Raw genomic sequence first — 1,065,868 nt, 5'->3', positions numbered from 1 at the left:
CCAGGCCAAAACCAGCTGGGAATGTCTGAATACATATACAAATGTGCTAGAGTGTATGTGTGTGTGTGTGTATGGGTGTGTAGCTTGAAGTATGGCATATTATATGCCATGGCAGAGAGCGGGCAGAGAGTTGAAATCCATCATTGGCGCATGGCCAGCGGCAACATTTGGGTTGAAATATTATAATTACAAGCGAACGCCTCAGGGACAAGGAGAGGTGAGCTGAGGCTGCTGCCGAGACTGAGGCAGTGGCAGAGAGACTGAAGCTGAGGTTGAGGCTGAGCGAGCGTTGCCATCGCGTGTCTGTCTCCCCTCACTGTCCGTACATCCGTCCGTCTCTTGCCGCTGTCTATCTGTGTATCTCTATCTAACTGAGCTCGAACATACCAAAGCTGCGGATATGGATACTTAGTTGCTTTAGCTGTAGCTGTGGATGATGCTTCGCCTCTGCCTCTGTCCCATGGTTTTGCTGTCTCTTGTTGTTGCTTGTTGTTCGTCTGTTGAATTGTTCGAATGCTGCTTGGTTGTGTTTACGTTGTGGCCAACAATATGAACGACAGCAGCTTGTTGCCGCCGGCGAATGGCAGATGTTGCAGCAGGTTCGATCGCAACATGTTGCATACGACACAAATAACCAAAACAATTCAGTTTTAGCCGCATACCTTAAACCGCCATTGTCCTTGCGCATTGCCTTTTGTCAGTGTGTGCGTGCGTGTGAGTGTTTCTCTGTGTGTGTGTGTGTGTGTGTGTGTGTGTGTGTGTGTGTGTGTGTGTGTGTGAACTTAGCTGTTCTTTGTTGTGTTTTGTTTGCTTGACTGTCAACGACAAACGAGAAGCAGGTGAATAACATGAAATGCATTTTTATTTTGCGCTTGTTTGTTATCTTCTATTATAAAGGAACATCAGTTTTAGTTGGTTATATCAATTTATAAAAAATATTCTTTTAGCAATATTTAAACTATTTTAATGTAAATACTTTTACAAGAATGAAAGCTTCATTTGAGTATTCTTGACTATGCGATACCGGCTACGCATTTTCAATAAAACCATATTCTTAAAATAAACCAAAATTATACCGAAAAATTATTGAAATGTACTAAATGCTATATTTGGTATATTAATATAAACTAAGTACAAAATATACTACATTGTCAACCAAAGCAACTAAGACCCGACTGAAATTATTATTGTATGTACGCTTGCTATTTGATTTTTGTCAAGTTTTTCCAACAGAATTGGACGAGGCTACTGGATTTCAGTGCAAGTGCGATCGGAATAAAACGTTTGCTCTATCTGTTCGACCCTCTGGGATCAAGGGCTTCATACGAGCGGACGGACAGACAGACGGACATGGCTATATCGTCTCGGGGTTTTATAGGTTCGGAGATGACTCCTTCTCCCAGTTACATTCATTTTCTGCAGGCACGAGGTTATGATATATTTCCATCCTATGGGTATACCGGGTATAAAAATAATCTCTCTAAATTAGAAAATAAATTTATTTAGCCTTAATTTGTATTATACGTGTATGTTATTTTTCACATTTTTCTTTCAATCAATGTTTTTCCCTCAATTAAATTATATTTCATATTTGTTGAATTTTAATTTTATGTTTTCTTTTTTTTTTTTATTTTACGTTGAATTTTAATTGTTTTTTTTTCAATTTATCGATTTTTATTTAAAAATATTTGGTTTTGTATTAATTTTACATGTAATTTGAATTTATGGTTAAGCAATACTTTGGGGTTTTTTTTACAAATTTTAGTATATTTAATTTATTTGCAATTTGTTGAGTTTCAAATGTTTATGTTTTAATGTTTCACAAATTAAGGATCACTGATTTGATCACAACTAATATTTATAAATTGTGTCACATTTTTAAATATCAATCGTAAGCTCTATATTCGAGTAGCGTTTAATTTTACTGAATTTGGAGGTGTCCTTTGGTCATGCTTAGTCAGCTGTTTGTTTTGCTAACTTGTTGCACAGGTGGTGCGTGTGTGGGCGTGGCAATAAAAAAAACAAAAACAATGGTTGCTATCAGCGACATTGTTGTTTGAACAAGTGTTGGAGTAAAAAAAAGTGTTGCTAGCCATGCGAAATTAGACAAGAGCAATGGCAACGGTAACAGCAACAGCAACGACAATGCTAACAAAAACTTGCAGCACACATGTTGCACGTCGGCGACAGCATCAGCAGCTGCTGCAGCTCTCAAAGCATTCTCCGAAATTACAGTGCACACACACATAAAACATAATTTAAAAATAACACAAAGCAAAAAAAAAGAAAAGAAAACTTGCCATCCTTCAACATGCGGGAACTGAGCCTATAATTATGTCGCAGTCTGTGCCACACAATCACAGTTCATAATTGTCCCCAAAATGTTGGTCGCAGCCACAGCAGCAGCAGCAGCAACAACAGCAGCAACATCGGCAGCAGCTGCTATAGGTGACAAGTCCTCACTCGGACTTGAAGTCGTCGGCGCTGTTGTCGTCGTACCCTCATTATATGCAAAAATGCCAAATGCGGCCTGCAGCTACTTAAGTTTAACTTATTTTTAACTTCCACATATAAATTTTTTTGACGCCTTGGGGCATTCTTAGTTGCATGTTCGACGCAATCCTTTTCCGTTCACCATTCAGCATTCAGCATGCAGCAGCGTTCTGCAAGCGGCAGCAGCAGCAGCAGCAAATAAAGAAACTGGTCTCATTCATGACTGGCGGCGATTTTTGCATTTTGCATTATATTTCCCCCAGTTCTCAGTTCTCAGTTCGCATTCTCATTCCCATTCTATGTCTCAGTATGTGTCTCAGTTTCTCTCTCTATCTCTCTCTCCCTTACTCTGTCACTCCTCCGCTACTCTAGAATATCAACTGTCAGTTTTCAAGCGTAAATTGCCAGCGGGCTAGTTTGTAAATCATTAAAAATTATGCACACACACACACACATACTGTCTTCATAAACATCTCATGTGTGTGCTGCTGCTGCTGAATCGAACAAATAATTTTACGAGAAGTTTTAGTCACCAATGACAATGAAAACTGGTTACGAATTATGCAGCTTAATGGCAAATGTCACGCATGGACTCAAAATGAGATGAGCATATTGCAAAATGGTTTCTCATTCGCTTAACATTTCCATTTTGTTGTCTTTTGAGTTGAGTTTAGCGAGTGGAATCTTCTTTTCGAAATGATAAACCTCTTCTTTTAAAGATTGAAGATGAATCTAATAGAAGCAAGAAAAATTATATTACTGCATCTTTTGGTTTCTTGTTTTTTGAATAATGAAAAAAGATTCTTCACGCCAAAAACAGGTGAGATATTTTTACCGTCAAGGGTATACATAAACTATTTATTTATTTTTACGTATATAAAATTATTTAACTTATCTTATTGATATGAATAATAAACTAAATTAAAGCCAATTAAATATTATGTATTAAAATTATATTACTGCGTCATGTTGGTTACCATCTAGCTGACAGAAGCCTCTTTTTTTTATATGTGCCAATTAAATATTACATGAGCTCTTCACCCTCTCATGAGGTATCGAATGCATCTTTGATATTTTAAAGTAGTGACAGAACGCAGAATGTATGTGATAAACTTTAATATTTTGCTAGTAAAATATTTCACGTAGTACTCGTGAGATGTATTTTGTGATCTTATATTTGAATAGATTTAATTATGTAATTAATTTATTAACTTAATTTGTGGCGTCTTCATGTTCATGCTTGAACAAATATAAATATAAGAGTATGCATTTAAAAGAATTTATATTACAGCATCATCTGGTTATTTTAAAAATGAAAATAGATTATTTATTCAAACAAGTATTATCAATTCAAATTATTGTTTTAAATTAATCATTACGGAACCATGGAATTTACCCTCCAGTTACTATTATTATTATTTTATTATTGTATTTTATTGAAATAACTAATACAATCCCTTATTGCAATAAGAAGAACCAGAGCGATTAAGGCCTCAGGCTCTCTTTCCAGACACATATCACATAAGAATTGCAAACATCAATTCTGAATAATTTGTACTTAGTATTTCAAGTGCATTATTCAAGCATTCATATGTACAATGTTCAACGAATGAATTTAAGCTTAAACATCTTAAGTAATTAATAATGAAGAGTTGATTTGACTAACCCAAAGGTAAACAAATTATAAAAGCAAATTGCTGAACAGAGCAAATAAATCTAAAAATATAAAACGGAAAAACAAAACTTAAACTATATGAATACTGTCTCTTATATATTAACAGAATTCGTTTAATAATTACGATGATTATTATTAAGCCATAGATTATAAACTTTTTAACCTAGCATAAATTAACCAGCTCTGACTGCTTTGGCCTTTGGATAAGTTTAAATATTTATTATGTTATTTCATAAGTGACATCAATGTAACTGTTAAAGTTTAAGGACATGAGAATATCAAATATACGTTCAACTCTAAATAATATTGTCTTTTTTATACAACATCAGCTATTTTTACGATTCATAAATAAAAGAAAGTATCAAGTTCAAACACTTGAAAATATCAAGTATACGCAATCGGTTATTATAAATGACAAATTCATTTATTTGCTCGTTGTGAATGTTATTATATTTAATATTTGAAAATATGACTTAAGTTTAGCTTGATGAAGTTAAATTTTTATTGGAAGTTCTGACAAATAATGATGACATAGTAAATATTACTTTTAAATTAAATATTTGGAAACGGGTAAAAAAATGTTGAAATATAATGTGATATATGAGTAGTATTGTCTTTTGCTGTTTTCGTTTATTTTACGTTTTTTTTTTTTTATTTGTTGTTGCATTCAGTCGTGCGTTAAAAATTAAACGCGAATTTTTCAGGCTGTGTTGGCAGCGCAAAAATGGCATCATTAAGTAAAAGGCCTAAAGGCAGGCATTGTAAATTTTATGAGCCTTTTTTTGTGTCGTTAATAATACAGAAAAAAATACATGCAAAAATGTACAAACACACACTGACTGCTCAGAGCATAAGTGTGTGTGTGTGTGTATTTGTGCTATATATACATAAATAATAATAATAATAATGATGCGTAAAAAAGTGCGGAAATTCGCAGTAACATATGTGTTGAGCTTTCAGGCGAATGAGGCTGTTTGTTATTATATATTGATTAACACGCAAATGCACAAACGGGGGGAAAAAACTACTTGAATAAATATGCATTTGCTGTAAATGTGTGGGTGTGTATGGGTGTGAGTGTGGCTGCAGTTGCAAGTGGAGTGTTGCACGTAGATTGCAATAAGACTTTAAAATACACACATCAACAATTAATACTACATAAGAGAGAAAAAGAGAGAGCAATTCATCTCTGGCTGTCGACGCTGATTTTGTAGACTTGTGAGTTCACACACACACTCTCGCACACACACACACACATACGCCCACCTACTGCCCAGTTTTTGGTGTTTCCTCTGATCCCCCTTCTCTGTCCCTCCCATGCTGCCCGCCTACCTGCCTGCAGCGTTCCAAACAATAAAGCATAAAGCGCGCCGCGCACATTTTGTCGAATTATTTTGTTGCCAGTTGCTGGCGGCTAACTGCAGCAAATTGGCTTGAAATATTGGTATTGCCATATGTATGAGCTCGCTACCCCCCTCCCCTTAGCCTTCCCTCACCCTCTCCACCCGATGCTCTTCATTTCTCTTGCTCTCGCTGTGTGTGCGTGAGCTTGTGATTAAAAAAATATTTAAAATGGCAAAACCCAAAGCGACGTCATCGCAGCACAAAAAATGAAAGCCCGCTCTCTACATACATACATATGAACATAACATATGTATGTACATATGTGTGTAAAGCTGCGCCCGAAACCCAAAACCATATCCGAAAGAAGTAATAAATGCGAGCGCACAGTTAGCTGATCCACTATAAGTTACCCTAGCATTTAATTTCGATTTACGCTAAATAGTACTTTTACAGAGAGAGAATATAACGATCTAAAAACATTAAGAAAAAGAATTGAAGAAGAAAAGGAAGAAGAAGAAGATGAGGAAGAAAACAAGAAGAACAATATCAATAAAAGGTTAAAGAAAAGCAAAAGAAGAAAAAATTAGAATTTGGAAACCTTTCAATCTTGAAACCAAGAATTTTGGATTGCAAATATAATACTTAAAACAAGCTTTCAATCTTCAACAAACTTTTAAAGATAAAAGAAATTTTGCTTTAAGATCAAAAAGCTATCAAAATTCAAGAATTTTGGTTTTATTTCTTAAGAGAGAGATAGAGGGAGAGAGATAGAGAGTTTTTAATCTTGACAAAGAAAATGTTGTAATTCCTTTCTTTTAAAATTATCTATTGAGCAAAAGTCGCAATTTGAATTGTGCGTGTGGTCCTTACTCATGGGCTCAGTTCAAATATAAAGGGAAAGTGAATATATGAATTTTTAAATAAATATGGAAAGTGAATATATGCATTTTTTAAAGTATACTTTCTGCATTTAAAAAGGCAAATCTGTCGTTCTGTGTTCACTCTCAACTATGATTAATTTGATTGAAATTCAATAGTGGCCAATGTACAATGATTTTAAAACTTTTAATCAGATTTTAGAAATTGTCTTGTCTCTTGACAAAAAAAAAATTATTTATTTTTGATTGTCAGTATATGTGTCCAAATATAGTGCACAACTTCGATTTAGTTATCAATATATATATATATTGAACTTATATTTTTATAGACAGTTAAGATCAAGTGTGAACATATAACGAAGTGATGGATATTGAAAACTAAATACGGTCACGTTTGCTATGCTAATTATGATACTTATAATATGGTTTTGCATTTGCAACAGTTCTGTTGTTTTATATTAAACAATCTTGATTTAAGATTCCTTAGAACAGAAACAGAAATAAAAACAGGCTGAAATCGGGATGAAAAATTTCATGAACAATTCTAATTTGCATATTCTTGTATTTGAAGAATTCCAAATTCTGGCTTGCACATTTTTGTAATTGAATTCTTCAATTACAATTCTTAGTGAAATTTTTCATGGTGACTTGAGCACGTTTTTATTTTATTGTTGCTACAGGGTATCACAATAAGTGGACCACTGTGCTGTCCGCCTATGTCCTGCTTTGACTCCAGCTCTCATTCTGTAGGGCACATTGAGTGAAATGAGCGATAAAATTGCAACAATTTCCACTGGCGTCGTCGTCGTCATCATCGTTGGCGCTAGTCGCTCGATGTTGGTTGGCGCTCGACGCTCAGCATTGCTCTGATAAAATATGAAAAATTGAAATGTCACAGGGCAGTGAACAATCATTGCAATCGTACCCACACATACACATACATATGCATGCATGTATGCATATGTGTGGCACATGCAGCTAGTAGTTGCTGTTAAATGGCAACTTGCAACTGGCAACTGGCAACTGGCAACAATGGCCACTTGTATGCAAATAGCGCAATAATATGAAGTATGTACAAAATTAATTTCGCCTGCGGCCCAATTGCAGCTCGGTAACAATTGCCAATGAAAAATGATGTGACATAAATGCGTGTCGGCTGCTGCTGCTGGAAGGGTTGCGGTGCGGGGGCGTGGCAGCGTCAACTAGTAACAAGGGGGGGGCGTATGGAGCTTGGATTGAAAAGGATTGTGTTTGAGGTGCTGCTCTCTGAGGAGGCGGAGGGGAAGGGGGAGGGGAGCAAAAAGTTGGCACTCATTTTAATTACAGCTGCCTAACTGCAGGCTTTGCTTTACTCCACGCTCTCTCTCTCTTTCTACTTGGCTCTCGCTCTCTCTCACATGCTGTTTTTGAAACAGGCCTTGCGGCGTATTTATCACAAGTTTTTCTTTGCATCGCCTGAGGGCAACTACGAAATATTTCAGCTGCCCGACGAATACGACGACGTCGTCGTCATCGTCGTCGTCGTCGTCGTCATCATCGTCTGGAACTGGAACTGGTTCGCCTGGGGCATTGTTGCCAGCGACGTTGCTGCTGCTTCTTTTGCCAACGCGTCAAAGTCTCTGCGACGATGGCGCTGCTGTTGTTGTTGCTGTTGCTGTTGCTGCCGGTTGCCGTTTGCCTATTCGCACAAAGTTTCATTTCGTTTGAGCCTCCCGGCGGCTACAGCAACGTTCTATGCTTTGTCATTAACACAAACACACACACACATACAGACAAACGCACATACATCCGCAGGGGAGTAAGGGAGAGAGAGAAAGAGAGCAAGAGAAAGAGTGAGAGAGAGAGTCGCGCATGCATAAGGCAAAAATACAAACGGAACTGATGCTCAAGTCTGCAACTGACTTTGGCACTTACAGCACAAACACACTCACACTTAGGCGCTGCGAAAAGCTCATTAGTAAAATGTATGCACATACATACATATGTGTGTGTTTGCCAATGCATTGATTACCCATCAGAACTGTCGCCATTTCACACGCAACACGACAGTCCAGTTACAAAGTTAATTGCAGCAGCTTAGTGTGGCAAACAACAACTGCAATCGTCGTCGTCGCAGCAGCAGCAACAGCAACAGCAGCGAACAGCAACCGTAACAGTGCAACAGCACTTAAACCGGAAATAGACTATTAAACGTTCACACGCAAACATACACAGAACTCTCTCACACACATGCACAGACAGTCACACCGAGGCAAGGTGGCAGTCATATGGTGGGAAAGTCAGCAGCAACTAAACAATCGTTGTTGTAGCCACTTGTGCTCGCTCTCCTGCTGCTCTCTCCAAGGTCGCCATTTGCTGAAGACATCAAACATCAAACACAGCCAAAGTCGAACCTCGTGTCTCGAACACAACACGCAACTCGTAACTCGCAACCGCAACACACAACACGAACTTGTTCGGCTGTCAAACGTTCTAATAATAAGCCTATTTGTTTACATTTGAAAGTGGTTCGATTTAACTCCTAATAATTAATAACTAATCAGCATAATTCTTCCATTCAATTTACAAATATATTCAGTATAAAATACGTATATTTTCGCCCATTTCATTTGCGTTTCTTCTTCACCATTTCCATGCCAAATGCTGTTGCCTCTGGCTGTTTGATACAGATCCTTTTGCAGTGTGCGCTGTGAAGCCTGAAGCGTTGCGTTCGTTGCGGCTGGTTGCCAACAAGTTTGAGCATGAGTAAAAACCAGTTGGTTGGCGTACAGAGTTTCAGTTCACAGCGAACAATCGGCGCGAATGCAAGTCAGGTAAAAGCACAATTGAGAGGCGCTTGTGAGATTAGTAGGCAACAAACGGCGGGCGCGACAACAACCGGAAACGGAAGTAAACATTTTTAAGTGATATGTGGTGCGTTCGTGTTTGAGGCGCCATTTGCAATTAACTAGCAATGCGTTCATCATCTTAAAAATTGACAAGATACTCTAGAATTCACATCGGAAACGGAAGTTCAATGCCAAGAATCTAAGAAGCCACCAAAAACAAAGGCCATCAAACAAAATCAACAAAACAACATTAAACGTTACAAATTTGTTATCTGCGCGCGCTGTTTGACATAAAATAGTTAAAGTGCATTTCCTAAATATACCGACTTTTTTGTGAGTTCCATTTGCATTGTATGTGTGTGATACTGTCTGTCTGTGTGTCTTTGTGTCTGTGTGATTCTTTCAGTTACAATTGCTGTTATTCTTACTCTGCTTCGCACACAGTTTTCTCTCTAAATGTTTGTGTGTGTTGCGTCCTTAAGATGCAACAGTTTATTTTGATTTCGAATATGTGTTAGCCTCAATTTTTCAACATAAATTACAATTCTTTTCGTTCACATTTTTTAGAAAGTCGTAAAAGTGCCCAGTCAAAATTTATTTCTTTAAATGTGTGCCATTTAATGCGGGCGCCTTGAAGTCATTTAGTAATAATCAGAGCAACAAAAATATAGATGAGAAGAAAGTCAACTTGAAGCTTATTTTATAAAAAAAAAGAGTTTTAATTGTATTTAACATTTTTTTCGACATATATTAATTGATTTGACGTAGCCTGTAATCGTTGTTAATATTTGATTGTGTGCTTGCCTTTCTAGAACTCCATTTGTTGCATTGGATCAACGATCACCATTGACGGTGGAGTCCTCCTGCCCCAAACGGTGAGTAAACAAACAAAATACCCAACAACAACAAAAAAAAAAAGAAAACAACCAAAATCGCTCACTCAATAAATTAGTTAGAAAAGATTTCGTAATAAACGAATTTCGAGCACATAACCGATTGAAGAAAGACCTCAGTTTGCCCGATTCAGACAGAGAGTTGCATGCCACAGAGAAACAACCTCTTTCATTTTTTTTTGTGTTTTTTTTTTTTTTGTTGCCCCATGTTGCCCATTGCTCTTATGTTGTTTCTGGTATTGGTGTTGGCTTGGGCCAAAAACGCCTAAGGGTCAACTGATTTTCGTCTCTCCCACATCTGCCACATCTGCCACATGCACATGCCAAGTCCAAGTCCAAGTCGTAGTCCATGTTGGACTCCGAAAATTGTGTGCCATAAACGCAGACTGTTTAAAATTTGATGCGCCTCAAGTGCTGCTGCTTCGGCCCAGCCCGCACCAAAGGAGAAATAAACAAAAGTACGAAGAACAAAACACACACAGAGAGAGAGCGAGTGAGAGAACGAGAGAGAGAGAGAAGGAAGAAAAAATAAAAATTGTATCATGCCTCGAGCCTTTTTGGACAAACTTGGCCCGCAGCTGAGTTATGTGTGTGTGTGTGTGTGTGTGTGTGTGTGTGCAATGGCAAAAGGAGGCGGCCAACTAAGTCGAGAGGGGTCCGCATTATTTTTTGTTTTTTTGTTCTACCTTTAAGGCTATAAAATACGTTGGCGAAGGCCAAAAGGGGGAGGCGATTGACCGGTTGCTGTTGTTGTGATTGTGATTGTGGTTCTCCTCCTCTCTCTCTTGTTTTTCTCTCTGTGGCGCTCTCTCAACTTAGCGATATCCAACGCCAAAATTGCCTGCAGGCCTAGAACCCACATACAGCGAAGCAACGCAGCTAACACACAGCTAACAACAATTACAACAAGAGCGAGCCACATTTGTTGTGCTCTTTCAACAAATCGACGAACATTTCAAAGTCGTCGAGACCAACAAAGTTCAAAGCGTATTGTCGCTGGCCAAAACCCAAAATCGCATTCAAATAAGCCAAAACAAAAGCAGTCAGCCAGCTAGCAGACGCGATGGAGGCGTTTGTGGCGACCTTCAGCAGTCGCGACACAGCGATAACTGCTACCAACAGCTTTCCCCCCGCCCCTTCATGCTCTTCCTGTCACTCTCCAGCCGTGCCTCTATCTGTGGCAAGCAACTGGTTTTACTCTGCGAAGGCGGAGTCGAACACAAAGTCAAAGTCGTTTGTTTTGCTTTTGCTTTGTTTGTTTGTGGCACAAACGCAACGTGTGGCTGCCACACGTGCTGCTTGCTGCCTGGTGATGTTGCCTGCCTCCTGTTAGCGCCTCTAATTTGTTTCCAATTGGCAATTTGTGCATTTAAAATACATTTGCATTTGGCAGTCGCAAGTGATTTCAATTACACTCCAATAGTCAAAGGCTTTTCTAGTCGCAGTCGAACGGAAAATGTGAATGGGATTGCGATTGCGATTACAATTGCGAATGTGGCAGACTCTGAGTGTGCAAGGGAGTGAGTGAGAGTGGGGGGCAAAGGGCAACTGCAAGTGCGTGTGCATTTGAAAGCCCATTCAGAGCACTTGCTGCTACAGACAAAAGCGCTTAACGCGCTGTGTGTTAATTAAGCGGCAATTCGGCATCATTACCAGCATCAACATTGGCAGCAATTGAAATTACGAAGGCGGCATGCGAAATCCTTTGATCGACTACAAGTTGCCACATTCGAGTTTACTTCTTTTAAGCAAATTTGCACCTTATTTAATTTGTGAAGTGTTATTAAAAATATAAGATAGTAGAAGTAAAGTTAATTTTTGCTTCGTAAATTTTTATCTGACATTATTTTTATTATTAAAATATTAATCCTAATTATAAGTGAAGTCAAAGGAATAAATTCTGTGAGTTTCTTCTCTATGTTTATAAAAAGTTGTTCAACATTTTGTATGGCGAATAAGGTCACATTTAGTCTAAATAAATTTACGAAACGTTTTCCAATTTAATTATTATTTATGTTGATACACAAAATTATTTAAATGCATTGACATCATGCACAAGTTTAGTGGCACAATAATGTTTTCTTTTATTAATACCTACAGTTTTCAGAATTTTCTTGAGGCAATCATCACATAATTTATATTATCTAATAAATGAAAGGCTCTCTATTGAATTATATTTGTCAGCTGGCCATTATCATACTGTATTTGATATTTATTTATTACCAACTGATAACTATAATTCAAATTACTTAAAAATTTCTCGTTTTTCGGTTAATACAAAATATATGTTAAGTGCCTTAAGACACTCTTGGGTACAAAAGTGTTAAATAAACTCTTTATTTTTTAACCCAAAAACATTTTTTTATTGCTGACAAAATTCAAACATTATAATAAATAATTAATGGTAAATTTGTAAAAAAAACTTTCATTAAAATTAAATGAAATTATGTTCAAAATGGAAAATAGAATCATTTTCCAAAATTCTTCATCTAAAAAAATGTATTTTAAAACGAGATTACATAAGATTTCAGTTAGCTTTCACTATATTAAGCAATAATGAAATAATCTAAAACGAAGCTAGAAAAATACAATCTAGTGTGCTCCACTGTGAAATACTCGCTACTCATTTTTAGTAAGACCATATACTACAAATATACCAAAAATATACCGCAAAAATAATAAAAGATACTCAAAGCTATACGTGCTATATATGTTATAGATAATGTACAACAATTCAAATAAATACCATAGGGTACAAAATATACCAACTTGTCAGCCAAAGCTACCCGATTGTTGTAGACTTTTTTAACAAACAAATTTCTTAAGTAACTTCTATAATTTTTTCTGATCGCGGCCAAATTTTAAGAAATCTTAAATACTGTAGTAATTATTATTTGAACAAACGAGGAAATTACGCTTGCTATTCCATTTTCGTCGATTCGAGGTATTAAAAGTTAAGGTATAAGAATAAGATTTTGCAATTACTGTGAACATTATTTGATCATTATTTGGTCATATGATCGACAAATGAAAAGTGCTTGATTTTATTTTCAAATTTTGAAACTACATATAAAAATATTATATTTAGATTTATTCATTATTTATATATAAAAAATTATTTACCCATTTTCAGTAAAACCATAAAATTTACTTATTATCAATTAGATAGATTGTAAATAAACAGAATAAAAAAAAAGAATAAAAAAATTTCAGTAAAACCATATTTTACAAATATTGTAAAAATAGATCGCGTAAATACTAAAAGAAATCTAAAGCTATGTATATTTGGTATATCGATTACTTGCAAAAATGATAAACTTGTATGAATGATACTTATACAATGATTTTCCTTTCGTGGCAACCAAATTAATTTAAGAAAATTGATTGATAATTGTATAGAGTGATGAGAATTGAATCAAAATTGATAAATAATTGTATAGTATGATGCGAATGGATTTCACGGAAAATAAAAGTAAATAATTGATTTCATTTGAAATAAAAACACATATACCTTCTGCTTTCATTTCAATACAGGGTGCAAGTAAAGAGAGGCATTGGCACTTGGTCTTGCTTTTGCTTTTACTACGACTGTTGCTGCCACAGCACCTGCACCTGCACCTGCAACTGCGCCTGCAATTGTTGCACTTGGCTGTCGAATCGCTTTGTGTTGCAAATGCTGTTCATTGTTGCTGCTGCTGTTGATGCTGCTGTTCATGCTGTTATTGCAATATGCACACGCAAATTGCGCCAATTAGGAAATGTGTATTGGCAGCCAGTTTGCCAGTTGCAGGAAGCGCGTTGCAAGTAGTATTTGCCACTTGAATAACTGCACATGCAACGAACAGCCAATTGCAACTGCAATTATTATGTGCACTTGGACTCTTTGATTGATCCATTGGACCGAAAAAGGAGGCTCATCCCGAACTTTGCTTTATTATTGAATTGAATTTGAGCAGATAATTGTTGTATGCATGCGGAATACATGACGTATGCGCAATTTTTGGAATGTGCAGTTCAGCTTGACTTGCAATTCAATTTTTGAGGATTTAGCAATAAAAACATTTGGCTGAAAGATATACACTCTATATAAGTGTGTGGATGTGTGTGTGTGTGTAATGTTTACTCTGCAACGTAGCAGTCAGCCTAAGGAATTCAGTTATCCGGCGAAATGAGTGCTTCACTCGTACCTAGAACAACTCACTACAAACATCCATATATAACATACGTATGTATGTATATATATTCGTATTCCATCTTGCAGAGCCATTCATGCTATCCAGCTTTTGGCATATGCAGCGCAATCGTCGTTTTTATTTAATATTTTCTAATAAATTTTTCAAAGTTTATTTTTGAAAGCCTTGCAGCGTTTTAATATCTGCTACACTCGACTCGACTCGACTCGACTCCAACTCAACTTTTGCCACACACACTCACACACATGAGTGTGTTTGTGCATACATATACATATACATATATAGCGCATATATTTGTACAATTTGGCACACACACACATACACATTCTGCAACTTTTGCTAGCCAATTTTCATAGGACTTGCGACTGATTTCCCATATGCGCCGGCGACTCCTTGCAACAGTTGCGCCGCTGCTGACGTCGCTGCCAACGTTCAGTTTTTCGTGGCCTTTTGTAACTTTGCTGCTGGCTAACAAGAAGAAGATGAAGAAGAAGAAGGAGCAGCAGTTGCGAGGCGAAGCAAAAGCAACAGCGGCAACAAAAGTTTTCTCATGTGTGCGTCCTGCTGCCTGTTGCCTGTTTTGCCACATGCTGTGCGCCTATGCTGCGTCCAAAAAAGTCGTAAAAAAACAACACACACACAAACACACACACACAACTTTTTCATTTGCCTGCTCATCAGCGTTTTGATTTTGGCCGCCATCTCCAGTTGTGCTCGAGTTGCGGAGTTTGCGGAGTCGCCGCCACCCGTTGAACTGTTTGTGGCCACTCCCTGAGTTTGCCAGTTCGCTGCTTCCACTCGTCACTTGAGGCATTAGATTCTTCTTAAAGTGTCCCGCGGCCATTTGCGTGATTTGTGTGAGTGTGTGTGTGCGAGAGTGGGTGTATGTCTGTATGTCTGTGTGTGTGTGTTTGCAGTGAAGCATATACGAGTACTTTTTGTTTGTCTTGCCAACATACACAAACCTGGCAACCCTGGCGCAACTCAGTTGGGACAGCCCTTGACTGCCTTTCCTCATCACCTCTTCACCCCTTCCTCCTTCCTCCCTCACATGCTCACTACCTTACTTTTTTGTAGCTCTGTCAAAAGTCACTTTAAATGCCACTTGGCTAATTGAAGCACATTGCAACCAGTTGCAATGCGATAAATTTGCCTGCAAAGCAGCCATAAGTCGCAGTCACAACTTGGCGGCAAGTTGCTCCTCCTCCCCCTCCTCCTGCTCTTCCTCCTCCCTCTCCTCCTTTTATCTACCTCCTTTCATAAGCTCATATGCGAACTAAAGAGCGCGACGCTGCAGCCGCCAGAATTGTAGAGAGAGGCGAAATGAAGCCAACGCTGAGCGGCCGGCGGCATTTTAAAATTGAGATAAGGTTTTGCCTCGAAAAACTTTCGTTTCTGGCTATGGAGTTTGGCTTAGGATATGCAAGGAGTTTTTTTTTCCGAGCGGTGTGGAAGGAGGTTTGATTTCTTCTTCAGCTGCTGCTGCTGCTGTTTTTTTGTGTTCATCTCTCTCTCTGTCTGTTTTATGCGTTGTTTTATGTTGCCTCGGGGAGCCGCAACTTAGGTATGATATCTTTAAATGCACACACACATACACAGAGAAGAGATACACACATATGTGTGTGCATGTATAAATAGTATGTAAGCCAAAACGGACACCCAACTTACCTCGCACCAAAACTCAAACTTTTCTTCCACATTTCGAGCATGTGTGTGTGTGTGTTTTGTTTTGGGGCAATACTCTCCGACCAGAAAGCAGAGACCAGCACCAGCTCCAGAGAAACTGAAGCTATAGCCAGGCTGTAGCCAGAGTCAGAGTCAGAGCCAGAGTCGAGAGTCGGTCGCCGTGTTTGGAGTCGCCTTGTGTCGTGGTTACTGCCAATGCTTCATGCTCTTTTGTTGTTGTTGTTGTTGTTGTTGTTGCTGTTGCCTTCAGCGCTGCAAGGATAAATGAATGAGGAGGCACACACATACACATAGAGACAGACAGTCAGATATACACACGCGTTCTCTCTCTTTCGGTCTTATGCAGCAGGTGCCCTAGGAACTGAACAATCCCCAACCCCATAAACTCAGACCTTCGCCCAATCTCTGAAGCACCTTTGCCAGCACATGATTCTCTCTCTAGAGCTGCTGCTGCTGCTTGGCTCTGGCTTGGCTTGGCTTGACGTGGTTTCGGTTTGGCTTGGTTTTGGTTTCGTTTCGTATCCATCCATGATTTCCGCACTAATTCCAAACGATCGCCGCTGGCTAAGTCGAGCGTTTTGCCCTTTTTCGCCGAATTCGCAGAGGGAGTGAGAAGGGGGGAAGGATTTTGTACTGTAGCTGTAGCTGGAGCAGCTCTCAGGACACACTGTCTGGCTGGCCTTTGTGTGCGGAAGGTTGCCTAGCCGCAGGACATTTTGTAGGGGTTACATAGTCAGCGTCAACGTCAACGTCGACGACGTCGTCGTCAACCTCCGCCTCTGCCTTCTTGCTGAGGTGTGTATCACTAACTGTGTGTTGATCTATGAGTATATGAGTGTATGCGTGTGTGTGTGTGCACTTTAGCTCATTTCTTGGCTTTTGTTATCGCTTTTGTGTGGGTTTGTTGGGTTCATGCGGGGTGCGATGTGTGTTGCAAGGACTCTCTGGCTGCTGCGGCGGCTGTGTCGCATTGAGATTGAGCTCGACTCGACTGGCAATCCTTACCCCAAACCCAAACCCAATCTCAATCCCTTCGCCTGCTTCTCCAGCTGCTGCTGCTGCTGCACTTGCCAGCGGCTACTCTTGTCTGTGCTATGGACTCAGCAAAATTATGTGACCTCGAGGCACTGCAGCAACAGCAGGAGCAACAGCAATAGCAACAGCAAGAGCAGCAGCTGCAACTCTCGATAGTTTCGTCCAAAATCTGTGAGCAATACCAACTAATAAGCTGTCTTTTTGTCTATCTCACAACTGTCATGCTCTCTCTCTCGCTCTCGTTCTAACATGTGTAAAATGCTGGGCAAATTGAAACTCAATAATGAACGGAGAATGGCCAAGCAATGTGCAATACAGTCAATGCAGCCAAAGTGGGAGAAGTCGAGTTAATGGCAATGCTATTAAAAGGCAAACCAAAGATGTCAGTCACTGAAGACTCAACTGGCATTCGAGGAGGAGAGCAGAGACCTAGGCGTATTATGGTAGCCACAACAACAATAAAACTGCCGCCCACTCGAATTGCAAATGTAGCATGCAGCCAGGTTGGAGTCCGAGACCGAGTTCGAGTCCGAGTCTGAGGTTCAGGCTCAGCTCTGACAGCAACAACAGCAACAACAACAGCAACAACAACAGCAACAGCAGCAGCATTGGCAACGGCAACTCTTCAAAATTTCATGCTAAACTGAAGTGTAACCAAAGGCGTTGCAACTCTCCCCCTCTCTGTCACTCTCTCTCTCTCTTTCTCTCTTGCTGGCTGGCTCTGTCTTTGATTCGCTGGCTCGCTCAGTGCATAGAAAAGATAACGCCTGTGGTGCTATTGGACTAGAATAGGTTGCAAAACTGCAGTGTGCTTGTACTTATATACAATACCGTTAGCACTGTTCCCCACTTTGTCTACATATATGTATAGATGTCTCTCTCTCTCTCTCTCTCTCGCTCTCTGTGTGTGTGTGTGGCTGCTGCACCTGTGCACCAAGCTAGTAGCTGCAACACAGCCTCCAACCTGCTTGCTTGCTTGCTTGCAAGCTGCCTCAAGTGGACCGCAAAGCAATTGAAATTGAATTGTTTTGTGGCACAGACCTCGAGCTCTTCTTCACATATGCGCTTGTAGTTGCTGCTCTTGCTGTTGTTGTTGCAGTTGTTGTTGCTTCTGCATTTAAGCCATATTCATTGGCCATGTTTTATTGAGCGCATTGCTTACGCTTTTATAATTGTCGTAAATTAATAAAAACGAAAAAAAAAACGTCGCAGCTGTAAACACAACAGCAATAATTACACACACACTCACACAGAAACACACAAACACATATATAACTTATACACACTCACACACACTCACGCTTATTGCCCCGCAGTCATTTTCTTTAGCAATTCTTTTTTTAACCCTATTTTGCCAAACGTATTTAGTCTCTCGTCTCTTTGGCATTTTTTCGTCTCGTGCATAAAAACAGTGAAGCATACGTGAATGTGAATGTGAATGTGTGAATACACTCGCATGTGAATACGAATACGAATATACGTATACGACTGCGAATGCTCATGTAGTTAAAGTTAATCAAATCGTAATTACCAGAGCCATATGGCCCAAGGGCTTAAAACATTTTAAAAAGTAAACTTGTTTAGCAAACATGCAGTCAGTACAGCGGGCAGAGGAAGGAGAGGGGGAAGGGGGAGGGAAGCTGGGGAGGGGGAGACAACTGCATGCATCAACTGGCAAGCAGCCAGCTGCCAATTGCTCTGTGGCCTAATGCGCATAAAAAAAAACAACAAAAACAAAGCTAGAATGCGAAATAAAATATCAACAACATTTTTGTCAAGGGCAACAGGGAGACAGAGGAAAGATAAGGGGAGGGGGGACAAAGGAGATTCCCCCCCACCAGGTTGATGATTGAGTTTTATTAATTTGTTGTCCATGACGACAGCTAATGATACTGAGATATGATGATGATGCGAAGCAAATGAAAGATGACGACGATGATGCCACAATCAAGTCAAATTTCGCATTGGCCGCTTACGTTGCGTATACGTCATGCTGGACAAGGGCTTGACATATCATAATTAGCGTGCGTGATGCTTGCTGCGTTGCTGCGTGGCTCTTTGTGTGTGTGTGTGTGTGTTTGCTGCTTTGCTCTGTTGCACGTCGCTGCGTCGCAGTTTGTTGCCATAACGATGCTCAAATCAACGTGATTTTCGTGTGAAAATCGAGGCGCATGCCCAGCGGTCAATTTGTCGGTCGACAGCGAGTTGTCGAGTGGAGGAGGAGGCAACGAGGAGAGGGCAACAGTTGAGCACCCCCGCACCGTGACCGTCACCGTTTGCCGTCACCATTGCCTGTCTGTTGCATGCTGCATGCTGCATGGGTTTTGGCGATTTTGTCTTGTCGTGGCAGCAAACTTCCGCTTCAGGCGCTCTTTCAATGTGTGTGTGTGTGTGTGTGTGTGTGTGTATGTGTGTGCAGTTGGGGTCGCCACATAAGTGAGTTAAACGCAATGAAAAACCAAATATTCCCACACAATCATATGAAATACTTTAGCGTTATACTATACAAAACTCTTAACTACGAAATGCGAGGCAAATGCCCCGCAGCGTTCTTTCGGCATTTGCTTTGTCACGTTTGCTGCTCTCCACCTATTTCCCCTCCCTACCCGACTGACTTCATGTAATGGAGCTGTAGTCAATTTGAGCTCTGGTCAAATTGGTTCTCATGCAAGCAAAGCAACTTACATAACGCTGCGGCATTAGCTCATCAACTTGTCAGACAAACGACGCTCGCATTCCACTAATCTCTCGCTTTTTGTTTTTAGGAAAAAATGCGATATGGATCGAGAGCGCGAAAGAGATGCAAAGGGTCTGGAACCGCGCGATTTATCCTCCACAGGGCGCATTTATGCTCGCAGCGATATTAAAATCAGGTATGTTCAATTCGAGAGGAAGTTTTTCTGTTTAGCCTACATAAACTCTATGGTTTCTTTTTTATACAAAACTCTTAGCGCTTCGCCCACCGTTTCACCAACGATCTCAAACTCCTCATCGCCCACACCGACACCGCCCGCCAGCTCCTCAGTGACGCCGCTGGGTCTGCCCGGAGCGGCGGCAGCTGCAGCCGTTGCCGCCGCAGCAGCGGCCGCTGCAGGCGCCGGACCTGGAGGCGCCTCGGCCGGAGCCAGTTCCTATTTGCACAACCACAAGCCCATCTCGGGGATTCCATGTGTGGCGGCCGCATCACGATATACGGCGCCGGTTCACATCGATGTGGGCGGGACGATTTATACGAGCTCGCTGGAGACGCTCACCAAATATCCCGAATCGAAGTTGGCGAAACTGTTCAATGGCCAGATACCGATTGTGCTCGATTCGCTGAAGCAGCATTATTTCATCGATCGCGATGGTGGCATGTTTCGTCACATCCTCAACTTTATGAGAAACTCAAGACTATTGATTGCCGATGATTTTCCCGACCTGGAGCTTCTGCTCGAGGAGGCGCGCTACTACGAAGTGGAGCGTAAGTTCAGTTTATCCCCCTTCCCCACTTTTCCCCCAATCAAATGCAAGCTAACCTGTTGCTAATTTTGCGAATTGTCTCTTTCTCTGTCTATGTCTGTGTCTGTGTTTCGCCCCATGGCAGCAATGATTAAACAGCTGGAGAGTATGCGCAAGGAGCGTGTACGCAATGGTAACTATTTGGTGGCGCCACCCACACCGCCAGCACGCCACATTAAGACCAGCCCAAGGACGAGCGGTGCGCCAGAGTGCAATTATGAGGTGGTCGCCCTCCACATCTCACCGGATCTGGGCGAGCGCATAATGCTATCGGCCGAACGGGCGCTCCTCGACGAGCTCTTCCCGGAGGCGAATCAGGCCACACAGTCGAGTCGCAGCGGCGTCTCATGGAATCAGGGTGACTGGCGCCAAATCATACGCTTCCCACTCAACGGCTATTGCAAACTGAATTCGGTTCAGGTGCTCACGCGTCTCTTGAACGCCGGCTTCACCATCGAGGCCAGCACTGGCGGCGGCGTTGAGGGCCAACAGTTCTCCGAGTATTTGCTCGTCCGTCGCGTTCCAATGTGATAGGCTCGTCCAGCTACAGTTTCAGATACAAGTTTAGTAGGTAGAGGTACAGATACAGATACAGATACTGATACAGGTACAGGTCAATGTCGTCATCGTCATCGTTGTCGTCGATTGTGGCAAGGGCGCTGTGTAATCGTAATCTATGTGCGAGTTGCGCACTAATTGCTGCCCTGGGGGCACGTTTTCTGGGTTTGCATGGGTTCACATTTTTGGGGGCGTGGCATTCAAAGCTCTTGTGTTGCATTGTGTGCGGTGTGTTTGGGTTGTGACATCAATTGGGGGATTTTATGTTTTGTTTTTTTGCGAATTTCTAAATCCAAAATGTTATTTAATATTTATATCAATTAGGTTTTGCTAACAAGTCACCAACACACACACACAACAATTCTATTCTTTAGTATTTTTAGAATAAGCCACGACACTCGACTGTTGACAGCTGATAGCCCCCAGCACTGATTTGTTTTATGGCCTAAGTTCGTGTGTAGTTCGAGTACGAATAGTTTGTGTAGTTTCTTCGTTGCGTTTAAGTCAATTTGTTTAGTTAAGTGCTTTCAAAAAAAAAAAAAAAAAAAAACTATTTCGGTTATTTAATTGCATACAACTCTCTAGCCAGACAGACAGTTTAGCGCAATTGTCTTAAAGCATAACTTATAAAATACGTACGTATAATATGTAGCTATCACAACAACAACAAAACAACGCGAAAATCAAAAATCGAATATAACTATGATAATTAAACTCACACCACAATAGTTTTGTAGTACCATAAATTGATGTAATTGAACTTTTATGAATGTAAACTATGAATTAACTTTTCAACATACACACATATACATACTACATATAAATACATACCGACAAGCTCTACAAATAGCATATCCACAAATATGTGCAAAGTATAAATACTCAACCGTAAATATAAAAATACAAATTAAATAAATCAAAAACAAAATAAGCGAATTAAATTCAAAACAAAACACACAGTTTGCGCCCAATTTTAGCAAAATCCATTAAATTGTCTAATTGCGTATTTCAAAATAAAAAAAAAATTTTAAACAAATAGAACTGCTGTATTTTATTTCTTGTAACAGTCGTGTAATTTTAAATTGTACTTCAGCGCCATCTAGTGAAGAGTTGCTAGAAACAAGTTTGTCTGCAGTTACTTAAATTTACTGCAGATGGCGATGTCTTCTTTCAAACTATAATTTTATGTAGCATACTTTTGTGCTGACTTTGGTTTGGAAGTCTACAAGGGACAAGGCAACTTGGATCGAATGGATTGATGGGTGGTTTCTCTCTTATGCTTGCTGCAGTGCATACGAAGTTGCCCAAGACTAGGTAATTAGATATCATGTTCTTGGACTCAAAAGCAGGAGATATTACTACTCTTAGTTCAGTTCCGTAAGCAGGTGAAGGAAAAAGCTATTTATATACTATTTGTGTCTAATTTATTTTTGCCTAGTACGTGAAGTACACACCAACCCACTCCATGTCATAAGTATATTTCCATGTAAAGAAGATGTAATCAGCAAGTCGATAAACTCTGTCTACTTTAAAATCAATCAGTTGGTTTTGCTAATGTGACAATTTGGGATTCCCATTTTCCTTATTTCTGCATACAGAGACATACTCCTTAGACAAAAACTTTAGTGCAACAATCGTGTTGGTTTTCATACAAATGTTATTAGGACCTTTTTATTTACAAAGATTTTTCTAAACATCCGAACATAATTTATCAGAAGTAAGTATTCCTAAAACAATAATAAAACACAAATATGTTATTTAAAAATCGTTTTATTTACTCGTATATGCATATCTTTGCGTAGGTACACGTAAACTAATTGCAATTAAATTAAATAAAATTAAAATATATTTATGTAAAATTGTATATGCAAGCTACGGTATTTGCACGGGGCAAATAAGAAATAATCATAAAGATTAGTCATTACATGTATACAGTATATAAGTATTACAATCGTACGTGTTTTGTATAGAATAAAGTAAGTATTATTTACACATATCTTTGATCAATATATATTAGACTAAGTCTTAAAGTTAAGTTTCAGTTTCAACCTTAATGTGCCAACAATTATTCGAAATCTTTAGGAGAATTGCATAAACCATGCATGGCACGCTCGGGATTAATTGTTTTCATTCATTCTTGTTTAACTTGTTCTATCGAATGGATTTTGAAATTGCATTAAAGATCTGTGGCAATCGATCAGAATTTACATTGGTTTCTGTATATCGTTCGAGTTATGTATTTTTTTTTTGTATTTTCTATTTTGTTGTATATTTCTTTTTTGTTTTTCATTTTTTGAGTTTTGTTCGCAAGCAAGTTAAAAGTATTTGTTAATCATGAAAATTATTTAAACTATATCACAGTTGAAAACTAGTCGCTAAAAGCCTATTAACTCTATATGTATATAGTATATGCTAAAAGAAATTGTTGGATATAAATTGTGCGAGAGTCCGCTACATGAACTAGAAATAACTTTAGCTTAGAGTGTGCGCCCCACAACAGCCCAATATCAGACACTATTCCCACATACACACACACTTAGATGTGGATGGGAATCGGAATGAGTTCCATTGGCAGCGTCGCGGACGTCTAAGAAATGCACTATCGGTGTTTTTGTTCTCGTAATTACACAAAAGAGGACCTCAAGAATATCTAGATGTAAGTCTATATGTATAAGTAAGAAGTTATAGCTGCATAGATATGGAAGAGAAGAAGTGTCTGGCTAAGTACGAGCTATAGCATAATATCGATAGTAATATAGTACAACACGAACTATTGTAGGTGCTTTTTGTTATGTATATTACAACTACAGGCAACTACGAATGGGTTTCTTTCTTTTGTTTTTTTCTTTTTTGATTATCTATGATAACAGCATTCAGAGGCACACGTCAGTTGAGCTCTGCATCTGCATTTGCTGTATGGTATCTGCTGGGTGGCTGGCAACCGACTTCAAAGGCACTTGGGTACTACGTGGCAAGATTTATCCAATAGGTTTTGTTTAGTTACATTATTTTTAGTATTGTTTCTGTTGATGGTGTTCAGTGGCAGTGTGCGTTGGCTACACTCGCGTCTCCGTGCTGCGACTGTGCAGCAACTGCAGAGGCTGCAGCTCGCGCTGTGTATCGTTGTAGTACTCGTGATCGGAGCTAGTTGACTCACTGCCCGGCACCTTGACCTCCATCGTGCTGGGCACACCGGCAACGGGTATGCCAATGGTTTGTGTGGGCATCGGCGCCTCGCCGGCACTGAGTGCATTCAGCAGATACTCGGGATTATCGACACTAACAGGCACCTGCAAAGTACACAAATGATATGCAATAAGTTTCGATTCACAATGATTTTAGTATTATGTATTCTGAAGCAGACTTACCCCGATGACATCAATATAACCCGTCGCTGTTGTGGCCATGTTGTTGTTGGGATTGTTGCTGTTGTTATTGTTGTTGTTGCTGCCAGTGCTGCCGGCACTCGCATTGCTCTGGCATGTGGGCATCAGATAGTCATCCTCATCCACTGGCAAATCCAAGCGCAGGTTGCCAACGCCCACTTCACGAGCATTCGAATCGGTTTCATCATCACCGCCAGCTCCGCTGCCATTCGAGTTCTTATTGCTGGGATCCTTGCAGTAGCGATTCAGTTTGGGTATCTCGTCGGTGCCATCTGTGCGATGACTGGGACCAGGCGTTACCTTTGGCTGCAAGTAATCATCTGCCTCGACCATCGGTTCCGAGCCATCTGATGTCGGCGCCAGCTTGCGTATGAGATCCTTTTCGTCCTGGCTGGTGTAGGCAGGCAGTCGTGTGAACTTGTCACCGGGTATGGCCAGATAGCGACCCGGATCGCGAGCAAACTCCGCAAATACGTTAGTTAGCTGCTTGAATGGCGGCCTCAGGTCCGCGTCCAGTTGCCAGCAGGAAAGCAGTGTGCAGTAAATGTCGAGCGAGCAGATTTCGGGTTGTTCCAGTTTCAGGCCCATCTCAATGAGATCGGGTATATCTTTGGCAAGTATATTTTCGTGCGGTCGCTGGCCAAATGTCAACAGCTCCCAGATGGTCACACCAAAGGCCCACACATCCGATTTGCTGGAGAACACGCGATGCCTTATGCACTCGAGGGCCAACCACTTGATGGGCATCTTACCACCCGCTGCCTTATACTCGTTCGAGTCCAGACTGAGCAGTTTGGCGAGACCAAAGTCCGTAATCTTGACCAGCGATGGCGTCTGCACGAGCACATTGCGCGCAGCCAGATCGCGATGCACCAGTCGCCGTTCCTCGAGGTAGGACATGCCCTTGGCGATTTGTGTGGACCAATTGAGCAGCGCTTTGGAGCCGATCTTGTCGCGATTGTTGCGCACATAGTCGAGCAAGCAGCCCAGGGGCATCAGCTGTGTGATCAACATCATTTGGGAGGACATACACACGGCCAGCAGCTTCAGTAGATTGCCGTGCTCCACGGTTGCCATGGCGTAGGCTTCGTTCAAGAACTCCTGACTCGACTCGGCGCCCGATGTCTTCAACAGCTCTTTGATTGCCACCGGTATTTTGACATTCTCACCCTCGGGCACCCAAACACCCTTGTACACACGTCCAAAGGCGCCCATGCCGAGAACGCCGCCCTTGCGCAGTTCCGCATCCTTGACAATGCGCAGTTTGCTGAGATTGGCGCCAATATTCGAGGGTCGCAATGGTTCAGAGTCTTCGCAGCCAAAGAATACCTTAGCCAGATCATCCGTTTCCTTCTTTTCCTGCTGCCTCTGCCGGCAGATGTAGATGATGACACAGAGCACACAGGTCACCGGTATAAATACAGCGCCCAAGATGATAATGATCATGTTCACATTGATGCCAGCCGCCTGTCGGGGTCCCTTTTGCGGAGTGGATACACAATGAGGTCCGATAATATTTGATTGGTAGTTGACGTGCGGAAATTCGGGCGGACACTTTGAGGTGCAGTTGAAGAGGGTTGAGTTATCGGGGACTTCACTTGCGTCGAACAACTTGAAGTTATGACAGGCCAGGCAATCCTCGGCGCCAGGTCCAGAGCAGCTCTTGCATTCCGGATGACACTCGAAGCACTCGCGTTTTTCCTCATCCGCATAGTGATCCGATGGGCACTCTTCCTCGCACTGTTCGCGTCGCTTGTAGCCCGCACACTTGGAGCACACCTGCACGTGGAATCCATAGTTGGTGCAGAGCTCACACCGTGGATGGCACTTGCGACAAATGGCCTTGCCAGCGAGTGGTTTGAGCGAACCCTGCTCCTGCGGATGCACATACTCCCAGTAGTATCCGTCGGGACATTTGTCATCCTTGCGCAGACAACGCTCCACCGTGGCGTCCGCATTGATGATGGCCAGATTGCACGTATTGCACGCGTAGTGTCCGATGGTATTATTGGGTCCTGTGCATCCTTCGCAGGTCTCGTGGCACTTGCGACATATGCCAAAGTCGGAGTATTTATCGTCGGGGCAGACAGTCACACAACGCTGTTCATTGCGCACATGGACGCACTCATCGCAGTGATCGTCACCGGGTCCCGAGCAGGTGCGGCACTCTGGGTGGCACTTCTGGCAGGTCTTGTCATCAAATTGGTACGTGCTGCAACAAAGAATGTTTGTTATTAGTCTTATATAGTTGAGTTAAAAAGGATAGAGGAAAGATTTGTTTTTGGGTTAAAAGATTTATTGCCAAGAGTAAAATAAGATACGATTATAAGATGAGATTATAAGAGTTGTCTCTTTATGCCTATTAAATTATTTTTTTTTTTTTTGTTTCTTTTTTTTATTGGCTTTTTAAGCAAGTGGCTGATAAATTAATTTATTTGTTTTAGTCGCCGAAAGGCGTTATAATTTGATCAATTATATAATTGTCGGATTCTTGCATTTCAAACTGTTGGGTTTTTGCAATTTCAATACTTTTTTAATCGGCTGTGGAAAAATTAAACCCCACTAATTTTCATACGGCTCTTTTATGTATTGCAAAGCACCATTAATATCACTAAGAATAGAGTCGAAGGGATAGTTAAGAGAGAGGTTTAGGGCTCAAGACAACACTTACTTGGAGATATTGCGACAGTCAGCAATGCAGGTGCCATTGTAGTTGAAGCTCTTGCAGTTCAAACACTGATCCGGTCCAGCGCCCCAGCATCCATCGCCATTGCATTGATCCGAGCACACCTCACCCAATTTACCTAAGAAAATATAAAGAGGGAATAGCGGATTAGTCATTGTATTTGCTTGTTACAAACTAGGTTTACTTACGGCAAGCGGATGCATTCATGTTCTCATTAATGAATTGCTTCTGTTCCGGGGTTCTCTGCACCAGGGACCAACGAATTCGGCTGACGTAGCAAAGATGCTCGTTGTGTTGCACTACAACGCTGCCCGAATTGATACGCTTCAGATTAGGCATCTGCAGACTAGAGAGCGATGACTTCACAATCGAGAAAGCAGCGAAATAGTTCTCCATAAGCTGTCGCCCATGGATCACCTCCAGATTGCGAAAGTACGATAGATTCTTAAATTGCGGATGCACGCCTTCAATGTTCAGGTAGCCGGTGATTTCTTTGACCGTCGAGAAGACCTCTAAACGATCCGGATGCATGGGTATGTAGCGGGGACCCATCGTATAGTTGAGATAGACATCCTGAAAGCCAGAGAACGATTGATCCAGCACACGAATGTTGCCCTCGATTACGGTGCAATTCTTGAACGAATCAATGTTGCCCGAGTGCAGGACCTTGACGCCAGGACAGGTCTTGGGGCAGGGTCCATTGCAGGGCACACATTCGCTATCCTTGGCCATCTTGTCGGAGGGACAGCTGCGCACACAGGCGCCGTTATCCTTCAGCAAATGTCCGGGACACTCGCGCACACAGGTGGCGCCATAAGCGTACTTGCCCTCGGGATTCGCTTCGTTCACATAGTTGGTGGGATTGTATTTGCGCATGGGCGGGCATTCCTCCTTGCAGACGCCGTCGTCAAAGAAATTCTTGCACGAAATGCAATCCTTTTGCGTGGGTCCCGTGCAGCCGCCAGCGCAAAACAGATGGCAACAGTCGCGTGGTCCCGGTCCAAAGCAACGGCCCTGCGCACACTGCGGCGCACAGTTGATCTTGCTAAACTTCTGGCAATTGTGTGCTCCCTCGCCCCAGCAAGCCTCCCTCGGGCACGATGGATCGCATTTGGGGCAATGACGTTCGTCGGCCGTGAAGTTGTACACATAGTTGTAGTTATCGTTGACCCCCGAAAGGATTTCGCGCCACACAATCGAACGTGTGTGGCAGAGATTGTAGTTGTTGAAGAATCCCACCCAGCCCTGCAGAATGTCTCGCAGTTCGGGCATCTCAAGTGTGTGCATCTTGGAGTAGGTGGCAAACAGAGCATACTTCTCCTCCTCGACAGTCAGGCTGAACAGCGTGCGGCCGCGTATGATTTGAAGTCTGCAAAAGGCAGAAGGGTCAGAGAAGTTTTTGTTTAGTATGATTCGAGGGTAATGAATTGACTTATTTAACTGTCACTTACTTTGGGAATACCACTTTGGTGACGTCCACATGACTGATCAGTATGTAGCCTGTCACCTCGCGTATGTTGGCCAAAAAGCTGAGATCCAGTTTGGGATCCTGCAGCCAAGTTAGCTCCAAGTTGCCATCGACATAGGTGCAATTCGTGTAGCGATCGCGCAGATTGTGATAATGATGTTCCCGATTCGAGGGCACGGACAGGCGACTCTTAGTGCCAATGCAAACTGAAAAAGACAAGAAAAAGAATTCAATAAGTATACAATTCAATAAGCAAATACAAATTATAAAAGGAGGCGAAAGTTTGGAATTGACACGCTGTGTGGGCCGCTTTTATTTTTGTCGAATCGAATCAATGACTGTCTAATTAAATGCAAGTAGGTGTTGAATTATGTGCTACAGGTGAATGCAAATGCCAAGAAATTAAAATCATTTGCATTATCAACGGAAATAGCTGGGCAAGCAGTAAGGGAGAGCGCAAGTTTGTTGCCTAAGTCTTTTGTATTTAATGCTCGGAAGCTATGAAAAAAAGCTGAAAAAAACAAAAACAACAAAATTCGAATAAAACCAAACAAAAATAATAAAAAAAAGAGACGAAACAAAACAAAGTGGGCGCCTTTGCCAGTCGCAGTTCAGTTGGCGTTTTCAATAATTAGCAGCCCACGCAGTCGCTGACTGCGACGCCAACTGCGACAGCGACAAAGACAGCGACATCGACTGCGAGTCAGGCCCAAAGCCAGTCGCGCTGTTATCATTAGTCAGCGACCTGTTTTAGCTGCCAGCGCAAGCTATGAGTACATCTTCCATTGATTTGCATGGCCTACTACCAAGTCTAAACATTCTATGAAAAGGGCTACGTGGGTCGAGGCTTGATGCAAGCTTGGGCTAAGCGTGTGGGCCGCAAAAGTGTGCCATGTGTCAGCCGAGAGGAAGCTGTAAGCTTGGGCTGGAGTTACAGAGGAGGAGACATTGACACCCACTTGCCGCAGCCCACACGGGCAGCGAGGGGCAACAACACCCACCCGCTTACTCAGCTAATTATCGAAATGAAGAAACAAAAAGGGAAAAGATGAAAAAAAATACCTAAGAAATATAATCAGACAAGAAACAAACATTGTTGGCCATAAATATTGCGCATTTTTTATTGATTCCGAGTTCGTGGAAATACGAAATACGAAATACAAATGCGTGTGTATTCTCGTAATTATGAAGAAAGATTGAAAGAAATATGGCATACAAATATTTTGTTTGTCGCCAGAAATGCGAAATTCTTTGTGAGAAAAAGAATAAAAATACAAACTTAAATGCCTGCAGTTATGCGTAGCAATGCAGCCCCAAAGACAGAAGCCTGAGAGAGAAGCGAGAGCAATTTGAAAGAGTCGCAGACTCAATACCCTTTTTGCCGATGCCATATATGGACTCGACTCAATCGATATTGCATTGCCAGACATTAAAGTTGCGCCTTGCAGCCAGCTAATTGATAAGCACAAATATGTTCTCGCTTGACAAAATTGCCATACCCCGATTGCTAGGGCATCGCAAAAGGTGAGGCTGCAGTTGACATTGGAACTTGGGCGCTGGCCAGGCCAGGCGAGGCTTGGCTTGGCCCCTGCTCCAAGACAGCGTCGGGCATTGATCAAAAGCCGCTGCTGGCAATCGAAGCGCAAAAATTTTCGTACAAATTCTTTGGCTTTGTCTTTTTTTGTGTTTATGTGTTTTGTCGTGGCCGCTGATGATGCTGGCACGAAGCGCAGCCCGCTGGCCAGTTGCCAGTTGCCAGCTCTTTCTCATTTCTCATACCGAACGAACGTCATGCAGAGCCACAACCAAAGCCACAGCCACAGCAAAAGCTAAAGCCAAACATCGCGGCACGAAACCCTTTTCAAGCCAATGGGCTGCGGCTTTATCGCGTACAATTTATCAGCAGCGTTTTTCATGTTGCTCCTTGACTGAAACTTAAGACACGATCGAGAAAAAGACCACGAAGAAGAGGAAGATGAAGAGGAGGGAAGAGGAGGAGGACAACGAGACAGCGCCGGAGGAGGCTGCGACGACGATTCTTGTGAAATGCTTTGCGATGTTGCTTATGCGATTTTTCTTGCGGGCTCTGGACACGCCCGCATTGCCTGTGAGTGAGTGTATTAGTGTCTCTCTGTGTTTGAGTGTGTGTCTGTGTCGTTGGCTGTGGCTGTGGCAAAAAGGCTAATTTGTAATCCTTAGGCTAAGTGTCTCGACGCTAATGAGTGAACGTCTCTCTCTCTATCTCTCGTTATGTTGCTCTCTTTGTCACTGTCGCTGTCTCACTACAAATCAAAGTCATAATTCCAGCAATGTGCTCATTAAAACAAAAGACTTAGGCAACGAACTTGACTCGCTGCTGGAAACTCAAGTTCAGCATCTCTTTGTATTTGTTTATCGATTGTATTTGTTCAGCCATCAACGACACGACTCATCTTCAGCTTCAACTTCGCCCTCTGCTTAGCCCTAGCATCAGTCTGCTGTGCTCTCCTCCCCTCCACTCCCCACCCCTTCTAAGTGCCCCTCAAGCCAATCTACACGACGCTGACGTGCTGATTAATAGACCCAACCGCATTCCAAGCTCTGTGCTGACTTTCTAAATATTGTTGTGTTGTTTTTCTTGCCGTTGTTCGACGGGGGCCTCAGGTTCGATCTTTTTGCGGCTGCTGCTGTGGCTGCTGGTGAAAAGGCCAAAGAGTGAGCACGATGAAAGCACGACGCATTTTTCCGTGTGGCAAGGCAAACGACAAAGTCTCTGCAGCATAATCGATTTGAATGCTGCAGCAGCATTCGATGTTGCATTGCCCAGAACTTGCCTAGCCAAAAACTTGCCACAGACTCCAGCTCAGTCTCTGGACTTGGACTTTGGCTACAACTATGACTGCGACTGCGATTACGACTCTGACGCGAGTCACAGTTCTCAGTTGAGTTCTCAGTTTCAGTGCTGAGACTCGCTTAGCCGGTTCTGACGCTGTCAACATTGTTGTTGTTGTTGCTGCTTGCTCACGTTTATGTGCCCCGTCCCTCTAGCGTTCTTCGCTCTCCGCACTTCATCTTCATCTTTTTCCCTCTGGCTGTCTGTTTTGGTTCTTTTTGTGTGTGTCTATGTGTGTGTGCGTATTTTTCATTTCGTGGAAAAGATTTTTAACTCTGGTGCCCGAACCATCTGGATTGCCGAGTTCTGCTGCCCATCGCTGTTCGTACCTTTGCCTGCGGCTGGACAACAACAACATGCGAAGCATAGATTTTGTTGTAAAATAACAAAAGATTTAAAAGGGCATTAAGCATGCTTTGTTTTTTACCTCCATACATACATAAGTGTAGATTCTATGTTTGCTCAGCATGCGCCTTTTCCCCCAACTACAATCTACCATCCACTCTAACCATTCTTCATCAATCTCTGTCTCTCGCTCTCATCATCAGACACTGTCTCTCCAAATCAAATCGAAGTGGGCAGATTCCGATCAAAATTATAAGGCGTCGGCCGTTATTGCCGCAAGCTGTTGCCACAATTTGAACCGCCACAAAACAGGCAAGTACATTGATCTCTCTCTCTTTCTCTCTCTATCTCTCTAAACACAAAAAGTGCGGTGAAAGTTCGTCAAATATATATGTCTTTATGTGTGTATAAGTTATATATCAAGATCAGCGAGCTCTAGACTCCTCTATATGCAGATGCAACTCGCAACTCGCAATTGTAACAGCGAACAGCTCTCGAGCCGAGTTACGGCGATTAGGTGTCATAGATTAGCGGCATGTTGTTGTTGTTGCCAGCAGTGTTGCAGCAAGCGGGCAGCAACTGCCACACGACGACGCCACATAAATAATTCATAACTGTTTTGCGACAATTCAGTCGCGGCACGCGTTCAATTTACAATGAAATTGTGTAAAAGCGCTTAATAAATTCATTTGCGACTGGCCATTAAATACACGCAGCTCATTACGGTTACCATTCCATGCAACCCCCCTTCTCTCTCTTTCTCTATCCAGTGTAAATCCCAACCTGGCTTGACCAACAACTGTCTTGTGCTTCGTTACGTGCGCGGATTTTGCAAAGAAAAACTGAGAAAAAACAAAACAAAAAAGAATTCTGCGGCAACTTTCTTTCATAAGCTGTGTTGTTGTAGTCGCTGCTATTGTTGTTGTTGTTGTTGTCGTTGTTCTATGTCGTGGCGTCACGAAGACAAAGGCAAATAAGCGCAACGAGCTTAGGCAACCGAGCTGCAAATCTTTCGCAGAAAACGCTGCAAGCGCATCTTCAACTTCGCATAACAAATTTGCTCTGTGTGGCAACGCGGGGGGTGGGGAAGAACGGCATTTGGCCAAGCGAAGATCAGCCAACAAAGCACCCAAACTCAAAGACCTTAAGCCACAGCAGCAATAACTCGACTCAACTTGCAGCAGCCACAAACAAAAAAAAAACAGAGCTGGCCCTGACTTGAGGTGTTTTTTTGTTGTATTTTGTGTTCAACGTTTGCCCATTTCGTGTTCGATGCGCGTTCATTTAGTTTGTGTACAACAATTGGGCGCAGGTCGTGCCTCACGACAACTACAACAAGAGAAGAAGAGGCAGCTAAACTAAACAATGTTGCCATTAGATAAGCCTGTGATTGCAACTTTTGTGCAAAGTCCAACTCAACAGAGAGACAGAGACGGAAAGAGAGAATGAGAAGCTTCAAGCCTCAGCTGGTTTAATGAGCACGCCCTGGCGCCATTTTTGGTGCCTGGCTATAAGCTATAAGCATTTTCAGCAGCTCAACATTTCAGCTATTTTTAGGCATAGAACTAAGCGAACAGCCAGCAACAACAACAACAACAACAACCATAATACGTGGGCTGCAAAAGCGAAGCTGCGGAAGCTGTTGTTGCGACTGCTGCAAGTTTCGAAATCGAATCGAGACGCCCACACGGAGAAGACACACAACAAAAGCCCTGAGATGGAGACTGTGTGTGAAGAGCGTTTTAGGCTGGACCACACTCAAAGCTTTGTTTGGACACTGTGCACAGTGTGACAAAAGCCAGCAACAGCAAATTTAGTTAAGCAAAGTTAGAAGTGAGGCGAAAAACAAAGTGCAGTCGTAAAAGTTGGTAAAGAAATATGTTTGTAGACAATAAAGAAGAGCAAGCCAGCGAAAGAGTGTAGCTCAAAGAGTGAAAGAGCGAGAGAGAACTAGAGAGAGAGAGAGAGAGAGAACTAGAGAGCTAGAGCGAGTTTGTGCTGCGCAGTTGCAGCAGCCAAAGCAGCAATTGCTTGCAACTGCGCGTTTAATATCTTTGTATGTTCTCTCATTGTATGTGTGTGTGGGTTTAGAAAACCAGTATTTTATTAAGACTGTGTACCGAACACTATCCGTATAGTTGAATACTTGCTGTGCTAAAACTTACAACAGCAGCAGAAGTAAAGTTCAACAGCTCAAAAAACTGGCAAATGGCGTTTTGCAGTTTGTTTTTTTTTCTCTTTCCTATATGATGTCTTAATCAGGAATTATAGAAATGCTATGCAAACTAAGCTGGCGACACACACGCACACATACAGGCACACACACACACACAGTTGCAGTCAGCGCGTGCCTGTCGCTGTAATTAGCCAGAGCTTACACCATTTTATGAGTGTGAGGGTAACTCTCAGTGGATGCTGCTGCTGCCTCTAGCTGATATTGCTGTTGCTCTAGCTCTTGCTGTTGTTGTTGTTGTTGTTGTTGGCTAGGCACACTATGGAATGTGGTTTTTCAAGCGCTTACAGACACACACACACACGCACACACAGACAGTCTTAGACTGTAGAAGCTGAGGAGGCCTCTTTCAGCTAGGCCAACAAATCTGTGTATTGGTCTTGGCCAGACCAACAAAGAGCGTAAATGTGCGCAACAAATGGTGGAAAAAATGAGATGTAAATATTTACAACGTGCTGTTAAATAAAATATTTCATATTTTATGACACCGACTATTGTACAGTTTCTAAAAAAAAAACGTTCAATTTGCAAAGCGTTGCAACGAAAGTAAAATTGCTTGTAAAACAATTAAAAAAGCTACAGTCGAGTGTGCTCGACCACCAACCGATTGTCTATAAATATAAATCAGCGTGGTATTATTCGAAGGATATACTGAAAAATACTTAAAAGTAATAACTATATTTAGTATATACTATTAAATTCAATATATACCATTTTATATAAATGCTAATAGAATAATTATTATTCTTAAGGTAAACCAAAAAATACTAAACCGTAGTGAATGCTATTTTTGGTAAATTGATATACTAATACATTCAACATATACCAATTTTTGATAAATACAAGTCAGCGTGGTATTATTCTTAAGATATACATACCGAAAAATACTAAAATATAGCGAAGGCTATATTTGGTATATCGATATACTAATACATTCAACATATACCAATTTTTGATAAATACAAGTCAGCGTGGTATTATTCGAAAGATGTACCGAAAAAATACTAAAATGCACCAAAGGTTATATTTGGTATATCGATATACTATTACATTTAAAATGTCAATAAATACAATAAGTGCAAGTTAGCGTGGTCTTTCATAAGATATGCCGAAAAATACTAAGATGTAACTATATTTGGTATATTAATATACTTTTACATTCGCCACATACCATTTTCGACAAGTGCCAATCAGCTTGGTATTCAACATATACCCCAGACTACAAAATGTAACGGATTGTTCTTTTTTTGCACAATCGAATAATTTCTTAGAAATCTACAATTTTTATCAAACAAAAAATTGCGACTCTAGCTTGAAATTAAGCTTTGTCGCTTTAACGTTTATGTTTGGGGATTTACTTAAACAATTTCGCTGATAACTTCTTCTTCTATGACTCCTTCAAGTATTATGTCAGTTATTTCAATCACTTGAACACAATCGTTGCAATTGTGTCCGTGTCAACTGTGTTGTTTATTTTCCAGATAGTTATTGCACGTGTGCGGCTTTACCGCCTGGCATTTATTTGCATATTTTGTTGCAGCTGTGCTTATTTACTACCACGACTTGTCATAAAATAATAAAAAAAAAAAATACTTAAACAACTTTGCAGCACAGCGGAATTCAATTAAATATAGTCAAACAATGCAGAAAGCAAAAAGGGAAAATTTCTAAGGGATCACATATAATAGTTTTCAGTTCAGTATTGAATGGTTCTTATCAGCCTATGTGTATGAATGTTGTGTGCAAATTATTGGACGATTTCTTATCTAGCCGTATCCGGCCATAAGACTACAAACATTTGCCAAAGTGCCCCCCCACAATTCGCTTCTATATTCCACATATTCCACATCCATTAGCATAGCACAATTGTGTGTTGCTATTCCAATATTTGCACAATTGCGGATGGGGGCTGGCAACATTTATTAATTTGCAGCTACAAGATCACTGAATATCGACAACGTTCGCTGGAGCTACAGAAATACAAAAAGAAAAAAAATGGTTACCTTATTTGCGCGCCGAATACAAATATTTGAACCCCAAAGAATTGTGCAAACAAATATTTTGCTTGAAGATAATGTGAACACAAATTTCGAGAGAAAAAAAAAACCGATATTATTATTAACGCGTAATACTTCTTTTTTATTATTAATTTTCTGGCTAACGGGCTGTTTGTAGAGTAAACCTTGCTCATGGCACCAATTACAGACTCGGTTTCGCGTGTTTAAAGCTAAAGTGAGAAATTAAATGATGTCATCTTAAGCAGAAATGATTATGAACATACATAAGTGACTGAAGATGGATAGAGTTGTTGCCTAAAACAAAGCTCAGATTATGTATGTTAATTAGCGATAAGATAATCTATTGTTTAAACTTTCAAGTCACATCAAATACCAGAATTATTGAGAAATATGCATTTTACCATGAGAGGTGGATCTATTGAACTGCCCTCGGCTGTTAGCTTTATGGTTTCTCATTAATTTTTTCGAGCTGAGCAAAAAGCAAATGCGATATTCGCGATACTTGCGATGTCAACAAATTAAGTCGCCATTTTAGCTGGAAATTGTGTCGCTCGCTGTCGTTGTTGTTGTTGTTGTTATAATTGCCATTGCAGTTGCTGACAAAGAGAAATGGAAAATTTGCCTGAAAGTGCAACAACAACAACAAGAATAACGATTACAACCCAACACAACAACAGCAACAACAACACTGAAGTAAACTACAATCTGTAGCTACCTTTTGGTTTGAATTGATATTACGAAATGCGCACAAACAGTGGAAATTCTTGCGCGAGTTGTTTGTCGAATGTGGTTTGATAATAATAATGCGAGTGAAAAACAATAATAAGTTAACGCTTTTTTTTAGGGGGGAGGAGGGAGGGAGGGCGAGCGCTCAAGTCAAGAGGTTGAGGCCCAAGGCACCCAACGCACCCGAGGCACCGACCAAATGGGCAGGTAAAAAGAGAGTGAGAGGGAGGGGGAGGGGCACGAGCAATAATGCCAACAATGCAGCCCAAAACGAGACCCAAAGTGGAACCAAAACCAAAATCAAACACGCAGCACTGCAGCACGTACGATAAGATAAGCGGCTGCATATCAAATACAGATACAGATACAGCTACAACAACAGCTAAAAGATACCGAGGCAACACAACTACTCAGCTGTAAATACGATTATATTTCGGGGTATATATTTTTTATACTTTTTGGACAGCAGTTGCACTTACACATTATTCGGGGCAAATGTCTTGGAATGATTATGATATATGGGCTCGCAAATCTACATAAACACAGCACAGCCAACATCATGATGGATGCTTCATGTTTGTAGTAAACATGACTGATGTGAGAGCCAAGCTAATGGAGTCGTGTACAGGTTGGCAGGTGTGGATAGTTTAAAAGGTCGTTTGTGGCATGCACAAGTTTCCATAAACAATTGACAACATTAAAAAAAATTGAGCGAAAGCATTTCAAATGAATTAATATTCAATTATTATATACTAATAAATAATGTTTGGAATTGTCAGAATGCCAATTATGAGCAGCTATAAATTACTATTGAGTGATGACTTCATTTATATTAATTGAAAGTTATTTTAGTATTCTTTGACATAAGTTGACTGCTTAATAAGAATATGTGGTATTAAATAAATAACTAAGAATGTTTTAAATATACTTTTTAATTAAAACCATTTCAAAAATCTAGAATGGACTCTTTAAATGATATAATTTCCCTTTTTTCGCAAAAATTTCCTTAAGCTTATTCATCATATATGAAATTATCAAGAGTAATTAAGTTTGATCAGAAAAAAGCATAAAAATCAGCAAAAACAGTCTTCAATATCACAGTCTAATACTTCAAGTACTATATAAACTTTTACCAATATACTTCAACACAAGTTCATATATTCCATTATTAAATTGTACGTATTAAGAACCATTTCTAAAAGTTAGAACGGGACACAGTTCTATATAAAATGTGCAAAATAAATACCTTTATGATATAACTTATCCCAGAAATTTCCTTTAACTAATCATAACATCATAACTTACATATTAGTGACAGTTATTTAGAAAAAAAAGAAATACAATTATCAAAAAAGAAATTCCAATATCGCACTCTAAATAATCTTTCAAGCACTCTTCAAATACATTTATACTAATACAATCAATTCAAAAGTTCATATATTCCTTTACTTTTAAAAAGGTAAAATAGGCAATGATTGTCATTATAATAAATTCCTTTAATTTGTATGCTCATATATTGAGGTGTTAGCGTAGTTGTTTTAAGCAGAAATAACAACTAAAATTGGCAAGAAAGGTCTCTAAAATGGCAATTAACCAAGCAAGCAATCGACTTTCAGTATTTCATTCAAAAGAGCATTTATTATATTATATATTGCTTTACTTCTTGCGCAATCTTTGCTTAATAAAGTCCCAAAGTGTATTTATTATACGTATATTGATTTAGTTATTTATCCATCTTTACTTAATAAAGTCCCAAAGTTTCTTTATTATATAAACAGTCTCTGAAATGACAATCGATAATCAAGCAAGCAAGCTATTATTTTTCAGTATGTAATTTAAAAGGGTTTTTTTTTATATAGCTTTAATTCTTGTTCCGTTCTATAGATTTATATTATAGTTAGCGAAACCAGTCTCTAAAATGCAAATCGATAATCATCTTTCAGCATTTCATTTAAAAGTGTTTTTATTATATGTTGATTTACTTATTTTGCAATCTTAAGTTAATAAAGTGTTGTATATTGTGTTATTTCTTGTTCCATCTTGAATTAATAATATCCCAGGAAACAATCTGTGAAGCTTTTGTTTCTTGTCTCGCTTTTTTTAACACTTACTTTTGCCCTTGGGAAATGAGTCCTTATCGACGCTACTGGCGATAATTGAAGCGCTGTTTGGCCGCTCGTGGTTGTTGTTGGGTCGATTGCGGTTGCGTTGCCGGCCCACATTGCGATTGCGGGAGTTGTAATCGCGGGAGTTGCGATCGCGTGCCGCCGAAGCGGGCCAAACGCAGATGCAGTGGATGAGAAGGAGCAGGAGAAGAGGCAGGCAAATGCCGCGCCTAAACAATTTGAAAATACGCATCTTCCTTGTCTCCGTGTGTGTGTGTGTGTGTGTATTTTGGCAAGTTTGCTTAGTTGCAATTGTGAGAGTGTGTGTGAGTGTGGATGGCAGCTGAAGCTCGAGTTGCGATCAAGAGCGACCAGCTAAGGCCAGTGACGTCATGTGTGTGTGTGTGTGTGTGTCTTTTGTATTTTTATAAACTTTATAAAATTGTAGCTGCAATTCGTTTTACACTTTTTTGCTGGCCGTGCGTGTTGTTTTTCGCGTTGTCAGCTCGAAATAAACGTTAAATATATATACAACACACTCCAAAATTTCTGCTTCGTTTTGCGTGCCAAAAATACAACTTTTTTGTTAAGCTCTTTCACTGCGTTTTGCTTTTGTTGCTGTTGTTGTTATTGTTGTGGTTGTCGCTGCAATTGGCGTATGTATTTGTGTATATTTGTGTGGATAGGAACCAGTTTCACATTACGAAGGCTTTTTTGTTGTTGTTGCTGCTGTTTGTTGCTTTGGCTTTTCAGTTCTCTTTTCATACACACAAATGTATACGCGTGTATGTGTGTGTGTGTGTGGGTTTTTGTTGTTTCTTTCCTCTTTACGAGTTTGACTCGCACACAGCTTTTATTTTTTGTTGTTTTCTTCTTGTTTCCTTTTTTTTTTGAGGTTAGGGCGCGCGCGCAGGCGCAGCTTTTAATATCCAACTGCAATGTTTGAGCCTCTTGTTGTTGTTGTTGTCGCCACACTAATTGTTCTTGTTGTTGTTATGTTGCACAAACACTTGGCCATGTTGTGAGACACGAAGCACACACGCACTCGGTCCCTGTCTCTCCAATTAGCAATGAAATCACAAAATATGATTATTATATTTGTATTTTCTCGTATTTCTACTTCGCACAACACGTCAGACACTTGCTAAACACCAAGGCGCAGAGACTGGACTCTTTTCTGGTTAAATCGTATTATATGGGCATTTGGGTATTACATTCGATTAGCACTAAATTAGCAGCAAACTCAAGCGAAAGAACGAACGAACGAACGATACGCGAAGACAAGCCAAGTGGGAGGCGATACGATCTCAAACTTAAGTTCGACGGCGACGACGATGACGGCGACGACGACAGCGACAACAAATTCGTTTAGCCAATTCGCGTCTGCGCAGCGTCACGTTGAATTCGAAACTGAAGCCGAAACAAACATCGCGCAATGCTCTCAGCACACCGAGCTCGGCTCGCTCTCTTTCTCTCACGCACACACACACAGAGGCACACACGTAGAGTGAGTTATGTAGGTAAAGAGCGAGCGTAGTCAAAAGAATACAGGTAAACGACGTGGTAAAAGGTGAGCGAGCGAGCCGAAGATCTCAAAGCGAAGATCAGGCCGAAAACAACGACAACAACAACAAATGAATACAACTAAAGCAAAGCAAAGAAAATGCTGCCTGTTGCTTGTTGCTTGTGCAGCTGCACAATAGATCCACAAAACAGCAGCAGCAGCAACAGCAACAGGCATTACTCACATACAACCACACACACACACACAGATTCGTGTATTCAAAAGAGAGTCAGACAGTTAGACTGGCAGGAGGCATCATATGTAGAGCTATACAGCTATAGAGGAGTATTGCTGGCACAGGTAAAACCAAAATGCTACGTAAGGCACTTTTGAAAAGTCTGCGTAATATGAAACTATGAGAATTAAGTTACTGCACTGTGCTGCAATTGCAACTGTATACCCTGTAATCTAAGCGGAGAAGGTAAGGATTAAGTTAGACTAGTTAACTAGAGTTTGCAGACAAGCCAACTGCTAAAGTTTGCTGAATTGCTTTTCAAGAAAACTTTCAGTATAACTCTAAACTGAATTGAATTCTTGGTATTTTAAATATACCAGCATGAAAAATTAAGAATTAGTATGATTGTTAGTCTTCATTTTGTATGAAGTATCTATTTAACAAAACGAATATTTCATATTCATAATTGAATACAGAAATTTTGGCTGCGTCGCTTTTAGAAAACTACCTCCAAAACTTTAAAATGTATATAACTGCAATCTTAATCGAATACTTAGTATTTTAAATATACCATCAGGAAAAAATAATATTTAGTATGATTGATCTCAGTGTACTTCAATACTATAATGCAAAGAATTTCGTTAATTGTTGGAGTATCTATTTAACAAAACTAATATTTCATATTCATAATTGAATACAGAAATTTTGGTTTAACAAAATTTTTTTCAATGTTGAAAAGTTTTCTGCATTGCTTTTCAAGAAAACTCTCTCCAAAACTCTAAAATGTATATAACAGTAAACTTAATTGAATCCTTGGTATTTTAAATATACCATCAGTAAAAATTCATAATTAGTTTTACTATCAGTCGCTGCAAATAAAGAATTTCCTTAAATTTTGGAGTATCTATTTATCTTCATTTAATTGCATATTCGTATGATATTTCTAATTGAATACAAAAACTTTGGCTTAAAAAATATCACTGTTGAAAATAGTATGTTTTCCCGATTTATAAGTTTTTTGTATTCCTAATTGAACACAGAAAGTTTAACCATTTTTATAAATTCTAAAAATTGTATTAATCCCTGATTTATAAGTCATTCCTTTCTTTAGACAAACATTGTTAAAACTATGTTGATGTCCATAAGAACTGAATTTAATTTTTATTTATAAGCTATTTAAGGGAGTAGTTTATGATAGGAATCCTAAAATAAATGATAAGCATTTTTTTATTTAGGTTATCACTTTTCCAAATTGCTGGAAATAACTGCATTTTAAAGTGTTCTTCCCACCTTATCGAATCCTTTACGTAACCAGTTCTAAGGATCGTTTCAGGTTTCGCTAGAGTTGCCCAATCACAACCACTCGGCATATCATTAACTGTTAAATTCTAATACCCGCTTGACTTCAGGCAAACAGCTGTCATTGTGCAGCGTATTCAGAGATTCGATGCGAACGCAAGCGAAAAGACGCACACAGGTAAGTTCAGGTATTGTGTATGTACCGAAATTCATAGCTGCTGTTCTGCTTCTTCTTCATCTCCTTCTTCTTCTTTTTCGTTTTGTTGTGGCAGCCATGATACGCTGCTCCGCTCAGGTAAGCGCACGCTCTCCCGCGCTCAAAAAACTCTCTCGCTCTCTCATGCTCTCACCTGTGGCATTTGTTTGCGAGTGTGTGTGTGTGTGAGAGAGAGAGTCTGAGAGAGTTGTTCACCTGGGCAAATGCTGCCTTATAAGCACTCAAGTTCGCCGCCTCTCATGTGTGTGTGTGTGAGTGTGTGTGCGTGTGTGTTTGACTGATCTGCGTGGGCAACACAAAAATCTACGGCGCTTTGGCTTTTGTCTTTTGGCCAACAGATTTGTGTTGAAGCGTTGTCAACATTGTGTTATGGCCGATTTCTAGCAGATGACCAAGTATTCTCACCTGTTGCATGCCACACTGCGCATTTGGGTATTTACGCCTGCGCAGGACTGCAGGAGAGTCTGCAGAGACAGAGGCAGGACCTGCAGCCAGGTAAAATCAGGCGCATACTTCAGACGCACAATGCAATAAAACATAAACATGGCCTAGAAGGAGGTGGTGGCATAGACAAAAGATGTGTGCCACGAAAAGCGCAACAACTGAGTCTGAGGCAGCTGCATCCCGAATATAGAATCCCGAATCTGAATCTTGAATCCCACGCTGCGATTTCGAGAGGCGTTGCATTGTCTTGCGACTTGCGTGGCGCATTGTTTTCTCCATGAAAATACGTTTTAAATTTGAAAATCGTTTTCAATTTGTGGTCAAAAGTTTTCTCTCTCTACATCTCTCTATTTTCTGGTATTTGCTTGAAATTGATGTTCGTAATCAAACATATTAATAGCTGGCCATGCCACAGTATCAGAGCAACAATCAGTGGCCATAACCCATACGAAAAGTCATCTGTCAAAAATCGAAGAACATGCAACATGACAAGAACTCCAAAGAAACCACTTGAAGGCACTCCACAGTGAGAGCAACAGCCACAGCATCCCACTCCAATGAAAATACACACAACACTCGACTCCAATACTCTACGCCAGTCGGCTCAAATCCAATCCAATGCAATCCCATCCCAATGCACTCCAAAACTCCACTCCATAACGCAACAGACAGCAGACAGCAGACAACAGGTAAACGAAGGTGTAAGAAATTGGTTACAAAACACATTTTCCATGAAGCGTACAAAATGCCAGCGTGCAGTGAAAATCTTCGTTCCGCACCCTCTTCTTTACTTCACCTCTCCTCTCTACTCTTCTCTTCTTTTTTCAAAAGAAAGCCTGTGACGACCCTTGAGACAAGAGTCACAGTGCTGGGATTTTAGACTCCTGCTGCTGCTCATCATCATCATCGAAATCGAAGATGACTTTGCGCCTGACTGCGGCGCAAAAATACAAAAAACAAATCTGCTGGGATTAATAGTAACAAAAGATCGAGCTCAGCTTGGCTTGTCCCAGCTCAGAGGCGGTCAAGTGTTTCTTCGCTTTGCTGATCCTAAGTCTCTGCTTTTGAGCGCCGTTTCTCAAGTGTCCGTAACGAAATGTAACAAACAGCACACACAACACAAAAAAAACTAAGTGGCCAACACAAAAATACGTGTGAGGTGTTTTGCACTTTTTGACAGCTGAATAGGGCTAACAGCATGGGCCTAAACACAGTTGCTCATGGTCAACTCCGACAGCGTACAGTTTGGCGCCACTCTTCTAAATTTTAGCCAAATTCATATATTACAACTTGCCAAGTTACAAGCTAAAGTTAGCACGTGCTTCGACCTCAAGCACTAAGCCGTATAATTGGATTGCCAGGCAGCCCTTTTGCTAGTTGGCAGCTATACATAGATAGATCGATCAACAAATTGCTTCATCAGCATCAGCTGTCACACGTTTCGTGCTTAACTGTAGACGAAGACAGAGACAGGCTACAAAATCGGCTTAGAATTAAAGCTAATTGCCAGGGCTTTCAATCATGATGCAGCACATTTCGAGGCATCACAACTTTGCTAGCGTATTATTCGTAGACACTCTCTGTTTGCCTGTTTGCAATCACGCCGTTGCCTTTAACCCCAAAACATGCAAATATCACGCTTCATTTGAAGACGCTGACGCGGCTCTGACTTGAGGTTGAGGTTTCAACTTCAGCAAAACGACATCGCCATCGACATCGCCATCGACATCGACATCGACTTCGAGTTCGACAGCGCGACGTCTGCGTTTGAGGCTTCCACTCAAATTCACATTTTACTGCCAGTTCGCATAAGTTTCTTTTTTATTTTTGTGAATTTTTTTCCGCTGTCACCGCCAGACAGCGCTGCATTATACCCTGTAAATCTCAAGGAACTGCTTCAGATCAAGTATACGTAGTGCAGCTGATGAATAACTCTCAAAATTATTAATTAAATCCACATTCTTAAAATAGAAACCTGTTTTAATTATACGTGTATAATCACACAAAAAACTGGAGTCAAGTATCGAAATTCTTTCTAAAAAAAAAACAGTTGTTCAATACAAATGGAATGCACATATGAACAATATTTTTGTAGTTGATAAAACAAAAGTTCTTTTTAGAATGTCTAGACTTATTTATGCAACTAAAACAAATTGGGAAACATTTGTAAGACGCATATTTGGCATAATAAAAAATAAGCCAATTAAAAAATTTCTCCAATAATCTTTCAAATAAGTGAAAAGCAATTTGCCTGATATTCATATTTAAAAATATTCTCTTTTTTGAATATTTGTGATATTTTGTTTTTATCTAACTCTGTGTAGGTCTCGGAATAACATTTTTTAAAACAGGTCCTTAAATCTTTCTTCGAATTTAGATCTAATAATTTATAATACTTCATAGTACAAATTATTTATTTATTTGCTTCGAACATCGCAAATTATCGAACAAATAAAATGAAATGCACCCTTGATATATTAAATCATCATGAGTTTGAATTTGCTTAATTTGCATTGAAAAAATACAAACATAATAACAGAATCAAATCGAGGTGAAGGTGAAGAAAGTTAGTTTAAAATCGGCATATTGAACGCTTCACAATTCGATTGCCTGTTACAGGGAATTCATTAGTCGCATCCCTTGAGGATTGTAATATTAACATTTGTACTTGTTGCTGTTGCGGCTGTTATTGTTTTTGTTGCTTATGTATATCGTCGCACGACTCACGTTTCAGTTCAAGATTCAAAAACGGCTGCGGCTGCGTCTCTGTTGAAGTTGTAGCTGTAGCAGTTGTTGTTGTTGTTATCGTTGTATTCGATTCGAGTCGAAGTTTTGAGTGTGTGCTTTTTTTCGTGTAGCGCTCGCTTGGGCTTTTTTTTAATGTCTTTGTAAACATAATTGCAACAACTCCAATAACAGATTGTTTGCGCGACTTTAATCGCTTTGTCGTGAAGTGTGAAATATGAGCAGCCGATTCGGCTCGAAGTCAGCCGAGTCGACTCACTGCGATGTCCGATGCCAGGCAATGCTGAAGCCGACGCCGACGCTGAAGCCGAAGCCGAAGTCGTTGACGATGCCGATGCCCGACGAGACGGCTCAACACGAGGCGATTCTCTGGGGAGCTTTTGGGATTTTTGGTTTTGTTTTTGTTTTTTCTTTTTTCGGCAAACCCAAAGGCGACGGGCAATGCCAATTCTGTTTGTTGTTGTCCACTAACAAAAAGAGAGAGAAAGAGGGGGTGGGAGAGCGAACGATGCGGCTTGGGAGCATGAGAGGAGAAAGAGGAGGAGCAGGAGGAGTAATGTTGTAGCGCACTCACAACAAAATGCGAGTTTCAGACATTCATTGCGCTTTAAAAATACACACATTATTGTTTTTCTTATCTTCGTTTTCTTTTCTTTTTTTTGGTTAATTTTTGTTGTGCATAAATATTTGCGATGCGACTTAATATAAAATATCGAAAGGCAACAAACTTGCGCGGCAGCCATTTTGTCAACAAATCAGTAAGTACGCAAGAAGGAGAATGAGAATAAAAATAATAAGAAGAACAACAACAACAACAGCATCGAGTTCAATTAGCGCATCGGTTGTATGCGCGCTTCGATTTGCTAAATTTAATCCAAGCATAAAGCACAAGCACAATAAAATGAAAATGAAAAATAAAACTAAATAAATGCCAGGCGAAAGATAAAGCCAGCCCAAAAAGATGCTGGAACGGACGTTTTAGCAACGCACACGTGTCCAACAAGCTAAGCACAAACGATGAACGAAGAAGGGAGGAGGGCAGAGAAGGGTGTTCGGATCTTGGTTCCATGTCCAGGGCGCCCAGCGACAAGATGTTGCAACAACACTCGACAGCAACCTGTGGAGCCTGCCATTAGTCCATGAAGCATGAAACAAAAGACGATTGGGTGTTTTTTGCCGAGCTCACTAACGAAACGAGGCAACGCAACGAAGGCCTGCCACAATGCATTTGCGATAAGTGCAGAGAGCCACAACTTCTATATAGCTGAAGGCCCTTAAAAGCCAAGTCCACGACCACGAAGAAGCAGAAGAAGAAGACAACTGAACCGAACCGAACTGAACTGAACTTAACTGAAGTGAAGTGAAAGATTTGCGCAGTGAGATAGCTCATTTTGGACTTAAGCCTGTTCTGGAGTAAAGTAAAGTCGAGAGTCGAGACTCGGCTGAAGAAGCTTCGTCGTCGTCGTCTGGACGCTTGTACGTTGCCTTGGCTAATCGGCGGCTATGTAAGTTGGTTGTTAAAGCCGCGTACGTGCGGCGACAGACACCAAGAGATCCCAAGCGAACGTGAGTTGTTGTCTTCCTCTTCTTGCTGATGTTGTTGCTGTGTATGTTGACACACCAGGCAGCAACAACAACAGCAACAACAGCATCAGCATCAGTCGAACCACAGCCGCATTCCAAGATGTAAGGATTCTTTCATTGCACAGCCACCCAATCGACAGCAGCCGCAGAGCTTAAGCTTAGCTTCTTTTTTTCCTTCTTTCTCTCTTGTCTTTCTGCTTTAGCAAGGTCAATACATTGCCAGCTAAGGTCATAGATATTGCTATTGCTATTGCTGTTACTGATGATGATGATGCTGGGCACTGCAACCAAGTTGTACGCAAACCAAACTTGGTCATCTTCTCATCGTAGAGGCTCTCTCTCTTGTATTGTGGTCAATATAACCGATTCGTTAGAACGTGTGCATACTTATTAGTTGCAAACAAAAAGACCCCATAATAGCATTATAATTAATTTAAGCATTCTGCCAATGTTATTCACATTTTTTTTTTCATCCATTTGTTTTCAAATGAAAATTATCAAAATGCCAATAGCTGTATTAATTTGGGTTTTCTGTTGTTTTTTTATTTTTTCATACGGATTTCATTTGTTTTTTCTTCTCATTTTTTTGTTGTTTCCATAAAGCCAAGACTCGAACATAAACCGGTTTGGCGTTCAAAACAGCAAAATAAACAACAACAACAAACACTTAACTATGGCCGTTACTAAAGCTCCAAGCTAAATAGAGAGTGAGAGCGAGAGCAAGAGAGCCCAAAAGAGCGCATAAAACAACGGGCACAAAAACAAATGGGTTGAAGTTTTGCTTGTGTGTGTAAATTTCCTAAGAAAACCGAACACTCAGCATCCACAGGAATGATTAATCAACAGAGGGGAACAATAATTCGAATTTCACCCTATTACATTTTACAAAATAATGTATTATTTTTGGAAAATAATATAAAAATATTTTCTAAAGTATATATGATATATATATGATTTAACAAACAATTGTGCATACCACATCTCAAAAACAAACTCTTACGCAAAACAATTATGGCCATAAGAGAACTGCGAACAAATACAACTTCCCCAAGTAAGTAAAGAGAGCGCGCAAGCAATTAAGATACACACAAGATGCTTGTGAATGTATTGAAAATTCCGAAGAAAAACGATCACGCAGCTTCCACAATGAGGATTTCGAGCTGACCGAGTGCCGGTGTAAGTCCATGCTAAGTTCCACAATTGTCGTTGAGTCAGCGAATATCTTTAATATGGTTAATGTCTTTGCTAAAGTGTAGCAAACTTTTTGAGTTCCATAACTGAAACGAATGTCTTTGGTAGCGTAGCAAAGTTTCACACCAGTTGAGATCCACAAGTAAAATAAATGTCCTTGCTAACTTAGCAAAGTTTCAGTCCCACAAGTGAAATAAATGTCTTTGCTAACTTAGCAAAGTTTCCCACACCCGCAGGGAAATAGCAAATGCCATTATTGTGGGAATTAGGCGAGACCCACACTATTTGCTTTATATTGGAAAATATGAAAAATGCTAAGGAAATTTAACAAAGAACTATGTTCAAAAATAACCACTTAAAGGGAAATTTATAGTTTTCATAATGGATAGATTTCAATTCAATAGACTGCCAACAAACTTGAAGCAAATTGAGCAGAACTCATTATAACGGTAATAGCATAAAGCGCGACCATTGTCCGACTGTGGAATGTCCATTGTCACAAAATAATGATAAGTAAGCGAGCAGTTAAAACAAGTCCAAAGCATTGTTTGACGAATGAATTGCCACTAGCGTTAACCCTTGTGTCTGGCAGTATTGTTAGGGTGCCTGTTGCACACAAACACACAGGTCATATGCCAACTAACTGTGTGTGTATTGAGTGCTGGCGTTGGCGCATGCGCACTCAATTGTATCGCGCCACGAAGGGAAGGGAGCTGCGTAGAACACCCGATGCGAGCTGCGTGCAGCGGGGCGTGAAGTTTTCCAACTTCATTTTGGACTCTGCTTTGTTTTGTTTTGTTCGGTTTGGTTTGGTTTGGTTTTGTTTAAGAGTGAAGGGGAGGGAAGGGGAGAGAAGCTTGAAGTTTTGTCAGAGACAAAAACACAACGGGGCAGTTTAACTGAAAATGAAACGCATGCGTGTCGGTGTCGCCACCAGCAGGCAAGCAGGCCGGGAGTTGGCAGCGGGGGAGTGCAACAATTGGTTGCAAGCGGCAGTTGCATGGAAAGCCAGTTGCTGCTGTTGTTGTGTTGTGTCTCTGTTGCATAGAAGTTCTTGCATTTGCTTTTTGCCATAAAACACTTGAAGCAGAACTCTAGCGCAGCAGTCGCCACGGCAACAACAACAATAACAGCAACAACAACAACAACTTACGTTACGCTTGCCAACTCTCGACTGCAGTTTAAAGTTGAGGCTGTGGAGAGTTCGGCTGACTGCATTTAATAAATTTCCCATTGTTTTGGCTTTTGTGATTCATTTCGTATCTTTTTTGGGGACATTAATTAAATTGGCGCGTGTGGAGTTTTGTATTCAATTACGGCAAGTATGGACTTGCCGCAATGTGGGGCACAGCTGCTTAATTGCGCACATACCTGCCACATAGTTACCTTTAATTATCGAATTTAGAATTACACGCCAGCTGCACAGCATAGCAGACGCTGTAGAAGTTGTAGAGACTCACCTGCAAAGACAGAGGGAAGAGAAGAGAGGAAAGACGTTAATGATAATTGGCCAAGTGCTTTTGGAGTCAGACTTAAAGTTAACACATGCAGAAATGCTATTTACACACACACACTAACAACGCTGGCGACATCAATTGCAAAATGCCGGTCAATGTGCCGCAATTTCCCAGTTATCGTTAGCTTGCAACACTTTCGCTTCATTTCATTTAATCCACAGCCAGAGCCAGAGAGCCGCAACTTGGGCGTCGTCATCTCGTTGGGAGTGCCACATACTGTGGGGACTTTTCAATTCACACGCTGCGCGACCAATCGCGAAAAATTCTCACGACACTGAGGCAACTAACAACAACAACAACAACAACGGCAAAATGATAGCGCCAACAACAACAGCAAAACATCAGTGACAACAACAACAACAACAACAACAATATGAACATCAAACCAAGACAGCCGCTTCAGAAATGATGCCAGAGACTTCTGTGTTGCTGCCACATGCTTTTTTGCTCGCTTCTCTCTCTCTCTCAAGCTTCGATCGCTTTCGTGCCCCACTCACTCACTTTTTTTTTCGTATGTGCCCCAAACTCTAAAAAGTCGCGTTGCAAACTGCAATTGTGACACATGCAAAAGAAGCTGAGCTAAGTGGCTGCCCCAAAGAACTCGCACTTGCAACATGTGTCGGCTCTGGCTAATTGTAGGTTAGCATACCATGTTGCATGCCTCGCAACAGTGCCACTTTTTTCTCTCTCTGTGTGCCACTTAGCCAAAGGTCAGTAGTAAACAAAATATAAAAAAAAACAAAAGCTGAAAGTGTCGACGCGATGTCTGCAAATGACTCAGACTCAGATGTGGCAGATGAATGATTCTGGCATCAGGAATGTGTTCCCAGAAATATAATTCTATTACTTTCATAACTGTAAAGTGTTGCGCTTTAATTTGTTGCTGTCACGCTGAATAGAGCATTATTTTTTGTAGAGAAGGATGTTCAGCTAGTTATTTATTAGCCAATTATAAAACTCATTTTGAGATTCAATTTTCACATTAACACTGCTAATTAATAATGCCACAAAAGATACAAATCTATCTATCATACTATAAAACTAAAGCTCAGTTCGATCTAATCTAACCAACTTTAACCAGCTTAAACCAAACTAGATCTCATTTGTTTTCTCATCTTTATTGATATACAAATCCATCTTTATAATTTGAAAGCTAACCGTGAACTCGACGAAATCAAAGAAAAACCGCTAATGATAATAAAATTTTCAACTGAAGATTTGTTGAAATCGTGGCTTAAGTGTTTTTGTTTTTTTGGTTTTGGTTTCTGTTTTTATGTGCTATAAACAATTGTGTGTTGTGTGCATCATTTGATCGTTTGTATACAATATTCGCATCTAGGAATTATTGAAATTACGCTCATTGTGGGCGGATGTTTTGCATGAAATTTGATTTGATGAGCCATTAAAAATATTTGCTCCTCATGCCTCATTATTATTTATTGTTGCGACTGTTGCAGCTTTGGCATATTGTTTCCATCAATGACATGGTTTCGTCTCCTCTCTCTCATTATATACACAAAAGATACATCCAACAGATACACGCCAAATTCTGCGATTGTGCAAAAAATATTAATGTACACTCAGAAAAAAACAGAGTACAATTCCTTCCAAAAATTCAAAAGAATTATTAATATACACTTAGAAAAAACATTACAATTACTTTTACAAAAGAAATTCTTAAATCAGAAAAACGAATCATTATTAAATGTTCAAACTTTTAAAAATTAAAATTCTTAGAAAAAGAAAAGACTACAATTCCTTCAAAAAGTTTTAATATTTATAAATATACACTCAGAAAAAAATACTTAAATCAAATAATATCATTTCAATCTAGAATTTGCTAAAACGAGTATTTTGTAATTTAAAAGCTTTTTAAAATAAAACTTTTCTTCAGAAAAAAAACAGTACAATTCCTTCTAAAATATTCCATTGATATACACTATGAAAAAAAATATAATTACTTTTAGTAAATATTTTCTTAAATCAGAAAATATCATTTCAAACTAGAATACACCAAAACAAATAATTCTAAAACGTTCTTAAAAATGTTCTAAAAAAGCCAAGTTCTTATAGCTAGAATTATGTATTTGCAATTAAGAATATTTTTTTCTTTTATGCTTATAATCAAGTACGATTAAGTAAGATTAATTGTTAGATTGAATTAAATTACTTCACTACCAAAAAATACAAAAATAATGAAAAAATTATATTCTACAAATTTGTCAAAATTAAAGACTTTTAGTCTCGGTGAAGTTTGGACACCGCGAATTCTTGATTCAAGAACAAAAGTACTTCAATTTTCTCTCAGTGTATTGTGTGATGGCATTTAGCAATTACAACAGACGCTGCCATCTGATCCAAGGTATTAAAACTGCATTTATATAAAGACATTTAAGTGCTTCATAAATATATTTTTATCAGTTCTCCGAAACATATCAGTTTCTTGTGTAAGATAAAACAATTACACGCGAATTTATGGATTGCACTTTAAATGAGAATGCTGAGAAACGCTTAATTAACAAATAAAAAGTTCTGGCTTCATATTTAACTTATTTGCAACTGTTTTGTGAATCACAAACTGTAATCTCCTAATTACGTTTCACGATAAGAAATAAATTTTTACTTAAATTGAAACGCTGCTTTTGCATTTTAAAATTTCCCAAACAATTGGCAAGTGTAAAAAAAAAAACAAGTTAATCAATAACATATTGATTAGAGTTAAGTTCCGGCTAAATGAGAGACAAAATGACGCTGATTCTTATGATACTATAATATATATAATATTGTTATTTCGAATGAAACGTGTCGATTTTATGATCTCCCTCCTCTCACTCTCCCTCTCTCTTCAGTCCCTCGTCGATTGCCTAACTTGCCTGGCATTAGAGACAAAGTCCGACATATTGCATTTGATAAGCACGCATCGTTTGGCTGCTGTTATCAAATGCATGGGCATGAAACCCGGCCGTGTCACAGAAGTTATCGCTGCTGAGCCGAGCTGAGCAAAGTAAAAAAACATTCAATAATAAAATGTGAAAAGTGCCGATGCTGCTGGAAACTTGGCTCTGGCTCTGAGTTTGTATGTTAGCTCGACTCGTGTTCGGTCGTCAACGAAAAGAGAAGACTGTCGACGACACTCAACTCGTAATTCAGCTAAAAAACATGGCGACAACAAGCGTGCCCGATTCCAATGAAAAAAAAAAAAAAATAACCCAGCCACAAAAATAATTGAAAAACAAATTAAACACACACAAACACACACACTGAAAGCGAGCAGCAAAAATAATAATGCTGAAATAAAATATGAAACGTTGGCAATTAATGAAACACACACTACAAAAAAAAAAAACATAACGAAAAGAAAGAAACAAAAAATGATTATTATTATTATTATTATCTGTAGTACTATATGAAAAGCGGACAAGAGATGAGTTCGCGTCCCAAACATGAGGAGAGCTCTATGCCATGGATTGAGTTCCACTGACCACTCGACGGGGCACGGCTCACTGAGCTAGCTGACAGACAGACAGACGGACGGACAGACAGCCAGAGATGGAGCCAGAGAGAAGACGACTGATGAGGCGCGCATTGACCCAACCGAAAGGCTGCCACAGAAATTAATCAAAAACTTTCAGGGCGTATCGTTAACTTGAAATGCGGCAACTGCGACTGAGACTGGGAGTGTGGTGAACGCAGCTCGTGGCACAGTTTATGCTTGCATTTAGCTGGAAGTGGTTACAATGCATAGAGTAGCATATTGTGGGGTGGCAACATCGAGTTGCGAACAACCAGCAGTTGGGTTTAATTAAAATTGAGGCAGAAGCGCGTAGAGCAAACTAATTGCATGCAAGTCATCTCTTCGCTACTCGTTACTCGCTACTCGCCGGAATCAATGTAGAAGATCGACATATAATGCTCGCTACTCTTGTTTACTTAACTAATTTGATGGCTACATTGTTTTAATGAGCTACACCCTATGAATTGACTGCTTACACTTTGAAAGAACAACGAACTTAGCTATCGAGGTTCCATATCTAATCTGACGAGTAAATGGAATAAATAGCCAGTTAACGAGTCTCGTTATTCTTGTTTCTACATTCTTTTTATAACCTTAGCTCTATTTTTGTCTACTTAAACTTCACTTACTACTAATACTACTTTCAATTACTCGTCACTTCATATTCGTACTCGCTTCTTTAGTCACTTAATGCCCTCCCTTGCTACTCTTTACTTCTCTCGTTACTTGCTGCTTTTAACCACTTGACACTTTATAATCCTAACTTTACATGTGAAGTGAGCAGCGAGTAACGAGAGAAGTAATGAGTACTACTCGTAACTACTCGCCTCTTCTTACCCCTCACTTCTCGTAGTTAACTCGCTCCCCTCTACTTTAAGTCTGTTTTCACAGCAGCTCCCACAAACCTGTCGCGAAGATGCTGCAACTAACAGGACTGTCGCAGCTGGTGGCACACATCAGCGCTGAATATGGGCATAAAGCAGCCTTTTGACGACAGGCTCCAGTTATGGTAGCTGCCAGCTAACAGCTTGGCTTAATTAAAACGCTGGCAAAAGGGTAACTCCAACAACGAAAACTCGTTACTCGTCACTCGTCAGTCGTCGTCAGTCGTTCGTCACTCGCCACTTGTCTTGCCCATAATGGAGCGCATGCCCAACTATGGCCTCGAACGGACCGCTGATAGGATGCGCAGAGCGCTGCCAATTGATCAATTATGTCGCATTGACCATTTTGGGGCCGCAACTCAAGTTGTGGATGTTGCCCGCTTTTGCGGACAATTGCCATATTTGAGCGAAGTTTATGGTTGGGCCGCCCGCATTGGAAAATGCAGCACATCATTTTCTGTGGCGTTCGCAATTCGGTCAATTGAATGGCCAAGATGGAAACTAAAGTTGAAGCTGGAGTTGCTCTGCGGTGAAAGTTGCCAGCAAAATACAACAAAATATTGCTCGACAAAGACTCAAGTTAAACTCTAAAGTCGCGTCTAATGCATAGATTCTGTCTTAGGTCTTTTCTTCTCTTCACATTTTTGGCGGAGCACACACACATAAGAAAAAAGGCATTAATTACTTCCGGAGCAAACAGAAAACGCCAAAGTTGAAGCTGTGCCTGAAGTTTTTTGGGGCTCCCAGCTGCCAGTTGCCAGTTGTGAGTTGTGAGTTGCCATTTGCCCCGATACCGGTTCTTCAAAGACCGACTTATAGAGGAAGGTTTTTCTCAGCACGGCGGGAGTTCATCAAAATTCAATGAGCCACAATCAGAGCGCGCCTTTTTGGGGCCCTTTTGGCAATCGGTTTCACATTGGATTTTAATTGTATATCTCTTAGCTTCGCAATAATGTAAAAATGAATGTGTATGCTTATGTTATTTATTGGGGCTCGGCTATATTCAAAATGGTTCGACGACTTCACAATGCGAGTATCGCTCGCACTTTGAACGCTTTTGCCGATCGCAGCATAAGCATATTTATATACCCGATACTCATAAGGTAGGAAAGGTATTATAAGCTGAAGGAAAAGATTGGAACAGGCAACTTCATGCCCATAAGGTATACATATATATTCCTTATGTCCGTCTGTCTATCTTAACTGCAGGAAAAGATTGTAACAGGCATCTCTAAGCTTAACATATATGTTCCTGATGTCCGTCTGTCTGTCTGTCCCTACGAACTTCTACATATATCTCAGAGACTATAAGAGATAGATTTTTAATTTTGTTTGACTTATAATATGAACATACTAAATATATATTTTGGTACATTTCATATTTATCAGTATATTAATTTGGTATATTTACAGGTAGCGGGTATCCCACAGTTAAGCATACTCTTCATTAACTTACTTACTTGCTTTTTTTGGTAATTTTTTTCGTATTTCGTATTCTTGTGCTCCCTACAAACGTGCTGAGCCTAACAATAATATTTTTTGTAGGTTCATCTAAAGCTGCCTTTGCTTTCCTTTTTTGTTGTTTTTGGCTGTTTTTTTCTGTACTTTGTTATTTTTTTTGGGTTATGGATGATATGTGAGTACATGTGTACACGTTGTACAATGTTTTTCGTCGTCGTTGTCGTTGAGTCCGCTTTTGAGGTGATTTTAACGCTGCAATCAGCACAAGTCAAACACAAAGGTCGCCTTAGGTGATCCCATCCGCTAAGGGGAGGCAAACACACAGTTGTTGCTCTAGCTGAGCTGAAGCTGTTGCTGTTGTCGTTGCTGCTGTTGCTGCAACGTCAGCAGGCGACACCATTGGCAATCTGCTGTTGTAAATGCTCAAAAATGCTGCGTTGCATGCAACCCAATGCCAATTGAGCGCACAGTTCTTGTTGCTGTCGTCGATATGCGTCGATGTTGCTTGTTGCTCGTTGCTGTTGTTTGTTGCTTGTTGCTGTTGCTGTTGCTGTTGTTGCCGCTACGTGATCACCATGGCAATTTCTCAATTGTATTTTTATTGAGTAAAATATTGGATGGCATTCAAGCGACTGATCGCATGTGTGCATGTATCTGTGTGCATGTGTGTGTGAGTGTCCGTGTGTGTGTAGAATTTTCATTGGAGCAGCGCCGTCTCGTCGGACACTCCCTGAAATGGTGTACATATTGTTTTTGATACCCTCGCCGAGGGCATCATAAATTTGTACAGCAATGTGTAACGTGATAAAAGAAGCTTGAAAAATCTCTGTCCGACTGTTCTTTTAGTAAATTGTTGCTTAGTTAAGAAATAAACTGAATAAAGACTAAATGATTACCAGTATAGACTTTGTAATCAGTTTATATATGAAATTTTGTCAGTAAATTGTTTCTAAATGAAGCTACATGATTACCAATATGTACTTTGTAATCAGTAAGAAATTTTTTCAGTAACCTGTATCTTAGATAAGATATAAACTGAATTAAAACTAAATGATTACAAGAATAGACTTTCAGTTGATATATCTTAGTTTAGAAATAAACTAAATGATACTACGTACATGAATACATAATGAATTGATATGTCTTCTAACAAATTCTTTCAATAAACTTTTTCTTTGTTTAGAAATAAACTTAATGAAACTAAAAGATTTCCAGTATACACTATGTAATCAGTTGATATATTTTTTAATGAATTAAATAGAATTATAAACCTAAAAGTTTCTGAAAATCATTATATCTATATAACATTTAATCTAATCTTTATCGGAAAATGAAACTTAGAAATGAACTAAATGAAATTAAATTATTACCAGTATTGACATTGTAATCAATTGATATAATTTCTAACAAATTTAATACTAATACTAAAACTAAAACTTATAAAAATGTATTATACAACATTTAATCTAATCTAAATCCTAACAAGAAAACTTTGACTTTTATTTCATTCCTTCCAATTTCAAGTCGTAAGTGTATTCAATATTCGTTGTGCCCGCCAACAACTTGTCTTTCTTGTTTCTTTTGTTATTTGGTTCATGTTGAATGTAAAATAATTGTGACATTACGGCAATTGTTGCTATATTCTCTGATTGCCTTTGATTCTGATAACTTTAGCTTCGATTTGTTTTTGGGCATTTTGATTTGAAATTTCTTAAATTTGAAATTGAGAACGGAAAGGCGAATATATGTATATTGAACGATAATGAACTGATTCATAATTATTCTAATTATACAATGTGAATGAAATTTGCTGTTGTTTTGTGTTTGTGTGGGAAAGATCTCAATGAAAGCGACGGAAACGCATAAAACGGGTTCGATTTGTAGCTGTTTGACCAATTTGTCAATGTGCCTTGATTTCTTGTGAATGAATTTCAATTGAGAATCTATAGAAATTTCATTCAAGAATTTCCCTATGTGATCAAAAGTTGAGATAGATTAATGGCTAAAGAGATAAAAGTGTTGAAACCACAAGACACAATAACAATGCGATGGCCTAAACGTTCAAGCCGCAATGAATACACATGAATATGTGAATGAATACTCGTGAATATGTATGAATATATGCTCGACTATTTATCACAGTGTGGCGATCTAAGGTTTTTTTTCTCATTTTTTTGTTCAAATTGAAAACACATTTGTATACAATTTGAATTGTGGCTGTCAACCTTTTGTTGTTGTGGCTCTTTCAGTTGTTGTTTCTCTAGCTGTTGTTGTCGATGTTGTTGTTGTTGTTGTTGCCATGGAGCTAATGCGCGTTGCCTGTTTGATGGCTTACGTATGCGCAGCTCATGCGCGTTGTTTCAACATTGTCTTTATGGGTGCAGCAGCTGATCCAAAAGTCCGACTTCGACTTCGGGTTGCATTTGGGAAAGTTGCGGCTGCGTCTAGTTAACTAATGACTTCTGGGAAGCGCTCGCCTTTTAACACTTGCGCCTCTGTTTGACCTATTAGCTATTAACCCTTGTGTAGCTGCGCCTATTAACCCTTGCATGCAGCATCGTTCATCGCACGCACATAGAACGCGGATCACAGATCATCAACAGAGAGAGAGATCACAGATCTAACCTCAAATTACTTCCGCTGCATGATTCCGATTCTGTTGCACACACACACGCACACAACAATGCCACATAACAATTACTCAGTGTGTGCGTGTGTGTGTGTGTAATCTATGTAAGCAATCGTCGTTGGACAGGTAAACAAGTGCGATCCGCGCCTGTCGCCATATTCCATCATCATTCCATCAGCTTGGTAATTAACTGGCGCGCTTGGGCCATCACTTGCAACGTGCAGCGTGCGGCGTGCAACGGAAATTCCATGGCAGGAAAAATGTAATGTCAGCCTTCCACTCCCCTTCCCTTTCCCCTTTTACCCATTCTCGGATACCCGGAGCATAACGATTTTGATTTTTAGTGCAGCTTAATTACCGCTTCGCTTGGCAATCCTGCAACACAGAACCAGTTAGTGTTGCACACCGGATGATAGACACCGGATGGGGCAGTCTCTCTCTCTCTCTGCTGGTGGGTTGGCCAATAGTTGCAGCTATTAGCCAAGCAGCAGCACAATTGTGCCGAAGCTACTTTTGTCGCCAAGGCGGCAATTCTAAAAGTTTTGTTATCACTTCGGGCAGAAGCAGAAGAATAACAGGAAATCGAACCGGCTGCCACAACTCAAAAGAGGAGGCAACAAAGGCGAACCTGTCATCCAGCAGCAACAACAACAACAACAGCAAGAACAGCAGAAGCGCGTCAACAGCAGTCATAAATCTTTTTTAGTGCAAGCTTTCACGCTGCTAATTTTAGCTTCCTCTTTGTGATGCTGCTGCTGCTGCGACTGCGCTGCTTTGCTTTGTCGTCAACTGCTTGCACTGCTTGCCAAATGCATCGTCTCCTTTTTGCCTTTGCAAACTCACAGAGAAAAGCTTGCGCTCGCTCTCTCCCCCACATCAATTCATTTTGCAGCTGAGCGCGTCGGCATTTTGGCGCAGCTGTTAATCCCAATTAACCGCAATTAATATTATACACAATTTTAAATGTAAGCCCTACTCTACACAACGACTACAGCAGCTCAGTTACTGCATTCGAGTACTTCACCAACTCTCCCATCTCAACCATTTGCCCTCTCTCTTGCTCTTCACACGACCCACATTTCGGTCGGAGACCAAAGTCAAAACCTTTTGGCTGTGCGTGTGAGAGACTCGGAACTGTTTTTTTTTTTTTTTTTTGATGCTGAAATGCCGCCCTGGCATCGCCTGCTGCTGCTGTTAATGTTTGGTGTATTGCTTTTGCTTTTCCCTCTCCTTGCTCGTTAATTGTTTTTAATTAACGCAAACGCTTTGCCATTGCCTCTCAGCTCGCCACATTCCAATTTTCGTGGCCCCCTTCAGCACAGAGATCTTACACAACTTTCGTCATCGTTTGACTTTTTTTCGTATTGAATTTGAAATGATTTTGAAAGCTGCTGCAAAGGCAAAAGTGGGGTGCGGTCCCATGTGTGTGTGTGTGTGTGTATTTATGAGAGCGGCAACTTCTTGAGCGTTGAGTGATGCACGCGGCGCTTCATAAAAACTGTCAATGATTCACATTGTTGTAGTTGCTGATGTTATTGCTCAGCCATTGCTCGATATGACCCGCACTCATCATAGGGTTAAGCAAACTCTCACACACACATACAAATACACTGTGCCATGCTTCTTCAGGGCTGCGAACTAAATGCGAACGATTGTCCATTGTTGGCTGGGGCCAAACCTTTTTCTTCTCTTCAACTCTCCAACTCTCCAAAGTCGCCAACTTTATGTTTATCTGTTTCTTTGCCAGTGTCAGCGTCGCTTTGTAATTATGCAAGATCATTGCCAGAGAGAGACGCCGTTGACCTTTAGCCGTCTGACGTCTGCCATCTGTCATCAGTCGCCTGGCTTCTTCTTTATATGATTATGTGCCTAAACGTTTTCCGGCCCAAAAGCAAAAGAGAAGCAACAAAGGCACCGAAACTGAAACCTTTCTTTCATCTTGTTCGTCCGGCTTGACAAGAACAACAATAAAAGGCCAACGATTTCAAATGCAAATTCAAAATCACAAAAACACAATTGCCTAAAGGAGCATCAATGCAGCAACGAATAACAGCGTAGCTTTAACAGGCTGTTAAATTAAGCCATTAACAGAGCGGAGCTTATAGTACAGTGATTAACAGCGTCGCTTAAGCAGTAGCTTTAACAGACTGTTAAATTAAGAGCTTAAGCGCAGTTTGATAATGTGATCACACTGTTTAAGGCTTTCATATTTAAAACTTTTATAATGACGCATAAATTATGAGCTGCCAAATTAATGCCACCGTAGTAGATTTGTTAAATGCTTTCGAAAATTGATGATGAGAGTTTTAAGTAGCCAAGCTTGCTTGGTAATCCGATGCTCTGGCCAGGCTCATCTTACAGCACACAAGCAAAAGTGACATATGGCAGACTGGTGGAGAGTCGCCCCCGCAACCTGCATGCTGCTGTTACTGTTGCTGCTACTGATGCTGGAGGGGATGGATAATATTGCCAAGGGGCCTCGGGCCTTTCACTAATTACAATGTGTTTATCTGGTGCTGCCTGATCCGTTTGTTGCTTGTTGCAATGTGGCGACAGACGGTTTAATGTTAAGACCAGAGAGTGTGTGCAAGGGCAACTCGTTGAGATTGCCAGGCGACAGCTGCACGCTGCTGTTCATGTTGCGATGTTATTATTTTTATTATTATTATTCTTATTTGGCCAACTCATAAAACAAACAAAAGTGCAGGCCTCGACAAAAGATCTCAAGAACGCAGCAGCAAGATCGTAAGAAAAGTCTCTACTGCATAAATAAGATGTGTGAAATGAGACGAAGAAGAAGAACGCATGCGTCATGGGGGCACACAGCAACAAATGGGGGCACGTTGATTGGGCCAACGTTTAACCTCTCGCTCAGCTTCGGTTTCGGTTTCGGCTGCATCACAATCAATTGAGCACGAGAGTCGGACGCTTGCTTGCTTCTGATTGGTGCGTTCCTCTCTCAGCCTGTGGCTCTCAAACTGTAAACAATAAAATGCAAATGAAGCCAAATGTGCGCAAATGTTGAGAGTGAGAAAATGGGAAACAAATGTTATAAATTTTTAAACAAAATACAACAGACGTCTGTCCCCTCTCGCCCTTCTCCCCCCACGGTAATTTGCTTTAACGCAAGGAAAGGAAAAACTTGCACTCGCATATGGCACTGGGGATAAGTGTGGAACGATGGGAAACATTTTTGTGTGAGAGAGAACAGGAAATTGATTATTATTTATGATTACAACACACAGCGCCGAAAACAAAAAGAAAAACTACATACGTGAGAAAACAGAATCTGCGAGATGTCAGATGAAACAATGCAACAACAACAAGAAGAGATGCTGCATGGAGTGTGTAACAGATTTGTTGTTCGACCCTGTGTAGCACAGATGTAAGAAGCCTCCATCCTAAAGATAAGACTCGAAAGAAGAAGAACAAGACAAGCAGATGCAATGCTCTTTAAGTGGGCGCGCGCCCTCTTCAATAATTAGAGACATGCATGCATTTTCTCAAGTGCTTCCCATCTTCGTCTTCTCTTCGTTTTTTTGTAATAATATTCAATCATATTTTTTTCTGTTGTTTTTTCCAGCTAAAACGCTTTGAGGACTTGCACATGGGAACTTCTTTGACGGGCATCCGCCAGGCACTTCAAAAATAATGCATATCCTTATGAAATTCGATACTTTTGTATTGTTTTAGGTATGCTACAAAAAGAAAGAAAGCAGACTCGAGACTCAAGAGTGTCCTTAGACTGTCTCACGTGGGTGACACCATGTCCTTGCCCTTGTCCTTGTTCTTCTTCTTACCTGCCACTCAACCAAAAGTGACTCGACGGTCAGTGATTTGATCCTTCGATGGCCACTTAGCTGCTTCCTCAAAATCCATTTCACTAGAACTTCGTTCTCTAATCTTTCTATATACTCTATCTTTTATTTTTTTTTTGTCTGAGTCAGCTATCATAATATTCTGCAAGTTGTTTTTGGTTGAGTTTACAATTTCAATTGTTGGGACATTAAACATTTCTGGGTTTCCAGCTAATCGCGATATCAAATTTGTTGTTGTACAGTGCAGTTGGTAATTATCATAAGAGTGATTCTTTTTCTGTGTCGTATTCACATCTTATCACATTTGCTGATAGTGATAAGAGACTCATTTAGAGTTTACTTGTCGCTTTTGTAGGTTGGATATTCCTTCTAGTATTCGCAACTCGTATCTCGATGGTTGATTCACTCACAACGCATTCTGTGCTGATGTCACGCCAATTCTTTAATTTTCTGTTGCACCGATCGATGAACATTGAATCGACTTCAGAGATCAAAGTGCTATATATATGAGAACGTTCATATTTCATCAGTAAGTAGCACGTTTATTAGCCTGGGATTATCGCATCGAATGAAGTAAAGTTTACGACATAAGCAAGGCAAATTATGATCACTTCTACAAAGTAATTCACAATGAAATAGCGTATGAGACTATAATTAAACCAAAGGGTAACACATTTCACAAAGTTATCTAATTATCTTTAGTGCACTTCGATAAGATTGTAAAGATTTTTTATGGCATTTGTCGTTCAGTAATTTCTTGACTACTCTAAATAGTACATATAAAGCTGGTTTCTAGAGAAATTCTCAAAATATTGAAGGTTTATCTTAAGTATAGGAAAAGGTTCTAATAAAATGTATTTATTATTTAAAAAAACGAATTTGTGAAGGTTTTGATTAAATGAAACGAAACTATTTCTAATTTATTTTAAGATTATATTTCGAATACTTTTATTTACAGTGTAGAAATCTATAACAAACAAATTTTACGTCTAAGCAAACCTTTAACTAATTAAGTTTGAAGTGTTTGTATGCAGATGTTTCTTTGCTTACATTTTTGACTCTAAATAAATCTTAACTATTCCTAAATTATTTCAAAATTATATTATAAACACTTTTATTTAAAATGTTGAAACTATAGCAAAAAAAAATACGTTTCTAAGCAACCTATAATCTTATTAAGTTTAAAAGGTTTGTATGCAGATGTTTCTCTGTTTAAATTAAGCATTAAATTTATTATTATTATTATGTCTTTAACCCATTGAGAACTGATTTCCCTGCAACAAAGCTTCACTGTACCAAATGCTAATAAAAGTGTGTAATTTAAAGTTTATGTTAATTATGTGACCAACGAGAATTTACTTCAATAATAATTGTTAAGGAAAATAATACCTAGAGTATTAATACCTTTATAAATCAGAATCAGCTATATTCGAGAGAATTACAAGTTACTATGAAGCTCTCTTTATAGTTGAACCAATTGATGAAGATGTTTGTATTCAAAATTAGAAATTTCATCTATTATATTTGGATTGCTTATTAAAGAAAAGTGATTTAATGTGATCGTAAAAGAACTTTTCGATATAAGCTGTAATTTACGAGTATGTAAGCAAATCAATGGAAGTACCTTACAACAACAGCAGCAAAGGCAACAACAATGTTGGCCAAAAGCTAAAGACCTTGTTTTTTGGCAGAGACACAAAACGAGTAAGAGCCAAAAACTAAGCGAAACTTATAATTTACAACAAGCTGGTTTCCTTCTCGCTTCTCGCTAGCAAAAGCAAAGTATGTGCAATGTGTGTGTGTGTGCAAAACACCTGCAAGAAGACGAAGACAACAACAACAGCAACAACAACGACAACGACAACAAGCAAGTACTTCTACTTTTTTGCATGAAATAAAATCTCACGGTTCAGATGCGTATAAAGTTGGCAAAGACAAAGAGCGAGGGAGATGGAGAGAGGCAGCCGTTCGGAGAGGGGGGCAGGTGGTAGGAAGTCTGAACAAAACAGAGAGCAAAAAAGAGAAATAAAACACACACACAGATACACCAACGGTTGCTCGTCTCTGAGAGTGAGCGAGAAGGCGAGACAAGTGGAGTGTGTGCGCGTGAGCGAGATGGAGCGAAACATTCATTGCATGCGGCGTTTGTTGGAGTTGTAGTTGTTGTTATTGTCTTTATTTTTTTGCAAGAAAGACATTAAAAACAAAAACAAAAAAAAAAGTTAGCAAAGAGTCAAAGCCCAAACTGGTTTTTTGGCACACCAGAGTGAGATAGCACGAGGGGGGACATCGAGCCAAGGGGAGAGAGGAGACGGGGGCACTAGTCCAGTTCGCTTGCCCTTTGCGTAGCCGCCTAGATAATTTGAATAGCTGTTGCCTTTGAGCCAAAATAACAACAACAACGAGACAACAAATCTGATGCTCCTTAAAGATCGAGACAAGTGAAGACAAAGCGAATGTGAGTGAGAAGGCAGAGAGAGAGAGTGAGGGAGAGGGCGAAGCAATCTGTATGCGTATCTGTACTTCATTCATATTTACTCGGCAAAAGATGCTTAATGGGCCCAGGTAGAAAAGACAGGTAAAGGCAGACAACAGAGAGCAGACAGCAGAGAGCGAGAGAGCAGCTCTGAAAGCAAAGCCAAACAACAACAGGTAGAAACTGCTCCTTGTTTGCGAACCATGGGAAATCTCTGTTACTGCTGCTGCTGCTGCTGTCAACTGGAAACCTGTTCACAAAAGGGCCAACAGCAGATGTACAACTGAGACTACTTCCTCCTCCAAAAAAAAAATGTGAAATGAATCCAATGAATTGAATGTCTTTTATCAAAGAAACTCAGAACTAAGCCAGTTCAGTCGTAGGTGCCATTGAGGTTGAGTCATTGTTATCTATGTTTTCTTATACAGGGTAACTGCCCGTTGAGCATTTCAGCTTCCCCTTAAATGCATTTCTTCAAATACTATAATCTATTTATTGGTTAACTATGGTATAATAACAATTATAAAAATTCATTGAAGTAAGAAATTCCTATAGCTTTAACACACAATATTGCAAATAAACAAATTCCATATTTTGGAAAAGGTTTAAGAACTGTTAAACTCTTTTATTATAACTTGAATTTTAACAAATAAAATGCTAAAAATTGTGAAATATAAATATTTCTACTCATACTATTATTTGCCCTATTGGTACTCTCCAATTAAGAGACTTAAATATTACAATTTGAATATAAATATTGCAATTTTAGTTTAAATTATTTATTCTAAGGTCTGTTGTACTCTTCCATTATCGTACAAATTCAGTAACAATCTAAATTAAAAATGAATCATTTCAGCTATTATTTTTAGACATGTTTTATTTTGCAGTCATTTTGAGTTAAACATTATAAATTAAAAATGAATCATTTTGGGGATATCAATTCACACTATTGTAAATTAAACATTATAAATATGGGTATGATTAATGTTATCTTACCTTTGGTATCACCATGATCCACATAGCCGGCATTAGCTGCCGCAGAGCCAGCGACGAATTGAAAAATACAGCTAAAGTAGATGCAGATGCAGCCGATCAGCAAGATATAGTTGGGCAACATCTTGAGACGGATCCGTAGAACGTATCCAACACGCGTTTGCTTATTATTCTTGTTGCATATGATTATGATTGATGGATTTGTTTTCGACTTCGATTTCGACTGCAATTTTTGTACATACAAGGGAATTTTTATTTTTTTATTTTTTGTTTATTTTCTTTATTAGTGACGACGCAACCCCATCGCTGGCTTTTGTAAGCTCGAGCTGCTGTGGCTCGAGAAATCCGAGAATTTCGTTTGATTGGATAGTATTGCAAATGATGTGTTTTATTTATTTTTTTGTTTTCTTATTTTTTGTTGTTAAGCAGAAAAGCTGTTTGGCAACAGCAACGCGAAATAATATCAATAAAAAATAAAGCAGTGTCGCGACCAATTCACGGAATAATATAATAAGCAATACAATATACAACCACTACAACAATGCGTCGATGATCGCGTTGAACTTCGCGTTAACGGGGCCAACAACGAGACGACTTGCGAACGAACGAAACAAACGCGAAAATAAAAACCACTTTAATCGCTGTTGTAATGATAGTTAAGCTACGCACGCGAAGCAGCAAAGCCTCTAAAACGGCCACTGTATTTCGCTTAGCTTATTGCTCCTTCTTATGTTTTGCACAAAACTTTGAAATTGCTTTATTGCCCGAAATTGCCTGCGGTGGTAACATGAGCGTTACAGCCGTAAGTATCGAAATATTCGTAATCCGCACACCGAACCGACGGAGTGTCAGCGCCAAACAATAATAAGATCAGTATCAAGCGGTGTGACCAGCATCCACTTACTCAAAACATGCCGCATTACATGCACCTGCAAAGTAAAAATACCAAAATAATACCACTTATACTTGTCGAATCATTGAAATGTTGGATAGACGCTATAAGTTATATAACTAAACATTTTTATTAATTATTAATTTATTATTTTATATTAACATAATTATTTTCTGCTCATGCAATTAAATTTGTGTTTTAAATATTTTCTTTTTTGAATCTGCATTAACGCAATTTGGAGCAGGGCTGCAGCACAGTTGAATCAGCTGTTTGCGGTTTGCACATACCAGGGCAACGCAATAACAGTTCAACGCCTATAAACAGAAAACAGCAATTTTGTGTTGAAAAATTTAAATAAAACGTTACCGTAGTGTTAATAAAAAGCAAATTAAACATTTTTAGCATTCGCTATAGACATGTTTCTAGTAAAACCCTTAGAAATCAAATAAGGATCCATAAAAACACAGAAATAGTTGTTGAACAATGAATAATTTTGAAACTGACGGTTGGGATGCAAATGAAACAGTTGCATTGATTGCAACTATTAAATCCATAAAGGATCAACGCGAAAATGGCACTCGACTCCGTATGGATTGGCAGCAAGTGGCACAGGAAATGGCTAACTGCTTAAGTGCCCACAATCAGGAGCGCAGCATTCCCCAATTGCGCCAACGATATCAGAAATTGCGAAATGATTATTTTACAGCTCGCTATCGCAATCGTTCCTGTCCGTACTTTAATCTATTACACGATTTGTTTCAAAACGAGCTTTCGCCGGAGCAGGACGAATCCGCGGAAGAAGAGGAAGAGGAACCGCAGCAACAGAAGCACATAGACGACGACGAAATGGAGCAAAAATATGCAAACACGTTGCAGCTGGAACGTAAGTAGTCTGTTATTCTGTAGTCGGTGGCTGGTGAAATTATTTCCATTTAATTCATTTACCCTTGGCAATACATTTCTTAATTTCGTTGTTGGCATCATTTATTGAAAGCAAGTGAATGGGGTGAAATGAGGTACTCATATTAGGGATACTGAACACCAGTTTTATTCATTTACTTGCCGCATAGTTGACGATGACACTCCAAATGGCACGACGGGATTGGCGGCTAAGCAGCCACTGCGTTGCAAGTGGGCGGAGGGCGAACTTGAAGCATTTCTTCATATCATAACCAAACATAAGCTCCAAACTCCTCTGCTGCGGAAGCGTAATGCGAAAGTCTTTAAGCTCATCGCCAGAGAAATGGCCAAGTGTAATTTCCTAAAGCGACCGGAGCAACTTCGTATCAAGTATCATCAGCTGAGGCGACAGTATGCCAAGGCCAAGAATGGAGGCGAAGTCTTTGAGCACTTTGCAGAGATGGAGGCGTTGCTCAATGATTCATTGCAACAGCCGCAGCAGGAGGAGAGCGATGAAATGGATAGCGATACCGTAGACAGCGGCGAAGAGGAAGATGGTGAGGCTCCATTGTTGGTCACAGGAAGCGATTCAGAGGGTAGCATTCAATTGAAATTTTTGAAATGCTTATTTGCTAATTTCTCTCTCATCTTTCCAGGCGCTGTTGTTGCATCGCTGCCATCCAGCACGCGTTGCAAGTGGACCGAACAGGAGGTGGACATTTTTCTGGACACTATTAGCAGTCTCGGACTGCAGTCGGCACTGTTGCGCAAACGCAATGCCAAAATCTTTAAACTGCTATCTAAGGAACTGACGAAACGTTCCATTGATAAACCGGCCGAGAAGCTGCGCATCAAATATCAACAGCTACGGCGACAATACAACAAAGCCAAGAATGGCGGCGAATCTTTCGAGCACTTTGAAGCCATGCATCAGCTGCTAAATCCCAAGACTGAACCCCAGGAGGCAAATGGCGAAGGCAATCTAAGCAGCGGCTCAGAGAGCGATTTCATGGACAGCGATGACAACGATGCGGACAACTCTTCGAGACGTGGACGTGAGTTAACTCAAAGCGTTAATCTATTGTAGTTGTTTAATGTCAGCACTTTACAGGTCATCCGGATAGCTATTACTGGACTGATGAGGAAGTGGATGCATTTCTGACCATCATAAAGCAACAGAATCTATTTCGTGCACTCGACGGCTCCAAGAAGCGAAATTTTAAGATTCTCACCTACATTTCCAACATAATGGCCAAGCAATCATATAAGCGAACGCCACATCAGTTGCGCAACAAGCTGCGACTATTGATGCGACGCCATCGCGAGGTGCAAAAAGATGGTCTGAAAAATGTTCGAATGCTGCCACGACACTACGAAATGCTCGACGATCTCATGCAAAAGAAGCGCACAGCCAAAGCAGTTGTTTCCCCTGAAGAAGATGCCATCAAAGCGTCACCGAAAACAGCTCCCATCATGGAGGAGAGCGATAGCGACGTCTCCAGTTCTGGATCCACTTGCGATTTGTTGCGTGCGGCAGCCGAGAGCGATGATGGCGAAGATGCTTTGGAATTGGCATCGGATCCAACGCCGCTCGAAGTTCTGACCAGCATCAATGAGGGGCAAAAGCAGTTGATGAATATGCTGACCACATCGCAGGAGAATTTCCTGCGGCAACAGCGTGAAATGCAAACGCAATTCCTGCACCAAATGTCGAGCATTATGCGGCAGGAACGTGAGGCAACATTCCAGATGCTCAGAGAATTGTTGCAACCCAAATGAAAATCCCACAAGAAATAAAATACTATAATGAACTTGTTTCAAGCTTCTAAAACTTTTATTAAATTGAATTTGAAGTTATTTGCAAAAATTTGTCATTATTTATCTGTGTGAGATTCTGTTGTAATGTATTTTTGTGTGTGTTCGAGTGTATAATTTATTTATTTTCATTTAATTTTGTTTTGTATTTTTTTTTACCTAAGTTGCCTTTATGCGTTCATGTTTTGTCAATGCAATTCATTATGAATTTCATTTGTTTATCATATTTTTTAAATTATTAACTATTTAAATATTTATATTGTATATGTAATTTTGAGAGCTTTTTTTTGTATTTGATATGCTACATTTGGGTTTTTTATATTTTCGTTTTTCATTTTCCTTTTTTTTTTTAGATTAAGTTAATGTATTTAATTTGTTGTCTTTAACATTAAGCTTGTAATTTTAAAGTTGATTTGTATTCGTATTTCTTTTTATTTTAGTTTCGATTTTGGTTTTATCTTCTCACAACAACTAAGCAAGCTCATCATAAAATATGTTGCATCCAAAAAATACATGTATTTTTATTGCATAATGTCTAGATAAAATAAATATAAATATAAAAAAATGATAAATATTGCGTACGTATTTTGTTGTATATTTTTGATAATTTCTCTCCAATAGTTTAACTAAAAACTCAATAAAATCGAAAACAATTCATGTGTAATTAAGTTATCTATGAATGTGTATTTGCATATTTTACGCTCAGGCACAAAGTGTAAATTACAAATATTTCAATATTACTCTGCAATATTTATTTTCATTTGTTTTTTTTTTATTTTTTTGGTTTTATGTAATATTTTGGTTTTTATTTAATTTTTGTTTTTGTTATCATTATTATGATAAAAACAGAAACTAGACAAAATCGAACGGCGTTTTCAAGTAATTAGTACTAAGTATTATTTAATTTATTTGTATATTGTTTAAGAAACATAAGTTCATATTTCGTATAGGTAGCGGTGTTTTCGTTTATCTCAATTCTTTGCTTATTTATTTATATCATTTAGTTTGGTTTTTTTTGTTTTTTTTTTTGGTTTTTGTGTTTTTAAATTTCGTTAATTTGTCTCTTAGAGCACGGCTCGGCTAAAGTCTACTTTCAGGCAGCGTTCGAATCTGCTCTGGTCACACTGTCGCTGCTGCTGCTGCTGCCGCTGCTGGCGGCTAAAGCTTTGCTTGAGTTGGCGGCTGAGGCTGCTGCTGCTGCGCTGCTGCTGCTTCTTGTGATGCTGTGTCTTTTTTGTTTTGTGGTATTTTATACGTAGTTTATAACAACAATAACAGTGTTTTTGTATATGTATGTGTTTCGACTCTTTCGATCTTATTTTGTTTTTGGTATTAATGTGTATGTATGTATGTGTGTCTAAGTTTAACGGTGTGTATGTGTCTAATGTGTAGAAATTTTAACAATCTAAGAGCTAATCGGCTCGGGCAGTGGATTCTCAGTGATGCGTATCTTGTTGCTTTGTGTGCCATAGTAGAGAGTGCCGGATGTATCAGTAGTGACGTAAGCCCGATTGCCATTCCCATTGCCGTTCTCTACATCCTGATCCTCTTCGCTTGTTGGGCCATTTGCATTGTTGTCGCCGCTGCCGCCATTGCTGCTGCTGCAATTGATGGCCGTCTCTCTCAGACGATTGCCGACACGCATACTCAACTGTCGCTGGCGGTCTCGCTCGCGCTCCTGGGCAGCCTGCAGTTGTTCCTCCCGAAAGTTGGCAAAGAATATCGATGAGTATGTGTGATATTTGGTACCGCATGGAGAGCTAGCAGGCGTCGACAGCGGCGTTGCTGTTGTTGTTTTGCAGTCGCAGTCGAAATTGAAGTCGAAGTTGATGTCGGAGTTGTAGTTGTAGTTGCAGTGTTGTAGTTGTAGTAGTAGTATATATTTTTGTGGAGGGGGGAAGGTAGTAGTAGTTTGGCTTTTGTTATTTACGTTACGTTACTTTTGAGCATGTTAGTTGTAGTAGTAGTAGTAGTTTGTAGTTGTTGTTGTTGTTATTGTTGTTCATTTTTTGATGAGTGTTCTTTATACACTTTCTAAGGATTTGCTGCTGTTTTCATGTTTTCGTTTTAGCGTGTATTCTATGTATGCGTGTGTGTGGGTGTCATTGTGTCTGTGTGTGTATGTGTGTGAGTGTGGGTGGGGTGGGTGCATTGATGATGTAGCTTTGGCCATTGTTTGTCACTGGATGTTGCTGTAATTTGCGGCTGTTGTTCTTGTTGTTGTTCTTATTGTCGTTCTAGCAGCTAATGGAGCTTTTGATGATGATGGCGAGACGTTTAGCGAGTATGAGAGTTTATGTTGATGATGAGAGAGGCGAGAGCGCTGCATGCACTTAATTGATTGGTGTGAAGAGGGCGCCACTTGTCGTCGGCTGCTGTGAAGAGACAGAGACTCGAAACCACAAAACAATAACAGAGAGCAGATTTGTGCATTTTCATTTTGTTTTTCTTTTTCGATTACTTCGGTTTTTTGTTTTGTTTTTGCCCAGCTCAAAATGATTCGGAATATGGAAATCGTTGACTGTTCGTTTTTATTGAGAATTCAAATACACAACAAAAGCTTACAATTTGTGAAATTTTTGCATAGCTCCATATAAGATAATATATATATATAGTTGGTATATATGTATATCTTTATATATTTTTTTGTCCTTTTTATATATAGCATTGTCATGTATGTATGTATATTTGTATATGTTAAGTATAAATATTAACTTATTGCTTTAATACAATTACGCTTTTCCTGTGTGTGGCTTTGTATTTTTTGTGTGTGTATGTGTGGGCGTGTATATCTGTGAGTCAAAGCAACGAACACACCCAAGTACAGCTTAGCTCTTGAGGCTTAAACATAAAAATAAAGGATACACAAAATAAAATGAGATTATAAGCAAATGCTTTTATTTATAATATTTATCTTATAAACTGTTCTACTAATACATACCACAAATACAAAATAACTAATAATAATATTAATATGGTAAATAATTGATAACAGAAGCAACAATCATAAAGCGAAAGAAATCATGAAAATCACAGTAAACAAAAAAGCGCCATCAAAGCTAAAGCTCCAACTTGTTGCTCTTTCTATGCGTTTTGCTCTCTGTGGTGTCTGCGTGTGTATGTGTATGCAGTGTGTTTTGTGTTTGTGTTGGTCTCAGCGTGCTGTGCTTTCATCTTTGTCTCTGTGTCTTCCAATTTGCTCTCACTCGTTTGCCCACGCCCAACTCCAATTCCAACTTCAATTGGGAGGCGCACTGCTCTCATTGCACGCAAAGCTCAATTTGCGTGGAACTGCTCCGACTGGCCGTTGAGATTTTGCGTGCCAACTTTTGCAGTGTGCCAACAGCTACGCACATTTGTAATTTATTTGGTTTGGTTTTGTTTCATTTCAAATATTTTGCGTGTAAATAAACAAATCAAATTAAACATCAAATTAAATAAATATGTTTGCAAGTATAAGTATATTGGTATATATAAAATTATAAGTGTCGTTGTAAGTGTAAGTATGTGTCTTGTAAAAATAAATCATATTCTAGCATTAAAAAGCGTCTAGTGCAGGACAGAGATAGAGAGAACAATAGAGAGCAACTGCTGTACTATGGGTAGACTATAGTATACAACTCATAAGCAAATACTACGTGTAGGTTTTTGTTTTTGTTTCTTACTTTCAGCTGAAAGCTATACTTACACCCACACGCACACTTCGGCAACACGCACTCGCCAGAGCAATTTTTATTGCAGGCTTCAAAAAGCTCCGAGTTTCACACATAAAAAAAAACAAGTGCGAGTGCATGTGCACATACACATGTACATATGTTGAGTGTGTGTGCGTGCGAGTTGGTTTAGGTGTGTCTGTATGTGAGAGAGACAGTGCTAAGCATTTACTAACGTTTGTATATGTATGTATTATTTTGAATTATTGTATTTAATTAATTAGCTAAATGCATTTCAATTATATTTCATGTTTTGCTTTTCCAGCTTCTACTGCGGTTTCTCGGAAACTATTTTGCGGGTATGTGTGTTATATGTTTGTATGTGTGTGTAGGTGTGTACAAATATACATACCATATATTTAAATAGTTTTGATTTTTGATTGTTTTTTTTTTTATTATTGTTGCGCATAGATTGCATAAGTTGTTGCATTGGATTGTTAACATTTTCAATTTGGTAAGAGAGAAAATTCAATTTGAGAAACGAAAAAAGAAAGTTTTCAGAATTCGCATGAACATTGTCACAAAAAGTAAAAATTAAATGAATTTCGAAATGCAGTCGAAGTTTAAGGTTAGTTACGGCGCCCAGTGTTTGCAAGAAATTGAGATAGTATGTGTGTGTGCATATTATGGTTAGTAAAATGGATGCAAATGACGAGAGGCAGGCGATAGGATGTTTCGGCCAGGCGTATTATAATATTTCGATTGCCATTTCGATTTTGATTGATTCGATTTTGGTATTGTGGTGGGTTATAGATGTTTTGAGGGGACAGGAGAGGGGTTTATATATTGTTTTGTTGTTTTTGTTATTGTTGTATGTTGTTTAGCAAAAAACAAGCAGTTTGGAGAAAGGAAAAAGAAATGAAAAACAAAGTAATGAACATATTGAAATATTTTTGTTTGTTTTTGTTTTTTTGTTGTTGTGGTTTTTTTGTTGTTGTCGATGCGAAAATGCATTTGGTTCATATTATTGGGGTTTTGGGTTTGAATTTCATATCGAATTTTGCAGTTCTCATTGGGTTTATTTTTTTTTTTTGTTGGGACCCTCTTTTGCATTATGCAGAGGAACGACCTGGCAAACTCTTTATAACGAAGGGAGGGGGATGGAAATTCAATTATATGCGCATATAAGAAAGTAAACACTTGATTTTTCAACAACATTGTTCGAATTTTCAATTTTTATTTTTATTTAAATAATTTATTTTATTTTTGGTTTTTGTTTTCAATGCGTACAAATATTTTGGCTAACAACATAAATAGAATTTCGTTTTTTTCGTTTTTTCTTTTTGATTTTCTTTGCCAATTCATAATACTATATATAAAATTTTGCACAATTCGCATGATTTTTAATGTTTAATTTCTTGTATTGAATTTAATGTCGATTGCTTGTCGAAAGCGGTTGAAAAGCTTTACTTCTTTGTATCTTCAATATATGAAAACATTAGGCATTAGGCTAAATAGTAATATTAACTTGGGGGAGTAGAAAGGCGACTCTGTGTAAACTCTATAAAGATCTAGGCTCTAAGGTTTTTTCTTTACGGTCAGCTGCTTTATCGATTAGTACTATATGATGAGAAATGGTTTTAGTTATTTTGCTTGGCAGTCTTGATCTAGAATACTTGCGTCTAGAATACTGAATTGATTTGATTTTGTAATTGAATTGAACTGAACTGATTTTTGGGGCTAACTTAGAATAGATAGACAGACAGAGATAGAGACAGAGAGGTAGTTTAACATTTCAACTATTTTTCCTCATTCGATTGTGTTCCAATTGATGGGTGTTACTTTAAATTCGACTAAAGTAGTAGCAGGTAGGTTGAAATAGTAGTAGGTGGTAAGTAGGTTGTTGATTTTGATTGATTTTTCATATTTAGTTTTTTTTTTTTTTTTTTTTTTTTGTAGAGTAGAGTTGTAGCAGAGAAGTTGAGGTTCAGTTGTTCAGTGTGTGCAGTGTTCTAACACTTACCATAGCCCTCGCCTTGCAAGAACAGCCGAAAGGCTTCAGCCAACTTGGCCGGTTGTTCCTCCAGCACCATGGCGCAATCGGAGATCTGCAGTAGATGAAGTATTAAATATAATTAAAGTATTTGTAGATTATTGAGAATATCATGACAGAGACCTTCATCCACGATGAGTTTGTTGGATCCAAGCGTCCATTGAATGTCACAGTGTCATCGACATGGGGCGACAACGAACCGGTTATGTTAATAACTGGCATTTTCAGTGTGGTGGCTGCCGTCTCAGCACCTGGAGTGCCAGGTGGTGTGCGTGCCAAATGCAAATCGTTGCGATGAATGTACGCATTGATCAACATGGCCAGATTAGTGGGATTGACGCCACGCTCAAAGTGCTGCTTGTACATCTGCACCAGATCATGATTGCGCTCCTCGGGATTGCGGCCAAAGTGATGCCACATCAGGTAATCGATGACACCCTGTGTCATGCCCTTGGTGCGCAAGAAGCGCGCATTGAAACTCTGATAGCCCCACTCAATCCAGCCCGATTGCGTTGACACGCAATTAATCAGACAAAGAGCGCCCACCTTATCCGGATGCCCATGGGCGAAACGTGCCAGGATATTGGCTCCAGCGCCAACGCCAAAACCAATCACCGACTTGAGTCCAAAATGCGACAGCACAAAGAGCAACTGTGCGGCCAGCTCATCCATGGTTGGGTACACATAGCTGAGGGAGACACAAAATACAATAAGTCTCGTTGAAATATTGCCACAATAAAGTTGGCCATTCAGTGTGCCTGACAAGGACAGATAGATGGGACAAATTCCGAAATTTAATGAAAATAAACAGATTTTGGTAAACTGCTACGAACGAAGAAATTCCATTTCAATATTTCAAATTTCATAAATTATACTTTGGCTTCAAATAAATAAACAAACTATGAAAAGACTACAAAGAATAAAACCTTAATTGTATTCCGAATATGGGAATTACGATACAATATATATTTTTATTGGTTTTCGTAGCAATTCGTTCACTGATTCCAAAATCATTTTCAGATGTAATTAAAGTGCTAAACGAAAGCTATAAGATGCATCCTTATTTAAAATAAAACAAGGAAGAATACTACAATCGTGTGTACTTGACTGTGAGATACCCGCTACCCATTTTCAAATATAAAACATATTCCTAAAATATAACGCAAAAATTCTGAAATAAACAGGCTACATTTGATATATCGACTTTGTACCACACTACCATACCATAGAGTACAAAATATACCACATTCTCAGGCAATTGCAGTAGGTGCTTTTTGTCAGACAAAAGTAATTTCTAAATAACTTTTACATATTTTATCTGAGCGCAATCAGAAATCATAAATACTGTAGTTACTATAATGTTACATAGCAAGAATCGGGTTTAACTTCAAAAATATGCTTGTTAATCCATTTGAGGAGCAGATGTGGGTGTGACATTAATAACTATAGACTGTGATTTCTGAAAATTTGGTTGCGATCATATAAAAATTGTGGAAGCTATTTAAGAAATACTTTTGTATGGGCAAAAACGCCTACTTACTAGGGGTCTTAGTTGCTTTGGCTGACAATCTGGTATATTGTGCCGTCTATGGTATATTTTGAATGCGGTACTATATCGATATACCATATATACCATTTGGTATATTTTTAGTATTTTTGCGGTATATTTGGTATATTTTGAGAATAATACCGCAAAATATATTGCTTTTATTTAAAATGGGTAGCGGGTATCTCACAGTCGAGCACACTCGACTGTAGCTTTCTTACTTGTTTTGATTTGCGGGGGCGGAAGTGGGCGTGGCAAAAATTTGAAACAAACTTGATCTGCGTGCAAACATAACAAATTCTGTCGAAAAAAAATTATAGCTCTATCTCTTATAGTCTCTGAGATCCAGTGTTTCATACGGACGGACGGACAGACGGACAGACACACAGACGGACAGACGGACATGGCTATATCGTCTCGGCTGTTGACGCTGATCAAGAATATATATACTTTATAGGGTCGGAGATGCCTCCTTCTACCTGTTACATACATTTCCTGCCGGCACAAAGTTATAATACCCTTCTACCCTATGGGTAGCGGGTATAAACAGAAAGCTAAAAAAACCGCAAAAATCCTAAAGTTTAGCGAAGGCTATTTTTGGTATATCGACTTTGTACTACACTTAAAATATACCATAGAGTACAAAATATACCACATTCTCAGACAATTGCAGTAGGTGCTTTTTGTCAGACAAAAGTAATTCTTAAATAACTTTTACAATTTTAATCTGAGCCCAATCAGAAATCATAAATACTGTAGTTTACTATTATTTTATATAGCAAAATTCGGGTTTAACTTTAAAAATACGCTTGTTAATCGATTTGAGAAGCAGATGTGGGTGTGACATTAATAACTATAGACAGTGATTTCTGAAAATTTGGTTGCGATCAGATAAAAATTGTCGAAGTTAATCAAGAAATACTTTTGTATTGGCAAAACTATCTATCTATCTATCTGGTCTTCTATGCTTTGGCTGGCAATCTGGTATATTTTGCATTCTATAGCATATTTTCAAATATACTATTTGGTATTTTTGCAGTTTTGTGGTATAATATTTCGGTATATTTTAAGAATAATACCGCAATATTTTGCTTTTATTCAAAATGGGTAGAGGGTAACTTTCCTACATGTTTTCTATTAATATATGTAAAATCTCTTATTTTTAAATGTATTTTATATAAAACTTTAGTCGATATTATCTATATTTCACCAGTGAGTTTAAATAAGAGAAATAAATATATGAGCATTTTTCTTCAAAATTCGTAGGAAATTTTAGAAATACACTAAGAGGGAATCTGAGAGACAGATTTAATTTTAATTAATTTGTACTTACTCCTCTGGTAATGTAGGTGCACCCTCCTCCTGACCCGGTGCTGTTACATGGTACACACAGAAGTTTTCTAGCAGTCCGCGCATAACTGGATAGTTGAAGAAGCCAGCAAAGCTGGTGGCATCTATTCCAACAACAGATAAAATGTTAAAAGTGAAAAACAGTAAGTGATAACTCTGAAGACTTACAGTTGAGTCCCAGATCGTGGTAGGTCACTATGGCCGGCTTTGAGGTGTCACCCTGTATGGCAACGTGTATGTCGCCCTTGTCTGTGGGCACACGTCGCTGGTCGCATGCCTCCAATATGGAGCCGCGTGCATTGGGGAATTGCAACTGCACCGAACGCAGTTCGATATCATCCATGGGATCAACGGGCATGGTGCTATAGAGAGATACGATTAAAATGCAAGTTTAATTTAATGATTCACGAGGTGATTGAGCTAATCTATTTGTAGATATTAGTTTTGTTGGGTGTTTCATTATTTCTTTTGATTTAAAGTGGGGTCACACACTTATAAACTTGCATCCGGCGGTCTGTTGTTCAGTGCTATGCATCCAGTTTTTTTTTGTTGTTGTTTGATTTTTTATTACAAATACTTTTTATGCAGAGTTCGAGTCTAAAGGCTACAAAAATGAGTTGTTACGCGTTACGCGGCTAAATATGTCTAAAGGCTAAAATTAAGTACTAAATTACAAGTTGCAAAAAAGAACTTAGGATTTGTAAAATAAAAAAAAAACTATATATATATATATTTAGAGATATACGAGGTAGTATGTATGTAATGTAAATATAATAAGTACTTTATATGCAATATATAATATATATTTAAGTAGTTGTTCAACATTCAAGTTATGTACGAGATGCGTTTTGAGAGACGGGCGGATGCGATTTGTTTCTCATTATTTTTGGTTGTTGTTGTTGTTGTTATTGTTAGGATTTGTTCAGTCTATGCAAAAATACTTACAAATAACAAATCAAAAAGTAATGCCAACAAGTCTAATGTGAGTTAGGTAAATTATAATCATTATAAGGGGGAACAAAAAAAAAAAACAAAACAAAAAATACTTAAGAACTTGTGTAACTTGAGTTTCGTGTGGAAAAGTGGTTTTTGGGGGCATTACGCGGCAAATGCATATCTTACATGAGAGACGGAGGAGATCAAATACGGTTCGATTCGGAACGAATAGCTGTTGCTCTTTACATTCATATAATTTTTTTTTTTTTTTGTTTGGTTTGATTCTCTGTTGAGTTGAATTTGTTGTTGTGGTTGTTTTGTTGGCTTACCCAAGCAGATGTGCCTCCTCGGCAGTGTGTGTTGGTGCTGATGGCATCTTGGTGTTCAGTGTCTTACCAGTTTTGTCACGGTCTCTGAAATAAATACTATGAGCATGCAAGCAAAAAACCGAAAACACAAAAATCGAGAGGCAATTTGCTTATAAAATATAGATACAAAAGTAACAACCCAAAACTCTTTTTATTTTTCCCGATTTTTTTTTTTTGTTTTGTACAGTTTTTCTATCTTTTCTTTTTGTGTGTGTGAAAAATCGCAAAAATATGTGAGACTAATACACACTAAACATGTATTGTTTTGGAGTACAAAGTTTTGTAGTTTTTGTGTGATTCATAGATATAATATGTATTATTTTTTTTTTTTGTAATTGCAAATTGAGAATTTCAGAATATGTAGTTGAGTTTTAGGCTGCTGATAATGTGAAATGACTATGGGAATGCCATTGATGGAAGGTAAAAATAGTTGAGAATGAAAAAGGATGAGGATGAGAGTAGAACACGAGTGCTCGGCTAGGTACAACAGTAAACAGTTTTCACGTTACGTAAACTTAAATAAATGAATCACGCAATGTCATTCGGGGTAAATGTCGATGTCGATGTCGACGACGACGACGTCGACAACAAACAACTGGCGCCAGAAATATGAGCTGCCATGAACCCTTCCTGCTTCCCTTCAACTAATTTGGCCGACTAACGTTAAATGTGGACTAGACCATGTGTCTAGGTAATTTGGCTACCAGCAACTCAGCGTTTTGGCCATTCGCTAAGTAATTATGTGACCCGTATACACACACACACATTATTCTTTCAGCTGTCTATGCTCAAAAAGCAGCTCAATTAGTTTATGCTCCTTTGGGGCTGATTAACCTCTAATATATTATCCTATGCAACAGCATACGCATAATATTTCGCACTAATGGAGGAAAACTTTTGGGGGCATAAAACTTGTAGTACTAAATACATACATCTTCTTGGAGGGTTACTCTTGAAATTTTAATGAAAAGTGGCGATGTTGTTGCGGCTGCTAACGCAGGGGAGCACTAGAGAATTTAATTGCACTTATAAATAGCAGGAACCTCAATTAACTCGACACAGTTTAAAACTATTAAAACGACACTCAATGTGCGTTCCTAGGCTTAACACCGCCCACTTAACTTCTGAACACATACCATTAACAGCATTTTGCAGTATATTTGTGTTTCTTTTCTTGTCATATACTTCTTGCTGATTTGAAAGCGCATGGCGCTAGACTTTGTGAAACGGTCAGCAACTAACCGGTTATGTCCGGTTTAACCCAAACGGAACAGAACAGAACTTGAGAAACGGGCACAGCGTAAAAGTGCAATGACTGAGAAGTGTGTAAACAGAGCTTAAACTTGTGATCAGCTTTAAAAAGGCGTACAATAACAACGCACACACACACACACAGATTTTACATGCACACATGCACATGTTTGCGTTTGCATTTAATTGAGCCGAACAACAAATCTGTGTGTGTGTGTGTGTGTCTGAGCGTGGGCTATGTTGCCGTAAAGGAAGTATTAATTAAAGAACTTGATGAACGACGAACGAACATTCGTAATCAACATAAATAATAATTGTGTAAATATGACGACTCTCACTGACAGAAATAGAACAAAAATGGATCGCAGTTAGCGATTGACTAAATTGCGGTTCTTTGCCGTCGTATTTCTTGTCTGGTTGTTTACGTTTACATTGCATTACTTATGCACTTGCTTCTTCATGTTTTCGTGGTGTATTGACAAAACTGCAGGCGGCCTCTGACCTTGAGCCAATGCCTAGGCTACAAACGAAACTCGAAAGAAAGTTGCCCCATGTGTTTTTGTAGTGTGCGGGATATGTCGAATTGGTGATGTAACTGAGATAGCGAAAAGTGAGCAATATGTACACTATATACATACATATATAACTTGAACTAATTATATATGTACACATAAAGAATATACATATGTATATTATGTTTCAATATTAAGTTGTGGGCACTTTGTTCACTTTGGGCACAAATCAGATTTAATGCAAAATGCTTTAACAAACACAAAAAGCTCTCACGCACATGCAAACGCAATTAAGTTGTGCTTTAAGTTAATGGTAAAGTTTCGTTTCGTTTTCTCAGCTTAACTTTTGCAGTGCAACAAACAAGGACAACATCAATAAAAGCAAATAAGAGAATACGGTATTGTAAGTATATTTTAAAAGTTTCGTTTGTTGTGCTCTTTTCGTCTGCCGTCTTCTAGTTTATGTTTGGTCTACTTATTCTTCATCGTGTAGTTGTAGTTGTTGTTGTTGTTTTGCACTTACCTGGCACCACCACCAACAATGACTGGCTGCCGCTGCTCCATGCGTACCAGCTCTTCGCTATCGCCGGGCGATGATTTGATCGCCTGACCAATTGCACGCTTAACGCTCTCAAACACGGAGGTGGGCGAAGCTGCCTGTGGTTCTGTGGTGGATTGATAGATGGCGCTGCCATTGCCATTGCCATTCATAGCTGGCAGCGATACATAGCCGCCCTCTGCTTGCGGCATTTTGTTTTTTTTTTTCTTGTTCTTCTTTTTCTTACTATATGTATGTGTGCTTTCTTTCGACTTTCATACGCTTTTTAAGTAAGTGTGTCTATCTGTCACTCTCACTCTCACACTCACGCAAATACTTAGCCTGCTTAGTTTTCTTTCAAATTGTATTTAATTTATTCTTCGAGTGTGCGGGTGTGTGCTGCTGTGTGTGGGTGTGTGTGTGAGAGTGAGTAAGTTCATGCAAATCGCGTGCGCTATGTATGTGTGTTTTTGTGTGTGCATTATGTTTTCAATTAAAATCATAATACGACAATGCGTTTGCATTGTTTTGTTTCGTTTTGTTTGTTTTTGCATTTATCACGTGATTCATCAGCAGCGCAGGCAGCGAGCAGCAGTTGTTGACATATTGTATAATAGATATATATGTATGTATGCGTTGTACATTTACAAATGTTATTATCCATTCGTCAGTGTAGCAGCAGCAGTCACAATAAACATAAATTAAATAAATTAAAAAAACAGAGAGAAAGAGAGAAATAAATTATAATATAACTGAAAACAAGAAACAAAAGCTCAAATAACAAATGTAACATGTAATCAGCACCGAATTAGTAGCTACCCTTCACACACCATCTCCTCATCATCATCATCATCCATTCACCATAGAAGTTTTGAGCATAGAGCTTTTCAACTGTTAAGTGTCAACATAGCATAACATAGTGACTGCTGTTAACAGCGGCTTAACATAATTTCATGGTCCAATAAGACCAACACTTTGAATATGAATACTGCCAGTGTAAGGGACGTATAATGAATACATTATGAATGACATAAAGCATACACCTCATTTGGTTAATAAGCGTGGGAGAAGCATGTGCATGAAAAACAACGAGAGCAGCAGCAGCAACAATAGCAAAAGCATCAACTACGATAGCAAAAAAAAAAATCGTATTCGGCGTCAAAGTTCGTACTCGAAACAAGATATGCAGGCCAAAAGCAAAGCACACACATACATTCACACACACACGTGGCAAGCAACCGCAGCACTCAGCAGCAGCAGTAGCAGCAAGCAACACTCTCGTCTCTGGTTTCCCCCCTTCGCCCTGGTCATGGTTACATGTGCATTACATTAACCCAGTTCCAGTTTTATGCGGTTCATCTAAGGGTCTCTCATTTTAGGGCTGCCCCGTGTTCTCTATGTGGCATGCCCCCAGCCATCAGCACCGAGTTGAGCTTGCCACATGGAATTTTGCACAGTTTGCACTTCAGCGGGAAGCTGATTAAGTGCGTCACCGAAATTCCAAACACTTGAAAAAGAACGAACAGCAAAGCGATATCAAAAGCCACAAACGATGACGCAAACTTCTAGATACGAGTTTGGTTTTAGAATGGAAATATAATAACAATAAAATACAAATAAGCAAAACTCTAGAAGTATAGTTTTTTTTTTTTTTTGCGTCGCAATATTGGTAGGCAAATTGAACGTAGGTCAAGTCAGTGAGTGCCACGGGGCGTATGTGTAATATGAGTAAAGCCATCAAACAACTGGGCTGGGCAAGTGTCCAAATGGCAAATATCTGTGGACTCGCTCTATATGGTATATACTATACTATATATATAGTAAGTATACCCCTGTCATTTTACAGTTTGTTATCTATTTATTATGCAAAACTAACGACGTCGTTTCCCCACTTTGTTCACATGCTGCTGCGCTTTGTACTGCATAAATTTATAATATTAGCAATAAAGAAAAAACTTTTTACATAAACTCAGAGCGAAACGCATATTAAACTCAAAGCAAATGTTGGAAAAAAGCAAAACGTTGATTGTATCGTTTGACGAGCACTCGAGCAAACCGCCTTGATAAATAATCATAAATAAAGAAGAAGAATACACTCTATCTTAAAGATTGTATAGTTGTTTAATTCAGTTTAAAAATAGATTTAAAATGAAATGCTAAAGTCTACCTTGTAGCCTACAGTTGCTATATTCTCTGAATATATTTTTGTCTCTTAAAAATCGAATCTCTAACAACCTTATTTTATCATCAATTTATTCGTATATTCCCTGAAACTATTGCGCACTTAGTATTTTAAAAAATTAATAAGTAACACCTTTAGGCATTAATTTATTACAAGGTATACAATATATATAGTTATTATCTCTAGTCAAGCGTGACTCACAGCCATATCACTAATCTCACTTAAGTTTTTCTTTATCAGTTCGCATCTTGAAAGTCGCGAGTAATTTCACGCACCTTTCTTAAGAGCACGAATTGAATCTGATATGAAATAAATTACTATAATTGCAGTTTATCAAATTATTTGCGCACTTAACTTTGACCTTTTCATGTGACCTGAATTATGGGCGCCCGTTGAAGTGCAAAATTCATTTACGAAACAATAAAATGATGATATAATGTCGGTCTGTTTTTTTCTCCACTTAAATATATATTCACCTGGTCATAAAGAGACGCCTTTGTATGTGTGTGTGTGTGTCAGGATGGGACTAGCATTTGCATATAATTGAAGACTACAGTTATAGTATGTAAGTAAAGTGGGCGAAACTGGGGCAAGTCTAGCTACAATTCCAATTCCAATACCAATTCCGATAATTGCCAAGCAGCAGCACCAAAATGTGCCATTTATGGCGAATTATTCATAATTACAAATTGACGAAGAGCGGCAGAAGAGTAAAAACATTGCAATAGAAGAAAGAGCAAAATCTGCTACATGAAGCAAAGAAGGTGGCACAAATACACTGAAAAAAAGATATTCCATATATACATATCACTGATGAAGAAGTATATAAAGAAATTTGAGTTCACTTTACAAAAAATCTCATTTTTTTTTTTTTTTGGTATATCACAACTGAATTAGAAGTCCTAAAAAAAGAACTATCATTTATTTTTTGTTAGGTTTTATGATTCCTTATTTTTGAACTATAATCTTTGAAAAGATTACTTTCTGGCAATTATTTGATACCTTTTAAAGTCTTGTTTGTTATGTCTGTTCTACGTTTCTAAGAAATTATTATTAGAAAAACTTATAAATATTAATATTAGTTTTCATTGCTAAAAAGTATAAATATTAATATTATTTTACATTAATAAAAAGTATAAATATTAGTATTATTTCATATTAATACTAATGATTATATTTTTTTCTATGCTTTTAGATAAAGTTAAAGCGGTTAACTTCAAAGAGGGACCTTAAATAAATACTAATTAGTAAATTCAATCATAGTTGTAAATAAAGTAAATATATTGACATCGAATAAAGTAAATCTTTGGCTGATTTCGCTTTGCCTTGAACTCGCCTTGGGTTTGATGCACCCCAAGAACTACTTGGCAATTTCTTTCAGTGCCATTGGCGCAAATATCGACAATTTGGCAGGTCGCCTTGGTAACCGTTGGCAGGTCAACAGAGTAGTAATAACAAAACTACAAGGAAAAGCAATAGAATATCAAGATCTGAGCCTGACCGAAACGGAAATTGTGTTGGCCTGTGTCAATTGCAATTGCTCGAAAAGGACAATAAAATAATTCCACATAATTTATCAATAAATTCAAGGATCCCGCTGACTTATTGTCTCGCTGGTGTTTTGCTTTTGGTGTTTGTTCGTGTGTCCTGTGTTTCAACAAATTGCAGCAGAGCGAACCCAATGAAATTATTCAAAACTAAGTGCTTTGGGGTAGCGAAACGTGGAAAGAAGGGGGGAAGAAGGAAGGAAGGCAGCCAAAGATGGCGACAACAAATCCTATAAAGGAAATGTCACGCTATATGCCAGCGAAGCCGCGAGGCTCACCGTACATTGCGAACGTCACACTCTCCCTCACTCACACACACACACACACTCAGACTAACATAGAGGACGAAGAAGAACGTCAACAACAGCAGTTGTTGTTATTGTAGTTCCTGCCATGTAGTTGTTGGCGGTACGGATGTCGGAATGTGTGTGAGAGTGCCAAAGGGGGCGGGGGTGGCGTGCAGGTTGCTTTACTGTTACGTGTTTGCAATCGATTTGAGAGTTACATAAAAACAGAGCAAAAGAGGAGCGAGATAGACCCACAGAGAGAGAGAGTGTGAGAGCGAAAGAGAGTGTGCACCTGGATAGCCTGAGAGTTGCGGGGTCGGGGGGGAAAGGAGAGCAAAGCAATTTGCTCACTTTAAATGGGGAAAAAAATAGAAAAGGAAAAGTTAGGTTAACTGACCTATGCGCATATAAAATATGCAGGCAAGTTAAACAGCAATGTCAAATAAAAGCAATGGTTATTTATCTAAAGCGACTCGTCGGCAGTCGGCAGCGGCAGCGACGCCCGAGACTGTTAACTGTTAAACTGAATCCACAATGTGGAAAATGGCCGACCAGTGGAGCCGCAGGAGCAATAAAATTCAAACAAAACAAAGCAACAAAAACTGAAACGTAGTTCGAAGGAGGTCGTTAAGAACGAAAGAGCGAGAGCGTGAGTGTTGAAGAGCGGAGGGCGAGTGTTTGAACATTTGTTGGCGTTACGTCAGAATCATTTGGGGCTTGTCAAAATTAACAGCACAAGGCAAATCAAAAAGTAAAAGACAACATAAAAAAATACTAAAAATTAGATGCATTAGTTGGATAGATAAATGGGAGCATAGCATAACATAGGAGAATAACAGCAGCAGCAAGAACAACAACAATATTAACATTAACATGCCATGCAAAATTTAACAGACAACTGTTAACTACTGCTAAAAGCTCTAAAATATTATTTCAGCTGTGAGAGAGCTGAGTGTGCTAATTAAAAATGGATGCAAATGATAAATATGATGCAGCGCGTGTGGTTTGAGTTTTGATATGAGCGGAGAGAAGAGAAACGGGGGTCATAGTAATAGTAGTAGTGGTTGTTGTTATATTAGTGGTGAAGTTTCAGACAAACCAATTGTGAATAACCCACTAAAACAACAGCAACAACATCAGACAGCAATGAAAACTGTGACAGACAGTGGCAGGGATTGGTTGGTTGGTGTGGGGTCATCACGCGCCTAATCATTAGTGTTGGAGAGTGCATGTATACATACATATGTTACATGTGTCCGTGTGGGTGTGCGTGAGATATACCTCTGCCTGTCATTCTCTTGCATTTAGTTGTTGCTGTTGTCGTTTGTGATATTATCACTTTGCCTGTCTGCTAGGTTTTTTTTTTGCATGTGTAGGTGTGCGTTTGAGTGCGAGTGTTTGTCTGCTTTGCTGGACACCAAAACTCACCTGACGCTCGTTGTGCTTCTGTTTTTCTTCTATTGGACGAACTTCCAGCAACGACAACAATAACAGCAACAGTAACTCAATTCAAATGGCTCGGCGGGGTGGATCGGGGTTTTTTGTTGCTGTTGTTGGCAGCACAATTTAATAATTACAACTTTGTGGAAATTTACTGCTGTTATTTCGAAATTTTCTTTGCAAAGTTCTCTTTTCCTATTTTCTTTTTGTACGTTCGTTCTTTACTATGTATGCATAAGTAGTTTACTAGCGCGCACAACAACAGCAGCAACAAGAATAAAAACGCTCGCGAGGCCTTCTTTCTATGAAAAAATCAATATTTGTTTTGGGTCGTTGAATTTTTCGCGTTTTACACTTGTGTAATTTCGTTAGATTCACTGTCGCGCACGCCAACAACACACACACAGTCACAATCACTATGCTGAAGCTGCATGGGGTTTACTTAAGCAGATTTCTGAACACTAATTCGATGTTGTTTGTCACAATAAGAACAAGTTGGGTTTTTGAATAACGTTCAACGCACAAAACTGCTTAGCAGCAACCAACTCTCTGTTCGATGGTACTCGCGACAGTGTGACCAATTTTGAAAACCACAAATTGTTGGCTTTCGGAGAATCGATTTTTTCACAGTCGAATGCAATTTAAATGTGGCGGTTGGTCGATAATCGAATGCTTCCACATGTTAAGAGCTAATAGTTAAATATTTTATTTATTTCTTATTAGCAGAATTTTGGAACTTGTATTGTTCTGTTGACTTGAACAATAAATTTAGAAATTAAGTACAAATTTTTATCGAATATTTAGTAGTGGACCCCTCTACTTTGAAAGAGAGCGGCACAAGACATCAAATATGTGTAATATTCTGTATTAAGTATTTAATTTAATAAAGAAAGGTATGCTATTATATAAATAGAAAATCATTTAAAATATAATATCAATATTTAAATATTGTTCTGCTTTCAAATCAGTCACGCTTAAAAATTATCGTTTCGTTTCCACAAGTGGGATCTGGTATTTTAAGATATTTGGTTGTATTCTTCAGCTGAAAATAGTATATTCTGATTGTCAACTTTCGGTCACTCTGTATTACATTTATTTACAATTATTCGGTTCTACTTGACATCTCGTTTTGCTTCAAATAAACTGAGTTGTTATACGAGACTTTAACTTGATGTTTTAATATTCAAGTTCAGAGTTATTTGAGAGCTCGTTGTGAAAAGATCCATTGTGAATTCTACAACTAAAAGTGCTGTGTTAAAACTACAAAAATTTGATCAACAATTTATAGCTTCAGCTCAACTCGATTTGTCTAAAAAAACACTTCCGATGTAAGTTACGGCAAATAACTTCAATTTAATACAATTTAAATGTATTAATTGTTAAGAGTAGTTATGCACAAGCAAACTGAATAGTTTTTCATTTAACATTTATACAATCTATACGCAGCAATTCAAATCGAAAGATATTGGCTTACGTGAACTAGTTCTTCACACAACGTGCTTCGTTGTGGATTTTGCTATAAAGTAAGTTGTTTTTATTATATATATGCATGTTCGTAACGGATTGTCTCGGTTAGGAATACAACATGTTAGTTGTAATCTTAACAACTGCATAGTTCTTTTAAATAACAATTTAAAATATAATTTTGCAGTTGATTCAAACAATTGTTTCATCAAACTAGTTCAGCACGTGAACTTCAAAAAGGAGGCGAATTACTTGAATTATTTTGCAGAAGGTCGGTATGGTATGTTAGTATGCTCGTTTATTTAAATGCTCGTTATTTGTTATAAAAAATGATCTAAATCTTTTAGGAAGCCGCAGGAGGATCCGAAGTGAAAACTCGTAGCAGGAAAGTCTTAATGCCTTAATGCGTTTGAATACTACAATATTTACACAAAACACAGAAACACAAGTAGTTTAAAATGCCTCGTAGATACACCACAAAGTTACATCTCCAGAAGCTGAATGAAACTGTTATCGCACGTAAGCGACAACAACAGAATGCACAAAACGAGAACGCCGAGAGCTCGGAGGACGCTTCATCCGATGGCGAAGAAAATAGATCACTGGAGGAGTCACGCAAAACAGATCCAACGCGTCGCATAATGGAAATGTCACGACACGACACACATCCAGCGCTCAATGAAGGATTGGGCAATAACCAAGTGTTAAACATGTTTCCGAATGCAGCGTTTACGGTGCCATTGCCACTTTATGTGTCCGATCGCACCACGCCCATTGTGGATCCGTGTTTGCAACGTCCCTACGTCCACGACGATTGGATGCGTCAATTGAGTGTGTACAAAACAAAGTATCTAAGTCAAACCCAGAAGCAAAAGCAACGTGAACGCAAACATCAGGCTAATATCTACAATACGTATTTGTTTGAGGTGGCCGAACACATTGCCACACAGGAGAATACGCATTTCCGTGATAGCTACGATTACTATTATACTGGTGGCAATCTCAATATTATGTCCTATGCCGCTGCAGGAGATGAGTCAAAGACGCTGGCACTACATGTGACGGGCGAGAAGCTGCAGCAGTTGCATGTCTCACAGCTGGGCGAGGAGGCGGAACTGTTGCAGTCGCTGCACAGCGAGACGATGCCGGTGACGTCCAGCGAGCTGTTTGAGCTGATGCCAGTGAAGAGTTTTCGTGTGAATCACGGCAACATGTTTCTGGCGCGTCAACTCAACGACATTGCGATCTACGAGCTGCGCAAGTTGCCGGACGTTGACGATGACTCTGATGATGACGAAGATTCGCCCAGTTACGAGTTCAATTGTCAGTGCAAATACAACACCGAAGATGGCCCGTTTATTGGCGTGGCGCAGGGCATCAATAGACCAAATGTGTTGGCCATCGCCTGCCAGGATCGCACCATACGATTCATGGACATGGAGTCGCAACAGGACATCTCAAGGCATACGGTGTCCATTTTTAAGGGGGCCAGCACATGGGCCCAGCTGCGTGCCTGGAGGGAGAATTGTTTCTTGTATGCTTGCCAATCGGCAGTCATCAATGTGGATATGCGATGTGCCGACAAGGAGATCAATCCGCTGTTTGCCAGCAGCGTCTATTCGAAGCGTTGCGAGACCTTCTCGTGTTTGGCGGGTAGCGTAAATCCCCATCTGTTGTATGTGGCCAGCAATCATAAGTTGCACGCCATCGATATGCGTTGTTTGGGCAAAAAGATTGCGGATCGTGCGGTGGTCACGTGGACACATCAAATGTGCTATCCGCCCACGTTTATGGACACAATTGCCCAGGATGGCAGCGAATATGTGGCCATGTCGAATGCGGTGCCAGGAGATCAACGTATCTGCGAACTGAACAACGCGCTCGCTCAGAACGTAACCGAGATGAGTTCACAAACATTTGCCTATGCGCCGCCCCAGCTGGAGGAGGCACTAATCGATGCCCAGCTCAATGGCTGTAGCGTTAGCATCTATGCGGACTTGGGCCAACGCCTACGAAGCGCAACGACGGGCGTGAAGTTCCATCGCTTGGAGAAGGCCAGCGATGGTGCGTTTGCCCAGCTGCTTACGGCCAACAGTGTGGGCGATGTCTTCTGTCAGCGGGTGACGCAACGAGACGAGTTGGAAATGCAGCAGGAACAGCGTACGGGTTCGCACACGAATGAAGCAATCTTATACTATGCGGACTTGGTGAAGGAGCATGTGAGTCGAAAGCTGCGCTGCACTGATGTGCAGTCCATGGTCGCGTTGCGTGACATCATGAAGTCGGAACGTGATGTGGAGGAGGATAAACCCATGCCCTTTGAGGACATAGAAATTGATTATGGCTTTGAGGAAGTGTCAACTGAGGCCGAGTCGGGCGATGATGATTCCAACAATGATGAGGAACAGCAGACCAAGGCCAAGAAGCCAACGGCGCCCCCGCAACCCGCACCGCCACCTCCACCGCCAGAGGAACCTAAGGTGCCCAAAAAGAAGGCCGTTAATCGCGGACCTTGGCAAAAGTCGGCGCATTATCTCAGTCAATTTGAGGATGTGATAAGTACTCGACTGCTGAGTATATGGGATATTGATGAATTCGATCTAACACGCGATGTCAACATCGATATGATTGACGAGAAGCTGAAGCGCCACAAAGATGAGACACAAGAGGTAGAAGATCCCACTGCAAGTTGGCTGCAGACGGCACCTAAGCCCGAGGAGTTGTCCGAGTTTTTCGATGAGGAAAAGACAGTTTTGGTGCCGGGCACAAGTTTGCGCACACATTACGATGCTGTCTATGCGGATTATGTGGAAGTGTCCAATGAAACAACGGACATTGAAGCATTGCTGGCGACCACAAAGCCCGAAGAAAACGCTTCGTTCAATGAGACTGTCAATTTTAACAAGCGACCGCATTCTACATTACGTCCGGGAGAATTTACGATAATCGAATCGCAACCAAATCCTAGGCCAAAGCGGCAAAAAACTAAATACACTATGGGCTTTTAGAAGTAGAAGTAGATTATTAAAATTAAGACACACGACTAATAATACTACACGCAATAAACAAATTGAAATTGTACTTAGAATATTACATTTATGTGCTTACAGGACTTCGAAAACGATTTTAACTCATCGCCAGCGTCTGCCCAATTTTACCAAAGAGGAAGAGAAAGTTCTTATTGCGTTGGCCAGCAAATATAAGAATGAGATCCATTGCCAAGGATCCAATCAGAAGACTTGGCGGCTCAAGAATCTAGCATGGCAAAAGATTGCCACTGAATTCACTAAGTGAGCTTCTGTTTCCTTCGGGGCGGGAAGAGTAGCGGGAAGTTGTCTTCAAAATCTTTGCATGCTTTTAATTCTTGAATTCCCTTTAGCATTACGAATATTGACCGCATGGCTGTCAAATTGCGGGCTAAATATGAATCATTGCGCAAGAAATCTGTGAAATCTGATAAAATGGAGTCGACAAATACAATTCCAATTAAACATGAAACTATAGAACCCGAAGTTTCTATAGAGGACTCTATCGAGGATAGTTCGGCACTTTCTGAAAGTGTTTTGCAAGTTACCCTTGAGGATCCCAGGTCTGCATTGAAATATGAACATAAGCCAGAAGTTTCAGATGTAACAACCTCCTCGAATGTTAATGAAAATGAAACTGAACTCGAACCCAAACCCAAACCCGTTCGCGATAACGATCACGATCCCGAACCATTCATTCCTATACCGATTTCTATTCCAAAGTCATCAGATAAGTGCAAGAACTGTGAGGTAAGTTATCATCAATATCGCAAAACGTTGGAGTTATCTCTAGATTTCAGGGTACTGTTCAGTTTCTAAAAACACTACGAAGCGGAAAGGAAGACAACGAAAATGGTGACATTCCCAATATGGTAAACTATAATCATAAAGGTTATGTAAAAACCGATTTCTTCATCGGCTTGTCTCTATTTCGCAGCCTTTAGAAATCAGTGCTTATAGGAATAGGGAACGTCGTGCTGAAGAGAAGCATTTGGCTGAGATAACGAATCTGCAGGTGCAGCGTCAGGTTTTGGAATGGGATCTTAAAATCAAGGAGCAGATTTACAATATGAATAATAGTATGAATAATAATAATATGAATCAAAGTACTTATTATAACATGTAAAGAGTAAAATAATTGAATATTGTTTTATTAATTCAAATCTCCATTTACAATAAAAATTAAATATATTTTCAGAACAGGGATAGTAACAATTATTAAAATATATAAAATAAAGAATAGTTATATCACAGTTTTATTAAATAACAGTTACCGGATATGTTTTACCATCTAACTAGTTGTTAGTACAAAGGAAATTATACTTCTTAAGAATAAAAGTGAGTAAAATAATTTAACAAAAATAAATAAATATTGGAAATAATAGCATACTTTAGTCGTCCAATTTTGATGAGATGAACATGGCTTAGAATAATATAACACAGAACCACAAACAACAATTAAGAAAGCTGAAGTTAGGTGATTGATTGTGATATACCCTATACCCATTGTGAATAAATGCAAAACAGTGCAGTATTAATTCTAAAATGTACCAAAAATATAAAAGATATACCAAAGGTTGTATTTGGTATATTGATATGGTGCAACATTCGAAATATACCATATAGCGCAGAATATACCAGATTGTCAGCCAAATCAACTAAGACCCGTAATAAGTATACGTTTTTGAGCATACAAGAGTATTTCTAAAATAACTTAATTAATATTCAGAAATCAGAAAAAAGATAGTTATTATTTTATGCACTAAAAATTACGCTTAGTATTCAATTTTTTCAATTTGCGAGGACAAAAATTTTAAACAAACAACAAGTGCTTTGGAAAAAAAAGTTTTTCTATCTCTTATAGTCTTTGAGATCTATGTATGTAGGTGTTTATCGAACATGTCTGTATACAAAGTCTCGGCTGTTAACCCTCATCAAGAATACTATATATGTTATGTTTGGATACTTTATAGCATCGGAAATGCCTCCTTATGCCTGTTTTATAAATTTCCTGGAGGCAGAAAGTTATAAGACGCTTCTATCCTAGATCTTGTAATATTTTTTTTGTATATTTTAGCTTTTAAGTTTTATGTTTAATTTAAATTTAGTACTCTTAGATTATTTATAATATTTGTATATCATTATCAAGTTTATAAGTGTGTGTATCTATGATTAACAAGATATCTAAAAATACTCTTTTTTTAATATATAATTTGTTGGACAATAGTTTAATATACATATGAAATCTTTTTTAACGGTATACTCACCATTTTGATTGGCCATTGCGCTGATTGGTCAATTGGGGCTTTGACTGGACATCCCCATCCAGGTCGGGCTCATAGGCAGGATTCTCGATACCCTCAATGCGTTCGACCACAAATTTGTGATCTCGACGCTTCAACGCGTATCCATGTGGACGATTTTGTATTTCTTGCAGCATTATTTTCGGGTTAGAGAGATTATAATCCGTAAAATCCGTAGACAACCGACGCGTAAAGATTTGAATTGCAACTGAAACTAACTAATTGGATCTCACATATCTAATTGATTTGCATTAGCGATCGCATTCATTGGGGCGTAAAATGACCCCAAGGGTAATACGTATTCTATTTTATTTATTTCTCTTTGTGTTTATTTTTTTTGTAAATTCGAGGGTGCGTCGCCTAAACAATTATCTCGTAAGTATAGCAAATGTAAACAAATAAGCTATGTACGAAAACATTTTAAATACGTTTATTTACGAATAACATTTATATTGAATTTCTATTATTATAAATAAATAAACAATTGATGCTACAGACTCCGCCCACAAAGAGGTCAAGCGCATGCGCGCTTATGAGGCGTGGCTTTTCCTCCTTGAGCTTAGCAACATTTCAGTGTTGCTGGCAACATGTGGCATACAGCATCCTGGTGGCTCAATCACAGCACAGTTAACAGTTAACATTGTAGCAACGCACAAGCAGGTTGTGTGCTTCCATCTCACTTCTCATTTCAAACGTTATCATTTTTGTTTCCAATTTAGAAGAACTACTAAACAATATTTCCAATTAGTTAAATAGCACAAAATGTAAGTTAGAAAGAGTAAAACTATTTATTTGCATCATATTAGCATTTGCTTTTACGACAATTAAAGTTTATTTTCTCATAGCGTCAAACATTCATTTTTAACGTGCGCCCAACATAACCTTCATTGCTGAACCGCTCCCGTGCTGCGCGAGTAACTTTGATTACGTGGACAAGTGTTTGCCTACGCGCTGCTCTCTCGCTCGCTCTCCCGTGATCTCTTAACGTTTGTGAGCTGCGTGTGTGTGTGTGACTGTGCTGCGCGTGTGCTTGTGTGCTGCTCGCTGTCTAGTAAACGCCGACGCCGCCGTTAATTCCATCAGTTGTCTTGCGCACTTCGATCGTAGCAGTTGTAATCGCACGTTCGCTCTTCGCTCGCCGTGTTTACTATATCCCCGTGTGATCGATTCAGTGGAATACAAAAAAAAAAGAAAACAAAAGGTATAAACATACAACATACGTAAAGAGTAGAGAGTAGCTAATAAACACATCAAAATGCAACTGTTTAAACATTTTGGAGGTGCTATAGCGGAAATGGATACCAAAATGAAAGCGTGTACTTTGACTATTTGACTGGCGTGTCTTATTCATTCATATTCACATCGTGTTTTACACATCAGCGAATGCGCTACAGCAGCAACGAAGAGAGCACAAATAGTTGGGGGACGACGACGTTCCACAAAGCAAAAGCAAAACTTAACTGAACGAAACGACAAACGTGAACGTGAACGAATTTTGTACTCTCTTTCTCTCTCACTCTCTCGCTTGCTTTATCTCCCGGCCGGTCTCAGCCGCAGCTGCAGCAGCAGCGACATTTGCCTTTTCTTTGACTTGCTTTAGCTTGTCGTGTGGAGCTAATCACAATATTGTTTGCCGCTTTTGTATAATTGTGTGTAGTGGGAAATCTTATGACGTGTACCTTACGACCAACCAAGCTCCTCTTCCTTCTTCTTTTGATCTCTTGCTGCTTTAGTTGGAAAGTTTTCATTTCATTAACGTTTACCTGCAAATTATCATCATCGAAATGTTGTCGTCATTGTGATGGGCCAAAGTCGTGGTCGAGTTCGTACTAAATATAACGGTACTGGGGGCAGTTCAATGAACCAGGCTTCAGAAAAAAAATCAGCTCTCGAATTCAAACAAACACAAAAAGAGACGACGACGCACAAGAGCAAAACAACAAAAACAAGGTGGCAACCACGCAACTGGTTTTGCTGTGGACGCCCCAAAAAAAGAAGCAACAACAACACATACAACAAAAACAAAAAAAAAAAACGTGAAAGAAAAGCTAAAGGCTCAATGCGCTTTTAGATCACAAACTACATGATTCCCCATGATCTCGTAAAATTGAAGATAAATGCATTAAAATCATTTATCGAACTTGAAAAATATTGCTGTATTTAATTAATGAATCTATTTAAAAGAAAATGGCACGCAATTTATTAATTTCAATGTTTCTTATTTACAATATTGCATTACCAATTTTTATAATCTTCCGCAATTTTTCGACTCTTTGAGAGATTTCTTATTTTCAATATAACAAAATTAGTTTTTTTTTTTGCTATTTGCAATTTCTTAATTTCTAATTTAATAGCAATATTTCATTACCAATTTGTATAATCTTTAGCTATTTTTCGACTCCTTGAGTGATTTCCTAATTTCTAAATTAATGGTAATATTTCGTTATAATTGAATATTGCAAAATTAATTTTGTTTTGCTATTTTGAAGCTATTTTAATTTCTAAATTAATAGCAATATTTAATTATCAATTTGTATAATCTTCTGCGATTTTCAACTCTTTAAAGATTTCTTAATTTCAAAATATTACAAAATATTTTTGTTTTTGCTATTTCGAAGCTTTTTTAATTTCTAAATTATTAGCTATATTTCGTTACCAATTTTTGTAATCTTCTGCAATTTTCGACTCTTTGAGAGTTTTCTTAATTTCAATATTACAAAATTAGTTTTTTTTTTTTTTGCTATTTTGAAGCTTTTTTAATTTAAAAATTAATAGCAATATTTCATTACCAATTTGTATAATCTTCTGCGATTATCGACTCTTGAAAGATTTCTGAATTTCAATATTACAAATTTTTTTTTTTTTACTATTTCGCGGCTATTTTAATTTCAAAATTAATAGTAACATTTCATTATCAAATTTAATATTACAAAAATTCATTCATTGCCATTTTGAATAGCAAGTTTCTCCCCCTTATAAAGAAAAATGAAATTAGCTTAAAGTTTCCCATGTAAGTTGCATAACGCGTGACAAAATCATGTAACTCGACTAATAGGGTATCCGAAGAGCAGTAGTTAAGTGCCCGCATAAAAAAAGGGTGAACGATAATGAAGAAGCTGCAGCCGCAAAAGATCCGAAATGTTAATGATGTTTTCACGTAATTGGGCCGTTACCAATTGTAAGGTGTCATCAGCCTCTCCTCGTTCCCTCTGATCGTCCCCACAGCGTCTATCATTAGTGAAAGTTTTTTTTTTTTTTTGTTTGTTATTGTTGTTGCCTTAGTCATTTGTTCATATTTGAGCTTATTTATTGCAAATCATTTTCATGGAACGCTTTCTTCCCCAGCGCATAAATCTTTCAAATGGCCCATTGAAAATGACCAAGATGTCCAATTCCCCAGCTTTCATTCGCAATTCACAAAAAAAGCAAACAAAAAAACACCTACACTAGAAAAAGTCCCCCTCGGTTTTTGTGAAACAATTAACGTGAAGAGTTTTCGAAAGAGACGCAGAGCCAATGATGGTCATCGTCACCTTTTGCGTTTTGCGGACATTACGCATACGCACCATAACACGGCAGTGCTTGCACACACTCACACACACACTCATTTACTCACACGTAGTGAGCTGCAATAATTTGCAATTTTGGCATTGCATAATCCTCTGCAGATGGATAAAACCTGAAATGAATTGTAGATTTGCATAATGACCAATTTTTCACTCTTTACTCGTCTTTTTCTTGTTTTATTTTTGTAACTCAATTTTGCCGTTTTATTAGTTAAACTCTTGCACCTCTTTTGTAATTGGCTTTCAGTTAATAACTTTGTCGGCTTGTGTAACCTTTAATTGTAAAGAGTTTTTCCAAGTTGTCAAGAGAAAGCTTAAAGTTTAAGCGTTTAAGTTCATTAGAAGCTTTCTAATTTCAATGAGCTTTGCTTAATAAAATTATTAAATTAATTAAATTAATTAAAATTAGCAATTTTAGAAACGATTATTCATATTTTTTTTTAATTACAATTAATAATAATCAAGCGATTAACTTTAAGCGTTTATTTTAATAACTTCATTTTGAATTTTCTTTTTGCAGCCATGTTGAAGTCAATTCTCGTTTTCTCCTGCCTTCTGGTGGCCTTCAACGGCGTTCACTGCGACGATCTGAAAGTGGATGTGATCAGCACTCCCGAGATTTGTGATCAGAAAACCAAGAATGGCGATTCACTCACCATGCACTACACGGGCACCCTTCAAGCCGATGGCAAGAAATTCGATTCGAGGTAAGTTTGAAACGCGTTAAATGGGAAAGTGCACATTAAAGCTGAAAATTGACTGACCCGATATACGTACATATAGAGGGTCATATTTGCATATTGCACACATTCACACACACTCTTACACACACATACACTCACACGTGTACAATGGGGATTAAACATGTGTCGCATAGGCCTCGACGGCGGCTCATTGTCGTAAATTAGACGCCAGCTGATAAGCGATCTCAATTGTTGGCCAGCATTTTCCATGGTTCTCTTTTTTGGGGACTGTTGGCAGGCAGTGCAACGCAACAATGTCCACATCAATTGTTGCAGTTGCAGCTGTTGTCACACAGCTGCTTCAGCTTCAGCTTCAGCTTCCTCATCAATATTAAATATTATGCATTTGATAGACAGTTGTGAAAATATTTGCAGATAACATCCATTCACACTCTTTCACGCTCTCCCGTGAGTCCGTGAGAGAGAATTTCTTTTTACGATTCTGCTTTGTGCGACATCCTTAAAGGTCTCTCATGTGCATTTCATTGCCACGAGACATCTTTAACCCTTTGAGGACCGACTTGATTTTTGAGATTGTATTAAAAACAATGTGAAAATAAATATGCTACCAATTCAGAAACAGTTGGCAAAGTTATTAAATTATAGTTATATAACTACACACACATCTCACACATTTCTGATTACGACATTTTTAACCCTTTAAGGACGGAATTAAATTGCGGTGACTGAAAAAAGAAAAAAAATCTATATTTGAGTGTGCTCAACTTTGAGATATTCATTTCCAATAAAAGCATAATCTACATTTATATCGAAAATACGCCGAAAAGTTAGAAAATATACCGATATTTTTGGTTTATCTACATGGCACTATAATCAAAATATACCATATAGTGCAAAATATACCAAAAATGTTAGCTAAAGCAACTAAGGCGTAAAGAGAACCAAATAAATTGTAGTTAGATAAAAGACTCTCATATTTCTCTTCTCGACATATTTAACCCTTTTGAGGACGGGAATTAAGTTGTGTCGATTTAGACAAGGAAACACATGACTTCACAAAAAAAAGAGAAAACAAAGAAAAATTAAAGCATATTAAACAATATAATTGCAGGTTGGTTTTTTTATTCAAGCGGTTTAAAGGTAGCTTCAGATAAAATAACCAGCAACCCACTTGTATTAATACGTATTGCATAGCTCTTTAGAAGCTGCTTATTTTAATGAAACCACTTCACTCCTTCAGCCATCGACCAGATTCAAACGAAAGCTAATTAAAGCAAAGCCCCTTCACAAAATATTAAATACCACGCTTGTCACACACACACACAGCATACGCACAGTTTTCCTCAACTGAGAGTTGCTATAATAAGAATATAATCAATTCGAATGGTGTGGCAATCGCTTCATTATCAATTTCGCTCTTATCGCATGGAACGACTAAAAGCCAACAATAAACAAAAGTGACATCTAAATACATATTCATACTACAATCTATGTACATAGTCGTATGCATATGTGGACATCGTTGTCCGAGATAAGCACAAAGCATAGTTCAGCAAAGGCCTCGCAACATCCAGCCACAGAGAGAAACTGAAATCAAATGGTCTCCTAATATGATTTATAAACACGTTGCAAATGGTAAATTGGTGACATCATTTCAGTCTCTCTTTCTTGCACGTTTCTTCATAAACTTTTGATGACAAATTTGTTTTTAGCAATTGATTTTAAAATTGGAAAAATAAAATCAATTTAGTTATGACCTTGCAAGGAAGTGCTGGGTAGTTATACTGAGTTGTGAGGTAGGGATTAAAACTTAACTTACTCTTAATTACTTAAGAGTAATACAAAACAATTAAGAAAGCTACAGTTTGTTCGACTATGAGATACCCGCTACCCATTTTTAATAACACCATATTCTAAAAATATACCGCAAAAATACTAACATTTACCAAAGACAAAACACTAAAATATACCAAAGGTATATTGATATAGTTCTTCACTTAAAATATACCAAATAGTACCAAATATACAAGATTGTCTGATACTGCAATTGGAGAATTTTAAATATTTCTGTATATATGTAATTAATTTCTTTTTCTCGTAAATATTGATTTAGTTCGAATTACTTTATTTTCAAAATATACCAAAGAGTACAAAATATACCATATTTTCTAGTACAATAATTGAAATAGTCCTGTCAATTTCGAATATTTTTGTATATAGAAAATTTCATTTTCTTATAAATATATAGATGTATATACTCTGCGATCCAAAAATTGATTTTTAATATAAAAGATTTCTGATTGCTATTTATTATTTGTATTTTTTAAAAGATTAAAAGCTTAAGTATGAATTCATTTAAAGTTGGAATTCCTCATTTTTTTATTTTTTAGTGTTAGTTTAATATTTTTAGGTGACAACTAAAGTATATTTCCGTATGCATTTAAAGTTGGAATACTTGATTCGTCACCTTCTGCTTTCGTTAGCTAACTTAATTCCTATTGCAAATATTTTGCTACTTACACAAAAATTTAGTTGTACCTGTTCGTGCCACGTCTTTCATATCAAGTTAGTTGTTATCGTACTAGTTTAGTGCAATATATTTTTTATTTGCTTTATGCCTAATATTATTTATGTTGATTGCTTAACCAGGGTCAACAGCAAATTGAGTCTTTTGTGCCAGGAAATCGTTTTTATAATAGGATTTTAGCACATATGCTAAATAAGGAACTCACACACACACGTCTACGTTTACCTGGCTAAAACACACACAGACACACACAAAGTACAACATGGTCACAAATTATCTGAAAGTTTGTGCTGAAAGTTTGCAATTGCTGTTTAATTTAGCGTGCTGCCAACATTGGGCCAAACTTTAACCTGCATCCTTCTGCTCTCCTCTCTCTCTCTCCCTTGCTCTTGACTCGCAATTCTAACTCAATCAGTGCGTCAGAGGACAAGCCTCAAAGATGTCCTTCTTTGCCAACCACTTGTTGATTGTGACTGCCATGAAGTTGTTGCTTAATGTCCCCATTCTCTTGATGCTCGGTGGCTTAAATGCCTGGCCGCACTTAACCCAAGCGACGGGCACTTTGCCCCCTCCGCTTGCTACAAGTGCAGCGAAGGATGCTTTGTCAGGACGACAACCAACGAAGCAAACAGTCAGACAGACAGACAGCTTCTCCACAGCTTGTGTATGCAAAAATCTTTTAGCAAAAATTCGCTGCCTTAAGCGTTGACTCGTTTGGTTTTGGCTTTGGCTTTGCTTTATTTTTGTGTACGCCGGAAATTAGCTACCTGAGTGCTAAGATACACTTGCCGATTTTTTTTTCATCTTCTTCTGTTATCCGCCTTGATAATTAAACTGTTGAAAGGCTTAAGTGCAGGGCGAAAAGGGGTTCGCTTTGTGCATTTGACAGTCTTTAAATGGCAGCTCAATTGCCTATTGAAGTGCCATTGGCAGGCGGCTGATGATTGCCTTCTTTTTCTGGTCCTTGGATAAACACAAATTTCTGCAATGAAAGTGAATGTCATGGATTCGAGCACGAGGTGCAAGGAATAGGCAACTAAAGTTTGCTCTAAAATTTTGCCAATTTTATTCAAGTTTTGTAAATTTAATACTTTTTCAATCTTCTACTTTTTATACCAATACAATCTGGTATATTTTGATCTCTATGGTATACTTTGAATGTATTACAAATATAACATTTGGTGTATTTTTAGTATTTAGTGGAACATTAATTTGGTATATTTAAAAATTAATACCGCATTATTTTGCCTTTATTCACAATGAGTAGTGAGTAGTGAGTCTCAAAGTCGAGCACACTTGACTACAGCTTTTTTACTTGCTAATATAATAAGAAGAATATGAATGTTTCTTATTTTAATATAATTTGTTGCAGGCCCTTAAAATTAGTTCAAAAAGGTATGAAAAGTTAAGAAAAAATCATTTTATTTTAAAAAACTACAAATTTTTATATATTTTGAATCCGTCACTTTTTAAAATCATTAAAAAAATTGGAAATGTTGTTGCTCTTAAATATGATTACATTCACTTTAATTTAGTTCAAAAATTGTGAATAATTTTTAAAACTGTTTTAAGTCAATAAAAGCTTTATTAGCTTATGATTTCAAATTATTTCCTGTTTAAAACAGAAAATAAGAAAAAGTTTAGTCAGCAAATGAATTGCAGACTGTCTTAGCAAAAGCAATTCTTTATTCAAAGTTGATGACACTACAACTAAAAAATTAAAGGCTGTTTTAGCTTATAATTTAAGCGAGTGCTTCATCTAAAATGTATATTAAAAAACTACCAAATTTCCTAATTAAATTAGAGAGAAAAAAGAATATAATGAAAATAGCAAATGTTTAATTAGAGCTTGTTACTATCAAAAAGAAAAGAAGACCGTCCTAAGTACACACACACCAGCCGAGTGTAATGATTGAGTTGGTATTCAATTAGTTTTGGTTATTCGATTGAAAATAATCGTAGCGTGCAGTTTGTTGCCCTATTGCATACGTGCCTCGTTGAGCATTAAAAGGATTACAAGAACTGAAGTCCTTGGCCAGTAAATTTTCGTAGCTCGCTCTTCAAGTGCAGCCACAATTAAAACGGCCCAAAGACTCTTCTGTCTGTCTTTCTATTGCTCCTGCTGCCTCTGGCTGCTCAATAAGTTATTCAATAATGAGCGCGGAGCGAGTCCTGTCACGTGCCTTGCTCCTTTTATTTTCATTGTTGTGGCTTGACATTCAGCCTGACAGAAAAGAGTCCAGGAGTTACATTCGTCGTCCACCTGTCATTGCCACTTCTGCTTCGTCCGCCTCGTCACGTGCGCCCATACTTAGTCAGTTTGTTGCTCCAACTCTGACTCCAACTCCGACTCCGACTCCATTTCCAACAACATCTAGTACTCCTATTCCTGTTTCAACCGTTGCTGCTCCTTTGACCCGTAGACCTTCATTTGGCTGTTATAAATAATGCAGACGTTCCGCTATATTCTAATCAGCCTGACGCGTAACATGAGCAGCTCCTCTTTCGCCTTATGATATATGCCTCGTTATATGTGGCAGCGTTGAGCATACTTGCCACTACCACATGCCGCACACACCTCGGGAGACTGTTGTCATTGTGCACGAAAAATTAATTTGTTAGCTTTTGCTGAAGCAAAAAATTTGATACCTCTTTTTAAAGTTTTGGCAACTTTAGAGTCTAAATTTAACTAACTTGAAACTTGGCATTCGTGTTAATGATAAAAATAATATTTAAAGTTCAAAGTAAATAGTTATATAACAAAAAAAAATACATTTAATGATGTCTAGACTATCAGCATCAACATTGCAATTGAAGGTTGTAGGTCTTAATTTTTTTTGAATAAAGCTGAGATAAGTTAACTTTTTGAACTCTTGAAGAATTAAAATAGAATTAAAATTTTCTATAAATTTTTTTTGAACTCTTGAAGAATTAAAATATAATTAAAATTTTCTATAAATTTGCATTTATGCATTTACAGTAGATTACAACTCTTAATAAAACATTGCAATTGAAGGTATTAGGTTTTAATTTGTTTAGAAAACGCAAAGAAGAGATAGGTTTTGGGGAAGCCTTTTGAAATATAATCAAAATTCTACAAATTTATTTTTATTCATTTATAATAGATTGGAAATTGGCTTTTTGACATTTTGTTCTCTATATGAATATAATTGAGAAAAAATATCAAAAATTAAAAACAATTTCATTGTAAACCAGAGGAACTAAATTAATTTAATAGTTTTTATTTCAAATATATCACTTTAACGTTTCAAATTGTTTTTTAATATATTGAACAAAATCTTACTCGATGATAGCTAAAGCCGAAGCAAAGACAAAAAATGCTGTTTAGTTCATGAGTTGTCATCTTGACTTGTCTTAGAATTTATTACGCATACGCAGAGTTGCACGAAAACAAATTAAAAGAGATACTTACATAATTTAAATGTAGGCTTTATATGTAGTATGTTAATTACATTTCAAAGTTATAACATTATTTAATTTCTGATATTTTGTTTTCCATGCATTAATTAAAAACAAAATAATACCAACTCTGAAAAACGATTTCATTTAATAATAATTGGATTCTCCAGGGCTTAAAGTAAATCTCCTGCTCAATGATAAGCAAAAAGCGGCAACTATGCAATTGCTGGCTAGTTCATGAGTTGTAGTCAAGGTTTCTTTGAATTTATTACGCATACGCCGTGTGGCAACTGAAGTGGCGCGAGAGGCGCAACTTCAAGTTTGGAGCATTGCATCGCATCTTGCAGACCATTAAAATTGCAATTTGCAGCAAAAACTGGCAAAGGGTACAACGGAAGCATGGCACAGCAACTACTTGCAGCATGTTGCATGAACAAATTTTTTGACAACCTGGCAGACAGTCCGCCAGGCATTCCAGCCAGCTTGCCAGCCAGTTAGTTAGCTTGCCTTGCCTTGCCTGCCACGCCCCTCCTCTCAATCTTTCATAGTCATATCTTGCAAGTCTTTTCGTCGTTGGCATCGCATGATTTGTGTGTGGCACCAACGCTGACTGCGTCAAGTGCAATTTAATGTCCAAAAGCGGAGCGCGTAAGCACAACAAAAAAAAAACAAAATGAAAAAAACAAAGACGAGAAAAAAGGAAAACATAACACGATATGCGGCTGCAAAGTGAAAGTTTTAGGCGCTCAGCCATTAGCCAAGTCAGACAACCTTGACTGTCACCAATTTGTTTTTTTGTCTTTTGTGTAGTTTTTGCAGTCACAATTAGTGCAAGCAAAACGTAAAAGAGGAAGATGCGATGGCCATGATAAAACACGGTTGATTCTGCAACAAAAAAAAAACAGAAAGAAAAAACTCAAAAGATGCGTTGTGCAGAGGGCGTCAAGTGGTCAGGCTTGAGTGGAGACCATCTACTCATCATCTCTGCCTTGGCACAATTTTCCAGAGAGAGGAAACATTTATGAGTGCTTAATCATCAGATCAGTCGAGAGCAGCTATTTAACGGTCGCATCTTCATCTGTGTAACTTGCAACCAACAGGCATTAAATCTTTTGCTCATTACCATATGAAGCAATCAGCAACAAGCTGCGTACAGTGGGTTAGATTAGTTTTCCAGCTGTTTGCATTGAGAAACTTTACAGCATTTTTACTAAATATTATGTAATGCAAATCTAATTGAACTGTTTAAATACGTTTAACTTCGCTTTCCGTTAAATGAAGTTTTGCATTATTTTAATTTTAAGGCAATTTGTTACAGCTACGAAAGAATAAGAGCTCTATCACAGCAAGCGTAGTTTTAAAGCGAGACTCACGATTTTTGGGATATATTTTATCATAACTTCAACAACTTCAACTTCAACAATCTTTATGATTTGCGATCTGATAAAAATTGTATAACGTTATTTAGGAAATAATTTTGTACGGCAAAAAAAGGTTACTGCAATAGGTATTTAGTTGCTTTGGCTGACAATCTGGTATATTTTGTAATATATGATATATTTTTAATGTAGTCATATGTACATCGATATAAGAAATTTAACATTCGGTTTATTTTAGTATTTTCTGGTATATTTTTGGTTTATTTGTAGAATATGATTTATTGACTGTAGCTTACTTTTATTTTAAATTATTATATATTATATAAAATATAGTAATTGCAAAACACGTTAGAATAATATTATTAATAATATGGAATAAATCCAAATTCTACAAATATACCAAAAATACTAAAGTATGACAAAAAATATTTTTGGTAGATTGATATACTATATTCAAAATATACTATAGAGTACAAAATATACCATATTGTCAGTTAATATTATTCAGTTAACTTTCGTTTTAATGTTTAATAAACTTGTAGAGTTCAATTTATGCTAAACCCGATTGGATTATCAATAAATGAATACAAATGTTTATCCACTGTACAAAGACGTTTTCAAACAAATAGCTAGAAAAGTTAGTGGTACTTGAATTTCTTTTTAAAAAATTGCAAAATTCTCGCCAGTTGCTTTGCACATTCGTAGATTCGTTTAAATAATTAATGTGCTTGCTGCAAAATGCTCTTGAAATGTTTTACCAGAAGGCTGGCTGCAACAATTCTTCTTACAAGCGGCACGTGATGCTGCCACACAGCAGTCGCATAAATTTGTGGCACAAAACTTCACCAGCTGCGAATTGTTCGCACATTGACCAGGCAGCTAGACAGAAGGGGGATAGCAGAGATTGAAGGGGGATTGCTGAAGAAGTAAAGTCAAAAGTGTTGCCAAAAAAAAAAGAAAGAACTGACAACTGCGCCTTGGTGCACGTTAATCGCCGGAGTCTTTGTAAGCAACTTGTCGCTTCGGGTCCGTTGAGGTTTTTGCGGTTTTTGAAGAGGACGCATATTTGATTTTATAACTTCGGACAACGACGCACATAAAACGAGGTCATCCCCCCCAAAACATATTCTACTTGCAAAAAGGATTCAATTTGATTGGATTGAAAGTCGTGTGTAGTGTGGTATGATTTACCAAATATAGAGAGAGGAGAGGATAAGGCATCAAGTGGGTTGGGGTTGTAAATCGGATTGGGAATCACGTAATGGGCAACGGGTATAACGGATGTTTTTCCTCCTTTTTTTTTTGTACGCCCATTGCGCTGCATTTTAAATGCGTCGAATGCATAAAAATTCCATTGGCATTGCCTGCTGCCAACTCAACTCTGCAGCAGTTGAATGAAATCGAAACTTATTAAATATTTAGCGATGGCTTGGCTCTTGCCTCTTTGCCTCTTGGCTCCACACACACACGAAAAATGAGTTTATATTTGTTGTTTGACTTTATGATAATGCGTCGAACAACGTTGTGCATAAAAGCCAAAAAAAAAAACGCAATTCACGCAAAAACCGCCCACAAAATCGCCAGCAAATCGCCAACTTTACCATCGCTCGTGTTGTCTTTCGCTGTTCGTCGTTTGTTGCACAAGCTCAACGCAATTTTGATCGCTTGTTTGTCCAGCTTAAAACACCTGTGCCACCAACAGCATGTTGTTGCCACATTCAACAGATCCCCAATTGGCCCCAATCCACCAGACCGACGAATGTTCGCGCAAAATCGTTGGACAGCTGACCTTTTGTTTGCTTGTTGCATCATCAAAGTTTAATGCTCGGGGACAATGACAACGGATACGGACATGAAAATGGACATTTATACTCGGTTGTTGAAAGTCTGAAAACAATCAACAATCAACACATTTAAACGATTTTATTAATTTATTCAACGCATTGCGCGCTCAGGTTAAATGTTCCTTAAAGCCCTTTAATTGCTGCTTAATGGCACGTGAAAGGCTTCAGCGTCAAAAGTTGCATAATAATTGAGTTATATTCCTTAAATTGAGTTTGTTGGTGTACGATATATCATAAAGTAAAAGCTAAGTCCAAAATTATCTCTATGATTAAGAATGATTTGCCAAACAACTACAAGAATTTCCAGTAAAACTCTCTATAATTGTATAAGTTATTTAAGAAATATTTTTGTGTGACAAGAAACTTCTATTGCATTCTAGTCATAGCTGATTTGGCTAATAATCTAGTATATTTTGTACTCGATATGGTATATTTTGAATAATAATTTATTGATATAGCAAATATAGTCCTTCGTATATTTTGAATTTAATTCTATATATCATTCATTATATCAAATATAGTATTCGGTATATGTTCAGTATTTTGCTGTATATTATGGTATAATTTTAGGATAAGGTTTTATTAAAAATGGGTAGCTTTCTTACTTGTTCAATTTAAAGAGGTTCAAGAAATTTATTCAAAACTCATAAGATAATACGAAATATTTGTAGTTTTAGAATAAATTCTGCAATTATTTTAATTCCTAGTTCGATTTTAGTTTTAAAAATAATTGAGTTAAAGAAATTCATACGAATTAGAAATTTATGAAATTTGAGTACAAGTACAAAATATTTTTGGAATTTTGTTTTAGAATTCGTATCCGAGAATTATCTCTTTGAGTTCGATTTCGTTTTTAGAATAAAGAAAGTTTTAAAGATTCTAAAATTGTTACACAAGTTAGATATTTTTAAAATAAAATAAGTTCAAAAGCTTCTGAAATTGTAAAGCCAGTTAACAGATATATTTACCTCTACGAGTTCGATTTCATTTGTAAAATAAAGTTCAAAGTATTTTTAAATTGTAATACAAGTTACAAAATATATTTAACTCTCGAATAAGTATTATATACTTGCTTTCTAAAGTGCCACCTTTTTATGGAAATGAAAATTTATCTATGGCTTTGTTTGGCATCATACTTTTTGCCCTAAATCGCATAAATTAGCCAAATACATTGCGGGCTTCGAGGAAATCCTCCAATCACCTGTGCGTGCTGGGAACTCGCAGTGCCTGGAGAAAAAGCAAAGATATCAAATGGACTGCCAGACAGACAGACAGACATATGTGAATAGCTATAAAATTTTCACATATTACTAGAAATTCATGGAAAATAATGCAATAAAAATTCACAGCCAAAAGTCGAGACGCGACTGGGGCTATGACTGTGTCTTAAAGGCCATAATCCCCAGAAAACACAAAAAAAAACATTTACATTCACATACTTGTATTGTGAAGTGCCCTCGTCTCCCTGCTTGACATTTGTTTTCCTTTGGATACCCTCTCTTAAAGTTTAGTAAAATGGTCACGAGGATGTGAATAGACATGATTTTATGAACTTCGATATTGTAGTGCTTAAGTCAATAAATTTTTATAAAAATTGCAGACGAATACTGTTGATTTTGCTATGAAATATTTATACTTTCTAGGTAAATATATGTAAGATTCTAGACTTCTGTGTGTTTTGTTAAGAAATATTTCTACTTTATTAAAACAAAAATTTATTTTTGTTGCAAGATGTTTGTACTTATTAGGAAGAAAAGTTACTAAATGTTAAATATATATTTTTTTTGTTTTTTTTTTTATGAAAACTGTAGACAACTTGTGTATTTTCCGCTGAGAAATATTTGTTGTTAAGGAAAGAGAACTTATTGAACATAGAAGACAATCTCTATAGTTCTTGCTGTGAAATATTTTTTACTTTCAAAATATTTGTACTTATTAGGAAAAAAGTTAGATAACTTGTGTAGTTTTCTTTTTGCTACAATATTTATATATATATTTATATTTATTTTTATTTTTTTAGTATAAATACTTTATAAGAAAGAAATCTTATTAAACATGGAAGTCAACTTCTATAGTTTTTGCTGTGAATTATTTTTAACAATAAAGGAAAACAAATTTTTGGAAAATTTCATAAGGATTTTGTAGTTTTTGTTGTACTCAAAACTAGAGTTATTACTTTAATTTGTACTTAAAACTTAAAAATATCTTAATACGTAACTATACCTTTTCTATAAAATATGAATACGTCACAAGTGAGCGGGAATTTGTATTATAAAAACTAGAAGTAAAAAAAAATTCGATCTAAAACAAAAAATAAACTAAAATCAATAAGTTTTTAGGCTAAAAAGGTTTTACTGAAAATTTAAAAGTATTAATCTGTGAGTGGAAGGTGAGAATGCTAATTAAAAAGTTAATGAAAAGTTGAAAGCACAAGAAAATGTCTTAATGAAATGTTGTTTAAAAAAAATTACTTCATATAAATTTCGAAAATAGAGTATTTCGTCAGAGCTCAGTTGTTTCGATTTTCTTTTTTTTGCAAGCAGACAAATATTGTAGGGTTTTTTATTTCATCAAGAGATTTGCAGCACTTGAGCAGCGAAAGCCACAACGACGATGGCGATGAGGACGACGACACTTTGGTTACGCTCCAACTCCTTGGTGCACTTGAGGTAGCACTTTTTCGGTTGGCTGGATTATTTGGCGGGCAAAACGGCAATCCGCATGCCATCATCATGAGCCGGCACAACTTGTGACACGCAAAAACACAGAAGCAAACGAAACATGTAAAAAATGTAAAAAACTGTTCTGCAAAATGCCCAAGAGATGTACATAAAATATTTAACAGACGCCCCCGCGGCAGAGCTAAACAAGCGTTACTTAGAGGGGTAGGCTGCTGCAAAGGGGGAAGAAGGGAGAACAACTCAATGGCGGAACTTTTGTCAGCCCCAAAAGGCGCTTCCATGTGGGTGTCCTGCTGCTGTTTGTCTTGTTAATCATTTGTTTTGCTTGTTGCAATAATCTCTGAGGCGTCGCGGCCTCTGCTTCGTCGTTGGCTCATTAAAAAATGATCGTCATCAGGGGAGGGCTGAGATGCATAGAAGTTTCAACAACATTGGAGTCTCGAAAAGTTTTCCAAACAACAGCAACAACTTGCAAGTTTCTTAGTCATGCCCAAGTGACACATTTCCAATTGCAAATTTCTTCGGAAAATTCTTTGGGGAATCCCCCAAGCAAAGGACAAAATAAATATATTTATTATTGACTTGCAGTCAGCAAAAATCAAAGCTCAACTTCTTAGACTACATACCTTGTGATTTAAAAATAGATATTTTCTTTAGCTCTCTAGTATTATTACTATTTTACCATTTAAACAAATAATCAGTTCAACGTTTTAACCTTCAAGTCTTCGTCGTACGATCTGAGCTCTCATTGCTGTAAATAATTTGAACTTTGTTTACAACCAGCAGTTAAAGAAACTAATTGCATACAAAGATTAGAACTGGTTTAAAAATAGTTTAAATACTTGTCAAGTCAACAAGCAAAATTTATAAAAATACATATTTCTATAATTTGCAGTGAAAACACATAAACTGAGACAATTGAAAACAATTAGTAAAGGTTATTTTTATAGCTTTGGATAAGCATTATATTTTTAAAGATAAGATTGATTTTAGAAACTTTCAAAAATCATTCTAAGCTCTAGTTAATGTGTTAATCAAGAACACAAGAGATTCATCATTGTTCAAAATAAAAAAATGTTTTGTTATAAGTTTTTCTCTCGACTGAGAATTATTCATATGCAATCCAAATTTAAGGAAGGCACATTTTTTAATATTTTAGAAAGTTCATTAATTTGAAATTCAATAAGTTAGAGAGTTAATAAAAGCAAAACAGTCCAGTATATACCGCACGACACTGAATATACCAATGGCTATATTTATTTAATTCATTCAAATTATACCATAGAGTGCAAAATATATACCAAATTGTCACCCAAAGCAACTAAGACCCATAGTAATTAGGCGTTTTTGCCCATACAAACGTATTCTTTAAATAACTTCTACAATTGTTATCTGATCGCAAACAAATTAAACTAATTAAAGTGCAAAAGTTGTTATATACAAAAATATACTTTTGAAATACCAAAATGTGTCATTTCTAAAAATTCTTTTAAAAGTAAGAAAGTGCTCATCGGAAAATGAGAAACAAAATCTTTCATATGAAAGTAACAAGACTCTGTCAAAATTTCATATCTTTATAAGAGCTTTTTATAATATTTGAGCTTAGCACTTAATTTTATAAACAATCTGTTTCCTAAGTGTCATTTTTATCGCAGACTTTATGTTTCCTCACAATAGAAAACTGGAGAGTTCTCCAGCAGCCAGTTCTTATGATTTTCCCTTATTTCCCTATCTATCACAAGCAAAGAAATTCTTATGATTTCTCCCTTCTTTCCCCATCTATCACTCAGTTGCGTTTTTAATGTTCCAATTTGAAGCCCATTCATGTGGGTTAACGCACTCGTAAAGCTTATAATAATCATCAAATGATGTGCCTACTTTTCATTGCAACTGTGCCACATCATACATCATATTCAAGCCGCAACAACTCGCAACTCGCAACTCGACGGGGTTTCATGCATACCTGAACAGCTGTTTATGGCCAAGTTGGGGGCAGGAGTTGGATCACATCTACTCTCCCTTCTGAACCCATTCCTCCAAGGGGGAAGCACATATGTCATCTCTATATTGGCGCGTAACAAATTAAAGTAATTCGCTTAACTTAAGCATCGCCGGGAACAAGGCCATCAAACAAATAATTTCGCGAACTTTTTTTACAGTCCGCCCCTTGTACACGTTACATTGGATAAAAAAAACTCATCCCTCAGGTCTCAGACAACTCCTCGTTTCATTTTTAAGCAGACATAAAAAATGATGTATTGTTTTAAAATGTTTTTGTTTATTTTTTTCTCTCTCCGTTGTTGTTGTGGCTTGTCTCTTGATTATGTGCAAAGTGCAGCGCCAGTTGACGTTTATTCTCTGCGTGTGTGTGTGTGTGATAAATGTGTTGCTGTGTGTAAAAATGTGTGTGTGTCCGCATTCTGCACTTGAAACTTTGCGACTAACAAGCGTCGAACAATTTGCCACCAATTCGCAACTTCTAACTCATGCAATTTTTTTGTTCTATTTTTTGCAGCTTCGACCGCGACCAGCCCTTCACATTCCAATTGGGTGCCGGACAGGTGAGTTAAATGGTCCAGATGGACATTTCCAAAAGCCTAAAGTGATAAAAAGCATTTAAAGCATGTTTGAAGAAGCTGTCATAAAGTTTATAAAAAACAATATATTTTTAAAAAAGAAAATTTTAATTTTACAAAATTATTCATAAATTAGAAATTTATTGTCCTCTTCAAAATATATCCAAATATTGGAACTTTTTAAATAATTTAGTATTACATACATGGTCTATTTTAAATTACCCATAGGGTAGAAGGGTATTTTCTGCAGAAAATGTATAATGTAAAAGTAAATGTAACTAAATTTTGTCTCAAAGTTGCGTTTATAATAGTATTTTGCAATTTTAAACGCGTAAATCGTATGCACTGCTATTTTAAAGTTCACAGCTGTATATTCTTTCTCTGTGTCAACTGTCGAGACGATATTGGCATGTCCGTCTGTCTGTCTGTCCGTCCGTATTAAAACCGAGATCTCAGTGGCTATATGAGGTAGAAATATAATTTTTAATTTTATAATTTTCGACAGCGCTTGTTATTTATGCACACAGATACATAGATGATGTTTGTTTCAAGTTTATGAAAAAACGAATAGCATGTGTAATTTTAAATAATAATAATAATACAGTATTTATGATTCCTAAAAAATTACGATTAGATAAAATTATATTTTAAAAATATGGTTTTAGGATGAAATGACTATTTAATATAAAAAAAACTTTTAAAATACCACTTTTTTTTTAGAAAAAAAGGAAAATTTCTGTAATTTTGTTTGTATTTTAACAATTTAAAATTTTTAAAAAATATTAATTTTTAATTTTTTAATTTAATAGTGCGAAGGAAAAGGAAAAAGTTGTTTGTTTAAGTGATTAATAATGAAATTATTGTAAAGAAAAATATTCCAAAGAATATCGGTTACATACTTTTAAGAGGAAAATGCTCCTAATAAAACAAAACCCAATGAAATCAAATATTACATATATTTCCAATCGAACCGTAAAAATTTAAGATAATATTTATATCAGAAAAACCATTTTAGACACTATAATGTTAACTACATTCTGTCTGGCTGAAGTTCAATATCAATTTCAATTAATAATTTAATAAATATGAACGATGCTTTAAGATTTTCATTATATGAAGTTTAAAGACTTAACTGAGTGATATATTAATATTTTATGCAATTTTTATCACAGGTCATCAAAGGCTGGGACCAAGGTCTGCTGAACATGTGCGTGGGTAAGTTGAACATAGTGTCAAGGTGCTTCAATAATAATCTAACCAATATTTATTCCCCTGAATAGGTGAGAAGCGTAAGCTGACCATTCCACCACAGTTGGGCTATGGCGATCAGGGTGCTGGCAATGTGATTCCCCCCAAAGCAACGCTCGTCTTCGAGGTGGAACTGATCAACATTGGCAATGCGCCAGCTACCACAAATGTGTTCAAGGAGATCGATGAGAACGCTGACAAGCAGCTGAGCCGCGAAGAGGTAATCGTCTATGTATGGATCGCACTTTTATCATTATATGTATTCCCTCTACACTCTCTATATGTGATATATCCGTGGGTCTCGGTTTGTAGTACTAACACCAAAAACAATTCTTCATTAATCATTTCCATTTAATTGAGCTCTACTTAAACTTTTACTACTTTTCTTCTTTAATTTGTATATCTCTATAGGTCAGTGAGTATCTGAAGAAGCAGATGACCGCTGTTGAGGGTCAGGATTCGGATGAGCTTAAGAATATGCTGCAGGAGAACGACAAACTGGTCGAGGAGATCTTCCAGCATGAGGACAAGGACAAGAACGGTTTCATCTCGCACGACGAGTTCTCCGGTCCAAAACACGACGAGCTGTAATTGCTTGGGGGCTAGGACAAGTGCTTAAGTTATATTTATCTATAACTATCTTATGTATAAATACAATAAACAATAACAACAACAACAGTAACAAGCAACATCAACAACAACAACATCGACAGACAAATAATATCAGCAACAAAAACATATTCCAAAATCGAGTGGACTGAGATTAGCTTTCAATATCATTCATATTTGTATATATGCTCTCTCGTACATCAATACATACCATATATATATATCAAGTATCTATCAACTATATGCAGACACACTCCATATATATATAGTAGTATATGTCCACAAAAAAAAAGAAATGTTAACTCTTCCATTTCCACAATTGAAATCGGTTCTGTCTCGCTCAATAATATTCCCTTCTAGGCGTAGTTAAAATTGTGTGTGACGAAGGGTAGAATATGTGTTATATCTTTTTTATATACATTTATAGGTTGTTATAATCAAGTTTGTAACTTATTTGTGTTGTGTCTGCCAACTGAAACATTTTTTGTCAAATTTGTGAACAAGTGTGCAACAGTAAAATGAATAAACAATTATCACAATAATTTAATAAATGACAAATGTGTGTTTTTTTCCTTTCCGATGAAAATTAGGGGAGAAATGTATTAGAAAGAGAAAATACTACTCTAGTAAAATAATATTTATAGTTGAGCTCATAAGAACTCGATACCTAAATAGGAAGAAATTTGTGGATAAGAATTGGGGAGAGAAATGTATTAGAAACAGAAAATACTGTTATAATCCGAAGGAGTTAAGTCGAATTTATAGTTTCGCTCTTAAGAACTCGACACCTAGACACCTAACAAGAAATTTATCCTCCACGCCTTTTAACAATATTCAAAATTGTTATTAATACCCATCGAAATAAAAGTCACAGCTTTTAACAGTTATATAGTCGTTATTTATATTGAAAATATACAGGGATATAATAAAGAACATCACATACAAGTATTTTTTTTAAATGTTGTTTTTCTTTTGCTAGAAATCATAAACAATTATCATAAAAAAGTTGTTAAATCCACAACAGAAAGTCTACGTATTTTTGAGATAAATGAAAAGTTGCCAAGAGTTGATCATTACAAATATTGAAAGTTGACAGATTGTAAGACAAAAACAAAAGAGTGGGAGAAGAGAAGAGGAAATAGAATAAACAAAACACCGATAATAGACATTATCATGTAGCAATTATTATATACAGTAAGTGCACCATCATCAAACGGATGGCTGCAACACTTGATCACTTTATAGAGGCTTACATAGCTATGCGTGGTTAGAAATTTAAGAAAGTATCTTTTCTTCGTATTATTGTTGTGTTCGATTTCGTTTCGATTCGGAACGCAGCGGGAGCCGGGGGAGCTTGGTTGGAGCGTTGGGAGAGAGTATCAGCTAATGCAGCATTAAGAGACGCCTTTGCAGCTGGCCTTTGTATTGTATTTAAGCATTTAGTATGTAGAAAACCAGTTCCAATATGATGGGATCCTGAATGCCAGAGGATTCACCGTGCAGCGTGGCTATTAGATGATTATCAAGCGCATTCATATAAAGCGGTGGCAACTTTGTCCCACGTGCACCGGCCTCATAGCAGACCTAATATAAAAATAAAAAAAAATTAATATATTGAAATTTTCTTTCGAATGGCAATAAATTGCTGCTTACGTTCTCCTGGTCGAGTGTGGCACGTAGTGCCAGTTTATTGATGCCAGCAGCAGCTAGCAGATCTAGGAATGGTAACAACGCCATCGAAGCGCTTCGGGCCAATTGCTCGGCAATGCGAGTGATGTCAGCATAGTTGGTGCCATTTGTGGCATACCAATCTTCGCACTGCAACAAAAATAAATAATGAAATTTGAATACATATTTATAAGATTCAATAAATGAACGAAAAAGGATAAATGACTAATAAGCTTACCATATGCTGTATTAGGCTACATTTAATTATACATTATAGTAGTACATTTAAAATATACCACACACATACCATATGCTGTATTTGGTATATCGTTATAGTACTACATTTAAAATATACTATATACATATCATATGCAGTATATGGTATATCGTTATAGGAATGCAATTCAAAATGAATATTCCAAAAATACTAATACTACTAAAATATACCACATGCTGTAATTGGAATATCGTAATAGTACTATATTCAAAATATACCACACAAATACCATATGCAGTATATAGTATATCGTTATAGTAATGCAATTTAAAATATACTCCATTTTCTACAAATATACTAAAATAAAAGTATTAATACTACTAAAATATACCACATGTCGTATCTAGTATATCGTTGTAGCACTATATTACATAGTATATTATAGTACTACATTTAAAATATACCACATTTAAAATATACACACATTTTTTGAGGGCTTCAAATAAAATCTTTTCTTTGAGTTGTCATACTACATAAAGCTATGTACATAAATTATGAGTCAGTTAGCAGTTGTTAACTGAATTGAGTATTACGAATTTCTAACTAAGCATTTATGATAATTTTGTAAAAACTTTTATAAATGAACATAATAAGTTGTGCAGCGTTTTTACGCACCTTGACAATGAAAATGTCCGTTAAGCGTATTGCATAGTTGGTATTGGAATAGTTGAAGCTGGCATGCACACGCATATTGGCCACACCATCCATGGGCTTGTCATCGATGGGCGACTTGACACTGCAAAAGCAAGATACGGAAGTTATTAATACGCTATTGAGAGAGTATCAGGATTAAACTTACCCCACATTGATGTCGCGATCATCGTCCACCCATTTGATGCTGACAATTTCGCTCTGTTCATCGGTGGCTGCGATGGGACCACACACAATATCGATGTCCGTTTGATTGCGCAACGCCTGACGCACTTCCTCCATTTTGGCTGGCATTATTTGGACCATCAGTCCGTCCTCCACAATGCTGCATTTGCCCGACAGCCCGCTGCTGCTCTTCAACGCCTCGTTGAGCACAAAGAAACTGGCGCCCGTAATCTTGCGAGGCTGTCCTTGTATGTTGATTGCTTGCGTGGAATACGCATACATCTCGGCGCGATCATCGTTTATGTTCTGCATGCACACCAAATGCCCGTCGGCCACCTTGGAGAAGTTGCCGGCAAATGCCAATATATGATCGGTGGCATTGTTGATCGCCTTGATCACATCGTTCTGACGATACCTCGGAATGATCACCGTCGTCTGGCGATCCTCCATGTGTATGTAGAGACCGCGTATGGCGGGCAATGAATACGTATAGTTGCGGAAATCCACCAAAAAATTAATGATCGTTTGCGCAATCTCGCCGTACACCGACTCACGATTGCGCACCGAGATCAATGGACACGGATAGTAACGATATTGGGCACCCAAACGCAATATCAGACGCAGCGGCAACACCTTGGCCCAAGGCACCTCATGCCGATGGATGAGCACACCGACCAGATACGGACTGTCCGGCACAATCACACCCTGCAGACACTGATACGTTGGCCGTATGAATATGAAGCCGCCATGCTCGCGTGATCCCAAAAAGTTCACATTCCGCGGACTGCTAAAGGCCAACTCCTGTGTGCTGGAGCGCGCATTCTCCGCCTCCACATACACATCGTACAGATGCTGGAATATGTCGCGTGGCACCGAGGGACCGCTGCTCGCTGGCGGCGGCTTAATCTCCAGCAGTATGATCAGCTCATCGTTGCCCACGTGATGCAGTCCCGATGTGGTAAAGTTCAGCACCCAGCGGTTCATGCAGCAGCTCACTGTGGAAGAGGGGAAAGTAGTTAAGAAAATGTGTGTGAGAAGTTTGCACAATTGTCCGATACTCATTGTTGCGACTTTATGAAACTATTTACAATATAGTGTTTCTTCCCACAAGTTTTTCTTGTTTAACTTGCTAATGTAAGTAATATAGAACAAGTATGTTAAGTTAAGGTCGAGTGTGTTCGACTGTGAGATACTCATACTCATAGTGTGATTAAAGCATCGAATGTCTTATCAAGATTTTTCTTCCCATACTTTTCTCCTAAAAATATTCTAAACAATATTCCGCAAAGTACTAAAAATACACCGAAGGATATATTTGGTATACGATGATGTACTACATTCAAAATATACCGTAAATACCAGATTGTCTTATTCTGTATGTTATAATATACTCGTCTGTAATATGATTATCAAGTATAAAAATGTAAAAATCTTTTAAGTGGATATTGTTAGATAAACTATAACTATATCATGCCATATTCCCTAACATGACCATCAAATTTAATTAACGGATAGTAATGAATTTTGCAGTATTCGGAATATTAATATTAAATATTTACTATGATGAAGGCAACTAAAACTATAATAATGCCGAATCCAATTATGTAAATATGCTCAAATTCTCAGGAAAAATTTAAAATATGATTACAAATTTCATTAACTCACTAATAATAATAGAACAATAAAATGAATGGGAACTTATTACAATAATTTAATACTGAATACATTACGTTTGTTATTTTAACGGAAAAAATAAACTGTAGAAAAAGTGAAAGTTCTTTAAATAAGTGCGTAAAAAAGTTCTCAAGTGTAGAGACTTTGAATTGTAAAAGATCGTAATGAAATATTACACAAATTGACTAAAGAATTTCATTGATCTCAAGTGACATTTTGAAGATTTGTATATATTATGTGAACAATTACAAAACGCATATACACTAAAAGGCAATATCTAATAGCTGGGATATCGAAAACAAACATTGTCAATTACTCTCAATTAAGCTTCTGCTGTACAATTTGATCTTCAGAGCTTACGTTATTTTTGTGCCAAGTGCTCGATCTAATTATCACTATCTGTATTGAAATGCATATTTCTGCAATTGTAGAACAATGTACCTAATTTGATTGAAATATTTCTCTTCCATTTTAAGGGGGCGTATAACAAGTCTAAAAGATACAAGAAAGCTACAGTCGAGTGTACTTGACTGTGAGATACCCGCTAGACAAAACAGTTAGGTATTACTCTTAAAATATACCCTTTTAATATACTAAAAAATATTATACCAAGTGATAGTTTTAGTATATCGATATAGTTCTGAATTTTACCAGATTTTAAGTATTTCTAAAATAACTTCAACAACTTTCACTCGCAACCAAATTTTCAGGAATTATACATAATGTAGATATTATCACAAATCTAGTTTCAAAATTACTCTTGTTGTTGCCACTAAATATAATATCGATATCTCAAGCAGATAGAATATATATAATGTATTAGCCAATAAACGGAAACGCAACTAAATATGACATCGCTATCTCTTATAGTGTTTAAATGGACGGACAGACAGACAGAATACATATAAAGTATTTAGCTACTCATTTTAAATGGATTATTTGTTGGCGCCAAGTTGTAATATTATTCCTTACAGTAGCAACTAAATATGATATCGCTAGCTATAGCTTAGCTGTTGAAGTGGACGGACAGACTGAAAGACATAATATATTTAAAAACGGAATAAAAGCGGCTTTCAACTGCATTTTGAATGCATTAGCGCCAAGTTATAATATTATGATATCCTGTTAGGACTACTAAATATGACATCGCTAGCTCTCAAAGTGTCAAAGGTATAGATTTTTAAGTGGACGTACAGACAGACAGGCTGAATATATATAATGTATTAGCTAATAAACGGTATAAAAGCTGTTATCTACTACATATTAAATGCTCTACTACATATTGCTACTTGGTAGCGCCAAGTTATAATATCATGATATCCTTAAAAAAAGCAATTAAATATAATATAAATCAGACAGAAAGATAGAATACACAGTACATATCTAAATTATGGGATAAAAACTGTTTTCTACTCCATTTTAAATGCATTACTTGTTACCGTCGAGTTATCATTATATGATTTTCTTAAAGTTTCAACTATTAACATTAAGTAGCAGCTCTGCAACTGCTGAGGATTGGGCATTCAGTCTGGCAATACTCACTGTTGAGCACCTTGACGTGCACGTAGAAATTGTTCTTCAGAATGAACTTGAGCGTTTCGCGCTGCAGTCGCTCGATGAGCTCGGCATCGTTGCGCACCACTTTGTAGTCGACATCACAGTTGCTGTTGCCGCCACTGCCGGTCACACAAATGGGGGGCAGAGCGTGCTCCTCGCTGGGTATGAAACAGCCATGGGAATCGCTGGGCGGCAATTTGCGTGACGATTCCATTTTGCGACGTGGCGAACTTTGCGCCGTATTGCGACCAGCTGCAAAGTAAAAAGAGATTAATCAAGTGAAGTAGTAAAGGTATTTACTATTAAGATTACCACTCTGACTCTGTTCGCTGCCCTGGGAGACAGCGCTTAGGGTGGCCGCCGCTGCCGATGGCGGTATGGAGCCGCGAAAGAGTTGCGCCACCAAACCCATTGTGGTGCTGGTGTCAATACTGCTGCTGCCCGAGGAGCCAGAGGCAGCTGCTCCACCTCCACTGCTGCTGCTTGCACCCGGTGTGGGCGGCTTTTGACCAGCGCCACTGTTGCTGCGCTGCACGCCACGACGCGCCTGCTTGGCCTCGCCCCATTGCTGCTCCATGGTGCTGGCCAGTTCGCTGCCCGGCGCAATGCCATCGCTGAACATGACGCTCTTGCGTTTGCGTCCCTTTTTCCCATCCGAACTCGACGAATTCGAAGAGCTGCCATCGGTTTTCTTCAGCACACCGACGGGCACAATGACGCTAGGCGGTCCACCGCCTGCTGCTGTGACTTGACGATGCGGCGGTATGGTCGAGCAATACTCCATGGGATTGTTGGGATTAGGCGAACGCATCGGTGTCGGTGGCAGCGCCGAGGGAGGCGCCACTTCATTGGCTGCCTGACCGCCCAAAGCATTTGCCTGACGTTCGCTGAGTATCATGAAGCATTGCACGCAGACCCGAGACTCCGGTTCGTTGGCGAACTGCAGATGGAAACGCTGTGAACAGCAGATGGAGCACAAGACTTTGCCACAGGCGCGACAGTGATGCCGACGCTTGATCATGGTGAACTTTTGCTGGCATTGCATGCACTGACCGGCCATGTTGTCGGGCACCCAGATGGGCGGCACCTTGCCGAGATTGGCATGCGGATCGCTGTAGCCAACGGCCTCGTAAATGGGACTGTCATCATCATCGTCGACGTCGTCGCCCGGGGAAATCTCAGCAGGTTGCTGTGGAACTTCCTCTTGCGCTGGCTGTTGCTCGCTCTCTGCCGGCGGCGTTTGTCCTGCGCTCGCTTGTTGTCCCACAGCAGCAGCCGCTGCATTTAGATCCAAGGTTTGCGGACGCTGTGGTCGCTGCTGCTCCCCGTCCTCCCCCTCCACTTCGACTGCGACTCCCTCATCTTCGTCCAGCTTACGACCAGATAGCGAATCTGTGTCGCTGGCGCTGCTGCTAAACGATGAAGCCAACTCCTCTCCCACAGTTGCTGTGGCCAGCGTCGCTTCCTGCGCCCTCAGCTCGGCAAACTCTACTGTCGATGCCTGTGAGAAGTTGTCCACATTTAGCTGATCCGCTGAGGTTGTGTCCTGCTCTGAAAGTATGCGCACAGATTCCTCTTCTGTCACAGCCGACTCTGTGGAGTCTTCATCGTCAATTTCTTTGGGTTTGTGATGATACGAAACGCTGGGGGGCACAACAAATGCCGCTGGCTGCTGCGGCTCCACTTCGATGTCCGCCTCGACTTCCTGCAGCATGCTGTCCAGCTCTGTATCAGAGATTTCATCCATGGTGGAGCAAAAGGTGAGCGCTTGACTGCGCTTGGGAGGCGCCTCCTGCTGCTGCTGTTGCTGTTCTTGCAGTTGTTCCCGCTGTACAGGAGCTGCGGGCAACGTTGGCGCCGGCTGCAATTCGATAGATTAGTCGGAGCAGTTGAAAAACTACCTCAAGTACTCACCGCTGGCTGCTGTGGTGCCTGCTGCGGCTGACTCTGTGTGTCCAGCTCGCTGCTCGTCGCCTCGGACAGCTCGTTGAGCACTTTACCCAATGCCGAGGATGCAGTCACCTCGCAGGGCAGTATGGACTGCGATTCTGTAGTGTTTGTTATCGAAATGGAGGACAGACCCACTGCCAAATCCTCCACAGCCACCGACTCCACTTGGTGTTGTTGTTGTTGTTCCTCCTGTTTTGGAGGCAATTGCAACGCACTTGGCTTGTCACTCGGCTGCTCCTCGGAGCCTGGCGACGGACCCGAAGAGAACGTCGAGCAGGAGGAGGTGGTCAGCGATTCGGACAGCGAGGCAGCAACGTCATCGTCGCCCACTTTCGAAGGCTTCGTCTCACTGAACTTTTTAATGTCCTCGTGCTCATCGTCGTCGTCCTCTAGACTGGATATTGCGTGCCGCTCTAGCTGTCGTTCCAGCTGCAGCAGCTGCTCCTGTTCACGTTCCAACTGCAGCAGCCTTTCTTGTTCCTGCTTCAGTTGTTGCTCCCGCTCCAGTTGTTGCTGCCTTTCCTGCTCCTGCTGAAGTTGTTGCTTTAACTGTTTTTCCTTCTCCTGCTTTAGTTGTTGCTCCCTTTCTAGTTGTAGCTGCAGTTCCCTTTCCTTCTCGAGCTGCTGTTCCCTTTCCTCCTTGAGCTGTTGTTCCCTCTCAAGTTGCTCCAGCTCTTCCTGCTCTCTCTCTAGCTGCTCCAGTTCTTCCTGCTCGCGCTTGAGTTCTTGCTCCCTCTCCAGCTGTTGTTTCTGCTCCCGCTTCCGCTGCTGTTCCTGCTCCCTCTTCAGCTGTTTTTCCCTCTCCAGCTGTTGTTCCCTCTCTAGCTGCCTTTCTCGCTCCTGCTTGAGTAGCTGCTCCTCCCGCTGCTTCTCCAGCTTTCTCTGCTCTTCCGCTTGTTTCTCTAGCTCTCTCGCCCGCTCCTGTTCCCGTTCCTTCTCCACTCCATTTTGCGTCCAATCGTAGCTGTCGTGCGTCTCCAGCGATTTCACATTGTTGCGATAGTCGTTGAGACTGTTAAACACCTGAGAGACGCCCACAAAGTTCTTGGCTGCGGCGCCAGCGCTGCTGCCATCGCCCAGTGGGCGTGGTGACTCAACGCCCACTACAGCAGTTGCTCCAGCTGCTGTTGTTGTTGTTGCTGCATTTCCTCTCAGCTGCTCATCGGCTACAAGGAAGGAAACAAGTTAGAACAAGACTGCAATAGATATTATTTGTATAGTTATCTCACACGAACCTTTAAGCTCTGCTTCCAGATTGTCCAGGACCTGATCGATGTCCACCAGATCCATAGTAAACAAAAAAACAAAAACTCAACTATGCTCGCATCTAAAGCCTGCAACGAAAATAGACGTAATAGATGCTGATGAAGTAGTGAATTTCATTTTTTGTTTGTTTGTGCGGTCTCTAAAATTTTCACTTTACGTTAGACGGCAGGGTGATGGTGGAAGGGGGGAAACTGTGATTGCTAAGTGGGGGGAATGAACGATCCAAAGAGACGCAAAAAGAAAAAAACGATGGAACGAAAAAACAACAAAGACAACGAAGCGAATTATGATTCATAGCGCAGCGAGAAGCTGTTTGCTTTATGTTGTCTATCGCTTGTCTTATCAGCATTTCCACTGCACATGCATTTTTGGTTTTGTCAATTAACGAAGTTACCTTATTTACCCACTGTCTTTTTTTGTTGAATTTCTTGCAAAATATGTTCGAAATACGCGAGCAGTGTGACCGTCGCGCGACACTGCAGCAATCACTCACGCTTGCTCTTACGTTGTTTGCTTCGGCTTACGTTATCCGTGGTATTTTTTGTTTAGTATACGCTGTAGGCAAACTGCTAAGATGTTTTAGTAATCACGGTCACCCTGGTCGCTGCAGATAACTGTTAGTTAACAGAACGTGCTTAACATTAGTCGAACTAAAACCGTTGAATGAGTCGGACGCGGGATTTGTGCTCGTTGGCATCGCAAGTGTAAAGAAATTTAACAATTTATTGCAACGAATTTGTTGTAATTGCATACATAAAATGCACAACGCAACGTGCAATTAATTCATTAAGGTGCAACAAGTGCAATTGAGCGGATAAATATAACGCACAAATCACAAAAAAGAATAATTCGCGTAGTGAAGCAAAACGCAAACAAGCAGCAAAAAGCAAAACGAAGAAAAACATAAAGAAGCCGCCACCGTTACGAACTATTTGTGTATGCGTGTGTGTGTGTATACACGACAAGAGAGGGCATGTGTGTGTGTGAGTTGTCTGAGCGCCTTGTAGGTGTATTTGTTGGTGGAGTAGTGTAAGAGTTGCTGTGGTGGGCGTAAAAATCAGACAAAAGCAATGCGAATGCAATACGATTAATTTGTATTGCACATTTTTAAATTGAAGAAAAAATAATGCAGTAATTCGAATGTTTACCTCTTTTGTTAGTATCTTCTGGGTCTTGTAATTTACTTATGTTCTGTGCGCTCACCAACACTGTCAACCCACACACAAACTCACGCATACAGCGCAAGTAGATACACCAACACAATCTCACACAGACAGGCAGACAGACAGAGAGACATACACGTTTTATGCTTTTACACTCCGCTGTTGAGTAGCACAGCAGCCATTCGCTGCCTCTGTTAATGTTACTGTTACTGGCACCTTTCAATTGAGTTTTCGTTTGTGCTCTGTTCGCGCTCTGTTGTCTCATTTTATCATTTTTTGTTTTGCTGCCCCTCTGGCTATTTGTTTATTCTCTTTCGCACTCCCACCGCCTCTCTCACACACACACATTCACTATCTCTCTCTCACTGATAGTTGCTTTGATTTTAGCCGCGCGCGCAACTAAAAATTGCTGTTAATTATCAAAATTAAATGAATAAATGTGTAATTTATGAATTCCTCTCTCGCTCTTTTACTCTCTCGCTGCCTATCTATGTTCTTCCGCACACACGCACGCACACACACATCGACAGCGCGCAATTGAATTGTTATTGTACGCGTTTTATTTGAAATTCAATTGAGAAATTTATGTGAAAATCGCGAATGTTTTTTGTGCCATTACCAAAATGTTTGGAGTGATTTACAAAAAAAGAAGGAAATAAAATCACGTGTTAATTTAATCAATTTCAATTCTTTAGCGCATACGATTTTTTTGTATTGCTATTTACAAAATCCAAGAATCAGCGAGATATACTTTGAGTATATTTGAATAGCATAAACAACATAAAGAGAAGATATTTTCGCTGTAAAGCCAAAAAAGCTCTTTATGCTGCCGCTGACCGTCGTACAATTATAAACAAACAAAAAAAAAAGCAGAAAAAAAACAAAAACAAACCTTTGGAATACACTTTTTTCATCAACTTCTGTATTAAATACCGTCGACTTCGCCACCCACGCAACGAAAATGAAATCAAAGCTGAAAGCTGCGCTGCTGACGTCGCCGTCATCGTTGATGTTAATATCATGGATGCTTTTGATTCTGCTGGTGGCCACCACACAAGCAGCTGATGAGGTAAGTTTTGTGGTTTCGTCGAACGAACGAAGGGGAAATGGAGGAGATAGTGGAAGGGGTTGTAATAGCTATTTGAGAGCGATAGAAGATTATGGAATAGAGTGCAAATAGTAAAGCAATTGATCTGATCAGTTGTAAGAGGCACAGTGGAAAAATAGAACACAATCGAATTTCCATTTTGAATAAATTTTAAATTTAATGTTCTATTTAATAATGACAATCGAGAGAAACTGAAGTGAATTATAAAATAATAAATAAATAATAAAAAAAAAATCTAAGTAACAATTATAGCGTTACCTTGTAATATTATAAAACAAAGTGCAAATAGAACTCAATTGATCCGACGCTATGGAAAAATGAAACACAATCGATTCATTATTTTGAATACGCTTTTATTTCTATTTGTGTGGATCATATTCATTAATAGATATTGAAGCGTATTCAAAATAAAAAATCGATTGAGTTTCATTTGGTCTTAAAGAAATTATGAGATCTATTGGGTTCTTTTTGCGTTTAAAAGGCAAATGAAAACTTTAAATATATTTCCAGTGTTTTAAGATCTATAACATTCTATACTTTTCATAATTACGAAGTTAAGTACAACTAATGCAATTGTTCGGCTTAATTATTAAACTTCTGTGATTGATATTTCCCAATTAACATTTCAAAATTAAAGAATGCATTTGATTCGATTGATTTTGAAAGCTTGCGAAGCATTTACTCTTTGGTTATCTTTATTCATTGTTGCAACCATCTCATTTCTAATTATAATTAAAGCGGAAATTAAAGTTGTAAAACTGTGCTTGAGTTCATTATTCTTGGCACTTAATTTGATAAAAGAAAATTGATTCGTTAAGGTGTGTTGTAACAAATCGAATTTAAGGCAAGGTGAATCATTTTGTTTTATTTTGTTTCTTTTATCGTCCAAGGGAACACTCTATTAAGAATTAACTTACCGTATGCATGATGGCTTTTTAATTACCTGGAACATTAATATTTAGAAGTAGTTTTATGTTGGGAATTAAATGTGCCTTCTCTTCATTAAAACTTGGTTGACTAATCCAATTCTATATACAACGAAATAAGTTTTTATCCAACTTATTTTTAAATAAATACATATATCATAAATCCTAGATTATGTTTCATTTCCCATGAAATTAGTCATAATCTAATCTAATCTACAAATTTTAACAAAAAATTGTGCTTAAATATTCTAATCGGTTTAGTTTTCAATGTCTTAATGAACTAAAATTAATGAGAGTTGTTGCATTATTACATTTTTTTTTAATTCTCCTGCTAAATAATACATATATATTTTTTTGCTTTGTTGATACTTATCTACAATATAGACTTTAAATGCAGTTATGAAAGAAAAAACTGATTCACAATTGATAATTTCACACTTAACAGTTGAATTATCACTAAAAATATATCTTATCATTCGTAGCGAAAATATAAGACAAAAATATGTGGTGTATTCACCACAGCTAATCAAAATGTCAATAATAATATGACAACTTTAACAGGGTATTTGGTCGTCGATTTCACGCTTTCTATCAATAGATTTAAAGCTGGCTTTATTGAATTCAATTTCTAGAGATTACGAACTAATTTAACCTCAAGCTATTCACTATTCTGCCCACTTTTTCGCACCTGCATAGTGTCTCTCTAGCTGTCTCGCTCTCTCGTTCTCACTTTACGTTGCTTTTATCAGTTTGTTGTTTGCGGCTTGAGGTTTTCCTCCTTTCTGGTTTTCTCGTTGTACTTTGGTGTCAGAAACTGCCAATTATTATGCAAAATAATCGAGAAACGAATGAACTCTTGACGCACACTAATCAATATATGCATATATATGTGTATGTGTGTGTGTGAGAGAGTTGCAGTTACACTTTGTAACAATGAAAACTTTGCAATGTCTGGCAACGTTGCATTCCAATTTGCTGCAATGCTATTGATATGGCTGCTGTTGTTGTTGTTGCTGCTGCTGTTGTTGTTATTGACGGACACACGATAATGAAGGAGAGTGAGAGAGATGAAGATGCTGTAAAGACATTAAAAACGTCTGCATTGCCGGAGCGCATAAATATGGCAACAAGAATAAACATGTACACACATCCATTCATACATATGTACGTATATGTATATGTATGCATGCTTTTAAGTTTGGGTGTGTGTGTGACTTGTGATGAATGTTGCACTCCCATACGCATTGCCCATAACCAAGTAGTGTCTTGTGTTCTTGTGCTCTTCTGGCTCGCTCACTTGGTCACTCTGCTGTTGATCGTTTGCCAAAGTGATGGAAAAAGGCATCCGGCTGTTGCCAATTTCAGTAGTCAGTTTGTTAGTTTGTTTGTTTGTTTGCTTGCTTGTTTTGTTTGCCAGCCTGCAAGCCAAGAGTCAGCCTCTTTGTGACTTATTGGCCCAAAACATACTCACACTCGCATACATACGCATAAATAGTACATTGGCCCGTTTTGAGCTCGCCACTAAGCGCCCATCACTAGTCGCTGTTGTTGTTGTTGTTGTTGTTGGTCTCTTGTTTATCGTTCCGGTCCAGTCCAGTGCGGTCCATTCCATTTCGTTTCGTCTCTCCTCTTTCTCTGTCTGTCTGTTTGTCACTTGTTTTTGCCAAAATTGGCTTTACTCTGCTCAGTTGTGGTTATGGCTATCGTTGTTGTTGGCGTTGTTGTTGTTGCCTCTTCGCCAAAAACATTTTAAGAACGTGCACAGCAAACTGATGAACAACAACAGCTTCAAGGAGTGACAGCGGCAGTGGGAAAGAGAAAGAGAGTGAGTGTGTAGCCACAGTTTTGAGTGTGCAGGATAATGTAATGATTGGTCATTGGTGTGAGAGAACAGACAAAACAGAGAGACAATCGCACCCACACACACACACAATGCCATTTACACATATGGTTTGGGGGAAGGTGATTTGGAGCTATCTCACTCCAACATTAGTTTTCGGCTCGTTTACGCATTTGCGCTCATTAGCATTATTGGCATGTGTCGTGTGTTCGTGACATTGAGCAAGAGTGTGAGGATAGAGCGATAGAGTGAAAGAGAGTCAGGAGCGGGGGCGGGATTGAGGTATGTTTAAAGGTGACCGAGCGCATTATAACACACACACTCTCACACACATTTATAGGATTCAGCTCATCTTTAGGCCATCTTCACGTGCTGTGCAATGGGTCTGTTTATGTTTATGGATTTCCGGGAAGGCATTTATTTGGGCTGTTGTGGGTTTTACTTATTCTCTAGTCTACCTAAGCCTTTTGTGAGAGGGAGGAATGCATATGACAAGCATATGAATCAGCTGATGTTGATGACGTCACAAATGCATTATGTGAGAGGCAACTCGATGATAAATCATCCGATCAAAGCCCCACTTAATGTTCCAGATGCATTGTTTTTCTCTTAAGTCTTTCAATTAGTCACGTATGCTTGCGTCTGTATTATGTATGTGAGTGTGTGTGTGCTTTTGTCTTCTCATTTGCGTTGCATTTAATGAGCACATACAGTTGTTATTACTGTCTGCACTTTGCTTTTGCTCTCACCTTCGTCTTCGCAGTCGTCTCGCTCATTGCCACCGAAATCGTAAACGCAGTAGACGTCGCCGCTATCCGCTGGCTGCGCTGTCGCCGTTGCCGTCGCTGTTGATGTCAAGATGTTATCAACAGTTTTTTGTATTTTGTATTTTTTTTTTTTTTTAATGTCTTTTGCAAATGTCAACGTCTCTCCACATGCACACACGCACACTCACACTCACACTTATATAATATGCAGCGTATTTACAAATGTACAGTTTGTGCCCCCTATCTGGGGTTCGATTGAAAATCCCCACAAATAATCAGCGTAAATTGCGCTGATGGAATTGTTTATAGACACGAGCTAATTACACAAAAGGCAAAGCTAAGCACTTCTCAGTTACACAGTCATAGTAACAAAAAAAGATCACGTTGCAAATGCCAGTAAACAAGTTAGTGAGAGAGAGGGAGAGCGAGAGAGCTAGTTCGCATCAATTACACATGTTTTCTGACATGTGCATAAAAAGTAAATCCAATTAGTGAATTTTTACATGTCAAGACAACATAAAAGCAAAGGCAATTGCAACAAAACCCAAAGGGTTGCCACAAATAAACCAAAAGCAAAAACATTTGCAGGCCCCGCAGCAGCAGCAGTAGCAAAACCAAAATGTGAGAGCAGAGAAGAGAGCCCAACACGCGTTGTTTAAAGAGAGTAAGCGAGAGAGCACAGCATAAAAATGTGTGTGCAGGCGGCGGCAAAATAACAACAACAACAAGACAGCATAAGCAGGCGAGCATAAAATGTTAAAGTATGGGTGCGAGTGTGTGTGTGTGTGTGTGTCAGTGTGTTGTTGGGTAGGCAGCAGACAAAGTTGAAGAAAAGAAGACAGCGACAGCTCAGCGACGAACGACGACGCGACGTTGCGATGTGGTGGAGTTCGTGAAGCTCCAAACAGTAGGCAGAGACGTCGGCAGCGAAGTTTGAGGGCTGCTGTTGCGGCAGTTTGGAGTTGTTGTTATTGGTTGGCTCGTTTGGTCGTTTGCTTTGCTTGAATTTCAGTTTCTGCTGAGGTAAACAATACACAGACAGACTGAGGAGAAACAGCAGGCCAGACCGGCAGAGTAGGCAGGCCAAGCATACAAGATTGAACCGCTGACGTTGACGACGGCGACGTCGACGACGCCGCTGGCTGCAGAAGGGTAACGCAATGTCAATAATCATGCGTTGTTGCCGCTTTTCATTGTCGTTGGTTGTTGCTGTGTAGTCGTGTTGCTGTTGTTGTTGTTGCTTGTTTCATATGTTCGCCTGCGACTTGGGCTTGTTTCATTTTGCGGTTTGCTTGCGACAAGTTGTATCTCTGCTCGAACCCGCTGCTACTCATTCTCTCTGTCTCTCTCTCTCTTTACATCTCTTGTCTCTTGCACTCGCTTCGTGTATTTGTAACATGCGTGCGTGCTTGTATTTTTGTATTTATTATTGGTTTTTACATTTTGTTGTCCCACTGTTGATTTTAGTCGTCGCCATTTCCTCTCTTTCTTTACGCGTGGTGCGGCAGCGGCGGCCTACATGTGCTTGCGTTTATGTGTGTGTGTGCTTTTTATATTAACCTTAACTGCAATTTTCTTTGTTCATAGAATGCGCATGTGGCCTGTGCCATGTTTTTTTTTCCACTTTATATTTTACACTTGATTTGTTTACTGCTCGTTGAGTTTATTTTTGTCTTTTAATTGCAAAAAGTAGCAGCACACGCATAAACGAACACGCACACACACACAAACACACATATTTACAATCACACATACATACGCACACTCTTGCAATTGCTCATCCGTTGGTGTCCGCACCACAATTGCGTTTTGTGTTGTTGGTATTCTGGTCTTTTTTCATTGACGCAAATCGCGCGCAAAATTTTTGTTGATTTCTGATGCGTTCCCTCTTTCCTTTCTCTATCTCTTTCTGTGTCGTTTTGCGTGCCCTTTTTTGCTGTTTGTTGTATATGGCGTGTATTTCCTGTGCCATCGTTTTTGTTGTTGCGTTCTCTCGCAGTTTGACTTTTCGGCTTTGTGTTTGTGTTTGCATATCATTAACATGGAAAATGTAAGCCGCAAACGAAGAATAAAAAAGAGTTAGCAGCCCACGCAGCAGCTGAGACAGCTGCATTTACACATACACACAAGCTTATCCCACACACTCGCATACTTTCTTAATTATGCAGCATATTTTTTGTCTCACTGCATTTATTTGATGTTTTCTCGATGCTTTTCCAATAAACTTTACACACTTCACATCTCATTCAGCCGCTGCTCATTTTGAAGTTTTGTGTGATTCTCGCTCTCGCTCTCACTCTTTGCTTCCATTTTACTGTTTGCTGCACATTTTATGCCGTTTTTCCACTATGTATGTATTTTTAAGGCCTACGCGGTCGCCCACGCAAATATTTCAACACATCGAAATGCGTTGCGCCCCCGTGCAATTTGTTTACACGTTTCAAATTTAAACATTATTATTCTTAAAAATTTCCATTTCTAAAAATTTCTTACTTGAGGTTTTTTTTTCGCATGAGATGCCTGTGGTTCATCATTTTGTATACCCTACAAAAATGTATAAACGAGGTCTTCGAATTCCATTGCTGATAGTTCCACATTTGCTTCGAGGGTATCTTGCAGTCGTTCTTTTGCAGTAATAATCATCTCAATGTTGTTCACATCTTTTAAAAAATATTTTTTTATGGTCTGCTATTTTAATTTACTGCTCATTGTTTGTTTAATGTTATCAAGTAATATTTCACACTTTTTGTGAAGAAATTTTCGTTCCTTGCAATGTTTTTGAAAAAATGTCCGATTTCATTAATAATCTTTAAAAATTATCATGAAGTTTCAAATCAATTAGCAAGAACATTAAATTTTGTACTGGGATTTCCCATTTTTTTGTTTGCTGATAACAGTGGATGCAAAACCTTATTAAAAATGTTATTAATGAGGATAACTGCGTTGCAAAATAAGCATTATTGTATGGTGGCAAATAATTATCAAGAGATTAATGAAAATATTGTTATTTCATATACATATGTACTCATTGTAATCACACAGAGAGGTCAGGTTCACAAGAAATTTCAAATCAGTAAAGAAAAAAAAAAAAACATTTTTGCGCATTAATAAACTCAAGAAAAAATTGTGTCTAATTAAAACGCGAATATAAAATGATTTATTACTTGTTTGCATAAGCAAATGAGATCATTTCTGTTTTAATTTCATTTCGCTGTAATATAGATTATTCAAAATATTCTGAGGATAGAGCCCTTGCCTTGGCTTATCAGTGAAAGCTTTAAATAGAAGAAATATAGTACAAAATGGGCAAATTTACTTTGAAAACTAAACGAGTTTTCATTGAAAACTGTAGTTTATAGATTATGATTATGACATAGGAAAAACCATTGGCTTATCAATTAAAAGTTAAATGTTACGTTTTTGCGAATTTTATAATAAGTTAAAGGGAAATTTTCATTACAAGTTGATTAACCAGTAATTATTATATAGAATTTATTTCTAAAAAGGGCAAGGAATAATTGTTGAATATAATAAACTTTAGCATGATTATGCAATTCATACTGACATCCAGTGTTTTTCTGGTTCTTAAAATTCCTGAAAATTCACGTGAACTGATTTGCATCTCACCATGTGAGAGAGAGATAGAGATAGAGGACGAGCGAACTGCTGAGATTTGAACCACAGTAATGGCTTGTTTACCATTTCCGATTCAGAGCCAACTTCCGATTACACACGCGCACTAACACACACTCAGTATGTAAACTCAGTCACCCACACACACACATGCACATTGAAATTTCAATTGGAATTGCAATTCTCGCTGTTTCAATAACGCGCGCAGCTCTGAATACGCCCACAAAACGCGTATAGGTCGCATCGGGTTTTGGACTCTGCGAAACTTTTGGGGCAACAGGAAAAATGCTTCCTATCGGAGTGGAATGACGAGAGAGAGAGAGAGAGAGAGAGAGAGAGAGAGAGAGAGAGAGAGAAGAGAGATGAGAGAAAAGAGAAGTAAAGGTTGCCAGTTGCTGGCCAGGCATGTTTGCATATAGAGTGGAATGTTCTTGTCATTCCTGTAGTTTGGAGGATTGTTTGTCTGTTGATGATGATGATGAGGTTGGACCCCGCCCATTTAAGCAACGTTTGCCTCATCAACTACAACATCATCGACGTCGTCGTCGCTGCCATCGCCTTCGACCTCATCCTTTGCTGCTGGCTGCTCTTTTAACAACACATCGGGTAACCAAATACTCATTACGCTCATACAAAAGGCAAGAAATTTCGACACGATCGAAGTTGAAATGCTCTTTTAATGTTCTCAAAATTGGCAATGAAATTAATTTGTTTATAGTATATAGAATATAGTATGTGGTGTATACAGTATATAGTATATAATATATTAATATATCATATCATATCATATATTAGTTTAGGGAAAACTTTTTCTAGCACACATAAATTTAGAATTACTGAATACTTAAAAATACTGTACTACAATATACTATATACTATATAATGTATTACTTTATATTATATACCTATATACTATATAATATACTACTTATATAGTATAAAGTAGTATATTATATAGTACATTGTAGTATATTATATATTTTAGTATTTTTAAGTATTCGGTAATTCTAAAATTATGTGTGCTAGAAAAAGTTTTCCTTAAACTTTTAGTATATTCTTTGTTTAGAAAAAAAGTACAAAATAAAATAATTTTTATGAACGAAATTTCGACATTAAAAGAATTGTATCGAATTAGAATTACTGAATACTTAAAAATACTGTACTACACTAGACTATATACTGTATAATATACTACAATATACTATATACTATATAATGTACTACTTTATATTATATACCTATATACTATATAATATACTACTTATATAGTATAAAGTAGTATATTATATAGTACATTGTAGTATATTATATATTTTAGTATTTTTAAGTATTCGGAAATTCTAAAAGTATGTGTGCTAGAAAAAGTTTTCCTTAAACTTTTAGTATATTCTTTGCTTAGAAAAAAAGTACAAAATAAAATAATTGTTAGTTATGTACGAAATTTCGACATTAAAAGAATTGGATCGAAAATCGTACATAGCGTATAAAATAAATAAAAAAATATAGTAGGGAAAAAAATCATCCCTTTATACGATCATTTGCTATAGTCGACTATATTTTTTTAATGTCTGTCGACTTTGCAGGGTATACAATAAAACAAAAACAATTCCCCAGCCATGTGGGGGCGTGTTGTGCTGTGCTGGGTTGGAGCACAAACAAAGTCTGCAACAGATTGCAGCATAAAAGTTTGGCTTTAGTTGCCACTGTTGCTGCTGCTGATGCTGTTCTGGTGGGCTCTGTTGCATGCGTGACAGCTGCTGATGTTGCTGCTGCTGTTGAAGCTGCAGCTGGCACTTATTTTTCAAACTCTGTGCTTCTGCTTTGGATGTCAGGTTATTGACACAAGAAGACACATTCTCCTCTCTTCACATGCAAACTGAAAAGTTGACTCGAGTCTCATGTTGCAAAATTGATTTTGTTTTATCGGGTATAGGTAATCTACTATACATATACATATATAACATACTCAGATGCTGATAACTTTGCCTTAGTCATTCACCTTGCGGGTAAAGAGAAGCCATTGAGAAAACCATTTCGAAAATCTGTGAAAAAATCTTTTAAGCACGTAAATGTTGCCAACACACACAATGAGTAATAAAAAGTAATAAGAAAGAATATGCAACATAAAGTATTTAATATAATTTCGATGGAAAATAAACAAATATTATGTTTATAAATATATTATAAGTGTGCGTGTGTGTGTTACATGTATGAGATTTGTGTTTATGTCTTTTATGTTTGCTCTCTTTTGTGATGAACGCACGTGCTAAATATTTCAAATGTCGCATATTTCAACATTTCGCTGTTGTCATTGTGACTCTGACTGCGACTGTAACTGTGTGTGTGTGTGTGTGTGTGTGTGTGTATCTGTGTGTGTTTTGTTGTGGTTGGCGTTGCGAGCCACGCCTCTGTATGCCATCATCATAAATTTTGTGCAAATCCGTTGGAAATTTATGCATAATTCGTTTTCAACTTTGTAGCGGGCTGCCGTTGCCGTTGCCGTTGTCACTGCTGTTGCCCTCGACATTGAGGCTTTAATTGTTGGCAACGTAAAAAAAAGCAAATAATAAAATGCAAAATAACGCAACATTTTTGCCATTTATGTAAATATTTGCATTAAATTATGCTTATATATCACATTAAATAATTTTGTGTAATCAAATTTTTATATATTTTTTTTGTTGCAAGACTTTCTATGTGAATCGGCTTCAGTTTTTAATATGTCACGTACTCGAAGCTCTCGGGGCTGTCTCCAACAACGGTTTCACATTTCCGTCTGCTGACGCCGGCTGACTCAGAGAATCTAGAGAGAGACACGAGAGTTAAGATTGTTATTATATAGAAGGTCTCAAAAGTACGCTCTCTACTTTATTACACATGCAGATATTTGAGTCTCATCAATAAGCAGAGGCAAAAGCGGAAATATGAGTCAAGTCAATTCATGACAGCAAAACGCTATCGAAGAGGTTTTGTTTTTTTGTTGTTTTATTTTTCCAAACTACGAAGTCGGAACGACTTGATAATGTAAATTGTTTGGCGCATAAATTTGAGTCTCGTAAAAGTATCGCCGCATCATCGTAAACAAATGCACAAAAATATCGATAATTGGCAATCTTGAAAAGTCGTTAAGTTATACAGCTTGTGTCTTAAGAGATTTGAAATTTATTTTCGTTATGGCAAAAATGTTTTCATCGTAAAATTATGGATCCATAACCGCTGTGCAGAAGTTATATTACAAATTTAAACTTTTTTTTTGGATTTTGCTCAGCTTCTATTTATTTTGAGTGAAGCATTTTTTGCTTAGCAAGTGTGATTTTGAGTGAAACATATTAAATTCAACACCTGTAGTAAAAGGATTTCAATTAAAATAAGTAAGAAAGCTACAATCGAGTGTGATCGACTGTGGTATACCTAATACACATTTTGAACAAAAGTAAAACAGTGTGGTAATAATCTTAAAATATACCAACTTAATATACCACAAAAATACTAAAATATACCAATATATGTATGGTATAAAATATTATAAAGGATATACTTAGTATAAAATATACCAAAAAAGGCTGTATATGGTATAAAATATACCAAAGACTATATTTGGTAAAAAAATATACCAAAGGTTCTATTTGGTATAAAGTATGAAAAAGATTATATCTGGTATAAAATATACAAAAAAATATACTAAGTATATTGATGTAGTATTCAAAATATGACAAATAGTACTATTTTACCCCATGGGTAGCGGGTATAAAAACTCATTTTAAAATGCTCGAACGAAGAGCAAATGTTTAATAAGAAGGAAATACGTATAAATTGAAAACACACTTGAAAAATTCAAAATAATATAATATTTTATAATATACAGCACAAAGTCAAGAATCAATTTGCCAAATTTTCCATTTACTGTGAAAATTTCACAATATTTGACACATTGCCATAAATCAATGCATTTCTTTTGTTGATGCTTTGCTAATTTAATTTGAATTTGTCGTATTCTGGTGTTTGTTCACTTGGATAATCTAAATTTAATTAGTAAAATAAAAATATGGCTTGTTTATGTTCTTTAATTTTTGCTAATAAATCAAAATGAATTTGCAGTGAATAATCTTCTTTTTAATGGCATAATAAAAACGGAATGAAATTCAAAATTGGAAACAGTTTATTTTTGTTTTTGTAGAATTTGAAATATTTCAATTGACCTTGCCACACTGTGCTAGGTTTAATGCAGAGACAAGGGTATTATTAGTGTTGTGGAACTAATGAAATATTTAAATTGAGTTTAATCGTATTATCACTGCTTGCTTTTACATTATTTCAAGTGATTTTGCGTTGACCTTGCCACACTGTGCAGCTGGAATGTTGTTTGTCCATTTGGACTGTTTTTTTTTCTTTTTTTTTATTGTTGTTGGTGTTGAATATTTTTCGCACTTGCATTTGAAATTCACTTCCGATGCTTAAATAAAAATAGATGTTTGCTGGGGAAGGGAATGAGAAAGTGAAGCAAATAAAAACAAGTGTGTGCATAAGAAATATTGAAACCAGAATAGTTTTTACTACACACCCGCGCTCTCTCTCTCTCCTCCCCCTCCTCTGTTCTATGGCTTTAGCCACACGCCTTTAAGCGAATTTACATTTTCATTTACGCCTGAAATGAGCACGAGATTCGCCTCAATGTTGTGTGTGTGTGTGTGGGTGAGTGTTTGTGTGTGTGGAGACCTCAACAGCGCTTTGGCATTTGCTGTTGTATTATTTACACACAAAACTACATGGCACCACACACACACACAAACCACCCAATGAAACGCCGTTAGCGCCAGTGCTCCATGGGGTCGCTCTCTTCCTGACCTGCCTCTGCCTCTTCTCCCATCTCCCATCTCCCTCCTCTCCCATCTCCCATGCGCATCATATGCAAATACTCGTAATATTTTTCAAATGTTGTTTGCTTTGGCCCTGCACACAATTTTTACTTCTACTCGCTGCCTGCGTGCCTGCCTTTTCACATTTTTCAATTTTCCACGTTCGCTTTGTTGTCGTCGCTGATGATACTCCCCTCCGCCCCTTGCATCGCCCACACACGCACACTATGTTACACTACAAACAAACAACACACACAAACACACACACACGCATATATATTATACATTCTGGTATTGAGGCTTTGTGTGTTGCTTACATTTTCATTATTTTTTTTTTATGTGATATTTTTTCTCCTTGTGCTATTTGTTGTTCGCTCGCTTCTTAACAATTCTCACTTGGCTCTTCAGGCTCTGCGCCTGCCAAAAGGAAGTTGTGTCTCGTCCTCCCTCCCTCCCACCTACCTCCCTCTCCTCACCCGGTTAAATCCCGACCCTCCCAAAGTGTTTGCATTCTAAATTACCCATGGGCCAATGGACTATGTTGGCCCCTCAGTGTGTGTGTGTGTGTGTGTTCTTGGCTTCTTGGTTTCTCCGTTTCCGCTGCTCGCTTTGGTTTGTTCTCTTTTTTTATTATTATTATTTTCTGTTTTTTTTCTTATTTTTTTTTGCATATGTTGTATGGCAATTGGCAACGCAGACGTTGACAGTTTTATGCCGCAGCTAATTAGATTTGATAAAGTTTTTGGAGTCGCGACAAGGGCAACACATGTTGATTCGCAATGCTTGAAGAAATGTATAAAAAACGAGAGCAGAAAATCAATTCAATTCCCCGCGCTGCTCGTTTCTCCTACACCAAAAGTAGTTATATTGAGATTTCACAGCAAGATGAACTTACTTGAGCAGAGAATTCAAATTCTATTTGCATACACTACAAAAAAAATTCTAAAATTATGAATAATTTCTTGAATCAAGATTAAATGATGTTGAAATTGAACCATGATCAAAATTCTAGATTGCCCAATTTGGAAATTCAAGATTATAATCTTGTTTCAAGAATGGAAATATCTTAAATTTGAACCAAGAAAAATTCTAAATCATAATCAAACATTCTAAACTTCAGATTGCTTAAGAAAGAAAATACAAATAGGTTTGTGTAACTTTTTTCTAATATTAGATATAATTTTTTACATACGAATCGACTAGAGTTTGATCGTAAGATCAATGACAATATAGCACAATGATTTACTTCTAAGTGTAAGAAAAGGGAATTTTAACATTTAAAAAACAAGAGCTAAATTCTTGAATTTGAGATCTTTAAGATCTTAAAAAAATATTTTTTAATCTCAACTCGATGATTGGAAAACATAATCTTGTTTAAAGATATTTTTAAGATAGAAAAGTTTTTCAAGATTTGCAATCTTCTTTTCAATCTAGAATAAAATAGTCTTGGAGTAAGATTTCAATCCTAAAATAAATTGTTTTTAATTTTAAAATGCAAATTTAGCATAAAACCTAGGTTTAAGATTTTCTCGATCTAAAAATCTTATATAAAGATTTTTTTTTGTTTAAGATCGAAAAGTTCGGAAATCAGGATTTGCAAACTTCTCCTTAATCTAGAATAAAACATTCTTCAAGCAAGATTTTAATCTTAAAATGAGATGTTTTTAATCTTTAAATGCAAATTTAGTATAAAAATCTTGAATTTCGATTTTTTCAAGACTTCTTTTATTTTAAGATCAGAAAAATCTTAAATCAATATTTGCAGTTTTTAGTTTTTTTTCTCTCTGTGTACAAACAACTTATTCCCAGATCGTTTAATTGAATTTATCATGTTTTGCGAAATCTAGTAGTTGCAACAGCAACAGCAGCAGCCAAACATCAACAGCCTGGAACAATTAAACCAATTTCGAATTGAAATCCACACTTTTGTGCCTATCATTTCAAGCTAGAGTGCTTCTCTATCCCTCCTCACCATCGACCCCCCTCTCTGAATATTCGAGAGCTGTTCACTGAAATTCGAAATCCGTATTTAGGCCAAGCTTCTCTTGTGTAGATTGGATGCTGCTTTTTGAAAATTACAAAGCAGCATCAGCTACAAAATTAATGGCAGATGCGTTGTGTTGTTGTTACAGCTGTGAAATTAAATGGCACACACCATAAACATAGAAACTCTGTCTCACTCTTATCAAAGTATCTTTATCTCCCTTTCTCTATATATATCTGTAATATGTTGCATGCACTGATTGATGACAGGGTCATGTTGCAGGCTGAGTCAATTGCAGCGATTGCAATCGGATCAAAGTTATATTCTAAGGCAAAAATAAAACCCTTAAATCCACATTTGATCCCACAACTAATTACATATTTAAATACATGCAAGCCCAGACAACTGAGTGGTTGTGTGGGTGTGTGTACGTGTTAGTGTGTGTGTTTGTGTGGAGGGTTATTCAGTCAAAGTGCATAACAAATGTGAACCCAAAACTCTCAGTATCTCTGTGTGTATGAGTGAGTGTATAAATGTCTGCATACTTTGCGGCCAGTCCGGCACTGAACTCTCTCTCTCTCTCTCTCTCCCTCTCTCTCTGTCCCCCGGCCGGAAAATCCATGGAGAGGCTGATGAAAAATTTACATAAATTACTGCAGACTGGACTGTGGACTGTGTGTGTGTAGGAACAGGGCCAAAATAACATGCAAGAGAGCCAAAAGCCGAGGCCAAAGTAAAAAATAAACTAAATGGAAAGAGAGAGAGAGAGTGAGGGTGCGGGGGGAAGGTGGTGACGACGTTGACGATGACGACAACGACAACGAAATTAGCATAAATGTGTTGGAGTTTCATTTTGGCACAGTATATATAATAAGCATTATGCATTTGCGTGTTTGTTGATGTTGTTCTCGTTGTTGTTGTTGTTGTTGCTGATATTATTATTTTTTTTGCTGCTTGTGTATGTTTTTACTTTTTTTTTTTTTGTTGGGAATAGTTTTAAGCAGTGGTCCCCAAGCGTGCGACATGAAATGTTTTCAAACAGCGCTGAAGGCCAAGTTATAAAAAAAAAATGGAAAGAAAAGAGAAAACCAGAATGCAAAAACTTGTGTGTGGAGAGGCGTAATTTTGATACGCTAGCGTTTTGATCCTTTGAGGAAACACAAACCAAATAAAAAATGTAATCCTTGGTGAGAAATATTATATAATATTATGCCTTTAATAGGATACACGCTCCACTGGATTTTTTCTTCATTTATTATAAGCAAAACAAAATTAAATGAAATGGCTCTGAAAAAGGAAATATTTGTGTTCCACAAACACTTTTATATTGATTACCGCAAAGTTATTTTAATAGGATTATTTTTGTAAAATTCTAAAGGAATAATATATTTATATTTACTATATTTTTTCTTATTACCATTTATTATTGAGATTTGAGGTAAGAAATTGTGTTGATAGGCTAATATTCTTTAATTTAAAGGATTCTTTACATAAATAAATGAATTTATATATTCAACTGTTTTAAGTAATATAATAATATTTATATTTTTATTATATCCTTTAAATTTATGCGATAAATGTGGCGTTGTTCAGCTATTATATATTATTATATCAAATGCTAGAGTTTTTCACTTAAATTAACAAATATATATATTAAAATATTTTACTTTCATTGCTTTAGAAATTCCGAATTTAAAAATAAGAAAGAATCTCGTTTTCTGGACTGTGTTTTATTTCTTTTTGAATAAAAGCAAAACAGTGAGGCAATATTCTTAAAATATACCAAATTAATATACCGCAAAATGCTAAAATATACCAAAAGTTATATTTGGATTAGTGATATAGTACTTAATTCAAAATATACCAGATTGTCAGCCATACAAAAGTTTTTCTTAATTAACTTTTACAATTTGAAATTAATTTTTACTTTTTCGCTGTACAAGATTTGCAATCAACTGAATCTCAACTTTAAAAATTTAGCAAACTTCAAAAAATGGTTTATTTTACTTGAATAAAAATTATATTGTTTATTGTTTTTAGCTGATTTACGGAAATTTCGTATAAACATTTCTGTCACGTATGTAGATACAGATGTAGATTCAAGTGTTCATTATTCAGACTTTGCTTGCAAATAAATATTATTATTGTTGAACTGATATCGCAATCCCCAGTTGGGAAACGCACCCTAGAAAAAATTGACATTTAAAATGATCTGGTAAATTGATGGCGCCCAACCTTCGATCTGTCAGCAGCATTCCTCAGCAGAAGTTTAAGAAACGATATCGAATTGAATTTGACGCGGCTTGATGAATTGCATTTGGGATTATTGAATGTATCAGCGTCAGCTGTACGGCTTTAGATTACACAAAATTCCCATAAGTGTTCTAGGTAGTTTGTAGTTGGGTAAATGAATGCGAATTTCTCCCCCACATATGGTTGAGAGCATTCCGCTGGCTTCCTTCGTTTCGTTCAGTCCGAGTTTAATGACCAGACCCAAGTTTTTGTGTTGTATTCTTGTTCGGCACATGGAACGAGAGTAAATTACAAAGCCCAATGAAGGCGGCGTCCATCGCAACTAAGTTGTGTTGTGTGCTACTCTTTATCTCTTCTCTCTCCCCTCTCTCTCTCTCTCTCTTTGTCTCCCATGTTGTGTGTGTGTTTGTGTGCATTTTTAATCATGTGCTTGCCTACTTACGTACTAGAGTCCAACGTTATTATAGGCCAGGCCCATTGGGGAATAGCGCAATGTGCCACGTACTTAGTTGCTAATTCTTTATGTGCACACGAACATTTTTATAGCCCATCCTCTCTAGCCATATCGAGTCTTAGGACTTTGTCGTGAATTAAGCAACGCCAACGAATTAAAGTGTCGTAAATGAAAAATTAAAATATACGACTGTCGAGTGCGGAAAATTATTTTTGGAAGTTAATGATAAAAGAGTAAAATTTTGAGGGATAAATGCGAAGGAAATAGAAGGGAAATAGGCGGACGATGTTTAAAGAAGAAAATGTGAAGACATTTGAGAGAATTACAAGTGAAATTTATTGTTAAAGTGCTATAAAAAATATAATTTATAATTCTCTTAATATATACGAGTATAAATATGAAAATAATAGAATATACCAAAAATATAAAAATAACATACCAAATTAATGTACCACAAATACACTAAAATATACCAAATACTATATTTGGTATATTGATTAATACTACTACCACAAAGTACAAAGTATACATAGAAAGAAAAAGTGCTAAGATCAAAAATAAAATCTTGAAACAAAATTGTATGATGTTAACATGAAACAAAGAAAGTTTTTTCTTAAATCAATATGTTTATTTTCTAATTGTATTTTCTATAGTCACTTCTCACACTTTGTTAGAGTATCCGTCAGCCAGTTACTCGCAAGACAAAAGCATTTCATGCCCGCATTTTATTTGCAGAATGCGCCTTCGTAGCAACGCTTTGAAAGTCCATTGCCATGCGAGGCACATAACCATGTCCATATACGGGTGTGTGTCTTTGTGTGTGTGAGTTTTATAAGTGTGTTGAAACGGAAGTGCAGATACAGTAAAGACCCGTAAAAATGTGCAAATTTGACACTTGGAATTCAATGTCAACGACTCTTTCTCATTCGCAAAAGGTGCATCGATTGTCTCTACTTGAGTGTGAGTGTATTTGTGAGTGTGTATGTGTGAGTGTTCAATTAAAAGTACTTGGAACTGTTGCCAGCTGCTGCTACAAAACCAACAACATCCAATCGCCAGTATCATCTCTATGTGTGTGTATGTGTGCCTGAGTAATTGAGAATTGTCATTGCATAGTTTTAGGCATTCGAATTCCATGGATGTATGAGTTATAGCGTTTGTGTGTGTGTGTGTGTGGTTGGTTGTACTCTGTTGCAATATGAGTATATTTCACTTTTGGCACGTTCTGTGCCACTTTTTCCGCTTGGTCGAGTTATTTACTTTTATTATTGCAGTTATTTTTCTTGTTGTTTTGTATGCAAATTTCTAATTTCACAAATGTCACTGCATAGTTTGAGGCGCAAAGGGAGAGAGGAAGAGCAAGAGAGAGAGAGGAGAGGGCGTTAGCTTTGGGTATTTATTTGGTCGCAACATCACGCCCATCTTTTGAGTAAACAACAACGAAGTAAATTCAAATACGAATATGTATGTCATACAAAACACACATGTGTGTATGCGTGTGTGTGTGTGTGAGTGTGTGTGAATATCAAATACGTACGTGTTTGAATATCATCGCATAACTCTGTCTGTTAGCCTTGTTTGTTGTTTTCTTATTTTTTTGTTGTGTGTTCCCTTCATATATTTTCATAAAATGCGTCTTGTGTTCTCTGGCTAACCTAAGGGCGAAATATGATATATCAGTTATTGGATGAATTTCATATTTATGATGTCACGGCTCGGCAAATTTAATTGTATATTCAAACTTCGAACTTAGTTTACGAGCGATATGAACAAAGCTTTATTTGTTGCTTAACAACTCTTAACAGTTTATAAAATAAGTATTTAATGATTGCAAATTTTATAATAGTTAAATTTAGAAATTTGGAGTGTGAAAAGTAAAATGATTGTAAATGTCTTTCTTTCATTCTATCTTCAATTTTTAAACTCTGCCCTTTAGCCAAGTAAACTTAAAACCTTTTTGCTTCACTCTTTTTTAATTTGACATTCCACTTCGTATGCGTTGCCTCTTGTGGAATGGAGCAACAATGGAGACCAGGTGTGAGTATGCGAAATATGGAAATTCCGTTTACCAACTTTTTTGTCGAATGGTGCTCAAAGCTTTGAGATAGCAACAGCCTTTGACTTTGGACTTTGTGCTTTTAAGCGGAACTTCAAAGCTTCGCTGAAAGTCGCCTTTGCTTTTGCAGATGCGAGAAAGGCACAACAAACAAAAAAAAAAAAAAAAAAAAAAAATGGAGATGTGGGAAAGAAGAGAAATGGGAACTTTGACTGCTTATAAAGCCAAGGCTCAAAATTTTACAGTCAAAATGAATATGAAGCATTTGAGTTGTTGCCACGCTGTGCTAGTGTGTGTGTGTGTGAGTGTATGTGTGTGTGTGATAGCTGCCCACATCCTGGTTAAAGGACTCGAAAAAGCGGAGAAGAGAAAGGAAGTGCGAGTGAAACAAAAGCTCGTTCAGCAGTTAATTCCCGTTGCTTATCATCAGTTGGCAAACTTTGCATTGACTGACACACTTACACACACACACACACACACCCCTACAGACACACACAGCCACAATGACAATCAGCAAAATGTGAATACAATGAATGAGAATATATATCCACAAACATCTGGACAACTTTGGACTGACTGTGGATATCTGGCGGATGCTGATGCCGCCTTGTGTCGCCTTTACACCCTGCACTCTCCACTCCTCCCCTTCTTCTCTTCTCTTCTTTGGTCTGGTTAAGTCTGGCCTGGTGCTGACATCATTGTCTTGCAATGCCGCTGCGCTCATTTGAGTCGACTGCATACAACTGTAAAACGTGGCACATCCAATGCGCTGCCCACTTTTTTTCTTCCCCCCCATTTTATTTTGCGATACGTGTGTGTTTTTCTCTCTTTCTCTCTCACGCTCTCCGTTTCCTTGCGCTTTGCCTGTCGGAATGCTCCCATTTTCTTCATTTTACACATTTTTCCACAAGGTTTTGCCATTTTTTTTTTAGTTTTTTTTTTGTTTTGTGCTCTGTGCCTTCTGCTTTTTGTTGCGACAGCTTTTGTGCTTGTGCCTTTAATTGAAGATTTTTTGACAGCAAACGTCGTCGACCAACTTGCTTCTGCTGCTGCATCTGATGTTGTTGTTGTTGGCGACGGCATTGCATTGCAGTGGCCTGGTCATAAGCCTCGGTCTCGGTCTCTCCATGGAAAGTCAAGAGAGATGTGGAACAGTCATAGAGTTCGTAGAACTTTTGCTGCTGCATCTGCCACAATAGCAACAGCAGCAACAACGATAGCGGCTGTCAAGCAACAACTTTGTGTTGGCAGCAAACGTGGCGGCGGTTTACTTTATGCCCAGAACCTTTCACTATCGACATCAGGCTTACGTGGTCTGCCCTCCATTGCAAATATATATCTAGACACATACCTAAGGCTACATATATTAAAGTTGTTTTTCTTTCTTTTCTTCTTCTTTGACTTGACTTTAAGCTGATAACTTTTTCTTCGCATACATTTGGCTTAGTACACATGTTTTTGCAACTTCCAAAACTTTTGCTAAAAACTTAATAATTGATTGTGGCTGTTGAGATAGATTGATTCAGCATAAAATGCTCTTCATTTACCATCTTAAAGTGAGCTTTGATTATGATCTGACAGAGTCAGATAGTCGATAGACGTTGCAGTAAAAGTTTTCCATTTTGTATCGTGAGATTGGCAGCAAATCCATTTGCAACTTGCCACGTGCAAGTTGCTGCACTGTTGAAGGACTCGTGACGCTGACTCGATATCGCGTGTGAACGGATTTGGAGCTCACGTGTCTTTTTCGACGAACTACTGCTGCGATATCTATTATAAATGGTTTTTTATACTCGGTATCCAGAGGCTAGAAGGGTGTTTTATGTATGTGCCTACATTAAATGTATAAAGTATAAACATACATTGTGAATCGGCATCAACAATCGAGATGATATAGTCTTGTCTGTCTGTCTACACGACTCTCAATTATATGCGATGAGACAAAAAACAGTATAATTTATTAAAAAAATAATCTTTTAGGGCAAAAAACGGGTTGCTTTGGTCAATAATCTGGTATTTTTGTATTCCATGGTGGATTTTTAAAGTAGTAGTATATATAAAGAAATATAGCTTTTGGTATATTTTAGCAATATTTCTGTATATTCTGATTCTGATGACTCAGCATAAAAAGCCTAGACAATTTATCTCCATTTGTCTAATATCTGCGATCAGATAAAAAAAGTAGAAGTTATTCAAAAAGTAATCTTAAAAGCATAAAACGTGGTATGCGTTGCTTTCGTCGTCAATCTGGTAATTTTTGTAATGTATGGTATATTTGTAAAGTAGCAGTATATATAAAGAAATATAATTTTGTTTTTCTATTGTATGGTATATTGTTAAATTATTAGTATATAAAAAGAAGTATAGCTTTTAGTATATTTTAGTAGTATTTTTGTGTATTCTGATTCTGTAATCAGTTTTTTATGACTAGTATCAAAAGTCTAGACAATATAGCCATGTCTGTCCATCCATATAAAAAAGTAAAAGTTAATCAAAATATAATCTTATAAGGTAAAAAAGTGTCTTAGTTGCTTTGGTCAATCTGGTATTTTTTATTATGTAGTATATATTTGAAGATGTAGTATGTGTTGGAAAATATAGTTTTTGGTATATACTATTATGTTTTCTGTATATTAAATTGGAATATTTCAACGATAACACTGCATAGTTAGCTTGTATTGATTGTTCTTATGGGTATATTTTATTATTTTTTCTGTATACTAATTGGCATATTAACTAAAAATCGATAGCGGGTGTTTTACAGTCACCCACACTTGAGTGATTTGTATTTAATTGCTTCTGTTAATAATACTTTTCTGTAAATACGTTGAGTGCTTAAGTTAAATATTACGAGATTACGTTCTTTGTGCACGACTTTTCATTGGCAAAAGAGAGTTACGGAAAAAGTACTCGAAATTAGCTGTTGACTTGGTCAAATGCATTTCATTCACCTGCAAATTGCATCGAATCACATTTATTACATATTCATGGACATTGCGGCAATGACAAAACGGCATTGGCAACGGCAAATGGCAACAACATCGAGAGCTGCAAAAGCAGCAGCAAATCATGAATATTGATAAAGCAAATTGTTTGCATTTTGGTTTATTATTTCGTTGGCGCTGACAGAAAATGCAGTAAAATTTGCAAGAATTGCGCGAAATCGTTGATCAATTTGGCCAACCAAATAACTGCAATTGAATTATTGCTATCTGAACTATTCAGATACCATTTTGTTTTCTGTGTATTTACATATTTAATTGCATTTAATTTTGTTGGACGTAGTTTAATGTAAAAGATAATGCGAATAATTATTGGCTTGATTTATTTACCTTACCTTGCTTCTCTATAGTCGCAAATTGCCGTCCATTGAGTGTGATTTTTCCGAGGGTATTGCGTAAAACGTTTTCTCATTTGTTTTTAATTACTGTTGCAAACGGAAATGCACTATATGTATAGTATATTTATATATGTGAAACATTTGCATAAAATGTTCATTGATTGCGCAGCGCATGCCGAAATTATTCATTTGTAACACACTGAAGAATCATTTAACAAGCTACTTGACTGATTTTCCGTATTATTGCATGGTAAATTTTCCCAATGATTCAATTTCAGTTTCACCTCAACATGGGGCAAAACCCATTGAAAAGGAAAAGAAAAACCCGCGCTCAAAAGGTGCAAAAATCGATGTTGTTGTTGTTGGCGTTGTTGTTGTTGGCGTTTTTCCGCCTCTTCTCCCATCACCCTGAAGTACAGAAAACAAAATCGAGTTGATGTCGTGCGTTGCTCACATTAAGGGCAGTTAAGGGGTAAAGTGGTGGTTGACTATACGGATATTCCCTGTTCGAGTGTTTGTGGCATTGTATATCCATCCAATTATACATTGCGCAAAATAATAAAAATTAACGATTGTGGCCAAGCGCGAGAGCGCGTCATCATCATCGATGGCTGACCCACTTTTGGGAATGTTTCTTTTTTGTCTTTGTTCCACTCGCTTCGAAACGAATCCGAATCCGAATTCGATTCTCATTCTTTTTGTTCTCTTCTTCGATTTGAATGATGGAATTTGATTTGCCAAAAACGATTCCGAATTTCTGTAAACGAAATACTCTTTGATATGGCATGTTCTTTGAAATATCGTGCAATATTTGTAATTGCTATAGTTTTTTGTTTGATGCTGCAAATGTTTCAAATGGATTGATGCAAAGATTTCCTTTAGAAAATCAAATTAAGTTAGAAAAAATTCTCTTTTTTGTGGCAGATTTTAAATGTCTGAAAGCATTCCTTCATTATGTAAATTCGATTTAAATTTGGATCTATAATTTGTATATTTTATAGTGGAAGACTTGCAATTCTATATTTTTTTAAAATTTTTGTCTATCTTACATTTAGTTTCCCATTATTTGGGGAATTTGTATAAAAAGCAATTAATCATTATGCAAATTCGATTTAATATTGAATCTATAAATAGATTTTTGTAGATTTTGTTACAGTATAACAACAGTACTTTAGATTACTGAAAATTTGGTTGCTATCGAATACAAATTGTTGAAGTTATTTAAGAAGTAATTCCTATGTTATATGTGGTATATTTTATACTATACAATATATTAAGAATGTAGTACTAAGTCGATATACCAAAAATAGATTTCGGTATATTCCAGTATTTTGATCAAATTATTTGGTATATTTGGAAATAATAATACCAAAATCAAATATGGTATTTTATAGGATAGGTTTTGTTTTAGCTACACACTATTTTTTGACTATATTTGTGCTTCATCCAATTTCTTTGGAATAAGGCAATTTGGTATTCCATATTTAATCTGAATATTTTTATATATTTGGTATAAATGTTGAACTATAATTTGTGCATTTATTCTATAAAGTAGCAATATTTTATAGGCTATATCCAATTGTTGCTACACATTATTTGTTGACTATAATTTGTGCTCATTCAACAATAATTTGAAATCATTGCGGCATGATTTTGTTTGTTGTTCATGTAATTCAATTTGCAGTTGGCGTCGCATCTGTTACACGAAAAGTTTTGCATACTTTTCAGCGTTAACAAATGGTTAAATAAATATTTGCTCAACTATGTATTTGATTTTGATTTTCTGTGCACAAATTTTATTTATTCGATTTCGATTTTACCGCCACCGAAAATCATCGCTTTATTTTCCACTTATTCATTTATTTATTTTCGAACGCGTCCATTCAATTAATTGGCGATAATTTAAAGCAGCTGCTGGAAATTCGAATTTTTCATTTTCTTTGTTTTGCTTGTTAATTTTTTGTTCGTTGTTGTATTGTGTTTTTTATTTTTATTTGCGCACACAGTTTGCGTGGCGCAAATAAGAGTCTCGTGAAGCAATTTAAATTTTGCAGGTAAACAAATTAAACACGTCGAATAATGAGCAAAACATTTTAATTGTGCGTGGGCCCCGGCTAAATTAAGCACGAAAGAGCGGAGCCAGCACAAAAATGAAACAGGCAAAAAAAGGTGGAAAATAAAAAGCACTGCTGTAAGGCTAAAGAAATGTACAAAATGTTTTCACCGTGTGCACATTGCACTCATTCGTTCTCCTGTTCCCTTCTGTCTCTCTTTCGTTCTCGCTATCGCACAGTTGACGGTCCCCAAGCGTCAGTTAGAGCGCCAGACTCTGACTTGTGGCATATGCTAATGAGCCCAGTGCGGGCGACTTTATGTCTGACTGTCAGACTCGCTCGCTCACTGAGTGACTGACTGACTGACTGGATGTCGCTCACTCTCTGCTTTTGCACTTCCAATGTTTCACTGTCCTGTGGAGCGCGAACTTGTCGGGAAGATAATTCCCAGCCTGCTCTAAAACTACAAAAAAAAAAGAAGAAGAAAAAGAAGCAAACCAACTGTTCTCGTGCATTTTAAGCTGCTTGTTAGCAGAGCTTTGCTTTAACGACACTGCACCACTATCGCGTGTGTCACAATTTTAATATTCGATACCCTGTAATGTCGGTTAAGCAGTATGGCAAGTATGGTGGTTAAAGAGATAATATGGGATAATTAGTAAAGTTTCATTAAACATAAATAATACTGCTTCCTGCTGACGACTGACTTCATTCTAACTGACTGCTGCTCCTGCTTTGATGACTGATGATATCGATAGCTTAGTGCCTATCGTCTTGCTAATGCCAATTGATATCGATGGCGTCAATTGACTAGCCACCACTTTTATTATGATTATATCAATGTGACCATGAGAACCATGAGAAAATTAATCGTGTCAGCAAAAACACTAGACAATATATCTCAATATCAAAAATAAAATACGTTTTATTGCAGCCGTAAGTTCATAATTAAAATTTTATAGTCTCGAAATGAAGCTGATTAAGACTCTTAGCGCTTAACATTTTAAATCTATTTTCATTTAACGCTTCGTTAAATTGTGACTAGGGGGTCAAAATTATTATTTTTATAACGAATTTTTGAAATACGGACAATAATAGCAATAGTATTTATGATTCATGAGAATTTAATTTCGAACGGAAAAAAATGTCGAAATTATTCAAGAAATACTTTTGTTTGGCAAATAATGCCGACTGCAATCGGATCTAAGCTGCTTTGGCTAACAATTTTGTATATTTTCTATAGTATATTTAATCGATAACCAAAAATTGCCTTTGATATGTTTTAGTATATTTTATTAAAAAAAATAAAGCAAAACTCTCTTACAAAAATATTAGTTATATTTTAATTAAATACTTAGCCTGAAGAATACAAAAAGTATTATTATTGATACTACAAGTCATTGTTTATTTTTGAATTTAATTAAATTATTATTTGTTGTTTGCTCTGGTTACATTTTAGTTACAGAGTATTACATTAGTGCACACTTCACTTTGATGTGCTATTCTTTTGTTTTTTTGCATTGCCTTGCTGCAAGTGCACTGACCATGAAAAATGCAGTCAAACTGTGAGACGTACGAAACAAGCAAAGCTGAGAAAAAGATAACAAAAGCCGAAAGACATTTTGTGTGCAGCCCGGCGTCTCTCTTGAGTGTTGCGCCCCCTTCTTCACAAGTTAATGAGGAAATAAGCTTAGATAATGCGAACGAGACATAATGTTGTGGCCCCTCAGCAACGTCGTATGAATGTATGAGGAGGAGGAACACGAGCCACACTCAGCAGCGTCATCGTGTTATTGTTGTAGGTGAAGAGAAGCGTGTGTGTGTGGGGAATGGGGAGTGAGGGATGATGGCGGGGTAACTCGTCTCATATTCTCGTGTGTTTGCGGTTGTGTCACTTAAGCATTTCGTAAATGGTTTGTTTTGTCTTGCAATTAGTTTGAAAGGGTTGCCCACATCCAACAGGGCGAAGAATGAATGGCACAACTTTTGGACAATGGACAGCTTTGTCTGGTTTTTGTTCTTGGTTTGGAGGAATGCTCTGAGTATTGCATATCTTTTGCATACCAGAAATGCGAGTCGTAATTACTCCGTTAACATGGTGCACAGTATTTTGATTGGATTTTGCTTCTTGACTTGTCCGAAGAAGAGGGACAAATATTGATTTGGTGGTCTCCAATTGTGGGAGCTAAGTAAATATTTTTGTATAATTGTCGCAGCATGTTGTGAAATGTTTATGTTTTGATACTGATAAGCAGTTGATGATGACCGAATTGATGACTTAATTCATAAAATAAAATCAATCTATTATCACCGTTTAAAACAATATTCGTTTTTGTGCAGTTGCCAGCCATCATTTGTCGCGCTTAATTGATGGCTATGTGGCATTTAAAAGCCTGTCTACGTCATGATGGCAAAACAAACTAATTAATTTTAAATACTTTATAGCAAAATCATTTGCAACAATAACATGTTGCAAGTGCAACATGGGGCAGTGTCGCCAACAGAGAATGACATTAATTATACAATAAATTACAGGTTTTATGTATGCTGCAGAATTATATAATAATAAATATTTGCAATGCCCCGAACGGCGCAGAATTTAATTAAAATGCCAAACGCATCATAAATATTTCATATACAAATATATTTTGTGGCGCCTCAGGCATATTTTACATATTTGCAATAAAATCAAATAAAATCACACTTTAAAAAGTGTTTCACATCGAAAGCTACTGGGAGCGCAATTTTTTGTATTGTATTTTTTTTTCTTTTATCATTTTGTTATTCTTTCCTTTATTGCTTGACAAACAATTTGACAATTACGTATAATCAACTTGGAAGCTCTTTTAAATGGGCAAATTCATAGGCTTCATTTAAATAATACCCAAGGACAATGACAAATGAGCAGCTTTTGTTTTACGGTTCAAAAAGGGATCAAGTTTTGGTAAATGTGATAACAATGGACACAAAGTGTGGCATGTGTGTGTGTGTGTGCGTGTGTGGAGAAAGGCGTCGCCTTTCGATGGCTGTTGGCCTTTTGCCCCCATCAATTTGTCTAAAACAATGCCGCTCTCTATTTGCCTGTTATGCCTTACCTTTATTTGCATGAAATAACTACACCCACAGCTTAGGATAGAGGATACATTATATAGATGGTTATAGAGTCGAAAATTCACTTCAATTGTTTTTGATTAGCTAGAGCATGGGTTTATTTTTATAGCCGCTACCCATAGGGTAAAAAGGTATTATTACTTGATTCCGTCCAAGCGTAATTTCGAAGTTAGAGTTGCGATTTTTGGTACATATAACAATAATTACAGTTTTTATGATTTCTGAAAATTTGGATGCGATGAGATTTTGTTTGGTATATGTTGCTTTCGCTGACAATATGGTATATTTTGGACTTTATAGTATATTTTGCACTCTACGGTATATTTAACAGGTAGTACTAAATCAGTATACCAAATATAACCTTTGGTATATTTTTGTATTTTTATGGTATGTTTATGAGGTGTTTTTACTTTATGGTATATTTCGAATCTAGTAATATATCAATATACCAAATACAACAGTCAGTATATTTTTAGTATTTTGCGGTATATTAATTCGGTATTTTTAAAATACCTCTCTATTTTACATTCATTAAAAATAGGTAGCGGGTATCTCAAAGTCGACCACACTAGACTGTAATTTTCTCACTTGTTAGATTTATTGGAAGCAACATTTTTATTTTGCTGTGTTTTCCATTTCCTTTTTCGGTATTATTGGCTTGTTGCCCAAGAATTATTAATATCAATACTCGTACATTCTCTAACAATTTTCTCTCTCATCTTTTGCCTTTATTTCTAGGTACGTACTCAATTAAATATTGCTGGAATTTGCATGGGACTTAATTGTCCAGCCAGCTGACATGCTAAGCCCAATCGCAAAAGCCCCCTGGTTCAGTAAAAATGTGTAAGTCATGTGAAAATATTTCATGCAAGTTGCTGGCTAAAATGGAATTTATGGAATGCAAAAAGTGCCAATGTCAATATTTATGGATCTTTCATGGAATTTACACTCAAGGCCAATAATTTTCATTGCTTGCTTGCTGTTCATGAAAATCTAAATGGAAAAACGTATATACTACGTATGTATATTTATTTGCGAAGAGAAATTACAAAAATTGCCAGAACAACGTCGAATGTCTCGTCAAAAAGTTTTCAACGGGCCATAATTTTATGGCATCCATATGAATGTGAAATTGCGGAATGGAAAATACGTAAAATACAGTTAACTTTATTGTGGTTGCCTAGATAAATCTACGCAGGCTTATTTCAGTAGGCGGCACAGTGGTAAAAGATGATGATGATGGTAAGGGAAATGTGGAATAAACAATTGAAATAGAATAAACAGAGGTTAGAGATGCGATTAAGAGCTCTGATGTTTATAATTGCGGTAAAGAGCATTGCATGCGAAATGAGCTTAGTCGAGCTTAGGCTTAGGTTTAGTGCCACCGCAAATGACACTCGCACCACTGTGCGCGGGCTACAATGTAAATGCAAATATAAGAGTCGGCGGTTTGATGAATGTTCGCCAGATACACTCGGTATTTACTCATGCTACACATATTTGAGTATGTATTTGTATATGTGTATCTGTATCTGTATCTGCATCAATGTTTTTGTATCTGCATCTGTGTGTTTGTGTGTGCGATGAGTATGTTTGAATGGATGTTTTTATGACCACAGAAATAATTTTGTTTTTACTGTGCAAACATTAGATAATCATTTTGTGGCTACGCCTTTCACCACTCGTTGTCACCCTCTGCCATCAGTCTGCTGTGGTTGCTTTTATATCTGTGTGTGTGTCTATATGTGTGTGTGTGCTATATGCCTGTCAGCTGAGTTAATGTCATTTGCAAAACGAGAATGAAAACGAGAACGAGTACGAGAATTCATCCATGCCTCTTTTTTACTTTTTATTATTATTTTTTTTGGTAGCATCACCGACGGCGCAGCTTGTTGGTCGAGGTAATAAATGTGTGTGTGTGTGTGTGTGTGTGTCTGCTGCGTGTGCATATGTTATAGCCATTTATTATGTAAAATTAAATTTCATTTGACTTTGCAAACTAACTAACTGACATCCAGAATCATATAAGCCGCCAGATAGTCCTTTGTTATGTGACGTTGCCATAGAAATACCTCATTTTCATGGTACTAACGCACCTTCAGTCTCTTGACTCCAACTCCGACTCCAATTTCCCTTGGCAGCAAGAGCAGCAACAACAACAACAAACATTGGCAGCACTTGACGCGCGTTTTATTATTTCCTCGTAGGATGTTCATGTGAATTGTGTGTGTGTTGTGCCCAAGGAGTGCAGTGACGTTGAACCGAGCTGCAATTGTCGTCCTTAACGTGTCTTCATTCGATTTTCATACCCGCTACCCATGGGGTAGAAGGGTATTATTGTGTAGGAATAAAATGTAACAGGCAGAATGATATACAATAATATCTACAGAGTTTATGATTTCTGAACATTTCAATGCGATGTACAAGTTATTTCAGAAATACTTTTAAATGGCAAAAAACGTCTACTGCCATCGAAACTTAGCTGGTTTGCCTCTATGCTATATTTTGAATATATTACTATATCAATATACGAAATATATCCTTCAGTACATTTTAATATTTTTGTGGTATATTAATTCGGTACATTTTTAGAAAAATACCGCTTTGTTTTGCTTCTTGTATCTAGTACTCAATGGTATATTTTGAATGTAGTATCATTGCCAAAAATAGTTGTTGGCATATTTTCAGTATTTTTGTGGTATATAATTTTGGCGAAGAAAAATACCACACTGTTTGCTCTTATTCTCCAGTACTCGATGGTATATTTTGGATGCAGTACTATATAAATATACCAATAAATATACCTTTGGTATATTTTCAGTATTTTTGTGGTAGTTTATTGTTGTAGTCTTATACAAATGTAAAGCAGCGAGTATATAAAAATCTGGTATATTTTGTACTCCGTGGTATATTTTAAATCTAGTACTATATTAGTGTACCAAACATAGCCTTCAGTATATTTTAGTGGAATATTAATTTGGTATATTGATTGATAGCGGGCATCTCACAGTCGAGCACATTCGATTCAAGTTTTCTTAGTTGTTTTTTTTTTCGTTGTCGAGCTATAAACTTCCGCTTGGTTGCCTGCCCTTATTCCAACTCCAACTCCATTTCCATCTTTGTATCTCGCCGTTTTCCTTTGATTCTGCGTTGAGCTGGTGCAACCATCTCGTCGTCGTTCATTTCATTTCAATGCTCTTTGCGCACTTTTCCATCTTTTACTTTGTTAATGAATCCTTTTGTTTGCCATTCCTTCACATACTCGCTAAAGCTTTCCCTCTCTCTCTGTCTCTGTCTCTCTCGTTCGTTTTCTTTACAATTGTTTGCTGTGTTTTTTGTTACCAGCATCGTTTTGACATCCTTTTTTATAACGTATATGTGGGGTATATTACTTTACCGAAAATTCTTAGTGTGTTTTTTTGTAAACTTGCAAACAAATAGAGTAAATCGAGATAAAAGTTCGCTTTGCGAACAACTTAAAAATAAAGTCCAGTTGAGCTTTCTTTAGATTTTTTTTCTCTGATATTCAATGTGTATTCAATTATGGCGACATTTTTCCCTTTTCTCTAAAGCATAGAATTTTAAGCTGGATATAATAAAGAATTTTGTAGCAGCAAGCAGCGTATTTCCCTTGTTGCCGCAGTAAATTTACCGCGCTTGCATTTTCTCTCGCCGCTGAAGATGAAGTGGCAAGTGGCAAGTGGCAAACCGCTCATCAAGGACACACTTTGCGTTAGTCACTTTTTTTTTTTTTTTTTTTTTTGGTATTTCCTTCCCTCTTTTTTGCGTGTCGCCTTTTTGCATTGTGTTGCCCAATTGCGAAATTTGTTGCTGATTGCGTTTTAGCTTTTCGCAATTTGGCAAATGCATTGCGCATACGCACTGTGGCCCGCTCGCGGTTTAACACAAAAATCAACACGTTGCAGCAGCTAGCTGCCAAAAACGTATTTTCTTAACAAATATTTAGATGGCTGCGGCATTCGCGGCTTAGGCGCTAAAAAAAAGAGTTGAGAGAGAAGAAAACCGCCAATTGGAAATCTAATCCTTTTAGTTTGCCATTTGCCATTTGCATTTTCAATTTGCATTTTCGCAGTGGAAATTCGTTTGAGTAGCTGTTGAGCTTTTGGTCAAATGCAAATTTGTCCTGAGCTGACTTATCGTGGATCTGTAGTATTTTATGTGCACATTTGATGAATGGCAACTGAATGAAATGATATTAAATTATCTCTCTTGCTGACACTCAGACCATGACCAAAGAGCGTGTGTAGTATAAATCCGTAAGCTGTGGCAACACCCAATTATTTGTGGAGCATTCACACATACATAAATCTCGCATTCAGCGATATTCACTTGACATTTATCGTAAATGTCTGCGGCGGGCCACTCGACTTAACGCCAGGGCACAAGAGATGGAGATGGAGACGGAGATGGAGGACAGGACACGACAGAGCAGGATGTGGGCGATAGATATAGTTATTTATATCTATTTTATGTAGCTACAAACAGTGAGCCAGGCGAACTGCTTATTGCTTACTACTTGCTGGCTTTTCTCCAAGGCAACTTGGCAAGGACCAAGCTTCGGTGGCAGCCGTAAGCAGGACATGCAATGCTTCTTTCCAAGTTTAGCTGTAACAAATTTGTTGCTGCTGCTGCTGGAGGGCAACACATGTTGCTAATGTGTCCGCCGAGACTTGTATCGAAATTACAGAGGTCGCAACTGTCGCTCGGTCAGTTTATGCAACGTCTCAGTTGTTTGTTTGTATTTAGGTCGCTCTCTCTCTCTCTCTTTCTCTTGCTCGTGCTCTTTCATAGCCAAAAGTTTATGTCGTTTTATTGATTTTGCGACAGTTGTGTGACTGTCTGTTGTTGTTGTTGCTGCTGTTACTGCCACTGCTGTCGTTTAGGCCTTGTACAATTCAATTCAATCAAGCAAAACAGTTTTCCAAGTGTCTCCAGTGGCGTGTACTTGATTCTTGCCGTTGTTTTTGCGCTTATTGCCACAAAACTTTGAGCGCCTTTCTCAAAAGGCAACTGTCAAACAGATACGCTGTCTGCACACACACACACACACACGCACCAACACACAGACAGAGAAACCTAAACACACTCGCAATTTCATTGTCTACTCTCTACTCATTTCATTCGTTTTTTGTCGCTATCTTCATCATGCGTAGAGATGAAGCTCATGTCTGTGATGTATGTGTCATATTTGCATGTTTCATGTCACGCGCTGATGTTATGAGCCAAAAACAATTCCTGACTCGGCCTCAAATTAAAGTGACAACAGCAGCTGGCGTTCATTTCGTCGCTGTGGTGATGAGGCGAAGTCACCAAATTAGAGTCACGCTTTTGGGTGAATCAAGCACAATTTTTGTGAAGTGATTGAGAATATCACTTACAATTTTCCAACTGGAAATTCTGTTTAAATATTTCTAAAATATACTTCATTATTTAGCAAACTTTTTGTTGCCTATACGGATTTACTCTTTCATTAAATAATCGCAAAAAATCTATAAATTATTTGGACAAACAGGTCGTAAGTTAAATTTTATGATAAGTGCTTTTTAAGTAGAGATTTATATGGCAATTGGTCTAACGACTAATTAGAGTTTAAATTTTTAGGAGCTATCAATTACAAAGTACTCTTTTGCTTCACAGTTTTTGTGCAAAATCTGTAAAATATCTCATTGATTAAATTTAATTTTAAAAATAATATTTTATTACCATTGATTTGTGTTTCTTGATACCATTATGAGATCTTAATCTAGATTTATATTTGGGCAAAATTACATACATATTAGACTTAGCTTGACTGTGAGATAAAACCGTATTATGCAAAAATATACGAAAAATATACATTAAAATACTAAAATATGCCGAATTCTGAAAATATACGAAAAATATACATTAAAATACTGAAATATAGCGAATTCTGAATGTAAACTTACCCTAGGAGTAGCAGGTATAGAAATGAATTAGGGAACGCTTATTAAATAAATACAAAAATCATTTCAATCTTTAATACATTTCTACAATTGAAAGTCATCTAAATGATGATTACTAAATAAACACAAAAATCATATCAATCTTTAACACATTTCTATGAAAGTCATCTCTTTATCTAAATGTTTTATTTTGTATGCATTGCTAAGTAACTCACGCTCTAATATTCCAACAACTTGTCGCCGGTGAGAGTCGTGTTATGATCACACTGCATTATTGAAATGAAATCCCTATTGACTTTTCCCCAATCAACTTTTCGTGTTGAATCTCTTGGAAGTGATTCTCTGCGCATCCCTGTGAGCTCCTCTCTCACACTATTAGTTGTGTGACTTTGCCATTGATGGCAGCCGCCTGTCATAAATTGCCTAAGCTTCTGTTGCATCTACACACACACACATACAGAGTTCACTCGGTTACCGTTTGTCTTCGCCATCTTTGCTACTTTCAGCTCATTCTATCTATCTTTCTTGCTTTCCCTCTATCTGTCTGTTCTGTCTCTTCGCTCAGCGCGCTTTGCCCTCATTTCCAATGTGGCCAAAACGTGCGCCTGTCATGTCGCCATTTTTTATTTCCCGTTTTTTGTGTGCGCTTTTGCTGATGATTTCCTATACCAACACACACACACACATATACACACCCACATCCACAGTAAAAATATAGTGAGTGTGGCGCACGTGCAGCTGACAACAAAATAAATAAGAGGGACTCTAAATGACAGTTTTGCATTAGATTTTTTGTTACGAAAACTTGCCGAACGGCTGCCAAAAAGTTGCCAAGCATTTAACTTTGGCATTCCTTTTGCATTTCTCTCTCTCCATTTCTTATAATATTCTTAGTGTGTTGGACTTATCCTTCAATTCACTTTCATGTGCAACTCTCTCTCGGTCGCATTGCATTCGAGCTTACACTTTTGTTTGCCCGTATTTTTCTTTATTGATATCAAAAAGTTTAAGTGCAGCTTTGGCAGCGCTTACATTATGCTTTGACTTTACTCAGCACGCTTATCCCCTGCTTACAAAACTTGAAGAACTCGCTCGCACACACGCCAAACCAAGAGAGAGGAAGAGAGAGTGAGAGAAGTCGAGAAAGTGGGAGATAAAACTTAAGAGTCCCAGCCATAATGCCATCGCAGTCGAAACTTTTGCGACTCACAGTGCTGAGATTCGTAAATAGCTTAAGTAGCATGCTAAACAATAAGAGATGAGATGAAATGAGAGCGAGGGCAACGTCGAATGGAATTGAGAGCGTTTATGATATGTCTCTATATTTGGTTCCTTTAAATAAAATGCCTGCCTAACAATTATAATACCCAAGACCGTTTAGTAGTGGGTATGATGTTAGCAATTGTTTTTCATTTATATTTTTTAAATCTTTATTTGAAGAGGTATAGTAAAACTTCTATATTTAATTCAGTCAAGACTCAGTGGAGAATAATTTGAAGACTATTGAAAGAAACTTTTCGAATTCATATAATATATTATATTATTTGTAATTTATTAATATTATTGAACTTCAAGAATTGAAATGTTAATAAGAAATTGGTATTTATGTTCTTATTAAAAAAGTACTTAGGGAAAGTAAAGTTGTTACCGCAAAAAATTACTTAATAATTTAAAAAAACTTAATCAATGTTTAAAATGTTCAATGAAAGAAAATATCGTAAGCGTCTGTAATTCACAGAATTATTTCTTTATTTTATGTTAACCTACACTAAAAAAAAATTAATCGAAATATCGATTGAATATTAAGCTTCGCTGTAAAAGAAAAAGGCATGGTAAGAATGCTAAGTTAGCTCTCCTGCTTTTGATCTTTTATATATTATTTTCAAAAAGACAATTAATGAACTTACTATACAACTAAAAAAGGAAATTGTGCTTAAGCAACAATAATGAAGTATTTGAATGCCCTCAAAACGGTAACTAAAATTTGACTTCAAGTTCAATTGCTTGCAATTGCAATCCCAGCATTGCTAGGGTATTAAATATTCCACATGTCTGCAGCACTTGGGCTTTGTCTTGTCTTAACTCAAAATGTAATCGGAAAGGAGGAGGGAAATACAAATAAATTTCATTTTATTCGAGTGTTTTGCATCCACGAATTCGAAGCGAAGATTTGATTGTATTGATGAAGAAGTTTTCCGCTTAGCCGCGTTGTTTATATTCCGAGCCTACATTTACATACATATACTTATGCTAGGCACGTTCATATGTGTGTGTGTGTGTGTGTGTGTGTGTGTGTGTGTGTGTCTGTTGGCAAGCTACCAGCATTTATGCCATTTCAAGTTTTTGTCTAAATTGATTTTTCTGTTACAATTTCGATACGTGTGTGTAAAAGAACGATTCAGTATTTGATTGTTTCACTTGGCCCTTTGACTTCGCTCGCCTCGGCTCGACCTTGTTTTATATTTGTAAATACTTGTGTAGACATGTGTATGGGGCTTCCTTCAACTTGTATTTCGTCGTTGTACTATTTGCTGAAACGCGTCTGGCATAAAATCTTTTTTAATTTTGCAAATGTTCCGCAACGTTCCAAGCAGCCAACACAGACACAGCAGAGGCATCAGCAATAGGCATTTTACGAGGGTCGTTTACTAAGTAATAAGTTCATTTATGCTTTAGCACTCGTACTGCTAACTTCATAAATTATGCTAAATAAATGTGCTTGTTTTCAGCAATATCCATAATAATTCTGACATAAACAACAACAACAAGACATCACAGCTGACTTAATTAGTTTTCGCCAAGCCCAAAACCATTTCTGTGAAATAAATGTAGCATACATTTTGGCGCAGATAACAAGAGCATGAATTGGATACTCTAAATTCGAATTTTAGATAAGTTCTTTATGTTGATTACTGCATATTCAGTACTTGAAATAATCCCTGTTTAAAATTCGTATTTAACCATTGTTATATAAGTTCCTTATGTTCATTACTGCATCTTTAGTACTTTAAATAATCCCTGTTTAAAATTCGAATTTAATCATTGTTTGATATGTTCTTTATGTTCATTACTGCATCTTTAGTACTTTAAATAATCCCTGTTTAAAATTCGAATTTTACCATTGTTAGATAAGTTCTGTATCGTATAGTGTCGGTTTGCTGCAGTTCGACCCTCGCATTTAGGCTCTTATTTTTTTTGGTAGCCAACTGTGAGGAAATGGCCCTTACAGAGTTTCCTGCTTGCTTTACTTGCAGCTTGTTCTGATATTTGCCCAAAAACTTTTTCAAGTTGCAATGTGGCAGCCAAAAGGCAACGGACGGCGGCGGCAACACAGGATAAGCAACTAAAAATCTTTTTTAGTTTGCTTTTTCCTTGTGCCACATTTATTTGCTGCTGCTGCCACTTCGCTATCTCTATCCTTCTCACTCTCTCTCTCTCTCGCTATAGTTTCTTGATGGTTAGTGGTTCTTGACTGCTGGTTCTTGCCCGCATATAAATATTTGATTTGATTGTTTCTTCGTTGTACGTGTCTGTGTGAGAGTGTGTGTGCTTCCAGTTGTTGTGCTGTCATTGTTTCAAGCTTGTTTCTAGCAACGCGGCAAGATTTTTAAAGGCGATCCTTATTGTGATTCCGACGATTTTCATTTAGATTAAAAATTGCATTATACATTGTTTAATTACCAGACGGTTTGTGACTACTCGATCAAAACAAGTATTAAGGCTACAGACGAGTGAGCTCGACTACCCATTTTTAATAAAGGCAAAATGGTAAAATATAGTACCATATTTACCATATACATATATCGAAAAATAGTTAAATATAATAAGTAGTAGAATTTGTACGTTGATATACTACTACTTTAAAAATATACCTTACAATATGGTATATCAAAGAGTCAACCGATATACTACTACATTCAAAATATACCATAGAGTTTATTTCGCCGCTGTTAAAGACAAACCAGAAAATTACATTTTATAATTGCATTTAGAATGATGGTTATAAGACGGTAATGCATTATTTCGAATTCTCTAATCCCATTTAAGTAAAAGGAAATAGTACATTATCGTATATTTTGTATATCGATATAATACTACATATGTAGTATATATTTTTTTCTAATTTTGAAATTTCCTTTCAAAACAAAAAAGTGCGGTATTATCGTAAAATTATACCCTATTAATAAACCGAGAAATATGCAAATATATAAAACACTACATATTGTACATCGATGGTATCGACATTCAATCAAAATATACCAAATTCTCATTCATTTATATTCATTCATTTTATTTCTAATCGTAATACACCCTCTAATTGTAATATACCGTAAATTGTAATAAACTGAAAAATATTAAAATATATTAAATACTACATGTTTGTTGTTGATGTACTACTACATTCATAATATACCAAATTGTCTACAATCGCTTCTGTTGAAGATATACTACTACATTCAAAATATACCATATTAAAGTCTTACATTTCTAATCAGATAATTGTAATACATTTATAATTTGGTAATAATCTCTAATGCATTTCTTTTAATGCGCCATTTATCTGGATTAATTTCAACGTTTATCAAGAGATGTATAAACAAGTTCATTTGTTGTGCATACTAGCTACACAAATTTGATTGTCGTTTCGTTTGTTGTTATTGTTATGATTTTGTGCTATGCACTAGAAAATCGTTAAGCGTTAACGTGGCCATTGTTGTCGTCGTCATTTCATTTTTTTTTTTGTGACCTGTCTCGTTGTTGTTTGGGTTTATAGAAAAAAAAACACACACACAAACATGCAAGCGGTGCAAGTGGCACATGGTTCAAGTATTTTCTATTGTCCATTGTCAGTGTAACTGTGCCACAAATATGTTTTGAAAGTAATATCTAAAATCACAATAGCACAATAGACTGTCACTGACTGTCCATGTAAACTGAACGCAAATCGCAAACCGCTGCGTATGCGTAATTATAATTTATATATAATCTAAGCTAATCTCTAATTTGTCGCAGTGGCAACACAAAACGACAACGGCAACGACAGCAGCTGTTAATGAAATTTATGGACAGAGTTCATGAACTCGCCACAGCGATTTTGCAGCCATATTCAACTCTAGGGGCCAAATGGCAGCCATGTTGTCTGCCTCTGTCGCTGCCTGACAACCTGGAAAATTTGCCACCTGAGCGGCGCGAACAGCAAACGACAGCAACAATAACAACAACGACAGCAAAAGCAAAAGCAAGCAGCTACAAACAGCAATGACAGCAATGCCTGCCTGGCTGCAATGACAATGCCTGGCCGAATAAATTCTCATTTATGACACTTAAAAGCCGACACCAGACAGCACAGAGAGGCAGAGAGGGGAGAGAGCGAGAGAAAGTAAGCGGAGCACTCTCGGTTGGGTTGTTTGTGTATCCTTCTTGTGGATTGCTATTGCTGATGCTGATGCTACTGCTCGTTAGCTGCTGAATGCATGCAAGGATTGCATTCAATACACAATTTGCAACAGCAACTGAAATGGCAACTGCAATAGCAAGAACAACAGCTTGTGGTAGATTGCCACGCCTGCGGCTCAGTGTCAAAGTTGAGCATCTGCACTCAACTGCAACTGCAACAACAACTCTGCAACGCAGCCAGAAATCGTATGCATTGCGACAATTGATAAGAAAATGCCTTACAAATTAGCAAAAGAGCAACAAACACAAACATCGACTCGTTCGTAACTTTATAGCGTCGCATAAGCTTCGACAGCTATTTCCGGTGCACAGAGTAACAAGTAAGAAAGCTACAGTCGAGTGTGCTCGACTGTGAGATACCCGCTACCCATTTTTAATAAAGGCAAAATATTGCGGAATCATTTTCAAAATATACCGAATATACTGCAAAAATACTAAAAATATACCAAATGGTATATTTGTTATATCGATATAGTACACCATTCAAAATATACCATAGACGCCACAGTGTATCAGATTGTCGGCCAAAGCAACTCAGACCCTAGTAAGTAGGCGCTTTTGCCGATAGAAAAGTATTTCTTTAATAACTTCCACAATTTTATCTGATCGTAACCAAATTTTCAGAAATCATAACTACTATAGTAATTATTGTATACACCAAAATTCGCAACTCTAGCTTTAAAATTACGCTTGTTATTCGATTTTTTTGATTTGCGGGGGCGGAAGTGGGCGTGGCAAAAATTTGAAACAAACTTGATCTGCGTGCAAACATAACAAATGCTGTCAAAAAAAATTATAGCTCTATCTCTTATAGTCTCTGAGATCCAGTGTTTCATACGGACAGACGGACAGACACACAGACGGACATGGCTATATCGTCTCGGCTGTTGACGCTGATCAAGAATATATATACTTTATAGGGTCGGAGATGACTCCTTCTGCCTGTTACATACATTTCCTGCCGGCACAAAGTTATAATACCCTTCTACCCTATGGGTAGCGGGTATAAAAATGGCGTCAGACATTGTGAATATTCTATATGCAGCCAAAGGGTATTATACGCTGCATAGGAAACATTTGTTATAAGAGAAGAAGTTTCAAATTAATATCTGTTATAAAAGAAATATAATTATAAAATATTTGTTCTTTAGGTAGATAATACTAACAATCACTTAAAATATCATACAAGAAAATTAAAATAATTATAACTTATTTTTTACAATTTTGGCTTGATTTAAGCTCGGGTTTTTAAGTATTTATTGAGATTAAAATGACAAAATATGTTACTTAAAATACTTGATTTGGGCAATAAAAATGACAAAATACCTAAAAAAAAATATTAAAGCAATGAAATTAAATTATTTATTAATAATAAAGTGGGATAATTATTATTTTTTAATTATATCATATGGTGTGAAATGACAAAATACCGAAAATACACGATTTAGGCAAAAAACTCTCGAAGCAATCAAATTAATTTTTTTTTAATTATTTAATAATAATAAGATGCAAAAATAATTTTTTTTGTTTTTTTAAGTTTATGGTACCATATCGAATTAAATGACAAAATTCTTAAAATTTTTGATACTCGAAGCAATAAAAGTTAGTTTTTTATTATTAATAATAATAATAATATCATATATTCAGATAAAAAAAACAAACAAGATTTTTAACTTTTGTTTTAATATATAGTATTTTAAATACCATATGGTATGAAATGAGAAAATACCTAAAATAATTGATTTAGCTAAAAAATTATCGAAGCAATGGAAATAAATTTGTAAATCATTTAATAATATTAAAATTGCTTAATTCATTAAAAATAAAATATAGCATTTTCTAACTTTTTTTTAATATAAATAAATAGCATATGGTATTTAGTTATAATCCCCAATTGAAGCACTTAAGGATTCAAAATATGTTTCGTACTTCATTTATGTAACTTCTTGACAAATAAAATTTAATTTTTCTGTTATTTCTCACTGTTTTCACTTCGTTTATTAGTTGAATATTCCTTTTTTTACGAGGTATATCGTGCTGCATTTCAACTCTTTTTCATTCCGGCAGTCATTAATGACATCATCATGTACCTGTTCCTGCACATGTTTCACTCACACTCTCGTCTCTCCCATTCCCTGTGTATATATATTTTTTTTCGTCTGGTTTTATACAACTCCCTCTATCCAATTCGTTTTATGTGCATGTTGCGATTCGTTTTGGATTACAGGTGCTTAAAAGTGCACAGTGGCAAGAGTTAAAACTGACTCTTTTTGTTGTTGTTAATTTAAATCACACAATATGCAACGATTTTTTTAATTGGATTGTTTTAATAATTATTGCATTGTACTCGTTTTTACCCAAGTGTGTCGAAATATTGCCCTTGATTATAATTTTTATTATTATTATTGTTCGTATTCATTGCGCTTCATTTGATTTGGCAAGAAGTCGGTTGACTGTTTGACATATGATAAATTTAATTGGTTTTTCACGCTGCACGCTGCTGCTGATGTCTTTCAGTTTGAGTTCAGTCTGTTGCTACAGAAAACTTTTGTGGCAATTGAATACGGCGAATCAATTAGCCATTCAGTGGTTCAATGAACGCGTCTTTTGTTTTTGACCCACTTACTCTTCTTACTTGCAGATTGAGATTGATGTGCTTTTATCAACTTTTCAATAAAATAAATTTAACTTTTATGAGCCACAGAGTTGCCAAAAACCCGTGAATCCCATCTCTTATGTAAATGTAATCATTGAGTGGAGCAATTTTTTTTTCTTGTGTTGCGTCGAATGAAACCAATTCAACGCATCAGAATATTAAGAGCAAGCAAAACCTAAATCCAAAGCCCAAACCAGCAGCAGCAGCAGCTGTGGAAGTAGAAGAAGCTGAAAGCCCAGATATGTTATCGGGCTTAAGTAATTGTAAAATGCTAAAGCGATTTGCGTATGTTTTAGTTGCGAAAGCCAAGTCAGTCGACTCTGAGTGTGGGCAAGTTCTTTGCTCCACCTTCTCATCCTTTGACTGTCTGTCTGTCTGTCTAGTTTTTCATGCCAAGCCCAAACTAAACAGAATTCATTTGCATGTGCTACAACGTTCGAGTTTTTTTTCTCTTTCTCTCTCTTCTTTTTGCTGCTTCCCTTTTCGTTTGATTTTTCATTTAATCCGTGCGTTTACATGTGAAGTCTCCCACTTCCGACCCCGCCCCCGCCCCCATTGACTGTCTGAGTCAGTGAGTGAGTGAGCGAGTGAGTAACTCAGTGAATGTTTGTGTGAGAGTGTGAGTATATAACGATTAGGTATTGTTTTTTTTTCGTTTTCTTTTTAGAGCAAGCTCTCCTTTTTTTATATCAAAAAGGCTGCGAACAGTTCGTTTAGCAGCCATGTGAGTGTGTGTGTGTGTGTTCGTGTTTGTGTGAGCAGCTCAGAACTTGAAAATGGGTGAAAGCCAATTTTCACACTCAACTAAATTGGGTTAGTTGGCAAGCGGATGAATGTAAGTGTGTGTGAGAGTGTGTGTATGTGTGAGCTGCAGGTGTAAGTTGCACATTGCACATTGCACGTTACACGCTGCACGTTGCACGTTGCAAATGCGCTAAAAATTGTTTTTTACTTCAGCTTTTTTTATTTTCGTTCCTTTTGTTGATCCCATTGCACATCTCAATATGATTTATGACGTGCAAATTGTATGCAGCAATATTTGGGATTTCTTTTGCTTTACTTTTTTTTTGTGTGTTGTTCGAAATCTGTTTTGGCCCATTGACAGCTATGCAGATAGGCATGAGTTATGACAGAATTTGGAACGTGCAAATGTCGAATATCAAATATAGTTTATGGCCAATGCCTTGGATTTGACTTAAAATTGCCAAAAAGTCTTTTATGTGATCCAAGTGCCATAAATTCTAGGCGAAGACAGTGAAAGATGTTCACTGCAGGAACTTCTTACAAATAATTGTCATATATTTTAGTTTAATATATCTTTTAGATTAGATTGTTGTATAATCTTGATTCTTAGACGCTTTAGATGCTCTTTATTTCTCATTGTACGCTGAACAGTTGAAAAACTGACTTTTACTTTGTTTATTACGACTCAGAAAGTTAATACTACGTCATTGCCACTTGATCTTAATGAAACTGAAAATGTTTTGGACTGGCTTAAAAGGTATTCGAAGGGGGAAAGCAATACAAAGTTAAGAATATATTAGCTGAAGCTATAAATTTGCTTGGAGTCAGATTATCTTGAACCATATATGTATATTCCTTGTATCATTCTATGAAGAACCAATTAAATGAAGTTATTACTGACAAAAGAAGCATAACTAATAACTGAAAGCATTATTTTGTAAATCTAATAAACTAAAAATTACCACAAACTCAAAATGTAAATAAAAAATTACTTTACTTATACAAAATTAAAAAGCTTGAGGGCGTCAATACAATACAATTTTGTTAAATTTGTATAATCATTTGAATATAATATTTAAAATATCATTAATTACTAAATGTTTTTGAATATCAACTTATTTTCAATCACCACTGAAATAATGAATTATAGACAAATTTTAAAGCACGTCAGCAGTGTATTTTAGTTTAATATATCTCTTTAACTGCCTACTATATTGGTTGTCTTTATATTTAGTTTATTTTATTTTAGCAAATTACTAATACAACATTTGTATCTTTCTTTTACTTGCAGGTAAATACTTTTGACAAATACGTTTTGGAAAATGCTTGTAAAGCTTGTGAGTTTTGAAATAGACAGCAATTTTCGTAAATCGCCCTGTGGTTCAATTAACTCTTCAAAGTCGAAACGGGTTTGTGTTCTTTTTGTTTTTTAACGTCCAAGAGAGGCAGCTGGTCCTTCTTTTGCGGGTTGGATTTACTTAAAGAGAATGGTCCATTACGGCAACACTTTTCAAATGGCACACAGCATAGCACAGCACAGCACAGCACAGCACAAGGCCTCAAAATAAAGGCTAGTAAAAGCCATAAAGGCAAAAGGGTCTTATGTTGCAATTTGCTCGGCACATCCTCAACGCCGCTATGGTCAACAAACCGAATCGTTACGGCGACGCGTAATGAAAATTAATGCTGACGATCCGTAAACGGAAAGTATGAGGAAAAACAAAAGTAAAAGTCGACAGCAGCGAACTGAACGTAGGCACAACACACAACGTTTGTGCTGTATATGTGATGTCGGTAAAACAGGCGAAAATTTAACGAACCGTAAAGTGATTCAACCTTGACGCTTGTCGCACACATTCCACTGGCCCATTAATACACACCAAACTGAGCGAGATAGATACAGATATATATATATATACCGTATATATACGATGCTGCAGGACAGGCTCTTGATGCATAAATTATATATGTTGGCAGCAAATTAAAATTTAACAAAGTTGTAACAGCAAATGTTGCACTGGCTTAAAGCTTAGGCTGCATTTTTAATGCCACCGAAAAGTATGCTATAGTATAATCGAATTTCAAGCGTCTACCGACCTTGAATGAGATACGTTTTTGTATCAATTATTAATGCGCATATTCCGACCATTTAATAACGCAACTTTTCAACAACTTTCTATAGATTATAATATTCAATTGTTACCTTTTGAGCTGCTGAAAATAGCAGATGAAGGACAGAGTGCACATAAAAAGGCTGACTTGAGAAATGCTGTAAATTCTTTTCTTGCGCAAAATTTCAGAATGTTGTAAGCAAAAGAATGAAGCTGAAGATATTTATACTTATTTTTGTGTTCTGTTTTTAAAGTATGTAAAACATTTTGCATTATTTGCACGCTGCCGTGGCAGTGAGAATTTTAATTAATTAACAAGAATAGAGAATTCTCTAAGCTGCGCGCTCGCCTCGCTTCATAAAATAAAAATCAAAACCAAATGCCTATCTCTTATCGTTGATAAAACTTTTTTGTACTACGGGCATTGCCGCTTGATTTAACTTGAAACTTGGCTCATTTGTATTAAGTTCTCCGCTCTCTGCGGTTAGGGCCGCTAAAAGCAAATGAGTGCGTTTCGGCCAAAAAAGTTTCGCGTTTCTCTGTCGCTGTTGCTGCTGCTGCTGATGTTGTTGCGGCTGTGGCTGCCACAGAGCCGGGACACCAAGGCAGCTCTGATCAAATAATCTTGTTTGATGATGAGTTTGCCCACACACAAACACATACACATACGCACAGCTGGCACTGCAGATAAAACTCCAAAGTTTTCATTCTATTTTCTACTTTGGAGGATTTGTGTTACATTTTGTTAGGAAAAAAAAAAAAAAAAAAACAAGAAATGTTGAAACTTCTGTTTGAAGTTTCACTCTCTGTCCTGTCTTGTTGTTTGTGGGTGTGTCAGCGAGTGTGTGTGTGTATTTGTTTGTGTGATTTTGATTTTTGTACTCGAAATTGGTTTGCCATAAACCATTTTCGTGGATATTATCAGCATTTGCTGTACAACTTTTTTGCGCCCTCAACTTTGTCTCAAGTTGTAAACAAATTAAAATTGTATTAAAATGTCAGTGCGTGTACATGCGAATGCAGACTGAATGTGGTTGCTGTTGTTGCCACATGTACCACACCCTCCTCAGTGCTTGCCACATGTCCAGCAAACACCCGCAAACACCACCGGCTAGACACGTTGAAACCCACAGCAGGTCGACAGCGAACAAATAAAAACGAGGCGAGTGCTTAACTTTGAAATACCCTCTATTTTATTGATGAAGTTTTAAGTTTAAAAACTCTACTCAATGTTGAGTGTTTGAAGTTAATTTTGACATTCATTGTGTTCATAGTTCTCTCAATAACTACTTTCATTTGCACACACAGACAGACAGTCCCATTGCTGTTTAAATATTACTGAAAGGAGTCCAGATAATTGCAGCGCCTGTCTGCTCCGGTAAACAGGTTACAGGTTACAGGTTCGCAGGATCAGTGAGCGAAAAACTTCATTATGAAAATTTCATTTTAATTGAGCGCACTCCTGTCACAGTTTCTGCTGTTTTTGTTGCCCGTCCGCAGCAAACTGCAAATAGCAAACATTTTATATTCATTGCCCTCATTTTGACAGTGTCAGCCTTCAGCAACGGACATTTACTTTTTTTTAATTTTTTTTTTTTTTTTTTTTTGCTTCTGCTGAGACTGTGAAATGGGCATAAGAGTTAATTGCAACTGTCTGCAGCTTTAGGATATTTTTGGAGTGCAGGGAGTGCGCTGGTTGATTACACACTTAACAAGCGTATTTATATCAAAACACAATAATTACAGCTCTTCTGATTCTGAGAAATTTGGTAGCGATTAGATAAAAAGAATCGGTGTATTTCAAATTCTAGGGTATATTTTGAATGTTGTATACATATACTACATACGAAATATTCATTTTGGTATATTTCAGTATTTTTTAGTATACCGGTAATAGTAGAATCAGTTGCAGCTAACGGTATATTTCGTTTACTAGGGTATATTTTGATTGTATTATGAATATACTATATGCGAAATATGATTTTTTGGTATATTTCAGTATTTTTTGACATATTGGTATGGTCTATTTTTATTATTCGATGTAGTGACAATACACGAAATATATTTTTTGGTATATTTCAGTATTTCTGGTATATTGTTTTGGTATATATTTTCGATAATATTGCACTATTTTGCTTTTATTCAAATATAGACTTAACCAGTCAAGTACCCTCAACTGTAGTTTTCCTTCTTTTTCACATTTATTTTTAAAGTTTTTTCAATAAGTTTGAAATTTATAACAATAGTTTAGGTTGCTCTTGGTATTTTTTTTACATTATCTATACCTCCGTAAATATTTCAATAATAATAAAATGATAGGATATTGAATTGAATTAAGAAACCTGAATTTTAAACTATTTTTGATATAAAATTATTTTTGCACAAATTATTATGTCAAAAACAAGACATTACTTGTATGTTCTTGGTTTTATTTTAACATTTAAATAAAAAGCACAAAAAACGTAACATACTTCACTGAATATTTTGATTTTAATAAAATATGATTTGAAAATGACTTGAATTAAAAAAGAAGCAATTGCGTTTTAAAACAATTGTTTAACTTCAATGCTATATTTGCATAAGATTTTATGTCAAATACTTTCTGGGTTTTATTTTCACATTTAAATAAAAACCACTTGTTACAGCTGCAATTGAGCATTATAATCGGCAAATAGAAGAAATAGAATTTGCATAGTAAAGTTTTGTGTGCATTTGTCCACACCCATTTTGCGAATTCCCAATGAAGAGTTGTCGAGCTTTACAAGTTGTCGGGTCTCTGCTGTCATATCATAAATAAACAAAATGGAAATAAGAGCATTTTCAAATGCCACTTGACACCATATGGCGACTATGCAAGCTGTCAGGCATTTTGCAATTGCCACCGCATCTCGCCTCAAAATTCCACTCCATATACTCTCTCGCTCTTTCTCTTTCTCGCTGTGTTGTCATTGTCAGTTGCACGCATTAAAATGCAATGATAACATGCAGCATCAACAGCGACAGCAGCAGTAGTACAAACAACAACAAAAAACTTTAGCTCAATAGTTTTGCCAGTAAAAGTTCTTTGTTGTTTTGATTTAACTGAACAAGAATAAGAAGTGGAAGCAGCAACAACAACAGCAGAACAACAAGGCGATGTAGAAGAAGAATATTAGGCGAAAGTGGCTTGGAAAATCTAAAAGCCGCAACAACAAGCACTCAAGTGCTGCAGCTCAGCTCAATTCAGCTTCTGCTTCAGCTTCAGAGCATCAGCAGCAGCATCAGCTTCAACACGAATTGTTGTGGCAGCTTCGGGGCACGGCTTGAAGAGCAGCAAACAGCCACTTGTGATGTCAACGCCATCAGCAGCTGCTGCTGTTGCTGCTGTGTCGAAGTTCGCTTGTCGCCAAGTAGCAATAAGTAAAACAACAACAAGAATACAACTTGCATATTTCATTAATTTTTGCATAAAATCTGCTACAGCATTTTTGTAGCTACATTTTTGGTTTACTGCGTGCTCAAGTGGCAGATTGCCCAATTGACGGCGCTGCCGAAGAAACCAACTAACCAAACCAACCAACAAGCATCGACCTATCCAAAAATATTATAATTTTCATTCACATAAAAATGAAGAAAACACAAAACAAATTGCCGAGTAAATAAATTGAATTGAAACTAGGAAAATTGCTAAAGTGCTGTAGTGCTGTAGTGCAGCTACAGCTTCTACATCTCAGCATTGTGAATTGTTTGCCAGCAGCCAACTAATCAATTGAATTAGCAATTGTCTGCTCTCTCTCGCTCTCACTCACTCTCACTCGCTTGCTGCCTCTCTTGCACCTTCACACCCAATCAATGTGCTGTAATCAATGCAAAGCAAATTGAAACACTATTGAAGAAATGTGGTCAACAAGCAAAAAGAAATTCTAGTAATTTGATGATGAGAGCTCTCTGAGCCGGTAAAGTGATTGAAAAGTACTGCCAACTCGTTTTAAAGAGATTGAAATAAAAGCAAAAATAAAACGTAAAAACAATAAATTTGTCACTTGAGTTTTTCAGTTAGTTTTGTAGCCTCTTAAGATATGCATCACATGCATAAATTAAACAGCGTAGTTGAGATTTAAAAATTATTACATTTTTTTATGAAATTGTCTTAAAAGGTGCAATCAACTCGGTGTATAAAAGATTGCAATAAATAAAAATAACGCCTATTAAAATAAAATCTAAAATCAAGTTGGTTTAAGTGTCTCTAATAAACAAAAATAAATAAAAATAAAGCCTATAAAATATGAAATTTACTTATGAAAAAGCCTTGAATAGTGTTGCAAGGATTGCAATACGAGGGCTGCTATTTAAGTTTCTTTTTCATGCGAATATTTATCAAAAAAAATGGATTTATTGTTTGTCACAGTATTCTCCAGCAAGATTTATATACTTTTGAATGCGCTCAACCCAATTGTCGAAGCACTTTTTCCACTCTGATTGAGGCACCTCCAAAACATGGTTTTTGAACACTTTAACAGCACTTTCTGACATCGAAAATCGATGACCACGCCTTTTTTCCTTGATGTACGGGAATAAAAAGAAGTCATTGGGTGCCAAGTTAGGGCTGTACGGCGGATGACCTATAAATTCCACGTTTTTGACCGGAAAAAAAAAGGCGCGGGTTTGAGCTGGTGTGTGAGAGTTCGTGTTGTCATGGTGCAGAATGATCCATCTTTTCTTGTTCGTTTTTCGAAATTCTACAAGGATTTCAGGCAAACAAATTGTGGTGTACCACTCAGAATTGACCGTCCTACATTGCTCAAGCGAAACTGTCGCCACATGACCAGTTTTACCGAAGAAACAGGCGACCATTTGCTGAATAGTGCTTCCTCCACGAACAAGATTCGTTGGATTTGGCTCGTCTTCAAAGATCCACACGGTCGATTGCTGTTTTGTTTTGGGCTCATAACCATATATCCATGAATCGTCACCTGTGACGATCTTATAAATGTCTTTTGAAGCACAGGGAATGTATTTTTTCAAATTTCTTTGAACCAATTCACACAAGCCTTTTTTTGAGCAATTGTCAAATTGTGCGGGATCCAACGAGAACAATCCTTTTTTACGACCAGGTGTTTATGCAATATCGAATGTATTCTGGTGGAAGAAATGTCAAAGCATGCCTCTATCTCACGATATGTCACATGACGATCTAGCATTATCAGTTCACGCACGGCATCAATGTTTTCTGGCACAACGTCTGTTTTTGGACGACCTTCACAACCTTCGTCTTCCAGCGAGCATCGGCCACGATAGAATCCATTAAATCAGTTTTTCACAGGGCTATAGGATGGCACATCATCGCCTTACAAAGATTTAAGTTCATCGGTGCACTCTTGTCGTAATAATCCAAGTCGAAAGTTGTGAAAAATTATTGCTCGAAAGTGTTCACGAGTTAATTCGATTTTTCTGCCGAGGTAAGTTTTTGATTAATCGTTTATCGATATCAAACGTGGTCGCACATGAAAAAGTTGTATGGAGCTTTTATCGATAAAAGTCCAAACTTTCTTTGGGAAGTAGCCAATTGGTCATAATATGGCTAGAAGTGACCTAGGCCAGAAACTTAAATAGCAGCCCTCGTATATGCAAAAATAAAATATAAAAACAATAAGATTGCCATTTGAGTTTCAAAGTTTATAGTATCGCCTCTTAAGATATGCACAAAATATATTTTAGAGCCGTTTGAAGTTTATGAAATTTAAAATCTCTTTTGAAGCTGCCTTGAAAAGTGCTGCTAACTCGGTATAACAATTGCAACAAAAGCAAAATTAAAATCTGAAAGCACTTGAGTTTAAATGTTATTTTTATCGCCTCTTGAAATATGCACAAACTGAATGAAATAAACAATATAGTTTGGAGTTTATAAAATATATAATTCGCTTATAAAGCAGTCTTGATTAGTGCTGCCAACTCGGTACTAAGAAGATTGCATAAAACGCAAAAAATAAAATCTCAAAACAATAAAGTTGCCACTTGAGCTGAATGTGATTTTTGTTGGCCTGAAATAAACAGCACAGTTTAGAGTTTATAAAATATGAAATTTTCTTATAAGGCAGTCCCAAAAAAATTGATCAATTAATGCGACTTGGAGTCGCTTTTGTGCAACGTTGGGGAATCGAACGTGTATAAGTATGTATTTAGCAGTCGGTTTTATGTGTATTTTGTTTGCTTCGTTTTTTGTTTGGACTGAACAAATGAAATGCTGTGAACTTAATGCCGAGGCGTCCCCCAAACAAAACGGAAAGAAAAGAAAATTCAGGCTGACTGTCAAGTGGCAGCTCAGGCATAAAAAAGGCGACACGGCAATTGCCTGGCGTTCGGCTCAAGCTCAGAGCTGGTTAGTGGTGCGAAGGGGTAAATGGGAGAGGGGTGGGAAGGAGGTGAACGTAGTAGCAACGGGCGTCAAATCGATAACAAGCGGAAATGGGGTCAGTGCACCCAAATGCCCAGGCAAAAGCAATCAAAACTCATTGCCAAAACGAGCAAAATACAAAAAAAAAACGAAAAAACAGAAAAAGAAAATGTGAGTGAAAAACGGGAGGAGTAAAAAAGAAAACAGAGCAGAGTTGTTGGCCAGAAGTTGTTGGACGGTTTGTGCCGTTTACATTTTCAATGCAACAAAATGCTACAAAGGGCAAGCATTTGAAGTACAACAGCAGCAGCAGCAGCAGGATGCAGCATTCGTACTTGCAACTCGGAGGCAAACAGCAGCCAAGCAAGTGCTTCAATTTTCCGCCCTGCCAACTCGCTTGAAGCATCATAGCAAGGCGGCTGGGGGACAAGCGATTCACTCTCAATTGCTGGCCAGGCACAAAATCTTGTGCATTATCAACGTTTAACTGGAATATCAGTGCCTAGTGCCTAGTGCCTAGGAATAGGAATACGACTGACTGTTGCTGCTGCTGTTGCCCCTGTGTTCACTTAATCAATATTCGATTACAACCGCTGTTCCAGGCATTCATTCGCACACACTCATAGATACGGCAGTCACACTCGCAAACACACACACACACAGTCGCTCACAATTTATACCAGCAACAAACATATGTATGTACATATAGCATTGGCAATTGAATCATGTTTTGTTGGCTAGAGCAATCTGGATGCCTTTTGTGCGTTTACCAATGCATTTTTTGCCCAGCAGAACTAACTCTCCAGCACCCTCTCTCCCCCCGCACTTCGACATTGCGGTTCGCTTGATCTACTCTGCTGCTGCTGCTGCCAATTACAGTTTCGAGAACCGGCCGAAAGTCAAATGCCAAGCAGCAGACCATTACGTAGCAGTAACAACACTTTATTGGTCGCTGGCCTCTCGTTTTTGTGTGCCACTGGTCGTATGAGTGTTATGCAACTTATTTATACCTGTGTGCAGCCTTCTGCTTATTGATATTTCCTTTTTTTTTTGTTTGCCACATGACTAACTGCATTCGATTTGCTTGCTATGTCGTATAATGATTTTAATTGCTAATCTCTTTTATTTTATTAATCCCTGCAGAGTTGAGATAACTGTTCTGTTTGCTGTTGCTTATTTGGTGAAGTGAAATGTTTCCAGTTATCAATCTAGTGAAACACTGGGGATTTGCATGCATACACCAACAGACAGTTCTATAAAACTACACAGAAAAATCAAGAATAGTATTGAAAATTCTTCTTCGAAATTAAACATAGTTCAGACCAAAAATTCTGTAATAATTCCAGATTGGCAATTCTTGAAATAAGATTCTTTTTATACCCGCAATCCATAAGGTAAAAAAGTCTTACAACTTTGTGTCTCAGCTGCTTTGGCTGGCAATCTAGTATATTTTGCACTATGGTATTTTTTAAATGTAGTACTATATCAATATATCAAATATAGCATTCGTTATATTTCATTCTTTTTGCGGGATATTAATTAGGTATATTTTAAGAATTTTACCACACTCTTTTGGTATTATTTAAATTGTGTACCGAGTAGAGCGAGCGAATTCGACTATAGCTAAGAAAGCTAACTAAAATAGGGTGAAGAATAATTCATGAATAACATATATATATTCCTATTTCAAAATCAAACGTTCTTACATTTCCAATTTTAACGTTTACTGTTTATATTTAAAGAGCCTAGACTTTCCCACTTAGGATCAATGACTACACTTCGAAACATTCGGGGCATTTCTATTTACAAAGCTAACAACAAACATCAGATATTAAGTTTTAATTTAAGGACTTAAGGGCTTTTTTTAAGACCCAAAACAAGATTCTTGAATTTGAGAGCTTTTCGATCTTACACTCATGTTTGAAGACCGCAATTATGTTTTCAAAACAAACACAGATTTTGTGTCTTGTTTCCAGTATGCCCTTTTTTTCTCTTTGTGTATGCGACATTATTTTGGCTAGCTGATTTAATAAGAAAATTCCTTGAATTTCGATTATTTAAATATGCAACATTTATTACACATTTTTGCATTGATTGGCAGTTTCACTCCGCATGCACAATTCAGATAAAATTGACTCTGTTGTGGTTAATATTCTCCATTTCCAAAATGTATAAACTATGTATAGAATGACATTTGACAATTTTGTGGCCAGCATCGAATGCTGCTCAGTGTTGACCTCAGACTCGGGCAGTAACAATCATGTGATGCTTAATTTGTTAGTTTGCGAGTGAACTTCAATGCCAATATGCCATTAATCTATACAAAATTATCAACCATATTTGTTGTTCATTAAATTGCATTTCAATTATAACTCGAATGTGTGTTGCAAGTAGGCCTAATCACTGGCCAATGTTCTATGTGGTCGTCCAAGTATTTGTCATTGTGCGTGTGGCTGTGTCTGTGTGTGTAAGCTTTGTGTGTGTGTACATTTTACATAATAAATCACGTAATGTTTCAAAATGCTGCTGTCATGTTTAGTTGGTTAGCCAGGCAAATTTCTGGTCAGGCTGCCATTAAAGGACAGCATTAGTTGGCTCGCCTCTGGCAGTTTTGGCCAAAAGCAATTGTTGTCTTAGCAGCTGACAGCTTGAGCAGATGATTTACAGGGTATACATTGTGTGCTTAATTAACCAAAAACAAGTTGTGGGCATTATGAATGTATATAGGGTATTTGAGAGTCGAGTAATGTTTGTCTTGCTGGGGGTTTCTTATGCTGCTGTCTTGCAGCAGCAATTTAAATGAAATTGTCAGATTGCAATGTGCAACATGCTGCCAGGCCACAAATTACGTTGCATACAATGGGGCACACATATAATACACACGCACACACTCCTCCCACGCACACACACACACACCGGTTAACAATATTGCATATGTGCATGACACGAATATTTTAGTCTTCTTCTGCTGCTGCTGCTGAAGCTGTGGCTGCTGCTTCTTCGACTTCTGCTCGAATTGTTTTGCAATTTAATTTTATGACTTGTTTATTTCGAATGCCTGCGTAAGGTTAAAGATAACGTTATACACATACATAAGCATGTCTGCCAATGTATTTGCGAAATTTTTTAATTAATATGCTACACAAATACAAAGTGTATATACTTGATATTCTTATATACTTGATATACATAACATATCATATATAGAACGTTGATGATACACTTGCCACAACATGCGAGCTACATATATTCGTATTCGTTTAGATTTTGCCAACGAACATTCAGCTCTTTGGGGCCTAATTAAGCAGTTGAACGCTCTGCACAGACTTTGAACCCATAATTACTCAAAAGCGCGCACAGCAGATAAAGCACGAACTCCAAGGCAATTGCTATTAGAGAGCGGCTGCTTTAACGCCCCTGACGCCCCTTTCGCCTCAATGGCCATGTAATTAAACTTTGATTACGGTACTTAGCCATCGCACTAAGCTCCCTCTGCTCTTCTTCTTTTCGCTTCGCGTTTTTTTTTCTTCCTCTGCGCTGCAACTTCGACTTCCACCTCAGACTCTGTTGTAACGAATGCTGTGTCTCCTTATAGTCGAGTCTGTCGTCAGTTGGTTTTTCGAGTGTTTCAACTTGGCGAGGCAAAAAATGCTGAAGCTGCTTGACTCGAAGATATCCTGTAGTCGCCAGGCATTTGAGTCGTGCTTTAATGTGTTAAGCTGACGAAAGTCATATAAGCAATGCGTTAAATTATGCTCGCTTTATGGCTGCTCTGAGCTCGGGTAAGTTTAAGGTTCGAAATGCTTTTATGCTCTTTGTGTAGCAAGTTGTGCTGGAAAAGCTTTTAAATGCTTACAAGCATTAAAATTTAATGCGCTTTTTAAATCCACTTGTGGATAACAACGTGGTCAGTGCTGGAAGCTTTAAATTGCTTTAAAAGCATTTTTATTTTCAAATCAAAAGAGCTTTTTCATACATGCTAAACAACGTATAGGCTTAATTGCATTAAAACTTTAGTAAATGAAATCTACTGCACATTGGAAACACTTGCGGCTCACATTGAAGCCAGAGCTTTAAGCTTTAATACGCTTACAAAGCTTAACAACGAAAATGAGCTTTGCTTTCAGCATAAATAGAGAATGCGATTTATAAATTAAATTTAAATTGAATTCACTTTTCATTTTAAGTTACTTGTGGCTTACAGTGTTGTCAGATCTGAAAGCTTTAATATGCTTTATAAGCTTTTACAACATAAATAAGCTTTTATTTTTATCATAACTAGAAAAAGCGCTTAACAGATTAAAGGTATTAACATTTAATTTACTCTGTTTTCAAGTCACTTGTGTATTCAACGTTGAAAGCTTTAATGCGCTTTCAAAGCTTTTATAATAGAAAGAAGCTCTTACTTTCAGCATAACTATATAATGCGCATAAAGTGATATGTTAATACAATTAAGCACACTCGGATATACTTTAGGGTATATCCATTGCCTCATCACTGTGGCGTAACTTGACTTTACGGTTCCGTGCCGCATCCTTCGAGGTTTCAGCTAATGACACTGCATCCAGCGGAAGACATAAAAACGCAAGCATCGCATAACATTGTCTACAAGTAGCTGCCAGGCAGACTCCACCACTCGCAATCTTTTATTCCTATGTTTTACTTTTTTTTTCCTTCAACGCCTCAACACTTTGGAGTGTTATTTTTAAACACAGCCAAGCAACACATCTTCATTTTTATGATATTTTCGCTTTCGCTGGTTGTCTGCTGACTGCTGTCTGCAATATGCAATTATATTTATGACACTTTTATTTGATTTCCTAAAGATTTCTTGTGTTTAGCATAACATAGAAAAATATTTGTCTAAGTACATTTATCAAACGTTAAGCTGCCAAATTGCCCAAGCACATATTTATGCATAACATACATGGCTAAATATATATATGTATATATCGGATATATATACATCTTATATAAATACATATTCGGAATATCATCATTTGTTGGGCAATGCTCGATGCTGCTGGATTTTGTTGGGGTCTGTAGGATGTAAGCCTACAAGCCATATAATGTGCCATAAATATTAAAACGTTTTTGACTTTACACGCTGCTGTTGTGCCTGTGCCTGAGCCTTTGCCTTGCCACACGCGCCTCGAGGTTAGCCCGGGTAACCGGCAAGCAGTAACCAGTATCCACCAGTATATGCCACTGTAGCAGGAGACGGATCAGGCTCTCTGCCACCGCCACCGCCGCCGCCGTAAAGCGCTAGCAAATTATTTGCATTTTTTATATGCCATGGCTGAGACGTCAACAACGAGAAAAAAGGAGAAGCAACGAGGAAAAACAGCAGCAGCTAAAGTCGCTTTGAGCATAAAATGTGAAAGTGCAAAGGAAATGTACCCAACTCCACCTCCTCACCTCTTTCGAGTCCCCCGACTTGACTCCTTCTCCGTCTCAACAACAGAGCAGATCGGAAATTTTTTATAAAAATATATTTTAAGCGCGCCGTTGCTTGATTGGAGGAGGTTGAGCCGAGAGAGAAAGAGTAGATGGTGGTGCAGATAGTCTGCTATCAACGCACGGCTCTTGTGGTACTTTGCGGCTGCTTAGCGTTGTCACACCGCCAGGCAAATTGTGGCAATGTTGGCAACGCGCGGGGGAATGATGCAGAAATTGTGGCCCAGGCCGGATGAGGAAGCGAACAGCCAACAGCAGCAGCATCAGCAGGCGATGTAGCTGCGTGAGCGGACATGAAATGAGCATGTTGAAAATTACTAAGCGCAATTGAATCAAATTCAATAATAAATCGCATTTATTTTGCAATAATTTGCATTTATTTACGAGCAACGCCAAGGAGACGAGACGAACACATAGCGTGTGTAAAAGGATATTGAATGCACAACTTCAAAATATCTACTTAAAGTTTTAAAGGCTTCATCTTTTGAAATATGATGCAATATTAAGTTTAATGTTTGTGCGAAACTTTTTGCTCTCGCATTTATTTTCACAAGTCTGCTCCCCAGTGAAGCATCTCTCGCTTAAGCCTCATTTATGAGTTAAGAAACTAAAATTAGCAGCAAAATGTTATGCAGTTATGTTTTTTGGAGAAATGAAATTGATGCTAAATTATATAACTTTTAATTAACAGACAGCAAGGAAATTTATAAAATTTGTTTGTCTATCTGTTTGTTGTGTTCGTTTTGCCAAAAATATGAATTACATTTGTGCTTCGTTTTTAGGCCACTAAACTTTTTAATTAAATACCAAGTTGTATTTGAAAAAGCCATATGAAAATAATGAGAAATATTTTCCAATTAGTTGCATGCCCATAACATGCATTCAGCACATCATCAAATCAAATTTAAATGTGCAAATTTTTGTGGCAACAAAGAGAATTGCAACGCAAATGTTGCCCCTCGCAAAATATGCCACTAAGAACGGTCTCTCTCTCTGGACATTTGGTCAATTGCTTGTGATTTGTGGCACTTAGCCATGCAGCCGAAGGGAGCCTTTCATAATTGAGAATCAATAGTTGATGTAATGGAAGTGAATGCCAGATGATGATGCTGATGATGAGAGTTGTTGTTGGCTGTGTGACCCCAGTGCGTATACGTATTCTGCTGACGATGCACTTGCTGTGGGCAAGTGTTAAATGCTTCCGTTCACTCCCACACTCTCCCTATCTCTCTCTCTCTCTACGTTTAGTATCTCAGACTCAGACATGTCAAAAATGCAAATCCCAACATGGCCTAATACCTTGAGCGTTGTCATGTTCCCTGCTTGTGTCTCAATTGGCAGCCCATTGGCATACTCTCTCGGCCGATACTTATGACCGCAGAGATGATCAAATGAGGCGTGGCTGTGTGGTGCTGTGTGTGGTAAAGTGGCAAGTGGCATGTGGCATGCGCCATGCAGATATATGACTGGCCTGTTGTTGGCTATATAATGAATGTTTAAATGCTTTGGCACGTGAATTATTGTGGATTTAATTGTGCGCTATTAATGACTGAGGCTTTCGCTGAGCACGATGCCAATGAGCGCTCATTAAAATTAAATTTGTTGTGCGTGTGTGTGTACACTTTGTGTTCTTGTTGTTGTTGCTTGTTGGTTCGCTGGCTGGCTGGCTGGTGTAAAAGCCGAGTGGCACTTGGCTTAAATAGCAACGCACAACACTCGAAACGCTGCATGGTCGGTTGCAGCATTGGCTGCTGTTGTTGCAGCTGTCAATGTCACATAATTTTGCACTTTGGACAGGCCACAAGCACTCCAGGCTCTCGGTTTGCATGTCAAATACACACACACACACAGACACAAAAATACGCACACCAACACACACACAGATAAAGCAGCTGCATTATTTGTTTGGCATTGTGAGATATTTTTGTTGCATATTTTTGTGCGCTTGCGAAAATACTTAAAAATAATTCAACAACAGAGAACGAGAAGAGAACGCACAAACCCAAACTGCGTTACCAAATAATTTTATGCAACATATTTATTTATTTATTTTGATTCAACTGCGCAGCCACAAACACAAGTGCAGTCAACTGTAAATAAAATGAAACTGTGATTCAATTTAAATTGAACTGGAAATGCAAGTATGTTTGCCTTGTAATACATGAAAGTCTGCAATAAAAAAAACAAACATTTTAAAACAATTAAATTCCAAAAAGAAAATGTTACAATTTGTGAAGTTTATAACGTTTCAAATATTTGAGTATTTTAATTTGTTGTCTCGGTGAAAAATTTGTAGCTTTATACGGAATGTCGTTCATCATTTTCGTGTGCTTGACTTTTGCCACCGCAGCTCAGGTATTTTATCAAAAACTTTTGTGGAAGAGAATGGCTTAAGTAAGGATGAAAAGCAATTGCTGAAAAGTGAACAGCGATTGTTGAAAAGTTGTAGCTGTTGCCGTTGCCGTATTTGTGCAGCTCAACTTCACAGATTGATAAATGTTCCGTTCACCCATTTTGGTGAATCTCACGCAACTCTCTCTCGCGTAGCAGCAGCAGCAAGAACAACGAATATATTTGACACAAAACCGCAGCACGTAAGTTTCAATATAGGGACACACATGTGTGTGTAGATGTATTGTTAGCTGTAACTGTAACTGAGTGTGTGTGGGGGTGTATGTGTGTGTTACATAAATGAGTTTCACTCTTGTCGTAAACTGAAACTTAAAGGCAAAGACTGGCTTCGCATCGCTACGTGTCAGCTGCCGTAAATGTCTTGCAAAATGGCGGCATTCGCGCCATTTTATGTGCGTGATTGCGTCTGTGTATGTGTGTGTGTGTGGGTGTGTTAAGGTTATATATCTTGTCGAGCTGCGCTTGAGAGAGAGATGAGTGTGAAACTATTCTGGGTGTTGAGCAGCTGTGTTTTGTCAAAAGTCAAAACCGAAATCCAAAAATGCCGCCCTCACACAGCTGGGCTTGGGATGGGGGATGAGATGGAAGGGGGGCGAACTTTGTGGCACACATAAAGCATGTAACATGCAACAGCCGCCATTTTTAATTTGCTGTTGTCGAAACTGATGTGTGCTGTTGTTTTTGTGCATTGGGTTTGCCTGTTTCCGTTTCCGTTGCTATTGTTGATTTTAACAATTTTTTTTTTTTTAGTATTCCGCCATTTAATGTAAATAACACAAAATGCATCACTTCCGTAGATTGCAGTGCGCTATTCCAGGCATATATGAAAGCGTCATGTTGCAGCTTTGAACGCATTTGCCACTCTTGCCACATTTTGTGTGCAGGCAATGCAAATGGCGTGCGATAACAAAAATGGCCGCTCTCGCTCGCTCAGTATCCGCTTTGTTTGGTTAGTTGCAGTTTGGAACAATTTTCAGAGTGTGCCAGAGTGTGCGTGTGTTTGAATTTGCCTTTTGTTTTCATATTTGACGATAGAACGCAAGACTGCAATTGTTAACTTTGTTAACATGTGTAGCAGTTTATCGACAGGCATTGTTGATGTGCCTCCCCTTCCGCCCTCTGTTTGTTGGCCCTCTTTATCAGCAGTCCTCCCCTCACGGGCGCTCCCTCTCTCAAACATTTCATCAGCGACCCGCACACAAATATTTTCCAATGTGCGCATTCAAATATGCAAATATTTATGCATATCCATTTTGGTTTCCTCCATGCGCCGCTTTGAGCTTTGCTAATTAAAATCTGTCTGCCAAATATTCCACAACACAAACACACACGTTGAAAACATTTTCCATTTCCATGCTTGATTTACTCAGCCATTTTTCGAGTGGCGAAAAAATAATATTACAAATAAACAAAACCTATTCAAAACAAAATTTGTATTCAATGTGCACTTCAAATCGCATTGAATAACGAGTGCATTTTTTTGAGTTGAAAAGTTGTTAAAAAAAAAAAAAAAACAAATGAGTACATTAAATAATAAATCTGCTTTACCTGACACGAATATGAATAGTGAACTGAGTGCACGCAGTGAAAGTGCTTTAAATCAAAAATAAGAGATTAGATTACCCTTGATAATTTATCAAAGTTTCCAAAGGTCTTTCGCTTGACAGCAGCAGCAAATTGTGCAATTTACAAAAGTCCTGACACGTACTTTTTGCTTCAGTTTGAGTTTCAGCTGTGTAGCTCTGCAGCTGAAGCAAGTCGAAGCAAGGCAAAGCTTTTGTGCCGCCTAATTGACCATTAGTAGTAGTAAATTGCTAATTGCATTCTCACAGCTGACAATTATAAATTGCTTTTGGCACACGTTCTAAAGAGATAGAGAACAGAGAGCGCTTCATTCAGAGAGTGTGCGTTGTCTGAATGCAAATGCGAGCAAAAGGTGCAACAATCAAGTGAAAGCGTACAAATTGAGTTACAATGGAGTTACAATTGAAGAGGTCCTCCTGGGTCAATTTTGACGGCCATTTAGGTTCGATTTGTTGTTAATTGCAAATGCTGTTTAATGCGATGACACGATTAGTTAAACTGCACACAATTGTTGTTTTGCATTTCAAAGTCAAAATCCGCAAATGTTAAAACTGATTATGCAAATTTTTCTTGTTGCGTTTGACGCTTGTTCAAAAATGCATACATATTGAGGTTAGTTTTAATTGCAGGCACAACACATTTTATGCATTCCATTTTGCTGATATTTGAATATAATGTGCAAAAAAAACTAGAGTAAAATACAAATTTTTAAATGCATTTTTAATGGCCACGCGGCGTATGAGCGATGCGAAGGTGAATGTGAATGTGTGTGCATATCAATTGCCATGTTAATTGCATCAAATGTGAATATAGCGGCCATATACATATACATACATATGTATTTATAGGTAGATTAGTCTGCCGTGTGTTTGTGTATGTGAAGCATGCAAATTAGCTGCGCCTGTGGCATTTGACGCGTTGTTCTGCCTTCTGACTGACTGCACCACAAACGGAGACCCCACTCGACATGCGCTTCGGAACGCAGCACGCAATTAACAAACTTTAACTTTATGATTCGACTTTAAATAGTTTTCGAAAACAGTGGCACAACTTTTGGCCTTTTGTTTCGCGTTCATGACTTAGTTCAAACTAATTAATATGCACATCAGTTAATAGGCTTTATATTTGCGCTTGGCCAGCTTTACTCGAATTTCATTTAGCATGACCAAAAGCCATTATAGTGCGTCGTAATTACGGAATATATTATGGTCGTTGTCGTTCCACAAGCCTTTGATTAATTTCCACCAAATGTGAATTACTATTCACGTTTGCAGCCTGCAGCGAATGCCTGTGAATAGAAGTATCAAGGAACAGCATGAAATTGCAATTATGCATTATTTGAAGATATTATTAATTCCAACTCTCATAATATGAATCCAATTTTCGATAAAGTAAGTCAGATGACAATTGCGTAAAAATACTGTGAAACAGTGGGAATGTGGTTTTATGGATTACATTTTTCAAAACGATTATACCAAATAATATTCAGATATACCAAATTTGGTATATCGAGATACTACATCATTTAAATATTCCATATAGTTCAATATATACCAGAATGCCAGCCAAAGCAGCTAAGCGCTTTTTTTTTGCCATTGAAAAGTATTTCTTAAAAAACTTCTATAATATTTATTTGATTACAATTAAATTTTTAGAAATCACAAAAAAGGTAGTTTATATTGTGTGAAGACTAGATTTAACCGGTTCAAAATAATGCAATAGCTATATTATTGTTCAAAAATACTAAAATATATATATATATTTGGTATTATGATATACTTTTACATATTGGACGCAGAATAGTTAGCAAACATATCAGAGTGACAATCAAAGAAATGAAGCTTTTTCTAGATCAGATGCGAGATAAAAGTAAAGGAATACCTTTACATTTTAGATGTAGCATAGATAGAAAATATATAAGGTTGTCAGTCAAAGTAATGAAGCTTCGACTGGCTCAATTGATTTTGTCTATAAATAGCAAATACCCAGCTCTAAGAATATGAGTACAAATTTTCGATAGCAACGGTCAGCAGAAGGCAATTGCTTCAAAAGTCTCTATACACAAATATTTGAAATGTTTGCAGATTGCTGGTTGCCTGTCGATTAGGGCTAAAAACAGTGTGTGAACAAGAGCTGCAAAATATCCTCTTCGGCATATTACAAACATTTTCCATTTGCACCACTTAGGAAAGACTCAACGGCCAATAAAAAAATGAAAATGCAAAGGGATTTCATTAGACATCTGAAAAAGTATGGGTATTGGAGCTTGGCATATAAGCGAGAACATGGCAATCCAAAGACTCTGACAGTCAATTGAATAGTTTCTCAATATTTTCCCTCTACACTCTGCATAGCACACCTGTTTGGCTTTAGCTTTTCATTTTCATTTTGTTTTTGCGTTGCGTAGTTACAAAAACATCAGTAGAGTGGCAACAGTAGAAGAGAGAGAGAGAGATCCTATTCATTTCCATTTCCGCTTGAAGTTGCAGCTGCAACACAACAAAACGGTAGCAAAAGCAGCAGCAGCAGCTTGCTTTTTCCAGCTTGCCACACAGCAACAAAACAATCATCAAATGCGAGCGAGTTGTAGTAAATACAATTTCTCTATTTTTTTCAATTCATTTCATTTCCTTTTTTTCTGTAATTTTCTTCTCGTTTTATTTTTTATTTTGCTTCTGTGTTACTGTGTGTTCATGCTTATGTTCTATGAGTTGTGTGTGTCGTGTGCCCTTTGTTTCACAAATTGAATTGTTCGCAAAGAAGTTTCTGATTTCCTTTCAAAGCTACACACAAAAATCGAGAACAATTCCCAATAAATGCTGGCAAGGAAGCAGAGGGGAGGGAGAAGTTGGTGGGTTCGTCCTTCGGTATCCATGTAAATCAGCCTAAAAGCTTTTTTTTATAATTGAAACATTTTTGATCAAATGAAACAATTTAGTTGTACAGACAAGCGATTGCCGACATAATAAAGTTAGTCGACAAACGACAACAATGTAAGATGTTGTTGTAATTGAAACTAGGAGTTAATAACATTCTACTTTTAATTGGATAGACTCACAATGGATGCTTGAACCTTGAAGGAGAGCCAGAAAATGCATGCATAAAACATGCTGAATTTGCAAAAATACAATGTTTTGTGAATTATAAACTAATTCTAAGTTGTTGCTTGATGTATGTAGTATGTATGTATGGTTGTTGTCGAATAAAGAACTCTTGTCATGCAATATTACACATACGCCATGTTGGCAGCTGTCAGTGAACATATTTGTCAAGCTATGCGCCAGGTTGACAGCACCTTCAAATCATAAATAACATAAAGTGCTGGATGTGAACGACTAAGGATTACTCTTTTTAATATAAGAAAAATGAAAGCTACAGTCGAGTGTGCTCGAAAGCAAAACAGTGCGGTATTATTCACAAAATATATCAAAATTACCCTTAAAATACTGAAAATGTAGTGAAAGCTAATATATATTATATTAATATACCGCAAAATACTGAAAATATGTCATTTTCTGGATTTGGTATAATTATTGAGTACTACATTCAAAATATATCATTGGGTGCTGAAATATACCAAATTAGCATTCCATAAAATACTAAAAATGCATCAAAGGCTATATTTAGTATATTGATATGGTAGAAGTGTATGGTAGAGTGCTAAAATATACCGAAATAATATACCATAAAATACTAAAAATATACATAGGGCTATATTCGGTATAGTGATATAGTGTATTAATTCAAAATATACCATAGAGTGCTAAAATAAACTAGATCCTTAGCCAAAGAAACTTAAACCCGTTTGATTGATTCAGAATATACCATAGAGTACTAAAATATACCAAATTAATAAACCGTAAACCACTAAAAATATACCTATGGCCATATTCAGTATATTAATATAGTACTACATTCAAAATATATCATAGAGAACAAAACAACTTAGATCCGTAGGGAGTAGGCGTTTTTTTATTTGTGCATAATTGAGGGTATAGAAAATGTCAGTGCCGCAAAGAGTTTCGTAATGGAGTTTGCGCAGTTGCGCATATCTCTTGTGTCCATGGGAGCTAATCGAAATGTAAAGACAATGAACCATTGACAATATGAGTACCTGACCCCATATAAGGGGGCACGTGCATTGAACTGGCTGGCTGGCGGCATATTTCAAGTGCTGTGCACGTAGGATCTTCTCTCTATCCGAGAAAAAGGAGAAGCTATTGGTAAATATTTGAATTATAAAACAATTGCCCATTGCCGAGGTCAGTCACTTGTTAGGCTTCTCTGCTTCACGTTGGCATTGTCAATTATGCGAAAACTTTTTCGGGCCCGGTAGGAAGCCCACACAAAATACTAATGCAACAACAAAAGGGAAATAAAATGCTTTGAGCATGGGACGAAAGGACGCAAAACACTTTGCAATGCAAAGCAAAGTTTTTAACAAAATGCGACATAAAAGCAGAAAAAGAAGGGGCAAATGGGAAAAATAAGCAACTGCTTGGTGCTTGGTGCGGCGTAAAGCAGCTTAGAAGATTTTTGCAGTTCACCTGCTGCTGTTTCGAAGAGTCTCTGGGAAAAAGGGTTTATAAAATTGTGCGCACGACGTGGCTAATAAACTGAGGCAGAATAAAAATGGCAAAAATACAAAATACAATGCCAATGCCATTCGTCGAATAACGAATGCTCTGTGCAGAGGAGTTTCTGTTCATTACAAAATTCAAATGCATGTCAATGTGGCTTAAGAGTGCAAAGCCTGACACATTGCCTTTAACATCAGGCCAGCCTCGATGCATATAAATAATATATAGTTCAAGAAATTGAAAGTGCCGTTTGTTGACAAAAGGGCAAGGCCCAAAGCAAGGGTATAAACACAAAAAAAAAGGGGCGTTACAAAGCAATTTACCTTTAAGAAAATGCTTATGCAACAGAAAAAACGACAAGCCGACAAAGCGACAGACCGAAAAGGCAGTTGACAGTGGTTAGTTGGCAGTCGGCAGGCGGCAGTTGAGAAAAACACTGCCGGGCATTTATAATTAAAAACGCAAAACCTTAAACAACATTTTACTTAAGGCAGCAAAACGAACGACAACAGCAACTTGCGAATGTCTCGAGACGGACTGAAGAGTGGCTGGTTGCTGGTAGCTGGTGAAGGGAGCAAAAGGCAGACAGAAGTCAAACAATAAAGCAGACAACAATAATTTGAACAATAACATGACAAATTGTTCCAGGGCATACAGAAGAAACAGTAAGAAAGCTCGAGTGTGCTCGACTGTGAGATGCCTAATGCCCATGTCAAATAAAAGCAAAAAGTATACCAAATGGTATATTGATATAGTAACACATTTCAAATATACCGTAGCGTGCAAAATATTCCAGATTGTCAGCCAAGGCAACCAAGACCAAGTGCGGTGCAGTGCTGTCTTTCAGTCTCTGCCTCCTTTATACATTTCCTTGATGCACAAAGTTATAATACCCTTCTATCCTATTTAGCGGGTATTAGGGGGGCTGACCAAGAAAAGGTTGGCAGCAACCCTTCACAAAATCCCTTACTTATTTATGTAGGTGTTGTAAAGTCGTCGCTAACAAAGCTATAGCTGCAAGTCGTTGGCAAGGTAACAACTTTAGTTTGCATTTTGTCTATATTGATAAGTCGGCAACGTTGCAATTGTTTCAGCTTTGGCTGCTTTGCTTTCACTAACCAATTAAAAGCTAAGAATGAGCTTTAAAAGAGGGAATTTTGTTGCATAGAGACTAAACCGTGAGGTAGCATTTCTTTTATGCTACATTTGATTGCAACATTTGCATACAACATTAGCTTTTGCCACAGTAAAATTACAATACATAAAATTTTTTAAGGTTTTTTTTTTTGCATTTGCTTTCGACGTTGCCGACGGCATAAATCAATTTCAAAGCTCACAAAGAAATGCAAGTAAATGCGCCCCAAACGAACACATGAAATGTGCAGGAGAGAAAACAAGCAGCAGGATACTAGATACTATATAGCATATACAAAAAATATGCATTTCAACAATTTATGTGCAACAATGCCAGTCGAATTTATGGCCAAAAGCGAAAGAAGCATAAAATAATTTGCAGTCCGTTTTTGCCAAGTTCATAATTTAGATGTCTCTATATAAAGACCTCGATAACACGGCATAAAATATTTAATTAAAATTCCGAAATTAATAAATGAAGTAAAATGACCAAATGTTAAAGCCAAAATTTTGTTGTTCAGCTTTTTTAGTTTAGTTGAAATGTCACTTTCATTCATTCGGAATGCTTTCGGGGCTTTGATTTGCACACAAAACAAAGCGAAAGTGCGAAAGAAAAACAATAAAAACAAGGTCCAAAGTGGGGTTGGCAGAAGAGTATTAGGAAAAGTGAAATGTGAAGTGTGTGTGTGTGTGTGTGTGTGTGTGTGTGAGTGTTGCCGGTTGGCGTGTCAGACTCGTTTTGGCCGACGACTGTCGCACAGATGTTCAGCTTGAAGGACATTCAATGGCTCTGCGCATTATGCTAAGCCTTTTCAAATGACCAGCAGTTCCAACAGCCAGTGACAGTCTCCATGACTGCCACAGGCGACACAGCTTAACCCACACACAAATGTATGTGTGATGTTTTTTCTTGTCATATCCTGTAGCTACACTATTAAGATGTGTAGTCGGCTAAGGGAATTGGTTTGTCAATTCAACAAGCTGAATTTTGCAGTCTTTGCGGCGAAATCAAATTTAAGAAGACTGACTTCAAGTTGCATGGCGAAAACATTTTTTATAGCATACTTATGTGCTGAGATTTTTATTGTGCTATTGCAAGGGTATCTGGGAGTGCAGTATTAGATTATTGAAATATCCTCTATTAAAATATGTAGTCGGCAATGTCAATTGCTTTGTCAAAGTGACACTTCAATTCCGACAAGTCGAATTCCGCACTCTTTGAAGAGAAAACAAATTTAAGAAGATGGAGACCTAAGCTTCCATTTTCTATAGCATACTTATGAGCTGCGATTTTTACATAGGGTATCTGGGAGTAAGGTATTGCATTAGTAAACACATTCAGCTTGTTCCTATTTTAACTGGCGTGTTTTTAGCAAATGCTGTAAGTGTAAGTGGCTTTCATGCAGCCATTTTGTGCTGCGCTTAAGCAAACAATAAAACATAATGAAAGTGTAAAGCTGTTGAGCCAGAACCACAACAAAACGAAACTAAACGCAACGCAAGCGAAGGAAAGCAAAGCAAAGCAAAGTCTGTTGGCTAACCTCAAAAAAGAGGGTCAATTGGCAACTCGAGTGCCACAAAAATGCACATAAATGTGATAGATGTGTGTGCGACAGCAAAAGAAATAGAAGCTTGAAGCTGCTATTGCAATTCCGCTAACTGCAGCTGCAAGAAATATTATTTGCCCATTTCATTTTTTCTCCATTTATTTTTTTTTTTTTGAGAAGAAGTCAACTTTACAATCACGGCGGGTAGTACATAAAATTTAATGTCAGCTTTTGTCCAGTTTTGTGGTTGCAATGACGACGACTTCTACTATTTACTTGTGTCACTCACACGTTGCGAGTTGTCAACCAGAGAACGACAAAGAGAGAGAGAGAGTGAGAAATGGCAAACATTTTGTTGCATGTTGCTGCACTTGACGCTTCTCAACTCATTGCATGTTGAGTGAATTTTAACATTTAATTATGAACATGCCATTTTGCGGTAAAAGGTTTTTGAAATGAGCCACAAACAACACAAAAAAAATAAAACTCAATCAAGGCAGGCAGAGACACTGGCAAAAAAAAATCTTAATGGATATTTTTAAAACTTTTTCAAGCACTTTGTCACGGTCTACTATATTGCTTTGACATGAATATTGTGATGGGTTAATGGACAAAGCTCAATACATAGTAAAAAGCTTTAATAAAGGGTATTTAAACTTCAGTAATATGCATGTTAATATATTCTTTTTAATTTACGCCAAGTTCAACGGCATTTTAAAGCCCAAACTGTGCAAATAAAATGTCAGGGTTTATGTTATAAACTCGTTAAGCAAGCGGAACGCGGCAAAGGGCTTGGGTAATTTTAATGGATCTGCATATATCACATTAAGTGCCCAGCCACAGAGGAGAATAAGAAACATTGCTCATACGCAAGGTAAACCCCACACACACAAAAAAAAACGCCAGACAGAACAGAACAAACCGCGCTGGGTCGATGCCATTTTTCATGGCCTGCCAATCGATAATTCTTTTGTTCATTAAGAAGTTGATAAATCACTGTAAAATCGCTTGGGCAACGAGCGACGCTAACGAACACAAAATAAAAGGAATTTCATAGTTTAACTTGGGCCAAATTGCAAACTCAAACTGAGAGCTGGACAGTATCTCCGTGTTGTTGGGTTAAGAATGTGAGTAGAAGCGTGACTAATGTACTTCAAATACACTTTGGACGATACTCAAATACGGAAAAACAGACGAGTGTGTTGCTTCATGCCTCACCTGTTGACACTTTGTCCATTTGAGCTGGAAGTTAACGCATCGCTAAAGCTTCAACAGCTAAGCTGATTTGATGGTTACACTTTCCAACTCCAAACTCAACTGCAATCCCGATCTCTCAACCGCATTGCAAACCGCATTAAAGAGATGCAGCCAAAGCAGGGCAATTGCATTTTTTCAATCAGTTGACTGATTAATTAGTCTGAGCTGCACTTGGTGAGAACTGGATTTCCATTTACTATATGTCTAATCAACATTCAGTTGATTTTTATACCCGCTACCGATAGGGCAGATGGGTATTATAGCTTTGTGCCTGCAGAAAATGTGTGTAAGCAGAAGGCGTAATCTACGACCAATCTGGTATATTGTGCACTCTGTGGTATATTCTAATTGGTATAATTTTTAGTATTTTTAGTATATTAATTCAGTATATTTTAAAATAAATACCGTACTGTTTTGCTTTTACTCAAAATAGGTAGCGAGTATTTCACAGTCGAGCAGGAACTCCTTTAACAATCGCGTCTTAGTTGCTTTGACTGACAATTTGGTAAATTTGGTACTGTATGGTATATTTTGAATGTACTACTACATCGACATACCATATAAATCCTTTGGTATATTTATAGAATATGATTTATTAAAAATGGGAAGCGGGTATCTCACACTTGAGCACACTCGACTATAGCACTCTTATTTGTGTAAAATCAATCTTTGCTCTAAGTTCTTTTTGAGCCATTAAATTATTGTTCCTTTAGCTTGGCGCATTTTGGTTTAAAGCATTAGCATTAACCGATTAGATACCGCAAGAGCTTTACCCGAAAAAAGTTACTGTCAAAGTTTGTTCATAAATAATCGCTGGCTCACAGTTGTTACACCTGCTGCGCGAATATTTAAACATTTTAATTGTGTTTTAATGAAATGGCTGCTGCTGTTACTGATGATGTTGCTGTTGCTGTTGCGCGTGTTGTGCTCCGCAGTGCCCTGTAGTGCAATAAAATTATGTTTAGCATATATTAAGGCGACATTTGTGGCACTTTCAGTGTGCGCAGACGTTGCACAAATTAATGAGAAATTATACGCCCACGTAGTCGCACTCAGACGGCGGTCGCAATCGTTAACAGAGTGTGGAAGAGCATGTGAGAGTGAGTGCGAACGTGATTCGTAGTCATAGTCGTTGTCGTTCTATGAACTTGAATGAAATGCGCGACGAACAAATTGTGATTACAGTTTGAGGATAGTGTGTTGCATACTTTGGATATTGCCTCGTGTCTAGTGTCTGCTGTCTGCTGCATCTTTTACTTTCTGATGGCTTTTGTTGTGGCTTGGCGTTGAAAGTGTTATTGTTATTGTTATTTTTGTTGTGGTATTGACTTAAGTTAGTTACAAACAGTTTCTACCCAGTTTTTCGGTGGCAAGCAAGTTTTGTATTAAAAAACTTTTATCTTCTCTTCTACTTTCAGGTAAATGACGTAAATTTTTAATTACCAACTGCTGCAAAAGTTGTTCCCATCTCGTGGTCGGTCTCGTCATCATCGTTGCGAAAACTTTTCGTCATTCACTCGCTGTCAAGTGTCAAGTGGCCAACGACCAGGCCAAGCACAAGCGCCAAGAACGAATCGCAGATAGTCTTAGAAAAAAGATCCACAACACAAGAAAAGTGTAGATGCTGCTTGGTAACATGTGCAAGGAATTGTAATCCATTGGGGAGCAGCAGCATTTGCAGTTGTGTTGAGCCAAAGAAATATTCCGTGGAACAAGTCAAAACTTGAATTATGGACAGCCGCAGAAGTGGCAACAATCTGTGTGCATTTGGCGTTGCTTTCTTTAGCTGTGCTGCTAAATTAGCATTCATCGCATTCCATTGCACTCATTTTTAGAGCTATGCTTTAGCTTTGCGCTTTACATTTTGATAATCTAGAAGAAGCGCAGCCGGAAACGGAAATGTGCTTGCCAGCGGAGCTGAATTAGCATGGGAGCAAACGCAGCGCTCGCGCCATGGAAGGAAGTTGGGCTATATATAGTAAAGTCGAGAGTACTGTGACTACGCTCGAGCGGAAGATGTAATTAGGGTAAAAGCAAAATGGGAAAATAATTAACACTTGAGCATAATTAATTGCACGACAAATGACAAGTGTCATGGGGGCGAAAAAACCGCCAAGTTATTTTCATTCTCTGCCTCTCTCTCTGTTTGTCTCTCACTTTGAAAGCAGAAATATTGTGGCCATCAAAGTTGTGCAGCTAAGCGCATTACGTATGGCCCATTTCGCTTTGAACAAAACTAAAAAATATACACACAGAAAATAGTTGATTTTGCACAAACATTTTACAATAAAAGCGACAACTACATTGAAAGCATCACTTAATAGTATTTCTAATCAGATTATACGCAAAATTGAGTTCAAATCAAATTGCATGATAAAATTCACACACAAATTCAATGGAAGAAAAATCAAAGTTATTCAATAGCATTGCACAAGCCAAATTGCTTCAATGCATAAATCGAATGCCAACTTTTATAATACCCTGCAAAACGTGTTATAAAAGGTGTAATAAATATCTTGTAAATGTAAATGATAAACTCATATTTTTGTGAGGTATTTCCGCTTTAAAGTCTCTTGAGACTTTTCTGTATGATTTTGACACTGAATGTATTAATTGATATTAAATTTACGACTAAATTGAAAAGCTGGCATGGCAATTGAATATATGAACGTGTATTTGTGTGTGTTGTAAAACAATCCATTGCGGATTTACATAGCCAAGCTCGTGTATTTCATTTCAGCAGATTTCTGGTAATAAATTACAATAAACTTTTGCAATTCCCATTTGTATTTTCGTTGGTGTTCGCACTTCAGCGCCTCACAATGCCAAAGTCGAACTCGAAGTCGATTGTTTTTTGCTGGCGATTGTGGAAAAGCATTTTCCGTATGGAAATGTCATGACGTCGTTCATTCAATGTCGAAGATCTCTTCCACACAATATCTCGGAACAGTGCCAAGTGATGATTGCAGTTTGCCATAACTTAGTTTAACTCTTCTTCATTCAGTGTGTTTTTGGTGTTTGATGAAGCAGAAAATGACCGAGAAGGGAAAGCCTGGCCAAAAGTCAGCCTGCCATATATATTTTGACTTCAACTGGATCAATGTGTGTGTTTTTGTGTTAATTGCATCATTTGCATGAGTTCATTGCGCTTTCGAAATGCATAAATAAAGAACATGAAAATTAAAGTTTTTAATTAAACTCCGAGCAGGCAGTCGACAGTCGGCAGTCGAGGGTGTTAAACCCTTTTGCTAAAGGATGATGCGGCGCAATGACCTTCAATGTGTTGTTTTTGTATTTGGGGCTTGTTTAACTTTTGGTGCCGGAAATACTCATAACGCTCAGCGCATGCCTATTAAGTTGAATAAATGAAACAAATATTTATGTTGACGGCTTTTCTGCCCTCCCTCCCCCCGTTCTGTCCATTCATGCTTCCTTCTTCTTTTTTTAATTAAAAATATACACACAACATTTTGATGATTTTTCGCATTGTCATCAGGGGCCGGAGTCCGAGCCCGAGTCCGTTGTGCGATTGTGTTTGCTTTTGATGCGGGGGAGATGGGGGATTTCAATCAGTGCCAAGGCAACAACTGAAGCGGCTCTCATTTAATTTTACTACAACTTCTTTTTCAGTTGCCGTCGTTTTGCCGGACAAAAGGCACGGCAACAATAACACGGGCGTCGTGGCAGCATTTAAGTGATTTTCATTTAGTATTGCGCTCCTCCCAATCCATCATACGTATATCTGACTGTATACACAATCGTTGTCGCTGTTGTCACCATCGTCATCATCATCATCATTGCCATTCGCAATCAATCGATGCTGATGATCAGGACGACGACGATGACGATGTCGATGTCGACTGCTGTCCGGTTTCGATGTCCTTTTGTTGCGACCAATGAATGAATGCATTTCTTGCGCATGGACGTGCCTGTGGTTGCACAAGGAATCTCATTGTGTGTAACCCATTTATATATATATACATATATACGATCCCACTGGCAAATCCGGATTATGGTTCTCGCATGTAAAGGATAATGTACGAATGTGTGGCTTTAAATTATATGCGATATTGAGTTCAATCAGATGAGCGTAAATTGCAATCTTGTGCTCATTAATTTAATGCGGCAAACTCATCAATAACCTCAAAAGTATAAAGTCAAAGGAGTGTAGACATTTTGGTGATATGTTCTATACATATTTATACCCGCTACTCATAGCGTAGGAGGGTATTATAACATTGTGCCTGGATAGACATATAATATATGTAATATATTTTTAATGCAGTACTGTATCAAAATACCCAAAATAGCCTTTGGTATATTTTTAGTATTTTAGTAGTATACAATAATTTGGTATATTTGAAAATGATTATCACATCATTTTCATTTTATTTAAAATGAGTACCAATATATTTAAAATATGATTCGATATATTTTTAGTATTTTTGCGGTTGTATATTAAGTTGGTATATTTTAATACTAATCCCGCACTGTATTGCTTTTATTCAAAATAAGTTTTTAGTATTTTAGCGGTAATTAATTTGGTATATTTTAAAGTCATTTTAAGTATTTTTGAAGTCGATTCACTTAATATACTGCACTATTCTGCTTTCATTCAAAATGGCTAGCGGGCATCTCGCAGTCGAGCTCACTCGACTGTAGCTTTCTTGTTTCAGAGTCGATTTGCTGACTCGTATGTTTTCCATGCTCTAATTTGCATGAGAATATCTTAAGTTACCAAGAGTAACCAAACACATACACATGCACAAAGCATAACCTAAAGCAATTATTTTCAAATGACATGGCCAAAGCCTTTAAAATTTTTGTTGAGCTTCTCACAAAATATTCCCAACTCTCTCCTGAAAAAAGAAGCAAAATAGAAGCAAAACAAAAAAGGTGCACGTTTTATTTTTGCCCAAATTGTCCAACTATTTGCAGTGCAAAGTTGAAACAAAATAGAATAAAAGAGCAACTTTGCTAACAACAAACTAAATACATGAGTAACATGATGAAACGTGAGCGATTGTTCAACATGTGAATACGACGTATGCACTTCTAAATCGCTTTAAATTGTGCTTTTTATTGACGAATATATACGTTGAAAAATACAAAATTTTAAACTTTGTGTTGCTTGCGTCAGCTATCTGGCCTTTGTTGTAATATTGTGCCTAAAGGGTATAAGAAAAACAAACAAGTTGCATAATTTCTTTTGCATTCATGCCGCAAAAAGTTAAAAAAACGTGTGGCCCATACTATATGTTATGAGTGTGTTTGGTTGCAATCTAGGGAAAGTCCCCTAGTCCGGCAGTGTGTGTTGGCATTTTATTACAAAAGTTTACATGACGCTGCAGCCCTTTCGGCCATTGTTGTCATTGTTGTTTGTGCGAAGGAGTGTATCGCTGTTCTTGTCATTTTTATAAGCTTTAAAACTGGTTTTTGGAAAACGCTTTAGCATGAAACGCCATGGGGACAAAGTCATTGCATTTGCAAATTTATAAGGTGCAGCCGACACCCTTGGCAACAGCAAAAGCAAAAGCAGCTAGAAAAAGAGCCAGCTCAACTTTATCCTTGACAGCGAAAAGTTGTGTGTGCAAGTGTGTTGTATACTTTATTTTTAATGACATTTTTGTTGCCTACTTTTGAGGGCCAAGTCAAGAAAATGCCACAGCTTTTCATACTCATAAATATTGTGTGCCACAAAACCCAATGTGGCTACCAATTGTCAACGCTAGTTTGGTCAACAAGCAGTAGAAACTGACAAGCGACACAAAACACAAGTACAAAGTTACAAAACTTACTTTTCGACTGCCGAAATTGTAATACTCTTACTACTCTGAAAAAAGTACTTGAAAGAAGCGAAGCACTTGATAGAAAAATTAAGAATTAAGCTAACTCTGTTTGAGGTTTAAGATGACAAAACTAATCTTAAGATCTATAACTCGAATAAATCGAATCTTCCTTTAGAATTTCCATCTCCTCATTAGTGTTTTTGATGATAGCTCAGTTAGTAGTAGCAAGTGTGTGGTATACTTTATTTTTAATGACATTATTGTTGCCTACTTTCGATAAGGATTAGGATAATAATAGTAGTATTTTCTAGTCTTTTATTTATATATATTTTATTTATTATTATTATTATTTTTTGAGCAGTTAACTTATCGCATTAAGTTTAATCTTCAGGCTTAATTCGAGGTATTCCCGATTGATATTACAGGAATTTATAGCCAAGGGACTACATTGAAATAAAGAGTATAAGAAAAACCCCACGCACTACAAGCAAAGTGCATTAGTGAGGGAACTGTATATCCAGAACTATCGCAACTAAAATTGAATTAAAGCAAAAAGTTTTCAGATGCTTTCATTGGTTCCGCTTTTGCTGCTTGCTCCTCTTGTTTTTTTCTTCTCATGTTACTTCTCTCTTCCCTTCATGCTGTTACTTATAAGTGTATGTGTGTTGCGGCTTTCGCTTGACCACGAGTAATGCATTACAACAACGTTCTACAAGCTTCAGAACATGACCAATGGCCAATGTAATTAAGCAACTTACAAGCAGCCGGCACATACACACACACATTTGGGCTGGCATTCATTATTAGTCATGCAGGGAAGCGATGGAATATTGTACCATATTTAATATGCGATTTCTGACACCACTTTTATGGCACATAAAATGTGGCGTTGTCCATTCGATGACCAAAAAGATAAAGGACGTTGCTCATTTATTTGGCTTACGCAAATGGACGGACGACTGCGTTTTTCTTTCTCTATGTGTGTGTGGAAGCGTGTATGTTTGTGTCTTTGTGTGTGTGCGTGTGCTGTCCAAATAAATAGCAACTCATAAAGCTCGTCTGGCAGCACACACACACGCACCCATGTCATATTTTTAATGAAAAACTGTGTGTTCTTTGGGCCAAAATTGAGGACCAACATTGGCAGCCAACAGATTCGAGCTTCGAACAAAATGCAGACAATTTCCGTGCGATCTTTAATACGACCGAAACACACGAGTCGAGCATAAACGGCTAGAGCTGCTCTTATGAATTACTTGCAAAAGTTATTACGGTTAAGCAACTGGAAGTCGTGTAATCAGATAAAACATCTGCCTGTTGATTATGAATAAATCAAGTATAAACGCACGAAATTGCGTCACTAGAAAAGGCGTTGCTTTGGTAATGGCATATTGCTGGAGTAACGAGAGAAAATGTGATGAGATTGCTGGTTAAGTAACTAAGGGAAAGATCTTAATATATATCAACAATGATATACACACATTTCAATGAATTGATTCAGAATTGAGAAATGATTGCGATAAGTTTACTGCCTAAATAATATTTCGAATTAATATATGTAAATAGAAGACTGGAATATATAACTATTAAATGTTTTAAAATAATTCGGAATCATACAAGAAATGTGATATTAGGGAAAAAAAACTAATTCGCTGAGAAGCGTAATAATAACAAATTCCTTATAAAGTTTTGAGTCTTAAGTTAAGGAGGGAAATCATGGAAAGTATTTAAGAAAAATACTGTAATTGTGTAATGATTGGTAATGTAGATTCACAGAAATAAAATCCTGGAAAATATCATTATTAATTCCATTAAAACAATTAAATATTTATGTTTTCATTTCCCATAAAATAACTTCAAAGAAATGAGAATGTAGTAAGATGATATTTTTCTTAATTTCTCCTCGTTTTATTGATTTACTATATTTCGCAATGATATTTCTAGCGTCGGTCACACACATGACACTTTTGTTCATCGATTCTCTAACTTCGTCCATCTTTTATCTTTAGCTTCTTTATTATTTTAAGTGATGATGAAAATGTTTACTTAGAGTTGAGTAACGAAAATTAAAGTGTACTTAAAATATGGTGTCTAAAGATTAAAGGATAATAAATGAAGCAACTCTTCAAGATATTGGGTAAAGTAGAATCTATGGACAAAAGTAATAACTTTGATTTTAGAAATAAAAGAAAATGGAGTAAAACTTATGGAAAAATACTATAGTTTATGTATCTCTTTAAACGATTAAGATGAACGTTGTAATAATCTGAGATCAAAATAAAGATCTGCAATTTGTGAATGGTTTTCATGCCATGTAAAAATGCAATCTTTTGCCACTCTACTCTATCTCTTTTCACTTTTGATGCACAATTAATGCGATTTAAAGCCAATTTAAGTGCATCAAAGTGTGCAGCATAAAGTAAACATAATTATAAGCCTGTCTCTGTTTGAAGCGAATGTAAAACCAGTTAACAGCAATTGCACTGCGGCTGTCGACTTTCGGTTTGGCGACTGTTGGGCTGTCGGTTATTTTTTGGTTGCTGCCTGTCGTTTGCCCATTAAATAAGAATCGACATTTCATGTTACAATTTTTGGCATTTGCGGTTGCCCGGTGGAACATTAATGAGGCCTTTTGGCCCTGTTAATTTGCAGTTTGCCTGGCAGAAACACACACTCACACACATGACATGACCGCGATAAGTCTGGGTAGGCCTAGCTATAATTACGTGCGCACACACGCAACCGCAGAAAAGGAGCTTTTGTGCATAGCTCTGCATTTAATAATTGGGTCTGCGTGTGCTTGACGCAAAGAGAAGAGCGCTGCATTCGCAGCTACCCGCTAATCAGACGCATCTGTTGCGGTTCAATATTTTGTTGCTGGTGGTGGCGATGGATGAAGGCAAAAGCTTCTGATTGCCTCCCGATGATGTGATTGATGTCAGTTAGAAGCCAAAAGTCGAAACTAAATCTACACTCGGTTACAATGGCTTCCGGCCACAAGCTCAACAGCAGCAACGCCATACAAAATGCTGGCAACGCCAACGACGACGACGACGACTTTGCTGTGAGCTGACAGGAAATGTGCAAGCAAACGACGCCATTTTGTGCGACATTTTGGGAAGCTCACGCTCACGTGCTAGACATCGGGCCATCGGGCTTGGCAGCTATTTTGCGGTGATTTTTAGCTCGTTTATTTATCGAAAAACCGGCGACGACAACACCGACTCAACGGCAACTGAATTTGAAACTACTAAACAGCCAAATGCCGCGACGTTGACAAAAACAAGGAGGAGGAGGAGAAGATGTCGCAGGGTAATGCGCCAAGGTTTGTTGGGTGCAAGCGCAAGCAACCGGCAAGCCGGAGAAACCGGAGAACATGCGATATTTACGTGATGCTGCTAAATGTCAAATATTTTGTCATTGCGATACAACAACAGCAACAGCAATAGCAACAACAACTGCCGACACATTTCGCCAGGCTTTTACTCGCGACACAAGCCGATTGCAATCTCATTTCAATGACAGTTTGACGAACGATTTTTCAACGTTGTTCAGACAAAATAACTCCGGATATTGGGTATTGTGTATCGCATGTCGAGTGAAATTGCGCTGTTGAGCAAATAAATGCGCGACTTTTGCTGCACAAGTAAATACAATATTACTGGTATGACAAATTCTATTGTAGCGCAAAATAAATATACGGTATATATGGTATATGCAATAATTGATCAAGTTAAGAGAAGCACTTTGTACCCAAGGCTGTGAATATTGTGTGGATTACAATAGCTTATATGTCCACGACGTTACGACGTTCATGAATGAACAAATATAAAATAGACTAACGAACTGAATCAATTCACCTTTATTGATCTTTTTGTTCAGTCTTTCAGTTTTGTTCATTAGTTCGTTCTCGTTCAGCTTTTGTTCTTTAGTTCGCTCTTGTTTAGTTGTTCACTTTCGATCCTTAGTTCTTTCTTGCTCAGTTGTTAATTTTTGTTTTTTAATTCGTTCTTGTTTAGTTGTTCGCTTATGATATTTAAATCTTTCACACATTCCATTTTTGATTAGTCATTCTTTTGCGCTTGTTTGTCATTCGCCATTGTCTAACTATTTCAACATAACTTATAGCTAAAATCAGATTTAAATGTATTACACAATAATTTGTATTTTTAGGAGATAATAATGTATGAAGCTCAATAGTAGAATATTTCCTATAATAGTAATAGCGGGTTTAGGAATTTCGAACTTCAAAGAACGAAGTACAATCGAGAACCAAACGATAAAGGAAACAAAATCGAACAAATTAGTTCACTGTTGATCAAACTGATTATTAAACTATGTTTACACAAAGAGTCCTAAATGGTCTCAAAAATTTTTGGACCATATATATTTACGAAGTACAATATTTCCCATAATAATAGTAATAACACCCTTAAGATTATCGAACTTCAAAGAACCAACAAAATCAGACGAACTATTTCACTGCTTAAAAAGCAACGAGCAAACTGATGATGTAAATTGAACGATGTTTACACAAACAGTAGTAGATATATTAGAATGCAACCCAAACAAATTGTTGGCTGTAAATTTTTGGTTGCTGCAGAGGTGGGAATTGAATGCAGACAAGTGCCATTTGTTTGGCAGCTGGTTTTCAGGCCGTTGTCAGGGCAAGTCGAGATAAGAGCGACAGGAGCGACAGCACGTGGAGTCAATTTCAGGTGTCGCTCGGACATAAATTACAATTTGAGTGGGCACTCAAAAGAGAAGCTGGGAGTTCGGAGTAGAGTGAGAAAGGGAAAGGGAGTGTGAGAGGAAGAGAAAGGGAAGCGGAAGTCATAAACAACAGCTGGCGCGTTATAAACTGCACTTGGCTTACATTTTATGAGCATAAAACTATTTAAATTGCAGTCGCGCATTGCGTTTGCTCATTTGCATAAAAATAGCGCTGTCAAGTGTGCCTCACACGCACACGCAAACACACACAGTTTGTGTGCAGTACATGATGATTTACTTAATTTGTGTGCGAAAGTGGAACTGAAATTGGAGCTGGAGATGGAGCTACAGTTAGAGTTGGAGTTGGAGTTGCAACTGCAGCTGGTTATTCCTACTGGCAACACGCAATTAACAAGTTTTTGATTAGTTGGTCAGCCGCGCGCAAAACTTTTGACATCGTTTTCAGTCATGTTGCAAAAGTTATTTTTAGCACTAAGCGTCGAAATTTATTTAAGCCAAAAACTATGCAACACATTTTGTGCCACTGTCCTCCACTATATCGCTCCTTTTCACTATCAATGCTCTCTCTCTCACACTCCCTTTCTACCAGGTACACATGTATGTGTGTGTGTTGTGAACAGTTATTTGTGCAGCTTAAAAGTTTGTTATCAACAAATGCGTAAATCCACCCAACCGAAAAAAGCGCAAACTTTCCAATGTAACAAACACATACGTGTATTTTTGCTGTTCCAGTTCGTATATGTGTGTGTGTGTGTGTGTAGGTGTGTTTATAGAGCTGTCTAACTTTTAGACACAATATTTATGATAGCCCAAGAAATCGTTTAACAACCTGTAAAGTGCATCACTGCATTTTGTTGCCGAGGTTGCAATGATAGTTGATTCAATTTACTTGTAGCCAAGTCACATTGCCACATCATTTGTCGACATAATAAATGCATTCCTATCAACCAATTGATATAGTGTAACAGAATGGCAATCCTGGATACATAAGAGTATTGCAAGGCTAGGGACTATATTACCACAACTATAACAGAAGTAAAATTAAGTACTATTAAGATATATGCAACATGGTGCTTAAAGAAGTATCGGACAGTTCTTTTTCAATACTCCGTTTGCTCGATAATATTATAAGACTCTCGTTTAATTTTTTGTCTCGCACAATTCCCATGTTTGCTCTCGAATTTCATTCAAATTTCGTCACTTCACCTTTTTCTTATTCCCGGGATTTCCTTTGCTGCTTGAGCCCATATTCAAGTTTAATAAATGGCAACCGAAAAAGTTTTTCGCTACAAGTCCGTTGGAGCGCGACTAAGTGGCTAGACATTACCGCAGACAGTAAGTACTCGAGGAGTACTGCCATTTAACCGTTAAGTGTCGTCTTTAGTTGAAAGTTCCGCCTACTTAAAAGCAGCTCAACTGTCCCTGAGTTCCCCCCTCTTCTTCGCCCCAAAAAAAGATGTCATCAGAAAAATGTTCATTTATTATTTGCGGAGCGCAAACTTTTCAGCCTCCGACGATCGCCTTGGGGGCATAAGTTGATGTTCCGATGCTGTTGGATGGTTGGTTGGTTTACTTTCGAGTATTTTGTTATAATGTGACTGTTGTAGGTGGGTATGAAAAGTGTGGGCCCAAAAGTGCTTGGTACTTATTATCGATTAGCCATCAGGTGAAAATTGCGACGCTTTTGAGTTGCGCTGAGTTTTCAATATGCTGCGCACATAAGCTAAGCTTTTCTTTTTGTGTGTTGCCAAAGTTTGTCAATCGCAGACGGCAAAGGATAACAGCGCGTTGATGTGACATTTAAGTAGCATACACATACACACCCTCAAGCACACACACACCCTCGAAACTGTTGCCGTTGGTGTGCCATAAAACTTTATCTAAATGGTTAAACCAAGCGCACGCTCATTCATTGGGAAGGAACAGAGAAAGGGAAAACGAGAGCGAGAGAAAGAGAGGAGGAGAGTGTGGGAAAGCAAGGGAGGAATAGAAAATAGAGGAGTGTGATACAGACTTTCATTACTTTCATTATTTAGCGCTGCACACACACACACACGCGGCAAACTAAGCGATTTAGTTTAATTGAAAGGCATTTTGATGAGATTTTAGTTGAACGCATTTGAGACGCTTAACGGCGTCTATAATACTGTGTATGTTAGTAGCACGAAACTAAATCATCTCAGCATTTAATCCGATTATACTAATATGCAACTTTCTTACAAAACTCCGCAAATGTTGATATATATATATATTTATTTTATAATGTCAACTCTATTATCAGCACAATACGCATCTAATGAAGTGTGTAACAATAATTGTTTAATTCAAAATGTTTTGTGGTCAAATGCTTTAATTAAATAGTGTGAGTTTAAACGTTAAAGTTTAATTGTTATAGTGAATCAGTTTGTGTTGAATTTCAAGCAATTGCCGGAATGCTATTATTTAGTGTAGTGTGCAAAATTGAGCATTTTAAATAATATATTATAAATTAAATATTATAAAATGTTATACATTCCTAAAATTCTATGGGCTTCTACAAATTTAAACTTCTTAAACACATTCCTCACATAATAAACTGTCTTTACTATAAAACTTCTATTGACAGTTTATTGAAAATTTGTAAATTTTATAAACTTATATAAATTATAAACTTATACCATAAAATTTCTCGATTGGCCTGTAAATCAATGTTTAAAAAAAATAATTTCATGTCGAAGGAACAAGGATTATTATAAACTCCTAAAATTGTATAAACTTCTACTCATTTAATTTTCATACTGCAATTATGAGCAGTTTAAATGTTCCTTTATTCAAATTATTATACATTCTTAAATTCTATAAGTTCTATAAGTTCCTTAAACTTATACCTTAAATAAACAAATTTTCTTCACTATGAAATTTCTCGATTGACCTGTAAATCAATGTCTAAAAAAGTAATTTCTTTTCGAAGGATCGTCCGTTGGTCAATTGAAAAGTTTACCTCAGTTTTTTTTTATTTTGCACTGCCCTCAATTTCGAACAGTTTGCCCCCGATTTTAATGGCTGTCTGACGTTGCATGGAGGAGTGGCCACAGTAACACATAGTTTATAGGTGTGGCGCCTCTATCGAGACACTTAAAATTTTGCTCATTTCATTTTGAATATCCAAACTGACAGGCTTGAAGTTACATGCTTATTTAACTAACATTTTCACTGCTCAAGCAGCGTCATAAAACGCTTTTAACGGCTAAGAGTGCTGGAAAAAAAAGAAACCGCTTTTAATTTGCATGGATGGACCCCGAAAAATTATGCAACACTTTTGCGCTTAATTAGGCAGCAGAAGAAGAAGAAGAAGTTCCCAAATGAAACTCAAGAATTCATCAGCATCAATTTGTCAAGTAACTAAGTATTTTTCGTCTTGTTGTTTCTGCTGCTTTTTTCTCTCGGCTGTCGCTTAACTAAGAGTTGGGTTGCGCTGTGTATTTTCCCCTAGAAAGTGAAGGAGTAAAGAAGAAAAAAAGGGCCGGGGGAGAGTATTTGGGGTTTGTTGCTGTCTATTTTGACACGTTTCTCCGCTCGTTTAAACGCCCCACGGGCATCGCACGCGCTGTTTGTCTTGTTAAGACAGCGAAGTCGACGTCGGTCGGCGTTTTGTGCGTTTTAATTATCAACTCCTAGTCTCTGTTCACAGGACCAAAAAATAGCAATAAAATTACGATGACGACGACGACGACGACGACAACGTTAATGTTTTCTTTTGTAACCAAATTTTAATGAAGGCCAGCCTCAGACGACAGTCGCATTTAGTTTGCAAAATTTTTAAGTTTTACCCATTTCCCAAGTAATTAAAATGCTGCTAGAAATGGATATTTTACGTCGATTACAGAGTATCATTAGGATGATATACCTCAACGTCGTCAAAGTTTATTGACAGGCTTCGCTTTTTAATGAGTTGCGCCTCTCTTTAGCACAGCTGCTTGACAGCTGTGGACTTCAACTCGTTGGCGATGGCTGGCAAAAGTTTTGTGCCAAAAATGCCATTAGCATTTTGCCTTGACCAAGTTAAAGTTTAAAATAAATACGGGCTGCACAAACATAAACATTGAAAACTAAACAACTTTTTGGCAAGAATGTTTTTTTTTTTGTTGCAAATATTCTTGGTTTAATTATGGAAATGTTGAAAAGTCGTATACACTTTGTATAAGCTTATTTTACTGTTTCTGTAAGTATATTGCAACATTTGATTGGGGGAACTGCATCCCACTGTTGGCCGCAATCACTCACAGGAATTTCGAATACGAAATAAGTTGGTAAAAATAATCGAAGTTGGCAAACGGGAACGAGAAAGAGGCAACTGGCAAATAAAATTGTTAAGCAAAGCGACAGCGGCAAATGGAATTTTAATTCAATTTGAATGTGTCGTGAAATGGCGGCGCAGTCTTTTCTCCTTTCCTCTCTCTCTCTCTCTCTTCTGCCTCTGTCTCTGTCTCTGTCTCTCTTCTGCCTCTGTCTCTGTTTGTCGCTCTATTAACGAAGACATCCTGCGGGTGGCGAAAGTCGTCGTCTGTGTATTTTTTTTTTTGTCATTTCGCAGATTTCTTTGTTTTTACCCACCCGACGCCATTTTGTGTAATGTAATTGCATTAAGCAGGGCGAAAGGACACGCGCAGGACATGTCCTGAATATATGTTTAATTGCGGCGAGTGGCTGCAACACGCAGATGCGAAATGAATGTTGTACAAAATATTCATCGAACAATCGACAATTGTAAACAGTTGTGTGCATAACCAATTTACCAACCACCTGCTACCTGCTGCCTGTTGCAACTAGCAAACTGCAACTCTTCCGACTTCAGATGCTACCCCAGGCGCTTGTTGTTGTTCTTGTGGCTCCCCTGCAGTCAGCAAGCAATCCAAGCCAAGCCGAGCTGCCAAGGTGTGAACGTGCATGGGCTGTGTGGCACTTGTCTCTGGCAGTTGTCCCCAACGGGGGGCAGCAACAGCAGCTGCAGCTGCAGCTTGCCGCCAGCCAGTTTTGAGAGCGAGAGCGAGAGTGGCAACTGTCAATTGTGTGGCAGTGAGTCGAGAACTTAAACTCATTAGCTGTCGCCATGGGGTTTAGCTGACAGGCTGCTTGCTTGCTATAGCAGCAGCAAACTCGGCAGCTTGCCAGCGCTTTTGGCTCTCAGGTTCTCGACTCGGGTTGCTTTATGAATTTTTTAGTTATTGCGTATGCCAAGTAGCATGCCACAAATTTGGGTCAACTGCAGAAGAATTTTTGCATTTCTAACCAGCACATAGTAGGAGAGAAAGATGGGAGAGGAGTTGTTTCCTCGGGTTGTGCGTTGCAGTGAAAAATTGCCTTGTTTCTTGTTGTGTGCCCGGTTCAAAAAAGCAAAGCTAAATCGCTTTAGTTGCAAGTGAAAGCGCAAAAATCTCACATATTCTCTGTGTGTTCATGTGCGTGCTTAGATTTCTCTCTCCCTCTTTCCTCACCTAGTGCTGCAAATTTACTGTTGAATACTTTGCAGGTGCCACACACTCACACAACAGCAGCAAACACAGGCGACACATTAATTCTTATTTAGTTTTTAAACAATTGCCCTCAGTTTGTTTGAGTTTTCTGTAGTGTGAACCAAAAAAGAAAAGCAGAAATTCGCAGAATTTGTGGTCGGAGTAGAGCATAGTGAACAATACTCGTATAATATGCTTACAAGCTACAATTTTGTTTTTCCTAGCTTAATTGTATTTTATTAGGCGACATATAGCATTGCATAATGTAGGAAGGAATAACAAGAAAGCTACAGTCGAGTGTGTATCACTGTAAGATACCCGCAACACATTGCGGTATTTTTCTTAAAATATACCAAATCAAAAATACCGAAGGGTGTGTATGGTATATTCATCCACTACTCATTTTCAGTAAATATAACTCATTTAAGGTATTATTTAAAAATATACTAAAAATAAAATACCGAAAAATACTAAAATATACCGAAGAATATATCTAGTATATTCATTCGCTACTCAATTTCAGTAAAAGCAAAACATTGCGGTATTTTTCTTAAAATATACCAAATTAATATACCGAAGGGTGTATGTGGTATATTCATCCACTACTCATTTTCAGTCAATTGTGGTATTATTTTAAAAAATACCAAAAATAATATACCGAAAAATACTAAAAGTACCGAAGGGTATATTTAGTATATTCATTCGCTACTCAATTTCAGTAAAAGCAAAAAATTGCGGTACTATTGTACATGAAAGACTATATTAGGTATATTCCTATACTACTACATTCAACATATACCATAGAGTACCAATGCGAATTGTCAACTAAAGTAACTAAGATCTGACCCAGCCATTTTTTGCCATATAAAATTATTTGTTAACTATCAGCCTGTTCAACCTAACCTTATACTCTTCTACTTTATGTCTAGCGGGTATAAAAGCACACATGAGAGATCTAAAATGGAGTTAAGAATACCTTAAAAACTACTCTAAATATGATGCTCTTAATGTAATTTGATGCTTTACCTTTAAAATTACACTCATTTGCATTTACAATCATATTGTAATTGAACAATGTTATGCATAGTTCAGTTGCCAACAATTCCATGATAAATTCAGTTAACTTTAGTTGTTTTATTTTTTCCGTAACTTTAATAGCGTGCGCTGTGCTTTGTAGGGCACAACTTGAGTTTGCAAAGGTTATGCATTTATTTCACTTTTTTTTTGAATGCCGCATGCAAACATTGCAACGTTGAGCTTAACGTTGCTTTTGGCGTGCGCAAAGTAGGCACATTTAAATAAATGCTAAATAAGAGAGTGTGTGTGTGTGTGTGCAAAGTAGACTGCTAAGTCGGCACAAATTAATGAGAAATTATAGTCTCCCCTTGCATGCACGGACTGGCTTGTAAAATGCACTCGAGTTTGTGCAAATTAGTGCAGCAGCAGAATTCTAAAGACCAAACAAAGCCTCTTTTGTGGCAACGACCACATTTTGTTGGCATTTAATTGGTTAAGGCTTTAGCTTTGACAACTAATTGAAAATGTGAATGAGAATCCATTGGTGCTGGAGCCAATTCAAAACTTTAACTCAAGTATGCACTCGAGTTGTAATAGAAATGGGGATCGAGACGCAGAGAGAGAGAGAGGGAGAAGGAGCATAGTTATGGTAAGCGTGTAAACTTGGCAAGGCAATATGATAACCAGTTCTGCGTGCTATTTCAATAAACAAACATAAGCAAAATCGGAGACAAATACGAGTAAGCAGCAGCAAATGGGAGATGCTGAGTTGATGCCACATTGTCGATTAGAATGCGGCACAAAGTCGACAGACCCAAGAGGTAGAAGAGTCAACAACCCATTCCATCTCCCACATCTTTCCACTCACGGAAATCGAGCAAATCAAATGTAAACATCTAACACAGCCATGTGATGACAGCAAGAGAACAAAAACTTTTGTTGCGTTGCAGTTTAGCGATTGCCAAACTATAAAATACCCTGTAGAAAGCAGAAGTGGAAAACTGTAGCTCAATGGCAATTCTTTTTTGCAATTGAAACAGCCTTTTGTGTCCTTTCTTATTTTTGTTGGGTATAATAACAACAGTCTAATGGCCCCAAAAAACAAGTCGAGTCGCGGAATTCGCGTTGCCTGTGCGTGGCAAGTATTGTGTTGCATGCAACTCGCGCAGCACTCAGTCTCCGTTAAGAGTCTGACAAATAGCAAGAAGAAATGCTTATTTTATTTGCATATATTGCAACATTTGCCAGCGCAGATACAGCTTCGTAATGTGTGTGTGTGTGTGTCGTAATGTGTGTGCTCTGGGAAACACGCATTAGTGTGAGATGAATGCAGCAGGAAATGTAAGTCGTACTTTGGAAAATATGCTCACATCTGTGAGAGCATCAGCGTCATCGTATATAGCATTTGTTTGCCGCACATTTGCACTCCACTTTCACAGCATTAGCCTGCATAAATATGTAAGTGTGTGTGTTGGTGTGTGCTGGTGTGTGTGTGTGTGTGTGGCTGATGACATTTCCATGTCAATTAGTTGAAAATGCTCCAAATGCTTCTTGACTGCTGACAGCAAATGATAAGAAACATAAAAATTGTATTGACAGTTGCCGAGGCTACAAGAAACCTACCCAAGAAACAGAAGCGACAAAAGGTGTTCAGCTTGTACACGTTGCTGGAGGTGGAGGGGGGTGGAAGAGGTGGCGAGTGGCAAGTGTTAATGTGGCTGACATTACATTGAGTGCAGCCGAAATGCAAACAACTTGCGGCAGCTGCGGCAACTCTGCTTCTTCTTGTTCATCTTGTTGTTGTGCCACTTTTGTTATTGTCTTTTGTCGTTGGAAAACATTATACGCGATGAGTATATGCGTGTGTGTGTGTGTGTGTGTGTGTGTGTGTGTGGCAACATCATGGCACAATGGGAAATTTGACCAGTTTTAGTGGCATTTATAAATAACTTGCAAACGAAAGAAATAAGATGTTAGTATTAAAAAATAGATGAACCTTAAAGGAAAAAGATGCAATTGAAATTTCAATGTATTACCTTATTTTGTTGAAAATGTCCTGCAAAATTAACAACGCAGCATGTGACTTTAATAGCCGATATGTTAAGACTGTACTTTTAAGTTAACATTTCTGTTATTTTTGATCTATTCTCAATATGTTAACATCAAAATATTATAAATTTGCATACTTGTGAACTTTATGCTACAAAAACAAGTCAAATTCCCCATACTGCATAGTCGAAACATATATTCATCATAAATTCCTATTCCTATTCCTATTCCTATTCCTATTCCTATTCCTATTCCTATTCCTATTCCTATTCCTATTCCTATTCCTATTCCTATTCCTATTCCTATTCCTATTAAGACTGGAGTGTTATATTAACATTTCTGTTATATAACTTAACACTTTGATCTATTCCCAATATGTTAACACCAAAAATATTAGAAATTTGCATAGGAAGCAGGTCAAACTCCCCATAGTGCATGGCTGAAACACATTTTCATCATGTACAACCTGGTCGCTCATGTCGTAGCATACTTTTCAGCGCGCGCGCAGGTTCAACTTTGTAGAGCGTGTCCAATTGCCTATGCTGACTGACTGGCTGGCTGACTGGCAACCAGCGTCCTTTTGTCTACTCCAACTGCAAGTGCGTCCGGCTTGTGGCACAGTTTTAGCTCGGCTTTGGCTTTGGCTTTGACTGCAATCAATTTTATTCATTGCAGCAGCAGCAGCAGCAACCAGGCAGCCATTTGCAATTATGCTTGACTGATAGGAAGTGCTAGGGGAGTGCAATTCATATTCAGCAGCAGCAGCCTGTGGCACCTTTTGTTACACATTGGCAAAATATTTGCCAGCACTTGCAGCAGCAGCACACAAAAAGCAAAAAAAAAGAACCTGAAAATTCATATGTAAATTTCACAACAAGAAACTCGAGTGTGTGTGCTTTAAGTGCTTGGGCTCTGAGAGAGTAAAATGAAATTTGCTACCTGACTAACAAGTTGGTAGCTCTGCTGGTAGCTGCGTGGGATGATCATCAGTCATGGCTCAGTGTCAGCACGCCATCATAGTAATCGATCAATATTCAATTACAATTACAATTACCATTACGACGAGCTCGAGCTGCAGTGGCAAGAGAAAAACTTCATGCCCTTTTCACAGCATGTCGAACGGTTCGCGACCCGCTTCAATCTGCCGCTTGTCAGGTGCACAACTCAATTGCAATTTTACTCTATTGAGGGGCGTGAACAGACGAACAGGTCACATGGCGTATGCGCAATGGCCGCCCAGTTCCAGTTCCATTCCCAGTCGCAGTCGCAGTTTATTTATGCTGCTGCTGCCCCATTTACCATTGCACTTTCGCTTAAAGCACTTACCCAAAAATTGCCCCAAAAATATATAGAGGAGAAAATAAAAGAAAATCAAATTGAATTTACGCAATGTGACTTTGCCAAACAACGTTGCAAGTTTATGGCCTCCCTCTGCTTTTGCCTCGGTCGTTGTCGCTGTCATGTTTGTGTGCGGCTGGTTAAATCGTCAGCATGGCCCATCCTGTGGCAAAGCCATTTTTAATGAAATTTTCAGCTTTGCTGAACTGAGAGCTCAGACAGGCGAAAAGCATTCTCGCAGGCTTACAGAAAACGACAGGCAAACTTCTTCTTCTCTGGCCATAATTACAAGTGAGAGTGGAACTTTGTGTGAACATTAAAGCTAGATACTGACAGAGGGTCAAGTTATGCCTCTCTCTCTGGCGATCAAGAAAAGTGCACCAAAAATATGTTGTAAGAATGTTTTCGACTTATGCATGCAAATATCTGAGCACACAATCTCCACTCGAAAGTTATATCGATAATGAACGTAACTCGGTATCTCGCTTTGATGTGGAACACATTTGCATCCTTAATTGCATTGCCCCTGGATCTTCGCCTGGGCAGCATAACTTAACGAACTTGGTTATTAGGAACAAAGCCAATCATAGCCATAGCTAGCTCTCATAGTTACAGCACTTCAGTGGCTGCTAATAACAATTTTTCTAAGCTCTGTTGCGCCACTACACGCATAACTTCATTATGGTCGAGTTGCCACATGCAGCACACAGCTTGCACCAAAAGGGATGTTAAGCGAGGGAGGAGGGAGGAGGAGTGGTGGCAGCAGTTGTGTAAAGTGCGCTGCTCTCGCGTTTTCCGCATCCGCGTTGCTCAATGATCCGTGTAAGCACAGAAAACTGTACGGGAAACCAGAGATAAACAGATATAGAAATGTGAAACGACGCTCGATGCTCCCCTCGCAAGCTTCTCGCTCTTGTCAGTCTGTCCAGTTGGCCAGGAGTGAGTGCCACTGGTTACTGGCTGCTCTCTGCACTCTCTACACTTTCCACTCTGTCTCTGTGGTTATGGCCATGGCCGAGAGACATGCTGCCAAAGGCAGATGCAGAAGCAGAAACAGCGACAGAGACAGAGACTGAAACTGAAACAGAGTCGAGAGCCAGAGGCCAGGCCAGAATGAAGCTGCAGTCGTGTATTGATTGTGATAAATGTCCTTCGGCACGCTTTGGTGGCTGAGCTGAGCTACCGCAAACCACCATAGGGAAGAGAGATAGAGATAGAGATAGAGGAATAGAGAGAGAAAGCGAGATTACTAAAGAAATCATGTGGCTGAGCTGTGGAAGCAGTTGTATGCATTAATTCAGTTCACTTTCTGGCAGCGAAATAATTTCTAGACACAACTCATTAAATATTAAGCACTTGTTTTGCAGTCAGCCGGAAATTTATACTACGGTTTAATTACATGTGCAATTTATTGACACACACACAAACACACAGAGAGAAACACACACAGCACGCCCTTTCGTGCTAATGAACTCCACAGAGCAGAGAGCAATTTTAATTAATGGAATCCAATAAAACCCCAAAATACACAAACACAAACACACACACTTCACTGGCTCGTGGTGCGAATTATAAGCAATAAATGTGCATATAAAATATAAAAATAGCAAATAGCTGTTTCATTTCACTTGACTACAAAATACTCTGCAACTGATTTCCATAATATCATGCAAAGACAAATTATTTGAATGCTGCTATTTCTATGACAACATATCCCAGTTACTTTCCTTCCTTCTTTCGGGCTGTAGAGTATGGAAATGAACATCGCAAACACACGAGAGAGAAAGGAAAATGTACGCCACAAACTTTTCGCATAATTAATGCAAAAATGTGCAAGCAATGTACGCAATGTTCATTTCCCTTTCTCTTTCTCTATCTTTCTCTTAATTTACCTGCTCAACATATTAATTAGTTTTTCACATTTAAGCTTAGCAAAAGTTTTTGTGCTCCTCTGGACTTCTTCTTTTTATTTTCCGCTTAATGAACAAATTTCGCATTTGACAGTTGACTTTGGACTTTCGTCCCAATTCTGATGGTGATTCGTCGTATCCGTAAACTTCGATTGGCATTCATATTCCCTGAGCCCGTCAACATGTCAAATAAAAATCAGATTTCAAATGAATAAATACCCAAAAGAAAATGCGAACGCAATGAAAATAAATTATAGAAAACTTTTGTAATATAAACTACGTGTATTGCAATGATGATGATGATGCTAAGAAACCAAGATGATGATAATGACGATGATGGCCACTCAAGCGTTTGCTTTTGATTTTGCAAGCAAATCACTTGCACAATTCCCGAATCTCCCGAAAATGCGACCAAACGAAATGAGTGACAGACAAAATGAAAAGTAAAAAAAAAAACAAGAAAGCAGCAAATAAAGAAAAGAAAGAATCTATACATATACATATATACACATCTCTTATAACCATTCCACACTTTAGCAGCTTTTCGAATTTTTCCAATTTTTATTGTAGTTGCTTTTGGCAACTCGGAGTTTGAGTCTCGCTTCTGAACAATTCACTTGTGTTTATTTGGTATTTCTGTTTGCCCTTGTTGGTGTTGGCAGCAGACACTTTTGCTAGTTGCTGCTGCTTTGCTGTTGCTTTTGTTGTTGCTGGTGGTGCCAAGAAATATATTTACCATAAATCAACATCAAAATGTTTGATGATGCGATAAATAGCAAAAGAAAGCAAATGGCGCCCAAAGGCAACGCATTCGAATTCGAATTCATCAAATACAACTTAAGTGCGCCTCGATAAGAAAACTTCAGACTAAAGTCTCTCTTTCTCTCTTTAGTTGTAACTTTTAATTAGAAAATGTGTCATAATTTACATACATTTATTACGTATGCTTTAAACTTTTAATTAAATTCCCAGCTCATTGTCGGTGTCTCCACACACGCCGCGAGCAAAACGCTCTTCCTTCACGCTACTCAACGCGAGCAAAGTTTACACGTCAACTGATAACACGATTAGTGCAAAAGACTTGACAAATTGTCGAGTCTGAGAATTACTGAAAATGAAGCTAAACAAGTAAGAAAATTACAGTCGAATGTGCTCGACTGTAGGATACTCGTTACTCATTTGGAATAAAAGCAAAATATACCAAATTAGTATACCACTAAAATGCTAACAAGTAAGAAATATACTGTCGAGTGTGCTCGACTGTGAGTTATATCTGACACCCATTTGAAATAAAACAAAACAGTGCAATCAGTATTAATTAAAATATACCAAATTAGAATACCGAAAAATACTAAAAAAATACACTAAAATGATATACCGCAAAAATACTGTAATAAAGTAATTCGCTAAAAATATACCATAGAGCGCAAAATATACCAGATTGGCAGTTTTTATCCATACAAAAGTATTTCTTCAATAACATCTGCTTAAAAACTACACTTATTATTGTATGTACCGAAAATCGCATCTTTAGCTTTAAAATTACGCTTATTATTGGATTAATATCGATTTGTGGAGACAGAAGTGGGCGTGGTAAAAAATTTGAAACAAACTTGATCTGGTTGCAAAAATAACAAGTGTTGTCTAAGAATGTTATATCTTGATCACTTATATATAGATCTAGGTGTTCCTACGCCGGACGGACAGACGCATATAGCTATAATGCCTCGTCTGTTAACATTGACAAAAATATATATACTTTTTAGGGTCGGAGATGCCTCCTTCTGCCTGTTACATACTTTTCCTGGAGGCACAAAGTTATAGCGAATACTCGTATAAAAATGCATTTAATTGTCAGCAATTGTCATCGCATAAACGTCGTTTATTTTCAACTAAAAAACTTTCGGCAGTTGCTTAAAGCGACGCCGTCGCCTTCGCCGTCGCCGCACACACGCCTTCAGCACTAATTAAAATGTTTCTCTCAACCGAACGGCAGACAAATGTGCGCTAGACGTGCGAGCATGTTGTGCCAGTTGATGTCTCAACACTCCCTCACCCTATAAGACACACTCACATGCACACCTGAGTAGTTGGGGCAGATGCCGCGCCGACTGTGACATTGGCAGGCTATTAATTAGCTAAACGCAAATTCATGACCTTTAGACAAATTGACACTCGCGATAATCAAGGGTGAATTGTGTTTGGTTTGGCATAAGGATTGCCTCAATTACGATGTGAATTATCTGAAGCTATATGTGTGTGCACAAATACGCACAGAAATACATGTATGTATGCGTTTGAGGCTGACAAATTTATTACCTTTTTAATATCTATGCGATTCTGGCATTTCAATCAACTTGCAAACATATATTTGCCAATGTCAATCAATTCACATGAATAATCGATTTGCACAATTCGAAACTTTTATTTAACAACACACATTTTGCATGTGAAATGCGTCGCGCAAAATGTATTTGAATAATATTCAACATCTATGCGAGTTTTAGTTATAATCTGAACAGTTTTGTTCCGCCAACAAATTCTAAACTTTTGCAATAAAACGTCAAAGCATACGCTTAAATTTTAAATACTGTATACTACATAAATAAATCAAAATACGAAAAAGGATATTAGTTTAATATAGTTAAATTTAAGCCAGACTTTTAACTGATTCGATTTGTGACAGGTGCTGTTTACCACTTGTAATTTTTATGCTGCTTGCTAAGCGCGTCACAAACACAGTTTTCTGAAGCATGTCGAGTGTGCGTAAGCACTTGTCTGTGTGTGTGCGTGCGTATCTGTGAGTCTGTAAACAATAATAGCTTAAGCAGAAAACGGCGGCGTAGCAACGTCGAAAGTTGCTGCAAGCAAAGGCAAAGTCACATGCACATTACAAGTGCAAAACTTTTGAGGTTAAGACGCTTCAAATGTAATAGCACACACACGCACACGCACACATGCACATGCAATCCAACACACATGCACAGACGTGCAATTACACATACACGGAAAGAACTTATCGCTTGGTTGCTGCTAACATAAACTTTTTTGTAGCATACATTTCAGCGTCGAAAAATATTTTTAAAGTTTTCCGTATTGTGTCTGTGATTTGTGTTGTTATTGCACTGACGTCGAAAACTTTGAAATATGCAACTTTAAACGTATGCCGTAAACACTCAAGCAGACCTAAAATAATAATAACAATAATGAAAATAATATAAAACAAAACTGCAACCAGCCAAGGCAACGAAATATTTGCTTGTTGGTTCTGGAGAGAGTTTGTTGATTGCCAACGAAGTGTGTGTGTGTGTTTATGTGTGGTATGTGTGTGTGTGTTAGTGTACATAAATGTATACTATGTGTGCTGTGATATGCTAATTGCCAACTCATTAAAACAGCTCCGTCTTCATGCACTGACAGCAAACGTCGCTGTTGCCACAGGACTCGCTCTTCATCCTCATCTCCAGCCTCAGCTCCATCTCCGTCTCCCTTCTCGTCTTACATAGTTTTCAAATTGCCACCCCCCCTCTCAATGGTGAGTGTGGGCGTGTGTATGCACTGCATTTACATGCAAATAATGTTGTGTGCTTGTGTGCGAATGTGTGTATGTGTGTGTGCGCATTCTAATTTAATCAGTCTGCTAAATAATGAGGCAACACAACAACAATAACGACTACGACAACGACAAGCACAAAAACAGCAGCAACAATGACAAAGGCAACTGCATGGAGAAGAAGAAGAAGCATCCACTCAATTTTCGCCCAGCTGCTGCAACACTTGAAATACCCTTTAAACAATTTGAAGAATGTTCAAGTACAAAAACTTTTCAGAGAAATTCATGACATTTTTAGCGATTAGTTGAATAAATTGTGCAAACTCTTGAAAGCATCTCTCTCTCCCATCTTGAATTACTTCTTGCAGTATAAATTACAGGGTATACGCATAGTCAGTTAACTTGATTCATCAGATTCGTCAGTCTTTGGCTGTTAGTTTCTTTTTATGGTGCCGCTCGCTGAATGCATTTCATTCTTGCTTAATTAAATGCACTTTGTTGTGGCCAAATATTATTTTAGCAGAGCAAAAGTTGTTAGAGAATTGCAGTGACAGCAACTGCTTAAAAACTTGTTGCCAAATAACAACACTGACTAATTTCGTGCTTTCTCTCTTTCTCATTTCAGGTAAGCTGACGTTGCTCATGGCATAAAGTTTGTTAACAACACAAGCGTAAATACCCAAAAGGCTTAACAGTTACATTATTTATGCCTAAGCCTTATCAAAATACACTCACACACACACACACACACATACACTCTTATATAAGTGTGTAGGGACCTTCTCTAAAGTTGGAAAATCTTCTATAATCGTTTTATAAATTTATGCGAGCGCCGCAACAAAAAGTGCTGGGCACATGTTTTGTGGCTTCTCAAGTTGAGTAAACCTTATGAGCCTTAAAGTTATCTCTTCTACTAGCTATGTATATGAATGTGTGTGTGTGTGTGTGTGTGTCTTTGTTGCGTGTCATTATCACGGAAAAAGTAAAAGGACAACGCTCAACAGTAAGCAGTTATTTACGATTAAAAGTGAAAGCTCTTAACCTTAACAAATGTGGGTAGACATATTTTTCTCTCCAGCTTTCGCATTTGCTTGCCCATTTTTTGGTGGCATGCAACTTGGCAGCAAACGAGCATTTAAACGTTAGAATAATCTCGCAAATGAGATATGCGGGCTTCATGTTTTTATGTTGATTGAATTTATAGCTATTTAAAGCTATTTAAACCATGAGCAAAAGTCGAATCTTAGTTGTGTTGAAAAAAATAATTAAGTGAAAAGTATTTAAAGAAGACAAAAAATACCAACCACAAATTAAATCGTTTGGGATTAAGGAATTAAAGTTCACATTGTAAAAATATATATTTTTGAATATGGGCAATTCTCTAGAAAGTGCAACCGGCGCCAAAAAATTCAAACTCTATAAAAGCATGTTTTCTTCACATTTGTTTATAGGGAAAATATTACATTTAACTAATATAAACGATTTTTCCATTTACTCATACCACATTTTGAAAAATTTCAATGCAAAGTCGAAGATGAGCAAAAGTTCTGTTTTGAAGATTTCTACTGCAAGTTTTGTTTTGATTCATTTCCTTAAAGGGAGTCAGTATGCATTGATACCCTTAGTTTAATATCTTGTTTAATATCCAAAGGAATATACAAAATATATAAAAGAAATGATGCAATAGCTAATAACGGTAAATTTCTTTTCAGCTAATCAACTTCTATTTTTGTCGCGTGCGACAGTGAAAAACAGCATTTGTTATGAGTGCATCTAAAGTTTTTGTCCATTGAGCATGCAAAATTGTGTCCAAACACATCTTTTGCTACCAAATATAATAAAATAAAATTTGAATGAATATAAGCACAACTTCATTTTTAAGAATTTTTGAAAGTTTGTCGCGTGCGACGTGGCAAAAAAAAAATTTTTTTTTTTTTTTCGTTAAATTATTTTTTTTTTTAGTGTAGATGATGCATACTCTTTTTATGTGCAAAAAATAATATAAATTTCATGTCATAAGCGCCAATTGAGACTTTGTCATTAAAAACAATGATAGAATGAATGTGCACAGTATACCGGTTATAAACCAATTGAATTTGTTTTGCTGAAATGGCCAACAAACGAAATCTACTAGAACAGTATATTCATAAAAAAAATTTTTTTGACATTAATGATGTAATTTAAGATAGGTAATTATGTTTCTTATGTACATGTTATGAATATATTTCGTTTTGTTTACCTTTATTAAAGTTATTTTTTAAAGTATGAAATTTTAGTTGAAAATAAAAATATATATTGAATATATTAAAAAACTATGAAAATGCTTCATATGCTCTTCAAATGAACTTAAAAAGTAAAAAAAAAACAGCATAAAAAGTATGATGGAAAAAATGTCGCGTGCGACATGTCGCGTGCGACAGTGATTAAAATTTAATTTAAAAAAAGACAACTTAATATTTTTAAGTCAAACCAAATACACTATTTAGATAAATATATGCATAATACATTAAAATTAATTGCATTAAAATCTTTCATCACGTTTCGCTGAAATAAGTGCTTGAACTGGTTTTTGAAAAAGTAACTTCTGTTTTTGTCGCGTGCGAATGCGCAACATTTTTGCAATTTTCTTGAAAACGAACAATTGCCCAAAATCCATCTTAGCACCAATTATAGTGCTAACCGAGAGCTATAAGTTTCAATTTTTACAAAATTAAAATAATGTCGTGGCACATGTTTTTTTTATACCCGCTACCCATAGGGTAGAAGGGTATTATAACTTTGTGCCGGCAGGAAATGTATGTAACAGGTAGAAGGAGGCATCTCCGACCCTATAAAGTATATATATTCTTGATCAGCTTTAACAGCCGAGACGATCTAGCCATGTCCGTCTGTCCGTCTGTCCGTCTGTGTGTCTGTGTGTCTGTGTGTCTGTCCGTCCGTCCGTATGAACACCTAGATCTCAGAGACTATAAGAGATAGAGCTATAATTTTTTTTCGACAGCATTTGTTATGTTTGCACGCAGATCAAGTTTGTTTCAAATTTTTGCCACGCCCACTTCCGCCCCCGCAAATCAAAAAAATCGAATAACAAGCGTAATTTTAAAGTTAGAGTTGCGAATTTTGGTATATATAATAATAACTATAGTAGTTATGATTCCTGAAAATTTGGTTGCGATCAGATGAAAATTGTCGAAGTTATTAAAGAAATACTTTTGTATGGGCAAACACGCCTACTTACTAGGGGTCTTAGTTGCTTTAGATGACAATCTGGTATATTGTGCCGTCTATGGTATATTTTGAATGCGGTACTATATCAATATACCAAATATACTATTTGGTATATTTTTAGTATTTTTGCAGTATATTCGGTATATTTTGAGAAAATTATCGCAAAATATATTTCTTTTATTCAAAATGGGTAGCGGGTATCTCACAGTCGAGTGCACTCGACTGTAGCTTTCTTACTTGTTTCAGTTTGAATGCGTACAAATGTCGCATTCGACATCAGAGAATTGCCCATATACATTCTTGCATTTTCTTTTATCAATTTATTAGCTTTATAAAATATTTTCCCAAAATGTTATAAAGTGTTCTAAGTCAATAAATCTTATCTCAGGCTTAAGGCATTTTCAAGAAATTCAGGACAATAATTATTCAGAATAGTGAACATGAACTAGTTGCTACATAAGATATTAGTTATCTTATTGGTTGTAAATAAAATCGTTTGCATTACAGGGATTGAAGTTCACAGTTAGAAAATATATTTTAATGGCCATAAGCAAGAAGGGTATAATAACCCGTAGAAGGAGGCATCTCCGACCCCATAAAGTATATATGTATATTCCTGAGGCGATATAGACATCTGTCTGTCCGTCCTAGATTTCATAGACTAAAAGAGATAGAAATACAATTTATTACTTTTAAAACTATTTCAAATTTTTGTCCCGCCCACTTCCACCTTCGTAAATAAAAAATAATGGAGTAGAAAAGTGTAATTTTAAAGCTAGAGCCGTAATTTTCGGTGAGAAACAATAATTGCAGTATTTATGATTCTTGAAAATTTGGGTGACATCAGATAAAAATTTTAGAAGGTTCTTAAGAAATATGGCAGTGGATATGGGTCTTCAGTATATTTTTTAGTATTTTAGTGGTATATAGATTTAGTATATTTTAAGAATGTTTCGTTCTGGTTACTTTTATTAAAAATGGGTATCTTTCTTGTTTTCTTGTTCGTTATATAAGAAAGATATTATTAAATATGCCTATTTGAATCGTGTATTAATTGCTTTGTCTGACAAAACGGTATTTTTTCTACTTTATAGTATATTTTGAATGAATTACAATTTGCATATACTAAGTATAGGCTTTGGTATATTTGGATATATTTGTAGGATATTCTTAGTATATTTTAAGAATGTAGATTTTTTTAGAAAGGAACAGCGATTACTATGCTTCGCTTTGGTTATTAAATATTTTTAATATTTGTAAAAAAGATTGCCTAATTGTTCCAATTAAAATCTGCGCTTAAATATCTGAATAAATGACATCCTCAATAGTCCATTTAGTGAATTGGAATTGGCTTTTAAAGCGTTCATCATGGCCAATCTCAGTTTCAACGAACGTCGCTGGCATATCAGCAAAACATTGTCAACCCAAAATGTGAAATGCTGTGAAATGAAATTTGTTATTGGCCCGTTGCCAATTTCGCTGTTTTGCACGCTTGCATTAATTGCTGATCTGTCTCTCCCTCTGCGTTTCTCTCTCTCTCTCTCTCTCTTTATTTGGGTGTACGTGTGTTTACCGCCGTCTACTATTTGAGGCCACTATAAATTCAGATTACGCTTGGCACTGCACTGCATACAACACCTAATAAAGAGGCGGGGAATGGGGGTAGGCCATGTGTGGGTGTGTAAGTGTGTGTGTGTGGGTGTGGGCGTGGCATTGTGCATATAATGAACTCAAACCAGCGAACTGAACAGACCCTTAACTTAATTAAAAATGACATTCTATGCGCGTAGCGTTTATTTCGCATTTGTAAAAGGCCAGGACATAAGCAGACCATAGGCAAGGGGCGTGGCAAGGCCTCCCAGCAGCTAAATACGAGCATGTGCGTGTGTGTGTGGGTTCAGATGCCTCACATATTTTACCGTGAAAATATTTGCAATTCGTTGCAAGTTGTAAAATTTCGTTTGTTGTTTATGCGGCGCCACTTGGTTTTCCGCTTTAGACGTCGTCGTCGTCGTTGTTGGCGCGTATTTTGGGCAACTTCATTGCGTTGGCAATAAACGTTTTGTGTGTGTGTTTACAGCATTGCGTATACGCCACGTTAACTGCCGCATCAATTACCAGTCACAAATAGTATCAATTAAAAAAATAAACACACGTTTGCCAACGACGAGCAAAGCGAAAACGTAACAAAACGAAAGGCAAACGAGAAATTAATTACTAGTGTTATTTTACAACATTTGGTAGAGAAAAGGGCATAGAGCACGATTTATGCATATCAATTTAATTAAATAAGTTATTATAAATTTTAATTGGATTTTTGTTGATGCTAAATATGCACAGTTAATGCATTTACATACCCTGTAGAAAGTGGACTTTAAGCAGGTGTTTTCAACGTCCATTTACTTGACTAATTTAAAGTGACTTTATTACACGGTATCAGCTAGTTGAGCATGCTCAGCGATTGCACTTCCTGTAAAGGATACGCCAACTAATTAAATGCTGAACTTTGGCAACCGGTTTATGACATTAATTTGTGCAAAGCGACACATTTGGGCAATTGAATTGTTTTTCCGCTGTTTCTGTTTATGTTTATATTTGCATAAATCAGATGACACCAAACGGCATGTATTGATGATGGGCTGATCAGAGGCCAAAGGGAATTACTAACAATTATTAAAGCCAGTTAAACGATGGCACTTTAACCGCCACTTAAACAGGATATTTGAGTGCACTCTTGTGTATCGTGTCGTTAAGTTGGAAATTACATAAATTGCTTGAAAACCACAACTTCATTATCGACTGAGAAACTCATTGTGTTAAGAACTCTCTAATGGTTTTGTTCTGCTGCAGTTCATTCATGAGACCTATTATCGAAATATGCAACATTTGTATTAAGCTAACGCTGTGGAAGTTGCAACTAGCCTTAAGTTTGGTCGCCTCGACCAGTTGCCACCTGACAAACTGAAGTTCTTGGCTGCTCTGAATGTTGTCAACTGCCGGATATGAATCTCTGCCAAAGCCAATTTAATCTTTGCTCCTGCCAAAGCAGTCAGACTGCCAATTAGAATACCCTACAATTTCAAGCATTTAAGTTGAAAGTCTTAAATCACAATATTAGAATTATTTTAAGTAAATAGTTTCTATTGAGAATAACATTATTAATAATGACGAGTGTGCTCGACTGTTATGTACCTGGTATACTTTTTTAATGAAACCATATAATGAAAATGTACCAAAAATATACCACAAAATTACAAAAATATACCAAAGCCTATATTTAAAATTACTATCGAAAAGAACAATATTAATAATGTTAAGTGTGCTCGACTCTGCTAAACTTTGCAATGAACCATATTATAAAAAATAACGAAATTATACCATAAAAATATTTGGTATTTGATTTCAAAATATACCATAGAGTACTAAAATATACCAAAGCATAAATTTGGTATATCGATATTGTACTGCATTACAAATATACCATATGGTACTAAAATATACCAAAGCTTACATTTAGTATATCGATATTATACTGCATTACAAATATACCATAGATTACAAAATATTCCAAAGCCTGCATCTGGTATATCGATATTGTTCTGCATTAAAAATATACCATACACTACTAAAATATACCGAAGCCTACATTTGGTATATCGATATTGTGCTGCATTGATAATATACCATGGAGTACAAAATATACCATAGACTTGATTGAAAAACCTCAACGTTTTTAGCCATACAAAAGTATTTGCTAAATAACTTATTTTTACCTGATCGCAACCATATTTTCAGAGTATCTGTTAGTCTACTACACTTGAAGGTTTACTTTAATAATGTAAAATAGTTACTCAAGCGAGGCATTTATCTGTAACCATGGTCTATTCGCTTGTGTGTGTTGCAGACACAGACGCTGTGGGAAAGGCAAAAGCCGACAGGAGCTTAGTTCGTTTGGTGTTGTTGGTGTAAAGAGCTAGTTAACTATTTATGAAGCTCTGTCTGTGTTTGTTCAATTTTCATTTATTGCAAATTAGTTTTCATCCAATATTCGCTTGCAATTGTCATTGCTGGGTTTGCCAATTTATGCATAATTTATGAAAATGCGCGTTGATTGAATTTGACCCCCAAAAACATTTTGGCCAATTCAATTTTGGGCTCATTAATTTTGCTTTTGTTTGACAACTGCAATGACCAGGAGTATAGATACATAGATAGCGATTTTATGAACTTCTCACGACAACGACATCGCTCAGAGAGACAGAAAGAGAGAGAGAGAGTTCTTGGCCACATCCTGGTTCCGGCTCTCTCTAGCTTTGGCTACATTCCTGCTTTTATTTTACCCACTTTGCACATTGCACAGCAATTAAAATTGATTTATACCGTCGAGACAGCAACAGAACAGTTAAATGCACTCCGCCAGTGGTCATATATCTCGATGAGAGCCATGCAGGCGAGAGTGGCAGGAATATGAAGGCAGGCAGGAGGAGGATCTACTTTCCCTTTTTTTTGTGCTTTTTTCCTTGGTCAAGTCAAATCTCTCCCCATACGTGAGAGTTGTGCATTTATCAAAGACTGTCCTTTCTGTCTTACTGTTGTCTATCTTTTGCTTTGCTCTATTTCAAAGCTTTCTGTCAGCAACGTCTCCAGCTGCTAATTAGATGAAATAATTTATTTTTATTACTTTGCCTTAGGCAAATGTTTCTGAGACCACGAATTATTTGCCCGCCAGCTAATGCGTGTGTGTGCGCTTGTGTGTGTGTGTGTGTCCCAATGGAATTTGCTTTTTAATTACAATTAAGTGAACTTAAAGTTGGCCACAGGCATTCGCAGCTTTTCAAAGCTCATTAAAGCTGCTTAACCTTAAGCTGTTGCCCCATTTTCAAGTACCACGCACCTGTCAGCTGTCAGTTCCTGCCTCCCTCACTCCCCCTCTCCCTTGTTCACACCTCTCATAAAATATAGCCGGAGACAAAGTTTAAAAATGTAAAAAGTAGCATACACTCACACAAGTGAAGTGAAGTAAAAAGGATGAACAAAAATAAAAAACGAACGGTATCCCGCGGAAAATCATTAAAAGTATTAAGTAGATGAAAAATGTAATTTATGGCCCAAATTAAACGAAACTAATAGGAAAAGCCAAGCGCACAGTTCACTGTCTGGCCGAGTGTTGCGTCCAGCGTCCTCGGTCCTTTTGACAGGCACCTTCCGTTGCCTTGTTTTATGAAGATGGACACTTGTAATTCATTCTGCGTTGTGCGACAGTCGCTGAATAAACGGAAATGAGATGGCAACGAGGCAACTTTTTATCCCATTGACTTTGTTATTGCTGCACAAAAATACGCATTTATCTTTTTACGCTAATTTCTTGCTATTAACTCAAGTTTCACTGGATATGGGCTAGATTTGTGTTCCAATTTGCATTAAATAACTTAATTTAAGTGTCCTGTTAATTGGCACTTGCACTTCTGTTATACTACGCTTAGCGACATCTGTCGAAGGATGTTGGTACTGATCTGTAACGTTGCGCAACACTAAACAACGCCATCTGTTAAATGGCGCTGTAACTTAGCAGCTGAGATGTCTGTTAATAACAGTTACCAAAGCGCCATCTACCACTATGATGTGTAACTAAACAGAAGCTCAATGCGATAGAGGGCAGGAATGTTAACTAGTTAACGTAACGGCTTTTTAAATTTAAGTTTTTAATTTAATTTTAATTACAACAACTGTTTCTATAATAATTATTTTATTTTTTTTTAACATTAGTGGGCGTGGCACACCGTAATTTTTATTAAAAAATTACAAAAAAAAAAAAATTTCATGCAATTTGATGTTTGATATTTTTCATTGTTTTTTGTGGTAAAATCGCTTTTTTCCTACTTAAATCACATACTACATATAAGAAGAGTTAACAAAAAAAATCAATTTTGTTTTTTTTTTTCTCGACATTAATTTTCATTTAACCTAAAACTCTAAATTTTTGCAGTTAGATTACGTTCTAAAAATTAAAATTTAAGGGGTTTGTGGTTATTTGTGATCTTTTTAATTACTCTCATTTGAACAATAATGAAATACTCTACAACATTGAAAACATTTCATCAAGCCCATCTGGTGCCGTCACTTTACCACAGCTTTCGAAAAATGAGACTCCATCAAAAATATCCATTTCTTAGGTTACTAACAATTTCAATCTATTCAGGGGATAACACGAATTTTCTACACATTTGACAAGCACAAACACATAATACAAACCACTGTGGATAGAACTCATTTCAAAAATTTTAGCAATGTGCTTTAATTTTGCGCTATTTTGACAATTGGAAAATGCAAAAACACGTGAACTGCCATTCACACAGCTGTGTTTATAAGCTGATATTTCTTGAGTGGCGCCATTTATCGAAAATTCTGGTATGCAACATTGTCGAATGATCTATTGTGAACACATTGCACCTAAAATCACTTCAATCTGCCAACTTTCAAAAAATGATCACAAATTTCAAATTGGTCAAATTTTCTATGGGGCTGTGTAACTAAACAGAAGCTCAATGCGGTAGAGGGCATGACTAGCAACAGCTTTTGTCAGTGAACGTAACAAGTCAAAAGCTCAAAAGCTCAATGCGGTAGAGGGCATGACTAGCAACAGCTTTTGTCAGTGAACGTAACAAGTCAAAAGCTGCATTCTATGACGCAAGTTCAGCTTTACCAGGTTGTAAATCCTGCTTGCAAGCTCAGGCGAAGCTTTGCGTGCTCAGCATGCGCAGAGAGCGGCCATTTTGCAGCATCCGAACAACAATAAGAACAAACAGTGGCAACCGACCCAATTTGCACGCCTGCTCGCCTCCACTGAACCAAAAGCATTTTTGGCACCCCAGAGCGTATCTGTGCTCCTCTGCATGCGTGAGCATACATCGGACGTATGTATGTATGTGTGCATGTGTTTTTATCACAACATTTGGCGCTCTCTTTCAGCTTGCCACTTGGAACTTGGCAGGCGGCTAAAAGATAGCGGCGTCGTCAGTTTGAAACATTCTGGTGAAGTGTTCGGTTGTCAGGGGTTGCGCTTGGGCGCGTCTTTTACAGTTACAGTTTTACAGTGATAGTGACAGTGACAGTCGTTACGCTCCTGACTTCTCCAGTTGAGTGTGCGTATGCGTGTGAGTGTACGTGTGCTCCTCAATCCGCGAGTGTGTGTCTGTGTGTAGGTATGCGTGTACAGTTATTGTTGTGATGAACCCTCAGACCTGCAAACATTAAATTCGCATAAAGGCGCAAAAACAAACGTTAAGCGTTGCCTGCTTTTAGGCGCGCACTTAAAACGCTTCAACACTGCGTCTACTCTGAATATCATGTAAGTTACCCGCACAACAACAACACATTAAAAAGAGAAAGAATGAAACGTTTTTTTGGAATTGCATGCAAAACGGTCACCTGGCAACTCTGTAGGTCAGTGTTACACAGCACCTACATTTGCATCTAAGAGTGTGTGTGTGTGTGTGTGTGTGTGTCTGTGCTTCATATTTGTGGCATAGTTTTGAACGTCGTCCTTTCTGCTTTTTGCATTGTCCTATCTCTGTCAGTCTCTCCTCAGTCGTTTAGCCTGCCAAATGTCAATTCAGCTTTTATTGTGGCAGCTCTAACCCCCAGTTTCCCGCAAAGTATGCATGTGTCTGTCTCTGCATGTGTGTGTGTGCGTGCGTGTGCGAGCAATTTCCGTCTTTGGCTTCATGTCAAGTCTTGGCAGTCAAACACTCGGGGCACACACACTCGTAGTCAGTTAGATCTACCGAGACTAGTGCACACACATCTACATACATACGTATGTACCTTTTAGACCTATTTACATATGTATGTGTAAGTGCGCTCTGCTCGTTTCGAGTTGCTGCTGCTGCTGGTGCTCTTCTATTCCTATGGCAGTTACCAAATTTTGAACTAATTGCATTGTTTGACTTGTATTTTAAATATTTGACGCTCATTAGCAACGGATGTATGCATGCATGCATGCGTTAAGTGGGTAGCATAACAAGTTGTTAGCTATTGTTTTGGCTCATGTTGTGCTTATGTGCGTGTTTTTATTTGCCCCTCGAGATGTGCAATAATTTCGCTGTTCAATTAGTTTTATGCACAAATTCAAGCGGAAAATGGCCATTAAAGTTTTTTTTCTTTCGATTTTTTTGTTGTTTGTTGTTCTTGCTGCTGTTGTTGTTTTTATGGCTACTATAAACATAAAAGTTTTCCCCAACGCAACGCACATACACACACTCACACACGCACATCAATAAAGTACAACCCCAGATTTAGCACACAACCTCCACGTGTGTGTGTGCCTAGCATAATAAGTTTTGATTTGCTTTTATTTGTCGAAGCCCAAAGGCCAAAACAGTTGCCCCAGCACACACACACATACACACGCATACAATCATCACATACCGCATGGCACACAAAACTGCTTGACACCTTAATGGCCAAGACGCACGCATGGCTAGGCAGATGCTGCGATGAGTGAAAGACGCAAGACAATTGGACAGACGACAGACGGGGACGCCTAATGAAAATGTATAACGAGTTTGTGAAGTGTCGACATATATTTATATATTATTTATGTACATTATTTTTTCTTCTTTGTGGGCATATGCTTGACTGAATCTGAGCCTAAGAATACATTCAACGTTAATATGTATTGAATTTTGGTACTAGGTGCTGCTGTACACGCTGCGTATACGTATTCCGCAAATTGCATTGGCCATCAGAGTCAATTGCATTGCCTACTTTGTGGCGCTCATTGAGTGCCAGCCTGTCTGTCTCTATGACATGTGTCTCCTTCTATACTGTTCTGCTCTGTTTGTGTGCTTTGAGCTGTGCCTCGACGCTGCTTTTGGCTTTCAGTTCTACAAACTGACAGCTGACATGATTCTCGTTGATAGACTTGCGAATGACAGTTTAAAAAGAGCAGCAGCAGCAGCAAGAATAACACCATCAGCAAAGGCAGCTTTTCGAATTCATTGAATTTAAACACAGGCATTTGAGTTATTTAAATAGCATTTACTGAAGCGTGAATTCATATTTAAATATAAATTGCTGTCAATGAAAATGTATTAAAATGTCCATCCATTAATTTAAAATGTAAATGAATTAAATGCATTTACAATACGTTGATTTCACAATTGAGCTTCCCTTTGTAATTCATAACGATCTGGCAACGCTGGTTAATAGTACGCATTGTTAAGTTGGCTGCGCTTTAGCATATCATATATTTAATGGCAAAGCGTAAACCTTATTCAATTTGTAAATGAATGAAATGAATTTACTCTTTGCAATTCAAAATATGATTATTTCATTATTAAGCTTGCTTTTGATAACGATTTGCGTGCTCTTGTAATTTGTATTCATAACGATCTGGCAAAGCTGGTTGTTAGTATGTATTATTAAGTTGGCTGCGCTTTAGCATAACATATAAACCGTACACAATTTGTAAATTTGCTAAATTGTTAACGAATTAAATGCTTTTACATTTTGCAATTCACAATAAGATGATTTCACTATTGAGCTTGCTTTTGATAACGATTAAGATGCAATTTGTGTTCATAACAATCTGGCAACTCTGGTTAATAGTATGCACTGTTAAGTTGGTTGCGTATCAAAGCATATCATAAATTTCAAATGAATTCATGGCAAAACATAAACCGTACACAATTTGTAAATTTGCTAAAAACAAGAAATAAATTGAGAAAAATACTATTCAGCGAGCATCTGTGCGTTGGGCTTAAAAAAAAAAGAGGTTGAATAACGTAAAAATGGTCACAAATATTTGTCAATGGCAAATAAAATGCAAAAATATTTTCACAGCTCTTGGCAAGCAAATTAATATTATTTGTTGGTTTGGCAGCTTCCCCATTCGGTATAAAGAATTATGGTATTATATATACATATATTCACGCCCGGCCACGCCCAAGCGCATATAAACTGTAAAACTGTCAATATTTATATTGATTTATCGCCCGGCGGGGAGGCGTGGCCCGTTTTATCAGCTGCGTAAAAGAAAGTAAAAAAGACAAACTGTTTTGATTTTTACCATTTGTCGTAAAGTGCCACACGAAATTGGTGTCGTTGTTGTTCTTCTTATTGTTGTTGTTGTTCAACTCTGCAACCCAATACTGATGCTGATGCTTCCCCTTTATCCCGTTGTGCCAAATTGTTGCCAGTTAAACTTCATATAGAAAAATAAATGTGTGTGGAAAGACGCATGCAAAATATGTTTGACAACACTTGCAAAATAAATTCCTCTTGCTGAGTGCATCGTGCCAGTGCATAAACTTTTCGCAATGCACACAACTTTTGACGCAAACAAATCTCTGGAAGAATGCATTTAATAATAAATATTCATTTAATAATCTGTCCACAATTTGAAAACATTCTTAACTCTTTCTCCGTACACAGAATGGAAAAAAGTGCTAAAATCAAGAATAAAATGTTGAATCAAGATTGTACGATGTGAAAATTGAACCAAGAAGGTTTATTTTCAAATTAAGATCGAAATTTGACAAAAAAAATCAATAAATCAAAATTAAAATGTCCTTTAAACAATGGAAAAACTTCAAAATTTAACCAAGAAGGCAAAATCTTAAAATAAGATCAAACAATATTCAATGAAGATTGTATAAAATAAAGCAAAAATAATAGATTACATGTTGTCCAATTTTTTTTATTTAGTTTCAATACAATTATAAATACTTACTCTCTCTTTTTATATACGAACTGACTAGAGCTTGAATCCAAGACCAACGATCTACTTACTCTAATTTTAAAGGAAGAGGATTCTATCATTAAAAGAACCAATAACAAAATTCTATTTTCTTAAGATCGAAAAGTCCTTAACTGAAGAAATGCACTCTTTTTTAATCTAGAACTTTCTTGAAGCAAGATATTAATCTCAAAATAAGCTGTTTTTAATCTTTAAATGCAAATTTAGCATCAATATCATGTTTTAGGATATTTTCAACCCAAAAATGTTATTTCAAGATTGTTTTTTTTTTTAAATCGAAAAAGTCGTAAATCAGATTTATGATGTTTTCAATCTAGATTTTTTTTTTTCTCTGTATATAAATAGAATAAAAGCTTTTATGTTAGGAGAACGAACACGCAACAGACTGACTAGAATTTCTCTTTATTTTTTCGCAGTTGCATTTGCAGTTTGCACTTCTCACGTAACTCATTTTGTTTGGCATTTCATTTGGCGCTTTTTGCAGAGATGTTCTAGCATTTCTGTCAGTCTCAGTCTCAATTAATAATTCAACTTGAGTACCAGGGCGTATATAGTCGATGCCATTAATCAACTTAGTCTGCAAGATCAGAAGCACACCATAAATGTATGTGTGCATTATGCCTGGCATAATATTATTATAAATGCAGATTGCAGTTCGTTATGGTGCCAAAGACACGGTAAATGCATTTTGTGAGGCATTCAACTTTTGCCTACACACACAAACACATACATATATAAAGTTTATAAAAGCCGCCAAGCAACATGATGCCCCCTCGTATTAATGCAAAAGATGCAGCTTCGTGTCTCGTCTCCCATCTGTCCTGAGCTATCACGGACCTGCCACAAATGCAAAACTTGGCAACTCAAACTCAACTCAACTAACCGCAAAGCTGCAACTGCAAGATGAAGTGTTTATCTGGGGTTTCCTCTCCTCTCCTCTCTTCTTTTTTTTTGTATCTACAACAAGTGCGCGGTTATTCACACCTATGTGCAAAAAAAGCAAAGTGAATGACAATGTCAGGAGTGCAGGCAGGAAGTCAGAGAGAGAGAGTAAAAGAGTGAGAGGATTCTGGTCGAGGTTATCCTGGTTGGTTTCCAGCTGCACAACTTTGACTTTAGCTAATCTTCAATGCAGCGTGCCTGAATGTTTAAGCTGCCAGAATGGGATTATAAAAATTGGTTTATGTCGGGTGAATTCGCTTTTTGGCTCGTAAACTGCGTTGCGCTCCATCCGTGACCCTAATGAGGTTGCCACGGGTCGCTCTCTGTGCCTTCTGTGTGGCGATATTAATTATGCAGCCAACAGCTGTTAATGCTTTTTTATATACCCTATAAAAAAATAGGGTAAAAATGCTGTCATAAAGTTGCACAAATGTGGGTAGCAAAAGGATACTAAAAAAGGAAAGGGAAATCGAATCACGATTAACATCAGTTGCAAAGTCAAACGCAGGATGCTTTGATCCCTTTAAAATGGTTAGACGCAGAAAAGAGTTTAAGGTACAGAAACGTATTTTAAAGCATCTCCTAACCAGATAAAAATTGTAGAAGTTTTTTAAAAAAGACTTTTGCATGGGAAAAAAAACGAATACTTTCTACGTGTCTTAGTTAGTTTGGCTGAAAATCTGGTATATTTTGTACTCTTTAGTAAATTTTGCACTCCATGGTAAATTTTGCACTCTTTGAATGTTTTGAATGTAATAATTCATCAATATACCAATTATAATATTTGGTATATTTTAGTATTTTTGTAGTATAGAAATTTAGTATATTTAAGAATAATACCTCACAGTTTAACTTTGGCTGACAATCTGGTATACCATATTTTGTACTCTATGTTATATTTTGTACACTCTAGTAAATTTTGTACTCTATGGTATATTTTGAATGCAGTAATTTATCAATATACCAATTATTGGATTTGGTATAAATTATTACTTTTTGTGGTATAGTAATTTGATATATGTTATGAATAAAACCGCACTGTTTTACTATTATTTAAAATGTGTAGCAGGTATCTCACAGTCGAGCACACTCGACTGTACCTTTCCCACTTGTTTTTTTTTACGGTTCGATTGTGCATTGACGTTTACAGTTGCATAATTAAATATGCATTTGTTTTCACAATGTCGGTTGTTATTGTTGCATTTGCATTGTTCTTAATTAATTGTTTTATGCGGTCGAATGCCATTTATTTGCGGTCAGGTGAGGACAAAAAATAACAAACGATATGGTGGAAAAAACGACAAAAATTATAAGAAAAACTCTTGAAAATAAATTTGGCATTTCCATTTCGTTTCTTTAATTAAAGTAATGAAAATATTTGCATATTGCGAAGACGTACAAGAATGAACAGCAAATAAACTTTGTATTTGGTGGAAATTAAAAAAGTTTTCGTCGTGGTTGATACGCAATGCTGTTATTTTTTTATCATCTTATTTTTACGCTCTCTTTCTCTCATCTTATTTACAGAAATCTGTGAAACCATCGGCAGCGGCGCCCTCATCGACATTCTCATCAACATCAGCGCATCGAGATGAAATTTATATCGATGATGAAGGCACTGACGGATCCGGCGGACATGGCGGGGTAAGTTGCTAAATTCCCAATTCCCAATTCAAATGCGAATTCAAATTCATCGAACACATCGAAATTAATTAAATCGAATCGAGTAAAGTCATGCATCAACTCTTGACCAGACCAAATTGAATGGATTTTGCGCTGATGATTCAGCTGCAAACAAAGTTTCGACAGAAAATAGTCAGTGAGAATGTTTGCTCGAAAACTAATGATAGTAAAGAAAGAGGATGGAAAGATGGTTGGTTGTTAGTTCATTGTAATTTTTGCATGTTTCTCTGCAAGCTTATTTAAGTTGTGTTTCCTGGTTTTTGTTTTATGGCATTTGCATATTTCATAGAGTGTGTGTGCATATTAAAATCCCATTTTGCAAACAGCTATGAAAAACTTATTGTTATGTAAGTATGCGGTCAGTTTTTTGTTAACATATTCCCACTTTAGGCCACCTTTTTATGGTTATGTTCGCAAAAATTTACAACTGTTTAAATGTGGCAAAAAACTGCAGCAGTTTTCTCTACAAAAAAACGATATACGAAATAAACTTTGTGGCAACTGGAAATAGATTAGGTTAGGCTCTAAAGCTGGCACATAACTTATCATTAAACAGTCGTCGTCGGCAATGTCAAACACGTATCCACACAAATCTCGTAAAATATGCAGAGTTCGCTTTTGCTATTGGCACATAACAAAGTTTACAAAGAACTCGTGATACCCCTGCCAAAAGTTGAGTAAAGAAACGAAACTGAACTGGAAAAAAGAATCTGTTCGTTTCTGGCCTGAAATGGCAGCTTATATAATCAAAAGTTGGCGTTGAAAACTCATTTGTTTATGCGCATGAAATGTTAATGCTACAAAAAAAAGAAAAGAACACATACTTACACACACACACACCTTTTGTTGTTATTGTTGGAGTACAGGCTGCCACTTGCCACTTGTGTTGTGCGTGTGGCTGAGTGTGTGGTGTAACTGTGTGTGTGTGTTTGGCATGTGAGCGACATTTGTTTGAAAGTTTTTTGACAGCGGCTGCTCCTCGACATACATTGAAAAACACGTCCCCACACACTCACACGCACACTCGCACACACATTGCGGCTGCATCAATTGTTGGCGCAGACTTTTTGATTTGTTTTCAACACACACTCACACACTAAGCGCTCATCTACACACAACCACTTCAAAAAAAAGTAAAATAAAAAGAGGAAAAAACTAATTAAAATGCGTTGCGCTGACATTGTCATTCGCCCGTATTTTGCTCTCTCATTTGGATTCCCAGCCAGTGCAAAAAATAAAGAGCAAAAACAAAAAAAAAGAAAAACCCGTGAGAAAAAAGTTTAATTAAATTCTTTTTCGGTTTCCGATTTCCTTTCTATTGCCTACGCGAATTTAATTAAACATTTTGCCAATGTCGCTGCTGACGTCGTTTGCCGCCGCTGTTTTTGCCATTTTTATTTACTCACTCAACTCAACTCAACTCTTAACTCAAAGAAACACAAATAAAAATGTTGCTACAAAAAGAGCACTCACAAAAACCAAACAGGAAAGAAAGAGAAAAAAGGAAGCAAAAAAAAACAAGAAAATAGTAAACGGAACGAAAAATAAAATACAGAGAATGCCGCGTAATTCAATCTGTCAGCGATGCGGGGCACGTTGCATGCTTTTGTGCACCGCTTCTCTGTTACTAAATCAACACGAATGTCCTTTCAGTCCTTGCATGAATTTGCATAAGCTAAAGCTGAAGTTGTAGCTGAAGCTGAAGCTGAAGCCGAAGCTCAAGCTGAAGTTCAGCAGCCGAAAAGCAGTTGAAGTGTGTGGCATATTTAGCTATTTGCTCCGTGCTGAGATTGGGCCCAAAAAGCAAAGGCAAAACAGTTGCCAACTTTGTTGTTTAGCTGGCCAAAGCGATGTATATTCAAAGCGTGTGTCGTCAGTCCAGCTTTCTGAATGAATGTTTCCCTCACTCCTCCAGCTGCTGCTCTTCTTCTTTTCACAGTTTCGCACTGTGGCATTTTCTAATTTCCCCTCGGCCTGCCCTGACATTTTCCTTTCTGCGCCATTTCCGCTGCGACGCTGCATGTCCTGGCTGAGTTGGCATGTCCTGCTTCGTATGAGTTGGCATTTTTATGCAACTGACAAACGCCAACTCTCTTGCTCTGTCTCTTTCTATATGAGCTATGCTCACCTAAATCGCGCTACACTTCTATATCTCTGCCAACTTATGTTCAAGCAAATGCAATTTATTATACGCTCTGTTGCTCTTTGAGCCCGGCCAACAACAGTAACAGCCACAACAACATGTCAAGCCGCAACAACTGCAGCGAGTTGCTCTCGCTCTCTCTTGATGTTGATTAAACTCGCAGCAACTTCCAACAATGAGAAGAGCTGTCTAGGTGCTTTCACTTTGAAAATATGCCTCGCAATATGAAAATATTGTGCCACGAAACGTCTCAGAATGTTGAGAAATTTCCCTTCCACTGGGATTCATTTAACTCCGAATGAGACTGGCTGAAAATATGTTTACATTAATTTTGAGCGAGTGACGTGAATAATCCAGAAAGAAATAGAGTGAACTTTGCTGCTTAGCAACTTGCAAAGCATAAGATCATAACAACATCTTGTGACAGCTTTAAGAACTCGTGTTCTCGTGTTGTAAACAGAGTTTAAGCTTAAGAATTGAAGCGTTATCAAACTGACTGATTAAGCATTAATTTTAAGCTGTTTATACCCGCTACTCGTAGGGTAGAAGGGTATTATAACATTGTGCCCGCAGGCAATGCAGAAGAAGGCAACTTCGATCCCACAATGTGTATATATATCTATATATTCTAGATCAGCGTCAACAGGCGAGACTATATAGTCCGTCTAATAATAACTGCAGTATTTATGATTACTTTGTTGCAATCCGATAGAAATTGTAGAAGTTATTTAAGAAAACTTTTGTATTGCAAAAAACGCAAACTGAAATCGTGTCTGACTTTGGCTGACAACCTAGTATATTTTCTACTCTATGGTATATTTTATATGTATGAATGTAGTACTATATTAATAACATATACCAAGAATACCTTTAGTAATAATTTACTATTCTTGTGGTATATTGATTTGGTATATTTCTAATGCAGTACTACATTAGAATACCAAGTATAGCTTTCGGTATAATTTATTATTCTTGCGATATATATTGATTTGGTATATTTTAAGTGCAATACCGCATTGTTTGCTCCTATTCAAAGTGGGTAGCAGGTATCTCACAGCCTCAGTAGTTTTCTGACCTGTTTTGATTAGCAAGGAATTTGTATAGAAAACAAAAAGTGAGAAAATAAACTAAAATGCTGCGTTTAAATACTTACAGTAACTCTTATAATTTGACCAGTACCATAATTTAAAATTGTGTTAAATAAGTTGCTCAAGGCTCTCACTTAATGAACTTCAACTTATGGCTAAATTAAAATAATTATCAAATTGCTTGACAATTGTTTGATTAATGATTTCGTTGCATAACTTATTCTGCAATTGTCAATTGTAGCTGCTGCTTGCCTTAGGCCTCCGTTTGTCTAGTGTCATTGCAAACTTTCGCTCTGTTATTAATGATTTACAGCGAAATGCTTTCGGCTTGTCCTTTGGCTTTTGCCGCTGTCTCTGTGGGCGTCTGTTTATAAATTATGATAAATTTTTGTTGCGCCTAATGTGTCATTCTCTAGTCGTAGTTGTTACAGATTAATCAACGAGCTTGGCTGAAGCTGAGTTAATCAACGCATATGTCGCATGATTTATGATTGTCCTAGTTGCAGATGCTGCTGTTGCTGTTGCTTTAATACTCCACCAAGTATGTGTCGCATTTAACACATGTTTTGCTTATGGTGTAAGTTTAATGTCACACGCTTTTGCTGGCCATTTTTTGAGGCGTGTCAACAAGATAATGAGATTTTCCTGCGGCTGCTGCTGTTCCTGTTGGGAGGCTAAGCAAATATGCAAATATCTGCATAGTTGCGTTTGCTGCTGCGTTGTTGCGTGCCAAAGTCAACCTGCAACATAATCAGGCAGCAACAGCAGCAGTTACAGGCCTTGGTCCATGGCTTGGACTCTGCTCCGCCTCTGGCTGCAAATCCTGGCATCCATTGTCCATGTTGTTGCTGCTGTTGTCGTAATAAGCCGCATTGCAATTCGTAGCCACAGCAACAACGTTGCTAGCACGTTGCACAAAGGCGGTTGCTGCTGCTGTTGCTGCTGCATGTGGCATGCACAACTCTGTCCTCTGTCGTTCCGTTGTTGATTAATAACGTGCGCTTGGCACATGGCACACGTGTTACGGCAAAGGCAGCCACTGTTTGCATAACACACAATTATACTCAAACACACACACACACACACACACAATACACAAAAATACACACACACACAGCCAGAGGAATAGGAAGAGGAAGCTGTGCTGCTCAGTTTGTATTTGTGTCACACATTCCGTACATTTGGTAAATGCGCATTGACAATAAATTAACATCGATTGACGTGGCCAACACTGAAGACGCATTAGCAAAGCGCACACAACTAAAGCTCGCTCGTTACACTGAGAGAAAAACGAGGTCACAAACTAGGTATAAAATAATTTAGTTTATATTGAGTTGAAGTTGAACACGTTTAAAGAACTAGGTTTAAGATTGAAAAATACTATTGTAAACACTAATTCACGACCAAATTCAATATACCAAAAATAGACTTCGGTATATTTGACTATGTTTACGGTCGTATGGAATATTATGAATGTTCTACTATACCAAATATTGACCTCGGTATAGTTTATTATTTTTGTGGTACATTAATTTTGTATATTTTAAGAAACTACTATGGTATATTTTGAATATACTATACCAAATATAGCATTCGGTATATATATTTTTTTTTTTGGATATACATTTGATATGTTTTAGAAAAAGTACCGTATTCTGTGGTATATTTTGAATACAGTACTATATCAAGTGTAGACTTCAGTAAATTTTTGTGGTAAATTTATTTGGTATATTTTAAATCAGACTGTAGAGCACTTCTGGCTGTAGCTTTCCTAGTTGTTTAATTTGGGAACTTTAAAATGTTAAAGAATATGGATATTAACGCAAAAGAAAGAAAATATTAGGATGTTTATAGAAATAGCAGCTTTGAAAGCAAAATATAATGCATATCGAAATAGCTATAATAATTTTATCGTACTTAACAACGATCTAGTTAAGACTTAATAATTTGTTGTGTAGCTAGTTACTGGTTTGACATGGAGTTCACCCATCAAATTTCTAACAGAAAAGTAACTAGTTGATATGTTTCCGTAACTTGTTCCTCTCAGTGTCACATACAGTCTTTATAGTAAAGTTGCGCAACGCTGACACGCACACTCACACTCTGACACACACACACTGAGAGACACTCTTCGGTAAGTTTGTGTGTGCTGACCCAACGTGTGTATGTAAACAGCGGGCATCTGTTTTGTATTGACGGTGTGAATGAGCTCTCCTGAATGTGCTTCTCTACTGCTGTGCTATATTCTATGTATGTGCTGTGTGAGTCCTGCGAGTTGTGAATCCTGTCGTGCTACAGCAGCTGGCTGCTGCTGCTTTTAAGTACGTGCATATAATTTTCAACGCTGTCGCTGGCTCTTCTACTCAGCCTGTCAATATCACTTGCTTACATGGGAATTTATTGGTGACAACGCACATAATACATAATGCATGCCACACACACTCACACACACACACATGAGTGAGTGGGTGTGTGTGTGTGTGTCGTTGGCGTTGGCGCTTTAGAAGCTCTACATTCGATAGACATTGAAATTTATTGTGATTGTAATGCTAAGCAAAGCAGCTCAACAGCACAGAAACGAAATGAGTTTATGGCAGGCATCTGAAACATATGTTCGCTGTGAATTGATGGCACTGAACTACCCTATTAAATGTGGCATTAGTGTAAGTGGCATTAACAGGGTAACTACAAGTTGAGCACACTCTACGAACTTCACTGATTTTTTTGCGTTGTTTTGTTTTGCAATGCCGCAGCGAGTTATATGTTGATCTAGACTTGACACAAAGCTGCTCGCTTGCTGCTTTCTGTTTGCCTGCTGCCTGCCGCCCTGCATTCATTACTCAAAGTCTCTCTCTCTCACTCGACTCAGCTGCTGGCATGTCAGTGTGTGCGTGACCAAGTCTCTGTGGCTGTAAACAAATGGTTTGCTGCATTATATCACAATCCTAATTCCTCTACACATACTGAAGGGACTAATCCAAATGAGGCTGCATAGAGAGATAACATTAGCAAAACTGGATTTTTTCGGTTTTCTCTTTACTTGTTTTTTTGTGTGCTTTTTGTCTGCACTCGTCCTGGGAGCTGGCAGTCAGTGCTGTGTGTCGTGTGGCTTATTGCGCATACGCCCCGTTACGCTTACAGTCAGAGAAAAGATGTTGGGACAAGTATGTAGATTGAATTAAAGACACAACAACAACAACTACATACAACAAAGGCCATATCATTTTTGAAGTCAAGCGAAAAGTCATTGTCAAAGTTGTTGTTGTTGGTGTCGCCGCCATTTTGTTTCAGAGTCACAGTAACTTTGTTGTTCTGTTCTCTGTTATTCCTGTCGTCGTTGTCGCCGTTGTCACCGATGTCGTTGTGTGTTATTTCAGTTGGCTGTTACTCTTCGCTGTGTTTCTGTTTTTTATGCGCATTGTTTTGGCCTGGTTACTCAGTCTTCGTCTTGGTCTTCGTCTTGGCTTGTTGTGAGTCCCTTAAGGGGGTCTTTCTGCTGCATAATTTATGGCAATAAATTCGCTTAACTTTACGACAATTTGTTGCTGCAAAGTGTGCCGTAAAATTCCCTCACTCGCTGTTTCAAAATTTAAACACGAGACTCATTCGCAGACCGACACGTAGACGGCAACCATAAGCAGCCATAATTTGATTTTGGGTTTCGCCCCCCTCGTTGGAAAAATTGATTTGCAGTCATGCCGCCTGCGTGTTACTTTGATGTGGCTGTTAAATTTTGCGATTAACATCAAATTTGATTAGAGGAACCTGGCTTCAAATTGTGTGTGTGTGTGTGTGTGTGTGTGTGTGTGTGTGTGTGTGTGTGTGTGTGTGTGTGTGTGTGTGTGTGTGTGTGTGTGTGTGTGTGTTTTTTTTTTTTTTTTTTTTTTTTTTTTTTTTTTTTTAAAACTCAATCTATATATTTTATTCAAACAGTTGTCCATTATATATAATACATATATATAGTTGTGTGTTTTTTAAATTTAGACTAAGTATGTTATTGCGCCATTCTACTGTCCCCCTGGGACTACCAATAAAGTATTACTTCAGGAGGGAGTAGAGCCTTAACGGCTCGCATCAGAGTTACGCACTTTTTCTTGGCGTCTGAGCTCCTTCATGACAGTGCTTGCCATTTTTTCCACCGCATCCCAATTATCGGCGTTTGCCAACATTATTGGCACCATCCTATCTGGAGATAGGGACTCGCCCAGCACCTCTTCGGCTTCTCTTCTTTCCCTTTCAAACCTGGGGCAGGCGAAGATGATGTGTCCCGCGTCTTCCGTGACGCCTACTCCACACCTTGGGCATGATGGATCGTCAGCGTGCCCAAAGCGATGAAGATATGCTCGGAAACACCCGTGTCCACTAAGGAACTGCGTCAGATAGAAGTTTGTTTGGCCGTGTCTTCTATCTACCCACGCTTCGACCGATGGAATCAGTTTCCATGTCCATCTTCCCTTGGGAGCTTCGGTCCACCGTTGTTGCCACTCGATCAGCATGATCTGACGGCTTGTGAGGTGATTTCCTGTGCAGTATTTTCTGCTGATCTCGGTGACCAGCAGATCGAACGGAGTGATGCCCGCTATCACGTGCGCTGCTTCCCCAGAGACTGTGCGAAACGCACTGGCAACTCTAATAGCGCAGAGTCTGTAGAGTGCTCCCACTTCTTTAATGAATGTCTTTTTAGTCGTAGCCGCAGCCCATATGGGTGCTGCGTACGTTGTGATCGACCTCACCACTCCAGTCAGTAGTCGTCTCCGTAGTTGCTTCGGTCCTCTGGTGTTAGGCATTATGCGAGCAAGCGCAATACACGCCACTGAGGCTTTTTGGCCTATGTAGCTCAAGTGGTCCTTAAACGAGAGCCTCCTGTCTAGCATAACTCCCAGGTACTTAAGTGCAGGCCTTGAGCAAATACTTGTGCTTCCCACAATTATGCTAGCGGTCTCCACCATTTTCCTGGAGCTTATCAGGACTGCCTCCGTTTTGTGCTCGGCTAGGCTAAGGCCTGCGTCTGCTAGCCATCTCTCCGCCGTTTTTATTGCTGTATTAGCGCTGTTTTTCAACTTCGTGCTTATGCTTGGCGACTGCCACGATCGCGATGTCATCAGCGAAGCCTACAATCTTAACCCCTTCCGGTAGATCAAGTCTCAGTATTCCGTCGTACATTAAGTTCCACAGCGTCGGACCAAGAACTGAGCCTTGTGGAACCCCTCCAGTAACTACTTGGTTGACGCTTCCGTGGTTGGTCCGGTTAGCGTAGTGACCTTCCTTCGAGGTAACTGCCTATTATGCGGACGATGTGCGGCTCAATGTTCCTTTGGATCAGGCATTGCATGATTCTCCCCCAGTTGGCGGAGTTAAAAGCGTTCTTGACATCTAGAGTGACCACTAGGCAATACTGCTTGGTACCCCAGAGCCACCGCTTACCCTCTATTGCTGTGGCTGCTATGTGTGAGACCACCTGTACCGCTTGTTGTGTGGAGTGTGCCTTTCTGAAACCAAATTGATATGGTGAAAGACCCCCTTTGATGTCAACCTCGGCTTCCAGTCGCGTGCAAATAACGCGTTCGAGTACCTTGCCTACGATGTCCAGCAGACAGATTGGCCGGTAGGCTGAAGGGTCATCCGGTGGTTTGCCTCCTTTTGGAATAAGAACCAGGTCCTGTTTTTTCCATCGAATGGGAAATCTCCCCTCCCTGAAGCACGAGTTGAACACCGTACTGAAATATGCCGGTTTCAGCTCCATTGCTCTTTTGACAATGGCACTCGGGATGCCATCTGGTCCAGGGATTTACCAGGTTTTATACTGTGCGCTGCTGCTAGGACCTCTCTATCCGAGACTTCGTCAAACTGAATACTGTTCCAGTCAGCAAGTCCTGCAACCTCATTGTTGTCGTTTCGGGCTGGTTGCTGTGGGAACAGATGAGACACTATTTTCCTCAAGAGTTCTGGGCACTTCGGGCTTGGCGATGAGAAGGCATTCAACTTCCTCATCGTAATCTTGTAGGCCGATCCCCAAGGGTCCTGTTCGGCTTGGTCACACAGCTCCAGGAAGAGTCGCTTCTTGCTTGCTTTAATTAGACCTTTCAGTGTTCGCCTTTTTGTCTTTAGCTCGAGCAATAGCGAAGACGCGTCTGGATTTCCGCGTTTGAGGGCTCTCTGAAGAGATCTTCGTGCCTGACAGCATTCTCTCCGAGCCACTGCAATTTCGTTAGTCCACCAGTACACCGGCTGATGCTTTGCTCCGTTCCCGACCTTCTTCATTGAGGCATTGCATGCTCGTGTCAACTGAGACATGATCTGCTTGGTCATGTCAGTCGCCGTGCCGCTAAGTTGCAACCCTTGCATCATATGCTCGAACATGTCGATGTCAAGAGTGTTCTCTCGGTACCTGGTTACTCTCGGAACTGCCGCAACTTCGGGTCGTTTCCTTATATCAGTAATGATGGCTTGGTGATCGCTGTAGGTGAAGTCCCTACAGACCTTCCAGGAGGCTCTTGGAGCCAGGCTACTGCTAAGAAAGGTCAGGTCGATAATGGATCCTGCGTTCCCTCTGCTAAATGTGTGCTCACCGCCCCTATTTAAAAGGACAACGTCCAAAGCCGCAAATGCCTCTAAAACCGCACGTCCTCTCTGGTTTGTGACTAAGCTGCCCCACTCCGTTGCCCAAGCATTGAAGTCACCCCCAATGAGGCATGGGCATTTATCTCTGGCATCCATTACCAGCTTGTCCAAAATGGACAGATAGTCCTCCATGCTAAGCGATGGGGCAAGGTAGCAACTATAAACGTATAGTGTATCTATCTTTGCCCTGACAAACCCTGACTCCATCTTGGTTTCCATCAGCTGTAGCGGGCGCTGCCCGCAGGTCCACACTACTGCCTTGCGCAACTTGTCTCCAGCCCACGTATTGGGAGATTTTATGCGATATGGTTCGCTCAGAATGGCAACATGTGTGTGTGTGTGTGTGTGTGTGTGTGTGTGTGTGTGTAGCAAAAGCAAGACTCATTGGCTGCTTAATTAAAAACAAACGTGGCAATGTTTACGCTACGTTTGCTGAATGGCTGCATTGAAGCGACTGCCACTTCAATTAGTGCTACGTTTTGTGCCACAGTGCACAGTGCTCAGGCACTTGAAAGCCCCAAAACTCAAATTGCAGATGCACTTCAAACGCAAAGCCGACAACGTTTTGAATTGCAAATGCTGAAGGCAGCTAGGCAAACAGTCAGCTAGGCAGGCAGTTAGTCAGTGAGGCGAACAGGTAATTCCTGTGGGAAGGGACACACACAGGGTTACAGCTGGGACTTCAATTATGGCAGCACGGCAAGGACGAACTGACTGACAGCTACTTCGACATCTACTTCGACTTTGCTTTCGCCTTCGACTATGACTTCAACTTCGCCTTCAACTTCGACTTGCCCAGCACATGAGTGCAGTTCAGTTGAGTTGAGTTGCAGCTGCCACGCTGCTGTTGCAGCTGCCTCTTATTGCTGCGGCTCTGGCAACAATTTAAAACTTCAAATGCCAGCGCTCTTGTTGCAGCATTTTTGCCACACCCTGTAGAAGATGCTGCCTGGCTTTAAACATCATATTCCAAAGCATATAAATTAGGCAAAAAGTTATTAAGGAATTTGATTAAAAGATTTTGGAATTTGCTGTCTTACATTTATGTATTTTAATAAAGATTGTAGTTAAGTTTCTAATAAAAAATATATTTCAGAATTGATTTGCCAAAATTTGACTTAAGATAGCAGTGCCTTCAATAAATGAAAACAAGAACGAGCACACTCGACTGTGAGATATGCGCTACCTAATTTCAATAAATCCATATTTTAAAAATGCCAAAAATATACCACGTTTTGATATTGTACTACATTAAGAATCTACTTTATAGTACAAAATATACCGTATTCTTAAAATATACCGCAAGATACTAAATTATACTAAAGTCTGTATCGATACAACATTCAAATTATACTAAAAAGTACAAAATACATACCGTCTTAAAATATGCCCAAAACACACCGCAAAATACTAAAATATGCTGAAGTTGATATTCATAATGTAGTAACATTCAACATATATTATAAATTAAAAAATATACCATATTCTTAAAATATTACTAAAATATATCAAGGATATATTAATTTTGTACTATATTCAAATCTACTAAAAAGTACAAAATATACCAAATTATCAGCCAACATGTAAATATTACTTGAGTATACTTGTATGATTACAAGTATGAGTATCAAATTTTCGAATTTATTTTATGTTAGGCAAATAATGAAATATATATTTCAGAATTTATTTACCAATAATGTTTGCTAATAAATTGTGGAATATATTTTTTCAGATGTATGGAGAAACATATAGTTATTTGGTAATATATCGAATGTAATTTATGTAACAAGTAAATTGCTGATTTGAATTGCTAAGTCTAATTTCGTGACTTGCATTTATTTGTTTTAATAAGCTTACTTGTAAGCAAATAATTTAAAATATATTCCAGAATTTAATATTCAATTCAATTCAGATTACTTGACACACATTATTTACTTGCTAATATAGTAAGATTGTAATTTATTTAGCCAGTAAACATTTGTATTGCTCACTTGCAATAAATTCGAATAGGATATGTATTCGTCTTGCATCTTGGCTCGCATATATATATATCGTGTTCTTAGGCATTTCTCATGCATAGAGTTTAGACAGGCGCTCGTTAGTCAACGCTTCGGTTGCTGGTTGCTGGTTGCTGCCACTCGTGTGCCAACGGTACTCTGCATCCATTTGCAGTTGTACTTTGCTACTCTGCTGTGGAACACACTTTTCTTTCCCTTGACGACTATTGCTCTGGCTCAGTGAAATACTTATTTCTTTCCTCTTTTTAACTGGCATTTGTCGTTTGTCAGCATCAGAGCCAGCATCCTCGTCGACATCGTCATCGTCTTCGTCTATTGCCTCATCTTGTAACCGCACACTTGAGAACGTTGCATGCTTTTAGGCGCAACGTGACGCAGTTTGTTGAACCTGCTGCCATTTTGCTTCTTAAAGTCAAATGCTGTTGCTGTTGCTGCTGCTTTGATGCTTCAGCTGGGTCAAGCAACTTGTCTTAATGCCATGAATTATTCAGCACAGTTCGCCCAGCTGCAACATGCCACAAAATGTTGCTATGGCTTGAAAGTTAATTACATTTGTTTCATACGTGCACCGAGCGTTGATTGCATGCCGCATGCAGCATTTCGAGGCGCCACAAGCCGAGGCGTGCACATACACCTACTTCTTCCATTTTGCTGTGCTGCTCCTCTGCCATTTGAATGCAACCACAGAGTATAGAGAGAGAACACAAGACCATTTATTTTGGTTGCCTCACACACACACAGGCAGACACATTTCGTATAAACAAACACAGCTGCCACAACAATGCGGTTCACATTCATCAGTCGAAACAATGCGCTGTCAAAATATTTACTTGAATAAATGATATGTATGGGTTTTGAGTGCATCGATATGAATTTTAATTATGCATATTTCAATACAATTCTATGGCCAGCTTATGCAATCTGTTCTACTAATGAGTTCTATTTCGGTAGTATTGAAGACAAGACTTAGCAAATAGGTAAATTCTAGTGAATATTTAATGCATGCATTTTATATTTGCAGCTTATCTGCTGAGTTCAACGGATTAAAATACAACGCTGAAGTCAAGTTTCATGGCAATTGGGTTTTAGTTGCAATTATTCGCAGCTCTTCTTTGACAGACACCAGACAATTCTAAGCGTTTTGCAATTGACTGAGCCACGCCCATTACAAAAATTGTCACATTACAGTTTTAATGATGTGCCATGAGTGCAAAAGTAACTAAAGCTGCTTTTGCTTCTTTGCTTCTTTGCACATGCTTCTCATTTGCTCTCTGACTTCCTTTCTTCTTCAAGCGTATCTCTGGTGTCGCAATTAAATTGCAGCAGCAGCCACAGCAACATGAAAAGCGTTAATGCTAGCAACCGAGTCTTGCATCCTTGGTCACACACACACACATACACGCCACACCCATAAGCTGGCAAGTTTAGTGGATGGCAGAATGTGTAATGAATGTTGTCTTATTAGCTGCAAAATGTTCAAAAAGTGCATAGAGTTTATGGAAAGTGCTGCTGTCGATGTTGCTGCTGCTGTTGTTGCTGCTGTGGCCACACCTTCAATGCAAATTGCTTTTGCTAAGCCGTGCTTAACCTCACTTTTGTTACATTTTATCGATTAACTTTGGCCGCAAACTTTGATGGCTTTGATTATTTTTGATTAGCAACACGAAAAGGCAAACAGCAAAAGATAAGCACAAGCACAGGCCACAACCACAAGCAACAGCCTGATGGTTGATGGCTGATGGCAGATGACCCAAGGGCATAATCCTCAGTTCGCTTTTTTGGGGCATTAACCCTTAAAGAGGATTAATTATGCTGTTAGTTGCAAGCTGGCAGCAGCTGGGCCGCAATTAGTGCTCAGTTAAGTTAAGAAGTTGAAAGCTTTGGAAAAATGTGCCGCATAAATTGCATTTTATGCCATTCTGGCTGCAATCAGAAGCGTGGCATACTTTTAGGCGCGGCCTCAAAAATCCAACAGCGCTGTGTATGTATGCGTGTGTGTGTGTGTGTGTATGTAAAGTGGAAATTCGAGTTGGAGTTGGAGTTTGGGATTTGTTTGTTTGCTCAGATGGAGATTCAGTGCTCTTATCCATAATTTGCGTTCATAATTTGCTCTCACATAAAAAAAAGCCAACAGACAGTTACTTTATGCGCAAAGGGAATGAGGCAAGAGGTGCTGCGAACAAGAGGTGCGACTCTGATAGCCTAAATGGGCAATGGGCAATGGGGCAATGAGCAAAGCAGCAAACAGAGTAGAAAAAAAAATAACAAGACGACTGCCGCCTGGGTGCGGTTATTGATTTTCTGTTCGCTGATGAGAGAGAGAGAGAGAGAGAGAGAGAGAGAGAGAGAGAGAGAGTAGCAACAGTAAAAACAGCTCATGATGATGCTGACGATGGTTATGATGATGACAACGCTGATGATGATGATGACGATGCCACACCAATGCTGCGTTGGCAATTTTTTGTTCGTTTTTGGGTGTGTTTAAGATGGTTTTGGGAGGCAGGGCAGTAAAATTGTGTCAAAAACGCTAGCTGGTCGACGAAATTGCGTGAGGCAACACGAAAAGCGCATTAAAAGCTTAAAGCAAGCGATTAAAGCCGCAGCCCTGCTCAAGACTCGAATTCCAGCAAATAAAAAGATAGATAGAGAGAGAGAAAACGTGCAAGAAATAAATCAAGTTGGCAGACCACACAGCTCATCAGCAATAAGCCGAAGTCGGCGCGTGATAAAAGTCCGGGAAAAGAATCCGTCGCATCGAATGGGCAAATTTGCGTATTTCCTTTTTCCGGTTGACGTGCAATGCCAAAAAAAATATAATGTCCAAGGACGCGCTGCAAAACATTGCACAGAAACAAAACGGAAGCTGACAACTGAGCTGAGAGAGAAACACACTCACACACTTGCACAGAGACAGCATGCTGACAGCAACCCTGAGCTTGATAAATGTTCATGCCTTTGTCTGGCAACAGGAGGCGAAGCGATGCAAATGCAGCAACAGCAACGGCAGAGGCAACAAACTGCCAATTAAGTGCCAAATTATGCCAACAACACAATGCCGACAACAACAACAATAACTACTACTTATATGGCAATAACAATAACTACAGCAACAAGGACAGCGACAGCTACCTAGCTAGAGAAGCAGCTCTCACAACATAGCATGCCCCAAAAATGAAGACATATAATTAGCACTTGACGGCGAGATACCCAGCAAAGCGAAAGGCAAATTCCTAATGCAATTAGTGTATTAGCACACTTGCAATTAACTGGCAAATTCACTATAATTTGTCTATAATTATGCCGGAGATGTTACAGCAAAACTACTTAAAGAAATCACATATTACAGTCACTGATTACTAAATGAGTTGGTCTTTAATACCAAGAGAAAGAATATTTTGTGCTTTTTTTTTGTATTTCTTTTCTTCATCAGCCAAATTATCGCATAGTTTGATTTAACTTCAAAATCGATATTTTAATACTAAATGGGTTATCGCAATATGTAATTTAACGTAACGATGTATATTCAAATTATCGATACGTAAAAACAAGTAAAAACACGAAATCGATATATTAATACTAAACAGGTTACCGCAACATGTGAATTAATGTATCGATGCTCACTCAAATTATCGATATGTAAGAACAAGTACAAAAACAAAAACGATATTTTAATACTAAGAGCAGATTATCGATACGTAAGAACAAGTAATAAAAAGAGATTATAAAAGTGATAAATGAAATGTGAATGTCTTACAATATTTTTCAAAATTTAAAAATAACTGCTCAAACTATTTCTCACTCCTTTAATAAGATAAATCGCTTAAAGTTGCAGACCAGTTTAAAGTCAAAACTTTAACTTGTCTGCTGCTGAATAAATTACAACTAAGCCAGACCTCGACATCCCCATAATAATATATGGCACTCTTATCGTTGAAGCCCAGGGTATTACAACAACAACAACTTGCCAAAGTGTGCCACACAGAACTATTGCAGTTGCCAACAAGGCCGCGACAACAGCACTTGCCACACTTCGCGCCACACAATTGTTGAATTGTAGAATGCATATTGTTATCGCGAAAAGTAAAAGTTTTCTATAGCCAGCGAACTTGTGTAATGTGCAATTGATATTTAGGTGTAGTTCCTCGACCGCAACTGGCCCAAAAACTTTTTCAATTTACTGTCGCCCATTTAAAAAGCAATTATTTACCTCGGATTTAGAGGTAGAAGAGAGTAGAAGAAAGTAGGCAAGGGGAAAGTCCAAGCATAATGCAAATTTAATGGAAGCCAAAAGAGGCAACCCAAAAACCTATAGACACGGCATATATCTATATATAACGAGCATTCTTACATACATATGTACGATATGATATTGCTTCTGGTCATTTGATTGCATTACGCCTCAATCTAAATGTAAATGGGCAATTGCTAAGGACGAAGGAAAAAAAAGGACAGCAAAAAAAGGCAAGCGAAAGAAACTGTAAACTGGGCCAGCAACTGAACTGAACTGTAACCTAACCCAAGATATGTATGTATGTATGTTGAAGAACGCAATTTGGTTGAGCAAATAAGCTCTCAGTTATCCTTGCCACAAATGCGTTGCAGCTGCAGCTGGAGCAACATCTAAGCTCCTGCTGCGTTGTGCTGTGGTCAAATGCATGTAAATAAATTAGAATTTGATGGGCAACTGGCCTTGGCTATAATTGAACTGCCCAATGCAATGCAATGCAATGCAGTAAAGTAAAGTAAATGCCGAATCCAACAGAGAGATCCAAACTGAACTGTACAGCAGCTGGCGGCTGGCGGCTAGAGAATTCGAACGGGCTTGTGGCCAAGCTTGTCTATGCTTTGTGTAAGTTGGCAGCTGGATCGACCATTGACCACATTCGCAAAGCCCCACAGAATGCACAAAAGTTTTTGCAAAAAGCATTTCCTGCAACAGCAGCAGCAACAACAACAACTACAACTAGAATAGCAAACTGGCCACTTGGACTAAACCAAACATGAGAGGGGAGCGGGAGGGGAGGGTAGAGAAAACAACAACAGAATTGTGAAATACGTAGAAAAAATTGAAATGTACCAGTTGTGCAGAGTTGTTATTGGTGTAGCATACGAGTTGCACAAACAAACAAAACAAACTGCGAAATGTTGCAACAAGAGGCATCCTTGTCAAAGCGACAATTTACTCGTTAGAAAGAAACTCGTAACTTGCAACCGAAAACTGACAGCAGCCAAAACTTTCCACACAAAACTTTGACACAACATTTTCATGCGTTAAGTTTACAAAATGGCCCAAATAACGAGAGGCAGGCAACCGGCAACAACAACATCAACATCAACAACAACAACAACAACAGCAACAAGAACAACAGAAATTTAGAAACTTAAACAGAAAAAGCAACAGCGCAAAGGCAGTTCAAATGAAATGACGCTGTGCTTAGTTTTAATACATTTGTAAAGCTTTCAATGGGCCAAGTTTGGGGCAGGCTTCAGCCTCGTGCTTCACGGCCAATTGAGAATGAGAGAGAATGAGACAGAGCAGAGAAGGAGGTAGTTTGCTTTTTGTGTGTGTCTATTTATGAGATGGAAAAGGGCAAAAAACACACTCGAAATTGAATTTCGCATGCATTAATTATGCAGCACAGTCAGTAACTTGCCCCTTAAGGGGGCACAGGCAAACGCAAAGGCAAAAGCAAGGGCAACTCGACAAGGCAAGTGCTCGGCTTTGCCCTCTGTGCTGTGTTCTGTGTGCTGCTGTGTTCTGTGTTGTGCGCTGCTCTTGTTTGCCCAAAGCAAAGAAATGCCAAAGCAGAAGCAAGTCACGTCAATGCCGACTGCTTGAATGCTCTTTACGCTACGCTTCGATCGTTATGTGATTAAAGCGATGCAATTATTGTTAAGCATATAAACAACAAATTGAGCGTATATTTGTGCAGCTTAAAGATGAAATCTTAAATGAACATGCGCATTAAAGATTGTACTACTTTTTAATACTCTTTTGCGCTGACACAATTTGACGCTCATTATGCTGCTTGAAGGTTGTTGCCAGTTTTTCCACTGCGCCTGCCTTTTGTTTCGCCTCGCTTTTCTTTTTTTTCAGTTTTCGTTGCAATTTTACTTTTGCTTTTTTCATTATTTTCATTAAGGCAAAGAATTTCCTTGTTCTTGTGTTCGCTCGTGTATTTTTCTTAATTTTGTTCGCTTGACTTGCGCAACTTTAAATGAAATTTGAAATTCACGAAAAGTTGCCGCAATGTTCTTGAAACTGCCAAAGAAGTCCTTAAACGCTTTAGCTGCCTTTTTTTTTTTGCTTTTGGTGTGATATTAACTTTATATGTTAAATGCAGAGTTCGTATGCCGTTTGCTGTATGCTTGCGAGCATTTGCATATTTGATACTTCTTCCTCTTCTTCTGCTTCTGGCATATATCATAAATGGTGTCAAGCATACGCCACGTTGGCCGGCAGCAGTTGCAGTTGCAGCACCAGCTGCTGCTGCTGGTTGGAAATGCAAATGCAAATTTAATGCGAAAAATATTAAAGTCAGCGCCATTAAGCGGACTAAAAGGCAAAGCAGCTGCTACTGCCAGCGATGTTGCCACCGATGTTGCCACCGATGTTGCCACCGATGTTGCGCTGTTGCAGGTGGCAGCGGCGGCAACGTTCAAATGACATCATTTAAATTCATGCATGACCCATATTGCTGCAGCATCCAGCCCCCCCTCCCATCCGCACAGCTCATGTTTTATTAACATAGCAATTTATAGCATAAAATTTACAGTTGCAGCGCGCTGCAACATCGGCATCGCTTGCTTGCTACAGTTTATCGATCGTAAAAGTTTTCGGGCCACGTTTAATGAGGCCAGCAGCCAAGAGCCAAGTGCCATGGCCAAAAAGGCGTCTCTAAGTAAGCGTAACCGCAACTATGAAAGTGCAATTTGCTAACGCGCTGCTGCAACTTATTTAAGAGCGCTGAAAAGTAGGCAACGAATGTGGCCCACTAGCGAGAGAAGCATCAGCAGCATCAGCAGGCAAGCAAGGCAATTAAAGTTGCAACAGCCACGTGAGCAACAGTTCAACTGTAAGCTATGAACTCGGTAGCAAAGAAGCAACAAACAATACGCCCACAGTTTGCTACGCCCGCCTCTTTGCTAATTGCTGCATAAATCAAGCGGCAAAAGCGACACACAAAGTCGTGGCACAAAGCGAGCCGCAACCGCGGGGCATGAACAGCGAGCGAGTGTGCTACAAATGGCGTTTGAAAAACATTTTAAATAAACTGCTGGCAAGCGATAAAGAGGGAGCACAAAAAACAACACGAGTAATGTATTGTGTAGCCAACATTCAGTTATGCTTTATGAGCCACTTCTGACCAAATGTCTTCTACATAGCAGTGTCCAAATGCAGCGAACGTGCGCGTGTGTGTGTGTGTGTGCAATTTATGGGGGCCATAAAAATGTGGCCCGCAGTGTTACGCAATAATACAATTTTTGAAACGCAAAAATATTTTAATTAAGTTTGGCAACAAACGTGCAAAACAAGAAACAAAACCAAAACAACAAAAAACAAAGAAGAAAGCTAGAGTCGAGTATGCTCGACTGTGAGATACCCGCTGACAATTTTCAAAAAAACCATATTCTACAAATATACGAAATGACTAAACCATAATAAAATACTAAAATATACTGAAAGTTTGATTTGGTATATTGATATATAGCTGCATTCAATAGAACCATATTCTAAAAATATACAAATAATAAAATACTAAAATATACCGAAAGTTTTATTTGATATATTGATATAGAGCTACATTCAAAATATACTAGATCTTACAAAATATACCATAGATTACAAAATATACCAGATTGCCACCAAAGCAACTAAGAATAAAGCAAAGGTATATAAAGGTTCTTAAATAACTTCTACAATTTTATTGTGATTGCAATCATATTCTTGGGAATCATCAATATTTTTGTTATTATTGTAAGTATCGAAAATCGCAGCTCTAGTTTCTGCCTTACGTTCGTTATTCGATATTTTTCGATTCGCGGGGGCATAAGTATGCGTGAAACAAACTTGATTTGCGTACAAATTCTGTCGAAGAACATTATAGTTCTCTCGTTTATAGTCTCTGAGATATATGTGCAGGTGTCCTTACAGACGGACAGACATGACTATATCGTCTCAACTGTTGCCGCTAATCAAGAATATACATATAAACTTTATAGGGTAGGAGATGCCTTCTTCTGCCTGTTACACACATTTCCTTCAGGCAGAAACTTATAATACCCTTCGTCCCTATAAGTAAGGGGTATAAACACGAAACAAATTTTCGCCATCAGCATGTAAAACGAGCAATTTTTGTAACACACTTTATTTTTTTTCTGCTGTTGATTTTTTTTTTTTTTTGTAATATTTTAGATTGGCAAAGCTTTAAAGCCGCCGGCTTGTGTGCTTTCAATTTACCAAAAGTGTGTGTTGAGTATACTTGTGTGTGTGTGTGTGTGTGTGAGTGTTTGGATTTTAGCGTCGAGTGTGTGTCCAAAACAAATTACGATACATGCTCCACTCTGTTTCCTCTCTTCCTCAGCTGTCTGGCTTCTAAAAATACGAAAAATAAAGCACGTTTCATTAAATGTTCCTCTTGCCGCATACGAAAATTGGCTTGAAGACAATGTTTTTTTAATGAGCTGAATTTCTAAGAAGCTGTAAGAATTTTTATGGAATATGGAACGAGATTCAACCTTGAGCTTTAAACTTAAATGCCAAGTTACATTTTGCCTTAAATCCACGGAAATCTGAACTAAACTAAAGTGATTAACAGCTTAATGCTGAACGCATTATTTAATCCGAACTGTTTGTGAATATTTTGCACTTATAAGGGATTAAATTTCCACTTTATTAACAACTCATCTATTATTTATTTGAATTTCAATGTGCAAATCTGAAATATTTAATGCCAGAAATATTTGTGTGTTACACGAGTTCATTGTTGTAATTATGATAATCAAAAAAAAAGAACAATGAATATGTGTGCTTCAACAAAGATATTTGTGGATACAATTAGCGCATTTTATATGCGGTTTCGCAATGAAACATTTGCAATTATGGCAAATGCGGGTTTAATTTTAATTTATCCAACTGTTTAAATTAGAAATACCAAATGCTTTGCATAGAATTTGATGTACACATATTTCGAACAATTTGATTTGCACCGAAATTTGAGAAGTCAAGTGCGTTTAGGGCCAAATCCTTGAGGTCTTATTTCAAGGATTTTTGTAATGCAGCAAATGCCGAATTTTGCCAAAAGCAGCTTTACTTGCGTCTGTCTAAACGAAATAACAAAGATTTGAATAGCAAAGCACAAAAAAAGTAAAATAAACAGAATAAGCTTGAAGAAAATTCACCTTAGCCTTTTCTGGGAAATTGCGTGGAGAACAGAGCATTGAATTCCAGGTATCCCAGTGGATTGCAATTGTGAGCAAAGTGGTCATTAACGAAGCAAATGCTTTCAATTTGTTTGCTCTTGGATCCATAAATACAATCATGTTGCTGATGATGATGACGACGATGCTAATGCTTCGTTTGCAGCTGTCCGGTAACTCTTCTTGAGTTGATGAAAACTTTGAACAAGTTGGCCTTACCGATGGACGGGAAAACGAACCAAAAATTACATATTTAGTAAAGTGAACGAACTGCAAAAGTTAGGCCTGGTCGTATTTTTTGTTCAGTTGTTTCATTATTGTTCAGTTGTTTCATTATTGTTCAGTTGTTCATTCTTTATATGATATGTCGCTCTACTTGCAGTTTTTATCTTCGCCTATTATTCAGTTACTTGAATTTATGGCGCAACACTCATTTTGTATTTGAAGCGTCGAAATTTAATTGAAATAGACAATGTACATTTATTTTACGACATTTAAATTTTCTATATAAAAAAAACTATAATTTTTTAATATCGTATCACAAAAATAAAATGATAGACTACTTAAAATCAATTAAAAAATGATTTAATGATGATGATGATCTTCAAACGAAGAACCACAACAAAATGATCTATAATCGAGAATGAACGAAATCGAACGATGAACAATAATCGAAATCTAACGATAAACAGTGTTGAAAACAAAATCAAACAAAGTAATCGAACGTTTTAGTTCACTGAAATCATCGAACGAAGAATGTCAACGAAATGAACTATAATCGAGATTAAACAATGAACGAAATCGAACGGTGAATGATCGAATGAATGAATCGATATCGAACTATGTTGAGAACAAAATGGAACGAAGTAATCGAACGTCTCAGTTCTCTGAAATTATAGATCGAAGAATGTCAGCAAAGTGAACTATATCGATAATAAACAATGAATGAAAATCGAACGATGAATGATAATTGAACGATGAACTGTGTTGAGAACAAAATCAAAAGAAAGAATAAAACGACCTAGTTCACCGATTAAAAGAACGAACGAACTTATTCAGTAATGTGCACGATGTTCTGACATCGCTGTGAAGCTGAAAATGCTAGAGCAGCCAAGGTAGATATAGCAAAGCGTAGTCCATCTCAGAGTTAAGCAACTGCAACTAACGCGCTCTTATTACCACCTTCTTAATGGTCAATAAGTATGCGATGGCAGTTGTCAGTCGTGTCTAGGGGGCGGGCAATGAGGCGTGGCCTACGTCCTCCTCCTCGACACGCGTTTATTGTCTGCGCTCATAAGTATAAAAATAAACGTAAACATGTTGGCATTTCATAACGCGTGAACAAATTCAATTAAGTTGCTTTTGGGCAAAAGTCCTGTCCCGTCCTGTCCACAAGACTCGAGTCCTGACTCGACTCCCAAGCTTTTAACTTGACTTGCCTTTTGTCTTGCTCCAGTTTTTATGGCGAAAAGCAAACGGCGACAAAATTAAAGTAAATAAACAAGCGACATCTGTGGCATCCTTTGCCATGACAATTATCATTGGTCACAGTTTGTTGTGCCATTGTGTCTTTGTTTGGCAACGCTTTCAAGTGTGCGTATGTGTGTGTGTGTGTGTTTGTGCCCAAATAAACCGCAGAGACCGCATTGAAGGCATGAAAGCCGCAGCCTCACAGTAGTCACAGTCCCCTCGTCAGACAATGGCCATATAAATGTGTCCCCAGAGTCTATGTGGAGTGTGGAGATGCCGTTTGTGCCACGCCCCAAGCATGCCACATGGCCCACACCACAATCACGCCCCCGCCCCCGTTCCGCCGCGTCTCTATGTCTCCATGGTTAGGCCATTGTACACGATGCTGTCAAGGACATGGCAGTCGCATAATTCTCAATGCAAATCGTTGCCATTTGTTGCGCACAAAAGCAGGCAACAGTTCTTAACCTGCTTCTCTCTGAATGCCAACACACACACAGAGCAGAGCACTTATCTTTTCATTTCTTTTCTTCGCTTCAGATAAAAGCGAATTGCACTTGAAATTGTGTTTTAACCTTAACAAACATCAGTTGCTAAAGTTTTCGCTTTGTTTCACCTTTACTTTTAGATACACGATGATCTAGACAAGGATCCGGACTATTCTGGCTCTGGCTTTGGACCCGATGACGAGGACGCCATAACCGATCATAATCATAATACGCGAGTGCAAGGCGGTGGCCACACAAACAGTAAGCATAATACGAACGACAACAACAACAACGACCTCATCTCGAGTAGAGTCAACCATCATAATCAAATCGACATCAACAAGAACAACAACAATAATAATAATAATAATATAAATCTTAATAATAATAATAATAATCATCAAGCGAATAGTGGCACCATCATTGGTAGTAGCACCAACAACGCCAACAATAATCATAATATCAACATCAACAACAACAACAACAACGGCATCATCAGCAGTGGTAGTGACATCAGCACAATCGGTAAAGATCAAGCTAGTCTTACTACAACTATAGTTAATGCCAACGTATCTACTTCCTCAAACAATACCAACAACAATTCCAACAACAACAACAAAACAACTTTCACCCCCACCACAAACATTTCAGACCCAAGCAATATCAATCCTACAATTACTTTAAGCAATAACAACGACGACAACAACAAGAACAACAACAGCAAGAACATCGACATCAATAGTTTTCATAATAATTCAAACACAACAACAAACACATCTTTATATCCACCAGCTCATACACCAACAACACAAACAACAACCACAAGTACCACCACCTCCTCCACCTCCACCACAACCAGCAGCACCACCGCCTCCACAAGCACATCCACAACAACAACAACCACCACAGAACCGACCATCATCGACACACCCAACTCCTCATTCAATAAGTCCCAAACCGCAACACAACGCACGCCTCCATTGCCCGAACCTGAAGAGGATGACGACGGTTTTGATCTGGAAGAACCCTTGCAAGGCAGCGGTGATGGCGATGGCGATGGCGATGACGATAGCGATGACTATGACGTAGATGACGATGACGATGAAGATAAAGAGGATACCAATGATAGCGATGATCATGTGACTAAGGACGATGATCTGATTGTGCCCGATCATAAGGGCGAGCTTGAATCGCATCCCAAGGAGGATAAGAATGATGAACAAACCATCGATGTGGATGGCGGCGAGGATGAAGAAGATCTATACACCGATATCACTGATAAGAAGGACGAAGGCACGGAACGCACCTCCTCAGGCTGTCAGTGGTTTTATCATTTCTCCTTATTTACTTTTATTTCTCCTCTACGTATCATTGTTTTTTTTTTATGTTTTGTTTTGTTATCGTTGCGTTTCCGTTTCTTGCTATCATTTGTTGCTTTTGCTTTTGTCTTCCATTCTTTTTCTACACACTTGTATTTTGTATTTTGCATTTTATGTTTTTCTTTTCCTTGACGCATGTTTTTCCTTTATATTACTTTGTGTTATTTATTTGTCAGTTGCACTGCAATTTCTTGCTCTGTAGCTTGAATTTTATTCTATTTATTTGGTGGTTTTTTGCTACCCTCTCTCTTAAGCTTGCCTTATCAATTTTCCAGTCCACCGACATGAAAACAATGTGATGTGAAAATCGACGAATTCATTGCATAACTCGAGGCCTTGGAATTTGCATTTGTCACTGCATTGTTATCATTGTCGTCGAGCTGGATGTTTGGTTGCTTTATTTATTTAGCAAATTGCTTTTGGTATTTGCTTTTATTTATGTATGTAGTTTAAATTAATCCAACAAAGTATATTTTGACTTTAATTCAACACATTTTTATTTGTATTTCCACACAATATGAATCTCTTACTTAACCTAATGGAGCAGATTAAAATCGTATCTTAAGTGCTTTTATTTTCATTGACATTTGATTTTCAGTACAAATTCAGTTTAGTTTAGATTTAGGTGTCGCCTGACGTCACAGCTGCTGCAATTCTCTCTCACTCTCTGACTGTCTCTCTCTCTCTCTTCGTCTCACATCAATGTGTCTCTGTGTCTTCCTCACTGTGTCTCGCGTTTTAACCCAAGCTGAATCATTGTCGCGGGTCAAACTTTCCCATGCAAAAAAAAAAAAAATGAAAAACACATAATCAAAACTTTATCCTCAACAAAAATGTCCTACGAACCACTTTTCAGCAAATTTATACGAAACTTTTCACATTTATCATTCACACAGTATCTTGCATCACTCGCAATCATTCATATCATTCATGTGCTTAAAGCACAACTTTAAGAATCTTTGTCTCAACTTTTTTTTTTTTTTTTGGGTGGTTTAAAAGTTGAAAATCGGGATTAATTAATGGGTATTGCTGTCATTTGAGCTGATAAGTCAACAAACAAACAAACAAACAATCGAATCGAATCGAACTGAATCGATTCAGCTGGCTTGCAGTGGGAAATAAACCCACTCAATCAATGGATGCCATTTCGTCGTTGGCTTTAGAGCCGCCTCACACAAGGTTTGCAATTCAGTCTGTTGTTTAGCTGAGGGCCAAACGAGTAAAGTTCCATTAACGCACACATACTTGCCACATACACACACACACAGACACATACACAGTTCCCCCTTGGCAGTAGATTTACTGTCAGAACTGCTTCTCCAAGCTTCTGGGAAAAATTCACTAAGCTTTGCACTGATTTGACGCCTGGCATCGCAGCATCGAGTGGAAAACACTTCACGGGGCACTTCACATGAAAAATCACTGAACTCTGGCGTTGGCAAAGCAACCAAGCAACCAAACAACCAACTGATCTCACTCTCTCTTCCCTCCTCTTCATCTTTCTGGCCTGAGTCTCCATAGTTGCCACATTGTTTGTTGCTCATACGACGCGTTGGCGTTTAGTGCCTTTTCTGCGTGTGTGACTTGCCTTTGACAATCACCATTTTATACAGCCCACCATTTTAACCACGCCCACCTCCCCCTGCCACACAAACAATCTAGCTGGCAAATAATTTAAACACAGCACTTTAAAGTTGTGTTTTACTTTTTTGGTGTAAATCAAGCGGCAGCCAAAGTCAACTTCATTTGACCTCAAGTTGCTTTGTCTTTTAAAGCAAATATTTATTGATGTGCTCGAGCCACGCCCACTTCTCAATGGCCCTTTATATCAAAGGAATTGCTTAAACTCTACTCGCGAGTAAAGCACACAACAACAGACAAGCACTCGAACTGATTGTTCCGCTTAAACACATGCGAATAGGAGTTCGAGTATGAGTACGAGTACGAGTATGAGAATGAGTATGAGTACGGGTACTCATACCTATACAATGACTCTACTTTGGGTTGGGCTTATACAAATGCCGCTGGCATTGTTTATCCTAATTAATATGCCAAATTTCACTTCAATGAAGCTTTGATTTGGCCAGCACAATGAAGTGGTTAGGCAAACAGGAAGCTCAGGCACACATATGTTCAGCGAGGGTAGTTACATTAGTATATAGATGAAACTAGATTTATAAGAAAAGTCTTACATTATTAGATTCAATCAAACTTTATCTATATCTATAAGAAAAACATCCATAATTTAGATAATAGCACTAATTTTAAATGGATATTTATTAGGTTCAATCGAATTATAACTAAAAGTCCATAATTTAGTTAAAAGCACTGAGTTGTAAATCACTAAACGTAAAATGTTTCCATTATATATTACACAATGAGACCAAGTATTTTGCCGAGTTTTAGATCTTTAGCAATGAGGCATCCAACATCGTTTTAACAACCAACTTTAATTGAAGCCAATCGTAATTATGATATACATTTACATATTTACTTATTTTAATAACCAGCATATAAAGAAGCTAATTGTAATTATGGTTACTTCCATAACCAACTTTTAATGAGGCCCATCGATAATGGGATGCACATTTAGATCTTTAATGAAGTCAATTACATTTAACTTATCAATGCACTTGAATATCGTAGCTGCCTAGAATATTATTCTACTTGGCTCACACATTTTGAAATAACCCCTAGGATTTCATATAACCATATAAAATAGATATACTAAGCAGTTAAAAGAGCAATCAACTTGTGTTCTCGCTACACATAGGGATATCATATCCATACCTGCAGAAAGTGTATGTATCTTTGACCCTATAAAGTATATATATTCTTAATCAGCGTCAACATCGGAGACGATATATCCTTTGCCTTGTTTGGCTCACTATCTGCTATATTTTAGTACTCTATGATATATTTTGAATATAGTACACGATTGATATAGCCTTTGGTATATTTTAGTATTTTTATGGTATACTTTTGGTATATTTCTCGAATACGGATTTATTGAAATCGAGTATCGGCTATCGAGCACTCTCGACTGTAGCTTTCTTACATCTTACCTTCTCATTTCTAAGTCAATGGATCTACTATAAATAAGAAACATTTCCGTAATAGTCTTTGCAAACTCTTCTCACAAGCTTAGCCCATTATACCTAGAACAACCCTCGTGTAATAAGGTTTATGTACTCTCCAAATATGTGCTCTGTTTGTATATTTGTTTGTTGTATATTGACGTTCAGCAGCAGCCGAAGCAGCGGCAAAGAATGTACAATGGCTAAACAAGCAATATGTTTGTCTTAAGCTCATATCAGCAGTTCCTGGAAAAGCTCAAGGACCAATAGAGTTGAGAGCAGGCAGGCAGGCAGAACAAAGCCAAAAACAGATAACAGCACATGCTGTTTGGGGCTAAATGGCAATTAAATTAATTAAAAATCATTTGTTTGACTGCTAATTGGCATTAAATTTCGTTAGTCGTGTGTTTTGCGAGAGGTCGCAACGTTGAGGCAGGTCAAAAATATGCAAATGCAAAGTCAGAAAATTTGCCAAGCCCCAATTGGGTCAACAGAAGCGGAATGAACTGCAAATGTGAGGAATAAAACTTTGCCTCAGTCTCTTCAATTTTTGTTGTTCTTGTTTTTTTTGTTTTTATGTCTTGAGGCTTTTTCTCTCCCCTCCAATACCGAAACTAATTTGTGACAAAAGTTTTTTCATTATGGCAAGAACAACAAGTAGAACAATTGGGGGACAGAAAAGCTGCTCATTAGGCGCGAAATGAGTTGCCAGCAGAAATTTGTAGCTGCTATAGAAATTGTCAAATCTGTTGGATTAAAGTAGTTAAGAGAAGTTTAACGAACTAACAACGTACTTAGTAGAGACACCCACGAAAAAAGCCTTGTAAATATTGCATACACTCACACTCACACACACACACGTATTCATCAGCTCATTAACACACACTTTACACTCACTCACACTACTCACAATACTGAACTCAATGGACACTGGTTTTTATACGTATACGTAATATCTTTGTGTTTTGTTGCACGATTCGCACACACACATCATCGAAATGCCTGATTACTAAGCGCCGCATATCTCATTTGCAACATTAATTACAGCGGGTGGCAGCGTCAGCACCAACTTCCACGAATTGGACCCCAACAATATCAATAGCCAGCCGACAGACACGAAAATCGTTGAGCACAGGCCCGGCGGCAATAGCGAGGTGGTCATCATGAGCGAGGAGGATCGCACGACAAGCTTCTTTGCGCAGCCCGGCATCTTGGCTGGTAAGTTGAACGATTGGTAATCATAGCTCGCAAATAACTGTTGACCCATTAGTATGGTCGCAAAATAAGTGCTTCGCTCTTAGACTTTGAGCAAAGAATCCGAGAGCCACCGATGTGTTCATACACAAATTTTACTCGTGCTCAGCCGACGAACAGTTTTTTCTGCTCTCTTTTGCTCGGCTTATTCACGAAGTTGCGAAGTTTCGTGGTTCCTTGGCTCTGTAAATTTTAAGTGAGCGGAGAAGTTCATTAAATTCGTATTGCTAAAACGCACAATTAAGCTTAACTCTAAAATAATTAAAAGAAAACTTCATTTTATTTTTTATTCATGTTTAAAATTTCAAGAAGGTAACATGAAAATCAAATATCACAAAGTTACTCAACGTACCACTGTGCACTGAAAAGAAAGCAAATTATTGAAAAGAGCGTTTGTGTTGACTTTTTCTGTCAATCCGTATTTGAATAAGCCTCTCTTTACGTGGGTCACTCCTCTCTCTCAATGTGCGATGTTCGGTAAGAGAGCGTCTTACGAACAGCCTCACGAAAACGCTCAACAGAATTCCAACACGAAAAGAAACGAAGTCTGCTGCTCAGAGAGAGAGAACGAGAGGGCACGTTTTGTTTGGTCGCTCTCTCAATCTAAGCGTAAGGAGAAAATGGTCAACAGAAAACTGACAAGAAAAGAAACGAACTCTTCTGTTCAGAGAGAGGGAACGAGAGTGCACACTTCTTTTCGGTTGCTATCTTAATCAGAGCGTAAGGAAAAAAACGATCAACAGTTATTTGCAAGCTATACTGGTATTCGAATCTGTACATTTCTGTATTTAATTTCATAATTATCTTCATTGTAGCTGTCATTGGAGGCGCAGTTGTTGGCCTACTGTGTGCCATACTTGTGGTGATGTTCATTGTCTATCGCATGCGGAAAAAGGATGAAGGTTCCTATGCGCTGGACGAGCCAAAGCGTTCGCCCGCCAACAACTCCTATGCGAAAAATGCGAATAATCGTGAGTTCTACGCCTGAGATAATGGCACAGCGCGCAGGTATTAAGCTGATCGAGAGCTGGAGTGCGAGTAGGCAGCAGCAGCAGCAGCAGCAGGAGGAGGAACCGAGGAGCGGAGTCATGACGACAACACTTGACAACTTAAGGTTAACGCGTGCATTTGAATTTGGTTAACAAACAAAAGCTCGGCTCAATACACTGCGTGATAATAACAACAACATGAAGGAGAATAACATTAACAAATTGAAAACTAACAACTGGATGGAAAGCTACAAACATTAACAACAACAACAACAACAACATCAGAAGCAACCACTCTGAAGATCACACAATTTTTCGCAAGGGGTAAACAAACAAAAAACAAAAAAAAAAAACAAAAACAATGAAGAAAAACAAATTTTCAAACTTACCTGTAAGTCAAATGCGGCACACACACACGTGTGTCTGTGTGTGCAAACTTTTCTAATTAAGTAAGTTTTAAGTAAATTGTGTAATACAAAACAAACAAAAAAAAACAAAAGGAAAAAACAAACAAAATATCAAATATGAAAGCAAAGTAAATCATGCGAAATTTAATATATAAAATAAAATTATATATATAAATAGTAAAAACCAATATAAGGGCGGGCAAATTAAGCAAATTAATTATGTAGCGAAAAACAAAAAGAATAATAAATATATATATACACACACACACACACACACCTAAAAACCATCCACACACACACACACACATAGATGTAAACGCATAGTTATTTGTATCAATCGATAACTTTTCGTGCAAATTGAATGAATATTATTATTAATAATATATGTTAGCTGAATAATACACAATACAATACAGAAGAACACTATACACAACACAATTACATAATTGGATGTCAGTTTAAATTACTAAAAGCAAAATAAAAACAAGAAAGAAAAATGATAAATACAAATAATTACATTCGCCAATCTGTAAACCACACAAAAATGTTAATTGAAACAAATTCGAATTACCACAAAAAAAAACAAAAAACAAGCCCAAGTTAACTGAAACTCTGTGTGGCACATTAAACAATTGAAATTGATGCATAAATGTTTTTAAGTTTATATTATACATAAGCATAACTATGTAATTATTAGTGTAATTCCTAAAACAAAACAAAAAAAAAACAAAAAAGCAAAAAACAAAACAAAAAATATATGAACAAAAAACCAAAACGAAAAAACGGAAACGAAAAACAAGCGTATAAACATTTTTCTGGCAAAACAAAACAAAAAAGTAAAGAAATATTGTGCAAATCAACTGAAAACTGAAACCAACTGAAAACTGAGGAAAAACCACACAAATTTCTACTATTTTCTAAAAAAAACGAAAAACAAATGAAAAATATTTATTACAAAGTGGTATGAAATGATTTAGTGAAAAGCAATTTGTATAATTATAATTTTGGATTAAGTTTCGGCAGCTCTAATTCTTTATGGCAATTATCGATGCGATGCGCTGAATTTCTTAACTACTTCCTCTTCCATGGCTAAGAATCAAAATCAAAAAAAAAAAAAAAAAAAACGACGCATGAATTGTGCATTTATTTAGCTTTACGTTCCAATTTTCACTATCTATCTATATCTAATTCTTTCTCACTGTCTCTGGCAATTGTTTAACTTTTTACAAGCAATACGAAAAAAAACCAATATTTACACGCAATAGTAAAAGTTTATTATTGTTAAGTTTACAACAAGCAATCCCTCCCTCTTAACGTTATAATAAATTCCTTGAGATGACACACAGAATCACATTATGAACAATTAATTAGCCGCAATATATTTGTTTAACTGTTAGTCAAAAAGCATGAACAAAAACAAAAACCCAAACAACAACACAACAATTTCAATTTTAACGCTCATATGCCATATTTTCATTATGAAAAGAAAAGTTAAATAATAATACTACGAGTAATAATAATTATAATAATAATACAAATAAAAATAGCATACAATTAAGCAAAAACTAAAAGAAAAATGTGTGTGTGTAATTATGATGTATAATGCATATATGATTAATAATAATTAAAAATATATATATACATGACATAAATACTACTACAACAACAACAACAAAATGATCAAGAACAACAACAACTAGAAAAGCAACCGCATAGAAATGTTTAAAGGAAATTTTTCGAAAAGTCATAAACAATTTCAACTCACACACACACACACATAAACACACACAATAACATTCTGAATGCAACAAATACATACAACCTTTTCTACACTGTAAAAAACGCAACTGCAAATTTTTATAATTGTAAATGTACTACGTTTGATTCTCTCTCAATCGATGAGTACGATCTGTTTATTTTATTTTATTTTTTCAAAAGTTTACATAATGCGTTTTTTTTTATTGCTATTATGTAAGCATTTAGTTTGTTAGTTTTTTAAATGCGCTGAATGTACTGAGAAATTGGTTTTGATTTGCTAAATAAAAACGGTATAAAACTAATTTCAACAAACCGAGTGGCGTATACTTAATGTGAATAGAGTGTGGATCAGACAACCAGACTGTGGATATTTACGAGCGAACTAAATTTTCTACTGTGGTTCTGCTTTCGCATTTCCTACTGGGTGTTTCTAATCGACGATTCCCTTTTATGCATGGGAATTTCACCGTTATGAGCTGCTTTCGGTAGCGTGATTTACTTTTGACTTGTAACTCAACAAAATTAAAGGAAAATAATTGTGTTTAAAGCTAAAAGGGATTTGACGTTGCGGACAGAGCACGAATGTATAGAGGTTTAGGTTTAGGTAGAAACGGCTGCCCCTAAGAGGAAGGGAGCATTGACCATCGTAGGTCCGTAGCTGTACCGGTATACAGTGGATCACAGCTTATTTGAACCACCACCAAACAACAACTTTGAATCAGTCTACTGGCAAAACTAAAATTTGTTAAAACACAGGATTTCAGTTTAATGTTTTAACATAAAAGATATTCCTTCATTTATTCTCTAACTTATTGTTTACTATATAAAATCAAGTAAGTTGATTTCGTCTTAGAACATCCTGGGTAGTTGCCGTGAAGCGTCACAAAGATCGTTTAGACACAGCGATTCAAAGCATTTCAGCCGGAGTCGGGATAAGGCTGGACATACCCAGCGAATATGTTCCAGTGTTTCCTTAACTGCGAACTCGTTATATTACCTGTACTGATCACTATTCCAGATGCCAAGCTTTAATGCATGACCAGCCTTCAAACAGTGGCCCACCGAAACTTGAAGAGTGCGAATGTTATTGTAGTAAAAAATAAAACATGAAATTTGTAAAATTAAACGAAAGCAAATAAAGATTTCAGCTGACACCTTCGAGTAGTGGACTTCTCGAAGTACGGGTAGTAAAAGCACACCAAGACACGGATCCGTCGCAAAAAATGGAATGTATGAAGGATGAAGGCAAGATAAGTACTTGGAGGCTGGTTCTTTATGCATTATTTATTCCTAGGATTCAAGTAAAATTTCTTCATTTAAGAATAGATTAATGATAATAAGAATAGAGTGTGGATAAAGGATGAATGCAAGACAAATATTTGGAAGCTGGTTATCAATACGTTAATTATATTGGTAGCATTGAAGCAAAATTTCTTCATATACCTTTTCCGATAAAGGTAATAAGAATAGATCAATGATAATATGAATAGAGTGTGGGATTTATGAAGGACGAAGGTATTCGATGGCTAGTTCTCAATGCATTAATTATTGCTAGCATTGATGTAAAATTTCTTCATATACCTTTTCTGATAAATGCATTTTTATTAGACAACACAACCAAGTAGAAATTAAGTACACACAATTGCGCAATTTATAAATTTGACTTCATCAGAGGTTTCAAATGCGTTTCAAACGACTTTTGAACGTGCTTCTGGTTCATGGTGCTGCGCTTGGCCGCATCGAAAAGTCGTGGATAAATATTGCCATCGTAGCTGCCCAAGACGGAGTTGAGAACACGATCGTGGAAATCGAAGCCATCACAAAAGGCGACGGCATTTGGTCGGAATTTCTCCAGCGATTGCTCCAAGCGTTTTTGCAGTGATCTCAGATCCTCATCGGTCAAGTTTATAAACTACAAATGGATTATAAAATAAACCTTAGTTGACAGCAAAATGTGACTTGGTGCTTAACTTACTCTCAGTATATCGCTCAAATTGTTGAGCACAGTCTGCACTAGGAACATTTCCAGCACATTTTCCAGGACTTCGTTCAGTGCCTTGGAGCGTTTTTGGGCCTTGGGTCCGGTAATTTGTTCGACAAACGTTTGGCAGACAAACTGGCGACCATGGAGCTAAGGAATAGAGGACAAATGATATTTCAGATGATGAAATTGACATCGAGAGAGAGAGAGTTCTCACCTCGGCAGCACGCGTCAGCTCAATGCCAGTGTTGTTAGCTGCCTGTCCCTGGGACTGTCCAGCAGCGATGCGCTCCGACAGGTTCTCAAAGGCAATACGCGTCTTGCTGCAAGTTCGAAGTTTTAGTAACCATATGCAACAAGTAAAGTGGCACTTACTGTGTTGCCGTGTACTGCAGCGCCTTGACGATGCACTGCCAAGAGTTGTCCCACTTGGGGAACTCCTTCAGGCTCATTGAAGGCTCAAAGTAGGCATAGGATGAAGACACTCCTTTACCTTGGGTAAAGTTGTTCCAGGTTTTGACTAGAGCACGTCCAATCTGAAGTAGGAGCACCGTATTCTCACCCTCGTAAGTATACGAGGCCACCGCATTGCCATACATGTTGCTGAGGTTGGCAGCAATGTGATAGCCATGTCCGCCAGTGGAGAGACGTAGACGCTCAATGCCAGCACAGCCATCGGTGGAGCAGAGCACCTTAAGGGCGCAGGAGAGAACATGCATATCGGGCAGCCGCTCGAATTTGCCATTGTTGGCATCCAGCACCGTCTGATCGTAGAGCTCCCACATGTACTCCGCTGCCTGGTGATAGGCGATGCCTGTGGCAATCTCCGGGAAGAGCTTCAGACGCTGCGTCACGTGATCAATGATCTGTGGCTCAGGACCGCTGTTAAACGAAAATACTTTTTAATACTTGAACAGAGTGAACTATTCGATTGCTTACTTTGGCTCAATGGGACTCTGGCGACGCACAGCCGAGTAGCGAGTTGCGATGGTTGCCGCCCCCAACAGCAGTTGAGTATTTAACTCGACAATCAGGCAACGTGTGTAGACCATGGTCAAGTAGTTGACTCTGGAAACGGGACTGGCTGTAAATTTGCCATCGCGATCCACTTTGGCGAACTTCATCAACATGTTCTCGCGTGGAATACGCACATTCTTCAGTCCCAAGAAACCCTGATTGACCGAAGCCATGCCCAGCTTCTTTCCAATCTCACCCACATCGATGCCCGGCAGTGGCAAATGTGTTTCCGGATGACGCAGCGGCACAATGAACATCTGCACTCCCTTATGCTTGCCAGATATGTAGAGCTGAGCCACCACCATGGCATGATTGGCCGTGTGACCCACTAAAAGGGATTTGTTAGCAAAGTTCATTCGGAGGCAGACTTGGTGTCACTTACAGCCGCCTGGCCACCACTTGTAGGCCTCCAAGTTGGGGGTATTCAGCACAAATTCCCCAGCTCTGATGTCGTAGTCAGCTCGCGTCTCAATCCCCCGCACATTGGTGCCATGAGCTAACTCAGTCTGAGCATAGGTGCCAATAATGTTGCAGTTCTCCGCAAGTGGACCCCACTTGGCCACCTGCTCGGGAGTGCCCTGACCATTGATCACGTCCACAAACATTGAGGTGTGCGTGGCTAGCGGGTGGTTAGCGGGAAACAAGCCATTGCCGATCTCAGAGATCAATCCTCCACTGCAAAAGATGCCAGTTAGTCATTTCAGGTCTATGAATAATATAAATTACTTACGGCCAAATATCCTTGCCTCCTGGATTCAGCTTCTTCTGCAGAGCTTTCAACTTGGGAGCTGCTTCAGCTACCTTCTTCACTGAGGAATTGTAGAGATCCTCATGGGACATATACTCATGGTTCAGGCCATAACCATCCTCCAAGTTAGCAAAGACTACGCGCTCTAAAAAGATTAAGAAAATATATTGTTATTATCTCTTCATACAAAGTTGTATTAGAGCAAAGTAAAGTCTGTTTTGATCTGGCCTTTGGATCTATTAGCTAAAGAAGAATCGAAACTGATAAGGGTCAACTACAAATTAAGACACATAAAAAACCCCCCCAATTAATTGCCTTTTATCACAGTCTTACACGAATAATCAGCCGTCAAAACATTATCTGCTGGACTTTGCCGGCATTCTAAAGAACAGCTGATCATATTGATTGTAGCTTGCACTTTCTTATCAAACAAAGTTCTGGGGTGAAGGGAGAAAGAGGAAAAGAGACCAAGACACATGCACTTGCCTACTTCACGTTTTGTTTTTAGTTTCTCCGCACTGCGTTGAAACCACACAGCAAGCTCTTCTACATCAAAGGTTGCCGCTGATCGCTCCTTTTGCAGATCAGGGTTCACAGTTGTAGGAATTATATTTTTAATGTGCGACATATTGTTGGTGGAAAAAACAAGAATTTCTTTTTAAGTGAAAGCCTAAAACAAGTTGTCGCTCAGAGCAACATCCACTGACTGAGCATTTAACGCAATGAGCACACACGAAGAAAAGCTTTGGGTACAAAGTGCGCAAAGCTCAAAAGCTTTTAGCCTACTGCGCATACTGAGAGCGCCACAAAAAAGAGCGTGAGATTAAGAGAGAGCAAAACAAAGAGTACGCAAATGAAAACAAATAATATTGTTGTTTACAAATCGTTAAAGACCAATAACAACCAAGGCAGTTTAAAAAGATAATATTTGTAACAAATAAAATAAAAATATATACAAAAACAGAATAAAATATTACATGTTGGACTTCATAAATGGCCCCAAATGTTCGTGGAAGCTCTTTGGCACCGATTTCTGGTTCATTGGCGACTTTAGAGTGGCATCGAAAATTCGTTCATAAGCATTGCCATCAAAGGAACCAATTGTGGAGTTCAATTGGCGATCGCTGAAATCGAAGCCATCCACAATAGCCACTGCATCGGGACGTATTTTGCTCAAGGCGGTCTCTAGTCGTGATTGCAGTTTGCTCAAATCGCTGTCCGTCAAGTTGATAAACTGCCAAGCGAAATTCAAATTCATGAATTTGCTAATAAGAGAGGAAATAGTAAAGGTGACTTACCCGAAGAATACTGCTCAGGTTCTTGAGGGTTTCGTTGACGAGGTAAAGTTCCAAAAGCTGCTCCAACACACGATTCAACGCCGATGAGCGCTTCTTGGACTTGGGACCGGTAATCTCATTGAGGAACGAGTGGAACAGAAAAGCGCGACCATGGAGCTGTTATACAAAAACAATTTAGTATTAACAAAAAAACCCACTCAAGAGCAGTTCAAAGGTTTACCTCTGCCGCCTGGGTGAGTTCAATGCCCGTTTGGTTGGCAGCCGCTTCCTCGGATACGCCATTGGCCACTCGGTTGGCCAGACTATTGAAAGCCAGCTGTGTCTTCCTGTCGAACGGAAAAGGAAGCTAATTAACACCGCTTTTTTTAAGGAATCACTTGATACACTCACTTGGCAGCTGCAAACTGCATCGCTTTCACCAGGTTCTCCCAGTTGCCAGTCCATTCCCCAAACTCAGGATTCTGTTGGACATCCGCCAAGTATTTCACAGTAGGTGCTAATGTAGCACCGCCGAGTGCAGCACGCCAGGACTTCATCAGATAGCGTCCAATCTGCAGCAGAAGGACCGTGTTCTCGCCCTCATAGGTGCAGGCAGCTGTTATGTTGACATAGATATTGGCCAGATTGGTGGAGGCAAGATAGCCATGACCACCGCAAGCCAAACGCAATCGCTCAACGCCAGCTGTGGCATCGCTGGAGCAGAGTACCTTCAAGGCGCAAGAGAGGGAATGCAGCTCAGGCAAATTCTCATACTTGCCCTGCTCAATGCCGCTGCTCGTCACATTGAACAAGTCCCACAGATAATCGGAGGCCAAACGGAAGGCGACACCGGCAGCAATCTCAGGGAAGAGCTTCAGCTGCTGTGTGACATGATCAATGATCTGTGGCTCGGGTTCTCTGCAAAGGCAATCGAAATTAGAAGATTTGCTATGACGATCAGTTTGAAATGAAGTACTTGGGATTAATGGGACTCTGGCGACGCACGGCGGAATAGCGGGTGGAAATGGTGGATGCAATGGCAAGACTCAGAGCACAGTTGCGTGCAATGATGCAGCGTGTGCTGACCATGGCAAAGTAGGTGAGCACATCGGCCGGACTCTTAACATAGGTGCCGTCGCTGTGCACCTGGGCGTGCTTCATTAGCATGCGAGTGCGTGCGATGCGCACATTTTTGAGGCCAAGGAAACCGTTGTTCACACCCACAAAACCCAGCTTTCGGCCAATGTCGCCAATGTGGACGCCGGGACGCGGCTCATGGCTTCCCTCCTCACGCACCTGGACGAAGAACATGTGCGGTCCCTTGTACTGATTGTCGATATACAGCTGTGCCATGACCACGCAATAGTTGGAGGCGTGTCCCACTGCAAGACAGGAGAGAAAAGAGATTAACAAAGTGCATAGTTTATACAAATCATCTACTTACAGCCACCAGGCCAAAATTTGTAGGACGAAATCTTGGGTGTATTGAGCACAAACTCATCCGTGGCGCGATCGTAGTCAGCGCGTGTCTCCAGGCCACGCAAGTAGGTGCCATGTCCCAGCTCCGTCTGAGCGTAGGTGGCACACACCTCGAAGCGTTCCACACGCTTGCCAAACTCCTCCCATTGCTGCGGAGTGCATTGCGACTTAAGAGCACGCACAACCATCACATACATGACTCCAAAGGGATTTCCCGCCAGATGAACGCCCCACAACTCGGGCGCCTCAAAGAGCGTGCTATTTCAGAAAGACAATTTAAGAGAGTTGATAAAGAGAGGAGAAGTTTACTACTCACGGCCAGTAATCGTCGCCCCCTGGATTGCGCTCTGCTTGCAATTGGCGCAACTTTTTAGCCACCGCAATACTGTTTTTAATGGCAAACTCGCTCACTTGTTCATGTGACATGTATTGCAAGTGGATAAAAGCATCCTTATCAAATTCCTTGTACATGTATTCCTCTGCGGGGGGCAAAAAAAGAAAATGCAAAGTCATCATGATTAGCAACGTCAATCTAATCACGTATTCGTATGTTCTCATTCATTTATTTATTATGTTGTAGAGATTTGCGTTCACCTTTGCTCGCATTTCCAAGATAACGGCTTAATCATTTAAATGTACATATGTAAACTTGCACTTACTGATACCCCGCTTGAACTTCAGTGTTTCGGCTCCTCCCGCCCACCAAGCGGCGAACTCCTCGCTGTTGAAGCTGGCTGCATCGCGTTCCTTCTGCAGATCGGGATTTACGGTGCTGGGAATAATGCTCTTTGATGCCGCCATATTGGATTGAAGTTAACCGTTTGCTTTAGATGCGACCACTCGCCACCTGTTGCCGCTCACGACTGAAGCGACCACAACACAGAGATCCCATTAAAAAGAAGTTGTGGAAAAACACTTTGGACTCTCTAACAGTCCTCTCTTCCGTTGCTTGATAAGCATGCGAAAGAGTTCAATACAATATTCAAAGTTTAAGCCCAAAAAAGCTTTACCATAATTACGCATAGAATGCGATTGTATTTGTCAACTGCGTTTGTGTTTGTTTACAATTTTTATGCGAAGATTATTGGCACTCATATCTGCAAAACAATTTACAGCTGTTTATGTTGCGATAAGAGTAGAGCAGGAAACTATTTCGATTTTATATCGATTTGCCGCGAAAAATCGAATAATTTTTAAAAATCTTCTTTGCTATCGATCTTGTACCATCTCTACTTCAGATGGAAACAACGCATTGATAACAAACATAAATCTCTAGTTGAGATGTAAACAACGCAATGATAACAAATTTTAATGTTGGGCTGCTGGGCCATGTGGACAGCGGAAAAACAACTTTGGCTCGTGCTCTCAGCTCAATATCAAGCACCGCAGCCTTCGACAAGAACCCGCAGTCTGTGGAACGAGGAATAACACTCGATTTGGGCTTCAGCGCCCTTGTTTTGGACTCAACACCGGAAGGCAAGCAGCTGCAACTCACTTTTGTAGACTGTCCTGGCCATGCCAGTCTTATACGCACGATCATTGGAGGTAAACACAGCATAAAACACCAAACTTCAATGAAATTTAAAGACTCTATCAACAGGTGCTCAGATCATCGACCTGATGCTCCTCGTGGTGGATGCCCAGAAGGGAATGCAAACACAGACTGCAGAATGTTTGCTCATTGGCGAATTATTGGACAAGAAGTTGCTGCTGGTGATTAACAAAACCGATTCACTGCCTACGGACCAGCGAGAAGCCAAACTAGAGAAGCTGCGCAGCAGGTTGCGAAAGACTTTGGCGACCACAAGATTTGGGGATCAAGTTCCCATTTACTGTGTGTCCGCTTTGCAAGGGTTGCATATAGATGAGCTGCGTGATGGTTTGGCCAATGCTTACTATGAGCCACAGAGGCAACTGGATGCGCCACTGTTGATGTATGTAGACCATTGCTTTGCCATCAAGGGTCAGGGCACCGTTTGCACTGGGACATTGCTTCAGGGACGCGTTGCAGTCAATGATCAAGTGGAGTTGCCGCTGCTTGGCGAGAAACGCAAAGTCAAGTCAATCCAGAGATTTCGACAGCCGGTTGAATGTGCTGGGCCAGGAGATCGTATTGGCCTGTGTGTCACGCAGTTCAATGCGAAGTCAATGGAGCGCGGAATCATCGTTCAACCTGGTTACTTGAAACCCATTTACGCAGTTTGTGTGAAGCTTCACTTGATTCCTCATTACAAACAGGCAATTAGATCTGGAAACAAGCTGCACATCAGCGTGGGTCACGACACCGTCATGGCGAATCTAACGCTCTTTCGAAATGCATCTTCAGAGTTTGATCCAGGCCAGGAATATGAGTTTGTGGAGCAGCTGCAACTAGCGGACAGCGTTTTTGGTATGCTACAGTTTGAAACGCCAGTGCTAACTACACTGGGCACCACTTTGATAGCCTCCAAGCTGGACATGGATGTCCATAGCAACAGTTGTAGATTGGCCTTCTGGGGACGCATCGCCTGGCAAACTGCGAGTATTAATTATGTTAAAGAGCTGTTGCCTCAATTGCGCATCTTCAAGCGCAAGCAAAAACAGGGAAGTGTGCAACGTGTGGCTAATGCAAACGAAATTATTGTGCAGAATCTCTTTCAGAAAGATTCCAAGCGTGAGTTATTCATTGGGAAATCTGTGAGACTTTCAACTGGAGAAACCGGTTGCATTGCACGCACTTTTGGACAGACTTCCAAAGTGTGCATTGCCTTTGACAGTGGCTTAAATACTGCAACGCTTGAGCTTCTCAAGTCAGAGCGTGCCAAGGAAGTCGAAGTGTTGTTGGAATACAAAAAATATGTTTTCAATAAACAAGCCGGTTTCATTCAATGACAACTTTGGTTTTTCAAATGTTTTTTTATACGCGGTTCGTCTGCAGCGCCACCTATTGGACTTGCCCGTCACACTTATCATTTCTGCTGTTAGCCAACACTCTTATCGACCTGCCACCACAAAGACTGTGGCACAGTGTAAAAACGAAAGAGGAAGACCGCATGCAAAACAAAACAAAGTACATTCTAAATGTTACAAATTAAGATAAATTGCGAAAAACAATAAGCTGCCGAAAAGAATCTGCAATTAACAACGCGAATCACCAAAAACAACACAATCACAAATGCTCAGGTGTGCTGTACCGCTGCTGCTGCTATTCTATGTGGCCGAATCGCAACCAGTTACCGTCAATTGCAACGAGCTGCTGATGGGGCAATTTCTGTGCCCAGATCCTGCAAAGAATCACATAGATCCCAAGACGCAACAGTTGCGAGGCTGTACCAAGGAGAATCGAGCACGTGTCTGGTGCATTGCTGCCAATGAAATCAATTGCACGGAAACGGGCAACTCGAGCTTCACACGCGAGATGCCCTGCAAATGGACGTGAGTATTAAATAATTCTTTTCTCATATTTGACCGCTAATCTTTGTGCTTTACCTTGCAGCAATGGGTACCACCTGGATACGACGTTATTGCTCTCGGTGTTCCTCGGCATGTTCGGTGTGGATCGTTTCTACTTGGGCTATCCGGGGATTGGGCTACTCAAGTTCTGCACGCTGGGAGGCATGTTCCTGGGCCAGTTGATTGACATCATTCTGATAGCGTTGCAGGTGGTGGGACCCGCCGATGGATCCGCCTATGTCATACGTATGTACTGCAAGTGATAACGATTACATTTTCTTATTTGAGTTCTGCTTTATTCAACAGCTTACTATGGAGCTGGTATTAATATTGTGAGGAGTGACAACACAACATTTAGGTATTGCAATCAACTTTATTGCATGCAACAGTGAAAGAATCGCATGCTAGCAAAAACTATGATGACATGCCGATGGTTAACAATTAAACAGCGATCCAGCGAATTAGTGATGCTAAATGGAGACGTTAGGTCAATGCTATATACATACATATGGAAAACAATAGCTTATTATACACAAAGCAACGACTGTTAAACATGTAGTGTAGGCCTATTATAATTAATATTAATTACTTAGCTATAGCTAGCCGATAAGTTCAAAGCATTGTTGTACATTTGGTTGAGACTAAGTTAACTAGTGTATAAAGAACTCCTTGTATATACACACACACACAGACATACACGTGCACATAATCAAATTGTTGCCAATAGAACGATGAATTTTTAAACTACACAATGCCAAAAATAATTGGGCAAACTTGTACTTTGATCACAGCGAGCACTGAACACGCTGCAAACGTGTTGGCTGTGCGTCAGGATTTGTTGATCTTGCTGAGTTGAGTCATTGCAGCAGAGACTGCAGACTGTAATCAACACAGATGACGACAAATGGGTGTGGGTTTGGCTAAGGAACGGGGGGAGTAAGGGGACTGCTCTTGCAAACGCAAGATTGCTGTTCGTTCTGTGGGCCTTTCATCTGATTGGCATTTCCGAAATAATCAGCAAAGTTGCATCGGCATCGACATCGACTCAACGGCAACAGCAGCGAGAGCAGCGGCAACAACTACAACTACAACTACAGCATGGCACAGCACGAAATGAAGAAACAACAAGCCAGAAAATGCGTCGCTTGTTCGATTTAATTGCGACGGCCAATGTTGAGGTCGCGTGTAATTCAATGCCTTTTAATTAGGCACTCAATGAAGGCAGATTCCCATTAAAATTTAACAAAATACAAAATGAAAAGTAAATAACAAGAAAGCCAAAAAATGAAGTCGACGCATGTATGCAAAATTTAAGCACAGTTTGAGAGTCACTTGACGGTAAACCTGTCGCGAAAGCGTATACGCACCGTGGAGCAGCCCATTAATAAATTTTAAAACACAAAATAAAAGTAAGCAAAAAAGCAAAATCGAAGTACAGTTTGCGAGTGACTTCACTATCTATACTTTGTGGAATCGCTTATTTAAAAATAGTAAAATACAAAATAAAAGTAGGTAATAAAGCAAAAGAAAACAAACCCAAAATATAGTTTTAGAGTCACTGTACTGCCAAATAAATTTTAAAATACAAAATAAAAGTAAGTAATAAAGCAAAACCGAATTATAGTTTGAGAGTCATTGAATTGACAAACTGTAGCGTATACGCAACATGGGGCCACCCATTAAAAATTAAAAAACAAAATATATAGAGATAATAAAGCAAAATCGAAGCATAGTTTGCGAGCCACTAAACTATCATTTGTTGTGCCAACAATTATGCGACTAAACTGCCCTTTTGCCTTTTGTTTTCTAGTCTGTTGTTGTCTGTCTGCTGCTGCTGCTGTTGGCGCTGCTGTTCGGAGTGTGTGTCCAGTATCAATTAGCCAAGCTGTCAGCCAGTTACAAGACTGTTGTTATAGCCAAGTACGTGTAGTTATAGTAGACAATAGTTGTTGTTGCTGTTGTTGTTGCTGGTGGTGGTTGTCTGACAGCGCTCACATCTATGTAATTACAGCATGAGAGTTTCGCCGCCTGTGTAAACAACTGGCGCTTTGATCTCGACATTGACAGGCAGACAGATATCCATAGTATATAGCATCATAGTATAGTACTACGTCTGAGAATATTCGTAGTAGAAACGATGTGGCGAAGTCAAGTGCTGCTTCAATTTAATGATGGTATCGCTTACTATTTTCCAAGTGCAGGCAAATGAACTTTGTTAAGAGCCATTAGAAATTCGATCGGCTTGTTTTTTTCGTTTTCGTTGTTCGTTAAGAGTCATGTCGCATTCTTTGGGATTGCGCGCGTGGAAACCTTATGGAAAATGCCCAGAGACCAAAATCCAGTCAACAACAGCGACAAATTGTTGACACAACACGAGAACTATGTATGTGAGTTGTGTGAGGGTGTTTTGTGCCTATTTGTTTATGGATTTGGTCACAGCTTCACCTGGATTTGCATCTTCTTCGGTCGCTGAATGTGGATCTTTCGATTCTACTAAAAATACAACAATATACGAAACGTAAGCAGACACAACAAATTGCTAAGCAAACACTAAGAATCATACAATAACGTTAAGTACAGTAAATAATGGCAAATTGCTAATATTTACAGATATCAAAATAGCATCGATGCGATGCGCAAACTGTTTTAAATATAGACTTGGAACTGAAACTTGCTTTGCTTTGTTCGCTGTAGAAGCAATTGCGACAAAACTACTTACTTACTTGCTTACTGCCCCCGATTTGAGAAAAAAAAAGGGGGAGTCGTAATATTTACATGAAGCTTAGAAGCTCAACGGCTAATTACGCTCAAGTGGCGTGGAAAATTGTGGGCCAGTTTAACGCCCCCGTCCTTAGACCGATGGCAATGACGTTTATGCCAAATTGCTTTTCAAGTTGTTTGCAGATAGCATAGGAGTAAATACATACGAGTATTTAATGAAGTGCAATTATTGAATTTTGCCAAGTAAATCATATGCCAGCCGACTGCGTCATGGTTTCCCACATGACCAAGCAAGCAACCAAGCAGGCAGGCAACTAACCAGCCAAATAACTAGCCAAATTGTGTGGTGTGGTTGTTGCATGCGAGGCAGCGGCATTTGCAAATTTTTTACTTGCCTTGCGAGTTCTCTGCGGCATATACTCTCATAAATAATGGCAACGTCTTGTGACAAAATGTGCGCCTGGGAAAACCAACAGAAAACTGCAAAACTGAAAACCGAAAACTGAAAACTGCAAAACTGAAATAATGCAACTGCAACTTTGCCATCAAATGCTCAAGCTGGCAACTGCTGAAAGTCAACGAATATTCGTGATAACTGCAAGTTTTTCCCATTTGCCTGGCTAAGTCTATCGCGTCTATCGTCTATGCCTATCCTATACAATGAGTGCATAAATCATCTCTCTTTTTTTGCTGCCCCTGCGACTGCATTTTCCATGGCATTTGATTACGATTGCCGTCGCCGTTGCCTTCGCTTTTCCAGCTCTTTGCGCTCTCAGCATAAATGTCAAATGCTTGCCAATTTGATTTGGCGTTTAGGCTTGCTAAGTATAAATTATATCAGGCAAACACCTGCTTACTTCGTTCAGTCTTCGACCAGTCAAAGCAGCAAGCAGGCAAAAATGTTGTCTTTAATTTGCGTTTAAGCCAACAATTTAGCAACTTAAGTGTTATTATCGCATTTGAAACAAATGTCATAAAAGATTTGTGGCTTTTGAACAAGTGCGACTAAGTGCTAGTTGCTGTATATTTATTTTAACTGTAAAAACTCAAAGTTGTGCTGTAGCATTTAGTTAATGCATGATTTCAAATGTTATGTTATGTAGCTGTGTTGTATGTTAAATGGCTAAGCAATTTGTTTAGGTCAACACGTTGGCAATTCTACCGAGACATTAAGTATACGAGCAGCAAGTTAAGTTTACTTCTAAATATAAGAATCAGGTTGCTTCTAAATATAAGAAGTACTAAAGGGAGTTTTGGAAGATGCCGCTTTTAATGTGAATGCGATAACAGTTGAACATAGATGAGGTATTTCCCTTGACATTCCACATTACTCTCAAAAATGCCGGTTGACAAGACAAAATTCTAATTTACAGCACTGAGTTCTAAGAAGCGTTTGAAAATCGAGACCTTAGACTTCATAACAGATAACATTTTATTAGCCTGTGTTTGTGTCACTTGTCACTTGCTTAACAAGGTGTTCATTTCACACTCAGTTTTTGTGTGGAATGCGCGCATTTCTGCAAAATTATGTTACACATCGTGTCGTGCAATTTGAGTCAGCAAAGTTTCCAATCATAGTCAGTTAGAATAGTTGTAGTTAGAAGAGGTCTAAGCATCTTCAATTCAACTTGACCCCCAACCAATTGTTGGCTCCGCTTAGCACTGAACGCTTCTTAACGGTGCGAGCCCCCAAAAAAATAATAAACGAAAGAAAAACCAATCCGCAGCGTCTGTTGCTAATAACAACAACAACAACAGTAACAACACCAAGAAGAGCAAACACTTCGGGGCGGTGGCGACGACTCGTTTCCATTCGGGTCTCTGCACTCTGCACTCGTGTTTCACAGTTGCTTCTCTCGCTCGCTGGCCGCGATGTTGATTCGTGCGCCTCGCGTTCAGTTCTCGTTCAACAGCGCCGGCGAACGGTCAGAGAGAGAGAATTTGATGCAAGCAATCGAATTCGGAATTCGGAAATCGAAATTCGTAATTCGTTATTCGAATCGTAGCGAACCGAGTCGAGTCGAGTCGAGCCGAGTCGCGAACTGTGCTGAGCTAAGAAAACTGCCTGCGCAGCCAGGAAAACTTGCAAGTTGAAGGAAAAACGCGCGCGCGTCAACATCGTTCCAAATTGCGATCGCAAGAAAATCTCGACAGATTTTCGAGAGTAGCACAACAAAAAAAAAAAACGCAATAAGTTTTACAAGTACGCAGCTTGAGTATAATACTATATAAAGAGGGAATTGTTGTTGCCCCCGCCCAAAAAAAAAACACACCGATGTTTTGAGCTTGAGTTGAGAATTTGTTATCGCCAGCTTTGTAGCATGCGAATGTGTGTACGAAAGTGATTGTGTTAAATTAATAAATATATGAAATAAACAAATATAAACAAATATTTGGTATAATATAAGTATATATATTTATCAAAGATTGAACGCGTTCGCTTTACAAGTTTCTGTTATGATTTCAAATCTAGAACGTGTGCTTACTTAGTAGAAGCTAAATCAGAAGCAAAAGCAGAAGCAGAAGGCAGCAAGCAACAAAGCAAATAAACATTTAGCGTATTACAAATTGGCGCGCAATTGGCAATTGCATGCGCTGCACCTTTTGTTGCGTTTTACATAAATTGCATTTCAATTTCCAATTCAATTTCCATTTCCATTTTGAATTAGAATAAAAACAATAAACTAAAGCAATAAATTTGTAGACAATAAATACGACAGACAGGCAGGCAGGCAGCCAGCTGGCCAGCATGCTGAGCTAAGCCGTCTGCTGAGCACACAACGTGGCGTATGCGTAATCTGTAGTTTTACACATCCTGCGGAAGCCCAACGGCAGCAGCAGCAGTTCATTGTGTGTGTGTTTTGTGTGTTGGCTTGTGGCTTGTGGCACGTGGCAACGTCAAAGTCGCGCGCGCGCGTTTATAATTAATCGTATGATATTAATTAATGTGCCGAAAAAATAAAGAAAATAAATAACAAGCGAGCAAGAGAGAGAAATTGAAATGAAAAGCGTGCGCTGGACAGCCGTCGTGTGTTGATGCTGTTGTTATTATTATTCTTCTTCGTCGAAAAAAAAAAGAAACAAATCGAAATTGTGGACAGTGGACAACAAGTAAATTGAAAATGCGATTCATATCGGCAACAGAAAGAGCCACAACAACAACTAGACGACGACTTCAACAACAGCAGCAACAGCAGCAGCAGCAACAACAGTCTCAACGCCACCGCCACCTTCACCTCCCCCCGAACCGCATCCTTCTCCCGTTGCTGCTCTTCGAGCCGGCAACATGTCAAGCATAATTAATTTTCGATTCTGCCTGTGCCGCCAATTTCAACCCACCGTCTCCATTGTCGCTGTCGCTAACGCTCTTACCTTCATCGTCACCGTCGTCGTCACCGTCGCCGCCTCGTCTACGTTCCTGCAATTGTGCTGAAAAGAGTCGGTCGACTGCCGCACGCCGCCAGCTGGAAGCTCTCGATTCTACGGGTAAACTTTGCCTCTTTACTTTTCTTTTGTAATTAATCTTTTTCTCGTTGTTGTTATTGCTGCTTTGTTATTGTTGTTGCGCTGTGTTGTGTTGTTGTTGTTGCTGCTGGCGTTATTGTCTGACAATAAGTACGTGTAGAGCGCGATTTTGTTTTATTATAATGAGAACATATAAACGTTTTGCTATCTGCCTACCGCATACACCCCGAGTGAAGCCCCCCTCTCCTTCTTTGCCACCCCCTCACTGACGTTCTCTCGCTGCTATTTTTGCTGTCTGTCTCTTGAGTTGTTTCAACATGTTGCGAAAATTGTTTAATTGTTTGAATACTATTATCACATTTTATGAGAGTCACAATGACTGAATGAGAAACAGAGAGAGAGATAGAGAGAAATAATTCTCTGCGTTTTGTGGCTTCTCTAAAGTGACTATCTCTGCACCCCGCTTCCTCCCCCTTGCCCACTGCTTCGCCCTTGTCTTTGTCGCTCGGTTGAAGAATTTATGAATGTACGTCGTGTATATTCAATTGTCAAATGAATGAGTTGCAATCAAAGCAGCTAAAATTATTCAAACATATGTTTTGCTTAAAACTCTGTCGCATTCGCTCGGCAATTAAGAAATCTGCATAGCATTTTGTACTCACAATTTATAAGGCGGAAATTTACAGTTGACACAATCCAGAGTTTGTTTTACGGCCGTTGTCACTTTCAAAGCCATTCAACCGTAAACTGACAAAAGAAACTTCAACATTTTGACGAAATCAGACTAAGAACAAATGTCTTCAGCTAGTCGATGGGAGAAAACCTTTTTGAGAATCATTTACCACAAAACACATGTTCACCCAATTTATGAATTTTAGAGTATTACTGTAATTAAGAGAATTGAAATTCCAGAGATTTTTTTAATTCTTGTTTTATGCGATTTTAGGGGAAAGTAAATACAGTTTTTGCCATGAATTGGATTATACTATACGTATACTTAATTTTAAATTAAAATTTTAAACCTTTTAAATAAATACCTAGAAGAATATAATTTATAAATTAAAACAATAAAATCATAAAGCATTTGAAATTTCTATTTATTATTCTAAATATTTGCTTGCCAATTATTCCAATAATACCCTAAAGACTTTAAGGTTTATAACGTTTTTTAATTGTTTGGTAATAATATTAACTTATACACAGGAATATTAAATTCTGACAAATAAAAGCTTACAAAAATATGTCACCGAAATAAAATAAATATTTTCTTTTCTAAATTGTTAGAATAAAATATTTAAAATATTAATTTCAAAAATGCAAAACTCAATAAATTAAATATTTTGCTTACCAATTATTCATTCGAAATTTAAAAGATATTAATGCCAAATAAATTGTTTTTAATGTAGTAGTATATCAATATATAGAACCTTCGGTATTAAGTATTTTTGTGATATTTTTGGTATATTTTAAGAATAATGGTTTTCTTATTATATGTTATATCTATAGCTTTCTTATTTAATTGTGAAATTCATGTAAACAATAATGAAATGTGTCTTAAACTAACAGTAAGCTTTGGATTTGACCTAAGCTCTTTGACAATCTGGTACATTTTGTACTCTGTATATGATGAATGTAGTACTATATCAATATACCAAATATAGCCTTCGGTATATTGTAGTACTTTTGCGGTATATTGATTTCGTATATTATTTGAATAATACCGCAAATATACCAAACATATTATTCGGTATATTTCAATATTTTTGTAGTATATTAATTTGGTATATTTTCAGTATAGTATCGCAATGTTTTGCTTTCCTTTAAAATGAGTAGCGAACACACTCGGCTGAAGCTTTCTTACTTATTTAATTACTTTAAATTCATATCAACAATAATGAAATATGTTTCAAATTTTCGCAACAAATAGTTTGCTTTAGATTATGTCTAAGCTCTCAGAAACAATCAACTCATCGTGAAATTGTTAACATTCAATTACTCATTACCTTAACAAATACAATAATTACCCAGCTTACTGGCTTACTTACTGTGCAAAGTGCAAAAAGCTAACAGATTGATAGTAAATATTTTCGATAGTTGGCTTCTCTATCTTGATTAGCGTGTGATACCCGAAGAAGCCTCTATACAACAATTGACCATAGAAGGTATTTCGCAATTAGACTAAAGAGTCAATGAAGTCATGTGGATCACACACACACACACACACGATTACAATAGCAGACAAGGTATGCAACAGTGATATCTCAATTACAATTGAATAGATTGTTCTGTGGAGTGTGTGGAGTGTGTGCAGTGTGCAGTCGGTTTCTTGGGATATGAATCATGTTGTTTATCTCATTAGTAACGATGTGTCAAATTTCGCATACTCAATATGTATATCTCTGACTGTTGCTGTCATAAGTAAATGACTAAATATCACGTTTTAAATTGCAATTACTTAGAGTTGACCAAAACTATTCGAATGAAGTGAATTGATGACATCCCATAAAAAACTTGACAATTTCCTGTCGAATATGCGAGTATTTTTTTGTGTTTTTTTTTGTTTTATTAAAGCCACAGGAATTACAATGCATTCATTAAAGCCAACAAAGTACCAGAGAATAGCGCAGAAATATCAACGAAAACAAAAAAAAATGTAAAGATATGTTGGTAATAACTGCGTACGCACTTACTACTACGAGTAATATCTGAACTCGACAGCGTGAGGGATGGGATGGAACTGGCTATGGGTTGGGACTAGACTTGTAGCTGGAGTTGGAGTTGGAAGTGGAGTTGGAGCTGCGCCTTCAGAGTGTGCTGGGGGAATTGGGGGAACTAAATATGAATGCTGGCATTTTGCTGGCATATCTTGGCAGCAGAACAGACAGACGGACGGACAGACAGACAGACAGACAGACGGACAGTCAGCAGACATATAAAGGCCGCATTGCTGGTCGGCCGGACAGTAGGCAGAGTTGGATGACAGTCAGTCGGGCTTAGACGACAACGGCCAACGACAATTGGACGGCGGCTCTCTCTCTCTCTCTCTCTCTCTCTGGTGGCTTTAGGTGTTGGCTTTTTGCTCTTGTTGTTGTCGTTGGCTCTGTTGTTCGCTTTATGGTAAAAATGCAACCATACCTGTTTTGCCAACACACAACACTCACTCACTCTCTCACACGCATGCTCAACTCGTTTGCTCAGTTGCAGGCTCAACTGTGCAACACTGCAACTGCAACTGCATTAAAGCTATATATATATAAACTTTTTTTATACCCTTGCAGCGGGTATTATCATTTCATTGCAATATGCGCAATCTGTATAATCCTAATCAGCATAAAATCACTGCTCACTTTCATTTCAAATAACGATATGCTAATTTTAAGCTGATTGGCAAACAGAAGAAAATGATACACTGAACAAAAAAACAGTTTTAAAAACAAGATTTGGTCTAAAAAGGGAGTCGAGAACATGAGCATCCTTAAGTTCGAAAACGCATCTTTATTTTAAGAATATTTGATATAAGACCAAGTTCTTATTTAAATGAGGAAAATATCTTGTCATTTTAAGACCAAATTTCTTATTAAAATATGGAAAAAATATTACATTTTTTGTTGTTTTTCTTTTTACTATTTCAAATATATTATATAAGACTAAGTGGAGGGAAAAAAGCTTATAATTTGAGGACCAAATATTATAATAGCAAAAACTATTATTAATTATTATAATTACAATACGTACAAGCATACAGATTTATGATTTATACCTTTCCTTACTTATCATCGATTCGCTCAACATTTGAACCAACGACCTCCTCTCTAAGGTTGTAATGAAGAATATTTCACGACAACTCGACTAACTTAGCTATTAACGAAAACACTGAAAGTTAGATAAGAAAATTTATAGAAATTTCAATGGGCTACACAATTTTGTAACTATTCTACTCTATTATTTTTGGTCTTATTTACAGAATTTTCTATTTGTCATTCTAATATTTTTAGTTTTCTTCTTAAAGTGATATTGTTTTAAGAACATTATTTTAGAAACTGGTCTGTTTTTCAGTGAATAGCAGTTGACAACTTAGAAATCTTTATTAAGTTATAGCACATTTCTATACCAACATTCAATAAGATGAAAAAAGATTCATTTAATTGCACTGCAAGGGTATTTAATCCTCGACAATCTGAGCAAAGCTTGTGTCAGCATTGTTGTTGCTATTAATGTTGCAGTTGTTGTTGGCATTTTTTTTGGTGCACGCACCTGTCCAAGCATAGACACGGCCAGAGACAGGCGGTCTGCAGGTGTTTTGTTTGGTTTTACCTTGCGACTGAGATCGAGACCGCAACTGGGAGTGGGACTCAGACTTCAACTGGAATTGGGACTGCGAATGCGACTACGAGTGAGTCTGGCACTAAGACAACAACTGGAACTCGCTGTCTTGTGTTTCTGTGTGTGCTTCGTTGAGTCCTCAGCATAATAATAATCCGGCAATTAAAATATGATCGCATAATAACTCGACACTCGTGTGTCTTCCTATGATTTATGGCGCAGCTTTTGGCTTTTGGCTTATTTATAGACTCTGCTTGCCACTCTCTGGGGTGATTGTGTTTGTTGTTGTTGTTGTTGCTGCTGCTGCTTGTTGTTGACTACTTTTTTTACGCATACTTTTGCATTCGCTTAAAGGTAAATTGCTGTCGCCAAGCGCCAGACGTCGTTGCCGTTGTCGTAGTCGCTGTTGCTTTTGCTGTTGCTGTTGCTGTTACTGTTGCCGCTCTAAACGCGTTCGCCTGGGCCGGCTTGGCTCGTTTGACTGGCAAAACCCAGCAACAAGACACAAGAGGCAAAGCCAGTGCCAGACTCAGAGCCAAAGCCAGAGCCAAAAGAGTCAGCAGAGCACCACGGCCAAAACAACTAGCAAATTAAATGAAGGAAAAAACAGTGCAAATCCACAAAAAACATTTGATACGCCCCGTAACTCGTAACTTCAGATGAGAGGCTTCACTTTGAGCCACAGCTAACAAAATGCGAGCCGAAGTGGAGCTCTTGAAGCTGCTGCAGCCAGCGACTGTCAACTGTCCGACTGCCCGACTGTTGCTTCTAATGAATAATTTTAAATGCTGACTACAAAAGCGCTCAAAATGAATGCAAGCGGTGCCTAAACGGTCCGTCTCTTTAATTGTCCGTCTAAGAATGGACAGGGGGAAAACAGTGTGGTATTATTCCTAAAATATACCACAATAATACTGAAATATACATAAGGATATATTTGGTATATTTATAAAGTATTATTCTTGAAATATACCAAAATAATAAACATCAGAAATATTAAAATATATAGAAGACTACATTTAGTATATTGATATTGATTCAAAAAATACCATAAGAGTACAAAAATTACTGATGTAGAGCTGTTTAAGCTGCTGCAGCTTGACAAATTGATACACAACAAAAATAGTAAAACATACCACAGGTTATATTTGGTATATTATAATACTACTTCATTCACAATATATCAAACAGTATTAAATATACCGATGTTTAGCTCTTGCTTCTAATAAATAATGTTAAATGCTGACTTCAACAGCGCCCAATATTAATGAAAATGTCTAATCTGTCCGCCAGTCTGTCCAACAATGGCAGGGCGCAAAACATTGTGGTATTAATATTAAAATATACCAAATTAATATACCACAAATATACAAAAATATACAGAACACATCATACTACTACATTCATAATATACCGTAGATTACAAAATATACCGAAGTAGAGCTCTTTAAGCTGCTGTAGCTTGCCAAATTAATAAACCACAAAAATACTAAAATATTCCAAAGGTTATATATGGTATATTAATATACTACAACATTCAGCATTCACCAAAATATACCGAAGTAGAGCAATTTAAGCTGCTGCAGTTTGCGACTTTCGACTGTCCGACTGTTGCTTCTAATAAATAATTTTAAATGCTGACTACAAAAGCGCCCAAAATGAATGGGAGCCGTGCCTACTCTGTCTGTCTGTCTTTCTGTCTGTCTGTCAGTCTCTCTAACTGTCTGTCTGACAATGGCCAGGCGCAAGTTGAAGTGTGTAACCCAATAGCCAAGGCGCGCTCTTAATTGAGTGCGTGGGATGCGAACGTGGACGTGGCTCTAGCTGTGGATGGTTGCACAGCTGTTGGCAATAATTGCTGGCTATGTTATATATTTTATGTGGTAGCCGTTGGTTGCCGTTTTGCCAGTTATTAGTCGCCAAGTGCAACTGGGCCAAGTAGCAATTGCCATTTGGGCGTCAAGAAATGACCTGAGACTCAAACAGAAAGCAAGCGACAAAGAGAGAGACTCGAATATTGGGGGTAGTTTTCTGCCAGTCACTTTTGCTCCCGCTGCTGCTGCTGCTGCCGTTGTAATGACGTCAGCTTTGTCGCCATATGTCTATGCCTAAACAACTCACACACATACGTTACACTCACACTCACACATACGCAGAGACGTAGACACAAAAGCCATGCGTCATCGCGCAGGTTGTCGGCGTCTGCGTCTGCGTTGTTGCGACGCATTGCAATTTCACCAGGCCCCCACTCGAATGGTCTCTGCGTCATGTACTACAACTACAACTACAACACACATGGAGCACACACACACATACACACATGTAGCTGTGCAGTGGTTGCGATAATTTCGCCATGACACGCAAAACTGAAGCAATTTGCTTGCCTGCCCTCGGTTTTGCTTTTTTTTTATTGCCATCAAATACAAACTAATTAATATTTACCAAACAATACAAAGCCAATGAAAATTCCGCCGCTCTCAGATAAGCCTATAAATAGCAAAACACAATTTTCAGTTTTTTGTTTTGTGGCAGACACTGCGGCGTGTTGCAGTTAACCGAGCATAGACATAAATAGACTCGCGCAACTCGTCGTTGTATTAGTGCACTTGGTATCTCAATAAAAAACAAGTGGGAAAGCTACAACAGTCCAACAGTGCGATCGACTAAGAGATACCTGCTATCCGTTTTCAGTAATATACCACCAAATATTAAAATATACCAAAAGAAATATTTCGTATATCAATATGATATGATATGGTATGTTAGACGATATATTAATATACCAACAAATACTAAAATATAAAGTTATATTTCGTATATTTATATGATATGTGTGGTACATTAATATACCAACAAATGCTGAAAAATACCAAAAGCTATATTTCGAATATCTATATAATATGATATGGTATGATATGTTAGACGATATATTAATATGTATGTATGTGGTATATTAATATACCAACATATACTAAAATATACCAAAAGCTATATTTCACATATATTATATGATATATATTATAATTATGTGGTATATAAACATACCTACGAATACTAAGAAATACCAAAAGATATACACATTTTGTATTTCTTTGTAATATGATCTGATGTGTGATATATTAATATACCGCACTGATTTTTTGTACTAATATACTACTATGCTCAAAATATACCATAGAGTGAAAATTAGTAGTATTCAAAATTGTCAACGAAACCAATTAAGACTCGAAATCTGCCGCCCTTTTCATGTCATATACAGTTATTTCTTCAGAAGCTTCTTCAGGAACCGTAAAGACTATTGGTTTTATTGTATGTACCTAAAGTTGTTACTCTAGCTCTCGATTTTTGTGAGCAGAAGTGGCAAAAAATCTAAAACATACTTGATCTGCGTCCAACGATAACAAGTGCTGGCAAGAAGTGTAACTTTATCTTGTTTAATCTCTGAGAACTAAGTGTTCATACGGACAGACAGACAGACGGACATATATATCGGAGATGCCCCTTCTTTCTTCCTTCTTTCCTACACAAAGTTATAACACCCATCTAGACTATGGGTAGCGGGTATAATAAACGAGATGCTCGATGGTAATGAGACTGTTTTGTATGAGCTTGATTATTCTTGTAAATAAACTTGAATGTTTGCTCTTCACTTGGCAATGGCAATTGCTTTGATTAAGATTACTAATACGCAGCGTGGTGCAGCTGCAGTAGCAGCAGCAGCTTGCCAGACAAAATGGCGACAGCATTGACAAGCTCATTTGTGCAACAGCAACCACAATAACAATAACAACATCAACAAACGACAATCGTAATGATAACTACTGCAATTCGTATGCAATGTAAACAAGAACATTTGCTTACAATGTTGTAGTTGATACGTTAACGATATTCATTTACTAACGCATTCTTATTGCCCGATCTAGGAGCGAGTTAACCGCACTTGGCATTCAATGCAAAGCAAATAAAATTCTGTTGCTGTAGCCTCTTAAGCCTACGATAAGTTTCACAATTAAGTTATGTAATTAATGAAACATATTTCCAGCGATAGATAGACTGCCTGAAACTATTTGATAACGCCACGACCAAAGTCCAAAAAAAAAACCAAGCAAGCAATCAAGCACAATTCAAGGGGTAAATGTTTCAAAAGCAAAGCAAAGCAAAAAAAAGAAACCAACAAATGAAATGAAAAGTAAAAAACTAAATACAACAGTATTTCTTTCAAAAACGAAATATAAATTTTTTGTTGTCGCCATTAGTAAGCATACAAATTATGCCTCTGATAATGATGATGATGATGAGCAGATCATCAGATTATCAGAGCCTACACAGAGACTCTGTCTGCCTGGCACTGGGACTCTGTGTGAAGTCTCGAAGTCTGAGCTTGGGACAAACTGTGCTGTGCTATTTGTATGTAAATGTATTAATGGGCATTTATGTATTTCTTATGCAAAAACTGTATGAAACTTGTAAAAACTAAAACATCAAAATGGAAGCAAAATTTGTGATAATCATATGTTAATTTCAAATCAACGCTCAGCAGCAGCAACAGCAGCAGCAGCGACAGCAGCAGCCATAAACAAACTGAATTATGTATCTATGTGCGCGTGTCTATGCCCTACAAATACTCTGGCGTTTCTAGATAAACATCTGATATACATATTGCATTTAAATGTATGCTTAACATACTCAGCAATTTAAAGCATTTTTATCTCGAAATATTTGGCCCATTAAGTGCCAAGGCAGTCAGAGACATGTCAATACAACATTTAAGCCAAATGAGAAATAACTTTAAGCCGTTGAAGAGCTGACAAGTGAAAGACGTATTAAATTTCATTTCGTAATTGCCAGTTGTCATTAAGTAATTATACACCTAAAAAACAATTGGCTTTTAGTCACTTGGAATTGTATTTGGAGCACAGAGAGAAGATTGTAGGTAGCTGTAATTTAATTAGCACATCAGCGACAGCGCAAATGATGATGATGATGATGACGATGACGATGATAGTAATGATGATGATTCGAAATAAAGTGGCAGGCATGTTTGTGGCAGGTTCAACGTCACGTTCAACAAACTGCCCCCAGTGCAGTTGCAACAGCCACAGCAAGAGCAACAGCAATTGCCATAACAACTGCAACACGTTTTCACATGGCCCCTCAAAGTGGTCGTTGCTGTTGTTGTTGTCGTTGTCACACATGCGGTCAGTTGTCTGGGTCTCGCATGTCGAAGCTCTGAACATGAAATCGTAGCGTTAAGATATATGAGCACATCAACGTGAATTAACAGACACATTAAGCGATACCGATCTGAGTGTGTTGTCCGAGTACAAGTCCACCACACTAAACACGAGACCACGACGCTGAGCGACGCGACGACGACGCTGAGAACGCGAGACATATCTAACAACAACAACAACAACAACAACAACTGCTACTAAGAAAGCAACAAAACGAAAGACTCTGGCAACGAACCAAGTCAACGAGTGTCGAAAGGGGGACGGGGGAGGCTGCACTTTGAACCCGTTCATCAGCGAAACGGAAGTGTGTGCGAGGCGCAACTGAATCTTATTTATACGAATCTGTATCTGAATCATGTCAGTGGAATTTCTATAGACCACGCTTAGCATGCTTCGAAGTGACATTTTATAGCATATCCAATTTCAGGCAAACAAAACACACAATACATAGAACACGCCCGTTCCTTCATAGCTCGATCTGTCTCGCTCGCACAGTATCTGTATCTCTATCCATTTGCTATCTGTATCTGATGTTGTTTGTCTTTTGGAACACATATAAAAAACAAAAACACAAAAAAAAAATCGAAAATATGCAAACAATTCGCATTTGCGTGTTAATCAATAAATTTGACTGTGAAAACCATTTTGATTGTTGAATAATATACACATATACGATATTGTGTCGACGTCATATTTGTGCTTCCAAAGAAGACAGCAACAAGAACCATAACAATAAGAATATCCAGAGACTGCTCGATTTGGCGACACCCTGTATTCAACGACAAGTCTTTGACATTTTCCTCATAATTTTCAAGAACCTTGAGTGGCTAGAAAAAAGGACGCACACCAACAAACAGCTGTTGGAATACATCCATTATCATCTCTATAGGGTATAATAAATAATAAGAAACATGTTTTCTATTATACAGCATGGTATAAACCATCTTCAACGAAATGCCAAATAAATTGTTTCTAGACAATTTTTCTATTCGATCAGTTGGCATTTTTGTGCATATTTTATAAGAGAGCTGCTGCTGCTGTTGTGCTTTAACTTTTGTGCATTGTCATTGAACAAATGTGCCAGAAGCGGCTCGCGAAATGTATATAAACAATAACTAAAGCGACGGCAGCAACAATAACAACAACAACAAAGATTCGGGTTTGTCGCGTCACACGCTGGAATTCCCATATATCGTCTAATTTGTTGTTGTATCATTTTTTGTGTGTTTCTAAAATTGTTTACAGCTACAATCGCCGCGGTCTGTGCTCATCTTCCAATCAATAAATCCGGTTTCGAAAACATTTTTTTCTTTTTTTTTTTTATATGTGTGTTACTTGATTAACTTTCGCCCAACAAAATAATTGCACAATAAAACAAACACAAATTGTTTTGTGAAAATCGTATTTTCATTTCTTGTCTTTTTGTCGTCGTTTTCATAACAATTCCGTTCAACTTTATGGAATGTTGTTTTATTTATTTATTCATATTTTTGTCTGCCAGCTGAGCCATAACTGTGGTCAAGAGTGCACGGAGGAGGAGGAGAAGGTGGAAGAGGAGGGTAGACCAATCAAGCTCTGAATCAGACTCCGGCATTTGTTGGGCTTCCGCGCAAAAATTGAACATTATTGTCTGGCCACCCCCTCGATACGCTCTATAAATATATAAAGCATAACATACTATATGCATACACGACTCTCTGCTGTCTGTGTATCAATTAATTGTTGTGGGCTATTTATAGATTTTGCGGTAAAATTACTAATAATACTCAAATTTCAGCAACGGCCGAGTATTTAAAATTAACCACATGAGTAGCTTAAATACAACAGCTGGAGAGTTCTTTCTGAGTGTGTGAGTGTGTTTGTGTGTGTCGATTGTTGTGTGTGTGGGTTTTTTGCAGAATTCAATATTAGAATATTTACAAATATGGATCAGAAGTCGAACCAGATTGTGACAATTGTCTAACTATGACTAAGTTTCAAGAGTTAACGTTTATTTCAATTCTTTGCAAACAGGAAACAAACCACCAACAATCGAAATCTCTCACTTACTCTCTTCCTTCTCTCCTTCCTCATTCGGCTAAACTGATAAATCAGTATGCATGTGCATGTGTTAGTGCAAAAGTGCTGATTGCTCTGCTTTGCTCAGCACATGTGCTTAAAGCTTACAAAGCCTCAGCGTACGTGTGCTGTGTACGTGAGTTAAAGCTCCCGATATGATCGTCGAGTTGAGTTGAGTTCACACGTGCCACACACACACACACACGCACACACACATACTTACTTAGGGCCAAAGATATCCGGTTAAATTTGGTGGTAAGAACATTTGCATGTTTACATAGAGAAAGCTCATTTTAAACAACGAATTAAGCAGTTGCTTATTACATAATATCAGAGTTTAAAAGAAGTTTGAAACGAGTTTGCGTGTGGCACAGATGGACAGGCTAAGAGCAGACTTTACAGTGATTGCCACACGGAAACAAAGACAAGTTCTCAGGATCAGAAAGAAGTCTGAGATTGAGACTGAAGCTGAGGCTGAGGCTGCGGCTGAGACTGGTTAATAGCTTTGTTAGCCGCATTTTATGTCTGTGTGTGTGTGTTTTGTGTCTTTATTATGTCGTTTATCTCCCCATTTCGATTTCAATTTCAATTTGAAGCTGCAGTCGTGTGGGGCATTCAAGCGACCCTTTTATAGGGCCCAGCGAGCATAAATTTCGTTAACTGTTGCTGTCCATTGTTGTTGCTGTTATTGTTGTTGTTGAGATAGTTGTTGTTGGGCAATCGTCAACTCTGAAAAGTTGTTGTCTTCATTTGTGGTAGTTGTAATCGCCGCTTGTCGCATTAAATTGAACCACAAAAAAAATCAAGTAAGAAACCTATAGTGGAGTGTGCTCGACTTTGAAATACCCGCAAATAATTTTAAATAAAATCAATATAGTGTGGTATTATTTTTAAATTATACTGAATAATATACAAAAAATACTAAAAATATACTAAAGGCGACATTTGGTATATCGATATAGGTATATATTCAAAATATGCCATAGACTGCAAAATATACCAGATTGTCAGCCAAAGTAACTAAGACCCCTCGTATAATTTTGCTTATACTAAAGCATTTCTTTTATATATTCTACAATCTTTATCTGATGGAAACAACATTTTCAAGAATCATAAAGTCTATAGTTATAATTGTATGTACCAAAACTCTAGATTCAAAATTATACATTTTATTCGATTTTCAGGGTAAAATTGACTGTGACAAAACTTTGAAACAAATTTGATTTGCGTGGAAACATATCAAGTGCAGTCGAAAACGAATTATATCTCTATCTTTTATATATAATCTCCGAGATCTATGTGTTCATATGGACAGACGGACAGACGGACATGGCTATATCGTCTCGGCTGTTGACGCTGATCAAAAATATACATACTTTACAGGATCGCAGATGCCTCCTTCTGCCTGTTACATAAATTTCTTGCAGACACCAAGTTATAATACCCTTCTATCCTATGGCTAGCGGGTATAAAAAGGTTGAGATGACGGGAGGGCTAGACTCGAGTATCTCAGAGCAGTTGGATTGAGCGTCTTTTTTGTTGGCCGTGCCCTGAGTGAGCCCCACAGCAACTTTGACAAATGTGCGTTTTAGCCGTCTCATTGTTTTGTGGCAAACTGACTTCAATATGCAAATATATTGAAATTAGTTGCCAGGTTGCCAAGCAGAGAGTCAACTCAACTCAACTCGTTGCCTTTGCTTTTGGAATCGTGTCTTGGAGTTTTGTAGTTGTCGTTGTTATTATTGTTGTTGTGCAATTTGCATGATTTGCAAATGTTATTGTTGTTGTTGTTGTTGTTGACGCTGGCGCCATTTGTTTATCATCTGTGCCCTGTGCCTATGCTTTTGGCTTTACGACTGATCGCAGATCGCGTTGTTCAATGTTAAGGCCCCGAAAATCGAAGAAGAAAAGAAAACGAAAACTCAAAAAATTCCACACTTAATTGAATTAAAGGCAGCGCACAGCCCAGCACTGTAATTGGCAACGCAACGCAACGACTAATGGCCGAGTTTTAAAATGGAATTCCACAGTTCGGTTGGGCCTGGAAAGTGTGATAAGACTCGCTCGACGTCGTCGTCGTCGTCTGCACGCACCTTCTGCTGACTGCTGCCTTCGTTACGCATTGGCAGCCAAACAGACGACCAGCCTACCAACCTACCTAGCTACCTAACTACCTACCGCACATCATTAGACCTGGTCTAGACTCTAGACAGAGACGCGACGTGCGTGGCTGGCGTGAACCCTTTTGGACAACCTTAACATCCCTTCGCGTCCCTTTTTCTCTAGCCCTCGAGCTGTCGCTTACCTTAATTGCCGGAGCGCTTGACGCCAGCTAGACGCCAGCAGTGATGGCGTTGGCGGCGGCATTAGAAGCATTTACCTTCCCCTTTTACCTTTTCGCTCCCTTCCAGTAGCAGTTCATGCCAAACTGTAACCGAAACCCTATAATCAGTGTAGAACACCCCCTCTCGCATTACCCCTTTGACCTGTACAATTAATTGGCACGATTCTCGCGACGCGTCGTCATGCAATTGGCCGCTGGGCGGCCAATTAAATCAAAAGCGTTTATAGCAACTTGTCTTAAATTAAAATCGCTGCTAATTCTTGCCAAGCTGTCGGCTCTATATCTATTTATAAATCAGCTCAATCCATGACAAGTGCTCTCAAGCGCACATCAACCCCACGATTGTTTTTCTAGTTTTCAGCAATGTTTTCTTTTCATTTCATTTCGTATATTTTTTTTGGGGGGCCTCAAACCTCTGAGCTACGATAAGCATCAAGTACAAGGTTCTCCAGGGAGTTCTCTGGCTAAAGATACTCTCAGGCAAAACTATCGCTATTATTGGGTTTGCCACTTCAATGTCAGCTCGTGTGCTCTCAAGTTCACAAAGTACAAAGACAACCAAAAAAATTACAAAAAAAATTAAAGATAAAACGGAAAACAAACAAAAATTGCGTAGTTCTCTTACAGAGTGTTGAAGTTTTTGGGCTTGACTTCTGGAGACCATCCAAAGCATCTGGTTACAAGTTTTATGTGCCTCATGAGGAATATTATAATTGTGACGAACTTTGTCGACATATAACGTTAGACATTGCCAACGGTACTCAATAAGTATATATTTAGATATCTTTTGAATAATTGCTGGCTTTTGATTTTAGGAAATATCATAAATAAATATTCTATTTACTCAACAGTTTGGTAGAACATTAACTAGTATGATAAACCAATAGTTACTTTACTTAAAATGATTGAGCAATAAATTTAATTGCATTTGTTACTTAAATAATTATTTAAGTTATTCATTTGTTTAAGCTATAATATTTAAATCGTTTTTGTGTAGTTTGCGACTATTTAGTTTGTAATCAAATTGTGACTGATTTCAATCTTGCGTTATAGAAAACGTAATAGTATAAAATATCAAGAAATTCCTATAAACACTATAATTTATTTTTGCCAATTTAGCAAAAATAACAATCCCACCATATTCAGATTATTAAATAATAAATTCAATAAAATGATTCTAAGAATTTTTGCAAAGCTCATAAAATATCAAGTCTGCTTTATGTTTAGTATTTCAGCTCTAATTCCAACAAATCGTTTTTCAATTTATACAACTGACATCTAGAGCCCTATTCCATTATTTCCATAGGTAAAGTAAAAATTTCTTGACTTATTTTTTGAATTAACAATTAGTATAGATTTATACCAGCTGCTTTGACTGACAATCTGGACGCTATACTAAAATATACTTCTCTATGGTATATTTTGGTACTATATCAATATATCCAATATAGCCTTCAGTATGTTTTAGAATTTTCGTATTATATTTTTTGTATATTTGTTTAAAATGATTTTATGGAAATTGGGAAAGGGGTATCTCAGAGTCGAGCACACTCTACTTTAGCTTTCTTACTTGTTATTTATTCCTTGGGTACATTTTGTAATTCTAATTATTTCATGCTTCACCTAAATCACACAGAATAAGATGAAATCTTTGAAAATAGTTGCCCGTAATGACTATATAGTTCTATATACATCTTTGCAATACGTTTGCATTGTCCTTGTCAACAACATTTGCGGTGACAAATTGCAGCTAATCAGCAATAGAAATGCATTTCTGAGATTCCGTTCTGCGCGGTGCGTTCTCATTCTCGTTTTGTCGTTGTGAATCTTATCAATTGCAGAAATTAGCATATATACATATGTATATGTATGTATATAGTATGTATGTAAGTAATGCAAATGTCTATATTAGCTATAGAGTATAGAGAGAGTGTGTTATCAGTTTGTGTGACAATTTTTTAATTGGGTGTCTGTTATAACATTGTTAGGTCAAGCACCGCTTTAGGCACCGCTGCCAATCTCCCGGTTGGGTGCATGACAATGCACCCCACACACATACACACACTCACACACACACATACACATCTAAGTATAAAGTGGAATTTGTGGTGCGTCATTAGAGATCACCCAGAAGGAGAAAGAGAAAAGTAAACAAGATAGAGAATGAATTGACTGATTCATCGATGGGACATTTAAGATCGGGTTCTATTTTAGCATCCGCTTTGAGGTAGAGCGAGAGCGGCAATTTGTTGGCGCCACTTTGAAGCGAAATAATCAATAAACTTTGGCAAATTTGATTTGCTTTTTGCTTGTTATTGTATTTTATGATTACTTGTTGTTGTTGCTGTTGCTGTTGTTGGCAAAGCCAAAATAAAAAGAATTGTGCGTCGTTGTTGTGTGAGGAGAGCAAGAGAAAACATGAAATTAATTATAAGTCAAACAAGCATTACAAATATTGCCTGGCGCCAGACAAAAATCATTAACATTTTTATGACCCGGCGCACAACAAAGAACACCACACAACATATCTGTCAGCTGGTGTTACCTGTACACACACACACACATGAACACACACTGAGACACGCATAAATCGCACAACTAATAATGTCCAAGTTGTCTAACACCTAAGAGCCGCCATAAAGACAAAACAACCAATGGCCAAACGGAGTTTACCTTTTGCGTACGTGCAAAATGCGATGGATGCTGACCAGGCCAAGATGATTCGCAGAATTTGCTAAGTGTGCACAAAGAGAGAGGGAGACACACACACACACCACACACACACACATTGTATCTCGATAGGCATCATAAAAACTGAAAAACTGAAACAGCAAAGAGCAACAAATCAGTAACCAGCAAATGGTTTCCGTTTAGTAACTTAGGCGGCAAGGCAAGTGCAAATCATTTGGCCAGATCAGAAGCGTCTGACCCGCCGACTGACCGACTGATCGACTGACTGATCACCAGCCAGCTAGCCAGCCAGCCAGCTTGCATTCGTGCGAAATATGTATCTTTCATAAGTCATCAAATTGTATGAGAAACACCTGCACACAGCACACGCAACATTTTCTAAACAAACAACAACATTTTCGATTTCGATTTCTATTTTCGGTTGAACTTATTTTGGCGCCTGCCATGTGTATTTTTAAACTGACCGGCTTGATCTTTTTTTAACACTATATTTTCAGCAATATTTCAAGAGCAGCAGCCGCCACATCAACAACTGCAACAACAACAACAACAACAACGAATACTACCGGGAAAATACGAACAGAGATTTTGGAATAGTAATTAAATTGAATGCAAATTTCTGTGAACTTGCGCCAACAAATTGCGAAAATGTGTTGCAAATCTAGCAGCATGTGGAAATGTTCGACATCTTCAAGTGGCCAGCAACTACACCAACAATATAAACAACAACTACAACTACATCATCTTAAACAACAACACGAACCAGTGACGACAACACAGCAGCATCAAAATCAAAATCAAAGTCATGGCCACACACAATCGCACAGATTCAAATACATCAGCAACAGGCGGCAACATTCGTTGGCCGTAATTTGTTCAATCGCCTTTCTGTTGATCGCCCTCATTCAGATGCAATCAGTCACAGGACTCAAAGAAGGACTTGCAGGTGAGTGTAAACTTAGATGTTAAATACAATTCATGAAATTTGAATTTGAGAGGTTGAATAAGAAAAGTTAGTTAGATAGAAGAGTTACTTAAACCAATTTAGATACATCGGAACTGCTTAGGATACATAGAAGGAATAGTTAAATAAATCTAGAAAGAAAGAAAAAATAAATTTTGATTTCTGTTGATTCACATTTATGATAAAATGTTTTATTTTCGATATATTAAGCATTTGACACATTCTAGGTAAAACTCGGTTAAGTTAAGCCTTATACTCATATCATAATGTTCATATCCATTTGATTTAAAAAGATCTTATCTAAGAGGAAAACTTTAAAAATTCCATGAAATGACACAAGCCTACATTATTCTCAAGGGAATTGATATTTTTACTTTTAAAAAGTATAAAATTAGTCTAATTTTCAAGACTTTTAAAATTAGTAATACGATGGAAAGTGAATCTCATGTACAAAATATAAATTGTTAATAGATTCTTGCTCGATGAAGGCAGATTTTGACTTTCAGTTTAATAGGGTATCAAAGTATGGAAAAGAAAAAAAATATTTCTAAGAATTTACTGATTATTAACAAATTTAAGAACTCATATTTTAAATTAAATGATTTTTAATTGAAATCTTAAAAAATGTGAAATGAATGTCAAACTTTAAGGTATTCAAAATGATTTAATTTTTAGAACATCGTTGATATTTTCTTGGAATATATTTACAACATATTCATTATTTGTGGTTATTTTTGCAATTAAAAAGCACTAAATCAGTCGCATCAAGAGCGAATCTAAAAACTTAATTTAATAAAGTATGAAAGTATGAAAACGAATAATAAATATTTCTTAGATCGTTTACTGATTATTAACAAATTTAAATTTCTAAAGAATGTGTAGGAACTCATATTTAAAATTAAATGGTTTTTAAATGAAATCTTAAAGAATTTGAAATGAATGTCAAACTTTAAGGTATTCAAAACAAACGTTGAAACTTTCATATAATGAACATATTTCATTTCGAATATCGTTAATATTTTCTTGGAACATTGTGAAATATTTTGAAAAATATTCCATAATTTGTGGATATTTTTACAATTAAAAAGCTTAAAATTAGTCTCATGCTCAAAACTTAAAATTTCTAAAACAATTAAAGTGAATCTAAAACATAAAATTCAATATAAAGATTCTTAATAGATTCTTGCTTGATAAAGGCAGATTCTGGCTTTCAATTTAATAGAGAATGAAAGTATGGAAAAGAAAAAAAAAATTTCTAAGATCATTTACTGATGATTAACCAATTTAAATTTTTAAATGAAATCTTAAAGAATGTCAAACTTTATGGTATTCAATACAAACGTTGACACTTTCATATAATGAATATATTTCATTTCGAATATCGTTAATATTTTCTTGGAACATTTTCAAAATATTTTGCATTATTTGTGTAGTGCGACAATAGTTTGTGACTTTTCATAGACTAGATTATTTCCATAGAAAAATATAATAGAATGTCAAGTGGGTCACCTGACGCACAGTTCCATGCAATTTCGATTGTTTTGTGTTGCAGCTTGTTAACCTTCACCTTACACAACATTACATTGTAAGCGGTCCTCATCATTAACTGTGTGCACACACAGTTGTTGGCCCTGTCAGATCTCTTTCCCTAATCCCGTCCAGTCGCAAATCGAGAATCGACAGTCGAGAGTTGCGGGTTTCTGCGATGGGCACACGTGCCGCTTAGACGCTCCCAACACGTTGCTGTTGCTGTTGCTATTGCTGTTGCTATTGGTGTTGTCGTTGTCTGGCGCTGAGGCTGGCGCTTAATCTGTGATTGTGATTAATCAGCCGACGCCAGCGTCGCCAGCTGTCCGACTGGACGGCTACTGAGCGTATTTGATCGCTGCCAGTTTTTTCTGTTTTTTTTTTTTGTTTTTAGTTGTATTTTCTATTTTTTTTCTAATTTTTTTTTTTTCGTTTGGTTTTTGTGTTCTCTAAACATATTGAGTGGGTTTTTTAATGGCATTTGAGTGTGTTAAATGAAATAAAAAATGGCATAAATTAGATATACATATTGCAATTCCGATATCGGGTTACTTGAACAAGGTTCATTAACTGTCAGCCAACTAGAAGGGCGACCAAAAGAGAAGGGAATACCCAGTGTTGCGTGTGTAGAAAGTTTAAAAAAAAAAAAAAAACAAGAACCTGAAACTTGGCCAAAAAAAAAAAAAGTTTACCAACTTCTTCCACTTCATTAGCGAGAGCCAAGTGGATTTGTTTATGAATGAAGGTGGTCCAGCTGCTGGCAGGCAAAGGCAAAAGCAAAGGCGAAGAGCACAGCAGGATACAATCGCATAACAGGAAAACAACAAGCTGGGCAGCAAACAACAAACAGCAAACAGCAAACACCAGCAGCGCAAAAGCAAAACATCAAACAAACAAGCGGCCAAACAATTACCAAGTCAAAAAGATACAAGAATCGATATCGAATAAGGCTAAGAAAACCATGGCAAAGCCGCCCACAGAAGGTTCACGTAGTTGTAGCCCTGAAGCTGCAACTGCAACAGCAACAGTATCTCAGCATTTGTATCTTTGTATTCGTATCTGAATACACGTATATTTTTACCTTTGTTTGTGTGTGTGTGTAGCGCCGGCGTCTTCATTTATCAACCAAGGAACACACACCCACAGAAAATGATTCGTGAGATTCGTGCTTGTGTGTGTGTGTGTTTATCAGCACATTGCAGGTGGTCCCACAAAGCCAGGGCGAACGGGCAACAGGGAAAGGCAACGAGATGGGCCCTGCAAGTCAGTCTGGGGTCACTGTGCCGTCATTTCCGTTTGCCTTGTTGCGTTTCATTTTCGTGTCGTTTCGATTCATTTCTTAATAATACCCTCTATAAAATAAACCACACAAGCGGGCATATAAGTTATATAACGTAATTATTATAGTGCTTTATAAAGTTTTGAGTATACCAATAATAATAATTCATTTCTCAATAATACCCTCTACAAAAGGAACGGCATAAACGGGCTTATAAGTTGCTAAGAAAACAACCTTATTATTATGAATTATATAATTTAATAAAATATAATAATTCATTTCTTAATAATACCCTCTAAAAAAAAATATTATACTACTATAAAGATTATAATATAATAAATAATAATAGTTCATTTTTCAATAATACCATCTATAATACTTAGAGTGGATACAGTATATGGTTAGAGTGAGAACATTATATGGTTGTACTCTTCATGAGTGAGTAATACATTTATCTTTTTTAAAACGCTGTTCATCAAGCGAATTTATAAAGAAAGCTTGTGTGTGCTATTATTCAACTGTGCATATGAGTTCAGTAATATTTATTTTTTAAATATTATTATCAAATAATTTTCAAAGACTTAACTCTATAATTAGAACATATTTTTTTAATAATTGACACACTTTTATAATTATGACGAAGGGAAAGTTGAATAACGTAATGTAAACTTCAAAAAATAATCAAGAAATTTTATTTATTAAATTGTCAAATTTAATAATTTCAACTAAAAATTTGTTATAGAACTAGTATAATGAGTTTAAAAGTAATTTTATTATTTCTGAATTTAATGCAAAAAGTTCATGTTGGAATAATCAAGTATTCAAGTATAGTACCCTATAACTATATTAAATTTGTGCAGCTGTTATATAATACACTATAACTATATTAAATTTATAAAATAGATTAAATTTGTATTTGTTTATTTTTATTTATTATTGTTATTTCAATGTGAAAAGTTAGTTTTGAAAAAAATCAAGTATTCAGCCTTAAATTGTGATATTATACAGTTATAAGTTAGAGTTGAAATAATCAACTATTCAGTCCTAAATTATGATATTATAAAGCTGTTAAACAATATTAAATTACAACTCGGAATTTAGAACAAAATATTTAAAATAAGGCGTAAAGAGGATAGGATATATTACAGTCGAGCATTACCCATTGATGCTTCTTTGATCGTTTTGCTGTGCTGTGTTCTGGAACATGTTTAACATGCGGCGCTTGCTACTTTGACTTAGTGCCGGTGGCAGAAGAAGAAGAAGATGATGAAGAAGAAGAATCAGAGAAGAAGGGAAAAAGGTAAAGCAAACAAAGAATATCCCAAAATGCAGCATGAGAGGAGGAAACTGACGACAGAGGGCGAGGTAGTTGCTTTATGATCACAAACACAAGCATACGCACCTTTAGAGGGAGACAGACATAGAGAAGGAGTGAGAGAGTGAAACCGAAAAGTAGCTGATAAAGTGGCCTAATCTCTTTGACCTGTCTAGTTGGCTTCGTTTGTTGCGCTGCGCTGCGGGTCACGTGCTGGATAGCATCTCAGTCAGTGGGCAATTTCCGGCAACATGCTTGTAAATTAAATATTTGTTATTTGTTATTTGTTTTATTTGAAACGTCAGTTCTTGAAAAAAAAACGAAAAAGAAAGAGAGAGGGAGAGAGAGAGAAAACAAAAACAAAACAGGAAATCGTATGTTGAGAGATTTCCAAGAATTTATGGCTGACAAGTTAGTTTAGGAATCTAGACCAGAATCAACTACTGGCAATCTCTGAAACGAGTTTTTCACCCAGTCACAGTCACAGTCCCAATTCCGATTCCCAACATTAATGCGCCCATCTCATTCTGCTTTTCACGTTTCAGGTAACATGCAATCCTGCGCCAATGAGGGTGAAGAGATTCTAATTAATCGCATACAAAACTCCAAGTGCTTCAAGTGTACGTGCCTGGTAAGTGATGAAGAGGGGGGGCAAGTTTACTACTTACTCAAGTAATAGGCTTTAGATGTACTTCATTTACTATAAGTCTGGGTTCTGTATTCAGTGGCGTTGGCTCAGCATGTGGTAGGCTCCAAGATGTTCCACAAGTCGGTGCCAACAAAAGTGGACACCCTTTGACCCGAATACAAAAACTCAACTCGACCAATATATGTACATATATATATAGCCTACAAGAATGAAATAAAATAAAACAGCTACATGGGATAAATAAATCGCATGTAACTGTCGCTGTCGTTGCGTCGTTGTCGTTGTCTGGCGCTCTGCATGACCGACGCCAATGTCCAGCCAGGACATGCAGAAAGGATGTGCGGAACGGATGTGTTGTGGATGTGGCCATGTGTCGCACATTTCACAACGCCTGCCAGCCGCGGCCAGGAAATGCACTCGTAATCCCAAGACCCAAAAATACTTATATACATTTTAAATATATATGCATTAGACAGACACTAAATTTCGCAAAAGTTGTCTTGCAATGCCAAAAGAAAAATAACTGCAGACAACACAGTCGACATACTTTCCATAAAAGTTGTGGAGCAAAAATGTGAAAGAAAAACTAAAAATTAATAATCAAAATACATAAATCTATTAGAAATTTACTCAAATTAAAAGAAAATTGCTTAATCCAATTAATAACATATTTATATTAAATAATAATATTAATAATACATAAACTCTGCATTTATCTATCTTACCGTCTCTCAATATTGCAAAATAAAAGACTTAGTTAGGAACTTAATTCAGGAACTTAATTTAAAAAACTTAATTCTAAAATTAGAATTTATTTATTGAAAAATTTAAACACACTTCATCATATTACTATGAACTTTTATTTAAATAACTTTAAAAAAGCCTAAAGAAATTTTAATTATTAAATTGTCAAATTTTATAATATTATTATAAACAGAAATTTGAATCATTTCAAAAAAGTCTAAAGAAAGTTCAAATATAATATTAAATTGACAAATTTTCTATTTCCTCAAAGTACATTAAAAAATAAATGAACTATGCAGAGGTCGAGGTATAACAAACTTTTTACATATTACAATCAAACTCTCAAATATACTTTTTTAAAACGATGTGCCTTATATGCTAGACTATATTTTGTGACAATCAGACAACCCCAGTTATCATATACAGTGGATGACGGCTTATTTCAACCACCAGCAACCGACAATTTTAGATCAATATATTATATGAATCCTTAAAAACATGAAAATATACCGAACCCGAGATTATAACCTACTCTTATCATATTATAGTCAAACTAGAAATCATCTACTTTTTTGGTAAAAATTTGTGCTTAACAATGCTTTATTATATATTGTTTCAATCAGACATCCCCAATTATCAACAACAGTGGGTTACAGCTTATTTCAACCACCATCTAACGACAACTTCAATGCAATATAATCCTTAAAAATTGTACAGAAGTCGAGTTATAATTAACTTTTAATATATTAAGCTGTACAACATCTACTGTTTTTAAATGGTGTGCAATGGAATTTTTCAATCAGACTACCCCAATTATCATACATATATCTATCAATAAGGACGATAGAACGATAAAAATGTGAATGCATAGCAACAGGTGAATAACTGAATAATCGCATTAATTTAACGAGTGCAATAAATGCTCAGCGAATTCTCGCTGACATGGCATTAACAGATCGTTAAGCTCTGGTCAGCTGTTAATCTAATAACGGTACTAGGTTGTTGTTTGCTCATGTTTCGAACAAAATGTTTGTTTGTTTTCTGCAAGTGTTTGTGCGAGAGTGTGTGTGAATGTGTGTGTTTTTTTTTTGGTCTTGTTTGCATTTGTTTGGCTTTTTTCCACTGGACGATCTCGGCTCGATCCCCGGCTCTGATACAAGGTCGTCAAACGGGTTTGCGACATGACAATCGTTAACCACAGGGTAGCGGTCGTTTGACAAACACTTGGCGCCGTGTTTTTTGTCGCCGTCAACGGCTACCGACGGTGCCAAACAGCAACAGCAACAGCAACAGCAACAACGACAGCCAGGCGATAGATCGTGAAGGGGCACGAGGGGAGGATATCGTGTGTCGTCATTAAGCGACGACAGCGCGTGCTCATATTGTTGGCGTTGCCAGACTTCCGACTGCCAATGCTGTTGCTAATTTGCGCTAAGCGCTGCTAAACACCGCCGCTCCAATTTAGGCGCCAAGAAGCTTTCGCGACGGCGACTAAAACAGCAACAAACAACAACGACGGCGACGTCAACTGCGACGGCGCAGCCAGCGTTCGATTGATTGTTGTATATAGCCTCAAGTCACAAGCTGATGTTGCGGTTCTTATTGTTGCGGTTGTTGTTGTTGTTGTCAAGTGGGCGTAACCAAAAAAAAACAGAAACAGAAAAAAAAAGAAAGAAAACAAAACAATGCTGGCGCCACCTTACTTTAAGTTGATGGCGCCATGCGTTGTGCCTGCTCTAACCTGCCGCTACCTGTCCCGCTCACACTCACTTCATCTCGCGCACTCTTTCGTTCACACACACACACACACTCATACACTCACATAGCTGACAGCTGCGACTGCGCGCAAACTGAGAGTCATCGAAAGTTCATCGCGAAATCAATTGAAGGCATTTATTGAGCCGGCTCTTAAAGCACACCCAGTTAGCTCTTAAAGCTCTCTTAAACTTTGCGCCCCGAAAAGCTACGCAATGAACTGTTAAATGGGGCTAAGCTTAACCCATAAAGCACACACTTTATGATTACTTCTTCTTGTATGCATACACAGTAAGTACTTCAACATTCTCATTGTAATACACACATGTAATATTTGCCAACGCTTTTGGGTGATTGTAGATAGTTTATGGCCGACGTTTATTATCTAAAATATCATAATATATCGCATATTATATGAGTGTCCTGTGTGTCTGCCAACAAAAGCCTCCCCTTTTGCTCTGTACTGTGTTCTGTGTGTGCCAAGGACAATCAAACAAATTGTCTGCGTTTCGTCTAATGGTTGGTTTTTTCGCGTTTTCCGCGCCTGAAATTTCTTAGCAAATTTGGTTTTTATGCGAAAATTATGCTGAGTGCGCATTGCTCGCCTAATGGCATATGATTTAAGCGTTTTTGGCTTGTCTACGCATTCTCTGCCAGTTGATTGAGCCAACGATTTTTATGGGCCTCTCTCTTGTCGCAGGATGCTTTACGATAGATATTTGCAAATTAAATGCCTGCTTGAAAGTCCCCAAAAAATATAATAAGGGTAAACAGTTTGTTGACTCATAATTATTAATGCTAGTCTTCATAATTATGTGACTCAGTGTTTCGCTTTTCCCATATGCACAGATTGTTCAGTTAGGAATTCCTCGCGACAAGTGACAAAACACACACACATGACCATAAAATATGTACAAAAACAAAAGCACATTTTATCATTACCATATTCTAGCAGCAGTCTACATAATCTGTGCTTAGAGAGTCTCGGCCAAGTTTGCCCAGCAAACGTTTAGTTGCTTAGCAGCCAACAAGAGCAAGAGTCTAGAGACTAGAGACTAGTGAGCGAAGCAGTTTGAGAGCTGAAGATGCTGACGACGAAGAGTAGAAGGGGAATGGAGCGAGGGGCGAGTGGCGAGGGGAATGCACAGAATGGACGGTGTTAAAACTGATCATGTTTTGTCAAACGCAAGGTCGTTGGAGGCCGTTTGCAAATGTGGTTCTGCCACTGTGGCACACATAGACGCACACATACACTCTCATATGATTGGTATTCGTGATTGCCGCTGGCGCACAACAACAACAACAACAAATCTCAGCCTCTACTTAGCAGCTAGTCCGGTGTCGATGCCGGGTCCGGGACGCTTACGCTTGGTTGCCTTCGTGGCGCCTTTTCTTTTTTTTTTCTGTTTTTGTTTTTGTTTCTCTCTTTATACATTTTTGTTTAATAGCAACCTTTGAAAGCAGCTACTAGACAACATCAACGACAACAACAACAACGACCGAAGACCGAAGACTTTGGCGATGCTTAACTTTCATGTTGGCTGAAATATTTCTATACCGGTTCCAGATTAGAAAGAAAGAATTTCAAAGCATAAACAGCATCTGGAAATGCGTAAAGAGGCACACTATACGAGTCTAGTATTCGTAGTTGTAGTTGTAGTTGTGTAGTTGTAGTACAACCTCAACCACAGCAACCACAACGTGTTATGATCTCTGCAGAGAATAAAGCTTGCTCTTCTCTCTCTCTCTCTCTCTCTCTCTCTCTCTTTCTGAATAGCTTTTGAACTTTGGCTGCGATTTCCATTTCCATTTTCAACTGTCAACTCTCAACGATTGTTGCGTTTGGTTTGTGTTGTCTGTGGCCACAGCTGAGTTGACTTGACTTGACTACGATAAAGTGCTTTTCAATCTGTCAGTGTTTATTGCATTATGGCCAAGTTGTAGTTGTAGTCGCAAGTAACGATGCCGCACTAAAGGTGCCATTAAAATTCCAAATAACAACTGCCATTAAACTAATACGATGATAAAAATCTCAAAGCGCCACAACAACAACAACTACAGCAACAACAGCAAAGCAAAGCAAACCGCAAAAAAATCTCGACTCTCGACACATTTTCATAACAATTGCAAATTTTGCACGTTGCGACGTTGCGGCCCCATCCAAATTGAGATCCAATCTGGTTTGCTTGCACTAAATTATACACACACACATACTAGTACTCACACACACACACACACTTCCACACACACACACACTGTGACATTGTTCAGCCGCAATTGCATACAAATTAGTGAAATATTTTGCCTGTTTTTGGTCGACATCTATCTAGATTTATAGATACATTTACAATTAGCCTCAGCACTAGACTCGAGACCCCAGACCCCAGACCCCCGACCATATTGCCCTCCTCCCCCTTGTCTTCACCTATTGGCATTTTTAACCTGCTGTCACAACGCGCTAAAATACATGCGACAGCTGCGCACAAGGGTTAAAGGCGCCCATAGATTGTAGATTTGTGTTGAGTTTTCAGATATAGTTTGGTTTGGAATCGCGCTCGCTGAGCGTGAGTGTTGCATAAGCTGCCAAAGCCTTGCCACAAGCTTTGACTTATGATCGACATCAATTCTAATGCGCCGCTTGCCGCTGTCAACATGTCGTTAACACAACAACCACAACAACAATAACAACAGCGACTACAACAAAAACTAACTCTCGAACAACTTCAAGCAAAATTGTGTAAAATGTGTAAGCACTAGGCAATAAGTCGAACAAAAACTAGCACCACACACACACACACTCACACACAGTTGCAGTTGCTGTTGCCAATTGAGTCTCGGCCAACTGGTCAACTGAATCCGCTAGAAGACTGTGCATAATTTTGCCAAGGGATGCAAACATTTAAAATGCAAAACAGTCGCGGCGACACATTAAATTCCAATCAAACTTTTAACGACTTCTTCAAAATTGAATTCTTTTTAAAATTTGTATTCATTTGCGTATGTCTAGACACTTCAAATAAAATATTAATATATTTGCAATTAAACTATCACGAGTTTTAGATAAGTAGAAGAAGAAAACAATATTAAACCTAATGTTGAAATTAAAAAATTTCATTCACGTCAACTTATATTTTCTATGAAATTATTTTCTATATCTTCAATGCTGAAATTAAAAAACTTCATTCAAGTTAACTGATATTTATTTCTTTTATATTATATATTTTCTATTAAATTTTAGTTTTATTTATCTTTAATGTTGAAATTAAAAAAATTCACTCACATTCAATTGACATCAAATATTGATATTGATATTGAATATATTTATTTTCTATTAAATTTCAATTTTCTTTATTTGCAATTATTTACTTTGACGTAAAAATGTACTTATTTATTCCTTAAATTTAAGAATATAAAAAATGTGAAAATTAAGTTTGTGCTTTTCACTTTATTCAATCTTCTTCCTATGCATTCTTCTAGTTTCTTCAGAAATCCTTCTTCTTCAAATATAAATTATATATTTAGCTTTAGATACTTCAGCAAATATTAAATATTTACAACCAAACTATCTGTGATAAAAATGGGGATATCAAAAAGCTAGTTTTTTGAGTTAATATTTATTTAAATAATATTAAATTGAATTTATTTTTCGTATTATTCATCTTCAGTTAATTACTTGTATAACAAATATAATAATAAAAATGCATTTCTCAAATTTGAAGTAAAAACAAGTCTTCATTTGAAATTAAAGCTACAAAAATTTGAAATTTCTAAATATTTGTTTTTCCCTTTATGTGTAGTCATCTTCTCCCTTTTGCCCTTCTGTGACTATTCATGCTCGCATTCAAATGAATTTGCAGCACATTTAATGTGTCGACTATGGCGCATTATTTGTGAGCTCACCACGCCCTAAAATGTGCACTCAATTCCATATAATTTCGACTCGTTTGCATCCATAAATTATACAGACTGCTGAAGGTTAGAGTGCAACTCGGTTGAACAAATGCAATTTGTTTGTGGCAACAGTCAAACAAAAGCTGAGAGCAGCTGCAGGTGCAGTCAGCATTCGCTGCCATCCAAATCAAATAGGGGGCAACTAGATGGGCGGCAGACACAAATCATATGCTCAACGGCAATCTCTCACTTGGTTAAGCGCATTTACGCAAATTGCGCATACGCCACGTGGGGCGTAAGCCATAAGTCCAATTTATGGCCCAATCACAAAACTAACTTGCTGTCTTTTCTCTCTCTATTTCAGAATGGCTTTGTGCAATGCGATACCTTCTGCCCCTCGATTGATGGTTGCTACTTGCTGGAAGCCAAATCCAGCGACAGCTGCTGTCGCAAGTGCAAAGGTAAGTGTGGCAGCAACAAATGCTACTAAAATTGGGAATGCATTTGATAAAAATTTAAAAGCGATAAGAAATTGAAAAATATAATTTAACTATAAATTGCTAACTATAAATTCAACTAGATTATCTTTTTTAAATTGCAAAAACGAATATAAAATTCAATATAGGTGAAGTATCAATTATAAATATTGAAATTGGTAAATTGGCAAAGAATATTTCAAATTATAAATTACGATAAAAAAATAATTTAGAACTTTAAATAATATAAATGATATAATATTTTAAATATAGGTTTATCTTCATTTCAAACATTGCAGTTACTTACAAATCATTCTAATTTGAAATTACAATTGTTTATTTTATTTAAATTACAAATTCGAATGAATAAGAAATAGACAAGTAATAAAACTGCAGTCGAGTGTGATCGACTGTGAGATACCTGTTAAAAGCAAAACAGTGCGGTATTATTCATAAAAACATTTTATTTTAATTATAAATTCAATATAAAATAATTATAGAAGAGCTATTTTAGGTATAAATTTGTTTTTAAAATGAATGAATTTTAATGTAAACTAATATAAGAATAAGCGAATACATAATTAATTAATTTACAATTATTCTTAAAATATTTTAGGCTGCATTTTTCGAGGAGTGCCTTATGCCAGTGGCGCCGAATGGAGCGATCCGGATGAACCCTGCAAGACGTACAAGTGCATCGCGAACGTTGTCACGGAGACAACGCAGAAATGTTATTCACAGTGCGACGACAGTCAGCTGACACCGCCACGCCCCGGCGAATGCTGTCCCACTTGTCAGGGTAAGTCGCTTGTCTTCCCTTCCCCTCCTCTCTCTCTACCTCTCTCTCTCTCTGACGCTGCTCTTCAGCGGTTTCAAGTGTCCCAAAGTGTCCAAGCTGTCAACTAGTTCAACCAGTCCAAATGGGCATCACTCACTAAAATTAGCTGGCCAAGCAGCATCCGAAACTAATGCCTCTTAATCGTCCGTCCGACAGTTCGATCGTCCGTCCGTCCGTCTGTCCGATTGTCAGACACAATAGTCTAAACGATCTTCGCACAGATGGTCAACTTTTGTGTCTATTTTGTGACTTTGCACGATTTGCTTATTTATGGGCTTTAAATTGTCTATTAAGTCGACAATGTCGCATTGCGTTCAAAACAAAAGAGACAACAGGGCATTCTCCAGCGGGGCATGCTTGACTAGCAGATACCCTGGGAATATAGATCAATGTTTTCACTTATAACATGAAATTAAAGCAGAGCCTCAGCAAAATAATTGCCAGGGAAATTCTCACTTACAAACACCATTTGAAAGCAAATTAGTCCGCACAACCTATCAACCTCGTCTGTAGCTCTACAGAGTATAACGAGTACGCACCGCACAGTCTGTCTATGCAAATAGATCGCTTGGAAACCCGTTTCGACATGTGGAAATTTTCTTGGCTGTCGCCCAAATAGCAAAAAGTAGAAAAAAAAACAAAAACAGAAGAATTAATACGCTTTATAAACCGTTGTCTGATCGACATTGTATTATTGTATTTATTGTTGTTGTTGTTGTATGCACACATTACAGGTTGCAAGATCAATGGCCAGATCGTTGCCGAAGGCCAAGAGGCTGTCGCCTCGATCGATGATCGCTGCTTGGTCTGCAAATGCAGCGGCAACAAGCTGAGCTGCGCCAAGAAGACTTGCCCCATCCTCCAGTGTCCCATCTCGAAGCAGATACATCCCCCCAACGAGTGCTGCCCCCGCTGCTCCGGCCAGCGTGAGATAATGACTGCAACAGGTGAGTTTTCCTCAATTCGAATGACGATTGTGATGTTGGTTTGCTGACCTCAACATTCTTACTCCCCAGGCAAGTGCCTCTTCAACACGAAAGTGTACTATGATAGGACACAGTTTACGCCCGATCGTTGCACGAACTGCACCTGCCTGAACGGAACCTCTGTGTGCCAGCGTGCCACATGCCCCATCCTGGAGTGTGCCCCCGAATTTCAAGAGGAGGACGGCTGCTGTCCACGCTGCGCTGTCGCCGAAATGCGCAGCGAGTGCTCGCATCAGGGAATCACGTATTTGAACAACGAAACCTGGAACATGGGTCCATGTCGCAGTTGTCGATGCAACGGTGGCACCATCAGCTGCTCCGAGATGCGTTGCCAGGCCGTTCATTGTCGCCCCAATGAGGAGCTGAAGGTGCCGCCCGGCGAGTGTTGTCCCAAGTGCATGGAAATTGCTGGCACTTGCACCGTCTTTGGCGATCCCCATTTCAAGACATTCGATGGCAAATTCTTCAGCTTCCAGGTAAGTCGACTCGAATGTAATATATCGATGCTTAGCGTAACGCAAACGGACATTTATGGCCACGAAATGAATAACGATTCGCATTTAATCGACATAAACTAGCAATGCTCGTCGTACTTTTAAACTTTAATAATAAATTAGACTTTTATACGATCATTACATTTGCATAGTCTAACAAACAACACGTTTATGACCCATTCACATTACGTCAGTCAGATCTCAGCAACACTTAAGCTATAGCTTCAGCTTCAGCATCAGCTTCAGCTTCAATTTTAGCAACAGGGTAACGCGGCAACTTGGCCACATGCTAATCCCCAACTGAGCTCAATTTTAATGGCTTCAAGAAATTTATTGGTCTACTCATAACCAGGTGCTTTATTACGGCCTTAAGAATGTGCAAACATAATTAAAGTTAGCTCGCGAATCATAAAACACTACAAATGTTTTAACGCATTCCCTTGAGAGACTACGTTAAGTTTTTAAGCTGCTTTGAAGTTGCGTTTCACTATGAAGCTAAATTAGGATCATAATTTAGTATATTTTCGGTATATAATTTGTTTCCCTAAAATTTACACATTACACATTTCAGTGGTAAGAAAAAGTTCGCAATGGTTTTTTAGTTAGATTTACCTTTTTTAGAAGGGAAAATAACATTATTTAAATCAAATATACTTAATAATAATAATGTTTATGGCAGTCTTTTTTTAAATTCCATTAAAACAGTTGTGGAGATAATGGATGATATGATACTTAGATAGTTGTTTATTGTAAATAAATTTTATATATTTGTTTAAAGGCATGAATATGAATAAATAGCAGATAGCAGAACTTGTTCGATATATTTTGATTTGTTCCTTTTCCTTTGCAATTTACTCGTATTATTATTATTATTAGGTATTTTATTAGATAAACCTTTGTTTTCATATAATTTTTGCTTCAAACTCAGCAATTGTATAGATTATAATTTAAATACGTTTAGAAAATAAAACTATGTTCTAAAAAATACAACAAAATACTGAAATATACCGAAGTCTACATTTGGTATATTTATAAAGTATTCAAAATATACCATAGAATAATAAACTTATCAGATTGTCTCTTATAGTCTCTGAGATGCAGTGTTTCATGCGAACAGACGGACGTTGCTATATCGACTCGGCTCATTAAGAAAATGTATACTTAATAGGGTCGTAAATGATTATTTCTGATTTTTAGATACATTTTCTGCAGGCACAAAAGTTGTTATTCCCTTCTATCCTATGCTTAACGAGTATAAAAAGATTTAAGTTGAGGATAAGATTTCATTATAAAATTTCTTTATTAAACCACATTAAGTAAGCATGTTCTATAAAAAGTTTTATGCTTTTTCTACTTTCAGGGTAGCTGCAAGTACCTTTTAGCAGCCGATTGCCGTGGTCACAATTTCTCGATCCGCCTCACAAACGATGGACGCGGCACTCGACGATCCTCGTGGCCAAAGACAGTCACCCTGAAGCTGCGCGGACTGCGCATCAATCTGGGCCAAAAACTACGCGTCAAGATCAACGGCACTCGAGTCGCGCTGCCTTATTTCGACTACAACAGCAACGGACATGGTCACAATGTGAGCATAACACGGTTGCTGGAGGGCGGCATCATGCTGCACACAGAGCTGGGCCTGACCATCGAGTGGGATGGGAATAATTTTCTGCAAGTCTCGGTGCCGGCACAGTACAAGCATCATCTGTGCGGACTGTGTGGCAATTACAATGGCAGCGGTCGGGATGATCTCACGGGCAGGGATGGTAGGTCACATGACGATACGGAGGTGGGGCATTTTGCCAACTCATGGAAGGTGGGTGGCCCCAAGTCGTGTTCGCGGGCGAGGGAGAATGTTGTGGCGCAGCCGACGTGCCACAAGCACAAGACGGACTTCTATTGCCAGCCGCTGTACAAGTCGGATGTATTTGGTAACTGTGATAATAGTGTTAATCCCAACAACTACATCGCCTCCTGCAGCATGGATGTCTGCGAGTGTCCCACGGGCACCTGCCACTGCGACAGCTTTGCCGCCTATGCCCACGAGTGTCGACGCCTCGGCGTCAAGCTGCCCGATTGGCGTGCGGCAACCAATTGTCCCGCTGGCAGCTGGCGACGCAATGCAACGATCGCCACGTTCGCTGGCAACAGCAATTACGGTGATCCGAGCTTTGTTCGCTTCATGAAGGGAGGCGCAGGTGTAAGTGGAGGAGCGCGTGCGCGGCGTCGCAAGCACAAGCAGAAACAGAAGCAGCTGCTGCGACATCAGCAGAACGAGCTGCAGGAGAATGAGTACATCAAGAAGCATGTGCCCAATAAATTTAGGACGCGTGCGCCGGATCGCACGCCGCCTCCGATTCACTGAGCAAATCAACCAATTAGAAATTACAATTTAGTTACTACACACGCACACACACACATACGCACTCTCAAGCAGGCTAATGCAAAAAAGCATTGCATACTTTTAAGCGCCACTTGAAGTGAGTTGAATGTTTGACGAACTTTTGCGAAAATGTAAGCTCAAATTGAGTTAAGTTTAAAGCAAGTGTTTAATTGAACTCTAGCGAAAGTTTAGGTTTAATTCAGCATTCAACTTGTATTCGTTGGCTCACAGTTCCACACAACAACAAACAGAAGAAATTTGATTGTACTTGACTTGTACTTTTGTAGTTTAATTCCGCATTCGCACCCATGACAGCACCAGTATTAAGCTAAGCATTATCCCACACACACACACACACACTCACCACATCGTGAAATCGTTATATTGAACATCGGTGTTATATACTCGATGACATCGCATGCTTGCCCCATCACTCACCGCATCTAAATTCATTGTCGCCATTTGTTTAGTTGGATAAGTTTTATTTATTTTAGCCAATAAGCTCGATTATTATGTATGTATAATGAAATCGGTAGACCCCGCTGCTACTTGGCCTATGTACTACTCGAAAGTATGTTGTGTGTCTGTTCTAATGTATTTTGTATGTGTGTATTATCGCCTATACCAACTCTTACTACTCTTAACTCGATAACGTTTAATTTAGTTAACCTACTACTACTACTACATTTACACTTAATATTAGTTAAATAAATTGTAGTGTTTGCTTAAAATTTAAGCTTTAAACATATACATATATATGAAAAAATTGCACAAACAGTATTTTTGCTTAGTTTAAAACACAACACACAACACTACTGCAATATAAACAAAACAAAATAAGAAAAGAAAAGAAAAACAAACTCTCTATCTATATCTATCTATTCTATCTTCCACTCTCATTGTCTTGTTCAATCTCTTACAATCTCGAAAATGCCTTTTAATCTCAATAGGAAATGTTAGCATAAATACAACTTTCTGTATTTCCACATAAAATAAAACTGTGTTAATATTTATAATGATGTACTTTCCAAGTAACAAAAACTACAAAAACGAGTAACAAAAACTACAAGAATTTTTGCCATTTTCCAATTACAATTAATTATGAAATTAATCAATTTAAATTAATCTATGTATGTATATGGCTGGATCTGTAAGTGTACGACATAAAAATGCATAAAAACAAAAACTCCTAAAACAAGAAAAAAAACAACAAACAAACAATGCAAATGCAAATGAAATAAAATCTATAAAAAATTTTAAAGTGCTGTGTTTTTTAATATGGAAAAGGTTGTCAATAATTTCTGCTAAACTTGTAGGTTTGAAATTCGAATTGAAAGTCAGTAAATGAGAATGTGAGCTGCTCTTCCATTACTCATATCATCAACATAATTATTTACAGGCCGTGTAGTACTTGGAAACCCAATGACTAGACTAGACACAGACTCAGTGGCAACTGCTCGTGTTGCATGTTGAATTGAAATGCGCTCGGCATGTTGCCTTCTTGGATTGCATGATGTTTATGATTATGTTGTTGACTCTCTTCTCTTCGTTTTTTTTCGTTGTATTGTATTTTGCTTGGCCGTTGCTTTTAATGTTCATGTGGCATCAGATTCGCAGGCACGAACCCAGAAACAATTGCGACAAAAGACGACGACGACGACGACGACACTCCGTCTGGGGTGGCCAACTCTTGGAGGCAACAGCGGCAGACGGAAGGAAGTGGTTCGACACTTGGTGCTCCACTCGACTCTTGGGGCTGCGCATCGAATTACACACTCGGATTCAGATTCAGATTCAGACTTGGACTCGGACACCACACACACATTTTCATATTCACATCAATTTATGCATGTTTGCTTAGCAATACTTGTCAAAGTTGTCTAGGGCTTTTTCTTTTTGCCTCGACTCTGCACAAAATTCGAATTGTGTGTAATTTGAGAGTAGCAATCATTTGCCTGCGCCTCTGACTCTGACTCTGCCTCCGATTCTGACTTGCCACCGCCTTCTGTCTGTGTCCGAGGAATGGGCATTTCTTGGAAGGCAGACACACTACTTATATACAATAAGCTCGTAAATCGACGTCGATTTAGACAGAAACACAATCTTGTTGCAAGGCTGAAATTGCAGGCGCTCCATTGAGGAAAGCCACCAACACGCAGTCGCAGTCGCTGTGGCAGTCCCAGTTGCTGTTGCTGTTGCTGCCACAGTGCGGCACGTGCAGCGCATGCGCAACGAGGCAAGTTGAGCACAAAAGACGCGCTGATTGATGCACGTCGTCTTCAGCAGAATCGAATTAATGTTTGACATCTGCGCAGTCAGTCTGTTCAGCTGTCCAATTGTCTGTCTGTCTGTCTGGCCACCGACTGTGTGCGTTTGTTGCTTCCGCGTGTCGCTCGCCTGGAGAGACGCCGATGACGCCAGCGACGCGTGCTCGTGCCTTATCAGGCGCTAACCTGTCCATATCGGCGCAAATGCCGTTTGCCAATATGGTTCGCGCATAATTGGAGCGTGTGTCCGTCCGTCTGTCTCTTCTTGTCTGCTTTGTCTTTGGCGTCTTGTGGTGTGGCGCCAGAACGTGCACCAAATTTGGCATTGTGAAATGTTGGTGTTGTCCATCGACATCGAGTAGATGCCCTCCAGCCCCCCTTTCACAATTCAATCCCCAATAGGCAGTTGGGAAGCATTAGAACGTCGCCAGCCACTTAAAATCAGCGATTTATCACGAGCAATGTTTGTCCTGCACAAATGAACAGCGACGACAAGTCGAATTCATATCCACAACCACCAGCCACCAACTAGCAACCATCGACAGCGACAGCGACAGCAATATTCACATTCGCTTGCCAAGTGGCTCTTCAAATTGCAGAGGCACACACATAAAGATGCGCAACGATAAGCCGCAGTCGACAGCAGCAGCAGCATCATGTGGCATATGGAAGACATGCCATGCATCATCGTTTTGTGGCGGCACAAGTCCTGAAACCCTTGAAATCCCCTATTCAAAATCTTGAGTGTGCATAAGCGAAAACGCATGAATCACTTTTTGTCCGAGGACAATTGCGATTCGAGCTGTGCGTAGGAGGCGGCCGCCATTAGCAGCCGCATATGTCAGCCGCATCGCCCACGTAAGCCGGACCAACAAGGGTTGCACTTGCGGGTGGCTTTCCCACGCACTCTGAATCTAACCCCGGAAAAGCGAACAGAAACTGAAATCTATGCGTTCCCGATGACAGCCAGCTTTCCGCTCCCCCTTCCCCATTCCCGCTTTTGCTTCTGCTTCTCCAATGAAGCATTATTTATGTCAACGACTTGGCTTTTGCGTCATATTCACATGTGTGTGATGGGAGCAATGAGTGTGAGCGAGAGCGAGTGCGAGCTACGAAGAGCTTTCAGCAGATGCGGCCATCAATTGTTGAAATAAATTAAAGCATACTCTTCGGCGCTGACCTAAATGCTTCAGCAACGGGGTGGCAATTTCTGCTACTTTTCAAATGCCCCATTCACACCGTCAAAATACAGCATAAACAGCAATAAAATCAATAACAACATTTAAATAGAAATATTTCGATATTTGTTATTATAAAAAAAATGAATTATTACAATAATTCAATATTGTAATTTTAAACAAATTGGGTTACACAAATAAGACCAAGAGAGCAAAGTTAAATGTTACTCATTAAATATAATTAATAATCAATAAAAATGCTGTACAAACATCTATGAAATAAAAATACTGGAAAATTTGAAAATAAGCAAGTGAAGAAATTTTAAAATCTTGAGTCGATTTCTAACTGTTCTTCTATTCTATAAATAATAATATTTTAAATTGTTTTATTTCGAATTTGGTAATTGGAAAATAATTTACTCTTATAAAAATACTACTTTTACATACTCTTTTCAAATATTGCAAATTAACAAAACTTATTATCTTAAGAGAACTAAGTACAAGAGGACTGTTTTAAGTTTTGCATATTATATAAAATGAATAATAAAAAGAAACACAAATTTTCATATCTAAAGCTTTAAGTCTTAACTTGGGGAACCTTTAAAATATAACCATACTCTAAAAATGCTTCAAGTAAAATGGGTAGCAGGTATAACCCATAAGGCTGCGTCCTTCTGTCCGTCCTTCTGTCTGTCCATCACTATAAACACTTAGATCTTAAAGACTATAAGAGATATATAAAATATATAATTTTTTCGACAGCATTTGTTTTTTTTTGCATGCAGATCAAATTTGTTTCAAATTTTGGTCACCTCTACCCCTCAAATCGAAATTGCTTTGGCTGACAATCTGGTATGTTTAGTATTCTATGGTATATTTTGATGTAGTACTATTTTAATATATCAAATATAGCCTACGGAATATTTTAGTATTTTTGTGGTATATTAATATGGTACATTTTTAAAATATGGATTTGTAAACTTCTGTGCAGCAGGTATATCACAGTCGAGCACAATCGGCTGTAGATTTCTTACATGTTTTAAAATAATTTTATCGAAATAATCAACAATTACTTTTCAACGCACTTTTAAGGTTTCTAAATAATAGATATATATATATATATATATATATATATATATATATATATATATATATATATTAAAATGATGAATTATATTTTATTTGGAATTATTATAGTATTAAGATATTATATTAATAAAACATAATTCAAATATAAATATATATAAACTTCTGTGCATAACGATTTAAACAAAAAATTCAAATCATAGCAAGTAAATACAAATGTCAATAAAAATTATACATATTTCGATGATTTGACAAAAATATAATTGAAAATGTCATTAATAAAGTTAGCTTATTGAGGTGTTGATGCATGCCTGAAGTTGTAGCTCGTGCAAATTATCTAATTAATAAAACCAATATTTTGAATATCCTTTACGTCATCGCAGAAGAATTCACAGACAATTAACTGAATTAAGAGCTGCATTCAAAAAAAGAGCAAAGGGACAATATAAATATAATTGATTTATGTGCGGGTAATAAACTTCAATAAAGTTTACGAGCGCAATGCAAATTAAGTATACGACAGAGTAAATTTTCGCATTATTGTAAATCAATAAATAAATAAATAATTATGTTCAAAAGCGATAGACATTTACTATTTTATGGGAATCCAAACAGAAACTATCGTGTGAAAGTGAATATTCGAGTCTGTTAAGTGTATGAATAGAGGAGAATCGAGTGGAGTTGTCGAGTGAATGAATATGAATAGTGCAAATTAATGGTTGTCCTCTGGTTGTGTGTTGGTTTCTTATTCTTATTGGTGCTGTCCAATTTAATTTGCAATCAAGTATTCAGCGTCGCCTCTAATGGCCATAGCGTGTGTATGTCCATCAAAAAAAAAGAAAGAAAAAAACTTATGCCTTTGAGCATGGGTTTGGGTCTCTCCGTCTAGTTAAATTAATTGCTTTCGTGGTTATTTGGGGGATAGGCAATATCGAAGCATTTGCATAATTAGCAGTGAGAAGAGGCGCGCAAACACACAAAAAATATTAAAGAAGAGCAAGATCTGAGAGGGGAAATACTGCCCGGCAGGATGTAGTTAATAAATGGTTAGAAATAAGCATGTTGACAGCTTCGCTTCAGCGGTCAAATCGATTCAACAGACACGCAGGCGTCAGCATGAGAAGATTTTTTTGTGCTTCGATTTTTCGATTGTCGTTGTTGTTTTTGGAAGACAGCTCAAACAAGTTGCCACACAAAGAGACATTTTGGCGTATGGCAAATTCTTTTCAATATATGTGTTATTATTAATTATATGAATTAACTTGTTTTTTACATGCTGCGCGCTGCGCTGGGCGGACGGACATGTCAATTCAAATAAATTGAAATGCGACTTAAAGCGAAGACAAGCAAAGATTCAGCACTCACACGAATACGAATACAAATACGATTGCGAATACTCACACGAGTACTCATCGTCGTTGTCAGCTGTATAATGTAATTAAATGTAATTATGCAAAAAACATTGCGAGTGTACTCACACTCAGCTGTCTTGCAACGATGTTCGATTATGACGGAAGTTGTCGACTTGCAATCAGTATCGATTATCTAATCCGATGCTCAATTAATGCACATTGCATTCAATAATGTTATTCTGATTATATGTGTGCTATCTGGCGCCTTCAACAATTGAAATCATTAGAGCTGAGCACAAGAATTGTGGGAAGATTAATTGCGAATGCAATCTGCATAAATTGTGCATAACTAAATACAATTTAATTTGGCCTGAAGCTACAGAATATTGTTTGACACACAGCTATTAAATCGAATGGCAAAATACATTTCTTTAAAATATTATTTGACACGCTTGTAAAGCGCTATTAAATGGAATGGAAAAATACATTTCTATAAATAAACCCATCTAAATTAAGCCTTTTTCTTGCATATCTTTTCATTGATTACATTATATGATTTGCACAAGCAAATCCATTCTATAGCCATTAAATCAAGCGATAACTTTGAGTGAAGCCGCGTGGCTCAATCTTAATGTTATCGCCTTTTCAATTAGCATATTCGAGCCACTAAATTTAGTCTAATGAGTTGACACTAATATGTCGAATATTGTTGTCATAAAAATCGAATCAGAAAAACTTGCTGCTGCTGTCCCCATGTCGACTAATCATTCACTCAAGAAATACAGTTAAGACACAATTTGGGCTTAACGCCCACAAATTAAACACTGACAGCCGACGGCGGCAAAAGTTCCCATATTATATACAAACAATATATTTATATAGAACATACGACTATAGATCTATATATCGATCTTTAACGAGCACATAAATTGAAACGTGTTCATTTTATAGTCCAGTCGAACTAAACAAACGCAGAGCTCGTGGCAACCAGATATCGTTCAATGGACTTATCCTCGTAATATGCGATCGTATAAAAACAATTTGGCTAAATGGATGACAAATGTTCGCCGAATCGAAATGCCCTCTCAATCACTGGGATGAAATGGAATGAATAGCGAAATTCTGGAGAGCTGAGCCAAAAGCTTTAGCCGCTTCTCATATTCCCGGTCGTTCCCTCAAATTAATATTTATGTTTGTTTATTAACATTTGTATTGTATAAACTTGTTCTTGGCCGTTTTGTTTTAAACGTGTTAGAAAGGCTTGGTCCGCGAAGCGAAATGGCAAGAGAAATAGAAACAGAAACAGAAACAGAATAAGTATGTATTCAACATCTCAGTGTAGATACACACACAGCCATACACACAAACTTTTACCACACATATAAAAGTTAATTTAACTAACTTAGCACACATGCCTGGTTGACTGATTCTCTGATTCTGAACGCTGTCTCTGTGGCTCTGACTGTGACTCGGAGTCTGTCTGTCTGCCATGAGCTATTCATTCGGACAGAAACGTTCAATAAAGACGGCCACGCGAATTGGCCAGGTTCTCATTGAAAGCGCTTAAGTCAGGCGAATGCGAATGCGATTGCCAATTGCTGCTGCTGCTGCTGCTGCCAACAAATCAATGTGATTTACCATCCAGTATCAATTTTCAATTTCTCGAAATCGACACCGAGTTTCTGTTTCTGTTTTCGGTATCGCGTTTCAATATCTTAGTTTAGTTTATATTAGAACTTTGTGCCAAAATGTCATCGCTGGTCATCCCAGCTGCCTGCGTGGCTCTTCTCCACTTGTTCCTGCTTCAACTGGTTGCCGCCAAGGAATATAGTTGGTGTGATCCTGATCTGTGTAGTCCTGGCATCAAGCATGTGGCATGCCGCAACAATGGCGTAAGGCACTTTTGTTTTATGTCTGCCACAGTCACTTACTAAGTCACTTTTGGATTAACCGCAGCACTTCCATAGACGCTGTCAGCCCGATTCCTATGAGGTGGACATCTCTCGCCATAAAGCGACCTTTGTGCACGGCCATAATAAGCGAAGGAATTTTGTGGCTTTAGGCAAACTGCCTGGTTATTATCCTGCCTCACGGATGACCACAATGGTGAGCCACAGTTAACGGGCAGCAGTCAGAAAGATTGCCTTAACACTTTCTCAACTTAGGTGTGGGATGATGAGCTGCAATATTTGTCGTCGCTGAATGTGCGCACTTGCATCTTGGATCACGACGATTGCCACAACACATACAGCTTTGCCAATTCCGGGCAGAATCTTTGCGCCATTTGGCGTGATCGCAATCCACATGTGAATGTCACAAGCCTGATTGAGGAGTCCTTGGGATTATGGTTCAATGAGTATCCGCTCATCGACAGCAGTTACATTGACCGATTTCGTGTCACAAAATATTTGTAAGTATCTCCAAGTGAAGTTGCATTATTATTCTCACTACACCTAATGTAAACGGGTAATATAACTTTGTGGCAACAGAAAACAACACAAAGTATATATGTACATATATTCAAACTGTCCGTCTGTCCGAAAATTTGCTTGCGTTCAGATAAAGATCGTAGTTTTTATAGAAATAACAGCATTTTATATTTCTTTGCGTAAAAATATGGAATATTTTGTGGTCTATATCATATTTTTGGTGTAGTAGTATATGTATATACCAAACACATTTTTTGGTGTATTTCAGTATTTTTTTGGGTTATTTATTTTGGCATATTTTAAACGTATATCGGGTATATTTTATACTCTATGGCATATTATTAATGTAGTAGTTTATGGATATACCAAATATACCTTTTGGCATATTTCAGTATTTTTTCAGTATATTAATTTCATATATTTTCTACGTGTATCGGGTGTATTTTTTACTCTATGGTAAATTTTTAATGTAATAGTTAATGAATATACCAAAAATACCAAAAATACCTTTTGGTATATTTCAGTATTTTTTTCGGTTTATGAATTTTAAACGTGAATTAGGTACTTCACTGTCGAGAGCATTCGACTGTATCTCTCTTCCTTGTTTTCAAATCGATTTAACTTTTAATTTTAATCTACAGTGAGGACTATGGTCACTTTGCGGAGATGATGGTGGATCGTAATTCGCGTGTTGGATGCTCCATAATGCGTTTCACCCGTCCCGATTATCCATATGTGTACATCTACAATGTAGTGTGTAATTACGCATCCATCTACGCTTTGGATGCGCCCATCTATGAAGTTGGACGACCCGCGTCACGGTGCCATACGGGCAAGAATCCATTCTATCCGGGTCTGTGCTCAACGCGGGAGCAATATAGCCCCAACTACTGATCGAAATCAGTTTGTGTATGTGTCGATAGATAGATATTACGCTCAGGTAGAGAACTGTGTTGTATTTTACATAAGTTAGTCGTTAATTTTAGCCATATTGCATAGTCTTTTGTTTATCAATAAATATGAACAAATCACAATATTAGCCATTCAAGTTACTACGCAAATACTCGTAATACTCATGCATATATATTTATAAATATATATGTATGTATATAGTCAACTTTTGACCCAAGTCCAGCAGGTGCTGTTCTGGTATTGTATAATAATAATTAGTCAATGATTTGTTGTAAAACTGCCTGTTGTCGGTGAATATATTCAAATATTCATTTAACAAGCTTAGCCAAATAATGCCAAAATTAATGAGTGACGCATGTCAACGAATATGAAGATCCAGACTTCCATATACCCGAGCCATTCTGTATTCTATGGGGTTCAATGAATGAATGAGAGATGCTTAATCACACGGTAAATACTTGATATACCTCGGCACTTGAGCACGAAGTGTATAACAAATGCTGCTCTCGACTGTAAGATACCTGGTAGCAATATTTTCGTGAGTGTAATAAAAGAATATTGGTTAAAACAAGTTTTTTAATTACTTTCACTTTTGCCACAATTATTTTATACAATTTTAAGAACGCTAAAAACCATTAAAATGAAATTATAAAACAAGAGTAAGTTGAGTTGTGCTTATTAAAATATTGTCACTAAATTTCAAAGCTCTAACTATAATAGAGTCTGGGATTCAGGTAATTATATGGACAGACTGACAGACAGACAGAATAGACTACATCATCACGCCTGTTGATTACTTTTTAAGTATATGTGTACTTAATGTTACGATCAGAGAAGTAGTCGTCATCATACCCCTGTCTGCTGCAGCGGCCGGGTATGAAAAGTTTCGGATCCAGGTTAGACAGGTTAGTATTTGATAGCACAGCACTTTCGTTTGTTATTCCCAGCACAACAATGTGCCGAAAGATCATAAACATCTTGTTCAAATATGCAAATGCAATATTATTTTATTTTATTTGATTTGTGCGTGTCGCTTTTATGTATGCTTTTATTTCACCTGCCAAACAGCTGCTAATCTGCGGCGATTGACAAAAACAAACTAGTATTAAGAATCTTAAACAGTTAATGCTATGCTTTTAGTCTGGACAGCCCGAAGATAATATGTACCCAAAACCAAACACGGCCTAAAATGTCACTGAACTGAAGAAAGAATCGAACACCCACATTGACACTGTTAGAAAGAATGAAAGAAAAAAAAAGCGAGAAGATTCATATTGAACTTAGCTCAACTTTGGCGTTAAGCGTTAAGAGTTAATGGCATCATATTCCCAGAAGACACGCGTTAGTCTAGCAACTAGTCTACTTTTATTTTTGGCATGTACATAGACTACTAATCGTATATAGACTATCTGTCGCGCTGAACTTCAACTTGAACTTGTTCAGCTAACACTTATAGAGTAATCCAATGTACATAGGGAGAACTCGGGATGAAATAAAGGTTTTTAACCCAGACTTTTTGCATTAGGCGCCAGTTATAGTTTGCTTAACGCGACGTGTGGACGTAATTGCAAATCAATTGTGAAAGCACAGGATTTAAACTAATGTGAAACTAAAGTGAACCGAGTACTACAAGTCAAGGATAATTGCAGCCTTCTACATAGGTTGTACCTTTATAGATTCCCAGAATATTGGTATATTTAATTGGACATATATATGTAATACATCCGGGAATAATTGCAACTCAATTGTGCAAGTACAGAATTGAAACTAGTGTTGTAAACTGCAAAAGCAAAGAAAAGTGAGCTGAGGACTAAACTTGCAGCATCCTCGTAGTATCCACTCAAGATATCGCAAAACAATTGTAAAAGTTCAAGTAATTGTGCAAACAATAAAAAAGTGAACCAAGAAATTACACGTCAAAATATAATAAATATAATATAATATGTGAAACGATTGCAACCTCCTAGCCGTACCATCTTTGACTCCTAGTTGATGATTAGTTACGATAAAGAGTTGGACATTTACATTTGTCTACAAATCTTTTCCGAACTATGTTAACATTCGGATAATTTAGCTATTCCAAAATCGAGCTACAAACGAAATGGCTGCAAGGACTAAGGTTATACAACCTCATAGGATAATTAGCATCACAATTTGTATATGTCTCGGCTGTGGCTCAGTTGTGATAACCATTGTGACGTCACTTGATCCGCTCAAGTCCGAGTGATTCATGCCCAGCGTGACCTGCCTTAACCGTCTCACTTTGCATGCTGCGCTGCACCTGCCATCAGAATCGAAATATCCAAAAATAACATTTACTTTGTGCGTTTACACTCGTGCGTGTTCTGAGCGCGTCGTGAGGCATATAAATATTGAGTTGCAGGCAGACAGGAATTGCATTTTCATCACACTAACTCCAGCATACAGAACATTTCAAATGGCGCGCCTTTCAGTCTGTGTTTCCCTGCTTCTGCTGTTGTCCCTGCAAGGATCAGCTTTGGCCAGCGATCAGTCCTGGTGTGATCCTATGCTATGTGCCAAAGGCGCTGCTCATGTGGCCTGCAACAATGATGGCGTAAGTTGAAGAATTTTTCGCTCTTGATCTTCTCAACAAAATCTAAAAACTGTTTTTTATCCTTTAGGAATTCCATGAGAGTTGCTCTCCAGATGCTGTAATGATCAATCTGCGACCACATCGCGATTTCATACTCGGTGAGCACAACAAGCGTCGCAATTTCATTGCCGCTGGCCAATTGCCTGGCTACTATCCGGCTGCCCGCATGGCCACCATGGTGTGGGACGAGGAACTGGAATATCTGGCCACGTTGAACCTGAAGACATGCAATCTGGATCATGACGATTGCAATAATTCGTATCGGTTTCGCAATGTGGGCCAGAATCTCTGCGGCGTCGACAGGCCGAGGAATTTGCCATTGAATGTGCGCAGCATTGTGGAGAATTCGATGGGTCTCTGGTTTGGCGAGTATCCGCTAATCGATAGCAGCTACATAACCCAATTCCGTGTGGCCAGGCATCTGTAAGTCTTAACTGCTGTTAATTTGACCTCATTTGAACTGTGCTAATACAATCTCTTTCTCTTTCTTCATTCTTAGGGATAAATATGGACACTTTGCAGAGACTGTTGTGGATCGTAATACCCATGTGGGATGCGCCATGATGCGCTTCACGAATCCCCAATATCCGTTCCTCTACATCTACAACATGGCCTGCAACTATGCCAGCACCTATGCGGTGGGTGTGCATGTTTACAAAGTCGGTGAGCCAGCCTCCGAATGCAAAACCGGCCCGAATCCCAAGTACCCGGCACTGTGCTCCCTCAAAGAACAATACAATCCCAATTACAATGAATACTGATTACTGAATAACTGAATAAATCGATTGCCAAAGATACATACTATATTTAAAACCAATTTTCTTCCTGTGTTTTACTTCACTTCGTTTGCCGATTAATTCACTTCAATGCAATTGATAAGACAGTTATTATTTCCGTTGCTGCCTTAATGCTAATTAATAATCCCAATATATATACATATATTTATACGCACATTATTTTTAAGTCAAACGTGAACCGTGTGACAAGCGTGTGCGAGCAATTGATGAAAATTTCTGGTTTGACGAAAGGCAAGAGGCTCGTTCTCAATAAGAGTTTATATTAAATCAACAGCAGCCGCATTAATGAGTTTACACTTAATTTACGGATTAAAGACACTTTGCTTGTGATTTATGTAGAAAGTAACACCTCAGATGTTCTACCCCAAATTTGGGATTTTTATTACTACAGATTTCTGTTTAATGCTCTCTCTCTCTCTCTGTCTCTCTCCGACATTCCACGCCACGATACGATGCGAGGAATTGTTTCTTCATGTGAGTGACCTATGTGCGTGTGTCTTTGATTAATTGTTAACCACAAAAACACATTTAATCGGCGAGAAAGGTCACACCTAAAGTGTCTGGTAATCTCATACTCAAATCAATACACATGGCAGACCACAGGCCACCCAGTTGAACAAGCAGACGTCAGTCGTCAGCCGACAGTCGAGAGTTGAGAATGGAGAGTCGAGAGTCGAGAGTAACCCGCTGGACACGCTTGACTTTGCGCACATTTCTCACTCAATTGTCGCCAATTTACGAGACATTGTTTGGAGCGCTAAGGAGGTCTTGAGGATAAACTATGCAGCATGGGCTTCATGTGTGGGATTTGCAGTTGGATTTTGGAGTGAGCGCACAGCTGACAGCGGATCAAAACCCACACGGTGAATGCCAGACACAGCGTCTCTCTCTCTGATGTTATACCCGCTAGCCATTGGGTAGAAGGGTATTGCAACTTTGTATCTCCAGGAAATGTATGAATAGGAAATGTATGAATAGGGCAGAAGAAGACATTTCCGACCCTACCAAGTATATACATACATACATATATTATTGATCAGCCTCCATAGCCGAAACGATATAGCCCTCTGTCTATCCGTCCGTATGAACACCTAATTCTGAGAGACTATAAGAAATAGAGATATACTTTTTAGTACATACAATAATAACTAAAATTTTTATGATTCCTGAAAATTTGGTTACGATCAGACAAAAATTGCAGAAGTTATTTAAGAAATACTATAGTATGACGAAAACGGATCTTAATTGCTTTGGATGACAATTTGGTATATTTTGCACCCTACGGTATATTATGAATACAGTACTATAGCAATTTACCAAGTTTGACATCTGGTATATTTTTAGTATTTCGTGGTATATTAATTATTAAAATTAATACCGTAGTTTTGCTTTTATTCACAATGTCTACCTGGTATCTCACAGTCGAACACACTCGACTGTAGTTTTCTTGTCTTAATTCGCTGTTCCAGTCTGCAGCTGAGTTTGTTTTTATCTGTCTGACTTTTATCTTGTTTTATCTGCTGCGGCTGGCTATGCATCATAAACGAGTCCATAAAACGCCCACATGACCACGTTCCAGGCTCCCAGTTCCAAGTCCCCAGTTCAAGTTCTATGCAAATCGCCGTCGAAGACAATCACAAAATAAACACTGAGCGCTGACAGTTTTGCACATAGAGTATGGTACTTGTATTTCACATTAACAACTGTGCGTATGGGTGTATGTGTGTGTGCGTTGATCTACCACCAAATGCCCAAGTCACTGAACAGTTCCTCAGTGGTTGGCAGCTCAAAATCCTCGTTGACCCACTCGGATCGCTTGCCTTTCGTCTGCTGCTCCAGCTGCTGCTGCTGTTCATTGCCATCGCCTGCCATTGTTGGACCATAGTCCTTGCGATAGCCAGTGTCTCGCAAATCCTCCTCATCGTACTCTTCTTCGTCCTCCACAGCCTCTAGTGAACTACTCAAATTGGGTTTAGCGAGTCGTCCCACAGTTGTCGCCTTATCGTTGCCCAACATGCGTTGCATGCTGCCAATTTCATCAACCTGCTGCTGCTGTTGTTGAGTTGGTTGTTGTGTTGCATCAGTTGTTGGTTGTTCCATCGCAGCTGTTTGCTGTGCATTCGCCTCGGACTCGGCTGTGGATGAGGCCAGACGCACTATGCGATCGAAGAGTGTGGCAAAGTGCCGTCTAAAGCGACCGTAATCGAATGCGTCCTTTGTGCTGTTGCCGTCCAACAAACCGTGCGTCGACGTCGATTTGGAGCGCATCAGTGGCCCAAAATGGTGTAGCATATCGATGCCAGGTGCCATCGATTCTTCCCAGCTCTGTAAAACCGACAAAAAATTGCGTTTCAATTGCAGGCCTCGGTTCACACACGCACTTGATACACACCAATTCAGTCCAGTCCTCGACGGGTACGCTGAGTACAGAGTTCACAACATTCACGACACGCTCCTCCAGGTTCAATGCATGAATTATCCATTTGGCTAATGCTACGGCGCAGTTGAGGTCGCCGCGTTGCCTAAGCACGTAACAGTCGACAGGTGAGTCAATAATAACAACAACAACAACAACAACAAAATTGTCAATACATTAAAAACATGACCAATTAGGCACAGTACCGGCCAAGTAATTGTGGTCAGTGTAGGTAAACAAGTGAGAACCTTTAGTGTTGTCTGTGCTCGACTTTGAGTATCTCTGTATTGTTAATACTACTGTCATCTTACCAATTACCAATTGATTATAAAGCAAACAAGTTAACAACACATCAGTTTTTTTTACATTTTTGTAATGGAATTATTTCTTGAATATCTCAAAAGAATTGATCAACACTTTAGTTAAATTAAAATTTCTGAATAGAATTCTACTTTGCGTGACTTCGACTATTCTGATTTGATAAACACTACGGTTTTCTTTATTTAAATGTTGTCTCTCTAAAATAATGTTAGAACCTTCAGTACTCAATTCAGTTTATAACTACAATATTTGTATGCTATCAAATTAAAATTGCTCATAAATCAAACAGCTAGCCAACACTTCTTCCTTTAATTCCTGAATATTCTATACCTCTTCGAGTCGCTCTAAAAGTGGCTATTAAAGTTGCTTTTAAATCGAACAACTAGTCAAAACTTCTTATTTCACAACACTTCGGTTCCTTAAATTCCTGAATATTCTATTCCTCTAAATAATCTGCAATTAAGATTGGTTTTAAATTAGTTTCTTAACAAAATTCTTTTTTAAATAACTAAGAAAATTCTCAAAGTTTAATCAAATTGTCAGGAAATATTCGCACCAATAATACCAGTAGCTTTATCTTTAATTTTATCTTTAATGTGAGACCTTCGATTATGAGTCGCTCTAATTATCATTATTTTACAAATTGCTGAACTTAGAATAAACTTTCTTTAATAAACTCCTTCAAATTATCTGCACTTAAATTCCTTTTTAAATACCTAAGTAAAAGTTCAAATTATTTTAATCAAATTTACAGGAAATACTCCCACTAAGAATACCAGCAGCGTTCTCTTGTATTTTAACCCTAGATTGTAGGTAGGCAATATTAGAAATTAAATTATAATCGAAGTTGCAACTAGAGATTTCAAATATCAGATAAACAGACATGATTTACTTTACTTTTACAATATACCTTATTTACCCCATGAACAACAAGTTGGAAATTAATTGGCAGACACTGTGCATGTGTGTGTACAGAGTGGGGGCGGCATTTAATTGAAGGTCATGTGTGTTTGTGGTACCCACCTCTGCTCGTCGCGGCGTATTTCGACCAGTTTATCGCCTTCCAGTATCAGGTGGTCGTAGTTCGCCTCAATCTGCATGGTGAGTGTCTCTTTGGGCTCGCTCTCCGACTGCTCCTGCAGTTCTCGCTGCAGGGTCTTGAACTGTTGCCATAGAACCTCTAGTTGTTCCTGCAAGTGTCACAACAATAACTAATGATATGCTGCCTCACACGACACTCCTCCTTCACTCTCTGCCAACCGTTTGTTTGCGTATGTTCTGCTGCGTCTCGTAGTGGACATCGGCACGATGAAGTATGGGTTGAATGGGTATAAAAGGCGCCGCAATGATGCGCTCCACGCAGCGATTGAGAACGCCACGTTTCGGCTTCTTCTTGTGCATTTTAAGCAATCCCGCCGCGCTGTCCAACTGCAAAGTGGTCTCCACAATGCGCTCCAGTATCATGGCAAACGTCTCCACATGATCCGATTGTATTCTATACGAAGCAAACTACAGTAAGTGTGTCTTAAATATGTTTGCAACCAACCTCAAGCGATTCGAATTCTTAGCCGCCACCACAGTGATGACTTCGGTTAACTTCTCCAGACCAGGGCACAGCAGCTGCAGGCCCAAGGCATGTGTATCGCTCTCCGCCTCCAGAAACTCGCCAAAGAAGGTGTTGAGCTTGGGCGGCACATGCTTGCTGGTGATAGTGTAAGTGAGCTTAATGCCCGCCGCCTTTTGTGGCTGGCAGCTGCGATAGAACATGGACAGCGGCAAGTAGGCACTTTGCTGTATCACCCGCGGAATGCCCTGGAATAGAACACAAAATAAAGATTAACAACCAGAAGAGTAGAAACAAAGGTTGTTCACCTTACCCGAGTGCTCAGAAACGACACAAAGACCTCAACGCGTGTGCTGTGCACATGCAGCAACTCGGCCATGTAAAAGTCTAGCGATATTTCGCGACCTGTGCCCGCTGGCACATCCACCAGACTGAGCGTGTCCTGGCTGCAACGTACTCCACTGGGAGTCTGTATCACCAGCTGCAACTCCGCCAGCTCAGTCTTAACTTTGAGCTTCAGGAAACCCTTGGCCGAGGGCAGCTCCTTGACGGCTACATCGGCGGGCACATCCAACAGCAGTGTGTCCAAATCATCGCAGATCTCCGGCTGTATGCTAAAGCTGAGACGCACCTGATCCGCTGCCTGTTGGTTCAGAGCATCCATGTCCCGTATGTCCACCGACTCTTTGATCTCATCCTCCAGCTGCTGCAGCTGTTTATGCGCCTGAGCAAAGCTCAGCTCTTCCTGATGCAGTGGTTGCACCTGAAACTGATAAGGCTGTGCACCCAGATAACCTACGGTCAGTTGCCCCGTAGCGGACAAGGTAATAATGCTGCCTGCTAGCGACTGCACATTGGAGCGTTGAATAGCCACTGGAGATGGTTGTTGCCACTGCGCTGCCCAAATAATATTCGCCTCCTCGTAGATATGCAACTTGGCCGAATCCGACACAATGGCGGTGATGAGACGTGCACCAGGCTCTGAAAACAAAGAAGCTATGTCTGCGCCAGAGAATTCCTAACTCAAAGATGTACTTACCCCAGTAGTAGCCTACTACAAAGCTGGAGAAGCACTTGGGCGCATAGTCTAACTTGAGAATAAAATTGATTTTGCCATTGTCGTCCAGAGATATAAAGTTGCGCTCACCAAGGATCATTATATAGGAACAAGTGCTGTTAGTTAAGGGCAGGATCGATGGCAGACAATAAAAGTAGTAAAGCTTGTGAAATATTCGATCCATTAAAATTTGGATTGACAGTGAAATTATACATGATTTTCAGCTGGATTTACCCGATCATAATAAAATTTCAGGGCTCTTTAAAATATTTCTGTAATATTATTGCGTTATTAAGAATAAGTCGTATTTTAGAGACCAAAAAAACTACGTAGTCCAAATTTGTTATAAATTAAGGAAAGTTACAATCCTTTTATTTTCTTTCTTCTTATTTATTGAAGAAAAAACCTAAAATCTCAAAAATAACAATTTGTAGATGTGAAAATTAAAAATTAATTCAGAAGGCACAAGTTCATTTTCAAATTTTAAAACCTGAATAATTTTTAATAAATAAAATTTAGTATTTAATTTGTAGAAACTAAGGGAATAAACGCGCTCGACTAAAGCGTTCTTACTGGTTTCGAGCTAAAAAAAACTTGGTGTGGTGCAAGTATGAATTATATATCTACAATTTTTCTCTGATCGCAGAAGTGACTTGATCTGCCTTCAAATATTACAAGTGTTGTCGGAAAATATTATAACTCTATCTTTTATACATAGTTCCCGTGATCCAATGTTTCGTACGCATGGACGGACACACTATAATGCCTTCTTCTGTCTGTTACCTACATTATTATCTGGTAGCTCCAGGTTTAATATGCAATCCCTAAAATTGAGTGGGAAATGGAGACAGACAGACAGATGTACCCGGCGGCTCTACACCCTCATTATGTTGTATGAACTTATACTGCTTACCACACACACCAAGCACTAAGTTAGAATGCTAATAGTGCATATATAATATTTATTATTTTCTACTCACTCTTTCAGCTGAATTACACGCATGTCGAGAATGCCCTCGCCAATGCACTGCGACCAAATGGGCTGATAGCTGCTCTTGGTGACCAGCGAATGGGACAGATCCTGATAGCTGTAGCACTGCAAATGCCACGTGGCGCTGAACCTAAAGAAGCTATCGGTGCGCTCGCAGTAGACAACAGGAGCAGGCAAGCTGCGTTGGCCGGGAAAGCGGCACTCATACGAGATGCCATCCTGTTCATAGAAGGTCAACGTGCCATCCAAATGCACCACGCAGAAGAACTCGCGTCCTTTCACCTGCCCAAAATGTCCTTGGCACATGGAGAAGGCGACGCGCTGAAACTTGTGCTCAGCCTGCAACTGTAGCTTCAGCTGAGCGCCATACTCGGCCAGTCCGCTGATGGTCTGCACATTGTAGATGGCAATGGCATTGGGCAGCAACACGCCCAGCTGATTGACATTCTCATTGCGCACATTGCTGCAAAGGGTCACCAAAATAATCCCAACACTTAATGTACTCCACTTAAAACTTTACCCGCTGAACTTTCCCGCATAGAGACCGAGGATGGGCGCCGCCAGCTGTGTTTCCAGCAACAAATCGGTGGCATCAAACTCATTTGCATGTGGATAGTAAATGCTCAGCTGTCCGGACTGCGAGCCTACAATTATGTAGTCCTTCTCCTGTGCCTCCAATCCGAAACGCGTGCACAGCAAACTGGCCACATCGTAGTCACCAGTGGTATCACCACATTGAGCTGTCCACCAGCTACACACATTGAACAGCGACATGTTTTGGGATTTCACCGAATACCAATTGAACTTTACTTGTCGCAAAAAGCGAATGTTTTGGCCTAAAGCGTTGTCAAGGTAACCAACTAGGAACCACTCACTGAGAATGAACTAATTCACAAGGGTTGCAAACGCCACAATTCAAAAAACACATTGTTATTATAATCATCATAATACTTTTTTTTATTGTATTTTAAATTATGCTAAAACATAAGTTATATATTTACTTATTTATATATAGTTAATAGTTAAAAATCTAGAATTAAGCAGGTTCTAATGTTCTAAAATTTACCGAAAATGTACATACAGCGTTGTCTGGGGGAAAGCTTAAGGAATATGCGATGTACAATTGCGTTTCCCGCTGATCAGCTGTATTTTGGATTGGGATTAATACACTACTAAAAGCTAGACCCTTTTTTTTGTGTTTGTATTATATTTATATAATTACAATCAATTGCAGCATTAAGCTATCATGCTTGCATGTGTGTGTGTGTGTGTGTAATTTGTGAGTGCAACATCAACATCATCATTTCATATCCTGCTTGTTCCTGCTTGCACCTGCACCAGGCGAGCGCCGCTCATGGCTGTAAAACCAATCGAAACAAAAGTTTTTAAGTACATTTTAAGCGAATGATTGATTGATTGATCGGATCGATTGATTGACTGATTGAGCTGAGCTGAACTGTAGTACAATAATGCATGATATTGAAAAATTGAAATGAGTTGAAAGCATTCAATAATTTGGAACATGTCACACGATCACGTTCGGATCGAAATTGCTGTCCACTGAAATTGTAGCGACGATGCATTTGGTCGTTGTTGTGGTGCTTGTTGCTGTGGCTGTATTTGTGGTGGTGGTGGTGGTGGAGGTTGTGCTAGTGGAGGTGGTGCTTGTGTTCGTGGAGTTGTTTGTGGAGGTAATGATGGTGGTGGTACGCCGATTGCGAGGCCGAGCACCCGCTCGACTCGCCAAATGTTATTCTTTCTCGCTTCTGATCATGATCTTTTTCTTCACCAGCGTGCGTACCTGTTGCGTCGTCGGCTGCGTCTGTGTTACGCCTCCCACCAACTGTTGCTGCTGCTGCTGTTGTTGTTGCTGCTGCAAGCTGCTCACTGTTGGCAACGGAGCTGACGTCTGTGTGATGGTCATCACCTCAGCTGGACCAGCTGTTGGTCCAGCAATGCTCGTATGCTGTTGCTGCTGTTGTTGTTGCTGCTGCTGCTGTTGAACCACGGCCAGCAAATTGCCACCAGCTGTGGTCTGCAAGCGCACAGGACTGGCGTTTTGTCGCTGATTATGCTGCAGAGCCACAGTCGTGGCTACTTTAAGGCCGGCAATATTTTGGCCTGTACGCAAACCGCCAGCAGCCAACGCTTGTGCTGAGGCAGCAGAAACCACCTAAAAGGAATAATGAAAAAATTTATATTTATATATTTATAACATGAAGAACATCTATTCACACATACCTGTATAGTTTGACGCTGTGTCGCTTGCGAAGCTACCGAAACGGGTATGACGCGACCAACACTCGTCTTACCCAGCACTAGACCCGTCTGCTGACCGCTGCGCATCACCTGCTGGATTTGCTGCACAGTCACCGAATTGGACAGCGCCTTGGTGTTCTGTATGTGCAACAGTTGCGCTTGAACGCTGCCACCGCCAGGCGTTGCCTTCTGCTGCTGCTGTTGTTGCTGCTGTTGCTGGGCAGCTGGCGAGACGGTGACACCGCCGGGTGTCTGCTGCTGTGGCCCCGTTGTGGTGGCCACAATATTCGTCGCTGTTGGCTGACCCGACGCACTCACCAGCTGCGTCATGCGACTAATCTTGCGCGGTATGCCCATCTGCTGTTGCATTTGCAGATGCCGCATCTGATTGGGCATGGCCACCTTGATGTGACTGCCTGGCTTCAGTTGTGGCAACGTCATATTAACACTGCCCGCCTGCACTGTGGGCGGACCTGTTGCTGAAACCGTCACGCCGCCAGCACTCACACTGCTGCCACTAGCAGCAGCTGCAGTGGACGCCTTGACGAGCGAAGCAATCTGCTGCTGCGTGACCTGTTGTGGCTGCTGTTGTTGCGTGATGCCAGCGACGGGCAGCTGCTGTTGCTGTGCCCCGCCACCACCACTGCTGGTGGTAGTGAAGAGCGGACCTGTGGCCTGTTGTGCCTTCTGGGCGGCCAGAATGTTGTGGCGCTTAACCAACAGCATATCACCGGCCCCAGTGGCTGTGCCGCCGCCCCCGCTGCCATCGGTGGTCAGCACCTGACGCGGCAGACCCTGCTTGCCGGCTGTCATCTGCTTGATGAACTGTGTGCGCGCCTGACCGTGCATTTGCACCGTGCTCACCACGTTGCCCGCCTGCACTGTGGTTGCCCCTGGCATACCCGTGACGGCCACCTTCTGGCTGGTCACATGCGTGGGCGTCTGCATCAGGTTGCCGGTTTGAATGATTGTGCCCGTGGCCAGAGCACCGCCTGCTGTTTGTACCACGGTCGGATTCAGATTAGTTGTGCCACCGCCAGGCGTTGCCTGTTGGGTCTGCAACACCTTTAGATTGCGCTGTCGATAGAGCTGTATATGCGCCGCTGGCTGCGGCGTGCCTGGCAGCACCGTCTTGCCGCTCTGCTGTAATGCACTAACCGGAATGCCTTTGGTGGTCACCAGCTGCGTTGTCTGCGTAGCATTGGCGCCGGAGACAGCCGCCAAGCGAAGCTGTGCCTGGAATTGTGCTGGACTCACACTCTGCCCCAGGCTGGGCATGCGCTGTTGCAGCACCACATCTTGAAGGGTATTGCCGCCAGCACCGCCAGTGGAGACGATGCGTTGACCACGCAACATGGCCGTATTAAGTGTGGTCACTGTGCCCGTTGTTGTTTGCTGCTGTTGCTGTTGATGCTGCTGTTGCTGTTGAGTGGCCGCTGTGGTGGTCAACGGACCCACCGACACCACTTGCGGCAACGTTTGCGTCTGCACAATGCTGCCCAGTTGTGGTGCAGTGTTCACCGGCAGCGTTGACTGCGACGAGATGGACACAATCTGCGCTGTTGATGCGGCATTCACATTGCTATGCGTTGCAATGGGCAAGGATTGCACGGGCGTGGTGAGCACCACACTGACGCTTGACTGGCCGCCGCCTTGTGACACTGCCTGCAGCTGCACATTGCCGCCCGCATTGGCCGACGTCTGTTGGGCCAGCTGCTGCAGCTGTCCGGCTGTCAGATTGGCCGTGGTGCCCACAATGGTCTTCACCAGCTGCTGAGTTGTCGTTTGTGTGCGCAGTTGTTGCTGCTGCTGTGGCTGGTGCACCAGAATGGCAGTTTGTTGTGTTGGTGCCACATTCGCGCTGGTCAAGTGCTGTATCTGCAACTGCTGCAATTGACCCGTGTTGCCAGCGGGCACCGTGACTGTTGTTGCCGTTGTGCTGGGCACCAACTCGACGGTCTGCTGCACGGTTGTAACAGTTGGCAACTGTTGTTGTTGCTGTTGTTGCTGCTGCACTTGCTGTTGCACTTGTTGTTGCACTTGTTGTTGCTGCTGCTGCTGTTGTTGTTGCTGCATTGGCTGTTGATGTTGCTGCACCGATTGCTGCTGCTGCTGTTGTTGCATTGGCGGCATTTGGCCGCGCTGCTTGTCACGCATTTTACTAGCCTTCATCATGTCCGCAATATTGCTCGGCGACACCGGCTGATCATAGTTGGCAATGCCAAACTTCTGCAACACTCCCATATGCTTGGGGTTCATCAGGCTAGGCGCATTGAATTGTCGCTTTGGTGGCGGCGCCTTCTTCAAGTACGCCGTCTTGATGGTATCGAAGCGCTGTCGCATCACCTTATAGAACGATGAATTGTTGTCGCTGGCATAGAGCTGTGTGGTTCGCAGATAGCGCAACGGACTCTTCATGTACTCGGTGCGCAGTATGGGCTTCAGTTTCTTTTGCTTCTTTGGACTCTCAACCACTTTGCCCTCCTCCCGCGGCTGAATGTGCGTCTCGTAGCGCCAACGGCACTGCCTGGCTGAACGATACGTCTTCGAGCAGAAATTCACCATCTCGGACACCAAATCCCAGTTGGGTGTCTGGCCCGGTGATAGGAGCATAAGACTGCACGGCAGTCCCTGTAAATTGATGAGGACATGCAATATGGCCATGTCCTCAAACACACACCATTCGCTCATCGCCTCCGGTTCAGTCAGCGGCTTGGCGGGTATCTGTGGCTTCAGGCCCGGTATCATTGAGTTGGGCTTAAAGCTGCCGCGGAATCGTTGATTCTTCAGCTCACGCCGCAGTCGCGCCAGTTGCGCCGTTGGCCGATCAAACAACGATCGTGGAGGCACATAATTATCCTCACGTCGCATTTTGTTGGGTCGCCGGCTGCCATCGAAACCAGCATCAGTGCGAGATCTTTTAAGTTCACGGCGCACATAGACAGGCGGCAGCTCAGTTTCAGGAATAGGATCGAGATCGTATATGAACGACAGCGAATAATCTATATAGATATCATTATTATCCTGCGGCGGCGTTGGCGGGCACCACATCTAATAAGCGAAGGGCAAAGAAATAAATAGAATGTTTTTTGAAACGTTTGTGAATCAAATGTTTTACTTACAGGCATCTCCTCCATGCAATTGCGCGATATCCAGACCTGAGAGTGTATCGAGACGAGTCGAGTCAAGACGAGCCGAGCGAAGCGAAGCGGAGTTAAAGAAAAGAATAAACGTTCAATTATATTATTTTCGTATCGTATGAAGCAACTCTGTTTTGGTGGTGGTGTTTATTGGCTTATGGCTTAGTATAAACTAACGCATATCCCAAAATCGTATTCTACGTGATTAACGAGATTTATGGCGTGGTAGATTTTACTTTATTCCCGGAATCATTTCGTACGTCGTTTGAAGAACAATTGGCAAAGTCTATGGAACTTCTATACACGGAAATCGATGTAAAGGAATTGTGAGGGGCTGTTGTTGGGTGGTTAGGTTAGGATTTTTGGATCAGGGTGCATCGGGCCAACAAATAAACCAATGATCTTACATCGACTTGGATATTTAAAAGATATTATCACATAAATTAAATTCGTACATTGTTTTTTTTTTTTGTTTTCTTGTCGACACCAAAACAGAATTCTACATTCGGTAACACAGAAAATAATATGATTGAGAATATTTTGATTTCCGCTTATTCTTTTCCAACTTTGTCAAATTGTCTTCTATATTCAAAATCTTATATCACGCACGAAATTTGTCCGCAAATAAAAACCACAACGTCTTTAAAATACATTTTGTTCTTTTTTGAAAGCATATCGAATCGATTCTTCTGTTTTATTTGTTAGTCAATCTATATGCTTATAGTCTTTAGATTGTTGTTAATTCTAAACTTTTTAAGGTTTTTTTTCTCTTTCATAATACAAAATAAATTATCGAATGCAAAAATATTAACATTTACCATAAAGTTAAAGAAAGTTACCTAGGGACTTATGAACTAAGGCGCAGTTGAGTGTTTTTGAAGACTTAAGACAGAGTTTTAACAACGAAATTAATAATAGTACAAGTAAATATTTTAGTTTTGTTTTTAAGTTGTCCGCACACTGCTTAAATATAAAGTCTAAAACTATATTCTGATGATATCTGGTGTATATTTATATACAATCTGGGATCGAGTGTTCTTAACTAATGCTCTTAGGGGGCAGCAGCAATCACATACCTGGTGCCTCTCAATTGGCCTGGCTCATTGAGATGCCAACGTAACCAGCTTAAAGTGCCAATTAAATAAATATAATCTTTATAAAATATCAGTTATTGTGTGCATAGGATTTGCAAGCACTGTTGATACAGATGATTAAACTCGTTTAAAGTTCAATTACTTGACTAATCTCATCTCTTCTTGTTTCCCCCTCTTATTTCACTTTAAGCTGGCGTCATTGGGAAATGTGTTCACTCACAAAAGTTGCTGCCCTACCTGCTTATTCTATACACAATTTGTTATCCTACCGCTCCTTTACTCATTCTCACTGCCTAGCATTGATTATGCCACCTAACTAACATACAAGGAAACTTGTTACAGTCTATAAAATACTCGTACTTAAGATCAGAAATGCAGTATTTTCCACACACCGTTTGAACACCCTCTAAAAATCACACAGCACACGCAGCTTCTTGGCCTCAGCAGAGATTTGCACCAGAGACCACATTTTGTTAATACTGATTGCTATCCTCATTATCTCCGCTATCACCTGTTGCCACTGGCACCAATTGCGCTGGCGCCTGTTGTCTCTGCTGTTGAAGTTGCGCTGTTGCCAGCAGTGTTGGATGTGCCACCACTTGAGGATCTTAGGCTTACTCGAGGTCTTGTAGTTATCCACCGATTCAACGTTGTTGTTTGGGTCTCTTCGTTTTTAGCGATTGCAGGTCGTTTACTTAATGCTTGCGAGCGACGCGACGCTGGCTTTGGGTTTGATTGTGCATTTGAATCGCTACGCGGTGTTGATCGTCTCACATTTCGACTACCACTGCTTGGCACTGGACTCACATCTAGCGTCCATAGATTAATTTTCACTGAGCCTCTTGAACGTGTTCGAGGTGTGTGTCCACTGTTATCATCGCTTCCTACTCGGCTGCTAATGCTGCGCTGCCTTTGCACCGCCGGCGTCGACTCCTTGTTCTCCGTTTTAACCTCTGTTTTGGATACCGTTAAAGGATCATTAGGATCATCCGTTTCAGACTCTTCAGACACATTGTAATACGTGGAACTGGTCATTGTCGTATCTTGCACCTGATTGTGGGCACTCCAAGTGTCTAAGCTATTCGCTCCGTCGCCGGCTGTCGCATAACTTGAACTGGATTGTGTTTCCACATTTACATCTTCATTGTCATTGCCATCGTCATCGTCACCACTGTGATCATCATCATCGTCCAGGCGCTCTTCCTGCATTTCATCTTCATCCTCTGTTTGTGTTACGTCTTCTTGCACAGAGTTTGATTCGGAAGCTTCGGAACCAGATGCCGCAGTGGATTCATTGTGTTCCCTTTCCTCTTCATCTTCATCATCTTCGGCGCTATCCACGGAAACTAATGTGTTTTCAGCATCCTCATCATCATCTTCCTTATCTCCCTCTTCTTCATTGTCATCCTCATCTTCATCTTCATCCTCATCACCATCGCTAACATCACTGCTACGGCTCTTGGCCTGCTTCAACGCAAGTGGCGCTGATATTGTCGCACGTCTTTCCAGCAACTTTCGCCTCGAGGCTGCGGATGTGGTCAAGGAAACGCTTTCTCTACGTTTTGGTTTAGTCTGAGTGTTATTCTTAACGGGTGTTGTCGTTGTAGGTGCACAAGCTGATTTGGCTGGTGTTTTCATTAACTTGCTCATGGCTACATTGGCTGATTGACGTTTGGGGCGCTCCTCCGCTCTAGTGAGTGGAGTTCCCGCGGCCGCTAAAGCTGTGCGCGTTGTCTTTCTAGAGGGGGGAGTTGGTGTGTCAACAACTGCAGCTACACTCAGCGAATGTAAACGCGTCTGTCGTCTAGCTGGAGTCGGAGTAGACGTCGCTGCAGTTGATGAACGTTTACTGCTGCTACTGTTGCCACTGCTCCTTGCGGGCGCAGTCACATTGAGACTGTTTCGTCTCGTACGCACAGAACTAACCTGTTGCACTGGTGAACTTTGTTTGTTACTAATACTTCTACTTAAACCCGGACCTTGACCTCGGGCCATGGAGGTTTGCTTAAACCGTTTATCGCGCTTATTATGCTTAGTTAGCCTAATGCCTACACCTGGTGTTCGTTTGTTTATTGGATTGGAATCTTGTTTGGTATTAACCTGATTGCTTGCATCCTTGCGACTGTAGGTCAGCATCTCCTCGGCCTCCGTTTCCTGTTTGAGTAACTGCTCCTCCTTCTCCATGGCTGCCAAACGATTAGCTTCCCATTCACGTTTCTGCGCTTCCAGCTCTGCTTCAGCAGCACGCAATTGTTCCGCTGTCCACGCAGCTCCGGTGGCTTCCACAAAGCGCATAGCGTAACGCTCAATTGGCGAAAGCTGAAGGAGGATTGTACATTGTTAATTAGAAATACTTCTCATGAAAAGAAGGTTATAAAGATTATGTCTGACGTTGAGTGATATAATCGAGCGTGGGTTAGATCGCTGCAACTATGTCTGAACGTCTGCTTCGTGTAGAAGTTTCTCTGGGCAACGTTTGCTATTCAAAGGAGCGCGAGGAAGCTCCTAGCTACCAAACGCTGACCATGCAATGAATGTAAATCAAGTTTCAAACTCACCTGCTTCACAAGATTCTGCATTTCCAGATCAGCTTTGCTCAATTCGACAGGTCCACCCTCAGCATTTGCATCGTCTGCAATTGGGATATTCTCATCGAACTCAGCAAGATCGGCAGCCACCTCAGCCTTGGCCGTCTTTGTGGCTTGCACATCCTGTTCGTCCTCAGCAGCAGCAAGTGCATGCTCATAGGCTCGCAGCGATTGCTTCTCGGTTTCGAAAACAGGTTCTGGCTCAGCAGCAACAATTTTGTCTTTTTCATCCGGTTTCTCTTGTGCATCTTCTTGGCTCTGGTCCATCGTAAAGAGATCTTTTATGGTGGAGCTTTTAAAGAATGTGGTTGTAAAGTTTCCACCCTCGATGGCCATATCACTGAGCATACGCTTTTGATTGGCTTTCTTCAAGATGTTCACCTCGATGGTTTTCTCAGAGACCAGACGATAGATGTGCACATCCCGTGTCTGTCCAATGCGATGACAACGATCTTGGGCTTGTGCATCCATCGTTGGATTCCAGTCCGAATCATAGAAGATCACAGTGTCGGCGCCAGTCAAATTAATACCAACGCCACCAGAGCGTGTGGACAAAATGAAACAGAAGATTCGCTTATCGCCATTGAAACGCTCCATGTGCATCTGACGCTGTTCCACACGTGTAGAGCCATCCAATCGAAGGTAAATATGTCCATGGTAATTGAGGAATGCCTCGAGTACATCCAACATTTTTGTCATTTGTGTAAAGATTAACACTCGATGTCCTCCGACCTTCAGCTGACGCAACAGGCGATCCAAAGTTTGCAATTTACCGCAATCATATTGAATGAGTCGCGGATCCGGGAATTGTGTAGTCATTGCGGAAATTATGGGATGCAGCATTGTCAGCTTCGGCGATAACGTTGTCGTTATCGATTCCTCAATTCGCCGTTCGTTTTGCCAATGTGTTGATGATAAATTCTGCACATAACGTCGAATTCTTGGTGCACAAACTGATGGCACATAGATCACAAAATTGGCAAAGATCGGAGACAGTTCGACGCATCGTTGCTCAAGGCTCTTTAACAACAGATTCAGCGACCAGGTGTCGCTATGCTGACGCATGGCAACGGTGCAATTTGCATAGCCCCGCGTTTGCCATGTGGAATGCTTTAATGTGCGCGTCGCCTGCATGCAATTCTCAATGGCCTCACGACAATCCGAGCCATATATGGGCGTAGCATCGGTGCGTCGCCGATTGATGTTGGCCATGCGTTTAAGTGAGGCCAATCGCTGCTCCTTACGCATCTGTATGAGCTGCTGCACTCGATAAGGATCCTCCAAGTCCTCTGGTGTCGAACAGTCGTCCTGAGACTTACCATTGGTTTGGCGTTGCGCTGTCAACTTGACATGCGATGCCAGATCTTTAACAATGGGATCCTTGCCAAGCTGTTGCAATTGTCCGGCTGCATTGCTACTCGTTATCGTGGCTGAGCCTGCTGTTGATCCGATTGTTGTTGCCGTTTTGCTAGTGAGCGTCAAACGTGCTCCAGCACCTCCAGCACTTGTGGCGGGTGTCAGGTAGAAGAAGGGTTTTCCATCCTGCATAGTCTTGGCCACTTTAGCAGGCGTCGGTGCACTCATAGGCGACCTCGTGCTTAATAGTTTTGCGCTGCTTCCCAGCACATTAAGTGCAGAGTTGCTGGCGTTACTTCCGCTGGCAATTGTCGTCGGCGTTGATACCAAACTATTAATTATCACTGGCTTCAGCGCCATATTGATAGGATTAATGGTACCGCTGACCCGTTTCAACACTCGCCCACTTGGCAACAAGCTTCGCATTGGCACAATCTTCGAGCCTTCTAGACGCATGGCTGGACTTGCTCCTACACGCACTGCCTGCAGTTTGATACGCTGTGCCAGCTCAGCACTTCTTACTCGAATGTGAAAACGATACTTTCCATTTGGGCAACGAGGTGGCGGCTGAGGAGCGCTGTCAATTTCCTCGATCAATTTGCGAGGCGGCGCCAACAAACGTGATTTGTGCGAAACGTAAGCCGTCATCGTTTGCTCCAGTTGCAGCAGCATCAAGTTAACAGTGTCCAAATTGACTTGCTGTAAAGAAAACATAATATGAAATTAATAAATTGTCATGCATAATCATTAAATGGTATTATTTGAACACTTGAAATCAGGCAAATGCCTCGCAACAGCGAACATCCTATAACAATCGCAACTCTCTCAAAAATAGATTGAGTCGCAATATTCAGTGACAGTTTATCATCATTTAAGTGTCATTCAAATGTTTCCTCTCCCAATGGGGTGTCCACAAACTCACCGTGAATGGATCATACTCCAAGATATCACTGACTAGCCTTGGCGTGTGGAATGCAATGCCTTCCATTTGAAACGGAGATATCGTGGGACGCACTTCAAACATATTCGGATGATTGCACACTTTTCGCAGTTGCATCAGCACATTGATTACACTCAGCAAGTTTCCAGTCTGCAGTGTTTCGCGGGTTCTGTTAAGGCAATGAAAATCATTTAATATCGTTTCATGAAGTAGTTTAGTGTTTGGATTACTCACTTCGATCGACTCATAAAGTCTTCGTACAGATATCGCTGACGATTGGACAAACGGCACATGACAACATGCTCATATTTCTTTGGCATTTGTTTCTCCACCTCCTTCTTCAGCCGACGCAACAGAAATGGACGAATGACCTGAAGATACAGAAGAAATTATTATTGATTAGCAAAAATCATTCAAGTAGTTTAATATTTAATTGAAATATAAAGGACAGCTGTGAGCTGCTTAATACAATGCAATCATTTTGAGTACATAATCACATGGATAAATCACAACATCAGTTTGTTATAGCAAACTTACAAATTGTCATCACATGAAGGCGTCAATGTGACACAGAGTGCGCTTGCAGAGAAAGGATCAATCTATGACTTAAGATTAGTATGTGCACAGTGTAAATGGAATTGAGCAATTAAAACGCATCAAGTCACTTGCAACCGCGACAATTGCTTTAGCACACAGCTACGATTTTCAAGGGCGTTTATAAAGCGATCGAGAAAACGCTTTTAGGTGCAACAAATATACTATTAAATTTGATCTTGAAATGTACTCAGCGTTATGGACTTTCGAGTGGTAATAATTCAAAAGTCACTTGCAACTTAGCTTTGCTCTGGCACACAGCTACGATTTTCAAGCGCATTGAAATGGCGTACAAGAAAACGCTTTTAGGTGCCATACACAATGAAGAAGAATTACAATAAATATTTACCTTGTGCAATCGTGTAATTAATGTTTCGTTGTACTCCATATTGCCCTCGATCATGCCAGTCATGGGATTGGAGAACCATTCCTTGAACTCGCGATGCGAAGAGAACACGTACGGCATGAGGAAGTGCATAAGTGACCACAACTCCATGAGGTCATTCTGCAGCGGTGTGCCGGTTAATAGCAGACGCCTATTAAATAAGAAGGAAATTCATAAGATTAATATGCATTTTTAATAAAACAATACAAAATTTTGCCGTTAATTTCCGTGCAACAACAGAACAAATCGAAACTTATTAATCAAAACAAGAGAAAACATTGTCTCAAAACAAGGCCACAAACATCCTAAGGCTGGATTAGCATGCTCTTGTTAAATATGCGGCATTATAGCGTATTTTAATTTTAGCACCCAAGCGTAGTCCCCAGGCTAGTTTAGCAGTCGCATGGTTACTGATTTTTGGTGCTTGCGATTACGAGCATTTTGCGGCAATAACAGAAACAAACAAAAAACAATTACAAATTTAGTAATTAACTAACCTTTCGGTGGAGAAGTTGAGTAGCAGCTGCCAACGCTGTGACTTGAAATTCTTAATATTTTGCGCCTCATCCAATATGAGATATTTCCACTTCTTACGCCGGAAACTTTGCTGATCCTGTACCACAAGTTTGTAGGATGTGATGCAGACATGGAAAGCATTTGGCTTTGTCCAACCGACACGCTTCAGCTTCCGCTCCTTCTGCGTGCCATAGTAGGTGAGTATTTTGAAGCCAGGACACCATTTCTTGAACTCCATTTCCCAGTTAAGCATCACAGACGAGGGAACAACAATCAGATGCGGACCCCAGTTGCCCTTGGCACAGGCCAAATGCGCCAATAGCGCAATTGTTTGAATGGTCTTGCCCAAGCCCATCTCATCGGCTAGGATGCCGTTGAGCTTGCGCTCGTTCATTGTGACCAACCAGTCGAGTCCGATATGCTGGTACTCGCGCAACGAATGCTTTAGAAGGAATGGCACCGGTGTCACGACATTCGTCGAGGACAATGTGTTGCCCTTGGGCTGCAGACTTTCGGCCAACGCCGCGGCATCATTCAGCATGGCATCCTTATTGTCCTTGCTACTCGCAACAGCAGAGCTATTGCCAGGGCCATCACCATCGGCGTCTTTCAATAAACTTTTGAGACCATCCTGTTCGCCATCATCCATATCGGTGTCACTTTTAATGGTTGAGAGATCTTCATCTTCATCATCATCACTGGCTTCCATTTCGCTGCCATCGGTTGAATCTTCAACTGCCGTCGAATCATCATCTGAATCCTGCTCTGAGGTCTCCACAGCCATTTTGCGCCGCTTAGCGCTGGGCGGTTCATCAATTTTGCCCGATTTATATTTCTCCAGCAGTTGTTCAACGGACAAATCATTGTCCGCTTCCAGTTCATCGATCTCCTTTTGATGATCGATTTCCTGTTCGGCTTCTTCCTGTTTGCTGATTGTGTTCTCATCATCATCGCTGGCTTCCTTTGCCTGAAACTCGCTATCATCGCTTTCTTCAGCATCAGGATCGGTACGAGATGCAGCTGTGCCTTTTGTTGAGCTCTGCTCCTCAAGCAGTAGCTTATCACGATTCTCCAAATAGCCTGGAGGCAAATCATTAAGGAAATCATCAAAGTCCATTTGAGATTCTTTTGCCAGAGCTTTGACTTCCTCGTTGACATCAGCTGCCTCCTCTTCGGCCTTGGCAATTGTCTCCTCGTCATCCTCCGAACCAGACTCTGGTCGAAATTCATCTGTTAAGAGGGATAATTAACATGAATCAATTTGACAACATATTTATACAGATGTGAATAGCTTTTTGAATAAGCATCAGACAAATGCCTCGCAAATGCGACCATCCCTTTATAACATCGTAGAGCTCAAAAATAGAGCAAGACAACGTTTCAGTTTAATTTTCTCATCAGGTGCTAATTTAGAATTTTAGTAAAATATCTGAGATCAATTGTAACTATAAATTTAAAACATATTTTTACAATCTCTCATCTTTTCTGTACTAAACCCTTTTTAATAAACAAAAAATTAAACTCACCATCTGATTCGCGTTTGGGTGAAGTGAGACGACTTGAGGTTAAACTTGGCGTATCGGGCACATTTTTGTTCATGCCCTCGGCTAGCTGCTGGGAGAACTTTTCTGTCTGGTCAACAATAAAGCTGAGATGTTGATCGAGAGCTTGCTTTCGCTTTTCTTCGATTTTCGTTTGATGCTTGTACTCGACCAGTTTCTCAACATTCGACCAGAAGCTCTTCACCTCGCGTGCTATGAAGGAGGCCACTCGCTTTAGATGGAGCTCCTGTGCCTTCTCAGCTCGCTGTGCTGCATTGGCCTTGTCCTGGAAATACTTTTGCACCATTTTGGCGCATTTCTTGGCCGCATTCTTCTTCCATTTACGCTCCTGCGCAAAATCAGCTGCCAGCCAAACCATCTCCTCCAGCAGATAGTCCCAATGCGCCTTGGGGCGGCTGGGCTCCTGCAGCTTGGGCAAACGCCTCTCAGTCCATAATCCCTCTCGCTGTAGTTCGGAAATACGCTGCATCACGTAAACCTCCTGCTTCGCCTTAAACGAAAACTCTTGTGCACTGTTCGGTGTGCCAGTGCTGGCAAGTGGACTCAAAAGGCTGCCACTGCCACCGCCAGGGGTACAAGGTGTTGTCAAGGAACTACCAGCAGCAGCTCCATTGGCTCCACCAGCGCCTGTGTACAGTGGCGTTGGTGTCGCTCCACTTGCTCCTCCTGTTGCCGCCGATGTTCCACCGCCAGTTTGTCCCGTTGCATTTGGCTGGGAGTTTGGGCGACGCAGCGCCGATGAGCCCCCAGAGCTACTGCAGGGCACCAACGGAGTGCCACCTTTGAAAAGAAGCGATTGAAAAAGTTATGCATTAGTCGAAAATAATATCAAGAAACCGTAAAAAGCTCTTAGCCAACTTGCATGCTGGAAAAGTGCATCATCCAATCACAAGCTACCATATTAAAGCAACACGATACTTAAGAGATAATGAAAAAACGTTCGAATCAATTAGATAATTAATTTTAACCATATTTTATTGCGAATTAAGTTGTGTTTTATATATGTATTCGGATTGTCTGCTATAGAAATTAATCAAAAACGAAAAAAGTCAAATTCTAAGACAAACTCATGCAAAACTCCTCCTAGCTCGATTCTTAAGTATTATCTCATCAGCATCGTCACTTAAAATAATCTGAAGCAAATATGTACGGCGAGTAATTCAATGCAATCATTTTGAAGACATGATCATATGGATAAATCGTAACTACAGTTTGTTATAGCAAACTTACAAATTGTCATCACATGAAGGCGTCAATGTGACACAGAGTGCGCTTGCAGAGGATCAATCTATGGCTTAATATTAGTATGTGCACAGTGTAAATGGAATTGAGCAATTAAAACGCATCAAGTCACTTGCAACCGCGACAATTGCTTTAGCACACAGCTACGATTTTCAAGGGCGTTTATAAAGCTATCGAGAAAACGCTTTTAGGTGCAAAATGTATACTAATAAATTTGATCTAAAAATGTACTCAGCGTTATGGACTTTCGAGTGGTAATAATTCAAAAGTCACTTGCAACTTAGCTTTGCTCTGGCACACAGCTACGATTTTCAAGCGCATTGAATTGGCGTACAAGAAAACGCTTTTAGGTGCAATGGGAAATGTTTCAGATTCCTATTTAGCCGAATTGCAGAGAAACATAAATTTAATTCGGCGTGCCGAATTTTAGTAATTAATGCGCAAGACTTTAAATAAATAACTTGAGTTTATATTGGTAAACCAACTTTTTAAATAATAACTATTAATGCTAAAGCTAATGAATAATTTTGCTAACTAAATTCAAATGTTTATTGTACATTCAATTCAAAATTCAACTTGGCGGCAATTTGGGCAGCAAAATAAGCAACAAAAAGAAAAATGAATGAACTAAATGAGGAATGAATGGAACACCAATTCTAGAATGTAAATGATAAATTTGTAATTACAATAGAATAGATTATTTTAGACACATCGAATGAATAGAATATCAATAAGTATAATGCACTACTTTTATCAATTGGTGGCAACAATAATTGAAATAATGAATGCTTTTTTATATTAAAGAAAAACCACTCAATGTAAAAAGTTAAAGAAATAAATAAAATGACTTTTTAAGGTTTTTGTTTTTTTGTTGCGAACGATAAGCACCTGGCACCAAAGGTACAGAAGAATTTCCTACGGCAGGAGGCGCGGGTATTTGACCGAAGACCATACCGTGACGACCTCCTAGAGGTCTACCGGGTATGTGACCTATATTATAACGATACAATTTGATGGTGAGTTGAGAGAGTAGAGTTGTGCGTTAGGATTTGTAGGCGGCAGTAACAAATGTGAGAGAGAGGATGAAAAATCATAATGAAAAAAAAAAAGTGGGAATTGAAAAACAAATATACAGCAATACATGAATGTAATTGTATAGTGATGAATTTAAATATTATGTTTGTTGTTATTATATATTATGCATACATGTAAATATCTTTTTAGTATTTAAAGTATGTGTGGTGTTTAATGATGTGTAAATTTGTTATATTAGTGGAGCAAAATGTAAGTTGTTTTGCATTTAGAGAGACGACAACTTTATTGGTATTGTGCAGGGCGTGCGTTGTACTTTATTAAGTAGTTGCTAGACAGTTGCTCTGGGCGCGACATTTTTTTTTGTTTTGTTTGGGAGTTGCTAGCAGTTGGTATTACATGTATATTTAACTTAATTGTATGCAAGTTTTTAATTTTTAAGTTGTAAATGTTGATAAATTTGAATATTTTCTTTTCTTTTTGCATGTTTCTCGTTTTTGAGTAATGTACAATAATAAATTTTGAAACATAAACACAAACGGAAATACAACAAAAACACAAAATAATAACAATGAGATAGATACGAGAGAGATTGAGACAGTTTCCCGCAAAAGGATTTGAAATCCTTTTCCAAAAACATTTGATGCTTACCTTGCTGCGTCAACTGTACTACGGCGGCGGGTAGCTTCGTGGAGACGGCCACTGGCGTTGCACCAACTGATGGAATTTTAATTTCCGCCTCCGGTGGCAAGGCATTACCGCTCGTCTCCACTAAGCTGCTGGTTGTGGAAACGGCTCCAGTGGCTGCGGCAGCTGCTGGTGCTGTTGTCGTTGTAGTTTGTCCACCTCTACTTGGACTCGATTTTGCTATTGCTGCGCCTGCAACTGCTGCGGTTGTGTTGCTGCCAAGTTTCGATGGCAGTTGAGATTGCGTATTCTATCGTTCAAAATATTTGTTATAAGTAAATCATAATAAATAATAGATGATATTAATTGCTTACCGTTTTTGGTGTGCTGTTGTCTGCATCCAATTGTACGCCTGTTGTCCCTGTAGTTGTTGTTGTTACAACGTTGCTGCCAACAACAGTTGATTCAGTTGGCTGCTGCTGTTGATTGGTTTTATGGGTTTGTGTTTGGGCCACGGCGGCTGCTGCTGCGGCGGCGGATGTTGTTGGTTTATCTTCGAGTATCAGCTGCTCGATACGATTCGCATTGCTATAGCTGATGAACTGCGGTGTTGGTGTCTTCTTACGCCACGCGGGGTAGTCCATCATACTGCCACCGTTTTGTAAATAAAAGTATTCGGACACATTTTCTAGATGTCTGTCAAACGAAATGCGAAAATGAATGAATGCAAATGAAAATTCAATAAAGTACACATTTAGACTTACCTTTCCTTAAGATTACGCAAAATTTGATATTTCTGTTGAAGTATGCGCTTCCTGAGCGCACACAAGTCTTGCAATGCAGATGAATTCGCGCCACCAAATTCGCTGCTCGCCACAACAGACGCCGGCAGCAATGAGCCAACAATGTTGCTGCTAATAGCACCAACAATGTTATTGCTGCTGTTGGCGTCGCCTCCTGTTTCCAATCGCTGACGCTTAGCCTGTGGGGGCGACGTATTGTCACTTGTGGGGGCTTCTATTTTTATGGAGGAGGTGAAGGAGGAGGAAGCTGCTGCTGCTGTTGACGTTGACGTTGCTGCTGCCGTTGCCTCTGTCGACAAGTTCGACAGCGGCACAGGCAGCTGCGCACTGAGCAGCTGCTGCTGTTTTTGTTGTTTGCTGTTGGTTTTCAGTTGCTGCGTTGTTGTCGCTTTGCTGTTGTTAGCTGCTGTGGCTGTTGATTTTGGCGTTGTAACTGATTTTTCCGTTGATTGTATAGTTACACGGTCTGACACAGCAGGAGGGGCCGGGCTTAGCCCTTCATGCCCCCCTCCTGCTGAATTACCTTCATTCATGTTTGAGACATCTGTAAAAAAAAATGGCGGGAAATGTTTTTTTTAGTCGGCACACACACTCATTTTTGTCACGCGTGTTTCGTTAAAGACCGGATATTTTTCATCCCTGGCAAAACTGTATATATGTAAGCATGAATATATGTATGCGTGCACATATATACATACACACACACGACACAGGGTCAATCAATGACTTATATATGTATATGCCTCATAAATAAATTTAAATTTTATTTCTGCTGTGCAACCATTACATTTCACACATTTTTCACAACTGTCAATCTACATCGCTTCTTATCGGTGCCTGTCGCATGGAAAATGCAACTCTGCTTTGCAAATGGCTGCGTTTTCGCGATTTATTGTATACACACTCGCACGGCGAGATAATATTTTCACACACTGCCATTTTGAAAATTTTAATTTATGTAGATTTGAGCTACACAATTTATTTTAAATTTGTTAAGTTTCTATTAACGAAGTTGCGGCACTTTTCAAGCACGTCAGTCGAATGACCGATGGTAGAGAGAGACGGCTATATTTATAGGCTACTGCGGCTACTACGTCGGCGTCGGTTCTTTGTTGGGCGGAAATTTTTTCAACCATTTTTTTTTCTTCGTACCTCAGATGGTGAAAATTTTTAATCACAAAATATCCACATCACAAATATGCATCCGGGCGTAAAAACAGTGAGAGCGCGTTCCGAAAATGATGCAGTAATTGCTAGAGCAATTTTTAAACAATATTTCTGCCTATTTCTACACTTAAAAATATTTTTTTGCGGAAAAGTGTGCGCGAACACACCGTTCGGCGTCGAGTAGAATGTGTAGTTTCGTCCAGAACAAGTTCTCATGAACGAGTTATCAAAAGAACCGAAAAACTGGTTCCGCTGCCTATTAACAACACTGAACTACTGTACGTATTCTGCTAAAATGCCGCCCTGGGAATATTTTTGTATTCTGTTAAATGTCTGTTATCTTTGTTAGCCCGGTTAGCAAACAATTTAATATTATGCAAACTTTTTGAAAATGTATTGATTATTTGAATTTATATTAATACAACACAGGCGTAAATGCTTAATTTTTGATAAAAAAAAAAATACTATATACAAAGTATTTTCTGTTGCGCTTTAGACTGCCACACCGCGACAAAGTATTATTTATTTTTACATAAATTTCAAATGTTCAGTTTAATCAGTTGTTTTGCAAAAAACATATCCAGCTTCTAAATTCACTTTCATAATTTTTAATGGAATGAATTTTAAATAATCATTGTAAAACATAAATTTTTCACGGGCAACTTTATTATACACATAATTGTATTTGAATTATATCTTGGAGTCACTTCACTTAGTTTATTTATATTATTGGTAATGGTTTCGATCTTCTTGTATCTGACAGCAATCAATTTAATGTGTTTCTTGGAAATTCATAATTTAACAAAAACATATACACGAATACACAAAAACGTATCTTCCACAATTTATAGTAAAAATTATTTGTTTATATTTAAAACTCACAAAAGTTAAACCACTTGTTTTAAAAACACAATTGATGGACTCATTTACGAGTGAGAAACAGAACTAGAGTGACTTCAAGTTGAGTTGTACAGCTTAGTTTGAGTTTTAATCACCATCACAGCTGATCAAGTTATCCATTGACTGTACCGATCATCTGTTCAGTGTTTACATATGTGAACCAGGGCAGCAAGATCTCCAGTTACGCAAAATAACAACAAATTGTCTTTGGTTTTATTTGATCTCAATATTATAATAGTTATTTCATTGTTTATTATTTTTTTGCGAATGATATTTGCTAATAACCAAAAAGTATGATTTATTTGTATTTAGCTTAGCCGTATATTGACTGTACCGATCATCTGTTGCATGTTCACAAACGTGAACCAGGGCAGCAAAAACATAAAAAACGCAAATACAAGTGTGTGCTAACAAAATTATTTAAGAATGCTTGTTTTGATCTTTATCTAAAATATATAACAACATACATTAATATGCGCTGACCACTGTTAGGGAAGTATATTTATAAAACGGTCACACTGAACTGATCAATATTTACTGTCAATATTGCACAACACTGGTAATAGAGACTGTACATGCCGTCGATTTATTTCCTAGTTATCGATAAAAATACGAATGAGTTTGGCGCCACGACACAGGCTCTTATAGAGATAATTGAATATTCTCCGGTATTAATTATTCAGTACAAAATATCACTGGGTCTCTCACAAGCTTTAATATTAGACAAAACGTCTGGTAATTATGGAGTGGTGAGATGAACAACAACCGAAATGAACGGGGGGCGTTATCAAGTTTTGAGAATGCGCAATATAATTTTTTGTGGGTTTTTTATTTTTGGGGCAAACGCACTTTAAATGGCTTGAGGCATCACTCAGTTTCTCGCTTGCCGTTGGATACAATGGACGCGATCTGCAAGTTCTTATTCATTTTGTTTATCTCGGCCATTGGAAGTGTGCTGGGCGAGTTCTGTGATCGGGGGACGGGCGAGTGCAAAGAATTAACAGCAACGGACTGTCCCGCAGTATTCTACAATCTGCAAATTATCGGCTTCAACAATGTCAAATATTGTGACGAGTTTAACGATATTGTTTGCTGTCCGCTTCCTCTGAATGCGCAGCAAAAGAATGTTAAACCTGTGGACACGACACGAATGTTTGAGAAGGGTAAATAATTCGAGCGTTACTCGCAATCGCACTTCCTACACCCGGTAGTCATCGATTTGAAGGGTACATACTGTCTGTCTGTCCGTCCGTTCATATTACCGCAAAGGTCTCAGCAACTAGCAAAGCTGGAGCAACTAAAATTGCTGACGATAATCTTGTGAACTCTGCGCAAATCAAGTTTTTTTGGAATTTAAACGACGCTCCAGAATTCTTTTTAAAACAAAGCAAACAAATGTCGAAGTCCATAATTTCAATTTTAATAATAATAGCTGAATGCTGAATGGTTTCTAAGAATTCTACTATGATTGGATAATCAGTGTGAAATATGTTTTGTGTTCCCAAAATATGATTGAAAGTTAATCAGCGTGAAATGTGTGCTTTGTACCCGGGTATGCAGCAGTCGTGCACAATCAACTAAACCTTAACTTGTACTTAAACCGGTTTCGTTACACGCAGAATGCCGTCGTTATAATGATGTCAGATCCTCATGTCGCTCGACGCCCCTAATTGTGGATGGCACCAAGGCAGCCTCTCGTGAATTTCCCTTCATGGCCCTTTTGGGTATCCGACAACATGGCAGCAACAGCATAAGTTGGGACTGTGGAGGCACTCTGATCCATCCAAAGTTTGTGTTAACTGCCGCCCACTGTTTGGTCACATCGGAGACGAAAGAACAGCGCCTCAATCCCAACTTTAAGTCACCCAAGTTTGTGGTACGTCTGGGAGAACTTGACTACAACAGCACAGAGGACGATGCACAACCGCAGGACTTTCAGCTAGTCAACTATGTGGTGCATCCCTCGTTCACGGAGGACGACGATGGCGGCATTCATCATGACATTGCACTCCTCGAACTAGACAGAAATGCCACGCTCAATGAGTATGTGACACCCGCCTGTCTGCCACCCGGCAGTGGCGATGAACATTTTATTTTAACAGCCGCTGGCTGGGGACACACCAGCAACAGTGGCCAGAAGTCATCGCATTTGCTGAAGGCTGCTCTGCAGCGTTATAGCGATAACATCTGCATGGAGCGACTCGAGAATCGCATCGTGCCTCGGACTCAATTCTGTGCCGGCGCCGGCTCCAGCTCGAGCATGGCGGACACCTGCAATGGCGACTCTGGTGGCCCAATCTTTGTCCAGCATCCGAACTACAATTGTCTCAAGCAGATCATTGGTATCACCTCTTATGGTCTCATTTGTGGCAACTACAAGTTCCCCAGTGTTTACACCAAGGTGCATCTCTACACCGACTGGATCGAGCAGATTGTGTGGGGCAGTTGAGTGAGAAACTTAAGGGGACTAGAAAGTAATGCTTATTATATTCCTTTATGTCATAGTTATTATCCTAAAAATTGATAACAAAGCCAGTTATGGCATTTATTATATATCCCACATATGTATGTCCGTTGATCATAGTTCCTATCTTGAACAGTCTGAAGATCCTTCTTCAGATTAATCTCTTATTTTGTACACAGAAATAAAAAACGTACTAAAATCAAGAATAAAATCTTCAATTAGGATTATATGATGTCAAAATTTGATTGAAATCAAGATCAAAGTTCTACAAAAATTCTAAATTGCCCAATCTTGAAATTTTAAATTATAATCTTGTTTAAAGTGAACCAAGGAGTCAAAATGTTTAATCAAGATCAATCGTTTTAGATTTAGATACATGATATAAGATATAACCATTCTCAATTCAAGACATTAATTTTGTTTCAATAATGGAAAAATCTTAAAATTGAACCATGAAGGCCAATTCTTCTATTAAGAATGAAATATTGTGTAGATATAGCTACCCTAAATGAATTTGTAACAATTGCGATTTGCACCAAAATTAAAAAATAACAAAAATCAAAATTTAACTTTTATTAAGTTAAGGGATTACTAAATCATATATCAAAAATAAGTTCTCCCAATATTTATTACAAGAACCATTAGTTATATAATCGAAAAAGGTAGAAATAAAAAGTTTTTAATTATTTTGAAGTTCACAACTGTGTAATCTGTTTAGATATCTATTAATTTATCTACTAGCTATAGTACTTAGTAGTTTCTTACGTTCTTAAAACTATCACAACAAATGCAGTCTAAAACTCAACCCTTATATTGCTTTTCTTTAAATTAATCAGTTTAACTAGAAAAGGCTCAATTAGCCTCGACTCTTTTTATTTGTAATTTTAATACGTTCTTTTGTAATTATTTTGCTAAAGTTTCCTACTGATTGAATATAAATTGAGTACTTTCTTAGCTCTTTGCTTTAACTGTCCAACAAACAATCGGTGGAAGGATTAAATTTAAGATGAACAAACTCAGATGCAGCACTTAAAACAAACTTCAATAGCTGAATACCCTTCAAAAATGAATGCTTTTAGTAATAAAGTAATTTTAAAAAAATCCCATCATCACATCTGTAAAACAAGTTGTGCTTGACTATGACATACCCAGTACCAATATCCAATAAAACCATATATTATATAAACATACTATACTACAAACATACTAAAATATACTGATGGCTTTAATACATTCAATATATACCTTTATTTGGTATAGCACTAGATTAAAGGCTTTATTTGGTATAGTACTAAATTCAAAATATACCAAAGGCTTGTTTTTTATAGTACAACAATCAAAATAGACCATAGGCCTTTCTAAAGAATTTATGTTCCTGAAATTCCCTATTAAATTCAAAGAAAACGATATTGAATTATTTTTTCGATAATTTTGTTAGCTTTAATAAACATTATAGTAACAAGTATTTAAGAATCAGTTAACAAATATGTTAGGTGACATTTGTAATTTAATTTTAATTTAGGGAATACTTAACGTATGCTTTGATTTTCGTGGGATGGCGTGAGTTTGGGGTGGGGTGGGAATGTGCTTAAGTAAGTGAATACAATAATAAGAATAAAGATTGCGTATCGATCGAATTGCAGTTGCTTTGCGTTGTGCTGTGCGTTACTTAATAATATGTTATAATATTTTAGATTAGGTTAGGTTAGAGAGCTAAGTGCTAGAGAGGACCCTGTAGAAGACCAGTGTGACAGCCATAGCTTGATGGTTGTTGTGGGATTCGATGTGTGTGAGAGTGACGATACTACACACGCTTGTGGTACAGCTGATCATCGCGTCTCCTGGCGGCGATCTCCTTTTTCCTGATCTCACGCTGCTGATAGACAAACAGAGGACGGAAGACGATAGCACGACGTTTGCGCTCCTGACGATGAGTTTTGGTTTGATCCTCAACAGCTGCTGACTTCAGTTCGACGGGAAGTTCGACTTCCTCGACCTGACGACGAGGACGATTCCGGAATAGATCGGTCTTAGCCGAATCGTGAGCGTAGAGGGTGCTGAGGAAGTCAAAGTAGGGCTTGGAGCGCAGACTGTCCGGCTGGGCGAGGGGAGAGTTGTAGCTGAACTGGTTGGGTGTCACGATGTCCAGCAGCGTGTGCGGTCCCTCCTCTGGTTGTTGCTGGGGCGCAGCTGTCGCAAAGCAAACGATGCCCAGGGCCACGGCCAGGGTGTAAAACTGCGGAAATAGCAAATGAAGAAGATACGAGATACGAAATGAAAACAAAGCCAAATGGAAGGTGTGAATAACAATTGGAGGCCAAGAAACCGTCTCTGCAAACTATTTAGAACCAGTCTATAAAATAGACAGACTGCGACAGCGAAGCATATGCTTTAAATTAGCATACAATAATTAATTTAAATGAAATAACAAATAGCAAAAGTAAGAAGTAAGAAGAAGTATGAAGAAACAAGCAATCAATAAGCGCAAATCGACAAATTTAATTTATAGTCTCACGTAAAATATTCATGATCACGTCCAAGACTCTATAATAGCATTATCTACATATATCCCACTGGATAATAATTACAGTGTTGTTTCCATATGCTGCGCCCTTGGCAAAAGCAAAAGCTTAAAGCCGGATGCACGATCGCATCGCATCGCATCGATATAAATTCGATTTATGGGAGCCACAAGCACCTGTGCACATTTAATTTATGTATCACATTTCAGAGTGCTTTGTGTTAATGAAATTAGTATTATTCTTAGAGGACAAATTAAAGACTAACCAACAAATGGAATAAAAACAAAGACCACAAAACAAGAAGAAGCCACAGCGATAAAACCGGATGACGTTAAACAAAAAATAAAAAAAAAAAAATGGGAAAAAAAAAGATATTATGAAAAAAGAAACCAGCTTTTGGTGTAGGTGAACGCGCTTAGCCCAGGCCAAGACAAGACAAGCTGAGACGCTCAATGACAGCTTTATTTCTCCTTAACATTTGCATAGCACTGAAGAAAGATGCCATCAAACAAGTCAACATTTCAATTGCCACCGTTATAATCCACTTTGAATATGCATATGAAGCCAACTCAGCAAACACAAAATATCAAAAAATAATAATAATAACGATAATAATAATAACAACATAAATAACGAATCATGATTCATGATTCACGATTCAACAAAACCGCAGCTATTTCCAGTTAATCCCAAAAATCAACATCTATATTGATATCTATTTTTATATGCATAAATTACTTCATTGATAACCGCAATTCCTCCTTCATGGGGGTTTTTCTTTATTATTATTTTCTTCATTTTCGATCGCAGACGCAGACTAATTATGTAAATTTACAGGCAGTGAACTGAACCACTCTAGATTTAATTAATTTTCATGACATACGAGTTCGCTTTCAGGCAAAAAAACAAAAATACCAAAATAATATCCAAAATAAAAATAAAATAACTATCTGTATCTGTATCTCGTCGCTGTATCTGTAACCGGTTGCGCTTTAGTGGCTCAGGGCTAACCCCAAAAGATGTATAACAGTTGTTACGTGCATACCCTGTATAATCGCATACAAAGGGTATGGCAGAGAGAGTCGAAGAGATCTGCGACCCAATTAAGTAGACTACAATGTTAAGTTGTGTAAGAAGTGTATCATTTATCTCAATTCGATGCTTAGGAAAATCAGCCAAAATATGTTTGATAGATACTGCTTTTATCATCCTGGCAAAACATTTTTGATTTTAAAAGATGATAAGCACACACATGCTATAAGTAATCTCAGTATTTTACTTCATTATTTTATGTTTCTACGAAAAAAAGACTAAAAAAGGTTTTCTATTCACAGTCATTATATAATTTTCAGTATTTTACTGAGTATTTTATGTTCCTACGAAAAGATACCAAAGAAAAACTTTCCATTCCCAGACATCATAAACATTTCAGTATATTCCCAGTATTTTACTCAGTGTTTTATGTTTCTACAAAAAGAAGACTAAAAAAGGATTTCCATTCACAATTATTATAAAATTTTTAATATTTCATTTCATCCGATAAGAAGACTAAAAAGGGCTTTCTACTCAAAGTCTTCATACAATTCATATCCAAAAACTATTGTGTAATTTTGCTCATTTGATAAAGAGGCTGGGTTGGTTTCAGGAAATTGTTTACGAAAAATATAATTATAAAAAGAAATAAGTAAATTATGAACTGAAGATACTAGCATATAAAACCTCGAGTCGGAAAGTATTTAATTGTAAAGTATTTCACACAGAATTTTAGAAAACTATATAAAATCTCAGCATTTAGTATTAATAGATGATGACAATAAATATAGTAATTACAGTATTTCAATTAAAATCCTCGCAATAAAACCATTTTGGTAAAACTTCGAATTGAAATCCTTTGCCATTATTTTATGCTTTATCTTTATCCTTACAAACATAAATGAGCTAAAAATACTACTTTAACAACTTCATATTTTTCTCTTAGCAATTGTAAAATATTTAATTTATAATTGATCTTATCATTTCACAAATAAATCGCCTTTTGATATGCTAAACTTGACTGGGTATTGAAATGTTTCATGCCTTGGCAACAATTCAAGTTTCTTGCATCGGTTGCTATCTGTTGTATCTACATTATTTTTTATTGTAGCAGCTGATTGATTTGAGGCAGGATTGCGAGGCCAGTTAACTGATTAACTGATTAACCGATACTAAAAATGTTTAATGGGCCACACTAGCGACTTCCTCAAGAAGGCAGCCATGAGCGGAGAGAAGAATCAAAGAAGAATCGTGTTACAAAAGTTGAAACACCCAGCTTCAAAAAAAAAAAATATATTTAAATTTCGAAATGTTTTTGACCTTGTTGCGAGTGAAGAGACGCAAATCCGTTAGGCCAATGAATTTGAACAAAAAAAATTGGAATATAGTATATTATGGTATGTATTAGTGTTAGTATATAACATATATTGTATTTAATTTATATTTATTCGTGCGCTGATTGCGGTTTTAATGTGCTATGTTGAAAATGTTAATAAAGTAAACACGTTCTCCTGCTCACATATCACATATCATCATTCGTTCTTTCGATCTTTCTTTCTCCATTATATTTATGATTATAATTTTTGTTCGTTCGTTTCGACAGTCGATGATAATAAGTGTGATTGGCTCGTAAATATTAAAAGTGCTGTGGCTTTTGCTGTGACTTTTGGTGTGGCATACTCACTTGATGCGTTAACTGGAACATGTTATAAGCGAAGATCGTTTTAATTTCGATCGAGTTTTATTTATATCGAGTTTTGAGTTTTGATTTTATCGTTGCTGCTTGATGAATATCCTTGGCTCTGGTGAGATTGTGTTCTCAGCACACGCGTTCTCGAACTTCTCGTTTTCTGTATGTGTGTGTTTTTTGTGTTTTTTTGTTGGCGATGCACAAGTTTCGAATAATCAAATAATATTCGTTATCACAAATCGAGCTGGAAACGCGGCGCCGAACAAAACTGATTTGCAATTTGTTGATGTTGTCGCTGCAGAGCGTGCGCACTGACTGTTCAGAATATTTGTCACTAATTCACTTTTATATGCCAAAAGCACTTGCACACAGCCCCCTCCCTCCCTCTGCCACTGCCTTCCCCCGCTTGAGCTGGGCAGCCGAACGGGTTTCGCTTCAACTCGACTTCGACTTCGACTTCAGCTTCAGCTTCAGCTTGACGTTGTGTGTTGTTCTCTGTGTGTTGCTTGTTGCTGGTGTTAAGTGTCGCCGATGTCACGAATTAGCCAAGCCACTGCAGAGTGCGACAGAGAGAGCGATGCTCTGGGCTAGAAAGAGAGCGAGAGTGTGCCAAAATATTGCCCTAAGGGGGGCGTCTTACTTTCTTAATTGTTTCTCCTGCCAACGAAGAGGAAACACACAGCACAACATTCGACACTTTGTCATATTTACTTTGTTTTGATTTCGACCACAAATGTTTGCATTTCGCATGACTTTTAATTAAATCTTTCCATGACGCAGACACTAATCAAATCGAAATCAACATCAAATCAAATCGAAAGCAGATGAGACTTGAATTTGACGCATTACAAAAATACCCGAGATAGGATTACTAGACAAAACAATACGGAAGCCGGCAACCAGCTAATCGCCTTTCAAATCGGAACCAATTTCAAACCAACTTAAATCTCAAACTGTATTCTTAACATCATTATGTAGACGAGCTCATTATGCTAATGCCTTTGGTGACGCATTTCGAGCGTCTCGGAAAAGTGTCACCACAACACAACTCAACACACACAAAATCGTGGCCCAAAACGATCTGCGATCGCAGATAAACATTTATGTACTTTACGCTCTTGAAAATAATCTCTCAAGCCTGACGAAGGTCAAGAGCGATCCACACAGACAAAAAAATAAAACTCATTTCTTGGGAACACTCTTTATCAGCGATGCAGCAAGAAAGATCATCAATTTTTTCATTATTTGTTTTTGGGGTTAAGTCTTTTTCCTTTGCGTCTGCTAAACAAAAAATTAGTCGTCTGAAATTAGCATAAATTATTAGACAAACAAATCGTTGATTACAGAATTTTGATTGCATAAATTAATGCTTCACGTGATTCTTTTTTTTTTGCTTTTTTTGGCATACCGGATCACATTCTTTGGCTTAAATCAATTGGTTCATTAGAGCAGCATCTTCAAATTAAATCAAAACAAAATTGATTGATTTGATTGATCCGAAGTGTCAAAACACATTTCGATTTTTGTTTGTTCGTTTCTTCATATATTTATTGATCGTAAACAAAGCCCATGAAGTGTGTGTTTAAATGCGAGTGCGTTTAATTTAATTTATATTTAATTGCGCCTAAGCGATAACCGAGCCGGTTTTGTAGATCGTCACAAGACTAATGAATACCGATTACCAGAGGCCGCTGAAACAAATGTCAAAGAGCTAAATCAATATGAAAAACGCCGGCGACTGATCAACGTTATAATACCCTGTAAAATCATCTAGAGCTTTAAGGAAATTCCTTTGCTAAATAAACCAAATTAATGATGTCAAAAGTGCTTCAAAAGAATTCAATTAGCACTTTCAAAGATGATCCATTGCATTCCGATGACAAATTACATTTTGAATCATATTTATTTCCCACAACCCACCTTCTAATTGATAGAGATTTCAGCTTGGGATTGGTCAATTGGGATTCGCTGCTTCCGTTAAATGTCGATCGAGGTGCTAAACAAAGTTCGCTGCGGATCTCTGACTCTGACTCTGGCTGGCACCATCATTTTCACCGGTATCAAATGATTCACATTGCTGATCGCAAGTGATTCATGATATAACATAGCAAGGGACTAAGTTCGAATTATCGCTAAGCTCGCAAATCCTTTACAAATCACGTACGTTGCTTGTTGACTTTATCACTTTTCACTTTGCAGATTTTGTCGCCTGCTTCTTCGTCTTTCTCGCATTGTACGTCATCATCGTTAGCAAACAATTAACACCTTTTTGCAGCACGTCATTGTGTTTTAATTGGTGGAAATTAAAAGCAGGTGTGCTGATTTGTGCTTAATTGAAATCATGTCTATTTTATGGTGTCTACCCAAAACACACAAATCAATCCTAAGTTTATTTCAAAAAAGGCGCGCTCACCCTTAGACCAGGTGGCAACGATACATATCCAGCATGTGATTGGCAACGCGGCACATGCCTTGAAGTTGGCTGCGCACCAATTCAAACGTGCGCGAAGTTGGCTGTGGCAGTTGTTCCAGTTGGCTGCGAACATGTTTGAACTTATGGTGTAAGGTTGGTTGTGGGTAATTTTTTGTTGACATGAAGTTGGCTGCGCGTCAGTTTTAAAGCGTAGGGAAATTTACTGTTTATATATTTAATTAATTTCACAATTAATGCAAATAATTTAGAAATTTTATTCAAGTAAACGAAAGTTCTAGAATGAATTATTTAGTGTGTCAATAAATGGTGTAAATACAAATTGAGTTGCTGCACAACATATTTAACGTCTAAAATTTGAAATAGGAAAATCCAATATGCGCTCTGTTAATGTTAACTCAAGCAGTAAAGAGCGCCTTAACAGTGGACGCTGATGGCGAAAGAGATCTCTTTACACAGAAGGGGAATATCGTAAATGTGGCTTGAGTGCGATTTGAGTGCTGTTATTTATTTTGTGTGCATGCTCCTCAGTTGGTTACAAAAATTGTTAGTGTTAAAATCTTTATTTTTATTTAAAAAATACAGTGTTTAATACAGGTGCAGCTGTCGGTATGTTTCACTAGTCGATTAATCGTGATCGTCGGTCTTTATTAGGTTTGTTTTTACTCCGCCTTAAGTGGTAGCATTTTTTTCGTTATAAGGAAAAAACATTTCGATCGCGTCGCTTTTCAGTGTGTGTGTGTGTTCATGAGTGCTTGTATGTGCACACATACAAAGGTACATAAATAAATACATACATTATACGGTAATATGTACGATTGTGGCTATGGATGTTCCGTGCGTTTGTTGTTGGCGATATTCGGTCTTGACAAATACAAAACACATTTTAATATTTAACTAATATTTATAATTCGCACACACACACACACACGTAATCGCATCACCAGCCCAGCGAATGGGGTATATCAGCTTGTCCACTGCACAGGAGCACTAAACACGTACATATCCATACATACATACAAACAATACATACGAACGCAATGAAGTTGACATTTTAACTGTAATTATTTCGAGTTCTCCTTTGCCAGTCGCTTCTCCTGCGCACACTGCACTGCCTTTTGTGTATGACAAAAAGGGTATGCGTACTCACTCGTACGTACATATACCTCTCGCTCACTCGCTCGCTGCTCCGACGACGGGCATCGTGATGAAAAATACCGAATTTTAGCTGTTATATGTTGTTCTGGTGGTTTTTTTTGCTCATTCGTGTCGTTTAGCGAGAGAGCACACTTGTTATTGTTGTTGCTGTTGCTGTGTCGCCGCTGTGTTGTTATTGTTGTTATTATTATTGTTGCTGGTTTTGTGGCTGCGATTAGAATTAATTGACAAATGGCAAAAAAATGTTGCTTATTTTTTTATTTGTGTGCTTTGTGCCGAAGCAAGAGGCAAAGGCAAAGCACAAAAAGTAACAGACATTGCAAGAGCACAATAGTAGTTGAATATATCAATAAATTATAATACAAAATTCATACAGACCTAGTAGCAAAAACCCACAAACACACACACACACCAAAACCCTCAACCGAGTTCATTGACCGGCCAACTACAAAGACAACAAGTATAACAACAATAACAACAACAGCAAACAGCCATAAACGCAGCAACAACAACACGGAATAATGTCAAGCTATGTAGATTACCACTAGCTTTATTAATAGACAGCACACACAAAGACAAGTACAAATACAAATACAAATACATGTGTATGTGTAGACATAAGCAGAGCCGGCAGCATAGGCAATAACATAAGGTAACTCTAATTAACACCTGTTACACGCGCACAAGTTAGGTTATGTTATCAGCATTTTAACCCTGCGGTGACCAAGTTGTTGCACAGTGGGCAATTCCAATGAGCTGACCTTGACAAATGCTCGCTTATTGTGGCAGGTTATGAAATTTGAATTTTTCAAATTACAGCAGAAGATCCCCTTACCTCGATTGTATGTGTGTGTGCGTGTATTAAAATTGCATTGTCATCATCGATAAAGAAAGCATAATGGCTTCGATCTCACAAAACAAGCGGCAGAAAATGTCGGAATCACAGTGTACGGATGATATTGCACCACAGTTCAATTACAAGGAACTCGATATAATTGGCACAGGTATGTTTACACTTATATAATTGTGGATTTTTCCCTCTGTAGGGTATTCCCCATTTCGTCTAGCCCAATCACTTGACTATTTACGATTTCTTCAACTTTAATGACCGCATCGAATTGTAGTGCAAGTGTTCTAAAGAGGGGAAATACTGGGCTTTGAATTTTCTTCTATTTACCCCATCCCTTCTCCTTCTTTGGCTTCTTAAAAGGGCTTGCAAATGTTGTTGCATACTTTCAGGTCAGATTTTGAAATCCACGTGTATTCGAATTTATTCGAACAATAAAAATATAGCTAAAAGGCAATTAAAATAGCTTTAAAGTGCAAGATGACGATTAAAAGGCCAACGAACATTTCAAGTTTCTTAAGTATTTTTATTCAAACATTAATCAATTACGTCACAGTGTTGAAATTGAGAGACATAGAGAAAGAGAGAGCGAAAAAGAGATGATCGTACAGTGAATATTAATGATTATTTTTACTGGTTTCTTTGTGTCATGTTTGTTACTGTTGTTGGTTGAGCTTTAACAGAGGCGTCGTTTGTGGGAGGGATGCTGCAAAAGTTTAACGGCACCAGAGGGTTAAGCATAGTGGTAGTATCATAGCAACCAATGAGACTATGAGATGTGCTTCCGTTCAGATCAGGTTACAATTGCTAAAACAAAAAATTAAAAATGGAAAGCAAGGCAAGTACAACTAAATGGCCCCTTCTCAAGGTCCATGGCATAGCCAGAAAATTAAAAACAAGTTCAACTTTTTTGTAAAAGAGACATTGAAAAAAATAAATGTATCTGCTTCTACTTTTGCTTGTTTTGCTTGCTTCATTTTATTTTTTTTCGCTGTTTCTCGCATTCATTCAATTATTGCCTCGTGCTTTTCTGTTTGTTGTTACTGTTGTTGCCTTTGATTTGTGCAAAATTTTTGACAATTGAAAGCGGCCGCAAAAACGAGTCGACAAAAAACCGAAAAAAAAAAAAAATAGTCGAACGAGAGAAGTGTAGAGAGTGTAGAGTCGAGTAGCGTAGAGTGCGAATAACGAATCACGAAACGCGAATCGCGAATTCGAAATCTGTTCTTTGTTGCCTTTGTTCTTGGGTTGTCTTTGTGTTTGTTGTTATTCTTATGATGTATTATTATAATAGAAGGTTGTAGCAAACCTGGCCTTGTACTTGACTTTTGATGCTTTTAGCTTGTTTAACGTTTTAGCCAGCTAGCAACGCAGACGTGTTGCAAAAACGTTGCTCACATCTCGAAATGTTTAGAAATGTCACCCCAAAATAGAACTCCCACGCGACGTTCCATCTGTCTGTCCGTCCGTCCGTCCGTCTGTCTGTCTGAATTGAAATGCCGTGTAGAGAACTTGTCAGACTGTTTCTGCAGTCTGCTGTCTGGCCTTTGCTGTCCGTCCGTCCGCTCCGGCTGTCTATCGCTGGTGATAAATTTCCGGTGACAGATTTTGTCTTTCTAATTTGATTCGATTCTGCCAACAGAATATACCTTCCCATCTCACTCTCTCTCTCTCTCTCTCTTTCTCTGTCTGCTGCTTCGTTATGGCTCTTCTCTCCTCCCATATAACACACCTATCGTTAGACTGCAGATATCACGCTCAAAATCAGCCGGTTGCTCGACACCCAACTGCTTATCAACACACAACAACAGCTGACTGTCGTCACCGCTCGCATTTGTATTCTTATTTTCTTTTTTCGTTTTTTTGGGCATTCGGCTTTTGTTGGGCTTTGATTTTGGTTTGGTTTTGATTTGGTTTGCAATTTCGTTCGTTACTCTTCTCGTCTATAGGGTGCTGGGCTATAGCTACCATTAGTTATGTATGTATGCCAGATTTCTACACACTCAATTTTTGGCAAAATGAACGCGTACATGAAATTCACTTGTTCTTATCTCACTCTATTATATGGGGACTGTTTTTGCTTTATTTTTTTTTTTTTTGTTGCTTCTTTCTTTCAGTTGATTAGCATTTCATTTGTGCTCTTTGCAATTCGCTTTTCGCTCCAAGGTTATATTGTTACTGTCTCGATTGTATCCTGTCTCGTTCTTCCCTTCACTCACTCTCTCTATCTCTCCCTCACTCTGCAGTTGCATGACCTACATTTTGTATAACACTTTTTGCTTACCCTTTACGACCTTTACAGGGGCCTATGGTACCGTTTATCGGGCACGCGACAATGAAACCGGCCGCTACGTGGCCATTAAGAAGGTGCGCATTCCGCTCACCGACAATGGAGTGAGTGCGACGGCGCTGCGAGAGATTTCGCTCCTTAAACATCTCAACACATACGATCATGCGAACATAGTCAAGTGAGTAAACTGCGCTTATGCGTGTATGTGTGTGTGTGTGCGTGTGGGAGTATCTCTGCTTATCTTGGTGGCGCCCCAGTATTTGTTAGAAGTGCAAAATAGAAGAAAACAAAAATACACAGATTACACACAATGGCAAGTGTCTGTCTGTATGTATGTGTGTGTGCGCTTTCGCAGTCTATTTTGTTTATCTTCTTTACCTTTTGCCATCTCCCCTTCCCCTCACACTGGCCTCGTGCAGTTATTCACTGTAACGATCACGACAATTTACACCCCCCAAACACTTGCAGTGGCAAATGCACATAAAATGTTAAGCCAAACGTCAAGCACAGCGGCGCCGGCTTGGCTTGCTCTGATAACGTTGCGACTGCGACGAGGCAAAATGATTTGCAACAACGGCATGCTATTATTAAATTGCAATTTGATGAAGCATTTGACAGCAGCAACACCAACAGCACCAGCTTCAAACTAACTAATTGCAAATCATGCGCTTTGACGATGCCAACAACTTTGTTTACAAAGTTCACTTATACCAACATGTTGTTGGTGTGTTGCCAGTACCCAAAATACTCTGCAACGCACCTAAGCACACTGGCGGTCAAAGCGACGACATGCAGAGAGCAACGTACTAAACCCCGTCGAAATACTCAAACTCTCTCAGTACTAAACAACAAAAAAAGCCGCTCAACCGCTCTCAGCAAGCAACCGGTTGCTGCGCATTATCTTTGTGCTCTGTTACGATACATGGCTGAAGAGAGGAGTGAATAGCGTAAATGGCTCAGAATGTTGAAGAGCACACAAAATTCAATGTTAGCTGCTTTGGCATTTATTCAAGCGTATTTTTGATTTATATAAAAATAATGAAAAAATGTTTATAACGCACTTTTTGGTAAAATTTGAATTAAAATTAATCATTTTTACCCTTAAAAGTGATTAAATTACGCAAATTTAGTACATAATTAATTTGTGGTAAATCGCCAAGCAAATCGGCAAATCGTTTAACAGCGCCACTTAAACTGTTAAGTGGTTGCTTAACATAATGTGAGAGTGGGGCAATTACGCTATTCACTCGTCCGCTCCCCAAGCATTCGACGCTCGATCGAAAATGTTGTTGAAGTGGCCTTTGTCTGGCGTGAGTGGAGTAATTTGATTAGTTCGCCCCATCGCCGCAGCATGGCGACTGGCGCCACATGCGCCAGCAACATATTATGACAGCTGTGGGGCATTGTGGAGACTCATTGCTCCACTCTCCCACTCGCCACTCTACACGATTTTGCACACATTCATTGCTAATTTCGATTTCCCCTAACCCGCAGACTGTTCGAAGTATGCCAGTTTTTGGAACGTGATGGTAAATTGCTGATCTTGCTGGTCTTTGAGTATCTGGAGCAGGATTTATCCGATTTGATTGAAGGTTTACCCAAGACAGGCATGTCACTCACCACAGTTCAGGTAGATCCTCGAAAAGTTCCTAAGCTGATTTATATTGCTTTTACTAAATTAATTCATAATTTTCGCAGCGTCTTTCACGGGAACTCTTGACAGGCATCGACTTTCTGCACGCAAATCGCATCATTCATCGAGATCTGAAGCCACAGAATCTGCTCGTCTCTTCGCAGGGTCATTTGAAGATCGCCGATTTTGGTTTGGCCAAAACCTATGATTCTGAAATGAGATTGACGTCAGTTGTGGTCACGTTGTGGTATCGGGCACCCGAGGTGCTGCTTGGCCAGGGTTACAACAGTTCCGTGGACATCTGGAGTGCGGCCTGCATCATTTTTGAAATGTTCAATCGCAAGCCGCTGTTTCCAGGCACATCCGAGAAAAATCAACTAGATCGCATCTTCGAGTAGGTTGCTACACAAATCTTATATATCTTTTAAATGAATTTGGATTTGATTTCTGCAGACTCACTGGAAGACCAAGTGATGAACTATGGCCTCCGAGCATTTCTTTATCTCGGGAACATTTTCCTCCACGGCTTCCCAAGCGTCCACGTGACTTTCACCTGGAGTTGTGTGATTATGCCGACGATCTACTTAATGTAAGTCGATCAAACACAAAATAATTGTGGACTAATATTTCATTTGTCATCCGTAGCAAATGCTTTCGTATGAGCTTCATCAGCGTCCGTCGGCGTTGGCTTGTTTGGAACACGAATACTTTCAGCAGGAGCCACAGTAAAAGTTAAATTTCCGATTGGGGTTTTCCCCAGCAAGAGCAGTCAAATCTGAATTTTGTTGTTTCTTGTTACAATGTTCCTTTATTCTATATATTGTATATGTACATTTATATTTTGTTTATATATATATTTTTTTTTTGTACGCGTATAAATTCGTATATGGTTAGTCGTAATTGTAATCAGCCAGTTTATTTGTTAATCAACTGCCGTTAAACGAAACTCGAGGATTTCGATCCGGTTTAAAATGTGATACACCCAGTTCAGGACTAGAGACATGCTCAGGCATACATTTAAATATATATATCTCCATTGTATATATAAACAACTAATGTTGGTATTTAATAATACCACACACAAAGAAATAAGAATTATATTCAAAATTGCTCTGTTCGTAATGTCTGTACATCAACAACAACATTAATTACTATATTTATAGGTATAACTGCATTTTTATATACATTTATATATATATCTATACGAAAATAATATTTACAATACTAATAAAGAAATGCATTGTCGCAGCATTTACACTTAAATAGTTATAAATAAATAATGGTTAAACTCGAATTTAAATTTTACTGCTTCCAACGGACGTGTGCTGTTAATTTAACATTAAGTAGTCGGCTCTGTTGATAACAGTGCTGAGAGTGCAAAAACGGCGCTGTTGTTAACAGTGCTGAGAGTGCAAGGCCGGCGCTGTTGTTAACAGTGCTGAGAGAGAATAAGGCTAGCACTGTTATTAACAGTGGTGAGAGGTACTCGGCTGGTACTGTTACTTACGATATGCTATTTAGCACTGATCGCAGTGCTGCTAATATTAAACTGTAAATGTAAGCTGACATCTTCGCTATCAAAATACAAAATTAAATTTCTAATCTCTGTAAATTTCTATCGAAAATAAAATAAGATGCTTAAAATTATATTTTACACGCACTTTAAAAATGTACCAATATACTTAATGAATTTTAAGCCAGAAAGTAATTTTTAGTTTTTTTTTTTTAATTTTTGGTATAACTTGGTCACACTGCTCCAACGTATTTTTCTTCCGTTTTTCTAAAATTATTATTTACTATGTAAACTGGCAAATATAGGAATGTATCACTTTTTTTTTAAATGCCTTAGGCAAGACCAACTAGAATGTAAAAGACCAGCGGCAACACCAAATTATCCACCTGATCTGTAAACGCTTCAACCAACGCTGCATTCAAGGCCGCAAAAACCGTTGCAAACCATTGACCCTGCGTCAAGTCCAAGATACCTCCTAATTCCAAAAACCAGACTGATAAGAGGATGGATACTACAAAAGCGAGCGTGCCTTCCACAGAACGCGTAGAGTCTGAAAGGGAATGGAGACTTTAGTTGTAGTTTAAATCAAAGGTTTTCTTTCACTCACTGCTCCACTTGTTGCGTCCATATTTGGAGCCCACCACACTGGCTGCCGTGTCTCCGACGCCCACAGCGAGCACACCTGAGAGTAACATCAGGAGGCTGGGATTGTCGCTCTGGCCACACGGACAACAAGTTAGCCATATGGGTAGCGAGCAGCCAATCAATAAACAAAACGGTGTCAATGCCAATTGACCCGCATCCTTGACATCCTTGAAAGATTCAAAGGCAGCCACCAAAGTGTTACCAAATGGCGGCATCTGCAGAAGCCGGAATAGCTCCAAGACCACAAAGACTGCAAAGGCGACGCCCGTGGCAATGTACAACAAGGCACACTGATAAACCAGGCCAGGCACAAAGACGAGCACAATCAGCAGATGGAAGATCTTGCGGACACGCGTATTGGCCTGCGTGGAGTTGCCCAGTTGCCAGCTGACCGTGGCACCTGTCAATGCCACCAGAATGATGTAGAACACAATTACAATTAACTGGAAGATAGAAGCTTAAACTTAGCCGAACAGCAATTAAGTCTGAATACTTACACGCTTCTGATCCCTGAGTATGAAGTTGAGCAGTGCAATCAACGGCAAGGGTTGCGTCACTGGAGCGCAGGTGACGGCCACAAGGAGCAGCCCAATTAAGAGGTAGAACGGCAACGGCTGCCTCAAAACAGGCAGCAAAGCAAGCAGCACACAAACCGTCAGCAGACAGATCAACGCACTCTGCATAATGGCATTCAATTGGCCGAAATCCGTGATAGGCTTCGCTTGCAGGGCAAACAAAGCGTAAATCCGACTTGTGGCATTGAGGAGGAATAGGACAAGTCCCTGCACCAGAATGGCAGCCTCGCCAAAGCTAAATGTCTTGGGCAGTGCACGCATAACGCTGATGTAGACATGCTGATAAAGTGTAGTGATAAGAAACCCGCCAATTAATGATGTAATCCAAGTGGTTTCCGGTTGCAGAGCCAGACAGGCACTTGTAACAAAGGCGGGCAACAGGTTGAATAGCCAGTTAAGTGCCCAGGCCGAGCTTAAGAGAAAGCAAAGCGTTCTCAAACATGTTCCTAATGCGATCACAATTAAATAGCGATGCACTGCATCCGATGAGCTGCAGGCCGGCGTCGTTGTGTGCGAGTGTAGATAGCTGATGGCCAATGCCAAGGGCAACAGTAAACTTAGCCAACCGCCATTTGAGGCAAAGGGCCTGAGTGTAAGAAAAACAATTAAATTGAAGCCATAATAGCGCAATAAGTTTTTGTTTACAATACCGGGGCAAAAGTCGCTCCATCTTTGCAGTGTTGACTAACACCTGTTGTGAGTAATAGGTGTGACCACAGATGGGATTTTTAAATATACCAAAGAGTAACGTATATTGAAATGGGACACTATTATGTTAACGCATATTTAAATAGTTTATCATTCGAATGTTTTCTGTATAGATTTTAATTGAAGTATTGCTAAAATAGGAATGCCGGAGCAAATATGAAGTTTACTCTGCGAAACAGTGGCTGTTAATTACAACGCGAGGAGCAAAAAAGTAAAGGCATTCGATTAGTATGAGCAGGCAGACCGATAGGTAGTAACAATCATAACAATCGAATCAAATGGTTGCTGACTTTCACTTCATTAATTTAAATATTAAATATTATACAAATTGCTTAGTACAATTAAAGGCCAACAAACACAGTAGCAGCAAAAAAATTATGGATGCGATACTTTTCGGTATTTTACGGGTTAAATGAGTATATTCAAGTAACAGCGTTAGTGGTCACACTGGTTGACCGAGTGTAAACATTATAAATTATAAATAAATAAATGAGTCCCGTTCCGTCTGCAGCAGCGTCAAGTTCGAAGACACCTGAAGTCGCAGTCGCGCGCCTACGTGCCATTATTTCGTGACTTTCGAGTGCTATTAGCGCGGCCAAATCGCATAAAAATAGCAACGTTATACACAAATACAAATTGTGGCCCGCTCGCTGTTTGTTTGTCTGTCGTGTGTTAAATGTGCATTTAAATTTTTAATTCTCCGCAAAACGGATAGAGTTCTGTTTCAGTGTATTTGTGCCAAAATCGTCTAAAAACAACAAACAAAATTTCGAACGCCAGCAGTGCAGGAGGAAAAATCACTCATTCGCTGCCTTCACATTGTTGCTGTTTTTTTTTTAATATTGTCTCAACTGTATTTTGAATGTCCGAAAATAAAGGCATCATGCTCGCAAAATCTATGCAAAAACACGCTGGACGTGCCAAGGAGAAGGTAAGAGAGCTTAACAGTAAATTAAAATAAACGTTACTTTTCGTTTTGCTGGCTGTTACAACAATTAGGGCAAAAGTACTCCGAATCAGATTTTCTAGGGCGTGACGTAGAACAAACTGAGCTGTACCCACCCACTATAGACGCCCGCCCAACTGTAATACGATGAGGTCGCGTCCCTGTCATATTTCCAATCGTCAAACTGTCCCATGTCCCCAATTAGAAGCTCTACAAATTTCATTGATGCCAGGCAGCAACACACACACACAAATCAATTTAATGTACATACGAAAGAAAGTACAAACAACGTTACGTGCGTGTGTGTGTGTGTGTGAATGTGTACATAAGTAAGTGTCCATTGTCGCTGGCCCAATGAACTCATAGGAAGATGCTTCCACTCACTCACACTCACACTCACATCAAGCACATGCCAAGCAACAACTGCCGCCACCTGTCGTCTTGTTAGGGCACTGCAATTGGAAGCACCTCAGTGTTTGTGTGTGTGCGTGTGCTTGTGATCAAGTTTCTAGCGATGATTTTCATTAGTCGAAGCTTTGGTTTTGTCTTTGTTTCTGCTGCTCTCCAGCTCTGTCGCACCCCCCGAATCCCACAGCTCTTGTTTCATCTTTTGCCGACGTCGCTGCGTGCACAAGTGAAAGTTTGGCGCTGAAGCGTTCGTTGGGTCCAGGAGCGGCCGCTCAACTTTAATGTGAATGTCAATACACACACACACACTCAAACACACAGACAGACAGGCAGACACATAGATAAAATACATAGCTATACATGTGAAAAAGAGTGTAAAAAAAAAGTTGCAGTTGACCCACTCGACGGCACGTCGCGATGTCTTGTAAACAAGTTTTCGATGCTGCCCAGCGCAGCGATCAGAGTCGGAGCCACAGCCAAAGCGAAGCCACATTCCAAAGCAGCCAGAAAATGCTGTAATCTAAGCTCTGAATGATGCTTTTTCTTTCAAGTTTTAAAGCTTACTAGTTCGCTGTATTGATTTGCTGAGTAGTTGTATATGTGTGTGTGCTTGTTAGTGTGAGTGTGAGTTAGTCTTGGCATTTATAGTTGGATTTCTAAAGTTCGTTGGTATTTTGTATGTCGTGTGCTCTTTTGGGATGCGCTCGTGTTGGTCATTAAACTTGAACAAAAATTCCTTTCGACTTTCGTAAATGTCGCATAGCCCATTGAAAATAGTTTATAGTATTTTTAAAACCAACCGATTCCCCATTTATAGCTGCTATAGCACAGCCATTTGATTTCCTGGAACTAAATTGCGCTCTACTCGAAAAGTTAATTGTATATTTACAGAATTACGAAAATGTAGAGCAAATTTCGAATATTTGAAAATAAAAGCAAACGGAGATTTCATAATTTGCGTAGAATTTATTTTTAAATATATAGACTAGTCTCTTCTATAGGCAATGAGCACGTTTTTCGCTGCCCGGCGCTTTTTATTTGCGCATTGTGTGCTCATTTCGTATGTAATTGAGCGAGCGAGCCAGCGAGAGAGAGGGAGTGAGAGAGCGAACAGATTTTCATTAGAGAAAACTTGTCAAATCAACAAAAAGCAAAAAAAAACTACACACATTCATTGCATATCTACAAGATACATATGTGTATGCCTAGATACATTTTCATTTTGGGTGCGTGACTGACCCAACCAAATAACATCGTCTCGCACTTCGCACCTCGCACCTCGCAGCATCTTAACATCTATCTCAGCGTGAAAATGTCGCCTGGCAGTCAATCTTTAAATAGATGCGGCTGCCTTGTAGTTTTACTCTTTCAGCTCTTCTATAGATACTACACACAATTTTCGGTTTTTCTTTTTTTTTTTTGGCTTTTTGTTTTATAACTCTAGTATGCTGAGCGCAAAGCAGTTGCTGCTGCTGTTGCGATTTGCTTTTTTTTTGCCTATACACCAAAGCGACACTAAACTTTTTCTATAGCATAAGTAATTTTTGTTGTTGTTGTTGGTCTTTCCCTCTATATATTTGCAAAATTTCGCCCGCGCTGATGTTTCGCATTTTTGTTTGCTATTTTTAAGCGCGTCCCGCAACAGCTGCCAAAAAAGTTGCTTTCCACTTTGGTTTGCTCTTACCATTGCTTTTGTGATTGCTGCCTATCGACGCGATTTTGCCTGATGAACTGCAGCCAACAACGATTGACATTTTATTGGCAGCTCAATTTTTAGAAACTCACAAACTTGCCGCTTGCATATTGAACTTCGTGTTTGTGTTCGATGTTGCATTTCATTTGCCTCTTCCACACTTGGCTCTTTAAATGTCAATTGAGCTAAAAAAGAAATGCTATTCAAAGCGATAAGCACACCATTCTATTATATTCGTCTATACTTTTATACCGATCCAATTGAGATAAGCATAGTGCTGAGTACATTCAACTTTTTGTTAGCATTGATTTATAAACTGAATTCATTTCGAATTTTTGTTCAGTTTATAATCGAAAAATAATGATTTTCTGTTCTTCAATTCTTGGAAATTATTTAATTTGGTGGGTTTAACTTTCCCAGGCGATAACATGAACAATTGTTGTTACAGTAATCCTAAACCCGATTGAATTCGAATCGAGGGGCTTGTTTAAAATAAATACTTGGAAATGTTTGCAAGTCGAGTGACTGCAAAAAATAAAAACTTAAGTGAAGCGCCAGCATTTTCTTGAGTTTCAGCTACATAAATATAAATATTATGACAATTTGGATTGCAAGTTGTCTGATACAAGAGTCTGATCTATTGATTGGCAGGTGCAGTCTATCTATACGCCCCCTGCATTGAAATGGGGGGCGTAAATAATGTTGCAGATTGCCTATTAAGTGATTCAATCAAGCAGAGATACCCAGACGACAATTACGAATGGAGTTGAGTTGAGTTGAGTTGAGAGGCAGATACACAATGCTATATACATAGATGCGGATACAATTCATGCTGACGTTCACTGATAATGGACAACACTCTTTGTGTGCTATAAGCCATTTGATTATGGGGTACATACTATATATATATACATACACACAGTATATATTGTAGAGGCGAGCTTATTATAAAATTCAATTATAGAAATTGCTAACAATAATCGACGGAAAGTGACGACTGCGCAATGTGGGAAACGTTTTATTTCGCCGTCTGCTTCTCTTTCATTTCATTTCATTTTCATTTCTTTTCTTTGCTTTTGTTGAATATGTCTCGTCACTTCGGCTTGATTGCATAACAATTGAATTACACTTAGCCACATTTATTGGCACTTCACTTAATTAATTTTATGCAATTGTCCAGCTTCAACGATTTTATAACTATCTGTTGACAATGATTTCAACAATTCAACATTCTTTGCAACTTGCGAACTCGTCAATTTCATATTTAATCTATCCATAATGTATCTCTAAAGTGTGCTTATCAACACCTTTGGGGGGCGCTATAAACAATAAACGAACAAGTAAAACACATACATACGAGAGAGCACAACACTCGTGCGAAGTAAGCAGCAACATTTTGAAGTGGTTCGCAAGGTCAATTACTGTTCGCAGTGCTCACAGGTCGTATACGTAATTTCGTGCCTGTTGTTTTGTTTTTGTTGTGTGTCATTATTTTTGCTGTTGCTGTTGTTGCTATTAAGTTTTTATTAGCTTCACTCTCACGCATACCCAATATATAAGTGAATGAAAAAAAAGAGCAGAGCTCAACTTTCGTGTGCTGCAATTAATGTGATCGTGTGATTAAATCGATGTATATTCCGTTCAGAACTCAAATTTAATGGCATTCACATTGACGAATCAGTTTCGACAATGTTTCGAATGCGTCATAACAAATTGGCAACATATAGCGAAGAGAATAAATGGTGCACTTAGTGAGCAGACAACTTGTCGAATACTTAATACTCTGACAGAAAAGTGACTTTGATCTCACTTCATGACGAATTCTTATGATTCGTACATTGCTCACATTTCTCTAGATATTCGAGCATGACACAAGTTGAAAGTGTATATAATTGCAAACATCGATAAGTTGCCCCTGAATTGTTTATTGGACAAAGAAATCCATAAAAGAGATTTATAGCCAATGCATTAGCTAAATTAAGAATACATTTTTGCCATACATAATAAAAGAGACTAAAGACAAAATAAGTCAAAAACTAGCAAAATGTAGATAGCGCCACAATAAGGAAGTAGACTATTTCAATACATTGTTTTTGTAGCTAGAAGATGAAAATCTAGATACACTTGTTATACCAACTATCCATAGGGTGAAGAGTGTTCTAACTTTGTGCCTGCAGGAAATCTTTGTAACATGCAAAGGGAGTCATTTCTGGCCCGATAAAGTATATACATATAATCTTGATTAGCTTTGCCTGACAATTTGGTATATTTTGTACTCTGTAGTATATTTAAAAAGTAGTCGATATACCAAAAACAGCCTGCAGCAGAAGTTCTTGATTAGTGTTGGCTGGTAATCTGGTATTTTTTGTACTGTGCAGTATATTTAGAATGTAGTACTATAACGATATACCAAAAATAGCCTGCAGGAGAAGTTCTTGATTAGCTTTGTCTGATAATTTGGTATTTTTGTACTGTGCAGTATATTTCGAATGTAGTACTATAACGATATATCAAAAATGGCTTTCAGGAAATGTACGTAATAGTCTGAAGATTGCGTTATCGTTTAGCTTTAGCTGACAATCTGGTATATTTTGTACTCTACAGTATATTTACAATACTATATCGATATACTAAAAACAATCTTGGTATATTTTAGTATTTTCCCGGTATATTATAAGAATTACACCGCACTATTTTGTCTTTATTCAAAATTGGTAGCAAGTATCTCATAGTCGAGCACACTCGACTGTAGCTTGCTCACTTGTTGGGTATGCTTTCATTAAATGTTTTCCAATTTAACCCGTGGAATTTCATTTTGACCAACACTCATGGAACCCATAAAGATATTAAGCTAATGTTAGACTAGAATTATCAGCAAATTTAGTCATGGCCTGGCTCTATATAAAGTGCGAGCGTGTGTCTCGCTGTTGATTATTTATTTATTTCGGCGACTATCTCGCCGCATAAGAATGAATGTCGAGTGTGTGTAGAATAGGCACTTGGGTACTGAGCGCTGAATGTGAAACTCTCTGGAGATATCAGATTTCGTTGAATTAAATTCGTTGCTGCTGCAATTTCGCTGGCTTTTGTATGCGGAAATGTTGGAAACAACAGCAAAAACAGCAGAAACAAAAAAAAACAACAATAGCTACAACAAGTAAAAGAGAAAACGTTGCCCTAGAACAAAAGCGTCAGTCAACCCAAATGAGAGGAAGCTGGCACGCGATTCGCTTGGGTGTTTGTGCTACTTTTCTGAATGTCATAGAGAATAATGCAACTACTGTCAGCTACAGATACAGCTACAGATACATTGTAGATATACGAGATGAAGCTTCTAGAGCTGGACGAGGAGACGATGAGGCTTGGGAAGCTTTTGGGTGGCCTTTTGTTAAGCGGGGAAGGCACCCTGTAAATATGATTCAAAATAATCGTCTCTCTATCTGCTATTTGCGAAAGTGTTGTGCCGCCAAGCTACCAAATAAAAATAAACAATAGCACTTGACACAAACCGGTTTACAGATTCAACTGCGTTTCAGCTTATGCAATCAACGTTTATAAATAATAAAGAAAACAAAAACAAAATGCAAATATCATAAATACGCGCTTAATTGACTCGTTAACGGCGTCTAATCAAGTGTCAACTTTCTTTGGCACCCTTTTTCTATGCGGCATGTAAATCCCATTCAGAGTTCTTGCAACAAATATTACGTATACGCCTCGCACAACAAGCGTTTGCCTAATTCCGCTTAATTGCTACGTGCTCAATTCTTTTTTCTTCTTCTTTTTCGTTTTTTCGTTTTTACCCATCGTTTTGCATCTGTTTGTTACGCTCGAATGCATCGCTAGCATCGCAAGTGGTTTTCAGCATACAAATTAGCATAGTTCACAGTCGACGGCGGCTTAACGAATCCGCACCTGGAACCTCTTTTTTTTTGTGGGGCAAGCAACAACCTTCGTGTTGCATTTGTTGCATTTAGTTGCACAACGGGGCAATCAGGGACAATTGTTAAAGTGCAATCATAATGCACAAATTTGAATCAGCAGCCCAGACCAGGCCACTGCCATTTGCCATTGGATGAGAGAACTCTGAAGGTTGACGTCGTTTTCAATTTGTTCTCTGCTGAATTTCAAATTGCCTTATGTAAGCAGACAGCTGAGCAGGGGTTGGAGCAAACGGAAGCGGAGCTTAAGGCATCGTTAATTTCAATGGGATTTACTTGGCATTTTAATACTATTTTCATTTTTTTGCGGTTTGCGCATCTATACACTACACGAATAATATCTGTGTCATTGTGTCTATAATGATTGTTACGACTGCGAATTTAGTTGCTAAATATTGTATATAAAAGCTGAAAAGCACATCTCAAGGTCTCAAAGTTAGCGCCTTATTTTCGTAGAATTCGTTGTTAACTTTCAGAAAATTGGGTAAATAAAATTTCAAATAGAATTTCACACACACACGTGACACATGTATGTGAAAGTTTCAAAGCTGCAATCTCAGCTTGCATTCTAAGCAATGCTAAGCTAAGAAAGTTCACTAACACAAGCAAACATTTACCAACACAAACTGAAAGCGTAGCGAACTTTGCTTTGGCTTTAACAAATTGAATATGAATAGAAGCAGCAAAGTACTTCTTATCAAAAACGTTGGGCTTATCTCTCAGTGTGACAGCATATGTACATTACATACTATAGATACTATATTTCAATTGTACGACATTTTTGTTGTTGTCCGTGTTTTAATGCGGCTTTTTCGTCATATTTCTTTTGTTTATCTCTTTGCAGGTAAATGGGGAATGCAGTCATTTCGAGTGCAGTTAAACAACAATTGAAAGCAAAATGCATTTAGCGAAATGCAATTCCTAAATGCATTTTAATGTATCGAAAAATTGTAAAAGCCAATTGCTTATTGGCCATTTTCAGTTGGCTGAGCCCACAAATGCTTGACGTGATGTGTGCATATGTCTGTATCTATCTATTGCTGTTTCTGTGTGTTTACAAACACGACGATGGCGGCATCAGGTGTTGTGTTGCCTCCAAATTGATTGTAAGCCGTTTGGTCGCATCGATCAAGTGGAAAATATGTTTGCGCAAAATGTTGATTGCCTCAGATACATTTTACTTTTTGCTTTTTTTTTTGCTCTTTCTTGCTTCAGCTGAGCCCACGGTAATTAAAAGCAGTTCACTGACTCTCTCGTTTTTATACCCGTTACTCATAGGGTACAAGGGTACTATAGCTTTGCGCCAATCTTTATGATTCCTGCAAATTTGGTTGCGATCAGATAAAAATCTTAGAAGTTATTTATGAATTCATTTGATATGCTGTTAATATGGGGAATTTTATACTCTATGGTATATTTCGAGTGTAGTAGCTAAATATAGCTCTTGGTATACTTTAGTATATTTACTTGGAAGTTATTTATGAATTAATTTTAGATGTTGATAATGGGGTATATACATATTTGGAATGTATTAGCAAAATATAGATTTTGGTATATTTTTGTTTATTCATTACAACATGGTATATTTTTTACTCTATGGTATTTTTTGAATATAGTAGGAAAGTATAGTTTTAGGTATATTTCATTATATTTATTTGGAAGATATTTATGAATTATTTATTTTTAAAATGTAGTTTTTTGGTATATTTTATTATGTTTGTTTGGAAGTTTTTATTAATTAATTTAATATGCTAATAATATGGTATATTTTATACTCTATAGTATATTTTGATTATAGTATATTCGGTTTATTTAAGTATATTCATTTGGTATATTTGAAGTATAATTTTCATTGAAAATGGGTGGCAGGTATCTCGGAGTTGAGCCTACTCGACTGTAGCTTACTTACTATACTTCTTTTTTTCTGTTTCTTCTGCCACTACACACATTTATTTATTTACAACACATGTAAAGTCTGTTTGAGAGCATGGTAGAGGCGCGAGTAATGAAATTGTCAATCGCCAGCGATGCGTGCCAACATCGACAGCGAAATTTCTGACACGACATCGAAACTACACATTATGCGAAGCAGCTTAACTGTTTTAGCAGCAACACGCACAGAAAGCAATACTTACACACTATCCTACATACATATGTATGTATATATTCCAGTCTTTGCCGTTGGCTATTTGCAATCTTTTTGGCACACTTTTTGTGCTCATCTTCTAGCCAGGAAATGGACACAGAAAGCAGACAGAAAAGCAGGAGAACTCGCAACAAGCTTAAAGTAAAATAACAAAACTCATTCGTTTGCTTATCTTTTGAAGATTTTCGTGGTGCTTGCTTTTCGAGCATTTGCACAACTGATAAGTCGTCATACCGCAAGAATTCATTACTGGCATTTCGTGTAATGGAATTTTGCGTTGTTATCAGCACGTGAAGCGTTGTCCAGAGTGGACATTATACAAAGCGAACTGCCTCCGTTATGCAATCTGATTGTTATTTTCGGGCTGATTCTGACGGAGTCTTAACAATTGACTGATTTGTATACCCGGTGTTAAAAAATTAAGGGGTATAATGAGTCAGTGATGATCTGAGAAGACTGAAGCACATCTTTTATTTGCCTGCAAAATTGCTTGGATTCGAGTGATTATAAAAGCCAGCGTTATCTGTTCTTTCAAATTAAATATAAGTGTGGAAATATTATATTTAGATTTGACACACAAAAAAAGCAAGTAATAATTGAACAGTCTTGAATGCAACAAAATTTTATTGTAGAATTTTATTACGATTTTTTACCAACGACTTTTTATTGATATTAATAAAGTTAAGAACAAGTTTCAACTTTCAATGTTTGCTCAGCGAGTATCTCGCAGTCGAGCATACTCAACAGCCGCTTTTTTACGCGTTTAACGACTTTGTGTATTCATTCTCATTTTGGTCAACAATATTGTGATTATATGGCCAGCATTTGCCATAGAACTTTTGTGGCTATTAAGCGAAACTGATAAAGAACTGTTGAGTATGGGAAGGGCACAAAAAAACATATCAACTCATTTGCCATTCGCTTTTTTAAAAGCCGCAAATCATGCAGATTAAGTTTTGTGGTAGCGGAAATCTATAAAACACTTAACATTTGCTTCAAATTGTGTGAATATTCAACAAAGTAATGGCGAATTCTTAAGAAATGAACTTGCAGTTTACTTGGAGAATTCTCTTAATCATATTCCACAAATTCAAAATCATCATTCAAGTTTTGTATACAATTCTAAACATCTATTTAGTCAGTTTAGCAATTTATTTGGCTGCTCTTGACCCGTTTTCCACAGTTCAGCAAACAGACAAAACCTAGATAATTGTAAACCATAAAGTTCATCTATAAACTGACGAAAAACAAAAAAAAAAAACTACCTAAAATAAAAACCATTAGTCTCGATGTTGTTTACTCGTACATACGTTCAACTTTTAATGGGGCGTACTTTTGGTTTTGGATTGCCCAACAAACATTTTCGGCGCTGCGTCATGCAACGTCACGTGTCGTTGAAACGTCTCTGATTTCCCATCTGATATGCAAATCACGTGTTCCCCATCCAAAGCTGATCTCAATGGAGATCTACAGGCGTGTTGGGCAATCGCTATCGGCAAATAAAGTAAACACTTGCCTTCGATTTGCACCGCCTTGTTAAACGACACAGATACAAGATACAGATACTAGAATGGCCTGAAAATGTACCTTAAGTCGCACTAACTATACAAGTGACACTCGGTTAGCCTCAAAATACAGACATGTGCTAAATGTGAGCTCATGATTTGACCGCAATTTGCCGGTAAGGCACAAGCAGAAGAAATAATAATAAGTAGGCAGGCAGACACCAAATATCTCGCAGATACATTACTTGCTTAGCGATACGTAGATAGTATTCTCAATGGCTTGTGATTGATTAGCACGGCTCTAACATATGCCTGGGCACGACCACTTCTTATATAACGCCAGCAGCTATTGTCCGATCAACTCGCCTCGTCTCGTCTCATTTCGTCGCTGCTCTCTCTCGTCGCTATATACTTTGAGTTCATTTTTATATCGGCACGGTGTCGTCATATATTTCACGTTTCTGCCAAAAGTGAAAGAAAATAAACAAAAGTTAAATACACTGCAGCAAAGCTCTGAGCATTGGCAATACATTTTGTTTTGATTTCATTAATTTATTTGGCTTCTTGCTGAATTTATTTTTATACCCGCTAGCCATGGGGTAGAAAGGTTATTATAACTTTATGTTGACAGGAAATGTATACAACAAGCAGAAGGCGGCATTTTTGACTTCTTAAATATATGCAAACATATATTTTCATAAGTTATTCAAGAAATAATTTGATATGACAAAAAAAAGGGTGCAGCTTTCGGGTCTTAATTGCTTTGGTTGACAATCTGATGTATTTTGGTATGATATACTATGGTATATTTCTAATGTTGTAGTATATCGGTTTAGCAATTATAGTATTTCGTTGATTAAAGTATTTTACCGGTAATTATTGTTTATTTCTAAAATTGTAATATATCGATATTCCAAATAAAGTATTCAATATAACAAATACTGTATTTCTTATATTTAAGTATTTTGTCGGTATATTTAAAAGGTATATTTTAATAATATTCCACTTCCGCTTTGGTTTGCTTTTATTGAAAATTGGGTGTCTATGGTATATTTCGAATGTTGTAGTATATCGATGTACCAAGTATAGTATTTCGTGTATTTAAGTATATTTCTGGTATTATTATGGTTTATTTCTATTGTCGTAGTATATCGATATACCAAATATAGTATTTCGTGTATTTAAGTATCTATCTGGTACAATTATATGGTATATTTCATAAAAATTTCCCTTTAATTGAAAATGGGTACTCTATGGTATACTTCAAAAGTTGTAGAACATCTATATACAAAGTATATAGTAGATGTAGTAGTAGTAGTATTTCTTATATTAAAGTATCTTTTCGGTATATTTATTTGCTATACTTCAATGAAATTCCGTGAATATCTCGTAGTCGAACACACTTGACTGTAGCTTTCTTAATTGATTTTATTTAATTAATTTATTTTGGCTCTTACATAAATATTCTTTTTGTAGCTTGATTCATTGAGTTCAATGTTTTTTTTTGTGTTTTACTTGCACTTGTACCAATATTTTTTGCTGAGTGTAGACACATGCGCCGCTCACTCAATGCTAGAAAGAGAGATAGAGAATGAGAGAGCAAGAGAGTTTTTCAAAAAGCTCTAGTATCTAGACGAGTTTGCGTGTCTGTGTGCGAGTGAACATGTCTTGGCCCAGTAAATTCTTTTGCAGTTGGCGAAAATATTTGCATTTCATATTAGCCAACTCAGCTAGCTTTATACTATGTATGTAGATGCGTGTATCTACCAGCACTTTTGCATACATTATTCACATAGATTCGTAGGCGCAGTAAACTGATTTAACTTGAGCTAATTGCATTTGACAGTCAGTCAACGATGGTTGGAAGCCAAACAAAATCACTTCCATTCCAATCGAATGCTTCTGTGTTGCCTTTTAACGCACAGAGAAAACTAAATCAACTAAATGTTATTCGAATAAATAGAAAACGCGTGCAAAGCTAATTGCAAAAAGCGAAATGCGGAGCAGGTTAAAAAAATAGCCAGCGAAGAAAAGTCCGCAACAAATGGTGAAAAGCCCAACAACAAAACTTAACTGCAAAGCATTCAATTAATAAAGTAAAAATGTAAAATAATTGTTGAATGAAATGTTAAAAACATCTTAAATAATCGCTGACCCATTTACAGCATTTCGCCTTTCGAATCTTGAAAAAAAAAAACGGACATTAAGCGATAACTAATAAACCCGGACAGGTTTTCCATTACTTTTATGCCATTATTAACATTAACTGAAAGCTCATCGATTTCCGGTAACGAGACTTATTTAGATACTTTTCGAACAGTTTATGTAATTTACAGTTTAGACTTCGTTTTCAACACAAATTACACAGCAAAGATACATCTGTTAGATTCTTTTTTTTTGTGTTCGCCAAGCAATTAAATATAATTTGTTATTTGTTGCCCATTTCTCTGCATCTTTTATTGTTTTGTTGTTTTCGAGTTACAACTAATGTTAATAGATAAATCATGGCAGCAGCCAACGATTGTCTCGAGCATAGGCAAATATTAGTTATTTTCTTTGGGAATTTCTGTCGAACTTTCTACCAACGAGTTTCACTTTCCACAAGCTTAAGCTTAAAGCGATAACGTCGCAAACGCGAACGCGAACACCGAAGAAAGCCCAAGCAGAAGTCGAAAAAAGACGGGCAGATAGAGAGAAAGAGTGAAAGAGCGAAAGAGAGGGGAAAGAGTTGATATCGAAAAGAAATTATGCAAATGCGAGGCAAAGTTTGAAAACGTCGCATAAATAAATTCAATTCGATTTCGATTGCGCAATAAAATGCTTTAATTAACATATATGCATGTGTGTCTGTATAATTGCAGAATTATGCATGACTTTTCACTTTTATTTTATAAACAGTGTATCTCATTAGTAAGTTGTTTAGTTCTGCGTATGAAATGAAAGATTTCTTTAAAGTGTACTGCTCGAAATAATTAAAAATAATAAATACACTTTTGTTAGTTTTCTTTACATCAAAAGACTTTTAGTTTCTGATTTTTAGTAGATTGTAGATTGTAGATTCTAACTTATGGTAGTTTATACAAATAGTTAACCTAAGCATTTGTATAATATTTCAAATAAAAAGTTTGTTTGTCAATTAAATCTAAATATCATAAGAACGCTTGGTCAAACTATATATAAATGTTTACATAAACCACCTCATTTAAATAGAAATAATCTTTAAAGACATATCCAAGCTTAATCTGAATCCACTTCTCATTTAAGATCACAACGGATCTAAATCAAACGCCATTTTTAGTAAATCATTTTCACTTTTATCTTTAAGCAACGTATCGGATTAGTAAGTGGTTTAGTTCTGACATGTAAAATATGTGATTAAAATCGTAGCGAATATCAAGCAACTGATTTAAATGGAAATAATCTTTAAGCTCAATCTCAATCCACTTGTGATTTGTGATTTGTGTTGTGTCTTTTTCCCATTAGTTCGTAGCGGAAAAGTTATAAGCTAAAAGCTTATTGTAAACCCAACGCCATTTTTAGCAAATCATTATTAATGACAATTACTAACACGATGTATGAGCTGTTCTCTGCTCTTTTTTCCATTTTTTTTTTTAGCACGTTCTATGCCGCTAACTCGATCTGAGATAAGTGTAAGTCATATGACTAGTTGAATGGGGCAGACAACAGTGAGTAGTGGGGCAGAGACAAAGGCAGAGGCAGGGGGAGTGGCAAGTTGAAACCGGTTGCAGCCCACAACAACACTTTGCTGTCATCATCGTCGTCGTTTTGCTAACTATCTGTCTGTCTGTCTGTTTGCTATATAGTAAGCAGGTCTCTCCATATATCATATATGGAGACTGTTTTGTATTTTGGTTTTACCGCTAACCGCGGCCAACAACTTGCAAATGTTCTTTTGTGGTAATAGGTTAGGTCTTTAGAGAGAGAAAGAGAGAGAGAGAGAGACGAAGAGAAAGGGGAAGTAGCTTGTTGCATGGCACTTGTCAGTACTTTCTGCCGCTAGGCGAGGCGGGAAAAGGGCGTGGCAGTCGGAGACGTAAACCGGCAGCAGCTACATCCACAGCAACAGCAACAGCTACAACTCTGACACCGATCTACTCGTGGCACATTTTCCATACCCATTTCTCTCATTCATTCTCTTTGCACTCACTTGTCTCGCACTTTTCTGCCGCCGCCGGCAAATTTCTACATAGTTTTTCACAAGTGTCTTTTTTTTTTCGTTTGCTTGTCGCTTGTTGTCTGCTGCCTGTTTATGTTTAATATTCCCTTTTTTCGCTGTGTGTCTCTCGTATATAATTTCTAGTTTAGCTGACGTTGCCATTTCGCTTACCCTGTAAAACGACAGCGACAATGGGGTTGTTGCACTTGCCATTGCATCGCTTCGATTCTTCCCTTTCAATTGGTATCTCATAGTCGTAGAAATCGAGCTTTTCTTTGCCGTTTGTTTGCAGTTGTCTGTAGCTCGCTTATAAACTGGGCCAACACTCACTTATACATTTATATATGTAAGTGTGTGTGTGTAGTTCCCCGTCTTTGGCATCACTTGAACAATATGTTGGCTGCTGCACTTTACTTTACTTTTGTTTTGTTTTGTTTTCCATCTGCCCATCCCTGGCAGTTGTTGTTTATTTCTGCTTCGATTTATATTTATGTGTTGCACTTTTGAAAGTTGAATTAATCGGCTGCTGCTGCTGCTGCAACAAACGAGATACAAGATACTTTTGTTGTAGGCTTTTATTGTTGTTATTATTACTATTATTATTACTATGGTGTTGCCGAGATGTTGTCATCGACGACTCCTCCATACGCCCCCAGACAGTCTTGGAGCGCAGCGTCTGGCTTAGAGCCAAAAGCTTAGCCCACGTTCTTCGCTCCTCTGCGATGTCTACGCACATGTTGCATGCGTGGAATTAGCCAAAAGAAAAATCTCTATATACTACACAGTATAGCATATATAGCGAATTAAAGAGCGCACACAAGTTTAAAATAAAATGACAGACTCTAGGCATATTTGTCTATACTATAAACAAATATGTATATGATGTGCACATACATATATGCTTTGCTATATATACAGCTGTCTATGCCCTGACTCTCGATGACGCAAAACTGTGACTGAGACATTATTACACAAACATAAAGCACACATTGCGAGAAGGACGCCAAATGGACGGAAGTGGACACACCGCCATTGCCAGCCAAACTGTGGCCAACAACGATAACCACACAAAGTCCAATCATTCATAATCATATCTCTACTGGTAGTAGAATTGCGTGTCTACTTTGCATAGCAGTTGGGCCACAGCGTAGAGCAAACTAATTGGCAGAGAAATTGATAATAAATCGCTTGCGGGTTAATTAATAACACACCATGGCAACCGAAACTGAAACTGAAACAGAAACAGAATCGAAATCACATTTCGCCCACATTTCGACAAAAAAAAGAAGAAGAAGAAAAAGTAAAACGCTGACTGCATTCGCTTTTGGATTATATTGCCACACGTGGGCATATTTCACTCTTTTTATATATAACACGTATATAACTGCAGTCTTCATTTGCCCAATGCCCAATTAAGGGCAAACATAACAATAAGCACAGAGAAATAAAATACAAAAATCAAAAATCAATTCGTACAGTTAACTCTTTGCCGGTTTGCTGTTGTGCTACCAAAATGGACAGAAAATGCGTCAACAAGTTGCTGGGAAACTACCCACAACAATGTGGCTCTAAACGTGTGAGTGTGTGTGTGTGTCAGTGGTCAGTGTGCCCATAAAAGGTTTTTATGTGCATGGGCCACTGCCTCGTACACTTGCTCGATGTGACCATAGTTGCTGTTTAGTTTTGTGTGACATACACTGAGCGAAATGTTGCATAATCAATCAACTAAGAAGGCCACAATTGAGTGTGCTCTGATGTACGCGCTTTCCTAAAGAGTGCAGCTGCTTCTTATTTTTAAAGAATCTATCTTAATTGCTTTGGTAAACAATTTAGTATTTTTTACTCTATAGTATATTTAAAATGTAAAAATATATCAATATACGAAATACTTATTTTTAATATTCTTAGTTTCATAGAAGTTATACAAGAAGCAGCTGTCTTAACTGGTTACCAATTTCATATTTTTTTATAATCCATAGCACATTTAAAATATAAATGTATATCGGTATACCGAATACAGTATATTGTATATTTAAGGTTTATCCAGTATATTTATATAAAATACTATATACGAAATACAGTATATCGCATATTTAAAGACATAAAAAATAGCGTCTTATTTTTATACCTAGAAGTTATACAAAAATCAGCTGTCTTAATTGTTTTGGTAGTGAATATAGTATTTTTAGCACTCTATGGTATATTTCTAATATCAAATTTTTCGTATATCAATATACAAAATATATATATTATATATTTAAGTATTTTAAAGTATATATAAATAAATATAATGTATACATATATTCAAAAATACTGTATTTGCATTGTTCTCCTTTTTTATTGAAAATGAGTACTTGTTACTCTATAAATTGATTTCTTAAATAAATATTAAATATCGTCTGCAAAATTTCACGCAGTATTCTAAGTTATTCATTCACTATTTTTATCACTTCAAAGCAAATCGTTGTCTTTCAAATGAATCTAATTCTAAATAGAATATAAGTATATTATAATTTCTTAGCTTTTTATGTGCTTAAGCAGACACACACTCGGAAACTCGAATATTACATCTATTCAACTATTAAAATAATTTTCTATTTAAATCAATAAGAATTATTGTATCTAAAATTGTTTTATGTTCTTAAAGGGTATTTTAGGAACTACCCAACTTAACTATGCCGTTGACTGTTAAATTAGATATGCTTATCGCATAGCATATCGTACATGCGTTGGTTAATTATTCATAACGGCGCTTAACGTATCATTTCCTATAGGAACTTCCACTAAGGTGACTTCTCGAGTTGCTCCACGAATTATCTAAGCAATGTATATAAGCCGCTATATGCATATATTATTGTTTTGTGTAATTTTTCTATCTTAGAATGTTATCTGCTATCTGTGGTTAAATATTTACACAAATTTTGAGATTAACATCAGCAAGTTTTACATGTACAAAACTTAGCTAAATGCTGCGTTGCGTATACGCAATGTATTGCAGCATGTGCGAGAGTTCTATTATCTGCTCAGCTCTCTTTTTCGGTCTCTCTCTCTCTGTTGCTCTCTGATTCTGTTTTGTCTACATGTGTGTCTGTGTGTTTTGTGTGGGGTCACATTTGAGGCGTGGGCGTGCTGTTGAAAAACTGTTACAAGGTTGTGTCAGCAATTGACAACTTATCATTTGGTGACTGCCCCTCGCTTCCACTTCCTCCACCACTGCCACCATGGTTGCCTGCACCTGCTCAGCAGCTTGCCACATTCCAGTTGGCTGGCTAGCTGTTAGCTTGTTTGATGTTGTGGCAAAGCATTTACAATTTATCTCAAGTATCTTTGACCGGAGGCAGCAGCAACAAAAGTCGAACTGCGTTCTTAACCCAAATGCGCCGTTGACAGGCATGTGGCAACAGATTTAGCGCTCTGCTAAGTATTTTTTGTTCATCAACATCCACACTTTTGCCTTCTCCTCCCATTCTTAATCTCATTCTGTTGGCTATGCCATTTTCTTTTCTTGTTTTTTGCGAGTACACCACATGTAAAAAACTGAACTGAACATGAACTCAACCAGGGCAGCGACAAAAACGCTGCTTGCCAAATGATTTCTTTTATTTATAAATGCGCCATTTGCTTGTCTACTATGTTATGTTGTTGTGCTTGTTGGCTGATACAATGATAATTGGACTGCGATTACGTGGTCGGGCTTGAATGAACAATGAACAGCAGCAACAGCAACGGCCTACACTTTGAGCCACTTTATCAACACTGACCTTGAGCATGACACCCACCCAAAATCCAGAAACTGGTTATTAAATGCCACATTCCAATCTTTGTCTCGTTTGCTTGCAGATTCTACAAAACTTGGGCAAAGTCGATCGCACCGCAGATGAAATCTTTGACGATCATTTGAATAACTTCAATCGCCAACAAACAAATGCCAACAAATTACAAAAGGAGTTCAACAACTACATAAGATGCATACGCGGTAAGTTTTGCTTAAATTCTATTCATTCAATAATTTAATTTTATTATATTTAAATGTTTTATTCTTTTTGACAGCCGCACAAACCGCCTCGAAATCACTGATGGACGCCGTTTGCGAAGTTTACGAGCCACAATGGACCGGATACGATGCACTTCAAGCACAAACTGCCGCCTCGGAGAGCTTGTGGCTCGATTTTGCACACAAACTGGGCGATCAGGTGCTGATACCGCTTAATACATACACCGGCCAGTTCCCTGAGATGAAGAAGAAGGTGGAAAAGCGCAATCGCAAGCTCATCGACTACGATGGTCAGCGTCACTCGTTCCAAAATCTGCAAGCCAATGCCAACAAGCGCAAGGATGATGTTAAGGTGAATACACTAATAAAATAAAGTTATAAAATTAAGAGTTTGGTCTTAGTACTAAGAATCTATGAATCTGCAATTTGTGTTAAATAGTGCATCGAGCACATCGATATTGAAGCACGAAAAAGCATCCAGAAGCTTTGATAAAATACCAAGAATAAATAAGTAAGACAGCTACAGTCGAGAGTGCTCGACTGTGAGATACCCGCTACCCATTTTGAATAAGAGCAAAACAGTGCGGCACTAATTTTAAAATATACTGAATTAATATAGCGCAAAAATATATTTGGTATATTGATATAGTACTACACTCAAAATATACCATATAACTATACCTAAATATATCGCCCAAAGCATATAAAACCCAATACAGCAGAAGATGATTAAAAAAATCTTGTTTTAATAAATATTATATTATGCCGTTCACCATTATTATTTACTTATCATTCAAGTTAATCAATTATACTTGTTTATTGAACACTACTAATGAAATACTTCTCACCTCGAAATACTTCTTCTCGCGATTGATTCGATAATTTTGTAATTTATATTTTAGTATTTTAGGTTTTATTTTGGAGACTAGGCATCTTAATGTTCTTTAATAATTTGATGTTCGAGAATCTTACTTTAAAAACACTACTTTTAATATGAAAATTTTCGATTCTTTTTTCAGAGTAGCCTTAATCCGTATTAATTGCATAATCATTTAATGATTTTCGTTTCTCTCGTTTCACAGCTTACCAAAGGTCGCGAACAGCTGGAAGAGGCGCGTCGCACCTATGAAATTTTGAATACGGAACTGCACGATGAGCTGCCCGCCCTCTACGATTCGAGAATATTGTTTTTGGTGACCAATTTGCAGACATTGTTCGCCACCGAACAAGTGTTCCACAATGAGACGGCTAAGGTTGTTATAATATGCATAAAGAATAGCTACGATTAGAGCAATAATAAGCTTGAACTTTACTTTCAATTGCAGATCTATTCGGAACTTGAGGCAATTGTTGACAAGTTGGCTACAGAATCGCAACGCGGCTCAAATACGCTGCGCAAACAAACAAGTAATTGAGTCGAAACATGTTTACACGCTTACACAAATATTAATCCAATTATTTACTGTAGTAAATCCCATCAAGACTTCGAGCCCAGTGCAATCGCCAGTGAACAAACTGAACAACGCCAATGCCAACAACAGCAACTATCAAAATCAAATTACCACAAACGGTGGCTCCAGTCTGGCAAACAGTCGTAAGTAGACATCCCATCAGCAGCAGGTGCTTTGTGTGCTTTTAATCTATTTACTCAGTTAATTATCTATATTACTTATGCAATTATCTTTTTGATTTCGTTTATTCCTTTGCTTTTTTATTATCTTTTTTTCTTTGTTGTTTGTTCGATATAAAACACCAACAAAATATAACTTATAAATTGCTCAAAACTGTACAAAAAAAAAAAATCGCATTACATATCGCCAAAGTGTAAAATAAATTCTCAACTATTATATCTTGATTTATGTAAATGATATCACAAAGAACTTAATATTATACACAATATCTAAGTTATATACATATCTATATATCTATCTATCTATCTATTATTACATGCACTATTATAATATCCGTAATATTATGATTTTATGCAAAATTTCGATGGCAAATGCTGATCTTTTTTTTTTTTAGTTTTTGGCAATTTATAAAGATTTTTTAGTTGTCGCCAACTAATTCTGATAACTTTTGTAGCAAACATTCCCTTTGTTAACGGGCTCTCCTAACATTCCATGTAAAAACTTGCCTTTTGTATTTTGAATCAATTATAATGCGGTCATCGAGTTAATTTATTGTTTATGAGGTTGTTGTTGAATAAATTAAATACACAACTGTAGAATGGCTTAGAACTCTTTAATGACTCTTTGATATCATTCAGTTAGACTGCCGCGTGTTTAAAGCAAAATGTGGCCAAGACCCATTAACAAATGGAATGTTGCATGATATCGCTTTTTACCCTTGTTTTCAAATCCAGAAAACTTCTGGCAACATTTTCGAAAAAAATGTTCTAAATTTAAAATTGTCCCTAAAAACCCGTAACATGCATGTCTTCAGTTATATTTTTTACTTTTTCTCTTTTTTTATGAATTAAATTGTAATGTTTTTGTTGGAATGATGATAATAACCCAAAACAAAACAAAATTCGCGAATGAAATAACCAACAAACAAAAAAATATACACATTTAAACCAAAACATACAACAAACCAACATCAACGTATAAATGAAAATATAAACAAACATAAAACAAACAAAAAATATGATGCAAATTCGTATGAAAAACAATTAGCAACATCCACAAGCTCTTCAATGGTTGAGCCACGATTTGATTCAGTTTCTTCAACACCAGAACCGACGCCAGAGTCGTCGCAGCTCCCAGAGCTACCACACAGTCCCGCACCGCAGCTGGAGAAGCCGAGCGCCGAGGAGGTGGCCAGAGCAGCAATCGAAGCGGCTGTTGCCAATGGCATCACCAGCATCACCACCAACAAAGTTGTGGAGACCACTGAGCCAAGCAGTCCGAATGCCAATTCAGTGGCTGCAACAGCAACGGCAACAGCAGCCACAACAGTGAAGACAGAGGAAACGATTCGTGAAGTGATTGCAGATGCCAAGGAAACAACAACAACGACGACGACGACGACAACAACAGCCACAAAAACAGTGAATGGCAACAATAATGAAGAAGAAGCTACAGCAGCAGCGATCAACAACAGCAGCAGCAGCAACAGCAACAGCTTGACTTCAGCGCCAGCGAGCAGCACAGCAAAAGAGCCGGGAAAGCAGCCAAAAGAACTGCCGGATGGTCAGTCGGGTGCCAATGGCAATTCGAGTTCGCTTGAGGAGCATAAGCAAAAGAAACTAGGTAAAGAAACAACAACAACAAACACAATTACAACGCACTCAGTTACAGATACAGAAACAGTTGTTAGCAGTAGCCACCAAAAACAATTAGTTAATAACCAAACTGTTAATAAGCATAATAAAAATCCCTTCGACGATGACGACGAACGCATCTACGAAGTACCCAAGGGTGAGTAAGCGTCTTCCTTCCTCTACAACGATCTTCGGAAGTAAAATTCCAAAACTGGGTCTGTCTGCATTTTCTCTCTGTCTGTCGTTTGTTGTCTCTGTTTTGGGCACCTTCAACTAAATAAATGTAGTGCAAAAACAAAAACAAAAATACAAATAAACATAAATCACACCAAACACCAATTTCGCTGGGTGCCTGATTAGAGGCCGATGATCGGCTGACAGCAACGGCTAGTCTATTCTGTATATTTCATACTTAAGCTTCAGTTTCTGTAATGATGTCTGTATCTGTATTCATACATATCTCTTTTAACCACACAAACTACGTATCGAAACAAAAGTATCAAAGCATGTGCGAGTCCGAAGGGGAAAACTGTGATATAGTATTGTTGTATTGTACTTATAAAGTATTTGTGGTTGATTCTTGGGCAGTTTTTTTTGGCCCAATGAGTATTTAAGTGGTGCACTGTTTCATTACAAACATAAAAAATACCGAAAAATAAGAAGTGTTTTAATGTAAGCAATTGTTTACTTTAAAAATCACTTTTTTGTTGTGCTTACATCGCATATTTTTATATTACATTCATCATTCACCATTCTATGCCTGTATATACATTCTATCTACTTCTATTGTTTGTAGCAAATTGTCATTCACGTTGTAATATTTATTGATAAACAACAAAATGGTTGCAGGTGGCTAAGGCTAAGACACGTATTTAGGTTACTACATACAAGTACATAGCTTTAAGTTGTCTTCAGTCATCTCATCATACGATCACCGATCAAAAAATACAACAACAGTAACAATAACCAAAAAAAATTAAAAAAAAAAAACACCGCTTGCACGTTCGTTGCTTAAGTCTTTTGTATTGCCAGTTACACCAATTTACCGTCGTAATACTAGCCAAGCAAACTACCAAAAAAAAAACCTGACTAACCCATGCGCAGGGCTGCGATCTTACCACAGAAATTAACAGCAAGTTGTGTTCTTGCTTTTGCGTTTTGTTCACTAAAAATTGAGTTGTGCATTGAATATACTTATTATTATTATTATAATTATCTAAATATAGTGTAATATGTTTATGTGCGGATGTGCGGTACACCTGTAAATCAAATAATAATTCTTAATATTGCTCATCACTTAACATTTTAATCGTAATGCAATTTCACAATTCACAGATGCCAACACAGCTGATTTGCCACCTGGTGTGCTATATCGCGTGAAGGCGACCTACGGCTACGTTAAGGAAGATGTCGATGAACTGAGCTTTGAAATTGGCGATACCATACGTGTCATTGAGTACGACGATCCCGAGGATCAGGTAATGCTATCCAAGCTATCCACCATGCTTGCCAATCCATGTACCGTGTTTCGTCTCTTCCCCCAACCATTGAGAATTAACGCATGCGCTAGTTGCCCCTCCAAATGCGCGGATGCAGAGTCTTACTATCCTTATTGAATGCAGTTTTTCATTACCAATTTGCAGGAGGAAGGCTGGCTGATGGGACAAAAGGAAGGCACAACCGAGAAGGGTCTGTTCCCGGCCAACTTTACACGTCCCATTTGAAAAGCGGATGCCGCAACAATGACGGAACGAATGCAACTAAAACACAACTAAATAACAACAACAAACACTTCAGCCCAAATTTTGTTATATTATTCTATATATATACAAGAATACTTTTTACAATCATTTTACAAAACAAAAAGAAACACAAGAAACAAAAGCAAAAGAAAACGAACTTCAACTTTCGGCCAAATTTTTTATATACAGCGCTGCGCCAATTATTTGATTTGTCATTAAGCATCTAGATTTTTCGTCAAATTTATTGTTTAAATTCAAATCTGATTTATATATTTTACTTTGTATGCAATAAAAACAGTCGTGTATTTGTTAAAGCAGTGCTTCCAATTATTATTATTATCATTATTATGAATATTATTGTTGACAAATGATTGCACACAAAATACTTTGAAATGTTTCATATATATTATTTTGTTAGTATGTAAGCTTAATCAAAACACAAACAAAAACAAAATGAAAAGAAAAGAAAAGAAAAACAAAAGCAAAGCTAAATTAAAAGTAAAAGAAAAACAAAATTTAATAAGAATGAAAAAGAAAAAAATCTAAAAACACCATAAAAACATATACACATACGCATATAATAACATACATATATTTTATTTGTTAAATCTATTATTGTGCTCATAATTAATACGAACAAAATGTATCTAATTTGTAATTTGTTAAAAGCAAAAGGCAAAGACGAACAATTTAACGCATATCACTCGATAAGGATCGTGTTTTAAACACGATCATCTGTTAGAGGGAGAAAACAAACACACAGACCTTTTGTATATGTATTTTGCAAATGATGTAGTACGAGTTTTTTATAGTCAATTGAATGTTCTGGAGTGAAAAGAAAAGAAAAGAAAAGAAAAGGCCACCAGAAATAACCTTTTTGGCATTTTTGTTTTCATTTCGGTTATTTGGAATACAACACGAAATCGTTATTATTCACTTAAATTAATATATTATTTGTAGCTGTTATTTAATTGAAGAAATCGAGAAATGAAAACTCTCTCGAAATACATAATAACTAGCGTCAGCTTTATAACATTGAAAACAAGCCAATAGTCACTAACAAATCCATTCTCCTATATTATTTTTTTTTTTGTTTAACAAATCAAGTAGATTTTTATCCAGTTTGATGCTTGTTTGTCAATCAAAATGAGTAACGCAGAAACCCGAAATGCATACAAATTTCTTTTTGAAATGTGTATTGTAAAGTTATTATTTTAATATTATTTAAACATTTATTTATCGCATGGACACATTGAACAAATGATAATAATTTACAGAAAATCAAATAAAACATAGATTAAACAAACAAGAAAAGTTGTTCATTATTTTCGTCGAATTTCTAAAAATGTAAGTGTTTCGATTCTGAATAATTGCCAATTTACATATTGTAATTGGAAACTAAAAACCAGAACAAGTGATATTAGTATGTAATATTTATTTAGGATATAACATGATTCTAAATGAAGTTAGAGCGAAAAAAAATACTTTTTGTTCTTTTCACGCATACTATTTGTGTAAAAGTATTTATACTGAAAACCCACAAATTGTGTTGTATGTTATATGGTCACTTATTATATTGCTCAGTACTTGACAGCGAAACATCAAGAGTAGTTGGGTGCTCGTTTATGAATAAAAAACTACTTACTGAAGCTCTATTTGTTATTAATTGAAAATCGGTCAAATAAGTGTCCTTTTTTCTAGTAATCATGCCACGTAACTCATATAAAAACACCAAGGAAAAGGGACGAATAAGCAATGAAAATTATATGAAGAAAGTTATCTAAATCTTATTGATGGGTAAACTAAATATTATTTCAGTTCTATACCGATTATAAATTTAAATTATTGTCATTTTAGTACTAGAAATCTAGTTTATATATTATCGAAAAATACGACTTTAAAATTGGACAATTTTTAGTCTGCTATATCACAATATCTATTATAACAAATACGATCTAATACTAACAAATAAATCGCAGTTTGGTTAACGTAGGTGGACAGCGTTCGGGTCGAAGGAAGTGGATCCATTGTTTCGAGAATGTAAACCTTATAGTATGTTTGGTGGCAATTTCCGAATACAATCAAATTTTGTTTGAATCCGAAAATGTTGTAAGCTAAAGATGCTGTCATTTATTCAATGGGTCTGCTGTTTAATACTCTTTATATTGTAGAATAGAATGGAGGCATGGAAAGCTTTATTTGAAACCTTAGTTAATTCACACTGGTTCACAAAATCTGGGTTTCTTCTGTTCTTCTTAACAAGTAAATCTTGTAATATTGGTTGATTTACTTTGCACATACATAGATTTAATTTAGTTCAACTTAACAGATACCACGTGCCTTTCACATTTATTCGACGCAGTGAAAGATTTGATTATGAATAATTTATTAGACACCAAAAGCGTATTTTAGGATTAACAAATATCTTAACAAATAGTTCATCGTATATCCATTACATTAGTAATCTATAAATATGTATAATTTATAATTGAAATAAATAGTAAAAACTTCAATTAGATCCTAGATCAATGGATTTACTAAATGTGAAGTCAAAGCTAAACTTTCTGTAATTCCAGTCAACAAACGTAAACAATCGACAAGAATTTGTTTTTAATTTGTATGAAGGTATTAATGCTATATTAGTAAATTCATTAAGGGTATATAGCAGTCGTCTTACCCTCTAAGTTTAATCATGATTCAAATTTGAGTTAAAGCGAGACAAAAAACCATTTGTTCCTCACCCGCATATTGATATATATAAGTATTTAAACCACAATAAATTGTGTTATATATAGTAGATTTTTATATTGCTCAGTAGTTGACAGCGGATCATCAAGAGTAGATGGGTGCCTTTTGCGAATAAGAAGCTTCTTATATATAATAATTGTAACTGAAGTGCTACATATATATATACTTTGATTATCAACCATCGAAGGTGTGCGCAATAAGCGTCTTTATCCAGTAATCATGTCATGTCGCTTATCAGAAGATAAAAAGGAAAGCAGGCGAATAAACAAAGAGATTGAGAAAATTATCAAAGCAGACAGAAAGAAAATGAACTATGTTATTAATCTCTTATTGCTGGGCAAGTATAACATTTATATCTTCATAACATACTTGTACATATATTTTATTGTTTAGTTCCTGAAAACATTTATTCGGACAAGTAGTGAAAATAATTTATATTATTTTCTTAATAACCCATATTATATTTATATATATAGTGACTAATACAATGTTTAATCAGTGATTTCAATTGTCGGTACCGTCCCAAAATATCTTTGTAATATTTATATATTTATTCAAATATGTAAGCTAATTGTACCACATATATTAATTAGTCACATGAATACGTTTAATACGCTGGTTGAGGTATTATTTTTAATTTTATGTTCTCAGGTACGGCTGGATCGGGCAAAACAACATTTCTCAATCAAATGCGCATTATAAATAAAGATGAGTTTTCGAACGAAGAGAAGGTTAGCTACACTAAGAATGTGTACCGAAACATATTCATGGCTATGCAGTCAATGATCAAGGCTATGGAAGAACTTGAAATATCCTATAGTGATGTTGAAAATATTGTAAGACGAGAACAATATTCTTTCCAAATTCGAAATAAAGTTGTATTTTAATTACAGGGTCGCGCTGAGCTCGTTTCGTTAATTGATTGTGACACAATTGAAACCTTGAAAGATCCCTTTTTGAGTGTCATTAAATGTCTTTGGAATGATGTTGGCATACAGGAGTGTTACAGTCGTCGAAACGAATATTATTTAATAGATTCTGCAGAATAGTTCGTAAAACATTGAATTAAGTCAATAATTTAAACATTTCATTGCTTTCTTTTTTATCTACACAGCTTTCTCTGTGAAATAGAACGAATTGAAAAGCCCGATTATATACCGAGTGAACAGGATATTTTGCGAGTACGTTCACCGACAACTGGAATTACTCAATACGATTTTAAAATGGATCGATTTGTAATCCGGTATATTACCATATCTATTATAACAAATACGATCCAATACTAACAAATAAATTGCAGTATGACGTAGGTGGACAGCGTTCGGAACTAAGGAAATGGATCCATTGCTTTGAAGATGTAAACATTATAATATTTTTGGTGGCAATTTCCGAATACTATCAAAATTTGTCTGAATTCGAAAATGTTGTAAGTTTAAACATACTGAAATTTATTCAATGGGTCTGCTGTTTAATGCTTCTTATATTGTAGAATAGAATGGAGGAATCGAAAGCTTTATTTAAAAACATAGTTAATTCTTGCTGGTTCGAAAAAGCAGAGTTTGTTCTGTTTTTTAACAAGATTGATCAGTTTGAGGAGCAAATCAAGGAACATCATTTGGTGGACTATTATCCTCTGTATGGGGATGGTAAGGACAATAACAGTTAATAACTAATTTTTATACCCGCTACCCATAGCGTAGAAGGGTATTATAACTTTGTGCCGGCAGGAAATGTATGTAACAAGTAGTAGGAGGCATCTCCGACCTAATAAAGTATATATATTCTTGATCGGCATCAACAGCCGAGACGATCTAGTCATGTCCGTCTGTATGTCTGTGTGTCTGTGTGTCTGTCCGTATGAACACTTAGATTTCAGAGACTATAAGAGATAGAGTTATATTTTTTTTCGACAGCATTTATTATGTTTGCACGCAGATCAAGTTTGTTTCAAATTTTTGCCATGCCCACTTCCGCCCCCGCAAATCAAAAAAATCGAATAACAAGCCTAATTTTAAAACTAGAGTTGCGAATTTTGGTGTATACAATAATAACTATAGTAGTTATGATTCCTGAAAATTTAGTTGCGAACAGATACAAATTGTGGAAGTTATTAAAGAAATACTTTTGTATTGACAAAAACGCCTACTTACTAGGAGTCTTAGTTGCTTTGGCTGACAATCTGATATATTGTGCCGTCTATGGTATATTTTGAATGCGGTACTATATCGATATACCAAATATACCATTTTGTATATTTGTAGTATTTTTACAGTATATTCGGTATATTTTAAGAATAATAATGCAAAATATATTGCTTTTATTCCAAATGGGTAGCGGGTATCTCACAGTCGAGTACACTCGACTGTAGCTTTCTTACTTGTTTTATTTTGTTATAAATTTGCAAATAGGACCGAAGGGCGATTCAAAGGCAGCCCGTGACTTTATTCAGAACATGTTTCTTAGTTTGAACAACGACAACGAGAGGGACATCTATTGTCAATACACATGCACTGGGGGCAAGTATATGTTGTTATTTAATGTAATATAACACTTTGACTTACTTTGCAAATCATTTTTATTCAATATAACAGATACTCATAACATAGAACTCGTCTTCGCCGATGTAAAAGATACGATTATGATCAATTTATTGGAATCCTTTAAAATATGTTAAAATCATTTCGTTAGCAAATAATTTGTTTATGTATCCATTCCATTAGTAGTCTATGTACTTGTAAAATCCATAGTTCAAATAAATAATATAAAATCAAATAAATTCTGGTTAGACAGCGTTTTCAACGTCCTTAATCGTTTTATTCATTAATTTCTTAGGTCTGATCATACTTTTCGATTTTAAAATTTATACTCGATGAATTTACTAGGCTAAACTTTTGAAGACCTCGCCCACAAGAACAAGTGCAAAAAATCATTTGGAGTATTGAAATACGCAACTTGTTAGCAAGAATTTTTTATCGTCCTCTACGATTCGAGAAATTTGTTTTTGGTGACCAATTTGCAGACATTGTTCGCCACCGAACAAGTGTTCCACAATGAGACGGCTAAGGTTGTTATAATATGCATAAAGAATAGCTACGATTAGAGCAATAATAAGCTTGAACTTTACTTTCAATTGCAGATCTATTCGGAACTTGAGGCAATTGTTGACAAGTTGGCTACAGAATCGCAACGCGGCTCAAATACGCTGCGCAAACAAACAAGTAATTGAGTCGAAACATGTTTACACTTTTACACAAATATTAATCCAATTATTTACTGTAGCAAATCCCATTGTCGGGAGCAGCAGACAGCGCATGTTAATGCAATACTGTGACAGCGTCTGCCAGCAGCGCTGCATCTGCCGGCAGCGCTGTATGCTCTCTGTTAGCGATCGCTTGCAGTTCGATCGGCTAATTGTTTGTTTCTCTTGTTTGGACTCTTGAATTGTAATCTGTTGTTATCGTGTCGGTGGCGAAGCTTGGTACTACGCAAGTCACAGCCAAATAATCCAAAGTGGTGGTTACATATACGAACATATGTGCCATTTAATAAACAATTGAACTTGAAATTCGCGTGTTTTATTTATTAACAATAGACGTGCAAATAAAGCTACTAAAAAAGCTTAGTAGCTCAACATTTGGAGGCCCCGGCGAGATCTATACTCTCGCTAAGTGTTGTGAATGCAATTGATTTGCATAAATAATTCTTGAAAATAACTAAACACAAATAAAAATAACAATAACAATTAGTGAAACAAGTGCAAAGTGCTCGAGAGTGCGCAGAAATATATATATACATATGTGCATATGCATATATATTTAACAAGCGGAGCATTTCTATTCTTGCATTCTCCCCCAATTGTGTTTCGTGTCATGCCAAGACCGAGACTGCAAGAATTTTCTGTAGATCGTTAGATGAATCGTCTTGTAGAATGCTTCTTGCATTGAGTCTGGTGTACGCGCCCTCTTAGCGCAACGCGTAATTTCCCTAACGCCTACTTTTCTCGAACATGTGCAATTTTGTGTATCATTTGTCATTTGTTTTGTGAGTGTTGTACAAGAAAGTTGATTTTTTCCTGCGCGTCTTTTATAAAACAATAAGAGGTAAGTTGTTAATATTATTAAACTACTATTCTAATCTGATTTAAATTAAAAAATATATTTGTATTTGTATTTATATTTACAGTTTTGAGGACCACGAAAGAGCTACGTTGGATGATAAAAATAGAAACTACAAGGCATTGTTCAGGGCGAAGAATATTGAAAACGGCGAAATAAATTAATTTTTTCTTTTAGCTATTATATTATTTAGTTATAAGTAAAACTGTTTAGATAATATTATATATAAATTTAAGTACTCATTGTATTAGTTTTAATAAATTTAATTTCAAGTATAATAAACATTTTATTTACTGCATATATTTTTGAGCGTATTTTTATTTTGCATATTCCGAACTACGCACTAGAATCTAAGCACAGATTTTCGGCAAGAGCTGCACCGCATATTTTCTACAAGAAACGTCGAGTACAAATTCTGCCAGCGCAGCCGAGGGAAATTTAAATTTCCCTTTGGCAAGAATTTATACTCGACGAGTCTTGTAGATAATCAGTTCCGCATATACGGCAAAACGAAGTGATAAAGTCTTTTCGCATCTTGTGTCTACACAAGACGGGACTGGAAGAAAACTTGTATAGTGTCTACTAATAAAACTCAATTGGTCGCTTAAGCGACTACTGTCGAAAATCGCGCGCGGTTTTTCAAGCGGAAGGTTTTATCGCTTTATGATAGCCTTGTGAGACTCGATGCGTCGCTTTCTGAAGTTAAGCTAGCTGCATTTAATTCTTCTGAATTAGCAGTACGGTTGGAGCTATTAGAACGTGCTCAAGCTTCGTTTGACTTAGCTCAGAATGCGCTAGAGGAGATCGACTATAATGAGATCGGTAGTGAAACGCGAGACAATTTCGATGAACGGTTTCTTGAAGTGAAATCGCGTGTTCGGGCGCATTTTGACAGTCGTGAGCGCCAGTTGATTCGGTCGTCCACATTGCGGCGTGATGAGACCATCGATCCTTCGGCTAATGGCCTCGGTGCTCGCTCTAATAGACGTCGTCTACCCGAGCTCAAACTTCCCACGTTCGGTGGAGGTTATACGGAGTACGCGAGTTTTTGGTCAATGTTCGAGTCTGTCATTGACAAGGACAACGACTTAGATGATGTTGAAAAGTTTCAGCATCTTCTATCGTGTTTAACTGGTCCAGCGCTGGATGCAGTTCGGTCGTTGGAGAGCCCAATTATCGTGTGGCTCTGGATATATTGGATAATCGGTTCAACAACAACCGACTTGTGTTCCAGTCGCACATCAAGGATCTGTTGGGTACCAAGAAGGTGGAGGCAGGAGCATACGTGGCCACTAAACTTCGTGAGTTTAGCGATAAGGTAAATGTTCACATGGGGGCGTTAAGGACTCTGGGCCGTCCAGAGGATATTGCAAATAGCATTCTTATTTACGTGCTGCTGCAAAAGCTGGATGTGGAAACCCAGGCGGCGTGGGAGGATAGCAGGGCATTGGACAATCCTGCCGCCGATAAAGTGCCGACTGCTACTGAGTTTTTCACGTTTCTGGACGAAAGATGTCGGAAGCTGGAAAGTCTGCAGTACGCTATGGTCATTCACTCAGCAGGCTCACAGTTGGGAAGGAACTTTAGCCATAACGGCAGCAGGAAGGCGTTTGTGGCCCAAGCTAGCTTCAGCAGAGCAAATGTTTGTGTGTTTTGTGACGCGCCTGGTCACGGCATATATTCCTGCCCCATCTTCGCAAATTTGTCTCCCTTCTTGAGGCAGAAAGAAGTGAAGAAGCTCGCTCTCTGCTTTAACTGTCTAAAGAAAGGACACCAAACTCGATCCTGCACATCTGGCGCTTGCCGTAACTGTGGTGGGCGGCATCATTCTTTGCTACATTTTGAGACATCGCAACGAGCCTCGTCAGCTGATGCGTCTGCCGCTTTACAGCCTCAAGCGTCCACCTCTCTTGTTGCTCAATGTCTTCGTTCTGATGCTGCACTCTTGGGTACTGTTGGTGTTTTGCTTAAGAGTCGGGCTGGGTCGTTCATTCATTGTCGTGCGATTCCATCTAACATTCCGGTAGCTGATCCAGCCTTCAATCGTCCGCAGCGCGTGGACCTGCTGATTGGTGCAAGTCTATTCTACGGCTTGTTATGTGACGGACAGATTGACCTTGGAGATGGATTGCCTATCCTTCAGAAGACCCGCCTTGGTTGGAACGTTGCTGGTGGTGGAGACAGCAGACAGCAGACAGCATTGATGGCAGCGGAAAAGGTTTCTGATGATAGTGACGAACAGCAGCAATGCCAACGGATGGGAGTCGCCAATGGTGTACAGTGCATGTCCAAGCAGATGGACAAGTTGAGCTGTCAGGAGAAGTCACAGACAACGCTTGCCGAGACAAATGCCGTGCTGCAGCAGATGCAGCGCAGTTACGAAGAGCTGCAACAGCAGTTGCACGACAGGGATGTGGAATGGACGCAGCGTCAGCAGGAGTTGGAGCACCATTTGCGTCACAAGCAGGATCAGCTGAATGCCGCCGAGCAGCAAGTGCTGCAGCTGCAGACACGCATTCGCGATCAGGAAGCGCAGGAGCGGATAAAGGAGCTAGGCAAGGAACTGCAAGCGCTGCGCACCAGCACCGAGATGAAGGAGCGTGATCTGCGCGATCGTCTGGCGTTGTTTCAGGATGAGGTCAGCGCGATGCGCACTTCGTCGCAGCTTCGCAGTCCCAGCAACCACAGCAATAGCAATGGCAACCACAGCAACCGTCTCAACGATAGCAGCGGTGAGCTGTGCCGTCTGACCAACAACATGGAGAGTTTGCGCTGTATGCTGGACCTGAGACAGGCCGAGATCCCGACGCTGTCCAAGCAGAACGCAGAGCTGCAGCGTGAGAACGACGACCAACGCAGTTTGAGCAATCGTGTCACTCTGCTGCACCATCTGTATCGTCCTGTTGGTCGCTTCGTTCTCAATTACGATGAGCTTCGCACGTTGATTTGCCAAATAGCGGCAATTCTTAATAATCATTCATTGCTATCAGTTTCAGAGAATCCTGACGATTTGGATGTGCTGACTCCCGCTCATCTACTGTTTGGTGGTCCTCCAACCGTGATTCTTGAGCCCGACCTAACTACGCTGGACTATAATCGGTTGGATGGTTGGCAGCGTGTCACTCAGCTGCAGCAGGTCTTTTGGACTAGATGGCGGGAGGAGTATCTGACTCTTCTCCAGAAAAGATCCAAGTGGCGCACTCCTAATCGTCGTCTCCAAGTCAACGACTTGGTCTTGGTGAAGGACGAAAATTTGCCTCCTCTTCGGTGGCCGCTAGCCCGTGTCATGGCGCTCATCCCTGGCAAGGACGACGAGTGTCGAGTTGCCGAGTTAAAGACGACGTGTGGCAGCACCCGGAGAGCCATAAACAAACTCTGTCCACTGCCCCTGAAAGATGATGTTGAAAGATAGGCTTTCAACGGCGGGAGTATGTCGGGAGCATCAGACAGCGCATGTTAATGCAATGCTGTGACAGCGTCTGCCAGCAGCGCTGCATCTGCCGGTATGCTCTCTGTTAGCGATCGCTTGCAGTTCGATCGGCTAATTGTTTGTTTCTCTTGTTTTGACTCTTAATCTGTTGTTATCGTGTCGGTGGCGAAGCTTGGTACTACGCAAGTCACAGCCAAATAATCCAAAGTGGTGGTTACATATACGAACATATGTGCCATTTAATAAACAATTGAACTTGAAATTCGCGTGTTTTATTTATTAACAATAGACGTGCAAATAAAGCTACTAAAAAAGCTTAGTAGCTCAACACCCATCAAGACTTCGAGTCCAGTGCAATCGCCAGTGAACAAACTGAACAACGCCAATGCCAACAACAGCAACTATCAAAATCAAATTACCACAAACGGTGGCTCCAGTCTGGCAAACAGTCGTAAGTAGACATCCCATCAGCAGCAGGTGCTTTGTGTGCTTTTAATCTATTTACTCAGTTAATTATCTATATTACTTATGCAATTATCTTTTTGATTTCGTTTATTCCTTTGCTTTTTTATTATCTTTTTTTCTTTGTTGTTTGTTCGATATAAAACACCAACAAAATATAACTTATAAATTGCTCAAAACTGTACAAAAAAAAAATCGCATTACATATCGCCAAAGTGTAAAATAAATTCTCAACTATTATATCTTGATTTATGTAAATGATATCACAAAGAACTTAATATTATACACAATATCTAAGTTATATACATATCTATATATCTATCTATCTATCTATTATTACATGCACTATTATAATATCCGTAATATTATGATTTTATGCAAAATTTCGATGGCAAATGCTGATCTTTTTTTTTTTTTAGTTTCTGGCAATTTATAAAGATTTTTTAGTTGTCGCCAACTAATTCTGATAACTTTTGTAGCAAACATTCCCTTTGTTAACGGGCTCTCCTAACATTCCATGTAAAAACTTGCCTTTTGTATTTTGAATCAATTATAATGCGGTCATCGAGTTAATTTATTGTTTATGAGGTTGTTGTTGAATAAATTAAATACACAACTGTAGAATGGCTTAGAACTCTTTAATGACTCTTTGATATCATTCAGTTAGACTGCCGCGTGTTTAAAGCAAAATGTGGCCAAGACCCATTAACAAATGGAATGTTGCATGATATCGCTTTTTACCCTTGTTTTCAAATCCAGAAAACTTCTGGCAACATTTTCGAAAAAAATGTTCTAAATTTAAAATTGTCCCTAAAAACCCGTAACATGCATGGTTTCAGTTATATTTTTTACTTTTTCTCTTTTTTTATGAATTAAATTGTAATGTTTTTGTTGGAATGATGATAATAACCCAAAACAAAACAAAATTCGCGAATGAAATAACCAACAAACAAAAAAATATACACATTTAAACCAAAACATACAACAAACCAACATCAACGTATAAATGAAAATATAAACAAACATAAAACAAACAAAAAATATGATGCAAATTCGTATGAAAAACAATTAGCAACATCCACAAGCTCTTCAATGGTTGAGCCACGATTTGATTCAGTTTCTTCAACACCAGAACCGACGCCAGAGTCGTCGCAGCTCCCAGAGCTACCACACAGTCCCGCACCGCAGCTGGAGAAGCCGAGCGCCGAGGAGGTGGCCAGAGCAGCAATCGAAGCGGCTGTTGCCAATGGCATCACCAGCATCACCACCAACAAAGTTGTGGAGACCACTGAGCCAAGCAGTCCGAATGCCAATTCGGTGGCTGCAACAGCAACGGCAACAGCAGCCACAACAGTGAAGACAGAGGAAACGATTCGTGAAGTGATTGCAGATGCCAAGGAAACAACAACAACGACGACGACGACGACAACAACAGCCACAAAAACAGTGAATGGCAACAATAATGAAGAAGAAGCTACAGCAGCAGCGATCAACAACAGCAGCAGCAACAGCAACAGCTCGACTTCAGCGCCAGCGAGCAGCACAGCAAAAGAGCCGGGAAAGCAGCCAAAAGAACTGCCGGATGGTCAGTCGGGTGCCAATGGCAATTCGAGTTCGCTTGAGGAGCATAAGCAAAAGAAACTAGGTAAAAGAAACAACAACAACAAACACAATTACAACGCACTCAGTTACAGATACAGAAACAGTTGTTAGCAGTAGCCACCAAAAACAATTAGTTAATAGCCAAACTGTTAATAAGCATAATAAAAATCCCTTCGACGATGACGACGAACGCATCTACGAAGTACCCAAGGGTGAGTAAGCGTCTTCCTTCCTCTACAACGATCTTCGGAAGTAAAATTCCAAAACTGGGTCTGTCTGCATTTTCTCTCTGTCTGTCGTTTGTTGTCTCTGTTTTGGGCACCTTCACCTAAATAAATGTAGTGCAAAAACAAAAACAAAAATACAAATAAACATAAATCACACCAAACACCAATTTCGCTGGGTGCCTGATTAGAGGCCGATGATCGGCTGACAGCAACGGCTTGTCTATTCTGTATATTTCATACTTAAGCTTCAGTTTCTGTAATGATGTCTGTATCTGTATTCATACATATCTCTTTTAACCACACAAACTACGTATCGAAACAAAAGTATCTAAGCATGTGCGAGTCCGAAGGGGAAAACTGTGATATAGTATTGTTGTATTGTACTTATAAAGTATTTGTGGTTGATTCTTGAGCAGTTTTTTTTGGCACAATAAGTCTTTAAGTGGTGCCCTGTTTCATTACAAACATAAAAAATACAGAAAAATAAGAAGTGCTTTAATGTAAGCAATTGTTTACTTTAAAAATCACTTTTTTGTAGTGCTTACATCGCATATTTTTATATTACATTCACTATTCATCATTCTATGCCTGTATATACATTCTATCTACTTCTATTGTTTGTAGCAAATTGTCATTCACGTTGTAATATTTATTGATAAACAACAAAATGGTTGCAGGTGGCTAAGGCTAAGACACGTATTTAGGTTACTACATAGCTTTAAGTTGTCTTCAGTCATCTCATCATACCATCACCGATCAAAAAATACAACAACAATAACCAAAAAAAATTAAAAAAAAAACACCACTTGCACGTTCGTTGCTTAAGTCTTTTGTATTGCCAGTTACACCAATTTACCGTCGTAATACTAGCCAAGCAAACTACCAAAAAAAAAACCTGACTAAAACCTGATTTGCCACCTGGTGTGCTATATCGCGTGAAGGCGACCTACGGCTACGTTAAGGAAGATGTCGATGAACTGAGCTTTGAAATTGGCGATACCATACGTGTCATTGAGTACGACGATCCCGAGGATCAGGTAATGCTATCCAAGCTATCCACCATGCTTGCCAATCCATGTACCGTGTTTCATCTCTTCCCCCAACCATTGAGAATTAACGCATGCGCTAGTTGCCCCTCCAAATGCGCGGATGCAGAGTCTTACTATCCTTATTGAATGCAGTTTTTCATTACCAATTTGCAGGAGGAAGGCTGGCTGATGGGACAAAAGGAAGGCACAACCGAGAAGGGTCTGTTCCCGGCCAACTTTACACGTCCCATTTGAAAAGCGGATGCCGCAACAATGACGGAACGAATGCAACTAAAACACAACTAAATAACAACAACAAACACTTCAGCCCAAATTTTGTTATATTATTCTATATATATACAAGAATACTTTTTACAATCATTTTACAAAACAAAAAGAAACACAAGAAACAAAAGCAAAAGAAAACGAACTTCAACTTTCGGCCAAATTTTTTATATACAGCGCTGCGCCAATTATTTGATTTGTCATTAAGCACCTAGGTTTTTCGTCAAATTTATTGTTTAAATTCAAATCTGATTTATATATTTTACTTTGTATGCAATAAAAACAGTCGTGTATTTGTTAAAGCAGTGCTTCCAATTATTATTATTATCATTATTATGAATATTATTGTTGACAAATGATTGCACACAAAATACTTTGAAATGTTTCATATATATATTATTTTGTTAGTAAATAAGCTTAATCAAAACACAAACAAAAACAAAATGAAAAGAAAAGAAAAACAAAAGCAAAGCTAAATTAAAAGTAAAAGAAAAACAAAATTTAATAAGAATGAAAAAGAAAACAAGTAAGAAAGCTACAGTCGAGTGTACTCGACTGTGAGATACCCGCTACCCATTTTGAATAAAAGAAACATATTTTGCGGTATTTTCTCAAAATATTCCGAATATACTGCAAAAATACTAAAAATATACCAAATGAAACATTTGGTATATCGACATAGTACCGCATTCAAAATATACTATAGACGGCACAATATACCAGATTGTCAGCCAAAGCAACTAAGACCCCTAGTAAGTAGGCGTTTTTGCCCATACAAAAGTATTTCTTTAATAACTTCGACAATTTTTATCTGATCGCAACCAAGGAATCATAACTACTATAGTTATTATTATATATACCAAAATTCGTAACTCTAACTTTAAAATTACGCTTGTTATTCGATTTTTTTGATTTGCGGAGGCGGAAGTGGGCGTGGCAATAATTTGAAACAAACTTGATCTGCGTGCAAACATAACAAATGCTGTCGAAAAAAAATTATAGCTCTATCTCTTATAGTCTCTGAGATCCAGTGTTTCATACGGACAGACGGACAGACACACAGACGGACAGACGAACATGGCTAGATCGTCTCGGCTGTTGACGCTGATCAAGAATATATATACCTTATAGGGTCGGAGATGCCTCCTTCTACCTGTTACATACATTTCCTGCCGGCACAAAGTTATAATACCCTTCTACCCTATGGGTAGCGGGTATAAAAATCTAAAAACACCATAAAAACATATACACATACGCATATAATAACATACATATATTTTATTTGTTAAATCTATTATTGTGCTCATAATTAATACGAACAAAATGTATCTAATTTTTGTAATTTGTTAAAAGCAAAAGGCAAAGACGAACAATTTAACGCATATCACTCGATAAGGATCGTGTTTTAAACACGATCATCTGTTAGAGGGAGAAAACAAAAACACAGACCTTTTGTATATGTATTTTGCAAATGATGTAGTACGAGTTTTTTATAGTCAATTGAATGTTCTGGAGTGAAAAGAAAAGAAAAGAAAAGAAAAGAAAAGGCCACCAGAAGTAACTATTTAACGCAGAAACCCGAAATGCATACAAATTTCTTTGCGAAGTTATGATTTTAATATTATTTAATTAATTTAAACATTTATTTATCGCATGGACACATTGAACAAATGATAATAATTTACAGAAAATTAAATAAAACATAGATAAAACAAACAAGAAGAGTTTTTCATTATTTTCGTCGAATTTCTAAAAAAGTAAGTATTTCGATTCTGAATAATTCCCAATTTACATATTGTAATTGGAAACTAAAAACCAGAACAGGTGATATTAGTATATAATATTTAATTAGGATATAACATGATTCTAAATGAAGTTAGAGCGAATAAAATACTTATTGTTCTATGTGTGTATAAATATCATACTTATACTGAAAAGCCACAAATTGTCTTGTATGTATATGGTCACTTTTTATATTGCTCAGTACTTGACAGCGAAACATCAAGAATAATTGGGTGCCCGTTTGTGAATAAAGAACTATTTTCTGAAGCTCTACTTGTTATTAATTGAAAATCGGCCAAATAAGCGTCCTTTTTTCTAGTAATCATGCCATATAACTCATATAAAAAGACCAAGTAAAAGGGACGAATAACCAATTAAAATTATATGAAGAAAGTTATCTAAATCTTATTGATGAGTAAACTAAATATTATTTCAGTTCTATACCGATTATAAATTTAAATTATTATCATTTTAGTACTAGAAATCTATTATATATATTTTCGAAGAATACGACTTTAAAATTGGACAATTTATAGTCTGGTAAATCACACTATCTATTATAACAAATACGATCCAATACTAACAAATAAATTTCAGTATGGTTGACGAAGGTGGACAGCGTTCGGAACGAAAGAAATGGATCCATTGCTTCATGAATGTAAACCTTATAATATTTTTGGTGGCAATTTCCGAGTACGATCAAAATTTGTCAAAAGTCAAAGCTAAACTTTCTGCAATTCCAATCAACAAACATAGGCGGAAAAATAAACAATCGGCAAGAATTTGTTCTTAATTTGTCCTATATGAAGATATTAATGCTATATTAGTAGATTCATTTAGGGTACATCGCAGCCGTCTTACTCTTTAAGTTTAATCATGGTTCTAATTTGAGTTAGAGCGAGATAAAAAGCTTTTGTTCCTTACCCGCATATTGATATATATATAAGTACAATATTTATACCACAATAAATTGTGTTGTAGTATATAGTAGATTTTTATATTGCTCAGTAGTTAACAGCGGATCTTCAAGAGTAGATGGGTGCTTTTTGGGAATAAGAAGCTCTTATATATAATAATTGTAACTGAAGTGCTACTTATATGTATATTTTGATTATTGACCATCGAAGGTGTGCGCAATAAGCGTCTTTATCCAGTAATTATGTTATGTTGCTTATCAGAAGAACAAAAGACACGCAGGCTAATAAACAAGGAGATTGAGAAAATAATCAAAGCAGACAGAAAGAAAATGAACTATGTTATTAAACTCCTATTGCTGGGCAAGTATAACATTTATATCTCATTTGAAACGATGCTTCATAACATACATGTACATATATTTTATTGTTTAGTTCCTGAAAACATTTATTCGGACAAGTAGTGAAAATAATTTATATTATTTTCTTAATAACACTTATTATATTTATATAAATAGTGACTCATACAATGCTTAATCAGTGATTTCGGCATTAAATTCAAATAATTAATTATAATTATACCGCTCCAAAATATCGTTGTAATATTTGTGGTATATTTATTTAAATATGTAAAACAAATATACCACATATATTTATTAGTCACATGCATACGTTTAATACGCTGGTTGAGGTATTAGTTTTAATTTGTTGTTCTTAGGTACGGGAGAATCGGGAAAAACAACATTTCTCAAACAAATGCGCATTATACATGGCGATAGGTTTTCGGACAAAGAGATGCGTTTCTTCACTAAGAAGGTGTACCGAAACATATTCATGGCTATGCAGTCAATGATCAAGGCTATGGACGAACTTGAAATATCCTATAGTGATGTTGAAAATATTGTAAGACGTGAACAAAATTCTCTCCAATTTCGAAATAAAGTTGTATTTTAATTGCAGGATCGCGCTGAGCTCGTTTCGTCAGTTCCATTAAAAACAATCGAAACCTTGGAAGATCCATATTTGAGTGGCATTAAATGTCTTTGGAATGATGTTGGCATACAGGAGTGTTACAGACGTCGAGATGAATATTATTTAATAGATTCTGCAGAATAGTTCGTAAAACATTGCATTAAGTCAAGAGTTTAAACAATTAATTTCTTTCTCTTTTATCTACGCAGCTTTCTCCGTGAAATAGAACGAATTGAAAATTCCGATTATATACCGAATGAAGAGGATATTTTGCGAGTACGTTCAAAGACAACTGGAATCCATCAATACGATATTAAAATGGAACCATTTGTACTCCGGTATATTACCATATCTATTATAACAAATACGATTCAATACTAACAACTAATTTGCAGTATGGTTGACGTACGTGGACAGAGTTCGGAACTAATGAAATGGATCCATTGCTTCGAGAATGTAAATATTATAATATTTTTGGTGGCAATTTCCGAGTACGATCAAAATTTGTTTAAATCCGAAAATGTTGTAAGTTTAAACATACTGACATTTATTCAATTAGTTTGCTGTTTAATACTTTTTATATTGTAGAATAGAATAGAGGAATCGAAAGAATTATTTAAAACCATAGTTAATTGCGTGTGGTTCAAAAAAACAGCGTTTGTTCTGTTTCTTAACAAGATAGATCAATTTGAGGAGAAAATCAAGAAATATCATTTGGTGGACTATTATCCTCTGTATGGGAATGGTAAGGACAATAATTTCATAGTATTCACAGTTAATAACTAATTTTTTGTATTTTGTTATAAATTTGTAAATAGGACCGAAGGGCGATTCAAAGGCAGCCCGTGATTTCATTCGGAACATGTTTCTTAGTTTGAACAACAAATACGAGAGGGACTTCTATAGTCATTACACATGTGCTACGGGCAAGTATATGTTGTTATTTAATTTAATATAACACTTTGAGTTTGCAAATCATTTTTATTCAATATTACAGATACTCATAACATAACACTCGTCTTCGCCGCTGTAAAAGATACGATTATGAGCAATTTATTAGACTCCATAAACATATGTTAAAATAAATCATTTCGTTAGGAAATAATTTGATTATGTATCCATTCCATTAGTAATCTATGTACTTGTAAAGTTCATAGTTCAAATAAATAATATAAAATCAAATAAATTCGTTTTATTCATTAATTTCTTAGGTCTGAAAATTAAAATTTATACTCGATGAATTTACTAGGCTAAACTTTTGAAGCCCTCGCCTACAAACACAAGTGCAAACAAGTAAGAAAGATACAGTCGAGTGTGCTCGACTGTGAGATACCCGCCACCCATTTTAAATAAAAGCAAAATATTGCGATATTATTCTTAAAATATACCAAAATAAGTCGAAAATACTAAAAATATACCAAATGGTATATGTGGTATATCGGTGTAGTACCGCATTCAAAATATACCTTAGACGGCCCCTAGTAAGTAGACGTTTTTGCCCATACAAAAGTATTTCTTTAATAACTTCCACAATTTTTATCTGATCGCAACCAAATTTTCAGGAATCATAACAACTATAGTTATTCAAAATTCGTAACTCTAGCTTTAAATTACACTTGTTATTCAATTTTTTTGATTTGCGGGGGCGGAAGTGGGCGTGGCAAAAATTTGAAACAAACTTGATCTGCGTGCAAACATAACAAATGCTGTCGAAAAAAAATTATAGCTCTATCTCTTATAGTCTCTGAGATCTAGGTGTTCATACGGACGGACGGACGGACGGACAGACGGACAGACGGACATGGCTAGATCGTCTCGGCTGTTGACGCTGATCAAGAATATATATACTTTATAGGGCAGAGATGCCTCCTTCTACCTTTTACATACATTTCCTGTCGGAACAAAGTTATAATACCCTTCTACCCTATGGGTAGCGGGTATAATAAGCAACATAGTAAGGCAATGCTAAATTTGTAAGGAATCTAAATATGACAGACATCCCCCTAATCAAGAATTGAAAAGAACTCCAATACCAGAATACCCCGGTCACATTATTCAAATCGACATTTACTCAACCAAAAGCCATTTACTTCTTACAGCAATAGATAAATTCTCAAAACTAGCACAGGCACGGATAATCAATTCGAAAGCAATAGAAGACATTCGAACACCACTTGGGGACATTATTTTCTACTATGGAGTTCCTAAGTTCGTTATAATAGATAATGAGAAATCTCTCAACTCAAGGTCTATAAAGTTCTTGCTTGAGGATCAGTTAAATATCACAATTTACACTGCGCCACCATATAAGAGTACGGTTAACGGACAAGTAGAAAGGTTCCATTCGATACTTTCCGAAGTAATTAGATGCTTACAGAAAGAAAATCACCATAGAACCTTTGAAGAACTTCTAGATAGAGCCATATACGAAAATAACTACTCTTTTCACTCCACAACCAAAAAGCGACCATTAGAGGTATTCTTCGGAAGGAGAATCGTACATAAAAGTAACATCAAATCATAACATTCACAGGGTATTTCTATGGACAATAACCGAAGCTACGATGGACAGGGAAACCCACTTAAAACTTGGAGAGTGAAAATGCGAACAACAACAGCGTGAGCAAGTTTTCATTACGCCTATGGCTCAGTGTTGTCTCTTCACTTGTCTCTGAACAAATCCCTTTTATTTGCCAGAAATCGAAATCATTATTGCTTTAGGCTGACTGTCAAAAAGAAAATTCACAAAATGTATACCTCAAAATTTATTGTTTTCACTATCTTACTAATACATTATTGCGCGGAGAATGCTGCTTCTTGCGATGATTTGCATTGGAATTGCACCAAATCCCACAAGCGCGATCCGATGGATACTGTCTCGAGGAATCTGCGACAAAAGCGTTTAGCGAATAATGAAGACAGTGCCAATGAGATGACGACCGTAGATGAACTACAGTTTCAAAGCGATTTTATCCAGCATCGGCTGAAACACAAGAAACAACGCCTACAACCCAGAGAATATTCCAATCCGAGTTTGAGTGACATCAATGATGATGACGATTTTCGTTTTCTGGTAACCGGCGGATATCGCCCGGAAAATAATCTTCTCGTTAAATACGTTGTTTCGATTCGATACAACAAAGAGCGAAAATATTTCGGAGACAATCACTTCTGCGGTGGCGCAATAATATCGTCGAAGACTATTCTGACTGCGGCACATTGTCTATTCAACAAGTAGTATGTTTAAAAACAACATAATATGTGTGTATAGAGTTAGTTGAGGTCTTTGGCATTAAGGTTGAGTAGAGCTGCATTACATTTTATTCTCAACTAAGATATAATTCAAATCAAAATTGTGCTAGAAGAATGTTGAATAGCAAGGCGATTGAAAGTTAGATCTTACACAATTTTATGCTGATTAAAAAACAAGACAAATTCGCCATAAATTCTAAATTTGATCTCCTCTCAATAGACTTCTTCTTATCAAAAAAGGTGTCTAAATCAATTATTCTGGCATTGTAAGGAACAAGACAGGATAATCAGTTATTTGACTTCAGCTAGCAAACTCACGTTTTTATATTATTTCAAATATGGTTGAACCTAAGCAGCTCCTTACGTTTACAGTGGGGTTAAACTGCGATCCAATCGATTAAAGATCGTAGCTGGCACCCCGAGTCGCCTGGTCAAAACGGAAAACACGCAAGAACTAAATGTGAATAAAGTGAGAGCGCACCCCAAGTACTCTTACCCAAAGTATCCCAACGACATTGGCATTCTTCGACTGAAGGAGTCAATTCGCTTAGACGACACTTTCGCCACGATTATACCCATAGTTGATCGGGATCCAAAGGCTGGACTGTTGTGCACAGTCGTTGGTTGGGGCACAGTGATTCAGGTGAGTTTAAAGAGAAAGTGCGAAGCGTATCTCTGAAACTTTCTCTGATGGCTTTCTCCATACTATGTAGTATGGACCCACGCCAGACGAGGCAGTGAATGGTGACGTGACTATCAATACGAACGCGAGGTGCTCCAAAATTGCTGGCTTCAGAAAGGGAATGGTATGTGCGTCCAATGCCAACGATTACGAGGTCGACAGCTGCCAAGGTGACTCGGGAGGGCCGCTAATGTGCGAGGGCAAAGTGGTTGGCATAGTTTCTTTTGGCACTGGCTGCGGCGAGCCGGACTCGGCCGGAGTGTATACTGATGTCTACCATTATCGGGAATGGATAGCCCGCAATACGGCTAACAAACGCAGCTAAACTAATGCATCTCCTTATAGACTCCATTTGATCGCTTTGTCCATGATGTGCTCCTTGCATATCCCGATGATATGAATGTGCTATTGGCATCATTGTTGTCTGCCATGTGCATGTAAATCATATTTTACGCTATTGTCATTAGATGTGTTTTATTCATTTAGTTTACCTTTCAAACTCTAGGAAATAAAATGCCAATTTGACCGTACTACGTGGATAACGTATACTTCATTTATTCATTGCAGTTATTGTGCAGAATCTTAGCAGACATTTAACAGACGCTGGTAATCCCATAATTATGCAAACCGCAATATAATGTTATCTCTAGTGGCAGATAGAATTTGGAATGGCTCACACTTATATACACACACACACATTCACAAATGTGGTAGGCACTTTTTGCCCACTAATCAAACCGTCCCCCTTAAAGTCTTGGTCCCTGCCTAGTCATGTACATACATGCCTTAACATATCGACTATTGAAGTCCGCTGTTACGGGCAAACAGCACGTACTGTTAATTTAGAATGGCCTAATTTTTGCCAAGGCAAATTTCTTAGCAAGCTATCAGTAACAGTGTCTTTAAGTTCTGCACAGCTGTTGAGTAACAGTTGCTAAGAGGCAGTTGATCTGAAGAAACTGTGTCAGCCCAGATCATGACGATCTCGTCATGTTAGAGGAAAATATCAATAATCTTATCAGTAATAATAATCAACAGGTTATAATTAACAAACTTGCGTCCATATCGAACTCCCTAACGAATTCAATACAAACAAGTAACAAGTCATACGGACGGACGGACAGACGGACATGGCTAGATCGTCTCGGCTGTTGATGGTGATCAAGAATATATATACTTTATAGGGTCGGAGATGCCTCCTTCTACCTGTTCTACCCTATGGGTAGCGGGTATCTCACAGTCGAGCACACTCGACAGTAGCTTTCTATGGAGCCAGTCATTATGCAATCAGAAGTGCCTATCTCACAAATAATATCCGAAGAGACTGAACGTTTAAGGATTCTATCACTTCATGGTCAACAGCATTACAATGTTAGCGCTCTTTGGTGTCATCCTAATAACAGCGTTAGGACCTCACGCAAGAGGATTTACAGAAAACCCCACTGCCTCAATTCAACAACATCCCATATTTTTTTAAATAAATGGCTTGAGGACAAGCACGAATTAGAGGAGGAAGAGTTAACACACAAAACATTACGAAACTCAAATCATTACGAAGGCCAATATGCAGACTCAGCGTCCGACCAACTTCCTGCACGCCCCGTGTGCACCTGAAATATTCCAAGAAGACCCAAAACCAAGTTGCCCAACACATCCGTCACATGCTACATCAAGAACCTCGAGCATTGCACCCAATTCGCCAGAACCAGAAACAGCGCTGTCAACGCCGCTGCTGAAACTCACAGCTTTATATAGGGCTAGCTTCAGAATTAGTCTCTAATTTGATTTCAATAAAGCACGATTCCAATCGGAATCATAATCAAATATATATATATTTTTTTTATTTAAAAACGAATAATTAACTTATATGTATTTTGCAAAAGATGTAGTACGAGTTTTTTATAGTCAATTGAATGTTCTGGAGTGAACAAATAAGAAAAGGCCACCAGAAATAACCTTTTTGGCATATTTGTTTTCGATTCGGTTATTTGGAATACAACACGAAATTGTTATTATTATATTAAATATATTATATAATATATTAAATTAATATATTATTTGTATCTGTTATTTAATTGAAGAAATCGAGAAATGAAAACTCTCTCGAAATACATAATAACTAACGTCAGCTTTATAACATTGAAAACAAAGCAATAGTCACTAACAAATCCATTCTCCTATATTTTTTTTTTTTTTGTTTAACAAATCGAACAGATTTTTATCCAGTTTGATGCTTATTTGTCAATCAAAACGAGAAACACAGAAACCCGAAATACATAGAAATTTCTTTTTGAAATGTGTATTGTAAAGTTATTATTTTAATATTATTTAATTAATTAAAACATTTATTTATAGCATGGAGACATTGAACAAATTATAATAATTAACAGAAAATCAAATAAAACATAGATTAAACAAACAAGAAAAGTTGTTCATTATTTTCGTTGAATTTATAAAAAAGTAAGTATTTCGATTCTGAATAATTCCCAATTTACATATTGTAATTGGAAACTAAAAACCAGAACAGGTGATATTAGTATGTAATATTTATTTAGGATATAACATGATTCTAAATGAAGTTAGAGCGAAAAAAATACGCATACCTTGTGTGTATTTATACTGAAAAACCACAAATTGTGTTGTATGTTATATGGTCACTTTTTATATTGCTCAGTACTTGAAAGCGAAACATCAAGAATAGTTGGGTGCTCGTTTATGAATAAAGAACTATTTACTGAAGCTCTACTTGTTATTAATTGAAAATCGGCCAAATAAGTGTCCTTTTATCTAGTAATCACGTAACTCATATAAAAACACCAAGTAAAAGGGACGAATAAGCAATGAAAGTGATATAAAGAAAGTTATCTAAATCTTATTGATGGGAAAACTAAATATTATTTCAGTTCTATACCGATTATAAATTTAAATTATTGCCATTTTAGTACTAGAATTCTATTTTATGTGTATATATTATCGAAGAATACGTCTTTAAAATTGGACAATTTATAGTCTATATCACAATATCTATTATAACAAATACGATCTAATACTAACATATAAATTTCAGTATGGTTGACGTAGGTGGACAGCGTTCGGAACGAAATAAATAGATCCATTGCTTCGAGAATGTAAACCTTATAATATTGTTGGTGGCAATTTCCGAGTATGATCAAAATTTTTTTGAATTCTAAAATGTTGTAAGTTTAAAAATACTGACATTTATTCAAGGGGGTGCTGTTTAATGCTATTTATATTGCAGAATAGAATGGAGGCATCAAAAGCTTTATTTGAAACCTTAGATAATTAACACTGGTTCACAAAATCTGGATTTCTTCTGTTCTTCTTAACAAGTAAATCTTGTACTATTGGTTAATTTACTTTGCACATACATAGATTTAATTCAGTTCAACTTAACAGATACCACGTGCCTTTCACATTTATTAGACACCAAAAGCATATTTTAGGATTAACTAATATCTTAACAAATAGTTCATCGTATATCCATTACATTAGTAATCTATAAATATGTATAATTTATAATTAAAATAAATAGCATAAACTTCAATTAGATCCTAGTTCAATGAATTTACTATATTTAAAGTCAAAGCTAAACTTTCTGCAATTCCAGTCAACAAACGTAGGCGGAAAAATAAACAATCGACAAGAACTTGTTCTTAATTTGCATGAAGGTATTAATGCTATATTAGTAGATTCATTAAGGGTATATCGCAGTCGTCTTACTCTTTAAGTTTAATCATGATTCTAATTTGAGTTAGAGCGAGATAAAAAGCTTTTGTTGCACACCCGCATATTGATATATATATAAGTATTTAAACCACAATAAATTGTGTTATATATAGTAGATTTTTATATTGCTCAGTAGTTAACAGCGGATCTTCAAGAGTAGATGGGTGCCTTTTGTGAATAAGAAGCTTCTTATATTGTAACTGAAGTGCTACTTATATTATCGACCATCGAAGGTGTGCGCAATAAGCGTCTTTATCCAGTAATCATGTTATTTTGGTTATCAGAAGCACAAAAGGAAAGGAGGCGAATGAACAAGGAGAAGAAAATCAACAAAGCAGACAGAAAAAAAATGAACTATGTTATTAATCTCTTATTGCTGGGCAAGTATAACATTTATATCTCATGTAAAACGGTGCTTCATAACATACATACACGTACATACATTTATATTTTTGTTTACTGAAAATAATTTATATTATTTTCTTAATAACCCATATTATCTTTATATAAATAATGACTAATACAATGTTTAATCAGTGATTTCAATTGTCGGCATTAAATTCAAATAATTAATTATAATTATACCGTTTCAAAATATCTTTGTAATATTTGTGGTATATTTATTTAAATATGCAAACTAAATATACCACATATATTTATTAGTCACATGCATACGTTTGGTTGAGGTATTAGTTTTAATTTTATGTTCTCAGGTACGGGTGAATCAGGAAAAACAACGTTTCTCAAACAAATGCGCATTATAAATGGAGATAAGTTTTCGGACGAAGAGAAGCTTAGCTACACTAAGAATGTGTACCGAAACATATTCATGGCTATGCAGTCAATGATCAAGGCTATGGAAGAACTTGAAATACCCTATAGTGATGTTGAAAATATTGTAAGACGAGAACAATATTCTTTCCAAATTCGAAATAAAGTTGTATTTTAATTGCAGGGTCGCGCTGAGCTCGTTTCGTTAATTGATTGTGACACAATCGAAACCTTGAAAGATCCCTATTTGAGTGCCATAAATGTCTTTGGAATGATGTTGGCATACAGAAGTGTTACAGTCGTCGAAAAGAATATTATTTAATAGATTCTGCAGAATAGTTCGTAAAACATTGCATTAAGTCAATAGTTTAAACAATTCATTGCTTCCTTTTTATCTACACAGCTTTCTCTGTGAAAAAGAACGAATTGAAAAGCCCGATTATATACCGAGTGAACAGGATATTTTGCGAGTACGTTCAGCGACAACTGGAATCAATCAATACGATATTGAAATGGATCGATTTGTACTCCGGTATATTACCATATCCATTATATTAAATACGATCCAATACTAACAAATAAATTGTAGAATGGTTGACGTAGGTGGAATGCCTTCGGAACGAAGGAAATGGATCCATTGCTTTGAGAATGTAAACCTTATAATATTTTTGGTGGCAATTTCCGGGTACTATCAACCTTTGTTTGAATCCGAAAATGTTGTAAGCTTAAACATACTGACATTTATTCAATTAGTTTGCTGTTTAATACTTTTTATATTGTAGAATAGAATGGAGGAATCGAAAACTTTATTTCAAACCATATTAAATTCCCGCTGGTTCGAAAAAACAGCGTATATTCTGTTTCTTAACAAGATAGATCAATTTGAGGAGAAAATCAAGAAATATCATTTGGTGGACTATTATCCTCTGTATGGGGATGGTAAGGACAATAATTTCATAGTATTCACAGTTAATAACTAATTTTTTGTATTTTGTTATAAATTTGCAAATAGGACCGAAGGGCGATTCAAAGGCAGCCCGTGACTTCATTCGGAACATGTTTCTTAGTTTGAACAACGACTACGAGAGGGACCTCTATTGTCATTACACATGCGCTACGGGCAAGTATATGTTGTTATTTAATTTAATATAACACTTTGACTTACTTTGCAAATCATTTTTATTCAATATAACAGATACTCATAACAACTCGACTTCGCCGCTGTAAAAGATACGATTATAAATAATTTATTAGACTCCAAAAACATATGTTAAAATAAATCATTTCGTTAGGAAATAATTTGTTTATGTAGCCATTCCATTAGTAATCTATGTACTTGTAAAGTCCATAGTTCAAATAAATAATATAAAATCAAAAAGATTAGTTTTATTAATTAATTTCCTAGGACTGATCATACTTTTCGATTTTAAAATTTATTCTCGATGAATTTACTAGGCTAAATTTTTGAAACCCTCGCCTACAAGTGCAAACAAGTAAGAAAGTTACAGTCGAATGTGCTCGAGTGTAAGATACCGCTACCCATTTGGAATAAAAGCAAAATATTGCTGTATTATTCTCAAAATATACCAAAATAAACCAAATGGTATATTTGGCATATCGATATAGTACCGCACTCAAAATATACCATAGACGTAAGCGATTTTGCCCATACAAAAGTATTTCTTTAATAACTTCCACAAATTTTATTTGATCGCAAATTTTCAGGAATCACAACTACTATAGTAATTATTGTATATGGGCATTTCCCAAAGTCGCGAACGTACGTTCGTACGAGATAAATTAAAAAAATAAAATCGAAAACAAACGTTTCCTGAAACTTTTTTTTACACTTCGATAGCATTTGTTTAGCTCTTTGGTTAGTGTAAATTATGGGGCTTATCGATTTTTAATTTTCATAATATTGTCAAAAAACATGCGGTCGCGAACGTACGCAAAATGGAAGTCGACTTTGGCTTAATACAGTAAAATGCAAAACTCTGCGAATTGAGACGGAATATTTTAAAGAAATGACTTTACTTTTAAAATAGAATTATGTAGCTTTCTATTAAGTCTACTCCCAAGAAAATATCTCCATTTATTTATTTTTAATTTAATTAAGTTTCGGTCGCGAACGTACGATTTTTCCATGTTGTTTTATTTATTAAATTTTTATTTTTACCACAACTTTTTTTTATTAATAACTTCATATTTCATAAAAACAAACGGATTTAACTCAATTTAATGTGTCTAATAACATTTAAAAGCAAAAAATATAAATTTTTATTAAATATGAAATATGTACTGAAATTTATTAATAGCAAGAAAAATATGTAATAAATAATAAGTAATAACTTACAAGTAATAAGTAACTGCAAACAACATAGTTTTCAAAAACAAAAACAAAAAAAAATTTTTTTTTTAAATCCATGCGACGCTAGTAAAAATCGACATAGGCTTATAGGTAAGGTCGCGAACGTACGCTACTTTGACAATCAATAAAAAAAAGATTGGTTTGAGTAACCCCAACGATTTTTTATATTTAAAATATATATACCAAAATAACTTAACACGTGAAGTTTCATCCACCTGCTTGCCCTTATGCGAAGCAATTACAATAAAATGATATTTTCGGTCGCGAACGTACGATTTGAACATAGATAAGAAGCAAAATAAAAATTAACAGTTAATTGAACATTTTTTCGCTCACTTTGCATTTTTATACCCGCTACCCATAGGGTATTATAACTTTGTGCCGGCAGGAAATGTATGTAACAGGTAGAAGGAGGCATCTCCGACCCTATAAAGTATATATATTCTTGATCAGCGTTAACAGCCGAGACGATCTAGCCATGTCCGTCTGTGTGTCTGTCCGTCCGTCCGTATGAACACCTAGATCTCAGAGACTATAAGAGATAGAGCTATAATTTTTTTTCGACAGCATTTGTTATGTTTGCACGCAGATCAAGTTTGTTTCAAATTTTTGCCACGCCCACTTCCGCCCCCGCAAATCAAAAATCGAATAACAAGCGTAATTTTAAAGTTAGAGTTACGAATTTTGGTATATATAATAATAACTATAGTAGTTATGATTCCTGAAAATTTGGTTGCGATCAGATGAAAATTGTGGAAGTTATTAAAGAAATACTTTTGTATGGGCAAACACGCCTACTTACTAGGGGTCTTAGTTGCTTTAGATGACAATTTGGTATATTGTGCCGTCTATGGTATATTTTGAATGCGGTACTATATCAATATACCAAATATACTATTTGGTATATTTTTAGTATTTTTGCAGTATATTCGGTATATTTTGAGAAAATTATCGCAAAATATATTTCTTTTATTCAAAATGGGTAGCGGGTATCTCACAGTCGAGTGCACTCGACTGTAGCTTTCTTACTTGTTTATCTTATTATTGGATTGCTATTAAGAGATTTGGTAGAAAAAATGCAAACATATCTTATGTTTTTCTTGTGAAATAATTAATCAAAAAAATGCATATAAAAGTAGCTATATGTGAAAAAATTACATTTTTTCAGTTTGCAGGCAAATTTTTTTATAAAAACAACGGAGATATGCTACGGATCCATTGTATTATGAAAATTTGGATATTTCTTTATGACATTATACAAAAAAATACGATGAATGTGAAGATTTTTTTTTCGGTCGTGGTTTACCATTTTTTGGGAATTGCCCATATGCCAAAGTTCGCAACTCTAGCTTTAAAATTACGCTTGTTATTCGATTTTTTTAATTTGCGGGGGCGGAACTGGGCGTGGCAAAATTTGAAACAAACTTGATCTACGTGCAAACATAACAAATGCTGTCGAAAAAAAATTATAGCTATATTTCTTATAGTCTCTGAGATCCAGTGTTTCATACGGACAGACACACAGACGGACAGATAGGGTCGGAGATGCCTCCTTCTACCTGTTACATACATTTCCTGCCGGCACAAAGGTTTAATACCCTTCTACCCTATGGGTAGCGGGTATAAAAATATATACACATACGCATATAATAACATACATATATTTTATTTGTGAAATCTATTATTGCTCATAATTAATACGAACAAAATGTATGTAATTTGTTAAAAGCAAAAGCCAAAGACTATACAGCGTTTTCAACGGCCTTAATCGTTTTATTCATTAAGTTCTTAGGTCTGATCATACTTTTCGATATTAAAATTTATACTCGATGAATTTACTAGGCTAAACTTTTGCAGCTCTTGCGTACAAACACAAGTGCAAAATATCCTTTTGTATATTGAAATATACAAAAAGTAAGAAAGTTACAGTCGAGTGATTGTAATTTGTTAACAACAGACGAACAATTTAACGCATATCACTCGATAAGGATCATGTTTTAAACACGCTCATCTGTTAAAGGGAGAGAACAAAACTCAAACCTTTTAAATATGTATTTTGCAAATGATGTAGTACGAGTTTTTTATAGTCAATTGAATGTTCTGGAGTGAAAAGAAAAGAAAAGAAAAGAAAAGAAAAGAAAAGGCCACCAGAAATAACCTTTTTGGCATTTTTGTTTTCATTTCGGTTATTTGGAATACAACACGAAATCGTTATTATTCACTTAAATTAATATATTATTTGTAGCTGTTATTTAATTGAAGAAATCGAGAAATGAAAACTCTCTCGAAATACATAATAACTAGCGTCAGTTTTATAACATTGAAAACAAGCCAATAGTCACTAACAAATCCATTCTCCTATATTATTTTTTTTTTGTTTAACAAATCAAGTAGATTTTTATCCAGTTTGATGCTTGTTTGTCAATCAAAATGAGTAACGCAGAAACCCGAAATGCATACAAATTTCTTTTTGAAATGTGTATTGTAAAGTTATTATTTTAATATTATTTAAACATTTATTTATCGCATGGACACATTGAACAAATGATAATAATTTACAGAAAATCAAATAAAACATAGATTAAACAAACAAGATGAGTTTTTCATTATTTTCGTCGAATTTCTAAAAAAAGTAAGTATTTCGATTCTGAATAATTCCCAATTTACATATTGTAATTGGAAACTAAAAACCTGAGCAGGTGATATTAGTATGTAATATTTATTTAGGATATAACATGATTCTAAATGAAGTTAGAGCGAAAAAAAATACTTTTTGTTCTTTTCACGCATACTATTTGTGTAAAAGTATTTATACTGAAAACCCACAAATTGTGTTGTATGTTATATGGTCACTTTTTATATTGCTCAGTACTTGACAGCGAAACATCAAGAATAGTTGGGTGCTCGTTTATGAATAAAGAACTATTTACTGAAGCTCTACTTGTTATTAATTGAAAATCGGCCAAATAAGTGTCCTTTTATCTAGTAATCATGCCATATAACTCATATAAAAAGACCAAGTAAAAGGGACGAATAAGCAATGAAAATGATATGGAGAAAGTTATCTAAATCTTATTGATGAGTAAACTAAATATTATTTCAGTTATATACCGATTATAAATTTAAATTATTGCCATTTTAGTACTATAAATCTTTTTTATCTTTATATATAATCGAAGAATACGACTTTAAAATTGGACAATTTATAGTCTTCCATATAACAATATCTATTATAATAAATACGATCCAATACTAACAAATAAATTGCAATATGGTTGACGTAGGTGGACAGCGTTCGGAACGAAAGAAATGGATCCATTGCTTCAAGAATGTAAACCTTATAATATTTTTGGTGGCAATTTCCGAGTACGATCAAAATTTGTCAAAAGTCAAAGCTAAACTTTCTGCAATTCCAGTCGACAAACGTAGGCGGAAAAATAAACAATAGACAATAATTTGTTCTTAATTTGAAGATATTAATGCTATATTAGTAGATTCATTAAGGGTATATCGCAGTCGTCTAACTCTTTAAGTTTAATCATGATTCTAATTTGAGTTAGAGCGAGACAAAATGCATTTGTTCGTCACCCGCATATTGATATATATATAAGTATTTAAACCACAATAAATTGTGTTATATATAGTAGATTTTTATATTGCTCAGTAGTTGACAGCGGATCTTCAAGAGTAGATGGGTTCCTTTTGCAAATAAGAAGCTTTTTATATAAAGTAATTGCAACTGAAGTGCTACTTATTGTATACTTTGGTTATCGATCAGTAATCATGTCATGTTGCTTATCAGAAGATCAGAAGGAAAGCAGGCGAATAAACAAGGAGATTGAGAAAATTATCAAAGAAGACAGAAAGAAAATGGACTATGTTATGAAACTCCTATTGCTGGGCAAGTATAACATTTATATCTCATGAAAAACATAACATATACACATTTATATATATACATATCTATTTTTTATACCCGCTACCCATAGGGTAGAAGGGTATTATAACATTGTGCCGGCAGGAAATGTATGTAACAGGTAGAAGGAGGCATCTCCAACCCTTTAAAGTACATGACTAGATCGTCTCGGCTGTTGACGCTGATCAATAATATATAGATCAGCGTCAACAGCCGAGACGATCTAGTCATGGCCGTCCGTCCGTATGAAACACTGGATCTCAGAGACTATAATAGATATAACTATAATTTTTTTCGACATCATTTGTTTGCACGCAGATCAAGTTTGTTTTAAATTTTTGCCACGCCCCCTTCCACCCCCACAAATTACAAAAATCGAATAACGTAGTTTTAAAGCTAGAGCTGCAAATATTTATAGTATATATACTAGTTGACCCGGCGAACTTTATGACAATAAATAAACAGATTGTGTTTTTATACCCGCTACCCATAGGGTAGAAGGGTATTATAACTTTGTGCCGGCAGGAAATGTATGTAACAGGTAGAAGGAGGCATCTCCGACCCTATAAAGTATATATATTCTTGATCAGCGTCAACAGCCGAGACGATATAGCCATGTCCGTCTGTCCGTCTGTGTGTCTGTGTGTCTGTCCGTCCGTCCGTATGAAACACTGGATCTCAGAGACTATAAGAGATAGAGCTATAATTTTTTTTCGACAGCATTTGTTATGTTTGCACGCAGATCAAGTTTGTTTCAAAATTTTTGCCACGCCCACTTCCGCCCCCGCAAATCAAAAAAATCGAATAACAAGCGTAATTTTAAAGCTAGAGTTTCGAATTTTGGTATATATAATAATTACTATAGTAGTTATGATTTCTGAAAATGTGGTTGCGATCAGATAATTGTGGAAGTTATTCAAGAAATACTTTTGTATGGGCAAAAACGCCTACTTACTAGGGCTCTGAGTTGCTTTGGCCGACAATCTGGTATATTGTGACGTCTATGGTATATTTTGAATACGGTACTATGTCGATATACCAAATATACCATTTGGTATATTTTTAGTATTTTTGCAGTATATTCAGTATATTTTGAGAAAATACCGCAAAATATATTTATTTTATTCAAAGTGGGTAGCGGGTATCTCACAGTCGAGTACACTCGACTGTAGCTTTCTTACTTGTTTTCCTGTATTTTAGTACATAGGTTGCTCTTCACCTTGTGATAGACGACATTTTTTGTTTTATTATCAGGCGCAAAAACAAACAACGCAGATGGACTTCCGACCCATAAACTTGCCACGTATATTTGACCATGGGAAAAACATGAATGTTCTAGATTTAAACCACAAACCTTGTGATTTGTTGATGGTCATTGCAAATGCAAGACGTATCGGAAATTGAATTCTATTAAATTCAAACGGCATATCGGTTGGGATTATCGGGATCCTTGGAATAAGAACTTTCTCACCTTTAAATTTTACTATCATTATCTTAGTGTAAATTAAATTGTTCATCAATTTTCTAACCACCAAACGCGTACCGTTGCACAGTTTTGGTTGGTTTATGTTTCAAAGCATGACTACGGAGCCAAACTTTAGGCGTAAATAGTTCGGTGGTAAGCCAGGCACATCCAAAGAGTTTAAAAATTTAATTGGATAGTTGGTGTCTTCATCTTTATTTGTGACGCAGCCAATAGATTTGAATGAATGCATTGTTCCAATGATCTTATTTTGAATAATGTAATTAAGGTCATCTACATCTTTATTCATAGCCGCTAAAATTGCTCGCTCACTCAACCATTCATTATTTTTGTAGTTAGAAATAATGTTTGGAAATACATTGTTAATAAGTTCGTCTTTTGATGAGAGAAAAAAAAAATAGATTCGATCGTCTTGCTCGCGGCATTGCTGACTGTAGATAAATGTATATATATACATAATATCGTACATAAATATTTGATACGTTACGCTCGCAGCCTACTTACTGTTATTCATTAGTATAAGTACAGCCATTTCGGTGGAGAATTCGCGCTGTCGAACGGAATAAAAAGTATCCTATGTCCGTCTCCTGGCTCTAAGCTACCTCTCTACCAATTTTCACTCAAATCTGTACTGCCGTTCTTGCTTTATAAGTGGTCTAACATAACACGACTTTCTTTTATATACATCTATAGATATAATAACAACTATAGTAATTGTGATTCCTGAAAATTTGGATGCGATCAGATAATAATTGTGGAAGTTATTAAAGAAATACTTTTGTGTGGGCAAAAACGCCTACTTACTAGGGCTCTGAGTTGCTTTGGCCGACAATCTGGTATATTGTGCCGTCTATGGTATATTTTGAATGTGGTACTATATCGATATACCAAATATACAATTTGGTATATTTTTATAGTATTTTGTTATATTTAAAAAATACCGCAATATTTTGTTTTTATTCAAAATCGGTAGAGGGTATCTCACAGTCGAGCACACTCGACTGTAACTTTCTTACTTGTTTTGTTTAGTTCCTGAAAACATTTATTCGGACTAGTAGTGCAAATAATTTATATTATTCTCTTAATAACCCATATTATCTTTCAATAAATAGTGACTAATACAATGTTTAATCAATTCAATTCAATTGTCGGTACCATTCCAAAATATCTTTCTAATATTTGTATATTTATTTATATATTTATTCAAATATGTAAACACATATATTTATTAGTCACATGCATACGTTTAATACTCTGGTTGAGGTATTAGTTTTAATTTGATGTTCTCAGGTACGGGTGAATCAGGAAAAACAACATTTCTCAAACAAATGCGCATTATACATGGCGATAGGTTTTCGGACAAAGAGATGCGTTTCTTCACTAAGATGGTGTACCGAAACATATTCATGGCTATGCAGTCAATGATCAAGGCTATGAAAGAACTTGAAATACCCTATATTGATGATGAAAATATTGTAAGACGTGAACAATATTCTTTCCAATTTTGAAATAAAGTTGTATTTTAATTGCAGGATCACGCTGAGCTCGTTTCGACAGTTCCATTTGAAACAATGGAAATCTTGAAAGATCCCTATTTGAGTGCCATTAAATGTCTTTGGAATGATATTGGGATACAGGAGTGTTACAGTCGTCGAGACGAATATTATATAATAGATTCTGCAGAATAGTTCGTAAAACATTTAATTAAGTCAATAGTTTAAACAATTAATTGCTTTCTTTTTTATCTACACAGCTTTCTCAATGAAATAGAACGAATTGAAAAGACGGATTATATACCGAGTGAACAGGATATTTTGCGAGTACGTTCACCGACAACTGGAATCATTCAATACGATATTGAAATGCAACAATTTGTAATCCGGTATATTACCATATCTAACAAATACATAACAAATACGATCCAATACTAACAAATAAATTGCAGTATGGTTGACGTAGGTGGACAGCCTTCGGAACGAAGGAAATGGATCCATTGCTTCGAGAATGTAAACCTTATAATATTTTTCGTCGCAATTTCCGGGTACTATCAACCTTTGTTTGAATCCGAAAATGTTGTAAGCTTAAACATACTGACATTTATTCAATTAGTTTGCTGTTTAATACTTTTTATATTGTAGAATAGAATGGAGGAATCGAAAGCTTTATTTAAAACCATGTTTAATTCCCACTGGTTCGAAAAAACAGCGTATGTTCTATTTCTTAACAAGATAGATCAATTTGAGAAGACAATCAAGAAATATCATTTGGTGGACTATTATCCTTTCTATGGGGATGGTAAGGACAATAATTTAATAGTGTTGACAGTTAATAACTAATTTTTTTTATTTTGTTATAAATTTGCAAATAGGACCGAAGGGCGATTCAGAGGCAGCCCGTGACTTCATTCGGAACATGTTTCTTAGTTTGATCGAAGACAAAGAGAGGGCCTTCTATTGTCATTACACAAACGCTACGGGCAAGTATATGTTGTTATTTAATTAAATATAACACTTTGACTTACTTTGCAAATCATTTTATTCAATATAACAGATACTCATAACATAACACTCGTCTTTGCCGCTGTAAAAGATACGATAATGAGCAATTTATTAGAATCCTTAAACATATATTAAAATAAATCATTTCGTTAGGAAATAATTCCATTAGTAATCTACGTACTTGTAAAATCCATAGTTCAAATAAATAATATAAAATCAAATGGATTCTGGTTATACAGCGTTTTCAACGGCCTTAATCGTTTTATTCATTAAGTTCTTAGGTCTGATCATACTTTTCGATATTAAAATTTATACTCGATGAATTTACTAGGCTAAACTTTTGCAGCTCTTGCGTACAAACACAAGTGCAAAATATCCTTTTGTATATTGAAATATACAAAAAGTAAGAAAGTTACAGTCGAGTGATTGTAATTTGTTAACAACAGACGAACAATTTAACGCATATACTTCGATAAGGATCATGTTTTAAACACGATCATCTGTTAGAGGGAGAAAACAAAAACACAGACCGTTGGTATATGTATTTTGCAAATGATGTAGTACGAGTTTTTTATAGTCAATTGAATGTTCCGGAGTGAAAAGAAAAGAAAAGAAAAGAAAAGAAAAGGCCACCAGAAGTAACCATTTAACGCAGAAACCCGAAATGCATACAAATTTCTTTGCAAAGTTATGATTTTAATATTATTTAATTAATTTAAACATTTATTTATCGCATGGACACATTGAACAAATGATAATAATTTACAGAAAATTAAATAAAACATAGATAAAACAAACAAGAAGAGTTTTTCATTATTTTCGTAGAATTTGAAAAAAGTAAGTATTTGGATTCTGAATAATGCCCAATTTACATATTGTAATTGGAAACTAAAAACCAGAACAGGTGATATTAGTAAGTAATATTTATTTAGGATATAACATGATTCTAAATGAAGTTAGAGCGAAAAAAATACTATTGTTCTTTTCACGCATACTGTGTGTGTATAAGTATTTATACTGAAAAACCACAAATTGTGTTGTATGTTATATGGTCACTTTTTATATTGCTCAGTACTTGACAGCGAAACATCAAGAATAATTGGGTGCCCGTTTGTGAATAAAGAACTATTTTCTGAAGCTCTACTTGTTATTAATTGAAAATCGGCCAAATAAGTGTCCTTTTTTCTAGTAATCATGCCATATAACTCATGTAAAAAGACCAAGTAAAAGGGACGAATAAGCAATGAAAATGATATGGAGAAAGTTATCTAAATCTTATTGATGAGTAAACTAAATATTATTTCAGTTATATACCGATTATAAATTTAAATTATTATCATTTTAGTACTAGAAATCTATTATATATATTTTCGAAGAATACGACTTTAAAATTGGACAATTTATAGTCTGGTAAATCACACTATCTATTATAACAAATACGATCCAATACTAACAAATAAATTTCAGTATGGTTGACGAAGGTGGACAGCGTTCGGAACGAAAGAAATGGATCCATTGCTTCAAGAATGTAAACCTTATAATATTTTTTGTGGCAATTTCCGAGTACAATCAAAATTTGTCAAAAGTCAAAGCTAAACTTTCTGCAATTCCAGTCGACAAACGTAGGCGGAAAAATAAACAATAGACAATAATTTGTTCTTAATTTGAAGATATTAATGCTATATTAGTAGATTCATTAAGGGTATATCGCAGTCGTCTTACCCTTTAAGTTTAATCATGATTCTAATTTGAGTTAGAGCGAGGCAAAGTGCATTTGTTCCTCACCCGCATATTGATATATATATATATATATAAGTATTTATACTAAAAAGCCACAATAAATTGTGTTGTATATAGTAGATTTTTATATTGCTCAGTAGTTGACAGCGGATCATCAAGAGTAGATGGGTGCCTTTTGCGAATAAGAACCTTCTTATATTGTAACTGAAGTGCTACTTATATGTATACTTTGATTATCGACCATCGAAGGTGTGCGCAATAAGCGTCTTTATCCAGTTATCATGTCATGTTGCTTATCAGAAGATCAGAAGGAAAGCAGGCGAATAAACAAGGAGATTGAGAAAATTATCAAAGCTGACAGAAAAAAAATGGACTATGTTATTAAACTCTTATTGCTGGGCAAGTATAACATTTATATCTCATGTAAAACGGTGCTTCATAACATACATGTACATATATTTTTTTGTTTAGTTCCTGAAAACATTTATTCGGACTCGTAGTGAAAATAATTTATATTATTTTCTTAATATCCCATATTATCTTTATATAAATAATGACTAATACAATGTTTAATCAGTGATTTCAATTGTCGGCATTAAATTCAAATAATTAATTATAATTATACCGTTCCAAAATATCTTTGTAATATTTGTGGTATATTTATTTAAATATGCAAACTAAATATACCACATATATTTATTAGTCACATGCATACGTTTGGTTGAGGTATTAGTTTTAATTTTATGTTCTCAGGTACGGGTGAATCAGGAAAAACAACGTTTCTCAAACAAATGCGCATTATAAATGGAGATAAGTTTTCGGACGAAGAGAAGCTTAGCTACACTAAGAATGTGTACCGAAACATATTCATGGCTATGCAGTCAATGATCAAGGCTATGGAAGAACTTGAAATACCCTATAGTGATGTTGAAAATATTGTAAGACGTGAACAAAATTCTTTCCAATTTCGAAATAAAGTTGTAATTTAATTGCAGGATCGCGCTGAGCTCATTTCGTTAATTGATTGTGGCACAATCGAAACCTTGAAAGATCCCTTTTTGAGTGCCATTAAATATCTTTGGAAGGATTTTGGCATACAGAAGTGTTACAGTCGTCGAAAAGAATATTATTTAATAGATTCTGCAGAATAGTTCGTAAAACATTGCATTAAGTCAATAGTTTAAACAATTCATTGCTTTCTTTTTTATCTACGCAGCTTTCTCTGTGAAATAGAACGAATTGAAAAGACGGATTATATACCGAGTGAACAGGATATTTTGCGAGTACGTTCAGCGACAACTGGAATCAATCAATACGATATTGAAATGGATCGATTTGTACTCCGGTATATTACCATATCTATTATATCAAATACGATCCAATACTAACAAATAAATTACAGTATGGTTGATGTAGGTGGACAACCTGCGGAACGAAAGAAATGGATCCATTGCTTCGAGAATGTAAACCTTATAATATTTTTGGTGTCAATTTCCGAGTACGATCAAAATTTGCCTGAATCCGAAAATGTTGTAAGTTTAAACATACTGACATTTATTCAATTAGTTTGCTGTGTAATACTCTTTATATTGTAGAATAGATTGGAGGAATCGAAAGCTCTTTTTAAAACCATAGTTAATTCCCACTGGTTCCAAAAATCAGCGTTTGTTCTGTTTCTTAACAAGATAGATCAGTTTGAGGAGCAAATCAAAGATCAAGACAAACAATTGGTGAAATTTTATCCTCTGTATGGCGGTAAGAACAATAATTTCATAGTGTTGACAGTTAATAACTAATTTTTTTTATTTTGTTATAAATTTGCAAATAGGGCCGAAGGGCGATTCAAATGCAGCCCGTGACTTCATTCGAAGCATGTTTCTTAGTTTGAACAACGACTACGAGAGGGACCTCTATTGTCATTACACATGCGCTACGGGCAAGTATATGTTGTTATTTAATTTGATATAACACTTTGACTTACTTTGCAAATCATTTTTATTCAATATAACAGATACTTCTAACATAACACTCGTCTTCGCCGCTGTAAAAGATACAATTATGAGAACTTTATTAGAAACCATAAACTTATAATAAAATAATAATTTATTTATGTATCCATTCCATTAGTAATCTATGTACTTGTAATTTCCATAGTTGAAATAAATAATATAAAATCAAATGGATTCTGGTTATACAGCGTTTTCAACGCCCTTATTCGTTTTAATCATTAAGTTCTTAGGTCTGGTCATACTTTTCGATTTTAAAATTTATACTCGATGAATTTACTAGGCTAAACTTTTGCAGCCCTCGCCTACAAACACAAGTAAAAAAATCTTTTGGTATATTGAAATATGCAACTTGTTTGCAAAATTTTTTATATAAATTAAAAGACTACGGAAAAATATAATGATTCAATCAATATTTCAATTCGTAACACCCCTAGTTCATGGAAAAATCACGAAAAAATGCCATTTGAAAATGTGCGCTCTTTTTTGGTATACTTTTTGTCGTAAAATAGAATATGCTTAAACTGAAGATGCGGTCACGCGCTGGAAAATGTAAACGTATGACGTCAAAAATTTTGCGCAGTCTAAATTGCGCATATTTAAGCGCCACCTTGTAAGTTTCTTGTAATCATGCTTCTATGTCGGTGACTATTTCGTGTGTGTTGGTGTTGCGTTAATAAAAAAGTGTAAATACTTAAGAAAATTTTAGAGTTGACAAATCAAAAAAGTTTCTACGGGTCGTGCGCTAACGTTAACCGAAAAATGCAAAATCAAATATGTTGTGAGTTTTGCATGGAAATCGACACACCGACAAAACCAGCAGCAGCCAGTGCAAGAATATTAGCCCCAACTTTGCAAGGAATCAATCGTATCTGCATATGTACATGTATTTGGGGCGTGTGAATATAATTCGTTGCACTACAGAAGCAGTTCGGTCATTGTTGAAAAGTTTAAGGGACAGAGAGATTGTTAAATACAATTTGACGTGCAAGAATCGAAATTTTTCAGTCCAAAAATTTTTCATATTCGTTTTTGCCTCGCCCTCGCTCTGTGTGTATAGCAGTGCGCGTGTGTGTATAGAAGTGCGAGCGAAACAGCTATACAGCTACGGGGCGCTATCTATCTATCCTATCAGTGATATCTGTATGTCTTATTTGCATTTAGCTTTTATGCTGACAGTTATTAAGTTCAATTTAAAATGTTTAATTCTTCAATTATGCAATTTATTTACCGACAAATGCATCTTTTGATTTTTTTTTGGCAAATTGCATATTGGGATATTAGTATTGCCAAATTTAGCGGTGACAACACTACATTGCACTGCTTGCCTCAGCAAACAGCATGTTTCGGCATTATTTAGTACATTTTGCGGTGAGCCAATATAGTCGTATATTTTTTTCCCCATTGCCAATACAGTGGGAGGAGGAAGCTACTTACATACATACATATATCGACATAAAAAGTTAATGTTATTGTGTCCTGATATTGCAATATCTATTGAAAACTTAGCAACAAATCGGCTTCTGTGATTAGCGCATTCAATTAGTTGGCATACTATTTTCGGCTTGGTTTTAATAGAATTAGTTATAGAAAAGAGTCTGCTTCTTAGCTGTGGGTGGGGTGTATGTGTGTGTGTTTGCGTGCCTGAGTGTATGTGTGGATTGACTTCACTGATGGTGTGCTGCTGCTGTTGCTCGCTCTATATAAAATATAGATAGAAGTGTTCATTCATTCATAGCTAAAATATGCATCTACCTGTTCTCTTATACTTGTAGTTCCACTGCATACCGGAAAATAAACAAATACAAGAAGCATAAAGTATGCAGAAAATTAAATACAAAAAGGGGCTTTTAAGTTTTGCGTGTGAATGAAATTCGAAAACTCAAGGGAGCAGGAAGCGAACGAAAAACATAACCATTGTGCTCGCTCGTCGTCATATACAGTTTCTGTTCTCAATCACCTAACTAACGATTATTACAAATCTTCGTTGCATTTATAAACTGCTGGTAAATAAAAACGAAACGAAATAACGCGAAAAGCGCGAATAGTGGAATAACACGACAAAAAAGAAAAAAGTTTACAAGCAAATGCATCAGTAAATAATATAGAATAATACATAGTGGCGTATGCAAGCAACAACTATACACGTTCCTTGTAACTAATGTTTTCCAAACACAACTAAAAAATTTAACGATAACGATTGAAAACCGCACATCGTAAAGTAACGGCAACATCACCTCAACAACTCGTAAAGCATAACCACATAGGAATTATACATTACTTACATAAATACAAACATACAATAATATAAAATTGTGTGTACATGTATTTACCTAAATACATATATATCCAAAACGACACCGATTTAAAGTAACTGCAGGGAAATAATACGAAACAACACAACCAACAACAAAATTATTATTATTATTGTTATTATTATTTAGTGCCAGACCATATATAACGACCACAGATTTACTTGATTAACAACAAAAAGAAAGTTATGAAAAGCAACAGACCCCGACCCATTGGATAATCTATTCATAAACTGCATCGTCTTCGTTGTTGTCGTGTTCGTCGTCGACTCTACTTACAATTAGATTTGTTCATGTCTCACAATAACAACAGCTGCAACAACAACAAGAATATAACAGAACTGAATCGAGCGACTTAATGTGTAAGTATGATATGTACTTACTCACTTAATATCCAAGCCACTTGTTGATTAATATTTGGGTAATACTAGTCTACAGTTGTATTCATTTAGGATGTCTGATAAGAGCTATGAATAATAATGCAGCTCAGTGAGTAATCGCCAAATACTTAACTCTTACCCTTATACTGAGTTGTGGGTTGTTGAATTGATAAATCGGATAATGTTTGGTCAGGGAACTTGCGACAAACCCATTAAAAATGTTTGTTTGTTTGCTCTTTTCCTCTCTTGGAAAAAGGTGACGATCAACAACATACAATAATAGGGGAAACATTTTGATCTTTTTTAACGACCTGCAGAACGACGACACTCTTGATGTCTTTTATCAAGATGACATCAAATCGTGTAGAAATATGCAATTTATCTCGAGTTTCGTTATCTCTCTGGTGCTACTGTTGTCTAGCATGTCTGATAATTTCCTCAACCACCTGTTCCCACAAACTGAGATGGGATGACGTTGATTTATGAACAAAACACACATCTGTTGATGTGTATTCCAATTAGATGTCCCTTTAAACCCGCCTTTAAAGGTTTGCTCTCATCTCTTTTTGCAAAACCAATATGTATATTAAGTATACAAATGAATTTGCTTATTTTATGTTCAAATTTCCTGGAATCATTTAAGTTGTTTACATGCTTATTACGCTGCGTGGGCGTCTAGGAATGCCTTTCAAATACTAGTTTTCGTAAATTAATAATTGTTTTTTATTTACATGCAGCTAAGCCAAAGTGTATATGTAAACATACACACATGTGTGATTAAATATAAATACCCTATTTAGCTAATTCGTCCACCAACACCAAATGGTGGAAAGTGTACTGTTTAGTAATTAGCATTACACTGATCACTCTTTCATCTTATGATCCCTGATAGGGAAATGAATCCAGTTTCATGCGGAATGCACATGGAACATAGGCAAGGCCAACAATATCTACGAACAATAATTCACAGACGTTTGTTAAAATCTTGTTTTTGTCGTCAGTTTTTATAAATTGTAGCTGCTGTCCGCCCACCAAAATTGTTAGGGTATTGCTAATTGCGAGACTATAGTTCAGATCTAATGTAAACACTTTCCCTTTTACTTAGAGGTATAAAACTTTTGTAATGTGACTAAACTAGAGTTCAATGTATTAATAGTTTCTCTGTTTTTCTTGCAGGTGTTATCCAGATATTAAGTTAATCAGTTGAAGTCGTCCTGTTCAATGTGGTCAACGTATTCGTATTCTCCATTGTCAGTGAGATGCGTCAAAGTCTGGTCAAGAATATAGTCAACTGAGTAAACTAATCCCTCATTACGCACTCACACACACACACACACACATACACAACACACACACACTCACAAATCCCATCGAAGCCTTTGAAGCAAAGTAAGCAATAGCCAAAGAGAGCCTGAGTGTCGTAGGAAACAGCGAGCAACGCCAAAGTACAAATGCTCAAGAGCAACTAAATCGAAATTAAAATAAAAAAGGAATAAACATACAACAATTTACATTAGAGAGCAAAAACAACTACGGAATTAACGCAAATTTTTGGCTAATCGAAAACTGTGAAGTTGCTCCAAAAATACGAATATTCAAAGGACGGGACACAAAAAGCTGCAATATATATATATCATTTTCATTAGCAACATTGTGCAAAATTGCAAGAGGGGGGAGCGGAATACACATAACAATTGAACGATAAAGTCGTTTCATAAGGATTTGCCCAAGTCACGGAGCGTCGAGCAGGGACGGTAGAACGCGTAAGCGTCCTTAAATCCAGTTAGCATGGAGTGCTGTTTATCAGAAGAGGCCAAGGAACAAAAACGGATCAATCAGGAAATCGAGAAACAGTTGCGTCGCGACAAACGAGATGCACGCCGAGAACTTAAACTCCTGTTACTGGGTGAGTATATATTAACGTGTATATTCTATCTATCAATCGACCTTGACCCCTATAAATATACGGAAGCCAACGACTCCCTTGCCTCCAAGATAGAGAGAGAGCAGCTTGCTTTGCCTTGTGCATCGTATGTGTCAATTAGTAAACAAAACTTTATTAATGATGCACAACAACAACACTCACAGTACTATATACATATGTATGCATGCGTGCATTACAACGATAGCAATGAGTGTGATTGAATTTCACCTGGGCCGGGGGCTTAATGCAATTGTTGCGTTTCCCTGTTTGCAGATGCAAGTTCACTGCGCCAAGTTGGTTGGCATAACCACATTTTTGCTAATTAGTAAAGTGCTTTACCAACCTAACATGCGTGTGGTTGATGCCGTTTCTGGTTCCTTACTGGTTCTATAACTAATGCCACCATTTCACTGTTGTGTATTCACAGGCACGGGCGAGTCCGGAAAGTCAACGTTTATCAAACAGATGCGCATTATACACGGCAGCGGATACTCGGACGATGATAAGCGTGGCTACATTAAGCTGGTGTTCCAGAACATATTCATGGCCATGCAGTCAATGATCAAGGCCATGGATATGCTGAAAATATCCTACGGTGTTGGCGAACATATAGTACGTAACTTTGACTTAATCCTAGTGTTTCAAATTGTTATTTATACCGGATTTCATTTGCAGGATCTTGCTGATCTGGTTATGAGCATTGATTATGAAACAGTAACAACATTTGAGGATCCGTATTTGAATGCCATAAAAACGCTATGGTCCGATGCCGGCATACAGGAGTGCTATGATCGACGAAGAGAATATCAATTGACTGATTCCGCTAAATAGTAAGTTCATCCATTGATTTGTTGTTGTTGTATATTCATTACATTCTTGTGTGTATCGTCTGCAGTTATCTGATGGATCTCGATCGTGTGGCTCAACCTGATTATTTACCCACTGAGCAAGACATTTTACGAGTTCGTGTGCCGACAACGGGGATCATTGAGTATCCCTTCGATCTAGAAGAAATCAGATTTAGGTAGCTAAACGTCAACTACATTAATTGCATGCCTACTTTATGTCATTCTTTAACTTCTTATGGTGGTTGTCTATTCTTTTAAATGGTACACACTCTAATCTCACCAATAAGGAGGTTTTTATTTAATTCTATTCATTTGCATGAAAAGCATAAATTAGCTAAATTGTGTCCGATTTGTATATGGGGAGACTAAAAATTACAGAGGATTGTTGATTGGGAACAGTGAATAGTTAGGCGAATTAAACATGCTGATTGCCTACCCACTGAGCAGCAAGTATTTAGTGCTCTACATCTGGAATCCCATCAGCGCTCATGTCTAGGTATTTGAATTTCGAACAAATGGAAACTTTTAATTATAGTAATGTGCTACATCAGTAAGTTGCTATTATCAGCCTGAAAGATGCTAAAATACTAATATAATCCGTATACTCGTATAACGTATGTAGCATCCAAACAAAAATATTTGTAAATCCACATAGTTTGCTTATAGAAAATTGCTTTAAAAGTTGCTTTGTTGTACCATAATTTATGCCTTTAATTTGCTATGATTGTAATTACTTTAAACATATAAACCCAATAATTTATATGGGATCACAAATATTTACAAATATTTTTCATATGCAGAATGGTGGACGTCGGTGGTCAGCGTTCTGAGAGAAGAAAGTGGATTCATTGTTTTGAAAATGTCACCTCGATCATATTTTTGGTAGCGTTATCGGAATATGATCAAATCTTGTTTGAATCTGATAATGAGGTGAGTTCTTCATTAATAATAACAATAATTTGGTTAATAACAAAATGCATTTATTTTATAGAACCGCATGGAGGAATCAAAAGCTTTATTTAGAACTATAATTACGTACCCGTGGTTCCAAAATTCATCAGTTATTCTTTTCCTAAACAAGAAAGATTTGTTAGAAGAGAAAATCATGTATTCGCATTTGGTGGATTATTTTCCTGAATACGATGGTAAGTGATTAATGTTATAGCTATATTCCGAAAAACTAATATTTAATATATTGCTCACAGGTCCACAGCGAGATGCAATAGCAGCCCGTGAATTCATACTGCGCATGTTTGTAGACTTAAATCCAGATTCCGAAAAGATTATCTATTCTCATTTCACCTGTGCTACAGGTAACAACAATTTTCCATTTGCTTATCACACTTATTTGGCAATTACAATCAAAATTTAAATATTGGTAATTCTTTGGCAAAAAAATACAGTGTATTTATAATTTTTCCTTTTTCGTACAAATTCCTACATTTTATCTTTAAACAGAAACAATAATTCCAAAAATCATTCTTAAAGTGATAAGATTTATCTATTTTCAAAATAAAAAAATATTTTGATATAGGTTTTTATAGTTTAAAAGCCAGAGAATTACCCATATATAATATTAATCCATTTAATACTTAAGCATTCTGTTGATTTCATATTTTGTTTTCCTCTTTAGATACTGAAAATATTAGGTTTGTGTTTGCGGCTGTAAAGGACACGATTCTGCAATCCAATCTTAAGGAATACAATTTGGTCTAAACTGGATTTGGATCAGCAAACTATTTTTGTGATTTTTATTATACATATACATATATATACAAATGTATAAGTGTATACATATATATATGTGTGGATATATGTATGTATATATACATATACATATGTATACAGAAATATATATATGAATATGAATATATATACATACATTCATAATTCCTTTTTCGCATATTAATTAAAATGATACAAACAAGAAAAGAAAACTAATGATGTTTGCCGAAGATTAAGCATTAGAACCAAACACAAGTTTCTTAAATTGTAAACATCAGGAACCGAACAGAGAAAAGAATGTAGCATAAATTATGAAAATTATGATAACACGATTTGATTGATGTATACATTTGAATTTGTGTGGAATGCACAAAAAGAGAAATGAAAAACAAAACAAAATTTAAATAACTTCTGATACCAAGTACGATTAACGTAATAATAATAATATTTAAAATTCATTATTATAGAACTTTTGTAATAAAATGAAAAAAAAGCAAAAACAAAATAAATTTAATTTAATCAAAAGCTTAAAAGGAACAACAAATGGAAACAATTTTTGTCGTACTGAAGCGTAAATTTTACTGAAACCAACCAACAAAATGTAACTTATAAACAAATAGTAATTTTGCATAAACAAATATATGTCAGAAGTTTCTCATAATTATTTAAATATTACACACACACACACATATTCACGCACATATACACAAACATACACACTCGCATTAAAACAAGAAGAAAAACAGAATCCTGTAAGCTAAAAGAAACAACAAAAAAAAGAAAAGAAATGAAATGAAAATCAAATGCAGATATAATAAATGAACTGTATAATGTATTTTCGTTTTGATAAAGAAGAACCATCGTAAATACTGTAACAATTGTTTACTGAAATATTTATATTATAAATACAAAGCCCATAATATATGTATATACATAAATGCATACAAAACATACATACAGCATACGCACATACTTACATAACTTTGTAATGATAAATAAATTAATTTGTATTGCGAAAAAGAATCATTCAATGTAAATTACAAATCGTACTAATACATAAAATGGGAAACGATTATGAACGTGATGATTAAGTACTATATTATGTAATGAAAAAAAAAATAACAAAACAACAAATTAATAATCGCATTTGTATTTTACAAATCGCGGCCAGATTTATATATTACCTAAGTATAATTAACATGTACGTTTGTCAAAGATTTCATAGCTGCAGCATAACTATAATTAACAAAAACAGCAGAAAAACAAAAAACAAAAACCAACAACAACAACAACCACCACATGAATAATAATAACAAACAGTCATAATCACCAATATTTGAAACTAATTGATGCCTGTACGTTTTACATATTTACCGTGCAACTAAAAACCAACTAATATCAAATGCAGCTGGTCTTGATGCCATGAAGCACTTTCCATAAACTATACGAGGAGTAATGAAAAGGAAAAGAACACGCAAATTATTGTCATAAATTATAAATTGTTATCAATTGTAAAATTTTAAAATGATAAAAGTGAAATTTTGTAAGGAATGTAGCTTGATTTTTTCATATATTTTTAATATACTTATACATATTAATTATTATTTTGTTAGTCTGTTTTGCTTATGTTATAGACAATGTTTTGTTTTTGTTTTTAAATTTTAGTTTAATTTAATCTACAGTTATAGAATGATAGTAAAGTAACAAAATGCAGCGCACATTTGCAGAAAGGGAAAAACACAAAACAAATAATCAACAACAAAACAAACAACTATTTATGTAAAAATCTAAATAAACACAATTTCACTCTATGTATATGTGGTAAAAAAAAAGAAAGATGAAAATCATATATACATACATATATGTACATGTAAAATAAATATGAATCAAACTTTGTTTTTCATAATTTATCTTTTGGTTTTATAGAAAATATTCTCGGTTAATCACTTGACAAGGAAGTTGGGTTCAAAAGAAAAACATCCTTCAGTTGAATACAATTTTATTTTATATTACACAGTCTTGTTTTCATTTACTGATTTGCCAGTAAATAAAATTTTCTGGGAAACACCTTTTGAATCTCGCAAATAAAATAAATAAATAACAAGGTGACAAGCAAATTGTCACCTCGATGTGAAATAAAGTCATTTAGACAGAAGAGTATCGGAATCGAGATGCATTTTCCATTAGTACACCATATAAAACGACAGTTATAATCGTAATGCCCAATATGCATCTAGATATAAGAAAGATTCAACAGTGTGTTGTATAAAGCTTTAATCCACGGAAATTGAAGATATAGTAAATGAAATGAGTAACAAAATTTTTGTAATTAATTAATTGATGAATTGATTGGCTTTTAAAAAGCTTAATTAAGTCGGTAAATGTGTATTTATATAAGGCAAACAAATGCGAATATGAAAGATAAACAGAAGAAAAAAAACCCAAGAACAAATGCTCGGCTAGCCGAAATTAAAAAGCCCAAGCAGATCAACAAATTGCATAAAAACCCATTGATAATGATAATGTAAATGGAAATGACCGAAAATGGAGGAGGATGAGGGTTTCTAGGTTAAACCTTCAAATCTACTAAAAGATTATCCGATTATAGATAGAAAATTAGAACGGATTTGAAGTCTGCAAGGGTTTCGAAAGATTACTTATAACAGAACCAACAAACAAAACCGAACTATAAGAGATGCAAACATTTTATTTCTTATATAAAGAGACGAGCAGCGCGCACACACATTTCCAGTCAAAGATGATAATGATGATGATGATAGCCAACATTTTTACAATGGTTCAAGTCGATGCGCTGTACATTTTGTATATGCATTACATACATACATATATAGTTTTCCGTCCAATGAATTGCATCGGTGAGCAGATAAAGTCTCCAGTATTTTGGTTGACATTGACCACATTCATTTTGCAGTCAAATCCTATGAGTAGAATGAAGATGATAATCCCTATTTTGGGAGCATACAAATGCAAAATGAGAACTCAATTTATCAATGCATTAATTTATTGCATTATTTTGATCATTCCTTTTTGCTTTAACACCAACACCTCTTATTCATCAAATGTATGTATAGATTTCGGTTCGAAAATCAATTTGGCGGTTTCAGCAAAACATAAATAACAAATAATGGAAATCTTAAGTTTCGATGAAAAGCGAATTCGTAATCTTGAACTAAAAATGCATCGTACTTACAAGTACATATGTATGTACATATGTACATATATGCATGCAGTCTTCTTGTACTTACGATACTTATAACAAGGAACACAAACATAAACAAAAAGAATATGAATATGGAAATGGAAATGGAAAACATACGGAAAATAAACATTCATAAAAGAAAACAAATTTGGTTTAGTTAGCGTTTTGTGCCTTCTAGTGCTCATTAAATCCATGAAGAAAACCCTGGCAAAAACATATTTATAAATTTACGTATATATGACAAAAATATAATGTATTTACTAAGATTGTATTATGTTGATCATTAACTAATTATTCATTTCATTCCCATTCATTTTCACGTTTTCACACATATCTATGTGCTTGATCTTAAAATCCATTTAATTTCTTTGAAATTTCCTTTTCATTAGATTAGTTAATTGCTTCTTTTTTTTGGGTAAACAAGTTTTTGCAGTTTGTGTGTAAATATTTAGCTTAAATCAAGCTTAAAATGACTCTATAATAAATGAGCAAGAATTTGATATAAAATGATAAATGATCTAATATAATTATGTAAGTGTGTAATAAATAAACCATGCTTACAGACATATTTACAAGTATGTACAAGTATTTTGTATTTTTATATACAAAATTAAGAACTGCAGGCGAAAAGAAGAGCATTCAAACATACGAATACATTTAAATCGTACAAGTATACATATGTTTGTATTCTTGTCTAAACTTACAAACTAACTAATGAAAGGAAGAAGAAAAAGCAAAAGGAAACAAACCAATAAACCAATATAATCCCAATTAATTGAGAATTTCATAAGATAAAACCACAAAATTGATTATGATAATGAATTCAGCTAAGTAATTTAATGATGATGATGTATGTACTACATCATACAAAACTTTGGTTACTTTGCCGGGTAGTCGTAACTCTTATATGTATATGTAAATGCTTATGAAATAGAGACCATATTTCATAAAATGCTTAAAAAGCTAATACACATTAATTCAACATAACAAGAAGAAGAACAACAACAACAACAAAAAAGTCTCTCCTTTGACGTTGACATTATGTAAAACTCTAGACTAAGTTAAGACAAAAAGTTCATAATTAAAAAAGAAAATATAAAAAAAAGCAAAAAAAAAAAATTATTGTAATACGAGTATTTCACATCTTTAGGCTACTTTATAAACTTTATATTGTAAATGCAGTAGAAAGGCAGAAAAGTTAATTGTGAGTTTGATCTGACATGATATGATGATGAGATTGACGATGATGAATGGGAAATATTTTTAACGTACATATTTCTACAACAATATAAATAAAAAAAAAGATACAAAAAAAATTATACTAAAAAAAGGAAAACCAAAAAATATATGTAAGTCCATGCATACACATAAATCAAAGCAACTAAAATCCCACATACAACAACTGCATGCTTAGCTTAAGTCTTAAGGCAAACGCACGTCCTTATAATGGGATACGTATGTACACACCTGTACACACATCCATACAAACATACATTTGTTTGCCCATACACATGATGTGTATGTGTATGTGCGTGTGTGTTTGCATAATTTCCCGTTGAGTGTAACATTTTCAACTTGTAGCATTTGAATTGATTGACTTTTTTATGAAAAATTTACACACAACAAATTGTGGGATTTACACTCAATTGATTATTGCAAATACTTGCCACATGCATCATATTACATACATTGTGTTGTTGTTTGTATGTGTGTCCATGTGTGGGTGTGCGTGTGCGTGTGCGTATGCGTGAGTGTTAGTCTACACATTCGTCATAGAAATCATAAAATTCGCAAGAATACAAGTACTAGAAAATGAATTGAATACATTGAGGTGGCAATGGTACTCGAACTAAGAAATTTTTTAGATAATTAAAAACCAAAAAACTACAAAAAAAAAATTATAAAAAAAAATACAAACGAAAAGAAAGTGAAAAAGTATCTATGTACACCTAATTTATATATATATATATATATATTATTATGTATATATATATATATATATATATATATATATAAACAATATGATATAAATAAAAATATATTAAAAAACAATAAACTAGTCTTTACTTGAAAAGCTGCGATTTCAAACACGGTCAGTTCTTCTTTTTGAAGGTGTGTATGTTTGAGTGTATATGCGCTATATACTCGTATACGGTTACAATTGGATTAACAAACACTCAATATTGGACACCCGAGCACAGAAATCAGCTGCAGGCTAGCCCCAAAACAGACTTGACCACTGCATGACGCATTGGGGTGAACCAAGGTCAGTTCCAGCTCACATATTTGGAGGTCAAGGTGCATTGCATGAAGATCTTTAGGGAAAACTCCTAGTAACTTTAATCATTTTTTATATTATGACTTGAGCTAATTTCAAAATATCAACAGCAAATCGATTCTAAGACGCCTCGAATTCGACCCAGACTAATCAGATACATATGTATGGATGTTCCCTATGTAGTCGGCATATATTGCAGGGTCGGGGACAGAAGCGCATCGGGTCTTCCGCTAGACCAAGCTGAGAAGCCGTATAGTTACCAAAATCAGCTTTCTTGCAATGAACTTGAACGTGTGTGTGTGTGTGTGTGTGTGTGTGTGTGGGCAGTGTTTCCTCAATCTGTTTCCACCTGCTGCACGAGCTAGGGGCACACTCGGAAACACGTCATGGTCGGTAGCATTATGGCGATCGGGTCCAATGTCGTGCCAATGTATAAACCCACATTCAGTGGCGGGGCATGCGCTTTTTGCTCGGACCCAGTGTCAAAGCCATGGCCTCCATGAGCCGAGCCGAGAGTCGGCCAAATATGAAATGTTTCCAGCTAATTCAGAACATAACGTAACGGACTTTCGTCGAGCCAACAACTTTTTTTTTACCAGTCTAAGACACTTATGTCATCGGAATAAAGACTGCAAAGGAACGTTACAAATTGGAATATATATTTAGGACGATAAATTCGTATTTTTGAACAACTTTTACAACGGCAGAACGCGTAGGCGTCCCTCAATTCAGTTAGCATGGAGTGCTGTTTATCGGAAGAGGCCAAGGAACAGAAACGGATCAATCAGGAAATCGAGAAACAGTTGCGACGCGATAAACGAGATGCCCGCCGAGAACTTAAACTGCTGTTATTGGGTGAGGGAAAATCCCAAATTAAACAAAAAAACAAAATTACGATTGGTTCTTTAATTTCAAGGCACTGGCGAGTCGGGAAAGTCCACTTTTATCAAACAGATGCGTATTATTCATGGTAGCGGTTACTCAGACGATGATAAGCGTGGTTACATTAAGCTCGTGTTCCAAAATATCTTCATGGCCATGCAGTCCATGATCAAAGCCATGGATATGCTCAAAATAGAATATGGTGCTCCAGAGACTAAGGTATAAACAAAGTGGAACATCTTTCCACTTTATAATATGAATTAACATTTCATTATTTGAATTAGGAACACGCTGATCTTATTATGAGCATTGATTACGAATCGGTGACAACATTTGAGGATCCCTATTTGAATGGCATTAAGTGTCTTTGGGCAGACTCTGGAATACAGGAGTGCTACGATCGACGAAGAGAATATCAATTGACAGATTCAGCTAAATAGTAAGTCATTGACGTATAATCATGGATTAGAGTTGTTTAATTATTATATATTTAGCTATCTGAGCGATATAGCGCGTATTGAGCAGGCTGATTATTTGCCCACTGAGCAGGATATTCTACGTGCTCGTGTGCCCACAACTGGCATATTGGAGTATCCATTTGATTTGGATGGCATTGTATTCAGGTATTTATACTAATCATTTTGTATTATCAGATATTTATCTATCTATCTGCGATTTTAGAATGGTGGATGTCGGTGGACAGCGTTCGGAGAGAAGAAAGTGGATTCACTGCTTTGAGAATGTTACCTCAATTATATTTTTGGTGGCGCTTTCTGAATATGATCAAATTTTGTTCGAATCTGATAATGAGGTAAATATTATTGGATTTTATCATGATTTCACATAATGCAAGTGTCATATTTAATATATTTCTAGAATCGTATGGAGGAATCAAAAGCTCTATTTAGAACTATTATTACATACCCGTGGTTCCAAAACTCTTCAATTATTCTTTTCCTGAACAAGAAGGATTTGTTAGAGGAGAAAATCATGTATTCCCATGTTGTGGATTATTTCCCCGAATTTGATGGTTAGTTACAATTGTCCCACATTTGTTCAATACTATTAATATTTTCCATATATGTAGGTCCGAAGCAGGATCATGCTGCGGCTAAACAATTCGTTCTGAAGAAATACTTGGCCTGCAATCCTGACCCTGAACGTCAATGTTATTCGCATTTCACCACAGCCACAGGTTGAGTATCTGAAATCCAGTCTACACATCTTATTACTATTCATATTTTTGAAATTATAGATACCGAAAACATTAAGCTTGTGTTCTGCGCCGTCAAAGATACAATTATGCAAAATGCACTTAAGGAGTTCAATTTGGGTTGAGCACTTGGAAACTATTCACACAGTAGCTACAAGGAGATATGTTTATCAACAAACAAAAAATATTCTGCTTATGCCTTTTGAATTACGTCTTTGTTTTGTGAATTAATTGTGAACTAACAGTAACATTTAAATAAACCAGAATCGTCAATCAGTAGGTGTAAAATTTTTATTTCAAACTTATTGTTTATATCTAATCTAAATTTAAAGTTAACAAATTTCACATATTTTATAGTATTTCGACTTAAACGCAATAACCTTTGCTTTCATGTTGTTAAATTAACTATCACAATGAAAATAGCTTTGTGTTGCAGATAATTTCAATTCAATATTTAGCACACGCTAAATGGTGCTTAGCACCAGCCGATAAACTTAACATTGAAATAAACAAAAGGAAAGTAAGGACGAATTGAGTATCACATTCACATTTAGCGTTTGAATCAAGCATATATAACATTTCCAAATAATTAACGTAAACATTGAAATACTTATAAATAATGTCGTTTTTGCCTGCATATGCATTTGTAATTGGCATAGTTAAATGACCACAAAATCGCTCAAATTGCGCTCTGGCTGCACCATGCTTGCTGGCATCAGTTGCACCAATTTGTTGAAAAGAAAAGCTCGACGATTTTGTTTCTCACAACTGGACTCGGTACGCGCTCGTTTGGTGCACGACGAGTTACTGGGACTGGACGCTGTCTCCGATATCCCAGACGTGGCCAGGCTTTCATTTGATTCGATTGACATATTTTCAGCAGTCACCAGTCCAATTACTTCTGTCATTTCAGCTAATTGTATACATAATTAGTTTAAGAATCGTTTAACAATTGCAATTGAAACTTACCCTTTAAGATCTCATCGGACGCTTCATCAAATCTTTCAGTCTCAGGGCACTTCTCAGGTGTAGTTTTTTGACTCAGAGTGGCGTCGTGGCTGATTTCATGGGGCTTGAAGAGTAATGATGCCAGCTTATGGAACTGTTGTGGAAATAAAAGTTAATAATATATAATAATTTCTTATATAGTTAGAATTATATTATACACACGTTGTTTAGTTGCTCTGCATCGGTATGATCTATTACTTCAGATATATGATGCCTAAGATACTGCATCGCTTTCAAAGGTTCTATGCGCACCATTTCCTCGTAGCGAAGTTTTCGTATTAGATAGCGACAATGTTTTAATATTTCCTCACGTTTTGGCCTGTAATTAGTCTTGATTAGTAATTGACATGCATAAGTAAATTTCGAGATTACTTTTCCAAATTCAGCAACCAAAAGTCATCCAAACGCAGTTGCTGATACTGAGAAATGCCTGGATTACCACCAAAGAGATAGTGCGTCTTAGCTAACTCATCGTAGACCATCTGATGAGCATATCGCGGACATGGTTCCAAGCACCCATCGATTTTAGTGGTACCCAAAACATTTGCCCTATTTATGGAATTGATATCTTGAGTACTATGACGGCAGTAATAGATCCGTGACCACTTGTGTGTGCGCAATGAGTAAACCCAAAAAGAGTTTGAGGGCTCGACATGATGTACATCACGTCGATCCTTAATCTTATTCAGGCTCTGCAAAAACATTACGGTTAGTTGGGCAAAGATTTATAGTTTAGTTATTAAAACGTACTGAGAAAATATAAATTTCGTCACGATCACAATCAATTGTAGCTCGCAAAGTATAACCGGATGATGGTTCGAATTTTGCCTCCGAGGTTGATGTATTGCCATGATGTGAATGCTCCTTATTAAGAACTGAAATGGCCTGAGTATCCACGTCGTAAGTTAGCAACTCATCCAGGTCCTCCTTTCCTCGTTGGCCACCATAAATGTAAAGTTTTCGTTGTTTCTGCAAATCATAAATATCGTCATAAACATAAACAAATACATATAGGGTTTTTATTACATTATGAAACACCATGCAGTGAGTAATACGAGATTTAATTGACATAATATCCGTTTGCGCTGCGCTGGCATGATGGCAATCGACAAGTATCTGTGTCCAAGTGTCTGTAGCAATATGATACGAGAACAGGCCAGAGTACTCTGGCTCCACCGAAGATGTGGCACTTCGTGGCGTGAGTATTTTGCCACCAAAAATATAGATTGTTCGTTTATCGGTGTCGATGCACATCTGATGATCGTAGACCAGATGTGGCCCACCAACTTGACTGGTATCATCGCAAATTTGCATCCATCCATTTGACCGTGTGTCGTATAGGTAAAAGTCACTCTTAATGTAATCGCTGGTTCGTATCGAGTTGTCGAGATAACGCCCTAGCATGAAAATGTTTTCGCTAATGGGATCGAAGATCATCTTGTGACAAGAACGTGGCGTTGGACCCTTAATTAGCTCCGAACGATCACACAGCAGCGTCCATTCATCCAGCTCTATATTAAATACCCACAAATCGCTCAGATCCTGATAGCCATCCCAACCGCCATATAAATATATAAGTCGCTTCTTAGTATCCACAGCCAGCTGATGACCACCACGATTTCCGGGCTTTACGTCACTCTCAGTGTTTTTCATATGCCAAGAATGCTTATAGTCCTGCTTATGCAAATACTCATCCATTAGACCATCCTCAATGCACTCAGCAACAAACTCTTCGGCTCGCTCAAAATTACCCTGTACCACCTGTGAACATATTAAAAAACATATACACATTTCCAAACAATTCGTAATTTGTACTGAATAATTATAATTACCAAATACTTATGAAGTTCGCTTATAAGCGGATGCTCTAGACGCACATTTGTCTGTTCCTGTAGGGCGCCAAAAGCTTCCATATAACCCTGTTGGCGGAAGTGTTTCAGGCACAGTTTAATAATCTCAGTTTCACGCAGCATATTGTAGTTTTTCATGCGAGCAGACGTGTACATAGGATCATCCTGACCATGCAGTTCAATATACCAGATACTGAAATTGAAGGATGGACTCCAAGACAATAATGGCACGATTTTTAAATATAAAATGGGCAGGTTCTCCGAGCCATCCTCAGTCATGCAACGCAAATTGAATACTTCAGGTATATTGTCGTTTTTAAGGCCACTGTTAATAGATAAAGATAATTAACTATTTACTTTTAGGAAATATCGATATCGAAAACTTACGCTTCTAGTAGTAGTACCATATGCTCATCTTCTAAGCCACCAAAAACTCGAAATTTTTTAATGTTACAGACGTGTGATTTTTCAAATTTCCCAAATTTGATCTTCTTCACAATGGCGGGACGTTTGAGCTTCAGGGTAAGAAATTGTGGTGGGCTATTCGTATAGGCGGACCAACGAGAGGTTTGATCATTTGGACAGTCGACGAGTACATTTCTGAAATTGTGAAATGGGACCGTAAATATATTCAGTGGCAAAAGCTGCGCAGTTGACAAAAACAATTACGAAATGCTAAGTTTACAGAACTAGAGGCGGGACGAGTTCCCCTCTACAAGCATAAACAGTGATGGGAAATTTTATTGGCAATAGTTGCATTGTTTTTTTTAAGAAGTAAAATGTTATTCGTTTTTTTAATATACACATGAAAATATGTATGTTAAATATTTCACTTTATATTAAAGTACGAATATAAAAAAAATGCTATACCTAAAAACGGGAATACCCCATTATTGACAATTCTTTTAGCCGACACTGTATGTTTTCAAACAAATCTTTATACTTATGCATAAGAACATGTGTGTGTGTGTGTGTGTGTGTGTGTGTGTGTTGAAACTTTACAGCTTTTCTAAAGAACCACTGTAAACTTACTCAGGCAAATAGTTGGGCGAATAGCTGGAGTAACGGTGAATCTCAAAGCTAAGGCGCTCGGAAAGCGTGAAAGGCTTCTGCGAATTCGCACCAGGCACCAGGGGCAGGGCACCATATGAAATTGCCAAAGAACCATTTGAGCTGTCCGTTGGACTGGAAGTTGTTGACGTGGACGAAGACATCTTAATGTGGCTGTTGAACACTTGCAGTACTTTGAATTAAATAAATATTTTATCACCAAGTGTATATTGCCGGCAATCCGATGCAACAAAACAACAATTATCGTCCACTTCCAAAGTTAATAAATGGCATTCACAGGAAAACGCCGACAAGTGACTCAAATTCACATTTAACGAATGCGCTCCACCCCATGTTCGTAAGCTCCTCACATCACGAATGGTTTTATTGAATCAAATGTGTTTTTAAATTCCCTTTGTCATTTAAAAGTAAATCACAATAACATTTAGCTATTTTATGTGTATATAATCACAACCATGTGTGTCAACCGAAACACCCCAACAAACGCGGTTTCTTCAACATACATGTTAATTACCTGGTCATTAGGCATAATAAGATCATCGATAAGCAATACAAAATTCTAATTTGAATTTACAACGCATATTTTAGTACAGAACGTCAAATAGAACAAATCTCAGAATGTTTAAGCTGCTGCTATTCGTGTTGTTTAGCTTCATATATTGCGTATGTTTTCGAAACGAAATTTTCACATTTTTTTTCATTACATTTTGGGAATTTTTTTTATAGAATGGTGTATATTTAAAAATAAAAAAGGCTGAGTGCAATGGAAATAAAAAATATTTTGCGAATATATCATGTGTTCTTAAACCAATCAATTGGACAAGATCAATACTTAACATTGATGGTGATATTATTGGAGAACTTACAAATGCTCATGTAATTAAATAAACATATAAAAAGAATTTTAATCTTCTTGATGTAATCTTTTAGTTGCTTGCGGAGATATTTTTATCGCGATAGCAGCAATTTGTATAAACCATTAATTACACAACTGCAGTACAACATTTGCGATCTTCTCCGCAAATCGAATGCCAGGAATTTTTTAGAGAAATATGCGATGGAACATTTTAGAATATATACCAATTTAAATCATACTTGTCCATTTTCGGTAAGTTAACTACGATTAAATAAACGTAAATTAATTAAATATACAATTTTTTTAAATTAAAAGGGACATTTATACGCCCGTAATTTTACATTAGATGAAGTTTCCATTCCTCCGCTACCACTTCAGGAATATAAACTGTCTATTAAGTTTACTCAAACTAATCCATCGGCCTTTTTAGGCTCCGTGTTACTTTATTTTGATGCCACCGAGGTCTATCACAAAAAGAGGCCTCATCGGAATTAATTATATTCTTGACTTAATTTGTTTCATAATATAAACAATAAAAAAGCTAACTAATTTGTATGGCCTTTGACTCTTATTTTAAGAATATTTGGGGTCAGCAATCCTTCTTCTAGTTCCATTTTAAATGAGAGAAAAACAATGATAAATGACTATTATGAATGGACCTGTTATAAAGTCCACCGGACAGATGGAACCAGTCAGAACCGGAACTGTCTTAGTTCACGTAAATTTCAATAGTATTTTGGTATATTTGTATTGAGTATTTCAGAGTTATCGATATATAGAGATATGTCATGAATTTTGCTAGCCGATATTTGGAGGCTTGCATTCGATGAGATTATCGTTTTGTATTTACACTCTTGCTTGCCAAACATCTTTTATTTAATTTTAACCAACGTGCTGTGTTATAAATCAATTTTAAGATGTCCTTTGACGCAATTCCAAAAGATTTGCGTGGTCTACGCGCCTGTTTGGTTTGCTCCTTAGTCAAGGTAAATGTTTATCAGTTTTGTTGAAAAAGTACACGCGTACACAATTTATATTCTACATATGCCGCTTTTTCCCATTTATTAAAGACATTCGATCAATTTGAAACTGATGGCTGTGAGAATTGTGAGGAATTCCTGCGCATGAAGAACAACAAAGACAATGTCTATGATCACACTAGCAACAATTTCGATGGCATTATCGCACTGACAACACCCACTGATTCTTGGGTCGCAAAATGGCAACGTTTGGGTATTTAAATTTAATGTTAATTATAGAAAAATGTAGAGCTAACTAATCATGTTGCGTCTTTCAGCTCGCTTTACTCGGGGCATTTACGCGATTTCCGTTTCGGGCACTTTGCCACACTCGACGCTGCGTGACATGAAGAATCGAGGCATCGTGTTCAAGTCGAGGGATAGAAGTCAACGCTAGCTAAACATCATTCATAATCAGCATATAAAATATTTATTTTAAGTAATAACGAAACCATGAGTACATCTACATACATTTAGAGTAAAATACATTTGTAAGTAAAAGGTGTCATATATGTTGTAGTTTAGTTTATCAGTTGTCCAACGAGGTTACACGCAATCCCTCGCCACCTGCTGTTGTCACATGCACACCAAAACCAGCACCCTCCAGTTCCTCCTTCAGCTTCCAGTAGACCTCGTTGCATTCAAAGTTCTCGGGCAGAAGCACAATGGCATAGCCGCCAGCACCAGCACCCGTCAACTTGGAGAAGAAACCACGCTTGAAGGCAATTGTAAAGATTTGCTCCAGCTTTGGATGTGTCACACCGATGGCCTTTAACAGATCGTTGTTGATCTGAAAGAGACGTTCGAGTTTCTCGAACTTTTGGCTGTCATCCTGTGCATTGCCAAAGCTCTCGTAAAGCGGCACTGCTGAGTTCACCAGCTGCTCACAGGCTTGCCAGATTGCCTCAATAAGTTGCGGAAAATCCTCGGCCAGGTGACGCACCTTGGCCACAATGTCCGCGGTGCTGCGACTGACTCGACTATCCACCAGAAGAATATTGAGTGGTTTATGGATTTTCAGTGATTGAAAACCTTGACCCTTGACGAAACGCAAAATGCCGCCATAGGTACATACAGTGTTATCTACTCCTGAGGGTGTACCATGATTGACACGCTCCGATTCGTAAGCCCAATGGGAAATCAGTGCCAAGTTTTCATCCTGCAAGTAGCTGGACTGATCGAAATGGCCAGCTAAGATGAGAAAAGCGGTAGCTAAAGCGGCGCCATATGAAGCGGAACTGCCAAGACCAGCGCCCACATTCAGTTCCGTGTCAACATGCACCTGGAAACCCGTCTGAAGTGTCAGCGTCGGTTGATTGGGTGCTGTGAGCACAGCGCCCGCAAGCAGATAATAAATGGAAATGAAGGCGCGTTGTGTGTGCTGTTTAGGTGTGCTGCCCACGCTGCGTTCCAGCTGCTTGGATACCTCGGAACGCACTTCCTCCATTAATTTGGCTGTGCTGTCTAATTTATCTCCAGGATATTTTTGGCGGAAGTTGGTGAGAAATGCATTGAATTCCTGCAAATTGATTTCCAGAGTGCAGTTCAATGCATCCAGCTGAAAGCTGGCCACCTGGCTACCTTCCTGGGAGCGCAGCTGCAGTTTAGTACCCAGGCCAACGACGGCGGCCAAAGCGGGCTTGTGGTAGACAACCGCGTGTTCGCCATGTAAAATCACCTTGCCAGGGGAGTGAACCTGGAACTTGAGCATTGTTCTCGATACTGTTGTTTTGCTACTTTTCTGTGAGTTTTATCTGCTGGTTAATTTGAATTTGTAATGTGTAGGGGTCAAAATAGCACCAGTTCAGGCAAAATGGCGTCACCGTGGGTCACTTGTGTGTAGTAAAGTTCTCACTCTATTTGTTTTATTTTTGTTTGATATTTTTTTGGATGACTATTTCTGATTTTTATGTAATGTTTTTATTTGCGAAATTTGCGGTAATTTTTTTTTATTGTGGAGCTCCGTTCATTGGCTGTTTCCCTTTCACTTTCTTTGTTCAACTGTTTTTCGGTTTCGACTGGTTGTTAATGTTCATCCAACGTTGGCTGGTTTCTGTTGTTTTTGTTGTTGGTTGCTTTTACATACATACATACATGCAAACATACATATGTACAGGTTTCGGTTTCAGTTTCGGTCGCTACGACATCAACAGGTTACGGCAAATGTTGCTCTTGTAGTAGTTGTTGCTGTTATTAGTATTGCTGTTGAGTTGTTGTTATTACTGTTGTTGTTGCTGCACTTTCTCCCACTCTTCGGGGGTGTATGCCTTTTGTGAGAAAGCGTGAATTGACTTTAGTTCTTCAGCAAGCGATTGGTTTACCCTTCAAAATAAACGTGTGTAATCGAATTATTAACAAAATGTGATAAGCAATCAAAACTGAAGAATAGTTCTTACAATCTGTGTTTTTTTTAGCAATGATTGTCCCACAAATTCTTTAGACACTATGATAACGCTGAATTTAGCACCACATCCGTCAGAATCGTCGGTTACTTCTACATGGCTTGGTTCAAATCTCGCTCTCAGCTTGTCTTCCAAGTGTTTTGCATCGTATTTACATTCACTACTCATCTTTTTGTATTTTTATTTTTTCTTGTATGCGTTTGCACACGAATTTTGCAGTCTCTAGCGGCGAAATATCGATTATGTGAGATAGCTAGCGATACTTTATTCAGTGACGTCAGTTGAGGACATATTGCGATATAATTGATAAACATACCTCTTTAGACCAAATATTTGCATTAAAATGTAAAACACAACAAAAATGGTTTAGTTTTATTGATCATATTTTGCAGTTTTAATTAATGAAATATTTGTAAAGGCAGTTCAATCAAATTTGTGATGTCAGCAAGGCTTAAGCTCAAAATTTGCCCTTTGCGCTATCGATAGCAATCGATTACACATTACTCACATGAAATCGAATATATCGCAGATCGCTCATTCCTAAAGCAATTTTGCACTCTCTTGAAGCGCCAAAATTTTACGTTTTTTTATTGTTATTAAGTTTGTTTTTATTTTTTTATTATAAAAATACGTAAACAACTTTTAATAAGCCGTAAGGAAGAAAAGGTGTCATTTGCTTCGACAGTCTAGGATCTTAACAGTCATGTCCTTCTTTGGTGGCAACACATCGCTTGGCGCGACAAGCACGCCGGCTAAACGTGAGTACTTTCCTCAATTCCTCAGGTGTTGCTGAGACAAATTTGTATTATTGTGTAAAGAATCAAGCATTTTTGGCCAAATAACGTTGAGGTCCAGCATTTGAGGGCAATGTTAGCAGCTGCTTTGCTCCCTGTATGCTGTTCACACGTATTTCCTTTGGATTAATTCTGCAATACAAGACAAACATGAGAGTTACGAACTGAGTAGTTGGCAATGAACATGGTGTTTAGGTCAAGAACAATAGTGTTCAATCAATGCTTACCCTTTCTTGTGCAGAACATAACCAATGTAGGCTAGAGCAGATAATGTTGTAACCAATATAAAAATAAGCAGCAGCGACATTCTTAGAAATACAAAGACACATCTGCTGGTGTCCAAGTTCTAAGCTGTACTAAAAGCTTCAACAATTTGTGACACTGATAACATTTGTTAGACGGAAGCTGAACCCTGCAGCATAGCTTACCCAATGTTGACCCCTTTTATATTTATTTATTGTTATCTCTCTTTTGTATGTTAAACAGCGGGCGGAATGTTTGGGTCATCATTTGGAGCATCAACGGGAGCAGCGGCACCGGCATTTGGGGCGACAACAGCGACAGTAGCACCGGCATTTGGTGCGCCAGCTGCATCTGCGGCGCCGGCTTTTGGTAGCGCGATATCTGCACCAGCATTTGGCACCGCATCCACAGCATTTGGCACGGCGACAACATCGGCACCCACATCGACACTGGGCGGTGGATTTGGTGGCTTCGGTGCGGCGGCGACAGCGACAAGTCAACCCAGTTTGTTTGCGACACCCGCTGCAGCGCCTCCTGCTTTCAGTGGTTTTGGTCAATTGTCTACCAGCACTGCGCCTGCAACTGGATTTGGGGGCTTTGGGGGAACCACAACAACAGCGCCAACGTTTGGTGGCTTTGGCGCTAGCCAACCATCGGCGTTTGGCGGTGGCACCTTTGGATCAGGTAATATGCAACAACACCTAACGTCTTCAGGCAATTAACTTACATATGAATTGCATATGCTTGCAGCTTTTGGCAAACCGGCTGCTGCAACGACTGTTACACCAGGTTTTGGGGGCTTCGGTGGTACGAATTTTATGCTCGGCCAGCCACAGCAACAACCTGTTGCCATCTCAGCAGACGAGGCGTTTGCACAGTCCATTCTGAATGTCTCAATTTTTGGCGATGAGCGCGACAATATTGTCGCCAAATGGAATTATCTGCAGGCCATGTGGGGCACCGGCAAACTATTTTACTCCCAGAGTGCAGCGCCTGTGGACATAACGCAGGAGAATTACCTCTGCCGTTTTAAGGCAATTGGCTACAGTCGTATGCCTGGCAAGGATAATAAATTGGGATTGGTTGCACTCAATTTCGATCGAGAGCTGGCGACAATTAAGTAAGTCACATTATTTAAAAAGTAATGGCATTTTAAGTGATGCACTTTAAATTTTAAATTTCTCTTAATTTGTGGTACAAACAATTCTTTACCTTAAATTCGCATTTAACTTAAAGAAAATGAATTTAGACTGAAAATAATTGTGTACGATGATTAGTTTTATTTTGTTGTCTAAATTTCAGTATTGTAATTTTGTTGGTTAATGCTTAAAATATTCGATTAAATCGTGTGTGATTTTAAGAAAGTTTGAAAGTCGAAGAAGCATACATATTTGTAGTTGCACTTTTGGTTTTAAGATTTTGTTATGTTTATAGTCTAAACAGAAGTAGATTAATGTATAAAGCATTTACAAATAGACCCTTTTGCGTTTAAATAACGATAATAATTATGTATTTGTTATATTTTTACAGTTAGAGATATTTATCAGGAAGTATTTATTGTTTGGATAGAGCTTTAAGAAACTTTTATTTTTAAGTATAAATATTTCAAATGTTTACACTTTTCGATTTAATACATTTTCAGGACACAACAACAACAGATTATACAAACGTTGCACAGCTTGATGGGCAGCAAGCCAAATATTTTGGTCCACATTGATGTACTCAAAGAGCTGGAGAATAAGAAATGCCAAATGGTCATTTATGTGGAGGAGAAACTACAAATGACACATGGACCAAACGACAGCAAACGTATACTTGCCACTGAACTCTCCATGTATTTGAATCAGGCAAGCAGATTTGGGCAGCAATTGACCAATTTGGGCATCAATTCGGTGTTCGCACTAACGGCGCTTGACGAGGATCAAATTAAAGAGTACCTAGAGAATCCGCCACGAAGTGTTGATCCACGCATGTGGCGACAGGCCAATTTGGACAATCCGGATGCCACTCAATTCATACCGGTGCCTATGATTGGTTTCAGCGATCTTAAGTGGCGTTTGAAGTGTCAGGAACAGGAAACAGAAACACATGCGTTATACATGAAAAAGGTCGATGGTGAATTGCAGGAGCTGCGGCAGCGACACGCCTCGGCAACGGCGAAAATCTTGGAGCACAAACGGAAACTAGCCGAAATGGGCCATCGCATATTAAGAGTAAGAGTTGCAAGCAATATTTGTATTCACATTGTAGTAATATAATTCAATTATTTGTACAGATCGTTGTGAAGCAGGAATGCACACGCAAGGTGGGCAGCGCATTGTCTCCGGAGGAGGAGGCGCTTCGCACTAAGCTACAGAATATGCAGGCCGTGGTATCGGCGCCGACACAGTTCAAGGGACGACTCAGTGAACTGCTCTCTCAGATTCGAATGCAGCGCAATCAATTTGCCGGCAATGGATGCAATGATTACACCATCGACAAGAATGCCGAGGATGAGATGAAGACCATTCTGACCATGCAACAGCGTGCCATGGAGTTTTTGAAAGAGACGGTGAGCAAGGATCTCGAAGCGCTCGATATTATCATAAAAGGTTTGCCCGAGTTACAGCAAACATGATTGCCAAATCGCAATGTACCGAAATTATGTAGTTGTTTGTCCAATATAGAGTCAATGAACAAGATGTAATCGTTACATTTATTTTTCTTTTTTAATTTTTTTTCTTTTTATTATTATTGCCACCTGTCTAGTATTTCCTGTAGCTTGAACTTGCACTTTTACGGCAGGTACAATAAAATATAACAAATGTGAGTGCCTCTTGTGGAAACAATCGAAACGAGTTCACAGACACTCTGCGGAAATTGTGTGAGCAACGGATTTTACAGTCTGGGCACTATAGTCTTAAATCTACAGTTAAAGTGTCTCATATTTAAATTGTTTTAAAGCATTGTGGCAGTGTCGACAAAATTTGTAGAAACTTGTGGAAAATGCAAAACTCAAATTGGATTTTCCCGAGTTGTTAAACGACTTCAGAAAGGGATCGCCATTGTTTTGATCATAATTTGATGTCAATGCACTGTCAGAGCCAGCGGCCGAGTTTTCTTTGGTTTTGCGATTGCGTTTGAAATTGGACAATTTCTGTAGTGATTACTTGACCATTTGACGCAATTTCGCTTGTTTGTCTCGAGCTGCAACGAACTCATTACCAGTGACAAACTCACATCATCCATTTACATCCAGTTTGTTCAACTCCAGGCGCTTCGGGTTCGGGTTGTTACATTAACATTATTATGTAGCCAGGCGTAGCGTCTGTGTGTGTGTTGCCTCGTTATATATTTAGTTTCTTAGCGCTGTGGAAACTCGTTTGAAACTCGGTTTCCCAGATAACTGTGCCTGGTCTGGAGGCGCCTCGCATTGTTGTTGCCGCTCTCTTGATGGCGCGCAGACTTCCGAAAGCTTCCGTTTGCAGTCTGGGAAAATGATTGCAGTGTTCGGAGTATAAATGAATTCGCTGTGCCCCAAGCCGCCTTACTCGCTGTGCAAACTCCGTGACTGCTGCTGCTCGTCGCAATCGCATATGGACAACTAAAAAAGCGGTCAATAGATCTACAAATCTCAAACTCAACATGTTGAATGGGTCACTAATAATAGTGAGTGTCTTTTGCGATGTTGCTACAACTGAACCTTTGACTAAAAGATCATTTTATTTTGTAGCTGCTGCTGTGCGTGTTTTGTGCCACAATTAATGCCACGCCCACATCGTCGAGACTGGCACGAAGTGCTCATCTTCAGGAGGATGTGCAGCTTCTGCATCCACATGTCATAACCATCGAGCGTTTGGAGCATTTGCTGCGACGTGCCGGCGAAATCTTTGGTCCTGCTGTTATGCAGAACGAGGATGCACAGACGTCGGCCAGCGAAGTGCAACCTCAGATTCAAATTCACCCTCAACCGCATCCGCAGCCACAGCCCTACATGCTGCCACCCACAGAGCAACCTTACAACTTTTATTTACCACTCTTCGACTACGTCGATCCCAAGCTAGATGCCAAGAGCAAGCGCATGGAGAAAATTGCGCCACCTCCACATCGAGTGCAGCAGGAACGCAACTACTACGCGGACAAGCCAAAGAAGACGCCCAAGAAATTCAATGCGGATGCCAAGCACATCAATATGAAGTGGCTCAACACCTACGAGAAGGCAATGGGTGGCAATACGCCCAAGGCTGTCTACTTGGAGCAGGACGAACGTAGTCGCATCAATTTCGATGATTCATTTTTTGCCGTGGACATGCACGTCAAGACGCCCGACAATCAGCCCCACGTCAATGTGCCTGGGGAGCTCATGCAGCACGGCGAGCAGCTGCCCGAGGATGATCTAATGGCTGCACCTGCGCATCAGCTTGCATACAACTTTAAGCCAACTGGAGCCTAGGACAAGATCAAGTTCAGATCAAGTGTTATTTAATTGTAGTCAGTTACATAAATCCAAAATATATCAATATATGTATTTATATGTGTGTGGAGTTAAGTTTCCCAGTGTAAACAGAAAAGAAACAAGATTAAGTGGAAAGTAATTAAAGAACGAACTTGAAATTCTGATGTGACACGCTTGTAGTTGAAGTTTTGAAAAATGCCGATGCAATTGGAAGAACTATGTTGTGCTTAAATTGCATCCTTGTAGGTCTTGACCCACTGCTCTCTCCTAGACCAAAGTACATACATATTTTAAAAACTTTAATAAAATCAATGTCTAAGAGAAGTTTTGAAATTGGAAAAACGCAGGGCGCCGGTTTTAACTGTCAATCTTTAATAATTAATTATAAATAAAGTAAAATGTTGACTGTGCACAACGATTTTGAAATGTGTTGTATAGTTTTAAAACATCTGAAGTCTATCTAAAATTCAAGCGTGTTACCTTTTTTTACAGTTACTTGAAAACGGAGGATGCAAACAGAGCGAAATATATCACATATTGGGCATTTCTCTGTGTGCTATTATTCTTCATAATTTTGTTTCGCTCTTTGTCGTTTTCCCATTCTGCTACGAGCGACAAAACAACACTTTACGAGGTGTCGTATAATTTTGGGCAGGAGTGTATGCATGTATGTATATACATACATATATTTATGTATATGTGTGAGAAGTTAAGTCTCCCTGTAAACCGAAAAGAAACGAGATGAAGTGGAAAGTTTGACAGTTTTGAGAAATGCCGTTTTATTGTATGATGCAATTTGAAGAGCTATGTATGTATGCTGTGCTTAAATTGTAGCCTTGTTGCTCTTACCGTTTAGGCTGTGCGTTCATTTTTAAAGTCAGTCAGTCAGTCAGTTAGAAAAGTTTAAAACCGTAAAGTTTGTTGCGTAGTTAAAGATAAGTTAATTTTCAGACATTTTAGTTGTACAATGAAATTAAAGGAGCTATGTATGTATGTATGTCCATTTGTTGTGTTGTGTTGCAGCCCTGCAACACTTACCGTACCTTTTTTTTAATTGCAGCCCTGCAACATTTACCGTTCATTTAGTAAGTCAGTCAGTCAGTTAGAAAACGTTTTTTTTTACGAAAATTCGATGAGTATTTTTGATTCTAATATTGCCAATTTTACTGTAAGTTGTGTATTGTGTATTACTTAAGCCTTTTCCAGCTGCGCGACGCCATTGCGGACCACTTTTTCAATATCGTCGAGCAGACCAGATGCTCCAAAACGGAATAGTTCAGGCTGCAGCCAATGCATGCCAAGTGTCTCCTTCACCAGCGTTATCCAGGCAATGGCATCGCGCACAGTACGCACTCCTCCAGCTGGCTTTAAGCCCACAATTTGACCAGTGCGTCGCTTGAACTCCTGTATGGCATAGATCATGACCAGGCCAACGGGCAGAGTGGCATTGACCGCCTCCTTGCCCGTGGATGTCTTGATGAAGTCAGCGCCAGCCAGCATGCACACCATGGATGCCTTATACACCTGCAATTGAAGTGATAATAAATGTGCGAAATAAGAGTAATCTGATGTGCTTACATTCTCCATGGAACCCAGCTCGCCAATGGCCAGAATCGTCTTTAGATGAGCGCGTTCGCCGCAGGCATTGCGCATGAGCACCACCTCATTGTAGACACCTTCCCAGTCGCCAATGAGCGCCAACTGACGATTGATCACAATGTCAATCTCTGTGGCACCGGCCAGAATAGCGTAGCTGATCTCCTGCAGGCGCGTCTGCAGACCGTACTGTCCAGTTGGAAAACCGGTGGCCACCGCAGCAATCGATATTTCGTCCAGTTTGCCATACTGTTGCAGCGTCTTGTACGCATCCGCAACACGAGCGGGATAAACGCAAACAGCGGCACAATGGATGTCCGGTAGGAGAGTGCGTTCAAAGGATTTTTCAAAGAATTGCGGCTCGAAGGGGAGGCAGGCACGGACGCAAAGTCGTCGAACATTGGCGGCCGTATCATCGCCAGCCAATGTGGTCAGATCCGTCAACATTAATGCTTTTAATGCGTAGGCAATCTCATTGATACCAGAGACTGTGGAGCGCTGCGAAATGTTCAAGGCAATCTCATTGATTTGCGGCAGTGAAAAATTAATCCGAAGTAGCGAGGCATCTGATAATTGGTTGATTGATAATTGTTTGGTTAATAATAGAGCTAATAGGAATTAATTAATTACCATAGGGCAGGGTTTTGTTAACCGAAAATACTTTGACTTTGACTTCCATTTTTTTGCGTTTTACGATAAGAAATGAACGTTTCAACACAGGTAGTTGGGAGATACAAAAAAATAAAACACACACACCCACAGGCAACACCGCAGCAACGACAACGTGCGTATATGCGTATATATGAACCTGTTATCAGTTGATAATGGCAAAACAGCTGACGGGAGCGTTGCCAGATCAATGCACATTCCTAAGACACAGAGTGCTGCCATACCTTTTGATTTTTAACGTTGTTGATCGTTGCGGCTGTTAAACTTAAAAATTTTGGTTTAACTTGTGATTTTTTTCTATTTTATTTGCAAACATTTTTTTCAAATTTTACTTTAATTAGGTATTCTGAAATTCTTCGAGTATTTTTAAATACATTTTTGTTTCTAACGAAATTGTGCTTAATTGTTGAAAATTTATTTGCTCATACTCATACATATACCATACATATCTACTGACCAGCATATTTAGTAAGCAGGAAAATCAATATAAAATCAAAAGCTGTTGAGTTATTTCACACCATTTCCTTTTTAATATTTAATTACAAATATGTTAATTGCTCTTATGACCTTTATCACATTTTGGTGACAACCTTTTATTACACCTTTTATTATTCGCATTCTAAATTCATTAAAGCAGCATGTGAAAAAGTTCTCCAATAAATAAAAATTCTATTAAAAATTGTTTTGAATTTAATAAGAGTTTATTAAAACACTACGTGAATTTCTACTTAGATGAAACTAATGTGCAGATGTAAAATTAATAATTAATAAGAGATTCGATTAAACAATTTAATCATCCAATAGTCTTCGCACAATCGCAAAGAATTTATAAGTAATGTTCATCATCTGTTAAATAAAATTGTCATTTATGGTTGATTGAGAAATAAATATTTAATGTTACTCACATTTTTAAATGTATCCAACGATATAATAATTATTCCTTTGGCTGAGTGCTCCAGTGTTGAGCATAATTATTAGTAATATTTTCCGATAAGTAAGGGATCCATTATACCAAGTTTGCGAGTAAGCAGCCTCTGACAATGCTTCACTCTAGAAGTGTAAATAAATTTAATATTTACTTACGTAACTTATAACAAGTAAGAAAGTCGAGTGTGCTCGCTGTGAAATACCTATTACCCATTTTAAATAAAAGCAACAACAATCGGTATTCCTTTTTAAATACATATATAAAAAATAACATACCACAAAAATAATACAAAAATATACCAGAGGCTATATATGGTATTTTGATATAGTACTACATTTAAACGCTGTTGACGCTGATCAAGAATATAAATATTGTATAGGATAGGAGATGCACAAAGCTTGAATACCCTTCTACTTTATGGGTAGCGGGTATAAAAATCTTACCAAATCAATAAGCTTTTGTCCGTAATAGCAGACCATATAAAACTGAGCGGCACAGCTAAAGAAATATGATAGAAATGAGACACCCTCCAGATTCAAGCCTCGCACAATCGTATAGAAGGCAACACAGCAAAGGGTGCTGGCCGTAGTAAAGAGATTATAGGCCAACAGCATGCCAAAGATATCGTTCAGTTCCTTGTGAAAACTATATAAAATGGTTTTTAAATGACATAAATCGTTATTTATATTTCTTGACACACCTGAGCACTTGGCGATGTTTTCGAACGATCCTGACCAGGAATTCGCAATCCTCAGACGAACGTTCGTAACTAGGACTGTAGTTGGCCAACACTCTTCCCAGATGGGCAAAGTGCATGCAGATTTGCCCGGAAAGACACATCATCCAAATATCGGTGCCTATGTTAAAAGTCATGTAGAAGTGACTAGAAGTGAACTCAAGGATCTCAGCAAACAGATATCTTAATGGTGTTTTCGCATCGAAACTGAGCTGCATCGGGTAGGCGCGGAGATAAGGAAATTTAGCCTCACTTCCAATCGTAAATCGCTGATAGAGATAAATGCAGGTTGATTGCACTAACGGGGCAAATACAACCAGTAGCACAACAAAGCAAAAGTAGTAAACACCATAACGTATGACTCGGGGCCAATAAAAAGAGTTGACATTATAATATCGACGCTCGGAATTCTCGCTCGGAAAAACTCTTCCCAATCCGTTACAGAGTTCGCGAATGCGGTTGCGGTAATATATAAATGTAATGATTTTAATTTCCGAATTAACCGAGAGAAAGAAAATCTCCGCATATCGCACGATTGTCACTGGATCACCCGACAAAGTATCCCACTGAATGATTCGCAGCATCATATAGTAGATAATGTAGTAATGACTTCCTAGGCCGATTAAAAAGTAACAACGCATCAGAAGATCCTGCCACCTTGGCTTAGGAGTGTTTAAAATGTCATAACCGATCGACTTGAACATTATACTCGGTATATAGATAAAGTCTTCGTAGCTCCGCTGAATTTCTTTGCCGAATGTCTTCATTTTCGCGTTTACAACTGAGTCGCCCAGGCTTGGACTTTCTTATTTTATACATAAGTAAATTACGAGACATTAAATATTAATAATGTCCTTAGACCACAGTCGAATTAATAATGGATACGACAATGTGTGAGGTTTAATTTAATATGCTACAAAGTGCTAAGCTTACGGATGTGTGAGACGATGAGAACCGATTGTAATCGGTTAATCAAACTCAATTACCCCATCCTATAATCAGACTAGCATTGTGGTTTATCTGCACTGTTCAAAGTCAATTATTACTTATCAATGAAATTTCCAAGCCGCAACTTACGTATTCTCAAGTACCGACATCCATTTATAAATCAGCGAAACAAGTTTCCTACTCCAACACCTGACTATCATTATCAGCTAAGCCGTGATGAATTGTACTATTCTATACTGACAATGCCAAAGTTTATTGTACGTTAAGATTTTTATGTCTCCTTTTATACCCGTTTCCCATAGGGTAGAAGCGTATTATAACTTTGTGCCGGCAGGAAATGTATGTAACAGTTAGAAGGAGTCACTTCGACCCTCTAAAGATGAACACATCAGCATCAACAGCCGAGAAGATCTAGCCACGTCCGTCTGTCCGTCCGTCTGTCTGTCCGTCTGTCCGTATGAACTCCTAGATTTCAGAGACTATAAGAGATTGAGCTATAATTTTCGACAGCATTTGTTATGTTTGTATGCCGATCAAGTTTGTTTAAAATATTTTGCCACGCCCACTTCGGTCAAAAATCGAATAACAGGCGTAATTTTAAAGCTGGAGTCGAATTTTGGTATATACAATAATAACTATAGTCTATATGATTCCAAATAAAATTTGTCGAAGTTATTAAAAAATTACTTTTGTATGGGCAAAAACGTTGTTGCTTTGGCTGACAATCTGGTACATTTTCCAGTATATTTTGAATGTGGCACTATATCGATATACCAAATATAGCATTCGGTATATTTTGCAAATAATACCACAATATTTTGCTATTGTTGAAAATTGGTAACGGGTATCTAACCTAGCACACTCGACTGTAGCTTGCTTCCTTGTTTATTTACTGGCCTTACTCAGAACAACTCATTCGGTTATGATTCACTAAGTTAATTAAAACTAAAAATTTTTAAAAAATTTGTTATTTACTCCCATCTCTTATGAATACCTTAGAATTGCTGTACACATATTAAGATTGCAATTACTATTAGGGGTATCTTATAGTCGAGTTGTCGGAACAAAACCCCCTTACTATTGTTTTCGTTTATTTACGAGTGTGAAATAATGCTTAGACGAGAATGTAAAGGGCACTTCAGCCGTATTTCGATATACTATCGATGTTTAGGACTTAAGTTGGCGACTGATAAGATTTTACAGGTGTTAGCCAAATGGCAGAGCACATCCACTCGAGTCGTAAATAGCCTGGATTTATATAGAACAATTATAAATTGTTGGCGAAAATTCCCCATATAAATAGAATGTCAGTTGAGTGCAGTATTCCACATTTGACTGCAACTTGCGAAGGTGAAGTGAGTGAGCATCGGAATAGTCGTAATAGCAAATATGGCAGCACTACCCACCACCTATAATGAAAAGGATAATATCTGGAGCGGTGCCAAACGTAACTCGATCTTCAACTATGATACGTCTGTTGGGAAAATTATATTCAATACCATGAGAAATTGGCCAAAGAATGTTTGTCAAGTGAGTAGAAAAGTGAATCAAAATTGAAAGCTGAGGATTCAATTTATTTGGATCATTTTAGATCAACGATGTTGATGGTGTATCGTTGACAAATGGTCAAGCTATTACTTGGGCCATACGAATTGCTCAATATTTGAAGAAACGGGGACTTAACCACAAGGATGTTATTGGGATATCGGCTAAAAATACGACTTATGTGCTGCCTTTGGGTATTGCTTGTCTGATGAACTCCACACCGTTCCATGCAGTGAATCCCATGCTAGATGAGGGTAAGTACAATTAAATGATTTTTTATTGGTGGCAATTGACTGAATTTGAAATTTATAGAAACCATCAAGTATGTTTTCGAATTAACCAAGCCAATGGTCATATTTTGTGATGGTCACGAATACGAGAAAATCCATTCGGCAACTCGGGGCTGGCATCCAGAAATATTTACGATGGTTGATCATATCGAGGGTGTGCCCAAGATTGAGACTCTGTTGGATGCCACAAATACGGAAATGCTTTATCAGTGAGTTTGTAGTGCAATCTTCATGTTGTTAAAGAAGTTTTTATAACATGGCTTTAACTTGCAGACCTGAACTGCTTAAAAATGGTGGAGATCAGACAGTGGCTATTTTGTGCTCTTCGGGAACTACGGGATTACCAAAAGCCGTCTGCTTATCCAACAGCATCCTTATACAGGACAGCATGTGAGTACATCAACAAGACTTCGCTTAGCTGGAATTCCAATAATTTTATTTCTCTTTTAAAATTCAGGCTGGTCACCAGTGAATCGATTATCTACACATCGAGTTCCTTGGATTGGATTACTGGCCTTTGGGCCTTTATTTTCAGCACAGTATTTGGCTGTACTCGCATCATAACCAATAAGCCCTTTAGTCCCGAATATTTTGTGGAGTTGGTCAAGAAGTACAAGATCAATTATGCTGTGGTGCCTCCTCGCCATCTCTCCGCTTTGATCACTTGCCCGGAAGCAACGACTGAAGCTCTTTCGCCCATTCGCATGCTCAACTATGGCGGAGGTTTGGTTACGTTGACAACATTGCAGCGTGCCCAGGAGATATGCAAGACTGCCATGTTCAATTCGGGATATGGCATGACCGAAGTGGGTGCTATAACTGGTAATATTGGGATTAGTAACAACAACTCGGCTGGTCGCTTAATGCCGGGCATTAAAATTCGCATCGTCGACGAGGAAGGCAAGAGCTTGAGTTACAAACAAGTGGGCGAGATTTATGTGCACACCGGACAGGCATGGAATGGTTACTATGGCAATCCTGTGGAGACTCGCCGAATGCAGGACTTTGAAGGCTGGTTCCACACCGGTGATTTGGGATACTTTGATGAACAGAACTTCTTGTATATTGTGGATCGCAAGAAGGAGATCCTGAAGTACCAGGGTCTGCATTATTGGCCCACAGAAATCGAGACTGTCATTGCGGAGCTGCCTCAAGTGCAGGATGTGTGTGTTGTGGGCATCTACGATGAGCGTCAAGGCGATGCTGCTGGCGCTTTGATTGTCAAGCGAAAGGGATATGAGATCAACGAGAAGGCGATCATCGATCATGTGGCCAAGCGATTGACCGGGGTGCAGAAGCAACTTCATGCCGGCGTTCGCTTCACTGATAAACTGCCAGCGAATTTTAATGGCAAGACGATCCGAAAGGCAGCGCGAGACGTATTTGTTTCCATTAAATAATTTATAGATACCTTTATAAATAACACCTATTATATTACCTTTGAATGGAAACACTTTACATATTAAGTATACGCACTCGTATTTTTTCGATATTGCCGCATTCAGTCATTTGTGGAATACCCCTTGCTCTTATCTAAAGAGGCTTGTTCAATTCTTAAGGCACGTGCCAACGAGGAAGCTTTTAATTGTACTATCACATCACACACTTGAGATAATAAATACCTCAATCTTAGGAATAACGCTGACATAGTAAAAGAATATCTTTTTTCTAATCTTTCAAAATATCTTAAACGAGACTGAATACAAACGATTCCCAGAATAGTAACTAATCTATTAATACATGCGTCATCGATAAATAAAAGTAATTAAGCTGATTCAAACTCGACCTTTAAAGTGGTCTACAACGTATTTCCATCTATAATACGGACGCATCTTCGGGCAGGTTTATATTAAATAACAATTATAAATTGTCTATTAAATGTTTGTCAAGTGAGTGGATCTATATTACGATATTAGGAATTTGCTTCTGAATTTATACTTATCCTTAAACTGATGCTAGCGGAAAATCCTTAACCTATGTCCTTCGGTTTGAAGATAAACAATGAATATTTAAATAATCTATTAATTACCCTATCAATAGTAGATCAAACATATCTTCCTTTGAATAATCGTATGATTTTCAAACAACCAAAGGTTATAGTAAAACGTCACGTGATAAGAAAAATACACTGACACTTCAGACTGTTGCGATAGCATAATCTCAACCACTAAATGTTTTTACTTGATTTTTGGAAATTGCAACAAATGTTGTTTGTAGTAAAGTTGATGGATACTATTTGATATTTTTATAAGATAGAGAGATTTTAGATAACGCATCCTTCTCCATTCACACTGGGCTGATCAATGAAATATACTATACGATTTTCCTTGATCTACATTTCAAACATTGATTAGCCACTAAGATAGGTGGTTTGAACTTCTACAGGTGACTGATAAAGCACTTATGTGTATTGACCAGTGATTCACACTTTGCATTAATGTTCTTCATTCGCAGTAACCTCAATAAAATATGACTAAAGCTGCCACTATATAAAAGACGGTACATGGTTCGATGTTTTCAAATAAGCCAAACCTGGCAAACAGTGAAGAAGTAAAAGTTGAAAAAGTTAGAAATTGTTTGTGATATCATTATGGAAGCCTTTCCAACTACCTACGATGCAAAGGATAAAACTTGGAGTGGCCCGAAACGTAGCTCCATCTACAACTCGGACGCAGCCTTGGGCAGGATCATATTCAACAACATGAAAAATTGGCCAAGAAATGTTTGTCAAGTGAGTGGAACTACATTACCATATTAGAAATTTGGTCCTGAGGATTATACTTGTAGATCAACGATGCTAGCGGCGAATCCTTAACCTATGCTCAGGCTATAACTTGGGCTATTCGGATTGCGCAGCACCTGAAAAAGCGAGGACTTAATGACACCGATGTGATTGGAATTTCTGCTAAGAATACAAATTATCTCATGCCCTTGGCTACTGGCTGTCTGATGAACGCGACTCCTTTTCATGCCGTCAACCCATTGCTCGATGAAGGTAAGACCTAATTTTTGATCACACTTCTGCTTCATTGCATTCGATTTCTTATACCCGCTACCCATAGGGTAGAAAGGTATTATAACTTTGTGCCGGCAGGAAATGTATGTAACAGATAGAAGGACGCATCTCCGACGCTATAAAGTATATATATTCTTGGTCAGTATTAATATCCGAGACGATCTAGCCATGTCCGTCTGTCTGTCTGTCTGTCTGTCTGTCCGTCTCTTCGTATGAAACACTGGATCTCAGAGACTATAAGAGATAGAAGTTATTAAATAAATACTTTTGTATGGGCAAAAACACCTACTTACTAATTGCTTTGGCTGACAATCTGGTATATTGTTCGTATATGGTATATTTTGAATGTGTTACTATATCGATATATCAAATATACTATTTGGTATATTTTTAATATTTTGTAGTATTTTCGGTATATTTGGAAAAAAATACGGCAATATTTTGCTTTTATTCAAAATGCGTAGCGGGTATCTCATCATGGAACACACTCGACTGAAGCTTTCTGACTTGTTTTTTTATAGATACCATTAAACATGCTTTTGGGTTAACCAAGCCCAAGATTATATTTTGTGATGGAGTTGAGTATAACAAAATGAAATCGGCAACACAAGGCTGGAGTCCTGAAATATTTACAATGATCGATCATATTGAGGGTGTGCCCAAAATCGAGTCCCTGCTGGATCCCACACCAACAGAAATGTTTTATCAGTGAGTATTGAGTGCGTTATAAATTTACCTCAATTTAACAATTTACAATTTGCAGACCTGAACCTCTTAAAAATGGTGGAGATCAAACCGTGGCAATTCTATGCTCATCTGGTACAACAGGACTACCGAAAGCTGTTTGCATATCAAATAGTACTCTCTTGATGGATAATGTGTAAGATATAGATAATGCCTGATCCTGAATTTTACATTGAAACGTATTCCAAATTACAGTCAAATTACCAGCGAGATGATCTTTTATGTGGCAAGCTCCTTGGATTGGATGACAGGAGTCTTTGCTCTTATTTTCACCACAGTGTACGGCTGTACTCGTGTCATAACTAACAAACCCTTCACTCCTGAATACTTTGTGCAATTGGTGAAGAAGTATCAGCTCCTCTATGCCGTGCTACCTCCTCGATATTTGTCCGGTTTGGCAATTTGTCCAGAAGCAACTGTAGAGGCACTCTCATCCTTGAGATTGATTAACTTTGGTGGAGGCGTGGTGTCCCTGGCAACCTTGCAGCGAATTCAAGAGCTATGCAAGAATGCTATTCTAACTGGAGGATATGGAATGACCGAAGTTGGCGGAATCACCGCAAATCTTGGAATCAAAAATATTAATGCAGCTGGAAAGCCCATAGCAGGTATTAAAATGCGCATTGTCGATGACGATGGTAAGAAACTGGGCTACAATCAGGTTGGCGAGATTTATGTGCACACCGGACAACCATGGAATGGATACTACGGCAATCCCTTGGAGTCTCGTCGAATGCAGGACTTTGAGGGTTGGTACCACACCGGTGATTTGGGATACTTTGATGATAACAACTTGTTGTATATTGTGGATCGCAAGAAGGAGATCCTCAAGTATCAGGGTCTGCATTATTGGCCCACAGAAATCGAGACTGTTATTGCGGAGCTGCCTCAGGTGCAGGATGTGTGCGTTGTGGGCATCTACGATGAGCGTCAAGGCGATGCTGCTGGCGCTTTGATTGTCAAGCGAAAGGGATGTGAGATCAACGAGAAGGCGATCATCGATCATGTGGCCAAACGATTGACCGGGGTGCAGATGCAACTTCATGCTGGAGTTCGCTTTACAGATAATCTACCAGCCAACCATAATGGAAAGACCGTTCGCAGGACAGCGCGCGAAGTTTTTGTAGCTGTTAAATAAAAAAGTTGTAATATTATTCTAAAGTGTTGGCAATACATACTTATTGCTTGAAATTGTAAGGTTTTATACTCATATAATCCACGATCGAGAATATACAGTGAAAACTCCTTAGTCGGAAATTCTTCTTGGTAGTCCCTCTTCATATGTACATATATAGATAAAATATTATGTAGGCAATGCAAACCCGTATAGATAGTATATATCTGTCAAATAAATTTATCGTTATCGATTTTTGTATTAAGAATGTGTGCACTGCTCTCACTGCAGCTACCATTAAAGCATTGCACTGCTTATCAGCACTGCACACGCAATGCAAGCAGTATACAATTTGGTTTACACTGCTTGTACTGCTTTCGACAAGTAACAGAATGTACAAAATGATCACTCAATTTTCAAAAATTACATTTCGTTTATTCGTTTCGTGCACAAGCACAAAATTTCGTTATGATTTCAATTCGATTTTCCACACACATTACCCGATTGACAGTGCACAAGCAAAGCAACAATGGTCCATGCCGCAATCAGAGCAGCAACCAGTGCAGCAAGGACTCGAATGATAGTCAGGGCTTTAAAGTAACGCTTGTGGGAGCTGCTGGCGGCGTTGGACAACCCCTGGCTCTGATGCTCAAAATGAATCAGCGGATCAAGACCCTAGCACTGCACGATAAGGTGTCAACCAAGGGCATGGCCGTCGATCTATCCCACATCTGCACGCCAACAAACGTCGAGGCCTATGAAGAAAAGGATTTGGGGAAAGCGCTTAAGAATGCGTCAATTGTGGTGATTGCGGCTGGACAGCCGCAGAGACCAAGCGTTAAATACGAGGAGCAGCTTAAGGCTAATGCCAAAGTGGTTGTCGAGATAACCAGAGAGATTTGCAACGTTTGTCCGCATGCTTTACTAGCTTTCATCACGACTCCGGTGAATGCGATTGTGCCTATCGTGGCCAAGGTGATGATGGAGCTGGATGCATATGATCCCAAGCGTCTGTTTGGTGTGACAGCGCTGAATGTTGTGCGTGCTAAAACTTTTATTGGCGATAGCATCGGCGTTGATCCCATGGAGGTCAGCATTCCTGTGGTGGGCGGTCATGGTGAGACAGCTTTAGCGCTAATCTCTCAATCAAAGCCCCAGTTTGATGGCAGTGCCATGGAGCGAGTGGAGGTGCTGCAACAAATGCAGAACGCCGGTCCTCAGGTCATTGCGTCGAAAGAGGGCAAAGGTACCATCACCTCATCTATGGCGTATGCGTCTGCCAGTTTTGTCAACTCTCTGCTCAGGGGCTTGAACAACGAGAAGAATGTCATCGAATGTGCTTACGTTCAGTCAGATGTTACGGAGGCTCAGTTCTTTGCCTCTCCGGTTTTGCTGGGTCCCAAGGGCATTCAGGAGAACTTGGGACTGCCCGATTTGGATGAAGAAGAGGAGGAGGCAATGGAGGAGCTTGTTAAGAAGTTACAGAAAGATATTGATCAGGGTCTGAAGTTGTCAGTGTGTTGAACGACAACTGTTCAGAAGAGTCGTGTAAATTATAAGCGCATTAAGAAATGCATTAGATAAATTCAAGTATAATTCTTAATATGTACATGGTTATAATTTAAAGACAAGAGTTAAAGACAAGATAAATATGTCTACAAATAAACACCATTTTAAATTAAATTCATGTTAATATGAAATAATTAGTAAAATTCTTAATAAAAGAATTTGATTCTTACTAATGATTTTAAAATTGCCGGTAGCTGTGCTATGAATAATATCGATAACAGTTTGCGATATTTTGGGTGGCAGTCGAATGATTCAAGCAAGCAGTGCTTGAGTGAAAATATAAACAAAAGCGAAAGTGTGAGGGAGTAGTTAAGTAATTAAAAATAATATTAAATTATAAGCCGGCAATTTGAAATTTGCTTTTATTTATGTAAAACAATTGCAGTCTCCTCTGATTATGTTAGCAATATTAGTTTACCTTAGCAATTATTTTAAATTTAAAATATTTTGATATTATTTTTAGTTTTATTTAAACAAATTTACTAAAATTTAAATGAATATACATACATTAATTTTAATTTTGTGTACTACATAGTTTTTAGTTCAGTAATCTAGGAAGAAACACGTCTCACAACCGTCTTAAGCGACAGACAAAATATACAAATATTGTATGATATTTCTACATGTTTGTGAATTTTATGGGAATATTCGACAAACAAAATAATACCAGCTTCTTAGTGAAAAAACTTTTTAAAATCACATTAATAGATTTGACTTGTTTAATAACAATTATTAAAATTAGCATATAAAGAAAAATATTATCTTCTTTCAAAATAAATCGCACGCATCTATTTCTTCGATACACTCATCTATCATGACATTTTTTCTGTTATAGTGATACAAATAAGTAAACATGCATAAGTACTTGCGTAGGTGTGAAATTGAAAAATGTCTTATAATAGTAGCGAAGCACGTTTACTTGTACACAAACCAATGATATTTGCAAAAAGCTTTCGCAAAAGCTTTTTAAGCGCACTTGTCGCTCTTTTAAACGTCAAAAGCCGTTACATATTGATTGATATTGATTTTTAAAACCCCTCAGAACAGTGCGAGGTCGGTTCTTGTCAATGCAGCGATAATTACAAGATTGCAAAAAACGTGCCAGGGTTACAACACGGTAATTTGCATTCACTGCAACCATTTAACTACTTTCCTTCTCCCTCCATCGCTCCCCATGAACGCATGTAAATATGAAATGTGTTTTTAAGGTTTCAAGGAGAGAAGCGTGCGAAGAAAGTCGGAAAGTGTGTCAACTGACAATCGCACCTTGCAATTTTACCTATCATTTGTAATTGAATTTATGAATTATGCAATTGCATTCATTGTCAATTAGAGAAATCAATAAATTTCAAATGAAAATTTTAACGTACATTCGTAAATGGAATCTTAGCATATACCAAAATTTCTGTGAAATCACAATGTGCAATATTGCACAGATAATCCCTTACCTCAGTGAGGCATAACAACATGGGAAACACCTTTGTTGACGGTTCATTGCGTTCCACTGAAAGAGTTCATTAGTTTGTGCATTGTGCAGGTCGGAAACAAAACAAAGATGCGTAAAATGAAAGCCATCAATGGAATTTCAAACAGAGCAGAGCAACCAGCTGCGGTGCACATGCGCGCCATGCGGAGACAGAGATAGCAGCGGCAGAGACAGAGATGGAAGCAGAGTTCAGCATAAACTCTGTGCTGGCTAATTCAACAGTTGAACAATTTACCTGCATGTTAGATAGGTGTATAATATAACTTGCAATGCATCTGCAGTGAAGTGGAAAATCTGATAACAAAAGAGAAGCCGAACAACAGCAGCAGAGATAGGCATTAGCAGCTAACAGCAGCAACAGCTGTGCCATAGACCAATTGAATGAAGCGGCATCCGTGAACAGCTGCAAGTTTCAAGCATTAAACGGAACAACAACAAATACCAGCAGGCAATGTGAATCGCGAGCGCTGTGTGCTCGCTCACCTGCTGTTAAGAGCAGCATTTCAAGAGCGAAAATTGCGATTAAGAGATGCGAGCACAGTGCCGAACACTTGCAGCTCATTTGAGCATTACAGCAAAATAACAGTGACTGTTAACCTAACAGCTGCGCTGAAATGCTCTTTAGTGTTGAGCTGCCTTCGGAACCGAACAAGAATTCAATTGTATCGGGAACTCTGCGTTGAACGGACGTGTAAAACCAACAGTCGCATATTCACTTTGAAAACGACGTCATCGGGAACGTTGTTGTCTTTGCCGAAATCGTGTTAAACAGAAATAGCAACAAAACAAAACAAAGAAACAACACGAAATATATAAATGCATATACATTTAATCGTACATATGTACAAAGGTAGATATCGAAAGCAAGATAAAAACAATAACAACAAAAACCAGTGCAAAACAAACGGCGACGGCGTGCGTTGCCGCTAAAATGTCTTAAAAATATAATAATTAAATATTACAAAAAAAATATATTTTAAAAATTTGCGAGTGCGTAAAGAAGGAGTAAGTAATTCCCACGGCTGGAACCAGGAATCCAAGCACAAATCAAAATAAACAAACCAAACACTCACAAACAACAAACGCAACCTGTAGATCCAAAAAAGCGACGGCAACAGCGACGCTAACAGCAGCAGCAGAGCAGCTGGCGTATTGTTCGTTTTCGGAATCGTGAATTGAATTTAACGTGTGTGTGTTTTTTTTGTATGGCTCGCAACGCGGAAGCTGAAAAACAAATGCAATTGCCTTAAATCGGTAAACAAGAAGCAACAACTAACAATAAGAGGAGCAACAACAACAGTTGCAAGAGCGTAATAGCTTTTACTTTTCCAACAAGGAGATCGAGTAGAAAGAAAAAGACAAAAAAGAGCTTTTCCATCATGTGGTGGTGCATTGTCGATCTGCCAAATGGCACCCAACAAGCTGTCAAATTGGATACCAAAGCAATTGGACAAGAATGTCTCGAAAAGGTAAGCAACAAAATGCCTATTTTTCTGTCAAAGTAAACAACAATAGCGCCAGCCACATTTGAATTGTAGATGGCAACAAAAATAAAAAGTCAGACATTGAACCGCCATTTAACTTGTACAATGTGTGTTGTTATTTTGTATTTAGTTCTAGTTGCAGTTCAGCATTATATGTTTTTAATGTAGCACAACTAATGCATTTTTTATGCATAACTTGCAATTGCTTTCACGGCGCCGCCATAATATCAGATTTCAGTTCACATTCTTTAAGTAAATAAAATGCTATAGTATTATTAAAAATATTTGCACAAGTTAAGCTTGTGAGTTCAATGCGACTTCAAGGTGAGTTTAAAGACCCCTAAAAGCTTTTCAACAACAGCAAAAGTGAGTGAGATCAAGGATGAGCTTTCGCATTGTGTTTTGTTATCGGTACAATCGATAAAACTATCGCACATCTGCAGAGTGTGCGTTCAAGGATGAGCTATCGTGTTGTGTTATCGTTGAAATCGAAAATAACTATCGCGCATATCGCTCATCTCTTATCGCAAAATTGTAATTGTATTTAAAATTGATTTTGTGGCTTTTGTGCTTTGCTTATCAGTTTGTTGTTTTCACAGCGCTGTATTTCACGTTAATTCGTTTTAAAGCGCCGCGTTTTGCCCTTGAGAGGCAGAACCCCCAAGGCAGCAGCAGAAGCAGCAGCAGCATGGAGTTGGCCTTATCAATTCAATTCGACTTGGGGGACAAAACGCCGTTACTTTTGCTGCACTGCGTAGAAAACAAAAGACAGAGTCCATCCACAGTGTTGTTGATTACAACAAAAGGCCATATAAGGCTTACCCAGATAGGCACTTACATAGCATGGAATTATTGCACCTTGTACCCTGAGGTAGAAGTGCTACTTATTGGTTACCAGTAAAACTTGTCATGCACTGTTCAATGTCCAAGTGCCTCGGGTTTGGGATCCCACTTGAGACGACGTGCAAAGCAAACACTTGAGTGACTCTGCTTCTGTTACGATACCACGACAACCCATCCATCCATCCATAATACCCCCCTCTGCAATCTTTAGCACCATCTTCGACTGTTTCTCTTCCTTCCCCTTTTGACTTTGCTTTAGATTACGGGGCCAATTCGGCAATTCGAGTTGTTTGTTAGCCTAATTAAGTCTTTTGCCGTATTTGTGTTGGCCCGACCCCAATAATAGGTTCCATTTTGTTGTTTGAGTTCTCTTTTTCTTTCCCCTTCTCTCTCTCTTGCTCTCTATCGCTGTTTGTGTGCAATCTAATCAGACAAAGTTATCAAAAGACTCACACATCTAACGAGTATAGTAAAAGTATATGTTATATACTCACACACATACATACATAAGTATATTAATGTCATTGTAAATACGTATGTATGTATGCATGTATGTTAGTACAACCAAACCCCTATATGGCAATGTCTCAAGCCTAACCAATCCATGCCAGAACTCATTTCTCAACGTTTGCGTTGCCAAGTTTCTTATCGCCGCGAAAGTTGAAAATCAGACAACCAACAACGACAACAGTAAACGCTCTGTATGCTCGAGCTAATGGCAATTTTGCCTATATCTTATCGGAGTTATCTGAGCCAACTCACTATCAACATCCAAACTTAGCGACAGCTCGAAGCAATTGGCACACATAGTTTTATTGTACATCTAAATCGCATATCGAAGTAGTAGTTATAATACTCATAAGCATAGAATTATCGAAAAATGTCACAGAAATATTTAAACCGTATCTTCAATTAGTCATTATTCGATATAAGAAATGGTTCTTTTTTTTATTTTGTACTCAAACTGCTTTCATTCATTGCACTGACGAAAGCGAAATTATCAAACATTTTTATAGTAAAATGTTTATTTTAATATTATTGTTTCATGAAATGCAAAAATCTGTGTTTTTTTGGCTGGTCCTTATCTCGCTTTGAATGGTCTCATTATAAATATATTTGAGAGGAAATGATAATCGTCAATTGTTTCGCATTAAATGGAATTATTCATATTCCATTTTCATACGTTTTGATGGGTCTTTGTCTTTGTCACGAACTTATTATAGGCAATCTGTCGCATTAATACAGTTAATATTTAATCATCAAATGTGCTTCGATGCGTCATCAAAGGGATTTTGGTATTTGATTAGTATTTGGCTGTCACTTACAGAGCTCTTCGCTACCTCTCTTCCATTTCCATGCCCAAACTCGAGGCTGTTCTGGCTTATCATCGACAACGGCTCAAGGCAATGACAAAGTTCTTGTAACGCTGATAAACATTGTGCACAGATTTATGACGTTGCTACCAACTGATGGCGTCATTGCTAATTCCCCCCTTCCACTTCTCCTCGTTGGTTATGAAAATCTGCTTAATTGATTATACAATTCTATTTTTAATTAATTTCAAAGCTCATGAAATATGTCTGCAAAACACTTCACAGGCAATTAACTTCCGTTCTCAAGTGTTTGCCCACTCAACATCCCCCAGAGAGAGAGAGACAGAAGTTGGGGTGTAATTAAGTAGTAAAGGGAAAGGGGAATGGATGGGGAATTTAATGTGTGTGTTTTGCCAATTAAGTCGTAATAAAATTATTGTGTCACATGTGTGTAACACGTGTAATTTTCACTGTAATTGCATTTCCACTGCATTTGCAAATCCTTTTTGCAAGAACACAAAAAGAAAAAAACACAAGTTATAGCAAACAATCTTATCAAATTATTGTTCTAATTTGTCGTAAAATGAAAAATAATGACATGCAGAAATTTCTAGTTGCATTTTAATAAACTAATAAACAATTGCAATATATGCAAATTTCTGTACTAAGGCAATTATTCTATTAAACACAAACTGATTGTTTGATTAACACCTGTTGTTCACCGCAACAAAGTGTTTTTAAAATGTAATCACGGGTGATTGATTTGCTTTTGAACTAAGTATATAATATATAAAAATACGATTTATAGACTTTATTAAAAATAAATATTACTTCATGCAGCATTTCTTTTTATGATGAAACAATTTTTGTATAAGTTTAAAATTTGTTTCCAAGAACTTACCTCTTCTGCACTTTGCAACGCACTTTGTACTTCAGACAACAATATGCTCTTCAGTTCTTAACTAATCTGGAGAAATGTGTTTACTTGACTATCTTCAATTATTATCGCGTCATCATGAACAATTGTAAACTGATTCTTATTTTACAATCGCAATTATTACATGCGACACATTTCCAATAAACAATGACAAATATTTGTGCTTTAAGAAAACAAGTATAACGATTTTTTACAAGTATAAGGATTAATAGATTATTTTCTATATTTATTAGTTGCGAGAATTGTTTTAGTTAATAATAAAGTTAAAGAAAACAATAATGGCAGAGATCAAGAAATTCATTTTCTATATGTGATAACTTTGACCTCTGTGGTATATTTCGAATACTGCATAGATATACCAAATATGGCATATGGTATACTTCAGTATTTTTGCGGCATATTATTTGATATATTTTAAGAATAATAACGCACGGTTCTGCTTTTCCTCGAAATGGATAGTGGGTATCTCGATATACCAAATATGACCTTCGGTATATTTTTCTGGTATATTCGATATATTTTACTGTTATGCTTTTATTTAAAAACATTCTCCCTTGTTTTTTATATTTAATTTAAATTTATATATTTTTAATAAACAATGATAAATTTTGTTCTCAAGAAAATAATACTTTGTGACGATAAATAACTTATTTTGCCATATTTATTAGCTGAGAGTAATTACTTTCATATTTTCCTATACAAGCAACATTAGTCGATGATCAATGATGTTTAAAATCTAAGTATTCAATAAATTTGAGCACTGTTAGTCAGATATTATGGCATAAGTAATGATGTGTGAAATCATTGCTGAAATGTTGAAATCTTTACAAATGATGTATTGAAATTGCGACACGATTGCTGATAATTACAGAAGTAAGAGAAAGTGTAGGAGTGTGGCACAATTTGCTGATAGGGCTCGATGGCATTCTTCAACTTTTAGGTGCTGACATTGAACTCTGAGCGGAGTGATCGCGATTACTGCAACTATCAAACAGTTGCAACTGCAACGGGCAACGGGCAAGTGAACTGTGCACTGTGAGAGAGATAAGCTTAAGCTGCCAGCGACTTTGGCATTGCATAATTTTTTGTTATCGCTCGCTTTGGGTATTGAACCCGATTGCGGCAGGTTTGCCAGAGTTGCCAGCATTGCATTTGAATTGCATGTAAAAAGCTTCGTGACATCAGCGAGGAAATCGTACTCTTTGTAGTAGTTTTTACTTTTTTTCTGTTTTGCATTTCTCAATTTGCAGTTTGCAGTTCTGTGTTCGCTGTTCGCATGTCAAAGGCAAATTACAAGAATGTTCGTTACGGGGATTCAATCCAAATGCATTCAAAAGTCGGCCGGAGGCCCAAGTTCCGTTTCGTGTCGTAATAGCAAACGATTGCCAAGTGAGGGAGGAAAGTAAAGGGAAGGAGTGGAAGGGAAAGCTAAGTCACTGCTGCTTTGTACTATGGGCATGCAACAGTTTTAGCCGAAAGTGTACGCATACAGTTTGCTTTTAATGAGTTTTCGTTAATTACTTTGTGGCGCGAACTGTGAAGACTCCACACAAAACAGTCGAGTCTCGCGTTAAGTGCACACTCAGCATGATTCATCAGCGATGGCCAATTAAAGTTTACGGTTTCGAGTGCAAACTGTTATCGAACTGCATCTCGGTGCAAAGGTCCAGGCGTAACAGCAGCAGCAGCTACAACAACATGACGTTGCACATGGCGTATGCTTAACGTTGTGTTGTCACCGGATCGAAGTAAACTCTGCTCGTGTGTGTGTGTGTGTGATTAATCAATGGCTTGTGTTTTTTAAGCTGACGTTGCACACGTTTTAATCAAGCCCAAATTGAGTGAAATCCCCAAGTATTTGCGAGATACAGAGAGAGAGAGAGAGAGAGAGTGTAATTATATTTGCGTTCACTATCGTTGTCAGAATTGCGCTGCTGCCATATGCTCAAGATTTTTGCAGGCACTGTCAAGTGCTGGGATTACACAGCGTGGCAACAACAATTGAAAGGCGTTGCCAGTGAAGAGGAGAAGGCAGCCAAGTCTGTGTTGCACTGATGAGCCATCTCAAGTGGCAAGTCGGGTCAAGTGCAACAGCAGCAGAAGCAGCAACGGACCAATTTGCCAGGCTGCAACAAAGGCGGCGCCTTAGATGCCTTTGGCTTTTCACTTACATACGTAGCTCATGCATAGTTTGTGATTGCAATTTAGCTGCCAGAAATGAATCAACTTATGTCTGCGTCTATGTATTTCTGTACAATTAAAAATAAACAAATGGCTAAAAAAAAGGAAAAGAAGAATTCGTTGAACAAACAACAGGTTCAACCTTTTGTTTTTATCGACGCTGTCCGCTCGCTTTCGGTTCTCTGATAAGCACATTGAAATTTCTTAATGCTCGATTCCGACAACTGTCAACAACAGATACAAATACAGCGATACAGAGATACAGATACAAAAATACAGCACCCCATGCGAGCTGTGTGACAGCAAAAAGATATCAACGCGCAATCAAAGCGTAAATGATAAATAATCGTAAATAATTTTCGCTGTTGTTAAGACGCAATATACCTTAAAGAGTATTTTCTTTTTTTTTTGATATCACTCAACAGCAGCTGTCAGAATTGTTTATTATTTCAATAAATACAAATTTTAATTAATTTCTGACTTTGTTGCCCACCTGCTTCGCTCTTTTCTTCCGCTCCTTGATGGAGCAAACATTTTCGATCAATTTCTGCAAACTTTTCAAATACTCATTACAGCAGGCATCAAACTTTGTTAAGCAACTCAATTTGTGTGTTCAATATTCGCTGCTTTGCGCTCACACATACACACATACACAAACACATAACACACACATTTTGATACACTTGCGTCAAGTTCTTATCGCTTTGTCACAGAGCATGAGTAAGCATAGTCACATAAATTCATATATAGTATGATATATACTTATACTATATTTGTAGTTCTACTTATATCTAAGGTTATGCACCTCGAAAAGTTTTGCAGTATTTTAAATGGAGCAATTACAAAAGCTTTTAAATAACGATAACTTACTATCGTTAACTTGGTGACACAATTATTAGATTGCTTAAAATACTGTAATTCAGTGAAAGAAGATCTCATTTGTTAATTTAGTATATATAATGATAATAAAGTATGGTGTGTTTATATTTATACTATATTTAGTATAATTTATATCAAAGGTTACACATTTTAAAAAGCTTAGCAATTTATTAAATGCAGCAATTTCAAAAGCTATTAAGTACCGATAAAGATAACTTACTATCGACAACTTGGTAACACTTTATTTATTACTATATGAAGCAAGCAAATAGTGGAATTGCTTAAAAGATCTTATTAATTAATTATGGAATTATTATAAAATTATGATAATATATTTCTATTGAAATTTATGTTAAGCAAATCGCATTAAAATAAATAGCTTCGATAAAAATGTATCGAATTTAGGTAATGCAAATGGTTTTAAAATACCAAAAGCTTACTATCGATAACATGGCGACATGATTAGTAATTGGCATAATAATTGTGTTATTTTTAATAATATATGTTATATTTCTATTGATAATCTATTATCACATTTATTATTTAAAAAAATGTGATAAGTTTCTCGTGAAATTCATTTTATTGCCTTTTAAACTTGTGTTAAGATTTTGTCATAAAAGCAAGCTAGAATTCAAGCTCTAAATTAAATAAATATTATTTGAAATAACATAAAATTTAACATTTGGGTGAATTATTTATTTATTTTTATGGGTTGAGAAGCAAGAGTATTCGCTCTGTGTCATCTCCATAAAAGTTGTTCTTGCTTGATTTCTGTGTTGCCTGGCTTTTATCACATTTCTTTTTGTTCACTTCTCAGGCTTATTTTTTCGTGTATTATTTTTTTTTATATGTATTTTTTGCTTGTAGGTGTTATTGTTATTGTGCCAAGCCCCAGACACGACGAAATATTTAAAACGCAAAAAAGCAGCAAACGAGATTTACCTTATTTCTTCTTCGCTTGTTTTCCCCCTTCCAGTGTTGCTTCGTATTTTTTTTTTCGTTTTTCTTTTTTTATTTCGTATTTCATTGCTTCGTTTGTCAAGTTTCGTTTGACAAAACTGTGTCCACATGTGTGTAGCTGTCGTCGTTTGTCTGGCTGTCTCTATCTTTTAGTTATATGTCTGCTCTGCTGCTGCTGTTGACAATATTTGAGTTGAAGTCAACAGTTATTAACAATTCAGGCAAACATCAAGCTCGTCTATATAATGTACATTATATTATATTCTATTTGCTCGCACGCAAATGTAATTATTGTGCTGTTGCAATAACCTGCGAGATACTTTATTTGAGTTCGAAACTGCGCAGATGGTTTTACACAATGCGAGAAATGGGAACAATCCCATTTTCCACTCTTCATGGTCACATTTTACAATCGAATACGAAGGTCTTTCACGCTCTGTTCTGCTCTGCTCTGTTCTGTTATTAATTATTTAATGCTCTCTCAAGTTGTTTGTGTTCTTTTTCGGATGTGCACTCTATAAAATAAAACGAAATAAAATCAAACAAAACACGAAAAACGAAAAAAACAAAAAATACAGCAATCCCCCAACAAGTTTTGCCATAAATTTTAAACACGCGCTGATGACTGCTCCCTTGTGTATACACACACACACACACACGCATGTGTGTGTAATAGTATTATTGTATTTATATTTATGCATATATTTTGTACAATTCGCTACCATTTTTTGCTCTAAACTGCTGCGCAATAGTAACAAAAAAAAGAAATAACAAAAATCAAGCAAAACAATATTTATAGTATTTTATTGTTCGTTGCTTTTGTTTAACAATTCGCACTTGAAATTTTAGCTGCCATCAAATGTGTTATGCTTAAATTAATTTGTTGGCCATTTTCGTTGTTGAAACATTTACTCGATTTGTGTGTTCTGTTTTGGCATTTAATTAGCATACAAGCCACAGTGACTCGATCTCTGACTCCCTCTTTATCTTCCTCTTCCTCTTGCACTCTCTCTCTTTCGCTCTTTTGGGAACTGTCAGGCCAGATATACGCATCCAAAATCCAGTTAGTCTGTTAGCCAACAGTCAATGCATTTGCATTGATTGCCGCAATCAGAGCACAACAAACTGCAACTGCCACAGCATCAGCAACAGCATCAGCAACTGCCACAGCACTTTTTCCATTTCCATTTCCCTCGGCATAATCGAATTTACAAACATATACTAGACACACACACACACATACACACATACATACATTCAGTGGCAACTGACCTAGAATAATTCTCCACAGAATTGTGCAGTTTTCTCATTTACATACATCCCATAGTTATTTATGCATTTCCGTTGCAAGTCATTTAAATATTGGCTAAAAGATACGAATATATTTCTATAATTAAATAGGCTTCGCTCTCCGCTTTTTCCTTTTTCAGCTTCCCCATTGATATCCTCTTATTTCACAGCTTCCTTTATTTAGCATCTTACTTTTTCTTACATTTCTTCTGATCTTCATTTTGTTCTTCCCACTTCGTCACACAGACGGAAAACAGAGCTTACCTAAAAAGATCCCGTTGTTTTATTAAATTTCACATAACCTCAATTTTATTCTCAACTGAGCGGAAATTCCGTTGGACATAGTCATAAATAAATAAGAAAGTCTATATTACTGATATTTCCTCTTATAAATCAAGCTCTAACAATATTTTAATAGACAAATTCTGGACAGGATATACATATTTCTTTTTAGTCCTTTCCTTTATTTTTTGTTTCATTATTTAGCATCTTACTTTTTCTTACATTTCTTCTGATCTTCATTTTGTTCTTCCCACTTCGTCATACAAACAGAAAGCACAGCTGACATAAAAGAATCCCACCAGCTGGCAGAAAAAGATCCCGTTGTTTTAGTAAATTTCACATAACCTCAATTTTATTCTCAACTGAGCGGATATTCCGTTGGACATAGTCATAAATAAATCAGAAAATTACATTTACTAAAGTTTCACTGGTATTTCCCCCTATAAATCAATCTCAAACAATATTTTTATTTGATTGTCAATCTTCGTTTCTAAAGAAAATACACAACATCGAATTAGTTTTAAATACATATAATGAACTTATATTTTCTTTAGGCGTCTAATCACACCGAATGTTCAGACAAAGTAACAGTTAAGATCAAGTGTGACCATATAACAAAGTGCACTATTTAACTCTAAATATGGTCACGTTAGTTAAACTAATTATGATATATAGGGGCACATTGACAGACATTTTAATAGATATTCACTTAGTTAAACAAAGTGTATACACATAAGTTATTTCTTTTTAGTCCACATTTTCCCATAATTTATAATTCCACTCCAAAACTGCCAGCAGCTTCTCCCTCTTTAATTTCTGGAATGAAATTCTGCACTTCATTTTTCATCTCTCAGCTCAGCTTTCCCCATTATTCGATTCCTTATATTCATGCACTCTATTCTCCTCGAATTCCTCTCATTATGCTATGCTTTTGCTATTGAAATCAATTTTCCAAACAATTAAATCTGCGCCCGCGGCCAAGAGCCAGATGAAAGCCAAAGCTGCATTCATCTTCCTCCTAATTGACGTTGGCCAATTTCAAAATTATTGCAACAACTGCCGCATTGCTGTTGCTGTAGCAAGTAAAATAGGGGAATAGAGAAGGGGTGGGAGGGAGGGGGGTGTCAGAGCATATGCCACAAACAGCGAGTGCACTTGCAGCACCCAAACCTCGGCTGTCGAGAGAGTCTACAGCCATGCACTTTTGCCCAGAGCTGTCGTGTTCATTGCAGCAATGTCGTCTATCAACTGTGTTGTACTCATTATTGTTGTTGCTGCTGCTGATGATGTTGTTGTTGTTGTTGTTGTTGTATTTGAGGCTTTGTCGGTCATGTGGAGCGCCCCCAAAACACTCATTTGTTAGCCCAAAAATGCAAAACAACCAGCTGGGAATATGGCCAACAAGAGCCGAGCCACACAGGAGCACAGAGGATTTGCAGTTCATGCGACATGCGTCTGGGTTGCCAAGCTGTTGCCAGCACTTGTAGTTTCAGCTAATAAATCGATTTATTTAGTATTTATCGAGTCATAAATATACCACAAAATAACTAAATTTGATGTAGTGTCGGTGTAAAAGCTTATGCACTCAAATACTGATGGTCAAATTATTTTTGAATATTCACTTTCATAAAATCAAAAAGGAAAATAAATATAAATTAAAGTGCTGCTCCAAAAAATACTTTATACATTCATAAATATACCACAAAATAACTAAATTTGATGTAGTGTTGGTCTAAAAGCTTATGCACTTATATACTGATGCTACAAATATTGTTCAATATTAATTTTCATTAAAATAAATTAAAATACTGCTGCTAAGAAAGTATTCATATAATAAATCCATTTATCTAGTATTTATTGAGACATAAATATACCACAAAATGACTAAATAAACTGATGTACTGATGCTGCAAATATTTTAAAACATTCATTTTCATAAAAATAAAAAGGAAAATAAATATAAATATAAATTAAAATACTGCTACTAAAAATACTATATATATAAATATATAAATATACCGCAAAATTCTATTAATTTGATGTAGTGTTTTTCTAAAAGCTTATGCATTGAAATACTGAAAGCTTCAAACATTTTTTCAAATATTCATTTTCATTAAAATAAATTTAAATTAAAAATTCTGCAAATACTTTTAAATATTATTTTTCATATTTTGCGTCTAAAGATAAAAGATTATAGTTTGCTTTCTCATGCTCAAAACACTTGTTTGTAATAACTATTTCTGTGTACTAATCTTTAATAAGTAGTATTTAAAAAAATGCTTAAAAAGTCTGCTCTATATACAAGTATAACGTATATTAATGTTTAGCTTATCTATATTTCTGAATAATACTTGCACACTGTTAAAACAAATACATTAAAGTTCATAGTTAAAGAAACATCTGGAAAATGCAATTTGAATTTTACAATTTCTTAAGAATGCGCAGAATATAATTTAAAATTTAAAGTAAACAAAAACAACAGCTGTAATTTACGAGTCTACTCCACAGTTTATTCAAGTTTTCAGTCAACTCTATTTTAAATAACTAACTCTAAAAAAAGAACTAATTAATGCAAAGTCATTTGTCAAGCAAACACTATTAAAAAAAGGGAAAAAAATGCAATCACTCTGGCAACTCTAGGAATATGTCGCATTTAGTCAAGTTGAATCCCGGCTGAGACTGAAGGTGACTGCGTATGTGTGTTGAGTGTGTGAGTGTGTGCTGAGTGTGTTTGTATTTGTGCGTGCACCTTCAGCGTGGCTGCTTTTAGTGTTTTATGCCCCAATAATCCCCATTGCCACACCCATGGCGAAATGTTCGCGTTTAGTTTAGTGCGTGTCCTTGCCACAGCCGTGCCACAAGAACACAATTTATGTTTACACCCCGATGACGCGAACCTAACATATACATACATATATACGAATATATATACAATATATACTGTAACGCAGGGAAATCGCTTGAAGCCAACGCCGCGCTCCAGTCGCGTCCAATCAAAAGGAAATTAAGTGTATTCGCGTGCCACAGACAGTGGCAAGAGACAGCAAAAGCAAATCAAGTGGCGCCCCTCACAAACTACAGCTGAAGGTGGAGGTGAAGAGGTGGGGAGGTGGAGGCTTTTGTAATACAACTGACTGCACATCACGTGCGCGCGAATCTAAATCCCGCTTAGTCAGTTCAGTTGAGTTGAGTTCTTGAGGCGCTGCTATCGATGTGAGAATGGTTTAAAGCCAAACAACTGAGCTACGCTTTGGCGTTCCTCCTGGCTAATTAGCCATGACTGTGAGGAGGAGGTGGAGGAGGCGGAGGTGGAGGAGGAATCTCATACAGCGGCGCTAATCCAGCGACAATGACGACAATGCCACATGCCTCCAAGCACCCAAGTTGCTGCCGCTCTGGTCACTGTCAGGCTTTTAAGCCGACACTTAATGCAATTACCGCTCACTGTGCAAGTCACAGTGGGCTCAAAGCATGCTAAACGGCAATCATTTGTTGTCAAATGGCATAGTTTGTGTGTGTGGCACCAATGTGCAGCAACTCAGACTGGCAGCTGCCACTTGGCCGTAATACTTTTATGATGATGCCCAGCAGCAGCAGCAGCGACTGAATCAATGTTGCCTAGCCCCTCTATGTACGAGTAGTGTTGGCCTGGCTGGCAAATGATAATACCATTTTTGGACTACAAGTATTGTACATACATGATGCCTAGGATGCCACGTATCCTTAGCCATTGTTAGTCTGGGGCTTTGGCTTTGGCTTCAGCTTGTACTTGTAGCCATATCCTTGAACTGCTTTCGCTGTCGCTGCATGCAGCCAAAGAGGAAACGGCAAAACCATAGAAACCTGACGGGGCACAACACCAACAACAAAGCCGCACCGGAAGCATGGCTAGCGCCCTCCTGCCCCTCCCCTCTGGCAAACATCGCTTAGAACAATAATAAACAATATAAAGGCGCCTGCCTGTGCTTTAAAAAAGAAAAAAGCACTTACTTTTTTTTTTGTTTGCTACAGGACCATAGAATTTGTGGCTGAGTTTAGTTTGTGGTCGTGGTTCGTGGCTTTTGCGTTTGGAGTGTGCCGAAGGGGGCGGGGTGGCGAAAACAATAAATTGCGTGAAAATGAAGCCAAAAACCACAAAGCAACAACCACAACAACCATGGGAATGCATTGAATGCTTTTACTGTTTTGTTGTACTTGTTGTTGTTCTTTATTTTTGTTGAATTGGAATTCCACAAAAGCAACCACCTGTCCCCCAACATAACCTTACCCTTACCTTCCGCAACCTCAACTTTCTCTCTCTCTCTCTCATGCTCTTGCTCTTGCTCTTCCTCTGGCAACCTTCTTAGAGCGCTGTGAGTGCCATTTTGATGTGTCTCTAATGGCAGCGCTTTTGTTTCGCCCTTTTATACATACAAATAGTACTTACTGAGTATATATTGGCAATGGCAGTGGCTTTTATTGTTTTTCATGTGGTTTTTCAGTTGTTCCTTATAATATGCATTGCATACGCTTTACTATTATAGACTACTCTATACATATATGCCATTTTCCCATTCAATGTGCTTTTATCCTACGATATATCGCATCGTTTTGCAGCAAACAAAACACACACACCACACAATTGCATAAAAAAAGCCCCCAAACAAGGCAAACGGAAGTACTGATGGCAACCGGCGATAAGAACCCAATTTTAGCACAAATCCATTGGGGCACCCGAACATTGTATAACCAAGCGATGATAACTTATTTTTTTGTGTTTGTATTGCGTATTAGCAATATCGCACATTTACAATTTACAATTTGCATTTGCATTTGTCAAGATCACAAAATGGTTCATTTGTGCATCCTGACAAAAGCCAAAGCACACAAAAGTCGATAAGTTATCGATACGTTGTGCTTAAGTACAAAAGCTGAAAGCTACGTCAATTAGCGGCAAAGAAATTCACCCACACTCCCACATACACGAATACAGACATACACAAGTACAACAAGTAAAAGCAAAAGAATGCGAAAAAAGTAATCAAGAGAGCTAAAAGCCTGCGGCTGTTCTCAAAACATTTGCATTGTTCTTTTGCACAACAATTGCAGCTAATGCCCATTTAATTGGCGCTCTTTAAGGGATTTTCAGGGCTTTTCTGCTGCTCGCATATAAAATTAATTAAAAGCGAAAATTTTTTAATTAAATGCTTTTCAACGTGTTAAACTGACGAAATGAAAAACAAAAAAAAAACACACAATGTTAACTTTATTGCGGTCTCTCTTTTATGGGAAACTTTGCACAAGTGTGTGAAGTATGCAAATTATGGTTGCCTTTTAATGACAGTTGTAGTAGATACTGACTGGATAGAGAGGAAAAATATATCTGATAGTTTATAGTAAATGTGCATTATTTATAAACTTGCACTTGTGCATACAAAGTGAGAACGGGGAACAAAAAGTTGAGGAAGCCATGCTTGAAGCGGATTATAAATAGTTTTTTTTGCATTTGCTTTGTGCAAGTATGCAAATGCTTCTTATCACACACACACACATTAACCTGTTTCTAATCTCACAACGATTGCGACACTCGTTAACAAGTACTTGCTATGCCCTGTAGACACAGTGCAGTTTGTGCATTCTGACAGAAGCTAAAGTATACAAGAGTCGATAAGTTATCGAGTTCTATGCAGTATATTACAAATTTCTAACTGCACATAACAGTTGTAGAATTATTTTTCATTTTAATTTCATATATTACTATTTCTATTTTAATTTCTGTACTATTATTATTGTTTTTATATTTGTCTAGTTCATTTTTTATTTATTATATTCAAGTCATGTGGTTACAAATCAGTTTTTGTAACTTGTCTGTTTTTAAGTGGTATATTTTTTTAAGCTAAAGCTTTAGTTTAGTAAAAGAAGAGTATTTAATAGTTCAAACACTTGCTGCTGCTTCGCTCACTTCTTTATTTTTAACAAAGTGAAAATTGCCATGTGCCAAAAGGGGAGGCACTACTGAGTCCTCCATATGGACGGAGGAGGTTAAATTGTGTTGACTTTGGCGTTTCACAGGCATCATTAACTGCAATGACCAGCCAAGTCATTTGAATGGCTTTGCAGCATGCAAGTGTCGAGACAGGCGATGTGGATGTGATGTGGGCGTGACAAGCGCGATTTCCGATAGATGTGGATGGATGGATATACGTATGGTAGACCACCGCGAGCAAAGGCGATCCAATGGGAACAAGGTCGTATATATATAATGAGTGCCATGCACGAAAGGCGCAAGGCGAAAAGCAAAGCAGGTTTTTAGGATTTTGGATTTAACGATGTATTATTACTGCTTGGGCGCTGTTTGCATATCAAATTCAAAATGATCAGGTGCAAACATGAATTGCTTTTCCATGAGCAAACACGTGAAGTGGGATGGAGCTGAACAAAAAAAAACGGAGCAGAAAATCAATAGAAAGCAGACGGCATGCCACGGCACCTGGCAACAGGCAACAGGCCAAATTCAGCAGATACAGATACAAATTCACCTTGCAGATACAGCTACAAAATATAAAGTACTTTTCAGTATATGTGTGTGTACGAGTGTGTGTGTGTGTGTGTATTTGATAACTTAATTGAAACACATTGGAGTGTAGTCGTTGTTCTGGGGCAGAGCCAAAAAATTGTCTTGTGGGCTGCGGCGTTGGCATCTGAATTTATGACTAAACAAGCGAGTTTTTGGCCATGGTCAAGAGGCTGCGGATGTTGCCGAGTAAACCGGCTACCGACTACCGAACACAGCAGCGCCAGGATAAATCATCAGCAAGGAACAGCAGCTGCATTGCAATCTAATAGATACTCTTATAAAATATCCTATAGATACTTTTAGTGCCCTGTTGTGGGCGATTCAATGCCAGCCAGCCACCAAAAAAAATAAAATAAATAAATACACGAAAACAAACTTTCGTTTATAGGCTTCTATTTACCAATCTACCTCCCCACTTTATCTTCCCCCCCTTTTTCGACGTTTATATATATATTTTTTTTTTGCGCAATTTTGGCATAAGTGCTTCGTGCTACTTTGCCAAATTAGGAGGAAAATGGGGCTGCGCTCAACACCCTACAAGCGATTTGCATTCGCCGCCAGCGTTTTTATCTGCAATTTCGAGTGTCACAACAGTTTTTGGAAGCGCGCCATCAGCCAAATCGCCTAAGCCGGCGCCTCAACTTCTGCCCCGCCCCCACACCTCCAACACAAGCACAATATTTTAAAGACCCACATACATCGGAAAACATCGAGAATACCTTGTGCTGTCACTGAAAATAATAGGATATTCCGTGCATCTCCTAGAACTATTCTATTGTGTAGGAGTTTCATTATTAAGAATTTCTTTAAAGGTTATTTTCCAACATTTTTGAAAGCAAAGTTTTCTTTTTTAAATATATTTCAGTACAGTTCTTTTTCACAATTTTGAAATATTTAAAATCCATTATTTCTGAAACAAATTGAAATGCAACCAAATAGAAAGATTATAAAATATTCCTTTAGTACTTTTCTTAATAAAATTGAATTTTTTTCCAACATTTTTTAAATTTAAAAAGCCAAGTTTTTCATTTTTAATATAAATAAGAACAGTTTTTTTCACAATTTTGAAATATTTATTTAAATACGATATACAATTTTAAATTATTTCTGAAATTAATTTCATTGAAACATTTTAGAAAGATTACAAATATTTCTTTTTACTTTTCTTTATCAACTTAAATAGATTCGAAAGCTTTCTGAAATAGATTACATTAAAGTAAAATGAAATAAAATAATTTAAAATTGTCATAATCTTTAATTTGATTCCATGTGATATTTGCTAAGGTTTTAATAGGTTTTAAAGATCACTTTTTGTAGCAAATTTATTTTGTGAATTCTGTTTTTATATTTAAGATTTTCATTAAATTTTGATTAAGAAGAAAATTAATAATTTAAATAATATATTTAATTTTAGAATGAAATAAGCAAATTTAATTTTTAAACTCCTTAAAAAATAATCGTAATAGACTGAAATAAATTATATGAAAATGTAATGACTTGAATCATATAAATTAATATTTCTTAGTTTTGAGTTTTACTATTTTTTAAAGCTCCCTATTTGTAGCAAATTTATTTTGTGAATTCCCTTTTTTACATTTTAGAATTTCACTTGCAGTTCTTTTCAGTAATGTTTTATCCTTTTGAGCAGTAACTCGACGTCGTTGCATCCTTTAGATTGTTGACATGTTTTTCGCAGTCTTTGCAAGGCTTGCCAAAAGTGCAGCATAATAATACTTAGCATCAGGATTGTGCATCTTTCACTATGACAAACATTCACACAAATCCCATCGTTGGCAGCCAACGCGGCCATCTAGAAAACTTTTTGGCCAGAAAGAAGCAGCACACAACGAATGAATATAAGAATGTTTGTGCATGTCGTATAATGCCACTATATAGTAAACTTAACTATAGTATATCTGCTTGGCTGTTTATGGCCTGGCCATCTTTACGTTTCGCTTTCATTTGGCTTAGAGAGAGATGTTGTGCGCCTCAAGACCGTGACCTCTGATTTACAAGTAACTCTGACTGCTGTTCTTTCGTTGTATCCACGTCCACATCCATCCACATCCATCCATCCATCCACACAAATCATCACAAAGTATTTGTGTGCATGCATTTTGGTAACTGGGATTTCTGCACTTGACAGTCCTTTCCATTTGTGTCTAACACACACAAACAGACATACACACATACATATGTAGTAGTATGCATGTGTGGAACACATTTGCAAAGTTTTGCGCATTTCATTTAGGCTAAGGCAAATGTAATTTATTATGGACCAAACAAAATGTGATGTGATTTTTGAAGCAACCAAAAAAATATAAAAAGATGTTGCAAGCAAACACTGACGAATTCCATTTCGGAGACTTTTTAATTAACGTATGCAAATGGATGCTGGCCAATAACATTCAAAGCATTTAAAGCGTGAAATAGAATTGACATTTTAAAGTTTAAATCTTCCCAATACTTGATATTCCCTAATATAAATTCAAATTAAATATATAATTATAAAAAGAAACATTCAAATAGCAATTGAAAAAAGGAACATTATTTTTTTTTAACGTTATAGCTTCATCTTATAAATAAGAAAACAAATACACAAAAAAAAAGCATCTCAATTTACTTATCCAATTTATAATCTTTAACTCTTAATGCCTCTCGGATGCACAAGCTAAAATAAACAAGCGGTAGAAGCGGAAAGAGAGTGAACGTAATTGAGATGCAAATGTATTCCAATAAGAATTGTTTACATTGCGAAAAACAACTTTTATAGCTGCTCATAACCTCGAAATAAAAAATACTGTCGAACCTAACCTAGCTTAACCTAGTTTGTGCGAAAGTATTTAATGCATTGGTTTAATATTGAGTTTTAAATTGTTGAACTGTTGTTGTTTTCAAGTAACGACAGAGTTTTTGCCCCCTTCACCTCACTTCAGCCTTTCATGTTTTCTCGCTCGTCTTTGTCAGTTGGACAGCAAAAAAGAATAAAGTTCATTTCAGCTGACAAAGTTCACATAATGTGACCCAAAGTTGGCCAATCTCGCGTCACGTTCTGGCAATTGAGAATGCGACATGCTAATTAGTTACTGTCGCCCCCTCCTCCCGCCCACTCTTTACACCCTTCGTGGCTTCTTATGTGGCATAATAATTTAATGCGTTTTCATGCTTATTCCTAGCCTGCTTCTTACTGTTGTTTTTGTTACTGTTGTAGTTGTAGTTGTTGCCTTTAAGCACGCCAAAATGTCGCTGTTAAGTTGTTTGCATTGCATTCACACACACACACACTCGCACTCACACTCGTGCACACACACATAGTCAGCATTTTTACTGCGGTCCTTGTCTTGCATGGAACCGTTTGGCTTTTCCGCAATTTTCGCCACTGAAAATGACGCATACGAAAATTATGGGGCCCGCAATGGGCAAAAGAATTTTGCGTGTTTTGAGTTTTTTCTGTTTTTTTTTTTTTTTTTTTTTTTATTCGTCGCCTTGTTTGTGTGCCAACATAATTCTGTTCTGCTCCCCTTGCAGTCGCAGTCGACGTCGCAGTTGACATCGCAGCAGCAGCAGAGCATTTGCTGCTGTGCAAAAAGTCACGTATCGCATCCGCGGCGAGTTTTACATTTTCATTATGCCTGTTTAAAAATGTGCAGCGCAGCAGCAGCAGCAGCAGATGTGAGTGAACGAGAGAGAGAGAGAGAGAGAGGGAGAAGTGGAGTAAAGGTGAAGTAGTTCACCTTTTGGGCGCCTTTGCTGTGAATTGGGGACAAGCGCAGCCACAACAAACACAAAAACAACAACGACAGCAACTTCAATGTAACGGCATCTTTTTGTCCATAATTGCCCAAAAAAGGCGATGACGACACTTTATAGCGGCTGCTGCCATAAACTGTGTCCGTTTTTGTCGATTCAAATTTGCGCTGCCGACGTCGCTGTTACCGTTGCCACCGCGCAGCTTTCACTGAAACTCAATTAAGTTAACAAATATGCGAGCGACATGTGCCTGACTGGACCAGGACATCGGCAACTGACAGGCGCACCTGTGAGCTTCCCCCATCCCCGCTCCCATTCCCCTCTTTCCAACGCTCATTCGAAATCCATCAATGTCGCAGCAAACGCGAACTGCTTTTCAATTATGCCATAAATCGCAGGTTGTGCAGGCGAAGGATTTCCTTCATTTCCAATGCTTCGTTTTCTGTTCTTTTTTTTCTGTATTTTTGTTTGCTTGTTGTTTTTTTTTTTGCTAGTTTACATTTTATTTAGCATTTGTTTTGGTCGCTACTGTGGCTGCTGCTGCTGCTATGCACAGTCTCATTTTGCAATAAAATTTATGTGCAATGTACAAAGTCCAACGGTCAGTCGGTCGTAAACACACACACACCAACACACTCATACGCATTGCGAACACACCAATAACGCACACATGCAAATGCAAGAAGAGAACAAAACTGCAAGCAAGCAGCAAAAACAAGAACAACAAGAACAAAACTTGAGCTATTTTCAACAGTGACCGAAACACAGCAGCACAGACCCCAAAGCAGAATGTGAAGGGGAAGTAGTAAGGCGAATGAATACAACAAGGCAACAATCAAACATACAAACCAAGGGGGGCATAGAGAGGGGTTATATGTGTTACTGTGTGTGCGATTAGTAAAAAAGTTGTTGGGTAGAGGAGTAAGGGAAAGGGGTCGGCTGTGTAGCTGAGAACTAATCTCAAATAAGCGAATTGAAAGTGAAATTGCATTTTGCTCAACGCGCTTGTTGTTGGGGAAGATCTCACATACAATGTATGTATGTATGGAAGCATGTGTGAATGTGAATTTGTGAATTTCGATTGCAAGAATTTATCGATAGTTAGTTGCAATAAATCGGAATTTTTGGCGTTTTTTGTTTTGCTGAGCAATTTAAAATCTCTGTGTTTATGCCTAGTTGTAAAGTTTCACAATAATAAGTGCTTAGTCGATTAAAATGCATTTGGGTCAAAGACTTAAATTTAAAAAACATTTACATGAACAATGTGTGAGCGTTGTGTAATTTTTATTGTACATACATATGTACCTTACTTTCCCTTTGCAATGAACTCATGTCTTTGGGCAGATCATTTAAGGCAGTCTCAATTGGCCACGCTAATAAATGGCCATAATTTATCAGTGCACTTGTCCAGCACGTGGTCTTAGTATGTATGTGTGTGTGTGTATGTTGCCAGTCAATCGTAATTAAGTGCAATTTATGGCCAGAACTCGTGTGCATCTCAGAGACTGCAACACGAACCCGTTCCGTTTCCACCATACTCAATCAACTTGAATGCATTGAACCTGTTCTGCTTGCCCTTCTCCTTCCTACCCTCTCTCTCCCTCCCACTCGATGCAGCGACAGCAACCGCTTCCCATTTTTCTATTAGCAAGCCCCCCTACCCTGCCCACCTTCTTTTGCTGTTCACGTCATCACCGTCATCTTTGCTGATCACTCGACTAGCGCGTGCTCAGTTAGCAACAGCAACGGCAACAAATACGAAGACAAAGACAACAACAACAGCAATTCTAGCCATCTATGGGGGTATTTCTCACTAAACACTGACTGGCTCTCTCTCGCTGTCTTCGTTGCTTGTATGTATTTATTTATTTCATTTCCATTTTATAAGGTACTATGTATGAGAGTTGAATATTGTTAAAGCGTCAACGTGTCAAGCACGATTAGACGACGGCGACAGCGACGTGAGCAGCAGCAGATGCGACTCAAGATGAGCGATGCTTATCTTGCACACATACACACATACTATACAGATGCACATTTATGTCTTTCACCTACAAACATACAAAGTTCTGTTGAGTTTTTTCAACATTATGCAACCTTGTTGCACTTTAAATACTACGCACGTGCGTCAAGTTCAGTCAAATTGTATTTTGAACGCATATGATAATCAAATTTGTATTTCGTTGCTGATAAGCAAATGTATTTGAACTTCGCTTTCAATTACAAGCGCAGCTTTTGCACTCATACAAACGCAGGCATAAAACGAAAACAAAAAGAGACAGCGAGAGAGAAACAAAGGCAGACCAACAGCAAAGTCGAGAGCAAAGTCCAAAGCCGGCGTTCACTGATCAAGCTGACGTCACTGGCAAGTAGAGCAACACCAACGTCGACGTCGACGCATCGTTGTCTCAGTTATGGCACTTGTTCGTTTCACAGTTGCGGGGATTTGTTTGTCTCGCACACACAACAGTTTCAATTATGGCGATTTATTAGCAACAACAAAAACAACATAACACACAGCAAACACAAACATAACAAGCAGCAACAACACAAAAAAAAAAAGCATCGCCAGCGATCGTTCGCTCAGCAACAGCAACAACAACAACTAAAATACGAACACTCACTGTACGAGTGCGAGTCCAAAGTCCAAACGGCATTTCAGAGGCGCGAGAGTCCAAAGTCCAAAGTCCAAGTCGAATGCATTGGTCGGGTTTTCTGTTCGTCGGTGAGCATGTTGTGCTAGTCATAGACCCCCCGTCTCCGCATCCGCCCCCGCTCTTGGTTCCATCTCTTGTTTACTCTCATTTACAATTTTGTTTCTGTGTGCTTTGCTTCTCTGCAGAAGCAAAGAGCAAAGTCTTGGTCTCTTATTAACCCCCCGCAGACTCCCCGCTCAACTCTTTCTTTTTGCTTTGCTCCGTTTTGTTTACCTTTTCTGAACCGAAGACGAATATTAGTTGTAACCGACTTCGTCGTTTTCACTCTCTTGTAAGGTGCTCGCTCCCTCTCTCTCTCTCTCTTTCTGACTCTCTTGAGATTGGGGCTCTTGAAACTCTTAGAAACATGCGGTCGGGTCTGTTGATTGCATGTATGAGAAAAAACAAAGTTAATAACTTGACTCAGCAGCCACTGTTGCTTGCTGGCGCTGTTGCTGTTGTTGATTTTATGGACCAAATAAAATTACGGAGCAGCAACAATAAGCATTTTACGACATATTATTTATACAAATACCTCTACATACATATATATGTATATAGACATGTGTATTACGAAATGCAATAAATGCCAAATTGTCACTGTGACGGCCCTCTGGGGTAATATTTTTGTTTCAATTTGTGTCACCTTCGGGGCACTGTTCAATTTTCGAATGTGATAGCAATCACTGCAGCTGCTGCTGCTGTTGCGGTTCTCACTGACGTCATACGCCCACAAGAGTCAGGCTCGCAGTCAGGTGGGCGTGCCGTGTCATTATACGCTTTTATGACAAAATTGTATACAAATTATGCATCTTTTGTTATCCTTGCTGCGCTTCTGCGGACGCCTTTGAAATGCCCCCAGTCACAGTTCCAGTCACACACACACACAATCATAAAAACAACAACACACACTTTCACAGTTGTATAGAGAGACTTCGCCGGCTTTTGTTGAGCATTCAAAAAAACAAAAAACAAAAAATAAGAGAAAAAAGTTCACGTTTCGCATTTTGCTTTTGCTGCGATTCGCGTTTTATTTAATTTTAGCGAAACGAACTGAAAATAAGAAAAATACAAAAATACACAAATTGTGGACTTTGTACCTTTGCTTTTTGTATTGAATGAATTTAGCAACAGTTACAGTTTGCATTGTTGTTGCCATTTTTATATTTGTTGCTAGCTGTTGCCACGTTTCGCGCTCAAAACTACAACAAAAATGTGAAGAATAATGCACATGTTATGGCACAACAAAGAAACAACTAATAATAAAAGCAAATTAATAGAGGTTAACATAACACATTATATCTATGTATGTACATACAAATGTATGTATATTAAATTGTATTCGAATTAGTATTCCATGTGGACTTGCTATAGAAAGCTTTGAAAGCTATTAATGTTTAAAGCTTTATATGCTAGCTAAATCGGAATCCAATTGGTTTCCAATCGGAACACACTGATCGATCTGTGAGTTTCCTCAATGAATGTGGCAGCAGTTTTCTGCTTTGTTGAGGAAAACATTCTCAATTAACAAGAGTTTGCTTTTGCAGTCAGTCATTAAGCTAACGATTCGTTACGTTACGAGTGCTCTCAAGAATGCGACTCAAACAAAAACCAACTAATTAAGCTGGCAAAATGCCGCTGACAGTTTTGCGGTGGCAAATAACTCGATAGAGACGCAGAGTGAGAGAGAGAGAGAGAGAGAGCAAGAGAGAGGGGGTGAACAAGAGGCAGGTTTCACATGCAAAACGCAATTAATTATACATAATCCACTTGGCAGATCGATTTACATGCTTCACTCACACAAACTTGGCAACGTTTTGAGCTACGCCACTTGTGGCTGAAGTCTCAGTCATCATCATCATCATCATCATCATCATCATCATTGTCGTCTCCTTCGTTGCTAGTATTGTGAATGGCAACAGAGTTGTCGTGTGGGCGGAAGTTTCGTCTGGGTATATCACAGGGTGTTTAGCACCGCAACCCGCAAACACCCGCATCACATTCAGGGTCATTGAGGGAGGTCGCAATTGTCACAACTGGTCGTTGTTCAGTTGTGTTCGCCCCTTGAGAGCTGCGAAAGCTCTCTGGCCAGCGTTTAACTATCCTGGTTTGTGAATTAATTAAGCAACCAATTATTGCGCATAATTAAATGTGCATACATTAATCTATAATTCATAATTAAGCAAAGGAAGTTCATAGTACTAAATCCATGTTAAAACACGGAACAAAAATAAGCACAGCAAATTGTCAATGCCATTTTGCCAGGGCTAATTCTAGCCACGCCCACACACACACCCATACATACGCCCTCAAGAACACACATGCTCATGTTCATCTGATATGCTGCGGCTGCCTAATTGGAAAGTGCAAATGTGCGAGGCGCTGACGCGTGACTCCTTGGGAACAACTTGTTGCCTTGGCTACCTTGCCTGCCACCAGAGAAGTTGCCTCATTATGCAAAGTGCTCCAGGAGGCAGACGGCAGCAAAAACAAAAATAAGAACATCCTAGGCAAGTGGCATGTGGCATGTGGCAAGTTGGGTGGTGGCATCGCGTGTGTTGACGCAACACAAGCACCAGAAAGAACCTATTTTTTTCCTGGTAGCTTGGTATTTTGGAATTTTGTGTGCGCTTTGCAAATTTCCATTTTAATTTCCACTCCGCTTCGTTTCAATTCGTTTTGCTGTTGTCGACTCGCTGACCCAAGTCAAGCAATGCAACTAGTACCCAACCCTCCGAGAGGGGGTGGAAAGAAGACGGGGGGAGCTTGGCAGTTATAACAAACCGACAGCATCGTCGTCCTCTCATCGGCTTGACTATGTTGATTTGCAGTTGGTTATGTTGTCGTTGTCGTTCTTGATTTGCTTTTATTCCAATTGTGATATCCCGTAAATTGTTTGCTCCAATTGGGGTATTTGGATTTTGTGTGCAATTGCTGCTTATAATGAATTTCCAACTACATTTGAATATTACAAAAATCTGAATGATCTCACATGCTGACTATAGCTGATTGTTATGTCGCATAGCAAACAGCCTGAGTAAGTCTGCAGGGCAGGGTGTTTTGCCAGTGCAGCATTGCCGTTAAACGCATTCCTTGGGCGCCTCGTTGTTGTTGACATCGCTGACGTGCAGCAAACAGTTGAATTTGTTCCATTCGCAATGATGACACGCTCGTTGCATAAGCAAATATTCGAGGCCCACTCTCACACACACACTCCGATTAACACCCACTCCCCTTCACAACACACTCACACACACACACTGCAAGAATGTATGTGCGCGCATGTGTGTGTGTGTGTGGCTGACAGACGCAAGTTGTCGTTGCCAGCTGTCATAGCAACGATGTTGGATTTTGAGAAAACCCACAGACAGAACACCACTGACAGGACATTGTCGTGTCCCAGTCCCAGTCCCAACTCGCAACTCATGACTCGCAGTGTATGCCAATGACACTGGTTGACAGGCTTAGCTGCGATAAGCCCCCAATGCGATTGCGAATTAGCAATGCTTTAAACCCGACAGTTCCAGTTAAATTCTTATTTATTATTTAAGCGCGGCGAAAGCCTTTAAAACGAACATTGATTATGCTTAGCTTTCTGTGTATAAGAATCGCTTTGTAGCCCTGGCTATGCTGAAGTGCAGCCCTGTAATAAGAACTTGATCGTGCAGTATTTATTTGGGATGGTATATTTTAACGGCTAAGCCGCGGTCACACTGATCACAACTTTCGATAAACTTTTAAATATAAGGGCGAAAGTAACGCAAAATTAAAAAAAATAGTTACTGCAAATAAAATTTACAGTTCTTTTAATTTTAACATCAATAAATAAATTATTCGTAATATTGCAACTCCAACTAAATGTACAAATGGTTTTCTTTCCTTTTGCAGGTGTGCAAAGCATTGGGCATAATTTGTGAAATGGAATACTTTGGCTTGGAGCCGTGGACACACAACCAGAAGGAGACGCGCTTCCGTCAATGGTACAACCTGAGGAATCGTCTGCATAGCGACAGCAGCAGCAGTGGCATTCCATTGATGCTGGCGCTGCGTGTCAAATTCTGGGTGCCGGTTCACAACATTCTGCAGCAAAGTGTGCGCAATTTGTTCTATATGCAGGCGCGCAGTGATCTGCTGGACGGACGCCTCTGTGCCCACGATTGGAGCAATGCTGCCAAGCTGGCGGCGCTGCTGTGTCAAGCAGATGGACTGCGATTCAACGAGCAATCGCTGCGTGCCGAGTGCCCCATGCGGATGCGGCAGCAACAGCAGGCGTTGCAGCAGCAGCAGCAACAGCAGCAACACAAACTGGAGCAGCAGCGGAAGGAGAAGGAGCATGTGCTGAGCTTCAAGAAGCGTCGTCTATCGAAACAGAAATCCGTGGAGCACATTGAATGTGTGACACTCTCGGCGCCAACGACCAGCATCGCCATCAACAACAGCCCCAGCATCAGCAACAACAATAATAACATCAGCATCAACAACATCAACAGCTTGCAGGCATCGCCATCGACATCAGTTTCCGCATCCGCCTCCAGTTCGAGCAGTCCCAGCAACAGCAGCAGCAGTCACTCGGGTCTCGACGAGCGTTTGTCCAGCAATCCGTTGCGCATCTACATGGAGTATGTGATCCAACCGAGTGGCGAGCCAAGCGAACCGCCAGCGGACTTTCTGCGTCAGATTGCCGTCGAACACAGCAAATTGGCCAAGCTGCCAATGAGCCCCAAGTCGGCAAAGTATTGGTTGCTGCGTGAGATCCAGGAGTTGAGCGGCTATGGCGAGGAACTGTTTAGTGGCGTCACCACCAACGAGAGCGCCGCACGCTGCGACATTGCAGTGGGCGCCCATGGCATCACCGTCATACGCGGGGAGGAAAAAGAGAGGTAAGTGGAAAGCACTTTTTTTTTAAATGGAATTTGTCTTTAAAATATCTATCTATTCCTTGCAGCATCCCCTTCAGTGCCATTGCGGCGGCCAAGTCGCTGCGACGCATCTTTAAGCTGGAGTATGTTGACGATCACAACGATCGCAAGGAGCTGGAGATCAAGCTGGCCAAGCACCCAATTGCCGCCAGTTTGTATCGCTCGATCACCGAACGTCATGCGTTCTATGTGTGCGATAAAGTGCGCTGTGTGGTGACCAATCAGTTTACACGTGATCTCAAGGGCACCATCGCCTCCATGTTCAACGAGGATACGGAGCTGGGCAAACGCTACGTCTTCGATATTCAGCATACGTGCCGTGAGGTGCACGATCAGGCCAGACGCAAGTTGCACGAACGCGGTGGCGATGTAGCAGCCATGGCTTCGGCGATCGATGATGACGATGGCAGCGGAGTTGGCAGTGGCGTTGGCTGTGAGCCTGGCTGCGATGGCCTCGATGTGATGATCGGTGGCGAGCACAATGCGGATGCATTGCTCATGTTGAATGGCGGCGGCGGTGGCGGTTCCATGGCCGGCAAGATAGATTTGGCCATACGCGACAAGGAGGCGCGTGAGGCGGCGATTGAGCGCTGCGTGGACACGCGCATCTCCGAGGCCATGCAGTGCAAGATCTGCATGGATCGTGCGATCAACACAGTGTTCAATCCATGCTGTCACGTCATTGCCTGTGCACAGTGTGCGGCAAGGTGAGTTTCGATTTGAATCCTTTCCTCTATTTGCTTTGAAACTAATGAGTTTTCCATTCACTTCATTTATAGATGCAGCAATTGTCCGAACTGTCGCGTCAAGATCAGCAGCGTTGTCAAAATCTATCTGCCACCCGAACTGCGCACCAGCCAAACCGTTGCAAGCACCACCAGCTGCAGCATCGTTGGCCATTCGGCGGACTCACAACAACTGCAATTGTCAGCGGAGCACTACGAACAGCTGGATCAGATTGATGGCATAGCATCCACATCATCAGCAGCGGCAGCAGCAGCAGCTGTTGGTGTTGGTGTTGTGGGTGGAACAGCGGCAGCGGCAGCAGCATCGATGGCAGCAACGCCGCCTGGTGTGGCACCAAAGGCCGCCTAGAATTGGCTGTGCTCGCTGCTGTTCCGGCTGATGGAATGGGTGTGCGTGCCGATTGTTTGATGTGCCGTGATCTCGTGTTGCTGTTGAATCTATAATATGACCATAACATTAACATTACTAGGGAACAAACCAAAAAACCAAAAGCAAAATATATATTATGAAACATATGCAAGAAAAGGAATAACAACAACAACAACAACAACTTAGCTCGTATACTCATGTATCTTTACTCAAGTATTTTATGAATATACAAAACCCATGATGCAAATCTATCTATATATATTATATATACTATGTACTATACTACGACTATAAAGTGCTATTTAACCCCCTAACTGAGACTTCACAATCTAGCCTGTTTAGTGTTTTAGTAATACCACCTAAACGAAAAAACAAAAATCAAGAAAAAAAAGAAATCTTACTAATAATAACTAACTTAAGAGCATAAATATATACTATATATACAAGAAAATATTTGTGAATAGAGTGCGGCTACTTACGTCTGTTACTTACTAATTTCTAGTTAGAATTTTACGCCTAGATCTATACTTTTACGAGATGTATTTATTATAATGCCTAACTCTTAGTATTTATTACGACTAAACACTACTTGGCCTATACGCAGTCTCTAAAAAAACAAAAAACAATACAAAAAAAACAATTCTCATAAATGCATATAAAAGCGATATATACTTATATACAGAAATATATATACATATATATATATTCTCGTACATAGTTTATTTAGGACAAGCGTACAATAATAATCGCAAGTATAAGGAGCAAGTAGTACTAAGTACCTGCAAAACTGCTTAGATGCGTTTCTTTGCAGCAGATATTAAAAACGTAGTCAATAATAAATGTTAACATGTTATACCAATCAATGAATTTATTCTCTTTTGTTTTATTTCATTTCTTACATTTCTTTTTCATTTCTTCTCCTACCTCCCCCTTCCTCCTCGCTCAGTGTCAAAAATCTTTTTAAACTTTCATTAAAATCTATTTGCAAATTGTTATTGAATCCACACACACAACTTTAAAATTCTTTTGGATGTCTATATCCATCAAAAACATAATAATAATGTTAAGCGCTGTTTTAGATTTGGTCTCAAAGACTAAGATATATGATAAATGTTGAATATTATTGTAAACAATATAGAATATATGTATATGTATGTTAGTTAACTAGAAGTACAATTTACAAACTTCTTGCAGTTGTGTTCTTCACAAATTTATAGCTCTACACAAACTAGAATTTCGAACTTTTCTAGATTATCTATTAGTCCAAGGACTTTAAACTTACAACTTTTTCTAGGCTATCAAAATTTCTTTCTTTAAAGATCCAATCTTCTTAAAGTCTCTCGATTTTTTCTATGAAAGTCTCTACTGACTTTAAACAATCTTACTTTTTTCCTCAAGCTTTTACTTTTATTTCTCAAATTTTTTCTTTTTCTTCAAACGTATTCTTTATAGTATTTTTTATACAACTTTATGCTGGTTTCTTTGAATATCACAAAAGAAAAATTGTTAATAAAATATATATTAAATAGAAATTCATAATTCCCAAATCCACGCATGAGATCATCTCGTAATCATTAATATCAATCTATCATAGTAATTTTGATGTCTTGGAAGCGAAGGTTTTCAGCGAAGGGTGCACAATATTAAAGATGTTCCTTCTTCAATTCTTCAATTATCTTTTGAACGTTGTGGGACAACATTATGTTTTAAATTGGAAAGGTTTAAGCAACCTGAAATGACTTTATAAATTGGTTTGCTGAATAATACTTTGACATTCTATTAAATTTAAATATGTTCACACGCAATTGTTGATAATTTTGAATTAATTCTTTTCCCGCCTATGTTAATGGTAATGTTAAGCTTATCGCATTGCGCATATCGCTCAACCACCACAAATAATTTATCGTTCTAAATATAGTGTGTGCACACTTTATATTACCGGCACATTTAAAATTTTGCGAAATGTGCTTATGTGTTTCCAATAGTTAAGTATACATTTTCAGCATATTATTTTAAATTTAGGACTTCAAAATACGATAATTATTAGTTTATTTAAAGCATTCAAACATAAATTGATTATTTGTTTTTTTTTTTGTTTTTATAGAAAGAAAATAAAAACTCTTTCTTATTTTTAATTAGTAAGTATTTTTGAAATTTTATACTTAATTGCATTAAATGAAATGGAAAATTGATATAATGTTATTCCAATAAGAAAAAGTGTTCGATTTGTTTGAGTCAAAATTAAGGGTATTCCAAAAATTAATATATATATATTTAAATATATTAAACTTATGCTTCAGTAGACACTTAACTCAAAGGTAAATAAATAGCCAACAAGGCTTTATTTTTTAATGAATCAATAATGCAATCTTATCAAAGCTTATATATGAAATTTGTAACGATGTGTTTTGGGTTGAGTCAAAGCCTTTGACTCAAAGGTAAATTTATACCCGTGTCGATTGTGTCATCGATAATTAAAGGCTTTTGAAGTGTGACCATTTCTAGTATATTTATAATTCTAGTTGTCAACTGACTTTAACTTAACTTAATTATTTTAATTTTCATATAGTAGACTTTAACTAGTTTTCATTCCCAATTTACAAATGCTAAAACTGCAACCAGACTCTTAACTATGCGAGTTTTATGTTTTGGTATATTTTCCGATGTAAAAAAGGAAATTTAGCAAATCGTGTTGCGGTCACGCTGTGCAGTAGTTCGGCGTGTAAATCTAAAATGTAAATATTCGCCGTCTGCGCCGAAACAGTGGAATAAATATCATATTAAATAATCAGTCGCTGGTTAAGAGAAATTCTAAAAAATATTGTTTATACCGCATTCGCGTTCGCTACAATAATCGGGAGTGTTTTGCGGCCTAAATTTGAAAAGGCAGGGAGCAACAGCAACAAAGCAACAAGCGATGTGGAATGCAAGCAAAGCAAGGCAAATGCAAACAATTGAATAAGCACTGCTGACTTGTCTCCTCTGCTCCGCTCCGCACAGCGTTGCTGCTCTGCTGGCGCTGCGGTGACGTCCTTCGCGTTTAGTTAAACACCAATTTGAAGTTTGGTGCAATTCGCACGCGGTCGCAGTTTGTGACTATTATTGCAAGCAGCTGGTGGCAGCCACAGCAACGGCGGCGGCCTCAGAGACTGACGACGTGGGGCTGTGGGGGCTTTGCATTTACTTTGATCGTGCTCGAGTGTGAACGCGTCTCTGTATGTGTTATTGTACGTGAGTCCGTGTGCGTGAGTGAGTGTGTGTGCGTGTGCAGAGACCACCGCAATGACCATGAAGCGACGCGTTGCTCTCAATTCTGTGGATGTTTACAATAAATTCCTAAAAATGTTTCAATTGTATATTCGCAATGCGAAATAAACCGAACACAACAACAACAGCAGCAGCAGCATGACAACAGCAATAATAATACTGAAAGTCAACAACAATAACTAAAATACAACTGCAGTCTCAACAATAAATAAATAAAAAACAACAGCAATATCAAATTGTTCTAATTTCAAAAGCTCAACTAGACAACTGCAAAAACAACAACTGCAAAAGCAATAACAACAAGAACAGCAGCAACTACAATCACAACAACAACAACAGCAGCAGCTACAACATCGAAAGAAACAGCTGAAAATACGAAAATACTTAACAAGCACACGCAGTCTCGCATTAATTCGATATTCCATTTGTGCTCTTAAGCTTTTAAAGCTAAAATTAAACGAAATAACAAGAAAGAAGAAATCATCGAAGCAAGCAAATCAAAAGAAAGCCCTAAAAGCCAAACAAGCCAAGTGCCTCTCCTCTTCCCCACGTTCTCTCTCATGTTCTCTTTCTTGCTCACTCAGACGCCTAATGTGTTTATGTGAATTTAAGCCGCTCTTTGACGTCACTCGTTGCCGTAACCGTCGTCGTCGTTGTTGTTGCTGGCGGCGCCGTCTTCGCCTCTTCGCGGTTTGCGCTTAAGTCTCCCTCCCTTCCTCTCTTTAACCGCGTGAAGGCTCCACTTTTAATCACTTCGCGCGCATCTTCTTAAATGCGTTTCGTGTCGAGCTTTTTTCGTATCGTCGTTGGTGTTGTTGTTATTTCGTGCGCTCTCGTTTCACTGCTCCGAGAAGACGCGTGACTTTGATTTTTTGAGTCTACACACACATATATGCACATCACATGTATGCATGCTCGCTTGCATGTGTGTGTAGCAGCAGCGATTCATTTGGTTCTGGATCGCGATCTGGATCGGGATTATTCAACTGCACAGAGAGGTCAGTATCAGTATTTGTATGTGAGAGAATCAATCGAACCTTAATCAATCAATCGGTTTAAAGCGGTTCACAGTAGACACCAAGCCAGCAACAAATTGTAAATTCAATTAATTAAAGTTCATTTAACTTGTCATTCAAAGTTCTTTGAATTTTCCTTTTTTACTTAACAAGAGAATTGAGTATCAATCAAGATACAGCGTACAATATTTTTTAATAGCTCTACAATTAGTTTTAATGATATTATTATGCAAAACATGAGACAACTAAATTCTTAGCTAATTGGTAATCTATTTTTACTTTAATACTGCTGCACTTGCAATCTTTCATAAGATGTCTGTGCAAGAGGCGATTTAAATTGCATCAACTGTTGGAATACACTTGGCTAGATTCAATCAATTTGGATTATAAATGCAATTTGGTAATGCAAATAACTGAGAAACTTTGTGGCGTACTTAAGACCGAATTTAAGCTAGAAAATTGAATGGAATTTGTACAAATTTCATTCGCATGCCCCGAATTTGCATAATTTTCATTTTCATTAAATATGGGCAAAGCGCACTCAACATAATTTGATTTTAATTCATAAATCCAAAATAATAAAATTGTATGCAATTTAGGTGTGTCAGTATTTGTAATCAGAATTGAATACTATTTAATTTTTGTGAATTTAAAACATAATTTAGCCATGTTTGACCCCATTCTGTTATCATAATGCAGCTACTACACTTCAATTTTAATTAGGCTAATTTTGGCTTTCAATCAAAATTTGGCACTGAAATTTCGACATCATTGAACTGCTGACTAAGTGCAGAGTGCTTTCACATCAGCTCACTAATCAAAATCGACAGTGCTTTATGGCAAACTACTTCCATTCATCTTTATTCAAGCGCGCCAGACACTCAATTATGGACACCACTGTACACAGCTCGCAGACTGTTTAATTTGATTACGATATTATTTTTCATCATCAATGAATTTGCGATATGGTTATTGATTTGATTTGCGAGAAAAATCCCCAATAGTGGCAGCCAAAGTTTGATCAATTTATTATCAGGGAATTTCCATTATGTATTTAAATTATTAATAATACTTTGCGTTTTTTTCTATTTTTAACTTATTCATTTCCTATTTGGTCTATTAATTATTGAAATCATTTTAACTCAACTTCAAATAGGCTTTTTTTTAATATGCACACGCTTAACTATTATGAGTTATAATTTATTGTTAAATTTATAGACTTTAACAACTGATAGATATCGGAAGTCGCTGAACTTCTTTTTCATTATCAAAGCTGTTAACATTTGTCGTTATCATTAACGTCATTATAGGGATTAAATTGAAATCAAGTCTCTGCCAGTTCATCAATTTATTATTAAAGTGATGAAATGAATGTGAGGACCGTTAAAACGGGTATTTAAAGCGGTCTGTGTTGTTTACTGCGGACAAGAGACAAGAAGGAAACAAAACAAAATTATGATTTACACAATAATTAAATGTCAATTCATCTCTCTCTCTCTCCTTGTACCCTTGTCTTACGTTTCCTTTTCGATCTCCTCTTCCTTTCCGTTTGTGGTCGCTTCGGTTGAACTTTAAAAAGCGACAACGGTTATTAATTCACCCGGCATGAAAGCATTGACAGCATTGGGTTTTGCTCTGAGACTGCCTGGGAGCCGGGAGCCTGGCGCTCTCTCTCTCTCTCTCTTTCTATAGCGCTTCAATATAGCTACCCAACTGTTGTTGTCCAACTGTTCGATGGGTAGGGTAATCGAAGGGGGTGATGATGGGGGAGTGAGGTCCAGTTGCGACAGTCGTTAATGGAAAAAATGTGATGCGCTCTTTGCGACTTCTTTTTTCCTATACTCTTTGTTCGATGAGGCGATGAGGAGTATTGCACAGCAGGGAATGTGGTCAATGTTTCTCGTTTGTTAGGGCATTTAGTAGTCGACGTTGTGTCGCTTGCTTTATTTTTGGCTCTGCAGAACATTTTATTCATTTATTTTGCTTTTCTCATATAAAGTAGAGCGAAGAGGGCAGAGGGAATTCGTTGGATTTTTTTTTGTTTTCGCTTTTTTTTTTGGCGACGGGGATGCGTGCTTATAGCCAACATCGAACGTCCTGCCATAAAATTGCATGCACGAGTTTTTGTTTTTGCCGCACGTTGCACGTTTCCTCCTCTGTTGCTGTTGCTGCTCTTTGCTTGTCCTGATTCGCTTTTTTTTTTTGCTGTTATTTTTGCAAGCTTTTTTTTGTGTTTTGTTTTTAATTCTTCGGCCAAGTTTATTGCGTGGAATGCTATTTAATAAATTCCATTTTATGCCCCCGGATGGCAGTTTTTGTTTTTGTTGTCCCTGTTGCTGCCGCCATCCGCCATCGTTGTTGTTGTTGTTATTATCTTTGTTGTAGTTGTTGCTGTTGCTGTTATGAGCAGGATTTATCTGCAGTTTCAGTTATTTGTGTTAGCCAATGCAAATTCTGAAATTCAATTCAGTTATTCAAACGACGAACGCAATAACAAATTGCAAAATGAAACAACTACGAATCCGAATGTTTGGAATAGACTCGAATTTTAACTACTCTGGTAACTGTTTAATGTTGAATCTCGGCTTATTTTTATAGAAAAATGTGCAAATAAATAATATTTATTTAATAAATTGCAAATGTAATTCACCAAAATTGGACATTTCAATAATCTAAATATTTCAATCAAATTGTAAATCTATTTTATCCACTACCAACTATATTAAAAAAAACAAAAAAATTGATTTGCATTTTCACTTTCCATTTTATGACAAAAAAAAACCTTATTTCCTTCTTTCATAACACAATTCATAATAAGTTCTCAGAAATATACGAAAATAATACTTATTTTATGATAATATAAATAAAATTATTATATAATATATATAAAAATATAGATATAGAAATTTTCAATAAAAATAAATCCAATTTTAAAAAGGTGTATTAAAATAAATATATATTCAAAATAATTATTCATAATAGAATTTTATATATTACCAACTATATATACTATATACAAATAAAAAACATAAGTAAAATGCATAGTAAACAAAAAAATTAATATGAACAAGTTATTTCCCTTTTTCATTACACAATTCAATATAAATAAGTTGTCAGAAATATACTTACAAAAAGAATAGTCATTTTCTAATAGTTTAGTCGATTTTTTAAATAATATTTTTATATAGAAAATACATAATATAATATACATATATATATAATAAATATTTAAAAAAAAAATACCAATTTCAAAAGGTAATAGAATAGAATTTTCAACTATGGATAAAAAATAAATTTATATGATCAATTTTGATAAATGGACAATCACAATCCGTAATACATATACTATAAATATTTATAAAAAGAAAACCAATTTCAAAAAGTATATAGAGGTAAATAAATACATCCAAGAATATTATTCACAATATAAATTTCATTTATCATTTATCATATTCATAATCCATTATGTCATAAAATATTTGAAAGCTTTTTCTAGCAAATGTAGAAAACGTGGCTGAAATTGTATTAGAAAATAATGAGCATCAAGATCCAATTTCCTAGAGCAGTATTAAATTGTAAAAGAGATTTATTAAATTTCTGTTCTGGCAACTTGAACTTTTATTTCTGGCACTTCGTTTAGTTTTCCATTTAAGAAAAGTCACAAAGAACTGGCACAAAAACGAACAATGAAGACGGCAAAATGTTACTCACTTTACGGCCATAGAGAAAGGGCAGAGAGAAACAGGGGAGGGGGTGGAGGCAGTCGCAAAAAGGAGGAGCAAGGAAACAAATTCCCAAAAGCGCTAAAAGTTTTCAACAACGAAACTTTTATTTTTTTGTCTTTGTCTTTGTATTTTTTTTTCTTTTCTTTTTTAGTCGTCCTACAACTTTTAGATACTTCTTCGTTGTTGTTGTTGTGCAGCTGAAGGAACTTCCGTGCTGCTGCTGCTGCTGCCAAAAACTAGTTCCAAGAATAACAAAAACAATGTCAAGAACAACAACAATAATAACTGCAAAAACAACAAAGAAGAAAGAAAGAAAGAAGAGGAAGAACCATTGAGAACCGGCGATTGTTATGCGCGTATCTTAAAGTTGGAAAGCGACGCTTTAAGCTGCCGCGTTTTCTATTTCACTTGTTTTCACTTCATTCCTTTCATTGTGTGTGTGTGTATGCATGTGTGTGAGCCACGCCCCAGCCAGAGGCAGGCACGTTGGGTGTGCAACAAGGACACGAGAGCCATAAAAATGTTTCAGTGCAGCAAAAGTTTTAAAAACAACTGCAGGAGCAGCAGCAGGACACGTTACACCAACAACAAGTTGAAGTGCAGTGCATAAGCTCCCTTCTGCGACGCATGCCACATCAACAACAGTAAACAACAACAACAGCAACAACAGCAGCAGCAACAACAAGGACAACAACAAACAACAACTCTTAAAAGGTTGCACAAGCAAAAAGTAGGCAAAAACAAAAAGAAAACAAGTGGAATAATTGTAGAAGGCTTAATCGACTACCAAATACGCTGTACTTTTCGAATTTCGAGTAAAGATTGTATTAAATATGATTTATAATATCAGATACAGATGCATTTTTATACAGAATTTGGCTCCTTGGCAACAACATTTTATGAAACTATATATAATATAATATTAACTTATTTAATTCACATAGGAATAAAAGTTACTAATGTAAGAAATATCAATTCGGATATAATAATAAGTAATACGCTGTATTTTTTTGAATTCCAAGTAAAGATAATGATAAAAATGAATTATAATATTAGATACAGAAGCATTTTTATAGAGAAATTTGTTTTATGCCAACAAAATTGTATTCAACTATATATTAACTTATTTAATTCACATAGGAATAAAAGGTTCTATAATAACACACATCAATTCGGATGTTATAACAAATATATAAGTGTAAGGATGTAATAAGTAATAAGTTTGAGAAAAGATAGAATATTTCCTACCTCTAAATCAAACACTTTCCTACACCCCCTCTTCAGTTATCGTTTCTAGAGTAGCTACTTCTTTATTCCTTTTTTTTTTGTCATAGAGTATAAAACGTTCAGAGCAAACTCGCCAAGGGTTTCTTTAACATAACCCATCCCTTGGACCTGCCTCCCTCCGCCCTCCCCCGGCTAAAACTTGGCGTTGCGCAGAGAATTCTAAAAAGTCGATAAAAGAAAAATAAAAAAATATAATTGAAACATGGTCAGCTTGCAGCACATTGATGATGGGCGACGAGTCGACGATTGTGTACATGAGTGTAGAGGGGGGGTCAAGGGGGTAGCTATAAAGGTAGTTGTGTTGGCTGTGTGGAGTGGCAGCGAAGCGAGGACCAAGGATGAGGGGGCAGAGAGCTGGGGGGCTGCTTTATTCAGGTTATTTTTGTTGCTTTTGTTTGCATAAACTTTATGGCGTTGGGGGTAAAAAAGTTGTTCGTTTACAAATTTTACAATTGTTGGAAATTTAATTTCTACAGCAAAAATAAATAAATAAATAATGCAACGTAATTAGCTCTGTTGCAATATTGTTGGTTTTACTTTTATTTTTGTTTTGCTTTTCATTATGCCGTTGTTGCGTTGCATGATTGTGCGTTACTGTTGGGGCATGAAATATAATTTTCCCATTTTCAATTACAATACATAAATTCATTTACCTGCTGCAAGTAAATAATCACAAGCAAACATAAAATAAAGAGCGTCTGTTTTACTCAATTTTAAAGCGAGACTTTAACAAAAATGTGCATTTCAAATTTTTTAAGTTCAAAATTAATGTGAAGTAAAACTAAAATGGTTTTTAAATAAATTAATACATATTTATAGACATTCAATAAATAATTTTTTAAGAATGTGTGAATGTCAAAATTGAGAATATGAATGTCATTTAAAGAATCGATATTTTGAATTAATAATAATCAGTAATCGATTATGTTTGTATAGTCAACTGCTTTCATTAATGAACTGCTTCCTCCAAAGTGTATATAAAGTCAAGCAGTTCGTTCTTGAGTAGTTGCATGCACTGCTTGCACTTATATTTTAAACCAATTTATTTAAAATAGACTCAAATTGATGACATCACTAAATGTACTACAACTAAAATGAAATTCTAAAACGTAAATCCCAATTTTAAATCTTTTTTAATACGCTGCGTACTACTCTTTTTTTTTGTTGCCATTGGCAGCCTTGATCTTTAGATTAGCGGAAGCAAACTGAAATAGAAACTTTTCACAAATTATTGTACGTGGAATTTGCGATTCTACGTATCAGACAATAATGTAATATAGTCGATGCTCTCTTTGCTTTGCCATTTTCCGCAGTCGACGACGCAACGAGCTTAAAAATAAAATTTGTTGCTCATTAATCGAACGATTGCCGGCAACGATAACCTATTTCATCAGAGTGCTGATAACCCACATATATTGCGATGATCTGCGATCGTGATCTTTGCCATAGATGCTAGAAGCTTTATTTCATTTTTATTTAGTATTTCTTTCTTTTTTTTTTTGCATTTTAAATGGGATTTGACCATTTGTCGGTCGTTGCTTCATCATTCTGGGGCCTGGCGCGATGTTCGACGTTATTCTCGTTAATTCCGTTTTTCGTTTTGCGCATTTTTTGCATTCGCGTATTTATATTCTTATGCATGACGTATGTGATAACGACACATCGACGACATTTGTTCAAAAGTGTGCAAAGGAAAGCCCAGAGAATCAGCCGACCAAGCAAAGCTATCAATATCAGAGACTCAGACTTCGAATCGGGGCTGTCAAAATGATTGTCAAGTCACGCAAATCTTGTTAGTGTCGAATTCGCAGAGTCTTTGCACTTGTCGAAAAAAATCCAGATTATTCCGGAGAAATATGGATGTGAATTCTCATATGTGTTCTTCTGTAAATTCCGTTTTGTTTATTACATTTGATCCGGCTGGGAACCAGATCTAAATGACGCTAATTTGTGCGATCATATCAAGTATACGCAAAGTAAACCGCCATCATATGCTAAACAATTGTGTGTTGTTCTCATTTAGCATTTCAGCAGTGCCGCAATCTGCCAATAAATCTGACACGGATTCGCTTGAGATTTATGAAATTAAAAGCGAAAGTCACTAATTTTAAAAGGCGTGTCTCAAATCCCCCAAAAACATGAGTCAACACAGTTATGAGAGCATTGATACCAAGGCGAAATCATTTTGAGAGGTACAGTGATCACTCTATTGCCAAGAGTCCTGTAATTGCATAAGTATTTTGTATCTTCATTAGGCACATTTAGTTTAGTTTTGTCGCGTTACGCCAAAGATTAACAAGTGTGCTCGACTTTGAGTTACTTGCTACCCATTTTGGAAAAAAGCAAAACACGGCGGTAATATTCTAAATATATACCAAATAATATACCGTAGAATACTAAAATATACCGAATACTAAAATATACCAAATGTCACATTTTGTAAATAATATAACACAGAATGCAATGAATATACCAAATGTCATATTTGGTAAATAGATTAAGTACTACATTTGGCATATACCATAGAGATGAAAATATACCATATTGTCTGCCAAAGCAGTAGGCGTTATTTACCATTCAAAAGTTTTTCTTAAATAACTACAATTTTTATCGGATTACAACCAAAACTTTTTACGAAGATATTTTCCGACAAGCGTCCGCTAAATAGAGTTTAGCCTCCATAAATTTTCAATTAATAGTGTCTGCGTCCGTTTATAAGGGAGTCCGACCATATGTATGGAAAAATACTTTAAAATGTTCGTTACATAAAAATCTGGTCTTAAAAGAGGTGTCCGCTATGGGATGAAATGAAATTTACTTTTTAACTAAATATCCCTTAAATTTACTAGAGTTATACATGGTATCGTTATCGCAATTGCAATTTCGATAGTAACCGATATTGACAAGCTGAATTATTTAATAGACACTGGGCTTTGATTCAATTTTTGAGTTTTTTATTACGTATTTCTATTTATTTTTCCTTCAATTTTGATTAAATTTGTTTGATCATTTGTCTTTTGCTACAAGAGGTACAAACACGTATAGTAAGTCTGTGATAAAAATATTGATAGATCTACAAATGGAAAAAGCGATCCCGACCCTTAAGCCTAATGCGTTTGCTTTTCGTCTGGGTTGCATCGCCCAAAAAGATGTGCGATTTCTTGCGGAACTTGTATAGCAAATTATAATAGTCGGCAATAACTTGTGGAACATGTCGATCCTCCTCTTTAATCAGCTGCTTCTCGCAACGCATGAAGATATCGTGATGAGCTCCGCCACTGGCAAAGTCCTTTATGATCTTGTCCCGTTTGCTCCACTTGACAATCAATTCACTATTGAATGGTTCATAGATGCGAAATATCTTGTAGAAATGCTCGTAATCTTTGGACATGCGACGCACGTGCATCTCATCGATGTTGGGAATGCGCAAATTTGGCTGTCTCACCAGATAATACGGATCGTGCATCTGTGAGAAATTGCTGTAGCGCACTTGGGGCCAATCCAATTGCAAAATTGTGTTGTACAAAGACTTCGGATGACCGAGAATACCATGCGAAATATCAATCATACGCAACTGTGGCCCAGGCACAATATATTCTAATTCCAGTTCATGGATGCGATGATCGGTGCCGCGATATTTTCGTTCACCAATCCATAGAATGGGCAAATCTTCGTCCGCTACGTTGTTGAGTTCCTGTATCATTGGTGAGCACTGGGCACGATAATTGACCATCTTGTTGTTTCGGCCATAGATTAAACTGCGCTCCGATGGCGTGAACTTCAGATAGTTGGGATTGTTTGCCAAAAAGTGTTCGGAGCGAAAGAGTCGGTTCATTTCCATTTCAATCACAAAATATGCTCGACGATGCATTGAGATCCAAACGATTTGAATTGCGACGGCCAGAAACTGTTCGTGAAAGTATTTATCCTTGATCTTCGAAGATATGTTGACGATCGGTTTGGTGTGATAATACTTGGACATGTCCCCCTCACCCATAATGATAACGCTATAGTTTCGGGCCACCAGCATCCGATACTGACTCAAATAGATGGAAAAGATGCGCTTCATTTCATTCGTCTGTTCACTTTGAACTTGCGCCATATTACCAGCGAGCTCATCGCGTCTTATGAGCATAAATTCCACCAATCGCAAAAAGTATTCAAAGTAAATGATCAACGCATGGAGCAGACGGTGCACAGATGGCTTGTGCATGAATTCTAGAAATTTCATGCTCAAAAACTCTTTGGGCATCATAAACAGCACAAGATCGCGCACATCGTTGATCACCACCATATCAGTGTCGTAGGTGAGCTTGGAGCGGGTGAAAACTTTACGAAAGATAACTTCTTCCTCCTGATTGATCATGCGCAGAAATTGATATCCATTTGTCTCAATGAATCTTTCGTTGACATCCTCCAAATCGCTATGAGGCTGAAAGTGCAGAGCATCCGTGTTTTTGTCCCACGACCATTTGCCACTCTTATACTTGGGTGCGAAGCTATCGGCGTGTATGCGTATCATCCTTACTATTTTATATATTTTAGAATCGTTAAATTGCTTGTTTGTGTGCTGTTGTATTAATTGCTTGTCATAGTACTTCAACTAAGCTTTATGCGCCGCCTTCTATTTAGTTTTTGACTTCGATGCACTTTAAGGTAATCGAATCATAATACTTAAGTCCAGACAGTTTTTAGATAGCTTATTATAATTTTATGGTGTAGTAGAATTTCCTAAAAATATATACCTATAAGTTGTTTGTTAATTTAAGAGTATATTTTTCATTTTTATTTTTTAAAAACTGCATTTTATGATAAATTCCGTTTTTCGGCTGTTTTTCATTGCTTTAAATTTATAAAAGTTGATATATGATAGCAGATCTACGAACATTCAATTTCAGAACTTTACCTTGTCTAAAAAGTAAAGTAGAAAATCAAAACGAATTTTTGAGAGCGAAAAAAGTATGCGGTCTAAAGGTGGCACTGGGATAGTTAGACTCTTACAACATATCTCGCTTAACAGCCACAACTGTGACTGAAAATATAAGCGGCTAAACGCAACAATGTTACCTAAAGTAACAACTAACCTTTCCGCTTCTATAATATGTTAAGTAAAGTACGATAACAATATGCGAATCAAAAAATTTTAAATGGGGGGCACAAGAGACTTAAACTTTTATACCTATATTTCGCTTAGCGGCCACAATTGGGGACTGTATAAATACGCAGTTAAACGATACAATGTTAATTAAAGAAACAAAATTGTTGTCAGATTTCTATGTATTTTGTTAATTTAATTAAATTTCTTCTATTTTTTTGTTACTAAATTATGCCGCTAAGTGCATTTTTAGTGGTTTGTAAAGCAGAGATGTTGCGGTGCTTTTTATGCATGTGAAAATTACTATTTTGAAACGGTTATTTTTATACCTGCTAACCATAGGGTAGAACGGTATTATAACTTTGTACGTCATTAAATATATGTAACAGGCAGATGGATGAATCTGTGACTCTATAAAGAATACATGTTCTTGATCAGTGTCAACAGCCGAAACGATATATGTCTGCCATATGAAAGACTGGACTATAAGAGATAAAGTTATATGTACTTTTTTTGAGAAACGTAAAATTGACTTGGTTCGACAATGTGGTGTTTTGCACTTAACGGTATATCTTGAATATACTAAATTAAGTATTTGATATATTTTTAACGATTTTTGCGGTATATTATTTTGGTATATATTGAAATGAATGGGTAGCGAGTATCTCATAGCCAAGCACACTCGACTGTAGCTTTCTTACTTGTTAGTATTTTTGCGGTATATTTGATATATTTTAAAATTAATGGGTAGTGGGTATCTCACTGCCGAGTGAAACAGTAAAAATCTCTGATTTAACATTTAATTCTTGTTTCCTTTTGATACAAAAATTATTAATTTTTGTTATTTCCACTTACTCTATTTAGCTGAATATTATGGAAAAGGCGAAAGCGTACATTAAAAATGAGCTCCGTGGAGGCAGCGCGCCCCTGCAATCGGAGCCCACTTCAACGCCGTCTCCAGTGCCGCAGATGTCGTCAATGGTGGGCGCTGGAGCAGAGCTGATGCCATCGCCACTGGGTGGCTACCATCCGCATGGGCATCCGTACTATGCGGCGCCTCCGATGAAGTCCGCCGCTGGACGTGCCTCGGCACCGCCCGAGCATATGATTGCTCCCTCCGTTTGCTTTGTATGCGGTGGCTATGGCAGCTATGAGGCGCTGCGCGTGCGTGCGAATGCCGAGCGACCCTCTGAGCCGTACTTTCCGTTTCTGGAGCGGCACGAGCCACCGCATGGCGTGCCCGCTGTGGCGCCCCATCAGCTATATGTGATGGCCTGCACGCTGTGCTTTCGCTCGCTGCACGAGCAATGGGAAGCGTATGAGCGGCAGAAGAAGCCGCTGCTGCAGCGCATTTATCACATGAAGCGGGTGGATGGCAAGGGATACATTGGCGCCGATGTGGCCACCCAGAGCGAGTATGCTGCCCAGATGCTAGGACTAAGTGCGGAGCACTTGAGTCAGAACGGTTTGGCAGAGTTGCACAATGCTGCCGCTGCTCCGCCCATGGATTCCTATGCCCTAAGCAGACACTACGCCTCAGGAACACCACAGCAGCAGCAACAGCATCATCAGAGTACCTCAAGGAATGCCTCGCCCGATTACTATCCGCGCAATGCTGCCACGCCCAACAGTCACAGCCAGCCGGGACACAGCAATCACAAATACCTGAGTCGTCCCCAGTCACGGGACATGCAGTTACCATCACCGTTGTCACGTCCGCCCAGCGAGCCGCCGGCACGTCTGGCACCCAGTTCCAGTTCTAGTTTTGCCCAGCACAAGTTTAAGTTGAATCAACACAGCTATCAAGCAGCTGCACCTCAGCCAGCTCAATCCCAGTCGCAAGTGCAGCATCCACAGTCAACGGCGCTTTATCAGCCGGCACAGTATCAGCAGCTGCAGCAACAGACCGCCGCCTATCACATGCTGCAGCAGGTGGCAGCTGGTGAATCCTCGTCAGCTCACTACAAGGGTAATCCGTATAGTGCTCTGCCTCCCGGTGGCAATGCGCTGCCCTTGAGCACACAACCGCCCAGTCTGGAGGATGATAATGCCACAGTTTTGGATCTACGTAATTCGTCCACTGCCAACTCAACGCCCGTGGCCACGCCCACGCCTGTGGCCACGCCCTCGTCATCGTCGACGGAAGTCGGTATTCTCGACTTGTCCATGCCCGACAAGAACTCCATCACCGAGGTGTGTTACGTCTGCGGCGATGAGCAGCGTCGCGGCAGCCTCGTCGAGCTGAGCACCGTCAAGCCGAAGGAGTCGCGTCTTGGCCAAGCTGTCGCCTATTTTCCGCTCTTCAACGAACAGCATCCGCGTCCGCCGCGTTCACGTCCAAAGGATCCGCGTGGCATGATCCAGGCCTGCTTGCCCTGTCATGATGATCTCATGCAGCAGTGGAATGCCCATCAGGTGAGTTTCCTTTACATGTTTTCGTTCATTTGCACTGCTTGTTAAGTGCAAGCAGTGCATATTTGGGACTTCCCATAAAATTGGGTAAAATATTAGGTGAACTTTTTTTGTTGACCGCTTGTACTAAATATATCTGCCTTATTCCATTTTTCAGTGGTTTTCAGCAATTTAAAACTTTAACATACCTTAATATCAAAATAAATCAAATTTCGTAAAGTTCAAGAAGAATTTTTTACACCTATATTTCGATTAACGGCCAGAACTGAAAGTGTCTTATTAGTATTAGTGTTTTATTCATTTTCATAGAACTTTTTATACCATCTTTTGAGTGTTTTAAGACCTTAGAAGCAAAGCTAACAATATAAAATGCGAGTCGAGATTATATCTTTTGATTTTGGCATTCTGTATTCTTTAGTTTAATCAAATGTTCTTTTGTCTGCATTTTAAGCATTAACAAAGTTTTGTAGTATTACGTTTTTATTCAATTTCATATTATTGTTTAAAAAGAACATTAAAATGGTATAAGGTCACCGCTATTTAAATGGTTTCTGACAAGGTTTTAAATTTTGTTTTAAATGGCACCATATATTAATATGGTAACTATCTATAAAGTAGCAAAATAAATATAATATAAATAAAAATATTTATTATTATGAATATTCCAATATTGTCAGAGTTCAAATAATTTTTAGTGATTATCAGAAATTTCACATCAATTCTCGTAAATCAAAAAGATTGCTTAAAACAAACATGAAAATGTATAATGTCACCATTATTCAATTCATGACTTATAGGGTCTTAAATTTTGTTTTAAGCGGCAAACGTAGCAAAATAAATTTATTAATAATACATATAAATATTCAAACATTGTCCATATTCCATATTCTTTAGTGATTATAATAAATTTCACATCAATGCTGGCAAATCAACAAGCCAAGTTATCCAAATCCTATGTTCATCTAAAATGTAAAAATAAAATATACACAAATTTTAAATAAAACCCAATTAAAAGACCAAAAATGCGAAACACGCATTCTTCAGACAAATATTTCGTGTGATATAAATTTCTTATTTACATTTTTACACAATTTTTCGCAACAATGTAGCTTTAACAAATTTTTAATAAATTCGCTGCATTTTCTGTTTATTTGCCCTGTTCAAGTTTGCAGTATTTAAAATAGCACGCCATATACATATATTGGTATTATGACTAAGTAGATAATACTGCATCTGAGCACTTGCAGCAGTGCAACATTTGAAATTGTTCATAATTGACCACAAACCTCAAAAAGGGAAGCTGCGAGGTTGCCTCCATAATTTTGATGTTGAAATATGTGATATGCCCCTTTTTTGTTGTTGTTGTTGGGAAAACATTCTCTAAAATAATACTATGTGCATGCGAAATCACGAATTTTTCAATATCAATAGACGCGGTTTGGTGTGAAAATGAGGGAGAAATGAGTGGGAAATATAAAGGCAAATAAAAACATTTGTGAAAGCAAATTTACGAGCTGAATTTTCGCGTCACACGAATCAAAATAAACAATTTGTAGCCGCATTTGTGATGATGATGATGATGAAGGGGATGTATGTAAATTGTGTTGACGATGATGATGATGATGATGATGCTTGGCTTGGGGATGGTTGGCGCCGCAAAAACTGACCCCGGGTGAAACGGCAATCCACAGACGATTAATCAGTGGGGTCGTCGTCGTCGTCGTTGTCGTTGGAGCACAGTCAGAGTCAGAGTCAGCATTCGACATTCGGAGAGTCTGGAGAGGAGCCAAAGTCAAACAAAAGTTGATGCCGGCCAAGAGGGACAGAGATAGAGAGAGCAAAAGAGAGAGGGAGACAGAGATAGAGAGATTATCATTCGCGCCGCATGACTGCGATTCTGGTGGGAATTTTGACCGCAGGGTCGCTTGTGTTTCTGATTAAAATTTAATAGCTTTCCGCGATTATTTGTCATTTTTTCTGTTTCTTTATTCCTTCTTTTTTAATTGAGTACATATGTGTGTGTGTGTGTGTGTGTTTCATTTATACCAAAAAAATGTATTTTTGGCCCCCACATCGACGCCACGCCCATTGATAAGGTTTCAGCATGCCACGCAGCGATATAGAAAAAAATTGTGATTTTCTATTTGGAATTAGATTTATTTTTAGTCCGCTGTTCGTGCACATTTAATTTGTGATTCATTGGCAAATTTGAAAAAAAAAAAATATATCAAATGGAAACAGGAAAGAGCTATTGAGTATTTTCTATAATTGGATTTTTTTAAACTAATTCTTGTTTTTTTAATAAACTCAACTTTGGGAATATACAAAATTTTTCCGATCATATGCAATTAAAATAGTTGGATAAAAAAACAAATCCAACCAGATGCAAATATTTGTAAAAATAAAAAACTTGCATAAATTTGAATAAAATTCATAGTTAATTCTAACAATGGAGTGCCCCTCCATGGAAAACAATATGTGGATTACAATTTTTTGTAACTGGAAAGTTACATTACCTTTTTTATACAGATTGGTGATTTGTCTGATGACTGTGAAATTAGAGTTGGGTTATAGATGTTTAATGAACAAATTACATGCTGCTGGAATATTTTAGGCTTAGATTTAACTTAATTAATTATTTTAATTGAATAATATTAAACCAATCGAATTTATAGTATTTATAACTGCTATCCATAAGGGATATTAACTCATAGTATAACTATGTATGTAACAGGCATAAGGAGGTATTTCCGACCCTATAAAGTATATATTTTTGATCACCGTCAACACCTAAGATGATCTATCTGTCCGTCCGTCCGTATGAATACGTAGATCTCAAAGACTTTAAGAAATAAATTTAAACTTTTGTTGGACAGCATTTGTTATTTTTGTAAGCAGGTCAAGTTCGTTTCAAATTATTGCCACGCCCATTACGTCCCGAAAGTCGAAAATAACAAGTGCAATTTTGAAACTAAAGTGGCGATTTTTAGTCTACCCAATAATAACTGCAGTATTTATGATTCCTGAAAATTTAGTTGCGATCAGAGAGAAAAACTTGTGTTTGGTAAAAACGTCTACTGAAATCGGGTTTTAGTTTCTTTATCTGACAATCTGGTATATTTTGTACTATATGGTATATTTTGAAAAGAGTACTATGTCAATATACCAAATGTAGCTTTGATATTTTTAGTATTTTTCGGTATATTAATTTGGAGTAATTGTAGAATATGGTTCTATTCTAAATATATAGCGAATATCTCACACTTGAGAAACCTCGACTTACTTATTTTTATTAAATAGTATTCCAAGTCTATTTATTGATTTTATCGCTATGAATTTTAGTATATTTCGATTTGTAACAGCTTAATAAACGTGATTTCCTTTGAGAAGCGAATGCCTGCCAATAGCTTCACAATTTTTGTCTGATAATTATATGCGATTTGACAGCAATTTTCCACCCTTGGGGATAGTTGGGAAGCTGCTGCTGTTGTTGTTAAATGTCTGTGGAGTTAATCTCAATGTGTCTGCTCTTTTTGGCCAACAACAAATCATGTAGTTAAATGTAAATTTGTTATCAGACTACGATTACCATTACCCCAATATTCCTTTCCCTATGTCGGTTGAAATTTGTATTCAAAGCGCAAATTTTGCAACATGCCATAAAAATGCAAAATTCACAGCTGCCGCTGGAAAACTGGGCGAATACAATGTGCAAAATGCCGGATAAATAATTAAATGCCATTAATTCGAATTGTGTAAATTTCAGAGAAGCACACACAAATAAAACAAACACAAGCACAAAACACACGCACACAAAAACAAAAATAAAAAAATGCGCACGAAATAATAAATAAATAAATGCAATAAAATTGCAAAATGCTGCAGTGCGGTGAATGCTTCACAAAGGGGGGACATTGCACCTCCCTTCTTCCCCCTTACCCCCCTCCCACCATGCAACCAGTGCCTATTCAGAGAAATGCAAAATGAATAAATAATCAAACATTGAAAATCAACGACGCGACGGCCAACGGCTAAAAAGGGGGTCGGAGAGCAGGGCAACGCGAGACAAATTAATTAAATTTAACCCAGTAAAAGCAACGCGATTCAAACGCGATTTTGGCGCCAAGCCAAACAAACCAACCCCCAAAACTGAGGGAGGGAGGGGTAGGGGGTTGGGGGTGCTCTTTACTCGTATGACGTGCGCAAATTTCCATTCGGAAAGTGCGAAAAGCCATTGAATTATTTATGCTCATCTTTAAAGAGTTGCGATTCGATTTGCAGCAAAAAGAAAAACCGAATTCAATTAAAGCAAATTTGAATCGATCGTGTTCCGGATGGATGTGCGCCAAGGTTCTCCCTCACTTAATTGAATGATTGATTGGAACTGTTTGAACGACTAATAGATACCCTGGAATATATTTAAAGAAAACTTGATTAATTCGTTTATTGGGAAAACAACATTTAGAAAATAGTAATATTTAATTTTGTTACTTTAAGAAAAAAACCTTGAAACTATTATTTTCGAAATAAAAAATAATCACACCATTAATAAATCTAGTTAGATACAGTTACAATAAAATGTAATAAACTCTTTAAAGTAAAAAATTAAGAAAAACTATTAAAAAACAAAAAAAAAAAAATAAAAATAAAAATATTCAAGAAAAATATTCTTTAAAGTAAAAAGTATATCAAAGAAGAAAAATAATAATGAAAAATATTATTTAAAGTAAAAAGTATTTTGAAAAAGAAAAATAATAATGAAAAATATTTTTTAAAGTAAAAAGTATATTGAGAAAAAAATATAACAATAAAAAGTATTTTTTTTAAGTTAAAAGTATATCGCAAAAGAGAAATAGTAATAATAATGAAAAATATTCAAGATTAATGAATTTTCTCATATTTTTAACATTTTATAGATTATTTATTTCCTCTTTGATGAAAACTGAAGCATACCCGCTTTTTCTCTCTATAAGGTATATATCTCAGGACTGGAAAATTTAACCAGCACCATGAAAACAACATAAACTATTTATTAGAGTATAAATTTCAATCATGTGTTTATCGATGCCATGCAAATGCTATAAACAATTTGAAATGTTTTCAAAAATGTTTTTTTTTTTTTTTTTTTTGGCCCAAAAATCATTGTCGAGCGATGTGTAAATTAGCTCGACTCATTTGTGTTTATATTTCAATTGGTTGTGTAGAATGAAACAGAAGAAAATGTAGACAAATGCCTGTCTATTGTTTGCTCTCGTGTTGTTAGAAGGATTCTCATTCATCTTCGTTCTGTTCGACACACATTTTTGCGATTAATTAACCCACAATTTTCATGCTAAAGTGTTTTTTCTTTTTTTTTTTTTGTTTGCTAAGTTTGTTTATTTTTCTATACAATGATCACGACTGCTAAATGAATTATGAGCAAAAAGAAAAAGCAAAGGGGATTGCAAAAAAGATTGAATCAGAGACGAGGTCTGGGACGAAGACGCCGAGAGTGACAACAATGACCCGCGGTCTTGCTTGACGTTCAAGAATTTTTGGCCATTTGCCAATATGCCAAATTGAAAAAGCGGCACAAACCGGTTAAGAAATCAAAAAATCTAAGCAGAATGAAAAATATACAAAGTTTCTTAAATTTGCCATAATTGATGTGAGAATACCCTTGATTTTAAAATTAGAAAATAATAATACAAAAAATAAATAAAATAATAAAAAAATTAATAATAAACAAAATAAACAAAAACAGAATATAATCTTTTTAGTTTAATTATATTTGATGAAAAAAATATCATTTAAAATCAAAGAATTTATTCGATAAAGAAAAGAATCGAACAATAATTCTGTAAATGGTAAGAATTATTATTTACACTTCGATTCTATTATTATATGTTACTATTTTTATTATTTTATGGATAATTATTCCTTGACGAATTAGAATTTAAAATCTGTTGGTCTTGGTTATTTGTGCCTCAACTCCATTTATTCTAAATGAGTTGACCAATTTCCTCTGTAAACTACCCGTTGTAATTGCGTGGTTACAGGGTATCGCAAATACGCAAGCAAATGAATCTACGCGTTTAGAGAGCATCTATAGGATTGTGCATAATAATGCTTATAATAGTGTACTATTAATAGAGCGCACTCTAAATTGGAACTAACTGTAAATTAATAACAGGTTAAATTGCTTCAAATGATTAGACGATCAGTGACTAAACAAACGGTAACTATGAAAACGATTAACATCACTTTAGCATTTCGATTGTATTTCTATAACAAGCAACGACAACAATTTGCAGTTGTTGGCAGTGAAAGTTATACCAAAATATATTTTATTTATATATGTTATATATTAAATGTTAAATGTTGTAGAGAATACAGTACAATGTTAAATGTTACACACTTAAAGCGAGCTGAGAAAGGAAACCATTTATCGGAAGAAGTTCTGCAGATGAACTATTCGATTTATTGATGATTCATTGATGAAGCCCTCTTCAGACGCAAACTTTTAAAGTGTCACTTTTTTGTGTTAACTCACAAAATTCTTGAGTGACGGTGACAAGGTGAAGATGACGTATGAAAATAGCACACATTCTGTTGCTTGGATTTTTGCGTTTGGGCAGTGTGACCAGATTCTGAGAGAACAAAAATGTATGTTTTAAATACTTTGTGAATGGCAAAAGATTCACTTAATAAATGTGGGGTTTAAATACTTTGTGAATGGCAAAACTGTCACTTAAAAATGTTTGTCTGAAGAGGACTTTAATGATTGATTGATATTGTAAACTTAATAGAGACTCTCTCTGGTATAAAAACTGTCCCACACCACGAACTCTTTACTCTCGGGCAGCAGCTTGAACTCCAGCTGCTCAGAGATGTTAAGGCACAATTCGGATCCCCCTGGACGCAATGGTTCCCACTGCGCTGACTCGGTGTGCTGACAATTGGGATTCCCATTCGTTGCAAATGCAGTCCACATGCCAATCAACCGTTCAATGGTACGATACTCTGGCGTGGATTTGTCCAGTTTGCTGGAGAGCAGCATATAGAACATATACGACAAATCATCGGCATGACAAACCCCACGCACTTGGCGACCGCATTTCAGCATACGATAGTGATTGAAGTGCGGCGAATCCATGTCGAAGCGGTACAGATAGGTGGGCGTGGATGGCGCGTAGGCGGCTCGGGCAAGCAGAGTGCGGTGAATGCCATGCCAAAAGTTCTTGACACTCAGCACACGCAAACACTCAAAGAGCTCCATGCTGTCACGTTTGACATCCTCGAAGTAGGCCAACTTCAAGCGTTCCAATTGCTCCTGCATCTCCTTGGCATCGATGGTGTCCCGTACCGGTTTCGGCAACAGTGGTTCAAAGGCACTCAGCATATACTCCTTGTCCTGCAGCGTCGACTGATAGCTGAAGAGTCCCTCGAATGAGGTGCCGCCAATGATCAGAGGCAACTCATTGCCCCAGGCACTGGCCAGTAGCTCCAACTGTGGACGCGGCACCACACAATCCTCAGCGACATAAGGCTCAACAACGGGACCAAAGGCAATTATCTCGTAGTTGCGATGTTCCTCCTGGGAGACAATTTCATTGCAATGCTGGGCCAACTGATGACCTGACGCTGTCCTGAGGAACTGCAACAGGTCCGCATCACTATCCTTCTCGGAGTGTTTGTACCCCAGGCGCTTGGCAAGCCTTTGGGGAGCATTGCGATTGGGCTGTGTGGCCCATTCACACAACGCAGATCCGGACTGCACAATGGCGCGATGGAAGAGTCCACGTGTCTGCTCAGTATGCATAAGAATGTTAGCCGAGGCAGCGCCAGCACTTTCGCCCATCAGCGTTATGTTATTTACATCTCCATTGAAGCTGGCAATGTGATCACGAACCCAACGGAGCGCCAGCACTTGATCCTTGAGCCCAGCATTTCCGGGCACCTGCAGCTCAGGATCCTTGAGGCTCAGGAAACCCAAAGCACCCAAGCGATAGTTGAATGTCACCAGCAGCACATTGTGTTTCATGAAATAGTCCGGCCCATAGATGTCCCTAGTAGCGCCACCTATCTGAAAGCCACCACCAAAGATCCAGACCATCACGGGCAATGGTTGCGGTGACTCCAGCTGCTTGGCATACACGTTGATGTACAAACAATCCTCGGATCCCTCCACCGTATTCAAGATCGCGTTTCTTTGCAGCGGTTGTGATCTGGTGTGGGTGCAATCCTTAACTCCTTGCCAAGGTTCCGCAGGTTGCGGGGCGCGAAAGCGGAGTTCTCCAATGGGGGGCTTAGCATAGGGTATGCCCTCAAAGGAATAATACGACTCGCCATCATAGAAGGTCTTGCGTTCCATGCCTTTAACCTTGCCGCATTTCGTCTCCAGCACCTTCGTTCTTCCCGTGCTCAGTCGGTACTGCGTCACCTTATGACCGAGAGCTCTGAAATCAGAATACAGAAAGTATTAATGTAGGTTATAGTTGGCGTTATCGCTGTGGTGATTATTCATTTGATGGCCTCATAAAGATCTGTAGAGCAACAGCATTATGTGCTTGAAGGTATTTAGCATATAGTCAGTAAAACTTAATAGACTCTTTTTCACATTGAAAAGAGAAGGGTCTTATAAAATAATTAAGAATAATGGTAACTAAATGATTAAGTTAAGAAACCTTACTTTTTTCGTAAGAATATTCCTATAGAATCTGTAAATAAAGACTTTTTCAGCAAGATGCTGCCATCTGTAGATTGTCACAAACTTATAATGTTTTATTTGCGGTTTGCAACTTGTTGAATTCATCATTGCTTTCTATGACAACAAGTTGCTCAAGCGCATAATATTTTTTTATGCTTGATCATTAAAATTGAGTTCTGGTTTGTAAATTGGATTGAATGGAATCGAAATAGAAATCCAAATGATGCCAGCTCATACGGGTTTGTGAACAGAATGTTCTAGGCATGAAATCACTAATTGGAATTGGCCATGACTTTTGCCCCTCACAACATATGTATGTACGCTATGTATGAGGGAGAAATGGAATTCCGTTAATTGTTCCACCATATTGTGGAATTGTTTACATAAATGTATCTTTTAACAGATTAAATTCCGTTTAGATCTTTAATCTAATCTAAATGATCAGACACGCCCTTTGGATAGAATTAACAAAAAAAGAAAAAGTAAAGCTATATCATAGATAACTTATCGTTGGAATGCCCCAATATAATGCGCGAAGTCATTAAAACTAAGCACTTTGTGAGATAAATATAGAGATACTACAATCTGTACGCAGCTGTATAGAGATTAGTGAGGATTTGTTTAGAGTAAATACAATGGTACTTACTTTGCGGCCAATCTGAATTTATCGCCCACACTAACGCGCACTTCCATCGTACTCGATATACCCGTATGGTCTATATATATGCGTGGGGATGGGAATTCTATGCAGAATACTGCCTGAATATATTCCGCAACACTTGTAACGCGTCCAAAAGCTGAGCAAAGACTGAAGCGTATATTCGCTCAGCTATGACCAAATTGATTAGATAAAACAGACGCGCCCAACAGCTGGCCGCATAATATTGTATACTATATGAATATATATACCACTCGTATTACATATATTATTGCTGATTGTAAGTTATAGATGGAGTTTGTACAGCAAATAAAAAAAAAAAAACAACCCAGAAGCATACGACTCTAAAGGTTAAACTTGTACATTATGTGATTGTGGAGTATATAGAAGCAACAGGATAACAGGGTAGTTTTGCAGACATCACAATTAGGTCATCAAAACAGTTGAGACTCGAGGCGCCACATTCCCATCATCATCAACAGGCCACCAGGCTAAGGCATCGCCATGGCACGGCACGGCCTAAAAGCTTGGCTAAGTCCTCGTCAAATAGAAACGTATGTGGTTGTGATAGCTGTGATATATACTTAGTTAAGAGTGGTATGACTCATACCCTCAAGGTCAGTGTCCTGTGCTGCGCCCCATTACGGCAAATATGCGCTGAAGGTTAATGCTAGCGCCATTTTGTGTGAATGGCAAAACATAAGAGCGGCGGTCTGGCAACGCTGTGCGCCAAACAGCTGATAAATCCCATTGGGATAGGCAGCCACATGAGATAAACATTAAAGCTATTGCTTAAGGCAGACAACAACACTAAGAGATACCCTCTACCTTGTTGATTAGACTCTATGTTATGTACTTCTATCTTGCTCGATTTATTTTATTTATTTATTGTTATTAATTCAATTTCCTAAAATGATAGTAGGCATTTATATACATTTTTAGTGATTTTCTTAGCAAAATAATTTGGACAAAGTTGTATTTTTTTAGATTTAAAAAAAATGTTCATTAAGAATTTTAATTAATTAATTCTAAACAAATTTGTATTCAAAATGATAATACCTATTCATTACCGACTCATTACTTATTATTGCAACATTTAAAGAATTACACTTCTGTGACTTAATATGCAAGGAAAGTTTTAAAGTTAATGGAAAGTATTTCAGTTGTGTAAGCTTGTTAGCCCAATTATTTAATTAACGCATTCGAATAAGTAAACCTGTTTCAGTCAGATTCCATTAAATTGACACTGCTATGGAATTGCTTGAAAACGTCACAACGAATTGCAAATGCGTTTGCAAAAATGTAAATGTTGCATTTAATGGCACCTAAAGCCAGCCCTATCTGCAACATGTATGTGTGTGTGTGTGTGTGTATTTGCTGTGGCTAACTTAAGCCTATCCTCGAGTGTCTCAGCTGTCGCCGTCTGTCTTGTTATTTGCTCGTCTTGTACTATGCTCAGCACTTGATTAGAATCGTTTGACTTGTCGTAGTTGCCGTGGCTGTTGCTGCTGTGTTAACATTGCTTTGCAATTCCATTTCCTCACCGTTGTTTGTTGGTTGCTTCGACAACGTCTCCTGCGACTTTGACTGACTGTGCGCCACTTGAGTCAAACCAAGTCTTTGCCAAGAGGTTGCCATAGCTTCTAAAAAAGAGGGGGGGTAGTAAAGATGGTGGCTGAGATGGAGGAGAAAAAGAGAAGGAGAAGAAGAAGCAACTGAGCTGCTTTGTTTGTTGTCGCCTGGGCCAAAAGTGTTGACTGTCGAGTGTCGCCTCGTACTTAGAATGTTAGTTAATGTGATTATTTCACACTTGGTCTGCTTTGAACTAACATTTCATGGGGCTTCTCATGGCCCGCTCCAATCGTCATCGTCGACGCTCTCTATCCTTATTTGTTTGTGTTGAGCTTTTGTTATTGTTTCTGTTCCTTTTGCTTGTTCTCTTGTTTGCACTTTCAACATTTAACACTTGTGCTTATCTTCAGTCTTATTCTGACACAAATTACATAGTACTATTATTGTTATAACGAGAATTACGAGTTCCAAGTTACAGATTATTGTGGATTTGTGTACAACGAAATTTGTTGTGCATTTAATAACAATTTAATTAATTTCTTTGATCAAGTTTAATTTATCTACTTGCAAAATAATTTCTATTCTTATTAAGAGCTGCGAGTTTCACAAAACTAAAATACTATTTTTTTATTTAGTAAAATTGGAATAAATCGAAGTTTATATAGTTGATCTATATAATATATTTAAATTACTTATTAATTCTACTTTAAGAATGTTACATAATATTTAAACCCAAAATATTTGTACAACAAATCATCAACGCTAAACATTTCACAGGCCAATAAATAAAAATAACTGAGATATCGCTCTAATAGCATACTCAATTGCTACTAAATAACATTGATGGCAATTATGTAATAAAAAAAAACTGTACAATTTGTTTTTGGCGCTTACGTTATTTACGCAAAAAGTGTTCGATACGCTTTTTTGTTCAACCGTGTTTATAATTGTTCGTTAAATACACGTTAGCGAGCTGAACGAAGATAATAGCTGTACAATAATCGTTCGTTAAGTGTGATATTCTCCTCTGCTTTCTGTCACCCTCACACACAGTGCAGGGCAGGTGCTCATAAATTGACACATTGCATTCTGAATGAACGAGCTTTGGATTAAATTCAATTTCCATCATTTCGTCTGTCTCTTGTCCCTATTGTCTGTTGTCTGTTGCCATATTGTTGAAGTACCTCATACTATTTCCGAGCAATAAGTGCGTCTGAGTATGGCATCAACCGCCCCTCCGTCGCCCTCTTCACCCGTTACCCGTTTGTGGCGCACAGTTTGCATGGCATTGTACAGATTCCGTTTGCAGCATTTTGTTGGTGTTGCCATCGACTAAATAAATAAATACACAGTGCAATTTATGTACATTGTATGTTTGTTTGTTTGTGTGCAAAGGAGAATTGTACATATTTGTTGTTCTTGTTGTTGGTTGTCCCGTTCACTCTGCTAACATTGTTGCTGTCGCTGCTGATGCTGCTGCTGCTGCTTTCTGGCGCCACTGCAACTGTAGACTAGCATGGCTACGCATCAACAAACTACGCACACATCCAGTCAAAACCACTCACACACACAAACATACATACATTCATACAGCTTAGCAACATTGTGTCCTGGTCGCATCTTGTGTCGACCTCCAAGTGCCAACGATATACGTTTCTCTCTCTTCTCCCCTTAACCGTTTCTTGACTGTGCTTGTGCTTGTGTTTGTGCTGCTTCTTCTTCTTCGTTTTTGTCTTTACCGTGTTTACACGATTGCCGCCTACTGTTAAAGGTGACGACCCCTCGAACCACAAGCCCTTGCTTTGCCTTGCCTTGTCTTTAAATCTCTCCCTGTCGTCTGCTTTGTTGTTGTTGTTCTTGTTGGTTTTGCCTTTCTTGTTCCGAATGTTTGTTTTGCTTGCCAGCCTCTGCCTGCCCTTTTGTGTTGATGTTAGCGGACAGCGCGTGTACAAATTGTTTTTGCAAGTGACCAGGGCTGGGCACATTGTGAACTTTGCACTCCAACTCGATTCAAATAAGAAGTACATTCTCATGATGTTGCAACTAATCCAGCCATAGGAAAAATTCTTAATTTTTGAGCTTTTCATCTTTGTTCTACGGGAACTAGTTCACGTTGGTCATGTTGCCAACTCACGCACTGGTTCGTTTGACTCTTTTTTTCGCTTTGGTGTTTTTGTTTTACCATTCGCCGCTGCCGCTTCAATTTGGTTCACTCGTTTTGTTTAGCTTCGTTTTCGTCGTAGACGTAGACGACTCGACTCGTGCTGCGCTGCTGCTGCTGTCGCTGCTTTTACTGCTGTGCTGCCCACGGCGGCTGCGACTGCGTTGTTTGTTTGCATTTGTGTTTTAGCTGCCTTCGCTTTGTTTTCCTTACGCCCGCAGCACAAGAACAACAAATAGTACGACATACAACAACATCCACCGCAGCAGCAGCAGCACCAACAACAGCAGCAGCAGAAGCAGAAGCAGCAGCACCAACAGCTACAGCGACAACAGCAAAAGCAACAATAACAATAACAGGGCTGCGGCGGCTCTATCAGCTTTTTAGCGCGACGTCGCAGTCAGTCAGTCGTCGTCGGTTGTCGGACGCAGGCGTAGGCATTCCAATTGGGACGCACGTTTCGAACTCGAATTTCCGTTCACATTGTTGTTTATTGGTTCGGTTCACTACGTCGCGACGTTTTATTTTGTTTGCGTTTCTGTTAATGTGTGTGTTGTGTCAGCACGCGCTCGTGTGTGTGTTTGTGTGTGTGTGACGTTATCACGCACCAATTGCGGCAATCGCTTAATGAGCACTCATACTCTCGTACTGAGCAAATACACGTGTGTGTTTGTGAGTGCATGCTTTAAGCGTATAAAACAAAAATTGATAAATGCACAACCGTAATAAAAGTAAAGCATGTACATGGTTCAAATATATAGAGTTATATGTATGTGAGTGCGTGTGTGTAAATGATTGAATTGAGCGTGTTAATAAATAAGCAAATAAAAGTCACGGCTGTCAATGCGGTTCAATGTCTTTGCCTCCCTCAGCAGCAGGAACCTAAATACAAACTCACCAACACACTTGCACACACATTTAGTGTGACAACATCGCATGTAGTAATAATCGCAACGGTAGCCGGTAACTGTGGCATTGCCGCAAAACTGGTTTAAGCCACAGCCGCAACACAGCAATAACAAGCTAAAAGACGCCGCGTCTGTTGTTCAAATTTCAGAGTGACCTTTTTTTTGCACTAATCATTGCGAATCTCAAATGTCATTTGGTGTTGCGATGAGTGAGCTGATCACTCGAAGCCATGATTAACACGTGCACTCGACTGCGAATCAGTGATTGTAATAAAAGAGATTAAAAACACTAACAACTACTACATCACTACAAAAAAAAATGACTGCGATTTAATAATAATGAATTAAGGTATTCAGCAAAGCTGAAAGTGAGTGCAAAATGTGTGTATTAATTTGCATAACCACAAAAATACTACAAGTTAATTAAATTTGAAACATGAATGAATAATTTTATGCGACTGTGAATAATCATTTGCAAAAAAAAGCAAACAAAATTATAAAAATAAAACAAAAAACACCGCAAATTTGTCACACTATTTAAAGAAGAAGCAGAAGGTTTTTCTCAAGTTGAAAGAAATAATTAGCTGGCAATTTAAAGCTAATAATGTGCACATAATTATCTTTCACTGTGTAAAACAAGCGTATAAAAACTCATTGCGATAGTTGTGCAAGTCGATGTTTTATCATAACGCTGTCATCTTTAGTGTCAACCAGTGACCATCTCTTGTTTCGCTTTTGCTCTTGTAGTTCGCCCAGCCATTTTGCAGAGTCGAGTTGAGTTGAATTTACTTTAACCTTTCGTCAAGTTTTGAGTGTGTATGTGAACTACATGAATTGTTGTGTATGAAAGGCGCTTAAACAAGTGCGCGCAAGTCAAGTAATAACAACGAGCGCAATAATAATAACAACAACAACAGCAAGAACCTCAACTACCGTCTCGCTCGCTTTGAATTGCGAGTATGTGTGCGTGTGTGTGTGTGTGTGTTTATATTCCGCATTTGTGTTTGTGTACCGTTCTAAAAATAACCGTTTCATGTGCAGTCGTTGCTTTCGCCGCTGCCTCGCTTCGTCTTCTTCTTTTTCATCGTCGTCGTTGTCGCCAGCAACGACGACAACGTCGCATTTTGTGTTTGTATTTGTTATCGGTTATTTAACTTGATTTATTTGCGTGCGACTGATGATTTATATCGCCTGAATGGGGCCCACAGCAATAATAACAAAACAACAACAGTAACAACTAGAACAACAACAACAACATCGTCAGCCCCAACTTAAGACTAAGTCTCACGCACATTGGCACTTAAGTGGGTCAAACAATTATTGTCACGCCTTGCCTGACAACCAAACCCGACACCCCCTTTTCCCCTGTGGTGTATAACACCTTAACCAGCCCACTCCCCTTTTGGGCAAATCGCGACCATTTCATTGCCCTCGTGTCTTCGCTGGGCTACAATGAATGACCCCTCAGTTGAGTTGGAAAGTCAATGAAGGCCACTTTTGCTCACTTTTCTATTTAAGTGGCCGTCATCGTTCATTACTCATAGGATAAAGGATAAGCAAAGCGTGCGCTATGATTAACATTTATATTTATTGATGTCGATAATTCAATCAAACAGGACAAACTTGTAAAGCTCTTTTGTGTGGTCGCCAATAATTGATAAAAATTCCACACAATTATAATCAACAGAGCAAATCAAATTAATTAATGAGAGTTTATGCATATGCATAACATAGCTAGTATTTAAAATGCACGCTATTTATTATTTAAAATGATTATTAAATTTGAATAATCAGTTTTAATTGATATCGATTTTATTTAACCACCTCTCCTGGTTAATAAAAGACTTTGAGTCACGCGCTTACTTAAACACGCACAGATGCATATTTATGTATTTGTATTTGCATTTGCATTTTTTGTTGTTGTTATGTAAATTGTCTTTCGCACAAGATTTCAATTGAGCGCCCCCTGTTGGGAGTGAGTAAGAAGCTGGTGTAAATGCCTGCTGACTCGTTTGCTCTCACGGTCTTTCTCTTCGCTCACTTTTGCATTGAGAGCACATTGAATGAGCTTTGGTCTGCGAGACAAGGACAAAGTCTCAGCTCAGCTGATGGCGGCAAAGCAACAAGTCGATTGCTGTTACTAAAGCGTTAAAAGGGCAGGCTGTAATATTGCATTTAGACCAGTCTCCGTTGCATGCAATGAGCGTACTACTTAATTAGTTACCACTTAATCTGCAACGTCATCATTAAACCGATCGCGTGTCGTGAGCTTCTTTCGTGTTATGTTTTGTGGCCGCGCTCCAGTCTCATTCTCACTCACTCGAAACGGATACGGATGCATCGTCGCGCTATCGGCACTCTTCTAGCTCTCGTTCTCACTCTCGCTTCGTTCCTCGTTGGCGTATAGTTTCCACACCCAAGTGCACAGCGCAGTCAACGTTTATATGAGTTTCAATTAAATTAAATTCTCTTCGTGTTGTAATTAAGGTGACGCCGCAAAGAAATTACTAAATTCATTAAGAAACCACAGAAAAGTCGAATACAAAAAAGAAAAAAAAAGAAAAATACAATTGTTCCCGCAACACAAATTAAATATGCATCATGAATGCCGCAAGTGTCGTCAAACAAATTATTAAATAACAATACAAGTGTTTGTGAATAAAAGTGAATAGTTAATTCAAATTTCACAATGGCTCAAAATCTGACTGTTGTTATGGGTGCCGAAAACAATGGCAATAACAACAACGATGACGCAGGCGCAGCGACAGCAGCTGCAACGGTTGTTAATTTTAAGCCAAAGGATACGAATGGCTGGAAGGATTACAAGAAACTAAAAACCTATCTCATTCTAAAGGAGCAGCAAAACGAGAAGGTAAAAAATCAAAAGAAGACCATTGTAAATAGTCACATAATTAGACGAAGTAATTGCTAAATTACAAGTATAATTCTTAATTGCAAAAATGTTCTATAATAATGTAATTATATTGGTTAATCATTCGCTTCAAGCCATGTTAACGTCAAGGGGGTTTGTTAGGAATAGGTTAAGGTATAAATAACTCAACGTTATTTAGTCTTTATACCAATATAACATTAAAGATGATTACAAGATACTAAAAACCTATCTCATTCTAAAGAAGCAGCAAAACGAGAAGGTAAAAAAGCGAAAGAAAACTTATTTAGTTGGACCATTATAAATGGTCAAATAATTAGACAAAGTAATTGCTAAATTACAAGTATAATTCTTAATTGCAAAAATGTTCTATAATAATGTAATTATATTGGTTAATCATTCGCTTCAAGCGACGTTAACGTCAAGGGGGTTTGTTAGGAATAGTGTAAGGTATAAATATATCAACATAACATTAAAGATGACTTTTCCTCCATTGAATTGTATTTGTTCTTAGCTTTAGTATGACCCATTTTATAAGATCCCAGCTTTAGTTTCATTATAATCAATCAACGTAAGCTTTTGAAAAATAATCTTTTGTATTTACTTGCAATCAAATTTCCGCTTCATAAAATCGCATGGCTTCTTGAACTCTTTTATAAGAGTATTAAAAGTTCTACAATTTATAGATAACACATTTATCATGTCTATCAGAACATTCGACGCCTTGTAATTTTCTATAAATTATAAAATGCCTGATTAGATAACAGCGGGAATGTCATCACATTAAATGTGTGCCAATTACACGCAATAAAAAAGTTGTTATTGATGGTTCGAAGAACGGAAATAAAGCGTGTGATTGTGAAATAGATTGGAAACTTCCTCAAAGCATAACCGTAAAATGAATTGCGGCAAAAAGAAAAAAAAAAAATGTAAATAATAACGATAATAAAATCAGTTAGATAAGTATCTTTAGATACTGCAATAATCGGAGTCTATAAAGATTGTAATGCGCCAATTAAAAAACTGGAATGATTTCTCTGTTTCATTATTAACCTCAAGGCGACAAAGTGTGCAATAGTCAATCAAGTAATCAATCGGGCAATCAATCAGTATTGACCCAAATTGCTGTCGGCTGAAAAAATAAATAAATTTATTGTGGTCAGACATAAATGCATATAAATCAAATAAAATAAATAAATAAATGCATAGAATATGCTATGCTTGGCATTGACAGTTGCACAAACAATATAAAAATTCAGTACGAGATTGAGCAAAAAACAAGAAAAAAAAGAATAAATAGAAAAATAAATCAAATTGATTTAATTTTAAATACATTTACATTTTCTACAATTCAAAAAAGTTGTTGTTTTTACAAAATGTTGACTAAGATTAAATCAGAGACTTTTAACAAGATAATTTTCTGGCTATGACGTTCGTTCACATACTTTCGTTATTCTAATTATAACTATGACAATGAGAAAACAAAATTAGATTAATTTAGAGCTCATCAAGAAACTTTGATTTCCATCGTGTCATCGCACAATTCCATTATGATTTGCAGCTTTTCTTCGATAGATCATAATCCACAAAGCCGATTCCAATAATGCTCTTAAAATGTTTGAAATCTAATTGGAATCGCTGAAAAGTTTCAATTGCTTTTTAACAATTACGATTTGAAAATGTAACAATGCCATAATACTTGCTATCTTGCTCTCAATCGCTTTCTAGCTCATTCTAGCTACAATTAACAAACAAACAATCAAACAAAAAACATAAAAAAAAGGAGAAACAGAAACAGAAACAAAGAAGGGGGCAGAGAAAAATTTTGTTATAACCAGAAAAAGAGAGAAAAACCCTCTTCATATAAAGTTATTAAACGGTCATGACCCCCATTTTGAAAATGCTTATCAACAGAGAACATGGCAACCGAAGGGGAGCAGTTGGGAGGGGTAAGAGGGGAGGAATCAGAGGAGGTGAAGTAGGGGAACAAATAATAATAAAGCAAACATGAAAAACGAGCATTAAAAACGCACGAAAAAATGACGAGCGCGTTTCCAAAAGAGAGTGAGAAGGGAAAGACAGGAGTAGAGAGGGAGAGAGGAGTGTGGACAGTCGAGGGGCGGGGGGGAGATGACGCCAACAGAAGCAGAAGCAAACGATGCCGGCGACGCCATTTGACCGCTTTGGCGTCGGATCAATAAATATGGATGACTTGGCGCTGTCCAGATTGATGTCTACAAAAGCACTTACAAACAAACATACAGAGATACATACACACATACACAGATACTCACACACACACAGTTATTTGTAGCTATATCCAAGTTGTGTAATAAAAATGCGCGCCTATCAATGTCAAAAAATCTGACACACAATGAATGGAATAAGAAAAGTAAACAAACAATTAAATTGCTTAGTGCCTAATAAAATAAATGAATGCCAGTTGAGCTTGCGTGTTTGTCTTTTTACCAGATACGTCTGGATACAGCAGACAGCTGCCCAGATACCGAGTGTCTGTCTGTCTGTCTGTCTGTCCGTCCGTCCGTCCGTCCGTCTGCCTGTCTATATGTGTCTGTTTGTCTGTCTGTCAGTATCTCGGACTCTGTGTGTTTGTGTTTTTGTTTGTGCTTAGATACACACGCTTGGCACAGATACAATTCGAACAAAGCGAAGGATTTGCGAATGCGAATAAGTAAGCAGTGCAAATAAGCTCACTCACTCACACTCTCTGGTATTCGTATTCGTATTCGCATCGCACATGCTTGCCACTTGGGCGTATACGTAATATATATCAAATAGCTCTTGCCGATTTGCTGATGGAGAAAGGCCATGCGAATTAATTCGACGCCGCTTATGACGCGCTTATAAGTAACAAAGTGTGTGAATCATTTTGTGAGTGTTTGGGCATATGAATAACTTGTGTGTGTGTGTATGGGTGTGGGTGTGGGTGTAACATATCTCGCGTGAGCGACAGTCGCGACAAACGTTAAATACACACATATACAATAAATCATCTCGAATGCAATAAACGCTTTAATAAGCCTCTGGAAATTTGTTCACAAATTGTACTAAATGATAAACATGTGATAGATATCTTCCAAATTGAGCGATGCTATCACAAAGAACTCAATTCCAACAATTTAACCAGCAATCGAAATCGGGCCAACTGATAGGAATGTAATGAATGATACCGAGTTCTAGACTTAGTTTTCTTGACAACCGCAATAATATAATTATATTATACTTGGCTTGTATAGCAAGATGTGTATGTAATGCTTTGTTGTACATATGACACACCCCCTAACTACATATAAACTTATATTTTTTATCTCAAAAAATGTGGTTCGTACTTTATTGTATTTCTATTAACAACTTCAATTTATCTGTACTATACACATTTACTCTTTATCTGAGTAGAATGTGGATTCTATTTATTTTATTTCTGATTTTCTTAGTATTAACACATATTCTACTACACTACACTCCTCAAATTTAAATACTGAATTTTACATAGAGTTTTAAATTATGTTAGATACAAATTACGAAATTAAGTAGTGTGGCAAATCTGACCCAACAAAATAGGTTTCTTTGTTCGATATTCTGTTTTATTCAAGTCGAATCCTGGTAGTTAGTGCAGTATATTAAAATACTGTATATATAGTATATTGGCAGCAACATTTTAGTCAAACTTTAAAGTTCAAGTTATATACATTTACTCTTTATTTGAAAAGAATCTGTTGAAGTTGCATTCAACTAAAATACTGATAGTATAAAGCAGTATATACATATACTGTATATAAATAGTATATTGGCAGCAAAATTTTAAATTTTTTTTTTGATTTACTCATTATCTGTGGTTTCTATTTATTTTATTACTTTTTTTTTAGTAACTACACTCATTATATTCAAACACTAAATAGTAAATATAAATTTGAATGGTGTTAGATAAAAATTACAAAATTTATTGCATTCCATGCATCTTTGTTGTATATTTTCTTCAATTTGCATTCAAGTAAAATACTTTTAGTATAGTGCAGTATATAAATATACTGTATATATTCTTATTTTACAAATTTATTTATTTTCTGGCCACATTTTCAAAAGTTCTCGCTTTGTAATCTTTTCAAACTATTTCTTCTACAAAATGTTAATAAATAAATACATTTTTAAATAACAAATGTTGTTGTTCAAGTTACACTCAGTAAAAATACCGATAGTATAGTGGAGTATATAAATACTATATAGTGCTTCATAATCTTTATAAACATTCCTCTAAAATGATATACAAAATATTAATAAGTAAATAAATTTTGAATTTATAAATTTTGTTGTTAAGTACAATAAACTTGAATCGGCACTTCAACATAATGTTACGCCTTTCAACTTAGCACAGCAACTCACCGAATCGACAATTCTAAAGGCAGCAAGTTCAGTCGAGAAACGAGCTGCTTACTTTTGAGAAACGATAAGTGCGAATAACTGCTGCTGATATTATTGTTTTTAATCGGCACATTAGCATCTGGCATGACGCATTTTGACTGTTGTATGTCAAAATTGGCAAGCGCGTTAATCGATTCTAAATAGCTGTATTTATATTTCACACTCGGCTTTATTTGCATGCCGACAACAGACCTTTAACGCAGCTCGGGGATTGGAGGCGTATACTTAATATAGAAATGTGTGCAATTTATTCTCGTGTTCTCTTTTAGCTTTTTCCGCCTTGAGAGCAGCTTAATGAGTTAAGCTTAAATTGATTAACATTGATTAACACGTTAGCGTTAATTGTTGACCTGACCCAAGCCGCGACTAATGTCTCTCTCTGTCTCTCACTCTTTTTTAGGCCGCTCACACGCCTGAATCGGTTCGCTCATATTTGCTGAGGAAGCGAACGACGCCGACAACAACAACAACAACAACGGAGCGCACGACCTTTGTGTGCTACACGTGTGGCACGGACACGCCCTCGTCGCAGCTGCGACTCGTTTACTGCTGCCCCAATGCTGAGCGAGAGCCCTACTATCCCTACATCAAAACGATGAAGGCCTACAAGAACGCTAGTCCAATTAGTCCTCAAGGTGAGTATCCAAAAAGCGGGAATATACTGAGTAACTATATACCGAAATGTCATAGAAAGTCATTATGCGGTTAAGTAAGTATTTAGTAGCTAAGTATTTAGTAGCTATTTGAAATGCTATCAGTTTTATTGATAAGTACCATATTAATGGTAAATTAACTTAACTAAGATGTTTGTAGTAAACTTTGCTACTGTTATGAAGTTTTTGTGGATAACTTTTCCTCAACAAATTCTTATATGGTTTCTTTTTATACCCGCTACCCATAGGGTAGAAGGGTATTATAACTTTGTGCCGGCAGGAAATGTATGTAACAGGTAGAAGGAGGCATCTCCGACCCTATAAAGTATATATATTCTTGATCAGCGTCAACAGCCGAGACGATATAGCCATGTCCGTCTGTCCGTCCGTCCGTATGTCCGTCTGTCCGTGTGAACACCTAGATCTCAGAGACTATAAGAGATAGAGCTAAAATTTTTTTTCGACAGCATTTGTTATGTCTGCACGCAGATCAAGTTTGTTTCAAATTTTTGCCACGCCCACTTCCGCCCCCGCAAATCAAAACAAGTAAGAAAGCTACAGTCGAGTGTACTCGACTGTGAGATACCCGCTACCCATTTTGAATGAAAGCAATATATTTTGCGGTATTATTCTCAAAATATACCAAATATACTGCAAAAATACTAAAAATATACCAAATGGTATATGTGGTATATCGATAAAGTACCGCATTCAAAATATACCATAGACGGCTCAATATACCAGATTGTCAGCCAAAGTAACTAAGACCCCCAGTAAGTAGGCGTTTTTGCCCATACAAAAGTATTTCTTTAATAACTTCGACAATTTTTATCTGATCGCAACCAAATTTTCAGGAATTATAACTACTATAGTTATTATTATATATGCTAAAATTCGCAACTCCAGCTTTAAAACTACGCTTGTTATTCGATTTTTTTGATTTGCGGGGGCGGAAGTGGGCGTGGCAAAAATTTGAAACAAACTTGATCTGCGTGCAAACATAACAAATGCTGTCGAAAATTATAGCTCTATCTCTTATAGTCTCTGAGATCTAGGTGTTCATACGGACAGACGGACAGACACACAGACGGACAGACGGACAGACAGACAGACGGACATGGCTAGATCGTCTCGGCTGTTGACGCTGATCAAGAATATATATACTTTATAGGGTCGGAGATGCCTCCTTCTACCTGTTACATACATTTCCTGCCGGCACAAAGTTATAATACCCTTCTACCCTATGGGTAGCGGGTATAAAAATCGAATAACAAGCGTAATTTTAAAGCTAAAGTTACGAATTTTGGTATATACAGTAATAACTATAGTAGTTATGGTCCCTGAATAAAAATTGTGGAAGTTATTAAAGAAATACTTTTCTATGGGCAAAAACGCCTACTTACTAGGGGTCTTAGTTGCTTTGGCTAACAATCTGGTATATTGTGCCGTCTATGGTATATTTTGAATGCGGTACTATATCGATATACCAAATATACCATTTGGTATATTTTTGGTATTTTTACAGTATATTTGGTATATTTTGAGAATAATACCGCAAAATATATTGCTTTTCTTCAAAATGGGTAGCGGGTATCTCACAGTCGAGTACACGCGACTGTAGCTTTCTTACTTGTTTAGCCTAAGATCTTTTTTTTTGTGTAATTTTAAAAACGTTTACTTGTAAAAATTAATTTTGTTATTCTAATATAAAGGATGTTTTAGTTTTAGTTATTAATTCCGTCATGGAATTACCCATACATGTTAGCATTCGGTGATTAGACTCCTTAATAAGTTATACGCATTAAACACACTGGGAGGAAAGGGAAGATTTTAATCCAATTAATAGAAAATGCAGCTTCACAATTTCTTGTTTTTAAGAATTTCAAGTTAACATATAAAAATAGCTTCATTTCCTTGAATTAAAAGCAGTGTAGTTTTATGCTAAGCAGGTGAATTTTTTGAGTAAAAGCAAGTAATAAAGCTACTATCGACTGCGAGATACACGCTACAATTTTGAATAAAAGTAAAACGGCGGAATTATTCTTAAAATATACCAAACTAACTATCACAAAAATACTACAATTATACCAAATGTCACATTTGATATATCGTTGAAGTGGGACATTTGGAATTTAAAATAGAAGCAATAATAATCCAGATTGTCAGACAAAGCAGTTAAGACTCGAATGCAGAAGGCGTAATTTGCCTTGAATAACTTTTACAATTTTTATCAGCTCGCAATCAGTGATCGTAAATATTATAGCTATCATTGTCTATACCAAAATTCGGTCTCTAATAGGTGTTTATACGCACAGACATATACAAAGATAGATGGACTATATCATCAATATCATCTCGTCTACTTTGTAGGGTCGGAAATGCCTTATCTTCTCTTTTATCCTATGGGTAGCGGATATAAATATTACCTTTGCTTGATAAGTTATCTACATAAATTAGATGGTATAATTTGAGGGTATATGTATTACATCGATACAAAAAATATCGCGCTTAGTATATTTTTCAATATTTTCGGTCGATTGGTTTTGTATATTGAAGTATTTTGCGAAATATTTATTTGGTATATTAACAATAGAATTGTTTTGGATTTAAGAAAATATTTGTTATTTACACTAAAATAAATCATAATAATAACTAAGAAAATATTAACAAGAAACTTTCCCTCTTATTTTTTAGGCATGGTGCAAATCTGTGCGGGCTGCAACGAGAAGCACGTCAACCTGGCGGAGGGAGGTCCGCCGCCAGTGGTCGCAGCTGCACCCACAGCTGTGGCAGCGATATCGTCGGAGCCTGGCATGACGCACTCCTTGGAGTCGAGTGCAGCGATGTACAGCACAAGTGGCCACTTGGTGTCCAGCGGTGGCAACAGTCACATGATGACATCGGCATTCGTTGGTCACAATTCGCCGTCGGAAAAGTCGCTCGCCAATTCGGATTCCACCAGCAATGTGCGCTTTAAGGTGAGTTACGCTTTACCTCCATTGATTGATTGCTCCTCCAAGTGCAGCTTAAACCGGTAAAAAGTCATATTTCCTGGCTTTGTTTCGGTTTGAATTTTGTAGTTGTTAATTTATGTTGGTTTCACATTGTCAATAACAATTTGTAGCTTTGAATATGCAAAGTTCGATTAGTTTTTTTATTTTGTTTCCATATTCATAAGGCACACCCAATCATCAATGTAAATGTGTGTGTAAAGTTGACTTGTGGAAATTTACTAGCTGCCGATTGCAAGCTGAAACTGACAGCTCCAGATAATGCCCCGGAGGGCAGCATATAGGAAAAGCGATTGCATTTAATGTGGAAAAACAAGTATAAATTGTGCAGTGGAAAGGCATCAACGACTTTTTAATGCGCTGCCAAATTGTATTTATATTGTGCTTGAATGTAGGGAATATGTAGTGTGGCGATAGGGTTGTGATGAGATTGTAGTCTGGGCATGATAAGTTGCTGTTGGGGTTAAACGATGCCCTGTTGTCTCCGATTTCAAAGTACACCGAAAAAAATCGTATATAAATACGCCGAATTACGCAGAATTAGGCGATGTCAATATCAAGATAATGCCGGTGAGAAAATATTAAATTTTTTAAGCCCCTAATTAAGTTTAAGATTAAAATTGAGTAGCTAATGGTATTTTTTCTTACTATACTATAAGGTATATAGTATTTTTTCTTTTCAAAATTAAAATTGAATACTTTATGGTAATTTTTTTTATTATTTTTTTTATTTTTATTGTATTTGCTTTAAACTATTTACGAAATACATATAACCTCAGTATTTAAACCGACGACCTCATTGAAACATGAATAAAATTGTAAAGGAAGATATCGAGTGTTTTGTCAGCTAAATCTAGTATTTTTTTGTATATACTTTCATCTATTTAATTTAACAATTTAATCCTAAATATGTACTTAAAAATACGAAATAAATCTAGTACTTTTTAGTATATTTTGCCATTTATTTAATTTCACAATTTAATCCTGAATGAGTATTTAAAAATCCGAGATAAAATGATTATTTTTTTTTTTTTGTATATTTTGTCATTTATTTAATTTCTCAATTTAATGCAGAATGTGTACCTAAAAGTACGCGCTAAATCTAGTATTTTTAGTATATTTTGTGATTGGCTTAATTTAACCATTGAATCCGAAATGTTTACTTCAAAATCCAAGCCGAAATCGCGTGAGTTAATCACTTTTATCTGTGTAGTCGCGTATACCGCATTTGTTAGCGTATTACGTATTACAATAAATGGAACTCGTCGTCTCGCGCTAATGGGAGCAGCTCCCTGAACGTAGCGATAACACCCCCGACACCTCTGGCCCCTTGGCTGATAACCGCACGAACTTGCGAACGTTTCACAAAGGTGGCGACCCAACAAACAGACGGACGGACAGACAGACAGTTGGACAGACTAGTTGAGGAATGGAATGGAACGAAGTGAAATGAAATGGAATAGAATGGCATGAATGTGGACAGATGATGAGGCATGTTGAGTAATTCATTTGCATGCTGAAGGTCGGCCACAGAGCGATATCAATTATGTGGACTATACGACGGAGGAAAGCATTGATAAGGAAATAAAGAGAGTGAGCGGGAGGGGAAACATTATTAGTTGCTGCCTCCTCGCTGCTTATCAGTCTCTACGTGTCTGTGTGTTTGTGTGCGTGTGTGTGTGGGGCGTGCCGAGTGGAGCCGAGCCAAGTCGAGTGTCAACATGTTAACCAATTTGAGTCAACAAATGTCAAGATTAGATTATAAACGCTGCAATGCCCACGGCCGGATCGCATGGCCAAAGAGCAGCCGGCGAGGGTGGACGATGGGTTTTGCCCCATGTGCGCTTTAATTACTGCTCCAAGTTGTGGGTTGAGACGGGGCAAAGGGGTTAAAGCAAATACTTAACACATTGATAAACACACTCACGCACAACACAAGTTAAACAAACACCACAAAGAAATGAAAAAAGAATTTGTATTTTATTTTAAAAATAAACAAAAGACGAAACGGAAAACAAGAGACAACCGCAAAAGTTGGGTAAACGCTAAAGGAGATGCGACGACATTCTTTATACCCGCTACCCATTGGGTAGAAGAGTATTATAACTATGTATTCAGCTGCCATAAGGAGGCATCTCCGAACCTATAAAGTAGGTATATTCGTGATCCAGGCGATCTAGCCATGTTCGTCTGTCTGCCTGTCCGTCTGTCCGTATTAACACCTATATCTCATAGATTATAGAATATAGAGTTATAATTTGTTTTCAACATCATTAGTTATGCTTGCACGCAGATCAAATTAGTTTCAAATTTTTGCCATGCCCACTTCCGCCCCCACAAATATAGCTACAGTTGCGAATTTTGGTATATACATAGATTAATAAAAATTGTCGAAGTTATTAAAGAAATACTTTTGTATGGGCAAAAATTTGGTATATTTTGCAATCTATAGTATATCTTTTATATAGTACCATATCAATATACCGAATATAACAGCTGGTATATTTTTAGTATTATCGGTATATTTTGAGAATAATACCTTAATATTTTGCTTTTATTCACAATGGGTAGCGGGTATCTCACAGTCGAGCACACTCGACTGTAGTTTTCTTAACTGTTTTTTTGCTTTTTGGGATCGGGGTAACTGGGTATATCTATATTAATATCTGTATCTGTATCTGGTGCTAACCGGTTGTCATATATACGAGAGTGTGTATGAATGCGTTGACTTTGTTGTTTAAACACTCTTTATTTATAGCCATTTATTGTTGCCTCAAGTAGTTTATTTATTTATATGCATATATTTGTTTTGTTTTTGTTTTTTTTTTTTTTTTTAAATTTTCTCTAGAAAGACACTCGTAAATTATTTGCTACGATCATTTTAATCGTTTTCCTGTTTTTAAGCCAGCTCCGAATTCTCTATAAATCTAAATCTATTGTCTAAGCATTAATATACTAAATTCCATTGTGATAAATAATGCATTTGCAACGGGGAAAAAATTAAACGAAATATATAACAACTACGTGCTTCGTCATTGTGGTCAGCCAATCTGTCGATAGCAACGTTTTAATAATAGAAATTATTTCAAGTTTTATATATAGCAAATGAATGAATTGGCCTGATTAAATATTGTCGTATACTTTATGATCTTATAATATTTCATAGCCATGCTGTTATCGGATTTATTGCTTCATAATTAGCTGTTGATATATCCTGATAAGATGAACGATCGATAAGACGTGCGTGTTTAGCTGATAATGTCACTTCAAATATTCAAAAAGGGGCACCTTTATTTAGATTTTTGTCTTTGCTTTTCGATTGGATTTACACACACTCGATAACGGAATTGATTTATTGGTTTCATAGAATTACTTTAAATGGAACAACGTTGATATAGAGTCAACTTTTGTTTAGGTTTCGGCTTACTTTGATATATGATATCTATAAAAAGAATATTGACGCTTTTTGAGCTAATATTTGTATGACATTTCAGATTCTCGTTAAATTTAAATTATTTCATTGAACATACCGCACAAATTTCATCATTTTGAATAATTCACAACACCCAACACAATAAAATATAAATTCCTTTTTTATTTCTCGAGAACTGAATCGATATGTAGACTTCAACGGACTATAAAGTACTCTAAGAACTCGCGGTTTTATAATGTAAGCTAACCTCGGATTCAAAAAAAGAGGGGACAACGTGTGGTATGCGTGATTTCTTAAGTTATCTACGATTGTTGCAATATCAAACGATGTTATCAATATTGCAATGTTATGATGTTGACTGTTGAACTTTGCAATTTCTAAAGAATTTTAATGAATATAGAATTTCACTTTCATTAAATTAAATTTAAAAGAAAAAAAATTACTAGAGAATTTTAAAAATATATAGAATTTCACTTTCTTTAATTTCACTTTCTGATAAATCTGTTCATTTCGAAGAACGCTTATAAAGAATTGCACGCTCAAATTTGACATAAAGTTAATTTCTAGATGAATTTATTGCATCGCATTGACTTGCTGACTTAACAAATTGAATGCATTCGATAACTCGATTTTTGGTAGACATTAGAGAGAAATGATAACCTTGACTGAGTTTAACGACATTTTGAAACCTACCGCAAACATCTGAACATTGTGTATATATTTGCATATATTGCGCTTATTTGGGATTTTAAACAATTGCTAAATACATATTTTACTTGCTTCATCCCATTTGAGCTGTCGCTCTTTATTCTATTGTTTGCTTACCGTGTTAAAATTGTTTAAATAATTGCTTAACTGAGACCGAAAAAAGAAAAAAACAGATCACTAAACAGTTGGTGGAAACGTTTGGCCCAGTTAACAGCAACAAGTCTTTGGTATCTGTCACACTAGAAATAGCTGTTGAATAGAGTAATGTATTTTTATCAATTTCGATTCCACAAAAAGTGGAAGTATTTCCTGCACTCAACTTTGTCTCGACACAATTGCTTGCACATTGAAGTTTGTGCATTCAATTTCAACTTCACAGATAACAGATAATTAAGGTGCGATAATACATTGGACAAACAGTTTGGGACTACCATATCACCCGACTTGAGCAAATACCAATACCAATACAAAGCATAATGCAAAAATAAACACAAATAATAAATATATGCGTACTCGCAGAAGCAGTATCAACAAGTATGCGTACCTATTTCGCATTTCAAAGCTATTCATAGTTCTTACCTTAAGCGGTTTGAGTCAGTTTCTTCCTCCGTTAGATTTTCTTGTTTGTCTCATCAATTAATCGTTGAATACCCTGTGACACGAAGAATGTTGGGTTGCTTGTTGAATGTACTTAACAAGTTAGGCTAAAGAAGATCGTCTAAGTTAAGCCCCGTATCTCATAAAATACTTCAGCGAGACCTGTCAGGAAAATGCTGTTAAGAATAATTTTCGATTTTAATTAAAGAAAAATGTAGAAAATACAAACTTTCTCCATTACAAACATTGTCCGTTATCATTTAAACAAAATCTTTATTATTTGCATTATAAATTTCCCATTTTTTTATGTTTTATAAAATCTCAATCGTAGTGACTTGAAAACATATTGAGTATTTCCCTGTCAGACACGCTCAAGTCGGATCAGCAATAATTTCGTATAATATATTCAATATTCCTCTTAATAGAATCAACTACAAATATTAATAATGACATTCTAACGAAGTGCTTTTATGTTGTATTAAATCTATATTAATAATTAATATTTCCTTGTCAGACACCAGTGTTAGTTTCGTTTAATGTATGAATGTATTGAATAGTTGCATTACTTATTTTACTTTATAGAATCAACTAAAAATATGAATACTCACAATTTTTGGAAGTGCTTTCATGTTATATAATATTTTCTATAATGAATTGAAAAAAATACTGAGTATTTCCTTGTCAAATTGTTGCCTCAAATCGAACCAGTATAAAATTCGAACAATGTTCTTGAATATATTGAATATTTGTGTTATTTACTTTTCATAATAGTAACATCAAAAAATTTAAAACTTCCATTCTCTGAAAGTTTATAAAATCACAATTATAATAAATTAAAAATATACTGAGTATTTTCTAGTCAACCAAGTTCATTTTTAATCAGTTTAAATTTCTTAAATATTCAAGTATTTGCATAGTTATTTATTATTAGCACTTAATATTCCAATATTTGCAGTATTTGAATATTTTGTGGTTTATTTAAAATCGTATTTTTATTAGATTAAAAAAGTACTGAGTATTTGGCTGTTCAGCACGCTCAACTCCTAATCAGTGTTAAGTTTCTTATGCGTGGGCTTTGTAATTAGGCTGCAAAACAAATCATCATGATGAGAAGTGTTTTTGTTTATGAATCTTGTGTCCCGTAATCGAACAGCGTTTTGTTGTCATTCCACTTGTAACGCCAACTAAACGTTTACCTGCATTGTGAGCTTCAATGGCCCTCGACGCATGCTCAATTATGGTCAGCAGGTATTTTAGGGGAATGCCAGAGGACTTTGGCACACATTCAACTCAAAAGACATGCGACGCCTACCAGATAAACGACGAAAGAAAAGAGCGTTTGAGTTGACGACAGAGAAATGACATTTTTCATGAGAAATCGCAATTTATAACTATCATTAGTTAATCAATAGTATATCAATGATCAATGAGCGTCGACAAATTGGTATGCGAGGTACACGAGGTACATCAACTAGTTCTAACCAGTTCTGATTTTAGTGGTGGATCGATGAAACGGTTGCAGAGATAACAGAACTTAAGGCAGGGCCTAGAGCAAGGTAAACATACTCGTATAATGCCAAAGCTGATTAGAGCGATTTCCCTCACTATTGAGTTGTCGTCTCCTCTGCTCTCTCCTCTATCTGCCTCTCTCTCTCACTCTCTTGACAATCGATAAGCAAGGTGAACGGTTTTCACCGGTGTCGAGCGGTTGGCAATGGCAAATCAATTGAAATGAAATATTAAATAATTTTGATTAGATAAGTCACATTTTTTGTTTGTGTGTGTTTTGTGCGTCGTAGCAGAAGCTTTAAAAACTAATGATTATATTGTATTTCTGTGTATTGTTGTCTGTCTTTGCAGCCGTACGAGACGAACTCAAACAACTCAAATTCTAACACGGCACGCGACTTGAAGCAGATACGACGCAGTGACTCCAGGCCAAGTTCGCCCAGCTTAACCCAGGGACACATCGAAAATGGCCACGCTCAATATCCGTAAGATATACATACATCTTAAGTGAATGCATTTGACTCATTACTAATCGGGTTTCCATTTCCACAGCTGCTCCATTTGCAAAGTGCTGTGCTCATCCAACAAAATGGATTGGCTCTCGACCAGTGCGGAGCACATGAACTCGCATGCCATGCACTTTCCCTGCCTCAAGGCCAATGTCAGCAGTAACGGGCTTAGCAATAGCAACAACAACAGCATCAACAACAACAATAATAATAATAATAACAACAATAACAATAACAACAACGAACTGAACAATAATCGTGTGCTCGCCTGCAAGGATTGCATTAACTACTTAACCAGCCAGTGGGAGTCAATGGATGCGGAGCGTGTGCCGCTCGAGCACAGAAGGTTTACATCTCAAATTTCGACATCTCATTGCCGATATTCTGATTCTGCTTATGATTCTGATTCTAATTCGATTTTCCATTCTGCCTTGCAGATACAACATTCCCTCGCCCATGATGACATCCAGCTCACCAAATGGATCTCGACATGGCGCCATGAGTACCTGCACACCGCCCTCAACGCCCTCGGTCAGCTCATCAACGCCAGCCAGCACTTCAATCTATTGTTTCCTCTGTGGACTTCACTCGGACCTAACGCTTGCCAGAATACTTTATGGCAGCAAAGAGGTATAAAGGGGTTTCACTTAAATAATAAGCACTTCAATCAATTACAAAATAAGATAGAACATTAAGAATTGATTGATCATGTAACATTGTAAGCTAGTCATCAAAATGTTTGTAAAAAGAAAAAGTTCTAAACTTGCATAATTCATTTTAAATCGAATGTAATTTCACAACTAAAAGTGACATTGATTAAGTGCTGCGGAAAGGTAGATTTTTAATTATTAAAAATATGTGAAATGACAGCACTTACATTTATTTAATTTCTAAAATGTAACAAACGCTAATCTAAATTGCCCTTTACAATGTTTGTAATATGGTTTATGGTTTATACCTTTTGTTGACATTTAGCGCACAATTTTACATATCAGTCAATCAATGCTAAAATGTAATGTTAACTAGTATAATTGTAATTATTATAAGTCAAATAGACTCTGAATATAGTGCTATATTAGTGAAAAGAAGTCTGTCTAAATCTAACAATTTAAAAAATGAAAGTTTAATAATGATAACTGTCTTAAGAGAGAATTTAGAATGTGTAAATGAAGCATTATTTTGTATTATTGTAATCCTTTTAAAGCAAATTTGTTTTGCTGAAAGTAGCAACTGTATACACGACTTTTTAATTAATTGGAAGTTCTCTATTATACTTAGAGAACTTCCAATTAATTAAAAAGTCAGCTACACAGAACAAATTTGTTAAAAAGAATTAGTAATGTAAATTGAGAGTGAATCTAGGCTTCTTCAAAAAATTTGTTATTTTTAATTATTGTGCTATTAAAAAACAATTTATTAATTTATTACTATAGAGATAATCTATTTGTAGTTAGAAACAAGTCGATGAATAATCAATTATTGTTTTTACATTAATTATTCATTTAATTGTAATAATTTATTATTGTTTACATTCAAAGTTCTGTATATGAATTGTATAATATTGACTTCAAACACCTTGACTGAATTATCAAAATAATGTTCAGTCAAAGTAAAAGCGATATTGATTAAGTGCTGTGAATAAGTACATTTTTAATTATATGTAAAATGGAAGCACTTACATTTCACGCTGACATAGATGTCACTTCTACAATTAAAGATTTCAGTCATATTTAATTTATTTTTTCTTGATTGGTAGTAGAAGCAATCAATCGATATATCTGTTTAGCAAGGTAGAAGCCACAAAGATAGAATGATCTCAATGATACTGCAATTAGTTGATACTTGAAATAGCAAACGAAATCAATTTTGTTACTTAATTGACGCACAACACTAGTATGGTTCAATTTACTAAGCTAACGTATTAAAAATTATTATACATGTACTATGCATTTAGTCCATCTATTGTGAGGCTTATGAGCAGATTGTCTGACAGAATTTATGGATATGTTATGAACGTATATTTGTGTATTAATCATGAAATTTATATAATCAAAAAAGGTGCTCGTTTTGTTAGTTTAAAAATATGGTATAAATTTAAATTTGTTATGCAGATAATTTAATTTAGTTGAGGCAATCTAAACAGTTGCTTAACGAAATACACATTAATACCACTTTCGCTTAAAACTTTAATATTATTAATTTAATATTTTTTCCTCCCTAAGCTATCGAACTTACTTTTAAATCAAATTAAATATACATAAATTTAATATATAGTTGTCAATTAAGTAATATTAGGTAGTCCCTACTTTTAAATTATGTATAGTTGTAATTCTATTTTGCTTGTCTAGTTACCACACAATTTTGAAAGCACAATATGTTATCAATTATTAAGTTCTCAAATGCTAATAGACTTATTAATACAATAGAATTGCATTTAAGTAGTAAGTTACGTCTCTAATGTTGGCAGAGTCTGCTCTATTGATGCATGAGAATGAGAATACAAAATTAATGTACTTACAGGGATCTCGGCCTTACTTTCCGCTGCTGCTGAAGCACAACTCGCTGCCAAACGCTGAACAGCTGAGAAACAATTCGGCTCTAGTCTGCACCTTCTGTTACCATTCCATGTTGAATCAGTGGCGCAAGTGAGTAAACCCCGAATGTGAATACGAATTGCGAACAATATTGCTAATCAACAACAATTTCCTCGCTTCTACACAGATATGAGGCACAGAGTCCGAGCATTAGTCCGGCGGAAAGGAAATACAATTGGCACGATTACAACTGCCATCTGTGCGGCATTACGACTTACAGGAAACGGGTGCGAGCATTGCCAGTGAATGAGTTTCCGTTTGTGAAGCATCAGAAGAGCGACGATGGTCTGCTGCTTGAGAACGGTGAATATGCCGTCGTGTGTCTGGACTGCTATGAGAGCTTGAGGTATGGACTTGTTCTGGCCCATGTACTTGGCTGTTTGACCACAATCTTAGCTTTGCTGATTACAGACAACAGGCCTCGCAGCACGATCGCTTCGGGGTGCCCATCTCTAGGCGGGCCTACAATTGGGTGCCCCAACCGCCGCCGCCCGAGGACAGTCCCGATGTCGCAGTGGCGCGACTTCCCTGCGGCGAAAGATCTGATCGTATTGTGAGTAAAAACACTTGACATCATCGCTGTGCGAAGACATTACTAAATATCTGTAATCCCTTTTTGTGCAGCTTATGAGCAACGCTCTGAGGCCCATTCCAAGCAAGAAGACAACGTCGCCCAAGCACTATGACAAGTCGAAAGAAGGTAAGCGAGAGCTATTCCATCCATCTGCCATTCAGCTGAGGGGTAACGTGAAACCCATTTTAAGCGCTTCGGGGTGATGTGGTTCAAGTGAAACCCAATTCGCGTCAATAAACTTCAATTGGTTTCACTTAACTTTGTGCAGACCATTCGCCATTCGCCACTCGCCATGTGCCCCTCTCAAACACCCGCTCTGTAATAGTCTTAGTCGTGTCGACTCGAGTCCAGCTCAATTTCCTTAAGGCCCACTGAGTGCTGTGGCCCCCAATTCGTTAAATGGACAGTTCAACTGCATTTGTTGGGCATCCTCAACGGTTTTGTTACTGACTAGATAATGTCTGAAGTGAATTATATTTTCTACTTAACTAATTGGTGAAGGAGCCACTCAGAAAAATAGGAAATGGGTTTACATTTTAGGTTTATCATCATTAATTAGCAGTTGACTTTATAAGTTCACCAACGTATTTTAGTCTCTACAACAAACTTCTGAATTTTCTACGAATTTAAAAGAATCTTACAAAATATATTTAATCGAAGGTATTTATGTTGATTGTTTCTCAATTAATGTGGTAATTTATAATGTGGGGGACATATTTAAAGTTTTGTTGATCAGAAATAACTTTTATAATACCCGCTAGAAGGTTATTATAACTTTGTGACGGTATGAAATGTGCGACAATCTGGTATATTTTTACCTCTATGGTATATTTCGAATATAGTACTATATCGATATGACCTGAGGTATATTTTTGCATTTTTGCTATATATTAATTTGGATTATTTTAAGAATAATACCGCTACTCATAGGGTAGAAGGATATTACTGTAATTCAGTACCGGTATAAATGTGTGTAATTTACTATATCGAATTCGATATACTAAATATGTTCTTTGGTATATTTATGTATTATTGCGTATATACATTTGGTATTCGACTAAGAAAAATACCGCTACCCAAAGAGTATTATAACTTTGTGTCACAATGAAATATGCGGTATATTATTTTAATATATTTTAAGAATAATACCGCACTGTTTTACTATTACTCAAAGTACGTAGCGGGTATCTCAAAGTCGAGCACACCCGACTGTAGCTTCCATACTTGTTGTATATTGAATCTAATCAAATTCAGCTTGCAGTCTTCGTATAAAATGCGATACTTATGCTATTCGTTAAAGAGCTTTGCATCAAAATTTAATTTAGTCCAAATTCCCGTCAAATAAATCCATTAAATTTTATTTGTTATACAAATATTTATTAGCTTTTACTTGTATTAGTGAATTTCACTTTAATATAGTCCCTTTTTTTTGTAAAGAAATGAAAAAGTTAAACATAAAAATCCATCGATTGAAATTTAAATAATTCTTTAAGCAGAAGCGTGTTTGAAAATAATCTTGAATTTTTACAAAAGATTTACGTACAGTTAAAATCAATACTTTACTTAAATATAAGTAAAGAATTAAAAATATAATATATGTATATTATAATAGAGTTATATCTACTTAAAAATGTCAAGCAATAGTACAACTTTTGTTTATTTGGAATTTCAATTAGTTTTCAATTGCAATTAGTTTGGCATAAGTGCAGTAAAGGATTTCCTAATTGCATTTGCCTAGTTTGAATCGCAATCAATTTAACAAAAATTCCCCCCTTTTATCAGGAGGGGAGAAATATGCATGGAAAATGGAGGAAAGAAAAGCAAGCTGAATAAGAAATCAACTGATTAAATGCTCAATAACAAGCAGAAGACCGCAAATTGGTAAAGCTTGTAGTGAGTGGAAGTGGAATTGGATGGGGATGGGGAAGAAGTCTGAAGAGGGAAAGGTGGGGGAGTAAAGACTGCAATAAATATTGATTTTTTATGAATTGCAAAATACGCTGCTAGGTATGCACACTGAATGAGTCTTTGTAGGTGTGTGTGCGTGTGTGTGTGTGTGTCTTTGTGTGGAAGAGGAAGATATAAAAAAGGAAGGTTGGGGTGCTCTCATGTCCATGCCACTCACTTATTTATGCAACAGCAGCAATGGCGTCGGTAAACTTCTTCAATAAAATGCCAAAAAGGAAACATCATAAAAATAAATAAACAGAGAACACACAGTTGAGGGAAAGAGGCAGACAATAAGTGAGCGAAAGAGAGAGAGAAAGAATAAACGACTGTGTATAAGTTTGCACACAATTTTTTATGAAGCAACAGCAGCTTCGACTGCGTCTGCTCCCCTTTTATACAACTACTGCCTCACCCACACACAAACACACACACACTCACTCAAACGCATACAAATGCCACTTCCGACAACAACAATAACAACAACAACGACTAGAAAGCAACAAGACAGCCGAGGCACAAGCACAAATAATAAAAGCAACAGCATAAAGTATTTCGAATTGAATTACTTCGTGTTATCCTGTCAACCATACGAAAACACTCAAGAGCATTCAGCATGCCACACGCTTCCTGCCCCCGCTCCCCCACTCTGCACACAACCACAACCCCGCTTCATCCCATTCCCCACTCAGGGCAGGCCATCGTTTAAGGAGTTGGCATCGATTTGCAAAAGTATATTACCAACCCCACGTGCGGCAAGTTGTCCATGGGGACCACATGAACTTCTCTCTTGGTGGGTGGGTGTATGTATGTGTATGAGTGTGTGTGTTTGTGTGGATCAAATAATTGTCCTCGTGCCGACTCTGCGCTGAGGGGGTGGCAGGCTGAATAAGTAAACATAAAACCACTGAATTTACGCTTATTGCACCCGCAAACATTTTGTTTAACACAACAACCCGACGCGTCGGACGTCGCAGTTGCCCTCGTCACAGAGTTCAACACGCTCTCTCACTCGCTCTCACACTTGCTCTCTCTCTCTCTCTGTCTACCCTCTCTCACTCTCTGGACTTTCTCTCTCACTCTCGCTCTCTCTCTCTCGCTGTGTCGTTTGCTTACCATTTCCGGCCTCAATTTCAAAAGAAGCTCAAATTTCCACACAATTTTCCGGCTTCGCTCTTTTGCACTCTCGACTCGCTGACTCTCAGCTGGCTGTCAGCTACGAGTCGACACCTTGCCACCAAACCCACAGTGCTGCATGTCCCATGCCCCATGCCACATGCCGCATTGCCACCCTGCCGCAACCTCAAGCCACTGACAGTCGTTTCCTCTTTGCCACTTGTTCAGTCACTCACAGCGTTTCTCCTCCTCTCTCTCCCTCTTTGGGTTGTGCTTTTCACTTTTGCGCCCACATCTTTGCCAGTTGCCAGTTGCCACCTTTGCCACAAAAATATTTCAAACACTTGCCACAAGAGAGAGTGAGAGAGAGAGAGGAGGGCGGGAATGTTGCTTGAGCCTCCTGGCCACACAGTCGTTTCCGTTTTGCGTAGAATAACAGTTACATTATCCTTTTTATTGCCACACTTTCCTCGCACACCACTGCCAGACACACACACACAGACACACACACATACACTGGGGCAGATAGACAGTCTGTTACACCGACTGCGGCACAGACACAGACATATTTGGCTTATGGCAAGCTGCGACCTCTCCGACCCGCTTCGTTTCTTCGACTTTATTGTGGCGCAACTTGCCCGACAGCAGCAGGATGAGGAGAAGGACGACGACGTCGCAGTCTGTCGAGAATGGTAAACTGGTTAGGCGGGCAGGAAGCAAGGGAAGGGAGGAGAGGAAAAGAGGGAGACAGAGGCAAGCAGGTCGTCGTCGTCGTCGTGCGCCGGAAATGTGGCAAAAAATGTGCATTTATTTTGTGAAGTTTGTGCTGTGTTTGTGTTAACTCGAGTCGCAGTAAATTGTGGTAAACACGAAGCCAAGTGTTTCGAGTATTTATGAAGTTATGCTCCACAGTGCCGCACAGTGGGGCACATTTGCATAATTGCCGAAACATGATTGCATGTTGAGCAACCTTGTTGTTTGTCCTTTGTCTTGTCCTTGCTGTTGCCGTTGCTCGAAGGGAGCGACTAACTTGATTAGAGATGACACACAATCTCGCTATTTTTACATGAATAACTTTTGCTGAAAAGTTGTGAATAGTAAAGCGAAATTTAATATTTAATTAAATCGTATGTGGATATTGCTTTATATTATTATTTTATTATTATTCCCTTATTAAATATAAGGGAAATAGGAAAGTGCAAATCTCAATATTTCATTGTTCAAATTTATTTTATTTTAGTAAATGTATATATAAAATTAGAGATTTTTAAATACTGAGATGATCTAATCGAATTTTAACTAAGAAGTAAATTACGATATGGTATTAGACCAATAGTATTATTCAAACATATTTTGATATAAACTTCGTTATTTCAGTATTTATCAGAAATATTTATTGTATAACCGAATTTAATTCCGAATTCTTTAGAGTCTCCTTAGATATATTTTTGTAATAATATATATGTATATATATACATATAATATATGTACTTATATAAAATTAGTTATCACTTCAAATCTTTTATTTGCAATTTTTAAATCATTTTGCAAAACATATCCAATTTTTAAATATTATTGTTTATAAATGTGTCGAATATTTTTGAATCATTAAAAAAGAAAAATATTCTTGATTCCATGATATTATTTTGTAAAATCCTGTTAAATATTTTCCATCATGGACAGTGTACCGAGATTAAGCAGATAATCAGGATAATTCATCGCATAAACTGATTCGCCTTGATAATCACTTCTTATCCATCTTATGCGTCAATTCATTTGCTGTGATCAAACAGCTGACACACACACACACACGCACACACACACAGATGCAGAGATATAGACATATGTTGGTAGTTGTAACTGTCAGCACATACTACATAACCTCAACTTACTTCCGAGGGTGCACATAAAATGCTGATGTGGCATGAAAAAAGATATAAATTCAGCCAATCGATGAAGATAAAATACGTTTTGTAATACGCTCGTAATACACATACTACACACACACTCACACACACACACACACATAGCAAAGGAGCAACAGTGGGTGGGGAAAAGGATTTGGAATTTGGTTGCTAGAAGGGAGGAGCGGTGGGGGGGTGATGAGGTTCTGTTGGGTTTGGGTCGAGGTCAATCGCTGACTGCGGGAGGGAGGAGGGGGGAGGCTGGGGGTCTTTTGGAAGTCAGTGAAGTGTGCAGTCAACGTCAACTGGCACAAGAATGCGTTGGTATAAGTGAAATTTCAAGTGGCAGCCAAAGTAAAACTTCAACATTGACTCGCATTGAGTGTGCGTGTGTGTGTGGGGGTGTGTGGGTATGTGTAAACCCTTTAAAAGCTTGTTGTTGCCAGACACATAAACGTTTAGCCCATAAACCCTTGATGTATGGAACATAAACACCACACTTGCAAGTGCCACTCAACTGAGCTGGAGCCTGGCTCATTTCATGTATATGTGTGTGTGTGGCTTTAGCCATTCGTGTATTGTGCGTATGTGTGTGCGTTGCTCAACAACCGACAACCGGCAACCGCAATGTCAATAAATATGTTACGCTTGACTCTGTCTGTATTTTTTATTTTTTTTTTTTTGCTTTTGCTTCTCTTTTCTTTGTTGTTGGCTGAGCTCTTTTAGTTGGTTACTTGGCTGGTTGGCTGGCTGTGTGCGTGTGTGCGTGTGTGCATGTGTGTGCTTTTGGGTTGGCAATTTGGCCAAAACATATTTATTTGGTATTTGTGTATTTGCCTTGCTTTTTTCAGGGCTCGTACATGCTCGAAATTCCCTGCGTCAAATTAGAAACACAGTAAATTTGTATACATGTTATTCAGTGCTCAAATGCCTATTGATTTAGTTTTCCATTTGATTTTATTATTATTTTGTGGGCAACTATCTTCTAGAATATCTTTGAGTGTTGTGAACATTTTCGAAAGTTTCTATTTAAATTGCAAAAAATTGTTTAGCCATGCATCAACGACGAGTTTGATAACCTATTGTAAATATATACATATGTACGTAGATACACACATTGTATATGTATGTATGTGTGTGCATAAATTCTGAATGTTCTGATGCAATTTTGAATTTTTAAAAATGCAAACCTTTTTGGTTTACATTTACATTTGCATACGGACTACAGTTTTATCATATAAAACTATTATTCTTGTTTGGTCTTTGCATTGGAAATGTGCCAGAGCTCAACTTTATAAATTTACCTATTGTCAAAATCAATAACAATATTTTGAACGGAAAAAACTGTTGCCTACTTTTCAGAGCATTTTAATCATTCAAATTAGTTGGCTGAAGTTAAAGAGTAAAGACAATAGAAATATCGTGCATAACAGACATTCGATATGCGGATATGCAGACAAATACAATTTACTTAAGCGCCCTCGCACTTTTGTTTTCTCACATTTTGTTGCTTTTATTGCCGCCGCCATATCTGCCGTGTGTTGAGATATATACACTCTACATTGTATTTGTTTACTTTACTTTTTTTTTTTGTTTTGTATATGGCAAAGCACACGAATTTAAATATTTACTGGCTTTCTTTAGCTTTAGCTTCTTTAGCTTTCGGGTAGCTGCCAACGCCATCTTGCCTTCCTTCTCGCTTCTCGAGCGCACACAACACCCGCAAAAAGAAACGCAAACATACTCACAATCATTGCACTCGCACTCATTGCACTTGCTGCTGTTGTTGTTGTTGTTCTTGCTACTGTTGCTTTTATTGCACTTTTTCACTCACTCTTCCAGCACACCATCTGTGTGTCTGACTCTGTGACTGCCTGCAAGCTCACTGCTACGCTTTTGCACTCTCTCTCTCTCACTCTCTTTACTATACGAGTGCCATGGCACGGGAGCTTCTGTCTGCCGTCTGTTGTGTTGTTGTTGTTGCTGTTTGTGTGAGAGTTGGGTTGTGTTAGCGCCAAAGTGATTTACTGTTATAAATATTTGCTCGTGAGCTTTTTAAGTACTTTTTCTTTTCATGCGGCCGCCCGCCTGTGTTGCCTTGAGTTGTTGCCACGTTTGCTTTGGCAATTCATTCTGCATTCTCTGCTGCGCCGTTGAGTTCGTGTTTGCTTTTTAGTTGCCCTCCTTCTTCCTCCCACCTTTCAATTGTCCGTTTGCCTGTTTCAGCTTGTTGTTGCATACTTTTCAGCGTAATTTTTATTGAATCATGTTGGCCAACGACGTCGCTGTCGCCGTCGACGTCGCTGCCCGACGCTGGTTACTTTTCGTCTTCCGTTTCTTCGACGTCTTTTGTACCTTCATTTACTGTTTTCACTCGCTCATTGTGCGAACTTTGTTTTGTGTGCTCTGTATGCCGTTACCTTTACCCCGCTGCCCCCTCTTCACTCATCCCTCCTGCCGTTTGCTTTTGTGCGCATTTGTTGTAAGGTATGTATATATTTTTGAGATATTATTGCCTTTACCCATGGCTGACGCTACGTCATGCTCCCAGGGGGAATCATTTTGCATTAACTGAGCAAATAACCAACTTTGTTATATTTTCGTTTATTTCATTTCATTTCGTTTCGTTTGCATTTGCTTTTCCCACTTTGCCGAAGGGGCATTTTCTAAAGCAGCCAACAACATTTCGTTTTGTTGTTGTCGCTGCTGCTGTTGTTGTTGTTGTTGTTATTTGTGCCATTGCCGGTTTCTATTGCTGCTTTGTGGGTTTTGGTTGCTGCTTCTAAATCTGGTTTCCTTTCGTTCATTCTTTTCTTTCGGGTTGTTTTTCTGCCCGCTTCTCTTTCACTCTCTCTCTGTGTATTTGTGTGTGTGTGTTTGCATTTGTATTTGTTTGTACTCTCAAGTGTGCCTATGTGTGTGTGTGTGTGTATGTGAAATTGAATGCTCAATTGAGCACTTAATTAGCAAAAACAGTTTTTAATGACGACACGAATGCTTTTATGCTTTGAATGCATTCCTCTGGGTACCACTGCCCTTACACTGAGCGAAAATTTACAAAATTAAATATTTACTAAATTTAATTTATACAACTAAATTGAAGAGCGGAATGTTTGTGATATATTTTATTAAGTTTTGATAGTGGGATTAAGTTTTGACAGTCTATTTTTCCGTCTATCCAATATTTTCCTCTTGGCGGACGCTTCACAGCAATTTCGCCTCTCTTGAATGGACACTCCCAATATTTGTTCCAATATAAGTGTCCGGCCAAGAGAGTTTTCAAAGTTTCACATATCAGAGAAGTTTAGACTCTACTGAGCGAATGTCCTGTTGGACAAACATCGGTTGCGTCCGGCCGAGAGTTTCATTATATATCCTACCAAAATGGAAATTACATTATTAAACAAATCAGTTTCTATATTTCTTTTATAATTTTTTATAGTGTTTTTTTTACTTAGATGCAGTCATTTCTCCCAGTGTAGCTTCTTGCATAGCTGGTGGTTGCTTGTTAATTCTCATTTGTACATCAGACGAGTTTCCCGTCCTCATAAAGGTTGCCACGTCACGCACTCTCAAGCACGCGCCAACCAGCCCTTGCGATACCCTTCCCTGCTACCTCCATCTCGCTCTCTATCACTCTCATTTATTCACTCTCTCGCACACAGAGAAATAAAGCATTTTTTGGTGTAACAGCCGTAATTGTCGATGTGATTAATGTGTTTTTAAGTGCGTCATTTTGAGCATATTATGAGTTTATAGGGGTTAATTTCCACCCAAGCACTTTGCATGTTCCCTCTGGCATTTTAATTGAATTGTTGCCATTGCTCTGCTCTGCTGGTTCTGTTATTGTTCCCATTGTTGTTGTTGTTGTTGTTGCATTGCTGTAGTTGTTTCTGTTATTTGTGTTGCTGGTTGTATTTATTACAGTGCCTTTTCGCACGGCATCACGATTTTTTAATTAACACACTTTGGGTTCGAGTGAAAACGGGTGAAAAATTGTTAAGATTGTATATTATTAATAACCGAATAATGGGCACAACTGCTGCCAGTTTAAATTCTGTGAGGGAGAGAGTGTAAAAATGTGTCGGGAAGTTTCTGAAGATTATTCCTTTGTATGGCGATTAATATAATATACTTGGAATTAAAATGTTGAGGCTCTACAAGTCCAAGAACAGTAAAAAAATGATTAAACAGAAGTTTGCAACAATGAAATAAATATTATAAAAGTAATTTGAGATTATAAGCATTTAGTAAATATTGTTGTACATATATGAAACAAAAAATACAGGGTATCTCTAAAAATATATACCATATATATATCCTTGAGATATTTAAATCTACAAATTATAGATTATTTGTTTACCACCCTGTAAATACTCTTTGTAAGAATTGACATATTACGAACTTGGAGCAATCCGTTGACAAGTGACGGAAATTCAAACACAGTCTGTCAAATTCGGATCAATCAGTTAACGCACGAATGCGCAGTCCTTCCGCGTGTGAAAGAGAGAGAGAGTGAGCAAGAGGGGACGACAGAGATAGAACATACGGTCTCAGGTGTGTTGGAATGGTATAAGAACATGCATCCAACATGCGTATACGTTGTTTGGCTTTGGGATATTTTTGGATTTTGGTTTCGCAAATGGATTTATAACCCTCTGTGTGATTTTGTAGGCCCTTTAGCCATTGTTCAAATAACCCAACACAACATGCTGCTGCTATATGTGTATGTAGTATGTAGTATATCCTCCCATTCTCTTCCTCAGTCCTTAGTCTTTCTCTCTCTTTTACTGCATTGCCCAATTGGGGAATTGGCAATTCCCTTGTTCATATGCGTGTGCTCAATAGAGCGAACGTGAGTGTGCATGGAAGCTGAATCCTGGTTCCATCTGTGGCTCGGGGGCACTCTGAACGGTTTGGCTTCATGCACATCCTGCCCATTTGATGGTCGATGGGACGTTCGGTTGCCCTTGCCATCGTTCTAATGATATTTGAGGAACGAGACGAATGTGTGTATGTAAAACCAATAATAAGACGATGAAACGAGCCATGTGTGTGCCGAACCAAGGAAGAGTCCTCCACTGAGCAGGAAGAGGAAGAGTACTAGGCCTCCGTCCAGTTGCCATCTGAGTTGTGAGTTCATGCCGAAACGGTTAACAAGTGGTGCGTGTATCAATTCAATTGAATTTGCAAATGTTGTTGTTGCCCAACGATGCGTAAAGTCGAAGTTGGCAGCCAGCCATCCAGCCAGTCAGCCAGCCGACAGGACGCAGCCAGGACACACAATCCCCCCCTCAACTGAAAACTAACGCAGAGCTGTCCCAAATACCTACGAGTATACACTTTGTTATTTACAAATACGCCCAAAAACCCACTTGAAGTTTGTCTTCAGATTGGGCCCAAAATCCTTGATGGCAACTCATGGGTTTATCTCCGCTTCCCCTCTCTACTTCCTACTGTTGTATCGGGGGGGAGTGGGCGGCTACGTGCGAATGCCAGATTATACGGTTAAGAAAGCGTATCATCACTGCCAAACTATGTCGACCCGCCTACATTAGACTAGCTCGAATAACTAAATGCTCTATTCCCTTAGCTACGATACTTTGGTATCTTTTATTGGTAAAACTTTATGCTTTGCTCACTTGGGCTTAGTCGGGGGATTAATTTTGAGACCAGTCAATGCTACGTCGACAAAATCACTATTCGTCGCACAATATTGGTCCGTTTAACAGGGGTCTATGAAACCCATAACGAGAGTCGCCATAGAAGTGTTCGCCTAAAGGTGTGATCCTCATAATAAAGTAGTTCCTTAAGGGAAATATCACTGTCTTATTTCTTAAGCATATTCTAAATCATTCTACCTGCAAGTTAATAAATGATATTTTGCTTTCACTTGTTCAAACCTCAGTTTCATATTAGACTCCTAATTAGTAGCACTCTATAACCTTTAGATTTATATCGAACTGAAAGCTGGTCCCTAAAAGTATGTTTTAGTTATATGTTCCCTTTAAAAAACAGCACTTTCTTTCGGTTGAATTTTATAATCCACAGTTGATTAAGTTTAGCCCTTCTTTGTTTACGGTAAGGTATCTCGATTAGGAAAAATAAATCAAATAGAAAACCTCGACTATTCAATACCTTAAAAATGAATATGTCGTTCAGTCTACTTATCTTGGCTTAAAAACCAGCTCTCAAAGGGAACTTAATCATCGCAGCTTTGTTCAGGACCGATGACAGTCGATTGCAACTGCAAGTTGAAAAGAAAACTCTTTTAATCGTCTATTGTAGTCAGACTTTAAAAACTTTTCAAAGCGAGAGAGACAGAGAGAAGGTATGTGGAAGAGAGAAAGAAAGATGACTGCATAGAAAAATCAGATGCTACATCAAATAGAACCCGCCCACCGTATTGTCGTCTATCATCATGGCATGGCAAGGATAACAGCAGGATCGAGAGCAGGGGGGAAGAGGAAGTGGATTGGTGGGGCATCATCCATGGCCTTTGCGTCACTTTGACGACCTCGTCGCTTATCCTGCTGCACCTGAGCTATTTCTGCACTTTTCACATTTGCCACCCTACCGTATCCACCCACCTCTCCACCTTCCTTTTTTGTCCTCCCCTCATGCATGCTGCGCTTTTGAAACGGCTTTTCTCCTTTTATTTATTTTTTGTTTCTGTCTTTTTTTTTGGCTCTGATGGCGCGTAGTTTTGCCATAAAAGTTTTCGCAGCCAGCCAGTCAGGATTTTTTATTAGTTTTTCCACACTGTGCATTTTCCACGCGCTTTTCACATGCCACCCAGTGCCGCAGCCGAAGCTCCGGTTTATTGTTATGGCAACATCGTAAAAATTTATCATACTCGTAGTTGAAAACACCAACAACAATAGCAACAACAACAACAACAACAATAATAACAACAGCACAACAAAAACTAGTGCAAAACGACACAAAACAAAGTTATCGCACTTTTATGACAATTTGACGACAACTTTCATTGCAATTTTTAAGGTGGTGAAGCCATTTCCTCTTTCCTCCCTTCCCTTAACTCCCTATAGCAACCTCGGCACACATTACTATATATTCCCACCTGAAACACCGACGGGGAATTACTATTTTTACTTAGCACTATCAATCATTGCACACGAAATATTGTCTGCGTGATTTTTGGGCCAAGTTTAGTAATCTTTACTCTTAGCAATTTACTATAAATAACATAGATAGTTTCTTGAAAAGTTCACAAGTTTAGTACAAAATCGTTATCTGAATAGAAATAATAAAAATTATATCCAAGTTTTCGTATAAGTATTTTTCTACCCTCCACTATATGAAGTTTATAGGATTTATAATATAAATCTCAATAAAAATGGGTCAGACAACTAAAATATCATTTTCAATAGAAGCCTGCGGTATTTTTCTTAAAATATACCGAATTAACATACCATGAATATTTAAATATACTGAAAACAATATTTCTTATAAATTCGAAATTTCTTTCCCTAATGCTTTTTTAAATTTCTCAAAATTGCCAATCAATTTTCTAAAAATCTAAATTGTTATTTTGGTAATACTAATTTTATTTATGTCCATACTTCTGGACGATTTGATTTAAATTGCTCAATCAAAATTGCAAATCAATGTGACCAGATAAAATGTATTGGATATTTATTTGTTTTTCGTTTCAAATTCGTTGCTCTTTGTGAAATTAACAATGTTTGGCCACTCAATATCGCCTTGATACACTCGTTGATAACAATTTTTGTGAAGCGAATTACTTGGTATTGTTATGAAATTTGCACAAATTGTTATTGAGAAATGTTTGACTCTGGACTCTTAGACTGACGATGTTACAAAAGAAACTGTGAAATTCGATTTGATTTGCGTGTTTAATTGAGACTTGTTGTAAGGATGCCAAGAGTAGCAACCACAACGAGCCAAAGAGTGAGCTCCAAAATGTTGGCCAAAAAATGTATGTGCGTTAAATTCCATGTTGGCCACATACTCTATTAGCTGAAAATAATCCATGTTTGGGGCATCTGAAAAATGGGCATGGAAGGGGAGAGAGGGCGATGTGTGAGTGTGTGGTGAGTTTCTAACTCTGTGTGTGTGTGTGTGTATGTGAGTGGCATACGAAAATATTCTCACATTTGAACTTCGAACAGGAAACACTAAAATGCAACAACAACAATGGGGCTACCAACACACCCCCCAATTCCAATGCTGCTGGCATTCACAAGCCATGCAGAAACTCTCGCAATCATGCCACAACAACATCAACGAGCTGCACTCTATGCAACAGCAGAGGCGCCACTAGTCGATGCGAACATGGATCTGAGCTAGGTATGATGACTAAGGGTTTCTAGTAGTAGTAGTAGTTGCCCTGGGTCTCTCTCACTCGCTGTGCCTCTCACTCTCTCTTTCTCTCTCTAACCTTCGGCTCGCTCACTCGTTGTCCCTCTCACTCTCTCGCTCTGGCGCTCGTGACAGTCCCATCCACCTGTCTAATCGGTGTTTGTTAGTATATAAATCTAAAAGCTAATCCGCTTGTATTTCCGCTTGGGCGCTGTGAGGTTAGACCGGAAATTCCGCTCTATATGCAGAATGCAGCAGCAGCAGCAACTGCGAACAGCGATGGCAACAGCAACAACAGCAGCAGCGACGCCTGCGCCAACATCGGCATTGGCATTGTGCTCGGCTTTGGTGTTGACGACGGAAGTTGAGTTGCTCCCGCTCCTCCTCCTCCTCCTCCTCTTCCTCCTGATGCTCCACTTCTTCCTCTCTACAGTTGCTGCTCCTGCTGGGGAGCTGCAGCCGTATGTTGTTGCAGCTTGTTTGGGGATTTGTTGTGGCAGTGAAGTACATTTGTTCATCGTAATGGCTCCGGGGATCTCCCTCTCTCTCTGTTGTTCCCTCTCTCCTCTTACCTCACTCACTCACTCTCATTTTTCTCTCTCGGTCTGCGTGCGTTGGAGTAAAAGCCTTCAATTGTCGCTCCCGAAAACCTGTCGAAGCTATCGAAACATCTCACCAAATGCAACAGCATTTTTAGTTCATTCGCTCCAAAAGTTTAGCTGGTCGATTTTTTATCTTTCTGATTCTGGTTTCACTACACTTTTTTTTATTTTGGGTCTACTTCACTGCTAACAAGTAAGAAAGCTACAGTCGAGTGTACTCGACTGTGAGATACCCGCTACCCATTTTGAATAAAAGAAACATATTTTGCGGTATTTTCTCAAAATATACCGAATATACTGCAAAAATACTAAAAATATACCAAATGGTATATTTGGTATATCGACATAGTACCACATTCAAAATATACCATAGACGGCACAATATACCAGATTGTCAGCCAAAGCAACTAAGACCCTAGTAAGTAGGCGTTTTTGCCCATACAAAAGTATTTCTTTAATAACTTCGACAATTTTTATCTGATCGGAACCAAATTTTCAGGAATCATAACTACTATAGTAAATATTGTATATACCAAAATTCGCAACTCTAGCTTCAAAATTACGCTTGTTATTCGATTTTTTTGATTTGCGGGGGCGGAAGTGGGCGTGGCAAAAATTTGAAACAAACTTGATCTGCGTGCAAACATAACAAATGCTGTCGAAAAAAAATTATAGCTCTATCTCTTATAGTCTCTGAGATCCAGTGTTTCATACGGACAGACGGACAGACGGACAGACACACAGACGGACAGACGGACATGGCTAGATCGTCTCGGCTGTTGACGCTGATCAAGAATATATATACTTTATAGGGTCGGAGATGCCGCCTTCTACCTGTTACATACATTTCCTGCCGGCACAAAGTTATAATACCCTTCTACCCTATGGGTAGCGGGTATAAAAACTATGATAAAGCAATTGCAATCTCACAAAAAAATTGAATAACCCTCAGTTATAGCTAATAATATAATTTGATATTTTCGATATTTTATTCAATCGGAAAAATAGACAAAATAATTGAAACAAATCAATCAATATAAAAAAAAAATAAAACAGTCGATGAAGTAAAAAGGTTTATATTATTTATTTATTTAATCTTAGACTGATTGTTTCAACAAATCACGCCTTCAACTCAATATTAATAATGTTAAGTCATAATATAGTAATTAGAGTAACGAAAAAATAATTTAATCCTTTCCCATTCCCTTTTCCTATTTTTTCCCATTCTTACATTTCCTATTTAACAAGTTCAATCAGAATAGGTAAAGAATAGTTAGAATAGTTAGTTCCCTTAAATTTTTCTCAGTGCGTCAGTGGGAAAGGCTTTCACGCTTGTATCGCAGCTGTAGTGCAAGTGCACAATAGGTCGCTGGCACCTAGGCAGAGACATGCTAGTTGCTCCTTCAACTGTGTCAGGCAACGAGCTCTGTATAAGGCCAGATGCTGAGTTGCTCAGTTACCAAAAACGAAAACAAATGCTGCTCTCTTCGACGACGCATTGAGTGCAACCAAAAGCACGAAGGACCGACGACCAAAGATTTGCTCCTTCTTGAGCCGAAACTGCAGCTGAGTGAGTGCAGCGAGAAACTGCATGAGAGAAAGAGAGAAGTGAGTAAGAGAGAGAGCGTGGAAGTCAGTGCGCAGTAGAGTAGGCTCCAAGTGCAGCAGAGAAGTCAAGGGGAAGGGAAGAGGACTGTGACTGCATGTTGACAGGCTGCCTGCCTGTTGGCTGTGGCAGCTATGCCATTTGGTGGCATCTCCTTGAGCGTTGGCAACTTGAAAAGAAGGCTAAAAACTTGGCACCAGTTCGTGGGGTCAGTCAGGGGTTAGCACAAGGCTCTGGCATAAACACCACGCCAGCTGCTTTGACTCGCATTAGAGGGATTGTCGATGGGGGAGCCAAGAGAGAGAGAGAGAGAGGAGCGGGTGGCAAAAGGCAAAAGCAACGGCTCTGTGGGCTTTGCTCGTCGCTGTCAGTTTAGTACAAAAGCCATATCCGTTTGGCAGCGAGTGCTGCAGCGAGAGTAGCAACAAAGCAAACCCAAGCGCTCATCTCGGATTTGCGCATCGGGTCAGGGGGCAAGTGGCGCTCGGTAGCTAGTGTTGTCGGTGTGATAGTTGGGCAAAAACAGCACTCAGGCAGGCTGGCAGACTGACAGACTGGCAAGCAAGCAACAGAGTGTGTGTATGCGTGGGATATTGACAACGAGTCGAGCGCTGGGTTACTGAGTGGACTCTGGGCAGTTGAGAATGGGGCGATAGAGCTCGTTGAAGCTGACAGCAAAAGCGGGTAGAGCTCGGAGTTCGCATGAACGGGAAGAACACAGTAGGACCACAGGGCAACTTGTTGGGTAGGGTATCAAGGAAGGCAGATTGAGCAAGTTGGGACCTCAGGGACGTAGGGAGTCAGGACGAGTTGAGCGGGAGGACAGCGGTCAGTGGGCAGGTTATGGCTCGTAACTAATAACCAAGTAAATTGATACGTGACCCTGCATTTAAATGCCATTATTGCCTGTGTTGGTCACTCGAGTATGGTTCCTTGCGTCTCACTCCTCGACATCCTTTGCCACTCTGGCTGTGACGTCAGTGGTTGCGGCGATAAGGTGGTTAGCATGGACTGCCGGTATTGCTGCTTGCTCTCTGCCAATTTGTGATTGGAATTTTTGATGAGGCTCGACTCTGGCGTATTGATTGACTACCAACATACGCCGACTGCACCTGCCCACACACACAATCCAGCAGTGCCTCCAAGTTAGTTTACTTGGACTACCTTTTTTCGGCATATTGCAGGGCACACACACCTCCTGTCTGTCCGTCCGTCTGTCTGATAGTCTGTTTCTGGCTGCTACTCCCTCTGGCTTTTATGACGTCTGTCAGCATCAGAGATGGAGTCAAAGACAACAAAAAAAGGAATTGAGTGAAGTGCAACAGCCAAGTGGCAAACGCACTGGTCGGAGAGAAGTATCCTCTCCTATAGGAGGTTTCTGCCCCTGCTCCTTGCCTGGTTCGTTGTTTGCTTTCGGTTTTCGGCTTTCCACGCCCTGCACTTCCACAATGTGCGAGCGGGATTGCTGAACCTGGTGATGACTCCTCCAACCCAACTGCATGCATCATGTATCTATAGCTCTACCCATTTTCCGTTGCCCCTATTGCTGACCCCTGGTGCCTTCAAGTTACGGGCAACTTTTGTGCGTCGCCAAAGAAGCAGAGCAGAAGATGGTGAAGAGGAAGCAGTACGAGAACAACAACAAGGAGAACAACAATCATCGTCTGGCGCTTGAAGGAAAGTTCCTTTTGTGTGGCAATGTGGAAATGGTTGCGGAAATGAGCTCGGAAAATAGTACACACGACCGGAAACTTGGCACAAGTTTCGTTGTACCATTTCAGACAGTTGCAAACCGAGTCAGGCACCGGCTTCCAGTTTCAGTTGCCACATCACAGTCGGCATTCCCTTCTCACACTTCCCGCTGTTCCGCAACCTCCATACTTCTCTCTGCTTCCCTTCTTCTCTGCCTTCCCACTGGTCCGTCGTTTCCGTCGCTGTCCCCGCGGCTATGATTAAAGTTTTCCTTTTAATTTCTAACAATTGTGTTTCGGTTTAGATTTGGTTTTTGCGGTATCTTGAGTTTGTCCAATTTGCCCTAAACTCGACCCGCACTAAGCTAAGGCATATTAGCTTAAGTAAGAGGTTAGTTATAATACTGCTCTCAAGAACATTACAAGAAATTAGTATGGTCATTTTTTTAGTTACTTTATCTTTAAAACCTGAAATCAAATTCTACTGAATAAAATAAAAAGAGTATTACATTTTTTTACAATTTTTCTCTATGAGTTGTGCTTGCTTGGTATTAACTTCAGATCCTTAGTCTGGAAGGAAAAGAAAATAATTACATATTTTTGAATTGAAGGTTCTAATTTTGATCGTTTTAGTCCATTTAGTAATCGAATTTTCAGGGAGAAACATTTGTGGGAATAAGTACATTTTATTCCCTTTACAAAAGTATACGTCAATTTAAATCCCAAGTACTAATGAAATAAATTTCTGATGATTTTAGGGATGAAATATATGTTTCCTCTGCTAATACTTATTTTCTTTATTCTTTGTCCGGTATTCGCAAACGTTTCACTTGACCTAATTACGAAACATTAACAGTAATTTAAATTTATTTTTAAGCGTACCTTGCTCGCATATATTGTTAAACTCACTTGCACATCCGCTTCGGTCAATTTCCAATCGGTATGCGAGTCTCGAAGACAGAGAGAACAGGAGTAAGCGAGAGCGAGAGAGAAGGTTGAGAGCGCTCTGTGGCCGCAGCCAGAATGTCAGGCATTTAACACGAGCAGGGTATTTAGACATTTGCCGTCTACTTACCTACACTTGGCCCCCTTCGCTCACGTCTTCAGTCGATGTGCGGAGGTCCTTTCTACAGTTGCCCTCTTCAGTCGGCACATTCCACGCACATCCGCCCAAGCAAAGACGTGGGCCGGCCGTCGTTGTTATCCTTTCATCTGACGTCGAGCGTCTCCTGTCTGCCTCCCCCAGTCGTCGACTGCTCTGCACAAACTTGTCGCTACGTGGTGTGAAAAATATTTAAGCGTGAAGTTTTAGCAGCGGTTTTCGCTTGAAGGCTCATTGTCGACAGCGTGCGCTTCTCTCCCCTTCCATGCCTTGTCGCAGTTACTGCTCAACAAGGACTTCGCTCTCGTCGACGTCGCTGACGAACATCGTGTTTCCGCATCATTTTTAACGCCACTTTTGTGTAAGCTTTGCCTGTCTCTCACTCCGTCCGCCCGTCTGTCCGTGTGTCTGTCTGTCTGTGTGTGTGTAAGTGTGTGTATGTGTATGTGTGTGCAAGTGTTGGCCTGGTTGGTATCCGTGTCGGTATTTTTGTGGATTTGTTTTGTGTCTGAGGGTGTTTTTCTAAATGGCTTTTAAAATCTCATCGCCAACGTTTTGTCCTCGCCGTGGCAAGTCTCCAGGCTGCTGTCTGAGTATATATATATATAAGTAAATGTGTGTGTGGTGGAAGGACTTTCGTGGTTATGTCTCGCCCATTGTGATGGCTCGTTACGTGACGCTGCACAACCGCGGGAAAGGACTCAGGGGGCGTGGTAAAAGGACTCGGTACTGCAATGAACAGTTTATTGTGTTATTGGTTTTGGCAATGACTTTTTCTTGCTCGACTTTGGTTTGCTGATTGTCCTCGCGTTTGCCAATTGGACTCGTTGTTCTTGTTGTTGTTGTTGCTTTTATTGCTATTGTTGATATTTGTTGTTGTCCTTGCAGTCCTTGTTGTTGGCGTTGTGGCTTTCGGTTTAGCATTTGGCAAATGTTTGAATCAGAAACTCAACTTTTGCGGTTTTTTGGCATTTCATGTCTCTGTCTGCGGCATATGGTAGGTGGTAAGTGATTTTTAGGGATATTATTTTGTGAGCAGTCAAAAAACTCCACGACGACGATGACGACAACGGCTGAGTAAGCGTCAGCAGATAAGGCAGGAAATATAAGTCAAATGCATGTGAATAACTGATTAGTTTTATCGGCTACAAATCAGCCATCAAATCGACACCACCACAACTCCTGCCCACCCATTATTGTGATCCTACCCACACTTTTGGTCAATGCTAACCCTCTAATAATCGAACGTTTAGTGTCCGTGTCCACCCAAAAGGAAAACCCAATACATACAACCAGTCCCAGCTCGTCTCTTATCGCCCAATTCAACTTAACTCAGAGCAGAGCACACACACACAAACTTGGAGAGTAGTGGGGAACAACACTCATCCGATTTGGCTTGGTTCACACTGAACAAGGCAATAATTTCAGCTCCTAAGCCCTATTAACCATTGCTAACCGAATGGTGGAAGCAGCCAACCGAAAGCCAGTCGAAGGTAGAAGCCCTACACACTCCCAGGGATGGAGCAGGGTTGCAAAGGGGAGGGTAGGCAGAACATGCAGTCAGCAGGCAGCAGTGTGTTGACTGAGCGAGCAATTGAATAAGCGGCAGGCACAAAGAATTTGTGTGCACGACGACGACGACGATGACGACGATGAGGAAGATGAGGCTGACGATGGCGATGACGATGAGAATGTGGACGAGGACGAGAACGAAGCACGCACGAATGGCTATCGTAGCGATCTAGGGAAGGGCGGAGCAGGGGGCGTTTCGACTACGGTTGCGGGTACTGCCATGATGATGATGATGACGATGATGATGATGGTTGAACTGGCAACTGGCGAGGATGGCAAAGCGAGGCCGTGCAAATCCGGAACGAACGAACATATTGACAAATTATCCTTTTTACACGCATCGCCTGCTGAGTTGGTCTCGCCTCGCTGAGCGTTTGTCCTGCCACACACACACACATACTTTCGCACACACACAGAGAGAGGCGAAACCATTGTTAAATGTGCCAATGTGCACACATAGTTGCTTCGTCGCTGTCGTCGTTGTGGTTATCGTTCTCGTTCTCGGCCTCGTCCTCGTACTGTGTACATAAACAGCGCAGATCTGAAACTACGACAACAGCAGTAGAAGAAGAAGAAACGGCATCCGCTCTCTTGCTCTCTGCCCAGTCCAGAGAATATCATAAAAGTTCGCCATGTGTATGTGTTCTCATTTTTTCTAGCCGCAGACTGTTTTCTTCTTCCTATTGTTTTAACTTACTTTTAGTCGATTTTCATGCTACTTCTTCATTAGTAAAATCCTGGCAGGTACTGCTCTATTTTAACTGATCTGCAAAAATATTGAGTTGATATAGTTGAGTAACGAATAAATATGCTAAAATCGCTGTAAACTTTAGCTTTGAGATAGTAGTTTTTTTTTTTTAATTTTCCGATTTATTAAACATTTTTAGCTCTTCGCTTTTTTAAAATCAAAATTCCAATGTCTTAATAGTATATTTATAAACATTTTTAATTAGAGTGAACATTTATCGTTTAGATCAATGTTAATTTAAAGAGCTATATTATTTCTTGGCTCACTGCTGCTAAAAACCTTTATAATATTTTTTTTTATTTATACAGTAAAGTTGCTATTATTGGCAAATTTGAATACAAAAGTTATTGATTGAAAAGATAGTTGACTGAATCAAATTTAAAAGGAATTCTCTTGCATTTGTTTCGTGTTATCGTGTTCCTGCCCCAATAATTGACTCAACTTAACCTCTCTTCCCCACAAAGTATGCAACAGCATTTTGCATTATATGATGAGAGAGTGAAAAAATGGTTAAAACACAGCAACCACAGCGCTGCCGCTGCCATGGATGTTGCTGCTGCTGCTTTTGCTGCCGCAGTCGACTTCAGCTTCAACAGCTGCAAAGGTGTTGAGCACATGAACCGCAAATTTTGTTTACAGTGTTCGCTTATTGCTGTTGTTTTTGTTGTTCATTTGACGAAGCCAGAGAGCAACAGCAACAGCAACAACAAGAACAAGAACAGTGGGAGCAGCAAGAGCAACAACAATACGAACAAGCGTGTACTTCGTGTTAAATGCAAAAGGGGAACAACAACGACCTCAGCGATGACGCTGTCGACATTGTTGTTATTGTTGTGGTATTTTGCTGATGGTGGCAAGCCACCATTTTGAGTCTTTCTCTCTCACTGCCCCGTATTGCTGACAGTTGGACCGACCCAACTATAACTGACTGACAAGCAGCCGTCTCGTGCTAGCTGCAAGAAAATCAACCCCCAGCTGAATGCTGAATGCAGGCGGGCGACAACAGAGTTTGGTTTTGTTGTTGTTGATGTTGGTGGAGCAGCAAAGCAGTGCACATCAAGGCTGCGTTGCCCACAGAATGCACATGAATTGCTCCACACACACACAAAGAGACACATAAGCAGAGAGAGCAATTGGCACGTTGGTTGTTGGTTGCGCTCATTTGACAGTTGTGCTCTCGATTTTACTCTCACTCTCTCTGCGCTCACACGCCGACGCCGCCTGCTGTGAGAGTAACACGGCCCACACACGCACAACGTTCAATGCTGTTTTCTAAGCAAACGAACGCCGCTCTCCCATGGCGCTCAGAGCGGAGAGAGTATGAGTGCGAGTGTGACGTCTTACCCATTGCGTTGTGTGAGTTGACGACGTCGACTCTCACGTGCCTGCTGAGCTGCGAGGCGTTTTAGTCCTTTCGCAAACGTCGTCAGCGTCGTGTGTCGTGTCTTGTGCGTTGTGGCTGCCCTGCTCTCAGACTTGTGACGATTTACCGTTGCAATTGCGATTGCGATTCAGTTTTGAGATTGCGTTTCTCAATTACCAGCGCGTGTGATAAGTGCTGTGTTTTGTTTTGCATTGCTTTTGCCCTCTCACCCTTCCCTGTACACGTGTGTATGTTTATGTCGTCAGTGCGTGTGTGTGTGCGTTGATTGTTGGTGTAAAAAGGGCAGCCAAGCGAATTCAATTACAATTACAATTAGCGTAATTATGGCGGCCACTTGCAGTGTCTAAGGGTGCCAGCAGAATTTTTGAAATTTCTAATTGAAATTTGAAATTGCAATTAAAATTGAAATTGTATCAAACGCTGAACGTGTCGAATGCAAGTGCAAATATTTTAATAAGTAAATTGCAAGCGTAAAGTTCTTTCTCCCGACCCTTGCCAAGCAGTGAAGTGCAGTTTTCAAGATTTGCCGTTAACCTTTTTCGCCATCAAGAAAGCGGCAAAGTTTTTATGCTCTGTGTGTGGCTTACGACGTATCAAATGTGAGTGTGTTAGTGTTGTTGGAGTATTGTCGCGGTCTCACTCTCACAACAGCCCACAAAATAAAAAAGAAAAAAGCAAAAGAAATCCACTGTGAAGCAAGCAAGACGCCTCTCCTCGTACCCAACGTCGCGACGCTTGCCGTCGTCGCCGTCGTGTAGTCAGGGTAAAGTTTCTGGCGTGGAATTTAAATTGGAAAAGTAAAATGAAAAGAAAAGCGCTCGAGTAAAAGTTAAACAAAGTGCAAAGTAAATATTAAATTAAGAAAAAATAACGAAAAAAAAAGAAAATAGAAACGAAGCGCAAGAAGAAAGAAAACGAACAAAATTTGTGCATCCGTGGTCCCGAAGCAGAGGAATCAGCAAGCATCTAGCCATCTTAACGCGGCAGAAGGAGCAGCAGGAGCAGACGTCAGAGTTTGTTGGCTGCCTTCATTAATGCATTCGTCGTAGAGCCACGCTGGAGGCCAAGTAAATCTCAACCTTTTGCACGCAGCTCGGCAGCATCATTTATAAAGCGCTTTATACTCGCGCTTCGTTCCACACTTTTAACACTATACACACACATACAAACACACACCGCGGAGTATCGCTGTATTGCTGTCTCGCTTGCGCTCTGCCGTTTTATTATTCCGTTTTCTTGGATTAACTCAATTTGTTGTGCCCGCCAACGCCGCGTCGCGTCTCGTCCGCGTTGAAGCCGTGCAGTGCCTCGTGAAAAATCGAAACGCAAGTGGCAACCAACAACAACAGGAGCAGCAGCAATATCACGCATAGTAGTGCAACCCAATACCAAACAGACTCACACACACACACACTCGCACACTAGCACACACCGTGAGAGCAGCAGCAGAGGAACAGGAAGAAGAAGCAGGACAGCTCCAACAGGCATCCACTGAATTCGCATTCATACTGTGCCTGTGTGTTGTGTGTGTTGTAAATACTTATGTGTGTGCGTGTGCTGTTTTGCTGCTCTTGTGCACTCTGCACTATCTCTGTCTCTGTCTCTGTGTAAGTGCGAGTAAGCGATAGAGAGAGAGAGAGAGCGAGAGAGAAGTCGCGCGCGCTGTTTGCTTTGCCTTCACCTTGTTTGGATTATAACCCATAATAAATGATGGAATGGCTACCAAGAGGATTACCCAGCATTCATGCACCGATACCGATTTGTGGTGAGTCGTTGGTAAAGTTTGTCGTCTCGTTAAAATCCCCCCTCGCCACGAAGGACATTCGATAGGATTGGGGCTTATAAATGGCATAGAAATGTGGATGTAGATCGCGCACACAGCATCCACAATTTGTGGACCGTAAGCAAGATAGAAAAATACAGAGAGAGAGAGTGAGTGAGTGGTTTAATAAAACTATTTGATGAGCGATAAACGTGCCCCAGATTTGATCCATTTTATTGATCCTCTCAACGCATGGAATGCCTAAACACGAAATGTCAGTGTTGACAACGAGCTGACAACACGTCCCATGGAGAGTAGCATGCTACAAAAGCGCTCTTGCCTTTTGGCTGCCTAAACAAGCAATAAAATTTCCGACAGCCTCTATTAAAACACTCGACGCCAAATGCTTGGCACTAATTGTCTCTGAAACGAACGTTTCCCAAAATATGCGCTGCCTCCTCAGTCTCCTCCTTCCATTCCTCCACCACCACCACCTCCACCTCGTTTTGTGCTCGTAAATCGGACATTTCTCACTCCCCATCCACTCGTTGGAATAACAGTGGCAGTCCATAAAAATAGGAACAGAAAACGCGGGGCTTTGCCATGGCCACAATGCCATCAATAAGTTATTTTAATTTTCATTTATTTATTTTGACATCAAGACCAGCCGGCAATTAAATGTCAACACGCACAATATTTCTAGCTCGAGAATTGAGCACGGAGAGCTTTGGGATATGCGATCTCTCTGTTATTTAGAATCTTGAGGTGACGGCCTACGCCTGCTCCCAAAATGTGTATGTGTGTGTGTTTGTGTTTTTCCCCCCGGTTTTTAACGTTCTACACAATTAATTTCGTTGCGTGTTGTCGTTTCCTGTGGGATCAGGGGAGGGATTCAAATGGGAATGGAAATGGGAATGAGAATGAGATCGTAACACTTAAGGCAAACAAACAAAAACCTAATGCACGGCTACGGATCGTAAAACGATCGGCAGCGTTTGGAGAATCGTGAGTGAGGCGAGAATTGATTAATTTGTTAGTTATTCTATGAAACAGCTGATGGGAGATGTCAGAGATGTTAGAGCGATGTGGCGGAATGGGGAATGTTGGGATCAGCTACTGAGTTATTTGTCTGAACTGTTGTGGCAGCTGTTGCTGTTTATTTACTCTATGGATTTCCGTTGTGCTCATACCCTGTGCATTAGACACATTCAACTGCAACGATCTCTCGGGAATACCCTGTAAATTGTATATAATCCCAACTTGTTTGACTTTCCAACAAACTCTATTCACAACTTTTGGTAAACTTTTCACATATTCAAATGCAAACAACGCATATGCCAAAATTATAGCATTTGCATTTGGATTTTATATTTGCATTTGCATAACTAATCATTTAATTATCGGCTTTGCATGGTCAAAAGTCATTTAAAATTTAAACAATGTTCTGCATATGTGTTTCCGCATTTTCCCCCCCGCGCCTGAACGTCTGACATTATGATGGATGTCAAATAAACAAACGCAATTCATTTGCTCGTCAATGTAAATAGACAACAGCAACTGCTAGATAAATACAAAATGCAACTGGTTATTTTGTTATTTTCGGCAATTGAATTAAATTTTGGTTACACAAACAATCCAAATCTGGGCATAAATTATTGATGTGATTCAATTTTAGCCGAAGGGCAACTGACAAAGAAGCTTAAGAAACCGAAGCCAGCCTAAGCAGTTTATTAAAATGTTGGCAGTCTTATCAGACAAGGCAACAAGTTAGGGTATTCAACAGTCTATTCAATTTTTCCACTTCTCCCAAAAGGATTGAGTCTCTAGCTACCTTTGTAAGTTTTCCAGACTTTTGGGCCAATATTTGTTTAGTCGGGAAAATCGCATGGAAATGCTAATCACTTGTGTTCACAATTCTCGAGCAGCAGCATGTGCGAGTATTTAATCTTTGTGCAACCTTCTGTTGCAACAGCAGCAGCGTAAACACATTTAGAAAGTCAACAAACAAGTAGGTAGATAAGCATCGTATTTCTTTGAATAAATTGTGAATGTTTAATGATATGCTTGGGCATCGACTTGAGTTGAATACTTTAAGCCACACTTGAGGCGATACTCGCATAACAAGTGTAATTAAGATGCAGTAAAATCGCTTTAGACAAGTTGCAACATGATGACATTGCATTAGTTCAGTTCTGAGAGCCGATTACAATAAAATGTTCGCACTCTCGCTCACATTGTGCAACGCCATCTAAACCCAAAGTGTGGCACAGACATACAGACACACAGATACTCACACTCACACAGCAAACGCATCTTTAAGTACGAGTATCTCGTCGCTCGCACGCAATTCAATTAAAATGTCAGCTCTCGGAATTGTTCCCTTAGAAATGTATAGCAGCTGTTTGCCTGTTGTTGTTTTGTTGTTGTTGCAACATGGATTTGGATTGGAAATTAATGTTGCCAGCACAAAAGTGCCAGCCCATATTAACGAACTCATCAGCAAAGACTACCTACAACGTTTTCTCGGAGTCCAGAGGTCGAGGGTCGTTGTTGCTGGTCAAGCATTTGCATGATTTTTAACATTCACTGAGCACTGAGCTGCTTCTGCCAGATGAATACCATCCTTTGAGTGAGTAAATTTGTATGCCAATTACTTAGGCAGCAGCAAACAGAACTGCCAATCGACCCAAACGACACAAGACAAGTGACCGAGCGACCGACCCGAAGTAAACGATGCTCATCCTCCTCCGGCTGCCTCCTTTCTACTACTACAACTACTACTTGGCAAAAGGGTCAGAGTCATTAACATGCTGTTGTCGTCTCTCTGTTCGTCGTGGCAGCATTTAGGGACGACATCTGCACCTTTCTGTGTGACACTCTGACGCCGCAGGGCCAGAAAGACAGCAGAAGCAGCAGAGGCAGCAGCAGCTGGTGGCTGGCAGGGCGACAGCTTTGACACCAAAAGCCAGCCGCACTGTGCCACGCCCAGGTCCATGGATAGCAGGCCCAGACATTGTCAAGCCAATGTTTGTGTGCAGGACACGACAGAGCAGAGCTTTGGCAAGGACACACATGGCACATGGCACAAGGCACTTGGCACTTGGCAAAGCAACCAAATTTAATACAGCATAAAATAGAATTTTCAAAATCGCTGTTTGCTTATGGAAATTTCGGGGTTTTCCTTGTCGACTTCTGCCGCCTGCCCCTCACAACTAACAACAACAACAACAACAGTAACAACAGTAACAACCACAGACACTTTTCCAAAAGTTTTCATTTTGTGGCTTGGAGTTTTTGTCAGTTTTATGCACACACGCACGCCCCCTGGACATGCCCCCTGTGCCCCATGCCCCATGCTCCCTGTGCCCCATGGTTGGTCCCAGTGCCACAAACCCTTGTGCACTCGGAGTTCGTTTCACTTAACCTTTTTTCTCTCGTCTTTTTTCACTGCCTTGGAACACCCTGTATGTGGCCTCAACGAATTGTCCAAAAAGTTTGCACTGTTTGAACTTTGGTTACTTTCGTGTTGAAGTTTTCAGTTCCAAACTTCACAAGTATTGTCTATGTATCTTCGGGTTTGTCTCTGTGTGTGTGTGTGTGTGAGAGTTAGGGGGCGGGTGTGTTTGGGGATTTTGGGGATTTTTGGTCAAGCAAACTAATTTGTGAGCAGTTGATCAGCTTACCAAGTGGCAAGTTGACGGGAAAGTTTAAGTATTTGCCTTGCACTCATTTGTCACTTGTCGCCTCCACTTTGAATCAATTATGATTCATAATACGGAGCAGAGCACTCAATTGAAGTTGGTAAATTAGAGAATAATAGGTGCTTGAAAATCTGTATTCAAGTGGGTAAATACGAAATAATATCAAACAAATTATAATGCTTGAATTTAATTCAAACATTAGCTTTAACAAATGGCTTTTGTTGGAGTTCCGTACCAAAGTTTTTAATTAGTTGTTCTCCACCTACAAAATTGTATTTACAGCATAAGCTAAGCAGATTAATATTAAGTAAGTTGCTAGTCCCAGCGGTATTTATTTAATACGCAATCATTAAAGCAACAAAAACGCTGAATATATTCAGAGACTATTTACAGCAAGTACATCGTTGGCAAATTCTCGAATAATTTGCTCGTTATAACTAAAGTACTTGATAGAAGAATGTGGGCGCATGGCATTATCATAATAGAGTAGGGTATTAAAAGTTAATTGAAAAATCATTGCTTGATATTTACAAGGCACAAGGCACAAGACGTACAACGGAAGCGAGCAACACAACTGGGAATACTACGCTGCTACTCACAAAGGATAAGAACGAGGTCCTGTCGAGAGAGTAGCAGCAGAGTAGCTGCAGCAAGCAGAAGAAGAAAGCACACAGTTGCAGGGCGTCATTTTACGCAACTGTACAAACAGTTGCACAAATAATAAAGAACGCTCTCTCTTTCCACAATTGAGAGCGGGGGCGGTCCTTGGGGGTCTAGCAGCAGTACAAAAGTGATACTGGGGGAGGGGACTGCGGGAGGGCGGGTTTGCTTGAGGAGGGCGGGTTTGCTTGAGGAGGGCACTTTTAAGAGCGAAAAACACATTTTTGCACTTTTATAGCGCAACATCTTTTGTACGCGCAACGGTCCACTCCGTTCTCCTTCCTCGTTTCGCGCGGCCCAAACAAAAGTCCCCCACAGCTACAGGACCAACACAGACACAGATACCAACGCCACACACACACACAATGGCAGACAGTCGTCCTGCTGCTGCTGCTCCTGACGGTGCCAATGGCGGCTGCCTTTAATAAACCCACTTTATTGTTTAGAGCCCAAATAAAATAATCCCCTTAAATGATGCCTTCGCATAATAGACGCCTGCTGCTTATTTTACTGCCGCTGTCGCTGCCACAGTCTCTGGCTTTGCCTCTGTCTCTGTCTCTGTTTCTGGTTGTTGCCACTGCCACAGTCGCTGCCGTCTTCATCTCCTTGTTCGTGCTGGGGCTGCGCTGTTGTCGTCGTCCTTGCCAATTCGTGCCGAGTTTCTGCTTTGTTGCGTCCTCAAAACAGTGGGACAAATGCGCATTTTACTCTTCGAAATGTGTGACAAATGAAAGCAAGTTAATTCCAACTTAGAATAATAAATGATGACTGTACAGGGACATAGTTACGTATTAACCTGCTGATAAGTTGACTACTGTGATGCACATATAGTAAATATTGACTGATTGAGATGTCAAATGATGGGCTGATTGACTAAAGTCCAAATAAGTAATCCAATTAGTAACCATATAATTCCAGAGTAGCTTGAATTATTAAAATTATTAGTTTTTTGAAATATTTAGAATTAATGAAGCAGGTAAATTTTTAATACAATAGATATGAACTTAAATAGATGAATAAAACTAAAGTAAAGCAAGGTAGAAGGCATAATAAAATATATTTTAAAAATTAGGAAAATATATTTAGTATATATGTATATCTTATAAAATATACTATGGTATATATTCAATACATAAAATATACTATATTGTAAAATGTATTGTATTGTGTAATTAGAATATAAAATATACTGTATTATAAAATGTACTTTATTATATATTCAGTATGTTTTATATACTTGGTATATACAATTCAAAATATACATATATGTATAGTAAGGGTATAAAAAAGCTGAAAGAATAGCTTTGTTTTTTAGTTTGAACAACCATTTAAAATTTATTTGGAAACTTTTCAACTTTTCAATTTAAGCAGATTAATAAATCTAAATATTTTTCTGACTGCGTCATTAACTAACTAACCATTTAAATTTACTTAGCTTTATTTTGCCATTTTTGCACCTTTTAATGTTCGATATTTATACCAGTTTGTAAAGTGATCCACCCCACTGTCGCTTAGATGCGCAGACAAGGGTCTGTGTATGTGTGTGTGTTTGTCTGTGTCCGGGCTGAGCCCAGGCGTTTGCGTTAGCGTCACTAATGATGATGATTTTATGGTAAAACGTTGTGTTTGTGCTAATCGGGACAATATTATGCGGCAGTAAAAAGTAAATGACTCAAGACAAGACAAGCCACGGCACGGCACGGCATGGCACAGTAGGAAAGCAAAGCAAAAAGGGCAGAGACAAGGGAAACGGAGGCGGGGTAAACGGGAACAAAGAAGCAGACACTGAATGAGCAAGAGGGAAGGAGAGAGAGAGAAAGAGAGGAAAGCAATGAAACCGAGCAGAACCGGGGGAAAAGATGCAGGAAAACACACGGCACACGGCAGCTGGCTGTGAATGACGATGTCGACGACGATGGTAAAGGCGAAGGCGAAATAGAAACGCCTTTCACTGGCAAAAGATAAAGAGCAGCAGGACAACAAAGGCGACTGCGCTAAGCCAAAAGAAAAGGCAGCTCGAGTTAAAGCCGTAGATAGTGAGGATGATGGAGACGAAGACTGAGACTGAGCCTGAGCTGTAGTCATAGTCGCAGTCATAACGTGACGATAGCAGGGAAAGGATAAGCAGCCAGAGAGAGTGAGAGGAAAGGATGCTGCTTGCTTGGCTGTGCTCAAAGGACGACAACCCACGAGGGTCGCCTCGCACTTATCCTGCTCCCTTTCCCTTTTCCCCTTCCTCATTCTCGACTTGAGTCAACTCGACTCGTCTCGTCTTGTTTCGTCTCACTGACTGCTTGGCTGACTAATGCGAAAAATACGTAATTGCGCATAAATACGGGATTAACAAAGTGCTCGTCCTGCGTCCTATGTCTTCGTCCTTGTTGCTTGCTGGTCGCATACCCTTGGACTGGGCTTGGCTTAGGTTGGCTTTCGGATTCACAACAAAATTAGGCATTACAATGTCGGGCTACTGTGCTAAACACACACTGTATGTGTGTGGTGGTCATAAAAGGAAAAACCAATTCGATGGCAGAAATCCTGTGAAACATTTGCAGGGATTTGCGGAATTAGTTGGCCACAACAAATACTGAGTCTTAGAACCCGGATGCGGGGCTTCGCATGAATTGGCCAATAATGCCGAGCCAAGCAGCTACTACAAGATCGGGCGCAGATTGTGTTTAGTTTCCTCGAGTGCTCGAGGGACAAAAATGAGGGTTTCCTTTGATTACTACAACAAATGCTGTCTTAAATATTCTTTTAATTTTATTATAAAACCTTTTCTTCACTTATTACTGTCATGTTTACTAATTGTCTCCGCAAATCTTCTTATCATTTCAGGTGAGTTACAGTTGCTTAAAAATTGTGATTGAATGGTACGCTAACGATTAGCAGCTACTGTAAGTATTATCCGTAGTAATTGAAGGCAGACGATGATGAAGCAGGATTTTAGATGCCTTAACCCCGAAACAGGCAATAAGAGGTGACAATAGGTGAATTTTATTGCTCCTCTGAACCATAAGCTGATTGGGATGGCATAACCAAAAGGCACAAAAGGACAAAAAACAATGCAAGAAATGTTTTGCACAAAGAAAAACCTGAATAAATTTCCAACTCTCAGGAAAGATACAAATGCGATAGGCAGCTGCAAATATACCATAGATACAGATGCAGATACTTACTCCATGGGAGGCAGACAAGTGAGTTGCGTCAAGGACTCAAGAGCGAGTTGCAAAACGTGAACGAGAGTTGATTCCCTGCTGAGTTCTTGAGCTGTGCCAAAAGGACACTTGCACAAGTCACAGCTTGTGGCAACATCGCTTTTCTCTCGCACACACGTTGATGCTACAGTTGAAGTTGCCTCATGAGGCAGTTAAACAAGTATCTTTTCGTACTTTGCGGGCATGTTCTCGGCATATGCTGTTGCAGTTGATGCTGCGTTTTTTTTTTGTCCTTATATCTTTCTACTTTGTCTCTTTAACTCTCGTCACTCGGTTTTATTGCTGCAAAACTTTTGCATTTGATTGCTGTTTTTGTGTGTGCTCCACCCAAGCCATTGAGACTGCATTGCTAATCAGCTAGAACACATTTAGTTGTAGAGATTATAGTGGATGGGAAGGATATAAAAAGACTGTCTGAAATGCTGACAGACTTTTACTACAAAAACTTGATAAACTCTTTCAATAAGTTGTAAACTAATGAAATAATACAAAACTTTAACAAGAAAGTTACAGTAGATTGCATAATCATAGTTAAAATAAACAGAATTAATAATACCAAACGAAAAATACTAAAATATACCAAAAGCTATGTACAGTATGCTATACTACAGGCAGACGGACTGACGGGCATGGCTAAATCATCTCGGCTGATGAAGATCCGTCTGCCTCTTACATACATTTCCAGCAGTCACAAAACTATTTATTAATTTATTAATAGAATACACGAAAGTCTGAGTAATACTGACTAACTAAATACTGTCTCTATCCACTGTCCTGATTCGCCTGCTTTGCTTTACATTAACGCATACTCAGTACCTTGTCATAGTTACTTTTATTAAAACCAAAAAAACCTGAAGAATGAGTTAGGTAAAACAGAGGCTGAAGCTCAACAACGTTTTGGATGTTCACACCTAGCGAGCAAAGTTGGACGGAGGCAAGCACAACTATTCTGGCAGTCGAAGGAGCCATTTGTTTGGTCCTGGCAGGAATTTCATTTATGCTTGCCATGAATGCGTTTTGCACTTGGAATCCTATGGAAGTTGTGCATTTCTTAGCGCGCGTGCGGGGAATTTCAGTGTGGAATTCCTGCATTCTGGACATGCCGCAGACATTGTCGAGCAATGGCAACGAAGGCATAGGCAAACGTAGAACACACGACAAGGACACAGAGAGAAAGAGAGAGAGTGAGAGAGAGCGAAGCAGCAGGAATTTTGTGCTTGTGCAAGATTATTTCTCACTGTGTCAGGCAGGCAGACAGAAACCCTCTTGTATCCAGAATGCTTGCCAGAATGCGACTGAAAGTATTTAAATTGTGTTGCAAACATTTTCTTACTTTCCACTTCTTGCTTCCACGTCCTTCTCTTGTGTCCTGTGTGCAGGATATTTGCAAGCTTTGTGAAGCTGAAAATGTCTCGAATATTCTCTCGGTTTTCCAATTAATTAAAAGCATTCCTCGACTTGACGCTGAACTACATTTGCATTTTCGATTGCTCGATTGTAAACTAATTCTATGACATTAATTTAATAGCTGACCAATGGATATTCTTTAGAAACTTTTGCACGCTAATTTTAATTGCCACCTACTGAGATATGGTTTCATTTGTTTATTTGTTTTGTTGTTTGTAGTTCTTTTATGGGCGGAATGTTTAGACGCTGTTTTCATTGAAATCGCATTAATTACCAACTGCAGCGAACATTTGTTGTGCCACTCGCCTGGGAAATTCGCATTCTGTTTTTTAATTATACATTTCAAGAAACAATTTGCATGTGTTTTATATACAATCTAAAAATGTACTAAAAACATGCCGTATACAATTAAAAACTGTTCTCAATTCGTCAAATAAAAATCAAATCGTTAATGGGTCGGTTTTCGCATATTTTGTGCAAAATTAGCAGGTAGACTGTTAAGTGAGTGATTTAGGTAAATAACATTTTAAATAAACAGAAATTATTGAGTTCGATATTTCAGTATATTAGCAAATAGTTGGGAGAATTTTGCTGACAAGTTTTTTTTTTAGCTTTTTTATGACCGTCATTCAATAGGGTATAGGGTATTATACTTTCTGCTATGTATGTAACAGGCATTTCCAACCCCACGAAGTCTATATATTCTTGATCAGGCGTATAAAATTAACTGCTGCAATTGCCATATTTGGAATATAGCAGTATATCAATATTCCAATTAGTATTTTTTCGATATATTACTATTGTTTTTCCCTTTTTTGTTTTCATTGAAAATATATAACGGGTATCTTAATGTATTACTTATTTTCAATACAAAATATAGGCAATTTAAAATGTTTAAATTTTTAATCTCAATCGTTTATTAGATATCGATTTTTGTAAAAAAAATATATTTACTGGTATCATAAAGTCTCAAACGCGATTAACTTTTTATGTCGAGCTCCTGGCAGAGCTTAAAAATAATTCAACAATATTTTTGTAAACAGTGTGAAAAATATCTATATCTATATATATTTTCCGTCCACAATCCGTTAGTATTATTATTAAACTAAAACATCATGTAATCGATTAACTCAATTGTGACACAGCACACCACAAATTTAAGATATTTAATAATATTGATTTGATTATAAAGAGTACAATTCGGAGATAGAAACAAAAGCCGAATGCCTTTTGCATAATAATGAAATAAGCGTTAGAACAGAAATGTTGTTTAATAATAATGACTGCAATTTTAATAATGAGAATTACGTTTAGTTTCGATTATTTTACGTATTTCAAGCTAAAACTTGAGAGCATTGTTTGGTGGCATCGAGTTTTCAATGGTTGCCACATCTTGTGTTGCACCGCGAATGGGAATGTGAATCGCATTGGAATTGGATTTAGAATTGGAATTGGAGTGGTGCAAATGCATGATTTAATTTATGAAATTATTATGCATATTTATTTGTTGTTGCCTTTGTTTGTTTAACAGTTCCGTTTGCCGGCATCCAAAATGCATGTGCATCGTGTAAATGTGTTGTAGAGTGTGTGTTGTGTGTGGGTCTGGCAATCATATTACTGTCCCCACTCACACTCACACACACACATGCTGCAGCCCAATGAAATTTTGGCAATTTCAGTTAGTTAAATGAAGGCGTGACTGCGGCCCATTCTCAGCCAGAAACCACTGGGGAGGAGGAGGAGGAGGAGGCCAGCCAAAATTGATGGCAACATTTGTGCGTCCCGTTGCGAGGCTTTTGCCATGGATTTGTTGGAGTGTATGTGTACCTTCCTCTGTTCTCTGTCTACCCCCCCTCTACAGCCCTCTACCCCCGTCGATTCTCATCTCGACTGCTTCTCTATTGGCCCTGGTCAGCGGTTAAGCGACTTGCCTTTGCCTGAACCGTTCGATTGTAGTGCCATGTGGTCATGTGACCATGTTGACCGCAAGAGCCCAGCAATAATTAATGCATGAGCTGCAAACTAACCAGACTCTGGGCCTGGTCAAGCTGCAGACCGAGATGGCGACGGCGATGGCGATAGAGACGTGTCCGGGAGGAGTTTTGGTTAGCGACTGCTGCTGCTTCTGCTTCCCATTGAGCGGCCTGGGGACAATTGTGGTGACCTGGGTCACAACCGGAACTCTATACAAAACGCCAGCTGCTGCTGTCGACGTCGTCGTCGTCGTCGCCACAGAGACGCCGCTCTGCGAGCTCCAACGACGCTAATGCAGACGTCGACGGCAACGACGACATAACGGCAAATAATTGCATATGAAACCGCAGTCGCAGCCTGTTTGAAGCAGTTGACGATTCGTTCGCAATGCACCAAGTGCCGCAGGACTAAACTCACACACACACATATCCATAGGAGCAGCAAATCAAACTTAATTTATAATTAATTTAGTTCCTCTTCTACGTTGTGTTTCCCCCGCTCACTTGGCTGCTGTCGGTTAAACATGCAATTTCACAGATTACTAGTACATAAATAGCTGAATGTTTAATAAGCAGTGGAGAGTGGTCCTCTGTTGATTAGAGAGTCACATGTGGATCGAATTTGTATTCGTATTTTATTGAACTTGAACAAGAGAGTTTGTTTGTTAGTCAGCAGCATAGTTTTTATAATAAATAGTCGCATTATTAACTAAGTAACTTTGTAATGTAATGAGTAGTTGCATTACTTGAACAGCTCTCGATTGCATTCGACCATCGCGAAATAAAACTATATCTTAATGCAATTCACTATTAAAATATCTAACATGATCAATTTGAATTTGAGATCAGCTCGACTCTCACGCATATTTAAAGTGACATACCACTCACTAATGTTACTGCTGTCACTTAAACATAATTATCCGTCATATTGGAAAATGTTAAACTAGCGAGTGCTCCAAAGAGATGTGCTATTTTTTTTTGAGTATAGTTATACTCCATTTTAATATTGCCAGCCTACTGCTGCCTACCCACTTTAACTTCAATTGTACTCCATTTTTCTAACGCGAAACTTATCTTTTTTCTTAATATGAATGGTAAGCATATTAACTTCAATTATACTTCAAAAAGTATGCTATATTACACATAACTTCAAATATTGGTCATTTTGTGTGGTCCATAAAATTCTTGGCCATAAAATTTGTTTAATTATTGTCACTTCAATTATCCGCCATGTTGAAAAGTTCAAAACTAGCGACTGCCCCAGAAAGTATGCTATGTTTTCTTTAACTCCATTTTCAGGGCTAACCTTCTGCTGCCCTGAAAAGTAGGCTACATTTTCTTTAACTTGAATTTACTCCATTAAGAAAACAATTAAAAACTGTTCATTTTCCTCTATATGATATGTAATATGTAACTTCAACTTTGCGCCATATTAAAACCTCTACCTCAAAAAGTATGCTATGTTTTATATAAGTTCAATTATACGCCATTTGTGTAGTCCGTAAATTGCTGTACAGAGTGTTTAGCAGTCGTGTGCCTAATTATATATTTTATTTCGTTTCCGGCGCCTGTCCCTAAGCATCATTTGAATTTTAGATCATGGTGACCTGGCACTCGATAATGTCCTGCTGCCCACTTGGCACTTGTAACATGTCGAATGTGGAATGTGGAATGCTGTATGCCGCATGCTGAATGCCACACACCACATACCCTGATGGCACTTGGACAATGACATAGCATGCCTGGCCTCACAATTTCGCAATTGATTTAATTGTGAATGTATTTATTAAATAAATTATTCATGCTTCGCTCGATTGCACTCCTTGTGAATGTGCTGTGGCTAACCTAAACATGCTCTGGCCACACGGACACAGACAGGAGGTGAGGTGAGGTGAGGAATGTGTAGCAATGGCAGTGGCAGTGGCAGCAGCATCACCGTTTGCCACTGTAATTAGTTGTGGTGGAATAATCGCATGCAACCGGCGACTGCCACATCCTCATCTCACAAAAGGAATCCGATGCTGGAAACTGCCATTTAAATGGGTGAGGTAGAAAGAGAGTATCAGGAGGCGGCAGTGGATAAGGTTGAATGGTAGGATATATATTTGGTCTGTCGGTCAGTCGATGGGTTGGTTATTTGGTTGAATGCCCCCCGCCTGCATTTTGGCCATTTCGAGTGGTGACATTTTAATTTACCCGAGCGAGAAAACCAATTTCGCAGCATTGAACCAAATGCAAAATGTGACAAATGCCACACAGCAATAGCAACAACAACAACAACAACAACATTGAGTACAATATGAACTGTGCCTAATTTATTCAGCATTTATTTATTTGCAGTTATGATTTGTGTTGTTATGTGGTGTATCGTAGTGTGGTTGCCTCTGCTTTCGTTGCAATGGCAAGTCCATTTAAATGACTTTTGCATAAAATTGCATTTGCATCGGCAAATTAACCAAATGCAATAACCAAAAGTCAATGCACACTGCAGTTGATGCCACAAGATTAAGCAATGACCGAAGTGGATAGTATTGAAGTCCGATTAAAGAGTAAAGCAATTAAATACAAATTAGTTAATTCGAGTGCATATAATCATGTAGATGACTTTAGATTAAAATAATCCAATGAAGTTATTGTCATTATATAATTCTGTGTTGAATTTAGCAGACCACAATACAATTGTTCTGGCGCCATCTAGTGAGCATTGTTGCAAACATATTATGTTTTCTAAGACTTCTCATAAAAAAAATTACGAAATTTGATAGAAAAAGTTATTTTGTTGTGAAGTATTTACTTATTTCTTAACAGATACAAAATATGGCTTTGCTTCTCATCCTTGTTTAATGTGAAAAAGCGCCATCTAGCGTATATTCTTAACAACATGTTATGTACTTACGACTTCTCATAAAAATATTATGGATTTTAGTAGATGAAGCTAGTTTTTTTTGAGATGCTTACCTACCTTTTAAACAGATGGGCAATTCTCTAGAAAGTGCAACCGGCGCCAAAAAATTCAAGCTCTATAAAAGCATGTTTTCTTCACATTTGTTTATAGGGAAAATATTACATTTAACTAATATAAACGATTTTTCCATTTACTCATAACACATTTTGAAAAATTTCAATGCAAAGTCGAAGATGAGCAAAAGTTCTGTTTTGAACATTTCTACTGCAAGTTTTATTTTGATTCATTTCCTTAAAGGGAGTCAGTATGCATTGATACCCTTAGTTTAATATCTTGTTTAATATCCAAGGAATATACAAAATATATAAAAGAAATGATGCAATAGCTAATAACGGTAATTTTCTTTTCAGCTAATCAGCTTCTATTTTTGTCGCGTGCGACAGTGAAAAACAGCATTTGTTATGAGTGCATCTAAAGTTTTTGTCCATTGAGCATGCAAAATTGTGTCCAAACACATATTTTGTTACCAAATATAATAAAATAAAATTTGGATGAATATAAGCACAACTTAATTTTTAAGAATTTTTGAAAGTTTGTCGCGTGCGACATGGCAAAAAAAAATTTTTTTTTTTTTTTTTCGTTAAATTATTTTTTTTTAATGTAGATGATGCATACTCTTTTTATGTGCAAAAAACAATATAAATTTCATGTCATAAGCGCCAATTGAGACTTTGTCATTATAAACAATGATAGAATGAATGTGCACAGTATACCGGGTATAAACCAAATGAATTTGTTTGGCTGAAATGGCCAACAAACGAAATCTACTAGAACAGTATATTCATAAAAAAAAAAATGTTTTGACATTAATGATGTAATTTAAGATAGGTAATTATGTTTCTAATGTGCATGATATGAATATATTACGTTTTGTTTACCTTTATTAAAGTTATTTTTTAAAGTATGAAATTTCAGTTGAAAATAAAAATATATATTGAATATATTAAAAAACTATGAAAATGCTTCATATGCTCTTCAAATGAACTTAAAAAGTAAAAAAAAAACAGCATAAAAAGTATGATGGACGACAGTGATTAAAATTTAATTAAAAAAAAAAACAACTTAATATTTTTAAGTCAAACCAAATACACTATTTAGATAAATATATGCATAATACATTAAAATTAATTGCATTAAAATCTTTCGTCACGTTTCGCTAAAATTAGTGCTTGAACTGGTTTTTGACAAAGTAACTTCTGTTTTTGTCGCGTGCGAATGCGCAACATTTTTGCAATTTTCTTGAAAACGAACAATTGCCCAAAATCCATCTTAGCACCAATTATAGTGCTAACCGAGAGCTATAAGTTTCAATTTTTACAAAATTAAAATAATGTCTTGGCACATGTTTTTTTTCAGTTTGAATGCGTACAAATGTCGCATTCGACATCAGAGAATTGCCCAGATACAAAACATCGCTTTGTTATTCAAACTTGTTTAAACAGGCGCCATCTAGCGTATGTTATGACTTTCTATTTACAATCATTTGCCTATTTTTTAAAATATGTAAATCATTGCTCTGTACAAAGTAAAAAATATACGTAAGCTCTCAACTTTAAATGCAGAGTCGTACTTACTCGCTAAAAATATGCTACAAACTATAAAGGATACTGTAAATAATAGAAATATCTAACGAATGTCGGAATTCAAATTGTGAATAATTTCGATAGATTCCAGAGAATATTCCTAGTCTACTCGGAAATGTTATGGGAAAAATGCAAAATACAAAGCCAACTGACTGGCGTGGAGTTGGTAAAAAATGCATGCAACTGAATTGCATTGAATGCGATGCCTTTAAGAGTCGAGTCAGTTTGAGTTGTGTTGTGTTGTGTTGCGATGAGTTGAGTTGCGTTGAGAATCGAATCGTGTTGCATCGAGTTATATCCATTCAAAATAATTCGAGACGAGGCGAGTCGGAGGGGAGAGGGACTCTCTCGTGCTGGTGTTCTGATTAAATTCGGCAAATAACGCTGATGCCAGCAAATCGCCGCTCAATGCAAAAACAGAGCTAGGTCTCCAAGGCAGCAGCGGAGCAGACTGTGAGGGGGGGGGGGGGAGGGGACGAATGTGGCAATGGCTGCCATGTTGAAGTACACAAAACCCATGCAAACAAACAGGCATTTCATGGCAAACAAGAGCGACGAGTGTAGAGCCGAGCAGAAAACCAACAGAGGTCGCGCTCGCATCTCCCACCTCTCTCTCCCATCCAACGTAGTCCCAATGCTAGTTGCACACACACACACATAGTCATGGTGCCAATCCGCAGCATCAGATGGCTGCAGCAACAGCAGCAGCAGAAGCAGCAACAAACCCACTCCCAGGTCGGCCCACACGCAGTTAGGCAAACTGGCAAATACGCTGGAATCGGAGGCGCCTTTGTTTGGTTTGTGAGGCCCGGGCACAGGCACGGACACGGACACCGACACGGACACGGATCGGGACTCAGCTCGCTTTTGCACTCGTTGGCATTTTATTGTTGTTGTGAAGAGCGCGCTATTGTTGTTGCTGCTGCTGCTGTTGCTGTTGCTGCAGTTTCGGGCATTATTTCGGTTTAGTTTGGTAAATACACATAGCAAGCATGCCCCATGCAGCATGTGGATGCCACCCGCCTGCCTGCTTGTCCCAACAACAGAATTTGCCTATGCCAGCCATGTTCCCTCAACAGCAACAGCAAGCAATCCAACTAGGAGCTTAGGCAACGGCTGTTGCTGTTGTTCTCAAAAACGTGGGAATGAGGGATCGGAATGGGGATGGGGAGGAGGCAACTGCCACTGCAACTGCATGTGGCACGCACATAAAAATTCTCCGAATGCATTTCGTGCATTTAATGAAAACTTCAACGATTTGGCAATTTGACTTTTGTCACTTTGAATAAACTCGCATTGCATTTAAGAATATATCCGTGTCTGACTAAATATCACTTTGAACTGAGCATCCACCTCAGTTTACAATTAGATCAGAGGAATATCGTTTGCTGAGATGACGAAGTGACGATGCCATTCAACTGGCATGTTGCACAAAGAACACAGCAAATGGTTTTAGTCCTTGTCACCGTCATCATCGGAAATTCCATTCTGGCATTGAATGCGAGCTGAGGCTTCTGTGAGCACCTGCGCTGCTACTGACCTGAAAGGGGCGGTGCAAGAGGGCGTGGCTGTCATATCTGAAAGCAATTTGGCCGGAGTGAAACGAGAAACAAGAATCGATAAAATCGTTGGGCGTGCAATTTTGTGCCGTGAGCAAAAGACCTCAAAAGAACAAACCACGTGGGGAGCACAACAGCCAGCAGTGGGCCAGCAGCAAGCACACACACACATACACTCCTCTCTCATCCTCCACCTCTCTTTCCGAATTGGTTAGGTGCATGGCTGGGTGTTCATGTCCGAAATTCAAGTTTCAGGCCGCCCGCCCATTTGCATTTTGCGACGTTCCCACCTGACTTCCCCTCCCCTGCCCTCCCCTCCAGCTGGTCTCACTCAATATCCAAAATCCTTGCATTGGTCTCGTTCCCGAGTCCATGAGCCGGACCAGTTGCAAATGCATTGAGGCGTATGCGCAATTTTTGCCCGTCTCCTCCCCATCTGCCCATCCGCCCGCACTTACCTCTGTCAACTCCGTTAGTGAAGCGACATCAATCAGTTATTAGCACAGGAAATCCGCCCGACGCCCGCAATTCCTGTTCCTGCTCGTGAAGCGCTCTTGTTAAGCCACAGCTAAAAGGTTTAAAACCAGGTCGCTTCACTTAAATTTTGCGATTAATGTTGCTCACTTTCTGCCTTAGAGACCACATACAATATTATTCTATGAATTGTGCCAACAAAAAAGTATGCCATAAGTAATGGCCAATATTTGTTTCGCATGCTCGCTTATTTTGGGTGTTCTAACTAGTTATGCTATCTAAATAAAGTTAAAGTCAACTCTTATTTAAAATAAGTTTGATATCCGATACCCTTTTGCAATAAAAGCAGAACATTATGCTAATATACCTCAAACATACCAAATTAATATACAGCAAAGTTCTAAAAAGATATCAAAGACTATATTTGGTATATTTATATAGTAATGCATTCAAAATATACCATAGAGTGCAAAATATACCAGATTGGCAGTCACAGCAAGCTAAGTATCATAAGTAGCGGTTTTTCTTTACAAAAATGTTTCTTATATAACTTAGCTTAAAAATTACTCTTGTTATTCGAATTTTATTGATTTTTGGGGGCGGAAGTGGGCGTGGCAAAAATTTGAAACAAATGATGTCTTAGGAAAATTATGGCTCTTATATTCTCTGAGATACAGATTTTTATACGGACAGACTGACGGACATGTTAATATTCTCTCAGCTGTTGACGCTGATCAGGAATATATATACTTTTTAGGGTCGGAGATAACTCCTACTGCCTGTTAGTTGTAATACCCTTCTACCCTATGGGTAGCGGGTATAAAAAGATGAAACCATTTCTCGGGAGTGTTCGACTACTCAAATTGAGGGAATAAAACAAAGGTTTCATATTGTTTTTATTTATATGTCGATGCTTGAACTTAACATGCTTCAAGTTAATTTTGTTGAATTTAGACATGTTAAATTTAACTTCGATTGTTAAAAGCAGAGCTGTTAAATGCGACTTTGAATTAAAAGTGCATCTAAAACAAATTAAAGTTATTTTTCAATGTAAGCTAAAAAATGGTATACGACATCTATGATCATTTAGAATATATTTTGTTATCTGAATTATAAGGAATTCGTGAACAAATCAAATTATTTACTTGGGTTTCCCAATTAACCAATGCACCTATTACCAAAGACATCAATTTAAAAGATTCCTTGCCCTCTCTCCTCTACTTACAGTGCCGCCCAAGGCTGGACAGAAGCGACCAGCGACGAGCCCAGCTCCGCATATACCTGTGCCGCATCACCTGCAGACGCCGCCCAACTCTGGCAGTATTCCCGGTGCCTCGGTTGCCAATAGTCCAGCAGCGCCGCCGACGTCCTCCAGCGGACTGCTGAATCACGCCCTGCCCACCAACCACATTGGCGCCCAGTCGCCGCAACAGCAACAACAGCAGCAGCAGCAGCAACAGCATCAGGCGCATCAGCAGGCTGTGGCCGCGGCTGTGCAGCAACAGTTAGCGGGCGTAGGCGTCGGAGTGGGCGTGCCTCCGGGTGCTATCAATGCTGCCACAGCGGCCAGTGCACGCGGCTCCTTTGCGGCCGCGTTGCGCACACTGGCCAAGCAGGCGGACATCAAGGAGGAGGATGATGGTGGGGTCAGCGTGTCCAGAGATCGCAGTGTGCCCACATCAGTGGCCGCTGGACCGCCAAGCAATGCCGGACCTGTACCTGTGCCACTCAATTCGGTGGCCGGACGCGGCGTTGTGTCGTCCGGTGGCGTCTCAGTGGAAGATCGCTCGGCGGCCGCCAATAAGAAACGTTCGCCGCCATCGCCACAGCCGCCGGAAAAGATTGCACGACTCAGTCACACGCCACAGACGGCAGCGTTGCAACCGGAGCTGCTGGCGCGCAGTGGCTTCCAGCCGTACAGATCCGATGAGCGACTCATGCATCCGGCGGGCGCATTTCCCTTGGAGGCATATTCACACTTTGCCGGTCTGTCCGGCATTCCACCAGGTGAGTCGTCAGGTTTAACCCGTGATATAAAGAGGGAGAGGAAATTAACATTTTACCCTTTGCAGCATTTCTGAATCCGGCGGCAGGCTTGCCCTATTCGGATCCCCTGTACTTGGAGCACCGCTATCAGCTGTTCCGCGCCGCCGGCGGACACCATTCGCATCCGCATGCAGCGGCGCTGTATCCACAGATGGCGCCACCGTACTCGCATCTGTACTCCATGTTGCCCGGAGCAGCGCTGGGCATCTCGCCGGCCATGCACGATCGCATCAAGCTGGAGGAGGAGCACAGAGCGCGTCTGGCACGCGAAGAGGAACGCGAGCGCGAGATGCAGCGTGAGAAGGAACGCGAGCTGCGCGAACAGCGCGAGAAGGAGCAACGCGAACGGGAACGTGAACAGCGCGAACGTGAGCGCGAGCAGCGTGAGAAGGAGCAGCGTGAGAAGGAGCAGAAGGAGAAGGAGGCACGCGAGCGCAAGATGCGCGAAGAAGAGCGCGAGGCACGCGAACGTGAGCGTCAGCAGCTGTTGAATGCGACGCATCATTACTCCAACCAGCTGTACTCGCCGCTGAATCGGAACCTGCTCGGCTCCATGATGCCGCACATCAATTTGGGCCTGCGTGGTCCGCCCGCCGGACTCCACGGGCTGCCCGGGATGACGCACTACCATGCGGCGGCGGCGAATGCTCAGCGACAGAGTCCCATGGGTCTCAATCTGGGCATGCCTGGCATGCCGCCGCTGCCCGGACACGGACCCAGCAATCTACATCATCTGCAGCAGGCGATGGGCTTGGCGGCGCATCCCGCTGCCGCTGGGCTGCCGCATCCGAGCTTCTCGGCCCTGGGACTAGGCCCGCATCCGCATAGCCTCAATCTGAGCCATGCGCATCTATCGCCGCATCATGCGGTGCATCAGCTGCCGCCGCACACTGTGGCCAGCTCCTCAGCTGGTCCCAGTCCTGGTGTGGCCAGCAGCACGGCAGCAGCCACGTCGGCGTCGCCGCACAGCAGCCTCAATTTGACGGTGGCCACCAGCAGCATGGCCCAGACAACGTCGACGCCGACGCCCAGTTCGCACATTCCGACCATGAGCCACTACTATCACCACAATCTGGCCGCCATGCATGCGGCTGCCGCTGTGGCCAGCGGCCTCAATCCCGTCGCTGCCCATCAGCAGCCGATCAGTGCGGCTGCGCATCCCACATCGCCGAAGATCACGCCGCCACTTGGCTCGGCGCCCAATGGCGGATCCCGTGCCGCCAGCAGTCCGCATGCGATGCGCCATCACATTGCTGCCGCAGTGGCCGCTGCCGCACAGCAGCAACAGCAGCAGCAATCGGTGCTGATGGAGAAGAGCAGCGGTGTCGCCACAACGACGCCAGTGACTCATGAACCGACCACGCTCGATTTGACCGGCTCCAATTCGAACTCTAGCAATCAGGCACAGTCGATTGTGAGCAACAGCACATCGGCTGCCCATGAGTTGAACGGCATCGAGTCGAATGGTCCCACGGATGGCAAGGAGACGGGTGTACCTCAGGGTGCGCCTGTCAAGGAGGATGCACTGCAGCGTGGCACGCCGCCAGTGGCGCTAGAAGAAGCCGGCAACACCCAATGCCGGTGGCAGCCAGGAGAAGACACTGTTGCCAGACAGCTCGCCGGAAAATTCGTCGAGGCGCAGCACAAGTCCACCCAACTCGGACAACAACAACAGCAGCAGCAACGCCAACATCAACATCATCAACAACAACAACAATAACAACTCGAGCAGTGCAAGCAACGTTGGAACTGCAGCCAGTGCAGCCGCACAAGGTAATAGCCCTGGTGGAGCAGAGCTCTGTCCAAAGATTCTAGCCGCATGCACTCCGCCTGGGAGTAAGGGAGGCGAGATCGCCGACAAGTCACCAGAGCAGCAGGAGCAGTTGCACTCGCAATCGCAGCGAGTCAAACTATCGCCTGATAACGTCGTGACTGGCGGCAGCGCCGTCACATCGACCACGAGTGGCAGCCACTCCCCGCCAGTGGTGAGCAGCAGCACCAACAATGGAAGCAGCAACAACAGTTCGACTCTTGCGACAACTGCTCCGCCTGCCGATGCCGAGGTGACCACGAGTGCCACGCCCATTGCCGAGACATCCAGATGATCGATCGCGCACACTTCGTACAGAATACAGAATACAGAATAGTTTAGTCGGGCACTCGGATGTGGGGATCGTAGTTAGTAATGCGCGTAATCGGAACTAGTTAACATCTACCTTCAACTTAGCCGTTAATCCAAATGCCTATTTATAAATCATTAACTTTAAATGAATACTTATTAATTGTAGCGTATTCATTAACCGAGTATACAATAATTTGTAACGTATTGCATCATCCTCATCGTCTAGTTTAGACACAAATGCATAATATTATTATTAATTTTACTATTACAATTTATTATTATCATTATTATTATTATGATTTCGCCCTTTATTTAATTGTGAAGAGTTAACTCTAGCGTTGCCTAAATAAATCATTTTGTTTACAATTTGTTGTTTTCTTTTTTCATTTTTATATTGTGTTTCAGCTTTATTTACATTTCAAGATGAAGCTCAAAAAATCTTTCAGTGGAAACTTTTTAATTCTTATCTTCTGATACAAATTAAATATTCATAAAATTCTAGGAAAGAAATCTAGTTAGCAGCTTTGATTGCGGAGCAAAAGTACCTTAATTCTTATAAAAAAAATTGTTGAATTTTAACTTTCTAATAATTATCAGAAAACATTCTATAGGCTATGATTTTCATTATCCCGGTTAAAAATAGACCTTTATTCCCATACAGATCTCTTATCTTCAACTAGATAAAAGTTTTGTTTAATATTCTGAAATTGTATTGCTATTTTCAGAAGACAATAAGACTTCGGTTGGGGCACTCGGTCGCAGCAGTAGCGTGGAAGAAGCCACCGCCTTATGACACCAGCTATTCAACAATTCCAACAACTAACTAATGAAAAACTTTGGCGACATTGGAATGTATCTGCTGTCTGAGAGAGCATTGCATCAGCAGCGTAAGCGAATGCTCGATGAGTTTCTAAAGCTATAGAGCGGTGATCCATCCCTCAACCGTTAACTGACTGGAAAATATGAAAGAAAGTGGCGCCTAAAAAAGCTGATATACGTAGAATTGGCAATAGGCAACTGCAAGCGCCGCTTATGTATTAGTTAAACATACTCAAATAAACCAAATTAAATATTGTGTAAATCCCATTAGCAGATATCAAGATACAGATACTTGTTTGTTCTCGGTGTTACAATCTAACAAAAAAAAATGAATACAATTACAACTTATTAACAAATAACACGAATATTCGTACAATTTTAAACTCGTGTAAAAGTCAACTAAAAAATTGCATAAAATGTAAAGTTAGAAATGTATAAAAAGGAAAGCAAAACTTATAAATATTGTGAGATATTACAAAAAAAAAAACAACAAACGATCTAAAAGTAATCGTACTTTGATCCAACTACTCAATTCAAAGACAACCAAATGAACGTCTCGATAATATAAAATAAATAATGATATTTAGTTGTAAACATTTAGATTAAAAACTTCGTAAGTAAATTTATATATAAACACATATACAAAAGAAAGAGTAAATTAATACTGTATAGTTATATTTTATTCTTAAATTGCTAATAATTGTGATTTGGAGAGTACGAACCAAAAACGAAAATGGAAGATAATGAAAAGAAACGGAAAATGTATGTATTATGTAAATGTAACTGGGTAAAGATACAATGGAACTGAATTTTAGGTAAAAAGATAACGAAAATAAAAACCAATAAACATATTACAAAATCAAAAACAAATATGCGATAATCTGGAATGGATTAGCTAAAACGAAATGGGAAATGGCAAAAGGCTTAAATTATTTTTCGAAATTGTCGAATTTTTTACTTACACAAGTGAGCAACTTTTTGGCCCTTACAAAAAAACGAGTTTCTATTAGTATGTTCAGTTTTTATACAACATTTAAAAAAAAGTACTTACAACTACAAATGCAGCAAATGCATACAAAAAAAAATGAAATGGAGTACGAGAACTATGCAATAAGTGTTTAGGAAAGCCTAACATTATATTGTAATTAAGCTCATTAACATTGATGTTTACAATTGATACAATCGATACAAACGATATGTACATACATATGGATAAGTAGCTAATACCATATAGCTCAACCGAACTCTGATAACATAAAGAATATATTATTGTATACATTCTTATGTATCCTTTTTTGAAAAGTTTCAGTTCTTTAGCTCTTTCACTTCGAATTGCACCCAAACGTTCTTATTTATGTTTGAGATTGCCTAAAATAAAGAATTTTATTTCTATTTATATTATTTCTTTTTTTTTTAATTCATAAAAATCTCGAGCAATCTGTGATATTATAAAAAGACAAACAAAATGAAAGTTGATTGAAATGAAAAATGCAAAATGGAAAAATAATCAAGAAGAGTGCAGAATGAGCATGAAAAGTGTTAAAGAAGTAACCATAAAATATAAAATGGAACTCATTGTCGTATCATACTTGATTGGATTTAACGAGTACATTCATGAACTACTTGCTTCGAATACATTCACACATTCATTCATTCTTTTTCTTTGAATGATGTGCAAGTGAATATATTTTACTAATATAATCGTAATAGTTTCTTGGATAATCCATAAATACGGATACTACGGATATTAATTGGTGCGCGTATAAACTTAATCCACAAATATGCGATGGCATAAATAAATAAAATAAATGCATAATAGTTTCAAGATACAAGCAAAACCTTAACAAAATACATAAATTAAACGTATTTCTCCCTCAATCTTCGTTGTGTGTGTAAAACCGAATACAAAGTGTAAAACATAATTTTTAAGCTAACAACAAACAACAAACAAGAAACAAACAAGCAACAAATCCAAATAGATATCTCATTTGAGCAACAGTAAAACAGTAAGCGCAACAGTAAATGTTGAACCATTGAAACTATGATTGTAATAACAGCAAATAACAATAAAACAAGCAAGAAACAAACACATCCCAAAATACAAAATAATAATTACATTTGTCAAATACACGAGCACGTTACGTATTTGTGGCAAGCAACATGAACGTGTCACAAAAACATTGAATCAATCTTGTGCAACTTTACTTAAGGCATTTATGATTTTATTAAATAAACTGTACGTAAGAGATTTAACTCTATTTGGCTTTTTTTTATGAAACTTGTTCCTTCTTCTTTACCCCTTAAAGACACATATTTAAAAATCATATATTCGACTTTAATCTTTTAAAACATATTTACAAATCTAAAAACAAAAAACCCTAATAGAAATGACATGGTCTATGCCTGTAGAACTTCCGCTTTCTTGACGTACTTTAAGATACGAAGAATCGTCGATGGTGTTACGCCCTGAATGCGACTGGCAGCTGCGATTGTTTGGGGCTGTATTAGCGCCAGTTTCTGGCGTTCCTCGTTGGACAGACTCAAGGACTTGGAGAAGTAGTCAATGTCAGCGGGAATCGACAGTCTTTCCTCTCTGCGCACATCCTCCACATCCCGCAGCTGCTCCTCAACAAAGAAACCATAAAGAGCTTCAATTTTCAGTCTTGCCGCAATATCGCCATCGTCACGCAACCAACTCAGTTCGTCGGGGTAGAGCTCTATTAGCTGATCAACAGAAATGTTATCAGCCGGCACACCAAGCATTTCGAAAGCTGATTTCTGTATAGACGCCTTGGCTTGGGGCAGATTTAGTGCTTGACGCCAGAAATTGCTGTGCTTCTGCAGACCTTTGAGCGCTTCAATGCCCGCCTTAAGCTTGTGCTCAGTTTGCTGGAAGTGCTTGTAGCGCTGCTCGCTGACCAGGCCAAAGTCAAAGCCCTTCTGCGTGAGACGCATATCCGCATTGTCCGGCCGCAGCGATAGACGGAACTCTGCGCGACTAGTGAACATGCGATAAGGTTCGTTGGTGCCCAACGAAGTCAGGTCATCGATTAGCACCCCAATGTAGCCCTCGGTGCGGCTAATGCTCAGTTGCCGGCCATCGGCATGCCGAGACTTGCCCGCCGCATTGGCTCCAGCAATAATTCCCTGTGCGGCAGCCTCCTCGTAGCCAGTGGTGCCGTTGAGCTGTCCGGCAAAGAACAAGCCGGCGACTCGCTTCGTTTCGAGTGTGGGAAATAGCTCGCGTGGATCTATGTAATCGTACTCTACCCCGTAGCCGGGTTGCACCACTTCCGCCTGCTCCAGACCCGCAATGGCGCGGACCAGCTCCACCTGCTGGGCGTGGGGCAGAGTACACGAGATGCCCTGTGGATAACACAGCGGACTATCGAATCCCTCTGGCTCCAGCCAAACCTGATGAACCTTGGCACCGAATCGCAGCACCTTCGACTCAATCGATGGACAGTAACGTGGCCCTGTAATCTCCTCGGTAACATGTCGATTCTGATGCAGATTGTCACGCACAATGTCATTGACACGTGGTGTCGTATAAGTCAGGAAGCAGGGCATCTGATCCTCGGCGGGAATCCACACCTCGCGATTTAAAAAGGAGAACGGTGTAGGCGGATTGTCGCCATCATGTTTCTGCAGCTTCGTAAAGTCAATGCTGCTTCTAGCAATTCGAGGCGGAGTTCCAGTCTTCAGACGTCCCATGCGAAAACCAAGAGTATTTAATGCTTCACCCAACGCCTTGGCAGGTGCGTCTCCAATGCGTCCAGCTGGCCGCACCTCGAGGCCAATGTTAATGTGAGCGCGCAGAAAAGTGCCCGTGGTCAGCACCACTGAGCGACTGTGCACCACTTCTCCACTCTCGAGAAGAACTCCTCGACAACGCGATCCACTCTGAGATGTCTCATCCGTTTCAATCAACAGATTGTCAACGCCCGCAGCACGTATCTCGAGATTTGGAGTAGCAAACAACTCACGTTGTACTGCCCGTTTGTAGAGTTGTCGATCAATTTGAGCTCTGGGTCCCCACACTGCTGGTCCACGTCGCTTGTTAAGCACTTTGTAGTGGACACCGGAGACATCACAGCATCGGGCACAAACACCGTCTAGGGCGTCCACCTCACGCATCAGATGTCCTTTGCCAATGCCTCCAAACGATGGATTGCACGACATCTCACCAATGGTCTCCAGTTTGTGGGTGAGGAGCAAGGTGCGCGCACCCATTCGAGCTGCTGCTGCACAAGCTTCTGTGCCGGCATGCCCGCCTCCAATGACCACCACATCGTAGAGGTCTCCCTGTGGTCGCGTTGAATAAAATCGACTTCTGGCCAGGCCACGGAGTGCATAATGCCGCAATTGCTGCATTGCCTCGCTGTTCGTAACAACTAGTGTTGGATACAATGTGGCCGCCGTTGTCTTTAAAAATGTACTAAATCTACTATGAAATAACATCAACGATAAATAAGAATATACTTGTAAAGTGTTTTATTTGAACAAAATATCAAATTAATGGTTAGTTTCATTCAACTATTGTATAGAAAATTTATTTTTTAAACATAAAAATTGATACGACATCCAATCGGCGGTTTTATTAAAACACTTTCCAACACTGCCGCTAATGACTTCGTGAGCAAGTACTACTCGTAATAAGACCGGCAACAAAAAACAGCTGTCAAGAATAGTACTCAGTTGAGAGTATACTCGTACTCGATACCAGTACCGGTTAAGAGCACCAGCTGTCAGCTGCTGTTTCTATTTTGTTTACACTTTCGTGGCGATGTGGATTGTTTATGCATTGATTGTACACGTGCTGCTTTTGGGCTCCATATTTGTGATCTATTTTCGGTCACCTGTCATCGAGGGACTTCACCCACAACCAGCATTACCAGCAGAGCCCCCAGCAGACCGTTTGGTTCTAATTGTTACCGATGGCTTGCGCGCTGACTCATTTTTCACCGACAACTGCAACCATGTGCCACATCTGCGGGAGATATTCCTGCGAGACGGTTTAGTTGGCATCTCCCGTACTCATGTGCCTACGGAATCACGGCCGGGGCACATAGCACTTATTGCTGGCCTCTATGAAGATCCGTCGGCGGTGACACGTGGTTGGAAGGAGAACCCCATAGAATTTGACACTTTGTTTAATCGCAGTGGCCACACCTATGCCTGGGGTGCCCACGATGTGCTGCACATATTCGAGAAGCTGACCGATGGCGGACGCCCAATGTATTTTGATGCCTATCATGATCTGGATTTCTCTGGCCAACAAAAGACCTACAAACAGGATGAATGGGTGTTCCAAAGGGTGAGGCAGCTGTTGAAGCGCAAACAGGAAGAATTGCGTAGTGCCAAGAAGGTTGTGTTCTTTCTGCATCTGTTGGGACTGGATACAGCAGGTCATGTACATAAACCCGGCACACCGCTTTTCCTGGAGAATCTTCAGTTCACGGAGAATGAAATAGCTCAGATTTATGAAAAATTCGAAGAGATCTTTCCCGATAAACGGACTGCTTATTTACTAACCTCGGACCACGGCATGACGGACTCAGGTAAGGCATTTACTTATGTGAATTAAGCAGGAATAACCTAACCAAGTAGCTTTATTATACAGGCTCTCACGGAGCTGGTGCCGCACATGAGACGGAAACACCCTTTATGCTGTGGGGTGCAGGCGTGGCACGAAGTGCTTCTTCAGCCAGCAGCTTCGTGGCCAACGATGAGGGACAGAAGCTGCCTCTTCACGAGCTGGAACAGGCGCAACTAGCGCCTTTGATGTCGGCTCTGATTGGTTTGCCGCCTCCAATGAACAACTTTGGTATGCTGCCGTCTGGTTATATGAGCGTTGGCGTTGAGTACGAGGCGATGGCAGCGCAGAGCAATGCGTTGCAGTTGCTCGCCCAATATATACGTCTGCACGAGCAGCACCAGCGAGGCCTCTTTACGCCCTACATGAAGAGCTTCAAGAAGCTGACAACGCTTGGAATTTTCGATTTTAGTACAAAGACAGCGACGTTTGCCGAGAGCAGCGACATGATGCAGTTGGCGCTGGAGGGCATCGACTATTACCATGGATACTATCGCAATGTCATGTTGTTCTGCACAACTGCCACGTTTCTGGGATGGATTCTTTATCTATATCGACTGCTAATTCAAGGCACATCCATCAGAAAACAACCAAGTATTGGCTCTGGAGATGCGTCTGCATTGACGCTCAGCATAGCTATTGGTGGAGTATTCTTGATTGGCTTTATTGTGGCACAATTTGTACCGTTCGCCGTGGGATTTTATATGCTATTGCCCCTGCCGGTTTGGCTGCTAGCTCTACGACAAACAGGAAGTAACAGCAACATAGAGGTCTGTGATTATCGTTATCCTTCAGTGGCGCGAAGTGGACAGGTGTCAAAGTTGCAATTCGTGTTGCTCATTGGCTGTGCGGAGCTGCTGGTCTACACTTTCTTCGAGCGTCGCCTCATCTCACTGTGCTTCGTGGCCTTTGCCTTCGGCAGCAACTGGAGCAACTTTAAACGCAACTCGTCGCAGTTTTACATTTGGATACTTCTGGTGCTGGTACTCGCTGGTTTTCCACTGTTGCCGCCTTCAGTCGGCTACCAGAATCGCTATCTACTACTTGGCGGGATTGTGCTCGTCCTGCTGCGAGCAGTCCTCAGCAATGGCAGCCGCAGCTATAGTTGGCACACCAAGTGGTGTAATCCACTGATACTGATTAACACAGCAGCATGCGTTCATCTGCATAGCCAGCAGGTGGCCATCCCAATGCCCCTTAAAGTGACCAGTTGGCTGTATCTAGTCTATGCCATTGTGTCCATTCAGCTGAACAAGGAGAAGGCGTTGGAACTTCGCCTAGCACATATACTCTACAATCTGAGCGCACTTTACACGCTGCTGTGCACCTCCTACGAATCACTGTTTGTGCAGCTGCTGGCCATGGAACTGAGCATAGCATTGGCCGCACAGCGTCAAGGAATGGATTCACTGCAGCAGCAGTATCAACAGAGATCTCTGCAGTCATCACTACGTCTGGCATTCACTGTGCTCCTATACACATTCTTTTCGCTCTTCGGCAGCGGCAACATTGCATCCATTAGCTCCTTCGATCCCAACATTGCACGCTGCTTTCTCAGCCAATTTGCACCGTTTATGATCATGTCGCTGGTGCTAGTTAAGCTAATCTTGCCCGTCGTACTCAATCTATCCATTGTGTACACCTACTGTGACTATGCTCGCAAGCAGGAACGACAAATCTTTATCTGTCTGCTGATCATCTGTGACATAATGGGACTGAACTTTTTATTCTTGGTCCGCAATACTGGATCATGGCTGGAGATCGGTTCGTCCATTTCGCACTTCGTCATCATGGAGGCGACAACATTGGTTCTTCTGTTGCTCAGCTATCTAGCCAAGCATCTGTTGCGACTCAACAGCTGTGATCGCGCTGTAACAAAGCACCATTGATTGTATTCCAAAGCTTAATTTAAATTTATGTATTAGTTAAAAAAAAGTTAATGCCAGAGTATGTATTTTATATTCTAACCTGACTTAGATTAGTGTATATCTTAAATAGACTCGTAGCTTAGACTACGTTGCATTTTGTTATAAATATTATTTTTTTATACTTATCTTTGACTCCATAAAGTTTTTCAAATATGATATAGCTGGATGCTGAAAGGAAATATATTATATTATAAAAGGGATCCTTGTTCATATATCATATGATATATGTTCGCATATCCTGGCGCATTTGACAAGGCATCAAGCCTTCGATTGGTGGAGCCGAAATCTATTAATTAGCATCCAAAAAGGATGGGGTCAGAATGCAGTTTTTGAAAAATCTTTTCCTACTAAAAATGCATTCTTCGACACTAATATCAGAAATGTTCCTAGCGCATCCTTTAAGTATGCAACAAAAACTTTAACTGCAAATGACTCCGTAATTCTGCTTTCTGCTGTCTTATGTTCGCCTGGTATTTCACTCGGTAATTTTCCACTTTTTCGACGTGGTACTACAATGACAACAACAAAACCTACTACAACAACATCAATAATGGCAACAACTTCAAGTGAAAAAAATTGAGCAGCTTTCTTGAAAAGTACCGCATGGTACAACTGAAGTACCAGACGAGCAAAATAAAATAGCAGGTGGTTTTACTGCAAGTGACTTTCTGCCATGCAGCCTTCTACAGATTTATGTTCGCCTGGTATTTCACCTGGTAATTTTTAACTGTTTAGCCGTTTGGGGCGACATCGAACAGCCAATAACAACATCATGTGATACTACAGTAACAACAACAACTATCTTCTACAACAAAAGCTACTACAACAACATCAATAATAACAACAACTGCATGTGGAGTAGCTGAAAAACCAGGCGAACATTGTAAAATATCAAGTGGTTTTACTATGAAGAGCAACTGAGAAAGAGGGTGAGTAGAAAAAAAACTTCCAGTGCACCTGCAAAGTATGCAACAAAAAATGTAACTGCAAGTGACTTTCTGTAATTCTACTTGCTGCTGATTTATGTTCGCCTGGTATTTCACCTGGTAATTTTTAACTGTTTAGCCGTTCGGGGCGACATCGAACAGCCAATAACAACAACATGTGATACTACAATAACAACAACAAACAACTGTCTGGTACAACAAAAACTACTACAACAACATCAATAATGACTACAACTAGATTTGCTTTCTTGAAAAGTGCCGCTTGGTGCAACTGAAATACCAGACGAGCAAAATAAAGTAGCAAGTGGTTTTACTGCAAGTGACTTTCTCGAATGCAGCTTGCTGCTGATTTATGTTCGCCTGGTATTTCACCTAGTAATTTTTCACTTCTAGCCCTTCGTGGCAACATCTAGCGGCCAATAACAACGACTTGAGATACTACAATTACAACAACTGTCATCTACAACAACATCAATAATGAAAACAACTACATGTGCAAAAATTCATCAACGTGCTTTTTAGTAAAATGCCGCATGGAACAACTGAAATACGAGGCATATTCGAATAAAGCAGCTGAGAAAGCCAATACTTTTTTTATAATATGAAATAAGTTTGCATTTGTTATATTTGAAATTTTCTTGGTAAATATCTATTTCTATGCTTATATGATAACAATTTGTGTTTTCTTTCTTTGTCATTGGACATCCAAATATAGTGAATCTTCTAAATGTATATAAAACCGGGTAACACTAGCTAGAAATATACAATTCTATAACTATGCTAATTATTAAAAGCCCTCCATTTCAGCTTTCCGTTTGCGTTTCTTGAGCTTCTGTTTCATGTCGGGCGCCTTGCCACGGACGACAGCAGTCTTCAAGCGCTTGGCGGCCTTCTTTCGTTCCTGCACTCCAGCCTTACGCTTAGCCGCACGCTCTGGATCATGGATCTTCTCCTGCGCCACCGCCTTGCGTCGCTCGGCGCGGCGCACCATTAACTTGGTTTGCACCACATTGCGAAGCTTGTCGTACGTCTCGGCACCGATGCGTTTGCGAAGACGACTTCCCACTCGCAATGCCAGCTGCCGCAACTCGGCATCCACATTTTGATCCTCCTCGGACATTTCGCGGACCAGGGACTGCAGCAATGGAGGAGCCAATTGTGTGACGACATCCACACTGAGCAATGTGCTCAGTCCTTCGATAAGCGTAAACAAAGCAGTCCGCTGCAAAAGAAACCATTAATGAGCATAATCGAGGACAGACATTGGTTAACAATGCTACTCACAATGCTGGTGTCGTGTGGCGCCTTGGCCAGTTCCTTGTTGATCAAGAAGCGAATGTTCCGCACCAGCCAATTGAGATTGATTTTGCCAGCTGGCGGTAGATCAGATTGATCTGCATCGGCATCCGGCTCCTGTTTGATGATAAAGGGCACATCCCGCAGCATGTGCGCCACATAGAGCAGTATCTTGACCAGCTCATCAATCATCTCCTGTGCCGTCTCGCCAGGCGTTACCTGAGCACACAGATCCAGCACCAAGCTCTTCAGATCCTGCGCTGGCTGAGCGTAGATAAACTCTAATGTTTTGGCCTCCGTCTTGTGCTCTCGCTTGACGCCAACCAGCTGCTGGCCCACATAATCGTAGTCATAATGTGCCAGGATCTGTGTGAGCAGCTTGGCTGCATTGCAACGCACCCAGTTATGCTCATGGGCCAGCAATCTTTGACATGCATAGGCCAGTTCGTCCACTGTTGGGGCAAATTCTTCGCTTGAGAGCATCACTTCGCCGCAGTGCTCGAAAATCTTAAGCAGACAATACTGCAGCTGTATCAGCTGATGGTCAATGCAGCGCTGCTGATGCTCTAGCCGTGCCTCTGGATCCATGTCCGCCAGCAATTCTTCCTCTGCAGCCATCTATAAATTTCAACTATTAGTAACTTTAAAGCAATTTAAATGTAACCCTTCACTTACCTTGCGACGACGCTTGCGCGGCACACTCGAGTCCATTGCAGAGAACGCTTCACGTCCTAGTGCACGCACAAACTTTCCGCCAGCATTGACATCACCCAACGTGAGTACAGCGACCAGTGTGGGCAGCACTAGAGGCAGGCGCTCTGCGAATCCGCCACGTTCCGCCTGCACAAAGCGGGAAAGCATTGCAGCAGCCATCTCACGAACACCTGGCTTCTGGCTGGACTGTGGTGAAGTGAAGAACAAAAGTGTCAAGTCGAGCAGTGGCTGACGCTGCAGCTTGTTGAGTCGGCCGAGCAGAGCTTCGAGAGCAGCGGCCACAGCTCGTCGGCAAGCGGTGTCCTCGTCGTTGACAAGTCGCGTGCCCAGGGAGAGATAGAGGAACTCCGAATGCTTGGCCAGCATCTGCAGCGGGAATTTGTTGATGATGGACAGCATAAACTGTATGGCCGACTGTCTGCCCGAGGGTTGCGTATAGGCCAACTGAACGGACATGAACTTCATCAACTGCTCAACACGCTGCTGCAGCGGATACTCCATGATGTAGGTAATGAGTATGCTCCTTGATTCGTCGCGCACATGATCCGACTGCGAAATGATCGACAGATCACCCAATCGCTTCATCAGGTCGTGCAGCGAGCGTGTGTCCACTTTGCGGCCCACCAGCGCCTTGAGCAGCGTGAAGCACATGGTCTGGCTACTGCACTCTCCCTCCTGCAGCTCCTGCTCGATGTGCAACAGCAGCTGCTCAATCTGCTCGGCAGTCAGCGCATAATCCTCGCACTTGCGGAGCAGCGCCACCACAGCCTTGAAGCTGGCGCGCACCAGCTGTGCATTCTCTTCCTGTCGCGTGGCTCCAAATGTGGAGAAGTTCTTCAGGATGTCGAACATGCGCTTGACCACTGGAGCCAAGTGCTCTGCATTCAGCTCGGCCAGCTCATATTCGCCGAGCCAGATGGCTGTGTAGCACTTCAGAGCATAGCTGGTGGTCCTCGCATGATTACTGCTCAGGGCATCGCGTAACAACGGCAGCAACGGATGCAGAAATGGTTGATAGTCCAGATCCGTGAGCTTCTTGCGCTTCAGCACAAAGTGCAGCAGCTCCAGACCAAACTCAATGAGGATATGGGCATTAGCCTGGGCACTGGACTTGACTTGCTTGTTGCCAGTGGTGACGCTTCGTCGTCCAGGCGCCGGTTGCAGCAGGAGGCAATCGGGACGAGCGCGTCTCATCAGTGCCTGTTCCTTGGCGCTAAGCTGTCGCTTCTGTGTGCCGGGCAACAGATCCGTGATGCTCTCCGACATCGTGCCGTAGATGAAGATCAGCAAACTCTCGCGTGCAATGTGCGTGTTCTCCACCAGTCCCGCAACGATCTTGGCAAAGCACTCCTGTATCTTTTGCGTCACCTTACGGGAATGTGTGCGCGCCAGTTGCTCCTTGAAGGGCAGCAGCAGATCCAGCAAACAGTTGTCCCTGATGTGTCGCGCTGCAATGTTGAGTGTCAAATAGCTCTTGGCACTGGGCTTTGCCTCTGGCGTGTGGGCCACAATCTTGTCCACCTCCTTCTCGGCATTCACATCCCCAAAGATGTCATTCAGCGCCACTTCAAGCAGATTCTGCAGGCAGGATTCAATGTGCGTCGGCTGCAATTGGCCACGCAGTGCATCCAAAACGCCATGCAGCGTCACCGAGAGCACATGCACCTGGAAGCCACGTGTGAGCAGCGACTGCAGCTGCTCCAGTAGCAATCCAAGGCAGCTGCCGCCCAGTGTAAGCATAATCTTCTTGAGAATGTCGCGAGTGAGCATGCGCACAGACTTGAGAGGGGAGCGCAGGAAAGTGCAAACCTTCATGAAGATACCTGATGGAAATTAGTGAAATTAATAAGGATGAGAAGCGGAATAATGTTGCTACACTACTCACCTGGCAGACTGTTGTCCAGCAGCTCCTGTGGAAGCTTCTGCAGCAACTTGACCATGGCCAACGCAATGGGCACCCGCTGGATTTCCTCCTCTTCGCGCTCGTAGCTCAGCCGACGCCTGTTCACCTTGTGCTTGGTGTCGTAGTTCGTCTTTTCGGTGATGGCGCGATTCAAGGTCGGCAGCAGCACGCTGGTAATGGTGGCCATCACCCGTTTGGCGGCATTGGGTGTCAGTGTTTTGTCTTGTCTTTGCTTAGGCTGCTCGGTCTCAGTTTCAGTCTCCTCCTCCTCCGCTTTGTCTGCCTCAAAGTCGATCTCTGCATCTTCCTCTTTCAATGGTTTCTCTTCTGGCTCACCCTCTGTCTGTTCCACCTTCTCTTCCTTGGGCTGTTCCTCGACGACGGACTCGCTTAGCTTCTGCTTCAGCTGCGCCAGTGCAGCAACATCCGCATGCGCATTGCTTAAATCAAAGTGGAAGGCGTCCAGAACACGTACCACCAAGCGAACGCACTGCTTCTGCTGGGAATGCGAGTGGCGCAGACGCTGCAAGTAATGCCGGAGCACAGCCTGGTAATGCTGCCAGGGCAGCAGTTCACACATAACACCCACCGCCTCGATGGCGGCATCCACCAAAGTATGCTTGCCCGAATGCTTCTCGCTGAGCAGATAGCGTGTGGCCAGCGGCAGCAGAAACTGCGTGAGACTGCGAGCACAGGGAGGCGTGGCACGCCAGCTGGCGCCACCAGCAATATTGACGAGTCGCTGCAGTCCGCGGCCATGTCGCTGCGTCTGCAGATGCAGCATATTCTCAAAGAAATCCACCTCCAGATCGTGTTGATCCGTCAGCGGCGCCAGATCACGCAGCACATCATGCACCTGAGGACACTGACGTGCCAGTTCACCAAGCAATCCGATAGCTTCACTGCGCGCATGTTCGTGACGCTCGTCACGCAGGCAGCGCTGCAACAACGGCAACAGACAATCCTCCAACCAGTGGTGCAGCTGTTCCTGCTTCAGCTGACGTGTCAGATGCGGCAGCAGCAGTTTCAACAGCTCGCCAATGTTGACGCGCATGCCCAGATCGGAGACGTGTCGCAGCATGTAGAAGCAGTTGTATGTGACCAGCAGTCCCAGCTCCAAGTCAATGGCAACCTGCTCCTTGGGCTGCTCAAGCTGTTGCTTCAGCTCGTTGAGTGCCTGCAATCGCTTGTCGTAGTCGGGTTGCTCCAACCAGCGCTTGTCCCACGCATTGAGCAGCAGAACAATTCGTGCCCATTCACGCAGCTGCTCCGCCACCGGCTGCAGCTGCTGCTCCTGCTTAGCCTGCTTGTGCAGTCGCTTGGCCATCTCCGCGAGCAGTTCGCAGAGCAATTTGCGCGCTGGCAGCGCATGCACCTGTTCAAAGAGCGGCGCCAGTTGACGCACATACTGATGTGGAGCGGGCACACGCTGGCTGAGATTTGCCAGGGTCTGTATCAGCTGCAGCACCGTTTCTGGACTGGCATTGGCATTCGCAGCCTGCTTGGTGAAGATCGGCAGCAGCAGCTGCAGCAGTGTCTCGCAGGTTTCCGGCTGTTGCACGTGCACCGTCAGCAGACTGAGAATGTTCAGTTCCCGCTTGTCCAGCGACTGCTTGCCGGACTTCTTTTGCTTCCAGCTGGCCTGCATCAATTGCAGCACATCGGGTATGTAGGGTTGTAGTATGGCCAGTGCTAGGGCGCCCTGTGCCTGATCGTCCTCCTTCTCTTTTGAGTTGGCACACTCAAGCAACTGTTCCACCAGCTGTAGCAATGGTCGACGCACCAGTTGCTTGGCCTTGTCGTTCAACAGCAGCGCCATCAACTGCTTCATAATGGTTGGCGCATCCGCATCTGTCGGGGAACGTTCTTGCAACCAGCTGTGGAAACGGGGTTCGCTGCCCCAGAGCAGCAGCAGCTTCAGCAGTGGCGTTGGCGCATGTATTGATTCCTGCGGTAGGCGTGCGAGATTAGGCCAAACGAAGACCTCACAGATGGCGCTGAGTTGGAATGGCTGCCAGAGCTCCGCATTGTCCAGCAGCTGGTCAAAGTAGCTGACCAGGGTTTGGAGCGCAGCATGACGCACATTTCTATAAGCATTCAAAAGTTTTCCTGCCGCTCCATGGCTACTCAATGCTTGCTGAGACACTCCGCCGGCGAGCAGCAGCAGCTTGAGCACATAGACTTGGAAATCGGCGCTAAGTCGACCTGCAAACTCTTTGCGTATCAGCTCCAGCAGATTGACGATCCTCTGCAGTTGGCGTGCGGCAATCACAGACGTCGCCACAAACTCCTTGCGCACAAATTCCACCAACAGTTCGACTGGTTGATTCGTATAGTTTTCAAATCGACTGAACGCCATTCGTAGGAAACCAAGAATCTCCTGTTCATCCAACTGACCGAGAAAGCGCAGAATGAGTGTCTTACGCTGCTGTCCACTCAGCTGACGTTGGTTGCCCTTGTTCAGATGTCCGTAAAGCAGACGCAGCATGTAGGGCATCAGTTCTGTGCGCTGTTGAGCAGCCAGGCTGCTCAACTCGAAGCCAGTGAGCGATGCCTTGAACTTGGCCTCATCAACGAGACCCGACAGCTGCTCCTTGTGCTGCACCAGCGCTGCGGGCTGTTTGTAGGCCACGAGACAGTCCAAAGCCAGCTGCTGCAGCTGCGCATTGGGTCCAGCGAGCAGTTCCAGATAAAATTCGCGCATCTCTGGCTCGCGATGAAGCGCCTTCGGATTGGGCTGGGCGACAAAGCAGCTGAGCTTAAGTTGAAGTGTCTGTAGTATGAATTTTGCATGGAGATTGCGCGTTCTGCGCTTTTGGCGACCCTTCGCTGGCGTTGACTCCTCCGGCTCCTCATCCACTTCGATATCATCGGCTGGAAAGCGTAATCAATGAGCGACAGTCTAGCAAGGATTTCAGCTTACTTACCCGCCGTTTCCTGTAGATTCCAGGTGTACTCGGCGTGTTCCAGCTGGCCGCGATACTCGCGCTCAACGAACTGCAGAAAGAGTCGCACCAGATCCGCATTCTTCACCTCCGCAATGCTGCCCAACTTGGGAATGCATTGCCAGAGCAGCTGGCGATAGTTCAATGCCTGTTGCAGCGTTATTTGTTGCTGCGACTCCTCCAGCGGCAGCAGCGATCCCAGCGCAGAGGAATTGTAGTCCCGTTGCTTGGGCTGTGCCAGTGTCGTCGTCTCCTTGGTGTAGTCGATGTACTCGTTTGTCTGCAGCAACTTCGCCTTGAACAGTGTCCAGAACTCGTCGTTGGTCATCACCTTGAGGTATTCCGCCAGCAGTTGCTGCACTGGCGCCCACACGAACTTGAAATTGTTGTAAAGCAATCCAAGCAGAAGGCTGACAGCATGCTCCTTGAAGTGTGGCAGCTGCGCATACTGCTTAAACTGTGCTGCAGCCGGCTCCAGCTGTTGCAGTTGCAACAACAGCTCGCGATAGTTGTGCACAGTCAGCTCAATGGAGCAGGCGCCAGCAAAGTACTCGTAGGGATTGTTCTTCACACGCAGTGCACCGAGCAGCTGCAGGCAATGTGCAGCCATGCGACGACACTGTGCTGCTGGCTGACTTAGCAGCTGGGAAACTGGCTCGAGAATGGCATCCACATCGTTGGCGTCCAGCTCGCCTTTGCTGGTCTTCAGCAACATCAACTGTAAGCAGGCCAAAGCCCGAGGATCGCTGGCAATCGAAGGCAGCATGGTCTGCTGCAGTTGATGCCGCAGCTTCTTGGTCAACTTGAACTTGAGCAGCGCGTGAGTCTGCAACAGCAGCAGCAAGAGTTGGGAGTCGTAACTTGAGGTGCTCGTAAGCTGCTGTTCAATGGCAACCTGCAGGCTGCTCTCCAGCGATTGCTTGCTGAAGCCGCGCAAATGGGGCAACAGCAGCAACAACAGCAACTGGCTTTCGTCGTTGACATCAATGTGCTGCAACTGCTTCTCCACATGCGTCATGGTCTTGATCTGCTTCAGCTGAAGTACATAGGCCTGCCAGTCGGACAGACTCTGCGCATCCACCGCAAGTGGCCGCTTGTGCTGTACAATGCGTGCCAGCAGCTCCAACGCACTCTCGTCCAGTTGCTCCTCATAGTGGGCCACAACATGGGGCAGCACCAAGAGCTCAAACTGCTTATAGTCCAGCATCTGTAGTATGAACTCGACGTATACCACGCGCGACACTTGATGCACTTTTAGCTGCTGCTGCAGCAGACGACTTGCGTCTAGTTGACTGAGCTGCGTCTGCCGCGCCTGCAATAGGCTGCTGACCAGCGTGCTCAACTGCTGCAGTGGCTCTGCAGTTGTCAGTGTCATGTGTCGGTCGAGCAGCTTCAGCATTGTGGGCACCAGCAGCGAAAGTTCCGCAATGTAGCGTCCATCCTTGTGGGTTATGAGAGGTAGCATTAGTTCCAGCAGTTGCACCGTTGCCGTCACGCTCAACTCTGGCTTGGCGACGGCGCCGCAGAGTTGTTGCCAGAGCACGACGCTCTGATCCACTTGAATAAAGTTGAGCAACAAGCCGAGACTGTGCTGCAGTATGTCGGAAAGTAGTGCCGTCTGTGCATTAGTGTGACTCGCTCCCTCATTCACCAGCACCTGGAGCACATGGGCAACCAACTCGGCAGCACAGATATGCAGATGGCCATTGACACCACGCAGAATCTCGTAGAGCAGCCGACCGCAGCCATGCACGCTCTCCACCTGCTCGCGTAACACAGTCTTCAGCACGTAGGCAAGAAAGCGCGGAAAGTCGCGCACATCGCGTGCAATGTAAGCGAAGCATTCGACGGCAAAGTTGGTCACATGATCCGGGTAATGCTGTTCGTCAAGCAGCGGCAGAATGGCATTGAAGACTACACCAATGTTGCGCTTTAAATAAGACTTGAGCGTCTTGAACAGATGCGCCAGACAGATGAGCGTCCATTCCAGTTGCTCCGCATCCTGTGTGTTCAGCAGACAGATCAATCTGTCGAGCACGCGTTGGAAATACGCATAGAACTCCTCACGCAAATCGCGGGCCAGCACATAGAGAAGTTCCAGCAGCGGCTGCTGCGACAATGTTGTAGCAGTGGCCAAGCGCTCCAGTAACAGATCAATTACAAAGTCTTTTTGATGCAACAGTTGGGGAAGCGTGACAATGTTGCGGCATCGCTTACTGAAGTAATTGTACTCCTCGGTCAGATTGAGCACGTTCCACTTTTGCAATGTCTGCTGGAAATACGTCTCGTTTTCTACTTCCTCGAGCTGCTCATTTTTGTGGCCTATGTGGTAGAGCGCCAGGTGCCGCAAGTCGATTTCATTCACGCGTTCCGTAAACGATTTGAACTGCGGCGACAAAAAAACGAGGCACCTTAGACACCTTTTCTTGTGGAGTAAATCTAATGATACTTACCCGAAATGTGTTTGTGTCTTTTGATTTCTCTGTTATAGCAGCCATTTTGTTGCATCCAAAATTTACTTTTCGTTTAATTCACTACGGTTTTTATACAATTTACGAACTCCGGTTTTTCATGCGACCGCAACACGTGCACATTGTTTACAAAAATGCGGCTGGCAGAAATGTTTATCGACGATTGTAGCAGGTTAACATAACCAGCTGTGCGGTTAACAGCGATAAAATGAATTTATCGATAGGTCCGAACCACTGTTACTGCTGCGTTATAGTATTTTTTGTACCGTAATATAAAAAGTGTACCTTTTTTTTAAATATAAAAAAGCCAAATAACAAGGTTCTATTAGAAGGATTTATTAAATATCTTTAATAACACGCTGGCTGAAATTACGTGTTTTTAGCGCTTTCTGCAAATGTACCAAGATACTTGAATTGTAACATTGCAGGAATTTTGCAGTTTTGGTATATAAGTACATATGTATATTGGTACATTTGTATATTTAAAAATTAACCGTTTTTCGTTGCCAAAATGTACTGTTTTTAAATTCGATTTAAATATTATTAAATTTAACGCAATTTTAATGAAAACCCATACGTAAGCTAACAAGCTTAAATGAATTTTTGATTTTGTAAAATTAATTAGTAACTTCATATTTGTTTTTGAAGTTGAAGTTTTTGAAAACAATATTGAAAACTCACTAAATTCACTTTCAAATAAACAAAATAAACGTTTATATTTTCATTGCTTTGAAATTATAATAAATTGAATATTTATTTTGATGTATTATTAACATTTAAAAACACTAAAATATATATTGTCTTTAGACAGACTCTTGAGCTTGGCTGTAATTGTAAACTGTACCCCGCTCTACAAATCTTTGTTGGCCGATGGGCGGAGAAAGATCAGCGTTGGAGGAGTCATCTGTGTGTCCGTATCCACCACCACCTGGTGTCTTCATCGCAAATGTGTCCTGTGAAATAAAAAATATTGAAATCTTTTCGAAATGAATTTTATCATGCACTTACGCCTGCTTCCACATCGATGCTGATCTTTCCGGCCAGAGCAATTACTCGCCCATCGTGCTTAACGATGAGATTACGTCCAGGTTTTGCTGGTTCACCACCAGCAAGTCCATAAGGTTGCAGAGTTCTGCGCTCGGTGAGAACTGACAATGTAACCGGTTTGCGGAAAAGCAAATCCCGTTCAACTCCCTCGCCACCATTGAAACGTCCTCGGCCGCCAGAGCTGTCGGTGCGAAGACAGAAGCGCTTGAGGATCATGGGATAGCGCAACTCGAGAATCTCCGGATCGGTAATACGGGTGTTAGTCATGTGTGTGTGCACTCCGCCAGCACCATGCCAGTCGGGACCAGCTCCAGCTCCTCCAGCAACAGTTTCGTAGTAGCCCCACTCATTATCTCCAATGGTGATGTTGTTCATGCAACCCTGTGAGGCGGCACAAATACGGAATGCCTTGAGAACAGTGTCCACAATGCGCTGCGAGGTCTGCACATTGCCACCGACTACAGCTGCTCCCTCCGAGGGATCCAATATGGAGTTCTTGGGTATGATCACCTCAATGGGTGCCAAACAGCCTTGATTAAGTGGCACATCATGACCCACCATGCATCGCAGGCAGTAGATCAGTGCCGATAAGGTGATAGCACGAGGAGCATTGCAATTGCCCCACACCTCTTGACCCGATCCAGTGAAGTCGCATACAGCCGATCCGCTCTCGGGATCAATGGTGACGCGTAGACAGATGGGTGAACCGTCGTCCATGTGCTCCTCAGCAGTCAGCACTGTGGAGCCAGTACGCTCGAGAGTATCCTTGCCAATCTGGCGAAGCATGTCGCGCACTGCAAGCTCGGCATTCTTCTGAATATGAGCCATGTAGGCTTGAACAACGCTCAAACCGTAGCTGTCAATCAGCTCGGACACCAGATTAATGCCCTTGTGGTTGGCAGCGATCTGTGCCTTCAGATCGGAGATGTTGTCGCCGAGATTACGTGTGCCCACAGCACCCTTGGCATTAGTTGGCGTTGTGAGGCGTTCCACAATCTGCTGTTCCTGGAACTGTCCATTCTCCACAATGAGGAATGACTTGAAGGCGGCACCCTCCTGTGCCAAGGTTGTGGAATGAGGCGGCATGGAACCTGGGGTGATGCCACCAATGTCAGCATGATGACCACGGGAGCCGACAAAGAACACTGGCTTTGTCTGGCCGCTGCATATGAATTAGGTGGTTTAGTACGTTTCTTATTTCAAATAAATGCGGCTTACTCGTAAAAAACTGGTGTGATGACGGTCATGTCCGGCAGATGTGAGCCTCCAGCTTGGGGATGATTGGCGAGCAGCACATCGCCATTCTTGAGACTATCTCCTCGTACTTCTATTTGGTACTGTACCGTAGCCTGCATGGAACCCAGATGCACAGGAATGTGCGGTGCATTACTGACCAATCCACCATCTGGCCCAAACAGAGCGCAGGAGAAGTCCAGACGCTCCTTGATGTTTGTCGAAATGGATGTGCGCTGGAGCACTCTGCAAGCAAAGAGTAGTTTCTTATTATCTGATTCACTAAATTGGAGTAACAATCGATTGCTCACCTGCCCATCTGCTCGGCAATGCTCATGAAGCGATGGCTAAAAATGCTCAAATGAACAGGATCCAGCTCCTCGTTAATGCCATGCTTGCCACCAGTTTTCACATCAATAATAAGGTCACCATAACTAGTCACCTCCACGTTGCACTCGGGCTCAACAATTATGGTAGATAATTGATCGATGAGTACGGCTGGGCCGATGATTTTGTGCGAAGCTTTCAGATTCTGGGTTAGATAGATGGGCGCATTGAAGCCACCCTCATCGAAATGCACCAAAGTGGTGCCCTCCGCTGTGGGCGTCGCCTCGGTAGCAGATTGAACCTGTTGCTCTGGCGGCGTTTCGTTTTTGCCCAGCCCTCGAATGCGTATATCATCCACAATGATGCGACGATTCTGCAGCACAAAGCCAAACTCGGTGCGGTAACGCTCTAGGAATGTGGCTTGGAAGTCGCCATAAGAGGACAGCAGGACCGCAGAGGAATCCTTGGCATCTGGAGCAGCTGCTGGTGCGCACATTAGAGCTCCATCCGTGGCTTCGTAACGCAGATGCAGGAATGGCTGTAACTCAATTTGTCGGAAGCCCTGCTCAGATAGCTTATCGTGGCATTGCTTTGACAAAGCGTCGAGACGCTCCTTGAGCACCTGGTCATTGGCTACACTAAACTCCAAGCCACTGGGTTCCTGTACCTCCTGGACAACGTCAGCTAGTGCCATACCGTAGGCTGAGAGCACGCCGGCATACTTGTGGACAACAACCTGCAAAGATTGGTTAGGAAGATTTCAACTGGTTATCACTCATTAATTACTCACCTTGGCTATGCCTAGATTGCGAGCTATGGAACAGGCATGTTGTCCACCTGCACCACCGAAGCAGGAAAGGACATGGTTGGCGGTGTCCAGGCCACGAGATTGCGTCAGTGCGCGTATAGGGCGACACATGGTCTCGTTGGCCACCCGAATGAAACCCAGAGCAACTTGTTCAATGGTCAATACTCTGGAATCCCCCGTGGCTGCCAGGTGCGCATTGATGTCCGACTGCAGTTCGGTAAACTTGCGCTTGGTGAGCTCATAGTCCAGTGGTTCATTCTCACTGGGCCCAAAGATCTTGGGGAAGTACTGTGGCAGAATACGACCTAGCATGAGGTTGGCATCCGTCACAGTTAGAGGACCTCCCTTCTTATAACAAGCTGGACCTGGATGGGAACCTGCCGACTCGGGACCCACTACAAAAATGCCCGAGCGGAAGAACAGCTGAGATCCGCCACCGGCTGCCACTGTATTGATGTCCAATTGCGGCGCCTGAATTGTCACGCCTGCTGTGGTGCTTTCAATAACGTGCTCGTAATTTCCAGCATACCGTGATACATCTGTTGATGTGCCACCCATGTCAAAGCCAATCAAGGGTAAATCGGTTTCACGCGATCCCGTTAGTGCATAGCCAACCACGCCGCCGGCAGGTCCTGAGAGTATGGCACGAGCTCCACGGAAATTGTCCATGTTCGTTAAACCGCCATCCGATTGCATGAAGAGCACGTCCACACCGGCCAATTGATTGTCGAAGCCGGATTTAAAACTACAAAAAAAATAATAATTTTTATTTATTACAATATTAATTATTTAAAACAAAAATGAAAAAAATCTTATTTGCAAGCTTTATATTTCGACCACGAACGTATTTTCATTAGTTCGTATTTAAAACTTGTTGTGTCAAATATTTTGGCCGCTACTGTATCGCCTTTACCATTGTTGTTTTGGCAGGTACATATAACAACACTTTTGATTTTGTATACAGAGCGAGCAAAAGAGAGCGAGAGCGAGCTTTTCATAAAGTTTCGGTGTTTGTTTGCCGTCGCGTCGTCTTGGCACTATCATTATTATCTTTATTATCGGTTTGAAATTATGAATTATTTAATCCAAAAGAGCACTCTCATTGCACTAATTTACAAGCGAGATTGGAACATTAGGAGTGTACACACTCACCTGGCCAAGTAGCGATCCACATGGGGCGTCAGATAGGCCTCAGCACAGGCCGTATAGCCGCGAGCAACCACGCGGCACATGGGCATCGCCTGATGGGACAGTGTGACATGACTGAATCCCAACTCCTTGGCAATGGCCCCAATGCGCAGCTCGTGCTCGGGGCAGGCATAGCTGTGAGTCAGCACCACGGAGACAGCATTGATACCTTGCTTGCGGGCGGCAGAAAGCGATTTTCGAACAGAGGATTCATCCACGGGCTGCACTTCCAGATACTTGCTGCCTGCTACGCCCTGTAGCACCTTCCATTGTTGAGCTGTTAGGCACATCTTAAGTAAGTCTGAACAGAACGAAATAGTAAGGTCAACTTACTCAGTTGACAGCGCTCCTTTTGCTCGGGCACAATGCGACAGTCGACTTCGACGACAGTCTGATATAGATTAGCCGGTTTACGAATGTTCAAGTCGAATATCTTGGGTCGAGCCTGGTTGCCAATGTAGAGCAGGTCGCGGAAGCCACTGTTGACCACCAGCACAACAGGGTCGCCCTTGCGTTCGAGCAGTGCATTGGTGGCCACAGTTGTGCCCATGCGCACCCAACCAATCTTGGAGGTATCCACCAAACCTGAGGGGGCTAGGTCTGCGCCAGTTTCCTATCAGCCCAGTAAACGAGACAGCTTAAAGGAAATTCTCGCAGTCAAATGTACTTTGAACTCACCTCTTTGAGTATACGTCGAATGCCCTCACGAGGAGCATCGCTGTAACGCTCTGGATCCTCGGAAAGCAACTTCATAGTACGCACCCGACCGCCTGGACAGATGCAGATCACATCGGTGAAGGTGCCGCCACGATCAATAGCAAAACAATATTTGTCATCGCCCTTAGACGAAACACCATCACTTCCTAACACCATTTTTTTTAACTCACACGACTTTACAATTTAAATGATCGACAAAGACTGAATAAGAGCGAGGCAGTTCGTCAGCGTATTTATACTTTTCCCAAAGCTAGAGCCAGAGCGCGGAGAACTGTTCTCATGCACTTGCAGTGTTCTCCGACACATGATACAATTATCCAAGGTAGTCTCGTCGGAAAAAGCTGTCCGACTTTAAACAAAACAATGAGTGCGAGTGAAAGAGTCTCAGCACAGCAGTGTGAGCGAGACGACAATGAAATGCGCATTAACCCTTTGACGATGCAATTAATATTTACATATTTTGAAGCTGATATTAATGTCTCTTTAACATATTTTTAAAATGTAAATTGTTTACGAACAATATTAATAATATATATGAGAATTCTCTAATTCTCTAAATGTTTTAATTCTATCCGTGTCTACGGCATACATTGCAAAATGTCATTTTGCGCAAGGGTTAATTGCAGAAACAAATTCGTCCGCAGACAACCTCTTGCGTCGAAAAACGAATGCGTACTGACGAAAGCTTTTTCCGACGAGACTACCTTGTATAATTGTATCCATGATACAATAACACAAGGTAGTCTCGTCGCGTGCCTTAACGTTCGGCTTCGAGCCACTATCGTCAGTGCGCTCGTGCTTGTTGAAGCGAAAGGTTGTGCGCGGACGATTTTTTTTGTGAAGATTAACCCTTGCGCAAGACAAAAATGTCAGATTGCAATTATATTATATATATATTTGAACTTTATGATAGAATTAAGAACCTGAACAAAATAATTAGTAATCAAAAACAAAAATAACGATTACTGTCAACTTCTAAACTATTAAAAATTAAATTATAAAAAACATTTCAACTCTTTTTAATATAGTGGAACAATTAAACCCTATGCACAATTGAAGGGTTAATCGCAAAGCTCTACTGTCGATAAGGGGCAGCTTTTCCGACGAGACTACCTTGTGTTATTGTATCATGATTGTATCATGCTCCGACAGCTTTCTTAATGCTCTTGCTCTCATTTTGCACTCTCTCTATTGTTGGACAGTCTAATAAAGCTTGCACAACACATTAAGGCTTTTGTAAAGGGTGTTTTTTTTAAAGCTCCAGACTGAACATTTTAATAAAAATATATTAAATAAATTAAATTTTTATTATTTTTATTTTAATACATACATACTACACAAGTCTTGACTGTCCATTTAACATTTCTCCCTATTAATAGATGGGTCAAGGTAAAAAGAAATCACCCGTTACAAATGTTATATTTGTAAATTGGAAGATGTATATACATATGTATATGTAGGCTTTACATGCAATGTACGTGCATCCAATACTTATTTTCTTTTTTTTATATCTCCGAATAAAGGCTTACAATACGTACAACACTGTACTATTACTTATACATGTACTCACGTACGTCTGTAAATTCAGATGATTTTTTATTCATTTAATAAAACCGCATTCATTTCGTCACAAAAATAAACTATTCTTCTATGTATATTTGAAATTAAGCACAGTAAGCACAAATATTTTATTCGAAAAAACAGCTGATACCAAAACACAAACAGAGAGCGTTTATTCAATGAGAGAATCCACTTTCATGATTGTGTTAGTGAGCACGGAGCGCATTGCAACTTTCGATAGTGTTAGTGAACTTCTCATGATAACCAATACACACAAATATGTACTCTCAGATACTTCATACTTTTGACCAACTTATTGCTTTGATTATTTTTAAGAGCGAGAGGTATGGAACTAAATTTAGCAAATGAGTGTAATGAGGATAGGGCGCAAAGGAGACCTTAAGAAACTAAATTCCATTTTGGACGTGGATTCATGTTAGACACCCTGTATACACATGTTTATTGCCGGTACACGTGGCCTCTCTCATTCCCACTTCGTGTTGCACTGATAAATATCTGTAGCCTGTTGTTGTTGACAAACAGTTTCCAATGGAAAACTACCAAACGTCTTAAAGTGAACTCAATTTATGTGTTACGCGAAGACTTTTACGTAAAGAAAGCGTTAAATACATTTAAGAAAGTCACAACAAATTACTTTTTTGATTATAAAAGTATATTCTATCTTGTATCGTCCTATTCCGATGGCAGCCGATGAATTTCTGATCAACTATAGCCACCCATTCAACTAATTCATCCCAGTGAGCAAGTTTTTGCATTTGTATTAAATATATCAATACATGCACACATAAGGCTGTTCTCTTTCTACAGACACAAATACAGCAATGGTTGAAAGAAGAGCGTGATTATTAAATTGAGTTGGCGCTCTCATCGATGTCACCAATACCAATACACCCCGGTGTGCTTTCTTCGCCCAGCTCTCTGTTTATATTTTATCTGTATAGAGTACTCCTCTGAAATCGTATACAAATATTTAAAAGGGAAAATACAACACTTTCCTTCAATCAAAATTGATCAAATATTTTACATTTAATTTATATATGTTTCATTTCATAATTTCTAAATTGTTATTGGTAAACAAAAGTCAGTTGCGCGAACAGCTGATTGAAAGAGAGGGCTTCAGCATTTGGTTGTATTGGTAGGTTTTATACGATCACCAACACAATCAACATTTTACTCTCAATAGTCACACAGTTAGTAAACAACTTGCTTAACAAGAGAATGGTAAAATTGCATTAGTGTTAGTAATTTCTGCGCCAATACGAATTTGAAAACAGTGTAAATCAACAGTTAAAAGTATTGAAAATAAATCAAAAGTTCGCATAATTTTTGACAAAATCCAAAACATACAAATGAACGAATGTGGCTTGTTGTTTTCAAGAAAAACTGTCATATTGGACGCCCTGTATTAAACTTGTTTTTTAAACGAGCTCTCGCCTTCTATCTTATCTGAGTTAAACTTGTTGTGTGTGTATGAAATGTTATAAATACTTTGGCTCGTGATTGTATTTAGCTTATATATAATATACATACGTACGTATGTACGTCTGAGGCATACAAATGTGGATGTGGGTTGGTTTACTTGTTGACAAATAAAGTTTTTAGAGGAAAACTACTGTCAACTGAATTGCGTCTTAAAATTAAGCTTTACACAGAAACATTTATTCGACAGGTATTTTTTTCATTATCTGCATTATTGCAAATAATTCACCGACAAGAATTTAAATATTGCGCGGTCTCCGCTTGGTTTCTTACATTCACCAATGTACAATATTGCTGAGAGTAAACAGTTCAATGTAGTAGTTATCATACAAAGCTCACTAACACAGGCATACATTTAACAGCTCTCTTTGCTCACAAACGTAAACAGAGAGCATTGTCAGCTGAGCGAAGAGAGCACCGAAATGTTTGACTGTATCAGTGACATCGTCGAATATACCAATACATTAATAGTTTTCGCTCATGGTACACCTGTTTTCGTCCGTGTGAGCACATACACAAAAGAGAGCAGAGAAATGTGTGCATGTGTTGTCTTTTTCTATACAAATTACACATACTAATGCAGTAGTTAAGTTGACTGCGCTTGAATTAAAATTTAGCTGCTCAGATATTGATAGTCAGTCATCGGAATAAGACGAAGATGAAACTCCTATAACTAATAAAGTTCAATTAAATTGTTTTGTACAAACGGAAAAATGTATATTTTGACAAAGACATTGCCTTTTTCGTATGGCGTCATCTTAATACTTCAAAGTCTCTGGTAATTTTCCATTGTTTTCTCGTCAACAAAACAGCCGTTGCTGATAATATGGAGACGGAATAAAACGCGAAGGTAGCGGAGAAAGAGGAATGACACGTGTAACGGCAGGTGTACAGGGTGTTTAAAGCTAAGGTTGACCTGATTGACCCTCAAAACAGCTAATCTACAACTTTATGTAAATGAAAAAAACAGTTTTACAGTTGGATATTTATGTGAAGATTATAAAGAAAAACATTGAATTCGCGGCTTTCTGATTTTATGCTCACGATTTTCGCTAGGTGATAACTGCGCGTATGTGTATGAGAATTACTACTACAAACAAACATCTGAGTGCTCTCAATATTGTGTAGCTCTTACTCTCTTAACTTCTTCTTATAGTAAATACGCAATTGTATTGTGAATTGTGTGTGGGTCACTAATACCAGCAAAGCAAAAGATGCTCTCCCATTTATAGCCTCTCTGTTTACGTTTTTGCTGTTGTTTATAAACATAGAGACGAGCCCATATTTCTTTAGCTTATCCATCAATATGAATTTAGTTGCGAATATTAAATTACATCTCGTAACTGAGCACCTTATGACGATTTCATCAGAAACTTCTAGCATTTCATAATGACTGCTATATAGTATATTAAACAATGTGGTTGTTTTCGATCTACAAGCACATAAAGTCATATTTCATCCATACGTTCATACAAATGTACCTGCACATGCTCACATTGGCAAAGCTTTAAAACGAAATAAATATCACAAAGTAAATGGCCACAAAATATGTATAAAACACATACACACACACATAGGAAATTCGCGATTGCCGTCAAACTCTGCTCTTGATAAGCTGCGACCCTGCCAGCAAATTGCTGTTGCTAGATCGCTCGCTCTCCCTCTCTCTTTCACCAACCGGCTTTGACTTTGAGTATAAAAGGGGCTGCCATTTCGGTATTTGCACACAGTGAGCAAGAGTGCTTTGAGCAAGCTAAGTCAGCGAGCGAAATTCAGAAGAGTTTGTATTAAAAGTGAAAAAGTTAAAAAAGTGTAAATTAAGCAAGATGCGTCTAGGCCAGACTGTTCCCAACTTCAAAGCTGAGACCACAAAGGGCCCCATAAGCTTCCACGAATGGCAGGGCAACGAGTAAGTTTTCTCAAGAGTTAGTTCATATACATATAAACAGAGTGCGTTATTAAGCATAACAAGTACGAACGTATGTATGTATGTAATACCTGTTATGCATGTAATTGAGGTTAAATTTGCGCCCACAATTGAGCTGTAAAGTGAATGCATAGCTTACATACATATGAATGTATGTACTACATACAACTTTGTAATTGGAAAAATTCAGCTGTGTGCAAACGAGACATGTAAACCGTTTAAAGCATTTGCGTTAAATTGTTCTATTGCAATTTATTTAAATGATTTACTTACAAATTACAGATGGGTTGTGCTGTTCTCGCACCCCGCCGATTTCACACCCGTTTGTACCACGGAACTTGGTCGCATTGCTGTCCACCAGCCGGAGTTTGCCAAGCGCAATGCCAAGTGCCTGGCGCATTCGGTGGATGCTCTAGACTCGCATGTCGACTGGGTCAACGACATTAAGTCTTACTGCTTGGACATTCCCGGGGATTTTCCATATCCAATTATTGCCGATCCCACTCGCGATTTGGCTGTGTCTTTGGGCATGCTGGATGAAGATCAGAAGAAGGATCCCGAAGTGGCCAAGACCATTCGTGCTCTGTTCATTATTAGCCCCGATCACAAGGTCCGTCTTTCTATGTTCTACCCGATGTCAACTGGTCGCAACGTTGAGTAAGTAGTTTGAGTAACTTTATTGGAATATTTTCTTATTTAAAATCTATTCATTTTGCAGTGAAATCTTGCGTACCATCGATTCCCTGCAGTTGACAGATCGCCTCAAGGTGGTGGCTACACCCGCCAACTGGACTGTGAGTAACATATACAATCCATGTATACGTCTTGTTATTAATTAACTCTTTTAAAATGCAGCCTGGTACCAAGGTCATGATTCTGCCATCGGTTACTGATGAGGAGGCCAACAAACTCTTCCCCAAAGGCTTCGATAAAGTATCCATGCCATCGGGAGTCAACTACGTTCGCACTACCGAGAACTATTAGGCTGATTATTTCTAATACTTATTAATATTTATGCTGTTTGATACGGTTTCCTAAATTGAATAAATTATAAACATTATTTTTATGACAATGACAAATTTTTAATGGGTATGAATAATATAAATGCAAGTTAGTAAAATTAAGTATAAACATAAATTCTTAGACAATCCGATGTCGAATCTTTGAAATGAACACTTTAATTCCTAATAACACATAAATCTTAAAAAGAAAATAAGTAATGTTGAATCTCAAAGCTCCCCACTTTTTAAATGGATCACTTTGTTTTGCATAAATTAATTTGATTTTCTACTACACTAAAAAAAAAGAACATTAATTTTTAACTTGTTTTTTAAGTCATACAGGGAATGCAATCAGTTCTGGTTTCTTTTTAGGAATATGCTTATAATACTATAGATTGCTTTTTGACATGAGAATTATATTCAATGTTATTAAGTACTTTTTGTTGACTTGTAGGTAGACTATTTTTTTTTAAAAATGGAAAGGAGAACGGTCATGTTTAATTTAAAAATAAATATCGAATCTCATGCCAGTGTTTCAGTTCTTTATCTTCCTATTTAAACATTAAATGCCCTTATCTATTGGGCTAAGACTATATTTGTACGGCCTGATAGAGATTTCCTAACATATCGCTCGTATCTTTGGCAAAGGGAAAGCTTTCAAAGCGTTTAAGGTTCTCTGACTCCAAGATCGTCAATTGATTTTTAAGTTTATCGATCTGTTTAAACATTTTGGAACTGCGCAGTAGAGCTCGATGCTTAGCAGTGAAGCCAAATAGTTTCCAGAGGCACAGAATGACCAGACAGTGCTCTTCATATGAGTTCAAACTAGCATCACCGCCACCACCGATCGCCACCGGCTGCAGGAGGATGCTATGCATCAAGTCCTGAAACTCGTGATAACCGATGAGCTGCGTCCTGTTGCTGTTGGCAAAGCACATGTTGCGTAGAATACGCAAGCACGTCACGCGCTTGCTGCCGAGTGGCTGCGAGCGACGCACGGCATCAAGCAGTGCCGCCATGTGGCAGACCTTGTTGCCAGCGTCGTATCGGGAGTAGATTTCCCAAAAGTTTAGCCAACTGAGCAAAGCCTCTTGTCGCACTTTGTTCTGTAGACTCTGGCTGGCCGGCAGAATCGTATCGAACATGTCCAGCACACGCATCTTGGACAGACTGAGGCGTCCCTCGGTGCAGGAGCAGCAATTGATCATGACTCGGAGTGCGGCCTCCACAAAGGAATTCGCAGTTGTCTCTAGCACGCAGAATGGATTCGGTTTGGTTGAAGTCTTATCCTTTTTGGTCGTCTCATGATCGGCAACGCGCATCATCATCTGGAGCAGTGAATGCGATTGGTTGGACAGCACCAATGAAGCTTGTTTGCACATTTCAAAGGAGTGCTCGGTGAGATGACCAGCCCAACACAAAATGAAGTGTTTGAGCATGCCCGAATGCGATAGCCAGGGCCACAACCTTAAAATGACGCGCACAATTCTGTTCGCCATGACGGTGTCCGTGATGACGGAATGCGAAGAGCTGTGCCAGTGCATCAGCATGTTACAAATCAGCATCAAATTGCCAAGAATCTCACGTGTCTTGTGAGCGCCCACGCGGCGCACATAGGCCGAGGCATTGCCCACACTAGTATCGTCAAGGAATGACTCCATCAGCTGGATGATGCGATCCAGTAGCTTGACATTACGAGCGGCTTCCATAAGAAATGGCGACAGTTTCAGCAGATTTCCCATCAGTTCACAGAGCTGTATGTGATTACGGCTGGGAGCTTGCAGGAAGCTGTACGTCTTTGCCGGAAAATGCATCTCAAACAGATTGTTAAAGGTGTAAAAGAGCAGACCGACACAATTGCTAAGCTCTGTGTGTTTGGCAGAATCTGATGGCTTTTTCGACCTGTTGCCTTTTTTGTTCGTTGTGTTTATCGGCCTCAGGTTCATTATCTTGAGTCGCTTGCAGATCACTTCCTCGCTATCGTCGTTCTCGTCGTTGTTGTTCTCGTTGTCGTCGCTATCCGTCACATCGACATTGGCATTTTCGTCCTTGCTCTCATCAAGGTCAATAACCTCCGAATATGTCTCCAGCTGACGCAGCAGATTGTCATCTTTGGGCTCGTACTGCATCTTAGTCAGCAGCAATGAGAACATGGTAAAGGCATAGCGCTGCACCGGACGAAGAAAAAGGACCAAACTGCAGCCATGCATCAGTCCGTCCATTAGCAGTTCCGGATGCAGCTTTAAATGGTCGTAAAGCACACGATAGGAGTTGCCATCTTTGCAGAATACCATCATGAGTTTCAGCATATTTTCCAACAGCCTCTCATGCACCACCCTTTGATTGTGCAGCGCATGCATCAGCGCAAAGAAGCTCTTCAGCAGCACTGTGTCCCGACAAATGCTGCGCTGCAGAAACTCAAAGTTGTGCTGATAACAGAGTGCGTAGAGCTTACAGATTTGACCAGCGCACAGCTCCATATAAGCTTTCGAGTAGCGGGTATTTCGTGGCTGCATTTGCATCACATTCAGCTTCATCACATCGCTGAGGGCATGGAAAAAAGCATGTTCGCAGAGCGTGGTGCACCAGCTGGGCTGCAGCTGCACCAGTTTGATGAGTATGCTAACAAAGCAGCCAATGATCTCGCACGAATTTTTCACACCGTCCACATTATCGGCTATTTGCGGCGAAATCTCCAATGTGGCCAGTGCCTTGTGTGCCTCTTGCAGGAAAGCATATTTGCTGAGCAGTTCCACGCAAGCGGCGCTTCCCTGATGCGGCATTAGGCGCTCAAAGACACGTCCGGCCATTTCGCGCACTAAGATCTGTTCGTGGCCATCTAACATAGTCGACAGACAACAGGCGCCCAGTCCGCCGGGCAGAAAGTCCAAAAATTCGAGCAGTATATTGGCCATGTTGAGGTCGCTGCTCTTCAGCCAATTGGCCATCGTCACCCAGGCTAGAGTCCGCACCTCGGCATCGCAATGACCACAGAGTCCAAGAAGATAACGGAATACCTTGGTCCCATGACCCGTGGAGATGGCAACGACAGCTGGACATTGGGCTTGAGCCTGCAACTGGCACATGATGAGCAAACAGTCCCGTTGCCATTGAGCGCCAGTCTGGGTCGAGGTGCGCAGATTGCTTGACAGTTGGACAAAATGCTGGTAGTGAGCCTGCAAGGAATGTGAAGCCGATGGTCATAGGAAGTATAATAAGAGATGCCTCCGCACTCACCTGCAGCTTGATGTCCTCCATGTTTAGCTGACGCGCACTCAGATGGCGCAACACAGTAAGCAAGCTTCGCACATGCTGCAGGCGTCGCTCCTCAAAATGACTGCGCGCCAGCTTGCTCAGCTCCATGAAGAGCCTGCCATGCCAGTCGTACACTTCAGCGCCGTCGCCTGCGTGAAGCAATTGCACCAGGCATCCAGTGACCAGTTGGAGCAATGGCAAGTTCACCTGCAAATCGCGCAGCACGATAAAGAAGCTGTGATGTGCATCTGTCTCCAGGGCTGTGTTCAATCCAGTCAACACAGCGGGCAAGCGATATTGTAAACACCTGGAGCACAGTTCCAGCAAAGCAAAGTAGACCGTGTGATCCAGTTGATTGCCCGGCGAGGTTGGCAGAAATCTGTGTAGCAGTGACCACAAAGCCTCGTCCTCTTGTTGTGGTATATTGTTGTGTAAGAGCACTAGAAACAGCTGCAGACTGGCCACATGATGCAGCAACTTCTGGTGGCTACTGCAATTGTTTGCTTGCAGCAGCTGCTGCCGCAGTTGCTCATGGACGAGCGTCGCTTGCACCAATGCCATATCTTTGGGCGTTAATTTCAGCGAATCATCAATGTCCAGTTTTTGCACTGCAGCGACTTCCATGCTCTCGGCGGATTCGCAAATCCAGTGCGCGATGTAGAGACGCCAATGCTGAGCGGCCAGCTCCTTATTGCCCTGAAAATGCTTGGCCAGCAAATTATTCTGCAGTGCAGTGCCTTCAGTGGTGGCTGTGGGCGGCACAGCATGATCCACTTGGTAGCACACTGGTACCATCAAGGGCGACAGATTTACGTTCATGAATAGCGTGCTTTCGGTGGGCATCAAGTGGTCTTCGTAGAGTAGCTGGAAAATGCAGCAGCTCAGTTCGGCGCGCAATTGCTCATTGTGGGGCATAAGAAAGAGACAGCGCAGCAGACACATCAGTATTTCCTCGTTATCCTTGAGCTTTATCCGAGTGTGTGCGCTGCAAAAGAGCATGCGCATCAAGATGCTCGTCGCTGGCATCAATATTTCCATGTCCATGGCATCGGGCTGCCGCTTGCCCAGCAGCGGATCGCGCAAAGCATTCAAGCAGAGCAGACAGGACCTTTCGTTGTTGGTGAACGCTTTCACGGCCTCCCTGTTATGCAGGAGGACATTTAGCTGGACGAGCGTCGATTTGCGTATGGCTGGCTTCAAGTCGGGTGTCTCCAGTAGTCGCTGCAGCGCAAGCAGATTACGCTCGTCAGACAGTCTTCTTCTCATTGAACAGCGTGGCGTAGTCAATGGGCGGCCGTACCACGCACAGATCATGGCCAATCAAGTCGAGTGTTAGTTGGTCCATAATGGTTCGGTATTTGTGATTCTGCGAATCATGGCGCATCAGCACATAGGCGACACGACTGATGGCCTCCTTGCGGAGCTTGGCATCCGGATGGAACAAGTAGCAGGCATTGGCACGCAATGCCACACTGGGATCCACATAACGCTTGTCCGGATCCATCAGATTCCAGATGTTCTGCTGTAGCTGCGGATAGTTGACACCCCGGCAAATCATTAGAGGCAACTGGGTCACCACCATTTCGAAGACTTCGACAAAGTCACGGTTGCCAATGAGCTTGGCGAGTCCCATTATCATAATCAGATAATCAACGCACCACTGTTGCAGCTGCTCCTGGCCACCCTGGGCATTCTTGTTTGGCATCCAGCCCTGGACCAAGAGTTGGCGCACCAACTCAGGGCTCATAGGCAAGCCAAGTATATGCTGACGGGCCAGCTCGATATTATTGCAGCCCGCCATATAGTTTGTGTGGTTTAAGAAGGCATGAAAGTGATCCACAACTGGCTGCTTCAGCAGACGCAAAACTTGGCCGCGCATCTGTTCATTGGGCAGATTGAAAAACGTGCTTAGCAGACTCTCGGCGTCCTGGCGCAGCTCACGCTGTTGACCATAGCATGGAGTGCACTTGATTAGCGCTTCGACTAGTTGGCGCAGCAGCGTCTCGCTACCCATTTGATTAAGCACGAGACAAACCATGCCCTGTTTACGCAGCAGTTGTAAAGGCGGTATTTTGGTTGTCTCCACTAGTTGATTCACTGCGGTGCTGTAAGCAACCTTGAGGCGATACATCTGGTTCTTGAGGGTTTTGACATCGATGTTCAGTGATTTTGAAAGATTCTCCAACACTTCCACAAAGTCTGGAAAGCATATCAAGTAGACGTCATCCGTAAGAATGGCATGTAGAAGTGCATACGCAGCAGCTTTGTTCATTTTCGGATTATGATCCACATTAATGCCAATCACATCAATCAGCAGCTCGTTAAGAATAAGCGATTCCAGTCTAGGTATCATCATGCGCTTGACTAAGCTGGACACGTCGCCGTTCTTTGGCATCTTCATGTCTCGTAAATAAATAAGCAGCTTGGCCACCATAATGCCCATTTTTTCTACTATATAATCAGGCACACGTACGCTCAAATCATTCATTGTCTGTATAGTCTCATCGATTAGCTCAAAACAGTGCCAATTGTCCACACAATGCTCCAAGGTAGGGGATCCAACCTGCTTAAAACTGCCATACAACAGCACCGTCAGCGCCTTGCTAAATCGCAGCTGATCTGGCATTCCTTGTCGATTCTTTGGCGCTTCAATGGGAGCCGAGTAGCTAAGTATCTTGCTACGTACCCTGTGTCGCTGCTGTAGCTGCTTGAGGAAGGCGAACAGCACGCGGTTTATGTGTTGCAAAACGTCGCCAGAATGCTTCTGCTGAATGTGAATCAACCTGAGGTAGACATTTGGTGGTTGGAGGAAATACTCGATGGGATAGTCACATAGTTTGATCTGTAGGTTTGTCAAATTCCTCTTCAGATCCATCTCGTCACTCACAGTGAGCGAGTCCACGATGATCTTCATGGTGAGCAAATCCGTATCACTGGGACGTGTCCAAGCGGTTTCATGGTCCGTTGGTGAGAGACGGAGTCTATCACGTGAAGCGATGTAGTCGGACTCGTAGCTGTCGCTTAGCTGATTGTCTGCAATAACACATACATCAGATACTCTAGAACGTAAAAAGAGATTATATTCATAGTACCTGAGCTGAGACAGGAGCTGCTGCTCTCAACGGGACTCATTGCATCCATGTGCATTTTAGTGATTCTACTTCTCAAGTCCTCAATCAGTTCGAAGCCACGCTCAGAGGGATACTCGGACAGGAGTTGGTGTATCTTGGACATTTCTTCTCGCAGACGCTTGACCGGTATACTTGGCATAATCCCATCACCATAATCCGAACGCAGCAATTCTAGCATCAGCGAAAGCACACGATCTGTGGCCATTGGTGGCTTGAAATTAAACCATCCGATAAGCTGCTTTGTGAACACAATTGGATTCAAATTGAGTTGCTCATCATGCTGCAGACCGCGCATGAAACGTGTTTCGACTTGCTCTAAGGCACGCATGCGAATCTCGGGTGCTTCATTTGTCAATTTGGCAAGTAGATTTTCGCCAATAGTTAGCATTTGTCTGGATGACGTAGACATTATGATATCTCATTTGCAACTTATTCAACATTTACTTTTTAGAACTTCTGCTTTTTACGGACTACTTTCAATACGAAAATTGTTAATAATTGTCAATTATGAGCGAGATTTCAAAGCGTCGACAGTTTTCGCGCGTACAAAGAAGCCGTCATTTATTTTAACGCAGTTAACATTTGTCATGTAAATATTAGCAGACCTTTTTGAGTATAACATAGTTTATATAACAACAACAACATATTTTGCCATTATTATAGTTGATCATGCTAATTTAAATGTAATTGCTAATTAATGTGCATTTGGATAAACGCAAATCTACTGCTAATTTGGAATATATGTAAATAACCTTTGCTGCAAATAACAGTGCGACTAACTTTGTGTGAAGCGCCACCTATCGAGAGAATTGAATTTAACAAGATTAGTAACTCTTAAAAGTGTTACCACTTACTAGCGCCATCTTTTATTCAATAGCGACTTTAAAGCGACTGAAAAATACTTAACTGACAAATAGATACGGCAGCATTGACTAACGAAAAATACCCACTAGTAATTTTCCCACTACAGTCTTCCACTATAGAATTTTTCATAGGAAACACCGAGAAGTTTGAAATGATAAACCAACATTAAAATGCTTTTTATGCTCTCAAGGCTTACATAATTTATTTCACATTTCTAATATGGACAGTTGGCGTCCTGGGGATAGTTGCAAGTCGAGATTTTCGTATCGAAGTACAATCCATTGCCGCATTGGAAGTCGTAGCGAATTCCGTTAGAACACTGATAGTACCTGGTGCAGTCGCTGCTATGCAGGAAATAGCCATCAGTGGAGCAATTATCGTTGGAACCTCCGCCACCAGGAGCCGAAGTAGTTGGTGCAGAGGTAGGTGCAGCTGTAGGTGCAGCTGTGGGTGCAGCTGTAGGCGCAGATGTTACACCTCCACCTCCGCCGCCACTGCTACCCAAACCACGATTCATTGCCTTCAGCAATGGATAAGTTTCACCGCAAATACCACGGAAATCGTCGGTCTCAATAGACCAGGTCATGGCGCCACCCAGATTACGTGAGCTCACCAACTGCATCTTGAGCTCAATGCTCTGCACGTTGTCGTAGCCTACCCACTGATCGCCCTGGAAGGCATATGGAGATTTCGTTGCATCATCAAATACAGTTTGCCAGTTGTTGACACAGATTTCCATGTAGCCCAAGAAACCATTCTGGCGTGTGTAGGGACCAGCGGCTCCATCTCCTTTGCTGGCAGCACCTGGCGAGGTGTTGGAGTTGTCTGACAACTGATAAGTGTGACCATAGAATCCAATGCCAAGGATCAGTTTCTGTGGTGGAGCACCTACACAATGTATAAAAGAAAGTACTTAGAAAAAGCTTTAGGAATTCAACATTATTCGCTGACCTTGTTGAATCCAGTAGTCGATGGCAGCTGTTACCTCAGGGAGAGGGGCGTTGAGGCCCAAGAAACCTTCGAATGACATGTGGAAATCGTAGGTCATCACGTTGATGAAGTCCAAGTGTTGGGAAATGGCGGGGATGTCATATGAAAGAGAGGCAGACGCTTCAGAAGCACCCACGGCAATACCCAACTCCAAATTGTGGGGAGCAAATCTTTAGCATAAAGAAAATATACGATTACAGCTGACATTAAACATTAAATATGCAGAGACTTACGCTTCCTTGATCTCTCGCAGCAGTGTCACAAAGTTCTGCTTGTCTTGAGCTCCGCCACCACGTTGGGCGGGATATTCCCAATCCAGATCAAGACCATCGAAGCCATAGCGTTGAATGAATGCTAAGGTGGAGGAAATGAAAGTTGCACGTTTGCCTGCATCGGCAGCCATGGCAGAGTATTTCTCAGATCCCTCATTCCAGCCACCAACAACAGCCAGAATCTTGAGCTTAGGATTCACTTGTTTCAGCGCAATGGTCTTGCTAATGAAAGCTAACAAAACGAGAAAGGCATTCACTTTGAATGAGCTTCTTGATTAAAACAATTTTAAGACTTACCCAGTCCATCGTCCAGGTCAAGCCAAGTGTCCAAGGACTTGAACTCTCCCGAATCCGCAATGCCAAAGAAGGTGTAACTGATGTGTGTGCACAGAGTGGGGTCAATATTTGATGGTTCAAATTTACCATCTCCAGGGCGATAGTTGGCCCATGTGCCCCAGTAACAGTTGAGGATTTCTGTAACACACGAATTGTCGGACTCACTTCGAAAACCATGTCGAATTAATTATCAATACTTACTGTCGCTGGTGGCGATGGAGACCAGCGTGAAAAGCAAGCACGCCAATAACTTCATGTTCTTGTTCTAACTCTCGACTCTTATTTTGCAGTCGCTTTTATAGGTTGGTTATACGGGAAAATTGCGATTGAGCTCGCATGGTCTATAGAGTCATGCCTGTACTCGTACTTGCTTATCGCTTGTGTCCAGATAATGCAGGCATTAGGCAAAACAATAACGTAATATATAGCATCTCTTGGATAATCTAGATTATGGTGGAGTAGCTCAAAGAGGTGCACGCTTTTTGGACCTTTCAATAGTGAGCATAAATAAATCTTAACTTATTTCTCAAGTACAACTTGACGCTGCTCCTCCGGCTATATTGTTTTATTCATTTCTTAGCTGTAATTCATTCAATTTCACATATGTGCAAGTTTCGGCGTAATCTCAATAAGTATTATTATTATGATGGGGGTGATTATCGACCCCCTCATTGAATCGATTATAAATAGCATTTTTTGTAATTCCGCTTGATTTATATGGTTTGAAGTGTGTACTAATCAATTTCTGATTAATAATTTCCTTTATTTCCAGTAAGAACAAATAGTATATGATTCAGTTGATGAGTTGTACACTATCTGCATTTTTATAGCAGTGCACTCGCATACATTGATAATGAGAAATCAACATAAGATAGCGTGCTACAGTCGAGTGTATTCGACAGTGAGATACACGTTCGTGTTGTTAAGAAGAACTTAACAACATTCAAATTTTTATTATCCATTATAAATTCAACCATCTTGTAGAGAAACTTTTTTGACTGATCAACAATTTGAAAGATAATATGTAATCGAACCTTGAAAGCAATATTTGAAATGAAAATTGAAAATAGTGTTTACTACTACAGCAACAATGGTACAATACAATGTTCCTTAAAATGTGGAACGATCAAAAAAGAATATCCTCCCTGAATACTATTTGAGACAATATATTGAAAGTGATGATTCAACACTATGTTTTGTGATTATTATATGATGAGGTGAACAAGCTAGGTAATACGAATAAATAAACCAGGTCTATCTATAGCTATGAGTCTACGACTAAGAAATAATACTCAGAAATGAAATGTAGATTTAGCAAGATGGAATTGCTTCTTTTATTAATCTGTATTCCTACATAAGTATGGACTTGTTGCTTTTAAATGCACACAAGAGCAAGTTGATTGACTGATTAGTGTCGACTACAGGCATATGGGTTGTTACTCATATGTGAGTATTTACTTTATGACCGGCTTGTGCTAGGCAAATGGTTTTCGATGTCAATAGAAGCCCCTCAGAAATAAAGAAGCACACGATTTTGCAATAGACCCCTCAAGAAGCAACAAACAAATAGATTACGGTTGCCAATCTTAAATAGACGTAGATTTAAACAGAGTATCTGCAATTTTATAATTCTTTATTGTTTATTTCACAGAAAATTACCAGCGCAACTTTTCATTGATGGTCCTGAGAAGTGGGTAAGCCTCGCCGCAGAGTCCGCGATAATCATCGGTCTCCAGGGACCAAACCATGGCACCAGCAAGGTTCTTCCTCAGAGCGAAGTCCATCTTCCACTGCACACTTAGCCTATTGTCGAAGCTGACCCATTGATCACCAGAGTAGGCATAGGGAGCAGCATTATCGTTGTCAAAGATTGTGTGCCAGTTGTTCTGGCAGATCTCGTTGTATCCCAAGTAGCCTCCCTCGCCGGTATAGGAGCCAGCATTGCCAGTGCCGCGGCATGGTGCTCCTGGCCAGTTCTGAGAGGGATCGGACAGTTGGAAAGAGCGACCATAACTGCCAACGCCAAGCACAAGCTTGTTAGCGGGAGCACCTGTAAGAATAGAAGACAAATAAGCCAAGGGATCAAGGGATCGAAAGCCTCACTTACCCTGGCTGAGCCAATAGTTGATGGCGTTCTCGATGGCCCATTGTGGGGCATTGAAGCCAGTCTTGCCATCAGAAGCCATGGCAAAGTCGTAGGTCATAACGTTGATGAAGTCCACCTGCTGGGCAATGTTGGCAATCTCATATGAGGTGCTGGCAAGCGACTCTCCAGCTCCAACAGCAATTCCCAATTCGTAGCCGTAGGGAGCAAAGCTGTAATGAAAAGAAAACACAAGTATATCATGGCATATTCTTAAATAGTGTAAAAGACAGAACTTACGCCTCCTTCAACTCGCGCAGCAAAGTGACAAAGTTGGAGCGATCATTCCAGTTGCCACCGCGCTGATTGGGGTATTCCCAATCCAGATCCAAACCATCGAAGCCATTGTTGCGCAGTAGGGTCAGGGCAGAGTTGATGAAGTTCTGACGCTTGCTCCAGTCACCGGCCATGGATGAGTATTTGGTGGAACCCTCGTTCCAGCCACCAACCACAGCGAGCACCTTCAGGTTGGAGTTCTGACGCTTCAGGCCAATGGCTTGGCTGATGAAGCCCAAGTCATAGTCCAGCCAGGTGTCGAGTGATTGAATGTTTCCACTATCGTTGATGCCAAAGAACGAGTAGCTCAGATGGGTGCAGAGATTGGCATCGATATTGGACACATCAAATTTTCCATTGCCACTTCGGTAGTTTGCCCAAGTTCCCCAGTAACAATTGACAATGCCTGGTAACATGGTGATGATAATTGAAATTATTTCCCATTAACTATTCTATTAGCTACACTTACGTTCGGCAGTAATTATTTGGCCAAGACTGAGAATGGCCAACAGTACTAAAAGTTTGCCCATTTTAACGAGTTAACAATTTCGATTTGTCGTCTAAAACAGTTGCTGCTGGCCCTTTTATACTTAATTTTCCTTATCTCTTCACTGAAGTGACATGTTTATACTAGCTCTTCAAAAGGTAATTTATACGAAAACAATTAGAATTTCGCTATCTTAAGATAGATTAGCATAAGTACGACTCATTCAACAATAACGTCATCTTATGCGCTGCACTGACTTTCTTTTCAAATGTTGTGTTGGGTCTTTGAATGAATGCTTCACTTATCAATTAACTTGTCTTTAAGTATTTTGGCTCATAGCAAACAGCTTAACTTGGAGTATTTTGGCACTTAGCAATCAGTTTAAGTTGAAGTATTGTATTTGGAACATAGCAATAAGCTTTTGCCACTATTTCGGATTGCAGCATTGATTTCAGGCAGCTTTTAAGCGACACAAAACGATATTACCTTTTTATACCCGCTACCCATAGGGTAGAAGGGTATTTTAACTTGGTGCCGATAGGAAATGTATGTGACAGGAATAAGGAGGCATCTCCGACCCTATAAAGTGTATATGTTCTTGATCAGCATCAACAACCAAGACGATCTAGCTATGTCCGTCCGCCTGTCTGTCCGTCTGAACACTTAGATCTGAGAGACTTTAAGAGATAGAGCTATAATTTTTCGACAGCATCTGGTATGTTTGCACGACAAATCGACAAAAATCGACAATAATAACTATAGTATTTGTGATTCTTGAAAATTGGTTGGTTGGTTTGGATCTAAGTTATTAAAGAAACATTTTTGTATGGGCAAAAACGCCTACTTACTAGGGGTCTTAGTTGCTTTGGCCGACAATCTGGTACATTGCGCCATGGTATATTTTGAATGGTGTACTATATCGATATACCAAACATACCATTTGGTATATTTTTAGTATTTTATAGTATTTTCGGTATATTTTGAAAATAATACCGCAATATATTGCTTTATTAAAAATGGGTTACGGGTATCTCACAGTCGAGCACACTCGACTGTAACTTTCTTACTTGTTAGTATTTTTGCTTTTATTAAACACTCGACTTACTCGTTATTAACCCTAATCGGGCTAAGACAATAATACATAAATGAAGAATTACGCCAGCTGCAGTCTTTTGTACATCATATGTTATGATATAGTATGTAAAGTCACATTATCATTATTTAAATGAGTTCAAAAACAATAAAATTCAATAATAAATACATTTAGCAAACTAAGTTATTTGTATATTGAGTGTTATGAAAATAATAGTTAAATTATTCAAATCAAGCAGTGAAATTGTAATTCCAATCCATTAGAACATCAGAGTTGCTGGTCAAAGTCAATTTTCTTAGATAAAATTGTAAATGCAACCCCATATAACCTCATTATACTGATATCAGAATGTTTACATAACTATTGCAAACAACTTATCGTATGATCATAAGAAATATGCATGGGTAAAATTTATGCAAAATATTTTATAAACTCAAGAGCGATTGTAAATCAATCTAGAATAGGTTTGAACCCATCAAAAATTGTGAATAATATTATAATTTTAATTTCAGCGCGAAATTGATAACACATTGAAGGGGACATTTCTGATAATGTGAATAATCTAACTATGCATCTTTTGATTTCATTCCTTGTTTATACCCTGGGTACACCTAACGCAACTGATTGAAAGTGTCCACTCTGTTATGCAAGTGGTATACCAAACTCGAATCATTCGAACAGAAAAAGTAAACAAGCTCATCTGCTTGAAAGATGCAAGTGTTTATACGAAAGTCGCATTATTTAAACACATGTTTATGTAATTTAAAATTATTAAACTTTTATTGAATACGATTGAATATAATAAAGCTGCGTAAAAACGTCCATGTTAGTAATTTAATTGAGTTCAATAAAACAATAGACACTTAACATGCATCAAGTTTAGAAGATTTAGTTTTATGTCCTAATTTGACTAATTGCATCTGCTTAAATGATGCATGTGTTTACACTAAAGTCGCCTTATTCAAACAGCTGTTTAGGACTGCAAAAGTAAACAACTTCAGGTAGGTGGGAAGTAAAAGAATTAACTGAAATTGGGGGATTTAATAAATTATACGCCATTATGAAAGTATAATTTTGTAGAAGTTTAATTTATTAATTTAATAATTTACTCTACTTATTTTCGTTCTTTGTTCTGTAACGAAAATGTTCCTGTAAAAAGGTCAATTCGATCGTCTTGGGGATTTTGTTATATCTTCTTCCTTTTTTTTATTTTGTTGACTAATTTCTAGGTTCTTCTACTTTTTAGAAATATTCAATGATGCTACAAAGTCAAGTCAGGGAATTAGGGAATCAGTTTTAAAGCAATTTGTTCTCCAGAAGCATTGCATGATATCCACAATTATAATTTAAAATAATTATAAATACAAAATTTGTAAATCTGTAGATCCGAAGATTGCAATAAAAATGATAATTAAGGATTGATTTGGTGAAATGCACTACTTTTCAGAAGTTTTCAATGATTCGGCCAGCGTAACAAAGTTTTTGAGTCACGCGAACTAACTCAAGTGTATTCCGTTATCGTCAAAGGAAATATATTATTCAGATTTGCTTAAATTTAAATTTTATGACCCAACTCTTAAGTTTTTGCAAATTACAAAATGTATAAAAAAAGAATAAGAATCTACCACATGACCGACGCGTGCAATGTACAAAGTGCGTAGTAAAAATGCTCACTGTTTGTTATCGAGTCGCAAATTTGTCATCGATCGCAGCTACCCAGCAATCGGGTCCGCTTCGGGAGGGTAGGAGTTGGTCAAAGCCAATGGAGTAGATAGAGCACCCTCGATAGGATCAAATCAAATTGTTGAATTATATATTATAGAAGTTTTACAAATTTGTTATCAATTGGAGCGCTAGTGCATTAATAAATCTATACGAATGCAAGGAAGAAAATAGCCAGAAATTACTTACTTACATTTCATGATCATATAGACATACAATACTGGCAGATAAGGTTTTAGCAGATAAGCCGGAAAGGAATGTTTAAGACCTTTGCCAAAATTGCGAACATTTTTGAAGAACAAAGTAATTTGTTAAATTATTAGGTTTGAATAAGGGACAGAATATCAAATTCCAATAACTCATTTACACAATGCAAAACGATACATTCCTGAAGTTATAATAAAAACAACCAATAATTGATTTAATGAGCTTCTTTAATAAACCATTATATTATAATTAGATTCTATAGGTTTAGGCTTTAAAAGTATTTTCAAATACTACAGCTACAAAGAAAGGCTTTTAAACAGTAGATTGTTCAGAATAGGTTCCACCAATCCTAGTCGTAGATGTATTTTTCAATTTTACCAATTTTACATTAAAATCAGCCAAGTGTACTTAACAGTAATACTATATCACGTTCTTTAAGAAATTGTTCTTAGAAACAAAACACAGCTTTCAAAATGGCATTGTTTCTCTGATTAATCATTATTTATACCATGAACAGATATTGCTTTGGAGTAAATAAAAAGAGCAAGGTTATTGACTGATAAGCTTCATCTCTGATGTTACTTATCCATGTATACTATATTGAGGTATATGAGGAATGTCTGAGTTATGCTAGACAAATAGTCTTCTAAATCAATATGGCAACAGACCTTTTAATAGCTCATTCAGTTGCCTCTTAAGAAGCTCTTCAGAAATAATCAAACTTGAGATATTGAAAATAGACCCTTCAGTTATTGCAATAAACAAATAGATTACAGATTGCCAGTCACATCTCATAAATATAAACAGAATTTTTGCAATTTTATAATTCTTTATTTACTTATTTTACCAACGCAATTTCTCGTTGATGGTCCTGAGGAGTGGGTAAGCCTGGCCGCAGAGACCGCGATAATCATCGGTCTCCAGGGACCAAACCATGGCGCCAGCAAGGTTCTTCCTCAGAGCGAAGTCCATCTTCCACTGCACACTGAGCACATTGTCGAAGCTGACCCATTGATCACCAGAGTAGGCATAAGGAGCAGCATTATCGTTGTCAAAGATTGTGTGCCAGTTGTTCTGGCAGATCTCGTTGTATCCCAAGTAGCCTCCATCGCCAGTGTAGGCTCCAGCACTACCAACGCCGCGGCATGGTGCTCCTGGCCAGTTCTGAGAGGGATCGGACAGTTGGAAAGAGCGACCATAACTGCCAACGCCAAGCACAAGCTTGTTAGCGGGAGCACCTGTAAGAATAGAAGACAAATAAGCCAAGGGATCAAGGGATCGAAAGCCTCACTTACCCTGGCTGAGCCAATAGTTGATGGCGTTCTCGATGGCCCATTGTGGGGCATTGAAGCCAGTCTTGCCATCAGAAGCCATGGCAAAGTCGTAGGTCATAACGTTGATGAAGTCCACCTGCTGGGCAATGTTGGCAATCTCATATGAGGTGCTGGCAAGCGACTCTCCAGCTCCAACAGCAATTCCCAGTTCGTAACCGTAGGGAGCAAAGCTATAGAAAACACAAGTATACCATGTCATATTCTTAAATAGTGTAAAACACAGAACTTACGCCTCCTTCAACTCGCGCAACAAAGTGACAAAGTTGGAGCGATCATTCCAGTTACCACCGCGTTGGTTGGGGTATTCCCAATCCAGATCCAAACCATCGAAGCCATTGTTGCGCAGCAGGGTCAGGGCAGAGTTGATAAAGTTCTGACGCTTGCTCCAGTCACCGGCCATGGATGAGTATTTGGTGGAACCCTCGTTCCAGCCACCAACCACAGCGAGCACCTTCAGGTTGGAGTTCTGACGCTTCAGGCCAATGGCTTGGCTGATGAAACCCAAGTCATAGTCCAGCCAGGTGTCCAGCGATTGAATGTTTCCACTATCATTGATGCCGAAGAACGAGTAGCTCAGATGGGTGCAGAGATTGGCATCGATGTTGGACACATCAAATTTTCCATTGCCACTTCGGTAGTTTGCCCAAGTTCCCCAGTAACAATTGACAATGCCTGGTAACATGGTGATGATAATTGAAATTATTTCCCATTAACTCTATTTGCTATACTTACGTTCGGCGGTAATTATTTGGCCAAGACTGAGAATGGCCAACAGTACTAAAAGTTTGCCCATTTTAACGAGTTAACAATTCGATTTGTTTTCTGAAACAGTTGCTGCTGGCCCTTTTATACTTAATTTTCCTTATCTCTGCACTGAAGTGACATGTTTATACTACCTCTTCAAAAGGTAATTTATATGAAAACAATTATAATTTTACTATCTTAAGCATAAGTACGACTCATTCAACAGTAACATACTGTCTTCTTATACCCTGTTCTATTCATTTTCAAATTGGTTTTCTGTTGGGTTCTAAATTTAATGCCTCTCATAGCAGTTTTAGTATTTTTGAACATAGTAAACACCTTTTGACACTTATTTTGCAGCATTGGTGTATATCAACTGCAGTTAAAAGACACGGCTTTTTTACGCATAGGGTAGAAGGTCTCCAACCAATATATGTAACAGGCCCACAAGGTTGATCAGTTTTAGCAGCCAAAATTATATAGCCATGTTCATCTGTCTGTCTGTCAGTCTGTCCATATAAAACACTATAAAAGGCTGTAAGAGATTTACCTATATTTTTTTTTATAATTGTTTCACATCACTTGTAATGGTTGCTCGCTGATCAAATTTCTTTACGATTTTTTCCACGCCCTCTGCGGCCTCCGATATTGAAGAGAATTACCATTTTTCTTTATTATTAATAATCAATTGTAGAAGTAATTTAAGAAATAATTGTATATAGTTAGTTGCTTTGGTATCTGGTATATTTTGTTCTCTATGGCATATTTTGAATGTAATAGTATATCGATATACAACATATAATATTCGGTATTTTAAGTATTTTTCAGTATATTAACTTGGTATAATGGAAAATGATTAAAAATTTGTTTAATTCTGATCGCTTTTTAATTGCCTATTTGATATAGAAATAAATTAAATATTCCCTAAGAGGTAGTCCTTTTTACATCATGTGTAATAAGTCTACGTCCAGTAGCCATTATCATTAACATCGTTATGAAAACCTTTAACATGATTTTCAGAACTATTTCAGTAACAAAACAAAACTAATAAATTGGTATATTTTTTATAGTTTTACAAATAATAGCTTATTCATCATTTTAATAGAATGTGCTTGTTTATGGTATCAGCATTTGCTGTTTATAATACTCATTTAAAATGTCAATCAAAGTTAAACAAAATAGTTCTTTGGACTTAAGAGCAACTATAAATCCCAAATTCTTGGAAACCACTCGTAATGTGACTTCTTAAACCCTCCATAAACGAACATCATATTTAAATTTTTATCTCAGAACGAAATTGATAACACATTGAAAGCAAGTTTTATAGTAAAATTTAGAATTATCAATGAAATTTATACAAATTTTATTTTTAAATGAGCAATGTATTAAATCCTTCTTAGATAGTATTTTTTGGCTACCGATAATTTAACAGTTTGGGCCTTCAAAAAAATAAGAAAATCATATAATATTACAATTTGAATTTCATCATGAAATTGATAACGCATTGAAGGTGCTATTTCCGATAAAGCAAATAATCGTTATACACATCTTGATTTCCATTTTTACGGTATAGAGAGTCTCAGAGTCATAAAGTTAAGCCAATCAAGTCGAGTGCTTGCCCGTTATCTGGAATTCAAGATCCGAAAGAAAATAAATTACTCATTTCTGCTTAAGCTTAAAATTTTTTAACAAACACCTAAGTTTTATTCAAGTTCTAAAGCATGTATAAACAAGGAGAAAATTAAAAATTAATTATGTTTCAATTGCCCCAGGATCCCCAATTTCAATAATTTATTTATAAATTCAAAAACTTAACTCAGGTAGAATCAAGAATAAAATAATACACCTAATGACTAAGTGTTGTTCATTTTTATGTTACCCATTAACATTAACAATAAGCTGATAAGTAACCACTATTACTTAAACAAAAGAAGAAAGATTGGAACATTAAAATAATAATACTTGACATTAACGGCTCTCACGGCCATTTCCAAAAATTATTTAAAATTCTACAATTATGCTTAGATGTTGTGAAATATATAATATGAAATTTTCTCGATAACATTTAATTAACTATTGAAAGAAAAGTAATTATGATTCCTGAAAATTTCGTTGCGATCAGATAAAAATTGTAAAATTTATTTAAGAAATACTTACCTACTGCATTCGGGTCTTGGTTGCTTTTGCTGACAATCTGGAATGTATTGCAGTCTATGGTATATTTTCAATGAAGGTCTAAATTATTATTCCATATATAGCCTTCGGTATATTTTCGTATTTTTGTAGTATATATATTTGGGATATTCTTAGAATAATACCGCACTGTTTTGTTTTTCTTTATAATGTGCAGCGGGTATATTTTGAATTAATTAATATAACAAATATGACATACAGTATATTTTAGTATTTTTGTAGCACACATCTGGTCTATTTTAAAAGTAATACCGCACTGGTTTCCTTTTTTTTTAAATGGGTAGCGGGTATTTTACAGTCACAGAGCACACTAGACTGTAGCTTTTTTACTTGTTATCACATGTTTCGCCAGAGAATTACTCACATAAACATTTTTCAAACAAATAAATATAAATTCTTTGAATAATAATGCAAACCATAACGTAATTTAAAACAAATCTGAGCATTCTTTACAAAATTTCGCATGTTATAGGTTCATTCGGAAAATTTAAAGCAAACGCGACTTTTTCGACTTGCGTCGATAACATAATTTTAATATTACAAACCTAGATGTACGTAAATGTTATTACAAATTATTACTAATGAAGAATTTTCATATTATATAAAATTGAGTTAACTTGTAATTTACAATTATGATGGAGCCACTAGTCGGATATAAATTATGAAAGCAAGCAGATGATTCCGACATCTTTAATTCCAATAAGTACAAATTGTATATGATTCAGTTGATGAGTAGATAATATAATATATGTAATTTGTCGTAGTATAGAAGTAGTATATTGATAATGATAAATCGGCATGCTCCAACCGAGTGTACACAAAAGAAATACAGCTGACAGAAAATGACACAGCTTGTCTGATTAATCTTTTTCCTCTACCACAAACTGATATTTTATTGAAGTAAATACAAGAGTAAGGTTATTGACTGATAAGCTTCATCTCTGATGTTACTCATCTATGTATACTATATTGAGGTATATGAGGAATGTCTGAGTTATGGTAGACAAATAGTCTTCGAAGTCAATATAGCAACAGACCTTTTAATAGCTCATTCAGTTGCTTCTCGAGAAGCTCTTCAGAAATAATCAAACTTGAGATATTGAAAATAGACCCTTCAGTTATTGCAATAAACAAATAGATTACAGATTGCCAGTCACATCTCATAAATAAAAACAAAATTTATGCAATTTTATAATTCTTTATTTACTTATTTTTATTGAATATTACCAACGCAACTTTTCGTTGATGGTCCTGAGGAGTGGGTAAGCCTGGCCGCAGAGACCGCGATAATCATCGGTCTCCAGGGACCAAACCATGGCGCCAGCAAGGTTCTTCCTCAGAGCGAAGTCCATCTTCCACTGCACACTGAGCACATTGTCGAAGCTGACCCATTGATCACCAGAGTAGGCATAGGGAGCAGCATTATCGTTGTCAAAGACTGTGTGCCAGTTGTTCTGACAGATCTCGTTGTATCCCAAGTAGCCTCCATCGCCAGTATAAGCTCCAGCACTACCAACGCCGCGGCATGGTGCTCCTGGCCAGTTCTGAGAGGGATCGGACAATTGGAAAGAGCGACCATAACTGCCAACGCCAAGCACAAGCTTGTTAGCGGGAGCACCTGTAAGAATAGAAGACAAATAAGCCAAGGGATCAAGGGATCGAAAGCCTCACTTACCCTGGCTGAGCCAATAGTTAATGGCGTTCTCGATGGCCCATTGTGGTGCATTGAAGCCAGTCTTGCCATCAGAAGCCATGGCAAAGTCGTAGGTCATAACGTTGATGAAATTCACCTGCTGGGCAATGTTGGCAATCTCATATGAGGTGCTGGCAAGCGACTCTCCAGCTCCAACAGCAATTCCCAGTTCGTAACCGTAGGGAGCAAAGCTATAGAAAACACAAGTATATCATGCCATATTCTTAAATAGTGGAAAACACAGAACTTACGCCTCCTTCAACTCGCGCAACAAAGTAACAAAGTTGGAGCGATCATTCCAGTTGCCACCGCGCTGATTGGGGTATTCCCAATCCAGATCCAAACCATCGAAGCCATTGTTGCGCAGCAGGGTCAGGGCAGAGTTGATGAAGTTCTGACGCTTGCTCCAGTCACCGGCCATGGATGAGTATTTGGTGGAACCCTCGTTCCAGCCACCAACCACAGCGAGCACCTTCAGGTTGGAATTCTGACGCTTCAGGCCAATGGCTTGGCTGATGAAGCCCAAGTCATAGTCCAGCCAGGTGTCCAGCGATTGAATGTTTCCACTATCATTGATGCCAAAGAATGAGTAGCTCAGATGGGTGCAGAGATTGGCATCGATGTTGGACACATCAAATTTTCCATTGCCACTTCGGTAGTTTGCCCAAGTTCCCCAGTAACAATTGACAATGCCTGGTAACATGGTGATGATAATTGAAATTATTTCCCATTAACTCTATTTGCTACACTTACGTTCGGCGGTAATTATTTGGCCAAGACTGAGAATGGCCAACAGTACTAAAAGTTTGCCCATTTTAACGAGTTAACAATTCGATTTGTTGTCTGAAACAGTTGCTGCTGGCCCTTTTATACTTAATTTTCCTTATCTCTGCACTGAAGTGACATGTTTATACTAGCTCTTCAAGAGGTAATTTATATGAAAACAATTACAATTTTACTATCTTCAACATAAGTACGACTCATTCAACAAAACCGTCCTGTTATACTCTGCTCTATCCATTTTCAAATTGGTTTTGTGGGGTCCTCGGAAAAATGCTTCCCAAAGCAAACAGCTTGTTTTGGAGTATTTTGGAACATAGCAAAGAGCTTTTGACCGTGTTTTAAAGCAGCTTCTGAGAGACATAAATACAACAGTATATCAAGTATCTTCAATGTTTAAATATTGTTTCGATGGTTTAATTTTAATGCTGTAAAATGATTTAACATTAATATTAATTTTTCTCAGATGTTAGAATAATAAAAGGAAGAAGAGTTACGCCTGTTCCTTGCACATCACGTATACGATATTAATAGACGTTGTAAACATTGTTGCCTTCGAAATCTTTTAAATGGGTTGTACTTCATTTTTTATATAGTTCAAATTAATAAATGCATCTACAATTTGCATGTTGCACTTATCTATAGAGTATAGTATAAAGTTATACCAAACTGCTTATCGTCTAATCACATTAAAAGAATGTGCATGTGTATGGCAATCGGCATTTTATTTATTATTCCAATTCCAATTGTCAATCAAATTAAAACAAAATATTTGTGTAGTCTCAAGAACCACTGTAAATCATTGTCTCTTGGTAACCACTTGAAAAATATGACTGTTTAAACCACCCAAGGAAACGAAAATCTTATTTAAATTTTAATCCTGCCTTCATGGCCACCACTTGTAAATTACTGTTTGCCGAAAATATGAAAATGATATTTAAATTTTTATATCAGATTGAAATTTAAGGCATTTTATTTATAATACATATTTAAGTTGTCAAGCAGATTTACATTAAATATTATTTTAGACTCTAGAACAGATGTAAATCCATTTTTAGAGAGTATTTGCTTGGCAACTGGTTGACTGTTTGACTGTTTCAACCCTCAAAAATGAAAATCATATTACAATTTTAATCTCAGCACGAAATTGATAACAAATTCAAGGGGCCATTTCCGATAAAGTGAATAATCGATCCACACATCTGTTGATTTCTATGTTTACGGTCTACAGATTTTCTGAATCATAAAGTTAAGCCAATCAACTCAAGTGCTTAATCGTTATCAAGGTATTCCAGCTACCGAAAAAAAATCATACTTCAGTTTTGCTTAAATTTAAATTTTATTAACAAACACTTTAGATTTAATTTTGCAAGTTACAAAATGTATAAAAAAAAAAGAGTTAGAGCTGCTATTGGCCATTGAGATTCATCGACAATATATAATCGTTAATTGGATACAAGTAAAACAAAAATAAATACATATTGTGTATTTGTGGGCGCCAGTGAGGCGTGGGAATAGCGGGTGTTCTATAATTCGAATCCAGTGCGTGAGTCTCTTGATAATGCATCTAAGATGCAGAGTTTAACTAAGTTAAATACTCATAGATTTGGGGGCGGCTTGGGATTGAGGCTGTGACTTAGAGCGATGCGCTCGTTATTAAACTTAGTTCGAGACATAGATCTCGAACTCCTTGAAGGCCAGCTCCTCGCCTCCATAGGGGATGTAGCAGCATCCGTGCGAGGGTTGCACCTTGCCCACAGTCACGGTGCCGTCGTGGGTGGCACGACCAACGAAGAGGGGCTCGCCCTCACTTGTCTCGCCAGCAGGCACGGCCTGAGGTGGAATGTTGCCTCCCTGGACGGGCACCCAATGACCGCCAGCGGCGCACAGGACTTCGTACTCGCTGTGGCCGTGTTCGCCGCCTCCCCAGGCAACGTAAGTGACGCCATGAGAGGGATGCAGCTTGCCGGGAATCAGATCGCCCTCGTGACGGGCGCGTGCAATGTACAGCTGCTCGCTGCTATCGAAGCCACCCTCCAGGGCATTCGGAGGCACCTGGCCATTGGCAGCGGGTACCCAGCAACCGGGTCCTGTTCCTGAGGGTGGGGCAAAGCCCATGATTGGCGCAGATGGAGCAGAGTCTGTAAGATTTGTGATAAATAAAATACCGTTCAATTTAAGTAAAATTGCCAACAAACGTACCGCCATCAATAAGCCAGGTGCCAGAAGCACCCCAGCCAGTGCAGATGCCCACATAGTTGACTGGGAACAAGAAACCAGCATCGTAGCTCAGGAAGGCAGCAGCATCGCCTTCGTGTCCAACGGTGATGACATTGTCATACCAACGCACCCAGAAGCCGCGGAATTCGCCTGCATTCAGAATGCCAGGGGTTGGCACCTCAACAACATCGGGTTTCTGACCATCCTTGCGAATGACCGACTTGCTGTTCTCCCATCCGCCGAGGAAAATCTCGAAGATTGGTGCGCTAGGACTGGGCTGTGAAGTGAGTGCAAGATGGGCATCCTTGGGTGCACGCACCTTGAAGGTGAAGACTCCTCCGCTAGCTGGTTGGAATTGGTATTCCAATCTGTCGGGTGTATTGATTTCTGAAATTATAAATAAGGAGAAATAAGATAAATATCGCTAAATGATCAAAGAAATAACAATATGGAGAATGGAGAATAGAGAGTTCTAAAAACTATTGAGAAAAGAAAAAAAAAAAGAAAGAATCAAAAAAATAAACGACTACAATGAAATAAAAACCAAATTAATCGATTGCATAGAAGGGGTAAAAAAGGAACTGAACGAAAGATATTGGTTTGAAAACAGACTAAGCGAAGGGGAAAGTCGATAAAGTCAACGTTAAGTTCAAGGAACAACTAAAAGAACGAAAGAAAAGTGAACGAATTCCAAATTCTAAGAATATTGTTCGTTATATTTAAATATCAACGAAGAAAATTCTAAACTTGAAAATGTTCAACTGTCTTATAGATGTACACAAATCTTCATCTAGATTTCATCATCAACTTTGAATTTATTCATCAACAACAACTTCATGCTAATACCTAGCGTATATATTTACTTAGAAAATATAGCTGTCTCTTAATTGGTTGTTTATTTGTGAGATGAATGGGAGGGAAAACATGGAAAAGCAGATGTTTGATTGGACAAGCGTATTGTTGTTTTCGTACAATGACGCATTTAATGTCAATTCGCATGATGTCATTTTCGGCTCATTCCGCAGCTCATTCCCATGGCATTCTCTATCGTTTGTGTTCTGCGTTAAGTTTGGAATTGAGAACCGAGTTCTCAATTAAGCTGAGCTCGAAAATATCACATAGTTGCGCAATACAACAGACCTGTTTATGTGCGAGTTTTTGACTTGCAAAATAGTTGATAATATTTAGCGAGTGTTCACGAGAATTATATCTGTTAGATACTTATAAAATGAAAGCTGTTTATTTATATGTATATGTAGATTTGTATCTGTTTGTCGAATGAAAAACGTTTGCTCAAATTTCACAGCAGCTTTTGTGGTGGGGAATGACATCATTTATTTTTTGTTTTTTTGATGCACTTCGAGGTCAACCTACAGTCAAGTACGACCATTTGCCTCATATTGATTATTGTCAAAGTTCAAAGGGGAGATAAGAAAGTGTTGGCTATTTCTTACGATGACTAAGCTCATCACACATACCTACGAATCTATAAGTAGCTAATAGCTATGTATCATTGTGAATAATAACGGTTTTGACTGACATGATAATTGAATTTGGATGACCGAATGGGAAAAAGGTAACGGTATTTTATAGCTACTTTCGATTCTAAAGGCGTTGCCTTGCCGGTGCTAGGTACGAAATTCTGTTTGTATAAAGTGTAATTCAACTCCGTGATCTGTTTACGATACACGTAACCCGACACAACTGTACCAACTCCACCTGAGTTTGTAAAACTGCTAATAAATAATAAATAGGTCTAAAGAGAAATTTGTGCAAAAATGTTTGCCAGTGTTGTTGACCAAACACAGATTTCTTGGCTCAAGGCCAACAAAATACAGTATGCGGCAAATTGCAGCCGGCGTCGATGGACTCATAACACACTAACCACAACAAAATCACACCATATGTTTTTTGTATTCCATATAGAAATGTATATCTATTCATCTATATACGATGTCAAGTCAAGCAATCTATTATTCTTGCATTCCGTTATTCGCACAAACTCAAAGAATTTGCACACACGCACACTTCTACTTAACGCTAACACCAACAATACACAGACGAGACTCACCAATTGGCATTGTTGCTAAGTTTTTGTTTGGACTCAAACGTTGTTTACTGACTGAGATTCTGATTCAAACTGAAAGAGTCGCTGAGTTGAACTGCCGAAGTAAGCACCTGCTTAGCAGCAGAAACGAAAACACAGCAAAAAAGATAGAGCGTAAGCGATAGAGAGAGAAAGAGAGAAAAGCTGCTAGCACTGTTGTGAAAGCTTTATGCGACAAACTTGCAGAGTTTGATGCTAAAAATACGACTGAGTCTTGGATCGGGCAAGAAAGAGGGGGCGGATCGTTGTCTATTGGAAGCATGTTAGACTGTACCTATCTACATATTGTATGCATAATAAAGAAAACTAGTTAACTGTTAAAGCTGACATTTAGTTTTTTCCTCGTAACTGCAAACTATACATGCATTTTAAAACTGGGATTGCCAAATTTGAATAATTTAATCATACCGAATTTAAATTAAAAGATTATATTAATTGAGCTTTGATCAGTTAATTTGTGACAAAAAGCAGACATTGTACACTTGAAGTTAAAGTAAAATACGTTTTTTTAGTCCAAGATTTATATTAAATCAATTTTCAATATTAAGTCAAAATCAATTAACACAAATGTTTGCACTTGTGTCTTGGCTTTAAGATGTTGTTATTCATAAATGTCGTGAGCATCTCATTTGAGAGGGTATAACAAGCTTCCTCTGGCGCCATAAACAAATGCTACCTAAAAGCTCTTTTTTGTTACGCTTTCTATTCCATAATCGCGTCTTTACAGTTTACTTTTTGAATCTCATTCCGTCATATGCCGGTTTTATTATAATTAGTCATAAGCTCCGAAAGCGTACCCAGTGACACCATAGGATAACCTTGAATAAGTTGATGATAACGTCATCAAATGGGCGCGCAATGTCAGACACTACTAGAATAATAAACAGTCTGAGCTTAAAACAAATACCTTTATGGATCTAGTGAGGCAGTGACCAAGCCATGAAGCCTTTTTAGATTAATTACAAATCTTTTATTTTTGGAAAGATAACTTGTTAAGAGATTATATAGATTTATTAAGTAGAATAAAAAGCAATTTTACTTATTTCAATAGATAAAAAGTAAAGTAACTTAAGTGCAAATGTCACGAATAAATATTACTTATATATTAAATATTAATTATTCAATTTTATAAAAATTTTAAATCTTCGATGGTATTAAATCGACATATGTACGTGAAAAACATTTTTTGAATTCGATTATTTTTCGTTTTTATAAAAGTCACATATACATCTTATGGAATACCGTAAATCTTGCCGCATTCTTTTAAATCAAAGCTTTTTCTGTTCTGCATTTTGGAGCATACTTTTAGGCGTTGCATGTTATGTATACGTTATGTTAACTTTATTGAAACAAAAGACTTCATACGGAGTATTATTATGTATTTAGAAACATCATTCATAATGGATCTTATAATGAATGCAAGATCTTGTTGGAACTTCCCCTATTAAAGAACGTAAAATATTTTGTCTAAGTAGTTGCTTATTCATTAAATTATCACAAAAACTCACTCTCTTTATTTATAAGACAAAGTCTGCTTTGATTGTGCTTATCTACTACTATACTACAAATTAAATAGAATAGCGTCGCATTTGCAAGCTTGTGAATATTTGTGCATTCATGTGACAAGCCCCTTAACGACGACTGCATTCCCATTTACAATTCAGTCTAGAATCAAATCTACATTCTAGTAGTCTTATGACACAATTAAGCGGAGTCCCATCAGTAAACAAGATGATTAACTTTTATTGCAATTTCCATTGTTTTTATTGGAGTGTTTACTTTTGTTAACGGCTATTGCATCTGCATGTTATTCAATTTAAGTGCTAGTTATTTCTTAGACCATTGATTAAATATCATGCTTCTCTGTTAACTGCCTTGAACTAGATTCAAGATCCACTAATTTAATATAGTTATGTTCGTGTACATCAAGTGAACATAGTACGAGGCGGACGACTATTGTTCTAACTAAAATATTTAGTTCTAATTTACACGATTCAATTAAGATTTCCGCCACGAATTTGCGCTTTCTACATACTAAATCTGGATGACCGCACTCAATTTACGTTAATTCAGTTCTTTGCTCTTGCTCCGACCGAAGGTCAGTTTCCAGTACCATTCGCAGTGTGGATCTGGATCTGTATCTGAATAGTTGGTGCCATAAGGTTTATTCTTGCAGTCAATTGAAATTAACGCTCAATGAAGAATAACTTTTAAAGGGGTTAAATTAAACTCACTTTAAGCATTTATAGAATGTGAACTGAATTCACTTTTTCGAGATAATAACGATCGTCGACTGTATTTTTCCATGGTATTCGATTCGACAAGCCCCCTCATAAGGCTTGTGACACACCTCTATTTATCAGCTGTTGAATAGTTGCCAAATCACAATCAGAGTCCATAGTCGCCCACTTCAAATTTCACTCAAAGTCATATCTACGTTATTTTTGGCATTTCGTTCGACTCAATTGTTGTGCTGGGCAAAACTTGTTGTTAGCATTTCAAATATAAACCAATTCATTATGATTTAGTTGCTAAACAAAGGTCAAATCCGAAGGTCATTGGCTTTTTCACTTTCGTATTTTAACGGAATGGATTCCAGCGAGTTTTATTTGTATTGGACAATTACGTTTAGACCCCGCCATTTTCACTCATTGTTGAAAAGCACGAGTTTTGGAACCGGTTCGCTCACAACAACAACCGTTTTTATAGACCCATCGCCAGCAGCAACAGTTGGCAAGGGCACCTTGAAATCGAGCCAGCCCAAATGTGTGTACCGCTAACAAACACATTCAGAATATGTGTGAATGTGTATGCATGTATGTGTAAACAAATTGTCATATGGCTAAACATATTGTTTGGAAAATAGCAGTCGTCTCTTTAGCGTCAACATGTCAAATTTCAAGAGCTGCCGCAAATTGCATCAGCATCATCACCAACATTCGCCACCGAAGCACCAATTAACGGTCGTTGCGGAGAGATGCATGTGAGAGCGCATCAACATGTCTGCTGACTGCCGGCTACGTGTTAAGTTGGTCGCGTGTGACGCATCATGTCCCTTTTTCTCTCTGCGCTCTCAGCTCATATGTGCACTTGTCCAACAGACAGGGTATACATTGCTTAATAGCATAATATTTTTCAAGGATTATTAGCAAAGCATGCTAATATGTCATACTCAGAATGCTAACTAGAACTTTGTACAATTATTGCAGCAGCAAGATGAATGTTCGACTAAGTTCGACTAAAAGCTCTATTTCATTCGGCACAATTTAAGGGACAGTATATTTTAGTCAAGCCATCGATATCTTAGCAAACTCTTGCGTGCTTTTTATCACAACAACAATCGTCAACACTCGTTTGACTTTTCAGTTCTCTCTCACGTTGGTTGCTTGTTTCGCTCTTCGACTCGATAACAGCTGGCCTTACGCCAACCCATGCAAGCAAAGATATAAACACATGCACACAAACGTGTGCAAAGTTGTGTGTGAATATGAGAGTGTGTGTGTAGACAAGAGCGGCACCGAAACGTGAGAGAGCCAAAACTATTTATTTACATGGGGGAACTTTGCGATCGCCGTTACAGTCTGTTTTGCAGTGCTTCGTCCGCAGGTCGCACGCGCTCTACGTTCGCAAAAAGCGACTAAAATTTGCACAAATTCTGTGTTAGTGATAAAAACAAATAACGCGTGTAGTGTGATAAAAATAACGTGTGTCTTAAACACATAGACAAAAAAATTCGAAGCGGAAGCAAAATTTCTTGAATATTATTTCAGTTGCCGCCAACAAGGCAAAAAAAATCAATACAACTTCAGCTCTTTCATCATCAAATAAATAAATAATAAAAACGCTGCGTGGCGTTCAGTGGAGTTATACGAAGTGCAGATAAACAAAGTAAAATAATTGAATTTCATCAGGACCCCAATCGATTCATGCACAAAATGAACGGCAACGGGTAAGTTTATAATTTGTTAACAATTTTCATTTATTTCTGAGTACAGTTTGCAAATTGCATAATTTTCAATTCTGAAAAAAAGCAAAATAGCAGCCAGACAGTCTGCTACTCTGCGAGGAGGTGCTTTCACTTTTCAACCCCTAAAAGCTTTACATACATGTCTACATTCAGACTACTTACATACTCATATGTAAGTCGTCTGCACACACATACATTTAGTATATAAAAGTGTGTTTTTCAGTCGCGTTATAAATATGTACCTTTTGTTTTGTTGCTCTTTAACTTTTGCTACTCTGCGTCGTGGTTTATTTATCTCATTCTTTTCTCACGCATTCGCGTCACAACTGAGTATAACTCTTGTACCCTGTATTTTATGACAGGTTTGTTAAAGCTCTTTTCATTGATCAATATCAACAGGTGACGCTCAGTGAGTAAACAAATAATTTATCGAAATTCATTCAATACTTTAAGTGGCGCCACCTAGTGTGCATGCGGGCGTCTGTGATTATTTATGTGCGAAATGCAAAGCGGTAATGAGAGTTGTTTGTAGGGTATAAAGCAATCGAGCTGCTCTTTATTTACTGTTTGCAATGTTTATCACAATTCCTCTTTCAGTTGGCAAGTGTTGTAAAGAAGTCTTTGTGTCAGCAGACATCACAGAATCGGGTTTTTTCGCAAAAGTGTGGAAGTAATAAAATAAAACTGAACATTTTATATATTCTATCGGTCGTGTCTTAATACGAAATACTTCCAATTGTTTTATTCGAATAGCCGCTAAGTTGGCATTACAAGTGTATCGCTACTAGGTTCGAATTATTAAGCAGTTTAACACGTGTTGCAGTTACCTACCTCTATACTCACACTCAGTCTCTTAATAGCGACCTTGTATTGACTGTGCTATTCAGCTTATTTCGCTTGTGAATTGCAATGGACAGTATAACCTTTGGAACATTAATATGCAGTTGCGCAAGGTAGCTTTAAAGCAACAGGTGATACCGAAATTGTTTGCACTGAATCTCTTAAAAATAATAATGTTTATTTCTAATTAACACACTTGTGCGTATATAGACAACAAAACAGTTGGAATTCATAGAAATATAAATAGTTTAGGAAAAAGTGAAATATTGTTAAGCCGATTGTAGTGAAACTTATTATAGTAACATTTTCTTTGAAAAATCGTATTTTTGACATTTAGTCCAAAAGCTATTAGGTTAATGGTTAATTTAGTTTAATTGCTAATTTCTTTATCGTCATCAATAGTTTTATATAAACTATTGCAGATCAAAGGTGCTTTCAATATTGAATATTTATTTTTATCTTATCATTAGAATCAATATTGCCAGCACGTTTTCGAAACTTTATAAAAAGAATGCACTTGTTATCAGAATGGCTTCCCCCGCCTTTTACAAGATATAATAGTATTTATTATTCTGTATATTTAATTGAAATTGTGTGGCTAAATGTTTAGTCTCGCCATGCGAGCCAATGAACTTGTTAGCCATAAGTAATTGCCAACAATCAAATGAGCCAAAACAAATGCACTTTTTTTAGCACATCTAAAATCATCGTTAAGTAATACTGTTTGCCAGATGTGCACTTGTTGTTGTCGCAGACTTGGCCAACAGCTGTGTTGTTTTCGTTTTTGTCTTTATTTAGTTGGTTATTTTGGTCAATGCGAATCGGCATCGCTGAGAATTTGCTGAGCGCACAAGGTGACATTTTCTCAAAATTCTTGTGTAAATAAGAATATATCGCATTTGCAAATCTTACAAAACAATATGTTTAAATTAAGAATGTCAAATTAATTAGCAAACAATCAGCTGATCAGCATCAACAATAAGCATGATGAAAGCCGGTTATTTTCCATTTACTTGATTGTTTTAGAAATGTTTTTTTTTTGTATGAATATTTATTTTTAAAATAGTTAAAATTGTAGCCAATAAATTATTATTATAAACAATATTTTTAAAATAGTGTCCTATTAAACGTATTTCCTTCCGCATTTTCCGACATGTGAAATTTGTTATCAAGTAAAGCTTTCATGTCTTCATTGCATATTTTCAGTTGCAAAAATATAGTTGCATACTTTCAGGTGGTTTTTGAAAGTGTTATCATCCGCAGCAATCGAAAGCTTGATGCTATGAAACTCGATACACTTATCAATCTGCGAATTTAGTGACAAAAAGTTGCAGGTTGTGCAAGCTCATCAGAATATATTGTGCAATTAATAAATAACAAATATTTCAAAAGATTTATGTTATTGGGTTAGATCATGCACTGGAAGTATAACTTTTCATAGGCGGACAGTAATGTAGCCGTTCAATCATAAATCATACATTCGCTCATCTTAAAAAATGCAGCGTTATTTGCACTGTCCAAACAGCGACTATTAGAATGCAATAGAATTTAATGATTATGTGGAAATAGATAAATCCCACTCAAATATACTCGTCGATGTTGAGCAGGTGCCATTTGTCACGAGCTGCTTTGCCGTTGCCCTGCTCCTCACCTGGCAACACTTCTGGGAGTCTGTAGCGATCTTTACTGCGATTGGCTAACGCTTGGCGGTGTGTCCGCTACGTATACGTAATGTGAATGCAACAGGTTATATGCATTCAATTAACTTATCAGTTCAATTGACTTCAATTTTGTTTGTTGCGATACGGCTTTCTTCAAGGAAAGTTCTAAATATTTTCCCAGTTTCGTTTTATATTTAATCTGTTTTGCATACGACATCTGCGTTATCAGTCAATCCCATGCTTATCAAAGTCAGCCGGCACGGATCGCATAGTTGGTAGACAGCGGCCCACTTATAATCTCACTTCACAAGTAATCACAGCTTGGTAAATGCGTTTTACTCAAACTCTGCGCCAATTGAAGTATTTTCAGCGCGAATTCTGTCCTTTGCTACGGCAAAATGTGAAGTGTGTTGTGCAAATACGCGTTGAACGAAGACTCAAGAGTCATATATCCAGGTTAGTGTCAGATATGGTTCTATTCGTCTATCTAATCGCTGTCAATATAGATAGAGAATTACCACGCTGATTTTGCCTGATAATTCCGGCAATAACATGCCAACTGACCTTGAGCTGTAGAAATAATTTGTAATACTACAAACATGTTCGGTTTGCCATGAGTTCATTAAACTATGTCGAATCCGAGATAATATAGAGAATAGTGAGACCCATTTAGGGATTATATATGGTTCAAATCTTAAGACTATTTCCGCCTCAAGAAAGTTCGACACAACCTTTTCTAAATCCCAAGTGATATATGGCTCCTATTCGAGATTGGTTGTCAAATCAGAAACCAATTTATTATCTGCGATAATTTGTTTCTAGTGAACGTCAATGTAGAATTCCGTATATATGTATATACTATATGCATATTTGTGTATACTATATTTGTACTTGTATACACCAGTTTATTAGCCCGTAAATATTATGGGTTAACGAGTGGGGCAGTAATTCAATTGTATTCAGTAAAACAAAAACGAATTAGAAACTGAAATATTCGTACTCTGACCAACCAAATGGCTAATCATTCATCTAGCCAAATGAAGGGCAGCTCTATGAAAAAAAAGTAGTAATACTCCTCGACATCTGGTAACAACATTACACCGTTACATTGCAAAGTCTCATAATATGTGGTCGAAATTGTATAATAGAAAAGTGGCACAACTATTTGAGTTTGTTTGAATGGGAAGAACAATGCATCAGCATCAACAACAGATAATTTGCAAATCTTATTCAAATGTAGCTTCCCGATGCTCGAGCTAAGACAGTCTGTCGATTGGCGTCTAACGTGCAACAACTCGTCGCGTCTCCGCAAGATTTAGTGAGGAGATAAACCTCAGGAGGCAGGTGACAAGTGGCAGGGGTCAAGAGTCAGGCACGCGAGTTCATTTCAGTGGAAAGTGAATGAGAGACAAATGTGAATGCGAGCAACGCGAACGAATATAAATGCGAACACAAAACACCAGCCATAAAATTATATATTTTAACAATTTAATAACAAAAGCTGCATAACCGCAAAAACAGCGAACAATTAAAAAAGTGTATACATAAAGTACTCTCTTAAAGCAAAGACAAAACAAATCTAAATTAAAAATAATAATATTTAATAATTGTAATTAGCATAAACCACAGACAAACAAAAGCTACTATACAATTAAATTGAAGTGATTTTTTCCAACGAATTTTACTGTTATTTATACACAACAATTTCAATGTCTCTACAACACCTTACACCTCACAAAGCACAGCATACAGGGTGATTGCTCGCTCGATCTCCACGCTGTACGTGCAACACACACTGACGTATTCAAGATTCGGTTACAGTTGCATAAAGTCTCGTGTCGAGAATTGACAAACAAAACCCGACAAAAACGAGTATGATGGCAGTACTTGGTATATGATAGACTTACAGATACTCTCTACACTTTCATATGTCCGAAAAGTCAGTTCATTAGGGTGCGCCACATTTTATGTATACATATATATACATATAGCTCGACTAACTGAGCTATGAACAAAAACACTCAGAGCTAGAAAAAATCTCTATAGGAATTTCGATGGATTACAGAATTTTGTAACATAAATCTAGTATTTTTGGTCTTACTTTGAGGTTTTGGCATTTTTACGAATTTGTTCTTAAAGTGATCTTATTTTAAGATCACAATTTTTATAACGAATGTTCTTAATTTTAAAATCTGCTGTTTTTTCAGCATAGAAGTGTTGAAAATAACAAACAGAAAATAATTATTTTTATAAATGTATAACGAGTAATGATTCTGCACTATTTTGACGTCATAAAGATTGCTAAAGAATTTACAATAATGCTTGTAATCTGAATTTCGCAAAGATTTCAGTATTATTATCAGATTCCATGAAACTTTCGTAATAATACTTAGCCAGAGAAGATTTTAATCCATGTTTAAATATACGAATAATCACATTTGAAATTCATAATAATAACCATTCAAAACAGTTTTGATAGCTTAACTTAATACCCATTTTGCACAGCTCACTGATTACAGGGTATACGAAATGCCTTAACATATGAAAATATATTTTTGTGCATGTCGCGAACACGTTTTAAACTGATCGCTCTGATTTGGACTCGAGTTTATTGATCTTAAGAACGTTAGTTCATAAAATGCATTGGTATAACAATTAATAAATACGTTGAATTCAGGGACAATCAAAAGGTATCGCCAAACATGAGAGTATTTCATATACTCACTACTACTAGTAAACATTGCAATAAAAATCAAGATAATATTGATAATGATTTTGGCTTATCAGTTCTTGTTTTGCCGTGAACTTGCGATTGCATCGAAAAAGAGAGAAATAGTGATTTTATATATATTTTTGAAGTAGTTTGAAGTTCTCTGTGCAATGTTGATTGAAAGAATCAACACTTATGTAACGACTAAGGTCGGAGGATTAACTGAAGTAGCTTAAGTCTATGTTCATGACCAATTAATAACCACGGTCCCTTATGAGTGCAGTCCGAAAGAATGTTCAATGCCAATTGTAGGATAAGCTCTTATCGCTAAACTCTCCACTCTCTTATCGGCGATAAAAGTATTGACCTTTTTGTTGCACGAGAGATTAAGTTTGTGAGACGCTGAGTCACATTCTTTTGACATTCGAATGGATAGCAAAATCGTTTTTCAAATTATCTTCGATTTTGTTATTTTTGCAAATTTGAAACCCGTTTAGTTTAACCTCGTAACAATTTCCTAAAACTAATCAACGGTATGAAATTTATTTCCTTCAAATCTTAGAGTATTCAAAGCATTTAGCTTCTAAGCATTTTCTTTCTTCTCCACTTTCCAAATGCCACATTATTCATAGCTTTATCTCTAAATAAATAATTTTTAATTAGAAAATGCTTTTAATTTCAAATGAAATGAGGAAAAGTCATTGAAACTATTACCCGCATACATTTTGTGCATAATCAGTATAAAAAATCGGCATGCAGGTATTGCATTTATTTCTATGCTAATTAAGCCATTTGGCCATTAAAATACTACTCGCATTATTATTAATGTCGTCCTTGAATCTTAATCTTGAGCACGACTCGCATTATTTGCATAGGCTAAACTTAATGAAAACACGCTTGTTGGACCATTTTTGGAACGGGTTTTCTTGTTGCCTTTCTGTCAGATTTTTGACAAACATTTTGAGTTAATTGAGAGTTTGGAATTTTGTGAATACTCTAAAATGAATTAAGCGTATAAAGACGTCTCTTGACCACGTCAATTGGCCAAGTAGTGACGTTATCAGCTTCTAGTAATATTCAATAAATTAATTATATCTCACGTGACAATTGATCAATCAAGTAAGATCGAAAGTTAGGCAAACATCATCTTTTGAGATTAATTTACTTTTACTTGACTGAAACTTGATCTTAACCTAACCTAACTGGATAAAGAGTATCTACTAGTAGATATACTAACTGATTATGTCTACAGCCATAAATCATTTCAGTCATTAGTCGATGTGTGATTGATTATATTATTTTGCTGATGGTGAATTAATTTAGCTAAAAAAATATTAGCAACTCGAAAATATTCTCTTCACGTACCGTTAACTTGGGGAAGAACTCACTATAACCTAATAAATGTTATAATGCTATAATGCCAGATTTGTGCTATACTATTTTCATACATTTAGTCATTTATACCTTTGACTGTCGACGACTTGACATTGTCTAAGTGGTATAGTCTAATGACTTTACTGCTTATATTGTGAATTATCCAGAACGCAAACCGGAATTAATTGTTTTCTGTGTGTGTTTTTCTTTGCTACATTTAAGCGGAATCGGAAACATTATTGAAGTACAGTATGTTTCACATACCTAAGTATATAAATAGTATGAATGTCTGAGAATTTGTGCTAACTCTTTAAAATGCCTATCACGTACCACCTGGCATCTATTTGTCATCATATCAGCACATTAATTATTGAAAAGTACATTACACCCGTTTAAATATTTGTTCAGCAAGTGCTGACAATCGGATGGCCTTAGTTTTTTATTTTTTTGGGCGTTTCATTTATGCGCAACAATTGTCGTACAAATTGTAAGAGTAAGAATTCTCTTTGAGCCCTATCGTACTCTTTATTTAAATAATATATCAATGATTGTGGCAACAATAATTCATTTAAAGATAATGGCTTCTCGAACTTAATAAAAACAATAAGATCAATAATGGCAAGCATGAAGGAAAGCTTCAGTCGAGTGTGTTCGACTGTGAGATACCCGGTACTCGTTCTTACAAAAACAAAAGCAGTACTGTATTTTAATTTAAATATACCGAATTAATATACTGATAAAATTCGAAAATATAGTCAACAAATATTTGGTATATTGATAAAACATGTGATGCCGAGCTTAATAAAAACAATAGCATCAATAATGACAAGCAATAAACAAAACTTCAGTCGAGTGTGCTCGACTGTAAGATACCCGCTACTACTACTCAATAAAAGCAAATTAGTACTGTATTATGATTTAAATATACCATACAATATACCAAAAAAAAAGGAAATATACCAAAATGTATATGTGGTATATTAATATACCATGTGCTGCCGAAAAAATGTACAGATCTATAGTAGAATAGAATACTTTATGGGATTAGATAAAGTTCCTTCTACATGCATTTCATATTTTCACAAAGTAAAAATACCCTCTACACTATGGTTAGCGGATAAATTTATTTTGATCCTAATAGTAATGGTAATGACACCCAGTAAATGTCACTGACATCCAACTAATTATGTATGCAGCTCAATCACTAAGTCCTCTGACTAATACTATTCGTAGTTCTCTGTAATACTTTAGTAGACAGTAAGCGATATATTAAAAGTCAAAGCAGGCGCTAATTCTACAATAAGTATCAGATCATAATGTCTCATTGTATCGTGTAATGATATCACGATTTTCCTTCGACAACTTGAGCTGGAATTGTGACGTATTTTTTAAACCCGAAATGAATGCATTAAACTTCAATTAACCATTTGTTCGCTGGGCTCGCAGTATTGTCGTCATAGACGGAACAGAAAGAGAAACAATGATCCAATCTCTCCCACAGGTGCAATTAAATTGCACAACTGTTCCGTTTTTCTTTGGGTCCAATTTTCTAGTCAACAAAGTGGCTTTTGTTTTGTTATTCTAGATGCCACAATAGAGATAGCACATAGTACTACTAGTAAGTGCTACAATACTAGACGAGACACCGATACTTGTGCTCGGTTCTGCTCGGTTATATCACCGTACTTAAATTTAAACGGGTCTATACTAGATACACTCAAGTGAATATTAACTAAATGCGATAAATCTCTGAAAGTGCCACATGCGACAAGCTGCCAACAACTCGTGGCATGCGACTCGAGACATGCGACGTGCGACAATTATTATGAATTTCCCGGTCAATGATCAGGTCCAGGTTCTCTGATTTATGGACTATATAATATATACATATGTGTGTACATATTTGCGTCGCAATTTGGGGCAGACATACGCCCATGTTTGGCAATTTTTATGCAGATCTACTTAGTCCAATTTTTGCATATATAGAACCTTATTCAGCTCAAATCAATTCAATTCGGACTTGTTATAGTTATACCTTGAGATACATACAAACATACATCAGAATATTCTGCGACGCAATTTTTGGATTATAATTCCTGATATATGTACATATGCTATATATAGGATCCATCTGAAAATTGTACGGAATTTTGCAAGCAATTCTATTAATAAATAAATGCACATGATCATTTCTATTGGAGTGCGGTCTTTTCCCATTCGCATCGGTTGCTTAAAGCTCATTCAAGATGACAATAAATAACCCGATTAAAACCGCCAATATCTTTAGTTTAACACACAAGTCTTGTTATTTCATGGAAACTCTTTGGGATCGCTAAGGGATTTTCCACAATTACACAGTCAGCCTGATACTAATTGTAAATAAAACAGTTACTTTTTATGTTCGCATTTTGCATTTAGAGTGGTATGATTAAATCCCCAAATCAACTCAAATAGTTGCCGTATCAGACCAACATGTTCTAGATACCTGAATATATTTAGAACCCTTAACGCTAATTTGAATAATGCTTTAGCAAAATTGGGTCACATACCCTGTTGTGGTTGAAAATAATATACGGGGTTTTATTAGTCAAACTAAAAACTATACATCGAATTAAAGTATTTATAGAAAACAATTTATATGGGTCTAAATACAAAATTATGTAGAACTTTTACTTTTTAAATCTCAGAGGTTGCTTTGGGGTTTCAAGGAATGTAAGATAGCTACTGTTAGTATATGGATGTAATCAATCATTTAGCGAGACGCAGCAATGGAAAACTTCTCTGTATGGATGTATTTTCAAGTATATGCGGTTTATCAGTTGATGAGACGCCCCCAAAATGCACTCGTCTCGGTTGTATGCAAATGTAATTGGTTGCAATCTATAAGTTCTTATTGCCTTTACCTATTTACATATGCAATGGGACTAAGTCGTTGCACAAAATACTCCAATTAATAGAAAAGGTGTAGTTATTTAATGAAGATGCCCAGCTATTAATCACCTGTTCATAAATCGGTGTAATGAAAACGATAAAAACTAAAACAATATCACCTAACGGGTAAATACAAATACCGTATTTATTATACTTGTCACACTTACTTGGGCTTTGGCTCAGCCGCAAATTGCTCTGCTGCTCAGTTGATTTATAAATAGCACACACAAATCCACCATCCACGCCCACTTTGCTTATTTTCAAGTTCGTGTTCGTGCTCGAGTTCGTTTTCGTGTTCGTGTAGCATTCGATTGTCGAGTCGTTGTTGTTTTTGTTGTCGGTGTCGGTGTCGATGACGATCGCTTGTTTTTTCTTGCCGAAGTCGCAGTCGACAGTCGTCGTCGCCGTCATCGTGCAATCGTTTTGTTTTTGTTGCTGTTTTTGCTGTCGGCTCGACCATTTATTTTATAAAATGAAATCCACTGAAACAGTTAGAAGTATTCTTGCACTGACAGGGCGCAGGTTGTGTCTGTGTCGTTCGCGCAAGAGCAAAGTGCAGCTGAGAGGGAAACGCAAAGTAGTCTGATTATCCTGCTTACACATATTACTACTTCAATAGGCAGACGCAGTCACAACCAAAGTGCGGTCGCCGTCGCGAAGCCACAATTTCCTATTTTGTGTCGAAAAATAAACTAACAAATAAAAGGCAGCCCACTCAATGTGATAATTTCGGTACTTAATTACATACAAATACACATAGTACACATCTGTGTGTAGACTCGCGTACGAGTAAAGTGATCAAAAGTGAGCGGCAAAAACAGCGTTTAATTAATCTACAAGAAAATAAGAGAAGCAAACACAGTTCCTTAGTCCCAAAACATAATGAGAAATCTAAATAAATTCGCACTGGCAATCCTCTGTTGCTGCCTTGCAGCCCTGCCCCAATTTGGTGCAAGAAGACTGCTCGAGTTTAGCACGGAGAGCCCAAATGCAATTGCCGATGATGAATTTGGAACCTACAACTTTACCTCGTGGTAAGTTTTCCGTACTCACCACGCTGCGAATCGCATTGTGTGTGTGCGGAACGATGGATGTGCGAGTATTTGTTTTAAAATGCTTGCACTTAACTAATTAGTCCCATATAAATATAGCTATAATATATAAAATATATATACTAGTATATTTATCAACTGGTTTCCTTCGTTCGACTAACCGAGTAACCGGTCCTCAGTTTAAAATCCGTACAATAATAATTTCAACACTCTAAAATTTGAATATCAGTATTATCAGATTGCAAAAATATATATGAGTATATTATATATTGCAAACGTGATCTATTGCAAGTAAACGTGACGAGTTGGCACCTTTTCCACATTTAGGATTAACTTCGTGAGCTGTCTATAATATTAAACACATTGATTATGGCAGAGACAATCGGACAGGTGTTTGCGTTGAACAAAAGCAGTTCAAACTCAGAGTGTTATTTGCACTAATTAATGACGTCAGCTTGAAGTGCTATAAAGATCTCTATATATGTATATAGCCCGCAACCTCTCACTCTCTAATATCTGTAATAAACGTTTGAATCTTTTACTACTTAGTAGAATTGCAAAGCGATTAGAGTAGATAAGTAGTTTCCGTCATTTGTATTTAAGTCCATAAAAAATGAAAAAAATTGCTAAATTATTATTATTTATGTGATCAACATATGTTTTTGCGATAAGCAAGAAAGGATTACCATCTTGTAGAACTTTATCAAATCATTCACAATACAGGATTATTTGATTCGTAGAAAGTTGAGTTCATTGAAAGCAAATTCCATATCAAAAATTCGTTCGAAAACTTGTTTAGCACCTGTTTAAAATAAAACATATTAAAAGTGAATTCATTAATCTCTAATTATAAATACAATATACTCGAAAGTAGCAATGATAATATTCCACAACTTACTTAAATATAATTTGATCAACACATTTGCACTCAATTCATACTGCATACCAGCTAAGCTAATAATGGAGATGTTAACAACAAAAATGTTATAATGTAAACTGAACTAATACAGCGCCAAGGATCTAAATAACAAACATTTATATTAGGTAGCACAAGGGTGATCATTTTATTTAAATAAAAGACCCATTTAGTGTACGCCTGATAGTATTTGTCAAGCAAATAATTAACTCATTACGGGAAAGAGATAGTATTGTAGACTTAACCGAATCTATCTGACAGATCAAGATTAAATATTTTAATTTATTTGAATTGAAATTGTTTATTTGCTAAAGATTTCTTTACCATTTTAAAATAAATAAATCTATTTGTAGGCTCTTTTATTGTAGCATAGTTTATATTCTGTTCTGAATTAAAGAAATTTTATTCAATACTTATTTTTTTGCAGTCAAATTTATTGCTATGGCTCGCTATTGGACACCGTACAAATGGCAAAACTATTCGAGGATTCAAAGACCTTTGTCGACATGAAACTTTTGTTTTCACCTCAGAAAACCTTGGAGGACTTTGATGCTTTTATGGCAGCAAAGAATAATACCCCCAGCAGGGATGAAATCCGCGAGTTTGTCGATGTGCGTAACAATGAAATTGCTATCAATAAACAATATTATATGGTATACTCATATTATTTTATAGGCCCATTTCGGTGCGAAGGGCACAGAGTTGGATGTTTGGACACCCACCGATTGGATTGAGCATCCCGGATTCATTGATCTCATTCACGATCCGGATCTAAAGCAATGGGGCGTCGATCTGAATAATATCTGGAAGGAGCTGGGTCGTAAAATGAAGGACGACGTGCACAAGAATCCCGATTACTATTCCATCATCCCCGTTCCCAATCCGGTTATTGTGCCAGGCGGTCGCTTCATTGAGTTCTATTATTGGGACTCCTACTGGATCATTCGTGGTCTGCTGCACAGCGAGATGTATACCACCGCTCGTGGCATGATTGAGAACTTCCTGTCGATCGTGCAGCGCATCGGATTCATTCCCAATGGCGGTCGTGTCTACTACTGGGGTCGCTCCCAGCCTCCACTACTGACGGCAATGGTAAAGAGCTATGTGGACTTCACAAAAGACGATCTGTTTGCCATCAACGCACTAGAAATTCTGGAACATGAGTTTGAGTATTTCATCAACAATAATACAGTCCAGGCCAAGGGTCACAATCTTGTTATATACCGCGACACCTCAACCGGCCCACGTCCCGAATCGTATAGTGAGGATGTGGAAACATCGCAAAGCTTTACCACAAAGGAAGCCAAGGAGGATCACTACAGCGAACTCAAGTCAGCTGCCGAATCGGGCATGGACTTTAGCTCCCGTTGGTTCATCAATGCCAATGGCACCAACGAGGGCAATCTGACCGATGCCAAGACTCGCTCCATTGTGCCCGTCGAGCTGAATGCAATTCTCTACTGGAATGCCAAAATGATTGCCGAGTTCCACTCTAAGGCAGGCAACATTGAAAAGATGGTGGAATACGAGACCAAGGCGCAAAAGATTCAAGAGGTAAGAAGCAGCGGGTATTAAAGCCTAACCGATTAGATATTCATGAATATCTTCAATTGCAGGCAATTCAAGCAGTCTTGTGGAACGAGGAAGCCGGCTGCTGGCTGGACTATGATTTGATCAACGAGAAGCCACGCAATTACTTTGTGCCAACTAATCTCTCCCCACTGTGGGTCAAGGCCTACAACCTTTCCGAATCCGAGAAGATTTCTGCCTCGGTTCTCAAATACATTGAAGCCAACAATCTCGATTCGTTTCCAGGCGGCGTACCAAACACACTCTACAATACCGGTGAGCAGTGGGATCTTCCCAATGTGTGGGCGCCTATGCAGTACATTCTGGTCGAGGGTCTGGACAACCTAGGTACTCCCGAGGCAAAGGCGTTGTCACAGCGCTGGGGACAACGCTGGGTCAAATCCAACTTCGAGGCATATCGCGAAACACTTGCGATGTTCGAGAAGGTAAGATGCGGATCACAAGTTAGTTAGCACATAATCTACAGTGTGGAATCATTGCAGTATGATGCTGAGAACTTTGGAGGACATGGCGGTGGTGGTGAATACGGTGTGCAGACGGGCTTTGGCTGGAGCAATGGTGTGATTATCGAATGGCTGGCGAAATACGGTCGCCAGATCTCGCTGAGCAATACGGGAGCTGCAGGTGATGAGGAGCAATAGAATGTGTCCTAGCTATGCCAAGCACAATCGACGCTATCTATCATCATTGAATTTACATCATAAATCCGTGGAGCCAGTCCAGACTCTTTTTGTTGGTCTGGTTCATGTACACATACCTAGATTTAAACTGTTTCTCGCCGAGATGCTCAAATATCTAGTTGATAAAAAAACAAAACAAACAGAAAAAAACGTATTACATATATAAGAGAACCATCGAAAGCGCGTCTTCACATTGTCCATCACATAGTCTAAGCACACTCGCCGTCATTTTCCCCCTTTGTCGCGCTGTCGCTCTCTATATATATCTTACTGTCTTTAACTTACTATATATGTCTATGTCTCTCGCTGCAACGATGTCTTCGACAAAAGAATAAGAACTAAAACTGTCAACTACTTAAGTTCAACATCCAGCATTCACACTCAGCAAGCACCAAGGACTCGCATAACCAATATTGAATTGATGTACCGGATAATGTGATCTAATCCAAGACACGATCGCCACACAAACACACACACAAATACACACACGCATATGTCTCTCTTTAATACAATTTCGCTTATCATTTTGTCTTCGCCTTCGAGTCTGACTTTGCCTTCGTCTCGCCAAGTCTCTTCGCCTCGCATCTGTGTCTGTTCTATCAAGTTTCAAAGAGTCTCGCCAAATTCTTAACGTAAGTGTCTTAATGATCATCTTATCCTACAACATATTCTTGATTTTTATTTACTTTTGCATCATTTTATTTTTGTGTGTTTCATTTGAATATTTGTTTTAATTCTGGGATTATCATCTCTCTCTTATTGTACCCACTAAATTAATCCACATCCAATTCGATGATTCTAATTCAAACTCTATTTCTACAGCTCGAAGCTGTCGACTGATTACCGTGCTTGGAGCGACAGCTGTGGCGATAGTTGGCGCATTCGCCGGACGCTTCATTTGGTGAGGTGAGTGAGCTGTGACAATTGATTGTAAATTTGAGATAAATTACAGTCGACACCACCAATAACAAATTCTAATGATCGTTTCTCTCTCTCACTTTGCTCATATCATTTCAGAAAATAATTGCGTGTCAAGTGTTATGGAAAATGTGATTCCCCCCTTCGTATGTGTGTGTGCGCTTGTATGTGTGCGTGTGTATGTGTTTAACTAGTTTCAATTACACAAAAAACCTTTTTAGTTTTTTTTTTGCTCTGTTGAATGCACGGAGATTGCAGTATTAGTTATCAAATTTTCAGTTGACTTATTGTTAGTTGAAGTGAACAGAATTTAAATTGTTATTGTATTTAATAATTAAACAAATATTTAGTTACAACGTGTGCATGCATACAAAACTAATAATAATACATTATAGAAGTATCCTCGCAACCCCATGAAGACAGACACAAAAACAATAAGTTTAACAACAATTTGATGTACTATTTTTGATGTTGTTAATTGTTAACAAAAATTTGCCAAATTGTTTGCTCTGATTTTGAAATAAAAACCACAAAATATTTTTGCATGAACCAATGTTTGTTTATCGTTTCGTTTTGTCAAGTATATTTACAAATTCTTTCTCCAATTTGCAGGCGAAACTGGTTCAAGTAGAGAACCCCACACAATGCGTGTACATAACGATTTTATTCATTGATTTTTTCATATATATATATAAGTATTTTTTGCTTTGCTTGCGCTAAATTCAATAATGGAAACTTACCTACAAAAAAAGAGCTAACTCGACACACATTAAAAAAGAGGGTATAGTTAAACTAGAGGACTGAGTTACATCGTTACATCTTTACAATGATTGCAATATTGACGCTATTTTGCGACTCTTTCGGGATATGACGCCGTTTAGTGTTACAACGGGAACAAATAAATGATCAAAGTAAACGATTAATTATAGTACACAGTACATATATACGCAAGAACAAAATAAATAGTGACGCTTCGCACTGCCACCCAACTTGCTGAGCTGGGAGCCGACTAGTTTGACTGCTGCGGCTCGTGACTAAAGTAAGGAGCAGTGTTTGGCGTGAGCAACGTGTGACAGATATCACAAACACGAGCGACACGTTTCCGTGGTCCCGATGGCACCGTTTTCGTTAGACATTTATCGCAGTAGATGTGTCCGCAATGCCGGCAATGGATCTTTCGCACCATCACCGTAAAATATGCATTACATGTGGGGCAATTGTTCACGTCATCGTCGTCCTGCCAACGCACCTCGGTGTCCGCATGTCGCAACTCCTCCAGGGACATCTATAACAAACCGAAATGATTATGTACATAGTTTGATAAGATATTTTGCAACTCCAGCATAAGAAAAGAATAAAGCATAAACTTATATTTTTGTAAAGAATTTGAGCACTTTACCTGAAGCGTTTGCGACAATTTAACGAAATCCTTTTGCACCGTTTCCATTGTGGACAACTCCTCTTGCAGGGTCTTAATCTTTGACTTGTAGTCTGAATTGGTTTTTCCTAGTTTTTCCTATATAAGTTTTTAGCTTGTTAAATGTGAATCAATTCAGCGATCGGTGGTTTACTTACATTGGCATCCTGCAGTTCTATAATCTCAACACGGCACTCCGACAACTGCTTGTTTAGTTCAGCCTCTTTGCGCTCCAACAGAGTTTTTGATGATTCATGCGATTGCACGGCGACCAAATGTTCCGTAACACGATCTCTGAATGGAATAGTAAGATAATTAGCAAAGGCAAACTAGAAAATTTAGAAAAAACTTACTGCAGTGACTTAATATCTAATTGCACTTTGCGCTTATAGGCACGCCTCTCATTGTTGGCCTCGTCGAGTTGAGCACGGAGTATTTGAATCTCATCGAGCGAAGTGACGCACTTTTGTTTCTCAAATTCGCTGCTGACACGAGCCTGGATCAACTCGCTCTGCTGACGCAGCATTAGCTCCTGCAGTTCGACAACAGTATTTGGGAGATTTATGTATTGATTCTCAATTTCTTCTGATGTCGCCAGATAGCGACCGGATAGGAAATCATTGTCAGCCTGCAGTGTTTCCAGCTGCTGATTAACTCTCTCCCGATCGTCTGTGACACGCTGCAGTTGCCGCATCACATCCTCCTTCGTCTCCAGGAACTTTTGTTGCATGTTCAAAAGTTGTAGTTCATTATTTTTGGATTGCTCTCGCAGGTTTTGTACTTCGCTCTTATGAGCCTCTCGCTTCGTTTGCCATTGATTCTCCAGATCATTGCGCAGTGCAGCCTCCTTGCTTAACTGTTCACGTGATTCAACAAGTTGTTTTTGTATGGCATCCAGTTGTTTTTGCTGCTGCTTGACTTGTGCACTCAACTCTTCCGAACGCTGTTCCAGTGTCCTGCAGGAATTACAATTGGTGGCCAGCAAATCAGTTGATGTGGACTTGTGTATGGCATCTGCGGCATCCTCGTCAGCGACTATTCTTGCTGACGCTTCCTCCTTGTCCTCTGTTGCCAAGGATTTTGCCTGCAACTGTTCGTCCGTTTCGCGTAATTTTTCTTTTAGCGCTTTCATTTCTTCTTGCAGTTGTTCAACTATTGAATGCATCATTTCCGCATCCTCTGAAGCCTGTTAAAATATAAAAAGAAATAGCCTTTAAATTGGCTAATACTGTAACTCATGATGGTACTCACATATTGCTTGACATTATTTTTAGGTGCGCTTCGCGCACTCCCCTCGGGTGGCTCTTGTTGTTGAAAGCTGTTGTTTAATGAATCGCTGCCCAATTTGCGGACAGATCCCAGTGTCTTTTTCACCTGATTCAAAACATGTGGCGCCAAGCCACCAGACGCCTCTACTGGCTGCTGCATTTGCTGAAGTTGTAGCTGCTGCTGGCGTAACTGTTCCAGTTTGATTCGCTCCAACTCAGCTTTGTACGTTGCCGTCTCCTCGATTGTATCCTGAACCAGCTGCTGAAGTGACGAGATCTCTTCCTGCGCCCGTATATCCTTTAATTGCATTTCGTTCTCGGACTTGAGGTCAGCAACCATGACGGTAGTCTTGAGCTCATCCAATTCATCTTGTAATTGCTTCCGCTCTGTCTCCTTCTGCATATAGAGCTCCTTCATTTTCGCTCTCTGCGTATTATATTCGTTCTCCATTTTGCGCATATTGTTCTGGAGCAGCTCAAATTTATGCTGGTATGTGGCGTCATCATCGCCTGATAGAAATGGATTTGACATCATCCGTAACCCTCAAATGTTTAAGACGTTACACTCACCATTCGCGACGTCATTCCGCGTGTCCGACGTGGTCTCATTTTCTTCCATTTTACAATAATTTGGGCTAGGCAAACAATTATGTTTAGTTTACTAGTGGTGGAGAAACAACGATGGCACTTTCGGTGCATCGATGTTCTTGCAATTTTTAAAAATATCGATTTCTTATGGCAAACATCGATGATTATTTGAATAAAAAAAAACAATTTATAATTGTACATTTTTTTATTGGCATCTATTAATATCTTATTCCACAATATAATGCAGAGCAAGACGTTAATAACGGAATTTGCAAACAGTAATTTGAAAATACTGGAAAAACACTTCGAGTTTTTGGTATTTTTAAAATGACCAGGGATGCAAGTTATTCCAATTGGAGATAAAAATATCATTGAACCTCTTGGAAAAGTGGCTGTTATTAATTAATTTTCCAGAATATGAAAGAATTATGCATTCCTATGTCGATTTTTTAGATAACAATCAATTTGAAAAGAGCAAAAATACAAATATATCATAAATGATATATATCGCATTCAACTACAAAAATCGATAGCTTCACTATATGTGTATATCGAATAATATCTCGTTTAGTGCACACCTCTAATGCACATGTGTTTAGGTAGTCTGTAATTTGGTAAATCCGCAAACAACAATTATAAACGACAAAAAGCAACAGCAGCATTACAAAAATGGTAATTTTTACACTCTAACAAAAGAATGTGCTATTATTTATGCATTGAAATTGTAGGTAAAAGGAAAAAAGCCATATATTGACCGCAAAAAGGCCGTCACGTTTCACTTGGTGCACCGCAGTCAGCACGATCCGCTAGTAACCGATGAAACTGCGCCGCAACGTGTGCTCTTGGAGGCGGGTGCTCGGCAGTCCAAACCGGAAAAAGAAACACCTGTTGATCCAGCGAAACGCCAAGAGGAGCTCAAAAAGTTTGGAATTCACTTTGATGATGACTACGACTATATGCAACATCTTAAGAAGCGAGAGAATGATGTTGTATGGGAATATATGGAGAACCCGAATCAAGCCAAGAAATCTAATGAAGAAGAGCCCAAGAATCGCAACCTACTATCACTGCCTAGTTCTGTATTTGCCAGTGAATTCGAAGAGTCGGAGGGAATGTTAAACAAAGCAGCTCCTCAGCCAGGTCCACGCCCAGATTGGGATCCAGATGTAGTGGCAGCGCTCGACAGTGACTTTGAAGACAACGAAGATTTGGAAGATGATTTTGTTATGCAGGCCATGGGTGGCGATGACGATGATGATGAAGAGGGCGATGAGGATTGGGAGGACGATGAGGAAGATAATGATATGGATTTCGATTCAGATAATTTAAATGATGATGATGATGAAGAGAACCCTGATGAACTTATGGATCGTCTTGCCCCGCTATTGCGAAAACGTCGTTTCGATGACGAAGAAACCAAATCGCGCTTCACTGAATATTCAATGTCATCAAGTGTAATTCGGCGTAATGAACAGTTAACTTTGCTAGACGATCGCTTCGAACGTTTCTATGCCAGCTATGATGATCCTGAGTTGGGTGATTTGGCCTTGGAAGAAATTGAGGGAAACTGGCATCAAAAGCATCCCGTTGTTATGCAATGTTTTAAGGAATTCAAGAAGAAATCCGACGACTTGGAATACGACAAAGAATGGGATCGTGAACGCGTTAAAAAGTATGAAAATGTTGTCGATGGTGAACACGATCCAACAGACGATCTTGTCGACTACGAAGTGGAAGATGCCAAGGAGAAAAAATGGGACTGCGAGTCGATCTTGTCAACCTACTCAAATATTTACAACCATCCCAAGTTGATCGACGAGCCGCGCGCGAATCGTCGTGCAGCGACAATTCAGATTGATCCCAAAACGGGTCTTCCTACAAATGTGCTGCGCGGTGGTGCCGATGGTCAGCTGACTGCAAAAGCACTAGCCAATTTGGCGGACGATTCACCAAGTGCAACGGGTCCTAAATCGCTATGTGCCAAATCTGTCCTGTCCACACTCAGTGTTCTCTCTATACGCCCCAAGGATGAAACTCCCGAGGAGAAACGCGAACGAAAACGTTTGCTCAAGGATTACCGCAGTGAACGACGCATCGAAAAGAAGGCCAACACAGAGGCATTCAAAGAGGAGCAAAAACGGCAGAGACATGTGAAGATTAACCAACGCACCAACCAGCAAGGTTCCACAATTGTTTAAGCCCTTTAACTTTAGTGTCAAGATGTTATTCTTGAAAATGTTAGTTTTAAATACTTTTTTCAATGCATGTACTAAAATGTGCTTGCATTTGCTAACATAAATATGTATGTTTAACTCAAATGCAAAGTTATTTGTTATGCAATTACCAATAATTCTTTTGCTCATATTGCGGGTGCATTTGATATTAGAGTCATGCTCAGGAATAGCTTTGGTATGTGTTTTACTCCAAGCAGGACTTGCGTGTCTATATTGTGAAAATGCGGAGACAAACCGAAATCCATATACTCTTTGCAAATTTCTATTGATTGAGACAAAATTTATTTAACTTTCGGCAGAGTCTATCAATTACTATTTTTGTAAATAATCTAATTATATTGGATCAAATAAAAGAAACAAAAAACTGTAAATAAAGCAAAATGAATGAGGTAACAACAAGTAAACCATTTTGGACCGGTTGCTTTTGTTTATTTGCTCTTTCCCCTCACTGAAGTACTTATATACCTCTATTTATGTATATACTGGCAATAAATAGACAACAACGAGCCACGCGACAATTAACCACAACTCGACAACATTGGCTTGGGCTCTGGTTTGGGACTGTTGGGGAAGCAAATGACGTTGTCAGCCGATTTGCTGAAAAGCAAACATTGTTACAGACATACATTATTTTTTGTAAGTACATGGCTTTGTTTCATTGATAAAGCCATGCAAAATACCCTTTACTTATTAAGTAATTATTGCGAAATTTCAGAGGAGAATTTAATAAACTAGTTTTATGGTTAATTTACTTTTCACATTGCTATTTGAATATCAGTGGTGGCAAATGAAAAATACGCTTGCCAAAATATATTATCGTTAGCGCCATCTAGCGTGTGGCGGAAAGACTAAGAGGTATCTATCTTGCTGAACACTGGGGCGCATTAATTTACATTGCTGTGACTAACAGCAACAAATTGTCATAACAAATGCCTTTCACCTCCCGTGACAGATGCGACTTTAAATTTCACTTATATAATAATATACCTAGTTATATGCATATGTATGAATTAGTGTGTATGCGAGTGTGTTGCTATTATACTAAGTAAATTCGAGTCCTAAAAACACCATATAGGCTTTCCCATGAGACATGAGAAAAGGCAGGCGCGATTTCCAGCTAGATAACTAAGTACGCCGGAGTACTTAAATATGCAGGGTGGGTGTTACAACTGGAAAGTTCCCCCACATCACATTTGCACCTATGTAATTGTACATTTATATTGCCACTACATATATTATACTATATAGAAATACGACGACAATTATGAAGGATTAGTTGAGCACTTTTTGTTTATGGATTTTGATATTTGGGAAATTTCAATTTGGAAATTCCAAGTCAACAAACTCGAATTGGGATTAAGTAGCAATTTTTATAATATATTTTCACATTTGTAAATAATCATATTAGGAATTGGGTATTTGCAGAAATCATCAGCATAATAATCATAGTAATGAATCAGATAATTTAACCTAATTAATGGCTTTGATTTGTGCTAGCATTGTGAATGATTAAAAATCCACAATCCACATGGCCACATTTCCATGGCGCCTAACGGAACCTAACACCAATTTGGAACCAAGCTCGAGCTCGCACGCTTTCCCAGCACGATACTCAACAAACTCCTTGTAAATGGAAACCGTCACAGTTGTCGTGCCCATGCCGCTACTTTCTCCTCCTTTCGCCTCTCTCCTCCTGCTCCTTCACCATCACCATCACCATCTGCAGTGAACACTAGCGGCCAGTAGCGGCAGCAGCGGCGGCGTCGCCGTTGACTGTTGACTGTTGGTTGGCATCGCGTTCTGTTAAAGTGGCAAGAAAGCAGCAAAGAAATTCGCGCATTTTCAGTTGTGTTCAGTTCCTGAGCGAAGCCGAAAGGATTCAAACGCGTGTCGGCCAACAAAACGCGGTAATTTCCACCAGTTAACTATTGTTATTCTCTTTGTCGTTCCCGTTGTCGTTTGTTGTTGTGGTTGCGGTTGCTGTTGCTGTCGCTGTTGCTGTTCAGTTAATTGTTGGTTAATAGTGTCAGTGCCAAACAGTTGAAAGGTCAAATACGTGTTCTGCCAGCAAAATCCGAATCAAATATTCAATAATCAAATGTGCAAAAGTAAACCAATTAATATTGTCTTTCTGTGTGTTCTCTGCCAAAAGCCTAAAACAGTTACTCATCGTATTCCCCCCAATCCCCGCAGTCATTGAGTTTCATGCCCAAATGCCGAACTCAGTGGGAAAAACTCGTGACAAGTCGTGAAAGCTCGTGTGTTGCCGTTACAAAAGAGCGTTTGCCTTTTAACGGCACAAGCAAAAAAAAAAACACAAAAATAAATAACATTAATTAAAACATTTTAATGCAGTGCTTTTTAAACGTAATTTAAAATTAATTTATAATAGTTAAACGTAATAAGTTCGGTTACGTGTGAATACATTTCAAGTTTACCGCAAGAAACAAACATAACATGATTAATATAAATGGATCTACAGATTTAATTTGTGGCATACAAATGTCACGCAAAAGCAATTTAATTGTCTTCTATCTGGTGTACTTTCTGCAGATTGTTCATAAATATTTAAACAATTATGAACAGTAATCAAAATTGCAATAAAAACGCTCAACTTGATTCAAATATGCATGATCATATATGTTTGTATGTTCACAGTTGTTGTTTTGGTTTTTGTTGGATATCAAGAGATCTAAAGATCCACAGATCTACATACTAAAGTGTTTATGTACCTCCTCCTCGACTGGGGCTTAGCCGGATATGCTTCATCTTGCGGTCCACTCATTGAAGTGGAATTTTTAATTTGAATGGCGAGAACCGTCATTCCCATTCCCATTTCCATTCCCATTCGCATCCATTGCCAGCGCCAGTGCCAATGTCAATGTCGGTTTCGGTGTCGGTGTCGCTGGCTGCCAGTGTCAGTTGTCAGTTTCCAGTTCCTATAGACAATATATGTATTATGTATGTGCATGCTATACAAATTATAACTACTTAGAACCGATATTTTTAGGCGACTTTCGACTCTTTCCAACCTAATTGATGGCAATTGGTTTTTTTTTTTTTTTTTTGCAAACAAATGCAATTCTTCTTATATGTAGTATGTGCACATGAGACAACGTCAATGTGAAGCTTAAGCTGTCAGGATTCCTTTTTGTTATTTCCGGATAAGTTCACAATGGATTTGTCCATTATATAAGCTAATAAATGATTCGCTTTGTGTACTGCTGTCCAAAATTGTGGCGATAACGATAACGATAATATTTAAAGCGCGCGCGCGCTTAAGTGAAATCGGCACGCGATTCAATTGTCTTGCTCGTCCATTGACTGTTGACGCGAAGTGTGCCACAATTACAGTGGCAGCTACAGTTACACTTACATATGCGTACTCAGCTGCCTGCCTGACTGCCTGGCTAGCGAGCTTCACACATCTTCGTCTTCGTCTCCGTCTCTGTCGCCATCTTAGTGGCAGCTATATCATTTTACGAGCTTGCCTCCCACACAGATGGACCGATAATCGCACAATCTATGAACATATGTGCATATCCGACAGCAGAAATCATGAGATAAATGTTCAGCCCCTACATACACACATACAGATGTGTTTATCTAGCGAGCACACAAGTCCGATTTGCGGTAGTAGTTGACGTGTGGACAACGGATTCTTTATTCGATATTAGAACGCGAACTGAGCTGGTATCAAGTCGAGCTACACCGAACCGACCGAACAACCGTAGAACCAAAAGAAAACAAAAAAGAACAATTCAACAACCTGTTCAAATCTAATTACATATATCAACTTAATACTTAGCAAATATTTTCGGAATACCTTTATGCTATGTCCTCTACTATACTTTGTGCAGTGCTCCTGAAATGAAATAAATTACAATTATTTTAAACAACAAATCTTAAATAAAACAAATATAAATTATACGACTCAATATCGCTGTCACTGTCGCTATATCGTGTTGCAGATTTTCTAAAGCGAATTATGAAATTCCCACGTCGATGTAAAGTGAGATGATTTGAGGTTTGGTTTCATTTTCTGTTCCGTCGTCAACATCATGCTGGGCAAATACAACACAAAAGCATTCATATCGCTTGGATTGACATTCATATTGATGTGGTGAGTTCAAATTACACTTGACCCTTCAAAGCACAAAATGCCGCTTTAAGGAATATATTCTGCTCACTACAAATGCAAGTGAGACTCGAAATTGTCTCCATAAATCATATCACAACATCAACTAGCCACATTTTTAATTATTTGTTTCTTTAATTGGTTCTTTTTTAACTCAATTTTGACGTAATATCTTTTTAATTCAGTTTACAACAGATTGAAATAATTAGCATTTAAAGTATTGTACTTTAAAAGGATGACTGGAATAAAAAATGATATTAGACAGATATGAAACTGAATTTATCAATATTTCCAAATGTATAAAGAAAAACCTAGTTTTGATAGCTTTTGAGTGCATTTTTAACTCCTTATTGTAAAATGTCCTTTTAATCTCAAGACTTTTTCATATAATGTTAAATTGGTGACCTTAGGATCCGCTATTCAGTACAACAAAGTCTTTCAATATAAAATCCAACATAGCATTTAAATATACTTCAGTATCTCGTAAAACAAATATAAAATGTTAAGTTTATAATAAGCTAAAAATTAAAAAACAAATGCCATTAGAACTGGATACTCAAGAAAAACTTCCTTTACCAAAGTTCTGTTGAAAATAACAAAGCTTTTGACAACAATTCTACAATTTTCTATGAAAACTTTGTGATATAGCAGCCAGATACGATCAGTAAAAATGGCAAACTATACTGCACTTTATCATGAAAGTTTTACTACAAACTAACTGACATACATATTATAATTCAAACAAACGGACACGGCTATATCAAATTGTCTACTGCCACGCCTTTTTTAAATTTCTACGCTCCTTTCCCTTCCGACAGACTGAAGAGAAATTCGCGCAGTGGCTTTTTGAGGCTCTGACGTATTTCGAATACCGATTTTGTTTGAAATTTAACGGAAACGGAAATCCGCTTTAGCAAATAACAACTGACTTGATTGATTTTATAGTCAGGCGCACTAACTAGATGGGCTGAAGTTGTAGCTGTAGTTGGTTTGGGATGTTGTGTCATACCATGTTTGTTGTTGGTAGCATTCTCATTCTCCATTTCTAATAGGAATCATTAAACGTCAGTGTTTAGGAATTGCATATGCGCCATTTTGTTTGGAATTTGTGGAATACTTGAATAACCTTTACATGAGACAAATATTAGCATACAGTATTCGTATTGGCAAGCCGTTTGACAAAACCCCGACAAGGTCGAATCGAATCACAGTAAAATGGGGTTCCAGCACGAATACTCTCCGTATTCTCTGTATGGGGCAGGCAGCTTTAAGGTTGGACCCCTCCCCTCCTTAGGGTTCTGTCAGAATACTGAATTTTGCATGTATAAATATTGTACTTATAGCCAGCCAGACAGACCCAGACACGAAGTGAGTTAATTTGCAGTTGAGACTTAAATTGACAAAGTTTCACAACAAACAATAGTTGCATGTGCCCCTGATGACTAAACTGGGCCTCAACCATCGACCATCAGCCATCAACCATCAACCATCAAGCAACTACCATCAACTAACTCTCTTGCCTATATGGGATGTATATAGTATCATATCCGATTGTGTTTTTTTCCAATTCTTTTTTCTTTCTTTTTTGTTTTTGGCCATTTTCAGGATTAGTGAGGCCACGGACACCCACATGAACTACAACTACACAACGAAGCCCCGAGTGGTTCTTCCGCCTAATTATGTCAAGGGTAAGTGTGCAATATTTGTGTGTACTTGGCCGAGTCTCTAGAACTGCATTTCGACTGCGTTCTTTCTATTTAATATTCGCTTTGATTTTTTTTTTTTGTTCTTCTGAGTTCACCTTTCTTTTTGCTTCTTTTCCTTTGGTATCTCAATCATGTTTCATTACGTTTTTTCCCTCTGTTTGCTTTTTTATTCCACGGTTCCATGGAGTTAATTGCATGGACTTTTTAGGATTTGGTTTATTGCCATTGTTGGCGTCAGAATGAATGTTGCGTGTGGCGTTTATCGTGACGCAGCCAATTTCAGGGTCTTTCACCATCGAGGCCCGTTTTGGCTTTAGCTGGAATATATTCGCTTAATTTCTGTAATTACTACTTATGTACATATGTGTCCCCTCATGTATATAGTATTCATCCGTACAAACATTTAGACGAAATGTCCTCGACAACGTCAGAAGTGAGAACTGCTGCAATCGATTTAACGAAGCGATGAGATGAGAATTCACTTACTCATTTCTCACAATTCTTCTTCCCTCTTTATTTTTCATTATTATTATTCATGGTTATTTCGGACTTGAAATACTATATTTAAGGTGATAGACTTGCCATATGTGTAACCTAATTGTTGGGTTTAGCCACATTGCAATGGATTACCTTTCTCATTCTCTCTTTCACTTTAAAAATTTGTATAAATACAAGCAACTGAAAAGATGTTATATATATAATATATAATAGCAGGACTCATTGGATAACTACAATTTCTTTTAATTTAATAATAATCATACAATTTAGTTATTGTTAAAATAGGCAGATCTTAAAATGTATCGTCCATTGTTCTACAATTTACTTGTTTATTTTTGGAAATTATCTTACTTATTCATATTAAAACTGAAATTTACGAAAAACTTTTATTTGCCTCTTCTTTTTGTCTAATTCCGCAATTAAATTAATTTTATTTTTGATTATATTATTAATTTTAGTGCAAGGAAGTATACGTATTATTTTAAACCACGATTTTAGTTAATATTTAGAGTATTAATACATTTTCTACCCACATATCTTTGCTTCCCATATGTCCTCAAATGCAATTTTATTCGTTGGGTAAAATCGTGCAAGCTGCACGAATTTTAGATGAGTTGACATCGCATCGAGGTGCTGTTAGCTAAATAATAACAAATAATTCCTCAAATTATTGTGATGAATAGTGTGGCTTACTTGACTGTTACTACTACACAGTATATCATCGGTATTATTCTAGATAATTAGGGAATAGCAACGCCTCTGGTTTCATCGATTTTCACAGTTGTGCAATACTATACTACTGAAGCCTAAGGGCTTCATGCTACATGTTAGTCCATGAACTTGAAAAATGCCTGATGCCCCAAACTATTAGACCATCCATAACCTACCCATAGTATTCCTTCCTTCCAAGCCATGTGTAGTCGAAGAGGAGAAGAACAGAAACGGGCAAATGAATTGGCGCACGAAAAAATTCTTCCACTTTATTATTCAAATTTACTTAAGTAAACTTGGAATAGACTGTCGACGCCTGTTTTGTGGCGATACGCGGATTTTAATGACTGTGATGGTATTATATTTAATATAGTATTATATTTAATTTATCGTCTCTTTCTATTTACAGAAATGCGACCGCCCTCAAAGAAGGGCTCACCAGTGATAGTAGACTTTAGCATATTTGTTGTAGATATTAACTCAATTAATGTAGAGGATATGGACTTTAGGTAAGCGATAAAGACAGCACACAATTCAATGTCTTCAGAGAACAATGATAATGTGCGTCCGTCATTCAGTCATTATATATTCATTTACAGAGTTGACATGTTTATACATCAACGTTGGATGGAATCCCGACTGGAAATATCGGATGACATATTCGAAGAGGGCGACGACTATGTCACTTTACTTCCTGAATTTTTCGACAACCTTTGGCAACCAGATCCGTATTTTCTAAATTCGAAAATTGCCGGTAAGTTCAACAATAACAATAAAGAGTCTAAATGCTGTCCCTATAATGTGTGTTAGTATAGTTTATAACTTGTGAAGTGAGTGCATATGGGCTGGGATTTTAGTTGCATTGCTGAATCTTTCCAAAACCAATAGATATCACTAATTAGTGTCCTTCATGCACTCCTTACTTATCTACGCATTTAATTTGTAAGTAATAATATGGTATTTGTTTTTTTTTTACTTTTGATTTCCATTGTTTTTAATATTTCCAAATACAAACAACTCAAACCTACAAAAAAAATAATAATAATAACAAACAAATACACAATGCAAACTTCTACTAGGATTTGGAAGTCCATATGTTGCCTCAACTTCTATGCTACGCAATAAAGATGAAAGAGAATCTAAAAACTTTCATCTAGACAAAACTTTAAGTATACCTACTAACAAAACTAGAATGTGTTTTTGTGTTGACATTCAAATAAAACAAACCTCAAAAGAGACCACAAATTATCTCATATGCAATATGATCGATACGATATGTAAATATCCGAAGATTCTCGCTTCGGCAAGCCGAATATTATGTACCCTTGCAGACTTACATGTTCCCAAGGCATAATTTTCTATTTAAACAAAGTTATTTCCAAAATCTATTCTAAGAAATATATACCTGCAAGGCTATATTATTTCATGCGCTTTTGTATATCTGAGAGAAATCGAGTCATTGACTGGTTTTCCATATCATATTAGCAAATACACCAAACTACGCAAAACACATGTATATCTTATTGTTAAATTGTTCAGCATAAGATCATGAATATACCATTCCAAATAAATAATTTTTTATAAAACTTAAAATATTGGTACACATTTGAAAATATACATTTTACACACACAAAAAAAGATATATTCATCGTATTGTGCACAAATCTTCGTTGCCATCCAGCACAGCTTAGGATACAAATAAACTGAGCGCCAACAACGAAAGCTAAATTTTGGACAGAAATAAACGTAGTATAAAACTTTTTCTTTTATTGTTGGGGAACAACAACTCTGGGGGACTGCTAGCTACTCAAATATTGAGATACTTCAGCGTTACCAATCAAAAGAAGAAATAAAGAAGTTTAGTAAGAAATACATCGATAGACTCCATAACCACAAAAATAATTTAGCCTTAAGTCTAGTATACAACAATGTAACAGTAAGAAGACTGAAAAGATACCACATACTCGATCTCTCTGATAGATAAATCCAACCAACTGAAAATATGTTATATACAGTATAAGAGCAGAACTCATTGGAAAACTGCCATTTCTGTTAATTTAATATTAATTTACTATTTACTTATTGCTTAAACAGACAGATTGTAAATAAAAGAAAAGAGAAACAAGTAAGAAAGATACAGTCGAGTGTGCTCGATTTGAGATACCCGCTACGCATTTTGAATAACAGCAAAATATTGCGGTATAAAATATACAAAAAAAGTACCAAATAGTATATTTGGCATATCGATACAGTACCCCATTCAAAATATACCATAGACCGCACAAAATACCAGATTGTTAGCCAAAGCAACTAAAACGCCTAGTAAGTAGTGAAAGTAGTAACTTCGCAACCAAATTTTCAGGAATCACAAATACTATATTTATTATTGTATATACCAAAACTCGCATGTTAATCGATTTTTGTCGATTTGCTGGCGCGGAAGTGGGCGTGGCAACAATTTGAAACAAACTTGATCTGCGTGCAAACATAACAAATGCTGTCGAAAATGATAGCTCTATCTCTTATAGTCTCTGAGATCAAGGTGTTCGTACGGACAGACAGACAGACGAACATGGCTAGATCGTATCGGCTGTTGACGCTGATCAAGAAAATATATACTTTATAGGGTCGGATATGCATCCTTCTACCTTGTGACATACATTTCCTGCTGGCACAAAGTTTTAATACCCTTCTACCCTATGTGTAGCGGGTATAATAAAATTATTGTGTTGGCACTAATCTCATTGGATAGTAATAAAATCACTATTCTAAGCTTAGCGAAAAACTTCTTTAAACATCAATGCGAAATAAGAGTTTATGCCTCGTCCTTTTCCTCCATCAACGACTACAACACCAAATATTTGCTGACGCGAGTTAGATATTAATCGCACGCTGACCAAATCGCTTTCAATGTCACGGTCAACCAAAGGTGTTTTAGTTCCTGCATTAGTATATAGCAGGCGTTATACATATGTATATATGTACATACGTCTGCGAACAATTACCAAACCAAAGTCCAAAGTCCATAGTATTGTTGAAAATGTACAATTGCATGAAAAGCGATAAGATCTGGGACTTGTTTTCATGGTTTATGTGTTGGTTGCACCAATGTCAGCGCCCACGAAAATCGATTTATACTGCTCAAAAAATGTAGAATTTAATAAAGGCCCTTGATATTTTCATATTATAATGCTGGTTTCATGCTGATATTGCCTTTATAAAGAATTCAAATGAAAAGTCGAGAGAATTCTTAAATTCATTAGTTAGAGAGTATTAAAAGTTTTGGTTTATAGAGTTGAATTTAATTTTAAGGATTCTTTATTTATTCTCTATGCTTTAAGGAAAATCCTCTTAAAAATTTATTTATTTAGATTTAGAAAATATTTGATAATATTGGATTTGAAAAAAGCCGCTTCTATAGTCCTGGAACTTAGGAACCTGAACTGTAATTTTTATAGATGAAAGTTATTCCTTAAAATTTTGCACCAGGCACTTCTCATTTCATTATAAAATTATTCATGCACTATTACAAACACGTTCATAAATTATTCAATAGTTTTGCTAGCTTCGTTAGAATACTTTGACAGGATATTGAAGGGTATTTAGCTATCTCTCAATCAAAGCAATAGGTGCAGCTCATTACATTTCAATTGAAGTCATTTGCTTATAATACAATACTCATTCTTCGGAACAGGAGCAAACAAAGAAGCCACTTGCACCTACACATCGCAGTAGTCACTAGTTGAAACATCAGATATCAGATCAAATCAGTTCAGATCAGATCAGATCAGACAATGAGTGCCTACCAATGCCATAGTTCTAATCGAAACAACTTTGTTCCCGCATCTCTGCAACGTCTTTTCGATGTCTTCTCTCGTTGTAGAAATAGCTACCCTGACGCACAAGTTCACATCGGTGACGCTATACAAGAATAAAACCGTTCGATATGCAGCTCGCATGCATGCCATAATTGCCTGCCAGATGGAGTTCCAACTCTACCCCATGGACATCCAAGTATGTCCCATTTACATTGAGAGTTGTGAGTACACCTTTACGTTTGCAGTATGCTTTATGCTTATCGATAATCTCGTTCTTCGATTCAAGTTTCGTCCAACAATCAGAAGGTAAAGCTGCGGTGGTCCGACTCGGGTGTAACGCTCAATCCAGAGCTAAAACTGCTGCAATACAATCTCGGCCAGCCCTTGGAGCTGGAGGAGAGCGATGGCTATATGCCCGAGAAGGTGGGCAACTTCTCACGTCTCACCGTCTACTTTCGCTTCGAGCGGCAGATTGGCCATCATCTGATCCAGACATTTGCTCCATCCTCGCTGGTTGTCATGCTGTCGTGGTTCAGCTTCTGGCTCGGCCTGGACGCCATTCCGGGACGTGTAACGCTGCTGGTCACCTGCATGCTGACGCTGGTCACAATGTTCACCGGTCTACGGGCGGATATACCACCCGTTGCGTATGTAAAGGCAAATACCTCGATCCCAACAAAAAAGTCTCGAAATAGAGTTGAGCCAAACTAATCGGAATTCTTTAATCTTCTCATTCAACACTTGCATGCGACAGGCGCTTGACCTTTGGATGGCCGGATGCATGGTGTCGGTGTTCGCTGCCCTCGCTGAATTTGTCGTTGTCAAAGTGTTGGATGTCCAGTACCAGTACCAGGTAAACCGAATACCAAAGGTACTGCCCATGGTAAGCGCAAGTCTGTGTTCCGCTTTAATAAATAAAGACATTTCTTTATCATTCCATGCCCGTGTCCATGCCCATGCCCATGCCCATGCCCATGCCTCTACCCATTTCCCTGTCCATACCTTACCAAACCTTACCTATACCGCAATCCTTTGTGTACTCGTATGTGCAGCGCATAAGCAATATGGAGAAAGGTCAATGTGCAACTGTGGCGAGCTGGGAGGGAGGCGCCGTACGGTCACGAAAGGCCACACAAACTCCAACAACGCCAGGCCAGGTGAGTGCCAGCCACTATTGCCTTGGCACACATGCCAGCCTTAGTAATGTGCAGTTGCAACCGTAATCGCAGCCGCAAATATCGATGCGGTTACTCCACTTCGTTCGCAATCAATCAATGCATATTAAGAACAACAACTAATCCTCCATTCATTCGTATTCCCCCATAGACATCGCTGCAGGGCAATGGAGGACCACCCAAGCCCGCCCGTCGACAGAGCCTGCTGTCGGTGGCTTGGACGGACACGGATACGGGCGTGGAGAAGATCATGTGGCGTGAGATCGATAAAGTGTCGCGGGCCGTATTTCCCATATTGTTCTTTGTCTTTGTGCTCCTATATTGGCCCATATTGCTGATGAAGTCGTCCTAGGATTTGGGGAGTTCCAGAATACACATTTCTGGACTCCGTTAAAAAATCGAAAAGGAACTCAATCCCAAAATGTTGCAAAGACACAAAGACAACGATACAAGGATACATACACTGCAATACAGTTTAACTTTATAGCGCTCCAAACAAATCGATTGCTATGAGTATATATAACATATATATTATTACCATATCTAAGTATTATCAGGTATACAAGTATATATGTAGTATATAGTTTCCTGCGCTAACGCTTTTACTACGCTAACCCCAAAACGAACTTCTAGATCTACAAAAATTGGCATTGCTCAGTGATAGAATATTTGAATTGGAGTTGTTTTAAGCGGTCTACTCATAGCATCCTTAGCCATGTTCAACATTGTGTACCTGAGTTAACGAATCAGATCAGAATATGGCATACAATTCTTACAAATGATGATATCATATAATAACTAGTATAGCTCACATGCCGTGTCAGAATCGGGCAGTGTAAATGCTGTGAACGTTTATCACGGTGCAGTATTGAATAGCGCCACCTATCGGTCAATGCTTCATAGGTGGAAGAGCGCATTAATTTTATCCGTTAGCCGGATACCGGATACAGGGTATTTTTCAGACATCGGATAAATTTGAGCTCGGCCTTAAGCTCAACTGTAAATTCACAAACAAAGCTTGATAATTAAACCTCAATCAAAACTAAGCAAGCTTTGCTAATCGAATTAATCTATAATGTGTTTATTTTTATATAAACGGTCGAACTTCACTTACAAAAACCCTTAGCGGAGGTCGACAGTACATTATAATCTTTGTATAGTATATTCATATACCACTTTGCCTCTAGTGGAATAATTAAATAATTATTTTTTTAATCATAATTATTAGTTTTGATTTTTTTTGCTAGCATAAATTTACGCTTAAGCTAAATCAGCCAGAAAATTGATTGGTGCTTTAAAGAGATAATAACAAGTTTACAACCCTCTAAGGATCAATATCTAAGTATATATTATTATGTAAATAAAGTAGTAAATATGCTATTTAGGAACTTTTACACACAATTGAGACAAATAACACTTTAGAGCTGTGGCTTTATATTATACTATACTATATTTGATATATTTACCTGTAGTTCAAATGGCACACACTCAAACTCAAGAGAAGCTAGAAATATTGTCGTATATTAAATATACTTAAGTGAAGCGAATATTATATTTTGTATAAAATGAAACTGTGTAAATACAATACAGATAACAGAAACAGATAATTCAAATTTAAGATTAAAATAAAACACCTAGACATTTATTTACAATACTCGTAACTACGAAAAACTCGTATGTGTACATAAATTTCCATCGGTTAAGTTCAACTTTTTCATTTCACAAAGCTTTCTTTAGTATATATACATATCTATCTACTTTTATGCTCTAATTACTTGATTTTGAAAGCTTTTAAGACTAAACAAAACCCCTCACAATTATGCATGTAAAAATACAAATATAAAATAGTTTGATTCCAACTAAAAAAATTGTTTCAATTTAAGGGGCAACTAATGTCAATTCCAGATGGTTTAAAAATTAATTTATAATGATTTAAATGTATTTGCAAAATCATGACAGATATTTAAGTATTATGTTAAATCATTTTATTTATGTTTTTGGATACTTTCCTATGAGTGGGTTTTTACTCCCGTACTAACAATTCTGCTTAACAATTATATTTATTTACATGTAAGTGCTGATGAACAAGACAACGAACTATGATGATTCGTCACTTTCCTCAGCATTTTCTTCGCTGTCTTCCTCGCTCTCTTCATCGTCATCAAACTCGCGCTCTAAAATCTTATCATCCTGATTCCTGATCAGCAGCATCTCATCATCACTGTCACCATCTTCTGCGTCATCGTTCTCGCCATTTGATTGCTTCAACTCCTTGAGTTTCTCTGATCTGTCCAACAACACGCGCATCGTGTATTTGTTAAAGTCACAACTAGATAAATGATATGAATAGTTAATGAACTATAATTATCATAGGAGGCTGTCTGCACTTACATCTTGTTAAGCATCTCATATTTGTTTGAAATACTTTCGTGTAATCCCAGCAAAGCTGTCTGTTGAAAGACTCCATCATGATAGCCATGTTTAGTCAACAGGCAACAGCACCACTGCAAGTAGAACTCGATGTGGGGCGACGACTGCAGCAGGCGGGAAAGATGTTGCAGCAATCGCTGAGCAAAGTCAGGCGAGAGATCCGCGCAGAGCAATTCAACTGTAAAATTAATGCAACATATTAGCTTTAATTCATGTACGACACGTGTTGCCACCCAATGGAGGGCTTGTTTATGTTCGTGGCAGTTGACAGTGACAGAAGGGGTTATTAACCATTCAGCCCATACCCCATTTGGGGCAACTGCTAACCGGCCACGTGAATGCAGAAAGAACCTTGAAACTGTTTATTAACACAGTCAAGAAATTTGCACATTCGATCCAAATGTTGTTGGGTAATAAGTGGGCTGCCTTGAATGTTTCACCCTAACATCAACTCAACTCCCATCTATTTTTAGACATGCGAAAAGCAGAGAAACTACGAAATCGCTATTGATTGCAGGGAAAAAAATGGAAAAATGGCGAAGAAGGTTGCAAAACTGGCTCCATTTGCAAGGTTGTGTGTGCTATTGGGGAGTTCTGTCCCCTTCTGTATTCCAAAATTAATGTAAGCACTTACTGTCCTTATATGGCACGCGCTCCAGCACTAAGGTCACCAAATTGGACTCGTTTAGTTTCAGGGACATCACAAGGGCCTTTGTATACTCCAGCCTCTTTAGCGACTCATGCACCGCCTTCGGTGTCACTTCCAGTGACAAATCGAACGGATCGAAGACAACTCCTGCAATTATCATCGTTTAACAATTTAAAAAGCCTCTTCTATTATATTAAATTTTACTTATGCATCTTCAACTTACCTTTATCGAGTGCATAGATGCAAAGGCCTTCCGTGCCAGCTGCAGCAAATGCCTGGCCAGTAGGTGAAAAGCGGACGGAAAACACTCTCACCTCGGGCTGAAAGCGTCGAGCGGACATGTCTCCCTTACGTACTCCCGGCAAGCGTATAGCCACATTGCCTCCCTCCAGCTGCTCGCGTTCCTTCACCAACGCCATGTTGCCAAACTCGCTCAGATGTTTGCGGCTGATAAAGTCCTGCAAATGAATCAATTGGAAATCACAACTCAAATCTCTAATTTCCGTTGAATTTAACTCACATTTAGACCGTCGAGACTGAAGTTCTGTGTTATCTGGAACTTCTTTAGCAGGATCGCTTCACGAACATGGTAGATGCAAATGTTTGCTGATTTGCCCGCTGCCAAAAGGCATTCACCGTCCGCCGAATACTCTATCGTCGAGAAATAGCTAAGAAAAACTCAAACATTAACTAAAGTTTAGAATGAGGATGATGCGAAGCTCACTTACTTTGATTGGGTATTCGTCTTGGCAGTCACAACATCAGTCTCCAAACGACCGCCTCCCAAATCATCACGACCCTCAATTGTGGTCACTTGCGTTGCCGATTTCACATCGAAGACGGTTATGGTGCCTGAAAGCGTAGACACTGCGACCTGGAAGCATGGCATGCTTAAAAGATTTATCTTTAAATAAAAGATCTTTCATTACCTCTTCTCCACTTGGACTAAATGTTACAGAGGTCACATCAGAAAGGGCATCGATTGTCTCATGCTCACTATTGCTTTCCAGACAATTCCAAATCTTCACAGTTTTGTCCCATGATCCAGAAATGAGCGTGGACGAAGTTGGGACAGGGGAAAAGGCTACCGAGGTAACTGGACCCTCATGGCCACTTATGACTTCAAGCAATTTGCCCGTCTTAATGGACCACAGATAAATGTCAAACACATCTTGTCCACCTGCGACAACCAATTCTCCAGAATAGTCCACAGCTACACAAGCGAATTGTGCCGGAGTGGGCGATGTGAATGTCCTGAAATTGCGATATCTAATAATATCGAAGGCACGCACAGTCCCATCCAATGAACTGCTGACCAGGAACTTCTTGTTGCGACTGAATGTAACAGCCGACACTCCACTTGTGTGCTCACTAAATGTCACAAAGCAGAAACTGCTTTGAGTGTTCCACAGCTTCACTTTGGAGTCCTCACCACCGGTGGCAATGTACTGACCATCCGGAGAGTACGCAATGCAAGTCATTTCACTGCTGTGTCCTTGCTGCTTCATAATGTACTGCTCACTCTGCCATTCCCACACCAGCAGCTGACCAATTTCCTTGGATGCCAGCGCCACCCAGTCGCCGGTGCAGTTGAAGAGCGCCGTGGAAATTGGATAGTCAGAGATGCTTAGTGAGTGGATCATATTGACATCAGGCAGCTCATACAAATAAAAAGCACCTGTGCTGAAGCCCACAACCAATACCTTGGTTTGACGATTATAATTTGCAGCCGTGAGCAGTGCATCACGCTTCTCCTTGCGCGGCTCGTTGGCTAAATAATGACGTCCCAATTTACTGTAAAAGAATGGATGCGACTTGCGGATCTCCTCATCCTTGATTTCATTATCATCTTCCGTACCATTTGTCTCCACTTGCGGTCGCTCAACATTGTTATCCACATCATCCTCCGACTCGTTTTCCTCATCTGAACCATTTTTCTTGGCAGTCGCCTTCTTTTTGCGCTGTGGCGGTGCAACATCTGTTTCATCGGCCTCCACCAAGTCAGAGGGTGCCATACTACACTCCCACAAGCATAGCTGACCATTGCGACTAACCGTGTTGATGTGCAAGCTATTCGATTCAAAGAAACACGAGACAATTGCATCCGTGTGCCCACTTAGATTGTACGTTCTAAAGTTCCGCGTGTGTTTAATGGCACAGATCTTCGTGGAGCTATCGCGACAACCGATGGCAAGCAGCTTCGAATCGGATGACCAATCCAACCACGTGACATCGTCATAACCGCCAAGGAAACTACGTTTCAGCACAAATGGATTGTACTCGCCGGTAATTTCTCCAGGAGCACTAAATATTAACACAAGATTCTCTCTCGCCACGGCAAAGTACCTGCCATCTGGGCTGAAGCTAACACATTGCACTCCAGTTTGGAATTTATGGCGGTGGATCACGGTGCAGGACACCATGCTTATCAGCTGCGCATCGCCCGTCTCGTTGATTGCAAGCATTAAGCTGCCATCTGGAGACAGGGCAATATTTGTGTAGTTGTAGCGAGACTCCAACGACAACGTGCGAGACTTGTTGCTGTTAAGTAAACAAAATTTAGATATGTGCAAAGAGTGAAAACGTATAGGTAACATACTTCTTGAGATCGTATACGGTTATCCGATTTCCCACAGGACTGATAACTGAATTTCCATCAGGTGTGAAGACCAAATTTCCATTGCGATAGATTGTGCCCAACAAATTCGAAAACTGTAAATATTTTCAAGTGTAAATTTTATTTATCGTGTTGCCTGTTGCTCTTTGTATTTACTCACTTTGTATCCAAACTTCATAATGCGACTTTCTTTCAAATATTCAATAAATTAAAGGTAGCGTTAACGCGGCAATCATAAACAAAAAAGCAATGCACGTGTTGTGAAGAGTAAACCAAAAACCGCTAAAAATAGCAGAAAATAGTTAAAAATACTCTTTCAAATTAATTTTTAAACGTAAATAATATAACCTATGTTTAAATACAATTTTATTAAATCATTTAATTGACAACAAAGAAAAACATGTCAGAAAGCTATAAATATATCTAATTAGTCAAAACTAATTTTGAAATAATAATTTTTGTAAATCACAAAAAATACCACTCTCGCGTTAAATATTCATTAAATATACCAAATTGTTGCAGCACACTTGTGAATGGCATTTCGAGAAGAGGCAGCGTACTATCCAAACAAAGTGAAAATAATATAAACATTACTCACAAATATACGAAATATCGACAATGGAACAGCCAAAATCTGCTGCAGAGAAACTGGCAGAACGAAAGGCACGCCTGTTGGACCTGCACAAACAACGCCAAGAGGCGCGCACCCAAAACCACCAGGAGGTCGTCGCAGAAGATGCACGCAAAAAATTGCCCAGCAACTGGGAAGCTCGTAAACGACAAGCAGAGTGGTTGCTGGCAGATGACAAAGCACGAGCAGAAGCGGAATCTGCTGGCAAGGATTACGAGCGCATGAAACTGCTGGAAGTATCTGCCATAGATGCTGATCGCATCGAGAAGAAAAAACAACGGAAAGATAATCCCGATCTGGGCTTTTCAACATACGAAGCACAGACAGCCAGACAATACAATCGACTTGTTAAATCCATGCCACCTCGCGACATGGCCAAGTATGAGAAACAGAAGGCTGAGCTGGGCGAAGCATTTTATGGCGGTCCAAACACAACACTTCATCTGCGCACAAAGGATACGCCGAGTGCTATAAACAATATGGTCAAGGATTTAGATCAACAAATTGAGCGTAGAAAGAAATACTCTAGAAGGCGTATCTACAACGACGATGCTGATGTGGACTTCATAAACGAACGCAACTCTAAATTCAACAAGAAATTGGACCGTTTCTATGGCGAACATACGGCGGAGATCAAGCAGAATCTGGAGCGAGGAACGGCCATTTAAAAATGCCTTTTATAATAATTGAGTTCTAACTGTAAGCAGAAATACTTTATAAATGCATTGTTTACCATATACAAAATTCATGTTTTTTGTACACAATACAAATCAAAAATCCTTTAATTATAACAAATATTAACAAACAAAAAAGTACAAAAATATATACATATGTATATAAAAAACGCAAATGGTCTCACTTTGTGTCTCTTGTTGGTATTTAAATACCAACTCAAAAGTCTGTACGAATAAATTGTTTACATGTCTGATATACAATTAAATGCTGTAAACAAACCCATTTAATATTCAATTATGCAAAACTTCAGCGCGCGTGAAAAGTTTTTGATTACAAACACCTTGAACTGTTTGCCCGTTTTGCTCCAAGGACGCGCTGTGCTCATCGATCTGCACAATGAGACTTCGGTGGCGGGCATCATAAATATTGCCGATGGCCACATGACTTGCGAATTGACAGACGCCGTCTTTATAGATCGCAATGGGGAACAGCACGCATTCGACAATTTTATGGTTCGAAATCGTATGATTCGTCTGCTACATTTGCCTGCGGATTTGGACATTAGAACGGAATTGTTGCAGCAGCAGCAAAAGCGATCGGGCAGATTCAAGAAAACAAATACAAAGCGAACGTTCAAGCAAAAGCGAGCCGAAGATCGTCACAAGGAAACTCTGGATCACATTACAAAACAGCAAAACGATAATAAATAAGATAATAATAAGTTAATTCTCCATATAAATCCCAAGCTTCTTAGATTGAAGTCGTATTTTAAAAATAAACAGTTTTAATGTATTATAAGATTTCCAATCCAAACATATTTTATTTTATTGTGTATAGGATACAAAAATAGCAATTTTTACTTGGCCTCCTTCTCCTCTTTATATTTGTAATGCAATTCCATGCAATCTGTCTCGGATATTTTGATCCAACCATTTGGCGTCATGTGATAAACTCGCACAATGCCTCCGGAGTAAGCATCGCGGTAGGTGGCATGGTAAATAGCACGGCGACCTAACTCCTGGGCTTCAGTGTCCTTCAAGTCCCAATGGTAGCCAGAGTCAAGAACACCAAAGGCATAAATAGAACCACTGCCAACCGAGAATACGTTGCCTGGAGTGCGTGATCCTTCGGAATCCACATAGTACAATCCTGGGCCGCGCTTGTCATAGCCGGCCAACATCATACCCATACTCAGTCCCATACCTTTGTATTCGTGGGCAATGTTAGCCATGATCTTGCTGGCAGCAGCGACCGAAATACGCTCTTTGTTGCGCAGCTCGTGGAGGCGGCATTCTTTGGCCAACACACGATCCCAGTAGACACAGTCAGCGGCACCGCCAGCCAATGTGCCCAGCAAGAACTGATTAATTTCCACAATTTTTTTCATTGTTTGGGATCCAATGTATTGACCACCAGTGGCACGTGAATCGACAGCTAATATGACACCACCTTGGTACTTAAAGCCCAACGTTGTGGTTCCGTGATCAAAGTTAATTTTTATGCCGGTTTTTTCTCCATTCGCTTGGATTTTGTTTAGATTCTCAAGAGGCTGCAAAAAATTATATTGCAAACTCCAATTTCAAACTGTGTTTTTAATTTCAACTTACGTTTTCGAATGGAGGAGCAGCTAGAGTGTAAGGATTTGCGAGGTTGCTTGTGAATGCATTTAGATCTTCTTCAACTTCGGACGATGTCCATGCAGAAGGCTTCATGTACGAAGCGTTGGAAATTTTGCAAATCTCAGCTAATGCCATTTTAATTATCTTTTAAAAAATGTCGCAGCAAGGAAATACAATGCTGAAATAATTTTTGTGATGAGATGACAAACAAAAATTGTCTAGTGTGACCGTAAAACAACTTCTTCAAATATATCAAAATGAATAGAGACGGGCAATCATTATTAGCACTATCGATTTTTCTACATTTTATTAAACATCGATATTTTTTCTGGGCTATGAATTGGATTCACTAGAAGAATCAAAAATAACTATTTACTTATTAAAGTAAAAATATTGTTTTCAGGCTATTGAACCCTTTTTTCAAAATACTTTATCTTTTGTTTTAAAAATTGTGGTGACGTTGCTTCCGCACCCAGGAGACAAAGTCAACATTCATCGCAAAATATATTTATTTCAAAAAAATTCCTAATAACAAGGAATTTAAATTATTTGGCGATAAAAACATCGAGTTTAAATATCGATGTTTAAATATTTATAAATATCGATACATCGATTGACCTGATGTTTCTCCACCTCTACATTACAATCGATTAAATCATAGTATAATTATAATATTGTTGTGTTTTTCACATATGTAAAATATTAAAATAGAATATTGTTGTTATCAATTCACGAAAAGTTTGTTTGCGGCGCAAATCTGGACGGGAATGCTGTTACTACACTCATGACATAAAAAAATCAATAAAACAAAATATTTACGACATTTACCAGTTGCACCAAAAATAAATACATACATGTGTACATGTTCATATGTACATATATGTATGATCATATGGTATATATATTTATATGTATATATAAACAACTATAGGATAAATTATCACATAAACTAATAGTTCCAATTGCACAATGTTCAAAATCTGCACAATTAACTAATCTTAACTGCGTAATTTAGTTGTAAGTTGCTGATGTTAATTTATTTCCATACATATATGTATGTATATGTACATATATCTTTCGCTCATCTACTGCTGAGTAACGATGCGTTTGTATGAAAACACACGTACACTCATATATGCACATATACACAAATACATACAGCTCTTTGCACTCACACACATTCTAATGAATATACACATGTGTGCTGGCACAGGCATGCAAGTACACAAACTTGGATGGATGGCCATAAAAATGATCGTTAATTGATTATTATAAACGGGACAGTAGTTCAGACTATTTGAAGTTGTACTTTGATGGGAAGTGCTAAAAGAAATGTGTCAATAGGTTTTATGAGCAACCACATTAAGTGTTTACCTGCATAAATTGCGCAAACAATGGATTGTGTTTAAATTTATTTACTACTTAGATATACATACATACGGATATGTATATCTACATGGTGTGTGTATTAGTGTATTAATGCGTTGCACAGCAAGATACCATATGTAAACAAATCCTTAAATTGAATTCGTACTGAAGGCATGTCAATTGTAAATAATTGGATTAATTTCTATAAATGCTACATTGCCCTGGATAAGACCATATAAAGTGAGGCAGATACTTTGGGTGACGAAACAATTAAGTTTGATAAGGAAACCAAAATGAAAAACCGTCAGCAATGCGTCAGAATGAGTGAGATTAGGTCGATCCAAATCGGTAATCAATATTGCTATAGGTGTAATCAAGTGAATATCAATAGTAATTTAATGTTACATGTTCGGAATGCTTTAAGGTTACTTTAAAATCTTCTGTAGAATTCTTTAATTATAAAAACACTAATAAGTTTGTTATTAATCTATTTGTTACATATTTTAATATCGTTTTAGCTATTCGCTGAAAGCTCGAAGAATTTATAGATGATATCTACCTCACGGCGTGAAAATGATTGGGCCGAGTTCGCAAATAAGCAAAATATTATTAACTCTATTGTTTTTGTTGATAATATTTTACATTTTTATGGATATTGAGCTCTATTTGCGAGTTCACAATTATGCTATCGATCGCAACTATCACACAAATGATTCGACAGCAATATTTACAACGTCGTCGGAGCCATCGAATTCACCTTCCGATCCGAGTAAAACCCTAAAGCTTCCCACCGTCGCAAAGGAGCCATCCTATGAGGAAACTACGTGGATATCGTGTGATATAAATCCACTATGTCATATAACCGTTAAAGCCATACTCTTGGATCACACCAATCATTATGTATTCGCACCATTGGCCACCATATTTGACAATGTGGTTGAGATCTCACGTTCCACGTTCATCACGCCCAACATGATATCCTTTTTCCACGTGGGAGTCGCTTGCGTATCGGGAAAACTGGTGTCATCCGATAGCTTAGGATACAGGCGCCTTGGAGTGTTACTCTTTCAGATCCGTACATTCTTGGATGACCTGGACGGGCATGTGGCACGCGTCAGGAAACACATTCGTGGTGAGCGATCCGAAATTGGAACATCAGGGTATTATATAGATGGTCTTTGCGATGGACTCGGTTGTATTGCGCTACTCTTGGGCATGTTTTTCTATCTAAAAAATAATCCACCACGTCGAGGTTACTCAATAATTCCAATGAGCGAATCCAAATCGGAGCCAACAACCGCAACAATGATTCCCAAAATGAAAGCTACCACACGCAAAGTGGCAAAAAATGTCATCAGCTTTACGGGTCAACTGTTGCTCAGCTCAACGGCCTGGAATCGTTACATTGCCGTTTACCAAAACATGTTGGAGCGAGAGGATATCAGTAGCAGTCAGTACCAGTGCCAGAATTATGTATTTAAGTCGACGCTATTTTTCTGCGTGGCATGGATGTGGCGTATTGTGAACGTACATGCCCTGCTCCATTGCGTACTGCTTAGTATATTTTGCGACAAGTTGTGGGACTTCCTACGAGCGATTCGTTACAGTGGATATATTATATTACTAGTTGCCATTTGCTTAACCGAAATGCACATACTGGAGGCCCAAAACTATATTTTTAATTCAGCAGCGTGTAGTAATATTTCACTGTGATTTTACCATTTATTACGAAAAATATAATATTTTTGTAGTGAAGATCAACAATGCCTTTTTATCATATAACCAACCACCTGTACCAATAATATTTTAAATTGTGTTTTGTGTAAAAACAAGAATGTATTATTATAAGTGCTAGGATTAACGATTTGAGTATATCTCTTAAATATATGTATATTAAGAACGTATATAAATGCGCATTAGCGTTGCACTGCTTTTATAACATAGGATAATCAGTACAAAATTTTTTGAAATTAAATGTTTCTCAACAATTTAATATCATCCCTTCTCTAATCACAGTGTAACCAAATTTTTAATTTTATAGTATATGTATATGGTACTTGGTTTGTAGCAAAATGGTATATTTTTAAATACAGATTGTGGTAACACTGACTCGATTATACATACAGAAAATTTTTTCACGAATTTTTGCAGGGAGAAATGGTGTACTTTACGCAAACAAATTTAATAAAAGCGAAATTGTAAATATTCTTTATATTTATTACGCACTTATTAAAAAAAGTGGATGTGCATATTGACCTAGCGTGTGTTGTGTCGAGCGAATCGAGCGTGTAAAGAAAAGTGACTTCGAATTCTGGTTCTGACTGTGTGTGAATCTTGTGAGAGAGCGAGCGTATAAAGGAAATATACATACAACATAAAATATTACGTGTGTGAGCTGTTAAAGAAAAACATACATACATTTATTGAAGGCATTACATCTGTAGTGTTACAACTAACCCCTTATTAATAGTGTAAGAATTGTTGTATAACCTTTTAGGAGACCCCCAAATCGCCAATCAATCAACTTAATTTTTCTTTTAGGTATAATAATTCATGCTCATGCAGAATGAACGTATGTATGTATGTACGTACATATATGTTTCTACTCATGCCTGCATCCATACATATTAGATCTCTATTGATTTTTATGTAAAAACGTGTCAAATCGTATTCCAAATGCGATTCTTTTACGGCATTTACATTCTTATGTATGTGTGACAGTGCATGTGTGTGTGTGATTACATATTTACGTATGTAACTACGAATTATTGATGCATCGTATGTTTATGTACATCTGCATACATATATATAAGTATATACTAATAGGAATATATAAAAAGAATTCTAATATACAAAGCAGTCATTATATAGGACAATAATTGTATTTAGCGTTATTATTCATTACAATTTTTATGTTTAAAGCGCTCAAAGTGTGTTGAGCGTCAGTAGTTGTCTCGTTTCGATTAATATATTCTGTATTTGAGGGCCAGAGTCCTTGTAGTAGTCGTCCTATTCTTTGCGGCGTATATATGGATAATATGATACAAAAATATTGAATATTCTGCATTATACAGTTTTTTATTAAACCATTTTCAATGGGTACACATATACACACATATCGATCGATAAGTAATAGATATAAAATGTTCGCAGATTAATAACATATATCCTTGCAACAAAAATCAATGAAGGTTAACCATCCTTATTGTGCGCACCTATCGGGCAATTCTGCGCAGTTATCGGGCAAATTTGCGTTTGCGCAAATAGCGTCCAATTCAAATTTAGTGTATTTAGGCAACTTGACATAATTATAATTGTTTTTAATTACCTGTGACAATACATACTTAACACTGAATGCCAATTGATGAATGTATATTTTTAATAACCATAAGTTTAATATTTGGTCATAGTTGGGCTAATTTTGGATGAAGTGTTTGATTAATGAAAGTTGCATACTACGTCTATAAGCTTCGATCAGGTACACTATTATGGAATGAATTTGTTTTTGAAAGATATCTACATGAGAATGAGTATATGTATGTGTATATGTATTTGCGTATGTGTGTGTATGTGTATACATCTTTGAATATTGTGTGTGTAAATAAACTTGTGTATAATAACTCTCGAAATCGAGATCTAAAATACTTAGTATCTCTTAAAAAATTACCAAAATATAATGTTCATAAACTGATAGAAGGATAATTCAGCATTAATATTTTTAATATAAAAGAGATATTTTGACTATTTAAATAATTAAATTGTGGCTAATCTGAAAAGATGATTTATTTTGAAAACTATCCTTAACTACCAGTTATAAACATGCTGCATATTTAGGTTTCTTTCATTTGTGTTTACAAAATTAATTAAATGTTTGCGTTATAGTTTCTAAATCATTGGGAAATTATTTCAATAAAGCACTCTTATATCATTCTTGCTTTATTTAAGTATTTCAATTACTAAATTAAACATTTCTGTTTTTTTTTTTATCTAACATGTTTTGTGTGCGCATCTTGCCCAATGAGTGAGTGCATTAATTGTTACAAGAGATTATTATACAATGGGACTGTATTTTGAGTATATCAGAGCGTTTCCTTAATTGATTGAATGATTTTAGACAAAATAAACACTATCGATTTTAAATCTGAACATATTTTAATTGTAATATATATGCTAAAATTTATAGAATTTGGATAAAAGAACCAAATGGACTTCGTGCAAGTATCAGAGGAGGAGGGTGATGAGCCCATCGAACTTCCAGCGGAAGAGGATGGTACTTTGCTATTGTCTACACTTCAAGCACAGTTTCCTGGCTCTTGTGGACTGAAATACAGGAATATAGATACACAAGCTGTTCGTGGTGTACGCTCAAATGAGGGACGCCTGTTTCCACCGAGTGCTGAATCGGGTTGGGGCGAAGATATCTATTTTTGTGTGTTTCCAAAAGGTATACCAAATTTCAGAAGCTCTGATGCGACAGAGATCATCGATAGTGCAGCTTACCGACCCATATTGCCTCCCGTAGAGAACAAACGAAAAAGCGATGATAACTTGGAAAATTCAACGGCAAAAACAAAACGCATTGAAACCCGATTACGATGCACCGATCTTATTGTGTTGGGCCTTGCATGGAAAACAACCGAAGACAGTTTACGAGAGTATTTTGAGACTTATGGCGAAGTGCTTATGGCGCAGATTAAAAAAGATGTCAAGTCCGGGCAGTCGAAGGGCTTTGGATTCGTACGTTTCGGCTCATATGAAGCACAGATGAGAGTACTCTCCAATCGGCATCTCATCGATGGTCGATGGTGTGAAGTGAAAGTTCCCAATTCAAAGGTGTTGTCAAAAAATAACTTGCAATGTGAATCGATTTGTAAATAAAAATTATTTTAATTTTAAAGGGCATGGGTCATCAAGTGCCGTGCAAGGTATTTGTTGGTCGTTGCACCGAGGATATAAACTCGGATGATCTGAGGGATTACTTTTCAAAATTTGGCGAGGTCACAGATGTGTTTATTCCTCGCCCGTTTCGAGCGTTCAGCTTTGTCACATTTCTCGATCCAGACGTTGCTCAATCTCTCTGCGGAGAGGATCATATAATAAAAGGTATTTAAATCAATTACAAATTTGTGTATTCATGTTATATCACAAGTTTGCTTTTTACAACAGGCGTATCGGTTCACGTATCAAATGCTGCGCCCAAAGCCGAGCAGAACCGAAGCCATCAAGGACAAAATTACAGTTACAATGCGGGCAACAATTTCGGCATGCATTCGTACCATCAGGGGAATCACATGAACTCTGGGCGAAGCGGACACCACAGAGGTAATAACCAACAACACAATGCACATGGAAGTGATAACACTGCAATCGGCAATAGTCACAGCAACATTGGCAGTGGTGGCTACGGAATGGGTGGCAATAATTTTGGCGCAAATATGGGCGGCGGGGGTTACGCGAACAGTAGCAATCACAATAGTGGCGGGAACATGAACCATCGCCAAGACGGTGTTATACCCTATAATAATAATAGGCAGAACAATTTTCACGGCATGAATCAGCCGCACAATGGCAACGTAGGCAATGGCGGTTGGATGAACAGGGGACATTTGGACATGCCGAACCTACAGGCGTTAGGCATAAATTCGCAAGGATCCAACTCATCAAATCAAGGGCAAAACATGAACAACCCTTTAGGCGTCGGACTTAATTTAAACTCATTGCCGATGAACCCTGCTTTGGTTGCTGCTGCGTTGAATCAGTGGAGCCTTTTGGGCAATCAGCTGCAAAATCAAAACCAGGACCAGCAGGCAAGCCTTCTATACACTATCATTGTTTCAAACAAAAAACTCTTTCAGTTACTTCTCAGGGAGGCAATTTTTTATCGTGGATGGCTCAAAACAGCGGGCATTCCAACTGTAACATGAACAACTCGGGACGAAATAAAGGTTCAAATAATCAAAACTCCAGTGGAATGAATAAAGGCGATAACTCTTCAAATGATCAGCAGGTTAGTTCTATCTTGATCTGAACAACAAATTCAAATTCAAATTTTACTTATCACCCACTTTTATTTTACAGAATGGCTGTCCACCTGGAAACTCTTGGTCAAATCAAAGCAGTGGCTCCCAAAATTCTGTGGACAAATCAAATTTTCTTTAAATGATTTAATTGAAAACAATAATTACCATTTTGGTACTAATGAATCTTTTTTGATTCAACTGAAATATTTGTAGCTATTCCTACCTTCTTATGTGTATATAAAATAAATACAAATATGTCAAAATAATCGCAAAAAGTTTTATTATTATTATTCCTGGCTTCGTCTTTGCTTTATTATAGATGTTTATTCGAAGACAATCAGTTAAGTTGAGCATAAAGAACAAAAGTTTTCTATTGAAAGAGGTGAGTTTCATTATTAATTGCAGCAATGTCTACTAAATTCATATTACCACAAAAGTAGCAAACTATAGCCGGAATCGCAGTCATAGCCTATTGACTAGCAGGCATTTAAGTTGGAGACGAGAGTTTCGGATTATAGCATACGTAAATTGCGAGGTTGGGGACTTTAATAAGTATTTTTTACTGTAATAGGACTTGAGTTCATGCATATACATAAATGTAATGACCTCTTTTGAAAAAAATAATGATTCCGAGAAATACGTGCAATAAAAAAAAAAAATCAGTTACCGGAAATTTGGATAGAACAAAATAAATAAGAATTATTAATTTTTTCTTATTTAAATAGTCTTATAATTATTATTATCGGGCCAAATTTGGAATAAAAACTTACGTGATGGTATCGATACACACAGTGAGCTGAAAAATCTTTTCTTATTATAATCTTCATTTTATACTAAATTATTTCTTTAGATATACATATTAGTAAATTTTTCTTTTCTTAACTGTTAAAAAGAACCAATTTCAGAAAATGAATTACGATACATCGTGTAATTAAAGATTTTTTTTCATAAGAAGTGTGTATTACACCATTTATGTATGTTTACAATGTGCTTAGGTGCATTTATTCTTAATATATAAACTACTGAATTTATATAAAACCGTCTCTAATAAAGAATGGTTATCGATTTGCAATCAAGCTTGCATATTAATTTAATGTTCCATTCCGTCATTGCATACTGAAAATTCTTTATGCTGGTTCGAATATAACGGCATTAGTCAGTTTTATTAAATGGCGTCAGCATTCGAAAGCGCGTTATGGATAAAGTGATTCACGAAAAGTATATTCCCCAGCAATTGCTGTATTTTATTGCTGGTCGCCGATGTTGCCAACAATTATCGTGCTCATTTCGCACATTGGACAACACAGTAATTATGCAATGGGCCCAATCGTTAGGCCTGCGATCGCAGTACGTTATATCCGGCGGGCAGAAATGCGTGAAGGTTTGCAAGCTGTCTTGCCGCCATTTTTTGGAGGAACCAAAAAAGCTGACCATTTCCCCATCAACAATGGTGGAAATGGACTCTCTCACCGTTTACATAGGCACCAATTCCAGGGACGAGCGCCAGATTCCAGCGGACATAGTTGGTTTACAGTCGTTGCTAACGGCGTCGACTCTTCAACTTCCAATGGGTGTGTTGAGTCCACCAGCACCACGAAAGAAATCGGACAAATACCGCAAATTTTTCGGAGACGTTTCTACTTATTCGTGCCACATGAACATATTAACAGCCATTTACATGCATCGCGTTGTTATTTTTAAAGGCGATCTTCAAACGGATAAATCGTTACTTTTACCCATAATCATATTAGACGACTCCGAGTTTAAGAAGTCAAACTTAAAAATGATCTGCATCGAAAAGGAAACTATTGTTGCCATGAATAACAGTGAGCGATTTTCTAATTATTTGGATGAAAGCATAGGCGAGACTATTGGTCTAGAAGTCTCGCAGCTTAGCGTGAGCAGCTCATCGACCCATATTTTGTTTACGACTGCAAAATGCTTTCTCAGCTCTGTACTTAATAAGAACAAGAATCTGAATAATATCAGCCACTTTGTGGTCGGCGATGTACATCTGCACGACGCGTATACGGATATACTTTTGAGCGAATTGAAAAAGGCACTGGCTGTCAATCAGAATCTACGCATCATATTACTCTCGCAACGTTGTGATTCAAAAATATTTCTTGATTTCTTTGGCGAAGGCACGGAGGTTTCTGCAGAATCGCCAATTAAGCAGACTGGCTCCAAAATCTTTTATTTGGAAGACATAAATAGCTCGATTGCTGGAGCTGAACTGTACAAAGGACCGCAAATTTACAAGGATAGACCGCAAATCTTTCGAGCAACAAATGTTCAAAATGAAAATCTTGATAAATTCCTGGAAGTATACGAGGCAATTGGCACGGACACGGCTATTGGTCCATTTCTTTACTCGGTCAACTACGAATTGTCCCCAGTAAACTACCAACATTCTATGACTGGCAAATCAGCACTAATTATTGCGGCTCAATTGAACAATGTCAAGCATCTGCGGCTGCTGCTTTTCATGGGTGCCAACCCATATATAGTCGACAATCACCAGGATAACGCCATATCAACGGCTTCTGCCAGAGGAAACGATGCCTGCGTTGAAGTGCTCAAAAATTATGGTCTTCATGGCTTTGTATTAAAAAATTTGAAAGCAGAATTTGTGGACTTCGACTGTATTATTGATATCATGTATCTCTTATATGCAAAGTCCGATTATCCCAAAGGTAAGTGAACTTAAACTTTAATATTTACTAAAACATTTCTCTTTGTTTAAAGGATACTGTGAACATTTGTCTTAAGGAATTTAATTATTTTCTGCAAATCTAAATTTAAATTTCAAGAATTGCTTAATTCTTTCGGTTTGACTTGTATATCCCCTTTAATAATTTCAAAAATGTATAGGTATGTCAAAACTAGTCAAATACCCTTCAAATGTGCACGAAAAAATTGAACGTCGTGAAACAAATTCCCCCCATCTCAATTGCAGTGTTACCAAGCGACTAATTGGTATATTTTGCAAAAGCTAAATAGTATATTTTAAATTGCACTTGTGGTCACGCTGATTAGAACCCATACTTTTTTTTTGATCAGAACGCGACTTGCATTGCGCTTGATTAAAAACAAAAAATAAGAAAAATGAGTACATATTTGGAGAGTGATAAGGGAAAATTTATACCGGCAACTAAGCGACCCGATGGCACTTGGCGAAAAGCACGGCGCGTCAAGGATGGCTATGTGCCTCAAGAAGAGGTGCCGCTATACGAGAGCAAAGGCAAACAGTTTGTGGCCCAGAGACAAACTGGAGTGCCGCCAGGAATGTGTCCGCTTGTGGCGGCCGAACTTAAAAAGACGCACGAAAAGAAGGAAAAGGCAAAACAACAGCGTGTGGACAGGAGTACAACAACAACGACAAAAGCGGCACAAGTTACAACACCCGCTTCAGCAACAGCAACAACAATAAAACCGGCGCAATTTACAGCTTCAGCGCCAAAAGCTAAGAATGACCGTGAGATAGCTGCATTGGCCAAAACACTGGATGCTGAACTTAAGCTTAACGCCGATTCCCATGAAGTGGATACTGCAAAGCAACTGAAGAAATTGCGCAAGAAAATTCGTGAAATTGAGCAAATTGAGAGTAAAATGCAAGCGGGCAACCCTAATAAGCTGGACAAGGATCAATTGGATAAAGTGAAAAAAAAATCGGAGATTTTGAAACAATTAACCCAGCTGGAGGAACTTGCCAAGGTGTGACCATTTTTAGTGTTACAGGAGAATATCCTCATCAATTTGATTGCCTGCCTCTACCATCATCTCGTCGTACAGTTATCTGTTAAATAGTTTTAATAGTTTTAGTTAAGGCAGCAGCCCTGTAATAATATTTATAATATAAATGTGTGTGTATTTTTCATATATGAATATATCTGTATTCTGTTTTGAGTACTCTCTGCCAGGTTCCCCTCAGGGAGAAAAAACAAAGGGCTTTTATATTTCTATGTTTTTTTTTTAATAAGATTGTATAAAAACTCAAAAAGGAATAAATCACTGCAGCAGTTCACCCCTTTGTATATTTTTGTATTCGCTATCAAAACAATCTCTGGCCCGATTAGGCGATAAAAACAGTTTGACTTGCACTCGTCTGAATACCTCTTTAGTCTAGAGCTTTCAAAGTGTTCTTTTTTAATAAATAATTTAATTTTCCTTATTTGCGTTTTCTCAGTATGGTCTTTGAAGTTATTATCCATCATTCCTCTATTCCAGGCAACATCTTGATCATTTTGCCATCATTCTTGCACTTGGTTAAACTAAACTATATGCTCTTGAGTCACTTTTTGAATGGCTATCTGCATGCCTCTCCCATTTATCTGTTGCACGAGAATATGAAAAGAGAGGATTTGGATGCATTGCTTAAAGCGCCAGCGGATACTCTAAAGATTATTTTGGCCACGACCGTCATAGAGTCGTTGGTGGTACCTGTGTCGTTTAAATATTTAATTGACTCTGTGTGCGAGAAGAGATCGTGGAGCAGAGGATCCAGCGGCGAAACTGAGGATAAAATCGGTTGGCTCCAAAAAGACGGACTCTTTCGTCGATTTTTACTGCTTCACCCTGATGGTTTGTGAAAATACGATAAAGTTATATTTATTGTTATTTACATTTTATTTTTTTTAAAGCTGCTGCTGCTGTGCAGTGCTTTCGCTTAATGACAAAGGAGACTTACGAGCAGCTAGAGGAGATCGGCAAACCGGCGCTGCAAACCATGCCGTTGGACAAAATCTGTTTGATTGTCAAGTTACTGTCGCCGCATTCCATCATTAGTGAATATCTGGCATACACAATTTCACCGCCTCCTCTGATAAATGTGCATCAGGCTGTGCAGTTTCTGAAGAAGATTGATATCCTGGATGACATTGAGGATGTGACCTGGTTGGGCTGCCGACTAGTTGACATTCCCGTGCCATGTCAACTCGGACGTGCTTTGGTTTTTGGCATCCTGCTGCAATGCCTGGATCCAGTTTTGACCATCGTCAGTTCTTTTATTTCCGACGACCCATTGTCGTTGCCGTTCAATGAGGATATCGATGCTTTGTGGGATAAGTTCGCCATATTTATGCAGAATAGCGTTAAGCAAGAGCGTCATCGCTTGGCTGCAGATCAGTTATCCGATCACTTTGTGTTTCTGCATCTTTATCAAGAGTGGCAAGATCGCTTCCAAAACAATCTCACCCCCCTTTGTCTCTCTACTGAATATGAATTTATGCTTAATGGTCTAATGGAACAGTTGACCTTCACACGTTCGAAAATACTGAGTGCACTACGTGCAGCCAACCTCGTGCACTGCCAAGGTGCCTTGAGCATTCAGCATGTGAATAGCAAGTCTGACAATTGGCCTTTGGCTAAAGCAGCTTTAACAGGCGGCCTGTATCCAAGCATTTGTGCCATCGATCGCAACGGTGGAAGTAATTGTCTCAAGTCGGCGTACTCAACCGAAACTAATCTGCATCCCAACACGGTGATCCGTCAGTTTATGAAGTCGTGCAACAGTTATATGGAGCATATTTTCGAGGAAGCGGACTGGCTTGTCTGTCGCAAGCAAAGTGATAATATCAAATATGCATCGGTTGCTGTTCCTTTAGCTGTGGCTTTATTTGCAGGTAAGCCAAGAGCAACAGTCAAATTAAAACAGTTCTTAATTACTTTTATGAATTTCAGGTTCACCCAAGTTGGACATGGATCAAACAGTCGAGATTGAGTCATCTGATTCATCGTCAAATGATTCCAACGTACATTTCTACATAGACGAATGGATTTGGATGCAGACATCAAAGCCCAACATAGATCTAGTGATGAAAACACGTCAACATTTTTTCAGAAGCTATCAATATCTTCTGCGGTACTGCTGCGATTTACAAAAATGGCGCATCGACTCCAAAATGGCAGAAAACCATCGTTTTCTTGCCGATGCGTTGGCTACCATGTTCTATCATGAGGATGTCGCTGCTGGCTTTAAACCACCACCACCAATTGGCGTGAAGCCGTGCGTTAAAGTACAGAAATGGTTTTTGCTAAATATAAACTCGTACTTTTCTGGTCAACAAGGCATTCTCGATCAGCATTTTACATCGAACGAAAATCAGAGCATTGAAAGACAATTCTTTTTGTTGTATACGAAAGAAACCGTAGATGATTTCTATCAAAAGAGCGATGCAGCATATATAGAGAATGTGATTGGAAAGTTTGTGCGCCCTATTGTGACTCCGACTCGGCAAATATTTGTCATTTTATACACTACAGATCCAAATCGTATGCTTAGCATAAGTCGAGTGGAGTTCCATAAGGGCGCAATCAACTTTCGAGAATACTTTCGGAACGTGATTCCAGTGAGTGAAATTCTGTAAGTAAAAAATAAATCAAGTAATTAAATATTGAATGTCTCTTCTCTTTACAATACAGGTGTAGATACATTGCATACTTTTATTAAATATAATTTCTAAACATCTTTAATAACATTGCATATTCAACTTTTTAATATTTTTGTTTGTTTTAGATATGGGAGTGCTTCATTCAATGTGAATCTAGCAAACTTCAGTGGTCGTCTAATAACTTCACTCATCGACAAACGCGTTGGACACTTAATAATGGATCTTTTTGCCTTCCGCAATTATTGGATACACAACGAATAAGTGTATATCAATTATGGATATTTTTGTCTTCCGTAATTATTAGAGACACAATTTTTTTTTCCCTTCAGTAGTTATTGGTTACATAACGAATAACTGAGTATATCATTTATTTTTATAATTTTTTAACTTGTTTACCATACTTCAGTCGTCGTCTAATAACTTCACTCATCGACAAACGCGTTGGACACTTAATTATCCGTAATTATTGGATGCACAACGAATAAGAGTATCAATAATAGATATTTTTGACTTCCGGATTTATTGGATACACAATAATAGATCATTCTTCCTTCCGCAGTTATTGGTTACATAACGAAGAAGAGAGTATTATTATTTTTATTATTATTATTTCTTTTTATAATTTTGTATCTTTGAAAAAGTGCCTTTCATTTTGTACAACTAAACAATTAAGAAGCATTTCTTTTGAATTTATAATGAGACACAATAATATATCTTTTTTCCTTCAGTAGTTATTGGTTACATAACGAATAACTGAGTATATCATTTATTTTTATAATTTTTTAACTTGTTTACCATACTTCAGTAATCGTCTAATAACTTCATTCATCGACAAACGCGTTGGACACTTAATGGATATTTTTGCCTTCCGTAATTATTGGATACACAACGAAGAAGAGTATCAATAATGGATATTTTGGCTTCCGCAACTAGCAGAGACACAATAATAGATCTTTTTTCCTTCCGCAGTTGACAAAGTGCCTTTCATTACTTATATGTATTAAACTAAACAATTAAGAAGCATTTCTTCTGAATTTATAATGAGACACATTGATAGATCTTTATTCCTTCCGCAGTTATTGGTTACATAACGAATAAGAGAGTATATCATTTCTTTTTATAATTTTTTAACTTTGAAAAAGTGCCTTTCATTATGTACAACTAAACAATTAAGAAGTATTTCGTTTAAATTTATAATGAATAAAACAGCGTTTCGTACAATACTTTTGGTTTATTTCTACAAAAATATATTTGAGATTGCAGATTACAGAGAATGACATGTTGTATACAGTTATTAATTAATTACAGAGCTATGTTATTACATTTAAAGATAAATACACAAATAGCATAAATCAATGGCACCCGCAGGACTTGACAATCATATTCTTATACTTCTTCAGGTTGACGTTCTCATCGTTCAGATGATAGAGGACGGGAAGAGCTCCCAATCGTGTGGGAGCACAGCATGGCTTTGGGACCTTCTTCGGCTGCATCAGATGCACCAGAGTCTGGACAATCGCATGGTTGGTGGCATTCATATGCGCATTCAATGGAAAATTGCATTCGCCGCTGCAATAGAAGGCACCGTAACCCTCAGGAGCAATAATCCAATCGTGCCAGCCCAAATCCTTGAAGTCAATGTACAGTGTTTGCATTTGACAGCTGCGCGTATTTTCCATTGTGTTCTCCATGAAGGGATTGCTCATCTCCGACTTTTTCTTCTTGCGCTGATGCAAAGTGCTGCGCTTTGTTCGCTTCTGCGTGCTGTGTGCGGTTGATTTAATAAGTTCGGGTCCACGGAAGAAACCAATCATAAAGGGTTGGTACTCATCGTCCGCTTTGGCACGACGATGTGTCAATCCAATGTCGTCCAGCTTTATCTCACGTTCAGGCTTATTTAAAGCATGTGCCCCAATATAGATGCCGTGATTTTCTCTGGCATTAATTAACCATTCATGCAGAGCTTCCGTGACATTTAGCTCCAACCAGCCAATATAGTCGCCTGTCGTATTCACCGAGGACAGTGGTTCCAGCGAGTTTTGCCCCGATCCTGAGGCTGAGTTTATTGCGTAAACGGTGACTGTGAATTGTTTGTTGGTCGTCATCCATTTGCCCTCATTGGAATTTTGATAAAGGCGAAGTTCGGCCATCATGAGATAATTGTCACTGGGAATGTTGGACACTTCGAACCAAAGACGACTGCCGTGCTCATGACGCATCTCCTCCATGTTGTGATTGCGTTTATTCAGGAATGTCATAATGATATCGCTCTCATCGATTACCCGCTTATCCAGATCGGTGATGAAATTCTGCTCATTATCATCTGCCTCACGCTTGGAGCGGCGATGATCATTATGATTGTCAATAGTGAGTCCTTCCTCTGCCGTGATGCGATGATAGACATCCAGCAGAAACTTGGGCGCCGATTTACGCAGCGACAAGCCGTGATTTCTATGGTGCAGTGGACGATCGGCAATGCCCAGAAATTCAAGGATCTCATATGAAACATCCATCTTGTCGTCATCGTTTAGCACGCGTTGCATTACGGTTTGATCTTTGCCATTGTCTACGTAGATCCCAGACTGTGTTGAGTACGTTGATGGCAGCATACAAATCATTGAAATTAGCCAAAGTGACGGCAAAAATACCACAGATGGAGTCATCTTGTTATTTGGAATATTAACAATCTTTTCAATCGTTGAGCATCTGTTTTACTTTTGTACACGGTATTCTGCTCAAACAATTTAAATGCGCAACCTTTAGAATGCAGAGTATTTATGTGTACATTAAAAATTCCTACACACTTGTCTTCAGTTTGTTGTATGTATCTTAATCTCATGGATGCATTTTTCTTGGAAGTAGTTTCCGACGAGTTGGCAGCTCTTTGCAGCGCGATCGTTGCGGAATGAAAACTCCGGAACGAACTTCGTTAGTTCATATTTCATGATTTATCTTCAAGTTGATATTATCGATAATAAAGTTGAAAGTACACTTAGCTATCTAAATTTCATGAACTAATAATTAATATAAACCTCTTGAAGGGATTCGAAGATTTACTTGAGCCACAAATTATTATTAGGTATTTTCTGTTGTAAATTATTAAATATTAAGCACGTTAGACGTTAATAACCAATCATGAGTAATAATAATCTACGCAGTTGGTTTATCCATTCAAATTAAATTTGGCGCTTCATAAGAATTGTCAAACTGTCGTATAACAACGTGCTATCGATTTTCGATAATTTTGTGTTGTGACTTTGTCAGCTGATGAGAGAAATTACACACATACATACATACATATGTTGCTCATAGTAGTTGGCAACATGCTACATGTATAAAATTCATTAACAATTTTTGTTGAGCAGCAGCGAAAGTTCGAAAATTCTTTTCAGTGAGTAACTACATAGCGTCAATGACGAATGTGTTGCTGATTCTTCTCAAATTAAAGAAAACTGTATTGTTGTGTAAATGTGCATATACTACGTAGTATTGTTGTCAGTTTTAAAGTGATAGTCTGCAAGTGTGCGTGAAGTGGGGAAATCGTTTATTCAATCTACAAGGTTTATATTAATCAACAAATATATTTTATATATTATAAATAGACTTTGTCTATTATTATTGGCTCATATACACCTACATATGTATATATTTAAGTGCGTGCTGTGGCATGTGGTAGAAACAGTCTAGGAACTTGTGATTGTTATTAAACCTGTTTCAACTTCGTAGATAAATGCTTTAATTAATGTTTTCGCCCTATGACGAAGGTGCAAAAGGAAATATTTATAAAGTGAATAAACTTGGTCAGCAACACAACAAAACTAATTCGCATCTGCACACATGCACAGGGAAAGCAGGCGTTCAACTTAAATGTTTATGCTAATTAAAAGATAAAAAATTTGTGCGTAAATAAATGTGTATAGAAGTATATTTATTTTCGATGCCGCCGTTTACAAGCATACGATAAATAAATGTATTGAAATGACACACACACATAGTCTATACATATTCATATGTTTGTATGTTCTTTGCAATGATGTCACCATCCAGTTGAATATCAAAAAAATGTTCATCTGTTTGGTATGTAACAAACATCTTGCCGCATTTTGGTAGATATGTATTTTGTTATATACGAACAGCGCCCTCCGGATAGACTTCAAATTATTAACTTTAATATTCTTATCTTTAATGACTCACATTAGAACGGTTTCAATTTAAGTCTTTCGTTTTAAAAGAAAATAAATTATATAGTACTCCGCATTTTTAACCGAATTTGCCAAATAATCCAATGTCATGGTTAGAGATTATTTGCATTTATGTGAAAAGGATTGACATCGTAAATATTGACTGTTTAAATACGATTAAAGCATTTATTGCCAGTTTTATTACTGTCTAAGTCCATAAAACAAGCGTTAAACATGATGTTTACTTATGAACGCCCTTACTAAGTTGTCATGTGTGCGGAATTGATAAATTGCATTTGGTTTAATGGGTTTATTTATTATCTATCTATTTGTTTATCTAATTATATCATTTTTTTTTTTTTTTTGTTTATTTACACTGTCGATAAAAAAATAATCTTATAATTGACTTATTTATCAACAAACAAACGAAATATCAATATGAATGTTTAAAAGTAATAATTTTGAAAGTTCAATAATTTTGACTTGTTGATTTTTATAACTATTTGCTAAAACCTCATCAAATAAAGTCTGCGAACCAAATTATAAATATTAGATAGTTTATCCTGAGAGTTTTGCAGATATAAGTAAATAATGATATACTAATTGAGAGCAACTCATTGCGTGACTTTGAGTAGTTTACACACGCCTTGCAGATACTTATGAATACATATTTACATATATACACCCAAGATAATTAAAATATAATTTCCTACGGGACTATATACTTGGTTAACATCTACGCATGATGTCAACACATTACTTAAATACCCAATGTCGTGTTTATTACAATATTGGTCCCAAAATGATAAATTACAAAATTGTAAAGCCAAAAAGCTTTCTCTAGTTTTAATACTTATGATTTTTTATTTTTTTAAATTTTCCAACAACATAGGAATTCAAGATGGATGAACTCAAAGGATTCTTAAGACAGGCGGGGCAAGAGTTCCTCAATGCTGCCGGCGATGCCGCAATGGGCGCCGCCAAAGAAGTTGTTGGATCTGTGATCAATGAAATTTTTGTGAAGAAGGAGGCCGAAACAAAGCGAGTTCTGCCTAGCATCAAGAACATGCGAGTCGTAAGTGTGATTGACGAACTAAATTGAGGGTACATCATTCTATCTAACATACAGTCGTACAATCATACATTTTAATACCTGCTCAATCCATTTACACTTTCCTTTTGCCATTCGAATTCAGCGACCCTTGCAAAGTGAGGTAGCCACTGTGAATGGCAACGTAAGTAGTCCGTTAGTTGACAGTATCTCTTGCAAGATGTCAGACGGTCGAACAAAGCTTACATTTTTACATTTTGCTCCTCTAATCATGCATTTACACTCTACTCTACTCTTGTCATTGAAAACTCTATTTAAAAACTAAGCGACCCTTGCAAAATGCAGTAGCTGAATTTAATGGTAATGTAAGTACTTTGCTTTTGCAAGGATAACACGTTGTCGTCCTTCTTTATTACTTTGTGTTTGTGTTCGTGATTGTGGCTGTGTAAACATTTTAGGATACATCTCACATTTCTCTTACTATACGTATATGTATGTATACTTCTTGTATAAAATGTAGAGCAACATTTTTCATATTTTCCCTTTCCACAAATATAGAAAATTTCATATGTTTGTGATACTAATAAGAAAGTGCATCGTTTTTAGCTGGGCGAGACGAATGCTGGTCTGGGGCACAATGTCGATGTGCAGGATTACGAGTCATTGCTGAACGGCTGCCTGGCGAGTGGTTCGCTCTTCGAGGATCCCCTTTTCCCCGCTAGCAACGAATCTCTGATGTTCTCACGCCGACCTGATCGGCACATTGAATGGCTGCGTCCGCATGTAATATATATTGTATATACAACGTGATGCGATTTTTCTTAACTCTCAACACATACTTTACAGGAAATTGTGGAGGATCCGCAGTTCTTTGTGGAGGGCTTCTCTCGATTTGATGTGCAGCAGGGCGAACTTGGAGACTGTTGGCTTTTGGCTGCCACCGCAAATTTGACACAGGAATCGAATCTCTTTTTCCGCGTAATTCCGCCGGAGCAAAGCTTCCAAGAAAACTATGCGGGCATCTTTCATTTTCGCTTTTGGCAGTATGGTAATTATTGAATTTGTTTAAGTAGTTTTACACTACTAAATTATTTAACTAAATTGATTAGGTAAATGGGTGGATGTGATTATTGATGATCGTCTGCCGACATATCGTGGAGAGCTACTCTATATGCATTCGGCGGAGAAGAACGAGTTCTGGAGTGCTCTCTTGGAAAAAGCCTACGCCAAGTATAATTGCTAATCAATTATTGAATTAACTCATTTCCTAATGCCTATAATTTGTATAGACTTCATGGCTCTTATGAGGCGCTTAAGGGAGGCACTACTTGCGAGGCTATGGAGGATTTCACTGGCGGTGTCAGTGAATGGTATGACCTCAAGGAGTCGCCGGACAATCTATTTACCATTTTGCAAAAAGGAGCGGAGCGCAGTTCCATGATGGGTTGCTCTATCGAAGCGGATCCCAATGTGCTGGAGGCTGAAACGCCACAGGGCTTAATTCGCGGACACGCTTACTCCATCACCAAGGTGCGAGTGCTGCTCTTCAACTTGGTCGTAATTTGTTAATACATTTGTTCTTTATTGTTGTTTGCAGGTTTGCCTTATTGACATTGTGACTCCAAATCGTCAAGGCAAGATTCCCATGATACGTATGCGTAACCCGTGGGGCAATGAAGCCGAGTGGAACGGACCTTGGAGCGACAGTTCACCCGAGTGGCGTTACATACCCGAGGAGCAGAAGACGGAAATTGGATTGACTTTCGATCGTGATGGCGAGTTCTGGATGTCGTTCCAGGACTTTTTGAATTATTTCGATCGCGTCGAAATCTGCAATTTGTCACCAGATTCATTCTCGCAAAAGAGCGATGACTATCAGCAAAATGGCAAGCGCAAATGGGAAATGTCCATGTACGAGGGCGAATGGACGCCGGGAGTGACAGCTGGAGGTTGCCGCAACTTCTTGGAAACTTTCTGGCACAATCCCCAATATATTATAACACTCGTCGATCCCGATGAGGAGGATGAGGAGGGACACTGCACTGTGATTGTGGCCCTGATGCAAAAGAATCGCAGATCGAAGCGCAACATGGGCATGGAGTGCTTAACAATTGGTTTTGCCATCTATAGTCTAACTGATCACGATCTGCAGAATCGTCCGCAGGGCATCAATTTCTTCAAATATAAATCGTCAGTTGGCCGCTCGCCACACTTTATCAACACACGAGAAGTATATATTATATTAATTATTATCTCATCAATTAATAATTATTTGCATTCCATTCGAATAGGTGTGCGCTCGCTTTAAGCTACCTCCGGGTCATTATCTGATTGTACCGTCAACTTTCGATCCAAATGAGGAAGGCGAATTCATCATTCGAGTCTTTTCCGAAACTAAAAATAATATGGAGTGCGTATACAATGCAAATGCAGAAGAGTTTGTATATTAGATCTAAAATTCGGCAGCCGATAAATATTTCAATTATTCTATCTATGCAATATGCGAGGGGTGGGTACTGTGATTACCTTGATTGTTTGTACCTGTGTGCATGTGTAACAGCTAGCTTATACTATAATAATATAAACCTGTGGGAAGATAAAATAGCAGTATGTTGATTAAATTCTGGCTCTAACATGTTCTCATGCTCATTTCAAAAAATTTTCTAACTCATGCTCATAAATACCTAAACATAACGGTGTTTGTATTTCTTAATTAATGCTCACTCAAATGTTAACTGCACCAATCTAATCTAAAAAAACTCAGCTGAGATTATAATCTAACAAGTTAATGTAAATGTAATGTAAAATTTCAAACCTGCAATAAGATGAGTAATATCTAACAAGTTTCCGTCTCGGTTCTATGAATTTGTCACTAGCTTAACATTACTCACCGTAATGTAAGAATAATTACTAGTATAATTAACAATTAATTCCGTTGCAGGTTTGTATAAGCTATTATTTTGCCCACAGGTGTAAAATTAGAAATCTTGTTTTTGTTTTAGAGTACATTCCAAAAATGTTATTGTTGAATATCCCTTAGTGGTAGCAAATTTTTAAATATTTATTTAGTTGCACATCATTAAATCTGATCAATTTTAAAATTTCCTTGATCAATCTATTGTTTTATGAACTTAATTGAACTAAAACGAGTATTGTAAATTACTGCATTAAAAAGTATAATGTCAAACGACAACTAGTCAACATATAACGGATTGAGTATTTGATAAATTATAATTTATTCTGTTCTGTAAATGGCGGACCTCCTTTAAATGCATATTGCCCTAATCTTATTGTACGTATTATTACAATTTTCAAATGTATTATACTATTGCTCTATTTGAAATAGAAATATTGTAGCTACATACCGACAATTTAATAAAACCTTATATTTTATCAATCAATTTTCCAAATCAAATTTTCCACCAACTTTTATGTAGAGAGAACGACGATCATGTTGGCTACGGAGGTCATGCAGATGATGTAAGTTAATAACCATTTCAATATAACAGATTATTATTAATGAATATTGTTTGTGCATCTTAGGTGGTACCTGCAATTCCTTCGCCAAGGCCCACAGATCCTCAAAAGGACAGCTTGAGGCGACTGTTCGACAGCATTGCTGGCAAGGATCAAGAAGTTGATTGGATGGAGTTGAAACTCATCTTGGATCACTCCATGAAGGATGGTGAGTTTGATATACATATTAATATTATATCAAGTTTTTTTAAGTTTACCTTTTTACAATCCAGATTTACCAAAGGCAATCGAATACAGTCGCTTCCAAGCCAACAATGCTTTTGAGACTCAAGCAGCTGGCATGGGAGGAGAGGACTCTGGCAATGCCTGTGGGTTGCTTGCTCTGATTTGTGGGCCATTCCTTAAAGGCACACCCTTCGAAAATCAGCTAGGAGCGGGCGATCAGTCTAGCAAGCCACTAATAGAAAATAATCCAACTATTAATCGACGTAAGACATCAGCATGAGTGGAATGTAAACATAATTCTCATATTGTTCTCATTATTTATAATAGCTATTGTTGACGAGACGCACGGTTTTTCCAAAGATGTTTGCCGCTCTATGGTGGCTATGTTGGATGCCGATAAGTCCGGGAAACTGGGTTTCGAAGAATTTGAGGCTTTGCTTTCTGATATCGCCAAATGGAAGGCGATCTTTAAGCAATACGATACTGACAGCTCTGGCCGCATTTCAGGCTTTCAGCTTCGTGAAGCACTTCAATCGGCTGGTTATCATTTAAATAATCGTGTGTTGAACGCTTTAGGTCATCGTTATGGATCGCGAGACGGAAAGATTGCATTTGATGATTTCCTCATGTGTGCCGTCAAAATTAAGACATATATAGGTATATATAGAAATTGATTTATACTTCTCATTCCTTTCTAACGTATTTAAAATATAATTTCCAGAAATATTCAAGGAACGAGATGCCGAAAAGAACGAAACTGCCACCTTTACGTTGGAGGAATGGATTGAACGGACAATATATTCCTAATTACATTCAATAGCAACTCAGCTCGTTAATAATTGTTCTATTTACGCGATGTTGTTGATTTTTCATTTGCATTTGTTTAAATGTTATGAGCATATACAAAAACCGAACAAAGAATTTAATATATATTTGTATGACAAGGGCATAATCTATTTTCTCACCACATAAATTCAGTGTTCTCGTTATATGGATATTCATCTGCTTTCGTACTTTTACATATTTTTGTCATCTTTTAGTATCGAATATTAAATAAAACTACGCAATACATTTAATTAAAAAATGCATATTATTATTATTAAAGAAATTATAGCAAAATTTAATTTAGAAACCATTTATTTCTATTCTGTGTTTCTTATTCGCCAAGTTTGGTTTCGCTTAGTAATGTTAAATTTGGGACAGGACACAGCTAAGATCTCAATTATTTCCCAATATCACATACTATTCAAAGTGCATCAAGTGGCAGCTTTGACCAAATCCTAACCGTCCTTAATTCTCTGTTCCATTGAAATAAAAACGAATACTTTCGATATTCCTACTAGTAATTGTTTGATTTAATTACATATACATAAGTGTCTCTTAAATGTATTTTTGACTATTTGACGAATTAATAATGCATTAACAGCGGCCGGCCGAAGTTGAGTGTTCGTCACATGTAAAGAACATACGCAGTATACATAAAATATTTAATGTGTGTATATGAGAGTTTAGTTTTTGTTTTTCTTTTCTTTTCTTTTTTTTTTTGGATGAATTGCGCATTTGTAAGAAAGCACATACTTATGTACATATGTATTTTGGCTTGTTATATACACAGAATGTTAGCGTATAGTACTCTATCTTTTAATAAAGTTATAAAAAAAGAGTCAAACTATTCCATTTTTTTTTTCAATTTATCCATGGCTATGTAGGGCGGAAGTGTTACTATACATATGCTCAGTGGATGAGCTGCTATTTAACGTGTCTTCAATTATTTTTAAGGGCTCGTTGCCCGTCGTCGCAACCGAGCTAATATCAATATCTCTCTGTAAGCTGCCAGATTTATTCCCCGTTTGTGCTTGTAGCTGCCGAGCGTTGAAACTGTGCGCCAAGCTCTCATTGTCGTATAGACTGATGTCATTTACATTGCCACTAATATCGCCAATTAGTGAAAAAGACGAAGGACCAGCTACTTCACAGCCCAATTGACCAGATTGCTGTTCACAGTTTACAGATGAGCTGCCTGATTCTTTCGAGGTACTTGATATCTGTTGATATCGATTTCGAATTGAGTCGACTACATCAAAGAGATTCTTTGCATCCATTGCCAAGATGTGCGCAGCAGATAACATACTCCTAGGAGTAAATTACATTAATATAATTTAAATAACGCAATGTTTAGAAATACTTGCTTTCTGTATTCATTATCCAAGGTCGTATCATTATATTGATGAGCCAGTCGCATCGCCGAGACTAATTCATGCATGTCTTTGGAAAGTACTTTGTGTGCCATCTCCACTTCTCTGCAAGCACAAAAAGAATATGCCATTGAAAATATTGATTTAAATAAAGATATTTGCCTTCTTACTTCAGGGCTTGCGCTGGAAACAGTATCGAAATTTTATCGACCGATTTAAGTAGATTCCTAAGTTCGACACCAACATTTTTAACCAAATGCAAGTAGCCATCAATGTGCGACTTTTCCACACCTTGCGAAAGCAACATTATTGATTTGACTACGGCAGTTGTGGCGCAATAGACTTCGTCGTTGGCACGATTTACGGGTCGAATGCCATCAGGAATTTCACTATTTCGAGACCTAGAGCCATTAGATTCCTCAGCTGCTGTCAAATAATCCAACGAGAGTTTTGTTCGCGAGTTCGAGTCCGGTAGAATTGTTGGTCCAGCTGATGTCAAGTCTGTTTTAAATGTTTGATGCTTGGCTAAAATGTCCGTAACAGCTCCCGGTGGTATAGAGCTAGATCGCTTTCTCTGCAAAATTGAAAATGTTTTTTTTTAATGCACAATAAACTATTGTCAAATAGAATATAAAACATACCAGCATTTCCTCTTGATGCAGCCATTCACCATCACTATTGCTGTCCTTGCGTTGTTGCCGCAACTTTTCACCGATTGGATTGGGCATATTCTGCAAATGAATGTCACACACATTGTAGTTCTTATTAGGTTCAAAAGTGCTAAATTCTAGCTAATAAATAACTTAAAAGCGTAAACAACTAAAAAATATATGTTCAAATAATACAAAAAAATAAAGGAAAAGCGGAAAAAGAGGTATCCATTTGATGTGCATCGTCCCGCAAACCTGATTTGTAACATCAGTATTTAGTGGCATGCAGGCAGCGCCTTCCTGGGAGAGATTAGTCTGTTGTGTCCACTGCGAATTCCAATCGCATTTAAGCTCGTCAACTTCTTGTAGAGCAGCTGGCGGACCATTGTAATCTTGTGTCTTTTGATTTGAATTGATTGGTGATGAATGCAGCAGTGATTGCATTGTGGCATTCGGTACTTGTTTAACAGACACGCAAGTTTTGAGGCCAGCACCCCCAAAATCGTAGATCTCTTCGGGCAAGGCTTCACATTCAATGGATGTTTTCATTTGTTGGCGATAAGCATGAAAGTGACTATTGCGATCCATACTCCTCGAACGATCTGCTGGGTGTGGTGCAACTTGCTTGTGATAATTCATATTTTGAGCCGACATTAGTGACTGATGACGCTCCAGGCTGCCACCCTTGGACAACATTGTTTTATCCATCGTTGGCTGATGCCTTTCGAGGCTGCCGTAAATACTATAACCAGCAGCACGCGTCATTTGATTAACAGTTTTGTTATCCATTTGCATTTGATTGAGGTGAAAATCGCTCTCCGTAGGTGGCGCACATATGATAAAGTTGTTCTTCATCGATAAATGATCGGTAAATAATACCTGGGGCTTAATATGCATGGCATTTAAAGTGGATGAGTCAAATACACTAGTTTCAGATGACGATGGATTAAGATTATGAGATGAGATGCTGTTAGTTGGAAATTTATCGGAATCAGCGACAGGATCGAGTTTTAGCAGCTCCGCTGCAGGGAGTTTAGTGGTTTTAAGCGATTGACTTGAATTACTGGCATCTAATCCTACGGCTAAAGTGTTAAATACCGAGGCAGGTGTAGTGTACGCAGCGGGATTAATGCCACGTTTTTGATTCTCCATCATAAGTCTAGCGAGCACCGCCGGATTTTGGGCAATTATGTATGTCTGTGGCACAATGCCTTTTTCCTCGCTGGCATTCATTAGGCTTGGATTATCTATAAACAATAATAAATCTTTATAATATTCTACCTTAGAGGCATGTTACAAGTTATGTTACCAATGTCATTAATAGTTCTCGATGGCTTCAAGGGAGGAATGTCATTGTCCTCGGGGCCTAGCCAAGAAGCACCAGCTACTCGGCGGTGTTCCCGTCGCATGGTCTCCGACGCATTCATGCTGTCTTCCAGTAGAATTTCACTATAATCCAAGTCATGTATATGTTAATTTATTAAAAAGAAAAAATGTTTTGAATGCATACTATAATGTCTCTTTAATCCGCTTAAAATTGGGTCGTTTGAGAGGCTCGTAAGCCCAGCATTGCGACATTAGGGAGTATAACCGTGGCGGACAATTTGGCGGTAGAGGCAGCCTTTCTCCGTTTTCCAGTTTTGTGATTACTTCGCTATTTTTAACGCCTTGAAAGGGCTTCACGCCAAGCATAAGAATCTCCCAAATGCAAACACCTAAAACCAAATATATTCATAAAGATAATATGAATTTAAAAGCATAGCTTACCAAACATCCAGACATCACTAGCGGTTGTGAAGCGTCGAAAATTAATTGACTCTGGCGACATCCACTTAATCGGTAGCGCAACTGAAAGAAGTACTTTCATTACACTAAATTCGACAAAGTACAAGTTAAATGTTACAAACCTGTGGGTGTTGAGTGATAATACGATTGATCGGAGACCCAGCGAGATAGACCAAAGTCAGCCAACTGAAATGATTTAAATATGAATTAAAATATTTTCTTAAGCTCTAACTTGATTTTTTAAATCTATCATTTGGAATTGAATATATTAATTAATGTAAACAAATCATAAGAATACTATACTTGTTATTTAATCACACACCTTGACACAAGTGGGAGTGCTAACGAGAACATTACGCGCAGCAATGTCTCGGTGCACAAATTTCTTAGACTCCAAATAGCTCAGCGCTGTTGACAATTGGTAGCAATATTTAAGCAAGGTTGCATGGCTCAGTCTGGCAATATAAACTTTTGATTAATCACATGCAATTTGAAAACAATAATCTAAATTTCACCTATCACTATTCGCTTTTAAGTAGGCGCGTAGTTCACCAAGTTTCGCCAATTCCATTACTATCCAAATTGGCATAATGCTGCAAATGCCAATCAGACGTATGATATGTGGATGGTCAAACTTTTGCATTATATCTACAATGAAAAATGGAAAAAATTAAATATAGAACTAGCCATATATCTATATATATAATATTAACTTACATGCTTCTGCAAGGAAGTTTTCTGTCTTTTCGGGATCCTCATTTGCCTTACATGTCTTTACAGCCACTTGAATGACATCGTATTTGGTGTCGCTATTACTTAAAGCACTGTCATTTGCTTTAGTTTTCGATTTGGCTGATACTGGAAACGTATAGCTCCCAACGTAAACGTCTCCAAATTGACCCACGCCTATTTTCGCGCTAAGCACAATTTGCGAACGATCCAGCTCATAGTTGCGTACTAAAAACATGTATGAACTTGAATATAACATGGTAAAAACCGTTAAGCCTTTGTTTACCTGTGGGCGTGGAGTAGTCTCCTTCGCCTTCCAGTAAACCAATTTCAGCATAATCATCTGTTAAAGTTGGTTTATTCTTTGGCGATGAAGTGTTAGGAGCTTCTCGCAATGAATTCGAAGATTTTGTTAATGTGTCGGTATTTGGTGTATTTGATTCGCGTTCCCAAATCGTGAATTCAACATCTTTCGTCAGCAATCGGCAATATCCATCAATAAGATCGGCAATGCTTTCAGCAGTCTGCAAAATGCATCACGATTGGTTATATATTCAAAATTGTATATAAATGTATTAATTTACATTTACTCCATTGCATGTAATAATTAAGTCTTCTTCAATATTTGAAGCAGATATTTTGATTTGAGTTTTGATTTTTTGACAATTGCAATTCAAGTTCTGCGACTCGAATTCTGTGGACTTATCCTTGGCGAGTTTTTCCTTTGGTAGAGCGCAGGTTCTGATCGCAACGACATCCTTAAATTGCGCGACATTTGTTAAACTGGCTTGGGGATGTGTCTGGTAGGAGATTCCTGTCGAAAAATATTTGTGTAAGCTTCTTGTTTCTACTAATGGTTAAGAATAATTACCGATATGGGGACCAACATGCAGAATGCCAGAAATATTCCAAGCAGAGCTCAGGGTGACAGAAAATTGTTCATAGTCGGCTAATGAAAAGCTCTTCAGAAGATCATAGAACCTGCAATCATTGGCAATTTGATTTTAATTTGCTAAACTAAAAAAACAAGAAAAACTGAACTTACTTTGTTAAGTACTCAATGTCGTTGTAATTGTAGACCCTTTTGTATCCCACCTGTATCATTTTCTTCAGATTCTTTGGCTTTATTGTGACTATCACAGCTTGCGGAATGAAATATTTAAATCCAATTTCCTTTTCAATGTAATCGATGTGCTGTTTCTTATCCGGCGCCTTAAGAGTTATGTTTTTGAAATAATGACGCACGCCCAAGCAGCAAAGTTGCACCGCCAAGTCAACATCAACAGAGGCAATATTGGCCTGGATATAATCTTCCTTTAGCTGATCAAAATAGTAGAAACAAGTGGTTTTGTCCTCGTCAAACAAATCTTGAATCCTGTGTGGTACATAGCGAACGCGCAGTTCAACGCGCCACACGCCTTTGGTAATGAATCGCCTGCCTTGATGCACATCTCTATTTTCCGCCATCTCAGTTGTGCTTGGATCATTGTTTGGACAATCGACATTTGAGCACCCGGGTGACAAAATGTGCGACATCACCTTCTCCATTAACGTGGTCCTCGCTAGCCATACAATCTAAACAGAACAACAAAACAGTAAATAATGTAAATATTTAGTGTAAACAAATACGCGTTCACATTTTACTTACTTCTTTCGTGATCACATTCAACATGCGACATGCATACCGTTGTGTGCTCGGCGGTGGCTGACCATCTTTGCCGAACTCTGACACCGTCTTTTTAATAATGTGCAACACGGTTTCATTCTTATTGAAGCCAATCGCCTTGAAGCTCTTGTTTGGCATATGCACATGCAGCACATAGTCTTCATCGTGTGCTGAGAGCAATAAATGCATTATGCTTTAAGTATAGAGAGCGTTAAAGAGATTTCTATTTACTTACATTCATTGCACATATGTGGTGGGCTTTGGCTTTGATTGACCTCCGCTGTGTTCATGTTTCAAATGTGTATATCGCACCGTTGGCGATTTTTGCGTGTGTGCATTCACCACCTAAGTATGTTGAAATTATACGTATTTAATCTAGACTTACTGTAAGCTTTTAAGAATTTATCGCCGCGTAGCAAAGGACTAACTGCGTCATTGGCCAAACTCCACAAGTGCACTCTACACCCGACACCTACTGCCTATCGCTAAGCGCCTACAAGCCCGCCCACTTACTATCATCACCCACAGGTTGCAGCCTAGCGCTCAATCGATTAATCGCAATCTCTAATTTTTTAAAGGAAACTTGTCTGTATGTATGCACTTAAGTGCATATAAATACATATACACACATATGTACATAAATATGTATATGTAAGTACAACTTTAAAATGAAGTGTTCGGTTACTTATAATTACGTGAACTTTTCGCGACGACACAATTGCATTTTCGCCATCTTTACAACCAACACAATCTAATAAACTACAATCATTTTAGCCATTAATATTTAATTATTTCATAATTTTACTATTTTAAAACAGCAACTACTTCCCTTTACGGTTGCTTCTTCTTGCCGAGTTTTCTATTCGTAGGGGAGTGCCAATATGTTGTACATGGTATTATGACGCCATTCACACAAGAGAAAATGCACTAGCTACATGTTACGTCACAAACATACAGGTGTGGTAAGGTAAGCAATTTTTTTTGTCTCTAAAAATTTAAATATATATTAAAAGTCATTGTTTAATAATCGTTACGAAACAGTTAATTGTCTTTAAAACTGAAGCTACTCTAATAGAAATGCTACATTACAATAAATACATTATTTAATGTAACAAGGAATACCCCTCACGCTGACACAAGCTGAAGTAAAAACATATGGCAGCCCAAAGCAGTGTGGCCATTTATGGATTATATTATTACTGGTAAACTAGAAAGTAAATATTTGGTTTATTTTGGAATCTACCCTGCGGTCACGCTTAAACCAGGCGTCTATAAAAAAGTAAAGTGCAACCCTATCTATGTGGAAACAGTGTGTTGGAATTACGGAAAGTTATAAAGTTTAGCAAATGAACAATAAACATACATAGTTTAATAACCAATATGTAAGTAACAAGCCCAGGTTACCTTTAAAGTAAATGCGTTTGATTTATTTAGCAATATTAACAAAAAGCACACTTTTGTACACGTCTACAACGCAGTGTGAAAAATGTCGGACTCCGAAGTCAGCAATATGTCGGACAGTGGCTCCGAGGATGGATCGATATCTAACAAGTCACAGCAAAGTGTTCGATCCAAATCTGGCTTTCGATCAAGGTCGCGATCCGTGTCCAGATCTAGGTCTAGATCATCACGGTCACGGTCGCATTCGGCTCACTCTGGCTCTGGGTCAGATTCCCCTCAACCACAGGGAGGACGTGCAAATCGACGCAAGAGCGAGGACTCTGAGGACGATCAGGGTGAAGATATAGACTCGGAGGAATACGACGAAGAGGAAAACGATGACCATCCAAGAAAGAAGAAGAAGAAGGAGCGCTTTGGAGGTTTCATCATTGACGAAGCTGAAGTGGATGACGAGGTAAAATTGTAATAAACAAAAACAGGTTTTTCTTAGTGTAATTCAATCTAGTCAGTGCGCCGTGTGCAGTTGTTCTCTCATATATTCATATTGCAGAATTCTTATAAATGTTTATTGTTTGTAATTAAAGGTGGACGAGGATGATGAGTGGGAGGAAGGCGCCAACGAGATTGGCATTGTTGGCAACGAAATTGACGAGCTCGGTCCAACCGCTAGAGATATTGAAATCCGACGACGCGGCACCAATTTGTGGGAGTAAGTCAACGCATTTACAAAATATTGTGAAATTTTGTTAATTCCGTACCCTTTTTAGCACTCAAAAAGAGGATGAGATCGAGGAGTATCTGCGAAAGAAATATGCTGACGAATCAGTAGCGAAGCGACATTTTGGCGATGGTGGCGAAGAAATGTCCGATGAAATCACTCAGCAAACTCTGTTGCCCGGCATCAAGTGCGTTCTCAACTACTTAAACAACATAACAAAACAATAATACAACTTTACATTTTGCTAGGGATCCAAATTTATGGATGGTCAAGTGCCGCATTGGTGAAGAGAAGGCGACGGCATTGCTCTTGATGCGAAAGTTCTTAACCTACTTGAACACCGATGATCCTTTGCAAATTAAATCGATTATCGCACCAGAAGGTGTGAAGGGATACATCTATCTGGAGGCATACAAGCAAACACACGTCAAAACCGCCATCGATAATGTGGGCAATTTGCGTGTGGGCAAATGGAAGCAGGAAATGGTGCCGATTAAAGAAATGACAGATGTTCTCAAAGTTGTCAAAGAGCAGGTGGGCCTTAAGGTCAAGCAATGGGTGCGATTAAAGCGCGGTCTTTACAAGGATGATATTGCGCAAGTGGACTATGTGGACTTGGCACAAAATCAAGTGCATCTCAAACTTTTGCCACGCATCGATTACACCCGCATGCGAGGTGCATTAAGAACCACAGCGACAGTAAGTACCACAATATAATGTTAATTAATTAAGACTAAAAGATTCAATCTTTCTAGGAGAATGACGATAGCAAGCGTAAGAAGAAACGTCGACCAACAGCGAAGCCATTTGATCCTGAGGCTGTTAGGGCTATTGGAGGCGAAGTTCATTCGGATGGTGACTTTTTGCTCTTTGAAGGAAATCGCTACTCGCGCAAAGGGTTTTTGTACAAAAACTTCACCATGTCCGCAATTCTTTCGGAGGGTGTTAAGCCAACACTGGCTGAACTGGAGCGTTTTGAAGAAACACCAGAGGGTAAGTCGCTATTGCTGGCCAAATTATAATTATATTCACAATATTTCAATTGATTTTCATAGAGGTGAATATGGAAATTATGGCCAATGCGAAGGATGATCCTACGGCCGCTCATTCCTTCTCCATGGGTGATAATGTTGAAGTCTGCGTGGGAGATTTGGAAAATTTACAAGCTAAGATTGTTGCTATTGATGGCACCATGATCACAGTGATGCCCAAGCATCAGGACTTAAAGGATCCACTTATCTTCAAAGCAAGCGAGTTGCGTAAATACTTCAAAACTGGCGATCACGCCCGAGTTTTGGCTGGACGATATGAAGGCGAAACCGGTCTAATTATTCGTGTGGAACCAGCGCGTGTTGTGCTTGTCTCTGATTTAACTAACCATGAGCTTGAGGTGCTGCCACGAGATTTGCAGCTCTGCTCTGATGTCGCAACTGGTGTCGATTGTCTTGGCCAATTTCAATGGGGAGATCTTGTGCAACTCGAGTAAGTTAGATACATAATAATTTAGTGTCCATCCATTCCTTATAATTATTTCATTTATAGCTCTCAAAATGTCGGTGTTATTGTGCGCTTGGAACGGGAGAACTTTCATGTGTTGGGCATGAATGGAAAATGCATTGAGTGCAAGCCAACTGCTCTGCATAAACGTCGGGAAAATCAGAATACAGTTGCTCTTGACGCTGATCAAAATCAAATTCGTCGTCGCGATATTGTCAAAGTAATGGAGGGACCCCATGCCGTAAGTGTTATAATATAACTGCAATTTCAAAAAGGTAACTTTTGTATTTATTTTTCTAGGGACGCTCTGGCGAGATCAAGCACTTGTACCGCAGCTTGGCATTCCTGCATTGCCGCATGTACACAGAGAATGGCGGAATATTTGTGTGCAAGACACGCCATTTGCAATTGGCCGGTGGCAGCAAGACTAACGTCAGCAATCCCAACACAATGGGTGGCTTAGGATTCATGTCGCCGCGCATACAATCGCCAATGCATCCATCTGGTGGTCGTGGTGCTCGTGGTGGATCACGGGGCGGACGCGGCGGATTCCGTGTGACTCGCGACCGAGAACTTTTGGGCAAAACCATCAAGATTTGTGGCGGACCTTACAAAGGTAAGATAGCTTACTTAATCATAAACTTTGCTGCTTGAGTTAGTATAGAATCGAGGAAACTCACTACTAATATTATTATATTAACCTTACAGGTGCTGTGGGAATTGTTAAAGATGCTACTGAGAGCACAGCCCGTGTGGAGCTCCATACATCGTGTCAAACCATTTCAGTGGATCGTAATCACATTGTAATCGTCGGCGAACCCGGCAAGGAGGGCAGCGTATCTACCTATGGTCGCACTCCGGCACGCACACCTGGCTATGGAGCTCAAACTCCCAGCTACACTGCTGCTGGCTCCAAGACGCCTCTGGTTGGCAGTCAAACACCCAACTGGGATACTGATACGCGCACTCCTTATGGCACAATGACGCCATCACATGATGGCAGCATGACGCCGCGCCATGGTGCTTGGGATCCCACTGCCAATACAACTCCGGCTCGCAATACTGACTTTGATTATTCGTTGGAGGAACCAAGCCCCAGTCCAGGCTACAATCCAAGTAAATTATTTTTATTTGCCTGCTATAGAATTTACTTTTAATTAATGAATAACTGTAACTGTAGGTACTCCTGGTTACCAAATGTCATCGCAATTCGCGCCTCAAACTCCTGGTACGCTGTACGGCTCGGATAGAAGTTATAGTCCATTTAATCCAAGCCCCAGTCCTGCACCATCTCCTTATCCGGTTGGTTATATGAATACTCCATCGCCATCGACTTACTCACCGAACACACCCGGCGGTGTTCCACAATCGCCATACAATCCACAAACACCTGGCGCCAGTCTGGACTCCACCATGGGCGATTGGTGTACTACTGATATTGAGGTGCGAATTCACACGCACGATGATACCGATCTTGTTGGTCAAACTGGCATCATACGCACTGTTTCCAATGGTGTCTGTTCTGTGTTCCTGCGTCAGGAGGATCGTAGCGTGTCGATTGTCAGCGAGCATTTGGCTCCGGTTCCACCAAATAGCGGTGATGAATTCAAAGTTATCTATGGCGAGGAAAGAGAATCTGTGGGCAAAGTTTTGTCCAAACAAGAGGGTGACGTTCTTGTCTGCAAGATAAATGATGAGGTTAAAATGATACCCATTAATCATTTGTGCAAGATGAAGTCCATTGATTAATTTTGCATTCTTTTACAATTAATTTCAAAGTGTCGAGAAATAATCCAGTTCCACTTGTTTACTTGAACTGCTTATAAAACAATGTTATAAATGTCGAAATTTTGAATATAGAGCATACCCACTAATAGGGGTAAACAACAATTCATATGTTTCTTTTTATTAATATCTTGAACGGAATCGAAATACAATTTCAAAAACTTACTTTTCCACACTTCGAAGGATAAAGGATAATATTAGTAATGTAGTCCTCTCTTTGGGAAGTCTCTAAAAGCTGTTACCTATGTTTAAAAATAACAGTTTATGTTATTCTTTATATTAGCTTTTCTCAATTGAAGTTACTGCCTAGAATTCCCCACAAAAAAAGCTTTTGCCATTTATATATTAATATTGTACAACACTGTTTTTACTGTTGGCAAAGGTCCTGGTGGCGTTGGTAGTTCAAAATATATTCATAATCAACATGACTCAAAAGATTATGATTTATTATTCTTCTATTTTTTTTTAGTTTACTTCGAATTTTAGCAATGACATAGTGCAAATTATCTTCCCACTATCAATCTTATCTTTTTTTTCGAAGTGCATATGTTTTCTTTGTGCAAAAAAAAAGTAACATTGACAAGTTTAATCTGCATATTTACAAAACAAAGCGATAAGATAACTTAAAAACAAGCCAACAGTGATAAATATATCGAATAATCTGTTCATTCTGATCAAATGTACATATATATATTTTCTTACTATTCACTTCGTAAATACATCTGTTTAATGAAAATAGATATCCGTGTTACTGAAAATATTAGCAAAATATTCCAATTCATGCTTAATTAAGTGCAGAGAATGTTTATATATCAATATTACTTAAAATATAAGTAATAGTTGAGGATACGTACATAAGCATTTATGACGTATTCTAATTTGTGTTGCGCATTGCCAACCTCTTTTATGCGCGCATGCGAGCTATGGGTGTTTTTCGAATATCGCGGTCTGGTCACATTTACCGTATGTTATATTATTCCGGCGAATTCTATTGCAGAGTCAGACAGTATTCGTCGTGTGAAGCGGGCAGACGTGTGTTTGTGAATACAAGCAGGAAATATTATTTAAGCTAAAAGTCTAAAACTTATACAAAAAAAAAACAAAATGAGGGAAATTGTACACATCCAAGCTGGTCAGTGCGGCAACCAAATCGGAGCTAAGGTATGTAATAATGTCTTCTATATCTTGGAATTTCCTTAATTGAGTTAAAAATAAAAATGAAGTACAGTTAGCAGTCAACATGGCGTCATTTTCATACTGCCATGTGGCAAATTTATTGAGGCCACCCGGCTTTTGCGCATAAATTTCTATAATACATATACACACAGCACACAAATGCATATTTATGGATATAAATATGAGTGCATGCATATGAGATGTGTATCCATAAACGTTTAATGCAGTTTTCTCCATTTCTAAGCACATCTGTTCAAATGAACTTAGCAATCGTTACAATCTAGATATTCCATTTTTTAAAGACGCATTGGGTGTGTCTGCATTTTCATAGGTATCTTTGTGTATGTATTAGTAGTTATATATTTGAATTTAAATGCATTTATCATTTTTGGTTGTTCAATCCATTTATCATAGTGAATGATTACTGTTTAGCTTACGTATGTATGAGTAAATAGATGTATGACTCATTTGTTTTAATACTCTCTTCGTGAAAGTCGCTTTTCGTTGTATGTGTAAGAAAATATTTTTTGTATACCGACTGTGTCGGTATGTAATTGGTGAAAGGTACTTTTCTTGCATCTCAAATTAAAGTTTCTTGACTGACTTCATTTCCACTCACATACACACCAACACATAAGCAACAAGACTTTTTCATGTTTTTTGTGTCGGCCGGTTTCTGGTCCGATCTATGTACTATGTATGTACATACATACATATGTATGCGCCTTGCTGCCGGAGTTTGTTGAAGAGAAAATATGACGTCATTTTACCTAAAATGGCTGAACCGGTTGTCGACCGGTTCGCAGTGGCACTAAATGTCCACATACATACACACGTACTTATCTACGTATTTTGCACATATATTCGCTATGTATGTGTGTAGAGACCATCTCCTATGTGTATGTGTTTTTTGCCGATGTAATCTACACAGAAAAGTCGCTTTAAATATGGCATTATTTGTTGTTGTATACAAACATTGATCGACGTGTACACACAAATGTTTGTATATGTTTACATAGTTGAGCTTAATAAGTATAACATGCAATCAATTAGCATCAGAGCTGAATGAAAAAAGGTGAAATAAGCAATTGCAATTTCCCCGAGCATAAATACCATTTAAATACATGCATACATACATACGTGCATAAGAGTGTGCAAGTACATGACACACCCAAAGGCGGCGTTGCCAGTTTTCATGCACATGCGTAAAGTAAGGCGGCGTTTTGCCGGCTGTGCCTCATTGCGAATTCGCTTCGTCATCGCATCGGTAGGCAGACTGGCAAATCAATAGAGTCCTTGTTGTCCTCGGCATGGCACTGCAAGGTACAAAAACCTACCCTTGTAACAGCTGCATGACTCGTTATGTATATATATGTGTACATACATAGGCAGATGCATACATTAAGATCTATAATATACATATACATTTGTATATGAGAAAAATAGGTGCGGGCGCCTTGTCACGCACATTGCAGGCAGGAGGCGAATGGCTTGAAGTTTGTACTCTATAGATACACACTTACTTAGGGGTAAGTTTGGGCAGCGTGACAAATACTTTTCCCACTTACAATTAATTTGTGGCAACGTAGTAAGAGTTTTGTTTATATGCAGTAAACAAAGCCACAACAAAGTACGACTCAAAAAGTGACGTAATCTAGCCAGAAAATTCACTTCTAACGCCAGATGGCAAAAGTTTTCGCTGCAAGCGGTGGCCTCGGCTAGAAGAAGCAGAGAGTGAGCGACAACAACGGTCGCTTTATCATCGCTTGCTGTGTGGGTTGGTGGCGATGATGTAAGCTCGCCTCCGTCTATGTATGTGTGTATGCGTATCTGTGTATACGCCTATGCTCAAGTATGACAGAGAGGGAAACAGATTTGAGGTCGGCAGCTTAAATCGCAACTACACTTATGGCGTGCTGCTGTTATTGCGTGGGGCGCATGCATAGGTAGATTGAGAAGAGATATATATATATAAAGATCGAGACACAGCCTACATGCATATTTGGAAAGCCAACAACGACAAGACCAAGTCTCAGACTCAGTCTCGTACCCAGACCACAAAGGTGGACAGCTGGCATTATGATAGACCCACGCAAGCGCCGCAACCATGATGTTGATGTTGATGATGACGATGTTTCCGTTGTCGTTCGGCCCACCAAAATAATAAAAAGAAAAAACAATCTCATGACAAGCCATAAACTATTCAGTTCCCCCGGCTTGTTGTGACTATATAAAGCCTGGTTTATTTGCTTCTTCAATTGAGCAGACTCATGCCAGCTCATACATAACGGCATATATGTATGTACTTAGAAATCAATAGTTTATATAGCTATAGGTTCACGCCCTTTTTGGTACAACTTGACAAATTCTTTATTGATTCCTTAAGCAGAAAAAGAATCTGTTTCCTATGTAGCGATTTTCTCAAAAGATATACAACATCAACGGTTGCTTTAAATCTTAACTTGGTTGAGCAAAAAGACAGTATTTGCCATTATGAAATTCAAATAGTTTCGACTGCTTTTAGGATAGTTTGTCAATTATTTGCAGAATTAAACTTTACAAAACGCTTTCATTTCGAATTACAGTTCTGGGAAATCATCTCCGATGAACATGGCATCGATGCTACTGGTGCCTACCATGGCGACAGTGACCTGCAATTGGAGCGCATCAACGTGTACTACAATGAGGCGTCCGGTGGCAAATATGTGCCCCGCGCTGTGCTTGTGGATCTGGAACCTGGCACCATGGACTCAGTCCGTTCGGGCCCCTTCGGTCAGATCTTCAGACCCGACAACTTTGTGTTCGGACAGTCGGGCGCTGGCAACAACTGGGCCAAGGGCCATTACACAGAGGGCGCTGAGCTCGTTGATTCGGTGCTCGATGTTGTCCGCAAAGAGGCTGAATCCTGCGATTGCCTGCAAGGCTTCCAGCTTACACACTCGCTTGGTGGCGGCACCGGCTCTGGCATGGGCACTCTGCTTATCTCCAAGATCCGTGAAGAATACCCCGACAGAATCATGAACACATACTCCGTGGTGCCCTCGCCAAAGGTTTCGGACACCGTTGTGGAGCCCTACAACGCCACACTGTCGGTGCACCAGCTGGTCGAGAACACAGATGAAACCTACTGCATTGACAACGAGGCTCTCTATGACATCTGCTTCCGTACACTGAAATTGACCACACCCACGTACGGTGACTTGAACCATCTGGTGTCTCTGACAATGTCGGGCGTTACCACTTGCCTCCGCTTCCCTGGCCAATTGAATGCTGATCTCCGCAAACTTGCTGTCAACATGGTTCCATTCCCCCGTCTGCATTTCTTCATGCCTGGATTTGCTCCACTCACATCTAGGGGCTCCCAGCAGTACAGAGCTCTGACTGTCCCTGAGCTGACCCAACAGATGTTCGATGCCAAGAACATGATGGCTGCCTGCGATCCACGTCACGGTCGCTACCTGACCGTCGCCGCCATCTTCCGTGGTCGCATGTCAATGAAGGAGGTCGACGAACAGATGCTGAACATTCAAAACAAGAACAGCTCATACTTTGTTGAATGGATCCCCAACAATGTGAAGACCGCTGTCTGCGATATCCCTCCCCGTGGTTTGAAAATGTCTGCTACCTTCATTGGCAACTCCACCGCCATCCAGGAGCTGTTCAAGCGCATCTCTGAGCAATTCACCGCTATGTTCCGTCGCAAGGCTTTCTTGCATTGGTACACTGGCGAGGGTATGGATGAGATGGAGTTCACTGAGGCTGAGAGCAACATGAACGATCTGGTCTCTGAATACCAACAGTACCAGGAAGCCACCGCTGATGAGGATGCTGAATTCGAGGAGGAACAAGAGGCTGAGGTCGATGAGAACTAAAGTCTCTCATTCTGACGCTCTCGCCGCTCTCTGTCTAACTTCTCAAGTTGCGCGAAATAAAATGAGAACAAAAAATTAAGTTTAAAAAGTGTTTGTTCTTTAAAAGGTCGTAACCAATAAAGTCGAAATTATTTCTTCTGAAATCTATTTATTGCCTTGGTAACTAACATAAACAATCGTTTTTTCTTGGGAAAATGGGGTTAATATATACAAAATTCAAATCAAGAGTGTTACCGATAATTTGAATGTGTTGGATTTTAAAAGAATTTAGATGAATAGCATGAACTTCCAAAAGTAATGTGGATAACTTCAATGGAAAAGAAAACTAGGCAATTCAAAAGAATTAGTTTTGTATTTATCGAGAATATGCGCACGCATGAATGAATTAGAAATAATGAAAGGAATGTTGATAAAATAAGAATATAAAAATGATTGCATTCAGACTTTGAAATGTGAAGGCAGGTCACGGTAATCGCAGAACCACTATAGTATTTAGAATCGTGCATTTTCAAAGATATCACAATATGATATTTGTTCATTCATAAAGAAAAGAAAATCAATTAGCAATATCGAGCGTACAGACAAATTTCGCTTACATATACATTATGTAGATGCATATGTATATTATACAGTGAACCCTCTCTTGAACGTTGACTCATTGTTTCGCGTAAATTCGGTCTCTCCAAGGGGTATGTCCTTGAAAATGCTTTGCGAACTACTCCAAATATAGAAACGGAGTCCGTCTAATAGAAGTTTCAGTTAAGGGAGTTTTCACTAAATGCAAATTATGTAGTTAAATAAATTAAATTTGAATTGCGATGAAGGTATCGATAACCAACAACAAGTACTCGGTATCGAGCAAGCACATACATTTTGCAGCACTGTCCCTGATATCGAAAACAAATAGGACAAGCAGAAATTATTAAAATTTTTCTTAATATAGCAACCGAAAATGCTGCATGGTAACAAATGGTATCAGTCATTTGATTATAAATATGAGGATGCCTATGTATGTATGTCGCTCTGATTATAATAGCAACATTGAGTGCACCCCTTTGGATTATGCTAGAAAGCAAACCAAAAATCAAAACGAGGGTTGCCAAACCGTGACATTAAACGAAAAGTAGTGCTTATATATGTTTATGTATATATAAAGATTTTTTGACGTGCTCAATAAGATTATTAAATTGTTCATAGATATACGATTATTAAGTTGCATAAGTTAATAATTATTCTACGTTGAATTAAATGCGTTACCCAACACTGCATTATATATAGACATTCATACATACATATGTAAGAATTTAAGTGTTGTCACCGACTGATTTTTGGCCAGTAAGACAAAAAAAAATATAAATAAGTTGAATTATTGCGAAAAACCAAGAAAATTTAATTACTCCGATGATAGCAATGGATGAGCAGCGCAGTGATAAGATCTATGGCGGTTGTGAGGGCCCAGACGCCATGTACGTCAAACTCATTTCATCCGACGGCCACGAATTTATTGTAAAACGCGAACACGCTCTCACCTCTGGCACAATAAAGGCTATGCTATCTGGTCCTGGACAATTTGCCGAGAACGAGGCTAACGAAGTGCACTTTCGGGAAATTCCGTAAGTACCAATTAACCAGCTCCCAATCATAGTAGTTCCTCTAGCAAGCACACTGCTGAAATTCGCAAATCGCAGAGTGACCTATTGACCGGTTCATGAAGGGTACGTGAAGATTTTCTATGTATATTATATACGTACATACACATATATTATATATATGTACAGTACATACACGTCTCTATCAGTTGATGCAATTTTCAAAATGCACCGCGAAACCCTAAAGTTTTGTATCTTGTGGATACCATTATTAACAGGCTTCAAAGTCGAACGCTGTTCTATCTTGTCTACTTAGTTTTATTTGCTGCTGTTCCCACTCTCTTTTCACTCTGTGGAAGGTATGCGAAAATTGTCGATTTATATATAATATGAATAATTTCATACTCTTCTTTATGCACTTATCGATTTTCTGCCATCAAGTCAACATAATTCCCATCTCATTGTAATAATTGGGAAACGCTCTTGAGAGACGTTAAAATATAAATACTTCCAGATCTTCCCAACCTCCATTGGTAAAATTCTTTTACCTATAGCGGTTCACAGATTGTTTTGGTCCAAAAGGAATCAAATGAACTTGTGCCGTTTGTAGTTTACACATTTACTATTAATATCTTACAATTTTTAAAAATACTAATCGAACGTATTTGTATTTATCTTTTCAGATCACATGTCTTACAAAAGGTGTGCATGTATTTTACATATAAAGTTCGTTATACCAACAGTTCAACTGAAATACCAGAATTTCCGATTGCACCAGAGATTGCCTTAGAACTATTAATGGCAGCTAACTTTCTAGATTGCTAAGATATTGGTTTATTATTTGATAATGTTAAAAAAATTATACAAAATGAAGTAAATAAAATGTAATTCTCCTGTGCTTCACTTTCTTTTACTCTAATCATTTGATGCTAACCGAACACTTTGAATTCAATTTAGCATATTTGGTTTATTTATTTTACAATCTTTCCAGGCATCTGATTCAATGATCAAGCAGTGATTACATATACACACAAACACCTGTCGTTTTATAATGTAGATTTTCCAGGTGCACCGGGTGATATTCCGTTGATATGGCTCGCAAGGTCACCCAGATAATTGAAGCCGGTAATAGAAATTGAGTAAAACAAGAATCGAATTACAGGCGATTGGCTCACCAACAACCAAAGGTAACAACCTTCAATATTTTTTTATTTTTATGAAAACTGCCCTTTATATAAAATTATCTTATAAGTGAATATAATATAAGAGCAAATAATCGCGCAAAAGCTGCTTACACAATGAAATAGTTGGGGACCTATTTCGGGACTTTCTATTAAGTTTCCAGAAGATGCAAAAATTATAAAAGAGGTAACAAAGACGGCTTTGACAACAGATCTATGGTCTTTCTACAATCAAGTAATTGAGGCAGATAATTAGAGTAGTGAAAGTGCAGAACAATAAGCGAAAGATGTTGATATCGTTTGAAAATTTAAATTGTATTTGTATTGTAGTTAATAAACTTGATATATTTGTGGTTTCTCGATCGTCAATTGTATGCATGTATTTATAGAATTTTATAAAAAATTTCTTAATCATAAAGAAAGCATTGTTATTACCCACGACAAAAACAATGGAAGTTCTATATAAAAAATACAACAAAAAATAATGAAACTAATGGTGCAATAACACAAGATAAATGTACATTATTATTATACATTATTATCTAATAAAAAAATGTACAAACAATATAGCCGAAGTCCAAGCTAGAGAATTATCTTAAAATTTAAATTTTTTTGTGTTGATTTGTCGACCGTCATATATAGTACGTATGGATATATAGTACTTGTAGTTTATTAAGAAATGTATAAATCATCAAAAATTGCCTTGTTATTACCCAGAAGAACAAATAGGAATGCTGATTCAGTTTAAAAAATGCAACAATAAATATTGAATCAATTGTATATAAGGAGCAAATAACACAACATTAATAAGTCGATGTTACTTTCCTATTTTAAAAGTCTTAGAGTAAGATTATTTAAAAAACAGTCTACAACAGATGTATAAACAATATAAATGACCCTCTTAAATTAATAAGAATGCTAATAATTATTAAGAAAAATAAAAAAGCCGAAGGAAAAGCTATTGCTTAAACTAATGTTGGGAAAGCTCTCCAAACATTTATAGAAAATTAATACAAATCAAACTATTGCTGCTAAGAAAGAACATTTCAATAAACACTAAAGTCGATGACCGAATTAGTCACCTTCAAAAATAAAACAACCTTTGCTACGAATATATTGTAAAATTAGTCCTTAGAACGTAATTCGTATGTCTGACATTGACTGCGAGAACCTTTTGCATTGAAAGAGTCCTAATAAATCGATGGATGTCCCGAAGGCGTTACCTTGGTTACCAAAAGTACTTTAAATCGCCAAAGCCAAATGAAAATTGTTAGCATTGTATTGTTTTTTTTTTACCTGCGAGGGAATACGACATGGGAATGCTTAATAATTTGGCAGATTTAATCAAAGTGAAGAAGGATAAAATGACAATATTGGTGCTGGGCCTAAATAACAGTGGCAAATCGACAATAGTGAATCACTTCAAGAAATCAAATGAACAGTCTGCAATAATGGTGCCAACAGTTGGCTTTCTGGTCGAACAATTTTACAGTGAGTCTCAAAAAGTAAATAAACAAGTGTGCTCAAATAAATAAACTTATGTTTTAATTAAGCCATGGGCGTGAGTATTAAGGCTATGGATATGTCCGGCGCTACACGCTACAGAAATCTTTGGGAACACCAATTCAAGAACTGTCAAGGCATTATTTACGTTATTGACTCCAGTGACAGAATGCGATTCGGTAAGGCATGAATTCCATTCGACTTGTTTGTGGAAAATTCATTCACGCTTCCTCCCCTAGTTGTTGTTAAAGACGAACTAGATATCGTGCTACAGCATCCAGATCTTTGCAATCGCACAGTGCCCATACTTTTCTATGGCAACAAATCAGATCTCGAGGATTCGCTGTCCAATGTCAAAATTGCTGCAGGTATGTTGTTTAGCTGTGTACAAATGGATTTCATGCTGAATTCAACGCATTACATTTTAGCCTTGGGACTGGATAATATCAAGGACAAACCTTGGCACATCTGCTCCAGCAACGCCATCTCTGGCGAAGGCTTGGACGAGGGAGTCCAGTGGTTGGTGCAACAAATTCGCTTCGCAGTGCTAAGCCATAGAAAGGGCAGCAAGTCAAAGAATAACGCCAAGAGCAATAAATAAAATACTTAATGTTTGTGTAAACTTTCAACTTAAACTTGTAGTTTTTCATTAATTTTGACCGATGCGCCGGCGGCTTTATTATAGAATTCATCTTATAAAAACACCCAGTTGAATGTGAGCTTATTTCTTGCTGTTCAGGATGATACCATCGTATTTCTGTTGGAACCATTTCATGGCATCCTCCTTCGTCAGACGGTGAGGGAAGCCAACGGTGCCGGACTTGCGTTTCCTGTGCGCCACGTTGTATCCTAAAAAACAAATAAAGATGTATTAATAAAGGTGGATTAACATCAATAGAATTAAGAATTGAAAGAGAAACTGTCGACTTGGTACCGTTTAAATTCACATGCAAGCGAATTTATTTAAGCACCACTTCTTTGCTTTGCGCACAGTTACTGAGCATCAATTTCGTGTTGGAAAGAGATACCTAATTAAATGCACAATTGTTGTGATGGTATCAATTCATATGCTTACCTGGACGGCCCAGAACGACGTAGAAGTCCAGACCATAGATACCGATTGAGGGATCGTACTTGATACCCAAATCAATGTGTTCCTGGATGCCAAAGCCAAAGTTGCCAGTGGCCGAGAAGTTGTCGCGTCTCAATTCATATTCACGCACTTTCAAGCCACGCTCCAAGATCTCTTCGGCTTTAGCACCACGCACCGTGCAGTGGACGGCAATCTTTTCATTACGACGAATACCGAACGAACGCACTGTGTAGCGGGCCTTGGAGAACACGGGCTGTTGACCGGTCAGCTGCTCCAACACCTACGAAATGCAACGACACACAACTTTGTTGTTTGTAAATTGTCTTTTTCACGTCCATCTCTTTTTACTTACCTTGGCGGCACGGGTCAGCCTATCACCAGATTCACCCACGCAAATGTTCAGGCACAGCTTGCGGATGTGCAGATCCCGCATAGGGTTCTTCGCGGGGTCGCGCTTGATTTTAGGTTCCTTCTTAGCAACAGCCTGCAATTGTTTATTTATGTATTTATTAATTTGGTTTCAAAGTGGTATTTCACAAAAATATTATTTCAACAGTCACAAACGATGCATTGGCATCGGTTTTGCATTCAAAGTTTGTAAAAAATTACAAAGATTATTGACGATAAAGTGGAATTTACATCGGACAAAAATTTCAGAAACCTACCGCCATTATGGTATGTAGGAAAGAAAGGAAAAAGGCGTGTTTCAGTTCAGTGTCAACGAATGCCAACGATTGCGGATATCGATAAGTTATATCGATATACATGATACACGCGACCAATAGTTATCAAAATCAACTTTATTTCGATTCGTCAGATATAACTTTTTAGAAATTGCATATACATCAAATTTAATTTAGTTTCTTTATATAAATTTGTAATAACAGAATAACTTTAATTAAACTTACGGCTTAGGTGAATAAGAAATACTTCCAAATACGATAGTCTAATTGGAGTGCATTTATAGCTGTTCCTTATCTAATTGGAATTATAAACAGCGACTTCAATAAAATTTAAATATTGCATTGTTATTGATTGTCACCAATTCTGTAATATTGTCTATTTCAGGTTTTTGTAACCGCAAAATAATTAAAAGTGAAACAGCTGATTCGGTATCGATAATTTAAACCAAAATTAAGTAAATAAACTGTTCTCGACAGTCTTTTGATAATTGTCAATCTGTTGCATACGGTTGGTTTGAAAAATGAATTAATTAATGAATATTACTGAAATGTATATTACAACAAAAAATATTTTAATCGAATAGATTTCATAATTTAACGAACAGCATTCGTCAAAACAGGTCAGGCGAATACTAGAAACGGTTCAATGATTGTGCTAAGATCGTTATATTTCGGATTGCCGATGTATCGATTGCGAATTATCAACCCTACAACATGGCTGCCTGGTATTAATGTGAATTTTTTGGACGACGTATGCTGCTGAATTTTTATTGTGTATGTGGTTAGAGAAAGATAATAATTATAATCTCTGTAGTGCAACGAAGATACTGTGAAGTCATTTATTGCATTTGCCAGCCGACAGCAAAAATAATTGACTTCAACTTATACAGAGCGCAATAATATCAAGTTACTTTTTTTGATTGTCCACTTTCGCAGTATTGGAAAAGAAATGACAATGTAGTTGGTTCAAAGCAAACAATATTTTAGGCAAGAGAAAAATAAAGTCGTAGTGAGCCCAATATATATTTCAGTTAAAAAAATCGTGATTATTTAATGCGATAATTTGGAAACGGTTGTTTTTTTCATAATCACAAAAATCTGATTGAGAATTATTTGCTGCTCTGCCTGCCTGTGTCTGTGACTGTGAGTGTGTGTGTGAGAGTGAGAAAGAGAAAGAAAGACACATACATATGTATGTATGCATTTGCATTTCGTTGTGTGTAGTGTCGTCGACTGCTCGCTCGGTAAAAGTCGGTCTTTCTTTTCTACTACCACTTGGTTGGTTGGCGTTGGAAAATTGAAGAAAAAACCGAAAGAAAAAAATACATAAGAAAAATTAAGTAATAATGTGTTATATGAATGAAATAAGGCATGAGGTAATGGATCGCGTATGACTTAAAAAAAAACGAAACGAAACGTTGTTCACGAAAATACCAGAGATTTAATGACCTAATATTGTTTGTTCAGGAATTTATATTTTATATTGGTAAGTACTCTTCTGCTCTTGCTTTCGGGGTATGGCGAGTCAGCCAGTCAACCAGCCAGCAAATCAATACTTTGGGGGCTGCCATTTCGTTCGTTGCTGCTTCTGCTGCTGCTGTTTCGCTAGTTTTTCTCTTCCATTCGCTGCTGCCGCTGTCTCTGCTCCCCATTCCCCTGCCCGACCGTTCCCTCCCCTCTGCAACCCAAATGCGTTGTCAGCCCCCGTGGTCCAAGAAAATAAACTCTCTTGCTTTGTAAAATAACGAGTACATTTTCTGGGCGCATATGAAAAGCAACATGAAAATAAGCATTAATAATCAAATTGACAAGTTATGCATAAACGACCGTTATATTTGATGTCAGTGTATGTGTGTTTTAGTGTTTCTGTGTGTGTGTGCCGTTAATGTACATAATTTGTTATTTTCTCTGATATTTTCATACGTGAATTTATTCGACATCAGCATATACACAAAAATAAATTGTATATACACATTCGCACACACACACTGACACAGACACTATTGCTACTTATGTCGGGGCTAAAATATATATAAATATGAACTAATACATAAACATAAAATAGATTAATAATAAAAGGGTGTGTGAAATAAGAATGTACACACTTACATATATGTAGGTGTATATGTGGAAATGTGTTAATGTGTGCGTGTGTCGATGTTAATGCATCAAAATCCATAACTTTATTTGCTCTCCACTAAATTCTCTCCCTTTGTTTATAGATAAAACCAAAAAAACAAAAAGTATAATTCGTTTATAGTTTTTGAGTGAAAAATTGACAAAAACGAATGCCGCAAAAGTTACTCGTTGCACAGTTTTGCATTGTTTAAAATAAGAATAAAGTGAGCAACGTCAAATGGGGAAAACAACGATTAAAATCAAACAGATTATTTCAATTACTCGAAAATGGGGCGTTGCAGAAACTATTTCAGCATTTCGATAATCTGCTCAATTATATTATTAAATATAATTTGTAACCATGGCTTTATTGATTGCCAAAAACATTTCTTTTTGGCTTGGAATATGAAAGATATTAAATAAGATGGAAAATTTGTTGAGAATAACTTCTTTATTTATTATTTATTTTTGTATTTTGTATTATTTTGAATTATTTTGGCAGAAGTTAATGAATGGGAAATATTTTGGAGACAAAGAAAACATCGAAGACAAAGAATCAAAAGGGGATGAATTTTGGTTACATCTGCTAAATTTACTTGTTATTATTTTATGTATGATTTAGCAGTAGATTTAACAAATTATCCTAGATTTACTAACTATTTAATGTTTATTTACGAGTTTCACTTATGTTTTATAATTCTTTTCACAAGCTATTCAAGAAATATTTCAATTTTTTAGTACATTACATTTATATAAATGTAATAATTCGGAAAAATTCTATATGTATTTATAAAGTTGTGTAATTTGTACACCATATATTTTATGAAATTTGATGGGGCTTCATCATTTTAGGTTTCTAATGATTCCCACACCACACATTAAGGTTAATATGAAGATCCTTTGTTTTGAAAAACAAGTAGACACATTAGATTAGAACAGATTGTCATAAATAAAACGAATAATATAAAATCATGTTTAAGGAAATGACGAAGTCATAGTTTGTCTGGGAAAAATTATGAAAATATGACGTCGATGCCCAGAAATCATAACTGTCGCTGGCCTAAGAGAAATATAATGGATCTCAAATCCAATGAACTAAAAATATATCAATTGAAAGACGAACTCGAATTTTTAACGAATGCTGAATGAAGGAATTTAAGACCTCTTTTAAAAAATATAGATACAACAACTTCAATTTATGGAAAATTTTTTGAGGAAGAGCCGCTTAGTATTTCATATATTTCTCCGATTCCTAATAGTGTCTATTACAAAAGAAATGTAAGTTACTATATTTGGACTAGAGCAGTTCATAAATCATGTTAACAAATATAACTGTATTGTGGTAGCTTTTATTATTGATAAAAGCTAACTATATAATTCACTGACATTGGGTCGAGCAGAAGGCCAAACAATTAAATCATAACCTTAGCAGCCGCAGTTGTGTGCTTTTTATTAATTATGCAAAAGTTTTATTTATAAACATTCTATCGATTTTTAGTAGCAAGAAATTGCAGGAAAGTCAATAAAGCAGTCACGAGAATACGAATTTTGTTATATTGCTGTCCGTCTTTATAAACATTTACAGTTCAGAAAGAAGCTATAAAGTCGAGCACACTCGACTATAACTAACTTGCCCATTCATTTTATTATATCAAATAAAATGACAGGGCAAAAGGAGCAGAAAATAGAAAAGAAAACAAATCAGGGACTATAATAAGACTTTTTTATTTTTAGATAATATACAATATCATCTTAAGATAAGTTTAAAAACATTCTCTAAGTGTATATATATATGATAACTATGGCTATGACTGGCCATTTATTGGCTCAAATTGAGCAGATTGCGATTGAGCTAGTCGCAAGCATAATATCCGAAGAAAAGGTCATGATCCAAGTACCACGATACCTTAGAGGCAGGTCTAGTCTATCATATCGCAAGATAACGTTTAATCATCGCCCAAGTCGTCATCGATTTTGCCTGATTGTTTATCTGCTATCCGAGATACATCGTTTGCATGTGTTTGGCGGCAGTTGCACGGTGCGTGGTCTCTATTATCGTGATACTCAAATGATCAGATCTCAATCGTATATCGACGCCGCGAAACTGGATGTTTGCCATATGCTTAACACGGCGCCGGTTCAACTGGGATTATTGTCGGCGTCCAAGGGTCTTATAGCAGGTATGTAAATATATCCCATGCATTTCCCCATTATCAACTGAGTTTAATGAATGCTTTTCTGTAGGCAATGTCGCATTTTTGATGAACAATGGCGATGTTCTGGATTGCAATGAATATTCCCGTGCGCTCACATTGCCAACGGACTTTGAGAACGTTGAGCGCATTGAAAGTAGCGCTGAGATGGTCTTAATTGTGGAAAAGGAATCCGTTTTCGAGAGCTTGTTATCGCAACAAGCTTTCAGCACATTCGGCTTACGTTTTATTCTGTTGACGGGCAAAGGATATCCGGATTGCTCAACTCGTCGTATTGTGCACAGACTCTCGGTTGAGTGCCAGTTGCCGGCTTACATCCTTGTGGATGCCGATCCGTTTGGCATCGAGATTATGCTCACTTATCAGCGCGGCTCTCAAGCGATGTCCTTTAGCTCGCACAGTCTTGCCACGCCTTCGTTGCGCTGGATTGGACTGCATCCTTCGGAAATGCAAAGTGTCTCCAACGCTGCTGCGTCTCTCACCCAATTTGATAACAAGAAAATTGTTGATTTGCTAGCCAGAAACAATCTCAGCTTTGCTGTTAGGCAAGAGTTGATTAGTTTACAACATTCACAGCGGAAGGCTGAAATCGAAAGTGTTATTGACTTTTTAAGTCCTTACTATATACCCACTAAAATCAATCGCAATTTATTCTTGACCTAAAGCACTAAAATGAGCTAAGGTTTATACACTTAATTGACAAACCTTTACTTTATGAATTGTATTATTTAGATGCATATTCTGCTGTACAGAAATAATACTGATTCATTCAAATGTAATGCATACAATAAAGAAATTTCTATTCTTGGAATAGAATGCCACATGATTCCCCTAATCGATATTTCCATTTAACCCGATGCAAACATTTAGTTGTAGCATTGAAAGTTCACTGTCCGCATTCGTCAGACAGACAATAAAGCTCTTTAATATTATTATGCTAATAGATTCAAAATGCTTTTAATCCTTGCGCTTACTACTTGCAAAAATACTTGTCTCTGCATTGCCTTTTTATTGGTAATTGTTTTGTTTACTTTGAATAATGAATAAATTTCTTTTTTAGATGAGTGAGTGATATCTGATGAAGAGACTGTTATGAGATTCTGATTGAGTCAGATTTTGCTGATTTAAGCCAAGCTTTCTAGATTAAAGTGTGTATAATACATATAAAATTGAACCATAAAGTGACAAATATTAACTGTAATACGAAATGTATTTAATTTATTATCCGTGCTCATAGAAGTCTGTCAGGATAATCTCCACGATCTCTAATTCTTATTCCGAACTGTATTCTGAAGAGTGCCTAAGCAATTTAAATGTGTAAAAAAATAAAAATTAAATTAATACAGAATGAAATTGTTATTATTTCTGATAAGTTTGGAGCTTTTTATGTTTTTGTTTTTAATGAATATGGTTTGAAATTCATAAAAATTTATCAAATTCCAAATTCATGAATGAATCAATATTGATTAATGGTCTGACTCATTCGGTTCGAAGTATATTTAATGTGATTTTTTACTTTAAAAGAATAAAAAAGTTTAAAGTATTATTTGAGTCCCTGATTTTAAAGCTCTGTTTAAGTAGCTTAAAGTGCTTTGGCAGACGAGCGAAATGGAAGAAGATATGCTTAGATAGCTGATATTGTATTGATTTGTTTTGGGGCAGTAAATGCAAATAAAATTGATAACAATTAATTAACATGTCTCTATTTGTTTTAGGTGTGAAGTGGCTGGCAGCAAAACTGGATGATAGCAGCTTAACTAAATAAGCAATTGCACAATTTTAAGTTAGCAAACTCAACACACGGCAAGTACTTTTAAAGGAAAGACGAGGAAGGAGAGGAAGGAAGGATTTAACTTGAATCTCATTTGAACGTTGTGAGCGACGCTGTTCTTAATGCGTGCATAGAGGAAATTTAGAATATTGTAATAAACATACTATTCGGTTGAAACAATAATGTCGACAGCAATGCGAACAACGCTGCAACCAGTTCCTGAAGCCCTGACCGCGGAGAACGTCAGCAATGGCAGCAATGGCGGCAGCAACACGACGACAACAGCTGCTACGCCATCGTTGTCATCGTCATCGACGGCCTCCACAACGGCGGCCGCTGCAAGCACAACCACGTTTACAATCAGCACGTCTGCGCATTCAGTCAAGGATCAGCAGCAGCATGATTCGAATGCCAATGCCAACATTGTCTCACTGCCAGCAGCAACAGCAACTACAGCCACAACAGCAGCAGCAACAACTGCGGCAGCAGCAACAGCAGCAACCACGACAATGTCCTCGAGCAACAATTCGACAAGCTGCAGTAACAACACACCAGCTGTGGCCGTAACATCCTCGACACCCACATCCGCATCTGCATCGGCGACAAATCAAACGAATCATTCGCATCAACACAGCAGCCATCAGCATCAACATCATCAGCAACATCAGCAACATGTCGCCAACAACATGACCACTGATGGCCCTCGACTCTCTAGCAACAACAGCAGCAGCAACGCCGCCGCAACTGGTGCAACAACAGCAACCACAGCGATCAATCACCACCATCACCATGCGCCGGGAAGCGGAGTTGGTGGAGGTGGTCCTGTTGCGCCCTCGGTTAATAAGAATGTTCTCAGCACACACTCGGCTCACGCCTCTGCCATCAAACAGCGAACATCGTCTGCCAAGGTAAGTGTGACCAGCATTTAATTGCCATTGCCGATTAATATCGATACATTTGTGGTCCCCCCATGTCCTTGTATTCATCTTACCCACATAATCTTTGAATTTATTTGATAATTGTGCTTTGCCATACGTCAAGGGGTCAGTTAAAAGTCCATTGTCCATTAATCTACTTCTGTCGAATCTCTGCATTTGTTTTTGTTATTGTTCTTGTTGTTGCTTCGTGTGCATTTGACTTCACACTACTTGCATTCCACATGCCAATGTGAGTATGTTATCATTATGTGGACTGCATTGCTTGATGCTCTCGATTGTCCACTTCAAACCGATAACGCAATGTTTATTATTAGTGTGAAGATGTCGATGTGTTTGGTTGTGGGCCATTATTATCTATAGCAAAATTGGTAAACCACCTGCCAAATCAAAATGAAGAGTCAAATGTATTTTTGGGTTATCAAAAAAATCTCTTGAAGATTTTGCCTCAGAGCTTTGAGAAATTTCAACTTTCCGATTTTGTTTTTGAAGTAAGACGTGATAGATCCTAAAAATTATGTCCCTCTTGAAACACAAAATATTGTAAAATATATTCCATATTAGCCTTTGATTTCAATATGAAAATCAATTTGCTAGTATTGTATTTTATAAGTTGCAAAATAATAAATACTCCAATATGCACAAGTAAACAAACACTATCAAGTTCAGTAGTTATATTTAGAAAAATAGGTTCTGTGGATCTTTTTTATTAAGCTGATTTTTTGTCTTAACTTGATTGAATTTTTACCGTTGAAATCAAATTTTTAAACGTGACTTGTTTTTAAATACATAATGTATGTAGATTTGTGAAGAGTATTTGCTAGTTTTGGTTATGAAAATATTGATATAATGTTTGTTACGCGCAAAGCTATGAACTGTGAATGTTGTCTCAAGAGTACTATTTGCGTGGGTGTGTGAGTAACTATCATGTCAACTACAAGTGCAAGTGTAATCGGCATAGAAGCAGCAACCAAAGAGAGAGAGTGGCAATTTAACAATATCTCTCTCGTTCTCGCTCTCATTCTCACTTGTTTTGTTTGTTGATTGATAGCTTTTGTATAGACTCTGAAGCCTTCGGAACGGATCTTGTGCTTCTTCGCAGAGCAGCGCTCTGAGCACGTCATTAAGTTTTGTTTGCTTGAGAATAAAAGCTCACTCTTGTGCTCTCTGCGTGAGAGCTTTTATTTTTTGTTGAGTGTGTGTAAATGTGTGTGAGGCATGTCACATGAAATGAGTGTGTACATAAATTTATTTATTTTCATTACATATGCGATGTATGTACATATATAATGTATGGATGTACATAATGAAGCTATGTATATATAGTATACATACGCACAATCATTCATATAATGCGAATCATACTAGTGACTTGGTTAAAAAAGTTTTTTATAGGGTGTGTCGTTCTTGTTGGCATTTGCCTTTAATCTTCAACTATCGTCGTTCAGCACAAGCTGCAAAATAACAATTTGTACTTTTTTTGTCTGAGCGAAGCGCGGTAGTAGAACTTATCCAATATGCCGCTGCCACTGCCGCTGCGACACAGTCGCAGTCAATGGTCGAAAGCTTGTTTTAGTATTAAGTTCCACTTCATTCGTGTGGTCGGTCACTCTGTCGCGTTCGCCGTTGTCGCTGTATTTATTGTTCGACGTTTGCCAACACGGTATTGCTACTGCGACTGGTGTTGCTATTGTTGTTGTTGTTGTTGTTTTTATCGACAAACATTAGTTGTTAGCAATGATTAGACTTGAATGAATGTATTTTTGTTGTATTATTAAAATTCATTGTCATTGCTGATATTTTTCGCGCTGAGCCGTGCGTAATTCTTATGTAGTTTCTTCCGTCTTTGGTTCTGTTTCAGTGTTTTTATTTTCTCGTCATTCGCGGTGCATGTGAACGCAGCAAATAACATTGACTAAATGATTCATAATTTATTGAAATATATTCTGTGTAAGACTGCGCCTAATTTTGCACAAAGGCACACACACGAATCAAAATCATACAAGTGAACAATCATGACAATAGTTCAGCAATTTGAGTTAAATGTAGAATGTGTGTTCAGATCTGTATGAGTAAATGTGTGTGTGTGTGTGTGGATGTATGTATTTGTTTTGGCTTGATTGCCATTGTAGCTTCAGCTTCAGCAGCGAAGCTTTGGCTGCTCTGCTGTCTCAGACTCAGAGATCCAACTAAGCCAACCCAATTGCGAATGATAAGTTAATTTAATTATAAGGTACTTACATATGCACATGAGTACTTACACACACACACAGACGCACACATGCAAATGCATATTTATGTCAAGCAAACGTACGTACAATTGTATGTACATACAATTTTGTATACATTTCAAATATATGGTCTGCAGTAAAACAAAAAGAACGTATAAAAATATAGGAAAATCAACACATTCCAACACAAAACGCTGGACAGAAAACAACTACAAGTGTTTTTGTGTATGTTTATGTTGGCTGTATGCGTGAGCACGAGCAAGTAGAGCTTTAATGCAAACGAGCTAACCAGAAGAATAGCAGCAACAACAACAATAACACGAGTGAATACCAATAAATGAGCGAAACAAGACGAGAAAAGAAAACAAAACGCGCTGAGCTTTTTTAAACTTGCTTTCATATACACACACAAACACACAAATATACAGACTTACATATGCGTATGTGGGGCTTCATCGTCTGTGCTTCTATATTTCTACTCTTTCCGTCGTTGTTGTCGTCGCCGTTGTCTCATTTATCGGACGTGCGCGAGCGCGACTATCGTGTTCCAAACTTTTGTAACTGTGGAATGCATTTACCGTGTGGACTCTACTATCGTAACGCTCTTCAACTTAAAAATTGTTCCACACATGGAAAGCCAAATGCTCACATACTTGTGCATTAAAGGTTTAAAATAAGTGTGCGTGTGTGTAGTTGTGTGTATTTAAAGTGCGATACTCAGTATATGATGATAAGACAACGCTGTGTGGTTTATTTGATATACTGTGGCTCGCTATGCATGACTTGGTCATGTAAGCAGCAGTAGCAGCAATATTATTATTGCGAATTTTAAATAATGAGAGTTGTGTTGTGTTTCGCTCAGAAAATACTGTGTATGGTAAAGAAAAAAAGCATGTGTGAGAGAAGTGACGAAGACACAAATAACATATAATGTGACTGTGTCTTTAATAAATATTTGTTGTGCTGTTAATGCTCTAATAGAATTAAACAAGTCGCGAGTTGCACTAAGAGCAAGTGTTATACTGTGATTGTGAGCTGGAATACTGGACAGTTATAAAATATAACAGATGTTGTCACTCTGCGTGTGTAAAAATTGCAGGCATCTTTTGCACAGATGATGCGTCAGCAACATACTCAATACGACTGAGTTGAATGATTACCAAATAAATCGAAATTGTAAAAAGATAGCAATTAAGGAGGAACACTCAGATAAACCGACAGACACGACATGGGACAGACAACGAGTCATCGACAACAAACCCATGCGAGTGGCAGCCATAACCACAACAATAATAACAAAGATGAGCAACCTGCTGCCACACACTTTGCCAATCGACGTACATCAGCACGCAAGTCTACATCATCGTCATCATCGAAGCATTACACAACACTGGTGCAGCAGCCCACATTACGAAAAGATGAACTCTCCATATTGCGCGACTCTTTGCTACGCAATGGCAGCATCATGCGCAAAAATATGAACGATCCTCAGCGTCGACCAATCACAATTAGCGAGCTAAAGGGTTCGGCGGCACAGGCTTCCGGTTCGATAGAAATTGGTGATGGCACTGCCGAAGTGAGCAGCACCAGCAATCTGATGAACTTTCCGCTGCCAATCGATTGCAGTTCGAAAGTCGAGGATGTGCCATCGGTATCGGCATCGACGACGCCCAATGAAAATCGAAATGAGTTTTACATCGTTGGCGATGGTTACCACAAAACCGATTACTGCTATTATCGCAGTCCCAACGGAAATTTTCACAAATTGCCAACTGATTCCTTTCACAAAATGTCCGAGGGCTGTTTTGTGCGAATGGCAGACGGTGTTTTTCGTCGCCTTGAGTTACCTGCGAAAGCTCAACAACAGATATCACGACGTGCTTCCAAACTGGACGAGATTGCTGGCCCGGAGAGCGCGGAAAATGCGGCAGGTGCCAACAATGTGAAGAAACAATTGTTAAAGTTTTTGAAAAGATCGAAAAGCCATACTCCTGCCACAATTGCCAAGCTTCAAAAGGATAAGGAAGATGCGCGCTTCGAGCGCAAACAGCGGCTGTCGAATGCCATGCGACAGAAAGCAATGGAACTGAAAACATCAACATCAGGTGCCGCAGGTGTCAAATCAAATAATCCCAGCAACAAAATTGTGGTTACCATGATTGAGAATGGCGGGCTGCCGATTGTGGCCACCAGCAAAGCAGAGCGTCCCAAGAGTAAGGACAGCTCATCAGTTGTCGCTGCTGATAAGGCGCGTACCTCAAGGGTATGTACACAATACTCAACAACAAGGGCGGCTTATTGTTATAGGATTCCACTGGTACATATTTTCATTAATCCGAAAACAATTTTCCCACTCAAAATAATCAAAGCTCTAAATACTGAAAATACGTATCAGAGAGAATCACTTAACTATTGATTTTTTTGTTAGCAAAAATCCAACTTTATTCAACACTGAGGTGCTTTAAGTAGGACTTATTATTCTCCCCAAAAATATGTTAGCAGTTTAGTCGCTCCCTCCTCTCCCTCACATACTCGTTATTCATCATTATTTACAATCTTTAAAATATGTTTCTGTGTTATATTGGATATTCCATTTCAAATATGTTGGGAGAAATGGTATTTCGTGTTTGTGTTTTTGTTTTCTCTCTCTTTCTTTGTTTTGTCTTTACTGTTTTTTTTAACTTGTGTGTTTTTGTCCCACTGCAATTTACATATTCTCGTTTCACAGTTTCACTGTCTCTTTCACACATAAGCAAACACACACAGAAAAGTGTTTCAATACAAGTCACTGGTTATGGATTGTTGTCGATATTGTACTTAACCATTTGATTTTTGAGTAACAGTAATAGAAATTTTCTTTTTGATTATGATTTCTGTTTAATTTCAGATATTCTCTGTTTATACAAATTCATACTTAACACAATTACGATTAATATTGATACCCATCAATTTTAAACAATTTTTTTTTAATTTGACTGAGGATCAATTTATCAACCTATAAATACGACTACGGTTTTTTTTATTTTTTTTTTCTAATTTTCCTATGTATATTCCCAATCATATTTTATATAAGTAGTAGGTAGTCAGGTAGATCGTTGCAAGTTTACTTCCGGATTGCAATGAAATTTGCACAATAGGAAGATGATATGGCAATTTTATAGCTATCTGCTTTGTTGTGCTTTATCTTTATAAATGCAGTTGTAACTCTGACTTCTTATCTTGGGGTATATGTACATGGAGAATTTCATACTCAAAACGTGTGTAGTGTAAAAAGATGATTCAATCCTGTGCCTTCCACGTTCAAGCTTTCAATGGGTTTAATCGGCTTATGGCAGTGTTATCGATGGGGAAATTTGAAAATGTTTTGATAATTAAATGTATTTAGCTGGGCAAACATTAAACGCGATACATAATATATACAGGCGTTGTCACTTGCAAAAATAATTTAAGCAATTGAGATTGCTTAAAGAATTTCAAATTTGAAATTAAAGCAATTAATTGTCATAAAAAGTGACGTTTTTAATTCATGATTTCTTTGGCTGAAACTTGATTTCATTTACTCATACAGTGCGTAACAAAAGTATTTCACTCTCGTCACACATGCATGCATAAAGAGAGATGCTTGCTTGCTGTGTGTTTGAGTATGTGTGTGTGTTTGTGTAAATCTCATCTACGTGATTTTGTCGTTTGTGATGAAAGTTTTTTTCTTACAAGTTTTTGTTTAATTAAAGCAAAATAGCTGTGAGTAAGCAGTAGCTTCCATTGAATGAAAATGGCTCACACAATTTCCGAATTTCGCACACAAATTTGTCTGGTACTTTTTTTTTCTGTCCGTGAGCCAGGTGAAGTAAATTTAACAATTCTTTTCTCAGCGTTACGCTCAGGTGATATCAGTTTTGTTCACACACACACACACACACACACACACACACACACACACACACACACACACACACACACACACACACACACACACACACACACACACCAATACACATTGCATATGCTGCACGTGTGTGCATACACATACATACGTATGCCCACTAACCTCACACATACAGACAGAGACAGAGGCACACACACACATGCAAAATCAACGCTCCAAACGAGCTCTTTGTCAAGAATAGACAGATACTGTTTAAGTGAATGGGAGTATGTGTGAGTGCGAGTTTAACAATGTTTGTGTGCTCTCCGTGGTGATGTATGTATGTATATAAGTATATTTGTGAGTGGCCGCGGTATAAACTAACACAAGCAAGAGCACCCCACTAAAAAGCGATATTTTGAGTGCGTGTGTATTGTGTTCGTGTATTGAGGCCGACTTTTCAGTCTCTGGCCTGGTATAGCGGTAGTGCTTGAGATGAGTGAGTGTGTGTGTATGTTTTGAATGTGTGTTGATGTATGTAGTATGTGTGTGTACGAGTGTTGGTGTGTTGTTGCTGGTACACCGATACTGGGAGTACTCGTACTCCAGTTGCTGCTGTTACTGTGGCTAAAGTGGCTGTTGTTGGCTGTGTTAGCTGCTGAGCTGTCGCCGTCGCTGTCGCTGTAGCTGTCACTGCCTGTTGACTGTAGTTGATTGTTGGCTGACGGCGTTTACGTCAGAGTTACAAACTGCGATTATTTAAGGAAGCTCTAGGCAAAAAACAAAAAAAAGAAGTGTGCACACTCTTTATACACATTTTATATACATGAAATAAATAACAGCAATTACAACAAGTGCAAGTGCTCGCCCCCTCGTCTCCCCTGCCGTGCCGACCGCCAAACCGCGTGTGTGATTGATAAGATAGCCTCGATAAAGAATCCAAAATCGCGATTTTAAATTCATTTGGAAAAAAAGAAAGAAGCGAATACGAATCAAAAAAACCAAAGTCTGACGAATAAATGTTTGCTTTTTTTATAAGTGAAAATGACGAGTTAATTGTCTAAAAGTGGTTCATTTACTACTTATGTGTATGGTCTTGTATGTGTTTGAGTGCGAGTGTGTGTGCCTGTGAGTATATATGGATGCAAAGATGTGTGTCGGTGTGTTGATGTTTATTCGTGCGAGTTAAAAGCTTTTCGCTCTCTTCGTTACGAAGCTGAACAGTTGGCGGACGCTGTTAGTTAAACGTCGATTTAAATAACTATTTCGATTGCTGAAAACTATTACGAGCTAACTGTTTAACTAAAGCATTAAGGCAACAACAATAAGAAAAAACATCTAATGAATCATAAAACAAAGAGAAGTTTGTGAGCGCAGCGAAACGTGACGCAAACCCAGAACATCTCAGCTGAACTTGTGCAACAGTCGTCGCACTGTGTACTTTGTCGTTGGTTTTTAGTGTGTGTGTGTGTGTGTGTGTGAGTGAGCGTAAGCCGACGTAGTTGCTAGCGCAAATACTAAAAACATTCGTATGTACATTAATACATACATATAAATTAACTTGCACAAATACTTAAATACATATGCCCAGCGTACACACGCATACATACACGTTGGTTGCGATAGCGCAGTGTACTACTGCACAGGTGTTTGTGAGCGCAAGTGGGTGTGTGTGTGTATAGGTGTAAGTCTGCGCTCTCAACAGCGCTTTGGTTGCTCTCTTGGCTCTCTTTGGCGCTGCTCTCGCTCTCAGTTTGCCTTCTCCATGGCGCTGCGTAGAAGTGTTTTCCACTGTGTTTCTTTCAGTGTCACCAAAGTCAGATTAGCTCTTGACTATGAGTTGTTGGCTTTCGTCGTAAATATTACGTTCGCTTTCGCACTCACCATACTTAGTCTTGTACATTTGTATATGAGCTACATACATTGATACTTACACTCACACATTTGTACATACATGCACAAACAGTAATGTATGGGTGTGTGTGTGTATTAAATTCGTTTTCGAGGTTTTAATGCGCAGCAACAGCGACTTGTTGAATTAAATATAAAGTATCTATGTATGTATGTATGCTCAATGGCAAACTAGCAACACCAACAAACATTCCATTCAATTTGCTGCTGCGGCGGCGAAAGCAAGAAAAGTTTACACTATCAAACTGAAACACACACACGCACATATATAGACAAACGTACGTACGTTTGTGTGTGCTCACAATTGTATTGGAATATCGAGTTCAACTTGGCATTAAAGTGAAATCCAAAAAAAAAAAGCATCACCGTTTCAAATCACAGCTTTGTTGAACCAAATAAACGAGGTTGGCCGATAACTAGGCGCCTTACCTGTTCCTCCCCCGTCCCTTCATTTGCGCATGCAATCAAAACCAATTGGAGAATCGATAAGCCTACTATCGGTTTTGCAAAAGGGTTTCAGCTCATCAGCCATCAGCTGGCAGGCTCTTGACAAAAACATCTGTGCGTGCATAAACAATAACAAATTTTGGTGCAACTTATAGTTAAATGCAAACACAGAGAGATATAAACATAAACAAAATACAAACGGTATAGCAAGTGTATAAATTGTGATTTATTTCAAATAAACATAAAAACCAAAAAAAAAAAAAGTGGAAAAATACGATGGAGTCATCGCCGACAACGCCGCCGACGCCCACGACGCCAGATCTAAATCGTGGCGACGCATCAAGGAAAAGCGTTCGTCCCTATGCGGCACGCAAGGGGCTGGCGCCAGCTCCACCCAAGCTCAGCCTTGCCAATAGCAATAGCAGCAGCAGCAGCAGCACCACCAGTAGCAACAACAACACGAGCAGTAAAAATAAGAATATCGATAGCAGCACTATCGATAACAGCAGTGATATCGCACATCTTGCCAACACGGAACCACCAGCAAAGACAATCGAAATCGATCTCAGTGATGCCCAGCATGCAGACTACGACCAACTTGTGGAACTGCGGCGACCTGGCGATGCAGTCGCTGTCCCACTGCCACGCACCGCCGTCTCCGCGATTCCGGCCTTACACTTACAGCCAAAGCCACAGCTACAGCCGAAGCCGAAGGCAACGCCCCGCGTTCAAATGTCCGCTGAGGATGATGTGGGCGTCGCCTTTGCCCTCGGCTCCATTGAGAAGCACATACTCAATATGGAGGAGAGCTTTAAGCAGCAGCGGAGTGAAAGTCAGCAGCAAGAACAGTCGCAATCCTCCATGGACGTGATGAAGATGAAGAGCAAACGCTATGGCGAAACGGAGAATCTGTTGCGACCAGGCATCAGCGATATGTCCTCGGAGAATGATTTCCAATATCTGGGTGGCAGACGCAACCAGTTGGATGACAGCAACGAGCAAATGCTGAATGAGTTTCAACGTGGCAGTGATGGACGCAACTCAATTGGTGCCTATTCGAAGAATTCTTCCACAACGACGGCGGGCTCGGGTGCACTAAAAACCAAGCTGGCACGCACTGCATCCGACACTAAGAACACGGATACGGTGCTCGCAATGCGTGCCACGCTGAAGCAGAAGGCTCATCACGATGTCAAGCCACAGGCCGGCTGGCGACCAGCTGCAGCAGCTTCTGGAACTCCAACGCCCGCTGTTCGGACAACCACAACAAGTCGTGGCAATAGCAGCTCTAGTGTGGTCGATGGTGGATCGTCGTCTAAGCTCACGGCAACCACAATTTCGGCGAGCAAGCGACGTGAGGAAAATCTGCGTCAATTTGAAGCTTTGCTTGCACAGAAATCATCCCAATCCCAACGCCATGCTGCGGCTGCAGCTGCCGCAGCATCGTCAAGTGGTGCTGCCACTGCCACAAGTGGTGCTGCCTCGAAACGCCGCTCGGAGCGACCAATTGTGGCGCCCATACCGCCCTACAACTCGGCTCGCTCTGAGCACACGTCGCGTCACACATCTGAGCCAAAGTCTGCTGTCACCTCCAATTACAGCTCTGGCGCTGCCTCCTCGGGGGCTGACCACCAACGGTCTGGTGCTGCCAACGCGGTTGTCTCACGTACGAATGCATACGGCAACAGTGTTGCTCAGGTAAACTCAAATATCCGCTCAGCTTTCAGCTTCAGTTGCCATCTACATTTCATTCAGCTCAGTTGACCTCTCTCCCCACAAATCAGACCTCATTTTTGACCCCTTCTCTATAGGGCGGGAGAACTTAGCCTAGACTTTGCTCAATACTACTTTCAATATTTATACATTTTCTAATGTCTATGCTTGTTTTTGCGACATTTGCAGGGATCTCCCAATCTGCAGATGCGCAGCAGTGCTCCAATGCGATGGCGCGCCACTGAGGAGCATATTGGAAAGTATAAACTGATCAAGACGATTGGCAAGGGCAACTTTGCCAAGGTGAAACTGGCCAAACATCTGCCTACTGGAAAGGAGGTGGCCATCAAAATCATTGACAAGACCCAACTGAATCCTGGGTCTCTACAGAAACTCTTCCGAGAGGTAAGTTCATATTTCATATTCTCAGGACATCTGACAATGATAATTATGTTTTCCTTTATAGGTTAGAATAATGAAAATGCTCGACCACCCCAACATTGTGAAACTTTTTCAAGTGATCGAAACGGAAAAGACATTGTATCTCATCATGGAATATGCATCGGGTGGCGAAGTCTTTGACTATCTGGTTCTACATGGCCGCATGAAGGAGAAAGAGGCGCGTGTCAAGTTTCGTCAAATTGTATCGGCTGTGCAATACTGTCATCAGAAGAGAATAATACACAGGTTCGTCTGCCTAAGAGAGCCAATAATTATATTCTCCCTCGTAGTTAAATCATTCACAAAGCTTCATTATTTAACAACAATTTTTGCACTTGACAGGGACTTAAAAGCTGAAAACTTATTACTGGACAGCGAATTGAATATCAAGATTGCTGATTTTGGATTTTCGAACGAGTTTACGCCTGGCTCTAAGCTGGACACGTTCTGTGGTAGTCCTCCGTATGCGGCGCCCGAACTCTTCCAGGGTAAGAAGTATGATGGTCCCGAGGTGGATGTTTGGTCGCTGGGCGTCATTCTTTACACATTGGTGAGCGGATCCCTGCCTTTTGATGGTTCCACTCTGCGAGAGCTACGCGAACGTGTACTCAGAGGCAAATATAGGTGAGAAAGAATGTTCCACTTCTTTTGTTCTAATCTCTAATTTGAATCTCTTAATGATGATTGATTGCTTACGGTGCGCTTGCATTTTGTAGAATTCCCTTCTATATGTCAACTGATTGCGAGAATTTGCTGCGCAAGTTTCTAGTACTGAATCCTGCAAAACGTGCTAGTCTTGAAACAATCATGGGCGATAAGTGGATGAATATGGGGTTTGAGGATGATGAGCTCAAGCCATACATACAGCCCAAACAAGATTTAGCCGATCCCAAGAGGATAGGTAAGACGGGTACTGTATATCAAATTCATTACTAATATTATTAACGAATTGTGTGTCGAGTTGTTCTGTTGCCTGTTTCCTATTACTATATCTATCTCTATATATTCATATTTCTATATATTTGATATATTTTTCGTTTGTATTCGTATAAAACGTCATCGTATACTATATGAGTTCATAATTGTAGTTGTTACACTCTTATTATTATTTGACTGGTTCAAAAACAAAATACGTTTAACTTTTTCAAACAACAAATTCTCATTAAGCAGCGGGGGCTAAATCAGAATCAGAATCGGCATCGATACGACGCAGTGCATTTGACATGATGCTAATGGTGATCTTTTTAATCGGCGAATGGAAAGTGCCACCACATCATCAAAATGTATGCCCCATTGTTCCCCCATCTCAGGGGAGAATTACGTATTTCTTTTCTCGACTATGGCAACCATTAATCTGAACATTTCGTTTATCTTTCTTTCTTTTCCTTATCTTGTATCTTTATCTACATCTTTGTTTACATTCTGACACGCGCTTTTACACAAAAAAAAAAATAAATAAATAAAAAACGAACAGTTCAACCGGAAAAAAACTTGAATGAGAGAAAAAAGGAATTCGAATTCAAAATTAATTTATGCTTTTCGATTTTCTTTGCCATACGATGACAATTATTAAGTTGTATATATATATACATGTATTTTGATATTCGCATGTCAACTTTTGCTATACTTGTAAGGAATCCCCTCACAAAAAAAAAAAAACAAAACAAAAGAAATCCATAAAACACTAGAGGGTCTATAAGAACTATAACCTAACCAAACAAAACCAAACCAAGAGTCTTCCAATTCGCGCACACAATTCAGCTGGCGATATTTGAGTTCGAGCCACAGAATATATAATGTAATTGTAATGAATTTGCATGTAATGTATACTAAACTATTACTACTACTTCTACTACTGTTATTAACCAAATATGATGATGTTGTACTAAATATGCTGTTGTGTATATGGATAATATGAGAAATATATATTTATAATGTTGACCCGCTTTGCGATGCTTCTTCTATTTTTTTTTCTTCGTTTGCCACCATACAGAAGCTCTAGTCGCCATGGGCTACAGTCGACTGGAGATTGAGACGTCGCTGGCCCTGGGGCGTTATGACGATGTCTTTGCCACGTATTTGTTGCTGGGCCGCAAGAGCACAGATGTACGTTGATCGATTGATTATTATTATGACGAATATGTATATTTTAATGGATTTGCTTTCTCTCGCTCTCGGTGTGTGTCCTGTAGCCTGAAAGTGATGGCTCACGGTCTGGATCATCGCTATCACTGCGCAATATACCGGGCAACGAGGCTGGTGGCAATGCTGGCAATGCCGGCAACGTGCAAAGTCCAACGCATCGTGGCGTCCACAGAAGCATATCGGCGTCGAGCACCAAACCCAGTCGCCGAGCGTCGTCCGGTGCGGAAACGTTACGTAAGTCCCATATTCGGGGCTACATCGAAAAGTGCTTGCCACTAAACAACAACTTTCTCTCTCTCTCTCTGTGTTTTGTTGCAGGTGTTGGACCCGCAAATGCCACAACAACAGCCACGGCTGCAGCGGGAAACGTTGGCTCCGTTAACCCAAGCAACAACTACAATGCCGTAGGCACAGCCGCAGAGCGTGCTTCAGTGTAAGTAATCAAAATGCAATACGCAAAGTTAGAGAAAGTTATTCTAATCCTATACCCTTTTCTTCACTTAAGTGGCAGCAATTTTAAACGTCAAAACACCATCGACTCAGCCACAATAAAGGAGAACACGGCGAGACTGGCCGCACAGAATCAGCGACCAGCGTCGGCTACACAAAAAATGCTAACCACAACAGATACATGTAAAGCGCCTCCCCCTTAAATGTTAACTTGGAAATTAATCAATTTCTATTCGCATTACAGCGCTGAATAGTCCAGCCAAGCCGCGCACAACCACCAAGTATGATCCGACTAACGGTAATCGCACAGTGAGCGGCACCAGCGGTATTATACCACGCCGTTCAACCACACTGTATGAAAAGACTTCATCGACGGAGAAAACCAATGTTATTCCTGCAGAGACAAAGTACGTGTTGCCAGTTGCCAAGTGGCCAAAAGAATCTGTTTACTCCTCTTTTTGTTTTTTTTTTTTCTTGCCCTTGTGTTTATTGGTTACCGCCTAATTTGTTTGCGATCATTAGTTTTTAGCTGTTTGGTCAGTTCATCCATCAATCTTACACAATATTTTCTCTGCTCTCGCACTTGTGTACATATATTTTTATCATCATCTTATATGGTTAGAGAAGATCGTTAGTATTAAAACAGATCTCAAATATATATTTGTATAGCGTTCAGTTCCAGCATAAATCGTAATATCCGTTCGTTGAGCGCACAGTTTAGTTCTCTATAACTATATTATTTCTTAGTTGCAACAAAAGAAAAAATTATTAAATTTTCGATATCATTTTCATATTTACGTTTTGATTTTCCACATTGAATGCGGGTTATGTTTTCAAATACCAAATACAACAAAATACGAATTCAATTTGAAATTTTACGAAATATTTATCAAAATCAAATCTCTACCCAACTTTTTCGGCATCAACAAACAAACAAAATAAAAAAAAAACAATAACATACTACGTAACCAGCAGTGGATCTGCAGCTACCGCTGGAAAGGGTCACACAAAAAGTGCGTCTGTGTCTAGCCCTAGACCATCCACAGACGGATGTGTATCAGTATCAATTGACCCCCTTGGATCGAGGTATACAACACACATTGCAAAACATTACCCAACCAATCAAAAAACAATCAAAACGAAAATTGTTTATAAACAAATTATTCTATTTCATTATATTTCTTTCCATTTTATGCATTATAATTTCTAAATTGGCAGCCTATTTAAAATGAAATGTATTTTTGTTGCTAGCTTTGAATCATATAGATCAATCATGTTATATCTTAGAAAAGATACAGCACATCGTCTAATAAGTTCTATGTCGAAGACAATTTCGAGGCGAAATCCATACTATAGCGAAATCAACTAGATGTGATCATTGTTAAACAAATTACATTCATTTTTGTTTCGTTACTTTCACTCAGGGGAAGTTCTACAAAATTTAAAAATTGTAGAAATGTGAATTGTTGAACATCGGTTAATATATTCTATATAACATGTTTTTTTTTTAATTCTAGTTCATATTATAGCTAATAATAGTATAGTATACTTTTAGTAGCTGTTTTACAAAGCTAAACGCATCATACTTGAGATGATTTGGATTAGTCGAATAGTCCTACAATAATATATGGTTAATCCTTTTTTTATCAGAGTTTTTATCCTTTAGAAAGAATTATCTGTGTAATTAAATTTACTTTTAATGTGTGACAAAGTGTGAGTGACAAAAATGTGAGTGAAGTTTTTTTTTAAATCTTGAATAGAAAGAATATGGGAATTGGTTGGGATGCTGAAATTTCAAAAACTTTAGATTAAAAATTACCTGAAAGATGCTTTTCAATTTAAGCAATATGTTTCTATGCTGAAATTCTATATGTCCGATAATTCTCGTTACTAATTCATATTGAGTGTATTTCCCGCTGTATTCGTTGTGCGTGATGATCGATAACTTGATAGCTCATGTGCTCATTTGGATTATCGTGTAGATGAATTTTGTATATTCCTAACTTAAGCATTTACTAGTTGTTTTGTTCTTTTGAAAATTTGTTTTGTGTTTTTTAGATGTATTGTTAGATACTCTCTCTCTTTGTATATCATTTGAAGACGCTCTCTTAACATTTTGATCAATTGAATAATGTAAATTTCTTATCTTTTTCATGTATTTTTTTGATACAATTTATGAAAAATTAATGTCTAATATTTGATAACAACTACTACACTACCACATACAACCAACCAACCAACCAACCAACAACAATCTGCAACAAATGTCCTTGGGTATTCGTGTTCAATTATTACTCTACTATTATTCGATAATATCCCGTTACAATCCAATCGAATATCCTTTCTGAAAATTTGCAAATTTCGTTTCGAACCCGAAACGAATCGATACGAACAAACTTTTTGGTGAGTGAAACTGAAAATTAATAACATTAAGCAAACTTTCAAGGGGTCTGGCAAATATACGCAAAAATAAAAATGATTCTGCAATTACAAATGATTCTATTTTTGGGTATATTTATCTGCGACCATACTTAGCATAATTTCTCAACTCAGACTTAGAATAATTAGCATACATATACCCTTAAAAAATTGCTAAAAAAAAAAAAAAAACATTTATCTGGCATGCGCGGTACTTAAACTTGAATACTTTTGTATACTTGAAACAATTTTTTTCAATTTTTCGTTTTTTCTTCCTTTGAATTGGGCTTGTTTTTTGATTGCTACGCTGAAACCAATGTAATTAATTGAATTATAACGCAATATATAAGCAGCAAAAGTCTTGATACGAGATGCAATCACGTGAATGCTTCATACTCTGCATGTCCGCGACAAATTCATTGCAAACAATTTCGATTTATGATAAAAAAAAAACAAAAGTACAGTTAATACTAACAATAATAATGGTAGCCCCAATTATCCATTCATGTTGTCGTCGAAACTTTTCCCCCGTTCTTTATAAATGTACTTTATTGTTAGATATATAATCTCTAAATATATAATTTATATAAGTATTTTGATGTTGTGCCTTTCGACATACTCTTATGTATTTCCTTCCGTATGTTTCGTCTATATTCAACTTTACCTATACTAATTCTTTTTACCAAATAGGTAATATACATACATAGGCTTGGGTTCATCTCAAGATGAACTGAAATAATTTCTTCGCCTCCTCAATATATCTGCAATCTTTCAAATATGTCTCTTGTATCTGTCTGTGATTATTATCATGATTGCTTCACTATCTTTGTTAAACATTCTCATGAAATGCTTCAATAATAAAAAAGGCCCATCAAATTGTTTGAAGATGATTATATTGTACTATTTATGTTTAAGAACCCACAAAAAAAAAACCCAAAAAATCTATATATTTAAGTGCTTGTTTTATATTCAGCGATTTACATGATTTTTTTTTAAATCTTTTTCTTTTCATTTTGTTTCTGTCTACAAATATGATTACCAAAATATCAAATCAAATCCAAATCAAATATATAAAACAACCATAATCGTTTGATTACCACTGCCACCACATCACGCATTAACCAATCAATCAATCAATCGATCGAACAATCAATATCTGCTTGATTCGCGCTGTCTCGTGCCTCTTCCGCACAACAACAACAACAACAACAATTTGGAACTGGATCACAATATCGATAACGAAAATATATGATGACGTGAATTGTATTTATTATCCTTATCACATCCACTCGCACACACCTCTATCTACCTACTATTAAACGATTGCATAAATATTAAACAAAAACCAACTTGATACTGATTATAAAAAAAAAACTACATTCGTTTTCTGAAATGCAATTCATTACTCTTGGACTTGAATGTTACTCTCCCAACGAAACGAACTGACGACACACGATAATGATTCGATATATCCATTCATACGTACCATGTGTGCCATATGTATTGTAACTGTACATATATATAGTCTGTTCGATCGACTTAGAATGGCATCGGCTGTTAAATCAAGCAGACACTTTCCAAGGAATGTTCCATCACGTTCAACCTTTCACTCTGGTGAGTTTTCTGTTTAATTTTATTTATTAGTTTTAATACAACAACAAAAAAAATAACTTAATTTTACTCACACTCAAACTTTACTAACAAAAAAACAAATGAAAATCCCCTTAAACAAAAATCGAACGAAACAGCAATTCTAAAATATCATAGACTTAAATTAATAATCAATAATGTTAATCGAGTTTTGTTAAGTTCAATTTCCTAACTTCATAATTTTTGTATTATTATTTTCGACGATTTTTTGCACGTTTCTTAATACAACAAAAATATCGAAAATTCTGTAAATTAAAATAAAAATGGAAAACAAATTCGATTTTCAAGTTGATTTTTTTTATATATATATTTTCTATTGTTCTTGTTCTTGGTCGATGTTTCATGCACCCAGCGCTCCTCCATATCGCTTCTCATTTTAGCGGTTTTACTCATTTTCTTTCAATGTGTTTTTGAATGTGTTATTTTTTTTCTAAATCAAATCATGCACGATTGTTGTCTGAGTGCGAAAAACTGGGCTGAAATTGGCCAAACCGCGTCAGAGTGGCTTATTTTTGTTAAGTATTTATTTAATAATAATTGCATGTCGCGGTGCCTTCTTCATTTGTCCATACCAAGAAGAGACCCAGAAAAGATCCAACTATAAATAAACGAATAAATAGTTCACATAGCACTGTCCCAAATTGAACTGAATATATGAGTATTTTTAGCTTAGACTCTATCCATAGTTAATAAATATATTTAAACGACAGATGTTGAAACTATAGCATGCATATAATATATAAATACGATAAGTATGTTTCATAATTGCAGCAAACTTTAAACATACATACATATATAATATAATATTACACAATCCAATAATCTATTTCTATTCAAGTTTTCTTAAATAGTTTAAAAATTAGAGCGTTACTATACTATATAAAACTATACTTATAAATTTATCATATCAGTTAAAAAAATTAAGAAAACAAGTTTTTGAATTTTTATAAAAAGTTAGTTTTCACAATTCTTATTCAATCGAATTTCTCATCAAACTTTTTCAAGTGTAGTATTAACAAGAAGAATCCAAAATATATTTTTTTTATATAATTTTCAGCATTTATGGGTATTTAACAGACTTTCCTTTATATTAGGTTCAACTACGAAATTTGGAGACTAATAAAAATATATTAATATTGCACTTGATATATAAAGATTATTCAATTCTTTTCACAGATTTGTTTTCAATCGACTATCGAAAATTCGAAAATTGTTATATTGTGGAAATTCGATTGTTTATTAATTAAAATGATGTGAAAACTAAAAGTTATATAATAAGCAAACAAATAATGATGACTTTTATAATATAAATACGTTAATAAATCTATTTATTTCTCAAGAATCTGTAATATACAACTAAAGACGTTGCTCAAGCATAATTTTGTAAATTAAAAATTTTGATATATTTTGCATATAGCAATATTAATATTAATTATTATTATTATTAATATTAATCGAATCTAGGAAATATACGTAGTATTATTAAGGAGATAGTCCTGTGATGTGATACTAATTAATAAGTATTTGGTTTTTATAGGTCAAACCAGGGCACGAAACAACACTGCGTTGGAATACTCTGGTACAAGTGGAACATCGGGTGAATCACCGCATCCCGGTCGCATGAGCTTTTTTTCGAAACTTTCCTCACGTTTTAGCAAACGGTAAGTTCGCTTTTGAGTTGTATATCGATAAATCGATAATCAAATATCTGTTTTCATTTCTTCTGTTAACGAATATTACGAGAAAAGCAAATGCAGTTTTTAATTTAAATTCTATTTTGTTTTATTATTATTTGATTTTGACTATATTAATAGATTTTTTCATTTGTTATCACTTTATGTATAATTCTTTTTGGTTTCATTTATGATTTTATTATTGTTTCATGTTACATTCTTGCATATTTACACACACACACACACATATGTACATGTATGTATGTATGTGTTTATGTTTTGTACCAAATCCGTTAAAATGAATGAATGGACAAAGGGCTGAAGATGTGATATTTTCGATTGCAAATTTCCTTCTCTGAAATTTTCGAAAGCATTTAATAATTACCACGAATTGATATCAATATAATTGCATAATACAAAAAACGAGAATGAGAAAGCGTGTCAGCAGCAATAGTAGAGTTAAAATAATAATTGTCATCCGATTGCTGGACGATTTTGTTTTGAATATAAATTATGAATTACCAAAAAAATATCTGCTAGAAGACACTTATTAATAATGTCTACAATTAGAAATCTATAGACAGAGAACGGGCGTAAATAATTATGGACTTTTTTTTCTTAACGGACACCGAGTCGCCTTTAACTGCTTCTTTAAATCCCAGAATTCGAATTAATTACACCTCGATCTGGCTATATGTACTGCATACATGTACGTGTACATATGGTATTTAGGAGCACGCATTTAGACCATTTAATATTAGAGCACAAATTGCGAATTTGCACTAAAAAAACATTACAAAACTCGCTTAGTTTTAAGAGAGCACAATTTTTAGAAAGCTCTCCATGCAAAGAGCTTTACGACTGGCTTTGCAGAGCATATTTTTAGAGAACACTCTTTGCTAAGAGAGCTTTACGACTGGCTTTGCAGCTTTCCATAATTTTTGAAATTGAAATTGATGACAACAGCAGCTCACTGGTGCAGTTTTCACATTAACATCTCAAGAAACAAAATTACAAAAAAAAAAAAAAAAATTAATTGGATATTTAAATCAACGAAGGTGTCACCTGCAATGTTTCGGAAGTTTTATATATTTTTGTGAAGAGCGGACTGTTTTATTGGCATTTGGTTGCATGAATTAAAAAAAAAGAGTCTTGTTGTGAACATATTTAAACTTAATACAATGTAATACATTTCGTTATTGTTTACTTGTTTCTTTTTTTTTTCTTATTTCTTGTTAATTTGTCGACTAATTTGTATGGAACTTGTTATATTATTTGTTAATTGTTATTATGTTCTGTTGTTATTTTTGTTTATTTCATTTCATTTAAACTAACAGTATTTTAAGAGGAAAAAATATGTAAATATCATAAAACACACATAATAATTGCATATGCTCATATACATATGTACAATGTGCAGGAGAATTGGTAAAGATTCGTTCTTATATGTATTTACATACATCAAACAATCAATCAATCAATACATCAACAAAAAAAAAAGAATGAGTACTTGTATACGTTCATTGAGTACTTGAATTAATTATTATGAAAAACATGGAAGAGTCCTATAGCTTGTTACTAGACACAGACTGCTGTTAGATTAATCAATCAATCAATCAAATCAAATCAATCGAAACTGTAAAACAAATTAAAATGAAAATCAAAATCAAAACAATCGAGTCGGTTAAATGATTCGGATACAAAACAAATACAAAACTACGCATACATACAATACCAATACATACGTACATACATGCATATGATTATCTATGTATGTGTAAATTACGTATACGTATTAATGAAGCCGATCTGCATCTAATTGGCAATTGTTCAACACTGCCAGGATCTATCGATTTCCAAATACGCTCGTTCTCTTATCTCTCTGTTTCTATCTATCGCTCACTCCCTCTCCGTCACTCCTACTACAAAATTTTGTTGTTTTTTTTTTTTTCTTGTATGATATATACATAAGTTGGATATTACGTCACAGCCATTATATATACTACTTGTCTATATAGTATGTATGTATAACCATCTATGTCTATGTGCTACTTATGTGTATACATGATCGATCACCCACCCCACAATGTTAGGATGCCTTTCTTGTTCTTGTCTCTTTTTCTTCATTTTAAAATGCATATGACATCTTCTTTTTTTTTCTTGAATCAAAAAGTAATTATTATTAAAAGTATTGCTATATCTCTCTTACTTTGTCAGAACATTTAATTCAACTTGTTTAAAATATTGCGTTTTCTTTTCTTTACTTTTCTTTTCTGTTTTCAACATTAAACCCAAAAGTTTCAGTTAATTTACCCGAAACAAAAACAAAATTCCGTTTCGTTTTTAATTCTTATTCTTATCTGTCCACTTTCTTTTCCCTTTTTCATTTTCTCGTATTTGTTTGTTTTTTTACCCATTATTAATATATTTTTTCCAGCCGTGAATAATTTGTTTAAAATTTTTTCTTTAATTTTAGGCCAAACCAGTAATTAACAAAACAAGCATTAACTACTTCTTGTTAATAGTTCTAAAACTGAAACAAACGATTCCCCCCGTAAAGTAAACGCGCGTGACGGAGAGAGATATGATACAGTTACGATATGATATATGATATATTATGATACGATACAGATACAAAACAAAAACAAAACAAATTCACAGATCACAGATCAGATCAGATCAGATCGATCGGCGGTTTGATTCTTCTTCCGATTCCGATAGCGATTCCGATTCCGATTCGTACCCCCTCCAAAACCATGAACATCGACAACGTTGAGTTCCGATACGTTTAACAGACATTCAGAATGCGTCTATGTTTTCTACAATTATTAACTAATTATACTTACACACATTTATAAATAAAAACAAAAAAATGCAAAAAGAAATCAATTAAAATACATATATACAATATATATTTAAAACAAAAAAAAATATATTAATAATAATACTGAGGTGTCAATGCCACGGCAAAAACGGAAACCATTAATTTAACTTGTTTTCTTTGTTTGTAAATTAAATTAAATATATTAAAAATGCAAAATCAATCAACAATAAAAAGCAAAACAACAAAATAGAAGAGATCTATTGCTATGACTGTCATATTTCCTGTTTTGTTTTTTTTCTACTACAACAATTTTCGTTTAGCTAAAACTAATTAAAGATATAAATAATAATAATGATTACTGCGAAACGCTAATTAGTTATTGCATATGTACATATGTGTATGTATATTTATGATAAATGCGAACAAGAGAACACCAAAAGCAGTTATGAATTTATGAAATTGATTTACTACTATTTCGATATATATATGTATATATACACATATATGTATGTGAGAATGAAAGTATTTGTATTTGTATTTGAAACTTTTTCCAATCAAGCAAGCAAGAATCATATACTAGTATATACAATCAGAATTATTAAGAGTAACACATAATTATAATAATCAGAAAGATTGAAGATTGATTAATAAAACAAATGTTTATCAAATTGTCAAAAGTCGAGGTCGAAGTCGAAGCGCATCAAATGATGAAAGCGTATTTAGTACATTAAGAACACAAAAACAAAAAAAAAATTAAGAAAAGAAAATAAGAAAAAAAAAACAATACTTAGATACAGTAAACAAATTTATCTTTAATCAAAGATTAAATGTATTAAAAAATTGTGCATGTGACCATTTTATTTGTACAGATGATTATCTATAAATCGAAAAACATACAACAAAATACAAAAATAAAAACAAATGAAAAATCGTGTTATCGGGCACCTTCAGTGATCTGATTAGTTATGTACATTAAGTTTCAAAGAAATAACACCTAATTAAATAAATTGATTATTTAATTAATTAGCAATAAATTATCTGGAAAATTTGTTAAACAAAGCAAATATCAGCCCTTACAACAAAAAAAACCACACATTTGTCTTTTCATTTGACATTTTACCAACATTTAGTGCTAACTTAATAGATCATTAATCGAACATCACTAAAGACCTAGCATACATTCGAATTTATATGAATTTACATTTTCATTTAACTGGGCGCATTATGGAGTTTCAAATTGGGGTCGATAAAGAGTTTCAATGTATTTTTAAAGCACTGAGAAAAGATCTAATATGCAAACAGAGGACTTTTTTTATATAGTGTGATTGATAACATCTTAATTGTTTGATTGTTGAACGAAGGAGTTACATATATTCTTTAAATACAAAGATTTCAATAGAGAATAAAAAGATTAAAGTGAAAGAGTACTTCTAGAAAATCTGGGTGACAATTTACCAATTTATTAATTAGAGGGATATCTTTGGTAATTAAGGAGAGGCTGCCTAACTCGTGTTAGTCGTAGAGAACGCTTGATAGTTTCTCAAATGCAATTTAACCATTTTAGTACATCCACCACGGAGGAGGCCGCTAAGCCCAGGGTGCTTCGGTTCACATGGTCCATGAAGACAACATCGCCCCTGATGCCCGATCAAATCATGCAAAAGATACGCGAAGTGCTCGATCAAAACAACTGTGATTACGAGCAACGGGAACGGTGAGATAAACTATTAAGCTATGCAAATATGCATAACATTGATTGATAATTTGTTTTGATTAGATTTGTGCTTTGGTGCGTTCATGGAGATCCGAATACGGACTCGCTGGTTCAGTGGGAAATAGAGGTCTGTAAGCTGCCGCGTCTATCCCTAAACGGAGTTCGCTTTAAACGCATTTCTGGTAAGTTTTGCTTGTCTTCCTAAAATATGGATGAGGTGTTAATAAGCAACATCATATTGCAGGTACTAGCATCGGCTTCAAGAACATTGCGTCTCGCATTGCTTTTGACCTTCGTCTGTGACTTAACAAAACGAATAATGAAGGCTGCGCGGCCAACACCAACACCACAACTACGAATGGCAGCAGCTGCAACACGACGAAGACGATGATGAGCACTACCAACAACACCAACACCAACAAAACTAGTAACAACAGCGCCAACACCAACACCACCACCGACAGCGACAGTAAAACCACCTCCACTGCCAAATTTCATCATCTGGCCAGCGGCAGTATCAAGCTGTCGGAACAATCGATGCCAATTTGGTCACTCAATCGCCAACAACGTGCGAATCGAGTGCGTGTTAAGCAGAAAAAGAAGACGACAAACGTTCTGAGAACAGCATTTCAAAACTATTTGCCCTTCAGATCGAGGGAAAATCTTCAGGCGTCAGAGCAGCGTCCCATAGATCAAATCATGGAAGAATATGCGACTGAATCTCAAGGGCAAGTGCCAGCAACAAATCCCTCGATATCAACTATTAAGAAACACAATCAAGTCTTCGATAAGCAATCGCATGGCGCTGAAGGTGGAGATGGAGGTGGAAATGGTGATGCAAATGGAAATGGAGATGGAGTTGGTGTAGCTGAGCTAAAGCCAAGAGGCGACAGCGGTCGCAATCGATTTAAGCGAAACATCAAGAATACCCGAAGTCTAATTGTGTGTAAATTAACTGGCTCGCGGCGACATGGAAGCGGCAGAGGAGGAGGAGGAGGAGGTGGAGACACGGAAAAGAAATGCGTTATGGACAAGGAAAAGGAGAAGGAAATGAAGGACGGAGAGGCAGCATGTGTCAATGTTATATCTAAGGAAAAACCAAACACCAAACAACAAGAACAACAACAACAACATCAGAAAGTAGTAATGTTACGCACCACAACTCTCTAAAAATATATACATAACATAAAATTACTATATTAATTAGACAGTTGTAACGTGACGGATTTGTTTATATACAAGGCTTCAAATCATATAAAAGAAATACACACACCACAAAATCACACACATAACAACACACACCACTTTAGCATAGAATCTCAAGAGTAAAAATGAAATGTTCTACATTTATGCATTGATCTATCGCGTATTGAATATATAATTTATATAAAATAACAACTCGAGCAGACAGCAATTTACCCAATATCTAAGTACATAAGCACAGCAAGAAGAGATCATCAACACACATACACATACACAGACACACACACATTGCATACAAACATACATATATCCACATATTGAAGGATCACTTAAATCTATATAATCGTTAAATATGCTAGACAGTGTAGGCGAGAGAGAAACACCGTTCTAATTCAAATAATAGTAATACAACAAACCAACATCAACAACAACAACAACATCAACATAATAATAAATCAAGAATAAACAATAATAATGAAATCAGCGCAATAATACTGCATTTTTCTACGCATTGTCTAAAGGGCTATAAACACAGACTCACACTCTTAACACACACACACACACACACAAATATACATAAATATATTGTAGACAAACACATCCATAAGAAAAGAAAATTGTTCGTTAACTACATTTAATGTTGCCCTAACTCAAGCTCAAAACTCTTTTTGGTATACTACGCCCAGTCTAAATAAAAATATATACATACATAATATATCAAATAAGCAAAACAGATAAGTGTGTTGTTCGGGCGTATGACAGTTAATTGAATAAAACACTGCAAAATCAGAGATCATCGATAATAGTTTTGAATTCTCAACAAGGAATCTAATAATATAATATACATATTTGTGAATCGCTCTATTGTCTACATGTTTATGCGATTATGCGTTAGTTTTCACGTTTTCTTTCGTCTATATATTTTTTGAGTGAGTTATGTTTAATTGAAAAAATACAAAAGTTGTATATTATATTTATATTACATTATATTTATTTAATTAGCAGGCATTTCTGCATGGGCCCAACGAGTGAATTCATTGTGCATGCCCTATTTGTAAAAATAGAGAATGCTTCAAGCAGTATAATTAATTTCACACTTGATTATTTTTAGAGAAAATCGTGAAATTGCTCTGTTAAACTGAACATGTGGATCGAATAAAATCAATAGTACTCCATTAAATTAATCTCTCTTTCGGTTGTATATATTTTTGTCTACTTATATTTAGCTCAAGACTCGTTGGCATTTATGTGTTCTCTTCGGATAAGTAGCTTCGTTGTTCATTTCAAGGATCTTATGATCATTTTCACAGTGGCATGACGGTACATTAGAAGGTAGAAGGGTATTATAATTTTGTGCCTCCAAAATTTTACGTAACAGGCAGAAGGAGGCATTTCCGACCCTATACACTATATATATTCTTGATCAGCGTTAACAGCCGAGACGATATAGCCATGCCCGGTTGTCTGTGTGAACATATAGATCTCAGAGAATAGTAACTATTTTTTTTATGATTTCTGAAAATTTGATTTCGATCAAATACAAATTGTAGAAGTTATTTAAGAAATACTTTTGTATGAGGAAATACGCATACTAATTATGGGTCTTATGTTATTTGCTTTGGTTGACAATCTGGTATATTTTGCACTTTACTACTATTATATCAATATACCAAACATGCCCTTCGGTATATTTTTAGTATTCTTTGGGTATATTAAATCGGTATATTTTAAAATTAATAAAGCACCGTTTTGCTTTTATTCTTACTTGCTTATTACATCTTTGTGGTGACAATATGATATAAAATATGGAAAACCATTGACAAAAACTGGAATATTGTCTCACACAATCAAAAAAATGATAAGAGGGCATCATTTTCTGTATTAATTTGCTTTTGAAATTTGGAAATAATATTTTACTTTTTCTATTGTTTTTGTCGTGATTTTAGTGAAGGGCGCTACGAAAATCGAAAGTGAGGTATTGATTGATCTTAAACCATCTTCCAAAATTGGAAGCGGGCGTTGCCTAAGGTAAAAATCTACTTGAAATTTATGCGTCAATGACAAATGAGATACAAAAAATGTTGCCTCTATTACTTATGATATGAATCCAAGGTATTAACACGGACAGAATGATCTTGCCATTTCTTGAACCCTTTTGTTCCAATTTATCAGTAATCGGGAATAAGATTGCTTTTATATTTTTGTTTTATTTACGTTATATACCTTTTTCAGTTAAAAAACAAGTAAGAAAGCTACAGTCGAGTGTACTCGACTGTGAGATACCCGCTAACCATTTTGAATAAAAGCAATATATTTTGCGGTATTATTCTCAAAATATACCAAATATACTGCAAAAATACTAAAAATATACCGAATGGTATATGTGGTATATCGATAAAGTACCGCATTCAAAATATACCATAGACGGCTCAATATACCAGATTGTCAGCCAAAGCAACTAAGACCCCTAGTAAGTAGGCGTTTTTGCCCATACAAAAGTATTTATTTAATAACTTCCACAATTTTTATCTGATCGCAACCAAATTTTCAGGAATCATAACTACTATAGTTATTATTACATATATAGTAGTTATTTTGATTTGCGGGGGCGGAAGGGGGCGTGGCAAAAATTTGAAACAAACTTGATCTGCGTGCAAACATAACAAATGCTGTCGAAAAAAAATTATAGCTCTATCTCTTATAGTCTCTGAGATCTAGGTGTTCATACGGACGGACGGACAGACACACAGACACACAGACGGACAGACGGACGCTGATCAAGAATATATATACTTTATAGGGTCGGAGATGCCTCCTTCTACCTGTTACATACATTTCCTGTCGGCACAAAGTTATAATACCCTTCTACCCTATGGGTAGCGGGTATAATAAAGGTTATTACAATTTTCTTTAATTAAAACCAACTTGGAATTTGGAGAAACGGAATTTCGTAATAAATGCCAGGATCCCTTTAGGATCATCCTCATCCCTTTCGATGATTTTTAAACAATATTCAAAAGTCTTATCGTTCTGTCAGTTTATTGTTGAATAATGAAATACTGAATACTTAGATCAATTATAAATTAGCTTTAGGGACAGCTGTGAGGTTTTTTATATAGTTTATCATAAAAACAAGAAAGCTGCTTGTGTTTGATAAAGTGTAGAGTATTAGAGTATTTATTGCAGTGTATGCCAAGCAGTTTACTAAAATATTAAACGTAAAATCGTTATTTCTCAATATACTGCTGTATCACGAGCTTTGCATGTGTATAATTATTCAAATGATCACAAAGATTATTTCTTAATTAATTTGATATGCACAAGTGCACGCGGAAAATTAAGTTTTCTTTTAAATCAGTATGTCGGGGAATGCCATTTAGAGCTCGTCGTCAAGATTGAACTCCTCGACTGGAAAATCGCCCACTTCGACAGACAATGGCGAGACAAAGCCACCGTAATTGGGAGGACACACAAAGTAAGCCCTGCCTCCCACACTGAAAATAGTCAAATATTTAATTTTGATATAGAATGGTAAATAAATCTCGACTTACCTGCCGTTATTCTTGCCCAATGGCTCGTCATACTGCACGCCAATGAATATGCCAGTCTTGCCCTCCAACTCGCCATTGTACTTGATTGTGCCACGACGCGTTGGGTTTCCTGGAACAGTCACCTGACATCTGCTACCCACGATGCAAAGCTCAGCTCGCTTTTGGACTTCTTCGGCCTGTTCGCGGCGCTTCTCTTCCATTTGGCGCATCTCCTCCTCATTATACTTCCCCAAGCGATTTTGTTTTAAGAAATTACGCACAGAATTGGTTTTTTGTTCATACTGATCCTGTGTTAGCTCGAATTTCTCAACAGTTTCATTCTCATTGTAGCCGAAACTAGCGAATGTATCGACGACATGCAGACGCAAGCCATTGCAATTGATATAAAAGCCCAGTTTGGCATCGTTGTTGGTCAATGACGTCATGTGGTTGTCGCCTTTGTACAATTCGACTTTCATTGTGCCAGCACATCCTCCCGTCAATATTTCCAATTTACTCTGTGTGCGGTGAAAATTTAAACATCTGTTGTGTTAGTCATGCAGTTCACCCAAGTACATAACTATATTGTGCAGGTGCGTTTTTACCTTAAGCTGAGCGACGGTGATATCTTTGGCAAACTTCATCTCAAAAGCAACAACATCATTGTGGGAGTTTGATACATTTACAGTAATAAAACTGCTGTCCGAATTGTCCAGGTGTACTATTTCCGACATGATTTAGCTTTGTTAACAAACTATAAGTTTAACTGGCGAATTGAACGAGGGTGACCGTAAGATAATTTTCAAAATATGCCACAATATTTAAGCGGCATATACTGACTGCAAATGGTATATGTTATGTGGTCGCACTATGAGCGATTTATTTGAAATCGATAAGTTATCGTTCTGATCGATAATATGAATTGGTATTTTTCACACTTCGAAGTGCAGTCACATTTTGTTGTGTATTTGTTTGAGAAGCATAAATTTTTATATGCTTTTAGTTTTTAAGTTGTTTAACAATTAAAGCGCTTGACGATGGGGCTTAAGAATGGCTAATCGATAAAATAATTCAAATGTATACGAGTTTTGACTGCACTTAAGTCATGGATTTATCGAGCAGCCTAATACAAAATGCCAAACAAAGTAAACTAAGGATGACCAAGTGCAAGAGCCTCTTAGGCATTGAGCCTCGCAACATAAATACATTTCATGTTAAGGAGAATATTTTAAACATTCCAACCTACACACTGCTAACCATAGTCGTGATCTGTGCCGTTTGGCTCTTCTGTGACATTTCTGGTCATCGTGATAGATTTTTCTACGCCAAAAGAGATTCGGTAGCGCTGGATTTAAGCCTGTCCCACACACAAGAGGTTCTACTGCGCTCCGACTCGGAGTATCGCGGTCGCAACGTGAACTGCACCTTCTGGGACTGCCTCAACATCTACAAGTGCGAGCATGACACACTCAAGGTGTACATTTACCCGCTGCAAGAGTTCTTGGACGAGCAGAGCGACAAAGTTGCCACCACACTATCCAGCGAGTATTTTCAAATCCTGGAAGCTGTGCTCAACAGTCGTTACTACACTTCGAATCCCAATGAGGCCTGCCTCTTTCTGCCTAGCTTAGATCTACTGAACCAGGATGTGTTTGACAAGCATCTCGCTGGACCGGCATTAGCCTCGCTCAACTTTTGGGATCGTGGCGAGAATCATTTGATCTTCAACATGTTGCCAGGCAACGCACCCACATATAACACCATACTGGACGTTAATGTGGACAATGCCATTGTGCTGGGCGGTGGCTTCGACACCTGGACATATCGCCCAGGCTTTGATGTCTCTATTCCCATCTGGAGTCCATTGCTTCAACAAGCGGAAGCAGCTCATGCCACAGCTCATCGGAAATACTTATTGATTGTGGCTCAGTTGAATCTATTGCCACAGCATGTGCGCAGCCTGCGAGAACTTTCGCGAAGCTCCAACAGTGCTGAGCAATTGCTGCTTCTTGGTGCCTGTGAGAACAATGAGTTGATCACTCGCTGCGGTTCAATGCACCATGCAAAGCGTTGGGACTATCCGCGTGTACTAGCTCGAGGAAAGTTCTGCTTTGTGGGCCGCAGCCTGCGCACTGGTCAGCCGGATCTACTGGAGGCAATGTCGCAAAGCTGCATTCCTGTGTTGGCCATTGACAACTTTGTGCTGCCTTTCGAAGATGTGATTGATTGGTCACTTGCTGTGATCCGTATACGCGAGTCGGAGATCCATTCAATAATGCGCAAGCTTGATTCTATTTCCAATGTGAAGATTGTCGAGATGCAGAAGCAGGTGCAATGGCTCTACGGCAAATACTTTAAGGACTTGAAGACTATTACGATTACTACGCTTGAAGTGCTTGAGAGTCGGATCTTCCCGCTGCAAGCTCGGAGCTCCCGCAAATGGAATGCCATCAGCAAAAACAGTCGATCCACCTTCAATCCTCTATTCCTTACTTCGCTGGCTCCCAAATCGCAAGGATTTACTGCTGTTATTTTGACATACGATCGCGTCGAGAGTCTCTTTCTGTTGATACAGAAGCTGGCCGTTGTACCGTCTCTGCAGAGTATTCTGGTTATTTGGAACAATCAAAGAAAAGCTCCACCACACTGTAAGAAAACAGTTCTCAGCTTGTTCTCCTTGCTATAATTACTATTAATATTGCTCATCTGCTTACTTACAGTATCAACATTCCCCTCAATCGCTAAGCCATTGAAGATTATACAAACTCGAGAGAATAAGCTCTCGAATCGCTTTTATCCCTATCCCGAAATCGAAACTGAAGCTATCTTAACCATAGACGACGATATTATTATGCTGACTAGCGATGAACTCGATTTTGGGTACAGCAATTGCTTAGAACGAGTTTTCACTAAGTTGTCTTACATTTCGTTTTTCTATTTCTAGCTATGAAGTGTGGCGAGAGTTTCCGGATCATATTGTTGGGTTCCCCAGTCGCATTCACGTCTGGGATAATGCAACGATGCGCTGGCACTATGAATCCGAGTGGACTAATCAAATATCCATGGTTCTCACAGGTGCGGCCTTTCACCACAAATACTGGAGCCATATGTACACGTATGCGATGCCCGGCGACATTAAGCACTGGGTCGATGATCACATGAACTGCGAGGATATTGCCATGAACTTTCTCGTTGCGAACATCACAAATAATCCACCAATTAAGGTGACGCCACGCAAGAAGTTCAAGTGCCCCGAGTGCACCAATACAGAGATGCTCTCGGCAGATTTGAATCACATGCGAGAGCGTTCCGCTTGCATTGATCGCTTCTCGAAGATCTACGGACGAATGCCATTACGCACAGTTGAGTTTCGAGCGGATCCTGTGCTGTTTAGGGACAATTTCCCAGATAAACTTAAGCGTTACAATGATATTGGCAGCCTATAATGATATCACATACCATATAGTGGCATAGTTGCAATATTACCAAAGATCTAGCCAAGTTATGGATTATGCTTATTATACTCATTAGACGAAGCCTGCATGTCACAAACATAATTAGTTTGATAAACAAAAACATAAAATATGCTTGTAGTATTTCCATAAAAAGAAGGCTAAACAATTGGATATGCTGTTCGAATTCTTGTCTTTATTACTTAAGCTGATGGATGACGGGCATTTTATCAAAAGTGTGTATAATAAACTTTAACTGCATTTATCTGGTTGCTCGAAAGCGAGTTCAATTCAAAATCATGTGTGTTTTTCTGCGTGTACAAACGTAATATCAAAAAATGCTATATAAAATGATTGAGTGCACTTAATTCTAGGCTGCGTTGACGCTGGCCAAATACTCTTTGTAACGTTGCTCCTGCTGTTGCTGGAGTTTCTGAAGTTTCTTCAGTTGTCCCTTGCTAATCTCCTTGCCCTCCTTGTCGAGTGTGGGCAGTCCCTGCAATAAAGATGTCGCTATAGATACTCGTATAATGGGATATATTCGCTGTATACTCACATCTTCGCCAAAGGCCGAGTACTTCTCAGTTTCACTGAGGAACATCTCCTTGGGATTGACACGGCGTTGCGCCTCCTTAGCAGCTGCAGCTGCCTCCAGCGCTTGCTTCTTGCGCGCCTTTTCGGCAGCCCGTTCAGCTTCGGCAGCTTGTTTCGCCTCGCGTTCACGCAAAAGCGTTTCGCGATCGACCAATTTAACAGCGAATTTGCCATCATCCTTGTCCTCCAGCCGCACGCCCAAGTTGGGAAGCACATCGTCACGCAGCTCGTCGCACAATTTCAGAATGTCGAAGGCTTTCAGCACCTTAGCTTGTTCGCGCACCAAGTTACGGAACTCAGCCACCGACTGAACATAGGGCAAAACAAGTGTTTCCTGATCAATGCTGCCGGCATTATTCGAGTCTGCTGATCCACCGCCCAGTGGGAAACCAATGCCGCCACGTGGTCCGCTAATGGCACCGAAAGTATGCAGCAAATTCGTTATGTATGTGGCAATCTTGCGAAGCAACAAGTGGTTCAGCTTGGCCTTGTTGTCGCGTATATAGATGTTGGTGTTTGATACCAGCTCACGCACGACGTCAAGTGCGCTGCGCGTATCAATGTTATCTGTAGGAGAGGGAGCATTGATAGAGTAACTTTGCAGCGGAGAAATAACAATTAAAACTTACCACAAAGCGCCGCATGCACTTGTGTCTGCGCCTCGCCAAACTTTGACTGCAGTGTTGCTTCTAGCTGAGTCCACTCGGTGAACTGTTCCATAGCTTTGCCCGTTAACACCACGCGTGTCAAGTCCTTGACGTTCAGGAAGAACTCCTACAATTTAAATTGAATTAATATCATACGTGCATTAATAATGCTCTAGTTTTCAAGTTCAAAACTAATGTTATACATGTTACCAACCAGCCAGACTGCTTGGAGAAGCTATAATAATGCTGCGTATACCTTGCTTATCTCAGCCAATCCATTTTTTTATACTTACATTAAGGAACTTCTCGTACTGCGTGGCCATTTCCATGGTGTTCTCCGAATAGTCCAACGTGTCCTTCCATGAGTGCAAAAGGAATGCGAGTCGCAGCTGCGTTGATGAATGTTTCTTCAAGGCCTCTTGTATCGTGATAAAGTTCTTTAGTGACTTGGACATCTTGCAGCCGGCTATTGTTAGATGACCCGTGTGCAGGAAATACTTAACCCATTCGGCTTCATCGAATGCCGCTTCCGATTGAGCCAACTCGTTGTCATGGTGTGGAAATTTCAAGTCTACGCCACCAGTGTGTATGTCAAATGTGGCTCCAAATATATCCGATGCCATGGCAGAGCATTCGATGTGCCAGCCGGGACGACCGCGTCCCCAGGGACTGTCCCACCATGGCTCGCCAGCCTTGCTAGCTTTCCACAGAGCAAAATCATTGGGCGAACGCTTCTCGGACAGCCTATCCTCGGTCACGGATAAATCACCTTCGCCCTCCTGCAGCGATGCTGTGTCACCATAGGCCTCCGGTACCAGCTTCGCATAGTGATGCTTATCACGCTTGTCGAAGCCATTGACATCGAAATAAACCGAACCGTTGGCATCATAGGCCAGGCCATTGTCAATGATGCGCTGTATGAAGGCTACAATCTGTGGCACATACTCTGAAACTCGTGTCAGCACATCTGGTGGCAGTATCTAAAATAACAGTTATTAACTTAAGACAAAACCTGACTTTCAATGACGTCATCAGTTGTGACTCACATTAAGCGATTTCATATCGTTGTGAAACTGATCTTCCCAATAACGCGGCAGCGCCTCAAACACTGTATTGTCATTGACTTGGGCACCTTGTTTGGCATCCAGCCATTCGGCAATTGGATCCTTTGCCTCACCCAAATAATGATCTCTTGTCTTGGCGATTTGCTCTTTGTCTCCGCCCGTTACAGCCTTAGTCAGCGCCTCCATGGCGTCGGTCATGCGTTGCAACATTTTCGCCAGCATTACCTTCTTATCGGCATCGGTGTTCTTGTCACATTTCACTTGCAATTGCGTCAGCACTTCCTTCTGTTCACTCAGTAATTGCTCTAACGGCAATTCCGCAGAAGCTGTCGCATATTTCTCAAACAAATGATATTGACGGGCGCGTTTAATGATCTTGTCATCGATATCCGTGATGTTCATCACATAGTGCACGTTGTAGCCGAAGTAGTCGCTCAATATGCGTCGCAGAATGTCAAACGAAATGTAAGATCTGTGTAGTAAGAGAGGCGAGATTAGATAGTCTGCTGATGTGGCTTTGTTTTTCTTTTTCTTTACCTTGCGTGTCCCATGTGCGAAGCATCGTAGACCGTGGGGCCGCAGCTATACCAAGTCACATTGTTGCCCTCCAGGGGTACAAACTCTTCCTTCTGTCGCGTTAGACTGTTGTACAATCGCAGTTGCGGACGTGTGGAAGGCTTTGGGGCTTGCCACGCCGGTTGTACGCGCTTCGACATGATTGGGGGAAACTTAATCGTTATCTGACCGCTCTGCAAGCTGCAACACGCGAATAACGCAGCTGTCAGCTGTTTTAATATTTAACTGCAGTGTTGCTATTTGCCGGTTATCGAACTTATTTTCGATAACATGTGTATCGATTGAACTTAAATTTAAATTGGTTGACAAACGAAATTACATTGGATTGTAATATACGCTACTTAACGATTTCGTAATGCCTTTCAAAACGTTATTCAAAATCTATAATATATTTCATCTGTTTTTTTGCTCTATCATAACAAATCAAAAAATCTGAAATACAAATAACACATTATTGTAATTTAGCTTCATATAAATACACTCATACACACATACTCAAGCAATAAAGATTTATTTTGTGCTTTCTTTTTGATATTCACATTTGTCAAGTCTTTCGTTAGTTCATCTTCCAGACAGATTTCAGTCATGTTCTTGGCCTACAGGCGATCATGTACACTGGGAAAAGGCCTTTCGGAAAGTTTTGCTGTCGCACCTTTCTCACAATTCGAAAGCCAGCTTCCTTTAAGGACTCCTCGTATAACGCAAGAGGACGCGTGACAGATGAGTCTTCATCATCCTTTATTATTGTCTTCGAAGTGCTGACATTTTCCTTCATACAAAAGTATGCACCAGGCTCCAAGCTCAGACGCATGCGACGAAAAAATGCCACCAAGTCTTGATCCGTTAGGTGACCCAAGACCCACTGGCACCAGATGAGGTCGTATTTGTGCGAAGGCGAGAACTCCTGTAGACCCACATTGTAGATTTCTCCCAAACTATTTTGTCGACCTCCCTCCTCCGAGGTGCATAATTCGCGTGCCTTCTCGGTGAATGCTGTGTCCTGTTCGACAAGATCAACAGTAGCGAACAATGGCATGAGGAGATTACGTGAAACTCTTCCGATGCCAGCTCCACAATCCAATGCCAACTTTTTCCCCGGCACTTTTATTTCTCGCAGAAAATTTTTGGAGCCTTGTATATCGATGGCACTGATGTAGCCCAGGCCACCGAGCATTCCATTAACCGTTGCTGGCACCTCAGCCCAGTACTTTTGTGCTTTGTTGTAAAATTCAGGTACAACCTTATTTTCCGTTCCTATGGCATCTCGATTAGTGGTCGGTTCCGCTTGCTCAATGTTATTCGCTAATTGGGCATCGTCATTTTCTGTGCTTTCGTGTCCAGCAACATTTACATTGTCCATTTTTGACAATAAGTCTTTGTCGAGTGTGTTAGACATATCTCAACATGATTGAACTCCTTAAATTGATTTTAGAGAAAAATAACTTGATATGACTACTGGTTTGCCAAAATTCTGTTTATTTACCTATCGCTTTAGCAACGTGAATTTCGTATGGAACAGTGTAACCGTTACTTGAATTGGCTTTTTTACCAATTGGTTCAGTTAAACTTAAAAAGTGGTGTATTTTAACTTCAGATCTCCGGTCACACTGCAAAATGAAATACAATTAATTCATCTATTAACAATATATATACATAGACGTATTTACTAACAAATATGACGCTCGACGTGGATGCCCAAAAAAAAGATGAGAAGATATTGCTGGCTACAATACAGCAGGAGTATAAAATCCTTGCGGAATAGTACGTATAACAACAAAAACAACACGATCAGTGGCAAACAATAATAATTTGGTCTATGTATTTGCAGCAAAATGATTGAATCAGAGAAGCTATCTGGTGTTTATGTTATTCCGAGCTACGCCAATTCACTGCGTGAGTAAACATTAAATAGCTGGGTTTAGTGATAAAGTGCTAATAAGATAATGTTTGCAGAATGGTTTGGCGTTTTCTTCGGACGCCAGGGATTCTATGAGAATGGCGTTTTTCGATTCTCGATTTTGCTGCCGGATCGCTTTCCAGATGACAAAAATGTGCCAGTAAGCGATAGCTGCATTATTCATTAAAATCGTCTTGCTGTAATCTACAAATTTATCTCTTAGGCTATTGTCTTCCAACACAACGTTGTGCATCCGCTCGTTTGTCCGTACACAAATAGCTTGGACATTAGTCATGCCTTCCAAGAGTGGCGATGTGGAGAGGATCATCTTTGGCAGTTGCTGAAGTACATGCAAGCGATCTTTGCTGATCCTTTGGAGAGCATACGCAATGTAGCCATCAATGAACTCAGCAACGTTGAGAGCGCCAAACTACTCAATAACAATCGCGATGCATTCGCAGCTCAAGTGCAGGAGTCGATTACGGAAAGCAAATCGCACATCTATGACACGCCGCCAACAGAGGACCCTCACTACATAGTATTCGAGCAGTTTCAAACAGACGTGCATGGACCTGTTTTGGAGAAAATACGCTCAAGTAGAAGCACGGTTACGCCCCCTGAAAGCGGTGGCGGAGGTGGTGGAGCAGCCACTGGACTCTCTTGGGTGAAAGTTAAAGAGGGCGAATTCAAGCCTCTAAGCATAGAATAGTAGTTATTTATTAGTCTAGTTATATACACTCTTATATGTAGATACGCAATGTTACAATCTTTCCGTTTGATGATTAAATTAAACCCATTTTAATTGTTAGTATTCGCATTAGGTTGTAGCTGGCAATCCTTAATCCAGTCGTGTTGCAGCTGAATTTGATTGCCTCGCCACTGAAAGTGTGTGGGCGACGCGTCGCTTTCGGTGAAGATAAAGTACTGGCTTAGCTCAATGGCCAGTTTGGAGCGCACAAGTCCTATGCCACCAACTTTTGGCCAAGCTGGATGATACACTCTGCCGCTCTTTGGATGCATATAGAGATTGTGCGGCTGAAAAGCCACAGATAGAACTGGACCACCATGGGCATAAGTCAAGATATCTGTGGCATTATCACCGCTGTGCTGTTCAGTGAAGACAATGGGAGTGTCATCGCAACGCACGAAGTTTCGTTCTCGGCCACAAGGCGACATAAATGGAAACATTTCATAGCGCTGCGTTTCGTTTTGGCGCAGGCGACTAAAGAAAAACTGCAGAAATTTCTTTTCCTTGAAGCAAGATGTGAAGTTCTTCATTTTGGCATCGTCCAGAAAGAGCTGCATATAAATACGGCGTTGTTAGTATACTATCAACTTATATAAGTAATTGATAATAAGGATTAACTCACCATGCCCTCATGATCAATGTAGTAGAAGTATTCGCGTATCCTGGGCTCTGGAGATTGGCCTTGAGTGTATAATGCTGCATTTCGACGATTTGTCCATTTGAGATGCCAATTACAAACAGTTAACAAGCGCTTCGATTGCGGCGACATTCGAACAGCAGGTTTAGCTTACCAAACAAAATAAAAACAGCTGATTTTGTGATGAACACATTCATTCATTTTGAGTTGCGCTTGTGTTGGTGATAAAGACAACATGCAGTGCTGCCAGTTCTGCCTTTTCCGCCAAATCTAGCTATTTTTTTTAGGTCGATTCGATTTCGCGCAATTAATAAACAAGTTGTTGATTTGTGTTTATGTCTAACAATTTTAATATAATTTAATTACATTACTTATCAACTACTTTTTCTTTTTTTTGCCATCTGTTGCACCAGTTTTTTGCATGCGACCCACTTGCATGTTTTTTAATTTCTCATTCAGCTTCTTTTTCGCATTCTTCAGTTCTTCCTCATGGCGAATGGTCTTTATGGGTTTCGGGTTGAGAAACTCTTTGCGCGCCTCTCGCTTTTTTTCCATGCCACAACCGTGCACCTCGGGCAGTCCGTGCTTGAAGCAAAAACGTTTCTTGCACAGCTCGCAGTCCTGGCCCATCAAGCTTGTTTTAGCCTTGCAGCGTGCGAAATCGCAAAGGTTGTCAACGGTTTTAACGGCTGTCAGCACTTCATCCAGCTTCAGATCAACGATTTGACTGGGAATGCGCTCCAAGAGCTCCAATGTGTTGTTGGTGCCATAATTGGCGGCTTTTCCGGGCTTTGCTGGCGGAAATAACGGCTCGCTATCTGCACTGCAACTGGGCGCATCTGTGGGCTTTGACTTGTCTAAGAGAGTTCAATATTTAGCTAACCATTTCTGTTTTAGTTTTTATTTGTATTTACCTTCCATTGCAAATTCGTGTAGCAGCGTGACCGCACTTTCAAATTTAAAATATACTAGTTTTCGACAAACTTAGATATATTCAGAGATACTTTGCAACACTGGCAATCATAATTTTTTTGGGAATCTATGAATTATCAACAGTATTTTTGAAAATAATAGAATTTTTTATTTAGTTGGTAAAGTGACATTCGTAATTTTATGCCAAAATATTAGAAAGCACGTAATTTCACCAAACAGCTGCACTGCACGCTTAAGGGTATATTAAAAATAATATCACAGAATGCGCACTGAAATATTGTTAATTGTTTTAATATGTTTCCGCTTAAGAATTTGGCGAACTCCGGGTACATTTATCCTATTATCTGTAAGAGACTAATTTAAATACATATATAATTTCGATATCTTTATGGACGATATCAGATATTTTTCGACAGATGATTTTTGACATTCCTTATCCTAAAATTGAAAATTCGATTTTGGATGTAAATCCATTTATTGCGTGAAAACAGATAACAAATTGCTGTAAATGCTTTTTTACGTATATTCATGTTGAGCTTGCTAATTAATACATTCGGATCCACAATCAGATTAATAAGTTCTAGAAAATGCAACTTTATACTTATGCATAACGCTAAATCAGGCGTTATCGTTGCCTAATCGTGCACACTAATGGTCTACTCTTGATTATTGTAATTATTGTTTCATTCATGCAGCAGTTGGTTTATAATTTATTCTCAACAGCAGCTGGAACTCCGGTGACAGCAGCGTTGATGGCCTTGGCTACATAATCAATGTTACCGGTGTTAAGACCACACATATTAATCCGTCCAGTGCGGAGCAAGTAAATGTGGTAATCCTTGATGAGGACCGCAACTTGGCTCTCGTTGAGGCCGGTGTATGAGAACATGCCAATTTGATTGACAATGTGATCCCAAGTGCCCGGAGTTCCCAAAGCCACGAGTTTGTCACGCAGCTGTTTGCGCATTTCGCGGATGCGACTCGACATGGATTGAATGCTGTCCATCCATTCCTTGCGCAACTCGGGGGTATTCAATACCTTGGATACAATGCGTGCTCCATATGCCGGGGGATTCGAGTATTGTCCGCGCACGATCAACGTAAGCTGGGAGTGAATCTGATCTCTGGTTGCACCGCTTTTTTGGACCACTGTCAAGTTACCAGCACGTTCACAGTACAGACCAAAGTTCTTGGCAAACGATTGACACACGAACAGCTCAAAGCCACGATCCACAAAGTAGCGTATCGCCCAGGCATCCTGATCAGGGCTGCCGCTCGCGAAGCCTTGATAAGCCGAATCGAAGAGTGGGAAAAGTTTCTTGCGCTCTACCAAATCGGCAATCTGCTTCCATTGCTCATGGGTGGGATCCATGCCGGTGGGATTGTGGGCACATGCGTGCAAAATAACCACAGCACCTTCGGGCGCCTGCTCCAAGTCATCCAACATGCCCTTCAAGTCCAATTGGCGTTTCTCTTGATCCCAATAGCGATACGAATGCAGTTTGGTGAAGCCGCAATCGAAGAAGATTTTGTGATGATTCTCCCATGTTGGGTTCGAGTAGTAGACTGTGTTGAGCTTCAGCTGCTGCAGCAGAAAATCTGCCGCGATACGAAGAGCTCCTGTTCCAGAAATGGTTTGTACACCGAAAGCCTGAAATAAGTAGATGAAAGTTGCAAGATAATTTATGAAAATTAAAATCAATCCTATAGCTAAACTTACGCGTTTCTCCTTGATTGCTGCCGAATCTGCGCCCAAGACTAATTCCGTTGCAGCGCGTGTAAATGTATCAAGACCTGATACGAGTCAAAGATTTAAATTCAAATTAAAACTTGGCGCATTTATTAGTTATCGTATGTTGTTCCTCACCTGTCACGGGCAAGTACTCATGATTGATTGCTTCATCTCCTGCAATGGAAATTTCCGTTTTGCGGACAACGGGCAGCACCCAAGGTTCACCTACATCTGTCCTGTAAGCTGCAAGTAAATTAAAATTAAATTCATTTTAAACAAAGTTACAAAATCACCAACAGCTTTGCTGATTATCACCTCAATACAAATTTAAAAACCCGTTTGGGTTGTTGTAGTCTGGCAACATTTAAAGCTCAAATCACAGTCTGGCAACTCTATTCAGAGATAGCACGCAATTCAATATCTTAATTGTTTCCCCTTCATTATAGTTGATAACGTCGAATTTGTTAATACACAATGCAATAATTAACGAATATATTTCGTTCTTCTGCTCTCTCATTATTTTTAAAGTGCCCATAAATACATATGCATATAAGTATGTGTGCATGTTCCTAATTTTTCCAGCGTGATGTAATTTTTAGTATGGCATATGAAAATAAACCAATTGACAATTTTACGTAGATACATCCATAAATGTGTCAATGTATATTGTTGACTTAGTATATGTAAATGTAACGGGTTTCCTGTTGTATGTGTGCATATTCAACAGTTGAATTGTTACATAATAGAATATCAGTGCAGGATGGTGATAATCGATAAGATAAGTCTTCCGTCGGATCAAAGTTCTAATACCACCAGCTGATAAAGATAGAAAGACCCAAGTTTAGATTTGGGTGCATCTACAATCTAAGTGGGCAATAGTTTATAATCCATGCTCAACAACAAGTTGGAGGTCATGGCGACAATCTACGCAAATAAAATACATACATATTGTTCTATGAGATACGTCTATTTGTTTGCTTGTGTACCCAAAACAAAATAAAAAAAAAAAACAAATCGAAATATACAATTACAATTTAAACGATGGTCCGGTTAGAAATATTGAATTACGTTTTGACATTTAAACGACCTCTACGACCTCTATACGTCCATTTGATTATGAACAATATTTACACTCTACAACAACTGCTTAAAAACGCCAACTAGTCAATAACAATACATATTATTCAAATATGCTAATTCAGGCATATGCACACACACATTCATATGTTGTAAGTGTACATACATACATAACTAAGCATATCTTTTCCACTTGTTCTAGAGAATCTTATTAGATACAGTTGTTTTGTTTATATTTTGATTTACTTACCACCCACAGACAAATTGACTTTCTTTGTGCTGGCGTCATCCTTAAACGCTTGTGTGAGGGCAAAAACTTCAATTGCCGGTCCTTTAGGCACATTGGCAAAAATTGACGACATCGTGTAAATTCAGACGCAAGCAACGCGAAAAACCAACAAATTTGTTTCTTATTGGACAGTTGAAGACCGGCGTCGCAGTGTGACCGCAAGTTAATAATAAAATATACTTTTTGACGCCGTGATATACCAAAGTGTAAAATCCCGTCTAAAACATATTGATTTGCTTTTTAAAAATATTATAAAATTGTTTATTTGTTGTTTATTTTTAATTAATTAGTTTTCAATAGCCCTAACTAAATTTTTTTACTTTGCAACTTAAATCATTTATAAGATAAAACATTATTCCAATACTTAAACTGTTTACTTTAAGAAAACTTGAGACAACAAAACTCTACAGTTTTGGATGCATTGTTTTCATAAATGTTTTCTTTCAATAACTACAATATTTTTCTAATAATTATTATTTTATTACAATTTAATATTAATAAAAATATACATTTTTGAATTGCATTTTTAAAATTATTTGGTTGTCTGTTTTCTTTTTTCTTATTAATTAACATGAGCACTCAAAATCGAGTCGAGACCAAATTTATTAAGAATCACGATAATTTGCACCTGTTTAATTAATAGATAAATAAAAGCAAACTATTTTTAAAATTTGAAGATTGTAATTTTGTTTTTGTTTTATCATATTCATGTGAGTTGCCTGTAGAAATTTAATTGAAACCATGATAAAACTAAATTATCAAAGTATTCAAATGGGGAATGCTTTAAAGTTAATCCAGAGAAAGTATTTCCAATGCTAATTTCCATTTAAAATAGAACAAAATGCCTTATCCGTTAACATATATGTAAAAGTATTTGCAAATTTCGATTCTCACTTTAAAGTTAGAAGGTCACTAAGCCGCTAGCTTTTTATAAATATTTTGGTTTTTGGGCTTTGAAAGTGCTCGATAACCTGTTTCACTTGCCGGCCAGCTCAATGGCCTCTGCGGCCTTGTTGGGGGATTTTGCCCTCCCATCATGAGGAGAGGCACGTCGCGATGTCTGTAATACCCGCACTTTCCAAATTTTGTTTTAATCGAGAACTTAATGTATATTCAGCCGAAAACTGTGAAGTTGGAGGAATTTTAAAAACAATTCTAGATTTAATAGTATAGACATAACATATATAGATATATCACACTTGTTATTATACCTTTTCTACCTTATAAACATTATATAGAAAATAAACTGGTTGCTAAGGACAACGCCATTTTGTTAGCGAAATAAACTTTGGTGAGTAAATTCAGAATACGTTTAAGTCAGTTGGAAAATAATGTCTAAGGCAACAACAATTAAGGAAGCACTCAAACGCTGGGAGGATCGGGAACAGCAGAATTCGGTCAATGCTAAAGATATTGACTTGCAATTTCAATGGCCACCCATCGAGAAAATGGATAATACCCTAGGAACGTTGGTTAACTGCGAGTAAGTGTCATGGTACTTTATTAACTCATTGAACATTATAGTAATACTATATTCGAGTTTAGGAGAATCAGCATGTCGACGAATATGATTGAAAAAATCTTCGGCTTATCGGGCATGAAGTGCCTAAAAGTTTTGTCACTGTCGCGTAATTATATAAAGCAGATATCAGGATTGGTAAATATTTCAACTTAGAATGTCTTAGCAGATTGATTACACTTGCCATTTTAGGAAGCTGTCGCTGATACTCTGGAGGAGCTCTGGCTAAGCTATAATCTGATTGAGAAACTTAAAGGCATGACCGGTCTCAAATGCCTGAAAGTTCTCTACATCAGCAATAATTTAATTAAGGATTGGTCCGAGTTCAACCGCTTGGCCGAAATTGAATCGCTTGAAGATTTAGTGGTAGTTGGAAATCCATTGTCAGAGGGTCTGGATGAGCCCACCTGGAGGGCTGAGTGCATCAAGCGTTTGCCGACTATACGAAAGCTGGACGGGGAACCAGTTGTGCTAAAGGAGGAACCAATATTGTAATCTAGTTAGGTTCAATTATTGATATTGTTCATTGAATTATGAAATGATTTTAAATGATGATAATATACGCCTCAATATAGTTTACAACATTGAATATAACTTTAGGGTGATTTGAAATGTTTATAAGTTTTAGAAGATTGGGGTAGGAACATTCCGTTCAATATAACCCAATTGAGACCCCGACCAGCTTAAGTTGTTCTAGTGCACTCGTTCCATATACGCGAAGATAAGTTAAGGTTCAAATTTAGATAAGAATGTATGTGAAATCGTAGACGAAGCTGAATTAAAATCAAATATTATCTAATAAATAACAAATGCTCGACGTCGTCTGGTGGAATGTCCCACTCCCCGAACGATGACACGTGCTGTGCGATTTGCGGCCTCCGTTGTTATACTGATATACTGATATGTTGCTGCTACCGAAATATGAATCAAAAATTAATGTCAGGGATTCAAGGCAGGAGCGATGCGCTACATTTCAGTTTTGCAAGAATCGGAATTTAAAATGCAATACATATTGAATTTAGTAATCCGTTAAAGCAATTTGAGTTTCTAGAAATATTATTTCATTTTGTAAATCTTTTTTAAGATAAAGAAAAATCGTTACCTATGATCTCATCATTGCATTTGAAAAAAGAGACTGTCTTTTTAAGAGAGAGAGGATAAAGAGTAAGAGGAAACGAGAGAGAGTGAGAGAGAGATGGAGAGACTTTTTTTTAAGAATGTTCATATATCGAGGTTTCTGAAAGGTAATGCATGTTATTGAAAAATCAATACGCATAATCTTATTATTTCACTCTAAGGGTGAAGGATAGTAAATATTACTACATACATCTACTATTTAGTTAAAGTTCCCTTAAGGGGTATACATAGGGCAAGCTCTTTGATAAGACCTCGTAGCGTAGTCAAAATTCTAGTCTGGCTGTCGCCTCTGCCAGATTTTTCGGGACTTGTGCGCGTGCTTCGTTAGCCGGCCTGGTTTATTGTGGTGGGATTGTTGTTTAACAACCTGCCATGTCTGGCCACTATATAAAATCGTATGACATTTAGGCATAGTCATCGTCGATGGTTCCGAACCAGATTCGGCTACAAATTCAACGAACGAACGAATGTCTCGCCGACCTTCGGCAAAGCAACGACGACGATAATGACAGCTAACCGACTCTATTATCGTCTCTATCAGCGGGGCTTTCGATTGGGCCTGATATATACTATACATAAACAACGACCAACACAAACAGACACTCGGAGATGTGTCGAGATTTTTCTTTAATTAATTATTAGCAGACGCCTGCTTATCTCGAGTACAAGCCTTATAAAGTGTGTTTATATGACAGAATGTCTATATATATTTACATGGCGAAAGAAGAGAAATTGTTTTGATTACCTGTCAAATTCCTGAACGTGTTTGTTGGTTGCATCTCTATAAAAAATAAGATAATTGCCCTTTAAAGCGCAGCTTGCAATTGTTTTCAGAGGAGCAAACAACACGGATACATATACAATTATGTATGCCCTTTTAAAGTATCTTGATAGTTGACATACAAACATACATACTAACGATTTGCGTGCTTTGCACACTACTTTGCATATTAGACACACACGCGTAAAGGAATATTTGCAGATGTATGAATGTGTGTGCATAGTGTGTGTGGAGGTGTGTTTATACGGTTGGGCACCACTAGATTAGGGGGCTTGCGAACAGCTGTTTTTCTCTCTTTTACAAACTTTCTTGGGGTTATGTTAGCACACTCTCTTCGCTCAGCCGGCTGCTTTCTGGTGCTCTCTCGCGACTCGTGTCTCGCAACAGACATGACACAAATATTCGTCTTTAGGACAAAGTGCAGGTTTTGTTTTTGTTGTTATTCTGCTTGTTGGCCGGCCACATGTACGCACACACATGGAAGCTACGAGAGCCGGCTGAAGCAGCACTGCCAGAGAGAGCAAGAGAGAGCAAAACTGAGAGCTAGTTAAAGCGGAGAGACTGTGAATGTGAAACAGCCACCGCCAGTGGATGAGGCAGCAGCAGCGACGGAGGCAGAGGCAGAGGCAGTGCCAATGCTGGCAAAAGTTTCAAGTTTTTTTAGACGACGTCCGTCAGTTGGATGTTCAGCTTTGGTGCTAGCCGTACGTAGAGTTCGAGCTCCCGGGGTAGCAGCACAATATATTCAGAAAGCAGAGACAGTTGTGAAGTGAAGTGAAGTCAACGTAATCATACCGAGGTGTTCTACCTTCCTAAAACAGAACCTCAGCGAAGCAATACAACCAAAAAAACACACGCATATACATTTATATGTACGTATGTAAATTATATGAACAAATCGCTAATTCTAGACAGTAATTTTTAAATTGTATGTGTTGTTGTTTTTTTTTATAAAATCGTAAAAAGTTCTATGATTTGAAAATCACGCTAATTTACTTAACATTCGTGCGGTAATACATACATAGTATACATATGTATGTACGAGTGTATGTACTTATGTGTGTGCGCACGCTAACTTACAATCGTCTTTCGTCTTATTTTGAGCGTTAGAGATTTCAATTAGAAAAAGTATTTTCTATGGGCTCAAAAGGATTATAACAAGGAACAGCTGTCCTTACATAGTGATGTATACATATGAGTATGCACACATACATATATACACTTATTGCCGGATCTATAAACTTCTAAATAAAAAACAGCCGGACTGACATATGTATGTATGTACATATGTGTAAGAATGTAAGAGTGTGCTTGTACATTGGACATTGCTTATTCACGTGAGATAAGAGAAACGCTGCAAGCTAGACAAGCACACATACATCTACATACATATGTATGTACTCTATGTAAAATATATACAGCAATTTGATTATGTGTTTATTTTGCTATTTAGTCTACATTATCTACATACTTTTTGTGGAAATCTTGCTGCTGTTTCGGGTCCACTTCATTGTGCCCTATATTAGTGACCTTCTTATGGTTTCGCTGTCACCCAAAACGTGCTTGCCAAACATATTTACGCACACTCTTTTAATTATACATACATACATATGTATGTGTATGCGTATGTGTATGTGTGTGCTTGTGTCTGGTTTGTATGTTTGCGCAAATAAAATGAAATCGGAAAAAACTACACGCAGAAACTAGCGAAAAAATAGAACATAGAAAATGTTTGGTATTATTATGTGTGAATTTTGCACCGTTTAATTAACATATTTGATTTGATTTGATTGACATAACATTCCAGATGCCAATCAATCAGTTGAAGTAAAATAAATTAGTACTTTCACACATACACACATACATGTATGCTAGGTGTGCGTGTATGTAAAGCGTGTAACGACAATGGGGAGCATTGCGTGGTCTCAAGTGTGATGATGATAATCTTCCTTTCCGCTCACTCCTACAGGCAACATACGTTTGCATGTTCTATGAATATTTTGTCACTTGATCATATTTATGGATTATCAGCAAGCAGTCCAGAGAAGGCGTGGCCCGCTTCCATACATACGCACGTCTGAAACGTCTTTGACCTTAACAACGTGTGCTCAAGATCGTTTATAGATGTATATGTATGTGAGTGTATACATATATGCTACTAACTGTGAATGTGTGCGTGCACAGCAAAAGTGAGCGGCACTCAATAAGCAAAGCAAGCAGCGTAATCGCCAAATCACTCGACCGAGTACTCTGTGTCTACATTCTAAAGCGGCCGTCGTCGTCTTATTATTGCAATAATGTGTTCGTATTATCATTACATAATCGGTCATTGCGGCAGGCACGCAAATATGTACACACATACATGAACATTTGGGCATTCTATTGACATGGTCAACAACATGCACATTCGCTTACAAGCAACTATATTGGTGTGTATGTGTGTGTGTGTGTGTGCTGTAAACAAAGGAGAAAGCTCTTCATTTAATTGCAGGCACCTTGTGCTACAAGGCGAATATAGGACCATGAGAACGATAACAATAGGGTGTGTCTGTTATCCATGTCACAGGGCGACCCACCCCAGACTATGATGGCAGGATAGTGTCGTGTAATTGACATGTATTTCCATTGCTTTATGGGCGACTTTTATTGCAATAGTCGACCGTAGTCGACTGGCAGATTCCCTCCCTACTACTTTTTAACTTGTCAAGCGGATGTCCGATCAAATAGAAAATGTAACTGATAACTGAAAAGATTTTGAATTTAAAGAAAATTAGATTTAAAGATTCGATTACTCACTCTCGACTGGTTTAATGTGTTTGAATTGATAAGAAACAAGAAGCAGTTGACAGCCGTTGCATAATCTAAACTGCTTGCTGAACCCCTTACTGCATATGCAAGCAGTGTGTTTGCTTGCAAATTCAATCAAGCCTTATCACAGGGTATTCCGTCGATCGTATTCCATTTGTATAGCATTCTGAATTGTTCGAGATAAAAGCATTGATTTATGGTGGATATAAAATTAGTTGAATGAAAATATATATGGCGATCAAATACACAAACACGCATATTGCAATCTTGATGCGCATATATAGTATAACGTTTAATGAATGTAAAAAGCGATCTTACGTGTTTTGTTCGTCGAGTATTTTATACTAATTATTTTGATGGCAATGATTTAAAAATACAAAAATCCGACTCTTAATGTATTTAACCTGTATGCAATTATAATGAGACAAATGGGTACAATGCATTTGAACAAATATTATTATTTGTACCGTCTGTACATATGTTTTGTGCTTTGTTATTGCAAATTGTTTTTTATTAATCACGTCATCGTTTCTGCTCTAGTTATATTAAGTAATCGATACGTTGTAAATCGTTAACTTTTATTTTTTTTTTTGAGAATATTTTTGTAAGATAATACAACTTTGCTTAAACATAAAAGAACTTTATAAGCATCACTATATTATGCGGCATTTTTCATAATCTACTTTTATGTGCGTAATTTATCTACGCATTATCTTTCTCGGGCATACAAACATAATTTCGAATCAAGTCCATAATAAAACATACTAATGACAACAGTGTCAATTTTTGTTAATTGACTTTAAATAGCTTTTTGTATAACTCTTTTTTATACGCTCATAAAGAATATTTTTTGTAAGCCCTAAGTTTATTCAACATTTAGCAGCCTCACACACGCAGCTATGTTTGTTAAGGGTAAATAATAGTACAATGTATTTTCGGATTTAAAGATTCGGGCAACGACCAGTTGGAAGTTGCCCCCTATTGATATTGATACGGGAAAGAGCAATAATATCGCACAGAAGTGAATAATCTTGTACAAGTGTTAACACATGTATTATTGCACATATTATATATTAATAAAATATATGTGTTTGTGTGTGTGTGCAGGCATATCAACTGCCAGATAGACAGAGAGATAAAAACAGAAACAGATAATGAGCAGATAAACTAGTTTATTAACACCTCACGATTAAATATATAAACTCACTCGCAGTGTTGACCTTAGTCGACATATGTATGTCGGCTTTTAAATCTATTATGTTGATCGTATATTTTATTGTTTGCTATTATTTAATGTCCTTAGATTGTGGGCGTGGCATATAACGTTTATTCCATTCATTGGAGCACAAAGAAGTAAATGTTCGGATTAATGATTGAAACTTTCAAAAATTATGTAAATTAAAAAGCTGAGTGTTAGTATTCTATGTTTGGCAAAGTTAATTACATAATGAATTAATTTTTTAGTGAAAAAAACCTCAATCATTAATTTATATGAATTAAATTTGTTCATAATAATTCCGTGATCACATATTATAAACGTCTTCATTAATCTGCAATGAAAAAAAAAAAACGAAAATATTATTGTATAAATTTTAAGGTCAGCATTTTAGCATTTAGCTTGATTTTAATCTTTAGTGATTTTTTGAGATTGAAACACAATTCAACACTCAAACTTTTAATGATGAGATGTATGTCTTTATATACTATCACAATTGAACAAAAAAAAAGTTTCCCACAAATAAAAAAAAATATTTTGATAAAAATGTCGTATATTAACATAATTAGAAAATACGTTTTTATTATTTGTAGTTAAAAATATAGAATTTGTACTCGAATAGTGATCGGAAGTTCCTTAGTCGGAAGTATGCACTAGGGTTAGATTGCGATCAGAGCGCCGAGAGAGCACTGCGATCACTCGCATCACGCATGCACTTTCTTCCCATATCATCGTGACGTAGAGATCGTTTTATGCCCTCGGGTGCGCCGAGTCGTTTCGTTTATTTTAATGCCGCGACGTTGCCGACTCCTTTTCATTCACACACAAATACACATTCAAGATTTGTCTATTGAGAGGTATTATAAAATTTCCGCGCTTTGCATGCGGCATTTTCGACCTCATTCAGTATAGACACATGACATATATATAATGAACATCTTTATATAAATAAATTCCACACACGTGACAAGCATTAAGACGCAAACACGATGTGATGCTTTATAAAAAAGATTTTTGTCGCTTTTTTTATTGCCGCACTCTTATGAAATTATGCAGAAGGCGAAATCTAATGGTATTCAATTAAGGCATTTTTGTGAATTCCAATAATCTACACTTATATTTTCAACAAATTATTGTGCAATCGCTTGCAATGTGTAATTAAAATACAAATATTTGTGGGTTTATTTTTCTGCTGAGGGGATGGGCTCATTTGACAGATACAATGATCATAAAATATTTAACAACTGCTTAGTGTTACCTGCATACATACATATAAATACATCAGTTAATCTGATATACTAGAATGTAGATGTTCATATAGACCTATACATTAGACGGACACGGAATGAAAGGCAAAGCGAGTACTTCACAAAAATTGTCTCCATAGAGAATGGGCGCACTTAAGGAAGTTTCACTGTAAATACATTACGTTTTAGTATTCTTGCGTTAACAATCGGAATATTATAGTTAATGCGGTTATTCTTGTTAAGTTACTAAATTTCAAAGCTATCTCTAAAATTCAAAATGATTCATAAAGTAAATTTATAATGTCTTGATCGCATCGTTATCGTTAATACATTGTTTTTTCTCCTTACAGCATTAATTGAAGCGCAGCCACAATGTTCCTGCCGCAGTCCCAAGCCGCATTCAGGACCTTGCGCAAGGCAACGCCACGCGTGAGGCTCTTCTTCATCAACAAGAATGCCTACTCAACACAGGTAGGTCTAGGACAAGCTCTTGACAAGCTCTTTCTCTAATTAATATTATTTAACTTCGACAGGTGGAATACAAACCCATTCGATCGGTGCTGGTTGCCAACCGTGGCGAGATTGCCATTCGTGTTTTCCGCGCTTGCACGGAGTTGGGCATCAAGTCGGTGGCCGTTTACTCCGAGCAGGATAAAATGCACATGCATCGTCAGAAGGCCGATGAGTCCTACATGGTCGGCAAGGGTCTTCCTCCCGTGGAGGCTTACCTCAACATTCCAGAGATTATTCGTGTGTGCAAGGAGAATGATATTGATGCTGTGCATCCAGGTTACGGTTTCCTCTCCGAGCGCAGCGATTTCGCTCAGGCTGTTATCGATGCCGGTCTTCGATTCATTGGCCCCTCTCCCAAAGTGGTGCAGAATATGGGCGACAAAGTCGCGGCCCGTATCGCTGCCATCGAAGCCGGTGTGCCCATTGTTCCGGGCACAGACGGTCCCGTCACAACCAAGGAGGAAGCATTAGCCTTCTGCCAAAAGCACGGTCTGCCAGTGATCTTCAAAGCTGCCTACGGCGGAGGCGGCCGTGGCATGCGTGTGGTGCGCAAAATGGAGGAGGTGGAGGAGAGCTTCCAGCGTGCCAGCTCAGAGGCCAAGGCAGCCTTTGGCAATGGCGCCATGTTCATTGAGAAGTTCATCGAGCGTCCGCGTCACATTGAAGTCCAACTGTTGGGCGATAAGGCCGGTAATGTGGTGCATCTGTATGAGCGCGATTGCTCCGTGCAACGTCGTCACCAAAAGGTTGTCGAGATTGCCCCTGCACCCCGTCTGCCCATTGAGATCAGAGACAAGATGACGGAGGCAGCTGTCAGGCTGGCCAGGCACGTGGGCTACGAGAACGCTGGCACTGTGGAGTTCTTGTGCGATGAGTCGGGCAACTTTTACTTCATCGAAGTGAATGCCCGTCTGCAGGTGGAGCACACTGTCACTGAGGAGATCACGGGCATCGATCTGGTGCAGTCGCAAATCCGCATTGCCGAAGGCATGACCCTCAATGAACTGGGACTCACTCAGGAGAAGATCTTACCTCGAGGCTATGCCATCCAGTGCCGTGTTACCACCGAGGATCCCGCCAATGACTTCCAGCCCAACACCGGTCGTCTCGAGGTCTTCCGTTCCGGCGAGGGCATGGGTATCCGTCTGGACAGCGCCTCCACATATGCGGGTGCCATCATTTCACCCTACTACGACTCCCTGTTGGTTAAGGTAATTTCGCACGCCAGCGATCTGCAGAGTTCCGCTTCCAAGATGAATCGTGCTCTGCGCGAGTTCCGTATCCGTGGTGTCAAGACCAATATCCCCTTCCTGCTCAACGTGCTGGAGAACCAGAAGTTCCTGCACGGCGTGTTGGACACTTACTTCATCGACGAGCATCCGCAGCTCTTTAAATTCTCAACCACTCAGAATCGTGCCCAGAAACTATTGAACTACCTCGGAGAAGTGCTGGTGAATGGACCACAGACTCCTCTTGCGACCAGCCTGAAGCCTGCCGAGGTTACTCCCCATGTTCCCACAGTGCCATTGGGTGAGTAGACTTTAATTGAACTCAGGCTTAAGGCATGTTGCTTCTATTCGGATTCACGCTTGTACTTGTTGCTACCAGAAAAAAATGGCTGTTGCTTTACTCAACTGTTCCTTACAGCTTTGACCTTGATGGGGTCAACACTCAATTCTTTATTTCTGAATGTTTGGGGTCTTCAAAACATGTGGAAAGTTACATTGTCTTTTCTATGTAAACTCACTATGCACTAAGCACTTTGGACAAACTTTACAAGTTGTGGGGTTATTCAAATTTGAGATTGCATAATTCTATGGCAAAATTAAGATTTGAATAACCCTCAACTAGAAATCTTGGGATTTCAAGACTGCCAGAGAAAACTTTTAACTGGGAAACATTTACAATACATTTGCAAATTAATATTTATGGACAACCTATATTCTAATGATATTTATTAAACTCTGTTCTAAATTGTACTTAAACTATCTGTTGAAATTCTAAATAGTTTTAACATATAAACTGTTTTGCAAGTGTATTTAAAACTCGGCGTGCCGAGAGAGGCTGTTCTATCTTTGTTTGCTATGTTTTAATATACATTACTTGATGTTTTACTTTTCTATTTACTTTATTGTTTCTAACATTTGCTATTGACTCAAATACCAAATGCAATCGCTTTTAAAACCACAAATAAACACAAACACACACAAATATCGAAAATACCTCCTCCGTCATGCTCATAAATGAAATGCTGTCATGATTCTCATGTAAATGAAAATGAAGACCTGTCTCCGGAAGCGTTAGAGCGTGAGAAAAGCGGAGAGGCGAAAGGTACGTTTAAGTTGCAAGTCTCTTTTGAGAATATACGTATAAATATCCCGTCACTTTCACATGTAAATAGAAATACATTTGTAATTTAGACCCTAATTGAAAGTGGGCGTTATGAATACGGTCAGGTTTGTTTCGATCCCAGTATTATTCGCTATTCAATTCCATTTCCAAAATTACCAAACCCAATCCTTTCGCATATTATATAATGTTATTGGATTATTGTCATTGTCTAACCAACCCAATTGAAACTAACCGCGAAACATTATTAACACATATAAATTACATTATATAACGTAGGATGAAGAGAGGTGATATTTTAAAAGGGAAAGTAAAGCTAAAACAAAATCGTTTTAGTAATGGGCTCGAATATATTATACAATGCTCTGTTCCAATCGGAATAAAAATTGGTAATAATTTATAGTTTTGTGTCCACTAAAAAAATGATTTCTAAATTTTTAAATATGTACATTGAAATGAACATAAACTCTCGTAAAACTTAAATAAAAAATGATCTGCGCAATGAACATTATATTCTCTAAGAGTCACATTTTTATATTTTGGTGGTCAATATTTTATATTTGTTTAAGCTGTTACATAATTTTTACCCAATACAACAGAGTATACAAATCTGTGCAATAAAAAATAAAAATCTACACCCTAATCTAATCTACGTAATTCAGTAAGAATACCGCAAAAACCAATTAACACAAACAGTTTCATTTAATATTGTTTTGAAAAAACAATTAAATCGTGACTTCCGTTTTACATTTTTCGTCACTGCTTAATAAATATAATATATTTAACTTTTAAATAAATGTTGTAATTCTGTGCTTGGGGCTAACGCGTTGTTCCGTTCGGGTATTTGGGCTTGTAAATGTGTTGAGCCATCAAACTGAACTAACTGAATGTTGTATGCTTGTCAATAATCCGATATTAAATGTACTTCTCGCCCATGTGTGTTACATTGATTTAAGATAAGACTTTGCTTGATTCCGTATAGTGACAGCACCACCGCAAGGTCTGCGTGACATCATTGTGCAGCAAGGACCTGAAGCCTTCGCCAAGGAAGTGCGCTCCAGGAAGAACCTCATGCTCATGGACACCACATTCCGCGATGCCCATCAATCGCTGCTGGCGACACGTGTGCGCACCCACGATCTCCTCAAGATCTCTCCGTATGTGGCGCACAAGTTCAACAATCTGTACTCGCTGGAGAATTGGGGCGGTGCCACATTTGATGTGGCGCTGCGTTTCCTGCACGAGTGTCCTTGGGAGCGTCTGGAGGAGATGCGTAAGCGCATTCCCAACATTCCATTCCAAATGTTGCTGCGCGGTGCCAATGCCGTTGGCTACACCAGCTACCCAGACAACGTTGTCTACAAATTCTGCGAGCTGGCAGTGAGTAAATGATCGACTTAATGGGAATTTATTTGAGTTAAGGAATTAACTTTCCTAGGTGCAAACTGGCATGGATATCTTCCGCGTCTTTGACTCCCTGAACTACTTGCCCAACCTGATCATCGGCATGGAAGCTGCAGGCAAGGCGGGAGGTGTTGTCGAGGCTGCTATCTCTTACACTGGCGATGTGAGCGATCCCAAGCGCACCAAGTATGACCTGAAGTACTACACAAACTTGGCCGATGAGCTCGTCAAAGCTGGCACTCATGTGCTGTGCATCAAGGATATGGCTGGTCTGCTGAAACCTGAATCTGCTAGGTAATGATTGATTGTTGAGTAGGATATGATAGGCTGTATTAACATTGATTCTTTTTGACAGGCTGTTGATCACCGCCATTCGTGACAAGCATCCCGACTTGCCCATTCATGTGCACACTCACGACACCTCAGGCGCTGGAGTTGCTTCCATGCTGGCTTGTGCGCAGGCTGGCGCAGATGTTGTCGACGTTGCCGTGGACTCCATGTCCGGCATGACTTCTCAGCCAAGCATGGGTGCTGTGGTCGCCTCATTGCAGGGCACACCCCTGGACACACAGCTGAGCTTGAATGATGTGTCCGAATACTCGGCATATTGGGAACAGACCCGCACACTCTACGGACCCTTCGAGTGTACCACGACGATGCGATCGGGCAACGCTGATGTGTACTTGAATGAGATTCCTGGTGGCCAGTACACCAATCTGCAGTTCCAGGCATTCTCGCTGGGTCTGGGCGACTTCTTCGAGGATGTGAAGAAGGCTTATCGTGAGGCCAACTTCCTGCTGGGCGATATTATTAAGGTTACGCCATCCTCGAAGGTTGTTGGCGATTTGGCGCAGTTCATGGTGCAGAATCATCTCACCAGCGAACAGGTGCTGGAGCGCGCTGAGGAGTTGTCATTCCCCAAGTCGGTGCTTGAGTATCTGCAAGGTTACATTGGCATTCCCTACGGCGGCTTCCCCGAACCATTGCGTTCCCGTGTGCTCAAGGATATGCCACGCATTGAGGGACGTCCGGGTGCAAAGATGGAGCCATTGGACTTTGATAAGCTGAAGGCTGAACTCAAGGAATCTCACAGCAACATCACTGACCGCGATGTCGTCTCGGCCGCTTTGTATCCCCAAGTCACCAACGAGTACTTGCACTACCGCGAACAATATGGTCCTGTGGACAAGCTCGACACACGCATCTTCCTTTCTGGACCCAAGGTGGGCGAAGAGTTCGAGGTCACATTGGAGCGTGGCAAGACATTGAGCATGAAGGCTTTGGCCATGGCTGCCGATCTCAAAGCGAATGGCAACCGCGAGGTATTCTTCGAGTTGAACGGCCAGCTTCGCTCTGTTCACATTCCCGACAAGGAAGCCATGAAGGTAAACTAGACATTAGATTATTTGTTATTCCCAGTTATTAAACATAATTTGTCTTTTACAGGAAATTCGTGTGCACCCCAAGGCTAACAAGACATTGAAGAGCGAGGTGGGAGCCCCGATGCCTGGAGATGTCATCGATATTCGTGTTAATGTTGGCGACAAGGTCGAGAAGGGACATCCGTTGGTTGTGCTCTCAGCGATGAAGATGGAAATGGTTGTGCAGTCGCCAATTTCGGGAGTTGTCAAGAAACTTGAGATCACAAAGGGCATGAAACTGGAGGGTGATGATCTGATCATGGTCATCGAATAAACACCGTTGCTGTTCCATCCACGAAGATAGTTAATATGTGTATATACCCATACCTACATATACCATATACCATATACCAGATACATATACAATATACAATATATGTGTGTGTGTTGAGCGTGTTATCGTCGTATCAACAACAACATTTCGATCTATTTACCTTAAGTCAAGCGATAAGCGATAAATGATAAATCTTGTTTCTCTGATATATGCATGTCTTTATGTGTATATAATCAGGACATATGTATGCATGTATGTAAACTATGTACGTGTAGTTGTGGTACTTTTTGGAAAAGTTTACAATATTGCTAGGTAATACTTACTGTACTTGTAACAATTGCGCACAAACAATTACTGTTTGCATTCAATTTTTTAATTTGTAACATTTTTAATTTTAAAGTCATTGCCAAATTTTTGATAAATGTTTAAATTTGATTAGATACATACATACGTATGATACATATTTTTATAAACTGTGAAATACAAGTTAACTGTTCTAAACTAAATAAATGTTATACAAAAAACGAAAAAAAGAAAGCAGATGTAATGCAATTATATTATATATCCAACTCAGTAAAAGAGAAACTCTCAAACTCTGGTGCCTAATACAAAATATTCAGGTTTATGCAAAAACAATAATATACATATGTATTTGTGTACATATGTATGTACATATGTATTTATGTGCATGTGAAGGAGCTGCAGTCAAAAGAAATATATTCTGATAAATATACTAATCTACATATATATGATATATAAAGTGTTTGTCCTGGCTTAATGACTGACTGACTGAATTATAACGCACATCTCAAAAAAGATCTAAGATTGTGAAATTTGTACACATTAAAATTTACATAATTTGACTGTGAAATAAGGCCGGGTTGCAAAATCTATGAGAAGGCTAATTAAATTTCATGAAGAACATTTAAAGATTCTAATTTTCATTTAAATTGTTCATCATTAATCCCTATTAAACAACTATTAAACAGATTCTTTTATTATGATCAGAATATTCGATAGCAGACAATTATCGATTAGCTATCAATATTGCGTGTAAAGTACTATTTTATAGCTAGTGGCAATCTCCAATCACTAAAAATAAAGAAATGATTTTCGAATCATAATCAAATTTTAATTTATCTAAATATTATTTTAAGTCAAGTTTACTACTTTTTCTTATCCAGTATTTTGTTTGGTTGATTTCCTGGTATTTATTTCTTGTAATATAGAAAAATACTATCAGGAAATTATTTGATGATGTTGCCCATCTGGCAGCACTTTTCTTTTATGGCGCAAGATAAATCCAAATTCAAATCAAGTGCAAACTCGAATGCATGTTAGTTAAAATATTAAATTAAATTAATAACTAACTTTAACGAATAACAATATTTATATAAAAGAAAACATCTAACCTTACAAAATTATACCTACTCTATTTTGAGGGGGTTCAAGGCTGAACTAAAAGCTTCCTCACAGTGTGCCCAGTATTTAAATATGAGCTTTCAATATGCGCTTTCAAATATATGCTTTGGTTTTGTAATAAGGGCCAAAGCTGTTTGCATTTATTGGTTGCTAGGCTACAAAAGTCCTATTTACACTCAGTACAAATCGTTCAAAGTTAAATTGAGCTGTATTTTTTGAGTGAGTCTTGTTCGTATTTATTCCGTTTCCAGTGTTCCCGAAAGGCATAACATTGTAGTTAACATAATTCTGGTAGTGTTTTAGGTACGCTGGATTTGAATTGTTGGGTAACTTGTGAGTTCCTTTAGGCTAAGAATGAGCTGATATAGTACAAGAGTCCAGGGAAATACCTAAGGCAATGTCCGAGAAAAATGATTTAAGAAAATAAAATTTTCGTTTTATAATTTTACCGCTTGTTCATAATTTTCTTCAATTTCGCTATTAAAAATGCTAGAAAATTAAAATTTCTTCGCTTAAAGCGATAAGAACATTAATTATGTGTGACCACATAGCCACTGTTTTTGAGAACGGTCTAAATTAATGACATATTCCCTCTATTCTTACTTGTAGCAAAAACACCATTAAATCGTTCTTGCAGAAGGACAGAGCAAAAAGCATTTAAATGCCTTGTTGAATAAATCATGAAACAAAGATGATTGAAGGGTTCTCAAAGAACGAGAGCTGACGAAAATTGCTTCATTCTCCATTCTCCAGCCTGCAGCCTGCAGACATTAGACAAAAGCGCATCCATTACTAGCTGAAGCAATTTAATCATCTGTAAATTCGATTAGACGTTAAACAAAACACGAGAGAACCGCGACGCCTAGCGATGAGCACCTAATGAGGTTACAATTAGGCCGCGAAGAGAGTTAACATGATACTCAAAAGTCGTGTATAAAAAGGGAGATGATTTTGCAGCAGTTACGTATACTTATCACGACACCATCTCGAATATTTTGTGTCGAGGTCATGCATTGCCTTGTCGAAGGGGGTTTAACTTATCGATTTCATCGATTAGTGATTGATAATGTGTTTGGCCCCCTTTTAGCTAGGGTGTTTGTTGTCCATGTTGTTGTTCCTTCAAGTTTACCTTCTCGTGCCCATTATGCAAATTTGCGAGCCAATTGATTTCAATTTCAATTTCATTTACGTCTACGTTACGTATACGTGCCATATGCTTTGCCATAATTAATGCCTTGCCTTCCCAGCCGGCTAATTAGCATAAACTTAATTAATTTCCTTGTTTGCACTTTGCTTCCTCTGCCGCTCAGCTGATTGACAGCCTGCAAAGTCCAAGTGGCTTAAGTGACACCATCGCGACAACTAGGCTGCAATCGCAGTCAATTCTTGGCTGCCATCTTCTCCCCCTCACAACATACAATGTTATCCTGCCACTCAAGAAGTCTGGCACTGGCATCTTCCTGGCACTGCCACACATATTTAGCATATTTCCTGTGCGACATTTGACCTTTGTTGAGCATTCATTGACTAAACGTGAGCACGAAAGATTCGCGCTTGTCTGTTCCTGCTTCCAAACGTCCCCGAATCCCAGAATCTCGTTGGCCTTATCCAGCTTCAGGACATGGCAACGGCAGCATTAGCATATAAGAAGGTTGCTCCGATTGCTGACGAACAGCCGTGACAGCCTTTGGGCCAATTATGCAATAAACTTGCCCAAATTCTGTGTGACTCAGATGAAATGGATACTGAAATGAAATTCGAGATAAGCCAGTGAGCAATGTAAGCCAGGTAAAAACTAGCGTTGGCTTAAAGCTGATATATGATATAAAAATACATTAACTTTAAGTCACGTATGTATGTGGTGACATTGATCGAGAATAAACGGTTCTGTTGTTTAAGATATTTACATTTAATTAATACAATAGTAACTGTTGCTGCAAGAAGGCTACAAGATTTTTTTTATAGTACTAAAACAAATAATCTCTTTTATTTTTTACTAAAATCATCTTTACTTCAATTAAACGAGAGCGAGAGAGCAGGACGAGAGCTTTAAAAACTTTGTGTTCTTACATTGCCTTTTACTTTCATAATAATATTCAATCGATATTTTGATAAAGTTTCTATAGTGTTAATTAACATAAAATAAAGAAATAATGTTGTTACACAAACGATGTTATTCTATATTTCACATTTTAAACTTTAATTGAATTACCTCTTGTGTTGTTATGTTATTTAGGAAATATTGTATATTACATACAGCGAAACCGTCAGAGGAATTAGAGTGAATGATAACAACTCTTTAGAATATGTTGAACAAAAGTTTTGTATGTACAAGCTACGTCATGGGAGTCAGAAAGATTGTATAGTAAAGCTGGACAAACTATAATAAAGAAGCATTATTGCAGATTGTTTTTTTAAGAAACATTTTTTTTACTCGATGCTTTCTTTGAAAGTATCAATGGACACACACATCGATTTTTCTGCACCTCTAACATAAATCTCTGATCTTAATCAACAAAATCCTTATCGATTAGTTACGTGTTTTAACATAAAAAGTCTTACTTGTTAGTCACGAAGTGTGTGTAAAAAATATGCATTGATAAGTAAAATTAAAACGCTAAATTGATTCAAAGAACATTCTTAATATTGAATATTACTTCTGTAGGTAATCGCTCTTAATTCATTGCGGATTTTTCTGCTTTTAGGCGATTTTATTTCCCTTGTGTATTGTGACCAGGAATTCAAAAATGACTTTTATCTCAATGCAGGCAATGTAATTATTGTAAATACTTTGATTGCTTCGTTATAGCACAGCACTTGCTTTCATTTTCTTTTCCATTTTTTCTTATTGAACACTCAGTAATTATGTGAAGACCAAACGCTAATGAGAGCTGCAGCCCTCAGGGGGAGAACTTAATTAGTAAACCGACACTGCGTAACAATTGATGAGGTGTACTCGTAATGAGGCTTAAATCCAAGCCAAAGGTTAATGGTTGGCGAACAAGCTTCATTAGACCCCGTTGGAGCAACTATGTGGGCAGCAGAATGTTTCATTAGACCACGTTGGCTATAGATACTAGAACGATAAGCGCTTAAATACAGAGAATTCCTTGGACTCTTAATATGTTTTCCTATTTATTATTTGATTTCTCCAACAACAATAAGAACAAGTGTATTTATTTTGGGAGGTAGACCAACTATGTTTTATTGTGCAGTTCAATAATATCACTTTTAGGAAAATACCAAATGGCTTTTTGGATCCAGGGGGAACTGATAAACTTAAGCAAGTTGAACATTTAAAATATACAATTTATTGCTTATAAGTAAAGTCACATAAAGAGTAATTATAGTAAAGTAGGTAAAACAATTCTGCGATAACTTTCAAAAATATTTTATTCTTTTTATTTATATAAGAAACAAGTAGATACTAAGTGCAATTCTAGGATGCCTGTAAAGACAAAATATCAAACTTTTCAGATAATCCTCCATTCCACATTCGTCATCCATAAACATCCATAAACATGCACCAACTAGAAACTAGAAAGTATTAACAACGATTTCGTGAATCATTATAAAAAATGCATTTACGTACAATTGTGCAGAGCTGCTTTTAAAAGAGTCATTGGTGCCCCAAAATGATTTCATTGATTTGAAAACATCAATAGCATCAAAGTGTCACTCGATGATGCTAATTTATATTCCCTTCTTTAACTTGACGTAGTATATCAAGACTGCTACTTTTGAGCAATCTTATCATCCTGATGTTGTAAAGAATTAAACACATAGCGCACTTGAATTTATGTAACTGAGAGTGTGCTTGTTTGTTTTCAATGCAGATTGCCAATCAAATTATTCGAAATATAAATAATTTAAAAGCGATGCAGGATTGCTGGGAGGGAGAGGGCAGTCAGGCTGACAGATAGGTCACATAAAGGGTGCTGGCTTTGGGCGAAGTGCTTTTCGCATACGTGTGCTTCGACTGGACACCCTGTTTGCAGAAATAGCAGCAGCAAATTTACCTTTTTTTTTGTAGCTCTCACTTTAATATATGACAGGCCATATATATAGTAGTACGAATTCGCATGAGCAGATTCCCTGTTGGGCTCAGCTGAACAAACTCATGGTTGTTAATAATGCTGATGATGAGGCTGCTCCGCCGTATAGTAAAGCAGAGATGAGAAACCCGCTCTGGCCGAGTATTGATGCGAACTCAATAATTCAATGCGGCTGCTTTGGCAGTCATTAAGGGCAGTAGGCAAAGTGAGTACTCATGATTCGAGTGCGCTGCTCTGCTGCTGCTGCTTCTGCCTGGACTGGAATACATGCGAATAACTGTAGTCGAAAGGTCAGTCATAATATCGTTATGGCTGCTTTTAGGCTCACAAGGACACAGTCGACACAGGCGACAAGCCGAAAGCGAGGCGAGTGCCAAAGGCCAAAAAGGAGGGGGGGGGGGGGGTATTTTAACCTGAGAGCTGTAAGTTGCTGGCATTGCTATGCTATTAAATTTATCGGGCCACGGCATCGGTCCTCCTGCGACACGCCCACAAAAGGCCAACTGCTGTTGTTTATTATGCATGTCATGATGTTCCACCTCATTCTCCTTGCCATTTCCTGTTGCCTGCCGTGCATCTGCATGCTGCTCTTTTCCCTCCCACATACATAAATACATACATGCATACATACACACATAGCAGTCGGTCTCTGTTTAACTGCAGCAAGATTATTGCTCTATTTTGCACTTCAATGATTTTTTTGCGCCAGTTCGCAGCTTGACAAAGTTTAATGCTTGCATTTCAATCTACCTACAATATCTCTTGTGCTTGTGCTTTTGTTAGTGTGTGTGTGTGTGTGTGTGGATGTGAGTATGAGTGTGTGTATGGGGTGAGCGTGTCATAAAAGTGCCATAAATGTTGATAAGACATGTTTGTCAGACGCCTTCGCAGCACCTGCTCACCTGATTGTTCAAAGGCTTCTGAGGCTGAGGTGTAGTGTATGTGGGGGGAAGCGGTGTATGCGTTGCCAATTTGTTGAGCCCGATGATAAATGCATTTGCTGGAATTATCCAGATTGTTTTATTACCTTTTAATACGAGCACACATACGATGAATAGTTTAGAACGCTATAAAACTTGGCACGTTTGCGATTTCCCCTTCACAATTTATGTGCTCAACTATTGCAAGTTACAAAATTACTGTCTCGGGTGTGTTCGTCTATGAGATACACGAGTGATATACCAACGAGTAAAAAAGCTACATTCGAGTGTGCACGACTGTGAGATACCGGCCATTCATTATACCCTTTACTCATAGGGAAGAAGGGTATTATAACAGGTGACAGGCAGAAGGGTCCATCTCCGACCCTCTTAAGTATATATGTACATATATCCTTGATCAGCGTCAACAGCCGAGATGATATAACCATGTCTGTTCGTATGAATCACTGAATCTGAATTTGTTATGTGTGCGCGCAGATTAAGTTTGTTTCAAATTTTTGTCACGCTCACTTCCGTCACCGCAAATCAACAAGAATGGAATAACAATCGTAATTTTAAAGCTAGAGCGATTTTTAGTACATAAAATTGCATCAATGGTTTTTAAGATTCCTGAAATAATTTCAGAAATAATTTTGTATGGGCAATTTTGCTTTGGCTGACAATCTCGTATATTTTGCTTTATATGGTAAATTTTGAATAAAGCAGTATGTCAATATACTAAATATAGTATTCAGTTTTCTTTTGGTATATTTATTCGGTATGTTTTAGAAGAAATACCGCCCTATTTTATTTTTATTGAAAATGGGTAGCGGGTATCTCACAGTCGAGCACTCGCGACTGTAGCTGTCTTACATGTTTTGAATAAAAACAGTACAGTGCGGTATTATTTTTTTTGAATATACTGAAATAGAACTAAAAAATATACCGAAGGTATATATGTATATAATAAAAAAAATATTCTTCATGGTCTGTTATGTCTATGGAATAACACACATACGGTTATAGAAATATATCTTTTGGTATGCTTTCAGTATTTTTGAGGTATATTTATTCGGTATATTTTAGAAGCAATACCGATCTATTTTGTTTTTATTGAAAATGGGTAGCGGGTATCTCACAGTCGACTGTAGCTGTCTTATATGTTTTGAATAAAACCAATACAGTGCGGTATTATTTTTAAAATATACTGAAAAGCACTAAAATATACTGAAGGTATATGCAGGCGGAAGAGTGCGTGTCAAAAAAATTAATATAAATGCCTGTTATGCCTATGATATAATACACATACGGGTATAGAAATTGCTCAGCTGACAAAAAGGGAGAGCGATCTCTAATGCGTTATAATGGAAGCCAATTCCACACGACCATTGAGCTGTGAGCTGTGAGAGTTGAACCCACTAACAGCTTCTGTTTGAGCTCATTTCTGTCACATTGTGATAGCCATCTGCAACATGGCCAGAGCACAGACGATTGCACTGCCCACCAGGCCATTTGTTACAAACTAGCAGGCAGACGCTGTGTCTCTGCTGCTGCTGCTGCTGCTGTCATTGATGGCCTCAATCAAAGCTGTCATATGCAGCGACGTCGCCTTTCAGCGCCACGCAAATGGACAAGCTGATGAATCTCTCGCTCTCTCTTTCTGTTTTTTTCTTCCCTCTCTCACATCCAAAACTTTGCCTCGTCCATCTCACTCGCGTTCTCCATGTTCCGGTCGCTATTCACTTGCCGCTTTTGTCTTTCACTCAGAACGTGTCGCAATTTCCATTGGGGGCTTTCAATGCGAAAATTATGCAAATGAAATTGACTTTGGCCTTTGCTGTCATTTTTATTGTGCGGTATTTAAATGTTTCCACGTGTCCGAAAAGTCGCAAAATGATTATGATTGCGATTGTGAATGAATATGCCACTAGCTAAGCTTATTTAATTTTAAGGTATATATAAATTAGTATGAAGTTCAATTTCTTAACTCTTCAAATAGCAAAACTAAATTTTATTGAAGAACGTAACTTTTCTTGTGGAGTATATAAAATCCCGACTAAGAATCGCCTCTTATGAATTCTCCATCCGCTAAACGAAGTTGATAAATTGAGAATCAAACATATAGTACGATACAAATTCTGTACCATTTCCGTTTACGATAAGCGAAAAAGCGAATACTAAGCCAAAAGCAAGTAATGATAACACCCAAATTAAAAATTCTGAAGTGAAACTGAGTCCCAATCTCAAATATTCAAACTTTTACGTATATATAGAACTTATTGAATTGCATTTGTTTTTATATATATTATATTACTTACCCAATATTCTTGTATATGGATGTTTATATGTTTCTGGTTGCTGGTTTCTGGTTGTTTCTCAATATACACAGAAAGAAAAAACGTACTTAGGTCAAGAATAAAATCTTGGATCGAGATTGTATGATGTCAACTTTGAGCCAAGAAGGTTTTTTCTTAAATCAAACTCGAAATTCTAAAAAAAAATCTATAATAACTAAATCTTGAAATTCATTTATTTGTGTTTGTTGTCTAATTATATCCGCTACCCATAGGGTAGAAGGGTATTATAACTTTGTGCCGGCAGGAAATGTATGTAACAGGTAGAAGGAGGCATCTCCGACCCTATATAGTATATATATTATTCATCAGCCGAGACGATCCAGCTATGTCCGTCTGTCTGTCTGTCTGTCCGTATGAAACACTGGATAGATAGAGCTATAATTTTTTTTTGGCAGCATTTGTTATGTTTGCACGCAGATCAAGTTTGTTTCAAATTTTTTCCACGCCCACTTCAGCCCCCGCAAATCACCAAAAATCGAATAACAAGCGTTTTAAAACTAGAGTCGAATTCTGGTAATATAAAAATTGTCGAAGTTATTAAAGAAATACTTTTGTATGGGCAAAAACGACTACTTACTGGCTGACAATCTGCTATATTGTGCCGTCTATGGTATATTTTGAATGTGGTATTATATCGATATACCACATATACCATTCGGTATATTTTTTTTTTTTTTAGCATTTTTGTAGTATTTTGGTATATTTTGAGAATAAAAATGCAAAATTTTGCTTTTATTCAAAATGGGTAGCGGGTATCTTATAGTCGAGAACACTCGACTGTAGCTTTCTTACTTGTTTATTTTTTTTTTGAGGTTTTTATGCTAATCTTGATTTGATTCAACTGAATACTAATACATTATTTGTATTGTGTGATCTACAATTCTGAATTTCCTGTACTTTATTGTGTAAACGCACTTAAAATTGGAAACTAAATTGGGAATCTAAGTCACTTTTATTTGAGGCTGTCAGCAAGACATGTCAATTATGTATCAAAATACAGATGTTAAATACTTCGGCATTAAAAAGTACATTCCAATCATTATCAATAAATTTTATAGAACTTCTTAATTAACGTGCATATTTACTGGTATATAAACTTTGAATTGTAATAAATTAGATTGTTCAATTTATTTGGTGGCAATCTTGTAGGCGATCCAGCGAATGTAACTGCCAACGTTTGTGTAGACACCCGAATAGCCATCGGTACAATTTTCCGATCCAAAGCTGACCACTCCATACTGTACAAACCGTTGATGACCATTCAAATACGGTATATATGACAATGGTCCACCTGAATCACCATTACAGAAATTCTTTAATGATTTACTAGCGCATATTTGATTTGAATCGATTGTTTTTGTATATTCTTGTTGGCATATTGAGTGGTCTACCCGATTTACAACGGCTTCCATTGGAACATCAGAGAAACTAGTGTTTTCGGTTTTACCCCACCCAGTCACGCGGAATCCTTGCAAAGTGTTGACTCTTTGTTGAAGAATCTCGGACGTTGGCAGGCAAATGGGCATAATGCTTTCTGTCAATAATAAGAAACTAAATGTTGTTTTTTTAAATTAAGTTATTAAAGGAAATACCTCGGAATTCTACGTCTTTGGAGAGTTTCACTAGAGCAATATCATTATGACCAGTTTCATGTGAGTACTTTTCATGCACAAAAATGCGTTCAATGCCAATATCTTCAATCTTGCAATCTATTTGCTGGCTTATGTTGTGTTCTCCCAGACGCACATATAGTCTATGATGAACAAATAAATGTTGTAATTAAATATTATATTTTAAATAAGATTTGAACAGTAGACTGCTTACAGTTCTTGATTTGTGAAGCAATGAGCAGCTGTTAGTGCGTAACCTGAAAAATCAATAAGCAAAGAAAATATTATATTAGCATGCAACTAAATGTTACTCAAGTTATTTACTCACGTTTGTTTATCAGCGTGCCGCCACATGTGAAAGCATTTTTTCCATCTGTGTTTCTAAAATTGAGAAGCGCCATCCAGGGCCTGGACATTAATTGAATTTCTTTACCACCAATTATCTTATCCGTTTCAAATCTTCCGCAATCTTCTATTGATAGATCGTGAATTGCCTGGTCAATCTTTTCAATTTCTTCACAGCACACATATTTCTAAAAAGTGAATGTTTTTATATAGGTTGATAGAAAAAAAGAGGAATTACGTGATCATATGGCCTTGATTCACATTTCGAATTTTTGATGTACAATATATTAGCGCGTGTGGGTGGAATTCCAGGTTTTTGTTGCGAAAGAATATTTACAATGATCGAACATTGGTTTCGGGGTACACAATATCCCGGTTTTGAATCGCCTCTAATGCATAATTCGTCCGCTAAACGAGGTTAAGAAATTTGTGTTGAAGCATCATCACAAATTTATAAATTGAATACTATACCATTTCTTTCAACATCGATAGGCCAAAAAGCGATCGCTGAGCCAAAAGCAAGAAAGAAAATTACGCTGAGCTTGAACATTGTAGTTAGAGATCCGTAAATGCTCTGCGTGCTTATCTCAAAATTCACAACTATATAATGTTTTTTAAGCTCGTATATAAGTAAATAGTGCTTATCGCACTTAAAATATAGCAACATATTATAAATTCTTAGAAATACCGAAGGCTATATATGCTATACACTGGAATTTGCTATATTTTAAGTGCGATAGTGCGATTTAAGTGTATATATGCTATACACGGGTATATCATATAATATACATATAGCCTTCGGTATTTCTAAGAATTTATAATAAATTGCAATATTTTAAGAATAATATCTCACTGGTTGACTCTTATTATGAAAGTTTAAATTTCCAATGAAAGTTTTAAATTGCCCACTAAGAAAATAGATATGGTAATCATCCTAAGTTGAAAAGGCCAAATTGGCCTTCAATTTCTTTTTTTCTTCTATTTTAATTTGTACATTTGTTATTGGTAAACTGTCTCATAAAGTGGTCAATGGATATATTGGGTTGCCCAAGAAGTAATTGCGGATTTTTTGAAAGAAAGTAAATGAATTTTTAATCAAACTTAGAATGAACTTTAATCAAATATATAATTTTCATTTTGTTCGATAACCTTTTGCCATCTTTACGGCAAATTTAGTATTCCACGCTCATAGAACTTCTGGCTTAAATCTGCAAAAAACTGAACCAAGTGCGATTTTATAGCCTCATCATTGCCCAAAGTTATACCATTTAAGGAGTTCTGCAAAGATCGAAATAAATGGTAGTCTGATGGTGCAAGGTCAGGGCTATATGGTGGATGCATCAAAACTTTCCAGCCAAGCTGTCCCAGTTTTTTGCCGGGTCATCAAAGATGTGTGTGGTCTGGCGTTGTCATGATGAAAAATGAAAAATTTACGATTGATCATTTCTGGCCGTTTCTCGTTGATGGCTGCATTCAATTTGTCCAGTTATTGACAGTAAACATCCGAATTAATCGTTTGGTTCCTTGGAAACAGCTCAAAATGTACCACACCCTTGCAATCCCATGGCTCATCTTTAAGTGAAAATTCTCCAGAACGGAACTTGCGAAACCAATTTTGACACTGTCTTTCTTTTAAGGCTTTATCACCATACACATCACGTAACTTTTTAGCAACTCTCTCTGCGCTTTTTCCTTTACGGAAATAATAAAGTAAAATATGACGAAAATGCTCTTTTGTGGACTCCATATTAAAAAGGGCGCCAATCAAACAAATGTAAACAAAATTACGCGCACTTTTTTTCTAAAGCAAGCTAATAGTGACAGCTAATAACTGACAAAAGAAAGAATGCAATTACAGAGTCACAAGCAGTTAAAAAAATTATAAACGCTGACTATATGAAAAATCCGCAATTACTTCTTGGGCAACCCAATACATATACATTATATTATGATACGGACATTCGAAATCGACAAAGATTGAAGGTCTTAGAGTTCCAAAAGATTATTGTAACTTAACTATACTTCTATTATTTTCAACTGTTCAATTGACATGATAAATCAAAACTTTCGTTATCAGCGTATTTTCATTAAAAAATTGATAATTAACTTGATCTGAATTTTTTTATATTTACAATCAAATATGGTATGAAATTAATATTATCTGAGACCAATACACTTAAAGAAGAAGAAGATTCAATAAATAAAAGGAAAGTTTTTTTTTTTAATTCTTTATTTATTTACAGATAGATTGTAAATATAAATAATAAGTAAATTTTATGACGAAGGGAATGAGAGAAAATTTTACATGTAGGGGATATTTACAAGAAATTGTGTTAACTACCACTCTTTGGGTGGCCAATAATTAAAAGCAAATTTAAAAAAAAAAAAATACAGATAGACAAATTCTACCCCTTGTAGTGGATTTTGACTCCACGAATCCGGCACATTTTTCGGTCAGCGGAGGCCGACTATTTCGTGCCGGGAGACTTGTATTTTTGGGTCTGCGCATGCAGAATCCAGAAGGCGACAGCAGTGACTTACAGAGTATCTCTGGCCAGAGCGCTCTTGCCTCACTGTGCCGAGCCGCGCAAGACCCTTGGACCCAAAAGTGGGTTAAAAAGTACTATGGTCAAAAATAATAAGTTAAAAATAAAAGGTCATGCATTAGCTGTATGCAGGCGAAATAGTATAAGTGGTAAAAAGACAACACAAAAATGGATTAATAAATATAAAATTAAAATAAAAGATAAAATAAAAAAGTTTTAGTTTGCATAGATATATAAGAAACTGAAAAAAAAGAAAGGCAAATATATCAATTTATGATTTGACACATATTTTTTGGCGCTAGTATTACGATATGCCTGCTACCCATAGGGTAGAAGGGTATTATAACTTTGTGCCGGCAGGAAATGTATGTAACAGGTAGAAGGAGGCATCTCCTATAAAGTGAATATATTCTTGATCATCGTTAACAACCGAGATGACATAACCAGGTCCGTCTGTCTGTCAGAGACTATAGAGATAGAGCTATAATTTTTATTTTAACATCATTTATGTTTGAACGCAGATCCAGTTTGTTTCAAATTTTTACCACGTCCATTCCGCCACCGAAAATCGAATAACTAGCGTAATTTTAAAGCAATAGACTTGCCTAACCATTCGGCTATTGACACTGATGAAGAATTTATATACTTTATCGGATCGGAGATGTCATATTTACTCTGCTACATACTTTTAAAATTAGCTAAAATACATAATACACTTCTACTCCATTTTCGTTGGATTTTGGTATTTTTCTTTATTATAAAAATTCACGTAAAATTACAAATTAAATTGTAGATTCTCAATTCATTCACTTCCATGTTATTTAGTGGGCAACATACAAAAATCTGAACAATTATTATTTGTTATTATTAATCAATGTACATATTTACTGTCATTGAATTGAATTGCAATATTGCATTTAAAATATTAATCAGATTGTACAATTTATTTGGTGGCAATCTTGTAGGCGATCCAGCGAATGTAACTTCCAACGTTTGTGTAGACACCCGGATGACCGTCACCGCATGTCTGTGATCCAAAACTCACAACTCCATACTGTACAAACCGTTGATAATCATTCAAATAAGCCACATATGACAGTGGTCCACCCGAATCACCATTGCAGGAGTCCTTTCCAACGCTTCCCGTGCATATTTGAGTTGAAGATATTTCTCTATGATATGAATTCTGGCATATTGAGTGGTCTACCCGATTTACACCGGTTTCCATTGGAACATCAGAGAAATCAGTGTTTTCGGTTTTACCCCACCCAGTAACACGGAATCTTTGCGTAGTCTTGACTTTGTTTTGAAGAATCTCGGACGTTGGCAGGCAAATGGGCATAATGCTTTCTGTCAATAATAAGAAACTAAATGCTGTTTTTTAAATTAAGTTATTGACGGAAATACCTCGGAATTCTACGTCTTTGGAGAGTTTCACTAGAGCAATATCATTATGACCAGTTTCATGTGAGTACTTTTCATGCACAAAAATGCGTTCAATGCCCATATCTTCAACTGATGGCGCACAACGATTCCCTTTGCAATCTATTTGCTGGCTTATGTTGTGTTCTCCCAGACGCACATATAGTCTATGATGAACAAATAAATGTTATATTACATATTACACATAAAATAAGATTTGAACAGTAGATTGCTTACAGTTTTTGATTTGTGAAGCAATGAGCAGCTGTTAGTACGTAACCTGAAAAATCAATAAGCGAAGAAAATATTATATTAGCATGCAACTAAATGTTACTCAAGTTATTTACTCACGTTTGTTTATCAGCGTACCGCCACATGTGAAAGCATTTTTTCCATCTGTGTTTCTAAAATTGAGAAGCGCCATCCAGGGCCTGGACATTAATTGAATTTCTTTACCACCAATTATCTTATCCGTTTCAAATCTTCCGCAATCTTCTGTTGACAGATCGTGAATTGCCTGGTCAATCTTTTCATTTTCTTCACAGCACACATGTCTCTAAAAAGTGAATGTTTTTCATAGACGTTTTTAGAAAAAAACAAGTAAGAAAGTTACAGTTGAGTGTGCTCAACTGTGAGATGCCCGCTACCCATTTTGAATTAAGGCAAATTATATATAATTTTCGAAATATACCAAAAATACTAAAAATATACCAAATGGTATGTTTGGTATATCGATATAGTACACCATTGAAAATATACCATAGACGGCACAATGTGCCAGATTGTCGGCCAAAGCAACTAAGAGCCCTAGTAAGTAGGCGTTTTTGCCCATACAAAAGTATTTCTTCAATAACTTCCACAATTTTTATCTGATCGCAAGCAAAATCATAACTACTATAGTATTTATTGTACAAACCAAAACTCGCAACTCTAGCTTTAAAATTAGGCTTTCTATTCGGATTTTTTGATTTGCGGGGGCGGAAGTGGGCGTAGAAAAAATTTGAAACAAACTTGATCTGCGTGCAAACATATGTTAACAAATGCTGTCGAAAAAAAAATAGAGCTCTATCTCTTATAGTCTCTGAGATCCAGTGTTTCATACGGACGGACGGACAGACACACAGACACACAGACGGACAGACGGACATGGCTAGATCGTCTCGGCTGTTGACGCTGATCAAGAATATATATACTTTATAGGGTCGGAGATGCCTCCTTCTACTACTACCGTATGGGTAGCGGGTATAAAAAACGCAATTACCGTATTTTTTGGCCTTGATCCACATTTTGATTTTTGGATATACAATTTGTTAGTGGGTGTGGGTGGAATTCCAGGACGTATTTCCGAAAGAATATTTTTAATGAACGAACATTGTCTTAGGAGTACACAATATCCCGGTTTGGAATCGCCTCTAATGCATAATGCGTCCGCTAAACGAGGTTAAGAAATTAGTGATGAAGCATCATCAAAAATTTATAAATTGAGTACTATACCATTTCTTTCAACATCGATAGGCGCAAAAGCGATCGCTGAACCAAAAACAAGAATGAAAATAACGCTGAGCTTGAACATTGTAGTTAGAGATCCGTAAATACACTGAGTGCTAATCTCAAATTTCACAACTATATAATGTTTTTCAAACTCGTATATAAGAAAACAGTGCTTATCGTTTGCTTATACTGAATAAAAATAAAACCTCAATAAGTGAGTAATGAAATGGCTGCATATACATACATACATATAGGCATTAAAATAACAAAGCTTCTTTGCTCAAAATGAGTAGCGGGTATCTCACAATCCAGCACGCTTCTAAATTCAATCTTTTATGAAGAAGTCAATCTTTAAATATTTTTTTAAAGCACTGCAAAGTTGGGTACCATTCCTTGTGAGAACCAGAGTATGCGTCTTTACTCTACTGAAAATACAAAAAAAATCGAAATTATAAACATAGAACATATATTTTTATTTTAATAATAATAATATTAATATTATTAAAGAAATAATAATAATATTATTATTATTATTATTATTAATATTATTATAATACCTTATTTCCTAATTGCTGAACCCAAGGTGGCAGATCCGCAGCAAGTTTCGTAGTTGGCTATTGTATCACGTAATTCCAATATCTTTTGTTTATTATTATCAGTTTTCGATTTTAAATTCTTTATTTATTATTCTTTTCGTCGATTTTTGTATCAACGTTCTGAAGATCTTCCTTATTATTTGTAAGGATACTTTTTTTTTGAATTATAAGATATTTCATTTTGATGCACTTTATCTTTTAGTTTAGTGTTTGTACTGTTTATCTTATTAATCGTTCCGGCTTTGTCTTTATTTAAATTAATTTTGTAATTCAACGCAGTTAAGTTTGAATTCAAATCGATCTTTAATATTTCAATTGTATTTTCTTTTAAAGTCAGACTTTTCTGAGTATCATTAAGATTTTTAATAACACTCAAATAGATTTATTTCCTTGTCAAGATTGTCAGCTTTACTTTGCAAGTCACTTTCTAATTTTTCAATAGAAAATTTCATATTTGTTGCTTTCAATACACATTCATTTCAGAGTGTATTTTTAAAATGTATATTTTCCTTTTTATGTTTAATTAAACTTCGCAAATCGGAAAAATGTTTTTCCCATTTTGTCAAAGGTTTCGACGGTATCGTTAATACAAAATGTTTTTTCCAATATTAATATTATTACGCTTATTAAAAGATTTATTTTCATTTTAAAAAATTAGTTTGCGTTTGGTTTACTTAAGACACGCTGAACGTCAACACGAATCGGAACTGAATGTTATTAAAATTGAAAAGATTGCTCGTGACAGCTCTCTGTCGGTATTCGCTGATGCTCTCTCTGAAATATTGGCTTATCTTCTAAAAGCTTCGTGTTATTATGTATGATTTTATACAAATGTATGTAATAGCCTCTTTCCACCTCACTCAGTTTTTCTACGTTTTTTAAAGTCCCGTTTCGGGGTTTCCATCTGCACGAACCGAAAAATATGGGCAACGGTAAATTTCTCAATATGGCCGCTCTGAAATATCAGCTGTTCAAATGTAAACACGAGTTGGCGAACATTTTCAAAAAACAGCACGCGCATTTGAAAATGGAAAATTTTATTAAATTGCAGAATTTTTATGAGGATTTTAACGAAGTGGAGGGAAAATTAGCGAAGTATAGAGTATAGGCCATTGCTGGCAGCAATGTAATATTTACATAAATACATTTACTTTTTAGCAACGGCATGGGTGTTTTTAGGAGCGCGATGTTCCTGGAAACAACGAATCATTTTTTGAAGATAATTTTCGAATTAATAGGGAGGAGCGCCTTTGTGGATTGGCCAAAAAAGGCACTACATTTCTCCTCCCATAACTCGAACAACATAGCCTTGTGGATGCCACTCCACGATATTGACGGCTTTCGAGTTTTTTGGCTCATCTAAAATATAAAAAATTTGCTTTAAAAAGCAAAATAAAATTTTTTTTTTTTTCTATTTTCATACCTTGGCGCACTTTAATGTCAGCTGTTTTGTTAGTGGTGAGCTCTTTTTCGTTGTCATATCGATCAAAATATCGCATAATTACCCAAAAAAGTGCGTTCGCTATTTCTACGTAGCTCGCGAACGTAGAAAAACCGACGTTTTTTTCTTATGGGTTTTTACATGGGGCGAACGTAACATTCGGCCTGAACGTGAAAAAACCAAAGAAAACCAAAGAAAACCGAGAGGTGGAAAGAGGCTATTAGATATTTTGTTTATACATATTTACACCCTTTCTCCATTATAAATGTAGAAATTGGGTATATAAGACTTGTGTGAAACAGACATAGGTTTTTAACGGCATAGCGATAAAGTGATCGTAAATACATATTTATGACTTTATATTTTGGTTCGAAATATATGTATATAACACTTATATATTTAACATTTACAAGACACTGCTCTGATTTTTCCCCGAATTTGGCTTGCTGTGTGAATTATTACATTGATTTTGGCATTAATTATTAACATCAGTATCAATATCGCTATTTGGGGACGATGAAATCAATGGACACTGAGTCTTTAGCAGCGAGGCTGCAATTTTTAAACCAGTATACAAAATAACAAGTAAGAAAGTTACAGTCGAGTGTGCTCGACTGTGAGATACCCGCTACCCATTTTTAATAAAGGTAAAATATTGCGGTATCATTTTCAAAATATACCGAAAATACTAACAAATACTAAAAATATACCAAATGATATGTTTGGTATATCGATATAGTAGACCATTCAAAATATACCATAGACGGCACAATGTACCAAATTTTTGGCCAAAGCTACTCAGACCCATAGTAAGTAGGCGTTTTTGCCCATACAAAAGTATTTCTTTATATTTCCACAATTTTTATCTGATCGCAACCAAATTTTCAGAAATCATAACTAAATTAAAAATTAAAATTAGGCTTGTTATTCGATTTTTTTGATTTGCGGGGGCGGAAGTGGGCGTGGCAAAAATTTGAAACAAACTTGATCTGCGTGCAAATATAACAAATGCTGTCGAAAAAAAATTATAGCTGTATCTCTTATAGTCTCTGAGATCCACTGTTTCATACGGACGGACGGACAGACACTCAGACAGACAGACAGACAGACGGACATGGCTATATCGTCTCGGATGTTGACGCTGATCAAGAATATATATACTTTATAGGATCGGAGATGCCTCCTTCTACCTGTTACATACATTTCCTGCCGGCATAAAGTTATAATACCCTTCTACCCTATGGGTAGCGGGTATAATGACAAATATAGCTCTTGAGGCATTCTTGTGTCCAACGGAATCTTATCTCCTGAGCGAACTGTTTGATTGTAATAAATCCATTCCAAGAAATTACAGCGACAGTATTTATAAAGTCGGTACAACATCAAAATTATCAATACATTGACAACTGGCACAGTAAATGCGTCAAATGGCAAAATCGATGAATATGTCACGTAGATTTCACTCGACTTGAACCAGAGATGTCCTTTAGTCACCTTGTTTAATTCCGGTATTACAGCTGCCGCTAGAAGCATCAGCCAAAGATATGACACGGTTAGAAAGCATCGCAGCCACACCATCGAGACTTTCTGTAGTTCCAAGCGGTTCTCCCGTCGTTCTGGCATATTTTGTTGTTCTATATTTTATTTCAATGTAATTTTAATTGAAAAATGATTGGATTTATTGTACTTTTGAAAGTTTCATTTTCTATTTACTAACATAATAATGGCAATGCCTACTAATGAAATTGAAATGGTAATTGCACAAAAACTTTACGGTTATTGTGTGGACTGAAATCGATAATACACATATTTAAAGCTAGCTAGTAACTTAAAGAATATTCTTAAAAATGATAAACCGTCCCAAAAGAATTAATCAAAATTTAATTGATACTGTAAACGAAGAATAATTCTCGTTTAAAATGTGAAAGCTTTATGAAAACTTTGTAAATATATGTGATAATTCTTCTAACATAAATATTAATAATATTTTAATAATTTTAAGTTAGAAATAAGTTCGAATTTTCTTTTTTGAGTATGAGGTTTTTACAAATCTTTTTCCCTCATAAAGTTTTATGTTATATTATTTCATTGAATTTTACTAAGTTAAAAAGCCCGAATTGACCGAGACGATCTAGCCATGTTCGTCTGTCTGTCTGTATGTCTGTATGTCTGTGTGTCTGTCCGTCTGTCCGTATGAAACACTGGATCTCATAGATTATAAGAGATAGAACTATAATTATTTTTGGATAGCATTTGTTATGCTTGCACGCAGATCAAGTTTGTTTTAAAATAGATAGAATAGATAGATGTTAGATAAAAATTGTGGAAGTTATTAAAGAGATACTTTTGTATGAGCAAAAACGCCTACTTACTAGGGGTCGTAGTTGCTTTGGCTGACAATCTGGTATAATGTGCAGTGTATGGTATTTTTTGAATGCGGTACTATATCGATATACCAAATATACCATTTGGTATATTTTTATTTTTGATAATATTTTCGATATATTTTGAAAATAATACCGCAATATTTTGCTTTTAGCGGGTATCTCACAATCGAGCACACTCGACTGTAGCCTTCTTACTTGTTTTCATTTTAACATCATTTGTTATGTTTGCACGCAGATCAAGTTTGTTCCAAATTCTTGCCTCGTTCACTTCCACCACCGAAAATAGACAAAATTCGAATAACAAGCGTAATTTTAAAGCAATAGACTTGCCTAACCATTTCGGCTATTGACACTGATGAAGAATTTATATACATTATCGGATCGGAGATGCCATATTTACTCTGTTACACACTTTTAAAATTAGCTAAAATACATAATACACTTCTACTCCGTTTTCGTTGGATTTTCGTATTTTTCTGGCCCAATATTATTTGCTTGAATCGCGTTACATTATTTGTAATATGTTATTTACCTTTACACTGAAAGTTATTTCTGAATTCTATATACTTAATTATAAAAATTCCCTTAAATTTGCAAATTAAATTGAAAATCTAAAAGTCACTTCCATGTTATAACACAAAAAAATCTGAACAATTATTATTTGTTATTATTAATCAACGTACATATTTACTGTCATTAAATTGAATTGCAATATTGCATTTAAAATATTAATTATATTGTTAAATTTATTTGGTGGCAATCTTGTAGGCGATCCAGCGAATGTAACTTCCAACGTTTGTGTAGACACCCGGATGACCGTCACCGCATGTCTGTGATCCAAAACTCACAACTCCATACTGTACAAACCGTTGATAATCATTCAAATAAGCCACATATGACAGTGGTCCACCCGAATCACCATTGCAGGAGTCCTTTCCAACGCTTCCAGAGCATATTTGAGTTGAAGATATTTCTATATTATATGATTTCTGGCATATTGAGTGGTCTACCCGATTTACACCGGTTTCCATTGGAACATCAGAGAAATCAGTGGTTTCGGTTTTACCCCACCCTGTAACACGGAATCTTTGCGTAATCTTGACTTTGTTTTGAAGAATCTCGGACGTTGGCAGGCAAATGGGTATAATGCTTTCTGTCAATAATAAGAAACTAAATGCTGTTTTTTAAATTAAGTTATTGACGGAAATACCTCGGAATTCTACGTCTTTGGAGAGTTTCACTAGAGCAATATCATTATGATGAGTTTCATGTGAGTATTTTTCATGCACAAAAATGCGTTCAATGCCAATATCTTCAACTGGTGGCGCACAAAAATTCCCTTTGCAATCTATTTGCTGGCTTATGTTGTGTTCTCCCAGACGCACATATAGTCTATAATGAAGAAATAAATGTTGTATTACATATTACACATTAAATAAGATTTGAATAATAGATTGCTTACAGTTCTTGATTTGTGAAGCAATGAGCAGCTGTTAGTACGTAACCTGAAAAATCAATAAGCGAAGAAAATATTATATTAGCATGCAACTAAATGTTACTGAAGATATTTACTCACGCTTGTTTATCAGCGTGCCGACACATGTGAAAGCATTTTTTCCATCTTTGTTTCTAAAATTGAGAAGCGCCATCCAGGGCCTGGACATTAATTCAATTTGTTTACCACCATTTATCTCATGCGATTCAAATGTTCCGCAATCTTCTATTGATAGATCATGAATTGCCTGGTCAATCTTTTCATTTTCTTCACAGCACACATATCCCTAAAAAGTGAATGGTTTTATATAGGTTGATAGAAAAAAAGGAATTACCTTATCATTTGGCCTTGATCCACATTTTGATTTTTGGATATTTGTTAGTGCGTGTGGGTGGAATTCCAGGACGTATTTCCGAAATAATATTTTGAATGAACGAACATTGTGTTCGGAGTACACAGTATCCCGCTTTTGAATCGCCTCTAATGCATAATTCGTCCGCTAAACGAGGTTAAGAAATTAGTGATGAAGCATCATCACAAATTTATAAATTGAATACTATACCATTTCTTTCAACATCGATAGGCGCAAAAGCGATCGCTGAACCAAAAACAAGAATGAAAATAACGCTGAGCTTGAACATTGTAGTTAGAGATCCGTAAATGCACTGAGTGCTAATCTCAAATTTCGCAACTATATAATGTTTTTCAAACTCGTATATAAGAAAACAGTGCTTATCGCTTGCTTATACTGAATAAAAATAAAAGCACAATAAGTGAGTAATGCAATGGCTACGTATATAATACATACATATAGGCATTAAAATAACAAAGCTTCTTTGCTCAAAATGGGTAACGGGTATCTCACAATCTAGCACACTTGACTGTAACTTTCTTACTTGTTTTTATCTGATCGCAACTCAGAAATCACAACTACTATAGTTATTATTGTATATACCAAAATTCTAGCTTTGAAATTACGCTTGTTATTCGATTTTTTTGATTTGCGGGGGCGGAAGGGGTCGTGTCGCAAAAATTTGAAACATACTTGATCTGCGTGCAAACATAACAAATGCTCTATCTCTTATAGTCTCTGAGATCCAGTGTTTCATACGGATAGACTGACATGGCTAGATCGTCTCGGCTGTTGACGCTGATCAATAATATATACAAGGGTTGCTATTTATATTTCTAGCCTAATAATGAAAATGCGAATATTTATATAGTTGTGAAATGGATTATTTGTTTTTCACAGTATTCTCCAGCAAGATTCATACACTTTTGAATGCGTTCAACCCAATTGTCGAAGCACTTTTTCCACTCTGATGGTTTTTGAGCGCTTCAACAGCACCTTCTGGCATCGAAAATCGTTGACAACGCCTTTTTCCCTTGATGTGCGGGAATAAAAAGAAGTGATTGGGTGTCAAGTCAGGGCTGTATGGCGGGTGACCCATCAATTCCACGTTTTGACCGGTCAAAAAGGCGCGGGTTTGAGCTGATGTGTGAGAGTTCGTGTTGTCATGGTGGAGAATGATCCATCTTTTCTTGTTCGTTTTTCGAATTTGTACAACAACAAATTGTGGTGTACCACTCAGAATTGACCGTCTTACGTTAAGTGGAACAGTCGCCACATGACCAGTTTTACCGAAGAAACAGGCGACCATTTGCTTCGAAGTGCTTCTTCCATGAACAACTTTCGTTGGATTTGGCTCATCTTCAATTGATTGCTTTTTTTCGGGCTTATAAGCATATATCCATGATTCGTCACCTGTGACGATCTTATAATTGTCTTTTGAAGCACCGCCAATATATTTCTTCAAAATTTCTTTGAACCAATCCACACAAGCCTTTTTTTTTGAGAAACTGTCAAATTGTGCGGTATCCAACGAGAACAAACCTTTTTTACGACCAGGTGTTCATGCAGCATCAAATGTATTCTGGTGGAAGATGAAATGTCCAAGGATGCCTCTATCTCACGATATGTCACATGACGATCTTGCATTATCAGTTCACGCCCGGCATCAACCTTTGGACGACCTTCACGACCTTCGTCTTCGAGCGAGCATCGTCCACGATAGAATCCATTAAAACAGTTTTTCACATGGCTCTTTGATGTCGCTTCATCGCCTTACAAAGTTTTAAGTTCATCGATGCACTCTTGTCGTAATAATCCACGTCGAAAGTTGTGAAAAACAATTGCTCGAAAGTGTTCACGAGTTATTTCCATTTTTCTGCCGGCGTAAGTTTTTGATTAATCGTTTATCGATATCAAACATGGTCACACATGAAAGGGTTATATGGAGCTTTTATCGATAAAAGTCCAAACTTTTTTTTTGGGTATTAGTCAAACGGTCCTAATATGCCTACAAGTGACCTAGGCCAGGAACTTAAATAGCAACCCTCGTATACTTTATAGAGTCGGATATGCCTCCTTCTACCTATTACATTCCATACATTTCCTGCTGGCACAAAGTTACAATACACTTCTACCCTTTGGGTAGCGGGTATAATGACAAATATAGCTCTTGAGGCAGCAGTCTTAGTGCTGTCAATGTCGATATTTCAGACTGAAAATAAAACTAACGTATCAACACCAAGTTTGCTTGTTGTGCGGTTTACCAAGCTTTGATTCACATTTTAATCAAGCAATGTGCAATGGACACTCTTTTTAAGAATAATATAAATTATGTAATGATTTCGATTTAATATTGAATAAACAAATTTAAGTGATCGCCAAAATTGTGGCTATTTATCAAATAATCCCTTGCTTCCTGGTTAAATAGCTGGAGAATGCCGAAGCCGCTGCTGCATCGAATAACCACATTGCAGATAACCATGATCTTGAATAAAAGGGCCAAGACGATCTGGCTACACATTATATATGCATTCGGAATTGGCTCAAGGCACAGTTCAATCATTTTGAATATATAACAGATACTCGATATCCAGTAGAGTGAGAAAAGCAATAGAAAGGGTCCAAAATAAAAGAGCATTCTTGTGTCCAATGGAATCTTATCTCCTGAGCGAACTGTTTGATTGTAATAAATCCATTCCAAGAAATTACAGCGACAGTGTTTATAAAGACGGTACAACATCAAAATTATCAATACATTGACAACTGGCACAGTAAATGCGTCGAATGGCAAAATCGATGAATATGTCACGTAGATTTCACTCGACTTGAACCAGAGATGTCCTTTAGTCACCTTGTTTAATTCCGGTATTACAGCTGCCGCTAGAAGCATCAGCCAAAGATATGACACGGTTAGAAAGCATCGCAGCCACACCATCGAGACTTTCTGTAGTTCCAAGCGGTTCTCCCGTCGTTCTGGCATATTTTGTTGTTATATATTTTATTTCAATGTAATTTTAATTGAAAAATGATTGGATTTATTGTACTTTTGAAAGTTTCATTTTCTATTTACTAACATAATAATGGCAATGCCTACTAATGAAATTGAAATGGTAATTGCACAAGAAATAAGTTCGAATTTTCATTTTTTAGTATGAGGTTTTTACAAATCTTTTTCCCCCATAAAGTTTCATGTTATATTATTTCATTGAATTTTACTAAGTTAAAAAGTCCGAATTGACCTGTTCTCTTTTTATACCCGCTACCCATAGGGTAGAAGGGTATTATAACTTTGTGCCGGCAGGAAATGTATGTAGCAGGTAGAAGGAGGCATCTCCGACCCTTTAAAGTATATATATTCTTGATTAGTATCAATAGCCGAGACGATCTGTCTGTCTGTCCGTCCATGTCCGTCTGTCTGTGTGTCTGTCCGTCTGTTCGTATGAAACACTGGATCTCATAGGCTATAAGAGATAGAACTATAATTTTTTTCGATAGCATTTGTTATGCTTGCACGCAGATCAAGTTTGTTTCAAAATTTTGCCACGCCCACTTCCGCCCCCTCAAATCAAAAATTGAATAATAAGCGTAATTTTAAAGCTAGAGCTGCGAGTTTTAGTGTATATAATAATAACAATAGTATTTATGATTGCTGAGAATTTGCTATCAGATAAAAAGAAATACTTTTGTATGAGCAAAAACGGCTACTTACTAGGGGTCTTAGTTGCTTTGGCTGACAATCTGGTATAATGTGCAGTGTATGGTATTTTTTGAATGCGGTACTATATCGATATACCAAATATACCATTTGGTATATTTTAATTTTTGATAATATTTTCGGTATATTTTGAAAATAATACCGCAATATTTTGCTTTTATTTAAAATGGGTAGGGGGTATCTCACAGTCGAGCACACTCGACTGTAACTTTCTTACTTGTTTCTCTTTACATTTGCAATATTTTCTTACAAAGCATTTAAATAATATATTATTATATACAGTTTTTTGATACAGAGAATTGTAATCGAGATTCTTTTGGCTCAACAGCCAGTTATTTTTATAGGTAAATTGAAAATCTTGTTATTTTGCAAAGGTCAATGTCAATAATTCCTCATATCGTTTTTTGGTTTTGTTTTTAAGAATTTTGTCATGGCTATTGTTTTTATTTTGATGAATGAAAATGCAGACATCCACATAACTACAAAAACTTAGTCAATATAAATGGTGCATTTATTTAAGTTTAATTAAGTTTTGCATTCCTGTTAAAATCGATTTGTGCTCTTATTTATTTAATATATACATGTCGTGGAACAGACAGTTAAATTGTAAAGTTTGAATTCCCATGACTGTTAAATTAGCATAATTAGATTAGTAATGTAAATGTTAAGAACATTGTTAGTGTTAAGAAACGCTAAATAAAGACATGAAGAAAAAGGATGGTTGATTGGTGAAGGCGAGGTCCGAGCGGGACGGCTATACGGGCTGAGTGTGGCGCGATTGTTCTCGAAGCGTCAGTGAAGAAGAAGACGGGACGAGAGACATTGGCGACTCGCTACGCTTTTACCAAAGAATAAGAATCAAAATGGAAAATATTAATTTAAATGATTCTTCTACATCAGAAGTGGGATCGCCACAGCCACAGCATTCGGAAAATGTGCTACGGGTGTTGGAGGCACAAAATAACAAATTTTTGGAATTGCTGAAGGCCATGCAGACGCCGGTAAACACTACAACAACAACAACGCACGAAACTTCTGTGACGCGACAGATCAGGCGTTACTTGCTACAAATGTGGCAATGTAGGACACATTGCATCTACATGTACCAATTATGCAGCTACATCAAAAGACAGCAGCGTTAAGAGAGTCGACGTATGTGCTGTGTCTAACCCGCAGGGAGTGATGCTTTAAAATGGTGAGCCGTTCCAATTTTTCTTCGATTCAGGAGCAGAATGCTCATTGATTAAGGATAAGTTAAGTAACAGGATTGCTGGCAAAAGAATTAATAATATGGTAATCTTAAGAGGCATAGGAGAAAATATTGTTAAAAGTAACTTGCAAATTCTAGCCACAGTTAAAATTTCTGAATTTTATCTAGAGATATTATTTCATGTTGTAAACAATGACTATCTTAAATATGACATAATGATTGGTCGGGAAATATTACAAAATGATTTTGGTATTACAATAGATTCAGATAAGCTAAGTTTATTTAAAACTAAAACTGTTAGTGTAGTTCACAAATCCACAGCAGACACTATGGCTAAGTCTATTAACAAGAACGTTGATTTAAATGAGCAGGGAAAAGCAATCCTTAATAAATATATTGGAACAATATTCTGATCATTTTATAGATGAAATACCGCAAAGACGTGTCACAACTGGCGCATTAAAAATTCGTTTATTAGATAACAATAAGACAGTTCAGAGACGCCCGTACAGACTCAGTGACGATGAAAAGAAGCTTGTCAGAGTAAAAAATAAGGCAGATGTTAGATGCTAAAGTGATTCGCCCAAGTAGCTCGCCTTTTGCTAGTCCAATGCTTCTAGTAAAAAAGAAAGATGGCAGTGATAGACTTTGTATAGACTACAGGGAGCTAAATGCTAACACAGTGTCAGACAAATATCCATTTCCACTAATTTCAGACCAAATTATTTGCGTGATGGCAAATTCTTTTCGAGCCTAGATATGGCTAGTGGCTTTCATCAAATACCTATAGAGGCTGAATCAATTGAAAGAACTGCGTTTGTGACACCAGACGGACAATTTGAGTTCCTTGCCATGCCATTTTGGGCTGAAAAATGCTTCCTCAGTTTGTTTCAGCGATCAATTATACAAGCATTAGGTGAACTTGCATATTCATATGCGATAGTTTATATAGATGACGTTTTGATTGTTGGAAGATCAAAGGAAGAAGCCTATGAAAGATTGAACATCGTGTTAAAAGCTCTATCAAGTGCAGGGTTTTCTTTCAATATTAAAAAGTGTGCATTTCTCTAAACCGGAATTGAATATCTTGGATATTTTATCGAAAATGGTGAAATTAAACCCAACGCTAGAAAAATAGAAGCCTTATTAGCATTATCTAAGCCAAATTCAGTTACCCAACTTAGACAATTTATAGGTTTAGCATCAGTCCGGCAGTTCGTATCACGATCTGAGCGAATGAAACCGTTATATAAGTTAACATCTAAAAATAGTAATTTCATTTGGAACAAGGAGCATGAACAGATACGCCAAAATATCATTCAAGCATTGACCAGAGAACCAATACTGGTTATATTTGATCCAAACTACCCAATAGAACTTCACACTGATGCTAGTGCAGATGGATATGGTGCGATGCTGGTGCATAAAATTGATGGCAAGTGCAGGGTGGTAGAGTATTACAGTAAGTGTACTACTGCAGCTGAATCCGGTGTACAATGCTGTTAAACATTTCCGCCACTATCTGCATTGTAGGAAATTTGTAGTCCATACAGATTGTAATTCACAAAAGGCAAGTCGTACCAAAATCGAATTGACGCCCAGAGTACACCGTTGGTGGGCTTATTTACAATCATTTGATTTCGATGTTGAGTACCGCAGGGGAAGCCAGATGGCACATGTTGATTTCCTGTCCCGTAATCCAATTCCAAGTAAATCTATTGATGTAAATAAAGTAACTGAGGTGCGAGTAGACTTAGCCGAAATTACAGACAATTGGCTAATCGCTGAACAACAATGTGATCAAGATATAGTTGGTATTGTGGCACAGCTAAATTCAGGTGAAATGTCAGATGATTTAGCAAGAACATACGAGATGAGAGGCGGACTATTATACCGCAATATACAAAGAAATGGCAAAACTCGCTGTTTGCATGTTATTCCTCGCGCCTTTCGATGGTCCGTCATTAATAATGTCCACGAGACAATAATGCATCTTGGTTGGCAGAAGACCCTTGACAAAGTTTATGAGCAATATTGGTTTGAGAATATGTCGAAATACACCCGAAAGTTTTGTTGAAAATTGCATAACATGTAAGATTTCTAAGCCAACGTCAGGCAAGGTGCAAATGGAGATGCATCCTATTCCCAAAGTAAAAATTCCATGGCATACTATACATATAGATATTAGCGGTAAATTAAGCGGTAAAAACGATATGAAAGAGTATGTGATAGTACAGATTGATGGATTTACTAAGTTTGTTTTATTTGTATCATACCCTTAATTTGGATACAGAAAATTGTATCAAAGCAGTGAAATCAAGCATATCACTTTTTGGAGTACCCAATCGCATAATTGCAGACCAAGGTAGAAGTTTTGCAAGTAGTAAATTTCGTGAGTTCTGTATGTCAAATAAAATCGAGTTGCATTTAATAGCCACAGGCGCTAGTCGAGCTAATGGACAGGAGGAGCGTGTCATGAGCACGATGAAGGGAATGTTGACGGCTGTAGAAACAGGGGAGCGTTCATGGCAGGATGCTTTGAAAGATGTGCAGCTTGCTATTAACTGCACAAGTAATCGTGTAACAAAATTCAGCCCATTAGAACTGTTAATAGGCAAAGAGGCGAGACCGCTAGGTATGGTAAATTTAAATGAAGAGAGCGAAGTTGATTTTAATGATGCGCGAACACGAGCCATAGAAAATATCGATAAAAATGCAGTGTACGAGAAAGAGAGAGTTGATTTCAATAAGGCGAAAATTGTGAAGCACAAGGTTGGCGATCATGTCTTATTAAAATGTGAAGAGCGGCATCAGACTAAACTTGACCCAAAGTTCAAAGGGCCATTTGTGGTTATTGAGCTGTTGGAAGGTGACAGATATCTGCTGAAGTCATTGATAAATAAAAGAACATACAAGTATGCACACGAAAGCTTGCGGAAAATGCCGGATGAGTGCATTGAGTCTGAAATGATTGAAGAGGATGACTACGTTAACAGAGACGTAAGCCATCAGACAGGGATGATTGCGGTGAAAAAGACGTAGATCATCTGACCATCTCTGCCACCGAGGGTGCAGGGAACATCTTACATGGGGGCTGGTCCAAGCAGCAATGTTCATGTTGATGAAATTGCTTGTGACGGATGGTTGATCAAGTGAAAGGTCAAGGCACTGCAGGTGCATAGCGTCGCAGAGTGGCGGCAAGAGCCCGAGAACCATGTAATGATAAAATCGGTAGCCAAATGGGCGAGTTTCTACTGAAACTGTCATTTGAAGTGTAAAATAAAACTAGATTGTATGTTCTGCAAAATATCATGACTAAGAATAAGTACAGTAAGAAAAGTTGAAATTTAATAAGAGATATAAGACATGGTGCCAAACTTGATGCTTAAATTTGATAATGCACACGAGGTCGTGTGAGAGTCAGGAAGGCCGTGTCGTGGAACAGACAGTTAAATTGTAAAGTTTGAATTCCCATGACTGTTAAATTAGCATAATTAGATTAGTAATGTAAATGTTAAGAACATTGTTAGTGTTAAGAAACGCTAAATAAAGACATGAAGAAAAAGGATGGTTGATTGGTGAAGGCGAGGTCCGAGCGGGACGGCTATACGGGCTGAGTGTGGCGCGATTGTTCTCGAAGCGTCAGTGAAGAAGAAGACGGGACGAGAGACATTGGCGACTCGCTACGCTTTTACCAAAGAATAAGAATCAAAATGGAAAATATTAATTTAAATGATTCTTCTACATACATATATTGTAAATGTGTATGTTATATATATAATATATATGTGAAGGGTTGCAATATTTACTCAACTGCAAGCTTATGTCGTGACACATAAACAAACTTTAACATTTTGAAATTTTTTTTATGTTAGTTGTTTCATAAATTTATATTGCAAAATAAAGATTTGAACCATATGAAGAATAGAAACGAGTAAGTGAACTTGCTTGTGATTTAGCTTCGGCTTAATATTTGCTATCCATTTTTCTAATATACCATATAATTGCGAACTGAACGATAATCTTTCATGAATGCAGCGGGCGGCTGCAAAAAAATATTGTTTTATTTTGGTTATTAAACAAGTAAGAAAACTACTATCGAGTGTACTATGTGTGAGACACTCGCAACCCATTTTAAATAACAGCAAATCAGTGCGGTATTGAGTTTAAATATACCAATTGAATGTACCGCAAAAGTACTAAAAATATACCATTGGATTTATTTGATTTATTTATATACTACCACATTCGTAATACACTATATGTTAGAGTGCAAAATATACCAGCTTGTCAGCCAAAGCAACTAAGACTTTTTTTTATTTATTTATTTTTACAAAAGTATTTCTTAATTTATACAATTTTTATTCTATCGTCATAACATTCTTAGAGATCAAAAAAAACTATAGGCATTATTATAAATATTTACCAGACTAATGACTCAAAAATTATGCATGGTTTTTATCGTACATATGACTGAACTATTAATGTGCACGCCTAACGATTGAGGTAACAGAAGATGTAAGTACATCTACACTAATCGCCCTAAATCGTGCTTTAAATTGTATTGTATGTAAAGTCCGAATGGAAAGAGTTAAGCTGAAATATGCTAAGCTTTATTCTACAAGTTAATATGAAAAGCCTTTAGTTTTTGCAACAAGTAAACATATTACAATTTACCACGAAAATCTTTGTTTATATAGATAACTAAAAAATACAAAGATAAATAAAAAAACAATTGATGTCGGTGCTCGTTAAAAAAACTCCTCGTAATAAAAACTCCACAATTATTTTAATAAGTATTTAAATATATATTTAAACATTGGGAAACACAAGAGAGAAATACTAAGAGCTTATTTACGGACGAGTCTGCAATATGCAAAATAGCTTCTTGAATAACTTATAAGTATGTTATGGTTAGTTACCCTAGTTCAATGTCGCCTTGTGCATATTTTATCTATTTTTTTGTTCTATGTTAAATTTTAAAATGCTCTGACGAAAATAGTCAACCTTAGTAAAACAAGTTGACAAGTCTTAAGTAAAATGCGTAAAGCGTAACTTGCTAAAGCTGAGTAGCGGAAGACCACAAAGATAAGGCGATCAATACAAGTTAGAAGTTTCGATTTTTATTATGTGTTAAGTAATCATTGTCAATTTAAAAAGTTTATGTATTGAAACATAACTTTTTAAAATACAAACATAAAGTGCAATGCCGCTTTTTTTATTATCTTTTACTTTTTATTTTGCTGCTTTAAATATTTTCGTTCCTTGTAGCAGCTTCTACGCCAGAGTTCAATCAAACATATTTAAGCAAGCAATTCCCAATTATTAATATTCGTAATAGCAAAACACTTAAAATTAATTACGCCATTATCTGCTCACAGAATATTTATATATGTACTAGTATTGCGTATACGCAACGTACACACATTTTTATTGTGATGTAAAAACATTTGATTTCTGGCGCGTTTTCTGCTTGATATTATTGTACTTACGGTGCTTCCTCTTGCCATTTATTATTTTCCTCTTTCATTAATATGCCGCAGGTGCTTTGGTGTCACTCAGCTGTAAGAATTCATGTGTTCATGCATATAACCGATTCGATCTTAAATATTAATTTTTTCCGTTGTATAAGAGTCGAGTGTGATGGCTGAACCAATCAATTTGTTTCACTTTAATTTCTTATATAGATATCTTTATGTCGTTAAATGAAAATAGACTCAGTTTTTGAAGATGAAGCTTTACGAGTTGGTCTCGGCAATTATTATGGCAGTTATTATTATGCCTGTTTTAGCTAAAAAGTGTCCCAATGGACAGCAATGGAATCAAGCGGGAAAGAAATGTGTTAAATATTATTTAGGTCCGTAATCACGTAGCTGCGTCACACAAAATGATAATCATAATAAAATGTAATAAACACAAAAAAGGCATTAATAACTGTGGCAAAAGGTGAGAGAGGTGACTATTAGTCTGAATGGCACAAATATTTAGGCAATGTGGCACAACAAAAACAACAGAATCAGCATCAGAGCAGAATTCTCATTTATAACATTTAGGGACAACAACGAAGAAAGAAACTAGCGACAAGAAATAATGAAGGGCATGAAAAATTAAATGCCATTTTGTGGAGCTGGCGAAATGAATGACATCCATACCAAGTTAACTCAAACAATGCGAATATGATATCCTTTTGTAGTGCATTCTGTTGTTGTTGAATAACTGACAACAACTTGTCAGCAGAGCGCATTGAGAGCGTTTTTCTCTTTTGTGTTCTTGCGGTTAATCCTTTGCTTGTGACAATAAAGTGCTCAATATGCTTTCGAGTCATCGAGCAATTCTTATAAATACAAATGGCACATTATACCTTTAAGGGCCTACATTTCAGATCTATACGAATACAAAAAGTGGCCCAACAAATTGAACGGAGAAGAGGGTCAAATTTTGTGTGTGTGCTCTTTTTGAATGACATTTTATTTCTCACCGGAATCTTGATTGTCGACAGTATTTTTTGCCACTCGCCTTCCCAACAGTCAGTCCTTCACACTCAAATAATGAAGGAAAAAAGAATAGATCCCATTTTTGTGATTCATATTGTAAGCTGAACAAAATCGTTATTCTAAAGTTTGACCAAAGAAAATATTTACTGAGTAGTTTTATTCTCTTTTTTTTGATGAAATTGAGTTGAAATCGTGTTCCATTTGGTTGCCCACGAAAGCCATTTCACTTTTGCATAAATAATAAATATTAATAAAAAAAGGATGCAACAAATAACCGTTTTGACTAACACAAAACAAATTGACAAAGCTGTACAACGGCACGTATACGCAATCAATTTGAAATGGCCGTCGCAGCCATTGGCGCAACAATTTCAATTTATGTGCATTAGTTTTATTATTATTATCTCGAATTTCCTGTCAGCCATGTGCAAATTGAATAATAGTCTGTGGTAAATTGTGGTGCGGAAAGTGAATATAGAGTAATCATAATTACTGCCAGGTGAAACCACCAACCAGCCGAAATATATACATACATATGTACATAATAGTTTCACACAGTGTCGTGGTGGTCGCATATATCTTTGAACATACGAGGACTCTATTTATATGTCGTTTAAATTCAATTACATTCATTAAGTCATTGACGTTATTTTGGGCACAAACAGAAGTTTTTCCATATGTTGCGTCATTAAGTGAGAAGTATGTCGATGGAAATTGTGGTTCAGTTTAAAAATAACCGCTTATTAAATAGCAACCCGTAGCCATAACGAATGTCGAATAAGTAAGTATAGCGAGACTGATGAGAAACATGCAATCCACTCAATTTAGTTTCGATATTGAGTCGAAGGCCACAGCAGCCAGCACTCTTTTTTTCTGTAAATACTAAATTTAATATAATAAATAAATAATACTTTTAATAGTATTTTAAATGAAGATACTATTTTACCTCGTACATTCGTCGCTCCTTATGACTCTGATAATGGCAAAGAGAATGAAAAGACAAAATTGCAGCGAAGATCAGGTCTGGAATGAGAAAACCTATTCGTGCGGTCCTCCTGAATGTCCACGTGAGTATTAAATGCCTAAATAAATAGAAATAAGTAAGAAAGCTACAGTCAAGTATGTTTTGCTGTGAGATTCTCCTTACCCATTGTGAATAAAAGGTATTAATATTAGAATATACAAAATTAATATATATTTCGTATGTTGAGTTTATATAGTATAACATTTAAAATATACCATAGAGTGCAAAATATACCAAATTTTTAAGCAAAGCAACTAACCTGTAGTAAGCAAGCGTTTTTGCAGGAATCTTTAATACTATATTTTTTATTGAATCTACCAAAATTCGACTTTAGCTAAAAATTACGCTTATTATTAGATTTTTGTCGATTTACGGGGGAGGAAATGTTGAAGCAAACTTGTTTACAGCTATATCGTCTTAGCTGTTGACGCTGATCAAGGATTTATATACTTTATGGGGTCGGAGATGCCTCCTTCTGCCTGTTACACACATTTCCTACCGGCAAAAAGTTATAATATCTTTCTACCCTTTGGGTAGCGGGTATAACAAGTAAGAAAGTTGGAGTGTGCTTGACTGTGCAATACACCAAATTTTCACCGATTCAAAAGCAAAGCAGTAGTAATGTGGTATATTCGTAGAAATATTTCAAACTAATATACATACAAACAAATACTACAATAAATAAAAATCTTTATTCCATTGATGTACTACTACATTCAAAATATACCAATGAAATTTAGACCCGTTCTTATGATTCCTGAATAAGGCAATCAGACAAAAAAAATAGAAGCTATTCAAGACAAAATGTTCTATAGCTGTGACTGTTATTAATAACTTTGGTTGCCAATCTGGTATTTTTCATTCTATGGTTTGATTTGAATCTTTAAATACTTCGGTTTACCAAAAATTTGCTTTTGATATATTTTATATATATTATATGTTAACCATTATACATATATATATGAACAGAGCGTAGCTTCCTAACTTTTTTTTCTTTTTCAGCTGGTCAAGACTGGTTTGAGGCTGAGAAGAAGTGCGCCAAATTTCGTATGATTGCAACACCGTTGTCAGATGATTCCTTTGAAAATGCAGGTCTAAACAAAAAATGCAGAAAAGGTTTCGTGTATCTTGAGGCAAGGCAAATATGTGGAGCCAAGCCCAAAATTTGTAATAATGAACTTTGTCAAACGAAGACTTTGAGATCGCAGAGGTCTAATGATTGCAAGCCGGGAAGAACTTGGAATCAAATAAGACAAGCTTGCGCACCAATTAAATCAGTGAGAAGTATTGTAGAAGATTCGTAACTTACAAATTAAAAATAAGCAAATAAATAACTAAGGTAAGTAACATTCAAGTATTTTTCATTTAAAAAAATTCAGCATTTATTTTCTCACTTTAGATTCAATATAAGATAAATTAATCCTTGGGCTTCAGTGAGCTTAGTACCTCAGCTTTAAGTGCTTCAGCTGTTTGAGATTGGAAAATTCAATAAGTTGCAAAAATAAGCAAAACCAAAAGCAATATCCCCTCGTCTATTGCTAATACAGGAAATATCCAAAAAGACAGTTTCTCAACTGTGGGGATTAAAATTTAGCTGAGAGAAAATAATAAAAATCGAGATGCTTAAACTACTATGTAGGTCCTGTCCGAATTGTCAAGCTGGGCAGCATAATGAACAATGTTCGGTAGACTGGAGTGGTGGTAGTTGTGGGAGGTGCATTCATTGTTTACGAGAGGAAGTGTCATGGCAGTTGGCCAACAAATTACGTATACGCCACGCTTGCCACTGGCAAGGCGAGGCAGCCGGCAAGCCAGCTGTGTCAAGTGAACTGCGACAGGCGGGACAGCCAAAGGACAGCTGTCGTCTATAAAGCAGGCAAAACAAATGAAGTTGAATGGCAATTGCGGTGGCAAATGTTCGAACTGCAGTTCGCCGCTGCTGAAAAATAATCATGGCAGTAGTTCCACAATTCACTTTCAACACAAATTCTCTAATAGGGAAATTTACAACTCGCAGCACAATCAAGCGAATGCGAATAGTCGCAAAAGTACTTTTAACAGTTGCAGTTTTAATGCTCGACACTGAAGCGTTTATCGTTAAATGTGTCGCACCCGGCGCACTTCTCCAAATGGTTTCCATTGCGAAGGACGCATTCAAAGCCTGTATGTAGTATGTATGTATGTGTGTCTCTTTGGCTGCCTCGACTCAACTCAACTCGACTCTACTCGTGGCCATATTTTGCGGTTGAAATCCACACAAAAGGTGTGAAAAGCAGCAGCTGGCGTGTGGCTCTTTTGATTGGATGCTGTTGCTTATTTGGCACGGATTTCATTTACACTCTTCACTACGTTTACCGGCTCTTGCAGCTTGCCACGCCCCCATTGGACGCCCGTTCAAAAAGTGGTTTTTAGAAATTGAGAGTTGATGTGTGGGCTGCAAGTTGCAGCTGCAAAAGTGCGATAAATGTTGAGTGTTGAACACCTCAAAGTTGAATGACATTAATGTTTCTAAATTCAAACTATTTTTTTCTTTAATAGCTACTGAAACGGGCTTTTAACAAAACTAGGAAAGAACGTTGGGTACATTATAAATCAATATATGAATTTTAATGTCTCCTTTATTTACTCACTCACTGATTAAACAGCAATGCCCAAACCGTAAATGATTTAAAGCTACAATTTTTAAACAAGATATATTGCAAATTTAAATTTTTTATACCCGCTACCCATAGGGTAGAAGGGTATCATAACTTTGTGCCGGCAGGAAATGTATGTAACAGGTAGAAGGAGGCATCTCCGACCCTATAAAGTATATATATTCTTGATCAGCGTCAACAGCCGAGACGATCTAGCCATGTCCGTCTGTCCGTCTGTGTGCCTGTCCGTCTGTCCGTCCGTCCGTATGAAACACTGGATCTCAGAGACTATAAGAAATAGAGCAATAATTTTTCGACAGCATTTGTTATGTTTGCACGCAGATCAAGTTTGTTTCAAATTTTTGCCACGCCCACTTCGCCCCCCGCAAATCAAAAAAATCGCATAACAAGCGTAATTCTAAAGCTAGAATTTTGGTATATACAATAATTACTGTAGTAGTTATGATTCCTGAAAATTTGGTAGCGATCAGATAAAAATTGTGGAAATTATTAAAGAAATACTTTTGTATGGGCAAAAACGCCTACTTTGTTGCTTTGGCCGACAATCTGGTATATTGTGCCGTCTATGGTATATTTTGAATGCGGTACTATATCAATATACCACATATGCCATTTGGTATATGTTTAGTATTTTTAGTATTTTTGGTATATTTTAAAATTAATGATACCGCAATATTTTGCCTTTATAAAAATTGGTAACGGGTATCGCACAGTCGAGCACACTCGACTGTAACTTTCTTACTTGTTTTGTTATAAATCAGATATATCTTTGGCATCCCCGCAAACTATTTATTAAGCGTATAAAATCTGAACTATAAAAATATAAGAATTTTTTAAGTTTATTCTTTACTTTTTATTTTAGTTATTTGTAACATTGAACGAACCAAATTTTCTTCATACTTCAGTTTATCATATGCATAAGGCTTGTTCAAGCATTAACATGAGGACATCAAGATGAACTTAAGACAAAATAAATATTTCTCTAAATATGAGTTTATTTCTATATCATAAAAACCGTTTCATAACAAAATTGCGATAAGACCCCAGATACGCATCTCTTACAAATAACCAATACACATTTGCTACAAAACAAATTAAGAAAATATTGTAGTAAAGAGCTCAGGAGATGCATCACCTACTAAAATAGATAAGAATAGTTTTGTAATGAGATTGAAAAATCGGTCTAAATCTTTTTATTGAGGTAGTTGGCGCGAGGTGTTTGGTAATGAAACTGTAAGCAGGAGGCATAATCAACCCCATAAAGTATATATATTCTTGATCAGCTGTCTGTTCGTATAAACACATAGATCTCAGAGATAAAGAGATAAATAATAAATAAATTATAGCATTAATTTATTGTATTTTTGCACGCAGATTATTTTAAATTTTTGACACGGCCACTTTCGCCTCGAAAATCGAGTAGCAAACGTATACATTAATAATAACTACAGTATTTATGATTCTTGAAAATTTGATTGCGAACAGATACAAATTTTAAGGAATACTTTGGTATGGCAAGAACGCCTACTGTTATCGATTGACACAAGACTCGTAAAGATCAGATGCGATATGGCCGAGAGATTAACAGTTTTATGTTTATAAAAAATCATTTTATCTCGAGTCCTCTAAGGACTTACGTTTCTTTAAGTTCGCCAATTGGTCTGTACCCTTGTGTCAAAGGACATCACTATCGTCCTTTAAATGACCAAGATACAGTAGATTATGGGAATATTCGCCCACTTTTCAAAACCAACCCCTTGGAAAAATCTAAAGATAATTTTATTGGAATATCCTTAAAGTCCTTAAACGACAATCTATAGAGTTAATAATTCTGATTACAAAAAGGTAAGTCTCGGCAAGATCTTTTTTGTTTGAGATATGATAAAAAAATGAAAATAATAATAAAAAAATCATGTTCGAATTTTAACGGATTTATTTTTTGTTGGTTACATTTAAATTTCAAATTGGAAATTTATTGCAATTTTTATTGCATACTTTAAGGATACAAGAAGGGTATATTTAAAAAAAAAAGCTTTATCTCGGTCACGTTTGCAAAAGAAAGAAATAAAGATACCAAATATAGAGTTCGGTATAATTTCAGTATTTTTAAGTATATTAAGATGGTGTATTCAATAAACCATAAATATTGGGTTTCACACAGTCGAGCTCACTCAACTATAGCCTTCTTACCTGTTTTTAATGTCGTAGCTCAAATTATTTGTCAACAAGAAACAGCTGCGTAAACAGAGTTCCAATAAAAAGTCATTAAAATATTTAAACATAAATATAATATATACATATACATATTAAAAAGCATTGAAACTAAAGTGTTGATTGATCTTAATTTTACTAAAAATAATGTAAAGATCTCTCTAATAACATGTTCCTAAAGATGAATCGTTTGCATGAGATGCAGAGTAGACATCATTAATTATGCATAGAATGCGATAGAATAGTCAACAGCTATCAGCATAAATATTATCTGGGGCACATTGCAGTTTCGTAGATACATTGCTCACTTAGTTGCTCGCTCCTTTGTTTGCTTCGAGCACTTACGCAACGCTTTGTTTTGAAGGCCTCATAAATTGCGCATACGCCATGCTGCACAGACGCAGAGGATTGCCGTAGACGCAGACTGCCAGATATAGCTTACCATTTCTTTATTTTTTTTGCAACGTGCAACGTGGAGACGGAAGCGCATAAATTTACCGTTGAAATATTTGTAAACCGTGAAAAAGTGAGTCCAATAAAAAAACAAAAGTTTAGCAAACGACAAACACGGAGCGCCAAAACACTTTAGACATCGTCATTGGATGGCACAGGGGAGCTCAAATTGACATGCAATTGCAATTGCAATTGCAAATTGCTATTGCCATTGGCCCCTGCCTATTTGTACTCTGCGCCTGCGGCAAGTTCAATTTTGGTAGTCACACCTACGACGCGCCGCATCGCATGGCACTTGTCCAATTTTGATGTACTCTCCGTGGATTTGTGAATTTCGTTCGTTTGTGTTTCGTTGGCGATTTCGATTTTCAAGCGCTGCTCTAGAGAGTATTTCTTGGCACAGAACTTGAATATTTGAGAAATGATATTTACGGCCAAAGGTTAAGCAGGCATCTTTAAAGCACCTTTTGACGTCTCAAGTGCTTGTCTTGCCTTAACTTGGCTTCACAGAATGAATGCCCAGCTGGGAGCAGCTGCTTCTGCTGCTTTAGTTTTTTTGTAGGTCAAGCGCTGGCTTTGCTGTCATCCACGTCACTCTGTCATACCTCATACCTCATACCTCGTCAGCATCAACGTTCTCATCTTCATCACAAACACAAACCTCCTCATCATCATCAGCAGCAGCAGCAACAACAGCAAAAGCAACAGCAACATCCTCATCATCGTTGTGTCATTGTCATGATTTTGTCGTCTGCCAAAAGTGCCAGCGAAGTTCGCGTTTTAGCTCTTCAGTCTGCAGCTACATAGCTCGTCCTCCTCTCTCACACCTGGCTGCCTGATGAAGAGCACTATCTGGTCGCTCTTCAAGTCTACACAGCTGCAATAGTACGAACTACCGTTCGTCCGTCCCAGCGTAGCAGCTCCTGTCAAGTTCTATCTTCTGTGCCATCAATAAAATTACCAGGCAACTGTTGGCATTTTATGCTACCGAAATACGAGAATTTGCTTCTTCTTTCTGGTTTTTTTTTGTTGTGTTACATATTTATAGCAGTCGACTGCGAGTTGAGAAATGTTTTGGACTGATTTGCAGACTCTTTTATATTTATATTGCAGAGCTCTGCTTTAAATGCAAATGTCAAATGCACAACAGACCTTGAGTACACATATAGAAAATAGAGAGTGTAGACAGACGCCACTTTTCGGTCCGCTGCTGCTGATGATGAGAAGAAGAAGCTGCGGGCGTTGCAAGTCAAGTCAACAGAAAATCGTTAAAGTGCTGGCCATGTGCATGGGAAAAGTGGAAACACGCTCGGAAATTGGTTGGATAAAAGGAAAACCTGTCCGAAACCTTTGGTTAAGATTAATGAAAGAGAATACACAACACATTGTTTAGCATTTTGTCAAGTTTTATTTAGTAGTATTATTACTCAATTAAAATTTAGTTGGGACACTTTATTTTTCTGTTTTCTGCATGTTTCTGTTTTTTTTTCTTCTGGATGTATATGTTATTCGGTTTCCTTTTTTTGTCATTTATTCATAAATATTTTTGTTTCTTACGCCTATTTACTTTGGTTTTGTGTAATTGTTATGCCATTTAGTAGAATTTTACGTTGATCTCTAATATAATTTTAATGCTCATCATTATTTATTTGTTTAGTAGTAATTAATTTGAATTTTAAACATTTTGCTTTTGTAGATGCTTCTGTAACAATTTTTCTTTGCTGCGATCTCTGTCAGCATTTTAAATTTCTCATTAGTTTTCCAATTTTTTTTTCTTTGTTCAAGTTTTATTTTGTTTAATACTCGTACGTATGTATATATATATATATATATAATTTATTTTACCATTTTGTTTTTAAGTTTTGTTTGATAATATATATTTCATGTAGACAAACTTGTAGTACACTTGGTAGAAAAACAAAAAATTGTGCCACCAGATTAGTTTTTGAGTTCTTGTTTATCAGTTTAAGTAGCTCACTGAAAAATTTGTTGACGTTTTTTTGTAGCTGCTGTCGCTTGAGTACCCCTAACGTGCCTTGCGGGCTTATCCCATTTATAATTTAACATCGAGTATCAGTTAAAAATTAGGTTTTCTTATTCTTTATGTTATTTATTTATTTTTTTTGTTTGTTGTTTTTAAGTTTTACGTTTTCTTTATCTTTATCTGTAGGTACAACAATACACTGCATTTTGGTTTTGGTCTTGGCTTTGGCCAGACAAACCGGTTAAGTTTCAAAAATGTTTCAGCATTTTCCTTGGGTTTGTCATTATTGTTTGCCCTACAATAAATTTTGGAACATCGTGCCTTTTTAACATGCAATTGCAAATTGCTTTTTAACACTGCTTTGCCATTATTTGTGTTTTTAAGGATTTTTTATTTATCAAAGATTGAGTTTATTTACTTTTGAGTTATTTGAAATAAAATTTATTATATTTTTTAATATGTAGCAACACAACTGACTTTTTAAGGTTATTTTAAAAAGTTTCGAGAAGAAGTATTCCAAAACATTTAACAAGAAGCATTGAATAAAAAACTCTTCAAAATTTGCTGTATTATTTGGAAGAATGAATGCTGTGTGTGAATAAAGTAAAAGAATTGCAGAAACGTTCATTTATGCCTACAGTAATTATTTTAGCTAATAATTGGCTCGGGTCGGGCTTACGCATCGCATTGAAATGAATTGATTTTTTAACTCATTCCACTTAAGATTTCCATTCCAGCTGAAGTTGTCTAATTTCTTCTAAGATTTCGAGAATATCCTTAAAATTATGAAAAATTATAATACCTCAAGCGTTTTGCTATTAACTTTTTCTGTATTGCTTATAAATTAATGAATTCATATTTGTTTTTCATAATAATGACAATTTTTGCTGCTCATAAATATTATTTGTAATTAATTAACATATTTACTAAAAAGTTTACACGAGTGCAGGCTTCTTCAATGGCTTTTGCACAGTTACATTTTACCAAATTTCCTTTTTTTGTTTGTTTTCATTCTATAAATGTATTTATTTATTTATTTTTTTTCAGTTGACTGTCTTGACAGCCGACACCAACAAATTCAAAGTGTGTTCAATGCTCGGTTTATTCGGGATTGGCGTCTTTGCGAGTCTTGTGGCCTCGGAACGAGGCTTGAATCTTGGTAGCCGCCTTGTTCAATTCCGGATCGGTCAGATCGATGTCGAGTTCCTCGGCCACCTTCTTGGTTATCTCCTGGATATCCTCGTCCTCGGGCGCATCCTTGTTCACAAGCTTGCGTGCCAAATGGCCACGGAAAGTGGACTGAATCTTAAGAGCAGCATGGCACAGCTCTGAAATGAAAAAAAGTAAAGGAACATTGTGTTATTTTATGCTCGTAGTTAAGTGGCTACTTGGCTAACGCCTTAAAACAAGTGAAAAGCTTAATTGCAAAGTTTGGCAAGTTTGTAGAATGTCCTTATCTTAGACATTCTGAGTGCTGAGAAAGGAGCACAAAGTTAAGTAGCAGAAATTCGACATTTGCCCGCTTCCAATTAAAAAGTTTTCAATAGATTACCACGATTTCAACTAGTTTCAATCATCTGCTCTTGATGTGTCTCTCTACACCCTACAACTACTTGAAATGCAATCTACTTGCAACACTTTTGTTGACAGTCACGTGCTGGGAGTGTGCTAATCGAAATTAGTGTGGCGAATTGGCCAATAAACAATGTTGCAGCAGCTGAAGGGAAGGGATTCACTCCCAGCAGATGAGCTGCGATTGCGAGTGGCTAGTAAACATTGGAAACGAATAAATCTCGCGTATTTTATCGCATGCTATCTCATATAATTTTAATGTGGCACAGGGCAATTTACATGCGATCGTTGTGATACATTTTTATTAACAGAGCATTCCACACATTTGCATTCCCAGCGGAGTGTATAGATACGCATACTGGTCCAGATTGTGTCTGTGTGCAATCTGCGATGGTAATAAATTTTGCATACGCTCCAAATAATCGAAATCAAAACAAAACATTCCCCAAACGCTCTTCAGCCCTGGGCACAGCTGGGCAGAGACAGGGCCCTGTCAAGATACCAGAGCGACAGCGAGCATTCGGGCTAATCACATTACGCATACGCAATGTGTGCCCCGAGGTCAGCCCTGGGGAGCAGAAAGTTCTGCATGCTGACTGCATATTTAATGCACATCGAGTGCACGGATAGCCGCAAAAACTCGGAAACCGAATTAAGCGTTCATTTATAATGCTTGGCTGCGTGCGGATGGATGCATGTGAATATTGCCACCATTTGGTCAAGTCACGGGCACAACTACGTGATGCCCAGCTTATTACAAGAGTGTCGTAACACGCTTCAGTTAAGAGGATATCAACTACTGTGTAATTTGCTCATAATTGTGATAAAAATATGCATCAAGGTTAAAAGTTTCCTTTGTACATACACCCTTCAAAAATGTACTTGAACTTTTAGAGTTGCTTGATTGGTTGCTTGTAAAATGAAATAATCATTACCTAAACATTTAAGTTATAGTTACGCACTTCTTAATACTTAAAATATGAAAATAAGCTTTATTTAAAAGGATATCTAGTACTGTGTAATTGGCTCATAATTGTAATAAAAATGTGCATCAAGGTTAAGTTTTCTTTTGTACTCCGAAAATGTACTACTTATACTCAGCAAATTGAAGTAATCATTACGTAAATCTGAATACTCGTTTCGCATTACTTAACACTTAAAATGAGAAAGTATCGAAACGAGAAGAAATAAATTGGAGACTCAATAATAAGGCGTCACTTGAGTGTGATCGTCACTATAAGAAACATCTTGCTGCCTGTGTTGAATTGGACGAAATTTGAGATGATTTTATTTTCCGATACCATTTATAAATATATAAAGAAACCATTTCTTGACGGAATAGTAGACTTTGTCCACTTTGTTTTGATTATGCTCCTTTGACATTAAAATATACCAAAACAAATAAGAAATCTGCTGGACTGTGAGATACCTGCTAGCCATTTCGAATAAAAGCAAAATAAAACTACCAAATTAATATACCACAAAAATACAAACAATATACCAAAGGCTATATTTGGTTTATTGATATGGTACTGAATTCAAAATACATCATAAAGTGCAAAATATAACATATAAACAGTTTGGTATTAATTTTAAAAAAGTATTTTTCGAAGACCGTATTTTTATTCTTCTCTTTGCAGTAGTTCATTACCGGAGTCTTGTTCGCGATGCAAGTCAGATTCAGTTAGATTGTCTTTGGAGTGGCTTGCAATTCAACAACTGTATAACATTTTGTAAACCTAATTGTGAACTAAATTTGTAAAAACGAAATATAAAGAGAAGAAAAAAACGCGAATATATCTTATTTCTACAAACTATAATACCGTATTTCAGTGCAGATTATTTATGCAACTCAAGAATTTGAATCGCATTTCATTCATTGATTTTGTTTCTTAAGAACTGATTTGATATTCAGAGAGGCGCAGAACTCATGGCATTATGGCATTAAAATCATTTCATTTCTTTTCACTCAACTTTGCTTTAAGTTATGTTCTCTGTCCCATCCAAAGTTATGTAACTGCAGTTGCCCTTCAACGTTCTCCTATCCGTTCCGCTTTCCATTTTTTTTGCCTTGTGCATTTATGCAAATGTTGAAAAATTCTCATTTTAAATTCTACTTTTTTTTGTGTGTCTTGATTACATTTGAGCTGATGTCGCTGTCGCTTGGGCTCTTACAGCCTGTGGAGATTTAGCTTAACGCTACAAAGTGCATACAAATATTTAATTTAGCAGCTTGTCTGGACCCGACAGATTCTCCAGGCAGATCTCAACAGGGCAACGCAATTAGGCGTTAACACGAAATTGGCCACGGACTCGCATTTGTTACGTTAATACGTTAAGCTGATGCCCGCAACTAATTGAGGTTGAGCCCCAGGCTCTTCTTGTTTTTTGGTTTTTTTTTTCTGTTCTGTTGTTTTTTTTTATATTTCGGAAAGAAGAAAATGTTGCAAAAATACGCATACGCCATGTGGGCAACGTGACTGCGGTTTGAGTCACGTGCCACGCGTCAGCTCTGCTGCGTTTATGTTTATGTTTATTTATAAAATATTTAAAATAACTACAAGACGTGCAAATAGCTGGCATTATGCGAGCTGCCTGCTGTGACATTTATAGGCCAGTTGCCCAGCCTTCCCTTCTACGACCACGTGTGTGCTTCATAAATATGCATGATATAAACTCAGTTCCTGTGCATAACTTAAGCACACACGCATCTGCCGATCTATGTATATCCACACACTATATGTAGTTACTTAAATTATGCATTGGCATTACGAACTGTGGTAGTGAGGTTTCTCTCTAGCATGAATTAATTTATAACTTTTTTCCTCTGGTTTTAATTTTTTAAGTTTGTCACTTTTCAGTCTCTGACATTTGGCAAATTTGCTGAACTGATTTGAAAAACTTGCTGGCAGTGGCATTTTCGTGCCTGTCACGCTTTAGCTAAGGGGTTTGACTTGGGATTTGTCTCCGTTTGCTGCTGTCGGTGGCAAATGTAACACATGTTCCATGCCCGCTCACGTACTGAGCGTGTCCTGTCACAGGACATGGCCAAAAACCAAGCTAACACTGCTTAAAATCTCTGCACACACAGGTGCTTCCATGCCCATATAAATTGAGTTTGTATTGGCCCGATGGCAGCAGGCATTGCCTGGCGGGATTTGCATCGCTTTCGACTTTGTTACCTGTGACCAAAGACACGAAACGACAGCTAACTTGATGTCTGCCAAGTGATTTGCATGTGGAACGCTTCCAATACTGATTGACTGACTATCAGCAAAGTTTTCGACAGAACGTGTTCATCCCGTAACGTTATCGGCTCTCTGGCCAAAATTGCTTGTTAATTGCTAGTCATGTGCCGTTCATGGCAGTGACATTTCATAAAATCGCAAAAACTTTTAATGAAAACCAAACTTAATAGTGATTATACACAATTTCTATATGAACACCTAAGCTGGCTATAAAAATTTGAGTTTTATATTAACTATTTTGTGCAACATTGATTGGCATGAGTAGAAAAGTGCTGAGTAGTTTCAAACAAGGTTGCGTTTTTTAGAGCATGTTTTTATTTATCTTTTCCGAATAACGGAATTAGAACTTTTTTCATTTAGTCAGCACATTTCAATGTGGCGAATTTGGGAGCTAAAAGTTTATTTCAACTCGTGTCTGCTTTAAGCATATCCAAAAAGTTGCTCAAAAAGTGTGAAAACTTTTTCGTGTTATTTTTTTGTTTTTCTTTTTTTCGATTCAACAATTTCAAAATGGAAAAAATTGTGTTAATTAAAAGTCAATCTAGTTTTAGTCAACTAATAAACTGACGAATTGAATTGGTCAGTTTATTTAGATGAAAGTACGAAATGAATAACTAACTCTTAACATCGTTCGTTGTTAAGGTTAAATTTAAAGTTAGATAACCGTAATCCTTTAACATTATAGGGGCATGTCCTATTGTAATCTCTCTAGACTACTTCGTCTTCGTTATGGTTTAGTTGTTGGTCCCCTTCATGGCATTGATGTAGCTGGCATTGTCTTTGTTGTTGAGATTCCATCAGCGTATGAAACGTATACGTAATCAATCATACGAGGCGTGTGCTGCGATTGTCAAGCCACACTCTTTTTTTTATCTGATGATGCTGTTGCCGTTTTCATATGAAGATTATTGGTATTATTGAGAGTGCTTACTGACCAACAATATCAAAAGAATGGTTGGCTGTCCTTGGTCATGTGCTGACTGCCACTTCTGTGTGGCATTCAACGCTCTTGACCCACATTTACAGCACACAACAAAAAGAATGCAATTTCATATTAAAAATAAAACAATGCAAATGTGTGAAAGACATACGAGAAGTTGGCGACGATATATTCGTAGTATGTATCTCAACCCATATGCAAAAGTATCTGTCTCTCTCTCTCTCTCTCTGTCTTTCTGGGTGTGTGTGGGTGTGTGTTTGTATGAGTAAGTGTTGCTGTGGGTGCCATTAGCAAGAGTGAAAATCTGTGACGTGTGCTAAGTAATTGTGTCATATACATAACAAGCACCGACTCAGACACGTGCTTAATGAGCACATAATGTTTTCTAAAACAAGAGGGAATTATTTTACAGCACAACGGCAAAATACACTCACTCATGTAAATAAACTCTTGTGTCAGAAAGCCAATTTATTAAATACATACATTTTCTTAGAGGCTTAAGTCAACAGTTGGCCATGATGTGAGCTCAGTAAATGCCACAATAAATATTCATACTTCATTGCGTAAACGATGCCAAAATTGTTATACTCTCTTCGTCAGGGTAATTGCCCTGTCTTATGACAAGCTAAGTGCTCCTTCTTGCTCCTTCGAATATACGAATACGTATCATTGCTTCGCTCTCTCTCTCTCTGCAAAGAGCCTGCTACTGTCATTCTCAGGCAGCTGTCATAATAACTTTGTTAAGTCTTTCTCATAAATCTGAATTATAATTACTTCAGCTAAGCACACATCTAAGAGCTCTAAGCAATGTCATCTTAAATTTTAAATGTACTTTACCATGCTTTCAAAGTATGTATATGCCTAATATACCTTTAAAAAAGAGCATTGCTTAGGGTATTCGGTAATAACAACAAATTGTGGAAAATGCGCAACGATAATAAGTTTGCTGAAAAGTAGACGAAAAAACGAATTGTTTAACAAAGTTTTTGTGACCTCAATCGTGGCAAGTAAAATGTGTTGTTCCCTTTCCTTCGCTCTTCCTCTTTTCTCCTCTGTTGTGGGCTTTGTGGTTGCCAAGATTTTCGTGCTGTTTGGCATTTCTTCGTGCTAGGCCCAGCACAAAAACTAAGCCTACTTTTCAATTTCCGCTAACTGAGACTTGTGGTTAACCGAAAGAGCCTTCGTCCTCAACGAAAATTGCCCTGACATTTTTTGTGTATTTGTTTTACGTCGACTTTTTCGACCGGATAAAATCTCTTCTTTGACAGTTGTCGCAGATGTGCAAGAAATGAAGATAATTGCGCATACGCACTGTTACACCGTAATTAAAATGTTCAACTGTCAACTGTGTGCAACACTTGGGCAGTTTTGATTATTAATATTAATGTGGGTTGCCCCTCGGTCCGATTAAGTGATAATTTGCACGTAAAGGCTTGCCACACATAAATTTTGAGCATGTTGCTAATTAAAGTTCAAACACGTATAAATTCTCTTGTGGTAATCACATTTAAGCCAACCGAATAACGTCGGTCGAGGGTCCCATTGGTAATTTATAAGCTACCCAGTTTGCCTTTTGCCACATACATATATGTGCTATATATAAACTCACATAGAAGCAAATCAAACAAAAACTTTAATTAATATAAAGCTTATCACAATATGAGATTATGGCTACGGCATGGAAATGTTTAGTGCAAATTTACTGTAGCTCGGAAACTAATTAAAACTCAGCGGGACTTCAATATAAAAGAGAGAGAGAGAGAGAGAGAACAGTTAAGTAACCTTGCAGTGGATTAACAAGCAATAAATTTATAATTAACACGCAGCTAGCTAAATCGTTTTTTAAGATTTCATATATTTTAATTATGCAATGTTTCCGAAGGGCTTAAAATGTATTTATTAATTCAGGCATAAGTTAATTTTGCTGTGGTAATCCTGACTTGCTAATTTATAGAGCTGCTTGTATTATCTTTTGAATGGCACTTAAATGGTTAATCCCAAATCAACTTAGCCGACCATTAAATGACTTGAGGCTAACTTTAGGTGCTCAGAGCAAACACAAACAAACACCCAAACACAGACAGACGAAAGGCAAACAGGCCGAGCTTTCATGCAGTCAGTAGGAAAACAAATAAGAAAATTACGTATTGAAACCGCAATTAAATATTTACAAAAGCGAAATTTGAAAGCAACAATAAACTCGTTCATGACGGGCCAAAGGACACCCAACGCCCAACGCCCAGCTGTGCGCAGTCTGCGTAAAAGGTGCCAAATTGTTAAAATATTTAAAATGCGACCGACAACAGTGTTTAGCAGGCTACAAAAAAAAGCACACACACACATTCAAAAGCAGCTGTCACGCCTTCATACCCAAGAACACCCAAAACATACACAAACAAACAAACAGACAGATGCAGATAGAGATACGGATACTGTTGTAATCTATGGCAGCTTTTGGCCACTGTGCATTATAAATTAAAGGTCCGACACCGAACGAATTGTGGACGATGCACTGTGGGGTAAATGAGCACTTTATCTGGCATTTAATATTACAAGGAAACCAAATTGCCACAGCAGGCAAATTTACTTTGGAAAAGTGAGGTCAGTTGACCAAAATTAAAATTGCGCCAATAACATAGTGGGGAAAAGTTCATCCCTATGGATTCATAATTAATAAAGTTACAACATTTAAAGTCTTGCCTAAGAAGCCTTTATAAAATGACTAAATTTTCGTATAAGAATCAACAGTTTGAACAACTGATTGAATTTAATGCATATTATAAACCTGCGAAATTAATATTCAATAATCAAAGTTATTGCAAAAATTGTCTCTCGGTTGCAAGAGCTGACTTGACAGCTGTTAAGCTAACATAAAGCTGTTATGTGTTAACATTTCGAATTTAAAGCACAAAAGTTTAATGGCATAAAATGAGCTGACTAAAGAGCTCTTGTGTTAGCATACAATTTTAAAAAAATTAACATTAAGAGTTGGAGTCTTAACAGCTTGATGTTTTCCAATTGAGTTGGCTTTAATTTTGTTAAATTTTTAACACTTTTAACAAAGTGAAAGTGCCAGCTAAGTTTGAAACAATTTCAACAACTGATTGCATTTAACGTACAGTAGAAATCTGTGAATTCAATATTCATAAATTGTTTCTTTTAATAATTGTGTTTTCAATGAATACTGTAAAAATTTGCGTTCTGTTACTAGAGTTAACTTTACAGCTCTTAATCCAACAGGAAACATTTCGTATTTAAGGCATAATAGTTTAATGATAATAATAATATTTTGACTATTTACATATAAAAAAAAAAAGTTTCACCCAAATTAGAAATTTAGTCCACAGTGCGACATGGTCGCTGAAGTTTACTTTTATGTTGCCTACATTGCGGCGCACCTGAGCTTTTGGCCACGGGCATTTATGTCTCTCTACGTGTGTTGTGCGAGCACGTGCGTAGGAATGTGTGTGTGTGTGAGTGCGTATTGCTCTGCTGCAAAAAGCGCCAATTCAGCGTCCGAAATGTTTTTAGTTCATGCTGCTTATTGCGTGCTTCTTGTCGTTTTTGTTGCTCTTGTTCGTTTCGTGCTTTTCTTTGTTTTTTTAGTAGTCGTTTTCTGTGTTTCTCCTTGTTTTTTTTTGTATTGTATTTTTGTTGATGTTGTTGTCTTTATTCGCCGCATTACTGCGCGTGTTTTCCGGATCCGCCTTTTGTTTGAGCTGCTAGCGGCGCAGCTGTGAACCAGCAACAGCAACAACAGAAACAATAACACCACGACAACTCACAAAAACATTGTACTTAAATGTCTCGCCCTCCGGCCGTGTTGTTGTGGTGTAAATGAAATTACAAGCGCGCTTAAAGCCCCAAATCCAATTAGAAAAAGCGTTGCGCTTGCTTTATCGCAGATGTTCCAGTGTTGCTGTTTTTGTTGCTGTTTTCGTTATTGTTGATGTTGCCCCTGCTGTTGCCCATTCGTACTTTTATCAACTTCCGGCAAAACACGCACAAATTGTTCATTGTCAGCTAACCCCAATCTGATGGCATACTATCTAAGCGCACAGTGAATAGGCGCCATAAGCCGTTAGCAATATTAATCGATGTGTCATGCAACATAATCAAATCTCATATATCTCGATTATCACCTTTATTCGAAATGCATTTGCATTACGTGTTTGCTATCCAACGTATTCATAATGAAAAGTCTGACCCATTAAATAAATTACTAACGTTCATTCATATAATTCAAGAAGTGAAAAGTTTTCCAGTAGTCTATAAAAGAGACTGTAAATATATATATATTTTTAAATGTATTTCTCTACTAAATAGGGTAATGGAGCAAATCAAATCTCATATATCTTTATAATCAAATGATAGTCTGACCCATTAAACAAATGAATAAATATTTTTTCATATAATTCCAGCAGAAATGTTTTCTAGCAGTCTATAAAATTTACTAAATTAGTTTTGTAGAGCAATGCAACAAATCAAATCTTATATAACCTACATAATAATAATAGAAACTCTGACCCATTAAGCAAATGAATAAAACTTCTTTCATATAATTCAAGCACATTTTCCAGCAGTATATAATAACGATTAAAAATATATTTTAAAAATGTGCTTCCTCTAGTCTAAAATTAACATTTCTCTATTAAATATTTTGGGTAGAATTTATTACCCTACAAATACATAAATTACATTCAAATGAATTATTTCAATGCGTGTATGTTTGCGTAAAGTCGAATTAGCAGCAAACGAATTTCAATTTGCAATTTAATTAACAAAATTAAAATTTATTATGTAAATGCCTATAGATTTAAAATAAGGCATTCGCTGACCAATTAAAAGCAAGGGCTCGACTGTAAGATACCCGCAACATATTTTGAATAAAAGCAAAATAGTGCGGTATTAATTTTAAAATATACCAAAATAATATACCACAAAAATACCAAAAATATGTCAATGGATGTATTCATTATTGATACAGTACTACATTTAAAATATACCAGATTATCAGCCAAAGCAACTAAGACACCGTTTTTACCCATACAGAAGTATTTTTTTAATAACGGCTACAATTTTTATTTGATCGCAGATGGACGGACAGACGGTCATGGATAAGAATATCTATACTTTATACGGTCGGAGATGTCTTCTTATGCCTGTTACATACATTTCCTTGAGGCACAGTGTTATAATATCCTTCTACTCTGTGTGTAGCGGATATAAACACAAAAACCAATTAAATGCTTAATTGGCGACAAAACTTCAACATTTGCCAAATTGTCAACTGTCAATGCACAATAATTGCAATATATATATGACTTTGTGTAGTTAGATCTCAATATTTGCTCATCATTACAAAGAGCCAAACTCGAATAAGCCTCAAAGTTACGCATACGCACCGTTGTTGCTTGGCAGCCATAACTTTGCCTGCAGTAAACAACAATTAGTGAGCAATGATTATGCAAGCGAAATGAGGCCAAAATTGCAATTGGCCTGGCCACAGAACAAATTGGTAGACAACTGTACGACCTTCGAAGGCATTAGGGCAAATGTTTATTGCGATACGTTCTGCACATTTGTTGTCTGCGTAATCTGTATGTGTGTGTGTGTGTGTGTTAGTCTAGTGTGTGTGTGTGACTGGGAAATGAGTGTGTTTTATGCACAAAGCAAATGCTCGACATGCCAAAAAGGAAAACAAGCGCCAGCCAAATGCGAATGCAACTACAAAATATACATTCAAAATCCTTTGGCTTTCGATTTTTGTCCAGCCAAACAAACTGCATACGTGTGGCATGTGTGTGTGTGTGTGAGTTTGTGTGCGTTAAAGTTTTTGTGCTCATTTGCATACAGTATGCCAAAAAAAAAGAAATGTTGCTTGAGCCAAGCTGCAGCTATATAATTTGCTTAGGTTTCGGCTAGTTGTCGTTGTTATTGTTATTACGCTTTGTTGTTGTTGTTGTTAAAATTGTGCAATCTGCTAGGTACATATTTTAAAAGTAGGCCAACACCAGCTGCACAACGCCCATTGTCGGAATTGTTGTTACATTGTTGTCCTGATTGCCACTTTTGAATAATGATGAAGTTTCAACAGTAGGTCTCTCTTCTTCTTCTTCTGGGCGCAGTAGTGCAGCAGGTGTGAACCAGGTGCGAAGTTGCATTGCTAAACAGCCAAGTTTCTAGTGTATGGGAAAAGTTTTGCACTGAAACAATTGAATAATCAACATAAAAAAAAGAAACTAGCAAAAATCTACATTCGAATGCGGATTAAATGCTTAGCAGTGGCAAATAAAATTGTATAAATACAACAAGCCTAAACTTTAATTTCATTTTTATTTCTTCTTGAATGCCAGACATCATTCCGACAATTTTATTATAAATTCAATTTATTATTCAATTTTAATTAATGCAGATAAATATTATTGAAATTGTTTTGTATATGAAATTTCATAATGTTGTTGACATTTATAAAATTCATCCATCGCATGAATTTTATTATTGTATATATTCTTGAAAATTGAAAAATTTATTTAACTTTTAGAGAAATGATAATAATCAAATTAACGTGAATAATTTTTTTGTATGACTTTGAACTTTCGAATTTAATATCTCAACCTTTTTTAAAGAGTTTTAAACTTTGAAAATGGTAAATGAGTTTTCTAATTAAAATGAGAAAAAGTACAAAAACAAATTATTGGCAACAATTTTTTTTTAGCGGAGATTGAGCAAATAAAATTGTACATACGTAAATACAACAAGACTCAACTTTAATTTAATTTTAATTTCTTCACGAATGCCTGACATCATTTCGATCACTTTATATTATAAATTCTATTTATTTTTATATTTTTATTAATTAGGGTAATTATATTGTATAAATATAAAATATTGGAAATATTGTTGTGATTTATAAAATTCTTCCTAATCATGAAATTTATGATTATGATTATGAATTACCCTAATTAATAAAAATATAAAAATAAATAGAATTTATAATATAAAGTGATCGAAATGATGTCAGGCATTCGTGAAGAAATTAAAATGAAATTAATTAATAAAATGAAATTAATTAATTCTTAAAACTACAAACTTTTAGTTAACTAAAAGAGAAAATTAAGTTGACAAATTTTGTTATGTGACTTTCAATATTTTATTTAATTTGGTTTGAAAATGCTAAATGAGTTTTTTAATGAAAATGCTTGAATAAGAAAAAATACCATATTAAAATATTGGCACCAACTTTTGTCAGCGGAGCTTGAACACATTATCACAGTGTCCTAAGCCAAAAAATAATTTAAATTGGAAGCATAAATTGTTATTTTTATCGGGTAATTGAAGATATTTGTTCAAACATGAACATGATTTTGCATAAGCATGAATACGATGCTCCGATTAGGCAGAGGCTAAGAACACATATCACCAATAGCCTATTGAATCTACGATCCGTTAAAGATATGAAGAGAATTTACCCGGTGTTGTTGGAATATATAAGCACCTAATTATTTTCACAAGCTAAAATCCCGTGTTTTGCATAATAATAACTACATATTTGTAGGTTGTAACAAGCGATGATGATAAATGATGAATCACTGAGAGAGATAGTTCAAAAATTTCCAAATTATAATCATAGACTAAAAAATTTTTAAAAAGCAACAAATTTAAGCTACAAAGATATAAGAAAATCTAGAAGATATTTGAAGTTAACTTTAAGATATATTTAATCAATTTTTGAAAAAGAATATAATACTAATACGAACAAAATAAAATAAATTTATATAAAATAAAATACTCTAAGGTGTGCATAAATACATCAAGCACAAAATTGAAGTTGGATTAAAGCAATATTAGTGTTTTTAATGAAAATAAAACAGTAGTAAAAAAAAACAAGATAAAATGAAATAATTTAGAGTAAAATAAAATAAAGATGACTCAACGTTGACGGCGCTGAAAAGTGGAACACATTCAACTGGGGACTAGTGAATACATGTATGTGTGTGTGTGTCTGTGTAAATATATATGTGTATGTGGCCTTCTTGGCTGTGTTCTTATTCCACTTATTCCGCTGTAATTGAGTGCGGTACAAAAAAAAAAGTCTGAAGCCTTTTCAGGCGTTTTCACTCGCTTTGACTTCTGAACCGCGCCTAATTAGCCTTTGCCGCCCATTGTCATACTCGTCATGTGTGTGTGTGTGTGGCAAGCACAGGAGACATGTGCTCTGTGGCACTAAGATATGCTACTTCCATGGTGCTGAGCACCATAATTAAGCTCAACGGCAATTTCTTCTGATAGACAGACACACACAGTATAGTATAGTAGTTGAAGATGTCGCTACCTGTCATTGTAGTTGCAACGAAGGTGTGAGAAAGTGACGCTGTCCTTGCCTCCGATGTGTCTCGATGACAGCCGCTAAGTTTTTAATGAGCATGCCAGACTCTGGCAGGCTGGTGCGAGGCGAGCAAATTATGGCTAAAATTGTCAGTGGCTGTTGGGGCTTAATAGGGTTAAGCAAAAGAGCTAGCAGCAGATCCGCAGATCCAAGCTTGCTCCCTGGGGTGAATGTTTGTGTCGCTTGGAAGTTTCTGCGTTATTTATGAGCATTGGGGATCTGTCAGAGCCACGATTAAATACACAGTTGGCGCATTCACTCCTCCTTTTTCTTCTTTTTGCTGTAGTAGGCGTTGCTATAAAGTTTGCATACCCATGTGCCATGTGCCTGGCTGTCGTTGGCAGCGAAGCAACTTTTGTTACTGCCGAATGACAAATTTTTGCAACACTCGAACTCGAACTCGAACTTCGCTTATTCCCCCCACTCGAAGTATTGCGCAACGGTAACGCGCAAGTTTTCATTACGCTCGGGAAGTTGTGTAAACAGTGATTCTAGCATGTAGTTTGACTCTGGTGTAAAGTTGCTGAATTGCTAAAAATGTGTGAGGGCGATGGCGAGAGCAAAGTTACAAGTCGAAGTATCCGTGACACCAACTGCAACTTGAACTGAAACGTCTAACGCCCAGTGTCAACTTTAGGGTAAGGTTTTTTCGGCGCAAAGTGGAGCAATGATTAATGAGATTAGGATGAGCCAGCAGGCTAACAAGCAGAGCACTTAGTCTGTCACGATTACGTCTAATGATGGCCAAACAAGTTGACTACGATTACGACTCTATGAGTCTCAAGTTTTGCATGTGACTAGAGACGGCAAAAACATTTTATTAATGGATTATTGAATTATGCAATTATGTTAAGTACGTAATCGAAAAAAAAACATGACAATAATCGATTAGTCAATTTAATGTAAATTTTAAATAATTTTATTAAGTCATATAATCAATTAATAATTCTACTATTTGAAACCTATTTTTCGATTGAATTTTCATCATAATTCTAAGCAAAATAATCGATTATAGTCTATCAAACGATTAATCGTATCATCACTAAGCTGACACAGCATAAAAAGTAAAAAATTTCTTTTTCTTACGATTACAATTTAAAAAGCTGCTTCTCTCGTTTCAGTCTTTTCAAACGCACACACAATAGTCTCTTGTGACCATGGAGCTCTTTGGTTTACTTTTCTTGATTATTTGCCTGATGCCTTTGTCAATCTTGGACAAGGACCAAGTAAATATTTGCCGCTGCCCAGTTGGGAATCTTGTTTAAAACTTTGACTGCTTTCAATCAGATTTTCGCTTCCAGTTTCGCTTTCGCTTTCACTTTAACTTTCACTTACCTTTGTCGTTCGGATCGAATTCAGCCTCGAGCTCCGCTTTGGTGGGCTCCGCTGATGATGAAGCTGCCTCTGCGGCAGCCGAGGCAGCATTGGCGGCAATGGCGCTGCCATTGTTGGTTGCAGTTTTAGTTTCCGACTTTTTCATGGTTTCTCTCACTTTGTGGCCTCGAAAGACGGCTTGAATTTTTGTTGCGGCTTTTGCTGCAATTAAATGTGTTGTACAAAAATTGGTTATTATCTTCGAGTGTTTTGCAATCTAATAGAAACTTAAGTTACAAGTTTGATTTTAATAAGCTTCGCCCAAAAAGTTTGTTATGAAAAACTCTTTTGGACAGTTTTCGCCGCTTTTTTCTTTTTCGCTTACTCGTATTGCGATAACTTTCGCTATTTCAAGTTCTGCAAAGCAATTAAACTTCAATTTTTTCGACCATTCACCCCCATCCCCAAATATAATCGATCCATTTCTGATTGCGCCACCACGAAATTGTTGGCATTTTTTTTATTTCTTGTGTCGGGCTCTCATCGAGAGAGCTTTGGTAATATACTTGAAGCGCAAGTTCTGTGCGTGTCTGAGTTTGGATAGGCAACATACCACAAATGCCAGCCCGTAAAATACTTTTTCGGTATGTAATCGACTGTTTAATACTCTGTGGAAAAATACATTTAAGCGCACCTAGCTGTCAGTCCAATACAGCCCACTGTCAGCTGTATAAACATAGGATAGCAAAGTGCTGTGTGTGTGTGTATGGGTCGTTGGCAAACGATGCTTTCAATTGCTGCTTTTAGCCGGGTCAGCGTTCATTTTTTATGGTATTTTTCACGCAGATACCGAAATGCTGGCCTTGAATAAGTTATAATAAATTGGCACGTAAGGCCTTTTTGGCCAATATTATCAGTAGCAGTAGCAGTAGCAGTAGAAGGAGCCAACAATGCAAACATGGCAACAGCAACAGAGCAGAAGCAGAAACAGAAACCGAAACAGAACCAGAAGCACTTCTGTGGCTTGAAAAATGGTGTTGTATTGTGCATTTTTGCAAGGTTGCTTCGTTGAGTTGTGGCCGCAATGGTGGCAGAGTGGTAGAAAGAGAGAGAGAGAGACTGACAGCTCAGTGGCAGGGAACGAAGGTAGTCAGGTAGGTCATCAGTTGGCCAGGGCGGGCATAAAACAGGCTCGCCACATTTTGTTGATGGCTTTTGTGGGTGTCAAGCGGTGAGAGTGTTCCCTCTGTTCGCTCTCGACAGCTGCCCCAAAGTGTGGTGGGGACATTATATGATTCGATGCGATGCATTGAAAACGCTCTTTGTTGGGCGAATAATACTTTAAATGGACAGCAATTAATCAATACACAATTAAAATGAATAAAATACTATGTTTTTTTTTTAGCCAACTTTATGTGCTGATTAATTGAATTGCTGCGGTTTCACTTCTGACTTTTATTCGCAATAATTTAAAAATGTCAATTATAAAACGGCTGTCACGCAATTCCGTTTTACGGTTTGGCAAATTCACATGCCCATTGTCTGTAATCGAAATAATTCTTGTCCATATAACTGAAAGTAATTTTGTGTGTTGGATTCTTTTACTGAAAATTTAAACCGTCTTTGTTTACTGACATTGCTTTAATGTCTTGAAAACGTAGTCAGTATTCATACTCATACTTTAAAGTTTTACTGCTGTAGCACGTAAAAATTAAAAATGTCTGTCGAGGATTGAGGCACACTTCATTTAATAACCTCGAATTTAGTGCAATCATAAACAGAGCTGAATTATGCACGGCAAAGTTATTAAATAAATTTTGCATGCGGCTCATTAAATCTGACAAACGAAAATGAGCCGTATCCAAAAAGGTAAATGGCAATGGCAACGCGTGCACTCGAGCGGAAAATAAAATTAATAAACGCACACACACACACACACACAGAGAAGAAGACAAAGACAAAGGCAACAAATTTACACCTGTCTCGAGTGTTCGACACGCGAGCACATACCGATAAAGCCAGATATATGGCGAGTATAATATCCAAAAGAATCGTGTGAAAAGTCAAATGGCACATGAAACCTGCACGCACCCAATTAAATACAAATAGCTGCACGGCGCGTGTAACACGTGGCGTATGCGTTATATACATATAGTACACCAAAACGCGTCGACAACGTCAAAGATTTTTTATGCTTAATTAATACATAATAAACCATTTCCATATATAGTACAATTACAATGCCAACTTGTCTGCGGCAACCGTTATGAAATCATTTCCCTTTTCCTTAGTGCTTTGCTACAAAAGTAAGTCTGATTAAATTTTGTGAAGATGCGACTGTGCGTGATATTGTCTCTCTTATTGTCATTTTCATTTCCATTTCCATTGGCAGTGACAACAAGTGGTCTTAACTGCAGAAGGTAAACCGACCGCTGCGAATGGAGAATGGACAGGACAGTAAATGTCCAAGTAAAGTTATTTACCTAATTAAAATTCATTAGCTGACGTTTCGCATTGCCATTGTTGTTGTTGCTGGCATTTCTGTCTGTCTGTCTGTCTCTGTTTGTCAACTCGGAAACTGTCTGCGGCAGTTCTTCCTTGTAGTTTGTTATCTTGTCTTCGCTCAGCTCTTCATTAACTCTCGCACAATTTTTGTGCTGTCCGTAATGCATTCAAGTGGCATTCAAACGATGTGGGCGGCACTTTCGGGTTGTTGTTGCCCCATCATTTTACTGAATTATGCAAGTGGCCCAGTTCATTGATATGTTGTAAATATCAACAGAAATGCAATACACGAACTATAGTTCAAGGAGAAACTTGGCTGGAAATGTAAATTAGTGTTGTGTAAGTTAGTTTGCTCATTTTTAATAAGAAAACTATTTCGTTCTATTTTGCGAACGATGAAGGATAACTTATTCACTTCGTTCGTTTTCCTGAATAGTTTTTCTGGTTTCTGATCAATCATATATGGTCGGAATTATGGAAGTGACCCAGTTCATTGATATGTTGTAAATATCAACAGAAATGCAATGCACAAAATATAGTACAAGAAGGAACTTGGCTGGAATTTTAAATTAGTGTTGTGTAAGTTAGTTTGCTCATTTTCAATAAGAAAACTATTTCGTTCTATTTTGCGAACGATGAAGGATAACTTATTCACTTCGTTCGTTTTCCTGAATAGTTTTTCTGGTTTCTGATCAATCATATATGGTCGGAATTATGGAAGTGACCCAGTTCATTGATATGTTGTCAACTGAAATGCAATGCATAAAATATAGTACAAGAAGAAACTTGGCTGAAATTGTAAATTAGTGTTGTGTAAACATTCATTTTCTGAATAAGTTCGTTTGCTCATTTTTAATAAGGGAACTAGTTCGCTTTATTTCGTGAACGATGTAGAATAACTTATTCAGTTCGTTCAGTCATCAGTCACTGTCGGAATAATGGAAGTGGTTCAGCTCATTGATATAAGAGCGCATACAAGAAGACACTTTACTGGAACTGTAAATTAGTGTTGCGTAAGCATTACATTTTTGAATAAGTTCGTTCGCTTTTGCTCCCAACGTTGTTCATTCCTCTATTTCATGAACAACTCCACAAAAAAGAACGATGAAGGTGAAACAATCGAAAATTGTATTGCAATTTAATAAAAAACACCGTGTCCTATACCTCCAATCAAATTTTGTTGAAGTATAATAAAATTACAAAAATGTTTTAATGATTTTAAATGTGCTCGAGAAATATAGTGATTATTTTTTCTTTAGGTTTTTAAATAGTTTAGAGTGAGGGCAGAAAAAGTAAGATAATTATTAATCCAATCAATTAAAAATCGCTCTAATTAAAAAAATAAAATATTTTTATGCAAATTGTTAAGTTTGAGGAAACAGAAAGTTGTCAAGCACTCTCGATTTTACTTGTTTCGTTTGTAATATCAGTAAATCGTTTCGAAACATGGTGAAGAGCAGAGATATTGATTTTTGCATGGGCTGTGACTTACTGTCAATCGGGACAATACTGCTGCATCGCACTGTAAAAGAGTACAGAGTACAGTAAGCAGTAACTACTGACAGCTGACCCTGAGCCTGGGTTTGAGCCTGTAATCGCTTTCCCAGGGCAATTACGAGCTGTGCCATTTTGCAGGCAATTTCCCACAGCACTTTTACTTCAGACGACACCAGCCAAATGACTTGCAATTTATTAGCTTAATTAAATTGTAGTCTCTGGTTTCGCGTTGCATTTTTATTGTAATTGCACTTTGCATTAAAATCGTTTTTCCACCGCTGTGCGACTTACAATTCTATCCCCTAGCAAACTTCTGGCAAAAGAAGGTAACAAGCGCCAGCAGAATATTAAAATATATGAGTTATGCCGCAGAGAAGGGAAGGCGTGGCTTAGGGTCTGGAGGCAAACTTTGGCCAGCTGTTTCGTGTTCAACTCTTCGTCCTGGCCTTAGACCATAAACTGGCTGCGCGGTCGTGCATGCAAGTAAATGACACTGTTAAATAAATAAATAGGCACTGGAGTGGAGAGGTCAGCCTGGGGCTGGGTTGGGGCTGGTGTTTAGATGTATGTTGCCACAGTTGAGTTTAGTTTTTACTAAGCAAGTCCAATGAAGTTTGTAATTACATATCAGGTTGCATGACGATTTCCAGCGATAAATGTTTAATATTGTGTTGCTCGACTCGATAATACATGCATTACTTATATGCTCCTGATAGGCATTTACTGCAAGGTTCTTTGGTAGAAAGTTTAAATTTGCTGAAATTCAATTTAAAGTTGTTCGAGCTTTTAACAGACTCAATTTTGTGTAGCTAACTCAATTTTCGTGCACATTGTGTGTGTACGTGTGTGTTTGTTGTTATTTATGTCAGCAGCATGGATTTGGTTTGAGTTAAATAAACACACGCACATTCTATGCATGGCATTCTATATTGTGGCACAACTGTAACAATGACAATACCCACAACAATAATAAAACTGCTGATTCCGCTGCTATTGATTGCATTCGTGGTCCGTGGTCCGTGGTCCGCTGAAGGTCGCTACAAAATGGCACGCACTGTGTTTGAGGTGTAACTGGTAAAGTGGCGAAGTGTGTGAGAGGCGCGAAAGAAGAATTCGAGCCATAAATAACAGCGGAGCATGGCAACAGTTTCACGGCCATAATTTCCATCGGAAAAGTGCCGACTCACATCGTGCAGAACACACTTCATTGGTTAAATGGTAATTACCTAAAGTATGACAAGTTGACTCATAAACAAATGTCTGTTCTGTGAGCAAGAAGTATTCATTTTGCCAGAAATGATAGTAAGCTCTTCTTAAATGTTAGTGTTGCTTTCGTATTTAAGCAAACGTGGTGTCAGCAAACCTTCGTGCCAAATCACTTGCCACAGATTTCAGCATAACCTTATGTTGCCCCCATAAGTGAATCTTAATGGCATCAACTTTTGCTGTCTATATTATATTTATTTCGCTTCAGGTTAATAGAGCGACAGCAACCCAAAAAACTCTTTAGGGAGCAATCACTGCAAAGGTGATGTTTATTTCATACCCGTTAGCCAAAGGGCAGAAGAGTATTATAACTTGGTGGCAACACTGAACTTATGTATTAGAAGAAATAACAAATATTCTTTGTGTGTTTCAGTATTTTTTTTGTATTTAGATGTATCATATTTGGTATTTTCCGAAGGATGTCTTGTTTTGTTTTGATTCGATAAGTGGGTAGCGGGTTTCTCACAGTCGAGCACACACGACTGTAGCTTTCAAGAAATAATTTATTTTAGACAGGTTTATTTTAGACAGGTTTATAGATCGATATACTAGATATAGTTTATGATATATCTCAGTATTTTTTTGTGTATTAATCTAACATATTTCATTGGTAATACTTTTATTGCATTGTTTACAAAATTGCTACCGGGTATTTCACAGTCAAGCACACTCGTCTGTAGCTTTCACGAAATAATTTTTATTCGAGTATATTGATATACTAAATATTGTTTTTGGTATATATCAGTATTTTTGGTATATTCATTTTACATATGTTATTGATAATACGACTTTTGCATTATTCTGAAATGGATATTGGGTATCTCACCCTCGCGCACACCCGCCTAAACTTTCTTATTTATCTCTCGTTTCAATTATTATTACTATTATAGTATTATTTACTAGTTTATATATTTATGAACGAAACAAACATAAAATATGAATGCTGTATTTAAATTAATTTGAGCACACAGTTTTGTTTAGCATAACTATCTATATTTTAATTTAAATTGACCCCATTTGGGTGATAATTCACTTTTATCAATTTCCATGGTAAATGATAACTGTTCCACTATGCATAGAGCAGTGGGACAATTAATAGAATTTATGTGGAGTAATTTGTATGGTTTCACTTAATCGTTCGGCATGGTCAGCTATAATTAAAGGAGGGGAGAGATAGACACTAAATGTACACATGAGCAAAAGTCAAATGTGTGCATAAATTACGTAAACTTGGCATTGTTAATTGGTCATAAGCATCGAGAAGCAAGAAGTTGTATAATTAAATTTATCTCAATGAGCATTTTGCGGTTTTGGTTTTCCCAATGCGGAAATAATTGTTCATGTATGTGCAAATATTTCCTAAGATAACTGCAATAAATTCAATATTTGAAATGCCATTTTTTAATCATAAATTGTATTTCCAAAAAATTATTATACGTTGGCAGTTGATTTATTATATGCATGATATCATGCGTGAAACAGTTGGAATAAATTTGAGTACTCGAATCGTGTTCCGATGGATAAAAACATGCAAATTGTGGACACAATCAATTTCAATTAAGCAGCAAGTTGAGCGCTTAATTCGACAGTCAACACTCGATCGATGTGCTGATTGACAGACTGTGTGTAAACTTTCGACAGCTGCTGGCATTTAAATGCGCATACGCTCCGTGTGCCAGCCAGTCTGCTAGCTCGCTAGCTATTCATTCAGCTAGTCAAACAGTCCTTCGGCGTAGAAATTTCGAAAGGCAAACAAAAGGCAAACTATTTGATATGCAATGCGTCGCGCTAGCAAAATTATGAAGATGACTGCGTGAGCCCAAAGCAAGGCTCGGCATATAACATACGAGTGTTTTGTAGGCTCTGTAGGCGTTCTGGGCCTCAGGGTCTCGTTGGTCACGTGCCATGGAAAAGAAATCCATTTGTTGACAATTTGATTACGTGTTGTGTTGCTAAGCTCTTGAAATTTGTTTGCCGAGAATTGTGCAGCAAAATGAAGATATCTTTCGCAAAGTTTTAATTCCAACAATCTGTTTTATTTGTCGAGAAGATTTTCATTTCGCTCAGTAATTATTTTGCTGGCACAGAAAATGAACTCGAAGAGCCTGGTTTATCATATTAAAATGTAACCTTTAGCAAACTTCAACAGCAATAGAATTTCGAAAAGCATTTCCCGCAAGCACAACATAACTTTTTACCCCACTTCCTTGGACGTCCATTACAGCATTTCCTGTCTATTTATAAACCCAAAATACAAATGGTTGCCCTTCGTTTGAAACACACATTCGTATGTACATACGTATACATGTATTTATTATTAAAACGCTGCACAAACCTCGCACGGAAAAAGTTTGCAACAAAATTAAAACTGCCCACAAGCAATGCGCGCCGAAGCAGAACAAAAGTTACCCAAAAATAATATTTCTAGAATTTATTTTCCTTTTTCTTGCTATATTTTTTTTTGCCCCAAAACTCGTGCAGCAACCAAACCAAACTATGTAGCTGAAAGAGCACTCAGAATTCTGGTGAAATAAAAATAATAAAAACTCAGTTATGAAACCTAGAAATGTCCGACTTGCAGATACTTTGTGCTAAGTTCATTCGAATGCAGTTGAAATAGTTAAGCAATTCCATTTCTGGTTTCTTACCAGCAGAGGGTATAAGAAACACTCTGTTGCTGGTTAATAAAGAATACAGCCAGATGCAAAGAGGAAAGTGGTTATGCTTATGGTTGCCATTGCTACAAGAGCAAGTGCCATTTGTTTTACCTACGAGTCCTTACTCTACGCCAGTGCTTGGGCTCCTGCAGTTGTCCTTTTGTTTGCTAGCGCGTTAAGGGGCAATTGAAACTGAAACTTATTATGCCGATGACGCCAGAACGGTCTAATAAAAACAAAGTGCAATGAGCTTGAAGTCGCAGTCGGAGCTGGGAGCTGGGAGCTGAGAGCTGTGAAAGGACATAGTTCGTGTAAGGTAACTGCAGGCCAGGCATGCCAAAATGCAATTTGCTGGCCAGGAATCATACTTCGTAATGTTCATGAAATTGCGCGAGAAAATTGCAATTGAAGCCTTTGGGCGGCGTTTTAACAACGTGCAGCGAGTCCCGGAAATTGCATCCTCCGCCATTTCGACAAATTGCAAAAAAAAAAAAAACTTTAGCGACATTTACAATTTCATCTCGTAATGAAAACAAATATCTAAAAGTAAGATAGCAGCGAAATTGAGGTGTTCAAGAATATACTATAAAAAAAATAAATTATATAAAAAATGCCACCTGTTGAGACTCATTTCCTTGGGGCGTCCATTACGCAATAAGCGATGGGGAAAAAATGAAAAATAAAACTAATTCAACGCTGACATGCGAAAATTTAATTTTCACATCGTATAAAACTTACGACACGTCACGCTTACGGTGAAAATCTTCTTCTACTTTTTGATATAGCTGTTTTTTGTTGCTTTTGTTATTCGCTTTTCATTCTGCTCTCAATGCCTTCGTCGTACAACAGTTTCCGTTGCCTTTTTGTTTTGAGGCCATTATAGGAAAGGCGCTTGTGCGTAAGCTCTTGCTTTAGTTGTTGTTCTTGTTGTTGTTGTGCTTCTTTATAATAGTTGTTGTTTTTTACTGTAGTTGGCATTATTGTTGCCCGACGGCTGAGCTTATATTTATTGTGGTAATTTATACTTAAACTTGCGCCACGTGCACAGGTTTCCATTACATTGTTTTATGTCAGTTGCTTATTTGTGGTTGCCATACAATATAGTATTTTATATGTATGTGTTTGGGTTTGGGGGAAAGTCTATTGTATTATGGGGTTTATATTTACACGTAATCATTCAACTGCCAGTTTAAATTAACAAAGTGACATTTCCAAATGAGTTAAAAGCAGAGCATTCGTGACCTTTTGACTACGCTCATTAAATCAAACTTGAAGCATAACATTAAGTGTCATTAGGAAGTTCTTAAAGCAATGTAGGAAATGTTAAGTAGGAGAAAATTAGTAACTAACGACACAAAAAGAAGGAAATACTTGAAGGAGAGGAAATATTATAAAATTGCCAACATTTTTCATCATATTACATGGCATGAAATGTACGCTAATCCGTCTTTGTCTTTATGCTAATGCAAATTATCTACATGCGAGATTGGCCACGCAAAACTCGACTTAGGAGTAGTTAAAAAAAAACCAAATACTGAATTAGAGGGTCCGTGTTTAGTGAGGAACTAATTCCCAATCCTGTGCTTAGTTAGCTGCTACATCTCATTTCCATTTCCATTTGTTCGTGCTCTCGCCACAGTTGTGGCTTGACCAGGCACTCAATTAAGCAAGAACACAGAATTAAATTAACTCGACGCTGTTATGCCCCAAAGAGTCATAACAAAGTGCTGTTCCTGTTCCAGTGTGGTAAGCAAAAATTGAGATCTAAACAAACGTGGCGCAGGCGGAAAAGAACTGAGAACTTAACTGGTCTCAAGTGTCGTTTTGTGACGCTTGCAACAACAATGGAAATGAAAGAACAACAGCTCATCAATAGACCGAGACAACTAGCTCATCAAACCAAGCAAAAAACAAAAGAAACAAGCTGCAAAGCATTTATAGTGAGGGATCGAATAACAAATGCCTCTTACAGTTGCCAAAGAAATTATAAAATTAACTCGAGTACTTAAATTGAAATTACAGAAAATATTATTCGTATACTTAATAAACTACATTATTCGAAACTCTATTATATAAATGGAAAAAATAATAGAAAATAAAAAAATATGGGTCGAATATGTAATAAACTAGTTTTTACCTCAATTGAAATCAAATATTTGGAATATTATCTGTACTTGAATTTATAATTTCATTCTACTATTTTAGACTTGAGTTCTAATATTATATTAAATGAAAGCTAGCAGACTGTAAATTTTACAGTAATAATAATAATAAAGGAATACAATACAATGTATTGTATGGTTAGTGGTAATACACTATTCCTTTTAATTAACAGTGTCAATTATGCTGAAACCTAACAGACTGTAAAGCGTACTTAATGCACTATTTATGTTACTTAACACTACCAATACTAGCGAGACTTAACAGACTGTTACACACTGCAATACTTGTGGTTATTAACACCGCTAATTTTTAGCAATAAATTGATATCTTAAAGATGAATTTGATTCATAGTTAAATCGATACTCAAAAATGAATTCGATTCACCGTCAATGTTCTCTAAATGAACAGCTAGAAGAATACATAAACGATTAAATTGAAATAAGGACAATAATAATTTCGAGAAAAATTAGAGAAGCTATTGAAGTTTATATTGCGACGTAGCAAGACTTCATGTTCTGGTAATAACATGTTCATAGTATACCCCTTGTAGTGTTTAGTTGTAGGGTATGTGAAAACAAGCACAAGCCACTTGCCACACATAAAGAGACTACACAGCTTCATCACCAGCATCGCATCAACATCATTATCAGCCCCGAACATAGATAGAGCTTCCATTTTGACGACTTTAAAATGCGCAAAGTGGGAAGAGCTTTACGCTGCCACCAACTAATTTCCGCACAACGCCACAAAGAGTGGTAGACATTAAGTGACAGCCACTCAAATTTTCAGCTGTACGAAGTGGAAACTAATCTCACTGCTATTTGTATTTACCCATACAAATAGACGTACAAGCTACAAGCTACAGACTAGAAGCGACCTACTCTTGGTTTTATATAGGAAAGTCAACACAACGCTGAGTTGGCCAACTGCAATTTGTGCGTCACTCAACATGTTTGCAGACTGTTTATCACTGACAGCAACATTTTGTGTAAATATTTGAGAGGATGCTAGTGCAAAAATTGAGAATTCAATTAATAATCGCATTGCAATTCGGATTCTGGCATTCTATTTAATTCACAGCCAGACATTTGATTTGATTTGGTTTAATAACTAATAAAAGTGTCAAACGAGAGATGTCATCAGACATTGTATAATCCCTCCCAGCTCATACATAATTTGGGTTTAATAAGAACTTGACGGACTCTCTGCAGATTTGAATATGCTCTTAAATTGATTTCATGTACACAATTTCAACGTACATTCTATTTGCATTTCATGTTTGTGGAATTAAATATTAAAATCAATTAAAGGCCTTAAGCTATTCCAGCTGCTGTTTCAACTGCTCCCGACTGTCTGCCTCTGTTTACCCGTCAACAAATTTTTTGAATGAAGCCCCGTGGGCAATTTCAGTTAACAGGTTTGTTTGCCACATAATGAGAAAGTGCAGCTTGCAGCTGTAATTAAATTTTAAGTACTACGGCAAACAACAAATATAATATGCTGGCTGAGTTTCTCAGCTTTGACAGCTTCCGAGCGATAGAATCACAGAATTAAACGGACCCAACATTTAAATTGTATGTATTCAAATCGGACTAATCATCGAGAGTTGATTATGTAATTCCCATCGGTTAAGTAATTGGAAATGTTGAATAATTTATATTGTAGCTCTATCTCAAAATGGATGAGTAATTTATTCAGTTTGGTCAGTTTCATTCAAGTATTTCAAATCGGGGAAGAGGCCTATTTTCACTACATTAAAAGATTTAAAGTATAGCGTGAAAGACTGTTGTAGATATGCGGTACATTCATTTAACAGGAAGGCTTATGTAACTGTACGTATACAGTCTTGTATGTTATATCCCAGAGAATAGCCCTGTTGGTATGTACATATGTTATATAACCTATTATGTTATGTCACTGTTAAAACTTTGATAGTAAATATTTTCAAAAATAGTTTATTTCTCACGTCGCAATTTCAGGAAATCTGTGAATAGCATTGAATTGAATCTTGGACTGATTCACATCCTCTACATTTTTTTTCGTATGTGGCGACTTCTTTTCCCGAAAGAAGCTCAAATTTCTGGTTTTCGCCAACAATTGCAATATTTAAATGCGACTGATTTTCACCGGGAATCTCCCAATTAATGGCACGAATAGCATCACATATGATATCCTCCTTCGTGCTAGTGAGAAAACACTCCAGGTTACTCTCCAAATAATTGCGAACTGTTTGAGAACGACCTCCAATCACCATAGCTTTGCAGTTGAAGTACTCGCCAGAGGGCATCACCTGGTAAATGTGGCTACCCCCCTCATCATACCCGGCAAATAGTATTCCTACTTCAAAGGGTTGACAACTTATCCGTTGGCTATTTCGAAACATTGTGTTTCCTAATTCCGCGACTAATCGGTTTACGGGATATGGTTTCCCAAAGTAGTATTTATATTTTTTACATTCGACTTTAAGATATTCGTCGATTAAATGAGCATCAGTTTTTCTGCCAGTAATCGCTATGCCAACATGGGAATCTATTGCCACAATCTTGGTCTCCGTTTTATCCATCAGTGACGTTGATGTTGAAAATACCGTCAAAACCGCAAACTCCTTACACTTTAGGCCCACGACTTCAGAGCCTTTATTGACGGAATTTGTTGCGCGCTGCACTGGCAATAGAAAGCCTCTAGGATCAAATAAAATAGGATAGAGAGTTTGCTTCTCACACATCTTCAGAAGATGTGAACTGGCCACAAAAATTAAACGCAAAATAGTGATTATGGTTACGAAGTAAAATAACAAGCCTACATAGATGATTTTTTTGTAAGACACTTGTGTTCTTATATTCACTAGCATATAAGGGTATTATATAACTGTGTACAACGAAAATGAATATAACAGTCAGAAGGAGCCATCGTATGTCGCTCTGTATTTGTACCTTTATCTCGAAGATTATTAAAGATAAAATTCTTTCGCCCATGCAAATCAAAAAAATTAAAAAATATTCTAAAAATTTGATGGAGAATAATACTTAAAAGGCATTCAACAAAAAATCTGATATGACAAAAAAGGGATTCAGCTGTCAGGCATTTATGGCTTTGATTGCCAATCTCGAATACTTATTTTGTGTTCAATGGTATATTTCGAATGTCGTAGTATATCAAAGATGGATTAAAGAGAAGAACGAAAATACTGTATCCATATTTCGGTATAATATTGCTAATTTTCCTTCAAAAACAAAACTGCTACAAAAGCAATTTAAAGTCTCTTCAAGTATTTGCTCAGCATCGCAACCACAAATTCCATAAATACATTTCAATTAAAGAAACATTCTTAATGCTTTAGTTTCTACTGAAAATTGCCAAAAATCTCATACTCCTTCCACTCACAGAGTCATAAATCAGCAACTAAGCGGAGCTATAACCATAACCATGCTCGTTCATTCATTCCCCACTTTGGCTTTGGCTCTATGATATCTGAATTGTAGTTGTCATTGTGCTCGTATTTGTTGTTTGTGGCCGTAATAATTTTCAGTTGCTAAAGTCAAACTAGCGCAAAAAATAATAAACAAAATATGTTAGCTTGGCAGTGTGGTGCCGAGTTTCCTAGCTTAGGGTGCCAAGTTTATGGACATAGTGGCATGCAATGAATGTACTACACATACGACTGTGAATTTGAGTTCGAGCTCGAGAATGAATGTGAGTGTGAGTGTGAGTAAAAGTGCCCAATTTGTAGCTATCGCTTCGAGGACTCAGTTCAAATTTATCATGTAAAACGGAAGTGCAAATATAGAATTCTTTTCGACCGGCAAATACTCTCTCATACTGTGAATTGGAAGAGTATAAATGAAAAAGGTTTAAAATGTTATTCTGATATGAAGCACATCTTGATTACAGCTTGATAGTTTAAGAAGTCTTTGACTAACTAATTATATTTTATGCATTATTTGCTTAGGACTTGGTTCTTCTATTTAATTTTGGGCTGCTAAATAAACTCGCATAAATTACACATACCCAACGTTTTTTTCTTTTTTGATTATTTACACAAGAGATATGTGCAGAGCAGTTTGCTTTTGGCTTGGGTCTCTTCGCCTGAAGGGTTCTGCTCATTTGAAAAAGCGGATAATAAAAACGGATTTACAGTTATGGGCGCAAACATGCCGTAAAGCAGAGAGGCAAAGCACAAAAAAAAAAAAAAAAAAGAAAGAAAAGAAAGAAAAATCAAGAAAATTCAGTAAACGGGTGCGGCGGCGGTCGCAGTCCGTGCAAATAGTTGGCGCGCTTTTCATGCACTTTGAGTTGAAGTGGCGAGGCAGAAAAAGAAGAGGAAGGAACCTCAGCCTCAACCACAGTCATAGTCACAGTCATAGTCGCAGCCACAGTCAGGTGTGGGTGCGTGACCCTGGAAAACAACGCGACAGAGGCGACAATTCAAATCCAATTAAAGTAAAAGCAATTTGCTCGCCACATCGAAACTGCAACCAATGAGATTTAGTTTAGTTTTTGCGATACGTAAAAATTAGAACGCCTTAAGAGCTCAATTTAATTAGACACTTGTCGTTTAAGCAGGACAGCACAAAGGATAATCGAGATTGAGATGGAGACGGTGGCGGAAGGGGCAGTGTCTACATTGTCTCTTATTGAAGAGGCCATGGAACAGCAGTTCTATTGTGAAGATTGGAATCAATGGGGATTGGGAAAAGTTCCATTCATTCATTTGAATCAGTTAAATATATCCTACGATAGCACATCTCTAATTTAATCGATTTGTCATCGTTAATATATTATCAAGAAACCACATATAAATCCCTAATTTAATACATATATGGTCATACTTTTTTCCTTTCTCTTTTAGGCGTGAATATGTGAGTAGTGGGTTGTGTTTTTATTTAAGTCTGAAATTTGAATTATAAAACCAAAAATAACAAACTCAATCTATGATCTTTTGTATTATCACTTTATATTATTTCAAATCGTTCAAATTTTGCTGTGTAATTAGATCAAACAACAATTATTGTAATTACTTTTCGATTTATTTGAAAGCGTATTCATTGTTCGGCTTGTGCTATATTTCGAAAAGAGTTTATTTGAATTGCCGCCTTATCGAAATGGGGCCGTTTGGCATTATCAGCACTTGCATCTACGTCACTGCACATTAAAATTGCAAACGACACAGTCGGAGATTCGGGCAATGCGGGAAAGCGATAGCGGAGAGCAGGACGAGGAGCTGTAGCTGTAGCGTAGCTGTATCTGTGGCATGAGGTCCTTTGGTGCGACACACGCCGACAAGGGCCACATAAGCACGTAAGACTTTCAATCAGAGTGCATTGAAACGGAAATTCTGCGCTGCAGCGCAGAAAGGAAGGAAATACATGCTTGAATGACTGACTGACTGACTCATTGACGCCTCGTTTGATGGACGAACTGATGATGGGCAATGCAAGTAGTATCGCATAATATGCAATGTGATGTTTTGGCTCTCCGTCTCACGTCTCCTCCTCTAATACCCTGTTGTGCTGCAGAGTGGCCAAGAGGCGATGCTACTTTACAATCAAATATGCAAATACTTTTCGCAACCACAGGGCTATTTAGGGTATCTAAGAACAGAGTACTGTTCGTCGCTTAGTTCAATGTATCTAGCTCAAGGCACAGTTGATGCGGCGACTATAACAAGGTTGCTGCCTGTCAGCTGCCAGTTGCTGTGTTGTTGGCCTACGGCAAGGGGCAAAGAGCAAGGAGCTTTTACTTCTGCTTCCGACTTTTACATACTTTGAACTTTGCCAATATATATTGTATTAAAGGTGCCCTGTTGTCGACGGCATTGTTATTATTGCTTCCTGTTGCTTCTGATGCAGTCAGTTCATTTTACGCAAAGCGAGGAGCGCAAAGTATCGCATGAAGTTCAAGTACACAGTATGTGGGGGAAGTGTATAAAATTTAAATATGGCTTCAATAAAATTTGATGAGCTGCCAGCTGAACAAACTCATCGCTAGATTCTTAATATAAAAACATCCTTCGCTTTCTATTATCTTCAGCTGAATGCTTATCCACATCATTAAGATGCGCATTGTAGTATCGGAAAATAAAAATAAATATAAAAAAACAACAACAACAAAACCGAATTCATCATCATCTGATACAATTCAAATATTTCGTTTTCAATTTCCTGGCTCACTGCGTCGGCGGCTGAAATATCAAAACTCACGACTCCGCAAGCCATTTGCCTGTCTAATATGAATCCCATTTAGCGTTCGAGTAATGAGCGAAAATCCGTAACAGAAATAAATTTGATTTTATTGACAGTGAATCAACGACGGATGCACGGATGGACGGACTGACGGCATTTACAATGCCAGCCAAACAATGGGGAACTCAGGTAAGGAAATTACATTCAGGCCTCCATTGTTGTTTTGCCTTTTATCAGTCGCCACAAATGAATTATGATTTGCTTCACCAAAAGGGGTTCGTTTCCCCCGCCAGACAGGTAGATGGAGTACTTTCTACCCCAACTCTACTCTTAAAAGTGGCCAGAGCAGAGCACCTGCGTCATCCATTTGGCCAGAGCTTGTCAACGGGACGCATAAATCTTGGCCACCTCGATTACGGCTCGTTAAAAGTTTTCGTGCTTTGGTTGTTGCTTCGAGTCCGAGTTGTGTTGTGTTGTTCGTGTTGCTCTGCCCAGTCCATTGTTATTAAATATTAAGGTAATTTGTAGATTTACACGATTTTCTGCCGAATGTGGGTCATATTTATGAGCTTGGAGTTGAAAGAAACGCTTTCTCTCTCACTTTGCTTCGTTCGTGCTTGTAGGCATTTCGGTAATTTATTAGCCTCGTGCTTCAATATTTAATTGAATACGCTGTCGTAGCATAGATAAATGACCGTCGTCGCCACAGCGTCCTGCGTCCTGGGCCTTGAGTCCTGTGTCAAAAGTGTGGCATTGAATTGTCCGGCACTTAGGACAGCAAACAGCTGGACTGCCACATCGACATTTCTTCCTTTATTAATGGCCCAGCCAAGCACACTAAATCGAAGTCAATAAACAGATTGCCTTCGAAATAAATACACACAATTGAGATTCTCTTCTCGCCATTGCTTGCCTGAGATTTGACTATTAAAGCAGATTGCAAATCATGAACTGAGCGTGTACCAAATTGTTTTCAAAATTCCCAAGACATAACACGATACAAACACGAACCACAAAATACCAAACGCTAAACATGTGAATTTTTCAAATTTTGCAAATGAGAAAAATTAAATACTGCTGGCACATTGCGTTCTTCTTATCGTGATAGCCGTGTTAAGTCGACTTATTTCGTGTTTTCATGCTTTCGTTTGCTAACATGCTTTAATTTTGTGCTTCGTGTCATGAAACAAAGCAAGCTCAGTGTACTTAGCTCAGTATAGTGTTGGGTCGATCACGAACGGAGTAAAGTCGTCATTATCGTTTTTTTTTTTTTGCTCAGTTGCTGGGGTTTGTTCTTTAGTCTTGTTCATCTTCTTAATCAGTTGATCACCCTGATCACCCTGTTTAGACTGAGCTGTATTATTGAAAAATGTTTTTAAGCCGAATCTTCCGCCGTGCCTTTCCATAAACGGCTGTGTGTAACTGCATCATTGATTTACTTCTATCGCATTTGATATTATTCTTCTTCCTGCCAAAGTTTGTTTACTTTTCCACCCATAAAGAGCTGTGCATCACGTAGATGCAGCTTTGGTGTAAGCACTTGCATTATAAAATCGCATCATTGAAGCAGATGCAATTGGTATGAATAACATAGGTTATTAGTTCGTGCTTGTCCAGTTGCTCATTTTTGGATATTTTTGATTATTCGCTCTTTTGAGGTCAATTGTTTGTCACTATATACATAGTTATATTAACTGATGTTTTATTATTTATTTATTTTTACGTTAATATGGGATTTCAATGAAATAAGTAAATTTATTTTGGGCATTGTTTTGAAAGGAGATCATCAAAAACTAACTATGAATCGTCATGGTTCGATTTTGAACAATAAACAAAGTAGGGGATCAAAAATGAACTAACGAATCCAACGAATTTACTGATCAAAAATGAGCGAATAAACTTCTTCAGCACTAGAACACAATATGTCTATGTAACATATATATATATGTGTAATTATATCATGATATGTATGTTAAAAATGTGGGTTAGGTTTTAAAATAAAATGCTTTCAGTTTCTCATATTGTTCTGCATAACTTATCGATTGAATTTTCTTTAAAGTGTCGCAATGTTCGCTATTGTTTATTTTGGTGTTTGTTTATTGTACTCGTAATGTAACATTTTCCACATGACTTTATATATACAATAGCCAGTAAATTATTTATATAATGCGAGTTGTGGAATGTTTACAAATGGTTGGGTGAACTATCATTTGATTATAATTTATAATTACTGATCTAATTAAAAATGCACACTGAGCTCATTTAATACGAGGTATTTCACTGGAATATTTGTTGTGCAGTGTTGAAATAATTAAATAAATATTAGAGGACTATTTATTGTTGTTTTATTTACTCGCAGTAGTTTCGACTGTACTTTGACCATCAATTTTTCAAGTAAATCCAAAACTCTCGCATCAATTGTTCAGTTTGCAAGACACTTGCCTGGAATGTCCTTCAAATCGTGGTACCTCTAATGCACTCTGAGCACTTCGGCAGCCTTTCAGTGAGTTTGCTTAGCTTACGCCCCAGTAAACAGTCAACTTGCTTTGGCACTCTGATGGCAACCGCGAGTCACCGAGACAAGGCCAAGTACGACAACGAGAATGAGAACGAGTACGAGTTACGAGTAGCGAGAAGGAATGGCTCTCAAAAGCCGCAGCCATGCACTTAAATGCATGTAAGTGGCGCTGACTGGCAGCTAACCGTTAGATATGCAAAGTCAAACACACCTATGCCAACAGGCCAAGGGCTGTCAGAACTGATGGCGATGGCCTCAACATGCTGTTGTTGTTGTTGTTGTTAGACACGGGGCGTATGCGCGATGTGTGTATTACTGGGAGGTGACCACAAGCGAGGCTGTTACTATGTAACTGTTTGCATCCGAAGTTTAGCAATTTTACGCGCTGATTGCCTGCACGTTGCAGAACCAAAACGCAACTGTTTGCTTTGCTATTAATTATGGCTACAAGTTGTGTTTGTGTGAGCGTAAAAAATTGGCCAACTACGAGATTGTTGGTTATGGCAACATCTGTCAGGCATTAGGGTTTGACAATTTGTAACATAATTTGACTGAGCTTTGCTGTGGCATTTTCGTTTATTTGATAAACCACTCCCCCCAACCCCCGACCAGCACAGAGCGCATTCATATGTTAGACAACCCGTGCATAAGTATGCTATATATTTCCTCTGGCCCCAATTTATATACACATTGCTGGCTGGCATTGTGTATACGAAATTGAATTATATCAAAACGAATACGCAGCAAAAGTCACTGTCAGGCTGAGGACGGAGGACGGAGGACTCAGGTCTGGGTTTCAGTTAGAATCATTGATCGAAGCAGACACGTAGCCAATTTGTTGTCAGTCTTTTGTGAGTGCTTTTGTTTGGGCGTTGGGTGTACGTTGGCCAAACTAAAGGCTTCCCTGTCGTTTGACATTTGTATAAACAACCACACACACACATTCTGACATACACAGACAAACTTACGTGTATGTTTGCATATGCACAATATGAAATACTGTCAGGACAGTGCCAGGACAATGGTTTCGTTCTGTGCTTCGCTTTTTGTGCCTGAATGATTTCCTTTGTGGAATTGATAACTCCATATGAATCCTCCAATGTGTGAGTGTGTGTGTGTGTGGGTGTGTGTTTTTGTATGACATATTTAAAATGCCTTGGCTTCGACTGTGACTTTCCGCCAGCATTGTGCCATCCTTCCCTCCCCTCCTCGTCGCGTCGCGTTGCGCCGACCAAGCCCTGGGATTATAACAAATTAAAGTCGTGTACAGCTGCAGGGCTAACATAACTTTGACAAGGGCTTTTTGCAAGTATCATCGACGAATATATTTATATTTATATATTGAGCAGTCATGTGGCAAGATAAGTCAGAGGCAGTTAGCAACTTTATGGATGCTGCACAGAGAGATGAAACATGAGAGAGCGAGAGAGCGCACTCGAGTTTCTTATGTAAACACAGTTGTTGCGTGGTTGTCCTCTTCGGAATTGAATGAAAACAGCAAAACAAACTATCCTCGAAATGCCAAATTGTCAATACCCTTGAAATAAAGTGAAGCCTATATATAGACTTGGCATTTTACAAGTAAAGGCTTAAAAGTTATAAGAAGGAGTTTAGAAAGTACTTTTCTCAAATGACAGAACAACACAAAACATGGGTTAAGAAAGTTAAGTCACTTCACATTTCCAAGAACAACCTCAAAACAAATTATTTATGTTATACATATATTTTCATGGAATTATTTATTTATTCTTCACAGTTGACTTTAACAAACATAAGAAGGGAAATATTGAGGGGAATTTATTTAAAGTACTGAATATCGAAAATATTAATTTAATTAGTTATTTTGTATAGTAAATATAATGCTGAATATATTACTGAATATAATACTAAATACAATACAAAACATAATACTAAATATATATATAAATTTATTTATTCTTCATATTTGACTTCAACAAGCAGATATACAAAATATTCAGAGGCATTTATTAGAAGTTCTGAATATCGACAATATTTACTTAATTAGTTGCAAAAGAAAATATAATAAAATACTAAATATAATACTGAATAAAATACCAAATATAACACAACAAGGTATGTATAAAAAGTTTAGAAATAGAAACATCACAAAAATTCGAAATACTGAATATAATACTCAATATAATGCTGAATACAATACTGAATACAATGCTAAATATAATACTAAATACATTTCTGAGTATAATACTAAATATAATCTAAAACTAAATAAAAAATTAAATATTATTATTTGATATTTACATATATCAAATTATATGTTGACTTATTATTCAATTATTTTAAGTGTAAAGAAAAATAAAGATACGAGTCCCAAAGCCTTAAAAGTTTTCTGATTTTATAAAAACCATTATCAACCGTAAGAGGGCATCCGAATAAATATTATTGGCATGCAATTTGCTTTTATCGAACTTTCGCTTGTTTCCCATTTAAATGATAACAAGCTTTCATCGTTGCGAGGGCCAAACGCTGTGGCTGACACATGAGTATATTAGCACATACCTAAGGAGATGCTTAACGGCCTTTTAAGTACTCACTTAGCGCGCACATTAAAAGGTGAAAGTTGCTGTAGTAGCAACAACAAATTCTGAGAAAATCTCACGCAGTAACAAAGGCAATTTCATGGAAAGACTATAAACATTTTTGGCTGACCGCAAATGCAACGCCTCCAACATGGGAACAGTAGAGAAAACAAAAGCAGGAGTTTTCTGTTGTAGTGGGCGGTATCAAAAGTAATGGGGAGATGTTTTGGCCACGTGCTGAGCATAAAGTTCGTTTAGTGTTGTCGGGATTAGTTGAAAAACTTGACAATTTCTTTTCTGCATTTCGATTGGCATCTGTCGAAAAATCCGATTTATGAAGGAATTACTGAAAAGTTCTTTCCATTTTTAGTTTTTGTTTATGTTTCACCCAATTTCTTTTATGCGCTTTCCATCGCCATCCCATCCATCATTTTTGCGTATTTATTTATTTAATTTTTAAATGTGATTTACATTTTGTGCACAACTCATAAAACTTTCTCTTATCGCACACATTTTTTTATACACAGTTTCATCTGTAAATTATGCGCTAAATTGTAGTTGGCAATGATTGATTGGCAAAGCCAAAGGCATCGCTGTTCGGTGTTCGGTGTTCCCTTCAATGGGCTTTGGCTCAACTTGGGGCCGACGGGCTTTGTGTATGTTGGCATATTTGCTTTGAGTCGCGGGCACGTAAAGCAAGTCATAAAAATATTTCAACGAAGGAATAAAAAAGTGAGCGAGTGGCGAAAAAGAAATAACAAAATGTTGGAGGTCATGTGTCATTCCCAGAGTTCTCAGTTCCGTTTGGTTCCATCCAACATCCGTTGCATGTTGCTTATTTGTTTGCACTTTGCGGCAGCTGGTGTGTTGGAGAGGCAGGAGGGAGGGACAGGTGTATATATAGAGGTGAGGGTGACTCCACCAAAAACTTTAACATTTTGTAACAAATATTTTCGGTGTCCTAGCTGCCAGCGGCTGAAATTGAATATTTAATTTTTACTTTGTCGTTTTTGGCATTTTTTTTCCGCTCAGCGGGAAAAGAGGGAGTAGAGAGCAAATATTTCAGTGAGCGTTGAAAATGGTTGATGAATTTTAGCTGCCGATGGAAAATTGTTGTGTCGTGAGGTAGGTGAAAAGTATTTGAGCCATCTTAAACGTTGCCATACAACAGATAACTTTTCAAACAAAATATGCAAATTTTATAAAGCATATCTGAAGCCACACAAAACTTTGTGACAAAGAATGTTTGGATACATATTCTTACTTCAACAATATATAAGACACATAGATAACATAATCTTGAACGCATCTTTAAGTGTGATAAATTACTCTCAACAAGCGAGAAAGTTAAAATGTGCTTTAGACGACAATTTCATTAGGCGGTTTACTTGTGAGTAATGTGATAATTGTTCTTTTTACATTTTCAACGTCAAAGTGTGCGTTACAAGCAGAAGAAGAGATAACCAGGTAATTTTTCTATATGTATCGACTATATAATAGATAGAGGTAAAGAATTTGTGGCATTTCTCTCTTTTTGTCACTAAGCTGCACGAATATCTTTCAAGATATTGACTTCTACAAAAGAATTAAAGTCATAAAATACGAAATACAAAAGAACATAAATAATAAGCATATGATACTATATGTTTGCACTATTTTTCAGAGCAGAATGCCAAACTATTAGCTTCACTGTTGTTATTTATTGTTGTGATTTATACAAGTATAAATTCAAGCCAGAATAGTTATTCAAATTTTGCCATCTATAAAACTATAATCTACTTAAGAGTATTGAAGACTAAACTTATTTGAAAAGCATTGCTCTTTAAAGTAAATATTTTAGGAATATTTTAAGCAAGGTCACAATTTGCCCTTCCGCAAAGTTTTTGCATTTCAAATAAAGTTGAGATTTTTATTTTGAAATATTAAAAAAACACAATATGAAATGGCAAAATGTCCATCCCACGCAGAATTTGTTTTAAGTAGAGATTAAGACAACCCAATTTACTGAAAGTTTCCTCCACACTTCCGACCTTTCCGACTTAAGCAAGCAAACGAATCCTTTTTTGTTTACACAGTCAACCAGCCCCTTCCCTTTCGCTTTTCCCTTCTTGATGGCAAGGCTAAAAGCCTGAAGTCCATTTTAACGCCACTTAATTAAACTACGCGCTTCATCATTCTTTAGCAAAGGGTCCAAATTAAATCATGAAATCCTTTGAACAACAGACGACAAAAAAAAAGGAAAATCTATAATAATGTCAACACTCAATCATTAAAAGGCCAACATAAAAATTGATTGCCTGAAAAAATGGTACACTAAAATGGGTCACAGAATAAATATATGTGTCCCGGATGTAGTTACAAAAAAAGTAGAAGTTTTAATTGCCTTCGTATATCGATAGGCTGCGATACACCAAAATGAAATAAAATCAAATGGCCGCCACTTTTCAGACTGATAAGATGCAAATGGCGGTGATAAAGAGCGTTAAGCGGAAACCAAACTAAAGCCATAGTCCCAACAAAACTACGAATCGAGCAGCAATTGAAAAGCCCTGAATAAAAAATAGTTGGATCCCCAGCCCTAGTTTATGTTATTTTCATGTAGAAAAAAGAAGGGGCAAAATATACAAGAGGAGATGAAGTACACACAGCGGTTTTATTTATTCATGGGCACGATAAAGCAGACTTGTGCGTCAGAGGAGCCCAAGCCAGGACATACTAGATAGGATGCTTCAACTGGGCACAGAATTTAATAAAAAAAAATAACAGAGAAGGTATAAGGGAATACAAAAAATATCTCTGGATATGTTACTATGTACATTTTAATGGAATTTTGTATTTTTATGTTGTGGCCACATACCTGCAGCTCGTAAACTGATAAACAAACAGAACCGAACCGCAACGTAACGCAAGGCAAACGCAGCTGAGCTGAAAGTAACCTTTTTACAGCCGAGGAGTAGAAGGAAAAAAAAACGTCGACCTTAGGCTAAGCTATAAATCAGGAAATTTAATTAAAGCTCGTACCTTGTCCAAGTGTCTCGTACTTGGAGTCGAATTGAAGTTGAGTCTCAGCACAAAAGAATGCTACACACTTTTTGAATTTCAAAATTTATACTTGTGTGTCGCGCGCACTTTCGCTTTTAAGCTCTGAACTGAACCTATCGAACCGAACGCCTCGCTTGATTTGTGAAACTGGCCTCGTTTGTTTCACGGGTTTGGTTAAAAAGCATATCTGTTAGCTCTGTTGGGACATTCGTGCGCCAACCCGAATGTTGTTGGTTAGACGACGAGCGATGTTTGTGGCCACTGTTACTGTTAATGTGGGGAACGAAACGGGAAAGGAACACGGCACACACCTTGTTGGCTGGCCTCCACTTCAAAAGTAGGTCTAACTCGGCAGGCAACTTTGTGTGTGTGAGAGAGAGAGAGAGGGGGAACGGGAAATGAGTGGAAATGTTCACCTTGGAGCGAATTCCTAACCCTCCGCAATGTCACTCAGATTGTGCAATACAAAAATTACCGAGAGCTTTATGTAAAAGTTCTGAAATAATGGGAACAGTTGCACTGCCAAATATTCCCAGTATTTTGGTATATTCTTATAAACTAAAAATACCTGTTATTTATTACTCGAAATAAGCACAAATTTAGATTTTTATGTTGCCAATATTTACCTGCAAATAAAGAAGAAAAATAATAATAATAAATATTAAGATCTTCTAACATTACAAACAAAAACTATTTAAAACTGAAAGCACACACATTTGAACACAGAAACAACAACAGTTCGAAACATTATGTATATAAGGATATTTAAAAAGAGAGTATAACAAATATATTTGCTGTTAGTAACGAACAAGAAAAGTTAGAAAATAGAGTGAGAGAGAGCTTTACTTAAAAAAGCTCTGTTGAGCTTTGCATTGGCGTTGCCAGCTATTATTATTTGTTTTTGTTTAATCCAGAATTAGATTTGTTTTAGTAATTAGAAACGTGTTTAGAAAAACATGCCAATTAAAGATTTAAAATGATTTTTATTTAGACTTAATTTTAGTACTCGTTATTAGCAATACAAATTGTTAGAAATGGGAAAAAACGTGCAAAGTTAGTCTCAACAGTGTTGAACAACTACTTCTCAACGGTTAACACTGCACTGCTTAACACTTAACAACATTTAGTCGATTTAACTAATTTAGCGATACTAACACAACAGACACACGCACAAGGAAAAGAACATCGTGCTCTCTAGACCGTTACTATTTACATATATATTGATTGCTAGCGAGGCTTTGTTTGTTGTCATTGTATATATTTTGTGGATGCAACAACGAACGGGTGGCGCAACCACAATTAGCATAATACAATAACAACAATAACAAAATGTCCTGCTATTCAAAACACACGCACACACACCAGTTGATGTTGTTACTGTTACTGTTACTGTTGTTGTTATTATTGTCGTATTTGGTGGTGCTGGCTAAAACGAATTAACATCGAATTTAAAATCGAGATCCAAGTTTTTCAACGGATTTCGACGGATTTTCTTGCTGCCATGATGATGATGGTGATGTGGTATTAGTATCTCCACCTCCGGTTCTTCATCTGCAGTATTGATATTTTTTTGGGATTCATTTATCAAATTTTAATTAAGTTGTTCGTTTCGTGTCGATTGTTATTTATAAAAATATACAAAGACAAATACAGAGAGAAAAAGGCCATTAAAAACGAAATACCATCAATTCGATAGACGTAAATAAACATATAGATATATATATATTTTTTTGATTGTGTGAAGTGCATGAACCATGGAATAAACGTAACAAGTACAATGCCAAAGATTTATGAATAAAATAAGTTGAACAAAGTGAAAGTCACGTCACACACAAACACTCACACGCACACGAATGTAACTTGAAGTACGCTGCGTATGCGTTATATTTATGCATATGCGACTCAATATCCTGTTAACACGCAGCTGCTTATTAGCATTGATTACAACCACGCAAGCATGTGATGATGCCTTTCACTCACGTGTAAAGTGCCTTCCACACCTCCTCTCCCTCATGGTAAAGCACTCTATCAATTTTCGAAATTCCCGAATAATTTGCGCCTGTCTTCACCTCATACACACACACACACACACATGAGTCCTTAATCATATAAATAGCAATAAAGGGAACCACGCCGCAAGACAAAAGGGAACCAAACAAAGTCAGCAAAACTTTTTCGAGTGCGTCAGACACACGAAAAAAAAAGAAGACTGAACGAAATAATAATAATAATGGCAACGACATAATAAAATGAAACTAGCCAAATAAAATGGCAAGCGAACTCCCGAAGTTCTGGTCCTCGAAAAGTTATACAATGCCCGAAGTTATGGCAGTTGTGAAGTGTAGTTGCTGAGTTGCTGAGTTGATGGTGGAGTCATCTCTTGAATCGAGTTGAGTTGAGTTGAGTTGAGTTGGGCCTAAGTAGTTGCATTTTACTGCCACCTGAGTGCATGGATATGTTTGCCAAGTCTCAAAGTTGAGTAACAAAAGTTTTATCGCTCTATCTCTGCTGCTGTGCTTGAAGTGTAATGCACTGACAATACCTTGAATGAGATTCGTATTCGTGGCTCTAATTGAATTGTCGAGCTTATTAACAATGCATGCTCCTCATATATGTAAAGTAATAGAGTTACAACCAGAAGCTGTTAATTTTCAATAACATGCCTCATTGATATGCACTGCGAGTGTGTCAGCATCCCAAGACTTCTTTTGTGTTCCGCAGCAGACACACGTTTGCATGCTAAGCAAAGTCTGCTAAAAGTTAGACGTCTGTCAGACGTCGCTTCGGCGCTTTGGTGGCTGCCTCAACTTGTTTGCCATTGGCAAAGAGTTGCCGCCTGGCTGGCTAAACTTTTAATCAGCACGAAAAAGTTACGACCTGGGTGCGCAATTATGGCCGAATTTCAGTGCCAACAAAAACATAATCAAGTTAATTTCATAAAGAATGTTATGCAAAAGGAAACAAACACACACACACACACACAAAAGCAAAACAAAAACGAAGCGAAAAATAATGGAAGCCGGCGCCAAGTTTATTGTCCTGGAGTCCCAAGTAAAAACAGTACACTACAACTACATACATATACACACATACACATACACATACATATATGTGTAGCGAGTTCATGCTGCCAACTAGCGCTGCTTCCTCTGGTTGTTGTAATACAATCAATTTCCGCTTTTGTTTGTCAAGAAAAGTTAGCGGCAACTCAACCCCGAGACTGTTATGTTTTGACTTCTTTGCACCACTTTATAAGTATTGTTTTCGTTTTGCTTCTGTTTTGTTTTGTTTTGTTTGCGCTTTGTTTTTTTATTGGCGGCTGTATTTTTATGGAGCGGAAGCAACAGCTCAACTGCCATTGCTGTTCAAACATGACGTATACGTAATATGCTATATACCCTCAACCCCAACCATTTCCCCAACATTTTATTGATTGCCTGCCAATGCTGCTGGAGCTTAGTTAGCACGGTCTCGATGTCGATGTCGTTGTCGGTGTCGGTGTTATGCTGTTAAGTACACACTTTTTAATTAAATTTCCTCTTTATGGTGCGTAATATCCATTATCATCTCTCTGCGTATAACAATGGATGCCACTTTATTGGTCGCCTCTTTGGCTGCTGCTGCTGCTGGCAGTGTCACATTTTGTTGGGCGGAAGAGAAAATGCTTGTTAGCTATGGCTTTGGATATGGCTTTGTGCAATTAGCTTTTGTGTTATGTGTGTTTGATTAAGACACACATACACACAATCCCAAAAGAGACACACACATACTTTGAAACATGAATTGTGTCTCAATGTTGTCGACTGCTTTAGGGTCTAAGTTATGTGTAGTGTTTATCAATATTTTACGAAACCTTGGCCTATTAACATTGCTTTATTTGTGGAGCTACCTTTAAGTTATTTATTTTTCCATTAATATTAAAAGAATACCCCGCAAAATATTCCGCTTCTTTTTATTTTGACGTGACTCCTTTTCGTTGATGATTAATGCTTTGCCATTCTTATTTGTACAACATTTTTGCCCTAGAGCCCCAAACTGTGTGACTCAGCTCAATGTCGGTTTCCATTCCAATGGCCATGAGCCATGAAAACAGATAACAAAATGTTGATATTTAAATTTTATTGTCATCGTTTTGCTGCACTTAACAAAAATATCGAAAAACAACAAATTCATAAACCATTAAACACCGCAAACGATTTGTGGGAATCGCCTTGAATATTTCATTGAAAAGCGTGCGTCAGACCGATAATAAATAATCACAGCCAATTATTCACAGTTAGGCTGCTGGTGTCTCTGATAAATTTGCAAAATAGTGATATGCCTCCATGTGGCAGATATCGATGTGGCAAGGACGCCGGCGGTATTTACTAATATATGCGCATATATTTTCTTCAAAGTGACAAATGCCAGACATAAGCGGCAGCCAGTGTTAGACATCGTCTCCGCTGATAGACATCATAAATAATGTGAGGCATATCAATAGCTCAATAATAAATTCATAACCAACCGACAAATGCTAGAAGAAGAAGAAAGGAGGGCAAAACATATTTGATTTGTGCCAGTTGACATATTTGTGCTCAATCCTAGCATATTTGCAATCTAAGGAATTTAGGAGCAGTCATAAGCGATGGCTATACAGATATCAGAAATAATATTCAATTGATTTTAGAATTCCACTAAGAATTTCATCACAATCTTTAAGAATATGTAAAGTTCTTAATCTTTTTCTTGTTCAGCGGAATTACTTACGTAATTAAATTGCTTCGCTTGCTTTCCATTGAACTTTCATCAATTCCCCAGCAGCAGCATCAACAATCAAGTCAAGCTACGCTCATTCCCATTCCCATTCCATTACCCATGACCATGGCATTGTCCATTAGTCGCAAATCTTTAGTATATACTATATGTACGAGTATGTGTGGGAGTTTGTTTTTCATCTTCTGTTCTTTAACAGCACAAAATAAGCAAAAACATCTAAGAAATCCACAGACGAGTGTGCTCGACTATGAGATAGCCGGTATCCATTTCCACTTACAGCAAGGGTATTAAATATATCGAAAGCTATATTTGAATTATTTCGATATAATTCAAAATATTCCATAGAGTACAAAATATATACAACTGCAGTCGTTATTGTTCAAATATACCAAATTAATAATTACCAAATGTTATATTCGGTATATTAATGTACTATCACACGCAAAATATACCATAGAGTACCGAATATATCAGATTATCAAATAAAGTAATAAAGACCTGACAGTTACAGACATTTTTGTTCAAATACATATACCAAATAAATATATCGAAATATTTATTTGGTATATCTATGTACCAGTACTTATAAAATATTCTATCAAGAAAAATGTATAGTATAAAGTCAACCAAATCATTTAAAACTCGACAGCTGCAGATGGTTTTATTGCTTATTAAGCTCCGACATCTCCATCCGTTATTGCTTAAATATACCAAATTAATGTACCCAAATAAATATTTGGTATATCGATGTACTACCAAATTTAAAATATACAATAGATAAACATAACGATATCGTCAACCAAAGCTAAGATAAGATAATTGTAAAATTTTTAAAATTTTAATCTGATAACAACTACATATATTAAATAAGCCAAAAATCTAGATTTGAAATTAGTATTGGTTTTATTTCTATTTGCGGGGTTGATCAAGAAGATGCCAACAAAGTTATAATACCCTTCTATCCTATAGGTGGAGGGTATAAGAAAAAAATTCGCATTCGAGCTTCCTCGCCTGGACTCCTCTTAGTTCGTCTGTCATTCTCAGCTAATGGCTTCTGTTGTTATATTTATTTGTTAAACAGTTCATCAGATGTTCGCAGTCAATACGGAAATGTAAAGGAAGAAGCAAGCAGAATGACTGAAAAGTGACGAAAGGAAGCGATGTAAAAGAAGCGTAACTAAGACGGGAAATGCTAAATGCGGCAATGGAGCAATGGAGCAAACGGAAATCCCTCGGGCATAACTAACAAAACTGTCAATTTATCATTTCCGTTTGTTAACGCGTCGCAAATTGTGCGCTCAGAAAATGTTTTTGCACGCTTTCAAAAGCCATTTTGATCACAAAGTGCGAACGGACAACGAATGGACTCGACGCGTTCTGTTAATGGCACAGCTGAAAGACCAGCCACGCCCCACATCGCCTGCGACTGCGACCGCTGTCGACATTTATTGTGTACATAAAGATATGCATAATTTGTGCGTGGCGCCAGTTACGAGTATTCTCAATTCCAGAGTCAGAGACTCACACAGTCGGAGGCAAAAATATCAAATAACATTCTGGCACGCATTTCTGGTATTTGTCCGACGCTTTAATGCCACTCTGGTGTCCAATTTTTCACTAGGAGTGAGTATTTTCATGCTTTATGCATTTCTTCCATGTTAATATGCAGCATTTACTCCTTCCACAGTGTGGCTCATCGTTTGGCTTTCATAATTTTTTTGGGCAAGGCCGTTGCGCGCCTATTTTTAGCGTCGCAGACGGACGCACCTTTTAAGCCAAATTAAAATAAATGCCCACACAAGGGTTCACCCTGCCGTATACGTAATATTGTTATGGCTGCTTGCCATGTGCTATTCCATGACCAAACGAGCTGTGAATAGTCCCGTGTGGAGTCGCTAAATTTGTTTTTCAATGCCTCGTCTCCACTCTTCTTCTTTTTTTTCATTGTCTGCTCCTAAAAATTTACGGCCACCAATTTGTAGCTCACCATGTGGCCGAAGCGAACACAATGTAGGAGAAAGACAATGGCGAACTGATTGGACAACGCACTAAGTAAACACAGAAGAAAACGCAAAGTGACTGCGACTGTTGATTAGCTAATGTAATTTCGGCCATCATATTTATTAGAGAGTCTTTGTTAAGTAAGCTCTTTATTTCTTTGCTTTTACTAATACGTAAGCTGATTACATGCTAAAAGATGAGCTAAAAACAGCAATCTCATGAAGTCATCAGATTAAAAGAAAGGATGATCGGGATGTAAAGTTTCATCAATGTTTAAAGAATGAGAGAGGATATATGTACGTATAAGAACACTTTTCATCATCAATAAAATATTCTGGCCTGATACTGAGGAAACAATTCATGTAAAGTAGAATTTATGTAGGTCTTAAGCGATTTAATAGGCGAGGTATGTTTTAGTCTTTTAACATGGTCTCAATCCTGATCAGCAATCAACAATGAAATAATTACATTAATATGATAAAAGAATGAGATGCAAACTGAGCAATTATAAAGTATTTCATCTAACTTATTGTAATAAAACGATTTACTACTGAAGATGATTTATCAAATCATCTTCTTAAGATCAAATATTCTAGTCTTAAAAGTTACCAACATAGAATGATCGAGATGCAAAGTGTTCAATATATTATGCTAATCTAACTTTTAAAAATGCATGTTCGAAATAAACTCTTTAATTCCTAGGTAATTTAAAGTCGTGCATCCCAGTTTCAATTTCTATCCAGTTAGCGCAAAATTCATTTGAATCCAGAAGAAGAAGAAGTAGAAGAGAGCCCACTCCTTTAAGTGTGCTCTAATTAGCCAGGCAACTGCCACGCAAATCAACGAAGTGAGCTGCGAACACATAAAACACGTCCACACAATGACAGTGAACGCGTTGGCGAGTCGCATGTGAGATTGCCACACCTCAGCGCTGGGTGCCAAAGCAAACAAAATATCAAATGAAAAGCATTAGGCAACCAATAAATCAAATGGTTGTCGGGAGCAAGCAAAACGCCCTATTTACTCTCAATTAGGCATACATTTGCTCAGCTCTGTCCTGTCACAGCAGAAACATAATTAACAAGCAGCAAACACACACACACAACCAACTAACTTACACCGGAAACGGAAATGGAAATGGAAATGGAAATGGGCAAGAGAGAGAAGACGCGTTGCGTATTTGTGTGTTCGGATCGAACTAATTGAAAGCGCTTTTGGAGCTCAAAAGCTTTGACCAAAACTCAAAGTATTCGGGTTTCAGTTCAGTTTTAATTAAAATTATGCAAATATCTATGATAAGCCCAAAATATTAAGCATACGCCCCAGGAACTGCCTCCACCACCATTTTGTGTTGCCTACTTTTAAGCGCTTTTGCGGGGCAACAACAAAAATCATATAATGTGCTTTTGTGCCCTGGCGCCCTCAGCATTTATACACTACACTGAACAAAAGGTGCACTTAAATTTGAATGAAATTTTAGCAAATTTCATCTTTAGAGTATATCCAAGTCGTTGTCATTTCTCAAGGTTTGCATCGAGATTAATTGTATTGAAAACCTCACAAGTATTATCTTGTCTTTTATGCGAAGTTGAGCCATTAAACATGAGAGTATAAGAAATTCGTGAGCATACGCTGCTGTTGATACAATCTGCCAGCACTTAGAAATGGCTTAATTGTTCATTTACAACAACAAGAACAACGACTCTCTCTCTCTCACTCTCTCGCTCTCTGTCTGTCGTTCTTCTATTTGCATTTGACATTAGCACAAAAGCAGCTCAGAGATACTTTACGATGGCTTAGCACTAGGCAAAGTGTTTTATTGTACTTTCCGCTTTTGGGATGCTTATTTATTTAGGATTTTTGTACGTGCGCCTTCTCTCTTTTTTTTAAGGTGTGCGTGTGTTGTCTTGCTTCGTTTTGTATGTCGTGTAGATTTTCGCATGAGTTGACAACTTTATTGCTAATTTGTGTAATTTCTGTACGACCACGCCTCGCTGGCCAGGTAATGAGAGGGCTTCCACTTGGGGAGCGGCCTAGTCGTAAAGATAAGACAAGAGTCCATCTATGATTTATCATCAGCATTTATTAATTAGTTGATAATGCGAGACAATTTCCCTAGTTTGTCCGGGTTGAATAAACTCCAACTGCTGATTGTAGTTTTTGCCGCCGTCTGCTGCTTCTCCTGATTCGGATGCTTGTTGGCAGCGCATTTTTTAATTTATTTTGATTTGCAGCCAAGAGACGCAAAAAGAAAAAACGCAAACATGCTCAGAATGTGTTGAGTCTGACTACGTGTTTATAATATGAATTCTGTTTTCTTGGCACAGCTCACAGATGAAGGCAGACCATAAAGAGACGCCCAGGACGACGACGACTCAAAGGCCATTTGTATGGTAGTTTTTTTTTATACCCGCTACCCATGGGGTAGAAGGGTATTATAAATTTGTGTCTCCAGGAAATGCATGGAACAAACAGAAGAATCATCTTCGACCCTATAAAGTATATATCTTGATCATCTTCAACAGCTTGGTTGATATAGCCATGTTCGTCTAATTTAAGAAATTCTTTTGTATGGTGAAAAACAATATCTTATACAGGACTTAGTTACTTTGGCTGACAATCTGGTATATTTTGTACTCTATTAAATATTTTGAATGTAGTACTTCATCAATATACCAAATGTTGTCTTTTGTATATTTTGGGTATGTTTGTGGTGTATTAATTTAGTATATTTTAAAATTAATTCCGCACTGTTTTGCTTTAGCGGGTATCTCAAATCTTTGTTGTTTGAATGTAGTACTAAAAATATTGGTATATTTAACCTTTGGTATATTTTAGGTATTGTTTTGCAATGGTTCAGTATATTTTAAAATACTTTTATTCACAATGGGTATCTCATAGTCAAGCACACTCGATTATAGCTTTCTGAATTGTTTGAATGTAGTACTAAAAATATACCAAATATTACCTTTGGTATATTTTTAGTATTTTTGCGGTATATTATTTTAATGTATTTCAAAACTCGTATATTTTAAAATACCGCACTATTTTTCTTTTATTTCCAAAGGGTAGCGAGTATCGCACAGTCGAGCACACTCGACTGTAGCTTTCTTGTTTTTTTTTTGTGCTGTTTTTATTCCTTTTGCCAGTTGCCCCTTTTTTATGTTGCTGGCGGCGTATCAAAAACAGAAATCCAAAGATGAGAACTGCAGGCCCCAAAAACAACATCTTAAAACTTAACGGGGAACTATAAAAAAAAATTGGGGAAACATTAAATTTGGCATATTGCAAATAAAATTTAACGCAAGACAAAGAAACAATTTTAGCAGAAATTTCGCTTAAATTGCGAGTATTCTAACCTTTTATTACCCAAATCATTTTTTGCCCTTAGCTTTATAACATTTTTATGTGTATTTCGCTTAGCTGAAACTAGTTGCAATCGTAATAAAATTCTATCAATATGTGTCTAAGATGAGCTATAAATATTTCATGCTTATCGTAATATAACCTCGTTTTATTAAATCCCAAATATGTATGCTAAAAGTACAATTTTTAGTCCAATAGTAAATAGCTACTTTAAAGTATTTCAATGTGTTGCACAAGGGCAAAAGTTGTTTAATGTAATTGCGCTTTAGAAAGCACCGAAATTATAAACAAAATACTTTTAAACCAAAGCACATCAAAGAATGAATCAAGCCCTAATTAGCGCAGCCAAGCAAATTCTACCCATTTATAATATTTATTTTTATGGCAATATACAGCTGGGCCACCATAAAAAAGAGGAGTCGGAGTAGGAGGAGGAGTCGGAGGGGAAATTGAAATCCGCCAACGCACGCATGAAAATGTTTAGCAAATTAAAAGCAACGACTGTTGGCGAGGGGAGGGGGCAGAGTACACACAACACAGGACAACAAAAATGCTAAGCAATAATCATAATTTGTGGTATTAACACAAGACCAGGATACCATGGAACCTGTGGTCCTTTTTGTCGTCCTTGTCGTTCTCGCCAACGCTTTACGGTCGCTGATAAAGTGTCGCTGCGCAATTTATCTGAAAGTTGTGGGCGTTGGAGTTGGGGCTGGAGATGGAGATGAAGAGAGGGAGTTGGGAGTATAGGGAATGAGGTGGCACAGCAGTGGGAGCCAATCCAAATAGCGAACGAACGGGAGCGACGTCGACTGCATTTGTCACGTGGGAAAACACGTCCCGGTAATTTATGAGTCATACTTTTGAGCTCTGCACTTTTATTTTTGTGTGCTTCCAACTCGCGCGCTCAAAATTTTATTTCCATTATTTCGAGGCAAACAAACCGCAAAAGTTGTTTTTGTTCGTTCGTTTGTTCCAAAAATAACTGTGGTTGCAACAACACGAGTCAGCGATATAGATTGAGCGAGTGAGATGGACGGAGTATATTATAATTTAAGTCAAAAGTTCAGCGTTGATGTGTTTCTGCCAAAAAATATATTGCATACTTCATTTGCCAGAATTATGAAAACTTTTGCTGATTCCCCGCGGTGAAATTAACATGAAAGCAGGTTGAAAGGAATTGTGGAAGTGGAAAGCACCTTTGTGCGTATAAATAGGCAGCATATTTATGGTTTCAACACGACAAAAGCATCAAAAAATAATATGCAATGAATTTATGCGCCATGTTAATAATATATTTATGCCATGCTCTTAGCGATGCCATAAAGATATTTATGCAGCGCTTATTAGATAACAGCAGCAGCGAAACATGGCCGCAAGTCTTGCTCTCGGTCAGATCAAGGACAGTGGCAACAGTGCGGCTACTTAACGCAGTTAAGTGCTGCACAAATTTGCCATACAGAAGTCGTAAAAGGCCATGCCGAGGAATGCTGAATGTGTAATCTTCCGTATAGTGTGTGTATTGCGCATATTGAAGTCAGGCGAACAAATTCCCAATCCGTATTCCCACTACTCGTACTTATAGTATGTGAGGCAATATATATTTGCGAGGCCATTAAACACGTTATTGGATTAGAATGCCAGAGAAAGAGAGAGAGACAGAGAGAGCTACTGGGATAAAGATGTGACACACATAGTGCACAACCATAATAAATAATAATGAAGGTAGCCATACAAAATACACTCACACACACACAATGCTTAACATGAATGATTCTATTCGCTGGGCATCTGAAGTTATCGGTCTTACCTTCGTCCTCGACATCGTCATTGAGTTCTGTGATTTCCGTCTTATCGCACGAACGGTCGAGGCCATTTGTTGCTGTCGCCGTCGCCGTCGCTGCCGTCGACTTCGCATCGCCATTGGAGATAATTGAATTTGATTTGGCGTGATTTGTATGATTGTTTGAGGAGGATTTTGATCCGCCGCCATCCGCCAGCTCCAATTGCGGAGCACTTGGCTCCGGTTCGCCGTTGCTGACCGCATCGATGGCGGCGCCATCCTTTGTTTTCAGCTCCTGACTTGTGTTGCAGCCCATTGTTGAGTCTCTCTTTCTGTCTGTCTATCTGTCTTCTGTCTTCTTCTTGTTGTTGGCTTAGACTCTGTTGCTTGGTCTCTGTGCTTCGAGTTGGCCTAGGTAACCAGACTAGGCACTAGCTGTTGTTTAATCAATTGCTACAGCAACAACAACAATGTCACTCATACACACACTCCCGTTTCTTCACGCACACACACACACTTGCACACACATGCACAATAACTTTTTTATGTACTTTGTTTGAGTTTGTTATTTGCACTTTGATTGTGGCTTTGTTGGGTGAAACCTTTTCTGTTGTGAAAGTCTATTACAAAAATACAATTTATTCTTGTTTTTATTTTGTTATTTATTTTGGAATTATTTTTTGTACGTTTCGAAAAGAACTACAAAAAGGTTCACAACCACTAAATTAATCAGCCAGCTTTATTTATTATTGTTGTATTATTTATTATTATTGTGTTTTAATCGTATTGTTTGTTGGGAGTGCGAATTCGAAACTTGGAACGTAAAGCTCTTGACTGACTGACACTGGCACAAGCTCAGGCACAACTGACAAACGCAAGCGGCGCGTTTAGACTAAGACTCACATTCTGGCTGTTATCCTGCAGGAGCTGGGCTCAACAGGAGCAGAGACAGCGACGGCGACAGAGGCAGAGGCAGAGACAGAGGCAAAAGCAGAGGCAGCAACGTCAGCGTTGTCGTCTGCCGGCAGTCAACAACTAGCGGAAAGGAGCCCCAGAAATCGAGAGAACAAAAACTCCGTATCCGTGTGAGAGAGCCACATTCCGCTTTCTCATTTCGTTGGTTGCACACTGGGTAAGCGTTTGAAATGACAAATTTATCTGCATAAAAAGAAGTACATGAAAAAAAATCGTTTTTAATCTACATTATTAATAATAACAATAAATAAATAAAAATGAATAAATTTAGTATTTTAAAATCAATAATGCGCAGTAAATTATTAATAATAATGTTTCAAGCCGTATTTTCCATTTTCAAGTTTTGTTGACATACTAGTTTAAATTTATTTGTAATATGTTTAATATGCTCAAAATTACACCTATTAAAGTTTTGTTTCATCGCTCGTAGCATAATGGAAAAACGAAAAAAAACAAAATAAAGTATGATCAATAATAGCCCAAGGAGTAAAGCACAAGATGTGATATTTTTGACTATGCGTATCCCCTTAAATATAAGTTTTTAGAATATTTTCGTCTAGGAAAGACCATTGAGTCCAAATTTTCCATTCTGCTACGAGCTACGAATCGAAACTTTTTGAGGTGTCGAGTAATTTTGGATATTATGTATTACACATTTAGTTGAAGGAAATTCAAGTTAAATACAGAGTGAAAAATTATTTGTTTTTGTACACGTTTTCGATTCAGACACAAAATCGAACTGGGAAGTCTGAATTCCTTTTATAGAAAAAAATCTTTCTTGTGTTTTTTCTGATCACTATATTCATATAAATTGAGATAAATATCAATGCATAGAAATCCGAGCTATAATAATAAATGTGTTAACAAACCCATACAAAAAAAAATATATTATTTAAGTATTTATCTGAATTTTCTTAGATATTTTTATTCGTTTTTAATTTAAATTACATTATTTAGTTTTCATCTATTAACATTATTACATATTGATGAAATATATAATTAATGTCATGGTCTTCAATATTATTCTTCAATGTTCTTAACTTTTCTTATGTTTACTTTCCACTTTCCACTAGTTGTGTTCCAGTGTGCCTTTGAGTCGGGCTATCCACAATGAAAGAGAACCAAAAATAAAGAGAGAGAGAGAGAGAGAGAGAGAGGCAGAGGGGAAAAAGAGAGCGTAGCAGAGAGGCAGGGCAGCAACATCAGCTGCTGTATGCCATTTTGCATGTTGTTGTTTCTCGGCTTTTGGCTCTGCACAGTTGTTGGCAAATAAACAAAGCGACAGGCAAAGCCGACAGTCAACACGAACACACACACACAAACGCACACACACACGCATACATATTTACGAATGCAGACTACACGGAACCACAAAGCCGCCGAAGCAGAGTTGGTGTCAGAGCTGGAGTCAGAATTGGCGTCAAAAGAAGAGAAAGAGCAGCAGCCGTTGCTGTAGAGTTGCTAAGGCAATGGCAATGGCATCATCATCCTTCAGGATGTCTGCACGCACCAACTTTAACACACTCACACATATACACACACACACACATACATTTGCTGTACCTTTGCGTGTAGCGAGCTGTGAACACAGAAGAAAAAGCCAAATAAAAAACTTACCGTCAAAATATCAATGGAAAGTCCTTCTGTTATCTTTTGCGTTTGCCTTTTGCTTTTTGCATTTTCTTTTTTTGTTTGCCCCAAGCACAACTCATATACATACGTAAGTAGCTAACTAGTTTTGCCTTTTTTTGTTGTATTTTCTGCTACGCTTTTTGCCACAATGCTGCGTTTCGCCAACCTTTTATTTCTGTTATACTTTTTCAACTAGTTTTTTCGCTCCTCTTTTTTGGGCTTCCTTTTGGGAGTTTGCTTTGTACATATAATAATGTATATTTGTGTGTGTGAGTGTGTTTGGGTTCCTTTAAATACATGTTCGTATATAGAAGTGCGTGTGTGTGTGTGTGAGTCACTCAGAAATGAATTGGTCTGCTCTTATTGTTTTTCCCCTCCTCCCTTTTGTCATCCCTACCCACAAGCATCCCAACCACAGCCGCAGTTGAGGCCACAGTCACAGGGTGTCGTTATCATAAAGCCAAATGTCTGCCTAGTTGACTGCCGCAAAAAGCAGCAAATAATCGTAAAGATGCGACTGCATATGTAAATACTTTAAGTAAATTTCCTGTCCTTAAAAAAGGTAACGTGTGTTGGCTTCGGTTGGCAAAAGTCTAATCAAAAGTGACACTGAAATTACGACCGCAGCTATTCAAATGTGAATATAAAAACGAGTCACCCTGTATGCGCACACGGCAAATATTTAACAATTATGCAAAAATATTTCCGCACTTAAAAAAAACAGCCGACATCTGGGAAAATGTTCGCTAAATGCCTCTCGCTTGTGGTTCACAATTAAAAATATTGCATAAAGCAAATAAATCATTTCAGCTGCGTTTCAGCAAAACTCTATTACCAAAGTTTCCAACACAAAGGACTTAAAACTTAATTTAAGTCTCTGACGACAACTGCAGCTCTTATCTGTGCTTGTAGCTGCATTTGAGCAGTCAGCAAATGAGAACTTTACTCGACAGCTGGCATACCCTGTAAGGTTGGTAAACCGAGTCAAGCGAGTAGAAATCAAGCAACTCTTAAGCGAACAAATGCTGTCAGCTGTCGCATTCGCAGTGCATGCGGAAGCAGACTGAAGGAAGTGAGAATTGAATGTAATGCGTGAATTCGAACATTCCACAAGACGCCCCCAAAGAAGAGAGGAGGGGGAAGGAGCAACCAAAACACAACCAAAATGAACTACAAAACATTGCGTCGCTGATGTCAACGTTCATTTTAAGACGCGAGATAGCGGCACAAAACATTTCCAAGGAAAATGCAAGGATACTTGTCGCCTCGCCTCGGACTGGAGGAGTAGGAATACTTTTGGTTGTGCCTCGTCGGGGAGAGAGGCATGACAAATGCTCTCTGCGAGACGCAAAACCCTTTCTGAGGTTGATAAAGTGACAGACAACGATGTTGTCCCGACTCTTATGGCCTTCGCCATAATTGGTAAGGCGAGGGACGCAGGAAGCTGTTTCAAGTTTGCGCATCATTTGGCCGCCGAAATGCAAAGTCATTATTTTGGCCAAAAAGATAAAAATACTCGAAGCTTTGTTTCGGCTCTGCCTTCTGATCTGGGCAGCATTTCGATTTTTGTGTGCTTGCTTGCCGTTTTTAAAGAAGGAAGCACAGGAGCGTGGAACGTGCCAAACCATATTACGTATACGTCGTGTGTTTGCTGTGAACTCTCGGCCTACGAAATGGCAGGAAGCAGTCCCCTCCGCTTATGTGTATGTGTGTGCTGGTGTGCTGGTGTCCTGGTGTATGTTGTTGTGCCCCCTCTATCCCTTGGGACATCTGCCAAGTGGAAAGTTTTCGCGTCCTTTTTGTCTGAAGTTCAACGGCGCGCAACAACTTTTCGGGACTGCACAAATTGACAGCAGACCAACAAATTCTACTATATATGTACGTATGCTATGTGAATTTATGTTTTAAAGTGCCGGATTTGGCCGTGTGGCTTTAGGCTAGCGGAAAACAGCTCCAGCAGGTTATGCACAAAGCCAAACAAAGTCAACGCCCAAAGCCAGTTTATGCTTCTCCAACCAAATAAAATGTTGGCTCCCAAAAACTTTTTAAAGTCCACAAGAAATGCCCTCACTCGTTTTACCGCTTCCCTAACTTTTGGCAATCCACTCTAGGATTAATTTGGCATTTAAATTTAATTCATTAAGATGGCTAGTGAAGCACATTCAGCTCTCTCCCTTGATTCTTGTTTCTTTTCTTTTTGCTGGGGAAAAAAATGAATATACTCACAGAAACATTTCTGATGACACCTCCATTCGCTGTGCCGTGACACATTTTAGTGTTGATTTGCGTTGCCTTCGCTTGGCGACACAAAAAGTCGCTAGATATAATTGAATTAGCAGCGACATGATATATGATTCGTTTGCTGAATAGTTTGCCGAAATAGCATTAAGTGTTTGTTCATATATTAATCATACGCCCAGTGGTCTAGCCTAAATCCAGCGATGAATTTCAAATTAATGATTCGCATGCTTATTATTAATATGGCTGACAAGATGAAGTATGGTTTTTAAGGTATATATGATATAATATGTATATGTACATATGTATATCCTATAAATGGGCTAGATTTCGTTAGTTGAAAAGCTGATTCATCTTAAAGCAATCCTCTTTGGTTGGCAATCTGGCATATTTTGTACTTTATGGTATATTTTAAATTAAGGAATATATAAATATACGAAATATAGAGTTTGGCATCTTTTAGTATTTATTCTGTATACTAATTTGATATATTTTAAGAATATTGATACTGCAATATTTTTGCTCCATGGTATATTTTAAATGTGTGAGTATATTAATATACCAAATATAAAGTTTATATAGCTTAGATTCTTTCGGTTTATTAATTTGGTATAATTTAAGAATACTACTACAGTATTTTACTCTATGGTATATTTTACATGTAGGGGTATACAAATATACTATACAAAATAAAAAAAATATTTTAGATTTTTTCGGTATATTAATTTGGGATATTTTAATAAAAATACTAGACTATTTACTCTATGGTATATTTTCAATGTAGGTGTCTATAAATATAGCAAATATAGAGTTTTATATACATTTTAATATTTTTCGTTATATTAAATTGGTATATATGTTTAGATTTTCTTAAAAATGGATAGCGAGCGGGCTCGGTTTTAGCTTTCTAACTTGTTCTAATAAAGAATTCGAATTGTAATATGCTATAACAAATAAGAATCTCTCAAGGTCCTCACATTAAATGTCAATAGCAACTTCTTTAACGACTTTAATAAGCAAGAAAGTTTACAAAACTTTCACTGTTAAAGTGAGGCATATTTTTTTATAGCTCGAAATTAATAAAGTGAAACATGAGCCTATGACTAAGTTTAGGGACAAGTTTTGTTGTTTTCGCTCGCTTGGTTTTATATAGTTCTCCCTCGTGTGTGCTATTTCTAATTTTCCAACTATTAGCTTAATTTGGGGCACACACACACACACACACCCAGTAATACTCCCACACACACACATGTGGTCACCCAACTCACACGTGTCTCGGACTCGCCTCAACGGGCGTAATTGTTAATTAAAAGCGGACTCGGGTCACGAATTGTTTACACGGCTGCGAGAGAGACCATGAAGCACGAACCATGGAAATGGAAATGGAAAATGGTCAGTGAAAGGTGCCGAACAATGTCATAAAGCTTGAGCTGTCGTAAGCTGCTTAAATTCAGAAGTTGGATTGCGGTCGGACTTTATTGAATTGAGAATGGAGTTGCCCGGGGTTTTCGTTTTTTTATTGACATCGTAAAATTGTTTAGAAAATAAGTTTATGACACAAATACCGAGCATTATTATGTTATTCTAATACATTTTTAATGCGCCCAGCGAGAGTTGTGGCTGGGGATTTGTTTGAGGACAGGGCTAAAACCGATAAGTAATTGGCTAGCAAGGCCAATGAAATGTGAAACATTTTCTGATTGGATTGCACGATATAAAGAGACTCATTCAAATAGAATATAGAAAGCGATATGTTGTGTTCGATAACTAAAGAGAAGAAGAAGAACTTTATGCCAGTTCTTGACCTTGATGTGCTTCCTCAAGTGTAATTGATGACACAGCGAAAATGAATGCGTAATGTGCGTTGATTCCCTCAGCTGCTGAAATATATGATAGTCGGGTTAATTTAGATGACATTTCATGCACTAGACAAAACTGGGCACAAATCTTTGTCAACCTTGACAATTGCTTGGCAACAACACATCAATCACTTGCCACTCGCTGAATTCATCAATCAAGCAATCTCTGTGTGTGCATCTGTGTGTGTAACAGGTTAAAGAAACTTTTGCTAAAATGCGTGTCGCCCTCAGAAACTAGTCTGAGAACTGTGGCAGACATGTCAACTAAATTGAAAATGCCCATTGAAATGCAAGGCGATGCCTCGCATAGCTGATGGGAAAAAGAGTTTGCTGGCTGGAGTGGGGATTGTTCCGTTACCTGACTGACTGACTCCACAGGCAGATTGTCTCTCCGTCTCTGTCTACTCCCATTGAACTGTGAGTTCGTGCGCCTAAATGTATGCTATTGTCAGAGCACATTCACTTCGTGCAATGGACAAGACCAACGAAAAACGAGGCGTATGACAGCCAAATGACACACACACACACACACACACACAACACACACACTGTTTGGTTATGCAAATAGTCCGTGTTGTTGGCGCTCTTCTGCTGCTGTTGCTGCTGCTGTCTGTGGCGTGTGTGGCACATTCATGTAACCCTTTTCAATAAGCATGTGAGTGGATTTGTGCATTCGCCTACGGAGCCGGAGGCGGAGTCTCGTGTCTGCATTTCAGTCACCACAACGAGACGAGTAATTGAACCGCCTTCACATCGATGTTTGTACATGTGAGTGTGCATGATTTTAAAGTCAACATTGAACAATTTTGACATACGAACTGCCAGTTTTGGTTTGCCGCTTGTCTGCCACTCGCTTTTCGACTTTCCTCCCACTCTTGTCTCTGTGTACAATTGCCGTCTAGCGCTTGTGATAATGGCCATGTTGTGTACAATACGATATGATAGCCAGCCATTTGCAGTCGACTATTGAGATCTCTTTAATGCCCTTTGGCAGTTGGCAGGAGTTGGCATGAATGTGTTCGACATGCAAAAATAATTGCTGACTTTAAAGCCCATCAAATTTCAAGCGAACCTATTTCCATGAAAGGCTAAAAACACCCAAAAGATTCTAGTGAAAAAGAACGTGACGCGCCCTTGGCATATGAAAAAGACTTCTTGTACCATTTTAATTACATTGTTTTCTGCACCTTAACGTGTGAAAATGCTATTAAAGGCAGTAGAGCAAACAAAGCGAGCGACTAACAATGAAAAAAACTGTCCCAACACTTTGGCGACTCTCGAATACTCTCAAAGTATTACAGCTTATTTGACGTTATTAACAAGGCTTACACATATATTTGTGTGCCACAATTAAACGTTGGCAAACAGGTGACGCATTCCACCAGCTGTGGCAAGGGATTGCAGATTAGAATAGAGTTGGAGTTTGGGATTATTTGTTGGGTGTGTTTGTTGTGTTGTGGTTTTCTCGACAACTGACCGCGCTGCCCAATGATGGAAACCAAACGATAATTTCCGTTATTTCTGCTGCTGCTGTTGCTGTTTGCCCGAAACTGTTCAGTTTGTGGCAACAAACTGGGTCTTAACATGCAAATTTCCATTTAGTGGAAAAGCTTTTTGACGGCACGAAACGCGATCCAAATGCGATATGGGCGGGCAACAGTTGCTGCCACTGACTGGACTTTCAAATCGTCACTGGATAATCAATTTAACATTTAATATTCCAACTAGTCGTAATACTTAAAACTAAAGTACACATTAGCTTCTCTCTAGGCACATTTAAAGTCACGCTAAGAGATGGCATCCAACTTTAATGTGACATTCTGATAGCTCCAAGCAACAGCCCAACGTGTCGTGTGTCCTTGGTGGAACTCTGTGGTGCTTACATTGCTAATCTGATGCTCTTTCAGCAAGTCCAAGATCTTGGGCACATTCGCCTTGACGCCCAACATGCTAGTGAAAATGCTGCAAAAGATTGGAGCCGTCAAGCAGAGTTTATAATGGAATATTATCGCACTTACAGCACGCGACTCTTATAGAGCTCGCTTTCCTCGATAATGCGCTGCACGAACTGGACTTCACCACCAGCACAGCTCAACTCCTCGGCATGCCCGGTGCGCACATTGTTGGGCGCTGGACGACGCTCTGGATTGCGGGTATTGCCACCAAAGGGATTCTCCGCGTTTGAGTCGAAAAAAGGTGGATTACAGAGGCAAAAGTGAAAGTCTCGCTTTGCTGTTTCGGCGGCGGATTCAAAATAGCTTTTGAATATGCTTTGCTTGTCGGGCTGTGCATAAACTTCCACAAGTGCGTCCAGCTTATTGCGCTTAACATTGTCGCGGGCATATTCAATGTTCGATTGCTTCGACTCGAGTGCCAACATGCTCCATTGATTTTTCTTGGCTGCCAGCAGCGAGTAAATGCACGAGGACCCACAACCTAGAGCACAACTATTATTAATCTGTCTACTTAACCTATTACTAACTACTTACCTATGTCAATGCCACGCACTGTGTCCAACCGGAGAGGCGCCAACAAATCCTCCAACCACAAAATGTAGTTGAGGCGCAGAGCTAAAGTGGGCACCAAGCTGCCTGGTGCGAAATCCACGTGCAGCTCGAAATATTCCAGCAGCAGCATTTTGGTCAACTCTCTCAATGTGCGTTCATTGCGAAAGTTAAGCGACACTTTGCCATTGAGTTCCTGCAAACACACAAAATAAATATCAACTTTTACATTCTAGATTGTTTTGATGTGTTTAACTCACCAGTTCACACACTTGACGAAAGCTCTTGTGCTTGATGGCCAGCTTGGTATAATCCGGAGCAGTGCGCAGCACATTCCGAGGATGCATAGCAAACTTTTTATTATTGTTCTTCACCATTTTAATGGGTAAATAAACAAATTCAACAACCGAAACGTTTTGAATTGAATTTATCGCAACAAGTGCTAGAGATGGCTCAACAATGTTGGATTTATCGATATTTTTAGTATATTTAAATATCGAGTTTGCATAGAAATATCGATGTTTCTAATAATAACAAATGTATTATTATTTATTATTGCATAAAGAATTCACTGGTTTTCTTTCAATATTAATTTTTATAATTATATTTAAGCAAATAAATGCCAAAATACCAGCTAAAATACCTTAATTGCATTGGTTGGTGCTAGTATATTTTCAAATGCAAGTAGACCAAAGGCGCGTTATTCAAAATATATACCGAAAAGTATTTATTATACGGGTTACGGCTCACTAAGCAATAAATGTTTGCTTTGAAAGTATAAAAAACATTGATTTTTATGTTCAATAAACATTTAGAATAGAATTTTCCATCTTATTACGGTACATATATTATTCGTTGGATATTCTGAAATTGTCCACAAACCTTTTATTCCCCGTTTGTGTCTTTAGTACATATCGAAACTCTGGACTTTAAAATTTATGAAGACGAAATGTAAAGATTCTCTACATTTTGGTATTCCCTAGTAATTGAAAAACATTGATTGACTTTACTAAAATAAGCTCAACACTTTTAATTATATCTATAATTTGTAGTAACTATTTAAATTCGTGTAGATTGCAATAACAAATACTAATAAAAATCCAACGGAGACGTGAGAACTACAAAATCGGATAACTGCACTCGCTGGCGATGCCGCAGAAGCTGCCAGCATTGCGAGGCAGACGCATGAATCCAGACTCGCCCCAGTTTTGGGAGTATGAGTTCTTGATGATCCAGTAGTCACGTCCATTTTCGCTGCCATAGCCAACGACAACGACGGAGTGGTTAACTTCATCCCTGTTGCACTCCTCGTCCTCGTAGATGCCGCCCTCGTACTGCTCGAAGGATATGGGACCTGCGTTCATGGAGCAAGCTAGAGGTCCGAGTGTGGCAATCACTTGCTTCATCTTCTGCTCATCGCCAGGATCAATGCGAGCGTAGTCGCGAATCTTAACGATGCTCTCGCGAGGATAAACGCCAGCAGTTTCATTTTGCCTGCACTGCATTTCAAACTGCTGATAGGGATACTTGTTGGCCAGCGTAATTCCGTGGTCCCGTATATACTCGAAGCCGTACTCCTGGAAGCCACCGTCGCAGCCCATGTTGCCGTAGTCATCGGCACAGTCCATCAAGTTCTGCTGGGACAGCGGCACCAGAACACCGGTGCGTCGGAATAAATGTCCCTCGAGAGCTCCTGTCGTGGAGAAGGACCAGCAGGAGCCACAGGAACCCTGGAAGCCAGCTGCAGTCACGCCTCCCTTCTCGCGCCAATCAAAGGACGCGGGCAGATTGTCACTCAATGTGCTTGTGGTTGCTGGCAAGAAATTAATATGGCGTGCAGTCAGATCTCTGGGGGAATAAAAAGAGAATTATATTTGAACATTTCCGACTCAATTTCAATATACTCACTCGCCCTGCGTTGAGATCTTGGAACCAAGCAGAGTGAAAACCTCTTTGCGTGTCATGTCAGCGAATATGTTGATATTCAGTTTATAGCTGCCTCCGACTTTATTGTTGGTCAGATCCACCAAAGACTTCTTGGCCACAAAGATGCTCTCGCGAAACTCCCGCTCCCGTTCGTCTGGATAGACTTTGCCCGTCTTGAGCAGAAAGTCATCAAAGTCTCGCACATCGCAGAGCTTGGGGAATGATTGCAGCGCTTGTGGTGACACAGCACTTAGGCAGCCCAACAGCAAAAGCAACAGCAACTGCAACGTCTGCCTCATCTATAAGTAAAGATGATGCCACAGTTGAAATTGTGAAATTGAAGTCAGCAGGTGACAAAGTTGCAAAGACATTTTTACAACGCATTTTATGATGAGATTTGAAAACTGCAATCGATATTCTTAATTATAGGAATTGTATAGACTTGAATCTCTGTCGAATAATATTCTAATGTGATTTCACTTTCATTCATAATGAAAATGTTTACTTCACTTGCTTTAAATTTTACAACTCATGTATTAAGTGATAACTTCACAATCTTCAAAACAAAATGCTTAACTCTTAAGCATTCTCAGAACTTGAAATTTGATTATGTCAGATAAGGTTTGAAGCTTGTAATTTAATCTACAGAGATTATACATCTCTCCTCTATTCACTTTTCATTATCGTTTAGGGTATTCATCATTCCGCATTTCAAAGCAAGTTGCCAGCAGTAAATTTTGGAGATTGCATACGATTGAATGACTTTTTAATGAGTGTGATTATTTTTTATTTTTATTTTCCAATGAATTTTGATTTATATTTACATATGCACGAAATTAACATAGAGGTTTGGCGTTTGATTGCTGCGTCTATCTGTTTGTGGTTTGTGAAATTTTGTGTAACCACATAATAAATCCAAACACAAACCAATTTCTCTTTCAATACGCTCCAAAAATCATCAGCTTTATAGATTTGCACACATCTACACATATGTGGGGTTCACCGGAATGTCTCTGTATTCGAGTTGTATGCGGGTGAAAGGTGGTCCGACTTCCAGCAGCGAGCAGATGATTGGAAAGAGGAGATCGTCGCATCTTTAAAAGTGCTGACTTGCTCGAAAAGTTCGTCGTAATTATGATCATTATTATTGTAACTTGTTCACCAAACAAATGTGAATATTTACATAACCGAACACATTGCGTATTGCAGTTAGATGTCGCACTTTGACTATTGTATTGTATCTCGAGTGATTTTTCCTTTCTTAACACAAACATTGCATTTCCAAATTTTCCTCTCGTTTAAAGAAAGTGATTTTCGAGTCGCATCGCATGAAGAGAACTAATTAACACTCTGTTACTTTATTTGATGATACAAATAAGGTGGATTTGGTTTTGATTTATTTAAATTAAAGAAATTTTATCTAAGTCAAGAGTTTACTCAAATATCAAGTAATAAAATTCTCAGAAGTTTTAAGGGCATTATTGTAAGTTGTAAGGATTTTCAAATTGCAGTGGATGAAGAGAACTAATCAATATTCTGTCACTTTGGATGGATTGATTTTAATTTATGCAAAGATATTTTAACTAAGTAAAGAGCTAACTCCCATATAAAGTAAAAAATTTCTCACAAGATGGAAGGATATAGATTCCTTAAGTTTTTAGTTGCGATCCAAAAATAAAACTAACTAACTATCTGTCACTAAAATTTATAATGTACATAATTGATGATAAAATTAAAGAAGTTTTCATTAAGTAAAAAGTATGTTATATTCTCATATCAACTTATAAGTTTTTCACAATTATTTGGATATAGATAGATTATAGATTTCATTTGTGAAGGTAGATTTCCAAATTTTTTAAAGTATAAACTTATTTCAAGAAAATTATTTGAGTCGCAGGAAAACTAATTAGCACTCTCTTAGTAAAAAGGTTGGCTTTGTTTGTTTCTCAATTTACATAGAGTAAATTAAAGAGATGAAAGGATACAGATTCCTTATGTCTTTGTCTTGTCCTCAAATAACAAGTTAATAATAACATAAAACACGGTAATAATTAAACTAATATCACACACTGTCGCAATCTTGTATAAAATTGTCTTTTTCTTTAAACTCGTTCACTTCAGTTAACATGGTACGAATAAGGTTGTTTTTCTTTCAAATGATCAAATATTTAATGAGTAAAAAGTTAATTCCCAGATTACTTAACAAGTTTCTTAAGGATATAGATTCATGTTTCAACATTGTCTTTAAATCACAAAAGAGTAATTAATTGGAAAGTGCTGATATTATTGGTGGTATTATTTATTTATATTTTCTTTTATATTATTATTTTATTTGAATGTATTTATATCAGTGAGTAAAAAGTTAATTCCCAGATTGTTTAACAAGTTATATATTTTTGAATTATTTTTTTATTTTCATATATTTATGTCACAGAGTAGAAAGTTAATTCCCACATTGTTTAACAAGTTTCTTACAAGTTACAAGGATACAAATTTCTAATTTCTGCCTTTCATCACTGTCTCTAAATCACAAATTAGTAATTAATTTGAAAACGGGAATTTCGTTGTCGTAATCTTCACGAAGATTGTCCATTTATTTACATATGTTTTCGATACAACTTCACTGTTGCATAGTTAGTTAATTGACGTTTACACACTGCACACGCGTGTTAACTTTGAATTTATTAATCACCTTTTATACGTTGTTTGTTTCTGTTTCTGTTTCTCTGTTTCTGTTTCGGTCTTCGTTCCGTGCGAAGATTTGGAAAGATGCCGTTGTCTCGGTCTCGGAGGCTGCGATCGCTTTAAGACGCGCTGGCGACGGACGCTTCAGTTTTATAGGCCATTGCCTAAGCGCTCCCCAACAAGCGAAAGAAAACAAAAAAAAAACTTGCTCAGCTTCGCAAAAGGTTTTCCTTATACTACACTCGTGTTTGTGCTGTTCGCATTAAATGCAAATTAATCATGCATTTTTTATTCAAACTTTTTACATATTTGGTGCTGTCGAAATTTAAAGTGCACATTAGCTGCAACATTTAGTTTGCGACAGGCAAAAACGTATCTTAAAACTTAATAAAGATAGAGTATTTCAAAAGTGGTTTCAATAAAACTAAAGTTTATGCAAAGTTGTACCAAAAAAATATGCTAATTAATTCATTCATAATATCTTGATTATAGTTAACATAAATATTTATGCAATGGATTTTTGTGGATGATTTATAAACCATTTTCAAGTCGTTATTGTAACGTTAAATATGTTTAAAAACGTGATTTTAATACGAACTGTTGTCACTGCTAATTTTTAGTAGGCACATTAAATAGATACGCATATTTTTTGCCTTATTTAATTATTGAAATATTATAATATACAAACTGGATTTGTCTTCCACTTTTAATGATCACACCAAAAGATAACCAAACTGAGGCCACACACTTATTTATTGCCGAATACTGTTATTTGTTGGTACCAGAAATGTTATGTTTATTTTGTTTTATTCACACTTGCAAACCGTTCATCATATAGATTATATATAATGATTCATGATGAATACATATATAAAAATAAATAATCAAAAATTATTGTATGAAAAGGAATGTGTCACACTGAACACAAAATCTATGACTGCATAAATCCTAGATCTAATATTGCAATAGAACTAGAAGTAAACAAGCATGCTACAGACGAGTGTGCCCGACTGTGATATACTCACTACCCATTTTGAATAAAAACAAAGCATTGCTGTATTACTTTTAAAATACTCCAACATTTTATACTGGAATACTAAAATATACCGAAATGTATATTTGTATACATCGATATACCATTACTTTAAATATACACCAGATAGTTTAAAATATACTAAATTATCTGTGAAAGCAATAAATACCCGGATGCTAATGAGGAATATTTTTTAGTTTCTTATTTTCGTTCAATTTTCCTGCTAAACAAATTTAAAAAAAATAAAGAAAAAATAAAAAAAAAATGGCTTAACATGTCTTCCGCAATTTCAACTTTTAAATATAAGGAGTCAACTAAACAATATTAAACAAGTCAAGTGTGCTCGACTGTGAGATATCCACTATCCATTTTGAATAAAAGCAAAATATTACGGTATTATTTTAAAAATATACCGAAAATACTACAAAAATACTACAAATATACCAAATGATATATTTGGTATATCAATATAGTACCACATTTAAAATATACCATAGACGGCACAATGTACCAGATTTTCGGCCAAAGCAACTAAGACTCCTAGTAAGTAGGCGTTTTTGCCAATAAAAAAGTATTTCCTTAGTTCCTTCCACAATTTTTATCTGATGGCAATCAATTTTCAGGACTCATAAATACTATAGTTATTATTGTATACACCAAAATTCGCAGCTCAAGCTTTAAAATTGCGTCTGTTATTCGATTTATTTGATTTTCGGGGGCGGAAGGGGGTGTGGCAAAAATTTGAAACAAACTTGATTATAGCTCTATCTCTTATAGTCTCTGAGATCCAGTGTTTCATACGAACAGACACACAGACACACAGACGGACAGACGGACATGGCTATATGGCTATGTTGAAGCTGATCAAGAATATATATGGTATACTTTATAGGGTCGGAGATACCTCGTTCTACCTGTTACATACATTTCCTGCCGGCACAAAGTTATAATACCCTTCTACCCTATGGGTAGCGGGTATAAAAATGAGAAGAAGTTTTAATGAAATTCTCCAAATATTGTGAATATTAGAGCAGCTGCCGTACAAATTCTATACATATGTTTCAATATAACCGATTTTGTGAGCTCACCATGTGAAAAATATAGAGAATCCAATGAATTGAAAAATCAGCTTTTTATAGCCTTTTTTCTAATTTTTCAGCTTTTATTTCTCAACAAACTTTGGCAACACTGCTTAGGAGTCAACTAAACAATATTAAAAAAGTCTTGAAATATTTTCCACCTTAACCATTAGTTATTTTATAAACAAAAATAGAAAAAAGTAGCTCTATTTTTAATTTCGCAACTTTATATACTTTATGGGGTTGGATATGCTTTTTCTGCCTTGGACATACATTTCCTGTAGGCACAACATTATAATACCTAATACTCTACCCATAAGGTACCGAATATAAAAATTGTTGACATTGTGTTACAGACTAAAATGCAGATAAAATTTGGTTTATAATTTAGCCAAGCCTTTACTGCTATACGTCCTAAATCGACCTTAAGCAACGAAGGGCGAACATTATATAACCTTTAATTAATATATTTATGATCTATTCCACAAACATAGATCCATGGGTTTCACTTTTATTTACTTTCTTGCCAACACTTTTACTGCCTTAGATTTCAACCAAACTTCAATAAAAATGTTTTGTTAGTCTCATCATTTATGAGCTTGACATTGTGGCCATAATTTCCGGCAAATCTGAATACGATTGTGAGTTTAAATGCAGCACCTGCAGAACAAAAATTTAGATAAAACTGGGCCAGTGGAAATTATAAATTAACAGGCACATGAGAACGCAACGATTGTGGGCCGTGTAAACAAAACACGCCCAAGATGATGACGAGTCAAAAACGAATATCGGCAGACTTCGTAGTGATCGTCGTAGAGTCGTGGAGTCGTTTAGGAAGTTACCTGTGTAATATACATAATAATTAGACAAGTGCGAATTAAGTATGTGTGTGCCCAAAGAACGATAGTCATGAATTTAATGCCATACCATGCTTCGTACTCGGTGTGTAGAAATCTATTTGCACTGTTCGTGGTGCGGCTTTTATCTTCTATTTACTTGTCAAATCATAAAGAAAGTCTCTGGATGCATGCCACTATATAAATGCTTGGCCAACACTCGACTATCAGCTAGTGTCTATCATAATTTCACGATGTTAAAGCTGTGGATCTGTTGTGCTTTAGTCTCCTTCGCGAGTGCCTACAATCATGGAGAAGCTGCAGCTGAATTTGCCGCATATGTTGTAAGTGTGCTAGAATTACAAATTATACAAAGTGTCGGATATCCCTAACAAAAAATTGTATAGTTAAGTATTTGATATACTCCTGAATTGTTGTTGTCGCAATAACATTTTACCTAAAGTCTTCTGGATCGGCAGGGGTTGTCTTTTTGAGTCATAGTTCATTCAGATTAAAAAAAATTATGTTCTATTAGATTGATCCCTCAAAAAAAAAAAGGAATTTGAGTGTAAAAGTGTTTCCTTCCGAAAAATATGACATACAATTTTGGATATGAATTCTACAAAACATTCAAACATTCAAACTATATGTGAACATTAAATTGTAAAATTCGTGAACAACAATCAAATCTATACAAAATTATAAATTGCTCAATTTAGAAAATATTTTTCACCTTTTCGATGTTGTTCCTTTGCTTAAGTTATAGAAAGTCCTTGTGAAAAGTTATTGGGTAAAACTAAACCAGGAATGATCCTCTGAATTAATTAAAACACTTTCTATTTCATAAGATAGTTGGTTCTATATGAAATATAAATTTTAATAAAAAAAAAAATAAAACAAATAAAAATATTAAATAAGTAAAATAATGTTTGCAATTATTTTAAAGAATAGGACAAAAATAAGAATAAGGCTGCACCACCAACATTTTTTATTTAAGTGTTTACTCATTTCCAATTAAATGTAATTGTTTTTGTTTTTAAATTAACTTACTATAATTTGACTAATATTGCAATAGAACTAGAAGTAAACAAGCATGTTACAGACGAGTGTTCTCGGCTGTGATATACCCGCTACACTTTTCTATCGAAATTTTTGAAGAAACTTAGTTCTGGTCAAAAATAAAATATGTATTCGAGAAGTAGTAAATATCTTAGTTGTCCTTATTGAATACTGTCCCAAAATTAGGATGACCCTAAAAAGGCAACGTCATATAACGAAATAAGTTAGAAATGATGATAGAAATTAAATATTTAAAATTAGTTAGAAATGATCCATTTATATGAATTGTTTAAAATATTGAATATTTATGAAAGAGTGTCATGAAAACTGCTCAATAACTTAATTTAACTTTCTTCGTGTTTTAGGCAGAATTTGGTAAAACTTACCCCACTACCGCTGCGAGAAATAATGCCAACTATTACTTCAACTATCACACCAAGTTGATAGCACAGCAGAATGCTTTGGCAGATCGTGGAGCGAGCAGCTATCGCGTTGCAGTAAATCAGTTCTCCGACATTCGTCTGATCACCTTTGCTGCCCGCTTGCCACAGGCTGTTTACCCCGCGGTTTCCTACAACTCGACACCCGTGGAAGTGGACACGACGGTGGCCGATGAAATCGATATCCTCACTGAGTACGGTCTCAATGTGACGGCCCAGGATCAAGGCACTTTGTGCAGTGCCAGCTGGGCTTTTGCTGCCGCCAAAGCTATACAGATATTGAACGCTGTGCCAAACGATCTGACACCTTTGAATTATTCTGCTCAGAGCCTGATTGACTGTGCTGGCATGAGCACCGCTTGCACCACCCAGGTGCCCCAGATTGCCTTCGATTACCTGACCCAGGAGACGGGCACGACTTTGATACCCGAGGAAGACTATCCGGAACGGAATAACTCCCTTCAGGGCATGTGTGTGCCCACAATGGCTGCCGCTGGCATTAAGCTAGACACCTACTCGAGGATAACGGATGGCGATGATGCCGCCGTCATGCGTTATGTGTCCAGCTCCATTCCAGTCATCGTTGAGTACAATCCGGCCACCTTTGGATTCATGCACTACAGCAGTGGCGTCTATGTGCCCCCAGTCAGAGCCAGAGCAAGCAGTTCACAGTTCCTGGTTGTCGTTGGCTATGGCCATGATACAGAGAGTAATCTGGATTACTGGCTGTGCATCAACTCGTTTGGCGACACTTGGGGCGAAGAGGGCTTCATCAAAATTGTGCGTAGCTCAACGCAGCCTATTGCCAAGGGAGCCATTTTCCCAAATAGCTTAGGAGTCGTTACTATGCAATTAATCTTTTAAAGTTTGTACTATATTTAAAATTATTCTAAGAATGTCGAAACACAAGTATTTAAATAAAGTAAATACATTATTCATATTAACAATATTTAAAAAAAAAATAATGTTTTAAAAATGTTTTTTAAATAAAGATAATATAAATATATATAAATATGAGCAATAATGTAAAAATTCACTTTTCAATGGGTATTCACAAAAGATTATATTCCGTAAGTGATATCAGCCAAAATTATTAAACCAGCTGATGAATATAAAGTTAACCCTTTCGTTATTATTTTATTATTTATTATTATTTTTATAATTTAATCGCGTAAACATTATATACATTTTACATTTTATCATTCAAAAAGTGGCGCTTTTGTGCCTAAATACAAAATATACCAATATACCTAATAAAGTGTAACCAGCACGTATTTATACATATTATGTATTTCGGTATATTTTTAACGCAGCATGGATATTATTTAATTCAGTTACGGTCACACTGCACCGCAAACACAAGTCGCACCAAACATTACTATTTTTATTGAAAATCTTAAGATTTGTTAAGTAAAGATGTCGGAAACAAGCTCCAAGGAGAATGTCAAGACCGCTATGACTTATATTTGCGGCGGTAAGTAAAAAACCGCCACAACATAGCTAAATTCACGTTATGGAGGTGTACTTGAGTTTCGCAAGCGTGCACATGTTTGCGGTAGCAACAAATTCATTGAAATTGTTTATTGATTAAACCATTTTCCTTAATTCTTGAAAACAGAATGCCACCATGAGAATGAGATGCGTCCTCGTGATCCTATACGTTGCCGTGAGTGCGGCTACCGCATCATGTACAAGAAGCGCACCAAGCGTCGTAAGTAGCAAGGCACTGGAAACATGCAGCGCAACCTGCAATGCTTCTCAAACTGTACGTTTTCAATAACATTTCGATTTCTTTCGCAGTTGTTGTGTTCGATGCTCGTTAAACCGTTTGACTATGGAATGGAAAACTAATTTAGAGTTTTAGCTTGTAATTGAAAAATATATTCTTAAATATAAGAGACGTGTAATCAATACAATTTTGTTTTATTCCTGTAGAATGTGTTTTTCTTGTTTGCAAGCAATCCGTACTCCAATATATGGATTGTCCAGATTAAAATATTTTAGGTGAATCTCGCTCATCCGAAATACCGAAATTTGTTTTAATAAAACTTCATTGGTTTTCTATATTTTAAACTAATTTACTTTTATTTGAATGTTTTTGGAAATATAATTTTTAAACTAAAAACACTTATATTTGTTTTTCATTTTTTATTACTCGTATATTTTGTTTTTCTTTTTTGCAACTTGTGCTAAAATAAAATGTAAAGTAATTTGTTCTTTTTTCATGTTTTTGTTTCTTTACTCATAAATGTCTTTTTTCGTCTCAAAAATTTTGTCTAAATGGCTTTTGTCATCCAAAAATTTACTTTACTTTAAGTTTTGTTTGTTTTTTTGTGTTTTCATTTGATTTAGTTTAGCGTTTGGTGTAATAAATTTATGTTTAAGTTTACCACATTTAGCAAAAACACACATTTACACTAAAAATTGTTTATACCATTTATGTTATTTATTTGTATCTTCTCGTAATATTTCCCCGACACTTTTCAGTCAAATATTTTCTTGTTGTTCAGTGTGTGGTAAAAAGTTATTACATATTATTATTATGTATATCGTATTTTGTTTCTTTGAGTATTTTGTATGGTTGTTCTTGTGTTTATTCCCTTCTCTTCTTTCCTTTATCGTTCATTCATTCATTCTTTATCCATGATAAAATCATAAGTACAACTACACGTACAGTTAGTTATATATAGGTATTGTTTTCTTCGTGTTTAAATATGCTATAGACTTTGTTTTTGCCATCTGCAGTTGCAGTGTTTTTGCATTTGTTTTGTGATCTTGTGATTTTGTGGGCATGGGCGTGGCTGTTGCTCAAAACTAAAACTAGAACTAAACGTACATAATATAATATGCAATATCTTGATCTTTAAAGCTAAATTTAAAAAATAAGGCAAAAAGGTATTGAGGTTTACATTCATGTTGTATAAATTATATGTTTAGGTATGTATATGTATATGTAAATGTATATGTATGTATGTATAATAACACAACTTAATCAACTAGAAAATGACAATCATACTTTATGTATAAGATGGCAAAGATTACTCGCACTAAGTAACTACAAAAATAATAATAATAATTTTAAATGAAGTTCAATAATGGCAAATTAAAGCTATTTTACTTCACAAATGATTCTGTAACGAAATTTAAGACATTTGACATCTTCAAATTCTATTAAGTGTTTTTTTTTGTTTCTTTATAAATATTTAAGTGTTGTCTTTTACCACTATATGGTGAGTATTACACAAGCTTAAGTGTGTATGTGTGTGTGAATGTGAGTGTGCTTGTATGAATCCTCAAATATACAACTGAGATGTGTAAGTTATAATATGAAATTCATCGAAATGGGACGCAGCTTTCTACAATATCATTTTTGATCATAATCATTTTGTTGTTTAAGCTTTTATGCTTTTGTTTTTTGTTTGTTTGTAAAGAGAAATCATATTTCAGGTACATCACAACTTAAAATTTAACAAATAAATGCAATTTTCAATGAATTTTCAATATTAATGCCTAATGCATGAGAAATGTGTATATGGCAAGCAAGCAAACATTTGCTAATTTTAATGGCGACGTCCGTGCTTCAGTCGACGGTGCAAGAGTAAACTGTAACGCCTCTCAAACTGTGCACTACACTGCTTACAGTTGCGAGTGCTGGCTTGCAAGGCGCGGTGCCTCCAAAACCGATGCAGCGCCAGAGAGCCAAGCGTATGATAGTTGAAGCTGACGCCACTGCGTCGATGGCTGACCGCGCAGCTGACGCAGCACAGCTTCTGCTGCCCGAGGCGATTGAGATGCTTATCACGCAGCATGGTGACCACAGCCTCGGGGGTGAGGCGTATTTTCTTTGGCTGCGCCTGCTTGCGCGAACTGCGCGCAGTCTCGGCCTCGGACTTTTTGCTGAAGTCCAACGGCGCCGTTAAGTACTCCTGTTTGCTGGCTGCGTCGGCTAACAGCGGTAGCAGCGTTGCCAGATGGTTGAGTGACTTGCGAGATGCATTACAATTGTTGTTATTGTTGCTGTTGTTGTTGAGTGGTGCTTGAACCGCTGCTGCTGCTGGCTTTTTGGGACTTTTGCGCGGCGCTGCCAGATCCAGCTGACGTTTAAGCAGTGACTGCGTCGGAAGCGTTGGCGCTGACGCAACAACGCTGCTGCCTTGAGAGACCTTTGGTGTGATGGTCAGCGTGATGTCCTCCTTGTTGCGCAGATACTCAATGTACTCCTCAGTCTCGCTCAGCAGACGACGTCGCTTGGCGGGCGACGATTGTTGCTCTCTCTCCCGCTCCCGCTGCTGCCCAGTGGTCGTCGCGGTGGGCAGCGCTGCTGCGGCTGCTGCCAGCATAAGCGGCGTCTCGGCTGCATAATATTTGTTGATAATATCCTTAACATAATTCTGAAACTGTGTGCCAATGCGATTGAGATTCTGATATTCCATTTGTGTGAGAAAAGGTGTGTTGGTGGTTGTGTTGTTGCTGTTGCTGTTTGGTGTGACGGCAACACCAGCTGCTGCTGCGGCCGCCACAGTTGCTGCCGCTGCTGCTGCAGCTGCGGCTGCTGCAGCCGTTGTTGCTTCTGTGCTGCTGGTGTTGTTCTCCTTGTCATCCTGATGATGATGAACGGCATTTCTATGAGATTTCTCTTTGTAATAGTTGTTGCTGTTGCTGTTGTTGTTGCTATTATTTGTATTATTGTTGTTGTTTAGTTTATACGCGGGAGACGATTTAATAAGCTGCACTCGCTGCTGCTGCAGCTGTTGATTCTCTTGATCTTCGTCGTACTCAATCTTCAGCTTTCGCTTGCTGGCGAGCAGCTCGATGGCCGTCTGTTCGTAAGCTGCTGCTTCCAGAAATGCCGTTGCCATCATCGCCTTGTTGTTGTTCTGCTGCTGCTCCTTGAGCTCGCTCTCTTTACCGTTGCACTTGCTGGTGTTGTTGCTGTTGCCATGGCGCGACAACTTCATTGGCGATGTGCTTGCCGACATGTTGTACTCGTCACCCGAGTACGAGGACGACGATGCCGATGACGGCGTATTCTCATCGTCCTCTCCCGTCGAGTGTTGTCGAGCACGCATCGAGCCAAACTTTTGCCGCTGTGCGATGTTGTTGTTGCCGCTGCTGTTGCCGCCATTGATGCTGCTGTTGCCGCCCATGTTGCTCAGGCTGTGTAACAGCGCTGCAGCCTCTCGTGTTGTCCATTGCGAAGGCAGTTTATTATTGAACAGGAGTTGATGATTTGCTGGTATTTTCAACTCGTGCACGCCTCCCGCTTTATGAAAATCCTGAGCGACCGAAGCTGTGTTGCGACTAATGGCGTCCATTTTTAGCAGACTGTAAAATTGCAGAAATTCAAATTGAATTAGTAAATCATAGATGAAGAAAAATAATAAGTTGTAAAATGATAACAAATAAAATTGTAATAATAATGAAAATTGGCAACACATAAGCTGAAATTTGGCAACGTAGGACAAACAAATGTGAAATAAATAAAAATTTAAAACTCAAAACAAAATTATAAAATAAACTTCTTATTCAAATGATGTGTGACAACTTATCATCTGAAACATGAAAATAATGCAGGACAATAAAATGAAAATTGATAAGCTGAAACAACTTGTTTTGGAATATTCCAATGAAGTTTGGCAACAAATCATCTGAAACTTGACAACAATGCAGAACAAAGAAATGTATAACAAAATGAAAATTGAAAAGCCAAAACAAATAATATTGACTTCACGGAAATTTCGCAAAAGTGTAGGAGAAACAAACACTAAATGAAAACCATAATGAAACCATAATTTATAAGCAGCAACGAAATAGACTCAACAAAAGAGACAAAAACGAAAAGAGAAAAACTTCAACGGGTTAGGCGATTAAATACCGCGCATAGTCCTCCGGATCGCTGCCCTCGGCTTCGAGGTATTGAAATAAACGCTCCGAGCCACGTTTTTGAGTTGCGGCATTCGGCAGGCTGCCGGTGAGCAGATCATGCGGTGGTATCAAAGAGCCGTTGGCACTGAGACGCCAGCCCACCATCGATGTGGGATTCACAATGATCTCCTGTAAAGGGCCGCCCGTGATGTTATTCCCGGTTCCGCCACCGCCGCCGCCGCCAGACACGCCATCATTGGTAGTCGTGGTATAGATGGTAACGGCACCACTGCCGCTCACATTGCCCACGGTTTGGCCACCGCCACTTGACGAACTGCAGCACAAATCAATGCACATTGGATGTTGTTCGGTTGTTGGTTGGTTGGGGAATCACAGTAGGGCAAGAACGAGTTGAGAGAACAAGAACGAGGGTAGTAACTAGTGTTAGGAGCATTCTGCGCGCTTGACTAAAGTGGGGGAAAAGTGGGGGAAGGCGGTCTGAGAACGTTACCCAAAAGCGTTGCCGGCATTGTGAAACGTGTTCAGTTGATTGTTCGCCACCAGGGTGTTCCCAATGGTTCGCAAGACGTTCAAGTTCTGGCTATGCGATGCATTGTTGTTGCCATTATTGTTGCCGCTGCTGTTTCCACCGTTGTTGCCACTATTGTTTCCACTGCTGCTGCGCGCCGGACGATTATCGTGCGGACTGAGAGAAACAAATGCGATTTTCTTTAGGAGCGATTGTCGATGCTTAATGAGTTAATCAAAAAAATCGTTCACATAAACTGAAAAAGCTTGGAACTTTCAATTCAGCTAGTGAATTCTTATCAAATATTCAGATCGATCACATCAAGTGCAACTTGTAAATAAATATACGAAATAAAATATATCCCAACTTTCCGGTCCTATTCAATAATTTCAATTGAGGTCTCTTTTTTATTCCTATCTGCACAACTTAGGAACTTAGGACCTCAGACAAGGTTCCTTTTTGCTGTGGCTTCGGAAATCATTTGAGTATCGGTTGGAAGGGTAAATAACCCATCGCATTCTATCCCATTCATGATTTTGCGTATCCTCAATTCATTTGATACCTATTTCCTACATCTAATCAAGTATAATAAAAGTAAAGCGGTACTTACTGCACATCACTCATGTGAGCCTGGAACTCCTCCTGAGTGTCGGCGAGGTAGGAGCACTTGCTGCAGGCACGCTTGTTGTGTACCTTGAGCACATGGGTGGCTAGGCGCTCTGAGCGCGCCGCCTTGTAATCGCAGAGCAGGCAAACGAACGGCTTTGTGTGTGTGTTGAGATGACGCTTGAGGCCCCACTTATCAGCACCGGACCAGGGGCAATAGCAGCAGGTGAAGCGTTTCTCCCGCTTGGGTTTCAGTAGACCGGAGCCGCCACCCGCACTGCTGCTACCCGAACCCGAACTGGAGCTAGCAACCGGCTGTTGGGCATTGTTCATGACAGCGCCCACATGGAGCGGTAGTACGGAGCCATCGTCGAGCTTCTCCTGCTTAAGCTGGGCCAGCGGCATGTCGGCAGCGGAGGCCACCGCCTCGATGGTCTCCACAATGCTCATGCTGGTCGAGGTGGGATGTCGCTGGGCCTCCAGGAATGCATTGTCAATGTTTACGCCCGTCGCATTGATCGTCACATTGCCACGACCGCCGGAATGATGGGAGTTGCCAGTAGAGCCACCACCTGATCCACCACTGCCGGCAGGGACATGGCGACGCGTCTTGTTGATGTCGTACTGCAGCTCGCGATGCATGCGCAGAAAGTGCTTCTTGACGTGATCGGCTCGATTGAACTGCTTGAGGCAGGCATAGCACTGAAAGGGCTTCTCGTCCTTATGAATGTTCTCGTGGCGTGTGTACAGATCCCGACGATCCGTCGAGTACGGACAATGGGTGCAGGCATAACGCTTCACAATGTGAACACCGTTGGCAGCGGCAGCGGCTGCTGCGGCCTGAGCTTGCGAGGACTTCTTGCGACTGCCGCCGGAAGAGCTGCTTCCGCCGCTGCTGCTGCTGCTGTTGGTGGGCGCTGAGGTGGGCGTGTTTTGGGCCAGATTCTGTGCCGCATTGGCCGATGTGGAGGGGCTGGCATAGATCAGTTCCGTGGCATGCTCCTGACGGTGTTTTCTGCGCAAGAACACAAGATTAGTTGTGGGTTGATATTGTTTGATTAAGGTTAAACTCACTTGGACTTGGGCGTGCTCTGATGCTGTTGTTGCTGCTGCTGTTGTTGTTGTTGCTGCTGCTGCTGCTGTTGTTGCTGCTGATTGACCTGGGCATAGCTTTGCAGCTTGCCACCTGTTGTCCACTGCACCAGCTGTGGCTGCTGCTGCTCTGCCGTGCCAGCGTCCTGAGTCCAGCGTTGCTGCTGCTGCTCGCCCGCCTTCAGCAGACCCGCTTGGCCAGCAGCAAAGCCATTCTGCATGAGAGCGGCCAGGCCAAAGGCTGTGCTCAGATGATCCTCGGACTTGAAGCTGCCAACGGCGGCGACGCTGGGCGCCGGCACCACAGTGGCGCCACCACTGCCGCTGGCGCTGACCACCACAGAGTTGCCCGAGTCGGCCTGCTGCTGCTGTTGTTGTTGCTGGATTACATTAGCCTGGGTGGTGGCCACGTTGTTGCCGTTGCCACCGCCTGTCGCACCACTCGCTTCATATTCAATGCTGGGCGCAGCGGTGCGATCGATTTGTTGCTATCGAGAGAAATTACACAGGTGAAACAGGTAATCATCGAACGAATGCGATGGGGCACTTACCAAATTCGTAAACGAGCGTTGCTCGCCCTCGGGCACCGCGGTGGGGCCACTGGTGGCCACCTGAGCCACCGGTGTGCCGAGCGTGTGCAAACCGTTGCCGGTCTCCTCGCCGTACAGTTTACGTGTGATTTCTTTGAACATATCTTCATATGTGGCCTCAACATTGGAGGACTGTGCGCTCGCTGGATTGCCTCCGGTCGCTGGGATTAGTGTTGCCATTGCTGCGACTGTTTGGCCTTGGCTTGCGGGCGCGTTGCTCTATAGTTGTGGCGACTGCTTCTCTCGCTATTCCCTCCACGGATGTGCTTCGAAAACTGCAAGACAAAAGACACAGCGGGAGAGTGTGAGTGGGAGATAGAAATAGCGGGTAAAGTTTAATCAGTGAATCTAAGCTCAACGCACATTCGCATTCACATCCGGTATACGAAATACCCAAAGACCCAACGACCAAAGGCCCCCTTTTTCCCCCAATCGATGTCAGTTCTGGGAATCGGCTGTTGACACACCGCAGCTCTGTTTCGAACTTGACTGCCTTGGGCGCATTCATGGGGGTGTTGGGAGGGGCGTCGGGTTTTTACGATTGCTCTTGATGCTGCTGACGTCGCGACGACGAGTTGACGTCGAGTCGCGTCGCGTCGCTTCGCGTCGTTGGACCAGCATCAGCTGAGTCAGCGTGCCGAGCTCAGTGAATTGAGCACACTTTTTGTTTACCACAATTTCATTCGTTGCTTGATGCAACAGGCGACAAACGTGTCAAGAATGATTTTGTTGGTTAAGCGATTACAAATGCAGAGCAAATAATTAAACAACTTATTACGTAAATAATATAATTTGAAAAATAAGAATTCGAATATTTCTTTAATATATATATTTTTTTCTTTTATTTACAATCTGTCTATTTTAACAATAAGCAAGTATAATTAATATTAAATTTACAGAAATGGCAGTTATCCAATGAGCCCTATAATATATGACATATTTTCAGTTGCTTGGATTTATCTATCGGGGAGATCGAGTATGTGTATCTTATCAGTCTTTAATATATGACATTTTTTTTAATATTAAAGACATGTTTTTCTTCAATATTATATCATGTTAAATGCATTTCATTTGAATTAAAAATTGTAAAATTACAAAATTCCAAACTGAGAATTTAACACATACTTGAAACTTTTGTCGCCTGACGCAGTCACGCTTGAATGTGTTGGCGTCTCGGCGTCTTTTTACTGCATACATTAATAAATTTATCAATCGCAACAACAACAACAATGACAACGGGCCAGCCCAGGTACGGCAGAAGAAAAAACCCCATCAAGGGAAAAGATAACGCGCCCAAAAACTTCGTTTTTGGCGGTCGTAACTACGAGGATTCTCCAAAGAGCTTCCCATAAAATCGCGAGACAAATTGTTGGGCAACAACAACAAGCTGTTGGCGTTGTAATTTTGGCGGCACTTTTGTGGTTTTGTTGGGTGATGAGAGCGAGGGCGAGCGAGAAGCGGAAGCCTGTGGTTGTTGCTGGTGGCCCACATGTTGCTGATGGTTGTTGCTGCGCCTCTTTTCTCTAGCGAGATGCTGACACCCAACCACGTAAGTTGTTACTGTTGTTGTTGTGTGTGGCGACAGAAAGTGTGTGTTGTTGTTGTTGATATGGGCATGGGCACGTTTCGATGGCCCAGAGCCAACAGAGAGCCACCCACACTCGCCCAGGCCGCAGACGAATCTGCTGCGCAATGAGCAGAGGGCAGAAGGCTGATGGGGAGTGGGAGAATTGTTTGTTTGTATTTACTTATATATGTATGTGTGTGAGTGTAAGTATGTATGTATGCGCGGCCGTACTAAAGCGTGTTTTCTTTCGTTTCTTTTGAGTTCATATTTCGTATTTGAGTTTTTGTTTTTTGCATAGTCGTATTTGATTTTCTGCTTCGTGTGCTTTTTACAGTTGTTGCCCACACTTTGCGCCATTGGGGGCGTTTTACGTCTTCCTCCACTTCTTCCTTTTCTGTTTGCTTTGCCTTTGTGGTTTCGGTTTCAGCTTCGTATTTTTTGTTTTGCTTTCGCCTGTCGGATCGGCAGCCCTTTCCCCTCCCCTCCCACCCTTCTTCGCAGCCCAACACGCCATATTTGATTGGCTCTCTGCGTGTGGTTTCCAAGCCAAGGGCATTGTTGTTGTCGCTCTTGTCGTTGGGTGGAACTTGACTTTGGCTCAACTCAAGATCACCATCGACTCCACACATCCATGCATATTTGTGTGTGTTGGAAAAAAAGTGCAAGTGTTGGACAGCGTAGCACAAAGGAAGTTGAAAAAGAGATGTTTTATTTTGAAGGAATATAAAAACTGCTGATATTGCAAAGCTTCCTATTGTCGTCATCACAATCAAGTGAATCATTGAAAACGAGTTTCAGATGAAAGTATTCTATAATCTGTTTAGAAATGGGGATTCACGCCGGATTGCACAACAGTTTTTTTAGCTCTTTCAATTGCATCACACACTAAAGAAAGTTGTCCAAATAGCAGCAAAAAAGAAGGAAAAAAACATACAACAGTCCAACTGTTCGATAAGCGAAGGGCCAGCTGACGGGGTCAACTTTAGTGGGCGAGCACTAAACACACACACACACAGACACACAGATGGGTAATAAAAGAGTGTCAAACGTTGCCAACAGCAACCACAACAACAACAACAAGAGCTGCGCGTGTGGGTGCTCCGTTGGGGCCAGGCACCGACAACAAAAACAACATCCGCTTTGCTAATAGCAGGCAGCGAAATACAAAAAAAAACCCCAGCGACAGCAACGGGCGCGTCAGCGAGTGGGCTGAAAATGGGCGCAACGGTCGCCGCCGACAGCAACAGCAGCAGCACCAGCAGCAGCAGCAACAACAAAATCAATTTACATACAACAACTCTAACACGCGCGCCATCAAGAACAAATACAATGATCAGACGCTGTCGCTGTCGACGCCGCCGTCGTCGCCTATGGTGGGTGTGCAAAAACCGACATTAGCTTCGGCAGCAGCAGCGACGCCGCCGCAATGACAACGCAATTTGGGGGAGTCAATGAGAGCGACAGAAAGAGAGTGAGTGTGAGAGAGGCGAAACCGGTTGGCAGCTGAAAACAAAAAAATGCCGGTTGGAAGCTTTTCTATGTAAAAACCGAAGAATCGAAATGAGAGTGTGTGCGAGAGAGCAACATAAGCAAGAGCAGAGCAATTCATGACAGGGGCGATCGATGCCACTCTCGCTCGATGGTCTTCTGCCAGTTGTTGGTTGTCGTCTGTTGTCTTGTTCTGTGCAGATGCCGATCAGTCGCCTGTTAACGGTAAACGCATTATTGGGTGGCTTCACTCTCTGTCTCTCTCTTCAAATATGGCAGCAATGACAATTGTTGTTGTTTGTTTTTGTCTGTCACTGATAATATTTGTCAGAATTGCGCTCATTGCGTGTGTCTTTGCTTGTTGTGGGGGAGGGGGAGGCGGGCGTCAAAGCGCTAAATTGCGGAGCCTGAACACTGACGCACACAGCTGAGGGGGCGAAACCGTTGCTTATAATGTGTGCGTGTGTGCATGGAGTTGGATACACACAAGCACACAATACAAACGCATATGTATGTGTATATGAACATTTTAACACCCGTGGGCTGGCCCGGCCCCGATGGCAGCTCAGGGTGAGCCACAACATTACTTGCAGTTGTTGTTGGTGTTGCGGTGAGCGGTGAAAGGCCAAGAGAGGAGACGAAGCGACGGGGCAACCAGAGGAAGCAGAGAACGGACAGCAGCAGCAGCAGCTAATGACATGTTAACGCCAAACAACAGCCGTCTGCCTGCCTGTCCATTCCAAAGCCACACGCAGTTATTAAAAAGCGCTTTTGCCCGATGGCGTGCACAGTGGTGCAATTTAATTGGAAGGGAGGCGAATTGGCAAATGCAAGTAATCTTGCTAATTGAAAATTGCATGTGCCGAAATATGAGACCCACTTAAAATACTTAAATTTGTTGTTGTTTTCGTTGTAATTAAATTCTTTATTTATGAGAAGCATTTCAAATTCAGCATTTAGATAAATATTTTAGAGCATCATTATTGCATACTTCATTGTTATCTACGCAAAATCAAAAACCATTGATTTCAGAACAATTCGACACACTGTGCATCGACTCTCGCATTAGCTGCGCGTTGTCGATACACACACCACATAGAAGCAACAACAGCAAGTCGTTAAGGTGGGTGGGTGTCGAACAGCTGTGCTTGGTGTCCAGCAAATACAGCGATCGACTAACCAAACGAACGAATGACAACAAAATAAAATCTTCAATTTTATACGCGAGCTAACAGGGAATGAGACTTCGACGATTTTCTTGCTACTCTATGCCATCAATCTGCTGCTTCACACGCCTACGCAGCAAAAACAGCAGCAGCGCATGCGTGTGGGCCGCAAGTTGTAAGTTGTGGATTGCATTGCCTTTGCGTGGGTCAACTGGAGTGGGGGGAAGAGGGTGCTCACAAAAGCTATACAAAATATCAGTCACACTCTCACACAGCCGCAAACATGTAAGTTAATATGTAAGTTTTAGTTGCTTTTGCATTTTTGGCAGATGCACAGACATCCGCCAGCTTCGCTTTAGGCCGCCGCTCTGCGGGTGCTGTGAATGTTTCTGTCTTCACTTGTGTGAATGTGTGTGTAAAAAGGCGCAGAGGGCAGCTTTATATGGGCGGCAGGTGGTAAATTTTTGTGGCCAGCCAAAGATAGAAACAGCAAAAATGATGCGGCAGCAGCTGCTGCTGCTTTATTTTTTTTTTTGTGCTGTTTTTGCGTCTTCTTTTTGAGCTGAGCTTTGCAGGCAGGCAACAGACAACCGACAACAAAGCAATGAGTGTTGGGCTTTAAAGCTGGTTTCTTTATACGCCAGTGTGAGTGTGTGTGTGTCTGTTCGTTGTTGTGTGTGTGTGTAGCCAAGTTTTGGGTGGTGCTGGTGGCATTGCCTTGTGGGCGTTTGCAGCACCAACAGCAGCAATCGAGATGAGCAACGGCAGCAGCAGCAGCAGCAACATCGCATTCACAACACAGCAGCAACATCTTCAAGGGCAGCCATCAGTTCATTTCGGTTCGATTCGGGCCAAGTCATATACGCGTTTAAGAGACGTCTCTGACTCTTCAGCTTTTGGCTATGCTTATTATTATTATTGCTGTTGTTTTGCTGGCAGCTGTTGGCAGGTGCGCGCCCTCATAAAACGTCGTCGGACGACCCAAAATGCAGGCGCTGCTGTTGCCGTTGCTGTTGCTGATGTTGCACATGCTCAATACATGAACAAAAATGGCGACGTCTGTCGCATGTCCCTGTCCCTCTTTCAAGTGTCAGTTGCTTGCCTTCCTCCTCATCCTCATCCTCCTTTTCTTCTGCTTATTCTGCTTTCCCTCCTCCTTCTTCTGCGTATTCTTCGGAAATCTTTGCCTTTTACTTAAAATGTAGTCCAAGCAACATGTGCATCCCTCCTTGGTCTGTTTCTGGGTCTGTGCTCTGACTGTCTGTCGATCTCTGCCCCTCTGGGGTAGAAATTAAATGCAGTTGTTTCGATTTTAGGGGTGGTTTTGCCTGCACCGTTTTTAGGGTTGCCACAAGCAGGTTGCAGCTGCCGCCGCCTGCCAGCCAGAAGGAGACTGTCTCCTCAGAGCCTGTTGCTGTTCTGGAATGCTCTGCACTTGCTATTCGTGTTAGGGGTTGAGAGTTGCTTTGCCAGCTGACAAGTGGATTAACCATATATTGAGGGATGACCAGTGTAAGGTGTGTACACAGAGAATTTCTGCGATTTGTTACACTTCAGAGACTTTACTTTAATGAATTTAGAGTGAGGAATTGATATTTTAATTACTAAACAGATCTATTGATCTCAATTCGACTTTTTAGATGGAATTGGGCTAGTTTTCAAACTAGGAACTGTCTGCTCCACACAATACATTATGTATCCGTTTTCGTATAAACATTCGTACATAAGTACGTACTCTAAACCCAACCCAAAACCCAACTCTGAAATGTTGACGCTGGACGCCTCTTAAAATAACAACAACAGATGAAGAAGAAGAAGGCAGCCTCACACACACACAAATGCTCACACGCAGTAATTCAAGAGACTCCGACGAAAGAGACCCAATAATGAAATTTCACAACAACCTTCAAACAGACGTCGTCGTCTCGCGTGTATTTATGTGTGTATTGTATATACTTTATTTTTTTTTTTTGGTTTGGTTTTTTGGGCCGTCTCAACGTTGAATATTGAAAAACGGTTGAGGTTTTAGGCAAATTGTAGTAGGAGGAGGCGATGGTGATGCGCCGGCAGCGTTGCGAGGCCCCGGCCCCATAGAATGAGGCAGCGAAACGCAGATAATGATGATCACAAAGCACAAAGAGCGACGGGGACTGAAGACGAGTTTCTCGTTTTCGGGCCACGCCAACGAAAAAGACAGGCCCGATAAAGCGAACAAACCAAACCAAACCAAAGTATAATCAAACCAAAGAGGTTTCCCCTCCCCCAACTCACAGAGGACAGACCCCAGACTCTTAGCCCAGGGCCCAACCCAAGTTTGAGAGCGGTGAATGGTACACAAATGAAATGAAATGAAATCCTACGCAATGGGGTGGCTGGCTGCTGCTTCTGCCGCTGTTGCTGCCACTGCTGCAAAGGGGACGCGACAGAGAGACGCCACAGGTAAAAAGTAGAAACCTTGAAAGCCGCAAAACAAACAGCTGCTGCTGCTGTCGTTGCTACGAAACAGGTAAACTCTGTTGGGCAGGTAACTTGGCATGGTCAGGAGTAGGACGGGTCGCATAGGGTCGATACGTTTCGGATCGAATCGGGTCGGGTCGGGGGAGGCGACGCGCTGTAACAGGAAATTCCTATGTGATTTTTGGTGAGATTGCTGCGCACACTGGGGTCGGTTCAATGCGATGCGGTGCGGTGCAACAAGCAACCCTCACGAGACACTCTCTGACAGCAGGTACCCGATCACCGATTGTTGGTCCCGTTGTCTTTCTGCAAGCCACCCTCCCCTAAAGATTGTCTGTCCATTTCGGCCCCGACGCGACGAGACGGGAAGTGCGTAATTTAGTTTTGTGAAGTTTGCGCTGACTGCGTTTTGGGGTCGCGACGTTTTTCATGGGAACTTGAACTTAAGCGAGCCGCAAAAGGGGAGAGGGAGCGCTTATGTGTGTGTGGGTTGCTCTTTTTAATGGGGTGTGTCGATGTGAAGGCATGTCTCTGTGATCGACAATAGCCTAATTGGCCTTCTTTTAAGGTGGATATATCCTAGTAGAGTGAAATAAAGACCTTCCACATACATATATAGAAATATTTATCAGTTGTTAAAACAATTCTGCAATACTTCTTGTGAAAAAGCTGTTCGGATAATTATAGAAACTATCAAAAATACAGTTATAAGAAATATCATCGTAGAATTACAACTGAGAGATTTTAGCTGCAGTTGCATATCATTAAAAGAGGCCAAATTCGCTTAAAACAATTTAAAATATAATAATCAAGAGGGTGTCAAGCTAACAACAGTCCACTAATGAAGTTTTCACTGTACTTCATACACTCATCCCAACAAAGCTTGATCGCCGCATTGACAACTCCTTGGTCTGAAAATGATGAAAGCACAGCAAAAACTGTTAAAGCAAACGAAGAGGAGACTCTGCACAAACAACAAAATGTGAGCAACAACAAATACGGTAGAGGACCGAATTGTGTGGGGGCGGCAACGCAGACGGCGACCAAGCACAACACAGCAAAGCAAAAAATACAAAATAAAACAAACGAGTCAACGAGGAGAGGAGTGGAGTACATATGTAATGCAAAAGTCGTTGTCGTTGGGTGGGTGTAAGAAATTCGTCAGAAGTCAGCAGACAGCAGTAGAAGAGGAGGCAGCAGCAACAGCAGCAAAACTGCAGGCTGTGGGCAGGCAGAAGAATTTGTGTGATAAACTAACAGAAGGGTGTGAAGACGAAATAACAAAATAGCAGAAATGGAAGAGAGTAACATAATGCGAGGGCCGAGGGCCGCTGTTTAGGCAGCGGACGCCAAAATAAAAACTTAAAAAAAATCAACATACGACGCAGCAGGCGGCGATGAGGACGGGCGACGGTCAGTCGCGTCGGTAGCGGAGAGAACGAACACACAGACAGTCAAAAAGAAAGAGAGAGAGAGAGAAGTTGGGAAGTTGAGCCATGCGAGGCGGCAATTAAAGAGCGCAACGGCCATGTGACAAAGCGCAAGAATAAATAGGGCTGAGGTAGGCGTCGAGACGCGCGTCGTTTTGACTGCCTGCTGTTGTTGCTGTTTCTGGTGCTGTCGCTGCCCTGTTGCCCCAGGGGAAACGGGCAGGCAAGATTTTAAAACATCACCCACTCACATGTGTGCAAGTATGCGGACATGTGTGTATGTGTGTGAGTGTGTGTCAGAAAGACGAAAAAAGGCAGCGGATAAAAAGAAAGTAGGATAATGTGGGCACAGCACAGGGTTGCCAGGCTGTCATTAATGTGGACTCTACAAGTGTGCGTGCGCGTTTGCGTGTGAGAGAGAGAGGGAAGAGGGCGGCAGGCAGTGTGGGAGCGAGAGAGTAACCCAACACACGCAAGCTGCCAAGGATGTGGTTGCTGTTGTAGATGGTGGTGGTGGTGGTGGGTTTCACGTCATTCATTATCGTTGCCCCTTGCAGCGAGGCGTCGCGACTGCGCCAAGCGAGGGAGGGCCAACCGTGATGGCGACTCCGACTCGTTTTTCATAGTGTGTGTGTGTGTGTGCTGGCATCTTTTGTGATTGCTACAGACGAAGGCATCGAAGGGGTGCCCACTCTTAGCGGGCATTCTTTTTATTGTTGTTGTTGTTGTGTTTTTGGGAGTGCTGTGCGAGTGTTGGTGCGTTTTTTGGGCGTTGGAGTGGCTTTTTTTTTTGGTTGGTTGCTGTGCGTTGTTGTTGTTGTTGTGCCTGTGTATAATTGGAAATTGGGTAACCGGTTTGTGAACCACTGTGAGCTACCTGTGGGTTGTTGGCTGTGGCCTTCGGTATGATTTTGTCGATGGGTCTATGTAATGCATATGTATTGGTATGCGTCTCTCTATAAGTGTGTCTGAGTGGTAACATGTGTCCCGCAAAAGGTTTTAGAGGGAGGAAGACAAATGAAGATCCAATACATAAGGACATACATACATAACTACATATGTATGAGCAGACTGAAAAAATCACACAGTGATCGTCAAAAATTATAATAAGGCTGGTCTGCTAGTGCTTCTATTAAAATGTATGAAAATAGCAATCACAACTACACAAAACATACTAAATAGTAAAGTTGAAGAATTCCAAAGCACTTTTACCATTTCCCCATATATTTAAAATAAATGTAGTATAGCTACCTTTAATGTCTGCAATTTGTGTCTGCGATTTTTTGTTTTGGCCCTTAAGCCATTTCAATTTTGTTGTAAAAAGTCCTTTATGGGTTGTTTGTTTTGTTTGTTATCTGCACTTGTAACTCGCACAATTTATTCACTTGATACAATGCAATTTATTAGAAGTACGCACAATTAAATGTGCACTTTCATTAATCAAACACTTGCCAAAAATATTTAAAAACACGCGCCGGCCTTTAATAAATGTTTGTTGTTACTGCTGAGATGCGCGCGAATGCGACCAAACGAACCGAACGCTACGAAAAATTCCAACAGACTGCGAGAGAGTCGCTGGCAGAATGTGGGAGAGAACCATGGAACGATGACGCAGCCAGCTGCTGCTGAAATGAACGAGCACGGCAGCGTCAGTGGCGTCGCACAGTGGGTTGCCTCAAATAATATCGAGTGAAATGTGCCGACTGTATTTTCAACGTATGTATGTATGTAGTTGTTAATGAAAATATTGAGAATGGAATCTATTGCGACTTGGAAAAGCATTTTTACTTAAAAATAATAATAATAATAATTTAATTTAAAAATAAATACATATACAAAAATATATAGTTGTCATGTACTTTTTATAATATAAAAATGAATAACTGATAGATTATAGAAGCAAAGAAAGGATTTATAAATTTTAAAGCGAAAAGAGAAAAAATATATGCCTACATAAATATCTAATAGACAACTTATAGCCAGTGGCAACATCAGTAAACCGTTTTTGACCCACTGTGCTCAGCGCCAGGGGGCCCAAGCCGCCACCTTATACAACGAATGATCGAATAAAAGAGAAATTGCAACAAACAAGCGACGAAGTCACCGGCGTCTCAGTCTCAGCCTCAGTCACAGTCTCAGTTGGCGTCGGCAGCAGGCAACGCATGGCAAAGCCAAGCCACCCGCTCATTCACGTTTCTGCTGTTGTTGTGTGGGCCGACGCTGCCGCTGTCCGCAGTGAGAGCGCCAGAGAGCGAGAGTGGGAGCGAGGTAGTGTGAACCGAACTTTGTTGTTGTTTTCTGCGTAGGGTGGTTTGGCTTGTAGAATTTCTGGACGTTGTTATTGTTGCTGTTGCTGTTGCTGCTGATATGGCGACAGCGCAGTCGCGCAGAAGCAGGTCAGTTTGTGTGGCGTCCGCTGCGCAACTTGATTTTTGTTGTTGTTGTATTTTTTATGCGCAGCCGTCGGCGTCGGCGGGTTGACTGTTGGTAATGATCTTCGTGCATGTGGGTTGCTGTTTTGTGGTTGTTTCGCTTCATGTTGTTGCTGTCTCTGCTGTTGGCGGTGGCGGTGTCGGCGTCGGCTACGGGGGACGCGATTGACTGTTGCGTTCATTAGCGCGAACGCGGCCGCTGCTTTTTGGGCTCGTTTTCGAGGAGGTGCTGATACATAGTCCAGGTAGACACAGCACACACTTATATAGACTGGCAGTATGTATTGTACATAAGGTTGGGCAGGTAGTTGGCAGCTGGGTGGCGCTGCTTGTGGCGTGGGTTGCTCTGAGATTGAGGTTAGGTTGTGCTCAGCCCAAGAAAAAAGACAACATTAACAATCTGCGATTGCTATGCAAATCGCATGACTCATATGGGAGACTCCGCAATAGTGCAACGCAGCAGCACTCTGCAACTCAATGAAATTGAAAGTTGTATGCAATCAATGGTAGCGACAGAGACGGCGACTGCGCATCATCGATGATACGATGCTGTTGTTGTTGTAACGGAAAGTGATGTACTTGTTGTTGCTTTAATCGGAAAGGAGAGTCGCTGTCGCTGTCGATTGAAGGCTATGGGCGAAAAGGCACAAAGTGGAAACGAGAAAACGGTGTATGATGTTTAGGTTCCACTTTGAGGATCGTGGAACTCATTAAGTACTATGTAGGTTATACGTTGTGGTTTTCTTAATAACAACAACGTAACAGTCTCAATTTCCTTGTTATTACTAATTCTACAATTTTTATTTATTGCTACGCTATCTTCACTTTCCTGTGCGATCATCAAATCGGAAATGCTTTCAATGCTGCACCGCAACAGATGAGACACCACAAAACAGGTTACTCGGCGAAATGGAGCACCCTACTTTTAAACTTCATTGCCACTCAAGTGGCGAGCGGATGACGCGGCCGCCACAAAGGAGCGGAGCAACAGGGAACCGGTTTTCCAGCAGCCCTGCAAAGACAGCTCGCTGGCCCACTGGCCAAGGAAACCAGCTGCACAGCCCACACACTCGACCACAATCCGATGCAGTGCTCGAGGGATCGCTGAAGTGCCGATATCTTCACCGTTATGCTTGTCGGGTGCACAATCTGTCCATCCTTGGTCATTGTGTGATATAACGCAAGCTGCGTAATGAGCAAAGGCAATTACAAAACGTAGCAGAGCAACACATGGCTTCGACCTCAGAAGAAACCTGTTGTCGGTCGCCTGTTGCTGCTGAAGCCCTTCTTCGTCTCTCGGTCTGTGGGAGAAAGTGTTGCTGCTTCTTCTAGGGCTTCTTTTTGGGTGAGGCGCCATGGCAAGATCATCAAATACCCGTGCGGGCAAACGAGGGACTCGATTCCTCTTCAATCGTCACGATTTGCTTGCACTTTGTCACGTCTCATTTAACAGAACGAACGAAAAAATAGGAGTAACTGCCAAGGGGGAGCTCAGTGTGACCCTCTCGTCAAAACAGCAGACAGAGAGAGACTGAGAGAGACAATGGCCAGAGATAGGGTGGCTTGTGATCGCTGCTGGCACAAATTCAATATGGCGTCGCCTAGCGTGGGATGAGAACAGACAGACAGCAAGTGGAGCGGGGAGTGGAGAGCGGTAACGCATGCGCAATTCGCCCGACTACGAAAACAAAATAAAGCGTAGGCGTGGGTGGGCTGGCCATCTATTATACACGACTCTCTGCGAGGTTGTTTGATTCAGTTCCCGCCACGCTCTTGTGGTTGAGACTGAGTCACGGGCTTCTTGGCTCTTACACGTATTTGCTAGAGGCTGATCAAGCTGGAATTTAATCAACAGGAAGTGGTCAGCAGCTTAGATGCCCCCGACTGACCCGTCAAAGTGGGACCATCTCTCTTTCAACCATTTTCTTAATCAACTGTAAACAGTATAACTGGAAAATGTTGAGGTAAACAGAGCTAAAATTGCGACCAACTGACATACATTTTTAAATTTATAATACGGATTTCAAATTATAGCAAAACTAAGTGTTAAAAATGCTAAATGGGTTGGGATATTATACTTTATAAGTCAGTGGTAGTAAAGAGTAGTTCCTTTTAATGTTCTGTTCTTTAAAAATAATAAGAAATGTTATTATTTGTAGATAATTACATTTCGGACTTTGCATAATTTCATAATTTTAGGATCTGCTTCACAAACGTGAAATTTGTTCTAGCACTTCCATTCAAAATTCGCAAATAATCACATTCATCGGGCCTCAAGTTGATAAATACAGATTGGGAAATATGAAAAATCCGACGTATGTATGTGGTTAATAATATGAAAGGGTTTTTTTTAGGATCATTAGAAATTTAATTCTTATATCCTTTCTTGTAGTTTTAGTGGTATTATAACATTAATTACAAACAGAATTGTTTGACTTTAACAAAACTTAACTTTAACAAATTTTGATTCCATCATATAATTTGAACCAATGAAGTTATATTGATATTCAAAGCAATAAAGATTTTTCTATTAAATAAATAAATAATCTTTAATCAATTATTGAAAGCATATCGTGGAATTATTAGTAAGAAAATCATAGCTTTGGACCAAATAAAATCAGCTTATATTATATCAAAAGAAAAGGAGTAGTTGAGTTTTAACTAAATGTGATTACTGTTTTTGCTACGAATGCAGATGTATTTGCTTTCAACCTTTAGGACGTCTTCAATACTCAATCAAATTTCTTAATTTCATGAAGTGCCAGCAAATGGAGTTAAGTCGTCAACCTTTGAAATCATTTAAAAAGGATTGAACCTTTATCTTCCCACACCCACTAATTGCGGTATATAGAGGTGGTTTCTTTATAAATATAGTATACACAGACATGTACATACATGTTAATATTTGCATGTCTATTCATAATGCCGTGTACAGAGCTTTGAATTTTATATAATGTATATAAATCATGTATGTGCATATGTAATGCATCAATAAATCCTCGACATGCACATGAATTCTTCCCTTGCTGTTGCCTAGCAACAAAAAAAGGACTAAACGAGCAGAAATAAATGTAGATTTGCAAAATACATGAGCAGAAATAACAAAATACAAATTATATAATAAAAACACGTAGACAAATGCCTATTTGCCTATGCCCCAATACAAGTGCAACATATGCCGCATATGTTGCATAAAAAGCAAAAGCACAAAACCATATGCAACGTACGCCCAACAACGCCCACAATCCACAAAGCGAGAGCGGGAGAGCGATAGACAGAGCAGGATAGAGGAATGCAAATGCATTTGAGAACGCAGCTGGAAGAGCGAATTGAAATTGTGTGGAGCAATGTGCGTAAGAATGGAGAGAGAAAAAGACATTGAGAGAGAGAGAAGCCCAAAGCTCTCTCCCTTGCTGGATTACGCTCTCTCTCTCTCTCTCTCTGTCTCTTTGCTTTGAATGTGTTGTCAAAACTGCAACAATTCCTTTGCAGTTTTTTCGATGCGACGAAGCGGCAGCTGTTGGAGAGTGTTGGGTAGGGGAGGGGAGGGAGGTTGGGTGGGTGGCATAACAAAAATTGTTATAGACACAAAATTTATGATATGCGCCGCCCGGTGGTAGGAAAAACAACCACCCAACCCAGTGAGAAAAGTCGCTCGTTTGTAGTTTTCAAATGCCAAAGCTTCAATTTCGCCGTGTGCGTGTGTGCGTGAGTGAGTGAGTGATGGTGTATGTGTGTGAGTGTGATTGTGATTGTGCGGGTGTGAGCGTGTGCATTGTTTTGGGGGTTGGTATTTTTGCTGCATAGAGCGCCTGCTCCAATACCAACATACCAATACTAATACTAACATAATACCAATACCAATACAAAACAATGCCAATAGCAATAGCTCTATGGCAAATGCTTCCATGTGGAGAAAGTATTGATGATGGAAAAATAGAAGTTGGCGCTTTTAAGCTGTGGGGGTTGTTTGGATCCCGACAATAGTTGTTGCTGTTGCTCTTGTTGTTGCTGTTGCTGTCGGTGGTGGGGTGTTTCTCTGGAAAAAGTGCATACCGAAAAATATACGCACACAGACAGACAATACGCTCACACACACACACACATCAACATGCACGCACACACTCAAACGCATTGCGGAAAAATCAATAAATCATTTGTTAGAAAAATTTTTAATTGCCCTCGAGCATAGATTTGAACATGAATTGCAATAATTATGCAAAAGTCATTAGTGCGTTTACCTCAAGGAGATCTTCGCTTAATGCAGCCTTTCGCTGGTTGTAAATAGAAAAAGTATTGCATACTTTTATGCATTTGCACTTACCAACATGTTCGTAATGATTTTCGCGGACAGCCCAGAAGTATGCAGCACAATATTTCGCCAGCGAGTGCACACAACTGCGCTACGATTTTGCTGATATCCTCTTTTCCTCTTCCTCACTTGTACTTTTCTCGAGGTTCTGTTTAATCAACACTTTGATCACACTGCACTTGTAACATTTTAGCCGTTTTTGCGTTTTTGATGAGCTGAGCACTTTGCAACGATTACCGATACAATTGGTTTTACAACTAACCTCATCAACACTCACACACTGAATGAAATCTCGTGACTGAATGAATGGGAGAAGCAGCTACGTAGCTGCTCCTAAAATGCAAAAGCGCCGCCGACTGACGAGCTAATTTTATGGCAGCCCTGGCGTCGGTGCCGACGTTGGAGGCGGCGCTCCCCGCCCCTTCACACACACACTGTCGTCAATATAACCACTATTTGTTTTGTAATCGTAAGTCAGTGTTTTGTTTTTGCAGCAAGTTGCTTTCGCCGTTTGTTGTTGCCACAACGATTGCCCGTCGCGTAATAATTGCGCTTTGAGTTGTGCACTTGTATAAAAAGCTTCCTGTTTATGCTACGCTTTGTTGCTGTTGTTGTTCTTCTTGCTCTTGTTCTTGTTGTTGCTGTTGTTGTCACAAAAAAGCGCGCGCATTCCAAAACTCTCCCACTCACAAAAATAGGCAGCGATAGCACGCTCTCTCTCTCTCTCTCTCTATCTATCTCTCTGCTTGCTTTTCGATTTATCACTCGCTTTGAATGCGCTCTCTGGATTTCTCATACCATGGCCGCCATGTTTATTTACAAAAAGTTTGCCGTTATTTGTATTTAAGGTATGCAGAGTCCTGACAACTTTGGGAGAGTTTTGTGATGTCTCTGACATAAATAACCTAAAATAATGAAAGTCATTTCATTTTATGCAATTAAATATTTAATTTAATTTATTTATTTAATTGTAATTTTTATTACTTTTGAATATATCAATGAAATTACTTATTATTGAGAAATTTTGTTATTAGAATATTATTTATTATTTTCCACATCAAAAAAATTGATCACCTTTATAAGTTAAAATTTTTAAAAATATGGATTACCGTAAGTGACACTAAAATTATAATGGTAAATTATAGCATTGAATGGTCGAAATTTATTGTATTTTTATTGAGCACTAGCAAAAAAGCGTGTCGCGTTGCTTTTTTAAATTCATTTTTAATTTTTGAGGTCTCAAATAATTTTAATATAATATTTCTTTATAAAAGACTTTGTGTATACTACATTTATGATTTAAAAAATAATATAATAAGATCAAATTAATAAATTAGTTGCTTGCATAGCGACGTAGCAAATGTTTTACATTTTAAAATTGGCGCTCATTTTGAAGTATGGCAGCCTTAAACACTCTTTGTTAGGCGTTGCCACATCGATAGGCGAGACTGCAATTATTGTAATTATCTTCGTAAGCTGTTTGATATAAAACTGTGTCAACAAAATTGTCGTTAAATTTAAAAGTGTTAAAAAAGAGAATGTTAATTAATGTCTTTATAAATGAGACAAGCAAACTTTTTGTTAGTTTCTCACATTTTTTATTCCATTTTCCTTTTTCCGTTTTTAATAATTAATTAAGTTTGCAAATTTTTCTAAATACATACTTTGTTATAAACTAAACTTCTAAACTATTGTGATACAACTAAATTAAAGTTGTTAAGCATACTTTGGCATCTATTGCTAGTCAGAAGAGCAAAAGAACTGTGGCATATTTAAACACACAGACACACTTGAGCAAACGCTGAAATTCTTCGTTTTTTATTTTTGTTATTTTCGGGCTGCAAAGTTTTAATCAAATTGCACATGTGACCATAGAAGCAACCATCGCCAACCAACCACTTGAACCACCCAACAAGTGGCACCCCACTACTAACCTAATTTTCGTGTTTTTTCTTTTTTTTTTTTGGGTTTTTTCGTTTTCGTTTCCGTTTCGCTTTTGTTTTTGTTTTTGCAGCGTCAACTGTCTCGAAAAGTTTTTAATCATCGTCACCAGGCAGCAAATTTTCGTGTGTTTTTTACCAGCTTTTTTCGGTACTTAAGATTTCCATACACAATCAACTCGTTCGTTTATTTTTTGTCTTTTTCATTGCTTACCCTGTGTGGCGAATGATAAGAAGGGGTATATAAAAAAGTTCTTAATGAGAGGCATTTATATTTGGTGGATTTGTAAATGAATTAATTCATTCAATAAGTATTATTTTCATATTTTAATTGTCATTGAAATTATTACGAATTAGAGAGCTTAAAGTATAATAAATAAATGATAAATAAATAAACTAAATAAATTATTAACTAAGATACAAGTAAGTGTGAAGAAAAGAGTGCTAAAGTGTTAAATTATATTTCAATAAGATATATCTTATATATATGATATGGTATATATACCAAATTAATCTGCCGAAAAAATACACAATTATACCAAAAGCTATATTTGGTATAACGACAAGTAAATAAATGCAAAATAACATTTTATGGATAATCTCTAAACTCACACAATAATAGAAAAAGTTTATTAGAAGCCAGACACAAAATGTTATTTATGATGCTAAATGCTACATAAGGCTTAGTATTTTAAGAAAAAAAAGTCTTTCCTTTAAGACTGTATCAATTACTTAATAAACCTAAAAAAAAGTTGCTTTTAGAGTTTAGTTGAGGTTTAAATAATAATCAAATTAAAATTTGTTGCTGAGAAGCGTAACTATTTTAATCGACTGATTTATTGTGTATTTATTTATTTTTTATTTTACCAAATCTAGTATTTAATAGAGAAAAGAGTACTGGCTGCTGGGGCCTATTTATTTTAATAAAATTGTACTATAAACTATTTAACTTTGTATGTATAGTACGAGTATTTCAAAAAGAGAATATAAACTTTTAACTATGTTATTGTTATGCATTTTATATTTATGACTAGGAATCCTACCCACAAAAAAATTTTAAGAGCAAGATTTTGGCCTGAAAAATCCCAAAATAATAGAAAACGTTTCTTGATTTCAATAACGTTTAATAATATCCAGGTTCTTATTAATAAGTAGAAACAATTTTCTAGTTTTAGGACCAAAAATCTTATTAGAAGATCAAAAAAATATTACATTATATTTTATTATTTTTTTTTTTTTACCACTTACACATTTATTATTTTGCCATTTTATGATTTAATTAGCACATTGATTCAGTTCTTCAGATTATGTTGATCACTTTACTTACAAAATATTTATCATCGATTCGTAAATCATTTAAAATCTTCTTTCAGATCTCCTTTCTTAGACTGCAATTGAAAATGGAGAACTAACAGAGCTTTGAACGAAAACACTCAAATCTAGATAAAAATATAGGAATTTCTATGGATTAGAGAATTTTGTAACCTAAATTTAGAATTTTTTATCTTATTTTGAAAATTTGGCATTTTTAAGACTAATGTTCTTAGTATTAAGAATTTGTTCTTAAAGTTGTCTTAATTTAAGAACACAAATATCAAGACGAATGTTATTGAATTTATAACTTGGTTTTTTTTCGGTGTAGATAAATTGAAAATTAATAAAAATTTAAATTTTAGAATTCATATATACGAAAAGTGTTAATATCAATATAATTGCGAAAATATGGAAAGCACTTGAATAAAGTTGTTTAATTATTAGATAACTTCAAATAAATGTCTTATTTACGTTGAATAGAATGTTGTTAGCAATTACAGGATATCTTTAAGGCGAATCTTCTTTTGGTCGCAGCAGCTTTCTCATTCATTTCTTTATATGTATTATCTTGTTGTTGTCCCCGATTTTCGTTGGCAAATTTTTCACCGCCGGCAAATTCAATGCAATTAAAAACAATTCATAATGCGATGCGGTTGTTGTTGTTGTTTTTCTTTTTCTTTTTTGTCGTTGCCGTTGTTGGCCGCATTTCCATATGATGCAGCTTCATTTTCCCAGCTCAACTGCCCGCCCTGTATTTATTGTAATTTGTCTCTCATTTCGGCCATATTCCCCCCTCTCCACTCATTTAGTTGGAATTGTAACACTTTTGTTTGTTTGTTTTACGAAAATGATTTTTAATATAACATTTTACGGGCAGCGGGCTTTTGGTTTATGCATTTAATTAAAAGAAGAAGCCCACAGCTAAAGCAAAAGCCAAAACCAAATGAAAATACAATGCAATAAAAACAAAATAAACACAATGGACAACAACAACAGCAGCGCTAGCAGAGAGAGAGAGAGAGAGAGAGTAATAGAGAGACGGAAGGAGAGACAGACGGAACCGATGAAGAGAGCGACAAACGGACGACGGACAAAACGGGTTGCTTAAAATATGCAAACAAGAAACGGAAAAACTTATTTAGGCGCCGCTGCGAAACTATACAAAAAAAAAAAGCGCAACACCAACAAAAAGAAGAAGCAGCAACAGGCAACAAAAACAACAACAACAGCGGAGCGAAGAAGAGTGCATAGACAACGGGGCCAGAGAGACAAAATGTTGCTCCGGCTGCTTATGAAAATGGCGTCACAAAACGGAAAAGCTCAAACACACACACATTGAAAGAGCGGAACACACACACACGCACACACACTCACTCACAAACACACACCTTTGCACGCTTGGCAACTTGCAACGCGGCTCCCACGCGTGCTTAGGTCTGCCCCAAAACGTTGCACAATGGGCCAAAAAGCAACAGCAGAAAAACTCAGTTTTTTATTAACAATTATAAATGCGAATCGCATAAATATAACAATTGCTGTACATTAATTCAAATAAATATTGAATGGCTTTGATGCATTTATTATTTCATTTTACGAACGAATGAGTTTTTCCTTTCGTTGTTATAAAACTCTTTTCTTTTTGCTGTACTGGTCCAATACTTAATAAAGAAATTAAATTTAAAAAAAATATTATTTTATCAAAGACATTCACATTTTTTTTTACTTTAATGCTGTAAATAAAAACAATATTGGAAAAATCGCAAGCGTTTCTTATGAAAATATTGATTAATCGCTCAGCTTCATTGAGTAAACAGTTCTGATTCAAATTTAATAAAGAAGGGAGTTAAATATATATGAGATATTTATATTTATATATGCATAGATTTCGATTTAAGCCATAAATTAACTATAAATTAACTTTTCTAATTATCTCATATGATGGTTGAAATTTCAATTTGAAATCGAAACTGAAATTTCATATAAAAATATTCAATAATTTTGTGATTAATTTGCTGAACGAGACGAGCTGCTTGGAAATAAATTTTGTATTTGTAATTTCTGTCATATTTAAATACAAATATTTGTACAAAAGTTTTGAGTAAATATACTTTGTAAAATACATGGATTCAATGCATTTCTAGTAGAGGTGGAGAACTATCGATAGTCTGCGCCATCGATAGTGCTTGATAGTTTTCATAAACTATTGACTATCGACGATAGTAAAGAAAATCTATCGTCGATAGTTGTCGATATTGCAGTAAAAGAAAATAATTTAGTTAGTTTTTGAAGTAATTCTTATTTATTTAAAATATGAGAGTATAAAATTGGTTTTCCAATCTTTATCTGAAAATAATGAATAATAGTTATTTAAATAGAATAATTTTTTTTTTTAGGTGTACCTTAACTGCTATCTATATATTTGTTTCAACCAATAATTTTGTCACGCTTTGCTGAAGACCCTCTCCGACTCTACGGAGGTTGCGGGTATACAAAGATATTTGAAAAAATATCGACCACTATCGAGAGTGCGCGCCGCTATCGAGAGCGTGTCGATAGTCCTGATAGTGCCATCGATAGTTCTCCACCTCTAATTTCTAGTATACAGGAATGAAAGATCCTTGAATCGTTGCCCAGAATTTTAAAGTATTCTTTTTGGATAAAGTTTTTAAATGAATATTTTGATGTTTTCCTTAATTAATACTAATGCAATAAATCAAACACTTATTTTAGTATTAATAGACTTAAAATAGTTGTATTATTATCCAAAATTGAAATTCTACAATTTATATTGTTTAATCTTCAACATCGTCCTCTTCGCCGCCTTCACCAAGTTGTGCCTCGCCGCCTTCTTCCTCTTCGACCATTTCTTCAGACGAGCTAACCTCTTCAATCGGCTCAATATCGGAAGCCAAGTCCTCTTCATAGTCACTAATTGCGCCAAGTTCTTCCAGACACTTGTCATAGTTCTCATCGAAGCGTATGTTCTCATTAAGTGAGGCAACTTCGACGTCCTGATCGGGTGGCAACAACATTGGCGCTGTACCAGTTGGACATTCGGTGATATTGCGGATTCTTAGCGTATGAATGTGAAATATTGCTGAACGATTCGATTCCAGCAGAATCTGATGGAATACGCTAAGAAATCTATCCATATTTCCAAACATACGCACCGAGGCACTTTTTGGATCTTCACCCTCCTCAAGAATGCGGCCTACAATGTTATGTCGATAGGGATCCATTAAATATATGAACTCTCCTTTTTTCCAAATCGAATACATTTGATTGTTAATCTGAAAGATTACATAATCATTATCCGCAAGCGCTTTCTCAAGTATTAAATGGAAATCATTAAACTTGTACATCGGTACACATTTCCACCAACCCTCATAAGCATTGGGGGTAAGAAGGACCTCAGCTACGAATTGACCTAGACGAATTTGCCGAGGAAATGTATCTAAATCCATTGGCTGATTAATATCCGTACATGGCTCCCAACAATTTTTACACATATTGACGCCATAGCAAATAACCTTGTCGTATGTCTTTGCATCCCAAGTAGCCGGATGATCGATTTTGGATGCCAATGCTGTTGCCACTGCAACTGGTAAAGCACTACGATTTCGGAGTGCATCCTTTGGATTGAGTGTCAAGTGTAGATTGGACTTGAGATACGCATAGTCGGAAGCAATTACATCAAATTCGCTCATTCGGGGTCCGAAGTCGCGTTCCTGACTACGACCCTTTGGTCCTGGTGTTACCAACCTCACGACTAATACATCACGCAGAGTAAATGGATCGGAATTCTCAAGATTGCTCTCCTCCTTGATCAAATGAATGACATTGTCTAAGGATCGCATCGCTAATAACGTTGGGTAACCGCCATCATGATTTGATTTTAGTGTATCCTTATCACGTCCATTTAAGTCGAGTACCATCCAAACACCGGCGTCTTTCCATATCAGTAAATACCAATTTGGAGTCCAAAATATTGCAGTCTTACGTCTCTTAAAGTAAGCATTCATAATACGTCGTAAACGTCCGATGAGATTTTGAACACCGTAAAGTTCAAAGGGAGCATCTAACTCTATAGCAAATTCAATGTCGTTAAACTTGAAATGACGGGTTACAGCCTGTTCGTAATCATCATAAACCTCCGGATATACATTTGCATTGGGAGAATCCATTGTCTCTGAATCACTAAATAATATTTGGCCTTCGGTGATTAGCAGATCGATCAAGTCTGGATTCCATTCGGTTCGCTTCGTATAATAAGTTGCTGCAAAAGCCTTTAGATTACTTGCATATCGTATTGATTCAAAATTTGGCATGCCAGCTTTAGAAGCAACTGTCCCAGTCACAATACCAAGTGGAAATCCCAAAGATTTATCAACGAACGATCGACGATTGGCTTTGCATTCCTTAGGATCAAAGGGCCGAACGTAGGGATCATCATGAACCCCAAAGATTCGACATTTTTCATGTGAGCACGGATCATTGTCGTTATGCATAACTGTTTGCGGGGTACTAAAATTCAAAAATAAATGGATAAACTACCTCGATAATCTCTTTCAATTTTAAATTACTTCATGCTACTCTGCTCACCGTGAATTGCTGTTCGATTTGTTTTGTGGGGATACATCAGAACAGCAAGTACATCCTGCCTTTTGTCGCTTCTTATTCAACATATTCAAAAGATACTTAATAATTTTAGTTTTCAAATTATTTACAAATAAATTTTTATTGCAGTTAACGTGCTATGTAGCAGATGAATGAGTACTATTATATTTCCCTATAATTTTTCTACTTAGACATTCGAAAAACAAAGCATACTTAACTTCTATCAACTCAATATAGTTTACAACAATTAAAATTTCTTTGTTTAACTCTTTTTCTTTTTCAATATTCGAATTCAAAAATCATTATGTGATTTAATAATTTGAGAAAATGATATTAAAAAAGTACTAAATTATTAGATATAAATAAATGAAACCATGCAGGCATAATTTTGGATGTTTAACATGCATTATGATGAATAAAATATAATGCATGAAATAATGAAAATAATTTTGATAAAAATAGCTACTAAATATTCAATAAATTATTTAGGCATGGAATAGATATGCAAAATAAGATTTCAAATTCTGTATTTTGATATATTTTATTATTATAAAATTCTCATGGATAACTAAAATATAAAATAATAATAAAGTATTTCTCCATTTATCGATTCTTTAAAAAAAAAAAAAAAATGTAACTGAATTTGTTAAAATAATGAAAACTTTTAATGCATTTCTAACAATTCAAATTAACGCATAAAATAAGAAATAAAAAAAAAACAAAATAATAAATAAAAATAATAACATTAAAATATTTTAAGTAATGAACAAAATTAAAAATCGACAGTAAAATTTGAATTACAAAATTAATTTCAGTAGTTTGCATTTTCATTTATAATTATAAAATGTTAACCAATTTTATTGTTGTGCTGTTTATTTTGTATATCTCTTCCATGCCTAAATAATTTATTGAATATTTAGTAGCTATTTTTATCAAAATTATTTTCATTATTATTTCCTTCATATTTAAAGGACAATTCAAAATTTCATCGATTTATCTAATGAAAGCATAAACAATTTGGTAAAATTTATAAAGTTGACATAACTCAAAACAATATTACTCAGGCAAGTTTAAAATTCTATATTTATTATTTCTGCACTTTCATTTATAATTAAAAAAGTTGGTATCAATTCTATTATTCCTTCTTAAGATTAACATTAAATTTGATAAAAAATGATAAAGTTGAAATAATTTAAAACAATATTATTCAGGCTTAAGTTTTGAAAATTAACAGAGACTTGCAAAATATGTTTTTAATTGCAGTACTTTGAGGGTTTTCATTAAAAGCTGCATTTTTGATTATAACTATGAAACTTGTGTCCATTGTAGGTTGCGTTGTCGACCTGCTGCTGCTGTTGCATGTGGCAAAAGACTTTGGCCGCAAGAGCCCCCAAAAACCCCATTTGATTGTTGTGCTAGCAATGGAAAGCATTAAAAAATTCTCTCACCATTGTTGAGCGCGTGGGAAGCATTTCAATGTTTTGTTTGTTTGAAAATGTTGCCGCTGCTTTTGTTGCTCCGTGGCGCATAAATTTTTGCCCATCTCTCAGATCTCTGAACTGTGTAGTATCAGAGTTTATAAAGCCACTTGCCATCAGCTGTGACTATTCTATTATTATTATTATTTTCCTTCACTTTACTATACTTGTTTTTTTTTTTTGTCTTTTAGCCAATTGCAGTGCAAGAAATTATTAATACATAATTCATGTTTAATTGCTGCTTTTTAATTATTCTCCGCCAAGTTGGCAACAAGTTGGCAATTCCAATCAGAATAGACTCAGACATAGATAGAGAGAGAAAGAGAGACAGAGAGAGAGAGAGAGAGAGAGAGAGAGAGAGAGAGACAGAGAGGGAAACTGCCTGCCAAAGTTGTTGGCAACTTTCCCTGATTGAGTTGCATTTAGTTTCAGTTCGGAGGATCAATGCGCGTTGACAGACATTTCAATTAGCTCAAATTGCGGCAGGTTGTTTTCTGTTTTCTGGCGGACAAACAAAAACAATTCGCTGTCTGAGAGCATCGAACTGGAGTCCAAGTCGTTCTCTATTCTCTGTTTCCTCTGTTGTCTGATGCACACATTTTGTGCCCGCGGGGCCAAATGAATGAAATTTGGATGAACAGTTGACGAATTGAACGCAGTGAAGTGAAGTGAAGTTAAGGGTTCAAATTCAATTTGAGTTTCAGTTTTAGGTTGGGTTACTAAAGTCAAATGAGCTGCACACAACAACGAGGCCAACACACAAATTGATGCACAAAATGATGCATAAAATGATGCGCATCTAAATGGGGCACATGATGAGTTCAATGGAAATAATTGATTAAGTCCCACAAAAGATAATAAATGTGTTTGTTAGGTGTCTAAGGAAAATAATACATTTTATATTCGCTTACAAAATTATATCACAGAAATTAAAATGAATTTTCTTATTAATACATACTTCCAGGAAAACGTTTAAAGCTCTGTAAAAAAACGAATAAAATGGGTGTTTATTATACCCGCTATCCAGCAGCAGCCGACTCCTGGATCTCAAAGACTATAAAAGATAGAGCTATACATTTTTTCGACATCACATGTTATGTTTACATTCAAATCAAGTTTGTTTAAAATTTATGCCACACCCACTTTCGCGCCAACAAATTGACAAAACTCTAATAACAGGCAACAATAATAACTGTAGTCTTGATTACTGAAAATTTGGTTGAGATCAGATACAAATGATCGAAGTTATTAAAGAAATACTTTTATTTGGGCAAAAACTAGGAGTCTTTGTTGATTTGTTTAACAGTCTAGTATATTGTGCACTCTAAGTATATCTTGAATGCAGTACTATATAAATATACCAAATTATGGACTTTTGTATATTTTAGTATTTTCATTGTAGAATAATTTGGTATATTTTAGCAATACCGCACTGTTTTGCTATTATTGACAATTGGTATTGGATATCTTACAGTCACGCTCACACTCGACTGAAGCGTTTTTATTTGTTTTTATTATAGAAAGTCAAAACTGCCTCATATGTAAACTACAAAAAATAATAAATTATAAATAATAGAAATTGGAATGTAGTTTCATATTCTCAACCGAGAGTCTGTATGACTCAATACCAAATAATAATCAATAATTTAACATTTTAGCTAATAACAAAAGTATCTAATTAACAAATCATTCATTGAATGTACTTTGCTTTATTTTCTGGAGTTTCTCCAAGACAAGTCGCAAATTCAAAATTAAGTTAACATTGTTTAAATACTTCCTGCATTCTTAATTATTCAGTTGTAAATGTATCTCCAATATAATAAGAAACAAATTATTATTTTCATGTAACTAAATTTATTTTTATCAATGTCTACTGCTCATAGGTGACTTTTTCTATGATTATATGTAAATTTATAATTAAATGCCTAACTTTTTAATTGAAATGAAATAAACCAATTTGTGACTAAGAAAACGAAAATTGTATTTAAAATAACAAATTATGAAAAATGAAGTTTATACACAAAGAGAAAAAATCTAGAAAAATAATCTAGAAATACGATTTTTAGGTTGGAACAATCTTAAATCGAGATTCAAATCTTGCTAAGTTTACAAGATTAAAAACGTCTTATTTAAAGATTAAAATATTGATTCAAGAATTTTTTATTCTTGATTGAATAGTAGATTGGAAATCTCTTAATTTCTCCATTCTTAATTAAATAATCTTGAATTTCAAGATTGGCAATCTAGATTTTTTGTAGATTTTCGATCTTCATTTAAGAATAAATCTTTTTGGTTCAATTTTAAAATACAAACAATCTTGCTTTTTTATTTTATTCTTGATGTTAGTTTTTTCTTTCTGTATAGAGGTCTTGAAATTGTCAAATTTATTGTTTTATTGTCGCTTTTGGCTATTTTGTGATGTATTCCTTATAGAAAGGAAAATCAATTCTGAATTTAAAATTCTAAATTAAGTCATCAATATTATTTAAAGCTCAAAAGGATATGCATATTATCATATGAACAGAGAGAAAAAAATCTAGATTGAAAAGTTGATTGCAATATTGATTTAATATTTTTTCGATCTTAAAATAAAATCTTGAAATAACATAACAAAAATTAAGGAAACTAAAAAGTTTGTAGCATTTTCCATGCAAAAAAAAAAAAAAAATGAAAAGCTGCGTTAGCTTCTTTATTAAAGCTCTGTATTGGCAATTAACCCATTCGATCAGTGCTAACTTGATTCACTTGATTTTCTCCCCCTTTGCGTATCACAACTTTGAATGCATCGTTGCGGGTTTTGACAAAAAAAAAGTTGCGGGTGGTCACGGCTCTCAAATGGGAAGCAAATGCAACAGCTGCCTCTCTCCCTCTCTCTCTCTCTCTCTCCCTCTCTTTTCGACACTAACTATTCCTCTTCTTGTCCACCTTCTACCCATTTCCATTTCCATCTCCTCGTTCGTGTTTCCATTTCCTTTTTCTCATAGTGGTTGTTATATGTAGTTTTACTTTTTTTTTTCGTTATTTTGGATTATTTTCAAAATTCGGGCAAGGGAAAGGGGCATCGAGTGGTCTGCGGGCAGGTTGAATGATTCAAGTGCAACAGAAATGCAACAACAACAACTGAACTCAACAGAACAGTAAATTTTACTGCGTGTGTCGACGCGAGAAGAAAGAGAGAGAGGGGAGAGAGGAGTTATTGCCCTGCGGCCCGCTTGTCCAGCCCCTGTTTATTTGCCATTGGCATTATTCTGATTCTGATTCGGATTCTGATTCTGGTTCTGAGTTTGATTCTCTCGCTCACTCCGTGGTTGCTAACAACGTCAGGAACTCGGATTTTATTCTACGTTCTACGCTCCATGGCCACAAGTTTTCAGATACTTTACGAGTGTATTTGTATCTGTGTGTGTGAGTGTGTGAGTGCGCACGCTGCGGGTGATTAATTTGCTGGAAAAAATGTGCTATACGAAATTATGGTTGCTTTTTCATATACACATGTGTGTGTGTGTGGAGACGAAGGTAATCAGTTTGTGATTGGGTTGAGAGTTGAGAGAGAATTCACAGTTGCCAACGGGGGTGGGCTTTATGTGTTGATTGAACTTATCCGACAAAAAATAAAAGTAAAATTTCGTGAAAAAAATTCAACTCAATGAAATGTTATGAAATTGACTGCAGACCGTGAGTCAAGGCAAAAATGATAATTTTAATTGCCAATAACACGATGACTGTGATTGGCAACTTGACTGTGCTAATAAAACAGAAGTAGAAAATATAAATATTAACGAATAGTAGAAAAATACTAGATGATTGTATACTGCAAGCTTAACTTTTAAAGTATTTTCTTCAAAAACTTGAAATCTTAATTTTATTCCTTGTTTTTGTCATTTCATAAATGCGCTTTAACAAGTTGCATTCAAAGTTATTTACATGCAACCGGTTGCAAGTTGTTGTGTTTGTTGTTTGACGCGCAACAAGCTTGAAGTTGCGTGTCGCTTAGAGCTCTGAACACTTTTAGTATTGCAAAGTAAGAGTAGAAGTACAACTTTAGTTTAAATAGAAGTCATATTTTATAAGTTCCATTTTGTATAAGTTTTATTTTATACCAAACATACAAGCGACTTGTTTCATGCTGTGCAACTTGTTTCAAGGAGTTGCACGCGTTTTGTTTTGTTTACATCTGACTTAGCGGGAAATGCAACCCAACAAGTGTAAAGCCAAAGCAGAAGTAAACAAAACTTGGATTTCGACTTGTTTCAGGCAACTTCTACCTTTTATGCCTTATACGCAGTATAAGCTATGGATGAAACTGTTATATAATACTTCGACTAAAAGTCTTAGAAATAACTTATAATGACAGCATACTAATGAAATAAGATCAAATGAATTACATTTTAAATTGAATATAGTTAATTCAAGAAAAGTTTGTATTATTTGACAAAAATCGAAGTAATTAACATAAGGATAATGCGTTTATAAGAGTTAATAGAAGACAAGCGAATATCGTAAAAGTCTACTACGTAGCAGCTGGACTTATATGCCGAATCGAAGTCGAATGCTTCGCAGTGGCGGCTGCATACTCTTATACGTTGTGTATAAGTTGGCTTAGCAAAGAAACGCACCTGCGAGCAATGCAACATTAGACACGTTGTAACGTGAATTGCAATCGAACTTACAACCTGTTGTGAGTCAAACAAGATGCGCGTACAAATAAAGCAAATAAAACAACAACAAAAAAGGGTAAATAATAATTGAAAAGAAGAACAAATATTTCGGGGTATCGAAATGGCATATCGATTAAAAAAATTCAATTTAAAAAAAATTCTGATGGGTGTAAAATAAATACATTTCGAGATTACGCGTATGTTTGACCGTAAACCTCATGCAACACAATGCGCTGCACTGCAATGCAACCCCCTCCCCCCACTTGCCCCTAGCTCGAGAGTGTATGAGTGTATGTGTGTGTGTGACTGTGCAAGCATTTACAACTGGGATGCCTTTGCACGCGACTTATGACTTTAAGTCCGTCGATGTTTTTAGCTGTTTTAATATTTATGAAAAAAAAGGCGAGCGTCGAGTGTTGAGCGCTCAGCGCTGAGCGTCGCGCACTGCAAGCCGCATAAATATCCACTAAGTCCCCGAGTCTGAGTGTGTGTCAGTGTATGTGTGTGTGTGTTGCTATGTGCTACCCTTAAGTGAAAACTGAAGAAGAGCTGACAACAACAGCAACAGCTTCTGACTGTAGCGTTTGTCCCCCTTTGAGCTGCTCTCTGGGCTGTCAAGCGTAAATTCAATAAATATGAATATAAGATCATACACACACACACACACATACACTTGTTGTTACATTTTTCACTCACTTGGACTAACTTGGCTAACACCCTCGTCCCATTGAAATATTCACGCTGACGATGACGTTGTGAAGTACAAAAACGTTTTGAGAGTGAGTTTTTTCTTCTCCTCCTCCTCCTCCTCGTTGTTGTTGTTGTTGGTGTTGTCATCTTATTTACTCGATATCGAAATCTTTGTTTGCGCTTATTATTTGTAGCTGGCTCGTTCTTTGTCTGTGCTGATGCTGCTTGCTACTCGAATTTTCCGATTGGCAATAACAAAAGGCAGCGAGGTTCGCTTCTAAAGTGTGTGTCTCAAGGAAATTCCTTGACAGCCAAGCAAGTTCATCAATATGCAATATGATAGATTACAACATTCACTTGCTATCAATTAAAGTATCCTAATTACAACGGCGAGCATACAGATTGAAGTTGTTCCAGCACAAGTTTGAAACAGTTATTTGAGGTTTTGATTGATTCATTCATGCCACCCTCGCTTGCTGCTGGCTGGCTGGAGCTGACAAAATATGAAAATAATTCATTGCCAGCGTCTTCGACAACGTCATCCACATGCTCTTACTCATGCTGAAGCTGCGAGCTCTACAAAACTGAAAGTGTGCAGCGACGGCAGACTGGCAATAAAGTCAATGGAGCTATCAAAAATCGTCAACGCAATGAAGCTAAAACTTGCCAAAGTGCCACGCCGCATATGTGTGTAAGAGGTGGAGAGAGGGGGGAGAGGAGGGGGGATTGAGGGTAGTTGACAGAATCAAAGGAGCTGCTGCTTTTGCTCTTGCTGTGCATGTGCTTTAGATGGGAATATTTATGCCCACGGTCGGTTTGAGATAATGCAATGGCCAATGGCTTGACTCTGCGTGTGTGTGTGTGACTATGTGTGTGTAGTAAAAGTGGCTACAACTGCTGCATTGATGATGGCTCAAATGGTTGCCTCGCTGCTCGTTGACTACATATGAAATATGTAACGAATACGGCCAAGTAGCGGAGCACTAGACAGCGACTTAATATTGCTAATAGCGATGGAAACTTGAAGTCATAAGCAAATGAGCAGGCAACTAAAATGAGGGTGAATCCTGCAAGAAGTATTATATATAAAAATACTATATATATAAAAAAGAAAAAATACAAGGAAGAAAGCGGTAGTCTAGTGTGCTCGACTGTGAGATACCTGCAACCCATTGTGAATAAAAACAAAATAGTGTGGTATTAATTTTAATATATACCAAATTAATATACCAAAAAATACTAAAAATATACCGAAGGCTACATTTGGTATATTGGTATAATACTACATTTAAAACACACCATAGAATACAGAGTATACCAGATTGGATCGTTCAGCATTTTTTGCCAAATAAAATGCCTAAAATACTAAAACATACTAAAAGCTAATATTAGTATCGATATACCATGACATTTAAAATATACCCTAGTATATAGAATATATCAGATTACCAACCAAACCAGCCATGTTTATAAGTTAATACAGCAAAAATACTAAAATATACCTGAAGCTATAATTGGTATGTATAAATATACCCTAGTATTCGAAATCAAATCAGTCTTTTTACCAAATTAATATACTTAAAGCACAGAAATATATCGATATATTATAAGATTTAAAATATACAATAGTAAACATTATATACCAGATTTCCAACTAACCAGACTTTTTGCCAAACTAAAATACCAAAAACACTAAAATATACTAAAAGCTATACAGATATATTATGATAGTTTACTGACCAAACCAGCCTTTATTGCTAGTTTCTAGAATTTTTAAACGACGAAAACCAAAATTTGTAGGAAACATAAAGTTACCATTGTCACGAAAATCATGACTCTAGCTTCAAAATTGCAATTGCTATTCATAGACATGGCTATATCGTCTCTGCTGTTGACGATGATCAAGAGTATATATACTTTATGAGGTTTTGCCTGTGACATACAGTCAGCGCCACAAAAAAAGCCGCACTTTTAAGGGTTACGAATTTGTAACTTTCAGGGCCTGTGGTTTCATTGTATGATTTCGGATTCGCCCAATTTTTTTTTAACAAGTTAATTGATGGTATGTTAATAAAAGTGCATACCAATTTTTATTTTAAATTTGCTTTTAATATTAAAAAAAATGTTGCTTTTGGTTTCACCCTACATATGCTGTAGACGCAAAGTTATAACACCCTTCTACTTTATGGGTAGCAAGTATGAAAAAAATGGAAAAAGGGATAGCAAACGTGCACTTCCTTAAATTACACATGGCAGCAGAAGCGGCAGCAGCGATAGCATAAAAGTCCACATCAAAGTATCTGCTTGCCTTCATTATTTGCTCGCATTATATATGTATTATAAAGCTGCTTCGAGGTATTTGTTGCCAAGTGTAATTTCGAGAAACTTTCGACCCGAAACTTGCCTCGACTTCAACTTAAAGACAAAGCCATAAAGGCATATTGAATGCAAGTTTCTAAGAAAATAAAAAATAGTGGATATGGAAAGCAAGGCGAAAGGACAATCAAAAGGCCAAAGACAGTAGAAGGGAACGGCGGACAAAGTTGGCCAATGCATTGGCTTGTTTTGATGGCCAAATTAAGCCAGAGATAGGCGCAAAGTGTGGTGCGATTGTAAAGACAACAACTGCAACAATTGTTACGATGGCCGAGTAAATATTGCAAAGTGGCAAACTTCAAGTAATTCAAGTTGTCGACAGAGACAGCGACAGCGACAACGAAAGCAAAAGCAGTAGCAAAAGCAAAAGGTTTTAGCCCGGGTTAACCAGACTCCAAAGGATTCACAAAGTTGCCAAGGCCAAGAAGCTGCAGAAACTTGCTAAGAGCATGCAGCTAACACACCAGCAAAATGAGGCGAGAAACTAAGCCAAACTTTGCCATGGAGATGGAGAATAAGAATGCTTATGGAATACATACAACAAGTGTTGGCCTGGCCTAAATCAATTGTCCCAACTGCAAGTGCAAAGTGGGAAAAATGAGGTGTGTGTTGGGCATAAAGGAAAAATTAAATTGCAGCATAAAAATGTAAACTAAATTGAATTGTGCTTTCAAATACATATATGCACAATAATTTATGTTTTCGCATTTAATCTGCGTAAAGAATATTATAGTATAAAAATGATTTTGTAAATATTTAAATAATATTAAGGGTACTTAAGCTTTGCCTCTCAAAACAAATAAAAACTTGTAAATGTATAGTATATACATTTATTTTGATCAAAGTGTCTCCAAATATCTAAAAATCCAAAATATATTTAGTGTCTTACATTAATTTTATTAATTCAGTCAGAAAATACTAAATTGAGCTTTATACACTTTTCTGTTATCTTCTATTAATTGTGTTGATTGACAATCTAGCATATTTTGTAATGAAAGATATACTTTAAAAGCATCTAGTATATTTTGTATTCTGTGGTACATTTTGAATGTAGTAGTATCTGGTATATTTCGTATTCTGTAGTATAAATGTTAAATTTAGAAGTACATTAATATATCATATAAAGCTCTTGATATGTTTTAGATATTGCTCTGGTTGGTATATTTGTATTGCCTTAGTATCTTGTATATTTCGTTGGTATATTTTTAATTTAGTAGTATATTAATATATCAGATACAGGTATAGGTAAGTTTTAGATATTCATTGTTTTGATTTTCAATTTGGTATATTTCGTACTATATGGTATATGTACAATGCATTATTATTTGGTATATTTTGTATTTTGTGATGTACAAATATACTAGATGATGCTTTCGACGCGATTTAGTATTTGTTAAGTATATTTATTTAGTAAATTTGTGTATTTAGCTTGCTTCTTTGCTTCATATTAAACGCTCACTTGTTAAATTTCTCTTCATATTATTCTAATAAAATGCTCTAATATTCATCATATAAATGTAACCATTCTAAAGTTTTTAAAGCATTTCGAAATGTAAATAAATGAAGCAACAATATTTATTTATTTATAATGAACTCTGTGATACACTTGCCGCACTCTTTTCAGTTGTTGTCCATTATTTGGAACTGTCGACAACATTCAACAACATTAGCAAATATGTAAGTACATTTTTTGCCATTTAGCCTGAGGGCTACTTCAAACTCCATAAGCTGTCATCATGGCGGTCCTAACAATATATTTTGTGTGCGTGTGCGTGTGTGTGTATAAAAATTGAAGCAGGCATTAACATTGGCAACAGCCAATTATAGCTTCAATCCCGAGGGGAAGCAAGCAACCAGGCGAACCCTTCAGGTACGACAACTACGCATTAGAAACAGCCTCCTTCCCATCCCCACCCCCATCCTCATTCCCCTCCTCCACCACAATCCTTTCCCTCTGAACTTCACTTTTAGCCAACAGCCTTTTGGCCACTAAACCCACAACTAAGCCAAGTTGACGAGCAAATTTTCAGGGTTACTCGCATTTTTATTTTGGCTCAGCGAGTGGAGAGAAGTGAATGGGGAAGAGGACTGACGATGTGGATGGAGGGGAGATGCTGCTGCTGACATGCACTTGAAGGGTCAGAGGAAAGCAAAAGCAGCAGCAGACGCATGTCAAACCCAACTCGCAGCACAAAACAGCCCCTGATAGCTGGGGAAACTGTTAACTGGTAACTCGGAACTCGGAACTAAATAGAGAACAATTTTTTATGTGTAAGTGTAAGTGTGTGTGTGTTGCCAAATAGAAATCTGTAAATCTGGTAAACAAAGTAAACAATTGCACAAAACGCAGACAATACAGACAGTTAGATATTCTAAGGGAATGGGAATGGGGCAGAAAAGAAAAGTTGCGGAAAATAAGAAAAATGCAGGGCTCGGAAGTTGTCAGTTGTTGCTTTTGTCGTTGCTTCTTCATGTTGATGCTGATGTGCCTGACATTTTTGTTGGGGGGTTTGCTAACAAGCCAACAAAAAAAAAAAAATTACACAAAAAATGAAAGAAAAATTCAATTTAATGCACAACTGCCATTTTTATTTTCATTCGCATTTATATGTCTTTTATAATTTACTTTTTTTGTGTGTGTGCTGGACACTTGCACTCTGTTGGCCAACAGAAATTTTTGGGGTTCTGCTAATTTATGGCACGCGTCCGTCTAAGCCGATGTTCCACTGCGAGTATAAAAGAAAAGTAAATATTTTATTACACACATTTATGACGCACTTTGGCGCAGCTCTGGCGAAAAACTTTTGGGACGCAAAACTGCCAAGTGGAACTATTAAAGCTGTAAAAAAGTTTTCCACATACACACATGTCAAGTAGAAAAGCCCCAGGCGCACAGCAAAGAGGGCAGAAACAGGGTTAAGAGTGGAGTAGAAAGAGAGAGCGAGAGAGAGAGAGTGGGAGTCAGAAAGAGAGATAGAGAGGGAGAGGGACACACAAACATGCGGCTGGCGTTGTCAGCAGTCGCGTCGTTGTCGTCATTTTGACCGGAAATGCGCAGTTTTTAGTGAAGTGCATGCCATTTTGAATTGCCAACACACAGATCCATATGAGGAACCCACACACACACACATACACACATAGACATACGTACACAATACACTCATAACACACACTCACACATACAGTACACATGCTAACCATTCGCGTTTGTCAACACAGTTCGCGTACACTTTAGCTAAAAACAAAACGAGTGGGCAGCCTTTGTCCCCCCTAACACTCATCCGCTCTCTCTCTCTCTCACACACTCCCTCTCTCACTCTCTTTACTCTGCCAATATGCCCTTCGCCCACTACACATGCTTGTTCAGTGCATACTGCACTCAGTTGGTCAATATGGCGGTTTTTTGGACGCGTCCGCGTTTGCTGCGGCCAAAGCAACTATTGCTAGAGATGAGCGCCTGATTAGGCGATGATTTGTGCTCTTTGATTTATCTATTTAACATCTACAATTAAGCACGATAAGAGTGGACATATACATACAAATAGTTAGCTTATTTTTATTAGGACACCATTTCTTCAAAGATAATCTCTTAAATTTATGCTCTAAACATAATTTAATAAATAACTAACTAAATATTAACTTCTATTCGGATATTATTCCTCTTCAATTTGACTTTAGCCTTAAGTGCTTTAACTTTAACTTTACTTATACTTATACTTATGCCCTGTGGAGATAAGTCATAGAGAAACCTTAGCCATAGGGCAACATAAGGGCAAACTGTACAATTAGATTAAAATTCAATTTTATAACGAAGTATCGATTGCTGGAATGAGATGCATAATCAGTCTTGAAGTGAACTACACACACATCACAATCTTGATATTTATTTGTTTCATTGATAATTTCTATTGTAGTGTGTAAATAACAATTGAAATAGTTCAGATTGAGTGTTCAGTTTAAAACTGATTGTCTGTAGACGAACATAATCCTTTTTGCTCATCTACAAAATTAAAAAGCATTTACATTCGTAAAGGGCTTTTATTAATATATTTATTCGATTAACAGCAACATTTACAAGTCCATAAGGTTAAGTACTAATAAATTGAAATATAAATTTTACACAACATTAACAATAATGATTACTTATGATATTTTAATCAAAACTATTAAATACTAATGAAGGACATCATAAAATTGAATATATAGTTATCAATCCGTGATTTTTATTGTAAACCTTATAATGATTACGGTCTTTAAAACAAAGCTCGTTGTTTTGACTGGCGGTGAAACTATAGCCTAAATGGTAACACCTAGAAGTAAACATCACCTTCACAATGAATTAAAGAAAAAGCATAGTTTATTCATAACTAATAGTGAAATGCAATCATTCACTTGTAAGTAACTTTAGTAAGAAACTTGCGGAATATGACCACTTGAAATTATTTACAATTCCTGCATCGTGCAGTGTCGTGCCGTGTCGTGTCACGACCTTTCTGCCTTCGCTAGCAGAGTGGTCACTGAACCTTTGGCCATATGTGTAAAGTGTAAACTGTAAACCGTACGACGCGTCGCCGCGGCGTTGCTAACTGTCGTTGTCGTTGTCGTCTCTTGTTTGCTGATGCTGCCTTTGCTGCTGCCGTTGCTGTTGCTGCCTCTCTGTAGTCGCAATGCTTATATCGACATTTCCGTTTAGGATTCATTTTGTTGCACAGCCGTTAGTTGTTGGTTTTTTTCATGCCTTCTTCCTATGCAGTGTGAGTGGACGAACGTTTGTGTGTTTATTGCATTTTGACCCAAGGATAATTTTCAACTGCATCCATTTCACTTTGTGTTTTTCTCTCTTCCACTTTCTTTGTCATCTTTTTTTCGCTCTTCATCTGCAATTTGCAAATCTTTCGCTTGTGCAGTTATTGCTATCAACATGAACACAGCCAGTCGCAGTTTTATGAAATTATATTATTATAAACGAAATATAATACAAAAAGCCAATTGTAGAAAATAAAGTATAAATTTACTCAAGTAATGCATTTTATAATGTTAATCGAGGTACCATAAAGTAGCTTAATTAAGTATATTTAAAATTCATTGGATAATTAGTTAGGAAATTGAATAATTCTATTTATAATTTAGAAATTGACATTAAAGTGAGAATATTTGTAGCTTATGGAAATTTATATACTTTGATCTACCATATATGTATGTATATAGATACTGCATACATATATATTGCTATATTGATTTACAGATATTGCTAACAACGTAGAAAATTTGACAAGAAGTTCAACAGCAAGTTGAAATTTTTTAAAATTTTATTCCTGTGAATAAAAAATAATTACAAACGTAATTGCAGAAATAAGGCATCGATTAATTTATGAGTATAATAGAATTTTATAACATTTCTCGAGTTTCATTAAATTAGCTTACAATTTATAAGATTATCAGAAATTGGTAAGAAAATTATAGTAATTATAAAGAGATACTGACGATCTTATTAATTTTGAAATATATATGCTATAATTATATACTACTAATGTAAAACATATGTATATGATATAAAGTAAAACAAGTTGTTAAATATTGTCATTAATAGACTTCTTTAATGACATTAAAAAACAGTGTTTCAAATAATAAATTGGACTTAAAAGAAATATACATTTCTTTATGTGAAGTTTTACAATTCAAAGCATTCAAATTCTTAAAAAATTTACCAGTCAACTATAATTAGTCGACTGCAAATAATGTCGATAAAAATGAAGTCAATCAATTAATCAAAATGTAGATGATTATTACCAAAAATTGATGTAAACGTTAATTATCGCAAAACATGAAATATTTGTACATCGAAGTGAATGTTAATCACTGGAATGAATTAACCAAATAATGTTGAATTTTAAGCAATTAAGGGAATGCATAAATTTGAATACAGAAGAGAACTTCACTACGCAACGAAAATCGAACCCGATGGATGATAGCAACAAATGCATTAAATATGAGGGAAAAATCGTTGTTAAGCTGCAGCAACTGAGGAAAATCCTCTTATTGCATTTCAGCGCATCAATTAGATATTTTTCCAATAAGGTGGGAAAACAGCGCAAAAAATGTGCAAAAAAAAAGAAAAAAAAGGGAAAAACTGAAAAATCAACAGCGTCTGTAGTGAAACTGTCCGTGGCAAGCGGAAAAATCAACAGAAGCCAGCGATGGCCAAAGCAAAGTCAACGGCAACGGCAACGTCAACGAAACGCAAAAGCGAAGCGCTAACGGATTTCGACTCCAAGCTGGGATATGTGTGGTGGAGGGGGGGAAAGGAGGGGGAAGTAGTTATAGAGAAGGAGCATGGAGGATACTTGCCACTCATGCCACTCGCAGTGCGGCGATGTGGCAGGTTGAGAGTTGAGAGCAGCTGAGAGAGCCACAGCGCACAGTTTGGTAGCTTATTAAAAACTACTTGTTAAGTTTGTTGTTTTCGTTGTTTTTTTGTTTTTTGTTTTTCGTTTTGTTTGTTTGTTTGGCCAAATTGGCGGTGGAAAATAGAAAACGCATAAAACGAACTGCTTTCGGAAAGGGTCTCAGTTGTGCTCTACAGAGAAATTGTAGCATAATTGTTGCAAAAGCAGGTTTAATATTTCTCTGTTCTCTTCCTTTTCATTGTTATAGTTGTTGTGTTTGTTTTTTTGGATTCTCGAGTTTGTTGGCATTATTGCAATAAGTAAAGTTGTTAATATTTCCCTGTTTGACTTGCGAAACAAGTCTGAAGCGCAGCTCATTGATATGTGCAAGTTTTGATTAACTTTTAATTGCAAACAATTCGCAACCATTATCGATGCTTTGCTCTGACGCTTACCCAATGAACCGACAACTGTAATTATGTTCCTCCTGATTCACTTCTAATATTTCAGCCATTTACGATTACTGTTTGTAAATTCATAATTTTGTACAGAGTAAATTCGTTAACTTTATTTTTCTAATCTATATGAGAGGAGGACATTATGGCTTATGGCGAACAGAAAATTTATGGAGGCAATCTGGTATATTTTGTACTAATGGTATATCTTGATTGTAAAAGTATATTGTTATACAAAGTGTAACATTTGGAATTATTAGTATTTTTCGGAATATTAATCTCTTCAATCTATTTATAATTTCTACTTCAAAATTTATAATTTGATACAGAATAATTTTCATATCCGTTACCCATATGATAGAAGGGTATTATTACTATGAGCAAACATATTTTCTATTTATGGTATATCTTGCTGATAAAAGTATATCGTTATACCAAACATAGCTATTTGCAAATTCATAATTGGGTACAGCAATTTCGTTAACTATATTTTTTTACCCGCTATCCATAGAAGGCCATCATTACTATGCGCCAACAGGAAACAGGCAGATAGAGGTATTTGGTATATGTTCTATCTATGGTATATTTTGCAATCAAGCAAAAGTATATGACTATACCAAGCATAGCTTTTGGTATATTTTAGTATTCTCGGATTATTAATTTTTATTTTTAATCCATTTACGTTTGTTTGTAAATTCAGAATTCGGTACAGCTTAATTCCGATAACTATATTTTTATACCCGCTATCCATATTAGGGCATTATTACTATGCGTAAAAAGGACATAGGCAGAAGGAGGATATGTGGTATATTTCCTGCCTATGGTATATCTTCAATGTTAAAGTCAACATTTCAGTATTTTTCAATATATTGATTTGATATCTTCCAACAATAATACTGCTTTGTCATTTCAGCTTTTATGATTGCTGTTATGTGAATTCATAAATTGATACAGAATAATTTTAAAAAATATATTTTGACTGAGCAAACAGCAAATGTATGTAGCAAGTAAAAAATGAAATTTGGAATATTTCCTATCTATGGTATATCTCAAATATATAGACATATTTCTTATACCACAATTGTACGTTTCCGGTATATTTCGAGTTCGTTATATTAAATATAGCTAATTTATATAGCTTATAGTATATTTTTCAGCATATTAATTTGATATATTTTAACAATAATACTGTTCCGACATTTCAGCCGTTAGGATTGTTGTTAATCTGATTTCAATAAATATATTTTACTGTCAACAACAAATGTATGTAACAGGAAAAACGAGAGAATTTGGTATATTTGTAAGGCATAGATATATTTTTTATGCCCAATATAGCTTTTGGTATAATTTAGTTTCTTTTCATTATATTAATTTAGAATCTTCGTCTACTTTAGGATTTTTGGGTATATGTAAATAGTTGTTTGGTATATTAATGTGATATTTTAACTGTTTTCGCATTGTATCGGTTATTTTATAAGCGAACACACTCTACTACATCTTAATTGCTGTCTGTTACTTATTTATGGAAACTGCTTGTAAATGTAGCTCTCAAAATTCTATGTGCACTGCGTGTCCGCATAATATTTGCTCAATCATTTGAGGCTTTCTCTATTACAAATCCGTGGATGCCCTCGCATTACCAAAATTATGTGTCACACAGGTTTGGTTTCTATGGATTTAGGCTGATTTTCCCAGGTGTATTAGACCCAAAAAACGTACGCACGGCTCTAGCACAATAATCATGGTAATTAACATGCAAACGAAATTATGAAAGAGAGCAAAAGGTAAACAGAGTCGAGTCGAGTCGAGACGCAACTCAATGGAATATCATTGTGGAAAAACCCGCAAAGAGGCTAGAGGTTGAATTCAATGTTTAAATAAACATGACACACAACGTGGCTTCAAAATGGGATGCCTTCGATGATGTCTGAGAACCAAAAAGCCGAGACGTGATGCGACAGATGCGATGTAGTCTCTCTATTGGCATTGTCATTGTCATCGTGTCTTCGTCTCAGACTCACACTCGAGAGGGGGCACAAGCGGGGCAATGATTGGCAAAGAGTCAAAGTCCCGACGACGACTAGGCGACCTCAGTGCGTGTTTGTGTGAACGCGTTACGTTAATTAAGCAAAGTGAGCGAGACACACGTTGCCCTTACAGCAGGAACCCAAATGAGGCGGCAATGTGAATGAGAGCGAAGCGAGTGGCAACTGCAACTGTGCGGCATTCAAATGAAATGCACAGACGCAAACGCAAACGCAACGCACAGGACAAGGTTAAGAAGCTCACACAAAGGACGAAGATGAAGAAGCATTTGTGGACAACATTCAACGGGGGTTGTCTACCTGCAGCTTCCCTCACACACCAGCCACGTTTGTGACGACAACAACAGCAGCAACAGCACAAAAAAAAAAGAAATAGGTAAGAAAAAAAAGGAGAGGAAAATGAACGTTGCAAAGATGCATTGAAGCGTAAGGCAGTGATAATCACGGCAAGGCGTCACCTCAACACGTAACGTCAAATGCCACGACACAGGCTGGAAGCTGAAGCTGAAGATGGAGCTGAAGCCATAACCAGGACGAAGAGCTCGGCTATTGTCATTGCCAGCCAGTGAAATTGCACGATAATCACAGCAACTTGAGCCCTCAAGTGTAGGCAGCCAGCAGAAAAGTAAGCTTCCCCTCTCACTCCCCTTTTCAGCATCCACTTTTGAGTCTGTTTATGCGTGGTAAGCCAATTTGGATATGGAAGCGCTAACCGAAAATTCAGAGAGAAGGCCGAGGGCGTTGCTATTGTCAAAGTGCATGCAAAGTCATCCGAGAAGGAAAGGAAAAGAGACAAGAGACGAGAGACGAGACGCAGGCAAATGATATGTCGGCGACAGAGTAATGACATTCTGAGTTCTTGTTTTTGTTGTTGCCAGACTCTGTTGAAAGCGAAAATGTTTGCTTTTTAATTGTTTTGTTTTTGTTGCTGATGCTGCTGCTGCTGATGCTTCACGTTACGTTTCTCGTTATACTGAAACTCAACCAGACGAGCCAATCTTCAAATGCATCGGAATATTGTATGATATTGTATATTCAAGTCCTTTAAAATGTGTCTCAGGGCAACGGCAAATCTTCTTCTCATTTGAATGGCTGCATTTAAGCCAAGCTGTTGGATAGATTTTACGATTTTTGCCAACGTCGACGTAAATATCCAAACAAAAAAATGAAGATAAAAAGAATTTTCATTTTAATTTTCAACAAATTTAGATTTGTAAAATCGAACAAAATCGATACACAAAATGTGGCAACATTTTTGAGCTGATGCAGCAATTAATTTGCTTCCTGGACAGCATTCCAAGTCAGAGTTTCATATATTTTGCCAAAAATTTCTTCAGGCTGTATTTAGGCAAATCCACAATGACGTCAACAACAGAGAACTGAAAAAGGAAGAAAATACACCCTATCATAAATTCATTTACAAACACCCAAAGTGCTTCCAACTTTGAGTTGAAAATCGATGATTAAGTAAATACAAAGTAACATTTTAGAAATTAATAATAATTTGTATAAAATCCTCTTTTGTTCGGAGTGATGAGTACTGAAATATTCGATTGTGAGGCTTAATTAAAATGCATTTCGTTTCACTGGCATTAAAAATGTCTCTGTGATTTTAGGTGACCGTTGCAATATTCAGATTTTGTGCCTATTAATTGGGGAAACGAGTGAGCCTTTGTGAGTGCTCAAATATTTAGGAATTTCAAATCGAAATTCCTACTTTTCTGACAACGAACTGAGAGACACTCTTCTAACACACTCATAACATATAGTTGACTTAATTGGCGACAAGCCATCAAGTTGAGTTGAGTCCACTTTCAATGCCACAAAATCATGTCCAAGCTGATTTGACCCACATCATCCGCTTAGCATACTTAGGACCTACCTCAAAAAGGACACCGCATAGAACGCCAGACACACGCAGGGGAATAAATCAAAAAGAGAGAGGAGAGAGAGAAAGAGAGAATTGTGAGGCACGCGTATCTATGACAAGTTCAATATTATAATTTGTTTACGAACTTTTGGCTGCATTAAAAATAAACGATAACAAGAAATGCCGCGCCTCATGAGATAAAGGACAATAGCGAAAAGGACATGGCAAATGGTAAAAATACGTACAAGCCCGCAAACGAAACTCAATTTTCGTGAAATAAAATCAAATTTAAATAATACAATAGGGGAAACCCTAAACGCCAGCGAAACCGGCAAAGAAATGGCGACAACAACAACAACAACAACGAGGACTACATCGAGAATGAGGACAACAACAAGGAGAATAATAATAACAACAAGTCGAAGGCAGCCGTGAGCGCGACAAGAGCAACAAGGACATCATCAAGTATATCGCTGCTTATTTATCTTTATCGCAATTCGTTCCCCGCCCCTTTATTCAGCCCTTAGCTCCTTCGTCTATCGCTTTCATGGCTGCGGGCGTCTTTTGATATGCCAGCTGAGTTGATAGCAAAGAAAGAAAGAGAGAGAGCAGAAGGATGTGTTGGGTTGAGTGGGGAGTGGGAGGGAAGCGACTGTGGGGGTCTGTGAGTCAAAGACGACATCAATATTATTGCCATAAGTTTCATATTTGCAGGCTTTAGATGCCGTTTAAAATTTCGCTGGCAACGTCTTCGTCTTCTACTTGTACTTCTACTTGTACTTACTTGCCATTTTATAGGATGCCATCGTAGTCCTCGTTTTGTCTGTAGATTGCTATGGGAGAATCCTGCAGGACAAAAGTGGCGGGCAGTTTGTTTTTCATTTCGCTGCGGCTTCGGATTCGTTTACTTTTGCCTTTGCTGCTGTTGCCCTTGTCGTTGCTTCGTTTCCTATACATTCTATAGCATAATTTTTTATTGATTTATTTGGCTTACAGCATCGTACCGCACCGCCCCCCGCCTGCTCTCTGCTCTCCACCTAGAAAATGTAATGGAAAAAATGTTTGCTGAATTATGTGTGTATCTCGGTGTGTGTTTGAGGGGAGAGTGTGTGAGTGTGTAATGCAGGCAAAATCAAACGTAGACAAGTGAAAATTTGAAACGATTTACGCGCAATTTACGGAAATTGCAGTGGGGCATATCAAATTGACAACAGAAACGGAGGAAGAGGACCAGGACGAGGATTGACAAGAAATATGTGGTGCGCAGAGCACAAAAAAAAAAAAAAAAAAATGAAAAAAGTGGAAAAAAAAACGAGATGAAGCAAAACTAATAGCAAACGCATGACTGAATGAATGAATGAATGAATGTACACAAATGACAGGCGAAATGGAAGAGAGAAGTTGGATTTCGTGATGAAAACTGAAAAATGAAAAATGCTGGCCAAATATCACGATATTGACAATATTCAACATTTGCATTTAATTATCGAGCACATTTCAGTTCGCATTTATGCATTGATAATTGCATAAATTATAAATAGGTGCACGCCCATTACAAACATTCGAATCTCGAATATTTCCGCATTTACATACATATTTGAAAATTTACATTCAATTATTTCCATCAAACATTCATATACTCTTGTATGTGACTTTAGGTGTCAAAATATAAACAACGCATCGGCGAATTCTAATTCTATTGCCGCTGAAAGAATCTTTTTATTTAGCCAACATATCAATAAGTAGATAGATATATGAATATTATTATCCCAATGTTTTGCCGGAGGATAATGATTCCCCCACATTCACATTTGAACATTTGATGTCCAAATCAATTGCATATTTAATTAACATCCATCATTAACATTGAGTTGCTTTTATGAATATTATATTTGGTTACATATTTTAATTAACGACACAGCTGACGGCCATAAAAACTTTATTCAATGCTCTGCGTATTGACTGGTTAATAATAATTAATAAAGTTAGATGTCAACACATATATTATCATCATCCGTCAGGCAAACATTAAATACATTTCTGACAGCCAAATATCGCGAGAGACAAATTTACGTCGAGTCTCGAGTTAATTAATCTCCACTTGGAACATAAAAATATGATTTGTCTGTAATATTTAAGAGACTTAACCGATGAAACTTGTCTTAAAATGTAGTTTAACGGGATTCTAATTCAGCATTTGAACTCGCTGCTAATTAATTGCAGTTACATGCTGAATAATGGATAAGGGTTAATCATTGACCATCGCTGACCTTTCATTTTCGCAAAACCATCTTTAAAATCAACAAGTCTCATTCTAATTAACTTTGACAACCCAAAAAATGTTTACCTTTTTTCTCCTGTGGCGGTTGAACGGGCCATTACAAATTTTGCATCTGGCCAATCTGCCTTGAGATAAAGTTAGGAAAGGAACAGGAAACTTATTAATAGAACAGATTGACACACGGTGAGGTACCCATTAGTATTAGAAGAATAATATTACAAGAAAGAAGATAAAGTGGTGAAAATGTGATTATATCAATTATGATATCAATAATGAATATGACAACAAAAATAATAATAATAATAATAATAATAATAATAATAATAATAATAATAATAATAATAATAATAATAATAATAATATAATAATAATAATAATAATAATAATAATAATAATAATAATAATAATAATAATAATAATAATAATAATAAAATAATAATAATAATAATAATAATAATAATAATAATAATAATAATAATAATAATAATAATAATAATAATAATAATAATAATAATAATAATAATAATAATAATAATAATAATAATAATAATAATAATAATAATAATAATAATAATAATAATAATAATAATAATAATAATAATAATAATAATAATAATAATAATAATAATAATAATAATAATAATAATAATAATAATAATAATAATAATAATAATAATAATTATAATTATAATAATTAGATTAATTAATTTATTTGAATACTCAATATTAATTTTTCAAAATCGTCATTTACTTTCCATACCTTACCTTAATACTCACCCTCCCATGGTCTCCGCAGGGTATATGAAAAAACTCAATTAAAAGTCTGCTTAGTGCCAGCTTAAGCAATCTGCTGCTGAACGTAATTGTATTTATTTTGAACAATTTCGTAATCAGAGTCAGCCGAGCAAACAATCAACATTACTTTGACCAAAATGTACCTAGCTGGAAATAATATAAAACAAGAAAGAAAAGCAACAACAACAACAACAAGCCAAATAAATAAATAAGTTCGCACGATGGGAGGAAAAAATTGCGCCAAATTAATGAAAAGCGCAAATGACAGTGCAAAAAATACAAAATACAAAAAAAGTGCTGTGAATTTAAAGCGGCGTAAAAAATGTGCGACAGGAAAAAGCAGAAAACGAAAAACTCTTTGAAATTAAATTTCGAAATGCGAAAGACAACCAGACAAACAAAATGCGAAGCTAACGAAAAAGAAAGTACGCCGTGCACTTTGGCCAAAATAGTCGGTGAAAAGCCAGGCTCCGTCCGGGAAGGGGAGAAGGGGGGATGAATGTATACAAATTCCGGAAAACGCAAATTTATTTCAGCATTTTTATACTCAGCTCAGATAAAGCACAGAAAACAGAAAAAAATAAACAAAAAAAAAAGTGGAAAAATGCGCATTAAATAAGTAATAAAGAAATCAAGAGAAGTTAAGTTAAAAAATAAAATCAGTTGGTTGTCGGACGGCGCTAACAAAGTTGCCACTTGTCAGACGTCAGTTGTCAGTTGTCAGTAAATGTTTATGAGTTAATCAACTTGTAATGACCAAAGGAGGCCATGAACAACTGGGACCGCTTCAGGGTCGGACGGAAAGTCACTTAAAGTGCGGGCAGTGATGAAGAAAAGTGTGTGGGGGGAGCGGGAAAAAAGTGTGTACGCAGTGCAGACAGCGAGTGAATGCAAAGAGTGAGTGCGAGTGAGTGAGTGAGTGAATTCAGAGAGTATTCAGAAACACAAACTGCTGAAAAATAAAAGTTAATTAGCTTTCATTTAAAGGCAGACACAAGTCCGACTGTTGCAGAGCAGCAGCACAAAAAGCCAAGACCAAAAGACCAAGAGCTGCAGATGATGAAAAACAACAGCAGCAACATCAACATCAACATCAGCTGAAATGAGCGACAAATAAACAAAAGTAAAAGTTTTATCCAAGAGCGGAAATGCGCAAAGCGCGTTGTTAACACGAAATGTGGCAAAGGCAACACAAGGCAGAGGCAAAGGCAGAAACAGAGGCAGAGGCAACTAAAAAGTGCCACAGATATAGTAAAGTAGAGTGGCAAGTAGTGTTTCAGCCATCTAAAAGTTTTTGGCCTTAGCCATTTATGGAATTTCTGAAATGCCACCCGGCAATTTGCACTTTTACAGATGTAACTGGCCAGCAAATTGCAGGCAAGCATCTAGAGAGGACTATCTCACATCTCTTGTGGCATGCAACACTCCTACTTCATTTCGGGTAATTTCACACGGAAGCAGCAAACGATCTTAATTGACAAACTCGTGTTTTTCTACTTTGATAGTTAGCAACTACTGGAAAATAATATGAAAAATGTATTCTTAAAATCAGTTTAATATTAAACAATACAATTTTCAGTTCACTGCTCTAGAATTAGTATTGATAGGAGACTTTAAAATCAAAATTAAACACATTACTTATTCCATTGATGGGTTCAAGTTCAAAAGCATACCTAATCTGAGAACAATATATATGAGTACATCATTCAAAATTTGACCTAAGCTCTGGTATTGGTATAATTATAAATATATTCTTGGAGGGTTTGGCTTGATACTGCAGTAGATTCAGATGTAGAACGCTCACTTAAGAAATTGTATATAATGTTAAAAAAGTGTTACCCTGACAGTTTTTGAAATCTTTAAATAATAATAAGAACATGTTCTCAATTACTAAAATTATTGTAGAATTTTGAACATGATTTAAGAATTTATCTTTGGAGCTCAGCATGATTTAAAATATGTTTATAATTTTTTTGTAGTAATTTGTAGCGGGTATAAAACGCTACATATAGACTTAAAGTGTATTACTTAAAACTTTGTGATGGCTGTATATGTATGTAACAGACAAAAGAAGCCATCTCCGATCCTATAAAGTATATATAATCCTGATCAATGTCAACAGACAAGTTGATATAGCTGTGTCTGTTCGTCTGTCTGCCAGTAAGAAATCGAGATCTAATTTGTTCGACAGCACTTGTTATGTTTGCACGCAGTTCAAGTTTGTTTCAAAACTTTGACACGCCCACTTCCACCCCGCAAATCGATGGAAATCAAATAAGAAAGAATTTTGGTAGAGACAATAATAAATATAGTTCTTATGATTCTTTAGAATTTTACTGTGATCGGATAAAAATTATAGAAGTTATATAAGAAATACTTTTGTATGAGCAAAAACGCCTTCTTACTACGTTTCTTTGTTGCTTGGGCTAATAATCTGGTAAATATATATAATAAAATAACCTTTGGTATATTTTTAGTATACTTCTGGTATATTAATTTGATAATATTTTATGAATAATACCACACTGTTTTACTTTTATAGCGGGTATATCACAGTCGAGCCCACTCGATTTTAGCTTTCTTACTTGTTTATTCTGTCTTGGATCTATCAAAATATATGGTCTTAGAAAAGAGTAAAACAATTAAATCGAAGCGCATACAAGTGGAATCTAATCTAATTTAATATAATGTTTCAATGCGCCTTTCTTAGAATAGTTATGTTGGTTATGCGATATCCAAACGGAATGTTTCGCTCACCCCAATTGACTGTTTCAACTAATTGCACAAAGCCACAGGTTGATATCAATTGCAATCACTTAACGCCCAAAGTAATGTTTGCAGGCATTCAAAGCAATTAATTGGGATCCATTTGGCAGAGAAATTGCGAAATAATCTTAACACCTTAATCCATTACTGGGATTAAAAAGCAAATTATATTGTAAGCATATGAAGCAATTTGCAGGTAAACATCAGAAGTTAACTTCACGCCCAAAAAGAGCTCAGCCCGGAATTGTCAGCATAATGTCGTCTCTATGCTACCAATAAAACGTTGAGAAATTTGCACAAGCGTCGACAATTTGCTCAGGTAACAACATTAAACAGTTAGCATAGTTCGTTGGCAGTTTTACCTGCTGCCCCTTTGGGCGCCTGTCTCCCATTTAAAGTGCTCCAAAAGGTTTTTGACAAAAACACAACAATTACTTTTACGATGCTATGATGGTGGTTAGCAGCCAAGTGGCGAGGTGGGTGGCAACAAGGTGGCAAGGTGGCAAGGACGAAAGGAGAAAGGAGTATAGCGCGTGCACACTAATTTCTACAAAAGATAATCAAGAGTGATAATTATTTTTGTTGGAGTTGGACGACGAGAACCGCAGCTAACTGCGAGCACCTGCTGTGTGAATTACTTGAGCTGCGACAATAAGTTGGCATCCCCTAGCAACACTCCTCCGTTGCCACCCCTCCCTCACTCCACCCACATATTTGGGGTTTGAGGTCTGGCAGTGCTACAGCTGCAAATGGTGCTTCTCCTATTGCCACTGCTGCTGTTGTTGCTGTCGCTTATGCTGCTTCAACTCGGTTGTGTTGATGATGATAACATTTTTGCCATAATGTTGACAACGACCAGCGTTTATATTCAGAGCTGAGCGCCAAAAACTTTCGTAATTACATAAAATTTTTGGGGGTAAATAACTTTGAACTACGGCCAGCAGCAGAACGAGCTGCGTTCCCTCCCGCTGGTTGCGGCTACTGGGCACCTGCCAGTTCACCTCTCCCTCCCTCTCTTGCTCGCTCTTCTCTCTCTCTGAGTCTCTGACTCTGACTCTATCGGGGCCCAGCTGACCCCGCAAAATGTTCTCTAAGTGCGCCCGCACATTTGAAGTAATTAAAATTTTGTGTTTATGTTTTGTAGGCAATGGACACGCAACAACAACAACAGTAAACTGAAGCAACCAACACCAAAAGTAGAGCTGGACAGCAGCTACGGCGACATCGACCATGAAACATTTTTAAGCAATTCTTGGAAAACTTAAATTATTGAAACGAACATAAAATGTTTATAGACACATTTTTCATGCTGTCGCAAGTTCCTAAGAATAATGCGCATAATTTTCGAAATGGGCATACTGATTTGATTATTAAGTTCGACCAAAATATATATGGAAATTATGCTTGAGTAAATACTCTGCTAAATAATATATTCATGAATAAAACACAATGCTTCATAAGAAATAAACAAAATTGTATTTCCTTTTATGTACGAAATTTTATGTTTGTTAGAAAACTATAAACTTCATAAATCCATTCTTTTTATAATATAGTTACTCGTGTTATAAAATAGCATTTTAATGTACTATATGTCAGATGGTAAATGGAATTTTAATTTACTATAAATAAGATGATATAAAAGATATTCAGCCGCACGAATTTATATTCACTTTTATTTGATAGTAGAAAAATAGCAAAATCAAAATGAAATAAGTCTTTAAATATGTAAACAACTTGTTAATTACATTAAATAAAAAAATATGTAAATGAAAATAAAATAAGTTTTTCAATCTATTAAAATAATTAGAAAACTTGTTTATTCAAGGGACACATTAAATAACATAACAATAAAATAATACGAGTAATATTTCGTACAGTAATATTTCTTTTCCTTTCTAAGAATCGTATGCTATGATGATTATATTTTTATTTATTATTAGTTGAATCTGTTTTCGTAGAATAAAGACCTATTTTGTTTCTTCTCATTTTAAAAAGTTTTACATCAAAAATGTCTTTTAATATTATTCGAAAAAAGTGTTAACATATACTATAAATAAACTCTATTTGAATACTTTTTTAAATTTAAATAAAATAATTTTCTATTTCCCAGTCTTTGTCTTAAGGAAGTGCATCTGACGTTCGTCGACTTTGTGGTTTTGATTTCTTGCTCACTTATTAAACACGCCGAACACATTCATCGCATTCATTGCAGACGCCGCGTCGTTGATTGCTGCACTCCCCGCCGGGAAGTGATCCGCTGTCAAGAGTTGAGCGAGACTTCGTCTCCGTCTCCGTCTTCGTCCCCGTCTCTGTGTCCGCCTCCGCCTCTGACTTGTGAGTCAGAGTTGCTTGTTGAAGGTTTGCGAAGAGCACGCGAGGCGCGACAATTAAATTAAAAATAATTAAAAATTATGAAAATGGACAAGTCGATGGGCAAGTGGCAAGTGCAGGGCCATTGACCCAGCGGGTGCGGCCAGTTTCTGTTCTGTTTGTGTGTCCTGCCACTTTACATTGACTTTAGACTGCGACTGCGACTTGGCTGCGCATTTAATGAAAATTTATTCTATGCAATTTGCAACGGCCACGACGACGACGCTGAAAACAAAGTACTGACTTTGTCGCAGTGGACAGCGGAGAGAGAGAAAGAAAGGTAGGTGGAAAGAGGTTGTGGTATATAAATATACTATATATCTGGTGAATAGGAGCGGCTGTTGGACAGCGACTGCGACAGCAAGTGCTCCGATTACACAGCCCATCGTTTGTCTCGTGTCAATCCAAATGTCTTTCGCCTTAATTAGAATTGCTGGCACTGCAGAGCGGAAATAATTTTATGCATTCACAGTGGTCAAGCTTTCGAGGGGATGTGATGGGAAATGGGCAATGGGCAATGGGCAGTTCGGCTGCCCTTTGATGCCAAATGTCGCCAGCAATTGTTGCTGCGACTCCTGGCACTCCGACTGCTTCTGTCGCATGTGGCATTATGTTTTATGCAATTAAATGGGCGTGCCATTTAGTTTGCGGTTTCGTGCATCCCTTTCTCTCTCTTGCTCTTTCTCTTCTCTTCTGTCTGATTGTCGAATTGACTGGCTGCCTGTTGATCTTTATCTAATTGTTGCTGCCGCCAACAATGTCTGTAACTTCTGCCACAGGCTTCCACAACCGTCTCGACCATCATCGTCGCATTGATGGAGCCACTCTGAGGTCTTGTCATGCGTTTTGATGTGGTGCCAATGCCGCCGCCGTCGTTGCCACCATCGTCGCCCTCTTGTGGTAAGCAGCCCATGGCGTTTAAAGTTACAAAGTGGGTTAGCTTACGGGGGGAGGTTGTTGCGTCAAGGTGCGGTTGTTGCTGGTTGCATTTGGCCATTCGCGAGGGCATCGTGTCATCGGCAGTTACCCAACTCGTAAATGTCTTATTTGCGGTAAGTCGAGCCAACAAACAAGTATTTCTCCCTATTTCGCCAAAGGTCTTTAACGCTGCAGTAAACTATGAAATAAAATTGCAAAGAAATCACTTCAACTAGTTTGTTAAATTGGTAAATAAAGCAAATATGCATAGATGGCAATAAATAAAAGTTTTTAAACGAAACGAATCGATTTTTGCAGCCTCTTCATATTTGCCCAGAGCTGTAAACAAAAAGTAAATATGGGTAAAATTCTATAAACATTGAACATTTCAAGCAACTGAATATTTACACATTTGTTTCTTCAATTGGAAATTATTTTTAATATGCCACAAATACTGTTGAAATATTTCAATCGAATTTTTGGTGAAAGCTGACAGATACTTAATTCTGTTTTCTGATTTCGATTTAAGTAAATTCTCACTGAGAATAATCTAAAAATATAAATTTATTTATTTAAATTTATAATAAACCTAAACCTTTATCGAAGAGTGTTTTGAATTAATTTTAGTTTCAATAAATTGCTCTACAATAATTATTATTCTCTCTAAGATTTTTTTTATTGTTAGAGATTTCAAAATTTTCCATTTTTGTCAACCATTTAATAAACCTGAGAATGAAGAACTATCAGAATATCTTAGAATTATTCAAATATAAAAGATGAACGATGAATCATGAACGATTTTATTGTTTTTTACTTTAAGAACCTGTCGACTGTATATTGAAAATCAACACACTTTAAAAGTAGATATTTTTATATAAGAAAGGTATTCTAATTTTGAGCCTCCAGGAAATATTTGTAACAGGTTGAAAGTGGTATCTCCGACACTATAAAGTATATATATTCTTAATCAGAGTGACGAGACACGACGATAATGCCATGTCCGTATAAAAACGTAGATATCAGAGACTATAATAATAATTACAGTATTTATGATTGCTAAAAATTGTAGAAGTTATTGTATTAAAGAGAATCCTTTTCTATGGGAAAAAAAGCCTACTTAATAAGAATCTATGTTGCTTTGAAGGACAATCTGGTATATTTTCCACTTTATAGAATATTTTAAATGTGCCAAATTCAATATACCAAATATAGCCTTTGATATATTTATTTATTGATTAGCACTGTTTGCTTATACTAAAAATGTGTAGCGGGTATCTCACAGTCGAGCACACCTCGACTGTAGCTTTCTTACTTCTTATATCTTGTTGTTAGCGTTTGCCTTAATATTATTTTATTTATGTTTATTGTAATTTGTAAGTTTATATCAAATTGCAAAAGTGAAGTTCTTCCACAAATTGGTTGACAATATCTGTATAATTTTGTTGCTTTATAAGTAAATCTTTAAATTTGCATTTTTAATACACTTTAAGGATATATTTGGATGCATTTTTATGTTGAGCTCAATACTTAAGTAGTAAAAGATACAAATATTTTAAAATATTGTGAATAAATATATTCATATAAATAATAAATTTGATGAAAACTAAGAGAACTTGCAACATCCGAGGTATATTAATAAGTAATCAACGATTATTCAAATTGCAGTCCTTTAAAGTACTGCCAAAGATCTAATGCATAAAATGTACTTTACATAATTAATTGACGTGTTAATCTCTCAACTAGTTAGTTAAGTTTGCAAACATTGCTGTCAATTTGATTAACGCTGCAAATAAGTGCGAGTATTCATAATGCTTCGAATTAGAAATTGAAGTGCGAGACATTAGTTTAATGGTCGACTAACTATCTCAGTCCACTTTGCTTAACACTGATAATGTGAAGTAGCTGTAGCATTGCCTCAAATTTGAAACAAAGCTCTACTTTGAAGCAATTTGACATTTGAAATGGTCTCTGGTTGCAGCTACTTGTATTGCTGTTGCTGTTGATATTGCTGTGTTTAATGGCTCTACTGTTGCTGCTGCTGCTGCTTAGGTCCCATACAATTACATTAATTAAGTTTTAATGCAACGCTTATGTCGGGCAATTATAGTACACAATAAGAGAGAGAGATGGTAAGCTACTAAAAGTGCTGCCACATGCACATTTCAAATTAAACAAATGCATTGACATTTGAGTTATGGCTCAGACATTTGAACATTTTTAATTTGTGCTGCAACAGCAGCAGCAACAGGAACAGCAACAGCAAGAGCAACAGCAACAACAACAACAACGTACCATAAATCAAACAGCTGACTGCTGTCGACATCGAATATGGATATGGAATGAGAATCGGGTGACCAGATGTCGGTTTGGGGTCGACATCGGCATCGACATCGACGGGGTCAGGTGCCAAGACTGTGAGGCTTGGTCAAGAGCCCTTTGTACTACATATTTCGTGTCTGGTGCAAAGCTTTGCATCTACACCTCAGCAATTTTGTGACAACCTGTGGCAACTATGTGCGCCGGAAACATTTGGTCAAGTGCTTGCATGTTTCCAAAGGTATGTGATAGCTATGTGTGTATGTATGCAGGGGGCGTGGCACGCTTAGAGCAGTTCCAAAACTAGTCGAGAGTCGAGTCGAGCCGAGTTGAGAGAGCGCCCTTGTTATGGTGTGTTATAAATTTGTTAACCGCAACAGCAGCACTGTAATTATACTGAAAACCCTTCATTGCATATCGTGTGAGTGTGTGTGTGTGTGCGTGTGTGTGAATGAGTTTGCTGTGGCTTTTGCTGTGTTTGGTTGCTGTTACTGCTGCTCTCACTCTGTGTGTGCTTTGGTGTTTACGTGTCATTCGGCTCGCATGTTGTTTTATTGCATGTTATGGCATTCGCATATCATTCATGTTATTATTATTATTATTATTATAACTATTATTGTTATGGCTGATGTTGCAATTGTTTAACGCGCTCTTATTTATGTTTTGACCATTAATGCGCCTCCTGCATTCTGGTATCCTGCATGTCCTGCGAGTCCGCTGATACGAGCTTATTCCGGACGGTCATTTAATTAACCAGCAGCGAGGCAACAAACAACACTTTTCCCGTAGATATTTCAACTGCTTTATGGCCACCAAATGAAGGCCCATTAAGAGCGCACCCAAATTCAGACAGATCCCAAAAAGAAAAGAGCTGCATTCGAGTGTGCTCGACTTTGAGATACCCGCTACTCACTTTGAATAAAAGCAAAACGGTACGGTATTAACTTGAAGATATACCGAATTAATATACCGCAAATTAATATACCAAATAATAATAATATAATATATTTAAAATATACCAGATTTTAAGCCAAAGCTACTGAGACCTGCAGTAAGGAGGCGTCTTTTCCATACAAAAGAATTTTTTAAATACAAAATTACGCTTGTTATTCGATTTTTGTTGATTTGCGGGGACGGAAGTGGGCGTGGTATACATTTTAAGCAAACTTGATTTGCGAACAAACATAACAAGTACTGCTAGAAAAAAATTATAGCTCTATCTCTTATAGTCTCTGAGATCTTAGTGTTTATATGGTCGGACAGACAGACAGACGGACAAACAGATTTTGTAATATCGTCTCGTCTCTTCACTCAGATCAAGAATATATATACTTTATAGGGTCGGAGATGCCTCCTTTTGCCTAGTACATAAATTTACTACACAAAGTTATAATACCCTTCTACTTTATGGGTAGCGGGTATAAAAAACACGAACCGCAAACGGCACTCAGGCATATCATTGCAACCACAATGAACTGTCGGCGGATATTCGGCGCTTGAATTCCAGATTTTTCAAGTTGAAACATTGAAATGGACTCATAAATGCGGACGGTGTGCTATGAGAATTTAAAAGCCAATTAAATTGTTCCGCTAGCCAAAAAAAAAAAAACTAAAAAAAACACGTGACAATAATTGCAGAGTTTTAGAATTTGATTTAATACGGAAATGTGTTAAGGGAATATTAGTCACGAAACAACTTGGCTTCAAATGTACATTTAAAGAAATCCAATTCGATTAGAGACCTCAGGCTTTCATCGAGCAATCAAAATAAGAATTCAACTAATACAGCCAATAACAAACTCTGTTGTTTTTCTCAGCAGCTGTTCGAAATGAAGTCTCAGTTGGCAGATGGAAGGCGGTTGCTGTTGTTGCCCTATTGCCGGTAATTGTTTGTTTATTTTGCATTCATATTTACCATGTTTTTCATTTAATATTACCAAGGCAACTAGAAATATATAAAAGGGGCGCAACAGGGCCACTTGTTGAGAATGCCAAGGCCAAAGACGAACAAATTGAATGGAAGTAATCGAAAAGTTGCGCAAAAGGCAAAGGAAAAGGCACAAAGCACAAAGAAATCAGCCGCAGTTGGAGACGGAGATGAAAAAATTGTAGAGCTAGCATCAAAGACGCATAAATAGCGAGCTGCCAGCAAAATAAGGCCGAAATGGAGGAGCCAAAATAGAGGAATAAAAACAATTTTCTACTCAACTCTCCGATAGGCGGGCAATTGGACTTATCCTCAAGTCTTAGCAAATAGCTCAGCAGCTCAGGCAGCAGAAAGCTCAGACTTAGACTGAGGTCGAGACCAAGCTAAAAGCTGATTGAGTCTGATAAGATATCACCAACGAAGCTGCAGATAGCTAAGTGATTTCACATGGCAGCGCCAAGCTCAGAAGTTTAGTTTCGGAATGTGACTCAACAGCAGATGAAACTTGAACTTAGTGCAAAACTTTGCATGCAAAGATATGTGAGATAGTAATTATGTATTTAACAAAAAAATAAAAGAATATATTCTGCATGCTATGCAACCCCATATTCGCTCTCAAATTTCGCTACAGTTGCTGCTGCACTTGACTGTGTGTGTGTGTGTGCAACATGAACCAGCAGCCAGCCAAGAGGAGCAGCAACAATGGCAACTAACTACCAACTGGAGGCGAGTTACGCGTTTCAAGCGGCAATCACCCAGCGACTCATCAGCTTCAATGGCGTATCGTCTGGCACGAAAAAGCCCAAAATTGACAGCAACAGGAGCTCAACTGCCGTTGTCATTGTTGTTGCTGTTGCTGTTGTTGCCGCTGGGCTCTTTCAAGTGCACAACTGTCTGGCATACTCATGCCTCAAACACTTTTTGTGTACGTGCCACATCGCTAAAAATCATGGCCCGCATTTCTTTTTTAAATAAACAGCAGCAGCAGCAACACCAATTCGCATATTTATTTGTTTATTGCATGCAGAGTTGTCCTGTTTCTCTGATGCTACACGTGCGATATGAGAGACCCTTTCCCTTCTACCCCGCCCTGACATGCCCTCTCACCCCTTGCCCGCTTCTGTGTGTGTCCCTCTTTGCTGATGGTGTTGTTGATTTCGGAGATGTTTGTTGCTGTCGCTGTCACTGTTTCCATCAGCGTTGGACCCTCGCTTTCTCCCACTCTCTCTCTCTCTCTCTCTCCTTCTCTTTGGGCTGCCTTGCTGATTTATTCCAACAGCTATTTAATGTCAAATGCAAAAGTACAGGCTAAAAAAGTGTTGCCTACATCTGAGCGTCATTTGCATGAACTTTCAATTCAATGCCAATTGAAATGTGGATCCTTTTTGGTTTCTGCGGTTCGCGGTGCTTTTGACTGACCTTATGAATCAATTCTGTTTCAACTGTTTCAAAACCAGCAGCAAGCAAAACTATATTTCTGTGGTTTGACAACTTAGATTGGCTTTGAAGTATTGATTGGTTTAGTGGCTTATTAAGTCTAAATGTATACAAATGCATGTTTTTTAAATAAAGTAGTAGAGGGCAGCTTAATTTATTATTTAGGTAGTAATCTACCCTTCAACTAAGTTAGCATTACGCCTTATACAGCATTTAGAATAAGTTCTCATTACATACCACACCACACTTAACATAAAAATATCGGTAAACGAGGAAAGTAGTTAAACAAATCGATAACAAGAAAGTGTCGATAAGATATGATATTGATTGTGATCGAAGCTTTTGAATATGGTGAAATATGAGCGCAGTAAAATTAGAATTACGAAAACTTGAAATATCGAGAATAAATCTCGTACATTAACATTGGGGTGCTTTTACATTATTAAGTTTAATAAAATCTTGTCAATAATGGGAGATAATGATAATAATAATGACAGAAGTGAATTTTGTTTTAAATGTATATGGTTAAACGGACAAATGAATAATATTATATGTTAATGTGAGATTTATATCGACAAAGCGCAGAGAACAATTCGTGAATTTGGTAAGCTCCATAGCTCCATATTTCAACTATTAAATTCTATAACGAATGCTGATTAAGCAAAGTTGTGTTAAAATATCGGAAATTTTAAAAGAGTGAATTAAATCAGTTTGGCAGTTTTAATTTTGGTTTATCTTAATCTTTTAATAATCCAATTCTGCTTCACATTTTTTTTTTGCTGAATCAACATTCGAGGACATGCAGAATGAATTGCTTTCATTCGCAGCCAAGTTTCAACCCCTGATCAACTGGTTATTATTCAAATTTGCATTTGATACATTTGGCATGGGTTTTTAAAATGTTTGCACAGAGTGTGAGAGAAGAAGAAGGATGAGGCTGAGTGCTTCAGAGTGTGTGTGGGTGCATTAATGGCGGTCTGTGCTGGGCATCCAGCCAAGCGATTCACTGCTGCTACGTGGTCCAACACTCTCCGCTCTCCGTTCTCCACTCTCTCCATTTCGCAAGCCAATTGGGCTGTGTGTGTGTGTCTCTCTGGCTGCCTTTGTCAGGCATTGTCTAGACTTTATTCGAGTGCCTGCGTTGATTTATAATTATTGTGTATGTGCTGTGGTTGCCGGCGGAGTGAGAGTGACAGACAGAGAGACAGCAGGAGCTGCTCTTGCATGATGGACATTGCTTGCCACACCTAACCAGACAGCTCCTCCTCTTACTTCTCCTCCTCCTCCTCCTCGGTGTGCCTTTGTCAATGTGGATAGCTGACTAATAACCAAATTTCATTTCCTCAATTTTTGATTTCCTGCACTATGCGGTCGAAGCAGCCTTAGGGCGAATATACGAGATGTATTCACGTAACATTGTATGTAAATGTGTATTGCATGCGTATTAGTATGAATATACATAGAAGGACGAACAGCCAGCAGCATATTTTATTATTTTAACACGCGCACAAGTCACCCATAGATGCTAGATGATGCCACAATGGCAGAATGGTAAATGCTAAATTTTTGGCACGCACTCGAGTACGGCCCAGAGCCGCAGGGTCGTTGTGACAGTGCAAGGGTTAACAGCTGCAGCCACACCCGGCGCCAGAAGGCGGGTTGAGATTGCTCCTGCCTGATCCTCCACCTCTTCCTATTCTATCCTCCTTCTTCTAATACTATATACATATTTGTATGAGTTTGTCAAACCAAAATTTTTGGGTTTTTATTATATGGCGAATGTTGGGCGCTATTGTTTGTTGCCAGAAATCATATTCATAAATAAAATTTGCATTTGGCATTTGCGGGACGAAGACCGACGAGATGGAGAGACGGCGAGAGGTGGTCGGAAATATTGCCAGGGGATGCGAAGACGCGCCTGGCCTGGTCGCATGTGTTGCCAGTACGAGTGGCCATGGCCTGGCATTTGACACTCACACGATTGCCAGTGGACTAAATCGAGGACGAGCAACATATAACCACTGCACAACACTCCCCTTCTTCCCCCTTTCTATGCTATCTCTTTAGCTTTCTTTTGCCATCTGTGTGTGTCTCTCGCTCTCTGTCTGTGTGCTAACTGCCCGACATTATGGCACAATGGAATGTCCTTTTTACTTACGTGCCGGGCTAATATATATAAATTTGGTGGTCGGGCTCTGACCTGACCTTTCATAATGCTGTCAATTTGTGCGCTTGCCTGCACAAAACATACATACATAAGGACAGAAACTTCCGAACTGGCTGAGAAAAAGTCGCCAGCTAAATACGCTCTTTATATATACTTCAAATTTCCTGCAAGAAATTCATTTTCTTTTATTCTTAAATCGAAAACATGTTTTTATAAAAATGCTTAAAATATATTATATACACATTTTCAATCTCATCATACCAATGTTAACTGTAAGCTGTTATTCCCTTTTTGTAAGCGTATTTAATGCGAATACAATTCCATTTTATATATTTCGAACAATAATAATGGAATTATGAATATTTTATATAAGTAATATGCCTTTTTTGTGACCGAGACAATTGGCTGGCCGTTAGGCTGGAAAATATAAATTTGCGATTTTATTTCTTAGAAAAATAAATGCGTCGTTTTGTAGTCTGAGAAATTGCAGCTCCACATCGTGTGATTATTATTTTGCAATGTGACGTAGAGGAGTAGAAGGAGGAGAAGGACTTAGCATTTAGGCTCCAGTGTCAGTGCCTTGTCAGCATATTCAATCACACACAGAGAGACAGAGACAGAGAAAACTTAAACATTCAACAGCAAACTAAACAAAACTGTGCAAGGGAAACTGTCATAGAAAGATTTCAGACAAGTATGTAAGTCCCCATGGACCCACCGAGCAGCAAAAGTTGCTTCAATGCACCGTGGACTATTTACAACTTTCAATTAGCAATAATTTATTGATCAACCGAATAAGTTTTATATCAAGGTCAAAAGTCTTTAATACTCTATTTAATTCAAGCATTGGCAGAGAGCTTAACAATAATTTAATTTAATCAGTTTGGCTTGAGATATGGCTTTGAGCACAACTTAAAGTTCACAGTTGCCTTGAGAGTATGTTTTAATCTGGCATTGCACCCACTGTATTTCCAAGTTGGAGATAGAACCGTAGAAGAAACGGAAACGGAAAAGTGCGGCAGGAACAACTCGAAGAACATATCAAAAGTTGTAGCGCGACTTTAATTAAACTTCGCAGCGAGAATGCAGAACAGAGAAGTACTTTTGGCAGTTCAAGCATATACACACACACACCAGCTCACACCCGGAGACACACACTCCCACACACACACATATACATTTAGTTAGATTCAGTTTCAGGGATTCAACAATAAGTAGGCAAGAAGACTAAGCAAGACGCGAGCCAGCACAATGACTGTGTCTAGTGGCAGGCAACAATGGATCAGCAGAGAACGAAGAGAGCGAAGAGAGGAGTCAGCAGGAGAGGGAACAGGACTTGCACACCAGGTGCCTAGGCGCTAGGGAGCTGTTGAGCCAGAGAACTGCTGCCTCCTCACACACAATGTCATCGTCGTCTGATTTGAAACAAACTGTTGATGGCTTGTGGCAGGCAGCAGCAGCAGCGAGCAGGCAACAGACAGCTAGCAATGTGGCAGAAGTTGGCAGAACGAGGGGACCTCGTTGTGTATTAGTGTGACACCCAAGACAGTTAAGGATTAAATAGTAAAATACCACAAATTGCTGAAAATGCCGCAAAGTTTGTATAATGTAGTGCCGGTTGTTGTCAACCTCCACCCTCCATCCTCTCTCTCCATCAAACCAGCAACCTGCTGCCACCTATGTAGTTCACCCCTCGACGTGGCATGCTAAACGTTTGCAGCTCGCTCGCTCAAGTCGACGTGGCTCTCCACTCGTTGATGTTGATGGCAGTTGAAGTTTGTCTAGCAGTGTATGTGCGTCAGTTGCAACAATGTTGCAAGTGCATAAAACAAACACAAAATTAGTTGCAACGTGTGCTGTTTCGTATTTTCTATTTGCTTCTATTTTTTTCGTAATCATCCTTTTTGTTTCAACGTTGTTCTATGAAACACATCCAACAAGCAACAGCTGTCCAGGGGTTTTCCTCATTTTTCCCTTTTGCTTTAAGCTATTATGAAGCATTCGTGCTATGAGTATTCGTAAATTAATAAAATGGCATGTAAGCTTAGAGAAAAGTCAAGAATAATTTTTGCCATTCGAATCACATGTCGCACAAGTTAGAATGCAAACAAAATAATAATAATAAAATATTGTTTTAAATAACATTCTAAATTTATTTATTGCTATTTATATAACAGTACATACAATACACAGTTGATGTAAGCGGCTTAGCGTTGCATTCACTTCATTTACTATGAGTAATCCTATCATTGCACAGCTCCGAGTATATACGAGTACATATTACACACTTCAGTGATGTCCATATTGTTATTCACAATTTTAAGTGAGTCAACCTTGTTGGGTGTGTGTGTTTGGCAACAAAATGCCCAAAATATTGCCACATGAAAGCACTTAAAGCCCTCTTGCTACGAGCATTAATGCAATTTGATGCATAAAGAAAATTTGGGCAAGTTCTTGTTTCTGTGTTTAGACAAAACTTTTTGCCTAAAACCATATACAACTTTCGGTGATGCTTTCAAGTTCATAAAAAACAAGTAAGAAAACTACAGTAAAGGCCGCACGACTGTGAGATACCCGCTTTACATTTCAAAACAAATACTAAATTAATATACCGAAAAATACAAATATTTACCAAAATATATATGGGGTGGCATACTACTGCATTAAAAATATACCATATAGAACCAAATACACCATGTCAACTAAGGCAATAAAAGAACTATAGCTGAAGCTAGCTTTTCAAAAATACTGAAATATACCAAATAATATATGTATGTGGTGTAATGACATATTACCGGATTAAAATATACCATATAGAACAAAATATACCATATTGTCAACTAAAGTTATTAAAACTACACAATTGCAGCTGGCTTATGTCGTATAAAAATATTTCTTGAATAACTTCAAAGATTATTATCTTATCACAACCAAATACAATCTTCTCCCCTGTGGGTAGCGAGTATAAAAGTGCAGCTGCAATGTTGGCGAATCAACAGTAGCTCCTTGGGTGCCAAATGGTTTCACCCTGCAACATTGTACTCACTTTGATATTTATATTGCAAAAGTTTAAAATTTGAACTTGAAACGTACCACAAAATACTTGAAGTGAAAATAAAAGTGCAACTTGAATTTTTTTTCTTTTTAAGAAAATATTTCCTCACATACGGAATTGTGTATTTCATTGTGTTAATCAAACAAGCCTTATAGACGATTTGTAATAGTATTGAATGAGGGGGAGAGAGGGAAAAGCACCAAACCAAATGATCCTTTAATTTGTCTTATTTTTCGTGTTCACAACATCGAGGTATCACCTTAAAAAATAAATATAGTATATAGGTCCACAAGGTCTTGGACTTTCGTCAAGTCTCTAGATACAATTTACTGCTCTGTAGTTTTCTGATCCAGGTTTGCACAAGTTGTATGCAAAGTTAAGCGTTGGTTGTTAGGTGTCCTGGATTTTTGCATCATTGTATAGCAACAACATATCTTAATAAAGTCCTTATTTACATGCATACTTTAAAAGCTTGACCCTAAATTATAAATTTGAAATTTAGTTGATTGACAAACTATATAATTTAAATTAATAAAAACATGTATAGTGCTAACATCATATTTTATATGGAAAAAACTGAATGCGTCTGCAGTGACTCAAATATGTTGATGCTCTCTTTTTGATATGGTATATTTTTTAAATGTAATGGTATGTCGTTAAACTAAATATGTTTTGGTATATTTTATTGGTATATAATATTGTTACACTGTTCTTTTCTTATTGAAAATGTTTACTATGTATTCCACAATCGAGTACTGTCGACTGTAGCTTTCTCAAGTGCTTTGCCTTGCGTTGGCGGATAGAGGCGTGATAAAACTTGCTTAGAACACGAGTTCTGTCTTCAAGTTTGTTTGTTTCTAGCTCTTATATTAGTCTCTATTATTAGTCTTACGGACAAAGGGACACGGGTTTACCTTGTTGCTATCGATAGGGTAACGCAGATGATTCTTGTTGCCTTTCACGCATTTGTATTTCCTCTTAGTGCTGGAGTACGATTCCTCATAAGTTGCTGGCTTAATAATTTAGTTAGTTAGTTATATTTGATGTTGACGTGCTGACGGACAGCACCATCAAGTGGCCCAACAACAAGATGTTGAACTTCCCGCCTCTAACAAAACCGTCCGAGGCGATTACCACATAACATGCGGTGACGGAAAATTGCGAACTTACATCTATAAAACTATATTAATATAAATTACATAGATTATAAGCTAGACAAGTGGAATAAGATAATAGTACGAAGAAAAGAAATAGATAATGAGCTACTTATAATTGATGAATGAAAATTATTATATTGTGACAAAGAAATAAGAGTTATGTATGGTATAATTTTCACTACAATGAAGAAGGAAGATCGGTGAGTAATTTTTATTGTTTCCAATAGGAATCTTAAAATTGATTTGGCTTGTCAATTCAGAGTAATCAATCTTGACCTAATTATTCTGTTTACTTATAAACTTAGACAGATGAATTGGGAAAGCCGAATTGTTTTTATCTGAACTATTAATTTACCAATCGCTTTAACTTGAACATAAGAAAAAACAGCTTGAATATTACAAATAAAACATCCTTTAAATTTTTGTCGGATTTTGGAAATGTTATGGGTCATCAAGAACCTTTTATTTCAATAATATTATGATCCGAAACATTATTTTATCATTATATAATTATGGGCGGACCAAGGTTCATCAATTTTGCAATTCTGTTAACCGAATACTTAGTATGAGTGTGAGCTGACAAGCTCAGAAATTGTTGCGAATGGTTGGGCACACTGGCTGACTGGCTGGCTGGCTGGCAACCCTAGCATAGCTGCCATTAAATATGCAGCACGTTACGCACTGTGGGTGACCCAAATAGGACGCACCTTTTTGCTCCATATCTTTGTTGGCTGTTGGTTGGGGTTTGTACTCGTACTTGTCGTATTCCAGCCGGCGCCATCATCCATCCATTTGCATGCAACATTTAACTGGAGCGTTGAGTGTCGAGGCTTTGGCAACCGCAACGGCAATTAATTATGCCATTCTTTCCTAAGATTCTCTCTGTGTGTGTGTGTATTTGGGTGTGTGCTGAGCATGTGAAACTAGCCGAAGTCGTTAAGATTTTATGCTCGGTTTGAATTTCAGCTTTGCCTCACTTGCACTCACTTCTCTCTCTCTCCCATTCTCTGAAGTAGGCATTAAGCGCAGCGACTTTGACTCCCATTGCTAAATTTTCCATGCTAGATTTACAACAGCAAAGAAAGAAAGTAAAGGAAGAGAGGATGAGGATGAGGGTGACGGGGAAAGAAAAAAATAATGTAAAATAAAACAAACTTCATTTTAATTGTTTTCGAGCTGAGCCACTTGACTTGTACGTTACCCTTTTTTAATAAATAAAATTTGCGAGCTACGTTCTTTCCCTTCCTCGCTCGTCTTCGTCGCCAACTGTTTGCAACAAAGTCGACGGCAGAGTTTAATGGAGTGCATGCTGGGAGTTTGTTGCAAAATGGCGGCAAAGGATCAACTTGCAAGAGAAAACAGAGTATAACAACAGAAACAACAACGGTAAAAAACGCAAAAAGCAAAAGGTTTGTACTGCAGCGAAGCGTGTATACCCTATAGATAAACCCAAACCAAATTAAAATAGTAAAAAAAAATAAAATATAATTTGATATTACAATTAATTTGAAAGTATTGACTTACTATATTGTTATGAACCATCATAAACAATATTCCAGTTCATTATCCAATTGCAGTTAATTACATTTATTTATTTAAATGATGACTTTTTTAAATAACTTTTAATTAATTAAATGTGCAACTCTTTAGATTTCATTATGTTGGTGGCAATGTTGTTATAGAGTAGTTAAACAATGTTGCATCGCTGCGACGCTGCTCTGCATCGTTATTTTACGCTTAGTGTGGCGCGAGCGCATAAATTTTTGAAATTAAAAGCGGCAAAGAAAACATGAAGCTAGGCAGGCAAACCAGCGTCCTTGTTGTTGTCGTTTTTGTCGCGCATTGTTGCCGTTGCCATTGCTGGATGCAGATGGCGATGGGGATGGGGATGAAGGGGGAGGCAGAGTGCAGTCAGGCCAGGGCATGCAGTCAGGCAAACACTCCAAGTCGCGCTTCCGGTTGCCATGGCGTATACTTGATATGGCTGCTGGGGGCGGCGTTTTGATGAAACACCCGCACAGCCAACAGCAAACACCAGAGGCAGCGCCGCGCGTTCGTTGCACTCAATTTTGAAGCGTTAAGTTGCACATAAATTTAAATGGGCGCTTGCCTCTGGCACTGATCCTTCTGTCCACGGGCCACTGAGCAAATGTCTAACAATGCAGCCGCTTCTTCGTGCCATGTGCAGAATAATGCCTTGTGATTTCAGTGGACGACGCGGCTTTGCGATACGCCTGTTGCAATTAATTGTTTTAGCCTGCGATGTGAGACATGAGCTTTCGAACAACAATGAATCGATCTTTGCCGTTTTCTAGTATAATAAATGTCAATAAATGTCTCCTTGATAACATGGAAAAGAATTTCTTTTTCTATACAAGCTACCCATTTGCTACATACAATAATAATTATAGTCCTAAGAATTTGGTTGTGGTCAGATAAAAATTATTAAGGAAATTCTTTTGGATAGGCAACAAAGGCGTTTTAGTTGCTTTGGCTGACAATCTGGTATATTATGCACTCTATGGTATATTTTAAATGTAATACATTTAGTATTTTTGTGGTATATTAATTTGGTATATTTTAAAAACAATCACACTATTCAAAATGGGTAGCGGGTATCTCACAGTCGTCCACTCTCAACTTTACTTGTTTCAACTTAGATTCCATTGCCTAGTTTTGCATTGAATTTTCTTAGAATTGTATTTGATAATTGAATTAAAACATTTTAATATAAAACTAGCAACATTTGAAAGGAAAATAAACTATTTATTTTCATTTTATCGACTCTCGTTGTTAAAATGTACAATGTTTATTTGTTTCTTTTTGTTGATTGTGCCCATTGCTCGGAAATTGCAGAAATAACATAACATGCATAGCTACAAAAATAACTATGTTAACTTTTAAGCATAGCATAAATTAATTTAATTTGTTTTCTGTGCTTTTAACATGCATGCTGGCTACAACAATGTGTATGCTATTTGTTTTGATGCTCAACCGATAAAATACCATAGGTATTTCAAGGCTGGGATTTATCTGAGATAATTTATGCTCTGCCATTAGATGTAATAATCGTAAAAAGAATTCGGTCAGCATAAAATTTGCGCTCATTTTAAATGTAGATGCCGAATATATTATATTCCTATCTTTGGTCACTTTCTAGTGAGCCCGAAGGTCTTGGCTGGCATTAACTGCTTTATCTTACCATGACAATAACTCTATTTGTGGGCCACTAATCATCTTTTGTACCCTTACAGCAATAAATTTCAATCAGGCACACATAAAATAAACTCAGCATAGGTGTTCCCATAGCGCAGAAGATAACTTAAATGCCATTCGAAATGCCAACGCCAACAATTAATACCAGTTTATTTGAGCACTTAAAATAAAATTTAAATACGTTTATTTCGCCTAACTCACAACACATACAAATATACTTAGTTCACATTGTGTGACATTATTAGCCGTGGATAAGCCGGAAAATGTTTGGAATTTGGAATTTTCATTTTGTTGCTGCTTTTGTTTTTTGTTTTTATATATGGGGAAAAGTTTTCTAAACCGAGAATAATTTTTACTCGATGTGAAAATTTTGTGCATTTTATGCAAAATTTTAGTTAATTGCGCATAATTTATATGCTGCATGGCACATAATTTATTACTGCAGCTTATTAGCTTTTTGCGAGTTTGCGACAGCCCGAGCGAGTCATTTAAATGAAATAAAATAAATGATAATAAACATTATTGTTGCTCAAATGCCGCAACGATGTACGATGTCCTGCTGTCCTGCTCTGTCCTGTTATCCTGCCACCCTCCCAAAAAGTGCCAACGTTTGCACTTCTTGCTGTCCTGTTAAATATTGAATGGATTTATGGGCCACCCAAGCACATATTCGCATATAGAGAAAAATATGTGTAGTATGTTTTGTGTGCGTGTGTGTGTGTGTTTGGCCACCAAATCGAGAATAACGGCTTGCACTTGAACTGGATCCACTGAACTTTTGTGGCAATTTGATTAAAACAGACTCAGTCAGTGTATCAACAACCAACAACCAACAGCCAGCTGCAGACAACAGGCAACAGACAGCAGTCAGCTAAGCAGAAGAGAACAGGGAACAGCAAGCAGACAACTTGGCTTTAGCCATTTGCTGACCATTCTTCCAGCATGTTGTGCGGTCTTTGTGGCATTAAATGTGGCTACAAATTCGTAGATATTTTCGGTCACAATTTTGTCAAAGGTATCAGAAGTGACCAATTCCATTTACGTCACATACTCTTGGTTGGGCATCTCCAATTTTCCATCTGTCTGCTGTAATGTAAGCTAATGTATTGCTTGGTTATCTCGTTTGCTAATAAACTTAACTCAGACGCAAGTGTCGCAGTTACATGGAGAACGTCAGCACGCGATAAGTTCATGCGATAGGTGTTATCGATTCTGAAAATATATCGATTCTGAGAATTTGAATTTTTAATAAAGTAAATTTTTGGTAGTATTAGTATTAGTATTTTTCCATGTGTCTGCTGTGGTATAAGCTAATTCATTAATTGGTTATCTTGTTTGCTAATAAACTTAACTCAAAAGCAAGTGTCGCAATAAAGAAAGCAATCACGCAATAAGTTCATGCGATACTTGTGATTGATTCTGAAAATATATCGATTCTGAGAATTTTGTATTTTTAAGTACGTCAAGATAGCTCCGCAACTTTAGCGTCACATATCGATAAAAAATATCGGCTAAAAAAAACTTTTTGTTTTCGTCTTTTTACGTGATTTTTAAACTTAAATCAAAAAAGTTTAAATGCAAAACAATAGAAAACTAAATTATCTTTCTATTAAATTCAAGTTCGTCAAATTCTATGCAGTATTTATGTAAAGCGATTTTTAGCAGTATTAGTATTTTTTTATCGTTATGTACACACTGAAAAGAGAAAGACGCTTCGAAAAAAGCTCTCAAGTGAAAAAAATGTTAAAATTGAGAATAACATTAAATTTTAGAAATAATTCTAAATAATGAACAATAAACAGCATATCGTTTTAAATAGTAAGAACGAACGAGGAAATTGGTAATTTTTGACAAATCTCAGCACTCGACTAAAACTGCAATGTTTAATGAAACGCATGTGATCTTTCGGTTGCAGAATTCGGTTTCGTTTGCAGCCCTGGTTGTGGTAATGAGTACTGTCGTTGATTCTGCTGTTGATGTTGTTGTTGCTGCTGCTCTAGTTCCATAGAGTTGTGGTTTATGCGCACGGAGATATGGCACAAACATATGGAGCATAAATATTTGTGGGGGCTGCTGTGGGGGCAGTTGCTTCCTGTTTGGAAAGGGTTTGGTTCGGTTGTGTTCTGTTCTGTTCTATTCTGTTGTTATTGGGCGTTTGTGTGCTTGTGGCAATAAAACACATGAATGAGGCGAATGTTAGCCTTAGCAATAGCAATGGCAATGCCACTGACAACAGCAACAGCGACAGCTACAGCAACTGCAATAACAACAAGTGCAGGAACCACAGCATGAAGAACAGCTGAACAGCAGCAGCAAAAAGCAGCAGCTACCAATATTAGCAATGAGCCAATGACAACAATGGGCAGAGTGGCCACAAAACGCGCTGCCAACTGACTGCACACACACACACACTCGCACTCTCACACAGATGAAACGACATTTGCCAACTGAATGTGATGGTATGTCTGAGTATGAGTATGAATGTGCCAACCAGTATGTGAATGTTATGTGGTCGCAGAATCGACTGGCCAACTGGCAACTGGTAACTGGCAACTGGCAACTGCTTTTGCAGCATATGCTCGCTTCAGGGCGCCAATGTGCAGGCCAAAAATCAAGGAAAAAAAATAGGAAACAAAACAAATACTAGAAAAATTAAGTATAATGAGCTCAGACGCTGGATAGTTTGGACTGGCAATTGAATGGGTTTTGCGCTCTGTGGTAGCTTTAGTATTTTTTCCCAGAGAACCTCCCATTACCATCAGCATGCTGTGGAGAGTGAAAGTTAGGGAACTGAAGGGGAGACGTAATGAGCTGTATGGTTTGACAGTTGCCTGCAAACTGTAGGGCATAACTTTAGTCCAGCAGCAAGTGTAATTTATAGCATTATACTCGTAATTGCACTGGGGGCATTATATAGTATATGGCCGCTCGTCTAGTTTAGAACTGTTTTGCAGTCGCTTATGTGGGGCTAATATACAAAGTGAATCAAAACAATGGTGAAAAAGTTATTGCCAGTGATTTAGTGTGAATTATTTGCGGCATCGAATGAATGTGAATAATGAAAATGAAATACAATCATATTTTACACACATACGAGTTTGTCAATTTATTTTTGTTTAGTCATGTTTATGTGATAAAATGCATTAAATAATGGACTCTCCAATCCAATTATTTTGTATTTAAGCTGCTTATGTTAATATTAATTGCACTACTCGTATTCCTATACGCGTTTAGTTTAAACCCCGAAAATTTGAGAGGTCTTAAATGTGCAACGAGCTCAACGATTGTCAAACAAATGGCTTACAGCACTTGCACTTATGCTTAACATTTATCCATCTATCAGGATGTGTTTGACACTTTTTTTTTTGGTTTTGTTAACTATTCGCATTGTGCGTCCCCTAAGCAATTTAGCGTAATCTATGGCGCTTGCAATGAAACTACAACCCGACATTAGAATAACAATGAAATGCCTGACATGGCAGCAGTCTAGAGAGGAACCGCTCCGAAATTCGCGCTACCTACGCAGAAATCAGTCAGAGAGCAAACGAAAACGTACAAAAACCCCAAACCCAAACCAATTGACGTTGCCATTGTCATTCGCATACTTGCACATTCATTTACCACACACACACACGAGTCCAGTGCGGTGACCGCCTGGGGCGTTCCTCTGTTAGCAAGCGGAGCATCGCACAGCACAGCGAAAAGCAAAACGGATGCCTCAGCATCGCCATCGCCATTGCCATTGCTATTGCCTTTGCCATTGCCATAACTAACACTAACACACAATTGAAAGTTTCGCACAACGCCGCTGTCGCTGCTGCGTATACGTAATTTATTACAAGCGACGCCATTTTGCGTCATTTCGCGCACAGTGCGCGTGGGCAAGTTGTCTACGTGTGTGTGTTCGCTTGTATATGTGTGTGTGTGTGAGTGCAGATAAAATGCAAAATAGACGTCACGGCAGCTGCTGGTGTTTAGATAGGAGAGTTCTCCCTGTGGACACTCAACTGCCATTTGCTTTCATGTGCCCAGCTACTTGCCTAAAATATGTCAGCGCTCATGTTCAGTCAAAGCGAGTGTGTTTGTGTGTGTGTGTGCGTATTCGTGTTCGCCTAATTCAATTACAAATGTTAAATGCAAAAGCGCCATCAAAAAATGCCGTGTGACCTGCCTAAAAGTGGAGCAGAGCCATCAGCCAGGCAGCCAGACGAGGCAGACAGAGAAAGACAGAGAGACAGAGCCAACTAATTTGCAGTCAACATTGAAAACTAACTAACAACAAGCAATTTGGCCAGTTGGCTGCCTGGGATACTGGATACCAGATACTCAACTAGACTGGACTGGGCACCAAAATGGCGGCAATTTCAACAACTTTTCATTATGCAAATCAATTTTACACTTTTTATTGCTGTCTCTGATGGAATTTTATGCATTAATTTCCGAGCCCGAGTCATTTAAGTGAGCGACTGCCGCCTGCGACTGGCCAAGTTTGTTTAGGTGTTCTCATACCCAGCCTCCACTCTTCTCTCCTCCTTTCTCTTTGGTTAGTTCGTATGCGGGTGAGGGCATTATCGCAGTGCTAAAATCATTTCCAGTGCAAATCTTCAATTAGGCAAAACAAGAAAATTGTGGAAAATTCAGCGCCACATCGTTGCTGCCGCCGGGTTTTGAGTTTTTCTCATTTTGCCTTTTATTTTATTTTTTAATTTTTCTTCCTTTTTTTCTTGTTGTTTTTGTTTTGCACACAGAGAAACCTCTCTCGCTTTTGCTTTTGCTTTTGCTGTTGGCTTTTATTCATCGGGCTAATTATGCGCTACAATGCGTCGCAGTGGCCATTGTGCCTCTTGCCAAACTCCCCCGCTCAAAACTCATCATCATCATCCTCATCGCCGCTGCTGTCTATATACTTCACTCTGTGCTGTTCTGTTCTGTTCTGTTCTGTATGGTTCGGTTTTGTGCGGGACTGAATGGCTAAGGTCAAGGACGGTCGGAGAAAAGGGGGAAGTACGTTTTTTGGCCACGATATCTGTGGAAGAGAACATGCCTCGTTAAATGAATGAGCAAAAGGCTTGAATATGCATAGCATATAGAGGGGCAAGAGTCACTTTATAGATCTGAGCAGAGATGAGATGAGAGTTTTGTGCGCAATTGGCATTCGAAAAATTAAGAAAATGTTAACTGAAAAACTTTTGATGCATTTCTGTTGATGCTTAACTTTGTCCGTCTATCTAGTTTTCAAACTTTCTCCAAACTCAAGCAGTACTTTTTTTGCCACTGAATATCTAAGCAATTCTTTGCGTTTCGAATTGTTTCGCAGCAATTTGATACGCTGCCAAAGCTATTCTATTGAAGTCAACTTGAACTACCTTCTTCGACTATTTTGACATCGAGAAGAAAGATGGGATTCTGCCTTTGACAATGATATTTGTTTTGCGATTTCCATTTGATGTTTTATCTTTGTAATCAATGCTGCAGCATTATCCACACTAATGAGGTTCTTGCATTAGGATGTTGTTTTCTTTTTTGGGGTATTGTACGGGTCTCTGACTCCATAACAAGATAAGTCACTTTTGTGCCATGGCCGTGGCTCATAAAATGTAACATACACTCATAGTCGTGTATAAAAGTTACGCCTCCCCCAATTACAAGCTATTTGCTCTTCCCGGAAAAGAAGAGGGTTGCTCTTCTGGTCTGGCTGTGGCTCATAAAAACTTTTTGTCTATATTTATACAATTAACACGATGAAAAATTTCAACAACATTTGTTTATCTTAAAGGCAGTCAGTCGCGTGTGTTCTCCACGCTGTGATTAGAAAATTGCCAGCAAATAAATTAAAGACATTACATTTGTTTTTGGGTATCCCAAAATAAAAACAGAAACGGAAGGAAGTTCCTTTTCTTCTGCCTCTATTCTCTTTTGTTTCAGGGCCATCAACGGAGCTGCGACTGTGTCTGCTGTGCCCTGACTTTCAGTTTAATGCTGATAGATGATGTTGATTGGAAAGACTGATGCGACGAACCAATAATCAACTCAGGACCGTTACGTTCCTAAGCCCTTCGAGGCGGAGGCAGCGCGTGCCGCAGCTCAGCAAATGGCGGCGGCAAAAGAAAAGCGAAGAAATTCGTAAATGTGGAAATGTTGTTGAGCCAAAAAAAGCAAAAGCAAAAGCGCAAAAAAAAACAGTGAAAAGAGAACAGAGAAACAGCAAAAGAAAAAGCGAGTGCGCGACCTTTTAAGAGTGACGCACATTCTACCAAAAACTTCAAAGTTGAGGGAGAGCCTTAAAATGGAATAAGAGCGGCAACAGTCGCTTTCAGTGTCCTCGGGTGGTTTGGGGCAGCCACAAGCCGCAGAGCCCGGGTCTGTTCCTTGCCATATTTTGTTTTGCTGTCACAGTTCTCCCTTTTAAAGACCCTTGGCACAAGCTCCTTTAACATTCTTAGTAGGTTTGCCAAGCACACGCAACTGAAAGACCCAAATGTGGAAAACTTCTCACTACTGGCGATGATAAATGGGTCTTAATGAATGGGTGCCAGGAGGTGTCTTTGTTTTATTCTTTAACGTCGTTAGATTACATTGCTATTATTAATATTCAAACTAATTCGAAGTTCACCTTCACCTTGCTTAACAGTCTCAATTGGGATCAAGCTAACTAATCTAGAGTTTTGTATCTGAAACAAAAATATTATGAATAATACATAGTGCGGCCATTAAATGTTTATTTTCTTAAGTAATGCGACTTTTTAAAATGATATATATTATATTGAAGTAGATATAAACCTGCGAATCTGAAAATATAACATTTTCAAAATGTCTTCCACTAAAAAAATTTTACTAAAAAAACCATTTAACATTATATCTCAATTTAAATATTATTATATAAAGATGTAACCAAATTATATATACAAAATTAGATTCTGGAATATTTACTATACGATATATTTCAAAGAAAATACAGCATTTTTAGAAACAAAATCAAAATGCTTGTATTCAATTTCTTTTTATCTTTCTATTCTTAAAAGAAGATTTTATTAATCCGAAAATGATGGTTGAAGAATAAAATGTTGTTTTAAGATTAATTCAACATAACATAATTCAACAACTTGTTTCAAAATATTTTTTAAGATCGAAGATTTTCAATCTAAAATAAAACATTGTTGAAGCAAGATTTTAATCTCAAAATACAATGTTTTTAATCTTAAAATAAAAAGTTAGCATATGAATCTTGATTTAATATTTTTTCAACCTAAAAATCTTATTTCAAGATATTTTCAAGCTAAAAATTTTATTTCAAGATTTTTTTCAATCGACAAAATTTTAAAAAAGGACTTGCAATCTTACTTTTTAAACTCAGTTTTTGCTCTTTATGTACAAGCACACTTAACAACAATAAACAATAAAGGTAGAAAAAAATTGTCGTATTAAAATATTTTAGTGTGCCATAAGTCAAAAGTAAAAAGGGTATTCAGGAGTCGCCTTTTGAAATCGTGCTTGTGTGCTTTCTGTTTTGTGCTTTCGCTCGTCTCTATGTCGTTTCGTTTTCTTTTTGTCCTGTTATTCATAGCTTATAAAACAATTCCCCTGGCTATTGCGCTCTAATGTTGGTCGAGCATTTGCCTTGCCTCCATGCCGGAGCATTACAAGATGAGGGGAGGGGAAAGAAAAAAACAACGGCCGTATGACTACTTAAGGTAAATAGATGACACTAGCCATGGCATGCCCTGAACCTGAACCTCACTCTGAGCCTGGTCACACACAAACACACACACACACACACACAGAAAGAGAGACACACACGGCAAGAAGCAACAACCAAGGAGGCAAGAAGAAGAAGAACCTTCGCCTGCCACGCGCTGATGCTGATGATGATGTTGCTTATGTTGTAAACATTTTAAGCAAATTGTTTAGGTAAATAGATAAGACGTGACCTTTTTTCACGGGCACAAATGCATTGTCAGTGTCAGCGCACGGGGCTGCTTTTGCCTTTTGCTATTGCTCTTGGCCAGCCCCAAGGATTGTCTTCAGGTGGTGGTGGGAGCGAGGAGAGGTAGTGGGAGTGGGAGTGGGTCTTGAGGGGACTGGCTTATGTCTAGCTAATGTATTACTTACCATTTGCCATTATTATGCTCTTTGCTTTTTTCTATACATATCTTTTATGTATTATTGTCAATTATAAAATAGCGGCACAATGCATGCAAGCAACGACTGTGGCTTTGGCTGCGACTCCAGCTCCAGCTCCGGCTTCAGAATCCACTTCGACTATTGTCATTGTCCTGGATGACATGGCCATTGTGTATGGCACAATAGTCGTGGTACTAGCGCTGCTTCTATTCTCCCCGCCATTGTCGTCTTTAAGTTGAAAAATATGCAAATAAATAAACATAAAGTAGGTAAAATTGTCTGGCCAACAACCCGAGTGCGCCTGAGTGGCCTCGTCCTGTTTACTTTACTTTTGCCAATGGGTTGGGCTGAACGAAGACTCAGCAGCCTGCCTTTTGGCATGCCAAGTAGACCCGAGAGGCTTGCGCTTAAAGTGTTAATGGTGTGGGCGAGTTACCTCGGCTAAGAAGAGCACGACAACGAGCATCATGACCCTTTGGGATGACAAGTGCAAGAGAGTCATGAGGGGTGGAGATAGATATCATCATATCATCCCTCTCTCATCTTACGTTTTACGGCTGAAAGCTGAACTTGCCTCCACAGTGACATGATAGTTAATACTTATCATTGAAGCCATTATGAATTTACATACATACATATCTGAAATGGAAACCGAAGTCAACACACAGATACACATACACAATGCAAACAGATTGGATGAACATGAAAAGTATCTAATGAAAATTCCTAAAAAGATTATTGCGTAGGGCATTTTATTTTTCATACGATTTCAGTTCCAGGAATTCGTATCTGTATCTATATGATGGAAAACCCCTTTAATTTTAAATCATCGTCTGAGTAAATAGACAAACCCCTTTATAGAAAATGTGGTCAGAGGATTTACCACGAAAGTTGAGCGTGCAAATTGTGATAAGATATTAGTTTGGAAGTTTTAACAATATTTTCATCATTTGAATATTAATTGCGAACTAGAATGAACTTTAAACTTTGTATTACGCATTGCAGTAAATGAAAGTACATATTCGCTTATAAACCAAATTTGGCTTATAAGTCAGATAAGATTAAAGCTTATAGGCCATATATTTTATTACATAGTATGTAAAACGTACAGAGCTTGAAAAACTAATTTAAAATAAGTAGTCTTATAAATTACATTTTTATATTGAGCAGTCAATTATATGGTATATTAGAAAAATAAGTAATTTAAGTAAACATTTATGAGTTATATGATATTGTTATATCTATCTAACTTTAGACAGTTGCATAATCTTAACAATTTAAAATATTTGTCTTTTTTTTTAAATCAGAACACACATGACAAATCTAAAATAAAACATACTATAAAAATACTAAAATAACAAACACAACACATTCTTATATTATTTTTAAATTTGTATTTCTATTTATTAAAGAAGAACAATATAGTATATACAATAATTCTTAGTATCTTTATCATGTTATCATTTGGCTTAACGTATTGCGATGAAGCTCGGTAAATTTGTAATGTGGCGAAGCACATTGAATAATACAATTTCTAAATTAAAATTTCATTGTAATTTAATTCTATATATATTCAAATTTTGTGAATTGCATTCAAATCATATTAAATTGAATAACATTAAAAGCGTTAATTAATTAAAAGTATTTCCTAATTTCATTTAATTAGACTCTGCAAGGGACTCAAACAGCAGCCTAGCCGCATTTCGTAAGACCTTTCCATTGGTATTCTTGGGAAACGCATCCACAAATTGGACTCCAGAATGCAGCTGTTTGTACTCGACACCAACACGCTTCGCCACATGCTCGATGATCGTCTCCTTGCTGATCTCGGCACCCTTATTCTTGATGACGAGGGCACCGGCAGCATCGGTGCGTCCCACATTTCTGACGCCAACAACACAAGCGTTTTGCACTTCAGGCAGCTCACAAATGATTTGCTCAATCTCATTGGGCCAATAGTCCTTGGACTTGTACTTGAGCACATCCTTCTTGCGATCAGTCAAGAAGAGATTATTATCGTCATCGAAGTGCCCAATGTCACCCAAATCGATCCAGCAATCCTTGATGGCATTGGCAGTTTCCTCAGGATTGTTTACGTATCCCTTCCATTTGATGCCTACATCAATCAGGATCGTACCGGTTTCATTGTGTCCAAGTGCATTACCATCGTCATCGACAACCATCACTCGATTGCCGTGCAAGAGACCGCCCACAGAGTTGTCCCTCTCCACATCCAAGCTCATGGAGACGCCGCTGGTTTCAGTGGATCCATATGTGAAACAGATATTGCAGTTTTTGGTCACACTCTTAGCCTTCTGCAGCACCGCCTTCGTGAGCCAGCCACCAACGATGGCGACTAACTTGAGACTGGCCAAGTTCTCCGGTGTGGCATTTGGATGTGTGAAGACCTCATAGGCCTGCCAGGGTGGCATGGCATACATGGTTACCTTGTGCTTTGCGGTCATGCGAATGAAGCTCTCGGCATTGAAAGTCTCATTGAAAATGATCTGTGTGGAGCCAAAGAAGTATGCCAGCATTGTGCAGGAGAAACCCGTCATCCAGTCTAAAGTGGCGCTCGTCAAGACGACATCAGTACTATTCGTCAGCCTGTAAAGCAATCAGATTATAGTTTTATTCATAATAATTTGTTATAACTACTTACTGAGCTGTTCTGGCCACGTGTCTGTGGGATAGACACACAGCCTTGGCAGTGCCCGAGGTGCCCGATGAGCACAGAATGACAGCTGTTTGATCACCGCCCTCAGCCAAGCGTTCAGGTCTAATAAAAAGCAAAGTTTATAAATGAATGAAGTTTTGGTTTGGTGGATTTATTACTCACTGATAAAAGCGTTCCATGGGATGCGGTTTCAGCAGATCCTCAATATTGGGAATACCTTCAATGCGTCCAGTCATCGTGATGAACTTGGGATTCCATTCGGCGCAAACCTGTTTCATGATCTCGTAATCTTCGGCATCGACGAACATAATCGATGGCTTGGTCAGCTCGTACAGTTCCTTGATAACCTCCGGTTCTTTCATATACGTGTAGGCAACAGCATGGAATGGTGTTGTATTGAAGAGACAAGCAACAGCCAGGGAATGAGGATAGGTGCTGGCCCTGCCAATAATGCCGATGACATCTTTGTGCGTCAGCTTCTCGCTCTTCAAGTACAACGCCAAGCGAGTAGCCCAGGCAAGACTCTCCGCATAGGTGACAACACGTCCGTCTGTATCTGAGATCTTATATAAGAGCAGCACAATGAATTACATCATCAAATTCCTTTTTAGTTTCTCAAGTGGTGTTGTTACCTGCACAACATTATTTGGATAATTCTTCATCGAGTTGAATGCTACTAATCCCATTGAGCAATTGTAGTCGTAGAATGGCTGCCTGGGAAGTCCACTCCAGATCTTGGTCTTCTCATCGTAGAATGTGGGAAAGAGAATTTTTGTTGCCATTTTGACGATTCAAGTGTAACCGTTCAACTGTCTATTGCAGCATATGGATCTCAGTCTTTATATATCATGCAGCAGTAGAGCCAGAAAATAAATTTGCATATCTCCAAAAATATGATAGTGGCCAATGCTTATCTTATGTGATATAGGTACGCCAGATGTGTCAGGTTTCAATTAGGCTTTCCACAGCAGATTAAACACACTACTGTTTACGAAGACCCACAATGAAATTTTTAAATAACTAACAGCTTATCTAGTATTGCTGCTTTAATTTCCTTTAGTGCACACTACCTTTTTTAATGCAAAGTTGCCAGTCACTTGGTATTATTCCATTTTCATTCTCAAATTGCTTGGCGGCATATGCTAATAATTATATGTATACTTTGAGAGATTATCGAGTATGATTAAATACCCTGTGGATGTAATACTTTAAAAGGGGGATTTTTTTACCTTTTCAAGGCTATTGAAGAGATCAAATTTTATTGTTTAAGAGTTAACAATCATGTTTGATCTAAAAAGGTTGCTCAAGAAAGACAGCATGAACTTGAATTTAATCATGCTCAAAGAGTGTAATATACCTTTGTCTCAAGTGTAAGGGGTATTGAACTATCTATTTATCAGATATTCAAGCTACAATTTATTCAATGAATATATAATATTTTATAAGCTGTAATTAACAACCTTCCAAAATGGTTTGTTGATAAAGCCAAATATTTTGTTCTTACGTGTTCCTTATGTCTGTCAGATTATTTTATGGCCTGCAAGGAGGAGATGAAAAAACGCGATGCGAAATACGCAAAAAATATGAACACAAAAATAAACAATTACGAGCAACAGGACAACAGCTATCCACACCTAACTGCCTCGCCTCCCCTGCGGAAGCCTCCGCCCTTGAGTCGAGAGGACTTCACGGTCGGTCGACCCTCAGCTTCATCTTCATCTTTTGCAGCTGCCAAAACAGTCAAGTGTTTCTTTTTCCGTTATTGCCAGGCAGCCCAGCCCTCAACGCTCAACGCTCAATGGCCGAACATCTAATCGAATTTGATGGCTTCACACTGATAAGAGCAGCTGCTGCTGCTGCTGCTGCACCTTCCCTACCTCTGCCCACGAATCCGATTTTTATTGCCTTTCATATTATTGTATTAACCGTGGCATATGCTTTAAATATTGCCTGTCCCTTTGCCATTTGCGTTGGCTTTTGTTCAACGCATTTTTGTTTTTGTTGTTTGTTGTTGCTGCCATTATTGTTTTTTGTGCAGATTTCAGCGCCGATTTTTATGTTCGGCGTTTATTATGCCTTACTTTTTCGCGCCTCTTTTTAACCCCTTATTTTATGTACCATGCCGCTTGTTGTTGTTGTTGTTGCTGATGCTGTTGTCGTTGTTGCGTGTGTCGACCGGAAATGCCTCATTTTTAGAAGTGTTTTGCATTTTGTTGCCGACCGATTCTATGCTGTGTTTTTTCCTTGTTTTTTTAACAATTGTAAACGCGTTTTCTTTTTCTTTCTTTTTGTGTTGGAGTTTTGTTGTTTGGTTTCTATTTTTCTCCGCTTTCGCTTATTTGTGAGATATATGCAAATGTGTTGGCAGTTATTTGTGTTGAGGATTTGTTTTAGATCCGTTCATGTTATGCATATGTATTTGCGTTTTATTTTAGTTAGTCAGTCGGACATGGCATATGGATTTGGATATGGTTTTCTGGGTTCGTTACGAGTATTATTTTGTTGGGGGAAGCTTTCGTTTGATTTATGCTGCCAAATATTTTAGATTCCACAAATAGTTTTCATTTATATTTAGTTACTTTTTTCATACATCGATAAGCAGAATTTATTTAAATTCAAGCTAAATAATTCTTAGGAGATTCAGCAACTTCTTATATCGTTGTCATCAAAAAAAAATAAAATAGTATAATTTCATGTTAATATGATTTTTTATCACAAACGAACAATTTATAAATTTCTAAGAATACTCCAAAATAAACTAAATAAAAACCTTATTATCAAGCACGTATGTGATTGATAAATCTCATCAGAAATTACGTATTGCGTTCACAAAATTTTCATGTAGTCATTGGGAATCTCCTTTACAAATTATATATTATTTGAATATTCTTTGTGATAAGATAATAAAATAGGTTCCTATTTATTAAACTTACGAAAATTTTCTTTATTTTGATAAAGTAATGGAATAACCATTTATCGAACGTCACTCATACGATTGTATTTATATCACGTGAGTCTGAAAACATTGCCCTATAGACTTTAATAGATAGTTTGCTTACGTCTAAATATTAATACGGAATTCGCATTACTATTATTACGATATGATAGTAACATTCACATCTGTTAATATTAAAGCAAAAGCCACGTTAACGATTAAAACTTATACTCCGATGACGTAGCACTCTATTATATTCATTTATAAGTACTTGAACTGAATACTTTTTATAGTATTGTCCAAATTTTGGAAGTGTGTAAGTATTTCAGTATTTCAAATATCATAGTAAGCAATATTTGAAATACTGAAATACTTACACACTTCCAAAATTTGGACAATACTATAAAAAGTATTCAGTTCAAATTGTAGAGTGTCAGTATGATTGAAATACCTAAACAGCGAAATATACTTTCAAATATTTTCTTTGATAATAAAGTTACTCATTTTCTCGACGATAAATTGATGAAATATTATCCAATAAATTAAAGAGATGAATCATACAATTTTAAGGTAAAAATTCCATTGCCCACTCTGAATTTCTTTAATTGAATCAAATGTGAATGAAACAGTTAGTCAGCACAGTGATGTAGGTCAAAGCAATATCACAAAGTTGAAATGCAAATTCATTGTTTGATTTCTTCAACTCTCTTTAAAGGCGATTAAGCTGAAAGAACAACGTTTACTTGCCAAAATAGAAGGAATAACAAAGATAATAACAAAAATAAAAAAATATCGAATAATTATAGTTATCATCAAATGATAAGTTTTAACAATCCACGGGAAAACTTAATTGACCTTCACCCCTCCGTCGCCTCACCCAGCGATAAAGAACTTGTTATCAACCATTACCTTGCCATTGATGAAGGTGCGAAGTGTGCCTTGAGTAATCAGATATGCTTCCGGTCTCTGCATATCAAAATAAAAAATATCGCACTCTCCATTCATTATTGGAACGGTAGACCAAAGTATTGTTCAATAGTTTACACTAGACAACAAATTCGACGTGTCTTGCATAAATCCCATGAAATTTGTGTATATTCATAAAACTAATCCACTTTTATTTAGTGAAACTTATTTTATTAGAATCGAATTTTTTCTATGAACTGATGAAATATTTTCCAAGTACTGTTCAATAATTTACACTATAATTTTTATTTATTTTTACCCGCTACCCAGAAGGGTATTATAACTTTATGCTTACATGAAATAACAGGCAGAAGGCGGCTCCATAAAATATATTTGTATATACTTTAGTTGATTGACAATCTGGTATATTTTGGGCTTTATGGCATATTTAGTATATGTACAAAAAAAAAAAGCTTTCAATATACTTTTGTATTATTCGGTATATTCATTTGATATTTTTTAAGAAAAATACCGCAATATTTGGTACATACAATATGGACTATTCGTACGATTCCTTAGAATTTGTAACAAACGCCTCTCGAGTTTGTTTGGCTCCACGTTCGGGCGCCAGTTTAATTATGTAACAAACCGATTATACACAGCCTATGATAACGTACTCTGCTTACGGGGGCCGACTGTTGCTCAGGGCAAATGGGGTGGGTTTTTGTTATCTATAGGAGCTGAGGTTACATTATTAAGAGAGGTAAGCAGAGTTTATCGATATCTTAAACGGCAAAAAATCTGAATTGGCATACGAGCAAGCCTAAAAGTCGAAGATCACAGATGTCGTGGATCCTCTTCTATACCCTCCCGTCCTGTAAAGCCCATTTTGGTCTTTACCCTTTTTATTGTTTAATTTATGACACACACAACTATACTCAGGTGCCCGAAAGGCTTACTTTAATTCATTTTCAATAACTTCATAACGTTAAGACTTTATAATCGGACTCATTTTCAAGGGCGGTCAATACCCTGTAACTGTTCTTAATATTTACGGTAATACAAATCTATATATATAATACTATAATGGTAAATATGGCATGTGTTAAACCCTATACTGTTGACATTATTATACTTCAATTATCGGCCAAGCCGTACTTACATACTTTTACTTTTGTATAGATGTACACAACTCACTGATGATCAGGCCTGATGATGAATGATGTGTGTGTGTTTTATGTTGTTGATGAGATGATGTACATATGTTGGCTGTGTGAACTTCCAAAAAGAGAATTAGAATAATGTTAACAGTATTGAATATCGACTACATACCATACCATGTACTTATAAAACTATGTATATTACAAGAATAAGAAAGCTACGTTAATTGATTTATATTAATTTAACATTCTTGCAAATATCGATACTTTTAAATTGTACAAACTAATCAGCGGCAAACAGGTTATGGCTATTAGCCGCGGAAGGTCATCATGGACGGCGACAATACTTGGGATGCTCCTATGGGGGCATCACTGTTTAGAACACAGAAGCAACTATGCTCTATCCCTCCTCTGAACGGCTCATGGGGTCTCTGTTAGCCGATGCTAACAATCTTGGCGCGGCCCCTATGGGGCAGCACCGGTAGGAGACGCGTCGATCCTCTGCTCGACTGCTTTTGCCTTTTCGAACTAGTCCAAGTTAGCCGGTGCTAACAATTTTAGAGCGGCCCAATGGGGCAGCACCGGTATTAGCCGAGGCGATCCTCTGCTATGGCACTAATTCGCTTGCTGAGTTGTATTCCAGTTAGCCGATGCTAACAATTTTAGTGCGGCCCAATGGGGCAGCACCGGTAGAAACAGTGGCAATCTTCTTTGCTTTTCAGCTTATGTATATGCCCACTCTAACTGCAGCAGCAGCAGCTTTGCGCGCCGATAATGCGCAGGTGAAAATACTATGTGGCGGTGGTCAAACTGTTTAAACGCTTTTTAAACGTTTATAGACCCACGCCGCGCTAACTTGCAAATGCCTAAAAGTATTTCTTATTAGAAATATGTATGTGCCTATGTAACCTACGTACCTTATTATTGCCCAAATAATACTCTGGTGGCTATGTCCACGCAGATGGAGAAAATTTTCCTTTTAATACAATGTTCAGCTCTGGATTTCTGACTTTTATATATAAAATTTTATACATCAATTTTCCAAATGGTCCACGCGCCTTGGTACCAGAAACGGAAAAGGAAAAATTTCTTCTTCTTCTAATGTGTCTTCGATAATATTGAGCTTACACAGAGTTGATCTCAACTATTCGATCAATCCCTGTAATTTATTTGTGTGAATGCTAATTTACTGTCAAGGGCTGCTAACTCGACTAAGTGACATGTAATATGCGATTAATCGATATTAGTCAGCTGGATATGTTTACATATCGTGAAATGGCCAGAATTTGCGAATGCAAATTATAAATTTAAGTTGCACCCTCACACCACAGGTTTGAAGGCAGTGGCAAACTGTCGCTCAAAGCTGAAAAAGGGTGATGTTTACCAAATATCTTTTGCGTGAAAAGTGCCTAACTCCTTCCCATCCAAATCTTCAAGAAGATACAACGAGTTGCCGATCTTGCTTTTGATTCTGGCTTTTACTCCTACGGGAGCCAATTTGGCGTTGAAATTATTGGCCAAGTTGCTGAGCTTTAAGTTTCTTTTGACTACTTCTTGGCCTATTTGAAAGGAACGCACTTTACTACGCAAATCATACGTATTCTGATTGGTGTTATACGATTTTTCTAGGTTTTTCTTAATGTTTGCACGAATTTTTGTAAATTCATCTAATCGTTCTAATCTTGCAGCACCTTCATTTAGCAATTCTAAGTTTGCTAGCAGTTTATAATCCTGCGCATGGCAAATCATTTGCTGTCCAAATACTGCTAAATAAGGAGACATGGCGATAGATTGATGAAGATGGGAGCGCAAAGCACAATTGATACGATCCAAATATTGATCCCAATCACGTTGATCTGATCGCAAATATGATCGCAATGCAGCATTGATACTTCTATTGACTCGCTCGGCAGCATTAGCTTGAGGCGAATACGCTGCAGTGAATGTGTGTGCTACTCCATATTGGTTAAGGAAGGAAGAAAGGTCACGACCCTTGAATTGGCTGCCATTGTCACTGACAACAACTTCCGGCACACCAAAGCAGTTAAATATATCACTTAATATAGTGATGATTATCTGCGATGTGAATCTTTTAACCGCTTTTAAAAATGTAAATTTTGAAAAGTGGTCTAAAATGATGAAAATGCCAATATTTCCTCGCTTCGACCTTGGAAAGGGTCCAATAAAATCCAAATATAACCTTTGAAAAGGTCTCTCAGTAACGATCTGCTGACCCATTGGTGGCTTAAGAACGTGAGTTGGATATTTGCAGGTCCTGCAAGTATCACATTTCCCAATGTACTCGCGTACATCTGTAACCATACGAGGCCAGAAGAATTTCTGTCTAATCCGATCTAAACATTTTGAAACGCCACAATGTGAAGCAGATGGTTGATTGTGTGCAGCTTCTATCACACTGGTGCGTAGTTCGAGAGGAACGACTAATTTCCAATTAGATTCATCATGGTCCGGGTGACCATTAGAAAAGTCGATACGATGATACAGGAAACCGTTTTCTATTCTACAATCCGGTGAATTTAATGCAATATATTTTGCTTTCATGGCTTGGTAGTCTGAGGACTGAAAAGCATCCGCATTTAAATTAATTTCAGGGACGATTTCAACTTCAACGGCATTTATTTCAGCTTCTTCAAAAGAACGGGACAGGGCGTCTGCCACGACGTTTTGTGAACCTTTTCTATGTTCTATAGTGAAGTTAAACCCTTGCAATTTAATAGCCCATCGCGCTAATCTACCACTCAAATCTTTTTGATTCATGAGCCACCGTAAACTCGCGTGATCGGTAACTACTTTGAACTGATGTCCTTCTATATACATTCGAAACCGTTGTATGGCTAGAACGACAGCTAAGCACTCTAATTCGGTCACTGAATAATTTCTCTGAGCTTTATTGAGCTTCTTCGACATAAAAGATATTGGCCGTTCAACACCTTCTTCATCGCACTGAGCTAATACCGCACCTATGCCGTCAATGGACGCATCGCATTGCACGATAAAAGGTTTTTCATAATCAGCATGAACCAACAACGGTGCTGTACAAAGTTTACTTTTTATAAGCTCAAATGCATCTTGAGCGCTTGTATTCCAATTTAGGCTTTTGCCACGCAATAAGTCAGTTAGAGGATGAACAACCGCAGAGTATTGTGGAACGAAACGTTGATACCAACCGGTCATGCCAAGAAATCTTCTAAGTTGTCTCTGTGTTTTGGGGACCGGGAAGTCGTGTACAGCGCGAACCTTATTGGGGTTAGCCTGTAAAGTACCTTCACCTACTATATATCCTAGATATTCCACTCTAACCAAACCAAATTGGCTCTTTTCGATATTAATTGTGAGACCTGCTTCTCGCAGTCGCTCCGAAACCAGCGCTAAATGCTCTAAATGCTCTTCGAAATTAGAAGACATTACCAGTAAATCATCGAGATATACCAAAACTTGAGATTTCAACTGGTATGGAATTACTTGGTCCATTAATCGACACATGGTCTGAGGTGCGTTGCACAATCCAAATGGCATTCGTTTGAATTGATATAATGGACGATTAGTAACTGAAAATGCAGTTTTAAGTCGAGATTGGGGTTCCAATGCGATCTGCCAAAATGCATCCTTAAGATCTATCTTGGAGATACATCGCACTTGGGGGAGTCTACTTAAAATACCCTCTAGATTGGGCATTGGATAAGCATCTTTTATAGTTGCTTCATTTAATTTCCGGGAATCCAAGCAAAATCTTATTTTGTTTGGTTTGACTAATAGTACAATTGGAGAGGACCATTCGGATGCTGGAGCCTCTTCAATTACACCCAGTTCTAACATTCGGTCTATCTCTGAAACTAACAGTTTTTCTCTGGCAGGTGACAAAGGGTAGTTCCTTTGCTTAATAGGTTTTGAATTGCCGGTATCTATTTTATGCTCTAACAAATTAGTAAGGCCAAGTCCATCCCTTGTTGAAGCAGGAAATTGCTCAATAACAGTTTGCAATTGTGCACTCTGGCTGAGAGTTAGGGGCAACTGATTATTTTCAGCTTCGATAGCTCCTATTTCTTCCATCATAGGAGTTTGGACGATTGTAATACCTAATTTTGTCCATGAATCAATTCCGATAATGACATCAATCTTAATATCAGGTACTATAACGAAATCGATTTCAAATGGGGAATGGTTGTAGATCAGTCGGGCGATAATTCGTCCAATTATATGTTGTCTTTGACCATCGGCTGTTCGAACATTGCCAATCGTCTTACGATATTTAAACTTTTCATTGATAATACGATTAGCAAGACTTCCGCCAATAATACTTTTATTTGCTCCACTATCCAGTAACGCAAACCATGGCTTGCCAAGGAGGTCAATTCTAATAAATGGTCGATTATCTTGTTTGATATAAGTAATGGTCGATACTGTGCAATATATTTTAATTCACGCTTCGACTTCCAGTATTCTTGAAGGCGTTTGGAAGATCTAGATTTACGATCTTTAATCGAAGGTGACAAGTGTGTTGGGTTAGTAGTGTTTGTCGTTAGTGGATCCGAGGCTTTGAGCGGATATTCGTTACCTAACTGGGACGAACATCCTGTGGTGCATTTTCCGTATGCGGATTGCAGTGACCACACTTCGGCTTATAGGTATTTAAAGCACCACAACCGTAGCAAAACACTCTACGAGGCTTTAAACAGTCTTGGTATCTATGACCCAACCCCTCACAGTTCCAACATTTGATCTTGTCCGATATTTTTACCGCATATACACTGTTGGACTCTGTACTTTCTTCTTCCGGAATGGAATCAGAATCTTCATGCGTAATAACATTTACCGCACGTCTAGGGAAACCAGATGTGGTCATCGGTTTAAGCCTGTTACTGGTAAAGAAGTTTTCATGCTTATGACATTCTCGACGCAAACTTGCCAATGTAACTGTGTCAACGTGCAACAGCTCGTGATACAGCTCAGGCTTTAAATTGTTTCTCACTTCTGCCACTATTTCCTCATCCGATAAAGGATTACGTAAACCGTCTGCGATGGATACCATCGCATCGAGGAAATCATCAAAGCATTCATTACGGCCTTGTTTACGCCTACGCATCGCATCTTTGATATCTCGATCGGTGCGTTGATCTCGATATCTCTCTCGTAGACGAGTACACAAAATGAACCAGTTCATCTCGTGTTCCATTCGGTGACAACGCCAAAAGAAGTTTAAGGCTGTCCCCGTGAACAAAATATGACCGTATTTATAGAGAAGATCAAAATCACCATTCAAGCACTGCTCGGTTAAGCAACTTACTCTATAAATGAAATCTTCAATAGAAATGTCTGTTCCAGAGCCACTGAACTTGAAATGCCAGTTGGATATCACATTCGAAGTTTTATCTGAGCGTTCGTCAGTAGAATTACGACGAATTGGTGAGTTATCATTTCGGATTGTAAATTGTCGATTTCTTCTATTGTTGCCAGAGAATATGGGAGGCATTGGTACGTCCCACTCTAGCTGAGGTTCTTCCGGACGTTCTTGTTGAACTCCGGAAATGGTTAAGTTTCGTATGGCTGCACGGATCTCGTCCGTTAAAACTGTTGCCATGTTAACTCGATATGTCTCTAATGAACTAGATATTAATTGTTGAACACGTTCTTCCGATATGCCGTTTGATTCGGCCGGAACTGGTATAGCTGGATCTACTCGAGCCGCTGCTGATGTGTTCGCTCTTTGATTCACTCCAGTATTTATTCTTGGGTTTGACCTTGTATTTGGCCGATTTCTGGGCACTGCACCCGTGTTGATACTTGGATTGTTAGTTCTAGCATTTCTGGAGGATGGCTCATTGGGTTCTATTGGAACACTTGCTATATCATCTAACTGACTGCGCGGGCATGCACGTCGACAAACTGGACATGTTTCATTTTCACTCAGCCATGTTGTCAAACATTGTCGATGAAATTTGTGCTTACATAAGGTTTCAGCAAATTCAGTTAGACTACTAGTGTCATTACAAATACTACAGCTCGACTGCGGATCGCGTGGTGGATTTCCCAACAAGTTATCGAGGCTACGTCGAACTGCCATATTTGACGCAACAAAAAAAAACTTCACTCCAAAAAAATTAACTTAACTAAACAAACAGAGTTGAATCTGCGAAATGTTTAAGCTACTCAATAGCTAAAATAACCTAAAAAAAAACTCAAAAAGAAAAAGAAAAATCGAACCAATGCAAACGCAGATTCGAGGAATACAAGAAAAATTATTACCAACCGGTAATTTCGGGAAAAATAAACCAAAAGAAAGATAATAAGATACGATACTCAATACGATAAACTCGGTAATCAATATAAATCATAAAATTTTGGGTCATATCCTTTGTACAATTGGTGTGTCAAATTATAGATAGGATGTCGTATTCTGCCAATAAAAGATATCAATTTAGTTTTTCCCTTTTTGGGGAAAACTGCCAGGATTCGATGTTTTATTAAGAGAGGAACTGACGAAACACTCCATTCAGAACAATCTCGATCTTAAGTGAAACAATACTGTTGTAATCAGATAATAGTTCCCTGGTATAGTTCCGCTAATCAGTCAGACTATAAATCCGAGGTGAACTTAAATCTTTTTTACTTCAGGGATCTTATTCGCATGTTTGATTGTGGTCAGGATCCAAATATTCAGAACTCCTGCATATTCCAGGCAATCAAACAATTGAACGTTAAAGTTTTAAGGGTACTATTGCAGTGCAGGTCAAACTGCTAACATGCCTCGGATGGAAATCCTTGTACTTTATTTTATTTTCATATCTAGCATGTCAAGCTTGCTTGGCCCCACGTTGGGCGCCATTTAATTATGTAACAAACGCCTCTCGAGTTTGTTTGGCTCCACGTTCGGGCGCCAGTTTAATTATGTAACAAACCGATTATACACAGCCTATGATAACGTACTCTGCTTACGGGGGCCGACTGTTGCTCAGGGCAAATGGGGTGGGTTTTTGTTATCTATAGGAGCTGAGGTTACATTATTAAGAGAGGTAAGCAGAGTTTATCGATATCTTAAACGGCAAAAATCTGAATTGGCATACGAGCAAGCCTAAAAGTCGAAGATCACAGATGTCGTGGATCCTCTTCTATACCCTCCCGTCCTGTAAAGCCCATTTTGGTCTTTACCCTTTTTATTGTTTAATTTATGACACACACAACTATACTCAGGTGCCCGAAAGGCTTACTTTAATTCATTTTCAATAACTTCATAACGTTAAGACTTTATAATCGGACTCATTTTCAAGGGCGGTCAATACCCTGTAACTGTTCTTAATATTTACGGTAATACAAATCTATATATATATATAATACTATAATGGTAAATATGGCATGTGTTAAACCCTATACTGTTGACATTATTATACTTCAATTATCGGCCAAGCCGTACTTACATACTTTTACTTTTGTATAGATGTACACAACTCACTGATGATCAGGCCTGATGATGAATGATGTGTGTGTGTTTTATGTTGTTGATGAGATGATGTACATATGTTTGCTGTGTGAACTTCCAAAAAGAGAATTAGAATAATGTTAACAGTATTGAATATCGACTACATACCATACCATGTACTTATAAAACTATGTATATTACAAGAATAAGAAAGCTACGTTAATTGATTTATATTAATTTAACATTCTTGCAAATATCGATACTTTTAAATTGTACAAACTAATCAGCGGCAAACAGGTTATGGCTATTAGCCGCGGAAGGTCATCATGGACGGCGACAATACTTGGGATGCTCCTATGGGGGCATCACTGTTTAGAACACAGAAGCAACTATGCTCTATCCCTCCTCTGAACGGCTCATGGGGTCTCTGTTAGCCGATGCTAACAATCTTGGCGCGGCCCTATGGGGCAGCACCGGTAGGAGACGCGTCGATCCTCTGCTCGACTGCTTTTGCCTTTTCGAACTAGTCCAAGTTAGCCGGTGCTAACAATTTTAGAGCGGCCCAATGGGGCAGCACCGGTATTAGCCGAGGCGATCCTCTGCTATGGCACTAATTCGCTTGCTGAGTTGTATTCCAGTTAGCCGATGCTAACAATTTTAGTGCGGCCCAATGGGGCAGCACCGGTAGAAACAGTGGCAATCTTCTTTGCTTTTCAGCTTATGTATATGCCCACTCTAACTGCAGCAGCAGCTTTGCGCGCCGATAATGCGCAGGTGAAAATACTATGTGGCGGTGGTCAAACTGTTTAAACGCTTTTTAAACGTTTATAGACCCACGCCGCGCTAACTTGCAAATGCCTAAAAGTATTTCTTATTAGAAATATGTATGTGCCTATGTAACCTACGTACCTTATTATTGCCCAAATAATACTCTGGTGGCTATGTCCACGCAGATGGAGAAAATTTTCCTTTTAATACAATGTTCAGCTCTGGATTTCTGACTTTTATATATAAAATTTTATACATCAATTTTCCAAATGGTCCACGCGCCTTGGTACCAGAAACGGAAAAGGAAAATTTCTTCTTCTTCTAATGTGTCTTCGATAATATTGAGCTTACACAGAGTTGATCTCAACTATTCGATCAATCCCTGTAATTTATTTGTGTGAATGCTAATTTACTGTCAAGGGCTGCTAACTCGACTAAGTGACATGTAATATGCGATTAATCGATATTAGTCAGCTGGATATGTTTACATATCGTGAAATGGCCAGAATTTGCGAATGCAAATTATAAATTTAAGTTGCACCCTCACAAATTTCATTCCGTTCGGATAAAAGTTGTAAAACTTTTTAAAAAATACTTTTTTATGGCAAAAAAAGCTTACTGCAGTCGGGTGTTAAGTTGGGTCTAGTATATTTTGAATTCTGTGGTATATTTTTCATGCAGTAATATATAGTTATATATAGTATCTCACAGTTGAATATATTCCCTGTAGTTTTCTTACTTCTTTTTTCTTTAAATTGATTGTGCTTTAACGAAAAATCAAGTGTTTAATATTAATCTTATTAAATTTATCTTAACAAAACCAAAAACAATTTCATTAAATTTCGATTCCTTCTCTTATAAAATACATAAATTAAATGTTCAAAAGAGTAGAATTTGTCTTTCAGCTTTTAAAAAATTTTCCAGTCACTTGCAAAGTATTAAAATTGCATTTGTCGTATTACCACACAGAAATAAAAAGAAAGCAATGTATGAGCTTAATGCAAGTTCAATTTCTGAAAGGCGTTAAAAGGCAGTTCGAGCGTCGGCATCATAAATAAAAGAAATGAAATCATTTCAAGCAATTTGTCTACAATTTTGTGTCACACTTTCTGCGCCATTTCTCACATGCCATAAAAATGCTACGCATACACACACACACACACACACACTAACATGCACATACAGCAAACTACAAGCCAAGCTCTGAATCTAGATTCAGACTCAGACCCAAACACAGACGCTATGGCAGTCCAGGAACAAGTTGGCCACCCGGCAAGGTGTCACGCTGATAAATGGCGCTGCCTTACTTACGCCAACTTCTCTATCGGTGTCTACACCTCTGCCATCCGCCTCCCCTTCACCCTGCCCGCACACACCTGCTCTTACAGTCTTCCCTGCTCCATCAAGTTTACCATGCCCTCTGCCATTTTACGTTTATTTTTCACAAAACTTTTTTCCGTGTGCCAATTTCGAGAAAGATTTCCTTTAAGTGTAATAAAATGCAGTGTCGCTGTCATAAATCTATTCCGCTCGATTGTCGACGATGACGCACAACCGCAAAAATTGAAATGCATTGACATTGAAAAATTAATAATACCCAAAAAGTGTGGGCGATGCGAGAGCGGTAGCGAAAAGTTTAACAAAGCGCGTCAATATTGGCATTAGCATTGGCATTTCGTTACCATATGAGTACCATACATGCAAAAATTTTGTCGCAACGCTAATACGGAAATTAAATATTTTCCAAAACACATCAGACCAAAACGTAGAAAACAGGCTGCAATAAAAAAAAAATAACTCGAAGGGGGCAAAAAGAAAAACCGCCTCGAAACAATTTCAAAACATTTTCGTTGACAGCGGCCCGGCCAGACAGACCTGACAAACAGATACCAACACACACACACACACACATACACGAATGCTGTCCCTGTTTGCGCATGAAAGTATGCTACATAAACTCGTACTGCGTCAGCAAGCCAAGAGTTTATTGCACGTGTTCCGCAAATCGCATTCACCTCGTTTACACATCTCTTCATCTGCTGCAATATTGAACAAAATAAGCTAGGACCATAACTACATATGTAATTGTGGTTAATTAATATCGATATTTTATACAGTATTTCGCTTTTATTACATTTATTATTATTATTATAACATTACAAAATCATAAATGCGTAAGTTAAAATTACAACAATACACATTGAAGATACATTTATACAGATACATACCTTTTGTTTGGAAATCCACTATGAAGTAAATTAAATTTACTTGTGATTTATTTATTTATTTTAGTAATTCTACAATTGCAACACCTTTAAAATATCGTGATAGAAGGAAATTTAAGCTAAAACTAAATTAAATTAAAACCATTTTAATACGAAATTATGAAATATTACTTAATTGAAATAAATTATTGAATGAATTATTTTAATGAATTTAATTCATTCAACAATTTAATTCAATTTATTAATATTGTCTAGTTTCGTGAAAGTGATTTTAATTTAATATAGGTGAAGCTTGAATTTATTTCTAATCATACAGTGTTATTTAATTCTATTGTAATCTTATTGATAAAATGTTTTTGTTGTTTCTTTATAAAGAATAACTTGTAAAGCTGACCAACAGTACACCACATTAAAATGTAATTAATATTAAATGCAATATTAAGAAGTGAATTTAAATAACTATGATTTCCTTTTTAAATATTACAAAAATGTTGTTAATAATACACCGTTTCTTGCAGTGAGAGAATTAGTTTCCCAGAACAGCTCAACTTATTCATACGAGTCTGTATAGTTCGGTACTGGCAAAAACGTTTCTGGGAGCTGGCTTAAAAATTCTAATAACACAAATATTTGCAGATGAAAGAGGTACTAAAAGGCATTTGGCCGCACACTCCACTTGTCAAATGCAGAGCGAAAGAGACGGAAAGTGAGTGAAGTGGAGTGGAGTGGGAAATAGAGGAGTGCAGCGAGAACGGGACATATACAGTTACCACCGGCTGGAAGAGAGTTAGGAGATAGGAAGTTAGAGCTCCATCGACCCCTAACCCTCTGGATACTCAGTACAGTTGTCAGTAGCAATCTCTCGCTCGGATGGCAGTCACTGTCACTCCATCATTTTGGCCCGGCGTTGGCATACTTTTTGACAACACCAGAGACAACAACAAGCCACAGACAAACTAACAAAAATTGTTCACACACACATACAGACAGACAGTCAGACACAGTGACACGCACACAAACAAGCAAACAAAAAAAATTTGTAATTTTCGTTGCATGTTTGCTGCGTTTTGCACTTTTACTGCACATTTTTCATTTGCTGCACTAAACTTTTTGACATGTTGCTGAGCAAATTGAATAAGTCTGCAAAACAAAACCAACAAAATGATTTCTACCCACATCCAGTGCGAACTCGTAGCCACAATCCTGTTTAACGAGCTTACACAATTTCGAGCAGACACCCAATAGTCATTTCGCAACTGCAATTCGGTGTCCAAATTTCAAGTGAAACTAGTGAGCAATAATAAAACCTAATGTCGGTGTGAAATTAGACCTCAGTGTTAGTGTGCTCGACTGAAAAACGTTTACATGGAGTTATATTTTAAAACGTTAAAAATTCGCGAATGATTTCTGTTATAAAATAAAAAGTTGTAGAGGAAAAATAAATAAAGTATCAATTATGATTTAGTTTTTATTTTTAATTTAAATAAAATCAAATTAGTAGTATATCGATATACGAAATATGTCTCCTGGTATGTGTGTATGTATGTATGTATTTTTCACTATAGTAACTTGGTATATTTTAACAGTGATCCCGCACTGAAAATGGTTAGACGATATCTCAGAGTAGAATACACTCGACTATAGCTTTCTTACTTCCTTGTATTATTATACCCGCTACCCATAGGTATTTTTAAAAAATCAATATACCAAATATAGCATTTTGTATATATTTAGTTTTTTTGTAATATGATTATGTAGTATATTCTAAAATTTATACTTCACTGTTTTTCTTTCATCAAAAATGGGTATCTCACAATCGAGCATTCTCTACTTAGATTTAATACTTAGACTAGTATTCCTGATTGATCCACTCATCGTATTAGATTAAAATTAAGATTACATTTTACAATGGTAAATGAATACTTTGTTTTCGTGTCTTCAAATACTTATTACATTTCGGTATTTATTGAGTAACTACGTATTACAAATGAATCTAAAACTGTTTAACGTTCATAAACTGATTATAAAGCTTCTACATAGATATGTATGTATATCCAGTTTCATATAGTATAGCTCGCTCTATTGTGCAATGTTTACTTGTTTGTCTCCCATTCGATCCTAATTCACCTGGTCTGTATGTATGGCATGTTAACACCATCAACTTCTTGATCTTCCTTATGCCGACCCAAATTGAATTTTGAAGCCCTTCGTTCAATTCATGGGAGAAAAGCGTAGAAAATAAAAGAGAGGTAAGTGTTTTTCACTTAACAAACCCATACATATCACAAACTCAACACGCACTCCCAAACACATACACTCACACACACTGACACACACACACTCTCGCACACATGCTTAGCTTGTATTGTGCAATTTCAGTTTTGGGTCTGGACGCTGTTCACTTTGTCTTGGCGTTTCGACACGATTTTTCTTCATTTTGCGAAATCAATCAAATGCAGGCTGCCTGCCATGCCGTCTCGTTGTTTTTCGGGCGGCAGCTCTTGCTCTTGTTCTATTTGCTGTTGACCAGTTATAGCCATGGCCACTACTACGTGCAGGCGCCTGGCCTGTCAACACAGGCCAAGCCAATACCGAGTGGGTAAAAGAGTGTGAGAGAGGGAGGGGAAGGAGAAGAGCTTCCTGGCAGCCTGTCCGTCAGTGCGCCTGGCTTACTTCACTGGCTGCCAGGCTGCTTGTTGGACATTCATCAAGCCATTTCATCTATTGACTGATTGATAATATTTTTGATAAATGATTGGCGGCGACGTTGTCGTCCTGCCTTTGCTTGAACCACACGGCCTTGCTTGCCTGCCTGCCTGCCTGGTTGCCTTCCGGCCGGGTTATTTACGGCGTGCAAAAGAGCCAGGCAAAGGATTTATAGGTACGCTGCCAAGAGCTGAGCTGATGCAATATGCAAATTGATGGATCCTCGATAGGTCATGTACATATGGTTTGGGGGCCCAATACTGGGCTTATGGCTTAAGCTTGTTAGTTGATTGAGCTATCCGTTCGTTGAGAAGGGGATGGCAACCTGGCACTATCATCCAATAGTCTCATCACATGCAGCTCATCATTTTTCATAAGCAACAACAGCAGCAGCAACAGCAGTTGGAGCAGCAGCAGCCATGCGCATAACGAGTTGAACTAATAAAAATTAATTGAAACATCAACATTAACACCACACTCCAAACGATTAGAATCAGTTCCAGGCAGGCGCACACATTAAGGTGTTGTATTGTTGCTGTTCCTCTATATCGTTTGCTTGTTGTTATTGCTGTTGTTGTTGGCAGTCGGGCACGCGCCAATGTTTACACGGCTCATGGCACAGGCGACAGCCAGAAGCGGGTGGTCAGAGAGACAGCGAGAGAGGGACAGAGAGAGAGAGAGAGAGACAATACTGAAGGTGCTGCCCATATGCGAAGCAAGAATCACAACAATCAGCCAAGGCAGCCAAACCAACAGACAAGCAACACCACAGCAACATCGGGTAACAGCAACAGCAAAAGCAACAACATTAAACACTAACAACAACTTAGGGACACGGCCACATAAAACGCCCACATCGGACGCGCAGATTCGCAGACGGACGGACGCGCTTATACAATAAGCCACACACACACTCTGCAGAGACAACGGACAATGAAGAAAGCAAGCTTGTGTGGGGCACAAGGGGCAAGCAGTGAAGAGGCGCTGCACAGGCAGAATTCAACGTACGTCGACGGCGGTGGACGTTGGACGGAAATTACAGGTCCGCGCCAAAAGGTAGCTAAAATCTTTCGTGCAGAACTTGATGGTGTTGCCTCTTCCACATTTATGTGGCACTGGGGCATGTTCACTAACTAAAGTGGTCTGAAGACAAGAAATAATTCTAGAAGACTTTCAAATAACATAGTAATAAAATGTATAACATGATATTACATATAATATAAATTAAGTTAATATAATATTGATTATAAATATTAATATTGTCTACATTAATATCCTATTATTGTTGAACCGCTTTAATTATTTTAATTTAAGCAAGTGCAGTTCAAGTGGCACAAAATAAATTTATTAGTTTATTATTGTTACATATTTATTTATATATATTTTTTTTTTTAATTATTTTTGTGGTTCCTAATGAAAGTTCTGTTATTTCCAATCTGTAAAATAAAATATGATAAAGCGTTTTTTAGTTGAAATTAGTTTATTTTTGATTATATAGGAAAAAATATTTATTTATCTCTCTTTTCTGCTATACACATATTTGATATACATAGTTAAATGAATATCTTATTTATTTTTAATTTTTTTTGCTTTCAACACTCTGCATATATTTCCTTGGTTGATAGAGTATTTACTCTTCGCTTCAGTACTCAAAATTTCCCTTTGATGTTGTGATTCTTGTTGCCTTCGCGTTTGTGCTGTGGCGCTTCCACCTGAGCTGAGTTAAGCGCCGCGTGACTTATTTGATTGTTAAACAACATAATCTGCTGTAGCCTGCATGTCGGCGTGCCTGTTGCCGCTTGTTGCCAGTTGTCGTTGTCGTTGCCAATTGATTTTGGTCAAGTGTGGCAAATAAGTGAGCAAACACGAGGTGCCCAAGTGGCCACGCGAGCAGGTGGCTCCAACATAGCATCTCGAATCTGGCATCTGGCAGGTGGCAAGTATCAAGTGCAGAGACAACGCTCGAGTCTGAAGATGCTGCACAACGGATTGACGTCTCGTTTGGGAATGGAATGGTTTGGTGTCGGAAGCGTCCAACACCCGTAAGCCAAACGCAATTTAAGCAATTTGCAATAAGGCAACCGATGACTGCCGACTTCAATTGCTGACTGCCTGACTGCTCGACTGCTTGCCTCCCTGGCTGCCTGTCTTTGACAAGCGATTCTATAAAAAAAGATTAAAAAAAAATAAAAGAGAAAAACTTTGTCTTTGTTTGTGTCACCGTCTCTTTCTCCCACACGTGTAATGAAAATGCAGCGTAGCGGAAAATCGCGCCAAAGACACAGTGCAAAAAGTTTTGGATGTGAGAGTGGAAATTGAAAAGTAACGGACTGAAGTGCCAAACTGCCCCCACAAAAAGACTCGAACAAAAAACACGCCAACAACAGCACCAACAACAACAACAATAAGACAAACTGAAAGTATAAAACGAAAGAATATTGTGAAAAAGGTATGAAAATTTCGTTCAAAATTCATGCAGGAATATTCCGAGGCAAAGTCAGCGAGAGTTGGAGAAGCGGAAGCGGATTGGCAACTGACTCGCTACAGGCCTTGTGTGTATGTGTAAGTGTGTGTGCTTGTGTGTGTGTGAGTGTGTTTTTGGGGGCGGTGAAGCTGCACTGCTGGGGACACTGAGAGAGTACTGAAACTGGGATTCCAACAAGGGGTCTGCTGTCGTGCGCACTTTCTGACAGTCAATATTGCCGGGCGGACAAAGCCACTTTAGGTGTTATTGTGTCAATGTCTCGTAGCCAGCGTAAAACCCCCTGAAGTGCCTGCCCAAACTGCCAGAGTGGATTTTTTATACCCGCTACGTATAGTATAAAAGGGTGTTATAACTTTGTGCCACCACAAAGTATGTGAAGCTGGCAGAGGAAGCTGCCTTGCATACAATACAAGTATAACTATTGTTGATCGGCATCAAAGCCGAAACAATAAGCCAGCCATGCCAGTCTGACTATTGGAGAGCTATCCTCTTATTTTAGTTAAGTTTAGATTTAACAAACAATTTTAAATGCGATCGGTGTAAGTTATTGTAGAAATACTTTGGTAAGTGAAAATTATAACAATGTGAGCGAATATAATATATTTTGTACTTATGGTATCAAGGTAATATATTATATATTATAATATGGTATATTTCGAGTATATATTTGGTATAATTTACTAGACTTTACCCATTTACATTATACTAAAATCTAGTATATTTTGAGTATATTTTAATAAACTTTAATTTTTACTTTATACTGAAATACTGAATAATTTTGGTATATTTTACTTGACATTACTCATTTAATTTGCATTGAAATCTAGTATATTTTGAGTATATTTCTTACATATTTTACTAGACTAAGTTTTCACTTTTTACTAAAAAAAAAATTAGTATATTTTGAATATATTTTACTAGACATTTCATTACTACATTAAATTACATTCATTGTTTAGTATTTATTATTTCTTGTGTCTAGTCTATTTTATATGGTATATTTTGAATGTACTGATATATACAATTAGTACAGAGTTATGATTAATATGTATATATGTATATGTATATGTGAAGACTATTTCATGAATCACACTTTTAGTAATAAAATCAAGTTCAAAATAGATAGTTAGTATTTTACAGTCAAGTTCACTCGACTGCAACTTTGTCACTTGTCTGTATACCCTTTGCGAAAGTTACTTAGATTACAATGCCAAAAGTTTATTAAAGCAGGCAATCGTTACTTAACATATTCAATAAATTTCACAATTCAACAACAGTTTCTTAAAAATTGGTCAAGTAATTTTATTTGCCCACACACAACCAATAATATTGGTGCACGCAATCGCTTGGAGTATTTTATAGTCGATAATACTCTAGAAAACCATTTTCAGTCGTTTTTTGCTTGCATTATTGCTGCTGCAACAGTTCCAAACAGAAATTGGTAGTTCATATTTTACAGCAATTTCCATTTTGCCATATTGTCAGGCTTCAGTTCACTCAGCTTCCCTCAGCTGCCCTCAGCTCTTTGCTTTTGCAGTTTCTTTGCTGCTCTACTCGCTAGTTTTCTACATGCAATTGCAATGCATTTTTATTATTTTTGCCAAGCTTCATTTGGTTCTGACTTGGGACAAACACTATTGCACTCTTGGTTATGGTAATGTTGTCTATACTAACATATATACATACTTGGCGAATAGTTTGTAATTTGCCGATGCAGCTGAAGAGCAAACAAATCAGAGTTAATTTCAATAATCAGCAATTTTGTCGCATGCTCTCCATATAGTACTACACTAACTTCATGTTCAATTCGTTGCGCTTCCTGTTGGCCATAAAAAACTAGAACGCTGGGTTGGCTTATTAATGGCCAAGAACAGGACAGCTGCCAAGCTGTACAACTGATGCGCTACAGTTTGTGCTGTGAGTTAAATAACTTTCTCAATAATTCAAAATTATATAAAGAATAGAAATTTTATTTTATAAACTTTAATTTACATTTTGTAAAAATTTAATTCATAACATAATTTTTTTTTAAATGTATTTTACTTACAAAATGTTAGCTTCTATTGCAGTTAGTTGAAAAACAAATATGCTGGACTTGGAGTGTGGCAATTGGTTTGGTTATACGCTACATTATGGCCACAATGTAACTTGTGCCACACTCGGTCGGTCGTCTGTGCTGCTGCTTGCAACTTCCTCTTGGCAAATTAAGGCACTTGCCCAGGCAGCGGCTGTCGTTCTGACAATTGCCTTAAACTATAATCAAGCGGGGCGAACTGGCTAAAAATAAAAGTGGCCAGTCAGCTAGGCCTGCCTGAGTGCAACACATACACACATACGCAGAGAAAACTAACTAACTAGTTCTGCTGCGGAGTAAATCAGAGCCGCATCGAGCCAACGAACCGGATGCTGGTAATAATATTTAGATTTTTAGCCCTAGATGCAAAACTTTATGCTTGTTTAGATAACATTATCTCGCTCGCTGGCCGTGGCTTGCCGTTGCCCCGGGTTGGTCAAGGCAACTTTGTGTCCAACTTGTTTCTTCTTTTGCCTCGGCCAAAGGAAAGAGTGCTGCAAGGGGGGGAGGGGGGAGGAAACTTCGCTAGCACGCATAAACTTGGCTAATTTACGATTGCATTGTGAGCATTGGACTGGCCGTATAATTAGGAAAATTAATTTGTGTACTTTAACACAGCGACAACATGAAGACGATGGCGAAGAGTGCGAGAGAGCAGAGAGTAAAGTTTTTAATTTTCATGATGCAGATAATGCCCATTAAAATACGTTGCTAACGGTGACCAACACCTGCGGCTGATCCTGGCCAGGTTGCACTTGCCTTTCCTTGCCTTGCCTTGTCGCAACTCAGTCGAGCCGTGAACTAAGTGCATTAAAAATTGCAAAAAGAAATTGTAGCGGCCGAGGATGAGCAGCAGCAGAAATGGAACAGCAAATGGCAACGGCAACGACGACGGCAATGAAAAAAAATTATGATTATTATTTTTTATTATAGAGCTGAAAAGAAAGTCGTCCTTTGGGACAGCGACGTCGACGGCGACTGTGAACTCGCGTCCTGTGTTGCTGGCCAGACCAGGATGCACCGGCCTTTTGAACTTGTCCGGAGTCAGTGCACGCCGTAAAAAGGCGGAGTTCAGACTTGTTGTTGTTTTTGTTGCTGTTGCCGCCGCCGGCGGTAGCCATTATGTATTATTATTATTCAGCCCCGTTCTGGCAATGCATCCACCTCTCTCTTTTTGCATTTATAGTATATATTTTTTCCTGTCCAGCACTCGAGCTGAAAATTATTACTCGAAATCAATTTCATGCAATTGAAGCACTTAATTTTTACCAATTCATTAATTGATTTCGTTGCTGTTGATGCTGCTGCTCATTTCACAGAGGAGGCGAACTTATGGCAAACAAAACTGCTACGAAAAGAAAAAAGTTTTCTACAGTGTGATGTATTTTTAATACCCTGCTGATGCACAGAAAAGATTACTATATTTATAAACAATTTATGTAATTTTGTAATTATTTATTTATATAGTTAAGTAATAAGATTACTGACTTTACTTCAGGCCAGAGTAGCGCTGACTAAATAGTTCACTGGTCACAAATTATGAAAGTCTACTTTATATGACTCTCCAGTTTATTTAAATTTTAATTCACATCTTTTTACACAGTTGGGCATACCCCATTTGCTAATTGCAATAAGTGCTCATATCAATGCTGGGCAAATAAAAATATTAAGGGAGTCTACTTATGTACGTAATAAAGCCCATTCGAGACTGAGTCCGAGTTCCCATTTAAATCGCCTTTATCCCTTTTGCTGGCAGCTTTTAATGAGTGTTCAGCGATGGATGTTGCAATTGAATATCAAACGGGGGAGGAGGAGGCGTGTGGAGGCGTGGCGTGGATTGTTCGGTTCACCGAATGCTACTTGACCAATTTACGAGTTACGAAATGGTGCAGGGGATAAATTAAGCAACTTTCTGTTAAGTGTCGAATGTAAAATTCCATGTTGTGCGGCAGCATAAACATAAACAAATAAATGCCATGCACAACTTTAACTTAAATGTAATTTAATTAATGTACAATTGTTTATTTAGTGGTTTTGCTGAGAGCTTGCTGCATAAAAAACGAAACAATTATTTGTTTTATTTTCAAATACCCTATTAAAAATAAATTAAAAAGGTATATGATCGAGTTTTGAATCATTGCATTTCTCTACACAGAAAAAACACATGCTAAAATCAACAACAAAATCTTGAAGCCCGAATATATGATGTCAGCTTTGAAACAAGAAGGTAAGTTCATAAATGTATATCGAAATTCTATAAAAGTTATATAACGCCTATTCTTGAAAATATAGATTATATTCTTATTCGAAGATTGGAAAAATTTCAAAATTGAATCAAGAATGTAAAACCTTAAAACAAAGCTCCAATTTTATACAATTTTTATTGCTTAAAATGGAACATAAAAATTGCTAATATGATGAAATAGGCTTGATACTTATTTAAGCGCTGATACAATATTTATAATACTTGTATAAGCATGTTGTCGAAGTATTTTTTTTTTAATATAAGTTACAATTGTGACACTTAAAACTCAGGACTATCGACCACACGGTTTAATTTTAAATTACAACTATCAACTTCGATTATTTAAAAGATAAAAGATTTACAAAAAAAAAATGTTTGAGTTTGAGAGCTTTTTGATCTTCAAACAAGTTTTATTACAAATTTAATTCAATAAAACTATTAATTAACGAAATCTTTTTTTAACATTTTTTAACATAAAAGTTTTATTTTAAATCGAAAAGTTCTCAAATCAAGATGTGTAATCTACTTTTCAATCTTAATTTATTGTCTGCGTGAAATTCAAGCAAAGTTTATTATTTAATTTTCAATAAATCTATAAATCCCCCATACAGGGTATCTCTAAGCCTAACCCCATTCAGGAAGCATCTATTGTTATTATTGGAAATCTGAAATTCCGCAATCCGCAATGCGATTGCGATTGTGACACAGCCACAAACAAACAATTGTGCAAATATTTATTCAAGTTTGGTAAAAATGCGCGGTTCTCATTTTATTTAATTCAATATTAAATATTCAATGGGATTTCAGCATTGCTCCAGATGCTATAAGTACCCATTATATTCGGAATGCTCTTACAGTACGAATAATTAATGATAAATGTTTTAATTGATTGTATACATTTTCATTTCAATGCCTATTTAAAGGCTCGATGACCACTTGAGTGGTTTCCTAGATATTTTCATTAATTAAAATTTACCATTGATTGATTTAAAGAAATTCCATCAGCACTTTTGGTATTCACTTTATTCACCATTATCACAAATTTTACTGCATTTCAAAACTGTTTTACAATTTATGATAATTTTTGGAATTACTCGAAATGGGCTTTAATTAATATTTCACCTACCAGCTTAATAAACACCGCTGGGCACGCTTTGTATTAGCCTAATTAAAGTCATCAAATTTAATATTTAATTATAAAAAACATATTAATTTAATGCAACCGTTAATAATTTCCATGCCGTTTAAACTTCAGTTCAATTAAATACAAATTATCGTCATTGTTATCATTTCACTTTTTTTTTGCTGCGATGCTTTTATTTTTATGGTCGATTCTTTTTTTTTTTTATTTTGATTTTAATTAAATTATTCAATATTGATTTAATGCATTTGCATAAAATACTGGCGCTGGCATTTATTAATATTTTTATTACTGTCCCAACGGGGGGAGAGACTGCAATCCTTTAGGATGCAAAAACAAAAAAAAACACAAAGCTCATTGCCTCACTTTAGATGCATTGCCACGCCCACATCGCGCCATTATTTGCTGTAATGTTCGTTGCCCTTATGCAAGTCTGCAATTGTTGTTGGCTGATTTTTTAATGAAACGCTGAAGTATAATTTATGAATTTTAATGAGTTGCCAAATGATGCCGAAGCGTTGATTTTCCATAATTATTAACACAACGATGCTGGACCGTTGATGGCAGCAGCATCAACAGCAACAGCATCTCCATCAGAAGCAGCAGCAGCATCAACACCAGCAACAACAGAAACAGCAACAATGCTGGCAGTCTGTCTGAGCTGAATGCCAAATGAATGGGTTGAGGATGGATTCTGATGAAGCGAGGGGGGGACACTGGGCTCAGGGGAGTGTCGTTGCCAGGCCATTTGTCTGCCTGACAACCAAGCCGATCTGCAGAAGTGCAAATTCTCGTTATACTCTCTCATTAACTGTCTGTTAGACCAGCTGGCATTCTAGTGAATGAAATAATGATGAGATTATCTCACAGCTTCCCAGATCGATATTAATTGTGTAAAAATACACGTATTGATTTACAAAGCAAGTGTTAGGCCAGCACATTAAAGCGTTTCCTTTAAAGTGTGTTTCATCTTCGGGGTCAATTCGAATGTTGAAAAATTGCTCATCTGTTTGTTGACAGTTGGGCTTTTAGCATTGCCTATGAATTGTTTCTCTTTATTATTATTATCTTTTCGTGTTTCCTTATTTTGTATTTTTAATTAACAGATTAAGCGCATTTCGTGTAATTAAATGCAAAAAGACATCGCACCTTTAAGGAGACTTTAAACATTTCGTACGAATTTTTCAATTGATTTCTGTGACAAAGCCTGGATTAACATCGTATAATTGGCACAGATGCAGATGCGGATAATGAACGCTCACAAAGCCGCAGCTAATATGTGTGCGATGTAAGCGATGCCAATAATGCTTAATTAAAGCCAATAACTATAACAAAAAGCAGGCGGAGGGCATTACATAATGAAATTAACTAACTAATATAAACGTTGAGTTTACTTAATTAAAATGTACCAAAGCGAATATGGCGCAGCTCATGGCCAGCTTAAGCGCATGAATAATACCAATACACATGGACACACACACATACACACACGTACACACATACAAATGTTTACCCTGACGATAACAAACACAATTACATGCACAAAGGGTGAATATTTGATTTTAATGCGATGGGACTAAGCCGGCTTACCGGTCGTATGATTAATTGTAATGTGTTGCATTACATTACGTATACGTCACTTGCAACACTCGCGAATATTCTATTGAATTGTTGCAGATGGCAGCCGGCTGACTGACGCATGCAACAAATGTCGATAGCGCAGTCATGGAGGCTATTTCGGTAAAGTTTAATTATGACCTGCAACATCGAATATATTTAAGTAGATGGCTTATTTATGTTATACGTTACGTACTGCGAAAGTGTGATAGCAAGTGCTTAGTATTCAAATCCGACATTATGTTATTGATATAAGCTTAAGATTGCACAAGCAGTTCTCTAATGAAACAAAACATAATTAATTTGGCAAACTGAAGTCAAATTAGTTACGTATGTTTTCACACAGAATTCATTTAAACAGATAATAAATAAAAGAGCTACAGAAAGTCGAATATTCTCGACTGTGAGATACCCGCTACTCATTTTCAATAAAACCAAAACACTGCGATATTAATCTTAAAATACTTAAGAATACTAAAATATACCAAAGATTATATTTGGTATAATAATTTACTATTATACCGAAAAGTACAAAATATTAAAGAAAAACAGTGCGGCGTTATTCTTAAAATATACCAAAGAATACTGAAATATACTGAATACTATATTTGGTGTATCAATATACTATTACGTACAAAATATACCAAAGAGTAGAAAATATCAATGTAAAACAGTGTGGCATTATTCTTAAAATATACCGAAGAATACTGAAATATACTGAAGACTATATTTAGTATATCAATACACTATTACGTACAAAACATAGCATATAGTAAAAAAGAATACTCATATTAACATATATAACGATGACTATATTTGGTATATCAATATACTATTATGTATATAGAGTACAAAACCCTATATAAATTTAATGTAGGCATAATGTTATAATCCCCTTCTACCCTACGCTACGCATAGGATATAGTAATTTAAGCCATTCGAACTTCTTAATTAATACACAATATCTCAGACAACTGAATTGACCCCTTCCGCATCTGTTTGGTATTCATTTCATTAGGATCTTGGCAAATTTATAAATGAAGTCATCACTCGCGGCTCCACTTAGAAATTGCACATCTCAGGTAAATGCCAAATAGTATGATTTAATTGTTAAACATTTTCGGCAATTGCTAAACCAATATTGATTGCAATTGCAACTGCTGCTGCTGCTTATGTGTGTTTGGCTTCAGGTGCTGTTTTGCTGTCTTGGCGCCAGTTAGGTGGTCATGCAACAGCGTGGCAATTTCTGACAGCAGACATTACAACTTAAAGTTGCCTAATGCTAATGATAATGCCTACTAGAGTCAACACACACACACACACACAAACACTCAGCAGCAGGTTGATGCAGCATTAGATGCAAATGCGAGTAAACGTTGAGATTGTCAGGCGGCAGACGTTAGTGGGTGGTTAGCCAGAGGGAACGTTGGACTGCAGATGCAGATGGTATTAGTGGGGTAAGGGGGACATTCAGCACGTACGCTTGTGCCCAGTATAGAGTATAGAGTAAATGAACTCGTAATACACTGACACGTTTATGCACTTAGAGAGGAGATGATAGTTGCTCAGAGGCAGAACAGCACTTGGCACATTTAGAAGGCCCTAACGGCTGGCTGTTGGCCTGGCTTGCTGCCACTCTGCCTCTCTGCCACTGTGCATGCCTGCCTAACGGTAAACAGCAATCACTGCTAATGAGTTTTATTGTAAATTAAAATTGCAATCAGTGTCAGGCAGTCGCAGCCAGGCGCAGTCAACGACGACGACGACGTCGCATTGTTGCCACACAAACTCATACGAGTGTGTGTATTCTATAAACATGCACATCAGAATGTTGTAGATGAGACTGAGCTGCATGATAAATGCAATAAATGACACTGTCGTACCGTTGGGGGCATCTCAAATCCTTGCATAATAAATTTGCCAAATTGCAAACATTAAATAAAGACAATACGTAATGTGCAATGACAAGCCAGATGCCAACAACAGCAACACCAACAGCAACAATAACAACATCAACTGGCTGCAGCCAGTCTGAGGGCAGCAGACCTTGTTTAAAGGCATCTCATTGCAGCAGCCACATGTTGCCCACAGGGTCAATAGCACTGCGACACATCAGTGTTGCACAACAAAGTTCGATTTATTAAGATGAAATTAAAGAAGGATTATGTAAAATATTTAAGACATAATTTTAATTATGTTAATGCGATTTATCATTACATTCTTAGATAATTTTACACATGATTGCTAAAATAGTGATTAAAATGCAATTTATTCGAGGAGAATGTTAATTGCAATTTCACATTTTGTGTGGCTGAGAATGTTGTTAATTATGTGTAATGACAGTGAATTAAATATCAATTTGAAATTGGTATATTTTGTGCAAGGCAGGTTAATGTTTCATATATGTTCTTAATTGAATTTCACAACTTTTTTCGCTTGCGTCTGGATTTTATTCCATTTTATATCTATTACATTTCATCGATAACTCTATAGACAAGGTAAGAGCTCTAAAATTTCAACTATCGTTATAACATTATAACAATTTCTAAATTATATTTTGTTGAATTGTTACTATTAGTAAATATTTTATGCTCTTTTCCTTATTCTCTTCAAATTGGCTACATGCATAATACTCTACTTGTGCAGCACTGTTGCTCAAATGCTCCACCCCCAACCAAGTGTACGTGCATGCAGATACACACACATACAAGCAATTGTTGAAGTCATTAAAATGGCATTTATCATTCCGAGAGAGAGAGAAACAGAAAGAGCGGGAGAGAATGCGAGACAGGGTAAGGGTAAAGGGAAAAGGGAGAGTGACAGCGAGGCATGGGGACATGTGCGATGCTGGCTTATCGATATGCCAAGTTAATAATTAAAATCGTAAAATGCGTTAAAAGTCTATCAGTTTAATTGCCAACAGTGGCTACAACTATCAGCAGATGGCAACCACCGACAACGCCGACGACGATGTCGACGTCGACGCTGACAGCGACGCATCTGCTGTCAATGACACTGTGATGAACTGCAAGCTGCCAGCAACCTGATGCCTTTTCTATCCGGCTTGCCAATGGGGCTGATCCTGGCCCTGCTGATGCTGCATTGATATGCAATTAACAGAGCCGCGAGACGGTTTTGCAAACCAGCAACAACAACAACAACAGCAAAAGGAACAACAACAAGAGCAAGAGAAACGGGACAATTGACGCAGTGGGATTTATACTATAGTCGCATGCATTTTTTATGATTAAATAATAGTTGCAGTTTTTTAAATGCTGCGACAGCAGTCAACCGCCCATTGAGCCAAAGAGCCACTGAGCCTCTGAGCCCACTGCACAATAATTGAACAATTGGCAGCTGCCAGTGGGGAAATGTTTCCCCAAAAACTAACAAAAAAATAAAGAGAGAAAAACACAATTATATTGCTATGGCAACGGATTGACAACCGAAATCTATTCATTCCGAATACTTTAAATATTAAAGCATGTAGTATTATATTTACTACACAGTATTGTATTAATTGTACCATGCCATCATAATCTTTTATTTTAAATTCGGCTTCATTTTGAACATATTGTGATTCGGGCTTTATGCTGTGGGTTTTCGCTTGTATGTATTTCATTTGTTCATTTCTTTTTTATTAAAGTTTGAAAACTTTTACAGAGTTACATTGTACTATTTATGTGTTATGTTATGTATGCTCTATTGACCCAAATCCATCATAGTTTACAAAAAGCTAATTTTATAAAAATTCGTTTTTCACCTTTTTCCATTACGAATTGGGGCATTGCTTTCATTTTTCCTATGCGCAACAACATTCAACGTATATATTTATCTTATTAGATAATTGTGTTATTTTGCGAGATGATGACAGATTAACATAAAAAGAATTATGCAACCAAATTGCAAAATACATTTTAGGAATTGAATCCAGGGACAATATGCGAAATCCATTCATATTATTCCAGATTTTATACATATTTTTTTATATTTTTTTTTAATATGAATATATCATAATCTTTGTTTTAAAATTTTCCACTTCCACTACCGTCCCCGCAAATCAACAAAAATCTAATAACAAGAGTTATTTTGAAGCTAGAATCGGTTTTGGTATATACCTATATGGTATATAGTATTTATAATTCCTGAGAATTTGGTTGTGAGCGAATGAAAATTTTAAAAGTAATTTAAACAAGTATGAAAGCTACAGTCGAGTGTACTCGACTGTGAGATACCCGCTACCCATTTTGAATAAAAGCTATATATTTTGCATTATATTTCTCAAAATATACCAAATATACTGCAAAAATACTAAAAAAAATATACCAAATGGTATATGTGGTATATCGATATAGTACCGCATTCTAAATATACCATAGACGGCACAATATACCAGATTGTCGGCCAAAGCAACTCAGACCCCTAGTAAGTAGGCGTTTTTGCCCATACAAAAGTATTTCTTTAATAACTTCGACAATTTTTGTCTGATCGTAACCAGGAATCATAATTACTATAGTTGTTATTGTATAAACCAAAATTGCTTTAAAATTACGCTTGTTATTCGATTTTTGATTTGCGGGGGCGGAAGGGGGCGTGGCAAAAATTTGAAATAAACTTGATCTGCGTGCAAACATAACAAATGCTGTCGAAAAGAAATTATAGCTCTATCTCTTATAGTCTCTGAGATCTAGGTGTTCATACGGACAGACGGACAGACACACAGACGGACAGACGGACAGACGGACATGGCTAGATCGTCTCGGCTGTTGACGCTGATCAAGAATATATATACTTTATAGGGTCGGAGATGCCTCCTTCTACCTGTTACATACATTTCCTGCCGGCACAAAGTTATAATACCCTTCTACCCTATGGGTAGCGGGTATAAAAATATTTTTTCATGGCAAATTAGTACTACTGCAATGGCGTCTTAGCTGCTTTGGCTGACTAGTATATTTTGTCTCTATGGCATATCTTTAATGCAGTACTTCGATGATATTTCATTCAATTTTAATCAATTTGTAAATTGTTTGTGTCTCAGGCAAATATTTAAATACCATAACAGAAAAAAGAGAAAATCATAAATATATATTTGTTAAACATGTAATAGATACTTAAATTTGAGTTATTTTACGCGTATACTACAAATTTAGTAACAATACGTACTATGTAACACATAATAATATACGGTATATTTCTGTTGAGAATATAATTCGTGTCCGATGGCGTTGACTCTAAATACTCGATTAGAGAGTTTCTAGCTATTCTATTTTCAAACTCAGAAACTCTGAAAGCATTAATTTTGGACGACTCTATTTCAGCAGATTAGAGGAAGTAAATAACAGTATCATAGACGCAGTGAAATCATGAATACATAGGAATATAATATGCATGCGATTGACGAGTCATAAGCCTAAATTGAGTTAATTTGGATTGCTTTTGTTAGCTTCGATTCCGATCTGGAGTTGGAGCATTGAATAGTGGAGCTTGGTAAGCTGATGGAAGAGTGGCATCAGCTGACAGCCAAATACAATGGCAATCGCATAAATAATGCTCTGCTGAGCCGCATCGAATTCAATGGGTTGCTTCTTAGTCTCCACCTACTCCAAACTCAATCAAACAACACAACGCGTGTCCATTTCCGAATGGCTAACGCCAAGCCAAAAGCATTTATGTTAAATGAGAAACACGTCTTAATCGGCTATTCATATGGAAATGCTTGGATTATTATTCAATTAGTTACTTTTGATAAAAAAAAAAAACGAGAGAGAAGAAAACAAATGAAAATAATCGTAAAAAAACGAGAATATTTGGTCAATGGTTCCGTTGTCTGTGTGTTTGTTGTGTGGAGAGATAATGCGAACCCTATCCCTATCTACATTTCTATCCATAAAGTAAACACTCTTACACACACTCTCTATCTCTCTCTCTCGCTCTCGCAGTCACGCAGATGAAAATAAATGGGCAGCTAAGCAAAGCTGCTTCGCTTCAGTGAATTTTATTAATGAACTGTGGCCAACGCATGGAGTAACTCGAGCATCGTTTGGCCACGGGAAACAAACTAGAAATACACCTGTGAGCGTTTCATGTTCATTATTTGCCCAGGCTTCCAGGCAACAAGCAAAAGCACAAACAGGCACCCGCCTCACATGTGCTCCTCGTATCTTGTATCTCATATCTTGTATCTTGGCCAAAAGCAGATTGCAAAAGCAACAGCGTAGTAAACGCAAATGGCCATGGAGAGCGGGAACTGGAACTGCTGTCGTTGTCGTTGTCGCTGCTGTTGCTGTTGCTGTTGGTGTAGCTGTTGTTGCCCCTGCTGTTGTGGCTACGGTTGCCACTCGCATTCATTCATAAAAATCCCAAGCGCCAAATCCAGTTTGAGACATGGTTTTAAACCAGAATTCACACACGTCTCAAATCAAGTTCAGGCGTCGCACAGTGGTGCAAGATAATCTTTAGAAAAACACAGCAAATTCCCATTAGGGAACTTCGAAGCAAACCACTTAACTAATTTAACAATTTTCGCTAAAAACAAAATCTTCAATGTCAAGCGTAATATGTCATTCGTTTTGTACCTAACATCATTAGGGAATTACTCTACAGAATTATGTGTAGGAATTTCGAAGAGCCATAAAATTTGTTACTTCAATTGATTACAAGATTAACAATTGACAACTGTGCGACGCAGATGCGACGACAACGCCCCCATCTCAGCGGTGTGCGGTGAGGGGATGTGTGGGGCATGCGGCAGCGGATGTTGCGGCAACAACAACAACAACAACTATAGAGAGACGTCAAAAGCTGGCGTTGCTGATGAGACTTTGATCTTCAGTTGGTAAAGCGAACCTGTTTATGCCATAAAGTATCTATATCTATAAGCAGAGAGTGTATTTTTTTATTCGTTCGCTTTTCGTTTTTGTGTATTATTGATTGAAAGAGGCCGCGTGGGCTGCTGCTGTCTGTCAGCTTTTTGGTGGGCAGAGAAACGTAGTAATTGGATGCCAAATATCGAGCAGGCAATTAATTATAACTGTTTGTGTCAGGCCGAACAACACGAGTGGGTGTCAAAATTGACCCGCTTCCGCTGGGACTTTTGCCTTCAATAATTTGCATAATACAATAACCGGCGAACAGCACTAGATTCCACCACCCGAGGCAGCTCTCAACGTGGGCGTGTCTCAGCTAATCAGTGCGTTCTTTGTTTAGTCCGTAGCTCTCTATGATTACTATTCAAGCTCGCACACACGTAACTCCTTCTCAACGCACGCAACTAACTGCTGTAGCATTTCTTTTAATAAGTTTAATAAATGCTTGTTTTACTTTTAGTGGTCGTAAGTTTCTCAAGTACCAAACAATTAGCAGCATGCAGCATTCAGCATGCAGCGCTTTGGGAACGGAAGCTTGCCAATTGCTGCACGCAACATAGACAAACAAACAGCCATCGTCAGTCAGAGAGCTCATTTGGAAAAGTTCGCGAATGGACTGCAATTTGCAGCTTCGCTTCTACGTTCTCAGTGAACACACGGAACACAGAACACAGAATAGAGTGCAATCAAGTCGCTTCTTCAGAACGGGAACCAATTGCATTTGTGGGCTTTCGCTATAGACTGAACATCGACTCACCCAACGGCTTCTTTCCCTATGAAGAATATGAGACTAGCATAAGAAAAGTTAATGGCTGTACTCAGAGAAGTGTCTTCTCAATATTGAATATATTTACATTTATATATCTGAGACTTTCCTTAAGAATATCTAATATACAAATATAATATCTACATCTACATATCTGGCAATTGTCCTAAAAATATTAAATATATCTACAAAATTGTTATGCAGCTGGGAATTTTAAAACAGAATAACTTTAAAAAAAAGTCATATTCCTAAAATATTTTATAAGAAATATTTTATAAGGACTATATATAACATTCAAACTCAATTTTTATTACTTCAAGAAATAAATAAATTATATTACAATTATAAATATTGTAAATACTTATTGAGAACCGGAAAAAGATCAAAATAAATGCCTTTTATCATTTCCAATCTCCATATTAATAAATCAAAATGTAACATAAATTACTACATAAAAATGAGGAAAGAAATAAATATCTTAACAATAAATTAAATAAAGTAGAGCATTAGCTAGTCGCCCAGCAGTTAAGTGTGTGCATTATATTCGCATATGTTTTGTTTCGCTTTGGTTTTAATTTTGTTCACACAATTCATTTGAGCTTGGCCTAGGTGACTCTCAACTCTCAACCAAACCGACTGTCGACTGTCTTCGTCTTGGTTTTCGTCTCCAAGCTGAATATATCAGTAACTGACTTGCCTGACTGAGCTGAGTGATGGTGATGGGAATGACTTGCTCAGAATTCCCACATAAATTATGTGCGAGCCCAAGTGTGACCAATAAACCAACTGTCCAGACAACAAACCTCAAGTCCAGTTCAGTTCACTTTACTTTACTTTAGTTCAGTTTCCAGCCCCTTTCCCATTGCATCATTTGCCTTTCTGTTCAGTTTGAGAGAGACTTTTGCAATAAAATATGCCTGGTAAAATCTTAAAGTTGACTCCTGAGTTGACTGCTTTGGCGACTTGAGCTCTGGTCTGCTCTGGTCCCAACCGCAGACGTGCTTCGAACCCTTCATCGGGGTGTAACCTCTTTTTAACTTAATTTAGAGTTAAATATTAGAAATTACCTCACGTGCAGAGCATCAGGAGTGCAGAAATAAAAAAAGAAGAAAAGAGAGGAGAAAAAAAAAGTGAACATAACTTTTAAGTCATGCAAAGTTTTGCCATGCAGTAGTAGCTTCGCCTTCGTCTTGGCCAAATGTGCTTGCAAATGTCTTTTCAATTGGCCATCGACGAAGGCGCAAAAAAGTTGCGGTAATATCGTTTTCACTGTGTATATGATGCTGGTTAGGTTTGCTTTGCCTTGCTTTGCTTTCTTTTCGTCTTCGATTTCGTATTGGTTGCTTTGATGCGGTCCTTAGGCAGGCGTAATCCTGTCAAAGTGTTATCGCTAAGCGCACACCTTAACACACACACTTATAAAAATACGTGTCACACACACACACACATACACATCTTACACCCACACAGAGTCAATGGCAGTTACATCTTGCTTTCGCTCGGTGCGGTGTCTTGACTTGCATGCAAATTTTGTGCACGGCTGATTTCCTGCTTTATATTTTGTCGATAAGTTCGGCTGTTTCTCTTTTCTGATTTCGTTTTATTTACATTTCTTCTCCTTCTCTCTGTTTCTCTGCTTCTTCAGCTTTTGCTGAGTGTGCTCACGATTTTTACGCTTAAATAAAAAATATCCACACTTAACACTTTTTGTTGCGCCACAGTCCGCAAAATCCGTGCAATATTTTGACTCGACTCGAGTCAACTCGGCGAGTTTTTCATGACTTTTGTATCGGCCCAGTCATCAGCTGACATGAGGCAAATGGCATCGCTTGTCGCCATAAACTTGAACAAATATGTAGCCCCAGACGTGCCACACACACACACACACACACACTTGCCACCCACACACACACACATACACCTCCAACCGCTGCTCAACCTCATCACCATCTTCGACAACATTTGCGCAAGGTGCGGCGATTGCCGTTTGCCATTTGCCATTTACCGTTTGCTTTGACACGTGTGGTCGGATTCGGTCTTGAGGTGACTGGGGACTGCCACAGGAAGTGGGTCTGGTTATGGGAGTATGGATATTTGTACTTATAAATGGGCCTGAGGTTGTTCGTTCCTCATCGTTCGTTCCTTGGCGCTGCGCTTTTTGTTTGAGCTGCGGCTGCCTGTTTGTGACTGAGGTGGTCGACAAGGAGGAGCTGATGGTTTGATTGAAAGATTGTCTTGGCCGTGGGGATATTCCATCAATGTGGTGGTCGCCATAAGATCTGTGTACACTCGCATGTCCGAAATATGAATGTTTGAACAGCAATTGATGTTGAATGATTTATCCACAGTACATTGTTAGATACACATATTCGAGTATATCTCAGATTTCCCTGGATAACAAAGCGTTAACCATAGTTCTTGAGTATTCAGCATTCAGCGGAATAATCTCCTCTCTTCTGTTGCCAGTAGGAACCACTTTTACACCCTACTCCCTTTTTATGTTTCGCCTGATAACATTCTGTTGGTGTAATTAGTTTACTGTAGCTCATCCTTGCTTCACTCGCTCATATTACATCCGGCAGCTGCTGCTGACATGCACCCAGCCCGGAGCTGGTAATGAGAGCGTGTCGTGACACGAAGTTGCAAACTTAATATTAAATACTCGAAAGCTGGATAACAATTTTGTAGATCACACAATGATTATGACTTTGTCATTACTGGTAACCATTTAGTAAGCATTTGCAAATTTCCTTAAATACTAGAAATCTGGTTAAAGATTTGATAGAATAGACATTTATGATCATGACATTTATCATTACTGATAAGTATAGTAAGTATAGTATAGTAAACAGTTGTGAATTTCCTTAATCATTCCTTAACTTAATATGAAATAGTCGAAAGCTGGTTAACAATTTGATAGGATACACAATGATCATGACATTTGTCATTACTGGTAATCATTTAGTAAGCATTTGCAAATTTCTTTAACTATTCATGGACTTAATACTAAATACTCGAAATCTGGTTCAAGATTTGATAGAATGGACATTTATGATCATGACATTTGTCATTACTGGTAAGTATAGTAAGTATAGTATAGTAAAGAGTTGTGAATTTCCTTAACCATTCCTTAACTTAAAATGAAATAGTTGAAAGCTGGTTAACAATTTAATAGAATACACATTTGTCATTACTGGTAGTCATTTAGTAAGCATTTACAAATTTCTTTAACTATTCATTAACTTAATATTAAATAATCGAAAGCTGGTTAATATTTTGATAGAAAACACAACGATCTCGATACTAGTCATTACTGGTAATCATATGATTAGCAGTTGTGAATTTTGTTAACCATTCCTGCACACACTCATCTCTAATCTGAGCTAACCATTGGCTCATTAGCTGGCACATGCTAGAGGCTCCATTATAACACTGTCAGCGACTGCTTGTGCTTGTTGCCATCACATCCACATCCACATCACATCATATTCACGACATCATCATCATCCAAAAGTCCCCGAATCTAACATCCAACAGGCTGTTGCTGTTGATGTTTCATGCAAATGAAACTTGGCTCTCTCTAACTACCTACTAAATGGGCTCATTTTTCAAATTTTATAGCTACTTAACAGAACATCAAACAATTTTCATTTTATTAACAGACACACACTTACAAAATTATACACACATATTTATATGTGTATGTTTGGTACATGCATCACTCGGGCTCCCGCCACGCGCTTTTGTCTCTAGCAGCTCAATTTATAGCTCGTTTCATATTTTGCGTTGTATCTACAAGATACATTTGTATCTCTATCCATATAAAAAGACAGCAAGGCACAGACATTGCCCAATATACACACATATTCACATGTATTCGAAAGGAAAATACTCACAGAGAATATTTTCGGGAAATATATTAAAATAATTGTGTGCTATGCTATGCATGATGTAGCCAATACACATACGCTAATTGAATGTGTATGTGCGCGTGTGTGCCCCACAGAGAAAACACACACAAAATACACACAGAAATATAAAAAAAAAAAACAAAAAATAAGAGAAAAGGAAATATGGATTCATATGCATGTATTTTTATACACGACATGCCCCAAAGGGACTACAAAGCCAAAGTCAAGTCAAGCCGAAGCTGATTCCGATGCTGATGCTAAAGAAGAAGCCAATGCTGATTCTGAGGCTGATGCTGATGCTGATGCTGAGACTGAGCTGAATGCTCATGCTATAGCTGTAGCTGTAGCGGCTTCAATAAATGATTGAACAAAGCAACGAATGAAATGAAAAACCCCCGCAAAGGTCATGAAAATAACCAACAACACAGAATGCAGAATGTACTCGAAGGCGGGAGGCAAAACAGATCTCAAGAAAAACCAAACCGAACCGAAAGACAAGCGGAAAGCGGACCCAACGGCCTTATTGAGGAATGTGCGGTTTAAAAATAAAAATAAAACACAAGAAAAAACCAAAGACATCGTTGGACAGCCAACGGCGTTCAAGATGTGCGTTGTGTGCCACATGGGCGCCCTCTGCTCATCGCTCAGCTCAGCTCAGGCAACAAACAAGAGCCACCACAATGATGAAGACTCGACTCGAGCTAATTATCCTGCCTCTGAGGTGTTGGTGTCGCCGGGGCCTGCGGACAACAAACAAAGTGCCACAGTAGGCGACACAAGGACACAAAAACATCGGGCCAATTGGGTTTATTTATGAGTGCAATGTCAATGGTCGACCAATTTGTTTGAATTCAAATATCAACACATCATCTAAAGACACAGCCAATGAACGTTTCAAGTAAGCCGCATCGAATTTCAAGGCAACACAAGGTTATCTAACTCAAGTCTCAGCCCCTGTGGCTGCCACATTAATTTGTCAACATTGAGCTGCGATCAAATTGCAGTCCTGATCCTGGATCAGGCAACTAACTATCTTATTGTTGTTGTTGTTGTTGTTGTTGTGTCGGTGTTTGTGTGTGGCTCGACCTGCAGTTCAGCCAAATGCCAAAGCGGAAGTCTGATTTTTTCTTGGCCCTTTTTTTCGTTCTCCGTCTTTCTCTCAGGTTTGGGATTTTGATTTTTTGGCGACATTCGGGCGAGGATGTGGCTTGACTGACCACTTGAAAGGGATATTGTTGAGAGATTTACTAACACACAGTAGTTAGTAGTTTGCCACTGACTCGTTGATGCGACAGTTTCAATTGGAATTTTCGTCTATTAGCCAAGCTATCAAATTTCAACAATAATTATAGCCGCTAAGCTGCTGAAACCGAAAACAGAAATGAATATTATAAACTGAGCTGACTATCAAAGTCCATTAGGACTCCTTCATAAGTGAGGATTATAAGATTTCTTTTTATTTTATCAAAATGGCTTATCGACATAGGAAATAATTACTTTTAAATCGAAAAAGTAAAAAAAATACAGTGAGATACTTGCTACGTATTTTAAATAAAAGTAAAACAGTATTATACTTAAAATATACCAAATTAATATACCAGGAAAATACAGAAATATACTTAAGACTGTATATGGTGTATTATAATACTATTACGTTCACAATATACCAGATTGTCAAACAAAGCAACTAATACTCAATTAGAACAGCAGTTTTTTGCCATACATAAAAATATTTCTTAAACAATTTGTATCTGACTTGGAAAAACAAAGTTATAAGACCCTTCGGCCCTCCAAGTAGCGGGTATAAAAATGATATAGTAATAATGACTTTAAATTTAATTATTATTGTAAATGCAAATAGAAAAAGTTTGTTTCCCCAATTAAATCATCAACATTATATATTTATAATACAAATCGAGAGCTGAGAGCTGTCTCATATGTGCTCTGCTCATTTGTTACGTCAGCAAGAAGTGTCGAGCCTTACCCAATTTGCTGTGATTCCCCCCTCTGTGAACATAAAAAATGGAATCTTAAGCTCACTCTAATTCTAATTATATGCATACAGACTTAAGATTCTGTGTGTTACCACCACAGAAGACCCAAAAAGCACTCATCAACGCCTAGCCGCCAAAGTTTTTCACTTTGTAATCCCGCCGTTTGCCTCAAGACATTCCCATTTGCCTCATAGCTCTTGCTGTTGTTGTTGTTGTTATTGTTGTTTTTTGGCTTTTATTTTACTTTATGTTATATATATACACACATATATATATGTATATATATACGAAAAGCAGCTCGCGCTTTTCATCATCGTCATAATCTCAACAGCAACATCAACAACTTGAAGTGATTTGTGTTTTTTCATCCGCCTGCGACGGCTAAGACTTACCTGTCCTCCCGCTCCTGCTCCTGTTGCTGCTTCAGCTTCAGCTTCTGTGCCAGCTTCTGCTTGTATAGGTCCTTGCAGATCCCTTTCCCCATCCCTATCTTGCTTCCATTCCCATTCCCAACCATCACGACTTGTAGCAGCAGAAGGCTGCTGACGCTCCTGGCTGTCTGCCTTTTTTACTTAATCACCTCACAAGGCGCTCGAGCACACAACACGGCTTTAATCTATTTTAATTAAAATTATAATTATTTAATATAGCCCAAGAAAGAAGTTGGCGCAGCATTGGAGATGCGATGCCAGCTAGTGTAGTGACTCAGTGTGGAACCTTCCGTGAATTCATTAATGTGAAGAAAACAGAAGTCCAGTCAGAAGCATAAGATGAAAAACCGACAAGGAAGCGGCATTTTTAGAAAGCAAATGGTAAACAAGATGTTGTTTTGAATTATTACTTGATTATATGATGGATATAATCTTTCTAAAATGTGATCACATCAGGAGAAAGGCATAGAAAGTGAAGAAAGATACAGAGAGAGAGAGAGAGAGAGAGAAGTGAACGTCATGCTTTTGCATATTCTGCTCGTTTATTCCTTTTACTGTGCCACGTAAACGCAATTCACATCACAGGGTACAAAGTTTTGGAGTTGCTAGTCCAATTTGTAGCACTTCTGACTGTCAGAGAGCTCGAAAGTAAAAATGCTAAACACATGACGTCGACAACGTTCCGCATAAAATTATAAAGTATCTGTAACTGGGCCGGAAGAATGGGTAGATGATGTTAAGCAGAGATGGATGATGAGTGGAGAGGCGGGTGGAGGGGATTGTGCTAAGGGTTGCCGACACAACTTGTGGAAACTTTGAAAGCTGTGCTTTGCTGTGCTGTGCTGTGCTGTGTGCAAGCAACATTTTGCTGGCAAATCTGTGCAGGCTTTTGTCGCAAATTCCCAGTACATCATGTGTAGAATTCATTAAGGTGACTAAATACATTCAAGTGATTCAACGAGCTACAACGACAGAGCGACAGGCAGTTTGGCAGTTTCTCCAGCTGCGTGTAATTTGTAGCAACTGTGGCAAATAAAGCGACTACGAGAGAATCAGCCAAAAAGAGACAGAGACAAACAGATAGACAGAGAGAGAGAGAGACACAGAGACACCTCACTGCTGCTGCATCTCAGATATTAATTTCTTTCTGCTGTTGGTAAAGGCAAAGTAACTTAAGCCTCAACTTGTAGCAGCAGCTCGGCAATGAGATTGAGATACAGCCACCGCTAGCTACACTTGTACCACGCTTGAGCCGCCTTTGCTTCCTTAAAGACACCTCGGCAAAAGCAAAGCTCCAGCTCTTGTTGCTGCTCTTCTTGTTCTTGTTGTTCTTGTTGTCGTTGTTGTTGTTGCCGTGCACATTAATTCGTGGGAATTAATTATTCTCAGGCCTGTGACGATTCCCAAGACACTCGCTCACTCATTCGTTCGTTGATACCCAGCACCGATGCCATTTCCCTCTTTCCCTCCTCCGTCTCGATTCGCAGTCGGTTCGTCACTTGCTGCTGCTGCTCTTGCTGTCTGCGGCAAGGCGAAAATTTTCGTATCACCTACTTGCCGCACTCACAGAACACAGCTCACAGATACAGATACAGATACAAATGTATCTGCAGCTCTCCTTCACGCTGTACATAAAGACTGGCAAAAGTTTATGTACTGCTGCCGTTTTTCTTCAGCTTTTTGATTCAACGCAGACTGCGACTGAGACACCGACGTTGAGCTAAGCGGCACAATTACAACAGTGGCTGCAAATCGCTTCATCTTTCTTTATGGTTGCACTGCAATGGCCATTTTGGGACGGTCTTATGGATGGCCAGACACTGTTTGTGCCAGGCTCATAACAAATCATTTGGCTTGTTTAAATGGACGAGCATCGTTTGTTGCTGCTCCCATATATCTCACACTCCCCTCCACTCCCATCCACTTCACCTGAATGTGGCAGCGAGCTCATTAAATGTGTAGATAAAAGATCAGAGGTTGTTTCGCTACTAAATTTGCATTATTTTCAAACATTTGTATTTGCAGCATAATCGCGTGTAAATAAATAAATTCTATTGAATTTCAGCTGCAATTGATAAATAAATTCGTGTATGCTAATTATATTTAAACGTAATGCGACGTAGGTCAAAAGGTATTCAAAATATATGTATATGCAGACTTGGACACACATGTGTTTATTAATCAAATGCTTTAGATTATTACAGGATAATGTCATTCAACTGACCAAAAACCAATAATAATTGCACTAATTTAAACCAAATATTTGTCATGCTTTATAATTAAAATTGCGACATGTTTTATCAATATTTGGACAATGCATTCAAGATTAGAACAAAAAACATGTTTTTCGGCATTTCTATTTACCAATAATGAAATTGCAAATAAATTTATGTAATTACTTAGTTGTTTTCCACATCGGTAGACCTCACGATTTGCGCTTTGAAACACATTAATTATGAGTAATTTATCCATCGAATAGTTGATGTGTAGCGCATCTCAGCAGTCTCCCAGACTGATCAAAGTTCACCCCTTTTGTGTGTGCTGAACATACGTGCAACTTGCTGTTGATTTTCCTGAGCTCGCTTTAGCATAAAGTCTGCCTCTTTTTTCCTTTATTTTTTTTTTGCGCTTCTTGAGGCACTCGGCATTGCATTATTTATGTATGTACATACAGAGCAGTTGTCTAGAATTTTTGTTAATAATTCTTTGTAGCAGCTTGTAAAAAATATAATTTCGTTATTTTTCTCATTCATTCTATACTGCGGCTATTAAGCTGATGATTTTAATGAGTGAATAATGTGTGTTCGGCCCCCCCTGCGGCATTAATGAAACATCAGCAGCAGCAGCAGAAGCAGCAACAGTTTTTCTGCTTTAATTTTTTAATAACTTTAAAGCAGCGAACTTGCCACTCGAAATGGGGGCCACATGTAACCCCAGACAACAACAACAACAGCAACGAAATAACTCCCAACTCACAAACCGACTCCATCTGCAATTGTGACTGTGACTGAGATCCCAAGTGCGACAACGACAACAAGTGAAAAAGCTACAGAGAGTGCTCGACTATGAGATACCCGCTATAATGAACGCAAAAAAGTGTGATATTATTCATTAAATATACCCAATTAATATACTGTAAAACTACTAAAATATACCAGAGCCTATATACCCACTACAGTGTGGAATTATTTTTCAAATATACCAAATTAATATACTGAAAAGATACTACAATATTTTGAAGGCTGTCAATATAAGGACAACATTGAGGTATTGTTCTTTAAATATACCAATTTAATATACCGAAAAGATTATACAATATACTGAATATTGTATATCTATATACCAACTTTCAATATAAGCAAAACGGTGCTACATTATTTGTTAAATATACCAAATTAATATACTGAAAAATACTACAATATACTGAAAGCTTGGTATATCGGTATAACAACTTTAAAAATATACCTAAAATACTAAACACACCGATGGCTATTTTTGGTATATACATACGCACACTTTCAATAAAATACCGGATATAATTGTTATATTTAAAATATATCATAAGTACAAGATACATACATACATCTGAAACCATAGCAACTCCTGACTATAGGCAAAGCCTTATATTATATATCGTCTTGGCTCTTGACGCTGATCAACAATATACATATGTATGTATGTACTTTATGAAGTCTGAGATGTCTCCTTCTGACAGTTAAATACATTTCCTGTTGGCACAAAGTTATAATACCCTACTACCTTTTGCGTAGCGGGTATGACAACTCCGACTTCACTTAAAGGTCAGAGGCAGCCAACGAACGCACTCCAGAGGCGTCTCGATGTGATGTTTGTTTGTTTTGTGTTGCTTGTCGACATGTGTCTGGGGTTGCCTGCCCCCCCAAAGAGCTGGCAAAGCGAGTGGCGCATTAAATTTGTCATTAGGTTTTGTGGCGCATCTAGAAAATTACATAACTGCCGCAGACACGCATCAACTTTTTAAATATTTAAACGTTCTAATTGCCCAAAGACACAAAATTCTGCTAGCCGTTGGCCACTTGAGGCTGAATAGCTAGCTGGCTATGGGAAAACATTTCTTTCGTTGACATAGATAATTATGCTGATTACGATTGTGTCACAGATTATGTACACACGGAGTGACAAAATGCCCGAGTTGGGGGAAATGTGGTTGAAGAAGCTTTTGTAGTGCTGCATTTTCGGGAGTGTCAACTGTAATGAGCCCTTGG

The 1,065,868-nt window shown here is 37.9% G+C and overlaps 102 protein-coding genes, 7 long non-coding RNA genes and 9 other non-coding genes across 213 annotated transcripts; 59 read left to right on the top strand and 59 right to left on the bottom strand.

Annotated features, from left to right (window-relative positions):
• The first annotated feature begins 9,173 nt into the window (after window positions 1-9,173).
• Window positions 9,174-21,653, top strand: LOC117572326 (BTB/POZ domain-containing protein Tiwaz). Of its 2 annotated transcripts, none has more exons than XM_034255061.2 (5): window positions 9,174-9,551; window positions 10,031-10,093; window positions 19,791-19,898; window positions 19,977-20,488; window positions 20,612-21,653. In XM_034255061.2, the coding sequence occupies exons 3-5, from the start codon at window positions 19,804-19,806 to the stop codon at window positions 21,055-21,057; spliced, it is 1,053 nt and encodes a 350-aa protein (XP_034110952.1). In that variant the 5' UTR covers window positions 9,174-9,551; window positions 10,031-10,093; window positions 19,791-19,803; the 3' UTR covers window positions 21,058-21,653. The 2 variants fall into 2 exon arrangements, with proteins under 2 accessions (XP_034110952.1, XP_034110951.1); XM_034255060.2 differs by having other exon boundaries at window positions 9,178-9,203.
• A 2,264-nt stretch (window positions 21,654-23,917) lies between these two features.
• On the bottom strand, window positions 23,918-66,289 carry LOC117572324 (epidermal growth factor receptor). Of its 2 annotated transcripts, none has more exons than XM_034255059.2 (6): window positions 65,438-66,289; window positions 28,608-28,830; window positions 27,345-28,525; window positions 27,142-27,274; window positions 24,453-26,682; window positions 23,918-24,374 (listed from the first exon to the last, which is right to left on the bottom strand). In XM_034255059.2, exons 1-6 carry the CDS (start codon window positions 65,556-65,558, stop codon window positions 24,141-24,143), a joined length of 4,122 nt encoding a protein of 1,373 aa, XP_034110950.1. In that variant the 5' UTR covers window positions 65,559-66,289; the 3' UTR covers window positions 23,918-24,140. The 2 variants fall into 2 exon arrangements, with proteins under 2 accessions (XP_034110950.1, XP_034110949.1); XM_034255058.2 differs by lacking the exon at window positions 65,438-66,289 and adding an exon at window positions 38,930-40,334.
• A 338-nt stretch (window positions 66,290-66,627) lies between these two features.
• On the top strand, window positions 66,628-69,204 carry LOC117571303 (uncharacterized). Of its 2 annotated transcripts, none has more exons than XM_052005297.1 (4): window positions 66,628-67,209; window positions 67,397-67,783; window positions 67,883-68,281; window positions 68,338-69,204. In XM_052005297.1, exons 1-4 carry the CDS (start codon window positions 66,810-66,812, stop codon window positions 69,003-69,005), a joined length of 1,854 nt encoding a protein of 617 aa, XP_051861257.1. In that variant the 5' UTR covers window positions 66,628-66,809; the 3' UTR covers window positions 69,006-69,204. The 2 variants fall into 2 exon arrangements, with proteins under 2 accessions (XP_051861257.1, XP_034109264.1); XM_034253373.2 differs by having other exon boundaries at window positions 67,397-67,822.
• A 577-nt stretch (window positions 69,205-69,781) lies between these two features.
• On the bottom strand, window positions 69,782-87,278 carry LOC117567417 (protein NDRG3). 9 transcript variants are annotated; one of them, XM_052005298.1, is made up of 8 exons: window positions 86,693-87,277; window positions 81,234-81,702; window positions 78,909-78,992; window positions 77,812-78,005; window positions 77,627-77,747; window positions 74,871-75,435; window positions 74,718-74,802; window positions 69,782-70,826 (listed from the first exon to the last, which is right to left on the bottom strand). In XM_052005298.1, exons 2-8 carry the CDS (start codon window positions 81,458-81,460, stop codon window positions 70,447-70,449), a joined length of 1,656 nt encoding a protein of 551 aa, XP_051861258.1. In that variant the 5' UTR covers window positions 81,461-81,702; window positions 86,693-87,277; the 3' UTR covers window positions 69,782-70,446. The 9 variants fall into 9 exon arrangements, with proteins under 9 accessions (XP_051861258.1, XP_034103285.1, XP_034103284.1 ...); XM_034247394.2 differs by having other exon boundaries at window positions 81,234-81,650; XM_034247393.2 differs by having other exon boundaries at window positions 81,234-81,647.
• A 526-nt stretch (window positions 87,279-87,804) lies between these two features.
• On the top strand, window positions 87,805-91,246 carry LOC117569863 (uncharacterized). 3 transcript variants are annotated; one of them, XM_034251198.2, is made up of 4 exons: window positions 87,805-88,032; window positions 88,151-88,227; window positions 88,356-88,439; window positions 88,516-91,246. In XM_034251198.2, the coding sequence occupies exon 4, from the start codon at window positions 88,627-88,629 to the stop codon at window positions 91,174-91,176; it is 2,550 nt and encodes an 849-aa protein (XP_034107089.1). In that variant the 5' UTR covers window positions 87,805-88,032; window positions 88,151-88,227; window positions 88,356-88,439; window positions 88,516-88,626; the 3' UTR covers window positions 91,177-91,246. The 3 variants fall into 3 exon arrangements, with proteins under 3 accessions (XP_034107089.1, XP_034107087.1, XP_034107088.1); XM_034251196.2 differs by having other exon boundaries at window positions 88,356-88,448; XM_034251197.2 differs by having other exon boundaries at window positions 88,356-88,452.
• A 3,144-nt stretch (window positions 91,247-94,390) lies between these two features.
• LOC117566871 (uncharacterized) lies at window positions 94,391-114,602 on the top strand. 2 transcript variants are annotated; one of them, XM_052004535.1, is made up of 6 exons: window positions 94,391-94,698; window positions 97,584-97,770; window positions 112,134-112,179; window positions 113,367-113,409; window positions 113,475-113,674; window positions 113,854-114,602. In XM_052004535.1, the coding sequence occupies exons 2-6, from the start codon at window positions 97,586-97,588 to the stop codon at window positions 114,031-114,033; spliced, it is 654 nt and encodes a 217-aa protein (XP_051860495.1). In that variant the 5' UTR covers window positions 94,391-94,698; window positions 97,584-97,585; the 3' UTR covers window positions 114,034-114,602. The 2 variants fall into 2 exon arrangements, with proteins under 2 accessions (XP_051860495.1, XP_034102369.1); XM_034246478.2 differs by having other exon boundaries at window positions 94,410-94,698; window positions 113,475-113,662.
• A 333-nt stretch (window positions 114,603-114,935) lies between these two features.
• On the bottom strand, window positions 114,936-123,754 carry LOC117566869 (mediator of RNA polymerase II transcription subunit 12). The gene is made up of 9 exons (XM_034246467.2): window positions 123,654-123,754; window positions 123,229-123,327; window positions 121,958-123,159; window positions 120,356-121,904; window positions 120,029-120,295; window positions 116,796-117,807; window positions 116,612-116,732; window positions 115,705-115,869; window positions 114,936-115,635 (listed from the first exon to the last, which is right to left on the bottom strand). The coding sequence occupies exons 2-9, from the start codon at window positions 123,281-123,283 to the stop codon at window positions 115,483-115,485; spliced, it is 4,524 nt and encodes a 1,507-aa protein (XP_034102358.1). The 5' UTR covers window positions 123,284-123,327; window positions 123,654-123,754; the 3' UTR covers window positions 114,936-115,482.
• Window positions 123,755-123,861: 107 nt separating this feature from the next.
• LOC117566870 (syndecan) lies at window positions 123,862-267,503 on the top strand. 6 transcript variants are annotated; one of them, XM_052005373.1, is made up of 7 exons: window positions 123,862-123,963; window positions 125,118-125,491; window positions 236,401-236,517; window positions 259,945-260,065; window positions 260,594-261,121; window positions 265,308-265,478; window positions 266,330-267,503. In XM_052005373.1, the coding sequence occupies exons 2-7, from the start codon at window positions 125,384-125,386 to the stop codon at window positions 266,500-266,502; spliced, it is 1,218 nt and encodes a 405-aa protein (XP_051861333.1). In that variant the 5' UTR covers window positions 123,862-123,963; window positions 125,118-125,383; the 3' UTR covers window positions 266,503-267,503. The 6 variants fall into 6 exon arrangements, with proteins under 6 accessions (XP_051861333.1, XP_034102366.1, XP_034102365.1 ...); XM_034246475.2 differs by having other exon boundaries at window positions 123,906-124,050; window positions 260,597-261,121; XM_034246474.2 differs by having other exon boundaries at window positions 123,906-124,050.
• Window positions 135,387-136,011, bottom strand: LOC127565680 (uncharacterized). 2 transcript variants are annotated; one of them, XR_007955011.1, is made up of 2 exons: window positions 135,564-136,011; window positions 135,387-135,499 (listed from the first exon to the last, which is right to left on the bottom strand). It is a non-coding gene; the product is annotated as an uncharacterized LOC127565680 (long non-coding RNA). The 2 variants fall into 2 exon arrangements; XR_007955010.1 differs by having other exon boundaries at window positions 135,572-136,011.
• Window positions 267,504-270,250: 2,747 nt separating the features above from the next.
• On the bottom strand, window positions 270,251-273,112 carry LOC117569248 (probable peroxisomal acyl-coenzyme A oxidase 1). Its single transcript, XM_034250322.2, has 8 exons — window positions 272,901-273,112; window positions 272,397-272,559; window positions 272,049-272,341; window positions 271,589-271,994; window positions 271,025-271,531; window positions 270,867-270,972; window positions 270,644-270,799; window positions 270,251-270,580 (listed from the first exon to the last, which is right to left on the bottom strand). The coding sequence occupies exons 1-8, from the start codon at window positions 273,040-273,042 to the stop codon at window positions 270,320-270,322; spliced, it is 2,034 nt and encodes a 677-aa protein (XP_034106213.1). The 5' UTR covers window positions 273,043-273,112; the 3' UTR covers window positions 270,251-270,319.
• A 210-nt stretch (window positions 273,113-273,322) lies between these two features.
• Window positions 273,323-276,247, bottom strand: LOC117569249 (probable peroxisomal acyl-coenzyme A oxidase 1). Its single transcript, XM_034250323.2, has 9 exons — window positions 276,181-276,247; window positions 275,830-276,033; window positions 275,487-275,649; window positions 275,136-275,428; window positions 274,668-275,073; window positions 274,103-274,609; window positions 273,933-274,038; window positions 273,713-273,868; window positions 273,323-273,648 (listed from the first exon to the last, which is right to left on the bottom strand). The coding sequence occupies exons 2-9, from the start codon at window positions 275,969-275,971 to the stop codon at window positions 273,388-273,390; spliced, it is 2,034 nt and encodes a 677-aa protein (XP_034106214.1). The 5' UTR covers window positions 275,972-276,033; window positions 276,181-276,247; the 3' UTR covers window positions 273,323-273,387.
• Window positions 276,248-276,256: 9 nt separating this feature from the next.
• Window positions 276,257-278,062, top strand: LOC117570517 (selenocysteine-specific elongation factor). Its single transcript, XM_034252218.2, has 2 exons — window positions 276,257-276,715; window positions 276,771-278,062. Exons 1-2 carry the CDS (start codon window positions 276,466-276,468, stop codon window positions 278,039-278,041), a joined length of 1,521 nt encoding a protein of 506 aa, XP_034108109.1. The 5' UTR covers window positions 276,257-276,465; the 3' UTR covers window positions 278,042-278,062.
• A 116-nt stretch (window positions 278,063-278,178) lies between these two features.
• On the top strand, window positions 278,179-279,286 carry LOC117570518 (TM2 domain-containing protein CG10795). The gene is made up of 3 exons (XM_034252219.2): window positions 278,179-278,584; window positions 278,646-278,848; window positions 278,909-279,286. The coding sequence occupies exons 1-3, from the start codon at window positions 278,325-278,327 to the stop codon at window positions 278,992-278,994; spliced, it is 549 nt and encodes a 182-aa protein (XP_034108110.1). The 5' UTR covers window positions 278,179-278,324; the 3' UTR covers window positions 278,995-279,286.
• Window positions 279,287-283,223: 3,937 nt separating this feature from the next.
• Window positions 283,224-320,000, top strand: LOC117569529 (BMP-binding endothelial regulator protein). Of its 2 annotated transcripts, none has more exons than XM_052004313.1 (8): window positions 283,224-283,526; window positions 301,936-302,384; window positions 307,069-307,154; window positions 313,927-314,023; window positions 314,655-314,837; window positions 315,611-315,823; window positions 315,893-316,338; window positions 317,717-320,000. In XM_052004313.1, the coding sequence occupies exons 2-8, from the start codon at window positions 302,048-302,050 to the stop codon at window positions 318,719-318,721; spliced, it is 2,367 nt and encodes a 788-aa protein (XP_051860273.1). In that variant the 5' UTR covers window positions 283,224-283,526; window positions 301,936-302,047; the 3' UTR covers window positions 318,722-320,000. The 2 variants fall into 2 exon arrangements, with proteins under 2 accessions (XP_051860273.1, XP_034106623.1); XM_034250732.2 differs by having other exon boundaries at window positions 283,224-284,809.
• Window positions 320,001-326,119: 6,119 nt separating this feature from the next.
• LOC117569290 (antigen 5 like allergen Cul n 1) lies at window positions 326,120-328,098 on the top strand. The gene is made up of 4 exons (XM_034250395.2): window positions 326,120-326,514; window positions 326,579-326,728; window positions 326,788-327,032; window positions 327,693-328,098. Exons 1-4 carry the CDS (start codon window positions 326,371-326,373, stop codon window positions 327,943-327,945), a joined length of 792 nt encoding a protein of 263 aa, XP_034106286.1. The 5' UTR covers window positions 326,120-326,370; the 3' UTR covers window positions 327,946-328,098.
• Window positions 328,099-330,359: 2,261 nt separating this feature from the next.
• Window positions 330,360-331,385, top strand: LOC117570102 (antigen 5 like allergen Cul n 1). The gene is made up of 3 exons (XM_034251559.2): window positions 330,360-330,538; window positions 330,606-331,000; window positions 331,077-331,385. Exons 1-3 carry the CDS (start codon window positions 330,401-330,403, stop codon window positions 331,336-331,338), a joined length of 795 nt encoding a protein of 264 aa, XP_034107450.1. The 5' UTR covers window positions 330,360-330,400; the 3' UTR covers window positions 331,339-331,385.
• Window positions 331,386-333,037: 1,652 nt separating this feature from the next.
• LOC117570100 (protein PTHB1) lies at window positions 333,038-338,587 on the bottom strand. The gene is made up of 9 exons (XM_034251556.2): window positions 338,244-338,587; window positions 337,713-338,186; window positions 336,715-336,848; window positions 335,989-336,656; window positions 335,658-335,923; window positions 335,372-335,606; window positions 335,135-335,301; window positions 333,767-333,896; window positions 333,038-333,699 (listed from the first exon to the last, which is right to left on the bottom strand). The coding sequence occupies exons 1-9, from the start codon at window positions 338,495-338,497 to the stop codon at window positions 333,112-333,114; spliced, it is 2,916 nt and encodes a 971-aa protein (XP_034107447.1). The 5' UTR covers window positions 338,498-338,587; the 3' UTR covers window positions 333,038-333,111.
• Window positions 338,588-338,694: 107 nt separating this feature from the next.
• LOC117570099 (helicase domino) lies at window positions 338,695-357,215 on the bottom strand. 3 transcript variants are annotated; one of them, XM_052005381.1, is made up of 15 exons: window positions 357,014-357,215; window positions 355,823-356,405; window positions 355,433-355,754; window positions 355,083-355,368; window positions 352,122-352,937; window positions 350,577-351,825; window positions 350,044-350,230; window positions 349,335-349,471; window positions 349,083-349,269; window positions 346,775-348,859; window positions 346,317-346,535; window positions 343,105-343,140; window positions 339,965-343,033; window positions 339,525-339,896; window positions 338,695-339,081 (listed from the first exon to the last, which is right to left on the bottom strand). In XM_052005381.1, exons 2-15 carry the CDS (start codon window positions 356,392-356,394, stop codon window positions 339,076-339,078), a joined length of 9,543 nt encoding a protein of 3,180 aa, XP_051861341.1. In that variant the 5' UTR covers window positions 356,395-356,405; window positions 357,014-357,215; the 3' UTR covers window positions 338,695-339,075. The 3 variants fall into 3 exon arrangements, with proteins under 3 accessions (XP_051861341.1, XP_034107444.1, XP_034107445.1); XM_034251553.2 differs by lacking the exon at window positions 338,695-339,081 and having other exon boundaries at window positions 339,402-339,896; window positions 357,014-357,214; XM_034251554.2 differs by lacking the exons at window positions 338,695-339,081; window positions 357,014-357,215 and adding an exon at window positions 356,649-356,869 and having other exon boundaries at window positions 339,402-339,896.
• On the bottom strand, window positions 348,929-349,037 carry LOC117572888 (small nucleolar RNA Me28S-Am2589). The gene has a single exon (XR_004572620.1). It is a non-coding gene; the product is annotated as a small nucleolar RNA Me28S-Am2589 (small nucleolar RNA).
• On the bottom strand, window positions 349,548-349,685 carry LOC117572834 (small nucleolar RNA psi18S-841/snoR66). Its single transcript, XR_004572570.1, has one exon. It is a non-coding gene; the product is annotated as a small nucleolar RNA psi18S-841/snoR66 (small nucleolar RNA).
• Window positions 349,716-349,849, bottom strand: LOC117572836 (small nucleolar RNA psi28S-3316). The gene has a single exon (XR_004572572.1). It is a non-coding gene; the product is annotated as a small nucleolar RNA psi28S-3316 (small nucleolar RNA).
• LOC117572837 (small nucleolar RNA psi28S-3316) lies at window positions 349,877-350,008 on the bottom strand. Its single transcript, XR_004572573.1, has one exon. It is a non-coding gene; the product is annotated as a small nucleolar RNA psi28S-3316 (small nucleolar RNA).
• On the bottom strand, window positions 350,358-350,504 carry LOC127565778 (small nucleolar RNA psi28S-3378). The gene has a single exon (XR_007955159.1). It is a non-coding gene; the product is annotated as a small nucleolar RNA psi28S-3378 (small nucleolar RNA).
• LOC117572887 (small nucleolar RNA Me28S-Am2589) lies at window positions 351,895-352,002 on the bottom strand. The gene has a single exon (XR_004572619.1). It is a non-coding gene; the product is annotated as a small nucleolar RNA Me28S-Am2589 (small nucleolar RNA).
• On the bottom strand, window positions 353,296-353,435 carry LOC117572833 (small nucleolar RNA psi18S-841/snoR66). The gene has a single exon (XR_004572569.1). It is a non-coding gene; the product is annotated as a small nucleolar RNA psi18S-841/snoR66 (small nucleolar RNA).
• On the bottom strand, window positions 353,462-353,595 carry LOC117572835 (small nucleolar RNA psi28S-3316). Its single transcript, XR_004572571.1, has one exon. It is a non-coding gene; the product is annotated as a small nucleolar RNA psi28S-3316 (small nucleolar RNA).
• LOC117572838 (small nucleolar RNA psi28S-3316) lies at window positions 353,623-353,754 on the bottom strand. The gene has a single exon (XR_004572574.1). It is a non-coding gene; the product is annotated as a small nucleolar RNA psi28S-3316 (small nucleolar RNA).
• Window positions 357,216-358,682: 1,467 nt separating the features above from the next.
• LOC117570101 (serine protease snake) lies at window positions 358,683-360,523 on the top strand. 2 transcript variants are annotated; one of them, XM_034251557.2, is made up of 2 exons: window positions 358,683-359,091; window positions 359,548-360,506. In XM_034251557.2, the coding sequence occupies exons 1-2, from the start codon at window positions 358,683-358,685 to the stop codon at window positions 360,375-360,377; spliced, it is 1,239 nt and encodes a 412-aa protein (XP_034107448.1). In that variant the 3' UTR covers window positions 360,378-360,506. The 2 variants fall into 2 exon arrangements, with proteins under 2 accessions (XP_034107448.1, XP_034107449.1); XM_034251558.2 differs by lacking the exon at window positions 358,683-359,091 and adding an exon at window positions 359,381-359,480 and having other exon boundaries at window positions 359,548-360,523.
• A 1,295-nt stretch (window positions 360,524-361,818) lies between these two features.
• LOC117569963 (uncharacterized) lies at window positions 361,819-365,966 on the bottom strand. The gene is made up of 2 exons (XM_034251336.2): window positions 365,631-365,966; window positions 361,819-362,628 (listed from the first exon to the last, which is right to left on the bottom strand). The coding sequence occupies exons 1-2, from the start codon at window positions 365,649-365,651 to the stop codon at window positions 362,197-362,199; spliced, it is 453 nt and encodes a 150-aa protein (XP_034107227.1). The 5' UTR covers window positions 365,652-365,966; the 3' UTR covers window positions 361,819-362,196.
• A 2,598-nt stretch (window positions 365,967-368,564) lies between these two features.
• Window positions 368,565-375,249, top strand: LOC117570559 (cyclin-dependent kinase 4). Of its 5 annotated transcripts, none has more exons than XM_034252285.2 (7): window positions 368,565-368,676; window positions 370,045-370,229; window positions 372,375-372,540; window positions 373,857-373,992; window positions 374,061-374,389; window positions 374,449-374,584; window positions 374,641-375,249. In XM_034252285.2, exons 2-7 carry the CDS (start codon window positions 370,124-370,126, stop codon window positions 374,722-374,724), a joined length of 957 nt encoding a protein of 318 aa, XP_034108176.1. In that variant the 5' UTR covers window positions 368,565-368,676; window positions 370,045-370,123; the 3' UTR covers window positions 374,725-375,249. The 5 variants fall into 5 exon arrangements, with proteins under 5 accessions (XP_034108176.1, XP_034108177.1, XP_034108178.1 ...); XM_034252286.2 differs by having other exon boundaries at window positions 368,585-368,721; XM_034252287.2 differs by having other exon boundaries at window positions 368,596-368,613.
• Window positions 375,250-375,766: 517 nt separating this feature from the next.
• LOC117568999 (dolichol kinase) lies at window positions 375,767-377,460 on the bottom strand. Its single transcript, XM_034249980.2, has 4 exons — window positions 377,379-377,460; window positions 376,651-377,314; window positions 376,116-376,596; window positions 375,767-376,058 (listed from the first exon to the last, which is right to left on the bottom strand). The coding sequence occupies exons 1-4, from the start codon at window positions 377,396-377,398 to the stop codon at window positions 375,841-375,843; spliced, it is 1,383 nt and encodes a 460-aa protein (XP_034105871.1). The 5' UTR covers window positions 377,399-377,460; the 3' UTR covers window positions 375,767-375,840.
• A 422-nt stretch (window positions 377,461-377,882) lies between these two features.
• Window positions 377,883-415,652, top strand: LOC117568998 (myc box-dependent-interacting protein 1-like). 6 transcript variants are annotated; one of them, XR_007954960.1, is made up of 11 exons: window positions 377,887-378,367; window positions 396,093-396,228; window positions 396,303-396,598; window positions 397,329-397,499; window positions 397,572-397,653; window positions 397,715-397,840; window positions 398,925-399,500; window positions 399,549-399,668; window positions 400,847-400,989; window positions 401,155-401,751; window positions 415,635-415,652. XR_007954960.1 is itself a non-coding variant. In XM_034249973.2 (10 exons), the coding sequence occupies exons 1-10, from the start codon at window positions 378,299-378,301 to the stop codon at window positions 401,233-401,235; spliced, it is 1,740 nt and encodes a 579-aa protein (XP_034105864.1). In that variant the 5' UTR covers window positions 377,883-378,298; the 3' UTR covers window positions 401,236-402,544. The 6 variants fall into 6 exon arrangements, 5 of the variants coding, with proteins under 5 accessions (XP_034105864.1, XP_034105863.1, XP_034105870.1 ...); XM_034249973.2 differs by lacking the exon at window positions 415,635-415,652 and having other exon boundaries at window positions 377,883-378,367; window positions 398,985-399,500; window positions 401,155-402,544; XM_034249972.2 differs by lacking the exon at window positions 415,635-415,652 and having other exon boundaries at window positions 401,155-402,544.
• LOC127565630 (G protein alpha q subunit-like) lies at window positions 404,083-405,208 on the top strand. Its single transcript, XM_052005056.1, has 4 exons — window positions 404,083-404,338; window positions 404,653-404,837; window positions 404,895-405,053; window positions 405,116-405,208. The coding sequence occupies exons 1-3, from the start codon at window positions 404,221-404,223 to the stop codon at window positions 405,048-405,050; spliced, it is 459 nt and encodes a 152-aa protein (XP_051861016.1). The 5' UTR covers window positions 404,083-404,220; the 3' UTR covers window positions 405,051-405,053; window positions 405,116-405,208.
• On the top strand, window positions 405,236-406,779 carry LOC117566715 (guanine nucleotide-binding protein G(q) subunit alpha-like; the record flags this gene model as incomplete). Its single annotated transcript, XM_034246260.2, has 4 exons — window positions 405,236-405,427; window positions 405,491-405,647; window positions 406,410-406,517; window positions 406,593-406,779. Coding segments are annotated over 4 exons (540 nt in total), but the record flags the coding sequence as incomplete, so codon positions are not given.
• On the top strand, window positions 411,547-414,364 carry LOC117566716 (uncharacterized). Its single transcript, XM_052005646.1, has 4 exons — window positions 411,547-411,571; window positions 411,836-411,997; window positions 413,141-413,653; window positions 413,703-414,364. The coding sequence occupies exons 1-4, from the start codon at window positions 411,547-411,549 to the stop codon at window positions 413,828-413,830; spliced, it is 828 nt and encodes a 275-aa protein (XP_051861606.1). The 3' UTR covers window positions 413,831-414,364.
• Window positions 414,740-415,621, top strand: LOC117566717 (myc box-dependent-interacting protein 1-like; the record flags this gene model as incomplete). The annotated part of the gene is made up of 2 exons (XM_034246262.2): window positions 414,740-414,874; window positions 415,040-415,621. Coding segments are annotated over 2 exons (216 nt in total), but the record flags the coding sequence as incomplete, so codon positions are not given.
• Window positions 415,653-417,413: 1,761 nt separating the features above from the next.
• On the top strand, window positions 417,414-437,762 carry LOC117569003 (G protein alpha q subunit-like). The gene is made up of 11 exons (XM_034249989.2): window positions 417,414-417,472; window positions 417,530-417,543; window positions 432,926-433,066; window positions 433,420-433,542; window positions 436,331-436,515; window positions 436,573-436,727; window positions 436,794-436,922; window positions 436,986-437,115; window positions 437,179-437,335; window positions 437,409-437,516; window positions 437,591-437,762. Exons 2-11 carry the CDS (start codon window positions 417,531-417,533, stop codon window positions 437,671-437,673), a joined length of 1,224 nt encoding a protein of 407 aa, XP_034105880.2. The 5' UTR covers window positions 417,414-417,472; window position 417,530; the 3' UTR covers window positions 437,674-437,762.
• Window positions 417,956-419,898, top strand: LOC117569005 (G protein alpha q subunit-like). The gene is made up of 8 exons (XM_034249992.2): window positions 417,956-418,209; window positions 418,565-418,749; window positions 418,807-418,961; window positions 419,028-419,156; window positions 419,214-419,343; window positions 419,407-419,563; window positions 419,637-419,744; window positions 419,816-419,898. The coding sequence occupies exons 1-8, from the start codon at window positions 418,092-418,094 to the stop codon at window positions 419,896-419,898; spliced, it is 1,065 nt and encodes a 354-aa protein (XP_034105883.1). The 5' UTR covers window positions 417,956-418,091.
• Window positions 421,507-423,282, top strand: LOC117569004 (putative trypsin-6). The gene is made up of 3 exons (XM_034249991.2): window positions 421,507-422,055; window positions 422,443-422,713; window positions 422,784-423,282. Exons 1-3 carry the CDS (start codon window positions 421,568-421,570, stop codon window positions 423,075-423,077), a joined length of 1,053 nt encoding a protein of 350 aa, XP_034105882.1. The 5' UTR covers window positions 421,507-421,567; the 3' UTR covers window positions 423,078-423,282.
• LOC127565631 (uncharacterized) lies at window positions 436,948-440,822 on the bottom strand. The gene is made up of 2 exons (XR_007954961.1): window positions 440,748-440,822; window positions 436,948-437,052 (listed from the first exon to the last, which is right to left on the bottom strand). It is a non-coding gene; the product is annotated as an uncharacterized LOC127565631 (long non-coding RNA).
• Window positions 438,663-439,176, top strand: LOC127565632 (uncharacterized). Its single transcript, XR_007954962.1, has 3 exons — window positions 438,663-438,823; window positions 438,884-438,948; window positions 439,006-439,176. It is a non-coding gene; the product is annotated as an uncharacterized LOC127565632 (long non-coding RNA).
• On the top strand, window positions 439,440-443,400 carry LOC117569002 (G protein alpha q subunit-like). The gene is made up of 9 exons (XM_034249988.2): window positions 439,440-439,677; window positions 440,032-440,216; window positions 440,274-440,428; window positions 440,495-440,623; window positions 440,681-440,810; window positions 440,874-441,033; window positions 441,107-441,214; window positions 441,290-441,897; window positions 443,060-443,400. Exons 1-8 carry the CDS (start codon window positions 439,560-439,562, stop codon window positions 441,367-441,369), a joined length of 1,065 nt encoding a protein of 354 aa, XP_034105879.1. The 5' UTR covers window positions 439,440-439,559; the 3' UTR covers window positions 441,370-441,897; window positions 443,060-443,400.
• Window positions 441,919-449,749, top strand: LOC117569000 (guanine nucleotide-binding protein G(q) subunit alpha). 2 transcript variants are annotated; one of them, XM_034249982.2, is made up of 9 exons: window positions 441,919-442,065; window positions 443,729-443,958; window positions 445,153-445,882; window positions 446,328-446,730; window positions 446,796-446,924; window positions 447,549-447,678; window positions 447,740-447,893; window positions 447,954-448,061; window positions 448,382-449,749. In XM_034249982.2, exons 3-9 carry the CDS (start codon window positions 445,765-445,767, stop codon window positions 448,462-448,464), a joined length of 1,125 nt encoding a protein of 374 aa, XP_034105873.1. In that variant the 5' UTR covers window positions 441,919-442,065; window positions 443,729-443,958; window positions 445,153-445,764; the 3' UTR covers window positions 448,465-449,749. The 2 variants fall into 2 exon arrangements, with proteins under 2 accessions (XP_034105873.1, XP_034105876.1); XM_034249985.2 differs by lacking the exon at window positions 441,919-442,065 and having other exon boundaries at window positions 443,538-443,958; window positions 446,328-446,512; window positions 446,576-446,730.
• Window positions 449,750-454,523: 4,774 nt separating this feature from the next.
• LOC117568561 (G protein alpha q subunit) lies at window positions 454,524-456,345 on the top strand. The gene is made up of 8 exons (XM_034249289.2): window positions 454,524-454,826; window positions 454,888-455,072; window positions 455,138-455,292; window positions 455,348-455,476; window positions 455,535-455,664; window positions 455,730-455,883; window positions 455,941-456,048; window positions 456,109-456,345. The coding sequence occupies exons 1-8, from the start codon at window positions 454,709-454,711 to the stop codon at window positions 456,189-456,191; spliced, it is 1,062 nt and encodes a 353-aa protein (XP_034105180.1). The 5' UTR covers window positions 454,524-454,708; the 3' UTR covers window positions 456,192-456,345.
• A 65-nt stretch (window positions 456,346-456,410) lies between these two features.
• On the bottom strand, window positions 456,411-460,271 carry LOC117568560 (muskelin). Its single transcript, XM_034249288.2, has 9 exons — window positions 459,957-460,271; window positions 459,312-459,524; window positions 458,907-459,249; window positions 458,101-458,835; window positions 457,825-458,043; window positions 457,447-457,766; window positions 457,237-457,393; window positions 457,036-457,168; window positions 456,411-456,979 (listed from the first exon to the last, which is right to left on the bottom strand). The coding sequence occupies exons 1-9, from the start codon at window positions 460,136-460,138 to the stop codon at window positions 456,726-456,728; spliced, it is 2,556 nt and encodes an 851-aa protein (XP_034105179.1). The 5' UTR covers window positions 460,139-460,271; the 3' UTR covers window positions 456,411-456,725.
• Window positions 460,272-460,409: 138 nt separating this feature from the next.
• Window positions 460,410-461,404, top strand: LOC117568562 (uncharacterized). 3 transcript variants are annotated; one of them, XR_004572151.2, is made up of 4 exons: window positions 460,410-460,658; window positions 460,722-460,871; window positions 460,926-461,103; window positions 461,167-461,404. XR_004572151.2 is itself a non-coding variant. In XM_052005055.1 (3 exons), exons 1-3 carry the CDS (start codon window positions 460,759-460,761, stop codon window positions 461,279-461,281), a joined length of 375 nt encoding a protein of 124 aa, XP_051861015.1. In that variant the 5' UTR covers window positions 460,669-460,758; the 3' UTR covers window positions 461,282-461,404. The 3 variants fall into 3 exon arrangements, 2 of the variants coding, with proteins under 2 accessions (XP_051861015.1, XP_051861014.1); XM_052005055.1 differs by lacking the exon at window positions 460,410-460,658 and having other exon boundaries at window positions 460,669-460,871; window positions 461,198-461,404; XM_052005054.1 differs by lacking the exon at window positions 460,410-460,658 and having other exon boundaries at window positions 460,669-460,871.
• Window positions 461,405-461,676: 272 nt separating this feature from the next.
• On the top strand, window positions 461,677-462,380 carry LOC117568203 (transcription elongation factor SPT4). The gene is made up of 3 exons (XM_034248671.2): window positions 461,677-461,837; window positions 461,922-462,084; window positions 462,149-462,380. The coding sequence occupies exons 1-3, from the start codon at window positions 461,769-461,771 to the stop codon at window positions 462,265-462,267; spliced, it is 351 nt and encodes a 116-aa protein (XP_034104562.1). The 5' UTR covers window positions 461,677-461,768; the 3' UTR covers window positions 462,268-462,380.
• LOC117568202 (mevalonate kinase) lies at window positions 462,282-463,599 on the bottom strand. Its single transcript, XM_034248670.2, has one exon. The coding sequence runs from the start codon at window positions 463,579-463,581 to the stop codon at window positions 462,400-462,402; it is 1,182 nt and encodes a 393-aa protein (XP_034104561.1). The 5' UTR covers window positions 463,582-463,599; the 3' UTR covers window positions 462,282-462,399.
• Window positions 463,600-463,872: 273 nt separating this feature from the next.
• On the bottom strand, window positions 463,873-464,692 carry LOC117568204 (uncharacterized). The gene is given in 4 exon segments (XM_034248672.2): window positions 463,873-464,192; window positions 464,267-464,280; window positions 464,282-464,494; window positions 464,589-464,692. Coding segments are annotated over 3 exon segments (276 nt in total). The 5' UTR covers window positions 464,441-464,494; window positions 464,589-464,692; the 3' UTR covers window positions 463,873-464,089.
• A 126-nt stretch (window positions 464,693-464,818) lies between these two features.
• Window positions 464,819-468,001, top strand: LOC117568201 (probable nucleoporin Nup54). Its single transcript, XM_034248669.2, has 5 exons — window positions 464,819-465,030; window positions 465,553-465,993; window positions 466,060-466,429; window positions 466,952-467,522; window positions 467,585-468,001. Exons 1-5 carry the CDS (start codon window positions 464,976-464,978, stop codon window positions 467,924-467,926), a joined length of 1,779 nt encoding a protein of 592 aa, XP_034104560.1. The 5' UTR covers window positions 464,819-464,975; the 3' UTR covers window positions 467,927-468,001.
• On the bottom strand, window positions 464,886-465,506 carry LOC117568205 (uncharacterized). Its single transcript, XM_052003748.1, has 2 exons — window positions 465,294-465,506; window positions 464,886-465,198 (listed from the first exon to the last, which is right to left on the bottom strand). The coding sequence occupies exons 1-2, from the start codon at window positions 465,371-465,373 to the stop codon at window positions 465,093-465,095; spliced, it is 186 nt and encodes a 61-aa protein (XP_051859708.1). The 5' UTR covers window positions 465,374-465,506; the 3' UTR covers window positions 464,886-465,092.
• An 810-nt stretch (window positions 468,002-468,811) lies between the features above and the next one.
• LOC117570616 (uncharacterized) lies at window positions 468,812-471,124 on the top strand. Its single transcript, XM_034252377.2, has 3 exons — window positions 468,812-468,957; window positions 469,022-470,411; window positions 470,951-471,124. The coding sequence occupies exons 1-2, from the start codon at window positions 468,934-468,936 to the stop codon at window positions 469,739-469,741; spliced, it is 744 nt and encodes a 247-aa protein (XP_034108268.1). The 5' UTR covers window positions 468,812-468,933; the 3' UTR covers window positions 469,742-470,411; window positions 470,951-471,124.
• LOC117570615 (deoxyribose-phosphate aldolase) lies at window positions 470,492-472,131 on the bottom strand. Its single transcript, XM_034252375.2, has 3 exons — window positions 471,971-472,131; window positions 471,323-471,906; window positions 470,492-471,268 (listed from the first exon to the last, which is right to left on the bottom strand). Exons 1-3 carry the CDS (start codon window positions 472,017-472,019, stop codon window positions 470,936-470,938), a joined length of 966 nt encoding a protein of 321 aa, XP_034108266.1. The 5' UTR covers window positions 472,020-472,131; the 3' UTR covers window positions 470,492-470,935.
• Window positions 472,132-472,766: 635 nt separating this feature from the next.
• LOC117566718 (odorant receptor 49a-like) lies at window positions 472,767-560,805 on the bottom strand. 2 transcript variants are annotated; one of them, XM_052004879.1, is made up of 4 exons: window positions 473,638-474,591; window positions 473,381-473,582; window positions 472,915-473,059; window positions 472,767-472,855 (listed from the first exon to the last, which is right to left on the bottom strand). In XM_052004879.1, exons 1-3 carry the CDS (start codon window positions 474,438-474,440, stop codon window positions 472,919-472,921), a joined length of 1,146 nt encoding a protein of 381 aa, XP_051860839.1. In that variant the 5' UTR covers window positions 474,441-474,591; the 3' UTR covers window positions 472,767-472,855; window positions 472,915-472,918. The 2 variants fall into 2 exon arrangements, 1 of the variants encoding a protein (XP_051860839.1); XR_007954928.1 differs by lacking the exons at window positions 472,767-472,855; window positions 473,381-473,582; window positions 473,638-474,591 and adding exons at window positions 560,096-560,275; window positions 560,343-560,528; window positions 560,722-560,805 and having other exon boundaries at window positions 473,001-473,059.
• On the top strand, window positions 475,940-478,101 carry LOC117572671 (uncharacterized). The gene is made up of 5 exons (XM_034255688.2): window positions 475,940-476,151; window positions 476,213-476,420; window positions 476,479-476,665; window positions 476,730-476,846; window positions 476,914-478,101. Exons 1-5 carry the CDS (start codon window positions 476,011-476,013, stop codon window positions 477,854-477,856), a joined length of 1,596 nt encoding a protein of 531 aa, XP_034111579.1. The 5' UTR covers window positions 475,940-476,010; the 3' UTR covers window positions 477,857-478,101.
• On the top strand, window positions 478,974-481,383 carry LOC117566719 (uncharacterized). The gene is made up of 5 exons (XM_034246264.2): window positions 478,974-479,187; window positions 479,244-479,451; window positions 479,994-480,180; window positions 480,236-480,352; window positions 480,412-481,383. Exons 1-5 carry the CDS (start codon window positions 479,047-479,049, stop codon window positions 481,352-481,354), a joined length of 1,596 nt encoding a protein of 531 aa, XP_034102155.1. The 5' UTR covers window positions 478,974-479,046; the 3' UTR covers window positions 481,355-481,383.
• Window positions 485,038-514,450, top strand: LOC117572670 (E3 ubiquitin-protein ligase MYLIP). The gene is made up of 4 exons (XM_034255687.2): window positions 485,038-485,854; window positions 511,445-512,436; window positions 512,502-513,182; window positions 513,255-514,450. Exons 1-4 carry the CDS (start codon window positions 485,765-485,767, stop codon window positions 513,568-513,570), a joined length of 2,079 nt encoding a protein of 692 aa, XP_034111578.1. The 5' UTR covers window positions 485,038-485,764; the 3' UTR covers window positions 513,571-514,450.
• On the top strand, window positions 516,187-611,147 carry LOC117568010 (uncharacterized). Its single transcript, XM_034248333.2, is given in 14 exon segments — window positions 516,187-517,856; window positions 528,846-530,396; window positions 552,112-552,346; window positions 555,059-555,342; window positions 561,974-562,107; window positions 562,175-562,477; window positions 562,569-562,761; window positions 564,652-564,776; window positions 564,853-565,071; window positions 565,137-565,278; window positions 565,350-565,425; window positions 607,847-608,626; window positions 608,692-610,219; window positions 610,221-611,147. Coding segments are annotated over 13 exon segments (6,111 nt in total). The 5' UTR covers window positions 516,187-517,856; window positions 528,846-528,854; the 3' UTR covers window positions 610,771-611,147.
• LOC117566723 (uncharacterized) lies at window positions 525,860-527,487 on the bottom strand. Its single transcript, XM_034246266.2, has one exon. The coding sequence runs from the start codon at window positions 527,406-527,408 to the stop codon at window positions 525,960-525,962; it is 1,449 nt and encodes a 482-aa protein (XP_034102157.1). The 5' UTR covers window positions 527,409-527,487; the 3' UTR covers window positions 525,860-525,959.
• On the bottom strand, window positions 536,351-559,015 carry LOC117568013 (esterase B1). 2 transcript variants are annotated; one of them, XM_052004878.1, is made up of 2 exons: window positions 558,906-559,015; window positions 536,351-538,831 (listed from the first exon to the last, which is right to left on the bottom strand). In XM_052004878.1, exons 1-2 carry the CDS (start codon window positions 558,920-558,922, stop codon window positions 537,175-537,177), a joined length of 1,674 nt encoding a protein of 557 aa, XP_051860838.1. In that variant the 5' UTR covers window positions 558,923-559,015; the 3' UTR covers window positions 536,351-537,174. The 2 variants fall into 2 exon arrangements, with proteins under 2 accessions (XP_051860838.1, XP_034104229.1); XM_034248338.2 differs by lacking the exon at window positions 558,906-559,015 and adding an exon at window positions 539,729-539,876 and having other exon boundaries at window positions 536,352-538,831.
• Window positions 611,148-613,773: 2,626 nt separating the features above from the next.
• On the bottom strand, window positions 613,774-616,085 carry LOC117568012 (protein MTO1 homolog, mitochondrial). Its single transcript, XM_034248335.2, has one exon. The coding sequence runs from the start codon at window positions 616,065-616,067 to the stop codon at window positions 614,004-614,006; it is 2,064 nt and encodes a 687-aa protein (XP_034104226.1). The 5' UTR covers window positions 616,068-616,085; the 3' UTR covers window positions 613,774-614,003.
• Window positions 616,086-616,313: 228 nt separating this feature from the next.
• On the top strand, window positions 616,314-619,210 carry LOC117568011 (GPI ethanolamine phosphate transferase 1). The gene is made up of 2 exons (XM_034248334.2): window positions 616,314-617,167; window positions 617,230-619,210. The coding sequence occupies exons 1-2, from the start codon at window positions 616,393-616,395 to the stop codon at window positions 619,089-619,091; spliced, it is 2,637 nt and encodes an 878-aa protein (XP_034104225.1). The 5' UTR covers window positions 616,314-616,392; the 3' UTR covers window positions 619,092-619,210.
• A 185-nt stretch (window positions 619,211-619,395) lies between these two features.
• Window positions 619,396-620,754, top strand: LOC127565736 (uncharacterized). The gene is made up of 3 exons (XR_007955087.1): window positions 619,396-619,846; window positions 619,948-620,059; window positions 620,471-620,754. It is a non-coding gene; the product is annotated as an uncharacterized LOC127565736 (long non-coding RNA).
• A 98-nt stretch (window positions 620,755-620,852) lies between these two features.
• LOC117567942 (small subunit processome component 20 homolog) lies at window positions 620,853-629,549 on the bottom strand. The gene is made up of 6 exons (XM_034248237.2): window positions 629,389-629,549; window positions 626,918-629,321; window positions 623,973-626,864; window positions 622,049-623,910; window positions 621,362-621,991; window positions 620,853-621,299 (listed from the first exon to the last, which is right to left on the bottom strand). Exons 1-6 carry the CDS (start codon window positions 629,431-629,433, stop codon window positions 620,865-620,867), a joined length of 8,268 nt encoding a protein of 2,755 aa, XP_034104128.1. The 5' UTR covers window positions 629,434-629,549; the 3' UTR covers window positions 620,853-620,864.
• Window positions 629,550-630,175: 626 nt separating this feature from the next.
• On the bottom strand, window positions 630,176-635,005 carry LOC117568647 (5-oxoprolinase). The gene is made up of 8 exons (XM_034249442.2): window positions 634,688-635,005; window positions 634,343-634,622; window positions 633,974-634,286; window positions 632,804-633,566; window positions 631,998-632,749; window positions 631,672-631,932; window positions 630,415-631,615; window positions 630,176-630,359 (listed from the first exon to the last, which is right to left on the bottom strand). The coding sequence occupies exons 1-8, from the start codon at window positions 634,880-634,882 to the stop codon at window positions 630,210-630,212; spliced, it is 3,915 nt and encodes a 1,304-aa protein (XP_034105333.1). The 5' UTR covers window positions 634,883-635,005; the 3' UTR covers window positions 630,176-630,209.
• A 4,494-nt stretch (window positions 635,006-639,499) lies between these two features.
• On the top strand, window positions 639,500-640,785 carry LOC117567641 (peroxiredoxin-6-like). The gene is made up of 4 exons (XM_034247747.2): window positions 639,500-639,695; window positions 639,996-640,370; window positions 640,432-640,507; window positions 640,569-640,785. Exons 1-4 carry the CDS (start codon window positions 639,613-639,615, stop codon window positions 640,695-640,697), a joined length of 663 nt encoding a protein of 220 aa, XP_034103638.1. The 5' UTR covers window positions 639,500-639,612; the 3' UTR covers window positions 640,698-640,785.
• On the bottom strand, window positions 640,770-647,663 carry LOC117567639 (protein rotatin homolog). Its single transcript, XM_034247744.2, is given in 4 exon segments — window positions 640,770-643,890; window positions 643,952-645,230; window positions 645,232-647,002; window positions 647,062-647,663. Coding segments are annotated over 4 exon segments (6,084 nt in total). The 5' UTR covers window positions 647,510-647,663; the 3' UTR covers window positions 640,770-641,304.
• Window positions 647,664-648,135: 472 nt separating this feature from the next.
• LOC117567640 (acidic mammalian chitinase) lies at window positions 648,136-649,867 on the bottom strand. The gene is made up of 5 exons (XM_034247746.2): window positions 649,764-649,867; window positions 649,524-649,700; window positions 649,188-649,458; window positions 648,916-649,124; window positions 648,136-648,852 (listed from the first exon to the last, which is right to left on the bottom strand). Exons 1-5 carry the CDS (start codon window positions 649,816-649,818, stop codon window positions 648,179-648,181), a joined length of 1,386 nt encoding a protein of 461 aa, XP_034103637.1. The 5' UTR covers window positions 649,819-649,867; the 3' UTR covers window positions 648,136-648,178.
• Window positions 649,868-651,181: 1,314 nt separating this feature from the next.
• On the bottom strand, window positions 651,182-652,541 carry LOC117568522 (acidic mammalian chitinase-like). Its single transcript, XM_034249224.2, has 4 exons — window positions 652,451-652,541; window positions 651,946-652,387; window positions 651,670-651,878; window positions 651,182-651,612 (listed from the first exon to the last, which is right to left on the bottom strand). The coding sequence occupies exons 1-4, from the start codon at window positions 652,509-652,511 to the stop codon at window positions 651,218-651,220; spliced, it is 1,107 nt and encodes a 368-aa protein (XP_034105115.1). The 5' UTR covers window positions 652,512-652,541; the 3' UTR covers window positions 651,182-651,217.
• A 3,777-nt stretch (window positions 652,542-656,318) lies between these two features.
• On the bottom strand, window positions 656,319-657,663 carry LOC117569361 (acidic mammalian chitinase-like). Its single transcript, XM_034250493.2, has 4 exons — window positions 657,557-657,663; window positions 657,055-657,496; window positions 656,786-656,994; window positions 656,319-656,728 (listed from the first exon to the last, which is right to left on the bottom strand). The coding sequence occupies exons 1-4, from the start codon at window positions 657,615-657,617 to the stop codon at window positions 656,334-656,336; spliced, it is 1,107 nt and encodes a 368-aa protein (XP_034106384.1). The 5' UTR covers window positions 657,618-657,663; the 3' UTR covers window positions 656,319-656,333.
• Window positions 657,664-660,984: 3,321 nt separating this feature from the next.
• Window positions 660,985-662,783, bottom strand: LOC117569363 (acidic mammalian chitinase-like). The gene is made up of 4 exons (XM_034250494.2): window positions 662,208-662,783; window positions 661,706-662,147; window positions 661,437-661,645; window positions 660,985-661,379 (listed from the first exon to the last, which is right to left on the bottom strand). Exons 1-4 carry the CDS (start codon window positions 662,266-662,268, stop codon window positions 660,985-660,987), a joined length of 1,107 nt encoding a protein of 368 aa, XP_034106385.1. The 5' UTR covers window positions 662,269-662,783.
• A 771-nt stretch (window positions 662,784-663,554) lies between these two features.
• Window positions 663,555-666,633, bottom strand: LOC117569364 (uncharacterized). Its single transcript, XM_034250495.2, has 3 exons — window positions 666,526-666,633; window positions 664,437-664,841; window positions 663,555-664,375 (listed from the first exon to the last, which is right to left on the bottom strand). The coding sequence occupies exons 1-3, from the start codon at window positions 666,533-666,535 to the stop codon at window positions 663,897-663,899; spliced, it is 894 nt and encodes a 297-aa protein (XP_034106386.1). The 5' UTR covers window positions 666,536-666,633; the 3' UTR covers window positions 663,555-663,896.
• Window positions 666,634-670,159: 3,526 nt separating this feature from the next.
• Window positions 670,160-685,902, top strand: LOC117572225 (trehalase). Of its 3 annotated transcripts, none has more exons than XM_052003442.1 (7): window positions 670,160-670,510; window positions 682,440-682,623; window positions 682,688-683,566; window positions 683,629-684,027; window positions 684,085-684,226; window positions 685,105-685,183; window positions 685,813-685,902. In XM_052003442.1, the coding sequence occupies exons 1-7, from the start codon at window positions 670,488-670,490 to the stop codon at window positions 685,829-685,831; spliced, it is 1,725 nt and encodes a 574-aa protein (XP_051859402.1). In that variant the 5' UTR covers window positions 670,160-670,487; the 3' UTR covers window positions 685,832-685,902. The 3 variants fall into 3 exon arrangements, 2 of the variants coding, with proteins under 2 accessions (XP_051859402.1, XP_051859401.1); XM_052003441.1 differs by lacking the exon at window positions 670,160-670,510 and adding an exon at window positions 680,538-681,078; XR_004572502.2 differs by lacking the exons at window positions 670,160-670,510; window positions 685,813-685,902 and adding an exon at window positions 680,538-681,078 and having other exon boundaries at window positions 684,085-684,914; window positions 685,105-685,188.
• LOC117572224 (rab GTPase-binding effector protein 1) lies at window positions 685,829-688,621 on the bottom strand. Its single transcript, XM_034254902.2, has 6 exons — window positions 688,456-688,621; window positions 687,869-688,395; window positions 686,971-687,803; window positions 686,776-686,911; window positions 686,600-686,716; window positions 685,829-686,485 (listed from the first exon to the last, which is right to left on the bottom strand). The coding sequence occupies exons 1-6, from the start codon at window positions 688,502-688,504 to the stop codon at window positions 686,210-686,212; spliced, it is 1,938 nt and encodes a 645-aa protein (XP_034110793.1). The 5' UTR covers window positions 688,505-688,621; the 3' UTR covers window positions 685,829-686,209.
• Window positions 688,622-689,025: 404 nt separating this feature from the next.
• On the top strand, window positions 689,026-691,141 carry LOC117572226 (protein LTV1 homolog). Its single transcript, XM_034254905.2, has 2 exons — window positions 689,026-689,145; window positions 689,202-691,141. The coding sequence occupies exons 1-2, from the start codon at window positions 689,143-689,145 to the stop codon at window positions 690,669-690,671; spliced, it is 1,473 nt and encodes a 490-aa protein (XP_034110796.1). The 5' UTR covers window positions 689,026-689,142; the 3' UTR covers window positions 690,672-691,141.
• Window positions 691,142-692,516: 1,375 nt separating this feature from the next.
• LOC117567408 (glycine receptor subunit alpha-2) lies at window positions 692,517-704,398 on the top strand. Of its 13 annotated transcripts, none has more exons than XM_052003739.1 (10): window positions 692,517-692,614; window positions 694,679-694,830; window positions 696,451-696,533; window positions 698,170-698,269; window positions 698,339-698,514; window positions 701,644-701,799; window positions 701,865-702,235; window positions 702,333-702,461; window positions 702,631-702,735; window positions 702,905-704,398. In XM_052003739.1, the coding sequence occupies exons 2-10, from the start codon at window positions 694,769-694,771 to the stop codon at window positions 703,103-703,105; spliced, it is 1,383 nt and encodes a 460-aa protein (XP_051859699.1). In that variant the 5' UTR covers window positions 692,517-692,614; window positions 694,679-694,768; the 3' UTR covers window positions 703,106-704,398. The 13 variants fall into 13 exon arrangements, 12 of the variants coding, with proteins under 12 accessions (XP_051859699.1, XP_051859700.1, XP_051859701.1 ...); XM_052003740.1 differs by having other exon boundaries at window positions 692,524-692,614; window positions 694,568-694,830; XM_052003741.1 differs by lacking the exon at window positions 692,517-692,614 and adding an exon at window positions 692,801-692,815.
• Window positions 704,399-704,670: 272 nt separating this feature from the next.
• On the bottom strand, window positions 704,671-708,764 carry LOC117567407 (periodic tryptophan protein 2 homolog). The gene is made up of 9 exons (XM_034247373.2): window positions 708,610-708,764; window positions 708,432-708,544; window positions 706,762-708,373; window positions 706,561-706,706; window positions 706,353-706,500; window positions 706,056-706,290; window positions 705,818-705,979; window positions 705,145-705,361; window positions 704,671-705,082 (listed from the first exon to the last, which is right to left on the bottom strand). The coding sequence occupies exons 1-9, from the start codon at window positions 708,625-708,627 to the stop codon at window positions 704,851-704,853; spliced, it is 2,883 nt and encodes a 960-aa protein (XP_034103264.1). The 5' UTR covers window positions 708,628-708,764; the 3' UTR covers window positions 704,671-704,850.
• Window positions 708,765-708,844: 80 nt separating this feature from the next.
• On the top strand, window positions 708,845-709,887 carry LOC117567410 (pre-mRNA-splicing factor Syf2). The gene has a single exon (XM_034247385.2). It carries the CDS (start codon window positions 709,068-709,070, stop codon window positions 709,746-709,748), a length of 681 nt encoding a protein of 226 aa, XP_034103276.1. The 5' UTR covers window positions 708,845-709,067; the 3' UTR covers window positions 709,749-709,887.
• Window positions 709,888-710,032: 145 nt separating this feature from the next.
• Window positions 710,033-710,553, top strand: LOC117567411 (uncharacterized). Its single transcript, XM_034247386.2, has one exon. The coding sequence runs from the start codon at window positions 710,052-710,054 to the stop codon at window positions 710,463-710,465; it is 414 nt and encodes a 137-aa protein (XP_034103277.1). The 5' UTR covers window positions 710,033-710,051; the 3' UTR covers window positions 710,466-710,553.
• LOC117567409 (proteasome subunit beta type-5) lies at window positions 710,544-711,608 on the bottom strand. Its single transcript, XM_034247383.2, has 2 exons — window positions 711,363-711,608; window positions 710,544-711,304 (listed from the first exon to the last, which is right to left on the bottom strand). The coding sequence occupies exons 1-2, from the start codon at window positions 711,507-711,509 to the stop codon at window positions 710,612-710,614; spliced, it is 840 nt and encodes a 279-aa protein (XP_034103274.1). The 5' UTR covers window positions 711,510-711,608; the 3' UTR covers window positions 710,544-710,611.
• A 422-nt stretch (window positions 711,609-712,030) lies between these two features.
• Window positions 712,031-714,497, top strand: LOC117568315 (ceramide phosphoethanolamine synthase). Its single transcript, XM_034248871.2, has 2 exons — window positions 712,031-712,269; window positions 713,261-714,497. Exon 2 carries the CDS (start codon window positions 713,316-713,318, stop codon window positions 714,453-714,455), a length of 1,140 nt encoding a protein of 379 aa, XP_034104762.1. The 5' UTR covers window positions 712,031-712,269; window positions 713,261-713,315; the 3' UTR covers window positions 714,456-714,497.
• A 329-nt stretch (window positions 714,498-714,826) lies between these two features.
• LOC117568314 (TAR DNA-binding protein 43) lies at window positions 714,827-719,037 on the top strand. 6 transcript variants are annotated; one of them, XM_034248869.2, is made up of 7 exons: window positions 714,841-715,213; window positions 716,926-717,186; window positions 717,265-717,575; window positions 717,641-717,845; window positions 717,909-718,549; window positions 718,609-718,749; window positions 718,821-719,037. In XM_034248869.2, the coding sequence occupies exons 2-7, from the start codon at window positions 716,946-716,948 to the stop codon at window positions 718,899-718,901; spliced, it is 1,620 nt and encodes a 539-aa protein (XP_034104760.1). In that variant the 5' UTR covers window positions 714,841-715,213; window positions 716,926-716,945; the 3' UTR covers window positions 718,902-719,037. The 6 variants fall into 6 exon arrangements, with proteins under 6 accessions (XP_034104759.1, XP_051860214.1, XP_034104758.1 ...); XM_034248868.2 differs by having other exon boundaries at window positions 714,827-714,940; window positions 716,926-717,575; XM_052004254.1 differs by having other exon boundaries at window positions 714,837-715,132; window positions 716,926-717,575.
• Window positions 719,038-719,864: 827 nt separating this feature from the next.
• LOC117569111 (benign gonial cell neoplasm protein) lies at window positions 719,865-725,733 on the top strand. The gene is made up of 5 exons (XM_034250129.2): window positions 719,865-721,458; window positions 722,993-723,346; window positions 723,406-724,386; window positions 724,445-725,126; window positions 725,280-725,733. Exons 1-5 carry the CDS (start codon window positions 719,958-719,960, stop codon window positions 725,413-725,415), a joined length of 3,654 nt encoding a protein of 1,217 aa, XP_034106020.1. The 5' UTR covers window positions 719,865-719,957; the 3' UTR covers window positions 725,416-725,733.
• LOC117569114 (partner of Y14 and mago) lies at window positions 721,770-722,824 on the top strand. The gene has a single exon (XM_034250134.2). It carries the CDS (start codon window positions 721,871-721,873, stop codon window positions 722,483-722,485), a length of 615 nt encoding a protein of 204 aa, XP_034106025.1. The 5' UTR covers window positions 721,770-721,870; the 3' UTR covers window positions 722,486-722,824.
• A 632-nt stretch (window positions 725,734-726,365) lies between the features above and the next one.
• LOC117569112 (protein 60A) lies at window positions 726,366-727,997 on the bottom strand. Its single transcript, XM_034250131.2, has one exon. It carries the CDS (start codon window positions 727,815-727,817, stop codon window positions 726,507-726,509), a length of 1,311 nt encoding a protein of 436 aa, XP_034106022.1. The 5' UTR covers window positions 727,818-727,997; the 3' UTR covers window positions 726,366-726,506.
• A 555-nt stretch (window positions 727,998-728,552) lies between these two features.
• On the top strand, window positions 728,553-735,180 carry LOC117569812 (calpain-A). 2 transcript variants are annotated; one of them, XM_034251131.2, is made up of 13 exons: window positions 728,553-728,714; window positions 730,228-730,410; window positions 730,993-731,169; window positions 731,233-731,434; window positions 731,496-731,616; window positions 731,676-731,916; window positions 731,984-732,616; window positions 732,678-732,796; window positions 733,824-733,866; window positions 733,930-734,071; window positions 734,136-734,351; window positions 734,416-734,745; window positions 734,810-735,180. In XM_034251131.2, exons 2-13 carry the CDS (start codon window positions 730,237-730,239, stop codon window positions 734,893-734,895), a joined length of 2,484 nt encoding a protein of 827 aa, XP_034107022.1. In that variant the 5' UTR covers window positions 728,553-728,714; window positions 730,228-730,236; the 3' UTR covers window positions 734,896-735,180. The 2 variants fall into 2 exon arrangements, with proteins under 2 accessions (XP_034107022.1, XP_034107021.1); XM_034251130.2 differs by lacking the exon at window positions 728,553-728,714 and having other exon boundaries at window positions 730,207-730,410.
• Window positions 735,181-735,421: 241 nt separating this feature from the next.
• LOC117569809 (focal adhesion kinase 1) lies at window positions 735,422-742,166 on the bottom strand. Of its 2 annotated transcripts, none has more exons than XM_052005318.1 (19): window positions 741,945-742,166; window positions 741,349-741,460; window positions 741,096-741,283; window positions 740,493-741,022; window positions 740,319-740,428; window positions 740,032-740,261; window positions 739,734-739,971; window positions 739,436-739,675; window positions 739,234-739,366; window positions 739,041-739,173; window positions 738,841-738,904; window positions 738,701-738,781; window positions 738,444-738,648; window positions 738,243-738,382; window positions 737,189-738,180; window positions 736,925-737,014; window positions 736,454-736,857; window positions 736,278-736,388; window positions 735,422-736,221 (listed from the first exon to the last, which is right to left on the bottom strand). In XM_052005318.1, exons 2-19 carry the CDS (start codon window positions 741,401-741,403, stop codon window positions 735,780-735,782), a joined length of 4,386 nt encoding a protein of 1,461 aa, XP_051861278.1. In that variant the 5' UTR covers window positions 741,404-741,460; window positions 741,945-742,166; the 3' UTR covers window positions 735,422-735,779. The 2 variants fall into 2 exon arrangements, with proteins under 2 accessions (XP_051861278.1, XP_051861279.1); XM_052005319.1 differs by having other exon boundaries at window positions 738,032-738,180; window positions 741,945-742,160.
• A 179-nt stretch (window positions 742,167-742,345) lies between these two features.
• On the top strand, window positions 742,346-746,619 carry LOC117569811 (transcription elongation factor SPT5). Of its 2 annotated transcripts, XM_034251128.2 has the most exons (11): window positions 742,346-742,495; window positions 742,592-742,968; window positions 743,099-743,223; window positions 743,282-743,419; window positions 743,481-743,931; window positions 743,988-744,225; window positions 744,288-744,714; window positions 744,775-744,970; window positions 745,030-745,345; window positions 745,438-745,845; window positions 745,910-746,619. In XM_034251128.2, exons 2-11 carry the CDS (start codon window positions 742,600-742,602, stop codon window positions 746,476-746,478), a joined length of 3,237 nt encoding a protein of 1,078 aa, XP_034107019.1. In that variant the 5' UTR covers window positions 742,346-742,495; window positions 742,592-742,599; the 3' UTR covers window positions 746,479-746,619. The 2 variants fall into 2 exon arrangements, with proteins under 2 accessions (XP_034107019.1, XP_051861280.1); XM_052005320.1 differs by lacking the exon at window positions 742,346-742,495 and having other exon boundaries at window positions 742,577-742,968.
• Window positions 746,620-747,508: 889 nt separating this feature from the next.
• Window positions 747,509-751,709, top strand: LOC117569813 (tubulin beta-1 chain). Its single transcript, XM_034251132.2, has 2 exons — window positions 747,509-747,675; window positions 750,276-751,709. The coding sequence occupies exons 1-2, from the start codon at window positions 747,619-747,621 to the stop codon at window positions 751,560-751,562; spliced, it is 1,344 nt and encodes a 447-aa protein (XP_034107023.1). The 5' UTR covers window positions 747,509-747,618; the 3' UTR covers window positions 751,563-751,709.
• A 797-nt stretch (window positions 751,710-752,506) lies between these two features.
• Window positions 752,507-754,049, top strand: LOC117571231 (elongin-C). Of its 3 annotated transcripts, none has more exons than XM_034253279.1 (3): window positions 752,507-752,534; window positions 752,971-753,175; window positions 753,835-754,049. In XM_034253279.1, exons 1-3 carry the CDS (start codon window positions 752,522-752,524, stop codon window positions 753,974-753,976), a joined length of 360 nt encoding a protein of 119 aa, XP_034109170.1. In that variant the 5' UTR covers window positions 752,507-752,521; the 3' UTR covers window positions 753,977-754,049. The 3 variants fall into 3 exon arrangements, with proteins under 3 accessions (XP_034109170.1, XP_034109172.1, XP_034109171.1); XM_034253281.2 differs by lacking the exon at window positions 752,507-752,534 and adding an exon at window positions 752,746-752,897; XM_034253280.2 differs by lacking the exon at window positions 752,507-752,534 and having other exon boundaries at window positions 752,748-753,175.
• A 1,593-nt stretch (window positions 754,050-755,642) lies between these two features.
• Window positions 755,643-756,606, top strand: LOC117568957 (ADP-ribosylation factor-like protein 6). Its single transcript, XM_034249916.2, has 4 exons — window positions 755,643-755,823; window positions 755,886-756,014; window positions 756,075-756,203; window positions 756,264-756,606. The coding sequence occupies exons 1-4, from the start codon at window positions 755,646-755,648 to the stop codon at window positions 756,434-756,436; spliced, it is 609 nt and encodes a 202-aa protein (XP_034105807.1). The 5' UTR covers window positions 755,643-755,645; the 3' UTR covers window positions 756,437-756,606.
• Window positions 756,478-757,748, bottom strand: LOC117568956 (60S ribosomal protein L11). Its single transcript, XM_034249915.2, has 4 exons — window positions 757,594-757,748; window positions 757,281-757,412; window positions 756,911-757,208; window positions 756,478-756,684 (listed from the first exon to the last, which is right to left on the bottom strand). Exons 1-4 carry the CDS (start codon window positions 757,693-757,695, stop codon window positions 756,557-756,559), a joined length of 660 nt encoding a protein of 219 aa, XP_034105806.2. The 5' UTR covers window positions 757,696-757,748; the 3' UTR covers window positions 756,478-756,556.
• Window positions 757,749-758,336: 588 nt separating this feature from the next.
• Window positions 758,337-762,931, top strand: LOC117568955 (meiotic recombination protein W68). Of its 2 annotated transcripts, none has more exons than XM_034249913.2 (3): window positions 758,337-758,385; window positions 761,464-761,909; window positions 761,974-762,931. In XM_034249913.2, exons 2-3 carry the CDS (start codon window positions 761,522-761,524, stop codon window positions 762,603-762,605), a joined length of 1,020 nt encoding a protein of 339 aa, XP_034105804.1. In that variant the 5' UTR covers window positions 758,337-758,385; window positions 761,464-761,521; the 3' UTR covers window positions 762,606-762,931. The 2 variants fall into 2 exon arrangements, with proteins under 2 accessions (XP_034105804.1, XP_034105805.1); XM_034249914.2 differs by lacking the exon at window positions 758,337-758,385 and adding an exon at window positions 760,531-761,007.
• LOC117568953 (MAP/microtubule affinity-regulating kinase 3) lies at window positions 758,384-790,513 on the top strand. 17 transcript variants are annotated; one of them, XM_034249895.2, is made up of 17 exons: window positions 771,353-771,538; window positions 773,258-774,800; window positions 775,005-775,220; window positions 775,282-775,502; window positions 775,599-775,880; window positions 775,973-776,166; window positions 777,250-777,362; window positions 777,449-777,635; window positions 777,720-777,834; window positions 777,907-778,034; window positions 778,096-778,258; window positions 778,824-778,937; window positions 781,813-781,883; window positions 783,457-783,580; window positions 787,981-788,130; window positions 788,194-788,312; window positions 788,375-790,513. In XM_034249895.2, exons 2-17 carry the CDS (start codon window positions 773,379-773,381, stop codon window positions 788,431-788,433), a joined length of 3,678 nt encoding a protein of 1,225 aa, XP_034105786.1. In that variant the 5' UTR covers window positions 771,353-771,538; window positions 773,258-773,378; the 3' UTR covers window positions 788,434-790,513. The 17 variants fall into 17 exon arrangements, with proteins under 17 accessions (XP_034105803.1, XP_034105800.1, XP_034105802.1 ...); XM_052005227.1 differs by having other exon boundaries at window positions 771,353-771,872; window positions 778,827-778,937; XM_034249896.2 differs by having other exon boundaries at window positions 771,353-771,872.
• A 1,840-nt stretch (window positions 790,514-792,353) lies between these two features.
• On the bottom strand, window positions 792,354-793,672 carry LOC117571784 (tubulin-folding cofactor B). Its single transcript, XM_034254143.2, has 3 exons — window positions 793,469-793,672; window positions 792,885-793,381; window positions 792,354-792,827 (listed from the first exon to the last, which is right to left on the bottom strand). Exons 1-3 carry the CDS (start codon window positions 793,595-793,597, stop codon window positions 792,710-792,712), a joined length of 744 nt encoding a protein of 247 aa, XP_034110034.1. The 5' UTR covers window positions 793,598-793,672; the 3' UTR covers window positions 792,354-792,709.
• A 136-nt stretch (window positions 793,673-793,808) lies between these two features.
• Window positions 793,809-796,494, top strand: LOC117571781 (exostosin-2). The gene is made up of 3 exons (XM_034254138.2): window positions 793,809-795,511; window positions 795,584-795,743; window positions 795,808-796,494. Exons 1-3 carry the CDS (start codon window positions 793,969-793,971, stop codon window positions 796,307-796,309), a joined length of 2,205 nt encoding a protein of 734 aa, XP_034110029.1. The 5' UTR covers window positions 793,809-793,968; the 3' UTR covers window positions 796,310-796,494.
• A 4-nt stretch (window positions 796,495-796,498) lies between these two features.
• Window positions 796,499-799,438, bottom strand: LOC117571779 (cysteine--tRNA ligase, cytoplasmic). Its single transcript, XM_034254137.2, has 6 exons — window positions 799,158-799,438; window positions 798,603-799,092; window positions 797,850-798,536; window positions 797,539-797,683; window positions 796,872-797,476; window positions 796,499-796,811 (listed from the first exon to the last, which is right to left on the bottom strand). Exons 1-6 carry the CDS (start codon window positions 799,334-799,336, stop codon window positions 796,686-796,688), a joined length of 2,232 nt encoding a protein of 743 aa, XP_034110028.1. The 5' UTR covers window positions 799,337-799,438; the 3' UTR covers window positions 796,499-796,685.
• Window positions 799,439-799,688: 250 nt separating this feature from the next.
• Window positions 799,689-800,767, bottom strand: LOC117571783 (alpha N-terminal protein methyltransferase 1). Its single transcript, XM_034254140.2, has 2 exons — window positions 800,680-800,767; window positions 799,689-800,612 (listed from the first exon to the last, which is right to left on the bottom strand). Exon 2 carries the CDS (start codon window positions 800,590-800,592, stop codon window positions 799,780-799,782), a length of 813 nt encoding a protein of 270 aa, XP_034110031.1. The 5' UTR covers window positions 800,593-800,612; window positions 800,680-800,767; the 3' UTR covers window positions 799,689-799,779.
• A 31-nt stretch (window positions 800,768-800,798) lies between these two features.
• Window positions 800,799-801,895, top strand: LOC117571785 (protein crossbronx). Its single transcript, XM_034254144.2, has 4 exons — window positions 800,799-800,957; window positions 801,025-801,089; window positions 801,150-801,253; window positions 801,317-801,895. The coding sequence occupies exons 1-4, from the start codon at window positions 800,872-800,874 to the stop codon at window positions 801,800-801,802; spliced, it is 741 nt and encodes a 246-aa protein (XP_034110035.1). The 5' UTR covers window positions 800,799-800,871; the 3' UTR covers window positions 801,803-801,895.
• LOC117571786 (UPF0598 protein CG30010) lies at window positions 801,789-802,661 on the bottom strand. Its single transcript, XM_034254145.2, has 2 exons — window positions 802,464-802,661; window positions 801,789-802,392 (listed from the first exon to the last, which is right to left on the bottom strand). Exons 1-2 carry the CDS (start codon window positions 802,608-802,610, stop codon window positions 801,892-801,894), a joined length of 648 nt encoding a protein of 215 aa, XP_034110036.1. The 5' UTR covers window positions 802,611-802,661; the 3' UTR covers window positions 801,789-801,891.
• Window positions 802,662-802,805: 144 nt separating this feature from the next.
• On the bottom strand, window positions 802,806-803,582 carry LOC117571787 (DNA-binding protein SMUBP-2). Its single transcript, XM_034254146.2, has 2 exons — window positions 803,393-803,582; window positions 802,806-803,335 (listed from the first exon to the last, which is right to left on the bottom strand). Exons 1-2 carry the CDS (start codon window positions 803,397-803,399, stop codon window positions 802,857-802,859), a joined length of 486 nt encoding a protein of 161 aa, XP_034110037.1. The 5' UTR covers window positions 803,400-803,582; the 3' UTR covers window positions 802,806-802,856.
• Window positions 803,583-803,916: 334 nt separating this feature from the next.
• LOC117571782 (aspartate aminotransferase, cytoplasmic) lies at window positions 803,917-806,657 on the bottom strand. Its single transcript, XM_034254139.2, has 4 exons — window positions 806,471-806,657; window positions 805,279-805,386; window positions 805,132-805,205; window positions 803,917-805,062 (listed from the first exon to the last, which is right to left on the bottom strand). The coding sequence occupies exons 1-4, from the start codon at window positions 806,580-806,582 to the stop codon at window positions 804,115-804,117; spliced, it is 1,242 nt and encodes a 413-aa protein (XP_034110030.1). The 5' UTR covers window positions 806,583-806,657; the 3' UTR covers window positions 803,917-804,114.
• Window positions 806,658-807,409: 752 nt separating this feature from the next.
• Window positions 807,410-808,588, top strand: LOC117569977 (dynein axonemal light chain 1). 2 transcript variants are annotated; one of them, XM_034251354.2, is made up of 4 exons: window positions 807,410-807,800; window positions 807,865-807,992; window positions 808,055-808,166; window positions 808,221-808,588. In XM_034251354.2, exons 2-4 carry the CDS (start codon window positions 807,958-807,960, stop codon window positions 808,521-808,523), a joined length of 450 nt encoding a protein of 149 aa, XP_034107245.1. In that variant the 5' UTR covers window positions 807,410-807,800; window positions 807,865-807,957; the 3' UTR covers window positions 808,524-808,588. The 2 variants fall into 2 exon arrangements, with proteins under 2 accessions (XP_034107245.1, XP_034107244.1); XM_034251353.2 differs by lacking the exon at window positions 807,410-807,800 and having other exon boundaries at window positions 807,811-807,992.
• Window positions 808,589-810,615: 2,027 nt separating this feature from the next.
• LOC117567469 (pyruvate carboxylase, mitochondrial) lies at window positions 810,616-821,757 on the top strand. Of its 2 annotated transcripts, XM_034247488.2 has the most exons (8): window positions 810,616-810,818; window positions 815,568-815,688; window positions 815,751-817,260; window positions 818,014-818,061; window positions 819,062-819,459; window positions 819,518-819,777; window positions 819,839-820,868; window positions 820,930-821,757. In XM_034247488.2, exons 2-8 carry the CDS (start codon window positions 815,590-815,592, stop codon window positions 821,176-821,178), a joined length of 3,594 nt encoding a protein of 1,197 aa, XP_034103379.1. In that variant the 5' UTR covers window positions 810,616-810,818; window positions 815,568-815,589; the 3' UTR covers window positions 821,179-821,757. The 2 variants fall into 2 exon arrangements, with proteins under 2 accessions (XP_034103379.1, XP_034103380.1); XM_034247489.2 differs by lacking the exon at window positions 818,014-818,061 and having other exon boundaries at window positions 820,930-821,745.
• On the bottom strand, window positions 812,556-813,132 carry LOC127565757 (uncharacterized). Its single transcript, XR_007955114.1, has 3 exons — window positions 813,073-813,132; window positions 812,743-812,920; window positions 812,556-812,689 (listed from the first exon to the last, which is right to left on the bottom strand). It is a non-coding gene; the product is annotated as an uncharacterized LOC127565757 (long non-coding RNA).
• A 9,211-nt stretch (window positions 821,758-830,968) lies between the features above and the next one.
• LOC117568046 (serine protease grass-like) lies at window positions 830,969-843,945 on the bottom strand. 8 transcript variants are annotated; one of them, XM_052004312.1, is made up of 6 exons: window positions 843,828-843,945; window positions 832,126-832,295; window positions 831,871-832,075; window positions 831,757-831,799; window positions 831,525-831,685; window positions 830,969-831,466 (listed from the first exon to the last, which is right to left on the bottom strand). In XM_052004312.1, exons 1-6 carry the CDS (start codon window positions 843,904-843,906, stop codon window positions 831,060-831,062), a joined length of 1,065 nt encoding a protein of 354 aa, XP_051860272.1. In that variant the 5' UTR covers window positions 843,907-843,945; the 3' UTR covers window positions 830,969-831,059. The 8 variants fall into 8 exon arrangements, with proteins under 8 accessions (XP_051860272.1, XP_051860268.1, XP_051860269.1 ...); XM_052004308.1 differs by lacking the exons at window positions 831,525-831,685; window positions 831,757-831,799; window positions 831,871-832,075; window positions 832,126-832,295; window positions 843,828-843,945 and adding exons at window positions 835,841-836,022; window positions 836,093-836,135; window positions 836,207-836,411; window positions 837,117-837,286; window positions 837,350-837,465; XM_052004309.1 differs by lacking the exons at window positions 831,757-831,799; window positions 831,871-832,075; window positions 832,126-832,295; window positions 843,828-843,945 and adding exons at window positions 836,093-836,135; window positions 836,207-836,411; window positions 837,117-837,286; window positions 837,350-837,464.
• Window positions 843,946-855,802: 11,857 nt separating this feature from the next.
• LOC117568047 (uncharacterized) lies at window positions 855,803-857,691 on the top strand. Of its 3 annotated transcripts, none has more exons than XR_004572116.2 (4): window positions 855,803-855,817; window positions 855,957-856,103; window positions 857,063-857,399; window positions 857,460-857,691. It is a non-coding gene; the product is annotated as an uncharacterized LOC117568047 (long non-coding RNA). The 3 variants fall into 3 exon arrangements; XR_004572118.2 differs by lacking the exon at window positions 855,803-855,817 and adding an exon at window positions 855,897-855,911 and having other exon boundaries at window positions 855,971-856,103; XR_004572115.2 differs by lacking the exon at window positions 855,803-855,817 and having other exon boundaries at window positions 855,876-856,103.
• A 6,266-nt stretch (window positions 857,692-863,957) lies between these two features.
• Window positions 863,958-916,002, bottom strand: LOC117567939 (uncharacterized). Of its 4 annotated transcripts, XM_034248232.2 has the most exons (4): window positions 903,196-903,364; window positions 903,032-903,110; window positions 878,850-879,050; window positions 863,958-864,693 (listed from the first exon to the last, which is right to left on the bottom strand). In XM_034248232.2, exons 3-4 carry the CDS (start codon window positions 878,992-878,994, stop codon window positions 864,467-864,469), a joined length of 372 nt encoding a protein of 123 aa, XP_034104123.1. In that variant the 5' UTR covers window positions 878,995-879,050; window positions 903,032-903,110; window positions 903,196-903,364; the 3' UTR covers window positions 863,958-864,466. The 4 variants fall into 4 exon arrangements, with proteins under 4 accessions (XP_034104123.1, XP_034104121.1, XP_034104122.1 ...); XM_034248230.2 differs by lacking the exons at window positions 903,032-903,110; window positions 903,196-903,364 and adding an exon at window positions 915,152-915,963; XM_034248231.2 differs by lacking the exon at window positions 903,032-903,110 and having other exon boundaries at window positions 903,196-903,363.
• Window positions 890,860-891,729, bottom strand: LOC127565544 (proteasome subunit alpha type-1-like). Its single transcript, XM_052004496.1, has one exon. The coding sequence runs from the start codon at window positions 891,639-891,641 to the stop codon at window positions 890,892-890,894; it is 750 nt and encodes a 249-aa protein (XP_051860456.1). The 5' UTR covers window positions 891,642-891,729; the 3' UTR covers window positions 890,860-890,891.
• A 7,518-nt stretch (window positions 916,003-923,520) lies between the features above and the next one.
• LOC117568335 (U6 small nuclear RNA (adenine-(43)-N(6))-methyltransferase) lies at window positions 923,521-924,791 on the bottom strand. Its single transcript, XM_034248919.2, has 4 exons — window positions 924,593-924,791; window positions 924,318-924,528; window positions 923,847-924,264; window positions 923,521-923,790 (listed from the first exon to the last, which is right to left on the bottom strand). Exons 1-4 carry the CDS (start codon window positions 924,707-924,709, stop codon window positions 923,616-923,618), a joined length of 921 nt encoding a protein of 306 aa, XP_034104810.1. The 5' UTR covers window positions 924,710-924,791; the 3' UTR covers window positions 923,521-923,615.
• Window positions 924,792-925,338: 547 nt separating this feature from the next.
• On the bottom strand, window positions 925,339-929,070 carry LOC117569037 (procathepsin L). The gene is made up of 3 exons (XM_034250035.2): window positions 928,951-929,070; window positions 926,241-926,557; window positions 925,339-926,180 (listed from the first exon to the last, which is right to left on the bottom strand). Exons 2-3 carry the CDS (start codon window positions 926,555-926,557, stop codon window positions 925,451-925,453), a joined length of 1,047 nt encoding a protein of 348 aa, XP_034105926.1. The 5' UTR covers window positions 928,951-929,070; the 3' UTR covers window positions 925,339-925,450.
• A 2,979-nt stretch (window positions 929,071-932,049) lies between these two features.
• LOC117568410 (uncharacterized) lies at window positions 932,050-934,325 on the top strand. The gene is made up of 2 exons (XM_034249051.2): window positions 932,050-932,235; window positions 933,316-934,325. Exons 1-2 carry the CDS (start codon window positions 932,083-932,085, stop codon window positions 934,252-934,254), a joined length of 1,092 nt encoding a protein of 363 aa, XP_034104942.2. The 5' UTR covers window positions 932,050-932,082; the 3' UTR covers window positions 934,255-934,325.
• A 383-nt stretch (window positions 934,326-934,708) lies between these two features.
• On the top strand, window positions 934,709-935,327 carry LOC117569398 (DNA-directed RNA polymerases I, II, and III subunit RPABC4). Its single transcript, XM_034250534.2, has 3 exons — window positions 934,709-934,864; window positions 935,009-935,101; window positions 935,191-935,327. Exons 1-3 carry the CDS (start codon window positions 934,807-934,809, stop codon window positions 935,211-935,213), a joined length of 174 nt encoding a protein of 57 aa, XP_034106425.1. The 5' UTR covers window positions 934,709-934,806; the 3' UTR covers window positions 935,214-935,327.
• Window positions 935,328-935,673: 346 nt separating this feature from the next.
• LOC117568024 (protein charlatan) lies at window positions 935,674-957,450 on the bottom strand. Of its 3 annotated transcripts, none has more exons than XM_034248353.2 (7): window positions 956,937-957,450; window positions 942,034-942,347; window positions 941,465-941,970; window positions 940,395-941,405; window positions 939,767-939,961; window positions 939,266-939,589; window positions 935,674-938,715 (listed from the first exon to the last, which is right to left on the bottom strand). In XM_034248353.2, the coding sequence occupies exons 2-7, from the start codon at window positions 942,250-942,252 to the stop codon at window positions 936,951-936,953; spliced, it is 4,020 nt and encodes a 1,339-aa protein (XP_034104244.1). In that variant the 5' UTR covers window positions 942,253-942,347; window positions 956,937-957,450; the 3' UTR covers window positions 935,674-936,950. The 3 variants fall into 3 exon arrangements, with proteins under 3 accessions (XP_034104244.1, XP_034104245.1, XP_051859751.1); XM_034248354.2 differs by lacking the exon at window positions 956,937-957,450 and adding an exon at window positions 951,432-951,739; XM_052003791.1 differs by lacking the exons at window positions 939,266-939,589; window positions 939,767-939,961; window positions 956,937-957,450 and adding an exon at window positions 951,432-951,737.
• A 5,457-nt stretch (window positions 957,451-962,907) lies between these two features.
• LOC117570752 (uncharacterized) lies at window positions 962,908-964,965 on the bottom strand. The gene is made up of 2 exons (XM_034252574.2): window positions 964,781-964,965; window positions 962,908-964,702 (listed from the first exon to the last, which is right to left on the bottom strand). Exons 1-2 carry the CDS (start codon window positions 964,861-964,863, stop codon window positions 962,971-962,973), a joined length of 1,815 nt encoding a protein of 604 aa, XP_034108465.1. The 5' UTR covers window positions 964,864-964,965; the 3' UTR covers window positions 962,908-962,970.
• A 22,959-nt stretch (window positions 964,966-987,924) lies between these two features.
• LOC127565607 (uncharacterized) lies at window positions 987,925-989,539 on the top strand. Its single transcript, XR_007954938.1, has 3 exons — window positions 987,925-988,736; window positions 988,817-989,080; window positions 989,134-989,539. It is a non-coding gene; the product is annotated as an uncharacterized LOC127565607 (long non-coding RNA).
• A 3,168-nt stretch (window positions 989,540-992,707) lies between these two features.
• Window positions 992,708-994,373, bottom strand: LOC117569279 (uncharacterized). The gene is made up of 2 exons (XM_034250385.2): window positions 994,292-994,373; window positions 992,708-994,222 (listed from the first exon to the last, which is right to left on the bottom strand). The coding sequence occupies exon 2, from the start codon at window positions 993,972-993,974 to the stop codon at window positions 993,606-993,608; it is 369 nt and encodes a 122-aa protein (XP_034106276.1). The 5' UTR covers window positions 993,975-994,222; window positions 994,292-994,373; the 3' UTR covers window positions 992,708-993,605.
• Window positions 994,374-1,018,841: 24,468 nt separating this feature from the next.
• LOC117566724 (uncharacterized) lies at window positions 1,018,842-1,020,779 on the bottom strand. The gene is made up of 4 exons (XM_034246267.2): window positions 1,020,589-1,020,779; window positions 1,020,119-1,020,519; window positions 1,019,942-1,020,058; window positions 1,018,842-1,019,886 (listed from the first exon to the last, which is right to left on the bottom strand). Exons 1-4 carry the CDS (start codon window positions 1,020,736-1,020,738, stop codon window positions 1,018,938-1,018,940), a joined length of 1,617 nt encoding a protein of 538 aa, XP_034102158.1. The 5' UTR covers window positions 1,020,739-1,020,779; the 3' UTR covers window positions 1,018,842-1,018,937.
• Between the last annotated feature and the right edge of the window lie 45,089 nt (window positions 1,020,780-1,065,868).

Source organism: Drosophila albomicans, chromosome 3 (assembly GCF_009650485.2).
Source record: "Drosophila albomicans strain 15112-1751.03 chromosome 3, ASM965048v2, whole genome shotgun sequence".
NCBI classification, from domain to species: Eukaryota; Metazoa; Arthropoda; class Insecta; order Diptera; family Drosophilidae; genus Drosophila; species Drosophila albomicans.
The sequence above is the reverse complement of the archived record's forward strand: the minus strand, read 5'-3'. Positions and strand labels throughout refer to the sequence as shown.

Excerpts from the sequence above, each read along its gene's own strand:
- LOC117567407 (XM_034247373.2), bottom strand. Across the intron at positions 706,291-706,352 it reads TCAGTCTCGACGGTCTAAAT|GACTTTATCAGCCGCAAACA; the intron begins GTGAGTTAAATT and ends ATTCATTTGCAG. Across the intron at positions 705,980-706,055 it reads CATCTATGCACTCGATAAAG|GAGTTGTCTTCGATCCGTTC; the intron begins GTAAGTTGAAGA and ends TGATAATTGCAG.
- LOC127565630 (XM_052005056.1), top strand. The coding sequence starts at position 404,221 with ATGTCATGTCGCTTATCAGAAGATAAAAAGGAAAGCAGGCGAATAAAC. Across the intron at positions 404,339-404,652 it reads TATTAATCTCTTATTGCTGG|GTACGGCTGGATCGGGCAAA; the intron begins GCAAGTATAACA and ends TTATGTTCTCAG. Across the intron at positions 404,838-404,894 it reads ATAGTGATGTTGAAAATATT|GGTCGCGCTGAGCTCGTTTC; the intron begins GTAAGACGAGAA and ends TTTTAATTACAG.
- LOC117568315 (XM_034248871.2), top strand. The coding sequence starts at position 713,316 with ATGATTGGGCCGAGTTCGCAAATAAGCAAAATATTATTAACTCTATTG.
- LOC117566871 (XM_052004535.1), top strand. The coding sequence starts at position 97,586 with ATGTTGAAGTCAATTCTCGTTTTCTCCTGCCTTCTGGTGGCCTTCAAC. Across the intron at positions 97,771-112,133 it reads GGCAAGAAATTCGATTCGAG|CTTCGACCGCGACCAGCCCT; the intron begins GTAAGTTTGAAA and ends TATTTTTTGCAG. Across the intron at positions 113,675-113,853 it reads GCGAAGAGGTAATCGTCTAT|GTCAGTGAGTATCTGAAGAA; the intron begins GTATGGATCGCA and ends ATATCTCTATAG.
- LOC117570559 (XM_034252285.2), top strand. The coding sequence starts at position 370,124 with ATGGCTTCGATCTCACAAAACAAGCGGCAGAAAATGTCGGAATCACAG. Across the intron at positions 370,230-372,374 it reads ACTCGATATAATTGGCACAG|GGGCCTATGGTACCGTTTAT; the intron begins GTATGTTTACAC and ends CGACCTTTACAG. Across the intron at positions 373,993-374,060 it reads TGTCACTCACCACAGTTCAG|CGTCTTTCACGGGAACTCTT; the intron begins GTAGATCCTCGA and ends TAATTTTCGCAG.
- LOC117569863 (XM_034251198.2), top strand. The coding sequence starts at position 88,627 with ATGCCTCGTAGATACACCACAAAGTTACATCTCCAGAAGCTGAATGAA.
- LOC117568560 (XM_034249288.2), bottom strand. The coding sequence starts at position 460,138 with ATGTCTTCGTCCACGTCAACAACTTCCAGTCCAACGGACAGCTCAAAT. Across the intron at positions 459,525-459,956 it reads TCGCCCAACTATTTGCCTGA|AAATGTACTCGTCGACTGTC; the intron begins GTAAGTTTACAG and ends TCACAATTTCAG. Across the intron at positions 456,980-457,035 it reads GTCCGATGAGATCTTAAAGG|CTGAAATGACAGAAGTAATT; the intron begins GTAAGTTTCAAT and ends GTATACAATTAG.
- LOC117569004 (XM_034249991.2), top strand. The coding sequence starts at position 421,568 with ATGTATACCTCAAAATTTATTGTTTTCACTATCTTACTAATACATTAT. Across the intron at positions 422,056-422,442 it reads CATTGTCTATTCAACAAGTA|TGGGGTTAAACTGCGATCCA; the intron begins GTATGTTTAAAA and ends TTACGTTTACAG. Across the intron at positions 422,714-422,783 it reads GTTGGGGCACAGTGATTCAG|TATGGACCCACGCCAGACGA; the intron begins GTGAGTTTAAAG and ends CATACTATGTAG.
- LOC117569290 (XM_034250395.2), top strand. The coding sequence starts at position 326,371 with ATGTCATCGCTGGTCATCCCAGCTGCCTGCGTGGCTCTTCTCCACTTG. Across the intron at positions 326,515-326,578 it reads TGGCATGCCGCAACAATGGC|CACTTCCATAGACGCTGTCA; the intron begins GTAAGGCACTTT and ends GATTAACCGCAG. Across the intron at positions 326,729-326,787 it reads CCTCACGGATGACCACAATG|GTGTGGGATGATGAGCTGCA; the intron begins GTGAGCCACAGT and ends TTCTCAACTTAG.
- LOC117568335 (XM_034248919.2), bottom strand. The coding sequence starts at position 924,709 with ATGGTGAAGAACAATAATAAAAAGTTTGCTATGCATCCTCGGAATGTG. Across the intron at positions 924,529-924,592 it reads TTCGTCAAGTGTGTGAACTG|GAACTCAATGGCAAAGTGTC; the intron begins GTGAGTTAAACA and ends GTGTGTTTGCAG. Across the intron at positions 924,265-924,317 it reads AGTGCGTGGCATTGACATAG|GTTGTGGGTCCTCGTGCATT; the intron begins GTAAGTAGTTAG and ends GTTGTGCTCTAG.
- LOC117567410 (XM_034247385.2), top strand. The coding sequence starts at position 709,068 with ATGGAACAGCCAAAATCTGCTGCAGAGAAACTGGCAGAACGAAAGGCA.
- LOC117569249 (XM_034250323.2), bottom strand. The coding sequence starts at position 275,971 with ATGGCGGCATCAAAGAGCATTATTCCCAGCACCGTAAATCCCGATCTG. Across the intron at positions 275,429-275,486 it reads GGGGGCGACGATTACTGGCC|CACGCTCTTTGAGGCGCCCG; the intron begins GTGAGTAGTAAA and ends TTTCTGAAATAG. Across the intron at positions 275,074-275,135 it reads CAAATTTTGGCCTGGTGGCT|TGGGACACGCCTCCAACTAT; the intron begins GTAAGTAGATGA and ends CCTGTCTTGCAG.
- LOC117568202 (XM_034248670.2), bottom strand. The coding sequence starts at position 463,581 with ATGCTCAAGTTCCAGGTTCACTCCCCTGGCAAGGTGATTTTACATGGC.
- LOC117571786 (XM_034254145.2), bottom strand. The coding sequence starts at position 802,610 with ATGTCGCCGCAATCGAAGCGCTTGTTAACTGTTTGTAATTGGCATCTC. Across the intron at positions 802,393-802,463 it reads ACATTGATCATGAGGGCATG|CTCTTTCTGGACGATGCCAA; the intron begins GTGAGTTAATCC and ends ATTTATATGCAG.
- LOC117569977 (XM_034251353.2), top strand. The coding sequence starts at position 807,841 with ATGTCTAAGGCAACAACAATTAAGGAAGCACTCAAACGCTGGGAGGAT. Across the intron at positions 807,993-808,054 it reads GGAACGTTGGTTAACTGCGA|GAGAATCAGCATGTCGACGA; the intron begins GTAAGTGTCATG and ends ATTCGAGTTTAG. Across the intron at positions 808,167-808,220 it reads TAAAGCAGATATCAGGATTG|GAAGCTGTCGCTGATACTCT; the intron begins GTAAATATTTCA and ends TTGCCATTTTAG.
- LOC117568046 (XM_052004307.1), bottom strand. The coding sequence starts at position 843,906 with ATGTTCAAGCTCAGCGTTATTTTCATTCTTGTTTTTGGTTCAGCGATC. Across the intron at positions 836,136-836,206 it reads CGGTACGCTGATAAACAAAC|GTTACGTACTAACAGCTGCT; the intron begins GTGAGTAAATAA and ends TTGATTTTTCAG. Across the intron at positions 835,784-835,840 it reads CAAAGACGTAGAATTCCGAG|AAAGCATTATGCCCATTTGC; the intron begins GTATTTCCGTCA and ends TATTATTGACAG.
- LOC117569529 (XM_052004313.1), top strand. The coding sequence starts at position 302,048 with ATGCAAATTTCTGTGAACTTGCGCCAACAAATTGCGAAAATGTGTTGC. Across the intron at positions 314,838-315,610 it reads ATGCTGTCCCACTTGTCAGG|GTTGCAAGATCAATGGCCAG; the intron begins GTAAGTCGCTTG and ends CACACATTACAG. Across the intron at positions 315,824-315,892 it reads TGAGATAATGACTGCAACAG|GCAAGTGCCTCTTCAACACG; the intron begins GTGAGTTTTCCT and ends CTTACTCCCCAG.
- LOC117569114 (XM_034250134.2), top strand. The coding sequence starts at position 721,871 with ATGAGTACATATTTGGAGAGTGATAAGGGAAAATTTATACCGGCAACT.
- LOC117568205 (XM_052003748.1), bottom strand. The coding sequence starts at position 465,373 with ATGTCGCTGCTGCTTATTTTTATATTGGTTACAACATTATCTGCTCTA. Across the intron at positions 465,199-465,293 it reads TATGTTCTGCACAAGAAAGG|AATTAATCCAAAGGAAATAC; the intron begins GTAAGCATTGAT and ends CTTGTATTGCAG.
- LOC117567408 (XM_052003739.1), top strand. The coding sequence starts at position 694,769 with ATGCTGGGCAAATACAACACAAAAGCATTCATATCGCTTGGATTGACA. Across the intron at positions 698,515-701,643 it reads TCTAAATTCGAAAATTGCCG|AAATAGCTACCCTGACGCAC; the intron begins GTAAGTTCAACA and ends CTCTCGTTGTAG. Across the intron at positions 702,236-702,332 it reads CACCCGTTGCGTATGTAAAG|GCGCTTGACCTTTGGATGGC; the intron begins GCAAATACCTCG and ends TGCATGCGACAG.
- LOC117572324 (XM_034255058.2), bottom strand. The coding sequence starts at position 39,176 with ATGCGTATTTTCAAATTGTTTAGGCGCGGCATTTGCCTGCCTCTTCTC. Across the intron at positions 28,526-28,607 it reads ACCAAAGTGGTATTCCCAAA|ACTTCAAATCATACGCGGCC; the intron begins GTAAGTGACAGT and ends TGCCTTTTGCAG. Across the intron at positions 27,275-27,344 it reads CATGAATGCATCCGCTTGCC|GTAAATTGGGTGAGGTGTGC; the intron begins GTAAGTAAACCT and ends ATATTTTCTTAG.
- LOC117568012 (XM_034248335.2), bottom strand. The coding sequence starts at position 616,067 with ATGTTATTTCATAGTAGATTTAGTACATTTTTAAAGACAACGGCGGCC.
- LOC117568314 (XM_034248868.2), top strand. The coding sequence starts at position 716,946 with ATGGACTTCGTGCAAGTATCAGAGGAGGAGGGTGATGAGCCCATCGAA. Across the intron at positions 717,576-717,640 it reads TGAAAGTTCCCAATTCAAAG|GGCATGGGTCATCAAGTGCC; the intron begins GTGTTGTCAAAA and ends TTAATTTTAAAG. Across the intron at positions 718,750-718,820 it reads ACTCTTCAAATGATCAGCAG|AATGGCTGTCCACCTGGAAA; the intron begins GTTAGTTCTATC and ends TTTATTTTACAG.
- LOC117571785 (XM_034254144.2), top strand. The coding sequence starts at position 800,872 with ATGACGCTCGACGTGGATGCCCAAAAAAAAGATGAGAAGATATTGCTG. Across the intron at positions 800,958-801,024 it reads TATAAAATCCTTGCGGAATA|CAAAATGATTGAATCAGAGA; the intron begins GTACGTATAACA and ends ATGTATTTGCAG. Across the intron at positions 801,254-801,316 it reads CAGATGACAAAAATGTGCCA|GCTATTGTCTTCCAACACAA; the intron begins GTAAGCGATAGC and ends TTTATCTCTTAG.
- LOC117572326 (XM_034255060.2), top strand. Across the intron at positions 10,094-19,790 it reads GAGTCCTCCTGCCCCAAACG|GAAAAAATGCGATATGGATC; the intron begins GTGAGTAAACAA and ends TTTTGTTTTTAG. Across the intron at positions 19,899-19,976 it reads CGCAGCGATATTAAAATCAG|CGCTTCGCCCACCGTTTCAC; the intron begins GTATGTTCAATT and ends CAAAACTCTTAG.
- LOC117568561 (XM_034249289.2), top strand. The coding sequence starts at position 454,709 with ATGGAGTGCTGTTTATCGGAAGAGGCCAAGGAACAGAAACGGATCAAT. Across the intron at positions 455,293-455,347 it reads TTGACAGATTCAGCTAAATA|CTATCTGAGCGATATAGCGC; the intron begins GTAAGTCATTGA and ends TTATATATTTAG. Across the intron at positions 456,049-456,108 it reads GCATTTCACCACAGCCACAG|ATACCGAAAACATTAAGCTT; the intron begins GTTGAGTATCTG and ends TTGAAATTATAG.
- LOC117569005 (XM_034249992.2), top strand. The coding sequence starts at position 418,092 with ATGTTATGTTGCTTATCAGAAGAACAAAAGACACGCAGGCTAATAAAC. Across the intron at positions 418,210-418,564 it reads TATTAAACTCCTATTGCTGG|GTACGGGAGAATCGGGAAAA; the intron begins GCAAGTATAACA and ends TGTTGTTCTTAG. Across the intron at positions 418,750-418,806 it reads ATAGTGATGTTGAAAATATT|GATCGCGCTGAGCTCGTTTC; the intron begins GTAAGACGTGAA and ends TTTTAATTGCAG.
- LOC117571781 (XM_034254138.2), top strand. The coding sequence starts at position 793,969 with ATGGATTTATCGAGCAGCCTAATACAAAATGCCAAACAAAGTAAACTA. Across the intron at positions 795,512-795,583 it reads AAGAAAAGCTCCACCACACT|TATCAACATTCCCCTCAATC; the intron begins GTAAGAAAACAG and ends GCTTACTTACAG. Across the intron at positions 795,744-795,807 it reads AGCGATGAACTCGATTTTGG|CTATGAAGTGTGGCGAGAGT; the intron begins GTACAGCAATTG and ends TTCTATTTCTAG.
- LOC117569248 (XM_034250322.2), bottom strand. The coding sequence starts at position 273,042 with ATGTCGCACATTAAAAATATAATTCCTACAACTGTGAACCCTGATCTG. Across the intron at positions 272,560-272,900 it reads AAAAACAAAACGTGAAGTAG|AGCGCGTAGTCTTTGCTAAC; the intron begins GCAAGTGCATGT and ends TAATCTTTTTAG. Across the intron at positions 272,342-272,396 it reads GGAGGCAAGGATATTTGGCC|TGGAGGATTGATCTCTGAGA; the intron begins GTAAGTAATTTA and ends CATCTTTTGCAG.
- LOC117569963 (XM_034251336.2), bottom strand. The coding sequence starts at position 365,651 with ATGTTCCAGTTAACGCATCAA. Across the intron at positions 362,629-365,630 it reads TGTTCCAGTTAACGCATCAA|TTTTACACCCTGGCCGTGGC; the intron begins GTGAGTATGCCA and ends CTATTTCCGCAG.
- LOC117569361 (XM_034250493.2), bottom strand. The coding sequence starts at position 657,617 with ATGGGCAAACTTTTAGTACTGTTGGCCATTCTCAGTCTTGGCCAAATA. Across the intron at positions 657,497-657,556 it reads CCAAATAATTACCGCCGAAC|GCATTGTCAATTGTTACTGG; the intron begins GTAAGTATAGCA and ends CCATGTTACCAG. Across the intron at positions 656,729-656,785 it reads CAACTATTGGCTCAGCCAGG|GTGCTCCCGCTAACAAGCTT; the intron begins GTAAGTGAGGCT and ends CTATTCTTACAG.
- LOC117571231 (XM_034253279.1), top strand. Across the intron at positions 753,176-753,834 it reads GTGCACTTTCGGGAAATTCC|ATCACATGTCTTACAAAAGG; the intron begins GTAAGTACCAAT and ends TTATCTTTTCAG.
- LOC127565544 (XM_052004496.1), bottom strand. The coding sequence starts at position 891,641 with ATGTGTGAGAAGCAAACTCTCTATCCTATTTTATTTGATCCTAGAGGC.
- LOC117571779 (XM_034254137.2), bottom strand. The coding sequence starts at position 799,336 with ATGTCGAAGCGCGTACAACCGGCGTGGCAAGCCCCAAAGCCTTCCACA. Across the intron at positions 798,537-798,602 it reads ACGATATGAAATCGCTTAAT|ATACTGCCACCAGATGTGCT; the intron begins GTGAGTCACAAC and ends CTGTTATTTTAG. Across the intron at positions 796,812-796,871 it reads ACTCGGCCTTTGGCGAAGAT|GGACTGCCCACACTCGACAA; the intron begins GTGAGTATACAG and ends TCTTTATTGCAG.
- LOC117570616 (XM_034252377.2), top strand. The coding sequence starts at position 468,934 with ATGTTGAATGGGTCACTAATAATA. Across the intron at positions 468,958-469,021 it reads TGAATGGGTCACTAATAATA|CTGCTGCTGTGCGTGTTTTG; the intron begins GTGAGTGTCTTT and ends TTTATTTTGTAG.
- LOC117571782 (XM_034254139.2), bottom strand. The coding sequence starts at position 806,582 with ATGTCGTCAATTTTTGCCAATGTGCCTAAAGGACCGGCAATTGAAGTT. Across the intron at positions 805,387-806,470 it reads AGTCAATTTGTCTGTGGGTG|CTTACAGGACAGATGTAGGT; the intron begins GTAAGTAAATCA and ends ATTTACTTGCAG. Across the intron at positions 805,206-805,278 it reads TGAGTACTTGCCCGTGACAG|GTCTTGATACATTTACACGC; the intron begins GTGAGGAACAAC and ends GACTCGTATCAG.
- LOC117569812 (XM_034251131.2), top strand. The coding sequence starts at position 730,237 with ATGGATGAACTCAAAGGATTCTTAAGACAGGCGGGGCAAGAGTTCCTC. Across the intron at positions 731,617-731,675 it reads TTGGAAAAAGCCTACGCCAA|ACTTCATGGCTCTTATGAGG; the intron begins GTATAATTGCTA and ends TAATTTGTATAG. Across the intron at positions 734,746-734,809 it reads CAAAATTAAGACATATATAG|AAATATTCAAGGAACGAGAT; the intron begins GTATATATAGAA and ends TATAATTTCCAG.
- LOC117572671 (XM_034255688.2), top strand. The coding sequence starts at position 476,011 with ATGGCAGCACTACCCACCACCTATAATGAAAAGGATAATATCTGGAGC. Across the intron at positions 476,152-476,212 it reads GGCCAAAGAATGTTTGTCAA|ATCAACGATGTTGATGGTGT; the intron begins GTGAGTAGAAAA and ends GGATCATTTTAG. Across the intron at positions 476,666-476,729 it reads AATACGGAAATGCTTTATCA|ACCTGAACTGCTTAAAAATG; the intron begins GTGAGTTTGTAG and ends TTTAACTTGCAG.
- LOC117572225 (XM_052003441.1), top strand. The coding sequence starts at position 680,927 with ATGAGAAATCTAAATAAATTCGCACTGGCAATCCTCTGTTGCTGCCTT. Across the intron at positions 682,624-682,687 it reads AAATCCGCGAGTTTGTCGAT|GCCCATTTCGGTGCGAAGGG; the intron begins GTGCGTAACAAT and ends ATTATTTTATAG. Across the intron at positions 683,567-683,628 it reads AGGCGCAAAAGATTCAAGAG|GCAATTCAAGCAGTCTTGTG; the intron begins GTAAGAAGCAGC and ends CTTCAATTGCAG.
- LOC117571303 (XM_034253373.2), top strand. The coding sequence starts at position 66,810 with ATGAATAATTTTGAAACTGACGGTTGGGATGCAAATGAAACAGTTGCA. Across the intron at positions 67,210-67,396 it reads AAACACGTTGCAGCTGGAAC|TTGACGATGACACTCCAAAT; the intron begins GTAAGTAGTCTG and ends CTTGCCGCATAG. Across the intron at positions 68,282-68,337 it reads CAACTCTTCGAGACGTGGAC|GTCATCCGGATAGCTATTAC; the intron begins GTGAGTTAACTC and ends AGCACTTTACAG.
- LOC117566724 (XM_034246267.2), bottom strand. The coding sequence starts at position 1,020,738 with ATGGCAACAAAAATTCTCTTTCCCACATTCTACGATGAGAAGACCAAG. Across the intron at positions 1,020,520-1,020,588 it reads ATCCAAATAATGTTGTGCAG|ATCTCAGATACAGACGGACG; the intron begins GTAACAACACCA and ends CTCTTATATAAG. Across the intron at positions 1,020,059-1,020,118 it reads CCCATGGAACGCTTTTATCA|ACCTGAACGCTTGGCTGAGG; the intron begins GTGAGTAATAAA and ends GCTTTTTATTAG.
- LOC117569809 (XM_052005318.1), bottom strand. The coding sequence starts at position 741,403 with ATGAACACAGCGGAGGTCAATCAAAGCCAAAGCCCACCACATATGTGC. Across the intron at positions 739,972-740,031 it reads TTACATGCAATGGAGTAAAT|ACTGCTGAAAGCATTGCCGA; the intron begins GTAAATTAATAC and ends TGCATTTTGCAG. Across the intron at positions 738,782-738,840 it reads TTATCACTCAACACCCACAG|TTGCGCTACCGATTAAGTGG; the intron begins GTTTGTAACATT and ends TACTTCTTTCAG.
- LOC117570102 (XM_034251559.2), top strand. The coding sequence starts at position 330,401 with ATGGCGCGCCTTTCAGTCTGTGTTTCCCTGCTTCTGCTGTTGTCCCTG. Across the intron at positions 330,539-330,605 it reads TGGCCTGCAACAATGATGGC|GAATTCCATGAGAGTTGCTC; the intron begins GTAAGTTGAAGA and ends TTTATCCTTTAG. Across the intron at positions 331,001-331,076 it reads TTCCGTGTGGCCAGGCATCT|GGATAAATATGGACACTTTG; the intron begins GTAAGTCTTAAC and ends CTTCATTCTTAG.
- LOC117567939 (XM_034248230.2), bottom strand. The coding sequence starts at position 915,440 with ATGGGCTGCAACACAAGTCAGGAGCTGAAAACAAAGGATGGCGCCGCC. Across the intron at positions 879,051-915,151 it reads TGACGATGTCGAGGACGAAG|CAAAAGCCGCAACAAAAATT; the intron begins GTAAGACCGATA and ends ATTTAATTGCAG. Across the intron at positions 864,694-878,849 it reads ATTCGATCCGAACGACAAAG|AGCTGTGCCATGCTGCTCTT; the intron begins GTAAGTGAAAGT and ends TTTTCATTTCAG.
- LOC117568955 (XM_034249913.2), top strand. The coding sequence starts at position 761,522 with ATGATAACTATGGCTATGACTGGCCATTTATTGGCTCAAATTGAGCAG. Across the intron at positions 761,910-761,973 it reads GTCCAAGGGTCTTATAGCAG|GCAATGTCGCATTTTTGATG; the intron begins GTATGTAAATAT and ends GCTTTTCTGTAG.
- LOC117571784 (XM_034254143.2), bottom strand. The coding sequence starts at position 793,597 with ATGTCGGAAATAGTACACCTGGACAATTCGGACAGCAGTTTTATTACT. Across the intron at positions 793,382-793,468 it reads TCACCGTCGCTCAGCTTAAG|AGTAAATTGGAAATATTGAC; the intron begins GTAAAAACGCAC and ends CACCGCACACAG. Across the intron at positions 792,828-792,884 it reads TTGGGCAAGAATAACGGCAG|TGTGGGAGGCAGGGCTTACT; the intron begins GTAAGTCGAGAT and ends GACTATTTTCAG.
- LOC117568013 (XM_034248338.2), bottom strand. The coding sequence starts at position 539,775 with ATGGAAGTGCGCGTTAGTGTGGGCGATAAATTCAGATTGGCCGCAAA. Across the intron at positions 538,832-539,728 it reads AAATTCAGATTGGCCGCAAA|AGCTCTCGGTCATAAGGTGA; the intron begins GTAAGTACCATT and ends TTCTGATTTCAG.
- LOC117566718 (XM_052004879.1), bottom strand. The coding sequence starts at position 474,440 with ATGAAGACATTCGGCAAAGAAATTCAGCGGAGCTACGAAGACTTTATC. Across the intron at positions 473,583-473,637 it reads AAACATCGCCAAGTGCTCAG|TTTTCACAAGGAACTGAACG; the intron begins GTGTGTCAAGAA and ends CATTTTATATAG. Across the intron at positions 473,060-473,380 it reads GACAAAAGCTTATTGATTTG|AGTGAAGCATTGTCAGAGGC; the intron begins GTAAGATTTTTA and ends TTACACTTCTAG.
- LOC117570100 (XM_034251556.2), bottom strand. The coding sequence starts at position 338,497 with ATGTCGCTGTTCAATGTGTGTAGCTGGTGGACAGCTCAATGTGGTGAT. Across the intron at positions 336,657-336,714 it reads TGTAGTAGGCTACTACTGGG|AGCCTGGTGCACGTCTCATC; the intron begins GTAAGTACATCT and ends CTTTGTTTTCAG. Across the intron at positions 333,700-333,766 it reads TCGAGGACTGGACTGAATTG|AGCTGGGAAGAATCGATGGC; the intron begins GTGTGTATCAAG and ends TCGGTTTTACAG.
- LOC117570615 (XM_034252375.2), bottom strand. The coding sequence starts at position 472,019 with ATGGAAGTCAAAGTCAAAGTATTTTCGGTTAACAAAACCCTGCCCTAT. Across the intron at positions 471,907-471,970 it reads TAACAAAACCCTGCCCTATG|ATGCCTCGCTACTTCGGATT; the intron begins GTAATTAATTAA and ends ACCAATTATCAG. Across the intron at positions 471,269-471,322 it reads AGCTGGGTTCCATGGAGAAT|GTGTATAAGGCATCCATGGT; the intron begins GTAAGCACATCA and ends CTTCAATTGCAG.
- LOC117568201 (XM_034248669.2), top strand. The coding sequence starts at position 464,976 with ATGTCCTTCTTTGGTGGCAACACATCGCTTGGCGCGACAAGCACGCCG. Across the intron at positions 465,031-465,552 it reads GACAAGCACGCCGGCTAAAC|CGGGCGGAATGTTTGGGTCA; the intron begins GTGAGTACTTTC and ends TATGTTAAACAG. Across the intron at positions 466,430-466,951 it reads CGAGAGCTGGCGACAATTAA|GACACAACAACAACAGATTA; the intron begins GTAAGTCACATT and ends ATACATTTTCAG.
- LOC117568953 (XM_034249895.2), top strand. The coding sequence starts at position 773,379 with ATGGAGTCATCGCCGACAACGCCGCCGACGCCCACGACGCCAGATCTA. Across the intron at positions 777,363-777,448 it reads TGGGCCGCAAGAGCACAGAT|CCTGAAAGTGATGGCTCACG; the intron begins GTACGTTGATCG and ends TGTGTCCTGTAG. Across the intron at positions 781,884-783,456 it reads ACGTTCAACCTTTCACTCTG|GTCAAACCAGGGCACGAAAC; the intron begins GTGAGTTTTCTG and ends TGGTTTTTATAG.
- LOC117569002 (XM_034249988.2), top strand. The coding sequence starts at position 439,560 with ATGTCATGTTGCTTATCAGAAGATCAGAAGGAAAGCAGGCGAATAAAC. Across the intron at positions 440,429-440,494 it reads TTAATAGATTCTGCAGAATA|CTTTCTCTGTGAAATAGAAC; the intron begins GTTCGTAAAACA and ends TTATCTACGCAG. Across the intron at positions 441,034-441,106 it reads ATTTTATCCTCTGTATGGCG|GGCCGAAGGGCGATTCAAAT; the intron begins GTAAGAACAATA and ends ATTTGCAAATAG.
- LOC117568957 (XM_034249916.2), top strand. The coding sequence starts at position 755,646 with ATGGGAATGCTTAATAATTTGGCAGATTTAATCAAAGTGAAGAAGGAT. Across the intron at positions 755,824-755,885 it reads TCTGGTCGAACAATTTTACA|CCATGGGCGTGAGTATTAAG; the intron begins GTGAGTCTCAAA and ends GTTTTAATTAAG. Across the intron at positions 756,015-756,074 it reads CAGTGACAGAATGCGATTCG|TTGTTGTTAAAGACGAACTA; the intron begins GTAAGGCATGAA and ends TTCCTCCCCTAG.
- LOC117569811 (XM_034251128.2), top strand. The coding sequence starts at position 742,600 with ATGTCGGACTCCGAAGTCAGCAATATGTCGGACAGTGGCTCCGAGGAT. Across the intron at positions 743,932-743,987 it reads CATTAAGAACCACAGCGACA|GAGAATGACGATAGCAAGCG; the intron begins GTAAGTACCACA and ends CAATCTTTCTAG. Across the intron at positions 745,346-745,437 it reads TTGTGGCGGACCTTACAAAG|GTGCTGTGGGAATTGTTAAA; the intron begins GTAAGATAGCTT and ends TTAACCTTACAG.
- LOC117567641 (XM_034247747.2), top strand. The coding sequence starts at position 639,613 with ATGCGTCTAGGCCAGACTGTTCCCAACTTCAAAGCTGAGACCACAAAG. Across the intron at positions 639,696-639,995 it reads CACGAATGGCAGGGCAACGA|ATGGGTTGTGCTGTTCTCGC; the intron begins GTAAGTTTTCTC and ends TACAAATTACAG. Across the intron at positions 640,508-640,568 it reads CTACACCCGCCAACTGGACT|CCTGGTACCAAGGTCATGAT; the intron begins GTGAGTAACATA and ends TTTAAAATGCAG.
- LOC117569363 (XM_034250494.2), bottom strand. The coding sequence starts at position 662,268 with ATGGGCAAACTTTTAGTACTGTTGGCCATTCTCAGTCTTGGCCAAATA. Across the intron at positions 661,646-661,705 it reads TTGCGCGAGTTGAAGGAGGC|CTTTGCTCCCTACGGTTACG; the intron begins GTAAGTTCTGTG and ends TGTTTTCTATAG. Across the intron at positions 661,380-661,436 it reads TAACTATTGGCTCAGCCAGG|GTGCTCCCGCTAACAAGCTT; the intron begins GTAAGTGAGGCT and ends CTATTCTTACAG.
- LOC117568024 (XM_034248353.2), bottom strand. The coding sequence starts at position 942,252 with ATGGCAACACTAATCCCAGCGACCGGAGGCAATCCAGCGAGCGCACAG. Across the intron at positions 941,406-941,464 it reads CAGAGCACGCCCAAGTCCAA|AAAACACCGTCAGGAGCATG; the intron begins GTGAGTTTAACC and ends GTTCTTGCGCAG. Across the intron at positions 938,716-939,265 it reads GATCCGGAGGACTATGCGCG|TCTGCTAAAAATGGACGCCA; the intron begins GTATTTAATCGC and ends GCAATTTTACAG.
- LOC117567640 (XM_034247746.2), bottom strand. The coding sequence starts at position 649,818 with ATGAAGTTATTGGCGTGCTTGCTTTTCACGCTGGTCTCCATCGCCACC. Across the intron at positions 649,701-649,763 it reads CTCCATCGCCACCAGCGACA|AAATCCTCAACTGTTACTGG; the intron begins GTAAGTATTGAT and ends CGTGTGTTACAG. Across the intron at positions 649,125-649,187 it reads CTGCGAGAGATCAAGGAAGC|ATTTGCTCCCCACAATTTGG; the intron begins GTAAGTCTCTGC and ends TTTATGCTAAAG.
- LOC117567417 (XM_052005298.1), bottom strand. The coding sequence starts at position 81,460 with ATGCCGCAAGCAGAGGGCGGCTATGTATCGCTGCCAGCTATGAATGGC. Across the intron at positions 78,993-81,233 it reads ATTGTTGGTGGTGGTGCCAG|AGACCGTGACAAAACTGGTA; the intron begins GTAAGTGCAAAA and ends TATTTATTTCAG. Across the intron at positions 75,436-77,626 it reads GCACCTACATTACCAGAGGA|CTATGTGTACCCAACCATGG; the intron begins GTAAGTACAAAT and ends TGTCTCCCTCAG.
- LOC117569003 (XM_034249989.2), top strand. Across the intron at positions 433,543-436,330 it reads TATGAAACTCCTATTGCTGG|GTACGGGTGAATCAGGAAAA; the intron begins GCAAGTATAACA and ends TGATGTTCTCAG. Across the intron at positions 437,336-437,408 it reads TTATCCTTTCTATGGGGATG|GACCGAAGGGCGATTCAGAG; the intron begins GTAAGGACAATA and ends ATTTGCAAATAG.
- LOC117569364 (XM_034250495.2), bottom strand. Across the intron at positions 664,376-664,436 it reads CACCTGGCTTATTGATGGCG|ACTCTGCTCCATCTGCGCCA; the intron begins GTACGTTTGTTG and ends CAAATCTTACAG.
- LOC117570752 (XM_034252574.2), bottom strand. The coding sequence starts at position 964,863 with ATGTTGAATAAGAAGCGACAAAAGGCAGGATGTACTTGCTGTTCTGAT. Across the intron at positions 964,703-964,780 it reads AAATCGAACAGCAATTCACG|TACCCCGCAAACAGTTATGC; the intron begins GTGAGCAGAGTA and ends TTTGAATTTTAG.
- LOC117566716 (XM_052005646.1), top strand. The coding sequence starts at position 411,547 with ATGTCGGGAGCATCAGACAGCGCAT. Across the intron at positions 411,572-411,835 it reads GGGAGCATCAGACAGCGCAT|ACGTGCAAATAAAGCTACTA; the intron begins GTTAATGCAATG and ends TATTAACAATAG. Across the intron at positions 413,654-413,702 it reads GCATAAGCAAAAGAAACTAG|ATACAGAAACAGTTGTTAGC; the intron begins GTAAAAGAAACA and ends ACTCAGTTACAG.
- LOC117569813 (XM_034251132.2), top strand. The coding sequence starts at position 747,619 with ATGAGGGAAATTGTACACATCCAAGCTGGTCAGTGCGGCAACCAAATC. Across the intron at positions 747,676-750,275 it reads GCAACCAAATCGGAGCTAAG|TTCTGGGAAATCATCTCCGA; the intron begins GTATGTAATAAT and ends TTCGAATTACAG.
- LOC117569279 (XM_034250385.2), bottom strand. The coding sequence starts at position 993,974 with ATGCCCTCGCGAATGGCCAAATGCAACCAGCAACAACCGCACCTTGAC.
- LOC117569111 (XM_034250129.2), top strand. The coding sequence starts at position 719,958 with ATGGATAAAGTGATTCACGAAAAGTATATTCCCCAGCAATTGCTGTAT. Across the intron at positions 723,347-723,405 it reads TTTACTGCTTCACCCTGATG|CTGCTGCTGCTGTGCAGTGC; the intron begins GTTTGTGAAAAT and ends TTTTTTTTAAAG. Across the intron at positions 724,387-724,444 it reads AGCTGTGGCTTTATTTGCAG|GTTCACCCAAGTTGGACATG; the intron begins GTAAGCCAAGAG and ends TATGAATTTCAG.
- LOC117568998 (XM_034249972.2), top strand. The coding sequence starts at position 378,299 with ATGTCCGAAAATAAAGGCATCATGCTCGCAAAATCTATGCAAAAACAC. Across the intron at positions 399,669-400,846 it reads CATCTACGAAGTACCCAAGG|ATGCCAACACAGCTGATTTG; the intron begins GTGAGTAAGCGT and ends CACAATTCACAG. Across the intron at positions 400,990-401,154 it reads ACGACGATCCCGAGGATCAG|GAGGAAGGCTGGCTGATGGG; the intron begins GTAATGCTATCC and ends ACCAATTTGCAG.
- LOC117567409 (XM_034247383.2), bottom strand. The coding sequence starts at position 711,509 with ATGGCATTAGCTGAGATTTGCAAAATTTCCAACGCTTCGTACATGAAG. Across the intron at positions 711,305-711,362 it reads CTGCTCCTCCATTCGAAAAC|CCTCTTGAGAATCTAAACAA; the intron begins GTAAGTTGAAAT and ends AATTTTTTGCAG.
- LOC117571783 (XM_034254140.2), bottom strand. The coding sequence starts at position 800,592 with ATGTCTAACACACTCGACAAAGACTTATTGTCAAAAATGGACAATGTA.
- LOC117570518 (XM_034252219.2), top strand. The coding sequence starts at position 278,325 with ATGCTCAGGTGTGCTGTACCGCTGCTGCTGCTATTCTATGTGGCCGAA. Across the intron at positions 278,585-278,645 it reads GAGATGCCCTGCAAATGGAC|CAATGGGTACCACCTGGATA; the intron begins GTGAGTATTAAA and ends TTTACCTTGCAG. Across the intron at positions 278,849-278,908 it reads TGGATCCGCCTATGTCATAC|CTTACTATGGAGCTGGTATT; the intron begins GTATGTACTGCA and ends TTTATTCAACAG.
- LOC117566719 (XM_034246264.2), top strand. The coding sequence starts at position 479,047 with ATGGAAGCCTTTCCAACTACCTACGATGCAAAGGATAAAACTTGGAGT. Across the intron at positions 479,452-479,993 it reads CAACCCATTGCTCGATGAAG|ATACCATTAAACATGCTTTT; the intron begins GTAAGACCTAAT and ends GTTTTTTTATAG. Across the intron at positions 480,181-480,235 it reads CCAACAGAAATGTTTTATCA|ACCTGAACCTCTTAAAAATG; the intron begins GTGAGTATTGAG and ends TACAATTTGCAG.
- LOC117568647 (XM_034249442.2), bottom strand. The coding sequence starts at position 634,882 with ATGGTGTTAGGAAGTGATGGTGTTTCGTCTAAGGGCGATGACAAATAT. Across the intron at positions 633,567-633,973 it reads GTGGATCGCTACTTGGCCAG|TTTTAAATCCGGCTTCGACA; the intron begins GTGAGTGTGTAC and ends TTTTTTTTGTAG. Across the intron at positions 630,360-630,414 it reads GCATCGATGTGGAAGCAGGC|GACACATTTGCGATGAAGAC; the intron begins GTAAGTGCATGA and ends TTTATTTCACAG.
- LOC117569037 (XM_034250035.2), bottom strand. The coding sequence starts at position 926,557 with ATGAGGCAGACGTTGCAGTTGCTGTTGCTTTTGCTGTTGGGCTGCCTA. Across the intron at positions 926,181-926,240 it reads AAGATCTCAACGCAGGGCGA|AGATCTGACTGCACGCCATA; the intron begins GTGAGTATATTG and ends TTATTCCCCCAG.
- LOC117570517 (XM_034252218.2), top strand. The coding sequence starts at position 276,466 with ATGATAACAAATTTTAATGTTGGGCTGCTGGGCCATGTGGACAGCGGA. Across the intron at positions 276,716-276,770 it reads TATACGCACGATCATTGGAG|GTGCTCAGATCATCGACCTG; the intron begins GTAAACACAGCA and ends CTCTATCAACAG.
- LOC117566869 (XM_034246467.2), bottom strand. The coding sequence starts at position 123,283 with ATGGATCTGGTGGACATCGATCAGGTCCTGGACAATCTGGAAGCAGAG. Across the intron at positions 123,160-123,228 it reads TCTGGAAGCAGAGCTTAAAG|CCGATGAGCAGCTGAGAGGA; the intron begins GTTCGTGTGAGA and ends CCTTCCTTGTAG. Across the intron at positions 116,733-116,795 it reads GATCGCGACATCAATGTGGG|TGTCAAGTCGCCCATCGATG; the intron begins GTAAGTTTAATC and ends TTGCTTTTGCAG.
- LOC117568999 (XM_034249980.2), bottom strand. The coding sequence starts at position 377,398 with ATGGAGCGACTTTTGCCCCG. Across the intron at positions 376,597-376,650 it reads TACTCAGGGATCAGAAGCGT|TTAATTGTAATTGTGTTCTA; the intron begins GTAAGTATTCAG and ends TCTATCTTCCAG. Across the intron at positions 376,059-376,115 it reads TGGACGCAACAAGTGGAGCA|ACTCTACGCGTTCTGTGGAA; the intron begins GTGAGTGAAAGA and ends ATTCCCTTTCAG.
- LOC117566723 (XM_034246266.2), bottom strand. The coding sequence starts at position 527,408 with ATGATACGCATACACGCCGATAGCTTCGCACCCAAGTATAAGAGTGGC.
- LOC117569000 (XM_034249982.2), top strand. The coding sequence starts at position 445,765 with ATGGAGTGCTGTTTATCAGAAGAGGCCAAGGAACAAAAACGGATCAAT. Across the intron at positions 446,731-446,795 it reads TTGACTGATTCCGCTAAATA|TTATCTGATGGATCTCGATC; the intron begins GTAAGTTCATCC and ends TATCGTCTGCAG. Across the intron at positions 446,925-447,548 it reads CTAGAAGAAATCAGATTTAG|AATGGTGGACGTCGGTGGTC; the intron begins GTAGCTAAACGT and ends TTTCATATGCAG.
- LOC117566870 (XM_052005373.1), top strand. The coding sequence starts at position 125,384 with ATGAAATCAAAGCTGAAAGCTGCGCTGCTGACGTCGCCGTCATCGTTG. Across the intron at positions 236,518-259,944 it reads GATCCGGCGGACATGGCGGG|ATACACGATGATCTAGACAA; the intron begins GTAAGTTGCTAA and ends CTTTACTTTTAG. Across the intron at positions 261,122-265,307 it reads GGAACGCACCTCCTCAGGCT|CGGGTGGCAGCGTCAGCACC; the intron begins GTCAGTGGTTTT and ends CATTAATTACAG.
- LOC117572224 (XM_034254902.2), bottom strand. The coding sequence starts at position 688,504 with ATGGAAGAAAATGAGACCACGTCGGACACGCGGAATGACGTCGCGAAT. Across the intron at positions 687,804-687,868 it reads AAAATAATGTCAAGCAATAT|GCTTCAGAGGATGCGGAAAT; the intron begins GTGAGTACCATC and ends ATATTTTAACAG. Across the intron at positions 686,486-686,599 it reads AATTGTCGCAAACGCTTCAG|ATGTCCCTGGAGGAGTTGCG; the intron begins GTAAAGTGCTCA and ends GGTTTGTTATAG.
- LOC117567942 (XM_034248237.2), bottom strand. The coding sequence starts at position 629,433 with ATGGCTGCTATAACAGAGAAATCAAAAGACACAAACACATTTCGG. Across the intron at positions 629,322-629,388 it reads AAGACACAAACACATTTCGG|TTCAAATCGTTTACGGAACG; the intron begins GTAAGTATCATT and ends TTGTCGCCGCAG. Across the intron at positions 623,911-623,972 it reads GCTGGACAACAGTCTGCCAG|GTATCTTCATGAAGGTTTGC; the intron begins GTGAGTAGTGTA and ends AATTTCCATCAG.
- LOC117567411 (XM_034247386.2), top strand. The coding sequence starts at position 710,052 with ATGCAAAACTTCAGCGCGCGTGAAAAGTTTTTGATTACAAACACCTTG.
- LOC117572670 (XM_034255687.2), top strand. The coding sequence starts at position 485,765 with ATGTGGTGGTGCATTGTCGATCTGCCAAATGGCACCCAACAAGCTGTC. Across the intron at positions 485,855-511,444 it reads GACAAGAATGTCTCGAAAAG|GTGTGCAAAGCATTGGGCAT; the intron begins GTAAGCAACAAA and ends TTCCTTTTGCAG. Across the intron at positions 512,437-512,501 it reads CGCGGGGAGGAAAAAGAGAG|CATCCCCTTCAGTGCCATTG; the intron begins GTAAGTGGAAAG and ends TATTCCTTGCAG.
- LOC117567469 (XM_034247488.2), top strand. The coding sequence starts at position 815,590 with ATGTTCCTGCCGCAGTCCCAAGCCGCATTCAGGACCTTGCGCAAGGCA. Across the intron at positions 815,689-815,750 it reads AGAATGCCTACTCAACACAG|GTGGAATACAAACCCATTCG; the intron begins GTAGGTCTAGGA and ends TAACTTCGACAG. Across the intron at positions 819,778-819,838 it reads CTGAAACCTGAATCTGCTAG|GCTGTTGATCACCGCCATTC; the intron begins GTAATGATTGAT and ends TCTTTTTGACAG.
- LOC117569398 (XM_034250534.2), top strand. The coding sequence starts at position 934,807 with ATGTCGGAAACAAGCTCCAAGGAGAATGTCAAGACCGCTATGACTTAT. Across the intron at positions 934,865-935,008 it reads TATGACTTATATTTGCGGCG|AATGCCACCATGAGAATGAG; the intron begins GTAAGTAAAAAA and ends TCTTGAAAACAG. Across the intron at positions 935,102-935,190 it reads CAAGAAGCGCACCAAGCGTC|TTGTTGTGTTCGATGCTCGT; the intron begins GTAAGTAGCAAG and ends TTTCTTTCGCAG.
- LOC117568956 (XM_034249915.2), bottom strand. The coding sequence starts at position 757,695 with ATGTATATCGATATAACTTATCGATATCCGCAATCGTTGGCATTCGTT. Across the intron at positions 757,413-757,593 it reads TCCTACATACCATAATGGCG|GCTGTTGCTAAGAAGGAACC; the intron begins GTAGGTTTCTGA and ends AAACAATTGCAG. Across the intron at positions 757,209-757,280 it reads GGCTGACCCGTGCCGCCAAG|GTGTTGGAGCAGCTGACCGG; the intron begins GTAAGTAAAAAG and ends TGCATTTCGTAG.
- LOC117570099 (XM_034251553.2), bottom strand. The coding sequence starts at position 356,394 with ATGAATGAAGGTAATTCAGCAGGAGGGGGGCATGAAGGGCTAAGCCCG. Across the intron at positions 349,270-349,334 it reads GACTTTATGAGTCGATCGAA|AACCCGCGAAACACTGCAGA; the intron begins GTGAGTAATCCA and ends TTGCCTTAACAG. Across the intron at positions 339,897-339,964 it reads CACAGCGTCAAACTATACAG|GTGGTTTCTGCTGCCTCAGC; the intron begins GTATGTGTGAAT and ends TATTCCTTTTAG.
- LOC117570101 (XM_034251557.2), top strand. The coding sequence starts at position 358,683 with ATGAACAACAACCGAAATGAACGGGGGGCGTTATCAAGTTTTGAGAAT. Across the intron at positions 359,092-359,547 it reads GACACGAATGTTTGAGAAGG|AATGCCGTCGTTATAATGAT; the intron begins GTAAATAATTCG and ends CGTTACACGCAG.
- LOC117569112 (XM_034250131.2), bottom strand. The coding sequence starts at position 727,817 with ATGACTCCATCTGTGGTATTTTTGCCGTCACTTTGGCTAATTTCAATG.
- LOC117568203 (XM_034248671.2), top strand. The coding sequence starts at position 461,769 with ATGTCCTTTGACGCAATTCCAAAAGATTTGCGTGGTCTACGCGCCTGT. Across the intron at positions 461,838-461,921 it reads TGGTTTGCTCCTTAGTCAAG|ACATTCGATCAATTTGAAAC; the intron begins GTAAATGTTTAT and ends CATTTATTAAAG. Across the intron at positions 462,085-462,148 it reads CGCAAAATGGCAACGTTTGG|CTCGCTTTACTCGGGGCATT; the intron begins GTATTTAAATTT and ends TGCGTCTTTCAG.
- LOC117568562 (XM_052005054.1), top strand. The coding sequence starts at position 460,759 with ATGGAAATAAAAAATATTTTGCGAATATATCATGTGTTCTTAAACCAA. Across the intron at positions 460,872-460,925 it reads GAGAACTTACAAATGCTCAT|TTGCTTGCGGAGATATTTTT; the intron begins GTAATTAAATAA and ends GTAATCTTTTAG. Across the intron at positions 461,104-461,166 it reads ATCATACTTGTCCATTTTCG|GGACATTTATACGCCCGTAA; the intron begins GTAAGTTAACTA and ends TTAAATTAAAAG.
- LOC117568410 (XM_034249051.2), top strand. The coding sequence starts at position 932,083 with ATGCCACTATATAAATGCTTGGCCAACACTCGACTATCAGCTAGTGTC. Across the intron at positions 932,236-933,315 it reads CTGAATTTGCCGCATATGTT|GCAGAATTTGGTAAAACTTA; the intron begins GTAAGTGTGCTA and ends TTCGTGTTTTAG.
- LOC117568522 (XM_034249224.2), bottom strand. The coding sequence starts at position 652,511 with ATGGGCAAACTTTTAGTACTGTTGGCCATTCTCAGTCTTGGCCAAATA. Across the intron at positions 652,388-652,450 it reads CCAAATAATTACTGCCGAAC|GCATTGTCAATTGTTACTGG; the intron begins GTAAGTGTAGCT and ends CCATGTTACCAG. Across the intron at positions 651,879-651,945 it reads CTGCGCGAGTTGAAGGAGGC|CTTTGCTCCCTACGGCTACG; the intron begins GTAAGTTCTGTC and ends TTTTCATTACAG.
- LOC117568011 (XM_034248334.2), top strand. The coding sequence starts at position 616,393 with ATGTGGATTGTTTATGCATTGATTGTACACGTGCTGCTTTTGGGCTCC. Across the intron at positions 617,168-617,229 it reads CCACGGCATGACGGACTCAG|GCTCTCACGGAGCTGGTGCC; the intron begins GTAAGGCATTTA and ends TTTATTATACAG.